General features: G+C 44.9%; 7 protein-coding genes and 2 long non-coding RNA genes across 29 annotated transcripts; 5 read left to right on the forward strand and 4 right to left on the reverse strand.

The window, feature by feature from the left end:
• The first annotated feature begins 43,122 nt into the window (after positions 1–43,122).
• Positions 43,123–121,241, forward strand: MAPKAPK3 (MAPK activated protein kinase 3). Of its 2 annotated transcripts, none has more exons than XM_024108781.3 (11): positions 43,123–43,344; positions 45,353–45,699; positions 99,361–99,500; positions 100,344–100,408; positions 102,782–102,861; positions 111,178–111,304; positions 112,836–112,911; positions 113,148–113,272; positions 115,706–115,791; positions 118,386–118,466; positions 119,402–121,241. In XM_024108781.3, exons 2-11 carry the CDS (start codon positions 45,475–45,477, stop codon positions 119,558–119,560), a joined length of 1,164 nt encoding a protein of 387 aa, XP_023964549.1. In that variant the 5' UTR covers positions 43,123–43,344; positions 45,353–45,474; the 3' UTR covers positions 119,561–121,241. The 2 variants fall into 2 exon arrangements, with proteins under 2 accessions (XP_023964549.1, XP_065407407.1); XM_065551335.1 differs by lacking the exon at positions 43,123–43,344 and adding an exon at positions 44,023–44,040.
• An 86,514-nt stretch (positions 121,242–207,755) lies between these two features.
• On the reverse strand, positions 207,756–239,138 carry LOC135972647 (uncharacterized). The gene is made up of 4 exons (XR_010589129.1): positions 239,000–239,138; positions 214,704–214,765; positions 208,971–209,057; positions 207,756–207,888 (listed from the first exon to the last, which is right to left on the reverse strand). It is a non-coding gene; the product is annotated as an uncharacterized LOC135972647 (long non-coding RNA).
• Positions 239,139–239,190: 52 nt separating this feature from the next.
• On the forward strand, positions 239,191–882,110 carry DOCK3 (dedicator of cytokinesis 3). Of its 14 annotated transcripts, none has more exons than XM_065551338.1 (55): positions 239,191–239,803; positions 343,697–343,780; positions 361,799–361,839; positions 416,492–416,547; positions 435,949–436,045; positions 529,542–529,690; positions 567,007–567,091; positions 586,253–586,294; positions 587,634–587,788; positions 654,119–654,200; positions 669,240–669,300; positions 670,330–670,477; positions 701,224–701,312; positions 703,203–703,328; positions 723,953–724,077; positions 731,614–731,776; positions 732,343–732,449; positions 733,216–733,387; positions 734,340–734,437; positions 741,038–741,121; positions 741,517–741,617; positions 743,348–743,429; positions 750,918–751,088; positions 757,996–758,188; positions 762,028–762,155; positions 764,881–765,027; positions 773,335–773,433; positions 776,884–776,978; positions 779,097–779,172; positions 779,827–779,927; positions 780,212–780,270; positions 784,267–784,415; positions 790,811–790,896; positions 792,275–792,301; positions 792,422–792,517; positions 804,925–804,985; positions 805,687–805,780; positions 806,756–806,904; positions 827,522–827,608; positions 829,390–829,494; positions 843,399–843,540; positions 844,956–845,122; positions 845,687–845,773; positions 846,276–846,455; positions 847,739–847,822; positions 850,496–850,612; positions 853,076–853,197; positions 855,004–855,139; positions 855,764–855,911; positions 858,048–858,200; positions 862,352–862,470; positions 863,535–863,622; positions 868,791–868,913; positions 869,531–869,613; positions 877,813–882,110. In XM_065551338.1, exons 1-55 carry the CDS (start codon positions 239,767–239,769, stop codon positions 878,323–878,325), a joined length of 6,369 nt encoding a protein of 2,122 aa, XP_065407410.1. In that variant the 5' UTR covers positions 239,191–239,766; the 3' UTR covers positions 878,326–882,110. The 14 variants fall into 14 exon arrangements, with proteins under 14 accessions (XP_065407410.1, XP_065407411.1, XP_065407414.1 ...); XM_065551339.1 differs by having other exon boundaries at positions 239,386–239,803; positions 862,370–862,470; XM_065551342.1 differs by having other exon boundaries at positions 239,386–239,803; positions 855,830–855,911.
• Positions 286,209–290,095, forward strand: LOC135972643 (uncharacterized). Its single transcript, XM_065551336.1, has 2 exons — positions 286,209–288,403; positions 288,999–290,095. Exons 1-2 carry the CDS (start codon positions 287,866–287,868, stop codon positions 289,499–289,501), a joined length of 1,041 nt encoding a protein of 346 aa, XP_065407408.1. The 5' UTR covers positions 286,209–287,865; the 3' UTR covers positions 289,502–290,095.
• Positions 710,830–714,439, reverse strand: LOC135972644 (uncharacterized). Its single transcript, XM_065551337.1, has 2 exons — positions 713,394–714,439; positions 710,830–712,399 (listed from the first exon to the last, which is right to left on the reverse strand). Exons 1-2 carry the CDS (start codon positions 713,968–713,970, stop codon positions 711,924–711,926), a joined length of 1,053 nt encoding a protein of 350 aa, XP_065407409.1. The 5' UTR covers positions 713,971–714,439; the 3' UTR covers positions 710,830–711,923.
• Positions 882,111–886,077: 3,967 nt separating the features above from the next.
• Positions 886,078–909,715, reverse strand: LOC135972646 (uncharacterized). 3 transcript variants are annotated; one of them, XR_010589126.1, is made up of 6 exons: positions 909,576–909,715; positions 905,178–905,264; positions 898,200–898,268; positions 892,084–892,228; positions 890,475–890,553; positions 886,078–886,763 (listed from the first exon to the last, which is right to left on the reverse strand). It is a non-coding gene; the product is annotated as an uncharacterized LOC135972646 (long non-coding RNA). The 3 variants fall into 3 exon arrangements; XR_010589127.1 differs by lacking the exon at positions 892,084–892,228 and having other exon boundaries at positions 886,624–886,763; positions 890,475–890,550; XR_010589128.1 differs by lacking the exon at positions 892,084–892,228 and having other exon boundaries at positions 886,624–886,763.
• A 56-nt stretch (positions 909,716–909,771) lies between these two features.
• Positions 909,772–918,299, forward strand: MANF (mesencephalic astrocyte derived neurotrophic factor). Its single transcript, XM_005285283.4, has 4 exons — positions 909,772–910,017; positions 912,752–912,879; positions 913,933–914,074; positions 917,867–918,299. Exons 1-4 carry the CDS (start codon positions 909,930–909,932, stop codon positions 918,049–918,051), a joined length of 543 nt encoding a protein of 180 aa, XP_005285340.1. The 5' UTR covers positions 909,772–909,929; the 3' UTR covers positions 918,052–918,299.
• A 12-nt stretch (positions 918,300–918,311) lies between these two features.
• Positions 918,312–922,243, forward strand: RBM15B (RNA binding motif protein 15B). The gene has a single exon (XM_005315598.4). The coding sequence runs from the start codon at positions 919,274–919,276 to the stop codon at positions 921,977–921,979; it is 2,706 nt and encodes a 901-aa protein (XP_005315655.2). The 5' UTR covers positions 918,312–919,273; the 3' UTR covers positions 921,980–922,243.
• A 3,908-nt stretch (positions 922,244–926,151) lies between these two features.
• DCAF1 (DDB1 and CUL4 associated factor 1) lies at positions 926,152–1,038,268 on the reverse strand. Of its 5 annotated transcripts, none has more exons than XM_005285282.5 (24): positions 1,038,129–1,038,268; positions 1,031,062–1,031,179; positions 1,017,644–1,017,720; positions 1,014,171–1,014,244; positions 1,003,715–1,003,828; positions 996,450–996,587; positions 994,625–995,128; positions 992,043–992,144; positions 991,188–991,346; positions 988,222–988,401; positions 987,093–987,302; positions 985,681–985,850; positions 984,581–984,705; positions 982,124–983,384; positions 980,925–981,123; positions 980,176–980,258; positions 977,355–977,439; positions 975,655–975,888; positions 966,555–966,648; positions 965,160–965,264; positions 964,268–964,341; positions 962,802–962,906; positions 933,449–933,704; positions 926,152–927,088 (listed from the first exon to the last, which is right to left on the reverse strand). In XM_005285282.5, the coding sequence occupies exons 2-24, from the start codon at positions 1,031,169–1,031,171 to the stop codon at positions 927,030–927,032; spliced, it is 4,518 nt and encodes a 1,505-aa protein (XP_005285339.2). In that variant the 5' UTR covers positions 1,031,172–1,031,179; positions 1,038,129–1,038,268; the 3' UTR covers positions 926,152–927,029. The 5 variants fall into 5 exon arrangements, with proteins under 5 accessions (XP_005285339.2, XP_042717696.1, XP_042717698.1 ...); XM_042861762.2 differs by having other exon boundaries at positions 1,038,133–1,038,258; XM_042861764.2 differs by lacking the exon at positions 1,003,715–1,003,828.
• Between the last annotated feature and the right edge of the window lie 32,583 nt (positions 1,038,269–1,070,851).

Consider the following 1,070,851-nt stretch of genomic DNA (forward strand, 5'->3'; position numbering starts at 1 on the left):
CAGCAAGTGGCCTCCTTGTTAGGCTTTGTACCACAAGGCTGGGATAAAGGAAATTCCCCTCCTCTAGCTTTAACTTGCAGCATCAAACTTGCCAATTCCCCCTGCTTTCTCATAAAAATAAACAATCTTTCCCCTTCCTCACCAACCCGGCAGTGTCTGGCCAGACAGGCTGAGATTTCAACACTGAGAATCATGTTTTCCAAGTGGATTTGGTGAATGTGAAAAGTGCTGAGTTGAGAGCCCCAGAGATAATTCCTCTTTAATTCACAGAACAAGGACTGCAGGGGCAACAGCTGAGCAAACGCCTTCCAAGGAACATGGAAGGTAGGACTGGAAGGGACTTCCCGAGTCATTGAGTCCAGTTCCTGTTATTGCAGGCAAGCCCATCCTATAATCCCATTCATAAATTTATCAAGATCCCTCTTCAAACTAGTTAGGTTGTTTGCCCCCATTCCTCCTACTGGGATGCTGTTCCAGAGCCTCACTCCTCTGATGGTTAGAAACCTTTTTCTATTTTCCCACTTAGATTTATTAATGGGTAAATGAATAAATTCCATACCACCCAGGCCAATGCATCTCAGTCACTGACCTGTAAGGACCACCTTAAGGGATAAGACAGTGAGCAGGTTGAGCTCTAGAGCAGTGGTCCCCAAACTTTTTACCTCACGCTCCCCTTTACTCCTGTCTGCGCCCCTCCCCCAGAGCCAGGACCAGGGCTGGCTCCAGGCACCAGCGTAGCAAGCAAGTGCCTGGGTCGGCCAATGAAGAAGGGGGCGGCACGTCCAGCAGCGATTCGGCGGCGGGGCCGTCGCTCCCTCTCGGAGCGAAGGACCTGCCACCGAATTGCAGCTGATTGCAGCTTTTGTGTGTGTGTGTGTGTGTGTGTGTGTGTGTGTGTGTGTGTGTGTGTGTGTGTGCACGCGCGCAGGGGGCGGCAAAAACGCTAGAGCCGGGCCTGGCCAGGGCCGAGAGCGGGGCCACAGCTCTTGGGGGGGGGGGGGAGGATGCAGACAGGAGTAAGAGGGCCATGGCTGGGGCCACAGCTGAGGGTGAAGGAGGGTGAGTAGCCTCAGGCATGGACCAGGGCCAGGGCTAGAAGTGGAGCTAGGTGGTGCTCCCCTCCCCCCCCGGTGAGGGCTGGCTTGGCCCCAGCCACACCCTCTCCCCCCAAATGTTCCTCCGTGCCCCCCTAGAGGACCTCTGCTCTAGAGAAATGGAATCCTTGGAACCTCCACTGGGTAGGGTTACCATATTTTGAGCCTCCAAAAGGAGGACAGTCCACGGGGCCCCGGCACCGCCCCCAGCCCCACCCATGCCCCGGCCCCAACTCCGCCCCTTCCCCAAAGTCACCGCCCCAACTCCGCCCCCTCCCCTGCTTCCTGCGAACATTTGATTCGCGGGAAGCCTGAAGCAGGTAAGGGGGGTGTGGGGGGAGGAGGCGCGGCCCAGTCTGGCCTCCCCCGGCGTCTCCAGCCTGGGTCGGCTCGGGCCCCGGGCCCGGCCCCCGACCGAGCACCTCCGGCCCGCCCAGCACCCCCCGGGCCCCTGGCCGAGCACCCCCGTCCCCCTCAGCACCCCCCGGCCCGCCCAGCACTGCCGGTCCCCGGCCCGGCCCCCGGGCCCCCGGCCGAGCACCCCCGGCCGCTCAGCACCCCCTGGCCCCGCCGGCCCCCGGCACTCCCGGCCCCCGGCACTCCCGGCCCCCAGCCCAGCCCCCGGCCCAGCACCGCCAGCCCCGCATGTCCCGATTTTCCCGGACATGTCCGGCTTTTTGGGATTTCCCCCCGGATGGGGATTTGGAGCCCAAAAAGCCGGACTTGTCCGGGAAAATCCGGACGTATGGTAACCCTACCACTGGGACTGACTACAAGAGTGCCAGTGAGGAATCTCATACTCAGAAAGACAGCTGAACACTAAACACTGGGCTATGTAAGGTGGCCAAGTGCCCTCGTAACCTGGGAATCTCCTAGTCTTTGAAGGCCATCCTAGCCTCTGGATAAGGTTTATAAAACCAGTGATTCCCCCTACCTTCAGAGTCACTTTTACATAGAATGTGGCCTCGGGGTGTGGGGTGGGGGTGTGGAGGAGAGAACAGAGCAGGACCCCTACAAGCTGCCAAAAAATTCCATGTGTATCTTCCTGACTTTCCAGGTAGTAGTCTCTGGCAATGGCTAATTAACCTTTACGTTCACAGTGCATCTTCCTCTTCAGTTATGAAGGGGAGTTCATTGAGGTAATAGAGTTATTATATCTTAGGCAGGAGCATGGCAGCTCAGTAGGGACATGGAAAAGGCATCTTCACAGATTTCTTAGATTTGTAATCAGGCTCTATCTAGTGGTCATTTTCTGAAAAACACTTCTCTCTTCGAGGAGCAGGAGTACATAACTAAGTACTGAGTGGCAAAACCCAAAAATCAACAAATGCACTCAATTCGATAACTCAGTGAGTGGTGGTATGTGGTGTGCACATCAGTAAAGAAGTGTACTGGTGTGTATATATAACTCATCTTGGTAATCCCCTGAGAGGTGGTGGGTAAATGTGTTCCAGTGAATGTCCTGTTTCTAAGTACTGGATCTATTAGTAAAACCTGTCACTGAAATATGGAAAGAGAACAGCTACATTTTAGTCAGATCTACACACACTCCTCTTCTGTCTGTGTTTAACTTACAGATGGTGGGGCAGAGCCTCAAAGTTCCATTGACTTCAATAGCTCTACATCATGGTACATCAGCTGAGAATCTTGCCTATCATTCCCACTCCTGACATCCCTGATGCTTGCACCAATGCACAAAAAAGATAATAAACAAAACAGAGCACCTGATTCACCATTGTCCTTCACCTTGTGTAGTCATCTACCCTGTGCAAACCCAGTGCCATTCCGAGTAGGTAGCATTCTATATCCTCTTTGCGTTCCCTGTGTAAATGTCTGCAGAAGGTACAAGTCAATGGAGAAGAAGGACTTTGAATTGAGACTTAAAAGACACAGCATTACTTACTGCTGACCAAATGGAAGAGAATTTGTTTAAGAGAGAATTTCAAAGGATTTCAAAGCTCTGGGAGGATTTACAATAATGATAATGGGAAGTACAAAATATAAAAGTGAATAAGATGACAGCGTCCCTTACAAAATTCCACCAATGCACTATCACCATCTACTGGTAAATGCCTGTATATACAAAAAGATAAATGGGCTTGACGCTCCTTTTCACTGACACTTTCACTAGTCATGCAAATGGCCCTTAAAGTGGGTTTAAATATAATTGTTGTCCACTTTAAAGTCCCTTCACACTGCCAGAGGGGTGTAAATTGGCCTTATTGTAAATGAGAATCAGGCCCAGAAATGTTTCATGTGCTAGATTTACCCCAAAATGTAAAATGTTATACCCACAAAGGACAGGAAATTCATAGGTCAGGTTTTCACAACAGCCTTAAGTCTAACCCAACTGCTCAAGTCTGCTATCATTTCATCCCTAATCCCTATAGGATCCCTCGACAAGGAGGCAGAGCTAACTGAGGGAGAACTCAAGTTTAACAAGCCACCTCCTAAGCCATCAGAGGAGCTAGCGAACAGGAGCAGGAAAGAGCAGAGTTTTGCGAGGGAGCATGAGAGCCAGACACGTCCAACAAACACACTCTAAATTTAGGCCAATAATCCCCCCCAAAACAAAGAACAAACAAAAAAACCCCACAATAGTAAAAATAATGCAGGCAGAAATCCAACAGCAGATGGGGGCTATCCAGTTCATTGCACCGAATGCAGCATGTACAATTTCCTGCCTTGTGAGCAGGTGGCATATGTGAACATTTGATGCGATCAACTCATGGCCTTCAGAGACTGAGTACTGGCTCTTGAGACCAGAGTGGCTGAACTGGAGGAGCTAAGGGAGACAGAGATGCACATAGATGAGACTTTCAGGGACACAGTAGAGTGGTCCGACCCCCAGTCTGACAGCCTCTCTGCTGTTGAGGACAATGAAAGTCTCAGGGAAGGAGAACATCAAGCTGGCGCGGAGGGAAATGATCCCAGATGATGTCGTTGTATCCTCTCGCACTGAGGATTCTCCTCCTGCGGAGGGAACCCCAGTTATTAGGAAGAGACAGGTAGTAGTAACGGGGAATTTGATTATTAGAAATATAGATAGTTGGGGCACCTTAGAGACTAACAAATTTATTAGAGCATAAGCTTTCGTGGACTACAGCCCACTTCCGAAGAAGTGGGCTGTAGTCCACGAAAGCTTATGCTCTAATAGATAGTTGGGTTTATGATGACCAGGAGACCCACATGGTGAATTTCCTGCCAGGTGTGAAGGTTGCAGATCTCTCAAGACACCTGGACAGACTTATGTGTAGTGCTGCTGGGGAGGAGCTGGCGGTTGTGGTACATGTAGGTACCAATGAAATAGGGAAAGGTAGGAGAGAGGTTGTGGAGGCCAAATTTAGGCTGCTAGGTAAGAGATTAAAGTCCAGGACCTCCATGGTAGCATTCTCTGAAATGCTTCCAGTCTCATGCACAGAGCCAGTTAAACAGGCAGAACAGCAGGGTCTCAATGTGTGGATGAGACGGGGTGCTGAGAGGAATGATGTAAGTTTATTAGGAACCTTTTGGGAAAGGAGGAGCCTGTACAGGAAAGAGGCTCCACCTAAAACAAAACAAAACTAGATGGCTGGCATGTAAATTTGAGAAGGTCATAGAGGGGTTTTTAAACTAAGGGGTGGAGGGAAAGCCAACTGGTGTGGAGGAGCCCATGGTTCAGACAGACATATCTCTTAGGCGAGGATTTATTAAAGGGGATTCTCTGTATCCTAGTAAAGAGGAGAGAATGGAAGTCGATAAAGTACAGTAGGAACTGAAGAGAAACAGTCAAATGAAAAAGAGTCCAATTCAGTTGCATCACATGAAGGCAGACAACTAAGCACTTGTGTTCAAATGCTAGAAATATAAATACTAAGATGGAGGAACTTGAGTGCCTGGTATAAAATGAGGATATGGATGTAATAGGTATCAAAGAAACTTGGTGGAATGATGATAATCAATGGGACACAGAAATACCAGTGTACAAAATATATAAGAATGACAGCGTAGGTCACGCTGGTGGGAAATGTAACACTATACACCTCTACCCCGATATAACGCTGTCCTCGGAAGCCAAAAAATCTTACCGTGTTATAGGTGAAACTGCGTTATATTGAACTTGCTTTGATCTGCTGGAGTGCACAGCCCCGCCTCCCGGAGTGCTGTTTTACTGTGTTATATCTGAATCATGTTATATTGGGTCGTGTTATATCGGGTTAGAGATGTATGTGAAAGAAAGCAGAGAGTCAAATATAGTAAAAATCCTAAATGACTCAAACTGTACCATACAAACTGTATAGATAGAAATTCCATGATTGAATATTAAGAGTATAGCAGTAGGAATATACTACTGACCACCTGCCCAGGATGATGACAGTGATTGTGAAATGCTCAGGGAAATTAGAGAGGCTACAAAAACTGAAAACCCCGTAATAATAGGGGATTTCAACTATTCCCATATCTGTTGCAGAGATAACATTTCTAGACACCATTAATGACTGCTTCTTGGAGCAGCTTGTCCTGGAACGCACAAGAGGAGAGACAATTCTTGATTTACTCCCAAGTGAAGGGCAGGATCTGATCCACATTGTGTATATAGCGGAACCACTCAGTTATAGCCACTATATTGTAATTAAATTTAACATCCTTATGGGGGGTGGAAAATACCAAAGAAACTCACCAAGCATTTCACTTCAAAAAGTGGAACTACACAAAAATGAGGAAGCTAGTTAAACAGAAATTAGAAGGAACAGTCACAAGGGTGAAATGTTTGAAAACTGCATGGAAACTATTTAGGACTCAAACTAAATATTTACCCCAAATTAAAAAAACACTGTAAGTGGATCAAATAAATGCCACTATGATTAAATCACAGAGTACAAGAGGTGGTTAGAGGCAAAAAGTCATCCTTTAAAAATTGGAAGGCAAATCCAACCGAGGAAAATAGAATAAACTCTGGCAAGTCCAGTGTAAAGTATAATTAGGCAGGCCAAAAAAGAATGTGAAGATCAAGTAGCAAAAGATACAAAAAGTAACAGCAATTTTTTTTTAAGTATATCAAGAGCAGGAAGCCATCCAGCCAGTCAGTGGAGCCACTAGCCGATTAAGAGCTAAATGAATTCTTTGCATCAGTCTTCACTGCAGAGTATCCGAGGGAGATTCCCAAACTTGAGCCATTCTTTTTAGGTGACACATCTGAGGAACTGGCCCAGATTGAGGTGGTTTTGGAACAAATTGATAAATTAAACAATAATAAGTCACCAGGGCCAGATGGTATTCACCCAAGAGTTCTGAAGGAATTCAAAATGAAATAGCAGAACTACTAATTGTGATGTGTACCCAATCACTTACATCAGCTCCTCTACCTGATGACTGGAGGGTAGCTAATGTAACAGCTAATTTTAAAAAAGGCTCCAGAGGCAATCCTGGCAGTTATAGGCTGGTAAGACTAATTTCAGTACATAAGAACGTAAGAATGGCCGTACTGGGTCAGACCAAAGGTCCATCCAGCCCAGTATCCTGTCTACCGACAGTGGCCAATGCCAGGTACCCCAGAGGGAGTGAACCTAACAGGTAATGATCAAGTGATCTCTCTCCTGCCGTCCAACACCACCCTCTGACAGACAGAGGCTAGGGACACCATTCTTTACCCATCCTGGTAATAGCCATTAATGGACTTAACCTCCATGAATTTATCCAGTTCTCTTTTAATTCCGGTTATAGTCCTAGCCTTCACAACCTCCTCAGGCAAGGAGTTCCACAAGTTGACTGTGCGCTGTGTGAAGAAGAACTTCCTTTTATTTTATTTGTTTTAAACCTGCTGCCCATTCATTTCATTTGGTGGCCCCTAGTTCTTATATTATGGGAACAAGTAAATAACTTTTCCTTACTCACTTTCTCCACATCACTCATGATTTTATATACCTCTATTATATCCCTCCTTAGTCTCCTCTTTTCCAAGCGGAAAAGTCCTAGCCTCTTTAATCTCTCCTCATATGGGACCCGTTCCAAACCCCTAATCATTTTAGTTGCCCTTCTCTGAACCTTTTCTAATGCCAGTATATCTTTTTTGAGATGAGGAGACCACATCTGTATGCAGTATTCAAGATGTGGGCATACCATGGATTTATATAAGGGCAATAAGATATTCTCGGTCTTATTCTCCATCCCCTTTTTAATGATTTCTAACATCCTGTTTGCTTTTTTGACTGCCGCTGCACACAGCATGGATGTCTTCAGAGAACTATCCACGATGACTCCAAGATCTTTTTCCTGATTAGTTGTAGCTAAATTAGCCCCCATCATATTGTATGTATAGTTGGGGTTATTTTTTCCAATGTGCATTACTTTACATTTGTCCACATTAAATTTCATTTGCCATTTTGTTGCCTAATCACTTAGTTTTGTGAGATCTTTTTGAAGTTCTTCACAGTCTGCTTTGGTCTTAACTATCTTGAGCAGTTTAGTATCATCTGCAAACTTTGCCACCTCACTTTTTACCCCTTTCTCCAGATCATTGGTTGAAATTATAGGAAAGAACACAATTACCAGACACATAGATTAACACAATATGTTGGGGAAGAGTCAATCCAGCTTTTACAAAGGGAAATCATACCTCACCAATCTATTAGAATTATTTGAGGGTGTCAACAAACATGTGGACAAAGGTGATCCAGTGGATATAGTAGAAAGTGACAAAGAGTCCTGTGGCACCTTATAGACTAACAGACGTATTGCATCTGACAAAGTGAGTATTCATCCACGAAAGCTTATACTCCAATACGTCTGTTAGTTTATAAGGTGCCACAGGACTGTTTGTCGCTTTCTACAGATCCAGACTAACTCGGCTACCTCTCTGATAGTGGATATAGTGTACTTGGACTTTCAGAAAGCCTTTGACAAGGTCCCTCACCAAAAGCTCTTAAGCAGAGTAAGGAGTCATGGGCTAAGAGGGAACATCTTCTCATGGACCAGTAACTCGTTAAAAGATAGGAAACAAAGGGTCGGAATAAATGGTCAGTTTTCACATTGCAGAGAGGTATATAGTGGGGTCCTTATTGAGACCTGTGCTGTTCCATCTATTCATAAATGATCTGGAAAAGGGTGTGAACAGTGAGGGGACAAAGTTTGCAGACAATACAAAATAACTCAAGATACTTAAGTCCAAAGCTGATTGCGAGGAGTTACAAAGAGATCTCACAAAACTGGGTGACTGGGCAACAAAATGGCTGATAAAATTCAATGTTGGTAAGTGCAAAGTAATGCACACCGGAAAACATAATCCCAACTATACATGCAAAATGATGGGGTGTAAATTGTCTGTTACCATTCAAGAAACAAATCTTGGAGTCATCTTGGATAGTTCTCTGAAAACATCTGCTTAATGTGCAGCAGCAGTCAGAAAAACTAACAGAATGTTAGCAACCATTAGGAAAGATACAGATGATAAGTAAGGCTACAATTTAGTCATGGGTATTTCTAGTAAAAGTCATGGATAGGTCATGGGCAATAAACAAAAATTCAAGGCCCATGACCGATTCGTGACCTTTACTAGAAATACCCCTGACTAAATCTTAGTTGGGGGGCCCCTGGGTGCCGCTGCTCTGGGAGGCCCCCAAGGCCAGCCCCACTGACTGCTACTCGAGCAGTCCCTGGAGCCAGAGGCCACCAAGCAGTGGCTGGTGCTGCCGCCCTCGGGGCCACTGCTCCGGCTAACTCTGGGACCACTGCTCATGCGATCCCCAGGGCCGACCGCACCAGCCGCTGCTTGGGCGGTCCCCAGGGCCAGCTGCCTGGGGCCACCTGAATGGCTGGCTGCGGGACCACTCCAGCAGCGGCTTGTGTGGCTGTCCCTGGGATCACCTGATCAGCTGGCCCCAGGGCCAATTGCTTGGGTAGCCCTGGGGTAAGCCACACTGGCCGCTGCAGAGGTCATGGAGGTCACAGAAAGTCATGGAATCCATGAGTTCCGCAACCTTTGTGACAGACATGCAGCCTTAATGATAAGACAGTAAATATCATAATGCCATTGTATAAATGCATGATACACCCACACCTTGAATGCTGCATGCAGTTCTGGTCACCCCATCTCAAAAAAGAAATATTAGAACTGGAAAAGGTACAGAGAAGGGCAACAAAAATTATCAGGGTTATGGAATAGCTTCCATAAGGGGAGAGATTAAAAAGAGTTGGACTATTTGGGTTAGAAAAGAGATGACTAAAGGGGTATATGATAGAGGGCTATAGAATCATGACTGGTGTGGAGAAAGTGCATAAGGAAGTGTTATTTACCCCTTCTCATAACACAAGAACTAGGGGTCACCAAATGAAATTAATAGGCAGCAGGTTTAAAACAAACAAAAGGAAATATTTCTTCACACAATGCACAGTCAACCTGTGGAACTTGTTGCCCGGGGATGTTGTGAAGGCCAAAACTATAACTGGATTTAAAAAAATATTAGATAAGTTTATGGAGGGTAGGTCCATCAATGGCTGTTAGCCAAGATGGTCCGGGATGCAATCCCACCTCCAACTGCCAGAAGCTGGGACTGGACGACAGGGGATGGATCACTCAGAATTGTCCTGTTCTGTTCAGTCCCTCTGAAGCATCTGGCACTAGCCATTGTTGGAAGACCATTCTTATGCTTGAGCTATGATGGATTGTTTCAATAATAAGGCCACAGAACACTTTGGAAGCTGACCTGCTAGTCAGCAAATGTTTATTTTATAGATATGGGTGAACAATGAGCAGATACAGAAATATATCATACTGCACCCAGTTAGACTATATGGATTATATGACATAGGAAAAGTTGCCCCTGTCCCTTCACCTGACTCCTATTCCCTTCCTCTGCTCCTGCCCCTCTCTCTACCTTTCAGGGTGGGCTCCAGGCACCAGCCGACAAAGCACGTGCTTGGGGCGGCACCTTAGAAGGGGCGGCAAATGTTGAGGTGGCAGGGGGGTGCTCGCGGTGGTTTTGTTGTTGTTTTTTTTGTTCGGTGGGGCACCACTCGAGGGGTTTTTTGTTTGTTTGTTTGTTTGTTTTGTTTTGGCTGGGCAGCGCGGGGAGTGTTTCGGCAGCGTGGCACTGGGGAGGGGGGCGGGGGCTTCGGTGGCCCGGTGCAGCGCGCCGCACTGGGGGTTTGGGGGGCCCAGCCCAGCCCGGTGCTTGGGGGGGGGGGGGCGGAGGTTTGGCTGGCCCGACCCGGCACTCCGGGGGTTTGGCGGCACGGCACGGCGCTTCAGCGGGGCTGGGGTTTGGTCAGCCCAGCGCAGCGCTCGGGGGGGGGGGGCAGGGGTTTCGGCGGCGCAGCACTGGGGGAGCAGGTCGGCGGCACGGCACTCAAGGGAGGGTGTTACAGTGGGGCGGCGCTCTTCTTTTTTGCCTGGGGCAACAAAAAATTTAGAGCTGGCCCTGCTACCTTGTATCTGTACTCATAGGCGCTGACTTCCTTTCTACTGGGTGGGAGGGTGCTCGACCCCTCCCCTGTGCCCCAGGCCCTGCCCCCAGTCCATCCCTTCCCTCAAGCCCTCGTCCCACCTTTCCCACCCCCACTCCGCCCTGCCTCTTTCCACCCTCTCCTCTGAGTGTGCCCCATCCCCGCTCCTTCCCCTTCCTCCCAGCACCTCCTGCACACGGCGGAACAGCTGATCACGTGGGCCAGCAGGCACTGGGAGGGTGGGGGAGGAGTTGATCAGCGGGACCATGGGCCGGGGAGAGGCGCTGGGAGGAGAGGGAGTGGGGAGGGGGAAGCTTGGCTTAGCACCCACTAATTTCTGTCCCTGCCTCCTGCTCCTAACCCCCTTTCCCCAGATTCCTATCTTCCTTCCTCCCCCAGGGTTCACGTTCCTGCCCCTCCCACCCATTTCTTCACCCTTGTCACCATCTTCTTCATTCCTCTGCATTAGGGAATCAGGCTGAATTCCCCTTCTCCATGCCACCTGGGTGCCAGCAGGGGGAGCATTAAGAGCACAGAAGAGATTTGTTTCCCTGCTCTCAGTTCTGGTGCCTGATGCCACAGCAGGCCTGGCAGCCTGCGGAATCAATTGCAGGGAAAGCCCTGCTAAGTTCCTGCAGTCCCAGGATGGAGCATACTCAGTCGCTGTGTAAGGATGGCGCTTTTGGCACATGTGCAGTCCCGCTGGTATGTAAGAGATGCAAGGGGAGGGAGGATGTTCCATGCAGGTGGAATCTTTAGAGAATGTAACTGCCAAACTAATGAGTCTCTACTGAGCATGTGCAAGCTGAGATTTTTCAGAGGCTGATAACTTGGCCTAATGTAATGAATTTTAATGGGGATGACAAAAGGCATATAACTGACACCATGCCAAATATCAAGTCCCTACGCCAAAGGATAGAGGTGGTAGATCTTCTCAACTAAACAGTTGTAAAGATATTTTCATGTGGGCAAAATAATGTATTTGTCCCTAACTTCGTTCTCAGATATGGCAGAACCATTTTAGTTTAAAATTTCCCCAAAAATTCAGCCTTAGGCAGACACCTGGCATGGAAACTTTGAGCCTGAATGGTTTAAATTTAACAAAATTTAACAAAATTATAAAGATTTGAAAAATGAGGTCTTAAAATGGAAAGTGTCAGGTAACCTTAACTATAGGCATCACTGCTTGCACCACATATAATATCATTCTTATATACAGTAGAACTGGGAATGGAGGTTGTTCATAACTCTGAATAAATTATTAGGGTTGTTCTTTCCAAAGTTTACAACTGAACATTGACTTAATACGTGAACTTATCTAGCTCTTTTGGATAGGACCATCAATGGCTATTAGCCAAGATGGACAGGAATGGTGTCCCTAGCCTCTGTTTGCCAGAAGCTGGGAATGGGCGACAGGGGATGGATCACTTGATGATTACCTGTTCTGTTCATTCCCTCTGGGGCACCTAGCATTGGCCACTGTCGGAAGACAGGATAGTGGGCTAGATGGACTTTTGATCTGACCCAGTATGGCTGTTGTTATGTTCTGGCAAAGAGTTCCACAAGTTGACTGTGTATTGTGTGAAAAATTACTTCCTTTTGTTTGTTTGTTTTAAACTTGCTGCCTATTAATTTTATTTGGTGACCCCTAGTTCTTGTGTTATGAGAAGGAGTAAATAACACTACCTTATTTACTTTCTCCACACCAGTCATGATTTTATAGCCCTCTATCATATTTCCCCTTAGTCATCTCTTTTCCAAGCTGAAAAGTCCCAGTTTTATTAAGTTCTCCTCTTATCGCAGCCATTCCATACCCCTAATCATAGTTGTTGCCCTTTTCTGAACCTTTTCCAAGTCCAATATATCTTTTTTGAGATGGGGCGACCACATCTGCGCACAGTATTCAAGATGTGGGCGTACCATGGATTTATATAGAGGCAATATGATATTTTCTGTCTTATTATCTATTCCTTTCTTAATGATTCCCAACATTCTGTTTGCTTTTTTGACTGCTGCTGCACATTGAGTGGATGTTTTCAGAGAACTATCCACAATGCTCCAAGATCTCTTTCTTGAGTTGTAACAGCCAGTTTAGACCCCATCATTTTATATATATCGTTGGGATTATGTTTTCCAATGTACATTTCTTTGCATTTATCGAAATTGAATTTCATCTGCCATTTTGTTGCCCCGTCACCCAATTTTGAGACCCTTTTGTTGTTCTTCACAGTCTGCCTGGGACTTAACTATCTTGATCAATTTTGTATCATCAGCAAATTTTGCCACCTCACTATTTACCCCCTTTTCCAGATAATTTATGAATATATTGAAAAGGACTGGGCCCAGTACAGAACCCTGGGGGACACCACGATTTACCTCTCTCCATTCTGAAAACTGACCATTTATTCCTACCCTTTGTTTCCTATCTTTTAACCAGTTACTGATCCATGAGAGGACCTTCCCTCTTATCCCATGACAGCTTACTTTCTTAAGAGCCTTTGGTGAGAGAACTTGTTAAAGGCTTTCTGAAAATCTAAGTACACTATATCCACTGGATCCCTCTTGTCCACATGCTTGTTGACCCCTCAAAGAATTCTAGTAGATTGGTGAGGCATGATTTCCCTTTACAAAAACCATGTTGGCTCTTCCCCCCAAAATTATGTTAATCTATGTGTCTGACAATATTGTTCTTTACTATCATTTCAACCAGTTTGCCCGCTACCGAAGTCAGGCTTACCGGCCTGTAATTGCCAGGGTCACCTCTGGAGACCTTTTTAAAAATTGGCATCACATTAGCCATCCTCCAGTCATTTGGTACAGAAGCTGATTTAAATGATAGGTTACAGACTACAGTTAGTAGTTCTGCAATTTCACATTTGAATTCTTGGGTGAATACCATCTGGTCTTGGTAACTTATTACTGTCTAGTAGGGCTGTTGTTTAATCGCAGTTAACTCATTCAATTAACTCAAAAAAATTAACCTTGATTAAAAACAATTAATTGCAGTTAATCGCACTGTTAAACAATAGAATACCAATTTAAATTTATTAAATATTTTGGATGCTTTTCTACATTTTCAAATATATTGATTTCTATTACAACACAGAATACAAACTGTACAGTGCTCACTTTATATCATTATTTTTTATTACAAACATTTGCACTGTAAATATGATAAACAAAAGAAATAGTATTTTTCAATTCACCTCATACAAGTACTGTAGTGCAATCTCTTTATTGTGAAAGTGTAACTTACAAATTAAGATTTTTTTTGTTAAATAACTGCACTCAAAAACAAAACAATGTAAAACTTTAGAGCCTACAAGTCTACTCAGTCCTACTTCTTGTTCAGCCAATTGCTAAGACAAACAAGGTTGTTTACATTTATGGGAGATACTGCTGACTGCTTCTTATTTACAATGTCACCTGAAAGTGAGAACAGGCATTTGCATGGCACTTTTGTAGCCAGTGTTGCAAGGTATTTTCATGCCAGAAATGCTAAACATTCATATGCCCCTTCATGCTTCAGCCACCATTCCGGAGGACATGCTTCCATGCTGATGATGCTCGTTAAAAAAATAATGCGTTAATTAAATTTGTAACCAAACTCCTTGGGGGAGAATTGTATGTCTCCTGTTCTGTTTTACCCGCATTCTGCCATATATTTCATGTTATAGCAGTCTCGGATGATGACCCAGCACATGTTCGTTTTAAGAACACTTTCACAGCAGATTTGACAAAATGCAAAGAAGGTACCAATGTGAGATTTCTAAGGATAGATACAGCACTCGACCCAAGGCTTAAGAATCTGAAGTGCCTTCCAAAATCTGAGAGTGACGAGGTATGGAGAATGCTTTCAAATGTCTTAAAAGAGCAGCACTCCGATGCCAAATCTACAGAACCCAAACCACCAAAAAAGAAATCAACCTTCTCCTGGTGGCATCTGATTCAGATGATGAAAATGAATATGCGTCAGTCCGCTCTGCTTTGGATCGTTATCGAGCAGAATCTGTCATCAGCATGGACGCATGTATTCTGGAAAGGTGGTTAAAGGATGAAGGGACATATGAATCTTTAGTGCATCTGGCACGTAAATATCTTGCAATGCCAGCTACAACAGTGCCATGCGAACGCCATGCAAAAGACTTGGGCAGCATTATCTCCTGCAAATATAAAGAAACTTGTTTGTCTGAGCGATTGGCTGAAGAAGGACTGAGTGGACTTGTAGGTTCTAAAGTTTTACATTGTTTTATTTTTGAATGCAGTTATTTTTAGTACATAATTCTACATTTGTAAGTTCAACTTTTATTACAAAGAGATTGCACAACAGTACTTGTATTAGGTGAACTGAAATATACTATTTCTTTTGTTTTTTACAGTGCAAATATTTGTAATAAAAATAAATATAAAGTGAGTACTATACACTTTGTATTCTGTGTTGTAATTTAAATCAATATATTTGAAAATGTAGAAAACATCCAAAAATATTTAAATACATGGTATTCCGTTATTGTTTAACAGTGCGATTAATCGTGCAATTCATTTTTTTAATTGCTTGACAGCCCCACTGTTTAGTTTATCATTTTGTTCACAAAACTCCTCTAATGACACCTCAGTCTGGAACAGTTCCTCAGATATGTCACCTAAAAAGAATGGCTCAGGTTTGGGAATCTCCCTCACAGCCTCAGCCGTAAAGACCGATGCAAAGAATTCATTTAGTTTCTCTGCAATGGCCTTATCATCCTTGAGTGCTCCTTTAGCATCTCGATTGTCCAGTAGCCCCACTGGTTGGTTAGCAGGCTTCTTGCTTCTGATGTACTTAAAAAATGTTTGCTATTACTTTTTGAGTCTTTGGCTAGCTGTCCTTCAAATTCTTTTTTGGCCTTCCTAATTATATTTTTACACTTCATTTGCCAGAGTTTATGCACCTTTCTATTTTCCTCACTAGGATTTAACTTCCACTGTTTAAAGGATGCCTTTTTGCCTTTCACTTCATCTTTTACTTTGTTGTTTAGCCAGGGTGGCACTTTTTTGGTTCTCTTACTATGTTTTTTTAATTTGGGGTATACATTTAAATTGAGCCTCTATTATGGTGTCTTTAAACCATTTCCATGCAGCTTGCAGGGATTTCACTTTGGGCGCTGTACCTTTTAATTTCTGTTTCACTAACCTCCTCATTTTTGTGTAGTTCCCCTAATTATGCTGCTTTTTAATTCCAAAACCAAGCTCTGATAGGTTTTTATATTTCAAATGGTAAACCTTGCTTTTGCAACCACACACTGGATCGTATCAAGGGGAATCTAATGAGATATGTTTGCTGTGTTCCTACTCATTGTTTTTTCCATAGCTGTTCACAAAAAGTGTTCAAATAATTTTGTAACTTTAAACAGCTGATTTATAGGGTGCCTTATCGTGGGAACCTCTTGGTCAAAGGACTTCAAAGTTTCCCTTGGTCCAGACCCGACCTACCAATTTTCAAGCTGATTTTAAATTTCCTGTGGATTTGAGAGAGGGTGCAAAAATTCAGCTTTAAACAGAAACTTAGCTGCAACCGTAACTTTGGAGTGAATAGCTGTCATTCCGTAATAGTTGTCCTGTCAGACGATGAGAACAGAATCCCATTTGTTTGAGTTTCTTGCCTGTCCAATGGCTCTGCAGATGATGATGTGAGACAGCCACTACACTGAGGCTAGCTGGAGCCAGCACAAAAGTCCTGCAGGCTAAGTGTGGCATATGCCAAAAGTGTCAGCTGGCTCTCTAGGTCAGCACATTTGCCATGTGTTCTAGCAATGTGAGGTGGCAAGGAGATGGAGGCCTCTGCATGTTAGTACAGCTCTGGACATGATAGACGCATATACATGTTTGGCAGCCTGCTCACAGATGTCTCTCTGTGATGCAGAGCATCCCTGCAGGTTATGAGTGTGCGATCTCAGTCACAGGAACTGGGTCATTTCAGCCTACTGGATTGAACCACAGCCCTCCGTGCAGAACTTACATTCAGTTCCTCTGGGCGAGCTTGGCATACAATGTAATCTGAGAGATGACAGCAGTGTGCTGCTATTGTCTGCTGTTAAAAACACCACTAACATTATATGGCAGGGGTGTCCAAACTGTGACTTGCGAGCCGCATGTAGCTATTTTACAGTTAAAATGCGGCTCGCGGAGAGGGCCCCCACCAGGGGTTGCTCTATGTTTTTTGCCGTCCCAAGCACGGCAGTCAGGTGGCCTTCGGCAGCACGCCTTTGGGCAGTCCGCTGATCATGCGGATTCGGCAGCGTTTCTGCGGGTGATCTGCCGGTCCCGCGCCTTCAGCGTACCCGCCGCAGAATTGCCATCAAAGCCGCAAGACCAGCGGGCCTCCCACAGGCATGGTGCCAAAGGCCTCACGGTGACCGGCACACCGCCCCCTGCGGCTTGCCGCCCCAGGCACACGCTTGCTGCGCTGGTGCCTGGAGCTGCTCTGGCCCCCATCTATTCTCCACCTACCAGACTTGGGGGGAAGGGAGCTCAGGACCTCTGCCTTGCAGCAGGGTAGTGGAGTAGGGGCTTCTGCCCAGCGGGGAGGGGGGTATCGGGGCTTCAGCCTCATGGGGCATGCCCCAGCTCTCAAACTTCTGAAGATTGTTGAATGCGGCTTGGAGGGTCAGTAAGTTTGGCCACCCCTGTTATATGGGTTGGAGACAAGGTAGTGAGGTGAGGTGGCAATTGGAGGAGGAGATAAGAGAGGACAGATCAAAGCAAGACAAAAAGAGGTTAGAGGCAGAGTAAAATCCAAGGAGACAGAAATCGGGAGAGATGCTGCTAGCGACACACGAAATGACAGAAACCACTCCTCCAGAAACTTTTCCTCTTGTTAATCCCATACAAGAATCACAGCTTCTAAAGAAACCAATTCAGGAGTGATGCAGAACGCCATGCCAAGCCTGTTCAGACAGTGCTGCCATACCTGCAGTTTTACAGTCCCATGGAGCCAAATAGCCCCTCTCCATCAGGGGCAGGCTGATGCTGCTGTGAGTCACTGCTCATGGTCCATTGGTGTGTGGTGTGGCGCACAAGCTGCTACGGTTTGCCTGCGAGCTTTGTGAGGATCACTTGAGACCCCTGAGGAAAGTTTCCCCTTTATTGCTGGTTTCCCAGCTGCTCCTTCTTTTTAACTGGAACTGTATAATGCCCTCACCTCTACCCCAGGTCGTTCCATGAACACACATACACATTTTGCTATGGTAGCGCCCAGTGACCCCACCTGAGATTGGGGCCTCAGCGTGCTAGGCGCTGTACACACACTGTGAGAGACAGTCCCTGCCCCAAAGAGGTTCGAGTCTAAATAGACAAGATAAAGTGAAGGGAAAGAGAGTCAGTGATTTGCTAAAGGTTAGACAGTACCGTGGAGCAGAGGCAGGCACCGAACCCACGTCTCCTGATTTATAATCCAGGGCCCTTTCCTCTAGAGATGCTGCTGGACACGTATTGCAGTTTGTCTCCCCCGTTCCTGCCCCCAGGGGATTAAAGCTCCTCAGCTGGCATTGGCATTTAGGGCAAGTGGGTGAAGGATGGGGGTATATCAGATTGTACATTTAAATCTTGATCCTGGTAACAGGAGGCCAAGTTTTGCTTGCATTAACCCTTGGGTCACCTCAGGCAGGAAAACAGGAGGCAATGGAGAGGTATGACCCTTACTTTCAATTCCTGACCCCCATTTTTCTTCCATGTAAATTATCATGGAGTGGCACTGTAAGAGGGAGCAGGGCCATTGCACCTGTGCCTGGCCAGCTGATCCCTGGTTGGGCTATAAGAAAAGGCATCTGGGCCTTGCAGAGGGGAAGTGTGGGTGAATTATATCTGAGAGAGTGGATGAGGGGCTGCTAATTGCCAGCTCCCTGGGAATTGGGAGACAGGTCTGAAAAATTCCCTGAAGTGACTGCCAGAGCCCCCTGGGAGGTGAAGCAGTGGGAGCCTGTTGAGAGAGACCTGGTGAATCAGAGGAAGGCTGCTGCAAGAAGCAGAAGGGAGTTCATGCAATGGGGGAAAGGAGCTTCTAGGTAGAGAGCCCTGGGGATGGGGGCTGTGTGAACAGAACATTGAAACTTCCTCCAGGAAGGGCTGAGTGGTACAGGGAAAACCTCCTGGGAGCCGTAGCCCAGGGTGGACTGAGGAACTTGTTAACTTTGCCTGTATTGAGGAAAATAAAACTGCCAGGAAAGAGACTCTGGGTACGGTACTGGGCCCTTTGCCAGTGGGGCAGAAGGCCAGCTTGTTATGCTGTCCTCCTTGGTGGTGTTTCTGAACTGAACACTCAGGCCTCCTTCTATGCCGAGTACTGGCATTTTCATTACCAGTACTGCTGGCTAGATGTGTGTGACTGCCATGGTACAGTTGCCTTTCCAGGTTCCACAACTTTTGCGGCAAGGTGTGAACACTAGCGTGATCACAGGTGCAAGCCCATGTCAGCACGGTAGCCCCACAACCCAACCACATGAGATAGCTACCTCACAAATGTTGCAGTTTGTGTGAGACATCTTTGACCTCAGAATGGGGTAGCCATCAATAGAGGAGCAAGAGTGGGAAATATTAGAGCCTTATGGATGACTAGTGGGCCTGCCTTTAATAGGGTGTATGAGCCCAGAGTTATAAAGGGAAATCTCCTAAGCTAGTACCACCCTGCCTTAGGTTTTCCTAGAATAATATTGTGATGCCATCTACCAGGTGTCTTTCCTCCCCTTCATGCATCCTACCCAAAAGTGTCTTTTAGGGGGAAAACTCCCTGAGTTTAGGAGTTGCCTAAGAAGGCCACCCAGGACAGATATAAGTGGAACCAATGATAATTGGTCCTCCAGGGACTAGAAGGACTGGGAGCAGGCAGAGGCCAATCAGGGCCCAGCATGCAGGATAAAAAGGGCTGGCTGCTTCTTCTAAGGGATGAGTTCTCAGCAAAGCTAGGACTAGGGAGGAAGGCTTGTTCCCCATTAACCAAAGAAGCCTGGCCTAGTTAGGGCTAATCTCCGACTGCACCTTTGTTTCATTCAGTGAAAGACTACTTGGTGGAAGGAAAGGCCTAGGTGTGCCATCCTGAGTTGAATATTCATTTGACTGTTGTATGACTAGGGAAGCATACTTTGGGAGATGCTCCACTGGCTCAGGTGAGCCTGTGACCAATAGCTGTGTGAATGTGAATATGGACACTGATGGGGAGGAAGTGGTCAGGAGGAAGCAGTGTGGAGTTCATAAGACAGCTTGTGCTGATCCTTTGTTTTTAGGACAATAGGCTAGAATTCAGTAGGCTGGCATTCATGACTCTCCTCAGTTTCCAGTTAGTGTCTTCCCTGAGATCCCAGGAAACATAGTCCTAGTCCAGGGCCAGGCATGCTGGGAAGGGTATAAATTTTCCAGTTAGCTAAGATTTTTGCATCAGATCAACCTCAGCAGCTATGTTACTACCACTGAACAGAAGTGGGGTCAGGCTCTGCTGATAGGCTTTCATGGAAGCTGTGGGTAAGAGAAACTACTTGCTTTGGTTTTTTGTTTTATTTTTTCTTGTCTTTGTAAAGAGTTTGAGGCAGATGCGGAAATTTTTTCTATCTAGGATGGACTGGAAAAGAAGATCCCAGGCAGCAAAAGGCTTTTTTCCCTGTTTTTATAAATTCTACTTCCCCTTGCCCACCTTCCCCTATACCTCCCTCCCCTCACACCCCATAAAACACCTGCCTTTAAGAAAGCCTCTCCTGCATTAGGAGTGGATAGCAACAGGTCTATTGTTTGGCCCCTGTGAAGATAAGATGAGGATAGATTGGTTCCCAAAGACATCAGAACTGAAGGGGGTTGTAGACCATCAGGCTGTCCTGCCCCTTCTTCTGGAAGGTTGTGTCATAGTTTCAAGATAACTGCATCTGTATCTCTCTGTCTCTCTCTTCTCTCCCTCCCCTTGGCTCCACTCCAGGAGGGCCCAGTCAGGTCTCCAGCCATCACCTGTTTTTCTCATTCCTTTCTGAACTGGAAGTTTTAAGGCTTCTGTAGTATCCGCAGCAAGTCAGTCTGCCTAAAGGTCCATGCTTATCTGTTGCTTTCTCACTGAGGGCTATGAACAGTGTATTGCCAGCAGTTGCAAGTTCCCACACAGCTCTTTCCAAGCAAGCACATTTATTCTTGAGGTAAAAGCATTACAGAGAAAACAAACAATAAACAGCCTTAACCACACACTAAACATACTAGGAGTCACCCATCAGTCTTATGGGGCCCTAGCAGGCCAAATTTTTTCCATCCTTTCTGCAAAGGTTGGGGAAGCACCCTTGCACAGAAGGTCCTGTCTGTTTGCCTGAGTCCATTTAAACCTAGCTTTTTATATATATAATACTCTTTCTTTGTGTGTTGGTCTGGGAAAACCCACTTTGAACCAGTTTATGCAAGCTGAGCAAGGAGGGGCACCTCTCTGGAGGTAGTTACAACCTAAATGACTCACCTTAATCACTTCCTAACACACTGGGTTTTTTTGGTTCCTGGAGGAGCTGTGATAACCATTCCCCCTTCCCCCCATCGAGTTGCATACAATCCCTGACTCACAGAGATGCACAAATTTAATACAATATGGTCCCCAAAGATAGTGCATGGGATTACAATACTTGGCACAGGGTGTCTAACGTATGGATTATGATACAGAGTATATGAAAATGCACAGACCTTAGGGACCTGCACTTAAGATGACTTCCAAAAGGCAATATCCTATCTTAAGAGACCATTTTAAAATATACTCATGATTTCCAGTACAAATTTTTTGCCATCCAGTTGAAGACTCAGTTTAGTGAGGCAACTGACTTTTGCTGTTCCTAAGGATAGGTGCAGAAGATTTCATTGTATTAGATCACATGGCCTCTGACTGGCTAAATATTGAGCAAGTCATGTGGAGGGTGCTGAGGCAGTAGATAGTGTAGTTTTGAAAAGTTGCTGTTTTTTCAAAATGCTAGATTTAAAAAAAGTTGTGAATTGTTTAATGATCCAATGACTGAGGGCTTGTCTTCACTACCGCACTAAATCAGCGCCACAGTGATTGATGCAGTGGTGACGATTAGCGCATCTGGTGAAGACAGGACAGGAGCAAGCTCTCCCATCGGTGTAATTAATCCACCTCAATGAGAGTCAGAAGCTGGCGAGGGAGCGTCTCCTGCCGACATAGCGTGCTGTAGACACTGCGTTAAGACGACATAAGTTATGTTGCTCAGGGGGGTGGTTTTTTCACACCCCTGAGCTACGTAACTTACATCAACTTAAGTGGTAGTGTAGACAAGGCCTGAGATGTAACCAGGGCCGCCTCTAGCTATTCTAGGGCCCTATGCAGCCCCTCCACGGGGGGGGGGGGGAGGGGATGGAAGGGAGAGGGCGGCAGGCCTCCGTGGGGGTGGGGCTGGCCCCAGGCCACTGTGAGGGGGGCGGGGCTGTCTTGGGAGACGGGGGGAACCACCCCCCAGCACTCACTGGTGGCGCAGCTGGGGATGGGCCGCTGCACTTCCTGCCGCCTGTGAGTGCAGGCCTGACCCTACTGCAGTCCTCAGGGGAGTGGGGGCGGGGCTGGGGCAGAGCAGGGGCGGAAAGAGGCAGGGTGGGGGCGAGGAAGAGGCCCAAAATTTCCTGGTCTCCTATGCAGCTGCGTACTTTGCATATGGGTAAGGACGGCACTGGATGTACCTGTTTTTCCACGGGGACACTTCTGTCAACCTTCGTAGTGAAAAAACATATTTTTGCAGAGAGAGAATCTTTGTCACTATCTACAGCCACCATAGATGCATTGGTTCCTGAAGAACCTTCTGAGAAAGTTTAACAAGGGTATAGTAATTGCCCAGACAGCCAAAGATCTGTCCTCACTTGATCCCAAAAAATAGAGTGTATCAGCTGCCTAGTGACAGCCTACATCACACAGCCTAGATAGTGGATTTCCCACAAGACAAAAAAATACAGCGATTGCTCAGAGCAGGTGATATTAGAAGGAAACAAGTCAATATGTTTTCTTCCGTTGGTGTTTTCTTTATTGAAATTACAATTATCCCCTCAAGAACTTGCCACTGAAGGATAAATTTCTGAATAATTCACCATTTGTAGACATAAAGACCAAGATGACTTCAGAGTTTGCATAAGAGGAGGAAGACATGATGACTTTAGATCTCCTGGCTTTCCAGATGATTGTGGGATGAGATCTCATTTCTTTTCTTGAAAAGAGCACAGTGTCTGAACAGGTGGAGAGCATAGATGTTTCTCAAGAATCACTGAATGGATATTGCCTGGTGAAAGGGACATGCAATGTATGATAGCCAAAGTTAGCCCTCCACCCTTCTTCTGTTTAAATATTATTGCCTCCATGTAAACCTAGATGAACTCTAATTGGACACTCCCACACCAATTCCTGTATCCAATCACTCACCCATCTACAATAACGATCAACTCAGAAGAAAGTGCACAAAACTGAGCACTCAGATATTTAAAAAAAACAAAACCTGTGAAAAAATGTAAATAGTGGGGCTTTAGCAGGGTGCTGGTGCAAAAGCACCTAATTAGCCCCTGCCCAGTCAGCTCTAATCAGGGGAAACAGATTGGGACTGATGGAAAAGGCCTGATGCCGGCCTGAGGATTGGCAACACCTGCTGGCCTGACAAGCCAAGGGCTATAAAGCCTGGGAGGGAGCTAGAAGGTTGGGGGCCAGCTAGGGAGAAGTCAGACAGTGAACTGGAGGTCTCCTTGCTGAAGGCTGACTAATCCTGTAAAGCTTGTAAATAGATAGACACTGGTGGTGGGATAACTATAAGTAAATAAAGACACAGGTGTTGGACAACCCTGAAACCTCTCTGAGCCTTGTTGGGGGCAGCAAGCAGACCCCAGGAAGAGGGGCAGGCCATGGACCCTGTTACAAGTGGGGGCTTGTCTGGGATCCTTTGCCAGAGACACAGTTTGGCAACCTGGAGATGGAGGGCACTCTGCAGTGGCTCACAGAGTAATGTGGGGAGATGCAGAAGACACTGCAGGCCTTTCAGCAGTCTCAGCAGCTGGAAAGGCAACCTTTGCTGGCTTGGCAGGCTAAGCAACAACAGACTTTGTAGGACTTTATCAAAGAACAGGTGAGGGTGCAGCATCAGCTCCTGCAGAAACTGGTGAGTCCTGTGGGGGGGATAGCACCCGGCCCCTGGGCCTCGGCCTCTGTAAGAGGCCCCGGCGGATGACCCTGATGCCTCTTTGGGCACCTTTGAGCGGGTGGCCCTGGGTGTGGGATGGGACAGTACAACCTGGGCCCTGTGACTAGCCCTATATCTTGCTGGGGAGGCTCAAGTGGCATATATGGCCCTGATGGATGCCCAGGCTAGGGACTATGACACAGTGAAGGCAGCCATCTTGGACCGCCTGGGGCTTTCATCAGAGAAATACAGGTAAAAGATTCGGGCAGTCCAGGGGGCATGCAGCCCTGGGCCTTTGCCCAGAGATTGATGGACTTGGCGACATGGTGGTTGAGGCCCGAAGCCCAAACTGTGGGGCAGATCATGGATCAGGTGATCCTCGAACAATTTATGCAGTGCCTCCCAGATAGCATGCGGGTTTGGGTGCGGCGACATCAGCCGGCCACTGTCGAAGCCGCCATCAAAAGGATGGAGGAATATGCAGAGGCAGACTTCCCCCTGAGGGAGCATCGGACCCTGCGAGAGACCGAGGGAGGCAAGAAACCCTATGAGCATCTGTAGTGAGTCGGTGTGGCTCCCCTCCTGCCCAGAAGAGGGAGCCCACGTGCAGGCACCAGAGTGGGTGGAGCCACCGCCGCCTGTCCCCCCCCCACCCCCCCCCCCCCCCCGGAAGTCAAGGGGCGGGACAGGAAGTATAAAGGCCGGCCGCCAGAGCTCAGTCGGCGGCCAGCCAGCACAGGGAGCAGACGTGCGGCCGGGAGCTCCCAACCAGGAGACCTCCGAGGCCCGAGGCCTGGGCCCTAACTGGCCTGAGCTACCCCGGGCACGCTACGAGGAGGAGCCGCCGGAGCCCGTCCACGCCCGTCACTGGGAGAATCCCTGGGAGCCCCACCCCACCAACCCCGAGGGAGAGACTGCACCCGAACCCCTCCACCCCTGCTGCTACCCGGAGGAGCCGCCCGAGGACCGTTGGCCTGACTTCCCGGCAGAGCTACCGGACCTGCCACCGAGCCCTGGCCGAGAGGAGCCCATGCAGATGGACTGGCCCGAGCCCGGCGCGACGAACAAGGTAGGCTCTGAGGGGGATCATGGAAGTAGCCCGGGGGTAGCCGACCCCGGTCCGGCTGCAACCGAGTGAGCCAATGTCAGTGTGTTGCGGTCTGGATACCCCATTGACCAGCGGCGGCAGTAACCGCTGCTAGGGCCCCGGGCTGGAACGCAGTGGAGTGGGTGGGCCTGCGTTCCCCCTGCCACCCCCGCTCACGGGTGGCAGGCTTCCCCCTCACCCAACGCTCAGCTACAGAAGCCTAGGCGTGCCTTACCTGAACTGCTTATCCGCTCAGCCCCTACAACTACAGGCCTGAGCTTGAACTGTGTTTGCCCTGCCCTGATCCAGGGCCTGGGCTCCTGAACTGTTTACTCGCTCAGCCCCCTGCAACTAAGGGCCTGAGCTTGAACTGTGCTTACCCCGCCCTGACCCAGGGCCTGGGTTCTTAAACTGTTGCCCGCCCAGCCCCCGTACCTACGGGCCTGGGCTAGAACTGTGTGGGCCCCGCCCTGATCTAGGGTCTGGGCTCCCTAGCTAGCTGTCGGTTTTGCTCCGTCCCTGCACCGGAGGGCCGGAGCTGCTGAAGTAACTGTCTATTTACCCCCAACTGTAGTGAGTCGGTGTGGCTCCTCTCCTGCCGGAAGGGTCGAGCCCCGGCAAGGACCTATTACAGCATCCCTCTGGGAAGCTGGTAGACAAACATCGGGAGGAGCACAAGGGAACCCCTAGCTTGTATACTGGCGCTGAGGACAGCCAGGGCATAAGAGCTGTGACTGCCCGGCGATGGACTGGGGGGTGGCCAAATTCTGTGGTTGGACCAAGATTGGGGGGGGCAGAAGAAGAGGCGTGGAATAGCCACCATCCCCATGCAGGTGGGGAGAAAGCCCCAGAGGGTTCTAGTGGATACGGCCTCAGCCTGCTCCCTCATACAGCGGTGCTTAGTGAAGCCGCATTGACTTATCCCTGGAGAAAGGATGCTGGTGGAATGCATCCACGGGGATGGGAAGTATTGTTCTGTGGCCCAAGTACACCTGGAGGTGCAGGGAAGGTTTGCCTGGAAGTGGGTGGGGGTAATAGACGGGTTGCCCTACCCCCTGGTCCTGGGGTTGGACTGGAACCCTTCCCCAACAGGGAAAGAGGGCACCGGGAGGAAACCAACAGAGACGAGAGAGAGAACTCTGGAGGGAGGGGGCCAGGCGCCTATGGGGTTGGACCCTGAGAAAGGGGAGTTCCCACAACCTCCAGGGGAGAAAGATGCAAACCCTAGACAACACAAGCAGGATAGGGACCCTACGGGAGGGACCGATGAAGGAACAAACATCCCAGGACGGGACCCCACAGGGGAGGGAATCCCTGTGATAGAGGCAGAGAAGCTAAAGAAAGATCAGAGGGTAGAAACCCAAAAGGGGGAGGCCCAAACTCCAGGAGGTAGAGGCAGTGGCGGATTAATAATTTTGCCGCCCCTAGGCTGGGAAATAATTGCCGCCCTGGCCCCGTCCTGACTCCGCCCTTTTCCCACCCCCATTCCAACCCCCTCCCTTCCCCTATTGGATCCCTTCCCCAAATCCCCACCCCTGGCCCAGCCTCTTCCCCCAGCGCGGCGTTCCCCCTCCTTCCCCCTCCCTCCCTGCGAAACAGCTGTTTCGCGGAACAAGCGCTGGGAGGGTAGAGAAACACGGCAGCATGTTTGCAGAGGAGGCGGAGGTGAGCTGGAGCAGGGGGGCAGGGCGCAGAGGGGAGCTTCCGCCCCTGCAAATTTGTCGGCCTAGGCAATAATATGGCGCTGGGTAGAGGGCCTGAACCGGAGACAGGGGGTAGCCTCGGGGCAGTTGGCTCTGATCCATCTCCCCCACCAGGGAAGGAAAGAGAACATCTGAGGCGACCTGCCCAAGGTTGCGACTGGTATGATAACCTCTGGGCGAAGGTGGACTTGTGGAGTGGCCCACTCCCTACCCAATGCACTTTTTGTCCATGGGGCATGCCAAAACCCCACAGGATTGAGCCTGGGGACCACCCAGATGGGCAGGGGGGCCATCCCCACAGTAAAACCCCAGGCCGAGGAACGCGGGGCCGAGAAAGATCAGGCCCAGCATCGGCTTAAGGGGGGAGGTATGTAGCAGGGTGCTGGTGCAAAAGCACCTAATTAGCCCCTGCCTGGTCAGCTCCAATCAGGGGAAACCGATTGGTGCTGATGCAAAAGGCCTGTTGCTGGCCTGAGGATTGGCAACACCTGCTGGCCTGACAAGCCAAGGGCTATAAAGGCTGGGGGGAGCCAGAAGGCTGGGGGCAGCCAGGGAGAAGTCCATCAGGGAGGGAACTGAGGCCTTCTCGCTGAAGGCTGACTCTGCATGTAAAAGAGGTTGAATAATCCTGTAAAGCTTGTAAATAGATAGTTATCCCACCAGGGTTCCAGGAAGAGGCAGGTTGTGAACCCTGTTACAGGGACATATTTAGAGGGGAGTCTAAGAAAATCTAGAGGAGAACTAAGTTAGTGTAATGTATGCTTTCTTCTGCTCTTCCCAGTGTGTAGGCTATACTAATTTAGGACCCATCCAGAAGCCTATAAACTGACTTAAATTCCCATAGGTTTACAGGTCCTGACAAATGTAGAACTTACTCTGCTTTTACTCCTTATGTAGCGTCTATAAATTTGGCTTACTAGTCTAAGGTGCTGTAACTAATGTGCAGAGGTGCCAAAATGTTTGGTTTGTAAGATGGTGTGAGGTCACAGACCTTCCTAGTTAAACACAGACTCTGCTGCTACCACTCCAAGGCATGCTGAGGAGAGCACAGCAACCTGCCAGGCTGAGACACTAAGGATTGCCCAATATAAGCACAACACCACTCCAGAATATGAGCCAAATTCAGAAGTGGTGTTCAAAGAGCTATAAACTAGATTCCCTTACAATAATTTTTTTTATATAATGGAGCTATCCTATCTCCTAGAACTGGAAGGGACCTTGAAAGGTCATGGAGTCCAGCCCCCAGCCTTCACTAGCAGGACCAAGTACTGATTTTTTGCTCCAGATTCCCTAAGTGGCCCCCTCAAGGATTGAACTCACGATACTGGGTTTAACAGGCCAATGCTCAAACCACTGAGCTATCCTTCCCTCAGAGTTTGTCTCACTAACACCCACTCACCAATGCATAACTGTAAGGGGCTCTAAACTGGTGTAATGTAACTTGTGGGGGAGCCAGAAGTTGGAAGTTTAAGTGCACTTACTTATACTCTTGTTTTGCTGCTTCTCCTCCTGGCTACATTTCTTCCTTCAGGCATTGAAATCTTAATCACCAATTTAGATCCCTTGTCCTCTGAGTTAGTGGACCAGATATAACGAATGGAGGGGGTAACTAGTGGTGTTCCCCAAGGGTCAGTCCTAGGACCAATCCTGTTCAACTTATTCATAAATGAACTGGAGAAAGGGGCAAACAGTGAGGTGGCAAAGCTTCCAGATGATACTAAATGCCTCAAGATAGTTAAGACCAAAGCACACTGTGAAGAACTTCAGAAAGATCTCACAAAACTAAGTGATTGAGCAACAAAATGACAAATGAAATGTAATGTGGATAAATGTAAAGTAATGCACATTGGAAAAAATAACCCCAACTATACAAACAATATGATGGGGGCTAATTTAGCTACAACTAATCAGGAAAGAGATCTTGGAGTCATCGTGGATAGTTCTCTGAAGACGTCCACGCAGTGTGCGGTGGCAGTCAAAAAAGCAAACAAGATGTTGGAAATCATTAAAAAAGGCATAGAAAATAAGATGGCAAATATCTTATTGCCCTTATATAAATCCATGATATGCCCACATCTTGAATACTGCATACAGATGTGGTCTCCTCATCTCAAAAAAGATATATTGGCATTAGAAAAAGTTCAGAAAAGGGCAACTAAAATGGTTAGGGGTTTGGAATGGGTCCCATATGAGGAGAGATTAAAGAGGCTAGGACTCTTCAGCTTGGAAAAGAGGAGACTAAGGGGGGATATGATAGAGGTATATAAAATCATGAGTGGTATGGAGAAAGTGAATAAGGAAGTTATTTACTTGTTCCCATAATATAAGAACTAGGGGCCACCAAATGAAATGAATGGGCAGCAGGTTTAAAACAAATAAAAGGAAGTTCTTCACACAGCGCACAGTCAACCTGTGGAACTCCTTGCTTGAGGAGGTTGTGAAGGCTAGGACTAGAACAGGGTTTAAAAGAGAACTAGATAAATTCATGGAGGTTAAGTCCATTAATGGCTATTAGCTAGGATGGGTAAAGAATGGTGTCCCTAGCCTCTGTTTGTGAGAGGGTGGAGATGGATGGCAGGAGAGAGATCACTTGATCATTACCTGTTAAGTTCGCTCCCTCTGGGGTACTTGGCATTGGCCACTGCGGTAGACAGGATACTGGGCTGGATGGACCTTTGGTCTGTATGGCCAGTCTTATGTTCTTATGTAAAGGTGATGTGTAAGGTGGGATATAAGTTATGCCCTGGTAACGGAAAGTCAAGTCTGGTAAGAGCCAGTTGTGATGGAGGTTTTTTGACATGGAAAGTGCACTTAAACTTATACCTTATTCTGACTCCTCAGTGAGTAATTAGGAAGCTGAGACCTGTCATCTTGTTGCCTACATCGTATGCATCAAAATTTTGACTTCTAAATGATAAATACTTTGCTTCATGTTTTAAAATCATGTGTATTCTTCATTTTTAGTTTGGGATGATAAAAAAATCTGAAATGGTAGCAAATGTAAAATAGTATAAACATCTCAAAATTCCAGTATGAGAAGAGTGATGGGTTCGGTCACAGAGACCCCCTTGGGACTGTCACCTGATATGCTGAGACTATCTCTGAGCCCATTTTCTCTGCCAGTTCGGGCCTCCAGAACCCTATCTTGTTGAGCCAGATATGCTAATCTGCTGCAACACAGATCCAGGGTCTGACCCACGCCCCCAAAGCTGCAGACGTAACTGAAACCGGCTCAGCAAGTGCTCCAGTCTCTAGCACTCAGAGACCCAGTTCCCAATGGGATCCAAATCCCAAATCTGTTTTACTCTGTATAAAGCTTATACAGGGTAAACTCATAAATTATCTGCCCTCTCTAACACTGATAGAGAGATGCACTGCTGTTTGCTTCCCCAGGTATTAGTCACTAACTCTAGATTAATTAATAAGCAAAAGTGATTTTATTAAGTATAAAAAGTAGGATTTAAGTGGTTCCAAGTAATAACAGACAGAATAAAGTAAGTTACCAAGCAAAATAAAACACAACATGCAAGTCTAAGCCTAATATAATAGGAAACTGAATACAAGTAAATCTCCCCCTCAGAGATGTCCCAATAAGCTTCTTTCACAGACTAGACTCCGTCCTAGTCTGTACCCAATCCTTTTCAGATCAACGTTGTGCCTTATGGCCTGAGTCCAGCAATCACTTACCCCCCCCCCCCATAGTTACTGTCCTTTGTTCCAGTCATCTCTTTGGGGCGGAGAGGCCATCTCTTGAGCAAGCAGAAGATCAAAATGGAGAGGCTTCCAGGGCCTTTTATATTCTCTCTTGTGGGTGGAAAACTTTGTTCTTCTGTGCAAAGTCACAGCAACAAGATGGAGTTTGTAGCCACCTGGGCAAGTCACGCATCCATGAATGATTCAGCTTTTTGCAGGCCAACGCCATTGTTTACATGTTAGTTTGAACATTCCTAGGAAAGCTCAGATGTGGATTGGCATCTCCCAAAGTCCATTGTCAGTTAAATGTTTCTTGATTGGGCACTTACTGAGAATAGTCATTTCTCAAGAAGCTGACCAAATGCTTCACTGAGGCTACTTAGAATCAAACACATTGAGATACAAGTACATAGCCAATATTCATAACTTCAAATACAAAAATGATACACATGGCATAATCATAAGCAGCAAATTACACCCTTACTATAGACACCTTACTTGTCCTCCTTTGTACAAGATTTGGTGCAACTATTGGACCTTGGTTGCAACAATGATCTAGACAGTGACAGTTCATGTCCAATAACATCACAAAGAGTACCACCAAATATCCAACAGGAAAAATCTGGAGCCTCACTGAGGTTACATGCAGGCTGAGGGTCATTGCAGGATTGGGACCTATACTTGTTCACCACTACCACCCACCCACCAACTGCAAGTTTTGGGGCCACAGCAGAAACAGGCTGACTTTTAAATTTTGTGATTAAAATCTGGGGTTTATTTTGAGTAAAACTTGGATTAATATTTAACTTGAAAGCTTAGGTTTGTTTCCTTTTAAATAAGGATGAAAGGACTCTTGCCCCTGCTGGGCTCTTATCCAGCAACAATAATGCTCTTCAGAGAGCAAACATCAATAAAAAAAATGCTATCCAAAAGAAAAACGCCCCATTACTCTCTCAGCTGCTGTGGGCCTGTCAGCATCCCCTTCATTAGTATCTCAAAAGGATTCTAAGCCACTAGAGCTGCCAGAAGCACAAGGGAAGCTGTAGGATCCACAGTGCAATTTCTGGATCACATTTAATATCATCAGTCCCCCAGGAAATCTAAGACTAGTATTTGAGGGCGGGCACAGCAAAGCACATTGCAAAGGTTTCTACAGCCTAAGGTGCAGAGAAGGTGATGGTACAGAAGTTCCATTCTCTTCTCTTGCCCCACGTGTGTGGGGTGGGGGTAAACTGCATCCTCAGGTATTTCTTGACCCAGCATGCTTGCTCCTTCAGAAAGCTTGGCAGAGAAATTATAAAATGTTAACTGGCTCAAGAAGAATATTGAAGAACGTATGAATATCCTTACTTAGATTGGAGAAGTCAGGATCTTATGATCAAAAGAATTTCAGAATGGTCATTCCAGCACGGAGAGCTACATGGATTATGACCTTAAAAAGCAGGATTTATTCAATATGGCTGAATCACTGTAATGCTGTTATGCCTAAAACAAATTATTATTGGCTCTGCTTCATTTTGGCCAAACTAACACGAAATGAAAAGCACTAAGTGGGAAGGGGAATCAGGTTGAATAAGCTCCTGTTCTGGAGGGAAAGGAGATTTAAGGAGTTAATAGGAGAGGATGCATTCTTCGAGCAACAGGTGTCTGTAGCTGTCATGAGTTGCTCATTAGAGGCAAGTAGCTACACTCCACAAGTGCTTAAAAACAGCCTGCTGAAGAAGGAAGTTAGAAGAACCTTTGATTTAACAGTATTAAGGAAGGAACATTGTTGCAACCAGTTGTAAGGACTTTGTACTCACCAATGGGGGGTGTTGAACCTTTTGTGTTCAGGAAACCTGCCTAAGAAGAACAATTTCTGTGCAGAGCAAGATAACAAGTGTCTTCTCTGGCAACAAATTTGGATACAGTAGCCCCAAGTGGTGAGGCTATTAAATACTTGTGCTGCTGCTGGAAGGGATTCCTCAGAGTATACAAAAGGTGAAACTCTCTCCTGTGAAGAAGACTGCTATAAGACCCTCCTACTAATCACCACTCCAGCCCTATGTTGAAGATGTAAGTGGTGCACAGCCTCTATTCTGGTTCTCTGCAGAAGGACATGTTTTACCTGCTAAGAATATATCCTACTAACATCCAGCCATGAACTCAAACCAGTGCTTGAGAGCTATTTCAAATATAGCACTTCAAATAGTGACTTCATAACACCTACCTATTAGGGACTGCTATTGAATTTTGTCCTGATGAGGAACTATTTGTTTGCCACTTATGAAAAGACTGTTCCTCTCTAGTTTGTTTAGAACCAGGAAACATCAGAGAGTGGAAGACAGCAATCTCGTTCCTTCATTTTATTTTGTATGGGCAACTCTGTACTGTGTGCATTTATTAGCCTCTCATGATACTTGGTTAGGGGAAATGGTGACTTGTTAATTAACTTTTTGGCTGAAGATGCACCTTATGGGCTCCAGAGATGTACCTTAACACCAATGATTTCCCTGGGAGGTTCCAGTTTTGGATTCATGCCTTCTCTTGTGATTGACATTGCGCTGGGTAGGGTACAGATTATCTTGTGCTAGCATTAAACAGGGTTAGCTGGCTGCTTTGATCAGGCTGAACCTTTCAGCACTTTTTGATATGACTGACCATGTCAGGGCCAGCCCACAACATTTTGGCACCTGAGGTGGGGACCTCAAATGCCACCCCCATGTCCCCTCACTTGGGCCAAAACTTTGAAAGATCTCAATTCTACCTTCTTCCTGTTCTACTCCTCTCATGGTACTGCTCTGCTACATACTCCAATAACGGAGAACTAACAACTTAAAATGCTTTGTTCAAAAATTTTAAGTAACACTTAACTTTCAAACGCCTGAACAGCAAATTTAAACTGTCATTTTTATGAATAAATAAAAATATCTGTTTGAATAATCAAAGTGGTGCCTTCCATGCCTTCTTGGTTGCAAAGATTTGAACTGCTTCCTGAAGGTCACAGTCTGGGCCAGCTTATGCTCTATTGAGATGGTTGCAAGGCCGACCAGCCTCTCCTGTGTCATTGTGGAGCATAGATGTGTTTTTATTAACTTCAGCTTGGAGAAGCTGCGTTCTCCACTGGCAACTGTTACAGGAAGTGTTAGAAGTATGCGCAGAGCAACAAAAGCATTTGGAAAGAGGGTGGTCATCTTAGTTGTGCACATATATTCCAGAACCACCTTTGGAGTTGATCCTGCTGAAATGTATCTTGAAAGGGCTTTCAGTTCATCACCTAAATCACTCTCATCAATATCGTGCATGTCATCATGTGTCAACACTGTCTCTAGTGCCCTGCATTTCTGGTGTAGGTCTTCAGGTATAGTGAGGAGTTTTGGAATATCATACAACATCACAAATATACTGCTGTGTTCCTTGAGCTGCATGAAACGTTCTTCAACTGACTGTATTGCACAATCTAGCACCTGGTTAAAGAGTTCAACTTTGAATTGTTGTTTGGGGTCTCTTATGGGATTATCCCGTGCCTCATAATCAAAATGTCGTCTTCGGTGACTCTTGTATTCTTGAATGGGTGGGAAAATAGCTTCAGTGTGAAGTTCCTCTGCCAACTTCTGTGCACTCTTCAGAGTGTTTTGAAATCTCTCATCTGACCGGTAAGACAGTAGGTATGACTTTGCTTTGTCCAGTTGTTCCATTGCTCCAGATATATTGAGGTCAACACCTTGGAGTCTCTTGCTTACAACATTTATTTCAAACAGTATGTCATGCCACAACACTAAGCCACACAGAAATTTGAAGTTATGTATGTTTCTGGTGATTTCATTTCCCTCTGCCACTGTTCTCCCATGAACAGTTCCTGTCATAGCATTATCCTCCATAATGGCAACTATGGCATCATCTATCTTCCCAATTTAGTGTTTGATAGGCTTTATCGCCTCCACTCAACTTTCCCATCGTGTGGCACTCAGTGGTTTCAGTGTCAGAGAGGATGTTCCCAGATGTTGCTTCAAAATTTGCCATTGATGTATTGATGGAGAGAAAAATACATAGATGCTTTGAATTACATTAAAAAATTCAGCAGCCTTACTAGAAGCTGATGCTGCATCACTGACCACAGAGTTCAATGAATGAGAACTGCATGGGACAAAAAGTTCGAGGGTTTAACTCTCCAATCCATGTCTGCACTCCTCTGTTCTTTCCTCTCATGTTGGCACCGTTATCGTAGCCCTGACCTCTCATGTCAGCTATCGCAATTCCCGTACCTTCCAGCTTTTTAAGAAGCACATTTGTCATACTAGCTCCTGTAGTATCAATGTCAATAAAGTCTAGAAAATGCTCTGACAGACACCATTGCAGGGACATTTTCACTAGGTTCTGTTACAAAACGCACCCTTAAAGTCATTTTTCCGTATGGCTGATGTCAGGTGTGCAGTCCAGAATAACAGAGTAATCTCTTGCTGACTTCAGATCTGCCACAATCTTCTGTTTGACTTTTGTTGCCAGGAACTGTATGATCTCATTTTGAATTGTTTTTCCAAGGTAGTAGTGTGTGTACATTTCTTGGGTGGCGATTGTTCTTAGATGCTCCTGGAGTACAGCATCAAACTCCGCCATCAGCTCCACAATTGTTTCCATTGTTGGCACGTACAACTGATCTGAAGTGGCACACAGTACCAGGTTTTGGGTAGCAAGCATTCTCTTAATGGCAATGAGCCTTTTCAGAACATTTTGCCAGTAAAGACTCTGATGCAATATTCTCTTGATGCTGATCATCAATGGTGGCCTTTAACCTGTGTCTCATCTCAAGTTCTTTCCACCTATAGAATGCTCTCTGGTGATTTGCTGCCTTCTCATGGCATGCCAGATTTTTCCAGTCCTTTGTTCCTGTAGAACCCAATGTGGCTGGAACACTAGACTGGAAGAGTTTGCAACAAAAACAGTATGTAGCCTTTTGAGTTTGAGTACATAAGCCATGGTCTCTCCACTTTGTCACCATTGGGGATTTCACGTCAGTAATATATTGGATGGAAACTTCTATTTTCATTGTTTTGGGGTACAGGAAGTTTTTCACTTGCTTGTGACTACAAGGAAGTCCCTCAGGCTACTGCTCAAGTGGGTCCACAGTCCTGGATCATCTAGACTTAAGGAACTAAACTCAGCAGCAGCTGTTTCTTGCACCTCCACCACACTCTTCTCTGATCTACACTTTTCTTCAGGAATGTGCATGGTTACATCCATTTGAGATGGAGATATGGATGCTGCAGTAGCTGCCAGGTCACCTGCACTCTGACTAAGTGGAAGATCAGGCATCTCCTTACCACTCACATCCTCACTGGGGCCGGAAGGCTCACCGTGAACACTTGTGTCTATGTATCTCAGGAGAGCTCCTTCCTGCTCAGATAGAAAAGCTTCCTTTGCTTGCTTTCTTTTTCTGAATGCTGCCCCACAGGGGTGTTTTCTTCTTTCACTCATGACTGCTGTTCTATACCAGCTATAGTGGCTCTCAACCCTCAACTGAAGGGGACAAATAAGCAGGCTAGTAGCAGGGCCTAAGTGAGGGAACATATCAGCATCTTAAGGGCCTAACTGGCTCCTACTTCAGTTGACTGCCTGTTCTCCTCAAGTGGATGCAGGGAAGTATCAGGAAACAGCTCCCTGAGAAGATGGTGTTAATCAGTCCAGGCTCCTGGGGGTGCTAGAGAGGTACATAAGAGGCTCCTCCTCCTCTTTCCCTGCAGCTCCTGCTGCTTTGTTATTCCCTCTCACCTTTTCTCCTGCCTGCCTGTTATGTCTCTTGTGTCCTCCTTCCTCTAGCATAGCACTCCACCATCTCTGTGCATCTAGAGCAGAGAGAATACATATGCACCAGCAGCAGACACCATTTTCTACACTCTGGGTCCTAGTGGCACCTCCCCGCAGTCTGGCACCTGAGGCGGCTGCCTCAGTTCGCCTCATGGTAAGGCCAGCCCTGGACCATGTGGTGGTATTTTGGTGATGAAGGGAAGTTTGTGTCTGGAATCACTCCCCAGTGGTTCTAGTTGTATCTTTCAATGTAGTAATGATAGACAACTCTCATTGGTGAGGGAGTTCAGATCCAGTAATCCATCAGTTCTCCTTCATCTCTCATGCTTCACAACATGTGAGCCTCAAGGCAAGGTCATTTCTCTCTATAAAATATGCCTATGTGGAGCCTAGACTAGACAGTCCCTCTTTGTCTTAAAGTATCCACCTGTGAGACAGACGGTATAGACAGGCAGTAGTCTGCATTTAAACACTATGTCACTTAGTTCTGTACAGGATGGTCTTCATGACATGATGCTTCAAACATCAGCATTTTTCAGCAACGTGTCTATGGATAGTGAGAGCTGAATTGGTGGTAGCATTGATGGGAAAAATCAGGGAAAACTTCTTAGTGTACACATTAGGGTAAATGCTGCTGCAACAAAATGGGGATTGAGGGGCCCAGAGAGGGAGAGAAGACTAACCATGTAGGAATACTCTGTTTCTGGCTGCTTAAATCTAACTTCTATTTTGATCCTGAAAATCACTTTAAAAACAAAAACTTATTGTACACACCCCTGCATACTTCAGGAATGCTCAAAAGCAAAATCAGGCAGAACAATGTGGTTCTTACTATCAGAGTTAGACCTTTGCCACAAAGAAGAGACAACTTGACACACGATCACAGCTAAATGTTAATGCCTGTCAGAGGATGCTGATTTCAGTGATTACTGTTACCGCATTTGCTTTTTCAGGAGGTACACACAGCTTTCTCTTTGTGTACAAAAGGTAACTTTTGGGGAGGTCTGAGAGGGCAAGTAATGAACTGGCTAAATAAATCACTTACATTAATTTGATCCACAGTGAAGTGTGTGCACTCAAAATTAGACCAGCTTGTAGGTGGGAGTGAATAGCTTGGAGGCACAGATGACTGAATTGGGCACAGAATGACACAGTAACTGCAGCCTGTACTCTACACCTTTGAACTAGTTAATGACCTATGCACCCAAAATTATTGAAACCTCTTTCTGCTGGGGCATGATCTCATTGAAGTCAATGGAAGCAGGCCCACAGATCTCTGGACGCTCCTAACCAATGCGTTCCCAACATTTAGCATTTTGGTGGAATAACCCAATGTGGCTAAGGGAGACCACCTCAGACAATACTAGAATCCAGACTCCTCAACATGTTGGAAGAGTGAAAAATGTCATGTTTTGGGTCTAAATCCTGTCCATCTACCCAAGTGGAAGTAAAGGAGGATGGACTGTCTCGTGGATAGGGTGCTGGCCTGGGACTTGGGAGACCTAAGATGAATTCCATGCTCCATCACAGACTTCTCTCCATTTGTAAAATGGGGATAATAGTACTTTCCTGTCTCCCAGGCACTGAGGATAAATGCATCAGACAATGAGGTGCTCAGATCATACAGTAATGGGAGCTATATAAACACCTTAGATAGCAAATGGAAGGCATACTAGAACAGACATGATACATTTAATAATGCATACTACCCAGATAGTTGACAATGCTTCAGAGGAAGGCATATAACCACTACAGTGCACCTACATGTCTACAGCCACATGCAGAGGATTCTTCCTAACTGTAACAATGTGGTCTGTCCCCTTTAAGGGGTGGTAGGCCCAGGAGCCTGCCAAACCCCTGTGCCAAAGTAAACCTCTTTAAAGGTAAGTGTTTCATCAGAATGGGGGCCAGGTGTTTTAATAAAATGCCTACAATTATTAGCAGATAAAAAGATTGGGTGGGGGAGGCTGGAGAGAGGTTCCCTGGAGCAGAACCTGTACCCTGATAAAGGTAAGCTAGGGAAGCCAGTGAGGACTACAGCCAGGGCCGGTACCAGGCACCCAAGCACATGCTTGGGGCGGCACCTGGTAAGGGGCAGCGGGGGGAGCGCGGCGCAGCATTCCGCGGGAGGGGGCCGCTCCGGCGGCGCGGCGCTGGGGGGGCGGGCTCCGGTTGCGCGGGACTCGGCGAAGGGGCGGCGCGGGCGCGGCGCTGGAAGGGGGTTCTGGCGGCGGGGGGCGGGGCGGGCTCCGGCGGCGCGGTACTCAGCGGGGAGGGGCGTCGCGGGCGCGGCGCTGGAGGGGGGTTCCGGCGGCACTTGGCAGGGGGCGGGCTCCAGCGGCGGGGGGTGTCGCGGGGCTCGGCGCTCGGGAGGGGGGTTCCGGCGCGCGGCGCTCGGCAAAGGGGCGGCATGGGGGGACGGCGCTCTGGGGGGGTTTCTGGCGGCGCTCGGCTGTGGGGGGGGCCTGGGGGGCGGCGCTTTCTTTTGCTGTTTGGGGCAGCAAAAAAGCTAGAGCCGGCCCTGACTACAGCACAGTCCCGGAGGGGGGGGGGGGGCGGGGGGGGAGAGGCTGTGATAATTTTATCTCAAGGCAGAAGGAAGTTTGGGCTGAGAAGGAGGTGCGGGGAAGGAGAAACAGGACAACTTGAGGGGCAGAAAGACTGATTATTTAGGATTTCCAGGTCTGGGAACTCATGGCAGAGGGTGGGTGTAAGTTCTTCCTAGGCTACCATCCAGGTAGAGAGTGCAGCAACAGCTGCTACTAAGAGGAGGTAGACTGAACTAACCAGAGCCCAGGAGGGCTGGAATTTGAGCCTGGGAATAGAAAGCCAAAACCTATTATGTGACCAGCACAGGTCCAAGATGGAAGACTGATGTTTTTCTTTAGACTTTGATTACCTCAGAAGGGTTGGACTTAGCCAGAAGGCCAAGCCACCTCAGAAATTGAGTCACTGAAAACCCAGGATGGAAATTGAGGCAGGTTGACTGCAGTGCCACACCACACGGGGGTCTGCTCTGGAACTACACCCTGCTATCTTAACCCCATTTTATACCCTGGGGCAGGCCTGCACAACTCGTAAAGCGGCGAGGGCCATATTACTGCAAAGAAAACAGCTAACCCCCCCAGCACTGCCGAACCTCACTCCCAGCACCATCGAGCCTCCCTGAAACACAACAACACCACCCCCAACGCCGCCTGCCCCATGGAAACAAGCCCCCCCCCCCCCCCCAGCACCACCTGCCCTGCGGAAACAAACCCTCCTTCCCCAATGCTGCCCCACCAAAACAGCGGTATTGAACCTTGGTAATACGTTATAGCGGGCCCCTAAGGTAGTATAATTAAGGTAAAAGAAAAATGTCTTTTTGCTAGAAGTAGACTAAGATCTCCCCCCCCCCCCCCCCCCCGCTTCGTAATCAATTGCCCTGTTGAATGAATGAGGTGTGAATGAGGAAGAGGTGGAAGGCAGGCACTTCCAGACAGCTGCAACCGTTGGAGAGGGGATGGGAGCCAGACCAGATCAATAGAACAGGTCAGCCACCAACTCGCCGCTCGCCTCCTCAGCCCCCCACTCCCGCTGCCGGCTCACCTGCCCCTCCGCCACTGTCCACCCACTCGCCTCCTCAGCCACCGGTTCACCTGACCCCCGCCATTGCCTGCCCACTCGCCTCCCCCACCACTGGCTCACCTGCCCCCCTGCCACTGCCTGCCCACTAGCCTCCTCAGCCCCCCCTTCCCCCACTGCTGGCTCATCTGCCCCTCCCCCCCGCCACTGCCCGCCCACCCGCTCGCCTCCTCAGCCGCCGGCTCACCTGCCCCCCTCCACTGCCTGCCCGCTCACCTCCTCAGTCCCCCCCGCTCGCCTACTCACCCCCCACCACAGCCCGCCTGCTCGCCTCCTCCCCCGCCTCTGGCTCACCTGCCCCCCCGCTACAGCCCGCCTGCTCGCCTCCTCAGCCCCACTTGCCTACTCACCCCCCGTGGGCCGCACAGTGAGCCCACGCAGGCCGCATGCAGGCCGCATGCGGCCCCCGGGCTGAATGTTGTGCAGGCCTGCCCTGGGGGATTCATGAACCACCGTAACTGTTATCCTACTCTCTATAATTGCAGATGCTGCTGTTTTACGTAAAATGTGAAATCTCCCTTTTAATCCCTATAGAATGGATACATGGAGATCCTTGCATTGAAACAAATACAGCTACTTTTCAATGGAATGATTAATATCTTCACATATACAAAAAGATCAGCATCTCACATTCACATAACAGCACTCTGTTCAACAGTCATGAGTGATGGTGTGAGAACTATCATATTTTTAATATCCTGACTGAACATTGCACAGTGGAGGAGGGTTGTGTGTACGTATGTGTGGGGGTGTATGAATTGGATATCAATGCTGAATATTCCAGTAAGCTGCGTATCCATGGAGATGTAGCCTCAGGGCCATCCCTAGCTATTTTGGTGCCCTACGCAGCCCCCCCCAGGCCTCCAGGGTTGGGGGGGCTGGCCACTTCCTGAGGGAAGTGGAGTGACCCAGACTCAGCCTCCTCTGCTCCCCTGGCTTGGGGGAAAGAGGGCACTGCCCCCCCAGCACTCCCCGGTGGCATGGCTGGGAGCCAGGGGAGTGGAACAGGCTGGGGCCGGGTCGCTCTACTTACCGGTGAGTGCAGGCCCGACTGCTTCAAGAGTCCTCAGGGGGGTGGGGAAGAGGCGGAGCAGGGGTGGGGGCCCTGGGGAAGAGCAGGAGCAGGGACTGGATCAGCACGCAGCTGGACAGGGCATCAGGAAATTTGGGGCACCAAATTTCCTGGTGCCCTACACACCTGCATACTTGCGAATGGGTAAGGATGGTCCTGTGTAGCCTGTCCAAATTGCTTTACTGATTCCTTTTGCTTAGCTTTGTAGAAGAAATTTTACAGGTTAATAAACAGACATTATTTAGACTGAATGTGACAATCCTTTCTCACTTTTAAAATAACAGGTGCAGGACACACATTTGATGCAGCCTTTGAGAAGGTTGCTTTACAGGTTTGCTCTTGGGATATGCCCATTATCACCAGAAGGTGTCATACTGCTACCATATCAAAAGTGGAGTGATACCAAAATTCAAAGAAGGCTAATGCAGCTGTGTTTTGTAAGTGGTTTCCTCCCCTTTACTGATCAAGCTGTGCCTCAGGGAAGGGTGTTACTGGCAGTGGTACTGGGAATTCTACCCCCTCCCCCCGTTTTTTTGTTTGTTTGTTTGTTTGTTTGGAATATAGTCTTTCTTCCCAGGACCTGTTGTACTGATACAGCTACTGACTCATCTGTTAAGGGAACAGGGCAAAAGCTTCTGTAAGCTAGGCTTTGCCATTAGTAACCCTACTCTACAGCTGAGGGTGCCCTAAGAAAGGAGTGACAATTCCTTTGCTGCTGTTTTAGAGTCTCAGGTTTTGTCACAGCCTCTTCTAGTTTTGTTCTGCTGCTCATTGGTCTTCTAACAGCTTCATCATGCATGCATGGTATCCCCATCATGTAACTGCTGTGAGACCTGTCTTAAAAGACCATCCCAAATTATCCCCAGCTATACTGAATGCATCTTCCTTCCCCTTGCATCCCAAAGAGTGCGCCATCCAGCTGGTGCTGGAGCCTTCCATCTCAGAGTATGCAATGTAAGCCTGATTGCCTGCTGCTGGAGAGGCATGTCCTTGGCTTTCTCAGTGAGGAAGAAATACAGCTCTTTTGTTATTGCCGCTCTCGAACATGTTGCCTACATCTGCACACAGGCATTGAAGTGACAACTGGGCCTTGTCCACCCTAGGGTCACTTTAAAAAAAATCCCCTGAGTTCAGCTACACTGCTGTGAACAATGTTGGGATGCCTATATGGATGGGCTGCTGCAGTTTCTGAACATATTGATTAGAGCTGGTCTGAACTGGGTTACTGGACACAGTGGTAAAAATACTCCAGGTGTGTCTGTTACCTACCCTCTAGGGGATCTGTAGCAGCAGAGAATACGGTACCTCAATTTCCCATTGTAGAAGAAACCAAAGGAGAATTCTGAGTCATAATGCTTCCCATGGAAGATTAGAGCTTTCAGTTCTGTGAGCAATACTTTATTGGCATTACAAGTGTTGCCAGAAAAAGAAAAGAAACAAACAATTTTAAGGACAGAACTCTCATGAGGTTTGTCAGTACTACATTACAGCAGGCACGGGGGCCTTCAGCGTGGGTTTGTGTCTTTATTTTTATTCCTGTCTCTACGAGTCATGCCTGCCTCACTCACCAGTGCTAAGGTTCTCCCTGCCCTCTGACTCACCCTTTTGCTCTCTATCAGGAGGGTATTTCATGTCAGTGCTTTTTGCATCAAAGCTGATTTCTGCCTGTTCCCCCATCCAACTAATTAACCCATAATCCTTGTGTCCCTCCTCACCACAACCCATACCCTGGCAATGTGTCCCTCCTTTCAGGAGGAAGGTACGTGTACCCCTTCATAATACTACCTCCTCCTCTGCTATCTTGTGTGTCTGGCAATGCCTCTGTGGCTAATGCCCCCTACCCTTTGCACATTTCCTAGTCAAGAGGCTGGTGCTTGGTCCCTGCTCCCCCTCCTGGGCTGGCTAGTACCCTGTGTGCACCCACCCCCCGGCTGGCACGCTGTGTGGTGCCCCCCTCTCCCTGCCTGGTAGGTATCCTGTATGTCCCTCCCACCCCTGCCTGCCTAGCTCATATGTGTTTCCCCCCTTGGCTAGTGGGTACCCTGTGCACCTCACCCCTGCCTGCTCCCACTTGGCTGGCTGGTACAACCCTTCTCAGCTAGCTGGTATTCTGTGCATCTCCCCCTCCCCCCTCAGTCCACTCCCATGGTTGGCTGGTACCCTGTGCATCTCCCCTGCTCTGGCTGACTGGTACCCTGTGTGCCCCCCTGCCCCCCGGGCTGGCTCGTACCCTGTGCATCTTCCCCACACAGACATACACTCTTATCATGGCTGGCTTGTACCCTGTACCCGCCCCCTCCCACACTCCCTATGGCTGCCTGGTACCCTGTGCATCTCCCCCCCCTGCCCAACTCCCCATGACTGGCTGGCACCCTGTGCATCACGCCCCCACACACACTCTCCATGGCTCGCCCCGGATGGCTGGCACCCTGTACATTCCCCCCTTCCCGTGGCTGGCTGGTACCCTATGCAGCGCTCCTCCCCTTCCCCTACAGCTGGCGCAGCACGTGCTCCTGCCCCTCCCCGGGCCGCGTGTCTCCGCCAGGGACCGGCGGTGGCAGGAAGGCGGGACTGGGGCGTCACATGAGCGGCCGCCTCTCCTGGCGGCTGGGGGAACAGACCGCGCCGGACCCTGTGCGGGAGGCGGCCCGGGGCTACATCAGCCCCGTCCCCCTGGGACCACCCCCCTCCCCGACTCACCTGCGGCGGGCACATCCAGGTAACCCTAACTCCCCTCCCCCCCCCCCCATAGCGCAGCGGGCAGGCTCACCTGGGCCCGTCCCGCCCCTAGCTCTGCGCGGGGCAGCCTGGTAACCTGCCCGGCTCTGCCCCTCCCCCCCGCCTGTGTCCTGTGGGAAGCCCAGAGATGGGGGCCTCACCTGGGCCCTACCTGTGTCCCCCGGGGGAAACCCAGGTGAACCCTCACCCGAGCCGAGCCCTGCCCCTCCTCCTGGCTGGGCCCTGGGTGAAACCCAGGTGGGCCCACATCTGGGCTCTGCCCCTCCCCCCTGGCTGCGGCCCTGGATGAAACCCAGGTGGGCCCACACCTGGGCTCTGCCCTCCCCCCTGCCTGTGTCCTGGGTGAAACCCAGGTGTGCTCTCACCTGGGGTAGGCCTTCTCCTCTGCCTGTGTCCTGGGTGAAACTCAGGTGGGCCCACACCTGGGCTCTGCCCCTCCCCCCAGCTGGGCCCTGGGGAAAACCCAGGTGGGCCCACAGTTGCACCCTCCCCCCAAACTCTGTGACCTGGCCTAGATGAAGCCCAGAGGGGCCTCTCACCTTCCACCCAATGTGCCCCAGAGGAAGCCAGGTTAACCTCCCCTCCTCCTACTATGCCCCAGAGTGCTCTAATTGTAGTGACTAAGTAATACCTCACCTGAGGCTTCCTCTCCTCCAGTCTGCTACAGATTAGCCAGGTAACTCCTTACTTTGGGGTTCTCTCTGGTGATTCCTCCACCAGGACTGTCATTACTACCTCATCTGGGGACAGCTCTTCCACATACACACACACACACACCTCTCAGCCTTGGATGCTGAATGGGGGTAGTCATGTATCTAAGGTGACCAGACAGCATATGTGAAAAATTGGGATTGGGGGGAGGGGGGGGGTAATAGGAGCCTATATAAGAAAAAGACCCAAAAATCAGAACTGTTCCTATAAAATCAGGACATCTGGTCACCCTATATGTACCTCTCATCTAGGGCCTTCACCCCCTTGAATTCTGCAATAGAGCAGCTGGGTAAACCCTCACTTGAAGGCCTTCTTCCCTGTACCCTTGACCCGTGCACCAGGATGGCCACATAACTCCTCACATGTTTTATCCCTGCCCCTGAACTCTTCACCAGGGCAGCCAAGTATATCCTTATCCATGTATTTCATTTCACCTATCACCTGCCCCTTTTCTTGACCCAGCACTGGAGTGGCCAGGTGATTCTTCACCTGAGGGCCTTCTCCCCCAACCTGACTTCACCTAGGGACTACTCTTGCACTGGAATTGCCACGTAACCTCTTAGCTGGGGGCTTCCTTCTCCCAGCAACTTGTTCAATTATGTATGATCAGTGAACCCCATACCTTGGGACTTTCTTTCTTTTGACCTGTGCATTGGGATAGCCAGGTTGCCCCTCAGCTGGGGACACCCTCCCCCCTGCTTTTTCTCCAGCTTATGTACCAGGGCAACTAGGTAACCTCTTATTTAGGGCTTCCTTCTATCTCTCTACCCAGTCCTGTTCCTGAGTCGGTGCATCAGTGACTCATTTGAAACCAGGTTCACTTAGGCCTGTAATTAATTGGGTGATTTTTGAACCTTTCAGTCACTGTTCAGTGCTGTAAGGCTGATATTCAGATCATAGGTACAACTGTCTTCAACATTTGTTATTAGAGATTGTAAGCTCCTTGGGGTATAGGAACCATCTTTTTGTTGTGTTTGTATGGCACCTGGCACAATGGGGTCTGGGTCCATGGCGCAGGCCCCAGGCTCTGCCACAGTGTAGATAAATAGTGATGGACTGTTACCTGTGAATAAATGATTCAAGGCAACTTGATCAAGTTCTTTATGCTGATAGGCGAAAGTTACTTTTCTGATGTGAACAACCATCTTCAGTCATTTGTAAGTCTGGTATTGCCAGATGTCTAAATATGAAGAAGGTAGGAGAGAGAGGAGTTTGTGTAGGAGCAAAGTTTCATTCTACCAAGTAAATTGCTAATATTTATTTGCATTTTTGTTTAGGAAAACTGAATGAAATACAACCAAATGGACTCCTCAAAGCTCTTGCTTTGATCTGCTGAGTTTGAGGGAAATCATACTGAGGATCTGGTATCTGCATCTGTAACCTCTAACTTCTCAGTGCTATGGAACAAAGTGAGGGCGAGCAGGTGCCCCAGCCAGAGAGTCATGAGGACAGCAAGAGCAATGTGAAATCCTTGCCTGGGGGAGCTGTCCATGTCTGGGAAGAAATAAAAAAACATGCAGTTACAGATGACTATAAGCTCTCCAAACGGGTGCTAGGCTTGGGTGTTAATGGCAAAGTACTGGAGTGTTTTAACAAGGTGACAGAGCAGAAATGCGCTTTAAAGGTATGTAGACTTTTTCTTGTATACATTTTTTGAGGCCAAAGCTCATCTCTCAAAATCCCATAGAAGGCCATGTTTTCTGTGGATGCCTAAGTAAAGCAGAGATGGATGCATTAGAGATTCTTGGATATGCAGAGAGACAGTCTAGTGTAACAGTATGTTGGTCCAAACTCAAGAGGTCTTTTTCAGACCGTTCCTGAGTGAGTTTCTGTAACAATTATCATTTATATAACTGACTGTGCTTTTCTACCTGGACTGAAAAACCTGCAGCCCACCCCCCTGAGTGGTTTAGTCTGGGTTTTTAATACGGATACTGTGCAATCAACAGTCAGGAATCTGTTGCAAATGGTTCTCAAACTTTTGTACTGGTGACCCCTTTCACATAATAAGTGTCTGAGTGCGACCCCCCCCCTTTATGAATTAAAAACACTTTTTTGTATATTTAACACCATTATAAATGCTGGAGGCAAAGCAGGGTTTAGGGTGGAGGCTGGCAGCTCATGATCCCCCCATGTAATAACTGATGCCTTTATGTGTATTGTATCAGGGGGTAGCTGTGGTAGTCTGTATCCACAAAAACAACAAGGAGTCTGGTGGCACCTTAAAGACTAACAGATTTATTTGGCCATAAGCTTTTGTGGGTAAAAAAAACCTCACTTCTTCAGATGGATGGAGTGAAAGTTACAGATACAGGCATTATATAATGACACATGAAGAGAAGGGAGTACCTCACAAGTGGAGAACCCAGTGTTGACAGGGCCAATTCAATCAGGGTGGATGTAGTCCACTCCCAATAATAGATGAGGAGGTGTCAATTCCAGGAGAGGCAAAACTGCTTCTGTAATGAGCGAGCCACTCCCAGTCCCTATTCAAGCCCAGATTAATGGTGTTAAATTTGCAAATGAATTTTAGTTCTGCTGTTTCTCTTAGAAGTCTGTTTCTGAAGTTTTTTTGTTCAAGAATAGTGACTTTTAAATCTGTTATAGAATGTCCAGGGAGACTGAAGTGTTCACCTACTGGCTTTTGTATGTTACCATTTCTGATGTCCGATTTGTGTCCATTTATTCTTTTACGTAGGAACTGTCCGGTTTGGCCAACGTACATGGCAGAGGGGCATTGCTGGCACATATAACATTAGTAGATGTGCAGGTGAATGAGCCCTTGATGGTGTGGCTGATGTGGTTGGTCCTCTGATGGTGTCGCCAGAGTAGATATGGGGACAGAGTAGGCAACGAGGTTTGCTACAGGGATTGGTTCCTGGGTTGGTTTATCTTGGTGTGGTGTGTAGTTGCTGGTGAGTATTGCCAGTCTTCTGGTTTTCCATCTTTAAAAGAAGTACTAACGGGCAATATGGATCCTGGGGTCCAAGACTTACAGTTCTGATGGAAAGTTCTGATGGAAAGGAGTCCCTGACAAATATTTGCCTGTTTGTTTGTTTTTCTTATAAAATATTTCTTAGGGCTTTAAAGAGTTTTTCTAGTTGAATAAAAACTGCAGGGTGAGTGAATAATTCCATTTTCTTATCTACTTCCAAAAGAGTAGGGCATATGAAAACAGATCAGAGGTATCAGGTTTGGGCAAACGTGTTTACCCGCTTATCAATGATGAGCCAATATTAGGGTAATAAGTGTCGTTTAGATAACTAGAGCAGGAAACATGCACTAATAAGTGTAGGGCTTACCTATCGGTTTGTGCAGTATTGTACAGATTTAACCCTAATAGTGACAAAGTTAATCTTCACCGAGTCTGTAAACAAGCATAAGCAACAAAATTGTGTGAACTGCCTCAGAGCCCAATACTGCTTCTTTTGCATTAATTGGGATAACTAGAATATCTAGAAGACTTCAGATACCCTTTTCTGTCCCCACCTTCAAACCCTGAATGCATTGGGAGAGAGTAGGACAAATCTGCTAGTGATCTTCTGGATGACTTGTTGTGGTATGGACAAAACCTTGTCTCTAGCAGGCTGGACCTGAATTCAACAGCAAGGTTCTTGCATTCTGTACTATGGTGTGGCAGATAGAAATATTGGACTTTTAATTGATTAAACATGAAAATATCAATCTGTACAGAAATGTAGCCTCAAAATAACAGAGGGACTAATTTAATGCATTCCTCGCATCTTTAGTTTTCCTGCTGATTTCTGTATTGACAACGCATAGTTGAATTGCAGAAGTTTGTTAGGATGGAGTTGCAGGTTTTGGCAAGTGGGTGGGGGAACATTGAGGCTTCTGGCACACAGGCAGGCATAGGAGGGTGTTTGAGATTGTTGGATAAGTACATTAGCTTGTTGTTTCTGATTAAAATGACCAGCAGTGAATTATGGAGTATAGTTGTAGCCATGTCTGTCATAGTGTATTAGTTAATATTGCATCTGAAGAAGTGAGGTTCTTACCCATGAAAGCTTATGCTCTCAATACTTCTGTTAGTCTTAAAGGTGCCACAGGACCCTCTGTTGCTTTTTAGTTAATATTGACACTTACTTAATTTTCAGACCTAACTCATTAAAATGAAGGGAACAATTAACATTCAGAGCTATTTCACAGTGTCTGCAGACTCAGGCAGGCCTCATTATATAAGTTTATGCTTGGTTCACATTTTCAAGGTTTTCATTGCAGCTCTAAGAGCTAAACATTTTTAAAATGTGAGCTTAATTTCTAGAGCAGGGGTGGGAAAACTTTGTGGCCTGGGGGCCACATCTGGGTATGGAAATGGTATGAAATTGGGGGTTGGGGTGCAGGAGGACTCCAGTTGGGGGTGCGGGCTCTGGGGTGTGGCTGGGGATGAGGGGTTGGGGGTGCAGGAGGGTCTCCAGGCTGGGTCCGAGGGGTTCAGAGCATGGGAGGGGGATCAAGGCTGGAGCAGGCACTTACCTCCAGCGGCTCCTAGAAGCAGCAGCATGTCCCCCCTCTGACTCCTCTGTGGAGGTGTGGCAGGTGGCTCTGCGTGCTGCCCTGTCTGCAGGCACCAGCCCTGTAGCTCCCATTGGCTGTGGTTCCCGGCCAATGGGAGCTGAGGGGGTGGGGTTTGGGGCGGGGGCACTGTGCGAAGCCCTGTCTGCCCCTACGCATAGGAGCCAGAGGGGGGTACATGCTGCTGCTTCCTGGAGCCGTGTGGAGTGGGGCAAGACCCCGACCCTGCTCCCTGGCTGGAGTGCCGGAGTCGGGAAAGCCCCTGACACCGGTTCCTGGCTGGAGCTCGAGGGCCTGATTAAAATATCTGGAGGGCCGGATGTGGCCCCTGGGTGGGCAAACTACGGCCCCTGTTCTAGAGCAGTGGTTCTCAACCAGGGGTACGCATACCCCTGTGGATGCGCAGAGGTCTTCCATGGGGTACATCAACTCATCTAGATATTTGCCTACTTTTACAACAGGCTACATATAAAGCACTAATGAAGTCAGTGCAAACTAAAATTTTATACAGACAATGACTTGTTTATACTGCTCTACATACTATACACTGAATTGTAAGTACAATATTTATATTCTGATTGATTTATTTTATAATTATATGGTAAACATGAGAAAGTCAGCAATTTTTCAGTTATAGAGTGCTGTGACACTTTTGTATTTTTATGTCTGATTTTGTAAGCAAGTAGTTTTTAAGTGAGGTGTAACAGAGGTATGCAAGACCAATCAGACTTCTGAGAAGGGTACAGTAGTCTGGAAAGGTTGAGAGTCTCTTTTCTAGAGCATGGTTCTGTGGTAATGGATGAATTTCAAAGCAAATTCTGTAACTGTGAAATCATGTAATAAATTGCGTCCTGGATATAGATGTAATTTTAAAAAACTAATTCAATACTGATGAAGCTACAGAGAAGAATGTCAGAAATTAAAGGTAATGTGCTTTTTAACAGGCTTACCTTTGCCTAATGAGCAGGAAGAACTAATGATGGAGGAAGAGATCTGAGACATCCAATGTAGAGGTCCCCTGTAACGAAAAATGATGCTGAAAAATCAAAAAGAAGAACAGGAGGACTTGTGGCACCTTAGAGACTAACAAATTTATTAAAGCATAAGCTTTCGTGGACTACAGCCCACTTCTTCGGATGCATCCGAAGAAGTGGGCTGTAGTCCACGAAAGCTTATGCTCTAATAAATTTGTTAGTCTCTAAGGTGCCACAAGTCCTCCTGTTCTTCTTTTTGCGGATACAGACTAACACGGCTGCTACTCTGAAACCTTTCATTATGCAAGGCGCTGAAAAATCAGTTAACCCCTTCAGTGCTAACATACATAGGGCACACAAAACCCCATCCCCTACCTCACTTCCCCCACACACATACACAACCAAAACTATATTCTGTCTTGATGTACCTGGTATATCACTGAAGTCTTGTTGTGATGTTCCAGTGGAATGTCTGCACTTCAGGAAGTGCTCCCTTGTTCTGCTGAAATGGCCAGAAAGGTGTTAAGATGTGTGTAAAGGCCATAGGGAGCTAAAATAGCAGCTGATGTCATATTCTGTGTATACAGTTTTCATCACTATGGATCTGAGTGCCGAATACAAAATGAAATATGCAATTATGTAAAACTGCCAATGGCTCAGAGTGCAGCCACTTCCAAAAAATGGCAAAGAAAAAAATAACCACGGAAGGACAGACAAAATCATTTAATTGTCCTGAACAGAAAAATCTTATATTGAGCCCTGAAGCTACTGGTGGCAATGTTCAGGGAGGATGTTGTCATTGTTTCACGGGGATCCTGAACCAAGCAGCACAAGTCCCTCTCCTGCGCCTCATGGGACCTCAGAACAGCCCATCCAGACAAAACAGCTGTGTAAAAACTTCTGGAAATATGGTATGTTGAGAAACTCTGCTTTTATATTGTACAGTGTAGGGCTTGTTCTCCTTTTGGAGGAAAATAGGTTCAAGAGTTCTCAGTTTACCATTGCTTTCTATTCCCCACTTGCATGTAATTGTCTCACATTGGTGGGGTTAAACAGTAGGTGCGGATGAATTATTATAAAAAGACTCCTTATTTGACATGTAAACGTTAAAAGTAGAGAAATGCAAAGGTTACCTTGTGTGTAAATTTTTTGTATAAGGAGCCAAAAGCTGAAAAGAGGGACAGAGGTGGGTATTTTTAGGGCTTTATTTGTGCATCATATAATACATAGTGTTTTAGAATCCTAGAATATTCGGGTTGGAAGAGACCTCAGGAGGTCATCTAGTCCAATCCGCTGCTCAAAGCAGGACCAACGTATGTGTGTGCACGTGCACACAAACTTCCTCCATTGTCTCTCTGCTCCCTGTAACCAAGTCCCCTGAGCAAAATCAGAAAACCCTCTTGCTGCTGAAGGTAGAGCTTATCCACAGTAGGTTCTCTTTACCACCAAACTCTCCCATCAAAGCTGCTCCTGACTTGGCAGATGGCACTGCTTTCTGCCAGCAGGTTCCCTTTCACAAGGGAACAAAGCCAGCACAGAGCTTACTCCACGGAAGGAATTTTTACCGAGGTACTCAAGAGAAAAGGGCTTGAAGAGGCAGAAACATTCATCCGTGTCAGTCAAGCACTACATATTGTAATTGGGAGGTCCCTGTTGTCTCCTTTAGTCCATGCCTGTAATTGGAACTAGTTAGAATTTCACTAATCATTTTAGACTGGGAAAACACAAGGCATCCTCCCAGGATACTGCAGGGGCTCTAACTGTGGCTTTGCTAATTTTTCTGAAGTGTTATGTGGCTTCGTTTACTCTGCTTGGCATAGTGTTCTGTTATACGCTTTTTAAAAGTGCTGTCACCTTTGTTTCTATTAGATTGAAATGCCACCCACACTGCTTCCACAGTTCAGAAAATCTAATCTGGCTACTTGCTTATACACGTAATGACACATTGGCTGTACAGCAGTGTTTCCAAACAATAAGGGTGGAGGAGTAAACAAACTGGTCTACAGGACAGTGGCCTTCTAGAAGGCAATTTTGAGTAGTTCACACATCTATTATTTTTCTACCAGGTAGGCAACTAACCTAGATTCATTTCCATAACTTAGGTGATGTCACAAGCCCTCTTGCATTTTTGTCCCTTCCTTTGTGTCCTGACCCCATTCTTCATAGTTCTACTTCCCTGTGGAGCTAGACTTAGAGAAAGTGCTGATACTTAACTTCCCTTCTGCTTGCATTGCAGTCAGCCTGAAAGCTCTCTATTATGTCCCTTCCTTATGGGGATAAAGGAATCTGGGCCAGCTTTCTACCTGGGACAAAGGTGATAAACATGAGGGTTACTGAAAGTTGCCTTCTTGAAAAAGGCCAGTGGTTGTCAACACTTTTTTTCTTCTTCTGTGGAATGAGACTCACAAAGTGGCCAAAAAAATCATCCCATGACCCACCCTATCCCACAAAGTTCTGTGGAACTGAGGATGATGTGATTTAGGTTTATAGGATGGAGGTGTATCAAAAAAGGTGAGGAGACTGGAGGGTCTTCTGGGTCATGGAGGCTTTTCTGTGCTTGCACGGTGCTCCGTTCCAGGGTGGCAATGAACTGCTGCTAGTGGATGAGAAGCTGGTCAAACAGATCCTTAGAGCACTGCTTCTTATTGCCCTGGAGCCTAGTACTGTGTGGAGGGAGAAAACAGTTGTCCTCAGACTTGGGGATGGCTGTTCAGGGATAGCATCAGCAGGAATGAGCCTCTTCTTTCTTTTTGTTACTGGGTTCTCACTGTGTCCCAGTGAGTTTGAGATTTTTACATTGGTCAGCAGCTGGATATGACTCACTGAACATCCCCTTTAACCCACTTCTGCTTCACACCCCACTGAGTGAGAATTGGTGCATTACGGCTTGTAGATAACAAAACCGTTCTTTTATTTGAGACTTGCAGACCATGTGCAGCTGTGTTTTTTACTGATCCCTGGATCTCTTTCCTTTTGAGCTAGTCTGAACCTAGTAGCTGAGCAGGGGTAACGTTGAGATTTCCGGAAAGGTCAAAGGCAGTGGTTTGAGTGTTTTGATACACTACGAAAAAGGACTGAAATGGCAGAGTGGCTGCCTGTGACTTTTTCTCTCCTGCACACACACACAATATACGCTAACACCCTCCTCATCTTGGTTAGGGCAACATGAATGGGCCTGCTCCAGGGAGCTAATGGGATGTGGGAGAAGGCAGATGCTGGGTGAAACAAGCATACTTCAGGAAGATTCCACCTGAACTGGAGCAGAACCTAAAATATGCATAGCGTGAGACTGGTACCCTGAACTTTGTTCTTAGATGCCAAACCCAGATCATGTATGAAATACCTAAAATAAACATCCACTGGGCGGATAGTGGATTATTTTATCTGTCCCAAGAAACTTTTTGCAAATCAATGGATTACTTGAAAGACCAGGATCATTCAAGCACTTACCTGTCTGCAGTTGGTCTAGAACTGCTGCATCTTATGGACCAGTTGTTTTGGTTTGGTTATCAGTGGAGTTTGTCAATTGGCTTGCACTCTACAGATGTAAATAAGTTGGTTAGTCTAGTGGTCTCTTGTGCTTATTGCCAGCGTGGGCTGATTTCTAACCATAGAAGAGTTGTATAATCGGGGTATAGCAGGTGGATGCTAACTCATCAAGCCTGTAAAGTGGAAATGCAGAAAGGAAGGAGATGCTGTAAAACTATTAAGGTCTCTGTGAAAAGCAAGCTGTATTGCTGTTCCCTCTGTGCTTTTTATGTTCTCTTCTAGTGTGCCAACAAGCTGAAACATGTTCCATCCAGACTTGTGTAGTAACAAAGCTGAGGAAGATCAAGGCGTGTCCCTGTGGCTTCAAGCAGATTTGAAGATCTGAAAAACTGTTACAGATACAAATCTTGTCATGTGCATCTGTCTGTCTGTCCATCAGACCTGACTAAGATCGCTCTGTTTTAGGAATAGATGACCCTTCTCCCCATCTCTCCCCATTTATAGTTTAAATCCTTCTGTTCCATTTAACGACAGTAGAACCTCACTAATTCACACTGACTGAGCGTCTCATTACAGATAACTGGATTTTGCATATCAGTTTTAATGTAAGCACCCAGTAAGCTAGAATAACAAAATGTTCATTTATTTAGACAAGTCTGCTTCAGTTTTAATTACTTCTGGTAATACTTTGCAGCACAGGGATGCCTGAACTGAATGTCTGATCCAGCCTTCTGCAATTTGAGGAAAATCGCATCCTCCTTTGAATGTCAAGGCTCAGGCCCGTTTCTCCTTCATAGTGCACTAGTAAATGTGGAACGGTGTCCTGTGTACAAGTAATGCAGTCTTAGAAAAATGAGGAGTCCTGCTAGCCCTCTGCTATTAAATCTCTGCCCAAAAAATGGGGAGAGACCCCCATTTTCCTGTGTTAAAGTGATAGGGAGCACAGATTAGCAACATTCTGCAGTAATTGGGACCATATGCCAACATGCATAGATAAAAGTGCTTGGCATACATAGAATGTTTAATATTAATATTTTAATTGTATATTAAGTGAACCAATTTAAAGCAGATGTAAATTAACCATTGATTATTGATCAGTTCATATCTGTACAACACTCCATTCTAAAATAGTTTGCGAACTACATTTCACTCTTGAAAAGCAGCCATTGTTAGCATGAAATGTTTATTGTTCCATATTATGGGATAATAGCTACACTCCAATTTTTTTTCTTGATTTTCCTGACTTGAACAGCAATGTGGTGTACATGTGTCCAGTGATGGGATGAGAGTAGAAACCTATTTAACTGGAAAAACGTGAGAACTTCTCTCTCTCTCCTAACCAATGGAACCAACAGCCTCTCTGGATTAGAGCGTATAAATTGTCTGGATTGCGGTACTTTTACACAGACTTCCTAAGTATTTAAGATGATGCAAAGCTCTCTTAATGAGATTAAACTATAACTCCCTTGCATTTTAATACCTCTAAACTGAAAGGAGGAAAGAATTCTAGTTCAGCCTGCTAATCAGCCCTGGGCTTCCTATTTTCTGAATCTTTACAATATGGCATTTCATGCTGAGGCGTCTGAAAACTGCTTTGAGAGGAATAGCAAACACAACATGTTTAAAATTAATTTATTCCAAAGCAACTTTAACAATGCCAAACTTTTGATAAAATAGTCAAAATGTTTCATCTTTAAAATGTAATTTCAGACACCAACCAAGCTGGCCAACGAGCCAGAGCTTATTGCACTGTTCTCGAGTCTGACCTATTGTCAGTTCAAAATCTGGCTCTTCTCCACAGGCCTTTTCCCAAAAATATTAATTCTTCCTGATTCCTGTTTTGAGCGTGCTAATGGTTAAGTAATAAGCCCTCGAGCAGTTTGTGGGATTTGAGTCAGCTACTGTCTGGGACAGATTTATGATGCCTATTTCAAGGGTGGAGTTGAGAAGTGCAGAATTCTGTTGGAATGCACTGCTAAAATATACAAACTCAGGGCCCCCATCTCTGGAAGCCACAAAGAGTAGCTAGAATGGTACTCTTTGGTTGCTCTCCATTGAGATTTTGGCTAGTGAGAGTGATTTGCCTTGTGAACTAGCAGTGATGCCCCTTATATTCAATATCTCTGTTATCCCTTACAAACATGTGAGTAGGTAAGATAACTTATAACCATTATTGGTTTTCAGTTACATCTTTTTTTTTTGAGGGCAAAGCCTGGATGGTGAACTACTAGTGTCTTTCTTGCACACTGTCCTGTGCATATATATCCTGAAAGTCTAAGATCTCTCTAAGGTTTATGACAGATTGGATATTACTGTTGTGGGATATTTAAAGCCCTGTGCACAATACCATAGGGCATAGTGCACAATAGAAGCCCTGCTACCAAAACGTTCTCCTCATTTGCAGGTCTGTGTGTCTGTTTGGGGACTTGTTTGTTGTTTTTACCAAAAACTTAAAATCCTAATTTTTTTTTCTTTTAAGAATTCATTTCTCACAGAGCTTTATAACGATTCCGGTTTCCCACATGTTGCTTTCAGTCAATGTGGCTTTGTCAAAAGCAGTCTGGTTGCCACAGCAACAGAGTTGTTAATAGCAAAGATGTCATTGCTTGAAGGTGGGGAGAGGGGGAGGGCGGGTTTCTCTGGCTCAGCTGCCTCTCCACAGTAGAAGCTCCTGCTGGAGCCACACTACAGTACAAGGTCTCCATTGTTTTTGTGAGGAGTAAAAGCCTTTTATTTTGTTCTCCTCTTCCCTTTCCAATCAATTTACAATCAAACTTTGACACATGGGAGGGTGACGGGGCTTGACATTGGCTTGATACTCTGAAGCATTCCTGTTCTTTCAGACCCTCCAATCTCAAGGATACTGCTGTTGTCCTCTGTGTTTAAAAGAAAGTTTCTGTGAACAACAAAGCACTTGCATACATACAGGACCTGCAGCATTCAGTTTGTGTTTATAACTAAAATAACACATAGACACACCATCCTCTTTCACTTTAGTTCACAGCCCTTTTATGAAGGTAGTGTGAAAAATGATCTCTCCCTTCACCCTGTGCTGTAATATGAAACCAAGAGGACACTCAAAGAACTTAAAGGGCATTGAGTTTTCAAAAGAACCTAAGGATGGGACTTGGACATCTAACTCCCTTAGGAAAATCCCATCCTTAAACAGCATGTTACTTTTATTAATATTTAGTGAACCTGTGGAATTCTCTGTTCTAATGTCAGTGAGACCAACGCTATCAGGATTTTATAATGGACTGGGTCATGTTTATGAACCTTAATGAAATGTGTCTCTCTGCAAGCAAGTTATACAAACTTTTATGTTTTGAAACCAATAGTGCTATGTAAGTCCTTTGTGTTAGTTTGCAGTGATAGTACCCATGCTTCAGGGAAGTAGCTGATTCTCTCCCTTTCCCTGCTGCTAAATATACCGCCTCAGCAAGTATAGCATTCTGCTAACCCAGGAGAGAGAAGTGGAGCTAGGTCCTGATTTTGCAAGTGCTTATGGACATGAGTAATGTCATTCACATGCATAAAGTTATGCACGTGTAAGAGCTTGTCCACAGGGAGAGGTTATTCCAGAATAGGGTAGGAAGTGAATTTAAAGCACATCAGCTATTACAGAATAGCTCCCTGTCTGGACACTTATTCTGATATAAGAATTAGAGAGCTAAACTGGAAAAAAGGCACTCTTATTCCGGAATCTGAGTCCACACTGAGCTATTGCGGAATAGCTATTCTAGTCAATTTCCCCATGTAGACAAGCCCTAGGTGTTTGCAGGATCAGGGACCTGGAGTCATCCTATCGGATCTAGTATGGTTACTATGCTACTCCTGGAGCATTATGCTGTCCTCATTTTTTCTTTTTTTTAAATAATCTTAGTTTTGGGTGCACTATCTGCTACTTTAGCCTTTAATAGAAAGAAAAAAGCTACGACCAGGTAATTGCTATTAAAATGACATTTAACCAGGGATTTGAAACGGAGTGGAAATAAGCTGGTTTAAAATATTTATATATAATATGTTTCAAATGCATGGTGAAATCAGACTCTACCCAAATGCACTCAAGGATGTAATTCCAATTTAGGTGTCTCTCTCACATTAATAGTTAAAACAACACAAAAGTTGTATAGCCCTTTTTTGCAATCAGATGTATTTTATTACTGTATCTGTATGTTACTTTCAGGCAGGTGCCTTATGTACTGTAGGAATCCTCCAGTTATGTACAGAAATAACCTGGGAAGCAAAAGGGAAAATCTGTGCATTGTCTGCATCTGGTATGCTGGAATTTGTTGTTTTACAAGGTAAACCTCCTGCAGGATTAACTGGGTTGGGTCTCATTGGGTTCTTTACAGTCTTTGAAAATTGACAGGATTTCCAGCACCAGAGAGATAGAGAGAGCTGGGGAACGGCCGATTAATGTAGAAACCGTCTCAGTTATGAAGGATTGGCACTGGGTGGAACAGTCTTTCAGCTCTGTAATAACTTTCTCTTGTTGCTGAGATGCTGTGATTAAAGGCCTTTTGAGGATGGAGGGCAAAAGAGCTTGGGGTTACTTGTAAGACAAGTGCATTTCAGAAATCCTGATCGTCAGGCGCACCTTTATTTTAGCTGGTGGTGTAACTGCCTTGACTTGTAATGGGTCTGCATGCCTATTGCTATTCATAAATAGGATGTTGCACTGAAGATCTGAAAATTCTAACCTCTTGCTGCAATAGGGTGGGGAAGAAAACAATAATATACATTACTGAAAAAAGGCTTAAAAGAGAGATTAACAGAGCCTTTCACACCTCTCAGCTGTCTGAATCATTGGTTGTGGGCAGCAAAAACAGTTTCAATGTTATATACTGGTGCACAAAAGTCAATTCACACAGGAAGAACATGGGGAAAAAATGCTCAGAATTGCTGGTTCAATAAAACTTCCAATGAAGCAATATCAAAACTTTTTGTTTAACAAAAATACCCCCAACTTCCACTCCCCCCACCCCCATACAACATTGTACTAGTGTAGTTGTGGCCATGTCAGTCACAAGAGCTGTGTGTGGCTGGGAAGCTTGTCTCTGTCACCAACAGAAGTTGGTCCAATAAAAGATATCTCATCGCCGTGTCTCTCTAGAACTGTACTAGGTAATTCGGCTTAACCATTTTGAAGTGTTCAGTCTTTTAAAAGATTTTTTAAATATATTTGCCAGGAAATTGCTTGTATCCTGTTACGCGGGGTGCAGTTCATAGGAGAAATTTTAGGAAGGACATGAAGACTTGAAAAGGAACAGTGGTCCAAGACTGGACCCTAGGAAGAGAGTATTAGTATAAAGTGAGAATAGGCTGTGTGGAAGTTCATTAACAATAGGAGGTGAAAGTATTGATGATAGCTGCTGAGTGTGTTGTTTCTCACATGTCAGTTTTTGCACGATTAATTATACAAGTGTTGTGATCTCCAAATGCAGTTATTGTTGGTATCATGTGTGTTTGTTTTGCTTTTTATTTTTTATATTGCAGTATACCATTTTAATTCAAGCCTATGGGGACATTCAGTGTATATATTCTAAACAACTTTATTTTGTAACAAAACAACATTGTGTACGTTCTGCGTATGACTACTTCACCCCACTGCTGCTTCTTGGTGGAAACCTGACTCAATCAATTAGAGACAAGGCAGGGAGGTAATATCTTTTATTGAACCAACTTCTGTTGATGATAGACAAGCTTTTGAGCTACACAGAGCTGCTCTTCAGGTCTGGGAAAACTACAAGCAGTGAATTAAGACACTCCTTTCTCCCTTCTAGGGTTAGTCTAGTGACCTGCATTTGAGCATTCTTAGAGCAGGGGTTTCACCATCCTTCCTCTCTTTAGCTTCTGTTAGTCAATAGCCTGTCCAATAATGATAACCAGTCAGGCTCCTCCTTCCTCTGTTGCTTAATGAAATGATAATTGTCTGGTATTGGGAAGAAGAGGGAAATCAGTTATTACTTTCTCACTTGCATTGTGGTTCAAATGGTTCTTCATTTGAACAAACTGAACCAGAACTTCAGATAGCTTGTTTCAATTACATGCAATTTCTTTTACATATGCTTTTGTGTGCAAGTGATGGGTATAGCAAATATCCAACATGCAGTTAGTAAGAAGTAAAATTGTTACGGATGTGTTTTAATTAGAAAGTTCAGTGCCATGGCTATGACAATGTAGCTGTGTAAGGGAATATTTAAGTGTGTGAAAAATCCCAGAGCAGCTCTTACAGCATTTTAACTCCTAGAACTCCAGAATCTGAACAAAGTGAAGACAGCTATTTTACTCATGGTGTGGGAGTGGATGATTCTGACTATGCTGCTTCAGTCAGAAAGGGAAGAGTATAAATACAGTATTGATTCTTCACAACTCAGCGATAGATGTAGGTTTCGTTTTTAGAAAGTACGCACTATACATTTTTAAAGTGATTTATTCTGAAAACTTTTCAGATTAGTTTTACAGCTATATCAGAAAATGAATGATTGGTTATTTCATTTACCAAAGGTGATTGAAGTAGATATTTATGAAGTCATTGGGAGGTGAACTATCTCCAATTCAACAGGTTAATCATTAGGATTTGGAGGATTTTCTTGGCATGCTGTATTAGGAGGAGAACATCACCAGACACATTTAAACATATAATATTTTAACAAAACAAGCATATGATTTTTTGAATTTAGTAAAACATTCAAGTTTTTTAAAATCAGGTTTGTTTTTGTTAAAATTGTTTTTAACTAAAATAGTTAAATGAAATATTAAAAAAAAATTTAAATTAACTATGTCAGCCAGGTCAACATGAGAAACTTAAAATATTGGCTTCTGCAGCTAACTCAGTCGTCTTGACCTTCATTTTCCTGTTTGTTCATAATCTGGAAAAGAAAAACAAGCTTTCCTGCTTTTTCAGGTCCCAAGCGATTTCTCAATTTGGAATGAATTAGTCCGAAGGAAGAAAATAGTCTTTCTACACCGGCAGAAGAAGCTACTGCTGTTAAAAGTGAGATTATCACTTCAACAGTCTCTGAATCCAAGTGCTTAAGTGACTTTCACCAGTTCACTGGTGTGATTTTCTTTAAAACATCATCAGCAAACATATATGTCTTGAATAGCTCACCCTTAGCTCTGAAGTTTATTATAGTTGGCATTATGGAGGGATGATTGTTCGATGTCCATGTCATAGCCAACTCCTCTTCTTCAGCAGTTAAGGTTTGACCCTGGTACTGAGTATTGAGAATATTTGCAAGAAAATGAGCTGGAGATAGTGATTGTCCCATTCGTTTTTTAATGCTTATAATTTAATTCTGTCATTGCATAGTTCTCTTTTTAAGATCTCACTCAGTTCCTTCCAAATTTCAACAGCGTCAGCAATAAAACAGCTATTTCCCTGCATTTTGTTCAAGGCTACATAAATAGGTTTCAGGATACTCAGCATGTGTTCAACACTTCTCTTAAGCCCAATGTTGAGAACTTTGGCTGTGACAGTGCCATCTATTTTTTCACGATTTTGTTCACAAACTGTCATCAGATTAGGCCAGTTCTTGATATAGTGCTCAAAAAAGTCCACTACTGAATTCCATCGCACGTCTTGTGGGAGAGTTAACTTGGTTTCTCCAACCTTTTTCAGGCTAGGTCTACACTACCCGCCTGAATCGGCGGGTAGAAATCGACCTCTCGGGGATCGATTTATCGCGTCCCGTCGGGACGCGACAATCGATCCCCGAATCGACGCTCTTACTCCACCAGCAGAGGTGGGAGTAAGCGCCGTCGACAGAAAGCGGCAGAAGTCGATTTTGCCACCGGCCTCACAGCGGGGTAAGTCGGCTGCGATACGTCGAATTCAGCTACGCTATTCACGTAGCTGAATTTGCGTATCTTAAATCGACTCCCCCCTGTAGTGTAGATGTACCCTCAGAGCTGCTGCTGCAAAGTGGTTGTTACGGAAGTATTTTGCAATTTGAACAACATTAGTCTTTATTTCTGGAACACTGAAGTCTTTGGCTAGGAGGTGCATCAAATGAGCACTGCACATATGTTATTAGCATGGGATGCTCTTCTAAATAATTTCTTCTCATCTTGGATACATTTGCAGCATTGTCTGTGACCAAGTTGCATACTAGACATTTGAATTTTTTTTCACAGTTCGTTATAGCTTTTACTGCTGCTACTTGTAAGTATTCTGCTGTGTGTGCATTTCCTGATGTATGAATTGTTTCTGTAAGGAAGACATGCCCCACTTCTGTTGTTACACAGGCACTTACAAGAGGATCATTGTGGACATTGCTCCACCCATCAAGACTCAGGTTAACAATTTCACCCTCTAGACCTTTTGCACACTGCTCAATTGCTCTTTCATACACTTTATCCAGCAATTTGCCTGTGACATCTGCTCTGTTGGGTAGACTGTATCCTGGTCTTAAAGACTGAACCATGTTAATGAAGTGTAGGTTCTCAATCATACGGAAAGGAGAGTTTTTCATCTATTACCTCTTTTTGTAATCTGCTGGTTCTTATCACAAACTTATCAATGGTTGTATCTGGATGATGGAATTTTATTTTTCTTTTTGCTACAGGTGATATACTGTGGCTATGTGACATACATGATATGACGAAACACTATCATTGGCAGATAACTCTGAAACTATAGAAAATGATGGTGATCTTGAAGGTGGATAGTCTTCAAAATCCTGTATGTTGAGGATGTATTCTCCTAAACAAAATAAGTCAATGTAGTTATTTAATTAGTATTACCATACTGCTCATTTAGTATTACTCATTGCATTCACTGACACTCAGTACTAGGGTTACCATATTTCAGCAAGCAAAAAAGAGGACGGGAGGAGCCCCGCCCCTGTCCTGCCCTAGCCCCGCCCCTGCCCCACCCACTTCCCGCCCCCCTCAGAACTCCCAACCCTCCCCCCCCCGCTCCTTGTCCCCTGACTGCCCCCTCCTGGGACCCCTGCCCCTAACTGCCCCCCCAAGACTTCACCCCCTACCTAAGCCTCCCTGCTCCTTGTCCCGACTGCCCCCTCCTGAGACCCTCTCCCCAATCCTAACTGGCCACCTAGGACCCTACCCCCTACCTGTGCCCTGATTGCCCCAACCCTTATCCACACCCCCAGACAGAGCCCTGGGACTCCCACACCCCATCCAACCACTCCCCACCCCCTGACAGCCCCCCCAGAACTCCTAACCCATCTAAACCCCTCTGCTCCCTGTCCCCTGACTGCTCCGATCCCTCTCCCCACCCCTGCCCCCTGACAGCCCCCCCCAAACTCCCAAACACCCACCCCCTGCTCCTTGTCCCCTGACTGCCCCCTCCTGGGACCCCTGCTCCTAACTGCCCTCCAGAACCCCACCCCCTACCTAAGCCTCCCTGTTCCTTATCCCCTAACTGCCCCCTCCTAACCCCCCCCCAAACTGCCCCCCAGGACCCTACCCCCTACCTGTACCCTGACTGCCCAAAACCTTATCCACACCTCCCAGAAAGCCCCCCCCGAACTCCCGACCCCCCCCCCCTTGACTGCCCCCTCCAGAACCTCCCTGCCCCTTCTCCTGCCCCCTGGCTCCCTTGTTGTTGGCCTTCGGTTCGCCTAAGGGCTCTCTGGGAGCTTGCTGAGTCTGAGCCGTTCTCCCGGCACGCTGGGCAGCAGCGGGGGAGGAGCCCCAGCCTGCCAGAGGCGAATGCAGGGAGGGAGGGAGGGAGGGAGTGAGCTATGCTGCAGGGCAGGAGGGGGAAGTGGAGGAGGGACTCTCTCTCGCTGTCGGAGCCCCATGTAAGTGGCACCATCCGGCTGCCCTGTTAGCCGCGCGTGTTCTGCATGGAGGGGAGGGAGGGAAGTCCGGACATTAACAAATTCCCCCCGGACGCTATTTTTAGTTCAAAAATCCGGACATGTCCGGGGGAATCCGGACGAATGGTAACCCTACTCAGTACTACTTTAAAGGTGAAATTGTAAAAGGAAGATCTGCCTGTTTCAGCTATTTATTTTTTATCACACTGCATCTAAAATGATTGTACCACAGAGTAACAACTATATTTTGTGCTCAAACATGAGAATTCAAGAATAATCCAGAAGAAAGACAGGCAGTCCTTAAGAAAGAAGTATGAAATAAAAAAGTTTACCAACCTGAAAATCCTGTATGTTCAGACATGTTCCTTTCATCATCTTCAACGCAGCTTCCTCCTGAGAAGGAACACTTCTCATGATGTTGTTTTATTCGGGAAACAAGGCCTTGCATTTCTTTGTTGCACTGTTAGCATTTTGCACGCATGCCTGTCTTACCCACAGGTAGAGGAACTTAATTAAAATATTCCCAAACTGGGTCTCCTTTACAGCCTGCTGCCATTGTAGGTTTTCCCTTCTAGTGAGAGAATGGTATGGTAGATCTCAAATCAATGAAGGCTACCCTCAGAAAGACCTCAAGACTTCTGGAATATGGTGTTCAAACCGTTTTACTTTTGTTTCTACTGCCTGTCCCTCCCTTCTCATATTTATCTCCAGACATCATCTCCTTATCCAGATCTATTCCGCTCCCAGCCATCTTCTATTCATTGAACTTTTTGAAACTTTGCACTTTTAGAGAGAGGTAAGGGATTGACTCTGTGTACACAAATTTGCAGAGGGACAATAGGGTTGAGGTCTGTTATTTCTCACCTCTATATATTATTTATTTATTTAAACACATTTTTGCTGTTAACAAACATGTTATTTCTGGAGACACAAATCCACAGTTTGAGGACTGCAAAACTAAGCATCTCTGATGGTATCTTCTAGACTGAGCACTGAGTCCCATTGAGTAGACAGAAAGATTAACCTAATTAACCTATACAGAAGCCCCTGGAATCCTATAAGGTTGGGTGCCTAATCCATGAACTATTGGAACTCATTTACAAAACTTTTCTTAAACATTACATGAATATATTGTCTCATACTATAGAATTAGAATTTATAATCCCTATTCCATGATGAGATATCTTTGAGCTATCCTGTATCTTAACCTACCTAAAGATTGTTTTAATTTTTCCTCAAAAAGAATTTTATCAAAAAAATCCGATTTAAATAAAAAAAATCTTTTTTTTAATCATTGATTTTTATCCACCCTGGTATTATCATTAAATTCTGGTACTTACATTATTCAGTCCTCATCTACCCCCTTCTGTCGCCAATACTTGAAATTTCTGAGTATCCTTATTCATGAAACCCAGTTGGAGTTTTGAATACATATATGGGCATTTCTAAGGCCTGGGCTACACTGGGGCGGAGGGGAGAGTTCAAATTAAGATACACAACTTCGCGTAGCTGAAGTCGAAGTATCTTAGTTCGACTTACCTGGTTGTCCTCACGGCGGCGAGTCAACCGCCACGGCTCCCCCGTCGACTCAGCTTACTCCTCCTGCTGAGGTGGAGTACAGGCATCGATTCAGGGATGGTCTGCAGAGTTTATTTGCATTGGCTTCCCAGGTTGTTCCTGCTGGTTTCTGGATGATATTTACACGCCTCTTTATTTTGTTGTGGATACTTTTCAGATGCTGGTGGTACGTGAGGCTTTGGTCTAATGTCATGCCACAACAGTTCAAGCTGGGATAATAAAAAGCTGCTGGCCATGAAAGTCTGTGTGCAGCTCCGTCCTAGCATCTCTATTGCTTAGATGAAATGCTGACCTGACATTCTTAGTAGGTTTTGGTTTTAGCCTCCAATATAAGAAATATTCCGTGGTTTTAATTTTCTTTGGTTAGGGTTTGTCCTATAGTAGGTAGATTTCATGCCTGTGTAGTCAGAGCAATTTTATCAGCATAGACTGATTTCCATGATATTTGGGGAAGGTTAGTGGTGCAGATATTAAACAAGATCGGTGCTAAGCCAGTCGCTGTGGTAGGCCATCATTGCGAGTGCATGGCCTGCTGATCTGGTCACCAACAAAAAAGTAAAACCTACAGCTGGCCAAAACGTCTTGGAGGAGTTTGATCATAGAAAAATTATCTCAATCAACACAGGCTTTCAAGAGAAGGACGTTCCTCCCTATGGTGTCATAGGCACCAGATAAGTCTAAGAAAACTGCCCCAGTCTTGTGTTTTCACTGGAATTGTGCCTCAGTGTGTGGTGGTCAGGCTAATACTTGGTCAGTACAGCTGTGGCCTGGTCAGAAACCTACTTGTTTATTCAGAAACATTGCTTCTACAAGCGGCATAATCTTTGCCAGTAATATTCTTTCCATGACCTTGTGTAACCTGCAGAGGAGTGACATGGGCCACTACAATGGTTGGCTTGTCAATGGCTATGACCACAGCCTCACACCAGATCCCTGGGACAAGACCTGAGGAATGGATATTGGAGAACAGTGCTTCCAGCCATTTCTCTCCTTTAACTCCAAGGTTTTTAAGAAATTCTGGAAAGAAGCCATCAGGCCCTGCAGCTTTCCTAGCTTTTTTGAGTGAGAGAGTTTTAGTCACCTTTTCAGTGTTGAAGGTCAATGATGCGGGGAGGAGGTGGATAGTGTTTGTCAGTGCTCTCTGAACATGTTGGGCTTATTGGATTTGTCCCCTAAGCTTATCATTCAAAAGGTCTTCAAGAGGCACCTGTCTGTCTCTACTCCATCTCCCTGCTTTCCTCTGCTTCCCCACCCCACCCCAAAAAAGAGGAAACAAGCAGGGAAACATTCTGTATCTAAAGTGCTAGGGATTATGGGGTGCTATCTAATGCTGGTTTAATAGAATACTATGTTCTTCACCCTCTCCCCTAAGAAAAGATGAAGCTTAGGGTGTAGTGGGTACCCAGTGGCTGGAATTTTATTTTGAGGTTCAGGTACTGTAGAACCCAGATCCTCCAGTGAACTTACAGGAGCTGAACTGGCACTCAGTAGATAGGTATCGATCCTATGGTTCACGTGAACCAAATACTGCCCCCATTTACTGCCAAGAATAGCTAACTGGCTGGTCAAGATTGTGCCTGAGAGTTTGGATAAGAAAATTCAGTGTCTCTCTCTTTTACTCCCTTTTATGAAAGGGTGAGGATAAACCAACTGATGCTCTCTCTGTTTAAAAAGGGGGTAGGGGTGTCTGTGTGTGTGTGTCTGTGTGTGTGTGTACCTAAGCAGGGCTGGTTTTAGGTTGATTCCCTGGAATTGGCCCCGGACCCGAGCCCGGCAATCCCCGTGGCCCCGCTCCCCCGGCTGGAGCGGCGGCCCGGCGGGCCCCGGAGCGCCAGCCCGAGCTCGGCAAGCCCTGCGGCCCCAGCCCGGCAAGCCCCGCGGCGCCGCTCCCCTGGCTGGAGCGCCGGCCGGAGCCCAGCAACCCCGTGGCCCTGCAACCCCGGCCGGAGCATGACAGTTCAAAGTGTTCCTGAAGATTCGGAGTGCCACCCGGTGAGTACAAGCCCCACGAATCGGGCCCCGCATTTGCTAAAGCTGGCTCTGTACCTAACAGTCAGTGTAAATAAAGAAGGAGATTTTTACAAGATGTGGAACGTATGAGATTTGAAAATGACCACCACCATTTAGATCCAGGGAGAGAACCTGCAATGGGTAGGTAATCTACTCAGTATCATGAAGTGCTGTGCAATGATAGATCAGTGACTCTTCTTCTTCCCCAGCTTGACTTGTCTCCGTGATCCTTCTCTTGCACAGATGGAATAAACATCACTGGCAGCTTCCTCCTCCTCCTCCTGCCACTTGCCTGGTGTGAAATGTTAGCTCAGCTCTGTTGAGAGGGACTTGCAGCTGCATCAGTCGGACAATCTGCCTCTCTGTTAACATGGCTTTAGTGTGGGTGTTTCCCTGATTCCCCGGCACATCGTGTCCAGGAGAATGATAGTGGATGGCACATCATGTCAGTGAAATCCATCTCTTCAAAAAGCATTTTACAATTTCATGAAGCAGCAGCTCCCCCTGCTAGGTTTAGAATAAGAGAGCTGCTTAGAGTCTGATCAAAAGTCACATCAGTGCTATTTCTCCCTTTTACCCCACCTCCCTGCTCCTCTTTCGCCTTCTACTAAACCCACACTTTTCTCTTAGGCTAGGTCTACACTACCCGCCTGAATCGGCGGGTAGAAATCGACCTCTCGGGGATCGATTTATCGCGTCCCGACGGGACGCGACAATCGATCCCCGAATCGACGCTCTTACTCCACCAGCGGAGGTGGGAGTAAGCGCCGTCGACAGAAAGCGGCAGAAGTCGATTTTGCCACCGTCCTCACAGCGGGGTAAGTCGGCTGCGATACGTCGAATTCAGCTACGCTATTCATGTAGCTGAATTTGCGTATCTTAAATCGACTCCCCCCTGTAGTGTAGATGTACCCTTAGAAACACACTGACTTTTGGAAATGAGCCAGCATTGCAGGCTGACACAAAGGCCTTGGCTACACTGGCGCTGTACAGCTCTGCAACTTGCTGCGCTCAAGGGTGTGAAAACGCACCCCCGCGAGTGCAGCGCTGTAAAGCGCCAGTGTAATCAGCGTCTGCAGCGCTGCACACTCGCTCGCAGCACTGCAAGCTATTCCCCTCGGAGAGGTGGTGTACTTGCAGCACTGCGAGAGAGCTCTCACAGCGCTGGTGGTGCGACTACACTTGCGCTTCACAGCGCTGCCGTGGCAGCGCTGTGAATCCCCAAGTGTAGCCAAGGCCAAAGAAACTGTTGCAGGGAGCGGAGGAGAAAGGCAGGGTCCTATAAAAGGCAATTGGAGGTGTATTTCACAGCTTGCTTAAGAAAGGATTGAAACTCCTAGAATGACATTTGTTTTCCACCTTTGCAATGTCTTACTTTTCTTCCCTCTGTTTTATCCCCAGTTTAAAGGAAGAATAAACATTAGTCTTCCAAATATTCTTGGAATTTCTCCTTTTCCTCTAATGTGCATGGTCATCGAGTAGGCATCCAGTGGCAATACTATAGAGCAGGGGTTTTCAACCTTATCTCATTTGCAGACTTCTAATTTCAAGTGGCGGTGCGAACCCCTTTGGAAATCTTAGACATAGTCTGTGGATGCCCAGATGTCCTTGGACCACCGGTTGAAAACCACTGCTATAGAAGAATGGAGAGTAAATCTATTTAGGAACATTAAGACGCCTCTTTTGATTATAGCAACATACTCTTTTCCATTTGAATTGCCCAGTTCATACTTCACTACGTTTGATTCTCTGCAGCCCAATAATCGAATAGCAGGGAGTGAAAAGGAGATTGCTTTCTTTCTAATGCCTGGAAAATTGGATCACAGATCTTGGAATGGATGGAAAAACTCTGCCTCCCCTTCCCTCCTCCATAGCATGATCTTGGCTAGGGAGAGACTTCAGAGGAAGGTCACAAGGATGGAAACTGCAATAAGGTGGGGATTGGAGTCAAAATTACATTTCCTTTCTGTGGGGTTTGAAAACTGTGCTCGCCGCAGGGCGAGTGGAAAAGGAGATTAGGGATCTGAGGGGTATTCTGTATGTCTACATTCCGATGGATGATGAGCATTTGATTCAAGGCCAGAAGGGTCCATTTTGATCATCTAGTCTGACCTCTTGTGTACACATTTTCTAAACCTTTAATAATTCTTGTGGCTTTTCTCTGAATCCTTTCTATTTTATCAACATGCTTTTTAATTGTTGTCACCAAAACTTAAGAATATACATAAGAATGGCCATACTGGGTCAGATCAATGATCCATCTAGCCCAGTATCCTGTCTTCTGACAGTGGTCAATGCCAGATGCTTCAAAGGGAATGAACAGAACAGGGCAATCATCAAGTGATCCATCCCTTGTTGGTTAGTCCCAGCATCTGGCAGTCAGAGGCCTAGGGACACCCAGAGCATGGGGTTGCATCCCTGACCATCTTGACTAATAGCCGTTGATGGACCTATCCTCCATGAACTTATTTAATTCTTTTTTGAATCCAGTTATACTTTTGGCCTTCACAACATCTCCTGGCAACACGTTCCACAGGTTGACTGTGCATTGTGTGAAGAAGTACTTTTTTGTTTGTTTTAAACATGCTGCCTTTTAATTTTATGGGGTGACCCCTGGTTCTTGTGTTATGTGAAGGGGAAAATAACACTTCCTTATTCACTTTCTCCACATCATGCATGCTTTTATAGCCCTCTATCGTATTCCCCGTTAGTAGCCTCTTTTCCAAACTGTCCCAGTCCTTATTATTTCTCCTCATATGGAAGCTGTTCCGTACCTCTAATCATTTTTGTTGCCCTGTTCTGTACCTTTTCAATTTCTAATATATCTTTTTTGAGATAGGGTGGCCAGAACTGCATACAATATTCCAGGTGTGAGCGCACCATGGATGTATATAGTGGCATTATGATATTTTTTGTCTTATTAGCTATCCCTTTCCTAATAGTTCCTACCATTCTGTTAGCTTTTTTGACTGCACGTTGAGCAGATGTTTTCAGAGAACTATCCACAATGACTCCCAAGATCTCTTTCTTGAGTGATAATGGCTAATTTAGATCCCATCATTTTGTGTGTATGGTTGGGATTGTTTTCCAATGTGCGTTACTTTGCATTTATCAACATTGAATTTCATCTGCCATTTTGTTGCCCAGTCACCCAGTTTAGTGAGATCCCTTTGTAGCTCTTCGCAGTCTGCTGTGGACTTAATTGAGTAAATACCCCATCTTGTGCTTATCTGTTAGGACATTGATCATAATTATTCAAGATCACGTTCTTCCAGGTTGTGAGTGACTCTGAAACAGATAATGCCATTTTTGAAGTGTGTCACTCTACCTTCCCTTTTGCCAACTCTTTTCTTCCTAAATAGGTTATAACCACTGATTGTAACATTCCAATCATGCAAATCATCCCATCAGGTTTCAGTACTACCACCTAGATTGAATTTATGCTCCTGAATGAGCAATTCCAATTTCTCTTGTTAGTTACCCATGCTTTTAGCATTGGTGTAGAGGCAATTAAAGAATTATTTCTCTTCACATCCTGTGGTTCCTTGATTAATTTTATTCTCAACATCTTGATTTTTGTGCTAAATGAGCATTCATGCCTTCCCTCTTTTCCCCTTCCCCTTTTGTTGTTAGCTTAACACTCACTCTCTTTTGGCTACTCTAGCCAGCTGGTCCCTGAGGAGATTAGTTCCCTTTTTACTGAGGTGAAGGCCATCCAAACTATACAGCGCCCTCTCCCCATAGAAGATGGACCAATGTTCAACTAAACCATTTACCTAGCCAGCAGTTCACGTCTCGAATCTTCTTCTTTTTGTCTTCCTTTGCGTGCATGCTTCTGATTACCCTGGAGTCATCTGTTAGCTATGAGATATCCTGCGATGCAGCATCATTAGTGCCGATACGAACCATCACCAATGACTCCTTACCAGGGCCGGCACAACCCATTAGGCAACCTAGGCGGTTGCCTAGGGCACTACAATTTGGGGGGCGGCGACCGTGGCGGTATTTCGGCGGCGGGACCCTCTGCCGCCTCTGTGGGGGGCAGCATTTCGGGGCGGGACCTTCCGCCACCTAGGGCCAGGGCCACCCGGAATGCAGGGGCTTTAAGGGCCGCAGGGCCCTGGGCTAAGGGGGCCCCGGGACCCTGGCCTGCAGCTCTAAAGCCCCTTTCAGAATGCGGCCCTGCGAGCACGGGCCGGAGGACTCAGGAGGAGCAGGGGCAGCCGTGCGCCGCTTCTCTCCAGCCGGCTTTGAAGGGGAAAGCGCCGCGTCTTTCTGGCCGCTGGCTTCGCGGCTGCCCCTGCTCCTCCACGGGCCGGAGGACTCAGGGCTGCATTCCGAAAGGGGCTTTAGAGCTGCAGGCCAGGGCCCCGGGGCCCCCTAGGCCCAGGGCCCTGCAGCCCCTAAAGCCCCTGCATTCCGGGTGGCCCCGCCTGCGGGGGGCAGTTTCCCCGCTGGCTTGCTCCCTCCCTCCTCCGGCCGCCCTTTTTTCTCTGGCAGCACTCCTCCTGCTGCGCCCCCCAGTGGATCATCTTGGGCACCCCACTTTGGAGACCACTGCTCTAGACAGTTGGAACGTACCCAGCAAAGGAATCAAGTTCTTCTCCTTTTCCACTCTTTGTTCTCTCCACTCTTTCTCCGAGACAGATGCTTTCTAGGCTACTTAGTGCAGGGACCTATTTCAAATGCTTTCATTGTCTGTCTGGAAATCCTGAGCTGTAGATAATGTCCTGAATGCTAGTGCGACGAATCTGCTGAGTGGTTTTACGTCAGGAAAATGCATTGTTATGAATCTGCTGCTGCTCTTTCCTTCCCGCTTGTGAAGGTTCTTGGTCAGGAGTGGAGGATACTTATGTGGCAGTTGGTGAGGAGAGGGTCATAGAGATATGGTATCTGGGGACCTTGCAGGAGTATAGTGTTTCTGGAGGCAGTTGGTGAGGGTGTCTGGAGGACCTGCCAGTTGCTAGACCCTATCAGGCTTAGAAGCAGCTAGAACACTTCCTAGAGTCATGGTGTACAGAGCATGGTGTGACATCCTGCTCAGGACACCCAGAATTATGAACCACTGTGTTACCCCTCTCTGCGTCAGTAAGGGAGAGTTTTTCTGTTGCTAAGCTGTGCATCAGCTCCCTGATGCACCAGCCTGTCTGTCTTGCTGGGAAACTCTTCCGGACTCTGCCAGTCCAAACCTTGCCTTGCAGGTAACAATCAGTGAACCCAAATTCCCCAGAGATGTGTCTCTGCTGGGTCCAGTCCCTCTCACTGTGACACTCTCAGAAATGATCAAGTTCGCTGCCTCCAAAGAGACAGAACATGCACAAGTGCGTCCGGTTTTTTGAGGACTCGCATAATTTACAGCACTGAGGTGGTTTTATAATAAAAGTTTGTAATAAGTTTGTTAGCAAAGAATAGAGATTGAAGTGATACTAAGCAAGAATAAAAAAGACAGGTATGGTTATAACAAAACATTCTTTTTATTGACTAAAACAGGGGTTGGCAACCTTTCAGAAGTTATGTGTCGAGTCTTCATTTATTCACTCTAATATAAGGTTTCGCGTGCCACTAATACATTTTAAAGTTTTTAGAAGGTCTCTTTCTATAAATCTATAATATATAACTAAACTATTGTTGTATGTAAAGTAAATAAGGTTTTTAAAATGTTTAAGAAGCTTCATTTAAAATTAAATTAAAATGCAGAGCCCCCCGGACCGGTGGCCAGGACCCAGGCAGTGTGAGTGCCACTGAAAATCAGCTCGTGTGCCGAAGGCGGTTGCCTACCCCTGGACTAAAACATAATTTCAGCAAATTACGATTGGTTAAGCAGATTTCTCACTCGCATCAAATTTCCAGTAGCTCTTGCCTTTTAGGCTAAAGGATCCAGGTTCAAAGGCGCAAAGGGTTCTGTACCCTATCGTCCCCTCAGTGATGGATCTTGAAAAGGTCTTTTTGCTCCCCTTGTATTACTCAGAGTCCATTGTTTTTGCCTCAAGAGCCAGGAAGTCTTCCTCAGATTCGGATTCTATCCCCCAGCATGAGGGGATTGGGCCAAAATAAAGCTGATGAGGTTCAACAAGGACAAGTGGGGATCTGCAGAAAAGGACCTGGGGATTACAGTAGATGAGAAGCTGGATATGAATCAGCAGTGTGCCCTTGTTGCCAAAAAAGGCTAATGGCATATTGGGCTGCATTAGTAGGAGCATTGCCAGCAGATTGAGGGAAGTGATTATTCCCCCTATTCGGCACTGGTGAGGCCACATCTGGAGTATTGCATCCAGTTTTGGGTTCCCCACTACAGAAAGGATGTGGACAAATTAGAGAGAGTCCAGCGGAGGGCAACGAAAATGATCAGGGGGCTGGGGCACATGACTTACAAAGAGCGGCTGAGGGAACTGGGCTTGTTTAGTCTGCAGAAGAGAAGAGTGAGGGGGGATTTGATAGCAGCCTTCAGCTACCTGAAGGGGATGGAGCTCAGCTGTTCTCAGTGGTGGCAGTTGCAGTGGGGGAGGTCTAGGTTGGATATTAGGAAACACTATTTCACTAGGGCTGATTAAAGTTGTATCCTTGTTTGATCCCAATATTAGAATACCAGCCTTTTCCTGTGTAGGAGTACTATAAAGAGGTTTATATTCAATTGCACTGTTAAAATGTTGTTAAACCATATTACTGAGGTACAATTCTTACATCAGAATTCCAATCCGCTAGGAGGGTGGTGAGGCACTGGAATGGGTTACCTAGGGAGGTGGTGGAATCTCCATCCTTAGAGGTTTTTAAGGCCCAGTTTGACAAAGCCCTGGCTGGAATGATTTAGTTGGTGTTGGTTATGCTTTGAGCAGGGAGTTGGACTAAACGACCTCCTAAGGTTTCTTCCAATCCTAAGCTTCTATGATTCTATTGTAAATGGTCTTCTCCCCTGTTCGTTTAACTTGATGACTTTGTTTACTGTATATATGTAAATGTCCTTCTATTGTCCTCTGCCTGTAAACAAGCTGGTCAGATGGGTAAATACACATTCCTTTGTCTAGGGCAGGCTGAGCTCATGCTCTGCCTCCCAAACACACGTTAAGAACATATTCCCATCACACATTTATATCACTTGTACACAACCCATACATACATCAAACAATGATTTTTGGGACCAGTTTGTCACCAGTTTACACACATCTTGCATGATGCCTATGATTATCTATCTAATCTAGCTATCTAATCTATCAAAATATTACGACAACAATGTGTTAGGGCAATGAGTGTCAGGCCTGAATCCTGATGTGAGTTACAGTATGGGAGGGGGCTCCTCTGCCTTTGGCATTGATGTGCTCCCAAGGTCACAGGAGAAAGATTGACAACCACTAATGTGTTCTACCTCCCCAGGATAACTGGGGTTTTGGAGATGAATACTGGCAAACCCAAACAAATATCAAAGTTAAAATCTGACATGTCCTTAGAGATAAATTGTGTGTAAGGATTTAGCACCACTTTAGGGAATATAGTGAATAGAGTATCTTCTGCAAGAACGCGTGGCTTATGTTGTTGCTGTGAGAAATGTAGGGTTAATAATCAAAGTGAAACAGTGAAAACTGCAACAGTGGTTCACATGGATAGTCCCAACAGCATTCTATTTAAATTTAGATTTCAGATTTCACACTGCTTGCAAAGGACCCTTTAGAAATCTCTTCAGTGTTGGATGAGTGACAAGAGCATACCTTTCAGAGATACATGGTAATCTCATGTTGCTCCTGTGCACTTTCAGCAAAGGACATTGAGGAAATAGAATCTTTTGACTGAAGTAGATAATCTCGAAGATATCTGGAACTAAGGATGAAACAAGATTGAATTATTTTCTCTCTCCCCTAGTTGGATGAATTGTAGCCATTTGGAAGAAGCTGTGGATGGAGGAAAAGGCAGCGCAGGCTGCACTAGCCTGGAGAATGCCCTTTTCCCTGACAGCAAAGGCAGTAACTGACATGGGCTTGCAGTTGTTGTACTGTTATAAGCTCAGATGCTTCTCTGGTTTAGCCATACTCAAAGCCAGTGCTGCATAAAAGCCCCAACAGGCTTCTAGGCCTAGAATATGAAGGGGGTATGTGTGTGAGAAGTGTCCTAAAGCTACTTGCAGCTAAAACGAACTGAATACCTAGGACTGTACAGTACTACAGTTCAGTTAACCACAAGAATACTTTAAGCCTAGATCCCCAATTTTGGGGCAAAATTAGTTGGACTATCTAGCTCACTCCAAGCCTCCGAGCTATTGCCGTAGTTGACTGTGAAAAGCAAACAAGGTGACTATTAGGAGCAGGGCCGGCTCTAGGATTTTTGCCGCCCCAAGCAAAAACAATTTTGGCTGCCCCCCACCCCCTTTTTTTTTCTTACCCCACCCCCGGCCCCGCCTCAACTCCGCCCCTTCCCCAAATCCCCAGCCCTGCCTCCTCCCCCCAGGCTCTCAAGCCTAGGAGGAAGGAGGGAGGGAGGGAGGGGGAGAAGCGGCGTGTGCGCCGCGGCCGCTCGAAGTCTCCCCCTCCCTCCCAGGCTCTCAAACCTGGGAGGGAGGGCGAGCAGCGGCGCGCAAATCAGCTGTTTCGCGCACCGTGGCCGCTCAGGATCTCCCCCTCCCTCCCAGGTTTGAGAGCCTGGGAGGGAGGGCGAGCAGCGGTACGCGAGCGGCAGCAGCGGAGGTGAGCTAGGGCGGCCGGGGCACATTTTTAGGGGCAGCAGGGGCGGCATTCTGGTGCCGGCCATGCCGCCCCTAAAAATGTGCCGCCCCAAGCACCAGCTTGTTTTGCTGGTGCCTAGAGCCGGCCCTGATTAGGAGCCATAGGTGTGTGCAGCCCATTTCATTAGGGTGTGCACCCAGGGAGCCCCGCCCCTGCCCTAGTCCCGCCCCCATCCACTCCCTCCTACTTCCCGCCCCCTCACTTCCCCCCTCAGAAACCCCATCCCCCCCTGCTCCTTGTCCCCTGACTGCCCCCCTAGGACCCTACCTGATCCCTGACTGCCCCGACCCTTATCCACACCCCCATCCCCAGACAGACCCCTGGGCCTCCCACGCCTATCCAACTGCTCCCTACCCCCTGACAGGACCCCCAGAACTCCTAACCCATACAACTCCCCTGCTCCCTGCCTCCCCCAACCCCTCTCCACACCCCTGCCTCTTGACAGGACCCCCAGAACTCCTGACTCATCCAACCCCCTCAGTTCCTTGTCCCCTGACCACCCCCTCCAGAGACCCCCCCACCCTAACTGCTCCCCCCCCAGGACCTTCCTTGCTCACTGCCCTGACTCCTATCCACCCCCTGCCCCCTGACAGGACCCCCAGAACTCCTGACTCATCCAACCCCCTCGGCTCCTTGTCGCCTGACCACCCCCTCCAGAGACCCCCCCACCCTAACTGCTCCCCCCCCCAGGACCCTCCTTGCTCCCTGCCCTGACTGCCCTGACCCCTATCCACCCACCACCCCCTGAGAGATCCCGGGACTCCCATGCCCCATCCAATCCCTGCTGCTCCCTGGTTGCCCCCTCCAGAGACCCCCCCCCAACCACCCCGCCGGGATCCCACCCCCTATCCAAGCCACCCTGTCCCCTGACTGCCCCCACCCCTTATCCAACCCCCCTGGCCCCAGACCCCTTACCATGAGATGAGGCTCCTAGCTTCCCTACGGAGCCAAATGCCCCGCGGGAGTGCACAGCCCCGGCCCCCAGAGTGCTGTGCGCGGCGGCAGCATGGCTCCAGGGGACGGGGGAAGGCGGGGGAGGGGCTGGTGGCTTGCTGCGCTCGGCTGGGCGCTCCGGCCCGGGAGCGCAGACCCCGCAGCTTGCCGCACTGGGGAGTGGGGCCATTTGCCCACCCCTGCATTAGGGTGTGCCTGGGCACAGCCGGCACACCCCGTGCGCACTCTTATGTTAGGAGCTACAACCCGTTTATAGCTTTTTGTAAGTTCCATGCACAAGGAGCTCGTGGCTTCAGCAGTCACTGCCAGCAAAAGGTTCCAGACACATGGCTAAAGGCACATGCATCCCAAATGTTAATGTGGGGATTTTTGTGATGCAATTCTCAAAGTATGATGTTTATTTGTTGTCTTGTAATACAGGTTACCTGTTAAAATGCATTTGCAAGGCAAGTCTATATTGTGCAATATATGTGCAAGAAATAAAATATGATTGTTTAAGAAATGTTTTGACCTTCTTACAGGAGGGTGAAGGGTTTGTTGCTTTAACCTAAAAACCAGATGACTGCTTATATTCATAGCTAAACACCAACCCCCATGAATGGATGATTGCATGAGCGTGAATGATTTGATAGTGTATTAACACACCAGAACGTGGGTGTTTTTTTTTTTTTTTCCAATACCATTGGGCACACAGTCCTCTTCTGAAGTGCGTATTTGCAAACTGCCGTCCTGTAAATCTGAGCTTATTTCTCATATCTGCACTTTCCTCTCTACACTGCAGGTTATCATAGAGTCTGACAGACCACCTAAATGTCATGCTTTCCAGGGTTAGTTAAGACTTCCAAAAGCCTGGGCTTTGAGAGAGGGGGACATATGGGAGGTGACTATGCATTGAAACGTGTGCCAATAGTCCCCTTGTAACCATCTCTTCTGATCTAATAGTAAAATCTTACGCCACACAAGATGCCTCATATTAATTGTATTCTTGGGTGATCGCCTATTAACAAACAGCCCCTTGGGCATGATTAATAGTCTTACTATACTGTCACCCATATGAACCGAGTCCACCTTTGACTTTGAAATTTTGTTTTCTTCACTTTGAATTTATTAATTTTCTTGGCTCTAGAAGCTGCATACTCAGAAAAGCAAGCACAAGCAGAGGTTTGGAGAGTTATTTTCACCAAAGTCATTCCTACTTCTCGTATCTGCTCTCTTGAGTAGCAATACAGAAATGGCACCTGCATTTGGAACAGTTCTGATTTTCACCCCTTGCTGTGTCAAGTGTGCTTTGCACAAGATGTGCAGATCCCGGTGATCCCCTTGAGCTGTTGCTCTAATGCAGTGGTTCTCAACCTATTTACTAGGGTTACCATATTTCAACAAGCAAAAAAGAGGACGGGAGGAGCCCCGCCCTAGCCCCGCCCCTGCCCCTCCCACTTCCCGCCCCCCCAGAACCCCCAACCCTCCCCCCGTTCCTTGTCCCCTGACTGCCCCCTCCTGGGACCCCTGCCCCTAACTGCCCCCCAGGACTCCACTCCCTATCTAAGCCTCCTTGCCTCTTGTCCCCTGACTGCCCCAACCCTTACCCACACCCCCACCCCCAGACAGACCCCTGGGACTCCCACGCCCCATCCAACCACTCCCCACCCCCTGACAGCCCCCCCCCAGAACTCCCAACCCATCTAAACCCCTCTGCTCCCTGTCCCCTGACTGCTCCGATCCCTCTCCCCACTCCTGCCCCCTGACAGCTCCCCCCAGAACTCTCAACCCATCTAAACCCCTCTGCTCCCTGTCCCCTGACTGCTCCGATCCCTCTCCCCACTCCTGCCCCCTGACAGCTCCCCCCCAGAACTCCCAGCCCCCTACCCCCCCCCCGGCTCCTTGTCCCCTGACTGCCCCCTCCTGGGACCCCTGCTCCTAACTGCCCTCCAGAACCCCACCCCCTACCTAAGACTCCCTGTTCCTTGTCCCCTAACTGCCCCCTCCTAAGACCCCCCCCAACTGCCCCCCAGGACCCTACCCCCTACCTGTACCCTGACTGCCCAAAACTTTCTCCACTCCCCCCAAAAAGCCCCCCCCCCGTTTCTTGACTGCCCCCTCCAGAACCTCCCTGGCACCCTTACCCTGCTGCTCAGAACAGGGTGTTGGGCTCTGTGCCAGCCGGACACATGGCTGAGCTCCCCTGCACAACAAAACCCGGTCCCTGGCCCTGCACAGTGCTGCCAGACTGGGCTGCAGGAGGAGGAGCTGCCGGCTCAGAATGCAGGGTGGAGGAAGCTGCTCCGGAATCCAGCCCGGGACTTTTCTGCATCCCTCCCAGCCGCTCGCTCTGCTCTGCCGGGGGGGGGGGAAATCCCGGACATTGTGAGTTATTTACAAATTCCCCCCGGACGCTATTTTTAGCACGAAAAGGAGGACATGTCCGGGTAAATCCGGACGAATGGTAACCCTATATTTACCATTGTGGGTCTCATATGCAGCTCTCTCTGTGTTATGTGGTCCGCATCCACACAATATATATACTACCTGTATGGCCCTGAGGATATCAGATGGGCCGCAGCTCTGTGCTGACTGGGCCGCGGGTTGAGAACCACTGTTCTAATGTATTACTCCTGCTGCAGGCTGAGCTGTAACTTAGGGTATGTCTACACTTACCTTCGGAGCAATCAATCCAGCGGGGGTAGATTTATTGCGTATAGTCTAGAGGCAATAAATCGACTGCCAAGCACTCTCCTGTCGACTCCGGTACTCCACCAGAGCGAGAGGCGCAGGCGGAGTCAACAGGGGAGCGTCAGCAGTCAACTTACCGCAGTGAAGACACTGCGGTAAGTAGACCTAAGTATGTCAACTTCAGTTACGTTATTCACGTAGCTGAAGTTACATAACTTAGATTGATTTCCCCTCCCCCCACCCCCAGTGTAGACCAGGCCTTAGAAATAGGCATGATCTCTGGTTTAAAGCACTTGCAATCTAGCTCATGCAAATACATACAGTGCATATCAGATGATGGCATGGGCTCAAAGTGGTGGAGAAATCTTAATACAGATGCTCCCCAGGTTACGCAAGACCCGACTTAAGCAAATTTGCACTTACAGAAAAAGTTCCATAAGCCAGAAATAGGATTTTCGAGTTGCGGAAATTTTTGGGTAACATATGGGTATACGTTTCTGACTTGTGCAAAATTCGAGTTACACAAGGCTTTCCGGAATGGAACAATTGCGTAAGTCAGGGGGGCGTCTGTAGTCCCATTGTTGAAAGATTTTGCAGACAAGACTTGATGCAAGAGAGGTAGTTCACACATATGACACATTGCTGGAGAAAATTGGATCCAGAGAATAATGGTGAGCAGCTCTTCCATGTTACCTGGAGTTATATGGAGTCCTACAAGATTCTACACCTCTCCTGTTAGAGATTGTGAGATACCATGGTCCACCAGTATATGGACCACCATGCACCAGTGTATGGACTGCATTCAGCTGCATGTCTCCTCTTCCACTAATGGAGCCTCTGGCATAGACATCCCAATGCCTGGAAGAAATAAATGGATGGATGAAGAGCAGGTGGTTCAAGCTCCCTCCAGGAAAGAGGAAACATTTCAAGGAAGTTGATGGTAATCTAGCCTCCCCGTTGACTGAGAGCATCAAGTCACAGACAGTCAAAATTTTGTTAAGCCACAGGCTCATGCAGAATTCTTTGCTGCTCCTGGACATTGAACTAGTAATGAAGAATACTGGTTTCTTCAACTATCCACTAAACTGCTCTCTTTCTGCTCAGAAATCTACCATTGGGCTTTAACATAAAACTTAAACTGATGCATGATTGCACTATGTCATCAGTAATAAAGGAATGATACCTCACAAATGCCACTGCTCTGTCCATTTTGAAATCCCTGATCTAAGCCAGAAAACACTTATTTTGGTCCCAATCTGTTATCTTAGTGACTGCCTCATTCTCTGCAGCCATCTAAGACAGCTGCAATACACAGGGATGATGCATCTTGACAGCTTCAGGTTTAGATTAACAAACATCATGCTGGGGGCAGAGTATCCTCCCTGAAGATAAGGACCAAGACCTTGAACTTGATTAACTGGGTAGACAGTGTAAAGAGCAGAGGACAAGTTTGATGCGTTTGCAGTAGCCTATGTTGCTGAAGAGACATGCTGCAATATATGGTACTGTTGGAGGTTCCTAAGCCTTCATGCCCAGGAATATTGCATTGATTTAGTCCATCTGCAAGGAGAATAAAAGAGGACAGGTCATTGCTTGTCAGGGATGGCATGATTCCTTATTGTCAGGGATTTATAAATTGGCAGTAGTGATATTTTTTTCTTCTGAGGAAAAAAATGGTTACTCACCTTTGTAACTGTTGTTCTTTGAGATGTGTTGCTCATATCCATTCTAATTAGGTGTGTGCGCGCCGGGTGCACAATCGTCGGAGAATTTTTACCCTAGCAACACCCGGTGGGTTGGCTGTGGAGTTCCCTGGAGTGGCGCCTTCATGGCGCTGGATATATACCCCAGCCAACCCAGCGCCCCTCAGTTCCTTCTTACTACCTGTGATGGTCGTTGGAACTGTGCAGCACGGTATAGCTTTCCTCCACTCTCCCTAGCTTTTACTTCCCGGTTTAGATATTGTTGTAGTTATATAGTTATACATTTAGTGTAGTACAGTAGGTGATAGTTATAGATTTAGTTTTATAAGTGAAGTTAGTGGACTGGAAGGGGTCCCCCCCCGGCCCCCTTCTTCCTGGTGTGCCGCCCAGACTTATGCCCAAGGCTCCAGGTTTTAAGCTGTGCTCATCCTGTTCGAAGCCTATGGCAATGGGAAATCCCTACGACTCTTGTTTAAAGTGCCTCGGGGAGTCTCACCAGACCAAAAAGTGCAAGATCTGTAAGGCTTTCAGGCCTCAAAAAGGAGTGGGACTTTAGACTCAAATAGCTCCTTATGGAGGCGGCCCTCAGCCTGGACCCTCATTCGGCACGCCAAGTTCCGGCACCGCGTGCCTCGGTGCGCAGTGCTCCGGCGGCGACTTCCAGTAGTGCTCCGGCGGCGACTTCCAGTACTGTCCCGCGAGGAGACGCGGATAGAGTCCCACGGCACCGGCCTTCGCCGGCACCGCGTCCACCCCAAGCACCTCGGTGCCGGTCCCTGTCCCCACGTCAGAAGAGACCTCGCAAAACGGAGGCGGCTGCCTCCCAACAACAGGCACCGGCACCCCCCTTACCAACCTCGGATTCGCGTCCAGGACCGGAGCGACCAAGGATACAGGCGCCAATATTGGCATCGTTGACTCCAGCATCGGCAGAAGGGCCGTTGAGTCCGGCGCAGACTGGCTCCCCGACCCGCACCACGGTTGAGCCCCGTCTTCCATCGACGCCGGAGACGTTTGCGACAGCGAGGGACCTCATTGCCCTTACAGAACCGGCACTGACTCAGGCTAAGGTACCGCATTTCACCCGTGCGGTGCAGTCTAGGGGCAAGCCAGTCCTATTACGTCCACCATCTCCGAGCATGGACTCTTGGCACCACTCCCGATCTAGGAGATCATTCTCTATCATGGCACCGGTCGTACTCGCGGCCCAGATCTTCCTCCTGGTACTGTTCCGCCTCGCGGCACCGCCTCAGACCTCGGTACCGTTCGGACTCCCAACACCGCTCCCGGCACCGGTCAGAGTGCCGCTCCCGCTCGAGAAGCCGCTCCCGCAGACGGTCTTCATCGCGATCCAGGTCTGGATCTCAGTACCGGCATGACCATCGGCACCGTTCTCGATCCCGGTACTGCTCCCCGGCACCGCGCAGAAACCGCTCTCCTGTGGGCCAGCACCGCTCAGCACCGTTCCCAGCGGAGTCAACGCAGGCACGCTCCACACCACCCTGGCCCTCACGATCCGCCTCATGCTCTTCCCAGTCGGACGGCGCCTCCTGCTCAGCCTATCCTGCACCGGGCCAAGCAGCGGACAACCTGGGTCACTGGCAGAATGGGGCCGAAGACCCTAGCCAGGAGCCTGCACAGTGGTCTTTCTGGACCCTGTGGGCATACCACCAAGCCCAAGGAGTTCCACCTGCGGCCTCCCGCTCAGCCCATTCAGAGCCTCGAGTACCGGAGGCCACCATCAGTCCGTTCCCGTCCCCCCCGGGGGGGTATGGAGGCATCTGCGCCCACTCCTACGCAGGCCCCAGACCCCGGTCCAATTGATCCTGAACATCTGGATCCCTCGCAATTGGACCTGCCACAGGATCCATTAGCTCCTGTAGCATCTTTCTCATCTTTTCCAGAGGAGGCGGTGGCGGGGACAACGACCTCGGGTCTCCCCCCGCCCCAGCCCCCCGATAGACCTACGTGCTCACCAAGACCTTTTATGTAGGGTGGCACGTAACACGGACCACCAAGCACAGGAGATAGTGGAGTTGGAGGACCCGGTGATGAGCATCCTTTCAGCTGACGCCCCATCCCGGGTAGCGTTGCCCAACATCCGCACCATTCAGGCTAATGCCAAGACAATATGGCAGACCCCTGCCTCTATCCCACCTACTGCCAGAGGGGTGGAGAGGAAATACTTTGTTCCCTCTAAGGGGTATGAATACCTGTATACTCACCCTCAGCCGTGTTCACTGGTGGTGTCCTCAGTGAACGTAAGGGAACAGCATGGTCAACAGGCTGCAGCGCCCAAATCTAAAGACGCCAAGCGCTTCGATTTGTTTGGACACAAAATTTACTCAGTGGGGGGCCTACAGCTCAGAGCCACAAACCAACAGGCGCTCTTGTGCAGCTATGATTATAACTCGTGGAACTCCATGGGTAAATTTAAGGAGTTGATTCCCCGAGAGTTCAGGGATGAGTTTGGGGCTTTAGTGGAAGAGGGCAAAAAGGTGGCTAGGACCTCCTTACAGGCCTCTCTTGATGTAGCGGACTCTGCTGCTAGGACACTGGCGTTGGGCATAGCTATGCGACACATCTCCTGGCTTCAGGTCTCTGGCTTACCGCCAGAACAGCAACAGACCCTGCCGGATCTACCATTTGATGGGTACCCATAGCAGTGCCGCTGACTTGAAGGTATATATTGTCCCCAAATGTGAAATAGTTGTGGGTGAGGACAAAATCACAAAGTTCAGCCACCAGGATAGCTGTGACATTATCGGGGATACAGTTCTTGATAGCTTGTAGTCCATCTTTGTGTGGAATATTGGTGTAGAGGGCTTCTACGTCCATAGTGGCCAGGATGGTGTTTTCTGGAAGATCACCGATGGATTGTAGTTTCCTCAGGAAGTCAGTGGTGTCTCGAAGATAGCTGGGAGTGCTGGTAGCGTAGGGTCTGAGGAGAGAGTCCACATAACCAGACAAGCCTGATGTTAGGGTGCCAATGCCTGAGATGATGGGGTGTCCAGGATTTCCAGGTTTGTCTAGTTTTTGTAAAGTCTATCCATGAGGAAGTTTGTGTGGAAGGTTGGTTTCTTATGAGAGTATCCAGCTATCTTCGAGACACCACTGACTTCCCGAGGAAACTACATGGGTACCCGCATGGCCCCACAATATGCCAACATTTTTATGGCTGACTTAGAACAACGCTTCCTTAGCTCTCGTCCCCTAACGCCCCTACTCTACTTGCGCTACATTGATGACATCTTCATCATCTGGACCCATGGAAAAGAAGCCCTTGAGGAATTTCACCATGATTTCAATAATTTCCATCCCACCATCAACCTCAGCCTAGATCAATCCACACAAGCGGTCCATTTCCTGGACACTACTGTGCTAATAAGCGATGGTCACATAAATACCACCCTATACCGGAAACCTACTGACCGCTACACTTACCTACATGCCTCCAGCTTCCATCCAGGACACACCACACGATCCATTGTCTACAGCCAAGCTCTAAGATATAACCGCATTTGCTCCAATCCCTCAGATAGAGACAAGCACCTACAAGATCTCTATCAAGCATTCTTAAAACTACAATACCCACCTGCTGAAGTGAAAAAACAGATTGACAGAGCCAGACAAGTACCCAGAAGTCACCTCCTACAAGACAGGCCCAACAAAGAAAATAACAGAACACCACTAGCTGTCACCTTCAGCCCCCAACTAAAACCTCTCCAGCGCATCATCAGAGATCTACAACCTATCCTGAAAGATGATCCTTTACTCTCTCAGATCTTGGGAGACAGACCTGTCCTTGCTTACAGACAACCCCCCAACCTAAACCAAATACTCACCAGCAACCACACATCACTGAACGAAACCACTGACCCAGGAACCTATCCTTGTAACAAAGCCCGATGCCAACTCTGTCCACATATCTATTTAAGTGACATCATCATAGGACCTAATCACATCAGCCATACCATCAGGGGCTCGTTCACCTGCACATCTACCAATGTGATATATGCCATCATGTGCCAGCAATGCCCCTCTGCCATGTACATTGGCCAAATCGGACAGTCTCTCCGCAAAAGAATTAATGGACACAAATCTGACATCAGGAATCATAATACTCAAAAACCAGTGGGAGAACACTTTAACCTGTCTGGTCATTCAATGACAGACCTGCGGGTGGCTATATTACAACAGAAAAACTTCAAAAACAGACTCCAACGAGAGACTGCTGAGCTGGAATTGATATGCAAACTGGACACAATCAACTCAGGATTGAATAAGGACTGGGAATGGCTGAGCCATTACAAACATTGAATCTATCTCCCCTTGTAAGTATTCTCACACTTCTTATCAAACTGTCTGTACTGGGCTAGCTTGATTATCACTTCAAAAGTTTTTTTTCTCTTACTTAATTGGCCTCTCAGAGTTGGTAAGACAACTCCCACCTGTTTATGCTCTCTGTATGTGTGTATATATATCCCCTCAATATTTATTCCACTCTGTATGCATCCGAAGAAGTGGGCTGTAATCCATGAAAGCTTATGCTCTAATAAATTTGTTAGTCTCTAAGGTGCCACAAGTACTCCTGTTCTTTTTACGGATACAGACTAACACGGCTGCTACTCTGAAACCTGTATAAGGAGTTGCTCGTGAGAGGAGTCTCTGAAGAGGGATGGGGAGGGAGGATGGGGGGCGGGGGAAAGAAAATTGGAGAGAATATCCCCTTTCCACCATGTGAAGAACCCTTTGGTCTGAAGTTATAAGGGACCATGCATAGTGGAAATGGGAGAGACGATCTTGAAATGGAGGGAAAGGATCCTGGGTGGTGACTAGTACGCCGTCCTTGGGCGCACCTTCAAAAATTTTGCCTGGGCCTGATGATGGTTTAGGAGGGCCTTGGTTCTGACCGGGTTGGTGGCTGGTGGATCTCCTCCTACCACCTCGTCCACGTCTTCTGTAAAAGTCTTGCCTTGGATGAGGGGGAGGGTAGAACCTTTGAGGCTGTGGTCTAAAGGGCCTGCGCTGGGTACCTGGGACATGCATCCCTAGGGAGCGCATGATGGTTCTGGAGTCTTTTAGGCTCTGTAACCGAGAGTCCGTTTTGTCCGAGAACAGGCCCTGCCCATCAAATGGTAGATCCGGCAGGGTCTGTTGCTGTTCTGGCGGTAAGCCAGAGACCTGAAGCCAGGAGATGTGTCGCATAGCTATGCCCAACGCCAGTGTCCTAGCAGCAGAGTCCGCTACATCAAGAGAGGCCTGTAAGGAGGTCCTAGCCACCTTTTTGCCCTCTTCCACTAAAGCCCCAAACTCATCCCTGAACTCTCGGGGAATCAACTCCTTAAATTTACCCATGGAGTTCCACGAGTTATAATCATAGCGGCTCAAGAGCGCCTGTTGGTTTGCGGCTCTGAGCTGCAGGCCCCCCACTGAGTAAATTTTGTGTCCAAACAAATCGAAGCACTTGGCGTCTTTAGATTTGGGCGCTGCAGCCTGTTGACCATGCTGTTCCCTTACGTTCACTGAGGACACCACCAGTGAACACGGCTGAGGGTGAGTATACAGGTATTCATACCCCTTAGAGGGAACAAAGTATTTCCTCTCCACCCCTCTGGCAGTAGGTGGGATAGAGGCAGGGGTCTGCCATATTGTCTTGGCATTAGCCTGAATGGTGCGGATGTTGGGCAACGCTACCCGGGATGGGGCGTCAGCTGAAAGGATGCTCATCACCGGGTCCTCCAACTCCACTATCTCCTGTGCTTGGTGGTCCGTGTTACGTGCCACCCTACATAAAAGGTCTTGGTGAGCACGTAGGTCTATCGGGGGGCTGGGGCGAGGGGAGACCCGAGGTCGTTGTCCCCGCCACCGCCTCCTCTGGAAAAGATGAGAAAGATGCTACAGGAGCTAATGGATCCTGTGGCAGGTCCAATTGCGAGGGATCCAGATGTTCAGGATCAATTGGACCGGGGTCTGGGGCCTGCGTAGGAGTGGGCGCAGATGCCTCCATACCCCCCCGGGGGGGACGGGAACGGACTGATGGTGGCCTCCGGTACTCGAGGCTCTGAATGGGCTGAGCGGGAGGCCGCAGGTGGAACTCCTTGGGCTTGGTGGTATGCCCACAGGGTCCAGAAAGACCACTGTGCAGGCTCCTGGCTAGGGTCTTCGGCCCCATTCTGCCAGTGACCCAGGTTGTCCGCTGCTTGGCCCGGTGCAGGATAGGCTGAGCAGGAGGCGCCGTCCGACTGGGAAGAGCATGAGGCGGATCGTGAGGGCCAGGGTGGTGTGGAGCGTGCCTGCGTTGACTCCGCTGGGAACGGTGCTGAGCGGTGCTGGCCCACAGGAGAGCGGTTTCTGCGCGGTGCCGGGGAGCAGTACCGGGATCGAGAACGGTGCCGATGGTCATGCCGGTACTGAGATCCAGACCTGGATCGCGATGAAGACCGTCTGCGGGAGCGGAGCCGGGAGCGGCTTCTCGAGCGGGAGCGGCACTCTGAGCGGTGTCGGGAGTCCGAACGGTACCGAGGTCTGAGGCGGTGCCGCGAGGCGGAACAGTACCAGGAGGAAGATCTGGGCCGCGAGTACGACCGGTGCCATGATAGAGAATGATCTCCTAGATCGGGAGTGGTGCCAAGAGTCCATGCTCGGAGATGGTGGACGTAATAGGACTGGCTTGCCCCTAGACTGCACCGCATGGGTGAAATGCGGTACCTTAGCCTGAGTCAGTGCCGGTTCTGTAAGGGCAATGAGGTCCCTCACTGTCGCAAACGTCTCCGGCGTCGATGGAAGACTGGGCTCAACCGTGGTGCGGGTCGGGGAGCCAGTCTGCGCCGGACTCAACGGCCCTTCTGCCGATGCTGGAGTCAACGATGCCAATATTGGCGCCTGTATCCTTGGTCGCTCCGGTCCCGGACGCGAATCCGAGGTTGGTAAGGGGGGTGCCGGTGCCTGTTGTTGGGAGGCAGCCGCCTCCGGTTTGCGAGGTCTCTTCTGACGTGGGGACAGGGACCGGCGCCGAGGTGCTTGCGGTGGACGCGGTGCCGGCGAAGGCCGGTGCCGTGGGACTCTATTCGCGTCTCCTCGCGGGGCAGTACTGGAAGTCGCCGCCGGAGCACTGCGCACCGAGGCACGCGGTGCCGGAACTTGGCGTGCCGAATGAGGGTCCAGGCTGAGGGCCGCCTCCATAAGGAGCTATTTGAGTCTAAAGTCCCACTCCTTTTTGAGGCCTGAAAGCCTTACAGATCTTGCACTTTTTGGTCTGGTGAGACTCCCCGAGGCACTTTAAACAAGAGTCGTAGGGATTTCCCCTTGCCATAGGCTTCGAACAGGCTGAGCACAGCTTAAAACTTGGAGCCTTGGGCATAAGTCTGGGCGGCACGCCAGGAAGAAGGGGCCGGGGGGGACCCCTTCCAGTCCGCTAACTTCACTTATAAAACTAAATCTATAACTATCACCTACTGTACTACACTAAATGTATAACTATATAACTACAACAATATCTAAACCGGGAAGTAAAAGCTAGGGAGACTGGAGGAAAGCTATACCACGCTCCACAGTTCCAACGACCATCACAGGTGGTAAGAAGGAACTGAGGGGCGCTGGGTTGGCTGGTAAAACCAGCGCCATGAAGGCACCACTCCAGGGGGCTCCACAGCCGACCCACCGGGTGTTGCTAGGGTAAAAATTCTCCGATAATTGTGCATGCGGCGCGCACACACCTAATTGGAATCGATATGAGCAAGCACTCGAAGAACTTTTAATTCAATTTCCAGAGTAGGACCACAAGTGAAAAGTGTAATTATTTCAGATGGGATTTTAAACTGCCTTTTTCCAAAATCACTACTTGAATAGCCGTGGTGGAGCTGCAGTTGAGGTCATTTGATTGAGAAGCCCAATTTACTGCACAGAGACGCTCACGTTCTCCCTGCAGTAACTATCTTTAGAAGGTTTATCACCAGCAATTAGCCCGAATATGCTGCAGTCAGAACAATGATGATCTGTCAGGCCAAACAGGCCAGGATTTTAGGTAGCACAGTTGTCTAACATACTAGACTTTTACCTCCAGATGCTAGTTCGAATCCGGGCTTTGGTCAGGTGGAAATTAATTTGGTCATCTCCAAACAACCTAATTTATGCACACAGCTGGAGCAGGCTGAGATCCCCCACAGTGATGAATGACCAAATATCCAGCACAAGAGCTTCAAGCAAGAATTTGTGGTCTGCCCAGTCATTCTGATCCTGTCTGTTGGTGGAGAGGAGGGAGACGAGAGAAGACTCAGATTACTGTGGTGGCAGGCAGCCAGTCTTTAAGTCTACTACTGTGTTAATGGAAAGAAGCTTGTCCGTGGCAGGGCTTTGAGATAGAGTTCTAGCTGGATGATGACTGTTGAGCCTAGAGTTATGCTAGTACTGTATGCGTAGGTCATCGGTAGCATATCATGCTAATGGTACTTGAGAAGCAGGGCCGTCCTTAGGCATACACAGCATATGTGGCTGCATAGGGCACCCGAAAATTTGGGGCACCACCAGGACCATAGGCGCCAACTTCTCATCTTGCCAGGGGGTGTGCGACACCCCGCCCTCTGCTCCAGGCCCTGCCCCCACTCCACCCCTTCCCCACCTCGGTGAGAGCCGGGGGGGGGCGGAGCTTGGTGTCGTTGGTGGGTGCTGTGCACCCACTAAATTTTCCCCATGGATGCTCCATCCCCGGAGCACCCACCCACGAAGTCCACACCTATGACCGGGACAGCAGGTAAGAGTAGGTCGGCTCCCACGCACCCAGAGCGCGCTATAGTCTCCTTACTAGGCAGAAGGCAGGGGCCGTATTCACAGAGCCGAATGCACCGGCGTAGGGGCACCAGTTGCGCTGGCATAAGGGCACCAGTATAGGGGCACCAGTATTCACAGAGCCAAATGCACCGGCATAAGGGCACCAGTTTAATAATAATGCCTAGGGCCCCATAAAACCTAAGGATGGCCCTGTTGAGAAGTAATAGTGAACTGGGAAATGGAGTCCTAGACCTGCCTAAACAAATTGTCAGACTAAGAATTTTGTGGCAGAAAAAAATCTGTTTGTAGCTGTGGCTTTTTAAACTAAATATGGTTACAGTGTTTAGAATAACATAGAAACCATTTGTGGGCAGCTTGTAGCTTAAATCTTATTCTGTTCTAAAATGCTAACAAAAGTTGATGGAGGAGGTGGAACAAGGTTACTCTATGCAAACAGCACTAGAACACCACCTTCTTTTTGGCTTATGGAAAATTGGAAGCCTTTTAATAAAGGGCTAATATTTATCAACATTTGAATTTTTAAATGTTGGGAAATGAGAGCGCCTGGGCTGTGAAGTTGGCTTCCCTCATTCTTTCCTATCTCACCACCACCACCTCTCTCTTGACCCACCTTTCCTCTCTCCCCACTACAAATGAATGTAACTTTTATTCTTATGGCACGTATCAGATGGTTTTATCTATCCAACTTGCAAAGCAAGTATAGTGCTAAAACACAAATATACAGTACTTAACAAAAAATAAAAGGAAATGAGACTTTTAAATCAAATTATATATGCAGTGTGGTATAAAACATAAACCTGAATAGTTAGGTCACCATATTTCAATTAGGAAAACACACTCACACTATTAAATATAACAGATCATTGGTTTGTGTTAATATAAATTATGGGTTTTTGCTTTACTGTATGCTAACCTCATCTGCAGAGGATACCTTTGAAACATATATCCGGCTGTTCTTTTGCCATTTCAGTTACCCTTGCCCCATCTCTGCTGATGTTAAGAGCAGAGACACTTGACCTTTGCAGAGTGAGTGGCTAGCGATATGTGTAATTAGAGTTAATAGCTGCATGTCTCATTTATTTATTTCAGTTTGTACAATCATATTGTTGGGCACCCAGGCCATCTTCTGGGTACCTCTATAATAAAGTATACTGTGACATACATTAAACAGATATATTTGAAGCCACTGCCCAAAATTACCCACCAAGGAAACCAATTATACTCAGGGGACTCCTTAATTCCTCACACCAAATCCAACTAATTCCCAAATGCTTGGGAAAAGAGTTGGACTTTGTAGTGTGTCCAGAAGGCTAATAAATCATCCTCTCCGTAAATGCACAGAGATCCTTGTGTTGTTCTAAAAACAGAGGAATCTTGACATATTTCTGTCCCTCTTGCTGCTGCTGAAACGTGATTATTGCTTACTGAGATGTGCACCTCATAAATTGACTACATCTGGTCTGCAAGCAAGTAAGTTTTACAAATGGTCAGATTTATAAAGGATCATACCTCTCTCTGCTTGTCTGTCTTCTTCCCCTCTTTGCCTCTTTTTGTTTTTCCTCTTAAATATACTCTTTAAAACTTCTTATGGAACAGTGTCCAAGGTTTGAGTGTCAGCATGTAAGTGAGTTCAGTCTTAGAATCCTAGAATATCAGGGTTGGAAGAGACCTCAGGAGGTCATCTAGTCCAACCCCCTGCTCAAAGGGGGATCAATCCCCAGGTAGATTTTTGCCCCAGATTCCTAAGTGGCCCCCTCAAGAATTGAACTCTCAACCCTGGGTTTAGCAGGCCAATGCTTAAATCACTGAACTAGCCCTCCCCCTGACACCACATGCAAATACTGCTTTTTAACCCCTTTCACTCTAGCTCATTCTGGTAGGACACTGAATATCAGTCTTCCAGCTTTTGCCTTTAGTGTGATTAGCTGGGTATAAATTGGAAGAACAGAGACAGGAGGAGGAGGAAGGATTTCTAAAGCAGACAACGAAAGCCCTTGATTTAGTGCTTAGAGGCATTGAGTAGGTTAGGTATAAAACCAGAGCCATCTTTTAAAACTGTTCTAGACACCTTGGCATTGTTTACGTTTTTAATGGCTTTACCCCGTGTAGGCTTATGAAAGGTGAATGACAGCTCTTGACTGAACTCCCCTGTGTACAAGTATAGCACAGGCAGGAGCAATGCAAGCTTAGCTACTGCATAGCGCTTCTTTACTAACCTGGAGGGACCACCTGTGGAGCTGGTCTTTCCACTAAGGGTGCCCATTAGTGCCGACAGTAATGGTAGCTTTAGTAATGTGGACAGCTCCACGGGAATTGGACTAGAGGTTCATTACACTTAGGCCACCAGTTTTGGTCATTAACACCCTGGTGTAGAGACCTAGAAGTGAAAGGCTTTGTGACCCACCACCAATCCCCTGATCCATCCAGTCCACCTGGTTATTTTTAAATATCCAACAGTCACTGAAAGATTTTTTTTTTTTTAAATCCACTTTTTCCATGAGGGTTTGCAGGCGTGTGTTCTCTGCTGGTTTAACTGCCACAGCTAACATGCTTCTGCTAGAGCTCTTCTGACTGATGCACAAACAAGGAAGTAAACATTCTTGTTAACATCAGCTCCATTAGGACTGTAGCACAAAGGACTACTTTGCAACCCTTCTAATGGACTGTTAGAAATCATGATGAAATTTTGGGTGGCTGTTCTTTTCCCTCCCCCCTACCCCCACTGAGAGCGGAAGAGAAACCTATTCAGAGGGGATATATTCAACTACTGCATTTTTTCCCTTTCCCCACTGTTTAAGGGAGAATGTGGACGCTTCTCCACCAACTGAGGCTCTTCTTCTATAAGGATTTTTTTCACCTCTGTGGGTAACACAAGCCAGAAGCACTGTCTTGCTTCCATCTACCTATCACTAAGGCTACATTTTAGTCACGTGTATTTTTAATAAAAGTCATGGACAGGTCACGGACAATAAACAAAAATTCACGCCCCATGATGTGTCCATGACTTGTACTATATACCCCTGACTAAATCTTGGCGGGGGGGGGGGGGCGACCCCGGGGTACTGCAGGTGCTTGTGGGGAGGCGGCCCAGGATCCCTGCTGGTACTGGGGGGGCAGCGACACGTGGCCCAGAACCCCCGCTGGTGCTGGGGGGAGTGAGGTTGGCAGGGCTGGCAGGCTTCCTACCTGACTCCTCCTGGCTCCCCAGAAGCAGCAACATGTCCCTCCCTTAGCTTCTAGCTCCACCAAGCGCTGACTCCACAGCTCCCATTGGCCTGTGGGCGGAGGCAGTGCCTGGAGCTAGGAGCTGAAAGAGGGATATGTTGCCGCTTCTGGGGAGCCCCCCAAGGTAAGCACCGTCCAGCAGCACCCCCTCCTGCACTCCAACCCCCAGCCCTGAGCCCCTTCCCACACACATCCAAACTCCTGCTGCTGGGAGAGGGGGGCGGTGGCCTAAGACTGCCCCAGCAGTAGCCGGTGTGGCTGGCCCAGAGGCTGGCCGAGGTGCTCAGGTGGCCCCTGGGCCAGCTGCAGTGGGCACTGCAGAGGTCCCAGAAAGTCAAGGAATCCGTGACCTCTGTGACAAACTCGCAGCCTTACCTATCACTGTCTGTTCCCCACCCCCTCTCCAGTTGAGAAGTGTCTTGAAAAAATAGTGAGTGAAACAGCATCTCGCTGATACCTGAGCTTCCCAATAGAGTTTTCTGTTTTCAAGGTCAAAAAGCTGTTAATGTTAAGAGCAAGCAGTAAAGAAAAATGCAAAACATGATCCTCTTTGGGGAATTACAGCACTTAGAGAAAGACAGTGCGGTATCTCTTATTGAATGGCATTAATCAATGGGCTCTCCTCCATTCTCTTCCCATGCTGCACCTTTTAGTCACCAGAATTCACAGTCTATGCAAAGGCCTTTTCAAAGTTTCCTGAATTAATAAAAATATGATTTAACAACCAGTGAAATAAAGCTATCAGAACATGCCTTTGCTGAAATTGAGGTGCAATCATCTTATTTAAAAACCTTTATGGTTGATTCAGTGTCTTTCTCTCTTTCCACTCTAATGGCACACAAGTGGTCTCACCAGCATGTTCACATTCATTATGCATTAGACCATCCAGATGTGCCATTATAGAGTTAGTATAGAAATAAGGAATTGACTGCAAGACAACAGGTGGTCCAAAGCCATCGTGGTAGAGACATTTTGTGGGTGGGGGAAGAGGGAAAGGGACAAGTAAAAGCTGCTTTAATCATACATAACTATACAGGCCTCTTTGTGACAACAGCAGCTCTTGAATAGAGAATGAATGGAAGAGCAGCTGTGGAGCAACTGGTATTAGTTCAAGTGCATGAACAAAGACCTGATTTTGAGGCATGTTCCTGTAATCCACACTCATAAAAGCAGCATGCAAAGAGGAAAGGAAGTAAATTGAGGTAGACATATGTCCATCATTTGCACGTGATGGGTGAGTATCTGACCTGCTAAAGTATAGATTGCTGCAAACAAAGTTTGGATCTGGCTTCAGGTTTCCCCCAGTTGAGTGTTAGTATCTGGACATTTAGTTCAGGCCCATCTCTACTAATCTTACAGCCCTATCTCTGACTGAAATGAACAACAGAAAGATGAGGACACATAGTTTCTGTTTGCAGGAGAGACTAGGTGCTGGGAATGGGAGTAAATGAGTGAACCTAGAGAGGACCACTTGTAAAATCAGATGTTACTGGGACAACTAAATTCAAGTGCAGATACCTAAAGTAGTAATCAGTGGGTCTGCTAGAGGTCTAATACAAGCCCCAGAACTTGTTGGAATCACAGGGACTTGAGAAAGAGGAGGATTTTTCTTAATCTACTATAGAGGGATACATGCATCCGACGAAGTGGGCATTCACCCATGAAAGCTTATGCTCCAATACATCTGTTAGTCTTAAAGGTGCCACAGGAGACTCTGTTGCTTTTTATAGAGGGACAATGTCAATGGATACATCTACCCTGCAAAACAAGACCCACAGCAGCCACTCTCAGTTGACTTGGGCTCATGCTATGAGTTCGACTTCAGTCTGGAGCCTGGGCTCCAAAACCTGGTGAGGGAGGAGGGTCTCAGAGCCCAGGTTCCAGCCCAAGCGGGAACGTCTACACTGCTATTTTTAGACCCTTAGTGGGAGTCCCAATCAGTTGACCCAGGCGTAGAGACTTGTTGCTGACATGAGTTTTTGCAATGTAACCATATCCTTAAGCCCCAGAAATCAGATGAAATAGTAAAATCACCTTCCATGGAAATGTCACACACCAATCACTTAGTAGTTCTTGGTGTACATTGATGGGAAATCACACGGTTGTCATAGGACAGTATACTATGTTCTGTTTCCTACTGCACCAGCCCACGGATTCCATTACTACCATTAATTTCACAAAATGCTACATATGTTTGTACCTGTATATAGTATGCAAAGGGCTTATTTTTGGAATCTGTGTACCAAATAAATACAAAGGATATTTTCCAGAGTTTAACCTTCACCCTCTAAAAAAGGCTTTTGGCAGGCACTTTGACATATAACGATTTCTGCACCTCCTCCTTTCATCACTTCTGGCCAACAGCCCAGGTGTGCTCCCTAGTGCTAGACTTGACTATGGTAACGTCAAGATGATAGTTGGAGGGAGAGGGAAAGAACACACACAAAAATTGAGAGCAGAAATGTGGGGACTTGAGTCACATTTCAGGGGTGGTTTGAATATTAACTCTTCACAGTCAAATCTTTACTGGTAAGAGTACTACAAAACTTAAATTTATCTTTGGTTTCAAATGTAAAATGAGATGCCCTTATCATACCTTGAAATGGGACTTGGAAAAGCCACTCACCTGTGCCAAGAGGGAAACTTTCCTTGGTGAGTGCAAGGGCTACAAACAATTTCTGCAAAATTTAGGCTGTTATTTAAAACCACTATTAGGATTCTAGCTCTTATGGGTGCAAAGAAAATTTTCCAAATTTGCACTAAGTGTAAACTGGAGCAGTGTCATCTTCCTGAGTCTGTAGAAAGATGGCACTGGGCCTCCTGCTGCTAATAGCTTGCCAAACAACAGCAAAGCGAAACTGATAAGACTGGAAATCAGTTTCACTGATGATTTTCAGAACTCTGAAGACATCAAGGAAACTGAAGGATCATGTTGTTTTTTTCATGCTGTTGGTTCAGAGAGGCAGCTGAGACAAGAACCAGAGTTCTTCATGGGAAGACCCAAAAACAGAGGCTAGGAGAGGTGTAAAGTAATAGAAACCTATTTCCTTGTCCTCCCCTCAGCTCTTTGCAGCAGCCAGGAAGGCTCTGGAGGAGAGGTAGAGGTTCAGAGCATATGACAGGAACAAGGCCAGGATTCTGGTAGAAATTCTAGCATACATTCCCATTCCAGTAGCTGGTGGTGGAGGCAAGACTGAGCTTCTCCAAAGGGCATTGCCCCTAGGCCTTGCTTGTCATCTTTTTGTGTCTACCTCTGGCTAGCAATTATGTGTTTAAAAAAAAATTGAGCCCTGCCTCAGAATGCCTGCTCTAGCCTTGCTCTGTGAAATTTCTTTTGATCATTTCTGTTGAAAAAAAGGAGACTAGGAAATTACACTGTATCTGCATTTGCTAATTGAACTTGCATTGATTGAGCATTGTGTAAAAGCGAAGGGTGGCAGGAACTCTCGCACCTTAATCGTCTGATCTATACAGGAAATAGCCTTCTAAGAACTCCAGTGAGAGGCAAGTTTCAGAGTGGTAGCCGTGTTAGTCTGTATCAGCAAAAACAACGAGGTGTCTTTGTGGCACCTTAGAGACTAACAAATTTATTTGGGCATAAGCTTTCGTGGGCTAAAACCCACTTCGTTAGATGCATGGAGTGAAAAATACAGTAAGCAAAATATATATATATATATATATATATATACAGCACATGAAAAAATGAGTTGCCTTACCAAGTGGGGGGGTCAGTACTAATAAGGCCAATTCAATTAAGGTGGAAGTGGCCTAGTCTCAACAGTTCACAAGAAGGGGTGAATATGAAGAGAGGGAAAATTACTTTTTTTAGTGACCCATCCACTCCTAGTCAGTGGGATCCCTGGCCATTTAACTAAAGAGGAGGCAGGTCCTTGGAAGAGACTATGGGTCTCATCTTCAGCTGCACTGAGACAGCTTTCCACCACCTCCAGGAGCGTGAAGATTTCCTAAAGTCTCTGGCCTGGGGGAATCTCCAAGTAATGTAGAAACACCATAGTCACTCCGATGTCTCCCTCGTCCCTGCATCCGGAACAGGGGCTGCTGCCAGGGAGAAAGAGGCGATGGCACCTGACATCTAAGGACCTCAAAGTACTTCACAAATATTTAATTTATTTAAGCATAATAAGGGCCCATGAAGTAGTTTTGTATTGCTGCCCCCATTTTACAGAAGGGAGAACTGAAGCACAGAGAGTAAATGGCCGGCCCAGTGTCACATGGAGAGGCTGTATCAGAGCCTGGAAAAGAAACCAGAACTGCTGCTATCAGTTCCTTGCTCCAACCTTTAGACCATGCGTCTTTCTCTAAGCACCTAGTGTACCAATGACAGAATACATACTGAAACTTGTTCTCAACAAGTATCTTTAGTTCCGTTTTGACTAAGATCTAATATAATAAACAAATGAGACATGAGGCAGATTCTGGCCTCATAAAGTCAAATGATAATGATGTTGCCAATTTCTCTGAAAATATTTCACCTACTATTGCTATACTTAACTCCTAAGTAACTGAAAGAAATTAGAGAAAATTATTTTCTTTTTCCTTTTTTTACTTTGTGCACTTGACAGTAGTGTGTGGAGAGCCAGTTTCATTATTTCTCCAGTCCTGTTAATGCTACTATTACATTAGCACTGAGAGGCATCAACCAATATCAAGAACCCATTGTGCTAGTCACTGTACTGATACACTGTATGAGATAGTTCTTGCCCTAAAGAGTTTACAATGTCTAAATAGACAAAACAGAAAGAAGGAGTGGAAGAGAAGTCACAACTGAAGTTTTGCCTATACGGTGATATCCAGTAAAGTTAATCCAAATTAACTAAAGATATGAATTTGGAGTGAATTAATCAAACTGCATTAAATCCCTGTGTGGATGCTGTTATTCAGAATTAAAGTGGTCTTAATTCAGTTTAGCTTAATTCACTTTGGAAGTGAATCAAGGTAAACAGAATTAAAGCCACTTCAGTTCTGAGCAAGGGTGTTCGCACAGCAGTTTAATGCAGGAGTTTCACTAATCCACTTCAAATGCACCTTTAATTAATTCAGATTAATTTTCCTGGATGCCCCAGTGTAGACAAACCCAAGTGAAGTGACTTGCCCCATGTCACGCAACAGGTCAGTAGAAGAGTCTGGAATAGAACTCAGGTCTCCTGCCTGCCAGTATACAGTTGTGTTTCATGCAGAACATTGGGCATCGGATCTGGCTGGCACAGTTCATTTTGAGTCATGGTGTTTTCTGGCAGATGAATAATTGGAATGGTAATATCAGAAAGCTCTTGTGCTGCTCAGAATATTTTTGGGTAGGGAGGGAATATGTTTCATATTGTGCAGAGCTCCCTATGATCAGGAAAGCTAATCTCTAACCTAACCTACCTTCTGAGGGGGTTATAATATTCTATATCACTGCATATAATAGAGAAGAAGCATGAGTATCTAGCCGCAATCCTGGGAACATTAGAAGTTTGTTAATAATCAAGGAGCATACTCACAAACGGAGGACTGTATACACAGTCACTGCACACTTTTAAAATCTCACTACTTTTTAGGGCCCTGTAGCACACCTGGAATTTTTCAAGCTCCATGGTGGCTGGAGTGGGGAGGAGGAGTTGCTAATCTTCAAAATCGTCTGGACAGCTGGGGCCTCCTACTTCATTCACACTATCAGTTGCCTCTATTATGGAGAAGCCCAAGAGCAGTGCTAGCCTCTCACTGCTATTAGAGGCTAATGCTTTAATCCTTAGATCCCTAAGGATGTGTCTATTCTTCCTAAGGTGAGGGACGGGAACCAAGTCAATGCTGCTCCTGCTTCCTCAGCAGCCCTGTCTCACCCTGCCAGCTACACGAGACCACCTCCTGCCCCTCTGTTACCCCCACTCCCTCCAGCAGGTGAACAGCGTCACATTCTTTCCCCACCTGTCCAACTTCACTGGCTGGCCAGCCTCTCTGCATGGTGACTCTTCTGGGCTCCATGTCAAGAAGCAGACCTGCTTCTCTACGTGTGTGGCAGTGTTAAGATCCCATGCAAGCCAGTGAGTAAGAGAATGTTCCTAGCAAGGAGTGGGTAGGGTAGGACTGCCTCCATCTAGGAATCCCAACACTGCCCCTCCTCCTTGCACCCACAGACCCTTTCTTCTCCAAGGAACAATAGCCCTCTATAGCCTTCCCACTAGTCCAGGAAGGTTGTCAGTCCTGATAGCATAAAACATCTCAGGATGGGCTAGCATCCTATGGGCTGAGAGGACAGCCAAAGAGGATTCCTGCCACAGTCTTGAGTGCAACTGCCCTTTGAACCCTAGGTACTAGATTTAAGCAGAATAGCTTAGACCAGTGGTTCTCAAACTTATTTGATCAAGCCCCCCTTCTTTTTGTCTATAGTTGTTTACGCCCCTCTCCCACAAGTACATATACTGCCACCCAGCTCTGAAGACAGCGCCACGCCAGTAGCAGCATAGAAGTAAGGGAGGCAAAGTGAAAAGTGACATTCATCAATAGCACTTTTCACAGTGGACTTAGCGCCCCATTGCCCCTTACTTCTGTGCTGCTACTGCCATTCTGAGACTGACAACTGGAGCCCCAGTGCATCCTGGTGAGGGAGTGGGGAGGAGAGCCCGGGGGCTATGGCTGGCCTGTTTATCCCCACATCCTGGGTGTGAACGGCCCTTTTGCACAAGCTCTGGCTGCCTGGGGCTGACAGAGCTCTTAAAGCGGGGTGGGGGAGGGAGGGGAGCACACAGCTTTCACCTGCCTTGACACATTCCCGTGTCTCCCTTGGGAGGCCTGCCCCATAGTTTGAGAACCCCTGGCTTGGACTGATAGCATTGCTTTCTCCTGTCTCCTTACAGCTCCTGTATGATAGCCCGAAAGCACGACAGGAGGTGGATCATCACTGGAGGGCATCAGGGTGTCCCCATATTGTCCATATTCTGGATGTGTATGAGAACATACATCAGGGGAAAAGATGCCTCCTCATCGTCATGGAATGGTACGAACCAGGGAAGTCCCTTCCACCTGATCCATATTCTGGAGAGTAGAGGGAATGTGACCTCTGGATGTAAGAGCTGGGAGCAGTCCTGGCTGCACAGTCTTGCCATGCATTAGCCTAGTGCATCTCTCTCTTTATAGGATTTATGGGGAAACCTGCAGCTGCTCCAAGCAGCCTGTCTGTGGGAGGAACAAGAAGACTAATCATGAAACTAACCTTCCTTTGCACTCAGAGAAAAGTATCTTTATGGAAACGTGGGTGTAATTAATACATATATTCACACATGCATCTGTCACTTTCCTCGATAATTCTCATGGGGGCTGACTGTCCTTATAAGGTCATTTGGCTCCCCTCAGGCTATTACTTAACCCTAATTCTTCCCACTGTCCCCTCTTGGTGCCACTGTTGCAATGTTGTCTTCCTCCGGGGGGGACCAGTTTAATATCTCTCTTATCAGTTCCTTATTTGCTTGCTTGCTTCAGTTGTTTCCTCATCCCCAAACCTTAAAGAACTTTTTAGCAGTGCAGTAAGACCACAAGATTGCTATCAGCCTTCTGAACCAGCATCTAACCTGTCATTTCTGGTCTCCCAGCAGAGATGTGTGGCATGTTACCAATGTCAGTGATTCTATTTTCTGGGTAGAGCAGGACAGCAATCTGCACTGGACCTATCAGGAACAGATTATTTAGCAAGTTCAAGTCTCAGAGATAGGCAGGCAGGTTACCTAACATACATAAAACCACAGTTGCTGCAGGTCCATGCACACAAGACGATGCACAGTCTGTTGGAGATTTTCTTTTGTTCGTCCCCCTGAATTTGTTTTGTATGTGTTCTCTGTTTCAGCATGGAGGGAGGGGAACTATTCAGTAGGATCCAGGAGCGAGGAGACCAAGCTTTCACAGAGAAAGGTAGAATGTCATGAGAAAGTTTGTGAGGTTTTATTTCCTTCACCCTCCCTCCCTACCCGAAATAAATGGAAAATGTTTGCGTAGTTTTTGCAGGAACTTTATTGGGTTCAGTTTTGTTTCCTGTTCTTTTAAAATTCTATTTTTATCTTTAAAACAATTTAATGTCACAGCTCAAGAAAATGAGAAGCTACCAGAATTGGATAGATTTAGGCGTAATGTGGAAAGCTAAATGAAAACTTCCTGACACACATCTGCCTATACACTTCAGTACTAAACTGCAGCAGCCCCTGCTGTTCTAATTCCTGGTCTTCACACAGCTCTGCCAGTGTACCCCCATCCTGACATGCAGTCCCTCCCTTGAGTAACATCAGTTGTGTTCAGCTGTGTTGTGAATAAATGATTATAACAAACACTTTGTACAGAAAGACTACATGACTTGTTTAAGGTCCCACAGTGAATCAGTGAGAGAGCCTGGAACACAACAGCCTTGTTGTTGTTTATTAATTATCATTATTACTTATTATTTGGACAGTACCATAAATGCACATGACTGCAAAATTCTACTTGCCCACTCACTGCAGGAAAAGTGGCTTACTTTTACTGAAGAGCAAAATATTATTAGAGTTGTTTCATTATTGTTCTCACAAAATGGGTAGGTGAGTGGAACTTATACCTGGATTGTAAATTATCGTGACCATTGTGCAAGGTTGGTATAGAGGCCAGGTTTTCTGATTCCCAGTTTCCTATGCTAATCTCTAGTCTATGACAAATCCCTCAAGAGGCATGAGTGACTCATGCGGAGCACATGAACTGGATGCAGTTCTAAGGAGTGTTCTGTGTAATTCTGTCAGATACAAGATTCGAGAGGGAAAGAATGGTGCTGTGACTGTAGGTGATTCTACCCTGATAACATGACTTTTATGCATTATATACCTAGTGTGTTTTCTCCCAGATACCCATTCACAAACCTTTGGAGACTACAAGAGAAAAATACTCCACTTGCACAATGGCGCTGAGAAATTAATGTCCCTCTTTCTTTGAGGGACCTCCCAAGATCCACTGACCTTCCACTCTTCACCCATCTAGCAGATAGCTTCCCAGTGCTCAAGGCCTAGGTAGTAAAGGAGAAGGGTATACAAGGTTTTAACCTCACAGCTTCCAAATGGGATGCATTGTTCCTGCCTGACAGGGCACAGTTTATGCCCTCGAGCAAAAGCATCTCTGTATCAGTCCAGACCTGGATATTCCAGCCAAAGCAGGAGACTTGCTTTATACCCAGATGTGTCTATATAAACTTGGTTTTCTTGGTTACAGTAAAATAATCTTGGCTTTTCCCCTCAGCCTCTGAAGCTGAGAGCATCACTTTAGTTATGCTCCTACCTGTGCAGGAAACAAACAGCCAAGTTAAAGATATTAACTCTGACCTCTGTTAATTCAGACAATATTGGATAATGTAGATATTTCTGTAGACTTGTGGATTTAAGACAGTGTTGACCCATAACAATGGGAACAGAGAAAATGAGAGAGAGACTGCAGGTGAAGTACCTTAGGGGGTTGAAGCCAAAACCAGCACTTGCTCTAGAATAGCTGCTCAGCACACAGAGCCGGGGGAGGCCACAACCCTCTTTCTCTGAAATGACCTCCCACATAAAGCTCTTCTGGCTGCCGCAAGTCGACGAACTCTTCCAGGCTCCACATCACAAAACCTGTTGCTGGGGGGACAGACAGCTCACTGGCCACTAGAATTTCCTGCTGGAGTATGTATCAAGTGCAGAAATTAGACATAAAAATAAACTGGAGAAAAAATATACTAGGATAGGCTTTGCAGGATAAAATGGCTAATTCACTTTTATTTTTATATGAGGAGACACTGTTAAGGCTGATGAGGACCAAAAATGTAACCTACCATGATATTATTATATTATGATGTTGATCTGATGCTAAAAGAACTTTTAGCCCCTCCAGAAGTAGGTGTGCACTGTTAGTTAAACTTCTCTGCTGGGCAACCCAAAAATATACCCAGGGGCACTTTCTTCATGATCTTGCGCATTGCTCCATCACTCTGTTATGCCCTTAATACTCTGTTCTGATGAGCACAGCAGAGCATTAATTTACAAGTACACACAGAGCAGGAGTCTCAACTATTTAAGTTACTGTGCCTGCTCATGAGAATGGCTGAGCTGCCAGGGGGATTGTGGGGTATGATTGCCTTCAAAACAAAAACACAGCTGTTGAGGCTAATTTTAGGATTTCCAGCATTGACGCTAGCCCTGTATACAGACAAGCTGTATGTAACTCAGAAACATTCCCAAGCATGTCTCTGAGCTACAGTGGGAATGTTAATATGACCTTTCTCTAAAATTATATTTATAGAAGCCTCTGAGATAATGAGAGACATCGGAACAGCCATCCAGTATCTGCATGCAGTGAACATTGCCCATAGAGATGTCAAGGTGAGGCCTGAATGTGCCTGTGCAGGGGAGAAAGGTTAAACTGAAAACAAGTGGATGATGCTGATTTATATAACATTTACGAGTACAGTAAAGCATAGGTGCTGGAAGGAGGGGTGCTGCTGCACCCCCTGGCTTGAAGTGGTTTCGATTATATACAGGGTTTACATTTTCGTTCAATGGCTCTCAGCACCCCCACTGTACAAATTGTTCCAGCACCCCTGCAGTAAAGTGGCCAAAGTGTACCTGTTTCATGCCAGTGTTGGGAGGAGCTGTCATGCCCAATCAGTTCAGGGTCTGAATACCCACGCACACCAAGGCCAATGGTTTTCAGTTACATATGCAACACAAAAAGATCTAGGTAGTCATAACTGGTATTAAAGAGACATTCAACTTGAAGTCAAGTTAATTTTAAAAAATGTATTAAGTTGTTTCAGATACTGCACTCACACCTGAAGTCGCCTTGTCAGTTTTTGTGGGTTCAGAATCATATTTTCCTATTTTATGTTTTCAAAAAGACCACAGTAAAAGGAGAAACTGCCTATGTAGAGGAAAGTATGAAACCAATTCCACACAAAATAAACAAACTGGGGAGGGGGAAGAGAAATTAATATTAGACTTGATCCTGACTAACAGGGAGGTATTGGTTGCAAAGGAGGAAGGCAACTTGGGTTGATCATGAAATGACCGATTTCACGATTCTAAGGAAAGGAAGGAATGAGAGCAGCGGAATAAGGATAATGGGGTTTACAAAAGCAGACTTCAGAAAACTCAGAACTAGTAGGTAAGGTCCCAAGGGAAGAAAATTTAAAGAAAAAAGAATTCAGAAAAGCTGGCAATTTCTCAGTGATAATATTAAAGGCACAATGATAAACTATCCTGTTGCGAAGAAGAGATAGTAGGACTAGCAAGAAATCAGTATGGCTGCTTTAATGACCCGAAAATCAAAAAGGAATCCTACAGGGAAACATGGACAAATTGCTAAGGATGAATACAAAAGAACAGTGCAAATGTGTAGGGACAAAATCAAAAAGGCTAAGGTACAAAATTAGTTACATCAAGCAAGGACTATAAAAGACAATAAGAGGTTTTATAAACACATTAGGAGCAAGAAAAGGATGAAGGAAAGCATAGGTACGCTACTTAGTGGGAAAAGAAAGCTAATGATGGAAGACATCAAGAAAATTGGGGTGTTTTGTTTTGTTTTAGCCGTCACTAAAAAAAAGGTTTCATTGTGACCAGATGCTTAACACAATTAATATTAACAGCAAGGGGGAAGGAACACAAGCCAGAATAGGAAAAAAATAGGTTAAAGAATATTTAGATATTTAAGATGTATTCAAGTTGGCAGGGCCTGATGAAATTCACCCTAAGGTACTTAATGAACTTGCTGAAGCAATCTGAGAACCATTAGCGATTATCTTTGGGACCTCACCAGTCCTCCATGAGTTCTCAGAGGACTGGAGAAGGGCAAATCTTTAAAAAGGGGAACAAAGAGGAGCTGGGAAATTATAACCAGTCAGCTTAACTTTGATACCTGGAAAGATACCGGAACAAATTAGTAAACAATCAGTTTAGAAGCAACTAGAGAATAATAAGGTGCTAAATAGTAGCAAATATAGATTTGTGAAGAACAAATCATGCCAAGCCAACCTAATTTCCTTCTTTGACAGGGTTACTGACCTACGAGACAGGGGAAAGCAGTAGATGTTATACATCTTGATTTTAATAAGGCTTTTGACACAGACCCACATAACATTCTCATAAGCAAACTAGGAAAATGTGGCCCACACTATAAAGTGGGTGCACAACTGGTTGAAAGGTCGTACTCAAAAAATTTACAGCTGCTACCAAACTGGGAGGGTTGCAAGCACTTTTGAGGACAGGATTAGAATTCAAATGACCTTGACAAATTGGAGAATTGGCCTTTTATTGAATTTCATCTTGTTGATTTCAGACAAAGTACTAAACTTAGGAAGGAAAAATCAAATGTGCAACTACAAAATGGGGAAAAACTGCTAGACACAGTACAGCTGAAAAAGATCTGGGGTTACAGTGGATCACAAATTGAATATGAGTCATCAATATGATGCAATTATAAAAAAAGTGTAATATCATTCTGGGGTGTATTGACAGGAGTATTATATGTAAGACAAGGGATATGATTGTCCTGTTCTATTCAGCAGAGGTGACACTCCAGCTGAATATTGTATCCAGTTTTGGGCACCACACTTTAGGAAAGATGTAGACAAATTGGAGAGAATCTAGAGGAGAGCAACAAAAATGTTAAAAGGTTTAAAAAACTAACCTATGAGGAAATGTTAAAATAACTGGGTATGTTTTGTCCTGAGAAAAGAAGACAAGACAGGGGAACCTGATAGATCTTCAGACATGTTAAGGAATGTTATATAAAGGACAGTGATCAATAGTTCTTTATGTCCACCGAAGGTAGGCCAAGAAGTATTGGACTTAATCTTCAGTAAGGGAGATTTAGGTTAGATATTAGGAAAAAAGTTCTATCTATAAGGATGGTTGAGTATTGGGATGGGTTCCCAAGGGAGGCTGTGGAATCCCTGTCACTGGAGGTTTTTGAGAACAGGTAAGACAAACAACTGTCAGGGATGGTCTAGGATGTTATACTTGGTCCTGCTTCAGGGTGTGGGGGCTGGACTAGATAACCTCTCAAGAATCATAGAATCATAGAATATCAGGGTTGGAAGGGACCTTGGGAGGTTATCTAGCCCTACCCCCTGCTCAAAGCAGGACCAATCCCCAATTAAATCATCCCAGACAGGGCTTTGTCAAGCCTAACCTTAAAAACCTCTAAGGAAGGAGATTCCACCACCTCCCCAGGTAATCCATTCCAGTGCTTCACCACCCTCCTAGTGAAAAAGTTTTTCCTAATATCCAAACTAAACCTCCCCCACTGCAACTTGAGACCATTACTCCTTGTTCTGTCATCTGGCACCACTGAGAACAGTCTAGATCCATCCTCTTTGGAACCCCCTTTCAAGTAGTTGAAAGCAGCTATCAAATCCCCCCTCATTCTTCTCTTCTGCAGACTAAACAATCCCAGTTCCCTCAGCCTCTCCTCATAAGTCATGTGGCTCCAGCCCCCTAATCATTTTTGTTGCCCTCCGCTGGACTCTTTCCAAGTTTTCCACATCCTTCTTGTAGTGTGCGGCCCAAAACTGGACACAGTACTCCAGATGAGGCCTCACCAATGTCAAATAGAGGGGAATGATCACATCCCTCGATCTGCTGGCAATGCCCCTACTTATACAACCGAAAATGCTGTTAGCCTTCTTGGCAACAAGGGCACACTGTCGACTCATATCCAGCTTCTCGTCCACTGAAACCCCTAGGTCCTTTTCTGCAGAACTGCTGCCTAGCCATTCGGTCCCTAGTCTATAGCAGTGCATGGGATTCTTCCATCCTAAGTGCAGGACTCTGCACTTGTCCTTGTTGAACCTCATCAGATTTCTTTTGGCCCAATCCTCTAATTTGTCTAGGTCCCTCTTTATGATATCCCTACCCTCCAGCATATCTACCACTCCTCCCAGTTTAGTGTCATCTGCAAACTTGCTGAGGGTGCAGTCCATGCCGTTCTCCAGATCATTAATGAAGATATTGAAAAAAACCGGCCCCAGGACCAACCCTTGGGGCACTCTGCTTGATACCAGCTGCCAACTAGACATGGAGCCATTGATCACTACCCATTGAGCCCGACGATCTAGCCAGCTTTCTATCCACCTTATAGTTCATTCATCCAGCCCATACTTCTTTAACTTGCTGGCAAGAATACTGTGGGAGACCGTATCAAAAGCTTTGCTAAAGTCAAGAAATAACACGTCCACTGCTTTCCCCTCATCTACAGAGCCAGTTATCTTGTCATAGAAGGCAATTAGGTTAGTCAGGCATGACTTGCCTTTGGTGAATACATGCTGACTGTTCCTGATCATTTTCCTCTCCTCTAAGTGCTTCAGAATTGATTCCTTGAGGACCTGCTCCATGATTTTTCCAGGGACTGAGGTGAGGCTGACTGGCCTGTAGTTCCCGTATCCTCCTCCTTCCCTTTTTTAAAGATGGGCACTATGTTAGCCTTTTTCCAGTCATCTGGGACCTCCCCCGATCACCATGAGTTTTCAAAGATAATGGCCAATGGCTCTGCAATCTCACCCGCCAACTCCTTTAGCACCCTCGGATGCAGCGCATCCGGCCCCATGGACTTGTGCTCGTCCAGCTTTTCTAAATAGTCCTGAACCACTTCTTTCTCCACAGAGGGCTGGTCACCTCCTCCCCATGCTGTGCTGTCCAGTGCAGTAGTCTGGGAGCTGACCTTGTTCGTGAAGACAGAGGCAAAAAAAGCATTGAGTACATTACATTAGCTTTTTCCACATCCTCTGTCACTAGGTTGCCTCCCTCATTCAGTAAGGAGCCCACACTTTCCTTGACTTTCTTCTTGTTGCTAACATAGGTCCCTTCCAGTCCTACATTACTATGATTCTATGTTTTTTTTAATCTAATCACTTTTCATTAGCAATCTGAGGTGTTGTAACAACAGCAGGTTAAAAAAAAAGTGCAGTCCTGTCTGAATATTTCTTAAGTTGGCTCTCTTTCTTCAAGAGTGTTTTAAAATAGCTAATGAAAAAGAGGATGATGTTGGAAGGTGCTAGTACCTGGTAATTATTTGTGGCACAATACTGAAGAGAATCATTCCGGAAAGCAGATCTGGATTTCAGACCCTGATTTAGAACAGTGGTAAGAACCTCAGGCTATTCCAGAGAAGCAAGAATGCCTGGCCTGCATACAGTATACACCGGGGTAGGCAACCTATGGCACGCGTGCCGAAGGCAGCACGCGAGCTGATTTTCAGTGGCACTCACACTGCCCGGGTCCTGGCCACCGGTCCGGGGGGCTCTGCTTTTAATTTAATTTTAAATGAAGCTTCTTAAACATTTAAAAAACCTTATTTACTTTACATACAACAATAGTTTAGTTATATATTATAGACTTATAGAAAGAGACCTTCTAAAAACGTTAAAATGTGTTACTGGCACGTGAAACCTTAAATCAGAGTGAATAAATGAAGACTCGGCACCCCACTTCTGAAAGGTTGCCGACCCCTGGTATACACACTTGCAAGACAGGTGTTGCTGCACTCAGCCATCCTCTCCATAAGGCCATGTAGAACTATACCCCTGGCTATTTAGTGTTCCTCAGCATCATTGATAATGCCTCCGTCCCATTCAGCAGAGGAGATACAGCCTGTCCTGAAATAGACATTTGACACACTTGTACCATTTCTGTGCAAGCCCACTTTATATGTAGGATGTGTTTTATGACTGGCACCCATTTGTTATGGCAGTGGCATAGTGGGGGAGATTTGGCAGGCTTTTGCTATTAAATTACTGTGTTTACATAGCAGCAAAGAGTCCTGTGGCACCTTATAGACTAACAGACGTATAGGAGCATGAGCTTTCGTGGTTGAATACCCACTTCTTTGGATGCATGTAGTGGAAATTTCCAGGGGCGGGTATAAATATGCAGGCAAGAATCAGTGTAGAGATAACGAGGTTACTTCAATCAGGGAGGATGAGGCCCTCTTCTAGCAGTTGAGGTGTGAACACCAAGGGAGGAGAAACTGCTTCTGTAGTTGGCTAGCCATTCACAGTCTTTGTTTAATCCTGAGCTGATGGTGTCAAATTTGCAGATGAACTGAAGCTCAGCAGTTTCTCTTTGAAGTCTGGTCCTGAAGTTTTTTTGCTGCAGGATGGCTATCTTTAAATCTGCTATTGTGTGTCCAGGGAGGTTGAAGTGTTCTCCTACAGATTTTTGTATATTGCCATTCACCACGGTGCAAATAAGTGACAGTCACGTTAACATCACCCTATACTGAAAACCCACTGACCGCTATGCCTACCTTCATGCCTCCAGCTTCCATCCCAGACACACTACACGATCCATTGTCTACAGCCAAGCACTGAGATACAACCGTATCTGCTTCAACCCCTCAGACAGAAACCAACACCTACAAAATCTTCACCAAGCATTCTCAAAACTACGATACCCGCATGAGGAAATAAGGAAACAGATCAACAGAGCCAGATGTGTACCCAGAAGCATCCTACTGCAAGACAAGCCCAAGAAAGAAACCAACAGAACTCCACTGGCCATCACATACAGTCCCCAGCTAAAACCTCTCCAATGTATCATCAGTGATCTACAACCCATCCTGGACAACAATCCCTCACTTTCACAGGCCTTGGGTGGCAGGCCAGTCCTCGCCCATAGACAACCTGCCAACCTGAAGCATATTCTCACCAATAACTACACACCGCACCATAGTAACTCTAACTCAGGAACCAGTCCATGCAACAAACCTCGATGCCAACTCTGCCCACATATCTACCCCAGCGACGCCATCACAGGACCTAACCAGATCAGCCACACCATCACCGGTTCATTCACCTGCACGTCCACCAATGTAATATACACCATCATATGCCAGCAATGCCCCTCTGCTATGTACATCGGCCAAACTGGACAGTCCCTCCCTCCGTAAAAGGATAAATGGACACAAATCAGATATTAGGAATGGCAATATACAAAAATCTGTAGGAGAACACTTCAACCTCCCTGGACACACAATAGCAGATTTAAAGGTAGCCATCCTGCAGCAAAAAAACTTCAGGACCAGACTTCAAAGAGAAACTGCTGAGCTTCAGTTCATCTGCAAATTTGACACCATCAGCTCAGGATTAAACAAAGACTGTGAATGGCTATCCAACTACAAAAGCAGTTTCTCCTTCCTTGGTGTTCACACCTCAAATGCTAGAAGAGGGCCTCATCCTCCCTGATTGAACTAACCTCGTTATCTCTACACTGATTCTTGCCTGCATATTTATACCTGCCCCTGGAAATTTCCACTACATGCATCCGAAGAAGTGGGTATTCACCCACGAAGCTCATGCTCCTATACGTCTGTTAGTCTATAAGGTGCCACAGGACTCTTTGCTGCTTTGAAAGATCCAGACTAACATGGCTACCCCTTTGATACTTGTATTTACATAGTATTTGTAGTGTGCTTAGCAAAAATAAAGACAAGACCCGTGCCCCCAAAGAGCGTACAATCTAAATACTCAATGTACAAATGAGGGATGGGATGTAACAAAGAACAAGTGATTTAGTGATGGGGTTTAGCACCTGTCCTATTCCCATTCCACAACTTATTCATTTGTGTGTGTGTTTTCTAGCATCTATTTCTGTTCACATTTAGTTGAAAGGAGGACTAGGGTTTATAGGGCTTATGGAAGGAGTGTGTTTTAAAGAGGGACTTGGAGGATGATTTACAAGTTAAGGGACTAAATTCCATGTACTTTGGCAGAGCTGAGTTTGTGCCACTGCCGCACATAAGCATGAGAACTAGATGTTGGTTGGCTACACAACATGTGCCACATGCACAGCAGGTTAATGCAGAAATGGTACAAACTGGTTAGCCATCCCTCAATTCCCTCCTCCTTCAAGTCCTTCCTCAAAACATTTTTCTTCCATCCTAATAACCCCAGTGTGGAAGAGGGCATATCTGTGTACAGAACTGTTATTTCAGAGTGTTTTCTTCTCCCTCCCAGTGAAGTTAAATAAAGTCCTTACTTACTAATACTTTAACTCCCAGTGCCCTTTGACTCAGTGCTTAAGAACCTTTCTCCTCTTCTCTCAGAGTGCACTGTGCAAAGGTGCTAGTACACAGATTGCAAGGGCAGAATTAGTTCAGTTTTCGGGGAAAAGCTGTATCTTTGTGCTGGTTTTAATAGAGTAGTGTCAGACACTGGTCATGGATCTGGTTCTTAAGATGAGCTGTTACCAGTACCCTGGTTCTTAGCTCCTACTGCCTGAATGCCTCATGGAAACACAAAGCATGGACCGATATCTTCATCAGATTAGATGCCATGTAGGTCAGAAAGAATAATCCCCCAAAGTGTAATGTTCTAAAGAGGAGTTCATAGAAAGCATGGTCCTGCACCCATTGAAGTCAATGGAAATTTTGTCATTGACTCCAGTGGGTGCAGGACTGAGCCCATTTTTCTGTGATTATTGGGTTGGGAAGGATTTTGATGCCTGCTCTAGGCAAAGATGCTGCCTATTGTGGAAGGGGAATGATCCTAAATCTGGGGTGGGAAAGTGAGGAGAGAGAGTACAGCAGTTCATGGTCGGTAATGGGTGGCCCCGTGGATGAATTAGGAGTATAGCCCAATAGAATTTATTTTGAGCCCTTCTTCTGTGTTGTTGCAATTACCTTTTCTCTTGGTACCATTGCAGCCTGAAAACCTACTTTACACATCCAAAGAAAAGAATGCAGTTCTCAAGCTCACAGACTTCGGTTTTGCCAAAGAGACCACTGTACAGAATGCACTGCAGACGCCCTGTTACACTCCTTATTATGTGGGTGAGTCTTCTGGGAGGCCCTCCTCCACATGTATAATCATCCCAGCGAGCCTGAAGACCTCGGGAAAGCTCCCCATGCTGTGAAGGGCACCTCTTTTCTCCCACAGAGATGAAAAGGAGGAACCCAGAATTTTAATTGAGGTCATACTTGGACACTAATGTAGTCCCAACACAGAGTTCAAGCCCTTCTGCGTGGGAAGGAGAGAGAAAACATAATGGCAAACTTGGCTATACAGAAATAATGTTGGCTTTTTCACTGTGGGTTGATGTGATTAAATCCATAATCCGAACCCAGCCTTCACAACCATTGGATATTTTCTTGCAAAACTTTGCTTAGCATAAAAACATGGTGAGAGAAAACAGGGTGATTGATCATTCCCCCAACTATAAAGGTGCATTTTTAAAGTAGGAAAATGGAGAAATTGGTAATCCAAGAACAAAATTTAGTCTTGGCTGAAATGTTGCCTTACTTGCATCCAGCAGTGTGTACCAATGTACTGAATGTCTCATTGCACTGTACTTGTACTGATTCTAGGGTACAGCCACTGCAATCTTTAGGACAGTGATTTCCTCAAGATAGGATGAAAAGTCACTCTCCCTTTTGTAAGGCTGAGTCAGTTTGCGCTCATAACCCCTCTTTGGGGATGAGAAGGGATAATAAAAAGCCTTCACTATTTTGGCAGAGCTGGTCCCCTTTGCTATACATATGAAAGCCTATTTGATGTTTTTAATGGAGTAAGTATCTTCCTGGGGGGCTGGGCAAAATTCAAGTGATAATGGCAAAAACCATGTAAAGAAAAACAGCACTAGGAAAACAACATTGGGCTGTACCCACCATGCGTAGGATCAGCACACTGACATGTTAAAGGAATTAATATCCACATATTTTAATGTCCTATATATTTGCACTTGAACAGGCTGACTTTTCCCATTCCATACCTCTATAAACCAGCATGAATTGCTCATATACTCAGAGAACCTTTTTCTTGCTAAGCAAACCTAAAAACAATTTGTTTCGCCTAAGAAAAAACAGTTTTCCCCACCTCCCGAGCCCCTGATATCTTTTTTTCTCATTTTTGTACTTTTGTAAGAATTAGATGCGATGGAGTATAATAATTCTGGCTGTAACCAACCACAATCCAGGCAGGTGCTGTGCAAGACTTCCCCACATAGCTCTGTCAGTGCACTTCAGTTCCAATCTCTGCAATATGCACTCCTGTTTATTCCAATCCTGGATCCCCATAAAGTCCTGAGCTGCAGCACCCTCTGCTACTTTAGCTCAGGACTTCTCCTGAGCAGAGATTTGCCAATGAGGAATTGTGCAGTTTTTCAGATTGACACCCATACATGTGGAGCTCCATAGAGATCACACAGCAATTTGTAAATAGAAAAGATAGCAGTGATACCCAGTGATAGCAATCGTTTATTTTTTCCTGCAACATATATTTGTTGTCATTTTATACTACAACTTGCTGTTTAGAGGTGAGGAAAATATCTGGCAATCAACTGTTTCTGATTTTTCCCTTCCTCAGCCCCGGAAGTCCTCGGTCCTGAGAAATATGACAAATCATGTGACATGTGGTCTCTTGGTGTCATCACATATATTCTGTAAGTATGAGATATGGGGACAGATGAATAAACAAGGGTAGGCCAGCTATTAGCAGACTCTCGACCCATATGTCTTGCCTACCTCCATCCCAGATACCATTGCACTAAGTAATGGACTAGTCACTGGGATTTTACTCATCCCATCTTTGGAAGAATCATAGGCTGTATGACTTTATATGGGACAAAGGAATGTGGAGATTTCCTCGTTACAACCATTCAATGCACCTCTCTTACAGCCTGTGTGGGTTTCCTCCATTTTACTCCAACACCGGACAAGCCATTTCCCCAGGGATGAAAAGGAGAATTCGGATGGGGCAATATGGGTTTCCCAATCCAGAATGGTCTGAAGTATCAGAAGAAGGTAACTGAACTAGCCTGTGTCTCTGTTACTCACACACACACACTGGATGGTGAGAGGGGTATGTGTTTACATTTCAGACTGTTTCTAAGGAGTCTTTCTTTTGTGATGTCCTTTAAATCAAGACTTTATAAAATGACACAGGGAAGGGCTAGGGATTGATGCATTTCCTGAGCAGTATGGAACGTAAATAACAGAACACTTTTATTAAAGGGCACTTAGTGCTGGTGAGAGGTGTTAAACATCCCTGGAAACTGAAGACCTTAATCTATAAAACAGGTAACAGTGTGGTGCAAGGAGAGCTGCAGGGGAGAACTCAGACATTGGCCTCCTTATTGATATTGCCAACTTCTCAAAATAAATTTTGTGATGTGGGTGGACACTTATCATCCAAGTATTAGGCCAGGGGTCGGCAACCTTTCAGAAGTGGTGTGCCGAGTCTTCATTTATTCACTCTAATTTAAGGTTTCGCATGTCGGTAATAAGTTTTAACGTTTTTAGAAGGTCTCTTTCTATAAGTCTATATTATATAACTAAACTATTGTATTTAAAGTAAACAAGGTTTTCAAAATGTTTAAGAAGCGTCATTTAAAATTAAATTAAAATGCTGATCTTACGCCATCAGCCTGCTCAGCTCGCTGCCAGCCTGGGGTTCTGTTCACTTAGGCCAGCAGCGGGCTGACCAGGGCTGCGGCCGGGACCCCAGACCTGGGGGGGGGGGAAGTGTTTCAGGGGTCAGGGCAGATGGCTGGGGGAGGGGGTGCAGGGCAGAAGGCTGGGGTGTGTGGGGGGGTTCAGAGATCAGGGCAGAGGGCTGGGGGGGTGCAGGGCAGAGTTCTGGGTGTGTGTTGGGGTGTGGGGGGTTCAGGGCTGGGGGTGTGTGGGGGAGCAGAAGACTTGGTGTGTGTTGGGGTGTGGGGGGTTCAGGGCAGAGGGCTGGGGGTGTCGGGGGTGCAAGGCAGAAGGCTGGGGTGCTGGGCTCGTGGGGGTGCTCCCAGCGGCTCATGGCAGGGGGCTGGAAGGGATATATGCCCTGTTCCACCCCTTCCCCCAGGCTCCATCCCTACCTCTCTCTACGGAGCTGTGTGCACGCTGCCGCTCTTCCCCCTCCCCTTCGCTAGGGCCATCAGCTGATTGGCGCAGGGAAGGAGAGGAGGAGGAGCAGGAACCAAGCTTCTGCCTCCTGCCCCCGCAGGGGAGAGCGGTGGGCGCGGGGGCTGAGTGGGGCTGGGGGCCGGGACCGCGGCAGGGAGCTGCGTGCCACTCAAAATCAGCTCGCGTGCCATGTTTGGCACGTTTGGCACGCGTGCCGTAGGTTGCCGACCCCTGTATTAGGCTGAGGTCAACGATCTGTTTCAGCTAAACTAGTGACCAAAGTCAGCTGTTGAGTGGTGACCTGGATGAATTAAAATCAGTGTGCTAGAAGTGAAAGGTTCTGATTCCCTGTTACTACACCAGTTTCCTAGACCACCTACTCTCACTTGCCAAACCATGTGTCAGGGAAATAAGTTCAGCTTCTGTTCATACTTCTAATGATGGAATGGCTTGTTAGAAAAGAAGTGGGTTATACTGTGATAACACCCTTTAATGTTTACTTATTGAGTGAAAAACAGATATCATCACTGTGTCACACTGTGAGATGTGGTACAGCTGTCCATTTTGGGATCTCATGGACGTTCATGCGGAGTGGGCCACTGCACATTTAATGTGAAGGATGATGCATCAGTTGTATGTCCCCGGGTGAATGCTCATTCTCCCCTGGATTCTGTTCCTATCCTCTCCCAGGACAGCAGTTATTAAAATGCTAGAGGAAGGTGGAGAGAGGTAATTTATTTGGAAAACTTGTTTTCATATGGATGTGATTGAGGGTAGTTCCCTCCGAATTTGAACCTATTCAGCCCTCTCTACAAACCAAACTCAGCAATGGATCCCCTTGAACCAGTGCTGAAAACTGTGTAACTGCTAGTATGGATGGGACAAAACTGATTACAGAAAGAATGATACGCCAACAGTGCTGAGAACAATTTTGTCTGGTATATGCCGTGGTCATTAAAGGTTTAAATATTAAGTTGATGTAGAGCTACAGAAAACCCTGTGTTAGACAACAGCCAAGGTGTACGGTTTTCAACACTGGTCCAGCGGGACCCACTTCTGACACCTGTAGTCAGCAACAGGTTAGTTTCAGGGTGTAGACTGGCTCATAGAATCCCTAACCCTCTTGTCTCCTCTTCCTACTATCTTTCCTGTGTGCGTGTGTTTGTGTGTACATGTACTTATGTTCTCTCTCTGTCTCTCCCATCTCCTCTGCTTTTCAACATGAGAGCAGACACAGGTAGGTGTCTTGAGCTGTATACAATTACCCTTCTTAATTCTTGTTCTGAAGATTGTGCAGGATATTGCAGAATACAGTGTGCTATGTTGGTACTTGTCTTTCAGCCAAGCAGCTGATTCGTCACTTGCTTAAGACAGACCCGACGGAGAGAATGACGATTTCTCAATTTATGAATCATCCTTGGATTAACGTGAGTCCTGCGTGATTTTTACAAAGGAGAGGGATGGATTCTTACATGCAGAGCCTGAAATGCTGCTCTGCCTGGCACATGAAGGGAGAGCGTTGTTGTTATTACTCATTGTTAATTAGCAAAGACTCTACCCAGTGTGCTCTCTGTAAAAGGACACCTGTCTGCAAAGAGACAGTTCCTCATTGTGGTACCAGAGGACACACTTTACAGTTCTTGTGAGCAAGAACCAAGTACATCCCTACCTACTCTCAGCCAAGAGTTGCTACTGACTGTAGCATGCACCACCCTCCTCCCTTTAAAAAAAGCCATGGTACTTCATTGTTGCAGAACTTATGAAGAGCTATTATTAGAAGTCCCAGGCTTAGCTAAGTTGATATGAATTCAGAGCCTCATGCTAAGGGAATTCTCATCCTTGGCATAGATCTGAAAATGCCTGGGAAAGGGGAAGGATTTATGCACTGTAACCTATGAGAAAACAACAGAGACTGGTATACATGATGGTGTTGAGGACACTAGTTCAAGTCTTGCTTTGTCACTTGTTTTTTTTTTCTCCCAAGTATTTGAGCAGATGTCTCTATTTCATAAAGTAATATTTATTATCTCAAGCAGGAAGCAAATTCCTGCTAGGGTTCCAAGGTGCTATCAGGATGAATCAAGCACAGAGGCTTTTAGGATGCGATCTCTGGTCTGTAGGTGTCACTGGGAATGTTATAAATTTTCGACGTTCATGCCTAACACAGAGCTTGGTACTCACTCCCATGAAAACAAACCCAAAGGAGACAGAATGCTTACAATGCACAATCCTTTCTCCCAGGGATGGCAGTTCTGAGGAACTTCCCTGTCTGTGCCCACCCCAGGAGGAAGAGACACAAACAGCAACATAACTTCATATAGTGTCTTATTTTATTGTAGTCATTGCTGAAGATAAGTCTGCGATGCCTTTCATCTGAAGATCTCAAAGCCCTTTACAAACATGAAGGAGTGTAGCCTTATTAGCCCCCTGTGAATCAGCTGGGTGTCCTCATTTTGTGTTAGAAGCATGGATGAGGGCACTATCATTGCATCCCATGCATCTCGGGTGCAAGAGGATGTGGTTTGTCATTTAGGAGGAGCATGTTGTCCTCCAGTCAGTTGGTATGGAAGTGGCAGTCAGCAAGCAGTAACTGTCAGCAGGTGGGGGCACACTCAGCTCCTGCTCAGAGAAACTAAAATGCACTCCATGGTGCCAGTTTTCCATTCCCACCTCCCCAGCCTATCCTTGACAAATCATGCCTCGGTCAGCATGGAGACTTTTTCCAGAGAAGGCATCAGCCATGCTTTTGGCTTCCTCTTGCCATATTAGCTAGAGCAGGATTTAATTTTATGGCACCCTGATCTGGGTGGCCTTTAGGCACTACTACAGTATAAACGTTAAATGATGATAACATGCACAGGGATCTCTTCACCCTTTGCTGAAATGCAGCCTGCTTTGGTATGGAATGCAACACCAGGAGAATTCTGTGCCCAACTGAGTTTACAGTGTGAGCTGTAGACAGGCAAAATGTCATTACTCAGCTGGAATTTAGCAAGGAAATTGAGCTAACAACCCTTCTCTACCAAAAAGATCTACAAGACCTTTCTTGACAAGAGATCATGGACCTCAGTCTTAAGTCTTATATGAAAGAGCATCTCAAGCAAAACAGTTGTTGGGGGCATTGAATATGTACTTACTCAAGATAATAAAACTTATACATTTCTCTTCTGTAGCACCTTTCAGCCAAGGATCTAAATTATTTTCAGCCATTAATTGAGCCTCCCAACCTTTTCCAGTCGGTTATTTTGTACCTATTTTACATTTGGATGAATAATAATCCCTCACTCATATATAGCACTTTTCATCAGTAGATCTCAAAGTGCTTTACAAAAGGAGGTCAGTATAATTGTTCTCATTTTACTTATGGGGAAACTGAGGCACAAAGTAGCTTGGTTATTTGCCCAGCATCACACTGCAAATACTGAGCAGAGCTGGGAATAGAACTCAAGTGACCGAATTCCCAGTCACCTGTTCCAAACATTTGATTGTGTTTCCACCTGCCAATTCACCTAGACCTGACTTTTCCTGAAAGGTTTCCTATGGGAGTACTACTGTGTCCCTCCCTACATTTAAGGTCTGATGAGATCATAGCCAGTAGTACTATATGTGCAAAATTAAATTTCCCCTATTACAAATGCTAGAAGAAAAATAATGAACTGCTTTGAATGGGATACTTAATGAATGAACAGTTGTTAAAAACAAAGTATAATAAGAATACACAATATATGGTTTAAAAAAAAAACCTAGAAAAGAATAAAAAACAAATGAAATGCCAGACTGTGGCTTTTACATCCTCTATGCCTTGGTGATATTTTAGGGGGATAATAATACTTCTCTACCTTACAGGGTGAAAAAAGGATAAATGCATTTGATTGTTGGGCACTCAGATTCTAAGGTAATGGGAGGCCATTTAAGTAGCTTAGATAGGTCTTCTGCCTCACATACATTCATGAGAGTAAGTGATCATTTCACACAGGTAGCCTTGCAGAATGCTTCTTTCTGGTTTTATTTCTCTCCTTAGAAATCAATGGTGGTACCACCAACCCCTCTTCATACTGCACGGGTCCTGCAAGAGGATAAAGACCACTGGGATGAAGTGAAGGTCAGCCAAAGAACAGCTGCGTGAATTATTAGTTTTGTGGTTATTGGGGATTCTTCCCAGAATGGGGTTTGAGAAGGGGTGGAGAGGCCTTTCTTTCTTTGGAATGAAAGAAATCCAAACATGTTAATGTATGGAAATGCACATTATGGGCACCCAAACAACCTTAACACTGGCCTGAGACACCATGAGGAAAAAGAGTGAAAAAGATCTAATTTGTCTTTTTAAAAAAAGCATTTAAATCTAATCTGGGACTCCAAACACTGTTGTTCATTGATCATAACTGTATGGTTATTACATTGTCATTATAGGGCAGACTTAAGGTTGTTTGGATTCTCTAACTCTGTTTCCATACCTTAACATATTTGCATTTCTTTTAAGGTTAACTGTATTTTATAATGTTTGGGATAATTGCAACATCCCTGTAATGTATTTTAACCTAAATTACTCAGACATTCTCTCAACTTTTAAACTACATTAAGATGGAGTTTTGTCTGCGAAATGAGTTAAGATAAGGCCAAGACTCACATATAAAATGTCATTAAAGGGATTGAGATGATAGTTTCATTTATGATTTTTCAGTCCCATGTCTCTATTTGATTGTATGTATTTTGTTCAGGCCTCTTGGATGTTCTCTGATCACTTGACCATTAGTCTGGTGCATTCTCTTGTAAATTTGAACTATTTTCTGTTTGCAAAATTCATTGACACTCACATAGGCAGCCTACATTGAGTAGGAGTAAGATTTTTGCTCCCATACCTTGTTAGCAGGTGATAACACTTTTAGTCTCTCCCAGGCAACAGAAAGGTCTAATTTATTATTGATTATAATATAACCTACAACAGGGCTCCATTCTGTCAGACAGTCACTCATCAGTAGGATGGAATGGCTGTCTTGCCTATGTCTGAGTTTTCACAATTGTTCAATGTGGTTTCAGGAAGAGATGACAAGTGCTTTGGCTACCATGAGAGTGGACTACGACCAAGTGAAAATCAAAGACTTGAAAACATCCAACAACCGCCTCCTCAACAAACGCCGCAAGAAACAGAAACAGGCAGGCACCTCCTCCGCAGCCCCAGGATGTAACAACCAATGAGAATAAAGGAGAGGAGGCTAAGGATTTGTGGGTTAAAATTAAAAGGAACAAATAAAAATGAGAAGGGTCAGCTCACCCTATACCACAAAGGGGCTGGCCTTGAGAAAAAGAGGAACCTGGCCTGCAAAGGGGGGGGGGGGAAGTGTTAAAGACTACATCATTCTAGAACTTTTTCTGGGCTTTGCTTTTTAAGGGGGATTTGTTCTCGTCATATGATTTTTACATTTTGCCAGGGGTACCTAGCATTACCAGAAATTGTGGAATTTTGACACAGCTTTAGCTGTTTTGGGGCAGCAGAGGGTACAGGAGATCAAGTCTTAGGATACTGATGCACAAAGGTTTTAACCACAGCCTGACTTCTACTGTGATTTTAAGCTTGTGGAGGGGAAGACCAAAGTGTTCTGGTAGGAGAGGTTCAAGAGTTCGGGCAAGGGGAATGGAGTGAAACATCACTGCTCTCTTCACACAAGCAGCACAGTCTCAACTCTTGGTGTTGCTGGCGCATCTGAATCGCAGCTCATGTTAGCATTGGTTAGAACAGTGAGTGTTTTCCAGGTTTAACTCCTACAGCTGCACATCATCATCTGAATAGGGAATCACTGTCCTTGGTTTAGGAAAGCCTTCCTGTGCAGCTAATGGATGGAGTAAGAGTTTCCTTCTTGCATTTCCTTATTCACACAGATCCTTAGTCTTATGTGAAATTCAGGTTTTGTAGCACTTTTCTAATTCAGTAGTTTGTTCATTTTCTACAATTACAATGATGCCATGTCTGTTCTATTGGCATATCCCTCTCTTGCGTTTTTTGTTTTTGTTTTTTAAATCTATGGCAGTATTTTACATAAAGCTGTTTGTTTTTAATTAGGACTCAGAACATGTCATTAATCCTGCTGAGTCTGTGAACCTTCAGTGAACACAACTGGATAACTATACACACTTCTGCTCTAAAAAGAGGTGTCTGAAGTCCACAAAGAAATGGAAAGGGTTGTTCTCTGTAGGAAATCCCATTATCTGACTTCATCCAGTCTAGTACATGCAGGTCTTATGCCTGATGTAAAATGCTTATTTCTGTTAGGTTTTACCTGCTGTGCTTTAACAAGCAAACTTTAAACCTTGGGGAGTATTTTGACCCATTCTAACACTAGAAAGTGTAAACCTATGTCAGCAATACTGCTGGATCCAGAGTCCCAACATGGATATGCACCCATTGTCTTTTTTTTCCTAACTCAAACTTCTGTTTTATGCTTTTCTGGCTGTGGTTTGTTAATTTGTTCTTCTACTTTATGTTCAGATTGTTTCCTCTTACTGCATTACGGGTTTTATTTGAGGCGAACAAAACATCAGCAAGAATGTTGAGAGCTTTTTATGTGAAATTAAGTGCTTCCATTGGTGCAAATAAACACATTGTAACAAGGGAAATGAGGGGCTGAAAGGGTCAGACAAGAGGACAGCAGTGTACAGGAAGTAAAGCAATCCTGCCAAACAGGGTCTGGATCTTCCAATCTATCTGAAAGCCACACTGAACTTGTTACCTCTCCACTGAAGATTTGCTTGATGCTTCGACCTTACAGTTGGGCTCTGGTCCCATGTAGGAAGCACTGGCTCTCCCTACAAACCATCCACTTTTCTTTGTGTAATCTTAGGATTTTACAAAATTATTTTAATAAATCATGATGTTCCAACATTTCTTCCTATAGTAGTCCCTGTTTTCATTGAAACGTTGTGTGGTTTCATGATACAGTACCAGGTACAGGCATCTTTGAGGATTTTGGCAGGAAAGGAAAAGTTTAAAAAGGAAAAATACCACCTGCACTCAAAGGCTGGCCAGCTTATCTGAACATCTTTTTGCTCTCAAAGCTTTGCTTTTAAATAGAAATCTCTGTAAATGCAAGCACTGAAGGGTTATTTCATGTTCTCAATCTAGCTACTCCCATGACCATAGTGTATCTCACATTAATTGATTTATCCTTTAGGCTCTGGTATAATAGGGAAACGTTACTCCCCATCTATAAAATGGGGATAATAAGGCAGAGAGCGATTAAGTGACATGCCCATGGTCACATGGATGGAGGTCTGTGTCAGAGCTAGGAATTGATCTCCTTAGTCCCAGTTTAGTGCCTTTACCACAAGACCATCCATCCTTCCTCCCAAGAGTTCATCTGTTTTCAGAGGGTAGCTACCACATCATACCAGCCATCTGAGTTGTACAGCTCTTCAAGTTGGAATTCGTTCTCCCATATCCCAGCTAGTAGGGCAAGGAGTGCAAAGGATGTCTTTCTAGTAATCTGCCCGTTTCTGATTATATAGAAATATGACAGCCATCGTGGTCCCAGTGTTATTCATCCTCTGCAGTGGATTTCCCATCATCTAAAGGTTAAAAGTCTGAGCCGTTGGTCTCCTGCAAAACAGTGGCTCAGGTTTTCTCTTAACTTGTCAGTTCAAGCAGTCTGGAGCTCTTTAAGGCAGTGGTTCTCAACCAGGGGTACATGTACTACTGCGGGTATGTAGAGGTCTTCTGGGGGTACATCGACTCATCTAGATATTTGCCTAGTTTTATAACTGGCTACATAAAAAGCACTAACGAAGTCAGTACAAACTAAAATTTCATACAATGACTTGTTTATACCGCTCTATATACTGTACACTAAAATATAAGTACAATATTTATATTCCAATTGATTTTATAATTGTATAAAATGAGAACATAAGCAATTTTTCAGAAATAGTGTGCTGTGACACTTTTGTATGTTTGTCTGATTTTGTAAGCAAGTAGTTTTTAAGTGAGGTGAAACTTGAGGGTGTGCAAGACAAATCAGACTCCTTCAAGGAAGGGGTACAGTAGTCTGGAATGGTTGAGAGCCACTGCTTTAAGGGATGTGCTTAAGCATTGGTCATTTCTGATGGAGAACTCCAAAGTATACCAAGGGCCCAATTCATCACTACATTACCCCAAGTTTACAGCAGTGTAATTTCCTCAAAATCAATGGAGTTACGCCACTGGAAAACTGGAGTGACAAATTGGTGAGTCAGGCCCTCAGGTACTCAAATTCCAGTCCCTGGACTGTGGAAGCTGTGACATATTATTTTTCTGACGAATGCCATCACATTCTGTTGTACCGTGACATCTAGGAATGGACTAAGTCAAACCACAAGGGGCAGCCCCAGGAAGATCTCCAAAGTACTGTGTGAAAATGGGGAGAGGGGGCATGAGGGAATATTTCTGCTTAACATCTTTTAATGAGGGACAGAGGAACATGTGAGGTAAATGCCATGTAATATATGTCAACCCTTCAAGCCCAAATGTGCTACAACTTCAGCCATGTAGGGGAAACTGGCTACAACATGGTTGTTACACAATCTGGTTCCATTTACAATATAAACAAGCTTTGTTTTAACCTTGTTACTGAGCCACACCAAAGCCTTGGATACATCAAAGATTTCAGCAGAGTTTGAGCATGTGGTTAATGTGCCATCCTCACTGAAATATGCAAGTGTTTTGTAACTAAATCTGGGGATAATTATGTTGTAACCCTTCCCGCCCCCCCCCCCTCCACTACATGGCAAAAGATGTAGATTAGACAAAGCCTTGGAAAATGAAGGCTTTTAATTTCAAAGGTTTTTTTGTGGATGTGGAGCTACCTGCTGGTCCTTCGGCATCATTGCACTTGTTACAGCATTAAAAAGTGGTGAGTATTAAGAGTCTCAACATCAGTAAGAAGCAAGGATGGGAACATAGAACATCGAACAAAGTAAAACAAAATTGCTTTTAGTGGATAGCATCCGCACCCTAAAGATTTTTGTAATGATACTGAAATGTTGCAACTGTTTGAAGCTCAGTGATTTTTTTTTTTTTGGTGCCTACCTTAATGTAGGTTACTCTGCCATGGAAGAGGTTTGCAAGACAAGGCATGAATGGTGCTCTGTATTCTATGGATTCTCATGTTTCATAGGAGATCTTTTCCTTGTGGTCTTTAGCTCAGTTATACAAAATATCCATCACAACACTCTCACACATCATAAAGTGCTCCGATTATTAGCTATGGTACTTGGATCTTACCTCCATGAACCCTACCCCCACTCCCATGCAGTCCTCCCACTTGGTATAATAGCTTCTTTGGAACATACTGTTTGGGAGTCCAAATTTATCGCCTGTTTTTAAAGAGGATAGACTATTATAAAACTGATTCATTTGCATATTCATCAGTCACATGGATGAGGTGACACAGCCAGGAAGAGAAAGAAGTGAATGGCCAATAGGACAGGCTGCAAAGAAAACATAGATTAAAAAGGGGGAAAAAAATCTTTTAGGCAGAAGCTGAATAAGAACTGTATGCACAATTCCCTGCCCATTTCTTTTAATGATTGCTTATGGGCTGCCGCTTCCCTTGTGCGTGTCTCCAGCCCATCTCTCTCCCTCTATGCACGCACTCTCTCACACACAGATACAGTAATTCCCTCCATCAGCTTTTCTCTGCCTGTATTACACATCTGACTACCTCCTTGTTTTTGATCAAATGTACATTGTGATGAACCTTTTCTGACACACTACATTTCAAAACCAATTTTAATTGTAAGCCATTGTTCTACTGCGGTGTCTTCTAATTGAGAAAACAAAGCATGCAGTCTTGGGACTGCATGTCTTAACTCTTCATTAGCTGGGGTTTGGAAGCCCATTTATATTGCAGCTCCTCACTTGCCTGAACTTGGGGACAAGTAGGGTGCTACATACTCAGTTTGATCTAATTTCCTGTTCTCATTTCAATTAACTTGGGGTTTTTTGGCCAGTACATGACTAAGTTCTGATTGTGAGGCTTTTTGAGAAGAGGGGTATTTGGTGGGATGGGGAGTTGGTGGTCTTGGAGGTACATTTGTGAAAATCTGTTAGGGGGTGCCGCTCTCACACCCACAATTAAACTATCCCAAGGACATTTTCCTGTCTCCACTGGGGGGAGAATTAATTCTTGAACTGAGAAGTTCATTCTCAAACTGTACATCACCCCTTCTACTTTTCTTCCAGACTCAGACCTGCAATCTGCCTCCCTTCCCTGTAATATATATAGGTTTGTTTCATTTTTGCCTCTGCATCTTCCTTCCCATGCCTTTGTCTCCTTTCACTTTGGCTATTGCAATTTCATCATGTAAAGCCTCCCTGTGTCCTGGTTTCCCAGCCACCATCATATGCTGCATACCCCCTGTATTTTTTCACAGGTGGAAGGAAGCATTGCCCCATCACTCCCCCACATACACACACCATTCCCTAACTCCGTGAATTCCCCATTCATGTCAAGATCCAGGTCAACCCCTGCCCCCTTTTTGCTAAAATCTCTATGAACTTGCTACCACTGACATCACAGACACCTCCCCTACCTACCAACCCCTGTTCATTCATTACTGCTCTTTTAGACTACCTATAAACCAAAATGGGGTGAAGAGAGAGAGGAAAAGAATAATTATGCACTGAGAAAATGGATCTAACTCCCTCAAAAAAACCCATACTTTTTTCCTCTGATCAGAACAAGGGTCCGCTTTCTCCTAAACTCTTGTTCTATCTCTCTTCACCTTGCTATTTTTAGTGGTCTGGTCTGCTGGGCAGGCTCCTTGTTTAAGCTGCTTGAAGAAGAACCATCACAGGGTATCTGTCCTGTTAAGGAGAATCAGGCTCAACCTTGCCCATGACCTACCAGTTAACCCCCAGCTGATCCTGCTCTGATGGCTTAATTACCATTAGTGACCCCAGCTGTGAAAGGGTCAGGGAGGACTACATACAGATACATGGAAAACTACATGCAGAAAGAGGAAAACTCAGTCAGAGGAAGGAGATCTAGGAGAGAGGTACAAGGGGAGTTTCTACTCTCTAGGGAGGGCTACAGGGATCAGGTCAAGCTCCTGTGGAAAGCCCTGAAATAGGGATTATAAACTGAGATGTCCCTGGGAGAAACTGCTAGAGTCCCCAGGGAAGGAGGTCAATGGGAAAATCTAGTAGGAAGACGTGCCTGTAGGTAAAAAGCCCTGGGGGATAGTGCTTAGGTAAAGGAGCAAATGTACTGAAACATTCCAGTTGAAACTGTAAGGTCAATTTCAGCTATTAAATAAATTGATGAAATGTGTTTTTCATTAGAAAGAAATTCACTTTGTGAATGAAATGCAGCCTTAATAATGAGATTATCTTATACAGTGGGCTATTAAGAAAAGTTAATATGAGGTGGGGGAGGTGGAAATGTGTCATGATGAAAAGGGAGTGAGAATTGAAAAATGTCTAGTGTCATGAGTTCTGTGCTGTACCCCAGATATGCTTTATTTATCCTGTTTTAATGCAAATGCCTAGAGCTGCACAACTACAGCTGACTGGCTTGGTCATCCTGAGAATGCTCCCCCCTAGGATCTAAATGTATCCATAGCTGTGAACAATTAAGCAAGGAAGTTGGAAGTCAAGGTTCAAAACTCAAGCAAGTGGAGGTTAACATGGTGTGATAGACCAAGACCAGTTGGGAACAGAAGAGTAGCAGAAGGGAGATATGCTGGCCACTGGATAAGTAGTTTTCTGTTCCCTGAGTGACCAGAGCAGGGGCTGCTCCAGGCCAATAGACCACCTGACTCCAATTAACCTGCTAAGAGTCAGGTGAGGCAGTTAAGCAGCTGACTCTAATTAAGGCCTCTCTGATGCTATAAAAGGGCTCACTCCAGTCAACCCAGGGGGAGCCACAGGAGAGAAAGTGTGTGAGGGGAACTGGGAGCAAGAGGTATGCAAGAAGCTGAGAGTGAGTAGGTGTATTGCTGGAGGATGGAGAAGTACAAGCGTTATCAGACATCAGGAGGAAGGTCCAGTCATGAGTACAAAAAAGGTGTTTGGAGAAGGCCATGGGGAAGTAGCCCAGGGAGTTGTAGGTGTTGTGCAACTGTACCAGGAGGTACTCTAAACAGCTGCAGTTCACAGGGCCCTGGGCTGGAACCCGGAGTAGAGGGTGGGCCCGGGTTCCCCCCATACCTCCCAACTCCTGATCAAATACAGGAGGAATTGACCTGGACTATAGCTTCTACCAGAGGGGAAGGTCTCTGGACTGTTTCCTGACCCACAGGGTGAATCTGTGAAGCGAGCAAATCCGCCAATAAGTGCAGGACCCACCAAGGTAGAGGAGGAACTTTGTTACAATGGGTTCTATGGGCATCCTTATGTGGCATCGTTATAATTTCTTTAAATGGCATCTGTCTTGAGGAACAAGATTGAGAATTTAGAAAATGGATGGAGATGTAATAGCCACCGGAATACTGGCCTCCTTGAAGGAGCTAGGGATCTGATGAAACAATCCCCCCTCCCCCCCCCCCCCCCCGAAATAGTACCCTGAGTCCTGAGGAACCTCATCAGGCAAAATCCTAATTAACTATGTGCAATGCTCTGTACATGCACACCTTGCTAATAGAAAAAGACCCCTGCACACATGTGGGTACATCCCTATCATGGCAAGTGATGTTATAAGCTCCTCTCCAGCAGAAATGTTCTGTATGGATAAATCTAACCTTATTTCCAAGCCTGCCCAGTAACTTCCAGATGCAGACAACTTTTAGATCCATTCAAGAAATTACATGCCCACCTTGCATTCGTGCACTCAGCATTCCTCAAGAGTTTGGAATCTAACTGTACTAACCACTTCCAAATCCAAAAGTATACTCTAAACATATCAATGGAGGAAGATTACGGGGCAGTTGTATTATGAAGCACTATTGTTCTTTGGTGAAGTTTCCTTCTGTGAGTCTATCTTATGTCTGGCTGAGACATTCCTTGGGGTCCCAATCCAGATGCCAGCGTCCTTGCCCAGTGCCATCCTGCTTGTCTTTACAATCTTTTGCTACCTAGCAGGCGAGATTTTTAATTTCTTTGTTGTTGGTTTTTCCTCTTGTTTTTACTCTTGATACTCATGTTTTCAGATAGTTGGCTCTGCTGTGGTACCCTTTACATGCTCCAGTAGGGTAAATGGGCCATAAAGCCAACTTAGTTATCCAACTGTGGATTCCCCTGGCATGAGGGAATCTCCAGGCACCATTGATGGCATTCCCCTCACCACATCCTGTGTTGTAGGGGTAGAGACAAACAAGGCGGGAGTGCTACTGCATTCCAGCAATCCCTGGCTGCTGGAATGGCACCTTGGAGCTATAGTCGGTCAGGCATAGAGAGTAGCCCTGAAACCGCTGTAAGTGTCAGCATGAGCCAATGTATCCCCTAGCTGACCAAAGGAGCGGTGGAACTCAAAGATGGTATAGGTACCTCTGCCCTGTCCCCTCCTCCCCCTACTAAGTCTGGAATGAAGCAAAGCATTGTTAGTAATGTCTGTCAAGTGGATGGGGTATTATTTTTCATTATTACATTGGGCCATACAATTGAACTCCATAAAGTAACTGCCAATCATGGACTGTGTGGAGCATAAAGAATCCCAAAAGTGGAAGTTGCATGGTTTTATTATAGAATTGACTTGTGCTGAATTCCAATGTATTGAAGTTAATTACAAATGATTTTTGTTTCACAATCATTTCTGATCACTTTATTCATTAACAGGAATTATAGATGGTCCCTCCTTTTTTTGTTGCATCAGTTTTATTCAGGTCCTTGCAATTAAATGGGATGGTTATTTGGACTGTAATTGCTCTCCTGAAATTTCCTTGCTTACCGCTTTGAGAAGCTTGGAAAACGGTTCTCGGGAGACATTTCTTATTGCTTAGCTACTGAAACACCTGCTAAAACTGAGCTCTCTGGAAACTGAAAATTATTTAAATGTGAAAAGGGTGGGTAGATCTGGAAGAGAAACTTCTTAAAACACTAACATTAGAATAAAGTGTGTTGGTGGAGAAACACTGGTGGGGGGGGGGGGACTCAGATTTTTAAATCTAAAATGTATTGCTTCACTAATGAATCAGGAAAATTCTGGTTTGGGTATTAGCTGTTGCCCCATCTCAGAGCAGTTCCTGAATTCAGAAGTAATTATATCTCCCTAAAGACAAGTACAAAATGTATTCTACCTATTTCTGGAGAATTCTAATGCAAGGCTATGCCTTATGGATATGAATGAGTCATTTGAGTAAATACCTTCATTTATCTAATAGGCTCAATTTTTAGAGCAGCTGATAACTGAACAAATGCACTGTCCATGTGTTATCATATACAGTCCCACTCTCAGTTACTTGGCTGATCTCGCTCTTTGTTTTTAAAGAAAGATATATGATCAGGCAAAGTAGACCTTCCCTTTTTAATGATCCTTTGTCAATCTTACAAATTTCTGACCTGGATGAAGATTTATTTAGTTCCCCTCAAGCCTGAGACCTATTCCATGATGTCTCTTTATCTTTGTTTTGACTCAAGAGGCTGCCTGCCACTCCATCTCTTACAATCACGTAGGGCAGGGGAAAATATTATCAAGGGATTGTTGTCTGGCAGGAAACTTTCAAAATAGGATCCTATATTATGTGCAAAGCAGTGAGAAGGAAAAGCCCAAAATATCTAGGAATGGAAGGTGTATCCCTGTGCCATGCCAAACTCCTGAGACCTCCCCAGCATTTGCACACCAAGCCCAGAGACAATGGACAACTCTGCCAATTAAATCAGCCCAGTTAAAGCTCTGGGTACTGGGAGTGTGAGGGATGGTTCCTTTGTGGCAGTTTCCTCTGGGTCACCCTGAAAGAATATTGCTCCCAACAGCAACTGTCTTACTCTAAGAAACCCAAGATTGTGGGACACAAGGATTGGTTGCTTTCAGCTGCACAGTATTACCTATGATCCGTGGAGGCAGGGAGAGGTCAAGAAACAGTGAAAGCACAAGGCCTCTGTATGAAAGGTGCTGGTGAGTGTCCCAGATCCATGGCTTTAGAGAGGTGGATCTATTTCAGGAGAGGACAAGCAGTTGCTAGAACACATCTATAAATCAGTAGAGCTGGTTGAAAACTTTATCAGAACAGTTTTCTGTCAGAAAGTGCTGCTTCATCAAAATGTTTCATAGGAACATGTCTACATCAGTGGAAAAGGTGTCATGATTTGAATGATAGAGTATTTTGTTTAACTTTATCATTTCAGTCTGACTTTCTCATTCTGTTTATTTGGACTTTCTTGTCCCGTTTAACTTCATTTTATTGTTGCATTTTGACTTGATATGGAAAAATTTCATTTGAGGGATTGTGTAATGGGATTGTCCTGTCACATATTGCCAGGTGTCGTCTTTCACTGGATCTGACTGCACATTGCTTCTGACTATTTCAGCTGACCCATGTGATGTAATAGTATAAGCAGCAGCTCTCAGTTTAGTGCCAGGCTCAGCCTTTGAGTGAGGCTGTGATTGCATGACATCTTTGCTGAAAGGCAGCAATAATTGCCATCTATTGTGCATCTCTGCCCTTCCCTTCCCCCCAGGTGCTCTGGGCTTCTGTGAACAGGGCCGGCGCTTCCATTTAGCTGACCTAGGCGGTCGCCTAGGGTGCCAGGATTTGGGGGGGTGGCAATTGGGCAGCGGGGGGTCCTTCCGCGCTCCTGGTCTTTGGCGGCAATTCTGCGGCGGGTCCTTCACTCGCTCCAGGACCCGCCTCTGAAGTGCCCCGAAGACCAGGAGCGCGGAAGGACACCCTCCGCCACAGAATTGCTGACGACGACCGGGAGCGCAGAAGGACCCCCTGCCTAGGACGCCAAAAACCCTGGTGCTGCTCCTGTCTGTGAAACATGGTATTTTCAGTGCTTTCACCTCAGAAAGCCTGCCCCTCAATCTGAAAGATTTAAAGAGGAAGTGGAAGCAGTTCAGGTAACACTCAGCAGTTGTCTGACTCTCAAATAATAAAAGTCTCTTTGTGTGCGTCCACTATAACTGACAGTGCTACATCTCCTGTCACTTCTAAGAACATAATGCCCATACTGGATTAGAGCAATGGTCCTTCTAACCCAGTATCTGGTCTTCTGATAGTGGCCAGCGCCAGATGCTTCAGAGAGAATGAATAGAACAGGGCAATTATTGAGTGATCCATCCCCTGTTGTCCAGTCCTATCATCTGGCAGTCAGAGGTTTAGGGACCCCCAGAACATTGGCTAATAGCCTTTGAACTTATCTAGTTCTCTTTTGAACCCAGTTATGCTTCTGGCCTTCACAACATCCCCTGGCAATGAGTTCCATAGGTTGACTGTGTGTGTATGAAGAGGTGCTTCCTTATGTTTGTTTTTAAACCTGATACCAGTTAATTTTATTGGGTGACCCTTGGGTCTTGTGTTATGTGAAGGTATAAATAACTTTCTCCACACCATTCATGATTTTATAGACCTCTATCATATCACCTCTAGTCGTCTCCTTTCTAAAATCGACAGTCCCAGTCCTTTTAATCTTTCCTTATATGAAAACTGTTCCATGCTACTAATTTTTGTTGCTAATCTCTGTACTTTTTCCAATTCTAATATATCTTTGAGATAAGGCAACCAGAACTGCATGCAGTAGTCAAGGTATGGGTTTACCATGGATTTATATAGTGGCATTATGATATTTTCTGTCTATCCATTTCCTAATGGTTCCTACCATTCTGTGGGCTTTTTTGACTGCTGCTGCACGTTGAGCAAAGGTTTTCAGAGAACTATCCAGTAACTCCAAGATCTTCCTGAGTGATAACAGCTACTTTAGACTCCATCCTTTTGTATGTATAGTAGGGATTATGTTATGCATTACTTTGCACTTATCAACATTCTATATAATCTGCCACTGTGTTCCCAGTCACCCAGTTTTGTGGGATCCCTTTGGAACTCTTTCCAGTCAGCTTTGGATTTACCCCTCCTCCCCTGGGCGGCCCTGGTTAAGTGGGGCAATTTGCCCTGGGCCCCGCAGGGGCCCCCACGAGAATGTTGGAGGCTCCCCCCCCAACCTCTGCCATCCCCCGGCGCCTCAATGTGCTGCATCCAGCAGCGGCCCTGGACAGCGCTACAGCGGCAAGGCTCGGGCGGGGTCTGAGGTCCTCCCGCTCGGAACCGCATGGTAAGGGGGTGGGGCTGTGAGCTCCAGCGGGCCGAATGGCAGGAGCTCCTGGACGCGGCTCACTGAGGCTGTGGGAGAGGGAGTAAGCGGCATGATAAGCCCCTCTGAGCTGGGCAACCCCTGACCCCATCCCCCACTGCCCTGCCCCCCACCTCCGAGACCAGCCCCTCTGAGCCAGGCACTCCCCGACCCCCATCCCCCGCCACCCTGACCCCCAGGTCTGAGCCCAGTCCCTCTGAACCAGACACTTCCCTGACCCCATCCCCCCTGTGGTGGGGCGGCTGCCCCACCCCCATGCTAGAGGGGGCTGCAGCAAGCCAGGGGGGCTGTGCAGATGAACAGCCAATAGGAAGAGGGCTTATTGGGAGCCAATCAGGGCCCAGGTCAGCCCTATAAAAAGGCTGCTCAGGAAGGGAGCAGTCAGTCTGTCCCAGATCTTCATGGGGAAAGGTCAGTCTCCAGAGCTGGAAGACTAGCACCTGGGACAGCGCAGTGCTGGGCAGGCCCGGGGGAGCAGAAGGGAACTCCAGCCCAGTGTCAGCAACGCAGGTCCAGACATCAGTGAGGAAGAGATGACGGACGGGACACCACCGGCAAAGGGCGCTCCCCATGAGCTGAGCTAATTCCCAGAACAATCAGTGGGAGGCGCTGGATGGTGAGTCCCAAAACAATCAGTGGGAGGCGCTGGATGGTGAGTCCCAACCTGTCACACCCCCCCAGCTCTGAGCCCAGCCCCTCTGAACCGGACACCCCCCTGACCCCATCCCCCCCACAGCCCTGACGCCCAGCCCCTCTGAGCTGGACACCCCCCTAACTCTATCTCCTCCTCCTCCCAGCCCCTCTGAGCCAGGCAACCCCCAACCCAGAGCCCAGCTCCCCACCCAGCCCTGGGCAACAGTAGCGCCACCCCCAGGCAGCGACAGCCCATTGGCACCAACCATCACCCAGCAACAGCCCATTATGTAATTGCAAATGTATACATACCATTAAAGCATTTAATGTTTTTAAATGTATTTTGTGTATTTTCAGATTAATTTTTTGAATGTATTTCACTGGTTAATTTTTACATTTCCAAATACATGTTACTATAGTATTGCAACATTATTTTTTTTATGGAAGGGGCCCCTGAAATTGCTTTGCCCCAGGCCCCCTGAATCTCCTGGGCGGCCCTGGACTTAACTATCTTGAGTAACTTTGTATTGTCTGCAAATTTTGCCACCCCACTGTTTACTCCTTTTTTCAGACCATTTATAAATGTATTGACAGCACAGGTCCCAGTACAGATCCTTGGGGGACCTGCTATTTGTCTCTCCATTGTGAAAACTGACCACTTATCCCTGTCCTTCGTTTCCTATCTTTTAATCAGTTACTGATCCATGAGAGGACCTCCCTGTTATCTCATGACTGCTTACTTTGCTTTAAGAGCCTTTGGTGAGGGAACCTGTCAAAGGCTTTCTGAAAGTCCAAGTACCCTACATCCATTGGATCAGTGTAAGTGGAACTAGCAGATCCCAGCATGAGGCTGCCCAGAAGCTGCCATCTTCAATGGAACAGTTTAGGGTGGGAAAATGACCAGCTCTTGAGGCTTGGGCTTGCTCAGTAGAGAAGCTGTTGTGGATGCTCTGCACCATGCACCCCAGCAACTGCAGGGGGACCCAGTTTGCCAAGAGTTCAGAGATGGGAGGGAACCCTGACATGATGGCAATGCAGTGGGATCATTTTGAACCAGAAGCACAGACGTTGGGATTTTAAAAGGACACATTTTTTCCTTTCAGCTGCTTGAAAACCAGGGAGTGTGGTGTTTGTGCGGTTTTTTTTTTCTTTTTTCTTTCTAGCTCTCTGGTTAGGCTAGGCTAAGTGCAGGAGGGCTAGGATGACGGAAAGTGAGGTACAAAAGAAACTAGAATTAGCCAGACTGGAAGTTGAAGAGAGACAGAAAGAACATGAAAGACAAATGGTCTTAAAGCACTTGGAGTTGGACATGGAGGAGAAGAAGGAGGCAAAATGCTTAGAGGCAGAGGCAGCCAGGGAGGAGGCTGCCCATAAAAGAGCCCTGGAGTTAAGACAGAGAGATACAGGCCCAGATTTCAACCCAGAAGCATGAACTGGCTGTTGTGGAGTTGAAAAGATGGAACCCTTCAGCAGCTGGCTCCACTTCCCAAAAAATAAACAAATGGGAGCGACTATGTCCACAGTATGATGAATCCAGTGATGTTGCTGAATATTTCATCACCTTTGCGAGACTGTGCACCCTCCATGCAATTCCTGAAGATCACAAGATAACCACATTAGTAGCAAAATTGACTGGAAGAGCTCTGGACATAATCAACAAGATGCCTATTGAGGATGCTTCTGACTATGGTAAATTTAAGGATTTGGTTTTGAAACAATTTCAACTTACACATGAAACTTACAGAGTAAAATTTCCAGCCCTTAAGAGAGGGGCTGGACTAATGTGGCTTATGTAAACCAGATGAAGGATCTGTTAGATAAGTGGGTCAAAGGAAGGGGTGTAACTAGCTTTGAAGGCATGTGTGATTTGATTGTACAGGAGCAGTTCCTGACTGACCAATGATGATGTAAAACAGTGTTTATGGGATAAGAAAATGGACTCAGCAGAAAGTGTTGCTTCTTATGCTGATCAATGTGAGCAGTCCCAGACCGAGAGGCATGGCAAATCGGAACAAAGCAGGTGGAGGTAGCAGAGAGGAACAACCCAGGTCACAGTTTGAGTGGATACCAGAAGGGACACCCCAAGACCACACCATACCTCCGGGGGCAGCCTAAGGCCCCACCTACACCCCAAGGAAAACCCCAGAAACCTTATCCCAGCAACCCACCTCGCCCCAGTGACCAGTCAGCTGGGCGATGTTTTAAATGTAATGAGCTGGGGCATGTAAAGGCCAACTGCCCTAAGAACCCCAACAGATTACAGTTCATTGCACCGGGGTCTCTCCAAAGGTCCTCAGGCCCAGATGCCTCCCAGATACCCTCAGAGCGAAGGGAAACTGAGAGTGTGGGTGGGAAGAAGGTTATCATGTGGAGGGACACTGGAGCACAGGTATCAGCTATCCACCAATCTTTAGTGGACCCCAAATTCATCAACCCAGAGGCCCAAGTGACAATTCAACCCTTCAAGTCAAACTCTTTTGACTTGCCTACAGCCAGGTTGCTTGTCCAGTACAAGGGCTGGTCAGGAATGTGGACTTTTGCAGTCTGATTATCCCCTTCCCATGCTGCTGGGGGAAGACTTGGCCAACCATGTGAAGCTAGCCAAGAAGGTGGGAATGGTCACCCACAGCCAGGCTAAACAAGCCTTCACACCTATCCCTGTTCCTGAGCTTTCTACAAGGGCCCCATCTGAGTTACCAGAGACTCAGACTGAGGTGGTGGAACCAGACCCCATGCCAACATCTGCAACAGCAGTAGTGGATCCAGTCAGAGACCCAGCCAGAACCAGTCCCGGAACTGGAACTGGCAGAGCAATCAACACCAAAACCACTGCCAGCACTGAATCCAATGCTTGCAACCCCGTCTATAACTCCAATGCCAGAGGGCACCACTGAGCCTGCCCTGGCAGCAGCAGATAAACCTATGCAAGAGGCTCAGCCGGAGCCTGAAATACAACAGTGCACCAGTGGAGAGCGGTTCGCAGTCAACAGAAACAGCCCCATCACCTACATTGCTTCCAGAGGAACCAACCCCAAGTCCACAATCCAGTGAGGAACTGATGTCTCTAGCATCAAGGAAACCGTTCCAGGCTGAGCAGGAAGCAGATGAAAGCCTCCAGGGGGCTTGGATGGCAGCACAGAGCAACTAACCACCTCTCAGCTCTTCCACTCGATCCCAGTTTGTTGTAGAAAGAGGACTTTTATACAAGGAAACTTTCTGTTGGGCACCAGGAAGACTGGCATCCTCAAAGACAGTTGGTAGTTCCAACTAAGTACCGGGTAAAGCTCTTGAGCTTAGCCCACAATCATCCTAGTCACCATGCTGGGGTAAACAGGACCAAAGACCACTTGGGGAAGTCCTTCCACTGGGAGGGAATGGGCAAGGATGTTTCTACTTATGTCCGTCATGTGAGGTGCCCCAAAGAGTGGGAAAACCCCAAGACCAGGTCAAAGCCCCTCTCCAGCCACTCCCCATAACTGAGGTTCTATTTCAGCAAGTAGCTCTGGATATTCTGGATCCTTTTCCAAAAAAGACTCCCAGAGGAAAGCAGTACATACTGACTTTCATGGATTTTTGCCACCCAATGGCCAGAAGCAGTAGCTCTAAGCAACACCAGGGCTAAAAGTGTGTGACAGATGTTTTGCCAGGGTAGGTCGGCCCTCTGACATCCTTATGGATTCGGGAACTAATTTCCTGGCAGGGACCATGAAAAGCCTTTGGGAAGCTCATGGGTGTGAACCACTTGGTTGCCACCCCTTACCACCATCAAACAAATGGCCTGGTGGAGAAGTTTAATGGAACTTTGGGGGCCATGATACGTAAATGAGCACTCCAATGATTGGGACCTAGTGTTGCAGCAGTTGCTCTTTGCGTACAGGGCTGTACCACATCCCAGTTTAGGGTTTTCACCATTTGAACTTGTGTATGGCCATGAGGTTAAGGGGTCATTACAGTTGGTGAAGCAGCAATGGGAGGGGCTTACGCTTTCTCCAGGAACTAACATTCTGGACTTTGTAAACAACCTACAAAACACCCTCCAAAACTCTTTAGCCCTTACTAGAGAAAACCTAAAAGATGCTCAGGAAGAGCAAAAGGCCTGGTATGATGAACATGCCAGAGAGCGTTCCTTCAAAGTAGGGGACGAGGTCATGGTCTTGAAGGCACTCCAGGCCCATAAGATGGAAGCGTCGTGGAAAGGGCTATTTACGGTTCAAGAGCTCCTGGGAGCACTAACTATCTCATAGCATCCCCCACCTAAAGTGTACCATGTTAATTCTCTAAAGCCCTTTTATTCCAGAGAATTAAAGGTTTGTCAGTTTACAGCCCAGGGAGGAGATGACACTTTCAAGCCACTCAATGTCTACTATGAAGGAAAAAGTGACAGTGGCGTGGAAGAGGTGAACCTCTCAATGACTCTTGGACGTATGTAGTGACAGCAGATCAAGGAGTTGTGCACTAACTTCGCACTGATGTTCTCAGCCACCCCAGGACAGACCGAAGGGGCATACCACTCCATTGACACAGGTAATGCTCGGCAATTAGAGCCCAAACTTACTGGGTGGCTCCTCAAGCCAAAACTGCTATAGAATGGGAGATCAAGGACCTGCTACAGATGGGTGTAATCCACCCCTCTAACAGTGCATGGGCATCCCCAGTGGTTCTAGTTCCCAAACCGTATTAGGAAATATGCTTTTTGCATGGACTACCATAAGCTAAATGCTGTGACTCACCCAGACAACTATCCAATGCCATGTACAGATGAGCTATTGGAGAAACTGGGACGTGCCCAGTTCATCTCTACCTTAAACTTAAGCAAGGTGTACTGACAAGTACCTCTAGATGAATCCACCAAGAAAAGGTAAGCCTTCATCACCCATAAGGGGCTGTATGAATTTAATGTGCTTCCTTGCGGGCTGCAAAATGCACCCGCCACCTTCCAGAAATGTGTAGATAGTCTCCTAGTGGGATTGGGAGAATCTGCAGTCGCTTATCTTGATGATGTGGCCATATTTTCTGATTCATGGGCAGAACACCTGGAGCATCTCCAGAAAGTCTTTGAGCGCATAAGGGAGGCAGGACTAACAGTTAAGGCTAAGAAGTGTCAAATAGGCCTAAACCGAGTGACTTACCTTGGACACCAGGTGGGTCAAGGAACTATCAACCCCCTACAGGCCAAAGTGGATGCTATCCAAAAGTGGCCTGTCCCAAAGTCAAAGAAACAGGTCCAATCCTTCTTAGGCTTGGCTGGATATTACAGGCAATTTGTACTGCACTATAGCCAAATCACTGCCCCACTGACAGACCTGCCCAAAAAGAAACCGCCAAATGCAGTTCGGTGGACTGAAGTGTCAGCAGGCCTTTAACTAGCTTAAAGCGACACTCATGTCTGACCCTGTGCTAAGGGTCCCAGACTTTGACAAACCTTTCCTAGTAACCACAGATGCATCCGAGCGTTGTGTGGGAGCAGTTTTAATGCAGGAAGGACTGGCTCAAGAATTCCATCCTGTTGTGTTTCTCAGCAAAAAACTGTCTAAGAGGGAAAGCCACTGGTCAGTCACCAAAAAGGAATGTTATGCCATTATGTACAGTCTGGAAAAGCTACGCCCATATGTTTGGGGATGGCGTTTCCATCTGCAAACCGACCATGCTGCGCTGAAGTGGCTTCGTACAGTCAAGGAAAATAACAAAAACTTCTTTGGTGGAGTTTAGCTCTTCAAGATTTTGAAATACAACACATTTCAGGAGCTTCTAACAAAGGGGCTGATGCACTCTCCCGTGAAAGTTTCCCAAAAATCAACTGGCTAAAATCGTCCTCGAAATGTGAAAAATATTGTTAATTTTTATATAATCAGTAGCATATCTAAAGGTGCATGTGTCTTCTTAACTCTGTTTTCTCCTAGAGCTCCAGGAAGAAATCACAGCCAGTGCGGAACAGGCCGTCCCCACCATCTGTGATTTTGGGGGGCATATCATAAATGGACGGGTAACAACCCTTATTTATGCAGTAACATAACCTCCCTCTTGGCCAGAGGTACAGAATCACTTACCTGTAAGGGGTTAAGCAGTTCAATTAACCTAGTTGGCACCTGACCAGAAGGACCAATGGGAAAAGATACTTTCAAATTTTGGGGGGCAGGGGAGAAGGTTTTGTTTGTGCTCTTCGTGTGTGCCCTCTTGGACAGAGAGGGGGACCAGGGCAGGGAAAAAAACATCTCCTAAAAAGATCCTGAAATTATACATGTAAAATTACAGAAATTGTAAGTAATAGCAAGGAAATGCATTAGATTCTTTTGTTTTAGCTTATGAATTTTCCCTATGCTAAGAGGTAATTTTATTCCTGTTTTGTAACTGGGAAGCAGAGTCAGAGGGAAATCCTCTGGGTTTTAACTTTACAGGGTAAATGGAAAGACTTATCTTCCATCCTGATTTTGCAGGTGTGATTCTTTTTTATTTTTTAAGAACCTGATTGTGGGGGGGGGGGGGGTGCTAAAAAACAGGGATTTGGTCTGCGCTCACTTTGTTAACCTAGCGGTTGGTATATTATTCTAAACCCCCTCCTCCTGCCCCCCAGAAAAGGTGGTGAAGGGGCTTGGGAGGATATGGGGGGAGGGAATAGGGCTCTAAGTGGCCCTTCCCTGAATGTTCGTTTAAATCACTTGGTGGTGGCAGCAATAACATCCAAGGACACAAAAAGGAATTTGTGCCTTGGGGAAGTTTTTAACCTAAACTGCTGGAATATAAGATTAGGGGGGGTTTCATGCAGGTCTGCACATCTGTATCCCAGAGTTCAGAGTGGGGAGGGAACCCTGATATGCATCAACACTAATAATAAAGGTTTTGTGGCGCAACTTAGGCTTTCACTTCTGTGCAATCCCACTGCCTTTAAATTATGCCCACTAATGTCCCTGCAGTTCTATTGCCTTCAGTGAGTTTTCACAGATGTAACTGATTGGAACTTAGAACAAATGCTGATGATGATACATGTGAAGGAGTAGAACTCCTCTCATTTTCACTTAGCTAAGTTAGCTCTGCAGTGCAGGGAGGCAATAAACAAAGCAGATTACTGTACTAAGTGCATACTGTGATAAACTCAGGACAGACAGCTGCAAGGGGGTGGGTAGGAAACAGTCTCAGAAGATTAAAAGGCCCTCCTCCCTATCAACTGAGGAGGGGTAACTACAGGTTAATCAGGTTCAGCTGAGAAGGGGTTACCAGAGAATCAATTAGGATCAGCTGAGAGGGAGTTACCTGAGGTCAATTAGGATCAGTTGATTCCAACTAAGGGCTGCCTGAAACCTTTTTAAACCCTCCCCTGTTGGGAGAAGAGGGGGAGAGAGAAAAGGAGTCATGCTGCCAGTAGGTTAGGAGCAGCAAGCCTCACCAGGAGGGGAGGCTACATTCCCTCCCATAAGGGAGAAAAACAAGCCCAAAAGACTGGTGGAGAGGAGGAACGGACTTCCCCTGTGCAACCAAGAGGGACTGTTTTACCCAAGCCTGTCTCACCCAGGCTAAAAGCAGCCAAGGCTAGTGAGACCGAGAAGGTGCCCTGCCAGAATACAGAAAGCAAATCTATTGAATAAAAAGCTTCATTTCAGAATGTGTGCTAAAATGTAAAAATTTGAAGTCCACATTCATTCTTGCTCTTCTAATATGCTCTCGGAGGGGGAGAATATACTAGATGTGGGGAAGTGAAAAGTTGGCTAGATATGTTGCATTTTGCTAGTAGTTCCTTTGCCAGGGCCGGCTCCAGGCACCAGCTTGTCAAGCAGGTGCTTGGGGCAGCCGCTCTGGAGAGGGGTGGCACATCCAAGTATTCAGCGGCAATTCGGCAGACGGTTCCTCACTCCTCCTGGGAGTGAAGGACCTCCTGCTGAATTGCCACTGCAGATCGCGGCTTTGTTTTGTTTTGGCTGCTTGGGCAGCCAAAACCCTGGAGCCGGCACTGTCCTTTGCAACTGCCTTTCTTGAGGAATGAATAGTAGCGGTGAGTGTTTCAAATCTTCTACGATATTCATATTAATCAGACCAGTAGAATCTAGTCTTTTAAAAGACTTGCTAGGTCAGATAGGCCATCTTTCTGCCAATGCAAGATTGTTCTCCATTGTATTGAATGGTTTTCACCTCAGCTCTTCTGATAGTTACCCCCTAGCTCATTATACAAGATGTATCATCTCGTACTCCTTTGGAAACATGGTTTCAATAATTCCTCAGGATTTATTATGGTGGTGACATAGCAGCTCCATAGTAAGAGATTTGTACTTTTATTGGGAATTAAACCTCTTTGTTATGCATAGTTTCTACTCCCCAAAGTTACAGCATTTACTCTGACTACAGAATGAATTTTCTGGAAATTTATGAGTAAATCTGTTAATCAGGTTATAAGCGTTAAAAGTGATCGCTTAGAAGAAAAAGGGAAAAAAATAATTTTTTTGAATAGTCTCCAGGTTATTAAGATTATTACTGTGCCTACTTAGTCATAACCATTTTAAGTATGCAGATGTTTATCAAATTTGTCATAAAATATATTTAACGATGACTACCGGGGCTATACAACTGACTTTTTGTACTGCTCACTTGTGTTTGGAGAAGAGGTTATATAATATATTTTTACAGGCTGTTTCCTAAAAGGAAGCTGACAGTAAAGGAGTGTCTTGCAGCTCATCTAAGTGGATCTTCAGCAGTCTACTTTCTGAGCAATATCCAAAGAACCTTCTTGTCTCATAGACTTCCTCATCCTTTGTAAATCTTCTAGGAGGGAAACTGCCCTTCTGCTGGCTTCCTATGATACTCAGGTGAAGAGCTTCGCTTCTGTTCATTACCTAAGGAGCTCTTCTAGAGAATTTGGAAAGAGCCCTTGCCTATTGCACCACTCCTCTGAACAGTATCTCATGCAATCCAATGCCTTCCACTACTGCTACCATCCCTCCCACTCCTCTGCCTCATCTAGTGTACTTGTAAACTATAAGCACATTACATTTTAACATATAAAAGTTATACTTGCAAAATATGTTGGCATAAGTGTTTATCATTCCTAAGAAGAAAACTGGCTGAAGCCGTGGACATGTAGCAATGGGGATGGCAAAAGATGTCTACTTAGCTCTGAGAGCATAGGATGGAGACAAATAGAGGGTTCCATGGTATAAACCAGGGTTCAGCAACCTTTCAGCAACGGTGTGCCGAGTCTTCATTTATTCACTCTAATTTAAGGTTTTACGTGCCAGTAATACATTTTAATGTTTTTAGAAGGTCTTTTTCTAGAAGTCTATAATATATAACTAAACTATTGCTGTATGTAAAGTAAATAAGGTTTTTTAAATGTTTAAGAAGCTTCATTTAAAATTAAATTAAAAGGCAGAGCCCCCTAGTGGCCAGGACCTGGGCACTGAAAATCAGCTTGCGTGCTGCCTTTGGTACCTGTGCCATAGGTTACCTACCCCGATATAAACACTTAAGAGTTGGTAGGGTAAAAAAAATCGTATCCACTTTTCACATTTGGTGGAGAAAGCTTTAAATAACACCCCCAGTACCAATCTTGACTTGGACTATAGCCAGGGAAGACTGAAGTGATGCTGATGGAAGGGGGAAACCCTGTGTCCCCTGCTCCCACACTTACACATGTAAAATTAAGTTAATGATATTTTGTATGGAAATTTGTTTGTCTAGTTTCTCATGCCAATACACCCACGAGACTACAAGGAATCATAAGTTAAGACAACATATGAACCTAGTGCAGTACCCTTCTCCAAGCACAAGAAGACATTCAACCACAACATGCCCCCCACAATTTCTCTAATATGTTGAAGAACTGACAGCTACAGTATAGCTTATGACATATATCTTTTAAGTTGCCAAGTCTAACACATCAAAGTTAGAAAATTCCTGTTTTATGGCTATCTATATAAATTTGCCCCCATATCAGGTGCAGCCTGTGGCCTGAACTAGGCAGCGATCTTTTGGGGGGAAAAAATAGTATGTGATCATCCAATGCAATGACTATACTGTAATGCATAGAAATGAGGGCAGTATTAAAGTTTCACAGACAACTGTAGATCTGGCCCTTCCTAGTACGTGTTCTTGACTTTGCAACCTATATAATGTTTTAATATTTTTTTAATGTAATTTCCTAAGGGTTTTTAATGGACAAGAATAAAAACAAGTTCTACTTTTACACAACTGTAACAGCCTCCCCATCATGCATCATCAGCAGAGCTTGAACCCTGCATGTTCAACATTGCAACAGAGACTGCTACCAAATGAGCAACAGAACTAAATATGTTATCTAATAGAGAAGGCTATTATTCCAGGGCATGGGCCATCCCACCCTGTGTGTGCTTGCTCTCCTTCACTCTGGACTTGGGAGAGCTCCTGCCCCATGCGGTACCTTCAGAGATGGGGAGAGGCTGCTGGCATCATGTGATGGGTCTGTTGGATGGTTGTGGGGAAACTGGCCTAGCTATTTTTCCCCACTACTCTTGGGAAGTGAGGGAGTGCCACCTCCATGGAGTGCCCTAAGAAATGGGGGATGTGCTGCTGGGGTGAAACAGCATGCTTAGTCTGTGGGGATGGGGTGGAGAGAGAAGTCTGGCCCATTTCCTTCTGTAGGTGGTGCCCCAGGGGAAACATAAGCCACTGTGACCATGTGAGGGGAGTCCAGCCTGGCTATCTTCCCACTCTGCCTACAGTTACTCTGGCAGTCCCCAGCTGTTCCAAACATAGTCTCATCCGCTGCTGTTGTAGTGGTACAAACCCAGTGTTCAGATGTCTGCACATTTAGTCATTATTTGGGTAGGCTGCCAAAATTTTGCTGAAGAAGAAAAGTGGGAGAAGGAAAATGGCCATTTTTAATTATTTCTATTTCAGGAAAAGCTGAACAGAATTGTATTGAACAAAGAAAAGGCACTTTCCTAGCCTAAGGGCATTCCCTCTGCCAAATATGAAAGGTCTGCTTGTAAACAATAAAAGTATGAGAGTTTATAAAAGAAAAGGTCACAAGAATCTTTTATAACAAAGGGTTGGGCAAGTAGCAGTTTCTTGGATAATACATATATGATTGTTAAACAGTGTAATGTCAATTTTAAGAAGGTGTATGGTTTTGTTCAATAAGCTAATAGGTGTATAAAACGTTTAAATATATAGTAAGAGTTTCTGGCTTGAGGTAAAAATCCCAAATATGTAATTTTGCCCTTTTTTCCCCCCTCACCCCATTTACTTTATGGAATGTGAAAGGACAGTTACCTGTTCCATAACTGACGTTCTTAGAGATGTGTTGCTCCTGTCTATTCCACAGTAGGTGTGCGTGCTCGCCACATGCACCGGTGCCGGAAGTTTTTCCCTTAGCAGTACCCATACTGTGGGAGCACTGCGGCGACCCCTGGAGTGGCGCCTGTATATCGCGCTATAAGGGGAGCCACAGGCTCCCCTCACCCTCGGTTCCTTCTTGCCGGACAACTCCGACAGAGGGGAAGGAGGGTGGGGTGTGGAATAGACAGGAGCAACACATCTCGAAGAATGCCAGTTACGGAACAGGTAACTGTCCTTTCTTCTTCTCATAGACTTTAAGGTCAGAAGGGACCATTATGATCATCTAGTCTGACCTCCTGCACAACACAGGCCACAGAATCTCACCCACCCACTCCTGTAACAAACCCCTAACCTATACCTGAGTTATTGGAGTCCTCAAATCGTGGTTAAAAGACCAGCAAGTGACCCGTGCCCCACGCTGCCGAGGAAGGTGAAAAACCTCCAGGGCCTCTGCCAATCTGCCCTGGAGGAAAATTCCTTCCCGACCCCAAATATGGCAATCAGTTAAACCCTGAGCATGTGGGTAAGACTCACCAGCCAGCACCCAGGAAAGAATTCTCTGTAGTAACTCAGATCCCACCCCATCTAACATTCCATCACAGACCATTGGACATATTTACCTGCTAATAATCTAGATCAATTAATTGCCAAAATTAGGCTATCCCATCATACCATCCCCTCCATAAACTTATCAAGCTTAGTCTTGAAGCCAGATATGTCTTTTGCCCCCCCTGTTCCCCTTGGAAGGCTGTTTCAGAACTTCACTCCTCTAATGGTTAGAAACCTTGGTCTAATTTGAAGTCTAACCTTCCTAATGTCCAGTTTATATCCATTTGTTCTTGTGTCCACATCGGTACTAAGCTTAAATAATTCCTCTCCCTCCCTGATATTTATCCCTCTGATATATTTATAAAGAACAATCATATCTCCCCTCAGCCTGCTTTTGGTTAGGCTAAACAAGCCAAGCTCTTTGAGTTTCCTTTCATAAGACAGGTTTTCCATTCCTTGGATCATCCTAGTAGCCCTTCTCTGTACCTGTTCCAGTTTGAATTCATCCTTCTTAAACATGGGAGACCAGAACTGCACACAATATTCCAGATGAGGTCTCACCAGTGCCTTGTATAACGGTACTAACACTTCCTTATCTTTACTGGAAATACCTCGCCTGATGCATCCCAAGACCGCATTAGCTTTTTTCACGGCCATATCACATTGGCGGCTCATAGTCATCCTGTGATCAACCAATACTCCGAGCTCCTTCTCCTCCGCTGTTACTTCCAACTGATGTGTCCCCAGCTTATAACCAAAATTCTTGTTATTAATCCCTAAATGCATGACCTTGCACTTTTCACTATTAAATTTCATCCTATTACTATTACTCCAGTTTACAAGGTCATCCAGATCTTCCTGTATGATATCCCAGTCCTTCTCTGTATTAGCAATACCTCCCAGCTTTGTGTCATCCGCAAACTTTATTAGCACATTCCCACTTTTTGTGCCAAGGTCAGTAATAAAAAGATTAAATAAGATTGGTCCCAAAACCGATTCCTGAGGAACTCCACTAGTAACCTCCTTCCAGCCTGACAGTTCACCTTTCAGTATGACCCATTGTAGTCTCCCCTTTAACCAGTTCCTTATGCACCTTTCAATTTTCATATTGATCCCCCATCTTTTCCAATGTAGCTAATAATGTGGAACCGTATCAAATGCCTTACTGAAAACAAGGTAAATTAGATCCACTGTGTTTCCTTTGTCTAAAAAATCTGTTACCTTCTCAAAGAAGGAGATCAGGTTGGTTTGACACGATCTACCTTTTGTAAAACCATGTTGTATTTTGTCCCAATTACCATTGACCTCAATGTCCTTAACTACTTTCACCTTCAAAATTTTTCCAAAACCTGGCATACTACAGATGTCAAACTAGTTACTCGGATCACTTTTTTTTCCTTTCTTAAAAATAGGAACTATATTAGCAATTCTCGAGTTATATGGTACAACCCCTGAGTTTACTGATTCATTAAAAATTCTTGCTAATGGGCTTGCAATTTCATGTGCCAGTTCCTTTAATATTCTTGGATGAAGATTATCTGGGCCCCCGATTTAGTCCCATTAAGCTGTTCAAGTTTGGCTTCTATCTCGGATGTGGTAATATCTACCTCCATATCCTCATTCCCATTTGTCATCCTACCATTATCCCTAAGCTCCTCATTAGCCTCATTGAAGATTGAGGCAAAGTATTTGTTTAGATTTTGGGCCAGGCCTAGATTATCCTTAACCTCCACTCCATCCTCAGTGTTTAGCGGTCCCACTTCTTCTTTCTTTGTTTTCTTCTTATTTATATGGCTATAGAACCTTTTACTATTGGTTTTAATTCCCTTTGCAAGGTCCAATTCTACATGGCTTTTGGCCTTTCTCACTTTATCCCTAAATGTTCTAACCTCAATAAGGTAGCTTTCTTTGCTAATCCCTCCCATCTTCCACTCCTTGTAGGCTTTCTGCTTTTTCTTAATCACCTCTCTAAGATGCTTGCTCATCCAGCTTGGTCTACAACTCCTGCCTATGAATTTTTTCCCCTTTCTTGGGATGCAGGCTTCTGATAGTTTCTGCAACTTTGACTTGAAGTAATTCCAGGCCTCCTCCACCTTTAGATCCACAAGTTTTCAGTCCAAACCATTTCCCTAACTAATTTCCTTAATTCTTTAAAGTTAGCCCTTTTAAAATAAAAAACCCTAGTCCCAGATCTATTTTTGTTTATCCTTCCATCTAGTTTGAACTGAATTAGCTCATGATCACTCGAACCAAGGTTGTCCCCTACAACCATTTCTTCTATGAGGTCCTCACTACTCACCAAAACCAAATCTAAAATGGCATCCCCTCTTGTTGGTTCTTCAACTACTTGGTGAAGGAATCCATCAGTTATCGCATTCAGGAAAATCTGAGCCCTATTATTATTACTAGCACTTGTCCTCCAGTCTATATCTGGGAAGTTAGTCTCCCATGATCACACAATTCCCATTAGTGTTTACTTCATTAAAAACATTAGAGGTCTCTATCCATATCCAAATCGGATCCCGGCAGTCTGTAGCACACCCCAAGCACTATCTCAGGGGAGGCTCTAGTAGCTTTCTTTCCCAATGTGATTTTTGCCCAGACAGACTCCGTCTTATCCATTCCATCACTTCTTATTTCTTTACAGTCTACCTCATCATTGATATACAATGCTACTCCACCACCTTTGCCTTTATTTCTGTCTTTCCTAAACAGCACATACCCTTCAATACCTGTACTCCAGTCATGACTACTATTCCACCATGTTTCTATTATCCCCATAATATCTGCTTTCACTTCCTGGACCAGTAGCTCTAGTTCCTCCATTTTGTTACCTAGGCTCCTCGCATTAGTGTACAAACATCTTAATTTTTGCCATTTGGCTTCACTGACATTCTTTACCTGATTAGGCACAGACATTCTACCACCAGTATCACCTATTAGACTGGTATCTTCACTAGCCTTCCACCTTATGTCCATTCTCATACCCATGGCTGTATCCTTTCTTACTTTGTTTTCTTCCTTCTCAATGTTAAATTCTGGTGTCGAGATTACCTGGACATCTCCCAACCATCTCTTCCAAATTCCTAGTTTAAAGCTCTAACCAGTTGTGTCAGCCTCCATCCTAGAAGTCTATTTCCCTCCTTACTCAGGTGAAGTCCATCCCGAGAGAACATCCCGACTCTGTCCATGAATGCTTCCCAGTGGCCATACATCCCACAGCACTCCTTATAGCACCACTGCCTGAGCCATCTGTTGATCGCCATAATATTGTCACACATTCGTTGCCCTTCTCTAGGAACAGGCAGAATCCCACTGAAGATCACCTGAGCCTCAATTTCCTTAAGCATCTTCCCCAGCCTGGCATAGTCTCCCTTGATACGTTCCAGCTAGAATCTAGCCGTATTATTTGTACCCACATGAAGGACAATCAGCGGATTCTTTCCCGCTCCCATTAGGATCCTTTTCAGCCTCAGGTCCACATCCCGTATCTTAGCACCCGGCAGACAGCACACCCTTCTGTTCTCCGGATCAGCTCTAGTTACAGGCCTGTCTATTCTTCTCAGTAAGGAGTCCCCAATCACATAGATCTGCCTTTTACTGGTGATGGTGCGATTCTCCGGTCTATCCCCTGCTCCCTCTGGCTGCAAATCCTCTCGATTGCAATCCTCTGCAATCCATCCCGTATCCTCCTGGGGCTCATATTTGGTGTTGTTATCTCCATTGACTCTTCCCCTCTTCCTATAGGACTACTGTTCTTCTCTTCTTCCTTGCCCTCTCACCTTCAGCGACCACCTGCTTGTGGGGATGTATCATCCCTACACCAACCTAATGGAAAGTTCCAGAAGGAGGTAAGGGTCACAATGGGACACTTGCCAGGTAAACAAATCATGGCCTTATGTAAGGCCCCCTGGTGGTCTAGGATTATATAAGATGATCATGGCCTTATGTAAGACCCCCTGGTGGTCTAGGATTATATAAGATGAGGTAAACAAGGTAATAAATCATGGCCTTATGTAAGGAACGGTTGAACCAATCGGTGTGGGGCTATACATGTGATAAACACATGATTCTCCTTCTTGTCCAATCCGTAGATGTGTGATTATAGCCTAATTGGGTTATGTAATGTTGAGAAAAACTATAAAAGAAATCTTGTAATAAACAGATTCGGATTCAGCTTGCAACCACATTGGTCGTGTGCTTTATCCGCTCCGCATGGAACCCCACACCTGCTGTACCCCTTCTTCATTTTCCAACTCCGCAAACCTGTTCCTGAGCTCTATTTCTCCTTCACTAGTCCGTCTTTTTCTCTGCCAGGTTCTCTTAGTCACGTGCTTCCACTTTCCTCACCCAGCAGTCTCCCCTCAGAGTTCTTTGGTCCCGCTTCCATCTGCAAGTCTGAGCTTTTTCCTTCAGCCTCCTCATGTCTTTGCTCCATCATCTGCTCGAACCCCCTTCTAAACTCTACCAGAGTTTCCACCTGCATCTCCAATCCTCTGATCTTTTCTTCCACCAGCTCTATCAGGTGGCACTTCATGCAAACGAAACTCTTTTCAGCTACCCCCCTCCAGGATCATGTACATGCCACATCCAGTCATCCTCATTGTGTCTTCCACTGCTGCCTCCGTATTGGTCATAGCCTTAGGCTTAGGACAGAGCATGGGGAGAAAGATGCTCTGCTCCATATGGAAGGCGGAGGAACGCCGGCTGTGGGCGGAGCTGGACTTTATCCCTATGGAAAAACACATAGGGGGGGTTCTGAGGTTAAGGCCCTGAGTTCCGAGACATGTTGGACTGATGTGATCACCCCGAGGAAGGCCACCTTCCACAAGAGGTGTGACCAGGAACACATGGCCAGGGGTTTGAAGGGGGGGTCCTGTGAGATGGGACAAGACCAGGTTGAAGTCCCATTGTGGCACGGGGGGCCTAGCATGTGGGAACAAATGGTCAAGGCCCTTCTGGAAATGGGAGGTCATCAAGTGTGAGAAGACCGAGTGCCCCTGCACTGGCGGGTGAAAGGCTGATATGGCCGCGAGGTGCACCCTAACTGAAGCAGGTGCCAGACGCTGGGCCCTAAGGGATAAAAGGTAGTCCATGACAAACTGGAGAGGTGCGGCAGAGAGGGAGACTCTCCGCTCAGTCGCCCTCCTGGTGATTCTGGACCACTTCGCCACATATGTCCAACACGTGGACAGCTTTCTGTTTTCCAGGAGGACTCGCCTTACCTGCTCCGAACACCTGTTCTCCTCCTCATTCAGCCACGGAGCAGCCACGCTGTCAGGTGGAGCGCGGCCAGATTGGAATGGAGGAGGCGCCCCCCCCCCCCCGGGAGAGGAGGTCTGGGCGGAGCGGTAGAGCCCTCAGGGGGCCGTCGAGGCGTAGGAGAGGCCCGTACCAGTAATGGCGGGCCCACACTGGGGCTATGAGAATGACTCTCACCTTGTCCACTTTCACCTTCTGAAGGACCTTGGCAATGAGGGGGAACAGGGGAAAGGCATAGAGGAGCTGGCCCGACCAGCTCAGGAGGAACGCGTCGGAAATCGCGCCTCCCTCCCCCTCCCCTGGAGCAGAACCGGGGGCAATGCCGGTTCTGACAGGTTGCAAACAGGTCAATCTGGGGAGCTCCCCACTCTCGGAAGAGCCGGTGAGCGACCTCCGAGTGGAGCGACCACTCATACTGGGGGGAAAAGACCCTGCTGAGGCGGTCCGCTTGCATACTGCGGACGCCCGGGAGGTGAGCCACCCTCAGGGAGATAGTGTGGGCTATACAGAACTCCCATAGGTTCAGGGCTTCCCGGCAGAGGGCTAGGGAGCAAGACCTGCCTTGCCTGTTGATATAGCACATGGCGGCGGTGTTGTCCGTGAGGACTCTGTCCACCCTGCCACGGAGGTGCATGAGGAAAGCCACGCACGCCAATCATATCGCCCTGAGTTCCTTGACATTTATGTGCAGGGACAAGTCCAGGGTCGACCACGTTCCTTCGGTTTGCACGTCTCCCATGTGCGCTCCACAGCCGAGGTCCGAAGCATCGGACATCAGGTCTATAGATGGGTTGGCCTCCCTGAAGGAAACCCCTTGCAGCATATTGCTCGGGCAGGACCACCATAGAAGGGAACTCAGTATCAGGGACAGAACCGTGAGCATTTTGTCCAGACCGTCCCGAGCTTGGGAGAATTGGGAGGCCAGCCATATCTGGAGGGGCCTCAAACGGAGTCTGGCATGGTGGACCACGTAAGTGCACGCCGCCATGTGTCCCAGAATCTGAAGACATGCCCTTGCCGTGGTCACCGGGAAGGCCGTGACCGAGGCGATGAGATCCCTTAGAGTCTCAAACTCTGTCCAGGGGGATAGAGGCTGTGGCCCTCGAGGAGTCAGCAGGGCCCCAATGAACTCTATGCGCTGAACGGGTACTACTGTTGATTTGGTCTCGTTCATGACAAGGCCTACATCGGCGCATGTCGACAGGAGCAGCTCCACATGGGACTCCACTTTGAAACGAGACTCTCCCTTGAGAAGCCAGTCGTCCAGGTAAGGGAAGATTTGTACCCCCTCCCGCCTGAGGTAGGCTGCCGCCACGGACATACATTTTGTGAAAACTCTGGGAGCCGTGGATAGGCCAAAGGGGACAGACCGCAAACTGGTAGTGGTCCATCCCCACCATGAATCGGAGGAAGCACCTGTGCCCCTTGAAAATATGGATGTGAAAATATGCGTCCTGAAGGTCCAGGGCCGCGTACCAGTCCCCCGGGACCAGGGAGGGCATAAAAGAAGCCAGGGACACCATGCAGAACTTGGAACGGGTTAGGAACCTGTTCAGGTCGCGCAGGTCCAGAATGGGCCTGAGACCCCCTTTCGCCTTCGGGATCAGGAGTAGAACCCTTTGCCCTGGAACTCTACCGTTCCACCGCCCCCAGGTGAAGCAGCAGATCCACCTCCTGACCCAGGAGGCGGACATGTTCCCGGTCCCCTGGGACCATCATGGAGGGTAGGTGATTTGGCGGGGGTGAGGTGAACTGCAACATGTAGCCCTTGGAAATGGTACTGAGGACCCACTGGTCCGAAGTTATGCGGGACCACGCCCTGAGGAAGGCAGACAATCAGTTGCAGAACACAAACTTTATTAATCGGGGGGTCTCCCTGGCAACAGGCCCGGTGCCCCCCTGCAAATAGTCAAAACTGCCTCTTTCCCTGCCTCTTACCCTTAGAGGGTCCAGGCTGTGGGGCAGAGCAGGACTGCCACTGAGACTGACACTTCTGATCTCTGGGTCTTTTGTACAGAGGCTCATATCTGCTCTTCTCAGGTTCAGTCGCCGGAAGCGATTTGGCCTTGTCCTTATCCAGAGGGACGTAAAGGCCCAAGGTCTGCAAGGTGGTGCGGGAATCTTTCATCCCATGCAGCCTGATGTCCGTCTGGTCCACAAAGAGCACCTTGCCATTGAACGGGAGGTCCTGCATCAGGGATTGGGCCTCCGTCGATGGTCCTGACAACAGGAACCACGACATGGAGATTGCGGAAGCCATCGAGTGGGCCGCCATGTCAGCAGTATCTGACGTCACTTGCAGGGCTGCTTTAGCCGCCACCGACCCCTCTTCCACCAGAGCCTTGAAGTCCTTCCTGTCCCGGTCCAGGAGGAGGGGCTCAAACTTAGGCAGAGACACCCACAGGTTAAAGTCGGACCTGCTCAGTAAGGCCTGGTGGTTGGCTACCCAAAGCTGGAAACTAGCTGACGAATAAAATTTTCTGCCAAAGGAGTCCAGTCTCCTGGTGTCTTTGTTTTTGGGGGTGGGCGCGGGCTGGCCCTGATGCTCTGTGGTTTACCGATTCCACCACGAGCAAGTTGGGTGCCGGATGGGAATAAAGGTATTAGTGGTCAATCGCCGGCACAAAGTACTTCCTCTCAGCCTTCTTGGAGATTGGGGCGAAGGAGGCAGGAGTTTGCCACAGGGAGTTTGAGATGTTGGCAATACCCTGGTGCAGAGGCAGGGCCATACAGCCCAGTGCTGAGGGAAACAGGACGTTAAAGAGGGAATCAGACGGACCCTCCATCTCCTCGGCCTGCAGCTGGAGGTTAGATGCCACCCGCTTTAGCAGGTCTTGGTGTGCCTTGAAGTCCTCCTGCGGGACCAATGGTGGAGGCGCCGATATGGTGTCGTCCAATGCCGGGGAGAGGGCCCGCATTGAGCCAGGCACCTTGTCAGTGCCGGGGCGTCGAGCCCCAGATCAGAGTCCGGGCGTGGGTCCGCCGACTCGTGACCTGCCGACTTGTCCCGTGGGCGGCCGGCGAGGCCAATGGAGCCTGGGACGTTCCGGCGACCGAACAGGCCCCAGTCTGGGCTGGCACTGGTGGCCACGGTGCCCACTGTCCTTGCCACAGGGTCCCCTGCCATTGGTCCAGCTGAGTGCCCAATGGTAGTATGTGTCCCGGCGGAATGGCACGGACTGTGGATGGGTGCCAAGGCCGAGGTCACCGATGAACACTCGGTGCCCTGGGAGCGGTAGGAACGGTGCCTGTGACATCGTCTCCCTCGGGACCTGGACCTCGACGTCGAGGACCGGTACCCACGTGTCAAGGCTGCTTCCCCACTCTGAACTTTAGGGTATAAATGTGGGGGCCTGCATGAAACTTCTAAGCTTAACTACCAGCTTAGATCTGGTCCGCTGCCACCACTCCCAAATGTGCTAATTCCCTTCCCTGGGTAGCCTTGAGAGACTCTTCACCAATTCCCTGGTGAATACAGATCCAAACCCCTTGGATCTTAAAACAAGGAGAAATTAACCATCCCCCTCCTTTCTCCCACCAACTCCTGGTGGATCAAGATCCAACCCCCTTGGATCTAAAAACAGGGAAAAATCAATCAGGTTCTTAAAAAGAAGGCTTTTAATTAAAGAAAAAGGTAAAAATCATCTCTGTAAAATCAGGATGGAAACTAACTTTACAGGGTAATCAAACTTAAAGAGCCCAGAGGAATCCCTCCTAGCCTTAGGTTCAAAGTTACAGCAAACAGAGATAAACACTCTAGCAAAAAGGTACATTTACAAGTTGAGAAAACAAAGATAAAAACTAACACGCCTTGCCTGGCCGTTTACTTACAAGTTGGAAATATGAGAGACTTGTTCAGAAAGATTTGGAGAACCTGGATTGATGTCTGGTCCCTCTCAGTCCCAAGAGCGAACACCCCCCAAAAACAAAGAGCACAAACAAGAGCCTTCCCCCCACCAAGATTTGAAAGTATCTTGTTCCCTTATTGGTCCTTTGGGTCAGATGTCAGCCAGGTTACCTGAGCTTCTTAACCCTTTACAGGTAAAAGGATTTTGGAGTCTCTGGCCAGCAGGGATTTTATAGTATTGTACACAGGAGGGCTGTTACCCTTCCCTTTATAGTTATGACACCACGCGATGAACTGCTTCGGTACCCGTGACAGCGATGCGAAGCCCGGTGCCCTGACACCGAGGTATCCCAGGGGGAGCCTCTGGCGTGATGTCTAGTCGAGTGGGAGCTGGAACGGGAACGACGACGTCTGTCCTGTCGAGAGTGGCTCCAGTACCCACGCCTTGCAGGTGAGCGTTCCTGATGTCTCTCTCGGTGCCTACGCTCACTGGCAAGCGGCGTAGAGGGTCCCCACGACTCCCATCCCGACGGCGGCTTGGACGGTCTGGCCGGCGTCAAGGATGGCCGGGAGCTGCCAGACGAGTGGCTGCTGTGCGCTGAGCAGTGCGGGGAGTGATCCTCAGAGTGGGAACTGCAGCTGGCCGGAGAGGTCTGGTGGGCACCTAAAGGAGGCTTGCCTCGAGACCTGGGGCCCGAACCTGGTTGCGAGCTCGGGACAGGCAGGGACATGTCCTTCGTAGCAGGGACATGTCCTTTGGAGGGAGAGTGGCGCCAACTGCTCAAAGGGGCCTCGCTACATACCGATGATGCGGCGGCCGGCGTTGAGTCCGATCTGCATACCAGCGTTGGGGCCAGTGCCAACTCCATCAGGAGAGCTCGAAGTCTAAAGTCTCTCTCCTTCTTGGTCCTTGGCTTGAACGACCTGCAGATCTTGCAATGGTCGCTAATGTTAGTCTCACCCAGGCAGCTAAGACTCTCAGCATGAGGGTCGCTCCTGGGCATAGAATGGCAACAAGAGTCACACAGCTTGAAGCCTGGGGCATGGGGCATGCCCCGAGCCCACTCTAACAACTGAAGAACGATCCACAAACGGTACCACTAAGGTCAAGAAGAAGGGCTGCAGCAGAGCTGGAGCACAAAGTTCCGACTACCTTCACTGGTGGCAAGAAGGAACTAAGGGTGGGGGGAGTCCGTGGCTCCCCTTATAGCACGATATACAGGCGCCACTCCAGGGGTCGCCGTGGTGCTCCTCCAGTACGGATACTGCTAAGGGAAAAACTTCCGGCACCAGTGCATGTGGCGAGCACGCACACCTACTGTGGAATACACAGGAGCAATCACTCGAAGAAGAAGATAGTATGATCATTTGCCTTATTACGTCTTTGCCTGTTTATCGTTTTGAGTTGTGAGGAAAAACACTAAGGCAACCTTAATGGTAAAAATTAGATGGTGGCCCTCGCTCCAGCCTCTTTGTATTGCTCTGGCAGTGCAAAGGAGACAGACATGTCATAACTTGGTAATAGTGGATTTCCCCCAGAATGCTTGATTGGGATAGAGCCAGTATAACCATATCCACACCACCTCTTCCCAGCCCCACCAACATAGGGGACCGGGTTGCCAAGAGTTGGAGGGGGTGTAGCTAGTGTATGCTGTAATCCAGGGGCAGTGAGTTTGTATGGGCCCGTGGTGTCCAGGCTCCAGCAAATTCAGGGCTTGGGGGGGGGCACGCCTCCTCCGAGTGTCCCCCGGCTCTGCCTGCCACCCCTGCGTGCCTCCTCCAAGCATCCCTGCCTGCTCTGGGCAGCAGGCAGCTGCCCTCTGCAGCTCCACGCTGCACTCCCTCCCTGGCTGCTGCTGGCTACAAGGGAGTAGTGCTGGGGGCTGGCTGAGGCAGCTGCTGCCCTGTCGAGGGAGGAGGGAGGGGGTGCATGGCAGCCCCCCCCCCGGGCAGGTGACTCTGAGGGGGGGGGCTTATCCTGGCTGGACATCCTGAGCAGCAGGCTGGGGGACCTTGGGTGAGTGTCCTCCCCCCCCCCCCCCCCGGATCTTGCTGCTGCTGCTGGTAGGGAGAGGGCTGGGGAGAGTCCTCTCTGGCCCCCCCATCCCAGCCCCAGGGCAGCCTGCCTGCTGCACCCCAAACTCCTCATGCCCAGCCCCCTGACCTGCACCCCAACCCTCTGTCCCAGCCCAGAGTCTGCACCTAGCACCCAACCCCCCCCTCCTGGAGTCTGCACCCAGCACCCCCTCCTGCACTAACTCCCGTTCCAGCCCAGAGCCCACACCCAGCCCCCAAACTCTGTCCCAGAGCCTGCACCCGAATCCCCTGCCTGCACCCAAACTCCCTCCAAGAGCCTTAGGCCCATGTGTGTGTGGGGCGGGGGGGGGAGGAGGGGAGGGGCGGCAGCAGGACTTGGACCTGTTCTGGGCACCAATAAAAATTATACAAACCTGCCACCCCTTCTGTAATCTGGCAATCTGAGCCAGCGTAATGGCCTCTTTTGGGCAGGAGGAGGTGGAGCCTAGGAGGAAAGAGTTATATGCCATTGTAGTTCAGAGTACAGTGAGGATAGAGACACTTACGCCATCAGAAACAGTCTCTCTACTGTCAAAAAATCTATAGAGGACTTATTGGTTTTAGCTGATCAAATACGTGTGGCTCTTCTGGAGAGCAATTTTCTGAAGTTTTAAATTGTCTGTTTCCTTTTTCCATCCTGTTTCAATCACCAAGTGTAAAGCTGAATGCAGTTAAGTTGAAGCAAAACTTGGTTAAACCTTGTGGACTGCTTTGTTCGTGAGGCTGAATTGCTTCCTGATTAACTCCCCAGCTTCCCTGTTCCACTAGTGTACCAGCAACAGTCCCTTCAGGGAATACTGGCCCTGTGACTCCAGTTCCACTCATCATGATACATCATCTCTATTTTACAAAATTTTTAATATAAACCTTAAAATAAATAATTGATACCAAGATCCCACCCCGTGTCCCGTCAGCCAGAGGTTGCTAGCACATAGCTCAGTATGCTTCTTTGCTGCAGACTCAGCTGGTTACATAGTCATTGAGATAGTTTGGTCTTCACAACAGGAGTGACCCCTCCCTGTCTCCGAGTCTAGCAAACTCGTTCTCTGTGAAACTCTTTCTGTGGCGCTGGCCTCTGGAGGGTTCTCTCTCTGTTCTGTGATGGTCTCTATCTCTCTCTAGCTCTCTGGGTGTTGAAGTATCTTCTGTTCCTTCAGATCACTTGTCCCTCTTTGTAGTCACCTTGTATGACCTGGGTGCCACTGCACCCCTTAGACTTCCTTTAAATTAAATTAAATTTATGGAGATATCCTATCTCCTAGAACTGGAAGGGACCTTGAAAGGTCATTGAGTCCAGCCCCCTGCCTTCACTAGCAGGACCAAGTACTGATTTTGCCCCAGATCCCTAAGTGGCCCCCTCAAGGATTGAACTCACAACCCTGGGTTTAGCAGGCCAATGCTCCAACCACTGAGCTATCCCTCCCCGCCCTCCTTCTAGTGTCTCTCTAATGGCTGCTTCCTCAAGGAGTACCTGTCTCCAGGACCAGTAGGTCCTTGGCTGAAGTGTCATATTCTAGTACCTTCTTTCTCTGATTGTTGGCCAATGCTCTCGGTGGTATCTTCATCTTTCTGGCTGTAGCAGGTCTCCCCTCCCTGGTAGCAGTGTTGCTGATTGCATCTTACCATTACTCTGAGAGATGCCAGGCAGGAAGTGTGGTGGTCAAACTCCCATTTGTATGCAAATTCCTTAAATTTTTCCAAGCCAAATTGGGAACAGTTGTTGGTAAATACAGTGTCTGGAATGCCATATCTTGTTAAGTGGGCTCTCAGTTTGCCAATCCCTGACTCGCTTCTTGTATCAGACGGGGCCTCAACCTCCCAAAAGTTAGAATAGCAGTCCACTAGCTGGAGGATTCTCTGCTACTTGAAGCCTCTAAACCACAGGATTTGGGGACTTCAACAGCAGAGTCAAGGGAAAGGGGTTGGGACGGCTTTGTGGCCTGCATCATGCGGGAGGTCAGACTAGATGATCATAATGGTTCCTTCTGACCTTAAAGTCTATGAGTCTATGAGTCTATGTAATCAAGTACTGCTTTTCCTTGAAGGTAAACAAGTCCATTCCCATCTTTTCTCATGGTTAGGTGGGCAGCTCATGTGGTAAGAGTTTTTTTCTGCTGGTGGTTATCACATGACCGGGAGGTGTCACATCCTTCCATCAAGGAGTGGACTCATATTCATTCATGGCCTATAAACACATGAGCCCATCTAAGACCACTGTCATGGCCCAGGTGTGAGGCGTGTATTTTCTTCAACACATCCTTACATAATGTGGTGGGAAAACAGCTCTCTGTCCTAGAAATAGGATTCCATCCTGCACACTCAGCTCATCTTTAAATTGAAAATATGGTTCTGGTCCTACCTACTTGGCTTTTGGCTTCTGGCCATCCTGCTAGTATCGCTCTCTTGATGCCTGTAGCTGGATGTCCTTTTCCATAGCTTCTTTGATTTCCATCAGCTTCACTGTTGAAATTGGGGGAGTGCAGCATGTTAATGGATTCAATGCCCTGATGGATATATATGCCCTACTAAGAGTGTTAGCTAACATCTAATCACCCTGGACAATATCTGATCTCTATATGGTATTACTGGAGGCACATCAGCATGTGCTGCCATGTCTTTGGCACACTAAGGAATTTTGCCTTGTCTCTAGGGGTTTGTGGTCTGATTGCACTATTCCTGGGTGGCTGTAGATGTGCTGCTGGGATCGCTACACCCCAAATACCACAACCAGAAGCTCTGTTTCTAATTGGGCCTACCTATGATCAATCTCTGACTGGCGTAAGTGACTGTCTGCTCCTGGAAAAGAGCAATCCTTTCTCCCATGCATCACACTGAAGTGTCAGTGGCTCACCTGGCTGTTAGTACTTCAGGACAGGGGCATGTCATAATTTGTTTCAGCATGTCAGATGCTTGCTTTTGGGGATCTACCCAGTCCCACTGCACATTCTGTCTTATGAGCTGACATATGGGTTCCACTACTGTAGCCAGTGGGGACAGAACTTGGACAGAAAATGTATCATAGTTTTGCAAGAACTAGGTTCCAAGCAGTTGTTGTTGTTAACTTTGACTCTGGCTATACGATATGAGTTTATAAAGGAATCCCAGCTATTTCTTTCTCCACCCCATCCCTGTATGCAATTTTCAAATAAAACAATTTAAAATATAACTGTGGAATCTGCTGCTGCTGTCAGAATTAAGCCAGATATGCAGTTAAATAATAAATGAAACTTTTGTAAGGCATTTGGGATAAAGTTTATTATACATGATTCCTCAGGATAGCCATATATCTTTCTCTTCATTCACCCAGGCACAGACTTACATTTGCAGGCTTCAGGTAAGAATGGGGTCCAATATCTGGCATGAGGGAATCCAACATTGAGTTCCCTCCCCTCCTGTTGTTGTGGAGGACAAAACTGAATTTTCTTTCTCCTCTCCATTCCTGCTGCTAGAGGTAGGATCAATCTTCCTGTAGTAAAGTGGTCATAACTGGGTTACCCACAATATTGTGGGGTGGAGCCATGTTCCACTCATCCCTTACTTCCTGTTTTGTGAGTCTCTTCCCCCCCCCCCCGCCCCAATACACTGTGAGGTGTTATACAGTAAAATAAAGCAGCAAGTTCCCAGCCTGCAGTACTGTGAGTAGAGCTTGGTTTGTGCTGTACTGAGCCTTCCCTTAACCATCACTTCGAAAATTTTCATGGGAGGTTTCAAGCAACTGCTTGAATAATTTGTTTAAGAAATGTCTCACTCCACCATGTTCCCCCCCCACACACACTTCCACGTCCAAAAAATGCACTGAGGGCCTCTGTTTAATCACATGATTTACTACATGCAAAGTAAAAAACCTGATTTTGCCATGCACCTGGAGTTCAGGCTTGATCCTGTGCCTGACAATACTAGAGCTCTATCTCTAATTTCTTCATGTGTGTCAGTGTTTAATGGCTTTTGTAAAGAAAAGATGTAGCTATAGATGCTAACTCTGTGGGTGCTCTGGGACTGGAGCACCCATGGAAAAAAAATGCTTAGCACCCACTGGCAGCCCCACCGATCAACTCCTCCCCCTAACCTCCCCAGCCATCCCACCTGCTGGTGGGCCTTCCCGATCAGCTCCTCCCCATCCCTCCCAGGATCAGCTGTTCAGCAGCATTCAGGAGGCACGGGGGGGGGGGGAAGGGGAGAGGGCAGGAAGAGGTGGGCAGGGGTGGAGCAGGGGCAAGAAGAGGCGGGACAGGGGCTTGGGGGAAGGGGTAGAGTGTGGGTGGGGCCTAGAGCAGAGCAGGGGTCGAGCACCCCCCAGGAACTGGGGAAGTCAGTGCCTCTGGATGCAGTCATTTTGGAAGCCTTATAATCTACCCTCTATTCCTTGACTTGTAGATAAGTTTCCTCATACTGTTTTCCTTGGAAAATTTTCAGAGTTATACTGCCTTTGGTTGTGAACCATTAAATATCATCTTCTGACAATATAGTGTAATCCTTGGCAGGACCCATGCAGCAGCTATTGACAAAGAGCAAACAATGCCCTTTGAAGCTGCTGCCAATTAGAATAATTTTGTTTTAGCTGTTCATTCATTAGGAGAGAAGTAAATAGTGCAGACAGATGCTTGTGAAACAGGTTGTTTGTTCACTTGGTTTCTGTCCTCTGGATTAATAAAATGACTCATAGGTACAATTGCATGTTTGGAGGAAAAAAAACTGTAGGTGGCATGTGTATTGAGGCTACTTCCCCCCCCCCCCTCCAACACCCCCATTCCACCATGCCCACACTTGTGATGTGATTCCTCTTAGAATGGCTACGTGCTGGAGCACTTTGTTGCTAAGGGGACCAGAACACCAAAGCCAGCAGAATCAAAGAGCACCTACAAGGATTTGGGTGGTTCACATCCATTTGAAAGGAATGGCTGGTAGGTTAGCAATGAAGAGCACAGAGTTGCCTATGAATGTCTACACACTGCAGAAACACTTGGGAAGAAGCACTATAACAAGTTTTATATCTTAATTTCTCTGTTGTGCCAAAACGGGGGTGCCAATAGAAGGACTGAGGGGGGACAGAGAGGCTTTCATAAGAACATATCCAGTAGCTCTCTCACTACTGCTGTGCCCCACATCACTGTAGTAACCAAGCACTTCAGTGTATTTATCTGCGTAACACCCCTATGAGGAAAAAATATATTATGTTTTACACATGAGAAATGGGGGAATGGAGATACTAAGGTCCATATCCACAAGAGGACTTAGGTGTTTAACTTTCATTTCTATGGGAGTTAGGCACCTAATACCTTTGCGGGTCTGGGCCTAAGTGACTTACTCAAGGTCACATATGGAATCTGTAACAGAGCAGGGACTTGCCCTGGTACTCGGCAGACTGAGATTCAACACCTTAACCACTGGAGCATCCTTCTTTTCTGTATAAACACACATCATCTCTACAACAGGCCAGGTATTTCTTGTAAAGTAAGAGAGGATTACTTAGCAAGATCCATATACTACAAATGAAACTCTAATTACAAAGAGGATTTTTTGTCACTTGAAGGACCTTTAAAAATGTTTAATGTTTTACAGTTGATGAAGTACACTTTTTCCATCACTGTATAATTCAAAAGCAGCTGAAGAGGTTTTTCTGTAAATTTTGCACAACAAAGAAAATTACATTTGGGTGATGGAGGATGAACAACTTTCAGCTGAACAGGAAAAATTTTCAGTAAGCTATGAGAAACTGAAAGCAGGACAAGAGGGGAGGGTATTGTCATGGAACTCCTGATAGGAATTTAATTATAGCAGTTGCTACCTGCTACTTCTATATTGAGGAAACAGTCAAACTAGAAGCACCCAACTGACTTAATTTGAGACACAGGAAATTCTGCTCAGCATTAAGTGCATGAGAAAAGCAGGAAACTGTTTGATTTTTCTTTTTCTTTTTTTTTAAAAAAGACTATAATTATGAAAAAAAACAGTGCCTACAATGCAGCCACAGAGTTTTCAAATAGCAAATTACATATTCAAAAAGTGTTATCCACATAGGTAGGAGTACATTTCACAGCAACAACTCACCCAATAAACCAGCTCATATTTCACTCCTATAACCACTCAATTCATGACTGGTCCTAACATTAGAATTTACTTAAGAGATCCTACATTTATTATTTAATACCACTGATGTTGGCAACTATTCTCTTTTAATCACGTGCCATTTACTCTTAAAGAGGAGCCTGTGCAGGTAGAGAAGAGGCGTGGGCCTAAATCCACAAAGGGACTTAGGCACTGAAATGCCTCCCTTTCCCTGGCCCAATGACTATTTAAATATTTATCCCAGTCAAATTGTCATTGGGCCAGAGCAAAGGAAGGGAATGATGCTGTAGCCTGCTGGCTAGGGCACCCACCTTGGAGGTGGGAGACCCAGAGTCCAGTCCCATTGCTCCAATGGTTTTTTTTTTTATTTATCCACAATGAAACAGCTTTAACAGGAGAGGCTGAGGGAGCCTCACATCATACTGTCCCATAGCTCTGTGGTTAGCAAACTCTCCTGAGAGGTGGAAGATCCTAGTTCAAGTTTTTTCTCCCCCTCAGCCAGAGGGGGGAATTGAACCTAGATCTCCCACATACTAGGCAAGTGCTCTAGCTGCTAGGTTAAAACTTATAAAATGGGAAGTGGCAACATACTTCCTCATCCTCCTGCCACATTTTGAATGGGACCTGATCCAGTAAGTGACCTCTGAATGGGCCCCCACATGTGGGGGCATTTGTCTGCCTATCTTCCTCCAGTTGGTGGATCACTCTCAGGCTTAGGTGAGAGCTAGACAGGTGGATGCCTAGAGAGAGACAACAGTGGACATGCTTGGTGGCAGAAATTTAGGAATCAAGGGAACTTTCTCCCTGAAAACTTAAGCACCAAGTACGTTTAGGCACCTACAGTGTTTGGGAGACTTTTGTGGATCACAGTGGTGCCTAAAACTGGGATTTAGGGGCCTAAGTACCTTTCTGGATCAGGGCCTAGGGTTGTAGGAAGCAAAGAAGTGGAGGAGCTGGCTGGATCTAGAGCCAGGGATGGGAAGAGCGGAAGTTTGATCAAAGATTGAGGATAATTAACAAGGCAAAGAGACTCAAAGAGGAGTGGAGAACAGGTATTCCCAGGGAAAGGTGTAAAGAACTATAAGGTCAAGGAATCAGAAATGTACAGCTGGGAGGGGCCTCAGGACAGGGCCGGCTCCAGGCACCAGCTTACCAAGCAGGTGCTTGGGGCGGCCACTTCGGAGAGGGGCGGCACGTCCAGCTGTTCAGCGGCAATTCGGTGGACGGTCCCTCACTCCTGCTCAGAGCAAAGGACCTCCCGCCGAATTGCTGCCGCAGATCGCAATCCCGATCGCGGCTTTTTTTTGTTTGTTTGTTTGGCTGCTTGGGGCAGCCAAAACCCTGGAACCGGCACTGCTCAGGAGGTCATCTAATGTATCTTGCTTATGCGGAGGCAGGCCCAAGTAAATTTAGACCATCCCTGACAGGTGTTTGTCTAACCTGTTCTTAAAAACCTCCAATGATGGGGATTCCACAACCTCCCCTGGAAGCCTACTCCAGAACTTAATTAGGTAGATAAGATAGAAAACTTTAAAACAAGAGAAACAACAACAATAACAAGGCAATGTATACATCAGAGAGTCTGATGAGGGGGGGAAACCCCAGACTGAATCATTATACAGCTAGCTCTATAAAGAGAGAAATCAAAACAAGACAGCATTAAAATGCTTAGGCTGGAATGGTGCAAGGTTCATTTACAAATAGACCCAATGGCAGTTGCTAAAAATAGCGGACAATGATGATCTCTCACAAGTATAGGAATGAGATAATCAAAATAGATGATGTGAGGGAAGAGTCGAGATAATGCTGTTAAAATGGATATGTAAAGAAAACATTATATTAGGGGAGAAAAATATACATTGTAACATTTGGGTTACTGCAAGGGAACACATGGAAAAAAAATAGACTGAACGGCAGTTTATAAACAAAATTGCAACTGATTTGCTTAGTCTTGTTGTCCAAACAGAGGGCCGTCTAAGGCTGCTGGGGGAATGAGCCCCATTTTCTTGCTCCAAGAGGACCTCTAGCTACAGGACACTGTCCTTGCCAAATCCAGAAGAGTCTTTGAGGGGCCGGAAGCTGACTGACACCCCTAAAAAAAACCTGGAGCAGCAGAATTGGAACAGATGCCACCTCATAATAAACCTTAGGATAGTAGAGGACACTCAATCTTTAGGCACAGCTGCTTGGAAATCTGTTGCTATTTAAGCTCATGGGATACTTTATGCACTTACTTAGGAAAGCAGTGCCACTCCTATGCTCACTGTGGTTCCCCTGAGGCTAGGAGATGGGGAAGAGAGGAGCAGCCAGAGAAATTCACCTTTTCCCAGGAGAGAGCAGCAGGGGGAAAAGTTGTGGTCAGGCTATGGGTCCTACTAAAAGATGGAAATGGTAAGGTTGGAGAGGTTCCTAGTTTGGGTGAAAGGAAACATCAGGGGGGCTTTTGGTAGGTCAAAAATCTAGATCTGTGTAAATTGAGGCCTGGTCTACACTACAGTGTTAGGTTGATGTAAGGCAGCTTACATCAACCTAATTATGTCAGTGTACACACTACAGCCTAGTCCAAGTGCCCTACTCTATAGGTGCCGACTTCTACTGTGCCCTGTGGGTGCTCGACCCACCCCTGCACCACCCTCGCCCTGCCCCAGTTCCAGCCCCTATGCCCGTTGACAAGAAAGCCAGGCTGGGTGGCAGACTGGGACTGCCTCTGCGGGCGTTTTTTATAGTCCCGCGACTTTTTATAAGGGGGCTTGTATTTAAAGTTGATGGCCTGGGTGGGAGCCTGCTGAGGCTTAAACTTGGGCCCAGCCGGAGCCAGGATATAGAGGCCAAACGTCTTAAGTGAAGTGCAGGAGTCTTTCAGGACATGCAGTTTCACATCCATCTGTTCCGCAAACAGGCCTTTCCATCGAACGGGAGGTCCTGCAAGGAGCTCTGCGCCTCACTGGACAGCCCAGACAGCAGGAACCACGATGCCCTTCGGATGGACACCGCAGAGGCCATGGACCTTGCGGCCGTATCCACAGCTTCCAACGCTGCCTGCAGGGTTGCCCTGGCAGCCGCTGTACCCTCCTCCATCAGAGCTTTGAACTCCTTCCTGTCACGCTGTTAATTGAGCTCCAATGTAGCTGTCAGGGTTCCCTCCCGACTCTGAACTCTAGGGTACAGACGTGGGGACCCGCATGAAAGACCTCCTAAGCTTATTTCTACCATCTTAGGTTAAAAACTCCCCAAGGCACAAATCCTTCCTTGTACCTTGGATTAAGTAACGCTGCCACCACCAAGTGATTTAAACAAACATTTAGGGAGGGCCACTTGGAGCCCTACCTTCCCCAAATATCCCCCCAAGCCCCTACACCCCTTTTCCTGGGCAGGCTTGAGAATAATCCCCGAAGCTCCTACACCCCCTTTCCTGGGGAGGCTTGAGAATATATCCTCACTAATTGGTACAGGTGAACACAGACCCAAACCCTTGGATCTTAAAACAATGAAAAATCAATCAGGTTCTTAAAAAAAGACTTTTAATTAAAGAAAAAAGATGAAAGGAGTACCTCTGTATTAGAATGGAAGATAATCTCACAGGCAATCAGATTCAAAACACAGAGGGTTTCCCTCTGGGCAAAACTTTAAAGTTACAAAAAGAAAACCAGGAATACCCTCTCTCTCAGCACAGAGAAAATTCACAAGCCAAAATAAAAGTAAATCTAACGCATTTCCTTGCTAAATACTTACTAACTCTATAGGAGTTGGATTGCTTGCTTCTTTGATCTTGCTCTGGCCAAAGCCGCATGTAACAGACAGAACAAAAGCCTTTCTCCTCCCCCTCCCCTGATTTGAAAGTATCTTGTCCCCTTATTGGTCCTTTGGGTTAGGTGCCAGCCAGGTACTTGAGCTTCTTAACCCTTTACAGGTAACAGGATTTGGTGCCTCTGGCCAGGAGGGATTTTATAGTATACAGGAAGGTTGTTACCCTTCCCTTTATATTTATGGCAGTAGCCAAGGCAGCACAGGCAGTCAAAGTGACTGGAATGGCTTGTCTGTGCTGCTGCCCACTATGCCATGGCTACACTGGTGTTTTTATCAGATGTTTGTCTACCCAACCTGGAAATTGCACCTCCAGATGCAGTACGGATGTACTCAATCTATCGTTGCGGTGTACTGTTTAGATTTAGTTAAGGACCAGTAATTGGTAGATTACAATATGATGATTTTCACATATATTCCAGCTGTGCTCATCCGTAATAAGGAAAAATAATTCTCTCCATATGTCTCGTGTTTACTTCATGTGACAGTTGGAAGTAAAAGAATCGCTTCATTTTCTCACTTCACTTATATGATAGAGTCCAAATTCTGCAGGAGCTCAGTTTCAGTATTGAGCTGCCTGACTTGAAAGCTGCATTTGAGTAGCATGTGTGTACTAGGTAGAGCAAACTGAGACTCCAATTCTGAAAGCACTTATGTAATGTGCTTAATTTTAAGCACACAAGTAGTCCATTAACTTCAGTGTCTCTACTCAAGTACTTTAAAGCACATGTATAAGCATTTGCAAGACAGGGACCTGAGTCAACAGTTTCCCTTACAATGTATTCTGGGATATCAATAAGAGATCACAGTAGCTCAGGCACATGAGTTCAGCAGCAGAGAAGTTGAGAGGAAGCTTATAGAAATCGTGTAAAGCCTATAAGAGTGAACTAAATAGACTTTGTTTTGTATTTTTTATTTGTCAAGTTTTATTTGTTTCTTGTTAAAACAACTGCATTGTAGTTAAAATATTCTAGCCACTTTCTGTGTCAGCATTCCACATCTCACCCATCATTTAGAGTGTTAAAAAGAAAGGCTGATTACTATTCTTTTTCCTCCTCCTTTGTGATTATTCAAAGCTAGGGAAGATTACCCAGAAAATTTAGCCTGAGTGATCCATTCTTGGTAATGTGCTGCTCTTAGAATTAAATTGAGAAAGATCAGGGAAATAATCCCTTTCCCTAAGTATTAAAGACCGTATTAGGCATTTGTTGACAACATTTAAACTCACTTGATAACCCTCCAATCACTTCTTTTAGGCAGTTTTGGCTGCGACATCCTATTAATGGATTTGATTTTTTTTTTTTTTTATTGCTGCACTAGAGCTCACATCAGCTGGGAAACTTTCACACATTACCCTAAATTAGTTATTGTTCTAAGTGGCATTTTACCCTTGCTGTTTTCTTTCCTCTTTCTGTACCTTACCTTTTTAAATATTAAATCACTTTTAGAACTTTTTAACTTCAAAACACTGTAAGTTGTCTAATATTTCTGTGAGGAACACACACATGAGTAAAAAAACAAGGAGTCCTTGTGGCACCTTAGAGATTAACACATTTATTTGGACATAAGCTTTCGTGGGCTAGAACCCACTTCATCATCTAGCCCACGAAAGCTTATGCCCAAATAAATCTGATAGTCTCTAAGGCCTGGTCTACACTACGAGTTTAGGTCGACTTTAGCAGCGTTAAATCAAATTAAGCCTGGACACGTCCACACGACGAAGCCCTTTCTTTTGACTTAAAGGGCCCTTTAAACCGGTTTCTTTACTTCACCTCCGACGAGGGGATTAGCGCTAAAATCGGCCTTTGCGGGTCGGATTTGGGGTAGTGTGGACGGAATTCGACGTTATTGGCCTCCGGGAGCTATCCCACAGTGCTTCATTGTGACCGCTCTGGACAGCACTCTCAACTCAGATGCACTGACCAGGTAGACAGGAAAAGCCCCACGAACTTTTGAATTTCATTTCCTGTTTGCCCAGCATGGAGAGCACAGGTGACCATGCAGAGGTCATCAGCACAGGTAACCATGATGGAGTCCCAGGATTGCAAAAGAGCTCCAGCATGGACCGAATGGGAGGTACGGGATCTGCTCGCCATATGGTGAGACGAATCAGTGCTTGCTGAACTCCGTAGCAGTAAACGAAATGGCGAAATATTAGAAAAAGTCTCAAAGGCCATGAAGGACAGAGGCCATAACAGGGACTCACAGCAGTGCTGCATGAAAATTAAGGAGCTAAGGCAAGCCTACCACACAAAGCCAGAGAGGCAAATGGAAGATCTGGGGCAGAGCCACAAACATGCCGCTTCTACGCGGAGCTGCATGCCATTCTAGGGGGTGCAGCCACCACTACCCCACTACCCCAACCGTGTGCTTTGACTCTGTCAATGGAGAAACACGCAACAGGGAAGCGGGTTCGGGGTACGCGGAAGATGATGATGATGATGAAGACAATGAAGATAGCTCACAGCAAGGAAGCGGAGAAACCGGTTTTCCCAACAGCCAGGATATGTTTATCACCCTGGACCTGAAGCCAGTAACCCCCGAACTCACCCAAGGCGTGATCCCAGACCCTGAGGGCACACAAGGGACCTCTGGTGAGTGTATCTTTGTAAATATTACACATGGTTTAAAAACAAGCGTGTTTAATGATTAATGATTAATTTGCCCTGGCAATCGCGGCCTGTACAGCTACTGGAAAAGTCTGTTAACATGTCTGGGGATGGAGGAGAAATCCTCCAGGGACATCTCCAGAAAACTCTCCTTCCCATGTACTCCCAAAGCCTTTGCAAAAGGTTTCTGGGGAGGGCTGCCTTATCCCGTCCGCCATGGTAGGACACTTTACCACGCCAGGCCAGTAGCACGTAGTCTGGAATCATTGCATAACAAAGCATGGCAGCGTATGGTCCCGGTGTTTGCTGGCATGCAGACAACATCCATTCCTTATCTCTCTTTGTTATCCTCAGGAGAGTGATATCATTCACGGTCACCTGGTTGAAATGGGGTGATTTTATTAAGGGGACATTCAGAGGTGCCCGTTCCTGCTCGGCTGAACAGAAATGTTCCCCACTGTTAGCCACGCGGTGGAGGGAGGGGTGAAGTGATCATCCCAGAGAATTGGGTGTGTGTGTGTGTGTGTGTGGGGGGGGGGGGGCGTTAGTTGGGTTTGTGCTGCATGTTAACCCAGAAACCGCAGACCCTCCTTTTACATTGCAAACCCATTTTAAATGGCCAACTCAATGGGTCCTTGGTATGGGAAATGAGGGTGCTACTGTTTGAAACCATTCTCACGTTATGAAGTTTTAAAAAGCCAAAAAACTGTGGCTTACCATGGCTGCCTGCAAACCGAATTCTGTTGCCTGGCACTGCGTGAGTGATCTCTCACACCAAACCAGCAGGCCCTCAATATAAGAGGAAAAATGTGACCTTGTAACGAAAGCACATGTGCTGTGTAATGTGAACAGCAAAATTTAACGTGAAAGAGTGTACCCATTGTTCTCTAAAATGTGTCTTTTTTAACCACCTCTCCCTTCTCCTCCACCAGCTGCAAATGTTTCTTCTTCGCAGAGGCTAGTGAAGATTAGAAGGAGAAAACGGCGGACTTGGGATGATATGTTCACGGAGCTCCAGATGTCCTCCCACACTGAAAGAGTACAGCAGAATGCGTGGAGGCAGTCAATGTCAGAGTGCAAAAAAGCACAATATGAACGAGAGGAGAGGTGGCGGGCTGAATCGCAGGCTGAACAGAGCAAGTGGCGGGCTGAAGATGATAGGTGGCGTCAGCTTGCAGACAGAAGGCAAGAGTCGATACTCCGGCTGCTGGAGCATCAAACTGATATGCTCCAGCGTATGATTGAGCTGCAGGAAAGGCAGCAGGAGCAGAGACCACCGCTACAGCCCCTGTGTAACCAACAGCCCTCCTCTCCAAGTCCCATTGCCTCCTCACCCAGACGCCCAAGAACACGGTGGGGGGGCTTCCGGCCACCCAGTCACTCCACCCCAGATGATTGCCCGAGCATTGGAAGGCTGGCCTTCAATAAGTGTTAAAGTTTTAAAGTTTTAAACTGGAGTGTGTCCTTTTCCTTCCCTCCTCCCCCACCCATCCTGGGCTACCTTGGCAATTATCCCCCTAGTTGTGTGATGAATTAATAAAGAATGCATGAATGTGAAGTAACAATGACTTTATTGCCTCTGCAAGTGGTGCTCGAAGGGGGAAGGGGAGGGTGGTTAGTTTACAGGGAAGTAGAGTGAAGCGGGGCGGGGGGGGAGAGCAGAGGGTTCATCAAGGAGAAACAGAAGTTTCACACCGTAGCCTGGCCAGTCACAAAACTCGTTTTCAAACTTCTCTGATGTGCACCACGCCCTGCTGTACTCTTCTAAGCGCCCTGGTGTCTGGCTGCGCGTAATCAGCGGCCAGGCAATTTGCCTCAACCTCCCACCCTGCCATAAATGTCTCCCCCTTACTCTCACAGATATTGTGGAGCGCACAGCAAACAGCAATAACAATGGGGATATTGGGTTCGCTGAGGTCTATCCAAGTCAGTAAGCTGCACCAGCGCGCTTTTAAACATCCAAATGCACATTCCACCACCATTCGGCACTTGCTCAGCCTATAGTTGAACAGGTCCTGACTACTGTCCAGGCTGCCTGTGTACAGCTTATTGAGCCATGGCATTAAGGGGTAGGCTGGGTCCCCAAGGATAACGATAGGCATTTCAACATTCCCAACAGTTATTTTCTGGTCCGGGAAGAAAGTCCCTTCCTCCAGCTTTTGAAACAGACCAGAGTGCCTGAAGACGCGAGCATCATGTACCTTTCCCGGCCATCCCATGTTGATGTTGGTGAAACGTCCCTTGTGATCCACCAGGGCTTGCAGCAGCATTGAAAAGTACCCATTGTGGTTTATGTATTCGGTGGCTTGGTGCTCCAGTGCCAAGACAGGGATATGGGTTCCGTCTATCGCCTCACCACAGTTTGGGAATCCCATTGCAGCAAAGCTATCCACTATGACCTGCACGTTTCCCAGAGTCACTACCCTTGATATCACCAGGTCTTTGATTGCCCTGGCAAATTGGATCACAGCAGCCCCCACCGTAGATTTGCCCACTCCAAATTGATTCCCGACTGACCGGTAGCTGTCTGGCGTTGCAAGCTTCCACAGGGCTATCGCCACTCGCTTCTCAACTGTGAGGGCTGCTCTCATCCTGGTATTCTGGCGCTTCAGGGCAGGGGAAAGCAAGTCACAAAGTTCCATGAAAGTGCCCTTACGCATGCAAAAGTTTCGCAGCCACTGGGAATCGTCCCACACCTGCAACACGATGCGGTCCCACCAGTCTGTGCTTGTTTCCCGGGCCCAGAATCAGCGTTCCACGGCATGAACCTGCCCCAGTAACACCATGATTTGCACATTGCTGGGGCCCATACTTTGTGAGAGGTCTATGTCCATGTCAATTTCCTCATCACTCATTGCCGCGCTGCAGTCGCCTCCTCGGCTGGTCCTGGTTTTGCTATGGCATGTCCTGGCTCTGCATATACTCCAGGACAATGCGCGGGGTGTTCATAGCGCTCATAATTGCCGCGGTGATCTGAGCGGGCTCCATGATCCCAGTGCTATGGCATCTGGTCTGAAAAAAGGCGCGAAACTGACGGAGGGAGGGAGGGGCGACTGACGACATGGCGTACAGGTACAGGGAATTAAAATCAACAAAGGTGGCTGTGCATCAGGGAGAAACACAAACAACTGTCACACAGAATGGCCCCCCCAAAGATTGAACTCAAAACCCTGGGTTTAGCAGGCCATTGATTTCACGGAGGGAGGGGGAAGCAAATGAATACAGAACAAATCTGGTCCATCTATTTTTTACATCTTAAGCTGGCAGCAGACGGTGCAGCATGATTGATAGCCATCGGCATCTTCTGGGTGCTTGGCAGAAGATACTGTACTATGACTGCTAGCCATCATCGTCAAGACGGTTCAATAGGACTGCCGGCAGGACTGAGTCTCCAGGAGACAAAGCATGTCTGCCCAGGTGCCTCTGATCGAACTGGAATACGACGATGACAGATACCAGTCGTAATACACCATGTCCTGTAAAAGGCAAGGGGCTGCTGCTGTGTAGCAATGCAGCCCCACGTCTGCCAGCGCCCAGATAGCCGATGAAGGCTACCAATCATACTGCACCGTCTACTGCCAAAAAGCAATTAGCTGCTGCGTCTGCCGGCACCCAGATGACATATGGTGACGATGAGCTGAGCTGAGCGGGCTCCATGCTTGCCGTGGTATGTCATCTGCACAGGTAACCCAGGTAAAAAGGCGCAAATCGATTGTCTGCCGTTGCTCTGATGGAGGGGGAGGGGCCTGATGACATGTACCCAGAACCCCCCGCGACACTATTTTGCATGATTAGGCATTGGGATCTCAACCCAGAATTCCAATGGGCGGCGGAGACTGCGGGAACTGTAGGATAGCTAACCACAGTGCAATGCTCCGGAAATCGACGCTAGCCTCCGTACTGTGGACGCAGTCCGTCGACTTAATGCATTTTATGTGGGGACACACACAATCGACTGTATAAAACCTATTTCTATAAAACCAGCTTCTATAAATTTGACCTAATTTCGTAGTGTAGACATACCCTAAGGTACCACAAGGACTCCTTGTTTTTTTTGCTGATACAGACTAACACAGCTACCACTGAAACCTGTCACACATGAGTAAAACTCCATTAGAGAAGTTAAGTGACTTGCCTGGGTGGATTTGGTATTATGCCAGGATTAGTAATCAGGAGTCCCTAACTCTCAGTCTTGTGTTTGAACCACTGCCTTATCCTCTTTCCTTTCTTGCCTTCATCTTCTTTTCCCTCCACCCTGTGTCTTTTTCATTACTCTTCACCCCACAAGCAATTATTTTGCTTCCTTTCCTTGTGTGAGTAGTTTATAATTTCCTGCTTCTTTGATTAATTCAGACAGCAGCACTCCTGTGCAGGGACTTTGCCAGCTACCTTGATGAACTAAAGAGATGCTAGTGTTGGAATTCCTGATTTAATACAGCAGGAAAGAGGTGGCCTAGCAGCAGCAGTAATATTCAGTTAAAATGGGTGGGAAATCTGCTTGAACTGGAAAAATCACAAAACACAGTAATTGCACAGCTGCAATTCTTATCAAGCTACTGATTCTTTCCAGTGGTCTTGCTTAATGAGGATATTGGCCTTCAAAAGGAATTTTTTTTTTGCACATGCTGAGGTTCTACTATGTTTCTCTGTAAATCTACAAAACTGTCAGTTTCTGTATCCAAGCTGTCAAGAACTCTCAGAGAAAGGATCCAAAGGACTAAAGAACATGATTAGACTACATGTTAACCTACAGTTCAGCTATGTGCCCATGGACAAGTCTTCAGCTTTTTGTCTCCTCGCTGTGCACTGCATGGAGTTTTTACAATCAATTTTCTTTTGGCTACAGCTAGCAACCTTTTTATTTAGAATTAATGCTCCTATTAGCTACTGAAATCAAACACATGCTTGTATCTGTGCCTTTTCTTTCCCCATAAGAAATTAGGTTAGTGGATAAAGAGTTCCTCTCAATTTTTGTTTTGTTATCACAAAAGGTTTCTTTCAGCTCCAATCTGGGAGAGGAAGGTTTGCAGATTTCTGAGCTCCTTTGTGCTTACTGACTTTATTAATTAGTTAAATTGACCTAAACATGGAGGCTTTTTCCAGTAGCTTATAGTATTTGCTGGAAAATACTAGTAGGGTAAAAAGAGAAAACATTAAAAAAAATAGGCACAGTAGAACCTTGTTGTTTTCCAACATGTATCATTTGTATCAGAAAAGTTTTTTTTTACTTTTCTGAATAAATTTCATAACTCAAATTCAACTTGATTAAACTCAAGGACCATATGGAGGGAAAAACTGTCAACATTCTGCCCCTGCTACTGTAAGAAGGTCATGTCTACACTACAAAGTTTGGTTGACAAGTTACATCAGCATAAAACCAATGACTTTTATACATACTTTTATACATGCACTTGCCTGAGCAATATACTTTTGTATGTTGCTCAGGCAAGTGCATACTTGGCTACTTACATTGGGACTGTGCATACTCATCACAAGTGGCTATGTGGATGGAAAATGCAGTGCACCATTGGCAGGTATTCCAGCTTGTCCCCTGCTGCTGTCCAGAGCAATGCTTTATGGGACATTTTCACAGTGCTTTATGGGATAGCAGCTATTTGCCAGGGATTTCTGGGAACTGGGTGTCAAGTCACCACAATGTTATTGTCTCCAGGCCATAATTTTAATGCCTTATTTTAAGGCACACAGTCCAGTGTGTCACTCTTCAGTTTCTGCCATCTCTCTGGCAGAAGCCTAGATCCTGAAGAACTCAGTGCAATTTTAATGACTACTGCTAGTACAGGACACATGATTCTCCAGTATTTGCAGAACTTCAACAAGTACTACTACAGCTGGGTGTGTGTGAGGAGAAAGAAGAGGTATTCAGCAATGATGACTGTATGCTGATGGACACAGCGAATAAAAATGCCAGGTTGCTGCTGGTATTCCCAGAGCAGCTCTCCAGGGTGGCTCATTGCTTCTGGGCTTGAGAAACAAGCATTGTTTGGTGTGATCAGATTGTAGTGCATGGCTGAAATGATAAGCAGTGATCTGCAGAATTTTCAGATGCAAAAGGCCACATTCCAGGTTCTGCGCGCCGAGCTTGCTTCAGTGCAGGGACACCAGAATAAGAGCTGCATTGATAGTGGAGAAGCAAGTGGTGATCACACAGTGGAAGCTTACAATGCCAGATTGTTATCACTCTGTGACCAAACAGTCTGGAGCTGGAAAATCCACAGTGGGGGCCATCTAACACTCATCCAAGTGTGCAAGGCCATTAAGTGTATCCTGCTACAGACAACTATGACTCTCAGCAATGTGCAGGAAATAGTGGATGGATTGGTAACAGTGGGGTGCCCAAATTGTGCTGGGGTGACAGACGGCACTCTTATCCTTATTCTGGCACCACTCCACCTCATCAGCGATTATATAAACAGAAAGGGATACTTTTCCCATGGCTATGCAAGTGCTAGTGGATCACTGGGAATGCTTCACTGATGTCAATGTGGGCTTGTCAAGGAAGGTGCATGATGCTCACATCTTTAAGAACACAGGACTTTTCCAAAAGCTGCAAACCAAGACATTATTTACTGACTGGTGGATTACCATTGGTGATGTTGAAATGCCAGCAATGATTCTGGGAGACACAGACTTACCCTAGTTCATGATGCTGTATACTGGTCACCTCAACAGTGCCAAATAAAGATTCAACTACTGACTCAGCACTGCAGGATGACCGTTGAATGCATTTTTGGTAGACTAAAAGGTTGCTGGAACGTATACCCTTTATAATAGTGATGGGATGGTATTAACAGTGGTCTCTAAGACCACAGTGACCTGTGCCAATGTTCAAACTCCTGAATGACAGCAGTATCAGGACTGGCAGGTTGAGAACCACCATTAGAAATATCCTTAGCTTTGGAGACTTTAGGGGCACATGAGGAAGAGTGACCACAAGTAACATGCTCACAAGTTATCACACATCCTTTTTATTACCAATTTTATTAAGATGAACAATGCCACAACTACTGACACATACATGCAGATAGAGACAAACCACAAGATGTGTAACATCAATGATTTCATATGCTCAGACCATGGCGAAACACAATACGAGTAGGATGATTGCCAGGTGGCCATTCTGTTGGATGTTACCTTCCCTACCCACTTAGCCTAGGCAACACCTTTTTATCCTGAGTTTCTTTTCCACTCCCTATGCTTATTGTAGTAGGTCCTAGCCGGGGCTCGACCCTTCCGGGCAGGAGGGGAGCCACACCGACTCACTACTATGGGAACAAGCAGTCAGTTAGTCCCGACTCTCCGGCTCTTTTGTGCAGAGTCGGAGCAAACACAGTAGGCTCAGGCCCTTGTTGCAGGGCTGAGCGAGCAAATAGTTCAGAGCCCAGGCCCTGGACCAGGGCGGGGCAAACACAGGTAGCTCAGGCCCTTGTTTGCAGGGAGCTGAGCGGGCAAATAGTTCAAAGCCCAGGTCCTGGATCAGGGCAGGGCAAACACAGTTAGCTCAGGCCCTTGGTGCAGGGCTGAGCGGGCAAATAGTTCAGAGCCCAGGCCCTGGATCAGGGCAGGGCAAACACAGTTAGCTCAGGCCCTTGGTGCAGGGCTGAGCGAGCAAATAGTTCAGAGCCCAGGCCCTGGATCAGGGCGGGGCAAACACAGTAGGCTCAGGCCCTTGTTGCAGGGGCTGAGCGAGCAAATAGTTCAGAGCCCAGGCCCTGGATCAGGGCGGGGCAAACACAGTAGGCTCAGGCCCTTGTTGCGGGGCTGAGCGAGCAAATAGTTCAGAGCCCAGGCCCTGGATCAGGGCGGGGCAAACACAGTAGGCTCAGGCCCTTGTTGCGGGGCTGAGCGAGCAAATAGTTCAGAGCCCAGGCCCTGGATCAGGGCGGGGCAAACACAGTAGGCTCAGGCCCTTGTTGCAGGGCTGAGCGAGCAAATAGTTCAGATACAGTACGCCTAGGCCTTCTGTGGCCGAGCGCTGGGTGAGGGGGAAGCCTGCCACCCGTGAGCGGAGGGTGGCAGGGGGGAACGCAGGCCCACCCACTCCACTGCGTTCCAGCCCGGGGTCCTAACAGCGGTTGCTGCCGCTGCTGGTCAGTGGGGTATCCAGACCGCAACACACTGACATAGGCTCACACTCAGTTGCAGCCAGACCAGGGTCGGCTACCCCCGGGCTACTTCCGTGATCCCCCTCAAAGCCTACCTCGTTCGTAGCGCCGGGATCGGGCCAGTCCACCTGCATGGGCTCCTCTCTGCCCGGGCTCGGCGGCAAGTCTGGTAGCTCTGCTGGGAAGTCCGGCCAGTGGTCCTCAGGCGGCTCCTCTGGATAGCAGCAGGGGCAAAGGGGTTCGGGTCCAGTCTCACCCTCAGGGTTAGTGGGGTGCGGTTCCCAGGGATTCTCCCAGTAGCGGGCGTGAACGGGCTCCGGCGGCTCCTCCTCGTAGCGGGCCCGGGGTAGCTCGGGCCAGCTAGGGTCCAGGCCTTGGTCTTCCACGGTCTCCTGGCCGGGAGCTCCCGGCCGCACGTCTGCTCCCTGTGGTGGCTGGCCGCAGACTGAGCTCTGGCGGCCGGCCTTTATACTTCCTGTCCCGCCCCTTGACTTCCGGGGGGCGGGGACAGGCGGTGGTGGTCCCGCCCACTCTGGTGCCTGCACGTGGGCTCCCTCTTCTGGGCAGGAGGGGAGCCACACCGACTCACTACACTTATGCATATATATGAGTGTCAACCCTTTTTCCTTATTTGCACTTACTCATTAATTTTAGGATGCCCCATTTCTCAGACTACCCACTTAGTTCCTCTGAGTCTCATTAACATCTATGTCAATGAGTTACGAACATAAGAATTGCCATATTGGGTCAGACCAATGGACCATCTAGCCAAGTATCCTCCTTCTGACAATGGCCATTGCCAGATGCTTCAGAGAGAATGAACAGAACAGGCAAACATCAAGTGATCCCACCCCAGTCATCCACTCACAGTTGCTGGCATGAAGGCTAGGGACACCCAGAGCATGGGTTGCATCGCTGACCGTCTTAGTTAATAGCCATTGCTAGACCTATCCTCCTCCAACTAATCTAATTCTTTTTTTGAACAACGGTGACAGGGTGGACTAGGCCCTGAGGCGCCTCTTGCTGGAGGCCTTATGGCCCTGCCACACCCTGCCCCAGAAAAGGGTAATGGAGAGGGTCTTCCAACCTGCCTAGAGTGGCTGCATCCTACACAGCCAATCAGAAGGAGCTGCAGGGAGTCTAGCAGGCTAGTATAAAAAGAGCTGCAGGGCCAGAGTGCATTTAGTTCCTTGCTGGAGCTGAAGGAGTGTGAAAAGTATGCCCTGGATGGCTGAGGGAGCTACTGGACCTTGTACAGAGAAGTGCTGGCAGAGACAGGGGTGGGGAATGAGAAGGAGCTGCTGGCTGGCTGCTGGGACTCAACCAGGACAAGCCCTTGAGGTAAGGATGAAGAATGTGCTTGGGCTGTGGGGAAGTAGCTCAGGGAATTGTAGCAGTGATGCACTTTGTTTAAAGGAATGCAGTGGACGGCTGCTATCTATAGGATTGATTACCTGGGATCCAGAGTAATGGGCAGGCCTGGATTCCCTCCCATATGCCCTGCACAACAGCCACTGGGGAAGTTGCCTAGACATTGTTGCACCCCAGAAGGGGAGCTGAACTCTTTGTGGCCCAGCAGGAGAGTGGGAGCTAGAAAGGCCAAGAGGGGGTGAAGACATTGCCTCCAGGGAGGGAGTCCTGTGGTACTGCTCCATATCAGAGCAGGGACAACTTGAGAGAGCCCAGAAGAGGTTGAGGGACAGTTTGAATGAGGGTACTGTGTCAGATCCTATTGGACTGATCTGAGGATCAAGGCCAGGGATGGGGTTGCAGATAGTGACATTAGAGCGGGCACTGAGATAAACCCTCTATTGGACTTGTACCATGGAAGGGATTTTTATTTCACATATGAGCTGAGTCACCAAAGATCCACCACAAACAGAGAGAGGGAGAGTGCAGGGGGGGGAGGAGTTGATCGGTGGGGCCGCCGGCAGATGGGAGGCGCTGGGTGGGGGGAGGAGCTTGCTGCCAGAGGGTGCTAAGCACCTGCTAATTTTTTTCCATGGGTGCTCCAGCCCTGGAGTTGGTGCTTATGGCACTCGTGAGAGGTGAGTGCAATCCCATTACAACCCTGTTACTGTTTTGGCCTTCACAACATCCGTTGGCAACAAAGTTCCACAGCTTGACTGTGTGTTTAAAGAAATACTTCCTTTTGTTCATTTTTAAGCCTGCTGCTTATTAATTTCCCCAGGTTCTTGTGTTACATGAAGAGGTAAATAACTCTTCCTTATTCACTTTCTACATTCACGATTTTATAGACCTCCATTATAGCCTCACTTAGTTACCTCTTTTCCAAGCTGAAAAGTCCCAGTCTTTTTTAATCTCTCCTCATATGGAAGTTGTACCATACCCTTAATATCATTTTTGTTGCCCTTCTCTGTATCTTTTCCAAGTCTATTATATCTCTTTTGAGATGAAGCAACCAGAACTGCATGTGGTATTCAAGATGTGGGGGTACCATGGATTTATACAGAGGACAGAAAATATCATGCCAATCTGTACCTTTTCTAATGGTTCTTAACATTCTGTTAGCTGTTTTGACAGCTGCTGCACACTGAGCAGATGCCTTCAGAGAACTATTCACAATAACTCCAAGATCTTTCTTGAGTGGTAATAGCTAATTTAGACTTCATCATTTTGCATGTATAGTTGGGATTATTTTTCCAGTGTGTATTATTTTACATTTATCAACAATGAATTTCATTTGCCATTTTGTTGCCCAGTCACTCAGTTTTATGAGATTTCTTTTAACTCTTTGCAGTCTGGTTCAGACTTCGCTATCCAAGGTAATTCTGTATTGTCTTCAAATTTTGCCACCTCACTGTTTACCCCTTTTTCCAAATCATTTATGAATATGTTGAATAGCACTGGTCCCATTACTGACCACTGTGGGACACCACTATTTACTTCCTTCCATTCTGAAGACTGACCATTTTGTTTCCTGCCTTTTTACCAGTTACTGATCTATGAGGGCCTTCCCTCTTATCCCATGACTGCTTACTTTGCTTAAGAGCCTTTGGTGAGGGACCCTGTCAAAAGCTTTTTGAAAGTCCAAGAACACTGTATCCACTAGATCACCCTTGTCCACGTTTGACCCTTTCAAACAATTCTAGTAGATTAGTGAGGCATGACTTTCCTTTACAAAGCCGTGTTGATACTTACCCAACAAACTGTCTTCATCTAAGTGTCTGATCATTCTGTTCTTTGCTATAGTTTCAACCAGTTTCCTTGGTACTGAAGTTAGGCATGCCAGGATCTCTTCTGGAGTTGTTTTAAAAAATTGGTTTCACATTAGTTATCCTTTACGCATCTGGCATAGAGGCTGATTTAATCGATAGGTTACATACCAGAATTAGTAGTTCTGCAATTTCATATTTGAGTTCCTTCAGAACTCTGGGTGAATCCCTTCTGGTCCTGGTGACTTATTACTGTTTAACATATCCATTTATTCTAAAACCTCCTCTCTTGACATCTCAATCTGGGCCAGTTCCTCAAATCTGTCACCTAAAAAGAATGGCTCAGGTGTGAGAATCTCCCTCACATCCTCTGCAGTGAAGACAGATGCAAAGAATTCATTTACTTCTTTGCAATGGCTTTATCTTCCTTGTGTGCTTCTTTAGCACCTCAGTAATCTAGTGGCCCCTCTGAGTGTTTGGTAGGCTTCGTGCTTATGATGTACTTAAACAATGTACCATAGCAACTTGAGATTATCACAGAATCTCCTTGAATCATAGGACTGGCAGGGACCTCGAGAGGTCATCTAGTCCAGTCCCCTGCACTCATGGCAGAATTAAGTATTATCTATATCATCCCTGAAAGGTGTTTGTCTGATCTGCTCTTAAATATCTCCAACAATGGAGATTCCATAACCTCCCTAGGCAATTTACTCCAGTGCTTAACCACCATGACAGTTAGGAAGTTTTTCCTAATGTCCAACCTAAACCACCTTTGCTGCAATTTAAGTCCATTGCTTCTTGTCCTATCCTCAGAAGTTAAGGAGAATATTCTTTTCTCCCTCCTCCTTGTAACAATCTTCTATGTACTTAAAAATGTATCATGTCTCACCCCCCCCCCTCTTCTCTTCTCCAGCCTAAACAAACCTAGTTTTTTTTCCAATCTTTCCTCATAGGGCATGTTTTCTAGACCTTTAAGCATTTTTTTTGCTTTCTTTGGACTTTCTCCAATTTGTCCACATCTTTCCTGAAATGTGGCACCCAGAACTGGACACACTACTCTAGTTGAGGCCTAATCAGCACAGCGTAGAGAGGAAGAATTATTTCTTGTGTCTTGCTTACCACACTCCGGCTAATACATCCCAGAATGATGATTGCATATTTTTTTTTGCAACAGTTTTACACTATTCACTCCTTTTAAGCTTGTGATACACTATAACCCCCAAATGCCTTTCTGTAGTACTCCTTCCTAGGCAGTCATTTCCTATTTTATGTGAACCATCTTCGAGACACCACTGACTTCCTGAGGAAACTACAATCCATTGGTGATCTTCCTGAAAACACCATCCTGGTCACTATGGATGCAGAAGCCCTCTACACCAACATTCCACACAGAGATGGACTACAAGCCGTCAGGAACAGTATCCCCGATAATGTCACAGCAAACTTGGTGGCTGAACTTTGTGACTTTGTCCTTACCCACAACTATTTCACATATGGGGACAATATATACCTTCAAGTCAGCGGCACTGCTGCCATGTGTCAAAGTTAGGAGCCAATGGAAATGGTGTTTTAGCAGAGTAAGTTAACATTTTCTTCAACTTTTAAAAAAGAAAATATTGTGATGATTTGGCGGATACAACTTAAGGAGTCTGGTTGATTTTAAGAAATTGCTGCATCATTGATTGCCTCAGTGTATATGGATTCCACCAATTGCTCTCAGGGCTGTCCTATATCTTTCATAGAATCATAGAATCATAGAATATCAGAGTTGGAAGGGACCTCAAGAGGTCATCTAGTCCAACCCCCTGCTCAAAGCAGGACCAATTCCCAGCTAAATCATCTTTCAGATCAGGGACATCAGAGGGTCTTTAAACCTTGATGATTGCACATTCAAAGGAAGTACCTTAAGACAGTGGATAGGCTGAAGCTAGTAGTAGTGGTTTTCACCAGTTTTTCTGCAGGAGGATGGGGTTTGAAGGGGTGGAGTTTCCCAAGAAGCAGATCAGGTTTTAGTGCTGGTTCTTAAAAACCACAGAACCTCTGGGTGGAGCTCAGAGGAAGGATTCACAGGAGGAACAGAGGCATAGGCTTTTAGAAGAGAAGGGAATGTCTTGGATGGTACAATCAGCCACGGTCAAAGGAAGCTGGCTAGAGGAATGAGAACGGACTCCATGATTCAAGAGAGAAGCCCAACCTGGATAAGGGGAGTTCCAGAGAAGGTATCTGGAACCTCAAGAGACACTGAAACAACTCCTGAAGAGCACTCCAGTGTGGTAAGGAAATTGAAGCTGGGAATGGCATAAGGATTTTTCTTGTTTCTGTCTGTGTAATGGGGTTTCACTCACCACTGGGGGTGGGGGTACCTGCACTCATTCACCTCGTGGCCTCTCTCATTCTCCAGACTTAGCCCTCTGGTCAGGTCACTGTATAGTTTTCCTCTTCAGGGGAAGCCAAGTCCCACTAGATAATCTGCCTACGTGCTCTCCCATTCAGTCCTCTATGCCAGTTCCCAGTATGTACCATTTCCCCACTGGCTGGTAGAGGAACCTGAGTTTATCTTTACTCTGGGTTCCAGCTGATGGCCCCTATAATCAGCAGCCAAGGTCTACATAGTCTTAGCCCTTGCTGTGCTTTCCTTGGGCTTCTTCCTACTGCCTTCCACAGGCTTTCTTCCCTACAACTCCTCTCAGTAAACCTTCCCACAGAGCTGGGATCCCAGAGCTTTTACTCTCCCCTGGGTTTATTCTTACCCACCTCTCTGTACCCAGAAAGCAACTGCTCATTTTCTCCCTGAAGCCCCTTTTTGTGCTTAACTTCCTGGCTTTATTTGAGCCCAGCCTGCTCCTGCCCAGCTGGACTTCATTTTCAATTACTGAATATCAATGAAGCCTGACTCTCCCCCAGGTGCAGCCTAAAGGTTAAATGGTCCCTTTTGAGCCACTTTAACAGTTTTAGGGCTGTGGAGTGAACGCCCCCTTCCAGTCCGGATCTGTTTGTTTCTTGTGCTATTTAAAGTAAAGAGTGATTGGTTTTGGAACCTTTGCAAAGGCTGTGTATTATGTGCTTCAACTATCACATGTCCCTCCTGAAGAAGTAAACAGTAAGCTGCTGTGTCCACAAGTTTGGAGTTCTGGGAATGGGTGCTTAAGATTCTGTGGAGCCTGGGAGAGCCAGCACTAATCACTGGGTTTAGGCAGCTGGATTGTAGAGTCTTAGCTCAAGAAGGCAGTGCAAGACAGAAGATCTGCACCACAAGAATGTGCCTACAGCTTTAAAGTCAAAGGCAATGCGGAGTGCATAGGTCCAAAACACAGCAGCCTGATAAATGCTAGGAGGGGAAGCTTTTTTGGGGGGCAGTGACAGGTATTTTATATAGTTACTAATTTATTCCATGCTTATAATGTTAAATTGGAATTTTCTGGGGGTATAGCTCCAAGAAACTACTTTTACTGTTATTTGCTAAACAGTAGGGGAAACTTGGGAGGAAAGGTAAGGTTTCTGTGCATCTTTAATGTACTGTTTTAGGGAAAGATTCTGGGATATTTGTAAAACATGTTCAAATTTACAAACAAAGGAAGAGAAAATATGTTGTCCATAGGAATCTCACAATCTGTGCAGAATCAATCCAATTTAATCATTACTTGGGAGCTAAATGGGGATGTGAGGAAAGGGAACTTTCTTGTTCCCCTTCTTCCCACAAAAGCCCTTGAACCGAACTTCCATCCTTATTTATACAGATGTGCAAACTCATTTACTTCAATGGGACAAAATATGGTCCCTGTGTTGTGGTCAATCCAACCTTTCACCTGAGAAGAGCTGTATGCTGTAGCTTCTGGGAAATATAATGACCTTGGGGTATATATATTCCTTCTAGACAAACAGGAGAGCTCCCTCCCTCTAGAGGCAGAAAATGTCTCCATAGCAAGAAGCAACACCTGTTCTTGAACTGCTTGCCCCCTGCACCTAGACCTTAAGCCTCAGCCAATTCAATTTTAATAGGAAACAGTAGCTTTGCTGCATGATTGTCTTCTACAGATAGCTTAATTGGGAAATAGGTTGTTTTTCACAGTTTCAGAGTAAGGGAAAAGATTGTTTTGAAAGTTTTCAAAGAGAATTTTCTCATTACAAAAAACAGATGGGATTGTTCTGTAAATGGGTTAAATATAAACAAGGTACATTCTTATGCAGCTTTTTTGTGATGTCTGGTTCTTTTCTTATGGCTGCTTCTATTCAACTTCTTCAGTGACTTCACTCAGACAAGACCTGAAGCAGATCAGACATTAAAACAAGTCAACAAACTTGATTCTAGTTCTTATCTGAGCCGGCTGTTCCCCAGCCTTCCTTTTCCAGGACCTCTTGTCCCACAATCTAGCATCCTGTTTCAGTCTTCTATCTCTGGTACATGAGGACGAATGAGACCATCTGCTCTGGCTTCATGGGTGAGCCAACAGAGTTGCTCTGTACATACACATAGTTTGATTTTTTTTTTCCATCCTGGTCTACGCTACAAAGTTAGGTTGACCTAAATCAACTTGTTTTGACCTAGTTCTTCATATGTCTACACCTAAATTTGTCTCTCATCAATATAAGTGTTGAGATGAGTTCCTGTCTGCATCCTGTAAAACTTGCCCATACCGGTATTGCCCTGGCCTCTTCTTTTGTCATTCAGTGTTGCACGCATTCTAAAGCAATATGCATTTCCTCACCTTTTGGGGGCGAAGCCAGACTTTGAGGCACCTGCTCCCCTACTTGGTGTAAACTTTGCTTGTGCCAATCAGAAACGAACACAAACAGGTTTTGGGCCCCGTCCCTTATGACACTTCTATGATGTCATAGTTGGTACTTTATGGGCTGCCTGCCATGTGCAGGCAGGGAGAGGAGAAAGAAAAACGAATCCTGTGTATCCTGTGTACACCTGTAACCGAGCCTGATCACCTCGAAGCCTCTCTCTCAGCTCACGTGTTTCAAACAGTTTCTACGTTTGCCGGTCGTTATGCGTTGGTTTGTATTTGTAAGTATCAGTTATTACTAATTGCTGCATCTTTGTTTATAAATATTGTTAGTAGATATTTTAGTCATTGTGTGTTTTAAGTTTCATTAACTCTATTAGCTAATCAAACGCTGCTCCCTTACCCCTTGTAATTATCCCCAATAAAACTTTAAATTGATTAATTTTAGTTGTGTGTGTGTGTGTGTGTGTGTCTGCAGTTTGCATCGTGACCCATACTCTCCTTGCATCCCTTACCAATATAGTAAGGGATTGCCACGTGCAGCCTGGTAAATAACAGGCCTGCATTTTCTTTCGCCCCTGCGTGCCCATGGCAATCCACATGGCGTCACGAACAGGATGCAAGGGAGTTGGGCCATGCCCGTGGCACGCTGCAGACCGTGCAGATGATGAAACTGAACAGTTCCAACATTTGCAGTTTCACCTTTTTACTAGCCAAAATTCGACTGATCCAAAAATAGAATGGATCTGTTCCCTTGGCTCGGGTAAAACTCTAAAAGGCTATACTGTACCATTAACCCTGGCAGATACAGGATGCCTCCTTCGGTGCCACCCGAGCTTTAGGTGTCAGCCAGCCGATTGTTCCCTACAGCCTCAGTGCACGGAGACTGTGGAGAACCTCGGTGCTGCAGATCCCTCTCAGCTTTGGAGAGAGTGTAGCCGCATTGTTAGAAAATCTGGAGGCACCGTTTCCAAATTGATTCCCCCACCTCAGGTAATACCTGCTGATCCAGCACACAGATTATTATGCCAGATGATAAAAGAATTAGATTTAATTAAGAAAACCAAAAAATTGCGACCCGATGAATATAAATCTGAGGATGTTTCCACCGTCCTGTTTAGCATGATATGTAAGGCCCTCGATCTGTGCTCTGTCCTCCACGGGGGCACAATGTTTGCAGCTAAACAGGCAGCCCCAGACTCTCCTAAAGATGATAATGAGAAGACAGAAAAGGTAGAGCCCATCACTACCTCCCCCTCCCCAAGTCCCTCTCAGAAAATTTTGCCACCCCCATATGAAGCTCCTAAAACTCCTGTGTATCCAGCTCTGCCAACAGCCCCAGAATTAACTGAATCTGAAAATGTAGCAGAAGCTTTGCCTATTGCGATAACTAAAACTAAAATAGATGCACAAACAGGCAACACCACGTGGGTTACTGAACTGCGAACACGTACTAAAGCCGAACTTAAAGAGTTTTTAAAGGAAACGCAACGAAAAGCCGATGAGGCACCTATGGTTTGGGTCGGGCGGCTAGCCTTAGAACACGGAACAGAATTGGTGGACCATGAGGAGGCTGGCATCTTAGCCAAAACGGCCAATTGGGCACGAGGCTTCCCAGGTCATGCTTTATTAAATAATCGCATTTGGCCACTTACCACCCCAGCAGCTGCCGTTTTAGCAATGCAAGGCAGTTTTAAAGGATTGTATATCCCCCCGGGAGCCTTAGTTACTCCACACGATTTAATATGGGCAATCGCAGGAGCGTCCATAGCCCTGTGGGATCCACTACAAAACCCACTTAATTTAACTGTTCAACAGCAATTGGTGGCCACACCCTTTATACATGTTACTGATCCCACCCAAATTCCTGTCTCAGCAGAGGCAGTTGATTTAGCATTAGAAGCTGCCCCTGGAGCTGACACCGGTGCCATGCTGCACTTGCATGCGGCTGTTCGCAGATCCATCTTAACGTTATTTGAAGTAGTTAGTAAAATTAAGTTGTCACTGCCGCCCCCGCCTGTTGTCCTCCCAGTTGATTCACCACCAAAAGACCCTCCAAAGAGTCAGTTTAATCCCCCAAAATATCCTGAGCGAACTAAAGCAGAACGGGCACGATTTGGCTTCCTTCTTAACAAAGGAATCCCCAAAGAAGCCCTGCGTAAAATGTCAGACCAAGAGCAGCAAAATATAGCTGAACAGCTAGGCTGGAAAAATTGGGAGGACTATGTTAGGTCAAAAAATGAATAGGGACCGGATGCTGCCCGGCCCAAATTAAAGATCCCACCGATGCCCATACACCACCCTGTTAGTTAACGGTGACACCCCCACCTCCTTTTTATTAGACACTGGAGCTCAAGTTAGCATTATTGAGCCCAACGTTCCCCACTGTCCTACTGGCTCCTTTATGTTTGTTCAAGGCCTCAATGCAGTACAAGAAAAAAACGTGGTTTGGGTTAAAATTGCCCACGAAAAATACGTAAGAAAAATAAAAGCCTTGTTAGGATCAAAAAATCTGCTAGGTGTCTCAGATATTAAAAAATTTAAACTGCATAATCAAATTCTGCAAGCCCTCCCTATAACCGTAGGCGATCGTTCCCCCTATACCCCCGAAGTAGTTAACTCCCAGCCATGGAAATTTTCCCCTATCCCCACAAAATCCGAAGGGCTTCCCCTTATTGAAGTTTTGCTCACTCAGCTTCTAGAAGAGAAAAAGATAGAAAGGGTTACTGCATCCACCTTTCTGTCCGCGGGTTGGGGTATTCCCAAGCCCGGCGATCCCTCTAAATATCGCCTTGTCATTGATTATAGACAAGCTAACAGCCGTGTAAAGCCTATCGCATTTTCCAGCTCTGTCACCATTCCAGAAATACAGCGGCAACTAAGCGATGCAAGTAATCAGTGGGCATGTACTCTTGATTTAAAAGATATGTTTTACCAAATCCCACTCCAGGACACACAAGGAATCTTAAATTTTGCTTTTAAGGGCGTCCAATATAAATGGAAAGTCTGCCCACAGGGGTTCTGTAATTCACCTGCACTTGCATCGTCCCATCTCAATATCACATTACAAAAGGTAAAACCCCTACAGGATGTGTCCGTGTTAGCCTATGTAGATGACATTGTCATTTGTGGGCCCAATCCACAAGCAGTTCAAAGTACCACCCAAATGATAATAGATGCATTAGAAGCAGATGGGTGGCAAATTAACAAAACAAAGAGCCACCTGCAGGCTAGCCAGCAATTCTCATTCTTGGGACTCCATTTCACTCCCACCACTCACACACAAGCCGCAGCCAGCGTATTAGACCCTTGGACAGAAGCCCCTCCAAAAAATAAACGAGAGCTTCAGCAGCTACTAGGTCTCCTTAATTATCACCGCCAATATATTCCGGCGCAATTAATTTCTAACCTAGAAATCCTACAAAGCTCTCTCTCTTCTAAACGCTCCTGAGAAGTGTGGAATGCATCAGCACAAAAAAGCTTAGAGAAGCTAGCTGGCTGGTTCGCCTCTAACCCCCCCTCGCCCGTTTTAATTCCCAAGAACCCCTCAACATTAATTTGTTTATCACAAAACACCATGTAGGGTTCACTGTATTGCAACATGGTAATGCCATTTACAATTGGGCCCATCGCCTGTCTGGACCCCAGTATAACTATGGTCTGGTGGGAAAAATGCTACTGGCTGCGTCCAGTGCTCGTCACTGGTCCCAAGTCCCCATCCCAGGTACCTTGTCTGGACCATGTGTTCATTTAATCCCGTGGCTTACAAGTACCCCTCCACCCGAGTTTCATGGCACTACTCGCACCTGGCAGCTTCTATGTTTCCAGGTTGAGGTAGCTTGGCAAGCATGGACCCTAACTCCCAGCGATAACATCTTAGCCCCCCCATCTCACCAACCGTTATGCATTCAAGCAAAATATGATCCCTGGGTTGTGTCTGATGGGGGCACCTCACCATCCCCTAGGGCGGGAGTTCTTTGTTCCGCATGTAATTACTTTAATGTGCAGTTACTGCCCCCCTCCTGCTCTGCACAAGAATGCGAAGTGCAGGGCGTTCTTTTAGCTGCCCAGCATGTTGCTAATGCCCACTCTGCCAACAAGCAAGTTGTTTTAGGTATCGATTCTCAATTTTGTTTAGATATTTTAATTGAGCAAGCCTCTCCTTCAGCTTTTGTTAAAATGTGGGACCAAATTTTTGCCCTAATTCGTAAATTCTCTCATCCTTGGTTCGTTACACACTGTCCCTCTCATCGACCAGACTCTAGCCCCCTGCATTCCAGTCTTGATCAAAGAATGAGAGAGGTCTCCCAAGTTCATATGGCAAATCCCGCCCCACAGGCCGACCCGCTGTTGCGCTGGCTCCACGAAGAATGGGGACACTTACCACCCACAAAATTGTATGGCCTGTTATCTGGCTTTTCTAACCAAAAGCCTGACGTTAGCCGCAGTCAGTGCAAGCTCATTGTTCAGTCCTGCTTGCAGTGTGTGCAGGTAAAAACTATGAATCGTCCCCGATATGAGCACTCTGCATACGCTGCAGAACACTTTGCCCCAGGTAGTACGTGGCAAACTGACTTAATAGGACCCCTGCCAGGTGCTCATCGTTTTCCAAAAGCCTTAGTTACTGTCGATCTGGGGTCTTGGCAAACTTTTTGTGTCCCTCTTACTAAAACCAATGCTGCTTCTGTCGCTGTGGCTCTTAAGCAAACAGCAGCTGCCTGGGGCACTCCCACTGAAGTCCAAGCAGATGGTGGGCCACCCTTTACCAGCAAAAGCATTGAATAGCTCATTTTTGGATGGGGGGCTTCCCTTCACATCCATACTAAATATCATCCTCAAAGCAATGGTGTGGTGGAGCGAAAAATCGCAGTTCTTAAGACTATGCTGCGAACAGCAAACCCCAACCCTGATTTTAAAAACTGGAGCTCATTTTTACCCCAGGTACTTATCGCACTCAACAAACGTTACTCTCGCTGGCCTCACATTTCACCTACACCTAAGCCGCCTTGGTCCCCCGTGTTTAACACCGGCCAACTGGTTTGGCTTACAGAACCCCAAGCCTCTGGCCATCGAGAACCTATAAAAGCCACCATTCTCCGGGCCGGCAAGTACCCTAACACCTACTTAGTGGCTACAAGTACCCCCGGTGACAAGCTAGTTCATCATAACTGGCTCAGCAAATGTAGTTCTTAATAAACAAACTAATGCCCCTGAGCAGGGCTTGTATTATTCTGTTTTACAGGTTATGCTGCTCTCCCTCACAACATCTTTGCCCACGGAGCCCTTAGGAGAAGGTGGACTACAAACCTGGTTCGCCGCCTACTGGGTGCAGGAGGTCAGCGGAAACCAGTCCCTGTCAGCGCTGAGTCCAGAAGATTGTCTTGTTTGCTCCACTCAGTTCTCACCTAAATATCCATTACCCTTTCAATTTGTACCAATAGTTTATAATTTTTCTTCATTTAATATTTCTAGTGTGAATTGTTCTTCCCCCTACGTGCAGTGGGCTGCTTCTAGTGTTTGGAATAATTGTTCTTCACAATTTAATTCTTATGTGTTTCCTGTTCTTAATGCTTCAGGTCGAAGTGATCATAGCTTCCCTTTAATTGAGAGTATTAGAGTTCCAGCATCTCATTGTTGGGTTTTTGTTGGTAATAGTTTAACCCCAGCCCCTACTTGGGTTGGTACTTATTCTAATTGTTCTATGTGGAGTTTCTCTTATGCTAATACCTCCCTAACTAAACCCACTCTTAATTTTACCTATCCCCCTCCCATTAATTGTTCTTGTCGTCTTAATTATAATATTTTTTTTGGAACCTTCTATACCTCCATAACACATACATATCTGTTTCATGCCCAGCATATGCATCATGCTGAGGCTGCATGTATCAATCGTGCATCCAGCTTTTATTCTGTAACCAATAATGGGTGGAGTCATACCACAGTTTCTTCCTTAAGACCCGGTCATTTTTGGATTTGTGGTAATGTTGCATTTGCTGTGCTTCCTCCCAATCCCCGGGGTATATGCACCATTGGCACTCTGTATCTACAGGGTGGAGGTATTTATACCTTGCCATCTAGCCACCGACACCATCGTAGTACCCACTCTTTTTGGACTCGTTTGCAAACAGCAGCTTCCTCCCTCGCCTCCTCTATTGTTAGTTTTAACCCTGTTGGTTATATGATGTTACGTGATCAAGTGCTGTTTCAATCCCTTGCTATTGAAATGCTTGCTAATACTACGGGCAAGGGCCTCTCCTTAATTAATCAGCAGTTAAATTCCCTTGTTCAGTATAGTATTCAAAATAGATTAATGATTCAATATTTGTTACAATCTTCCTCATTTTGTACTAAATTTGCTGAAGTATATCCCGACTTTGCTGATAAATGCTGTATTTCTTTGCCTTCTATTTCTCCTAATTTGTCCTCAATTGTTAAAGACCTGCAAACGTTGAGCTCTACTGTCCGAGAGTCACGAGAGTCCTTCCAGTTTTGGTCATGGCTCGATTGGCTTGGCCTTGCGCCCTACAAATCCTATTTCCAATCCCTGTTTGTGTCCCTTCTAGTTGGGCTCGCTCTTCTCTGTCTCGGATGTGCCTTCATTAAAGCCTGCATTCACAAGTTTGTTGCCTCGGCCTACATCGCTTCCACCCCCGAAGCGCATCCCCTCGTAGGTGGGGATGAGGAGTCGGACTCGGAAGTTTAGGTTTTCGGCCTAACTATTTCGGCCAGGGCACGGGGGCATGTTGAGATGAGTTCCTGTCTGCATCCTGTAAAACTTGCCCATACCGGTATTGCCCTGGCCTCTTCTTTTGTCATTCAGTGTTGCACGCATTCTAAAGCAATATGCATTTCCTCACCTTTTGGGGGTGAAGCCAGACTTTGAGGCACCTGCTCCCCTACTTGGTGTAAACTTTGCTTGTGCCAATCAGAAACAAACACAAACAGGTTTTGGGCCCCGTCCCTTATGACACTTCTATGATGTCATAGTTGGTACTTTATGGGCTGCCTGCCATGTGCAGGCAGGGAGAGGAGAAAGAAAAACGAATCCTGTGTATCCTGTGTACACCCGTAACCGAGCCTGATCACCTCGAAGCCTCTCTCTCAGCTCACGTGTTTCAAACAGAGTTTCTACGTTTGCCGGTCGTTATGCGTTGGTTTGTATTTGTAAGTATCAGTTATTACTAATTGCTGCATCTTTGTTTATAAATATTGTTAGTAGATATTTTAGTCATTGTGTGTTTTAAGTTTCATTAACTCTATTAGTTAATCAAACGCTGCTCCCTTACCCCTTGTAATTATCCCCAATAAAACTTTAAATTGATTAATTTTAGTTGTGTGCGTGTGTGTCTGCAGTTTGCATCGTGACCCATACTCTCCTTGCATCCCTTACCAATATAGTCTATTGCCACGTGCAGCCTGGTAAATAACAGGCCTGTATTTTCTTTCGCCCCTGCGTGCCCGTGGCAATCCACAATAAGCACCCATCAACCAACACAGCGACACAATAATGCCACCTCCCTGACTGATACAGAGGCATGGTCAACCTACATATGTCAATGCATTGCCTGTATTGACCCTAACAGTCCTTCAGCAGCTGGCCTCCAATACATCTGTCCCTGTGACAGTGTTTGCTCAGATCATGATTTTGAACTCCACTGGCCAGGGATCACAGCCACTGGAAGCCCCTTCGCCCCTTTAAAACTCCAGCATTTTTTAGAAATGCCACTTTTTGATTGTCCCTATTGGTGAGCATGCCTATTAGCCCAATTTTGTGGGTACCTGACCATGCCAATTCCCTGCACACAGAAAGCTACTAGACACATTCATGCCTAGAGCAGGAAAGTAGTCAGGGATCTCCTAGGCCTGTAGAAAGAGAGACAGTGCAAGTACAGCTAAGCTCTCTAAGGAACAGCTGAAGAAATATAAATATCCACTTGCAGATTGCACAGGGGATGGTGAAACTAAGGCATGATACAGATGAGCAGCAAGTGCAATGTGAAAGTGAAGGCACTTCAGCGGGCATATCAGAAGGCTAGGGAAGCTGCACTGCAGAACTACTACTTCTACAATAAAGTGCATGTCATATCGGGCATGGACGACACCAGCACCCTGCATACAACTGTGGACACTTTGCAGGAGCATGATAAGGAGACCCTGCAGTTTGCTGCAAGGAGGAGGAAAAGTAGCAGCAATGGGGGTAATGAACCTGAAGGGAGATGCAAACTATGCAGCAAGCCAGGACTCCAGGAGCTTTTTGAAACTCCAGCAGAGTCAAGCCAGTCCAGCCAGGCAAGAGCTGATGACCATGCTGATGAAGGAGAAGGGAGCTCAGTTAAGTGTGTATAGTCATTATAAGCATTTTTTTTTAACCTTTACATTACAAGAAACCTCCTCCCCCTTCCTCCATCCTGTCCCCTTGTCCTTCTGATTTAAGAAATGTCTTCCTTTCCATCCATGCTTTTAGAGAACAAACAGACTTTGATTTTTGATTGCTCACTTTACCCGTAAAACGTTAGAAAACAGTGTTAGAACATAATTTTTTTAAAAAGTTAGCTTGGAAATCTGAATTACACAATCCACATCAGATCAGTGTCCTGTGCTCAGACAGAGGTAGAAGAAAGAGGTAGATGATGAAACTTCCAATGAGATATTCTGCAATCCCAGGGTGCTGGAACAATTTGTATAATGGGGTGCTGAGAGCCATTGAACCATACTGTGAACCTTGTATTTAACGGAAACCACTTCAATCCAGCAGGTGTGGCAGCACCCCCAGTTCCAGCACCTATGCTGAAATTCTCTTCCAAACATTTCTAGGCACGGTGGACTTATTTCTTCTCCCACGATAAGAGACTTTTACATGCCACTCTACAATGAGTTCCACTGGCACCATTGCAGTAAACAAGCTAGCAGCATATGCACCCACGTGGCTTCGGAATGCCAGTAGAAGCTGGATTGTCTGTGCCATTGTCATCCCCAAGAATGAGATATCAGTCAAAATTACCTCTGCCTGTGAAAATATTGGCAATATACACTCACTTTCCCTATACTCATACCTCAGGGAACCAAGCATTTAAACTTCCCATGCAATGAACCAGCCCCTGAAAAAATGGTCTTTTAAGGCCTCCCTCAGCTGTATAGCTCCACAGTTGTCTTTTTCTAATAGCCCTTGGGTTTGGCTGTTCAAATTCAGCAGACAGCCGTCCACCTTACCCCTCCTCCCTGCCTGTAGCCTTTTCCCCTCTGCCTCAGAGACATTATGCAGTACCCAACATGCAGCTATAATGGTGGGGACGTTTGCTAGTCTAAAATACAAACTAGGTAATATTGGACCGACTTCTGTTGGTGAAAGACATGCTTTCCAGCTATACAGAACTCTTCTTCAGGTCTGGGAAAGGTACTCAGAGTTCCCAGATCTGAAGAAGAGAATCTTTTTGTGGCTTGAAAGCGTCTCTCTTTCACCAACAGAAGTTGGTCCAATAAAACATATTACCTCACCCACTGTCTCTCTACAATATATTGACACCAACAACACTGGAAACAGGATTTAGGTCTGTAAGATATGTAGTTTGGCCATGGAAGGCCTCAGGCCTGAAACAGGTTGGCACGAATAGTTGACTGAGAGATGACCCTGTACTAGTCAATTGTAAGATTACAGTAAGATGTGTTAAGTGCTGATGTTCTGGCAACTGTGCAGCAATAGACTAGACAGTATGCCTCAATGTACCAGTTAATACCTCAAGATGCTGGATAGCAACATTACTAGGGAAATACAACCTAGATGGAGTTACTAGAAAGGTGGGTGCATAACTGTTCCCAGAGAAAAAAGAATGAGGAGTACTTGTGGCACCTTAGAGACTAACACATTTATTTGGACATAAGCTTTCGTGGGCTAAAACCCACTTCATCAGATGCATACAGTGGAAAATACAGTAAGAAGATAAATATATATATATATATATACACACACAGAGAGAGAGAACATGAAAAAAGAGGGGTTGCCATACCAATTCTAACAAGACTAATCAATTAAGGTGGGAGAAAAAATTTTTTGTAGTGATAATCAGGATGGCCCATTTCAAACAGTTGACAAGAAAGTGTGAGTAACAGTAGGGGGAAAATTAGCATGGGGAAATAGTTTTTACTTTGTGTAATAACCCATCCACTCCCAGTCTTTTATTCAAGCCTAATTTAATGGTGTCCAGTTTGCAAATTAATTCGAGTTCTGCAGTTTCTCATTTGAGTCTGTTTTTGAAGTTTGTTGAAGAATTGAGACTTTTAGGTCTGTAGTTGAGTGTTGAAGTGTTCTCCAACTGGTTTTTGAGTGTTATAATTCTTGACGTCTGATTTGTGACCATTTATTCTTTTGCGTAGAGACTGTCCGGTTTGGCCAATGTACATGGCAGAGGGGCATTGCGGGCACATGATGGCATATATCACATTGGTAGATGTGCAGGTGAATGAGCCCCCGATGGTGTGGCTGATGTGATTAGGTCCTATGATGGTGTCCCTTGAATAGATATGTGGACAGAGTTGGCAACGGGTTTGTTGCAAGGATAAGTTCCTGGGTTAGTGTTTTTGTTGTGTGGTGTGTAGTTTCTGGTGAGTATTTGCTTCAGGTTGGGGGGCTGTCTGTAAGCGAGGACTGGCCTGTCTCCCAAGATCTGTGACAGTGAGGGATCGTCCTTCAGGATAGGTTGTAGATCCTTGATGATGCGCTGGATAGGTTTTAGTTGGGAGCTGAAGGTGACGGCTAGTGGTGTTCTGTTACTTTCTTTGTTTGGGCCTGTCCTGTAGAAGGTGACTTCTGGGTACTCTTCTGGCTCTGTCAATCTGTTTCTTCACTTCAGCAGGTGCGTATTGTAGTTTTAAGAACTCTTGACAGAGATCTTGTAGGTGTTTGTCTCTGTCTGAGGGATTGGAACAAATGCGGTTGTATCTTAGAGCTTGGCTGTAGACAATGGATTGTGTGATGCGGTCTGGATGAAAGCTGGAGGCATGTAGGTAAGTATAGAGGTCAGTAGGTTTCTGGCATAGGGTGGTGGTTATGTAACCATCGCTTATTAGCACTGTAGTGTCCAGGAAGTGGGTCTCTTGTGTGGACTGGTCCAGGCTGAGGTTGATAGTGGGATGGAAATTGTTGAAATCATGGTGGAATTCCTAAAGGGCTTCTTTTCCATGGGTCCAGTTGATGAAGATGTCATTAATGTAGCACAAGTAGAGTAGGGGCATTAGGGGATAAGAGCTGAGGACACATTGTTCTAAGTCAGCCATAAAAATATTGGCATATTGTGGGGCCATGCAGGTACCCATAGCAGTGCCGCTGACTTGAAGGTATATATTGTCCCCATATGTGAAATAGTTGTGGGTGAGGACAAAGTCACAAAGTTCAGCCACCAAGTTTGCTGTGACATTATCGGGGATACTGTTCCTGACGGCTTGTAGTCCATCTTTGTGTGGAATGTTGGTGTAGAGGGCTTCTACATCCATAGTGACCAGGATGGTGTTTTCAGGAAGATCACCGATGGATTGTAGTTTCCTCAGGAAGTCAGTGGTGTCTCGAAGATGGTTCACAGTCAAGCTGGAAGGGCATATCAAGTGGGGTCCCACAGGGATCAGTTCTGGTCAATATCTTCATCAATGATTTAGATAATGGCATAGAGAGTACACTTATAAAGTTTGCAGGTGATACCAAGCTGGGAGGGGCTGCAAGTGCTTTGGAGGATAGGATTAAAATTCAAATGATTGGGACAAACTGGAGAAATGGTCTGAGGTAAACAGGATGAAATTCAATAAGGACAAATGCAAAGTACTCCACTTAGGAAGGAAAATCAGTTGCATGCACATAAAATAGGAAATGACTGCCTAGGAAGGAGTACTACAGAAAGGCAATTGGTGGACTCCATATACACTGAGGCAATCAATGATGCAGCAATTTCTTAAAATCAACCAGACTCCTTAAGTTGTATCCGCCAAATCATCACAATATTTTCTTTTTTAAAAGTTGAAGAAAATGTTAACTTACTCTACTAAAACACCATTTCCATTGGCTCCTAACTTTGACACATGTCAAAGTCAAATCACATACTGATGCACCTCTCTGAAAAACAGTTTCTGGGGTGGGATGCTATTATAATTACATTGACTCTCTTTAGTAATATGTTCTCTCTCATGCTGCTACAGCAAAAACAATACATTATGTATTTCTGCAGAAATTAAACTATGGTTATCTATATATTATGCAAATGCCTGAAGCATGCCAAAGGCATTTCATGAATATATAAGAATACATATAAAGCATATTTTTCAGTAAAACTAATCTGTGCTGAAGCACAAAATAAAACCCCAACACCTTCCATCAAGCTTTCATAATTTGAGTAGAATTTGGAGCTTTTTGGACTGCTAACCTTAATAATTAATTAGTTAATAGTGAATAGCTGTTTTATTGTCCTAGTGACTAGGAAAGTCTAGATAAGATAGACTAAAGCAGAACAGCTGGTCTTTCCACGTCAGAAGGAAAGCGTCCGACAGGGAGCCCGGAGATCGCCCTTGTAGGGAGCAGAACGCGTGGCACTTCCTGTTGGCTCGAGATGCAAACAGGTCGACCTGGGGAAATCCCCAACTCTGGAAGATGGAATAGATGTCTGGATGAATCGACCACATGTGCGTCTGGAAGGACCTGCTGAGACGGTCCGCTAGAGTGTTCTGGGCTCCAGGGAGGAACGATGCCATGAGATGTATCGAGTGGACAATGCAGAACTCCCACAGGCGAATGGCCTCTTGGCATAGGAGAGACGACCGGGCTCCTCCTTGCTTGTTGATGTAGAACATGGCCGTGGTGTTGTCTGTGAGGACTGACACACAACGGTCATGCAGGAGACCCAGAAATGCCTGACAGGCTAGGCGCACCGCCACCAGCTCTTGAACGTTGATGTGGAGAGCTAGTTGGGATGCGGTCCACAGGCCCTGGGTATGGTGCTCCCCGAGGTGAGCACCCCAACCTAGGGACGAAGCGTCTGTGACCAGGTGCAGAGAGGATTGTGGGGCGTGAAATGGCACTCCTGCGCAAACCGCCTTGTGATCCAGCCACCAAGTGAGAGAGGTCAAGACCGAGTTCGGAACCGTGACCACCATGCTCAGGTTGTCCCGATAAGGACGGTACACCGACGATACCCAGGCCTGAAGTGGGCGAAGCCGAAGTCTGGCATGCCTGGTTACGTAAGTACAAGAGGCCATGTGTCCCAACAGGCCGAGGCACGTCCTTATTGTGGTAATCGGGAAGACCTGGAGTCCGTGGTTGATGTTTATGATGGTGTGAAACCGAGTGTCTGGCAGAAGAGCTCGGGCGAGTCTGGAGTCTAAGACTGCCCCGATAAACTCTATTCTCTGGGTTGGCTCCAGAGTGGACTTCTCCTTGTTGAGTAGAATGCCTAACTCGTGGAATGTTTGCAGTATTATCTGGACGTGAGCTTGAACTTGCTCCCTGGTATGGCCGTGCACCAGCCAGTCGTCTAGATACGGGAACACCTGTATCCTCTGTCGACGGAGGTATGCTGCCATGACAGCCATACATTTTGTGAACACTCTCGGAGCCGCGGACAAGCCGAAGGGAAGGACGGCAAATTGGTAGTGCATCTCATTTACTACAAATCGAAGGAAGCGCCTGTGTGTGGGGTAGATTGCTATATTAAAATATGCGTCCTTCATGTCGAGGGCAGCGAACCAGTCTCCAGGATCCAGGGAGGGGATGATGGACCCCAAGGAGACCATGCGGAACTTCAACTTTACTATGAATTTGTTGAGTCCGCGTAAGTCTAAAATGGGTTGCAGACCCCCTTTTGACTTGGGGATCAGGAAGTAGCGGGAGTAGAACCCCCTGCCCCTTAACTCTGGGGGCACCTCCTCTATGGCCCCCCATAGCGAGGAGGCCAAAAACCTCCTGTATAAGGAGATGCTCGTGAGAAGGGTCCCTGAAGAGGGACGGGGAGAGGGGGTGGAAGGGGGGGAACGAAGAGAACTCGAGAGCGTATCCCCTCTCCATCATGCAAAGGACCCAATGGTCCGAGGTTATAAGGGACCAAGCACGGTGGAAATGGGAGAGGCGATCCCGAAAGGAGGGAGATGGATCCTGGGTAGTGGCTGGGGCGCCGTCCTCAAGTGCACCTTCAAAAGTTTTGTCTAGGACCTGAAGGTGGCCTAGGCAGGCCCTGGTTCTGACCGGGTTGAGGGGTGGTCGACCTTCGTCTACCACCTCGACCCCGCCTTCTGGGAAAGTCCTGTCTCGGACGAGGCGGGGGAGGGTAGAACCTTTGCGGCTGGGGCCTAAAGGGTCTGTGCTGGGGCCCTGGGACATTCATCCCCAGGGAGCGCATGATGGTTCTCGAGTCCTTGAGGCTCTGCAATCGAGAGTCCGTCTTATCCGAGAACAGTCCCTGGCCCTCGAATGGCAAATCCTGCAGGGTCTGCTGCAGTTCTGGCGGCAAGCCCGAAACCTGGAGCCAGGAGATGCGTCGCATGGCTATGCCCGATGCTAGAGTCCTGGTGGCAGAGTCCGCCTTGTCCAAAGAGGCTTGCAAGGAGGTCCTAGCCACCTTCTTACCTTCCTCCACTAAGGCCCCGAACTTCTCTCTTGAGTCCTGGGGAACCAACTCTTTGAATTTACCCACGGAGTTCCATGAGTTGTAACTGCAGCGGCTCAAGAGTGCCTGTTGGTTCGTGGCTCTGAGCTGCAAACCCCCGGCGGAGTACACTTTACGCCCGAACAAATTGAAGCGTTTAGCGTCCTTCGATTTGGGCGCTGCCGCCTGCTGGCCATGACGCTCTCTTGCGTTCAGCGAGGACACGACCAGTGAACACGGTGGAGGGTGCGTATATAAGTACTCAGAGTCCTTGGATGGGACAAAGTACTTTCTTTCTACCCCTCTGGCTGTGGGTGGGATGGAGGCAGGGGTTTGCCATATGGTAGTAGCATTAGCCTGAATCGTCCGAATCAGTGGTAATGCCACCCGGGATGGGGCATCAGCCGACAGGATGCTCACCACCGGGTCCTGCACCTCTACTATCTCCTCCGCCTGGAGGTCCATATTACGTGCCACCCTACGTAATAGGTCCTGGTGGGCACGAAGATCTATTGGGGGCAGGCCCGAGGCTGATGTGCCCACCACCGCCTCATCCGGGGAAGATGAGGAGGATGCCTCCAGGGGCAAGGGGTCCAAAAGGGGGTCCGGCTCTAAGGGTCCCTGAATCGGAGGGTCTCCTGCCCTGGGGTGTAGGCACGGGAGCCTCCATGCCCCCTGGGGGAGGACGGGAGATGGTGGCCTCCGGGACTCTGGGCTCGGAGCGTGCCAAGCGAGAGCCTGATGGTGGAGCCCCTTGCACTTGGTGATACGCCCACGGAGTCCAGAAAGACCAATGCGTAGGGTCCTGCGCAGAGTCCTCTGCCCCCTCCTGCCAGTGACCCAAGTCAGCGGCAGCTTGACCCCGAGGAGGATATGCTGATCGCGAAGCGCCGTCGGAGGAGCGAGACACTGATCTCGAGGGCCAAGGCGGTGCCGAACGCGTCTGAATGGGCTCCATATGATACGGTGCCGATCGGTGCCAGTCCGCAAGCGAGCGGTCCCCGCACGGTGCCGGTGAGCGGTACCGTGATCGAGATCGGTGCCGTCGGTGCCGAGATCCAGATCTTGACCGAGACGACGACGACCGCCTGTAGACGTGGTGCCGGGAGCGGCCCCTTGAACTGGAGCGGCGCTCATACCGGTGCCGAGAGCTACGTCGCGACTCCGATCGGTACCGATGATCCCGACAGTGCCGAGACGTAGATCGGTGCTGTGAAGAGGACCTAGGCCGCAAGTACGACCAGTGCCGGGGTGAAAGTCGGCGCTGGGACTGTGAGCGGTGTCGGGACCTGCTCCGAGACCTGGAGTGGTGCCGCGAGTCCACGCTCGGAGACGGCGGGCGTACCAGGGCAGGCTTGCCCCTGGATTGCACTGACCGAAGGGTGGGCGGTGCCACGGGTTGAGATGGCGCCAGCTCCGTGAGAGCAATGAGGTCCTTCGCCATCGCAAAGGTCTCCGGGGTAGACGGGAGACAGGGCTCCACCACGGATCGTGATGGTGAGCCAGTCCGCACCGGACTCAACGGCCCCGGTGCCGGAGTCAACGGTGTAGCCGATATCTGCGACTTCTGGCGCTCTAGAGGCAGACGCGGCTCTACCACCGGTACTGGGGGAGCCGGTGTCTGTAGGACAGCGGCCTCCTGTGTCTTGCAGGGTCTCTTATGTCCCGGAGACAGGGACCGGCGCCGAGGCGCTTGCGGCGGACGCGGTGCCGAAGGAGGACGGTGCCGCGAGGCCTTATCCACGTCTGCTCGTGGTGTAGTACTGGTAGGTGCCACAGGGGCGCTGTGCACTGAAGCGCTCGGTGCCGGAACTTGGCATGCCGAGGGAGGATCTGGGCTAAGTGTCGCCTCCATGAGGAGCTGCTTGAGTCGAAAGTCCCGCTCCTTTTTGGTCCTGGGTCTGAAAGCCTTACAGATTTTGCACTTATCTGTTTGGTGGGACTCTCCTAAACACTTCAGACACGAGTCGTGCGGATCTCCCGTTGGCATAGGCTTAGCACAGGACGCGCACGGCTTAAAGCCAGGAGCCTTGGGCATGAGCCCGGCTATGCGCTGGGGGGAGAAGCAACCCCCTTAACCCCCGCTAACTATTTACAACTATTTAACAATGAATTATGAACAGGAATAACTATTCTAAAGAACATACAACTATAACTACAACTATCTATAAGAATTAACTGGATAAGCTAGGGAGAGTGGAGAACAGCTATGCCGCGCTCCACAGTTCCAACGACCGTCAGGGGCGGTAAGAAGGAACTGAGGGGGCGCTGGGTCGGCTGGGGTATATATCCGGCGCCATGAAGGCGCCACTCCAGGGGGCTCCACAGCCGACCCACCGGGTGTTGCTAGTGTAGAAAATTTATCCGACGATCGTGCACGCGGCGCGTGCACACCTAATTGGAATCGATATGAGCAAGCACTCGAAGAAGAACTGGTGCTTAGCCAGTCGGTCCCCAGCCTGTAGCAGTGCATGGGATTCTTTCTTCCTAAGTGCAGGACTCTGCACTTGTCCTTGTTGAACCTCATCAGATTTATTTTGGCCCAATCCTCCAATTTATGTAGGTTACTCTGGACCCTATCCCTACCCTCCCGCGTATCTATCTCTTCCCTCAGTTTAGTGTCATCTGCAAACTTGCTGAGGATGCAATTAATCCCATCATCCAGATCATTAACAAAAATGTTGAACAAAACCAGCCCCAGGACCAACCCCTGGGACACTCCGTTTGATACCGGCTGCCAACTAGACATTGAGCTGTTGTTCATTACCTGTTGAGCCCGACAATCTAGCCAGCTTTCTATCCACCTTATAGTCCATTCATCCAATCAATACTTTTTTAACTTGCTGGCAAGAATACTGTGGGAGACCGTATCAAAAGCTTTGCTAAAGTCAAGATATATCACATTCACCGCTTTCCCCATATCCACAGAGCCAGTTATCTCATCATAGAAGGCAATCAGGTTGGTCAGGCATGACTTGCCCTTGGTGAATCCATGTTGACTGTTCCTGATCACCTTCCTCACCTCCAAGTGCTTCAAAATAGTTTCCTTGAGGACCTGCTCCATGATTTTGCCGGGGACTGAAGTGAGGCTGACCGGTTTGTAGTTTCCCGGGTTCTCTTTCTTCCCTTTTTTAAAAATGGGCACTATATTTGCCTCTTTCCAATCGTCTTGGACCTTCCCCGATCGCCACGAATTTTCAAAGATAATGACCAATGGCTCTGCAATCAGATCAGCCAACTCCCTCAGCACCTTTGGATGCATTAGATCTGGTCCCATGAACTTGTGCACGTCCAGCTTTTCTAAATAGTCCTTAACCAGTTCTTTCACTACTGAGGGCTGCTCACCTCCTCCCCGTATTGTGTTGCCCAGTGCAGCAGTCTGGGAGCTGACCTTGTCTGTGAAGACCAAGGCAGCTATTCTCCAAATTTATTTTAACTATGGAGGAAATGTCAATCAAAAAGTTAGCCAGCCATCAAATTATATTAAAAGCAGGACAAATCACTAGTTTCAATATACTTAATTATCCAAAGCTGGGGCATTCCAGGAAAGGAGGTTTTTAGATCACTGTTGGGCCCTTCTTGGAGCAAGAGCTCTTCAGCAAAACAATGCCCCTGACAGGACACTGAGGCATTGTTTAATATTTGACTGAGGCCTGGTCTCCACTTTTTACCAGCATAACTTTAAGTGGTGTATTTTTGTTTTGTTTTGTTTTTATTAACATAGTTATGCTGGCAAAAGACCTAGTGTAGACAGTTACACCAGTATAAAGGTGCCTTATACTGGTATAGTTTTGTTTCACCAAACTGGAATAAACTATACTGCTCTAAGCACCTTTTTATACTGGTATAACACCATCTTTCTGGGGGCAGGGTGGGAGGAGAAAGAAGTTGCCTCTTTAACTATGCTGGCACCGTTAAAGCAGCACCACGTTTAAGCAGGGTGGATTTGATTTAAATCACTAGTCAGGAAGACTTGATTTAATCATGGATTTCTACATAAAAGTGCATTCTTGTTGGTTGTTACAACCTTAATACATATTCTTCACAACTCAGAGATAGATGTAGGTTTCATTTTTAGAAGGTACACACTATACATTTTTTAAGTGATTTATTTTGAAAACTTTTCAGATTAGTTTTAGAGCTATATCAGAAAATGAATAATTGTTTGGTTATTTCATTTATCAAAGATAATTGAAGCAGATATTTGTGAAGTCATTGGGAGGTGAACTATCTCCAATTCAACAGGTTAATCATTAATATTTGGAGGATTTTCTTGCCATGCTGTATTAGGAGGAGAACATCACCAGACAGACAATTAAATTGTGTTATTTAACTAAAACAACAACGGTTATGTATTCTGGATTTTTTTTTAAACAGCAAACATATAATATTTTAACAAAACAAGCATATAAATTTTTGAATTTAGTAAAACATTCAAGTTTTTTAAAATCAGGTATGTTTTTGTTAAAATTGTTTTTAACTAAAATAGTTAAATTAAATATTTAAAAAAACCAAAAATCAAAAATTAAATCAACTATGTCAGCCAGGTCAACATGAGAAACTTAAAATATTGGCTTCTGCCGCTAACTCAGCCATCTTCATCTTCATCTTCCTGTTTGTTCTAATCCGGAAAAGAAAAACAAGCTTTCCTGCTTTTTCAGGTCCCAAACGATTTCTCAATTTGGAATTAATTAGTCCAAAGGAAGAAAATATTCTTTCTACACCGGCAGAAGAAGCTACTGCTGTTAAAAGTGAGATTATCATTTCAACAGTCTCTGAATCCAAGTGTTTAAGTGACTTCCACCAGTTCACTAATGTGACTTTCTTTAAAACATCATCAGCAAACATATATTTCTTGAATGGTTCGCCCTTACCTCTGAACTTTATTATAGTTGGCATTATGGAGGGATGTTTTCTGGATGACTATGTCATAGCCAACTCCTCTTCTTCAGCAGTTAAGGTTTGACTCTGTTACTGAGTATTGAGAATATTTGCAAGAAAATGAGCTGGGGATAGTGCTTGTCCCATCCTTTTTTTAATGCTTGTAATTTAATTCTGTCATTGCATAGTTCTCTTTTTAAGATTTCACTCAGCTCCTTCCAAATTTCAACAGCGTCAGCAGCAAAACAGTTATTTTCCCTGCATTTTGTTCAAGGCTATAGAAATAGGCTTCAGGGTACTCAGCATGTGTTCAACATTTCTCTTAAGCCCAATGTTGAGAACTTTGGCTTTAACAGTGCCATCTATTTTTTCACGTTTTTGTTCACGAACTGTCATCAGACTAGGGCAGTTCTTGATATAGTGCTCAAAACAGTCCACTACTGAGTTCCATCGCACGTCTTGTGGAAGAGTTAGCTTGGTTCCTCCCACTTTTATCAGAGCAGCTGCTGCAAAGTGGTTGTTACGGAAGTATTTTGCAATTTCAACAACATTAGCCTTTATTTATTTGAAGTCTTTGGCTAAGAGGTGCATCAAATGAGCACTGCAACCGTATGTTATTAGCTTGGGACTCTCTTCACTCTATTTTGAATAATTTCTTCTCATCTTGGATACATTTTCAGCATTGTCTGTGACCAAGCTACGCACTAGACATTCAAATTTTTTCCCTCAGTTTGTTATAGCTTTTACCGCTACTTCTTGTAAGTATTTTGCTGTGTGTGCATTTCCTGATGTATCAATTGTTTCTGTAAGAAAGACATTCCCTTCTTCTGTTAAGTATCAGAGGGGTAGCCGTGTTAGTCTGAATCTGTAAAAAGCAACAGAGGGTCCTGTGGCACCTTTAAGACTAACAGAAGTATTGGGAGCATAAGCTTTCTTGGGTAAGAACCTCACCTGCATCTGAAGAAGTGAGGTTCTTACCCTTCTTCTGTTGTCACACAAGCACATACAACAGGATCATTGTGAACACTGCTCCACCCATCAAGTCTCAGGTTAACAATTTCACCCTCTAGACCTTTTGCACACTGCTCAATTTCTTTCATACACTTTATCCAGCAATTTGCCTGTGACATCTGCTCTGTTGGGTGGACTGTATCCTGGTCTTAATGACTGAACCACGTTAATGAAGTGTGCATTCTCAATCATACAAAAAGGAGAGTTTGTTGCATAAACAAACCGGGTAATTTTTTCATCAATTACCTCCTTTTGTAATCTGCTGGTACTTATCACAAACTTATCGATGTTTTTTTCTGGATGATGAAGGTTTTTTTTTCTTTTTGCTACAGGTGATATACTGTGGTTATGACACATACACGATATGACTGAAACACTATCATTGGCAGATAACTCTGAAACTATAGAAAATGATGGTGATCTGGAAGGTGGATAGTCTTCAGAATCCTGTATGTTGAGGATGCATTCTCCTAAACAAAGTAAATCAATGCAGTTATTTATTATTACCATACTGATCATTTAGTATTACTCATTGCATTGACTGACACTCAGTACTATTTTAAAGGTGAAATTGTAAAAGGAAGATATTTTTTATCACAACTGCATCTAAAAGGATAGTACCATAGAACAACAACTATATTTTTTGCTCAAAAGTGAGAATTCAAGAATAGTCCAGAAGGAAGACAGGCAGTTCTTAAGAAAGAAGTCTGAAATTAAAAAAGTTTACCAACCTGAAGATCCTGCATGTTCAGACATGTTCCTTTCATCATCTTCCTCCTGAGAAGGAACACTTCTCATGATGTTGTTTCATTCGGGCGACCAGGTCTTGCATTTCTTTGTTGCACTGTTGGCATTTTGCATGCATGCCTGTCTTACCCACAGGTAGAGGAACTTCATTAAAATATTCCCCAACTGGGTCTCTTTTATGGCCTGCTGCCATTATAGGTTTTCCCTTCTAGTGAGAGAATGGTATGGTAGATCTTAAACCAATGAAGGCTACACTCAGAAAGACCTCAAGACTTCTGGTACGTGCTGCTCAAACAGTTTCACTTTTGTTTCTACTGCCTATCCCTCCCTTCTCACATTTATCTCCAGACTTCTTCTCCTTGTCCAGATCTATTACGTCTGCAACAATCTTCTATTCACTGAACTTTTTGAAACTTTGCACTTTTAAAGAGAGGTAAGGGATTGACTCTGTGTACACAATTTGCAGAGGGACAATAGGGTTGAGGTCTGTTATTTTGCACCTCTATATCATTTATTTAAACACATTTTTGCTGTTAAGCATGTTATCTCTGGAGACACAAATCCACAGTTTGAGGACTGCAAAACTAAGCATCTCTGATGGTATCTTCTAGACTGAGCACTGAGTCCCATTGGGTAGATAGAAAGATTAACCTAAATAATCTATACAGAAGCCCCTGGAACCCCATAAAATTGGGTCCCTAATCCATGAACTATTGGAACTCATTTACAAAACTTTTCTTAAACATTACATGAATATATTGTCTCATACTATAGAATTAGAATTTATAATCCCTATTCCATGATGAGATATCTTTGAGCTATAATGTATCTTAATTAAAACTGTCTTTAGATAGGTTTTTTCCTCAAAAAGCATTTTATCAAAAAAATCCAATTTAAATAAAAGTCCAATTTTTTAATTTAAAAAAAAAATCATTGATTTTTATCCACCCTGCTTTTAAGTATTGATATGGCCTAAAAGGAGAAAGTGCTCTTCTCCACTGAACCATCAATACCACTTCCTGTAGCAGTTGTGCTTTACTTGAAGATCTCTCACACAAGTATCGGTCAGGCCTTGACCCTGCTTGTCTTATAAAATCACAGCCCAAGATGAGATGGCTGCAGGCAATGAATCACTGTATGCACTGAGTTCCCCTGTTCCTCTGCAACACTTTGACTCTAATATTGTATTTTGCAAAAGTCTACTAATAAAGGCTTCTGAATTTTCTGCTTATGTAGCATCCATATGTTTCTTCTATGAAATTATTTCCACAGGGAAGTCTTCCATTCTTCCCTTACTGTCAACCTATTACACATCCAGAATTTCTCATTGTACAGTTGCACTTTGGTTTATAATAAATTTTTAATTCTATAATTTTGTTTTTTTCATTTAATATAGGAAAGGACTTTAAGCTTCTCTTATAAAAGGCACTATATAAATCAAGTGTTGTTACCTTGTTCTATTTATGTATTTTTAACATTTTATTTACACTTTTGTTTTTAAACATCAATAATTGTATACTTGAAAACTGGTAACACAAACTAGAAAAAAATATTTAATAAAAGCAGAAGTTGCAATCTATATAATATTCCAGGATTGTTATTCTGGGTGTTACTCTGAAGCCTAGAATGTCTGACTGAGTGGGAAGCGATGGAAACAGCTACAAGCATGGCGGATAGTTCTTTTGGTTCAGAATATCATCAGGTTGAATCATAACTGGGTTTTGCAGTCTGTTACTGTTGGAAGTTTATTGATACCATTGTTTATTCCAATACCACTATGATCCCAATTCAACCATAAATTCCTTTATTCATTGTAAAGGCTAAATGGTATTTATACAATTGCTCCAAGCATGTCTAAATAATAAGCAATTGCTACATCCATACAGTAACAAACATTCCTAAGCATTTGATCAGAATACTCATGAAAGGATCAGTACTGGGGATAACTCTCTCATCCTGACTTGCTCAAGCATAATCAGGTAGGATCTGATAAATACCCATTGCAAGTCTGGTTCTTTTACACAGCGCAACAAACAAGTGATGCTTTGCTGAGTCTTACTATTTTAGCTAAAAAACAGGTTTTGGCTAGTTTGGGATTACTACAGGTTCAACATGCACAATCCTTTATTGTTCAAAGTAGTTAGAATTATTTCTGATGAGTGGGACCTTTTTTCTCAAGCACTTTTCCTCCTATCTTATCAGTTACCTTTCAAATTCAGTTTTTCCACTTAAGCCACTGTGAAATTACCCAGGGTACAATCTGGATTGCTGGATAACACTCCCCCCTCAATTTCCCAACCTGGGGTGCCTTGTACACTGCTTTGCTGTGAGACCAACCACTCCTGGTCTGCTCTCATACAGCCTCCATTATGTAACTCATTGCCAGCTATACTGTATGACTGCTATCATGACCCACTCAGTATTACACTTTAGAGCAACACCAGCAAACTCCCAAGTTCCAGATTTCCCCCCAGAAATGTGCACCTTGTACTGTCCAGCACCCTCTTGGACAACACAAGCTCATATAAAGTCTGTCATTTATTAACAGAAAATGATATGCATAAAACTTGTTATCCCAAATGGAGTTTCCCAAACACTTCAATCCAAACACACTGGTTTAGATCAAACAACAAAACACATGTTATTAACTACAGGAAGTTAAACTTTAAGTGACTACAAGTAATGAGGCATATAAGTCAGAATTTGTTACAAGGAAATAAACGGCAAAACGCAACTAACACCTAACTTAAGAAGTTAAATTAATATAAAGCAAAGGTCTCCCCCACCACATGTTCCAGCAGGCTTACTGGTTGAACCTCTTTCAGTCAGGCTCTCTCCCCTAGTCCAATGCTGCTTCCTTTGTTCTCCAGGTATTGATGATGCTGTGGGTAGAGAGCAAATGAGAGATGATTTGGGGGTATCTGCCCTCTCCTCTTTATAGCCCTTTCTCTTGCACAAGAATATCTCCAGCTGATCAGGAGACAGAAAATCTGTGTGACCAGGAACCTTAAGATGCTTCTTTGTCACTATGTAGATTTGTTTTTTTGTTTTTTGTTTTTTTTTTGGCCACCACCCTGAGCATGTTGACAGCTGGCAGAGGGATTGGTAGCTTTTTGTCTCTGGGGAACTTGTTTGTGACTGCCCTCCAGAACATGTTGAAACATGTCTTGGAAAAATCATACAGTGGAATCTTCTATCTTTACACAATGTTGTCACACATACTTCACCAGGACAATAATGATCAGCAAATCTTGAGTTTTCAAATAACACTTTACACAGTCTGCTTTGTACATAGTCTTATAAAAGGGGTGAACATAGGGGTACAGCCTGTCACAGCCACATTCCAAGTCCACTATTTCTAATCAAGCCTACCATCTTTCAAGACCTCTCCACAACTGCTAACTGCAAACCAAGCCATATCTTTTTTTTGCAGCTAAGGTAATTTAACCATTTTATACCTATCTAATCCTATAGTTACCATCTAGTTTTTAAATTCTTACAGCTGGCTGACAGAAAGGCATGTATCTATACTATATCTATGTATCTATACAGCAAGGGTCCTAGTCCACTGTGACATCAGAAGTAATGCAACAAATCACCACCCTTACTCTACAGCTAAAGTTTAATTGGTTGTATGAGGGAGATGGCACAGATGCTGGATTACATGGCCCAGCTGCCCCACCCATTCGACAGCATGGAATTTCAATAACTAGTTTAAGCAATTTGAAAAGCAAGTACAAAATCTGACATGATACAGTGAACACAAACAATAACTAGACATTCATTAGACAAAGGCATTAAAACAAAAACAGTATTACTTGTTGGGATATAAATTCCTTTTTTATAAATAGAATTATCCAAAATAGTTAATATTTAATATTTGAATTCAGGTACAATAGAATGCAATTAGATCTTATTCTGATGTATTATTGGCCTAATCCCATTCTCATTAACGTCAACAGACCTGACTCCCATGTTTCCAGTGTTGTTGTAGCTGTGTCCCCTGGGCATTGAACCAGGCTCTAAAGTGCTCCATCCTCATGTCTTCCTTCTTATATACATAAATGAAAAGAGATTTGACATCACTGTAATCCATAAAATGTTAATTGCTTTCAATCAAAGCACAATCACATTTTAACAAGTTATAGTGCCAGTTTAGGTATAGCTACAGAAGCAAATTCTTATCTTAAATTCAGCAATATTCTCCACTGTACCTAAGTTGCTCTAGACAACCAAACTTGTAGTCATAGCTCTTTTCTTAAATAATACAGAAAGAAATGTAATAAAAGTGAGCTACGCTGTAAGGAAAAGTCAGAAATAGCTGGTGGAAGAGGCTTACTGGGCATTCTAAAAGCTTTGCCTATTTGTTAAAAATTGATCCTTTTCTTTTGTTCATGTGTGGTTTCCAATAATGAAGAGACTGTTGTACAAATCAATTTACATAGCTTTCTAAAATTCTAATGTTACATGACTTGATCCTATTTTCAATCATTTCAATTTTGCAATGAAGCAAATCATTATCCTGTATGAAGACTCCATTGAGTAACTGAAATTTCATACTGTGATTGCAATTCAGATGTTTTCCCTCTGATTTTTGTAATGTTCTTTGATTAAAAAAAATCTTAGAACTAATGAGCTGATTCAGTTTCAGACTCATTGCAACAAGACTCTAAAGCTTGTATTAAAGGAAACACAGATGAACGATATCTTTGAAGATAGAAGACAATTTATATACAGAACATACTGGGCCAGATTCTCAGATGGTATTGACTTCAATGGAGCTATACTGATTTACAGAAGCTAAGGAGCTGACTTGCTGCATTCAGTGCTGCTCTGGCCAAAGAAGAATATGATGGGGGGCAGATTCCCTCTTTTTTGTCTGGATGTCTCCTATAACTGTCCATTAATTATTTTTTAAGTACCTCAAGAATCAAAAGGGGAAAAGACATCTTCAAAAAGGACCTCCTTTCAGCAAAGAAAAGCAAGACATATAAATATCTAGCTAATTACAGAAAACATCCAAAAATAGTCCCTGCTCTACTGGGTGAAGAGAGTTCCAACAGGGAATGTATGGGCACTGGCAAAGGCACAAAAGCAGCATCAGCAAGAACAGCAATCTGTCAAGGGAGAGAAGCTTTAGGGAAATCTTCTCTCCTAATATAACTTTTTGATATTTCATTGTAAATCTGCAGCCACTCCCAACTTTTATAACATATACATCAGGAGATTTGTGCACCCAAGTCAGGCCCATGCAAAAGTATGCCTGTTTTGAAAATGTGTTCCACCTGCCCTCTCAAACTAAAAAAATCAAGTGGGGCAGAGGGAGGAAAGAAGGAACAAAACATTTATTCTTTGAAGTTCTCTAGGACCAGGGGACCTTTGTGCATCTACTCACATTATCATGGCTAGTTTAAGGTCTGGAGTGCTGTGTAGCTCCTGAGCTCAGCATACTCAACATTCTCACTGTTGTACATACACTAGGTACAATTCTGTACTGCGCCTCTTGGAAAGTGTGGGCTGCTCTGAGCACTGGCATTGCCCCTGTTGGTAAATTATAACACCCAGTGGCTAATCTAATTTATGGCAGCCCTCTGAAGACTGCCTATGGGCTGTATCACAGCCCAGAATCTCTGTAAATTCATGCACTCCAAAGAGACCATCAAAATTCCCCTCTTGCCCCTGCAACATGCTCACTGTGCCAGAGCTGGTTAGTGGAGCAACACAGCACCATTTCTACTGGCTCTATACTGCTCATGTGCTGGAGGAATTCATGACCTCTATACAGTATATCGTGATTAAGGCAGATGAAGAGAACCTCTCCTTCTGTTTCTCTCACTCAAACTGACTACTACAGGGAACAACTATTTCTCTAGAGGAAAGAAATTGAAGTGATTATTGTTCTTTAAATGCTCCTAAATTTAAAGGAAAATGCACCAATACTTTTTAGATGGTGTCAACAACTAATTTAATCCTGTACCTTACAAACTGTGTTCCCTTGTGAGAATCTACGCAGTGTTAATAATCCTCAACATGGAAATCACTGTTACAAGGGGAAGATGACAGACCCTTTATTTTGAAACACTGTAGGCAGCTCTTTCTTTCGGGGAATATTCCCTAGGATTATCTTCATTTCTTCTGAAACCTCAAATTGATTAAATTAGATCATTGAAAGGACACTAAGGACACGTTTTGTAGGGCAGCAGCATGTTAATCTCCTTGGATTTGGAGTCGGTGAGTTTGAATCCCAGCGTAGCGAGCTGTTCAAAGGAGCAATATATGTCAAGGTCTACACATGCCAGTTCAGTGAGGCTTCTATCTACAGCTATTAAGAGACAAAACAAAGATGGGAAGTAAAGACCTATGATCATCCTGCATAATCATATAGATAGTCATAGAAGTAAGATTTTTTTATTAAAATCATTTTCCTAAGTAGTGCTACCTGGAATTTCATTGACCTGCTCAGATTTGTAACACTGATACACTGTTTCTCAAGAGTCATTGTAGTGACTCCTCTAAAATTTGAAAAATACTACCTACATGAGAGTGCACTTTTAGGATAAATTCAAGGTAAACTGATAATCATTGGATGATGAACATCAGAATGGCCATACTGGATCAGACCAAAGGTCCATTTAGCTCAGTATCTTGTCTCCCAACAGTGGCCAATGCCAGGTGCACCAGAGGGAATGAACAGAACAGGTAATCATCAAATGATCCATCCAATTGCCCATTTCCATGTTTGAGTGAGAGAAACAGAGGCTAGGGACACCATCCCTGCCTATCCTGGCTAACAGCCACTGATAGACCTATCCTCCATGAATTTATCTAGTTTATCTAATTCTTTTTTGATGACAAATAGAATTTTTTATTTTAATTAGATTTTTCAAACAATAGAAAAATTATACATACCCACACACACACATATACATACAAAGCAGAGGACAGATTTTCACAGCTGTCTGGGAACAAGCAGGGGACTCATGCCATAGCCTTTGTCAGTGGAACCACCACATCTCTCTAAGCTATCCCTCCTCCTCCCTCACAGTCTTTTCACTTCAGCTTCACTCCACACCTGCCCTTCTTTCCCTCTCTCTGCCCTGTCCCTCTTATTCCCTTCCCTTCAATGTCTCCTCTCCCTTCACTTTTCTTTCAATTTAGCTTATCCCCTCCTATCTAAACCTGTCCCCAAAATAATAACAGCCGTGGAACTAACATGATGTTTGATGCTATCACATGATTCACTCTGCTTGATTATTATACCTTTTTCAGCAACTTGTGTTTGTCTGCTCTCTATTTAGATTGTAAACTCTTTGGGGCAGTGACTGTCTATTACTCTATGTTTGTGCATTGTATAACACAATGGGGCCTCAGTCTTGGTTGGTTGTTAACCACAACTGTAATAAATATTATTAATATCTACTACAGATTATTTATCAAATATGCCATGCTGAGTACAGTTTCAAAACATTTTAGCTTAGTGGGCATAATGAGCCATTTAATTTTTTTTTAATATATATGGGAGCAGGCAACAAGGGCAGTATAAGCACCCAACTCCCATTGATTTTCAGTGGCATTTGGGCAACTAAATTCCATTAGAACCTTTGCAAATCTCCCCATATCTTTACCATCTCTTTTCATCTCCAAACATGTTTGGAATAAGGCCAAATTCAGAGATGAGTCTAAACTAGGGCTGTCAAGTGATTAAAAAATTAATCACGATTAATCGCATTGTTAATAATAGAATACCATTTAAATATTTTTGGATGTTTTCTATATTTTCAAATATGTTGATTTCAATTACAACACAGAATACAAAGTGTACAGTGCTCACTTTATATTTATTTTTGATTACAAATATTTGCACTATAAAAACAAAAGAAATAATATTTTTCAGTTCACCTCATACTGTGATGCAATCTCTTTATCATGAAAATTTAACTTGCAAATGTAGAATTATGTACCCAAAAAAAAAAACCTGCATTCAAAAATAAAACAATATAAAACTTTAAAGCCTACAAGTCCATTCAGTCTTACTTCTTGTTCAGCCAGTCACTCAGACAAACAAGTTTGTTTAAATTTGCAGGAGATAATGGAAGTGAGAACAGACATTCACATGGTACTGTTGTAGCTGGCGTTGCAAGATATTTACGTGCCAGATGTGCTAAAGATTCATATGTCCCTTCATCTTCAACCATCATTCCAGAGGACATGCGTCCATGCTAATTATGGGTTCTGCTCGATAATGATCGAAAGCAGTGCAGACCGACGCATATTCACTTTCATCATCTGAGTCAGATGCCACCAGCAGACGGTTGATTTTCTTTTTTGATGGTTCAGGTTCTGTAGTTTCCACATCGGAGTGTTGCTCTTTTAAGATTTCTGAAAGCATGCTTCACACGTCGTCCCTCTCAGATTTTGGAAGACACTTCAGATTCTTAAACCTTGGGTCGAGTGCTGTATCTATCCTAGAAATCTCACATTGGTAGTTTCTTTGCATTTTGTCAGATCTGCAGTGAAAGTGTTCTTAAAATGAACATGTGCTGGGTTATCATCCGAGATTGCTATAATATGAAATACATGGCAGAATGCGGGTAAAACAGAGCAGGAGACATACTATTCTCCCCTCAAAGAGTTCAGTCAAAATGTAATTAACGCATTATTTTTTTAAGGAGCATCATCAGCATGGAAGCATGTCCTCTGGAATGGTGGCCGAAGCATGAAGGGGCATATGAATGTTTAGCATATCTGGCACATAAATACCTTGCAATGCCAGCTACAAAAATGCCATGTGAAAACTGTTCTCACTTTCAGGTGACATTGTAAATAAGAAGCCGGCAGCATTATCTCCCGTAAATGTAAACAAACTTGTTTGTCTTAGCGATTGGCTGAATAAGAAGTAGGACTGAGTGGAATCGTAGGTTTTAAAGTTTTACATTGTTTTATTTTTTGAGAGCAGTTATGTAAGAAAAAAAATCTACATTTGTAAGTTGCACTTTCAGAATAAAGAGATTGCATTATAGTACTTGTATGAGGTGAATTGAAAAATACTATTTCTGTTTATCTTTTTTATAGTGAAAATATTTGTAATAAAAATAATATAAAGTGAGCACTGTACACTTTGTATTTTGTCTTGTAATTTAAGTAATTTAATTTAAATTTGATAATGTAGAAAAACATCCAAAGATAGTTAATAAACTTCAGTTGGTATTCTATGCAATTAAAATTGCAATTAATCACAATTATTTTTTTTCGGTTAATCGCATGAGTTAACTGTGATTAATCAACAGCCTTAGTCTAAACTAGTATATTTTACATTTTCTTGTAACCACCACCATATAAATTACAGTAATTTAGACTCCTATAGATGCTCACTGATATGTAAATTACATCTCTATATACACCACCATTGCCATTTAATTTAACTAATCCTGACAATAGCCTCATAGGGTAGGTACATTTTATAGATTGAAAAACTGAGGAACAAAAAAGTTAAGGCCATAATTCTCAAAAGCATTCATTAATTTGTGTGCCTAGTTTTAGAAACATAGAGGCTAGAGTTTCACTTTATATATAGGCACCATGAGTGCTCAATATTTTTAAAGATTTTGACTTAAGTGACTTCCTAAAGACAGATAACAAATGAATGACAGCACTAGAATTAGAATTGATGAGTGTTTGTTTTTTTGATGATACATACCTTTATAAGATGTATTCATGTCCACTTTTCCAAATTCAACAGCAACAATGTAACAAAAATAGCTGAAACATTTAAAAAAATTAAATTATGAAAAGCAACTCTGGCATTTTTAAAGCTGTTGATGTTAAAAGTCAAAACATTTAACCAATCACTCATTTGTATCCACATCTGTTTCTGAACAAGATTGTGTAGGAGATCTAGCTTCTAATTTTTTTTGTTCTACATCAGCTTTCATGGCAATTGTGTAAGTAGAGGACCAAAGCCTCCACAAATTATCTTTTTATGGGAGCTCCTTCCTGATGCTTCTCATGTCATGGAAGTGATATCTATAAACACAAACACTTATTCATCCTTAAATAAATCACACTTCTTTCTAGCCATGGGAATGATTCTCTGTCACTAATAATAAAAATCAAATTGCTTCCTTGAGGATTCCTTTGTATCTACTGCTCTGTCCTCTTTATCAGACTCCTGAAGGCCATTTTTCATATAAATTAGCTCCTCACTGTCAAGCAGCAGAGCCATAGAAAACCAGGACTCCAGAAATCCTGTAGGGCCTCCCACTCTGCACTGCCTGGCAAGCCAATTAGCTTGATATTTTTATCACTAACCTGATTTGGAACTAATTATAAATCAGTATTTTTACCAATCTGTTTTCTGTGATAAATGCCCCAGTCAACTATTATTAGATATTAGGCTAGGACAGCTAAGTAGCCTTACATCCACTCCAAGTCTTTGCTTTTCTTTATTCCCTATCCTGACCTCGAAGCTAGAGGGGGAAAAAACATGCACATGCACACACACAAACAAAAACAAACTCAGGGCTGGCCAGAAGTCTTATGGGTTCTCCTCTATTCGTGGCTGTAGTGTTTGAGTGCTTTCTAGTAATGCATTAAGTAATATGACTAGCATCACATACTTGTTCTCTCAGCCTCTCCCTCGGGGAGAAGTGCATGCAGTGAATTGTTTTGATTTAGAAATTTGTTTTAGTGTGTGCGTTTATAAAATACACATTTTGCTAGTAAATCTGTGGCTACCTAGTACTCTATGGCCATCAAGCCCTATGGAATGCATGGTCACAAGTGGAGATAGAATGTAGGTGCTTCTTTTTGCTCCAAAATCATAGACCCATGGCCCTCAGAGACCTGTAGTTCCTTTTTTCACACCAAACGTAGAAGGTTGTCCCCAAGGGTCTGAGACCCAGGACAGTTAATACTCAGTCCTGTTCCAATGTCAAGTTTAAAATCTATCATCTCTTGACCCATCCAGTCTAACAATGGGAGCTCTATACCATTAGAAGGGGGAGTGTAATGAGGTTTACAGACCCCAAACTACGGTTATAGGAATGCTGGAGTAATTTTGGGCCAAGAATGCCCCACCTCTGAGCAGCTGCTGGGCATACTCCCTACGGAGGACTTGCTTAAAAGGGAGCTCTGGCAGTCAGGTGGTGTGGGAGGGAAGGAGAGACTGGCTTCAAGAAGGCAGGCTATAGCTGCTCAGCCAGAGTGATTGACAGGGGAAGGACTGAGACTGTGAGTAAGACTCAGGTGCGGCCCTGACCCCTCCCCACTTCTCCCTGACAAGGAGTAACAACTGGACTACGTGAGTGAGCTGGGGCGCTTCCCCCTTGCTCCTACTCAGCTGCGAGTTGGGGTGATGAATTATGACTTGGCTGACAGGTCTCCTGGACTGCCTGGAAGATCTATCCCATGACACAGAGAGACTGTTTCATGGCTTGACCACTAGGCCTGCTGTCCCTCGAGCAAAACCTACTACAGAGAGATTTCCAGTTGGCCAGTAATTAAAGCACTTGTTTCTAGCTTTGAAAGTTCCTAAGATATCCAGCTTTATAGTCACAATATTTTCATATACAGAAAGGCTATTTTAGGTCACTATCAGAGTCCTGTACAACTGGACTTTGGCTTCATAGGTGGAAGAATGCAAAAAACAGTCACCAAAAATGTTTTTGAAGTCTTTCCAACATTTCTAAAATGGTTTCCCCTGTAAAATGTGTGTATTATTATTATTTGTATTACTGAAGTAACTAGCAGTCTCAGTCATGGACCAGGACCCCATTGTGCTAAGTGCTACACATACAAAATGCATGCTGTGTAGGGTGATACAATTTTTTAAAACACCTCTTTTTAATAATATAACAAGAATATATATATATATATATACACACACACACATATATATATATATGCTTTTTTCAATAACAAATGTAAATCTAAGTGAGGGTGATACTACACTTATATAATAATTCCTGGGTTCATCAAAGTTCAGGCCATAGAGTAGTGGCTTTCAATCTTTTTTTTTCTTTTCATTTGCAGACCCCTACAAAATTTTGAATGGCGGTGCGGACCCCTTTGGAAATCTTATGGGGTCCACAAACCACAGATTGAAAACCACAGCCATAGGGGGATGATTGCGATTATCTAGTTTGACCGCCTCCAAAACACAGGCCATAGAATATCCCCCAGTAATTCCTGCATCAAGTCCATAACATCTGGTTGAGCTAAAGCATATCGTTTCAGAAAAACATCCAAACTTGAGTTAGACTTCAAGTGATGCATAATTCACCACATCCCTTGGTAAATTGTTCCAGTGATCCTCTTGGTCAAAAACTGTACTTTATTTACAGTCTGAACATGTCTCAATTCAACTTCCAGCCATTTGATCTTGTTGTGCCTTTGCCCACTAGATTAAAGTGTTATCAGAAATGTAGGTACTTACACTCTGTGATCAAGTCATGCTTTAACCTCCTCTTTGTTAAAGCTAAATAGATTGAGCTTCTTAAATCTCTCAGAGTTAGGGAGACTTTTCAGACCTCAAATCATTCTTGTAGCTCTTTTCTGAAGTCTTTCCAAATTTGTAGCATCCTTTTTGGAAGTGTGGACACCAGAACTGGATAGAGTATTCTACAGTATCAGAGGGATACCAAGCTGTATGGTAAGATTAGGTCGATGTAATTTTGTTTTAAAATAATTGATTATTTCCTATTTCCTGGTCCAAGTTCTGGGTTGCTCTTGCTGAAGCTTGCTCCATTATGAAGTTTACTCTGATCAGTTGTACAGCTTGTTATGGTCCCGCTGGGTTCATTCATGCTCTCAGGATTGCTTTCTTAGCCAGTGTTATCAATAATGAAGTTTTTAAAATGTTTGTAATGCCAAGACTACCCAATTGTGGCCTTTTAGGCACAACAATTTCTAACGGGTCCTTTGCTATGTGATTACGTTTAATTGTAAATGCTTTGTTCTTTTTTACATATTTTGTCAAATAATCATTGAAAAATAATGCAGCTATGGATTAGAAAGATCTGCGTTTGTATAATTTATTTCTGGAAACATAGTAGATATGTCTTATAACTTCAGAACACTGCTTTTGGCTACTTTCTGTTTTAATATCTTTATTTAGAAGGGTGATGGTGCTTACAAAGTTCTCTTGTATGGGGTTCATTTATATTTTACAGGCTGCTGATATCTCTTTTGCTCCTAGTGGGTCTTACTATCTACTTTTCAACAGGATGCATTTTCCATAGATCTTTGTTAGTATTTAAGTGCTTAAAATTGTAACTTCTGAAATAGAGATAACGCACCTAGACCTTGTCTGTAATTCTTGTTTGTTATAGGTATGGGTAACTTGCTATATGTACATTTTTGCATATCGCAATAACTTTTTAGGCCCACACTTGCCAACATTTGGAATATAGAATCAAGTTACTCCTTGTCAAAAATAACTGTATCTTCTTATTGACTGTATCCATGTAACTTTATATTGTTTTTGGAAATGTTTTCTCATCTTGTGCTAGACCACAATGCATCTTCTATAACGGAATGGTCAATTGGTGAGCAAGAAAACTATTCACTCTAATCAAATAAAGTGATTGTTGAAGTAACAGACTGTGATACAAATTGTTCAATTCACATCCAAGTCCTACCCATTGGCTCCTGGGGCCAGTATATAATGTATTCTAGTTGGGTAGCCCAGAAGTACTTTAAAGCAGCTATGTCATAGAATCATAGAGTATTAGGGTTGGAAGAGACCTCAGAAGGTCATCTAGTCCAATCCCCTGTTCAAAACAGGACCAAAACCAACTAAATCATCCCAGCCAAGGCTCTGTCAAGCCGGGCCTTAAAAACCTCTAAGGATGGAGATTCCACCACCTCCCTAGGTAACCCATTCCAGCGCTTCACCACCCTCCTAGTGAAATAGTGTTTCCTAATATCCAACCTAGACTTCCCCCACTGCAACTTGAGACCATTGCTTCTTGTTCTGTCATCTGCCACCACTGAGAACAGCCTAGCTCCACCCTCTTTGGAACCCCCATTCAGGTAAATGTAAATGTAAACAAAATTGTTTGTCTTAGCGATTGGCTGAACAAGAAGTAGGACTGAATGGACCTGTAGGCTCTAAGGTTTTACATCATTTTGTTTTTGAGTGCAGTTATGTAACAAAAAAAAAAATCTACATTTGTAAGTTGCACTTTCACAATAAAGAGATTGCACTACAGTACTTGCAGGAGGTGAATTGAAAAATACTATTTCTTTTGTTTATCATTTTACAGTACAAATATTTGTAATAAAAATAACAAAGTGAGCACTGTATATTTTGTATTCTGTGTTATAACTGAAATAAATATATTTGAAAATGTAGAAAAACATCCAAAAATATTTAATACATTTCAATTGGTATTCTATTGTTTAACAGTATGATTAAAACTGTGATTAATCGTGATTAATTATTTTAATCACGGTTAATTTTTTGAATTAATCGCATGAGGGAGTTAATTGCGATTAATTGACAGCCCTAGTTCTTTTTATTCACTAAATTCTAGTGCCATATAGTCCGTTTCTGTAACTCTCTCATAGCAGTTGGTAGTGATATTAACAGCAGTCTGTTTCTTCATTGTTTTCAACCAAGTAACTATTTTCTACAGCACCTCTGCAAATTGTGACAATTGACATGAACTCCAAACTAACAACTAAGGAGGAATAGCTCCTCTAGAGGTGAATGACAAAGTTTGACAGTTTGCAACATGGTTAAGGTTAGTGAAAGATTACCTGTCAGTTAAAATCCCTCAATTAGCTGCCCCCAGACAGTTCCTATAGTAGCGTCAAATCTTAAATCTCCCCTGAATTCTGTAATTGTGGATAATGCTCTGTAGATGGTGACAAGTAACAGCTGTTATGATTGGACTCAGGCTAATAAGGTCAAGCACTCTGAGAACAAAACAACATTTTGAACTTGCTACAGGGGCCAAGAGATTTAACAGACATGGAAAAAATCACCATATTATTATGAAAACAAAGTCTAACTAGGAATGTTGAAATTTTCAATTTAAACAGCAAAATCTCTACTGCTTCCTTTATCTGGAATCCTTAATCATGCTATCCTACTAACTATAGGAAAGGAAAAATTAATTAAATATAGGGCGAGTTTCCTCTTTTGGGCTCCTAAACAGAGATTCAGACATTCCAAGGCCAGAAGGGACCATTGTGACCATCTAGTCTGACCTCCTGTATAATACTGGCCATAGAACGCCCCCAAAATAATTCCTAGAGCGTATTTCTTACAAAAAACATCCAATCTTGATTTTAAAATCGCCAGTAATGAAGAATCCACTTCAACCCTTGGTAATTGTTCAAATGGTTAATTACCCTCACTGTCAAAATTTTATACCTTATTTCCAGTCTGAATTTGTCCAGCTTCAACTTCCAGCCATTGGATCATGTTATACCTTTCTCTGTTGGATTGAAGAGCTCATTATTAAAGATTTGTTCCCCTTTATATACTTAGACTGTGATCAAGTCATCCCTTACCCTTCTCTTTGTCAAACTACATTTTGCTCTATGAGTCTATCACTATAAGGCATGTTTTCTGATCATTTAATCATTCTCATGGCTCTTCTCTGAACCCTCTCCAATTTATTAACATCCTTCTGTAATTGTTGGCACCAGAACTGAACACTGTGCCAAATAGAGAGGTAAAATAACCTCTCTACTCCTACTCAAAGTTAGTGTCCCATGCTCTAAGTCAGCAGTTCTCAACTGGGGATCTGCGACCTCCTGGGGGTCCATGAGCCCTTTCAAGGGGTCTGTGGGGCCCTGTGGCCGAAACCCAGAACCCAAGCCCCAGCACCCTCCGTGGGGCTGATGTCAGGAGCCGGAGCTGAAGCCTCAATCCCTGGCGGCCCCCAGAGGGCTGAAGCCCCTATCCGTGGTGCCCCCCCGGGGGGGCTGAAGCCCCGATCCTCGGCACCCCTTGAAGGGCTGAAGCCGGGACCAGCGGAGCTGAACCTCAGAGCCCTGATGTCCCCTGTGGGGCAGAATCCCTGAGCCCATGGGCAGAGTTGGGGGGCATGGAGGGTGTTGCCTCCCCCCAAACTGCAGCACAAGAGCAGGTCAGTCCCAGAGGCAGCTCCACCCCCCCATGTCCTTCTCTCCTTGCCCCCTGGCCAGGTCAGAGGTGGGAAGCTAGAGCTGGGCAGCTGCTGCTCTGGCTGGTGCCATGGAGCAGGCAGCCACAGCATTCCCTTGTCTCCCGCTGCTGCTGGTGCTCAGGGTTGAAGCTGCTGCTCAGCTCCCAGCCCCCTTTGCTCTCGCAGAAGCAGCCAATAAAAGCCATCCGGGGGGGGGGGATCCTGCTCTGAGGCTGGCAGGGCCCTCCAGGAACGGGGACCGTAGGGGAGCCCTCATGGCACACAGCCCCTAGTACCTTCTTCCTACACCCTGAGCTATCCCTTGCCCTCACACAGCCCCTAGACACCCCTCTCCTAGCTCCCTGAGCTACCTCCCTGTCTGCACACAGCCCCTAGCTATCCCCTCCCTGCATTCTAAGCTGTTTTAAAACTTTTTGAGCTGAGCCCTCCACCTTTGGATTATAATTTTGGTTGCACACACACCCCCAACCCAGACAGGCTGGGTGGCCTGCTAAGGTTGGTCGGAGGTGGGGGTGGCACCCCCTCCCTGGACTCCAGTGTGTGGAGCTGGCTCGAGCCTCGCTGGCTCCTGCCCCCCCAAAATAGAAGTCAAACTACGCCTATGCCCCAGGCCCCTGCCTCGAGGCCCTCCCACCCCTGCTGACTCTGGAGTTTTTATAGTATGTTGGGGAGGTGGGGGGACTCAGAAAGAAAAAGGTTAAGAACCCCTGCTCTAAGTGTCCCTACACTCTGTTTGCCAGAAGCTGGGAGTGGACAACAGGGGATGAATCACATGATGTTTGCCTGTTCTGTTCATTCTCTCTGAAGCACCTGGCATTGATCACTGTCAGAAGACAGGCTACTGGGCTAGATCAGCGTTTCTCAAATGTGGCCACTGTGGCCGCATGTGGCCACCAGAGGCTTTTCTTGTGGCCATGACAGCCTCCTGGGCAGAGGGGGGAGGGGCAAAGCAGTGGAGCCTCCCCAAGGGCCACCAGCAGGGGTTGGGCCCTGCCCCCTTCTGGAGCCATAAACGCCAGAGGAGCAGGCAGCCAGTGAGTTCCCCACCTTCCTGAGGGTGGTGAGGTGCAGGCTTCTGGATTTGGTCATGGGTCTTTGGATTCTGGCCTTGGACCCTGATCCTCGGCTCACCTGCCCGTGGCCCCTGCTATCTCCCTACCCACCTCCCCATCCAGGGCTTAATTTGTCCACTGGTTTGCCAGGGCTGAGTAAGTCTGCTGTGGAAATTGATATGTGTATGTTTGTTAATATCACTTTTCACAGCAGACATTCTAGCTAGCTGGGAGGCTGTGAAAAGCGATATTACATACAAATATTACTTTTGGCAGCAGCAGACTTACTAGCTATCAAGCAAGTCTTTTTTTAAAAAGCAACCAAAAAGCAAAAGAAACAACAAAAAGAGACAAGAATGTGCAAAGCACCTTATTTGTGTTTCTATTCTGTTTAGGTCCAATAAAAAATAGAGACAACTGTACGTTATTTTTATTATTGAGTCTGCAAAAAAAAAACAACCTCCTACATAAATAAATTACACTGATTTGGACATGTATATGTGCATATTTATTTGTTTTTTCTAAAGTTAAGTAAGTATTTTAGGAAAAATTGTCAGAGCAGCCACCAGAAAGAGTTGGTGGCTGTACTCTGAGGCCACCAAAAATTTGTTGTGAGACCCCCTGAGCCAGATGGACCATTGGTCTGACCCAGTATGGCCGTTCTTATATTATAATAGGCTGAGGGTGAAATCCTGGCCCCACTGACGTCAATGAAGATTATTACATTGACTTGCACGAGGCCAGGCTTTCACCCTAAATGTTTAAAAGTATACAGGGGGTTAACAAACAAAAGGAAAATCACTGGTACAGTTTATAACAAAATAAAACACAAGAATGAATATTTTTGACAAGCGTGTGTATTAAATGTACATTACTACATTTATGGGGCCTCTGCCTCATTCAGTGAACAGAGTGGACAGTGCTCTGGGAATGAATAGTAATTAATGATGCTGTGGAAAAAATAATATGTGAACATGTAACTAAAAAGTGTATCATAATGCATACACATAAAGGGGGTGAATTAAGAATGCACTGGCATTTCCTAACATTTGAGTGCTTGACTTTGCAGTTTCAATGTTCTTTTAACATAGTTTTTTTAAATGTAATTTTGTAGATTTTTAAAAAAAGTATACTGGAAAAAATACAAAAGAAATTCCACTATGTGGAAACACATTGACTCCCACATGGTCCATCAGCAAGGTTAGAACCTTTAAGTCCACAGCACAGACCTCTGCCACTTGAGATAATAGAGTAACTGTTAGCAATAGTAGGTTGTCATAATTTAAAGGGGCTAGCCACTAGTGGAAGATGAGGCATTTTGCTAGTGGATTTCACAGCTATTTGCTAACAGCACAGGAATGTTGAAACTCAGCAATCCTGGGTTCTATTCCAGGTCCTGAGGGGAGTGTACTGTACCCCCCTCCCCAGTCTGACTCCTTCTGTCCCTGGCACATCTAGCTTTTCCTCATCCCAGTCTTCCCTGATTCCCTTGGCTCCTTGTCGCAGTCCCAGCCTCACCACCAACTACTCCTTGGCTCCTTGTTCCACTCTCAGTCCCCATACCTCATCTCCATATCCCATCCTCCCACCCAAAGTTCCACATCCCAGTCCCTGACTCTGCTTCCTCATCACAGTCCTCCCCACCCTCTGGATCCCCACAAGCTTGGATATTCACTCCTATGCATTTCAGTCTTGCAGCATCCTCATTCTCCTCGTCATGGCCAGGGCACCCACATTAGGACTATTGGCAGCACAGGAGAGACAGACTCCCTGCTCTCCACCTCCATGCGCAGAGCCACAGTGGCCCTTTTGTTCTGCCCAGCTGCCATTACAGGGAAAGTCCTGCTCATCCTCTGAAGCCTACGGCTGGAACATGCTCAGTGCAGATTGAATCTTTGGAGAATTTAGAGCCAACTTTGGAGGCTCCAATGAGCACGTTAAAACTAAAACTTTTCAGATATTTATAACTTGATCATTTTGGGCAGATTTTGATGGGGATGCAAAAGACACATTCTTGACACCAAGGTACCCCAGGTGCCAAATTACAAGTCCCTGTTCCAAAGCATGAGGCAATAGACCATTTCAATTAAACGGTTGTACAAATTTTTAACTGTGGCAATGTATTTTCCCCTATCCTTGGTCTCAGAAATGGCTGAACTATAAGTGTGCTGAAATAAAAAAAAATCAACATCTGGCATGGAAAAATTCAGTTACATTTTGACAAAATTATAAGCAACTGAAAACATGGACTTACAAGTCAGAGAACTATCTTAACTATAGGTAGCAACTACCCATGCCATCTATAATTTGTGTGTGTGTGTGTGTGTGTGTGTGTATCTGGATCTGCTGCTTATGTTGGAATTGGAGAGCTAGATACTGTACCTATCTCATGCACCAATCATTGCCTTCTGCACTTTATGTCTGGAGACCACCTCTCCTGTTGAGGCAAGGGACTTTTTTATGGTCTGCTCTTGGAGGGTGAAGAGCATTTCTAGAGGACTTCATTGCAAACTGGTTGCTTCTGATCAACCATTATATTGATGGACTGGTGTAGTACTCTTTCTTTTGTTTTTCATCATCAATTAGGTGGCTCCCTGTCATCCTCTTCCTTTGTTTCATTGTCACATGTCTTCTTGGCTTTTTGATGATGTGCAATAGATGAAACAAGGGCAAACTGCTGGAACCTATGGTGGATATTCAGGGCTGAAGGTAACTGACTACACATAAAGAATTCTTAAGATTTTATTAGAAGATTCTGTTCAAGAAAAAAGGTTTTTTCCCCTTTAATATAGCATATGCAATATCTTGGACAGTAGATTCCCTCTTCCTCCACCCCGTTTTTGCCCCCAGGGATTGATTCAAGCATCTCCCGTCATGAAGAAATTTGTTATTTTTGTAGGGAAAAAATTCTAATTTTGACTGAGCTGTCTGCATCCATGGCAGCCGAGCAGCATATTGAGGTGACTGCTTGAGTTTGCACCAGTGTTGCTCACTGAGTTTCTGAATGTTCTGGGAGAAATTAATTCTGCATCTCATATTTTGAGCCCATCTACCCCTGGGCTGGAGAAAATGATCAGGATTTGTTAGCTAGTGGAGATTGTCAACAACCCCTTTAAGGAGGGCAGATCACTGAGCACTCTTAAGAACATGTATGTATGAACTTTTCTCAAGAAAACATCACTTCATGACTATAGTTTGGCCAACTATAGACCAATATTTAATCTTATACTTTTGATTAAGAACATAGAACGAAGGCAATTATGGTGAGACAATTCTGAGTATCTAGATGTGTTAGATGGCCTTGTCAATCTAGTTTTATATTAAATTTTAGCACTGAGACTGCACTCATTGATTATCTCGTCCTGATGATAGATAAAGATGAGATGTCCATGCTATTATTGTTAGGTCAATCAGCTACCTTTGATACTGTTTTTTGTGTGCCTTTGATCCTGTTGGTCACAATGTGTTGACTCACTTGTAGAGCTGAGCAGGAGTAGAAGGGATTGTCTTCTAGAGGCTTCATCTTTTTCTCTCAGATTCCAAAGGATAGTTTAAGGTAATTGCTGCTGTGTCCTGTGGGTTCTTTTGTGTTATGTTCCACAAGGTTTTACTTATCTTCCCTATTGTAAACATGGGATCATTAGGAAGGTTACTGAGGAGGCACAGACTGAGGTTCTTTTGATATGATAATATCGCTGTATGGTATCTTTCCATTTCAACTGACTCTAAGGGTGCAGCTGAGTTTCTTCCTCAGTGTCTGTTGATGATTGGGGCATGGATGAGAGCAAACTGGCTGAAGCTCAATCCAGAGAAGACTGAATGGTGTTGGCAGGTTGGGAGAAAAAAAACTAGGAGATATGGTAAAGGTTAGATTGGCTCTTCTTATTGAAGATGTGTGACCAATTTTTCAGTCAAGCTTTCAATTTGTGGGTCTTATTAAGTCTCACATCTGTAGCAGGATGGTCATAAAGCAGCACGGTAAGATGTGTTTTTTTCCCCTATCTGCATCTGGTCAAGTATTTTACTCTTTTTCTTTGATACAGACCTTATTATTGCCATCCAAGATTCTTTCACTTCAAGATTAAACTATTCTAATGTCGTTTATATTGGACTACACCTTAAATCAGCTCTGGAAACTGAAGGTGGTATAAAAGGCAGTGGTCTACTTGTTGAGTATCTAGTTCTGAGCACGATACTACTGCCCAGCAACCTCTGTTGGCTAGCTAGTAGGATTCCAGGTGGGGCTTACATTTTTCTTACTTTCTTCATTTTAAATTACAAACTTAGTGTTATTTCTATTACATTTTTGTGTGTTCATATCAGATATGTATTGTCTGCTTTTATTTTGATAAGTACTTATCTCTGCACCTATTTAAAAAAATGGAGAGGCTTTTAAATTTAAACCCAGGGTCTTTTTGCTTGTCACATTTTGTGTCTAAAATGTCTCATAAAATCTGTGACTAATACTATAAATATAACAACTCTGATTGAATACAGTAGGTCACTGGTAACAGCACAACAGAGAAGGAACAGTGTGCAAACATTACATCATCATAATATAAATGTCACAGTTCTTCATATAGAATAATTTATTAGAACACACCAGCACCATGGATAGCTCCTTGCCATTTATTCTATCACTCTGAAGACAGTGGGTGAAGTATGCTGTATTTTGGAGGGATTTGTGCAAGCAACATAGCTTTGTTCTGATCTATTGTATGTCTTACAAAATGGATGGTGCCCAAACATTTACTGCACCAGCTAGGGTAAGGAAGAATTCTTCTAAAAATAACTACCATGGAATATTTAATTTGATAGTAAGGGTGCTGTGACTAACCCGTGGAACAGAGAGGCTGTGAGATAAGTGACAGCACAATAATAGGAAGGTATTTTTGTTTGACCTTTAAACTAATGCAAAATGAAATAAATTTGAGGCATCCCTGTTGTACAGCTGAACATTAATAAAGGTATATAATAAATGTTATTCTACAGCCACTAGTTCCAGGAGGTGTATTGGTTCACTGTAGGGAAAAACCCCTAACATTCAGTTTTCCGTGAAACAAGGCAATAGCATTAGAGAACGCACTTTTAGAAATGAATTACTCTGTGTTAAATTGTAGACAGTTATGCTAGAAATGGCCTAAGTGACTACTAGTGTCAATTAAGACAAGCTCTGGAATGTTAACCTGGTTGCATTTTCAGGTGTAATGAAACCAGCTCTCAAAGGCTTGATTCAAATGGAACAAAATTAATGGAATGAAAGGAAATATATCCTTTCAAGAAGATAAATAAGTACATGGTAAGAAGTAAACCAGATCAAAAAAAGATTTCTGAACCCTGCCACTTGAAAGAAACTAAATGCTAACAGTTTGCAATGATCTCTCCAGAATGCAGAAAATCCCTCATATCCTAAAACATTACAAGAAATAAAAAGAAAATAGTATCCATTTGTCAGAAAATTGCTAATTAATCTTTTATGATTTCTTTTATCATCACCAAGCAATCTGCTGCAGTAAGAACTCTACAGTTCCTATCAGAGGAAAGGCAAAAATAAGGCCAGAGTAGCATTTCCCAGAATTTCTCCATTATTTATGGAACACACATGAAAATTCAGAGGAATCTTCTTTGGTAGTAATTGGAGAACAAAATATTCTAAATTTCTTAGTATCATAAAAAATGTATTTGTTTAGGTAATCTTTGATATTTTTCAAATCAACGTCTAAAAGACCAAAGAATCCTAGGCTATACTATGAATTTATTATACTTGCATTTGATTATGTTCTCTCTGTATTAAAGCATTAAACTGAAATAATTTTAAATTTGTAATTTAATGTAATGCTCACAAAAGTGAAGAGTGGATAGCCCTCATTTGATCCAGGAATAGGAGAAGCAAGCATCATGCAAACTTTCCACGAATAGCTGTGCCAAGGCACCCCAAGCTTGATCCATAACAGCTCTTCCTATCTGAGTCCTGATCCTCTCTCATTTTAATTTATTTTCATTGGAGATAAATTTTATTACATGACAAAAACAACATTGCAAATATAGTACATTAATTTTTTGATATATGAATATAGTTATCTTAGTTTTATTATTTTTTTAAATTCATCTTCTAATGTAGTGTTGAAATTCAACTATATAATGCTTTCCCAAAAATTAAAAAATAAACAAAAAAAACCAACAGAACACTCAGATATTTTAAACCTCAGTTGGAACCATTTTTATTCTGACCCTCACTTGGTATAAAAGTGAGAATTATGTTGCTAGATGAATATTGGTATTTTTACAAAATGATTATTTTAATCTAGGTATTTTGGGGATTTCTGAGAGCCCCTCTTCTTTTTCATTTGGGTGAAACATGGTAAGTTTGAGCTATTTCCAGCTGTATTCCCCCCCCTTGAATCATGGGACTAGGGCGCTCCCACATAAAGCCCCTGATCAGAAGATGCATATGATGGTAGAGTCACATGACTTCTATAAGAGGTAGCTGCCTTTCTCACTTTAAGAGACCAGGGTTGGGATGTAAGTGTGAATAGGGGTCAACTTTATCACTGTGCCACAGTGCCAGTTAGATTTTAAGCTGAAATCTAATAAACTAGATCTGCCAATTTGATAAGTATTATAACCAATATTTGAATGGAATTTAATTAGGATAATTTATTTTTATTGAGTCCAGAGAGTGCTAGCTTATTAATTTTAGCACTAGGTTCTTTTCAGGTCTACTTTTACCTTGGACAGTATTTCTCAGATCAAGACATTTGGTTATTCTTAACTAATCAACAACTTACTAACTCACCCAGAACAATCAACAGTTCATCAATCAAATGTAGATACAACCAACTTTCTAGGTATGTACTGAACAGAAAATATACATGCAATCTTGTAAGCAATTAACACATGTCAGTGCTGGGGCCCAGCAGCTACACCAAGGAACACTACAAATCGCCAAGATTTCTTATAACATTTACTTATAATCTTCAGATATCAATTCTTTAGTAGCTCTAATACATTTATTACTCTTCCAGTAATTCTCCAATGAGAAAGGATGCATATGTCTATTTTAATGGCATGTTACGAAAGGAAGTAGTTTAAAATATCAAGAGAAATTGCTTAAAGTCTCTCTTTATTGGCTAAGTCTCTCTTAGGCCAATTTGCTTGGGTGTATAAAGAAGAAACATGCATTAGTTGGTTAAAACCCAAAGTATGGTTATTTGAGGTCTCACTTGAAAGAGTAGATTCAACAAGATAACTCTTAGTTATTTATATTAAAAAACACGAAGCAAAATACAATCTCTGAAATGAAATTTCTCTGCTGCTTCTTCTGTCTTATTAACCCTGGAAGAGGGGAGAGCTATCCATGAGGCTGGTCTAAGTGTCTGATAGCACTTCTGGATTCTGAAGTTTATTTGTGTGTTCAGTTAACTCTTTTCTTAGTATTGTACCCTGGAGGAGGGGAGAACCATGGGGGTTCAGCTAGTTCTGGGGTCCCACATGGTGACCTCAGTTTTACATACCTTGCTTGAGAGTTTGTCAGAGTGGGGCCACCTTCTTGTTTTTATCAGACACTTATCAACTCAGTGCTCAGATTTCCTCTCTCTCTCTTTCTCTGCTACTCTTGTTGATATACAACAAATTTCTTCAATCCTTTTCTTAGTCAAGGATTTTTTATGTTTGTTTAATTTCAACGATTGTATTTCAGTAATAGCCCTGGACTATGAACTGGAATATCACTTTTTAAGCAATTTTTTTCAATATTTCCCAGTTATACCCCGGTTATGTGCTTATATCTTTCAACATTCCTTTTTCCTTCTTGTGCTGTACCATTCATTCCACTTCTGTAGTGCATTAATCATGTAGAATTAAAACAAAAATCCCTTAAATTTCCTCTCAATTTAGTTGACGTAGTCTGTGCATTGTTTGGTTATGTCTCTTATCTTTCTTTTCACATGGTTAGGGCTTAAATAGAACATGAGACATTATTGACATACATAGATATTGTTTATCTGATTCATAAGGCAGAGAAATTTACAGCTTCTAATTTGGGGTGAAAGACATATTGAAGGAACAAAACAGATTATTCACATATGGAAAGATGGTGCTTTTGATTCAGAAAACAAACACATGTAGCTTCACATTTGTGGTGAAAGCTAGTTGGTTTGGACTTCTTAATTTTCCAGTTCCCACAGTAAGTTATTTCTAGTTGGTTTAACTCCTACAGTTTCTTTACTCATATCTGGTGCTTGGTTAACACATACACTCTGCACAGGAAAAAAGGGCAGTTATTGTTGTCTGTCACCCTGTAGCTAGACCAAGCAAGAGATGGAATTTTCATCCACGAGTAAATTATGAGTCTTTGGTCTGAGACTCCTTATCAAGCTTTCCCTTCCTGGGGAATGTGTACCTCAACTTCAGTTTAATTGATATTCCCCAGACAAGATGACCCACCTGTTGGACGTGAATATTGGTTCCCAATGCCTTTAGCTCCAACAAGAAGCTAGTTTTGGATAATGCATAAGGGTGTGTGGTTGTAATGTTAGCTGACACAGATAGATGGTTTCCTGATGAAAAGGGGCAGAAAGAAAACTATAGCTGTTAATCTTTTCAGGGCGTATTTGACATCTATATTTCTTACGGGAGGAAAGGTCAGGGAAAAGGCTTGTCTGTAAAGGGCTTAGCCAGAAGAGGCCTAGGAAGATATGTGTAGAGGAGCTGAAGGAAGTCCTGTGGTAAAGACCTAAGATAAAAGGCAACCTAAGCAATGTCAGAAGTACCTCTGATAGAACAATGACGTGGATGAGCGTAGAGCAGATGGCTATTTCACTAGTTAGGGCCTTAGAGGGAGGGTCCAAGCTACCTTGTATCTTTTCGCAGTGTCCACTATAAGAGATGAGTAGATAACTCTCTTACCAAAGGTGATGGATTGATTGCAGTCCTAGGGTGAAGTCTGTGAGGAGGACCTGTAGTAAGAGGAGAAAGACTACTGTGTATCGATTCAGTAAGAGCTGAGGAATTCTTTTTAAACATGGGGGGAAAGGGGCTAAAGAAGGGGTTCTCAAACTGGGGATCGGGACCCCTCAGGGGGTCATAAGGTTATTACATGAGGGGGTCGCAAGCTGTAAGCCTCCACCCCAAATCCCACTTTGCCTCCAGCATTTATGATGGTGTTAAATATATAAAAAGGTGTTTTTAATTTATAAGGGGGGGGTCACACTCAGAGACTTGCTATATGAAAGAGGTCACCAGAACAAAAGTTTGAGAACCACTGGGCTAAAGTATTACTTCAGCACAGGGAAGGGTTATGGGGAGTAACATTCCCTGAAGGGGTAGGGATAGCTCAGTGGTTTGAGCATTGGCCTGCTAAACCCAAGGTTGTGAGCTCAATCCTTGAGGGGGCCAGTTAGGGATCTGGGGCAAAATCAGTACTTGGTCCTGCTAGTGAAGGCAGGGAGCTGGACTCGATAACCTTTTGGGGTCCCTTCCAGTTCTAGGAGATAGGATATCTCCATATATTATTATTATTAGAAGCTGGGACAGTGGCCTAGCCATTGAAACAAGGTTAATAGATTCCAAGGCCAGAAAGGACCATTGCGATCATCTAGTCTGACCGCCTGTATAACACATACCATAGAACTCCCCCAGAATAATTCCTAGAACATTTCATTCAGAAAAACATACAATCTGATTTAAAAATGCACAGTGATGGAGAATCCACAACAACCTGTGGCAAGTTGTTCCAATGGTTAATTACCCTTACAGTTAAAAATGTATGCCTTAGTTCATCTGAGTTTGTCTAGCTTCAACTTGAAGAGCCTCTGCATTTAGAGGCCATGGAGAAAACCTATGTCACAAAAGGGAGAATACTTTGGGCATGAAGATGACCATTGTGACTGTGAAAAAGAGTGGACTTGTTTGGTTTATTCACTTAGATCCTTTAATTTCCCCTGGAAGGGGAAATTTATGATTTAGCTGGAGAACCAAGTTGCCTCAACAGATCAGACCAGCCTACCAATAGGGAGAGACTGTACTTGAAGGGAAACAGAGATGCAGAGTGTGGGAAACTGAGGCATGGACAACTAGCTTATCCCATTCTTGGATCTGAATTATAGGGGAGAAACAAAATCCACCCCTTGTTTACTATGTTAGCAGGGGGTAGGTCAGTAGCAGCCTGTCTTGAACACAGACTTTAATCACTGATGCCTCCATTTAGTATCACCACCAACCCTAAGGGCTGAAGGGACAGAGGAGAAAGACAAAAGTATATGTGCCCTTCCCAGGCATATGGAAGTGGAAGGGGCAATAGTGATAAGTATCCCAAGATACCAGAGGACTGAGAGGATCAGGAGACAGCTGATTGTGGGATTGTGCAAGAATAGCTCAGTGCCAGCTGCCTGCACTGTCTGATCCCCACTTGTCCTTTGTAGAGTACACCTCTACCTCAATATAATGCTGTCTTTGGGAGCCAAAAAATCTTACCGCGTTATAGGTGAAACTGCGTTATATTGAACTTGCTTTGATCCACCTGAGTACGCAGCGCCCCCCCCCCCCGAGCACTGCTTTACCGCATTATATCCGAATTCGTGTTATATCGGGTCATGTTATATCGAGATAGCGGTGTATCTGAAGTGACCATTCAGTTCTTTCCTCCTTCTGGCTCTTTGATCTACATACAGGAGGACATTTTTTCAAGTCTTTCCTTTCCCAGCCTCCTATCCTATTCATGTGTATACTATGAAAAAGCAATATGCTGTAAAACGTGCTAACTAATGCATTTTAACTAAAACAACGTTCAACATGATTTGACACTATGTATAGACAGGGACAGTTGTGTTTAAAATAGTTAAGATCCTAGGTTAAATATGACCAATGAACATTTTAAACACAACTATATCTGTCTACCATTGTCATGTTTAATATTGTGTTTGTTAAACATTTTTTTTCTAACGTGTTTTTCCAGTGTAAATAGGCATCAGTGTGGGGGATTTGGCATTCCTTCTTTAGTTTGTGAGACAGAGGTCTGAGGAAAGAGACTTGCAATGCTGCTTCCTAAACAATGACAGCTCAAAGGGTCACTGTGAGGGGAGATAAGGTTGATGATCTGCCAGTACAGCCAGTCTCTGGAACCCATGAAGCCCACCCTCAACCATTTAGATTTAGGGGCGCTAGATATTTAAGGAAAATCTTATCTTTCATTTTGATTTCTAAAATAAATTTCCAGAATCTTTCCTTGCCAAGACCCTCTAAAACATAAAGATCTACATTGACAGTAGAGATGGAATGAACAAACAGCTGGGCTCCAATTCTGCAACAGGAGATTGGAAATGCATGCAATCCTTATATAAAATAAATCATACATTTGGGGTGTATAAAAGCATCATTGTGCTATACCTATGCATAGTGGTGTGATAGCATAATTAGACAGTCAATTACATTTGGAGGGATGAGAGGAGGCACAACATTGTTCTGCAGGCCTGCCCAACACTGCTAAAGTTGGATCTATTTGCAAGACTACTACCCTGTTTCCCCGAAAATAAGACATCCTCCGAAAATAAGGCCTACTTACAGTTTTGCCTCTCGTTGTAATATAAGGCATCCCCCCGATAATAAGACCTCCCCGATAATAAGGCATCCACCGATAATAAGGCATTTTTCATTTCTGAAAAATAAGACATCCCCTGAAAATAAGACCTATCGCATCTTTGGGAGCAAAAATTAATATAAGACACTGTCTTATTTTCGGGGAAACAGGGTATATGTTGTTCTGGGCTTCCTTTGTTGCATATGGCTGACCCTAAGCTCCTTCTTCCTCCCCAGTGGACTAGCTCCTGTGGCTCTTTCACAGGACAAGATATTTATTTACTCATTCAGTTTGTTAATGCACATCAATGAAACAGGAGTAAATACATCTGATAACTTTAAATTATGTAAAATTGCATTCCATCTACTGTACTGTAGAGGATAGTGATTTGTTAATTAGGATATCTGCCCCTCATGTCACTCTTTGGAAGTACAAATGTACTAACTAACAAGATAACTGTATCTGAGGAGATAATTGGGGATTAAATATCTAATCTGTAGAATGTTGCAAATAAATCTTAAAATGTTTCAATATTTAAAGAATGACTGGAACTGCTGATACCACCGTTTTATATAATGGTCAAATATACAAATGACCAATCTGTCTTTAAAACAAAATATTTTGGTCCTCTGAAGGCTTTGTCTGTCCCCACTTCTAATTACTAGCCCCACCATCTCTTTAGAGTTTGTTTTAATCTAATCTTGTGTTATACACCCTCAGTCTGTATTGTCTTCAATGGGTGAGGGTGCTCAGAAGCGCCCTGCATATAGCATCATCATCCTGTTAAGTTCTTCCTCGAAGAGGAGCACTAGGGCTGTGAGGAGAAGCATTTGTTACCTCTGTAAAGAACAGGGCAGCTAGGAGAGGGCTAGGAAGAATTCCTGAGAGCAGAGGGTAGAGAGATGGCCATAGCAGAGGGATTGTCTCTTGTCTTTAGAAAGTTTAGGATCAGTAAAATGTCTAATATTTAAAATTCAGCTGGTACAGATAAAAGTAAGAGATTAAGTGTTATATTTCGAAGGTTAAAGTGAATAGAAAAATCCTAAAAGCTAGTAGCATCCTATCTGTAACAACAGAAATCTCAAGATTTCTCAATTTTTGTTACTACTAAAAGCTACTCTTGTACGCTATGATAGTTCTTAGGAAGATAAATAACAAAACGAATGCAAAATATGTATGCTTACATTTATGTGTAGAGTAAGGTATGATAAAATAACTGTAGTTTTCTAAATCAAGAACGTAAGAACACATGCCTGCCTATTGGCCTTTGTATTTGTACTCTTATAAAATGCTGTCAGTACATCATCAATGTTGAAAATTTAGTTGCACAAAAGTCAGAAAATTTATAATGAAGGTTTCCACGGCAACCTCAGCTCAGTAGCTCAATTCAGCAACCTTTAGTATTTCATTACATAATCGCAGAACACATATTTAGTAAAACAAAATGTTATTACAAAAGTACTATGTAACCATAAAATTGTATATAACGCATCTTATTGACAGATTTTCTGGAAGAGCTGTACAAAAAGAGCAGTTCTCTTCAATTATATTAGGGACAGTATGTATTGAAAAAAAATAGCTAAATTATCAGGATATTAAAGTGATAAATCCAATACCAAACTTACTGAAATCCTAGGAAACATCTAGAATGACACATCCTTCAACTTCTAAGGCTCTGTGAAGAATTCATATCTGATCCCTTGACATCAGAGGTTAAGTAGAAGTCATAGGTGAAGTCTAATACTTATACAAATGATAGATAACTGCTTTTCCAATGATCTGGATAAACACCAGTTACTTCTAGTTAGAAATTTGTCAAACTGTTCATAATCTCCACATTATAGGATTACATAACTTTCAGAAGAGTGTCACATTAGCTAGTGTTAGATGAATATATTGTGAAAGCTACTATTGTAATACATATGTAAATTTCCAATTCTAATGCAACTACAATCTCAGGCTTAATGGTGCAACACCATGTTTATTTTTTTAAAGAAAAACAGACTGGAGAAATAATGATTTTCAATAAATACTCATCAAACAATGCAAAAATTACAGTAAAATCTGCCTTAGAGACCCCCGTCACGACCGACTACTTGCAGAGGCCACAGAACACGGTTGCTCTCTGATCTGTAAACCTTTGAAGAGAGACCACCTCTTACAAGAGACCACTTCTGCTAACTCCCATGCGTAAAACTCTTGGCAGGTTTTACTGTACTTGGAAAACTTTCCACTAGCCCCTGGGCTAAAAATCTTTGAAGTTCTAGCCTGAAAGGTCTCTTATTGAGAATAGGAGTGCAAAACGGAAATACTATTTCAATTTGTAAAGCCACTGAATAGGGTGGAATATCAATGTTAAAGTTCAAGTATCAGAGGGGTAGCTGTGTTAGTCTGGATCTCTAAAAGCAGCAAAGAGTCCAGAGGCACCTTATAGACTAACAGACGTATTGGAGCATGAGCTTTCGTGGGTGAATACCCACTTCGTCGGATGCATGTAGTGGAAATTTCCAGAGGCAGGTATAAATATGCAAGCAAGAGTGAGTCAGGCTAGAGATAACGAGGTGGGTTCAATCAGGGGGGATGAGGCCCTCTTCTAGCAGTTGAGGTGTGAACACCCAGGGAGGAGAAACTGCTTTTGTAGTTGGCTAGCCATTCACAGTTTTTGTTTAATCCTGAGCTGATGGTGTCAAATTTGCAGATGAACTTTCTCTTTGAAGTCTGGTCCTGAAGTTTTTTTGCTGCAGGATGGCTACCTTTAAATCTGCTATTGGGTGGCCAGGCAGATTGAACTGTTCTCCTACAGGTTTTTGTATATTGCCATTCCTAATATCTGATTTGTGTCCATTTATCCTTTTACAGAGGGACTGTCCAGTTTGGCCGATGTACATAGCAGAGGGGCATTGCTGGCATATAATGGCGTATATTACATTGGTGGACGTGCAGGTGAATGAACTGGTGATGGTGTGGCTGATCTGGTTAGGTCCTGTGATGGCGTCGCTGGTGTAGATATGTGGGCAAAGTGGGCATCGAGGTTTGTTGCATGGATTGGTTCCTGAGTTAGTTACTATGGTGCGGTGTGTAGTTACTGGTGAGAATATGCTTCAGGTTGGCAGGTTGTCTGTGGGCGAGGACTGGCCTGCCACCCAAGGCCTGTAAAAGTGAGGGATTGTTGTCGAGGATGGGTTGTATATCAAAAGTTTGTATCAGGAGAATAATTACCCAAATTGTTAGTTTTTTTTCTCAATCTGTATTAGGCATTTGTACCAGGATTGAAGTACTGAATATGAATTTGAACTTAACTCCTATGATTCCTGCATGCTCAGAAAGTATGTTTTCTAGACCACGAATATTCATATGGTACTCCCTGTACCACACAAACGTTCTATAGTATATGACCTTAGTGGACTGAAATTCCTACACTCCTGGAAGCAACAAGTTTGAATCCTAGTAGTCATCTTGGTTTTATTCTACTAAAGTAGATACATTGAATATGATGAAGTTTACTGTGAAGTTTTTCAGATGAGATATAAACAAAAATCTAAGATTCTGAATAACCCTCTTATTCCTTTAAGTAAGCATTTGTCCTTGTGTGTGTGGCCAAAATTCCCTTCATTGTGTGTTCTGTCTGCTGTTCGTTTGCCAGATACCTGCAATCGGAGGGAGCTTTTATTATGGATTTAGTTGGGGAAGCACTTTGAGATGCTTTAAGAAGAAATCAGCAATATAAATGTGAGTTAATAAGGCCATACAGTGTATGTGCCCATTAAAGTGTCATAAACTGAAGATTAGCGCAAGGGTTGGTTTATTACTTCACGGTTAGTTGAGGTACACACTTGTATACATCTTCTTCCGAATAGTACTGGTGGAAGAGATCAGGTTAACTACACAGCATGGACAACCGCAACACCATAGGCGTGCGCACATGGGGTGTGCCGGGTGTGTGCCCAGGCACACCCTAATGCCAGCGGGCTGGATTCGGCCCCTCAGAGCTTTAGATCCAGCCCGCAGGATTTGCCCCCCATGGTGCTGCAGGCCCCGCGCTGCTCTCAGAAGTGGCCGGCACAGCACCACGTCCCTGGGGCCCCAGGGAGGGCAGAGGGCTCTGTGCGTTGCTCCAGGCACTGCCCTCCGCAGCTTCCATGGGGAACCGTGGCCATTGGGAGCTTCGGGGGAGGTACCTGGAGGCGTGGCAAGGGCAGCGCGCAGAGCCCAATGCCCCTCCCCCCCCAGGGGCCACACAGGGACGTGGTGAGCAGTGTGGCGTGGGGCCAGGGCAGGCAGACAGACAGGGAGCACGCCGCTGCAGGTAAGCGGCACCAGGCCAGAGCCCAAACCCCTCCTGCACCCCACCCCCCAACTCCCTGCCCTGAGCCCCCTGCCTGCACCTCGCACCCCTCCTACACACCAACTCCCTGTCCTGAGCCCTCTGCCACACCCCTCCTGCACCCCAACTCCCTGACCTAAGCCCCCTGCCTGCACCCCACATCCCTCCTGCACCCCAACTCCCTGCCCTGAGCCCCCTGCCTGCACCTCACACCCCAACCCCCTGCCCTGAGCCCCCTCCTGCACCCTGCCCCCCAACTCCCTGCCCTGAGCCCCCGACACACCCCAACCCCCTGCCCTGAGTCCCCTGCTGCACCCTGCACCCCCATGCACTCCAACTCCCTGCCCTGAGCCCCCTGCTGCACCCTGCACCCCCATGCACTCCAACTCCCTGCCCTGAACCCCCTGTTGCACCCGACACCCCTCCTGTACCTCAACCCCCTGCCCTAAACCCCCTGCCTGCACCTTGCACCCCAAACCCCTGCCACACCCCTCCTGCACTCCGCACCCCAACCCCCCTTCCCGGAGCCCCCTCATACACCCCGCACCCCTCTTGTGCCCCAATTCCTTGCTCTGAACCCCTTCCTGCACACCGCACCCCCTCCCACACCCCAACCTTTATGATGTTCACCTTTAAAAAAATAAAATAAAATAAAATTTCCTGGGTGCACACCCTAATGAAATGTGCTGTGCACGCCTATGCACAACACTTATTATCCAACAACAGCAGTATAATAGTGACTGACACACACACACACTGCTGTGGATTAAACAATAGCTTTGTTTACAAACAAAATGTCAAAGTTTACAAATTCAAATTACGTACACATCTCTAATATCTGTGCTCCCCACTAGCTGGCAGAGCCCTCGTTCAAAAGAGGTAGAAGGGAAAATAAAAACTCACAGCTCTAGTTGTTTTGAAACGGCCCAGTGATTTTCTGTCCACAAAGGCGGCTGCTGGTGGGAATAACATTGGCACCTCCAATCCTGCCGTTTTCGCTGTTGCCAGGTCTTGCGATTTGTTTTAGCAGGAGAGGTGTGATAGAGGGAGTGTGTCTTTCCTCCATGCAGCCCCAGCTCCTGGAGGCATTTTTCCTTATTTCCCCTCAGAATCTGCTCTGGCGCAGAACCACTAACGCCTCGCGCGTGTGCCCCCATTTCCCGCCCTTTTCGTTCCCCTCTGCGGGTACCGTGCGGCCCCGGGACCAGGGAGCGCAGGAAGGCAAGGGAGGTGTCTGCGCATGCGCGCGATGTGGAAGTGGGGGGGGCGGCGGCAGTAGAGCCAGTCCTTCGGCGACGACGACGCCAGTGAGGAGGCTGGAGCTCATCAGAGTGACCCGAGGGAGGGAAGTGGGGACCCCTGCAGCCGAGGGGCTGGACTGTGAGAAGCCGAGAGCCGCCGGTACCAGGGGCCATTCGCAGCTCCGTGCTGGGTGCTGCCGAGCGCTGAGGGATCCGGCACCTGCCGCGGCGGCTCCCCGGGGACTGGCCCCCCTCCCCCCCGCACCTGCGCCTGGCCCGAGTGAGAGCGAGGAGGAGACGTTGCCGTGCTCGGGGGGCTGTGCGGAGCAGCGGCCCCGCTGTCAGCTGGGGAAACCGCCTCCGCTCCATGAGCAGGGCTCGGCTGCTGCGCTCCGTGAGGGGGGAACCGCGGCCGCCGCCGGCACCAGCATGTGGACCCCGACCGAGGAGGAGAAATACGGCGTGGGTAGGTGCCGAGCCCCCTCTTCCCTTCCTACTGGTAGCACGGCGACCCCCTTTTACCGCCTCAGCGGGCTGGGGAGCTGCCCCCCTCCGCACTGGGTGTGGGTCTGTATCCCGAGCTGACCTCTCGTGGTCCGGGGGTGGTGATGGGGCTGCCCGTTCTCTGAGCAGCCCTGGCTCTTGTGCCGCGGGCGGGTGTTGTACAACGAACCCAAACTTGCTGTAGCGGGAAGGGTCGTGGTGGGCCGGGGGTGGAGGGATGCGGGGGTGGGGCTGTTGCTGCTGGATGGCAGCGGTCGTCTCTCCGCCTTTTGAAAACAGTAACGTGTGCAGCAATGTTCGCATCCCACTGTTCCCAACTGCACCACAGGCCTGAGCATCCCCCAGCCCCCATCGCCTTGCAGGTACAGTAGGGAACGAAGGGGGCCATGTTATGGGACTGGCCCCATCTCCCATGTGCGTTGAAGGGCTGCCCGATAAAAATAAGATAAACATCATGAGGTTTGTGTGGGGGGTGAAACATCTGCTTGGGACTTTAGTCCTTTCGGATTTTTGAACCTGGAGTCCAGTGTTTATGTTAATTGGAAATCCAATTGAACTGTGCATGCTTGGTGTGTGTGTGTGTGTTTCTTTTTGAGGCGGTAAGGGAGTGGAAGGAGAGGAGTAGGCTTCCAGGGTCTACTTATAGGTTCTCTTTGCGGAAATAATCAGTAAACGAGTGTCTCAACCTTAATCTACTTATCTGCTATTCCTTTTTCTCTCTATTTTAATCTGTGGTCTGTGGTCTTGTTTATATGGTTGAGTTTAGAGAAAGGGAATGATTATGATGGCATGTCATTAGGGGGCGCCAGCGATGCACCTGCTCTGAGTGCTGGTATTCTTCCAGGAAAAGAGCCACAAGATGTAACATATAGATAAATGTTAAAACCTGGTACTGTACTAAACCCTGGCTATGATATTGAAAGCTGATGAGCATTTTTGGATTCTGGCAGCCGTCTACACTAGTAACCCAGCGCTGCTGGAAAAACCAAAACGACCCCCCCAACCCTTTAATGGTGAAACTAAGTAGTATGGTGTTATGTATAATATGAAGGGGGCATATATACTTAGGTGACCGTTTCCTCCATTTCAGAATTTGTAAAAAATTCACATCTTGTGTAATATCACTGAAAATGTCTGTAAAAATACATTATACTTTCTGCTAACATTGATTATTTTCCTGGGTATTAATAGTAGATGTGGTTTTGATCAGATGCCATAATGCACATGTAGTAACAAATACTTGTAATAGTCAACATTCATTATATTTTTACAAACATGTCTTGTTCCTTGTAAACTTGGTATATGTTAAATACTTTTTATCAACACTCGATATTTTATGGTGAAAATTGGTATCTCTAGGATGTGGGAAAACCTTACCTTCTGAAGTGACAGTTTACTTCTGCTCAATTATAAAATTAAAATGTTAATGATTTAGAGCAATTGTTGAGGGGTGTAGAGGACCAGTAACATGACAAAGTATTCTCAATTAATTTGTTGTGTTATGCAGCTGTGTAGTAGTTTTATTACAGCTTGATTTATACATGTGGTAAAAACAAATTTTATTTACTTAGAACAAGCATCATAGAACTTATTAATGTATAGACACATAAGGAATGCAGTTTTATATGAAATGCAATTAAATGTGGTGTATGTTACTAGCAGAGATGCATGTATTAAATGTAAAAACCTATAATAATACATGTAATAACGCTGTAAATTTACTACTACTACTACTGATTTAATTAAAAAACCCAGGGGAAAATTCAGTTTAGGTACCTGCAGCACTATTGTTACCACAATGTGTATACTGTGTAAAATACACATTTTAACCTCTCAGAAGAACCAGAAGGGGACACCGAGGAGAGAGCCCCGGACAGCACCCACTGCTCCTCGAAGGCATCGAGAGAGCCGGTGGATGCTGCCCAGAGGAACTCTGCCCGGATATGTGAACGGATAAATGAACAAAAAACAGCCCCACCGTCGCAGGCCCCCCCCCCGCCCTCTGCCAACCTCCTCTCCCTGGTGTTACGAAAGGCCACCTTGGCCATGGCCAGGAGGAGGTTGACAAGGTGGTCCTGCAACTTTGTGGGGCCTTGAATCGGGTGTGCGTAAATAAACAAGTGCGGGGAAAAGTGCAGCCAGAACCTCAATAAGAGGTTCTGGAGGAGCTGGAATAGAGGCTGCAGCCTGGTGCACTGAAGATACACGTGCACCAGGGTCTCCCTCACACCACAAAAGGGACAGGTTTCAGGGACAGAGGTGAACTGCGCCAAGTACACATCCGTGCTCACGGCTCCGTAGAGGAGCCACCAGCTGATATCCCTGGCAAGCCGCGGGACTAAGATGGAATATAAACTGGCCCACCGGGGTTCCCCACGCTCCACTGCTGGTAAAAGGTCCTGCCACTTGGTATCAGGGAGGGACACGAGGGTGGGGTAATGAAGTGTGTGCAGCACGAGCGCGTATAGATGGTCCCTTGGCACGGTTTGGAAACGAACCGGCTGCAATTCACGCAGCCGGCTTGAGGTATGAGGAGGGGGAGGCTGGGAAGGCTCACAGGGCAGGGGGCCGATGGAAAGATCTGGAGGGCCTGGAATGAAGGGTGGGCAGGGTGCACCCTCTCGCAGGACCCGCTCGAGGAAAAACCGAGCCATGGGAGGCAGGGCTGCCTCCACCTCCTGGAATACATGCCGGGGGGTCGTAAGAGTGGAAAGCCCATGCGCCGACCAAGCGCCTGGGGATCCACCCAACCCCCCAGGGTGTAGTCCAGGAGGTCTCCGATTTTGGTGACTCCTGCCAGGACCAACCTCCGACACACCAAAGGGGACTCCACCACCTGCACACGAAGATAGGGATTGTGTAGCAGGGGCTCTGCGAGGAGATCTACCCACTCAGTGGCCACAAAGGACCTGGTTGCTGAAACCAGCCTCCAGGCCCAGAGGAGGTCCTGGTAGAAGACCGGCAGCTTGGAGAGATCTCGTGGAAGACCTCTCAGATGAAGAAAAAGGAGCTGCCGGTCATATCGGAGCCCACGGAGGTGGCGGAGGAAGGCATGTGCCAATATGCTCCACGCCGAGCCACCTGCACTATAAAGGAGTCTCTGCAGGGCCAGGAGGCAGAAGACATGGACCTGCGTGGGCATACACGTCAGGCCCTGTCCTCCCTCCTCCAGGGGAAGATAGAGAACCCCTGCAGAGACCCAGTGCAGTCCTGGCCAAAAAATACCCAGAACCAACCTCTGGAGATTGGCCAGGAACCCCGGGGGCAGGCACAGGGTGTTGAGTCAGTACCAGAGCATGGACAGGACCAGTTGGTTGAGCACCAGTGCTCTCCCCTGGAGGGAGAGGCACCGGAGCAGTCCTGTCCAGCTCCACAACCGCCCAGTCACCCTGCCCTCTAAACCTTGCCAGTTTTCCTGCGGAGACGGATGTGTGGCAGAAAAATAAATGCCAAGATAGAGCAGCGGACCCACGCTCCACCGGATGGATTGAAGCGCGGGTAGGAGGGGGCTCGCCTGCCACCCGGCCCCGACCACCAGGCCAAAGCTCTTGACCCAGTTGACATGGGCGGAGGAGGCTGCTGAATAAACAGCTTGACAAGCCTCCACCCGCACCAGGTTGTCTGGGTCCTGGACCATGAGGAGCACGTCGTCGGCATATGCTGCCAGGATCAGCCGCACCTCCGGCTCACGGAGCTCCAACCCCGTCAACCTCTTGCGAAGGAGATGAAGGAAGGGCTCAATGGCCAGAGTGTACAGCTGACCCGACAGCGGGCAGCCTTGACGCACTCCTCGCCCAAAGCTGACAGGTGCACTCAGGGTCCAGTTGAGCTTGACCAAACACTCTGCGGAGGCGTACAGCACCTGGAGAAACCCCACAAACCAGGGTCCGAAGCCAAATGCCCGCAGAGTGCCCAGGAGATACCCATGGTCCATCCAGTCGAACACCTTCTCCTGATCCAGGGACAGGAGGGCGAACGACAGACCATCCCTACACACAGGCTCCAAGAGATCCCAGACCAGATAGAGATTATTGAAGATGGTACGGCCCGGGACGGTGTAGGTCTGATCTAGATGGACCACGTCCGCCAGCACAGACCGTAGCCGCAGCGATATGGCCTTCGCCATGACCGTATAGTCTGCGCTGAGGAGCGAGATGGGGATGCCAATTCCAGAGATCGCGGAGGTCCCCGTTCTTCGGCAGCAAGGCAAGCACTGCTTGCCTGCACGACAGAGAGAGGACCCCGCTCTCCAAGCCTCAGCCCAGACAGTGGCAAGGTCCAGGCCGAGGACGTCCCAGAACACGCGGTAGAACTCCACGGTCAGCCTGTCAATGCCCAGAGATTTGTTGGTGGGCATGAGACGGAGGGCTTCTGAGAACTCTGCTAGAGTGAGAGGCAGCTCCAGCCGGTCCCGGTCGCCTGTGCTGAGTGTCAGGAGTCCATCCCAAAGCACTCGGCAGGCATTGGCATCGTTGGATCTGGGAAGAAAAGGCCAGCATAGAAGGCCCTGGCCCTCTCGCGCATCTCCACCGGATCCGTGAGGGTGCGCCATCCTCCGCCAAAAGGCAGAGGATATGCTTTTTCGCTCCCCTCTTCTTCTCCAGGGCATAGAAGAAGCAGGAGCCGTGATCCATCTCCCGTAGGAGACGGATGTGGGATTGAACAAAGGCGCCCCAGACCCGAAGATCATCAAGGGCCCGAAGCTCTTCCCGCTTCTCCCGGTACGCTCCACAGAAGGGTGGATCACCGGGGCTGGCGGCCAGATGTCTCTCCAGCTCTAACATCTCCTGCTCCAACTGCTCTATCACCACATCCCTCTGCCGGCTGGCGCCCCAGATGTGGCTACGGCAGAAGAGCTGGGCACGCACCTTCCCCACGTCCCACCACCGCTGTGCTGAGGGAAAGGCATGCCTTTGTTCCTGGCAGGCCAGCCAGAAATCCCACATCCTGTAGTAGATGGTTATTGAAATGCCAATAGGCTGGCCCCAGCCTCTCCAAAGAAAGAGAGGCTGTCATGGCCACCAAATGGTATTCTGAGAACGGGGCTGGCCGAACGCTGGAGGAGTGGGCTGTGAAAGATGACAGCAAGAAAAATAAATGCGATCCAACTGGGAGTGGCTCGTTGTTCCTCTACCCGGACAAAAGTGAACGTAGAGTTGTCATCCAGGTGGTGGTTGCGCCAGACGTCCACCAGGGAGTAATGAGCTATGATCTCCCTGAGGACATCTGTGGCAGCCGGGCTCGGCTCGGTCCCCATGCAATCCCACTCCACGAGGGTGCAGTTGAAATCTCCGCCCAGGACCAGGCACTAGCAAGGATCTAAAGAACCGAGGAGGGCGGATGCCTGCCGGATGTCGGGGCATAGACATTGAGAAGATGCAGCATCAGCCCTTCCACCTGAGCCTGGAGGTGCAGCAGGCGACCCAGCATGACCTCGGTAATCCCCAGTACCTCGGGCTGTAGGTGTGGGGAGAACAGGTCGCCACCCCAGCCTGACAGACCGAAAGGTAGCTGAAGTAGACCCTGTCCCCTCACTTCAGCCACAGCTCGCTTTGGTGGCAAGGTCCGTGTGGGTCTCCTGCAGGAAAATAACTGAGTACCCCCCATCCTGAAGGAAGGAGAGCACCTGGCACCTGTGGAGATCCAGCCTAAAGCCCCAGGTGTTTAAAGTGGCAAAGATGGATGGCGACATAAGGAGGGCTGATCCTCGTGGACAGGGGCACTAGCGGTTCCCATTGGGCCTCGCAGCAAACCGTGACCGACTCCAAAAGCCATCAGGGCATCACAGAAGCTGCGGGTCCGCTGGGAAAAAGCAGCATCCGTCTTCCCGGTCCCTTTGCCCTTCCCCCCAAAATGTTCCTCACGGTCTGGAGAACAAGATGGAAATTGCCCCAACGCTGAAGAGCGAGATGCACTCTGTTCGTGGAGCCACGAGTGTCCTCCAAGAAACAGCTCATCTCGTTCCTCTGCGCAGCAGGGACCAGGGTCATGGATCCCGGGGCATCCCCTGATTGAACCCCCCTGCCAGCCCTGTGGCCTATCGAGACGGACAAGCAGGGATCAGATCCCTGCCGCGGCACCTGTCCCTCCGGTGCCGTGCCACGCCACCCGACTTGGCCCTAGGGATGTTGGCAGAAGGAGAACTGCAGCCCCGGATGGGCCAGGAGAGGGAAAAAGAAAACCCACCTCCCCAGGGCCCTCGTTTAAAAAAAAAAAAAAAGGGGGGGGGGGCAACCCTAGGGGCAGCAGCAACAGGAGGAGGGAAGGAATAAAGATTAAGAACAGGAACAGGGGCTGGAACGGGGTCAGGGATAGGGACAGGACACAAATCTAGGACTGGAACAGGGTCAGGGCAGGAAACGGGGACAAAATCAAGGGCCCGAGTGGCAGAGCCACCGAGACACGGTGCCTCTCGACCCGGCACGATGGTCAAAGGGGCAGCAAGGGATTGGGGCATTTCTGCAGCGCTAGGCTCAGGTGCCTCACCAACCGAGGCACCCATGATTACAGCACTGGGGGGTGACGAGGGCTGCCGCCCCGCCTCATAGGGAAGGGCACCTGCAGGCTCAGAGCCCAGCCACTCGGTGTCAGCTGTTGCCTCACTCGGCACGGCAGCATCAGCTGGATTACCAGTCACGGCCGGGCAGATGGTCAGATCCTAGGGCGTTGCAGTGGCCAAAACGGGCCACTGCCTGAGGTGGGGGGAGGGGGGCAACGGCAGATTACAAATGCTCTGACCGAGGCCCCCTAGCACGGGGGGGCGTCCATCCGCTCGGTGGTAGGGGTCAAGCCTAGGGCCTCGATCTCATCAAAAATAGAGGCAAAATCCCCACCCGCCGCTACAGGGTTCCCCTCGACAGCAGCCGGGGTAATAGCCACTTCAGTGCCTACAGGGGGCACAGATGGCAAAGCGATAGGGGGGACACTTTCATAACCTCCTCAGGGAGGGACTCCATAAGAGCGGTGGTACTACCCGCCTCCGCAGCTGCAGTGACCTCGGCCGACTCCAATTGGTGAACATCAGCAGGGGAGTCAACGGAAAACACCCAGCGCCAGTAAATTCCTTCATAGTTTTACAGAGGGTTCCTTCCCCCTTGCCAACGAGAGGGGGTTGCTGGGCCCACGCACCCCTGTGGGGATGTATCATCCCTACACCAACCTAATGAAAAGTTCCATGAGGAGGTAAGGGTCACGATGGGACACTTGCCAGGTAATAAATCATGGCCTTATGTAAGGCCCCCTGGTGGTCTAGGATTATATAAGATGAGGTAAACAAATCATGGCCTTATGTAAGGAACGGTTGAACCAATCGGTGTGGGGCTATACATGTGATAAACACATGATTCTCCTTGTCCAATCCGTAGATGTGTTATTATAGCCTAATTGTGTTATGTAATGTTGAGGAAAAACTATAAAAGAAAGCTTGCAATAAACAGAATTCGGATTAAACTTGCAACCACATTGGTCGTGTGCTTTATCCGCTCCGCCTGGGACCCCACAAATGGTGACCCCGACGTGATTCGGCTTGGACATCAAGGCAGCCAGGACTTTGCCCAGAGTGAGCTAGCAGAGATCATACTAGACACAGCCGCCAGTGGAGCAGGGATCAATGTTCTCAGACAGTAGACCCAACAGGTGTTGTCTCAAAAGCTGAGCAAAGAGAAAGCAGATCCAACCAGAAAAAGGATCTGAGTGGTCAGACTCTATGTCATCTCTCATGAAGAAACTGGAACAATTGAATTTAGATATTGAAGAGGCTCTCAGTGCTGGCTCTTCTCCTTCCAGCACTCCTTCTACCAAAAAGCGCAAACAGCCATGCCCTGTTAAGGTGGAGACAGGCCTTCTTCACAGAGATCATCAGAGAAAGGGAATCTGTGGGAATAAGAGGGCAGGCTACCAAGATTTAGATGGTTTGCCAAGCTCAGTGTCAACTGCAGCACGACCAAAAACTGAACATGGTTTGAGAAAAGGCGGAGGTGGCAGCCGCGGCAGGAGGTACCGGAGGATACCGGCTCCTGGTCGTCCGAGAGAGACGTTCGTGAGCTCACAGGTGAGCGGCTGCTTTTATTAAAATGGGCTCTGCTTTGTCTGCAGAGGAGGAGACGGTGCATGATTTTTTATTATGCATCGCTAAAAAGCGAGGAAAGAAGCTTCCCTCTGACGCGTTGTCCCGTTTGTTGAAATGGGGGCAGAGACGCGGGTTTTTTGTTATTCCTGATACTGTCTTTGATAAGGCAGTCTGGGAAAGTCTAGGCTCTGACCTCTGGGAGTTGGTCTCTCACGGCAACAAGGAGGCCGTGTCATTGAGCCAAATATGGTGCAAATCTAAGAAACTGATAGAGACGCTTGCGGCAGAAGCCGAGGTCCAGTCGGCCATTAATGACCTCTTTCGGCCAAAAGAGGAGCCGCCTTATGTGTTGCCGGTGGAAGCCCGTGAGTTCTTTGGGGCTGAGGACACTATCATACCACTCATCCCCAGTGCACCCAAAGCTGATCCTAGTATCGTCCCGTTACCGGATGACCCCGTGGATAAAATGGAGGTCTCAAGCCCAGAAGGGGATAAGTTACAAGAATTTCGGGCGGAAATGTACAAACAGGGCCTTCAGCTACAGGACATGCTAAATCAGTTGTCCCATGTGGCCGGTGAGAGCCATTCCCCGCAGTCCCACACATTGCGAGCCCTGAACCAGCCCGGCTTTCCTGTCACCAATAATGTTTGTACCCCAAAGTTCCAGGCGGAGTTCCCGGGGCAGGGTGAGCAGTTGCAGAATAGGTTAAAAAGAATGGCAGAGCCAGGCTTATCTAACTTTGAAAGGACATATAGGAAAAAAACACCGGATAAGATCCCTCCGGCCGTGGCTCAAGACACAAATTGCTAAAAAGCCCGACGCCACCACGCAGAAGCCGGAGGACGACCCTGCGGCACCGGACCTGCACTTGTTGTTTGTCACAGCCTAGACACCTGATAATGCTGTGCTTCTATTTGTTCGCACTCCTTATTATAGGAGCAGGGGTCTTTGTATGTCCAAACTCTGTACCTTTTGTTAACCCACAACAAAATGTTTGGGTCACCTGGGCGAACCAGACTGGCCAAGAAGCCTTTTTTGCTTGTCCATGGCCACCCCGTCGGATCCCTTTAGAACATGTCTTATTGGCTATCCTTATTTACACCCCAATGGTTTTCGTGGGTATTTATGTAATGTTATGTTTTTTAATAGTTCTCCATATATTTCCCAGTTGTTAAATGTCACCTGTCGTCAGTTTTATAGGTTCAAAAAAAGTAGTCAGGTGGCTAGTAATTGTCCTAATGTTAGTTGGACCCTCCTATAGGCCTTATTTAAGAAAAAGGGGGGAGGTGTGGGGATGTATCATCGCTACACCAACCTAATGAAAAGTTCCATGAGGAGGTAAGGGTCACGATGGGACACTTGCCAGGTAATAAATCATGGCCTTATGTAAGGCCCCCTGGTGGTCTAGGATTATATAAGATGATCATGGCCTTATGTAAGGCCCCCTGGTGGTCTAGGATTATATAAGATGAGGTAAACAAATCATGGCCTTATGTAAGGAACGGTTGAACCAATCGGTGTGGGGCTATACATGTGATAAACACACGATTCTCCTTCTTGTCCAATCCGTAGATGTGTTGTTATAGCCTAATTGTGTTATGTAATGTTGAGAAAAAACTATAAAAGAAAGCTTGCAATAAACAGAATTCGGATTAAACTTGCAACCACATTGGTCGTGTGCTTTATCCGCTCCGCCTGGGACCCCACACACCCCACTTATGGCGCCTCCTTTGCACGAGCTCTCAGCTCCCCAAAGAGGGGGGTTGGCCAGCCGGATCAGAGCCGGGGCGTGAGGGCGATGATGGGAGGGTAAGGAAAGACGAGGGCAGGACAGCAGGGGAAGGGACAGACTCCCCCTGAGGCAAGCCCTGCTCGATTCCAGCTACCGGCCCTGCCACCCTCTCCTCCATGGGCCCTGGTCTACTACCCACCACAGCGGCGGGGCCCGCATGCTCATCTGGGCACTTCGCGGGGGCAGAGACCTGAGCGGAGTTGACAGTGGTCACGGATGGAGGAGGGGCAAGCCCAGGCACTGGGCGATCAGGGCCACCAGCGATGGTAGAGCTGACGCCCTTCCGGGTAACGGGGGTCCCAGATGCCCCTCTGAGCTGGGCCAGGGGGCAGTCCTGCCAGATGTGCCCCGCTGCCTGGCAGAGAAAGTACCAGGCCTCCCCTGAAGAATAGTAAACCTGGTACTGGGTTCCTCGATGGGGCATCAGAAAGGACCCCTCCAAAGCCTCCCTATCACATGCCGCCAGCGGCACTTGAACCTCCACCTGCCGGCAGAATGACAAAACGTGGCAGAGGGTGGGGTCCTTACAGCCCTACGGAAGGGGGTTGAGGACGGACAGGGGCTTCCCCAGGGTGGAGAGGAACGGCAAAAGGGCGGCATTGGAGAGGAAGGGAGGAACAGAGGAGAACACCACCCATACGCCCAGGTCCTCCAAAGGCTCAAGAGGGACATGAATGCCCCCCCACCGCCAATCCCCTCTCCACCGCCTCCTGGGCAGTGGCCTCCTATGCCTGGAAGAACACTACCTTCTCAAACATCTTAGAGGCCACCACCACGGCCGTGGGCCCCACCACACGTGCGGGCGTTGGCACGGAGGTTTCTAAGTGGGGCGAGGCCGACACCAGGAGGCAATGCACCTTGTCTCCCTGGTGAGGGTGGGAAAGGGGCCCCGGCTGCTGGGAATGGTATTCTGGGAGGCGGCTGGGGCAGACGGCGAGGCGGCGAGTGGAGGGGTCGCGTCTACCTGGGCGTATGCCTTGGGGTTCGAGGGAGCGGCAACTCCAGGGCTGGTGGAGGGAACAATGGGTTGGGGGAAAAGGGAGGGCTGCGGCCGTTAATGGGGCCGCAGCGGGAGAAGGAACCACTGCCACGGGAGGTTTCACCTTCCGGGCAGGGCCCTTGCCCTTCTTCGTGCCCCGACCCTTCCCACCGGCAGAGGGAGTGGTCTCAGAGGTGGAGGCGGCAGAGGTCGCGGCAGCAACAATGGAAGGAAGGGGAGGGGAGAACGGCTACCCCCCCCCCCCCGCTAAGCTGAAAGTAGGGCAGGAGGGCACCAGCAGAAAGGGGCAGAGGAAAAACAAGGAACACAACTCCCAGCACAAGATGAAAGAAACCGGCTCCCCCGGCTGCACTAAGGAAAGGAAGGGAAAACTAAGATATCATAGGGAAGTGTGCATCAGTGAAGGGATTAATGAAAAAAAAGGGGCGGGGTGGAAATCTCAAGCGCCGACGGCAGAACGTGGGCACGCAGGCAATGAGAGCAGACCGGAAGGGGGAAGCAAGAAGCAAGGGGATGGAATGAAGGAGAGGGTCAGATCAGGTATGCCTCAGGCGTGGAGCAAAAAACAGTGGATTCAAAAACAACCAAACCGAAAAGGGGGAAATGGGGCTGGCAACCACGCCCGTACCACGGGACAAGGGCGGGGCAAACAAACTAACCAAGGACCGAAAAACAGAACAAGGCAAAACAGCAAACAGGGTGTCTAGAAAGGGGACGGGCGGGGCAGGCAGCAAAGGGAAAGGGGGCAAACAGCTGCAAGAACAGGGCAATGGGCGAAGCGGAGGGGAAGGGAGCCCACCGGCCAAATGCAGCACGGGGCGGGAGGGCAAAGCCAAGGGAGGGGAAAGGAAACACACACCCACGGGTGCCCAAAAAACTAGTGCCTGCTCGCTGCTGCTAATGTCCCAAGATGGGAAAAAGGACAGAGTAAACTGCTGGGCTGGGGAGCGAAAAGCAGAGCCAGATGGTAATTGGATAGGTGGAGGGGGTGGTGGTGGCAGTAGGGGAGCGGACTGAACTGGGGAGGGCTCCACGCCGCTCCCCACTACAACGGTACCCACCACCACAAAATCAAGGATGTTACAAATCCCCTCCACAAAGCAGGGTTCAGTCATTAAGACCAGGATACAGTCCACCCAACAGCAGATGTCACAGGCAAATTGCTGGATAAAGTGTATGAAAGAAATTGAGCAGTGTGCAAAATGTCTAGAGGGTGAAATTGTTAACCTGAGGGTATGTCTACACTACGGGATTAATCCGAATTTATATCATTCGAATTTGGGAAACAGATTGTATAAAGTCGAAATGTATGCGGCCACACTAAGCACATTAATTTGGCGGTGTGCGTCCAAGTACCGGGGCTAGCGTCGATTTCTGCAGCGTTGCACTGTGGGTAGCTATCCCATAGCTATCCCATAGTTCCCGCAGTCTCCTGCGCCCATTGGAATTCTGGGTTGAGATCCCAGTGCCTGATGGGACAAAAAACATCGTCGCAGGTGGTTCTGGGTACAGCCTCACCTCCTCCCTCCCTCCCTCCCTCCCTCCCTCCCTGCATGAAAGCAACGGACGGCAGACAACCATTTCGCGCCTTTTTTCCTGGGTGAGCACTGCAGACTCCATACCACGGCAAGCATGGAGCCCGCTCATCTCAAGACAGCAGTCATGAACGTTGTAAACACCTCGCGCGTTCTCTTGGAGTTTATGCTGAGCCAGGACCAGAAAAACAAGGCGAGGAGGCAGCGGCGGCGGCAGCGCAGCGACAAGCATGATGAGGACATGGACATGGACACGGAAACAGAATTCTGTGAAACCACGGGCCCCGGTGCTTTGGAGATCATGTTGTTAATGGGGCAGGTTCTATCCATGGACAGGGAAAGAAGCACAGACTGGTGGGACCGCATAGTGTTGCAGGTGTGGGATGATTCCCAGTGGCTGCGGAACTTTCGCATGCATAAGGGCACTTTCATGGAACTTTGTGACTTGCTGTCCCCTGCCCTGAAATGCCAGAATACCAAGATGAGAGCAGCCCTCACAGTTGAGAAGCGCGTGGCGATAGCCCTGTGGAAGCTTGCAACGCCAGACAGCTACCGGTCAGTCGGGAATCAATTTGGAGTGGGCAATTCTACTGTGGGGGCTGCTGTGATGCAAGTAGCCAAAGCAATCACTCAAGTGCTGCTACGAAAGTTAGTGACTCCAGGAAATGTGCAGGCCATAGTGGATGGCTTTGCTGCAATGGGATTCCCTAAATGTGGTGGGGCGATAGATGGAACCCATATCCCTATCTTGGCACCGGAGCACCAAGCCACCGAGTACATAAACCGCAAGGGGTACTTTTCAATGGTGCTGCAAGCACTTGTGGATCACAAGGGACGTTTCACCAACATCAACGCGGGCTGGGCGGGAAGGGTTCATGACGCTCGCGTCTTCAGGAACACTACTCTGTTTAAAGGGCTGCAGCAAGGGACTTACTTTCCGGACCAGAAAATAACCGTTGGGGATGTTGAAATGCCAATAGTTATTCTTGGGGACCCAGCCTACCCCTTAATGCCATGGCTCATGAAGCCATACACAGGCAGCCTGGACAGGAGTCAGGAGCTGTTCAACTACAGGCTGAGCAAGTGCAGAATGGTGGTAGAATGTGCATTTGGCCGTTTAAAAGGTCGCTGGCGTTCATTATTGACTCGCTCTGACCTCAGCCAAAGAAATCTCCCCATTGTTATTTCTGCTTGCTGCGTGCTCCTCAATCTCTGTGAAAGTAAGGGGGAGACCTTTATGGCAGGGTGGGAGGCTGAGGCAAATCGCCTGGCTGCTGATTACGCGCAGCCAGACACCAGGGCGATTAGAAGAGCACACCAGGAAGCGCTGTGCATCAGAGAAGCTTTGAAAACCAGTTTCATGACTGGCCAGGCTACAGTGTGAAATATCTGTTTGTTTCTCCTTCATGAAAACCTGCCCCCTTTATTGACTCATTTTCTGTAAGGAACCCACCCTCCCCCTTCCCCCAGCTTGCTTTCAAACCAAATAAAGTCACTATCATTTAAAAATAATTTATTCTTTATTAATAGATTAGAAAAAGAGGGAGGGAACCCGGGTGGGATTTGGGAGGAGGATCGGTGGGAAGGAAAAGGCCACTTAAAAAAAGGTTAAAAAAATGACAGCCTTTTGCTTGGGCTGTCCACTGGGGTGGAATGGGAAGGTGTACGGAGCCTCCCCCCCCGCGTTCTTACACGTCTGGGTGAGGAGGATATGGAACATGGGGAGGGGGTGGGGGGTACAGGGGCTGTAGCGGCAGTCTGTTTTCCTGCAGCCGTTCCTGAAGCTCCACCAGACGCCGGAGCATGTCTGTTTGCTCACGCAGCAGCCCCAGCGTTGCATCCTGCCTCCTCTGATCTTCCTGCCGCCACCTCTCATCTCGAGCGTCCCTCCTGTCCTCACGTTGGTCCCTCCTGTCCTCACGTTCACTGGCTTCTTTCCTATACTTTGAAACCGTTTCCTTCCACTCATTCAGATGAGCTCTGTCACTGCGGCTGGATTCCATAATTTCTGCAAACATCTCGTCTCGCGTCTTCTTTTTACGACGCCTTATCTGTGATAGCCTTCGGGATGGAGGAGGGAGGCTTGAGGAATTTGCAGCTGCTGTAGGGAGGGGAAAAAAGAGAGAATTGTTTAAAAAGATACATTTTGCAGAACAATGCTTATACTCTTTCACGGTGACCAACACTATTCACATTACATAGCACATGTGATTTCTGTGCAAGGTCGCATTTTGCCTCTTAATACTGAGTGCCTGTGGCTTTGCTGCTAGAGATCACAGGTCCGGGCAACAGAATTCTGCTTGCATGCAGCCATGGTAAGCCATTGTCTTACGGCTTCTGCGCCCTCCTGTCCCACATACCAAGCAAAGCCCGTAGAGTGCTGCGGTTTTTCTGTTAACATTCAGCAGCAGCAGAAAACAAACTAACCACCCCACCCCCTCCCCTCCCGCCATAAATTCTCTGGGATGATCACGGTACCCCTCCCCCCACCGCGTGGCTGGTAACAGGGAAGATCCCTGCTAGCCAAACGCGAAAAGCTCAGGGCCAATTTCCCATCTGCGCTTGGCTAACTGCAGGGAAGGATTTATTTTCAGCCACAGGCAAACAGCCCAGTAGGAACAGCCACCTCTGTCCCCTTAATTAAGTTCCCGTATTTCAACCAGGTTACCATGAGTGATATCACTCTCCTGAGGATTACACAACAAGATAAAGAACGGATGTTGCTTGAATGCCAGCAAACACCGGGACCATACGCTGCCAGGCTTTGTCAGGCAATGATACCAGATTACTTGCTGCAAGCATGGCGTGGTCCATGCTGGTGCTCTTTTTCGATTATCGGCCTGCATGGTTACCTGTGCTGATGAGCTATCAGTGGTCACCTGTGCTCTCCACGCTGGGCAAACAGGAAATGAAATTCAAATGTTCGCGGGGCTTTTCCTGTCTACCTGGCCAGTGCATCCGAGTTTAGATTGCTGTCCAGAGCGGTCACAATGATGCACTGTGGGATAGCTCCCGGAGGCCAATACCATCGAATTGCGGCCACACTATCCCTAATTCGAAATGTTAAAATCGATTTTGGCGCTACTCCGCTCGTCGGGGTGGAGTACAGAAATCGATTTAAAGGGCCCTTTATTTCGAAATAAATGGCCTCGTGTGGACGGTTGCAGGGTAAATTCGAATTAACGCTGATAAAACCGAATTAAAGTCGTAGTGTAGACCAGGCCTGAGTCTTGATGGGTGGAGCAGTGTCCACAATGATCCTGTTGTATGTGCTTGTGTGACAACAGAAGAAGGGGAAAGTATTCCTTACAGAAACAATTGATACATCAGGAAATGCACACACAACAAAATACTTGCAAGAAGTAGCGGTAAAAGCTATAACAAACTGTGAAAAAAAATTCAAATGTCTACTATGCAGCTTGGTCACACACAATGCTGCAAATGTATCCAAGATAAGAAGAAATTATTCAGAATAGAGTGAAGAGAGTCCCAAGCTAATAACATACGGTTGCAGTGCTCATTTGATGCACCTCCTAGCCAAAGACTTCAGTGTTCCAGAAATAAAGGCTAATGTTGTTGAAATTGCAAAACACTTCCGTAACAACCACTTTGCAGCAGCTGCTCTGAAAAAAGTGGGAGGAACCAAGCTAACTCTCCCACAAGATGTGAGATGGAACTCCGTAGTGGACTGTTTTGAGCACTATATCAAGAACTGCCCTAGTCTGATGACAGTTCGTGAACAAAATCGTGAAAAAATAGATGGCACTATCACAGCCAAAGTTCTCAACATTGGGCTTAAGAGAACTGTTGAACACATGCTGAGTACCCTGAAGCCTATTTCTGTAGCCTTGAACAAAATGCAGGGGAAATAGCTGTTTTATTGCTGACGCTGTTCAAATTTGGAAGGAACTGAGTGAGATCTTAAAAAGAGAACTATGCAATGACAATTAAATTACAGAGTAGCAGCCGTGTTAGTCTGTATCCGCAAAAAGAAGAACAGGAGGACTTGTGGCACCTTAGAGACTAACAAATTTATTAGAGCATAAGCTTTCGTGGACTACAGCCCACTTCTTCGGATGCATATAGAATGGAACATATATTGAGGAGATATATATACACACATACAGAGAGCATAAACAGGTGGGAGTTGTCTTACCACCTCTGAGAGGCCAATTAATTAAGAGAAAAAAAACTTTTGAAGTGATAATCAAGCTAGCCCAGTACAGACAGACAGTTAGATAACAAGTGTGAGAATACTTACAAGGGGAGATAGATTCAATGTTTGTAATGGCTCAGCCATTCCCAGTCCTTATTCAAACCGGAGTTGATTGTGTCTAGTTTGCATATCAATTCTAGCTCAGCAGTTTCTCGTTGGAGTCTGTTTTTGAAGTTTTTCTGTTGTAATATAGCCACCCGCAGGTCTGTCACTGAATGACCAGACAGGTTAAAGTGTTCTCCCACTGGTTTTTGAGTATTTTGATTCCTGATGTCAGATTTGTGTCCATTAATTCTTTTGCGTAGAGACTGTCCGGTTTGGCCAATGTACATGGCAGAGGGGCATTGCTGGCACATGATGGCATATATCACATTGGTAGATGTGCAGGTGAACGAGCCCCTGATGGTATGGCTGATGTGATTAGGTCCTATGATGATGTCACTGGAATAGATATGTGGACAGAGTTGACATCGGGGTTTGTTACAAGGATAGGTTCCTGGGTTAGTGGTTTTGTTCAGTGATGTGTGGTTGCTGGTGAGTATTTGCTTTAGGTTGGGGGGTTGTCTGTAAGCGAGGACAGGTCTGTCTCCCAAGATCTGTGAGAGTAAAGGATCATCTTTCAGGATAGGTTGTAGATCTCTGATGATGCGCTGGAGAGGTTTTAGTTGGGGGCTGAAGGTGACAGCTAGTGGTGTTCTGTTATTTTCTTTGTTGGGCCTGTCTTGTAGGAGGTGACTTCTGGGTACTCGTCTGGCTCTGTCAATCTGTTTTTTCACTTCAGCAGGTGGGTATTGTAGTTTTAAGAATGCTATGGGTACCCGCATGGCCCCACAATATGCCAACATTTTTATGGTTGACTTAGGGGACGAGAGCTAAGGAAGCGTTGTTCTAACGCCCCTACTCTACTTGCGCTACATTGATGACATCTTCATCATCTGGACCCATGGAAAAGAAGCCCTTGAGGAATTTCACCATGATTTCAATAATTTCCATCCCACCATCAACCTCAGCCTAGATCAATCCACACAAGCGGTCCATTTCCTGGACACTACTGTGCTAATAAGCGATGGTCACATCAATACCACCCTATACCGGAAACCTACTGACCGCTACACTTACCTACATGCCTCCAGCTTCCATCCAGGACACACCACACGATCCATTGTCTACATCCAAGCTCTAAGATATAACCGCATTTGCTCCAATCCCTCGGATAGAGACAAGCACCTACAAGATCTCTATCAAGCATTCTTAAAACTACAATACCCACCTGCTGAAGTGAAAAAACAGATTGACAGAGCCAGACAAGTACAGAGTATTCTGTCTGTACTGGGCTAGCTTGATTATCACTTCAAAAGTTTTTTTTCTCTTAATTAATTGGCCTCTCAGAGGTGGTAAGACAACTCCCACCTGTTTATGCTCTCTGTATGTGTGTATATATATATCTCCTCAATATATGTTCCATTCTATATGCATCCGAAGAAGTGGGCTGTAGTCCACGAAAGCTTATGCTCTAATAAATTTGTTAGTCTCTAAGGTGCCACAAGTCCTCCTGTTCTAATTAAATTACAAGCATTAAAAAAAACGAATGGGACAAGCACTATCTCCAGCTCATTTTCTTGCAAATATTCTCAATACTCGGTACCAGAGTCAAACCTTAACTGCTGAAGAAGTTGAGTTGGCTATGACATGGACATCCAGCAATCATCTTTCCATAATGCAACTATAATAAACTTCAGAGCTAAGGGTGAACCATTCAAGAAATATGTTTGCTGATGATGTTTTAAAGAAAGTCACACCAGTGAACTGGTGGAAGTCACGTAAGCACTTGGATTCAGAGACTGTTGAAGTGATAATCTCACTTTTAACAGCAGTAGCTTCTTCTGCCGGTGTAGAAAGAATATTTTCTTCCTTTGGACTAATTAATTCCAAATTGAGAAATCGTTTGGGACCTGAAAAAGCAGGAAAGCTTGTTTTTTCTTTTCCAGATTATGAACAAACAGGAAAATGAAGGTGAAGATGACTGAGTTAGCTGGAGAAGACAATATTTTAAGTTTCTCATGTTGACCTGACTGACAATCGATTTAAATTTTTTTTAATATTTCATTTAACTATTTTAGTTAAAAACAATTTTAACAAAAACAAACCTGATTTTAAAAAACTTGAACGTTTTACTAAATTCAAAAATTCATATGCTTGTTTTGTTAAAATATTTTTTAAAATTGGGAATACATAACGTTGTTGTTTTAGTTAAATAAAACAATTTAAATGTCTGTCTGATGATGTTCTTCTCCTAATACAGCATGGCAAGAAAATCCTCCAAATATTAATGATTAACCTGTTGAATTGGAGATCGTTCACCTCCATGACTTCAGAAATCTCTGCTTCAATTACTTTTGGTAAATGAAATAACCAAACAATCATTCATTTTCTGATATAGCTGTAAAACTAATCTGAAAAATTGTCAAAATAAATCACTTTACAAATGTATAGTGTGTACCTTCTAAAAATGAAACTTACATCTATCTCTGAGTTGTGAAGAATATGTATTAAGGTTGTAACAACCAACAAGAATGCACTTTTATGTAGAAATCTATGATTAAATCAAGTCTTCCTGCCTAATGATTTAAATCATGATGGCATTTGTTTTTTTTTTAAATCATTTTCCTGTATGAGTTCATTTGCCAACATAGTGATTGTCAGGTTTCACCCACATAGTTGTTGGGGCATTTAGTGCACTGGGTGAATACCCCACTATGTTATGATAGGCATCCGTAGGACCCATGTATCTTGAAAGGTATGTTGTGGGGGGAGTTGATCATTGTAGCAGTGGAGATATGTCTACAAGTTTTGCATCTGTTGTCCTGCCAGGATCTGGTGCCTCTTTGAGCTCCCACACACCTTCTGGGTGTGGTGTTCTGTCCCATCTAGTGGCACCGAGACCACTTACAGAGAGAGTTAAATGAGTCTGTTCTACAGCCTTAGCTAAGAGCCAGTTGGCTTTTAGCTCATGTGGTAGAGGCTTATGCAGTAAGCTCCAGAGGTCCCAGGTTTGATCCATCCCACCGCCAACCAGGGTCTGTTGGTGTTATGCTTGCTTCTGATGAGCTTCAAGAGGCGGGCATGTTTGAAGGTCAGAAGAGGGTTTTTAGGAAAGATTTCTTTTGGAATGGGGTCCACATCAAGTATGAGTGGTTGTTGTTTGATGATACCTTGTATGGGTTCTAGTGTGAGGTGGTAGGTGACAACTGTGGGTGTGCAGTCAGAAGATTTTATTTCTGTATTAAAGCAGGTTCTCTCACCATCCAAATAGCCTGAGAGAACCTGCCTCAGTACAGAAATAAACCCTCTGATAACCCCATCACCCCCTGAGGGAGGTACTCCCCTCACTTTGAAAATTTATGAACTAAACTGTTTGAGGATAATACTGGGTAATGAGAGAAAAATCAAGCGGCATACAGTGGACTTTCACACGAAGTTAGCAGACTGACTTTGCAGATGACATCAGCGAGCTATTTGATATCCAGAGAGACAAGCCAAAACAATGGCTGTTTTTGCAAGCCAAAACAAATGATCTCCATTATGTAGATCATTAGATCCTGCCTGAGTCAAAATAGTTAATTCAGCCTGTGCTGAGTGCAGTTTACTGGGTTTTTATCTACAGCTAATCAGGGATTGGAGCGACTTTGGAGATGGGACTGTGGCATAAGACAAATCAAGCTTTTTACTTTTTTCTCAAAAGCCATCATATTTTCTCCATGTTTCCTCCTCTTGGCAAATTCAAAACTAATATTTCTATTCTACCTCTCAAGTGGTCCTTTAGCGTATCTGAGAATTGCCTGCTAGAAAATGTTGAGGGTGATTTCTTTTTTCAATAACATTTTTGAAATGGGGATCTAATAAAATCAAAGAATTAAATCTCTAGCAACACGGTTGTTTTTGACCTGGATTTGTTGCTATTTGAAGAGTTGTAGGTCATGATCAGAGACTGCATTGGTATCATTGGAGGAGTCAATTACAGAATTAAGCAAGTGTCTGGAGTTCAAAAAGAAATCCACCCAGGTATTGAGTCAAAGTCTGAATGAATATCGGTATGGATGTATGAGCCACCAAATATCACATAGTCTTAGGCCTTCAATATGCAATTCCAAGGCTATTCTAGTTTTAGTTGGTTTATGACACTGAGTGTGAGATTTATTCACAAAAGAATCAAGCACTTCATTCATATCCTTAGCAATCACAACAGGAATATGAGGTTCTCCCTATAACTTAGTAAAAAACCTCTGAAAGGTTTCAGGATCAGCGAGGCTTCATGCCTATTAGCAGTAATTAATTCAGATTCGTTTATGGTGACTTTAAAGATTAAAAATCTGCCCTGATAGTGTGAAATTGATTTAGACTGTTACTGCCAGCGCTTTATGGAGTAGTATGGCTACCTCTATAGATTTGGATGAGAAGCAGCAAGACACTGCTTTTCCTACCCAGTCACATTCTAATTGAGCAGCCTGATCTGTGATCAAGTGTGCCTGTTGCAAAAGCACTACATTTGCCTTTGCATTTTTTAGTAATGAGTATACTTTGTTTCTTTTAATTGTAGTTTAGAGTCTCTACATTCTAGAAAATAAAATTGAGATTCAGGACCATTGGCTATGTTAACAATTTTTGGCATGTGGGACCTTATAAATAAGGGTGATGGAATGTTTGTGTCATTTGTCATCCTACTCACCACATAGAATTCCCCAGGGAGCAGAGTGTCATCTATGGATGAAATACTTCAGGTGCTTACTCCGCAGACTTTTGGATTACCTTGCCAGATGCTTGCCACTTGCCAGACCTCCAGAGAATAATGTAGGTGCAGAAGCATGGGGGGAGGCATCAGCATTAGGCATTGTCTACACTACTGCGATAAGTTGACCTAAGTTACGCTACTTCAGTTACGTGAATAACATAACTGGAGTCTACTTACCGTGGAGTCTACACTGTGCTGCGTCGACGGGGGATGCTCTCCTGTTGACTTACTTTACTCTTCTCGTTCCGGTGGAGTACTGGAGAGCACTCTGCTGTCGATTTAGTGGATCTTCACTAGACCTGCTAAATTGACACCAGCTGCATCGATTGCAGCAGCGCCAATCTACTGGTAAGTGTAGATATGGCCTTAGTTGCAGCCACCTGCAGAAGCTTGATGCAATTCACTGTCATGTAGGGCGCAATTTCCCTGGGTAATGTTGGTCTAGAGAGAGGTGGAAAGGGGTGGGAAAGAGTGGGGGTGATAAGGAGTATATAGGAGAGGGTTCTGGAGAGGGAAAGGGAAAAGCACAAAAAGACATTAAACCAAAAACATAAAAGTTGACACATTCCCTAAGTTGATATATTCCAAAGCATGATTGGCTGTTTTCGGTATCTGGTATTGGGCATCACAGGCCCACTTTAAAGGTAAATCTGAGTGAAAAAGCAAGAATTGTCAAGCACCTAACACTATAAACAAAGCTAAACCAATTGTAAGTTCCAGAGGGTGGGCTGGGCAGGCACACCCATGAAGGCTGGTAGTTTCGCCAAGTACCTACTATTTAAATTAGTTTTTCCAACAGGCATCCTATATTTCTCATACTGCAACAAAGTAACATACCTTAAAGAGCTAGAAAGGGATCACATGCACCGCAAACATGACTTTTCTTAATCTGGTATGTCAAGGATTTGCCTGAGTATATTGTACCACCTGAAAGTCCAATCCTTTCTCCAAGTAGTGGGACAGTGGAAACAGGGCAAGTAGGGGATTGCTTTGTAGGGTGAAGTATGATGGCAAACTCTGCTTTCCAGGCCGTTATGGGAGCCACGAAGGTGAACAGGGATATATTCTGAAACACCCTGGCTACCATGGCTTTGGTTGAGCAGACTAGGCTCATCAGCTTGGGCAGTTGAGCAGCTGATCTAAGAGAAGGTCACTCTGAAAATAAAGCTGCTGCCAGCAAGTCCTTCAGTTGTTTTGGTTTACCTTGCCACTGGAAATGGTCTTGTTGGCACGCAACTGCTAATCCATTTAAAAAAAATTCTCTCACAGCCTTTGAAAATCCAACCAGTCCAGCAGCGATGGGGCAGTGGTGAAAGTGACATGCAGTAGATATTGCTGCCAGTCCTAGATGTGAACCTGCATGAAGGGCAAGTCAAGGCTGTGCTTACTGTGCATTGACCTGGGGTGACATTGTAGTCCGACAGCATCTTGATCAACTTGGCTGCTCTGTTCAGGGACAGCATAGCCGACCTCAGTCTGAGGAGTCCTGACCAGCTTACCCTGTCTGGAGGGTGTCCCATAATGTGGTCAAAATTCAATCAAGCCTTGAAAAGTTTCCTTTTATTTCAGGGTTGTGACATGGAATGTTTGTACGCTCCTTGAACTCCAAACCAAACTGATCATCTTGTCAGGCGGACTACTCTAGTTGTGTGAGGGTTTGGAAGATATTGTATAGACCAGTGGTCTCCTACCTTTTTATGCCCAGGATCACTTTTTGAATTTAAGGGCAACCCAGGATCTACCCGGCCCCTTCCTCGAGGTCCTGCCCCGCTCACTCCATCTCCCCCCATCACTCATTCTCCCCCACCCTCACTCACTTTCACTCCTGGGGCAGGGGTTTGGGAGGGGGTGCAGGCTCTGGGCTGGGGCTGAGGGGTTCTCGGTGTGGGAGGGGGCTCTGGGTTGAGCCTGGGCAGGGGGTTGGGGTGCAGGAGTGGGTGCGGGGTGTGGGCTCTGAGAGGGAGTATGGGTGCAGGAGGGGGCTCTGGGCTAGGGAAGAGTGTTGGGGTGCTGACTGAGGAGAATGCTAGATACAAGGTTTTTCTGGAAGGGACGCCTACAAAATAAGCTGTGCATCCCAGGAGTTGGCTTTCCTATCAGCAAGACTCTTGTCTCATTTGGAGATGCTACCCATCAGTATAAATGATAGACTGATGAAGCTCTGCCTGCCCCAAGAGATGGACATTATGCTTCACTGATTAGTACTTACGCACTGACAATGACTAACTGAGAGTAAGGAGAAGTTTTGTTCGAACTAAATGACCTGATCTGATTGACTCCCCACGAAAAGTTGATTATTTTAGATGACTTTAGTGTTCATTTTGACCGTAATGATTCTACATGGTGTGGCATAGTGGACAAACGTGGTGTCGGCAAAATGAACCTCAGTGGTCTACTTTTGCTGATGACGTGTTGAGCTCCACTGTCTTCCAACTCCCTGACAAATATAAAACTACCTGGATGCACTCTTGCTCACATCACTAGCATCTGATCGAGTGTGCATTGGTCCAACAGCCTAATGTACAAGATGTGCTCGCAACTTGGATATTACATGGAGCTGATTGTTTGACTCATCACCATCTTGTTCAATCAAAGCTTTCCCTCTTTATTTGGCCAAAAATGGGGAAAAAAAGTCAGGTAAGCACATAAATACTGCCTGGGTGAAAGATTTGGTGATCATTAAACAACTTTCAACACAGCTAACAACTGTTTTAGAAACTCTTCCAATGAATAGTGATGATGTATCTGCCAAATGGATATCCCTGCATGACACACTCTATAACACTGTTGTGGACTATGTTGGGTACATGAAATGCTGTTATCCAGACTGGTGCAGTGATGATGTTCCTGAACTATCAAATTGCCTTGATAGCAAATGACAAGCACAGTTGCGCTCTTAGCTGAGCCTTTCTGTGTCAGAAAAGGCCACATACTGGGTATATTGCAGCACGCTCCAGTGCAAACTCTGCCAAATGCAAAATTTGTGGTTTGACCGTAAAGCAGGTGGAACTATAGGCTTGTGCTGATAAAAACACGACTCCAAAGGTTTCTGTGATGGGGTCAGTGCAGTGTATGGTCCTACCCAATCTGCCTTGTTATTGCTAACAAGGGCTAATGTTGCATCTCTCATCACAGATTGCACTGCCATCAATCAGTGGTGGTGTGAACATGTTAATTGTTTATCTACTGTTTCTGATGAGTCACTGGACAATGTCCACAAATTGCCCACATCTAAGATGCTTGGCAATCCACCCACATGAGCCAAGGTGTTGGAGGGTGTTCAAAGTCAGAGGTGATGTGTTTGGGGGGCTACATGTGGGGTGAAATGCCCCCTCCCAGATTGCTTGTTGTGGCCAGGCCCCACCCCGGTGGAGCAGCTGAGCTGGGGAGCTGCCTCAGACATGGAGACACAGAGCTGCAGGAGGGGCCAACCACTTTAACTCTGCCAGGAGAGGCAGAGGAACAGCTGGGAGTTGCACGGAGGGGCTGCTGCTTGGCGGGGGCGTAACTCAAGTTGTTCTGGGATTGCAGCCTCCCTCCACTGTCAGCAGGCACAGGTTGTCTATGGTTCAAGTAAGAAAGAATAATAAATCGTCTGGTCCTAATGCTATTCTAGCTGAAGCTTTCAAACATGGAGAAATTCTTATTGTTAGGCTTTTTAAATTTTTCTTACATGTCTGGCTTCAAAAAATCATACCACAACAACTGAAAGATAGCAACATCTAGAAGCATAAAGGCTCAAAAAAGCAACTGTGGTAATTACAGCGGCATCTCTTTGCTGTCTGTGGCCAGCAAGATTCTTGCCCAGATCTGCCTGAAATGACTCCTGACCCACATCATCACCATCATCTATGTGAGTCACCGTGTCACAGTGCTACTTTTGTGCTCAGAGGAGCACTATTGACACTAATTTCTTCATTCAACAGTTACAGGAAAAATATTGTGAACAGCACCAACCTTTGCACATCATGTTTTTCGAGCTAACCAAAGCATTCAACGCGGTCAACCACAGTGCTCTCTGGAAATTACTTGCTAAATTTGGATAACCGAGAAATTTATTAACATTGTTTGGCAATTACATGAACGCATGGCTGGAAGAGTTAGCATTGATGGTGATCTAACAGACCCATTTCCAGTCATGAACAGGGTGAAGCAAGGAGGTGTCCTCTCTCCTAGCCTTTTTGGTCTATTCTTTGCTGCGATGCTAGAGGAAGCCCTTTGTGGCTCTTCAAATGGTGTCTTTATACACTTCTGCACTGGTGAACTCTTCATTCTGCATTTATATGCGAACACCAAGGTGATAAAATGTTGATCCAGGAACTGCTTTACTCCGATGATTGTGCCTTGATGGCACACACTGATGCAGCACTACAAGATCTTATAACCTGCTTTGTTGTGGCAGCTAAAAACTTTGGCCTCACCATCAGCCGAATGAAAATCACTCCTCAATAACTGTACTAAGACCTGTCAATACAATTGAAAGGTACCACGCTCCAGGGTTGCAAACAGTTCACTTATCTCAGCAGCATGTTGAACAATGAAGTGACAATTGACCACAACATGGATACATAAATCAAGAAAGCCAGTGCTGCATATGGTAGCCTCCATCACCAAATCTGGAAGCAACATGGATTTTTTCTACAGACAAAAATCAAAGACTGTAATGCTGTTGTCCTCATGACATTGCTCTACAAGTGTGAAACATGGACCTTTTTATCAACAGCACATAAAAAACCTTCAGTTTTTGTGACACCTACGATGATTGCTGGACATAATGGCAGGACTGGGTTTTGAATATGGAAGTCCTGGTGAAATCTTATTTGATTGGGATTGAGTCTGATTTGATCTTCATCCACTTGAGATGTACTGGCTATGTAATTAGGATGCCTGAGACCCATTTAACAAAACAAGTCATATTCCGAATTAAGCACTGGCAGTTGTAAATGTGGAGGACAGATTAAATGCATCGGACTCCCTGAAATAAAATCTGCACAAAACAAACATTTCTGACTCAACCTTTGAATGACTGGCTATTGATCGTATTGCCTGGGTACCACTTTATAAGTGTGGGTGTCCATGAGTTTGAGAAGAATGGTGTTGAACAGCTGGATACACAGCACCGGGCACAGAAAGAACATGCAGCTAATCAACAGAACTTGGCAATGGGCTCTATGGCCAGTGCGGTAAACGTTCTTCCTGAATTGGGTCTATGGAGTCACACAAAGACCCATGAATGCAATCTGTGATTGTTGGTGTTGTCACCCTTGAAATCGAGGTGACAATCACCATCATCCCCTAATTGTAATCTGTTTAATTTGTCAAATTGAATGCCAGAGTATTGGTAATGTAGTTTGGTGCACTGAGTGAGATATATGTTGGGTTATTTTCCCAGATCCACATGCTCCCATCCCTTTTGTTTACAACCAAACATTCAGTGTCCTTTCCCCATATTAAATGAACATATAACAGACAGGGAAGAAATATGACTGCTCCCTTAAATTGTAAATTGCTGCAGCAGAGAACACAACAAACAAACCAATCCAGCAAGTGAATTTTCTGTACAAAGTCATACTCCATGTACTCAAGGTCTGAGTTTGTAGAAGATGTTAGGTTGGGAAAATGAAGTTAATCACAGTTACCAGATAAGTTTGTATGTGCAAGTAGGGCAGAAATAACTTTGGTGTAAAACAGAACAGGTACTCAGTACATTGCAGGCTGTTTTAAAAAAAAACAAAACAAATTTCGGCTTCTTTTGGTTTTTGCAACACATGCACTTCCTCATCAACTCTGACATGGAATTGAGCTAGAAACTTCATAAAATATTTCAACCCTTGCTGCATGTCAAGTTCCCTAGTTCTTCTAAAGGCTGTTTAACCACATCTTTTTCAAAATCATGAAAAATCATTCTCTTAGTTCATGACCTCCCCTTAAATGGTATTAATCACCACACTATGGAAGGGTCTGCCATCTTTTTGGATAAGGGGAGAAGCATAGTGATCTTGTTACAGAACTTTTTTGTTTTATGCTTCAGTAGATGTAGTACTCCGACTTATTTAACTTTGTTGTATATAACGGTACAGTCAATAATAAATGTTACATTTGTGATAAATAGGTTGTATAAATACATACAATGCTGTTGTCTTTGTTAATTTTGTACTCAATTACACATAATACAGTATTCATCTTCAGTAGCAAAGGGAAGAAAAAGTAGTGTTCTCGTTTTAAAAACATTCTAGCATCAAGGTCCGCTTACCTTTACACTTCCTATTATATCAAAAACTATACATAATTTGTACCATAGTTAATTTTATTAAGTGTATCAATGTAATTATTTATTAAATTTATTTACTGTATGTGGACATTTTTTGCAATAACTAATATAATATATATTTCTATGTGGTAATACCTCTTTATCCCATTTCTTCCCAAATACACACAACTTTTTACCCTGAGGAAAGAGCACTTGAAGGATGTTTCTAAGTCTCATTCCTGTTTATGATCACTATAAGTGGGTAGGGATACTGCCAAGTTGAGGATTCTAATATCTGAATTAACCTTCTTGCATATATTGGGTGTAGCTCAATGAAAACATTAAAGGCCTAAATAAAGGTATTATAGGGGAACCTGTAGCAACCCTTTTTTAGCTGTCTAACAGTTTCTATTATAAAAGATTTGTGTGTTTTTTTAACATCTCCATTGTTTGCACCAGGCATTTGAAATTTTGGCAGGGAAAAGGCTTCTGGCTAGAAAGGTGTCTTTTTTTTTTTTTTGTCCTGTGAAATTCCACTCAGGTTTTGCTGAGATATAAACCGTTGAAAATTGCCATTTCCCTTTTGTTACTTGCATTCCTCAGGAAAACTTTGGAGCCTAGCAAAATAACCACTGAACATGAACATTCTAAGGCTGGTTTCACACCACTGCACTGGGAATGCCTGGGAACAGCCAGAGCAGCTGAAGAGTGTGGGGAGAGCCAGGCACCTAGCACATGGCCGGTCTCTTCCTCCGGGAACAATATGTGGGGAAGGGGAAGGGGAAGGGTGGGCTGGTCTGAGTTCCACTCCCCATGTCTATCCTCTGAACACAGCACCTGGTCCCATTTTCCCTGACCTCAGAGTATCCGTATTCTCCTATTGCCATCTAACTGTTAGTCCCATAGCTTAAGTGATTGTTTGTCTACAGTATTGAAGTTTCAGGGTTCATTTTAAAACATGTTTGTCGTTTTGGGGGGAGGGTGTCAAGAGTGGGGTTGTTGGTTTTACATAATATAATTTACTTTTTTCTTTAAACAACCAAACATAAAACAGGAAATTAGTTACAAAAACTGTTAGTTATTTAGGTAGCAAAAGCAGACTCCAAAGATAGCATGTGCCAGATTTGTGATAAAATGTAATTTTAATTCTGCCACTTGGTGCATACGCATTCTGATACAGACTTTAATAATAAGATCTGAATGTATGCTTTCTGCAGGACCCCTGCCTCATTTAGTGTATAGGTTGGACACACAAGAGATTAGGATGGAGGGTGCATAGGCGACTGTAAATCTGCCTGTGACTGGGGGCTCTACTCACTGCAGGATGACATCGCCTTCTAGCTCTTCTGAGGATTAGCTCTATGTGGCCGAAGCCCCTTCCTGTGGTAACACCCCATCTCTTCCTCCCTCTGCGGCCCCTCTCTAGCTCCAGGAACTGCAGTGTCCTCTTAGTGACTTGGCCCTCCCCTTCCAGGGGTGTGTATCAAAGTCCCTGCTCACCAGCCATCTCAGGCAGTCCTCCCATTCGCTGCCCCAGGTGCCACTCCCTCAGTGGCTTGCAGGGGGATCCGGATCCACCCTCTACTCTGAGTTCCTGATCAGGAATCCTCTAAACAGCAGCCAAGATGTGGTTCCCTCTTGCACTTTACTGCCTTTTCTTGAGCCTTTTACTTACCTCCTGGTTCTCCCCACTTCTCTGGGTTTGCCAGCCTCTCAACTCCCTTCTCCCAGGGAGTGACTGCAGACTACCTTCCTGCAGCCCGCTCTGCTTCTAATTTCCTTTCAGCTAAGTTGCACCTGTTCCCTTACAGGTGAGTCTCCCTCCAATTAACTTCCTCCAGCCTAAATCTCTTTTTTTCCCCAGCATAGTGGGCTGATTGGGCCCATTTGGCCTAATTCAGGTCTTTGAGTGTGGTGAATATACCCCATCATACTGCCATTTCCTAATTTTGGAGTGCCTTGATTTTTACAGTCTAAATAACTTAATATTAGTTATGGATGTTCTAGCCTATGGATCTTAAACGTTTACCATATTTGATTTTACAAGTGTGTGTTTCAATAACTTTGCTCAACTTGTCTTGGATTCTTGATATAATTGGATTTTTTGCCATTTTTGATTAAGTTTATGAACTGATTTAGGGTTAGATTATGAGTTAATGATTTTCCCTGAACAGGAAGCAGCATGTTGTTGTGCCGTCTATGCAGCAGTCTAGAAGGGAGATTTGTGATTCAGCAAAATAACAATCTCCTTCCCAGTCTACCCATTGCACCAACAAGGGAGTAAACTGAGCAAGGTCTATATTGGGTGTAGTGTATGTCTGCTGGCATATTTTCTGCCCACCTGTATGATTGGGGACAGGGTTGGCTCACAGTGGCTATATGGAGAGTGCTTCACCTTTTATGCTATGGATGGTGGTGTGGATAGTTGGGACAAGGCAGTAAGCAGGCTTTTTAAAGAGACATGGATGCATGATTGTGCAAGCCAGATCAAAAGTCTACTCCTTAGTAATTGCTATATTTAATATCCTTTAACATAATGAAATGTAATTTTCCCCCCAAAGTCTTCACCCTTTTTTCTTTGTGGTTTGGTTAGATGTGTGTATTTTATTTGATAAAATATTTTGCTGCTTATATAATAGCATTCTCAGGTTATGGTCTAATTGATTTTTCTACTGACATAGGTTGGGGGCAAAGGGAGCTATATTTTTCCTTGTCAGAAAATCTTTATAATAGAATGAATTCTTCTGAGTCCATTCCTCAAATACTTCCCATTCCTCTAGGGAAGTTGGGATCATTAAATAGAGTAGATACTTATGAAACAAATTTATCTTAAATTTTCTTTTGTAAATTGCTCTCCATACTTGTAGACATCCTCATAGTAGTGTGTGGGTAAATTTTATCTGAGCATTTTGTATGCAGTGTAGTTGTAACTGTGTTGGTCACAGGGTATTAGAGAGACCCAAAGAAGAGCTGTGTGACTTGAAATCTTGTCTCTCTCACCAACAGAAATTGGTTCAGTAAAAGATATTTCCTTACCCTCCTTGTATCTCAGTTTATTTTTTGTTTTACTAAACATAATCCAAAGGACAATGGGAAGCAGTCCTTACAAGTACTTGTTTGTTAGGCTAAAAATGTTAATTGCTAAGATGAAGTTTACCAGTACAGTATTGTTCTGTTTTAGTCAGTCTAGGTGGGATTGTTTTCCTGTTGTCCGTCTAGTAAGATTTCATAAGGGCTGAGCAGAAATATAAATAAAATTTGGAAAACCTAGGTCTCCTTTGGTTTACCTGTATCTTACCACCTGCTTTTTTATTATGGTTTTTCATTCGGTTTGTTTTTAAGTGAGCAAGGGTTTTATTTAACAAAGAATGTGGCCTTAAATCTATATGAGAACACTTTATATTTGATGTGAAGTCTGGGAAAGAATGTTCACTTTTATTTGAAACCTCTTTTCCTAAATGTTACACTGATTGTCACCTATGTTTTACTGAGCAGGGAGGGAGAGTGATAGAATGGCATTCTTCACCCCAAAGGTATGGGGAGAGAGAACTGTCAATTTATTCCATCTTTACTCCTACAGGTGTGGGAAAGTGGCATCCTTCTCCAAGTAGCCAGTTCAATGCTTATATTTTGCCTTCCCATGTAAGGTTGAATTTTGAACTTGAAGTAATTTAAAAATAATTGGGGGGTATGTGTCAGTGGTTTCTCCCTAAAACTCAACAATCAGAAGACAGACAAAACTGTCATTCATAAGTTTTAAATACAAATAACAGCCAGTCATGGTGTCAGATTCATAATCTTTGAATGCTTGGGGTAGGCAATACTGCTTTTATTGCCCTTCCTCATTCTTCCCTTCCACCCATCACGATAATCCATTGCATCTCTCCAATGCCTGAACTCCTCCAACCACAAAACAATGGCAGTCTTTGGCTGATGAATTTAATATGATCCATAAATTAAATGGATTAAGGACTGATGACAGATCTCAAAAAGTAGCTGTCAGTGGGAAATAATCATCAAATAGGGGTATTGGTAGTGGTGTTCCGCAGAGATTATTTATAGGCACAACACTATTCAATATTTGTATCAGTCTGCAGAAGAGAAGAGTGAGGGGGGATTTGATAGCAGCCTTCAACTACCTGAAGGGGGGTTCTAAAAAGATTGGAGCTCAGCTGTTCTCAGTGGTGGCAGATGACAGAACAAGGAACAATGGTCTCAAGTTGCAGTGGGGGAGGTCTAGATTGGATATTAGGAAACACTGTTTCACTAGGAGGGTGGTGAAGCACTGGAATGGGTTACCTAGGGAGGTGGTGGAATTTCCATCCTTAAAGGTTTTTAAGGCCCGGCTTGACAAAGCCCTGGCTGGGATGATTTAGTTGGTGTTGGTCCTGCTTTGAGCAGGGGATTGGACTAGATGACCTCCTGAGGTCTCTTCCAACCCTAATCTTCTATGATTCTATGATCTGGAAGTAGATATAAAATCATTGCTGATAGAATTTGAGGGTGACACAGATTGGCAGAATGATAGGTGAAGACAGGACAGTCATACAGATCAATTGGGATCACTTGTTAAGCTGGGTCTGTTCAAACAAAATTATTCTTAATAGAGCTAAATGCAAGGTCATTTATATAGGAACAAAGAATGCAGGTCACGCCTGCAGAATGGAGGACTGTATCTGAGATGGCTGTAATTGAAGCAGTCTCTCATTCAGAATGCAAAAATAACATCATTTGGCAGAAATTGAAAGTAATTGAGAATGCCATGAAATTTCTCATCCCTTTCTCAAACTCTTTATTTTTCCTGATACTGTAATTGTATGGTCAGACTGTATCTTACCAGCAGGGGAAGTGAACATTCAGTTTACTGTTGAGAATGGAATCCCTTAAAATTCTCATCTGGGCAGAAGTCATAATTTTAGTTCCATATGTTCAACATTCGAATCAACTGGTTGAATTGTCAAACGATGCCTCCAGTAGAGGATTCAAATAGCAAGGTGTTTCAAAAAAATTACTTGGCGTAGGGAACTCTCCAAATTGATTTGTCTCCAATACAAACGGAGATATGAATGTCTGTTGCCCCAGATATTGTGAAAGGCAAGTATGGAGGACAAAATATCTTCTGATTTAACTGGTCAGACCATCTGATATATGCTGTCTTTCCTTTCTTGCTTTTAACTTGAATGGCCAAGAAGACTGAGGAGGATAAGGCCAGCATACTTCTAATAGGTCCTTTCTGTCAGCTCAGACTAGTTTTTATATCAGAAGGAAATGTTTGGTGTCCTTTTCTCTGGGAGGTTCTCTTTATCAAAGATTTTCTGAGGCTGGGTCCTTTATGCAGCCAAGATCCAGACATATTTCATTTGCCAGACTGGAACTTGAGAGGATAAATCTTCTAGATTTGGCTATTTGGAACAAATGGTAGATACCCTCATTCAGTGCAGGAAGGACAATACATCAGAGCTATTATCATATTTGGAAAGTCTTCAGATCCTGGGTGCTTTAAACATGGTCTTAATTCAAAGTTAACTTCAGTCAGGACCTGGGATAATTTTTTTTTTGATGGATTCAGTCCTAGTACTTGGCCTCAGCACATTTGAGATCCATGTGTCAGCCTTGAGAGTCATTTGAGTATTTTTTGGGAAATAGTCTTGCTTCACAGTTTCATGTTGCCAGATTTATTAAAACAGTAGCGATGTTTTGTCTCCTGTCAAGACCCCTATTGCCAGCTGGAAGTTAAATCTAGTCCTGGAATAATTGATGGGGGTAGCCTTTTTGAACTGGTGGCTCCAGCATCCGTTTTCCTATTTCTGTTAAAGTGGCCTCTCTTGTGGCAATTATTCTGTGAGAAGGGTCAGTGATTTGAGTGCCCTTTTAGTTAATACTCTTCTCTTCAGTTTTTCCTCTGACAAGTACTTCACAATACACAAGAATTCCTGCCTAAGGTAGTCTCTCCATATTGTTTGAATAGATAATTACTTCACCTTTATTTTTGTCTTAATTTGTCTCAGAGAGAATTGAGATGGCATTACCTGAATAGCTGTAGAGTTATAGGACAGTATCCGTCAGGAAGTCTGATGCCAGAATCTGAAGGCTTTAAAAGCAATTAAAGGAAGGCTGGTAAAACTCCTTTTTATTTTGTTTGGTTTGGACTGCTTCCTAAATCCCAATGGCCCTTTCCCTCACAAATTAATTGACTGTATGTGAATAGGTTTCAGAGTAGCAGCCGTGTTAGTCTGTATCCGCAAAAAGAAGAACAGGAGTACTTGTGGCACCTTTAGAGACTAACAAATTTATTAGAGCATAAGCTTTCGTGGACTACAGCCCAAATCAGGACAGGGGATGGGGGGTAATAGGAGCCTATATAAGAAAAAGACCCAAAAATCGGGACTGTCCCTATAAAATCGGGACATCTGGTCACCCTAGAGGATGAAGTTTAATAAAGTCAAATGCAAAGTGCTCCACTTAGGAAGGAACAATCAGTTTCACACATACAGAATGGGAAGAAACAGTCTAGGAAGGAGTACGGCAGAAAGGGATCTAGGGGTTATAGTGGACCACAAGCTAAATATGAGTCAACAGTTTGATGCTGTTGCAAAAAAAGCAAACATGATTCTGGGATGCATTAACAGGTGTGTTGTGAGCAAGACACGAGAAGTCATTCTTCCGCTCTATTCTGCGCTGGTTAGGCCTCAACTGGAGTATTGTGTCCAGTTCTGGGCACCGCATTTCAAGAAAGATGGGGAGAAATTGGAGAGGGTCCAGAGAAGAGCAACTAGAATGATTAAAGGTCTAGAGAACATGACCTATGAAGGAAGGCTGAAAGAATTGGGTTTGTTTAGTTTGGAAAAGAGAAGACTGAGAGGGGACATAACAGTTTTCAGGTATTTAAAAGGGTGTCATAAGGAGGAGGGAGAAAACTTGTTCATCTTAGCCTCTAAGGATAGAACAAGAAGCAATGGGCTTAAACTGCAGCAAGGGAGGTTTAAGTTGGACATTAGGAAAAAGTTCCTAACTGTCAGGGTGGTTAAACACTGGAATAAATTGCCTAGGGAGGTTGTGGAATCTCCATCTCTGGAGATATTTAAGAGTAAGTTAGATAAATGTCTGTAAGGGATTTCTAGACAGTATTTGGTCCTGCCATGAAAGCAGGGGACTGGACTCGATGACCTCTCGAGGTCCCTTCCAGTCTCATAGACTCATAGACTCTACAGTCAGAAGGGACCATTATGATCATCTGGTCTGACCCCCTGCATGCTGCAGGCCACAAAACCGTCCCTACCCTTCCTTGACTCTGCTGATGAAGTCCCCAACTCCTGTGTCTTAGTGACTTCAATTGGCAGAGAACCCTCCTGCTAGAGATCCCTGCCCCATGCTGCGGAGGAAGGCAAAAACCTCCAGGGCCTCAGCCAATCTACCTGGAGGAAAATTCCTTCCCGACCCCAAATATGGCGATCAGTAAGACCCCGAGCATGTAGGCAAGAGTCTCCAGCCTTACCCTTGTTAGCCATTATACTGTTTACCTACCATTGCTTGATATTCCTCAGCTAATATGTTTTACCGTTAAACCATTCCCTCCATAAACTTGTCTAACTTAGTCTTAAAACCAGACAGGTCCCTCGCTCCCACCGTTTCCCTCGGAAGGCCATTCCAATATTTCACCCCTCTGACGGTCAGAAACCTTCGTCTAATTTCAAGCCTAAACTTCCCCACGGCCAGTTTATATCCATTTGTTCTCGTGTCCACATTAGTACTAAGCTGGAATAATTCCTCTCCCTCCCTTGTATTTATCCCTCTGATATATTTAAAAAGAGCAATCATATCCCCCCTCAACCTTCGTTTTGTCAGACTAAACAACCCGAGCTCCTCCAGTCTCCTTTCATACGACAGGTTTTCCATTCCTCTGATCATCCTAGTGGCCCTTCTCTGCACCCGTTCCAATTTAAGTTCATCTTTTTTAAACATGGGAGACCAGAACTGCACACAGTACTCCAAATGAGGTCTCACCAGCGCCTTATACAACGGAAGCAGCACCTCCTTATCCCTACTAGATATACCTCGCCTAATGCATCCCAAGACCGCATTGGCTTTTTTCACCGCCACGTCACATTGTCGACTCATAGTCATCCTACGGTCTACTAGAACCCCTAGGTCCTTCTCCTCTTCCGTTACTTCTAACCAATGCGTCCCCAGCTTGTAGCTAAAATTATTGTTAGTCATCCCCAAGTGCATCACCTTACACTTTTCACTATTAAATTTCATCCTATTTCTGATACTCCAATTCACAAGCTCATTCAAGTCTCCCTGCAGAATATCCCTATCCTCTTCCGAATTGGCAACGCCTCCCACCTTTGTATCATCTGCAAACTTTATCAGTCCACTCCTACAATCGGTTCCGAGGTCAGTTATAAATAGATTAAATAAAATGGGTCCAAAACCGAACCCTGAGGAACTCCACTGGTAACCTCCCTCCAACTTGACAGTTCACCCTTCAATACCACCCGCTGCATTCTCCCCATTAACCAATTCCTTATCCACCTCTGAATTTTCATATGGATCCCCATCTTTTCCAGTTTAACCAATAATTCCTCATGGGGTACAGTATCAAACGCTTTACTGAAATCCAGGTATATTAGGTCCACCGCATTTCCCTTATCTAATAAATCCGTTACTTTCTCGAAGAAGGAGATCAGATTCGTTTGGCATGATCTGCCCTTCGTAAAACCATGTTGTAATTTATCGCACTTGCCATTAACCTCGAGGTCCTCAACTACTTTCTCTTCCAGAATTTTCTCCAGCACCTTGCACACTACAGATGTTAAACTAACAGGCCTGTAGTTACCCGGATCACTTCTTTTCTAGAATCTATGAATCTATGTTTCATATTATTTGAAATTATTCCTTTAATTTGGGGAAATTTTTCGTCTCCGGCGAGACACTATCAATAAACTAATGGCTCCTACCAGATGAAAGATCAGTTCTTCATCTTTTTGACTGCGACCAGTTTCACTAGGAATCCCCAGGAGTATTACGAATGGATGATTTGGAAATAAATGTCCAATAGTTTGTAATATTTGGTTATCATATCCCATTAATCTTCAATAATTTGACATCTGCCGTGTATGCATAGAATCACTTTTACACAGTTTCTCCAACACTTGTCCCCCCCCCCCACCATCTGACTGTCTTTACGTTTTATATAAGTTGGAGCAACTCATTTGAAGTGATTCCTAGACCCATACATTTGTTGAAAATAAATTATCAGCTAAAAGCATATCACCAGGAACACTTAATTATTAATTCTAGGAGATGAATCAGTTTAGGCTACACATTGTATTCATGTTTAACAGCTTTTTGCCCTCTGTTTTTTCATGCATTTTGATATTTGTCCTTTTCAAAATGTTAAAATTACAGTAGAAGTGTATATTTAAAAATCGCTACTATGGTAAATGAATAGAATAGCTGGAGTAATTTGTTTTATTGGATCAGATTGACTATGTAAATGAGCATAGTCTCATTAACATTAATTATGTGGTACCTATCAGTTTGATTTTCTAAATACTGGATTTAGTGCATTTTGTGTTTGAACAGTACAATCTCTTTCCATTCTTCCAGAATTTGCAATGCACGAATAATAACTAAAGAATGTCAGGAATGTACACTCATGAGAATTTAGTGCTGAAATCCCTTGAATCAAATGACATAATCAAATAGAATGGATAAGAGGTACCCGAAGAGACTATTTAAACTGATTAAGAATGTAGTGAATGAAATCATGCAATCCGTCAAGTTTAAGATATATAGCATGAAAATATAAACCATTTTCAAAGCCTGTATTCTGCTAGAAAATGACTCTACCAGATACCCTACTCACATAAAAAAGCACATGAAAAGGGACTGCCTGATTAAATTTTTTTTTCTTTTTTCTTTCCATATAAGTGTTACACTCTATAGGTGCACTACCTTTTCTAGTTAAAGTCTAAAACTGCTTTAGAAACGGCCCTGGAATAAATATCTCACAGTTTTGAAGACTGGAAGCCTGCAGTTGTTTGGATTAGATCTTTTGAGCAATGGGTGTTCTTTCCAGCCCTGCATACAGGTGGATGGGTCAAAGGGTGTAAATCCATTGGGACATATAATAAATATAGATGAGCTCAGTTTACAATTTGAGCATTTAAATTCTCATTTAAATGTTTTCCTAATGTTGGACAGAAAATATCTTTCTGTAGTTGTAGATAGTACCCAGCAACCAGTGGAGGTTGGACCTTACAAGGGAGGTTTATTTCCCATCAGATCAGAAGAACACCTGTGCCTCTATTCAATACTTCCTCCACATCCCCTGATGAGGCAGCTTGTTGCCTTGAGAAGGTGGCAGTGTGTGACTTGGTGAGATCATACAGGCTGCATGCACATGTGGTGGAGTGGAGACAGCTGATGCAGTTTTAATAGCTGCAATCCCACTATGCTGACCTATGATTCTGGAGTAGGAGCAGAAGCACAGAATGGGACTACATTGTCATTCTGACCTGGGATAAGGGGCTGTGGCTCCAGAACTTCTGATGATGGACACCTTCATGAAACTATGTGAGGAGCTTGCCCTGACCCTTCAGTGCCAAAGCATGCAAATGAGAGAGGCCATACATTTCCCCAGAAGCAGGTAGCTATTGCTATCTGGAAGCAGTCTACCTTAGACGGCAATCGGTTGGTGGCTAACCAATTTGACATTCGTCAGTCAATTGCTGGTGCTGTAGTGATGGAGGTTTGTGAGGCAGTTATTGCTGTGATTTACCTAAGAGTGGTGAAGATTGCTAATGTTCCCAAAATAACTGGCTTTGAGAGAAAGAGGCACCAGAACTGTGCTGGGGCCATTGATGGCACATATGCACATTAGCTGCCCCCACAAGATGCACATCGGTGTCAGCTGGAAAGGATACTTACTCGCTCATTATGCGGGCCTTGGTTGAACACAGAGGGAGGTTCATCCATGCCAACATGGGATACAGATGCAATGTATGATGCCAGGGGATTCTTGAGGTCTGGTGTTTACGTATTTGGATAACAAGGAACGTTATTCCTTCCCAATAACAATTATGAATGTGGTGTTTTTATGCCAAGTTATTTTAGGAGACCCAGTCTATTCTCTGCTGTCCTGGCTTATGAAGCCCTACCTAGATCATAGAATCATAGAACTGGAAGGGACCTCGAGAGGTCATCTAGTCCAGTCCCCTGCACTCAAGGCAGGACTAAGTATTATCTAGACCATCCCTGACAGGTGTTTGTCCAACCTGCTTTTAAAAATCCCCAATGATGGAGATTCCACTGCCTCCCTAGGCAATTTATTCCAATGCTTAACCACTCTGACAGTTAGGAAGTTTTTCCTAATGTTCAACCTAAAATGCCCTTACTGCAATTTAAGCCCATTGCTTCTTGTCCTATCCTCAGAGGTTAAGAAGAACAATTTTTCTCCCCCCCTCCTTGTAACAACCTTTTATGTATTTGAAAACTGCTATCATGTCCCCTCTCTGTCTTCTCTTCTCCAGACTAAACAAACCCAATTTTTTCAATCTTCCCTCATAAGTCATGTTTTCTAGACCTTTAATCATTTTTGTTGCTCTTCTCTGGACTGTCGCCAATTTCTCCACATCCTTCCTGAAATGTGGCACCCAGAACTGGACACAGTACTCCAGTTGAGGCCTAATCAGTGTGGAGTAGAGTGGAAGAATTACTTCTCATCTCTTGCTTACAATACTCCTGCTAATACATCCCAGAATAATGTTTGCTTTTTTTGCAACAGCATTACACTGTTGACTCATATGTAGCTTGTGATCCACTATGACCCCCAGATCCTTTTCTGCAGTACTCCTTCGTAGGCAGTCATTTACCATTTTGTATGTGTGCAACTAATTGTTCCTTCCTAAGTGGAGTACTTTGCATTTGTCCTTATTGAATTTCATCCTATTTACTTTAGACCATTTCTCCAGTTTGTCCAGATCATTTTGAATTTTAATCCTGTCTTCCAAAGCAACCCCTCCCAGCTTTGTATCGTCCGCAAACATTATAAGTGTACTCTCTATGCCATTTTCTAAATCATTGATGAAGATATTGAACAGAACCGGACCCAGAACCGATCCCACTCGTTATGCCCTTCCAGCATGACTGTGAATCACTGATGCACCCACCTTATAGTAGTTCCATCTAGGTTGTATTTCCCTAGTTTGTTTATGAGACGGTCATGCAAAACAGTATCAAAAGCCTTAGTAAAGTCAAGATATACTACATCTACCGCTTCCCCCCCATCCACAAGGCTTGTTACCCTGTCAAAGAAAGCTGTCAGGTTGGTTTGACACCATTTGTTCTTGACAAATCCCTGCTGACTGTTATTTATCCCCTTATTATCTTCTAGGTGTTTGCAAATTGATTGCTTAATTATTTGCTCCCTTATCTTTCCGGGTACAGAAATCAAGCTGACTGGTCTGTAATCCCCTGGGTTGTCCTTATTTCCCTTTTTATATATGGGCACTATATTTGCCCTTTTCCAGTCTTCTGGAATGTCTCTCATATTCCATGACTTTTCAAAGATAATTGCTAATGGTTCAGATATCTCCTCAGTCAGCTCCTTGAGTATTCTAGGATGAATTTCATCAGGCCCTGGTGATTTGAAGACATCTAACATGTCAAAGTAATTTTTGACTTGTTCTTTCCCTATTTTAGACTCTGATCCTACCTCATTTTCACTGGCATTCACTATTTTAGACATCCAATTGCCACCAACCTTCTTGGTGAAAACCGAAACAAATAAGTCATTAAGCACCTCTGCCATTTCCACATTTTCTGTTGTCGTCTTCCCCCCTGCATTGAGTAACGGGCCTACTCTGTCCTTGGTCTTCCTCTTGCTTCTAATGTATTTGTAGAATGTTTTCTTGTTTCCTTTTATGTCCCTAGCTAGCTTGATCTCATTTTGTGCCTTGGCTTTTCTAATTTTGTCCCTACATACTTGAGTTATTTGTTTCTATTCATTCTTTGTAATTTGACTGAGTTTCTACTTTTTGTAGGACTCTTTTTAGAATTTTAGATCATTGAAGATCTTCTGGTTAAGCCAGCATGGTCTCTTGCCATACTTCCTATCTTTCCTATGCAGTGGGATAGCTTTCTCTTGTGCCCTTAATAATGTCTCTTTGAAAAACTGCCAACTGTCTTCAATTGGTTTTTCTCCTTAGACTTGCTTCCCATGGGATTTTATCTACCTTTCCTAAAGTCTGCCCTTCTTGAAATCCATTGTCTTTTTTGTGCTGTTCTCTCTCCTACCATTTCTTAGAATCATGAACAGTACCATTTCATGATCACTTTCACCTAAGTTGCCTTCCACTTTCAAATTCTCAACCAGTTCTTCCCTATTTGTCAAAATCAAATCTAGAGCAGCCTCCTTCCAGTAGCTTTTTCCACCAATAAAAAATTGTCTCCAATACATTCCAAGAACTTGTTGGATAATCTGTGCCCTGCTGATTATTTTCCCAGCAGATGTCTGGGTAATTGAAGTCCTCCATCACCACCAAGTACTGTGCTTTGGATAATTTTGTTAGTTGGTTAAAAAAACAACAACCCTCATCCACCTCTTCTTCCTAGTTAGGTGGTCTGTAATAGATCCCTATCATGACATCACCCTTGTTTTTTACCCCTTTTATCCTTACCCAGAGATGTGAAAGGATGTGGTAAAAGAAGTTTTAATTACACACTGAGCAATCATAGGATGGTGGTGGAATGTGCAGTTGGCTGACAATGCAAAATGGTGCTGCTTATAAACCTATTTGGATGCCAGAGTATAAAATGTCATTTGTGTTATTGGGGCATGCTATATGCTGCATAGCATATTTGAGGATAAGGGGGAGAACTTTCACCAGAAGTGGTTCAAAAACATTGCTGGCATACAGGCAAGGTACAGGCAACCAGAAAGAGTGCCTCTGATAACTGGGGCTGGGACCAGGTGAGTGAGGGAAGCAAGGGATCTTCAAGGGATTCAAGGGATCTTTGTGTGCCCATATCCTTGCTTTGCAGGGAGAAAATGCCCGTGGAATTGTGCTACTGTGGAGTTACGTGATTGACCTGTATTGTACATGTGAATTATGCATATCAATTTGTCGTTTGTTAATCTGACTTTATTAAAAACTTTACCTTGAATTTCATGTGTCTGTTTCCCAGGTACTCACACCAATTGATTGTGCAATCAAATATTTTATGTAGCAAAAACAAATCAAAACAACAACAAAAAAACTATATTCCAGCTGACACTGCATTAGGCAAAGTGCTGTCAAAATCTATAGTGAGGTGTAAATAGAACTGACAATAAAGCCAATTAGTGCAATATAATGGGAAATGGAATTGCACATTGCCAGTATACATGTTCTCCTTTCCCCCTGGGTACATGGAGATAGAGAAACAGAATACTCAGGCCCGGGCCACTTCCAGCTTTTGTGGCCCCTAGCCATAATAAAAATAAAAAATGACAACACATGAAAACAAAACAAGGCACCAAAAAAAGAGTGAGACATAATTTTAATATTTTTTTATTTAACAAATGCTTTTCTAGCCTTTTTCTGTGCAAATGCACTAATTATTGAGGAAAAATCTAGCTTTTGTGTGCATAAAAACAAGTTGCGAAACTTATCAAATGCCAAATAATTAACAAGTGTCAAAATTTGAGGCCCCCTTTGAGCTTGAGGCCCAGGCCAAGTGGCCCTCCTGGACCCCCCTCTGATTGGCCCTGCGTATACTTCTACTCCAGGAGGACTTTGATTGGCTCATTCCCCAGCCAGAATTCTCCCATAGCTGCAGTGGCTCCATGACGTGGTGTGAAGAGATGGCCATCTAAATTATTATACTGGAGCATGATGTAATGGTGTGGCCTACATAGGTGCAGATGCTAGAACTGGGGTCTGCTTCCTGCTGGCCATCAGGGGTTCTCAAACTGGGGGTCAGGACCCCGCAGGGGGTCTCAGGGTTATTACATGGGTGGTTACGAGCTGTTAGCCTCCACCCCAAACCCCACTTTGCATCCAGCATTTATAATGGTGAACATAAGAACGACCGTAATGGGTCAGACCAAGGTCCATCTCGCCCAGCATCCTGTCTACCGACAGTGGCCACTGCCAGGTACCCCAAAGGGAGCGAACCTAACAGGTAATGATCAAGTGATCTCTCTCCTGCCATCCATTTCCACCCTCTGACAAACAGTCTAGGGACACCATTCCTTACCCATCGTGGCTAATAGCCATTAATGGACTTCACCACCATGAATTTATCCAGTTCTCTTTTAAACGCTGTTATAGTCCTAGCCTTCACAACCTCCTCAGGCAAGGAGTTCCACAAGTTGACCGTGTGCTGTGTGAAGAAGAACTTCCTTTTATTTGTTTTAAACCTGCTGCCTATTAATTTCATTTGGTGACTCCTAGTTCTTGTATTATGGAAACAAGTAAATAACTTTTCCTTACTCACTTTCTCCACATCACTCATAATTTTATATACCTCTATCATATCCCCCCTTAGTCTCCTCTTTTCCAAGCTGAAAAGTCCTAACCTCTTTAATCTCACCACATATGGGACCCTTTCCAAACCCCTAATCATTTTAGTTGCCCTTCTCTGAACCTTTTCTAATGCCAGTATATCTTTTTTGAGATGAGACCACATCTGTACGCAGTATTCAAGATGTGGGCGTACCATCGATTTATATAAGGGCAATAATATATTCTCCATCTTATTCTCTATCCCCTTTTTAATTATTCCTAACATCCTGTTTGCTTTTTTGACCTCCTCTGCACACTGCGTGGACATCTTCAGAGAACTATCCACAAGGACTCCAAGATCTTTTTCCTGATTAGTTGTAGTTAAATTAGCCCCCATCATATTGTATGTATAGTTGGGGTTATTTTTTCCAACGTGCATTACTTTACATTTATCCACATTAAATTTCATTTGCCATTTTGTTGCCCAATCACTTAGTTTTGTAAGAGATTGTTTGAAGTTCTTCACAGTCTGCTTTGGTCTTAACTATCTTGAGCAGTTTAGTACCATCTTCAAACTTTGTCGCCTCACTTTTTACCCCTTTCTCCAGATCATTTATGAATAACTTGAATAGGATTGGTCCTAGGACTGACCCTTGGAGAACACCACTAGTTACCCCTCTCCATTCTGAGAATTTACCATTAATTCCTACCCTTTGTTCCCTGTCTTTTAACCAGTTCTCAGTCCATGAAAGGACCTTCCCTTTTATCCTAGAACAACCTAATTTACATAAGAGCCTTTGGTGAGGGACCTTGTCAAAGGTTTTCTGGAAATCTAAGTACACTATGTCCACTGGATCCCCCTTGTCCAAATGTTTGTTGACCCCTTCAAAGAATTCTAATAGATTAGTAAGACACGATTTCCCTTTACAGAAACCATGTTGACTTTTGCTCAACAATTTATGTTCTTCTATGTGTCTATCAATTTTATTCTTTACTATTGTTTCAACTAATTTGCCCGGTACTGACGTTAGACTTACCAGTCTGTAGTTGCCGGGATCACCTCTAGAGCCCATTTTAAACATTGATGTTACATTTGCTATCTTCCAGTCATTGGGTACAGAAGCCGATTTAAAGGACAGGTTACAAACCCTTGTTAATAGTTCCGCAACTTCACATTTGAGTTCTTTCAGAACTCTTGGGTGAATGCCATCTGGTCCCGTGACTTGTTAATGTTAAGTTTATCAATTAATTCCAAAACCTCCTCTAGTGACACTTCAATCTGTGACTGTTCCTCAGATTTGTCACTTACAAAAGCCGGCTCAAGTTTGGGAATCTCCCTAACATCCTCAGCCGTGAAGACTGAAGCAAAGGATTAGTTTAGTTTCTCCACAATGACTTTATCGTCTTTAAGTGCTCCTTTTCTGTCTCGATCATCGAGGGGCCCCACTGGTTGTTTAGCAGGCTTCCTGCTGCTGATGTACTTAAAAACCATTTTGTTATTACCTTTTGAGTTTTGGGCTAGCCGTTCTTCAAACTCCTCTTTGGCTTTTCTTATTACATTTTTACACTTAATTTGGCAGTGTTTATGCACCTTTCTATTTGCCTCACTAGGATTTGACTTCCACTTTTTAAAGGAAGTCTTTTTATCTCTCACTACTTCTTTTACATGGTTGTTATGCCACGGTGGCTCTTTTTTAGTTCTTTTACCGTGTTTCTTAATTTGGGGTATACATTTAAGTTGGGCCTCTATTATGATGTCTTTAAAAAGCGCCCATGCAGCTTTCAGGGATTTCACTTTAGTCACTGTACCTTTTAGTTTCTGTTTAACTAACCCCCTCATTTTTGCATAGTTCCCCGTTTTGAAATTAAATGCCACAGTGTTGGGTAATTGAGATGTTCTTCCCACCACAGGGATGTTAAATGTTGTTATATTATGGTCACTCTTTCCAAGCGGTCCTGTTATAGTTACCTCGTGGACCAGCTCCTGCGCTCCACTCAGGACTAAATCTAGAATTGCCTCTCCCCTTGTGGGCTCCCGTACCTGCTGCTCCAAGAAGCAGTCATTTAAAGTATCGAGAAATTTTGTCTCTGCATTTCGTCCTGAGGTGACATGTTCCCAATCAATATGGGGATAATTAAAATCCACCACTATTATTGAGTTTTTAATTGTGATAGCCTCTCTAATTTCCCTTAGCATTTCATCATCACTATCACGGTCCTGGTCAGGTGGTCAATAATAAATCCCTAATGTTATATTCTTATTAGAACGTGGAATTACTATCCATAGAGATTCTATGGAACATGTGGATTCACTTAAGATTTTTACTTCATTTGATTCTATGTTTTCTTTCACATATAGTGCCATTCCCCCCCCCCCCCCCGCACGACCTGTTCTGTCCTTCCGATATATTTTGTAGCCTGGAATGATTGTGTCCCATTCATTGCCCTCAGTCCACCAGGTTTCTGTGATGCCTATTATATCAATATCCTCCTTTATCACGAGGCACTCTAGTTCACCCATCTTATTTAGACTTCTAGCATTTGTGTACAAGCACTTTAAAAACTTGTCACTGTTTATTTATCTGCCCTTTTCTGATGTGTCCGATTCTTTATGTGAATGTTTCTCATCTCATCTGGCCCTTACATTATCCTCTTCCATTCTCTGTTCCTGACTAGAACCTAGAGAATCTGTATCAATAGACTCTCTTCTAAGAGAAGTCTCTGTCCGATCCACATGCTCCTCTGCAGCAGTCGGCTTTCCCCCATCTCCTAGTTTAAAAACTGCTCTGCAACCTTTTAATGTTTAGTGCCAGCAGTCTGGTTCCACTTTGGTTTAGGTGGAGCCCATCCGTCCTGTATAGGCTCCCCCTATCCCAAAAGCTTCCCCAATTCCTAATGAATCTAAACCCCTCCTCTCTACACCATCATCTCATCCATACATTGAGACTCTAAAGCTCTGCCTGCCTACCTCGGCCTGCGCGTGGAACTGGGAGCATTTCTGAGAATGACACCATAGAGATACTGGATTTCAGTCTCTTCCCTAGCAGCCTAAATTTGGCCTCCAGGACATCTCTCCTACCCTTCCCTATGACATTGGTACCTACATGTACCACAACCACCGGCTCCTCCCCAGCATTACACATAAGTCTATCCAGATGCCTCGAGAGATCCGCAACCTTCGCACCAGGCAGGCAAGTCACCATATAGTTCTCCCGGTCATCACAAACCCAGCTATCTATGTTTCTAATAATCAAATCTTCATTACTAACACCTGCCTTTTCCTAGTGACTAGAGTTCCCTCCCCCAGAGAGGTAACCTCAGTGCGAGAGGATACCCTAACGCCATCTTGAAGGAGGGTCCCAACTATGGGAAGGTTCCCCTCTGTTCCCGTTGACTGCTCTGCTTCCCTGGGCCTTTCATCCTCCTCAACAGCGCAGGGGCTGTCTGACCAGAGGTGGGACAATTCTACAGTGTCCCGGAAAGCCTCATCAACATACCTCTCTGCCTCTTAGCTCCTCCAGTTCCACCACCCTGGCCTCCAAAGCCCATACGGTCTCTGAGGGCCAGGAGCTCCTTGCCCCAAATGCACACATACGGCACCCGCCCAAAGGGCAGGTAATCATACATGCTGCACTCAGGCAATAAACTGGATAGCCCCCACTCTGCTGCTGGGCTTCTGCCTGCATGGTCTCCTAGTTAATGAAAGGGTGTTGTTTAAATCAGGAAGTTTTGACTGTAGTTTAGTTTATAGTTTTAAAGAAAACAGCATGGGGCCCTTGCCCCCTTCCCACTCCCCTTCCAAACTCCCTTGCGAAACTCCCTGTTAGCAGCCCCTGGTTGCAAAGCTCTCTGGTCGCTTGCGCACTACTTTATAAAGCCCTGGCCTGCTTGATAGCCCCACTCACTGACTAAGGCTCAGCTAATTAACAGAGGCTTCTAGCTTTCAAACCTTCCTTTGAAGCTCACAGCTCCCAACTGCCAGCCACAGTACACAGTCCTTCAAACAACCAAGCAACCAAACAGATGGACAAACAAGCTCAGCACACAGCCAGTAACCCCCAAACACAAACACACACACTACAGACAGTCACTTAACCCAAGGGTGCTTTATTTGCTCCTCCTTCACCTGGAGAACTCCCTTGTGAAACTCCCTGTTGCAGGTTTAGTCAGGGGTATAGTACAAGTCATAGACAGGTCATGGGCCATTAATTTTTGTTTACTGCCCATGACTTTTACTAAAAGCCATATTTATAACATTTCATCTGAACTCTGGCTCACTTACATCTCTTGCTGAGTATATGTAGGACATGCAGAAGTGGTAGTTTTTGTTAAAGCTGTACAGAAAGCATCTGAGTATGTTCAGCAGCTACCCCACACCCCTTCTGGATGTCTCTGAGCACTTCTGAGTCCCCTACTCTGCTCTTTGCACATGTTCAGAGACAGATGATTCAGATAAATCCATTCCTCTTTCCTACTTATTTTTTCTCTTTCTTGGGCCTGGTCTACACTACGGGTTTAGGTCGACTTTAGCAGCGTTAAACCGAATTAAGCCTGGACACGTCCACACAACGAAGCCCTTTCTTTCGACTTAAAGGGTCCTTTAAACCGGTTTCTTTACACCACCTCCAACGAGGGGATTAGCGATAAAACCGGCCTTTGTGGGTCGGAATTGGGGTAGTGTGGACGGAATTCGACGTTATTGGCCTCCGGGAGCTATCCCACAGTGCTTCATTGTGACCGCTCTGGACAGCACTCTCAACTCAGATGCACTGACCAGGTAGACAGGAAAAGACCCGCGAATGTTTGAATTTCATTTCCTGTTTGCCCAGCGTGGAGAGCACAGGTGACCACGCAGAGCTCATCAGCACAGGTAACCGTGATGGAGTCCCAGGATCGCAAAAGAGCTCCAGCATGGACCGAACGGGAGGTACGAGATCTGCTCGCCATATGGGGAGATGAAGCAGTGATAGCTGAACTCCGTAGCAGTAAAAGAAATGGAAAAGTATTAGAAAAGATCTCCAAGGCCATGAAGGACCGAGGCCATAACAGGGACACACAGCAGTGCCGCGTGAAAATTAAGGAGCTACGGCAAGCCTACCACAAAGCCAGAGAAGCAAACGGAAGATCCGGGGCAGAGCCGCAAACTTTCCGCTACTACGCGGAGCTGCGTGCGATCCTAGGGGGTGCAGCCACCACTACCCCAACAGTGTGCTATGACTCTCTCACTGGAGAAACACACAGGGAAGACGGTTCGGGGAATGAGGAAGATGAGGATGGAGGTACTGTAGGTAGCTCACAGCAGCAAGGAAGCGGAGAAACCGGTTTCCCCAACAGCCAGGATATGTTTGTGACCCTGGACCTGGAAGCAGTAACCCCCGAACTCACCCAAGACCCTCAGGGCACACAGGAGACCTCTGGTGAGTGTAACTTTGTAAATATTTGTAAACATTACAAAAAAAAAGCAAGCATGTTTAATGATTAATTTGCCCTGGCAATCACGGCCAGTACATCTACTGGAAAAGTCTGTTAACGTGTATGGGGATGGAGTGGAAATCCTCCAGGGACATCTCCAGAAAGCTCTCCTGGTTGAAATGGGGTGATTTTATTAAGGGGACATTCAGAGGCGCCCGTTCCTGCTCTTCTGACCAGAAATGTTCCCCGCTGTTAACCACGCGGTGGGGGGAGGGAGGGGTGAAGTGATCATCCCAGAGAATCGTGTGTGTGTGTGTGGGGGGTGGTTTACTTGTGTTTGTGCCGCATGTTAACCGGGAAACCGCAGCCCCTCCTTTTACATTGAAACCCCATTTTAAATGGACAACCCAATTCATCCTTGATATGGGAAATGCGCTGCTGTTTGCAACCTTTCCCGCATGTTAAGAAGGTTAAAAAAGCCAAAACACTGTGGCCTACCATGGCTGCCTGCAAGCCGAAATATGCGATCTTGTAATGAAAGAGTGTACCCATTGTTCTCTAAAATGTGTCTTTTTTAACCACCTCTCCCTTCTCCACCAGCTGCAAATGTTTCTCCTTCGCAGAGGCTCGTGAACATTAGAAAGAGAAAACGTAGGACGAGGGACGATATGTTCACGGAGCTGCAGATGTCCTCCCACGCTGATAGAGCACAGCAGAATGCGTGGAGGCAGTCAGTGTCGGAGATGAGAAAAGCCCAATATGAACGAGAGGAGAGGTGGCGGGCTGAATCGCGGGATGAACAGAGCAAGTGGCGGGCTGAAGACGATAGGTGGCGTCAGCTTGCAGACAGACGGCAAGAGGCAATGCTCCGTCTGCTGGAGCATCAAACTGATATGCTCGAGCGTATGGTTGAGTTGCAGGAAAGGCAGCAGGAGCAAAGACCGCCGCTACAGCCCCTGTGTAACCAACAGCCCTCCTCCCCAAGTTCCATAGTCTCCTCACCAAGATGCCCAAGAACACGGTGGGGGGGCCTCCGTCCACCCAGTCACTCCACCCCAGATGATCGCCCAAGCATCAGAAGGCTGGCCTTCAATAAGAGTTAAAGTTTTAAAATGCAGTGTGTCCTTTTCCATCCCTCCTCCCCCACCCATCCCAGGCTACCTTGGCAATTATCCCCCTACTTCTGTCAGGAACTAATAAAGAATGCATGAATGTGAAAAAACAATGACTTTATTGCCTCTGTAAGTGGGAGGGGAGGGTGGGGTGGGGTGGTTGGTTTACAGGGAAGTAGAGTGAACTGGGTCGGGGGGGGGTTTGGAGGGTTCATCAAGGAGAAACAAACAGAAGTTTCACACAGTAGCCTGGCCAGTCACAAAACTCGTTTTCAAAGCTTCTCTGATGCGCACCGCGCCCTGCTGTGCTCCTCTAACCGCCCTGGTGTCTGGCTGCGCGTAATCAGCGGCCAGGCGAGTTGCCTCAACCTCCCACCCCGCCATAAAGGTCTCCCCCTTACTCTCACAGATATTGTGGAGCGCACAGCAAGCAGTAATAACAATGGGGATATTCTTTTTGCTGAGGTCTGAGCGAGTCAGTAAGCTGCGCCAGCGCGCTTTTAAACGTCCAAATGCACATTCCACCACCATTCGGCACTTGCTCAGCCTGTAGTTGAACAGGTCCTGACTCCTGTCCAGGCTGCCTGTGTATGGCTTCATGAGTCATGGCATTAAGGGGTAGGCTGGGTCCCCAAGGATCACGATAGGCATTTCAACATCCCCAATGGTCACTTTCTGGTCTGGGAAGAAAGTCCCTTCCTCCAGCTTTCGAAACAGAGCAGAGTTCCTGAAGACGCGAGCATCATGTACCTTTCCCGGTCATCCCACGTTGATGTTGGTGAAACGTCCCTTGTGATCCACCAGGGCTTGCAGCAGCATTGAAAAGTACCCCTTGCGGTTTACGTAGTCGGTGGCTTGGTGCTCCGGTGACAAGATAGGGATATGGGTTCCGTCTATGGCCCCGCCACAGTTTGGGAATCCCATTTCAGCAAAACCATCCACTATTGACTGCACGTTGCCCAGAGTCACTACCCTTGATATCACCAGGTCTTTCATTGCCCTGGCAAATTTGATCACAGCAGCCCCCACCGTAGATTTGCCCACTCCAAATTGATTCCCGACTGACCGGTAGCTGTCTGGCGTTGCAAGCTTCCACAGGGCTATCGCCACTCGCTTCTGAACTGTGAGGGCTGCTCTCATCTTGGTATCCTGGCGTTTCAGGGCAGCGGAAAGCAAGTCACAAAGTTCCATGAAAGTGCCCTTACGCATGCGAAAGTTTCGCAGCCACTGGGAATCGTCCCATACCTGCAGCACAATGCGGTCCCACCAGTCTGTGCTTGTTTCCCGGGCCCAGAATCGGCATTCCACGGCATGAACCTGCCCCAGTGACACCATGATTTCCACATTGCTGGGGCCTGTGCCTTGTGAGAGGTCTATGTCCATGTCAATTTCCTCATCGCTCTCGTCGCCGCGCTGCAATCGCCTCCTCGGCTGGTCCGGGTTTCGCCTTGGCATGTCCTGGCTCTGCATATACTCCAGGACAATGCGCGTGGTGTTCATAGTGCTCATAATTGCCGCGGTGATCTGAGCGGGCTCCATGATCCCAGTGCTAGCTATGGCGCCTGGCTGGTCAGAAAAAAGGCGCGAAAGTAGTATCTGATGGACCAGGAGAAGGAGGGAGGGAGGGAGGGCCGAGTGACGACATGGCGTACAGGTACAGGAACAGGGAATTAAAATCAAGACAGGTGGCTGTGCATCAGGGAGAAACACAAACAACTGTCACACAGAATGGTCCCCCCAAAGATTAAACTGAAAACCCTGGGCTTAGCAGGCCGTTGATTTCACGGAGGAAGGGGAAGCAAATGAATACAGAACAAATCTATTTTTTACATCTTAAGCTGGCAGCCGACGGTGCAGCATGAGTGATAGCCTCTCCAGTACGATGATGACGGTTACCAGTCATAATATACCATCGTCTGCCAAAAGGCAAGGGGCTGCTGCTGTGTAGCAATGCAGCCCCACGTCTGCCAGCCCCACGTCCGCCAGCACCCAGCATCGCCCTCGGCCTCTTCTGGGTGCTTAGCAGACAATACTGGGCAATTGCCAGAAAATAGTATATTACGACTGGTAGCCTTCATCATCGAAACAGTAGCATGTCTGCCCAGGTGGCCATGATTGACAGCCACTCCAGTACGACGATGATGGATACCAGTCATAATATACCATCTCCTGGCAAGGGGCTGGTGCAATGCAGCCCTACGGCTGCCAGCCCCACGGCTATTACTCATGCTACACCGTCTACCGCCAAAAGGCAGTTAGCAGCTGCTGCTGTGTAGCAATGCAGTCCCACGTCTGCCGGCACCCAGAGGACATATGGTGACGGTGAGCTCAGCTGAGCTGAGCGGGCTCCATGTTGTCTGCACAGGTAACCCAGGTAACCCAGGTAAAAAGGCGCGAATCTATTGTCTGCCGTTGCTGTGACGGGGGAGGGAGGGGCCTGACGACATGTACCCAGAACCGCCCGCGACACTGTTTTGCATCATCCGGGCATTGGGATCTCAACCCAGAATTCCAAGGGGCGGCGGAGACTGTGGGAACTGTGGGATAGCTGTGGGATAGCTACCCATAGTGCAATGCTCCGGAAGTCGACGCTAGCCTTGTACTGTGGACGCGGTCCGCCGACTAGAGTACCTAGAGCATTTTATGTGTGGACACACACAATCGGCTGTATACAACCGATTTCAATAAAACCGGCTTCTATACATTCAAACTAATTTCGTAGTGTAGACATACCCTTGGACTTAAAAAGCACTATAAAAATTGTGCTGTTACAGAGCGGCTGACCCTTTTTGGGAGGTTGGACCCAGCCTCACTAATGATTGCTCAGCGACCTCCCAGCTGAGTCTGATCCAAGTGATTATAAAAGCCAGCAAGTGGCTGAGTTCAGGAGGAGGGAAATTGGTTTCTGTGGGAGGAGCTGGAGTAGGGGGACTCCCAGGGAGACTGCATGTATGAGGACTGGGGAATAGCATTGTTTTGGTTTACTGCGTGAGTTTAGTGTTTAAGTAATAAATGAAGCCCCGAGGAAAATGCCCTGATTCAGACTCTGGGAGCAATATCAATCGTTCCAGGGCTGGGGAGATTGGCAGAGCCTACAGCTGCATTATAAAGCATGTGAGTTAGACTGATTGAAATAGCTGTCTTGGACAAATGGCTCATGAGAACACTTTCTTTGCTATAAATTTTCTCCGCCCTCAAGACTGTATGCACTGTATTTTAATCTTAGGAGTCACGGATCGATTATGAAAAGTATCACTTTCAACTTGTCTCCGATGGCATTGTTTGTGGAGGAATTGGAGTTGCTCATTTATGAGCATAAATTTGACCTACTTGGCATTACTGAAAGCTCATGGGAAGATTTGCATGTTTGGAATGTTAAATAGGTTATAACCATTTTTTTTAAAGGGCAAAAGGGGACACGGCCGGCTCCAGGTACCAGCGACAAAAGCAGGTGCTTGGGGCGGTCAATGGAAAGGGGTGGTACATCCGGATCTTCGGCGGCGGGTCCCTCAGTCTCTCTCTTCCTCTTTGAGCTGCCGCCGAAGAGGAAGAGAGGGAGCGAAGGACCCGCCACTGAATTCCCGCTGAAGAATGAAGCAGCGCGATTCAGCTGCCGCTGAAGTGCCGCCGACCGGCTTTCTCCCCCCACACCCCTCCCCGCTTTTCCGCTTAGGGCGGCAAAAAAGCTGGAGTCGGCCCTGAAACGGTAGTAGTGATGTCACTGTCAAAAATGGCATTATCTGTTTCCAAGTTGATGACAGCTGGGAATTAGATCATTTTTAATGCTTATGGATCAAAGTCCTAACAGGTAAAGCACACGATGGGGCCCTAGTTGCTGTCTGCTGTAGTCCACCAAATGACACTGGAAAACAGGCTGTTGGGCTCTTTAGTTCCTATCTGTAACATTAAGCATAAAGCAGAAGTGCCAAAGGGACACAGAGTTAAAAATTACAATTCTGTTTTTAAATTTTTGTGCAGTAGTAATACCTAATATGAGAATTATGATAATAGACTGTATGGACCACAATCCTAGGTGGGTTATTAGATTCTTTTTGTTTTATATCACTTGTTCTCAGTTCTAGAGAGCCCTGACATCAGGAGAAGAAACATTGTCAATTTCCAATTTTATATAAATAACTAACAAACCTACATAAAACGTGTTACAAAATGAATGAATACATAAAAAATAAAAAATTCCTAACTTAAAAATGGAAATCAAACTAAATAAAAGTTAATTAGATTAATTTGATTTTAACTTTATCAGGTTAATGAAATGATTCCAAATAAGCTTATAGTTTCTTTAAAAGCTTTACCTAATAATTAACCTGAAAAATTAACAATGTCAGTATTTTCATACAAATCAAGATAAAAACATTTGCTAAATATAATCTGTATTAGGTGAAGATGGCAATTTCTTAAAATTTAAACATATAATGCATAACCTGTGGAATTTACTTGTGTAATCTCCAAGTACAGTGACATTATCCAATTTAGACCTTTCTTAAATGTTTGAGAAACTAATTCCTTTGGTGTCATTTTTGGATACATTGAAGGTCTTAACCACACGCACTTGCCCATACATACATGCTTCACTACCTGTCACTTAGTGTGATTAAAAAAAGAAGACGCAAGAATGCTGACTCAGAGGCATCCTCTGCTGGCAAAAAAAAAAAAAAGTTTGATACTTGTACAAGTTGTTTTCTGTGACTCATGGTTTCATGCAGCTTTTTAAGAAGCTGACCTGTGGAAAAGAGTTGTTGGTTGTTTTTCTTTTCTCAGCTAGTTCACGTTGACAGACTTGCTGGTTGGCTAGAGACTATTTGTTTGTGAAGACTTAGATATTGCAGGTTGCTGGAATCTTCTTGATGATCAAGCAGTGTCTGGAGAAAACACAGGCTGCTTGTCAACCATGATGATACATCACCAGAAACCAGAAGCAAGAATTTTCCTCCAGATGTCGACTTTATGGGCTCTTCCCTCTTGTCAAGCTGCCTTAAGAATTTCTTGACAAACCAGAATAGGGCATCACCCAATGGGGTTTGAATAGATCATCTTATGCATTTCAGTAAATATTAGCTGGGAAAGTTTTGCAGTATCAGCATTTTACAAATAAAGGGTGAGACAATCACTCAGCAAATAAATTGTCTGTGACAGTCTGGACCCTTATGTTCATCGCTTTTACAGGCCTATGATAAATTTTGTACAAAGTATGGCTTGTGAAGTATCATTTGAAAACTCATAATTTCCTGATCATTATGTTAGAGAGCTTATTCCTTCACTCTTCCACTTCCCTGGTCCTTCTCGCATGAATAGAGAGCAACAATACCCAAAGTCCGAAGGTGCAAACAATTTGATGTTTATTGGGGTGAATTTCCAGTAAGCTTAAATTCAAGTTCCTTTTTCCTTATTTTTGAATCCCAACTTACTTCCTGTTTGCCCTTAATTTATATAGTAATATTTACAGCTATACCTTAACCATTCTACTAAAATTTACCTAACCAATCCTAACCTATTGTAACATAATTAGCTAACCAATTATATCCCATCACCTTAATTAGTTTACACCCAGCAAAATTAATTATACAGCAGACAGAAACAATTACAGAACCAAACGAAGACCATGCAAATAAACATACAAAACAATACAGAAGTGAGGATTTCACAACTACATCTATACAGACATAAGGGTTTTCCAGCTGTGTCTATTGATAAGTGAGTTCTTACCAGACAAAAAACTATCAAACTAAATTTCCTTTCACATCTTCTAGGCTCTTCCCTTTCTCTGGAGGTGATAGATCGGATCACCTTTCTAACACCCCCAGATTGCCTTATTTCAATATGACTAAACATGGCCTCACACTGTCACAGTGAGAGAAGGCCTTTACACAGATAGAATCAAAATCATTGTCTTTCTTTTATACCTCTGTAATTAGCTAAGTGATAAGCTAAATTAGCTAAATTCTTAAAGTATAGGCCATTGTAAACAGGCTTGAATATCTATATCCTAACACATTATTGTCCCGATAAAAAAATATGTGGCAACATTGTATGTAAAGTTAAGATTCTACTGTATAACATTGGTGAGACATGTTCCAAGTTTAGAAAAGCAGACACAAACAAGTTCCTCAAAGACAAAAGGCAAACTGATGCCTCAGCCTGGGTCAGCAAAATCAGATGGACTATCATCTGTTTAAGTGGCCATTCTTTGGCAGGAAAAAGGGTGTGATCAAGAAATCTACATTTTGGCAAAGAAGCAGCTGAAGGTTCCTGGCCCCTCAGACTTCCTGTCTCCTGAACCTCGGCTGGAGGTGATTTTCAAAGGAAAAAAAGAACTATAAGAAAGGGGAACAGACACTCCAAAAGACTCCTCCTTTTCTCTCTGCCCATGGCATCAACAACACCCGAAGGAAAGGAAATTAACACTGAAGTGGAGGAGAGGTCCTGGCTTATAGGAACCCAGCCAGTAAGACTGCTAAACATGTGGTGAGAGAAACCTTTGCTTTGAATTAATTTAGTTTGTTAAATTAGGTTCTAGTTGTTTACCTTTTATTCCTTTGTAACCAATTCTGACTTTTATGCCTCATTACTTGTAATCACTTAAAATTAGTCTTCTTGTAGTTAATAAACTTGTTTTATCTAAACCAGTGTGCTTGGATGGAAGTGTTGGGGAAACTCCATTTGAGGTACATATCATTATCTGTTAATAAATTGAAGGACTGTATATGAGTTTGTGTTGTCCCCGAGAGGGTTGGGCAGTACAAGAGACACGTTTCTGGGTGAAAGTCTGGGACTGGGAATTTGCTGGTGTTCCTCTGCAGTGTCCTTCAAGAGTGGCTGGCCATAGCTCTCATACAATATAGCTAGAGATAATTTACATGCTGGAGGCCTTGTGAGAGCTGACCAGGAGTGGTTGCTCTCACAGCGAAGCAGTGTAAAAGTCACCCCAGGTTGGATAATTGAGAGGACACAATGCATCCGAAGAAGTGGGCTGTAGCCCACGAAAGCTTATGCTCAAATAAATTTGTTAGTCTCTAAGGTGCCTCAAGTACTCCTGTTCTTTTTGCGGATACAGACTAACACGGCTGCTACTCTGAAACCTGGGAGGACACAGCTGTTCAGCAGTTCAGATTGTGCCATGGGGAATGTCACACTATCTGAGAATAATTTTTATATAAGTTTGCCAATTTGGAGAAATTGTCATAAGATTTTTTTTGGTAATCAGGATCTGCATCATCTTGCACAAACTTGCAAAAGTGTTTTTAAAAAAACCCCAAACTTAAAAGTGCAAAGCAAGCATAAAAGTTGGGACTGAAATAATTCCACACACAACCTCACATTCATTCAATATGACATTCGCCCAACAAACACATGGGATAAACTTCCATATTGTAAAATTATAGGCACTGTATATTCTACATTCAAATGCATAAACTACCCTTTTTATAATTTGATGCATAGTTGAACTTTATACAGTATTTGGCAGAAAATGTCAGTGAAAAATTAAGTATATTTTACTTTATATGTGACTCACGCTTCAATTACTATAACTAAAATAGAAATACGAGACAGAATATTTTTCTATATTTTTCACTTTGTGCATCTGAAAGCACTTTCTGTATTGTCAGTTTCCCTTAATGTTTTTGTGGGGCTTTAAATGCTTTTCTCTTGTTGCATGTGTTCAAAAAAAGAGCGTGAAATACAATTGTAAGACTACACAAATATGGGCACACAAAATCAGGAGCTGTATAAGGGACACAGGGAGAAGAGAGCTCCTAACCACCTGTATTCTAGATGCTCTCTTGACATTACTTTAACTTTTTTTTTTTTTGAGCGATACTACATTTCAAGCTGACCGCATTCCATTTAAAAGAGATAAGAAACTATAGGCAGAAAAGGAAAAAGCTCTTTAGTCAAAGCAAGTTCTCATCTTGGCACTTAAATTGTAATGCGCCTTTTGTATAAATATTGTTTAGCTTTACTTTGGGAGCTGTCAGGCCAAAGGAGGGCTCAGATACACTCAATGAAGACGCACCAGGTGCATAAGTATAACCGGTTTTATTGCAAAAGTATAATAAGCTTCCTATCCTTCACACATTACTTAATATGTGCTTTCCAGCATCCTAGCAAGCAAGCATCAATGCTTATGCCCCTTCTGCTACAGACAGTCCCGGACCCTCCAGCCTTGTCCTTGAGGGCTCGTAGCAGGCGCTGCTCCAGCGTGGGGAATTCCTGGGCACCCACAAGGCGAAGGTCTGCAGATGAGACTGTTTGTCTAAAGCAGTTCTCATAGCCGTTTTTATCATCATCTCTTTCTCAGGGGGTGTATGCATCCACAAGCAGGCTCTGGCAGGAAACACTACTGCTTTCTATTCCCACACTTAACACTCTCAGTCGCTCCTTATCTCTTTACTTGTTTATCCAGTCGGAGTGGCTGCAAGCCAGCCCGGCTGGTCAAAGCCAGTTCACCACTAGCTCCACCTGGACCATTCTGTAATGGGCCAACGTAACTTGCGGTTAGCCCCAATAGGAGCTAGTTCATAAGTCCTTCAGGAATCCAGTTTACGAACTATTATTTCTGAGCACCTTACCATAGAAAATAATTCAGTCTTGAAGGTGTCAAACTGATTTAGGGATTTGGCTTATTTTATGACACACATTCTTGCAGTATGTATAATAAATAAAATCCAAACCCTGTGTTGATGAGAGATCATTCAGTGGTGACACGTCACTAGCGAGTTGGTTTTTGGATTAGCTTTCTCTGAGAAAATAATGAACTTGGGTATTTTTGAAAATATTTTGTCTCTCTAACTTTGTTCTTTATGTACAGTAATTCCTTTTGAATTTGGAAATAGCAACTACTTATGGCAATAGCAGGCTAGAACTCCTACGGCCTCTCAGAATTGTGCAAAAGACCTAGCAAGAGTCTGTGTTTTGAGTTAGAGGATGATCACTATACTTTATGAAGAATTTGGATTTTCTTTGACAGTTTGAACATAAGAACGGCGATACTGGGTCAGACCGAAGGTCTATCTAGCCCAGTATCCTGTCTTCCGACAGTGGCCAATGCCAGGTGCCCCAGAGGGAATTAACAGAACAGGTTATCCATCAAGTGATCAATCCCCTGTTGCTCATTCCCAGCTTCTGGCAAACAGAGGCTAGGGACAGTATCCCTGCCCATCCTGGTTAATAGCCATTGATGGACCTATCCTTCATGAACTTATCTAGTTCTTTTTTGAACCCGGTTATAGTGGTGATAAAATATATTGTAGGGTTAGTTGACTGTTTTTAAAAAGTGCCATCTGACAATTTTTTTCTACTGTTTGAAGTTTTCTTTAAAAATTAGGGCTGTCAAATGTTTAAAAAAATTAATCGCGATTAATCGCATGATTAAAAAAATTAATCCCGCTGTTAAACAATAGAATACCATTTATTTAAATATTTTTGGGTGTTTTCTACATTTTCAAATATATTGATTTCAATTACAACACAGAATACAAAGTGTACAGTGCTCACTTTCTATCTATTATTGAATAGAAATATTTGCACTGTAAAAAAAAAAAAGAAATAGTATTTCAATTCACCTAATACAAGTACTGTAGTGCAATCTCTTTATCATGAAAGTTGAACTTTCAAATGTAGAATTATGTACAAAAAAACCCTGTATTCAAAAATAAAACAATGTAAAACTTTAGAGCCTACAAGTCCACACAGTCCTACTTCAGCCAATCGCTCAGACAAACAAATTTGTAGGAGATAATGGTGCCCGCCTGTTTACAGTGTCATCTGAAAATGAGAACAGGCATTCACATGACACTGTTGTAGCCAGTGTTGCAAGATATTTACGTGCCAGATGCACTAAAGATTCATATGTCTCTTCATGCTTCAACCACCATTCCAGAGGATATGTGTCCATGCTGATGACGGGTTCTGCTCTATAACAATCCAAAGCAGAGCAGACTGATGCATGTTCATTTTCATCATCTGAGTTGGATGCCACCAGCAGAAGGTTGATTTTTTTTTTCTGGTGGTTCGGGTTCTGTAATTTCTGCATCGGAATGTTGCTCTTTTAAGACTTCTGAAAGCATGCTCCACTCCCCGTCCTGATCAGATTTTGGATGACACTTCAGATTCTTAAACATTGGGTCAAGTACTGTAGGTATTTTTAGAAATCTCACATTGGTACCTTCTTTGTGTTTTGTCAAATCTGCAGTGACAGTGTTCGTAAATCAAACAACATGTCATCATCCGAGACTGCTATAATATGAAATATATGGCAGAATGCGGGTAAAACAGAGCAGGGGGACATACAATTATCCCCCCAGGAGTTCAGTCACAAATTTAATTAACACACTGTTTTTTTAATGAACATCATCAGCATGGAAGCATGTCCTCTGGAATGGTGGCTGAAGCATGAAGGGGCATATGAATGTTTAGCATATCTGGCACGTAAATACCTTGCAACGCTGGCTACAAAAGTGCCATGTGAATGCCTGTTCTCACTTTCAGGTGACATTGTAAATAAGAAGCAGGCAGGAGTATCTCCCTTAAATGTAAACAAACTTGTTAGTCTTAGCGATAGGCTGAAAAAGAAGTAGGACTAAGTGGACTTGTAGGCTCTAAAGTTTTACATTGTTTTGTTTTTGAGTGCAGTTATGTAACAAAAAAAATCTACATTTATAAGTTACACTTTCACGATAAACATTGCACTGCAGTACTTCTAGAAGGCGAATTGAAAAATACTATTTATTTTGATTTATCATTTTTACAGTGCAAATGTTTGTAATAAAAACATATAAAGTGAGCACTGTACACTTTGTATTCAGTGTTGTAATAGAAATCAATATTTGAAAATATTTAATAAATTTCAATTGGTATTCTATTGTTTAACAGTGCGATTAATCGCAATTAATTGATGAGTTAATCGCATGAGTTAACTGTGATTAATTGACAGCCCTAATAATTAGTTATTTAAGGTTTAAAAAAGATACTGGTTTGAATGTGAACATTGATGACACAAGGTATAATGGTGGCTTGAGAGTTTGTTGACATGTTATTGAAGACTCAGCCTATAATGATAGCACTGCCCTTATCTGAACACGACAGATTATTTAGACACAAAATGTGATCAGCTACAACATCACCGGCTCATTCACCTGCACGTCCACCAATGTTATATATGCCATCATATGCCAGTAATGCCCCTCTGCTATGTACATTGGCCAAACTGGACAGTCACTACGCAAGAGGATAAATGGACACAAGTCAGATATCAGGAATGGCAATATACAAAAACCTGTAGGAGAACACTTCAACCTCCCTGGCCACACAATAGCAGATGTAAAGGTAGCCATCTTACAGCAAAAAAACTTCAGGACCAGACTCCAAAGAGAAACTGCTGAGCTCCAGTTCATTTGCAAATTTGACACCATCAGATCAGGATTAAACAAAGACTGTGAATGGCTATCCAACTACAGAAGCAGTTTCTCCTCCCTTGGTGTTCACACCTCAGCTGCTAGCAGAGCACCTCACCCTCCCTGATTGAACTAACCTCGTTATCTCCATACTGATTTATACCTGCCTCTGGAGATTTCCATTACTTGCATCTGAAGAAGTGAGGTTCTTACCCACGAAAGCTTATGCTCCCAATCCTTCTGTTAGTCTCAAAGGTGCCACAGGACCCTCTGTTGCTTTTTACAGATTCAGACTAACACGGCTACCCCTCTGATACTTGACACTATTTACTATCACTCTACAGGACTGAAGACATTGCAATTGTAACTCACTCTAACACAAAGTGGTTCTTTGTCCTCCTCTGTGGGCTAGAGTACAGATAATGGTTTGAGCATGTTCCTTTCTTTGAGCTGGTTTTTCATCTTAAGCACCTACAGCAGTGATCCCCAACGTGGTGCCCGTGGGCACCATGGCACCCACCAGGGCATCTATGTGCGCCCCCATACTGGCCGGCGGATAAGCATCCGCCGAAATGCCGCCGACAAGCAGCAGCATCCAGAGGCATCGCTGCCGATTTTCGGCGGTGACGCCTCTGGATGACGCTGCTTGTCAGCGGCAACGCCTATTGACATTGCCACTTCTCAGCGGCATTTCGGCGGATGCTAGTCTGCCAGCCACGGTCCGTGGTGGCTCGTCATCTGGCACCCGCCAGATGAAAAAGCTTGGGGACCACTGACCTACAGGATCATGGTTTTAGATACAGAGGTATTAATTTCAGTCCCCGCAGATGCATGTAGGTGACTGTAAGTGTGCGGGACTCACCCCTGTGGCGCCTCCTGCTGGTTGCTTCTGCGAATTAGCTCGTCCAGCCTCCGGAGCACACTCTGCAGGCCGGTGTCCCCTGCCGCTTGGCCCCCATGTCCCTCCTGGACCCGGTGCCCCGTTATCTAGGGTGCTGCCCCCTGGCAGTAACCCCTTTCTCTCAGGGTCTCCCCTCCCTAGGGAACCCCCACCCACTATCCCCACCTCGCCTCGGTATAAGGCTACTGCCAGTCATTGTGTTGCCCCGTGCCCTGGGGCAGACTGCAGTATCAGCCTACTCATCACCAGCAAGGTTGGGTTTGGATCTGTTGCCTTTGCCTACCCCTGGGCTGCCCTCTGCAACCCCCAGTACCCACTGGCCTTCTGCTAGGCCGCAGCCTGGGGCTTTCCAGGCTGGAGCTCCCCAGCTCCCCTGCCTTTCCCCAGCCCTGCTCTACTCAGGTACTCTGCTCAAGTCCCTGCAGCCAGTTCTCTCCCTCTCAGAAACTAGAGGAAGTCTGCTGAGCTCCTGGCTCCCAGCCTCTTATATAGGGCCAGCTGAGGCCTGATTGGGGCGTGGCCCAGCTGCGGCTGCTTCCCTAATCAGCCTAGTTGCTGCTTCCCCCTGCAACAGCCCTCTCCCAGGGCTGTCTTTAAACCCCTTAGGGCAGGAGCGGGTGACCACCCCGCTACAGTGACTTAAATTTCTGGGGAACTCTGCAGCTTTAGGAGACGGTTTCCTGGCCAGGATGAGTGTGCAACTTATACTAACATTAACAACGAGGAATCCTTGTGGCACCTTAGAGACCTTAGGTGCCACAAGGACTCCTTGTTGTTTTTGCTGATACAGACTAACACAGCTACCCCTCTGAAACCTTATACTAACATTGTGGCTTTTTGACCGCTCTAGTGGCTTGATAGTATGTAACATTGCTCCTAGTTGGGTCATATGTGGAAGAAAGCACTATGAACCTCTGGTTTTAAAAGCATGAACTGCTACTGTTTGAAATGAAGGACAGAGGCCATTAGTTTAAAGGCAGGAACAGAATCAGGAACCTTAATATGTGGTGTAGTCACTTGAGGAGAATCAAAGTATGGATTACAGTGTTTTCAGTTGAGAAGGAAGTTCAGGGCATTCTGGAGTAACTGTTATATCTTATTATGTTTGACCCCATTTTGTGCGTCATGTGTTAAACTCTGACAATACTTTGGAAACACATTTGGTAATGTCTTTCACTGCAGGGTGTCGGGGATGGGAGGCACAGTCTCCTCTGTAAGAGTTGCCCATCCATTTGGGGAAGAGTTCTTCCTTCAACCCCTGTCTCTACAGGCAGATTGACTAGCTTCATTAAGCTCACAAGTTATACTGGTGACCCAGGGGAAGGATGCCAGCAGAAGTTATGTTTATATTCTGTTTGTGTCAGTTAGGACCTTTACCAATGTAAGTATTCTATTTAATTCACGCAAACAGCTGGGGAAGCAGAATATGATGTTATAACATTCTGGGAATTTTCTTCTTCTTTGGAGTGCTGATGTCAAAATTGGCAAATTCAAAGGTGGAGAGGTATGTTTTTTGTGCTGGCAGAGATTTGGGGGGGGGGGGGTCAAGATGGAGAGGGAATGTTATAGGCACACCTGCTACTGTAGCTGCTCTTTGCTGTATCCACATAGAATCCAGTCCCCTGCTATTTCAACCAATCATGTCGCCTAATCACTTTAATAAACTTTATTGAGTTCTATCATGAAACCAGTTCAGCTTCTTGCTCCCACTACTCCTGCTTGGAAGGCTGTTGTAGAACATCGTTCCTCTGATGGGTAGAAATATTTTTCTAATTTCCAGCCTAAGTTTACTCATGGACAGTTTATACCCTTTTCTTTCTTGTCCCAACATTGTCCTTTAGCTTAAATAGCTCTTCTCCCTCCTTGGCGTTTACCCCCAAATGTATTTATAAAGAGCAGTCATATTTCCTTCCCGTCTTCATGTTGCTAGGCTAAACAAACCAAGCTCTTAGTCTTGAGATAAGCTCTTCAGTCCCCTGATCAACCTAATAAGTCCTTTTCTGCACCTGTTCCAGTTTGAATTAATCTTTCTTAGAGGTTGGTGACCAGAATTTTACACAGTATTCCAGGTAAGGTCTTATCAGTGCCTTGTACAATGGTATTACTTCTCTATCTCTACTGGAAATGCTTTTCCTGATACACCCGAGGATGGCATGTTCCTTTTCATAGCTGTATCATATAGGTGTAGTAGTTGATCACAAGGTGACTACAAGCCACCAAAGTCTTTCTCATCCTCTGTTATTTCGAACTGATGAGCCCTCAGTTTATAGAAGAAATTATTATTAGTCCCTAAGTGCATGACCTTGCACTTTGTGTTATTAAATTTCATCCCATTTCTATTACTTCAGTCCTTAAGGTCATCCAGCTCTTCCTGTATGTTGTTCTTTGTTGATAATGCCTCCTAGCTTGGTTCATCAGCAAATTTTCATACATTTTTGTGTCAAGGTCATCAATGAAAATATTTTCATAAGATTAGTCCCAAAATTGATTCTTGAGGAACTCCACCGGTAACTTGCAATTGTTTTTCTAATCCACATTTTCTCCATCCTGACTAATAGTTTTCCTATGTGGGACTGTATCAAATGCTTTACTGAAGGACATCTAAATTAGATCTACTGCATTTCTCTGGCCTACAAATTATTTTAATCCTAGTTGAAAACATTAACCAAACTGTATGGTGTGGCTAGCTGACATATCATTTAAGTGTTATAATGGTGCACCCAGATACAAGTTACCATAGCAGTTCATTGGTTGTTCAGCATTCTATCAGAACTCTGGAACATAACTGTTGATTACCGCATATACTCGTTCATAAGCCGAATATTTTTGGTAAAAAAGTGACGCATCAAAGAGCGAGGGTCGGCTTATAAACGGGTCTACACCAAAATTTGATGATTTTAAACTCCATGGAATCACTGAATCGACTATCTAATAGATTGTCGATTTGTTTACCTGGAGTGTCTGCAGGCATGGAGCCCCTTAGGTCTGCCACTTCCCACAGCTCCCATCGGCTGGGAATGGTGAACCGCGGCCACAGGGAGCCGAGGGGCTCCATGCCTGCAAACGCTCCAAGTAAACAAAACGTCCTGACCTGCCAGCGGCTTACCCTGATGGCCAGGAGCCAAAGTTTGCCAGCCCCTGAAATATAGGGTCAACATATGAAAGGGTCATACAGTTTTTGCTATTTTTACCTAACCATCTTGGGGGGTCGGCTTATAAACAAACGGGCTAATGAACGAGTATATACGGTAGTTTCAGGAGCTGCAATACAGCATTCTGATAGGAATGAGTTTAGGCCCAGAACTCAGACTGGACAAAGGTTCTGAAAATGACAAAAGTGTAATTAGTGAACTTCAGATATCCAGCCCTATGTCCAAAATCAGGTTACAATTTTCTCCATTACTTAGATCAAGTCAGTCACTTCCATTGTGTTTTATTAAGTCTAAAAATGCTGTAGTCTCCTTTTTCTAAAGGTCGTTCTTTGGTAAGCATCATTCAGGATCATTCAAAGCAGTAAGTTTCCTAGCATGGTTAAATAACACCTTGTCATTGGAAAAAAAAAAAAAAAAAAGAATTTTTTCCTCAGATATATTAATGTCTTTTTTTGTAACCCAGCTGGGCACCCATTTACCAAATAAGGAAATAGGGATTTTAATTTCTGTATTTCAGTCTCCTAGAAAATTATAACCACTGCAACTGATTTCTCCACAGCTGTTCTTTCTGAGATATTACTCGATTTCTTGACTTGCCTAGAAGTAATTTGATGAGCCTGACTAGTGTAATGCAAATGTTTTGTTCCTAGATGGAAACAAAAGCCAAATGCAACCCATTTTACTCATCTACAGTTTGAAGTCTTGTTTTAACAGAAAGGGGAGACATTGATTTGAAACCGTTTGTTCTTATTATTAATGAACTCCCCTTAGGCACCTAAGGAGAGAGCTAAATCATTCATCTTAGCACCAAAGGATAATCTGGATGCAGATGTCTGAGGAAGTCTCTGTGCAATCTGTGTCTGTGAAAAAATATATCTTACCGTTCGTTATGTGTATATGTAATGCTTATGCACATTTTCAAATTCTCAGGCTACTTCAGAGTCAAATCTGATTTGTTACGTTATATATTTAATTAAAAATATAAATATTAACTACATATTATTCTGGAGCTTGTTCATTGTATGTAATATAGGAAGGATAATGGACAGGGCGTTGACTAAGACATGGGAGACCTGGTTTAATTTTTTGTTTAGCTCAGAGGTGGGCAAACTGGTGTGGCCTGCGGGATTGTCCTGCCCAGCCTCTGAGCTCCTGGCCCAGGAGGTTAGCCCCGGCCCTTCCCCTGCTGTTCTCCCTCCCCCGCAGCCTCAGCTCGCTCGCTCTGCCGCTGGTGCAATGCTCTGGGCAGCGGGGCTGTGAGCTCCTGGGGTAGCATAGCTGCAGAGCCCGGCCTGACCTGGTCTCTGTGCTGCGTAGTGGCGGCGGCGGGTGGCCCGGCTCTAGCCGGGTGGTGCAGCTGTAGCGCCGCCAGCCACCGGTGCTCCAGGCAGCGTGGTAAGAGGGCAGGGAGCGGGGGGGGTTGGATAGAGGGCAGGGGAGTTTGGGGTGGTGGTCAGGGGGCAGGGGTGTGGATAGGGGTTGGGGCGGTTGGGGGGGAGACGGGTTGAATGGGGGCAGGGGTCCCGGGGGGCAGTCAGGAAGGGGAGGAGGTTGGATGGGGCGGCAGGGGGCAGTCAGGGGCAGGGGTTCCGGGGGCAGTCAGGGGACAGGGACAAGGGGTGGTTGGGCGGGGCAGGGATCCGGGGGGGGGGGGGGGCGTCAGGAATGAGAGGAGGGGTTGGATGGGGCAGCGGGCGTCCGGGGGACAGGGAGCGGGTGTGTGCGGATGGGGCAGGGGTCCCGGGTGGGCTGTCAGGGAATGGGGGTGGCGGGGTTGGATGGGGCAGGAGTCCGGGGGGGGCAGAAAGGCCAAAAAGTTTGCTTGCCCCTGGTTTACTCAGACTTCCTTTGTGACCTTGGGTAAGTCACTTAAGCTACCCTGTGCTTCAGTAGTTCTTCTATATAAAATGTTGATAATGCTTCTCTACTTCTTGGGTGTATTGTGATTAAAATCCATTAATGATTGTGAGAGGCGCAGATATCACAGTAGTGTAAGTACCTAGATAGATATGGACAAATTATTTTTTTCTGTTTGTTTTGACCTGGGATATTTCCCTGGAGTAGTTCCATTAAATGCACATGCTTGTGTGTGATTTTATGAAATAGACTTATATCAAGAATTTTGAATGAAATTGAAAATAAAAAAAATATATAATACACACATCAAGGCAGGGCCGCCCGGGGGGGGGGGGGGGGGCAAGTGGGGCAGTTTGCCCTGGGCCCTGCAGAGGCCCCCACGAGAATATAGTATTCTATAGTATTGCAACTTTTTTTTATGGAAGGGGCTCCCGAAATTGCTTTGCCCCAGGCCCCCTGAATCCTCTGGGTGGCCTTGCATCAAGGTAGAGTATCATTACAGTGGGACATTTTGAAAATTACTTATAATTTCGTGCACATTATATTTTTAATTGGTGATATCTGAAATCTGTAGATTAAAGATAACATTATAAATCAGTTTGCATATTTCTGAATTTTGAATGAAGGTTCCTAAAGGGAGTTGCTCGTTGACTGATCCAAAGTACTATATCCTACCCTACTTCCTCCTTTACTACTTTTTAGCGTGGCTCTGAGGTAATTTTCCCTGACTTAAGAAGAGCATTGCAAATTTGTAGATACTTAATTTCATATAAAATTATATACTATCAGTAGTTTGAAAAATGAGATACATTTCAATCTTTGAAACATCATATAGACTTGTGAAAGTTCTGTATTTTCTTCCAGACTGATGAATGTGGTTGTACTGAAGACCATGTGTATGCATATGACGCAAGTTAAAATTCTTCAGTGTCTGTTAAAGGGATCTAATGCCTCTGAGCACAAGGCCTTTTTATGGCTGAATAAATTTATCATGATTTTCCTTTCAATGAGCTCTGTGTGCAGGGCCGGCTCTAGGCACCAGCAAAACAAGCTGGTACTTGGGGCAGCACATTTTTAGGGGCAGCATGGCCGGCGCCAGAATGCCGCCCCTAAAAATGTGCCCCAGCCGCCCTAGCTCACCTCCGCTGCTGCTACCACGGCGCGCGAAACAGCTGATTCGCGTGCTGCTACTCGCCCTCCCTCCCAGGCTCTCAAGCCTGGGAGGGAGGGGGAGCAGCGGCGCGCAAATCAGCTGTTTCGCGCGCCGCGGCGGCTCGGGGTTTCCCCCTCCCTCCCAGGCTCTCAAACCTGGGAGGGAGGGGGAGATCCCGAGCGGCCGTGGCGCGTGAAATAGCTGTTTCGTGCGCCACTGCTCCCCCTCCCTCCCAGACTTGAGAGCCTGGCAGGGAGGGGGAGAAGCGGCGCCTGCGCCGCAGCCACTTGGAGTCTCCCCCCCCTCCCAGGTTTGAGAGCCTGGGAGGGAGGGAGGGATGGAGTCTCCCCTTCCATCCCTCCCTCCCTCCCAGGCTCTCAAACCTGGGAGGGGGGGGGACTCCGAGTGGCCGCAGCGCGGGTGCCGCTTCTCCCCCTCCCTCCCTCCCTCCTAGGCTTGAGAGCCTGGGGGGAGGAGGCAGGGCTGGGGATTTGGGGAAGGGGCGGAGTTGAGGCGGGGCCGGGGGTGGGATAATTAAAGAACGGGGGGGGGGAGGTGGCCAAAATTGTTTTTGCTTTGGGCGGCAAAAATCCTAGAGCCGCCCCTGTCTGTGTGATAATATCAATTCTGGGTATTCATTACTAATCATACTTTTTATTAGGAAAAAAATCTGTTACAGCCTTTTTCTTTGCTAGGTGGACATAGAATCATAGAAATGTAGGGCTGGAAGTGACTTTGAGAAGTTATCAAGTCCAGCCCCCTGCGCTGTGGCAGGACCAAGTAAACCTAGACCATCCCTGACAGGTGTTTGTCCAACTTGTTTTTAAAAGCTTCCAATGATGGGGACGCCATGACCTCCTTTGAAAGCCTATTCCAGACCTTAACTACCCTTATTGTTAGAAAGTTGTTGCTAATATCTAACCTAAATCTCTCTTGCTGCAGATTAAGGCCATTACTCCTTGTCCTGCCTTTAGTGGACATGGAGAACAACTGATCACCATACTCTTTGTAACAGCCCTTTAACATATTGGAAGACTGTTATCAGGTCCCACCCTCAGTTTTTTTGTTCTCAAGACTTAAGCATGCCCAGTTTTTTAACCTTTCCTCATAGGTCAGGTTTTCTAAATCTTTTATCATTTTTGTTGCTCTCCTCTGGACTCTTTCCAATTTGTCCACATCTTTTCTAAACTGTAGGTGCCCAGAATTGGACACAGTGCTCCAGATGGAGCCTTACCAGCGTGAAAAGATCGGGACAGTTACCTCCTTACATACAAAACTCCTGTTAATATACCCCAGAATCATATTAACCTTTTTTGCAGCTGCAGCACATGGATGACTCGTATTCAGTTTGTCACAATGTGTCAAATAATAAAGCCAGAGATTATCTGTATATTGGATATGATTGTATCCAGTTATTTGTTATGGTAATAAAAAGGTATCTAATAGGTAAGAACTTTCCTTGTGTGCTTGGTGTTAATGTCAATTTTTATATCACATAGAAAAAAAATGATTGTAACAGAAGAATTTCTCTGAAATTTAGAAATGACAAGCACTTTTTTGGCATGTAATTTTAAACTGTTAATTCAACAATTGATTTTTAAACATTTTAAAGGAATTAATTCATTCTCATATACAGTATTTGTAGATGTGTTTGAAAAGAAAATGTGTAGAACATGAGCTCTAGCGGCATTTTTAGGTGTCTTAGAAGTGAATATACATTATAAATAGTCTGTTAATAAATGTACTGTTTATCTAATTTACCATTATCCAATTTATAATCTGTTGTATTTTTTTTATAAAGCAGCCATTGTTGAAGTTTCTACATACGCTATTCAGGTAAATTAGATCTGCCTCTTAATGGACGTCATAGAGGATTCTACTGTTCACCCTTTCCAGATTCTTGGAAGTTCTGTTAGTTTATATTTTTTGTTTTGTTTTCTTAAATGAATTTCCTTTGTGGTGGAAAAGCTTTAGCAAATAGTTGGTGGTTCTTCGAGTGATTGCTCCTGTGTATTCCACGTGCACGGGTGCCGGAAGGTTTTCCCTTAGCAGTACCCGTAGTGGGGGAGCACCGCTGAGACCCCTAGAGTAGCGCCGCTATAGCACACTATAAGGGGAGCTGCACTCTACCCACACCTTCAGTTCCTTCTTGCCGCCAGTGAAGGTAGTCGGAACTTGTGCTCCAGCTTTGCTGCAGCCTTCTCTTCTCTAGCGGTACCATTCGTCGGATCGTTTTCTCAGCATTAGCTTGGACCTGGGGCATGCGACTCCTGTCGCCGCTCTTTGCCCAGGAGCAACCCCCATGCTAAGTGTCTTTGCTGCCTGGGTGAGACTCATATTAGTGACCATTGCAAAATCTGTAGGTCGTTCAAACCAAGGACTAAAAAGGAGAGGGACTTCAGACTCAGAGCTCTCCTGATGGAGTCGGCGTTGGCTCCGACCCAGGTGCGCAGATCGGACTCGGCGCCGGCTGCCGCGTTGTCAGTACGCAGCGAGGCCCTTTCGACTAGCAGGCACCGCTCTCCCACCAAAAAGCAGGGGAAGAGCTCGGCCTCGCAACGCCGCTGCGACAAGGACAAGGTGGAGGCTGGTCCCGCGCTGGGAAGCCCTCGGTCCCCCCCGGGCTTAAGACCTCCGACTCGAGTGGAGCGGAGCAGTCCGGTGCAGTCGACCCAGACATCCCCGGTACGGATGCCGTTGACGCCGGAGGCAGTGCAGGCGGCAAAGGACATTATGTCTTTGCCCGTGCCGAGCTCGCAGCCAGGTCTCGGGGTAAGCCCCCGTTAGGGGACCGTCCAGCTTCTTCGGTGAGCAGTGGCTCTTGTTCCAGGGATCACTCTCCGCACCGCTCGACGGACTGCAGCCTCTCGTCAAGTGACTCCCGGCTGCCGTCGATGCCTCCCAGATCCTCTGTCCCGCTGCTGAGACGGGAACCGTGGGCCCCTCCTGCCCCGCCCGCCAATGAGTGCAGGCACTAGGAGAGGCACCGGGAACGCTCCCCGGCCCGACGTGAGTACCGGAGCAGATCTCGACGCGACAGGTGTCATCGTTTGTGCTCCAGCTCCTGCTCGACCAGACACCACGGCAGAGGCTCTCCACGTGGTACCTCGGCGTCGCAGAACCGCGCTTCATACCGTCGTCACGGCTACTGAAGCAGCTTGTTGAGAGGGTACCGTTCCTCGTCTTCGAGGTACAGATCGCGAGGGAGACGCTGCCACAGGCACTGCTCCCATCGCTCCTGCGGCACCGAGCGCTTTTCAGCCACCTCAGCCTCGGTCCCTTTCCCGTCCTTGGGCCGTGTGGCCCAGCCAGGCCTCGTTGTACCTCCCGGTACCCAGCAAGCCCAAGGCTACGGAACCCCGTGGCAGGGACAATGGTGCCAGTGGGCACCGTGGCAGCAGGTACCGAACCAGCCTGGGGCCCGTTCGGTTGCCGGAGCGTCCCAAGCCCTGTCAGCCTCATCGGGCCGCCCACGGGACAAGTTGACGGGCCAAGTCTCAGCAGACCCGTGTCTGGACTCTGACCTGGGTCTCGACGCCCCGGCACCGATCGTGGTGTCCGACTCCGCACGTGCCATGTCTCTGGCACCGGACGATGCGATTGTGACACCGCTGCCCTTGGTCCCGAAGGAGGACTTCAAGGCGCACCAGGACTTGCTGAAGCAGGTGGCTTCCAGCCTTCAGCTACAAGCCGAGGAGATGGAGGGACCGTCGGACTCCCTCTTCAACGTTCTATCCCCCTCGGCACCAGGCCGTGTGGCCCTACCATTACACCAAGGTGTTGCCAAAATCACCAGTGCCATGTGGCAAACTCCTGCCTCCTTGGCACAGATTTCCAAGAAGGCCGAGAGAAAATATTTTGTGCCGGCGAAAGGTCACGAGTACCTTTACTCCCACCCGGCGCCTAGCTCACTTGTGATGGAATCGGTGAACCACAGGGAGTGCCAAGGCCAACCCGCGCCAACCCCTAAGAATAAGGACGCCAGGAGGTTCGACTCCTTTGGCAGAAAATTTTATTCATCAGCCAGTTTTCAGCTGAGGGTAGCCAACCGCCAAGCCTTACTCAGCAGATATAACTTTAACTTGTGGGAGTCCTGCCTAAGTTCGAGCCCCTTCTCCCGGACAAGGATAGGAAGGACTTCAAGGAACTGGTGGAAGAGGGGTTGGCGGCGGCTAAGGCGACCCTGCAGGCGGCATCGGATGCGGCTGATACGGCGGCTCGCTCCATGGCTTCCTCAATCTCCATGCGCCGGGCATCGTGGCTCCTGTTGCCGGGTCTGTCAACGGAGGCCCAATCTCTGATGCAGGACCTTCCGTTCGATGGCAAGGCGCTCTTTGTGGACCAGACGGACGTCAGGCTGCATGGGATGAAAGACTCCCGCCCCACCCTGCAGACCTTGGGCCTCTACGTCCCCCTGGCGAAGGACAAAGCCAAACCGATTCCGACGGCTCTGCCTGCTAGGAGCAGATATGAGCCCCCGTATAAAAGGCCTAGAGACCAGAAACGCCTGTCTCAGAGGCAGTCCTGCTGTACCCAGCAGCCTGGTCCCCCTAAGGGCAAGAGGCAGGGAAAGCGGCGGTTTTGACTATCAACAGGGGGGCACCGGGCCTGTTGCCAGGGAGACCTCCCAACCAATAAAGTTTGTGTTCTGCAACCGATTGTCTGCCTTCCTCAGGGCAAGGTCCCGCATAACGTCAGACCAATGGGTCCTCAGTATCATTTCCAAGGGATACGTGTTGCAGTTCACTTCTCCCCCTCCACACCACCCGCCCACCACCTGGGGCTTGGGGGATCCCGAGCACGCCCGTCTCCTAGGCCAGGAAGTGGATCGGCTACTCAGCCTCGGGGTGGTGGAACGTGTCCCGACACAGTTCCAGGGCAAGGGGTTTTACTCCCATTACTTCCTCATCCCCAAGGCGAAAGGGGGTCTCAGACCCATCCTGGACCTGCACGACCTGAACAGGTTTCTAACCCGTTCCAAGTTCCGCATGGTGTCCCTGGCTTCCATCATCCCCTCTCTAGACCCAGGGGATTGGTATGCTGCCCTGGACCTCCAGGACGCATACTTCCACGTCCACATTTTTGAGGGGCGCAGACGCGTCCTCAGATTTGTGGTGGGGATGGGACACTACCAGTTTGCGATCCTCCTCTTTGGCCTGTCCACAGCCCCCAAGGTATTCACGAAGTGCATGGCAGTGGTGGCGGCCTACCTCAGAAAACAGGGGGTGCAAATCTTTCCTTACTTGGATGACTGGCTCCTCAAGGGCGACTCTTGTCCAGAGGTGGAGATCCACGTAGGGCTACTCCTGGCCACCTGCAAAAGCCTAGGCCTGGTTGTGAACGAGACCAAATCTACCCTAGTACCGGTCCAGTGCATAGAGTTCATTGGGGCTCTCCTAGACTCCTCCAAGGCTATGGCCTCTCTTCCCCTGGACAGGTTCGAGACCCTGAAGGCTCTCATCGCCTCGGTCTCCTAGTTCCCGGTAATCACGGCCAGGGCATGCCTCCGACTCCTGGGTCATATGGCGGCCTGCACATACGTGGTCCGCCATGACAGACTCTGGATGAGGCCCCTCCAAATCTAGCTAGCCTCCGAATTCTCACAAGCCCGAGACAGCCTGGACAAGGTCCTCACAATCCCGTCCCCGGTGCTGGCTTCCCTTCGGTGGTGGACCCTCCCGAGCAATATGCTACAAGGGGTTCCCTTCAGAGAGGCCAGCCCATCAGTAGATCTGATGTCCGATGCTTTGGACCTAGGCTGGAGAGCCCACAGAGGAAACGTGCAGATCCAAGGGATGTGGTCGACCCCGGACTTGTCCCTGCACATAAATGTCAGGGAACTCAGGGCGATACGTCTGGCGTGTACAGCGTTTCTCACGCACCTCTGCAGCAGGGTAATCAGAGTACTCACGGACAACACCGCCGCCATGTACTATATCAACAAGCGGGGCGGGACTCGTTCCCTAGCCCTCTGCCAGGAAGCCCTAGCCTTATGAGAGTTTTGTATAGCCCACGATATCTCCCTACAGGCGGCTCACCTTCCAGGCGTCCGCAATATGCAAGCGGACTGCCTCAGCAGGGTCTTCTCCCCCCATTACGAGTGGTCGCTCCACTCGGAGGTCGCTCATCAGCTCTTCCAAGAGTGGGGAACTCCCCAGATCGACCTGTTTGCAACCCGACAGAACCGGTGTTGCCCCCAGTTCTGCTCCAGGGGAGGGGTGGGGAAGGACGCGATCTCGGACACGTTCCTCATGAGCTGGTCGGGCCAGCTCCTATATGCCTTCCCCCCACTTCCCCTCCCCAAGGTCCTGGAAAAGGTGAAAGTGGACAAGGCAAGGGTCATTCTCATAGCCCCAGTGTGGCCCCGCCAGCATTGGTACGGGCCCCTCTTACGCCTCTTGGCGGGCCCCCCCGGGGGCGCTACCGCTCCGCCCAGACCTCCTCTCCCAGGAAGGAAGGCGCCTCCTCCATCCCAATCTGGCTGCGCTCCTGACAGCGTGGCTGAATGAGGAGGAGAGCAGGTGCTCCGAGCAGGTGAGGCGAGTCCTCCTGGAAAGCAGGAAGCCATCCACACGTCGGATGTATGTGGCAAAGTGGTCCAGGTTTGCCAGGTGGACGAGCGAGCGGGGAGTTTCCCCCTCCGCAGCTCCTCTCCAGTTCGCCCTGGACTACCTTTTGTCCCTTAGGACTCAAGGTTTGGCACCAGCCTTGGTCGGGGTACACCTCGCAGCCATATCGGCCTTTCACCCGCCGGTGCAGGGGCACTCGGTCTTCTCCCACCCTATGACCTCTCGCTTCCTGAAGGGCCTAGTCCATTTGTTCCCGTATGCTAGACCCCCGGTGCCACAATGGGACCTCAACCTGGTCTTGTCACGTCTCACGGGGGCCCCCCTTTGAGCCGCTAGCCACATGCTCTTGGTCACACCTCTCATGGAAGTTGGCCTTCCTCGTGGCAATCACATCTGCCTGACGTATCTTGGAGCTCAGGGCCGTAACCTCGGAACCCCCCTATACAGTTTTCCATAGGGACAAGGTCCAGCTTCGCCCTCACCCGGCGTTCCTCCCAAAGGTGGTCTCCGCCTTCCATATGGAGCAGAGTATCTTTCTTCCCGTGCTCTGCCCTATGCCCCACTCCTCTAACGAGTGCCCTCCACATGTTAGATGTGTGTAGAGCGTTGGCTTTTTATCTGGATCGGACCAAGCCGTTCCGGAAATCCTCTCAACTCTTTGTTGCCTCGGCTGAGTGGGCAAGAGGGCAACCTATCTCGACCCAGTGGCTCTCCCGCTGGATTACCTCAAGCATACGCATGTGCTATGACCTGGCAGGGATTCCCCTGCTACCTATCGTTAAGGCTCACTCGATGAGGGCTCAGGCCTCATCAGCTGCCTATGCTGCCCATGTCCCTATTCAAGACATCTGTAGGGTGGCCACGTGGGCCTCTGTTCACACGTTTACTTCGCATTACACGATCGTCTCCCAGTCTAGGGACGATGCAGGGTTCGGCAGGGCGGTACTTCGTCCCGAACCATCGTGAACTCCTACCCACCTCCAACAGATACTGCTTGGAATCAGCTACTGTGGAATACACAGGAGCAATTACTCGAAGAAGAAAGGACAGTTACCTGTTCCATAACTGGAGTTCTTCGAGTTGTGTTGCTCCTGTCTATTCCACATCCCGCCCTCCTTCCCTTCTGTCGGAGTTGTCTGGCAAGAAGGAAGCGAGGGTCGGGGGAGAGCGCAGCTCCCCTTATAGTGTGCTATAGTGGCGCCACTCTAGGGGTCGCAGCGGTGCTCCCCCACTACAGGTACTGCTAAGGGAAAAACTTCCGGCACTGGCGCACATGGCGAGCACGCACACCTACTGTGGAATAGACAGGAGCAACACATCTCAAAGAACGCCAGTTACGGAACAGGTAACAGTCCTAACTTGCAGCATGCTCCAGATTTTGATATAATCTAATCTTCTCTGGTAGCTTGTTTCTACTAATGAGACCCCTTGGTAGGAATTCTTTAGCACAGGCTTTCATTACTTTGTCCTGGGTGGTGTTTGATACATTCTCCCACAGCTGAGTCCTGAGCTATTTAGGGTATGTCTACAGTGCAGCTGGGCGCTAGCCTCCCAGTCTGGGTAAACAGACTCGCATTAGCAGGGTTTGAGCTAGCACACTAAAATAGCAGTATGGACATTGTGGCTTGGGCTGCACCTCAGGCTCTCAAGCCAACCCAGAGATTGAGGTGCGGTCCAAGCAGTAATGTTCGCTGTTATTTTTAGCACACAAGCTCAAGTCCTGCTAGTGCAAGTCTGTCTACCTGGTCTAGGAGGCTCGCTGCCAGCTATAGTGTAAACATACCTGAAGGGTTTTGAACATCAGGACTAAGGCCTTGAATTGCAGTTGGGAACCAACTACAATCCAGTGGGGAGGGATTGTGCATAGAAGTGGAGTCCTGTAGCACTCCTTGCTCTTGGGGCATGGTGCCCCCTTCTGGTGCTATCAGGAAGTTGAAATGCCCGCTAGAAGCATGTTGAGTGGTCTGACTTGTGGCAATGCCCAGATAAGAGTTTGGGTGTCCAGGAAGAAGACCCAACACACCACCAGTCAGCTAGTAGCCTGGCCTTCTGGCTCTGGGCGGGGCGGTGAACGACAGTAGTCTGAGGCAGTCTGTAGCCCTCGGCCTCTTGCTTGGGGCAAGCAATGACAGTCTGTGCTGTGCAGGCTTTCTGGCCTAAGGTGAGTGCACAACCAGCCCCGTGTATGTGCAGCAGAATGGAGGTGGACCCAATTCTGAAGCACTTAGAGGAGAGGAAAGTGATCAGGAACAGTCAGCATGGATTCACCAAGGGCAAGTCATGCCTGACTAACCTAATTGCCTTCTATGAGGAGATAACTGGGTCTGTGGATGAGGGGAAAGCAGTAGATGTGTTATTCCTTGTCTTTAGCAAAGCTTTTGATACGGTCTCCCACAGTATTCTTGCCGGCAAGTTAAAGAAGTATGGACTGGATGAATGGACTATAAGGTGGATAGAAAGCTGGCTAGCTTGTTGGGCTCAACGGGTAGTGATCAATGGCTCCATGTCTAGTTTGCAGCCGGTATCAAGTGGAGTGCCCCAAGAGTCGGTCCCGGGGCCGGTTTTGTTCAATATCTTCATTAATGATCTGGAGGATGGCGTGGACTGCACTCTCAGCAAGTTTTCAGATGACACTAAACTGGGAGGAGTGGTAGATACGCTGGAGAGTAGGGATAGCATAAAGAGGGACCTAGACAAATTAGAGGATTGGGCCAAAAGAAACTGCTGAGGTTCAACAAGGACAAGTGCAGAGTCCTGCACTTAAAATGGAAGAATCCCATGCACCGCTACAGACTAGGGACCAAATGGCTAGGCAGCAGTTCTGCAGAAAAGGACCTAGGGGTTACAGTGGACGAGAATCTGGATATGAGTCGACAGTGTGCCCTTGTTGCCAAGAAGGCTAACGGTATTTTGGGCTGTATAAGTAGGGGCATTGCCAGCAGATCAAGGGACGTGATTGTTCCCTTCTATTCGACATTGGTGAGGCCTCATCTGGAGCTTCACACTACAAGAAGGATTTGGAAAACTTGGAAGGAGTCCAGCTGAGGGCAACAAAAATGATTGGGGGGCTGAAGCACATGACTTATGAGGACAGACTGAGGGAACTGGGATTGTTTAGTCTGCAGAAGAGAAGAATGAGGGGGGATTTGATAGCTGCTTTCAACTACCTGAAAGGGGGTTCCAAAGAGGATGGATCTAGATTGTTCTCCGTGGTAGCAGATGACAGAACAAGGAGTAATGGTCTCAAGTTGCTGTGGGGGAGGTTTAGGTTGAATATTAGGAAAAACTTTTTCACTAGGAGTGTGGTTAAGCACTGGAATGGGTTACCTAGGAAGGTGGTGGAATCTCCTTCCTTAGAGGTTTTTAAGGTTAGGCTTGACAAAGCCCTGTCTGGGATGATTTAGTTGGGAATTGGTTCTGCTTTGAGCAGGGGGTTGGACTAGATGACCTCCTGAGGTCCCTTCCAACCCTGATATTCTATGATACGCCACCGTTCCCAGCCTGGGGCCCTAGCAGTGGCGGGTGATCCCGCCATGCGGTCAGTGGGGAAAGGTAAGGTCACTGCCTCATGTCCCAGCAGTGCAACCGGACCAATGTTGGGTTTCCCTGTGCTACTTCCTATCTGTTCCTATTGTTGCTACTCTGTCGCCGTTGGGCTCTGGCTCACAAGTTCATGGTTGGGTGGTCTTTCCTCTGGTCTTTCCCTGTCCCCATGGTGGTGGGTTGCCAGTCCTCTCAACTGTTAGTCCTGGATCTTGCTGAGGGTTTGGCTCTCTGGGAGGGACATCTGCCTCCTTCTCTGGTTCAGCTGCAACTGAGCTGCAGGGCTCTACTCTTATACTTCCTGCCCTGCTCGTGCACTTTTGTTGAGGAGGGCAGGGCGGGTTTAGCTGCACTCACCAGGGAGGGTTAACTCCCGCTACAGTGGAGGGAGGCCATTTTGCCTCACTACAAGTTCTGTCAGAGGCTTTACCTGCTGAGGAGGGGGATAAGTTGGAACACCTCTGAGGCGTTTACTTTGAGCTTCAGCTACAGTGACTTGCAGTGATCCATTCTGGAGGTGATTAATATGTGGATTACTGTGGCTGAAACCTCATTAAATAGGAAAGAATAAAGTCTCATAGCAAGCAGAAGCTGATGAAAGCATTTTTCACCACTGTTTGTATCTGGTTTAATAAGTCTAGCAGGACCCCAAGACTTGGCACTATTTTCATGAACCGAGGGCAGGTGCTTTCAGTGGAAGGGGAAGTCAGTATTTTGGCTAGCTCCTTGGAGTTATTCCCCCATGCCATCAACATTGTTGTTTTCCAGGTTCAGTTTGAGCTTGTTATTTTTCATCCAGGTAGTGATTTTTTTGCAGACATGATGATACTTTTATGAGAGCATTGGTTACACATGTTGAAAAGGAAATATTAGATGACTGCCAGATGTGTCTTATTGTTTACCCTCATGCCTCACAACCCATCTAAATGGTCTGTTTAGTAGGAGGAAGGGCAGAATAGATTGCTTCAGGACTTTGTAAATGAGGGGTTATAGAGATGAGGAATAGTTGCCCATGGCCACTCTCTTTGAATTGTTTTGCCACGAGGAGGCCACTTATTAGTATTATTAGATCTGTCTCTATGCTGTGACCCTCCCTTAAGCCTAATTCTAAAGGATCAACACTGTAGGCAGGTGTGATGTTCCCCTCTGGTGATCTGCTAGGTCACTCCAATCCTTGACTCTGGGAGGCAGCCTTACCCTGCTCTGCTGTGAGACCCCCCACTCCTGGGCTGTTCACGTACAGCCTCTGGCATGTAAGCTGCTCCTTGGATTGTACAACTGAATGACACTAGCCAATATCTCCAAACCCAGAGACAACCCTAGGAACCTCCATCTTGCAGTGTCCCGCTGGATGCTGCAAGCTTTTATGAGTTTGTCAGTTTAACAAAGAAATTGGTATGTACCAGGCTTGTTATCCCAAGGGGATTCTCTGACACGCTTCAAACCAAACACACTACTTCAGGTAGAATAAACGAACAGATTTATTAACTACAAAGATAGATTTTAAGTGATTATAAGTCAAAGGGTAACAAGTTGGATTTGGTCAAATGAAATACAAGCAAAATGCATTCTAAGCTGATCTTAACTCTTTCAGTGCCCTTACAAACTTAAATGCTTCTTATCACAAGCTGGCTGGTTGCCCTTCAGCCAGGCTCTCCTCTTTGATCAGCGCTTCAGTCGCTTGGTGGTGATGTCTGTAGATGGAGGTGGAAGAGAGAGGAAGAGCATGGCAAACGTCTCTCCCGTTTATCATGTTCTTTCTTCCCTCTTGGCTTTGCCCCCCCCCCTCAGAGTCAGATGAGTATTCCCTCATCGTAGTCCCAAACTGACCAAAGGAAGGGGGGGCGATTCACTCAAGAGTCCCACAGATCCGTTGTTGTTGCCTAGGTGAGTGTCCTTTGTTCCTGTGAAGATGGACTGGGTTTGCCCCATATATGCCCTGATGAAGTGTGAACTGCCCCTCTGCTTCTGGAGAGTTTTTGCCTGGGCTTGCTTTAAGCCATGAGGACACATTTTCAGCCTCATAACTATATACATGAAATGACAACCTGTAACATTACTATAACAACAATGCTCAGTGCATCATGAGCATTCCGAAAACACCCGAAATGACAAACTTTGCATTAGATACCACACAATCATATTATAAGGATGAACATGGAGGTGCTGGGTGTTCCCCCGAGGTACAGAACGTCACAGCAAGTAAATGTGTTTGTTTTATCTTTGTTACTGCTACTTTATCAGTTATTTTTGGCTAGGAACTGGGAGTTTAGAGATGAGATGATAGGAGCATTGATATCAGAGGTCTATCTGGTTCACTATTGTGTGTCTGCCAGTGGCCAGTATTATGTAGCTAGTGTGGCAAATTATTTCCTAACTCTCCTTATGCTCTGAAATATGAGCATTTTTATGATTTCCAACCTTTAGAAAAAATCTTTACTGTTTTAACTCAGGAGGTTCTCATTATCCATGCAACTGTCCAGGCCTTTTAAAAATTCTGTTATATTCTTGGCCTCATTGGCAATGAGTTCTACATTGCAATGTAAAAACTTGTTTCCTTTTCTCAGTTTTAAATTTGCTGCCTTTCACCTCCATCAAATGTACTTTTGTTCTTGAATTATGATAATGGATGCTTCTAGTCACTTTATCCACCTTACCTAGTCAAGGCATTATTTTGTATGCCTTTATCAGTCTGCTCTTACTCATCTCCTCTTAAATGAGCTGTCTAAATCTTTTCAGTCTTTTTATATGGAAGTTTTTCGTGTTGTTATTGTCTATCTTTGAACCTCCTCTATTTCTGATATATACTTTTTTAGGTAGGATGAGCATAACTGGACACAGCATTTCAGATGAGTATGTACCATTTATTTTTATAACGACAAAGTCTTTTTAGTATTATTTTCTATCCCACTCTGTATACATCCTAACACTTTGGATTTTGACTGCTGCCGCACATTGAGCAGAGGACTTCATTTAGCTCTCTACCATGACAGGTGTTTTTCTTGAATTGGTATGGCTAATTTACATTTTCTGCATCGATTTTGAGGATTGACTAGATAACATATTTCAAGAAGATTGGAAGATTTGCTTTTCTAAATGAGACATTGAGTATTTCTGTTGTGAGTGATCTTATTTGTTCTCTGCTGCCATTCATCAGCCAGGAGGGGCATAGATTTAACACTTTAGGATTTCTTGTTTTTATTTCATGGTATGGGACAGGACCAAATTTATGTGGAGGTTATCTAATGCCACCAGTTTAGAGTTTTCTAACTCAGCAATGTCACTGATTATTTGCGTTGATCTTTTTCTGAACCATAGCATGAGAGCTATTAAGCAGTATTTGATGTTCAGGTCTAGAATTTTGGATTATACATTCGTTATGAATGGCCTACCTACAAGGGGCATGGTTTCACTTCTACACGTGAGGCTACAACTTAGTTTCTTTTTTTGGAGAGCTGAGTGGATAAAAGTCGATGACTTAATAAAATAAAACCAGTTTTTAAAATTTAAATCAGATTTTTTAAGATTACATACAGGTTTACATTTTAAAAATAAACCTATTTAAAATTATATTTGAAATTGATAACTTATGTTAAGGCCTAAATTTACAATCTATTACAATCATATAGATTAAATACCAAAAATAATATTAAGCAGTACATATCTTCTGACAACTTTTAAAGAAAGTCAGACGACTGAGCTGCTGGAAGTCAGTGGCTGAGCAACAGGACCCAGAGTTTGTTGAAGTGCTAAACCAGCTTTTGACAGCAGTAGCCTTTTTTTCAGGCATAAATAGAATATTTTCTTAATTTCAGTTTATTCAACTAATTCAGTTTGATGACTAGTTCATTTAAAGTTAAGAAGCCAACTGGGAGTTGAAAGAAAAGGAAAGCTTGTTGTCTTCTTCCAGTCTATGAATAAAAACCGGGTGGGATCTACTAGTTCTAAAATTTTGAATGACCGTCTTGAAGGACCGTTAATAATCATCAACTACAGATAGACTTTGAGATGCTATCACCCTTAAAACTCAATGGATGGTTATGACTGATGAGAACAATCTGCCTCACACTAGGCAGACAATGGTTTCAATAAGTGCAAATACACAACACTTCCTACGAGACATCTGTCTGTCTCTGGAAGAAAGCACCTACATCTGTTTCCTGCTGACTTGCCATGGCTGAGTTAATGACATCTGCTTGCAGTGGCCTTTCATGTATTCCTGTCCCGTGCCAATCTTGGATTAATAATGGAATATTGGGGCCAACACCTATCTCCGTGCAGGCTGGTAGCAACTCTGGAATAAGAGAGAGGCATATGGATGACCCTCAGAAGCCCTAACTTACACCCACCTGTTTGCAACCTAGGGTGCAGGGCCGGGACTAGAGTTAACAAGCTGCTTACTGGACTGACCAGAGTGGCTGCCACAATGCAGGAATTTGGCTTAGCCCAGTCTTCACAGTGTGACTGCGGGATAGTGATGTAAATGGTCAGGCATGTGGTGTAGGAGTGCACAATTGGACTATTGGAGGGCGGACTGCAACATTTTGCTACCCTTGATGATGGAGCAGATAGATGGCTGAACAGTCTGATATCAACTTATATGTAAGAAGATGATTAATTATAGATAATACTCCTTTGTTTAATAAATCAGTTTTAAGTGCAAAACATGTTTTGATAAACTTTCCTTATTTATCCAGCATTTAAAAAAAAAAGTAAAATATTTTTGTACATTTTTAATTGAATTTCCATCCAAATAGAGCTTGACACAAATCACAGGTTTAAAAAAAGTGTGTGTGTGTGTGTGTGTGTGTGTGTGTGTGTGTGTGTATACACACACACACACACACTTTTTTTAAACCTGTGATTTGTGTCAAGCTCTATTTGGACGGAAATATATATATATGCATGTCACTTAACATAAAAATTGAGAATTTGAATAAATGTAAGTAAAGCTATATAATTGCGTAAATAAATATGCATATATACACCTCTACCCCGATATAACATGACCCGATATAACATGAATTCGGCCATAACGCGGTAAAGCAGCGCTCCAGGGGGCGAGGCTGTGCACACCAGCGGATTAAAGCAAGTTTGATATAATGCAGTTTCACCTATAACGCGGTAAGATTTTTTGGCTCCCGAGGACAGCGTTTATATGTAGAGGTGTATCTTGGTTAGGAAAAAGAAGCACCAAATTTAGTGTGAAGACGGTGTTTAATTCCACATAACCATGTTTAAATGGTTACCAACTAATGAGAATCAACCTTTCTTAAAGAAAATAACAACCCTCCCAAAAACATATATTCAAAATGCAATTAAAACTCATCATTTAAATCAAAGTTTCTTGCTTGTTGATTTAAATCGTAATTAAAATTGGTTATTTAAGTTACTTTGATTTCAATCAATCCAAGCTGTTAGAGATGCTGCAGCCACCATCTTTTAACAGCTGTAAGAGTTGTTTATAGGTCTGAATCCTGTGAAGGAAAAACAAAGACTGGTTGGTGAAGGGCTGCTCTTGACGAAGGGGTGAATGAAGTTCTATTGGCTGACTGGTGTACTTGAATCACATGTAGTGAGGCGATCAGCCATGTTGCAGCTTAGCAGAAATGTAGTTAGAAACAAACAAAACCTATATAGAATGCAATTTCACCTTTCCTGGAAAGACATGTAAAGGCCAGAGAGCAGTTGCTCAGTCTGAGTTCTCATGAGATTGTTTAATATTTGCGATTGCCACAGAAGCACAGCAGACCTAGAGTGGTCTTAGACCTCAAGTCTTTAAATGCATTTGCAGGACAAGATGGAACAACCACAAGAAGCTTAGAAAACAACAATATCCAACCATCTTATTGGCAGCATAGTCCTGTAAACATTTTTGTAAGGCCCAATTCACTGGAGTGATTGGGCTGCTTTGTGCTCTTTGTGGATTTTATTTAAATCAAATTGTTGTAAATCATGATTTAAATCACTAGTCAGGAAGACTCAATTTACTCATGGATTTCTACATAAAAGTGCATTCTTGTTGATTATTATAACCTTAATACATATCCTTCACAACTCAGAGATAGATGTAGGTTTCATTTTTAGAAGGTACACACTATACATTTTTAAAGTGATTTATTTTAAAAACTTTTCAGATTAGTTTTACAGCTATATCAGAAAATGAATGATTGTTTGGTTATTTCATTTACCAAAGGTAATTGAAGCAGAGATTTATGAAGTTATGGAGGTGAACTATTTGGAGGATTTTCTTGCCATGCTGTATTAAGAGGAGAACATCACCAGACAGGACATTTAAATTGTTTTATTTAACTAAAACAACAATGGTTATGTATTCTGGATTTTTTTCTTCAACAACAAATATATAATATTTTAACAAAACAAGCATATGAATTTAATTAAACACTCAAGTTTTTAAAAACAATTTTAACAAAAATCTGATTTTAAATTAAAATAGTTAAATATTAAAAATAAACCCCAAAAATTAAATCGACTATGTCAGCCAGGTCAATGTGAGAAACTTAAAATATTGGCTTCTGCAGCTAACTCAGTCGTCTTCACCTTCATTTTCCCGTTTGTTCATAATCTGGAAAAGAAAAACAAGCTTTCCTGCTTTTTCAGGTCCCAAACAATTTCTCAATTTGGAATTAATTAGTCCAAAGGAAAAAAATAGTCTTTCTACACCAGCAGAAGAAGCTACTGCTGTTAAAAGTGAGATTATCACTTCAACAGTCTCTGAATCCAAGTGCTTACATGACTTCCACCAGTTCACTGGTGTGACTTTCTTTAAAACATCATCAGCAAACATATTTCTTGAATGGTTCACCTTTAGCTCTGAAGTTTATTATAGTTGCATTATGGAAAGAGGATTGCTGGATGTCCATGTCATAGCCAACTCCTCTTCTTCAGCAGTTAAGATTTGCCCCTGGTATCAAGTATTGAGAATATTTGCAAGAAAATGAGCTGGAGATAGTGCTTGTCCCATTTGTTTTTTTAATGCTTGTAATGTAACTCTGTCATTGCCTATTTCTCTTTTTAAGATCTCACTCAGTTCCTTCCAAATTTCAACAGCGTCAGCAATAAAACAGCTCTTTCCCTGCATTTTGTTGAAGGCTACAGAAATAGGCTTCAGGGTACTCAGCATGTGTTCAACAGTTCTCTTAAGCCCAATGTTGAGAACTTTGGCTGTGATAGTGCCATCTATTTTTTCACAATTTTGTTCATAAACTGTCATCAGATTAGGCCAGTTCTTGATATAGTGCTCAAAATAGTGCACTACTGAGTTCCATCTCACATCTTGTGGGAGAGTTAGCTTGGTTCCTCCCACTTTTATCAGAGCAGCTGCTGCAAAGTGGTTGTTACGGAAGTATTTTGCAATTTCAACAACATTAGCCTTTATTTCTGGAACATTGAAATCTTTGGCTAGGAGGTGCATCAAATGAGTACTGCAACCATGTTATTAGCTTGGGACTCTTCACTCTATTCTGAATAATTTCTTCTCATCTTGGATACATTTGCAGCATTGTGTGTGACCAAGCTGCGTACTAGACATTTGAATTTTTTTCCCCACAGTTTGTTATATCTTTTACTGCTACTTGCTAGTATTCTGCTGTGTGTGAATTTCCTGATGTATCGATTGTTTCTGTAAGGAAGACATTCCCTTCTTCTGTTGTCACACAAGCACATACAACAGGATCATTGTGGACACTGCTCCACCCATCAAGACTCAGGTTAACAATTTCACCCTCTAGACATTTTGCACACTGCTCAATTTCTCTTTCATACACTTTATCTAGCAATTTGCCTGTAACATCTGCTCTGTTGGGTGGACTGTATCCTGGTCTTAATGACTGAACCACGTTAATGAAGTGTGGGTCCTCAATCATACGGAAGGGAGAGTTTCTTGCATAAACAAACCAGGTAATTTTTTCATCATTACCTCTTTTTGTAATCTACTTTAAAGGTGAAATTGTAAAAGGAAGATCTGCCTGTTTCAGCTATTTATTTTTTATCACAACTGCATCTAAAATGATAGTACCATAGAGTAACAACTATATATTTTTTTCTCAAACATGAGAATTCAAGAATAGTCCAGAAGGAAGACAGGCAGTCCTTAAGAAAGAAGTCTGAAATAAAAATTTATCAACCTGAAGATCCTGTATGTTCAGACATGTTCCTTTTATCATCTTTAACGCAGCTTCCTCCTGAGAAGGAATTCTTCTCATGTTGTTGTTTTATTCAGGCAAGCATTTCTTTGTTGCACTGTTTGCATTTTAGATGCATGCCTGTCTTACCCACAGGAAGAGGCACTTCATTAAAATATTCGCAAACTGGGTCGCTTTTATGGCCTTCTGCCATAAGTTTTCCTTTCTAGTAAGAGAATGGTATGGTAGATCTCAAAACAATGAAGGCTACCATGAGAAGGACCTCAAAACTTCTGGAATATGCTGCTCAAATAGTTTCACTTTTGTTTCCACTGCCTGTCCCTCCATTCTCACATTTATCTCCAGACTTTTTCTCCTTGTCCAGATCTGTTCCACCTCCAACAATCTTCTATTCATTGAACTTTTTGAAACTTTGCACTTTTAGAGAGAGGTAAGGGATTGACTCTGTGTACACAAATTTGCAGAGGCAGAATAGGGTTGAGGTCTGTTATTTCTCACCTCTATAATATTTATTTAAAACAGTTTTGGTGTTAACAAGCATGTTATCTCTGGAGACACAAATCCAGTTTGGGAACTGCAAAACTAAGTATCTCTGATGATATCTTCTAAACTGAGCACTGACTCCCATTGGGTAGATAGAAAGATTAACCTAAATAATCGATACAGAAGCCCCTGGAATCCCATAAAATTGGATCCCTAATCCATGAACTATTGGAACTTATTTACAAAACTTTTCTTAAACATTACATGAATATATTGTCTCATACTATAGAATTAGAATTTATAATCCCTATTTCATGATGAGATCTTTGAGCTATAATGGATCTTAATTAAAACTGTCTTTAGATAAAATATTTGAGGAAAAAACCTATCAAATCTGATTTAAGTAAAAAAATCCAATTTTTTTTAAATCATTGATTTTTATCTACCTGGTCTTCCAGTAACATCTACTTTAACTCTCTCCAGTATGATGTCTTATGGGTAGGTGATTCTTTTGATGGTATAGAGCCACCCAAGCAGCTTGTGTGTAATCCTGCTTCTGACTATGGGCTTAAGGGGGATTGGTAGGCAAAAGGAGGTGTGACCAGTGCTCCCTAGAATCTAGCTTTTAGAATGGCCCATTGAGACTGTGAGCATTTGTATACCCCAGGGATTGAATAGATCCTTGATTATACCTGGGACTGGGGGCAAATAAATGTAGTCATGCACCAAGCATAGCTTGGTCAGACCAGAGAATCTGGTCCATTATATCTGGTTTGCCTACAACAGCGTAATTTGAGCTAACATTTTTAATAAGATATATATATATTACATAGTTTGGATTTGACAGAAGTGGTGACTCAAATCTTTCCACTCCTGAAATTATTGGATACTCTTTTTTATGGTGTTTTCCTGTAATAATTATAATGGTTGTGGAGAAATTGAGCTCTTGATAGAATATATGCTTATTCCTGTTAATGTCTAGTAAAATAATGTTTAGCACAAATACAAAAAAAAATTTACAAAAAATAACTTGAAGGATACAAATGCATTTATATTCTGAAATAAACATTGGAAACTATATTCATTTACTTAAAAGGAGCTGAATTCAAAAGTGTGTTTCCCTGTAAGAATTGAATACACTACAAGCTCCCACAGTAGTGCAAAAAGTATCAGTAAGTGTTTTCCATGTCATACCCTTAGACTCCAGTTTGGTTGTTAAATGAAGGAGGAAGAAGGTATGGGTACACTTGAAAAAAGTTGATTTTAACGCTGCATGTATTATTATTGTCTGAGAAACTTTAAATAATTTTATAAATGGTTTTCAATTAACATTGTATAAAGAGTATTGTAGGTTTAAGAAATAGGAAAAGATTCACTTTTCTTTGCCTAGACTTGATAAAAAAAGCACACTGAAAAAGTCAGTAAAATGTCAATATATACTAGAGTTTCTCAGACTTTTGAAAACCGAGTTCCCACTTCAGGAAAATGAAACCAATTAGGGTCTCTTCAACCTCTGTTCAACCCCATGATGTGTTAAGAGTCTACTCATCTTAATTTATATATCTTCTACACTCCCCAAGATCCAGCTAATCCTTGGCTCATCCCACACTTTGGGAAATGCTGCTACAAAAGTTAACACTTATTTCTTAAAGGCAAAGCTTGCAAGATTGAAGAGAAATACCAGTGTGTAGCAGTGCGGGACTCACCCCTGTGGCAGCTCCTGCTGGTTTCTGTTGGGAATTAGCTCTGCCAGCCTTGGAGCGCCCTCTGAAGGCCGGGGATCCACCTGTCCTCTGGCCCCTGTGTCCCTCCCTGGACCCCAGTGCCCTTGTACCTGGGGTGCTGCCCCCTAGCTGTAACCCTTCAGTCTTAGGATCTGCCTGGGGAACCCCCACCCACTATTCCCACCTCACCTCAGTATAAAGCTACTGCCAGTCATCATCTAGCCCCACGTCCTGGGGCAGATTGCAGTAACAGCCTACTCATCACTGGCAAGGTTGGGTTTGGACCTGCTGCCTTGGCCTACCCCTGGGCTGCCCTTCTGCTAGGCCGCAGCCTGGGGCTTTCCCGGCTGGAGCTCCCCAGCTCCTCTGCCTTGCTCCACTCATGTACCCAGTCTCTAGCTTCCTGCAGCCAGGCCTCTCTCTCTCTGAATGCACAGAGAGATTTCTTTTGGCCTCTGGCTCAGCCTTTTATAGGGACCAGCTGGGCCTGAGTGGGGCATGCCCAGCTGTGGCTACTTTCCCAATCAGCCTAGCTTTTCCCTGTCACAGCCCTCTCCCTGGCTGTTTTAAGTCCTTCAGGGCAGGAGTGGGGTAACCACCCTGCTAAACAGTGAAAGACAGTTCATTACTAAAGTCATCTACTAGGATGCAATAGTTGAAAATAAGATGTGATCTGATTCACCTTAAGTATCTGGGTGTCATAAGAAAATATCTAACTTGTGAGTTCATAGTTTCACTTTTATTTCCATGGTTAATCTTCAAATGAAGCAGGTTTGTGTGCAGATGCTTAGGTCAAGGCTAATCCCTTGTCAATCAGCTGATTGTTTCCTTGAACTATATCTTCCTTTCCATCTCTTTTATTCCCAGTATGCTGAAGAAAAGTCAGCTAGGCTCAAGACAGGACTGTATTAGCAATCTTACAAGCCCTTTTAACAGAGGCTTCTAAAGTGTCTGTTTTTGTGAAAAACAATTCTGGAAATTACTTTTCCTTGTTCAAATTTTAACTACAGAGCCTAAACATACCAGAGCTAAAACCATAGCATTGAAATTTTAATGAGACGAAATCTAGGCAGATGACTACAACTGCAGTAATTTACCTACAGTTTAATTTAAAAAGTAATTTAGACTATTGTTTGTTTGGTGGAGAGAATAATAGATAAAAAGTAAAATTGGGGGACTGAGGAGGCAGCCGCACCTGAGTGGATGGATTTAAGCATGAACCTGATGTACTCATGGCAACCTAGACCCTAGAAATGATGGGCAGGTGCATTTTGTACCAGCTGGAGCCTGTGCATTGTCTTCATGTTCAACTTCAGATACAGTGATTTACGATAATAAATACTCCTGGGGGAGTTCTGCACCACAGCACAAGTGCAGAATTAATGCCCCCCATAGACTTTTACTCTCTCCCCACAGAATAATTGATTCACACGACCCTTCAGGGCAGTGGTCCCGAGTGGGTACATCTTGTTTGGGTGTTGGGAGCAGCCGGGGGAGATGTAAATCATTACCTCAGGCAGAAGGGCTGGGTGTGCATACAACACTGTCCCACTCGCACGCTATTGTGGTGCAGCTGGAGCCAGGGAGGGGCAGGACTGGAGATGCTCTTTTTGTGCACTGGGCTCCAACTCCTAGTTCTGATTGGGTTGAGGGGAGCGGGGATGACACAGGACTACTTCTTCCCCTGCACGGAGCAGCTAGGGCTGGGTCAGACCCACTCCTGAGAAGCTCTTTTGGCTGCAGGAAGTTCCACAACCCCCCCCCCCCCCCACTTCCTGCCCCCATAATTCCCCAGCTGTTGGAGGAGTGGTCACTGTACGGGGCGCTGCCCCCGTCTACCCAACCCCCATTCGGCTGGACATCCCGCACCCATACACGCCCGCTGAGCCCCACCCCCTGGACCCAGACCACCCTCCACTGAGCCCCCTGGATCCAGACCCTGCTGCCGAGCCCCATCCGCTCCACGCCAACTCCCCCTATTGAGCCCCACTCCATCTTCACTTGGACCGCACCCAGACTCCCATTCCCCCTGCGATGAGCCCCTGTGCATCCAGATCCCCGTCCCTGCACTTGGCCCACCACCGAGCTGCCCACACCCAGATTGCCCCACAAAGAACCCTCTCACGCCACCCCTGGATCCCCCTACACTAAGCCCTTCCACACCTGGATGGGGGGGTATGGATAGTGCTGCCCTTTAGGGTATGTCTGCACAGCAAAGAAGAATCCACAGCTGGCCTGTGCCAACCAACTCATGCTCCCGGGGCTTGGGCTGCGTGGTGGTTTCATTGCTGTGTAGACTTCTGGACTGGGGCTGGAGCCCGGGCTCTAGGACCCTGTAGGATGGGAAGGTCCCAGAGCTCTGGCTCTAGTCTGAGCCCAGAAGTCTGTACACCAATGGAACAGCCCCGCAGCCTGAGCCTCATGAACCTGAGTTGGCTGGTACAGGCAAGCTGTGGCTTTTTCTTTGCTACGTAGACATACCCTTAAGGTCTTTTGTACTTGATATACATGGAGATAGCAGTATTTCCATCTACTCTGTGGAGCCATATAGATGTGCTAAGATGCCTAGTAAGGAATCTATTTGTCAAAAAAACATTTCCTGAATCTTTTTTGTCTGTATTGTTACACACATGCTTGCTGATGAGTGTTTTGAAATAAATTACAAAAATAATTGAGAATGGCAGGATTATATTGTGTTATTTTGACAAATAAAATATGCAGAATTTTGCAGAATTTTAAAATGTGTGCAAAATTTTTAATTTTTTGGCACAGAATTTCCCCAGGTCCTCATCCAGGAGAAAGGAGCAAAGTTTATTAGCAAGCTGGAGATATGTCTCTTACATAAATGGGGAGAACGTGACCTTGAAAAACAAACTGTTAGGTTTCTTTTACTCATAGTGCATTCTGCGCCAAAAAATTAGAATTCTTTGCACAATATTTTAAAATTCTGCAAATTTTGTCAAAACAACACTACATAATCATGCCAGTTTCAATTATATTGATAATTTATTTCAAAATACCTGTCAGCAAGTATATCTGTAACAATACAGAGACACAAAAATTTCCCCAGGAGTAGAGAGTTAAAGAAACCCCCATGACAACCCAGTTTCTGTTTCTCTTCCCCCTTTCTCCCCCCCTCCCGAGTCCAGCCAGGGGGCCAGATACCCACAACTCCTCCCCAGAGCCCAGCCATAGGGCCCTCCCAGCTAATACACCCAAACCCCCTCATCCCCAGAGCCCAGCTGTGGCCCCTCCAGCCCAGACACCTGTTTCCCTACCCCCCCCAGAACCCAGGGATCCAGAGGGAGAAAGAGCCTGATGCTTGGTCCTGGAGTTTGCTGCATGCCACCCTCTTCTTCCCTCAAGGCATGCTGGGAACTGCAGCTGCCAGGAACCCTATATCTCACTCCCTCTCCCCCCAGCAGTGTCTTCTGTGTGTGAGCTGGGCTCTGCTGGGTCCAGCAGCCCCTAGGGCTGGCTAGCAGCACTACAACCCATTTCTGTGGGCCATAGGAAATTCTGCACACACAATCTTAATTTCTGCAAAATTCTGCATTGCACAGTGGCACAGAATTTCCTCAGGAGTATCCTTTACTACTTTTCCATTAGCATTTATTTCATTTGTAGAGACAATGAAACCCCAGGATAAGGCTAAAAACAATTATGACAAAGTTCCTCTTCTATCTTGGTGGGTCCTGCACTTATTGGCAGATATTCTTGCCTCAGAGATTCACCCTGTGGGTTGGGGAACAGTCCAGAGACCTTCCCCTCTGGAAGAACCCACAGTCCGGGTCAATTGGGAGGTTTGGGGGGGAATCCGGGCCCACCCTCTACTCCGGGTTCCAGCCCAGGGCCCAGTGGACTGCAGCTGTCTATAGTGCCTCCTGTAACAGCTGCATGACAGCTACAGCTCCCTGGGCTACTTCCCCATAGCCTCCTCCAAACACCTTCCTTATTCTCACCACCGGACCTTCCTCCTGGTGTTTGATAATGCTTGTCGTCGTCCTCCTCCTCCTCAGTCCTCCAGCAATACACGCTCTCAGCTCCTTGCACCTCTTGCTCCCAGCTCCTCACACTCCCACCACAAACTGAAGTGAGCTCCTTTTAAAACCCAGGTGTCCTGATTAGCCTGCCTTAATTGATTCTAGCAGCAGCTTCTTAATTGGCTCCAGGTGCTCTAATTAGCCTACCTGCCTTAACTGGTTCTAGCAGGTTCCTGATTACTCTAGTGCAGCCCCTGTTTTGGTCACTCAGGGAACAGAATATTTGCCCTCTACCAGACTCCTGTATCCCACTAGTCTGGGTCTGTCACACAATACTGACTTTAGAATATTTAGTTTTACAAGATGTAATTTAAAGAGATTTATTAACTGTACACATCTGACTTAAGCATATAAAATGTGCTGTCAACATTCGAAGAAGAAAATTCAATATATTAAATATGGGCTCTGTTCTGTCATCATGGAGTTAATTCTGATTCATAAAATATTGTCTTGTGTTAATTATGGTAAAGTGGAATATATCTGATTCATTTACTGTAAATCTGCTTTAGTCAAAATTTGCATGTGGGGACAGAATTGGGCCCATAGGTTCTATGTGCATTTTGGATGATCATCTCCATTAGAAAATATGCTTTTGTGCAAAAATTATAGCCTGTGCCCATACCACTTTATGAGCATATGCCATGTCGAGAAAAGTAAAACCTTATTCTCCCTTGTATAGGCATTTGCAGATTATGAAAATTTGATTCTGCTTGACCGTTCACTGACAAACAGTGGGGCAAGTGATTTGTACGCTGGGTGCTGCTGTATTGATAAAAAGAACAGGAGTACTTGTGGCACCTTAGAGACTAACAAATTTATTAGAGCATAAGCTTTCGTGGACTACAGCCCACTTCTTCGGATGCATATAGAGTGAAACATATATTGAGAAGATATATGTACACACATACAGAGAGCATGAACAGGTGGGAGTTGTTTTACCAAAAAAAAACCTGGGATAAATTTAATTCATTCTAGGCGCTTGTTAAACAACCTACATCAAGAAAATGGACAGAAGACTGTTTTTCCTCAACAAAGAAATTCCATCTTGCTCATTAACTACCTCTTGATGAGATCTGGGCGCACTATGTTTCTCCAGTCAACTCTGAACTTTGGGAGTCCGGTGGCACCTTCAAGACTAACAGATTTATTTGGGCATAAGCTTTCATGGGTAAAAAACCTCACTTCTTCAGATGCATGGAGTGAAAGTTACAGATGCAGGCATTATATACTGAGACATGAAGAGAAGGGAGTACCTCACAAGTGGAGAACCAGTGCTGACTGGGCCAATTCGATCAGGGTGGATGTAGTCCACTCCCAATAATAGATGAGGGGGTGTCAATTCCAGGAGAGGAAAAGCTGCTTTTGTAATGAGCCAGCCACTCCCAGTCCCTATTCAATCCCAAATTAATGGTGTTACATTTGCAAATGAATTTTAGTTCTGCTGTTTCTCTTTGAAGTCTGTTTCTGAAGTTTTTTTGTTCAAGAATATTGACTTTTAAATCTGTTATAGAATGTCCAGGGAGGTTGAAGTGTTCACCTACTGGCTTTTGTATGTTACCATTCCTGATGTCCGATTTGTGTCCATTTATTCTTTTGCGGAGGGACTGTCCGGTTTGGCCAATGTACATGGCAGAGGGGCATTGCTAGCACATGATGGCATATATAACATTAGTAGATGTGCAGGTGAATGAGCCCCTGATGGTGTGGCTGATGTGGTTGGGTCCTCTGATGGTGTTGCCAGAGTAAATATGGGGACAGAGTAGTCAACGAGGTTTGCTACAGAGATTGGTTCCTGGGTTGGTGTTTCTGTGGTGTGATGTGTAGTTGCTGGTGAGTATTTGCTTCAGGTTTGGGGGTTGTCTGTAAGCGAGGACTGGCCTGCCTCCCAAGGTCTGTGAGAGTGAGGGATCGTTTTCCAGGACAGGTTGTACATGACGGCCGGTGGTGTTCTGTTATTTTCGTTGTTGGGCCTGTCTTATAATAGGTGATTTTTGGGTACCCGTCTCACTCTGAACTCTGGGACACTAATAGTTAGTTAGTATGGCTTAAAGGATGGAGCACTGTCCTGGAAATCAGTAGATCTGGGTTTTATTCCCCTGTACCAGTGGCTGACCTTGGGTAAGTCACTTCTCATCTCTGTGCCAATGTTAACCCATCTGTAAAATGGGGATAATGGGTTTTATTCAGGATAGATTGATTTAAATCACGAAATGGAAAGCCTTTATTTATAATTGATTTTAATCAACTTTTTCAATTGTACTTCAGTTATTTTTTAAAGAAAGGTGCAGTCTCATTGTTTGATATACCCATTAAAAGATGTTGATTTATAACAAAATAGAGCCTTACACTAGGTTAGGTACATATTATTGCTATCTGGGAGAATACACTAATACATACATTTCTTTAGGCAATTATATAGCTTAATATTTTCAGATCTAAGACTTGTACAATTTTATTATGATAGAAAATGCTGAATGATATATTGCTTATTTACTAGATAATTAACTTTTTGCTCATGATTTTTGTCAAGCTGCATTAGGATGGTAATATGAATTTAATTAAACACACAACTGCTTATAAGTTTTATTTTTATTAAACAAAACCTTAAGGGGTGTTGGATACATATAACTTCTCTAATCAAAACATGTTTCACATTTACAACTAAATGATTTATTAAACAGAGGGATTAACTGGTTATTTTGGGTCAGCCTGGGAAAATTTTCTAAGTGAAAGTAATTGGAGCTTAAGTTCCTACTCACTTAAGTCTCTTGAAAATGAGACAGTCTCCTAATTTACTTAGGCTGATCTGTTGTGTCATATTTATAAAGCGTGACCTCAAAAGTTAGATGTTTATCCCCTAATTCTTTCATTATATGGAAAAGCAGCCTTTCACTTAGTTTTTGATGGAGACTCATAGATTCAGCATACTTTTTTATTGAACTGTTTTAAGAAATAAGTAGTTTAGGCCTTGCATATTTTGTATTTAAATTCAGATTTCATTTTAAACAGGTTTATTTTTTAAAAGAAAACATTATAATTTAAATAACAAAACACAAAAAATCCAAGTTAAATAAAAAAAAAAAAAGCAGGTTTTTTTTATCCATCCTGGTTCTGTTCCTGACCGGTGGGTGACCTTGGGTAAGTCACTTCTCATCTCTGTGCCATAGTTAACCCATCTGTAAAATGTGGATAATGACACTGACTTCCTTTTATGAAGTACTTTGAGATCTATTGATGAAAAGCTCTATTTAAAAGCTAGGTAATGTAGTTATTGTTATGAATATATTTCTTTGCAGTTTTATGATCTTCCCCACTTTCATTATTTTGTCACCCATTATGACAATAATGTGATGGTAATTTTTATTTGTAAATGATTCTTAGCTGCATTGATCTTAGCAGTGGGAAAAGGCCATTTCTAAGTCACCTTTCTGCTTTTTTTTAAATCCTGGAACTGCTAGGGGCTAGAGGGCCCCAATGTAATTTAGAACAGACTAAGGGATGCTCTGAGTTTTGCCAGCTGGAGTATTCCCATTGGGACTTCTTTGCCAGCTCAGGATCAGAGTGCTGTGGACTCCAGCCCCACCCTGGCATTCTCTCTCCCTTCCCTCAATATTCTCCCTATGTGGGAATTGTGCGTAGTAGGTAGTATAGAGCTGACTATGTCAACTTTGTTGCCTGAAGATTAAAAAAATATAAATAAATAAATAAATAAATTTCTCTGTGTCATGGTAATTCTGGTTGCCCCTTTAGGGGAGATTGAACAGTGGCTAACGATTAGAGTCAATATTGTTAATATAAACCTCTAGTTTATTTATTAAACTGTATCTAGAATTGTTAGTCTCTTAATTGAGGTTGTTTTACTGTATTGTAGTATGATCATTTTTCTGGCATTTTCAATGAAATATTCAATGAAAAATTCAGTTAAAAAATTCAAACCTTTGGCATGGATTTAATAGAAATTACTGAGGTTGTTAGCTGCTATTGTGCAAATCCATAAAGTCAGATTCCTTTCAGTAATTTCAGACACTTTGAGTTCCTTGGATGGAAAGTACTATGTAAGTACTAAATTATTCCTCAGGTTCCCAGAAGGGCGTTTAAGGCATTGTTACACCCTTCTGTATCAACTGTGCATCAGAAACCTATTCCTCAAAAGATACTTCTTGCTTCTCACCATTTGGCCATATTAATCTAGTGTTGGTCTCTTCCTGGGCCTGATAGTGAACAAGTTAAAATTCTGCAGGATAAAGAGGAAAAATTAGTAAACTGGATTTTAGATTACTTCAGATTAAAAATGCAGACACTGTAGGATCCCTTATCTTGGGTAAGGGGGAATCCTGAAGTAGCAGCAGCAGAAAGTGTTTAGTAGTAGTACCAAAAATCTCTTGTTATTGCTTTTTTTTATCTGTTTCTTGAGAGGGAAATAACTATCAGTGAAAAACTTATGTTGAAGTATAAGGTGAAATTAATTTGAAAGAATTCCTGTTTTTTTTAATCTCTAAATCATGTTCTTTCATTAAAATGTTAAGATAAATTTCAGGTATGATTTTATCTACTGCAGAATTGTCAGAGAGAATTAAACTGGTATACATTCACAGTGATTTGGGAGGGGAAAAAGTCCACTATCCATATGAGTAATTTTTTAAAAAATTAAATGATAGCTTAACGTTCCTGGACACTGAAGTCCTCTGTTTGCAGAATAGATAGTGTTGACTGAAACTGTATTTTATGACCTAAACTAATTTCTCTGAATATTTTATCATCTTGCAGCACTGAGCAGTTAGGCTCTGGTCCTGAATAGGGCTTTGGAATGCTAATATAACACAAATAAATACATATTCCTATTTAAGTGCAGCAGGTGTTTTGTGCTTGAGTTCTAGCCCCAAGAATTTTACAGTTAAGAAAACCCCCCCACAATTCAGATATAAAATGCAGATGCATTTATCATAGTGGGGTTTTGTTAAAATGATGTGTATGACATGACCTTTGGAGTTAACTCCTGTAGACTTTATGGAAGACATAAGGGATAAAGCCCTCACCTCCGTTTGGGCACTCTTATGCTAGGTAAAAGAGCTGGAACAGTATGAAGGGGCCTCTCCAGGTCCCTGAGTAACCCAGGATCGGTAGGGTGTAACAGTGTCTTGAAGCCAGTTTAGCCCCTCTGGCTGCAATTTTTTGTTGCACCACTAAGAGATGCAGCTCAGAATCTCATCCATGCTTTTTAGTGGTGGTTTGAAAGAAGAAAGAACAGCCATTGTGCACATCAGAGGCAGGAGCGAGTTCCAGATGTATGAAGCAACATGGAGGAAAGCATGAAAGTGAGAGTAGGAGTATGGATACAAAGAAAATGATGAAGAATGAGTTAGCTGAAGCTAAAAGAATGAGATGTCATGGAGTGGGTAGGGAGGGAGTATGGGAAAAAAAAGAATACAGATAAAGGTTGGGCTGGAGATCACTGTATCCACTTGAACTTATTGGGCCAATTTAATGGATGCAAATTCACTGACTTCAATGATATTGCACCAGTTTAGACTAGGATTAATTTGACTTGCATTTTCAAAGGCATATTGATGTATGCAGTGAATGCAAGTTAAATTTTCACCTTTTTTGTTTTGACAAAAGATGTTAGAAAACTAATTCTTAGTCAAATATATATACTAAATAATGTTAGCGAAATGAATATTATATATATATATATAGTTTAAGAAAATATAAAGGAGTTTTTGCTTTTTGTATGTGTTTCTGCTGATCCAGCATTTGCAAATTTAGCTGAAACAGCATCAGGGTTGTGTAAAACATTACTCCTGGGAAATTCTGTGCCAAAATATTAAAAATTCTGCACTCAATATTTTAAAATTCTGCATATTTTGTTTGTCAAAATAACACAATATAATCACACCAGTTTCAATTATTTTGGTAATTTATTTCAAAATGCCTGTCAGCAATTGTGCGTGTTAACAATACAGACAACCAAAAAGATTCAGGAAATGTTTTTTGACAAATAAATTCCTTACTAGGCATATTAATACAGAACTCTCAGTAATAATTCATTTAAACTACAGTACAGAACTGTATTTCCTGAACCCCTCAGAAGCAGTGCAAAGGCTTGGAGGAATCAGGTTTAATGGAGGAGCTGAGGGAGGAGGAAGTAATTGTTGGGAAGGAGCCTGGGTATGAACTTGAAGAGTTGTTGGGTGTGAGTGGGAAAAGTATGGAACAGATTTTAGGGGGGGACGGGGAGAGATTGTTAGGGAGTGTCCCCCATGCAGACCCTGGCGGACCCCTAGCTTCTCCCATTCAGTCAGGCACATCTGCTCCTGTCCCCATGTGTCCTTGCACCCCCTGTCCACATGTGTCCCTCTATCCCCACTCAGACACCCACTCCCCCATCCCCATGTGTCCGTGCATCCCCTCCCCATCCCCATGTGTCTCTGTGCACCCACTCAGCTACTCCACTGTCCCCATGTGGCCCTATACCCTCTCCCCCTTGTGCCCCTGTGCATCCACTCCCATTCAGCCCTTGACCCAGTCTGTCCTTCCGCACTAGCCCTTATGAGTAAGGCTGCGTGTCTGTCATGGAGGTCACGGAACTCATGGATTCTGTGACTTTCTGTGACCTCCGTGACTTCTGCAGTGGCTGGTGCTGGCTCAGGGCAGCAGCAGCAGCAGTTTGGATGTGTGGGAGGGGGCTCAGGGCTGGGGCAGGGAGTTGGGATGCAGGGCAGCACTTACCTGGGCGGGGGGCTTCCCGGCTCCCACCCGCATGTCCCTGCAGCTCCTAGGTAGAGGGGCTAGGGGGCTCTGTGCTGACCGCGCCCACAGGTGCCGCCCCTGCAGCTCCCATTGGCTGCAGTTCCCGGCCAATGGGAGCTGCAGAGCCAGCACTTGTGGCGGGAGCAGCGTGTGGCGCTCCCCTGGCTGCTCCTCCCCTAGGAGCTGCAGGGACACACCGGTCAGAGCTGAGTAGGGAGCTTGCCAGCCCCGCCAACCCTCCCTCCCCCAGCACCAGCATGGGTCCCAGGTCACATGCTGCCACTGCGCCCCCCCGCCCCCCAGTGCCAGCAGGGGTCCTGGGCTGGGCACTGCCACCTGTCTCCCTCCCCCCCCCAGCACCAGCAGGGGTCCTGCGCCACCACCACCACCCCAACACCTGTGGCGCCCCAGCCCAGGTTTTAGTTAGGGGTATATTCTAAAAGTCATGGACAGGTCATGGACTGTGAATTTTTGTTTACTGCCAGTGACCTGTCCATGACTTTTACTAAAAATACCTGTGACTAAAATGTAGCCTTACTTATGAGCCCCTGTCTGACCCCCCAGCAGCCCCACGATGTCTGTCTCCCCAAACCACCTGTCTCCTGACCTGGCCCGACAGGCGCTTTGAAGAAGGCAGGCTCTTTCTCTTCCCTGTCATAGGTGGGGCTGGCCAGGAGTGGCTACTGTGATCTAGCACCACAGCGCTCCTCTGGCGGGCAAAAGACGGAACTGCAGCAACTTTTCAGCAGATGCTATTTTCTGCACACACACAAAAAAATTAAAACTATACGCAGAGCATGAAATATGCACGTGTTCGTGGCACAGAATTCCCCCAGGAGTAAAACCATGAAACTAGCTTGTGTGTCTTATCTGTAAAATACTTGGCCTATGCAAATAGCAGGGTGAAACAGGGTATCAAGAGGGAATTGTTAGCTACAGGTTACCCACCACCCCAAACAAGACAAGCTAACAAGTAAAAAACCAAAGCTACAAAAACAGATCACTAAGGTTAAAAACAACTGAATGGAAGCAGTGGGCTGACAGAAGTAGACAGATGAAAGTAAGTTTTATCAGGATAAGCAAAAATATATTAGTCTAGGTCAGGGGTCGGCAACGTTTGGCACACGGCTCGCCAGGGTAAGCATCCCGGCGGGCCGGGCCAGTTTATTTACCTGCTGACACGGCAGGTTCGGCCGATCGCGGCCCCCACTGGCCACGGTTCGCCGTCCCGGCCCAATGGGGGCGGCGGGAAGCTGCGGCCAGCACATCCCTCGCCTGCGCCGCTTCCCGCTGCCCCCATTGGCCCGGGACAGCGAACCACGGCCAGTGGGGGCCGCGATCGGCCGAACCTGCCACGTCAGCTGGTAAATAAACTGGCCCGGCCCGCCAGGGTGCTTACTCTGGCGAGCTGCGTGCCAAACGTTGCCGACCCCGGTCTAGGTTATGTGCAGGGTAGCTGTCACCATGTCTATTCAGGTTTAGTTATTGTGATTTGTGCATGAGAATGCTTTAACTAGGGATTTAGAATACCTAGGCACACAGATGAGGTCACTTGGTAAGCTGAATCTGCACAGTTTCAAAATGGGATGAAAGATAGATAATTAACAATGAGAGTGGAGAAGACGAAGGGGTGAACATAGCAGAGATTTGAAAGCGTCATTCTGTTTCCAAGCGAGGTAACATGATCAATTATTTTTCTTGCCATATCTGTTTTTGCAAGTATATGTAATTCATAGGTGATAACAGCTTTGTCTTAAAATGTACATAATAAAGGCTAAAAGAAACTGTTTAAGCCTAAATTGAGGTAGATCTAGTTTTTCATACAAAGTGTGTGGGGGGAAAAAAAAGGCAAAAGTCACACAAATATTTCAGCTTTTCAGAGAGACAGTTTTGTAAAATATTGGAGGAAAAGGAGAGAAGTTACCTAGAAGGTAAAGCAGAGGTTCTCCAACTGGGAGCAGGGAGGTGTGGAATGTATTCTGGAGGAGAGAGAGTGAGAAGCTTTAGGGTGAAAAAAGTACTATGCACATTCAGAGCTGGGAGGCTAGAGAGCGGGGGCTGCTGGCCGGGCACCCAACTCTGAAGACAGTGCTGCTGCCAGCAGCAGAGGAGAAGAAAAGGTACCCCCTTTACTTCTCTGCTGTTGCTGGCAGCGGCACTGCCTTTAGAGCTCGGCTCCTGGCCAGCTGCCGCTGCTCTCTGCTCTGCCTGCAGAGATGGGTGGCTGGAGAGCAGCAGTTGCTGTCCGGCTACCCGGTGGGGGGTGTAAACTACTACAGACATGAAGAAGGGGGCGCGATCAAAGAAGTTTGAGAACCACTGCTGTAGTGTATTGATCAGAGCGTATAACTTCTGAATGTTGTAACTGGTCTCAATAACTTTATTCTACTTTGGTGCTTAGTATTTTGGTTCTTATCCTCAATAACAGGACCTATTTATAATTATATATAATAATTCCCCTGCGATTGAAACCGAATCCAATGGATTGAGAATATCTGTATGTGATTTAAAGGATTTTTGCACTATTGCCCCAGCCAGGCTTTAAGTCACCCTGAGACTCCTCCAGTCCTGGAGCTGTCTGGATGCTTGTCCTGTCTGACATAAATTAGAAGAGTGAAGTCTGCTCTAGCCTACAGTGGCTGCCACTAGACCCAAGGAGCTGTTAAAATGGCTGGGGTTTGGTGGAGAAGTCCAGCCATGACCCTTTTTCCTTGACTGTGCACACTGCATAGAGATCTTCAGGAAGCCGGAAGAGAAACATTCTATTATATGTAGGTTCTTATACTTCCATCGTTACTGTAGAATCTGTGTAGTTTCCATTAGTGCATTAAGCAATGTGACTAAACTGGTCATGTGGTTTGTTCCCCTGTCATCCTCTCCACAGGGGGAAAATTGTGTGTGCAGTGAAATTTTTGTTTTGCTAGGGTTTAGGTTTTAGTTTTTAAAAATATACTGTGTTACATGTTAGAGAAGGTTGAAGTGTGATTTGCACTTGGAGCAGAAAATGGTGATGTTTGATGGTCCATAGTTCTTGTGGGAGTATGTTCCACAGTATCAGACCAGCTCCTGAGAAAGCTGTGCCTTGTGCATGGATGGGCTTTATAAACAGGACTCTCTACAGTGGCTCCTTGTTATATGAAAATGCCTGTGTGAAGTAAAGAAGTGAGAAGCACCTCAACTGAATGGAGAATTAGGCCCATAGTCTTGAGTTTAATTTTAAAGGAAAAGATATTTCCTCTTAAATTTAAAAAAAAATTACTTATAGGCAAATGTCTGGAGTTTTAGCCTGAGTATATTATTCCCCACTGGAGGTCACTATTTCAACTCATGGTTTCCCATTATAAACCTCGTGTGTGTGTGTGTGTGTGTGTGTGTGTAAAATGTATGTACAAGATGTGTGTATTGTCAGTGTATATATAAACCATCTTAATGTTAGTTCTCCAGGAGAAAGTGGGTTTTCTGTTTTCTCCATTTTTAATTACACTTTTAATGACACTTATAGATACAAAGGTTTTTAAAAGAATGATCATAATTATATGTAATCCTAGTCACTGTTGACATGACCTATTAATGTAAAAAAAAAATACAACCTGCCCCCCACCCAAACAACAACAACAACAACCAGTAGCCGTGCCACTATGGCATTTTAACAAGTATCATGGATAAGGAAGACTTTGTTATGCATTTCCAACAAATAATTCCTTTCTTGTTAGATTTAGGTTCTGACTGGTGATTTATTTTATTTATATTTTCCTACATTCATTTTTAAGACAAGACATTTCATAAAGTGATTTTTCTTAATTCAGTTCTACAGTAATTAACCAATAAAAAAACTGGAAGAAAAGACACAACACTTAAGGCTGTCATCTCTAAATTATTAAAGCTCTATAACCTATTCAGTATTTGTAAACAAAAAACACATTCTCTAATAGCCTTAATCATAAATATCTAAAAATAACTGCTTTCCTATATTAAATTAGCGCCAGACCGTGCTTGAAGATGAATAGAAATGTTGGAGAAAAGTAATCTCTGCAATCTGCCTCCCTTTTTATGTACATTAATGCTCAAGAATAATATTCCTGATCCAAATAAAATCAGTGCTATTTCTTCCACTTTATAAGTTCATAGGTGAAGTGAATCTTGGTATACAGCATGAGTTCATCTGGGATCAATTATTAAAAATGATTGAGGTCTTCCTCAACCTAGATTATTTCCCCCAAAAGTATGGATCATTTTTAAACATAATGGAGTTCAAGGTTGTGGTAAGAGGGAGAAAATGTACAAGAGGAAGTAATTGGCAAAATGGGAAAGATTTTTTTTTTAGCAGATATGTAACAGCTCTTTGTGTATAAATAAATTAAGCTAATATGTGAGTCTCCTTTGTTTTAAGAATAAAACAAGACAATATGTAACCTTTATCTTTTATTTTTTCTAGTGATATGCAGCTTCCGAGGATCTATACCACAAGGCTTAGTCTTGGAACTAGGAGAAACTGTCCAGATCTTGGAAAAATGTGAAGGTTAGTATGATGGGTTGGAGTGGGGTGTGTTTCCCAAAGATAAATTTTATTTGCAGTAGAAATATATAAAAAAAATTTCAGTTGTGGATTTTAATAAATCATTTTGGGACCATGATGTATCAGATCAAAATACTCTGATAAAACCTCATTTGACCCACTTACCATAGAAAAGACTAGAGCATTACGGGCAGTAATCCAGTCTGATAGGAGGTCAGCGTGTTTAAGTAAACCATCTGTCCAGAAAATGTTCGAACCCTGACTTGAGAGTTTTATGGTGGTTGTGTCTAGTGGTGAATTTTCATCATGTTGACTTTTGAACAAATATCTAGATTTCCAATCATATTTTGTAGTTTTTATCCCCTTCCTATTAAGCTGAGCTTACCAATATTATTTATTTTCCATAAGTATTTGAAAATATGCTTAATGAAATATATTAGTGATTTGGTTGGGACCAAGACTGAAAAAGAATAATTTGTTGAAATTATTGATTTATGTAGGAGAGTGTTTTACAATTAACCTTCTTTCCCATCTTTTTACCCTTAAAAGTAAATGCCATTTCCAGTACATTACAGCAATAGCAGCTGTTCTCTCTCTTTGAATGTATACATATAGGGTCCAATCCTGCTGCCTTACTCATGGGAATAAACCAGTTGAAGTCAGTGCGGCTAATCACATGTGTAAAGGATTTGTCCACTATTGTACAGAAAAAGCAAGCAACTGTAAATTATTTTTTTGTAATACCTTTGAGGCATACTTTTGACAACACAAAACATGAGAGCATGTTTCACTAAAACCCCTGAGATGGAATTATAGATCCTTAATCCAAAAATGTCTTCAAAAAAATTAATCCAGGTCCCAGATCCATAGTTATGTATCTGAGTTGCAGATCCATGGGCCATGCAGTCTTTTGTCTCTAACATGAACATGAACAGGAATCTTGTAATTCGTGAATGTTGCATCACACCAAAGAACAATTAGGATTTTTTTTAAATTTGGATTGCAGTGCATTAAAATTTACTCAGTTAGTAGTTTAGCATAGTTTATCAATATACCATTTTAGCCATAGACCACTGTGCATACTACAGTAAATCCAAATTTTAAATTGATAACTCTGAAAAACAAATAGAGTTTTAAAAACGCAAATTAAAAACACAAGATTTACCCTTCCCCCAAATCAATTATACCTTTAAAATTATAACTCCTCTATATGTTTATCCTACTGGTCATTATGTGTAAAACAGATATCCAAACAGGGGAAAAAACTGACCTGTTCAGTATAATGGCCATCATTCATCTATTTATACAGTTCTGGTTTGTGGCCAGAGAAAATTACTTTAGTTTTCTTATAGTTTATGGTCAGGTTCTCCTACTTGCAAAAAGAGCTAAAGTCCTTTAACATATACTTTAAGCCTAGGGGGGTTTGGGACCACAGAACCATGTTGTCTGCATAAAGAAGGACCCACACAAATCGGTTCAGAATTTTGGGAGGGAAATGTTGCACTACTTCTAAAGCTGTCACAATCTCATTAATGTAAAAATTAAGAAGAAAATGGACCAATAAGCAGCCCTGTTGGATGTCTCTTATGATGGATAAGTAAATTAGTTTATCTCGCCACCCAATCCTAATCTTGCCCACTGTTTGTCTATGGAGGGCTTTCAAGATAAAGAAGCCTAGCCTTCGCAAGTTTCTCCCAGAGATGATCTCTGTCAGTAGACTCAAAAGCTGATTTCATGTTGACAAAGGCTGCATAAAATTTTTCCTGGGAACTGGCTTTGAAGGCTAATAAAATACTCTTGTTAGATGGCTGAGATAAATCTGAATTATCTGATGTGACAAAAAGTGGCTAGTCCAAAACTACATGGCTCTTGAGCTAGAAGGCAAAATAATGTACATATTTATCATTTTGTGAATGATTACAGTGCACATCTTTGTAGACCAGATTCTTGAATACTGAAAGTGCTATATAAGGTTATTAGGCCATTAACACTATGGACTTAAAGGAAAAAATTGCTTATTGGAATTTCTCTGCTCAAAAGTAGATCATTTTTCCTGAGATGGCATATATTAATGATGCTACTTATCTTAAGAATCTTTGTTCTGTGCAACTAAACTTGCAAAAAAATCCGAACACCCTTCCCAGACCTGAAGAAGAGCTCGGTGTAGCTCAAAAGCTTGTCTCTTTCACTAACAGAAATTGGTCCAATAAAAGATATTATCTGACCCACCTTGTCTCTCTACTAGCCTGGGACCTGAATGGCTACAAAAATGCTTCAAACAAGCAGTGGCTTGTAACTAAAAGCTAATTCTCCAATTCCATGGTATATATCTACCTCTCTTCAAAGGCCAGGTGAAACAAATGGGCCCTTTTGCAACATGTCCTGAAAGTTGACTTGTCTAATATATTTTGTACCACAAATGGTGAGAATTCTAGAGTTATAATCAGATGGCCCCTATTTGTTATGTCAAGAAGGATCTAGTATCAGTACATCTGCTGGTCACAATTGTAAGTGTATTGCAGGAAGAGACATAGGCACAGAGTTTCTAATCTGCTGGGGGGTGCTCCTCCCTGGCCCCGCCCCCACTCCATCCCTTCCCTAATGCCGGACCCCCGTCCCGTCTCTTCTCCGCCCAGTTCTTCCCCCTCCCCCGAGCGCACTGCGCCCTTGCTCCTCCCCCCCACCAGCGCCTCCAGACGCTGCAAAACAGCTGATCCGCGGCAGGCAGTAGGCGCTAGGAGGGAAGGGGAGGCGCAGATTTGTGGGGCCTGCCGGCAGGCAGGACACACTGGGGAAAGGGGGAGGTGTTCATGGGGGGCGGCCAGTGGGTGCTAAGCACCCACCATAGTTCTTCTTATAGACTTTTATATTCCCAAATCTAGTACAAATCCTCATTGCTTAGGATTTGCCAGTTTATTTCTATTTTATTTCTGGAACTTTTCTTTATTTGCCTTCGTTCCTGGAAAATAGACTTTATACTCAGTTAACCTAATTTGATGGCTTGTATCCTGGATTAACAAGGACAGTACCTATCAATTGCTTGATCCACACTTAACATAACGACACAGATTATGTGTGTGTGTGTTGTAGATCTGTAAAATTGTAGAATCCGATTTTGGATTCATCCAGAAATTTTCTATACCACTGAATGTGTTTGTGTCCTTTAAACATTGATAGCTATCAATTATTGGAAAGATTGTCACTGGCAGCTTTTAGCTGTTATTGAAAACATTCCCCAATAAGCATTGCACCATCAATACATACAGTAACTCCTCACGTAAAGTTGTCCTGGTTAACGTTGTTTCGTTGTTATGTTGCTGATCAATTAGAGAAGATACTCATTTAAAGTTTCGCAGTGCTCCCTTATAACGTTGTTTGGCAGCCACCTGCTTTGTCCACCAGTTGCAGAAAGAGCAGCCTGTTGCAGCTGGCTGGTGGGAGCTTGGAACCATGGTGGACTGGCAGCCCCCCTATCAGCTCCCCAATCCCCTAAATTCCCTATGCGGCAGCCGCCCAGCAGGCTATCAATTGCCGGCAGTTCGGTTGTCCCTCCCCCCACTGCCATGTGCTGCTCCTGCCCTCTGCCTTGGAGCTGCTTCCAGGAGCCTCCTTCTTTCTGGGGGTGGGGGGAGGGAAGAAGGGTGCTAATGTCAGGGTGTCCCCCTTTCCCCCCTTGCTTCTGCCCCCCGCTTACCCCATCTCCGTAGAGCCGGGTGGGGGCACGACAGGGCTCAGGACAGAGGAAGCATGCTAGCTGCAGCTATGGTCTCTACTTGCTGATCTACTTAAAAAGGCAATGTACTTAGAGTGGGGTCAGCATACTTAAAGGGGCAATACACATCTCTCTCTCTCTCTCTCTCTTTCTCTCTCTCACACACACAGGGTGTGTGTCTCTGTCTGCCATGCTGTCTCCCCTCCCTCCATTTGTGCTGCCTTGTAGAGTGTGAGGCTACATTAACAACAATGTGTTAACCCTTGAGGGCTCAGCCGAGTGCTAGTTCAGCATTCAGCACGAAGGCATTCCCTGGGAAATATTCCACCCTCTGACTCCACCACCTCAACCAAGCTTCACAATCATCATTGCTATGTATGTATATATATATATATATATATATATATATATATATAGCCTTTTGTCTGGTGAAAAAAATTTCCCTGGAACCCAATCCCCCCCCATTTACATTAATTCTTATGGGGAAATTGGATTTGCTTAACATTGTTTCGCTTAAAGTCACATTTTTCAGGAACATAACTACAAGGTTAAGCGAGGAGTTACTGTATATAAGTACTTCAAACTCTATTTCAAATAATTATTAGATTTCAAAGTGGGATTCTCTTCAAAATACCTTTCTTCTCTGGTGGAGTTTTGCAGGCACTTATGTAAACACTTATTCTTTCTGGATCTTCCAAAAGAAATTATTTGAGATTAACCAAAGATTTTAACCAGTGACGATTTCAATCATTAGAATGAGCAGTCATGAAAAATCAACTGTTTGTTTTATGGGAGAAAACCAGCCAAGAGCATTTTGTTGAATTTTCTGGATTTTCCCCCATTTACTTTTTTCCTTCTATTTCTGAAGAATGCAATTTTATGTAAATTTACACATATTTATACAAATGTGTAAAGCGGAACCTGTAGTTTTTTGCTAGGAAATGTTGACAGGTATGCAATTGCATATTACTACCATAAGTATGTTAAAATGTGCAATGCGCATAATAAGGACTTTTAATCAAAATATACTAAAGTTTGTATATAACAATTTTAGAAAGAGGCAAAAACTTACAAAAGTAATTGCAGGAAATTTAAAGGGAAATTAGTAATCACAGTTGAAACTACTATTCCAGTCTCAAAGGAAATCTGATTTGATTTAATTAATAAAGAAATGGAACCACAAAAAAAATCAAAAAATGAGAGAAACTATGAAACTTTTCCATTACTTAGCCAACATGAATGATCCCACATAAAAAAAGTCATTTGGTGAGCCCAGAACAAGAAGATGCTCAAACATGACTGATGGAACATATTTAATCTTCTTTGCTGTCTTCTATTCTGCTATTTAAAATGAAAAGTCCAACTTCTTTCCCAAATCTTTGCTTGTGAAGGAGATTGCCACAATTTCCTCCAAACAAAATGTGACAGTCACAGGAGAATTAATTTTTTCTTCAGTATTTAAAAGCATGGCACACCTATCGACCAATAGCAAAGACTTCCCAAGTCTTCCCTTCAGGTATATATTATGTTCATGGTAATGCTTTATAATGATATAGAAATTTTAAACAAAAACAAAAACAAAAACAAAAAAAGAGAAAAAGCAAAGAAAACAATATTTAGCGTGAGATCCTCATCCCTGCTCTGGCTCCTTTACTTGGAGTAAATTAGACTTAAGCCCTAATTCTATTCAGGGAAGGATTCCCCCCAGTGCAGGAAATGAGGAAGACAACCATAAAGTTGTCAAGTAGTGTCCCTGTGGGTGCTCCACTGTAGGTGTGCTTGCATCCCTGTGCTGCTAATTGGAGAACTTCAGTAAGTGTCCCTTGTCTCTCCTCGTGCTGCTCCACAAGGCTAGTCAGTGCCCGGACTAACCCCTCTCAATTTCTTCTCAACTTCCCCTGGCTAGAGATGGAGCTATTCGCAGTCCGTTAGGATCTTTACTTTCTATTTGCATTTCTATAGTTAGTTAGTCTCTAAATTAGTATAGTTGTAGTTTTTTCTTAACCCTGTTTTTTCTCTTAAAAGAAAAGAGAAAAAGAGCTCCACTTCCCTTGCTTTTTCTTCGTCGTTGGGGACTCTTTATCCTACTGGGTACATCCAGTTCACCAGGCTTCAAGAAGTGTTGTACTTGCAAGGAGGCAATCCCGGTTGAAGACAAGCATTCCCAGTGCATTCGCTGCTTTGCGGAAGGCCACATCCAGCAGAAGTGTGGTCTCTGCCAGCAGCTCAGGCCAAGTTCATGTAAGGTCAGAGAGCTCCAACAAAAAATTATCTGCATGGAGGCGGCTCTCAGACCCTCTCAGGACCTGCAGTATGAGTCACTTGGCAGACAGTGAGTCTTCTCCATAGTCCTCTACATCTAAAGGCTATGAGTCGAAGAAGCAAGCTGCTGACCCTTTTCACAAATCATTGAAGAAGAAGGCGGGAAGCCCCCATAGTGAGCCCCAAGATGGCCATAAGTGATCCCCATCGCGCTCAGTATCTTCGGCACTGTTAGCACAGAGACCTTCCCAGTCAGGTACCCATGGCTTATAGAAACCAACAGCAGCAGGTACTTATTGACATGCCCACCGAGTCATTGGCACCGAGGGACAGGAGTAAGGACTCCACTAAAAAGGGTCTCCCATTATGTGAGTCTGTTTTGGTACTGTCCTCAGTGCCTCAGACAGCACCAGAGCAACCAGAACAGGCAAGATCCCTGGCACCACCATTAACATCGAGCCAGTCGGTACCAGTGGAATTCCACCACTCTAGAAACCTCCGCATATTGGATGTACTAGAGTCTCTGCTTCTTGGTATCGGGTCCTCCACACCAAGCCTCCATCTAGCACGGAAATCATCCCCACTGCCATGCCACACTCCCCCGCTCTCTAGCAAGGGTTTAGATAGTGAGCCAGAGGAGGTGGCGTCACACTACTCCTCCCAGGCTCCATATGGTGCCCAACATCAACAGGCCCCTAGAGTATGCCCTCAGATGGCCTCACCACCACCATCCTGGCATGAGCACCACTGCCAGGCTCTATGCTACCACAACCCCAGTGGCTATATTGGGACCCTTGGGTGGCATATCGCCAGCATGCCTCTCGAGCTTCAAGCCTCACCTGAGAACTCTTAAGGCACTTAAGGCACCCCCTTGGCTGCAGCATCTGGAGCTTTAGAGCCTCAGAAGACATCATTGATGAACATGAGGGCAGTGCTGAGGAAGAAGTGACCCCTGGGGACCATATCCTCCTCCTCGCCGGACGAAGCCGTCATGCCTTCCCCACCACTTCTGGCTGATGTGATAAAGACAGTTACAGACACTCTCCAGATACAACTGGAAGTAGTCGAAGACACCCACCATTGTCTCCTTGATATTCTCCATTCATCCTCTTCCTCAAAGATCATCCTTCCTATTTACATCTTGGACCTGGGAAGAACCATCTGGCAAACCCCAACATTGGTAGTGCCTACCTGCAAGCGGGTGGGCAAAAATACTATGTCCCAGCTAAGGAACCTGAATTCCTCTCCTCCCACCCTCCACCCAATTCCATCATGGTGGACATTAACTCCTGCGGCCGTCAATACCAGATGAGATCCACTCCCTATGATAGGGACTGGAAGCATCTGGACCTTTTCAGAGGAAAAGTATACTTCTTGGCCACGCTTCAGTTCTGTGTAGCCAACTACCAAGCCCTCATGGCGAAATATGATTATATAAATTATTCAAAACTGAATGATTTTATTGAATGGCTGCTGGACCAATTTAAGGCCATTATCCAGGAGGACCAGTTAGAGGCAAAGACAACACTGCAGTCTGCCCTCGTGCAGCTGACACAGCTAGTTCCATCTCCACGGTAGTGGTGGTGTGATGAACATCGTGGCTCCATCTATTGGGCTTCCCGAAGGAGGTATAGTCGACTGTTAAAGACTCTCCTTTTTGAGGGCACGAAGCTCTTCTCAGAAAATATTGATACTTCCCTTCACACTCAAGCACTCTCGGGCCACTCTCCGTTCTCTGGGCATTTTTGCCAGGACAAAACGGGGATTCAGTCCCCAATCCCAGCATAGATCACACACATCCCAATATCTGACTCAATGCCACTACAAGCTGCAGAGAAAGAAAAGTAAATTTTCTAAGCATAAACCATCTGGTCAGGAATTTTCCTCATCCCAGCCGTCTACTTCCAAACACCAATTTTGAAAGGCTGGTTGAGGTGTTGATAGACCACTTTCCCCCAACCGCTACGGCCGAAAATGCTGTACACCCATTTGGCCACTGATTGGCAGCGTTCTGCAGTGTCTGGGAGTGCATAACATCAGACCAGTGGGTCCTAGATATCGTTCACATTGGGTACTCCATCCATTTTACCTCCCTACTCCGGACACTTCTCATGAGGTTTTACTATAACAAGAAAGAGATCACCCCTTCCAGTTAGGAGCCATAGAACCGGTACCTCAACATCTATAAAGCAAAGGGTTCTACTCTCAGTATTTCTTAATACCCAAGAGGAAGGGAGGCTGGAGACCCATGTTACACTTCAGAGCTCTCAACAAGTTTGTCAAAGGACAAAAATTCAAGATGGTCACTCTAGCAACAATCATTCCATCGTTGGAACAGGGAGGCTGGTTTTTGGCCCTTGACCTTGACGGCTACTTTCATATCTCAATAGGCTGTGATTTCTTAGATTCACTCTAGGACAAGAGGACTACCAATACACAATGCTCCCCTTCAGACTATCATTGGCCCTGAAAGTATTTTCCAAGGTTCTCTCAATAGTAGCTGTGCAATTATGCTCCCAAAGAATCCTGATTTACCCTTATCTGGACGATTGTCTCTTGAGAGCCCCATCTTTCCTGGAGGCTCAGCAAGTTACCAAGGCTACAGTATGCCTTTTTACAGAATTGGGCCTACAGATCAATGCCCAGAATTCAACCCTTGTTTCAGTACAGCGCCAGGAATTCATAGGTGCAGACCTCGACTCGCTACAGGCCAGAGCTCTTCTACCTCAACAAAGATTTCTCTCCCTGGTTACACTCATAGAGCCCATAAATATCAGCCAGACATTGCCTCCAACTCTTGGGGCATATGGCAGTGAGCACAGTGGTAATACTACATGCCCGGCTTCATGTGTGATGCCTTCAGATGTGGTACAGCTCAGTTTACAGACCAAACAAGGACAGGTTAGAGAAACCCCTGCACTACCCTCTAGGATCAAAAACTCCTTAGATTGGTGGAAAGACCCGGCCAATGTTTGCTGAGGGATTCCCTTCTCACAACTTCACCCATTGTTGCTTCTCATCACTGATTCATCACTCAGAGTGGAGTGCACATCTAAACGACCTCATCACACAAGGCAAGTGGTCACCCACAGAGATGTCCCTTCACATCAATCTCCTTAAGCTCAGAGTAGTTAGGAATGCCTGCACCCACTTCCTGCCATTGATTAAAGGATCACACACTAGAATTCTAACAGACCACATAGTCTGCCTGTACTACATAAATCAACAAGAGGGAGCCAGGGCACCCTCCCTTTGTACAGAAGCAATGAGGCTATGGAACTGGTGTATCTCCCATGACATCACGATGTCAGGATCCTACCTCCCGGGCACACAAAACTCCATAGCATAAGCCTCAGTCACAAATTTCCACACGACCACAAGTGGGAGCTAGACCCAGTCCCAGCTAGACCTATGATCAATTCAGGCAGTGTGGGGGCACTGACCAGAGATTTGTTCACTACAGTACTTAACTGAACAAGAAATGTCCATGCTACAGCTCCAGAGGGGGCATCGGAGAACACTCCTTGGGCAATGGTTTCCACCTCCTCCTGGGAGGGGGACCTCCTTTGTGCCTTTCTTCCTTTACCCCTGCTATCGAAGGTTCTGCTGAAAATAAAAAGAGAGAGCACATGTTTTTCTAATTGCTCCTTCTTGTCCATCACAGATCTGGTACCCTTACCTGTTGCATCTCCCTCCCAGTCACTCTGGACCTCCTCTCTCAGGACAGAGGATGTACACTACATCCCAACTTGGGGGTTCTCTGTCTCAGTGCATGGCTCCTTCTTGGTTCAAACACCTAGAAAGCTCCAGTTTGAAAGAGGTGGAAGGGGAGGTATTACACAGTAGAAAGTCCTTGACACAAACATACCTATCTGCAAAAATGGTCCAGGTTTCAGATTTGGTGTACTTCCCATCAAATCTCCCTGAAATCCTCTACTCTTCCACATACCTTAGACCAGGGGTCGGCAACCTTTCAGAAGTGGTGTGCTGAGTCTTCATTTATTCACTCTAATTTAAGGTTTCGTGTGCCAGTAATACATTTTAATGTTTTTAGAAGGTCTCTTTCTATAAGTCTATAATATATAACTAAACTATTGTTGTATGTAAAGTAAATAAGGTTTTTAAAATGTTTAAGAAACTTCATTTAAAATTAAATTAAATGCAGAGCCCCCCCGGACCAGTGGCCAGGACCCAGGCAGTGTGAGTGCCATTGAAAATCAGCTTGCGTGCCGCCTTCGGCACCCGTGCCATAGGTTGCCTACCCCTGCCTTAGACTGTGTACTTTCCCTAAAAAAAATCAGGGCTACCTCTAAACTCTGTGAGTCCGCCTAGCAGCGATAACAGCCATCGACCTACCAGTAGAGGGATACTTGGTGCTGTCACACCCAACTACTAAAAGGTTCCTCAAGGGTTTAGTAAACCTCTTCCCATAACCTCGACCTCCTACTGATCTGAGAATTTATTATGAAAAAATCGACAGGTTTCAAGTAGTGTGCCACCTACAGGGCGATTTTCCCTGTCATGGACAGGCACAAAAGCTGCTTAATCTGCCTAGGGGAATGGACACACGAGGAACAAATGTCCAGTTTGTACCTCGTACCCACCAGTACAAAGAAGCAGAGGACTTCTGCCTAAAAGTTCACCAGATGAAGGAGGTGATGTGTCCTGTGTTGGAACCAGCCCCTGAACGTGTTCCTTTTTTACGTCAAGGTACAGAAATTTATTGAAAATATTCCCAAAGAGGGTCTTTTTTATGACCTACAACCATGGCAGTTCTTTTCTCCACTACCCAGGTTTTGAAATCAACACTAGAAGCTTCACTCGGAAGAATGTTACTACTTTTTCCCTACAGTGTCCTGCTTTTGACACCAATGTTGCTCTTTTCTGGTTGTACGCTCTGTTCTTTCCACCTTATTACATAACTCCCCCACCGTTACCCCCAGAAAAACAAAAATGAACAACAACCAGGCAAGACTTCTGCTTGTGTAACCCACATGCTTTTTGCGTTCCAGTATTTTATTTAAGAGACAGAGAGGGAGTCTGTGAAGAATTTAATGGATTTCTGTTTCTCTCTATGTCCGTGTACACATAGAAGGGGACAAGCAAGGCCATTTACTCAAAGGGCCCAGAACTATCGAGAAGCAAGGGCTGGTAGTTACTGGGCAGATCAGTGTTTTTCCATGCACTGAGGCATAAGTTTCCATGTTGGTTGGAGTCATAATATTCATTATTTGAGAACTGAGCCAATCAGAGCTCAGGTAGGGAGAAGCTATAAAATAGGAGTACGAGACCACACACATGGGCTCAATGGATGAACTTGATGAGATACTTGATGGTGTCTCCTGGAATCAGAGGTTGGGTCCCAGAACTGTGATGACTTTGCCAGTCTCTTGCACCCCCTAGCACAGCCTCTCAGTCCCCCACTGCACCAAGGCCTTAATACAATACATGACCTTTTGTGCCATATTTATAAAGCTTAACCTCAAAAGTTAGATGTTTTCCCATGATTATTTCTTTATATAGAAAGGAAGCCTTTAACTCAACATTTTTGATAGAGCCTCATGGATTCAGCATATTTATTTTTTATTTAAATTTTTTAAGAGATTGCGATAAATGTAGGCCTTAACATACTTTGCCTTAAATTCAGATTTCATTTTATACTGTTTATTTTTAAAAGGAAAAACTTATCGTTTAAATAATTATAAAAAATCTGACATTTGAATACAATAATCTGATTTTAAAATATTCAAAAAAATTTATTTTTATCCACACTGATTTTTACCAATGTTGGAAACATTACAAGTATGGGGCATGTATAGGGAATAAGTTTGGACAGGCCAAGATAATACTTATGCTAGGCTGGTTGACTTTGATCTAGTCTTTGCTCGGCATGAGTGTTGTCTTGCTGACTTGCCCTTATGTAAGCTTGCACAATGATTATAGCTGCTGTATGGGACAAGGGTAATGTTCTGACCACAGAAATGTACTGACAAATGCATATTCAATGGATATACAAAATATACTGACAAATGGCGATTACAGAAAAACAGGAAAGTCCCTGTATTGAGTAAGGAGTAGATGGCCTGGTCAGCATGCATGATCAACATGTGAACAATGGAAGTAAACCATTTGGAAACGATATGATAATGTGGAGATAATGAGATAGCCCAGATAGCAAAAAATGTGTACATCTAAGCTTGTGAATTCATATTGTATGAGTTATATAAGACATAATTCTTAATGTTTATTGGAGTATAGTTATGGGTATGTAATTTGAAATTGGTTTGAAGACAGATGCTAGAAGGTAAGGGGGTAGTTGGAGCATCGTAGGAGAAATCCATCATGACCTCCCGGCCCTCCAGGAGAATATAGCTGGCTGTTTTCTTTTTCTGCCTATCTGCCATTCATTGCTTTTATAGTAATTGTAACTGCAAGGTATGCTTTTGGTTCATAAAAATGTTGAATTAATAAACCTGAGCATTTTGGCCAGAGTGTGTTAAACTTCACCCAACAGTTATTTAGACAGTTAATTATGATGTTTTTAAAAACCCTGAATTTGTTATTACTACATAATGTATATATTAACACAATTATCTAAATTGTACAACAATGTAGAATGGTTTAAATTATTTTTGAAATGCTTTGAATCTGAGTGAATTTTATTTTTTTTTAAATTAAGATTACAAATAAAAGTACTGCACTGAGTGAGTTATAGGAAATTCTGCTTGCGTTAGAGATTTCCTGCAGTTAGCAAGGTGGTTATGTTTTAAAGACATTCTTGCATGTAAAGATCTTTGCAGCTCACATAAATCTTTATCAAAAATATTTGGAAAACTTGATAAATAGGGAGAGTTCTTCATGGTTTGTAGCAAGAAAATATCCTTTCTTGGATGTTCATTGTTCATTTGATTTTTTTTTTGTCCCTGACTTATGAACATGCAGGTGATTGGACAGGAGGCAGGAGAATGCAGGGGCAGATCACAGAGGAAGGTTGAGGAGGGGAATATGATGGAAAAGGGGGAAACTCAGAGGGTGGAGTCAAGGCTATGATGGGAAATGGATGGCTGTTCCCCATCTTAGGGGTATGGAGAGAGTAAGTAGAGTCACCCTCCTAGAAACCATGGAGAGGGGGTGTAGTAAATTTTAGTGTTCATTAAGGGTTGACGTTTCAATCTGATATTCTCTCTCTCTCACACCCTGGCAGAATAGCAGAGGGGAGTTGGAAAGTCAAAAGACTGACTAAAAAACACAGTTTGGCCCCCAAATCCATTAATTAAAAAAAAAAATTCAATCTCATGATTTTTGGGTTCTCATGATTTTTGATGTCATGTAGTTGGCAATAGCTGATATGGAGTTTTTGTAAAAAGCCTATGCAAGGGTACAACCTAACTTTGGGCAGTTGTTGGAGTGACTTATCAGTCCGTGTCCCTTCAGAGAGATGGCTATTTTAAACTTTCTGATCTTCAGGGTCTTTTCCCTTGATGGTTTTACACTCAGTCCAAGGGAAGAGTCATTGAAAAAAAATGAATAAGAGAAACGCTTCTCAAAATGTCATCCATCTGAAGGCTGTTGTAGCTTCTGGACTGTTGAGAACACTGAGAGATGGCAACTGTTTTGAAAAAGGGCTGTTCTTTGTGAAATTCTCTGTGGCAGACCATTGTATCCTTTAGCCTTTCCTGAAAGAGAAACTTTCAGTTATGAAAAGTAATGGGGAAAATGGCCATTAATAAGAAAAAAAATCAAATGTGGCCTATGTGTAACATTTCAGTTAGTTTTGTATGAGAAATTTGAAAAGTCTTTTATTCTGTTACTGAGATTATTAGAGGCAAAGGTCTGACACTGGGTACTTAATTTCTTAAAGGACCTATTTTAAATTATTTTTCATTCCTAAGTAATTAAAAGATTTACTTGAAAACTGTCAAAAATCATTCTGTATGTGAACTGCTATAATTTTAAAGAGGATATGCTTTGTTTTTCTGTCCATAACAAACCTGTATGCTTCCTTTATGTGCTAGAATCAACTCAGTCTCAACTATGGAGTCAGTATTGATGCCATAATTAATTCTGTAATATTTTTTTTTTTTTTGGTCAGAGGAACTGGGTATGAATATTTATTTTTGATTCTTTAACATACTATCATAGTAGAGACTGGGAACATTTTATAATCCAGGGCCGGGGCCTCCTCTTTATTGGTGTTTGTTTGTAAAATGCCAAGCATAATTAGGCCCTGATATTGAATGAGGCTTTTACAAGCAGCCATAATACAAATTATTAATAACAGTAATATTATATTAGAATTGCTGATTATTTAAAAATTTGCTATGTGTACATTTTTATAAGAAGAGATTATTTTAAAAAGAGAAAAACCTCAGTACTATAGTAATAATAATATACAAAAATAACAGTAAAAGAATCTTAAGGTTGCAATGTCAAGACCTCAATAGTTAGGAAATGCCAGAATTAAGGTTTTCTGTGATTCATTAATTTACTCTTTGTGCATATCCGTTATGATAATCTGCAATTATACCACCTCATTCACTATACACCTTCTAACTTCTACAAAACTGAGGCATGAGTCGTACAGACAACAGCCTTATTCAGTACACGTCCCTGATTCATTCCCTGAGCACTGTCCATTCTGTGCACTGAATGAGGCAGGGGTCTTATGGAAACAATAGTATATGATCATAATTAAAGACTTTATCATAATGGATATGTACACACACCCACAGATTAACAGGTAGCAGTTGAAGACTGTTATCTGTGCAGGCTTACCTCTAGAGATGTATGAGAGACAAACTTCGGGTTTTATAATTATTTGCTAGACAGCAGAGAAAAGTTGATACTCAGGAATCCTGGGTTCAATTCCAGTTCTGGAGGGGAATGTGCTCTCGTGTTTACAAATCCTCCAGTCTCTCTCCCCTCCCCCCCATCTGGTTCCATCACAGCCTGGCCTCAGAGCTCTTAACCTTGTCTCCAGTTCCCACTTGTCCTCATCCTCTGCTCCTGCTCCTATCCCTGCCTTCTTTAGTTCCTGCTCCTATACCCTCTACTCCATCCTTTCCCATGCTCCTATCCCTTCTTCCCTGTCTCCTGCTCCTATCTCCCCCTGTCTGCTCCTCTTCCCCTTCCTCAGCCCCTATGCCTCCGCATGTCAGTCAAGCTGCTTAATACTTCTCCACACTGCCTGTGTGCTAGCAAGGAGCATTGAGAACACAGGAGAGACGGTCTCCCTGTTCTCAGTTCTGGTGCATGCTGCCACAGTGTTCCCCAGCAATGAGGATGAGTAATTGCGATAAAAGTTCTGATCAGCCCAGGTTTTCTGGGATGGAGCATGCTCAGTGCAGATGGAATCTTTGGAGAATTGAGTGTCTGAACTCTAAGAAATCTCTTCTGAATATGTGTAAATATGTGAAACTTTTTATTCAGAGGTTAATAACTCAGTCAAATTTGGGCAGTTTTCCTTGGGATAACAAAAGACATATCTCTGATACCAGAGCAATCCCAATTGCCAGTTTTCTGCTCCAGAGCATGGAGGTACTAGACTTTCTCAATGAAATGATTGAGAGCAATTTTTAAATAGGCAAAACACATTTTTCTCTAATCTTGTTCTCAGAAACAGCTGACCCATTTTAGTTGATCACCCTGAGGCAAACACCTGGCATAGAAAATTTCAGCCTGAATGGTTGAAGTTTGGGAAAATTTTAGCAGCTGAAAACAGGGAAAAGGAAATGGAAAAGGTTAAACAACTTTAACTGTAGGCATAGCTACCAGCTCTACCTATAATAATAACTAGTAAAGTAACCGAAATATATTATGTTTGTGGCATGAAAAGGGAAAAAAGAAAAGGAATCTGTGCTTCACTCCCCTTGGCTAGATATATTTCCTAGGGTTGACTTTTCTAATTGTCTCTGTCCATTTGTTTCTCTCACTCAGCTCTACAGTATCAACCTAGTTGGTCTTTCAGTACCATCAGTTTTGATTTTTTCTGTTTTTGTTACTGATGCTAGCTTACATAAAGTGAAATTCTTTTCACCTGTTGGTGAAACTCAGGTAGCTTGTTATGAATGAAATTCGAACCCCTTATGGCCCTTACTGTAGGCTGTTGTTGGAATACTACTATCTGGAGCTCTTGTGTGACACTTGAATGGGATTTAAGAATAATAATTGGATTTGTGCAATTTTAGATCCTGAGGTCCATCTCTTGACTTGTTTCCATCACTGTCCTTTAGACATGCTGCCACTGGGCACCTCATCCAAGCATAGTGTGACTGCAGTGTTTAAGTAGTGTGAAGGCTGCCCTGTCATCCAAGATACAGCTCGTGGTGTCCCCCTGGTGTTCCCAGTATGACTTTTTGCATTGTTGGTGCAACTTAACTGATCCCACACCAGAGAAACTGTGACAGGGCAGTATTTACACAGTATACATCCTTTCCACATGTTTGCTTTCCTGATTAAATGTAGAACCTATAAAATTCAAGTGTGTTAGAAATGTACTGGAATGTCTTCTTCCATATAGGAAAGATGTTCAGGATGAATTATTGCATGTGTGCTGAATGTGTACTCACCACAGCTGCCAATGGTTCCAAGTAGTTTAAAGAGACTACAAACACTAAGCTGTTTCTATCCCTTAGTGGCAATAAGCAGGAGTACAAGATTCTTATGGCTTGTGGTCACTGCAGAATAAAAATCTTTCAAGAGTTAATAACCTATATAAGCTATAGTGACTGTTTCAAAGATTACTCCTGGGGGAATTCTGCACCACTGTGCATGAGCAGAATTTATGTCCCCCGCAGATTTCTTTGATTCCCTGCAGAAAAATTACTTTCTGATGAGGAAGCAAAGGGAAGTCACAAGAGCAGTCATGCGGCCCTCCCCAGCAGTATGTTTTGGATGCCCAGGGCAGCTGGCAGAGAGGTAAATCACTGTGGGGCAGGAGGTGGGACTGGGGAAGACCTGGTTGGCGGCTCCTGCCCTGTGCTGGGCTGGGGAGGACAGGACTTCCTCTTCCCCTGCACAGCATCCGGGGCCTGGTCAGTCCCACCCCCAGATTTCTCCCCCGGCTGCAGGAAGCTCTGCAAACCCCACCTCTCCCCCCACTTCCTGCACCCATTGCACTTCAGCTGCAGGCGGAGGGATCCCTGTACAGGGAGCTGCTCCTCCATCTGCCCAACCCCCATGAATCCAAACCCCATCATACCCAGATCCTCTCACCGAGCCTCACCCCCTTGCACTTAGAACCCACCCTGATGAACCCCACTCCCCCTGCACCTGGACCACCCCAATGAGCCACCCACACCTGTATCCCCACCCCACCGAGCCCCAAGCAGTTGCACCTGGATCTCCACCCCACTGAGCCCCACTCCTCCAGAATCTGGACCCCACCACTGAGCCCCACACACCCAGACTCCCCTGATGAGCTCTATACGCCCACACCCAGAAATTCCCCCCTGCTGAGCCCCAACCACCTTCACCTGTACCCCCTACAGAGTCCCATTACCATTGTACCCAGAACCCCCCAACAAGCCTCTGTGCATCCAGATCCCCCACTGCACCCAAATTGCTCCACAGAGAACCCTCTCAACCCACACCTGGATCCCCCAACACTAAGCCCCTCCACACTTGGATCCTGTCTTGCTGAGCCAGCCTGCCCACACCTGGTGCACCTGGCATTGAGGCGCCAGCCCGGTCCTTGCACTGTGTCAGGGTTGGGTGCAGTCTCCCTGCTGAGTTTGTGTCCTGGGGGCTGGGGGGAGTAACTGTACAGTGATCTCCCACCTCTGTGCAGCTAGTGGCCTGTGCTCACCAATGCTATGCTGGAGCCTCCACATTTATTTGAGAAATAATATTTGCAGAATTTTGCAGAATTTTAAAATATTGTGTGCAGAAATTTAATTCTGTTGGCGCAGAATTTTTTGGCGCAAAATGCCCTCAGGAATAAAAGATGACCTCAGCATTTGGACTGTTTTGCCAGTGGCAGTCAGATTATTTCAGTATAAAGAAATGCAGTGCTACAATTTAATACAGTATATTTTGTCCTGTTTTAGGCTGGTACAGAGGAGTTTCCATTAAGAAGCCCAATGTAAAGGTAAGTGTAAATACAGTCTCTATTTTTAAAAATTATTTGAGAATGAGGGCTTTCCACCTTGCTGTTGCAGCCCTAACCCGTTTTCTCCATCACTCTTAAGACTCCACTTCCCTTTATAATTATTTTGGCATATATAATTGTACTGAATTCTCTTCTGAATTGATAAACATTGCTTCTTAGTCATCCCAAAGGTTCAGAGATCCTTTCCACCTGCATACATGTAGGCTGCATCCATTTTGACTTTTTTTTCAAAAAAGCCCAAATGCCTAAAAAAGCCTGTACAATTCTTAATTCAGGATTTTTTAAACAAATTTAAATAATACACTTCATCAAAATATAAATAAAAGAATTTAAAAAAAAAACCTAATTGGGGGAGAATATTTTTAACGTTTTATATTTCACAGATTTTATAGTCTAATCAAGGAAATTTTGCACTAGGAGGGCTCTTTATGCTGGCTGTGAATTTTTGTGTGAGTTCATTTACGCTTAAGTATACAAAGACACAAACTATTTCCAACATTCAACTGGCTTTAGTTTAAAATACTGTAATTTTCAATGTAATTTGTAAAAGTATATTAATGAACACTAGTGTCTAATGAATTTTTTGTTTTTTCAAAAATATAACCTACATAGTGTTCAATTAATTATATTTTTCTTCTAATAAAACTCCACTATGTTGTTGAGCATTTCATTCACTTGTGCATTTATTGTTACATTGTACACTGCATAAATCTGTGTTCACAGTTCTGACACAAGAACCGTTCAAACTTACCAGTTTCCTAGGTAACCAACACAGTGCCTCAAAAACAGACTGCATAAAGTGGGAGTAAATCAGATAAAGTAAATCCAAGCAGCATTTCCACCTTTCCAGTATTTCTGTATGGTTGAAATGTATGTGTTTGACTTTCCTGGTGAAGTCACTCTTGTTGGGAAAACCTATGGAAGAATCTGCTTCAAGTTTGTATTTCAATGGAAAGGGACTTTTCCTCCTTTATTTTTTTCCTTGAAAATTCTTCATTTTAGTACTTCAGTGAGTTTTTTTTTAAATTGTTGAACTAGTTTATTTTTAGCTCCTGTGTATGTTGTCTGTCTGTTAGCCTTTGATCTCTGTGTGGATGGCTTGTATATTTTCTTGGTGCTGAGCAACTGTGTATTTTGAATCTTGGCATCTTTTCTAGGGATACTGTGAAAAGTAGGGAAAAGTAGCCATTTTTTTGGTATGACTGTATTTAAAATTGTGAGTGTACAACTAATTGTAGGCAAAGCTGGTAACTATGCCTGTTGTTAAAGATGCAATGCTTTCCATTATGAGACCTTGTTTTCAGTTACTTATAACTTTGCCAAACATAAACCGTTCAGACTCATATTTCCCATGTCAGTTGTTTCTCTCAGGCTGAATGTTTTTGGAAAGTTTCAGCTAAAATGTTTTAGCCATTTCTTACAACAAGGTGAGGGAAAAATACATAGTTTTGCTCACGTTAAAAAAATTCTCAACTCTTTCTTTGAGATACTCTAGCACAAGGATTCTCAAACTTTTGTACTGGTGACTCCTTTCACGTAAGAAGCCTCTGAGTGTGACCCTCCCCGTATAAATTAAAAACACTTTTTAATATATTTGAGGGGTAGCCGTGTTAGTCTGAATCTGTAAAAAGCAACAGAGGGTCCTGTGGCACCTTTAAGACTAACAGAAGTATTGGGAGCATAAGCTTTCGTGGGTAAGAACCTCACTTCTTGCATCTGAAGAAGTGAGGTTCTTACCCACGAAAGCTTATGCTCCCAATACTTCTGTTAGTCTTAAAGGTGCCACAGGACCCTCTGTTGCTTTTTAATATATTTAACACCATTATAAATGCTGGAGGCAAAGCTGGGTTTGGGGTGGAGGCTGACAGCTCGTGACCCTCCCCCCCATGTAATAACCTTAGGACCCCCTGTTTGAGAACCCCTGCTCTAGCATTTTCATGCTTTGCAGCAGATGTTTGAAATTTGGCAAAGGGGTCACTCTGGTGTCAGAGAGATCTTTTGTCCCACTGAAAATCTTCTCAAATTTGGCCAAGTTTATAAGTCCCTGGAAAATCAGTTTGGACATGATTAGTAGAGTTTTGTTAAAGGTTAGCAGTGTTATTTTCTGAAGATTCAGTCTGTACAAAATGTGCCCCACTCAGGGCCGGCTCAAGCATTTCTGCCGCCACAAAAAAAAAGCCGCGATTGTGATCGGCGGCGGCAATTGGAAAAAAAAAAAAAAAGAGCCGCGATTGGCGGCGGCAGTTCAGCGGCAGGTCCTTCGCTCCTAGAGGGAGTGAGGGACCTGCCGCCCCCGAATTGCCATAGGTGCCGCCCCTCTCTGTTGGCCGCCCCAAGCACCTGCTTGTTAAGCTGGTGCCTGGAGCCGGCCCTGGCTCCACCACCACTACAGAGCTTCTATGTACTGGCAAGGTTGTCTGTGCCATCCTGACAGAGCGACTGAGCATGCTGTATCCTAGGACTGCAGAAGCCATGCAGGACTTTACCTGCAATTGCTCCTCCTGGCCAGCAAAGGGACACTGTGACACCAGGCACCAGAACTGTAAGAAGTAAGAGCAGGGAGACTCTCTCCTTTGCTCTCAATGCTTCTGCTTCTGTAGTGGCAGAATGGAAGAGAATGATAAAGCAAGTTGACTTGAAAGTAGAGGCTGAGGAGCAGAGGGAAGTTGTGGAAGTCAGGATGTTGAGTAGCAGGGGTGAAAATGGGAGAGAGAGGAGCAGAGAACAGAAGGGAGTTTGGGAGTGAGAATGTGAGCAGACTGGGACAGACAATATGAGCCTCAGTGGACAAAGTAAACAGAATGGAAAGTGCCTGCTTAATGAGCAGCTATTTGATACTGTTTTCTCTATTGTTTGTTGTGTGGCCCCATGGCTTATTTACTGCACACTATTGAAACCCTGCTCTGAAGACAGACTTGTTAATTTCCACATAGGGGTTTTCTATGGCACTCATCACTACGATGTCTGAGTGCTTCATCAATATGAATGAATATATTTTTACAACTCCCCCATTTTGCAGATGGGGAATTGAGGCACTGAGAGAGATTAAGGCTAAAGTATCCAGTAATTTTGGGTGCCCAATTTGAGACACCTAGAACCTGTTTTTTCAGAGTATTTAGCATTTTATAGCACTTCATTTGCTTGGAGCTCAGCTTCTGATTGATTTCAGTTGCAGTAGTTAGTGCTCAGCACTTCTACAAATCAGAGTCCAGGGTCTCAAGTCAGGCACTCAGAAAATGTGGAATACTCAGTTAGTGACAACCTGTGAAAAGGTTGGTTTAAGTGACTTATTTAGCATCATATAGGATGGAGGAAAAGAATCCACATACATGGGTCATCAACAGGATTGGGACTGTTAAATACATCACACCCTCTGCCACGTGAGCTAAAGGAGTAACTCATAGCAGCCTTAGGTTGTCTTCTCTGTGTGGTCATGCAGTAGAGGGAACTTGGCACCTTTTGCCAATGGGGTTTGGAGATACTTGCTGACAGCAGGGGAATGATGAAACTTGGTAATCGGGTTCAATTCCAGGCTCTGGAAGGGAGTGTGTTCTAGTTGGCACAGTCTGTTCTGCCTTTTATGCTCAAGAGTGACGCCTTCAGCCCCATCCCTGCCAACCTCTCCTTTTCCCAATTCTGTCTCGTCCCTATTGCTGGCTCCTCATTCTTCTTCGAGTGATTGCTCATGTTTTATTCCACAGTAGGTGTGCGTGCTTGCCATGTGCACCGGTGCAGGAAGTTTTCCACTTAGCAGTACCCATAGTGGGGGAGCCCCGCTGCAACCCCTGGAGTGGCGCCTCTATATCGCGCTATAAAGGGGGCTGAAGGGGAGTTCCAAAGAGGATGGAGCTCGGCTGTTCTCAGTAGTGGCAGATGACAGAACAAGGAGCAATGGTCTCAAGTTGCAGTGGGGGAGGTCCAGGTTGGATATTAGGAAACACTTTTTCACTAGGAGGGTGGTGAAGCACTGGAATGTGTTACCTAGGGAGGCGGTGGAGTCTCCTTCCTTGGAGGTTTTTAAGGCCCGGCTTGACAAAGCCCTGGCTGGGATGATTTAGTTGGGAATTGGTCCTGCTTTGAGCTGTGGGTTGGACTAGATGACCTCCTGAGGTCCCTTCCAACCCTGATAGTCTATGATTCTGTGTGCTTCCCATACCCTCAGTTCCTTCTTGCCGCCAGTGAAGGTTGTCGGAACTTGTGCTCCAGCATTGCTGCAGCGTCTATCCTTAGTAGTACGATCTTCGACCGTTAGTAGTTTCTACAGTTAGTGGGCCGAGCCCCAGGCTTCAAGTCGTGCGACTCCTGTTGCAATTCCATGCCCAGAAGCGATCCACACTCTGAGTGTCTTTGCTGTCTGGGCGAGGCTCACATAAGTGAGCGCTGCAAAATCTGTAAGTCGTTCAAGCCCCGGACTAAGCGCGAACGTGAGATCCGACTCCGCGCCCTACTTATGGAGTCGGCATTGGCCCCGGCACCGGCGCGCTGACCCGACCCGACACCAGGCACCGTGTCCTCGGTGCGCAGTGAAGCACCGTCACCAGTCGGCACCGCTCCCCTGCCAAGAAGCAAGGCAAGACCCAGCGGTGCCGAGACAAGGACAGGGGTGAGGCCAGACTCAAGTTGGGCAGCCCACGATCCGCCCCCGGGACCGATACCTCCGACTCGTGTTGAGCGGAGTAGTCCGGCCCCATCCGCATGTGCCTTCTGGCGGTGAGAATCCCGTCGACACTGGAGGCAGCCCAGGCAGCACACGATATCCTTGTCCTGACGGTGCCGGGTGTGCTGCCGAGTCGTGTCCCCGGTCCCGAGAGAAGCCGCTGCTGGACGCTCACCAACCCTCCCCGGCCAGATCGGAGGTTGAGGTCCCTGCTCAGTCCGCGGGCCCTTTCCATAGCCTGCGCCAGATCTCCACTCCATTGTCGGGGTCGCCTGAGAGCAAGTCTCCAGAGTCTTCCTCGGGCCATGGGCGCCGGGACAGAAAGCGTCAACGCTCCTCGTCCAGCTGCAGTGATAGCAGGGCTCGATGCCATCGGCACCGCTGATCGTATCATGGCGCACGCCATTCTGAGAGTGCATCCCGACAGTCACCGGCACCGAGGCGTCATAGCCACGGTCGCTGAAGGGAGTCCAGAGATAGCACCTCCGACGTATATGTCTCATCGTCGTCGAGGACAAAATCCTGGGGTCGGAGCCGACGTGGACGGGACCGGTCCAGCCGCTCCTATGGAACCGTGTGCTCCTTGGTAACTTCTGCTTCGGCTCCCAGTCGTCCTTCCCCAGGCCACATCGTCCTGCAAGAGCATGTAATACTGGTAGGGCCTCAGTGGCAAGGGGCGCCATGGCAAGAACAGTGGTGCCAGTGGGCACCGTGGCCCCAGGCGCCCACACCGGCGAGGCCCCACTCCGTGGCTGGGGCATCCCAAGCTCCCTCGGTGTCCCCGCCTCGTCACCGAGAGCAGTCCTCAGGTACCAAACCATTGGCACCGCACCGGGACCCGGGTGTGGAGTGCGACCCACTGGTACCACCTAATGCCCTAGGAGCAGTACTGGTCGTCTCGTCGGCACCGGACGAGTCCATAGCAGCACCACCTCCTCCTTCTCAGGAGGATTTTAAGGCTCATCAAGAGCTTCTCCGGCGCATAGACACCAACCTCCAGCTCCAGGCGGAGAAGATGGAGGAGCCGTCGGACAATTTGTTTAATGTCCTGTCCTCCTCGGCACCGGGCCGTGTGGCCCTACTGCTTCACCAAGGGGTAGCCAACATTTCTATCGGACTCTGGCAAACCCCGGCCTCTCTGCCGCCCATTTCTAAGAAGGCAGAGTGGAAATACTTTGTGCAAACAAAGGAGCATGAGTTCCTGTACACTAATCCTACCCTGAACTCACCGGTGGTGGAGTCCGTCAACCACCGTGAAAGACATGGCCAGCCCACCCCCACCCCCAAGGACAAGGATGCCAGGAGACTGGACACTTTTGGGGAAAAAGTTTATTCCTCTGCGAGTTTCCAGCTCAGGGTGGCAAACCATCAAGCACTTCTGAGCAGGTATGACTTTAACTTGTGGGGGTCTCTGCCAAAATTCAAGCTTTCCCTCCAAGAAAAGACAGGAAGGAATTCAGGGCTCTAGTCAACGAGGGTGCGGCAGCAGCGAAGGCGGCGCTCCAGGCAGCATCGGATGCGGCTGACACAGCAGCTCGTTTGATGGCCTCTGCTATCTCCATGTGACGGGCGTTGTGGCTTTTGCTGTCGGGGCTGTCCGTGGAATCCCAGTCCCTTGTGCAAGACCTGCCATTGTGGACCAAACGAACACTCGTCTGCACAGGATGGAGGACTCCCGCACCACCCTGCAGACTCTTGGCCTGTATGTCCCGCCAGCCATGGACAAACCCAGGCCGCAGCTCTCGGCTCCCCCCGTAAGAGTCAGATACGAGCCCCCGCCTAAGAGGCCGAGAGACCAGAGGTGCAGGTCACAGCGCCAGTCCCGTTCGGCCCCATGCCCCGTTCCCTCGAAGGGCAAGAGGCAGGGGAAGAGGCGTTTTTAACTCTTTGCGGGGGGCCACCTGGCCTGTTGCCAGAGAAGCCCCCCAGTTAATAAAGTTGGTTTTTGACAACTGTTTATCGGCCTTCAGAGTGCATTGGTCCCGTATAACGTCGGACCGGTGGGTCCTCAGTACCCATCTCTGAGGGGTACAGGCTGCTGTTCGATTCACCCCCACGACTCCATCCTCCATCCTGGGATGTCCCTGGGGACCCGGAACATGCCCGCCTTTTAAATTAGGAGGTGACACGTCTCCTCACCCTGAGTGCGATGGAGAGGGTACCTCAGGAATTCCAGGGTAAAGGGTTTTACTCCCGGTATTTCCTGATCCCGAAGGCGAAAGGTGGGCTCAGGCCTATCCTCAACCTGCGGAGTCTCAACCAGTTTCTGGTTCGCTGCAAATTCTGTATGGTGTCCCTGGCCTCTATTGTTCCGTCCCTGGACCCGGGAGATTGGTTCGCAGCCCTGGACCTCCAGGATGCGTACTTCCATATCCATAATTTCGAGGGTCACAGGTGCTTCCTCTGCTTCCTGGTAGGGAGAGACCACTACCAGTTTACGGTCCTTCCCTTTGGTCTTTCTACGGCCCCCAGGGTTTTTACCAAATGCATGGCGGTGGTGGCAGCCCACCTCAGGAGGAACGGGCTGCAGATCTTCCCCTACCTGGACGACTGGCTGCTCAAGGATAAATCTCGGTCCCAGGTGCAGGCGCAGATACAATTCCTGCTAGATACCTGCATGAGTCTAGGGTTAGTGGTAAAAGAGGAGAAGTCCACGTTAGTCCCATTTCAGCGCATACACTTCATAGGGGTGCTGTTAGACTCATGGGTGGCCATGGCCTCCCTTCCCCAGGACAGATTTGAGACACTCAAAGGTCTCATCGCCTCGGTCACGGCCTTCCCTGTGACGACGGCATGGGTGTGTCTTCAAATCCTAGGCCATATGGCAGCATGCACCTCAGTGGTGCGACACGCCAGGCTCAGGATGAGGCCCCTCCAAATCTGGCTGGCCTCCCAGTATTCCCAGGCCAGGGACGGCCTGGATAAGGTCGTCACGTTGCCACCCAATGTAGTGGCCGACCTGCAATGGTGGTCCCTCCCGAGCAACATGCTTCAGGGTATCCCCTTCCGGGAGCCCCTTCCCTCACTAGACCTGGTGTCAGACGCCTCAGACCTGGGATGGGGAGCCCATGTGAGGAGCTTCAAAACCCAGGGCAGATGGTCGCCCTCGGAATTGTCCCTGCACATAAATGTCAGGGAGCTCAGGGCGGTGCACCTTGCATGCGTGGCTTTCAGCCGGCTCCTAGCGGGGAAGGTGGTCAGAGTTCTCACGGACAATACGACCACGATGTATTATATCAACAGGCAAGGGGGCACGCATTCCGTGGCCTTGTGCCAGGAAGCCCAGCTCCTGTGGGAGTTCTGTATAGCCCACAACATCCTTCTGAGGGATTTTCACCTGCCCGGCAAGCGCAAAACACTCGCGGATCACCTAAGCAGGTTTTTCTCCCAACAACACGAGTGGTCTCTACACAGGGAGGTGGCCAAGCGGCTCTTCCTAGAGTGGGGCACTCCCCAGGTAGATCTGTTGGCCACCGTCCAGAATCGCCTATGCCCACGATTCTGCTCCAAGGCAGGGTCCCCCTGATAGGCAAGGTCCTACAGAAGGTAAAGGCAGACGGGGCGCGGATTATCCTCATAGTCCCGGATTGGGCCCGTCAACATTGGTACGGGACCCTCCTGCAACTTTTAGTGGCCCCCCCGTGCAGGTTGCCGCTTCGACCGGACCTGCTCTCCCCCACCCTAACCTGGCCGCGCTCCACTTGACAGCATGGCTGTTCCGTGGTTAGATGTGGAGGAGGGGAGGTGTTCTGAGGATGTTAGACAGGTCCTGCTTGAGAGCAGGAAAACATCCACACAACGAACCTACCTTGCCAAATGGTATCGGTTCTCTGCGTGGGCGAGGGAGAGGGGTTCCTTCCCCTCCTCCGCATCTATACAGCTCATCCTCGATTACCTCCTGTCTCTTAGGTCCCAAGGGCTGGTGCCCTCTTCGGTCAGGGTACACCTGGCGGCCATTTCAGCTTTCCACCCCCCCGGTGCAGGGCCACTCGGTGTTCTCACACCACATGACGTCCGGTTCCTAAAAGGGCTGGATCGGGCATTCCCTTACACCAGACCCCCGGTCCCGCTCTGGGACCTGAACCTAGTGCTCTCCCGCCTCACAGGATCCCCCTTCGAGCCCTTGGCCATGTGTTCTTCGTCCCACTTATCGTGGAAAGTGGCGTTCCTGGTGGCTATCAAATCAGCCTTCTGGGTCTCAGAGCTTAGGGCCCTGACCTCTGAACCCCCCTATACGGTCTTCGATAGGGATAAGGTCCAGTTCCGTCCGCACCCAGCGTTTCTGCCGAAGGTAGTCTCGGCTTTTCACATGGATCAGGACATTTTCCTCCCAGTCCTCTGTCCTAAGCCCCATTCCTCCAATGAGGACCAACGCCTGCACATTCTAGATGTGTGTAGAGCGCTGGCTTTTTACTTAGACCGAACCAGGCCTTTCCGAAAATCCCCCCCAGCTTTTTGTTGCTTCGGCCAAGCGCATGAGGGGGCATCCAGTTTCCACCCAGCGGATCTCCCACTGGATCACCTCGTGCATACGCACGTTACGACCTGGCATGGGTTCCCATAGTGAAGGCTCATTCGATGAGCGCTCGGGCCTCTTCGTCTGCCTACGTGGCTCATGTTCCTATTCAGGACATCTGCAGGGCTGCTACATGGTCCTCTGTCCACACCTTTTCATCGCACTATGTGATTGTCTCCCAAACGCGGGATGACGCCGGGTTTGGTAGGGCGGTGCTCCGTCCTGGTAACCCTTAAACTCCTACCCGCCTCCATCAGGTATAGCTTGGAGTCACCTATTGTGGAATACACCTGAGCAATCACTCGAAGAAGAAAGGACAGTTACCTGTTCCGTAACTGGCGCTCTTCGAGATGTGTTGCTCAAGTGTATTCCACATCCCGCCCTCCTTCCCCTCTGTCGGAGTTGTCTGGCAAGAAGGAACTGAGAGTGGGGGGAGCACGCAGCCCCCTTTATAGCGCGATATAGAGGCACCACTCCAGGGGTCGCAGTGGGGCTCCCCCGCTACGGGTACTGCTAAGGGAAAAACGTCCGGCACCGGTGCACGTGACGAACACGAACACCTACTGTGGAATACACCTGAGCAACACATCTCGAAGAACGCCAGTTACGGAACAGGTAACTGTCCTTTCCAGTTCCACCCTTTTCACCTAGCTCCTGGCTTCTCATACCAGTCCTAGTTTCCTTGCCAAGCAAATCTTAGTCTCTCCCCTCCATACTCCCCATCCCAGCTCTAGTCTCCCCCCCCCGCATGTTCCCCATCCCCACTGGCTTCCTCAATGGGCTCCTCATCCAAACTCAGTATCCTGTTTCTCCTGTTACCCCACTACTCTTTGTCCCAGTCTTTTTGCCCAGGCAGTACCAGGTCTCCCCCTATATCTCAGTTCTTTTTCAAATCGGTCTCCCATCCCTCCCATTTCCTTTCCCTAACCCACTGACCCTCAATCATAGTGTCCCCCTAGCTCTTCATCCAGTCTAATCCACCCCCCCCCATTGGTTCCCAGTCCCAATCTCCCCCCAGTTCCCTGTCCTAATCTCTCCCCTCCATACCAGTTTCCTCCCTCTCCCCCCCCCTTACCATCCTCCACTCCTAGTCTCTCCACCCCGGGCGCCTTGCCCCAATGTATACTTCCTTCCCCACTGCATGTCTAGCTCTTGTCCCCTTTGCATTCACATCAGGCAACTTACTCCTCCACTCGGTCTCTACCCAGTGGGGAATCATGGAAAACTCTGTAGAGCCAGCCTCCTTGTTGTTAGTTCAGATAGTTGGACTTGGCATGGCCTCTAGCAGGTACAGTCCTGCTGAAGTCCTGGTCTGGAGCATGCTCAGTGCAGACAGAGTCTTCAGGGAATTTAGTTGGAAGAATCTAAGTCACTGGTGAGAGTGTAAGAACTGTTTTTTTTTTCCAAAGACTTATTGTTTGGCCAAATTTGGGCCAAGCAATTGGCAAAAGGCTCATTGCTAACACAAAGGCCACCCCATGCGAAATTTCAAGCTTCTGCTCTAAATCATGGAAGTGCTAGAGGTTTTCAAAGAAATGGTCACTTGAATTTTGAAACATGGGAGAAACAATGTGTGATTCCCTAGCCTCTTTCTCAAGAGTGGCTGAATCATTTAAGCTGAAACTAAACAACCACCACCACCACCCAGACTTAGGCAGACACAAGGGATAGAAAAGTTCAGTCCAAACAGTTAGTTTAAGTTATAAGCAATTGAAAACAGGGTCTTAAAATTGGACGTCTTAAATTGGGAAGTGTCGGGCAACCTTAATAATAGTCAGTACTACAGGTCGTGTCTGTAATAAAATCATAATAATCTGCACTGCAAGCACTGCCTATAATTATAGTAGCAGTGGGAGAGCCTGAAGAGATGGTTAGCTTGCTTCAGTCATATATTGAAAAGTTTGGATATTTATCTAGGAATATCAATCTATCTAGCCTGGGAGTCTAGTGAGAACAGGTTTTATTGCATTTTTTGTAACTTCTGTTCTTACTGTAGCAGAATTAGTACATTCATAGTGTCCTTTTCCCTTTTCTATAACACTTTTATTCTTCTTCGAGTGATTGCTCATGTCAGTTCCAAGTAGGTGTGTGTGTGTGTGTGCTGTATGCACGATCGTCGGAAGGTTTTTCCCTAGTGGTACCCGTCGGGTCAGCTGTGGATGGTGCCTTCATGGCCATGTATATAGGTCCCTGCCGACCTGCCGCCTCTTCAGTTCCTTCTTACCGCCAGTGACGTCGTTGGAGCAGCTCCTCTCTTGCATTAGCAAGCGATTTCCTAGTGGTTTCTTTCTTTTCTCCCTGCAAATAGTTTAAAAGTATAGTTAGTGATAACGTTATAGTTCATGTTCTGTGTGGTAGTTAAGTTTTAATTGGGGGTTACCCTGCCCCCAATACTCTGTTCCCATCTTGGGGAGTGGGGCATGCCTCGATCTCAGGGCTTTAAGCCGTGCGGGTCCTGCCTGAAGCCCATGCCAAAGGGAGACCCACATGACTCCTGTCTAAAGTGTCTTGGAGAGGGACACCAGGCTGACAGGTGTAAGATCTGCAAGGGGTTTAAGCCCAGAACTAAGAAGGAGCGAGACTTTCGCTTAAAGCTCCTTCTGATGGCATCAGCTCTTCAACCCCAACTGCCTCAGACGGCGTCTGACCCGGCTTCGGTGCGCACCAGCCTCGGTAAGGGAAGCCTCGGCACCGAGAAAGGACTCTGCCAAAGTGCCACGACATCACCATTCCCCGACACTGAGAACCAACTCTAGTGCAAGGCACCGCTTGCAGTCACCGGTGCCGCACAAGAAGAAGAAAGCTGATAGAGGGTTCTCCCCTGCTAGGGCAGGGGAGCAGGCAAGCACTAGTGAGATGCATCCCACCTTGGGACACCCAGCCTCGGGCCCGCCTAGACCGGCGCCATCGACTTCGGCCTCTCGGGGAGGTCTGTTGAGTCCAGCCACGGTGGAGTCCCCGGTGCGGGAAGACGTGGGGAGGACTTGGATGCTCCCTCCACACCAGACACAGTTGAGGTGGCCAAGGAGCTGATTGTCATGACGGTGCAGTTCCCTGCTCCACCAGCAGGTGCACCAGCTCAGGCCCCAGGTCCAGCACAGGCAACATCGTTGGCACAGACGCCAATCCAACATAGGGGCAAGCCCACTGTGATGTGGCACTGATCTCCTTTGCCGTGGTACCAATCTCCGGCACCATCTCAATCTGCACCTCCTTGATCAGATTCAGACTTATCATCGGAGTCGGAGGTGGACTCATAGAATCATAGAGTATCAGGGTTGGAAGGGACGACAGGAGGTCATCTAGTCCAACCCCTGCTGCAAGCAGGACCAATCCCCAACTAAATCATCCCAGCCAGGGCTTTGTCAAGCCAGGCCTTAAAAACCTCTAAGGAAGGAGATTCATCATCTCCCTAGGTAACCCATTCCAGTGCTTCACCACCCTCGTAGAGAAAAGGTTTTTCCTAATATCCAACCTAAACCTCCCCCACTTCAACTTGAGACCGTTACTCCTTGTTCTGTCATCTGGTACCACTGAGAACAGTCTAGATCCATCCACTTTGGAACCCCTTTCAGGTAGTTGAAAGCAGCTATCAAATCCCCCCATATTCTTCTCTTCTGCAGACTAAATAATCCCAGTTCCCTCAGCCTCTCCTCATAAGTCATGTGCTCCAGCCCCCTAATCATTTTTGTTGCCCTCCGCTGGACTCTTTCCAAGTTTTCCACATCTTTCTTGTAGTGTGGGGCCCAAAACTGGACACACTACTCCAGATGAGGCCTCACCAATGCTGAACAGAGGGAAATGATCACGTCCCTTGATCTGCTGGCAATACTCCTACTTATACAGCCCAAAATGCTGCTAGCCTTCTTGGCAACAAGGGCACGCTGTCGACTCATATCCAGTGTCTCATCCACTGTAACCCCTAGGTCCTTTTCTGCAGAACAGCTGCCTAGCCACTCTGTAGCAGTGCATGGGATTCTTCCTTCCTAAGTGCAGGACTCTGCACTTGTTCTTGTTGAACCTGATCAGATTTCTTTTGGCCCAATCCTCTAATTTGTCTAGGTCCCTCTGTATCCTATCCCTACTCTCCACTACCACTCATCTGCAAACTTGCTGAGGGTGCAATCCCCGCCATCCTTCAGATCATTAATGAAGATATTGAACAAAACCAGTCCCAGGACTGACCCTTGGGGCACTCCGCATGATACCAGCTGCCAGGTGGAGCTGGCACCACTCCCAGAACTGCCTTGGACAAGACAAGGGGCAGGCAGTGCCTGTAATATCCTGGCCTCCGCAAGGGCAGGGATCGATGCAGTGGCCATTTAGACACCATGGGCCTACCACCAAGTCCAGGGTCCGGGTTCCAGGACCCTGTCGGTGGTGTCGGAGGTGTAAATCCCTCCATCGGCCATGTCTGTAGCCCGGGAGCCTCCCGAATGTAGGGATGCTCAAACCCAGGCTGATGAAAAGGTCAGCACCGGCACCAAAGTGGCTGCGGCACCAGGTGCTACTACCACTTCCTGCACCTCTCAAGTGGCCCAGGAGGATCCCCCTGAGCCGTAAGGGCAAGAGGACCCAGTGCCTCTGAGGGGGTCATCTTCGTCCTCCCCAGTAGCAGCCACCTCCATCACTCTGCCCGCTATGGACACTAGGGCCCATCAAGACCTACTCAGGAGGGTGGCCCAGAACTTGAACTTGCAGGCAGAGGAGATCTCTGAGGACACGGATCAGATGGTGGATATTCTGGTCCCAGAAGGGTCCTCAAGGGTGTCTCTGTCCTTCATCAAAACCATACAAAATACCACCAAGGTGCTGTGCCATACGCCTGCCTCTATCCCACTGATAGCCAAGTGAGTTGAGTGCAAGTACTTTGTGCCTTCTAAGGGTATGAGCACCTCTTCACCCATCCCCAGCCCGGGACCCTGGTGGTGGAGGCAGCAAACCACAAAGAGCACCGTGGGCAACTGGGGTCTCTCCCCAAATCCAAGGATGCTAAGAAACTGGACCTCTTTGGTTGGAAAGTCTACTCCACTGAGGGGCTCCAGCTTCACATAGCAAATCAGCAAGCAGTACTGAACTGCTGTGCTTATAATTTCTGGAACTCTGGCCAAATTCCAGGAATTGCTTCCAGCGGACTCCTGTTCGGAGTTTGGAGGGTTCTGGAGGAGGGACAGGTGATGACCAGGACCTCTCTTCAGGCTGCCCTGTACTCAGTTGACCACCTGCACCATGGCCACAGATCTCAGGGTTCCCTCACAAGGTCCAGAATACAATTCAGGACCTGCCCTTCGACTGCTCCGGACTTTTTGTGGAACAGACAAACTCAAGGCTACATAGCCTTAAGGACCCGTGGGCATCCCTCAAATTTTTGGGGCTTCATACATCAGCCCTGCAAAGACATTCAAGCCCCTGGCCGCCCAGCGTTTCTACCCTGCCCCTCCTAGACAAGACTACAATAGGAAGTGGGACAGAAGCAAGAGGAGGCGCCCATCTCAGTCCTCCTCCAGCCAAGGGCAGGTCTTAGCTAAGCAGCCCTCAGGCTCGAAGCCAAACTTTTGGATGGAGCACCAGTTCAATACTTGGATCCTTCCCCTCCCTTTGTGAACTGCCTATCCCATTTCTACCATGCCTGGACTCAAATAACCTCAGACCGATGGGTCCTGAGCATGGTAGAATTGTGATATTCTCTTCAATTCTGTTCCCTCACATCCTCCTACCTCCCCTCCGTGTCCCTCTTCAGGAACTCTTCTCACGAGCAACTTCTAGTGTCGGAGATGCAAACGCTTCTATAGCTTGGGGTGGTAGAGGAGGTTCCTCTGGAATTCTGGGGCAGGGGTTTCTATTCTCCTTACTACTTAATCCCCAAGGCCAAGGGTGGGCTCAGGCCCATTTTAGACCTGCAAAACATCAACAAATTCATGAAGAAACTGAAGTTCTGCGTGGTCTCCCTGCCCTCCATCATTCCATCTCTGGATCTGGGCGACTGGTACGCCATCCTCGACTTGAAGGACGCGTACTTCCACGTCTCCATAATCCCGACCCACAGACGGTTTCTGTGATTTGTGGTCACCAACACCAATTAGTTCACAGTCCTCCCCTTCGGCCTATCATCAGCCCCTTGGGTGTTCACCAAGTGTATGGCGGTCATGGTGGTCTGCCTTTGGAAGCATCAGGTGCAAGTTTTACCATACCTAGATGACTGGCTCATCAAGTGCTGGTCCCAAGCCCAGGTGGAGGAGTATGTGAACCTGGTACGAACAATGTTCCGCAATCTTGGTCTCATCCTCAACGTGGTGAAGTCGACCCTGGCTCCCACTCAAAGGATAGAATTCATTGGGGTGCTCCAGGACTCCACCCAGGCTAGGGCGTTTCAGTTCGAGTCTCATTCTTAGCCATGAGTACCATAGTACAAAGTCTCCACTGGTTCCCCATCACGATGGTCAGGAACTACCTAAAATTACTTGGGCATATGGCAGCATGCACTTACGTGATGCAGCATGCAAGGCTGTACCTCAGTCCCCTCCAGGCATGGCTGGTCCAAGTGTACACACCAAATCGGGACCATCTGGCCAGTCTGGTCACACATTCTCCTCGGGCTCTCGAGTCCCTCCATGGTGGCTCGATCCACAAACAGTTTGTGCGGGAGTACCCTTTTCCAAACCTCAGCTGTCTCTGTCGCTAGTCACAGATGCGTTGGTGCTGGGGTGGGGAGCGCACCTGGGCAACCTCAGGACTCAGGGTTTATGGTTCCAGGCAGAACTATTGCTGCACATCAACGTCAGGGAGCTAAGGGTGATGCGCCTAGCTTGTCAGATGTTTCAGACCCACCTTGAGGCAAATGTGTATCGGTGTTAACAGACAACACCACAGTGGTGTTCTGTATAAACAAACGGGGTACTCACTCTTCTCCCCTGTGCCAGGAAGAACTCAGGTTGTGGAACTTTTGCATCGTCCACTTGATACAGTAGGAGGCATTGTATCTGCCGGGCGCACAAAACGAACTGGCCGATCGCCTCAGCAGATCTCTCCACGGCCACAAATGGTCTCTCCGACTGGAGGTCAGCAATATCGTCCTGAAGTGGGAATCTCCTCAGGTGGAGTTGGTCGTGACATGAGGCAACAGGAAGTTTTACAGCTATATCAGAAAATGAATGATTGGTTATTCCATTTACCAAAGGTAATTCAAGCAGATATTTATGAAGTCATTGGGAGGTAAACTATCTCCAATTCAACAGGTTAATCATTAATATTTGGAGGATTTTCTTGTCATGCTGTACAGTAACTCCTTGCTTAATGTTATAGTTATGTTCCTCAAAAAAAGGTGACTTTAAGCAAAACGATGTTAAGCAAATCCAATTTCCCCTTAAGAATTAATTAGGGGGAGTTAGGTTCCATGGAATTTTTTTCACCAGACAAAAGACTATATTCTCTCTATATATACACACACACAGTATAAGTTTTAAACAAACAATTTAATACTGTACACAGCAATGATGATTGTGAAGCTTGGTTGAGGTGGAAGTCAGAGGGTGAGATATTTCCCAGGGAATGCCTTACTGCTAAGTGATGAACTAGCACTCAGCTGAGCCCTCAAGGGTTAACACATTGTTGTTAATGTAGCCTCACACTCTACAAGGCAGCACAAATGGAGGGAGTGGAGACAGCATGGCAGAAAGAGACACACACCCTGTGTGTGTGTGACAGAGAGAGATGCGCATTGCCCCTTTAAGTATGCTGACCCCACTCTAAGTACATTGCCTTTTTAAGTAGATCAGCAAGTAGAGACAGCAGCTGCTTCTAGCAAGCTCCCTCCATCCTGAGCCCTGTCGTGTCCCCCCTCCCCGCTCTATGGAGATGGGGTACGCGGGGAGGGAGAGGGATACCTTGATATTAGCACACTTCTTCCCCCTCCGCCCCAGCAAGCAGGAAGCTCCTGGGAGCAGCTCCAAGGCAGAGGGCAGGAGCAGCACATGGCAGTGGGGGGAGGGACAGCTGAACTGCCGGCAATTGATAGCCTGCTGGGCAAGCGGCCACACAGGAAACTTAGGCAAGTGGGGAGCTAATAGAGGGGCTTCCGGTCCACCTTGGTTCCAAGCCCCCACCAGCCAGCTGCAACGGGCTGCTCTTTTTGTAAGCAGTGGACAAAGCAGGTGGCTGCCAAACAACGTTATAAGGGAGCATTGCGCAACTTTAATCGAGCCCGTTCTCTAATTGATCAGCAACGAAACAACGTTAACAGGGACGACTTTAAGTGAGGAGTTACAGTATTAGGAGAAGAACATCACGAGACAGACATTTAAATTGTTTTATTTAACTAAAACAATAACGTTATGTATTCTGGATTTTTTTCTTCAACAACAAACATATAATGTTATTAACAAAACAAGCATATGAATTTTTGAATTTAGGTAAACATTCTAGTTTTTTTAAATCAGATTTTTGTTAAAATTGTTTTTAACTAAAATAGTTAAATTAAATATTAAAAAAAAAATTAAATCGACTATGTCAGACAGGTCAACATGAGAAACTTAAAATATTGGCTTCTGCAGCTAACTCAGTTGTCTTCACCTTAATTTTTCTGTTTGTTCATAATCTGGAAAAGAAAAACAAGCTTTCCTGCTTTTTCAGGTCCCAAATGATTTCTCAATTTGGAATGAATTAGTCCAAAGGAAGAAAATACTCTTTCTATGCCAGCAGAAGAAGCTACTGCTGTTAAAAGTGAGATTATCACTTCAACAGTTTCTGAATCCAAGTGTTTAAGTGACTTTCACCAGTTCACTAATGTGACTTTCTTTAAAACATCATCAGCAAACGTATATTTCTTGAATGGCTCACCCTTAGTTCTGAAGTTTATTATAGTTGGCATTATAGAGGGATGATTGCTGGATGTCCATGTCATAGCCAACGCCTCTTCTTCAGCAGTTAAGGTTTGACTCTGTTACTGAGTATTGAGAATATTTGCAAGAAAATGAGCTGGAGATAGTGCTTGTCCCATTTGCATTTTTAATGCTTGTAGTTTAACTCTGTCATTGCCTATTTCTCTTTTTAAGATCTCACTCAGTTCCTTCCAAATTTGAACAGCGTCAGCAATAAAAAGCTATTTCTCTGCATTTTGTTGAAGGCTACAGAAAGAGGCTTCAGGGTACTCAGCATGTGTTCAACATTTCTCTGAAGCCCAATGTTGAGAACTTTGGCTGTGATGGTGCCATCTATTTTTTTCATGATTTTGTTCACAAACTGTCATCAGATTAGGCCAGTTCTTGATATAGTGCTCAAAACAGTCCACTACTGAGTTCCATCGCACGTCTTGTGGGAGAGTTAGCTTGGTTCCTCTCACTTTTATCAGAGCAGCTGCTGCAAAGTGGTTGTTACGGAAGGAATTTGCACTTTCAACAACATTAGCCTTTATTTCTGGAACACTGAAGTCTTTGGCTAGGAGGTACATCAAATGAGCACTGCACCCGTATGTTATTAGCTTGGGACTCTCTTCACTCTCTTCTAAATAATTTTTTCTCATCTTGGATACATTTGCAGCATTGTCTGTGACCAAGCTGCATACTAGACATTTGAATTTTTTTTCACAGTTTGTTATAGCTTTTACTGCTACTTCTTGTAAGTATTCTGCTGTGTGTGCATTTCCTGATGTATGAATTGTTTCTGTAAGGAAGACATTCCCTTCTTCTGTTGTCACACAAGCACATCTACAAGAGGATCATTGTGGACATTGCTCCACCCATCAAGACTCAGGTTAACAATTTCACCCTCTAGACCTTTTGCACACTGCTCAATTTCTCTTCCATACACGTTATCCAGCAATTTGCCTGCGACATCTGCTCTGTTGGATGGACTGTATCCTAGTCTTAATGACTGAATCATGTTAATAAAGTGTGGGTTCTCAATCATAGGGAAAGGAGAGTTTGTTGCATAAACAAACTGAGTAATTTTTTCATCATTACCTCTTTTTGTAATCTACTTTAAAGGTGAAATTGTAAAAGGAAGATCTGCCTATTTCAGCTATTTATTTTTTATTACAACTGCATCTAAAATGATGAGGAACTTCATTAAAATATTTGCAAACTGGGTCTCTTTTACGGCCTGCTGCCATTATAGGTTTTCCTTTCTAGTGAGAGAATGGTATGGTAGATCTCAAATCAATGAAGGCTACCCTGAGAAGGACCTCAAGACTTCTGGAATATGCTGCTCAAACAGTTTCACTTTTGTTTCTACTGCCTATCCCTCCCTTTTCACATTTATCTCCAGACTTCTTCTCCTTTTCCAAATCTATTCTGCCCCCAATAATCTTCTATTCATTGAACTTTTTGAAACGTTGCACTTTTAGATAGAGTTAAGGGATTGACTCTGTGTACACAAATTTGCAGAGGGACAATAGGGTTGAGGTCTTTTATTGCTTACCTCTATATATTTAGTTATTTATTTAAAAACATTTTTGCTGTTAACAAGCAAGTTATCTCTGGAGACACAAATGCACAGTTTGAAAACTGCAAAACTAAGCATCTGTGATGGTATCTTCTAGACTGAGTACTGAGTCCCATTGGGTAGATAGAAAGATTAACCTAATCTGTACAGAAACTCTGGAACCCCGTAAAATTGGGTCCCTAATCCATGAACTATTGGAACTCATTTACAAAACTTTCCTTAAACATTACATGAATATATCGTCTCATACTATAGAATTAGAATTTATAATCCCTATTCCATGATGAGATATCTTTGAGCTATAATGTATCTTAATTAAAATGATCTTTAGATGGGTTTTTTCCTCAAAAAGCATTTTATCAAAAAAATCCGATTTAAATAAGAAAAATGTGTGGGAAATCCATGGCTAAACCCATTAGAGCTCCAGTGCTCTGATTTGGTTACCGAGGTTCTCCTTGACAGTAGAAAGCCCTCATTCGCACCACTTATCTAGCCAAGTGGAAAAGGTTCTTTATTTGGGCCACACAGAAGGGCACCCCTCCGCTACAGTACTCAATTCCCTTTATACTGGACTACTTAGTCTACTTAAAGCAGCAAGGTCTGGGAGTCTCATCAATTAAGGTGCACCTGGAAGCTATTTCTGCTTTCCATCTGGGTGCAGCAGGGTGGGCGGTATTTGCTGACCTCATGGTTGGACATTTCCTTAAAGGACTAAACAGTCTGTACCCCCAGGTGCGGCAACCTGGTCCTCCCCGCCGGGACCTTAACTTGGTCCTCTCAAGGCTCATGGGGCCCACTTTTGAACCTCTAGCAACTTGTTCGTTGCTTTACCTCTCTTGGAAGAGCCATTTCTAGTGGCTATATCGTCTGCTAGAAGCTCAAAACTTTAATGTCTGAGCCCCCTTATATATTTTATAAGGACAAGATACAATTGTGGGCACACCAGGCCTTTCTCCCTAAAGTTGCTTTACAGTTTCATAGAAGTCAGGACATCTTTTTTTGCCAGTGTTCTTCCCGAAACCTCAACCCAGACTCCATTCCGTAGATGTTAGACGTGCCCTGGCTTTTTACATTGAGTGAACAAAGCCATTTAGGAAGTCAACTCAACTCTTTGTTGCCGTTGCTGAGAGAATGAAAGGTTTGCCTATCTCATCCCAGTGAATCTCATCTTGGATCACAGCCTGGGTGCTATGTCCTGGTGAAGATTCTAGCCTCAGGACTGACGGTGCACTGCATGAAGAGCACAAGCTTCATCTGCAGCGTACCTGGCGCAGGTCCCCATCCAGGACATCTGCAGGGCGGCGATGTGGTCATCTATTCATGCGTTTACGAGTCACTACGCCATCACTCAGCAGGCTAGAGATGATGCTGCATTTGGCAGAGCAGTACTCCAGTCTGCAGCTCGGTGAACTCTGAGCCCTCCTCCAGGGGACTGCTTGGGCGTCACCTACTTAGAATTGACATGCGCAATCACTCTAAAAAGAAAAAATGATTACCTACTTTTCGTAACTGTTATTCTTTGAAATGTGTTCTCATGTCCATTCCAAGACCTACCCACCTCCCTTCTGTCGGAGTATCTGGCAAGAATGAACTGAAGAGGCAGCAGGTCAGCAGGGCCTGATATACATGGCCATGAAGGCACTGCTCCGGGGGCTCCACAGCCAACCCAACGGGTACCGCTAGGGAAAAACCTTCCAACAATCGTACACGTGGTGCACACACACCTACTTGGAATGGACATGAGCAACACATCTTGAAGAGCAATAGTTACGAAAGGTAGGTAACCGTTTTTTACAGCTTGGACCACTAGAAACAACCGTAGGTGAGGGATAGCTCAGTGGTTTGAGCATTGGCCTGCTAAACCCAGGGTTGTGAGTTCAATCCTTGTGGGGGCCACTTAGGGATCTGGGGCAAAATCAATACTTGGTCCTGCTAGTGAAGGCAGGGGCTGGACTCGATGACCTTTCAAGGTCCCTTCCAGTTCTAGGAGATAGGATATCTCCATTAATTTATTTATTTATTTAATTTATTCTCCAAGGGTTTCTGTTACAACACCCTGCTTTCAGTGACTTATAACTGGGATATTTTCATGTAGAGGCCAGAAATTTTCCAAGCTGGATCTCATCTCACCCCCTGTATCTATCAGTCTTTGTTCTACTTTCAGTCAGCAGGGAAAAGGGGGAACACCGCACATTATAGATGGTCTGCCAGCCTGGGACCAGAACTTCCTCTCTGTGGAGAACACTAGTTTTCGCTGCCTCCACTCCTGGGTAAACTTCTGAACAGGGGCTTGTTTTTTGTAGAAGAGCCTTAGAAATATGACTACCTAAAAATCTGAATTTGGCTAATTGGAGATTCCCAAAACAAAATGGGGGGTGGGGAAGGCTTTTTGGCTAGTGCTTTCCAAGATAGGCTTGCCTCAGACCCCATTTTGGGGTGGAGGGATTGCTGTCGGAGAAGACCTGTTTCCTCTTTTCTCTTGGGCCCTAAGGAGAAGACAATGGGCTGCTAATGTACTTCAAGCCACATCCTTATTTAATGGCACTAGGAATTGACTTGTAGAAAGCAGCCTACAGCTGTATCAAAGGTCAACCCAGAGACATGTGGGTGAGCCTGGTCCCCTGTTGTCCTCCAGACATAACCCCTTCAGCCACTGTGCACATATCAAAGAAAACCCACCGAACTTGGGCTCATAGGGCTCAGGCTGTGGGGCTTTTTCATTGCTGTGTAGACTTCTGGGGTTGGATTGGAGCCCAGGCTCTAGGACCCTGCAAGGTGGGAGGGTGCTAGTGCTCAGGCTCCAGCCCAAGCTGGAGCAATGAAAGAGTCCCACAGCCTGAGCCCCACTAGCCTGAGTCGGCTGGAATGTGCTAGCCTCTGGTGTCTAGTTGCTGTGTGGGCATACCCTGTGAGGGCCAAGTCCATGCTGAGCCAGGGAATTGGGCCCTGGATAGTCCCCCACACCAGGGGGGATACAGAAGATGGTGAATAATGTGGCTTGAGCCTCTCCTCAGACTCAGCAGATGAGCTGTTCAGCTCTTTCAGTCCCAGTGCATGTAATTCAGGGGGCAAGAGACTGGTATGTCCTCCACTAGTAGCTCCATGGGGATCCTCACCACCCTTAGCTATACGTCATTCTGGGCAGACAGGTAGGCTGCGTGCCCATAGTGCTTTCTTCAAAGAAAACAGAAATCCCTCTCTCGTTTCCTGAAGTTCCATCCCCTGGAGAGATGTTCAGTGGGACCTTTCTGAAGGTTCCTCCACTTCAGCGATAGGGTTGAGACCTGTCCCAGTCCCCTTCCAAAAACTTGATAAAGTCCAAGGGGGACATCAAAGGAGCCATTGGCTAAAACTTGCAATAATAAAGGGAAGATAGTAAAAAAATGTTTCAGGTTCAAAGTGTCCTTCAGTTCAAACTCTGACCCAGAGTCCCCCATATCTGGATGAGTAGGCAAGTTCCTGCAGGCACAGTGACACTTATGAAAAAAGGGAAAATCAAAGAAGAGGGTCTGTTGTTCATCCTTTTTCTCTTCTGACTCCTATCCTGTGAGATCCCTTTGTAACTCTTCACAGTCAGCTTTGGACTTATCTCTTTTGAGTCATTTTTTATCCCCTGCAAATTTGGCCACCTCACTGTTCACCTACTTTTCCAGATCATTTATGAATATACTGAACAGCACAAGTCCCAGTACAGATTCTTTTTATTTCTGCAGTTTCATGCCTTGTTCACCACACACCCTCCAATTTATGCAACAAATGAAGCAGGGATCCTACAAACAACAGCCTCATTCAGTATGTTCTTGAGCACAGTCCATCCTGTGGATTGAATGAGGCATTGACTCTTTAGGGGGAAAAGAACATGTGATCATGTAATTTAAGACTGTCATAATTCATATGCACAAGGTTGTACTGGCAACCTTATTTCTCTCACTTCCCAATTTTTAAGTGTTTGGCTTTGCTATCTAAATAACAGTATTTGAAGGTAGTTTTTAAAAATGTAATAAACTAATACGTCCAGTGAAGATTTTAACTTTTCTGTGGGAAATATTCAAACATTAGGGATACATAATAGGATTCTCACTCCTATTACAAACAGATCATGAAACAACAGTTGGCATAAACTGAAGATATTACGGTTAGCGACTAGTTCTTATCTTCCTTAGAAAGTTAGCCAACGCTTGACTTTTCTTGGAAAAACTAATCAATGTGTGATTCTCCATATTAATTGGCAACATCTGCCCAGGAATAATATTGGTTCTTTTGATTGAGAATCTTTGTCTGACTTTTGGCCATATTTGAAATCTAGACATCTGATTAGACTCCCAGCTGCTATTAGGTAAGCAAATAGTAGCCCCCCTCAGATTTGCTTTTTTTTTGTCTCCGCACAGCCAAAAGTTTGTGCCTGGGTGCGGAATTTGCATCTTGTCATCCTTGCCTTTATCACCTGAAGATTAAATTACTGCCATGCACTGTATGTGGGATGACATCTTATATCCATCTAGAAACTGCAGCTGGTGCAGAATTCACTGGCCTATCTGTTACTTTGTATGCCATTTTATTAGCTTATTTAAACCAGTGATGTGTGATCTGCATTGGCTGCCTATTGATTTCTGGAGAGACAAGGAGAGTAAGGTAATGTCTTTTATTGGACCAACTTCTTTTTGTGAAAGAGACAAGCTTTTGATTTACACAAAGCTCTTCTTCAGGTCCATGTAGGTCGAAAGATTGTCTCTTCAACCAACAGTTGGTCCAATAGAAGATGTTACCCCACCCAGTTTGTCTCGCTGATATCCTGGGACCAACACAGCTGCAATAACACTTCACACAATATTGATTTCTGGGTTGATTATAATAAATGAGATCTGCTTATCTTAGAAACTCCCTCTCTCCTCATTAGATCTTTTCACACTTGCAGTGAAAGATACCTGAGCTATGGTTTCATTGGTATAAAAGAAAAGGTGCTGCTGTCATTTGTTAGGGTCCCACACTTTTTAGAACTCCCTTCCCTACACTTGGTCTGCAACAATCCAAATTTGTGAATTTTCAGGACACTATGCAAAGCCCATCTTTTCTCTTTAGTCCACAGGCAGCTTAGGAGTAGGGTAGCGTTTGGGAGCTATGGTGATTTCATAGTAGGCATTTAATTTTTTTTGTATATATTGTTGCTGCAATATTGCTGTTATTGCTGATTATCTACTGGGGTCTATTTACGATGAATTGCATTTTTAAAAAATTTCAGGGGTGCTCAGAGCTTGGGATGGGTGCTCTTATGTAGTTATTACAGATCTAAATCAATAAATAAACAAGCTGAACCAAGGGAGAAAAATAAAAAAGCAGGAGAAAAACAAGGTTAACTTTTAGAGAAAATAAAACTGAAATACCCTTTATGTAAAATATCTAGAAACACTGGGATGTTTCCCATTGATTTTGACATTTTTCAATTTCTTTATTTTTCATGACATAACTGTGCAGGGTGTAGGAATAAATAATCCATGAATATTACAGAAATACTAAATGAATTTTACTTTGGAAGAAAACAACATAGTAGGGTTGTCATAATTTTAACAGCAATAATCACTGTGTTGTGGATCTTATTGCAAGATTATTGACCTTGACATCCATTCTGTACTCTGGAACACCAAATTTCTGTCTCTGAGACTGGGGCTTCAGCAGTGCAAAACATGCATACATTTTAAGAGGAATCAGGAACTATAATTAGAGTCTACTAGAGGAGGGAGAATAAAAATGATCAGGAGCTGTCATACTAAATGTTAACTTAACATGGACAGAAAGTACTTACTTGTGTTACATTTAAAGTTGAAATCACATTATAATCAATATTATTACTTATTCGAGTGGGGAATTTTGTGATATATACTTAAAATATACTAGAATGCTTACCATTTTATTTTGTTCCCGATTAAGAAAAACTGTTTTTAATTTAAAATAAATTTTTGTTTTTTAAAATACACTGGTTTAAAATTAAACTTGAAATTTTGAAAATCAATGTTTAAAGCCTACATGTACTGTAATCTGTTAAAACCATTTAAATAAATAAAAATACTGAAGTTAAGAGAAATACGTAGAAGGATAATGAAGTGAATCTAAAATGTATAACATGTGGGTGCAGTGCTTATTTGCTGCATTTTTTAGCCAAAGACTTAAATATTCCACGAATAAAGGAAAAAATACTGTTGAAATTGTAAAATTAATCCATAATAATATTTTACTTCAGCTTCTTTGAAGAGGAGGATCAAAACTAATTCTTCCCCAAGGTATACTAATAATTCATACTATTGTAGAGCCTGGGAGCCCCAGTCATGGACCATGACCCCAATGTGCTAGGTGCTGTACAGACAGAACAAAAAGATAATCCTTGCCCCAAAGAGCTTATTATCTAAACAGGGTTGGTGCTACTGGGGACAGAGGGGGCTAAGGGGATATTTGCCCCCCCAATGATCTTCATGGGGACCAAAATAATTGTCAGGCCAAAATATGTACAATATGTACAATATTCATCCTTTATAAATCACAGTAAGATACTGTCACAGTGGGCAAATGTAACTTTTTTATTAAACTTTAAAAACCCAAGATTTTTCAGGGGTCTAACCAGCCCCATGACTCTGGAAGGTTGTTTTGTTTTTTAAATAGCAAGAGCCAGGGCCCCCAAAATACCCACATGCCCCCACCAGTAATGGGAGCCTAGAATCAGCCCTGCATCTAATTATGAGACAACAGATGGACATCGACAGATCAAAAGGAGAGTATAAGGAAACAATGAGACAATACACCAGGAGCCTAACCATTGTCAAGTTTTTTGTAGGCATCGTGGCAAAGAATTTTTTTTTTTAAAGGAAAAATTTGAAGGAGAGGAATGAAGTGTTTTCGTGGATGTTTACAAAGAGTACCTTCCAAGTGTGAGGGGTGGCATGGGAGAAAGCAAGAAGGTGCTTGTTTGAAAAGTTGGTGGTGAAGGCTGACATCATAAACTGATCAGAGATGGGAGTCAGCCTTTCAATATTGAATGAGAGTAGATAAGTTGGCGGGGGGAGGCGGGAATACCATGAAGGGCCTTGAAAGTGAAGACAAGTAGCTTATGTTTGTTATGGTAGAGAAGAGGGAGTCAGTGGTGGAGTGCAAAGAGGGTCACATGGTTAAAGTGAAGGGGTAGGAAAATGATCTTTGCAGCAGCATTGTGAATGGATAAGAGCAGGGCAAGATTGATGTTGGAGTAACTGAGACGTGAGATGATCATAGAATATTAGGATTGGAAGAGACCTCAGGAGGTCATCTAGTCCAATCCCCTGCTCAAAGCAGGACCAACACCAACCAAATCATCCCAGACAGGGCTTTGTCAAGCCGGGCCTTAAAAACCTCTAAGGATGGAGATTCCACCACCTCCGAAGGTAACCCATTCCAGTGCTTCACCTCCTAGTGAAATAGTGTTTCCTAATATCCAACCTAGTCCTCCCCCACTGCAACTTGACACCATTGCTGCTTGTTCTGTCATCTGCCACCACTGCCGCCTAGCTCAGAGGTGGGCAAATTACCCTCCTGTCTGGCCTCTGAGCTCCTGGCCCAGGAGGCAACTCCCGGCCTCATCCCTGCTGTTTCCCCTACCCTGCAGCCTCAGCTTGCTCTGCCGCCGGCGCAATGCTCTGGGCGGTGGGGCTGCAAGCTCCTGGGGCAGTGCAGCTGCAGAGCCCGGGCTGACCCGGTGCTCTGTGCTGCGTGGTGGCGACCGCGTTGCTGGCTCCAGCCAGGTGGCGTGGCAGTAGTGCCGCCAGCCGCTGGTGCTCCAGACAGTGCGGTAAGAAGGCAGGGAGCAGGGGGGTGGGATAGAGGGCAGGAGAGGTCAGGGGGCAGGGGTGTGGCTAGGGGTCGGGGTGATCAGAGGGCGGGGAACAGTGGGGTTGAATGGGGGCAGGGGTCCTGGGGGGGCAGTCAGGAATGAGAGGAGAGGTTGGATGGGGTGGCGAGGGGCAGTCGGGGGCAGGGGTTCCGGAGGCAGTCGGGATAGGTGGTAGATGGGGCAGGGGTCCCGGGGGAGCCGTCAGGGAACGCGGGGGTTGGATGGGCCCCTGGCCTAGCTCCATCCTCTTTGGCAACAGGGGCACACCCCTGACTCATATCCAGCTTCTTGTCCACTGTAATCCCCAAGTCATTTTCTGCAGAACTGCTGCTTAGCCAGTTGGTCCCCAGCCTGTAGCGCCCATGAGGAAAAATTAGTGGGTGCGCTGCACCCACCGGCAGCCAAGCTCCCCTCACCCCCTGCCCCACCTCCTCCTTCCCCCCCTGAGTGCACCGCATCCCCGCTCCTCCGCCTACCTCCCAGAGTTTCCTGCTCAGCCACCACCAAGCAGCTGTTTGGCAGCGTTAGCATGCTCTGGGGGTGGGGAGGAGGAGTGGGAATGTGGCACACTCAGGGGAAGAGGTGGGGCCGGGGTGGGGATTTGGGGAAGGGGTTGGAATATTGGCAGGGAGGGGGAGGAGTTGGGGTGGGGATTTTGGGGAAAGGGTTGGAAGGGGGCGGGGAAGGGGTGGGAAGAGGTGGGGCAGGGGCAGGGTAGAGCACCCACGGGGAAGAGGGGAAGTCGGTGCCTATAGCGGTACATGGGATTCTTCCTTTCTAAGTGCAGTACTCTGCACTTGTCCTTGTTGAACCTCATCAGATTTCTTTTGGCCCAATCCTCCAATTTGTCTAGGTCACTCTGGACCCTATCCCTACCCTCCAGTGTATCTACCTCTCCCCCCAGCTTAGTGTCATCTGCAAACTTGCTAAGGGTGCAATTAATCCCATCATCCAGATCATTAATAAAGATGTAGAACAAAACCGGCCTCAAGACAGACCCCTGGGACACTCTGCTTGATACCTGCTTCCAACTAGACATCGAGCCATTGATCATTACTCGTTGAGCCCGACAATCTAGCCAGCTTTCTATCCACCTTATAGTCCATTCATCCAATCCATACTTTTTTAACTTGCTGGCAAGAATACTGTGGGAGACCGTATCAAAAGCTTTGCTAAAGTCAAGATATATCACATTCACCACTTTCCCCATATCCACAGAGCCAGTTATCACACGAGAAAGGCAACCAGGTTGGTCAGGCATGACTTGCCCTTGGTAAATCCATGTTGACTGTTTCTGATCACCTTCCTCTCCTCCAGGTGCTTCAAAATGGATTCCTTGAGGACCTGCTCCATGATTTTGCCAGGGACTGAAGTGAGGCTGACCGGTCTGTAGTTCCCCGGGTTCTCTTTCTTCCCTTTTTTAAATATGGGCACTGTATTTACCTTTTTCCAATCATCCAGGACCTCCCCCAATCGCCACGAATTTTCAAAGATAATGGCCAACGGCTCTGCAATCACATCAGCCAACTCCCTCAGCACCCTTGGATGCATTAGATCTGGACCCATGGACTTGTGCATGTCCAGCTTTTCTAAATAGTCCTTAACCTGCTCTTTCACCACTGAGGGCTGCTAACCTCACTAACCTCATCCCCATACTGTGCTGTCCAGTGCAGCAGTCTGGGAGCTGACCTTGTCTGTGAAGACCGAGACAAAAAAAGCATTGAGTACTTTAGCTTTTTCCACATCATCTGTCACTATGTTGCCTCCCCTATTCAGTAACCGTCCCACACTTTCCCTGGCCTTCTTGTTGCTAACATACCTGTAGAACCCCTTCTTGTTACCCTTCACATTCCTTGCTAGCTGCAACTCCAATTGTGCCTTGGACTTCCTGATTACACCCCTGCATGCTCAATCAATATTTTTATACTCTCTAGTCATCTTCCACTTCTTGTAAGCTTCCTTTTTGAGTTTAAGCTCACTGAAGATTTCACTGTTAAGCCAAGCTGGTCGCCTGCCATATTTGCTATTCTTTCTGCACATCTGGATGATTTGTTCCTATGCCCTCAATAAGGCTTCTTTAAAAGACAGCCAGCTCTCCTGGACTCCTTGCCCCCTCATATTAGCCTCCCAGGGGATCCTTCCTATCAGTTCCCTAAGGGAGTCAAAGTCTACTTTTCTGAAGTCCAGGGTCTGTATATTGCTACTGAGTGTGTTCATCCTATTTGTATAAATGTATCATTCTTGTATCTGAAACTAGAAATATAAGTATAACTCTGAGGTCCTATTTTAATTATGCAAAGTGTGGGCCATTATTGGTGGCTTGGAATCTTGATGGCTCCCATTAACCAGGGCAATTGGTTGTAATGGCTCTGTTTACTTGTAAGTCTTCCTGTATACAAGCAAGTGGGTAATGAAGTCTTACAGTGACATGTGATCATGTCACCTGAACTGTAATCCGTCTTTAACCTGATGCTTTTCCATTTAGAAGGAGGGGTGGGGGACTCAGAGATACAAAAGATTCCCGCCTTGTGCCAAAGCTATATAAGGGAGTGGAACAGAACAAAGGGGGCTGCAGTCATGAGAAATCCCCTAGCTACCACCTTAGCTGGAACAAGGACTGTACCCGGGGAAAGGACTGGGCCCAGACTAGAAGGAGGCTAGTCTGTCAAAGAAGCTTATTAGAACATCTCTGAGGGTGAGATTTACCTGCAGTTATTAGGCTCAAGTATTAGACTTAGACTTGCGTGTTTTATTTTATTTTATTGTCGGTCTTTACTTGGAACCACTTAAATCCTACTTTTTGTATTTAATAAATTAATTAACCCAGAGTATGTATTAATACCTGGGGGGGGGGGGGCAAACAGCTGTGCATATCTCTCTATCAGTGTTATAGAGGGCGAACAATTTATGAGTTTACCCTGTATAAGCTTTATACAGGGTAAAACAGATTTATTTGGAGTTTGGACCCCATTGGGAGTTGGGCATCTGAGTGCTGGAGACAGAAGCACTTCTTAAGCTGTTTTCAGTTAAGCCTGTAGCTTGTGGGGAACGTTATTGAGACTTGGATCTTGTGTTTGCAGCAGGCAAGCATGTCTGGCTCAAACAAGGCGAGGTACTGGAGTCCCAAGCTGCCAGGGAAAATGGGCTCAGAGGTAGTCCCAGCACATCAGGTGGCAGTCCCAAAGGGGTTTCTGTGACCCAACCCGTCACACTCTCCTTTCTTCCTTTTGTGAGTATCCTGAACTCAACCATCTCATGGTCACTGCTGCCTAGGTTCCCACCCACTTCTTCTTCCCCTACCAATTCTTCCCTGTTAGTAAATATCAGGTCAAGAGGAGCATGGCCTCTAGTTGGTTCCTCCAGCACTTGTACCAGGAAGTTGTCCCCAACACTCTCCAAAAACTTCCTGGATTGTCTGTGCATTGCTGTATTGATCTCCCAGCAGATGTCAAGGTGATTGAAGTCCCCCATTAGAACCAGGGCCTGTGATCTGGAAACTTTAGTTAGTTGTCAGAAGAAAGCCTGGTCTACCTCATCCTTCTGATCCGGTGGTTTATAGCACAGGCCCACCACAACATCATCCTTGTTGCTCTCGCCTCTAAACTTAACCCAAAGACAGGCTTTTCTCCAGTTTCAAACTGGAGCTCTGAGCAATCATACCACTCTCTTACATACAATGCAACTCCTCCACCTTTCCTCCCATACCTGTCCTTCCTGAACAGTTTATACGCATCCGTGACAGTGCTCCCGTCATGTGAACTGCCCCACCAAATTTCTGTTATTCCAATCACATCATAGTTCTTTGATTGTGCCAGGACTTCCAATTCTTCCTGCTTGTTTCCCAGTCTTCTTGCATTCTTGTACATGCACCTAGCTGATTGCCCTACTTTCTCAGTATGAATCAGGAGGCTTCCCATCTTGTACCCTCCTCCTTGTGTTTCCTCCCTGTATCCCACTCCCCCATTTACCTCTGGGCTTAAGTCACCATCCCCCGGTGAACCTAGTTTAAAGCCCTCCTTACTAGGTTAGCAAGCCTGCCTGCGAAGATGCTCTTCCCTCTCTTCATTAGGTGGATCCCATCTCTTCCTAGCAATCCTTCTTCCCGGAACAACATCCCATGGTCGAAGAATCCAAAGCCCTCAACAGCCCTGATGGCAGCCTCGTCAAACGTTTTAGCTGTGTGGATGGATAGGAAAGGCCATATTTTCTCACTATACAGAAAGAATCTCCAAGACTTAGACATAGCCTGGATGTGAGTACCTAGTGATGACACTCAGGTTACAGGCCTAAGTGCATGACGGAATTCAGTGGTTGACTGTTTTGAACTATTTATTAATAACTGGCCTATTCTGATGACAATTTGAAGAAAATCATGCCAAAATGTGGAACTATCACAGCTGAAGTTGTGAACAATGGATTAAAGAGAAACACAGAAGATATGCTGACCATACTGAAACATATTTCCTCAGTTGTGGACAAATTGAAAGAGAGCTTCTCTTTTACAGATGCTATTGAAATTTGGACTTCAAGAAACATTGCCGAAAGCAATACCCCACAAAATTAAATTGCAGATAGCGAAGAAGTCAATGGATCAAGCCTAATTTTTTTGCCAATGTTCTCAACACAAAGTACCGGAGTATATGCCTAATTGCTAAGGAGAAAGATGCTGCTGTGACATGGATATCTAATAGTCTCCTTCAGTCATGCCAACCATAGTCTGTTTCAATTCTGGAGCTGAACAATTCAAGTACATCTTTGCTGCTCAAGTTTTAAAGAAAGTGAAACTACTGAACTGATGGAAGTCACTGGCCAAGCATCTGGAACCCAGAGTATGCTGAAGTGCTAAACCAGTTGTTGACAGCAGTAGCTTCTTCTGTAGGTGCAGAGAAAATAATTTCTCTTTTTATACTAGTTCATTCAAAGTTGAGAAACTGATTGGGATTTGAAAAAGCAGGAAAGTTTGTTTTCTCTTTTCAAGCCGTGAATAAAAATGAGGTGGGAGAGGATGAGATCTACTAGCTCTAAAAACTTGAAGGGACATGATGACCAGAAACAATCACTTTAATTCACTAACTACAGTTAATATTGTTTGTTTAATAAATCAGTTTTAAATACAAAATGTGTTTTGATATGCTTCCTTTTTTAAGGTAATTTTATTTAATAAAAACAGTTTTAAAATGCACATTTGTGCATTTTTATCGAATTATAATTTCCAGCCAAATGCAGGATGATGTAAATGGAGTAAAATATTAATAATCATTAAGTGATTTTTTTCACCATTTTCCAACAATAGAAATGTAAAAATTAAGACTATGAAGCTGTATAATTGCTTGCAGAGTTTGTCTATCCTCCTGGTTAACAAAAAAATAATAATATTGAATTTAGTGTAAGGGCATTAGTTGCAAATCAGCATTTGAAAGGTTTTATTATAATTGGTTGGAATAACCATTCTTTAAGAAAATAACGAAAGTACAAATGCAAAACAAGATTAAAATCTATTAAACCTAGGTTTCTGTTTGCTGATTTAAATCATGATTAAAATCTGTGATTTAAACAACTTTGACTTCAATCAATCCACCCAGAAATATACTAAGTAGTGTCATCTTTTTGATCGGTGTGATAGTTTAAGTGTTAAAGGTGACAATGCGGTTATCCTCTTGATAATGGACTGGTGTAGTTTTGGAAATATTAATCTTTACAAATTATCCTTGGCTGTGTCAGGAAGTATATCTGCATGTTCATCTGGGGCAACCTGCACTTGTTTAACTGGACTAAATAGATATGATTGTAATTGTGGTAATTATTCCTGTTATGTATAATTTGAATTAAATGTTTTTATTGTTAATTATATAATTTAAGTACTGTCCACTAGATTGTGGGAACATTGTGATAGGGCTCCCTCAAGGAATTGTGACCGAGTCAAGCAGCATTCTCTCTGGGGTTCCTGTGGAGCGCAGGTTGGACTGGTATCTCTGCCACCATTTAAATGGGTCCAGTATGTGCTCTTCTCCAAGATGGGTCAGCAAATTAGTGGGGAGAGGTCCCAGTGTGTTCCACTGGAGTGTGGGTTCCTTAGTGCTCACTTTTACCACCCCTCTTCCCCAGCTTTCTTTCCTGACCATTTGCACAGGGTTGGGAACTATCTAACTCTGACTTACTGTGGTAATATATACCACTTGATAGTGTTTATTTCTTTGCTTGGTCAGGTTTACATAGATTAGGAAATAGGAAACTGCTGCTTGATGAAGATACTCTGTCTCCAATCCTGGGCCTCATTCCGGCTGTTTTGTGCCACTCTGGGAGCATTTGTAAAGATGGTGGATGCGGGTCCTTGAAGGAATCTTCCTCTGCAGAGGAATTTCCAGGTGGTGAAGAGCTGCTGAAGCAGCCCCTTCATCCCCACTCCTGTTACCCTCAGCAAAAGGGTACAATTGGGCAAATAGGACATAGGTAGGGTGTCCCTATGCACTGGCAATCCCCAGCTGCTGGAATGGCTCCTTGGGGTCACAAAGCCAAGTAGATAGCAATGAGGCAAGTCCTGTGTTCAGGAGAATGTAAAGGTTGCTAGGCCAGGAGTTTTGGACTTCTATATTCTTTAATTAAACAGTTTAAAATATTCTTTGGGGCTTTGGCAAACAAAAATGGGGTTGTCCCCCAACAGTACATTAATTTCTAAAGAGGTATGAGGTTATATTGCTAAGATAACCGAATATTTACTAATTCTGTACTAGTCTAACACATCACTCTGTTCCTCTGATGACTTTAAAATTGTTTGATTTTATTTTAAAATTTACCACAGTGTCTCAGTACCTTGACACTACAGATATTGGAATATCTCTTTGATAGTGGGGATACTTTGCACACCAATTCTGTAGCATTCCAGCATGAGCTTTTACTTTTAAAAATTACCTTCATATCAATATTATTCAGTGAAGGAAGAATCCTTACCAGGTATATTATACAAGATAGCTTGGGGGAATACATTATATTTTCATTGCTTTAGACTTTATGTAAAATTTCTAGTAATCTGGAAAATTACTGATTCATCTGTGTGTGTGTGTTCCTAATTTCTCTTAGACATTTTAGCAGGACTTCTTCTGTAATGTTTCTGATCTTGGCCTGTTCAGCAGTTCAAATCATTTGCTTCAGGTACTTTTTATAGGGGCCTTATAAATACTTGAGCACCACACAAACATTAAATAATTTTTCCTCACAAGATCCCTGTGAATTAAGAGAAGTATTACTCCTGTTTAACAAATTGAGATATTGTGGCTTGATTAAGGTCACGTTAGAATTATATACGAGAAGCAGGAATTAAATCCAGACCAACTGGCAGACAGGTACCTACAGAAAAGAAGGCTTTTAATCCCCAAACTCTCATATGCCACTTGTACAAAGGGAGGCGGATCTGAACTGTGCCTGTAGAGCAAGAGACTGAATGCTGCTATTGAAACCAAATAACCCACAATGCAATAATCGCTAAAACAGTTCAGAACATTTTTTTGAAAAATTGTTTTGTTTTTTTGGGAAACTATGAAGTTATCCATATTATTTAACAGTTTTCTAGGTATATCCAGCAACAATGGTGGTCTAATGTGAGAACTGCCTTATTAGTAAATTTAAATTTAATATATCTATAGGGTTGTGTGTGTGTGTGTGTACACACACACCTATATACACTCGTGTGTGCACGCATGTGCATGTGTTAAATACAAACTGTCATTTCTAAACGTTTTATCTAAATTTTATGGATTTATTAAATCCATGTAAAGTTTCTTTACCCTAGTCTACTGCTTTTGAAAGTGGAGATGTCCTTCTCTCAATTAAAATAGATACCTTTCTATGATTTTTTTCCGTGTGTATTGTTCATTTTTTAGTTCACCAGGAAGTTATGATGGCATGCTATGTAGAACTGGAAAAGGTACTTAATGAGACTGTAGATATTAAAGTAAGTGCACCAATTCATGGCTCTTTACCTTTTATATAAAGAAAAGGTCACTCAGCACTGGCAGAGAAGATGCAAGGATTTTCCTAGCTGAATGTAGTTCTGCCTTTGCTGAATAGTTCACTAAGCAGCACTGGTTTGCTGTGAATGTTTCTCTCCAGGGTGGAATATGACATGGATTCTGATCTTGGGGGTTGTTACTCCCACGGAGGTTGGAAACATATAATGGGGTGTGGGTTGGTCCCAGTATGGAAAAAGGGGGTCTGGTATGTGAAAGGTTGAGAACCGTTGGCTTAAAGGAACACTGAAGGGATATTCTCCTTATGTAAAGCGTTGTGTTTTCTCCTTATAAATTTATTCCTCTATATCTGAAAATTTGCCTTTGATCTGAACAAGTGATGTTACTAAACTGCACATTTGAAAGTGTATTGACATATACCAGGGAAATAAAAAAAAACTATTCTGGTCTGGTGACTGTGTTTGCTAGAAAGCTTTCCAAAAAGGAAATGGCAAAATTGGGGGGGGGGAATATTTTGACGATATTCTTTTGGTTAGTTTTTATCTCATTATTTACAGATTAAAATTACTAATTATTTGAGTGCTGATCCCTATGTGTGCTCCACATGTGGGTACACATGAGCACCATGCGCCTGAGTCAGGAGATTTTAACAAGCAGTGTCCTTTGACGCAGCACCTCTCATGCACCTGAGCAAGGATATAAGAAGCAGTCCAGTTCAGCACCCTCACAGTTCCTTCTTACCGCTGCATGGTCTGAGTTGGAGTTCAGGGTTCACTTTTGCATCAGCCTTTCAGAAAAGCTGTAAATAAGATTGAAAATGTTATTCTTTAAGCTTAGTGCAGTTAATCTTCATATTGTTACTGTAGTTTGTTTCCCCAGACTGGAGACTCCCTCCCATAGTCTGGGACTATGCTCAGACTCACAGACAAGGTCAGAAGGGACCATCATGATCATCTAATTCTAGTCTGACCTCCTGCATATTGCAGGACACAGAACCTCATCCACCTACTCCTGTAATAGACCCTAACCACTAGCTTAGTTACTGAAGTCCTTAAATCATGATTTAAAGACTTCAACTTTCAGAGAATCCACTATTTACATTAGTTTAAACCTGCAAGTGACCGGTGCCCCATACTGCAGAGGAAGGTGAAAAAAACCCAGGATCTCTGCCAATCGGACCTGGGTGAAAATTCCTTCCCCACCCCAGATATGGCAATCAGTTAGACCCTAAGCGCATGTCGGCAAGATCCACCAGCCAGACACCTGGGAAAGAATTCTCAGTAGTGACTCAGAGCCCCCTCCATCTAATGTCCCATCACTGACCGTTGGAGATATTTGTTGCTAGCAGTAGCAGATCAACCTCTTGGAACTCAGAGCTATCAGATTAACCTGTTTCCAGTTTCTACCACTAATCAGGAGCAAACACATAAAAGGCATGATGGACAATATATCATGCATGTTTTACTTCCGTCGTTAGGGAAGAGCGAGATCCCTCTCCCTCTGTGCCAAGGCTGTCAAGCTTTGGAATTGGTGCATGCACAATGACATCATTATTACAGGTTTCAGAGTGGTAGCTGTGTTAGTCTGTATCAGCAGAAACAACAAGGAGTCCTTGTGGCACCTTAGAGACTAACACATTTATTTGGGCATAAGCTTTTGTGGGCTAGAACCCACTTCATCAGATGCATAGAGTGGAAAATACAGGCGCCGGTATAAATATATGGAAGGATGGGGGTTGCGTTTGTGTCCATTTATTCTTTTGTGTAGAGACTGTCCGGTTTGGCCAGTGTACATGGCAGAGGGTCATTGCTGGCACATGATGGCATATATATATAAAGAATAAATGGACACAAATCTGACATCAGGAATCATAACATTCAAAAACCAGTAGGAGAACACTTCAATCTCTCTGGTCACTCAATAACAGCCCTAAAAGTGGCAATTCTTCAACAAAAAAACTTCAAAAACAGACTCCAATGTGAAGCTGCAGAACTGGAATTAATTTGCAAACTAGATACCATCAGATTAGGCCTGAATAAAGACTGGGAGTGGTTGGGTCATTACAAAACCTAAACCTAATTCCCCCAATACTAATTTCTCCCTACTGTTACTTTCACCTTCTTGTCAACTGTCTGTAATGGGTCACACTTACCACTTCAAAAGTTATTTTTCCTCCCTTGGTATCCTGCTGTTAATTGATTTATCTCGTTAGACTGACCTCACACTTGGTAAAGCAACCCCCATCCTTTCATATATTTATACCTGCTCCTGTATTTTCCACTCCATGCATCTGATAAAGTGGGTTCTAGCCCACGAAAGTTTATGCCCAAATAAATTTGTTAGTCTCTAAGGTGCCACAAGGACTCCTCGTTGTTTCATTATTACAGTGGCCTGTCTTTCAGAGGTTCAGAATATGACTGCAAATGCACTTAGGAGGCACTTCTTCCAAGACCACGAGTGGAAAATAGACATCAGCATGTTGCACCATATATTCCATCAATGGGGCACCCTTGAGACATACTTGAAAGCCGCAGACTTAAACAAGAAGTGTATCCAGTTTTGCTCAAGAGGCAGACTTGGTCATCAATCCCTGGGGGATGCTTTTCATCTTCATTGGTCATCAGCTCTCCTGTATGCATTTCCACTGACTCCCCTAATAGCCAAAGTTATGTTCAGAATAAAGAAAGAGAAACCTAGTCATCCTAAGAGTTCCAACCTGGCCCAGACAAATGTGGTTTCCATACTTGATACAGCTGGCCATTTGCACTCCGATCACTTTCCACACTGCTCCTCATCTCCTCTCCCAGGAAGGTGGTAAGATTAGTCACCCAGGCTCACCGTGCTTTGTCTCAAAGCATGGTTGGTCGATGATTCATGGGACTAGAGGCAACCTGCTCGGAGGAAGTAAAAAGAGTATTATTACACAGCAGGAAACAGTCTACTCACTGTATGTACTCAGACTCTCAAAAATGGACGAGCTTTGTTGGTGTGACCTCAGACATGTGCAACCAATGACCTAGAATCATAGATTTTAAGGTCAGAGGGGACCATTATGATCGTCTAGTCTGACGACCTGAACAACGCAGGCCACAGAATCTCACCCACCCACTCCTGTATCAAACCCCTAACCTATGTCTGAAATATTGAAGTCCTCAAATCTTGGTTTAAAGACTTCAAGGTACAGAGAATCCTCCAGCAAGTGACCCTTGCCCCACGTGCAGAGGAAGGTGAAAAACCCCCAGGAACTCTGCCAATCTGCCCTGGAGGAAAATTCCTTCCCGACCCCAAATATGGCAATCAGCTAAACCCGAGCATGTGGGCAAGGCTCACCAGCCAGACACCCAGGAAGAATTCTCTGTAGTAACTCAGATCCCACCCCATCTAACATCCCATCACAGGCCGTTGGGCATATTTACCACTAATAGTCAAAGCTCAATTAGGCTATCCCATCATCCCATCCCCTCCATAAACATATCAAGCTCAGTCTTGAAGCCAAATATGTCTTTTGCCCCCACTGTTCCCCTTGGAAGGTTGTTCCAGAACTTCGCTCCTCTAATGGTTAGAAACCTTTTGTCTAATTTCAAGTCTAAACTTCCTGATAGCCAGTTTATATCCATTTGTTCTCGTGTCCACATTGGTACTGATCTTAAATAATTCCTCTCCCTCCCTGGTATTTATCCCTCTGATATATTTATAGAGAGCAATCATATCTCCTCTCAGCCTTCTTTTGGTTAGGCTAAACAAGCCAAGCTCTTTGAGTCTCCTTTCATAAGACAGGTTTTCCATTCCTCGAATCATCCTAGTAGCCCTTCTCTGTATCCGTTCCGGTTTGAATTCATCCCTCTTAAACATGGGAGACCAGAACTGCACACAGTATTCCAGATGAGGTCTCACTGTGCCTTGTATAATGGTACTAACACCTCCTTATCTCTACTGGAAATACCTCGCCTGATGCATCCCAAGACCGCATTAGCTTTTTTCACGGCCATATCACATTGGCGGCTCATAGTCATCCTGTGATCAACCAATACTCCGAGCTCCTTCTCCTCCTCTGTTACTTCCAACTGATGTGTCCCCAGCTTATAACCAAAATTCTTGTTATTAATCCCTAAATGCATGACCTTGCACTTTTCACTATTAAATTTTATCCTATTACTATTACTCCAGTTTACAAGGTCATCCAGATCTTCCTGTATGATAACCCGGTCCTTCTCTGTATTAGCAATACCTCCTAGCTTTGTGTCATCCGCAAACTTTATTAGCACATTCCCACTTTTTGTGCCAAGATCAGTAATAAAAAGATTAAATAAGATTGGTCCCAAAACCGATCCCTGAGGAACTCCAGTAGTAACCTCCCTCCAGCCTGACAGTTCACCTTTCAGTATGACCCGCTGTAGTCTCCCCTTTAACCAGTTCCTTATTCACCTTTCAATTTTCATATTGATCCCCATCTTTTCCAATTTATCTAACAATTCCCCATGTGGAACTGTATCAAATGCCTTACTGAAATCGAGGTAAATTAGATCCACTGCATTTCCTTTGTCTAAAAGATCTGTTACCTTTTCAAAGAAGAGATCAGGTTGGTTTGGCACGGCACGATCTACCTTTTGTAAAACTGTGTTGTATTTTGTCCTAATTACCATTGACCTCAATGTCCTTAACTACTTTCTCCTTCAAAATTTTTTCCAACACCTTGCATACTACAGATGTCAAACTAACAGGCCTGTACTTACCCGGATCACTTTTTTTCCCTTTCTTAAAAATAGGAACTATGTTAGCAATTCTCGAGTCATATGGTACAACCCCTGAGTTTACTGATTCATTAAAAAGTCTTGCTAATGGGCTTGCAATTTCATGTGCCAGTTCCTTTAATATTCTTGGATGAAGATTATCTGGGCCCCCGATTTAGTCACATTAAGCTGTTCGAGTTTGGCTTCTACCTCGGATGTGGTAATATCTACCTCCATATCCGCATTCCCATTTGTCATCCTACCATTATTCCTAAGCTCCTCATTAAAGACTGAAGCAAAGTATTTCTTTAGATATTGGGCCATGCCTAGATTATCCTTAACCTCCACTCCTCAGTGGAGTATCCTCAGTGTTTAACGGTCCCACTTCTTCTTTCTTTGTTTTCTTCTTATTTATATGGCTATAGAGTTTTCTTCTTATTTATCCTCATCACGACTGGATATACTGGACTACATCCTAACTCTAAAATGCTTGGGACTATCAATGAGCTCCACGAGAGTACACCTGGCAGCCATCACGGGTTTCCACTCCCCAGTAGAGGGTTATTCTGTCTTTTCCCACCCAACGACAGCGAGATTCCTCAGAGGACTTGAAATCCTTCATCTGCCAGTGTGACACCTTACTCCTGTATGGGGCCTCAATCTGGTCCTTAAATGCCTCACAAGATCACCCTTTGAACAGATGGCTATGTGCTCACTGCTACATGGTGGAATCTCCTTCCATGGAGGTTTTTAAGATCAGGCTTGGCAAAGCCCTGGCTGGGATGATTTAGTTGGGGATTGGTCCCGCTTTGAGCAGGGGGTTGGACTAGATGACCTCCTGAGGTCCCTTTCAACCCCAATATTCTATGATTCTATGATTTGTCAACGATGAGCGCATTCCTAATAGTCATCACATCAACGTGCTGGGTTGGGGAAGTAAGGGCCCTGATGGCATGCCCCCCTTTCACAATATTTTTTAATTACAAGGTCACGCTGCAACCCCACCCCAAATTTTTACCTCAAGTTTCTTCTGAGTTTTATTAACCTACCCATTCACCTGCCTATTTTCCACCCCAAACCACATCTAAATAAGCAGGAGGCACTGTTGCACACCTTTGACATCAGTGGAGCCCTAGCCTTATATCAGGACAGGATAAAGCCCTTCAGAAAGACCCACAAGTTTTGTCTCTCAAGCACATAGGTCAAAAGGGTCTGCAATCTCTAACGAAAGACTGTTCCAAGAGGCTATCTTGCTGCATTACTTCTTGCTATGAATTGCGCAATATTTGAACATCTTCAAATATATGTACTCATTCTATTAGGTCCATTTCCACCTCTGTGGAATTCCTCAAGAATATGTCCATTATTGAAATATGTAAAGCTCCTACTTGGGCGTCTATACACATGTTTGCCGAACACTGTGCTATAACCCACAATTCTACTGCTGTCACTGTTAGTCTTAGCTGTACTTTCTTTGGTACTGGACTCAATCTGAAGCCCTCCCACCCGTCTTAGAGAGAACTACCTAGAGTGGAGCACCTGTAGTGACATTACTTGAAGAAAAAGAAATGGTTACTCGCCCAGTGCAATAACTGTGGTTCTTTAAGATGCGCCTCCCTACAGGTGCTCTACTACCTGCTCTCAGCTTTGGAGTTCACTGCTATGGAACTTTGTGGTAGAGGAGGGAACTGAGGGCAGTTCACCCACACAATGCTGTATGACAACAGCACATGGCACAAGACTGATTAACATGCATTGGTGGGCCAAAAGGACACTGCTATGAGAAATCCCCGATCAAAGGCGCAGAGTGCGCTAGCATACCTAGAGTGGAGCACCTGTAGGGACACGCATCTCAGAATGCCACAGTTACTGCACTGGGTGAGTAACTGTTTCTTCTCTAGGTGTATGAGAAGGAAGAGGTTGAACCAGAACTGCAAGTACCAACAGTTGTAATAGGAATCTCCTCCTTTTCCCTGGGTGAGATGGTCTCTCCTTCTTCCCTGTCCCCACCAGATGACCATAGGCCATACCAGTTCTTACTATGAAAAGTGGGTAGTGATTTCCAGATATCTCTGGAGGAAGTCCAAGACCCACACCACCGACTACTGGACATTCTGCAGCCTCAGGGGCCCAAGTAAGGTGACTCTCCCAGTTAACGAGGCCATATTGGAACTGGCAAGATTGGTTTGGCACATCCCAATGGCCTGCACCTGCACACTTACGAGGACCGAGAAATGCTATTTCTTTCGGGTTAAGGGAGCTGAATTCCTGTTCTCCCACTCTGCTCCCAACTCCCTGGTGGTACAGGCTGCTACAGAGCATAATAGGTCTCAGTACTTAAGGAACACCCAGTCAGACCTGAGCTCCAAGAGACTGGACTTCCTGGAGAGAGAAGTCTTCTCCACTGCGGGCTTGCAATTCTGCATCGCTAGTTACCAGGCTCTGCTAGCCAACCATGACTTTAACTACTCTAGGCTAGTGACCTTTCAGGACACAATTTCCTGGGAGGACATAGCCCAGCACTGATCCTCCTCTCGCCAGTCAACGCCCCAGCACAGGTCTCCGTCGGTGCATCAGTCTTTGCTGGTCTCCATGCCCTCAGCATCGGTCTCTGGAGAGGCATCAATCACCGCATTCGAGGCACCAGTCCCTGGCACCTGGGGTCAGCCGCCAGATGCAAGTGTCCATAGCCCTGGCTTCATCATTTGAAAGGGGACTCATCTGGGTCAGACTGGGACTTCAACCCTTGCCACAGCAGCAGCGACCCTTTTGGGCACCGGAGACCATGTCAGCTCCTGCGGTAGCTGCATGGCAGCAGGGCCAGTGGCCAGCCCAGTGGCCTATTGGAATGCCTTTGCTGTAGTAATGAGGCGCAGTTATTGGCTCCAATCCTTGGGTATATCCCAGGAGATGCAGTCCTCCATCCAGGACCTTCCATTTGAAGGCAGTGGGCTCTTTTCGGAGCAGACAGATGTGAGGCTGCATGTACTCAAGGAGACTCGAGCCACTCTCCACTCGCTAGGCCTTCATACACCGCAAGTGGCAAGGAAACAATTCCGGCCATCTCCACCTCCTAGATCTTGGCCTCTTCGGCAAGGCTGCTTTAGGAGAAAAGAAGAAGACAAAGGGTTCAGATGCCGTTGCCCCTCCACCTCCTGTTTGCGTGCTCAGCCCGGCCCTGCGAGACACCAACAGGGCCAGCGACAGGCATTTTGACGGCGTGCACAAGGATGGCACCCCAGTCAGGCTTCAGGATCTACTGCCAAAATTTTTCCTCAAACGTTTGTGTCCCTTCTGGTTAGCATGGTCGCAAATAACTTCAGACCGCTGGGTGCTCAACATAGTATCGTTGGGCTACGCCCTTCAGTTCTTGACCACCCCTCCCTCCCACCCTCTTTCCCCATCCCTCTTTAGGGACCATTCTCACAGGCAACTCCTCGTTCAGGAGGTGGAAACCCTCATATGACTGGGGGTGATAGAGAAGGTCCGTCGAGACATGAGGGGGAAAGGATTTTATTCCTGCTATTTCCTGATCCCAAAAGCAAAAGGGGGTCTAAGACCCATCCTGGACCAGCAGCGCCTCAACAAATACCTCAAGAAGTTGAAGTCCTGCATGGTCATCCTAGCCTCCATCATCCCCCTCCCTGAATCCAGGAGACTAGTATGCTGCCCTTGACTTGAAGGATGCATACTTTCATATTTCCATCTTCCAAGGGAACAGATGGTTCCTGTGTTTTGTGGTGAGCCAGTGCCATCTCCAATTTACGGCACTAGCCTTCGGCCTCTCATCGGCCCCAAGAGTTTTCACAAAGTGTATGACGCCAGTGGCCCCTTACTTGAGGTGTCAGGGCATTCAGGTCTATCAGTACCTTGATGACTGGCTCATCAAGGGACAGTCTCAGGACCAGGTGCAAAGTAGTCTAGATCTGCTACAGTCCACATGTCGCAATCTGGGTTTGTTGATAAACTAAAAGAAATCAATCCTAACCACGGTGCAGCTTATATAGTTCATAGAAGAGATACTCAACTCTAAACGGGAGAGAGCCTTCTCTTGGAGGCCCGTTTCCAGTCTGTCTGCCCTGATCTCGCATGTGAGGGCCTATCCACTCACCACCACTTGCACGTGCATGAGGTTGTCGGACCACATGACAGCCTGTACTTACGTGTTGTGGCACACACGGCTCCACTCCAGACCCCTGCAGGTATGGCTGGCGTTGGTCTATGTCTCCAACAGGCACGATCGGGACTGCATAGTCAGGGTGCCGGATCACATACGGTCATCCCTGGAATGGTGGTTGGATCCCGGATCAGTGTTGAAGGGAGTTCCCTTCACAGTCCCGATCCCATCGGTGACCCTGATCTCCAATGCCTCAGACCTCAGTTGGGGAGCCTACCTAGGTGATCTCAGCACGGAAGGTAGTTGGTTGTGAGACGATCACTCATTCCACATAAATGTCAGAGAGCTTAGCCTGCCATGCTTTCCTGCCTCATCTGAAGGGCCAGGTGGTCCAGATCCTGGTGGACAATATTGCTGCAATGTTTTATTGGAGCCTGGTCACTCCATCCAGGGGTGGTCAGCGTGATCTTCCAGAAGTGGGGAACTCCCCAGGTGGACTTGTTTGCATCCAGGCAGAACCGGAAGTGCCACATACTCTTCTCCATTCACAGGATCGACAAAGGCTCCCTGTCTGATGCCTTTTAGCTCCTGTGATTGGGGGCTTATCTGTATGCCTTCTCACCAGTACCATTAATCCACAGAGTTCTCATGAAGATCAAGCAGGACAAGGCGAGGGTAATCCTGATAGCTCTGGCTTGGCCTTGCAAACACTGGTTTGGCACGCTGCTGGACCTCTTGGTGACAGCTCCACTGCAGCTTCCACTCTGGCCAGACCTGCTTTCCCAGAACCACCGCAGGCTTCTGCACCCGAACCTAGCCACACTGCACCTAATAGCTTGGCTGTTGCATGGGTGAATGTGGAGGAGCAGGAGTACTCAGCCCATTGGGCAGCAGAAAGCCCTCCACCATGGTGACCTACCTGGCCAAATGGAAATGGTTCACATGTTGGGCCTCGGACCAAGGTCTTCGGCCCAAACAGGCCTCACTGCAGTTAATCCTTGACTACCTTCTACATCTCAAGCTCCAGGGCCTCTCTTTCGTCAATCAAGGTCCATTTGGCCGCTATTTCAGCCTTCCACCCTCCATTCCAGGGTAGGTCAGTCTTTTCTCATGACATGATGTTCTGGTTTTTAAAAGGTCTGGAGAAACTTTGTCCTCAGGTCCATGATCCCATCTCTCCTTGGGACCTGAACCTCATACTATCAAGGCTCATGGGGCCCGCCCTTCAAGCCGTTGACTGCTTGTTCCCTTCTTCTGCTCTCATGGAAGGTCTCATTCCTGGTGGCAATAACATCATCCCATGAGGTCTCTGAGATTAGAGAGCTTACCTCGGGGCCGCCCTACACAGTGTTCTAGAAGGGCAAGACTCAGCTGTGGCTGCACCTGGCTTTCCTGCCCAAGGCAGTTTTGTAGTTTCATACCAGCCAGGATATATACTTAGTGGTCTTCTTTCCAAAACTTCATAAGTCAGCTGAGCATAGTTTACACTCTGTGGATATTAGGAGAGAGCTAGCCTTTTACCTCAAAAGGAGTAAGCTTTTCCTCAAGTCAATGCATCTATTTGTAATGGTGGCAGACAGAATGAAGGGCCTTCCTGTTTCCGCCCAGAGAATTTCATCATAGATCACCAGCTGCATCTGGTTTTGCTCTGAACAGGTGAAAGTGCCATCGTCGGCTATTTGTAACCACCAATTCAACCTGGGTGCCGATTCAAGATATCTGTAGGACCACTACCTGATTGTCCATCCACATGTTCACATCGCCTTACGCACTCACACAGCAGGCCTGGGACAATGCTGGCTTCAGTAGAGCAGTATTGAAAGTTGTACGACTGTGAACTCTGAGCCCACCTCCAGGAATACTGCTTGTGAGTCACCTAGAGTGAAATTGTCATGAACAAGCACTTGAAGAAGAAAAAATGGTTACCTACCTTTCATAACTGTTGTTCTTCGAGATGCGTTACTCATGTCTATTCTATTACCTGCCTTCTTACCCCTCTGTCAGAGTTGCCTGCAAGAAGGAACTGAGAGGGCATAGGACTGGTGTTGCCTCATATACCAGCGCATGAGTGCAGCATTCCAGAGCGTGCCACAACCAGCCCTCCGGCTACAGCTAAGGCAAAACATTGTGACAACTGTGCACATGAGCATGCACACACCTAGAATGGAATGGATGTGAGCAACACATCTCGAACGACAAGAGTTACAAAAGGTTAGGTAACCGTTTTTTGTTGTTGTTGTTTTTGGTCTGGTGCCTGGCTTTATCCCCAAGACTGAATATTAATCTCCCCTTTCTTTTTGTCCTCAGGAAAAGAAAGCAGTTCCCTAAATGGTATTCCCTAGAGGCCGTTGGGGCCATGAAGTTTTATCTACACAGTTTTTAAGGAATGTAGGGTCTCAATTTTTCTGTTTGCCCTATATTCTGGCCCCAAGAAAGGGCAGGCTATATTTGAATATGTGTTAAGGTAACACAAATAGTGAAAAGTTTCCTTGTCCCACAGGTGTTACAGCTCACTCTTCCAATAATGTGGCCACCTCCTTGACAGAAAAAAACCTGCTTAAGTAGAAGAAAACTGTTGAGTGGTGTTTTGGTGCTTCATACATACTTTCATATAAACCATTAGTATGGATATCAGAGCTGCTTCTGATGCAAGTTTCACGACTAGTGTCCTGAGTACTGTCATCAATGGATCTTCCGTTTGGTTTGCTAGATAGGACTCGCCTGATTTTGGTATGGAATTCAGATAGCAAAAGCACCGAGGGTGGCTTGCTAATTAAAGAGAAAAAGGCACGAGCCTACTACAGTCTGACTGAGTTAATTCATCAAATGAGAAGAAGCAACTTAGGCTCCAACAGTCTGGAAACTTTGTCAGAAAGGTAACTTAAAGATGGGACTAAAATTCTACTTGAGGTTCTTCTCCCTACCCACTTGCTCAAAATATGCGAGTAGTAGGATTTATTTTCAAGCAGATTTGGTTACAAGATATGAGTTCATGTCTCTCCAGTTTGAGATGTTCTATCCACTAAAAAGAGTGTGTCTCTTTAGCTCAAAGTGGGGAAATTGCAAGGTGAGATCTGCTTGAGGCCTTCTTGATTTACTTGTCTACCTTTTATTCACAGACCAGGTCACATGTATTTGATTGTGTAACAGGCTTAAGTAGAGCCTAACTACTTTGTTCAAAGATCATCTTCTGGGAAACACATACACAGTCTCAAGCCTTCTCTGCTTTCCATCTTCCATCACTAGTTTTCCAATACCAAGAAAGAATATGAAACTGATACGAATTTACAAAGAGAATTTTTTTCTGTAACTTGTCTTAGATGTCAACATTGATCCCTTCTAGAAACTGGAAGCGTGGTGGTCTGCGGCGGTGTATGCATGCTTTGTGTCCCGTTGAAGCAGACAATGAGTGTGCTGACACCGTGGTTACCATCTACCTGACTGTTTTGGGCCCTACCATAATAAGGCACAATGGTCAGATTCAAAATGAAAACCCTTGGGTTCAGGGCAGTGAGGCCTAGTGGCCAGCCTCAGTACCGCAGCCCTTGAGTTCAGGGCCAGGCAGCCTATGGGCCAGAGTCAGTACAACTGCCCTTGGAGTCAGGGCTGTGCAGCTTCATGGCCAGAGTCAGAGAAGTGGGCTGCCACCTAGGGTTGGGTCGCGGCAGGAGAGGTAGGGGTACCTGGCGCCTCCCTCTCCACCGGGTCCCGGCCCAGCTGGTCATGGTCACCATCCAGTCAGCGGGGATCCTTCCGCAACATGCTGACTTTCCTCGGATGCAATATACCACTCACTCCATCCCCAGCCCACTTTCTACCATAAGTCCTAAAGGTGGGGTCCATTCATCGTCAGGGTCTCCAAGCTCCTTGGCGCAGATAGCTTGTTGGGACTCTGACTCCCGTCCACTGTCTGTGGGCAACCAGTCTCTGGTCTGGGTCTCAGGCTCTCTGGTTCCTGCAGTCAGAGGCTGAAGTGGCTCCCAGGCTGGAGCCTCCACCGAGCGTCCTCCTTCCCTGGCGGTGAGCCCCCGGAATGGGTGCTCTCCTTTATACTACTGCCGCATTTGGAGCATGTCCAGTTTGGTCTAAGGGGCAGGACTTCTGCCGCCCATAGTGTGGGATTAACCCTTTCCTGCCTAGTGCAGTGTATGCAGGGTCACACAGTAATAGGGACAAAGTGCATTCAGCCCCTTCCAATGATAAACTAGCAGGAAAGATTAATAGTAATCATGGTAGAGTTTTCCTACCTGGTCCCTGACTTTCTGTGGTAAATTGCACATAAGATATGGTCGTTTCCTTGTCACCGGACGAGTCCATAGCGGCACCGCCCCCTCCTTCTCAGGAGGATTTCAAGGATTATCAGGAGCTCCTCTGGTGTGTAGCCACCAATCTCCAGCTCCAGGCGGAGGAGATGGAGGAGCCATCAGACAATTTGTTTAATGTCCTGACTTCCTCGGCACCGGGCCGCGTGGCCCTACCGCTTCACCAAGGGGTAGCCAACATTTCTATTGGACTATCACAAACGCCAGCCTCTCTGCCGCCCATTTCCAAGAAGGCAGAGCAGAAATACTTTGTGCCAACAAAGGGGCATGAGTATTTGTACACTCACCGTACCCCGAACTCACTGGTGGTGGAGTCCGTCAACCACTGTGAAAGACACGGCCAGCCTGCACCAACCCCCAAGGACAAGGATGCCAGGAGACTGGACACTTTTGGGGTCCATTGTCGGGGTCACCTGGGAGCGAGTCGCCTGAGTCGTCCTCGACCCAAAGAGGCAGCAGGCATCAACATGGGAAGCATTGACGCTCCGCATCGAGTGAGAGCGGATCTCGACGCCGACGGCACCGCCGACCATATCGCAACGATCACCATGTTCAGAGTGCATCCCGGCACTCACCGGCACCGCAACGTCGCGCCCGGAGTCACCGAAGGGACTCCAGGGATACGACCTCCGACGTGTACTCTTACTCGTCATCGAGGTCAAAATCCCGGGGCAGGACCCAACGTGGACGGCACTGGTCGAGTCACTCCTATGGCACCGTATGATCCTCGGCCACCTCCGCCTCGGCTCCCAGCCGCCCCTCCCCAGGCCGCACCATGCCCCAGGTGCAGATAACCCTGGTGGGACCCCAGGCGGCGCAGTGGCAAGGGGCATCCTGGCAAGGACAGTGGTGTCAGTGGGCACCGTGGCCCCAGGCACCCGCACCGCAGAGGCCCTGCTCCGTGGCTTGGGCATCCCAAGCCCACTCTGCGTCCCCACCTCGGCACCGAGGGCAGTCCTTGGATGCCACGCTGCCGGCATCACAACCGGACCCTGACACGGAGTGTGGCCTACCGGCACCGCCTGATGCTCTAAGGGCCGTCCCAGTCCCCCTGCCGGATGAGCCCATAGCGGTACCGCCTCCTCCTTCCCAAGAGGATTTCATGGCGCACCAGAACCTCCTCCGACGTGTAGCCGCCAATCTACAGCTGCAGGCGGAGGAGATGGAGGAACCATCAGACAATCTATTCAATGTCCTCTCCTCTTCGGCACTGAGCCGCATGGCATTGCCACTTCACCAGGGGGTGGCAAACATCTCCACGGGCCTATGACAAACCCGGGCCTCGCTTCCACCTATCTCCAAGAAGGCAGAACGTAAATACTTCATGCCAACAAAAGGGCACGGGTATCTTTACACCCACCCCACCCACTCTTTGGTGGTGGAGTCGGTCAACCACCGTGAGCGGCACGGTCAATCCGCACCGACTCCTAAGGATAAGGAGGCCAGGAGACTGGAAACGTTTGGCAAAAAGGTTTATTCCTCAGCCAGTTTCCAACTCAGGGTAGCAAACCACCAAGCCCTCCTGAGTAGCTTTAACTTTAACTTGTGGGTTTCGTTGCTAAAGTTTGAACCCTAACTCCAAGAGCAGGACAAGAAAGAGTTTAGGGTGCTGCTCGATGAGGGTGCAGCGGTAGCAAAGGCAGCTCTCCAGGCGGCCTCGGATGCAGCTAACACGGCGGCTCGTTCCATGGCCACGGCAATCTCCAGGAGATAGGCGTCTTGTCTTTCCCTCTCAGGGCTGTTGGTAGAGTCCCAGGCTCTGGTGCAGGACCTGCCTTTGATGGCAAAGCATTGTTTGCAGACCAGACAGACACCCATCTGCACGGGATGAAGGACTCCCGCACCATCCTGCAGACACTCGGTCTGTATGTCCCACTGACCAAGGACAAGCCTAGACTGCAGCCTTCGGCTCCCCCGGCACGGGGCAGATACAAGCCCCCACTCAAGAGGCCTAGAGACCAGAGACGCAGGTCTCAGTGTCAGTCTCGGTCAGCCCCACGCTCCGGCACCTCAAAGGGCAAGAGGCAGGACAAGAGGCGGTTTTGACTGTTTGTGGGGGGTCACTGGGCCTGTTGCCAGGGAACCCCCCCTCCCAGTTAATAAAGTTGTTTTTTGGCAACAGTTTATCTGCCTTCAGGGTACATTGGCCCCACATAACGTCGGACTGGTGGGTCCTCAGTACCATCTCTGAGGGGTACAGGCTGCAGTTCGTTTCCACCCCACCAACCACCCTCCGCCCCGGGATGTCCCAGGGGACCCGGAGCACACCCTTGTATTAAGTCAGGTGGAGAGGTGGAGAGGGTACCTCCACCTGTGCGCGGTGGAGAGGGTACCTCAGGAGTTTCGGGGCAAGGGGTTTTACTCCCACTATTTCCTGATCCCGAAGGCAAAAGGCGGGCTCAGGCCTATCCTCGACCTGTGGAATCTCAACCAGTTTCTGGTTCGATGCAAATTTCGGATGGTGTCCCTGGCCTCTATTGTCCCGTCCCTGGACCCAGGAGATTGGTTCGCAGCCCTGGACCTCCAGGATGCGTATTTCCACATCCATATTGTCCAGGGCCACAGGCGCTTCCTGGTGGGGACAGACCATTACCAGTTCACGGTCCTCCCCTTTGGTCTTTCTATGGCCCCCAGGGTTTTCACCAAATGTATAGCGGTGGTCGCAGCCCACCTCAGGAGGAACGGGCTGCAGATCTTCCCCTACCTGGATGACTGGCTGCTCAAGGGCAAGTCTCGGTCCCAGATGCAGGCTCAGGTGCAATTCCTGCTAGACACCTACACGAGGCTAGGCCTAGTGGTAAACGAGGAGAAATCCACGTTAGTCCCGGTTCAGTGCATACATTTCATAGGGCACTGTTAGACTCTCGGGGGTCACGGCCTCCCTTCCCCGGGACAGGTTCGAGACGCTCAGAAGTCTCATAGCCTCAGTCACGGCCTTCCCTGTGACAGCAGGAATGTGCCTTCAGATCCCAGGCCATATGGCAGCCTGCACCTTCGTGGTGTGACATGCCAGGTTCAGGATGTGGCCCCTCCAGCTTTGGCTGGCCTCCCAGTACTCCCAGGCCAGGAACGGCCTGGACAAGGTAGTCACGCTGCCCCCCCCCATATAGTTGCCGACCTACAATGGTGGTCTCTCCTGGGCAACATGCTCCAGGGCATCCTCTTCCGGGAGCCCCCTCCCTCGCTAGATCTGGTATCGGACGCTTCAGACATGGGATGGGGAGCCCATGTGGGAAACTTCCGAACACAGGACAGGTGGTCGCCCTCGGAATTGTCCCTGCACGTAAACGTCAGGGAACTCAGGGCGGTACGCCTGGCGTGCGGGGCCTTCCGCCACCACCTGGGAGGGAAGGCAGTCAGAGTCCTCACGGACAATACGACCGCGATATACTATATCAACAGACAAGGGGGTACTCGTTCAGCGGCTTTGTGCCAGGAAGCCCAACTCCTGTGGGAGTTTTGTATAGCCCACGACATCCACCTGAGGGCTTTTCACCTGCCCAGCAACTGCAATACGCTTGCGGATCACCTGAGCAGGTTTTTCTCCCAAGAACACGAGTGGTCGCTACACAGGGAGGAGGCCAGGCAGCTCTTCCTACACTGGGGCATTCCCCAGGTAGATCTGTTCGCCACCGCCCAGAATCGCCTATGCCCGCAATTCTGCTCCAGGGCGGGACAGGGTGAGGGGTCGATATCTGACGCATTTTTGTTAATGTGGTCGGGCCCCCTGCTGTACGCCTTTCTGCCCTTCCGCCTGATAGGCAGGGTCCTACAGAAGGTGAAGGCATACGGGGCACGGATTATCCTCATAGCCCTGGATTGGGCCCGTCAACATTGGTACGAGACCCTCCTGCAGCTGTCCGTTACCCCCCCACACACACAGGCTGCCTCTTTGACCGGACCTCCTCTCCCAGGAGGGAGGTCGTCTCCTCCATCCCAACCTGGCCGCCCTCCACTTGACAGCGTGGCTGCTCCATGGTTGAACGAGGAAGAAGGTGGTGTTCTGAGAGGGTTGGACAGGTCCTGCTCGAGAGCAGGAAATCATCCACACGTAGAACCTACTTAGCGAAATGGTATCGGTTCTCTAGATGGGCGAGGGAGAAGGGTGCTTCCCCCTCCTCAGCACCTCTCCAGTTCATCCTTGATTACCTCCTCGCCCTTAGAACCCAAGGGCTGGCACCCTCCTTGTTCAGGGTGCACTTAGTGGCCATCTCGGCCTTCCACCCCCCGATGCAGGGCCACTCGGTGTTTTCACACCACATGACATCCCGGTTCCTAAAAGGTCTGGATTGGGCCTTTCCGGACCCTAGACCCCCGGTTCCGCTCTGGGACCTGAACCTGGTGCTTTCCCACCTCACAGGGCCTCCCTTTTTGCCCTTGGCCACATGTTCTTGGTCCCATTTATCGTGGAAAATGGCGTTCCTGGTGGCTATTACCTCAGCCCGCTGGGTCTCGGAGCTCAGGGCACTGACATCTGAGCCCCCGTACACGGTCTTCGATAGGGATAAGGTCCATCTCCGCCCACATCTGGCTTTCCTGCCGAAGGTAGTCTCGGCTTTTCACATAGAGCAGGACATTTTCCTCCCGGTCCTCTGTCCTAAGCCCCATTCCTCTAATGAGGACCGACGCCTGCACATGCTAGATGTGCGCAGAGCGCTGGCCTTTTACCTGGACAGAACCAGGCCATTTCGGAAATCCCCTCAGCTGTTTATTGCATTGGCTGAGCACATGAGGGGGTGACCAGTTTCCACCCAGCGGATTTCCCGCTGGATCACCTCGTGCATACGCACGTGTTACGACCTGTCAGGGGTTCCCCCGCTGCCTATAGTGAAGGCTCATTCGACGAGAGCTCAGGCCTCGTCAGCTGCCTATGTGGCTCATGTCCCTATTCAGGACATCTGCAGGGCTGCTACTTGGTCCTCTGTTCACACCTTTGCTTTGCATTATGCGATCGTCTCCCAAATGCGGGATGACGCCAGGTTTGGTAGGGGGGTGCTCCGCCCGGGTAACCCTTAAAATCCTCCCACCTCCGTCAGGTATAGCTTGGAGTCACCTACTATGGAATACACATGAGCAATAACTCGAAGAAGAAAGGACAGTTACCTGTTCTTTAACTGGCATTCTTCGAGATGTGTTGCTCAGGTGTATTCCACATCCCGCCCTCCTTCCCCTCTGTCGGAGTTGTCTGGCAAGAAGGAACTGAGGGTGGGGGGAGCACGCACCCCCCCCTTATGGCGCGATATACAGGCGCCACTCCAGGGGTCGCAGCGGTGCTCCCCCACTACGGGTACTGCTAAGGGAAAAACTTCCGGCACCAGTGCATGTGGCGAGCACGCACACCTACTGTGGAATACACCTGAGCAACACATCTCGAAGAACGCCAGTTACGGAACAGGTAACTGTTCTTTATCCTGGCAACAGCATTCTGCATCATCTGTAATCTATACAATCACAAAGTTTAGCCTTAAAGTGTCAAGATCAGAGGATAAAAAGAGGTATGATACATTTTTAGGTGTGGAGTGTGATGGAAAAGAGTTTCATTCTGAGGATTAAATCCATAATTTGACAGTCAGAGAAACCACAATAGATAACAGTGTAAGTATTCTTTGAATTAACTCAACAGCAAAAATTAAAACTCTAAGAGGAAAAAGTATTGTTGGAGCCCAGTATTCTATTTCAAACCAGAAAATTAATGATTTTTTAAAGTTGCTTTTTAGAGTTATAGAGCTTTCAGATGTTTTGATCTGTTTGCTGTGATATTTTTGTCACACAAGTATTTTTTTTTTTCAAAAATGAAAGGTTATATGACTTACATAATTGTCAAATCAACATACTGTCCTATTCTGAGATAAGTTGAAGCCATGTGATGTGACTATAATTTGAATATTGATTTTGACAGTGATAGCTTGTTTCGCACTATAGGTGAATTTGGAAAGTTGGCAGTTATCAAATGTTTGCTAATTTTGTTATAATGAAAACTGTTCAAAGCTATGATTGTATTTTTCTGACAAGTAGAATTATTATTCTCTCTTGCAGGGGATCTTTCCTGCTAACTATATTCACTTGAAAAAGGCAATCATCAGTAACAGAGGGTGAGTATTTTTCTTGATTATTAAGAAGTTGCCTCATTTGTGTAAATGGAGAGAATCTGAGAAATGATCTCTTTGGAATTTTGAAGGGATATTGTCAAAAACTTTCCTACAAAATTTATTAATTTTTCTTTCTTGTTGTGTATGATACTTAGGGCTCTACCAAATTCATGGCTATGAAAAACGTGTCCCGGACTATGAAATCTGGTCTACCCCTTTGAAATCCGGTCTTTTTTATGCTTTTATCCTATACTATACTGATTTCACGGGGAGACCAGCCTTTCCTAAATTGGGGGCCCTGACCCTAAAGGGAGTTGCAGGGAGGTTGGAAGGTTATTTTAGAGGGCTTGCGGTATTGCCACCGTTACTTCTACACGGCCTGCAGAGCTGGGTGGCTGGAGAGCAGCAGCTGTTTGCAGGGAGTCCAGCTCTGAAGGCAGTGCCCCGCCATCAGCAACGCAGAAGTAAGGGTTGCAATACCATACCATGCCACCCTCACTTCTGCTTTGCTGCCTTCAGAGCTGGGTGGCTGGAGAGTGGGGGCTGCTGACTGAGGGCACAGCTCTGCAGGCAGCAGCGCAGAAGTAATAGTGTCAATACCATACCATGCCATCCTTACTTCTGCGCTGTTGCTGGCAGTGGCTCTTCCTTCAGATCTGGGCTCCCAGCCAGCAGCTGCTGCTCTCCAGCTGCCCTGCTCTGAAGGCAGCACTGCCGCCACCTGCAGCAGTGCAGAAGTAAGAGTAGCAGTACCAGAGTAGCAGCCGTGTTAGTCTGTATCCGCAAAAAGAAGAACAGGAGTACTTGTGGCACCTTAGAGACTAACAAATTTATTAGAGCATAAGCTTTCGTGGACTACAGCCCACTTCTTCGTGGGCTGTAGTCCACGAAAGCTTATGCTCTAATAAATTTGTTAGTCTCTAAGGTGCCACAAGTACTCCTGTTCTTCTAGTAGCAGTACCGTAACCCCCCGTACAATAACCTTATGACCACCCCGCCTCCACTCCTTTTTGGGTCAGGACCCCTACAATTACAACACCATGAAATTTCAGATTTAAATAGCTGAAATCATGACATTTATGATTTTTTAAATCCTATGAGAGTGAAATTGATCAAAATGGACTGTAAATTTGGTAGGGCCCTAATGATACTCTTTGAACCTTGACAATCAAATGTCATTCTCTGGGGTTCTGTTCTCCATTTATCAAATGTCACACTTGTATTTTTAATATTGGAAGAAGAAAAATGACTGTGTTTACACTCCGCTGGTTGTGCACTGGAAAAGTAACATATGGATGATGTCATCAGTAATATGTACCCTTTTAAGAAACCATTCTCACTCCCTGCTCACTGTTCTCTAACATACCTGGGCCCACTGTTTTATTGATTATAGTATGCTAAGGGAGCACAGATATGTAGCCAACACCTCTTATTTTGCTATGATCAGAACTTCAGTTACTTCTAATGATTCTTAGCCTCCTAAGTGCTTAAATTACTTTTGAAAATTGAACTAGGAGTATAATTTTCAAAAGCATCAAAGAGCCAAAGTCCCTGTTTTTTTCAAAAGGGACTTAGGCAGGCACTTTTGAAAATTTTACTTTGTGTGTGTAAAAGAGTGTGCTGATGATGAAGTCTAGGTATTGTCACCTAAGAGCAGAGTGTGATATTAATATACAATAACTCAGCACATATCTTTAAAAATTAAAAATTATTAGCTGTACACAGTCAAAACTTGGGAACAGAAGGCCTTGCTGTTCTGTGACCCCTTTCATGCAATATTTTGTTGACATAACATGTTTCAAGAGAAAGTAACTACACTAATAACTTAGAAGGGGGACTTGACACTTCAAGATAAGTATCAGGCCATTGAACCATTACAGGCTGAAAAAACTCTGTGCATTGGGTGAAGCGTTGAGGTGGTGTTATGTACCAAAGGAATATAAACTTCTAAAGGAAACAATGAGATCAGTGACCCATAAAGCAGCAAAATCGGTGTATGAACCATTGAAGGCAACATCTCCTTGCTTCCATGAGGTGTTAGCAACTAAGACTGAGCTACAACGATGCTGAAGGAGATCATTGCTGTGAAGAACTGCTCTGGCATATTGACAGGTATCAGGGGGTAGCCGTGTTAGTCTGTATCTACAAAAACAACAAGGAGTCTGGTGGCACCTAAAAGACTAAGATTTATTTGGGCATAAGCTTTCGTGGGTAAAAACCTCACTTCTTCGGATGCATAGAGTGAAAGTTACAGATGCAAGCATTATATACTGACACATGGAGAGCAGGGAGTTACTTTGCAAGTGGAGAATCAGTGTTGACAGGGCCAATTCAATCAGGGTGGATGTAGTCCACTCCCAATAATAGATGAGGAGGTGTCAATTCTAGGAGAGGAAAAGCTGCTTCTGTAATGAGCCAGCCACTCCCCGTCCCTATTCAAGCCCAGATTAATGGTGTTAAATTTGCAAATGAATTTTAGTTCTGCTGTTTCTCTTAGAAGTCTGTTTCTGAAGTTTTTTTGTTCAATGATAGTGACTTTTAAATCTGTAATAGAATGACCAGGGAGATTGAAGTGTTCACTTACTGTCTTATGTATGTTGACATTCCTGATGTCCGATTTGTGTCCATTTATTCTTTTGCGGAGGGACTGTCCGGTTTGGCCAATGTACATGGCAGAGGGGCATTGCTGGCACATGATGGCATATATAACATTAGTAGATGTGCAGGTGAATGAGCCCTTGATGGTGTGGCTGATGTGGTTGGGTCCTCTGATAGTGTTGCCAGACTAGATATGGGGACAGAGTAGGCAACGAGGTTTGCTACAGGGATTGGTTCCTGGGTTGGTGTTTCTGTGGTGTGGTGTGTAGTTGCTGGTGAGTATTTGCTTCAGGTTGGGGGGTTGTCTGTAAACGAGGACTGGTCTGCCTCCCAAGGTCTGTGAGAGTGAGGGATCATTTTCCAGGATAGGTTGTAGATCGTGGATAATGCGCTGGAGAGGTTTTAGCTGGGGGCTGTATGTGATGGCTAGTGGTGTTCTGTTATTGTCCTTGTTGGGCCTGTCCTGTAGTAGGTGATTTCTGGGTACCCGTCTTGCTCTGTCAATCTGTTTCCTCACTTCCCCAGGTGGGTTTGGTAGTTTTACAAATGCTTGATAAAGATCTTGTAGGTGTTTGTCTCTGTCTGAGGGGTTGGAGCAAATTCGGTTGTATCTTAGGGCTTGGCTGTAGACAATGGATTGTGTGATGTGTCTTGGATGGAAGCTGGAGGCATGTAGGTACGTATAGCGGTCAGTAGGTTTCCGGTATAGGGTGGTGTTTAATTTAACTACACACCATACCACAGAAACACCCCCTCTGCCATGTACATTGGCCAAACCAGACAGTCCCTCCTCAAAAGAATAAATGGACACAAATCGGACATCAGGAATGGTAATATACATAAGCCAGTAAGTGAACACTTCAATCTCCCTGGTCATTCTATTACAGATTTAAAAGTCACTATCATTGAACAAAAAAACTTCAGAAACAGACTTCAAAGAGAAACAGCAGAACTAAAATTCATTTGCAAATTTAACACCATTAATCTGGGCTTGAATAGGGACTGGGAGTGGCTGGCTCATTACAGAAGCAGCTTTTCCTCTCCTGGAATTGACACCTCCTCATCTATTATTGGAGTGGACTACATCCACCCTGATTGAATTGGCCCTGTCAACACTGATTCTCCACTTGCAAAGTAACTCCCTGCTCTCCATGTGTCAGTATATAATGCCTTCATCTGTAACTTTCACTCTATGCATCCGAAGAAGTGAGGTTTTTACCCACGAAAGCTTATGCCCAAATAAATCTGTTAGTCTTTAAGGTGCCACCAAACTCCTTGTTGTTTTTCTGGCATATTGAGGAACTGTAGGAGTGCAGGGCAAAACAATCAAGGGATACAGAAACACTGTCCAAAACAAAGCCAGTAATAAGAGCAACAGAGGTCTGGAACTAACCTAAATGGCTGCAGTCGCATAGGTGGGCTCCTTAGCTGTGTTCAGAAAGGACTATAAAAGTAGCATGTTCTAGAAGGCACTGAGGTATTGGCAGGTGATTTCAGAAGGCCAAATATCTTTGATATCTAGGGGAGTTCCAGCCTTTCTTGTGCTAGGGAGTTGAGATCCAAGAGTAGGGATCTAGTTACTATTCACAGACAAAAACCTATATTAAACTAAAGTGAAAGATGAGAATGCACATCAGGTAACATGGGGTAAAAAATTTCAAATAATGTTGTAATTATCCCAAAAATAAGCATTACAACCCCAGGACGACAACCACTAAAATGTCTTAATCATGATGGAATGGTTGCGCTATGGTATCACTTTTCTTTCATTCTGGATGCCTATATTGTATGTAGCATTTTGATTGTGTATAGATGTTGTGCCATCGTATAATCTAAAACCTTATAGTAATACAGAGATGTAAGAGATTGAGGCCTATATCCTCAAAAGATATTTAGGCACCTAACTTCCACTTATTTCAATGGGAATTAGGTGCCTAAATACCTTTGAGGATCTGAGCCTTAGTGTTAGGTGTGCTGTGGAAATGTTGGCCAAGATTTTCAGAAGTGTCTAGTGATTTGGGGTGCTTCCAAGTTTTCAGTGACCAATTTGAGACATCATAAAAGGGCCTGATTTCAGAGGGCAGGTGCTCAGCACTTTCTGAAAAGAGATTCAAATTGAGCACCAAAATCTTGAGGCACTGAACATCACAATTTTTCTGAATTTATACCTCTGCATTGCACACTCCTTAATCATCAGAATTCCTCCCAGCCAGCCAGGAAGATACTGTGGGAGATGTAGGAAGGATCTGATAGAGGGAGGGATCCTATTCCTGCATTCCAAACCAGTTCACTCATATCCTAGTTAAGCGGTTCTCAAACTGGAGTACCCCAGGGTGTCCGCGGGCCCCGCTGATAAACTCCTCCCCTTCCTTACCAGCACCTCCTGCATGCCAGAGAACAGCTGTTCAGCGGAGTGCAGGAGGTGCTGGGAGAGAGGGGGAGGAGCAGGGATGGGGTGCGCTCAGAGGAGGGGTGGAATCATGTCTGGGGCTGCCGGCCTTGTTGATCAACTCCAGCGTTCAGCAGCGTGCAGGAGGTGCAGGGATGGGGCGTACTTGGGGGAGGGAGCGGGAAGAGGAGGGGCAGGGGTGGGATCTTGGGGGAGGGGCGGAGTGGGGACGGATCATGGGGCTGAGCGGGGGGACTTGGGAGTCGGAAAATTTTAAAATCAAAATGGGGGTCCTCAGGTTGCTAAAGTTTGAGAACTGTCCTAATTCATTGTGCGTATGGTTTGGAGCTAATAATAATAATAATAATTAATGGAGATATCCCATCTCCTAGAACTGGAAGGGACCTTGAAAGGTCATCGAGTCCAGCTCCCTGCCTTCACTAGAAAGACCAAGTACTGATTTTGTCCCAGATCCCCAAGTGGCCCCCTTAAGGATTGAACTCACAACCCTGGGTTTAGCAGACCAATGCTCAAACCACTGAGCTATCCCTCCCCCCAAAGGAGGGATAGCTAGGCAGTTCTAAGATGAGTTTCACTTCTTTCCCATCAGTCATGATAATTCATTGCTCTTTAAAATCCTTATTTAGAGAGGCTTCACATCAATACCTCTAAAAGGTTCCGCGGTTGTTCTTTTTCGAGTACTGGTCCCTCTGGGTATTCTCTGTATGGTGTGCGTGCACTCTGTTCACTTGGGACCAAAAGTTCTTCAGTAGCAGTGTCTTTTAATCTGTGTCTACATGCCTCCTCATGTTGAAAACCACTGGCATAGATGGCATTGTGGACCAACCACCTCTTCAGTTCCTTTTCTACAGCTCATGGTCTGGGATGAAATACTCCTGTGTCTGTATTCTCTTCTTTCACTTGACATTTATCTTTAAATAATTGTAAATAGTTATTTCATTTTTACTTTTGGTTATCTTAAGTCTAGTTTACTTAGGGTTAAGGTGGGTGGTGGGTTCCTTTCTCACCATGTCCCTCCATGACAGTGGGGCCTTATCCTTCAGGATTCTGCCAGTTCAAAGCTTGCCTTGCAGGTAACAAACAGTGAACCCGAACACCTGGGTTCCCCAGAGATATCTCCCTGCAGTGTCCAGCCCTCTCCTGAAACATTCATAATAGTTATTAAGTTTGGTGCTTTTTATAAGACATAATATACTGCAGCCTGTTCGCTGAACTGGTGCACTGAATTGGTTTATAGTAAAAGTAAAAGTTTATTTAGCAAAAAGATCTAGAATTAAGCGATACCAAATATAAGGAATAAAGGGCTACAAACAAAAAGTAAAAATACGCTTTTAAGACTGAAACTTAATTTCAGCAAGTTAGTCTTTGCCTAAACAGATTTCTCATCTAAATTCAGTTCCCAGAGACTTCAATCTCGTTAGTTGAAGGATTCACTTTTCTTAGATGTACAAGAGTTCTGGCTTCTTGTATCTGCCCAGTAATGCATACTAAAATGGCTTTCTGTTTCTGCTGATGTCTCCCAAAGTTCTTTGACACGGTTACAAAAGAAAGGAAGGCTTCCTGCTGTTCTTCCCTTCCTGTTGACTTTCCCTTCCTCTGCGGATTCCTATGTAAAAAGGGCTTCCATTGTTTTGATTCCATAATGTTTAATTTACATTGGAGACAGATCCCTCCTGTGGAGGAGAAAACTAGTTTTTCCCTTGTGTTTGGTCACAGACTTTGAAGCATAATATCAGTGAGTATCCATAACTCCTCATATAGTGTTAATGTGTACATTTCACCATGATATGAATCACCATTGCGTCACAGGCTTTCTTAAAAGACCTTAATTGATGCACTTTTATTTTGTATAAAATCAGTATATTTAATTGCTTATCATTTGAAGTTTAGACTCCCTGTCTTTATAGACCAGTAAACCTTTGAAATGTATTCTCAGATTAAGTTGGTCTCTCCTAGTGCGGTATAGATGACACACTATCTTCCCCCTCCTTGTTAGCTTATATGTAAATGTATTTGCATGGTCATCAGGAAGAGACAAAGCTGGTCAGACAAGCATATACACATTCTTTTGTCTAAAACAGATTGGGATTATGCATTGTTTGACAAACACATTTTAATAACAGAATTCTAGTACATATTTATAACTTTGCACATGCCTCATAAATACACCATGCAATAATATTAATGATCAGTGAGTTAGTAGTTTTCCAGTGAGATATTGCATACCATGTTTTGGGTATCTATCATGACAAGTGTGTTAGGTGTAGTGAGTATGTCAGGTCTGACAAGAGTTGCTAACAGAGAGTAGTAAACCACCAGTGGGCCTTTGTGTCAGAGACATCTGGGGCCAGATTTACACAATTGTTGAGCACTCACAATTGCAATTGAAGTCGATTGGAGCTGTTCTTTGAACATATAAAGTGCTCTAAAGTGCTAAGTGCTTTTGAAAAATCAGGCCTTAGTTGACTGTAGTTGGATGCCCAATATTACTGGACAGTTTTGACAGTTCTAGCCTTAATCATCTTGTGCCTCAGTTTCTCATCTGTAAAATGTAGATGATTATACTATCTAATCTCACAGAGGTGTTGCAAAGACAAATTCATTAATATTTGAGAAGCACTCAGTTACTGTGATGAGAATACTACAGAAATGCCCATTCATAAATTAATAATTTTGTGTTTGGTGCAGGATTTGGATAGTATCTGTTGAATAAGGCCTGGGACCATACATTGAATATGGAAACTAAAAAGTGTTGAATAAGTACTGTGGCAGAGTTCCGACCTTGTCCCCATGGGTCCCGCACTTCTAGCCGGTTTATGCTAGCCTCAGTGGCTCACTGCAACCCTCCACGTAGCCCTTCTCTCTCTAGGTCCAGGGTTACAGTCTACTGAGCCCTTTTCATCATAAGCCAGCAAGAAGGTTGGCGAGAGAACTCCCACAGTCCCTGTTGTCTCTAGGGTTTATTTCAGAACTGTTTAGCCTCCTGTCCTGACAGGGGCCGGTCTTCCTTCCCAGGAGGTGTTTCTGTAGTGGCAGGTTGGGGGGAACCCGGGCCCGCCCTCTACTCCGGGTTCCAGCCCAGGGACCTAATGGTAGCAGCTGTTGGCAGCCAACCTTTCACTGCCAGAGTTGCTACATTTCCCTGGGCCACTTCCCCACAGCTCTCCTGCTTCTCCCTTACCTTAGGGCTCCCTTACCGATGGTTTGAGGGTATCTTCATTAACCACCTCTTCAGTCGCACTTCCTCTCCTCTGGCTACCTGGCTCTCCCCAGCCTGACTGGAGTGAGCCCTTTTATAGTATCAAAGGGGCCTTAATTAGAGTCAGGTGTTCACATTACCTTAATGGACTCACCTGACTCTTTGCAGGTTAATTGGAGTCAGGTGTTCTCATTAGTCTACAGCAGCCCCTGCTCTGGTCAGTCAGGGAACAGAAAACTGTTAATCCAGTGGCCAATATATCTGCCTTCGACTACTTTGTTGTACCCAACTGGCCTGGGTCTATCACAGTACCCATTCACTGAAGAAGGCAGGGGTCCTACGTGAGTGTGTAATTAAAGATTGTATTGTAATACATAGTTACAATGGGACAGAATTAAGACTGTATGGGTAGCCTTAATAGTGGCATTTTCTAACTTTTGAAGGCTTGATATTGCTATCTTAATGTTCTTTTAATGTACTTTTAGGATGGAATATAATATATATAGTACATTGAATTCCTATCTGTGTTTTTTTTCCCCCTCAGGGAGGCTGCAAGTCTCTTATAATCCTTAGTTGTTACTGCTTTAATGCTTATTTGCAAATTATTAATTTAGTTTTAAATCTGTAAAAGGCATCCAGTTTAATATCTCTAGGTTTTTTGTATAATATTTAATGTAACATGGATTTTTAAAACAACCGTGTAACAAATATGCACACTAACTGATCCAGTACCCATAATTATCACTTATTATTAGTGCCCTGTTTCTGGTAAACATCTGTAAACCAAGTAGAAAGTAGATTCTTGGAGGGAATCCTGACAATATCTAAAGACAGAGACAGTATATCATAATTTACAGTTTCCGGATAAAAATTCCCTTTAAACTAATGTTTAGTGAGAACTATTTCTTTTTGTACCCAGTTTTATTTTAGCTTAGTTTCTTTCAATGCCCAACTTGTAAGTGTATTTCATTAGAAACATTCTGGCATTCAAGGCTGGGGAAGCTAAAGGGAGCCTCAAGACAACCTGCATTGGAATTTAAACATTAGTCACTCATGTTTGTTCAAGTGTGACGTAGATGAAAACCTATCTATTTAGAGTCTGACCTTGTCCATTGAAGAAATGCAATTTACAGGTTAAAAAAAAAGTTCATGATGTAATAAAGTAGACCAGTAAAGACCTTTATTAAATTGTACAGCAGAACATTTGACCAATTTAAAATTTAGACAGACACAACATGACATTTCATTGAAAGTGTAGACAAGAATGCAAGCTTATAGGAATCTGAGCCATGATGCTTAAATGGTTTAACTGTAATCCTGTTATGCACTCTCTTTAAATTCAACCACATACTTGAAGGTTAGAGTTAATCTAGCAGAATGTTCTTTCTTGTCAGCAATGAAAGAAGCTTGCAAACCATTTTCCAAAAAAAATCTTTAGGAAACGTTTTCAAGGAGTTCATACAAAAGCCAGTGCAGAGTTATGCACATTATTATTTACCTTGTCATGATCACCATTGGTACAGATAGATGGGTGTTTGTGTACTTGGTCCATCAGACACATGGTGTCCAATTAGGATACAGGAATTTTTGTTCCCAGCTCCTCCCCTTCTAGGTGCCCCCATCATTCCTTGACTCAGACCAAAGAAACAGCTAGTGTATCATGCTGAGATGCCATTTTGGATCCTCTACTGGTAAAAGACAAGCCAGCTGGAAGCTACAAGCACTGTGCTGGATGAAAGTCTACTCTTTAGTCCCCAATTGTGGGTCCCTTGTACATGAGTTCTCAGATACAGAGATTTTGCTCCTTTGTCTTCTCCATATGGAGTCTCCTGTGCGGGCAAAGCCAAGTAAAATGCCACTGTGCTTCATCTCCCCCTGCAGAACTGGCAGTTTCTTTCAGGCTACACCACAGCAGGAGGAAAATGGGGAGAGTTCCTATGAGGTGCCAGTGATTCAGGGGGAGGCGGTCATGATAACTATGTGGTCTTTTCCTCACGGTGAATTCCATGACCCCTTTCAGCACTCGGCTGTTCACAGGAGATAGGCAGAAGATGCATGAATGGTGCAAGGTATGAAATGGCGTCAGTGAGGGCAAGCTTTGAAGAGGAGGACAGAAATGGAGGAGTGTAGCAAAGTCGAAGACTCACCAGCACGGCGCCTCCTGCTGATCGTCTTGGGAATTAGCTCAACTCCAGCTCCAGAGTGCCCTCTGTGGGACGGTGGCTCGCCTGCCTCAGACCCCGTGTCCCTCCTGGACCCTGGTGCCCCTTTACCTTGGGGTTCTGTCCCAGCAGTACCCCCTCACTCTGGGTCTCCCCTCCCAGGGGAACTCCCAACCCACTATACCCACCTTGCCTCAGTGGCTACTGCCAGTCATCACCTAGCCCCCTCTCACTGGGGCAAACTGCAGTCTCTAATGGCCACTCACCATTGGCAAGGGGGTCGGACCAGCTGCCTCTGCCTAACCCCAGGCTACACCTTTGTAGCCCCAGTACCTTTGTAGGCCTTCAACAAAGCCTGCAGCCTGGGGGTTTATCAGGCTGGAGCTCCCCTTGCCCTTTTCCCCAGCACTGCTCTGCTTCAGGTACCTTGCTCCCAGGCAGCTAGCCCTTCCCACTCCAGGGCTGGAGTGAGACTCCTTCAGCTCCTGGCTCCCAGCCCTCTTATCAGGGCCAGCTGGGCCCTGATTGAGCTGACCACACCCGTGATCAGCTACTCCTTCAGCTGCTCTCACTGCTTATCCCAGCCACAGCTGTCTCCAGGGCTGCTTTTAATCCCTGTTCTGCGGCAGCTGCCCCACTACAAGGAGGTATGGATTTACAGTGTTGTGCACCAACACACCCTGAAATTCTCCCTCTTTTTCCAACTCTGCACCAAAAAGTTATGAGAATCTGAAAATGTTATGAGCAGTTCATGTTAGAAGGGCTATGTATCATTTAACCCCTTGACGAGTTGACCCAGTGACTTCTTTGCTTTGACCTCACATAGGAGATGGTTGAACAGGAATAAGGCTGCAATTTAGTTGTGGAGGTCACGGAAGTCATGGATTTTGTGACTTCCAAAGACTGCCATGACTTCAGCCAGCGCTGGCTGGGAGCTGCAGGGTTCTGTGCCGCCTGCGAAGGCAGGGAGCTGTGGGATACCCCCGCCGCCGCGGGTGACAGAGGGGACCCCAGGAGGCAGGTGGGGGATGCCTACAGCTTGGAGCTGCCAGTGGAGGGGACCCTGGAGCTCCCAGCCTGCCCACAGTTGCCAATGGGGCCGCATTTTGTCATGGATATTTTTAGTAAAAGTCAGAGACAGGTCACAGGCTTCCATGAATTTTTCATTATTGACCATGACCTGTCCATGACTTTTACTAAAAATATCCGTGACAAAATCTTGGCCTTAAACATGAGTCATGACTGCATTACCTTGTTTACTAGTCTTTCATCTCCCCTGTTTTTAATCACAGCTATTTTCCTTGACAATACTTCTAATGTAAAAATAAATAAATAAAATCTAAAAATCAGGTGTGCATGTTGATTTTTGAGCACATTCCATGAAAGCTGCCAAGGGTAGAGCTCAAACGTATAGTACTTCATTATAGCTCAGTTTCAGTGGCCATAGTATGTCATCGTGTACATTTCGCTCTCTTAGTCTTCTTCTGTTAGTCTCAAAGGTGCCACAGGACCCTCTGTTGCTTTTTACAGATTCAGACTAACACGGCTACCCCTCTGATACTTAGTTAGTCTGTTTACTCCATGTTGGAGTAACAAATTCTGTCCTCAGTATCTTTTCACTATTACTTCCTCAAAGGGGGAAATGGTTGCTGATCAATAGCTAAAATAAATTCAAAGGGATGATACCAATTTGGGGGGAACAGAGCCATAGTTTTAGCTCCAGGTGTGTATAAAGAAAGTTATAAGAACCATGTTTTATAAACACATTTTTTGGGTGGAGCTGTATCTCGAAACCCCCTCTCTCAAATGACCTCATAATTGTACCACTAACCCTGTGCTCCTTGCACCCCTATGATTTACGGCAAACTGCAAGACAAACCGAACCAGCATGTAGATTTTAGAGTACTTAATATAGTCATCTTTTAAACAGTAAGCCACTCTCCACTTTAACTGTAGGAAAGCTGCCACTCCACTATAATGACTAGGCCAAATGGCCACATCCAAAATTGTTAAATGCCATCAAATAAGAGGTGTGACAACTTCTTGGCTCGTAGGGCATAAGCATCTGCCTCAGAAATTTGTGAGGAGACTACCTGGTCATCTCACACCTTCATCTGGCATTAACAATTTTATCAGTCTTTGCTGACATTTGTTGATTGCTGTGTGCACCAACCACTGCATACCTTCTGGCCTTTGAGAGGACAGCCCTACGGGAGGCCTGGCCTCGAGATCAGTGGTCTGGCATCCTTGCCCCATTCCTGTGTGGGGAGGCCCAGAAGGCCTACCATGATCTGCCTGAAGAGGCTGCGGCAGACTACCCCCAGCTGAAAGCAGAGATCCTGGCCAGATCTGGGGTAACAACAGCAGTGCGGACCCAGCAGTATCACGGTTGGAGGTACCAGGAAGACAAAACCCTGCGGTCCCAATTGTATGACCTCATCCATCTCACACGAAAGTGGTTGCAAACAGAGTCCTGGAGTCCGGAAGAGATACTAGCGGTTCTGGTCATCGACCGATACATGAGGGGACTACCACCAGACCTTCCTGCTTGGGTGAGCCAGAACGAACCCTCCACCTATGACGAGGTTGTCGCCCTGGTAGAGAGGCGAAGGACAGCGAGGGAGCTGACCCGACCAGTTAAGGAAGAGGCACCCCGGGTAAAACTAGCAGCACCAAGCCCTAAAGTTCAGGTGACTGGGCAACCAGGAGGGCCCAGGTGGAAAAAGAGAGAGACTGAAGGCCCATCAGAGGCCACAAAGAGTCGGAGCACTGAGAGAGAAGAGGATCGTGATGTTAGACTGCCCAAACCAAGAGACCGGGGAACGCCTAGGGCTCCATACAGATGTTATGCCTGCGGGGAGTGGAGACACGTAACTGCACAGTGTCCCAATGCTGAGGAGCCTATACAGTGTAACCTGGGGAACTGGGCAGATCCATGCTCCCTAATCCACCTTGTGGGGGGTCTCACTAACCCCACATATGTATACCAGACCAGTGAAACTAAATGGGGTAGGGACCACGGCACTGGTTGATTGGGGGAGTTCTATCACGCTTATCTCAGGGAAGCCCGTGAAGCGTAGTCAGCTGCTGCAGGCTAAATGTACGGGGATAACATGTGTCCATGGGACAGTTAGTTACTACCCCACCATCCCAGTAAAAATCGAGATCCAAGGGAACACTACTGAAGTAGCAGCAGGTGTAGTCCCTAAACTCCCATACCCGGTGCTCATAGGGAGGGACTTCCCAGGGTTTGGAAACTTACTCCCAGTAGGGGGATTGGAGAAAGATGGGGACCCTAAAATTGGTGAGGCATCCACAGCAGACTGTCAACCCCCAACCTTCTCTGAAATATCCCCAGATTTGTTCTCCACTCCTAGACAGGGTAGAAAGACAAAAAGGGAAAGAAGGGAAGCTAAGGCCTTGGGAACCCGAATACTGACCCAAAGCCAGAGGGTCACTCTTGTAGGTAGGCGGACCCATGCCGCGGAAAAGGAGGCCACGCAGGAGGGAGAAGCACCTGAGTCTGACCCCCACCCTAATGCTTCTGAACCAGTAGAGGCAACAGAGACTGGGCCCCTAGATCTTGGGCAGATTAGCCCCGGGAGAGGAAATTTTGGACGGGACCAGGCAGAAGACCCAAGGTATGACAACATTAGGAAGGAGGTGACTGAAATAGATGGAGTCCCCGTGAAAGGGAAAACCCAGGGACCAGGACCCTACTTCATAATGAAGAAGGATCTCTTATACCGGGTTGCACCAGTACAGGGGCAGAAGGTACAGCAGATCCTAGTACCTCAAAAACACCAGAACGCTGTATTAAGTCTGGCTCATAGTCCTCTTTTGGGGGGGCATTTGGGGGTAGAGAAGACCCTGGCACGAGTCCTACAACGGTTCTTCTGTCCCGGAGTACATGAAGAAGTGTGGAGCTACTGTGCCTCCTGCCCGGAGTGTCAGCTGCACAGTCCCCGTCCCCACTTGAGGGCACCTTTAGTACCCCTTCCCATCATAGAGGTCCCCTTCGAGCGAATAGCCATGGACCTAGTGGGACCCCTGGAAAAGACGGCTCGGGGCCACCAATATATACTTGTATATACTTGTTGTTTTGGACTATGCTACTCGCTACCCAGAAGCCGTCCCCCTGTGGAACACGGCCTCTAAACCTACAGCCAAAGAGCTGGTGGGGATCTTTGCCCGAATGGGGCTACCGAAGGAGATATTAACTGACCAAGGAACGCCATTTATGTCAAAGCTAATGAAGGACCTCTGTACGCTGCTCCATATACATACCCGGAGAACTTCGGTCTACCATACACAGACTGATGGGTTGGTAGTAAGGTTTAACCAAACCCTCAAGGCTATGATAAGGAAGGTGGTAAGTCGGGACGGGAAGGATTGGGACACCCTACTACCCTACCTTATGTTCGCTATCCAGGAAGTACCTCAGGCCTCAACTGGGTTTTCCCCCTTCGAGTTATTATATGGGCGTCACCCTCATGGCATGCTAGATATCGCCAAAGAGATCTGGGAAGAGGAACCCAATGAGGGGAGAAATATAATAGAGCATGTAATGCAGATGCGAAACCGGATAGCCCAGGTTACCCCTATTGTACGGGAACATTTGGAGAAGGCACAGGAGGCCCAGCGAACCCATTACAATCGCCAGGCAAAAGTGCGACAGTTCCAACCAGAGGATCGGGTTATGGTGTTGGTACCCATGGCAGAAAGCAAGCTTCTGGCCCAATGGCAGGGGCCCTATGAGGTGGTTGAACCCATGGGGGAAGTAACCTACAAGGTGCGGCAGCCAGGACGCAGAAAACAAGAACAGATTTATCACGTTAACCTTCTGAAAACCTGGCATGCACAACGGTCCAAAAAGACCTAACCCAGGAAAACAAGCCTTCCAAACAGGTGAGAGTGTCTCCCGATTTAACACCAGACCAGAAGAATGAGGTGTCTGAGATGATCTTCCGGAACCAAGATGTGTTCTCGACAAAACCGGGTCGAACAACCGAGACATATCACCACATCGTCACGAACCCTGGGGCCAGAGTAACAATGAGGCCCTATCGGGTGCCAGCAACAAAAAGGGAGGAAATAAAAGCAGAAGTAAAAAAAATGCAGGAGTTGGGGATCATCAAAGAATCCCACAATCAGTGGTCCAGCCCAATTGTGCTGATGCCCAAACCTGATGGCACCACAAGATTTTGCAACGACTTCCGGCGACTAAACGAAGTATCCCAATTTGACGCGTACCCCATACCTCGCATAGATGAGCTAGTGGACCGTCTGGGTAATGCCCGGTACTTGACTACCCTACACTTGACAAACGGGGACTGGCAGATTCCCCTTGCAGAAGACGCAAAGGAAAAGACTGTGTTCTCTACACCAGAGGGTCTTTTTCAATATACTAACAAGTTTCAGAGTAGCAGCCGTTTTAGTCTGTATCTGCAAAAAGAACAGGAGTACTTGTGGCACCTTAGAGACTAACAAATTTAGTTCACCTGCACATCTACCAATGTGATATATGCCATCATGTGCCAGCAATGCCCCTCTGCCATGTACATTGGCCAAACCGGACAGTCTCTACGCAAAAGAATTAATGGACACAAATCTGACATCAGGAATCATAATACTCAAAAACCAGTGGGAGAACACTTTAACCTGTCTGGTCATTCAATGTCAGACCTGCGGGTGGCTATCTTACAACAGAAAAACTTCAAAAACAGACTCCAACGAGAGACTGCTGAGCTGGAATTGATATGCAAACTAGACACAATCAACTCAGGATTGAATAAGGACTGGGAATGGCTGAGCCATTACAAACATTGAATCTATCTCCCCTTGTAAGTATTCTCACACTTCTTATCAAACTGTCTGTACTGGGCTAGCTTGATTATCACTTCAAAAAAATTTTTTCTCTTACTTAATTGGCCTCTCAGAGTTGGTAAGACAACTCTCACCTGTTTATGCTCTCTGTATGTGTGTATATATATCTCCTCAATATTTATTCCACTCTATATGCATCCGAAGAAGTGGGCTGTAGTCCACGAAAGCTTATGCTCTAATAAAATTGTTAGTCTCTAAGGTGCCACAAGTACTCCTGTTCTTTTTTCAATATACTGTCCTCCCTTTTGGACTACATGGGGCCCCAGCTACCTTCCAGCGCCTCATGGACAAGCTATTACGCCCGCATAACAGTTATGCTGCTGCCTACTTGGACGATGTGGTCATTCATACCCCAGACTGGGAAACCCACCTGGAGAAGGTGGAGGCAGTCCTCGATACCTTCAGGTGAGCTGGCCTTACAGCAAACCCTGCCAAATTCGTGGTAGGGTTTACAGAGGCCAAATATCTTGGCTACATTGTGGGAAAAGGTTTGGTAAAACCCCAAGTGAACAAGTTAGAGGCCATCCAAAATTGGCCCCAACCAAGTCGCAAGAAACAAGTCCGGGCGTTCCTAGGTGTGGTGGGGTATTACCGATGATTTATCCCCCACTTTGCCACAAGGGCAAGCCCCCTGACAGACCTAGTGAAAGCCCATGGACCTGATCTGGTGAGATGGTCTGACGCAGCAGAGGAAGCATTCACAGACCTACGGACTGCCCTCTGCAGTAACCCCGTACTGATAGCCCCTGATTTCACCAAGGAGTTTATCCTGCAGACGGATGCATCGGATGTAGGGTTGGGGGCCGTTTTATCACAGATGGTCGGGGAGGAGGAACATCCAATTCTATACCTCAGTCGGAAACTCCTTCCAAGGGAACAAAAATATGCAGTGGTGGAGAGAGAATGCCTCGCTGTAAAATGGGCCATGGAAACATTGCACTACTACCTGCTCGGGTGCAGATTTGTCTTCGTGACTGACCATGCCCCTCTTCAATGGATTCAGCGGAACAAGGAGAAGAACACAAGGGTGACCAGATGGTTCTTATCCCTCCAACCTTTCCAGTTCCGTGTGCAACACAGAGCAGGGAGCCGTCATGGCAACGCCGATGGCTTGTCACGTGTGCTCTGTCTGGCATCCCAAGCTGCCCAACCCCGTGGCGTTGAGCAGGGGGGAGGGATATGTGACAGACCCAGACCAGTGGGGTACAGGAGTCTGGTAGAGGGCAAATATTCTGGTCACTGGATGAGTAGTTTTCTGTTCCCTGAGTGACCAGAGCAGGGGCTGCACTAGAGTAATCAGGAATCTGCTAGAACCAGTTAAGGCAGGCAGGCTAATTCGGACACCTGGAGCCAATTAAGAAGAAGCTGCTAGAATCAATTAAGGCAGGCTAATCAGGGCACCTGGGTTTTAAAAGGAGCTCACTTCAGTTTGTGGTGTGAGTGTGAGGAGCTGGGAGCAAGAGGCGCAAGTTGCTGAGAGTGAGAGGGTGTGCTGCTGGAGGACTGAGGAGCATAAGTGTTATCAGACACCAGGAGGAAGGTCTTGTGGTGATAATAAGGTTGGTGTTTGGAGGAGGCCATGGGGAAGTAGCCCAGGGAGTTGTAGCTGTCATGCAGCTGTTACAGGAGGCACTATAGACAGCTGCAGTCCACAGGGCCCTGGGCTGGACCCTGGAGTAGAGGGTGGGCCTGGGTTCCCCCCAAACCTCCCAATTGACCTGGACTGTGGGTTCTTCCAGAGGGGAAGGTCTCTGGGCTGTTCCCCAACCCACATGGTGAATCTCTGAGGCAAGAAAATCTGCCAATAAGCGCAGGACCCACCAAGATAGAGGAGGAACTTTGTCACAGCTCGCAGAGCTGGCTAGGTGCAGAGAGCGGTGAGAAAACTGTACCATCCAAGAGGAAGGGCAGTGGTTGCATACCTCTAGTGTTCTTTGAAGTGCTGGGATTGTGCCTCCTGAAGCAGTTTCTCCTGGAGCTTCTTTAGAGTCAGTGTAGCTCCTACATCACTCCTCTACTCAGATCTGTGAATAAATTCCACAGTCTAGCACTTGATATTTCAGAAACACTGATGCCTGTCACAGATTTTTGTTTTTGTTTTTTAATTGCTGGAGTAGTAGAAGCTTGAGATACACTTTACTTTTATAGTTTTTGCCAGTTGTTGTACAATACCTAGCATTTGTATTTGTTCCACTTAAAAGGCTAAGTAAAGGAACTGATGGCTCCGATAATATAAAAAGCAGATTATTACACTATATCACATTATATTATTACCGTACCGTGTGTTCAGAGGGTGCGAAGGAATCCTGCTTTTCGCTCTATGGGTGTGGAAGACCCTGAACACAGTGGAACTAGTGTGATACTTCTGCTTAGTTGGTAGACAGGAAACCCACACAGAAACTTTGTAACCCACTGCATTAAAGGCTCTCCGGGCTGAGGAAGGTACAGAGCTAATGGATCCATAGAGTAATGGATTTGTTGGCCAGAGTGCTGAACATAGGGGAGAGGATCAGCATAGTCTTGAGGAGAAACCTCAATCCTGTGGAACTCCCCAGGCACAACCTGGTTACTTTGGCTTTGGGATGGACATAGGATGGGGCATAAGGGATATTAGCGCATCATAATTAGGAAGACTCTAATATTGAACTTTACTAGAGTGATGATTAAATAGTGCTCTCATATAATTAGGAAATACTCCCTGTCCTTGCAGGTTCCTGTGGGAGATAATGGAGTGACAGTTGAGCTGCTTCCTGAAGATGATATATAATGGTGTTCAGCAGAGCAGAGGGCTATTGCTAAAATATTGTGTTTAAAAATTCTTAGAAATGTTTAACATTTAATAGACTAAATCTACAGAAATTAGAAATGCAAAATACTTATTTTTCTTTAATTGGTTGTAATATAAATAATAATGTCTTTATGTCACAAATTAAATTTGATATAAAAAGAAAACAGTGTAAACATTCCTATGGCTTCAGAGCTCAATGTAGAGCCCCTGGAAAGGCAGTCTAATTGGTCAGTTTTTGGAGAGCATGTTGTAGTAATTGTCCTTTTCGCTATATATTGCTCACATGGATTTCAGGTCATTTTTGTTGTTTTCTACCTTTTCATGAGAGCCTTTGTAAACAATATTTTTCTCTGTTTTACAGACAGTATGAAACAGTAGTTCCACTTGAAGATTCTGTTGTGACTGAAGTCACAGCAACGCTCCAGGAATGGGCTATCCTGTGGAAACAGCTGTATGTGGTAGGTACAGTGAGAACACTGTTTTTTATTCCACCATATGTAGAAACAAGTGTTGTGTTGCACACCATTAACTCCATCTACAAAATGATTGTTGTACTTGTGGCATCTTGGGAACCTGTGGAATAATATTAGCAAATTATTCTGGGAGTGACTTTTAGAGGTAGTGAGAATCTGCGGCTGCTATTGACTACATCTGAAATTGTGGATGCTCTCAACTCTTCTGATGTCTAAATTTTCCATTACCAAAAACTGATGGTGATTTTTATTGATTAATCATTCACCATTTTAAGGATTCTTCTGGTATCTGTGTGTGAGTAGCTCTGTTTAATAACAAACACATGAACTTCAAGGACTACCTTTAAGAACTTTTCCATAAATGACTCTGAAGGATTATTCAACACAGTTCATAAATGTAAATATTTCCTATAGCATAGCATCAGCTTTTTCAAAACTTATCTAATTGGTGCTCGAAAACAGAGAGAGCCCTAGCAAAATTAATTCTGAGTTAGATCATTGTCTCTCGTCAGAAATAAAAATGTGCTAAATAAATTAAGAAGAGGCTTGTTGAGCTGATCTTCTTTTTAAATTAACTTTCTTGGTAACGTTCTTGTTTTCATTTGATGCTACATTTCATTCCAGTTTTCTGGCCACACAACATTTTGAGAAATAGCTGGTCTGATCCCATGGTCAAAGGGAACAGAAAGCAAGAAAGGCAGCTTGCATATTTGAACATTTCTTTTCATTTTCTTTTATGGTCTGTTTATCTATGATTACTGTATCTGCTGTATTAGGGCCAGAGATTCCAGGTGAGCCATGCATGAAACTTCCCTTGACTTAAAAGGAATTTCTCCATGTGTTGCTGGTGTGGCTTTGCTTCTCTATTATGCCTGAATACTAGTAGTCTATGTGCCATCTACAGTACATAGTGTTACTCCTGGGGGAATTCTGCATCACTGCACATGCACAGAATTTATGTCCCCCGCAGATTTCTTTGATTCCCCACAGAAAAATGACTTTCTGACAGGGAAGCAAAGGGAAGCCACAGGAGCGGTCATGCGACCCTCCCCAGCAGTATGTTACGGGTGCACAGGGAAGCCAGCAGAGAGGCAAATCACTGTGGGGCAAGGGACGGGAGTGGGGAAGTCCTGGCTGATGGCTCCTACCCTGTGTTGGGCTCAGCTGCTAGTCCCAGCTGGGCTGGGGAGGATGGGACTTACCCTTACCCTGCATGGCATCCGGGGCAGGTCAGACCCACCCCTAGATTTTTCCCCCAACTGCAGGAAGCTCTGCAAACTTCCACTTTCCTCATCAGTGGCCTGTGCTCCCCAATGCCATGCTGGAGCTTTCACTTTGATTTGACAATACTTAAAGACGATACAGTTATTGCGGAGAAACTAAATGAATTCTTTGCTTCAGCCTTCATGGCTGAGGATGTTAGGGAGATTCCCAAACCTGAGCCATCCTTTGTAGGTGACAAATCTGAGGAATTGTCACAGATTGAAGTGTCATTAGAGGAGTTTTTGGAATTAATTGATAAACTTAACATTAACAAGTCACCGGGCCCAGATGGCATTCACCCAAGAGTTCTGAAAGAACTCAAATGTGAAATTGCGGAACTATTAACTAAGGTTTGTAACCTGTCCTTTAAATCAGCTTCTGTACCCAATGACTGGAAGATAGGTAATGTAACGCCAATATTTAAAAAGGGCTCTAGAGGTGATCCTGGCAATTACAGACGGGTAAGTCTAATGTCAGTACCAGGCAAATTAGTTGAAACAATAGTAAAAAATAAAATTGTGAGGCACAGAGAAGATGGGCAAAAGTCAACATGGAATACCATGACCCCCCTGGAACTACCTTTTGGGTCAGGACCCCCAATTTGAGAAATGCTGGTTTCCCCGGTGAAATCTGTATAATATAGGGTAAAAGCATACAAAAAAACAGATTTCATGGTCCGTGACGCATTTTTCGTGGCCGTGAATTTGTTAGGGCCCTACTCATGAGTCAGGGTCTGTGCTGCATTTTTAATACCTGTGTTGAAGCATGTGCTGTGGTGTCTTCACTGATGTTTTTACTTGTGCTAGCTAGATTCAGTCTACATCAGACAGGCTAGCCTGCAGACATACCCCAAGTATGAGGAAAAAACTGTTGTGTAACAAGTACCTGTGTGTGATAACTATTAGCAAATTATTTCTTGATAATAGTGATCACGGTACTTAGAGACATGCAAATCAAAATATGTAGTATCTCTCAGACTCTCTGAATAGGCTCAGTATTTTTATTAGTGTTCTTTACACAGATTTTGATTTGAAAGGCCAAGTGCATATTAATTTAAGAAGTCCTCAAACAATTAGGATGCATTGTAAGATTTGGATCTGTCTTTTGATTTGTGAGTTAGACAATAGGAATAAAGATGTGACCTTCCATCCATGTAAAATTATCTCAGTCAAAGTTGCTTGCCTTCAAATGTGTTGATCCATTTTATATATATATATATATATTCTGGAAAAAATATTATTTTGGTGAAATGCAGAAATATGTAAATACTCTTATATTTTGAGTTAATTATGTGGTTGGTGGAAAAAGAACTTCATCTTCATAAAAAAGCTAAGTGGCTGCTCTGTTTAAATAACTCATAATGCATATTATTTCTGTACCTTTTCATTTTCTTTGGGAAAAAGACTGTTTTCTTGAATCAACACCAGGCTGAAATGTTTGAAATACTGTGAGATAAATTTTCTTTCTAGATATAGTATTTTTGCTGTTGTGAGAAGCAGCAATGGATATTGGGATTTAAGAGAACTCACTCTTGCTTCTTTAAAAAAACATGCCATTCTAACATAGTGTTTGAAGAACATAATTTAATGTGCCATGGCTTCTCATAGAAATATCATGTCCCTTCACAAAACATTTCCCTGATATATTCTTCGTAGAATTCTATAAACCTTGGCTGTGAATCCTGAAGAGTACTTAGTGCAGTAACGTGCTTCCTTTCATAAAGCAGCCCCCACCTGTGTCTATTTGAACTCATATCTTCTAAGTGCAACCCTATTAACTTGCTAGGGAGCCCATATGTCTAGCCACCTTGCTGACAACAGAAGAATTTTAACACCTAGAGGGACACTTATAACATCTATGGAAGCAGTTATTAAACTCTCTCCATCAAAATATATGGAGTCAGGGAATTTTTCTACTTGTTTTCATAAAATCTTAACTGTTCTCTTCTTTCCCTGTGCCTCTTCCCCACACACAATGTTACCCCTATGTAGTCCACTGTGGGGAGTGGCTCTGTGACGTTGCACTCCATATTTTTATAAAAATATGTTTATAAGTGTGGATATGATGTAACTGGAATATGCTTTATGCAAAAAGTCTCTTGTAAGGTATCATTACAAAGCTTATAATCTACTGAGTGTGGTCACCCTATTTGTATGAATGTATCATTCTTGTATCTGAAGCTAGGAATATGAAATATAACTCTGAGGTCCTATTGTAATTTTGCAAAGTGTGGGCCATTAATAGTGGTTTGGAATCTTGATGGCTCCCATTAACCAGGACAATTGGTTATAAATGGCTCTGTTTACTTGTAAGACTTACTGTATAGGTGTGTGCCAGCGAGTGGGTAATGAAGTCTCACAGGACATGTAATCATGTCATCTGAACTGGAATCCATCTTTAACCTGTTGCTTTTCCATTTAGATGGAAGGGTGGGAACCCAGAGAGAGAGCCAAAGCTATTAAAGGGGGTGGAACAGAACAAAGGGGGTCACCGTCATGTTGAATCCCCTGCTTTTCACCTAAGATGCCTGCTGGAACTAACAAGGTCTGTACCAGGGGAAAGGATTGGGCCCAGAGTAGAAAGGAATCTAATCTGTGAAAGAAGCTTATTGGAACATCTCTGAGGGTGAGATTTACCTGTATTCAGTTTCTTAATGTATTAGGCTTAGACTTGCGTGTTTTTGCTTTATTTTACTTGGTGACTTCCTTTGTTCTGTCTGTTATTACTGGGACCACTTAAATCCTACTTTTTATTCTTAATGAAATCACTTGTTTATTATTGAACCCAGAGTAAGTGATTAATACCTGGGGGAGCAAACAGCAGTGCATATCTCTCTATCAGTGTTATAGAGGGCAGACAATTTGAGTTTACACTGTATAAGCTTTATACAGAGTAAAACGGATTTATTTGGGGTTTGGATCTCATTGGGAGCTGGGTTTCTGGGTACTGGAGACAGGAGTACCTGCTGAGTGGTTTTCAGTTAAAGTCTGCAGCTTTGGGGACGTGGTTCAGACCCTGGGTCTGTGTTGCAGCAGGCTTGCGTGTCTGGCTCAACAAGACAGGGTTCTGGAGTCCTAAGCTGACAGGGAAAACAGGCTCAGAGGTAGTTTCAGCACATCAGGTGACAGTCCCAAGGGGGTCTCCTTCCCCTCCGAGTCTGTGGGCAGCCAATCCTACATCTCCAGGGATCGTCTGGGGAATCAGTGGGGCGACAGGGGATGTGAGCTCGGGCTGTGATCAGAGCCAAACAACAAACCCAGTTACGGAGCCCCAGGCCTGGATTGGGGCAGGGCAATAAAGAGTCTCTGGCTCAGACCTGAACTCAGGCTGGGCAGCAAACAGTCAGTTAGCACATGCCCTTGATCAGGGCAGAGCACTAGAGAGTCTGAGGGCTCAGGCCAGCATGCAGGCTGAGCAGCAAACAGTTGGGCCTCCTAGCTCTGGCAGAGGGCCGACAAGTGCAGGCTTCTTGCCTGAGAGAGGGGGAGACTGCCACCCATGGATTGGGGTGGCGGGGGGAGGGGAGGCACGCACGTCCCCCCACTCCACTGTGTCCCGGCCCAGGCCCCTAACATTGATAGAGCGGTCTGCCACTGGATCAGCGGGGCCACTTCCCAACTCCCCCTCAGGGTGTACTTGGCTCTGTAGAGGGTCATCTTGGTTGTTGGGGAAGAAGGCCTCTGGCCATGCTTGCAGCTCCTCCGTGCTTGCAGCTCCTCCATGCTCAGGTCTGTAAATGGCTCTGGCGGTCCTGGCCAGTCCTTGGCTCCTTTGGGGTCTGCAGCAGCCTCCCAGCTCAGGAGCTCACAGGAGGCGTCTGGCTCTTCCGGTGGCTGTCTCCCAACTGAGTTCTCCGGCATGCCTTTTGTACTTCCAGTCCTGCCCACTGACTTCTGGCAGGAGGGTTAAGCGTGGCGTGGCTCCGCCCACCAGGGTTCAATGAGGCGTTCCTCCCCCCTCCGGGTCTGTGGGCGGCCAATCTGCTCCACTACACCGTTATAGCGAAACAATCCTGCAATGAGGTCTTGGCGGCCGAGTAAAAATTTTCAAATACTTTGTTTAAAAGAGTAAATGGATTAGTAACATTTCCCCTACATGTAGTTTGTTTTTTATTTTGGATTTTCAAAGTTTTTTTTTTTAAATAGAATATTTTTAATTCATCTTGAAAGGAATTAAATATAAGACAAGTGAAATGAATAAATTTGCATTAGAAAGATGAACTGCTAAAGGTCCTAATCTGTTAAATAGATTTTCCTTGTATAAAATGAAACCATATTTTCTTCTTTGAGTGCTGGTCCCTATGTGGCTGTGCTCCATGCACTTGGAGTCGGAGAATTTTTTGCAAACCGTGTCTGGTCCGTGCATGCACCCTTGTTTTCCTCATGTTTCCAACCAAAGGCATGAAGTGCAGAGTGGACCAACCCCCTCTCCAGTTCCTTCTTACCGCTGCATGACCTGGGTGTCCATATGTCCAGTGTCCCGGGCTTTCCTTCAATTACTCCTATATATAAATATTTTTAAGATTGCCTCAGTTTATTATATGTAGTTCTTTATAATGAGTAAATTTGTAATAGTTTTTATAGCCTTTTAGCAGAGTTTTTTCTAGTTAGATAGATTCCCTGCCTTGGGGACTGCCCACCTCCCCTATTACGGGTATTGGACTGTGCCCAGAACTCCGGGCTTCAGAAATTGTGTGTCTTGCTCCCATTCCTTCTTGGTCAGTGATGATCACCAGCACTTTTTATACTGTTTCAGGAAGGCACAGATCATGGCTAGGTGAAATATCTGCCACATTTCCCCCTAGCCAGACCTGTGAGATGAGGGAACTCTGGCTTAGAAAACACTTCATGGAGAAGGCCATGAAGTCTCAATCAGACCCAGGCCAAGAACATCTCTCTCCCTCCCCCCCCAGGTATGTTGGCCAGAACTGAAACGGAGCATGCCTCCTGCCACAAGGTCCAACTCGTTTTAGGGGAATCCATATCTATGGATTCCTCCCCCCATTGGGCAAGCGTATTCTGCCTTTCCAAGCATAAAAGCAGGTCTCTCCCTAACTCTGCTTTGAAGATGTCTGATATGGACGTACTAAGTCCCAGGGTCATGACTTTAAATTCATAAGACCAAGGCTCACCAGTAGCGGATCCCCATACCAGCCACGTCCACTCCACTGGTACGGTCCAAGTCAAAAAGCCAGGATCCATCAGTTCTGGCATGATCAGAGCTTCTACCACTGATGGTATTGTCATGTCTTAACACTCCAGCCTCATGAAGTCTCCCTCCTCCAACCCATTTGACATGAGTGGATTGGACCCCTCACACTCCAGGGATATCAGAGACTTATGCTACACTGAAGCTTCAGTTTCCACCATAATCGGGTCCTTCTCTCACTAGGGAGATTGTGGATCCCCCAGGGGATGCTGCCTTTGACAGACGCCTATCCCCTCTTCTATCTGCCAGCTGTGCCTTTCCTCTGTTAGAACTGTTGGTACCACCATTGGATCCTGACCCTTTCTTCTCTTCCTTGGGAGAAAGGAGCAATTTTCTTCTCCTCTGAGACGTGTTAGTCCAGATAGGAGATCCAGAGCCTGCTGGTACCAACCTCCATCTCAACATTTATCACTTAGGGGATTCCCTCCTGAACCATCATACAGGCTATAATGGGAAACAGGGTTCTGTATGCAAGATGTATAGAATCCATGCATTCTCCTAGAGAATCACTCTACGATTCCCTTCTGAAGGAACTGTCAGAGCCTCCTCCTGACCCTACAGAAGAGGAAGAATACAAACTGGTTCTGTCAGTACAGAAAAGATTGTCTTCATTTCCCAAAGAAGCAGTCACAGTGGCATCTCAGTCCCCTCCAGATGACCATAAACAGTTTCTGGATTTATTGTGAAAGGTTGCAGAGGGACTCCAGATCTCCCTAGAGGAGGTCCAGGACCCACAGCACAAACTCCAGGATATTCTATAAACCACTAGATCCAGTCAAATACACTTCTGGTTAATGAAGCTATTCTGGAACCTCCTAGCACCGTCTGGCATACACCAGCCTCAGGTGCCCCTATTCCCAAGAGGGCAGAGAAATGCTGTTTCTTTCCAGCTAAGGGAGCAGAATTTCTCTTTACCTACTCTGCATCAAACTTTCTGGTCATCCAGGCTGCCACAGAGAGACATCTCAAATCCACTCCTCCTTCTTTGAGGAGTGTTCCTGTTGGTGCTCCACTTTAGGTGTCTTGGTGCCCTGCACTTATAATCAGAGATTTGTAGTAGCAGTGCCTCGGTTGGCTGCACACACATAGCCGCTCGGAGCAGCACGAGACGGCGGCTACCTAGCATGTGCAGCCAATTGGCCTGCAGTTCCTTCTGTACTGCCCTTGGTATGAGTCGGAGCGACAGCAGTGCCCCTTCAACTTCGTAGAAAGTTTATATTCCTTCCTTTTTCTTTTATCCCCTCCATTCTAGTTAACTTCAGTTACCATTGCTTTTAATTTCTTCCATATTTAAAAAAAAAAAAAAACTTTTTAGGGTAGTTTTTTCCCTCTCGCCTCCGGTGGGCCTCTACCAACAACGACTGCTTAAACACAGGCTGCCCCTGTTTTTCTCCAGAGCTGGATCTTCCTCAGGCATGCCTGGTTCCCCTGGATTTAAACGCTGCCTGACCTGCAGGATATTGATACCTGTTTCAGATGGCCACGCTCAGTGTGTCCGCTGTCTCAGGGAGACCCATATTCCTCAAAAGTGTCCTCACTGTAAAAAATTGACTGCCAGGACACTAAAGGCCAGGGACCTGCAACTTAAATTACTCATGATGGAGAAATCCCTCAGGCCAGCCTCCGACCCAGAGTCCAGGACGCATCCTGGCCAACAGTTGCCAGCAGCAGCCTCAGACAAGGACTACAGTACCAAGACCACTTCTAAGGACCCTATCCCATAAAAGGCGACCAAACACCGATCTCAGTCATCACCACAGCAAGATCCGCTTAAAAAGAAACAGTTTCCTGGGGAAAACCTTCCCTGGTACTGATGGCACCGAGAGCCTCAGATTGAGAGGCACCAGAAACATCTGATACCGAGACTTCCCGATGAGCCAAGCACCCAGTATGGGCAGGCTCTCAGTCAGGTGCATGATCTAAAGCCAAGCTCCCTATCTCGGCACCAACCATGCCAAAGAATGTCCCGGCACCGACTGCTGTAATGGCACCACATGCTGCACATATACAGCTCAGCAAGACCTCGGGACTGACAGTTCTGACCCTCTCCTCTCAGACTGCGCTGCCATCCCTGGCACCAAGTGTGCCGGTACTGCAACTTTTCACTAGATAGGTGGACTTGGACATTTCTTCTAGGCTAGGGACTCCCATGGTCTTCTGCGCCACCTCTCTCCAGTGATGATGATGATGAGGAGGAGGATGACCCAGGACTGTACACCCCTGGCCTCTCCTCTCCTAAAGCTGGACCCTCACATCACCAGCCACTGGTAGACACGCGAACTTGGCAGCCCCAATCCTGGCTACCATCTCCTATGGCCCTCCCACCCAGCTGGCCATATTGGGACCCATGGGCCATGTATAGGCCCCAGAACATTAATCCGCCTAAATCACCGGTCTCCAGAACACCCTGCCCTCCCTCACCAACGGACCCAGCACCTTCAGAGGCCCAGGATAAGGAGACTGAAGAGTAGTAGGACGCACCTGAAGGAGACATCTTGCCACCTACACATATCTCATCTTTGTCTCCAGATGAAAGGATCATGCCGCCACCCCCCACATCGGGGGAAGACTTCAAGTCCTTTCAGGACCTTTTCAAGAGGGTGGCGGACTCCCTGGACATCTCCTTGTCTGAGCTCCCTGAGACCCAACATAAGCTCACTGATATTCTCCAAGCAACCCCATCGACAAAAATAGCACTACTGATTAACGCTGCCATAATGGAGCCTGCCAAAATCATCTGGCAGATGCCAGTCATGGCCCTTCCTTCCTGGAAAAGGTTGGACAAAAAATATTACATGCTGGCAAAAGAGGCTGAATTTTTCTCTTTACCCACCCTACTCCTAATTCACTGGTTGTGGAGGCAGTAAATCAGAGGGGCAAACAGCAACAGTCCATACAAGGACTGGAAGAGGCTAAACCTCTTTGGGCGCAAAGCCTATTCTTCCGCCACTTTGCAATTCCGCATCGCAAATTACTCTACACTGCTCGCAAAATATATACACACACCCTTTTTTCTACAAGGTCATCCTTTATTGAACACCTTCCAGAGGACAGGAGAGAAGCGTATAAGTCCAACATTTCTGAAGGTGCTCTCATTTCAAGCACAGCCCTCCAAGCCTCCCTCGATTCCACGGACACAGCAGCCTGCTCCATCATGACCTCTGTTGTCATGTCTGGCATCCTGGCTCCACCTATCGTGATTCCTGAGGGAGATGCAGGCTACAGTTGAAGACCTACCTTTTGAGGGTCAGAAACTGTTTGCGGAATCCACTGATGATTCCTTGCATACTCTAAAGCAGTGGTTCTCAAAGCCGATCCGCCGCTTGTTCAGGGAAAGCCCCTGGCGGGCCGGGCCAGTTTGTTTACCTGCCGCGTCCGCAGGTTCGGCCGATCGCGGCTCCCACTGGCTGCGGTTCACCGCTCCGGGCCAATGGAGGCTTCAGGAAGGGCGGCCAGCACATCCCTTGGCCCGCGCCGCTTCCCGCAGCCCCCATTGGCCTGGAGTGGTGAACCGTGGCCAGTGGGAGCTGCGATCGGCTGAACCTGCGAACACAGCAGGTAAACAAACCGGCCCAGCTTGCCAGGGGCTTTCCCTGAACTGCTTTGATAAACACTGCTCTAAGGGACTCCCAGACCACCTTAAAGACTCTTGGCATCTATGTCCCTGGAAACAAGAAAAGCAGGGCAGGTTTTACAACCAAAAATTTCGGGCTGCACCATACTCCCAGTCCCAAAGACACTATACCCAATGCCACAAACAGAGGCAGATGGGACAAAGGCAGAATCAAGACCAGCCTTCCATGTCAGTCTTCCAGCTCCAAGCAATCATTTTGAAGGTCTGGTCGAAGGCCCGAGACCTCTATACTTCCAGATCTCAAACCCACTTTAACACCATTCGGGGACTGCCTGTCACCATATTACCTAGTCCTGAACAAGATTACTACAGACAGATGGGTCCTGGAAATTATACAGCAGGGTTTCTCCTTCCCATTTATTTCTATCCCACCTACCCACTCCCCTTCCCCATCCCTCTTCAGGGACCCCTCTCACGAGCCCCTATTACAACAAGAAATAAACCACCTCCTGCAATTAGGAGCCATGGGAACCAGTACCACCTCAACACAGGGAATGAGGATTTTATTCCCCTTATTTCCTCACTCAGAAAAAGAACAGTGGATGGAGACCCATCCTGGATTTACGCAAACTCAACAAGTTTATGAAAACACAGCAATTCAAAATGGTGACCCTATCAACGATAATTCTGGCATTAGTGAAAGGAGATTGGTTTTCATCCCTCGACCTACAAGACACTTCCATGTCACCATTCACCCAGCACACAGAAGATTCTTACACTTCACCCTAGGACATCAACATTACCAGTACAAAGTGTTACCCACCGCCCCAAGGGTCTTTTCCAAGGTCTTCACTATCGCTGCAGCTCACCTTCACAGACTAGGGGCCATAATTTTTCCATACCTAGACGACAGCCTATTAAGAGCGCCAATTCAGTGGGCAGCACTAGCGGCTACACAGATCACAATGGCCCTCTTTACGAACCTCAGACTCCAAATAAATCTTCGGAAGTCCATTTTGGTCCCTGTCCAACAATTGGAATTTATAGGGGCCTATCTCAACTGTCTTACAGCAACAGCGAGGTTACTTCAACAACACTTCCTCAACTTAACCACTCTGATTACTACAGTCACGCTCAGCCCACAAACGTCTGCCAGGACACGCCTACAACTTTTTGGGGCACACGGCCACTATGACTTTCGTTGTCAAATATGCCAGACTACATATGAGATGCCTACAAGCCTGGCTTCGCACTTGCTATATATCACACAAGCACTCCCTCAACAGGAGACTCACCATGCCCCGCAAGGTAAAGGATTCCCTTGAGTGGTGGACACACCCACAAAACGTCTGCTCAGGTGTCCCATTCCAACAGAAAGCTCCTACAATAACAATCACCATGGATGCCTCCCTTATGGGATGGGGAGCTCACCTGGGCAACAACACGATCCAGGGTTGTTGGTCAGCAGCGGAAGCCGACTTGCATATGAACATACTAGAACTAAGAGCAGTCAGAAATGCATGCAAGCATTTCCTTCCTCTAATCAACAACACTACTATCAAAGTCCTTACAGACAACACAGCATGCATGTTCTACATAAACTGCCAAGGGGGAGCCCAATCATACACTCTGTACATGGAGGCAATACGCCTCTGGAATTGGTATATCTCCCACAATGTAGACATCTCGGCGTCCTAGCTGCCGGGATACCAGAACACCACAGCAGACCAAGTGAGCAGAGACTTCTCACAAACCCACGAATGGGAGATGGACTTTGCAACCCTCACCACCATCTTCAACCTTTGGGGGTTCCCCGCTATAGACCTATTTTCCACAGCTCACAATGCAAAGTGCCATCAATACTGCTCCCAAGCGGGGCTGGGACGCCACTCCCAGGGCGACACCCTCCTCATGAAATGGGAGGCGCCACTAATGTATGCGTTCCCTCCGATTCCACTTCTGAGTCGGGTTATACACAAGATCAGGCAAGACAAGTCCAGGGTCATTCTCATTGTCCCTACATGGCCCAGACAAACATGGTTCCCACATCTTCAACAGATGGCAGTGAAACCACCTCAAACCCTCCCTTTAATATATCACCACCTCATACATGACTAAGGACATGTCAGTCACCCCAACCTAGCTCCATCTCAAGGCCTGGCTTCTCCATGGCTGACAGTTATTGACAAAGACTATTTCGACAAAGTTAAAGACATACTCCTGAACAGCTGCAGACTAGGCACATGGAAAATGTATACACTGAAGTGGGCACGATTTCACACCTGGTGCGAGACTAACCATATTTCTCCTCAGTGGGCCCCACTGCCCAGAGTCCTTGAATTTATACTGGGTCTTAAAAAATGGGGGCTATCTAACAGATCCATCAGAGTACATCTTGCTGCAATTGCCTCGTTCCACGATAACGTGGATGGAGCCCCTATCTTAGCTCATTCAATGACTACGTTTTCTAAAAGGCATGATGAATACCTACCCAACACTAAAATACCCTACACCCATGTGGGATCTTAACCTTGTCCTCCATAGCCTCACGAGGAAACCATTTGAACCCTTAGCAACTTGTTTGTTGCTACATCTGTCGATGAAAGTGGCCTTCCTCATCGCCATCACGTTGGTGAGAAGGGTAGGACAGCTAGGTGCCTTAATGGCACTCCCACCTTATACCACATTCTATAAAGACAAATTGATCTTACAGCCGCACCTCAAATTCATACCCAAAGTAGCCTCACCCTTTCATGTAAATCAACAGATATACTTACCTGTGTTTTTCAGGGAGGCTTCTCTTCACACGCTTGACGTCCGCAGAGCACTAGCCTTTTACTTAGAAAGAACAAAAACATTTAGAAAATCATCTTTCTCTCCATAACAGAACGATCGAAGGGTCAGACCATCTCTAAACAGAGACTCTCTAAATGGATCTCGGGCTGTATCCATTTGTGTTACCAGCAGAACAACCTCCCTGCTCCACTAGGAGTTCGCACACACTCTACTAGAGTGTTATCAACATCAACAGCATTTCTCAATGACATACCCATCCTGGACATTTGCAAAGCAGCTGTCTGGGCCTCTGCCCACACTTTTACTAAGCACTACGCTCTCTAGCAACAATCAGCGGGAGTGCTCAGTTTGGACTCTCAGTGCTAGCCACCATCAATAAACCAACTCTGAAGCCCCCCCTCCATTGAGGGGTACTGCTCCATAGTCACTTAAAGTGGAGCATCCACAGAGACAACCATCTCAAAGAATCTCAGTTACTGCACCTCGAAGAAGAGATGGTTACTCACCCTGTGCAGTAACTGAGATTCTTCAAGATGGTTGTCTCTGTGGGTGCTCCACTCTGATCCTCTGGGGTAGAGAAGGAACTGGGAGTCGGTTGGCTGCGCATGCTAGGTAGCCACTTGGAGTGGTGTGAGATGGCTGCCACGCATGCACAGTCAACCGGGGCACTGCTACTACAAATCTCCGATTATAAGCGCAGGGCGCCAAGAACCCTAAAGTGGAGCACCCACAGGGACAACCATCTCGAAGAACCTCGGTTACTGCACAGGGTGAGTAATTTTCTCTTTTGACAAGGATACTAAATGTCTAGACTTGCTAGGAAGAAAGGGTTTCATATCTACTAGCTTTCAGTTTTGTATAGTGAACTATCAAGTGCTGTTGGCTAAGTAAGACAATCTCAAATATTCCAAATTCACAGATTTTTGTAGACAAACTACCACAGCAAGACAGAGCTCTCTTTCAGGCTCTTACTGAAGATGACAAACTGATGGCCAGAAGCACACGTCAATCAGTGGTTGATGCAGCAGACGCATCATCTAGGTTGATGGCAGCGGCCATGTTGATGCGCCATGAGTCATGGTTACATGCTTTGGAATTTCCCGGGGAGGTCCAAAACATTGTGGAAGACTTGCCCTTTGATGAAGCCCACTTTTTCAATGAGAAGACTGATGAGTCCTTACATACCTTAAATGACTCCAGAGCCACTCTCTGCTCCCTGGGAACATGTATACCTGCCCCAAAAAGGAAGTGTTACAGGCAGCCTTAAAAATCTAGACTGGCGTCTCAATAGTTTTATCACCAGCGATCTTATGAACCACCTTTGCCTTTATTTCTGTCTTTCCTAAACAGCACATACCCTTCAATACCTGTACTCCAGTCATAACTACTATTCCACCATGTTTCTGTTATCCCTATAATATCTGGTTTCAGTTCCTGCACCAGTAACTCTAGTTCCTCCATTTTGTTACCTAGGCTCCTCACATTGGTGTACAAAGATCTTAATTCTTGCTGTTTGGCTTCGCTCACATTCTTTACCCGATTGGGCCCAGACATTCTACCGCCAGCATCACCTATTAGAATGGTATCTACACTACCCTTCCTCCATATGTCCATTCTCCTACCCACGGCTGTATCCGTTCTTTCTTAGTTTTCTTCCCTCTCAATGTTAAAATCTGGCGTGGAGATTACCTGGACATCTCCCAACCATCTCTCCCAAATTCCTAGTTTAAAGCTCTCTTAACCAGTTGTGTCAGCCTCCATCCTAGAAGTCTATTTCCCTCCTTACTCAGGTGAAGTCCATCCCTAGAGAACAGTCCTCTGTCCATGAATGCTTCCCAGTGGCCATACATCCCAAAGCACTCCTTATAGCACCACTGCCTGAGCCATCTGTTGATTGCCATAATCTTGTCACACCTTTGTTGCCCTTTTCTAGGAACAGGCAGAATCCCACTGAAGATCACCTGAGCCTCAATTTCAATTACAACACAGAATACAAAGTGTACAGTGCTCACTTTATATTTATTTTTTATTATAAATATTTGCACTGTAATAAAATAAATAGTATTTTTCAATTCATTTAATACAAATACTGTAGTGTAATTTCTTTATCATGAAAGTTGAACTTAGACATGTAGAATTATGTACAAAAAATAACTGCACTCAAAAATAAAAGTGTAAAACTTTAGCGCATACAAGTCCACTCAGTCCTACTTCTTGTTCAGCCAATCGCTCAGACAGACATGTTTGTTTACATTTGCAGGCGATAATGCTGCCCACTTCTTGTTTACAATGTCACCTGAAAGTGAGAACAGGTGTTCGCATGGCAGTGTTGTAGCCAGTGTCGCAAGATATTTACATGCCAGATGCGCTAAAGATTCGTATGTCCCTTGATGCTTCAGTAAATATTCCAGAGGACATGCATCTTTGGTAATGATGGGTTTTGCTTGATAACGATCCAAAGCAGTGCAGACCAATGCATGTTCATGTTCATCATCTGAGTCAGATGCCACCAGCTGAAGGATGGTTTTCTTTTTTCGTGATTTGGGTTCTGTAGTTTCTGCATTGGAGTGTTGCTCTTTTAAGACTATTGAAAGCATACCCACGAAAGCTTATGCCCAAATAAATCTGTTAGTCTTTAAATTGCCACCGGACTCCTTGTTGTTTTTGTGAAAGCATACTCCACACCCCCTAGCGATTAAATTTTGGAAGGCACTTCAGCTTCTTAAATCTTGTGTCGAGTGCTGTAGATATCTTTAGAAACCTCACATTGGTATCTTCTTTGCATTTTGTCAAATCTTCAGTGAAAGCGTTCTGAAAATGAATAACATGCTGGGTTATCATCCGAGACTGAAATAACATGAAATATATGGCAGAATGTGGGTAAAACACAGAGCAAGAGACATAGAATTCTCCCCCAAGTTGTTGAGTCACAAATTTAATTAACACACCATTTTTTTAATGAGCGTCATCAGCATGGAAGCATGTCTTCGGGAATGGTGGTCAAAGCATGAAGGGGCATATGAATGTTTAGCATATCTGGCACATACCTTGTGCATACCTTGCAATGCCAGCTACAAAAGTGCCATGCAAACGTCTGTTCTCACTTTCAGGTGACATTATAAATAAGAAGTGGGCAGAATTATCTCCCGTAAATATAAACAAACTTGTTTGTCTTAGCGATTGGCTGAACAAGAAATAGGACTGAGTGGACTTGTACGCTCTAAAGTTTTACATTGTTTTGTTTTTGAGTGCAGTTATGTAACAAAAAGAATCTACATTTGTAAATTGTGTTTTCACGATAAAGAGATTGCACTCCCGTACGTGTATGAGGTGAATTGAAAAATACCATTTCTTTGGTTTATATTTTTACAGTGCAAATATTTGTAATAAAAATAATATAAAGTGAGTACTGTATACTTTTTATTCTGTGTTGTAATTGAAATCAATATATTTGAAAATGTAGAAAAACTTCAATTGGTATTCAATGTTTAACAATGCAATCAAAACTGCAATTAGTCGCAAATAATTTTTTTAATCACGATTAATTTTTTTAGTTATCTCATAGTTAACTGCGATTAATCGACAGCCTACTTTTCATTTCTTTAGAAGACTATACAAATCTCATTTGCAGGCTGTCCCATTTTGAACTGAGCATCTTTCCTGTGATATATAAATGAGAGGTGAGCAGTTGTTGCATATGGAGAGAAAAGAGGATTGATGAGTACAGAAAACAATCTCTCAGCTAATTATGTTTTATAATTTTTTGCACACAGTTGACATTACATTATCATTGCAATCCAGCAAACTTTTTAAAAATAAATTGAATGGTTCTATATTTAGCATAAATACATGTGCACTACTGGTAAATAAGGAGATTAATTTTCAGTGTCACAGATGTTACATTATTGTTCACTATCAATTTAATTATATGAGAGCTAACGTTTGTTGGAAGTCAAATGATTATATGGAATATCTTTACTAGAGTATATAATCTGAACGAGAAAATGATAACCACTCTGGTAAATCTGTAGACAAGATTTATGTGTGTGTGTGTGAAGAACTCCAAGTAGAATTCTCTGTGAAAATACTTTCATAAACATAGAAGCAATAAGTTTTCTATACGTTTTAAATGTTCATCTCTTTCTTCATCCAGGGAGAAACCCTTCTCAGTTGCTGGCTCACACAGCACTGCAGACTTTCTGGGATGAGACTTCAAGAATTTTGAATATTTCCCTCTTTGGCTGATCCAATTTTCCCCTTCCACCACAAAACCCGTAGGTCTGCCCAGCCGGTTGACATTCAACTGACAGTCTGTATGACAGTCAACTGAATGCCAGTGTCACTATGGTACTCCATGAGCATACAAAGTGGACTCATCCAGATATCATTTGCTGTTGTTTGATTGCCATGCATAGCTTTGACCTGGTATAATTAAAAAGTTGTCATTATAAAATAAAGGTTAAAGAGAACATTAAACTCTTGTGCATGATGGAATGACACTTGACTTACAAAACTATGAGAGTTAGGTAGAGATGTATGTAATATGCATAGACAAATTTGCAGTCTTAAGATACCACAGTAGTTGGTGCATAAGGAATACCTTGTAACAGAGTGGCTTGCTCCTTAAGGGCTGGAGGGCCTGGTGCTAACCAACCCTAGTTACTGAAGAGTTACACCTGGGTTGGATCCAGTGGCGTAGCCAGCTTCTAAGAGGAGGGGGAGCAAACCTAAAAAAAGCGCTCCTCTTGGCTGGCTCCTCCTTCGGCCGCTCCGCGCCCCCACCCTGAATGGCTCCTCCAGCCGCACCGCCCCTCCCCCCCATGGCTCCTCCGGCCCTGCCGTGCCACCCCTGTGCCCCCCCCGCTCCTCTGGCCACGGCTGCTGGCCGCCATGCTGCGCCCCCCCGTTCCTCAGGCCGCGCCCGCCGTCCCCCCGTGGCTGCCGGCCGCCAGCCTGCGGCCCCCCCACCCCTGCTCCTCCGGCCGCGGCAGCCGTCCGCATGCTGCGTCTGCCCCTCCCCTCCTCCGGCCGCGCCCCCCCCACTCCTCTGACCGCGTGCCCGCCGCTCCCCTCCCCATGGCTGCCTGCTGCGGCCTGCGGGCGGCCAGCCTGCGCCCCCCCGCTCCTCCGGCCGCAGTTGGAAAGGCGCCACTTTAGACAAATTTGTTGAGGGGAAGCGGCTGCTTCCCCTGCACCCCACTAGCTACACTACTGGTTGGATCAGGGACTGCCCTGTAAAGGGCAATAGGTGGCTGCAGTGAAGGGGAAAGCTCAGGAAACGAGAAAGGCTTCTGCAGAGAAGACCCTGCTAGGAGGGGGTTTGGAAATCAGAACCAGAAACCTGAGAGTCCAGCCCGGTAGGGTCTAGGAGTGGCCGACCACAGAAGTAAAAGCCTCTCACAGGGAGGCCTGGGAGTAGGATGAATTGGAAACTGCTGGGAATGAACAGGCTCCAGGAGAAGGACCCGTGACATGAGGCTTCCCTACTGAGACTACAGGCAGAAAAAGCCTGGGAGTGACCTGACAAGTGGGTAAAAACGATGGACTGTGATTTGCAACTTTTATTATGAGTTTTATTTAAGGCTTTATTTATATTAATAAAGTTAGAGTGTCCCCCCCAATCTGAGAAGGAGTGGGGAGTGGACAAGAAAAGTCTTTGTGGAATTTGTTTTAAAAAGCCTGTGAGGGAGAAATTGTTACCAGGCCACTGCAGAGGCACCCCTGGCCACAAGGGGCCACATGGGAAGCAGCTGACTCTGCTCCAGGTCTCTTCTTAGTTCAGTCATTCACCTATATCTGCCTTTTCAAAGGAAATAATGTAACAGCGAGGTGAAGAAAAAACCCATTTTGGAAGATTCAGCATGCTCTTACTGATGCAGGTCAACTAGGGACATAAACACTTATTGGTTATTTAGGCTGGGCTGATTGCACACATGAAAGGCTCCTGGCATCCCTGCAGTCTCACCCTTAGATTTCATGTGTGTTACTCTCCCATCCCTGTATTTCATGGACTCCTTATAACCATTCCCCAACTCACACCTCATGCCAGGGGCTCTGTGTGCACCCTTTCCCCTGCATGATAGGGTCTCTCATTCTTTCCCCTATGCCAAGGGGGGATGCCTCTGTGTTGCACCCTAATTCCCTGTTACTCCCTCCATACCAAGGTCCCCATTGTCCTCTGCATCAGAGGTTCTGTGTGCTTCCCCATCTCCCATTCTACCTCCCACCAGAATGCTGTGTGCCCCCTATGCCAGGGTTCTCCATTCTCACCCCCACACACACACACACACACATATTAGAGCCTCTGTGTTCACCTCCATTTCCCCCATGCCAGGATCCACCATTCACCCTCCCCTCCAAAGATTTTGGGTGACCCCCACTTCCCCATCTCCCCCCATACCAAACTCCTCCATTCTTCCCTTCATGCCAAGAGCTCTGAGTGTACCCCCATTGTGACGTTATTGACATGAACTGTGATCATATAGATCGTTGTTGTAACCAATGTTGCACCAGATCTTGTACAAAGAAGGTCCCGTAAGGTGTCTATGGAAAGGTTATGATCTGCTGGTTATGATTATGCTATCTGTATGCATGTATCGATTTTGTAGTTGAAATTATGAATATTGACTATGTACTTGTATCTCTGTGTTCGATTCTAAGTAGCATTAGTGAAGCATTTGGTCAGCTTCTTGAGAAAGCAATTTGCAGATTAAGTGCCATCAAGAAACACTTAACTGACAATGGACCTTGGGAGACTCCAATCCACATGAGAAGTCTTCCGGGGAATGTTCAAGGTAGCATGTGAGCAATGGCTGCTCTCCCTGTAAAGAGCTGAGTCATGCATGGACGTGTGACTTGCCTATGTGACTCCAAGCTCCATCTTGCTGCTGTGATTTTCCACAGTAAGAACAAAGGGGTGTTCTTCCACATGGCAGAGGATATAAAAGGCCCTGGAAACCCCTCCATTTTGTCTTCAATCCTGCTTCTTAACTCTGGAGGAACTTTGCTACACTGAAGCTCTGAACAAAGGACTGAATAACCCATCCAAGCTGTGGATGTACCCCAGAGACTTGATTTGAACCTGCAGTTTATTCCATCACTGCTACAAGCATGAACCAAGAACTTTGCCATTACTGTATGTAATTTATTCCATTTAATCAATTCTAGCTCTCATCTATATTTCTTTCTTTTTATGAATAAACCTTTAGATTTTAGATTCTAAAGGATTGGTAACAGCATGATTTGTGGGTAAGATCTCACTTGTATACTGACCTGGGTCTGGGGCTTGACCCTTTGGGATCAGGAGAACTCTTTTTCTTTTACTGGGGTATTGGTTTTCATAACCATTCGTCCCCACAAGGAGCGGTGATGGTGGTGATACAGGGGAACTGGAGTATCTGAGGGAATTGCTTGTATGATTTCTGGTTAGCCAGTGGGGTAAACCCGAAGTCGTCTCTGTTTCACTGGTTTGGTTTGCCTTAATAGTGGAGGAACCCCAGCCTTGGACTGTGACTGCCCTGCTCTAAGCAATTTGTCCTGAATTGATACTCTCAGTTGTATCCCCACCAGAGGCAGCTTCGTTACACCCATATTCACCTTTCCTCCTATGCCTTCCCCTTCCCCTTACCATTCTTATTCTTCTTTTCTTTCTAAGTGTCAGCATTTTTAAACTGCTTCAGGAGGATGGGCAGAGGTTAGATGGGAGGTATCACTTACAAATTTTAGGCAAATTGCTCACTTTTTCATTCATTGTTTCCAAATTTTGAAAAGCAAATGCAGTCCTCATATGGTGGTGGTATGTGGGTCCAGCTGGAGCAGATTCCTTGGTTTGCTTACTACCATGTGTAGTAGTTTGGGGCCGCGGTTCGGCCCTCAGCGGGGCTGTGGGGTAGCCCACTGCTTCGCTACAGTCCGAAAAGAGCCCCGAGCCCCAATCAGGCTGGGGCAGTAATCAAATAGTCAGTCAGCTGCCCAGGCCCTTAAGCCAGGGCTGGGTCAGTAGCACATAGACAATCAGAGGCCCAGGCCCTTAAGCAGGGGCTGGGTCGGGGTTTGTAGCAGCCCAGGCCCTAGGTCAGGGCGGGGCAGCAAGCAAATAGTTAGTCAGGTACCCAGCCTCTCTAGGCCAGGGGAAACAGGGGGAGTCTGCCACCCAAGGAGTGGGTGGCAGGGGGGACGCAGGCCCTCCCACTCCACTGCGTCCGAGCCCAGGGCCCTAGCAGCGACGGAAACTTGCTGCTGTCAGTGGGGATCCTGGCTGCAACACACTGACATTGGCTCTGGCAGTGCAGCAGCCAGACTGGGGTCGGCTGCCCCCGGGCTACTTCCGCACTCCCCCTCGTACGGTACCTGGGCCGTCTTAGTGTCGTCGGTGCTCTCTACCAGCATGGGCTCCTCGGGGTAGGTAGCGAAGGGCAGGCTCGGCTCCTCCTCGGGGTAGCTGGCACGGGGCAGGCTTGGCCAGTCCTCCTCGAGGTAGCTGGCACGGGGCAGGCTTGGCCAGTCCTCCTTGGGGTACCTGACGAGAGGTAGGTTCGACCGGCCCGGTGAGTCAACAGGCCGCTCGCGGCCTGCGGTTGTTTCCCAAGCGGGAGCTCGGTCAGGGACGTCTGCTCTCTCCGCCGGCCTGGCCTCCAGTGAGCTCTGCAGGCGGGCTTTTGTACTTCCGGGTCGGGGCCATGACCTCGGAGGGGCGGGCGCTGGACCCGGTGGCTCCGCCCACGTTGGTAGTAGGGGAGGTTCGGCCCTCAGCGGGGCTGTGGGGTAGCCCACCGCCTTGCTACACATGGCAAAACACCATTCAAAATGTTTTAAACCTTTCATTAAAAGTACAGGGTAGTGTGGGATGGGGTGAGGGGAAGAAAAATAGTTCAAGCATTTGAAATATAAAGTATTAAATAAGATTTTCATTGCAGCAATATCCATTATTCCTTTTCCCTTTAGCTATATGGGGGAAAAGGTGGAAAAACCCCTACCTGACAGTCTTTAGATGCTGTTTAAAGATGGTAATGACTGTCTTTTTTGTGGGGGCAAGGAGAGAAATAGTTGAGATGGGCTGGAGCTATTATTATTGCTGTTCAAGTCTGATCCCATTTCCCAGAAGACAAACACATACAAAAGAGGGAAAGAAAAGATCAGCAAAGGTAGAAAATGCAGCTTCTGTCTTCGGTGCTGTGTCTCGCAAGCATCACTGCTAGAGAAATTGAGGGTATGTCTACAGTGCATTTGGACACCCACAGCTGGCCCATGCCAGCTGACTCAGGCTCATGGGGCTCAGGCTAAGCGGCTGTTTAATTATGGTGTAGACATTCAGGCTTGGGCTGCCGTCCCACCTAGATCCTGGGCTCCAGCCTGAGCCTGAATGTCTACACTGCTATTAAATAGCCCCTTAGTCTGAGCTAAGGAGCCCAAGTCAGTTGGCACAAGCCAGCCGTGAGTTTTGAATTGCAGTGTAAACATACCCATAGGGTATGACTTCACAGGGATAAAAACCTGTGCTTGGCCCAAGTCAGCTGGCTTAGGCTCACGAGACTAGGGATCTGGGACTGAAGAACATAGCACCTCGGAGTTACGGACATCTCAGAAATGGAGGTTGTCTGTAACTCTGAAATGTTCGTAACTCTGAATAAGACCTTATGGGATGCTCCTCAGGGCGGACTGCTCGGAATGGGGGCTCACAGCTGTGCCTGCGAACCTCAGCGTCTTCACCTCCTACCTGTGAGTGGGGTGGGGACAGGTAGCTGGTTCTAGCCCCCTGGCTTCAAAGATGATGAGTGAGGCACCCTGGGGCACTGTGGCACCAGTGGGTGCACGGTGCAGGCTGTGGCCCTTTAAAACTGAGCTGCTCTTCCAGAGCGCAGTGTGCAGGCAGGAACTTGGGCTCTGGCTCCAGCAGCTCACACTCCAGGCCAGGTTCCAGTAGCAGCTCCCGCCCCAGCACGGGCAGCTTCCTTGCAGCATCAACAGCTGGGCGGGGAAGCTTCTTTTCCTGGCTCTGACTGAGCTTGCAAGCTTGTCCCCTTCCCAGCCCAGGGGAGGCTGGGGAGGGAAACAGTGCCCATGGCTTACAGGAAAGCAGCACAGATCCCAGCACTGCTCCTGCTTTGCCTGCTCCGGGGCTCTCAGCTTTGCCTGTGAAGCTCAGCGTCTTCACCTCCTACCTGTAAGTGGCTGCCTCGCGTGTGGCGAGTAGGGGGTGGGAGTGGGGACAAGGCAGCCCAGATGTGCCTCCCTTTAAGATGCAATACAGGCACAATACAGTACAGTATTTGCTTTTTTTGTTTTTGTCTCCGCTGCTGCCTGATTGCTTACTTCTGGTTCCATATGGTGTCCGGTTGACCAGTTGGTCTGTAATTCTGGTGTTCGTAACTTTGAGGTTCTATTGTACTAATCTAAGTGGCAGAGATTCTCAACTGTGGCAGCCTGACATAGTCTGGACCTGGCACAAGCCTTGATACCTAACATCCCTGACTATTTGTTGCACTTGAAACAGACTGGCCTTTCATTCAGCTCTATTAAAACTCCACATCACAGAATCTCAGCTTGTCATCCACCTGTACAGTCATGCTAAGTCTTTTCTCACCACATGGTACTGAAGTTTCTCAAGAGGCTATTACAGGCTTTCCCACCCATCAGAGAAACTGCTCCTACCTGAGGCTTCAGTTTAGTCTTCTTGAGGCTCATGGATCTTCCATTTGATCCTCTCTCAGAATATTCTTTAGACCATTCCACGCAGAAGATTGTCTTCCTGGTGGCTTCCACTTCAGCCAGGAGGGTGAGTAAGCTACAGGCCCTCATGGCCAAGCCTCTCTTTGTGACATTCCATAGCAAAAAGATGGTGCTCAGAACTCATCCAAAGTTCATTCCTAAATTGCTCTCAGATTTTCATCTAATCAATCAATCAATCAACCTGTTTTCCTCCTGAACCCCCACTCACTACTGGGGAAAAGGAGTTCTTCAAGTTTGCATATGTTATTTCCAGTGTAGGTGTGTGCATGCTTTGTGCACAGATGTCAGATTTTTTTTCTCAGAAATACACACACTTGAAGAAAGAATGGTTACTTTCCTACAGTAACTCTGGCTCTTGAAGAAGAGGTAGTCTGTATGAATCCTGTGATTTGCCCTCCATCCCTGCTTTTCAAAGACCTCAGCTACAAGTTGTGAGGGAACCAAGGGAAGGTTGTGGTCGCTCCACTCTATATTCCCTCACATGGGAGCATGAGGAGGTGCAGGATGTATGCATGTTGTTTTAAATATCTATATATCTATATCTATCTCCTCACATGCCTGAGGCACGTGCACACCCAACGGTGGGATCTCCAGTTGGATCCATACTGTCTACAACATCTCAGAGAAGCAGAGTACGGGCTTGTCTACATTACCCGCTGCGATCGATCCAGCGGGTGTCGATTTATCGCGTCTAGTCTAGAAGCGATAAATTGACCGCCGAGCGTTCTCCTGTCAACTCTGGTACTCCACCAGGGTGAGAGGCGCAGGCGGTTTCGACGGAAGAACGTCAGCTGTTGACTTACTGCAGTGAAGATACCACGGTAAGTAGATCTAAGTACGTAGACTTCAGCTACGTTATTCACATAGCTGAAGTTGTGTAACTTAGATGATCGATTCCCCTCCCCAGTGTAGACCAGGCCTTAGTGTAGGGTAAGTAACCATTTTCTTTCTGGCCAAGGGCTGCCTCCGTGAAGAGATTCTAGAAGCTTCCTATTTTGCTCTGTAGGATCTACCAGTTCTGGACCAGATTTTAACTAGTGTCAGGTATTTTTAAAAAATATTATTATGGGAAGATCTATATCTCTGTGTTCTTACATTAGAGCATATCACTAATATCTGAATACTCTTCATTCTCTTCCTTCACATCTTCTGTTACAAATTATACAGTTTGAACACAGTGCTATACTATCAGTATGATCAGTGTAGTGTTTAGGAACAAAATGTAATCACTCCCACCAGTTGAGCTTAATATAAGTTTGCCCTTAATATAAGATGTTGCCTTTCTGCTTGGTTATGTTATAAGAAGGTAGTTTTATACACTGCACTTGCCCTTTCTGTGTGAAAGCATACATACATCTGAGTTCATCATACAGTAAGTGGGAAATTTTTGTTGGAGTCCCTTGTTAATGTATTGGCACACATCTGCTCAATATAGTGTCACAAGGCATTGATATAGCAGCCTCAGGTTCAGGTTAGATTGTAATTCTCTTTGCCTATGTGTCTCAGCTTACATTTGCAGGTAAACTTGGAGAAAGAATTGTTTAGGTATTCAGTTTTAATTGGGAAATGCTCCAGTTCCACAGTTACCTACTTGCTTCTATTTTGAAACAAAAAACTGATGAATTCCAGTGGCATAACATTTTCTACCTAGGTAGCAAAGCAGAGGAGTGCACAAATCAGGCATGTGAAAATTAAATGTTTACTGAGAAAGAGGAGCTAGCAGTTCCTCCAGAAATCATTTTTAATGGATTGTTATGGCTGAGAAATTCTGAATGAGGATTATATGTTGCAAGCTTCCATAACATTACTATCTCTCTGTGACCTAATTTTTAGACAGTGGTACCCAACAAAAGGAGAGTTCTCAGTATTACTGGTTGTTATTGTGCAGTGACATTAATATTATATTTAAACAGCAAGAAGACTTTCCAGCAAATATTCATGGTCTTCACATGTGAGTCTTAATGGTTTTTATCTGACTGGCACCCCAATATTCACCACTGTCATGTAATTAGGATATGTTTTTCACAAAGGATGCCTTGCGAGGTATCATTCTAAAAGTTTTGGTATTCTAGACATCAATATCTTGTTGGATTTTATGTGCTATCATTGTATGTGAAGTTATGAAGTTTGGCTGTGTATGTGTTACTGAAACATGTTGGAACGTTGAAAACACCCACAAGCAGCATTTCAGGTACAACAGTAAAAAGGCCAAACAATGTTTATGGTTTATTGAGGAAATGCACACAAGCACAAGGGTTACCCCAGGAACTGTGTACAATAGAAACCTCTCAGAGATAGCACTACACAGTGGGAACTGTTTGAACCAGGTCACAGCAAAAAAGCTTTCCAGCAAGTGGGAAGAAGATATAAAAGGGAGAAATGACATGATGGTACCTCACTCTCCCTATTACACCACACCTGGAAACACCTGAGGAACAAAGACTGAACTGGGAGAAGTGATGATCCCAGGCTAAATGGATTTCTAGCCTATGTATGAAAACCTGGGAAACCCAAGCTGCAAAGGAAAGGCAGCTTGTGTGTTAAGAATCTGCCAGCCTGTTTATCACTCAGGGTAAGAATTTGCTAATTTATATCCTACCTATCTAGTAGGTTAAACTCAGTTTGCGGTTTTGTTTATTTATTAAGTAATCTGCTTTGATCTGTTCGCTATTACTTATAATAATTTAAAAATCTATCTTTTTTGTAGTTAATAAACTTATTTTATGTTTTAATCCAAACCAGTGTGCATTTGACTAATGTGGGTCTGGGGAAAATCTCATCATGGTTACCACAGGTGTGCATGGTCCTCTTCACATTGAGGAAGAGGCGCACTAGGTATTAAACCCATATACTGGCCAGATTTGACCAGGGCAGGACAGTACTGCTCTGGGGTCCTAGGCTGGTGGTTAGTGAGCCTGCATGTAACTGCAGCTGGGTGTGTCTCTACCTGTGTGAATGCTGGTGAAAGTGCAAGTTTGGAGGGCTTTGCAGCTTGTCACATCAGCATGGTGTGAGAGGGAGCACAGGCTAGTGGGTCAGAAGGTTCAGTGGTACCCCAGTTCCAGGTCACACCCGGGGGAACCCATCACACTGACATAATTGACAACATCTATAGAATTATAAACCTAATTAATCACAGAACAGAAACAATGGCCAGAGTCAATAGGGCTGCTCTTCTGCTCAGGGCAGCCTAGCCCAATTTTTCAGAGTCTATATGGCCACCCTTCTCTTCAGGGTAGCGGGGCCCAATGGCCAGAGTCTGTGTGGCGGCCCTTTTCTTTAGGGCAGCGTGGCCCATCGAGTCAATAGAATTGCCTTTCTGCACAGGGCAGCGTGGCCCAATGGCTAGAATCTATACAGCCACCCTTCTCTTCAGGGCAATGTGGTCTAATGGCCAGAGTCAACAAAGCTGTCCTTTGACAGTAAAACCCACCCCTTCGGCTGGTGATTACAACTGGTGGCTTGTGCAGTCTGGGTAAGGGGCCCCGGGCCCACCCTTCTCCACCAGGTCCCGAGCCAGGGCCCTGAGGAACCAGTATTTCTGCAATCAGTCTTGGTCTCCTATTGCTACAGTCCCGTTTCCTGGGTCACTTCCTACTCTTACTTCCAGTGATAGCAATCTCACAGCCTCAGTGATCTCTTCTCTGTTGGGGTTGGCTGGGTGTCCACTGGGGTCTCAGCATTGCTGGCCTCTGTGGCCAGGGGCTCTGGCAACTTCCTGGTAGGAGCCTGCAACACACCTCTGGTCTCTTCCATGATCAGCCCAGATTGAGCTGAGCCACTCCCTTTTATACTCTGGTTCTGAGCATGCCCAGTAGGTGTGAGGGGACATGGCCTCTTCAGCCTACACAGTGCTGTTAACTCCTGTGGCACCAGTGCAGGGTAGGTACACCCTGTCACAATGCTGGAAACATGACAGCAACTGAATAAAATGTTTGTTGTCCTAGTATGAGTAATAAAGGTAATGAGATAGAAGTCAAGTGAAGAAACTGTGGTGGTCTCAAAGGAAGGAGACTGTTAAACACACTTGCTTGGTTTTCAAAGAATCAGTATTTGCAAATCTTTGAATTATTTAGCAGTAGGATGACTCATTTCTCCTGCTGATTTAAATAAACATGTTTGCATGCCCAAAAGGGTTGGAGATAAACATCAAAGTTTCTTCTGCAATTTAGCACTTTATGAGAATGAATTGTGGTACATAGAAACAATTCCTGTTTAAAAAGGTGTTGTTTGTTGTACATCATGACAATTTCAGTATCAGTAATTTGAGACAGTTTCTGAATTTCGTCATAGTATGAATGGAGTCTCTGCAGAACATCTGTCCCTAAGGAAAGTGAAAAATCAAAATGGGCTGCTAAAAAAACATTATAAATGTTATTCCTGTTAATGTCTTTCAATGAAGTGGGAGGGTATGACAGTGAAGGGTCAGTATGAAAACCTTCTAAAAATGTCCTCTAATTAAAATAGTCCACAGTGCTCAGGATTTTACCCCCTGGACTGTCTAACCGAGTCTTGGAGAACTGCAGAGATAAGTAATTTTCTTAAGGTTTGAGAATGTTGTATTTAGAGAATCTCCTTGTGTTGAGTTGAGTAGAAGTTAGGGACTTTTTATAGAAAGTAGAGGGGTTCAGGATTGAAACAGTGGTTTAAAATGATGAGATTGGTAGAAACCCTGCAACCCGGTTTGGGACTCTCGTCTCCAGATATTGTGTTTTGGGCATATGTCTGTAATCCTTGTTGGTATAAAATAGGCCTATAAACAGCCCATGAACTGGTGAAGGAGTTAAATTAGGAATTTCTTTGGGATATTTTCTAATATATTATGCATGAACATGTTACTTGTTACTTCATATCAAATAATTTACTCTGTGACATGCCTAATCTGTAATATGTTGCATGGAAAAAAAACTCATACCAAATTCATTTTATCACTGTCTGAACTGTAGTATTACCCATTGTTTTGAGATTCCTTAAATACTTGGGCACAACATGTAGGATATTCAGTTGGAGTCCTACTTTTGATTCTTCTAGAATTGTATTCAGAAATAATGCTAAATATTGTTGGTTGAAGCTAGATCTGGGCAAACTGCTGAATTGTTCTAAGAAAATTCAACTTTTTTTAAAATGGCAAGTTAGCATTTTTCATGTGGCCTGTCTTCCTAATGCCGTAATGAATCTTTTGGCAGTTATTGGAAGTATACTATTTTAAATATTATTCAAAAGTTTGTTTAATGAGTGAAATTATGTAAAAAAAATTATATTTCTATACCACTGATCTGACAGCTAAAAATATATTTCCAACAAATACAAGTATAAAATAAAAACGGATTTTTTCCCATAAAATGACATACAAATATGTGGCCAAGGTTTTCAAAAATATTCTTGAATTGGGATTCTGCATCCATATTAGGAACCCATATAAATGGCCAGATTGAAATGAATGGGAGTCGCCTGATTGGTTTTTTTAAAATCTCAACCTTGGTTTCTAAATTTAGGTAGCCACTTTTTTAAAAATCTTAGCCTATTTGTATTTCTAGTTGCTAAGTAATGTACTGAACAGCAATAGTGTTTTTACAGTAATACATATTAATGAAATATCATAGATAATATTGCCATTATGGAAAGGGTTAATGTGGTAATTTCATTCAGAACCCTGGAGTATGCTATAACATGTTGGTTATCTAAGCATAGTTTTACTGTATATTTATCATATAAAGGACTTTAACGAGCTTTGTTTCTCTGGCATACTCTGAATAGTAAACACTGTAAAATACCTTAAATTTATCTAAGGTTGTAGGAAAAACAATGTATGATGCTGTGTTGTATTATTTGAAAAAATAGCATGTGATCATGCGATTTATGATAGTGGGCCCTATTCTGCTGTCACATCAGAATAAATCTGGAATAAGTGTGCAATGAATTTCCTCAGCTATAGGGAGCATATAACACTTGGTAACATAGGTTGGCTCTTTGTCGTGTGGTTCCCCGCCCCCCACTGGAGCTAGGTATGAGTGTTATTTGGTCTGGGCCAGTGGGTTTGGTTAATTACTCGAAGTAGCAGAGGTTATGCTTTGAGATCCAGAGGTCCTAGTTTCAATTCCTGCAGGCAACCCAGTGAAAGTGTTGTTACAAGTCATTGAAGTGTCTTTGGATATACCTGGATGTAACTGAAAGTATAGTTTGGCCCTGTATCGTTATGCATACACACACACAAGTCAAGTTAGGATTGCACATTCAGCCTTAGCATTGATATTTCCTATTTACTGAGTGTTTAACAGTGCAGTCTTTAACAGTGTGTTAACTTGGGGGTTTGCATTTTATTTACTAACGTGTGGTGTGTTTTGTTTAATTTTATTTTAAGAAAAATGATGGTGAAAGGGGGTAAAAAAACAACAACAACAACCTGAAAAGTGAGATTTTTCAGTCTTCCAAGCTATGCTAAGTTGCAAAACTTGTAATAAGAACCCCTTCTGTTTCCCCACATGTAGTAAGTGCCATTCTTTCCAGCTCCTGCCCAAGCCATATATACAAGTTATGTAGGGGCTTCTTACTGCCATACTCCTTTTTCCACTATGTGCCTGCATAAAGGCAAGCCAGAATCAAGCCCTAAGTGAAATGCCTGTGTTTCACACTTGGAACAGCCTCTTTTTTCCCATTTGCCAAACAGCCTCGCTATCTAGATTCAGCCTTTCTTTACTTAGCTTTCAGAGTGGTAGCAGTGTTAGTCTGTATCAACAAAAAGAGTGAGGAGTACTTGTGTCACCTTAGAGGCTAACAAATTTATTTGAACATAAGCTTTAGTGGGCTAAAACCTACTTCGTCAGATGCATGGAGTGGAAAATACAGTAGGAAGATATAGATATACAGAGAACATGAAAAGATGGGGGTTGCCATATCAACTCTTAACGAGACAAATCAATTAAGGTGGGCTATTAGCAGGAGAAAAAAACGTTTGTAGTGATAATCGGGATGGCCCATTTCAAACAGTTGACAAGAAGGTGTGAGTAACAGTAGGGGGGAAAATTAGCATTGGGAAATATCACTACAAAAGTTTTTTTTTCTCCTGCTGATAATAGCCCACCTTAATTGATTTGTCTTGTTAGAGTGGGTATGGCATCTTTTCATATTCTCTGTATATATATATATATATATATATATATATATATATATGGCAAGACATGAAAGGCTCCTTCGTCTTTATCCACTGGTGAAATTCTCTAATCAGTCTTGGGGCATTAATCTGAATCTCATTAAATTTTGATCCTCCTCCTGAACTGTTCAGGAAATGTTCATTCTACTCCTCTTCTTTGAAGGTAACTTGTACTCCACTAAAATCCCTGATAGCTTATTCTCTTTTCCCTGCTTTCCATAAGGACAAAGAAGTTCTTAACTCTAAAATTCTTTCTAAGGTGGTTCCATCTAATTCACCTCATTGCCCTTCCTTCCAATTTTTTCCCTTGGGATGTGACTCTTCTAGCACAATTCAACAGAAGTTTCATATGAAATTAGTTCTTCATCTTTATATTGAGAGAATGAAAAACTTTGTAATCTCTTCTATATCGCTTACAGGATAAAAACCAAGAGGAAATCCAACAACTATCTGGGCAATTCAGGCAGTGAATTGAAGCTTGCTATAATAAGATGATTTATGTTCCAGTATAGAAAATGTTGAAGGCTCATTCTAATAGAAATATGGCAATGCAGAGGATTTGCCTTAGCAAAGTTCCTTTTCCTAATATGGTATCTGCAAGGTAACCAGGGCTGGCTCTAGGTTTTTTGCTGCCCCAAGCAAAAAAAATGTTGGCTGCCCCCCGTCCCAGCTCTGGGCTCCTCGCCGCACCCCCCTGCCACCCCAGCCCTGGGCTCTCACCCCCCCCCAACCGCACCCCCCTGCCGCCCCCGCCCTGGGCTCTCACCCCCCCCAACCGCACCCCCCTGCCGCCCCAGCCCTGGCTCTCACCCCACAACCGCACCCCTCTGCTGCACCAGCCCTGGGCTCTCCCCCCCCCCCCCCCACACACACCCTGCCACCCCAGCTCTGGGTTTCCCCTACCCCCCCACCATTGCCCCCCACACACACCTCCTGCCGCCCCAGCCCTGGGCTCACCCCCCCCCACCTGCACCCTCCTTCCGCCGCAGCCCTGGGTCACTGGTAACTCGCTCCCAGGGCAGGTCATTCAGCAGGAATTTTAGATGTGCACAGAACACAGACAGGATTGGTTCCCATATGGTTACAGAACTGCAGTAAAGTGGAACAATTTTCAGCTTGTGTGATTGGAGGATATCTGGATGCATATTATAAGACTGTCCTCCATAAATGAGGAAAAGTTGAGGTGCCTTTATTATTCTTTTGTTCCACTCTTTCTTTCTATGGGGAATTTGCCAATGCCATATCACTGTCTTCCTTTTAAACAAACAAACAAACAAACAAAAAAGGCAATGGCTGTTGAAAATAGCAATTCCAGTCCTAATAACCACTGGGAAGCATTTCTTGCTCAATTTTATCCTACTTTTTCTACAGCAAGTTACAGTGGATCAGTATATTTGATTTGGGAGAAATGAAGTAACAGCTGCCCAAACTGAGCTTGAGCACTCCTGAATTTTGAGGTGTTCAAATCTGGAAGGCAGGTGCTGGGGGGCGGGCGGGGGGGCCTGTGGCTCCACAGGGGAGCACGCCAGCATGTATGCAGCAGTACGAAGCCAGACACGCTAGTCGGAGTGGCACGGTAAGGGGGCTGGGGGGTTGGAGAAAGGGTAGGGGGTTCGGGGGGGGCAGTCAAGGGACAGGGAGCGGGGGGGGTTGGATGGGGTGGAGGTTTGGGGGGGCAGTCAGGGGCAGGGAGAAGGGGGGGTTAGATGGGTCAGGGGTTTCAGGGGGGCAGTCAGGGGACAGGCAGCAGTTGGATAGGCATGGGAGTCCCAGGGGTTTGTCAGGGGGTGGAGTCCTAGGGGGGTCTCAGGAGGGGGCAGTTGGGGACAAGGACCACTGGATCTTAGATAGGGGGTGGGGTCCTAGGGGGCAGTTGGGGCAGGGGTCCCAGGAGGGGGTGATCAGGGGACAAGGAACAGGGGGGTTGGATGGGTTGGGGTTTCTGTGGGGGGCAGTCGGAGGGAGTGGATGGTGGCTACCCTCCCTCCCCGTGGAGTGTCCTATTTTTTTAATGTTAAAATATGGAATCCCTACTCACAGTGCAGCTCTCCATTCACAGCAGGCTGCAGCATGAGGTCTCAGCTTCCTCACTCCCTCCCCATCTTTCCTGTTGGTAGTGGCCAAGGGAATGCTGGGAAATGTAGTTCTTTCCCTGCTCCAGGGCTGGCTTATAGCAGGGAGCTAACCAAGGAACTACAGCTCCCAGGACCCTCTGTTGGTTCTCAGCTCCCATGCTGGATCCCTGCCGCCCGTGCAAATGGGCTGTCCCAATCACGTGCTTGCTTTGCTGGTGCCTAGAGCCGCCCCTGAAGGTAACTCCTTGCAGTTTAGTGAACATAACTTGAAGCAGAACTTACATAACATTATCATCTACAGTAGATTCAGAGGCTAGGTCAGTAATTGGGACCAGGATGTCAGTTTTGTAGGCCAGGTCTACACTAGAAACTTTTGCTAGTATAATAATGTCAGTTAGGGATGTGATTTTTCTTTTTAAGACCTTCCAAAAGACCTACTGAAGATACTGTTATACTCGAGAAAGTGTGTTTTTACCCATATAGCTTACTTTGGGGGAACTGAAACAATTAGAAATAACTTGTAAATATCAGGGACATTTTTAATTTACTTTGAAAAAATATGCTAGCTTGGAAATGATAGTATTGTAACAATACTATTTTAAATAAAGCACAGAATGCCATCATTAAAATACAGTTCTAGAGAGGACAGACAAAGGTTAAGCCTTTTTTCCTATAGTACGCTTTATCTGTGAAAAACTTAAATCCCATCATTTCGTGATGTCCCAGTAACCTTTTATTTTTAACAGAAACACTGTATGTTCTAAATTATAATTACAGTAAAAGCTGTGTTATCTGGCACTTTACCAACCGGAAAGCTCTAGAAACCGGCATTTCTGATATCTCCCAATACAAATTAAAAGTCTGGTTGGCACAGGGCCAGTAGGCTCCCTACCTGGCTCCATGTGGCTCCCCAGAAGCAGCAACATGTCTCTGCTGCTCCTATGTGGAGGAACGACCATGGGGGTTCCATATGCTGCCCCGCCCCGAGTGCTGGCTCCACAGCTCCCATTGGCCGGGAACTGTAGCCAATGGGAGTGGGGAACCATGGCCAATGGGAGTTATGGGGGCTGTGTTTCCGCCATGTAGGAGCAGCAGGGACATGCCGCCATTTCCGGGGAGCTTCCCAAGGTGAGCACCGCCCAGATCCGGCACCACAAAACCCTTCCAACGTCCCAACCCCCTGACCCGAGCCCCCTCCCGCACCCGAACTTCCTTCCTCCATTGGTAAGTATAACTCTTAGTTAACTGGAATTTTTGACTAACCAGCACTCCCCATTCCCCCAATATGCAGGATAACAAAGCTTTTACTGTACTTGCATATTTATATATTTATGTATTTACTACTAAGCAACATCTCACCCATTCTCCCCCAGTGACCAAGCATCTCATATAGTTGAGTTGGGTAAATGTATTACTGCATGGGTCAAGAGCTCAAGAACACAGAATTTGAACTTTCTGACACATGAATTCTGGTCTGTGACTTTTTCACATAGTGCACTCTATGTGGCTTTTTAAGGTATACTGCCATATGGATATTATTTCTTTGTTTATTTGAGACCCAAGATATCAATTTGTCAGGCATAGTTTCTAGATTTTTGCCTATGTGGCGAGAAATTCTAATTCAGGTGCTAATCCATGTACTGTACATGTACTGTACATTTGCATAACAAGAATAATTAGTGTTGGTACAGTTTTAATGTTATTGTTACTCCATGTTTTCTTACAGTTTTGATGCTAGTTGAATATTTTGAAGACGTTAGGTTACTTGGATTTAAGTGAAGGAATAGGCCTGCTGAAGGTAACTACCTCCTACGTACACTCTGATCATCTTTAATTGTAGCACTGTTTAAAGTCATGTTTCTTTACTGTGGCTTTGGGAGTCACAATTTAATCAGAGGGGATAGCATTGTTTAATTAGGAAATTCTGTGATCAACACAGCTTGTGGTTTGAAGTGTAAATAAGAACTAAAGAATTGTCTAATTTGTCATACATCATGGTGATTTCTGAAATATGTACACTGGCCAGAAATTTTCAAGGAATTCACTTATATTATTTTTACATATGGGAAAGAAGATTATTTCCTCTAGCATAGTTAGGCCTTTCTAGTCTCATACACCTACATCATTGCTTCCTCTTTTGGCTTTGTCAAATAACCAGGCTTTTGCAGGGTAGCCCAGGATAGCTTGAGGCTTTGGATTTGGAGCCCAATCATCTAGGGCTTTAATTTTTCAGCTTCATGACAGGCTACATTTGCAGTACTTCCTCCACTACTAATTTCACAACAGTAGCTGTCCAACATGAATACAATAAAGCTTATTTATTACTAAATGACAATGGACAGATAATCATTCTTTGCCTGAAGTAGGGTGAAAGCTAACTGAAACAGAAGTAATTGATATTTTCTTCAATAGGGGTTTCAAAGCCTCCAAATGATATTATCTGCCAACAAGAGAATACTGTCCTTACTATAGCATATATGTCAAAGGATGGAGAAGGGTTAAGTACTAGAGAATTTCTCTGAAATCATAGTTTTTATTAGGACTCTCAAGTGATTAAAAAAATTAATCGCGATTAATCGCATTGTTAAACAATAATAGAATACCAGTTATTTAAATATTTTTTATGTTTTCTACAATTTCAAATATATTAATTTCAATTACAACACAGAATACAAAGTGTACAGTGCTCACTTTATATTTATTTTTGATTACAATATTTGCACTGTAAAAACCAAAAGAAATAGTACATTTCAATTCACCTAATACAAGTACTGTAGTGCAATCTCTTTATAATGAAAGTTGAACTTATAAATGTACTATTATGTACAAAAAATGAAACAATGTAAAACTTTAGAACCTACAAGTCCAAACAAGTTTGGTTACAATTTGCAGATTGTAATGCTGCGCGCGTCTTGTTTATAATATCACCTGAAAGTGAGAACAGGCATTCGCATGGCACTGTTGTAGCCGGCATCACAAGATATTTACGTGCCAGATGCGCTAAAGATTCATATGTCCCTTCATGCTTCAACCACTATTCCAGAAGACATGCGTCCATGCTCATGATGGGTTCTGCTTGATAACAATCCAAAGCAGAGCAGACCGACACATGTTCATTTTCATCATCTGAAGCAGCTGCCACCAGCAGAAGGTTGATTTTCATTTTTGGTGGTTTGGATTCTGTAGTTTCTACATCGGAGTGTTGCTCTTCTAAGACATCTGAAAGCATTCTCCACACCTTGTCACTCTCAGATTTTGGAAGGCACTTCAGATTCTTAAACCTTTGGTTGAGTGCTGTATATGTCCTTAGAAATCTCACATTGGTATCATAGAATCATAGAACATCAGGATTGGAAGGGACCTCAGGAGGTCATCTAATCCAACCCCCTGCTCAAAGCAGGCCCAATCCCCAGACAGATTTTTGTCCCAGATCCCTAAATGGCCCCCTCAAGGATTGAACTCACAACCCTGGGTTTAGCAGGCCAATGCTCAGACCACTGAGCTATCCCTCCCCACTTCTTTGCGTTTTGTTAAATCTGCTGTGAAAGTGTTCTTAAAACGAACATGTGCTGAGTCATCATCCAAGACTGCTTTAACATGAAATATATGGCAGAATGTGGGTAAAACAGAACAGGAGACATACAGTTCTCTCCCAAGGAGTTCAGTCACAAATTTAATTAACACAATATTTTTGTAACGAGCATCATCAGCATGGAAGCATGTCCTCTGGAATGGTGGCTGAAGCATGAAGGGACATATGAATGTTTAGCATATCTGGCACATAAATACCTTGCAATGACGGCTACAAAAGTGCCATGCAAATGCCTGTTCTCACTTTCAGGTGACATTGTAAATAAGAAGCAGTCAGCAGTATCTCCTGTAAATGTAAACAAACTTGTTCGTCTTAGCAATTGGCTGAACAAGAAGTAGGACTGAGTGGATTTGTAGGCTCTAAAGTTTTACATTGTTTTGTTTTTGAGTGCAGTTATGTAGCAACAAAAAATCTACATTTGTAAGTTACACTTTCACGATAAAAAGATTGCACTACAGTACATGTATGAGGTAAATTAAAAAATACTACAGGGGAGTCGCATCTTACGCGGGGGTTAGGTTCTGAAGTCAGCACGTAAAGCGAAAATCGCGTATAGTCAAACGCTCATTGAGTGGAATGGCGGGCGGAATTGCCCGCACTACAGGTACAGTATTTAAATTGTTATTTTTCTCTTTTTTGTTTTTGTTTTGCTGAGCACGTATAGTTAAAATCACGTAAGTTAAATGCGCCTATGATGCGACTCCACTGTATTTCTTTTATCATTTTTACAGTGCAAATATTTGTAATCAAAAATAATAATACTAAGTGAGCACTGTACACTTTGTATTCTGTGTTGTAATAGAAATCAATATATTTGAAAATGTAGAAAAACATCCAAAAATATTTAATAAATTTGAATTGGTATTTTAGTGTTTAACAGTGTGATTAATCGCGATTAATTGATTTAACTGCAGCTAATATTTTTGAGTTGATCGCGTGAGTCAACTGCGATTAATTGACAGCCCTAGTTTTTATACATGTTTGAACATTTAATTAATATTGTTTGGAACAAAAGCTTGGTTTTTATTTATTTATATGCTGTGAGGAAATAGGAATCTGAGATTTGGAGCAATGAAACTAACCGCTCCTGTTCTGCAGCTATACAGTTTCTATAATCTCTTTGAAATTAATATTTTATTCTGACGATCCACCATTTTTAAACCCGTCTAATCCTGTCCATTGTAGCAATCATTTTTTATATGTCCTTCCATGCTTTCTGGTAAACTTCATGCTCAGTATTATAGCTTTGTGGCCAATAAAATACTAGATTGCCAAACAAACCATCTTGAATTGGCCTAATTAGAGCCCTGTGCACAAATTGCTCCTTATCTGCCACATATTGCTTTGCCTGGGTCTCGAGGCTCTTAAGCCTCAGACATGCAGAGACCAACCCTGAGTGCACTGGTATTTATTAATTTGGTTTTGAAAGATTATTCAGTTGCTCCATGGGACTGGTGCTTCCTGATTATTCAGTAGTGTTCTGTGGTTGGCATTCTCAGTAGATAAAGCACTGGCTGATCGTTTTTCATAGAATCATAGAATATCAGGATTGGAAGGGACCTCGGGAGGTCATCTAGTCCAACCCCCTGCTCAAAGCAAGACCAATCCCCAACTAAATCATCCCAGCCAGGGCTTCGTCAAGTCTGACCTTAAAAACCTCTAAGGAAGGAGATTCCACCACCTCCCTAGGTAACCAAGTCCAGTGCTTCACCACCCTCCTAGTGAAAAAGTTTTTCCTAATATCCAACCTAAACCTCCCCCACTGCAACTTGAGACCATTACTCCTTGTTCTGTCATGTGGTACCACTGAGAACAGTCTAGATCCATCCTCTTTGGAACCCCCTTTCAGGTAGTAGTTGAAAGCAGCTATCAAATCCCCCCCCCATTCTTCTCTTCTGCAGACTAAACAATCCCAGTTCCCTCAGCCTCTCCTCATAAGTCATGTGCTCCAGCCCGCTTATCATTTTAGTTGCCCTCCGCTGGACTCTCTCCAAGTTTTCCACATCCTTCTTGTAGTGTGGGGCCTAAAACTGGACACAATACTCCAGATGAGGCCTCACCAATGCCAAATAGAGGGAAATGATCACGTCCCTCCATCTGCTGGCAATGCCCCTATTTATACAGCCCAAAATGCCGTTAGCCTTCTTGGCAACAAGGGCACACTGTCGACTTATATCCAGCTTCTCATCCACTGTAACTCCTAGGTCCTTTTCTGCAGAACTGCTGCCTAGCCATTCGGTCCCCAGTCTGTAGCAGTGCATGGGATTCTTCCGTCCTAAGTGCAGGACTCTGCACTTGTCCTTGTTGAACCTCATCAGATTTTTTTGGCCCAATCCTCTAATTTGTCTAGGTCCCTCTGTATCCTATCCCTACCATCCAGCATATCTACCACTCCTCCCAGTTTAGTTTCATCTGCAAACTTGCTGAGAGTGCAGCCCCAGGACCGACCCTTGGGGCACTCCACTTGATACCGGCTGCCAACTAGACATGGAGCCAATGATCACTACCCGTTGAGCCTGACGATCTAGCCAGCTTTCTGTCCACCTTATAGTCCATTCATCCAGCCCATACTTCTTTAACTTGCTGGCAAGAATACTGTGAGAGACTGTATCAAAAGCTTTGCTAAAGTCAAGGAATAACACGGAATAATTTTCTCCAAGATTTCAAATTGAAGTTCCTAATGTAAGTGAAATGACAATGGTACAGCCAGTAATTTAGATCCAGTTGCAGGAAGGACTGCAGTCTAGATCTGAAAAGCTCTGCATGTAAGATGGTAATAATTTTTACTGATGTTTTAAAATTAACATATAAACTTATGAAATTAAAAGAAGCAGAACCTCAAAACACCAATTGTGCTTTTCTAGGCAGGAGGAAATTCACTCACATGATTCATCTCAGCGATGAACAACATGTACCATCTATTAATCCGTATACATAGTGATGTTCTGCTAACTTCTCTTTCACCCTAATTACAATAAACTTTGTGTCAAGATTTTTTAAAGAAGGAAAAGTAGGAGTTGTAATTACAGCTTATTGTAGTATTTCATTTTATATGATCAGTTAAGGAAAATAGCTTTAAAGAGTTTCTTGTGTTGAAATTTATGGAGTACAGATGAGGCTATATGAAGTGGTAAATGTATCTTCATAAATCTTCATGTAAAAACATAAATATTACTTTCACATTTACCACTTTCTCTGTTGGTTTTGAATGATTACTAAAACCAAAACCAGAAAGGAAGTGAGAAGAACTATTCTCCCAGTAAGTACCAGAGTGAAGTATAACAAGTTTTTATATTGGAAGAAGACTGTGGGCAATATGTGGGATCCGTATTGACAAAACATCTCAAATCTACAGTTACTGTAAGAAAATACTTTTTTTTTCATTTCACCTAAAGATTTATGCTCCATTCAATAAGTTGGTTTCACTCCTTCAAAAGGAGTAATTTCTATTGGAAGCTTTCCATAAGTAGCACAACTGGAAAGAAAGTTTGCAACTGAGCTCACTTGACCCTGGTTTGCTCCTTGTACTTACTTACTATTTTTATTTGTAAAAGAAATAAGTAGATAATAAATCTGAGCTGTTTTGCTTACCTATATCAGATATATATGATAAAATAGTGGCATAATGCCCATAAACATTAATTAAAATAAATAATTACTAATGATTGATCTACAAATATTTTGTTTCTGCAGAGCATATTTTATGTGTGTTAATTTTAATCCATTGAAATGCTGAAAAGGACGTCCTTTTATATATTCTACAAACTCTTAAATTAAATATAAATGCTTACACTTTGTGCATAAACGTACTGTCACAGGGTTATACTGACTCTTGAAGAGGGAAGAGGCCAGTGCACACGTTACTGGTCAGCTTCCCAACTGGGATTAAAAGAAGGTACCTAGGCCATATAAATAATGGGGGACTGAGACAGTGGAGGAGTCAGGAAAAGGGGGAGGTGAGAGTTGCCTGAGTTAGGAAAAGAACAGGCAAGAGAGATGCTTGTAAGTGAGAGATTGGAACTTGAGAGCTGCCAGAGATTAGGAGGCTGTAGGAGGCCCCAAAAGGAATTTGTAGGTGGTTCCTGGGGGAAGGCTGAAGGGAGGAGAGCAGCAAATGGAGTTTGCCAGCTGACTTCCACAAGGCAGAAAGCGAGGACTGGAGAGAGCAAAAGGCCAGAGAACAGCAGAGAGAGTTGGCTGCTGTTTTATGAGCTAAAGAGCTGAAGCCTAGGGGTGAAGCAGGGGAGCAGCCAAGGGGCTTACCTGCTGACGTCTCCATGCTGGAGAACTGGAGCCAGAAGGCTGCAGAGGGCTGAATGGGAGTGATCTATAGTCCCCTGGTGAGAATGAATTCCCAACAAGAGAATTCTACTTGGAAAAGTAGGGTTGCACCCCAGCTGGAAGAGTTATGGTGTCTGTCCTGGAAAAAGAACAGGAAATTACTGAAGAGCTTGAATGTGTGGAAGATGCTGGAGCATAGTATGAGCTGTGTTGATGAACTAGAGGATGTGGGATTTTAAGGACTGCATGCACTGGGTGTGAGAAATGTACTGTGTTTGAGATTTTTGTTATTGATTATCTGAACTATGGACTAGCCTTTCCTAATCCCATAAACACATATCCTTGTGTTCAGAGAGTGAATTGCATTGTGTGTTCACCTTAACTAATGGAGATACAAAACTATTGGAGACATTTAGGTGCCCGACAGCCTTATTTATATAGGCCCTGGCTGAGTGCCTAGCAATTCCTTTTAAGATTTATTAGTGTGTTGGTTAGACTCTGAGTGGTAGTACTGCCTCTAGACTGATGGGCATGTGAATGAGACTCTTGATTTTTAAGGTACTATGTGCCAATTAGAGAGCGAACCTGGAACAGGGGAGGAAGGAAGGTCAGGACATACTTCAGAACTCAGCAATACCTGATGAGCTAACTCTTTATTGTATATCAAATGTTGACAAAGAGCAGATATTTATCCTGAAAATAAGTATATTTCTCTATGAACTATGGTTACGTTGTAGACATCAGTATTTGACACATCAGCTGTGTTAAGAAGAAAAATCATTATCCTTGTAGCAATTTCAGAACCTACCATCTGCTTTAACCCATCTGAATTTTTGACATTTTATCATATAGGGTATAACTTCAAGCAGATAATTTGAATTATGCTGATTAGTTGGAATATGTGGGTAATTCACTACCCTCACATTTTTAGTAAGAACTTAGACAAATGTTTCTTCAAAGTAAAAACAAAAACAGTTATTGACACTTTCTAAAAATTGACAAGTGAGGTGAAGTAAATTCTCCATCATATTCCAGATTGCCTCTTAGATTTGAGTTTTCCTTTACTCCACAGATGGAATGACTTTTAATCATAAGAAGGAAGTTTAGCTTTCATTTCTGGGAAAATCCTCAGTTTGTTTTGCCTTCTGACAGCTTTAACATACAATATTACGCAGCTCTCTGAATTTACCAATGTGCCCAAAGCCTTCCAAACATAAGAGAAAATCCAGAAGCTTGCCTTGTTTGGAGGGAAAAATTTATTTCCTTTTCCTCTGATAGGTAGTCCCTGCAAGTCGTTCCTTCATTGGCTTTTGCTGAAGGAACAATAAGTGAGTGTCTCCATCAAATCCTCCAGCAAGGGTGGCCTTTTCAGACAGAAGCAACATAGCTTCCCCTTTGCCTACAGTACCAGAAGGCAAGCAGCTCCAGAATGAAGTGGTTCCAGCAGAAGGTATTTGAATGGCTACAGGAGAGTCACAGCTGTCAGTTGCAAGCCTCATTTCTCCAGCCAAGTTTTCACGTTTTCTTGGCTTCTTTTAGGACCCTGAACATTGCCTTGAGCTTCAGCAAAGTATACATTTGCTAGAGCTCAGAGCAGTTGAGCTAGCCCTTTTCACCCTGGAAAGAACATATGATGTATCCAACACATTTTGGAGTGAGCAATAACGCCATAGTTATGGCCTATGTGAGCAAATGTGGGGGACACAAAGTCATCATGCCTACAGAAAATGGTGGTTATTAATGACATGGTGTGATGGAATGTGTACTCCACATAGGTCCTATAGAGGTTAATGTGGGCTTGAGAGGTCAATTCACATACCTGGCAGCACCTGTGAGAGAGAGAAAGCCAGGCTTAATAAATAAGGAAGCCAAGTTGGGGAGGGGCTAGATCAGGGGTCGGCAACCTATGGCACGCCTGCCAAAGGTGGCACGCGAGCCGATTTTTGATGGCACGCGGCGGCGGGCTGAGCGGCTCAGCGCACCGCTGCTCTGGGGTTCCGGCTGCTGCCCCGTTGCCAGCCGGGGTCCTAACCGCCGGCCCCACTCAGCGCCCGCTGCTGGCCTGGGGACCCCCAAGGAACCCTAGGCTGGCAGCAGGCTGAGCAGGCCAGCGGCTGAGACCCCAGTTGGCAGGAGCCGGCAGCTGGAACCCCAAAGCAGTGGCGGGCTGAGCCGCTCAGCCCGCTGCCGGTCTGGGGTCCCGGCCGCCGGCCGCGCTCAACCCACTGCCGGACTTGGGTTCCAGTCGCTCAGCTGGCAGCAGGCTGATTGGGGCTGGTGGGGAGCTGAGTGGCTCTGTCCACTGCCAGTCTGGGGTGCTGGCAGCCTCCTGCTGGCCTGGGTGAGCAGAACCCCAGGCTGGTAGCGGGCTGAGTGGTGCCAGCAGCCGGGACTTTAGACCGGCAGCAGGCTGAGCCGCTCAGCCCGCTGCTGGTCTGAGGTCCCGGCCACCGGCCCCGCTCAGCCTGCAGCTGGCCCCGCTCAGCCCAGACCAGCAGCGGGCTGAGCAGGGCCTGGGATCCTTGTCTGGGGTTCCAGCCACCAGCCCCGCTCAGCCCGCTGTCGGTCTGGGGTTCTGTCCGCCAGCTCCTGCCAGACGGGATCCCGGCCGCCAGCCCCCCCTCAGCCTGCTACTAGCTTGGGGTTCTGCTCACCCAGGCCGGCAGGAGGCTGAGTGGGGCCGGCGGCTGGGACCCCACTGGCCAGGGTCCAGCAGCCGGAACCCCAGACCGGCAGCAGGCTGAGTGCTGCCAGCACCCCAGACTGGTAGCGGACTGAGCCACTCAGGCCCCTGCCGGCCCTGCTCAGCCCACTGCTGGCTGTGTGAATGGAACCCCAGACCAGCAGCGGGCTGAGCAGGACCAGCAGCTGGACCCCAGACCGGCAGCGGGCTGAGCGGGGCTGGTGGCTGGAACCCCAGGCAAGGATCACACTAAATTGATAAGATCTGCATTTTAATTTTATTTTAAATGAAGCTTCTTAAATATTTTAAAAACCTTATTTACTTTAAATACAACAATAGTTTATATAATATAGACATAGAGAGACACCTTCTATAAATGTTTAAATGTATTACTTGCACGGGAAACCTTAAATTACAGTGAACTTGGCACACCACTTCTGAAAGGTTGCCGACCCCTGGTCTAGATGGTGCTTATAAAACTAGGAAATTTGTAGAAGAAAGGGGAGTCTGCAGTCTGTCTCTGAGAGATAGAAGAGGTAGGAAGCGTCCCAGGGAGGCAGCGTGGAGTCTGTGGGAGTAGACCTTGACTGCCAACTTAGAGGGTCTCTGGACTGGAACCCAAAGTAGAGGAAGGGCCTGAGTTCCCCTATCAGTCACCAAGGAAGGTGGGGGAAACTCTCTGAGATAAAGGATATAAGGACTACAGAACCCAGAGACAGATGGAAGACCTGCTGTAAGGTCATTGAGCTATAACTTGGTTGGATTCTCTGTTACCTCGGAATGGGTGGACAACGGGCCAAATTGCGGAAAGAGAGACCACCACAGTGACAGAGAGACCGTTGGCAGGAAGTGCCAGGCGGGGAGACAGCCGCTATGCCACGCCTGGCCACAAGGAGGTGCTCCTGTGGTGAGTGAACCCCATTACACATGGGCAGAGAAAAATCTGACATGGATTTGAATCCTATGTATCAAAGGCCAACTCACAGTAGAGGCTGACTGAGCATGCAGTCAAGAGGTAAAAGTGCTGTATGTGTTGTTCCAATCACTGACAATAGTCTCAGTTATTTACTTGTTTGTCCCCTCCTCCCATTCTGATTAGCAGAAACTCCCAGCTAAATATCACCTTGCTTCTAAAAGCCTGTCTCCAAATTAACCCTTAGCTATGTGGTGTTCTATTTCATTACTTCAGGGTGTCTGAATGCACATAATATGGTTGCGATTAGCTTGATCACATTCTGGGTTATACACACCCCTCAAATCCAGGGAAACATTTCTGCTAATTTGACTGGGTGGGAAATTCCTCACCAACCCCAAATTTGACAGTCATTTAGGCCCTGAACATATGGGTGAGACCCACTAGCCAGATACCTGGGAAAGAATTCTCTTTAGTAACTCAGAGCCTTTCCCATCTGGTGTCCCATCTTTGGCCATTGGAGAAATTTGATTATTGCAGTCATGAATGGACCATATGCCATTTTAGGCAATCTCATCATACAATTCACTACATAAACTTATCAAGCTCAGTCTTAAAACAAGTTGTTTTTTTTGTCCCCAATACTCCCTTTGGAAGGCTGTTCCAGAATGTCACTCCTCTGATAGTCGAGAAATTTTCATCTAATTTCAAGCCTAAACTTATTCATCTTTTAGTATGATCCATTGTAGTCTCCCCTTTAACCAATTTCTTACCCACCTTTTGATTCTTGTATTAACCCCATTTTCTCCAGTTGAACTAATAATTTTTCTTGTGGAACTGTATCACATGCTTTACTGAAATCCAGATAAATTCAATCTACTGCATTTCCTTTGTCTAGAAAATCAGTTATCGTTTCAAAAAGATCAGTTTGGTCTGGCACAATCTACCTCTCGTAAAATCAAATTGTATTTTATCCTAATTGCTGTTTACCTCTGTGTCAGGGGTGGCCAACCTGTGGCTCCGGAGCCACATGCGGCTCTTCAGAGATTAATATGCGGCTCCTTGCATAGGGGCTGGAGCTACAGGCACCAACTTTCCAGGGTGCTCACTGCTCAACCCTTGGCTCTGCCCCAGGTCCCAGCCCCACTCCACTCCTTCCCCCAAGGCCTCCACCCCATCCCCTCAGTCTGCCACACCCTTGCTCGTCCTTCTCCTGCACACCGCAAAACAGCTGATCGCGGTGAGTGGAAGGCGCAGGAATGGAGGGTTAGGTGCTGATCGGCAGTGCTGCTGGTAGGTGGGAGACGCCGGGGGCGGGGGAGAGCTGACGGGGGGCTCCTGATGTGTTACTGTGGCTCTTTGGCAATGCACACTGGTCAATTCTGGCTCCTTCTCAGGCTCAGGTTGGCCACCCCTGCTCTATATCCTTAACAACTCTCTCTTAGACCTTGTATACAATTGAGGTCAAACTAATGGGCCTGTAATTTACTGGATTAGTTTTTTTCCTTTCTTAAATATAGGTACTATATTTGCAATTTTCCAGACATAGGGTACAACCTCCGAGTTTCTAGATTCATTAAAAGTCCTTGCTATTGGGCTTGCAAATTCATGTGCCAATTCCTTTAATATTCTTGGGAGCAGATTATCTGGGCCCTTGATTTGGTCCCATTTTAAGTGGTGCGAGTTTGGCTTCCACCTCATGTGGTAATTCTACTTCCATATGCTAATTGCCATAAGCTACCTTGTGCTGTCCCCAACCTCCTCATTACTCTTATTGAAAATGGAAGCAAAATATTCATGTAGGTGTTGGACCATCTCCACCCCATGATAGAAGTATGTAAAATAATTAATAGTGTAGAAAAGGTAGATTGGGAACTTTTGTTCTCCCAGTCTTACAAAACAAGAACAAGGAGACATTCCATTAATTTGAAAGGTAGCAAATTCAGAACTGAGAAAAGGAAATACTTTTCCATTCAACCATAATTGCTCTGCAGAACTTACAGCCGGATGGTGTCACTGAGGCCAATAATTTAAAAACATTCAAGAGGGATTGTTTTCACTGTTGTTGTAGCCATGTTGGTCCCGACCTGAAGAAAAGCTCTGTGTAAGTTTGAAGGCTTGTCTCTTTCACCAACAGAAGTTGGTCCAATAAAAGATATTAGCTCATGCAACTTGTTTCTCAAAAGAAGGATAACAAAAATATCCAGTTATAACAATTAAGGCAAAACGAAGATTTTTGGAAGGGATAAAAATGTCTTGTTTCAAGGCTTAAACTAATCTCTAACTATTGGGGATTATATTGAGACCTTTATGGGTCAGATGATAGCACATTTGCCTGCTCTGTGGTTCTTGCACCTCCTTCTAAGGCACCTGGTACTGGCCCCTGTTGGTGGCAGGATGGTGGACTGAACTAGGTGGTCCATAGATCTGATCCAATATGCCAATTCCTATAATGGAAAACTAGGAATTTTTGCCAGCAAAAGAAAGCCATAAGCTCACTCGCTCTTCAAGAAGAGGTTATAGTTATGGAAAAGGCTGCTTTTAGTGAGAGCCAAAATAAGGATTCTAATGCCAGGGGTTCAAAGGGTCAAGTACAGAGGCTATTAATCACCATGTGTGGTGGGGCGGCTGCCCCACGCCTGGAGAGGGTGGGCTGCGGCAGGCTTAGGCGCCTGTATAGACGCGCGGCCAATCAGAGAGGGGCTTACAGGGAGCCAATCAGAGGACAGATAGGGGCCAGCCAATCAGGGCCCGGCTCAGCCACATAAAAGACTGCTCAGAGTGAGAGCAGTCAGTCTGTCCCAGGCCTTCAGAGGGGAAGGTCTGTCTCCAGAGCTGGGAGGCCAGCACCATGGACAGCGCAGTGCAGGCCAGCTTGAGAGAGTGGGAGAAGGCCCTACTCCATAGCCTGCCAGGCGGCAGGCCTGGGAGGAGGAGGCGGCCTAGCGCAGAGAAGGGGCGTTGGGGAAGCGGTTCAGAGGAGGAAGGAGAAAGAGGACAGTGAGACTGTCGCCAGAGGTTCTCTGGACTGGGACTCAGAGTAGTGGGCAGGCCTGAGTCCCCCCCACCTTTTCCCTGTTGTGTTCTGTGGTGCCATACGCACAGCCATAGGCCGCAGGGAGCGGTCGGCCGGAACCACGCCAGATCCGGGACTGCAAGGATTGGGCTTGAAGGTGTGTTGATTAAACCGCCCCCCCCACCCCCCCTGAAGGGGGTATGAATGGACAAAGGGACACTGTCGGAGGACAGTGTTCCAGAAGAGGACGCAACGCAAGTCCGCGTACCTAACAAAGGCGAGACGACAGGCGGGACGCCACCCAAAGGGGGCGCTCTACTGGTTCGAACTAATTCTCTGAGAGGACCAGGAGGAGGCGCCACAGCGGTGAGCTACAACCCTGTCACACCATGTTTAGGCTCCAAGGAGGGATGATCCTTCTAGGTCTCACTGAAATCTATTTTATTGCCCTGAAAAAATAAATCTAGTTATTAGACTGGGATCCCACTGAGTGTCCAGCCTTGCTGATGGGGCCAGGTGTTTGCCAATGCTGAACTTTTCAAGCTCTGTTTAAACCAAATCTTTAATTTTGCACCATCATATAAAGGCCTATTGCTCTTGCAAGTCCTGAAATGTATTGTAGTTATGAAATCCTTCCATATTTAATCCTAGATGAGCAACTAATGCATATCATTGCACACTACATTACCAATTCAATGGCATTTAAGTGAAATCGTTTTCAAAAATAAGTAAAAAATAAAAGTCGGAGCTCTCTTCCAGCATTTTAGGCTTATGTCTTTCCCTTGGGCCTTTAGCACAGCAGTACAAATGCATAATTTCACTGTAAGAATTGCAAAATACAGAATTGTTCAGTAGTGTCTAAATGGGGTTTGAGTGATGGTAAATTTTCATGCAGATTACAGTTTTGGGAACAAGGGTTCCATTAAATAGGGAACTGTAAAGCATAAATCTTTCTTCTCCAATTGTTTTGTGTTTCAAAGGGATAATTACAGGAAAGTACACAACTGAGTAAGCAGTTACACTTTCAGAACATACGTAGATAACGTCATATTTCCTTAGCATGCAGGAATTGTTTTATGTTTGCATTGTGTTTTGGGTCTGAGATTGTGGGTCTGTTGGTTTATGTTCTTTTATGTGGTACAAGTGCTAGATCTGCTAAGGCTCAACTTTCTTTGACTGGACCTAGGATGGTTTCATTTAGGTCGTAAATTGTTCCATATTTTGTTTTTTGTCCAGACACATCTTAATGGCAAGACTGTTGTGAGCCATAGTATGATGATACCTTTTCTGGTATCTATTATTCTAAAATTGAGAGAATTACCTGCTTCACAAGCAGTGTTGAGACTCCATTCACTGATATTTGTAAACTGCTTTGATGTGTTTAGATGGAAGTGGCTAGAGAAATATAAAGTACAGTTGTCTTCCTCTTCTTTCTTGCCATTTCTCTATTCCTGGCGTTGACTTTTATAGCCTTCTTCCAAAACTCATGAGTGTACACCTGGCTTTCCTGCAAATTGGTCTCTCTAAGGTCTGCTGATATCCAGTCTGTGTATTGAGTCTTTGGCCTCCCCCTTGGTTGTCTTCCATCCACGATCATTGCAAGGGCCATCCTACCAATATAATTCTCAGATCTCCACTGTACATGTTCATTCCAGCGTAGCCTATCCTCCCTGAACTTGTCTTCAATTGGGGCAACCTCCATTAGGCCCTCACAACTTCATTTAACTTCCTGTCATGGAGTGTCTAACCATTTGACCACCTCAATATTTTCATTACTGTGGTGGAGAGCATAGTGATTTCTTTTCTTGGTCCAGTCTCTGCTCCATACATTAGGACTGGTTGAATTATAGTTTTATACACTCTACCTTTTAACTTTATTGGCATCTTTTTATTACAGAGAACTGGGATCAGCTCCTGATATTTGCACTAAACAGTTTTGCTGTACAGCTGGGCATTGCTCAGGAGGGCGCCATTGTCGCCAACCATTGATTCTTGGTATTTACATTCTTTAACTCTTCTAACTCTCTACCTGTAATGTTCTTTATGGTGGGTCCTCCTCCATTAGTTATCATAGCATCATTCTTACCAACTTTCATTCTAAGTCCTGCTGTTCAAAGTTGGTTTGCAGGGTCTCCTAGTCGTCTGTACGTATCACTAAGTCCCCATCTGAGAACAGCAAATTCCAAGGTGGTTGCCTTCATATATTCTCACTTATCACATCCAAGACAACCACAAACAAAAAAAGGTCTACTCCAGGGGCAGGCTACTGTTTACAGGAAATTCTCAGCTGTAGCTGCCATTTGGTTTTGATTGTGGTAGTTACTCCATCATCATCATCCTGGATAAGATGGACATATCCTTCTGGCACACCTGTAAACTCCACCAAACAAATACTCTTGGCACACAATTGTATGCCTTCTCCAAGTCCACAAAGACCATGCCTAGTTACCGTCTCTTTTCTCTGAGCTTCTTCGTTAGGATTCATAAAGAAAATATGGCATCAGACGTACTCCTTCCCGGCATAAATCCATACTGACTCTGTGATGGGTTCCCCCCGTTCTGCGGGTTCCAACTGGGACTGGGTACCACTTAGCCCACCTGACCCACTAGCCTGGGCTCCCTTTCTCCCTGTAGTGCTGTGACTAGCTGCAGACACGCTCCTGGTCTCACACTTTTACCAGCACACAGGTAGGCACACAACCAGCTGCAGAAACACACAGACACTGAAATCAGTTCTGCATGGGAAGACTCAGCTAAGGAATTGCCCAGTACGCAAGTGCACTCACCCCTCTAGAGGTTAAACCCAAAATTATACCATCTTGCGCTGCACAGAGAACTACACAGCGTAAACTCAAGAAATTTGTATCCTCCCTCAATGTGGAGAGAGATATTCTACAGCTTTTTGCCCCCCCCCCCCAATTATGAATTCCACACACTGGATTTTAGACAAAATGAAAACAAGTTTATTAACTTCAAAAGATAAATTTTAAATGATTATAAGGGATAGCAAACAGAGCAAAGCAGATTACCCAGCAATTAAAACAAAAATGCAATCTAATCTTAAAATATTAAAGAAACTGGTTACAAGTAATAATTTCTCACCCTAAATGATTGCAGAGATTCTTGAAAGCCAGCTGCACTTGCCTGCAGCTTAAACCTTCAGATATTTCATTCACAGGCAGGGCCGGCTTTAGGAAGTGTGGGCCCGATTCAAATAGTTTTGATGGGGCCCCAGCAGGGATGACTCACCCGGCGGCGCTCCGGGTCTTTGGCAGCACTGAAGGACCCGCCGCCGAAGTTTTAGGGGGAATCACCTAAAGCCGGCCCTGTTCACAGGCTAGACAGCCTTCCAGCCTGAGTTCAGTCCTTCTTCCCCAGTTCGGTCTTTGTTTCTTAGATGTTTACAGCCGTCATCTTGGGTGGGGATGCAGTGAAGAATGAACCATGATTGTGTTACTCCTCAGCCTTAAATAGGTTTTACAGATTGTGGGAATCCTTTGTCTTCCAGTGTGATTCCCACCCCCGGTCAGTGGAAGAATACTAATATTATCATGGTGTCTGGTATCGGGTGACTTGATCACATGGCCCTGCAGCCATAACTCAGTCTGTTTGCAGCGTCCCCAAGAAGGCATTCCCGGTAAAAGATTACCATCCTCTAAGACCTATTGTTTTTCCTAATGGCCCTTTCCAGTCAGCAATCTAGACCACTGTTTCCCAAACTTGGGATGCCACTTGTGTAGGAAAAGCCCCTGGCAGGCCGGGCCGGTTTGTTTACCTGCCGCGTCCGCAGGTTCGGCCGATCGTGGCTCCCACTGGCCGCGGTTCGCTGCTCCAGGCTGCTGGAAGCAGCATGGACCGAGGGACATCCTGGCCGCTACTTCCAGCAGCTCCCATTGGCCTGGAGCAGCGAACTGTGGCCAGTGGGAGCCACGATCGGCCGAACCTGCGGACGCGGCAGGTAAACAAACCGGCCCGGCCCGCCAGGGGCTTTCCCTACACAAGTGGCGTCCCAAGTTTGGGAAACACTGATCTAGACTGATTGCATTCTGTCTAGTGGGTGTTCCCCAGGTTAAACACATTTGTAATAAGGGCATAGACAATATTCCTAACTTCAGATACAAAAATGCTACATGCATACAAATATGATAATCATATTCAGTAAATCATAACATTTCCAATCATATCTCACATGCCTTATCTTGCACAAAATACATCATAATTATGCCATATTCATAGCATAATAATATTACTATGAAGAATATGGGGCATAATGCCACAGAGCCTTCCAAATTTCAACTGTTCCATGCAGATTCTGTTCAATAATCTTCTCCCATATTTTCATAGCATTTGACAACAGCTTAATTGCGTGATATTTAGCACACAGTGTAATATCTCCTTTATGTTTAAAAATGGACATCACAAAGCTTTTATGCCATTCCATCCATCATTCTCTCTGAAGAATAGATAATATTTTTACTTCAAGGTCCCAGAGACACACACAAGGTTTTCATCTCGAGGCCAAAAGACCAAATAATACAACAGACTTGTAAAATACTTGATGACTTCCCTTCTCAATGACTTCAGCACATCCATTTGTACTTCATCAGGACAAGGTGCTTTCTCTTTTTTCATTTTCCTAAGTGCCTTTACCTCTTCCTCTTGTATCCGGTCGATCAGACCCCGCTTTGACTTACATGTTCTTAGTTCATCACATTGGATTTCTGTGCTGAGTCAGCATTTAAGTATGCTTAGACCGTGAAAGATGTTTGTCTAGCCGGGAATTCTAAAAACTCTCGACATAACTTGTTCAAGTGCTTAAGTGCCCTTAAAGTCACTTGAGGTAAAATTTTCAAAAGCACAGCTATATGTCCACTCTTGCTCCCCATAAAGTCAATGGGGAATTTTGCCTTTGACATTATTGGGATTGGTAAATTTGTGTAATTTATGTGAGAAAACTACATACATTTTTGTTTCTTCAAACTGTCTTGAAAGCTGATCTGCCTGGTGTTATAAATAAGGAGAAATAAAGCCTTTGATGGTGATAGACAATTTAATATTTTGTAATTTGGGGATTATTGGCACATTTGCTAAAACTATTTTTGAGAGGGAAAACTTGCTTATATAAGAATTGTAAGAATGTTGAGGTTTTGTATTCTGTGCCTTATGCTACTTTGAGAGCAGTTTTCATCAGATATTTTGATTTTAAAATATGGAAAATAAGATTAAAGGCTGTGTTTCTAATGCAAATACTTCTTTAGAAGTAGAGCAAGCTTATGTAATTGCCATCTCCCTTGTTCATTTTTTCCCACAGCTCAAGGAAAGCCTTGTGGCTGAAATGCTGCTTCAAATCAACATGTTTTTTTCTTTAAAAAAATACTCTATTTTATGAACTCCTTCTTTCACAATTTACAGACTACATTGTGATGTGCAATTTGTTTACTTTTGTGACCTTTTTTTAGTACACTAGTATAAGTTATTGCTGTTTCCTTTCAAAATTAATATTTAAAGGGGAAAAATGAATAAACTTCAGGAATGGGGACCTGCTATATGCCCTTAATTACTAGTGCCATATATGAGGATCTTGTACCTCACAACCAGCGCAAGTTGTGTAGTTAACACATGATGGAACAAAATCTGGTTTGTTCCTGTACCATTTTGATTATAGTAGTAAATAACATTTTAATTTTGAAAAAGTTTTGAAAAAGGATCTGAATGAAATAATGTGTAAGGGAAATGTGGTTTAGATGTTTGTGGGCCATAAAGACTATGAAGCATGAATAAGAAAGAATCTGCCATTTTTCATGTGAGGAAAGACTGCAACTTGGCATGAATCCCTTGTAATTTAATTTCTCTTGCTAATAATGTGAAAAATCTTGGAACTTCGGACTAAGTTGACTTGTTAATTGCAGAGTACTGTGATAATGGGTTTGAGTATTAGTCATTTGCACCACTGTTCTTTGCAGTCAGATAGTAATGAAGGAAGAAAAAAAAAACTTTTCAAGGAATTACTAGATTTTAGAAAACCATGGAATCTCTCACTCTGCTCTCATTCTATGCAATTTCCTTGAATTTTGGTATTGGAATAATGTTACTTGGAACCCTTTCTAAATCATATTTATAGCAGCCACGAGTCATGACTTAACAATGTTGGTTTGGTGTGCTGCAGGTACACTAAATCACCAGATGTATGCATCCTGTTGATATAGATGAACACGCTAGTTTATTCTTAGATCAAATAATTACGTTTTTTCATTTGTCATATAGAATTTTAATTAATTTAACTGGGTTTTATTTGTTTTGAGTAATGCAGAAATGTGCAATGCTCAGAGAATTGAAAAAATGTTGGAAGGAATCATTTGCTGCTATAGCACTGTAGAGAAATTACTGTGGAGCAGAGCATATAAAATTAAAATATCATTAAGAGTTAAGTTTGTGCAAGTTATATAGATGGTGGCGGTGGTGAGGAGAAAAGAGGAATTTGCATATACAGAATAAATCCTTCAGGATTCCCACATATAATGCTCTTTAAAACCTCCTGTTCCTCACATTTCAAAACTTCACATAACAATGATCATACTTCTTTAATCTGAGGCTAGGATAGGATGGAAATCCCATTATTTTTTCTCATAACTCAAGGAAAGCCAAATAAACATTTTTTTTGCATTATTGCACCACAAAATTCTGTTTAATTGTTCAGAGCCATTGGTTTTAAGTGACATATGAGGTGCTCCCTCAAGAGTGAAATATGTAGAATTTTCAGCATTAACAACTCCTGGCCCTGCAGTTCCAGATGTATTCAGAAGTAAGTAATTATTCTGACTACTTTATAAGAACAATATACAGCGATGCAGCCACATTAGTCACATTAACATAAATGGAAATTATGTAACCAAATCTCTGCTTTCTATTTTACTTAGTTTTGTATATGCTTTAACGTAAAATGTTCTGACATTCCTTATATCTCTGTTTATTTTTTTCTTATGTCACACACTGTAATATTTAAAACTTAGGCAAGTTGTTGCCATAACACATTTTCCACTGGTTAATAAAGTCTGTAAGGAGTATACTATCAGCAATGAGAAATAATTTTTTCTGTCACTTTGTTATCTTGCTTTAATGCAAACTCTGCAAACTGAGGTGCCCTCCTCCTCTATTTATGAAGACCGTTGAGAACCAAATAAACAACAGATATATAGTACAATACATTGATGATTTCTTCTTGAAGCAAAAAATCTTAATTATCTATCAGTAGGAGTAAATAAAATGCATGCAGGTTAATGCATCTATATTCACTAGTTGAGAACTTAAGCATATAAAAACAAAGACATTCAAAGTTATGATCCCCCTTTCATGTGTTTATTAAGGGGATGGATGTCTACACTGGAAGGAAAAAGGGAGAGGGTTCTTAACTCAGGTTAGCTAATCCATGTTAGCTATCTCAGGTCGGAATAGAAGTGAAGGCATGGAAACTTGGCTTTTAACTTGAGTTAGCAGTTCAAGGTCGACCCCAGGCTTCCATATAGATTTTAACATGAACTGTTAAACCAAGTTAAGCAGAGTTGTCAGGTTTTTACTGTTATCTCAGTCCGAGTTAGCTAACACAGGTTAGCTGACCCAATTTCAAAACACATCTTTTTTTTGCAGTTAGGCATATCCTAAAGAGTCAGTGACACACTTTCTAAGAAATCGGATATCCGCCATGGACTCCTGTCTGAATTCCAGAGTTGATATTTAAATTCTTGTAAAATTCACCTTATAATTTTAAATTGGAGAAGTTATTATTGACTTCCTTTCTTTAAATCTGTTGTTTAATGGTGATGTGCACTGTTAACAGTCACTGCATTTTATCAGTCCTGACTATTTTAGTGGAGGTGAAAGTGATTCCTCTGTCTCTCAAGCTAATCTATTATTTCTTTACTATTTAGAATGTAAACAAGGGTCTGGATGAGCTCTCCCCTGACATCTAGTGATGAAGTGGGGCGGGGGGAATTTGGGAGCAGACTGTATTTGCACAGACATATCTACTCTGCCTAGGTGTGCAATAGATGGAGCTGCTTTGCCAAAATTATGAATTTTGTTTGGTTTTGGGTTACAAATCACTTTAATGTTTGAATGCAAGGGTAGTGAAATTTTGCTATACTTATTGTCCAAGAAAAGGGCAGCCAACCATGCGTAACATGCCCTGATTGAGGGGGATCATCCTAAACTGAAACTTGCTTGCTAATTAGGGTTGCCAAATCCAGTAAGGAGAGAGTGGGTGGGAAAAGGTGTTTCTACATGATGGTATGGACACTGCTAAAGAGTCCTAGACACCACTTAACCTGCCCCTCTCCAGCTTTTAAAGGCAGAGTTGATTAGACTCAACTGAAAGTCCTTTTTTCTGGTTGGTGATTCCTGGAGCTGATATCACCACTGAGCAGTTCTAGGGGCTAAGCCTCAGACTTTGTGCGGGAACAGTGCTGCAGCAAAAGACAACACAGCGACTACACTGGCAGTGAGGTTCTCCACTACCTTCTGAAATCCATGAGAGTTGCAATCACTAAGAGCTGGGTAAAGTGGTGGCACCTCAGAATGTGATGTTGCAGTGCATGGAAACAGAATAACAGTGACAGCAGCAGCCAGTGGGGGTAGAGAGACCGCGGTGGCCAGCGGTAGCAGACAGGCAGCAGAAAGGAATCAGCAACAGCAGAGAGACAGCAGCAACTGTGAGTCCGTTGCAGAGGTGGCTGCAGCAACAAAGACATTACTCAACGCCCCCCAGGGGTGGGAGGTGAACCTTCATGAATGCACCTCTGAACTCTGGGTCTTCATTAAGCAAGGGCTAATAACTGTGAGTGGGATGCAGCGGCAAGAGAAGGGATTGGTGTGTTAAGGAATGTTTGTTTGTCAGCCTTTATTGCCTTGAGGAGCTTCACATCGCCATCAGGTACAGTATCTGCCACTCCTTTTTTCCCTGAATGTATGGGGGCAAGGGCCCCACCTGCAGAAGCACCTCATGGAGCAGGCTATGAGGTCCCATTTGGATCCAGGCTGGAGAGATGCCCCCATCCCCGCCATGCAACAGCCTCAAACTGCATGCAGCTCCCTTCTTAGTATGAGCTCTGAAGTAGAGGCTAAAACACTTAAGTCTAAGAAACCCTCTCACAAGAGATAGGGACGTGACGATTGGCATAAGGACAAGTCCTCATCCAGATCTGCCTCTAAGAAAAAGGATCCCTATCTACCTTGGTCTTAGTTGGTTGAGTCCTTGCCTGCCCATCCTAAGGAATTAGGTTCACATAAACCTTCCATTTTTCCACCGAACTGCAGAGCAGTGAGCGACGAGCACGGCGAGCGATTTCACCAGGACATTGCAACAATGGAGAAACGCTGTCAGGGCAAATGGAGCCCATCAATGCTTGCAGACTATTGCTGGACAGTGACAAGAGATGCTTCATTTAATGAATACAAGAGACAAGCCAAGAAGTGCCGAGTAGACACTGACTAGGACTAAACTATGTACATAATAGTTTTTTGCCTTTTGTTTCATAATAAATGTTATTTATATAACCCTTTTGCTGATTTTTAAAGTGTTACATAAACAGGACAGGTGAAATATTATCATGTAAAGCAACCATAAACACATGAAAAGACCTAGGTTTACAATTTATGATTAAAACTCTACTATCTACACAATATACATAGACATAAAATGTAAAAACGTAAATATCTTAGAAACAGTAGCCAATCAGTTGTTTTAATTGTCATATTTGAATTCAGCACATCAAAATACATAATTAGCACATTTTATCTCTGAAGCAGACGACTACTCAAAAATTGTAGACCAGTGCTATCTAGGATTATGAAGGGAGGCTACCTGGAGCTCCATACACTCCTTTACATGTGTGATGGGATCCCTGTGGTGCAGCCTGGGACTGTGGGACCACTGTGCCCCCTAACTCTCCAGCCTGTGCTGTCTCTCACAATGCTTTGCTAGTGACAAGCAGCAAACCCCTCCAGGTGCTGTTATCACTCAACACAACTACATGTGGAGCCCCACACCCAGCTAGATAGCATGAATGTTCCCAGAGCCACTCCTGAATCAGAGTAAGGCACCAGCCAAATCTCCCCACTTCCCAGCCTTGTATCTCAGGAATATACTGTCTTGCACTGCTCAAGATGAGCAGCGCTAATTTATTAATTGGTTTATAATGGAAAGTGGATGTACACCAGCCTTTTTAAACTTGAGCAGATTCACCAGATGCTTCAGGCAAACTCACTGGGTAAAGATAAACAGTTAAACAAATGTATTGACTACAAAGGATAGATTTTAAGTAATTATAAGTGATAAGCAAAAAGTCAGAATTAGTTACCAAACTAAAATATAAGCATGCAGTCTAAACTCTCAACCCTATTAGACTGGGCAACATCTAGATTAAACAGTTTTTCTCACCCCACTGGATATTTCAGTCCTTAATATACAGGTTTGTCTCTTAAACCTGGGCCAGTCTCCTCTGTTGGAGTCTGTGGTCTTCTGAGTGTCTTTGTTGCTTGCAGCATAGGTAGGGGCAGGAGAAAGGTCAAGCAGTGGGTCCCTTGTGTTCTCTTTTATACCTTTAGTCCATGTGCTTGGAGAACATAAGTCCAGGCATGTCTGGTGGGCATTCCTGAGTCCCCAGGCAAGGTTGAGCAATTCCCCTGGTGTGGCCTTATGCAGGTGAGTCATTGAATTGTAGCTCCCCTGCTGGACAATGGTTGTTGATGGGTTGTTTCACACCCCGCCGGGACACTGGTTACTTTCCTTGCTGTTGCCTCTGGGAAGCTAATATCTGGCTGAATCCCCAACTTACAGTATGTTTTAGTGACAACCATACAATACAATCTCATAACTTCATATGCACTAATGATATACATATTTAGCTAGAACAGTGAGTTTCAGTAGATGATAACCTTTCCCCTGATACTTAACACAGAATGCTTTATATGCAAGATCACAATGATATATAAATGAGGAATATGGGGGTTACAGGGCCCTCCCCCATGGTATAGACTGTCACATCATGACGTTACACATTGGTCCAGATCTCTACTGAAGATACAGCTGTGGGAATGACAGTACTACAGACATCCATGGTATCTGCATCCTCACACCCACCTCCTGTTTTACCCTGCTTACTAATCTCCCAAACGTGGAATATACATAGGGACCATCACTTGAAGAAGAAATAGAGGTTACTCACCTGTAACTGGATGTTATTCAAGATGTGTGGTCCATATCTGTATTCCATTACCCCTCCTCCATCCCCTATGGTGTAGATTATGATTAGATTTGCAATAAAAAAAGGAACTGGAGAAATGTTCCGCACTGCCCTTTATATTCTCGGTTTAGAGCACACGGAGAAAAATTGAACGTGAGCATACCAAAGGACACTGCTTACTAAAAATCTCTGTAGCAGGCACATGCGTACCCACTTGTGGACTACAAGTAAGGACCACACGTCTCAAAGGAACTCCAGTTACAGGTAAGTAACCTCTGTTTACCCAGGTCATCCTGTTTACCCTTTTAAAAAATTGGCACATTAGCTTTCTTCCAGTCTTCGGAAACTTCTTCAGTGTTCGAAAACATATTGAAAATCAACATTAATTGTCGAGGGAGCTCCTTATCCAGTTCTTTTAAAATTGTTGGCTGCAAGGCCATTATATAGGGCCATTAATTTTAATGGAGCTTGCTGATTTACATCAGCTGAAAATCTTGACCTATATGTTCTAGGCTCTTTACAAACATCATCTGTTTGTTTATTTATTTAATTTGTATATCGTAGAACTTAGGAGCCCCAGTTGTGGACCAGGACTCCATTGTGGTAGGCACTGTACAAATATAGAACAAAAAGACTGTCTCTGCCCCAAAAAGCTCACAGTCTAAGTATGAGACAAGAGAGAACAGATGGGTATAGATAGACTGATGGGGGAATACAATGAGACAATATTGGTCAGCATCATAGGCTGTGGTGTCAAAATGCTAGCAACCCAAGACAATAAATAAGCATAGTAAGACAGAGTATAATATTATAAAAGTGGGGGGGAAGGGTATAAATTTTTGATACTTTACATATTAGCCCCTGTAACTTCTATGGAGCCTTCAGCACTTACTTTACAATCCATTTTAAATCCACATCTATATATTTTAAATCATTGTTACTACCTTTTTCCCCTTGATCAGTCTTCTGAAACTTTGCCCCTCAAAATGGTAGACAGATCACCGAAGAACTTGTTCACCATCCTTTTTGTGAAGTCGTCTAATGGATTCTTCTGAGTATTCAGAATGGCTTCTTTAGCTCGCTGTATTTGGCAAGTTCATTTTTGTGGAGACCTGCCTGAGCTTATTTATCTCCAGGAATAGGAATCAAGACAATATGAGGTCTTTAAAAAAAATTATTTACCTATAGTTTGGCTGCTCTCAATTATTTGACTAGATTCCTGCTTACCTGTCTGTTTTACTCTTAGAGTTTGGAAGTGAAAGATTTTCAGTGACTCCTTTTTGGTGTTCATCTTGTCATATGCCTTTGTTTGAAAATTACATTTAGAATTTGGGGACTCTTTGCAACCTATTTTTCAAGAATTGAGGTGAAATATTTTGGGGAAACTGAGGCACTGGCACTTGGTGTGCCTTTGTAACACATACCTCAAGGTCCTTGATACCTCTGCCCTTTCCTACTTATCTACTCTTGACTTTTACTGAGTTCCCTCCATCCCCTCTGCTTCACTAAGAACACCATCTTTAATCACCCATTTGTCTGCTTCTCTCCCAATCAGATTTATACTTCCTTACACTCCTTCCCTTAACCCTGGAACAACCTCCCTGAATTGATTTGTAAAGCCTCTAACTTTTACTACATCAAATTCCTCCTCAAGGCCCACTTCTATTGTGATGCCTCAGAGAAATTAGCTAATTCCTAATGGCCAGATAGAGAGGCAGTTGCAGATAATTGTTACTTATTTAAACAATTTGTACAATAGATTTTGATTATCTGTTTTATCCTTCTCCCGTCCTTTGCATGTTGCTTGTTTTTTTTTTTAAGATCGTAAGCTCCTGGGGCAGTGTTTATGGACAAAGTCTAGTATGTTGGATACACTACACGACCATAAATAACAATTTCCCCAGTAATATCTGAGCACCTAGGTCTGAGCCTGAGGCTCAGCTACTGATACCCCAAGTTATCTCTTCTATAACTAAAGGTGTTTACAAGAGCACAGAACCCAAGAGTAGGGATCCAGTCAAATGATATATTCAAAATTGCCAAATTACATGCTAGTAATTTACCCTTCTTTGCTCTTTACAAGAGTGTTTTGTCTTCCTGCATTAAAATTTATTCTTTTAATTGTGTAGTCCTACTGGGCATAATCTGAGATTAATTCTCTGATGGCAGGAAGCCTCATAGTAACATTACTACTTGGAAGTTGGTTGAACTGTCAGACACAGTATTATGTATAAAGTTTTTAAAATATCTTTTGTCATGCTTAAGGGATTTGGTTGCATTTATAACATTAGAGACTTGCAGTAAGTTTTAAACCATAAATAAGGCACAACACTGTATAGTCCAACTGAGTTTTATTGAGAGAGGATTTGTTTAGTGGTTAAAACTGAGAACATGGAGGCATGAGGTCTGTGTTCTGTTCCGAGTTCTATTACTATCTTCCACTTACATTATCATTTTTCAGACTTTAATGTGGAAAGTTAGACACCTAAATCCATATTTAGACATCAGAAAATGTATTCGCCTAGGGACAAAATCTAATCATCCAGTCTTATAATAATTATGATAAGAAAAAATTATATTTAACTCACCTTTTAAAAAAATTATACCCCGGATAAGTGTCAGTGGAATTTTTCAGATTGCACTATAGAAATGCAAAGATGTTGTTTTCTTTACAGTACCTTTAAATATAGTTATGATAAAAAGTGACTATTAACATGTTGCCTTCCACAATACACTTGCTTCCTATGTATCTTCATGGCATGCAGTATCTGTTTATCTTAGTGACAAAAAACAAGTGTAGACTCTTTGTATCATTGCAAAGCTAGGTATGGAAAAGTGAGATGTTTCATGCATAAACACAATAGTCAGCCAAATTCTAATTTTAGAATCTTTATTATGAGTGCTTGAGTAGGAGGCAGAAAATGCTCATTGTGATTTTGGGAACCAAGGTTGAGATTTTAAAGAACTGGCAGTTAGAAAAATTATCTTTTGATTTGTAAACTCCACAAATTTGATATAGAATCACTGAGAGATAATTAATATGGAACCTCACAATGTAACTTTTCTGAGTATCACTGCACATAAGACAGTCTTAGCAGTGCTGATGCTGTGAGTTGTCAGTAGTAATAGATGATGCCATAGAAGCCTAGGAAATGGTCTGTATCTGGAACATAAAACATGGCAACAAGATTTAGTGGACGATAGACTTGTGCTGCATGTGATATGAGATTCAGCAACACATAATATCAAGTCTGACCAGGTACAGTTAGCCCTTAGCCATCTTTTTTTATTATTATTACTATTATAAAAAAATTGTGTATATGTTTACTAAAATATCCTAGGTACAAGAGAGATTTGCAGAATTTGTTCATGCAAGTGCATGTGTAGATCACTATAGACAAGACTTCTGTTGCCTGGCAGCCCATGACATGATAGAGCAGCCTGAAGGGAAAGCTATAATAAGTTACATGAGAGACAACTTAAAACATAATGAACAGTTACAAATAATATCTGACTGATTTGAAGAGGGTTGATTAACATGTTTGATTTATCAAGAAAAAACATTTTATTTTTATTATGGGATTACTCTTTTGACTAAAGTTTCCCCACTTTAATGACTAATTAACTTTGATAGTTTGTCAGAAAAGGTGGTGTTCAGGATCATGTTTGGTAATTCAAGCAATTTTCTCTTCAAATAGGGTGGGGTGTGGCGAATCCAGATATTGCTAGCATGGTAGTGAATTTTAGGGTTTTCTTCTTAGAAAGTTGAGAGAAAAAGGCAGAGAAAAGTAACTGAAATTCACCAAAATGTGTGCAAATCCCTCTGTTGAATGGACCCTAGCAATCCCCAGATTCCTGGTTTATTTAAAAAAAAAAAAGATTTAAACTATCACATTACTGTCCTCAGTCCCTCATTTCAGAACTACCTCAACTCTTCCAGATTTCTCTCCTCCAATACAGCTCTCCTTCTTTACTCCATTTTCATGGCTCCCCAATCTGTACTCCATAGCTTCTGGGCTGTCACCATAAATTCTCTTATTCCCACAGAGCCTCACCCCCAACTACTCCTCTTTCTTCTCCCCTTAGGTAGAGATTAAAAGTCTATCTACCTTACATGGGCATAATCTTCTCAGTTCCCTAGCCATCAACATCTACCTCTCCTGCTGACAATGGCAGAGAAGTAATCTGCTAAAGAACAGCATTGGCAGCTGCAGCCAAAAGAGACAGGCGATTGGAGTAGCTGAGCACTAAAGAGGGCCTTCTGTTCTTACAATACTTCATCTGTAGCTCTGCGTGTTTGCCAAATCTATTCTGCAGAATTTTCAATAGAATTTACTCCTTGCAGCAGAATTGTGCTCCAGAATCTCTTTAATTTAAATTTATTTATATATATATATATATAAATAACGTGCTTATGATTCTGAAGACAACATTGAAAATGTGATTTTAATTTAACCAATGTAGTGTTCGTGTGAGTTTACCAATAACTTGAAACAATAGCATGAGAGTTTTGAAGTGCCCCATTCATCTCAATGGGTTAATTCTGAAACCTGAATAAGACAATTTTAATGTCATGATTCTTAACTATTATTTCACTGCTGATCATTTTAACGGAAATATGCAGCTAACTTGCTTATCCCACAGTCCCAAATCGTCTCCCACTCCTCCCTATGTGTCACCAAAAGCATCAATGTGTCACCAAAAGCTTCAATTCTGTCCTCTACACAATTGTCTAAAGCTCCATTTTTGCCCATGACAAATTCTGATACAGTTAAGTGTTACAAATACAAAAACGTATGGCATGTTGAAAACTGAAAATACTGGAACAGTATAAAGTAAATTGAATTTTATATAAAAATAAATAAAACAGAGGCTATTGTGCTGACTACTGTTTATTTGTAGAGTTACCTAAAACCTCACGTTTTTAATTTATCTGAAGCTGCTGCATAATTTCCACCACAGTGCTGCAGAATCCAGAGACCTTGTCACAGACTACACAGAATGTTGTTTATAATCTTCTCCAGAACTGGATCAGACTTTGAACATTGCCGGGGACTGCATGTACTTAGGACAGAGTGGGAAAATTCTTCATGTCAGAACTCTTGTCAGCTGTGCAGGATATGCTGTTAATAATATTTGTTTTTATCTTGAAGATGTGGCCTATAACTGAACACTGCATTCAATTCCAAAAATCTACAGTAATTGTTCTCTGGTTGCACCATATTACAAACAACTTAACTGCACAATATTATGTGTTTCAGAAGCTTAACAGTGCCATTTCTAGAGGATGGGTAAACCTTTGATATGGAATTAAAATCTTCACATACTACTCCTCTAGATGGGGTACATTGGTGTAGCATTGTGCAAACATCTTTCACAATTATTTTCTTTTTCAGTATAGGGAATACGCCAGCTTCCAAGGGTATTCAGTAGAGTAATCTTTCTTGACCAAATGGCACTAGATAAGGTGTCTTTAGGAGACCATCAGGATGCTTGTAGTTCAGCCACATTTGGCACTGCAGAACTACATAACAGAGGCGACCCGTGCCTGCCAATAGTGGGGGGACAGAGTGAGGGCAGCCAGCTTCAGTGTGTGTGAGCATGCTCACAGGCGAAGCAGCACATCTGGGGGGGGGGAACGTGACCCTGTTTGCCCCCCCCACACGTGATGCCTCTGCTACATAGTAAGGTGTGCATAGGGAGTAAGAAATCTGGCTTATTGGGTCTTTTATGAGGTCGCTTCCATGGCTAACCTCATTGGCAAACAAGCTGAACCAGTTATTTTATGTCTTATTAGGATAAAGATATTTTTGATATAAAATGCTTTCTGGGAGCCCTTTTCATAAGCCCACGTAGAGAACATATTGTGTCTCTGAACCACAGTCTACAGTGGGAGGAGCTGGATGAAGAGAGACTAGGCAATTTGTACTCTGCTTTTAAGCATGGATTCCTAAACTTTTGAAAGCTGATCCCTCCTTCAGGAAAATTAAAACAATTATATATCCCATTACAGTCTCATCATGTGTTCCGAAAGGCCTACATTTTTAATTTATACATCTTCTATGTCCCCCTTCCCCTTTTCTTTTGACCACACACTTTGGCTGTGGGAAACAGTGTAAATATTTCTCTCCTTTCTTACATGCTTTGATGGGCATTGACATAGTTAATAATATTCACATCTGAAGAATCACCCATTACAAAGAATAGGACATTTCACACCTCAGAGTTGTCAAAACTATTGTTTCTTCTAGTGCTGGTCCCTATGTGTATTCCACACATAGATATGCATGCTCTCCATGCGGAGATGGAGCTAGCAGCAAGCAGTGTCTGTTGGTCCGCATCTGCGCAGATGTTCTTCTTGTGCTCTAATCCAAAGGCATAAATGGTGGTGTATGTGACGTTGCACTCCATATGATTTTATGAAAATATGCTAATAAGTGTGAATATAATGTATCTGGAATATTCTTCATGCAAAAGGTCTCTTGTAAGGTATCATTATAAAGCTTATAATCTACTCAGTGTGTTCATCCTATTTGTATGAATGTATCATCCTTGTATCTGAAACTAGGAATATAAAATATAACTCTGAGGTCCTATTGTAGTTATGCAACGTGTGGGCCATTAATGGTGGTTTAGAATCTTGATGGCTCCCATCAGCTAAGATGATTACTTGATAGCTCTGTTTACTTGATAGCCTTCCTGTGAGTCAGGCCAGGAAGAATGAAGGCTTGGGGTCTCACAGGACATGTGACCAGGTTACCTGGTCCTGGAGTCCATCTTAAACCTGGGGCTTTTCCATTTAGAAGGAGGGGTGGGGACCCAGAGAGACAAAAGCTATAAAGGGGGTGGAACAGAACAAAGGGGGCTGCAGTCATGAGAAATCCCCTAGCTACCACCTGAGCTGGAATAAGGACTGTACTGGGGAAAGGATTAGGCCCACACTACGAAAGAGTCTAGTCTGTGAAAGAAGCTTATTAAAACATCTCTGAGGGTGAAATTTATCTGTAATCAGTTTCTTAATATATTAGGCTTAGACTTGGGTGTTTTTGTTTTATTTTGCTTGGTAACTTACTTTGTTCTGTCTGTTACTACTTGGAACCACTTAAATCCTACTTTTTATATTTAATAAAATCACTTTTGCCTATAAATTAACCCAGAGTAAGTAAGTAATTCCTGGGGGAGCAAACAGCTGTGCATATCTTTCTATCAGCATTATAGAGGGCGAACAATTTATGAGTTTACTCTGTATAAAGCTTTATACAGAGTAAAACTGATTTATTTGGGGTTTGGACCCCATTGGGAACTGGGTATCTGGGTGCTGGAGACAGGTGCACTTTTTAAGCTGTTTTCAGTTAAGTCTGCAGCTTTTGGGGGACGTGGTTCAGACCTGGGTCTGTGTTTGCAGCATGCTAGCATGTCTGGCTCAACAAGACAGGGTACTGGAGTCCCAAGCTAGCAGGGAAAACTGGCTAAGAGTTAGTCTCAGCACATCAGGTGGCAGTCCCAAGGGGGTCTCTGTGACCCAATCCGTCACAGTGTGGATTGATGCTTCTCCAGTTCCTTCTTACCACTGCATGGCTTGAGTTGGAATCCTCAGCTATCCTTGTTTAATTCTGAATCTGTAATGTGGATATTGTACATCATTATATATCTCTTATAGTTTTCTAGCTTTAGAAGTTCATGGTTAGTTTAGTTCTTTTTGCTCTGGGAAATTTTTCCCCACAAAGAGAGAGAACTGTATTATCTGCTCCCATTACTTCTCCGTCAGTGATTAACATCAGCACTGCCTCTGTTGTCTTGGAAAGCCTCACGTTGCCTCCAAGTGCAGCATTTACTGCTCCTTCTCTCCCTCAACCCAGAAAGAAAGGGAGCTATGCTTAAGGATCATCTCCTAGAGAAAGCCATTACACCACAATTGGACCCAAGCTAGGGAGATCCCCATGTGTAGCAGCCTCAGTCTGTGAGTAGTCCCCCTCCAACCACAAGGTCTGGGGCTGAGGTGGGGTCCGTTTTAAGCCTAAAAAACCCTCTCATGAGAGTAAGGACAAACCCCCTTCCAGATGTGCCTCTGAAAGAAAAGATACCTTTCCAAGGTGGGCGAGTCCTCATGCACAAGACCTAAGGACTTAAGCCTGCTTAAATCTTCCATTCAAGAAGAGAATGTGTAAAAGGGGGAGGGATCTGTTGGTACCGGCTCCATCTCACTGACCAAAACACTGGGATCCGACAGCTCTGTTTGGGAGTTCCATGTTGGATTTCCCTTCCCTGGTACTGCCTCAGCCAAGACAGGTCTGCTCTCCGACATCCCAGATCCATTGGTACCAACCTCTGGTACTCCACATACTCTGGGTTAAACTGAGACTTTCACCTCCATGGAAGATATTTTTGCATTCCCATACCCACAATCTTCAGGGCCAGTCCTCATTAGAGACATTCCTGCACCAGAGGTGACCACTTTTGGGAGAAACAGGTTCTCTCTCAATACAAATGGGAGTATTCTACCACTGGCACTGCCAGTAGAACATGACCCAACTTTCTCATTGGAGGAATATGACATTTGATATGAACCTTCACCCTCCCCCGTAGGGAGACCAGCCTAGACAGATCATCAAGGAGGTTTTGGAACCAGTCTCCTATCAGCCTTGGACACCCCCCCAGCCTGTTCTCCCATCTTTTCACCTTATTTTGGCCTCTGAGAACTGTATCCTAGGCGTTCCAGATCTGTGCAGGAATCACACTGACCATCTTCCTCAACTGGACCAGCCATGGTTACAACCAGCAAGGTAACTCAATGCACTCCCAGTTTCACATTTTCCCAAAATTGTGCGTACTGAAATACCCAGCCTTCTCCTGGTCACTTCAGAGAAATAATAAGATTTGTTTGTTCCTCTAAAGACGCAAAAGCACACCATTGCTTATTAACATAAATAGAGTAAATACATCTTTCCATTTAAACAAAACCCTCAGTTGGTTTATATTAATAGTAAAACAAGTTTATTAACAAAAGATGAAATCACTTAAAATCCTAAGTATAAGAGATAAAGTTAGGAAATGTTACAAGCAAATAAAAGTGAAAACACATCTAAAAGTCTAAAACTAAGTCTAGCAAAGTACAGGCTTTGTTCAAGACAGTGTCTCTCACCAATCTTCCTTCTTCTGAGCCAGGCTGACTTTCTTTCAGTCAGGACCTTCCACAGAAGTACAAGAGGCTGTTTTCCCTTGCCTTCTTAGGTGAAAGATCTTTGCCTATGCATGTTTCTCATCTATATTCAGTTTGCAGAGACCTCAACCCCCATTGGTTGAAGGACTCATCTTTCTCAGTTTGCAAGAGCTCTCTTCCCTTGTGTCTGTTTAATGATGGATGCCAAAGATGGCTTTTGTGTTTGGTTATATCTTCCAAAAGTCAATGACTTTGTTTCAAGAGGCTGGACGACCTCTTGCTGTTCTTACCTTCCTGTGGGCTTCCCATCCCCCAATATGAAAATGGGGCTTCCATTGTTTTGATTTCACCATGCTGAATTTACATATGAGATAGGTAAATAGCTGCCTTCCCTCCTGTCTGGGAGGGAACTTCTTCCTCCCTGTTTGACCACAGACTTCAAAATGTAATATAATTAAGTATCCATATTTCCTCATATAGTGCTAATACATACGTTTCACAATGATATTAATCACCAGTGTGTCATTAGTTTTCAGAAAAGACCTTACTCTATATACTTTTATAATACAGTACTATTGTCAATCACTTATCACTTGATGTTCAGCCCTCGTCTTTATAGACCAATAAACCTTTGGAATGGATTTTTCCCAAGGGATACGCTTCAAAGTAAAGTTGATTCAAGTGGAGAGGAAAGTGAGATGGAGTCTTGTGGTGAAGGATGTACTATGCACTTTCTTCCCCCACTTGCTAGCTTAATAGCTTTGTTTACCTAATATGTAAAAATGGACCTTCATTGTCTCTGCTTGAACTTCGGGCTGGTCAGAGAATCAAATACTTTCTTTTGTCTAAGGCAGACCTGTTTACCAACTACCCCTGACATGCCTGGTTTAAACACACTTTAGTCATAATTCTAGCATATATCCAGAACTCTTAATAACCACTATGTACAAACATCAGACAAGAATATTAATGATCAATGAGTTATTAGTTTTCATATGGTTCCTCACAAGGTGTATTTTCTACAAAGATCATTACAGTAGTGTTTAGGGTGTGAATACAGGGATTTAGTGTTGCACCCACCCAGCACCAGATTCCTTGATGGTACAGTGATCCAGATTACAGCACCCCCAGGTCAATTCAAGGGTGATAAATGACTTGACCTTCTGGGGTGGAACTTTTTCTCATCTCATCAGATCCCGTCCTCAGGCATTTTATCACCAATGTCCTCACAGCCCACCATGTTAGAAGGCAGAGTAAGCTGTATATCTGGGTTTATGCATTCTCAAGCTCAGCCTAATCCCACCCACCAGGTTTCTTTTGACAGGATGCTCAAGAACTGCTTACCACTATCAATGACATTTATATACTGCTATCCAAACATTTGGTGGCCCTCTCACCCTCTTAGTATATAACTGGAGGGCAATAACAACAGACAAGTGGTTACTAGAGATCACCCACTTTGGCTACACTATTGATTTCCATTCTCCTTCCACTCACAGACCCCCATCCTGGGCCCTCTACAGGGACCTCTCTCATGAGGTGATTTTCTATCAGGAAGTGGGTTCTCTCCTCCAGTGGGGAGCCATAGAACAAGTACCTCCTCAGCATCAGGGGAAAGCCATTTACCATACTTTCTAGTTGCCAAGAAAAATGGAGGCTGGAGGCCCTATTCTTGATCTTCGATAGTAAAATGTTTGTATTCACATCAGAATTCAGAATGATTACACTAGTGTTGATCTCCTCCTTAAAAGTTTTTCCATTCGGACTAGCCACAGCACCCAGGGTCTTCACAAAGGTCTTATCCGTGATGTTGACCCAGATGAGATGAAATGGTTACACTGTCTTCCCATACCTGGATGATTGGCTGCTTATGGGCAGATCTAGTCAGGAGTTCCAGTCAGCAGCCATCTTTTTACTGAGTCTCCTGGCATCCTTGGGAGTCTGTGTAACATCCCACTTTGACTCACATGAGGACTATAAAATCTATAGGGTTAACCCTAGATTAAATCTTAGCAAGGGGCCTATTCCCTATGGAGAGATTCCATGCCATGAACTGTTTGATAAGAAAAGTTAGTCTTGATTCTCAAACTTCAGTCATGGTTTGTCTATCTGTACTGAGCAATGTGCCCTCGTATACTTATGTAATGCTGTTTGCCAGACTCTGCCTCCATTGTCGGCAGGCCCAGCTCAGCTCTGTTTACTCTTGAGACAGTGACTACGTGAACACTAGGGTATCAGTTCCCGCCAAGTTGCAGCCTTTTTGGTTTGCTAGACAAAACCAGAACAAGTGTGTGTGGGAGTATTTTTCATTCCCCCCACAACCAATGTGACCGTTATCACAGATGCATCCTTTATAGAATGGGAAGCCCCCTGGGAACTCCTGCTGTGCAAGGCATCTGGACCCCTCAAGAAGCTAGCATGCAAATCAACCTTCTAGACCTCTTCGGAGCAGTCTGCCTAGCCTGTAATGCGTTCCTCCCACTGATTTTATCCAGCTATGTCCAAATAATGTCAGACAACATGACGACTGTCTTCTACTTAAACAGAGTGGAGCAAGATCCCTTCCTCTGTGAGTTGAGGCAGTCAGCTTATAGAACTGGTGCATCAGGAACCACATAGCACTCATGTCAACATATCTTCCAGGGGCACAGAATTCTTTGGCAGGCAATCTCAGCAGACATTTTTCCACAGACCACAAATGGGAGTAATACAATTCCATTCTGAATGAGAGATGGGGAACACCATCCTGGGACCTGCTCACTTCCCAGACAAAGAAGAAATTCAGCCTTTATTGCTCCAGAGCAGCTCCGGCCAGGGGTTCTAAGGGCTATGGTCATTCCTTTTGTTCTTGACTACATCCTTCATCTTAAGATGTCAGGCCTTTCTGTTAGCACTCTGTGGGTCCACCTAGCAGCAATCAGCGCCTTTAATCCTCCAGCTGAAGGATATAATTTTTTCCCCCTCACCCTAAATTAGTCAAATTTCTGAGAGGCCTCATTAGGGCCTTCACATCCCTTATGAAGCCAGCACCACAATGGGACTTCAGTTTTGTCCTTTCCACACTTACCAGACCTCCCTTTGAGCTGTTGTCACTTGTTCCATGTCCCACCTCTCCATGAAAGTAGTCACCTTCCTAGTCGCCATCACATCAACGAGAAGGGTTAGCGTATTAGGAGGGCTGATGGCAGACCCACCATATTTCATAAGGAGGTGGTTTCTTTTCATCTCCATCCAAAATTCATTCCTAAGGTGATCTGAGTTCCACATGAATCAACTGATTTTCTTTGCTAACCCTCATGCTTCTGGGGAAGAGAGGAGACTTCACTCTCCTGATGTCAGATGAACTTTGGCTTTTTATCTACAGAGAACAAAACCAATTAAAAAACTTCTAGGCTTTTTGTTGCTATAGCAGAATGAACATGGGAATAACATTATTTGCTCAGACACTAAGTAGATTTCTGGATGTATCCTTTTTCTATATCAGTTGGATTATCTCACTTCCCCTGAAGGGGTAAGAGCCCATTCCTCTAGAGCATAGGCAACTTCAGCATTATTATTTGGAGATGTTCTTATTCTGGACATTTGTAAGGTGGCTAGTTGGATTTTCATCCACACTTTCAGAAAGCATTACACCTTAGTCCAGACCTCTTCTGCAGATGCAGCATTTGGAACTGCAGTGTTAGTCTTCTATACCAGCTGTATCCTCGCACCCTCCTACTCTCTAAATACTACTGTACTTACTAATCACCCATGTGTGGAACACACACAGAAACCAGCATTCGAAGAAATGGAGGTTACTCATCTGTAACTGGAGGTTCTTCGAGATGTGTGATCGTATAAAGGTGCGGGACTCACCCCTGCGGCGCCTCCTGCTGGTCGTCTCAGGAATTAGCTCATCTGGCCGTTGGAGCGCCCTCTGCAGGCTGGTGTCCCGCTACCGCTTGGCCCCTGTGTCCCTCCCGGACCTGGTGCCCCGTTATCTGGGGTGCTGCCCCCTGGCCATACACCCCCTCAGTCTCAGGGAACCCCCACCCACTATCCCCACCTCGCCTCAGTATAAGGCTACTGCCAGTCATTGTCAAGCCCCCGCTCCCTGGGGCAGACTGCAGTGTAAAAACCACTCATCGTAGGCAAGAGGGTTCGGACCTGCTGCCTCTGGCTACCCGTGGGCTGCCCCCTGCAACCCAGTACCTAATAGGCCTTACCAGGCCTGCAGCCTGGGGCTTTCCTAGGCTGGAGCTCCCCGGATCCCTTGGCCTTTCCCCAGCCCTGCTCCACTCCAGATACCTGGTTAAGCTCCCTGCAGCCAGGCCCTTCTCTCTCTCAACACAGAGAGAGGCTGTCTGCTTGAACTCCCGGCTCAAGCCTTTATAGGGCCAGCTGGGCCCTGAGTGGGGCGTGGCCCCAGCTGAGCCTGCTTCCTCCCAATCAGCCCAGGTGTCTTGCCCTTCCACAGCCCTCCTCCAGGGCTGTTTTAAACCCCTCAGGCAGGAGCAGGTAACCACCCCGCTACAGATCCCTATCTGTATTCCACTATCCACCCTTCTTTCTCTCTGCTGTGGATATTGTCTGATTTGCAGTAAGAGGAGGAACTGGAGATTTTGGTCAACACCACCTTTATGTCCTCAGATCAGAGCACAAGGAGAGCAACTGTCTAGGCGTAGACCAACAGACACTGCTTGCTTGTACAGGGCTGTCTGTCTTGTGGCCCAATTATTTATAAATGTGCTTGCTTACGAAGCACCAATCTCAGATGTATGAAGCCCATGCATACCCATGTGTGCAGTACAAACAGGGTCATGACCTCCTATTATGGGTGAATAACCTTCATTTCAGGCTCTCTCAAAACTCAGGCAGACATTCCTGCATTGGTTACACGTGGGTCACATTGTCAAGGTTTTCTGCACAATTGTAATAGCTAGAGACTTGCAAGAAATCTGAAACTGGAGAGCAATTGAGAAGTCCGTCCAGGCATTCTTTCTAGTCATTCACACACCTCTGTGGAGGAGGGTGCATCCCACACTTTGGGAAACACTATTTTACAGGAAGCAATGTGTTCCTATGCTGTGTGCCCACTCCGATACTCAAGTTTGGGGAACAGGATCAGAGCCCTGCCCAAGCCCATAAATCCTGCCTCCTTGGGTGAGTCTAGTGCTGCCAGTAATGTTGCACTCATGCAACTCTTGTTCTCACATGAGTGGAAGTAATGGGATTATGCTGGCCCTTGTACAGTGATTCAAGGCTGGTGGGAGACTCCTTGAGCCCTCTCACCTCTCTCTGCCAATTTGTACAGGGCTGTCTGTCTTGTGGCCCAATTATTTATAAATGTGATGTTATTTTAAAAGCATTAACACCATTACTTTGCCTTTTCTGTTTTTCCTTTGGCTTTTTGTATTCAAAGCATGTATCTTGTACAGGAAAAAAAGGGAGAAATAGTTTTTAGATCACTTTGTACTGGCTGGATGGCCAGAGTAGCTCAATATGTATATTTAGTACACCTTTTTTTTATACTGGCAGAATCATTGCTGTCATTCTTTCTCCTGTGTACTGTCACCAGGGAGAGAATGCAATGACTTGAACAGATGCTGTGTGCTATATGAAAAACGAAATCTTCTCCAGGGCATTCATCTGCCCTGGAATTCATTTCATTTCTTACCTATTCTGAGAATGAGATGTAAAATTTTCTCCCTTCTTAATGTTTGTTTTGCTTTGCTAGGTATCTCTATAGTTCAAACTGTATAAAATTCATTCTTCATTACTTAAAGTAATAAACTGCAGTTCTCTTCTCTATTTTGTATGTGACATTTCTCACTGGTTTGTGTTTTTGGAAGTTCATAATTCTCTCTATGTAGTGCTTTTATAACCGAAAGGAAAGTCATACCTGTATATTCTCAAGTCCTTGTGTTACTCCAGTCAACAAAACCAACATTTTATTCTTCCAGATATAATAGGTATTTCTTCTTCAAATAGTGTCCCTGTGGGTACTCCACTGTAGGTGTGCTTGTGTCCTTGTGCTGCTGATCAGAAAACTTAGGTAGCAGTGTTCGTTAGGCCCACATATGCGCTGCCACCCCTCCTCGTGCTGTGCCATGAGGCTAGTCAGCACAAGTCGGCTAACCACCTCAATTCCTTCTCAACCACTCCTGACAAGAGACATAGCAATTCACAGTCCATTAAAACTATCGCTTTAATTTACATATTTATAGTCAGGAGTGGCGCCAGGGTTTTTGCCGCCCTAGGCGGCAGTGCTCCTCCTCAGTAATCAGCAGCGGGGATCCTTCGGGGCACTTTGGCGGCGGGTCCCGGAGCGAGTGAAGGACCCGCCGCCGAATTTCCAATGAAGACCCAGAGCGGAAGGAGTCCCTGCCGCCAAATTCCTGCTGAGAGTGGCAAATGCCGCCCCCCAAATCCTGTCGCCCTAGGCGACCGCCTAGGGTCGCCTAGTGGAAGCGCCGGCCCTGTTTATAGTTAATCTCCTAGTTATAGTTCTAGTTGTATTTTTTTCTGTTTTCTAATTTTACCCTTGAAAATAAAAATTAAAAAGAAAAAGACTTTAATTTCTTTTCCCGCTCTTTTTTCTGTGCCGGGGACCCTTCCATCCAGTGGGGTATGCCCAGTTCACTGGGCTTTAAGGAATACCTCACTTGCAAAGAGACAATCCTGATTGCAGACAAGCACTCTGTGCATTCGCTGCCTTGGAGAATGCCACATCCAGCAAAAGTGTGGTCTCTGCCAATAACTCTTGCCATAATCTCATACGGACTGAGAGCTTGACAGAAGATCATCTTCATGGCGGCTGCTGTCAGGCCTGAGTCACCTGGCAGACATGAGTCTTCCCCTCAGCCCTTTACATCTAAGGGTGGTGGATCGAAGAAACAAGCTGCAGACTCCTCTCATAAATAATCTAAAAAATGAATGGGAAGTCCCCCCATTGAGCCCTGACATAATTGTAAGTAGCGCCTACCTGCAAGCAGGAAGAAAAAAAATACTATGTGCGTGCCAAGGAATTTGAATTCCTTTTTTTACCATCGGCCACCCAACTCCATCTTGGTGGACGCCATCAAGTCCTGAGGCTGAAAACACCAGTCAAGAGCTACTCCCAGTGACAGAGATTGGAAGTGCCTGGACCTTTTCAGAAGGAAAGTTACTCTTCAGCCACTCTTTCATTCCATATTGCCAGCTACCAGGCCCTCACAGCAAAGTATGACTACATAAACTATTCAAAACTGAATGACTTTATTGAATGAGTGCTGGAGTCACATCATGACCAATTTAAGCCCATTGTCCAGTGTGCCAGTTAATGGCAAAGACATCGGTGCAGTGTGCCCTTAATGCAGCCGACACAGTGGCTAGCTCCATTTCCACGGCCGTGGTGGTGCGACAGGCATTTTGGCTCCACCTGTCAGGCTTCCCGAAGGAGGTATAGTCTATGGTGGAAGACCTCCCACTTGAGGGCACAAAGTTCTTTGACGAGAAGACCAATGCCTCCCTTCACACCTTGTAGGATTCTAGGGCAATTTTCTGATCGCTGGGCATGTATACGTGAGGACAAATAAAATGGTTCAGTCCCCAATCCCAGCACAGACCGCACACGTATCAGTACACAGCTCAAAGCTACTATGAGCCACAAAGGAAGAAAGGGAAATTCCCCAAATGTAAACCATTTGACCCACAGTCTTCTTCATCCCAGCCCTCTACGTCCAAACACTAGTTTTGATGGGCAAGTCAAGGCAACGTTAGACTGCTCTTCCCGACTAATTCTGCAGATCATGGCTTCACACCCATGGCTATCAATTGTCAGCATTCGGCAGTGCTTGGGAATGCATAACAACAGACCGATGGGTCTTAGATCATTTGAACTGGATACTCCATCCACATTACCCTCCCTACCCCCTCCACAAAACCCTTCCATGTCCCTCTTCAGGGACCCTTCTCACGAGAGTTTACTGTGACAAGAGGTAGATCGTCTCCAGTTACAAACCATAGAACCGGTACCTCAAAATCTAAGAGGCAAAGGTTCTAATCCCCAAGAATAAGGGAGGTTGGAGACCTCTACTAGACATCAGAGCTCTCAACAAGTTTGTCAAGGCTCAAAAGTTCAAGATAGTCATCTTAGCAATGATTATTCCAGCATTAGAACTGACCCTACAGATCAACACCCAGAAACCTACCCTCACTCCAGTGCAATGCCTGGAATTCATAGGTGCCAGCCTCGATTTGTTACAGGCCAGTGCTCTCTTACGTCAACACCGGTTCTTCTGCCTGGCCACGCTCATAGAGACTGTTCAGAGCAGCCTGTGAATATAAGCCAGACTTGGCCTCCAGCTCTTGTGGGGCATATGGCAGTGGGCATGGCAGTGATACCATAAAACAGGCTTCATGTGCAACGCTTTCAAATGTGGTTCAGTTCAGTTTGTAGACCGAACACGGACAGACTGGACAAGCCCCTTTCACCACCCACCTGGATCAAAACATACGTAAACTGGTGGAAGGACCCAGCTAACATTTGCAAAGGGATCCCCTTCTCACAAGCCCCACCATCATTACTTCTCACCACCGACGCACCACTTAGTGTGGTGTGGATCTAAACAACCTCACAATACAAGGCAAGTGTTCACCCATGGAGATATCCCTGCACATCAATCTCCTCAAGTTAAGAGTGGTCAGGAATGCCTGTGCCCTCTTTCTCCTGCTGATCAAAGGATCACACACAAGGATCCTGACAGGCAACACAGCCTGTATGTACTATATCAATCGATAGGGGTGAGCCAGGTCTCCCTCTGCTGCACAGAAGCAATGAGGTTCTGGAACTGATGTATCTCCCACGATAACATGCTCTCTGCTGCTTACCTCCCAGGCACACAAAATTCGATAACAGGCAGGCTCAGTTGCAAATTCCCACATGACCATGAGTAGAAAATAGACCCAACAATACCTCACGACCAATTCAAATGTTGGAGGACACGGTTCACAGATCTGTTTGCCACTCATCTGAGCAAGAAATGTTAATGCTAGTGCTCCAGGGCAGGGATAAGATAGTATCCCCTGGGTGATGCTCTCCTCCTCCCCTGGGACAGGGACCTTCTCTGTGCCTTTCCCCATTTCCCCTACTGTCAAATGTCTTGCTGAAAATAAAACAGGGCAGGGCTCATGTCATTCTGATTGCTCCTACTTGGCTGAGACAGACTTGGTACCTTTACCTGTCACAGCTTGTGATGTGTCCGCCAATCCCTCTCCCAGCCATTCCGCACCACCTCTTGCAGAACAGAGGACATATCCTACATCCCAACTTGGGGTTCTTTGCCTCAAGACATGGGTCCTGCTTTTTTCTAATACCTAGAAAGTTCATATTTAAAAGACGTACAAGAGGTTCTATTACACAGTAGAAAGTCCTCAACACGACATACTTACCTGCAAAAATGATCTAGGCTCCAGATTTGGTGCATGTCTCAACAAATTTCTCCAACATCTGTGACTCTTCCACATATCCTAAACTATGCATTGATCCTAAAGAGGTTGGGACTCTCTTTGAGTTCTCTCAGGGTCCATCTAGTGGCTTTCTACCAACTTGTAGAGGGGTACTCAGTGCTGTCACACCCAATGACTAAAACAGGGGTCGGCAACCTTACAGAAGTGGTGTGCCGTGTCTTCATTTATTCACTCTAATTTAAGGTTTCGCATGTCAGTAATACATTTTAACGTTTTTAGAAGGTCTCGCTCTATAAGTTTATATTATATAACTAAACTATTGTTGTATGTAAAGTAAATAAGGGTTTTTAAAATGTTTAAGAAGCTTCATTTAAAATTAAATTAAAATGCAGATCTTATCAGTTTAGTGCAGTGGTTTTTAACCTGGGGTGCGAGATGCCCTTTTTGGGAGTGCGAGACATTCGTGATTTTTTTAGAAGGTAAATCATCGAAAACACAAATTAAGCACAGGCACATAAGTACAATTACTTTGTTTCATCAAACCTATGTATTTATTAACATTATACATTTTTTAACGATTACTGTAATATACAAACAAAGTTTTTAAGTTTTCAAGTTTTTAAGCTAATTGTATTGTAATTTTTGATAAGGGGTGCGAGAACATATTTTGAGAACTCCAGACTGTCAGCGGGCTGAGTGGGGCCGAATGTAGTGTATTAAATTGCTCCCCATAGGAATGTGCTACTTACGGCGTACTACTGCCAGTGCTGATGCTCTGAGCGGCATGGTAAGGGGACAAGGAACAGGGGTGGTTGGATAGGCGTGGGAGTCCCCGGGGGCCTGTCAGAGGTCGGGGGTGTGGATAAGGGTCGGGGCAGTCAGGGGACAGGGATCGGGGGGCTTGGATGGGAGGGGGGTCCCGGGGGGGGCGGATGGGGTGGGGGGTCCCCGGGAGGCGGTGGTCAGGAGACAAGGAGCAGTGGGGGTTGGATGGGTGGGAGGTTCTGAGGGGGGCAGTCAGGGGGCGGTCAGGGGACAAGGAGCAGGGGGGGTTGGATGGGTGCGGGGTTCTGAGGGGGGCAGTCAGGGGGCGGGGGGTCTTGGGAGGGCATGGTCAAGGGACAAGGAGCACCGGGGGTTTGATGGGTGGGGGTTTCTGAGGGGGGCAGTCAGAGGGCTGGGGGTCCCAGGAAGGGGTGGTCAGGGGACAAGGAGCAGCAGGGGTTGGATGGGTGAGGGGTTCTGAGGGGGGCAGTCTGGGGGCTGGAAGTGGGAGGGGGCGGGCTGTTTGGGAAAGCACAGCCTTCCCTACCCGGGTGTAGTGTATTAAATTTCTCCCCGTAGGAATGTGCTACTTACAGTGTACTACTTGTGGCTGCCAGTCCTGGTGCTCCACAAGTAGCACATTCCTACAGGGAGAAATTTAATACACTACACCGGCGGACAGAATCCCAGACTGGCGGTGGGCTGAGCAGCTCAGCCTGCCGCCGGTCTGGGGTTCCGTCCGCAGGCTCCTGCCAGCCGAGGTCCCAGCCACCGGCCCTGCTCAGCCTGCAGCCGGCCTGGGGTTCTGTTCACCCAGGCCAGCAGCAGGCTGAGCGGGGGTGGCAGCCGCGACCCCAGCCAGCGTGCCAGTAAAAATCGGCTCGCGTGCCGCAGGTTGCTGACCCCTGGACTAAAAGGTTCCTCAGGGGTATAGTAAACTTCTTCCCACAACCTCAACTTCCTACCCACATGTGGAACCTAAACTTAGTGTTGAAGGACTGACTAGGCCTCCCTTCAAACCCTTGGCCACCTGTTCGCTGACATACCTGTCAAGGAAAACAGCCTTCCTGATAGCAGTTACCTCGGCCAGGAAAATAGGAGAGATAGCAACCCTAATGGTGCATTCCCCCATATGAAGAACAGGAGTACTTGTGGCACCTTAGAGACTAACAAATTTATTAGAGCATAAGCTTTCGTGGCCTACAGCCCACTTCTAATTTTTCCAGAAAAGGTTACACTCAGGCAGCCTTCAAAATTCATCCCAAAGGCAACCTCTCCATTTCACATGAATCAACTGATTCACCTTCCTATCTTCTACCCTAAGCCTCACCAGGACAACAAGGAGGCTATATTGTATAACTTAGATGTTAGGAGAGCCCTGGTCTTCTTCCTGGCCAGGACTAAGGCCTTCAGGAAATCCCCTAGACTCTTCCTCTCTGTTGTGCAGTGATCCAAGGGCTCAGCAATATCAGCCCAAAGATTCTCCAAGTGGGTCTCAAATTTCATCAGACAGTGCTACCAAGTTCGCAACATGACCCCTCCAGACTCAGTTCCTACACACTCCACAAGGTCAGTCTCCTCCACAGAGCACTATGCAATCACTGGGGATTTCGCTTCCATGCCATCTTCTGCTCCACAGTACTGTCATCTGTAACTGACCTGACGCCGAAGTCCTGGCCCTCCAAAATGGGTACTGCTTGGGAGATACCTACAATGGAGCACCCACAGAGAAACTTCTCGAAGAAGAGGTTAACTCACTTGTGCAGTAACAATGGTTCTTTGAGATGTGTGTTCCTATAGGTGCTCCACAACCCATCCTTCTCCCCTCTACTTTGGAGTTTTTGTCAACAGCACTGCAGTAGAGAAGGAACTGAGGGTGCAGCATGAGGAGAGGCACTGCATGTTTGGGCCTAATGGACACTGCTAGCAAAGTTCTTCGATCAGCAGCGCAGGGATGCGAGCACACCTACTGTGGAGCACCTGCTGGGGGACATGTAGAAAAAACATTGTTACTGCACAAGGTAAGTAACTACTTTTTTTTCCTTTGACAATTTGCCATCCGATAAAATCACACCAAGCCCCCTTTCCCTGTCTTTTGTTCCATAAATAAACAAAGATTTTTTATTTTTTTTTACTATCCAAGGTCTTGGGGGCAGATTTAAGCCTTTCAGACCTGGGCTACAGTTACTTCTGACAGACAGTGTAAGATATATATACCCCATCTCAGCAATCTCTTGATCAGAGTATTTTCTTTTCTTCAAATGACCTAGCCTACTTAAAGTACTCATTGTTCCTCATCAAAACAGATTTGTAATTAATTTGAGAAAGGTTAATTCCTGGTCAAGATGTGTTGTATATAGGATCTTGCTTCCTAATCCACAGGAGTCTAGACTTCTCAGAGAGCAAGGAAATCAGGACTGTCCTTCTTCAGGTGTATCAGAATCCAAGTTTGTCATTTTATATTGTCTTGTGGAGGCACAGTTCATTGCTCTCCATTCCAGAAAACATGCAAACATTCCTTGTGTATTAATGGATTTGTTATTAGGAAAACAAATCTCTTCTATAATCCTTATGCTGGTGAATGTTCCTCTATCATCCATAGTCATAATGGATGCAAACCTCTTCACCTAAGGAGCTCGCATAGGAGAGATTGGACTCAAGCTGAGACCCCATATCAGTGTTCTGGATCTCCGTTGTAGCTACGAGTGCTTGGAACTTCAGTAAATCAGACCCCAGGGTCTCAAGTTGGGCACCCAGAAATTGAGGAACAAACAATTAATGACCTTCTGTGAAAAGTTTGGTTTAACTGATTTGACCTAACTTGTCATAGATTAGAATCCAGTTGTCTAGGGCAGGATTCACCTGAATTTTCTATGAGACCCTCCTTTTGTTTCCTGCAGTCCCCTGCTTCATTGATTACACATCGTCCATCTTCTGCAACAAATGAGGCAAGGTCCTACAGACAAGAGTCTTATTCAGTTCATAGCCCTGATTAATTTCCCGAGCATCCTCCATCCTGCGCACTGAATGAGGTCCTGTGAAAAAATTGTATACAATCATGTAGTTAATGACTGTATAATAATACATACTCAAAAGGGTGCTGAAATAAGGTTGCACAGACAACCTTAATTCTGGCATTGCTTAACATTTGAGTGCTTGACTTTTCAACCTTAATGTTCTTTTAACATAACTTTTTTGTGTAATTTAATATTTATGTTAAAGTACTTTCCAAAGACTAGGGGTTGATATAACCTCCCAATTCAGTGAGTTCACTGTACTAAACTGCTGAGGGGGCACTGACACCCCTGCACAGCAGCACCCTGTGTTCTGGTACCACAACCCTAATTCCAGCCTGGTGTGGAAGGGAAGATGTGGAATTCAGGGTGGGTATGGTGGAGAGTGAGCCCACCCTGTACTCACCCCACAGTCAAGGCTCCTATCCCACCCAAACCTGAGTGGTGCCCCGGCTGCCTAAACCTGAGTGGTGCTGAAACCCTGTGTACCAGGTCACAGTGCCTAGGGTGGGGAGCCAGGCCCAGCCCTGCAGGACATGAGCTGCTGCTGCAGAGAGAGTGGGAGGCAGGCTCACTCTCTATCACCTCATCCTCCCCCAGGGCCTCTCTTCTTCATGTTGCTGGGAGAGGTGTATGTTTGCCTATTTTTGCACTCTTGGTTTCATGATATCTGTAGGTGCAATTGAACCCGTGAACCACACTAAACTTGCCCCAGCCACAGGACCAACAAAGACTGACACCCCCTTGTGCTAAGTGCTGCACAAATACATTTTGTGAGAATGTTTCTTATACTACTTGAGCCCCAACTTTCTGAAATAGTCTGTCCATCAGTGTTGACTGAAATCACCCATGAGGTCTATCTGATCATTTTAGATGGTATTAAAGAAAAACCTCAGGATATAACAACTATAATATAGGTTTCAGAGTAGCAGCCGTGTTAGTCTGTATCCGCAAAAAGAAGAACAGGAGTACTTGTGGCACCTTAGAGACTAACAAATTTAACTATAATATAGATTTTCCTTTTCAGTCCAGTAATGTCACTCAAGTAAACAACCATTTAATTATACCTAAATAATATTAACACGGCTTCAGCAAAACTTCAGTAATCTTTTAATATTCTTTCTTCACTTTCAGTAAAGATGTAATAGTTCAAAGCTGTATTGATTTCACATTTGAAGACTTTGTTATTTTTACAAAATGTATGACAGAACATTTACTAGTATGCAATGAAATACTATAATAATTAAAACTAAACTTCAGTTGTCAAAATAAATGAACACAATATAATTTGTGATGAACTATTGGTTTTTTTTCCACTTGCAAAATGCATTAATTTATAAGGGGTGTCGCTGTAATTAGCATATATTATCAAGGTGACATACCAAAGGATCAAACTCTAGGCCCACTGACAGATGGAACAAAATAGGAAATTAAAGGGTTGAGGCTTTCGCTTCTCTTTTATACACTTGGGCCCAAATCTCTCTTATGACCTGGGCCCAGATTACTTTTTTTGGCCTGCACCATCGGAGATATAATAAAAGAAAAGGAAATGACATGTGGAAATACCCCCAGCACATGGGGCTTCCTGGCTGATGTAAAGCTGTCAGAACAACTGTGTGTTGGCTCTCAGCAAATGGCTGGCAGAGATAGGGGTGGGGTGTATCCCGAGGGCTACTGCATTCCAGCTGTCTGTGCTCAGATGGCTGGGAGCCCTTAGGAAACCATGGCCTTGTCAAGCATTAATTAGAGCCGTCTAACTTAATCTTGGGTGTGGACATGTCCTTGGGAAAGCCCAGAATACAGGAAGCACAGAGGTGGTTTAAAGGCCCTTTTACCCCTTCCATTCCTGCACTGATTTCAGTAACAAAGGAACTAAGAATTAGGCTCATAATCTTTGCAGTATGCAGCGTATGTGTCATTGTCCAGATTTCCTAGCTAGCTAAAGCTTTTACTGGTTCCAGAGTTGCTTGCAGATGGGCACATAATTCCAAAAGCATATCTATGGAGGCATTAATTTGGAGTTCCCAATTTACTAAAAAAACAAAAACCCTGGTGTATTTAAACTTAGTAAAGATTGCATTCCTTACTGAGTACTATGAATATGCCAACAATTAAGTTTTAAAGTAAAACTATTTTTAACTATGTAACGCAGATATCTGAAATTTTTGATAATGAAAAGTATTGATTTTTTCATCTTCACATAGCTTAAAGATAGCTGACCAGATTTTGTTCAGGCCTGAGACCAAGCATAAAAAATGTCATTTTAAGAAGTACATATTTGTTAAAATTAAGAATCTTTTTAAAAATATTAGTGTGACGGGTTGGATCACAGAAACCCCCTTGGGAGCTGCGACCTAATGTGCAAAGACTAGCCCTGCTTCTGTTTTCCCTGCCAGCTCAGGACTCCAGCACCCTGTCTTGCTGAGCCAGACACTCCCGTCTGCTCCAACACAGACCCAGGGTCTGAATTACTTGTCCCAAAGCTGCAAGTTTACCTGAAAACAGCTCACAGAAGTGTGCTTGTCTTTAGCACTCAGATGCCCAACTCCCAATAGGGTCTAAACCCAGATAAATCCGTTTTACCCTGCATAAAGCTTATGTAGGGCAAACTCATAAATTGTTCGCCCTCTATAACACTGATAGAGAGAGATGCACAGTTGTTTGCTCCCCCAGGTATTAATACATACTCTGAGTAAATTACTAAATAAAAAGTGATTTTATTAAATACAGACAGTAGGATTTAAGTGGTTCCAAGTGGTAACAGACAGAACAAAGTAAGTTACCAAGTGAAATAAAATAAAATGCGCAAATCTATGTCTAATCAAACTAAATACAGATAAGTTCCTCACCAGTTCCAGAATGCTCCCTTTTACAGGCTAATCTCCTTTTAGCCTGGGTCCAGCAATCACTCACACCCCCTGTAGTTACTGTCGTTTGTTCCAGTTCCCTTCGAGTATCCTGGGGCGCTGGAGAGGCTCCTTCCTTAGCCAGCTCAAGACAAAATGGAGGGGTCTCCCACGGGTTTAAATAGACTCTCTCTTGTGGGTGGAGACCCCCCTCCTCCCTCCTATGCAAAGTCCAGCTTCAAGATGGAGTTCTGGAGTCACGTGGGCAAGTCACATGTCCCTGCATGACTCAGTCTTTACAGGCCGAAGCCATTGTTTACATGGTATCTTGCATGTCTCCAGGAAGACTTCTTATGTGGATTGGAGCATTCCAAGATGCATTGTTCTCCAAGTGTTTCCTGATCAGGTACTTAACCTGGCGAATTCCTTCCTAAAGAAGCTAACCAAATGCCTCCCAAAGCTTACTTAGAAACCAAGCAAGCATACAGCCCATATTCTTAACCTCAAGTAGAAAATGATATATATGTACAAATAGGATGAATAGATATAGTAGACAATAACCTTTACGGAGATATATTACATGGCACAGGCAGCACAAAACATATTCCAGTTATGTCATACATACATTTATAAGCACCCCCTCCCCATAAAGCCTTATGAGGTACACTGTCACAATTAGATTAGAGCGGAATGATCTTTCCAGTGTCTCTTCACTGATGCAGACAACAGACAGCTTCTCCCCAGAATAAATTGCCTGTATAATCTCAAGTCTAGGTTAGTGCCATGTGCTTTACCATACACTATTCTTGAAAAGCACACAGAAGATTCAGCTAGCGTGTAACATAATATCTTTTGAGTGAGTCATATTGTTTATCAGTGCCAGCTCATAGCTCTGCATTAACTATTTCTGCTTCCGAGAGTACAGCTTGAGGTGAGGTTTTCAATCAATAAAGACTTAAATTATATGTTTTCTGAAGGATCACCTCTCTCCACCTGTTCTGTCAGGATAGTTATGCTCTTCTGGGTTGCTCTTGCTGATAGGGATCATGAACTTTCCAGAACTGGCTTTCTCAATCTGTTGACAATCTTCAGGGTGCAATATAAGATACAAAGGCTCAGACTTTCCTTTATTAGTATAAATACTATTATTCTTTTCTTCTATTTCTTTTATCACATTCATAAGTTTTTAACAAGAAACACAGCAAACTGAAGGTGTGCTCACAATCTAAAAGAAGGACTTTATAGAAAATTGAGAAATAAAACACACATTTTTTTGAAGGACATTCCAGGTGTGCAGAGGAGGATGGAAGAAAGCACAGAGATTTTTCTGAGAAGATAAAATGGATATTGATGTTGGCATCAAGGATGGATTATTTTGTGAGAGTGTGTGGGAAGACAAGAGTGCCGACTTAAACCATGGCTGCATGCAGTAGCGCCTTAAAAACAAGGACAAGAAGTTTGAACTTATTTCACGGTGCAAAAGGAAGGTGGTAAAATTTCTGAAAGAAAGGGATGGAGGTGTGTGAGGTATTTTAAGAGGTGAGTGAGACAGATGATTTGGCAGTGGTATAGTGGACAATTTGGAGGGAAAGGCAAATTTAATATAGGAAAGACCTGTTACAAGTAGTATGTAGTAATCAAGTAAGGGAAATGACTGAGATATAGAGCAGCAATTTAGCTGAATGGATGGAGAAGTTGTGAAGGAAAAAGGGCCAGGACTTGGTCATTTGTTTGAACGTAGGACTAATTTTAACAACTTGGTTGGATAAGAATAGTTGTTGTTTTTTAACCGCATCTTTGTTTTAGAGAGTTTACTTTGCAAATGTATATGTATTTTAACTGGTGAGAGGTACCCAGGAACCATTGGGTACCATTTATGAATCTTTAAATAGTTAACCCTAACTAGAGCATTACTTTGATAAGATAAAAACTAACCAAAAATTTTATATAAAAACATTCCATCTTATTGCTCCATTTTTATGGCCTAAATTGTCAATACCATTTGATAAAATTCTGCTTTGTCAGTGTCTCTGTTATAGTAACATATTAATTGAGCACTGTTATAGAGGGACAAAACATCACATTCCTCCTTACCCTTTTACTCTTCTAATGAAACTTAATTGATCACTCCCATTGTTTCCTTTTTCCCATCCGTTTTTGTGCTGCCTTCCATGCTTCGCTGTATATTTAGGATATCTTTTCTATTCTAGTGTGTCTTCATTCAAAGTCCTCCTGAATATTCTGGGTGAGATCCTGAATCCTATTTTGACCCCTTTACACTATGCTGGAATGGCATAAAGTAACCCTAAAAGGTCCTGGTCTGTTTTAGGGAGGGTATGGGGGAGGGTAGCTCAGTGGTTTGAGCATTGGCCTGCTAAACCCAGGGTTGGGAGTACAATCCTTGAGGGGGCCACTTAGGGATCTGGGGCAAAATCAGTACTTGGTCCTGCTAGTGAAGGCAGGGGGCTGGACTCAATGACCTTTCAAGGCCCATTCCAGTTCTATGAGATAGATATATCTCCATATATTTAAATAAGGGAAAAGGTAAGAAAGCTGCCTCTTGTGAGCACTGATGTAGGAGAGTACTGGAGTGAGGCTGGAATTAGGAGGGACATGTCAGGGACAGGCATGCACCATGCAGCACTGTGGACGTTCCAGGCAGCTCTGCATCCCACATGGCAGACGGGAATCTGCTGTAATTTAGGCAGGCCCCCCCAAATTTTCTTAAATTATGCTGGTGTCCTCTCCAGCTTCCAGAACAGCCTAGAATCAGGAAGCCAAAGGTGGCTAATAGACCCCTTATACCTCCACCCTCCTGAATGGAAAGTTCTGTGCTGCATCACTTAGAGGCACAGCACAGAATCTCACCTTAGTGTCAATGTAGTATCTTATGTGAAGTGCATAAATGCTGATTCATATCCGTAAAATCTGACACTTCATAACAAACAATACTCATTTTCAAGTTAGCATCATCCTCTAAATCTTCCAAAATATTCTTCTGAGGCTTGTGTGTTTAGATTGTAAGCTCCTTGGGCAAGGGACTGAGTTTTCTTTTGAGTATTGGTCAGTACCAAGTAAAACTTGAGTGCTTTAAAATAATTAATATTATTGTAGTTTAGTGAGAAAATTTATTAATTGCAGTATATGTATAGATATTTCTCTGCTGGCTTCCTTCCAGGCCTCATAGTACCTCTAAGACATGTATTATTTCAAATGATTAATGATGGATAGGTCATCTTAAGTAATAGTTTTGTGGGATATGTTGATTACATTTGATGGTGTTAGTCTGCATGATTTTTGCTAGTTTTGAGTTACCTTTGTCAATTGATGCATAAGATATGGTTCCATAGGTAAGGTTGAGTTGAGTGTTGCACTTAAAGTTGGATTTCAACCTCTTTATTATTCATGAAAAAATACAGTGTATCTTCCCTTGGCCAAAATGACACCACTTAAAATTTCAGTACTGCATAAAATTTGGGAGAAAATGCAAGTAAATGTATTAGGTAATTTGAGCTATAATTAGTTTTATTAGGGATTGCACACTTCATAGCTTGTGTGGGCTGAGCTTATTGCCCACGCCAGGGGCTCCTTGCATCCCTCCATTCCTCTCCACAAGCTCCCTGTTTGCCATCCTCTCATCCCCTTCTGTTTCAGGGACTCCCTGTAATTCTCCCAACCTCCCCACTGCCAGGGGTTCTGTTTGCCTCCCATTTCCCACCTCCTCCCATACCAGAGTCCCCATTCTCCCTCCAGGCACCACAATTCCTCCTTCCCCCCCCCATGCCGCCTATTCCTCCTTTTCCCCCACCCATACTAGGATCCCTCAGTTTCCCTGCTCATTGGGGTGGGGGGTCTGTTAACTCTCCCCCATTCCAGGGTCCCCCATTCCATTGGCTCTGTGTTCCCCCATTCCCATTTCCCCCATACTAGGTCTCCCAATCTCTCCCCCAGCAGGGGTTCTGAGTGCCCCACATTATCTCCTCACCCTATACCAGTATCCTCCATTCTCCCCATTATGTCAGGGTTCTGTGTCCCCAGGTCCCTCTCTCCCTCATTCTCCATCCCATGCCAGGAGCTGTTTGTTTCCCACCATGTTTTGGCTGGGTGATAAGTCATTCAGGATGTCATCATGTGAAACTCTTGGGAGAATGAGCAGAGATCAGATAAGGTATTTTTATGTTGAAAGTCATTAATGAGAGCCATTAGTTTATTCCTTGTAGACAATTGCTGAGTGCTTGAAGCTGTGGCTGTGTTAATCAGATGGCAGGGACTCCATGTGTCCCCTATTTTCTGGTTTACCCAAAAGTCAGTAGAATTCTGGCCACTGATACCTAGAACAGTCTTTGAAATTTTTGCATTTATCAGATAGGGCATTCAAAAGTTACTGCATTACAGACTGACAGAATAATACTATCAAGTGGGTAGTAAGGTCTTCACAAGCTCGGCCAAAAAATGTAGCATTTGGGTCAAATCTTTTCTTAATGGCATTATTTTAACAGTGGAATAACACAGACTCTTCAGACTTCCCATATAGTTAAATGATAGAAATCTTTTGTTTTAGACTACTTCTAAATATTTTTTAAATGATTAATAGTATTTTTTTCTGTATTCTTCCCCTGGTTTGAGGATTGCACTAGGGCTGAGACATGATATGTGTCTAGAATGATGCCTACAGTTAAGCAGCAGTGCACATGTTCAGAGGCAGAAACTTAGAAGCCTATGAAAAGAACAGGAGTACTTGTGGCACCTTAGAGACTAACAAATTTATTAGAGCATAAGCTTTCGTGGACTACAGCCCACTTCTTCGGATGCATATAGAATGGAACATATATTGAGGAGATATATATACATACATACAGAGAGCATAAACAGGTGGGAGTTGTCTTACCAACTCTGAGAGGCCAATTAAGTAAGAGAGAAAAAAAACTTTTGAAGTGATAATCAAGCTAGCCCAGTACAGACAGTTTGATAAGAAGTGTGAGAATACTTGCAAGGGGAGATAGATTCAATGTTTGTAATGGCTCAGCCATTCCCAGTCCTTATTCAATCCTGAGTTGATTGTGTCTAGTTTGCATATCAATTCCAGCTCAGCAGTCTCTTGCTGGAGTCTGTTTTTGAAGTTTTTCTGTTGTAATATAGCCACCCGCAGGTCTGTCACTGAATGACCAGACAGGTTAAAGTGTTCTCCCACTGGTTTTTGAGTATTATGATTCCTGATGTCAGATTTGTGTCCATTAATTCTTTTGCGTAGAGACTGTCTGGTTTGGCCAATGTACATGGCAGAGGGGCATTGCTGGCACATGATGGCATATATCACATTGGTAGATGTGCAGGTGAACGAGCCCCTGATGGTATGGCTGATGTGATTAGGTCCTATGATGGTGTCACTTGAATAGATATGTGGACAGAGTTGGCATCGGGCTTTGTTACAAGGATAGGTTCCTGGGTCAGTGGTTTTGTTCAGTGATGTGTGGTTGCTGGTGAGTATTTGCTTTAGGTTGGGGGATTGTCTGTAAGCGAGGACAGTTCTGTCTCCCAAGATCTGTGAGAGTAAAGGATCATCTTTCAGGATAGGTTGTAGATCTCTGATGATGCGCTGGAGAGGTTTTAGTTGGGGGCTGAAGGTGACAGCTAGTGGTGTTCTGTTATTTTCTTTGTTGGGCCTGTCTTGTAGGAGGTGACTTCTGGGTACTCGTCTGGCTCTGTCAATCTGTTTTTTCACTTCAGCAGGTGGGTACTGTAGTTTTAAGAATGCTTGATAGAGATCTTGTAAGTGCTTGTCTCTATCTGAGGGATTGGAGCAAATGCGGTTATATCTTAGAGCTTGGCTGTAGACAATGGATCGTGTGGTGTGTCCTTGATGGAAGTTGGAGGCATGTAGGTAAGTGTAGCGGTCAGTAGGTTTCCGGTATAGGGTGGTATTTATGTGACCATCGCTTATTAGCACAGTAGTGTCCAGGAAATGGACCGCTTGTGTGGATTGATCTAGGCTGAGGTTGATGGTGGGATGGAAATTATTGAAATCATGGTGAAATTCCTCAAGGGCTTCTTTTCCATGGGTCCAGATGATGAAGATGTCATCAATGTAGCGCAAGTAGAGTAGGGGCGTTAGGGGACGAGAGCTAAGGAAGCGTTGTTCTAAGTCAGCCATAAAAATGTTGGCATATTGTGGGGCCATGCGGGTACCCATAGCAGTGCCGCTGACTTGAAGGTATATATTGTCCCCAAATGTGAAATAATTGTGGGTGAGGACAAAATCACAAAGTTCAGCCACCAGGTTAGCTGTGACATTATCAGGGATACTGTTCCTGATAGCTTGTAGTCCATCTTTGTGTGGAATATTGGTGTAGAGGGCTTCTACGTCCATAGTGGCCAGGATGGTGTTTTCTGGAAGATCACCGATGGATTGTAGTTTCCTCAGGAAGTCAGTGGTGTCTCAAAGATAGCTGGGAGTGCTGGTAGCGTAGGGTCTGAGGAGAGAGTCTACATAACCAGACAAGCCTGATGTTAAGGTGCCAATGCCTGAGATGATGGGGTGTCCAGGATATCCAGGTTTATGGATCTTGGGTAGCAAATAGAATACCCCTGGTCGGGGTTCTAGGCATGTGTCTGTACATATTTGTTCCTGTGCTTTGTCAGGGAGTTTTTTTAGCAGATGGTGTAGTTTCTTTAGGTAATCCTCAGTGGGATCAGAGGATAATGGCCTGTAGAATGTGGTGTTAGAGAGCTGTCTAGCAGCCTCTTGGTCATATTCCAATTTATTCATGATGACGACAGCACCTCCTTTGTCAGCCTTTTTGATTATGATGTCAGGGTTGTTTCTCAGGCTGTAGATGGCGTTGTGTTCAGCATTGCTGAGGTTATGTGGCAAGTGATGTTGCTTTTCCACAATTTCAGCCTTTGCACGTTGACGGAAGCAATCTATGTAGAAATCCAGTCTGTTGTTTCGACCGTCAGAAGCCTATGGAACTTTTACAGCCAAAAATTTACATGTTGGTTGAGTTTAGTCAGGCAGCAGCTGAATGGTGGTTTTGTGGTTCTCAGTGATGCTTACATTGAGACTGAGACGCTTAAGTCCCTTTATTGATATAGCCCCATTGATATTTGTTGCCTATATTTGTTGCAGGCACTGTGAAGAATTATGCTGGTCTACAATTTTTGAGAAGTTGTCTGCTTCAGAGATAAAATGTGCTATTTATTATGTATTTTGATGTGCTGAATTCAAATATGACAATTAAAACAACTGATTGGCTACTGTTTCTAAGATATTTAAGTTTTTACATTTTATGTCTATGTATTTAAAAATCAGCAAAAGGGTTATATAAATAAATTTTATTATGAAACAAAAGGCAAAAAACTATTCTGTACATAGTTTAGTCCTATTCAGTGTCTACTCGGCGCTTCTTGGCTTGTCTCTTGTATTCATTAAATGGAGCATCTCTTGTCACTGTCCAGCAATAGTCTGCAAGCATTGATGGGCTCCATTTGCCCTGATAGCGTTTCTCCATTGTTGCAATGTCCTGGTGAAATCGCTCGCCGTGCTCGTCGCTCACTGCTCCGCAGTTCGGTGGAAAAAAATCTAGATGAGAGTGCAAAAAATTTATCTTTAGTGACATGTTGCAACCAAGGCTTTTGTATGCCTTGAGGAGGTTTTCCACCAACAACCTGTAGTTGTCTGCCTTGTTGTTTCCGAGAAAATTTATTGCCACTAACTGGAAGGCTTTCCATGCCGTCTTTTCCTTGCCATGCAGTGCATGGTTAAATGCATCATCTCGAAGAAGTTCACGAATCTGAGGACCAACAAAGACACTTTCCTTTATCTTAGCTTCACTTAATCTTGGAAATTTTCCACGGAGGTACTTGAAAGCTGCTTGTGTTTTGTCAATGGCCTTGACAAAGTTCTTCATCAGACCCAGCTTGATGTGTAAGGGTGGTAACAAAATCTTCCTTGATTCAACAAGTGGTGGATGCTGAACACTTTTCGTCCCAGGCTCCAATGACTGTCGGAGTGGCCAATCTTTCTTGATGTAGTGGGAATCTCTTGCACGACTATCCCATGATTCATATAATGTATGACGCAATACCAGCTTCAGATTGCATCATTCATTGTTTTGCCTAAAAAGCAAGTACTGTCCAAACCCAGTCATAGATTTATTCATAGATCCAGTCAAAGATGTATTTTAGTCATTTCTGGTTTAAATTGCGATCCTTTCTCTTTATAACTCACTTATCCTCTGCCATTCCCAAGTCAAGGGTCGTATATACTGACCCAATAGCATATCTTGAAAACTAGAGCCAATCAACAATTTTAAGCATCATTTTCGTTCTCAGTGACCCAGAATTAGTAAAGTTTGACTACATTTATTTCAGAAGCATTTTGGCTGTAGAGTAGTGTTATTTTGTTGTGATTTACTATTGCCTATGTTGGTATTGACCTAAATATTTTTAATTCTTTTGATTGTGATAGACAAGTTTCGGGGACCTTTGCCTGTGTTTTTAGTTTATACTAGGTACTACAATTAAATCCTGGACCTTAGTTAAGAGTTACAGATAGGACTTTCAAAAATGTTTGGTATGAGCTGAGCTCTGCTCCCAGTGAAATCAATGGAAGTAGCATTCTGGAGCTATTGAAGTCAATGGCAAAACTCCCATTGACTTCAGTAGGGCCAGGATATCACCCTGGGAGTTTTACCATTGACTGTAAATGGAGCAGAGTTAGACCAATGCTGAATACTTCTAAAAATCCTACCCTATGTGCATCCCTCCCTTAGGTGCCTAAATATGGGCTTAAGAGCCTAACTCTAGACTCCTATCCTTGAACTTTTTGGTCTATGTGCATAAAAGAGTTTACAGTAATTTTTTTTATGTACTAAAGGTCTAAATAACTTCTCATTGTTAAAAATGAAGAAAATTTATTTTAGCATGAAGATTTTATGCCATTAAGAGAAAAAAATACTAAAAATACAGTTTTTACCCGCTGATGCATATACTTACTTGTAAGTAGTCCCATTGAAGTCAATGGGATTATACATGTAAGTAAAGTTATGTACCCGCTTAAGTGTTTGCCTCCTACTAGTGGCATTAAAAACAAACAATATTTATAATTTAGTGTATAATACATTTTAATCTAAAGATGCTATAGAGCAGTTTTTCAAATTAGTTTTACAAAGACTGAACCCGATTTAAATCAATTATTGGGGGGAGGGGGAAATCAAGTGATTTAAATTGGGTTGTTTTAAATTGCTCCATCCTGAAGGTTAGGTACACTTTCAAGGGTAGGATGGAATTACATACATATCAATTCATGGGTTTTTTCCTTCTCTTTCTGTGATTTAGGCCTCAGGCAAGAAAACAGTACCTAATTCTGCCTTGTGGTCCATGTACCTTTCTAGTACTGCTAAAATATTCAAGGCCACAGCAATTAGCATACAATTCAATTTCAAGGTTTATAGTTGATTGCCTTTTTGTGGCCATAATACTTAAAACGGAAGCTGTTGTAAAGTATTTTTTACTTTTTGAAGCAAAACAAGCTGCAGAAAAAAGGGAATTGAATGATTTGAATTAAAGGAACCTGGAGTTTGTATTTATTTATTTTCTGGAAGCATCATGACATTGATACATATATGAGGAAAAGAATGATTCTTTTGTGAGTTGTTTTTTTTTCTTGGATAATGGATGAAAATCTCACTTGATTTTTTAATCTCTCTCCCCTTTCCCCCCCCCCCCTTACCACCAAAATGTACTTTTACAGAAGCATAAGATAGATCTTTTCTACAAACTGCGCCATGTGATGAATGAGCTCATTGACCTGCGTAGACAGCTACTGTCAGGTCACTTGACACAGGATCAGGTGCGAGAAGTCAAGAGACACCTTACAGTGCGACTGGACTGGGGTAATGAGTAAGTACAAGTACCGTCTGAGTGCCATCTGATTTAATTAATATGGAATGTTTTTTGTGTAATGGAATTTGCAAACTGTTGAACTATCTTCTAGTTGTTGGCAACTGAAACCAAATATCACTTTTTACATTCTGAGTTTACGACGTACCTCCTCCCCCATAGATATACATAATTAAAAATTCTAAAAATGTATGATCTGCTTCTACCATTCATTCCTTTCTGAAGGAGTCTGTATTTTTCAGTGTGTTTTAAGCCTTATTGTTTAAGATGTACAGTGAATATTAAATCTGAGGTATTCTATACATTGTAATTTATCTGCATTATTATTAATATTACCATTTTGCCATTTGAAAAATTGTTACTGTCAGTGGAACAGCTGTACAGCTTTGTTGTTGGGCAACACTGTAGAATAGCCAGAACTGACACTGTCTGATCAAATGATTAACACTGTGGAATTGAGGCTTATAGTATTCAGATTTAATTTTGTTTTAGGTCTTGTAATCCGTATAATTCTCTGCTGATGCTTTCTCAGATTTTGTGCCCTGATTATCAGTCCTGTTGTAAAGAGGTGACCATGTGAATCTTCTTTTTATGGAGCCAAAGGGATTTATAGTAATTTAGAGTTGAATCTGGAATTATAGTTAATTACTTAAAAAAAAAAACTAGCCCTATCCCAGAATCGACTCTTGAAAAACAGCAAGTAAAAAGCTTGGCTTGCCTAGTTCTAAGGCAAAGTGCTGTGAACAGATGTGTTATGCGTGGCATGCACATGACCTTTTCAGAGGAAATGTCACTCTCCTTAGGCTTACAACAATCTTTCTTCAACCAGGATGTGGATACGTTGTAATTAAAGTACAGAGTAAAATTCTGTGTAAGTTACCAAAAACAGAAAAAAGTTAATTTTTCCTCCCTAACTTACTCTAGTCATGGCCACATTCCTTCAGCACCTGTGTCAGGACTCCTATGGAGAAGAGTACTGGAATGAACTGACAAAAACTCAACTGGCCCCTCTTGTTAAATTAATATATTACTCTCTTCTTAGTTGAAAAAGAGGCTCTGAAAGATGTAGACTAACAGAATTACTTAAAAAGCAACAGAGGGTCCTGTGGCACCTTTAAGACTAACAGAAGTATTGGGAGCATAAGCTTTCGTGGGTAAGAACCTCACTTCTTGCATCTGAAGAAGTGAAGTTCTTACCCACGAAAGCTTATGCTCCCAATACTTCTGTTAGTCTTAAAGGTGCCACAGGACCCTCTGTTGCTTTTTACAGATTCAGACTAACACGGCTACCCCTCTGATACAGAATTACTTAAGTGATTGTTTTGCATTTTAACTCCCACTAATGTAAATGGAACCCAATAAACCATTGTAATGCTTTGGGATTCAACCCAGATTAGTAAAGGGCTCATTCACCACCTGCCCTGCAACTCTAGATGCCTGAAATGCTCTTGCTGTAGCTCACAGCCCTGACAACAACAGGCAGCAGACAAGCATTCAGGTCACACCCTGGTTTCCACTGCTCAGTTACTTTTGCAAAGTGACCCCAACACCCTCCCAGTTCCGAATATCTCCCAAATCATCTGCTAATATGGCAATCTGTTGAGGTTCCCAGAATTGTGAACTACTGTGTTACCTCTCTCAGCCTCAGTAAGTGAGAGTTTTGCTACTGCTAAGCTGTGTGACAACTCCCTGACACACCAGCTCGTCTGTCTTGCCAGTAAACTCTTCAGGACACACCTTGTCTTGTATGTAACAAATAGTGAACCCCCACCTCCCAAGTTCCCCAGAGATGTTTCCATGCCGTGTCCAGCCTTCTCCTGGAACACTCTCAGAAGTTAATAAGTTTGCTACTCCTTTAAAGAGATTATGCACTGCAATTCATTAATTTAATTAGAGTTTGACAACACTCTTATTTCAATCATAGCACTGAATTGGTTTTTAGTAAAAGTAAAACAAGTTTATTTAACAAAAGGACATAGGATTAAGTGATACCAAGTAAAAGGAATAAAGATTGAAAAAGGTTAAAAGCAAACAAAAGTAAAAATACTTTTCTAAGGCTAAAACTTATTTTCAGCAAGTTACAGTCTTTGCCTAAGCAGGTTTCTCACCTAAACTCAGTTCTCAAAGACTTCAACTCACTTGTTTGAAGATTCCAACATTCCATGATTTCAAGAGCTCTGGCCCCGTTAATTTCCCAAGTGATGGACAATTATGAGGGTTCTCTCCGCATTCTTTTTATAGTCCAGTAAACCTTTGAAATTTATTATTTGACAAGTAAGTCCAGACAAAGCTTCTCTCTCCTTCTGGGATGTAGATGCCATGCTGTCTTCCTAAAGTTCATTGTCCCTACTTCAAGAGCCAGGAAGACTTTCTGCTGTTCTTCCCTGCCTATTGACTTCCCATCATATGGAAATGGGGCTTCCACTGTTTTGATTCCATAATGCTTAATTTACATTGAAGACAGGTAGGTAGCTGTCTTCCCACCTGTCGGGGAGAAAACCTATATTTGGTCACAGACTTTAAAGCATATCATCAGTGAGTGTCCATAATTCCTCATATAATGTGAATGCATACCTTTCACAATTAAATGAATCACCAGTGTGATAAAAGACCTTGATACACTTTTATAATACAGTAATATTGTATACAAACAGTTGATTCAATTGTATCTTTGAGGGTCAGCCCCCCTGTCTTTATAGTTAAGAGGCTGTCTCCCCCACTTGCTGATTTGATGGCTTTGTTTACCTTGCATGTAAATGCAATTTCATTGTCTCTGCCTGATGATCAGGTTAGTCAGACAAGCAAGTACACATTTCTTTGTCTAGGGCATACTGTGCTTATGCATTGCTTGCCAAATACATTTTAAGAACATAATTCTAGAATATATCCATAACCAGGGTGAAAGTAATATAAAATTCTTACCGGTACGGGGGCCCGGAGTTGGTCCCTGGAAGGCGCGGAGTTTCAGGCAGAAGGGGCAGGGCTGGTGCGGGGTCAGCCTTCCCCAGCCAGCCCGCCCGTTTGCACTGCCTGGCCAGTGCCACCCGGGGCTCTGGCAGCATTTTAAAAGGGCCTGGGGTTCTGGCCACTGCTGCGGTAGCAGCGGCGGCGGCCTGGAGCCCCAAGCCCTGTTAAATTGCCAGCCTCAGGGCAGCTGTCCCTTTTGGGCCCCCCCTGTCGGTGGCCCGGTGGGGGGCGCAAAAGGGACAATGAAGTTAAAGCGCTGCCCCTTTTGCCCCCCTCCCCGCGTCAGTGGCCATTCCAGTAGGGACCCTACCAGCAGGGCCACCGAGGGGGTGTGGGGGAGGGCAAAAGGGGCAGCGATGTTAAAGCGCAGCCGTGGCAAAGGATCCTCCTTAAAGCGTTGCTGCGGCAGTGCTTTAACGTCGGCTGTGTACGGGCCGGTACCGACTTCTTACTGGTACGCTGTACCGGCCCACTTTCACCCCTGTCCATGACTCTTTGTACATATCTTGTATATACCTTACACAAGAATATTAATGATCAATGAGTTATTAGTTTTCAGTGATATATTGCATACCATCTTCTGGGTATATGTCATGACAACAGTGTGTTAAGTGCCGTGGGTATGTCAGGCCTGACAAGAGTTGTTGACACAGAATAGTGAACCTCTAAAGGGCCTCTGTGTCACAACCATACAGGAGCTTTATCCCTAGATAATTTTGCTGAGAGAGGCAGCAGACAGAGTGAGCAAGAGGAAGTGAGAGAGGGAGTACTGAAAAGAAAGGAATTTGGACTAAATGGTAGTTCAGCACTGAAGGGAATAGTTTGCTCAATTAGTTGTTAGTGGACCAAAGAGAAGAAGTTCTGTTAAATAAATAATACAATAAGTAAGTGTAAAACTTAAAGATAAAACCCATTACCCAACCACCTTATAGAAATGATCAATAGAGGTAAATAATGGTTAAATATAACATCCGCTAGGTATACCAATAATACAGTGGTGTTCTGTTTATGGTGGTAGAGAAAGTCAGAACTTATGCTATACTAGAGAAAGGGATGGGTTGAAATCACAGAGACAGAAATAGAACAGGATATTAGATAAATCTAGGCATATGTTAGAGTGTGTGTGTGTGTGTGTGTGTGTGTGTGTGTGTGTGTGTGTGTGTGTGTGTGTGTGTAAAAATCTGTATACCAGTGTGAGAAACATAATAACAAAAATAAATGAGCTATACTGGGATAAAAGACATGTCTGAGATATGGTTGGATGAAAAACTCAGTGGGCTATTGTAATACCAGGCCGTAGACTATATATGAAGAATGGATTAGGTTATAGAGATAAGAGCATAGCACTGTATCTAAAAGATGCCATAACATTTAATCAGATACAGTTTCTGAGTAGGTAAGATCGTACAGTAGAATCTATATAAATTCAAATCCCATGTCACAATAATACAAATATATTAATAGAGTTATACAATGAGTCTCCAGATAAGGGAATGTATGTTGAGCACATAATATTGAGGGAGATCAAAGAGCCAACTAAAGATAATAAAACAGTGATAATGAGTGCCTTCAACTATCCACATACATATAGTTCACATTGAGGGACAGTTTAGAGAAGCAATTTCAAAATTTGCTTCTGGGAACAGCTAATTCTATGGCAAATAAGAGGAGAAGCTACCCTCAACTTGGTCCCAGGAAACTCTCAGAAGTTGGTTCAAAAATGACTATAGTAACAGCAACAGTAATCACAATACAATAGAGGGTCCTGTGGCACCTTTAAGACTAACTTTGGGAGCATAAGCTTTCGTGGGTAAGAACCTCACTTCTTCACTTGCATCTGAAGAAGTGAGGTTCTTACCCATGAAAGTTTATGCTCCCAATACTTCTGTTAGTCTTAAAGGTGCCACAGGACCCTCTGTTGCTTTTTACAGATTCAGACTAACACAGCTACCCCTCTGATACTTGACACAATACAATGTTTATAGTGCCAGGTGACAGGGAAGAGCTGCAAGGGTCTCAGAAATAAGTGAACATAGCCTTGGTCTCCAAGATACCATGAGAACTGATGTTTGGGAGCAACATCTACAACTTTTTCTGCAATCTCTACCCTTAGAATAGTAGAATTTAGATGGAATTTCAAAAAAGGGGATTTACCAAGTTTTCTTCTCTTGGAGCATCTCCTTTTCAGTTGTATCATGGAGGGCATGATTATACCCAGAATTATTATTATTATTATTATTGTTGTTTTATTAATTATCCCAAGTCAAACGTTTCTTATTCCTTTTGAAATTGATGTGGTTCTTTGTTGTTGTTTTTTAAATTAAAATAGTAAATAGTAACATTCACAGTGAAATAGTGACAACCTTACAGTAGTTTGGAGATATTCACTTTTTGAATCAGCAAAAAGAATTTAGCAACAACATGCTTTTTTCAGAAACTGTCTGCTAACTGACTTGACTGTTTTGATACTCGGAGATCTGTATTCATTACAGCTATATCTGGGTGAATTTTTTTCTGTGTCAAGAAGTTGCTTTTTTAAACAAAATCTGTCTCAAAATATTGCAAACTGTAAAAGTGATTTAAATATTACATCTCTCTTCCCTGTCTTGTAATGGGAGTTACTTTCAGTTCTCACTAATCTTTAAGTTCTTTAACCCCTTTTGGAGCAATATTGTCTGGTATCTAGAACAAAGGAGTGAGTGCCATGATTCTTGTCTTTTATTCTCAAGTGTGTCACTTTCTTAGTTATGTAACTTAACCACACTGTGCCTCAGTTTCCCCATGTGTAGGAATGCTGTAATAATGCCATCTCACAAGGGTTTAGGAAGCTTAATTCATGAATGTTTGTACGGCACTCTGAGATCATCAAATGAAAGGCACTGTTGTTAATATGTGAATTACATAATTATTAACAAAGAATATAAAAGTAAATATCAGTGCACACAGTTTAAGCCGCTCTTTAGTTCCCCAAGGCAATGCTGAAGGGTGGCACTCCAGGGGCAAATATTTTACAATCAATTGTGTAATTTAATATTTCTGTGATGTACTATGTATAGGTAATCAGTTTATGGCCCATAAATATCACAAGTAGAGCAGACAATTAATCGCAGTTAACTCAAGCTATTAACCCAAAACAAATTAACTTGATTAAAAAGATTAATTGCAGTTTTAATCACACTGTTAATCAATAATAGAGTACCAATTATTTAAATATTTTGGATGTCTTCTACATTTTCAAATATATTGATTTCAATTACAACACAGAATACAAAGTGTACAGTGCTCACTTTATATTATTTTTGTTTATAAGTATTTGCATTGTAAAAAAGAAATAGTATTTTTCAATTCACCTTTTGACAAGTACTGTAGTGCAATCTCTTCATCATGAAACTGCAATTTACAAATGTACAGACGCTCCCCGACTTATGCAAGCGTTCTGTTCCAGAATGCCTTGCGTAACTCAAATTTTGCGTAAGTCGGAAACCTATCTCCAACCATAACGCTAAAAAAAACCCAACCCTCCTATTTCTAGCTTACGAAACTATTTCCGTAAACTCAGATTTGTGTACGTCAGGTTTACGTAACTTGGGGAGCATCTGTTGATTACTTTTGTTACATTGCACTCAAAAATAAAGCAATATAAAAGTTTAGAGTATACATGTCCACTCAGTCCTACTTCTTGTTCAGACAAGTGCTAAGACAAACAAGTTTGTTTACATTTACGGAAGATAATGCTGCCTCCTTATTTATAATGTCACCTAAAAGTGAGAACAGGCATTCACATGGCACTGTTGTAGCTGGCCTTGCAAGGTGTTTATGTGCCAGATTTGTTAAACATTCATATGTTCTTTCATGCTTCGGCCCCCATTCCAGAGGATATGCTTCCATGCTGATGACGCTCATTAAAAAAAAAATGTATTAATTAAATTTGTGACTGAACTTCTTGGGGGAGAATTGTATGTCTCCTGATCTGTGGTTTTACCCATATTCTGCCATATATTTTGTGTTATGGCAGTCTTGGATGACAACCCAGCATTTGTTGTTTAATTTAAGATCACTTTCATTACAGATTTGGCAAAAAAAAAGGTATCAATACGAGATTTCTAAAAATAGCTACAGCACTCCACTCAAGGTTTAAGAATCTGAAGTGCCATCTAAAATCTGAGAGGGACGTGGTGTGGAACATGCTTTCAGAAATCTTAAAAGATCAACACTCCAATTCGGAAACTACAAAACCCGAACTACCAAAAAAGAAAATCAACCATCTGTTGAAGGCATCTGACTCAGATGATGAAAATGAACATCTGCAGTTTCTCCATCAACGCTCTGCTAGGTGCAGAAATGTTTGTTTCAAGTTCATATAATTTACACAAAGTCGGCCCATGTTGTTTGATGCTCTTTAAACTTATTTTAACAGTCATTATACAATGCAAAGTCATTTCAAGAACTGTTACTCTCCGGGAGGTTGGAACAGATGTGTATAAATCTTCCTTTTCCGTTCTCTTTGTTTTAACAACAGTAGGGGGGACCTTAGTATGCATGGCTGAGTCGAGTCTGTGCATTATTAACCAGTTACATATCTGATTATTCCACTTTGTTCTAGTGTCTTTATAAAACACACTATTTGCTTTTAATTCCTTTTATTTACTGCCTCTTTCGGCATAGTTGTATTTCACTAACTTTATACCATAAGCATGCTTGATTGCAAAAATTAGTCTTACTTCTTCACTTTGTCACTTAAAGTAAAAGCAATCAATATGAATGCAACACATTTCTTACCTAAGAGGATTACCCGTGATGTAAGCTCTGCCCGTAAAGTTTACAATATATTGCTCAAAGCTGTATCACTTATAGTTCACTTTGATTTTATATACATTTTAATTATATTAGATTCCATCACATTCCCCATTTTACTACTGTATCTGGCACATCATATAATATTGATATTAATTTGAATGATTTTTAATTCATTTACCTATTCACAGACAAGAAAAAAGGGATGTCTGTTTAGCTGCACAAGCAGTACACCCTTGTGAAAGGCTGCAGCAACTCTAAGTTCTTCTTCGAGTGATTGCTCATGTGTATTCTACAGTAGGTGTGCGTGCTTGCCACGTGCACCGGTGCCAGAAGTTTTTCCCTTAGCAGTACCCATAGCGGGGGAGCACCGCGGTGACCCCTGGAGTGGCGCCTGTATATCGCGCTATAAGGGGAGCCACGTGCTCCCCCCACTCTCAGTTCCTTCTTGCCGCCAGTGAAGGTAGTTGGAACTTGTGCTCCAGTTCTGCTGCAGCCTTTCACTCAACCTTAGTGGTACTGTTCGTGGAATTGTTACTTCAGTTGTTAGAGTGGGCTTGGGGCATGCCCCGTGCCCCAGGCTTCAAGTTGTGTAACTCCTTTCGCCGTTCTATGCCTGGGAGTGACCCTCACGCTGAGTGTCTCTGCTGCTTGGGTGAGACTCACATCAGCGAACGTTGTAAGATCTGCAGGTCATTCAAGCCGTGGACCAAGAAGGAGAGAGACATTAGACTCCGTGCTCTCCTGATGGAATCGGCGTTGGCCCCAACTCCAGCATGCCGGGCGGACTCGGCACCCACCGGTGCGTCGTCAGTGCGTAGCTAGGCCCCCTGTACTAGCCGGCACCGCTCCCCCCTCTAAGAAGCAAGGAAAGGGCCCTACCTCGCAGCGGCGCCGAGACAAGGAAAGAGGGGAGGCTGGTCCCGCGTCGGGCGGCCCTCGGTCCCCCCCGGGCTCAAGGTCTCCGACTCACGTGGAGCGGAGCAGCCCGGCGCCGTCCACGCACACATCTCCGCCAGTATGGATGCCGTCGACGCCGGAGGCGACGCAGGCGGTGAAGGACATTATGAGTCTGCCGGTTCTAGGCATCCAACCGGCGACGGCTCCCCGGTCTCGGGGCAAGCCCTCATTGGGTGCCCATCAGATCTCTCCTGTGGGTTGCAGTTCCCGCTCCGAGGACTGCTCCCTGCACCGTTCGACGCTGACCAGGCCATCACAGTCACCGCCGGCACAGGAGTCTCGGGGACCCTCTACGCCGCCTGCCAGCGACAGGCTTCGAGAGAGGCACCAGGAATGTTTTCCTTTGCGACGCGACGACCGCAGCCGGTCTCATTGGGATAGACGTCGTCGTTCTCATTCCAGTTCCCACTCACCTAGATGTTGTGCTCGGGATTCCCCTCGCAATGACTCGGCATCGGGGAACCAGAGCTCCTGCCACCGTCGTGGGTACCGAAGTAGCTCTTCGGGCGGGTACCGTTCCTTGACATCGAGGTCCAGGTCCTGAGAGAGGCATCATTGCAGGCACCGCCGCTCACACCGTTCCCGTGAGACTGTGCGCTCAACGGTGATCTCAGCCTCAGCATGCAGCCGCCCATCCCCGGCCCACACGGCTCAGCTGGGACAACTACCACTGCCAGGTCAGTGGCAAGGGGCCCCGTGGCAAGGACAGTGCTGCCAGTGGGCACCGATGGCCGCCCAGACGGGAGCCTGCTGGGTCGCCAGAGCGTCACAGGCTCCATCAGCCTCGTCCGTCCGCCTAAGAGACAGATCGGCGGACAACGAGTCGTTGGACCTGGGACTCTGATCTGGGGCTCGACCCCCCCGGTGCTGACTGAGGCCCACAACTCCGTGCGGACCCTTTCCCCGGCACCGGATGACACCATAACGGCGCCTCCTCCATCAATCCCTCAGGAGTATTTTAAGGTGCACCAGGACCTGCTAAAGCGGGTGGCATCCAGCCTCCAACTGCAGGCCGAGGAAATGGAGGGCCCTTCCGATTCCCTCTTTAATGTGTTGTCCCCTTTGGCACCGGGCTGCGTGGCTCTGCCCCTGCACCAGGGTGTAGCCAACATTTCCAACACCCTCTGGCAAACTCCCGTCTCCTTGGTCCCGATCTCCAAGAAGGCTGAAAGGAAGTACTTTGTGCCGGCCAAGGACCATGAGTGCCTCTATTCCCACCCGGCACCTAACTCGCTTGTGGTAAAGTCAGTAAACCACAGAGAATGACCAGGCCAGCCCACACCTACCCACAAAAATAAGGACGCCAGACGACTGGACTCCTTTGGTAGAAAGATTTATTCCTCGGCAAGCTTCCAGTTCAGGGTAGCCAACCACCAGGCCTTGCTGAGCAGATATGACTTTAACCTGTGGGAGTCTCTGCCTAAGTTTGAGCATCTCCTCCCAGACCGGGACAGGAAGGACTTTAAGGTTCTGGTGGAAGAAGGGGCGGCGGCAGCTAAAGCGGTCCTTCAAGCAGCGTCGGACGCAGCCAGCTCGATGGTTTTGGTGATTGCCATGCGCAGGCCTTCGTGGCTCCTCCTGTCCGGACTCTCGACGGATGCAAGACGTCCCGTTTGATGGGAAAGCGCTCTTCGCAGACCAGACAGATGTCAGGCTGCATGGGATGAAGGATTCCCGTACCTCCCTGCAGACCTTGGGCCTCTACGTCCTTCCGGCTAAGGACAAGGCCAAATCGCAACCGTCGGCTCAACCTGCGAGGAGCAGATACGAGCCCCCATATAAGAAACCGAGGGACCAAAAATGCCAGTCTCAGTGGCAGTCCCGCTCATCCCTGCAGCCTGGGCCCACTAAGGGAAAGAGGCAGGGAAAGAGGCGGTTTTGACTATTTGCAGGGGGGCACGGAGCCAGTTGCCAGGGAGACCCCCCAATTAATAACGTTTGTGTTCCGCAACCATTTGTCTGCCTTCCACATGGCGTGGCCCCGTATAACATTGGACCAGTGGGTCCTCAGTACCATTTCCAAGGGCTACATGTTGCAGTTCACCTCACCCCCACCAAACCATCCGCCCTCCCCGGTAGACCCGGGGGACCCAGAGCATGCCCACCTCCTAGCTCAGGATGTGGACCGTCTACTGCACCTGGGGGTGGTAGAATTCCAGAGCAAAGGGTTCTACTCCTGGTACTTCCTGATCCTGAAGGCCAAAGGGGGCCTCAGGCCCATCCTGGACCTCCGGGGCCTAAACCGTTTTTTGGCCCGCTCCAAGTTCCGCATGGTGTCCCTGACCTCTATTGTCCCCTCCCTGGACCCGGGGGACAGGTATGTGTCCCTGGACCTCCAGGACGCGTAGTTTCACATTCATATTTTCGAGTGGCACAGGTGCTTCCTCCACTTCCTAGTGGGGTTAGACCACTACCAGTTTGCGGTCCTCCCGTTTGGCCTATCCACGGCACCCACGGTTTTCATGAAGTGTATGGCTGTGGTAGCAGCCTACTTCAGGCAGGAGGGGGTCCAGATCTTCCCATACCTGGGCGACTGGCTTCTCAAGGGCGACTCGCGTTCTGAGGTAAAGACCCACGTGGAGATGCTCCTCTCAACATGCGCCAGTCTCGGCCTAGTGGTGAACGAGACCAAATCAAGCTTCGTTCTGGTTCAGTGCATAGAGTTCATTGGGGTGCTGCAGGACTCCTTGAGGGCCACAGCCTGTCTCCCCCAGACAGGTTCGAGGCACTGAGAGATCTTATCGCCTCAGTCACAGCCTTCCCGGTGACAACGGTGAGAGTGTGCCTTCGAATTCTGGGCCACATGGCAGCATGTATGTACATGGTCTGCCATACCAGGCTCTGAATGAGGCCCCTCCAGCTCTGGCTAGCCTCCCAGTTCTCTCAGGCCCGGGACAGGCTAGACAAGGTTCTCACAGTTTCGTCCCCAGTACTGGCTTCCCTTCAATGGTGGTCTTACCCAAGCAATTTGCTGCAAGGGGTTCCCTTTCGGGATGCCAGCCCGTCTGTAGACCTGGTGACTGACGTGTCGGACCTGGGTTGGGGAGCCCACACAGGGAACATGCAAACCCAAGGGACATGGTCGATCCCGGACCTGCCCCTTCACATAAATGTCAAAGAACTCAGGGCAGTGCGGTTGGTGTGCGTGGCCTTCCACACGCACCTTCGCGGCAAGGTGGTCAGAGTCCTCACGGACAATACCGCTGCCATGTACTAAATCAACAGGCAAGGCAGGACTCGCTCCCTAGCCCTCTGCCGAGAAGCCCTGAGCCTATGGGAGTTCTGTATAGCCTACGATATTTCCCTCAGGGCCGTACACCTCCCGGGCGTCTGCAATATGCAGGCAGATTGCCTCAGCAGGGTTTTCTTCCCCCAGTACGAGTGGTCTCTCCACTCTGAGGTCACTCACTCGCTCTTCTGAGAGTGGGGAGTTCCCCAGGTCGACCTCTTTGCAACCCACCAGAACCGGCATTGCCCACGGTTCTGCTCCAGAGGAGGGGTGGGGAGGGGCGCAATCTCTGATGCGTTCCTCATACGGCGGTCGGGACAGCTCCTTTACGCTTTCCCGCCGTTCCCCTTCATCGACAAAGTCTTGCAGAAGGTAAAAAGCAGACAAGGCGAGAGTCATCCTCATAGCCCTGGCGTGGGCCCGCCAACACTGGTACGGGACTCTCCTTCGCCTTTTGGCGGCCCCCCCGAGGATGCTGCCGCTTCACCTGGACCTCCTCTCCCAGTATGGGGGCCTCCTCCTCCATCCCAAATTAGCCGCGCTCCACCTGACAGCATGGTTGCTCCGTGGCTGAATGAGGAGGAGGGAAGGTGTTCGGAGCAGGTAAGGCGGGTCGTCCTGGAAAGCAGGAAGCCGTCCACGCGCAGGACGTACCTGGCAAAGTGATCCAAGTTCTCCAAGTGGGCAAGTGAGTGGGGAGTGTCCCCCTCCTCCGCACCTCTCCAGCTTATCCTGGACTACCTCCTGTCCCTTAGGGCCCAAGGACTGGCACCCGCCTCGGTCAGGGTACACCTGGTGACCATTTCGGCCTTCCACCCGCCGGTGCAAGGGCACTCAGTCTTCTCCCACTCTATGACCTCCTGTTTCCTGAAGAGCCTTGACTGTTCGTTCCCATACGCTAGACCCCCCCCCATGCTGCAATGGGACCTAAACCTGGTTTGTCCCGACTCATGGGGGCCCCCCCTTTGAGCCCCTGGTCACGTGTTCCTGGTCTCACCTCTCATGGAAGGTGGCCTTCCTTGTAGCGATCATGTCGCCCCGACATGTCTAGGAACTTAGGGCCTTGACCTCAGAACCCCCCTATATGGTCTTCCACAGGGATAAAGTCCAGCTTTGCCCACACCCGGCATTCCTCACGAAGGTGGTCTCTGCCCCTTCCATATGGAACAAAGCATTTTTCTTCCCATGCTGTGTCCTAAGCCCTATTCCTCTAGCGAGGAGCGCCACCTCCACACCCTCGATGTGCGTAGGGCACTGGCCTTTTACCTGGATCGGACCAAACTGTTCTGGAAATCCTCGCAACTCTTTATTGCCTCGGCCGAGCGGGTGAAGGGTCAACCTATCTCCACCCAGCGTCTTTCCTGCTGGATCACCTCCACTCAACGAGGGCTCAGGCCTCATCAGCTGCCTACGTAGCCCATGTCCCTATCCAAGACATTTGTAGGGCGGCCACTTGGGCCTCAGTTCATATATTCACTTCGCATTACGCAATCATCTCCCAGTCTAGGGATGACACCTGGTTCGGTAGGGGCGGTACTCAGTCCCGGACTATCGTGAACTCTTACCCACCTCCAACAGATATTGCTTGGAATCACCTACTGTGGAATACACATGAGCAATCACTCGAAGAAAAAGGACAGTTACCTGTTCCGTAACTGGCGTTCTTCAAGATGTGTTGCTCATGTCTATTCCACACCCCGCCCTCCTTCCCCTCTGTCGGAGTTGTCCGGCAAGAAGGAACAGAGGGTGATTGGAGCCCGTGGCTCCCCTTATAGCACGATATACAGGCGCCACTCCAGGGGTTGCCGCGGTGCTCCCCCACTACGGGTACTGCTAAGGGAAAAACTTCCGGCACCGGTGCACGTGGCGAGCACGCACACCTACTGTGGAATACACATGAGCAACACACCTTGAAGAATGCCAGTTACGGAACAGGTAACTGTCCTTTTCCTTACACTTGAAGAAAGCTAGACCTTGTGGGGTTTTATTCTTTTAGGTCTCCATTGTTTCTTTTTTCTCAAATGCCTTAATCTGTGGGCAGTTCTTAAATAGTAGTAACTCATAATTTTGTGTCCTTAGTTACTACATATGCTTAGGGTCCAAATCTTTCCTGTCTGGTTAAGGCCATCAGGGAAGAATTGGATACTGTCAAAACCTACCCGGGGAAAATAAGGTTGCTGGCTTCTGTAAGGAAGGTGTTGTACAACTATCACTCAAAAAAAATGTTTGATATTCACAATCTGACTAACCATTGTCCAGTATCTAATCTTTCCTTTCTAGTTAAAATTGTTAATGTTATAATCGGACCCCTCTTAACATATCTGGTTGCCTCAGATCTCCTTGACGCTTGTCAGTCTGGTTACAAATCTGAGTATGGCATGGAAACTGCATTGACAGCATTGGTACATTATCACCTTCTGGCCATAGATATATATCAGATGTCCATACTGATATTGTGAGATCTATCCACTACCTTTGATATTGTTAATCACAAGGTGTTGTTGACTCACCCGCATATGGGGGGGCGGGTGGTAGAAAGGTTGACCTTCAGTGACTTTGGTCTTCTCTCTCTGAGAGATCCCAGGTGATAATTTTGGACAGTTGCTCTTCTGCTGCAAGGGTACTGTCATTTGGAGTTCCTCAGGGTCCTCTTGCTCCCTCTCTTGTTCAGTAGATGAGAGGATTAGTGAGGAAGCATGAGCTCTGGTGTTTTCAGTATGCTTATGACTCCTCATTTTGTTTTTTTTATTTCATTCAGTCCATCCACTGCTATGAAAGACCTTATTTAGTAGAAATGGGTCAGGGTTAGCTGGATAGATAAGATGGTGGACCTAGATAAGACTGAGATTATACAGGTAGGTTGGGGGAAGCAACTAGAGGACATGGTGAAGATTTATTTTTGGCACTCTAATTGAGGGGTATATTTGCCACTTGGTGCTAATATTCACATTCTGGGGGGGGGGGATTGTTAGACCCCCACTTGCTTAGACAATAACTATTGTTTGGTTTTGTTTTACAGTATCACCTAAACTGAGAGAATAGGTCTATTGTGCTAGGCACTGTATAAACACATAGTAAAAGACAGTGTGAGCCTGGAAGATCTTACAATCTAAAAAAGGCAAGATTAAGGGTTTGAAACTATTCTAATTTATCTGGAACTTAACCAGTACTGTAATCTCTTGTGTCACTTTAACCAAAGTTCATATCATATTTGATATTCAATATAATATTAAATAAAATATTTAACCTACAAGCTAGTGTGGGTGAATAGGCCTGGCTGGCCTCCCTTGCACCGATCAGAACATCGGCGAAGACGCGTCATATAGGCCCGCCCTGCAGGCCACAAGCCGGAACTAGGCTAAGTGACACAGCCTCCTGCCAAACTCGGTCAAGGGTCATGACGAGAGGAGGGGGGGGGAAGGCAAGGAGGGAAAAAATAAAAAGCCCCAGCAGCAGCACTAATGAAATATGTTCATGGCTGATGAAATATAATAACTGCTTGTGTGAAGCAATAGGTAACTTTAGCTCAATGAAAACTGACTAAATGCAACTTCTCCTGTGAACACCCTGTAATTCCAGCTAAATGCAAAACTAGCCAATTAGATACCTTCTTTGGGCGTCCTGTAATGAACCCCTATGCCCTATAATGGTAAAACCCCGGAAAAACAACATGCACCCTGCCAAGAAAAACACTCCAACTGGTGCCAAGCACTGCCCATATCGGAAACCACCAAGAAGCCCTCCACTCAATATGCACCCAATTCTCGTAAAATAATTAGGAAGGTGTCGGGAAGAAGGGACAGACCCCAACTCTTATTTCACGAAAATGACGTATGCTTTGTACTATGCTTGCGTTTTGAAGGAATAAAAACAGCCTGCGTGCTGTGCTAGGGGTGGTAGTTTTCGGACTGCTACCCCAACACGTTGGTATGTATTGCAATAAACTGGCCTCAGGCTTGAGTCTGTGAACTAAAATCAATGCGTGGGTGACTTTTTCCACGACACTAGTTTAAAGCTTGTCTTTTTGTCTAAGAAACTTTTCACTACTTCTTTGGGTGATGGTCCCTATGTATATTGCACACATGGGATATGCATGCGCACCATGGACCCAAATCCAGAATTTTTTAGTAATCGGTGTCCGTTGGTCCACACATGCCATAGCTTTCCTCATGCTCCGAACTGAAGGTATAAGGGATGGTGCAGACAAACGCTTCTCCAGTCCCTTCTTACTGCTGCATGGTCTGAGTCGGAATCTTTTGTGTCCTCAGCTCCTTTTGCTACTGCATCATTTCTGTGAATATATCATGCATCCGAAGAAGTGAGGTTTTTACTCACGAAAGCTTATACCCAAATAAATCTGTTAGTCTTTAAGGTGCCACCAGACTCCTTGTTGTTTTTGTGAATATATTGTAAGTGTTTGTTTTCTGTATTTTCTCCTTTTTAGACTAGAGTATAGTGTGGTTAAATAGTTTCCTCCTCTTCTTCTCCTTCTTGTTGATTCTGATATGAATGCATCTTGTACTGCAGCTCAAATGCTTGCTGGTAAACAATTCTGTTGTGCTCCATGTGGCTTGACTTTAACATTCGTGCCCTGAATGCTCTGAAACTTTATTCATTTGTTCAACGTATGAGCAGGGAGAGGTACTTATGTAGGTCCAGCATTTGTCTGGTAAATGTTGGCTGGCACTCAAAAGGTGTTTAAGTTTGAAGACACTGACTCCTTAAAGAGTTTGATGATGATGTAACTGAGTATATGCTACCATTACTGGAGGAATTTCAGACATGGGGGCATTCAAGTTCTGGGATCATTTTCTCCAGGTTATGCAGATCTAAATGTCCGTGCAGAGAGATGGTGATTGGAAAGTTCACCTGCAAACAATGTGCCAAGCTTCCATAATTCTTAACTACAGATAAGCCCAGCTATCCCTGGTGGATATCAATCTACATTTGTGATATGTGAAATCTCCCTGAAAAAAATACACAGTGCCTTTGAATCAAGGGAATTTGCTGTGCATCAGATTACTAGTTCTTGTATTGGAATGTGCCATCAAAGTCTCAAAGGGCAGTACTGGGATTGTAGGACTGACAAGAAAGAAGCTAGCCTTTGTCAGGTGGACCCTCAAAAGACTGATCCTGAGGGAATATGCAAAAGATATGAGAGAAAGATGTGACCTAACAAGAAATAGTGAAAACAAAGTCTACAAAAAAAAAATCCTTGCCTCTGCACTGAAATGGATGAAGAGTGTGTTACAGCATTTACTAACCTTGTCATCAAAATATGACACACACAGTTGACTCTGAATCACATCCAGAGATGCTTATCAATGTAGCAGTTGGACTTCAGGGAACATCAGATGTACAAAAAATAGCAGATGTTGGCAAAGAAGAAATGGAAAGATTTGTGAGAGGTCCTTTTGATTCTGATGGGCCATGAAGCTTCTTCAACCTAGTCAAGAAATCTGGCTTCAAAACATTTGCTGACCTGGCCAAGAAGACCAAATTTAAGTCTGACAAAGGAGGGACAATTACAGCAGCAATTGTTTTCCCTAGAACCCTGTTTGTAGCAAGATGCAGAGATGATTTTTCAATGTACACACATTAACAAGGTGTGACTCTGTGTCATCCCTATTTGGTATTGGGGGGAAAAAAAAATCTGAGTTTGATATTGTCAAAGTAAAGGAAGCTTACTGCCTCAGAGATCTTGCCAAATTGGGAGAGAATGATGGATAAGCTGCAATTTCTTTGGCAAGGAAGTTGGAGCAGTGCTGCATGACCAGAGCGAAAAAGAAAAGGAGAACCACAAATACCAGACTTGCTTGTACCTTAATCTGGCCATCAAAAAGGTCAAATCACAGGCCAAACTCCCACCATGTGAGGACAGTTTTGAAGAGCATATAAAAAAAACACCTTGACAAACAGAGATTTGGATGTCTTTGCACATAGGTAAATCAGATATTGGATCACCATTACAATATGGATGGGAAAATGTGGATGATGTACTACTTCCTGTAATCTTCAAGGGCTGAATGGCATCTGAGCTTATTTGTGCCTGTACGGGTAGGAGGGCACTGCACAGTCAACTGTATCTGTAGTCTGAACAAACTTCCCTGCAGAGAACTGTGTATATGACAAGATAATGAAGACTGTGGTAACCCACGTGCTCTTGACAGAGATCATAATGATGAATATAATGATGTTAACTAGAAATGTCACCAGTGGTATTACATTTCAATGATACCAGTACAAATTTTTATTATTAGATTTTGTTTTACCCTTTAGATTGTGGTAGTGATGGTTTGAAGTCACAAAGAAATCCAATTTTATGTCTTGAAATAATATGTAGAGTCATTAACAAACAGAAATGAATGCAAATATTTCATTTGCAGTGATCATTTTAGCATGTTAGTGTCATTGTTCATCTCCATTTCTGTGGTAAAGGCACCACTTGACAGCTCCATATCATGTCTCTCTTTAAGTAGACATAAGCTTTCAAATGATGTGCATGTGTTTAGAGAAAGTACATTAAGTCAATCAGTAAGTGGTGTCTGCCACTCACCTACTTTGTCTGGAAAATTCCAGTATCTTCATGCAAAACAGCTTGTCCCATACTAGTTTATGTAAGACATTTTGGACCATACAGTGAACAGCTGCTGGCTTAGCTTCAGACAGCAACATATTTCTGCAAATTATTTTCAGTGGGCCTCCTCTGGTCCTTTGGCCAACTTTGCACAACTCCATGCTCTTTCCATCAGCACTTTTAGCTATCTGCAGTAATGTCCATTTTTAATTTAGAGCAGAATGTAAGGTCTGTTCACAATTCATGATGGTTCTGCCCTTGTTTAGTAGTTTTCACTATTCAGCAGTATAAAAGCATTTAATTCATTTGCTTTGTCAGTCAACAGTAGGTCAATCAAAACAGCTGTACACATCGCCATATCAGTGCTTGATTATTCCATATACCACAATGATAAGGGTGGTAAGATTACTTCATATGTGAAACGCTCTCTGTGTAACTGCCAGTCATACACTTGATCAGGTCTTAGGGCCTTATAACATTTTGGTTACTTCACTTAAAAGATTTATACCTCACTTTGTATTCTCAACATACCACTTGAATGGATCGGTTTCTTTAATACAAAACAAATATTTTGTTAGCTATTACTTTTAGTTCTATATGTTGATCGGATTTTCTATTTCAGATAGACAGCATGCTCTGAACTATTTGCAATATTTTATGATGAGGTTGCCTAAGGGGTGAAAAATCCTCAAACTTGAAGGGGTCTATGACATAATGCCTGTAGCATAGCTTTAATTTTCTGATATAGTTTCTTAAATCTGAATTGACACCTGTTAGATTTCTTTATCTAGTAAAAACATTATATCTTGTCATACTGTATCAAATAGTATAGCTTGTTCTATGGCATCTCTATTACCGAATTATAGGCACAGATGAGGAAGTAACTTCACAGCTTAATAAGAATTTGGGGTTAGGTCTAGATAATTAGCTGTTATAGTATAGCAACCTACATCTCCTCTGCAGTATCTGCTCTTCTATATCTTTTAAAGGCTTAGATGTAAGTTTTGACAAAATTGCAGCCAGTGTGTGGATGTCTATAATATTGTTGTTAATAAAGTCCATATTTTCTGTATCATTGCTATAGAAGGAACATTTGAAGAGGCTTCAAAATAAATCAACCCCCCAAATCATGTAAAAATTTAGAAAGACCTTATTCTGGAGTCATATAGAAGAATTTGCAGAAACCTGTAGATCACTACTGATCATCACAGAAAACTCACAATGGGCTGGATATTCATACCCTTATATTAAGTTGCACCTCACTCTAGCCTCACTAAAATTAGTGGAACTACTCATGGTATACAGGTTATCCCAATCTAGTCCTATAATTCAGGAGAGAGGTCAGAAGAATAGAAATGTGAATTTGGCATTCAAAATGAGTGTGGCTGAGGAGATGGATAATCAGTCTGGCTCGGTAAATTGCAGGCAAATTGCCTGGATATCTACACAGTACAAATGAGACATGATTGGTGAGGCAATATCTTTCATTGGTCTGATTTCTGTCAGTGAGAGAGACAAGCTTTTGAACTTACACTGAACTTTTCGTCAGGTCTGGAAATGTACTCAGAGCGTCACAGCTAAATACAAGGTGGAATAAGACATACAACTGGGCTGGCCCTGCTTTTCCTGCTCTGTTGGAGACAACCAGCCTCACCAAGCTCTGTTTGTGACAGGTTGGATCACAGAACCCCCCAGATTACTTCTGCCCCTGCTTTCCCTGCCAGCTTGGGACTCCAGCACCTTGTCTTGTTGAGCCAGACACGCCAGTCTGCTCCAACTCCGACCTAGGGTCTGAACCATGTCCCCTAACAGCTGTAGGTTTAAACTGAAAGCAGCTTACTGAAGTGTTCCTGTCTTTAATATTCAGATGCCCAACTCCCAATGGGGTCCAAATCCCAAATAAATCTGTTTTACCCTGTATAAAGATTATACAGGGTAAACTCAAACTGTTTGCCCTCTGTAACACTGATAGAGAGGTATGCACAGCTGTTTGCCCCCGCCCCCAGATATTAATACATACTCTGGGTTAATTAATAAGTAAAAGTGATTTTATTAAATACAGAAAGTAGGATTTAAGTGGTTCAAAGTAATAGCAGACAGAACAAAGTGAATTACCACTTAAATAAAACATGCAAGTCTGAGTCTAATACATAAAGAAAACTGAGCACAGATAAAGAGCTTATCCTTAGAGGAATTCCAGTAAGCTTCCTTTTACAGACTAGTCTCCTTCTAGTCTGGGTCCAGCAATCACTCACACCTCCTGTAGTTACTGTCCTTTGTTCCAGTTTCTTTCACGTATCCTTGGTGGTGGAGAGGAGATAGAGGAGGTGGCGGAGGAAACTGACCCCCTGGTTGATATTCTGGTGCCCGAGGGCTCCTCGAGGGTGGCTTTGCCCCTCATTAAAACCATCAATAACACTACAAAAGTGTTGTGGCAAAGGCCCGCCTCTCTTTCCCCAACGGCAAAAGGGGTGGAGAGGAAGTACTTTGTGTCTTCCAAAGGGTATGAGTACCTGTTCACTCACCCTCAGCCAGGGTCAAGGCTGTATCCCCACTTTGAACTTTAGGGTACAAATGTAGGGGCCTGCATGAAAACTTCTAAGCTTAACTACCAGCTTAGCTCTGGTCCGCTGCCACCATTTCCCAATTGGATTCCCTCCCTGGAAAGCCTTGAGAAACCTTTCACCAATCCCCTGGTGAAAACAGATCCAAACCCCTTGGATCTTAAAACAAGGAGAAATTAACCATCCCCCCTCCTTCCTCCCACCAACTCCTGGTGAATACAGATCCAACCCCCTTGGATCTAAAACAAGGAGAAATTAACCATTCCCCTCCTTCCTCCCACCAACTCCTGGTGAATACAGATCCAACCCCCTTGGATCTAAAACAAGGAAAAATTAACCATTCCCCTCCTTCCTCCCACCAACTCCTGGTGAATACAGATCCAACCCCCTTGGATCTAAAACAAGGAAAAATCAATCAGGTTCTTAAAAAGAAGGCTTTTAATTAAAGAAAAAGGTAAAAATCATCTCTGTAAAATCAGTATGGAAATTAACCTTACAGGGTAATCAAACTTAAAGAGCTCAGAGGACTCCCCTCTAGTCTTGGGTTCAAAGTACAGCAAACAAAGATAAACACTCTAGTAAAAGGTACATTTTCAAGTTGAGAAAACAAAGGAAAACTAACACGCCTTGCCTGGCTGTTTACTTACAAGTTTGAAATAGGAGAGACTTGTTTAGAAAGATGTGGAGAACCTGGATTGATGTCTGGTCCCTCTCAGTCCCGAGAGCGAACGCACTCCCAAACAAAGAACACAAACAAAAGCCTTCCCCCCCCCCCCAAGATTTGAAAGTATCTTGTCCCCTTATTGGTCCTTTAGGTCAGATGCCAGCCAGGTTACCTGAGCTTCTTAACCCTTTACAGGGAAAAGGATTTTGGAGTCTCTGGCCAGGAGGGATTTTTTAGTACTGTACACAGGACAGCTGTTACCCTTCCCTTTATAGTTATGACAGCCAGGCACTTTGGTAGTGGAGGTGACCAACCAGAAGGAAAGACAGGGACTGCTGGGACCAACCCCTAAATCCAAGGAGGCTAAGTTGGACCTCTTTGGTAGGAAGATATACTCTACCAGAGTGGCTCCAGCTTTGTGTTGCCAACCAGCAGGCAGTCCTCAGCCACTATAGTTTTAACTCCAGAATACATTGTCGAAATTTAAAGAACTTCTTCCGGCGGAGTCCTGCTCGGAGTTTGCTGCTGTCCTGGAAGAAGGCAAAGTTGTAGTGAGGCCTCCTGAGACACGGTGGACTCGGCAGCCCATACCATGGTGACAGACATAGCCATGAGAAGAAGCTTATGGCTTCAGGTGTCATGTCTCCCGCATGAGGTCCCGCAGACCATTCAGGACTAGCCCTTTGACTGTGTAGGGCTCTTTTTGGAGAAAACAGACAATAAGCTCCACAGCGTAAAGGACTTAAGGGCAACTCTGAAATCTCTTGGGCTTCATAGGCCAGCCTCCGCAAAGGAAGCATTTTAAACAACACCCTGTTCCTCGCTTCTACCCAGCTCTGCCTAGGCAGGACTATAGCAGGAAGCGGGGCAGGAGTAACAAACGGAGGCCCTCACAATTCTCCTCTAACCAGGGCCAGGGACTCAGCGAAGCAGCCTCAGGCATCAAAGCCAAACTTTTGCAGGTGCGCCCGAGGGCGATGCACCAGTTCCCATCCTCAATCCTCCCCCTCCCTTCATGAATCATCTATCCCATTTCTACCATACCTGGATGCAACTCTCCTCAGACCAACGGGTCTTGAGCACAGTAGAAATGGAATATTCTCTTCATTTCTGTTCCCTCCCACCTTCCCATTCTCTTTACCCGTCCCTCTTCAGGCACCCTTCTCACGAGGAACTTCTCATGCAGGAGGTGCAAACGCTCCTACAGGGCGATAGAGGAAGTCCCTCTAGAATTGAGGGGCTGGGGTTTCTATTCCTGGTATTTCCTAATCCCGAAGGCCAAGGGTGGGCTCAGACCTATTTTAGATCTGTGAAACTTCAACAAGTTAATAAAGATAAAGTTCCGCATGGTCTCCCTGGCCTCTATTATCCCCCTGGATCTGGGGGGAGGCACACTGGTACATCGCCCTCGACTTAAAGGACGCGCATTTTCACGTGTCCATAGTCCTGTCCCACAGACAGTTCCTCCAATTTGTGGTCAACAACACTCACTGTCAGTTTACAGTTCTTCCCTTTGGCCTTTCGGCAGCCTCTCAGGTGTTCACGAAGTGCATGTCGGTCATGACAGCCTTCCTGCGAAAACAACAGGTACAAGTATTCCCATACCTCGATGACTGGCTAATCAAAGGCTGCTCCAGGGCCCAAGTGGAGGCCCATGTGAGCCTAGTTCGGGCAACATTTCATAGACTTGGCCTGATACTGAATGTGTGGCAAAGTCGACCCTAAACCCAACTCAGAGAATAGAGTTTATCAGCACTCTCCTGGATTCTGGTCAAGCCAGGGCTTTCCTTCCAAAGACTCGCTTTCTCACTGTGGGCGCCATCAGAAGGGATCTCAGGTGATACCCCACTACTACAGCATGAAATTGCCTGAAGCTGCTTGAAGATAGGGCCACATGTTCATATGTAGTGCAGTGCTCCAGACTGCTGCTCCGTCCTCTTTAGGCTTGACTAGCCTCAGTGTACAGACCGAATCGAGTCCACCTAGACAAGGTGATCACACTCACTCCCCCAGTTATAGAGTCCCTCAGGTGATGGCTTGACCCACAAGTGGGGTGTGCTGGATTGCCCTTCTCCGGACTCCAATCCTCGCTGTCTCTAGTAATGGACGCATCTGCGATGGGTTGGGGTCGCACTTAAGCAGACTCAGGGCATTAGGTCCCAGCCAGAACTTTTGTTGCACATCAATGTCAGGGAGCTAAAAGCGGTCTGCCTTGCTTGCCAGACATTCCAGGCCCATCTGGAGGGCAGATGTGTATTGGAATTGACTGACAACACCACAGCATTGTACTTTCCAGATTCCCAGAACCAACTGGCGGATCATCTCAGCAGGTCATTTCACGATCATGAGTGGTCCCTCTGCCCGGATGTTGTGATCAACATCTTCCAATGATGGGGGTTTCCTCAGATAGATTTATTTGTGACAAAGAACAACAGGAAATGTCACCAGTTTTGCTCCTTCCTGAATCACAGCCCAGGCTCATTCGCAGACAGTTTTCTCCTCCCTTGGAAGAACCATCTACTATACGCTTTCCTGCCCTTCCTGCTTGTACACAAAGTACTGCTCAAAGTCAGAAGGGAGTATCAATGATCTTAATAGCACCAGCGTGGCCTCACCAACATTGGTTTACCATGCTTCTAGACCTGTCAGTGCACATGCCAATAACCCTGCCACTGGTCCCGGACTTGATCACCCAGGACCATGGCCACCTCCAGCATCCCAATCTGTAGTCTCTCCATCTCACAGCATGGAAACTCCATGGCTGAACCCCTCAGAGCTCACATGCTCAGACCCTGTTAGAGAGGTCCTCCTTAGCAGCAGGAAGCCATCCACTAGGGCCACCTATCTGGCCAAGTGGAAAAGGAACATGCCATTTTACAAAAGCACTCCATCCTTACAGTCATCAATTCCCTTTATCCTGGACTATTTGCTGCATCTAAAACAGCAGGGTCTGCCGGTATCATCAGTAAAAGTGCACTTGGCCGCTATCTCAGCTTTCCACCTCAGTTTGGCTGGTCACTGAGTTTTCGCAAACCCCATGGTAGGCTGCTTCCTCAAAGGATTAGATAGAATGTACAGTCAAGTAAAACAGCCAGCTCCCCCATGGGATCTTAACCTTGTGCTCTCTAGATTGATGGGACCTCCTTTCAAGCCCTTAGTAACATCCTCCCTCCTCTACCTTTCCTGGAAATTAGTGTTCTTGGTAACTATAACTTCAGCCAGGTGGGCGTCTGAGCTTAGGGCCTTAACCTAGGAATCCCCATTCACGGTCTTCTATAAGGACAAGATGCAGTTGCGACTGCACCCAGCCTTCCTCCCAAAGGTAGTTTCGCAATTCCACATGAACCAGGACATTTTTCTTCCTATGTTCTTTCCTAAGCCTCACGCTAGCAACAGGGAACGTATGCTCCACTCCCTGGATGTCAGACAAGCATTAGCCTTCTACATTGAAAGAACAAAGCCATTTTGAAAATCAACGCAACTCTTCATTGCAATTGCCAGCATATGAAGGGGCTTCCAATCTCGTTCCAAAGGATCTCTTCTTGTATCATGTCCTGTGTCTGGGTGGGCTGTGATTTGTCAAAGATACCTGTCCCCACGCTGACAGCACACTACACAAGGGTACAGGCATCTTCAGCGGTGTTCCTGGCTCAAGTTCCTATCTGGGTGTATTTGATTTAAATCAAATTGATTTAAATCATTAGTCAGGAAGACTCGATTTAATCATGGATTTCTACATAAAAGTGCATTCTTGTTGGTTGTTATAACCTTAATATATATTCTTCACAACTCAGAGATAGATGTAGGTTTCATTTTTAGAAGGTACACACTATACATTTTTAAAGTGATTTATTTTGAAAACTTTTCAGACTAGTTTTACAGCTATATCAGAAAATGAATGATTGTTTGGTTATTTCATTTACCAAAGGTAACTGAAGCAGAGATTTATGAAGTCATTGAGAGGTGAACTATCTCCAATTCACCAGGTTAATCATTAATATTTGGAGGATTTTCTTGCCATGCTGTATTAGGAGGAGAACATCACCAGACAGACATTTAAATTGTTTTATTTAACTAAAACAACAAAGTTATATATTCTGGATTTTTAAAATATTTTAACAAAACAAGCATATGAATTTTTGAATTTAGGTAAACATTCAAGTTTTTTAAGATCAGGTTTGTTTTTGTTAAAATTGTTTTTAACTAAAATAGTCGAATGAAATATTTTAAAAAAATAATTAAATCAACTGTCAGCCAGGTCAACATGAGAAACTTAAAATATTGGCTTCTGCAGCTGACTCAGTCGTCTTCACCTTCATTTTCCTGTTTGTTCTAATCTGGAAAAGAAAAACAAGCTTCCTGCTTTTTCAGGTCCCAAACGATTTCTCAATTTGGAATGAATTAGTCCAAAGGAAGAAAATAGTCTTTCTACACCGGCAGAAGAAGCTACTGCTGTTAAAAGTGAGATTATCACTTCAGCAGTCTCTGAATCCAAGTGCTTACATGACTTCCACCAGTTCACTGCTGTGATTTTCTTTAAAACATCATCAGCAAACATATATTTCTTGAATGGTTCACCCTTAGCTCTGAATTTTATTATAGTTGGCATTATGGAGAGATGATTGCTGGATGTCCATATCATAGCCAATTCATCTTCTTCAGCAGTTAAGGTTTGACCCCGGTACTGAGTACTGAGAATATTTACAAGAAAATGAGCTGGAAATAGTGCTTGTCCCATTCGTTTTTTTAATGTTTGTAATGTAACTCTGTCATTGCATATTTTTCTTTTTAAGATCTCACTCAGTTCCTTCCGAATTTCAACAGTGTCAGCAATAAAACAGCTATTTCCCTGCATTTTGTTCAAGGTTACAGAAATAGGCTTCAGGGTACTCAGCGTGTGTTCAACATTTCTCTTAAGCCCAATGTTGAGAACTTTGGCTGTGACAGTGCCATCTATTTTTTCACGATTTTGTTCACAAACTGTCATCAGATTAGGCCAGTTCTTGATATAGTGCTTAAAACAGTCCACTACTGAGTTCCATCACACGTCTTGTGGGAGAGTTAGCTAGGTTCCTCCCAGTTTTTTCAGAGCAGCTGCTGCAAAGTGGTTGTTATGGAAGTATTTTGCAGTTTCAACAACTTTAGTCTTTATTTCTGGAATTCTGAAGTCTTTGGTTAGGAGGTGCATCAAATGAGCACTGCAAGCATATGTTATTAGCTTGGGACTCTCTTTACTCTATTCTGAATAATTTCTTCTCATCTTGGATACATTTGCAGCATTGTGTGTGACCAAGCTCCGTACTAGACATTTGAATTTTTTTTCACAGTTTGTTATAGCTTTTACTGCTCCTTCTTGTAAGTATTCTGCTGTGTGTGCATTTCCTGATGTATGAATTGTTTCTGTAAGGAAGACATTCCCTTCTTCTGTCGTCACACAAGCACATACAACAGGATCATTGTGGACATTGCTCCATCCATCAAGACTCAGGTTAGCAATTTCACCCTCTAGACCTTTTGCACACTGCTCAATTTCTCTTTCATACACTTTATCCAGCAATTCACCTGTGACATCTGCTCTGTTGGGTGGACTGTATCCTGGTCTTAATGACTGAACCATGTTAATGAAGTGTGGGTTCTCAATCATACGGAAAGGAGAGTTTGTTGCATAAACAAACCGGGCAATTTTTTCATCGATGATCTCTTTTTGTAATCTGCTGGTTCTTATGACAAACTTATCGATGGTTGTTTCAGGATGATGGAGATTTTTTTTTCTTTTTTGTACTGTGGCTATGTGACATACGTGATGTGACTGAAACACTATAATTGGCAGATAACTCTGAAACTATAAAAAATGATGTTGATCTAGAAGGTGGATAATCTTCAGAATCCTGTATGTTGAGGATGGATTCTCCTAAATAAAATAACTCAATGCAGTTATTTAATTAGTATTACCATACTGCTCATTTAGTATTACTCATTTCATTCACTGACACTCAGTACTACTTAAAAGGTGAAATTGTAAAAGGAAGATCTGCCTATTTCAGCTATTTATTTTTTATCTCAACTGCATCTAAAATGATAGTACCATAGAGTAACAACTATATTTTGTGCTCAAACATGAGAATTTAAGAATAGTCCAGAAGGAAGACAGGCAGTCGTTAAGAAAGAAGTATGAAATAAAAAAAGTTTACCAGCCTGAAGATCCTGCATGTTCAGACATGTTCCTTTCATCATCTTGAACGCAACTTCCTTCTGAGAAGGAACACTTCTCATGATGTTGTTTCATTCAGGCAAGCAGGCCTTGCATTTCTTTGTTGCACTGTTTGTATTTTGCACACATGCCTGTCTTACCCATAGGTAGAGGAACTTTATTAAAATTTTCCCAAACTGGGTCTCTTTTACAGCCTGCTGCAATTATAGGTTTTCCCTTCTAGTGAGAGAATGGTATGTTAGATCTCAAATCGATGAAGGCTACACTCAGAAAGACCTCAAGACTTTTGGAATATGCTGCTCAAACAGTTTCACTTTTGTTTCTACTGCCTGTCCCTCCCTTCTCCCATTTATCTCCAGACTTCTTCTCTTTGTCCAGATCTATTCTGCCCCCAATAATCTTCTATTCATTGAACTTTTTGAAACTTTGCACTTTTAAAGAGAGGTAAGGGATTGACTCTGTGTACACAAATTTGCAGAGGGACAATAGGGTTGAGGTCTGTTATTTCTCACCTCTATATATTTATTTATTTTAAAACGTTTTTTGCTGTTAACAAGCATGTTATCTCTGGAGACAAAAATCCACAGTTTGAGAACTGCAAAACTAAGCATCTCTGATGGTATCTTCTAGACTGAGCACTGAGTCCCATTGGGTATATAGAAAAATTAATCTAAATCAGTGGTTCCCAAACTTGTTCCACCACTTGTGCAGGGAAAGCCCCTGACGGGCCGGGCCGGTTTGTGTACCTGCCGCGTCCGCAGGTTCGACCGATTGCGGCTCCCAGTGGCCGCGGTTCGCTGTTCCGGGTCAATGGGAGCTGCTGGAAGCGGAGCAGTGAACCGTGGCCCCTGGGAGCCGCGATCGGCCGAACCTGCGGATGCAGCAGGTACACAAACCGGCCCGGCCCGCCAGGGGCTTTACCTGCACAAGCGGCAGAACAAGTTTGGGAACCACTGACCTAAATAATCTGTACAGAAGCCCCTAGAACCTCATAAGATTGGATCCCTAATCCATGAACTATTGGAACTCATTTACAAAACTTTTCTTAAACATTACATGAATATATTGTCTCATACTATAGAATTAGAATTTATAATTCCTATTCCATGATGAGATATCTTTGAGCTATAATGTATTTTAATTAAAACGGTCTTTAGATAGGTTTTTTCCCTCAAACAGCATTTTATCAAAAAAATCCAATTTAAATAAAAATCCAATTTTTTTATTTTTTTTTTTAAAACATAATTGATTTTTATCCACCCTGGTTCCTATCCAGGGCATCTATAGGACAGAGACGTAGTCATTGATCCATACCTTTAGTTCACATTACACCATTACACAGCAGGCCAGAGATGATGCAGCTTTCGGCAGAGCGGTGCTACAATCAGCAATTCCATAAACTCCGACCCCACCTGCTAGGTAAGGCTTGAGATTCACCTATTTGGAATTGACACAAGCAAGCACTCAAAGAAGAAAAAACAGTTACCTACCTCTTGTAAGTGTTGTTCTTCGAGATGTGTTGCTCATGTCCAATACTCACCCGCCTCCCCTCTGTCGGAGTATCCGGCAAGAAGGAACTGGAGAGGCAGCGGACCGGCAGGGACCTATATGCACTGGCATGGAGGCGTAACTCCAGGGGGCTCCACAGCTGGCCTGACAGGTACCGCTAAGGAAAAATCTTCCTACGATTGCACGTGGCATGCACACACCTACTTGGAATGGACATGAGCAACACATCTCGAAGTACAAGAGTCACGAGAGGGAGGTAACCGTTTTTTTGGCCTGAATGACGTAGTTAGATTCTCCAGAATCTCAACTTTCATCTTTTTTTTTTTTTTTTTTTTTTTACAAAAAAGCAAGTTCCTAGGGCTCGTGGTTTCAAGGAACACCTCCCAAATATGAATCAAGTGTAAACTTACACAATGATGTCTACCTGAGTCTGCAGATAGTCAGATACAATTTCCTTGGTGTGTGAACTGTCTCACTTCCCTTGAAATGTCAGCACTAAAGCCCAATGATGACACATCAATGTCAACATTAACTATTTCACTGCTGGTCATTCTAGCAAATGGAACAGGAAAAGGTGTGGAAGAAGACCCCTCAAGGAGTTGGGAATTAGGAATTGCTGCATGGAAGGAATACAAAATGAAGAACAAAGAAGACTTTCAAATGTAAGGGGAAAAGGAGAGAAAAACATAGAAAGAAGGTTAAGGAAATAAGATAGAGGGCAGAAGTAGTGGTGACCTAAAGGGGAGCAGATTTTCTCACTGAGTGATGCTGAATGTGATAGTAAGGGACTAAATTAAAGTTAGGCTACAACTAACTGAAAACTTCTCACTGACATCAATGGGAAATCTGCTGTGGATTGAGAAGATTGCAACAATATTGGAAATATCTCATATTTTGTATATAGCAGCAAAGGCTTTTGCACAGCAGGAACCAAACATTAAAAAAAATCAAATCTATAATTCATCTGATTTTTTAAATAAATTAGTATTTAAAGTGAAAGGTAGGCTTAACATTGAAAGGTTCTTTACTCCTGCATTTAAAAGTCAAAACTAAGTTTTAAAATATTTACTAAATACAGTGTTTAACCAAAGTTAGATTTTTCCCATATGAAGATCCATTTCATCGTAAGGAATCCTTTGCAGCTGAGGAGCAGCAAAAGAAGGGAAGGAAAAGAGCTCCTGAGCGCCATGGGAATGCTGTGCTTCTGCTCCACTGCACAGAAATAATTGCAGTCTCTTTTTTAATATTTAGATGCACAGTTAAATTATTTCTGTAAAGTCAAAGTTTATCAAATGTTTTTGTAATCAATTAACATGGCATCATAATTCCCAATTTGTTGCAGAAATCTGTGTCTTTCTATCAGTTAAAGGGGAGTGGGACAGGTCAGGCGGAAGCTTCTCTCCTGCATTTTCCTGCACTCTGGGAAAGGTCAAAGGTTTAGCTAAGGGAGCAGTCTGGCCATAAATATAAAAAGGACCATGCAGAGAGAGGTGGTAACTAGTCGGCCTCAGAAAAGGAGATAGAAATGACATTCATTTAGAAAACCAGATGCTCCTCACCCCTTCTGATTATGAATTAGGTATCTGTTTAGGTGATGGACTCAGTGCAGCCACACTTCTGAGTACAATCACTCCCCCCATTATAATGCTGAGAGATACTTACTTCCTTATACTTTAAATATAGGAGTGTTATTCCTTATACTTAGAAACAGAGTAGGGAAGGAGGAGCCATCAGTAATATGGGACTTGAAATGGGACCATAGGAATTAACAAGTAAAGATTGCTCCACAGGCTTGCGTTACTTGACAGTAAAAGGTTATTTTTCCTTATAAAATGCATTACAATTATTTTTTTAAATCACTCCAATCATAGCAGTAAATAGCTGGAAACAACTAGAAAGAGCACAAATGGCCAACAGTTGCAATTCAGCGAGAATTGCTAAGGAAAGGTATAGTCTTTTACACTGTGGTCTGAGTGAAATTAAACCCTGCTTTGAAATTCATGGCCTTTCCCTGCTCTTCACTTATACGAAAATTATTTTACCCACTGGCCGTTGCAATACTAGCACTTACTGAATATTGAAATGAGTAATATTGTATAGTTAATGAAGAGTAATGTGACCTAAGCAGATAATTGGGAACCAAGAACTCCCAAGTTTTAATCCTGCCACAAACATTAACTTTCTCTGTGGGTTTAATTGCCCAGAGGTTTAACTGCAGAGAGGACTTGCCCTCTCTGTCTGAATTTATTTATTTGTACAAGGGAGGATAATAATACTACAATCTTGCCTCATAACAGCATTGTGTGAATTAGTTTTATGTTTATAAAATGCCATTCATGGTTAAAAGTACTAAGTAGTAAGATAGAAAGGATTCTGAAGAGGCAAACTAAGCAATTTCTCTGTATTCTGGGACATGTTGCAAGACATCCTCACTCCAGAGAAGCCTGTGTGAGGAACACTTAATCAAAGAGGTCCTGGTGTCTTTATTTTTTGGTTCTCACCTGGTACTTGCTCCCTGGCCCCTGTTTCCCACCCCTCGGACTGTGCATTCCATATCATACTTTTCATTTCCTCCTAAAACCTTCCATTTTCATTCCTTCTTTTTTTGTCTTAACTCTCATGTCAACCAATGGGATAATGTATATTTATATGCTTTTAAAATGTTTTGTGCAGGTCTTGAAATAATATACATTCTAGTTTTTAAAGTACTTTTTGTATCTTCGTGACAGTTACTGTCTTCGCTCTCCCTGAGCCCCCAGTTGTCCTGGTAAACACATACGTAGTGAATTTGCTTTGTGTAGAAATTGACCATCATTTGATGCCATACATCTTGTGATGCTTACTTAAAATATGTAATTACTTATTCATTTTAAACAATACATAAATCTGATCCCTCAATCAGCTCTGGCTTCCACTGAGGCAGTTTCTCCACTACATAGATTTCCCGACAGCCCCTGTTTTCTCCCTTCGGCTGCAGCTGTTTTCCTTCTCTGCCTGAAGCTGATTTCTCTGTAGCTCCTTCTGAATCTATCTTCCCTTATCCTACTTGATACAGTTTCTCTATACTCCCTTTGACACCAACTCTCCCACCCCCAATCTTCATTTATTGATGGTTCCCATTACCTTCCTATTTCTTCTTCTGCTTTCTCTTTCTTGCTTCAAACTCTTCAGTGACCTTTATTCCATTTTTGCTGTTTCCCTGCCTCACATCCCTTGACCATCTTCTGTGTTGGAACACAGGCAGCATTCTACCTTCTTCATTCCCCTAACTCCTCGTTGTTTCTGGGAGCCATACATTTTCAATTATAGTTGACTAATATTTGTATTGCTTGAATATTGAGCTGCCAATCTAGTTGCCAAACTAGTTGCTATCAGCTCTCTTAGCTATGTCCTACCACTCTCGTATGACTGAATGTTTGACTAGCGCAAACATCAAACAAAAATATTCTAAAATATTTGGGTCACCAAACATTGCTGATATTTACATGATTTGGCAAATTAATAATTCAATTCACGCTTCCCTAATAAACTGTCCTATTACATAATACCCATTCTAAGATGGCTTCCAGCTAAGCAACCTATTACTTTTAAAGTTTTATTAATTTTTATAAGTCCCTGCATAACTCTTAGTTATTCAAATTACCTCTTTATCTTCTGTGTCTCTGGGAAATCTTTGTACTTTGTTTTATCTGAACTAACAAATACCACTTTTTATAGGCCAATTTAAGATGTGTGTCTAAGTAGCTTCACGGTGAGAATGTACTGGGTACTAAAGGTCGCTTTAATCTAACATAATAAAAATCAATAACTGGAGGTTAAAGCCAGATAAATTGAAATGAGAAATAAGGCACAAGTTTTTAACAGTGAGGAAAAACCAGCCATGGGAAGTGGTAGATTCCCCATCTCTTATTGTCTTTACACCAGTGTGGGGTGCCTTTTTGGCTTTAGTCAAACACACGTTATTAGGCTCAATACAGGGGTAACTGGATGAAATTCTATGATTTGTGTTTTACAGGAGGTCAGACTAAATAATCTAATGGTCCCTTCTGGCCTTGGAATCTATGAATCCACAAAGATTGTGGGGATTGTTATTGAGGTCATATCTTGAAATATAACGCAAACTTAACAGACTTGTGTTTTAATAAAATCTTTTGCGGATGGGTTTTTACATTCCCACTCAACCTCCTACTGCAGAATCATAGAAGATTAGAGTTGGAAAAGACCTCGGGAAGTCATCTAGTCCAACCCCCTCTTCAAAGCAGGACCAACCCCAACTAAATCAGAAGATGAAGCCCAGCTGCATAATCCCATTCAGTCTTAGCAATTGTTTAGCACTGCTTTACGTCAGTTTGTTTTTGAGCTAATCTTTGCAAGGAAAAGGGCCAGCGATTTAAATATTGTTTTCAGAGAACACTAAGATTCTCTTTACAGGGTCCAAAATCTGGCTCCATGGAAAAAGAGACTTGCACAAACTCCTGCCAATTCAATACTGACTTTGTCCAACACTGATGTCATTCAGAGAAGCTGTCTGTCATCTCAGGAATTTTTCCTAAGTGACTTACTTGCAGAACTGCTTCAAAGAGTAATCAGACTATGAGGCAAAAGTAGAAAGAGAAAGTCCTATGCAGAGGGAACTGCCCAATAAATGGAGCTCCATGTCATCTAATTCTTTTTTTCCAAAAAAATTCCTTCTGTTGATTAATCTGCCTCAGGGTCATCACTGCTAGCAACAGTGGAAGCTTTAGTGTGAATGGGCTCTTGATGGTCTCTGGCATTTTAAGCATTGTGTCATGTGACAGAGCAGGTTTTATCAACCCAGTTAAACATTTTACATAATATGGATTGAACTTCAGCCTGCATTACAGATAAGAACATGTTAGGTTCTTAAGAGCTAGTAGAAAAAGATTTAATTCAGTTACTGTGGCAATGCACACAGGTACCAGTTTAATGGGAGTAGGTACTGTGCAGGATTTCCATAGTATTAGAGGATGAGAATCCTGTAATTGGAAATCCATGGTGTTAGAAGAATTTACTAAATTTAGAGTGCCAAATAAGTTTGAAAGGTAATAGTTTCAGAGTGCTACTATGGCTGTTGTGTCAAATGTCATTAACTAGAGGATAGCATCTTTGTCACATACTGAATAACATCCTGCCACTGTTTGAGTTGGCAGTTCCAAAGAGAGTTGAAATCATGAGAATGGAACAGTTTTAAATGGTGATCAGCTTTGGTAGTCTGTAACTACACATAAAGGGTAGTTCTGTGTATTCTGTTCTTTTGATAATACTATTAGAAAGCATCTGTTTATTTTTTGTCACCTGAGATCCACATGTTTGGGAGGGATTACTTCTTATAAATTTTAACATGTGTATGCATTATCGTTTTAGGGGAAGCCTTTTAGACTCAGGAAAACTTTCTAATCTATGATATTTATATGGTGCTAATTGTTGAAACAGGTCTTTAATGGCCCACAGCTGGGCAGATTGTTACCTGTACGAATGAAAATTCACATTCAGTTTGCGCTATGCACAGCGGTTTATTTGAGAAAGAATCACACAAGCGGTAAAAAGTTATATAATACATCTTCCTAATACACCTCAATTCCCCAAACGTAAACCCTCAGTAATTATGTTGGCCTTACATAGTATCCTGATTGGCAAACAAAGCAGATATTGCTACCGGTTCTAGACGGAGACTTCTTTTCTTCTCTTCTCTTCCCCTTTCAGGTACTTGGTCTGTCAAATGTCCCCTGAAGCAGGGTATTGGTTACCCCAAGGCCCTCTGGTTCAAAAGTCTACAAAAGTCACTCATAGCAGGGTGTTGGCTACCCTGAGACTCTCTACCTCACAGCGTCACAGACCTCTTCAGATGTTAATTGGGGAACTAACTAACTCTGCTTAGCATTTATACCTCTTGTTCTCAAAGGAGTAACATGTCGCAGAAATATGCCTTGTTGGGTGTTCCATTACTGTTTTTTTTTTAATTAATATTTTAGAAGAGACTGCAAAATGGACAGAGTCCAAAGATCAGTTGACGTTTACCCTCTCATTAATCATTCACTTGAGCTTTTGGTGTGGTGCTATCCTAAAGGGTCATTTTGACTCAGGTCAGCCTGTTCCAAGCTCCTGTGTCTTCTACATATTTACTTTTGTGAGCTGGCCATCGGCTGATATATTTCAAAGTTCCATGTTGAAACACACATACAGATAGAGTCTCTGATTAACCAATTCCAGCACTTTCAGTAAATTTCCATACCAACTATCTGATGCTAAGAAGATCCTGCTCTCAGAATCCTCTAGCAAATTTAGATGTACACAGCCATACCAAACTCATGTTCACCACATTGATTCATATCAAACACAACAGTTCACAATAATAATTTGGTACCGTCCCAACACTAATCACCATAGTTTCTACATGCTGACATCAATGCATATTATAATTAAAATATAAACGCTATATCTTTTATTATATCTGGCACTCTAGTGACAGCACATTTTAAGATTGCCTAAACTGTTCTATTATAAACTCCCATTTTCAGTTGCTAATGAAGGTCAGCATTTTTCATCTTTTGGCCTGTACAAAGGTGAAATATATTTGGTAAGTTTCAGCAAAAATAGGTTAGCCATTTTTGAGAATGAAGACAGTGATGAAAGATATACATTTCCTAAAAAGCATAAATAAATTGTGCCACCATTTTTAACATGATTAGCTGCAAAGTGTGCTTAGGGTAGAAATTGACGTTTGATAGGGAATACCTCAGAAGGAAGATTGCCTTCAATGTCTTGGTGTAAATCTAATTGTATTTGGCAAAGATATGAGGGTTTGAAAATTGTAGTTTGCTTACCTGCAGTAGTTTTATAAAAATTATAGCACTTTTTAACAACTGTCTTCCAATGGTATAAATGAAAGAGGGCTGTACAGTGCTTCTGTGAGTAGATCATTTAGAACCATTAAAAAAAAATCTATTGAGTCCTGCCTGATTCATTGGGAGTGAGTTTTGTGCCTCATAGCCAAATGCCCCAGCAGACCATTCTGGTTGCTGCTGATTGCTAAAGCATAGCAATGCTGCTTCCTTAGCTGTGCGCAGAAATGGCTTACACTCTAGGGGACTCAGCTGGCCAAATAAGACAGATTTTCAAAAGATTTATACCACTGGACCCTATTTTGCAAAATAAATAAATTACTCAGTGTTAAGGTTGGGTTTTAGTTGCACAAAAGTCATGATGTTCAGAGTGAATTTCCCAAAGCATCCTATGCTGTTTCCTTGAATGTATGCCTTTTATTGAAAGATTACACAATACTGAAACAATGTGATATACTAGTTGGCAAATCAGACCTTAAAATGGAAAGAAAGTAAGTTTTTTCTCTAGTCCTCCTCCAGTTGGACTGCATAAGTAAATTGAATTGAATACTATTTTAAAAATATATATACATACATGAACGTTTTTTGTTGCTCTATGTTGTTCAATCATGTAACAAAAGAACCTGCTGAAATTGTATGGGTGGGAACCTTAACTCTAAATTTCCCAACTTTTGTGAAATGAACTCACCCATCCCATTGCATCAACATAGTGGCCCAGATCCTCAGCTGATGTACATTGGGGTAGCTCCATTGAAGTTAGTGGAGCCAGCTAATTTACACCATATGAGGAGCTTGACCCTATGTTTTTGTTTGTTTTTGTTATTTATTTTTATATTTAAAAGGATTATCTGTGTTGAAAACCAACAGTATTTGAAGGATAGCATGCACCTTAGGGGTTCAAGTGTCATTGTTCTTGTGTGTGCATATAGAGTAGATAGATGTACTAACAGTTGTTCCATCTGCCTTTCGCTTTCATAGACATTTGGGCCTGGATCTGGTTCCTCGGAAGGACTTTGAGGTGGTGGATTCAGATCAGATCAGCATCTCAGATCTTTATAAAATGGTAAGAAACCTCAGGTGAAAGTCCTTTGTTTGTGTATAAGCATGGGGAAGAGATTTTCCTTTCCTTATTTATGTTGCTTGTTGTGGGGGGGACTAAATCTTTTTTTATTGTTTCCAACATAACTAATATTGGTCAGGGAGAAGGGGAGCGATTGATGCTAGTCCTTAGCTGATGCTGTGAAAGATGGGTATTTCTGTGTTCGTTACATATCACTCTATAAAGCTTCCAGTATCACTGAGTCTTATTATTTTCAATCTGAATTTTTTAAAAAATGAAAAATCAGGTCAATGGTGATGTCAGGGTTCTTTCCTGAGAGTGGTCTATAATAAGTGTTTTTCTCTGTGTGATCACTAGACTAGGCATATACGTACCACAACATGCTTGATTTATCAAATTCTGCTTTTCAATAGGAAAAGAGGCCTTTTTTTTGAGGTTTTATTACACTAGCTGTGTTAAATTTATTCTTTCCCTTTATTTTCTTGATTCATTGACTACATTGTAGTTTAAATTTGGCATTTCTTTTATCTCTTTAACTCATTGATTATTCTGGTAGTTACTGTCTTTATTTGTCTTTATTACTCTGACTTCTTGTTAGTTAAAACAACCTATATTTTCTTGTTCAAAGGACATAATTTTCTACAAATTTGGCAAAATGGAGAGAAAGAGGGGCAGGGAAAGAGAAGAATGTTGAATAGCTCTAGTAAAATATAAATAGGGTAAACAAATCAGTTCTGGAGAATCAATAATAACTTGGCATTGGTTTCGAAACCTAACTAGTGGCTTAGAATGTAATTTCAGCCCAGCTGCAGTTTAATCTGTTTGCTTGACACATTCATCTGGGTGCAGTGGAAAAAGCACTAGGGTATGTCTATACTGGAGCTGGAAGTGTAATTTCCAGTTTAGGTAGACATAGCTGTGTTAGCTCTCATTGAGCTAGCGTGCTAACAATTGCACAGTAGCCACAGCTGCACTGGTAGTGGGATGGGCTAGCCATCCCGAGTACATACTTAGGTTTTCAGATGGGCTTGTACTCTGGGCAGCTAGCACAAATATGGAAATTACACCTCCAGCTACAGAGGAGACATACCATATCAGTAGAGGAGCTACTGAATTTAAGGCTTTTAGGACTTCATGAAGAGAGAGACAAAAAATCAGATGTAGCTATAGCAATAACATTACAATCCAACAGTCTCTGCCATTCTCATGTCAGTGCTCCAGAACCAGCAGCAGTTCCTATCCACTCATTCATTTTCTCATTTTTATTCATTTATGCTTCAGATATTATATAGAGAAATCTGCCATTAATATGCTGTGGCAATAAGACCTGCTAGTGTTCTATAAGGTGAGGAAGTACTACAAGATTTTTTAATGGAGATATCCCATCTCCTAGAACTGGAAGGGACCTTGAAAGGTCATCGAGTCCAGCCCCCTGCCTTCACTAGCAGGACCAAGTACTGATTTTGCCCCAGATCCCCAAGTGGCCCCCTCAAGGATTGAACTCACAACCCTGGGTTTAGCAGGCCAATGCTCAAACCACTGAGCTATCCCTCCCCCCAAGATCTGTCATAACACCCAGTTTGTTAGTATTTTGCTCACAAATTGTTGTTTTTCTCACTTTAAAGCCCCATGCACCAGGCAGAAGTTTCAGAATGCCATACTGACAGATAACAACATGGTCTGACTGGAAAACAGGTTGACCTCTATAGCCTTCTACAGATAAATAAAATCCTACTTTGGGAATGTAAAATCACATGTCATTGTTAGTCTTGTTGAATATGTCATGGGTTTCTCTCAGACTGTCCTTAATCAGTTGAGAGCATGCAAAAGATTACAACTCCCTGAAATTATCTTAAGCGGGCATTAATTTTGTTTAATAGGTGCTGTGGATTGGACAGAACCACTTTTTTACCATTTAATTGAATACCAAATAATCAGCAACAGTATTCATCAAACACTAGATACAAATACTAATCGTTAACATTCTTTGGATGTTGTAAAATCACACTGGTAGCAAGATATAGAGTTGATTAGCATTAGGCCTCCTCCAGTAAATATACCTTTTGGAGCATGGAGTGCATCAAGAATTTGTGCATGTGTCCAGTACATTCAGGAGAGCTACTATTTGATGAAATTGCAAATTTCTATTCTTTGTTTTTACAAAAGACCACAGAGATGTTATAATGAATTTGGTGACAGATCAGCTGCCAGTTTTTTAATAAGGGACTCACATTAAAAGTATACCTCTTTGCCTAAGTAAGATGATGCGTATCACAGGTACTTGAACTCACAGAGTGGCTGGATATGAGGGACTATGGAATACATTAATTTAAACAAAACCATTTCATCATGAACATAATTAAGGATGGAGGCAATATCGCTAAACTAAACTAAACTAAACAAAAATACTGTGCATTTAACTGGAAATGTTTATACTCTTTTCCTGATAGTATAGTATAGGGGTGAGCAAACTTTTTGGCCTGAGGGCCACATCGGGGAATAGAAATTGTATGGCGGGCCATGAATGCTCACGAAATTGGGGTTGGGGTGTGGGAGGGGGTGAGGGTGAGGGCTCTGGTTGGGGGTGCAGGCTCTGGGGTGGGGCTGGGGATGAGGAGTTTGGGGCGTAGGAGGGTGATCTGGGCTGGGACCAAGGGCTTTGGAGGGCGGGAGGGGGATCAGGACTGGGGCAAGGGTGCGGGAAGGGGTGCAGGTTCCAGCTGGAGGTGCAGGCTCTGGGATGGGGCTGGGGATGAGAGTTTTGGGGTGCAGGAGGGTCCTCCAGGATGGGATCGAGGGGTTTGGAGAGTGGGAGGGGGATCAGGGCTGGGGCAGGGGGTTGGGGCATGGGGAAAGGCTCAGGGGTGCAGGTTCTGGGCGGCGCTTACCTCAAGCAACTCCCAGAAGCAGTGGCATGTCCCTTCTCTGGCTCCTATGCAGAGGCACAGCCAAGTGGCTCTGCCTGCTGCCCCATCTGCAGGCATCCCATTGGCATCCCATCCGCAGGCATCTCACTGGAATGGCCAGAGGGGGGCCATTGGAGCATGTAGGAGCCGGAGTGGGGCCGTGCTGCGGCTTCTTGGAGCTGCATGGAGCAGCTCCCAACCCAGCACCCTGGCCAGAGCACCGGAGTGGGGCTGAGCCATGTGGTGCGGCCCCCAACCCAGCACCCCAGCTGGCGTACTGGAGCAGGGCAAGCCCCAGACCCTGCTCCCCAGTGAGAGCTTGCAGGCCGGCTTAAAACAGCTTGCGGGCCGGATCCAGCCCGTGGGCCATAGTTTGCCCACCCTGGTATAGTATGATATAAAATAGATTGATAATATAGTAGAATGTTGAACTTAGGTATTTGTTTTATAAAAATTCCTTCATTTCAAGGAGTTCAGACTTTCAGCATTTTTAGGCATTGATACACTGATACATACAATGAAGTAAAACTACAATTTCACAGGCCTAAATAACTGTTTGGTGACTATGGAAGTACTGAGTTGTAGACTCAATAACACAATTTAAAATAAGGGGACCCTAGTTCTCCCCTGTCTCTAGGATCACAACATTTTAATACCCATCTTCCCAAATAAAGTGACTGATAAGAGAATTAAGCTTCTCAAATGTTAATATCCTAAATAGTGGGGTCCAACCTTAGTCCAAGGATGACAAGTTGAACAGTAGGGCTGGAAGGGTGAACCCCTAAATAATATCCCTTTGCTAAGCTGTAATATCAGGAACTGTTTGTGTAATTTGTGGGTGAAGATATTACTATTATTTATTATTTGTATTACTGTAGCACCTAGAAGCCCTAGTCATGGACCAGGACATCATTGTACTAGGTGCTATACAAACACAAAGCAAAAGATATTTTCTGTCAGGGGACCCCCTCACCTCAGTAAAATATTTGAAAATACCTAAAATGCAATCTAGTGCATTCCAAAGAAAATAGTAATTGTTTGTCATAACTATTTTTATGGGTGCCAGGGATAAGCCATCTCAGGCAAATATTTTTATTTCCCAATTTAAAGTTTTCAATGGCTTTTAGATTTACTTAGATTTAGATTTTAGAACTGTAAAAATATATAATTAGACCAACCAATAGAGGATCAGTTCCCAGAAAGAAGGAATGAATTGGCAGCAGGAAAAGAAGAAAGCAAGAAGCAAAAAAGAAGAGGGGATAGTCCATTGAGCATTCTATGAATTAACACATTGTCAATTAGAAGTGTCGTACAGAGATTTCATCATGTAACAGTAGATAGTTGTTCATACATGGAAAGAAATAGAGACCATATGTTTTCAAAAACTTAAAATCTGTAAAGATTTGTGTATGTCACCATTTTCAAAGTGTAGTCATAGTTTGTAAGTCCATTTCTCTATGCATGGGAAATATTGAAGCTTTCCATTCTGCAGCACTGGTTTTTACTATTAACTTCTCAATTTGCCCTGTATTAAAAGGTATTAGTACAGGCTTCAAATCAAACCTTGCATGACTCAGAAAACACCTAATACACATTTTAACTTTATGACTTGCTTGATTTCCTTGCACTTGATTCAAAGTATCTTTCTTAATTTGAATATTTGTGACATAATGAACGTTTAAATTGATTAATGTAACTAAGGTTCTATTGTTCTGGCAGAGACATTGATTTAGTTACAATGTGAAAGTTCCACTGGGAGTTTTCTAGGTTAAAAATCCAACACTTGAGTGTTCTGGTACAGTGGCATTTGAGTGGCCTTGCTCCAGCACACTAGTGTCTCAGGTTATAGATGTTCAGTTCACATTTGGGAGGCTATCTCCACAACCTAAAAGGCAAAAAACTTAATTTTTGTTTAAATAAAAAGATAGATTCTGCAGAAACTGATGAGAATCCCTTATCAGGGAAAGTTTCATACTTGTCAACAACAAAGCTTTAATTGGCTTGTCAAGCCCTGCAATAAGATTTCTTAGTCTGTGGAATAGTCTTCCGAGAGTATTCATGCAGGGGTCCTGGAACAATTTGTATAGTGGGGGTGCTGAGAACCACTGGACCAAACTGTAAACCCTTTATATGATGGAAATCACTTCAATCCAGAGAGTGCGGCAGCACCCTTAGTTCCAGCACCTATGTATTCATGGGATCCTTATTGTTTTCCACATTTACAGAATTGGAAAATAGTACAACAGGGAACGGTATTGTACTGGCAAAAAAACAGATCAGGGTACTTAGTCGGTCTTTTCCATCTGTAAATACTGTGAAATGAAGGCATGTTATATAAACCCTGATCATTACATTAATTTCATTAGCAAAATGTGTGGATTTAAATGTTTTTGTATGATGTGGCTTTTATTTAGTTTTAAGTGTCCTATCTGGGTATGCATGTCTTTGCAGCTTATGTACAGTAACTCCTCACTTAATGTCCTAGTTAAGTTCTTGAAAAATGCAACTTTAAACGAAAAGATGTTAAGCGAATCCAATTTCCACATAAGAATTAATGTAAATAGGGGGAGTTAGGTTCCAGGCAATTTTTTTTTTTGCCAGACAAAAGACACAATATACATATACAGTATAAGTTTTACATAATTTTAAACAAACAATTTAATACTCTACTCACCAATGATGATTGCGAAGCTTGGTTGAGGCAGAGGTGTAGCAGGGTCGGGGTAAGGGCTTGCCCTGTTCCGTGCCCCCCGTCTCCTCCCAGTGCTCCTGCCAGGGAGTGGGGTCGGGGCATGGGAGCTTGCCCGCTCCCCAGCTGGAATGCCGGGAAGGTCGAGTGGGGGAAGCCAAACAACATTATAAGGGAACATTGCAGGACTTTAAAGGAGTATGTTCTCTAATACATCAGCGACCTAATAATGAAAGGTTAACCAGGACGACGTTAAGTGAGGAGTTACTGTATGGCATTTCATTGTTTTTCTTCCAGTGATGGTCCCTATGTGTATTCCACTCAAGGTGCGCATGCACTCCATGTGTCTGAGACCAGAAGACATTTTCTAGTCGTGTCAGTTGGTCTGCACCTGCAGTTTTCTGAACTGAGGGCGTAAGTGACAGTGTGGAGTCCCTTTCAGTTCCTTTCTACCACCCATGGTTTGATGTGGAATCTCTTCAGTGTCCAGAGTGTTAGCTAGCGTTCTGATTCAAAACGTGTAGATAACTGTAAATAGTTTTTAAAATCTATTTTTAGATAATTTTATAGTTAGTGTAGTTTAGTAGTCTTAAGGGTTTCTCTCACCTTAACATTCACCTTTATGCAGTGCCTGGTATGTCCAGGATCCCAGGATTTAAGAGCTGCATGGCTGGGCTTTCCCAGTCAGCAGCAACCATGACATGTGCTTCTATGACATGGGGAAGCCCATATTCCTCTGGTCCTTTCTGAGCGGAACCCATCAAACTCATGAATACAGGCTATGAGGCCTAGTCCAGTTCTGGCCTGTCAGACCCCCCATGCATCAGGCAGAAGCACCAAGAAGTGTCCCTCCGAGCATAGGTTTCAGAGTAGCAGCTGTGTTAATCTGTATCCGCAAAAAAAACAGGAGTACTTGTGGCACCTTAGAGACTAACAAATTTATTTGAGCATAAGCTTTCGTGGGCTACAGCCCACTCCATCGGATGCATGTAGTGGAAAATACAGTAGAAAGATAGATAGATAGATATATAGATAGATATTTACTCTCACAGATCTTGGGAGACAGACCTGTCCTCGCTTACAGACAACTCCCCAACCTAAAGCAAATACTCACCAGCAACCACACATCACTGAACAAAACCACTGACCCAGGAACCTATCCTTGTAACAAAGCCCAATGCCAACTCTGTCCACATATCTATTCAAGTGACATCATCATAGGACCTAATCACATCAGCCATACCATCAGGGGCTTGTTCACCTGCACATCTACCAATGTGATATATGCCATCATGTGCCAGCAATGCCCCTCTGCCATGTACATTGGCCAAACCGGACAGTCTCTACGCAAAAGAATTAATGGTCACAAATCTGACATCAGGAATCATAATACTCAAAAACCAGTGGGAGAACACTTTAACCTGTCTGGTCATTCAATGACAGACCTGCGGGTGCCTATATTACAACAGAAAAACTTTAAAAACAGACTCCAACGAGAGACTGCTGAGCTGGAATTGATATGCAAACTAGACACAATCAACAAAGGATTGAATAAGGACTGGGAATGGCTGAGCCATTACAAACATTGAATCTATCTCCCCTTGTAAGTATTCTCACACTTCTTATCAAACTGTCTGTACTGGACTACCTTGATTATCACTTCAAAAGTTTTTTTTCTCTTACTTAATTGGTCTCTCAGAATTGGTAAGACAACTCCCACCTGTTTATGCTCTCTGTATGTGTGTATATATATATATATATCTCCTCAATATTTATTCCACTCTATATGCATCCGAAGAAGTGGGCTGTAGTCCACGAAAGCTTATGCTCTAATAAATTTTAGTCTCTGAGGGCTGGTCCCCACTTAGTCCGGACTTCGGACTCAGGTACGCAAATTCAGCTACGTTAATAACGTAGCTGAATTCGAAGTACCTTAGTCCGGACTTACCGGGGTCCAGACGCGGCCGGAAGTCTCCCCCCGTCGACGCTGCGTACTCCTCTCGGAGAGCTGGAGTACCGGCGCCGATTGTGGGCACTTCCGGGATCGATCCGGGATCGATTTATCGCGTCTTAACCAGACGCGATAAATCGATCACAGAACATCGATTGCGTGCCTCCGGACCAGCCGGTAAGTGAAGACTAGGCCTAAGGTGCCACAAGTACTCCTGTTCTTTTTGCGGATACAGACTAACACGGCTGCTACTCTGAAACCTGTCATTATGCAAGGCACTGCATTTAGCCGTATGGAGTGGAAATCCATCAACCTCATGAAAAAACTCGTACAGATACAGACAGACATCATCTTCCTTTCCAAATGCAAGCAGATGGACATCATACCAAAAGGACTAAAGGTAAAAAATCCATTACAATCTACATATCACACAGACTATGCTGAGAGACTGTGTCACACACTCTCAAAGAAACTGCGAAACCACCTGATCAGCATCCTATACAGCAAACAGGGAAAGATTAAGAATGAGCTCTCAGAACTGGATACTCTCATAAGAAACCAACCTTCCACACAAACTTCCTCATGGATAGACTTTACAAAAACTAGACAAGCTATTTACAAGACAAACTTTGCCTCTCTACAAAGGAAAAAGGACACTAAACTATCTAAACTGCTACATGCCACAAGCAGCCACAACAGTAGTTCCCTTAACCCACCCAGCAATATTGTTAATCTTTCCAGCTATGCTCTTAGCCCAGCAGAAGAGTCTGTCCTATCTCGGGGCCTCTCCTTTTGTCCCTCCAGACCCATGAATATGATACAGTTCTGTGGTGACCTAGAATCCTACTTTCGACATCTCCGACTCAAAGACTATTTCCAACATACCTTTGAACAGCATACTATCCCACAGAATCCCCCCTACCGGCACTACAAAAAAAAGGATTCTGCGTGGACTCCTCCGGACGGTCGAAACAACAGACTGGATTTCTACATAGATTGCTTCCGTCAACGTGCAAAGGCTGAAATTGTGGAAAAGCAACATCACTTGCCACATAACTCAGCAATGCTGAACACAACGCCATCTACAGCCTGAGAAACAACCCTGACATCATAATCAAAAAGGCTGACAAAGGAGGTGCTGTCGTCATCATGAATAAATTGGAATGTGACCAAGAGGCTGCTAGACAGCTCTCTAACACCACATTCTACAGGCCATTATCCTCTGATCCCACTGAGGATTACCTAAAGAAACTACACCATCTTCTAAAAAAACTCCCTGACAAAGCACAGGAACAAATCTGTATAGACACATGCCTAGAACCCCGACCAGGGGTATTCTATTTGCTACCCAAGATCCATAAACCTGGAAATCCTGGATGCCCCATCATCTCAGGCATTGGCACCCTAACATCAGGCTTGTCTGGTTATGTGGACTCTCTCCTCAGACCCTACGCTACCAGCACTCCCAGCTATCTTCGAGACACCACTGACTTCCTGAGGAAACTACAATCCATTGGTGATCTTCCAGAAACACCATCCTGGCCACTATGGACGTAGAAGCCCTCTACACCAATATTCCACACAAAGATGGACTACAAGTTATCAGGAACAGTATCCCCGATAATGTCACAGCTAACCTGGTGGCTGAACTTTGTGATTTTGTCCTCACCCACAACTATTTCACATTTGGGGACAATATATACCTTCAAGTCAGCGGCACTGCTATGGGTACCCGCATGGCCCCACAATATGCCAACATTTTTATGGCTGACTTAGAACAACGCTTCCTTAGCTCTCGTCCCCTAACGCCCCTACTCTACTTGCGCTACATTGATGACATCTTCATCATCTGGACTCATGGAAAAGAAGCCCTTGAGGAATTTCACCATGATTTCAATAATTTCCATCCCACCATCAACCTCAGCCTAGATCAATCCACACAAGCGGTCCATTTCCTGGACACTACTGTGCTAATAAGCGATGGTCACATCAATACCACCCTATACCGGAAACCTACTGACCGCTACACTTACCTACATGCCTCCAGCTTCCATCCAGGACACACCACACGATCCATTGTCTACATCCAAGCTCTAAGATATAACCGCATTTGCTCCAATCCCTCAGATAGAGACAAGCACCTACAAGATCTCTATCAAGCATTCTTAAAACTACAGTACCCACCTGCTGAAGTGAAAAAACAGATTGACAAAGCCAGACAAGTACCCAGAAGTCACCTCCTACAAGACAGGCCCAACAAAGAAAATAACAGAACACCACTAGCTGTCACCTTCAGCCCCCAACTAAAACCTCTCCAGCGCATCATCAGAGATCTACAACCTATCCTGAAAGATGATCCTTTACTCTCACAGATCTTGGGAGACAGACCTGTTCTCGCTTACAGACAACCCCCCAACCTAAAGCAAATACTCACCAGCAACCACACATCACTGAACAAAACCACTGACCCAGGAACCTATCCTTGTAACAAAGCCCAATGCCAACTCTGTCCACATATCTATTCAAGTGACATCATCATAGGACCTAATCACATCAGCCATACCATCAGGGGCTCGTTCACCTGCACATCTACCAATGTGATATATGCCATCATGTGCCAGCAATGCCCCTCTGCCATGTACATTGGCCAAACCGGACAGTCTCTACACAAGAATTAATGGACACAAATCTGACATCAGGAATCATAATACTCAAAAACCAGTGGGAGAACACTTTAACCTGTCTGGTCATTCAATGACAGACCTGCGGGTGGCTATATTACAACAGAAAAACTTTAAAAACAGACTCCAACGAGAGACTGCTGAGCTGGAATTGATATGCAAACTAGACACAATCAACAAAGGATTGAATAAGGACTGGGAATGGCTGAGCCATTACAAACATTGAATCTATCTCCCCTCGTAAGTATTCTCACACTTCTTATCAAACTGTCTGTACTGGGCTACCTTGATTATCAGTTCAAAAGTTTTTTTTCTCTTACTTAATTGGTCTCTCAGAATTGGTAAGACAACTCCCACCTGTTTATGCTCTCTGTATGTGTGTATATATATATATATCTCCTCAATATTTATTCCACTCTATATGCATCCGAAGAAGTGGGCTGTAGTCCACGAAAGCTTATGCTCTAATAAATTTGTTAGTCTCTAAGGTGCCACAAGTACTCCTGTTCTTTTTGCGGATACAGACTAACACGGCTGCTACTCTGAAACCTAGATAGATATAGATATACACACACAAAGAGAGAACATGAAACAATGGTTGTTACCATACACCGTATAGTGTGTATGGTAACACCCATTGTTTCATGTTCTCTGTGTATATATATATCTTCCTACTGTATTTTCCACTACATGCATCCGATGAAGTGGGCTGTAGCCCACGAAAGCTTATGCTCAAATAAATTTGTTAGTCTCTAAGATGCCACAAGTACTCCTCAGAGCATAGTGAGCTCTGACTCCAGGGATCACTGGAGCAGAGCCAAACAAAGGCATGAGGAGGGTAAGAGCAAGCACTCTCACAAGACATGTGAGAGAACCCCTCCAAGTCCTCATCCAAAACTGTCTAAACTGGGTGATACTCCATGCCCTGGTATGGGAGTGTCAGGAATTTACAATGAGCACGGTGCTGGTTTCCCGGTAACAAAAGGCAAGAGCATCTCAAAACTGGCCTTAGCTAAAGAATCAGGGCCATCCTTGGTATCAGTGAGAGAAAGAAGGCAGTGGACACTGTTGGTACCAATGTGAAGGCAAGGCCTCCTACACCATTGGAACCAATGTGGAGAGAGAAGGAGTCGTCAGTACTAAATAGAACAGCAGTAAAGGCAGCACCATTGGTGCTGCTGAGGGAAAGAAGCCTGGTCCACTCTTGTTTCAGGGGTTATATATGCTGCCGTGGAGGACATTGCTGTCTACATGGATCCGGAATCACCAGTACTGTCAGGAAGTACGTCAGTTGGCCACACACCAGTACCATCGATCATCTGAAGCATAAGACCTCCCATAGCAATGGCACCACTCATCAACATAAAAGCCCCTTTTTCCTCTCACAGGTCCAGTATCAGTGGGAGATCTTCACTATCCTGTCAACACCAGGGGTCAGCCCCAGTAGAGGTGCTGGGATCTCATGAGCACCTAGCTCATTTTTCCAAGGCTTGGCACCTCCCAACATCAGACAGATTGGTTCTGGAGATAATTTCCTCTGGTTATACAGTATAATTCCTCTCCCTTCCCGCAAGCCCGAGAAAACACTTCCCCATCCCTCTCCAGAGACCCTTCTCATGAGAGGTTGCTCAGACAAGGAATTAGACTCCCTATTCCATTTGGGAGCTTTAAAACCAGTAACTTCTCAGCACAGACAAAAAGGATTTTATTCAAGATATTTCCTCATCTCCAAGAAGAAAGGAGACTGGAGGCCTATACCAAATCTCAAACAGCTGAATATCTTTATCTACCATCTGCAGTTCAGAATGATCACCCTAGCTTCTGGAATCCCTTCACTGGACAAGAAAAATTAGTTCACAGCTCTCAATTTAAAGAACACTTATTTCCACATAGACATCCACCCTGTACGCAGGAGATTCCTCTGATTCACCATGGGCCTAGATCATTATCAACAGAGAGTGCTCCTCTTAGGCCTTTCAGTGGTAGTGAGACTATATATGAAGGTACTATTGATACTGTCATGGCTTGTCAGTGTTCCCCTTCTTCAATGACTGATCACGGGAGAATTCATATAAAGAAGAATGGGCAACAACTCTGTCCGTCCTGAATCTCTAACTCTTCTGAAGGCTCCAAGTAAATGTAGAAAAGCCCATTTTAGTTCCCACACAGACTACAGACTTTATTGGGATGACCCTAGACTCAATGAATGCCAAAGCATACCTACTTGAGGATATATTCCAAGTTTTCAGGGATCTCACTCAGCTACAGCTGAGCCCCCAGATGACAGTTTGATCATGTCTGCTACTCCTAGGTCACATGGCCAAGTGTACCTATGTGACACCTTTTGTGAGAGTTTGCCATCTATGTCTAGAAGCTTGGTTACGGAGCATTTAAGCAAGCACAGTCTGCACAAACTGATGCCGCTCTCCCACAGAGCTCTGGCTTCTCTCTCGTGGTGCGAGAACAGGAAGATAGTATGCATAGGTGTTCCCTTCATCCCTCCACTACCCACAGAAAGACTGATTACAGATGCCACCCTGCTAGGGTGGGAGCCATTCTGGATGAACACGTAGTGCAGGATATCTGGACTCACCAAAAATTCCAATTGCACATAAACCTTCTGGAGCTGCATGCAGTACACAAAGCCTGCAAACAATTCCTACTATTTATCCAGACTTTGCATGTTCAAGACATATCAGACAACATGACAACAGTTTATTATATGAACTAACAAGGGGGAGCAAAGGTCAACCTCTCTTTTCATAGAAATAGTCACTCTCTGGAACTGGTTCATTCACCACCAGATCACCCTGTTAGCCATGCACCTTTCAGCAGATACTTCTCCAGACATCACTAATGGGAACTACACAACTTGGCGATACAAAGAGCAGTTTACATCAGTGAAGATTCCCATTTGGGGATCTCTTTGCATCTCAAGAGAACAAGAAATATCCAACCTACTGCTCCAGAGTAGCTCCAGGCCATGACTCCAGATGGGACACATTTCTAGTTCAGTAGTTAGGACAACTGATGTATCCTTTTTCACCCATCCCACCTTTACTCACGCTCTGAGGAAGATCAAAAACGATAGAGCGCTGGTGATCCAGATTGCAACTAGGGGTGGCCCAGGCAGTTCTGGTTCCTGAGTCCTTGTGCTTGTGCATCCATATTCAGCTCCTCTCCGACATACTGGCTCAGGACAAAGGCAAGATGAAACACTCCAACTCAGGCCATGTCAAATCTACAGGGACTATAGTGGCATAGTTACGTTAACGTAGCTATGCTGGCATAACTCCATTATGTAGATGCAGTCTACAGCAGCGGAGGTTTTTTCCCTTTGCTATAGGAACACCACCTCCCTGAGTGACGTTAGCAAGTTTAATGGAAGCATTTTTCCATTGACCTAGCTGTGCCTAGGGATTATGTCAGCATGGCTACGGTATTCAGGGATGTGGATGTGTAGACCAGACCTCGGAATCCTTCCATATAGCAGTATGATATTTGGATGGATGACAGACCTAGAAAAGTCATGGTTAGAGTCAGTACAACCCATCCTTAGCAGTAGTAGAAAAGATTCCACAAGGAAATATTACACAGCAAAATGGAAAAGATTTTCTGTGTGGTGCCATTGTTGTCCAATATCACCCCCCAGAAGATGCTGATATCTCTACTATTCTGGATTACCTCTTGCTTCTAAACATGTCAGGACTATCTCTCAGCTCCTTGTGGGTATGCTTGGCAACTATTAGTGCCTTTCACCCTCTGGTGGACAGCCATTCAGTCTTTGCCCATCCTACTACAATACTGTTTCTGAAGGGACAGAATCTTTCCCCTGATACTGAAACCTTCCCTGATATGGTATGTCCACCAAGACCTGTAAGTGTTAATGAAAGCTCCATTTCAACTCTTAGCCCTGTGTTTCTTATTTCATCTATCTGTGAAGGTTGCCTTGCTAATTGCAATCACCTGAGCCAGAAGAGTAGGTGAACTGGGAGCTTTTGTGGCTGTACCAGCTTATACTGTCTTCCATAAGGACAAAATTTCCCTGAGGTTACCCCCCAAATTCATCCACAAAGTAATTTTATCTAAAGCAGGTCGTCCATTTACCTGTCTTCTATCCAAAACTACATGCCACCAGAGAGGACAAGAAACTACACTCTCTGGATGCATGATGACCCTTGTCATTCTATCTACAGAAGACAAAACCCTTCAGGAAATCTCCTGAACTGTTTTCTCTTATATGGTACATATGAGAGGGCAAGCAATCTCTTCACAGAGACTTTCCACATGTATTTTGGGTTGCACCATCCTTTGTTATGAGTTAATGGCAGCCCATCTCCCACAAGATACGAAGGCCCACTTGACCAGAGCCCAGGCTGCATCCGTTGCTTTACTTCAAGATATCTCTCTTCTGGAGATCTGTTGAGCAGTTCTGTTCACACCTTTGTGAACCATTATTCTCTTGCATGATCTTCTACAGTAGATGCATCCTTCAGCAGAGCAGTCCTCCAACTGATGCAGAGCAGATGCAAACCAACCTACCCTCATCAATGAATACTGTTTGTGAATCACCATGAGTGGATACACATAAGGACCATCACTTGAAGAAGAAAGGTTACTTACCTTGTACAATAACTAGAGTTCTTTGAGATGCATGGTCCCTATCTGTATTCCACTATCCACCTTCCTTCCCTTCTACTGCAGAGCCTTGGCCTATGGCTATTCGCAGTAAAAAGGGAACAAGAGAAGCAGTCAGTCCACACTGCCACTTATGCCCTCAATTCAGCGCTCAAGGAGGAGAAAGAGTGCAGCTGTGGACCAATGGAGTCTACTAGAAGAAATCTTCCAGTCTTGGGCACATGGAGTACATGCACGCTTCTAATAGACTACAGATAGGGAACCACACATCTAAGATAAGCTCCAGTTATTGTACAGGTAAATGACTTTTCTTTTTCATCTCCTCTCTTGTCAGAATCACTTTGTCTTAGGCCTTGTGAATCAGGTTACTGATTACGAAGCTGAACAATGTGGCTTAACATGAACAAAATTTATCTAAAATTGATGTTGTTTTTTAAGAAAAACAAATTACCCTTTCCATATGAAAATGTGCATGTTTTTTTTTTAAATGGTATAAGCTGAATAGTATTTGTTGGTATATAAATTGTTTTTAACCTGTATAACATTGAAGGGAAATGTATTCTGAGTTGTGAAACTGTTCCACAGGGCTTCCTGTAAATCAGCTTGTAGTTGGAATTGCTGCTGGATTTAATCTACATCGGTCAGTGGTATAGGCCCAGCAGCACAGAAGTAACAGTGGGACACTGTTATTTAGCAAAAATGGGCACAGGAAAGAAATAAACAGGACACACATCTCTGGAGATATCTGCAGATCTTTAGAAGGGTTTAAATCTAGCCTCTACACATTTGTTTAGCCTTTGTTTTGATTAATTGATCGTTTATTTATGCATCACTCTGAAATGCCTACAGGGTGAGTACTGTAGATGGGCAGAAGACAGAGCTACTGATCATGTTTCTTCCATGTCTCAGCTGTTTGTCTTTAAATTGAACTATTTTATTTTTAAATTAAGCTAAGTAATATATTAGGATTTCTCACAAATACACTAGTTTTGAAGGGAGTTTTGAAGTGGAGAGAAACTAGAAATAGACTTGCAATGAACATAGCATTTGATGTCAAAACAGCAAGATACGTAGGGAGTTCAAAGAGAGTTGAGCTTGGCAGCTTTTATACAGCTGTTATACAGAACTGGAAACCTCTCTAAGCTTTTTAAAAATATTTATAAATATATAATAAAAATGAAAATGGCTTGTATACATTAAAAATTCCCCACAATGTGAAGCATTTTGACTTTGCATGCAAATAGACAGTGTGGATGCTCATCACCTAGAACACTACTGACTGGGGCTTTGTAGATGCCCTGAGGGAGGCAAAAAAACTCATCTTTGCCGGCATCACAGCCACAACATAAGATTAAAAATGTTTTATAGAAGTGAGACTCAGATATGGGTATCCTGAGGCAAATTCTAGACATCTTCCATTTCATGTCATTTTTTGCAGGTCATCTGTGTACTATGGTGATCTGTGAGGGTAATGGAGGGGAGAGATATTTGTAGTGTATAAGTAGGAATAGTGTTAGTCAAATGCAAATGTAATGTGCTGTTTGGGCTTTTTTGATGATTTCATAGTCGTACACCAAACTCTTTATAGGCACATTGAGACCTCATCATTGAAACTCACTGAGAACACCTGTTCCCTCCTTCTGGGGGTAGAGATGGAGTGGGAGGAGGGGAAGAGGATGCAAACAGTTCAGAGAACAACTTTTTAAAAGAGAGTGGGTTAGAAAAATAAACAAACAATAAATATATTCAACATGGGGATCGAAACAATCATTTTTCACGGTTGAAGGATACATTGCATAAAAAACCCCACAAAACTTTAGGAAGGGTGTTCAAAAATAATGAAGTATAAGATTAATAAGCCATACTCTAATAGCCCTATTAGTCATTATAATGTAGCAGTAAGCTATGATGAGTCAGAAATAGGAGTGGGTGTGCATTAGTAGGCTATTGCTGCAATTCTCTGGTGGTTAAAGAAGACAAAAGGCCTTGGGCTAGATCCTAAAATGGGACTTAGTCTAAGTATTGCAGTGCCTAAATTTTAGTCATCCTGCCATCTAATGGAATTTATAACACTGAACCAGGTACCCTGTATAACTCCTGCGGAGAGTTAAGTACCTAAGAATGGGATCCACAAATGCCAGCAAGTTGAGTGGGGAGCTGTCTAAACTAACTAATATGAAATGCTGAAGACCTAAGCCCTGGTATGACCTAAGCCCTGCCCCTCAAAGGAAGTTAGGCACCTAAGTTCAGGTCTGAGGGAAATGCCTATTTTTGTTTGAGATTCACATGAACCTTCTCCTGCAGCTAGGCACCTAAGTCCTTTCTTGCAAAAGAAGGTGGTGGGGCTGCCCTTTTTAGCCCAGTAGTAAATCATTCCTGTGTTGTGGGACAGGATTGGAAGAGGGACTCAAACTTAGGTCTCTCACGTATTGGGTGAATGCCCTCGCTACAGGGTTAAAGAGTCATTCTTGCTCTTTCTCTGACCCAATAAATATTTAATTATTTATACAAAGTAGAGTGGCTTCTACAGGAGAGCTGGAGAGAGACCCAGCCTAGACTATCTGGGCGGGGTGGGATTTGAGCCCAGGTCTCCCATGTCCATGGGGAGTGCTCTCACCATTGGGCCAAACATTACAAGGTGGAAGCAACATCACTATCACCACCTCCTCCTCTAGATAGGTTTTGTGTGGGATCTGATCTGTTAGGCGACCTCTGAGAATGCCTGCCAGATCAGGCCCTGCAAGCAAGATAGGAGAGAGAATGCCTAGTTTGAGGATTGAGGATCCCAACTGGGCAAAGGTCTGAGATTGCTGTGCACGTTCCCAGTGGCAGGTTTAAGGGGACTTTACCAGCAGACACTTATGTGACTAAATCCCTTTATGGATTTAACCTCTTGTGCCTCTTAGTGCATCTGAGGCATGCAGCAGTGGCTTACTCATTTCCACTTTTTTGTAGGTCATTGCTGTGTCCTATCAGATCATCAATACAGTGGCCCACTACTGTTAAAATGCAAATTCATTGACCTCCAATTGTATTATTTAATTTCAGTCTCTTGTAGAGTTTATTCTTTTGTATAGAATATCTTTCAATCCCATAAATAAAATGGCCTTTTTCCTCTGTTTTTATTCATTTTTTCTGACTGCAAGACTCATAAGAATGCTATGATTTGGAGATGCTGTTGCTGAAGCTCTTGGTTTGTTGAATTTCTGTTCCTGCAACTGCTGCCATTTTGACAACAAATCATGCAGGTTTTGCTAGGTAGTGTGTTCGGGTTTGTCAGAACAACAAAGTCTTAGACATGTCTGAAAAGGATAGAGTAAGAAGAGAGGGGGAAGGACATAAGCTATTCTGTTGATCATGTTGACAAGATATTTCATTTTTTAAATACTAAAGTTAAAATGAATGTACATAATGAGGCATGGCAAAATCATTAACAAGACATTAAAAAAACAAAACTCTGAAACCTCAGTTTAGATTTAGATTAATATTTAAATCTCTCCTCTGGAGATTAAACAGGCACAGTTAGAGACTTGCAGTCCATTTTCTGATTATAATATTACCCTTTAGCATGAAAAAACAGGATCATCCCCTGAGATGTTGCTCTTACTACAGATGTTTTTGTACAGGTGTTGACTATTTGAGATTAGTGAAAATGTCTTCAAATGTTTACTGGAATTTCATTTTGTATCACACAGTCCAGATCTGTGCAAAATTTGAACATGGAAAGTATCAAACAAAATCACCTTCTTTCTAGGCTTCCATCTCTGTGGAGGATTAAACAACTGTATCTATCCTTAGGGTAACACATAGTAGATGGGGATTAATAACAGTAGGGTACTCCTGCATTTGGATACCTTAAAGTACTCAATGTAAGAAAATGAAAAAGGGCCTTTTTAAATTAAATACAAAGACAATTTTAAATGCTATCAAGTCTGTAAGAGCCTTTTACATTCAAAGTTAAGGCAACACCACCCTTAAATTATCTCGGTTAAGTATAAAAGGTTTGTCAGAAAAAGCTAGTGGTATTGGTGTATGTCTTAATGAATAACACAAATAAAAGAAAATCATTCTGAATTATGAAAATAAACTGAAAAATCAGTTTGCTGTGATCTCAGAAATGTCTAGTATGTTTATGATAAAGGACACAGTAACAATTAGAGGAATACATAGAAGAGAGTACAGACAGGAGAATTTTAGGTTGAAAATTAATTTTTAAAAATAGTGGTCCAGTGCTGTATAAAGTGAATACAAATGTTTCTCATATAATAATTTATATTTTTATTCTTTTTTCCTCCACAGCATTTATCAAGTAGGCACAGTGTCCAGCAAAGCACAACACAGGTAAGATGGCTACAGAACCCTACCATGATGTCTTTTTTTCTTTGAAGTCTGTGATAATGTATCTGAATGTAAAGAAATAATGCAAATTGCTGACTGACTGATACATATATAGAGTCTTTCATCCAAAGATCTCAAAGGATCATTCATCCTTCCCCTGGGTCCCTCTCCAGCCTATGTCTAAGCCTCCTTTACCTCAACTCAAGCTGCTGCTCTTAACAGGGCTTCTGCCATGGAGTCACCCACAAGTAACAGCTACAGGTCTCTCTCCTCTCCATCCCCACACCCTTTCCCCTAAAAAGCTGCCTTTTAATTAGCCTTACTGTCACCTAGTTCCCGCTTGGTCACAGAATCTCTGGAATCGGAATGGTACTTCCCAACATTTCCAGCTTTAAATGACTGGGGCTTCTAACCGGTATTGTAGGTTGTGAATGCACCCTGTTATACCTTGATTTATTGTAAAATTTTTACATTTAGATTGTAACTTTAAAGATAGGGCAAATTTGAAAACTAAAATCTTAACATTGTCCCTGTAAGGAGATACATTCCCAGCTCATTCTGAACAGAATTGGTTCAAATTCATTGTTGACCTGCACATAGTGTTTTTATTTACACCAGTGCAAAATAGAAATAAAACACTATCAAATCAGAATGGTAGTATTTTACATGTGCTTTCCACTGGTATAAATGATGTAACTGGTATTAGGCCCAAATGTACACCCTTCTTGGGATTTGGCTCTTTTGATTACTCAAATATCAATAATAAAGGATCACCACCACCACCCCCAGCCTAAGCTTTCTCCCTAAATTGTTCCTAGACTTTCCTAACAGAGACTTCTCTATTTTAGACCCCAAATCCCTCCTTCCCCCTAATCTCACATAGCCAGTTCCACATCTCTCATCTCCAGGGTGGTTAATGAGCTGCAACTATTATAAAAAGTCAGCAAGAAGCAGTTTCTGAAGCATTTTTTTTCAGAATTCTAATACCTGCTAACAGTGTGACTCAACAAGAAGAATTGTATTTTCTGGAATCAGGAGCACTGGCTGAGAAACAGAATAGATGTAGTCTGTTTGATGGTTAGATAAATTGATTTCAGATTGGTAACACCACACATCATCTTTTCTCTGTTTCCAAATCCACCGCAATGAAAAACAAATATATAAGTTAAAACTAGAAAAACTGAAAACACATCTGCCATACGTCTCTGATGTAGCACCTAATTCATGAGGCTAAACTTCTACTCCATGGAGAAGGAAGAACTGAGTTATGACTCTGCCATGTGAGTTATGTGCCCCTTATTTGTGAAAAAAATAATACTTGTTTTTGATTTTTAAAAATCAGGTGGATACGATTCGTCAGCGTCATGGGGAAGCTTGCCGTATGCCAGTGCCCCACCACTTCTTCGTCAGTCTAAAGAGCTTCACCTATAATACTATTGGGGAGGACACAGATGTCTTCTTTTCTTTGTATGATGTTCGAGAGGGCAAGCAGATCAGGTAGGACAATATCAACCTCTTGTTTGCTTTTCATCACATGTGGAAGAATGTGAATTCAAAGAATACAAAGCTTGGTGAAAAATGTCTGAACTACCTCCTCTCACTCTTGTCATGAGGAATTTTGATAGATGAATTCAGCAACTGGCAGTTTTGTGATGCATACATCAAAATATCAATGTATGGTGTTTTTTGTGTGAGAAGTGCAGTTCTCAGGAAAGTGGGTGACTCAGAGCATTGACTAACAGTAGACATAGCATGGGCAGTCATTGTACAAACGTCCAGATCAGTCCTAAAGCTTAGTCTTAAACAAGTTTTCTAATGTAGTCCAGGTCTTGTGCAGAGTTAAAGTTGTTACTCTGTAAAAAGTGATAATGCTGATTTGTGCCATGTTGTATGACAGTTTTGAAAGGAGCCCAGCTGTTTGTGTAGGTGCTTGGCTGAGATCATCAAACTCTCTTTCCCTTCTGATCTAAGAAGGATCATAGCGGATTGGAGAGATGCTAGAATTACCACAATAACTCGTTTTCCTCACTCTGAGTTAGATATAAATATATAAATATGTCTGCAGGTATCCATTCTTCTGGCCAGTTTGACTGTACAGTATGTTATAGGCAGCTGCTAGAGCAGAGGTCCCCAAATTGTGGGGTGCACCCCCCTGAGAGGGTGCAGAGGAGCATTTGGGGGGTCATGGCAGGCTGGGCTAGCCCCAGGGAAGATGGGGCAGGAGCGCCACCCAGCCCTGTCCCCAGTTCTGCTCTGACCCCACCCCCAGCCATGTCACCTGTTCCCAGCACCATGTCTGACCCCCTCCCCAATCTTGGTGCGGCTCCGCGCCCGGCCGGGGGCTCAGCTGCCACTCCGGTCCTGCCCTCAGCCCCTGGCCGGGGAGGAAGCAGAGACAAACCCAGCTGTGGGTCTGGCCACGTCTCCATTCCCAGCCCAGGGATGGGAGCGGAGCTACACCTGGCCATAGGCCTGCCTGTGGCTCTGCTCACGCCCCAGCCTTGGCCCCTGGCGAGGCTCCAGCCCTAGACCCACCCGCAGCTGTGGCCCCAGCCTCGGCCCCCTTACCCCATCTATGTTCCCCCCCAGCCGCAGCCCAGCTCCTGGCCCTGGCTTCAGGGGAGGCCAGGGGGCCAGGGAAGCACTACCCTCAAAAGTTTGGGGACCACTGTACTAGAGGTTTCAATATGATATGAAATAGGTCCTATTTTTTCCTTCTCATAAGTGGTCTTTGGTAATACCAGGATGAAAATTAACAGAAAATGACCACATCAAGTGCCTTGTATTTGAGTAGTGCAGTTAGTATATGTCTTTATCAAGAAAAGTCATTGAGACACCATATGCTGAAGAAAATGTTGCAGGAAAAGGTCTAGTACCACTGGGAATCCTTGACACTTAACTCTTATTGATGTCATCTTACTCCTGCACAACAAAAACAAGTGATGAAAACTGCTTAGAGAGAAAACTAAAGATTCCAGACTAAAGCTTTTTAAAATTCTAATTATAGGATAAAATGAAGCTATCATCTGCAATTCATTTGAAAAAAGCAGCACTGATAAATCATTCTTTTGAGTTTTGATTAAATTATGTCTGGATCCATGGACAGAGATATTTAACATTTGCCTAAAGGAATTTTGTGCCACTGTGATCACAACTGTCTTGTACATTTTGACAGATTTAAATGTGTCCCAAGCTGAGGAAAAAAACAGATTTCAGAGCTCTTTCTGCCTTTTGTTTCATTTTGAAAAAAATATTCTTCCAAAGAAGTTGTGGGGTAGAACAACTAATATTTGGGACTCTCCAGAGTACTAAAAAAAGTAGAAATATTGGAATACCCTACATAAATCAGTTAAGTCTTATAGTTAAACAAATGTGTCTGCCACCAATTAGCTGGGCATCTTCAAGAATACTTTTAAGGAATGTAGGGAGGGAATCTGACCTGATATTGAGTCAGCTGTTTGATTCCCTCTATCCATAGGAGTTATTAAAATACTTATTTTGGTCTGGTCAGAACACTCAAAGATATGGTCCTCCTCAAGAGAATAGAACAAAAAATAGTTGTCACCAAAAGTTTAGTGTGAGAATGGCACATCTGGATACTTAAAATAAACAAAACTATTCAGTTTCTATAACAATTAACTGAAGTGTCAGAAACTGCTGAGTTCAAGAGCAGCAGTCGGAAATGGGCAAGACAGATGTGCAGCTAGAAAATAAGCTTGTGCAAGGCCTCCAATGGCTTCAGACAGAGAGAAGTTGTCACATAAGAGACCACACTGGCTTAACCAGGAGATCTTCAATTATCTGAAACTCAAAAAGGAATCCTACAAGAAGTGGAAACTAGGTCAAATTACAAAGGAACAATATAAACTGCACAAGCATGTAGGGATAAAATTAGAAAGGCCTAGGCATGAAATGAGATTAAACTAGCTCGAGACATAAAGGGTAACAAGAAAACATTCTACAAATACATTACGAGCAAGAGGAATACCAAGGACAGGATAGGCCTGTTACTCAGTGGCGGGGGGAGACAATAACAGTAACTTTTTGGTGTTTCAGTTTTCTCCAAAAAGTGTATTTGCGATTGGACTTCTAACATAGTGAACGCCAGTGAAAATGGGGTAGGATCAGAGGCTAAAATAGGCAAAGAACAAGTTAAAATTACTTAGAGTTAGATGTCTTCAAGTAGCCAGGGTCTGATGAAATACATCCTAGAATACTCAAGGAGCTGACTGAGGAGATATTTGAGCTATTAGCAATTATCTTCAAAAAATCATGGAAAATGGGAGCGATTTCAGAGGACTTGAAAAGGGCAAATATAGTGCCAATGTACAAAAAGGGAAATAAGGACAACCTGGGGAATGACAGACCAGTCACCGTAACTTCAGTACCTGGAAAGATAATGGCACAAATAAGTAAGCAATCAATGTACAATTGCCTAGAGAATAATAAGGTAAGTAACAATGAGCATGGATTTGTCAAGAACAAATCGTGTCAAACCAAGCTAATAGCTTTCTTTGACAGGGTAACAAGCCTTGTGGATGCAGGAAAGCAGTAGATGTTGTATATCTTGACTTTAATAAGCCTTTTGATACTGTCTCTCATGACCTTCTCATAAACAACTAGGGAAATACAACCTAGATGGAGCTACTATAAGGTGGGTGCATAATTGGTTGGAAAACTGTTTCCAGAGAGTAGTTATCAGTGGTTCACGGTCAAGCTGGAAGGGCATATCATATGGGGTCCCACAGGGATTGGTCCTGGTTCTGGTTCTGGTTCTCTTCAATATCTTAATCAGAGATTTAGCTAATGCCATAGAGAGTACACTAATAAAATTTGCGGACAATACCGAATTGAGAGGGGTTGCAGGTGTTTTGGATGATAGGATTAAAATTCAAAATGATCTTGAAAAACTGGAGAAATGGTCTGAAGTAAATAGGATGAAATTCAGTAAAGAGGAATGCAAAGTACTCCACTTAGGAAGGAACAATCAGTTGCACACATACAAAATGGGAATGGACTGCTTAGGAAGGAGTGCTGCGGAAAGAGATCTGTGGGTCATCGTTGCTTACAAGATAAATATGAGACAACAGTGTAAGACTGTTGCAAAAAAAGCAAACATCATTCCTTGGATTTATTAGCAGGAGTGTGGTAAGCAGGACACAAGAAGTAATTCTTCTGCTCTACTCTATGCTGATGAGGCCTCAACTGCAATATTGTGTCCAGTTCTGGGCACCACATTTCAGGAAATATGTGGAGACATTGGAGAAAGTCCAGAGGAGAGCAACAAAAATGATTAAAGGTCTAGATAACATGACCTATGAAGAAAGATTGGAAAAATTGGGTTTGTTTAGTCTGGAGAAGAGAAGAGTAAAAGGGGACATGATAAAAATCTTCAAGTGCATAAATGGTTGTTATAAAGCAGAGGGTGATAAAATGTTCTCCTTATCCACTGAGGATAGGACAAGAAGCAATGCGCTTAAATTGCAGCAAGGGAAATTTAGGTTGGACATTAAGAAAAACTTCCTAATGGTCAGGGTAATTAAGCACTGGAATAAATTGCCTAGGGAGGTTGTGGAATCTCCATCATTAGAGGGTTTTAAGAGCCGATTAGACAAACATCTGTCAGGAATGTTTGACATTCTATACCTTGGGGGAGTGTCGTGGAACACCCATATTCCTCATTTTTATATAATCGTGATCTTACATATAAAGCATGCCTTGTAATGTATCGGGGAAAAGTTATGATCTGCTGAAAGTCCTTTTTCTATCCATATATGTATATCATTAATGCATATGAAGTTATGAGAATTATGTTGTCTGGTTGTCACTAAAACATTAAGTTGGGGATTCAGACAGATATTAGTTTCCCAGAGGCAACAGCAAGGAAAGTAACCAGTGCCCAGGCGGGGTGTGAAACAACCCATCAACAACCATTGTCCAGCAAGGAAGCTACAATTCAATGACTCACTTGCATAAGTCCATACCAGGGGAATTGCTCAACCTTGCCTGGAGACTCAGCAGTGGCCACCCAGACATACCTGGACTTGTGTTTTCCAAGCACATGGACTGAGGGCATAAAACAGACACAGTGACCACATGCTGGGCCTTTCTCCTGCCCCCACCTATGCAGGAAGCAACAAAGACACTCCGAAGATGACAAGACTCCAACCGAGGAGATTGGCCCAGGTTTTTGGGACAAACCTGTATATTAAGGACTGCAATATCCAGTGGGGTGAGAAAAACCTGGTCATTCTAGTTGTTGCCCAGTCTAATAGGATTGAGAGTTTAGACTGTGTGCTTATATTTTATTTCTTTTGGTAACTAACTCTGACTTTTGCCTATCATTTAAAATCTATCTTTTGTCATCAATACATTTGTTTAACTGTTTATCTTTACCATTGAGTTTGTATGAAGTGTGTGGCAAAACTGCTCAGGGTACAAAGGCTGGTGTATATCCACTTTCCATTGACGAAGTAGTGAACCAATTAATAAATTTGCTCTGCTCATCTTGAGCAGTGCAAGATGGTGTATTCCTGAGGTACAGTGCTGGGAGCTGGGGGGATTTGGCTCTGGTGCCTTTCTCTGTGTGATTCATGAGTGGCTCTGGGAGTATTCATGCTATCTAGCTGGGTGTGGGGGCTCCACTTGCTGTTGTGCTGAGTGATTACAGCTCCTGGAGGGGCTTTCTGCTTGTCACTAGCAAAGCTTATCTCCAGCCCAGGCTGGAGAGAATGGTCCCACAGTCCCAGGTTGCACCCTGGGGATCCCATCACAGGATGGTCTAGATAAAATGCAGTCCTGCCTTGAGTGCAGGGGACTGGACTAGAAGACCTCTCAAAGTCCCTTCCAGTCCTATGATCTTATCATTCTATGACCCAGTTCAGGGAAACATTTAAGGGTATGCTTAAATCCTTTTGAATTAAATGTGACTTCATCCTTAAGTGCTTTGCTGAATAGGGATGAAGTTACCCACAATCTTTGTTAATCATGTGCTTAAATGCTTTGCTGAATCAGGGCCTGAATGGCAACATCTGTGGGAATGGTACACAAAGGAAGATGGGAAAGACCTGAAGAGGCTTTTTGTATAACTGGCAACCAAAGGAAGCTGAAAATAATGCTGACCATAAAGAGGAAAGTACAACGGCTTCTGAGATACTTGAATGCATACAAAAGTGCCTCAGAAATGCAAACAGTTGTTATCGTGCTCTTGGGGTTGTACCATGCACCAGTGAGCATCTGTAGTGACAACAACATAAGTTTTAATATTGCCCTAACTTCCCAAAGGAAGAGGTGCAGGAAGACTGGGATGAGAGGCTGAGCTGCACTTAACTGGTTGAAGACAGGAAATTATCTTTCCTATACCAGAAAAGAAAACAAAGATAAATGTTTCTTTTAAAGTAGATATAAAAACATCTTTTTAGCTTTTGAGCAATAAAGGCCCCCCCCCTCAGTATGCCTTAGAAAATAGTCAAATATTCCCCTGAGTCAATGGCTCAATAGGCTGACGTAGTTAAGGAATGTCAATGTCATAGCCAACAGTATACAAGGGGGTGATGCAGCCAGCATCATGTCCGTCAGCCCTAACTGGATGGATCAGGTACACATTTTGCAGCTGAATGAACTGGAGGTGGCCTTTCAGTATGAGATTGAGCAAGACTTTAATCCACGAGCTTCAAGATTCTAGTCAAGTGCCTTAACCACTCAGCTACTACACCTATTTTCTATTGGAAAATAGTACATCAAAGTAAAACCAAGCAGACCTCTGTGCATTCAGTTCTCAATGAAGAGAACAGACTGCTTTTCTTAGTTATCCCCAGGCTGAAGGTTGGATGGTTCCCAGCAAGCATGTGTTAAGCATATAGGCAGTCATAAACCTTGTTGAAGCTGGTGAGAATGATGGTTGCTTTGTTTGGTGAAGCTGTGTCTGGGAGTGAGAAGCTGCCAGAAGCAGACAGAGACAGAAGAAGAAAAGCCAATGAGTCATTAAGAAAAGCACTGGAAATGTGGCTCTGAGAGAGCTTTTTGGACAGAGTGCTGGCTAGAAAGAGGCTTCGAACTGTGAGCAAAAAAACTGTCTCCTGTTATTTGATTCCTATTGGGAAACAGGATTTGTAAATAAATTGGATTGCATCAAAGAAACACCTGACTCTATCATCAGTTTCTCATCCTAATGGAAACAAACTGTAGGACCCCAAACATTGGCTAATCACTCGCACCAGTAACTGTGTGTTCTTTTGATATGTGTGAATCCCACTGTAGGTATGCATATGCTTCATGCAGGGAAGATCAGATTTTTTTGGCTAGCAGTGTATGTTGAGGCTGCGGATGGCCCAGGTTACTGTGCGAGGACATAAACGGCAAAGTGGCTGTGACCCTCCCTCAGTTCCATCTTACTGCCTACAACAGTGAGAGAGAATCTTGTGGTGTACTACCTGCTAGCACTCTTATCATGAGCTATTTTTGTTTAACTTCTGAAAATTTTCATGATCGCCTTCAGTCCTTTAGTTTTAACATCTTGGATGGAATAAGTCTCTGTCTGGATCAGATTTCTTGAACCAGACCACCCTTTTACAGATCCCCCTTCCATCCTCACTCCCCCTGTACAAGGACCTCAAGATGGCAGACTGAAAATCTGCAGGCTTCAAGTCTTGTTCATCCTGTGATGGACTAATTCTTCTCACAGACAGGTTATGCGTGGGTGAATGCTATACAGTTGTTTGGTTTGCCTCTCCTGCATTCGTACTCAAAAATTGAAAGAGCCAAGCCTGAAGCTCCATCTCTTGGAGCAGTCAATGAGATATCTGTTTGATATTTTATCAGCCTCTGAATCAGCCATAAATGAGGGACTGTTAGACCAAGCAAGAGCTCCGAGGTAGGCGCTCGCCACTACAGCACTAATGGCAAAGCGTATCAAGAAAAGATACCAGGTTTGAGTACTTCCCGGGTTCAAGTACTTCTATTCACACTCTGACCCCAGATCTGTAGTGGTCGTCGATGTCCAAGAGCATTGTTCCAACTACAAGTGGCTGTCAGGCTCTCCTAGACAAATACAACTTTTTAACTTGGGACAGAGTGATACCATTGGTCAACAAGCTCCCTCTTGAGCTCAGAGCAAGGACATCATAAAAGAGGGCCAGCTTTTGTGGAAAATGGCCCTGCAAGCCACACTGGATTCAGTAGACGACATTACGAGGTCTTTGGCCACTGCAGTGACCAGGTTTTCCTCATGAAGTACAAACCATGACCAAGAATCTGCAAGTTGAAGGATAGAGACTGCAGACTACAACTTCACTGAATAAAGAAAAATTGCAAGTGGCAAACCACAATCATTAGTCTGTATCTCACACATAGGGAGACTTATGCACTAGGGATACCTAAAACACACAAGTTGTACTGCTTCAACTATACCAGAATAGTTAAAGCAATACAGCCCCCATCCCCAATGTGGATGTAGTATAGAGGTGCTTTATAGTACTATAGCTGTTCCTGTATGGAAAGAGAAATAAGCTAAACCGCTCTAAGGTACTATGACATGGTGTACCTAGCTTTTGTGGCTTCCTACAGGAAGCCACACAGTCATACTAAACCATGTCCCAGGAAACAGCAAAGTGACAGGAAAGGAGCAGCGAAGGTGGGTGCTTCAGGCCTGCCTAGAGAAGCAGCCAATGGAAGCAGCCAATCAGAGTCCAGTATGCTCAGATAAAAGGAGCTGCAGGGTCTTAGCAGGTCAGTTCCTGGCTGGGACCAGAGGAGTGAAGAAAGGTGCTTCTCTCTGGCTTGGAGATAGCAACAAATATGAGGACGGTGGCCCTGAGATAGGGCTGGAGATAAAATGGGCCTGGTAGGAAGAAGCCCAGGGAAATAGCAGCAACAGATTGGAGTAAGCAATCTCAACTATACATATAAAATCATGGGGTCTAAATTAGTAGTTACCACTAAAGAAAGAGATCTTCGAGTCATTGTCGATAGTTCTCTGAAAACATCTACTCAATGTGCAGCGGCAATCAAAAAAGCAAACAGAATGTTGGGAATCATTAAGAAAGGGATAGATAATAAGACCGAAAATATCATATTGCCTCTATATAAATCCATGGTACGCCCATATCTTGAATACTGCATGCAGATGTGGTCACCCCATCTCAAAAAAGATGTATTGGGTTTGAAAAAGGTTCAGAAAAGGGCAACAAAAATGATTAGGGGTATGGAATGGCTTCTGTATGAGGAGAGATTAATAAGACTGGGACTTTTCAGCTTGGAAAAGAGGCTACTAAGGGGAGATACGATTGAGGTCTATAAAATCATGACTGATGTGGAAAAAGTAAATAAGGAAGTGTTATTTACTCCTTCTCATAACACAAGAACTAGGGGTCACCAAATGAAATCAATAGGCAGCAGGTTTAAAACAAACAAAAGGAAGTATTTCTTCCCACAACCTGTGGAACTCTTTGCCAGAGGATGTTGTGAAGGCCAAGACTATAACAGGGTTCAAAAAAGAACTAGATAAATTCATGGAAGATAGGTCCATCGATGTCTGTTAGCCAGGATGGGCAGGGATGGTGTCCCTAGCCTCTGTTTGCCAGAGGCTGGGGATGGGCGACAGGAAATGTATCAGTTGATGATTACCTGTTCTGTTCATTCCCTCTGGGGCACCTGGCTTTGGCTCCTCTTGGAATACAGGATACTGGGCTAGATGGACCTTTGATCTGACCCAGTATGGCTGTTCTTATGTTCTTAGAGGCTTTTTAGCAAGAAAACCAACAGTACCTTACACTTACTCAAGGACTGCCAGGTAATTCTATGCTCGCTTGGATTTAGACATCTCCAGTGAAAGCTGGCTAGATCGTCAGGCTCAACGGGTAGTGATCAATGGCTCCATGTCTAGTTGGCAGCTAGTTTCAAGCTGAGTGCCCCAAGGGTCGGTCCTGGGCCGGTTTTGTTTAATATCTTTATTAATGATCTGGAGGATGGTGTGGACTGCACTCTCAGCAAGTTTGCAGATGACACTAAACTGGGAGGAGTGGTAGATACACTGGAGGGTAGGGATCGGATACAGAGGGACCTAGACAAATTAGAGGATTGGGCCAAAAAAAACCTGATGAGGTTCAACAAGGACAAGTGCAGAGTCCTGCACTTAGGGCGGAAGAATCCTATGCACTGCTACAGACTAGGGACCGAATGGCTAGGTAGCAGTTCTGCAGAAAAGGACCTAGGAGTCACAGTGGACAAGAAGCTGGATATGAGTCAACAGTGTGCTCTTGTTGCCAAGAAGGCTAACAGCATTTTGGGCTGTATAAGTAGGGGCATTGCCAGTAGATCGAGGAACGTGATCGTTCCCCTTTATTCGACATTGGTGAGGCCTCATCTGGAGTACTGTGTCCAGTTTTGGGCCCCACACTACAAGAAGGATGTGGAAAACTTGGAAAGAGTCCAGCGGAGGGCAACAAAAATGATTAGGGGTCTGGAGCACATGACTTATGAGGAGAGGCTGATGGAACTGGGATTGTTTAGTCTCCAGAAGAGAAGAATGAGGGGGGATTTGATAGCAGCCTTCAACTACCTGAAGGGGGGTTCCAAAGAGGATGGAGCTCGGCTGTTCTCAGTGGTGGCAGATGACAGAACAAGGAGCAATGGTCTCAAGTTGCAGTGGGGGAGGTCTAGATGGGATATTAGGAAACACTATTTCACTAGGAGGGTGGTGAAGCACTGGAATGCGTTACCTAGGGAGGTGGTGGAATCTCCTTCCTTGGAGGTTTTTAAGGCCCGGCTTGACAAAGCCCTGGCTGGGATGATTTAGTTGGGAATTGGTCCTGCTTTGAGCAGGGGGTTGGACTAGATGACCTCCTGAGGTCCCTTCCAACCCTGATATTCTATGATTCTGTGAGTGTACTGCAAAATTTGCACCATCAGCTACAGCACCAGCAAATACAACCTACGTTGCCCGACTGTAGTCAGCCAGAATATCACTGTAAAAAGCAGCAGAGATACACTTGAGGACATCAGTCTTCCTCAGTTCCAGCAATGCACAGCACTCTGCTCACACACCATCAAATTTGACAGATTGTTTGAGAGCTACAGCAGGGCCAGTCTATGGAGCACCTCTTTCAGAAGCCTCACCCCATTCCATCAGGCATGCTCAGACATTACCGCCAACAAATGGGTGCTGAATATCATCACCCATGGCTATACCATCCAGTTCCTTTACCACCTCCTTCCCTATCCTTCTTCAAGGAGCCCTTTTATGGGAGCCTTTTTACAAACTTTATATTCTTCTTGCAAAGAAAAGATGGGGTCTTTGTCCTGTGCTAGACCTGAGGAGACTCAACAAATACCTATACTGTCTCAAATTCAGGATGTTAGGGCTTGCCTCCTTTGTTCCATTGCTCCAGACTCAAGACTGGTTAGCAGTTCTTGACTTATAGGACATGTACTTCAACACTGCCTGCAATCCACGTGGCACACAGGACGTTCTTCAGGTGATCAATACAGGGTTCTGCCTTTCAGACTCTCCATGGCACTGAAGTTTTCACCAAGTGCCCAGCATTGATAGTGGCACATCTAAGGAAACAGGAATTTCATGTCTATTTGTACATAGAAGGGTTGGCTGATCAGGAGCAATCCCAGGATTAAGACAAAGACAGCCCTAAATTGAGTCCACTCCCTGTTCTCTCAGTTAAGGTTCCTGGTGAACTTAGAAAAATTGCGTTTCACGGTATTCTAGATGATAGAATTCATAGGACCCCTATTTGACTCATGGTTAGCATGAGCAGCTCTGCTGGAGGGTAGATTCAGGTCCCTTCAGGAGCTTTTATATTACATAAGAACAAGACCATACACAATTTTTTGCATGTTCCTGCGGTTATTAGCACACATATCTGCATGCATATACATGACGCCACTTGCCAGACTTTGCCTGCAGCCAATACAGTACTGGGTAAGGACAGTGTACTTCCAGGCAAGTCACTGTTCCTCTTTGAATGATTGCACTAGTGCATTCCACTATTGGTGTATGTGCACTCAGTGAACTGAAACTTTTTCCCTCAGTGGTTGGGTGGCTTGAGCTCCCCCTGCTGCTGTGTACCACTGTGTGCAGGTATAAAGGGGAGATCCTCCCCAGCCCTTCTCAGTTCCTTCTTACCACCCATGATGGTCATTGGAACTCTGTTCTACACCAGGACAGTTCTTCTCTCAGCCTTTGTGAACATAGCGTACACATGTATTTAGTTTAGTTTAGTTCCTAGTGTTGTTATGATAGTTAATAAGTTTTAGTTCTGTTATTTAAAAAAAAGTTTTTCAGACTTCTTGTTTCCCCATTTGGGTTCTTTTTTCCTAGTCTCACTACCAAAGTATTCCTGGTCACCAGGTTTCAAGCCATATGCTTCTTGCTCCAGGCCTATGCCGGTGAGCAACCTGGACAGTTGCTGCCTGAAATGGTTGGGAGTGGCTCACGTGAATGACTGATGCCAGATTTGCAGGGAGTTCAAGCCTAGGATGAAGGATAGGGAGGCTACGCTGAAATTCCTGCTAATGGATGCAGCACTCAGGCCACCATTGAGCTGTGCCAGTCTGAGTCGGTGCTGAGTGCTGCAGCTTCAAAGAGAAGCACATCTCCAGAATTAGCGGAATCCCAGTACCGTTCTTCCTCGTCCATACTGAGGAAGAAATACAAAGCTTCTAGAGACGAAACCAGAGGAAGGTCTCCACCCTCTTAAGTCTGGTAAGAGGGTTGAGAAGGAATTGAGTAGAGAGCATCTGAAACCTAAGCACTCCTCCTCCAAATCCGTGCCTAAGTTGGCACAGTCGGCTCCATGCCACAAGGGGCACCATCAGGCCCAATGCTGAGAGAGGCATTATCAACTTCTTCTGCACTGCAACAAGAGACCATCTTAATGCCAACTACTGCAGTGGCATTTGTGGCAGCAAGAAACCTGCTTTGCATTTTGGTGCTGGTGTCTCCATCCTTACAAGAGTCCAGTCCCCCGGCACTGTGGCCAGTGATTCAACCTCCAGTACTGCTGTTGCTTGCTTCCCAGATAGGCAACCTCTTGGTACCCTCTAAGAGGAAGCTTGCTATGATGGCATTGCTCTGCTCATTGCCTGGCTCCCAGCATCAATCCCTGGCACTGACGGGATCAGCTCTGCCATTGTCAGAGGAAAGGGAATCTTTGGGTCATATGAATCTCAACCATGAAGCAAGACCCACAAGTCTATGCACAGATCCTTTCTTCCTATTTACCATGGCAACCCTGCAGTGGGACCCCTGGGAATGCCCTGCCTCATATCAGTGGTTCTTTTGGAACCATTGGAGATTTCCCCCAACTTCCTGATCTTCCCCACACTGTGTATATTCAGTGTCCTCATCTAGAAGGGTGGGTCTACACAGTGAGCAGCTCTGTCCCCCGAGTCGAGTACCAGGCGCGGTACCGAGCATCCCGGAGGAGGTTCCAGAGTCACAGCAATAACCAGTAGAGGAGATTCTATCCCCTCCAGTCTTGGCTTCCTCTTCATCTTCACCAGACAAAGCCACTTTGTCCAGCAAGATTTCACCTCCTCCTGATTTTAAAGCTCATCAGGAGTTGCTGAAGACTGTGTTCCTTTAAGGTGCGCGCCTGCGTGGCCACAGAAGAGGGCATCAAAGGCTGCGCACCTAATTAGTGGAGCCATGCAGGCATGCAGCCACAGGTGTGCCTGGACCCTGGAGAGGATGTGTAAGAAGGTGAGGTGGGGGGAATAAGGGGTGGGTGGGGGCAGTGGGGTAAGGTGGGGGTGGGGAGCTTGGGGCGTGTAGGGCTGAGGTGGCCAGGGAGAGACACCTCTCCCCCAACCCCAGGGCTCTGGCAGGGAGAGAGGAAGAGGACTCCCCCAGCTCTGGGGCTGTGGCATGGAAAGACGCCTGTCTCACCCAGCCAGGGCTGAGGCGGGGAGAGAGGGCCCAGGGGAATCCTCTCTCCCCTGCAGCCCTGAGGTTGGAGGTGCCCCTTCAAATCCACAAACCTATCCCTCCCAGGAGGTAGGGTTTGTGAGACTCCAATAGAGGTCGGTGTGGGTGACAGAATCATCTCTCTGTGTGACCACAGCTCCCACTAGCATCATTTTGCCACCATAGCAGTCTTTGGTGTGATGCCTTTTCTCTCTTGGGCTGCCTCAGCTTCATTATGGTTATAACTTTTAAAAATATATATTCTATCTCAGTTTTTCGTTTCTACTGGTGGCGCACATCCGCACATTATCTCAGAATTAGTGCTGCACAGAACAAAATTCATTCCGCACATGGATGGAAAAAATTAGAGGGAACATTGGCTGAAGAGAGTGGCTGCAGGCTTAGGACAAAGGGGTCAGGCAGTCTTCGCATCATCTAGTTGACATTTTATCACTGGTTGGTCCTTCTAAGGTAGCTCTGCCAATTAACAAGGCAATCTTAGAGCCTATAAAAGCTCTATGGCAAACTCCATATTTGCTTTCTCCCACCTCAAAAAGAGCAGAAAGAAAATATTATGTATGCTCAAGCTTTGAGTACTTCTACACTCATCCACCACTGGACTCATTAGTTGTGATAGCGGCTAGTGAAAGAGTATATCCAGGGCACCAAGCTGCCATCCCCAAATAGAAGAGCGCTAAAAGGCTGGACTTATTTGGAAGAAAGATTTGTTCAACACAGCTCCATATTGCTAACCAACAGGCTCTGCTGGGGCAGTACAACTTTAATTTATGGGGCTCCATGGAAATGTTCAGAAAACTGCTACTGGAGAATGCTAGACAGTTCTTTTTCCTAGTCAATGAGGGTAGACTAATTGTGAGAACATCACTATAGGTGGTGCTACCAGGAGTTTAGTTCAATTCTTCACCAAGCACTATTTCCTGGGATGTGTATGGACAATCACTTGAAGAAAGAATGGTTACTTATCCTACAGTAACTGTGGGTCTTAGAGGTGTGTTGTCCACTTGTATTCCATGATCTGCCCTCCTTCCCTGCTACTGCGGAGTTCTTGCCAAATAGGTTCAGTATTAGTAGGGTGACTAGACAGCAAATGTGAAAAATCGGGACGGGGTGGGGGGTAATAGGAGCCTATATAATAAAAAGACTTCAAAATCGGGACTGCCCCTATAAAATCCAGACATCTGGTCACCCTAAGTATTAGGGAAGGAATTGGAAAGCCACTGTGGTTACCCTGCCCTTGATGTCCTTGGCTGTGGAGCATGGGAAGGCATGCAGGGCACAGATGTAGCCCGGATGAACACTGATGCTCAGTATCAGAGGGGTAGCCATGTTAGTCTGGATCTGTAAAAAGCAACAGAGAGTCCTGTGGCACCTTTAAGACTAACAGATGTATTGAAGCATAAGCTTTTGTGGGTGAATGCCCACTTCGTCGGATGCATGTAAACTGCTGCTCAGAAAGATTCCGGTCTCATGAGCACGGCGCACATGCACACCAGAAGTGGAATATATGTGGACAACACATCTCAAATCACAGTTACTGTAGGATAAGTAACAATTCTTTCCTAGCATCACCTTGCACTCTCCTCCCCTCCCCCCCTTTAAAAACAGGGATTCTGGGGGTCTTGATATTTTTTATTGTATCATATTTGGATTGAAATGGGAATGATTGAGTTTTTTATTGTTAGCATATTTGGACACCTAGCAACAGGCATAATAGGGAAAGACACCTACAGAGGCATTTACTTCCATAATGACAGATAAGTGACTGTGTACAAGCAAAGAAGCTGTCATTATGTGCTCAGCAACCTCCTACATACAAACAGTGGTGAATTTCTGCATTTCTACCAGGTAATTGATGCTAATACAGAATGAGATAAAAAGAGAAACTGATGGCCAGGATCTCTCTTGATCCCTCCGTGCTTTTCCATGGTGTTATGACATCCATTACTTTCCCTATAAACACATAATATTAAAAAGTGTAAATACTTGAGGTACATACACCGTTTTAGATTGGTGGGAATATGTCACAGGGTGACACTGGCCATTTAAGATGGAAGAGGCCAGTGCTCCTGAGACTGGTCAACTGACCCCTGGTTGGGCTTCAGAGGGCACCTGGGCCATAGAGGTGCTTGATAACAGACACGGAGAATCAGGAAGTGGCAGGTGAGAGCTGCCTGAGAAAGGAAGTGGCAGGTCAGAGCTGCCAGAGACAGAGAAGTGCCATGGAAAGCTTGGGAGAAAACTGCAGAGGACCCTAGAGAGAAAAAGCTGAGTTCTGATAAGAGCTAGAAGAGAATTGGTTGGAACTGACCAAAACTGGGGAACTGACCAAAACTCACAAGCAAAAGGCTTGGGCAAAGAACCCTAGGAAAACGGGAAGATCCAGCTTGATCAAGGGAAGCTGAGCCCATAAGAAAAAGGATTGTTATTGGAGGGTGCATCCCCAGGTTTACACAGAAGACTCATAGTCAGGGAGGCCTGGGAATTGAAACACTGTAGGAGGGGAAGCCCTCTGGGCAAAGACCTGAGCAGAGCTCTGCAGGAGGAGTCAGGAACAACAGTTTGGTCCTGAAAGGACATTCCCTGAGCAAGGCTAGGACTCTGCAGAGAGCTCTCTCATGGGAGACCTGTTTGGGGGGCTGTGGTAGAAGAGTCTAGTCACTCAGGTGAAGGCCTTGGAGAGTGATGTCCTGGAACAGGAACTAAAGGAACTGGGAGCTGGTGAACTCTTCAGTGGGTAACCTGAAAGTTATGTCCTTGGAGATAGGAATGTACCATTTATGTGTTTTACTGTGGTAACTGGAGAATGGTTTTACCATAAGGATTTTGGGGAACTACTGCGCTCATGTATATGAATACATTATGCCCAAAGGTAGCACTTTGTATTGGACAGTGAGAGAGAGTGCATTCCTCTTACGGGTAAACTGTGGCAGGTATCCATGTTGTGCTGTGGGCTGCTGCAGGAGGCTGCTCAAGGAGGGACCACCCTGTCACAAAGGAAATGGATGAATTCTTCTAGACATATAGCAGTTTTAAGATGTAAAACTAAAACTGATGCATAGGACTTGTCTATACTGGGTAAAATGCATTGTTTTAGAAAATATGTTTTAATCTGCCTAGTGTTAAACATGATGTTGTCTTTAGTGGCCTTGTCTAAACTTTTCACTTCCTTGCTTTTGTGGAATTGTGTCAAGTGTGTAATCTATGTAAGAACCTTAACTGCTTCCAAACAAAAAGGTTTTTATATTTGTGTGTATGTATTCTGTTCCATTCAGGTTCTAGCATTGCACTCATTACTGTGATATCTCATCACCACACTAATCTTTTTATTTTCTGGGTTCAATTCCAGTTACTTTAAGTAGAAATAGATATTTTTAGTGGACTGCAGAAAATAGAGGAAAAAAAACGAGTCCTGGTGGTACCTTAGAGACTAACAAATTCATTTGGGCATAAGCTTTCGTGGGCTAGAACCCACTTCATCAGATGCATGAAGTAAAAAATACAGGAGCAGGTATAAATACATGAAAGGATGGGGGTGCTTTACCAAATGTTAGGTCAGTCTAATGAGATAAATCAATTAACAGCAGGATACCAAGGGAGGAAAAATTACTTTTGAAGTGGTAAGAGAGAGCCCCATTACAGACAGTTGACAAGAAGGTGTGAGTAACAGTAGGGAGAAATTAGTATTGGGGAAATTAAGTTTAGGTTTTGTAATGACCCAACCACTCCCAGTCTTTATTCAGGCTTAATCTGATGGTATCTAGTTTGCAAATTAATTCCAGTTCTGCAGCTTCACGTTGGAGTCTGTTTTTGAAGTTTTTTGTTGAAGAATTGCCACTTCGAGGTCTATTATTGAGTGACCAGAGAGATTGTTAATTGAATAAGTCATAAATAATGCTTCTAAGCAGACCCCCCCCCCAAATTAGTTACATGATATGGGTTAAGCAAGATAAAAACCTGTAACTCAGCTACAGCATTTGTTTCCAGTTTGAAAGGTATGTGTAGTCCCAAGGAAGTCTTTCCAGTGTAGCATATCTCAAGGATTGAATGATCCGGGTTGAATTTCTGTGCTTTATAGCAAACACATCTTTGTCTTCCCTAAAACTCCACTAATTTGGGTTAGTGGTTATTCATTATATCATCTCCCCCAAATCAGTTAGGTTTATTTCCTGCCACAAAAATACTTGTCTGATCTCAATGAATATTAGACCATCTCCTTTTTGGCATGTCTTTTTCAACACTGCATGCTTAATTCTTGCTTGATTTTCTTCAACCTAACAACTCCCAATCCACACCTTTGGAGTACAGACAGGTGCATAATATGCATTTTGTTAATCATTTTGGAGTACAAGAAGAATGAAAAAGATACTCTGGATGCTACCCAGAGCCTCAGCTAATTGGGGATTTGACTTCGTACATGCATACGTCACAGCATAGAGAAGGGATTTACCAGATTTCTGGCTGTGCTGCCCTTCTTAGACTTGTAAAAGAAAGAGAACATTTTATTTAAATATAGGAAGTTTTTATTGGTGGTAAACAGCAAAGTACTACTAACAATCTATTCAGCTGTTTTCTTCTCACTTTTTCTTCTGCTGAATACATTTGTTAGGAATAAAGTTGTAATGAAGAATGGGTGAACATTTGATATGCTTCCACCGTGTGTGTAGGTTCCATACACTTAGGACTTGTCTACACAGTGGGGTAATGCTAAGTACAAGGATGGATTTCTAAAGCACACTAATATGTTTTTCATTAATTGGTGGCTGTAGACCCTACTTTTGCACACCAAAAATTATCTACTGTGCTTTAATGTGGTACACTAGGGAACTTTTAGTGTGTGCCGGCAGGGTCCACACAAACCAGCTAATGCACAACATGTTCATGTACTTTATAAATCATACCCCCATAGTGAACATTATTTCACTTTACATACATGCCCTAAGGTTTTATTGAAGAATCGTGACAGTCTTCATTTATTTTTTCAGTTCTTTTGTTATTAGTGATCCAAGTATTTAATTCAGAGGTTATGTTCTTGTATGTGCTCGACTGCCCTTTTGGCCTGACATTTGAGGTGTGGATCTTTTGGGGATACACAGCCCCAAAGAAGTCACTTGAGAATCCAGGGAAAGAAAGGCAATTGAAATTAATTTAATTCCAAAACTAAGTGGAGCAGGGAATTTAGGCACCTTTTCATGCAGATCTATTTTTCCAATAGATGTATAATCTTATTCAGTTTATGGATCAAAAGGCTGACGTGTTTTTACAGAAGATCAAAAAACTTGAAGAATCCGTAGAAAGTATTGTAAATGAACAAGTAAAGGTTTGGACCAATCTTTTGAGCATTGTCCAAAATGTACTTCTAATCTGAATAGTGACTCTATCAAATGGCACTTTCTTGTTCAACATATACAGTCCCTGTGAAAAAAAAAAGTATAATTTTTTATTGCTGTTGGCACAGCAGAGCTGCATGGCTATTTGGAAGTGATTCTAATTCTTCTCACAGATCATCAGCTGATTGCTTAAGTAATTCCTATGGCATGGCTAAATTATACCCTCACTTACACCTTTGAAACTCTATTGAATATACTGGGGTTACACAAGACAACCAGGAATACTATATAATAGAGTAGGACTCTGGTTAAAATCCCTGTTTAATCCCATTTTGAAGCAACCATCTTTTAAACTTCCAAGTCCCATGAGTCTCATGAAAAGCTTGACAGAACATTTTACACATGCTCTGAAGAATTTATTTTTAAATTTTCACTTACTATGAAGATGTGTGTATTGATGAAAAGAAGATCTAAATAAGATATGGGAATACAACTAGAAGATTCAGGTACCTTTTAATTGGAGTCAGATGTACCTCTGGAATATGTGTGTGTGGATTGTTGTGAGAGGACTGTTTGGGTATCTGCCCCACCATACATTTCTCACCACATTAAATTGACCACTATAGTGCCAAACTATGTCTGGCTTTTAAATATTGAAATACTATTTATTTTTGCCTTACACATTCCTAGCTTCCAGAAAGGATGAGTTAGCATTGTTGGATGGTGGGTAGCATGAGGGGTGTCAGTAAGAAATGGCCATTTTAAATGTCTGAACATCTCTAGCCTACATGTTTTTAGCAGTAGCACCAATTTTGTTTTGCCTGATTTTTAGATACAGGATTGCAGTGAAGATTGGCACTTAAGAACATTCTTAATGACAAAATAGCTAGACTAGAAAATATCTGTGCCAATGACAGCATCGTGTTTGTAATATATAAAATGTGTGTATGTGTGTATACACATACACAAACACATATGTATGTACACATATATATTAAACAAGAAAGACATAAAATGTGCATTATTAAAATTGCAAAACCAAGTACTCAAAAGTTAGCAAATGCCAATATGAAGGTTTCTTGTGCAACCTTAGTTCAGCCACCTTCTGCTTATGGATAGTGATAAACACTTTAATTACATGATCACATACTATTTTTTCCATTTTTCATTCAGTGCATAGAATAGACAGTGCTCTCTTAATGAGCAGAATTCAATATTTTTCTCCTCATTGTTCAATATGTGTTCCTCTGCCTTATTGACTGCTTACTACTCAAACCCTGCTCTGAAAACAGAATTTTTAAATGCTTTATGGTCTTTTCTATGGCATGCATCACTATAGTAGCTGAGTGCTTCACAAATATTAATAAATGTATTTTCATAACACCCCAGTGAGATGAGGGAATATTATTATCCTCATTTTGCAAATGGAGAACTGAAAAACAGGTTAAAAATACACCTCTACCTTGATATAACGTTGTCCTCGGGAGCCAAAAAATCTTACCGTGTTATAGGTGAAACCACATTATATCAAACTTGCTTTGATCCACCGGAGTGCGCAGCCCCACCCCCCCGGAGCACTGCTTTACCGCGTTCTGTCCAAATTTGTATTATATCGGGTCACGTTATATCGGGGTAGAGGTGTATCCATTAATTTTGGCTGCCCAATTTGAGACACCTAGGACCTGATTTTTTCAGAGTACAACATTTTATACAGTACATTTTATAGCACTTTATGTGTTTCTGACATTCCCCTGGTGTTATCTGGACTGGTGATCTGCTAGGTCACTCCAATCCTTGACTCTGGGAGCCAGCCTTACCCTGCTCCGCTGTGAGAACCCCCACTCCCGGGCTGTTCATGCACAGCCTCTAGCATGTAAGCTGCTCCCAGCTACGTGAGTGTGCATTTTTGGCCAGACACTGCTTGGATTGTGCAACCGAATGACACTAGCCAATATCTCTGGACCCAGACACAACCCTAGGAACCTCCGTCTTGCAGTGTCCAATTATGCCCACTGGACGCTGCAAGCTTGTATGAGTTCATCAATTTAACAAAGAAATTGATATGTACCAGGCTTGTTATCCCAAGGAGAGTCTCTGACATGCTTCAAACCAAACGCACTGCTTCTGGTAGAATAAACAAATGTATTAACTACAAAAGATAGATGTTAAGTGATTATAAGTCAAAGCACAACAAGTCAGATTTGGTCAAATGAAATAAAAGCAAAATGCATTCTGAGCTGATCTTAACACTTTCAGTGCCCTTATAAACTTAGATGCTTCTCATCACAGGCTGGCTGGTTGCCCTTCAGCCAGGCTCTCCCCTTTGATAAGCGCTTCAGTTGCTTTGTGGTGATGTCTGGAGATGGAGATGGAAGAGAGAGAGCATGGCAAACTCTCTCCCTTTTATCATGTTCTTTCTTCCTTCGTGGCTTTGCCCCCTCCCCCCATTCAAGGTCAGGTGAGCATTACCTCATTGTAGTCCCAAACTGACCAAGGGAAGGGGGTTGACTCACTCGAGAGTCTAACAGATGCTTTGTTGCTGTGAGGCTGGGCTGGGTTTGTCCCATACATGCCCTGATGAGGTTTGAACTGCCCCTCTGCTCCTGGAGAGTTTTGCCTGGGCTTGTTTTAAGCCATGAGGTCACATTTGCAGCCTCATAACTATATACATGAAATTACAACATATAACATTACTATGACAACAATGCTCAGTGCATCATGAGCCTTCCAAAGACACCCGGCATGACAAACTTTGCATTGGATACCACACAGTCATTTTATAAGGATGAACATGGGGGTGCAGGGTGTTCCCCCGAGGCACAGTGTCTCATAGTGTTCAGAGCACATTTCTTCTTCGGGTGGTTGCAGACATGTATTTGACTCAGGTGTGTGTGTGCCCACCAAAACAAAGCCAGAAACTTTGTGCAGCAGTACGCATCAGGGCCACAGGCGCTGACTTTCATTTTTCCGGGTGGGTGGCCTGCTCCACCCTGAGGCCCTGCCCCCACTCTGCCCTTTCCCCAAGCCCCTGCCCTCTCTGCACCTCTTCCTGTTCCCATTCCACCCCCTCCCCTGACCACACCCCGCCCTCACTACACCTCTTCCCACTCTGCCCTCTCTCCCCACTGCCTCCTGCCCATCGTGGAACACCCACTATTTTTTTCTGTGTGTGCTCTAGCCCGGAGCACCCATGGAGTCAATGCCTATGATCAGGGCAGTGCATGTGCCCCCACAACTCCTCATGGCCGCTTCCTGAGGTTGTGTAAGGGTGGGGCTGCCCCAATCCTCCTCAGCTACTTCTCACTGCTCACAGCCTAAGTCTGAGCTCCCTGTGTGTTTTTTTTCTCACAGTTACTGCACCACAGCAAGATTTCTGTGTGCTTTGTAAATATTTAGTTTTAGCTTAGTAGTACTGTTTAGTTAGATTTAGTAGTTTAATGGACTACAACACTGCATATAATTAGTAGTTGGTTAGTAAAGCTGGTGCAGTGCCTTCACCAGGTTTTAAGCATTATCCTTTGTGTGAGGTGGCTATCCCAAGTAACAACCCCCACATACGTACATTCAGTGCTTGTTGTGCCCAGGAGAGGAGCACATTAAAGAAAATTGCACAATTTGCCAGTCATTCAAAAAGAGAACATGTTGCCAGAGATCCGTGCCTGAAGCAGCATCAACATAGAGTAAGACATGAGACCCACTTCAGCTCCGGGACCTTATACAGATTGCCTGGCCCCTCAAACTACGTCAGAGCCAGTGCAGGTCTTTTTTAGACTGCCAGCGTCAGATTTTTTCTCCTCAGAGAAGGGATTGTTCTCCTTCCTCTGGTCCACTGAGAAGAGAAACTGATCAGGGGTCAGAGATACTCTTTCTCCACTTCTAAGAGGAGCATGGGGCTTCACAAAGACTCTTCAAGTACTCAAGATACAGCAGAGCCATCTACCCACTCCCCAGTACTGAGATGAGAACAGATTGGTACTGTACTGTCAGTTCCTCTGCGGGATGTCCATTGAGTCCAGTACCAATGACCTTGGTTTTGGCACTAATGATATTGAGCAGGGTCCTGCATGTATTGGCTGGGGGTTCTATGCTATTTAACATTTTATCAATGACCTGGGAGAAAACATAAAATCACTACTGATAAAGTTTGCTGATGCCACAAAGATTGGGGGAGTAGTAATTACTCTCTATTAATTCTTTATTGAGTCCCACATCAGCTGTTCCATCATTTTGCCCAGGATCGATGTCAAATTGACAGGCCTATAATTATCTGTATTGGCCTGTTTACCCTTTTAAAATATTGGCACCACATTAGCTTAGGCAGTAACGTAAGACTCTTCAGTCTCTCCTGTGTGGATTACTGCTTGATAGTAGCCACAAGTGGGATCCACATGGACAAGGAATCTGCTAGGTCCCAGGGCTAAGAGTCAGACCGACAGTGGGGTCTTCTACCCACCAAGGCAGCCATGATTCCAGCAGGGGGAAAATGGACCAGGAACCCAAGTGCAGAGCATGGAGAGGCTCCAAAAGCAAGGAGTACCCTGACTACTGGAATTGGGGCTAAGTTCCAGGGGAACCTTACAGAACAAAGAGGGGAGGTTTGTGGGGCCATCATTCACCCCCTAACCTCCCAAGTTTTAAAGTGGGTCCTGAGAACTAGGGGAAAGGAAAAGGATTACTAATCAGCCTCCCCTCCTTCTCTAGCTGACTATGAGGGCTCTGATAATGCGTTCCTCTCTTCCCATGCCCAGGGGGATTGGGACCCAGTGGGGGAGGATTCTGAGACAGACCTCTGGGCAGCACTCCTGACCCTTAGGAAGGCAAGGTGAAAAAGGTTTCACCAAAGCCACAGCAGAGTTTCTATGCTCCAAGGCACATAAAGAAGGTTTACAATATCTAAAAAGGCTAAAATGAAAAAGAAAAAGCACAAAAAATCCAGAAAATATGAGTCATATGACTCCTCATCCCCCTTCTCCACTGAAGAAAGTGAGCTGTCTGGATTTGAATCTGAGCAGGATGGGAGAAAAATACAGAGGTACCAGCAAAGGGACAACAGATTCCCCAAGGGGAAACAGTGGAATCAGGGTTCAGGGGGAAAGTCCAAAGGGACCTCCGCTTCCCCTAATCCACTTTGTAATACAGATAGCACAGGCATCTGTCTAGAACTGAAGCTAGGGACAGGATTTCCCATTTCCTAGAGAACTGATTTTCATCAACCACTGACCAGTGGGTCAGGGAAATAGTGAGCTAGGGATACTCCCTAAAACTGGGGCTCCACCCATTCATTCTTCATCCAGTCACTCAGCTCCAATGACCCCGTAAAACACAATCTGATCCAGAATGAAATATCTCATCTTCTGGATATGGGAGTGATAGTGTCCCCTCAGAAGAAAGGTTCTCGGAATTCTACGCCATCTTCTTTATTGTACAGAAGCGCCCAGGGGTATCAGAGTCATTCTCAACCTCAAAAGGTTCAACAATTGGATAAAGAAAAAATGATCTTTTGGATGGAGACCATGGCCTCTACAATGCCATCCCTGTCCCAGTGGACTTCTTAACTTTAGTAAATCTAGCAGATGCATATCTCCATGTACCCATCACATCATGCCTTTCCTAGGCAGAGAAAGAAGAGCATCCCAGAAGTCCAGAATTGTGGGAGACACTGGGCTGTAGAAAAATAAATATCTTGTAATGACTTAAACCCAAATTCTGCCTTCAGTTATATGCAAACGACCCATTGTCTTCAGTGGGTTTTACACAGTTTATAAGTAAGTGCAGAATTTGTTCATTATTAATAATAGTATTACTTAGAACTTGCGTAGTGTTTTTCATTCATAGATCTCAAAGTGCTTTCTAAAGATGGGTAGGTGCTGTTATCCATGTTGCACAGATGCAGATGGAGAAACTGATACACATAGGGGATAAGTGACTTAGGTTTACTTACCTAATCAGTGGCTAAATTAGGAATGGTATTGAGATCACCTGAATCTCAGTGTTGTGAACTATCCAATGAATCACACTGCTTCCTGTACAATTAGATATCTGAATTAAAGCTAACTTGCCCAGTTCAGGTGCCAGGAAATTTTAGGTCAAATTAATAACCTTAAACTGTTATGAGGACTGTACTTTGGTTTACTGTATAACTCTGACCAGGTTTTGAAATTTTTTAAATAATGTTGTACATTTCCATTTTAAATTTAGTATCTTACTAAAGCAAATTACTGGTAAAAGAAATTATTCATATTCAATCTTTTAGCCGTTGTTAATTTATGTCTATAATTGATGCAAAGGGACTGTAAAGCTGTGCTAAACAGGCAGCTGGAGATTCCCCAGGCACACACAATTTCCTGGCTGGTGTAGAGCTGGAATAACTAGCTTTATACCACCCCCTCTCCATACTCATTATCTGGGGTGTGCCATGGCTGTTACACATCAGCACATGGTAGAATAGCCCTGAGGTAGTTCTCATTTATATTGGGAATCAAACCAGTCCCCAGCACCCTTGGGGATCAGAGAAGTACAAAGGTGGTTCTGACACATGTGATGATCTGGACCTGACTTTCTCACCAATTAGAATTTCAAATAGTAGTACATAAACATTTTTGTTTAGTTCCACAGAAAAGAGACACATTACTTGTTTAGTATATTTTGCTCCCATATCTCAGGTACCAATACCCCAAACAAACACAACAAAAAAGATAGTTGTAGTGTAAGGACATTTATGATGTGCTCATGTGTATACATATTAACAGTCATAGCCAATCCCCTTCTCTTATTATGCTTGTGTTGCTTGTCTATGTTATGGAGTTTTCTTATACTTCTGCCTCTCCATACAAGTATATTTTATATGGAAACATTATTACTCCATCAGATACTGATTACATCTACATTTTAAAAAAAGAGATACTGTAGTTCAACTAGTGCGGAATGAATACAATTTCCTACTAGATTATTTTAAATATTGAATTAGTTTATTCTCTAGAAAGGAACAGCTTAATCTTCAAGAAGACATTCTTGTGATACTGCTCTTTTGGTGCTCATATTAGAAAAACAGGCCTTTGTAGTTACTTTCAACTCCACCCCACCCAAACCTTATAATAAGAACTGTTTAGAGAGCCAGAACTAAATAAATGTGACAACTAGTGTACGACACCTGAAAACATATTGCTGGCAAATTAGAGGCTTCTGGCTTAAAGACTGCTTTAAAGGTTATACAAAATAGGAAGAGAAGAGGTCGGTATCATGAGGCTGGGGAAGATTTATAAATAGCTCATGACAGAGCAGCAGTACCTAAACAGGGTATCAGTGAACAGTCTGTGGTTTTAGAAACAGGAAAGAAAGTGAACAATCTGACTGTCAGAATGAAATGTGAAGACTACGTTGTTGCCTCAGAAAGTTACAGAGGGGATTTCCACTTCAGTTCATTCATTCCCATGGCGTGGATGATTTAAGTACCACAGCAAAACACGGTGTAGCTTTCAAGGATATCAGTAGCATTTACAAATGTATGGTAAGGTTTACTGATGTATGTACTTTCTAAGAGGAATTCCTGCATAAATGTTTAACCTAATTGACAAAATGAGTTAACCACACAATTTATCTGTAAACAAATAAATGCCATTATCTTTGCCTTTGCTGCCACTACTGCTTTACTACGGGCTTGTCTATACTACAAAATTAGGTTGACTTATGTTAGGTCGACCTACAGCCACTGCAGTAATTAAATCGGCTGTTGGTGTCCACCCTACCCTCCTCCTGTTGGTGTGCGTCCTCACCAGGAGAGCTTGCACCGACTGAATGGGGTATTGTGGGGTACTGACAGGGCCACACACTCCAGCTGACAGCCACGCGGTTCACAGCTGGAGGCTTACACCCCACCCTTGAGCTCACAGCCACAGCTGTGAGCCAGGCGCAGCTCAATTTCATAGCAGGGAGTCTACCCGCAGTGAATTTGGCATTCTTGTCAGTTTCCTGGATGCTGCTATTTCACACTTCTTCTCCGGCTCCTGCTGTCAACCCATGCCGGGTTCACAGCTGGAAACCCCTCTTCTCCACCTCCCCTCCCTGTTTCTGGAGCTGACTGCCAGGAGCTGGAAATAATAGTAGCCATGAAACTGACAAAAATATCAATTTCACGGCTGGTAGGCTCCCTGCTTTGAAATTTGTTGTCAGCTGTAGGGTGCTCCCACTGTGAACCCCAGAGTGGGGGATGTGGTGGCTCCTGCTGGGAGCCCTGCTACTGCCTCCTGGAGAGGGTTTGGGGGAGGAAGAGGAGAAGCCAAGCCTGGCTGCCTCCTGGTGAGGGATTAGGCGGGAGAGGAGAGCCCAAGCCGGGCAGTGGACAGGCTCAGGCTTTCCTTCCCCCACCCCCTAATCTGTCACCAGGAGGCGGCAGTGGGGCTCTGGGGTGTCAGTTCCGGGGTGTCAGTCCTAATGGCGGGGGTCCAGCTGTGAGCCCCCGTGCAGGGCTGACAGCCAACAGGCAATGTCAATAATAGTGTCTACACAGACAGTGCATTGCCCTAACTACATCGACTTAAGTGCTATGTGCCTTGCAAAGGCAATGTTATAAGGTCGATGTAGTGGATGACTTACATCGGCGGGAGCACCATTCCAGTGTAAACACTTATATAGTTAGGTCAATGTAATCCGCCCTACATCGACCTAACTCTGTAGTGTAGATTAGGCCTACCTCTTTTATCCTTAGTCCTGGTCTACACCTAAAACTTAGGTCAACCTAGCTACATCGCTCAGGCGCATAGACACCAATCAGCCAAAGGAAGAAATTTTCTGACCTAAATACCGCTTCTTGAGGGAGTAGATTAACTGCAGCAAGGGGAAAACACCTTCCATTGCTCTAGAAAGTGTCTACACTACGGTGCTACAGTGGCACAGCTATAGCGCCATCACTATGACACTGCAGCATCTGTAGTTTAGACAAGCCCTTGGTTTTGGAAGGCCTGGCAGTCTGCTGCTTTCACAGTTGATACTGATGCCTCTAATTGGCTGAGTGCCAGATACTGTTGTATGTAGAAAGCTGGTCAGCAGAAGGTTGATTTTCAGATTATTTAAATTATTTTTCAACATTTTCTGCAGTCTAGTCAAATGCAGTTGCTTCTGATGTAAATCTGTTCATTGAACCAATAATGCTTCTTTACTGATGCCAGGACCATTGACATTGTGTGTAGTGATCATATTATAATGCTGTGGTTTTTTTCCACTTTCAGTTATCATAATTGAAAAGAGAGGTAGTTTTTTGGTAGAACAAAATGCAAAGCCTGTCTAGACAGGCCTCAGTGAAAAAATGTGTCAATATCAGACAATAACAGTCAAGACTTTAAAAATATAAATAAACTAGAGATTAATCAATGTATTTTAATTATTGAAGCACTAGTTTTAATCTGAAATGCCATCATCCCTAAAATATCAGTAGTCAATGTTTATAAGTCCTCTCCACAATCAAGTTTACAACATTTCACATTAGGAAATGCCTGCAGGATTGTGTCAAACTCTTTTGTCACCACTTCTGAGTTGAGGGCCTCTGACAGGGATGGTAGAAACGAGGGATCACATCTTTTCCAATTAATGGGGACGATTCAGTTTCCAGTGCCTTTCATGAACGCTAATATGAACCTTTCCTGATTTCAAATAACAAAAAAATCCTAACTAGAACATCAAATGTTGTTGTGTGGCAGATTTACGAGAATCCAAGGAGAATTTGTAATTGGTACTTAGTTATATTGCTTCTGCAGTCTTTAATACATTTTCAAGCATTTTTTGTTGTTTTTGCTTGAATCTGGGATGACAGGTAGTTATTTTAACTAATTTGTGTTTCTATGGAAACCCAGTATTTGCAGTGACAGTATTACCGTATGCTCTGTAATCCTCCCCTGTGGCTTCTAGCCAAGGTGGTAACTTAATAATTCATGAGCACTAAGCCTGAATTTGTTGGAAAACAAACTGTGTTGCTTGGAGCTGTTTTTCATAGCCAAACTCATTTCCCTCACAAATTTGGGGTTCTTTTCTCCAAGATGTCTTTTTAAAGTACACTCCATAAACCAAACCAAAGCACTTTTATAGACTTGTTTTTGAAACTGGGGTTACTGCAGGTCATTTTAGCAAGGCAGCTGATGACAAAAAGAGAATGTAAACGCTTGCATGAAAATGAAGATTTTAACAACAGTCTGTGAATCATATTTCCTTTTAATGGCCATAATAATTTAGTTAAACAATTTATTAAACTAGGAGAACAGCAGAGGTGATGCTTCTGGCTGCGAATGTGTGGAGGAAGGTGAGTCTCCTGTTCCTTGAGAGACTTCTGTTGGCTTATTAGAGACAATACTAAGTACTAAAGATTGTTCAGAATAGTGTGGCGCCATAAAGTCTAGGTTAAGGGGTTGGGTGGGTTTGTAAATGGAATGTGAGCTCTTCATAAAGACACAGTGTCATCCTGAACACACCCTTTGCCCTACATGACTCATTCTCTCTCACACACATGTTGTGCTGTCTGAGGATTGGATGACTTGATCATGTTCCCTTCATCCTATGGAGAGGAGGAAGATTATAATATTGGGTCATGTCAGACAGCAGTTGTGAGAAATTGAATAGGCTTTTCTAGAAGAGATTTCAGAGTGGTAGCCGTGTTAGTCTGTATCAGCAAAAACAACAAGGTGCACTTGTGGCACCTTAGAGACTAACAAATAAATTTGTTAGTCTCTAAGGTGCCACAAGTACTCCGTGTTGTTTTTTCTAGAAGAGAGTGGCCTAAAATAGCAAATCTAAAAGGTAAATACTAATAATGGAAAATGCACTATTATATTTACTATAGGGAACAGTCGTAAACTGATTCCTGAGAAATGTACATAAGAACATAAGAACGGCTGTACCGGGTCAGACCAAAGGTCCATCTAGCCCAGTATCCTGTCTACCCACAGTGGCCAATGCCAGGTGCCCCAGAGGGAGTGGACCAACAGGCGATGATCAAGTGATCTCTCTCCTGCCATCCATCTCCATCCTCTGACAGACAGAGGCTAGGGACACCATTCCTTACCCATCCTGGCTAATAGCCATTAATGGACTTAACCACCATGAATTTATCCAGTTCTCTTTTAAATGCTGTTATAGTCCTAGCCTTCACAACCTCCTCAGGTAAGGAGTTCCACAAGTTGACTGTGCACTGCGTGAAGAAGAACTTCCTTGTATTTGTTTTAAACCTGCTGCCTATTAATTTAATTTGGTGACCCCTAGTTCTTGAATTATGGGAATAAGTAAATAACTTTTCCTTATCCACTTTCTCCACATCACTCATGATTTTATATACCTCTATCATATCCCCCCTTAGTCTCCTCTTTTCCAAGCTGAAGTGTCCTAGCCTCTTTAATCTCTCCTCATATGGGACCCGCTCCAAACCCCTAATCATTTTAGTTGCCCTTTTCTGAACCTTTTCTAGTGCCAGTATATCTTCTTTTAGATGAGGAGACCACATCTGTACGCAGTATTCGAGCTGTGGGCGTACCATCGATTTATATAAGGGCAATAAGATATTCTCAGTCTTATTCTCTATCCCCTTTTTAATGATCCCAAACATCCTGTTTGCTTTTTTGACTGTCTCTGCACACTGCGCGGACATCTTCAGAGAACTATCCACGATGACTCCAAGATCTTTTTCCTGACTTGTTGTAGCTAAATTAGCCCCCATCATATTGTATGTATAGTTGGGGTAATTTTTTCCAACGTGCATTACTTTACATTTATCCACATTAAATTTCATTTGCCATTTTGTTGCCCAATCACTTAGTTTTGTGAGATCTTTTTGAAGTTCATCACAGTCTGCTTTGGTCTTAACTATCTTGAGCAGTTTAGTATCATCTGCAAACTTTGCCACCTCACTCTTTACCCCTTTCTCCAGATCATTTATAAATAAGTTGAATAGGATTGGTCCGAGGACTGACCCTTGGGGAACACCACTAGTTACCCCTCTCCATTCTGAGAATTTACCATTAATTCCTACCCTTTGTTCCCTGTCTTTTAACCAGTTCTCAATCCATGAAAGGACCTTCCCTTTTATCCCATGACAACTTAATTTACGTAAGAGCCTTTGGTGAGGGACCTTGTCAAAGGCTTTCTGGAAATCTAAGTACACTATGTCCACTGGATCCCCCTTGTCCACATGTTTGTTGACCCCTTCAAGAACTCTAATAGATTAGTAAGACACGATTTCCCTTTACAGAAACCATGTTGACTATTGCTCAACAGTTTATGTTTTTCTATGTGTTTAATATATCTTTTCCAAATCTAATTTTTGAGCTAGTGAAGGTTTTGCCTTTTAAAGTGGGGCAGATAACGTATACTCATGCTTCAGCATATTTGACAAAAGGGAACCTTTAAATGAAAATAAACTGTTTCCCTGATTCTTCAATGAGATGTCTGGAGATGGCCTTCTGCAGAGCCCCAGTAATTTTTTAATGGACATCAACACTGAAGCCTTACTTTGTCATCTTTTGCTATAGTAGATATTTGTGCTTTCATTAGAACGTGTTCCTTTACTGCTCATCATCTCCTTCTTTTGTATCATTTAGGCAGCGTCAATTCTGTATTAATGACATCAGGAAATGACTGGGGTGTCACCAGAAGTAGTTTATGATTTTATTGTGGAGTTAGGCAGTCCTTTTTAAACACAAATATTTTTGTTAGTTGGCAAATGTGATAATAAAAAAGTAGTAAAAGCATCTAAATAATAAATGGGTCCAAGATTTAATACAAGATCATCACTAACTCTACATAAGTGTGCCAGAGAGTAAGAGGGAGTAAAGATGGAGCCTTAGCTCTGCCCCTCCAACTTCATAATGTCCCAGTTACTTGTGTCAATGCACTGGGAAACCATACACTGTGCTAGTTCAGTGTATTTCCTCCCCAAAGCCAGGGAAAAACTTAGTCACAATCAGCTTCCCAGAGTGTACCTTGGACAACACAACTACATGCTGACCTTGCTTAGGGCAAACCATAAAGTGATAATCTAGTCCCTATTTTGTTACATCTGAAAGTTTTCTCTGAACTAAATGTCCTCCTTTAACTATGCCTCTACTTGCTTATACGCTTTCAGATTAGCAAGAGAGTAACTGTTGGTGCACCCCATAGAGACATATATTGATACCAGTAAATTCCTAATAAGACTCCAGAAGCTTGAAGAGCTGGCTGTCAATGAGATACTTAATTCCAATTCCAGAAGAAAGGCAGTCACGAATGAGAATCAAGATTACAGCAAGATAGATGGAAAAAAGGGTTGTGGCAATAACATAGACCTGCTTAACAATGTAGATGGTAAACGGGTCCCTCTCCAACCCATTGCAGAGGATGGTGGCGATCATCTCATCATAAAATATCCTGAGAACATGAATGAAATTCAGTGGACAACCGAACCTAGACAGTGCCTTCCATAATGCTTCACAACAGATGGAATCAAAGGCCTTAAGTCAATAAAGGCCATAACCAATGTCTGGTGGTATTCTCTACACTTCTCTTGAATCTGTTGTGCAACAAAAATCATGTCAGTGATGCTTCAAGACAGTTTGAACCCACACTGGGATTCCTGAAGGATGTCTTCAGCAAGAAAGAGGAGACGGTTCAAAAGGATGCGAGAAAGGATCTTCCCAGCAATGGAGAGGAGGGATTTCTAGGGTTAGGATTCCTATGGGTAGGGCTCTCTGCCCTAGAGTTAAGGTTCCAATGGGTAGGGTTTCCCGGCCTAGGGTTAAGGGTTCCTATGAGTAGGATACTTGGAGCTAGGGTGAGGGTTCCTATAGGTAGAATGCTTGGAGCTAAGCTTAGGGTTTCTGTGGGTAGGGTGCTTGGAGCTAGGGTTTGGTTCTTATGGTAGGGTATTTGGAGATAGGTTTAGGGATCCTACGGGTTGGGCTTCCCATCCTAGAGTTAGGGTTTTTTTGGCTTGGATACTTGGAGCAAGGGTTAGGGTTTATATGGGTAAGGTACTTAAAGCTAGGGTGAGGATTCCTGTGGGTAGAGAGTACTTGGAGCTAGGGTGAGGGTTCCTATGAGTAGGGTACTTTGAGATATGATGTGATTAGCCTGCTGGAGGCCTCGCTGCCCTGCCACACCCTGTCCCAGAAAAGGGTAGGGTGCTCGGAGCTAGAGTTAGCGTTCCTATGGGTAGGATGCTTGGAACTAGATTTAGGAGGCTGAGGGAACTGGGGTTATTTAGTCTGCAGAAGAGAAGAGTGAGGGGAGATTTGATAGCAGCCTTCAACTACCTGATGGGGGGTTCCAAAGAGGATGGAGCTTGGCTGTTCTCAGTGGTGGCAGATGACAGAACAAGAAGCAATTGTCTCAAGTTGCAGTGGGGGAGGTCTAGGTTGGATATTAGGAAACACTCTTTCACTAGGAGGGTGGTGAAGCACTGGAATGGGTTACCGAGGGAGGTGGTGGAATCTGCATCCTTAGAGGTTTTTAAGGCCACGCTTGACAAAGCTTTGGCTGGGATGATTTAGTTGGTGTTGGTCCTGCTTTGAGCAGGGGATTGGACTAGATGACCTCCTCAGGTCTCTTCCAACTCTAACATTCTATGATTCCTATGGGGTAGGGCTCCCCACCCTACTGTTACAGCTCCAATAGGTAGGTCTGTCTCCCCTTGAGTTATGGTTCCTATGGTTAGGGTACTTAGAGCTAGAATAAGGGGTTCTTCTTTGAGGAGTGTCCCTGTGGGTGCTCCACTTTAGGTGTCATGGCACCCTGTGCTTGTAATCGGAGATTTGTAGCAGCAGTGCACCGGTTGGCCGCGCACGCACGGCAGCCATCTCACACTGCTCCGAGTGGCCACTTAGCGTGCCCAGACAACCGTCACTCAGTTCCTTCTCTACTGCCTTTGGCTTGAGTTGGAGCGACAGCAGCGCCCTTCTATCTCGTAAATTGCTTATATTCCTAGATTGATTTATCCTTTTTGCCAGTTTTCTTCTGTTTTCCCATCCTTATTTACCCATTAAAAAATACTATTTCATTTGTCCCCCCCTCCCCTCCCACCACCAGTGGGTCTCTGCCAAAGTGACTGAACTACAACTGTTTTCTATAGATCTGGATCTCCTCAGGCATGCCTGGTTCCTCCGGCTTTAAACGTTGCCTGACCTGCAGATTATCAATTTCTGTATCGGATGGTCATGCTCAGTGCAACCACTGTCTCAGGGAAACCCATATACCATAGAAGTGTGCACATTGCAAGAAATTATCTGCCAGGATACTGAAAGCCAGGGACCTTCAACTAAAATTATTAATGATGGAGAAATCCCTCAGGCCAGCCTCCAACCCAGAGTCCAGGACTTCCTCCTGGCCAACGGTCTCCAGCAGCAGCCTCAGACAAGGGCTCCACACAAACCGTGTCTAAGGACCCTGCTCCTAAGAAGGCAACTAAATATCAGTTGCAGTCATTGCCACAGAGAGATCCCCCTAAGAAGAAGCGGTCTCCTGGTGAGAAATCTGCCCCGCTACTGACAGCACCGAGAATCTTGAACCGAGAGGCACTGGGAAAGTCCAGTACCTAGACATCCCGAGGAGCCAAGGTACCAGTGTGGCCAGGCTCTCACTCAGGTGCACGAGCTAAAGCTAAGCTCCCTAGCTTGGCACCGACAGTGCCGAAGAACGCCTCAACACCGGCTAGTGTAATGGTGCCACCTGCTGCATATACACAACCTCACAAGACCACGGCACCATCAGAGCATACTATGCTGCCATCCACGGCACCGAGCTTCCTGGTACCACAACCCTTTACCAGACAGGCAGAACTGGCAATCTCCTCTGTGCCCGGAACACCCCCCTTCGGCACCAACGGTACCCCAGTCAGACCAGACTTTATACCCCTCATAATTTCTCCTCAAACCAGGACCCTCTCACCAACAACCACCTATACAAGGGCAAAGTTGGCAGGCACAACCATGGATGCCACCACCCATTGTTATGCCACCCAATTGGCCATACTGAGACCCGTGGGCAATCTACAGAGCCCAAAATCTTAAACCCCCCACCCCACCACCGTCAAGGGCCACCCAGTCCCGTTCACCCACGAACTCACCACCATCGGAGGCCCAGGAGGAAGAGGGAGAGGAGCCGGAAGAGGCTCCGGAAGGCAACACACTGCCACCCACCCATATTTCGTCCTCATCCCTGGACGAAACAATTGTCACCACCTCCCATCACAGGAGATGATTTCAAGTCCTTCCAGGACTTATTCAAAAGAGTTGCAGAATCCCTGGACATCTCTTTAGCAGAGCTGCCAGAGACCCAGCACAAACTTACTGACATCTTGCAGGCTTTCCCATCAGCAAAGATAGCCCTGACCATCAACGCTGCTGTAATGGATCCTGCAAAGATAATATGACAGACACCAGCCACTGTCCCACTGTCTGTAAATGTTTGGACAGAAAATATTTTCATAGAATCATAGAATATCAGGATTGGAAGGGACCTCAGGAGGTCATCTAGTCCAACCCCCTGCTCAAAGCAGGACCAAACCCCAACTAAATCATTATGTACCAGCGAGAGGGGCTGAGTTCTTATTTACTCACCCAGCTCCAAATTCACTGGTCATAGAGGCAATAAATCAAAGGGGAAAACAGCACCAGTCAAAAACCACCCCTTATGACAAAGACTGGAAAAGGCTTGACCTCTTTGGATGCAAAGCCTATTCCTCGGCCTCACTGCAATTTCGCGTAGCAAACTACTCTGCTCTGTTGGTGAAATCCACTTAAAACTTGTTTAATAAAATGACATATTTTATTGAACAAATGCCAGAGGAGTCAAAGGAGCAATACAAAGCTAACATTGCGGAAGGCTCCTTACTTACCAAAACAGCCCTGTAGGCCTCCCTTGATTCCACTGACACGGCAGCGCGTTCTATCACTACATCCATGGTCATGCGTCGCGCATCATGGCTCCACCTCTCTGGATTTCCTAGGGAAGTACAAGGCACAGTTCAGGACCTGCCCTTTGAGGGACAAAAACTATTCGCAGAGCGCACAGATGCATCCGTACATACCTTAAAGGACTTGAGAACCACCTTGAAGACTTAGGTATTTAGTTCCCTCCAAACAAGAAAAAATAAGGCAGATTTTGTACACAAAGACTCCATCCCGTCCCGTACTCCCAACCCCAGAGACAATACAACCAACGCCACAAGCAAAAACAAGCAAGGCACAGGCAGAACCAGGTATCGGATGGTCATGCTCAGTGCAACCGCTGTCTCAGGGTCGAGGGCTCAAGAACTCTATCTTCTCCCATGCCGGATTATCAGATGACCTCCAGTCTCTTTGGAGACTGCCTGCTACCACACTACCCAGTCTGGAACAACATCACTAAAGACAAATGGGTGCTGGAAATCGTCCAGAAAGGTTACTCTATCCCATTTATTTCTACTGCCCCTACCCACCAACCTTCCCCGTCCCCCTTCAGTGACGCCCTCTCACAAGACCCTGTTGCAAGAGGAAATAAATCGTCTCTTGCAACTAGGAGCTGTGGAAATAGTACCACTCTAACGCAGGGGAAGAGGGTTTTATTCATGTTATTTTCTCACACAGAAAAAGAACAGGGGCTTAAGACCCATTCTGGATTTACACAAACTCAACAAGTTTGTAAGGATGCAGTGCTTCAAAATGATAACCCTGGCAACCATAATTTCAGCATTAGAGAAAGGAGGTTGGTTCTTGTCCCTGGACCTACGGGACACTTACTTTCATGTCACCATTCACCCAGCACACAGATGATTTCTGCCCTTCACGCTAGGCCATCAACATTACCAATACAAAGTACTATCCTTCAGCTTGTCAGCAGCTCAAAGGGTATTCTCCAAAGTCCTAGCCATCACCGCAGCTCACCTCCACAGACAAGGGGTAATGATCTTCCCATACTTGGATGACTGCCTCATAAGAGCACCAACTCAGCAGATGGCAGTATAAGCTACACAAACCACTGTAAGTCTCTTCGCCAACCTAGGGTTTCAATTAAACGTCCAAAAGTCCATCCTGGTCCCTGTCCAACTACTAGAGTTTATAGGCCCCTATCTTGACTGCCTCGCAGCACAAGCGAGATTACCCCAACAGCGATTCCTCAAGCTAACCAGGCTGATGACAACGATCACAGACAGCCCCCAAACATCTGCCAGGGCCTGCCTACAACTTCTTGAGCATATGGATTTTACAACTTATGTAGTCAGACATGCCCGACTGTATCTGAGATGCCTACAGGCCTGGCTCCGCACCTGCTATATACACAAGCATTCCCTTCACAAACAGCTCACTATGCCCCGCAGAGTGAAGGACTCCCTCAAGTGATGGATGCAACCACAAAACATCTGCTCAGGGGTCCCATTTCAACAAAAAGCTCGCACTATAGCAGTCACCACAGATGCCTCCCTCGTGGGATGGGGAGCCCATCTGGACAACACCACCATCCAGGGATGCTGGTCCCCAGCGGAAACCAACCTATATATAAACATTCTAGAGCTCCGAGCAGTCAGAAAAGCATGTGAACACTTCCTTCCGCTTATCTGCAACAATACCATCAAAGTCCTCATGGACAATACAGCCTGAATGTTTTATATAAACTGACAGGGTGGAGTTCGTTCATACCCTTTCTGCATTGAGGCACTACACCTGTGGCAATGGTGCTTATCCAACAAGATAGACATTTCTGCAGCTTACCAGCCAGGACTTCAGAACACCAGGGCAGACCATCTGGGCAGACACTTCTCACAAACCCACGTGTGGGAGATGGACTACCTGATCCTTGTGATCATATTCAACCAGTGGGGGTTCCCTACTATAGATTTATTTGCAACAGCTCACAATTCGAAATGCCCTGAATATTGCGTCCGAGCGGGGCTTGGGCACCACTCACTGGGCGATGCCCTCCTCACAATATGGGAAGTACCACTAATATACGCGTTCCCCTCGATTCCTCTACTGAGACGGGTGTTACACAAAATCAGACAGGAAAAGGCCAGGGTCATACTCATCGCACCACATGGTCCATACAGATATGGTTCCCAAACTTAACACAGAAGGCGGTGAAACCTCCTCGAACCCTTCCACAACTATCTCACCTCCTTACACAGGACGCCGGCCATGTCATTCACCCCAACCTAGTGATTCTCTGCCTCAAAGCCCGGTTAATAAATGGCTAACTGGGCTGGATCAGGATTACTCTGAGGAGGTTAAAGACATTCTCTTGAATAGTCGCAAACCAAGCACACGCAAAACATATGCTCATAAGTGGGTATGTTTCTGCACCTGGTTCAAGGCTCACCTTATGTTTCCTCATTCTGCCCCTCTACCCAGAGTCCTGGACTATATACTAGGCCTTAAAAAGGCGGGCCTCTCAAATAGCTCCATAAAGGTACACTTAGCAGCAATCACCTCACTACATGATAAGGTAGATGGAACCACAATCTTTGCTCATCCAACAACTAAATGATTCTTAAAGGGCATGACCAACATCTACCCTCCCCTAAATCACCCTACTCCTATATGGGACCTTAACCTTGTGCTATGCACCCCCATGGGCAAACCATTTGAACCTCTTGCGACTTGCTTATTGCTACATCTGTCGATGAAAGTCTCCTTCCTTATTGTGATCACTTCACCAAGAAGAGTAGGGGAGCTAAGGGCCCTAATGGCACACCCGCCGTATACCACATTCTATAAAGACAAAGTGATCCTAAGAGCCCACCCTAAATTTATACCTAAAGTAGCCTCTTCATTTCATTTAAACTAACCCATTTACTTACCTGTATTTTTTCCGAAACCCCATGCTGATGCCAGAGAGGCATCCCTTCACACTCTCAACGTCCATAGAGCTCTGGCCTTCTACCTAGAAAGAACAAAGACATTTAGAAAATCATCATGTCTCTTTCTCTTGGTCACAGAGCGATCAAAGGGTGAGGCCATCTCTAAACAAAGACTATCTAAGTGGATTTCTGGCTGTATACACCTGATGTGCTGTCATCAGAGCAGCATTCCAGCTCCACCTGGGAATTGTACACACTCCACCAGAGCGGTATCCACATCAGTAGCCTTCCTCAACTATGTACCCATCGTAGACATTTGTAGGGCAGCTACCTGGGCCTCGGCCCACACGTTTACCGAACACTATGCCCTGGAACAACATTCTTCTGCTGACACTCAGTTCATACTCTCAGTGCTATCCACCATCAACAGAGATATTCCAAGCCCTTCCTTCCATCGAGGGGTACTGCTCCATAGCCACCTAAAGTGGAGCACCCATAAGAACACTCCTCAAAGAAAAAGAGGAGGTTACTCACCTTGTGCAGTAACTGAGGTTCTTCAAGATGGTTGTCCCTGTGGGTGCTCCACTACCCTCCCTCCTCCCCTCTACTTTGGAGATTCACGCTAATTCTCTGGGGTAGAGAAGGAACTTGAGGGATGGTTGGCTGTACATGCTAAGTAGCCACACGGAATGGTGCGAGATGGCTGGTGCGCATGCACGGCCAACCGGAGCACTGCTACTACAAATCTCTGATTACAAGCGCAGGGAACCAAGACACCTAAAGTGGAGCACCCACAGGGACAACCATCTCGAAGAACCTCAGTTACTGCACAAGGTCAGTAACCTTCTCTTCCTATGGCCAGGGCTCCCCACCCTAGAGTAAGGAGTTTCTATGGGTAAGGCTCTGCTCCCTACGATTAGTGTTCCTATCAGTAGTGTACTTGTAGCTAGGGTTAGAGTTTAAATGGATAAGGAACTTGGAGTTAGGGTTCGGGTTCCTTTGGGTGGGTACTTGGAGCTAGGGTTAGAGTTCCTAGGGTAGGTTAGGGCTCTCCACCCTAGAGTTAGGGTTCCTATGGGTAGGATAATTGGAGATAGGTTTAGGGTTCCTATGACTAGGGTACTTGTGTTACCCAGGGTTTTCAGAACCCCGAACAGTGGTAACTGAACTATTTCACTCCAGACAGTGTCCGGAATAAATCAATAGGAACACAGCAATTATGTCTGATCAAGGATTAAATGCAAGTAAGCATGCTCTTATCTAACACTGCAGTTTATTAGATTTAAGCACACACAAACATAAGCAATAGGTTTAGAACATCCCAGATATTTACCTAACATCTGGAACGGTATTGAGTAATTAACAGCGGGTTCACAGTGGTCAATTGCTCACCTGCTGGGGAGAGAGAAGGTGTCAGGAAAAACGTATTTCAAGATGGCTTCAGAGGATAGTTCCATAGTACAACTCTGTTACCTAATCTTTTATAACTAACTTCTACAAAACACATAGGTCATAATGACCCCTACTGGATCATCACTTTTCTAATTTTCAATAAACTTTTAATATCAGAAGCATCTAGATTCAGGGTTTTCTAACCACCAAGATTTTCAGTCTCAGTTGTTTACTTGTCCGGCCCCTCCTCCCATTCTGATTAGCTTCTTGGTTTTTTGAACATTATCCTTGATTTTCTAGGTCAGAAACTTTAGAGGTATAGGTGAAGTCTAGGAATTCGTATCCGTCAGATTACAAAATTAGTTTATTGGCTTTGGCTCCATTTTCCAAGTCCCATGCAGGAAAAAAACTCTGAAGATTTTTTCAAGTTTTGCACTTTCATTTATATACTTCAAACTCCTCCATCACCACCATACTAATTTTCATGCAGACTAATCCAAGTTGCACCTCTTTATGCTGTGGTTATGCTGACGGATGAGATAATTCGACTCCGTGTAGCAATCCCTTCTTTTTGATAGCATGAGTCACAGAAAAAAACAGCACCAGTTCTTACTGTGATTTATTAATTATGGATGTCATGTAAGGCCAGTGTCATGGCCAAAATAAATCAGCAGAAAGAGTTAGCAAAATTATATGGTAAATGCTGTAAGAATTCTGCAGAAACTTTTAGACCTCCGATTCTGAGCCTCCCTTTTATTTGCATTTATTTCTTTTGGAGTATAAGTATGAGGCTGTCCTAAGGATACCCAGAACTGTAAGCCACTATGTTACCCCTCTGCCTCAGCCAGGGAGAACTTTGCTGAGGCTTAAACTGTGTGTCATCTCCCTGCCATGCCAGACTGTCTGCCTCAACAGCAAATTCCTTGAGACTCTGTCACTCTTAATCTTGCCTTGCAGGTAATAATCAGTGAACCACAGTTCCTGAGTTCCCTGGAGATGTGTCTCTGAAGTTTATTAATAAAGAACAGAGATTTAAGTGATACTAAGCAAGAGAAAAAGAGACAGATATAATTACAAACAAAACAAAACAGGCTTTCTAGTGCCTAAAACTTAACTTTAGCAAGTTACATTTTTGCATAAGCAGTTTTCTCACTTACATTAGGTTACCAGCATCTCCAGCCACTGGCATGGATGTTATCTTTCTTTCCTTTTTTCATTTTTTAGTTACAGTATTCTTCTTGTTTATAAATTAATTATTGTTTTTTCATTGACCTCTCAGTTACATTTCTGGAACCTAACAATAAATTCTGAAAACAAAAAATACAGGTAATAGTGGTTATAATAGGCTCCCACTCATATTCTCTACAGTTAGGGAATCTTTGTTTTATATATTACAATTCTGTTACTATTTACTCCAAAGCCCATTGATGGTTGAGGCAGTTGTTGGCCATAGGACCTCGTCAATTAAAGGGAAATTAAGATTGGAAAGTCAACACTCAAAAGTTAGGAAATGCTGGGAATTAAGATTGCCCACACAATCTTAATTTGGCTCCCTTGTGTGCATGCATTATGATAATGTTTAATTATATGATCACATACTATTTTTCCACAGACTCCTGCCACATTCAGTTCAGAGGCTGGACAGTGTTCCCTGAATGGGTTCCTAACTTTTGAATGTGTGGTTTTGCCATCTTATTTTTCTGTTAACATAGTTTCTTTACTATAATTTCATACCCATGCATGATAATTCATCTCCACTCCAGATTTGAGTTAGACTGAATTTTCCTTCTCCACCATGTTGCCTGGACAGTAGCATGAGGAGCATTGAGAGCACAGGAGAGACAGTCTCCTTGCTGTCAGTTCTGGTGTCTGAGCCTGCAACAGTCAGGGAGAGCAAGTGCATGGAAAGTACTACTCAGCCCTGAAATCTCCAGCTATTTGGAGTGTGATCAGTAGCTATGTGGGGGTGGTGCATGCACAGTTCAATTGGCACATAGGAGCTGTGAGATGATGGAGTAATCCCCTGCCAAATTTAAAGTCCCTGCTCCAAAGCATGGAGGCATTAGAGCATCTCAACAAAACAGCTGGAAGAATTTTTTTTAATATGGGCAAAACAATGTATTTTCCCAAATATTGCTCTCGGAAACAACTGAGCTATGAAACTTTTCAAAAAATTCAGCCTTGATGAGAACATTGGTTTAACAGCTCAGAGCATGGAGCACAAACATCTTAAGCCAATCAAATACAGAAAGCACAGCATTAAGAATGGTCATCTTTATTGGAATTATTACCCGCTGAGAAGTTATAGCAGTATAGAGATGGCACGCAGCTCTATTGATCCATGAACACATATGGCCAAATCACTACGACTAAGGTGTCCCGGTGCTTGGATAAGCTCTGTCTTTGGAAGAAGAACAGCTGATTGAAGCTGAATCCAGGCAAGATAGAGGTTTTTCTGGTGGGCAGAGGAAAGCACTTTGAAGAGTTTGCTGCTGCAGTGCAGTCTCCTTTGGTTGAAGGTACAATTGTTCAATTCATTTTGTATTTTTGGCATGCTCCTAGATTCCTCACTGATACTAAGCTCTCCCATAGTGAAAGCATTACTTGCTGATACTGCTATCTCCAGTTGGCCCCATCCTGGCGAATGGTGACAGGCCTCAGTTATTCATGGCTTTGCCACCTCTCAGCTGGACTATGATAATACAACTTACCTGGGCATGAGGCATTCTGCACTTGGGAAACTCCAACTGGTACAGAATGCTACAGAATGGCTTCTCAGAATACTGGCTATGGCAAACACATCAGACCTGTCCTTCTCTCCCTACACTGGCTTCCCATAGAATATCAAGTTCAAGGTCTTGGTCCTTATCTTCAAGATATTCAATGGCGTGTGCCCAGAGTGTCTAAAAGATCAACGAAAGCCCTGGGATGAAGACTATGTTAACAACTTTGCTCCTTTGGCACAATGAAACTTTCTACAATAAAAGTAAAGCTTATCTGTGCAGATAACAGAACTTTCTTGGGAGCTGACCCAAAACTGTGGAGTGAACTCCCTCAGGAACCAGGGACTGTTACAAACCTCACCACTAAGAGCAAGGTGCATTTCTTTGACCTTGCCTTCTCTAACATAAACATATAGATCTATGTGTGTGTGTGTTTGTATGTGTTTAAAAGAATCCAAAACAAAAATTCAGCTATACGCCCAATTCTCCCTTGGGAAGAGGATGAGAGAACATACCCATGTGAAACACTGCTGAAAGGCACTCAGGGCTAGATCCACAAAGGTATTTAGGTATCTAGTTGCCCCATTCAGCGCCTAAGGACTAGTCTACACTAGAATCGCTATAGTGGCTCAGCTGAACTGATGTAGCTGTGCCGCTGTAGCACTGCTAGTGAAGACCCTAGTGCCGAAGGGAGAGAGTCTCTCCCACTGACATAGCACTGTCCACACTGGTGCTTAGGTCAGTTTAACTTAGAATCATAGAATATCAGGGTTGGAAGGGACCTCAGGAGGTCATCTAGTCCAACCCCCTGCCCACTTGCATCACTCAGGAGGTGGCTTTTCCACACCCCTGAACAACTTCTTTTATACGGAAGTAAGCATTAGCATGTACAAGCTCTAAGTCTAAAATTTAGATCCTCAAAATCTCCACGCAGTTGCTACCTAACCCGTGGACACCTAAATACTGTTGTGCCTTTGTTTCTGCTGTTAAATTCCCCATACCTAAAAATATGCTATTGAGCATGCACACAGCCACCAAAGTCCTGACGCCTGGGCACCCAGCTCATGCCTAAATTCCAGTGTGATCCTCAAACTTGGCATTCCAACCCAGATCCTGAAAGGTATTTAGGCACCTGGCTCTTATTGATTTCAGATAGAGTCAAGTACCTATATACGTTGATAGATCTGGTCCTTTCTGCCTATCTTGCTTATGGGGCCTGGTCCAGTAGGTGTTCTCAGAGGCTTCCTAAAACCATGTTTATTGGATCAGGCTCTGCATAGATGGTGCTGGTGGTCCCTGCATCCCCTTTATAACCATATAACCTTTATCCCAATTGTTAGAGCACTCACCTAGGATGTGAGATACCCAGGTTCAGTTTCCTCCTCTGGAAAGAAATTGGAGCAGGAATTTGAACCCAAATCTCCCATCTCATAGGAGAGTGTCCTAATCGCTGAGCTATAGGATATTCTGAAGTGGGTCTCCTCAATCTCTCCTGTTGAAACTGTTCCACTTTGTATAAATAATTAAATGTATGTGGGTCTCCCACAACCTGTGTGAGTGCTCTAACCGTTGGGATAAAGGTTATGTGGAGGCACCAAGACCTCCTCCTGTTTGGCTTGTTTGTGAGAAAGGGCTTAGGTGCTTTAATTCTAGGGAGGTTTCATGGCTATATCCAAAGCAGAGATAGGCACCTCACTGCAACCTGGACTTAGGAATCTAATTCCCTTTGAGGGGCAGGGCTTAGGCCCCACCCCTCTCCTCAGCATTTTCTATTGACTAGCTTAGGCAGCTCTCCACTCAGCTTGTAGGCTTTTGGAGATTCCTTTCTTAGGTGTCTAACTCTCATTGTGCATTGTATAAGAAGCCTGGGCGCCTAACTCAAAGCTGTGGATTCCGTTAGGTGGCAGGGTACCTAAGTCCCCTTTGTGGATCTAGCCCTCAGAACTAAGTTTTCTCTTTTATGTCTTTGTTTGAGAAAGTAGGAGGAAATTTAGAGGTCATGTTCTTACAAAACATATGGGTAAGAAGGGAAAACTGTCGGATTAACTAAATAGATTGCATCAAGTTCACTTGTTAGAAGCCTTCCATTTAGATCTTGTTGATCCCAAATGAACACACTTTAGTATTTAATCACAATTTCTATCTTCTTAGTAATTAATGGTTTGGTGTTCACTTCCACTGAGATAAGAATCGGTTTAATGGACAGGGTGAAGATGAGCATCTTGCCTATGGCCGCTTTGACTCTCATATCTGGTAAAAGACAAGGATAGTGAATTGATAGGCAGTTTCCTTCTCACATTGTCTGCAGATGCTGCATCATTCTTTTCTCTCTCTCTCTCTCTCTCTCTCTCTCTCTCTTTTTCTGGTTTTTCTTTTAAAATTGTTTAAAGTAGAAAGTAAATCAAAGCTAGCACAGCCAACCTGGCCATTAAAGATGGAAAATTAATCTTTATTTCTGCTTCTCAGGTTTTTTCAAATATTTTTGAATTATATTTTACCTTTATACTCCTTTAGCACCTCACCGAGCTATCAGGCTATAAATTCCAAGTTTACTATGAGTTGAATTGGAGAAGAATGGTTGAATAAATTATTAAGAATATTTCAACTTTAGCAGAAGGGATTATTCATTTGTTTCTCATATCACATGGCAAATTCCAACAGAATGTGTACCCTTGAAAAAGAAAAACTACCTGAAAATTTGATGCCAGTAAATAATAATAATTTTATAAAACATGTTTCAGACTCTGAGGAAACATTAACCAGTTTGAATATGGAAGCACTGGATTGAATTTGGTGGAGTTTAGATTTTTTTTTATTTGCTACAAGTCCAACATTTTACAAATATTAGTATAGTATAGTCATTAGAAAATAATACTTTGACAGAGTCAAAACTGCTGTGTTCTATTTCCACCTCTGCCACCAACTTGCTTTATATCTCTGGGGTAGCTCAGTTATCATTTCTGTGGGGTTAGTTTCCTCATCTGTAGAAGGATAATTCCTACCTCACAAAATGTTGAGAAGCTAAATGAATTAGTTTGTAAAGTGCTTTGAGATCCTTATATAAAAAGGCATTATAGAATACATTACAGATAAATAAAATGACAGGTTCCTACCCAAAAGAGCTTACACTCTGAGGCTAGGCCTACACTACGGGGGCCGGGGGGGGGGGGGAGGGGAGGAGGTCAACCTAAGATACGCAACTTCAGCTACATGAATAGTGTAGCTGAATTTGCGTATTTTAGGTCGACTTACCCGGCTGTGAGGACGGCGGCGAGTCGACCGCTGCCGTGCCGCCGTCAACTCCGCTTCCGCCTCTTGCCGCGGTGGATTTCCGGAGTCGACGGCAGAACGATCAGGGATCGATTTTATCGCGTCTTCACTAGACGTGATAAGTCGATCCCCAATAGATCGATTGCTACCCGCCAATCCGGCGGGTAGTGAAGATGTGCTCTAAGGGCTAAATCCTTTCACTGAATCTGTGTAGCAGAACCCCATTGAAGTCAGGCACAGGGAACCACCTCTGCAGATCTAGTTGCAGGATCCAGGTCCATAAGTATGGTTAACAAAGTGAGGTATGATAATAAACAAGAAGTGAGAGAGTTTGGTGTGGGAGGACAAGTATTAAATAATTAAAGAGTGTATTTTATGTTTGTATGCTTTAGTGTTGTAAACTCATCTCATTAGTCCCTCTACAGATTTATATTTTAGGGGAGGAAAACTAACTATTTTAGAGTTTTTGCTTAATGCCCAGAGTGAAGGCTGGTTTGGGAGGGAGTATTAAGATACACATTGCTGTAACTTTGCAACAAAACCCAGGTTTAATACATTCATTGGTTTGCAACTTGCAAAATGAAATATTTTTCTGCATTGTTTTCTTATATGAAAATAAATCCTGTCAGTATTCTCAGACAATTTGCCGCTGATAAATTAGTAAGCAATAGTACAACAAACATGAAGTGGCTATTCTAAGACATTCTTTTTAGGTTGATGCTTTTTCGATTCTCTAATGTTGAGGGGTTGATTTGCTCCCTTGAATGAACCAGGGAAGCTTTACCAGTGGAGGCTTAAACTGGGGGAGCAGTTTAAACTACGATGTGTCTTAAATTAAAGTTGGCAGAGGTGACATAGTGGCTTGTTTCTCCCCCTCACTAACTGTCCCTGTTGTCTTTAAGGGCTTCAGGGCCCTCTGGCAGAGCTCAGGTTGATGGAAGCTTATGCCAGTGTGCTTCCATTGAGGGGACTATCTGTCGCAAGTCTCCCGTAGCCTGTGTTTTGCCAGTAGAAATAAGAATGAAGCAGGCCCAAGATGTTGTCTATGGAGGCAGCTGGGTATTCCTGCATTTTACATCCTTATTCAACAAAATCGGGGACAGTTATCACCTATGATGAGTAGTTATTTGCAATACTGCAGTAGACCAGACATGCCAAACCCGCGGAAAAAAACGCAGAAATTGGGCTTGTTCTTCTTCGAGTGATTGCTCATATCAATTCCAGTTAGGTGTGTGCGCACACTGCGTGCACTGCGTGCACGGATGTCGGAAACTTTTACCCTAGCAGCTACCCATCAGGTCGGCTGGGGAGGCCCCTGGAGTGGCGCCGAAATGGCGATCTATATAAGCCACTACCGGCCCGACCCCCCTTCAGTTCCTTCTTACCGCCTTGTTGGAACAGTGGTCTCTTGTCTTTTCAGGTGTTCCACTTGTCCCTAGCGTTCTCTTATCTTCATTGTTAATAGTTAGTAGTTAGTAAGTGTTAATTGTTTTTCTATAGTATTAAGTGTAGTTTAGCTGTTGAGGGCAATCTCGTCAACGACTGCCCTGTGGGGCCGTGGGGCATGCCATCTCAGGGCTTCAAGCCTTGCAAGTCTTGCAACAGGTCCAGGCCTATGGGCGACCCCCATGATTCCTGTCTCAGGTGTCTGGGGGAGGGCCATCAAGCAGACAAGTGCAGAATTTGTAAAGCGTTCAAACCTCAGACGCGTAAAGAGATAGAGTTTCATCTTAGGAAACTCCTCATGGAGTCGGCCTGCAGCCCTCTCAAGACGCGGGCCTGAGCGCCTCGGTGTGGAGCGCTCCTCCAGCGGTACCGTCTTCGGCACCGCAGAAGATCCCACGCTCATCTCGGGACCGGCGATCTCCCAGGCCCCAAAAACGCCCGCCTCGGCACCATTCCCATTTCCCGGTTGCTGCCAAGAAGCAAGCCGTGGGAGGACTCCCTCTTAGGATCGAGACAGTTACCACGGTCCCAATGGAGCAAGACCCTGGCCAGACCTCTAAGCCTAGATCTCTTCAGGCCACCCCGCCACACGGGACGGTGCAAGTAGAAGAGATCATTCTACCGTCCACGCCGGACACCTTCGAAGCGGCGAGAGGTCTCATCGAGATGACGGCTCCAGTGCCTCCAGTCCCAGCACAGGCCCCAGCATGGGTCCCAGTGCCATCCAAGGGCAAGCTGGTGATGTTCGGGCTGTCAGCCCTCAGACCAGCATCTCATTCCCACTCGGAGTCCCGGCACCGTTCTGAGTCCCGGCACCGCCCCAGGTCTCGGACTGACTCACGGCACTGGTCTGACTCGCGGCGCTGGTCCCGCGATCTCGAACCTCGGAGCCGTTCCCGCTCGAGGTCGCTTTCAACTGCGTGAACATGGTCCTGCTCGAGGTCCAGGTCATGATCGGTGACCTCGCGGCACTGCTCGGACCGACAAGGTGCGGGTTCCCGATCCCCGCGTCTCCGTCGCGGCACCAGTCCCCAGCGAAGCACCGCTCGCCAGCATGGCATCGGTCGCGGTTGCGATCAGCTTCACGGCTCTGATCCCTGCGTGACCTGCGCCTTCCAAGAGACTCGGTGCCTGCTTTGATCCACTCCTGCACCGCTCCTCAGTGGCCAACGCGGTCCCGATCTGGCAGGTCAGAGAGAGCCTCAGGGGTCTCGGACATCCCTCATTCTGGCCCAGGGAGCCTCGGCCAAGTTCCACCAGCGACCCACTGGCAACTCCAGTGGCAATTTTGGACACCCTGAGCATACCATCAAGCCCAGGGTGCTCCCCCAGTTGCCCGGCCACTGTCTCGCTCGAGTGCCAGGCCTCATGAGGCAATTCTCAACTGCCCTCCTCCTGACCCAGAACAAACTGTGGAGCCAGCGCCTGCGATAGAGGCTACCCCAGCTCCCCAGGAGGAGCCACCTATGTCCGATCAGGATGCTACATCCGCACCGGACCTCCCAGTGGAGTCGTCCTCGTCCTCCCCGATGAGGCTGTGGCTGGCACGTCCATGTCTGGGCCATCCCCGATGGACTTTAGGGTCCTCCAAGAATTGTTGAGGCGCTTGGCCCTCAATATGAACCTCCAAATTGAGGAGGTTGTGGAGGATGCGGACCCCATGGTGGACATTCTAGGCCCGGAAGGGCCCTCCAGGGTGGCCCTTCCCATGAATAAAACCATCGAAAACAATGCAAAGAGAAGAAGTTGCATCTGAAGAAGTGAGGTTCTTACCCACGAAAGCTTATGCTCCCAATACTTCTGTTAGTCTCAAAGGTGCCACAGGACCCTCTGTTGCTTAATGCAAAGAGACTCTCTGGCAAACCCCGGCCTCCATTCCCCCCACAGCTAAGGGGGTAGAAAGAAAGTACTTTGTCCCCACCAGGGGTTATAAATACCTTTTTACCCACCCTGCCTCATGTTCGCTTGTGGTGACGCAGTAAATGCCACTGAGAGACAGGGCCAGGAAGGGCCTGCTCCCAAATCAAAAGACACAAAATGGCTGGACCTTTTTGGGAGAAAGGTTTATTCTACTGGGGGGTTTCTCGCCGCGGATCGCTAACCAGCTGGCGATCCTCACTAGGTACAATTTTAACTCTTGGTCTGCGGTCCTCAAATTCCAAGATCTTCTCCCGGCAGAGGCTCGTACAGAACTGGGGGCCATTGCGGGGTAAATTGGTTGCCAGGACCTCCCTCCAGGGTTTCCTCGATGCTGCGGACGCGGCTGCATGCACCCTGGCGTCGGGAATCGCTATGCGGCAGAATGCCTGGCTTCAGTCCTCCGGCCTCCCGCCCGAGGTTCAACATACCATCCAGACCTCCCTTTCGATAGCCAGAACTTGTTTGTGGATCAAACTGACTCCCGCCTGCATACCTTAAAGGACACGAGAAACACCATTAAATCCTTAAGTGTCAGAGGGGTAGCCGTGTTAGTCTGAATCTGTAAAAAGCAACAGAGGGTCCTGTGGCACCTTTGAGACTAACAGTTAGTCTCAAAGGTGCCACAGGACCCTCTGTTGCATTAAATCCTTAGGTATGCATACCCCGGGTAACCAGAGGAAGCCCTTTAGGCCTCAGACCACCCAGCAACATCCTTTTCCTCCTAGACCAAGGCAGGACCCTTCTCGACGTAGACCCTCTCATCCCCCCTCTGGACAAGGTCAAGGGCAGTCTAAGCCACCCCCAGGCCCTAAGCGCCCATTTTGAAGGTGCGCCAGAGGACGGACTACCAGTTCTTACCCCGGACAGTTATCCCTTTCTAAATCATCTATCCCGTTTCTACCATGCCTGCTCCCATATTACCTCGGACCGTTGGGTCCTCCGCATGGTGCAGACGGGATATTCTATCCATTTCCATTCCATCCTGCCCTCCCACCCCTCTTCCCCGTCCCTCTTCAGGGACCCTTCTCACGAGCAGCTCCTCATCCAGGAGGTTCAATCCCTCCTTGTCCTAGGGGCAGTGGAGGAAGTTCCTCAGGAGTTCAGGGGCAAGGGTTTCTACTCCCGCTACTTCCTTGTACCCAAGGCAAAGGACGGCCTAAGACCTATTCTGGACCTCAGGGAGCTCAACAAGTACATCGTCAACCTGAAGTTCTGTATGGTCTCCTTAGCCACTATCATCCCTCCACTGGATCCGGGAAACTGGTATGCCGCCCTCGATATGAAAGACGCGTACTTTCACATTTCGCTTCACAGATGTTTCCTCCGTTTCGTGGTGAGCAGGACTTGTGCACAGCCCCCTGCGTCTTTACCAAGTGCATGGTGGTCGTGGCTGCTTTTCTTTGCCGATACCACGTACACGTCTTCCCGTACCTAGACGACTGGCTTATACGTGGCCGGTCTCACCATCACGTCCAGTCGCAGGTACACCTACTCATGGACACATTCACTCACTTGGGTATCATGGTAAACCTCAGCAAGTCCATCCTCGCCCCTACTCAAACAATAGAGTTTATAGGAGCAGTCCTGGATGCAAATCAAGCGAGGGCTTTCCTTCCAGAAGCACGGCGCCTGGCTATAGCAGGCATAATTACCAGCCTGCAAGTTTCCCACCACCACAGCAAGGCAGTGCCTCAGGCTGCTGGGTCACATGGCGTCCTGTACATACGTGGTGCAACACGCCAGGCTAAGGCTCAGGCCGCTTCAGACGTGGTTGGCGTCTGCCTATCGACCGGGACGCGACAGCCTAGAGATGGTCCTCACAGTCCCAAAGTGCACACTCGACTCCCTGCAGTGGTGGCTGGACCCTCAGATGGTGGGTGCTGGGGTCCCGTTCCATCCCCCCCAACCCACTCTGACTCTGGTTACAGACGCATCTGCCCTGGGATGGGGAGCCCACCTCGGCAGCCTGACAACGCAGGGCTTATGGCACGAGAGCGAGCTGTCGCTGCACATCAACATCAAAGAGCTCAGGGTGATCCGCCTTGTGTGCCAAGCCTTTCTTCCCCACTTGCGGGGCCACTGCGTAGCAGTCCTAACGGAAAACACCACGGCCATGTTCTACCTGAACAAGCAAGGCGGAGCCCAGTCATCGCCGCTGTGCCAAGAAGCCCTCTTTCTGTGAGACTTCTGCCTAGCCCACTTCATCAACCTTCAGGTCTCGTACCTGCCGGGTGTCCAAAATGTTCTGGCGGATACTTTGAGCAGGCGTTTTCTGACTCATGAATAGTCCATACCCCGGATATCATTCATTCCGTTTTCCGCACCTAGGGGTTTCCCCGAATCGACTCACAGCCCGGGCTTGTAAGCGGACGTTTTTCAGATCACCTGGTCGGGCCCATTGCTGAATGCCTTCCCACCATTCCCGCTGGTTCACAAGGTGCTCCTCAAGGTCCGCCAGGACAAGGCAGATGTCATACTGGTAGCCCCTGCCTGGCCACGTCATTGTTGGTACCCGACTCTGCAGGACCTGTCAACTCAGGCTCCCCTATGTCTTCCTCTCGACCCCAACCTCATATCCCAGAATCACGGTCGTCTCCTACACCCGGACCTTCAGTCGCTCCACCTCACGGCCTGGAGGATCCGTGGCTGAACCAGGCTGAACACACCTGTTCGGACTCAGTAAGGCAGGTACTTCTGGAAAGTCGCAAGCCATCGAGTAGGCTTACCTATGAGGCTAAGTGGAAGAGGTTTTCCAAATGGTGCGCTCAACGGCAGGTGCCCCCGCCCCAGGCTTCCATTTTGTGCATCTTGGACTACCTAATGTCCTTAAAGGACCAGCACCTAGCCTTTGGATCCCTTAAAGTCCACCTTGTGGCTATTTCTGCATTTCGCCCAGGCGCAGCGGGGTGCTCGGTGTTTGCACACCCGGTTGTGCAGCGTTTTCTTAAGGGCCTGGAGAAAATCCATCCTCCAACGAAGCCACCTGTGCCTGCATGGGACCTTAACTTGGTCCTCTCCTGCCTTATGGGCCCTCCTTTCGAGCCCCTGGCCACCTGCTTTTTTCTCTACCTCTCCTGGAAGGTCGCCTTCCTAGTGGCCATCACTTCTGCATGACAGGTCTCCGAACTACGGGTTCTCACCTGTGAGCCGCCCTAAACCATCTTTCATAAAGATAAAGTCCAACTAAGACTTCATCCGGCCTTTCTACCAAAAGTGGTGTCCTGCTTCCATGTGAGCCAGGATATCTTCTTACCGGTTTTCTACCCGAAACCGCATGCTGACCTACGTGAACAATGCCTCCATTCTCCCGATGTTAGAAGGGCACTCGCCTTCTATATAGACCGGACAAAGCCCTTTCGTAAAACAACCCAGTTGTTCATCGCCATTGCGGAGTGGATGAAAGGTGCCCCGGTTTCCTCTCAACGAATATCTTTGTGGATCACCAGGTGCATTCATGTTTGCTATAACCTGGCAAATGTTCCTCTGCCTGCTGTTACGGCTCACTCCACGAGAGCTCAGGTGTCGTCAGCTGCCTTTCTGGCGCACATTCCTCTCCAGGAAATCTGCAGGGCTGCCACATGGGCCTCGGTTCATACCTTCACATCCCACTATGCCATCGTCCAGCACTCTCGGGATGATGCAGCCTTTGACAGAGCAATCCTTCAATCTGCGGTTCCTTGACTCTGACCCCACCTCCGAGGTAAGGCTTGGGAGTCACCTAACTGGAATTGATGAGAGTAATCACTTTAAGGAAAAAAAACGGTTACTTACCTTTCTGTAACTGTTGTTCTTCGAGATTTGTTGCTCATATCTATCCCATTCCCCCCCCACCTTCCCCTCTGTCGGAGTAGTCGGCAAGAAGGAACTGAAGGGGGGTCGGGCTGGCAGGGGCTTATATAGATTGCCATTTTGGCGCCACTCCAGGGGGCTCCCCAGCCGGCCCGACGGGTAGCTGCTAGGGTAAAAGTTTCTGACATCCGTGCACGCGGCGTGCGCACACACCTAACTGGAATAGATGTGAGCAACACATCTCGAAGAACAACAGTTACAGAAAGGTAAGTTACCGGGTTTTTTTGGCTTAATTGGTTTGTGAGTTGCTTGTTGGCTAGTTTTTGGCTTGTAGCTTGTTGCTTATTTGGCTTGTTGCTTGTTGTAGCTTATTGCTTCTTTTTTTGACTGTCTCCCGGCAAGCAGGGGCAAGGGAGGAGAGAGTCAGGGGTGCACAGCGGGCCCACTACTGTCCCAGACTGCATGCTGGGGGGATCTAGTCACATAGAATGTTGGGGTTCTTAGGGATCGGCTTGTTTGGCCTTGTTTTGAAATGGGATTAGCTGGATTTTTGGCTTATTGTGAATGTCGGGGTGCTTATTTATCACGTGAAAGTTGGCAACTGTGCATTAGACCAGTGGTCTCCAAACTTTTTTGATCGCGCACCCCATCAGTAAAAAATTTTTTAACACCCCCTCAATATATGTATATTTATGTATAAATTATATATATGTACTACTATACTAATATATTATGTACATTATAAAATGTACACAAAAAATAGAAATTAAAAAAGGATGAGATAAAGATGAAATAAACAATATTTTTAAAAAAAATTATTTTATTTTATTTATTAACAGTACAAAAACTTTTTTGCTCTCACAAAAGAAATTATTAATAATATTTTTAGTGAGAGCAATGTGATTGAATATACTTCATTATTTTTGAAAATCTTGGTTTAACACTTTGTGATACAGCGATTCAAAGGTCTGGATTAGGGTTAGGGTGCGGGAGGGTGCTCAGGGTTGGGTGCAGGGTCTGGGAGGGAGTTAGGGTGCTGGAGGGTGCTCAGGGTGGGGGTGCAGGAGGAGGCTCAGGGCTGGGGTAGGCAGGAGGTGCAGAGCACTTACCTGGGGCAGCTCCTGTTTGGTGCAGGGGGTGTGCAGGTGGCTCTGTACAGCGCAGCACTACCCCCATGGCCACAATTCTGGGAGCTGCGCCTCCCCCTGCCCCCGGGCAGGGCCACCCGGAACGCAGGGGCTGCAGGGCCCGGGGCTAAGGGGGCTGCGGGCCCCTGGCCTGCAGCTCTAAAGCCCCTTTCAGAATGTGGCCCTGCGAGCGTGGGCTGGAGGAGGACTCAAGAGGAGCAGGGGCAGCTGCGCAGCCAGCGGCCGGAGAGAAACAGTGCTTCTCTCCATCCAGCTTTGAAGGGGAAAGCGCCGCTTCTTTCCGGCCACTGGCTGCGCGGCTGCCCCTGCTCCTCCACGGGCCAGAGGACTCAGGGCCACATTCCAAAAGGGGCTTTAGAGCTGCAGGCCAGGGCTCTGGGGCCCCCTTAGCCTAGGGCCCTGCAGCCCCTAAAGCCCCTGCATTCCGGGTGGCCCTGCCTGCCGGAGGGGGGGGCTGCTTCCCCGCTCGCTTGCTCCCTCCCTCCTCCAGCTGCCCCTCCCACCTTTTTCCCCCCTCCGGCGGCACTCTTCCTGCCGCGCCCCCCAATGGATCGTCTTGCGCACCCCCTGGGGTGCACGCACCCCACTTTGGAGACCACTGCATTAGACAGCAGTGGAAGATTTGCATCCAGCAGTTACCAAAAAAAGGTTTCATTTTTTTAGGTATTGGAACTCTTTATAATTTGGTGTGACAGTGTGTACCAGGTCCTTTGAGGCCTTGTGGTCCTACCACATCCCGCCCCAGGAAAGGAGCAGTGAAGGTGCATCCTTCAGGCCTGCCTAGAAAGGCTGTAGGGAAGCAGCCAATCAGGGCTCAGTTAAAAGGAGCTGCTGGGCCGGTGCAGTTCAGTCCCTGGTTGAGACCAGAAGGCTGAGGAAGTCCTGGAAGATGGAGAAATTCTCCAGGCAAGGAGGCTTGGGGGAAGCCCTGCTCAAGCAAGAGTATGACAGAAAATCTCTCCAGGCAAGGAGGCCTGGAAGAAATAGCAGGGAATAGCAGCAGCAACCAAGTAAAGGAAAGCAATATATGGCTGCTGTCTATAGGGTTCCTGGGTTGGGACCTGGAGTAGTGGGTGGGCCCGAGACATCCCTCCCCCCCAGCCACCGGAAAAGTGGCCTAACCCCCAAGAAGGGGATAAGACTCTATTAAAAGCCCCAAATAGGCCCAGGGACACGGCTGAAGACCCCGGAGAGGGCCAACCCTTTGTTGAACTTTGTTTCCCTCCCCCCACCCCCACGAAGGGGACTGAAATTAAGGACTGTCATGGCTGGAGAGCGGGGATACCAGAGAACAATTAAAGGCAAAGAATCTCCAGGGAGAAAGCCCTGGGGGCGCTGCTTTATAACAGGACAGGGACAGACTTAAAATTAGCCAAGAAGGGGCTGAGAACTGAGCCCAGAAGCAGGGCTGCAGATACCAACAAGTGCACAGTGATAGTCCTTGTTGGACATTTGTTACCGTGGAAGGGGTTCATCCATTTTAGACTATGTTTGACTTAGCCAGAGGGCTGAGCCACTGAAGACATGCCTGATGAGGGCAACAGCTGACCGGGAGCATTGTGAACAGAGAGAGCGCAGGTTCACACCCAACTGACAGGCAGCGCTCAGGAGAGGTGAGTGCACCCCGTCACATTCAGTTTTAGTGAGGAGTAAACACTGTCTTAGGGTATGTCTACACTACAAAATTAGGTCGAATTTATAGAAGTCGTTTTTTAGAAATCGTTTTTATACAGTCGATTGTGTGTGTCCCCCACAAAATGCTCTAAGTGCATTAAATCGGCGGACTGCGTCCACAGTACCAAGGCTAGCGTCGACTTCCGGAGCGTTGCACTGTGGGTAGCTATGGGTAGCTATCCCATGGTTCCTGCAGTCTCCGCCGCCCATTGGAATTCTGGGTTGAGATCCCAATGCCTGATGGGGCAAAAACAGTGTCGCAGGTGGTTCTGGGTACATATTGTCAAGCCCCCCTCTCCCTCCCTCCCTCCGTGAAAGCAATGGCAGACAATCGTTTTGCGCCTTTTTTCCTGGGTTACCAGTGCAGACGCCATACCATGGCAACCATGGAGCCCGCTCAGCTCACCATCACTGTATGGCTCCTGGGTGCTGGCAGATGTGAGACTGCATTGCTACACAGCAGCAGCTCATTCCCTTTTGGCAGCAGACGGTGCATTACGACCGGTACCCATCGTCATCGTACTCCTGGGTGCTCTTTTAGCCAACCTCGGTGAGGTCGGTCGGGGCGCCTGGGCAGACATGGGAGTGACTCAGCCAGGTCATTCCCTTTTTAAGTTTTGTCTTCTGGAGACTCAGTCCTGCCAGCAGTCGTACTGCACTGTCTTCTGGTGAGCAGCCAGGAGATGACGATGGCTATCAGTCGTACTGCACCATCTGCTACCAGCCCAAGATGTATAAGATAGCTGGAGTGGATCAAAACAAGAAATATACCAGATTTGTTTTGTATTCATTTGCTCCCCCTCCCTCCGTGAAATCAATGGCCTGCTAAACCCAGGGTTTTGAGTTCAATCCTTGAGGGGGCCATTCTGTGTGACAGTTGTTTGTGTTTCTCCTTGATGCAAAATCTTTGTTGATTTTAATTCCCTGTAAGCCAACCCTGTAAGCCATGTCATCAGTCGCCCCTCCTCCATCAGAGCAATGGCAGACAATCGCCTTTTTTCAGTGCAGACGCCATAGCACTGGGAACATGGAGCCCACTCAGATCACCGCGGCAATTATGAGCACTTTAAACACCACACGCATTATCCTGCAGTATATGCAGAACCAGAACCTGCAAAAGCAAAACCAGGCGAGGAGGTGACAGCAGCGCGGGGACGAGAGTGATGAGGACATGGACATAGACCTCTCACAAAGTATGGGCCCCGGCAATGTGCGCATCATGGTGTTAATGGGGCAGGTTCATGCCATGGAACGCCGATTCTGGGCCCGGGAAACAAGCACAGACTGGTGGGACCGCATAGTGTTGCAGGTGTGGGATGATTCCCAGTGGCTGCGAAACTTTCGCATGCTTAAGGGCACTTTCATGGAACTTTGTGACTTGCTTTCCCCTGCCCTGAAGCACCAGAATACCAAGATGAGAGCAGCCCTCACAGTTGAGAAGCGAGTGGCGATAGCCCTGTGGAAGCTTGCAATGCCAGACAGCTACCGGTCAGTTGGGCATCAGTTTGGAGTGGGCAAATCTACTGTGGGGGCTGCTGTGATCCAAGTAGCCAATGCAATCAAAGAGCTCTTGATATCAAGGGTAGTGACTCTGGGAAATGTGCAGGCCAAAGTGAATGGTTTTGCTGCAATGGCATTCCCTAACTGTAGTGGGGCGATAGACGGAACACATATCCCTATCTTGGCACCGGAGCACCAAGCCAGCAAGTACATAAACCTAAAGGGGTACTTTTCAATGCTGCTGCAAGCCCTGGTGGATCACAAGGGACGTTTCACCAACATCAACATGGGATGGCCGGGAAAGGTACATGACGCTCGCATCTTCAGGAACTCTGGTCTGTTTCAAAAGCTGCAGGAAGGGACTTTCTTCCCAGACCACAAAATAACCATTGGGGATGTTGAAATGCCTATAGTTATCCTTGGGGACCCAGCCTACCCCTTAATGCCATGGCTCATGAAGCCATACACAGGCAGCCTGGACTGCAGTCAGGAGGTGTTCAACTATAGGCTGAGCAAGTGCAGAATGGTGGTAGAATGTGCATTTGGACGTTTAAAAGCGCGCTGGCGCAGTTTACTGACTCGGATAGACCTCAGCGAAACCAATATTCCCATTGTTATTACTGTTTGCTGTGCGCTCCACAATATCTGTGAGAGTAAGAGGGAGAGATTTATGGCGGGGTAGGAGGTTGAGGCAAATTGCCTGGCCACTGATTACGCGCAGCCAGACACCGGGGAGGTTAGAAGAGTACAGGAGGGCATGGTGCACATCAGAGAAGCTTTGAAAACCAGTTTAATGACTGGCCAGGCTACGGTGTGAAAGTTCTGTTTGTTTCTCCTTGATGAAACACCCCCCCTCCCCCTTGGTTCACTCTACTTCCCTGTAAGCTAACCACCGTCCCCTCCCCCCTTCGATCACCTCTTGCAGAGGCAATAAAGTCATTGTTGCTTCACATTCATGCATTCTTTATTAATTCATCACACAAATAGGGGGATAACTGCCAAGGTAGCCCGGGAGGGGTGGAGGAGGAGGGAAGGACAAGGCCACACTGCACTTTAAAACTTTAAAACTTATTGAATGCCAGCCTTCTGTTGCTTGGGCAATCCTCTGGGATGGAGTGGCTGGGTGGCCGGAGACCCCCCCACCAAGTTCTTGGGCATCTGGGTGAGGAGGCTATGGAACTTGGGGAGGAGGGCGGTTGGTTACACAGGGGCTATAGCGGTGGTCTGTGCTCCTGCTGCCTTTCCTGCAGCTCAACCATACGCTGGAGCATATGAGTTTGATCCTCCAGCAGCCTGAGCATTGACTCCTGCCTTCTGTCAGCAAGCTGACGCCACCTATCATCTTCAGCCTGCCACTTACTCTCTTCAGCCCGCCACTTACTCTCTTCAGCCCGCCACCTCTCCTCACGTTCATATTGTGCTTTCCTGCACTCTGACATTGTCTGCCTCCACGCATTCTGCTGTGCTCTGTCAGTGTGGGAGGACAGCATGAGCTTAGAGAACATTTCATCCCAAGTGGGTTTTTTTTGCCTTCTAATCTTCGCTAGCCTCTGGGAAGGAGAAACATATGCAGCTGGTGGAGGGGAAAAAAGGGAGAGTGGTAGTTAAAAAGTCACATTTTATAGAACAATGGGTACACTCTTTCACGGTAAACCTTGCTGTTAACATTACATAGCACATGTGCTTTCGTTACAAGCTCTCATTTTGCCTCTTATTGATGGCCTGCCGGTTTGGTGTGAGAGATCACTCACGCAGGGCCGGGCAACAGAATTCGGCTTGCAGGCAGCCATGGTAAGCCACAGTCTTTTGGGTTCTTTAACCTTCATAACATGTGGGAATGGTTTCAAACAGCAGCGCCCTCATTTCCCATACCAAGCAGCCGTTGGGTTGGCAATTTAAAAGGAGGGGCTGTGGTTTCCTGGTTAACATGCAGCACAAACCCAACTAACCCCCCCACACACCCAATTCTCTGGGATGATGGCTTCACCGTGTGACTAAAAGCAGGAAACATTTCTGTTCAGCCACAGGCAAACAGCCCAGCAGGAATGGGCACCTCTGAATGTCTGCTTAATAAAACCACCCTATTTGAACTAGGTGACCATGAATGATATCACTCTCGTGAGGATAACACATAAAGAACGAATGTTGTTTGAATGCCAGCAAACACCAGGACCATACGCTGAAATGCTTTGTTCTGCAATGATTCCCGACTATGTGCTACTGGCCTGGCGTGGTAAAGTGTCCTACCATGGAGGACGGAATAAGGCTGCCCTCCCCAGAAACCTTTTGCAAAGGCTTTGGGAGTACATCCAGGAGAGCTTTCTGGAGATGTCCCTGGAGGATTTCCGCTCCATCCCCAGACACGTTAACAGACTTTTCCAGTAGCTGTACTGGCTGCGAATGCCAGGGCAAATTAATCATTAAACACGCTTGCTTTTAAACCATGTATAATATTTACAAAGATACACTCACCAGAGGTCCCTTCTCTGCCTTCAGAGTCCAGGAGGCCGCCTTGGGTGGTTTCGGGGCATACTGGCTCCAGGTCCAGGGTGAGAAACAGATCCTGGCTCTTGGGGAAACCAGTTTCTCTGCTTCCTTGCTGTGAGCTATCTTCAACCTCCTTATCATCATCTTCCTCATCCCCAAAACCCACTTCCGTGTTGTGTTCTACTCCATTGACTGAGTCAAAGCACAGGGTTGGGGTAGTGGTTGCTGCACCCCCTTAGACTGGCATGCAGCTCATCATAGAAGCGGCATGTTTGGGGCTGTGACCTGGAGTGGCCATTTGCCTCTCTGGTTTTTTGGTAGGCTTGCCTGAGCTCCTTAATTTTCACGCAGCACTGTTGTGAGTCCCTGTTGTAGCCTCTGTCCGTCACGCCCTTGAGATTTTTTTCAAATGTTTTGGCATTTTGTTTACTGGAATGGAGTCCAGCTAGCACGGATTCATCTCCCCATATGGCGAGCAGATCCCGTACCTCCCATTCGGTCCATGCTGGAGCTCTTTTGCAATTCTGGGACTCCATGGTCACCTCTGCTGATGAGTTCTACATGGTCACCTGTGCTGATCAGCTCGCCACGCTGGCCAAACAGGAAATGAAATTCAAAAGTTCACGGGACTTTTCCTGTCTACCTGGCCAGTGCACCTGAGTTGAGAGCGCTGTCCAGAGCGGTCAGAATGGAGCACTCTGGGATAGCTCCCGGAGGCCAATACCGTAAATTACGTCCACGCTACCCCAAATTTGACTCGGCAAGGCCAATTTCAGCGCTAATCCACTCGTCGGGGGTGGAGTAAAGAAATCGATTTTAAGAGCTCTTTAAGTAAAAAAAAAAAGGGCTTAATCGTGTGGATGGGTGCAGGGTTAAATCGAGGTAAGGCTGCTAAATTTGACCTAAAATCGTAGTGTAGACCAGGCCTTAGAACCTCTGTTACAGAAGTAATCGTCATGTGTTTGAGGGTCATGATGGCTATCTGCAACAATCTTGATAGTTAATTCTAGGCCTTTGGGGATTTGCTGTTCTTTTCTTTGGAACTCAGATTTTCCTTGTGAAACCATTCAACCAGACACAAAGCATTATGGAGAAGATATGTGATATGAATTTTAACTGTAAAGAGAAATGAAAAAAATGTTTTCTCATATAACTGCAAGACTGCATAATTAAACTGGTTTAAGAATTAAAATAGCTGTATCTGTTGAGATAAAAGTCTGTGCAGAGGTGACCTAATAACTATTTTTTAAGTCTTTCTGAAAAGTATTTTTGGAAGTATAGAAAAAGTCTCCTTTGTATAGTTCCTGTGGCTCAGGGAATGCCTCTACTTTAAAAAAGCTATCAGTTCATTATTATCTCTTAAAATTAGTGCAGAACTTTAAAGCTACTGTAGTGTAATTCTTATCTGAAAAGTGACCATATAAAAATGTCACAGTATGCCTCTATTTATCCAGAGTCTGAGTTTGCAGAAATGCTCAGGTCCACAACTTGAGTTGAACCTATGTCCATCCTGGCTGTTGGACACCAGTGAAGAAGTATTGGGCCCGTTGTGGATTGTGTATGTCACTGTGGGGGTAGAATAACAGCAGACCTTAAGAAAGCTATTGGCTTGACTCTGACAATCTTGCTATTTATTAACCTCTGTCTAGTCTTCATTTTCAGGAAAAATTGTTGAAAAGGTTGTGGCAAAACAGGTCAGATGATATGTGAGAGCCTTGAGCTCATCCAGGGCCAGCCTTAGGAAAAATGGTACCCTGAGAAAACTTGTATTTTGTTGACCCTGTCCCCATCTCCCCAGGCTCCCCCATTGCCCTGGGCCCCTCTGCCTCTCCAGGCTCTCCACCCATCCCTTGATCACCCTGGGACCCCTCTGCCTCCTCATCTATCGCCCCTGGCTCCCACTGCCTCTGGGGGCTCATCCCCATTGCTCCAGGCCCCTGCTGCCTCCACAGGTTCCTCCCCCATAGCCCCTGGCCCCCACTGCCTCCCAATCCATCCCCCCCAGACCTCACTGCCTTCTCCCTTCATTGCCTCAAGCTCCCTTCCGTGGTCTTGAACCCCAGGCCCACCCTGCTCCTTAGCTCTTGACCACAGAGCTCCCCTGACCAGGGCGCCCTGGGCGATCACCCACCCATAAGGTTGGCCCTGTGCTCCTCACCTGGCAGACCTGCCCCAGTCACCCACCCAGCACCCTGGCGTGTCTCACAGGGAACGAGAGAAGGGCTTGGGGGCTGTCAGTGCTGGGAAAAAGCAGGCACTCAGGACAGGCCTGGCCGTTACCTTATTGGTCCCGATCCTAGTCATGGCGTTGTCCAGGTGGAAACAGCGGCACTGCCAAGCCCCAATCCCTGCAGCGGCTGCAGATCCTCCAGGGAACCCAACAGGCATGGATCGCAGGGTGTGGTGACTCGAAGGAGGAATGGCCATGAAACCTCCAGCCACCCTCAGGGCCAACCCCTTCTCCTTGCCCTCCCCCCACCACCTAGTGGCTCTGCTTCTCCCTCTGCCACCTGCTGGGGCACTGGGTTCCTCTGGCCCTGGGTGGAGGCCATCACCAGCCACCACTCCACTAACATATACTGCTGGGGAGGCATTGCTCCCCCAAACCCTGCCCACATTTCTGAGTGTCAAGGTTGGAATTTTTAAAATGCTTAATGTTGGCCTGCTTCCATTAAATTAAATTGACTTCAGTGGGAACAGAGTTAGGCCAACACTGAACACTTTTGAAAATCCCATTCTAAGGCTCTTGAGAGTCACTTCTTTCTTACTATATCGGCTCCAGCTGTAAGAGCACTCCACTCCAATCAGCCAGAAGGAAGCTCTGGCAGAAATAAGAACAGCCATTCATGGAGAAATGGAAGTGAGAATTTTCTCTACTTATATAACTATTTTTCCTTCACATATATTCAGAAGCTTAGTGGGTACAGAACTATCTTGTGCCCCTGGGAAATTTTAAAAGCATTTTTGTCACTTTTATTTTTACGCCATTCACCTTAATTTTTACCACATTATTTGTGGCCTATATTGCAGCTGACACAAGCTTAAAAAGAAACAGAAGAGGCAGGAAATTTGCCCAAAATGCTTCACGTTCTGTGGAATAAATTTTAATATCTGAAAAACATGGTCTCTTACCCTAAACATCTAGCAGGATGACATAGAACCTGTTCTAAGACTTCTCTTTTTATGTCTTAAGAATTTTATTTCACAGGGACATCAGTTTTACAGCATATTCTATATTACAGGGTCACATGATCCTGTTTCAGCCACAGATCATTTTTGGTGCCAAAAATTATTGATAATTTAAGAGGATATTTTAGTGCAAACCTTATTGAGGGTATATGACCATGTCTCAGCCTACTTTGGCAGGTCATGGGAGTAATAACTATATATAATCACATCATAGCCATTTTTAAACATACAACAGAACAGTCGAGATTCAGAATGCTTTCAAATTAAATCTCTCACACTAAGAAAGAAACATCAGTTTATGGACAGTTATATTGCTTGATGTAGTGTAAATATACCTCACCATGCTCTCCATCAAAGTAAAAGATTTATTTGTATTCCTCCGAAGTTCTGGCTCAACCATTATACTTATGAGTAGTAGAGCAATTGTCAGGTTGCAGTTTTTAACGTAAATCTAAAATGTAAACTCAAATTATATATGTTTACTATAAATTTTGTATTTATATCTACAGTAACTCCTCGCTTAACATTATAGTTATGTTCCTGAAAAATGCGACTTTAAGGGAAATGACGTTAAGCAAATCCAATTTCCCCATAAGAATTAATGTAAATGTTGGGGTGGGGGGGTATGTTCCAGGGAAATTTTTTTCACCAGACAAAAGACTATATTTTATATATATATATACACACACACACAGAGTATAAGTTTTAATCAAACAATTTAATACTGTACACAGCAGTGATGATTGTGAAGCTTGGTTGAGGTGGTGAAGTCAGAGGGTGGAAGAGGGTGGGATATTTCCCAGGGAATGATGAACTAGAACAGCTGAGCCCTCAGGGGTTAACACATTGTTGTTAATGTAGCCTCACACTCTACAAGGCAGCACAAACAGAGGGAGGGGAGATAGCATGGCAGACAGAGACAGAGACACATCCTGTGTGTGTGAGTGAGAGATGTGCATTGCCCCTTTAAGTAAGCTGACCCCACTCTAAGTACATTGCCTTTTTAAGTAGATCAGCAAGTTGAGACAGCAGCTGCTGCCAGCATGCTCCCTCCATCCTGAGCCCTGTTGTGTGTCCCCCTGCTCTATGGAGATGCGGTAAGCGGGGGGGCAGGGGCAGGGGGACACCCTGACATTAGCCCCTCTTCCCCCCCTTCCCTCGGCACAGCAAGCAGAAGGCTCCTGGGAGCAGCTCCAAGGCAGAGGGCAGGAGCAGTACATGGAAGTGGGGGGGAGGGACAGCTGAACTGCTGGCAATTGATAGCCTGCTGGGTGGCTGCTGCACAGGGAACTTAGGGGTGCAGGGAGCTGATAGGGGGGCTGCCAGTCCACCCTGGTTCCAAGCCCCCACCAGCTAGCTCCAATGGGCTGCTCTTCCTGCAAGCAGTGGACAAAGCAGGCAGCTGCCAAACAACGTTATAAGGGAGCATTGGGCAACTTTAAATGAGCATGTTCTCTAATTGATCAGCAACATAACAACGAAACTATGTTAACCGGGATGACTTTAAGTGAGGAGTTACTGTACAAAGAAACAAACAATATATTGCAGAATTTAGTTAATCCTTACAGGAGTTGTTTATTAATAGCAGTTGTCCACAGGTCTTGGGTTCTATACATGGGGAGGAGACAGACTAGGCTATGGGGACTTGCATCATTCCTTCCCCGCCTCTGTAGAACATCTGTGCAGTGATGACAAAGCTGAGCACAGTATTATGCAGGAAGTAAGTCCCCTCCATACAGCGGACCCCACTTTATGGGAGACTACAGGGGCAGCTGCGAATCAGGGTGCTTTAAGTATGTCTTTCTTTGGATCTGTGCTCTGGGGAGCAAGCTGGAGGAGTCAAGCATGTAGACTTGAATCACAGAGCCTCCTTGTTCGTTTTGCAGATAGCTTAACGAAGCAGTGCTCCCCATAGGAGGGAACAATCTGGGTCTGGTTTCTCATATAGTTTGAGAGGCCATCTTAAGCACAATTTTTAAACCTTGTTGAAATGTCAGTGTAGACAGCACCAAATAGGATTGTGGAAGATGATTACCATGCAACCCTATTTGAGCTGGTTTAACACTTCCTGAGCTACTGATTGAAAAATTGCAAGATTCCCTCGTTGTATGTGCCCTTCACAAGCCTTAGAGGGATGGCCACTAGGAAACAAAGCATTTCAGATGCCATTCCAAACCATGGAGCCATCCATATCTTAAGTTTAATAGTGCAAATAAATGTCTCACTTTAAGAACATTAATAATTAAATAATTGCACAAGATTGGAAAAGTTACCAAGGCTACATATTCTAAGGTGCACAGCTGAATGCTGAGAGTTATTTAGATGTGTATAGGAGTGCATAGTCACAAGCCCAGCAAATAATTACTGATCTTGGTTTTGTATATGTATATAAGTATATAAGTAGCTTCTCTGTCATGACTTTTGTGTAACTAACATATTGTGTTTCCATTAGTGGGTGGATGATTTGGTTCACAACCCCATTTTGTTGATTTAGACTCCATCCTGGCTTTGCAGTAGGGCTGTTCAATTTATGAATGATAAAGAGTTTGGTAAATCAGGTCCTAAGATTCAAGAATTACTACAGTATTTTATTGGTTTTGTTTAAAATGAGTAAGCATTCAGACACATTTTTCTCATCTCTGTATCCTTCTTTTGTTATGATTTCTTACATTTTTGAGTGAATTTCAGTTGTCGTGAAAGTGAAAGGCAGACAGAACTAACTTGAACCAAGCATCATGCAGGCAGGTGCTATGTAAGTTTCCTTTACACAGCTCTGCAAATGCACTTCAGTTCTTACCTGAAGTACATTCTGACCCCAAACAGCTCTGTCAATAGACGTCAATCCTGCACTGCAGCATTCCTGCTATTCTAGTCTTGGGTCACTGAGCTCTGCCACGTGCTTTTTAGTCCTTATCTGCAGCACTTGTTCAAGTCTTGTGATTTCATGAGACTTCATGCACTTGAAAAATAGCCTTAGCCCAAGTCTGTTATTTTAGTATGATAATCTGCCAATAAAATGTATCAGCACTGCAGCTTTTCATGGCGAGGTACTTCCTGTAAAACAAAGCCTTCTACAATAATTACTTATGGCTTCACAATGTAATTCTACCTGAGTCGCTGAATACAGTTCCTTATGCTTTGAGAAATTCAAAAATGATAGGGTTTAACACACATTTTGAAATATTTATTCTTTTGTATTTAAATTTGTTGCAAGTAAGTTTCCTTTGTTTCCTTTGCTTTTTAGTGAGCGGTTTCTGGTGAGGTTAAACAAGAATGGAGGACCGAGGAATCCAGAAAAGATAGAACGGATGTGTGGCCTTTTCACAGTATGTATGAATTCTCATTCTCTTTCCCTATCTAACTGTGAACTGAGACTTCTCTTGAAGATTGTTTGACTGTCGGCACAGTCACTCTGGGAACAAATACAAAATTCTTTCTTTCCTGTATACTGAGGAAAATGAAAACTGTATATTTCTGCTCAATTTAATGAAATGTTAACATAACAAAATTGAAATAATCTTGCAGATTAATTGATCTTTTGCAAGTAAAGGGACATCAAATACCTTTTCACAGTTTTCATTTTTAAATGCCCATTGCATGGATTATACACTTAGAAAACAGAAGATGGAAAATTATTTCTTTTTTGACTGTTTGTGTGGATCCCACTATTTGTTCATACACCTCATGTTCACAAGATAGGAATATTTGAATAGCAGTGTCTGTAGGGCCACACCTATGCCATGTGTACCCTCCCTTTCCCCCATGCTGGCATAAAGGCCAGATACATCCCTCGGTACTCTTTTACCACCCATGTCAGTTAGATGGAGCAAGCAGTGTCCACCCACTACCCTTACTGGAATCTGCTTCAGTTGCAAATTAGGTGACTAGTTAGTGTTAATGCCCTTTAAATTACTGCCCCCTTTTTTTTCTTATTTAAAAAACCCCCCAAAACCTAAATTTAATTTGCCTCTTAGCACTCTGAGCCACTATCCAGGTCAAAATGGTATATTCAGAGCTTTCAGGCTTCAAACAGTTGCTGTTCTGGGATGTTCTCATTCCACCCATGGACAGCCACAGCCTATTTTGTCTCAGTGACAGCTGTGTGCCAGACTGCTACTTAGCATGTCTTTCCTTCATAACAAGAAATCCAAGGACACTTGTTTGAAGTTATACTTCCTCAAACGATCAATAATAAGAACTTCAGACCTTGAAGAGGGAGGATCAACTTCCAACATGGATCCTGCCTCTTCTAAGTAAGTCTTTGTCAGACAGTGACCCTGCTAGCTAGCATACAAAACCCAACATGTTGTCACCAGTCTGTTTCTTCCCATAAGGAGACCCAAATCTTTGTTCTCCCGGGAAGAGAGCACTAAGCCTGCTCATTCACTGGGGGCAAGTGATGTCAGTTCGGTTCTGGCTAGATATTGAAGAAGCACAATGCCTGTTACTAGTACTTTTAGGCATGTGTACCAAATGCGACAACACTAATCCCAACATATGCACCAGAACCAATGTCAGCCCCATCGATGGAAGTCTTAACAGCTACAGCTGATTTAATGTTGGTGGAGGTGATTTCATCCCAGTACCACTGTTGGCACCGATATCGCTATATTTGGAACTAGTGCATATTTCTGACCAGTACCAATGTTTGGGGGACACCTTTTCTCCTTCTCAGATCACACAGGTCAAGATAAGACCTCTCTCTACAGATCAGGAAAGAACAGCAGCCGGCAAAGGAGGATTGGTTGCTCAGGGGCTGATATTATCAAGAGACAAATGGTCGGCAGAACAAACAAGCTAGTAACTCCACAATAGGCCTCCAACTAAATTTTGAGAGGTCTGCTTTGACACCAGTACTGTGAATAGATTTCACAGGGACATCTCTGTGACACTCTGAACCTCAGGGAAACACCCTATACCCCGATGTGCATCCTTATAATATGATTGTGTGGTATCCAATGCAAAGTTTGTCATGTCAGGTGTCTTTGGAAGGCTTATGATGCACTGAGCATTGTTACTATAGTGATGTTATAGTAATTGTTGTTAAATTAATGTTATAGTAATGTTATCGGTTGTAATTTCATGTATATAGTTATGATGCTGAAAATGTGTCCTTGTGGCTTAAAACAGGCCAGGCAAAACTCTCCAAGAGCAGAGAGGCAGTTCACACCTCATCAGGGCATGTATGGGACAAACCCAGTCCAGCCTCAAAGGAACAAAGGACACTAGCCTAGGCAGCAACAAAGCATCTGTTGGACTCTCAAGTGAGTCACCCCCCTTCCTTTGGTCAGTTTGGGACTATGATGAGGTAATGCTCACCTGACCTTGAATGGGAGGGGCAAAGCCAAGAGGGAAGAAAGAACATGATAAAAGGGAGAGACGTTTGCCATGCTCTTTCTCTCTCTTCCACCTCCATCTACAGACATCACCACCAAGTGACTGAAGCGCTGATCTAAGGAGAGAACCTGGCTGAAAGGCAACCAGCCAGCCTGTGATGAGAAGCATCTAAGTTTGTAAGGGCACTGACAGTGTTAAGATCAGCTTAGAATGTGTTTTGCTTTTATTTCATTTGACCAAATCTGACTTGTTGTGCTTTGACTTATAATCACTTAAAATCTCTCTTTGTAGTTAATACATTTGTTTGTTTATTCTACCTTAACCAGTGCATTTGGTTTGAAGTGTGTCAGAGACGCCCTTGGGGATAAGAAGCCTGGTGCATATCAATTCCTTTGTTAAACTGACGAACTCATATAAACTTGCAGCGTCCAGCAAGCATAACTAGACATTGCAAAACGGAGGTTCCTAGGGTTATGTCTGGGACCGGAGATATTGGCTAGCGTCATTCGGTTACACAATCCAACGAGCAGCTTACATGCCAGAGGCTGTAGCAACCCAGGAGTGGGGGTTCTCACAGCGGAGCAGGGTAAGGCTGGCCCCCAGAGTCAAGGATTGGAGTGACCTAGCAGATCACCAGTCCAGATAACACCAGAGGAACGTCACAGAATAGATTTCATGGGGACATCTCTGAATGCAGTGACAGGCAGGGCTAACTTTTACCTACTGATATATTTCTCACCCTAAAGTATCTTAACTATTCAGCTCAACCTCAAACCTGAGCGAGGAATTGCCTTCAACTATTGGGCCATGTTTTTGTAACCCAAAACACTAGGTAATGTCTTCGATACCTCCATGGATGACTCAGGACACTCTACATACCAAACAAACAGTCTGGACAAGCAAGTGTCTGTAGTCAGCTGGGTTCTGCAGTCACTCAACTGGTGGAAGGATCCTTCCAAGGTCTGTGGAGGAGTCCCGTTTATTCACTGTTTATTCACGGTTTCCCTACTATTGTGATAACATCAGACACTTTCCTCTTGGGTTGGAAATAGGAACCTCACACAATCCAAGCAAAAGGGTCATCCCAAGAGCAGTTACTCCATGTCACCTTCTAGAGTTGAGAGAGATCAGAAATGCTTGCCTTCAGTTTCTTCCTCTGATCAGAGCCAAATCAATCAAGATCATGAAAGACAACGTGGCCTTTGTGTTTTATATCAATTGTCAGGGAGAGGATGTTCCCCCTCATTCCGTGCCGAAGCAATAAAAGTCTGGTGCATACCCACCCAGGAGTCATCTCAGCTTCTTACCTTCTAGATGTGCAAAACACTGTGGCTGATGACCTCAGCAGGCATTTTCTCCAAAATTACAAATGGGAGCTGGACTCGTGAGTCCTCAACGACATATTATTAACTTGGGTGCTTCCAGAGGTAGACCTCTTTGCAACTGCCACCAACAGAAAGTGCAAGAAATTTTGCTAAAGAGACTAGACCCTCAATTATTGGGGATTTCTTCCTTATCTCATGGATGAGAGGCCTTCCAACATTACTTTGGAAAGTACTGAACAAAATCAAACAAGACAAGGCCAGGGTCATTTTAATTGCAACAGTCTGGTCAAGGTAAGTCTGGTAACCTTACATCATTCATCTTGCCTCTTGTCCAATCATGAGACTTGCAGCTAGTTGGCGTTCTGTTGTCTCAGGATGCTGGTCAGACTTTTCACCCCAATCTGAAAGTTCTGCTACTCCAGGTGTGGCTCCTGAATGGTTCTTGGGGACAGAGACCTCCTGTTCAAGGAAGGAGCAACATATATTATTAAACAGCAGAAAACATCTACCAGAAATACTTACCTTCAAAAATGGAAGAGATTTTATCACTGGTATACCTGTCAACAAGTCTCTCCTGTTCTCTTCTCTTCCCACCATCCTTGACCAATTAAAGACTTCAGGTCTCACTGCAAATTTCATCAGGGTTGACTTGGCAGCTATTACAGCCTTTTACTCATTTGTAGAAGGTTTTTTGATCTTTGCTCACCCTACAAACTCAGGATTTCTCAGAGGACTGAGTATAGGACTTGAACCTGGTTTGTAATTACCTTACAAAACACCCTTTTGAGCCATTAGCTACAATATGTTTGTTGCTTTACTTATCCATGAAAACAGCTTTCTTGGTGGCCAGCACTTCTGCCCGGAGGGTAAGAGAACTGGGAGCTTGAATGGCAGACCCTCCTTTTACAGTGTTTCTCAAGGAAAAGGTAATTTGCGACCAGATCCCAAGTTTCTGCCTAAGATGTCTTCTGAATTTTATATTAATCAGACCATTTATCTCCCAGTTCCTTTCCCAAAAGCATATCAGACTAGACAAGAAGCTACCTTCCATATCCTTAATGTCAGAAGGGTGTTAGTCTTTTATCTGGACAGAATCAAACTGTTCAGAAGGTCTTCCTCACTTTGTTTCAGCTATAGACATATTCAAGGGATCTGCACTCTCCTCTCAAAGATTCTCAAGATGGATCTTGGAGTATATTATTGCATGTTATGATTTGGCTGATATTCAGCCTCTTTCTAGAGTAATAGCTCATTCTACAGGTCAGTCTATGTCTGTGGCATTACTCAAAGATGTTCCAGTTACTGAAATCTGCAGAGCTGCAACCTGAACCTCTGTACATACTTTCTCCAACCATTATGCTCTGCTTTGCCTCTAGATCAGATGCAGCAGTTGGTAATGCAGTTTTCTCTTCAGTGCTGAACTCTGTTCTGAAGCTCCCTCCTTCTTATGGAGGTACTTCTTGGAAGTCACTTGAAATGGAGCATCCATAGGGACACTACTCAAAGGAGAGCTTAACTTGTGTAGTAACTGGAGTTATTCAAGATGTTCCACTACCCACCCTCCTTCCCCTCTCTTGGGGAATGTCCCCTGTGGAACTCTGTGGTAGAGAAGGAACTGAGGGCAGTTTACCCATACAGCCCTATATGTCCTTGAGATGGGGAATGAGGATGTGTAGGGCGCATGTGCAGGCCAAATAGGTGCTGCTACCAATAATTTTCATCCAAAGGTTCAGGGACACATGCATTCCTGAAGTGGAGCAACTGTAGAGATACACACCTTGAGGGAGGGTGCCAGTTCAGGCACATTAAACTCAATCCAGAAAAAAAAGTTACTCAACAGCAGGAGATGACATACAGGCATTGAAAGCAGATCCCAACAAGATTAAGGCAGAGACACATCAGCTCCAGTGCATATAGAAGGCATATGGCGCTTCAGAGGAATGATAAATTTTCTGTCCACACGTGGCTGCAGTAGTAGAACCCATATGTCAGCTCACAAAGCAGGATGTGGAGCGGGGCTGGGAAGGTTACTAACTCCAAATATTTGACATGCTGAAATTAATAACAGATGCCCCTCTCCTGAAGTACCACCAACCAGGAGAGCCACTGACCCTCCAGAGTGATGCATCAGAGAAAAGATTGGGCATACTTCTTTTGCAGGAGCAGTTAGTCTCTTATGCCAACTGAGTCCTGTCAAAGACAGACGTACACCCACTGCTGCACTTCAGAGAACTCACAGCTCCAACACTGCCACCATGTTTCATTCACAGTGAATGAAAGTTAAGATGAACTAATAAAACTTTATTAAATTCTGTGCACTGTTTTGTCCATGTGGATGAGTTGCTTCCAGCCTAACTTCCTTGCGTCCCTGTTTCTATTGGTGTACTGTCAATAAAAGTCCCTCCAGGAAACATGGACCTTCTGACTCCAGTTCCACTGATCATGATAAAGGCAGTTGGGCTGGTTTCAGGGCCTATGCAGTTGGGCTGCAGAGCCCCACATCCCAAGGAAGGAGGATGGACAGGAGTTCTGCACCCAGAATTCTACCTGAGAGGCCCAGAGTTTTAAATAGTGACCGGGTGCTGCCTAAACCCAGCTGGTTTGGAAGCACATGGGATCCAAAGGTTGGTCCAGTTGCAACATGGAACACAGCCAGTTATTTAACATGGGGTATCCCCCTTTCTAGCTAAACTCCCACAAGACTTGACAGAAAAGTTGAACCCCATCATTGCCACAGGTTAACTAATGGCTAAAACCTCATTGCAGACTGCACTGGATGTATCAACACAGCAGCTGATCCATGGCCACCATGGTAACTGTGTGCAGAGATGCATGGCTGTAACTCTCTGGCATTCTGAGAGACGTGCGGAGCACAACTGGCAGTTTGCCCTTCAAGGGCACAGGCCACACACAGATGACACCCTACACTTCCTAAAGGATTCCAGAGCCAGACTTCATTCATTGGTCATCTACATCTCAGCCCCAAATCATAAGTCCTCTAGATATCAGGGCAATCCAGGCAGAAGACGTCTACTTATCCTCAACAACAGCCTTCTGAGTAGCTACCCTGGAAGATGTTAAGGTTCTCTCAAAGGACACGATCTTCCCCACTTACTAGGCAGCCTTCATTTGCTTCCAGACAGCAGGTTTGACATAAGGATCAGGAGCCACACTCAAATCACTCAAGAGCCACCCCAAGCCCTACCTTTGGATGCCATCTTGCTTTCTTAAGAACATAAGAATGGCCCTACTGGGTCATACCAAAGGTCCATCTAGCCCAGTATCCTGTCTTCTGACAGTGGCCAGTGCCAGATGCCCTAGAGGGAATGAACAGAACAGGTAATCATCAAGTGATCCATCCCCTGTTGCTCATTCCCAGCTTCTGACAAACAGAGGCTAGGGACACCATTCCTGCCCAACCTGCCTAATAGCCATTGATGGACCTTCCTTAACAACACACAAATGGGTGCTAGAAGTTGTGTCTCATGACTATTCCATCTAATTTCAGGCCTTACCCCCTACCCATCCTCCCTTCCCTATCATTCTTCAGGGATGCTTCTCATGAAAATCAGCTAAAGGAAGAATTGTCTTCTCCACTTTGCCAAGGAGTAATAGAGAACATGGTACCTCTGCAGTACAGGGGAACAGGGTTCTACTCCTTATATTTATTTCTTTGTCCTGAAGCAAAAAGGGGGTCTTCATCCTATACTAGACCTGAGTAGACTGAATAAATGTATATGCCATCTCAGATTCAGGATGGCAAAGCTTACTTGGATCATCCTTTTTCTTTCAGGCTTAAGAATTGTTCATATCCCTCGAGCTGCAAGACACACACTTCCATATTGCCACCCATCTGTCCCACAGGAAGTACGTATAGGGCCAGCCAGGAGCTGTCTCTTGCTCCCCCGGCCCCTGCTAGCAGCACTTCTCTGTCCAGAGTGCTGGCAGCTCTCTCAGCCCTCCAGAGACACAGTCCTTCCTCCCTGGGCTCCCAGCAGAGAACTGAACTCCACTGCCCAGAAGCTCCCTTTTTATATGGGCCTGCTTGGCCCTGATTGGCTGCTCCCTTCAGCCCTTCTCTGATTGGCTGCCTCCTACGCAGCCTCCCTAGGGCTCTATTGACCCCTTAGAGACCAGTGTGAGGTGCCCCATCACATCACTATTTTGGTAGTGGCAGTCAGGACTCCTTAATATTAATACCTCCTTCCAGTTGGGGCACTGCTTATCAATCACATAGAGGGGATGACAACATCTGGAAGAACCACGGGTACTGTAAAGTTGAATAACCATTCTTTTTAATAAAAATTTGTTGTTTTCCATTTGGCAAAAAAAATTTAACCTGTGTTCCTAATGAAGCATTAAATTATCATGGTCTTTTTGGTTTACTACTTTTTGTCTGTCAACCAACATCACTTGAAAATGTCAGCTCTGTAGGGGGAATAGTTTACACCTACTGCAGAGGCAATATTGAGAGCACAGTTCAACAAATCACTTTAGTTCCATGAAACACAAATAAGTAATTGGCTTAGATTGTCCCCTCCTACATTAAAACCCAGGAGAAGGGGACTTTTTGTCTGGAATTTTCTGTGAGGATTTCCTCATAGATATTCTTGCATTCTCCTGTCAGTGGTGAGGCAGTATTTTCTCCCCTTGCAAAAAAGCCACCCTCAAACCTGGCAGATCTCAGGGCCATCTGCACTATGCCCTCTGGCTGTGACCTGCAGCCCCTGGGGCTGTATTCATGTTTTTAGTATTTTCTGTGGAGCTGAAGAAGGTACAGTATGTTTCCCCACTCCTCCCCAATATTTTGACATTTTCCCCTTGAAAAATAGTCCCTTCTATAAATCAATTGGTCATATTGAAAATATAAATGCTACTTCTCCAAATAGAGTAATGAATATGTACAGCTGTAGCTATTTCAGTATCTGCTCAGAGTATCATCCATATAATACTTTAATTAGGCAAAGGGTGTGTCTCCTTATATGTAAAACCTAAACACAAGTAATGTTAACTTTTCACTGTCAAATTAGAAAATACAACCAGTCTTGTTGCCAAGAAGGCTAATGGCATATTGGGCTGCATTAGTAGGAGCATTGCCAGCAGATTGAGGGAAGTGATTATTCCCTTCTATTCGGCACTGGTGAGGCCACATTTGGAGTATTGTGTCCAGTTTTGCCCCTCCCCTTCCCCCCTACAGAAAGGATGTGGACAAATTGGAGAGAGTCCAGTGGAGGGCAACAAAAATTATCAGGGGGCTGGGGCACATGACTTACGAGGAGAGGCTGAGGGAACTGTGCTTGTTCAGTCTGCAGAAGAGAAGAGTAAGGAGGGATTTGATAGCAGCCTTCAACTACCTGAAGGGGGGTTCCATAGAGGATGGAGCTCGGCTGTTCTCAGTGGTGGCAGATGACAGAACAAGGAGCAATGGTCTCAAGTTGCAGTGGTGGAGGTCTAGGTTGGATAGTAGGAAACACTATTTCACTAGGAGGGTGGTGAAGCACTGGAATGGGTTACCTAGGGAGATGGTGGAATCTCTATCCTTAGAGGTTTTTAAGGCTTGGCTTGACAAAGCCCTGGCTGGGATGATTTAGTTGGTGTTGGTCCTGCTTTGAGCAGGGGGTTGGAATCGATGCCCTCCTGAGGTCTCTTCCAACCCTAATCTTTTATGATTCTGTGATTCTATGATCACATCGAAAAGTAAAGGGTTTGTTACGGAACCATGCATGTTTTCAAATGCCCTTTACTTTCTAGGAAGACTGAGTACAGTTCTGTGTCCCTGGCCTGTTTCTAAGTTTCTTTGCTTCTCACCATACACGTGCTCAAAGGGAGAATTACAAAGCAAAGAAAGTATTTAAGCAATGGTACTTCTAACAAGTGAAAACATGGAAGCCTGTGCTGTAAATATTCTAACAATAATTATCCACAATTTTAATATTTTAAAATATAGTGAATTAACTTGCTTTTACATTTGTACTCTGTTTTCACAAATACTCTGTGTGCATGAGGCACTACTGAACAAAAACAACACATAAACACTTCTTACCAGGGTTGGTCTATAATTTTTAATCCCGGTGTGAGATGACGTTAGCAGGATAAGCATCCCCGGAACACTGGGGAATAGAAGAACCTTACCAGCTGAAGGTGAGCTAATGATAGCTGTGAAGATTAAAACTGCACAAAATCCCTTCTTATCATTGAGCTTCATTTTTTCCAAGAGACACAGGGCTAAATCTTGCCATATGCTGCACTGGTGCACTAGACAGTAAAGAGAGTCTAGAAAGCTTACCCCTTACCTATGCAGCTGGAGAGAGAGAATACTAGGAAAATTTTATGCAGCTTCCATATTGGCCAACACTCCACAGCCTCAAAGAGGCATGATTTGCTAGCTAGAGAGCAGAGGCAGCACAGAAGCATGCAAACAGAGCTGAAAACGGGAATTTGAGTGGGAATTTGTAAGAGGAGTTTGGAGGAGGTGGTATTTTTGTGGGGTGTTTTTCCTTCTTGACAGGAGCTTAGGAAGTGAGGCTGTAGAGGCAGCCCTGCTAGTGAACTGAAGAATGGAAGAGATGGTGAAGATGACTGGAGGTAGAAGCTGCAGGATGTATATTCTTCTGGAGTTGGTACCTGAAAGGTGCTTTGTTTGTATGAAGTGCTGGCTGAATGGTTTGATGGAAGAGAATATCCAAGGTTTGGAGATGCAGCTAGAAACTGTGGTAGAGTTTTGAAGAGTATTTGAGTGAATAATGGAGGGAAGAGGACAAGAGGCTAAAGGGAAACATAAACACTTGTGGATACATGATGGACCAGAGAACTGTGAGGGTAGACTGTTGAATGAGGAGAATGGCCAGTGGAAGCCTGTGGCTATGAGAACAAAGCAGAGGAAAGGACTGACTACCAAAGGAGAAACAGAGCTGAGGAACAGGTTCAGTGAGTTGGAAAATGAAGGGAGGAGGCAGGCAGTAACAGAAGATAGAAGAGCAAGGAAGAAGAGAAGAATTGCTGGTTCCCTGTAAGAAGTGGGGAAGAGACAGTGAAGATAGCCAGAGTTTGGAGCCCTAGGAGGATAGGGAATGAACAGAAGATAAGAAGACTTGCAGCCATTAAAAAACAGAAGGGGGACGGACAGAGGATCATACCAACACCAGGAAGAAGTAGGTCTACATGACTGGGGACTCCCTATTAAGAACAGACAGGCTTGTCTCCAGAGCTGATCCAGAGAACAAAAAGGTGTACTGTCTGCCAGGAGCTAAGATATGGGATGTGGACCTAAAGCTGAAGAGGATCCTAATGAGATCAGGAAAGAATCCACCAATTGTCCTTCACTTGGGAACAAACTATACTGCTAGATTCTCTCGGGAATGCATCAAGGAAGACTACACCCAGCTAAGGAAAACACTTAAAGATATGGAAGTAGAAATTACCATATCTGAGGTAGAAGCTAAACTCAAACACCTTGATGGGACCAAATCAGGGCACCCAAATAATCTCCATCTGAGAATATTAAAGGAACTGGCACATAAAATTGCAAGCCCAATAGCAAGGCTTTTTAATGAATCTGCAAACTCAGGGATCATATCCTGTGCAGGGCCGGCTCCAGGCACCAGCTTCTCAAGCAGGTGCTTGGGGCGGCCGCTCCGGAGAGGGGCAGCACGTCCAGGTATTCGGCGGCAATTCGGCGGACGGTCCCTCACTCCGCCTGGGAGTGAAGGACCTCCCGCCGAATTGCTGCCGCTGATCGCGATCGCGGCTTTTTTTTGTTTGTTTGTTTGTTTTGGCTGCTTGGGGCGGCCAAAACCCTGGAGCCGGCCCTGATCCTGTGACTGGAGAATTGCAAATATAGTACCTATATTTAAGAAAGGGGAGAAAAAGTGATCCAGGAAACTGCAGGCCCATTAGTTTAACCTCAATTGTATGTAAGGTTTGATAATAAATTTTGAAAGAGAGAATAGTTAAGAACATAGAGGTAAACGGTGATTAGGATAAAACACAATATGGTTTTACAAAAGATAGATCGTATTATACCAACCTTATCTCTTTCTTTGAGGAGATAACTGATTTTCTAGACAAAGCAAATGCACTAGATCTAATCTATCTGGATTTCAGTAAAGCATTTGATACAGTTCCATGTGGGAAATTACTAGTTCTATTGGAGAAGATTGGGATTAATATGAGAATCAAAAGATGGGTAAAGAACTGGTTAAAGGAGAGGTAAGGAACTGGTTAAAGGATACAGTGGATCAATCTGAAAATTGAACTGTCAGCCTGGAGGGAGATTACTAGTGGAGTTCCTCAGAGATCGGTCATTTTCATTACTGATGTTTGCACAAAAAGTGGGAGTGTGCTAATAAAATTTGCAGATGACACAAAGTTGGAAAGTACTGCCAATACAAAGGAGGAACAGAATACCATACAAGAAGATTTGGACCACTTTGAAAACTGGAGTAATAGAAATGGGATGAAATTTAGTAGTGCAAAGTGCAAGGTTATGAATTTAGGGATTAACAACAAGAATTTTTGTTATGGGGACATATCAGTTGGAAATGAGAGAGGAGAAGAAAGACCTGGGTGTATTGGTTGATCATGGGGTGACTATGAGCTGCCAATGTTATGTGGCCATGAAAAAATGGCTAATGCAGTCCTAGGATGTGAGGTATTTCCAGTAGAGATAGAGAAGTGTTATTACCATGATACAAGGCACTGGTGAGACCTCATCTGGAATACTGTGTGCAATTCTGATCTCCCATGTTTGAAAGATGAATTCAAATTGGAACAGATGCAGAGAAGGGCTGCTAGGGTGATCAGAGGAATGGAGAATCTACCTTATGAGTGGAGACTTAAGGAGCTTGGCTTGTTTAGCGTAACAAAATGAAGGCTGAATGGATATATGATTGCTCTTTACAAATGCATTGGAGGGATAAATGCCAGGGAGGGAGATGAGTTATTTAAGTTAAAGGTCAATGTTGGGGAAAAAAAAAAAAAGCAACTCCAGACAAATGGCTATAAATTAGCCATCAATAAATTTAGGCTTGAAATTAGACAAAGATTTCTAACTATCAGAGGAGTGACAGCCTTCCAAGGGGAGTAGCGGGGACAAAAAACCTAATTTGTTTTAAGACTGAGATTGATACGTTTATGGAGGGGAAGGTATGATTGCCTACAATGGCATATGGCCCAACCTCTATTGCCTTTAGCAAATATCTTCATTGGCCGAAGATGGTAGACCAGCTGGGGAGGGCTCTGAGTTACTACAGAGAATTTTTTCCCAGGTATCTGGCTGGTGGGTCTCACCCATATGCTCAGGGCGTAACCGATTACCATATTTGGAGTTGGGAAGGAATTTTTCCCCAGGTCAGATTGGCAGAATCCCTTACGGGGTATCACCTTCCTCTGCAGCTGGAGGCATCAGTCACTTGCTGGTTTAAACCAGAGTAAACGATGGAGTGTCTGTAATTTGAAGTCTTTAAATCAAGATTTGGGGACTTCAGTAACTCAGCCAGATGTTTTTGGCCTATTACAGAAGTGGGTGGGTAAGGTTTTGTGGCCTACAATGTTTGGGAGGTCAAACTAGATCGTGATGGTCCCTTCTGGCCTTTAAAGTAATAGACATGGCCAGTCTCCAGCATATTTACAATAAGCAGCATGCACTAGCCAGGGCAATACACTATTTCTTTTCAAAGGAGTAAGTAGCGAGATATCCCCATCAGTTTATAACTCCCCTTCAACCGTCCTGCACTGTGCTAGCAGTATGGCTCTAATGCTGGAAACACAGCTCTGGTTGATATCTTCCCCTCCCCTCTCTCCCCCCACTCAGCATGCATGGCCACATATGTAAGGGACAGAATTTTTCTCTTGGAACTTTGCTTATAAAATATGATCTTTGCTGTAGTTAGAAGTGTAACTGTCCATATGCATTTATTTTAGCTGTACTTCTATATTTCACTGTCTGTCTGCATTGCTATCAGAAACCTCAATTTTTGAGATTTCCTCTCTCAAATCACATAGGACAGAAATCTGCCATGCAAGGTGACAGGTAGGATTCATATTTTCTTTTCAACAACAAAAACCCACCTTTTTTAATTCTCTAAATTGATTTTAAGTTATAGAATTGCAAAACCAGAATTTCTCCACCTTTACCTGTACTAAAAATAATTTTCTTTTCTTTCCACAATGGCTTTAGTGTCATTTGACTTATGAGTGATTTAATTTTGAAAATTTGCTACTGAGAAACAAAGTTGAGCTTTTTATATTTTACAAAACTTAGTAGTAGAACAAGCCTTGTTATTGTATAAGCAAACCTAATAATGCTGTAACATTCTCTCACTCAAATATTTCGGAGTATGCCACCATCACTAGGATAGAGGTCATAGTTTAATTGAAGGAAAAGAAAACATGAAAAATTTGAATCCACAGCTATTATATTAAAATAACATTAAGGGTCAGACATAAGCTCTCATAGCTTTTAGGTTTGGAACTGAGGCTGCTACAACATCCTATTCTCATCTTATTAAGTCTAGTGATTGTAAAATGCATGGGTTTTTTTCATCTTGGGTCATCAAATGAAGTGAGACAACTGTTTCCTCTTACTAGGAACAATAAGGATGAGTTAAGTTGCAACTTCATTTAGAATCTCTGTTTGTAGGTATCTATTTCTCCTTTTAGTATTACTATGCCTTTTTTATATTTAATATAGTAACAGAACCAAAACTTCATAATTTTCTAAATATTCCATGAATGACAACTATTTAAATGACTCTTAGACACTGTTCTCTTCTTCTTTGAGTGCTGGTCCCTGTGTGTATTCCATTGTGGGTATGCGTGTGCTCCATGTGACTGAAAGAGAGAGAATTCTTGCAAGCGGTGTCCGTTGATCCCCTCCTGCGCCCCTGCCATCCTCATGCTTTGCACCAAGAGTATAAGGGGCAGAGTGGACTGACCACTGCTCCAGTTCCTTCTCTACCATGAATCCAGTCATTATCTGAAACAGGGGGAAGGAGGGTGGGTAGTGGAATACAGATAGGGACCACACATCTCGAAGAGCTCCAGTTACAACCAGGTAAGTAACTTCCCTTTCTTCTTCAAGTGTTGGTTCCTATGTGTATTCCACACTGGGTGTCTGACAAGCAGTAGTAAGAGAGGAGAGTGCGAGGATGCAGAGTATGGCTGCATGTAAAACTACAGCCCCAAATGATGTGTCAGCGGAGGAGTCTTGGACCAAGACATAATGTCTCATGAATGCATGGATGGGACTTCACGTAGATGCCCTGCAAATGGCAAGTAGCCAGCAGACAATGCGGGGCAGTGCAGCAGAGCTGTCTAATTTCCTGATATTGTGTAGTGCTGCAGCTCATAGATTTCATCTCAAGTAGGGTGTGTTAGGATCAAAGAGTTAAATACATGTTTGAAAATGACTGTTGACAGAATTTCAACGTAGTTTCACTCACCAAGGTAGACAGTTGATTTTTATTTTTTATATTATAGAACTCTGCTAGCCAAAACATAATCTGTCTGTGCCTTATTTTTCTTCATCCATAACCTTCCCACCTTTGTAAAACAGATTTAAAGATGGAATGAGTTAAATAAATGAAAAATAAAACTATTATTATTTGTGGAGTATGTTTGTACGAGTAATTTTGCAGACTTGCTTTAAGGTCAAAAGTGTGTTGTATTATTTATTTTAACTTTTATTTTTTTCCAATTTGTTAGGATCTCAGCAGCAAGGATATGAAGAGAGACTTGTACATAGTTGCACATGTAATTCGAATAGGTACAGTATGGTTTGCTAACTAAATTTTTTTTATATTAGCTCAAAATGAAAAGTATTTTTAAAGCCTATCTTATACTGAATTGACACTGTGATGAATTTTACCAGTTAGAAAGCTCCATCACAGACCCTACCTCTTTGTTGAAACAGAAGTTCAAATCATGGCATTATAGATAAGTGTTAATACATTTTAGTAATTGCTAGACAGTGATTTTTCTTGATCTGGAACATAAGACTAGGGTAAATACCCATTTGGAAAGAGAAGATTATCAGTTTTATCGTGTACCCTTCTAAACCTTGAACACAAGATGTAGGAAAGGGGGAGATAAAGCTCATTTTTTGGAGGGGGATGTCAGCTAGGATTACCAGATAGCAACTGTGAAAAAACAGGACAGGGGGTGGGGGTAATAGGGGCCTATATAAGAAAAAGTCCCCAAAAACGGGACTGTCCCTTTAAAAATGGGACATCTGGCCACCCTAATGTCAGCGTACCTGGTCATTCAGAATTGTAAATCATTTGCCGATGGATAAATACAGGGAACTCTTTTTTGTTGTGTGCCCAATGACCATAAATGGCTATGGCAGTTTTTTGAGACACACTGTTGGCAAAAACCTGCTTAATGGGGATGCATTTAGCCAGTGCCAAGGTGTTAAGATATTGGTGTTTTAATTGAGAAGAGGCCAGATAAATATTTCTTGTATTTGTGTTAAGTACAATATTTTATTTCTAGTTTTTTCAGGCTGTTTAAAAATCTCATCTCTTAATGGGACAATAATTTAATCAAAATAATAGTCAGTCTACAGAAATGTCCCAGTTAAAAAATTTCTATGTAACAATTGACAGCATAATTCATATATATAAAAATATGAAAAGAGGGCCATGGAAAGTCTAGAATACCTATACAATATGTTGAAAGCTCTATACTGTAGTTTGTACTGTATGTATGTGTACACACTCACATAGAGACAACAGAAAGATAGGAGCAGAGAGAGCAGCTGCATGTTAATTTCTAACCAAGCTGTTTGTTTCAGGTCGCATGCTGCTAAATGATTCCAAAAAGGGCCCCTCCCATCTACATTATCGTCGTCCCTATGGCTGTGCAGTATTGAGCATCATGGATGTACTTCAATCAATCTCTGAACTAAAGGAAGAAAAAGATTTTGTTCTAAAAGTTTACACGTGAGTAACTCACCAGAGGGAGAAAGAAATTGCGTGAGCAATTAGTATAGGTCAGGTGTCTTAATACTACATGAATACACATGTGCCACAAACCAGAGATTCAGCACTGAGCTATAAATGACATGTAAAGGACTTATAATTTTTTGTGAGATCCTCACCCTGACAGGTTAGCATGACCTGCTCTCATGCATACAAACAAATAACCTAAATAAATCTCTTGCAGAAATGTGCAAGTGTGTGATGCTTATGTTGATGAATTCTCCAGCCTTCTAATCCATTTTACTTAGCTGGCTGATGCTAATGCTGAGCTCTTTAAAGAATAACCATTGTAGCCCACTTTTCAGATGTTTCTTTTCATAGAGAAGCAAGCTTGGGGGTGGGGGGGAGAGCATGAGCAGGGAAGTTTCTACTTGCCCTTGCTTTCTCTTACAGTTGCAAGACAGCTAGTGAGCTTGTAGGAGATATACTAAAACTACATGCAGCTCCATTTTAAAGATATGATGTTTCAGCCAGGTTGCGTGACAGGAAGACACATTTTGGAATATTATTTGAATATACATCACTGGGGAAAATTCATAAACTGTCCTTTTTCCTGTTTCTTACTGATGTTGCTCTCAGTGCTACTAAGCATAACTTTTAAAAGCTTAAAGAATGGCTAGAGCAGTATTCTGCAATCTGGGGGGTGGGGGAGAGAGAAGCCTAGGTTTGGGTATGGGGGTGCAGGGAAGAAGAAAGGAGCAGTAAGGGTGGGGAAAGCTGCATGACCATAGATCCACTCTGAATGTCCACTGCAAAAGTGCTGCTGTGACTAAATCTTTTGGCATCTCCTTGAAAAACTACGTTCCCTCCCTGCACTTGATGCTGTTTCCTAATGCACATGGCTATAGGAGGAACTCATGCATACAGGACTACAGTTTTAAGAAGCACGTCATCAACTGAAGCTTTATCTCTGCTCCCACAAAAGAGTACGTCTTCAGGAGCATGTGTCCAGGCTTACAGATTTCTGATGGACACCCCCACTTCTGGGGGAAGGGTGAAACAGGCAGGAGGCGGCGACCAGGAAAAGGGAGCAAAACATAAGAGAGCAAACGTATAAAAATAGAAAGCAGAAGGGGGGTGGAGATGTAGGGGGTAAAAAAACAGCATGGAAACAGGGAGATTGAGGGGGGGGGAGAGAGAATGGATAGAAAAAAGCAGAGATGCTGCCATGCCATAAAGGGTTGTGGGGGCTTCCGTGGAGCCCATAGAACAGTCTATTGCATATAAATAAAAGCCAGGGAACCACTGGGTTAAAGACTGAAATGTTGACTGTCATTCATAATATGAGTGAAGACTTTGCTGCTAGAAAAGCATGAAAAGTTCAAGCATATTTCTATTTTTCAGTCAAGTTTGTAGATTGAAGTCTTATTTTGAACCTTTAATATGCAGTTTACTTCTAGCTTTAACCTCAATGGCATCATCTGCCTTTGACCAGCTTAAGATAAATCCGTCAGATTTTCCAGGCTAAATTGAAATTGTCTGTTTGGCTTCTATTCACAACTGCTCACAGAGGCTGCTTTATTGGATCAATATTGCTTTCTGATGGTTAATTAAATAGAGAACATTGGCAGTTATTTCCTCAGTGTGCTGGGATTGTTCATGGACTGTCACTTTGCACGGGAGGTCCACTAGTAGTTTACCTTCATACTTCGAAAGATGCTAATCAGATTAGTGAATAAATACCCACACACACCTGACCCAAGACTTTCTTCTACCTGCACATTCCCATCAAAATTAAAATTCCGTTCCATACTGGTGTTTGAGTGACAGACTTTTTGAAAACATGCTGGCAGGTTTAATTGACTTAAATGCAACCATGAGCTGTTCTTTCGCCCCAATAGATTGTTTTGCAATAACAAGGATTCGTATTTTAGCTGTTGCTTTCAAAGGTTTACAGTCTGAAATATTTTTAATTTAAAAAGGCAAAATACTCAGATTTTCAAGATTGACGGTGCTTTCTTGTTTTAGGAGCATTAATAGAGATTAAAATATATGTTAAGTTTGGGAATTATGGCTGTAAATTCAGATTAATTTCAAAGTGATTTGCTTGCAGTTCTGGAATTCTTTAGTAGATCTGTGTGGAATTTAAATCCACATGTACTATCAGTCTGTACAAGCTATGCCATGCATTTGTTGTTGAAGGGCTTTGTTAACACTAGCTGTTGGAGAAATGATGGATGGATATTGTGTTGGGTCAGAGGTTTAGGTGTCAAACAAAGTAAGGCTTTTGTACTGCTTAGCAGCTGATGGTCCTGCAGCATCCAATAAGGATGATGAAAATTGGCAAACATAAAATTTCTTCTGGACAACTTGGTCTCTGAAACAAGTGAGAAAATATTCATCAGTTCTCTCAGTCATCACCTCTTTAAATAACAGAAAATGATAAAATGTGCAATAGCTCATGCCAGCTTCCATTAAAGCAGATTCAGTCATTGGTGCACTTCTCCTTCAGTCATGCGTGTCTTTTCAAATACCTTTTGTTTAGATTCAGTTTTGTGTTCTTGTGAACTGTGCCCACTTCTGGACAAAAGGCTATTCATCTGTATTAGTAACTAAGGACCAGATTTTTAAAGATATTTAGGTGCCTAAAAGTACACATAGGAGCCTAGTGGGATTTTTCAAAGCTGCCTAACTCCCTTTGGGACTTAGGAACCTGGAACTTTCAAAAGTGCCTAGGTGCATACATCCAATGGGAGTTAGGCAGCTTTGAAAAATCCCACTAGGCTCCTACCTGCATCTTTAGACACCTAAATATCTTTGAAAATCTGGCCCTAAAGCATTGTCTGTGTTTATAATGGCATAATATAACTTTAGGAACCATAATATAACTGTATACTTTAAACTGTTTACCTTCTTTTCAGTCTATCAGCAGTTTATGTATCTATTAGAAAGTTGTGAATGCCAAAAGGAAGCTAGATTTGAAGATAAGAATGCTAATTTCTTCTTCCTCATTTAGCAGAAACACCATCAGTAGTACAGGATGAAGTGCTCTATCTTTCTCTTCAAAAGTATCAGGATTTAGAATTTAAAATTTCACATGCAAAATTGTACACTCTGTTTAAAAATAGCCTTATCCTAAATGTACATTGAGACTTTGGTTGTTTTTTGTTTGTTTGCTTGCTTTTTTTCTTCTAAAGCACTATACAATATTGAAGTAAAAAATACAAAAGTTGCAGGGTCAGAGGTAGTATCCTGATGGAATCCTCACTATTTTACTGGTGGATTTTATTGTTTTCTACTCAATGACGGTATGCCAGCCCAGATAGGGAAAACAATAAAATCCACCAGTAAAATAGTGAGGATTCCATCAGGATACTACATCTGACCCTGCAACTTTTGTATTGTACTGTACCTAGAAGTATGTGTCATAGCATCCAATGTTGTCATTTCTCTTGTGGTGTATGCTATTTCTTTTGACCTACATTTTATATAGTCTATATTATAGGATATTTCTATTCCTTTCACATTGCAGTAACCCTCATAAACATCACTGCTTAACATGGTACAGATTATCCCTCAGACCTCACAATTATTTAATTTCTTTTCTAAATTTTAAATTAATTTTTTTACTTATGAAAGATGTTGAATTGACAGTGCTGGGAACTAAAGTCCTCTATTTAACCACAAATCAGATAAAGCATGTTAGGCACTTCCCTACACTGCCAACTACTTCTGTGCTTCAACAGAGTTCCCATAGGTTCAGGGGCGGCTCTATGTATTTTGCCGCCCCAAGCATGGCAGTCAGGCGGCTTTCGGCAGCGCGCCTGCAGGAGGTCCGGCTGGTAACATGGATTCAGCGGCATGCCTGCAGGAGGTCCGCCGGTCCCGCGGCTTTGGCATACCCGCCACCGAAGCTGCGGGACCGGTGGACCTCCCGCAGGCATGCCGTCAAAGGCTCCCTGACTGCCGCCCCCACCGCGACCGGCAGGCCGCCCCCCATAGCTTGCCGCCCCAGGCACACGCTTGGTGCGCTGGTGCCTGGAGCCGCCCCTGCATAGGACTTCACATAGGACTCTGAAAAGAAGTACTAGTAATACATGCAATGACCTCGCTAGATCCTCCCTACCTATGACCAGATGCTCACACTTTTGCATACCCAGAATGGCCAATTCTTGTCTATGTGCTGTTTCCACAGCCACCATCATCCCAACCTTTAGGCTGCAGCTTTACAGCTTCAATTAATTCCCTGAATGGACCAGGCAGCCAAAAAGTTGTGCATAAAGTTAACTTTTCCATGGAGAGAAATGGGTAAATCATTTGGCCTCATTGACTGCAGAATCAGACAGAACTGCTATTGGGAAATAAGCACTCTGGGTGCTGCGTTAGCCATATGCACCTGGGTCAGGAAGAGTGTCTGTGTACACTTGCATGGCCCTAAGGTCACTAGCCGGCTTCAACGTTGGCCATAAGGAGCCATTCTGGGGCAAGAGTGTCATATGGTTCTTGGTCTACTCAAGATAGTTAAGTCCCAGGCAGACTGCGAAGAGCTACAAAAGGATCTCTCAAAACTGGGTGACTGGGCAATAAAATGGCAGATGAAATTCGGTGTTGATAAATGCAAAATAATGCACATTGGAAAACATAATCCCAACTATACATATAAAATGATGGGGTGTAAATTAGCTGTTACCACTCAAGAAAGAGATCTTGGAGTCATTGTGGATAGTTTTCGGAAAACATCCAATCAATGTGCAGCGGCAGTCAAAAAAGCGAACAGAATCTTGGGAATCATTAAGAAAGGGATAGATAAAAAGACAGAAAATATCATATTGCCGCTATATAAAGCCATGGTACGCCCACATCTTGAATACTATGTGCGATGTGGTCACACCATCTCAAAAAAGATATATTGGAATTGGAAAAGGTTCAGAAAAGGGCAACAAAAATGATTAGGGATATGGAACAGCTGCCATATGATGAGAGATTAATAAGACTGGGACTTTCCAGCTTGGAAGAGAGACTACTAATGGGAGAAATGATTGAGGTCTATAAAATCATGACTGATGTGGAGAAAGTAAATAAGGAAGTGTTATTTACTCCTCCTCATAACACAAGAATTAGGGGTCACCAAATGAAATTAATAGGCACCAGGTTTAAAACAAACAAAAGTAGTAATTTTTCACACAATGCATAGTCAACCTGTGGAACTCCTTGCCAGAGGATGATGTGAAGCCCAAGACAATAATAGGGTTCAAAAAAGAACCAGATAAATTCATGGAGGATAGGTCCATCAATGGCAATTAGCCAGGATAGGCAGGGATGGTGTCCCTAACCTCTGTTTGGCAGACTGGGAATGGGCGACAGGGGATGGATCACATGATGATTACTGGATCTGTTCATTCCCCCTGGAGCACCTGGCATTGACCACTGTAGGAAAACAGGGTACTGGGCTAGATGGACCTTTGGACTGACCCAACCTGGCCATTCTTATGTCTCTCTGCCCAGACTATCAAGCTGGCCAGTTTGGTGTAGATTTTATGATGTGGATATCTGTGTGCTTGGAGTTAGACTGACACTACCAATCCATTGCAAATACTATAGGCCATCAGTTGCCACTAGATGGTACCAACTTTCAGTCACTATCAACTTGGGGTGGATTCAATCCAGTGACCTAAAAGTGAAAGGTGTATATCTCATTATCTATCTATTCCTCCCTTTTTTTAAATTGCAGTTAAAGAGTGAAACGAGTGAGCTTGTCAACCTATTTTGCTCCATCATTACTCTTTGAGTGCATCCTCCCAGGTCTTTTAAGTTTAACTTAACACGCACAGGGACATAAAATTTCTGCGTTCCAGCAGTCCATCTAGTCAAGCAGTCCATCTGGTCCTGTATTCTGTTTACAACTGGTCAGAACCACAGATAAGAACCTTTAAGCAGGCATATGTGGAATAATCTGACTCACATATAGGTCTCATCCTGATTCCTGTTAGCTAGTGATTATCTTAAGCCCTGAAGTACAAAGTTAATATCCCTTCCAAAATTATATTTTCATTAAAAACAACAACTCTGGATGTTCTTGATATCCATATAAATATCCAATTGCTTTTTGCATTTTGCTGACTTCTTGGTCTCAACAACTTTGTCTAGTGATAAATTCCACCGTTTAACTACATGTTGTGTGAAAAAGCATTTCCTCTTAGTGGTTTTGAATTTCCTACTTTTTATTTAATTGAATGTTACTTTATTCTTGTGTTACACACACCCTGCAAGCCTTTTAATAGAACAGTGTTCTGTTCTCATAGAATCATAGAATCATAGAATATCAGAGTTGGAAGGGACCTCAAGAGGTCATCTAGTCCAACCCGCTGCTCAAAGCAGGACCAATTTCCAGCTAAATAATCCCAGCCAGGGCTTTTTCAAGCTGGGCTTTAAAAACCTCCAAGGAAGGAGACTCCACCACCTCCCTAGGTAACGCATTCCAGTATTTCACCACCCTCCTAGTGAAATAGTTTTTCCTGATATCCAACCTGGACCTCCCCCACTGCAACTTGAGACCATTGCTCCTTGTTCTGTCATCTGCCACCACTGAGAACAGCCGAGCTCCATCCTCTTTGGAACCCCCCTTCAGGTAGTTGAAGGCTGCTATCAAATCACCCCTCATTCTTCTCTTCTGGAGACTAAACAATCCCAGTTCCCTCAGCCTCTCCTCATAAGTCATGTGCTCCAGACCCCTAATCATTTTTGTTGCCCTCCACTGGACTCTTTCCAATTTTTCCACATCCTTCTTGTAGTGTGGGGACCAAAACTGGACACAGTATTCTAGATAAGGCCTCACCAATGTCGAATAAAGGGGAACGATCACATTCCTCGATCTGCTGGCAATGCCCCTACTTATACAGCCCAAAATGCCGTTAGCCTTCTTGGCAACAAGAGCACACTGTTGACTCATATCCAGCTTCTCGTCCACTGTGACCCCTAGGTCCTTTTCTGCAGAACTGCTACCTAGCCATTCAGTCCCTAGTCTGTAGCAGTGCATGGGATTCTTCCGTCCTAAGTGCAGGACTCTGCACTTGTCCTTGTTGAACCTCATCAGGTTTTTTTCGGCCCAATCCTCTAATTTGTCTAGGTCCCTCTGTATCCGATCCCTACCCTCTAGTGTATCTACCACGTCTCCTAGTTTAGTGTCATCTGCAAACTTGCTGAGAGTGCAGTCCACACCATCCTCCAGATCATTAAGAAAGATATTAAACAAAACCGGCCCCAGGACCGACCCTTGGGGCACTCCGCTTGAAACCAGCTGCCAACTAGACATGGAGCCATTGATCACTACCCGTTGAGCCCGACGATCTAGCCAGCTTTCTATCCACCTTACAGTCCATTCATCCAGCCCATACTTCTTTAACTTGGCGGCAAGAATACTGTGGGAGACCGTATCAAAAGCTTTGCTAAAGTCAAGGAATAACACATCCACTGCTTTCCCCTCATCCACAGAGCCAGTTATCTCATCATAGAAGGCAATTAGGTTAGTCAAGCACAACTTCCCCTTCGTGAATCCATGCTGACTGTTCCTGATCACTTTCCTCTCCTCTAAATGTTTCATAATTGATTCTGGATCTTGACCTTTTCCCCACTCCGAGACAGTTGTGCTGCACCTTTCTTCCTTATATACTAAAGGAAGTTCAGGCTTAACAATACTTTTTATGCCTTCATGGAAGATTTGCAGTGTTCTCAGCCACCATTGCACTCCGCAATCCTGGAACTGGCGTATTATGGACCGATCCCCTCAGCATAAATTAGAACAGTCTAAAGACCTCATACCAGCAGTCAGGGTGGTGCTCCCAGTGTATAGGGAGGTGTGGGTGGGAAAATGGGAAGAGACTATGTGATAAAGAAAAGATTTTTTGTAAACCCTTGATTAAAGAGTGAATGAGGTGAATTTGTGGTGAAAGTGGGTGTAGGAAACAGCCTTGAGGCAAAAGTAGCAGCTTGGGCTGAGATCTAATGTGGGCACCTTCTACTGTTTAGGAGTTGTCTGGGGCTGAGGGTGGGAGAACGCTTCCCTTTTGCAGTCAGGGGAGAAGTGTGCATAGACACAGGGGAAAGAACTGTGTCCTGAGTAAAGCAAAAGTTTGTTTCATGCTTCTGGTTTGGATGGAGCCTGACACCTTTAGCCAGTCTCAGGGTATATCTACACTGCAATTAAATAACCATGGCTGGCCCACGTCAGCTGACTCGGGCTTGTGGGGCTCAGGCTAAGGGGCTGTTTAATTGCAATGTGTAGATGTTCAGGCTTGAACTGAAGTCTGGGCTCTAAGACCCTGCAAGGAGGGAGTGTCCCAGAGCTCAGGCTCCAGTCCAAGCCCGAATGCCTACACTGCAATTAAACAGTCCCTTAGCCCAAGCTCCGCGAGCCCAAGCCTGCTGTAGACATACCCTCACAGTGTACAATCGCCATAACTGAGCTACTCAACATAGGGCCAGATAAGCTTTTTTAGATGGAGAATATAGGAAATGTAAATGAGGCTGAAAGGTGTATAATATTTAAACAGGTATTTTACAGGTGTGCAAATCAGAATGGTTGTACAAAAATTCAGTTTATCTTACCATTCTTTTAGAGCCTGCCTTGTTATTGTTAAAGATTTATGTCTGAACAAGATTGTTCCTTTCACAATCCATTTTTCCTGCTTCTTAATCCTACTGTCATGTTTTATAACCTTGCAAAGAGGATATAATACCACAGCTCCACAATTATAAGCTCATTACATAAACCATGAAAAGATTTTCTTTATTAATAATACATTTTAATTATATACCCATAAAACTATTTTTAAAATGAAGTAAAAACTAATAAATCTAAATTTATACATCATTTTTATCTAACTTTTCTTGGTTGCTTGTGTTTTTATATTTCTGCCTTTTTGTCTTTAATTCTTTGCTCCTTTTACCTTATCTCCATTGGTTTTCTTTTCCATCTTCCGTAAACTGATCTCACTTTTTTTCTTATTCCTGCTTTCCATTTTCCTTTTTGTCCTCTCTTCCACAGTCCTATTACTTTCTTCCCCTTTTCCCTCATCTGACAGAACCTTTTGGCTTTAAAATTCCTTTCTCTTATTGCAAGTATATTGCCTAAATGCTTTTCCTCTTGTAACACTCCTTCATTGCTATTTGCCCAGCTAGGTAGCACCTTCATTTTACTTCTGCCCCAACAGTGTGTGACATTATAGCCTAATGTTGTGTGGGAAACATTCAGCATTGTGAATTTACTATGGAAGCAACCAAAGAAAAAGGAAATTTGGACTGCAAAGAAGGACTTTTTATTTAAATAGAAATATATTTGATCACTAGTAAAATGCCCAAAGAAAACTATGAAAAGTTTATTAATGATGAATGTATTTAGGTCTAAATTTTCAAACTTGGATGCCTAAAATTAACCAGTTAGAACCAGATCCTTGGCTTTGACCAAAAAGTATACAGTGCAACTTAAAAGGGTGGTTGGTGCAAAAATGGCTTTAGGCCACCTTTGTGATACCTAGGTTTTGGGCCAGTTTTGTCTTAGACAGGTCCTCTGGCATAAGGTAGAGTAGGCTAAGCGCTGCTCTAACTTATAATATTAAATAATAACTTGCATGTGCTTCCCTAAAACAAGTCACAATACAGAATGCAGGGTAGGCAAGTAACATGGGGCTGCTTGTGGGTAATGTGTTAAAACCATCTGCTCAATGTTTGCTTGTTTCAGAGAAAGCAAACAAAATCTTGTGATGTAGATAGAGAGGCATAAATTGGCAGTCATATTGTGTTATATAAATGGTATCATGTTGCAAATATTGTCTGGTATTCAGTTCATTTATGATAGGGACAGTCTTAGAATAGAAAGGTATATTAAAGATCAAATTTATTTGACGTTCTGGAGAAGGAATTGCAAAGAAAGGCCAGCTAGATTTGGCTTTAGTAGTTTAGGAAGAAAGGGACCTGTGACAGGATTCCAGGATCTTGACAGGAGAGGAATAGATTATATTTCTCTCAGTTAACTGGCATCAGTTTCAAAAACAAGAGGTCAGTGAATGAAATTGAGGGATGACAGTATAAGCAATTTGGGCCAGGTTTCTTAACACAAATGATGGCTGGCAGATGGAACAAGCTGCCAGAGTCAGCAATAGTTTTAAACCAAAAAAAAAAAAAAGTAAATTCAAGAGGGAGTTGGACACATTCATGGAAGCCAATGTTACCCAGGATTGTAGCACTATCCAATTTATTAGGTTAAAGGATGAGAGAATGTAAAGTTGACTTGGAGTTCCTAGCTTTATCAGGACAGACAGCTATTTTCATTCAATAAAAAAGAAAATGGCTAAGAGTGTTCCCTGAGAAAGTACTTTGTCTCCTTATGCTATTGCTGGAAAAGCTTAGGGCCATAGAAGTGGCCAAGGGGTTTCTTGCTCATCATGGGTGGGAAACCTTTAAAATTGTATCTAAATTGAACAATTCTAAATGTACTTCATAGGCTGTATGAAATCTGGTGAATTATTGAATTTACCTATACAGTGTCACACACTACAAAGAGAAGCATTTATTTAGACAATAGCTATCAACACTGACATGGGGCAGAGATGCAAATCTGCAGTATCTTGAGATAAAAAGTATGAAGAAAACACACTTTTTCCTCAAAAGTAAATTTAATGCTGGTGAAAGGAACAGTTCAGCTCTAAACTAAAGTCCTGTACCCTCAGAACAACATCGATAACAGCAGTTCAAGCTTCCCTACACTGCCCCTCTTGTATACCTCTACCTTTTTTTGCAGAGATCTTCTTTAAGAGAGTAAAAAGCAGAGGGTCCTGTGGCACCTTTACAACTAACAGAAGTATTGGGAGCATAAGCTTTCGTGGGTAAGAACCTCACTTCTCCAGATGCAAGTCATGGACTTGCATCTGAAGAAGTGAGGTTCTTACCCACGAAAGCTTATGCTCCCAATACTTCTGTTAGTCGTAAAGGTGCCACAGGACCCTCTGCTGCTTTTTACAGATTCAGACTAACATGGCTACCCCTCTGATTTAAGAGAGTGAGAGGGTAGTTCATTCTCCATATCTATCATGCTGCAACAGCCAACAGATATGCCAGATGTGACTTGGGAGAGGGATATTGATATCTGTACAACTAAGATTTAGATTGAGACCTTACAAATCTGGATGAAACCAGTGGTCTAGAAGTGAAAGGGGTCTATACATACCCCACTAACAAACTTTTCGGTTATTTAATTCCCTTTTGAACATATTCTGGGAAAATTTAGTTCTACTTTTTAGTTCTTTTTCCATCGCTCAGATGGTATGCTTGATATATAGCATCCCATTCCCTGTTGTCCACACAGCTTTTTGCAGGTAGAATATTCAGCATTTTCTTGAAGGCTGTCAGGCTAGAGCAGAGCTTCTGGTAACTCATTATACCTGACAGAACATGTGTTTGTAATGTGAAAACTGTAGAAAGTGACCAGTTACTTCTTTACAGTTACCCTGTTATACCTTATGCCATTGAGTGCTCAAGTTCCACAAACATAAATGCTGAAAAATTGTTGATGTTTTTGTCTGAATTGACAGCAGCTGGTTTTTCTCCTATCTAATTTTGCCAACATTATGTGCCCTTTAAAAAAAAATTAACATGCTTCATACAAGGAAAGCCTCAGGGTAAACTGCTTTTATCTTCCTGAAGTTTTGCATCTTTCCAGCAGCTGAAAGCTATGGTCTGTAAAGATGAACAAATGAGGAAAATCAGTAGGGCAGAGGTTTAATTTAATAACAAGCCAACATTACTTCAGAATAACTAGGACTCACTCTTTGATGTTGAGGAAAAAATATATCATGACTTCAAAGGCATCTTAAGAAGTCTTGCAGCTGTAAGATATTCAAAATAACCTGGCCAGTAGTCAGAATTGAGAAGAAGATCTTAGTCCTGGTCTAAGTTTTTGTACCAGAAGAACTATATCAGTTAGGAAAGATATGGGGGGGGGGGGGCGCGAGATGTTCTGGTTTTTTACTGATGTAGTTGGGGGGGGGGATAGCTCAGTGGTTTGGGTATTGGCCTGCTAAACCCAGGGTTGTGGTTCAATCCTTGAGGGGGCCGCTTAGGGATCTGGGGCAAAATCAGTACGTGGTCCTGCTAGTGAAGGCAGGGGGCTGGACTTGATGACCTTTCAGGGTCCCTTCCAGTTCTACAAGATAGGTATATCTCCATATTATATTAGAACCTCAGAATTACAAACTGACTGGTCAACCACACCTCATTTGCAACCAGAAGTATGCAATCAGGCAACAGTGGAGACCAAAAAAAGCAAATACAGTACAGTGCTGGTTAAACTACTAAACAAAATAAAGGAAAAGTTTAAAAAAATTTGATAAGGTAAGAAAACTATTTCTGCGCTTATTTCATTTAAATTAAGATGGTTAAAAGCAGCATTTTCTTCTGCATAATCAAGTTTCAAAGCTATATTAAGTTAAGTCAATGTTCAGTTGTAAACTTTGGAAAGAACAACTATATCATTTTGTTCAGAGTTACAAACATTTTAGAGTTACAAACAACTTCCATTCCTGAGGTGTTTGTAACTTTGAGGTTCTACTGTATATACCTGTACAGCCTCTAGTTTGAATGCTGTTATATCATTGCAGTGGTGCCTTGTACCAGTATAGTTTATTCCCTTTCATAGAATATCAGGGTTGGAAGGGACCTCATCTAATCCAACCCCCTGCTCAAAGTAGGACCAATCCCCAGACAGATTTTTGCCCCAGATCCCTAAATGCCCCCCTCAAGGATTGAACTCACAACCCTGGGTTAGCAGGCCAATGCTCAAACCACTGAGCTATTCCTCCAATATGGGAGTAAGCTATACCACTATAAGGACTTTTATAATAGTATAATTTCATCCACACTAGGAAAGGTCATACTGATATAGCTATATCAGTATAGATAAAGCAAGACAACTTTAGTGATATAAAGACAAGCTCTTAGTGATATAAATTAGACAAGACAAGGAACAAGACCAGATCATTTATCTGTATCATCAGAACAATGACACTTTGTTAAGGTTCTATTTAAAAGTAGCTTAAAAGGGGTTAGTAAATGATTAAGCAAGTCCATAGAGTCCAAGAGGTCAAAGGGTTGCTTATAACTATGGTTTATACTTATCATCTATAACAGTGGTTCTCAAACCTTTTTCCCCCCTGCGGACCACTTGAAGATTGCTGAGGATCTCAGCGGACCACTTAATGATCTTTCCAAATCTTGTTTGTACCACTAGCTTACTATTGTAAAGCGCTTTGGATAAAAGTGCTATATAAAAATAATAATAATAATTTTTGTTCTACAAATAAAAGCACAACTCATATTTTAATATCAGTAGTCTTACCTTTCTAATACAATAGATGTGCCCTCTCTCCGCCGCCACAGCAATCCCTGAACTGGGCTGGGAAGGAGGGCCGTCTCTCCCTGGCGGCAGCAGCCCTGGAGCTGGGAAAGTCTCCTCTTTGGCCGCCGCAGCCCTGCATGTCCCAAATTCCCCCCACACCCCCTCTTCTCACCCCACTGCTCCCTCCCACCTACCCCCTATTCCCCCCCAGGCCACCACCTCACCTTACATGTGCATCTTCTCCAGCATTCAGGCACCTAATTAGTAGAGCCATGCCTGCGCAGCTCCAGTGATTAGGTGGGTGGCCCTTCATTCTCTTGTGTGCAGCTGCCCAGGCGCGCGCACCTTAGAGGGAACTATCCACAGACCACCTGAATGGAGCTCACGGACCACTGGTGGTCCGCAGGCCACAGTTTGATAACCTTTGATCTATAACACATTCTATGGGGTGCTTATTACCATCTTTGACATGCTTTAAGATCTGTTAAGCATTTATTAACCCTTTATATAAAGGTTCCATTTCTAAATGTTTTATAAATGGTGAGTATCAAAATGTAAAGAAAACCCATAAAAAAAAAGAGAGCTTAAAGAACTCAATTAGCTTTGTAGCATCACTACTGTGATGCTATAGTTAAAGCTCTGTTAGGTTTTTCAATTCAACTTGCTGCTTTTGAAGGCAGTAGTTAAATGTAGATTGAAACAGGAGAGGGAGCTTGCACTGTGTAAGAACCTGCAGGGCTAGAACCTGGGACCATGGAGATGCTGGGCTTCTGTCATCTCCGGGGTTGCCAACCCTCCAGCATTAATTCTTGGAGACTCCAAGACACAGATTAATCTTTAATTAAAGATTATGTTATGTGATGAAACCCCCAGGAATCCATCCAACCAAAATTGGCAACCCTAATCACCACAGGATATCTGTATCATATCCAATCCCAGATCCTCAAACATGTCTACGGATATCTGCAGGGCTCTATCACAGGAAGCTCCTACAGGAGGACCCTATGAGGCTGGACCCAGTAGGAAGTACCAACCGGCAGGACCTGAGTGGCAGTGCACTGATTGATTGGCTGGCTGATTGGCCACCAGTACTTAAGACAGGAAGTTGTCTGAGCAAAAATACATACTGCCTATCTTGTTTCACATTCTATGTGAAAGAGATCCCAGACTCTTGCTTCTGACTCTGCCTGCCTCCGAATGCCTGACGCTTAATTTACCCTCCGGCCTGTCTTGGTCTCTGATCTCCCAGTAATTGGACCCTGCCTGCCTACTGATGCCTGGTTTGCCCTGTCTCAGACTCTGACCCTCTGGTACCCAACTTGGCTTGAGTCCCAACTCTCACTCTGACCACTAGGTCTGACTGCCCATGACCTGGTCATGACACACTTAATTACTTAAGAAAGAGGAGGGGGAGTGCTGGGGGTGTGCTGCTTACTCAGAGGAGAGGAGGGGGAGTTGTGTTATGCATCTTCCTACCCCCCACACAATCCTATTTTACTTTAAACCTTGGCAGAAGGTATTTCATGTTTTTTTATTTATATAGTGAATTTTATCCTAAAGAGCAGGACCCTCGGGTATTTTACAAATGCTTTAGGCCATGTGACAGGGTTGGGACTCACCACCCAGCACCTCCCACTGGTTGTTCCAGGAATTAGCTCAGTCCATGGGGAGCACCCTTTGCTGGTGGTGTCCCATCCGTCATCTGTTCCTCCGTTGGCATCTGGACCCGTGTTGCTCCCTGCTTGGCGGAGTCCTCCTTCAGGCCACTGCCCTCCGGCAGTGCCCCCCAGTCCATCCTCACCCCCTTCCGGAGGGGGGGGAGGGTGTTCAGCAGTCCTTGCACTGGCCTCAGTGGCCAACCACAATCTCCAAAGTCTAGCCCCTTGTCTCAAGGGTCAGTTGCAGTTCATCTCAGTACACCCTACTGCATGGCCAGGCCCGCCCACTACTCTGAGTCCCAACCCAGGGACCCTCTAGTGGCAGCCTCCCTGCCCTCCTTCTCTCCCCTTGTCCAACTGTCCCTGGGCCACTTCCCCTCTGGCCCCTCACACCCTCTAGGCCCTTTCTCTCAGGGTCCGCAGTCTGGCAGGTATTGGGCCGGAGCCCTACTGTGCTCCCCCTGAGCCTGCCCAGCACTGCTCTGTCCAAGGTGCTGGTCTCCTGCTCTGGAGACAGACCTTCCCCCATGAAGGTCTGGGACAGACTGCCTGCTCCCTTCCTGGGCAGCCTTTATATAGGGCCAAGCCAAGCCCTGATTGGCTGTCTCCAATCTTGGCTCTGCTTGGCCCCCAGTAAGCCCTTTCCTGATTGGCTGCCAGCCTTCGCAGCCACTCTGGCCTACTCTGGCTCCCTCTCACATGGGGGTGGGGCATTCGTCCCGCCACAGGCTACCTTTGCAGTCCCTGATCCTTGGCTCGCTCAGCACTGAGCTGGTTTCCCAATATAGGTTAGTGCAGCTCTAAACTGTGTCGTTTGCGAGTAACTCCAAGGGCCTGTACTGGGAGTTGGGGATCGCACATAGGGATGCCTTAGCCATGCCCCCTTCTCCCATTAGAGACTAGAAGTGGAGGTGATATACAAGGCACTAAAGTGGCTCTATAACAGGGGTTCTAAAACTGGGGGTTGGGACCCCTCAGGGGGTCGTGAGGTTATTACATAAAAGGTCGCGAGCTGTCATCCTCCACCCCAAACCCCACTTTGCCTCCAGCATTTATAATGGTGTAAAATATATTTAAAAGTGTTTTTAATTTATTGGGGGGGGGTCGCACTCAGAGGCTTGTTATGTGAAAGGAGTCACCAGTACAAAAGTTTGAGAACCACTGCTCTATAACACTGGAAGCTTCCCCTATAAAGGACAAATCCTCCATACGCCAGATCTTCTGGGCTTAGAATACCTTTGCACTGGAAAATCAGTTTAAAGCAGCCCTAACCAATCAGAAAATGTGTCCCTATATATTTGGTGTGGTTCCGTGTTGTACCCTTGCTCAGATTTGCAGCTGTATATGGGATGGGATGGAGCTGTAGTTACTGATAAAAGGTGTTCAGAGACATTCTGCCTGTGTAAGGTGGAGGTATGCACAACAATGTATCTCCTAACACTGTAGTTTGGTTTTGTTTTGACTCAGAGGAAGGAGTATCAGCTAGTCAATTTCTGCATGTCCTTGGCCTTTCTTTGGGACTTTTCCATCCAGGTCCTGCTCAAGCCCAGTTCCTGCTTGGTTATTAAATCTGGCAAGATTTGATTACATGGTAAGCTGGGTGCAAGCAAACAATATGTGTTTTTAATATGGCTAAATGTAAATTTATACATCTAGAAACAAAGATTGTAGGCCATACATACAGGATGGGGGACTCTATCCTGGGAAGCAGTGATTCTGAGAAAGATTTGGGGGTTGTGATGGATAATCAGCTGAACATGAGCTCTCAGTGGCCAAAAGAACTATTGTGATCCTGGGGTGCATAAATAGGGGAATCTTGAGTAGAGTAGAGAAGTTATTTTACCTTTGTGTTTGGCGCTGCTGTGACCACTGCTGTAATATTGTATCCATTTCTGGTGTCCACAGTTCAAGAATGATGTTGATAACTTGGAGAGGGTTTAGGGACGAGCCACAAGGCTTATTAAAGGGTTAGGAAACATGCCTTCTAATGATAGACTCAAGTAGCTCAGACTAATAAAGAGAAAGTTAAGGGGTGACTTGATTAGTTTACTAATACCTATATGGGGAGCAAATGTTTGATAATGGACTTCAGTCTAGCAGAGAAAGGTATAACATGATCCAATGGCTGGAAGTTGAAGTTAGATGAATTCAGACTGGAAACAAGGTGTAATTTTTTAACAGTGAGGGTAATTAACCATTGGAAGAATTTACCAAGGTGTGACGTTCCCCTGGTGTTATCTGGACTGGTGATCTGCTAGGTCACTCCAATCCTTGACTCTGGGAGCCAGCCTTACCCTGCTCTGCTGTGAGAACCCCCACTCCTGGGCTGTTCATGCACAGCTTCTAGCATGTAAGCTGCTCCCAGCTACATAAGTGAAGCACTTTTGGCCAGACACTGCTTGGATTGTGCAACCGAATGACACTAGCCAATATCTCTGGACCCAGACACAACCCTAGGAACTTCCGTCTTGCAGTGTCCAGCTATGCCCGCTGGACGCTGCAAGCTTATATGAGTTCGTCAATTTAACAAAGAAATTGATATGTACCAGGCTTGTTATCCCAAGGGGAGTCTCTGACATACTTCAAACCAAACACTCTGTTTCAGGTAGAAGAAACAAACAAATTTATTAACTACAAAAGATAGATGTTAAGTGATTATAAGTCAAAGCACAAAGCCGTCACCTTCAGATCCCAACTAAAACCTCTCCAGTGCATCATTAAAGATCTACAACCTATCCTGAAAGATTATCCCTCACTCTCACAGATCTTGGGAGACAGACCAGTCCTCGCTTACAGACAGCCCCCCAACCTGAAGCAAATACTCACCAGCAACTACACACCACACAACAAAACCACTAACCCAGGAACCTATCCTTGCAACAAAGCCCATTGCCAACTCTGTCCACATATCTATTCAAGTGACACCATCATAGGACCTAATCACATCAGCCATGCCATCAGGGGCTCGTTCACCTGCACATCTACCAATGTGATATATGCCATCATGTGCCAGCAATGCCCCTCTGCCATGTACATTGGCCAAACCAGACAGTCTCTACGCAAAAGAATAAATGGACACAAATCTGACATCAGGAATCATAACATTAAAAACCAGTAGGAGAACACTTCAACCTCTCTGGTCACTCAGTAACAGCTCATATTAATTAATTAGCCTCTTAGAGTTGGTATGGCAACTTCCACCTTTTCATGTTCTCTGTATGTATATATATCTTCTTACTATATGTTCCATTCCATGCATCTGATGAAGTGGGCTGTAGCCCACGAAAGCTTATTCTCAAATAAATGTGTTAGTCTCTAAGGTGCCACAAGTACTCCTGTTCTTTTTGCGGATACAGACTAACGGCTGCTACTCTGAAACCTGAAGATATGTGTTGGGTTTTTTTATGAATAAGTGTATCTCAGTTTACCTGCATAGAGTTAAATCAAAGGACGTTGTTAAGGAGGAAAGTAACTGGAAATGAAACAGTGGCAGAGATGAGGCTCCTTAAGGAACACTGGAGGGGAAGCTGTTAATTGGGGAAAAGCTCCTGCCTGGCTCTGTCCAGGCTAGCAAGTAGTGTCATAGCAACATGGTGCAAGCAGTGCAGTCGTACTACGGCCTACGAGCTTGTGGGGGCCAACCAGCAGAGACCACTCTATCCTAGGTACCACTGTAGTTATGCCACAGTCTATCTACAGGCAGAATAGGCAACCAGGGCTCTAAGTAGCAACAAGTGGCCCCTAGCCAGGCTGCTTCAGTCCAGCAAGTGCCACTGCCCTGCCTCCAGTACAAGTAAGATTGAGGCCACAACTCAGGCAATGGGCAACTTGTGGCTGCTCCTGGCAACACCACTAGAGCTGCTAGCACTTCAAGTTGATGTCCAACCTGCACCTGCCATTCTGTGCCTGTCCCCATGGGCCCTGTCACCCAGGCAGTCCCTGACCATCATTAACCTGAACTTGCACTGTGGCCACGACTTCAGCAGTGAGGAGCTCATCCAGGAAGGTGCAAAAGGTGGACTGGGGGTCTACAGCATGTGGGGCCAGGCTGTGGGTGATGGCTGGGGTGGGCTGAGGGTGTGGAGTGCAGGCTGGGGGTACTGAGTATGTAGGGGTGGGGGGCTAAGTCCTGTTGTGGTTGAGCTGAGAGGCTCCGGGGAGGGGTTGTGTGGGATGTGGCCCTGATCCCAGGGGATGGAAGAGGAGGCCAGGGGAGGTTGCAGAAGGCAGATGGGGATCAGCCCCTGATTAGAATTAATGTCTCTACTATGTTAGAATGTGTTTCTCCTAACTGGGCTAGATTCACTGGTTCACTTTGGCTCCTATGCAACATTTTGACACTGGAAAACTATTGGCAACCTGGTCTAATCAGCCAGGTAAATTCGGTTTATGGAGTGGCCCAAAAGTAGCTGGAGCATACCAGTGAATCTTATACCATATGAGGTAGAATCATGCCGCATCCAAAAAGTGTGTATATCTTAGAGGTACTTAGAAAATGTTACAGTTGTTGGTGAGGGCTGACTTTTTATTTAGGTCAGGTAACATTTCTATGATATTTGCAGTGATGATGTAGCCGTGTTGGTCCCAGGATATGAAAGAGAGAAGGTAGTATTTTTTTTATTGGTGAAAGGTGTGATGGGTTAGATCACAGAAACCCCCTTGGGGCTGCCAACTGGTGTGGCAAGACTACTTCTGCCCCTGCTTTCCCTGCCAGCTTGGGACTCCAGCACCCTGTATTGTTGAGCCAGACACGCCAGTCTGCTCCAACACAGACCCAGGGTCTGAACCTTGTGACCCAAAGCTGCAGACTTAACTGAAAGTGACTTAAGAAGTGTTCCTGTCTTTAACACTCAGATGCCCAACTCTCAATCGGGTCCAAACCCCAAATAAATCTGTTTTATCCTGTATAAAGCTTACACAGGGTAAACTCATAAATTGTTCACCCTCTATAACACGGATAGAGAGATATGCACAGCTGTTTCCCCTTCCCCTGCCCCCTGTATTAATACATACTCTGGGTTAATGAATAAGTAAAAAGTGATTTTATTAAATACAGAAAGTAGGATTTAAGTGGTTCCAAGTAATAGCAGACAGAACAAAGTGAATTACCAAGCAAAATAAAATAAAATATGCAGGTCTAAGCCTAGTACAGTAATAAAACTGAATACAGGTAAAATCTCACCCTCAGAGATGTTTCAATAAGTTTCTTTCACAGACTGGACGCCTTCCTAGTCTGGGCACAATCCTTTCCCCTGGTACAGCCCTTGTTCCAGCTCGGGTGGTAGGTAGGGCATTTCTCATGATGGGCGCTCCCTTTGTTCTGTTTCACCCACTTATATATCTTTTACATAAGGCGGGAATCTTTTGTCCCTCTCTGGGTTCCGACCTCTCCTTCTCAATGGAAAAGCACCAGGTTAAAGATGGATTCCAGTTCAGGTGACATGATCACATGTCACTGTAAGACTTCATTACCCACTTTCCAGCACACATGTATACAGGAAGACTTACAAGTAAAACAGAGCCATCTACAGTCAACTGTCCTGGTTAATGGGAGCCATTAAGATTCCAAACCACCATTAATGGCCCACACTTTGCATAACTACAATAGGACCTCAGAGTTATATTTCATATTTCTAGTTTCAGATACAAGAATAATACATTTATGCAAATAGGATGACCACACTCAGTAGATTATAAGCTTTATAATGATACCTTACAAGAGACCTTTTGCATGAAGCATATTTTAGCTACATTATATTCACATTCATCAGCATACTTTCATAAAATCATATAGAGCACAACGTCACAAAAGGGACAAGCTTTTCAGTATCACAGAGCTCTTCTTCTAGTTTGGGGAAGGTAAACTGCGTGTCTGAGCTAAATACAAGTTAGAATAGATAGTTAAGCATAAGGGGTTCACACATGCAGTAGGAGACTACTTGAAGTGGGCAGTTCAGGGTTGTCAGGGTGCTGGACAAATGATATGATATGGAAACAGACATACCATAAGTTACTCCTGGGAGAATTCTGTGCTAAAAAATTAAAAATGCTGTGCACAATATTGTAAAATTCTGCAAAATTCTGCGTATTTTATTTGTCAAAATAACATAATCACATCGGTTTCAATTATTTTGGTAATTTATTTCAAAATACCTGTCCGCAAGTAGTTCTGTAACAATAGAGACCAAAAAAAAAAAAAGATTCAGGAAATGTTTTTTTGACAAATAGATTCCTTATTAGGCATATTAATACAGAACTTTGAGTAATTTATTTAAACTACAATACAGAAATGTATTTCCCGCACCCCTCAGAAGCAGTATAAAGGTTTCAGGGAGTCTGGGTAACAGAGGAGCAGAGGGATAGAGAAGGAGCCCAAGATTGAACCTAAAGGATTGTTGCGTGTGAGTGGGAGAAGTATGGAACAGGGTTTTTTGGTGGGGAGGAGGGATTGTTAGGGAGTTGAGGAGTCTCCCGCGTGCAGATCCTGGCTGACCCCAAGCCTCTCCCATTCAGTCAGGCACATCTGCCCCTTTTCCCCATGAATTCCTGCAGGCCCCTACCCTCTGTCCCTATGTAGCCCTGCAGCACCCCTTCCATTCAGCCCCTGTCTCAACGCTGTCACCCCACTAGCTCCTGAACCTGTGCCCCAGTCTGTCCCACCCACTAGCCCTTCTGAATCACAGTCTGTGACCCCCCAGCAACCCCATGTGCCCCACTCTGTCTGTCCTAACCTGGCTCTGTGGGCAGGATGCTGTGATGAACGCAACTGGCTGCTGACTGATCTGGTGCCACAGTGGCCTCTGGTGGGTGAAAGGCAGAACTGCAGCACTTCTGCTGTGGGGAAAAAATTCTGCACTGGACATGAATTCTGCAGATGTGAAGTGGCACAGAATGCCCTTAGTTGTAATAAATGCCTGACTTAATCAGTAATGTAAAATGGACTAGGTATCATGATCTTTGAAAAGTGCTGAAGATGTAGTTGTTTTGTTTTGTTTTGTTTTTTATTGACATGGCAGTATGGATCTTTGTGCTTGGTTTCTGTGACTCAGAGACTACATTTAGAGTGGTCTATATATTTGTGACAATACTTGTTTTCATTTGGTGCCCACCCACACATGATTGGTCAATGTAAATGCTGTGTGTGCTCAAATTGCAAGTTTTGCCATGGACAAAATTGTGCGTTCAGATATATAATGATTTGGGGCTTGATTTCCCATTGTATTACTCACCCGTTGTAACTCTATTCACTCAGTTACAGTAGAATTGCACCAACTTGAGACAGGAGTAACACAATGGTGACTCACATCTTTTTGCTTTTTGGCAAACTACATGTATACTTTGGACATGCTTTATGTGTAGTTTAAAGTTTGGCACACAAAACCTGAGTTACACATTTTTATGTTGATACAATGTGTGTTTATTACTAATATTTATGTTGACACAACATAAACATGGATCACTTGATGATAACCTGTTTGTTCATTCCCTTTGGGGCACCTGCCATTGGCCACTGTCAGAGGACAGGATACTGGGCTTGATGGACCTTTGGTCTGACCCAGTATGGCCATTCTTATGTTCTTATCTGTGAAGCCTCATGATTGCTGTTGTGCAGATTTTCAATTAGATAACATTTACTAGTAAAATGATACTTAGGTTTTTTATATGGATGCTTTATCTTGTGATGGCACAATATGCAGGCTGCGTATTTATGGATATGATGGATAAATTATGATTTTCCAAGATGATAAAGGTAAGCAAAATTTTAGATTTTGGAACTGAAAAGGAGAGCTCTATCTATTCTTGCACCAGGGCCCTCTTGGGCCTTGCTACGCCACTGCTAGCAAGGTTTATCCTTCCCAGGCCTGAGCCTACGATCAAAGAGGTACTAGATCATTAAAGGACCCCTGGCCTAGAAAAAAGAAAGGGGGAGATGAGCCTACAGCTACACTACACACCACTGGCGGCAGCATGTATGGTATGTGATAGCTATGTGCCGAAATGAAAAGCAGGTCGGAGAAAGGGTCTGGTGGGGGGAGACAGCAGGGAAAAGCTTCAGCAGCTTCTTGCTGCCAGAGCCTTTCACTGTGGTGAGGAAAGGCTCTGGGAGGTTGAGGCAGCTGTGAAAGGCTGAGCCCTGTGGCAGGGAAAGCTGGGGAGCTGTCTAAGGCTTTCCCTGCTGCCTCCCAATGTCAGAGCTTTTCCTGCAGACAGTAAAGGCTCCAGCAGTGGGGAGGCAGCGGAACACTACACTGCTAAAAATAGCAGGGCAAACAGGGGGGCATGACTTGGGCAAGCAGAAAGTATGTAAAGGTACTCACATAATTCTTCAGGCTTGTTTTTATTCACCTATGTTGTGCCTCACCATCTACACTGCTATTTATACTTATGCTAGGGCAGAGGTGGGCAAAGTACGGGCCACATCCGGCCCGTGGGACCGTCCTGCCCGGCCCCTGAGCTCCCGGCTGGGGAGGCTAGTCCCCGGCTCCTCCCCTGTTGTCTCCCCTCCCCTGCAGCCTCAGCTCACTGCGCCGGTGGGCAGCTCAGCACCGACACAGCCCCTGCGGGGGGTGGGAAGGGACAGGAGAGAGCAGGGAGGGAGGCTCACCCGCAGCCTCAGGGGAGCAGGTGGGAGTTGCGGGCGGCAGGAGTGCTGTGAATGCGGCTGGAGGACTCAGGAGGAGCACCGGGCGGCCGCGCAGCCGGCCAGAGAGAAGCAGCACTTTGAAGGGGAAACTGCCGCTTCTCTTCGGCTGCCCCTGCTCCTACTGAGTCCTCCACCCATGTTCGCAGGGCCACATTCCGAAAGGGGCTGGGGGGGGGGGTGTCAGATGGGGAAGTCCCAGGGGGCAGTTGGGGCAGGGGATCCCAGGAGGGGGCGGTCAGGGGACAGGGAGGAGAGGGGTTGGATAGGGGGTGGGGTCCCAGGGGATGGTTAGGGGCGGGGGATCCCAGGAGGGGGCAGTCAGGGGACAGGGAGGGGGGTTAGATAGGGGGTCGGAGTCCCAGGTGGCATGTTGGGGGCGGGGATATGGATAGGGGTCAGGGGACAGTCAGGGAACTGGGAGCAGGGGGGTTGGATAGGGGGTGGGATCCCAGGGGGGCGGTTAGGGGTGGGGGGTCCCGGGAGGGGGCGCTTAGGGGACAAGGAGCAGGGGGGGTTGGATGAGTCGGGGGTTCTGAGGGGGGCAGGAAGTGGGAGGGGGCGGATAGGGGGCGGGTGCCAGGCTGTTTGGGGAGGCACCGCCTTCCCTATTCGGCCCTCCATACCATTTCGCAACCCCGATGTGGCCCTCGGGCCAAAAAGTTTGCCCACCCCTGTGCTAGGGGGACTATGCGTGGAGATAACTTGGCTGAATGGAACTTACCAGAAATGTCAAGGAAAGATTAAGGGAAGGGTATGTGTATATCAGCCTTTATTGTTTTTACCCTTTGCTCTGTGTGCTATATATATATATTTGCGTGCATAAATAATACTTTGGTTTTGAAGAAGCTGTTTCTGAGTCACTTTAATCAGCTGCTGTCACAGACTCCTGGAAGAAAAGGGCTTTCAGATGACAAACGCAGCTGGGCCTGTCATGTTAACACAGTTGGTAAACAGAGAAGCTGTCACCCAGAGATCCTGTCCTAGGTTGTTTAAACTGCATGGGTCATCCTTGAGAGAGGTGAAGGATGTTAGGCCTGTCACCTCAGGGACAAAAAGGGATAGAAGGTATGGCTCACCCCGCAACCATGACAGCCAGGACAGCTTTTGTTCAGGGTACTGGTATAAACTGCATCTCCACTAGAAGTTTTGCCTGCCGACTCTTTCTAGCGTAGATTAAGGCCTAATTCTCCAGTTATCGTAGACTATTCACTATGGTCCCTTCCAACTCTACTTTTCTGTGGTTCAAGGGCATACAAGACTTGAGTTTCCAATATCAACAACATGTTGTTTGGGATGTTTTGTTTTGATTAAAACATTTCAAGCCTTCCTTATATATCATATAGCTCAAAGAAGTGAAAATTGGCAGAAAGCCAGTTCCTCTTCCCCACATGTCCCAATATACACTGTAATTCTCATCTAGTAACTAATTTCTCCTTTGTATCAATTTTAAGTTCTTGACAGGATAAGTTTGATCAGTCCCTAATGTTTCTATTTAAAAAATAATTAAGGAGTTATTTCACTTTAAAAAATAAATAGGTACATATGCTTAGTAATATTTAAGTTTTTATAAATTGACTTTTTTCATAAGTGAAACAACTATGCACAGCTCACCTATTCACCCTATAACTCTGAGCTATTACCATTTTTCCAGTGGTTAGAGGATGAAGCAAGATGTATTGACACTCAGCACATCATAACTCATCCCTGACATGCTTTCATATATCTTCCAAAGATGTCATCCCACATGTCAGTTCCAAAATTAGGTTTCATTCCACATTTTTGTGCACTAAAAAAATTATCCATGAATGTAGATTGTCATAATTCCAGGACTAAATTTCTGCTGGAAGACAACATTTTGAATCAGAAATTAAAAATAAATTTTTTCAACACATTATTAATGGTCTCTGTTTAACTTGGATATTTTACAATTAATTTTCTTGTGTGACTGCTTCACATTAGTCCCTTTGGATTGTTTTCATGTAGCATTTGCTAGGTGACTTAATTTCTGAAAGTAAAGAGGTAGCAGCAAAGTGGAAGGAACAGTGAAACACATAATGTACAAGGTTTCAGCAGCTCCTGCTCTGCAAGCTCCCAAGTCATCATATTGTTTTGAAACCATGCATTCTTTCTTTATTAATTAAAAAAAATGTAGATAACTGATAAGGTAGCTCGGGTGGGGTAGAGTGGGGTGGGGGAGGAGGGAAGGTCAAGGCCACATTGCTTATTGTAGCCACACTACAAATCAAAACTGTTTGAATGACAGCCTTCTGTTGCTTGGGCCATCCTCTGGAGTGGAGTGGCTGGGTGCCCAGAGCCTCCCCCACATTCTTGGGCATCTCGGTGAGGAGGATATGGAACTTGGGGAGGAGGGCAGGCGGTTGTACAGTGGCTGTCTGTGCTCTTGTTGGCTTTCCTGCAGCTCCACCAAATGCCTGAGCATGTCCGTTTGCTCCCCCGTTAGCCTCAGCATTGCATCCTGCCTCTTCTCATCACTCTCACTTAATGCTTTCCTGGACTCTGCCACTGAATGCCTCCATGCATTCAGCTGTGCCCTATCAGTGCGGGAAGACTGCATGAGCTCGGAAAACATGTCATCGCGAGTGCATTTTTTTCACCTTCTAATCTGCGATAACCTCAGGGACGGAGATGATAGGGGGAACATAGAAACATTTACACCTGCAGGGGGATAAAAAAGGGAGAGTAAAAATTAAGATGATCCATTTCTGAGAACAAAAGGGAGACTCTTTCACCGTGAATCAAGCAATTCACAGCAGACAGCACATGTGCTTTAGATACAAGGTCGCACTTTGCCTTTTATATTGAGTGCCTACCGGTATGGTAACACATCACACACGGCTGGGCAACAGAATTCGGTTTCCAGGCAGCCCTCAGACCAGCATCTCATTCCCGCTTGGAGTCCCGGCGCTGTTCTGAGTCCCGGCACCGCCCCAGGTCTCGGTCTGACTCATGGCACCGCTCTGACTCGCGGCGCTGGTCCCGCGGTCTCGAACCTCAGAGCTGGTCCCGCTCGAGGTTGCTTTTGACTGCGTGAACATGGTCCCGCTCAAGGTCCAGGTCACGATCGGTGACTTCGCGGCACCGCTCGGACCGACGAGGTGCAGGTTCCCGATCCCCCTGTCAACTATCGCCACGGCACCTGTCCACGGCCCACTACTGCTCCCCGTCGCGGCACCGCTCCCCCTCGCGGCACCGGTCGTGGTCGCGATCAGCTTCACAGCGCCGATCTCTGCTTGACCTTCGCCTTCCAAGAGACTCGGTGCCTGCTTTAATCCACTCCCGCACCGCCCCTCCTTGGCCGTTGCGGTCCCGATCCCCTTCTGGCAGGTTGGAGAGAGCCTCAGGGGTCTTGGACATCTCTCATTCTGGCCCAGGGAGCCTCGGCCAAAATCCACCAGCGACCCACTGGCAACCCCAGTGGCAATTTTGGACACCCTGGGCCTACCATCAAGCCCAGGGCGCTCCCCCAGTTGCCCGGCCGCCATCTCGCTCAAGCGCTAGGCCTCCTGAGGCAACTCTCAGCTGCCCTCCTCCTGACCCAGAATAAACTGTGGAGTCAGCGCCTGCGATAGAGGCTACCCCAGCTCCCCAGGCTACCAGGAGGAGCCACCCATGTCCGATCAGGATGTTACATCCGCACCGGCCCTCCCAGTGGAGTCATCCTCGTCCTCCCCTGATGAGGCTGTGGCTGGCATGTCCACGTCTGGGACACCCCCGATGGACTTTAGGGTCCTCCAAGAATTGTTGAGGCGCTTGGCCCTCAATATGAACCTCCAAATTGAGGAGGTTGTGGAGGATAAGGACCCCATGGTGGACATTCTAGGCCCGGAAGGGCCCTCCAGTGTGGCCCTTCCCATGAATAAAACCATCCAAAACAATGCAAAGACTCTCTGGCAAACCCCGGCCTCCATTTCCCCCCACAGCTAAGGGGGTAAAGAGAAAGTACTTTGTCTCCACAAGGCGTTATGAATACCTTTTTACCCATCCTGCCCCATGTTCGCTTGTGGTAGACGTAGTAAATGCCACGGAGAGACAGCGCGAGCAAGGGCCTGCTCCCAAATCAAAAGACGCAAAATGGCTGGACCTTTTTGGGAGAAAGATTTATTCTACTGGGGTTCTCTCGCTGCGGATGGCTAACCAGCTGGCGATCCCCAGTAGGTACAATTTTAACTCTTGGTCTGCGGTCCTCAAATTCCAAGATCTTCTCCCGACAGAGGCTCGTACAGAACTGGGGGCCATTGCTGAGGAGGGCAAATTGGTTGCCAGGACCTTCCTCCAGGGTTCCCTCGATGCTGCGGCTGCACGCACCCTGGCGTTGGGAATCGCTTTGTGGCGGAATGCCTGGCTTCAGTCCTCCGGCCTCCCACCCGAGGTTCAGCATACCATCCAGACCTCCCTTTCGATGGCCAGGACTTGTTTGCGGATCAAACTGACTCCTGCCTGCATACCTTAAAGGACACGAGAAACACCATTAAGTCCTTAGGTATGCATACCCCGGGTAACCAGAGGAAGCCCTTTAGGCCTCAGACCACCCAGCAATGTCCTTTTCCTCCTAGACCGAGGCAGGACCCTTCTCGATGTAGACCCTCTTGTCCCCCCTCTGGACAAGGTCAAGGGCAGTCTAAGCCACCCCCGTGTCCTAAGCGCCCATTTTGAAGGTGCGCCAGAGGACGGACTACCAGTTCTTACCCCGGACAGTTATCCCTTTCTAAATCATCTATCCCGTTTCTACCATGCCTGCTCCCATATTACCTCAGACCATTGGGTCCTCCGCGTGGTGCAGACGGGATATTCTATCCATTTCCATTCCATCCCGCCCTCTCACCCCCCTTCCCCGTCCCTCTTCAGGGACCCTTCTCACGAGCAACTTCTCATCCAGGAGGTTCAATCCCTCCTTGTCCTAGGGGCAGTGGAGGAAGTTCCTCAGGAGTTCAGGGGCAAGGGTTTCTACTCCCGCTACTTCCTTGTCCCCAAGGCAAAGGGAGGCCTAAGACCTATTCTGGACCTCAGGGAGCTCAACAAGTACTTCGTCAACCTGAAGTTCTGTATGGTCTCCTTCACTGGATCCGGGAAACTGGTATGCCGCCCTCGATATGAAAGACGCGTACTTTCACGTTTCGCCTCACAGATGTTTCCTCCGTTTCGTGATGAGCAAGACTTGTGCACAGCCCCCTGCGTCTTTACCAACTGCATGGCGGTCGTGGCTGCTTTTTGGAATTGATATGAGCAATCACTTGAAGAAGAAAAAACAGTTACTTACTTCTCTGTAACTGTTGTTCTTCAAGATGTGTTGCTCATATCTATTCCAGTCCCCCCTACCTTCCCCTCTGTCGGAGTAGTCGGCAAGAAGGAACTGAAGGGGGGTCAGGCCGGCAGGGGCTTATATAGATCGCCATTTTGGCGCCACTCCAGGGGTCTCCCCAGCCGGCCCGTAGCTGCTAGGGTAAAAGTTTCTGACATTTGTGCACGCAGCCCGCGCACAGACCTAACTGGAATAGATATGAGCAACACATCTCGAAGAACAACAGTTACAGAAAGGTAAGTAACCGTTTTAGTTTATGCTACCCTTAGCTGTATGTTTATGACAGCATCAGAGTTGAAAGTGCTGTCCAGAGCGGTCACATTGGAGCACTCTGGGATAGCTTCCCGAGGCCAATAACGTCGATTTGCGTCCACACTACTCCAAATTCGACCCAGGAAGGGGTCGAGGAGGAGTACAGAAGTCAATTTAAGAGCCCTTTAAGTCAATGGAATGGGGTTGCTTGTGTATAAAATTGACCTAACACACCTAAATTCGACCTAACCCTGTAGTTTAGACCAGGGCTTAGTTGCCTTTCTAATTACTCATTATTAACATTCATTTTTAAGTTACTATTTGAGAGAACAAAGTGGAAGAAAAGGTCAGAAGTGGATGGGACATAGAAAAGCTAACTGTAAAAAGTGGAAAATCAATAATCTGTAAAAATGAGAACAGGAGACATCATCTTTTACACATCCTTTTATATATATTATGCATTATTATATAGTCATTCGGCAATAAAATCTGAAGCAGCTAGTACCATGGCCAAGATTTATTGGTTAGAAAATATTTCAGAACGTACCCTGCTCATAGACATTATTTCTAGCTAATACTAGCTAAGAAATGTGTCTGGATGGTTTGTACTATTAAAGATCAGTCCAGTTGGCTATCTTAGATGAATATTGTTAAATAACATTTATTCATAGAACAAATTACCAGTGCATCATCTGGACTGACATCAATAGTTGACTGTTTTATCAATCAAAAAAATAGACTTAACTTATGTAGTAGTGATAGATGAGTAAACATATTGTAACTGCTATCCTGGAAACTTTTTGAAAATATATTTGTTATATTGACTTTATAAATACAATACTGTAATAGTATTTGCAGGACCTCATTCAAATTACATATGCACGGGGGCTGAAGGTAGATAAATAATTGGAAGAAACCCTTTCCCCAATCCCAGCAAAAGAAACTCTCTCTTTCTCTGTAGATTTTTGTTTATCCCATAGTTTTTTGGATTTGTCTTATATTGCTAGATAGTCTGTTCAACATAGTTTAGCATAAGACTTTTTGCAAATAACTGAAATACTCAAGAGTCTCTTTGTCATTTCACCTTTCAATTACCCAGTTTTAAGTTCTGGGATGTAACTTGATTTGTTGCCCAATGTGAAAGAGTAATAAATAGCAGCAATTAATTTTAGGATTAAATTGATCTTTTTTTTTCAAAATTCAATTAAAACATGTGCGAACTTTCCCCCACTGTATCATAATGTGCAATGTGAAACTCTTCCCAAAATTACAGAAGTCACCACAGGCTCAAAAGTGTCCAAGATAAAGAGATTAATACTGGAAGATGAGACAAGACTGGTTTCCCTTCTGGTCCAATGTCCCATTGTTGTCTGTTAAAAAGAGGCTTATGTTGGATTTCTCCCACAAAACAGAATCATACAACATATGCAGTAAAACCTTTCTCTCTTTTTATCATTTGGATAAAAAAAGAGCAGGTAACTTTAACTAGTGTCCCTTTTATTTTAGGTGCAACAATGAAAATGAATGGTATCAGATCCATGAAAACATTATCCGCAAGTCCAGTACCAAGTACACAGCACCCAGCTCAAATTATGGTAATTATTTTTTATTTTTATTTTTTTTGGCCAGAGAACCCTTAAAGTGTAGCTTGATAAAACTGAGAATTCTTTGTGGGCAGAGAAGTTCCACAAGATATGCTGTGACACTTAGCCCATTGCCAATTATCATACATTCTTTCTAGTTGTTTGTTTATTTGTGCTGGTGTTAGTACTTTGTCAGGTAAAGATTTATACTGCATTACAACTCTGAAAACTGACTCTCTGAAAATGGCATTTTGGGGTTCCATTTTGTGTTTTTTAATAATTTCCATATAAAATGTCTTCAGTTTACAAGTTAAAAAAAATCTCTAACTACCACTCCTACAAATTTGACCTAGATACAGAAAGTCAATCTGGACTCTGTCCTGCCCATGCACTATTGGCAATAATAAAGATTCTGCACATTAAAGTCTCTCCTTTATTATATCTGTACAATGTCATTGTCTATAGTTCAAAGTAGCGGCAACTAGTGGCTATCTGATTTTTCATTCGTGGCCACTCTTACTTTTGTTCGGCATTTTACCCTTGCTTATGAAAACCAGTAGCCAAGGGAAGTGTACAATATCAGCAGCTAACTGCACTGGCAAAAATATTTTATATATCCATTTGGAGCAACTTTTCTTGTTAAGTGCTCCTAGATAGAAATCGAGGGAAGTTCCACAGGAGCTGAAGGATTTGTACAGGAGTCAAAAATTTAATTAGAATCTCTCTTGATTACTCTGGATCATACCACCCAAGTATTCCTATGAAGATTCCCGCAGTGACACATACCTGAGACATGCTCATCTTAGGATACCATGAATCTATATGTGAAGGGATAAATATTGCATTTCTTTTAGATACTTATCTGATTTTTCCAGAGAGAGACCAGTGCATTTATACCTGAAGATTAATTATCATGAACACTAGCTCTGATAGTTGCAGTGCAGAGTGCTTCATATAAGGCCAAAGGGAGTTATTGTCTTGGCAGAGTTCTTACTGTATTCTGAGTCCAGATTTATTAAATTAAATAAATCTATTAAAGATAAATTTGTAATTTGCTGAGTAAATTAATCTTTCTCCTTATCCTGTCAGCCACCTCAGTTTATAAGTGCCATAGATAGCTAATTTGGAAATGCAATTGCTATTTCATTCCAAATGCTACTATGTGTTACCCTTAATGTACAGTCATTTAAAGGTACAGGCAGTTTTGCTTTTGTTGCAAAATAAATTTATAATTCATCAGGACCCCATTGAGGTTTAAATCCTAATCTCTTCTGGATTTCAGTTGTTTACATATCAAATATGCTGTCACTGAATTTGCAATAATTCACATTAGCATAAAGGGCACTAAGTACAACTGAAGGCAAATGAAGCAGTTAGCAAGCAGGGTTATGTTATAGGTAGAGTTTGTAATGCCACCTATAGGTAAGGTCACCCAACACTTCTTGTTATAAGATTCTGTTTACAGTTGCTCATAACTTTGCAAAACTTTAACCACTTGGGCTGAGACAGTTCAAGGAAATCCTATAGCATTGTACTGATGTGGTAATTAAGATAAAGGCTTACGTTATTATTCCCAAGTGGTTCTAGCCTAGTGCGTATCAGGAAAAAAACACAGTACCTCATAAGTGTTTTACAGTCAACCTGCAATGTTTAATTTTTTACTTTCAAATTCACAGTCCTGTATAACATTACACTACTCTCCTTGCTGGTTCTTTAGAACAGTTCGGTTTCTCCAGCATTACTTCAGATTTAGATACATGATATTATTCAAATTAAAAAATGCTGTCTGTATTATCATGTTGTACATACTGTAAAACAAGCCATTATTTCTCATATATAGCTTGATGTGGAGTGAGTTATAACTCTCGGATCTGGAAAAATAAATAACTTTGTTTCTTGCAGGACTTATAATTTCTCTACAGCTTCTTCGTGGGGACATGGAGCAGATTCGACGGGAGAACCCCATGATCTTTAACAGGGGGGTGTCTTTTACAAGAAAACTCGGTTTCCCCGATGTCATAATGCCAGGTAGGTAGATTGCCTATAAAATGCAGATGCTATTGTTCACAGTCTTTCTTAACCATTGATAACTAGGATGGTTTTTCACTCAAGGATGGACAATAATGTAAGAGATGCCTTGGACGTTTCCATATTACAAATTCCAGATTGCAGTAAAGCATACCTATTGCCAATTTGAAGTATTTTTCACTGAAGCAGTACAGAACCATAATAGAATGCATTAAATTGACATACATAACATGTATTCAACAGACTGTTTTGTTCTTTTTTTTTTTTAATTAGAAATCCCCTGGCTAATCTAAGTGTAGAGCTGTCTGTTTCAGAATCAGAGAGCGTTATCACACCCCTTCTTCCCCATAATAAAAAGCCTGGGAAAACAAGAGAGTTTCCACATTGTGGAGCTGATTCTCAGGTTTAATATAGCCCTTCTTCATTGTTTGACAGCACAAAGGGCGTGTAAAACTGCCTAATTTCCCCCCTCCCCCAATTCCCTAATTCTACACAACACTCAATCCTCCAATAGGTGTCTTGGCCACAGCACTGCAGCATTCTAGCTATCCCTGGCTGCCGGAACAGCCTCTTGGGTCCATTATCATCTGGGCACAAATTAGAGCAGCCTTGAGTCTACTGAGTTGATTTACGGGCCAAACTAGCACGTGGCCAGTTCTATGATCAATGGGCATGAAAGTTGGCATCATATGGACTGATTCATGCAGTGTAATGAGGAACTGACCTAGAAACTCTCTGTCATACATAAACTTCATATGCCAGCATTTGAAATGCCACTCCCTCACTTCACATTACGAATCAGACCCAAATAAGGCTTTTTTAGATTTGGGAAATTTTGTGTGAGCAGTGTTTGGGAGAAATGTTGGATTTCTGTAATGGAAAAACTGTGCTGACACATTGACATCTTTGGTTGGTGCAGTCTCATCAGGCAGTCTTTATAGAAACCATAGTGAAAAGCTCAGTCAGGGTTATGTGGGAAGTATTTTTAGAAAATATAGTGTAAATGATATGATCAGAAGTTTAGAACCAGGGCCGGCTCTAGCGTTTTTGCCGCCTCAAGCAGCAAAAAAAAAAAAAAAAAAAAACGCAATCACGATTGGCGGCAATTCGGCAGCAGGTCCTTCACTCCGAGAGGGAGTGACGGCCCCACCACCAAATTGCCGCCGAACAGCCAGACGTGCCACCCCCCTCTTCATTGGCCGCCCCAGGCACCTGCTTGCTACCTGGAGCTGGCCCTGTTTAGAACCATATATATTTTAACACTCTTGAAAGTACCAGGATTTCTTGCATTAAAATGGGTGAGAGAGGAGGATGAGGACACAGGGATGCTAACCCCCAAATTCTATATTGTGATAATTACATGGCAATTAAAAAAGAAATAATTTCAAATTAAAATTGTGTTTTATTGATCACAAAAAAAAAATTATAAATCTGAATTAAGCTAATGAAATTTAATTAGTTGACACACATTTAATGTGAATGTATTTTTAGTGAATTTACTGAAGATATTTTTTGGCTTAAGAGCATGCCAAAGAATTTCATTTATTTAACTATATTCTAAACCTGTGTTCTAGAAGCCAGGCCCAATGGCATGATGGCATCACATCACTCTGCAGTCTGCTATTCATGAGGTTGTATATCAGGATAAAATTACAACTCCCACTCAGTGGACTACTGTAGTTGACATCAGGGCCAGACTTTTGAAATTTCAGTGCTTAAATCCATATTTAGACACCTGGATAAGTGGCCTGATTCTCCTTCATGAATTACTCATATGGATCCCCACTCTTGGGTATGTTGAACTGCCCCTTGGTTCCTTCAGACCACTGAAGGTATAGCAGGTTCAAAGAAGAGCTCAATGGCCTCAATGCTTCCCTCATTGTTTTTGCTCTTCCTGGGGCACCAGCCCTGCTCTGGGGGCTGTCATAAAGTGGGGGTTGCCCTGCCTCCTCCATGCCTCTCCTCTTTTAGACAATTTGTTCGCAAAGGAATCGAGGGGGAGTAGTCTCCATGCAATGGCTTTCCCCAATCTAAGCCAAAGAGGTTTCCTCTAGTAGTATCAACTCAGTCTACAAATTTTCTAGACTGTGGCTTAGGGGGTTAGTCTAGCAGTCAGTCCATTTCAACACAAAAGCTGTCCAAATGAGTAAGATTATGGGTACATTATTGTTGTGACTTTGCTGGTGTTCAGCCACTGGGAGACATCAGGAATATTAAACTAAAAGCAGCTTCCACAGAATGCCTTCACAGTGTTTCCATCGTTGAGATATGCAAGGCTGTGACTTTCAGCTCCATATTCAGCTGTACGCCCTTGACTTGGCCTCTAGATCTGGTGCCCAGTTCAAAAGAGCCTGTCCTGCACTCTCTCTTTTCAGCTAATGCTCCTCAGAGACACCTCCTGCTGCTTGTTAATCTCCCTAGAGTGGGAATCCATACTGTCAATCCTTGAAGGAGAAAAAACAGCTACATACCAGAGTAACTGAGGTTCTTTGAGATGACTGTGGATATGGATTCACACTCCCCTTGCCACTTATTTGGAGTCTCTTATTAAGGATTCCTGAATTAAAAGAAGGATGCAGAGGGGCAGTTGGGGCAATTATTAGTGAGTGGATAGAGGTTGGGTGCAACCAAAGCCTCATCAGATAGTGATTACTAGAATGTCCATACTTGTGAACCAGGGGTGTGCATCTCCCCGAAGTGTGGGCCTACATGGACAGTCATCTTGAAGGACTGTCAATTATTGTTTCTTTCTTTTTAGAGGTGCTGACCACCAGAACTCTGTTAAATCCAATGGTGGCTGCAGATGTTCTGCATATCCGAAAATTAGGCCTCATATTTAGGTGCCTAAATATGGAATTAGGTGTCTAACGTTAGGCACTCACATTTGAAAAATTTGGCTCAGGTATGTCAGAAATGGAGAAAAGCACATTGGACACTCCCTGACAACCAGTACCCTTCTTTGAAGAGTTCGTGCACAGACGAAGAGGAGGTATAAAGGAGCACATGACCACAGTGTAAGTGGGGTAGGAAGAAAGAAGCAGTCATATGTGAAGTGATGCATAATGCAAAAACTATCTGGACAACTCTCCATCAGCAAATCAGTATACTAAAAAAAATAAGGGCATTTCAATGATACAGGTTAGTGCCCCTTCACCTCTGGAGATGTATGTTTTTACAAGTGAAAATATGTTTGATCTCAGCCATTCCATAGTAGATATTTATCCATCTCATGCAGTTTGACACAATTGATAGACTCTGTTTAGAAGAAGTCCAGTATTAGAGAACCAGAGATAGTATAAATCAGGATTGAATTAGAAGAACTATGAGAATAAAGATTACATAATCTTTGGTTCCAATGTTATCATTGTCAAATTCAAAAGTCTTCATTTTCTGGCAACTTTATTTGTATTTTCAGTGATTTAGAAAAGACTACTGGTTACCAAGTCAAAACCTTTTGAGTGCTTTTGGTAGCTCTTGAGCATGTCCACGTATTTGTTAACTCTCTCTTTCAGACTGATTTCTCCCTGCTTTACTTCAGAGCTGTTGCTGTGTTATTAAAGACAAGGTTTCTTCTTTCTGAAACGATTAGCAGTGAGCTCAAAGGTTTCTATCAGAATCATACTTTGCAATTAGGTGCATGTTTTCAAAAGGAGACGGTCAAAAGAGGATTAATAACCATGTAGAGGCTGTGTCACCTAATGTTGCTCATATACACTGATCAGACTGTTAAGCCAAAAACTGTCAAAAGAAAGCAAATAACTCTAATGTATTCAAACCGATTTCAAATGAACTTTAACATTCTTTTCTCTTCCTTTTTTATGAGGAGTCAGCAAGTTCCCTTTGCCCCCAGACATCCAAACATTAAAATTCTAAGGTTACTACTTTTCTCCCAGTTTCCCCTCTTCCTCCCTGGCTTTTTTAATGGCACTGGTGAGGATTCTTCTAATAAACCTCTCCCCCATCGACCAAGAATCTTGACAGATATCCAGCAATCGTTGGGGAACAGAATTACTGGAACCAGTCAAGTCATGCATATGTCCTGCATAGCTGTGCAGAGCATTGCTAAAGTCTCTTTGGACAATCATGTCTGTTTCAATGTTAAATTTAGAAGATTTTCATTGTGTTGTGATCTGAGAAGAGCATCCTGGTGAACTTAATGCTCTTCTGTATCCTTGTGAATCAGAAGAGATTCAGTCATATCAGCCTTATGAAGTTTCTTTCTAAATTGCTATTGGATTTAAGAACGTGCATTTAATCCTAACAATAATTTTACCTTTCCCCAGAGATAAAAGCAATGAGGCATGTGCTGCTTGCCTTTTGGATTGCAACTTTATTTGTATACAGAACTTGCTATCAGAAATCTATTGCATAGGCATGGTGTTTGTCAGTTTCCCAAAGGACATCTCTTCCCTTCCCCATGTGCTGATACGAATTCTGTCTTTTACTTTGATTCTCTGATGAAAAGTGCATACTTCATCTTTTACTTGTGAGTGATGTTTCTTTCTCTTTTCTCTCTCTCTCCTTTCTAATCGTCCTGGTTCCTCTCTTTACTTTTCCTTCATTTTCTCCTCTTTCTTTCTGATGCAGAGATGAAGATAGTTGGGTGTAAGTTTCTGCTTTTCTGTGTAATTTCTGCTTATTGCTTGATTTTTTTCCCATCTTTACTTCATGTTTTTTTCATGGAATGTTGGGGATTGGTAAAAGTAACAAACCATAATAACATTGTGGGGAAGCTTTGGTAACAGATGGGCATTATCAGTGTATTATCGATATTTCTTCACACTAATGTATTCCAGACAGAGTTGCTAAGTATAACAGGATGAATCAGTATCACTGCTTAGAAAGCTTTGGGCATCAATGCTTTGAATGTTCACTAAGTCATGGCAAGAGAAACATCAATAACAGGATATGACAGGGCTTGTCAGCTGCTCAGAGCACAATTATGGGAAGAGGGTTAACAAGAATAAAAAAAGGCATACAATTTTATAAAAAATTGTAAGTAAGTGTTACAAAGAGAATGAAGACCAATCATTTTCGTTAGTCAGAAAAAAGAAAATAAGTAAGGGTTAAGATGGAGCAAGGAAAATTTAGGTAAAATATTAGAAGAATCTGTTTGTAAAAACAGAGAGAAAAATGGAACAGTCTGTCAAGGAAGTTTCTGGAATCATTGATTGATATTCAAGGATAGAAAAGAAACCTATCTAACCAGGACAGGAGGGATAATGAAACCAATCATTTATTTACGCAAGGGCATATGCTGGATCATCCATTAGTGTGCCTTACCCACCCTAAAGATTGCATGATTCTATCAGTATGAAAAAGAAATCTTGTTGAAGGAGTGGAAATAGAGTGGTCAACTTTCTACAAATTAATCTGGGAGCAAAACCATGACACTAAATACAAATATTTGTGTAGGTATATCCCGCTGGCTCTATAAATCTATTTATAAATACATTGTATTAATTCCTTTGGATCCACAGGTCCAAATATCTGTTATTAGAAAGCAGATTAATGTGACATTCTGTCTTTCCCTAGTTTTCCTCAGAAGCAGAGGGAAATACAGCCTGACCATTTTCTTCACCAAAAGCCAGAGTGATCACCACGGGTTAAAATGCATGTACTAATCCCAATAATGATATTTTAATACAAAGAATAAATAATAATAGATGTTGTGTGTCCCCTTTCTACTTTCACATTGTTCCTATTAACATTAATATAGTCTCATGCACATTTTTAGGAAAGAATAGGACCTGATACTCATTTACAGTATGACAAATTATATTTACACCAACTTTAAGGATTCTTTCACTGCCAAAACAGTGAAAAGCATCCTTAGTGTAAATGCAAATCAGGCCCAGTAGACCCTTAACAGGTTTTCAGTGGTGATTGGAAGAACAAGAGAGTAGTTATAAATCAGATATAGCATGATATAGTATAAGAGAAACGTTTGCTTAAGTATTCCTATACATCATACGGATTATAGTTAATTGTGATTTCTTACAAGAAGAATTTAGTGAGGCTCAAAAGATCCACAATTTATGATCATACTGCTAACCATAGTCCTGATTCTGTCATCCTTACATATTTGGAAAATTACCATACTATGTAGCTCTATTTATTTCAATTGGACTATTCATGGATGAAGAAGAACAGGAGTACTTGTGGAACCTTAGAGACTAAGGCCTTGTCTACACTACGAGAGTAGTTCGATTTTACTTGCATCGAATTTTTGTAATCGATATTGCAAAGTCGAACGTGTGTGTCCACACTAAGGACAGTAATTCGACTTTGTGCGTCCACACTAACGGTGATAGCGTCGACATTCGAAGCGGTGCACTGTGGTCAGCTATCCCACAGTTCCCGCAGTCCCCTCTGCCCATTGGAATTCTGGGTGTAGCCGGCAATGCCTTCTGGGTAACAAAATGAGTCGAGGGTGCTTTTGGGAAACTGTCGTCGTCCGTCCATCACTCCCGCCCTCCCTCCCTGAAAGCGCCGGCGGGAAAACAGTTCGCGCGCTTTTCCAGTCATTGACAGCGCGGACGCCACTGTACTCCGAGCATGGAGCCCGCTGCGACCATCGCTGCAGTTGTGGCCGCTCTCAGCGTCTCGCAGCTTATCATAAAGGTTTCCCTGAGGCAGATGCAGAAAAGTCAGGCGAGGAGGCTACGGCACCGCGGTGATGTCCTGAAGTCTGAGAGTAGCACAGACCTGTCAGAAAGCAGGCGACCCAGCGCCGAGGACATCACAGTGGCAATGGGTCATGTTGATGCCGTGGAACGGCGATTCTGGGCACGGGAAACAAGCACTGAGTGGTGGGACCGCATAGTGCTGCAGGTCTGGGATGAATCCCAGTGGCTGCGAAACTTTCGCATGCGGAAGGGAACTTTCCTGGAACTTTGTGAGTTGCTGTCCCCTGCCCTGAAGCGCAGTGACACCCGGTTGCGAACTGCACTGAGTGTACAGAAGCGAGTGGCCATAGCCCTCTGGAAGCTTGCAACGCCAGACAGCTACCGGTCAGTCGCGAACCAGTTTGGGGTGGGCAAATCTACCGTGGGGGTTGTTGTGATGCAAGTAGCCAAGGCAATCGTTGATGTACTGCTGCCAAAGGTAGTGACCCTGGGAAACGTGGAGGCGATCATAGATGGCTTCGCAGCGATGGGATTCCCAAACTGCGGTGGGGCCATAGATGGAACTCACATCCCTATCCTGGCACCGGACCACCAGGCCACCCAGTACATTAACCGAAAGGGCTACTTTTCCATGGTGCTGCAAGCACTGGTGGACCACAGGGGACGTTTTACCAACATCTACGTGGGATGGCCGGGCAAGGTTCATGACGCTCGTGTTTTCAGGAACTCTGGTCTGTTTAGACGGCTGCAACAAGGTATTTACTTCCCGGACCACAAAATAACTGTTGGGGATGTGGAGATGCCTATAGTCATCCTCGGGGACCCAGCCTACCCGCTAATGCCCTGGCTCATGAAGCCCTATACTGGCGCCCTGGACACTGAAAAAGAACTCTTCAACTACCGGCTGAGCAAGTGCAGAATGGTGGTGGAGTGTGCTTTTGGCCGTCTCAAGGGGAGATGGAGAAGCTTACTGACTCGCTGTGATCTCAGCGAAACCAATATCCCCATTGTTATAGCAGCTTGCTGTGTGCTCCACAATCTCTGTGAGAGCAAGGGGGAGACCTTTATGGCGGGGTGGGAGGTTGAGGAAAATAGCCTGGCTGGTGATTACTCACAGCCAGACAGCCGGGCGATTAGAAGAGACCAGCGGGAAGCGCTGTGCATCCGGGAGGCTTTGAAAGCAAAGTTCCTGAGTGAGCAGGGTAACCTGTGACTTTATAGTTTGTGTACTGAGAAGCTAAACCTGCCCCCGTTTCTTTACCCAGTTAATGTTGACTATCCTATCCAGTTACATACCCCCTTCACCCCCCCTCCAACACACGTGTCGAAATAAAAATAGTTCTACTTTGTTAAAGCACACCGTTTTCTTTAATACTGTTTTCGCGGGAATTTTTTAAAACTGGGACGCAGACTGTGGTGCGGGGCGGGTGTAGTGTTGTGACGCGAATGCAGCTTCTAAACTCAAGGATTGACAGGCTCCGCTGCGGTGGGATGCTTGTTTCAACGGAGCCTGTCAACCCTCCTGATCGGGACTGTGTGTATGGGGGGTCTATTTGACTTTGTGGCAGGGGGAGGACGGTTACAGATCCCATGCTGTGTGGCTCTGTCATCCTGCCTAAGGACCGGCGCTTAAGATCTGTAACTGCCCTCCCCCGCCACAAAGTCACAGAGCAACCCACCCCCCCCCCCCAACATTACATCAAAACAACCTCCCAGACTAACCGGGGCAACTAGTCACTGCATCACTGCACTGTGTATGTGCCCTGCTGCTGTGCCTGCCCCCGACTATGTACCCTGCCAAAGGAGACTGTCCTGTCCAATTACCAACCCCCTTTCCCCTCCTCCTCCAAAAGAACATGATTGAAACAGTAGTTAACAGAAACGAATTTTTTATTATCAACTACACATGGCATTGGGAGGTGAAACTTGGATGGGGGCTTGTGTCAGGCGGGAAGGAAAGAACTTTTCAAATTTTGGGAAATGAGAGCCTTCTGCTACTAGAGCTCTCTGCAGGGGTGGAGTGAGACTTAGCAGGGACTCTGCCGCCTCTCCTTCTTTGCACTTTGGGTGAGGTGGGTATGGGACTTGGTGGCGGGGGAGGGCGGTTAGAGATGGACTGCAGCGGGGCTCTGTCCTCCTGCCTCCGTTCCTGCAGAACATCCACAAGGCGCCGGAGCGTGTCCGTTTGCTCCCTCAGTAGTCCAAGCAGCGTTTGAGTCGCCTGCTGGTCTTCCTGCCGCCACCTCTCCTCCCGATCCATGTTGGCTTGGTGCATTCGGGTCAAGTTCTCCCGCCACTGGGTCTGCTGTGCTGCCTGGGCTTGGGAAGAGGCCATAAGCTCAGAGAACATGTCCTCCCGTGTCCTCTTCTTCCTACGCCTAATCCGCGCTAGCCTCTGGGAGTGTGATTCCAGGCTAGGTTGTGAGACAGTCGCAGACGGGGCTGTGGAAATGGGAAAAAGGGAGTGAATTCCTCAGAAAGATAAATGTAGTTGTGAACAAAGAACATAGTCTTTCTCTGTGAACAAGACCATGCACAGCACCTTTCACATGCGCACTCAGCACAAGGTCGAATTCTCGGCCTTCGCATTCAGTGCCTGGGGTCTTGAACAGCACATTTGAGAAGCGAGGCAGCACAACGGAATTTCTGTTGCAGGCAGACATGGTAAGCCGTACACTTGTGGCAGTTTAAAACTTTTAGATTACCACTGGCCTCATTTCACATTTAAATCAATGTCAGTCCCTGCTGCCAGCAATCCGGCAAGCGGGAACTCTGCCCCTGTCCCACCCCCTCGCGGCTGTCCCCGGGAACGATCCCTTTCGGCTGCCCCTCTCCCGCCTCCACCGCGTGGCTGCAAACCAGCGGTTACAGTTCTGTAAAGGAACGGGAAAGCAGTCCCAACACTAACATTCCCCTACCTAATTAAAAGCAGGTCACCATGGCCGACATCACCCTGATGAGGATCTCCGAGAGCGACAAAGAGAGAATGCTCCGGGAAAGCCTCCAAAGACCAGGGCCGTATGCCGCCCTGCTGTGCAGAGCAATGATCCCCGAGTACTTGATAATCTCGTGGCGCGGCAACGTGTCGTACTTCGGAGGACCCAATAAGGCCGCTCTCCCCAAGAACCTCATGCAACGGCTTTCAAGTTACCTCCAGGAGAGCTTCATCGAGATGTCCCAGGAGGATTACTGCTCTATCCCCGGACACATAGACCGCATTTTACTGTAGCTGCAGTAGCAGGGAATAAACAGTAGAGCGGCTTGTGCAGGACAATCACTGAAAACCGGACATTGCTAGATTTCTTTTCAAAACTTGCACTGCCCATTACTAAACCGTTAAGCGCCTAGGGCACACTAATCATGAACAACCCATTCTTTTAATTGTTAATATTCCTGTTTTGTTAAAAATAAATGTTTAGATGTTTACAACACTTACTGGCTGATCCTTCACCAGATTCTGTGTCCGGGGTAACGGCTGGGGACGCTTCGTAGGGGATCTCTGTAAGGGTGATGAAGAGATCCTGGCTGTCGGGGAAATCAGCGTTGTGAGAGCTGCCGACTGCCTCGCCCTCCTCATCTCCTTCCTCATCTTCCCCGTCCCCTAACATGTCCGAGGAACCGGCCGTGGACAGTATCCCATCCTCAGAGTCCACGGTCACTGGTGGGGTAGTGGTGGCGGCAGCACCGAGGATGGAATGCAGTGCCTCGTAGAAACGGGATGTCTGGGGATGGGATCCGGAGCGTCCGTTTGCCTCTTTGGTCTTCTGGTAGCCTTGTCTCAGCTCCTTGATTTTCACGCGGCACTGCGTTGCATCCCGGCTGTATCCTCTCTCTGCCATGTCTTTAGAGATCTTCTCGTAGATCTTTGCATTCCTTCTTTTGGATCGCAGCTCGGAAAGCACGGACTCATCGCCCCACACAGCGATGAGATCCAAGACTTCACGATCAGTCCATGCTGGGGCTCTCTTTCTATTCCCAGACTGCACGGCCATCACTGCTGGAGAGCTCTGCATCGTTGCCAGTGCTGCTGTGCTCGCCACGATGTCCAGACAGGAAATGAGATTCAAACTGGCCAGACAGGAAAAGGAATTCAAATTCAAATTTTCCCGGGGCTTTTCCTGTGTGGCTGGTCAGAGCATCCGAGCTCGCACTGCTGTCCAGAGCGTCAACAGAGTGGTGCACTGTGGGATAGCTCCCGGAGCTATTAGCGTCGATTTCCATCCACACCTAGCCTAATTCGACATGGCCATGTCGAATTTAGCGCTACTCCTCTCGTCGGGGAGGAGTACAGAAGTCGAATTAAAGAGACCTCTATGTCGAACTAAATAGCATCGCAGTGTGGACGGGTGCAGGGTTAATTCGATTTAACGGCGCTAACTTCGACATAAACGCCTAATGTAGACCAGGCCTAAGGTGCCACAAGTACTCCTGTTCTTCTTTTTGCGGATACAGACTAACACGGCTGCTACTCTGAAACCTGTCTTCATGGATGAAGTTACTACTCAATGTAAGAGTGGCAAAATCAGGCTGCCTAAGATCAAAACCGAGATATGCTGATTTATACCAGTTGAGGATCTGAACCCTAATTTTTACATGTGGTGCGTGGTCTGGGTTGATTGTTTGTTTGGTTTGGTTTGGTTTGGTTTGTTTGTTTCAGAACCAGAAAAACAAATATATTTTGATTGCCCATTCTACCCCACTGTCTCTCCATGAGCACCAGGCATTCTTTTATAGCATATAGGGGCCCAATCCTGTAAAATGCTATCACTTCCTATTGCTGAGCCCCAGTGACTTAAGATGGTGTAGAGGGGGCTCAGTAGCTCACAGGATCGGGCTCTACATAAATAGGGCCATTTCAACAGTTGGGTATAAACAGACACACCTGTTAGGTTTTTAATATACAGATAGTCCTTGATCGCCTGGCTTTGCAGGCCATGAGAGACTGGACTTTTACTTAAAAAAATCCTGTAAAGACTCCCTGGGTAAATACTCCTTTTTACTGAAATATTCCTCAATTATTCAGAAAGCTGGGTGCATCTAAGGTACAAATACCAACTGAACTAAGCTGCTTTTTTCCCCCAAATGGACATTGATGTATTAAGTCCATTTCAGAAGGCTGCAAAGCTGGAGAAAGCTGGCCACTCTGTAAACTGATGTTGAGAGTCAAGACTTCAAGGTTTTATTTACTCTTCTGTCTCTAGCTTATTCTATGACCTTGAACAAGTCATGTAATCTCTTTACTTCATTTTTCCCATATATAAAATAGGGATAATAATCATTCCTTTCCTCAAAAGGTCGTTGTAAGTGTACTTAAAAATTTTTTAGATCCTCTAATGAAAAGTGCTACATAAATGCAGACTGTTAACTATAAGGTATGATTACTTTGTGGCCAGAACATCATGGTAAACCCTTTCAACAGAGAACATGAAAATCCCTTTAGCAAAAATCTCCTCCTTACTCTAATAGATGCCAGCTACTAAGTAGTCACTAAACTAGAGTAGTTCATATTTTTTAAGATATTTTCAGTTTAAAGCCATTAAAACAAAGGATGAACATTAGCGATTTTCAAACGTTCTGCAGTACATTTTTCAATTTCTGGTACATATACAAAACCAATATATAGTTATAGCAGCTTTTCGTGGCATTTTTAGGTTAGAAGATAGAGGCTTTCATTTTCATATAAGTGAAGTTGTCAAAGCTTACTAGGTTTATAGCTTGATCAGGATTTGTTTTCTGAACCCGAGGCTTCATAAACAGAGAGGGGGAAAAACTCCAGTGGAGGGACAAAGGAGCCATTGGGTATATTTTTCTGATAAAATACAGAAGAATATAATTTGGTTTTATGTAGCATTTTTCACACTCAAAAGCATTTTCAAGGCATTTCACTGAAAAATAAATTGCAGTAAATGGCTAGATGAATTCTATAAACTTTATATGCTCAGTAACAACTAATACCTAGCTTTGGAAATTAGACCCAATTTTGTTGAGAGAAGTAACATAAGCAGAGACACTCATGCTATGCTATTGAGAATTGCCATTACATATTTCATTTCAACCTAGACAGCCACCCAAAATGAATCTTATAGCACTATTATTCCTGCCTTAAAGGTATGAGTCTACAACTAATCCCATTTTCTAATCTGCAATATTCTCCTTACAAAGATATGAAGTCCTAAACAATCCATGCTTCCAAGCCACACCGTTCTTCTCCCAAAACCATGAATAGAGAAATATCAGTTATTGCTGCTTCAGGGAGCCATTGCAATTTACACAATTGCCACACAGAGGAAATAGATTAGCTGGTACGTGAGAAAAGTCCTTCTTTGTTTATTTTTGTTTTATAAATGATGTGAAAGATCTGATTTAAAGAGCAGGAATTCTGTTAGCTAAGCCTTTTGATTTGAAATTTCATTGACATTCTATGTTAAAGCTGACTTGGATCATTTTCTAAAGTCATTGACCAGACCTTTTTAGTCACATGCAAGCTGCACACTCATTTATGTTTAAACATTTGTTGCAGAATGGCACCTCTCGCTTTCTAAGTGTAATTAAAGAACATGGATAATTGCTGTTAATGAACTGATGTTGGACTGCAGACTTGCTGTGGTTTCTGTGCAACCCTTAGGCCTTGTCTACACTACAGAGTTTTGTTGACGCAAGTTAAGCCGACAATAAAAAATGGTATAATTACACCACTTGTGCATGTTCACACTATGCTCCTTCTGTCAGTAGAGTGCATCTACACTTGGTGCTCTAGCATCAACAGTGAGAGCAGTGCACTGTGGGTAGCTATCCCACTGTGCTACTGTGACGATGCGGTTCTGGCGAGACCCAACTGAGAGTGCCAATTCAGGACAAATTGCTAAAACAGGGCAGCTACAGCCCAAGGCTGGGGTTTCTCCACTTCTAAGGCAAACCAAACCAGCCAGACAAAGAGGACTTTGGTTTCACCCCACTGGCTAACCACAAGTCATACAAACAATTCCTTTAGACACTCCAGTTTCCCAGTATCACCACCAGTGCCACTCGTTATGGGGACAAATGGTTATGAAAACCAATATCCCAATATACACAAAAAAGTTCTCTCGATCCCAAAGGACCAAGCCCCAGACCCAGGTCAATATACAACTCAGATCTTTCCCTCAAATCACGCTGTTGCCAATCCTTTAGAATCTAAAATCTAAAGGTTTATTCATCAAAGAAAAAAGACAGAGATGAGAGTTAGAATTGGTTAAATGGAATCAATTACATACAGTAATGGCAAAATTCTTGGTTCAGGCTTGCAGCAGTGATAGAAATAAACTGCAGGTTCAAATCAAGTCTCTGGAATACATCCCCAGCTGGGATGGGTCATAAGTCCGTTGTTCATAGCTTCAGTTTGTAGCAAAGTCCCTCCAGAAGTAAGAAGCAGGATTGAAGACAAGATGGAGATGAGGCATCAGCCTTATATAGTCTTTTCCAGGTGTAAGAACACCTCTTTGTCCTTACTGTGGAAAATTACAGCAAAATGGAGTCTGGAGTCACATGGGCCAGTCCCTGCATACTTTGCTGAGTCTCAAGGCATATTTGCCTTCTCTCAATGGGTCCATTGTATAGCTGATGGTCCTTAATGGGCCATCAAGCAGGCTAGGCAGAGCTAACACCAGCTTGTCTGGGATGTCACTCAGCAGCATAGCATAAGTTTGAAATACAGACAGTATAGAGCCAATATTCATAACTTCAACTACAAAATTGATACACACATATAGACAGCATAATCATAACCAGTAAACCATAACCTTGTCTAAGACACCCCATTTGACCCCCTTTATACAAGATTTGGGTGCCACTACAGGACCTTGGTTGCAACAATGATCTATGTGGTCCCAGATTATATCAATAACGTCACAGCTACTTGCCACCTTCTGCAGCTAGGAGTTGTGGGAAGGTGGAGTGGATCACAGTGCATCATGCGTGCAGGCTCAACGTCCCATGATGCAGATCTTTCTGACCCAGCATTCCATGAGCTTCCGACTGTGTTTCGCGGCATTTTTCAATGACCCCTGTTTTCTGTGCACCCGCCATCTCTGTCTGAAAGGATGGATCCTGCACTGCTCTCTACTGTTGTGGTCATTGTTATGAACACATCGTGGATAGTCATGCAGTATATCATGAGCTTCAAATCTGAACAGAAATCAGAGTTGCCCGACCTGCTGCGTGCCATGGAAAGAAACAACATCAGATTACTTTTGACATTCACAGAGCAGCTGAACATGGTGGACTGTCGCTTTTGGACTCGGGAAACAAGCACTGAATGGTAGGATTGCATCATTATGCAGGTCTCAGATGATGAGCAGTGGCTACAGAACTTTCAGATGTGGAAAGCCACATTCCAGGAACTGTGTATGGGGCTCGCCCCTGTACTGCGGCACAAGGACTCCAAAATGAAAGCTGCCCTCTCAGTGGAGAAATGTGTGACAATCGCTGTGTAGAAGCTGGTTAATCCAGACTGCTATCGGGCAGTCGCGAATCAGTTTGGAGTCAGGAAGTCGACCACTGGGGCTGTGTTAACGCAATTGTGCAGAGCCATTTATTGCATCCTGTTATGAAGGAGTGTGACCCTTGGCAATGTGTGTGAAAGAGTGGATGGCTTTGTGGCAATGGGATTCCCTAACTGTGAAAGGGCAATAGATGGCATGCATATTCCAATTTTGGCCCCAGACCATCTTGTGATGGAGTACATCAATAGAAAGGGGTACTTCTCTATGATATTGCAAGTACTTTTGGATCATGCAGACGTTTCACTGACATCAACGCGGGGTTGTCTCAGAAGGTACATGATGCATGCGTCTTCAGGAGCACTGGCCTGTACAGAAAGCTCCAAGCAGGGACTTTCTTTCCAGACCAGTTGATTCCAGTGGGGGATGTTGAAATGCCCATAGTGATCCTGGGAGACCCAGCATACTCCTTACTCCCGTGGCTCATGAAGCCTTGCATGGGAAATCTGGACAGCAGCATGGAGCGCTTCAAGAATAGGCTGAGCAGGTGCAGAATGACTGTGGAATGTGCCTTTAGTTGATTAAAAGCATGCTGGCGCTGCCTTTATGGCAGGTTAGTTCTAAATGAGGAAAACATTCCCATAATCATAGCAGCCTGCTGCATGCTCCATAATTTGTGAGGCAAAGAGTGAAAAGTTTTCCCACAGAGTGGAGTGCGGAGGTGGATTGTCTGGCTGCTGAATTTGAGCAGCCAGATACCACGGTTATTAGAGAGGCACAACAGGGGACTATTCAAATGAAGGAGACTTTGAGGCAAGATTTTGATAATGAGCACCAGTAATTTGTCTTTCTATACAGCACTCTGCCATGCTTTTTTAACATGCTGCCTTGCATGAAAATTGTGATGATTCCTGACCGGGATTTGAGGTCAGCAAATTATCAAACTGCCACTGTATTTCTACAACCAACAACCACCACGTGTAGGAGACAAATAAAGATTGGTTATCTTTCAGAGAGTTTGTTTTTGTTAAATACCAATTAACAACAAAAGGCTTGGTGGGAAGGGAGATAAGAGTGCAGGGCAGTGTAGGCTCTCGTAGCTGTGTGTAAGTCCAGCTATCATTTTGGAAGCTGTCCGAAGGGGTGGAGTGAATGGGGTACCGAGATGTTCTGGGAAGTTTCAAGGAATGTGTGGGAGGAGTTTGGGGACAACATGGAAAGCAGGTCTGTATTGGCTGCGGGGCGGTGGGGAGAGCATGCATGTGTTCTGCCTGGTGCATGATTAGGGACTTTACTATCTCTTTTTGCTCCTCCATCACTTTTATCATCTGCTCTTGGCCCTTTACAAATGCGCTCCTTGCTCTCCTTTCTGTCCTGCCTTTCTATTTTAAATTTTTTCCTCAGGGTCTCTCGCCACTCCCTGCATTCTCTTTTTTCGGCCTCTGCGGATTGGGGCACCTCTCAGAACATGTCCTCCTTGCTCCGCCTTGGTCGCTTCCTTATCTGGCTGTGGCGCTTTGCCTGTGTGAAGGGGGTTCCTCTAAAGGCCACATCTGCAGGAGCACAAGAAAAAATACAAGGAAGCATGATTGTTAGTTCACACACAGCATTGAATCATTACAGTAAAATACATCTCTTTTAACATACGAATCACTTTCTCACTGTCCCTTGGCAAGCACACATCTTGGCGAACACCCTAAACATGGTGAGTTCACCCCAGATGGGGGTTGGGTGTTCAAGATGGGGCAAAGGGTCTAGGTGGTTTTTTAAGGGCATTGGTGCAGGCGACTAGGGACAATATTGTAAATTCTGCCACCATTTTCCACAGGTGGGTTATCAAAGCCAATATTTCATTCCTGAGGGTAAGCAAGGTGCATCTCTTGCACGCATGCGGCTTCAGACTGGGTCCCTATGCTGCTCACCTGTGTGCTGCTTTGGTCCCTGCACAAGTGATTGCCAGTTGGTGCGGGAAAGTTTCATACAATGGGGAAAGGAACAAAGCAGCTCTGCCAAGGAACCTTCAGCAGAGAATTGGCGAGTACCTACACAAAAGTTTCCTGACGATATCTCTGGAGGATTCCCGTGAAATATCGGTGTGCATTAATACACTGCTCCACCATGCTGCTAAGCTGCACAGGGGAATGTATAGCACATTCAAACATAGCTAGTCTTGTACATTTCTATTCCTTTACTCATTTCTAGAATATATAGAGCAAAGGACAGCTCTACCTCATATAACCAAGCAGCATCAACTCAAGAAGATCACTTACCAGAGCTCTCCTGTCCTGTATCATGCGCACCAGAGATGGACTGCTTGGACTGGCTAGACCCCTCCGGAATGGAAAAGGGGTCCTGACTCGCTGTGCCATCAGATGACCCTGCCGTGTGCTGCACATCATCCTCCATCTCGACCTCCTCATCCACGACTTTGTTCTTGCCATTGAGTTCACTGTCCATTGCCTCCAGCCTCACCAAATTATCCATGGGGCTCTTAGTGGTGGAGGTACGATTGCTGCCCAGGATGGCATCCAGCTCCTTATAGAAGCGGCAAGTCTTTGGCGCAGCACCAGAGCGACAGTTTGTCTCCCTTGTCTTCTGGTATGCCTACCTCTTCCCGGGCATTTAAAGGGGGAGGGGTGGATGCCTGTGTACCTGAGTGAAGGGCAGCAGAGTTCGAATTGCTGACGGAGCGGTCAGGATGGACATTGTGGGATATCTTCTGGAGGCCATTTACAGCGACATAACCAAGCGCAGTGTCTACACTAACACTTTGTCGATATAACTTAGCCACAAAAATCTCTCCACCTCTCATCGAGGTGGTTTTATTTTATTGGCAAAGCAGGAGAATTTTGTCGGCAGATGGAGCATTGCAGTGTGTACACCTCTGCTGTTTTGTCAACGAAACCAGACTTTTGTCAACAAAACTGTGTAGTGTAAGCAAGATCTTAGTGCCTCTGTGCTTAGAAACTTCCTGATGACAGCTACCATCTCAGGGAAATGTGACCCCAACTCATGGGGGCCAATGGCAGAGGTGGTAAACCAATGTAATATTTAAGGAAATATTTTCAAGACAGTAAAATTATTTTCATCGTTAAAGTGAAGAACTTAATTCAGCAGTTTAAACTTCAGATTTTGGAACAACTAGACTCTCTGCAATCATAGGTTCAATACCTGATCAAGTTAACTCACTCCTTCTTTGTGCCAAAGTACATAAATTTGCTCTTGTACCCTTTGCTGTGGGAAACACCTTATTTTTAAAAGGTCCTGTTTGCTCTGCATTAACATTACAGACCCCAAGCCATTTTTTTGTAAATGCAGTTGCACCAGAGTGTTTGACTAAAATACCTTCTCCCCTCATTATTTTTCATTGTGATGTCAATCACGGTATCTAAGCTGTCTGTATCTTATGGATTTCCTTTATATATATCTATGTAAAGCATCTTGGAATGTAAGATGCTATGTAAATATCAAATATTGTTATTAAACCAGGCTAGGGACTGATTTGCAATCTGTCACTAGAACTCTGTATTTGCAGAGTCAGTCTTCAGCAAGATGGGGTCACCAGCAGAGACTCCAAAATACCCAATTATAATTAGTAAAATGTATTTCCAGAAAGTTAGTTTATAGATGTAAATTAATTCCTCTCACCATATGAAGTGTTTTGAGGAAAATGGGCGCAGTTTTCACTAAGGACTGACCAGGAGCAATTTCAAAGCAAATAACCAACTCTGCCCTACTTTTCTCTTTCATATCAACAGACTGTTACATTTCTTTAATAGTCCCATAGCAAGTGCATAAATGGCTCAGTCTGCATTTTGAGCAATGAGACTGATTAGAAATGCATTATCGCTTTCCCATCATTGTGGGTTGCAAGGTGTTAAGTTTGACCACTAAACATTAGTAAGAAAAGCTAGGTAAAATGCTTGAGGGTCTTCAGAAACCTCTGTTGTCAGTTTCCATATGACAATTCCGCCCTCCGCGTCCCCCCCCCCCCCACATTAATTAGCCTTGGCATTTTTGGATCTCTAATTGTGAGATGCTTCAGGCTGCAAACTTCATGGGGCTACACAGTGGGAGTGGGGATAATGGATAAGGAGGAGGGCCTACATATAGATTCCCGTTCATAAATAACGCCTAACAGAAGTCTTGGCAAAATAATATAGCTCTGTATCTAATATTAAGTGCTAAAGACTTATACCTGTCATCAGCAAAAAGTGAGATAAAGACAAGGCTGAAAGCTTGTAGTGTTGATCCATACAGTGGATTTAGGAAGGGGGGGGTTAAGGAACTTTTCAATTTGGGTGTAGACTACAAGAAAGACAGTACATTTACGACAGATACTGGATTTCCCTCACTGCCTCTTTCTTTGTGCTTCTGGTTAATAAACAGATTTAAATGCATCAGCTTCTCCAAGTACTGAAATGGAAAAAACCATGCTTCCAAACAGGCTCTGCATTGCTGGATAGCCATTCCATTACTTCATTATTTAGTTTCTTTGGGCTGCTTAACACAATATTTGCCTGAAAGGGTTTGATTTTTTTTTTAACCTTACACATTTTTCACATTGTGTTAGCATGAGCTATCCTTCAGTATGCTATGTGGAAAACCAACACAGATGAACAAGTGTATCTTTAGAAGCCAGTGACAGTTAAAAATAAATAAATGAAAAACCTAAAGAAAAATGGGTGCTCTCTAGTCTCCTTTTGTTACAGAACATAAACACTTTAGAGTTGACTGCATTAGATTTGAAAGCTGATTTTCCCACAACAGCAGTAAATACTAGAAAAGTAGACTAGAAGCTGTCAAATTCAAAGCAACAAGGGGTTGACAGATTATTACCCCCAATACCCTAGCATCTGTATTTCTGGATATAATCATCTGCTCTGAAAGCACTTGAAAACAAGGTGATGAAAAATTGGCAGACATTTCTAGTGCTCTCTCCCTAGCAGTCCTGCATGGAGTCTGCAAGCTAGCCAGGAATCCAGCAGAAAGAAATATATTAATTCTCACCCACTCCACCTCAGCAGAGGTTTGAATTACAAACAGATCTCCAAAACAAAGAACAGCTTTTGCTTTTGTTACAGTAATAATAAACATTAGTTTTGTTGTGAAAAGAATTGCTTGAATTTAATTTTCTATTAATTGCTACAAAATATCATAATTTTTAAAGCATACTAGAGACAGTTAATCAGGTGTTATTGACCATTGGTTAAACTTACACGGATCAATCCAACTCAGATGACTCCGCAAAAGAATGTGAGGTTATTTTCCCATTCCCTTCACTCCCCCCATAATAATGCAATTATTGATTCTGAATTCAGATTTAATACAAACGTTACTAACAACCCTCTGATTTAATGCATTGTTGGTCAAATATTCTTTTCTTTTATTAACTTGCTGCTTGGAATGAGTTGGGCTCCAGTCAAAATCTTGAAGAACAAAGTCAGTCAGTTGCCTCCATAGAGGCACCATATCTTTGCTGTGGTGTTTAAACATGTGACTCCTCTCTCTCATTTAGGTGATATACGTAATGACTTGTACCTGACACTAGAGAAGGGGGATTTTGAGAGAGGCGGGAAGAGTGTTCAGAAGAACATTGAAGTGACCATGTATGTTCTTTATGCAGATGGAGAGATCCTGAAGGTAAGCAAATAAGTTTGTTTCCATACTGAGTTACATCAATATAAACCTTCTTGTTCCATGTACATCTTCTCTTGCCTTCTCTAATACCCTGGAAAGTTTTGAATAAAATGATTTCCTTCAACTTTTTGGGCCTTTTGGGTTCTTTATTTACTTCTATGCTATGATAAAGAGATTCAACTACCAGGTTTGAATTAATTTAGGGCAGTTCTGCTAGTGGGGAAATAATGGTAAACCTCTGAATTTGGGGACTTGGATAAAACATTAACAGTAAGTGAAAAGCTAATTTAGTTAAAATGTTGACTCATAGTGGATCAAAACTCAAGAATTCCATGCCAGTGATGGGAGGGGAGAAGGGTGTGGCTGACTAAATTTGAGTGAATGCATTGTGCTCTGGTGTGTGGGATCACAGCACTGCTCAAGTTTGGCCCAGCTGCCCCTCTGTTAATGATGGAGGGGTGGTTGGGCCAAATGTGAATGGCACTGTAACCCTGTGCACCAAATCACTATGCTCAGAATGGGGAGCCAGGCCCAGCACCAGGGGAAGGAACCACTGCTGCAGGGTTTATGGGGCAGGCTCACAATTTTTAGTGTCTAGCAAAAGTTACGAAGTTAAGCTCCCAGGCTTGTCTTTTGAAAGTGTTGTGCAAGTTTCCTTTGAGGATGAGGACTGAATAGGTCGCTCTATATCTGACTGAATAGAGACACTGGATTTTTGGTTTATTAAAATAATCTATTACCCACTAACAACCCCCCCTTTCCTTTCCTGCTTTTGACTGGAGGGGTATTAACGGACCATTTCATCTTGAATGGTCCCTTGAAATGTGTGTTAGCTGCTTATGCTAAACAATCTGTTCCACCTTGTATTTAGCTGTGACACGCTGAGGGAGTTACCCAGACCTATAGAAGAGCTCTGTGTAAGCTCGAAAGCTTCTCTCTCTCACCAGCCAGACGTTGCTCCAATAAAAGATATTACCTCACCCACCTTGTCTCTCTGATATCTGGGACCAACACAGCTACAACAATACTGCATACAAAAATATGAGTAAGGATGACAGAATTAGGCTTTTAGGGAGAGATTGAGATGTCCTTAAAATTATGGTGTTGTCCCACTGAAGTCTGTAGAAGGCATTGTATTCAAATATGAATTATGTCCCAAGTCAACAAGTTTGATGGTTTTAGTCTAATTTCAATCTAATTTTAATGGAAATTTCCTCACACTGCTTCGTAATTTAGCACCCCTTATCATAACCAGCAATCTCTGTTCAAAATAGGCCATAGACCAGGAACAGCAAAATATATTTAGAATTGGAATTGTGGTTTGACTGTGTGAGAGGAACTTGCGCAGTTCTGCTCAATTACTGTATGCTTGGAATAGAGAATTGCTATCAGTCTCTCCTCTCCATTAAGCACTAAAAGTTATTAAATTCACCCTATAATTAAACAAAAAAAACTTGGAGGAGAAAATGTCTGCATCCCACTGCGTAAGCAGCCTCAAGGAACTCAGGTGATCCTTCTGGGAAAACAAATATAAACACTGAAGATATTGGATCAAGCAGCTCTTCCAGAAACTCCTTACTATTAATGTTTACAATAAAAAATTATTAATCTTTAATGCATTCTTTTGCATTTTCTTTCCTATTATGTTGAATTATTGCATCTGAAGTTCTCTGGCTGACAGTGTCTTTGCAGCAGCAGCCTCTCCTTCTGTTTAATATCAAAATCCTATCTGACCTTGAGTGATATCTGCCTCACTCCTGATAGGAAATGGCAGGGATGTCACAAGTATACAATTAAAAGCCCACTTGCTCTAAATGCCCAAAATGAAGATTAACTAGACCATATGTATTAAGTGTAAAGTAAAATACCTTGAAATTTTGCCAATAGTTTGAAACAAAAGCAGAATGATTCTGAAAATAAAAGATAAAAAAATATTAATTTAGTGGCATACTGAAAATACCTAGGGTAATAAACCCATGTAGGTTTTTGGCAAATGGATGCCTAGACATCTTAAAATCTATTACAGAGATGAGAGTATTAAAAGTGATAGATCTCATCATTCTCGGAGATCTTCACCTAAATTAAGAGGAAGACCTTGAATGCAAACTTTCTTTATCTAATTTTTACAGCGTTTTGGAGGCTGACACAAGCTGGAAATCTAATGTTCGAGGAGCTGACGTTTTCTGTTTTTCTGGGGTTTTCTATAGATTTACAACACCAGTATACACTTAATAGGTCAACTGTCTTCTACAAGGACAAGGATATTAATGTGCAATGATAAGTTACCCCACTAAATTAACAGTAATCCCAGATGGCTGGTCTCATTTGCTTTTACTTTGGCAGATGAATTGGCAAAATTTTTACATCAAGCAGAAAACTCCACAGTGAACAAAGAGATGAGACAGGATTAGTCTCCAAATTGAATTCCATATAGTGTGTTTCTGTTATGTGGTAGTGATTATTTCTGCATATTGGCGATTGGCATTTTTGAAGTGGTCTAAATTCAGTTCAATAGATGTTAAATTTGATATGTTTCATGCTGCTATTCTGAAGTAATAAACTATACAGATATTCAGATTAACGGGAGCAGAGTTCTGCTTTCTCTTGGGGGCTATTATTGCACTAGGCTGGATATTTTGCTTACTTGTTATTAGGTATGTCAGATCCCTTAGTCCATATTCCACAGTGTTTCCGATTTAGGAATCCTCAGTTGTTGTTAATCAGTTCCTTTTTGGACAATTGTTTGAACATTTGAAATGCTGTATAACGTTCTTTTGAATTTTGGGTCCTCAGCTGGTGTAAATTGAAATATCTCCATTGTTTTCAGTCAAGCTGTGTTGACTGATACCAGTTGAGAATCTGGCCTTCTATGTTTCAATTAAATATTTGGTCTGAAGTTTAAAAACACATGAGCTTCTTCGTGCATTGAGCACACAATTTCTCCATTTTGAGGGTGTGTCCACTTGAATTCATCTGTTTGGATTGTAAGTTCTTTTGGGCAAGGACTGTCTTTTGCTATAGTATCTGTTTGTACAGTACCTAGTACAATGAGGCCTCAATCTCAGTTGTAGCCTCTAGGTGCTACTGTAATATAAATAATAACAAAAATATAGGTCGATATTGAAATGGCCCATCCTGTTGAAATGAGGATTCTCAGAGAGCTGGGAATATATTCAGTTCACCTTACTTAGAATCAATGTATGGCCCATGGTTCAGCTCTGCATGCCAACATTACATGTTAACTAATTTTATAGATTTGGCACATTTATTATTATTGATGTGTTCAATAATAGTTATGATTAAAGTTTCTCTTTTTCTTAATGAAACCTTTTAGAGTATTTCCTTTGTTGGATGATAGTGAGGTCATGTAAAGAACTAGGACAAAGGTTCAGATATCACAGATTTGAGAGGTTAGAGACACAAAGAGTGTTAGGTAGATTTTTTTTTATAAGTGACTGATTTTAAAAATATATCATTTAATTTCAAAGGTATCCCAAATCCAAGTAAATAAAAGAGCATTGGGTCCTCCTCGGAGAAGCCAGGATCACAAATAATTTTCTTACAAGAGTTCCACCTAATTTCGTACGAAATTACAAGCAAGAATTGATGTGTTAAGTAGATTGAGTGACAATGATTTTGATATATGGGCACTTCAGTATTAAGTCTCTTTTGAGAAACAGGATACAGAGGCCATTTTATTGTAGTGGAGGGAAAAGTAGGTGAGATGGAATTGTTATTAGTTAATATGAATTCCTATACTTTGAATCAGAGTAGCAGCCGTGTTAGTCTGTATCCGCAAAAAGAAGAACAGGAGTACTTGTGGCACCTTAGAGACTAACAAATTTATTAGAGCATAAGCTTTCGTGGACTACAGCCCACTTCTTCGGATGCATATAGAATGGAACATATATTGAGGAGATATATATACACACACATACAGAGAGCATAAACAGGTGGGAGTTGTCTTACCAACTCTGAGAGGCCAATTAATTAAGAGAAAAAAAAAATTTTGAAGTGATAATCAAGATAGCCCAGTACAGACAGTTTGATAAGAAGTGTGAGCATACTTACAAGGGGAGATAGATTCAATGTTTGTAATGGCTCAGCCATTCCCAGTCCTTATTCAAACCGGAGTTGATTGTGTCTAGTTTGCATATCAATTCCAGCTCAGCAGTCTCTCGTTGGAGTCTGTTTTTGAAGTTTTTCTGTTGTAATATAGCCACCCGCAGGTCTGTCACTGAATGACCAGACAGGTTAAAGTGTTCTCCCACTGGTTTTTGAGTATTTTGATTCCTGATGTCAGATTTGTGTCCATTAATTCTTTTGCGTAGAGACTGTCCGGTTTGGCCAATGTACATGGCACAGGGGCATTGCTGGCACATTGATGGGAGACGCTCTCCTACCGACTTCCTTTATGCTTCTTGGTTGAGAGGTGGAGTAGACAAATCGATCGGAGAGTGCTCTCCCATCGATTTAGCATGTCTTCATCAGACCTGCTAAAATCGACACCACTGCAGGGATCACAGCAGTGCTGATTTAGCCAGTAGTGTAGACCTGGCCTCAGTAAAGCAATGTTGTCAGCAAAGTTAAGGTTGTGTAACTAGTCTCTGCTAACCAATTTTACACCATCCATGATGCCTTGTGTTGCCTGCTTCATCACCCAATCTACCACCAATGCAAAGAGGATTGATGATAACACATACCCTTGTCTAACTCCAGTCACAATATTGAACCATTCACCCAGGCCTGTATCCAATCTTACTGCATATCTACTTCCATGATATAAACTCCTTATAGTGCTGATCAGTTTATCTGTTATATCCTAGCTTCTAGCAATATTAAGAGAGATTATACTGTATATATTATTGTAGTGCCTAAGAGCTAACCCAATTGTTGTAGGCACTGTAAAAATACACAGTAGTAGAGAGTCCCTGCCCCAAAGAGTTTACAGTCTAAATAGACAAGATCGACACTGGGGAAGAGGGTATAATACACAAGCAGCGTGAACAGTGTAATGGCAGCAAATGTCATATGTTACATGATTATATTTATTTATTGAGGGGTTACTTAGAAGGAGATAAGCTAAATATAAAGGGTAGGGAAGGAGAGTGAGGCTGATAGGGAAGGGGGTAAGGTGAAGAGACTGCGAAGGAGGGAGAGGGTTGGAGCTAGAGCCCTGCAACTCTACAGATATCCACCTTATATCCATGGACCATTTTTGCAGATCGTGGATCAAATGCAGATACAAATTTTGTATCTGTGCAGGGCTCTCGTTGAAGCAAACAGCCAGTCAGCATAGGGCACTGAAAATCCAGTCAAAGTTTTAGAAAGTTGACTGAATGTCCAGTCGTCCCTGCTTTGGCTGCTTTTGTTCCTTCTGGCTGGTTCCTTTCTGCTGTTTTACCTGGGGGGGGGGGCACTTGAGTCCTAGTGCCCCCAGAGTATTCTGTTACATTACAGTCTCATAGACTTTAATGTCAGAAGAGACCATCATGATCCTCTAGTCACCTCCTACACATTGCAAGCCACAGAACATCACCCATTCACTCCTGTAAACAGACCCCTAACCTCAGGCTGAGTTACTGAAGTCCTCAAATCATGATTTAAAGAGAATCCACCAATTACACTATTTTAAACCTGCAAGTGACTCTTGCCCCATGCTATAGACGAAGGCAAAAAAAGCTCCCAGAGTCTCTACCAATCTGACCCGGGGGGCGGGGGGCGGAAATCCTACCCGACCCCAAATATGGCGATCAGTTTGACCCTGAGCATGTGGGCAAGAACCACTAGCTAGACACCTGGGAATGAATTCTCTGTAGTAACTCAAAGCCCTCCCCATCTAGTGTCTCATCACCAGCCATTGGAGATATTTGCTGCTAGCAGTCACAGATCCGCTTCATGCCATTGTTGTCAGTCTCATCATACCACCCCTCCATAAACTTATCAAGCTCAGTCTTGAAGCCAGTTAGGTTTTTTGCCCCCACTGCTCCCTTGGGAAAGCTGTTTCAGAACTTCTCTCCTCTGATGATTAGAAACCTTTGTCTAATTTCAAGCCTAAACTTGTTGATGGCCTGTTTATATCCATTTGTTCTTGTGTCCACGTTGTGCTTAACTTAAATACCTTCTCTCCCTCCCTGGTATTTATCCCTCTTATATATTTATAGAGAGCAATCATATCTCCCCTCAGCCTTCTTTTGGTTAATCTAAATAAGCCAAGCTCTTTGAGTCTCCTCTCATAAGGTAGGTTTTCCATTCCTTCAATCATTCTAGTAGCCATTCTCTGCACCTGTTCTATTTTGAATCCATTCTGTTCTGTTCCTTCCATATAAATATTTCAAATTGATAGAGAAGTTCAAAACATTAAAAGGGGGGAACCTACCCCACACAAAAAATAAAAAATCAATAATCCAAATACTGGGTTACTATTTTTCTGGGTGGAATGGGGGTAACAAACAAAATCAATTTTCCTTGGAAGTTATACTTGCAGATTCTTTCAGCTGTTCTTTTTCTGCTTTGTTTTAAGATGTATGGTGTAGTCAGAGCTTCCAGGTTGCTTTGCAGTGTCCAGCCCAGTGCATGCACTTGTGCTTTACCTTTTTGTATATCTGTATTTCAATACAAACCCTGGAGTAGTGGTCCCCAACCTCTTTGTGGCCAGTAGCACATTCATGTTTTCAGAAGAGTGCGGCGGGCGCCAACAATTTTTCAAGGCTTATTTTGTATTTGTACATTAAATACGAAAAACATCATATTTAATGTTACATAATATATGAATCCAGAGAGAAGCCGGAGAGAAGCCGTGAGGACAGAGAACACTGGCGCCCACTAATAATATATAATGTATAGATTAGTCAAGACTACCCTGGAGTTTTTTAGTCTCCAAGAGTGGGAATCCACTCTAGTATCTTTAGGTGGTAATTATTAACCTGAATGTTCTTTGCTTGCCATTACTCAGTGACATGAAAAAAAATGTTCTAAGGGCACTGGGGCACTGGCATTTGATCTCAGAACGAGACCGTATGGCCAATGCTTCAAAGAGCCAAAAAAATTTGAGAGCTCAGAGAGTTCTTCCCTGTATCACGTTAGTGAGCTGAGACCCAAAAGTAGGAATCTAGCTAAATGATGTTTTCAGAGAAGCCTAATTACAAGTGAGTAATTATCTGTTACTGTTTTTCCTTCTGGTCTCTTTGTTAATATATATCCTGTACTTACTTGATACAAAGGTAAAACTAAATAATAATCTGAGGAAAATGGAAAGCAAACAAATCCTGTTTGAATGTCGCTTGAGACACAGGTCCCAGAGCTATACCTCTGATCCAAAGCAGACTCTAAAAATCTCCCTTCAAAAAACTTCAGATTCCTTTGCATCCAGGATTCCCCTTCTATCTCTGTCCTTGTGTTTGCAGAAGGGTATGAATTATACAGAGGAAAAAAAGACACTAGATTTCAGTAACCTCAGCATGAGGCACACCCAATGTAATAAAATGACTTGTGTAGCAGTGTGATGTCTTTTATTCTCTCTTTTTTGTTTTGTTCCAGGACTGTATCAGTTTGGGCTCAGGAGAGCCAAACAGAAGTGCATACCACTCTTTTGTCCTCTACCACAGTAACAGCCCTCGTTGGGGGGAAATTATCAAGCTACCCATCCCCATTGACAGGTTTCGTGGGTCTCACCTTCGCTTTGAGTTCAGGCATTGCTCCAGTGAGTGCAACATAATCCTTTGTCCAAAACAAATCTAAAAATGTTGATTTCTTTCCATTACAAGTAGAGGATTAAAATGCTATGTCACTGGAAGAGGGAATCTTAAAGTACAATAAGTACAGTGTTAAGGATCCTGGTGCTATCAAGAGTTGTTAGAGAATAGAAAAAAAGTGTCTAAATTAGAACATGCAGTTCAGGACAACAGACTCCCATATTATTTTCCTACTGTGTTCTTTGACATATTGTCTTTTCAAGTTGTGCATATGATTTATTCTGATCAACGCAATCTTGATAAAAGCTTGTCTGATTTACATTTGTAGAGACTAATTTTGTGGTCAATAGCATAAACTGAAACCTAGTACAGTGTGTGTATCTATCTATCTATCGATTATAGATAGATAGATAGATAGATGAATCCTGATGTGGCTTCGTGCATTGGTTGTTAGAAATACAGAGAGGCTAAGTAGTGAGTGTGTAGTATAGAGAGTGGGGGGGGGGGAATATACACACTCACACTTGCAGCATATGCAGAAATGTTTCTCTATGTTCTTTATTTCCTGTTGTAGCTAAAGACAAAGGAGAAAAAAAGCTTTTTGGCTTTGCATTCACTCCTCTGATGAGGGATGATGGCACCACCTTATCGGATGATATCCATGAGCTTTATGTTTATAAGGTACCATAGCTCACAACTCTTCTAATGCTGCACTGCAGACCTGCCACCTATTTATCCCTACTTCAGTGTAGATATATTTGAGTAAATGTCATTGCATTTCTGATAATGCTGTTTTTCATTACATGAGGAAATAGTGATAGGATTCTGAACTATTTATAACAGATCCCAATTTATAGGACTTGGTATAGATGGATGTCATTTTTCAGGTACAATTGATTTTCCCCCTCAAATTATAATGACCTTTGTTACTCCTCTCTGGTTTTAAATTCAGTCTCACTAGTATTCATAACCACCCAAGAATGCTATGAGGGTATGTTATTACTATACACTTTTATGCTCTGAAAACATGCTGTTATGGACTAGACTAGTAATGTGAGACACCATAATCCTGCTCGGCAAATCTCTAGCTGAGTAATTTTGTCCTTACAAGGTTACCCTAGTTTTTTCCTTCAGTTTATATATATAGCTCTCAAACAGATACATTACATCTGGAAGATCCTTAAAAGTTCTGAAGGGATCCATGAGTGGGAGACCACATTTTCTTAAGCACAGGTGACTTAATGTACTCTACCTGAGGATGACAAGCATAGGTTTCTGTGTATAGATTTTCTGTGCACTCAGAGGATCGAACAATGGCATTCTGATTTATGACTAAGTATCCTAGGTGCTATGATAATACAAATAATAATTCAGGCTAGCAAGGCATGAATATGTGGAATAAAGTAAATCAACTGGGTAAAATTTAGTTTCCTTTCTGTATCTGCAGTGTGATGAGAACAGCACATTTAATAATCATGCTCTGTACCTGGGGCTGCCCTGCTGCAAAGAGGACTACAACGGCTGCCCTAACATCCCTTCTAGCCTCATTTTCCAGCGTAGTGCCAAAGAGACCTTCTCGATCTCCACCCAGCTCTCCTCCACCAAACTCACCCAGAACGGTACCATAACTGTCCCTTTTGAAAACAAGGCCATTGAAACATGTTCTGTTTTTTCACTATAATGTTCCTTTTTTCTATGGGTTAATGTTAGCTGTGCTTATATTTACTAAGCTCCATTGCTACTGGAATAAGTAGAGAAAGGGTTTTTTAAGGAAATGAGCGTACTAACTTGTAACAGAGATAGTAGGTATATTCTGTAAATAGAGGCACAAAAGCTAGGATAAAACATTGTTAATTCTGATTAAACTCATAAGAATAATAAATTCAAAGTTAGCTTGTTTACTCAATTCTAAATTAGCTCTGTTGGGCTTTGTATTGAAGGTTTCTGTGATCAAGGCTTGATGTTGCTTACTTCAAGTCCTCAGAGGCACCGAAGGGTGAAATGTGCTGCCCACAATGCAACATCAAGACAAAATGGGGGAGAGATACAACCTTTACTTTTTAAACACCATTCATTTCTTTGGCAATAATGTAACTTATGTTTCTGGGTTTACTCCTTGGGTTTTCTCTTTGAGGTGAGGAGTAATTCATGGAACAAGTATCGCCTCTTCAATCTCTATCACATCTTGGGGGTGGCTTTCTTCCTACCTTACTTGTTTATAAATTTTGACTGGTTCTGGGTATGTTTCTAACCCACAAGCTTTTGTTATGGAAAGGATTCTTGAACTGTTGTTAACTATTTTAGAGGCTTCACTTAAACTTATACCATGTTTCAGTCTTTCATCATATTGCATGAAAAGCAGAAGAGAGACCACAGACAAGATCTAAATGTGCAGTGGAAGCTGAATCATTTCTTTCTTTCTTTTAGTGGCCAGTCTGGCCCTCTATAGTTGTCATACTGATTCTGAACGTTAGTATCCCAGCCATGTACTGCCTGTACTAGACATTCTTCAGTGTCCTTGTGCTTTACAGTATATCAGAGTGCATGTTCCTTTCTTGTGTCATTTTGCAGTGGACTTGCTTGCCCTCTTAAAATGGAAGGCTTACCCAGACCGTGTAATGGATATCCTAGGAAGACTGAGGCATGTCAATGGCGAGGAAATTGTTAAGGTACTGAATCAACTAATGGTCACTCTTACTGATGGAAAAATAATTTTTTATGATAACGAAGTATTTGAGGGAGCAAACCAGAAGAGGCCTTCCTGTGATTGACTCTCTGCTGTCAATTTTTAAAGTCCAGATACTATGACTGTTATCTAAGATGTTATGTACCTGATATTTTTTAGGGGGCTCAGGGTTTTGTGTATATATATTTTCAGTGTGTAGATAAGGAAAAATCATGTTTCTGCTTTATTCCTTGACCAAAAAAAGTTAAAGATTGAGATAATGTTGAACATTACACATTAATCTATAACAGCATTCGAATGTTGCAGTTATTTAATACATTTGAAAGAGAATTTAGACAAGTTTAAGAAAATAAATGTATGAAAGCTGGGAATTTAAAACACTGTAATTCAAAAATCCTAAACTCCAGAAACACACAGTAAATCCATATTATCCCTGCCAACTACAGCGTCTTCTTGGAGTTATTGTCCCAAAGAGGCTCCACTTTACACAGGCACACATCCAGGCACTTTTGATCAGAGATTTTTCACCAGCAGTGTCCACATGTCCGTGCCTGCTCCCTACACATCCTCGTGCTCTGGACCAATGGTATATTAGCGAGGAGCAGACCCACTGCAGCTCCAGTTCCTTTTCAACCACCTGTAGCTAGAGAGGGAGCATTGTGGTGTCTGCTAGCTTAGCATACCTAGCTGACCATTTATTTTATTGTTTTGTTATATTTGTTTCTTCTTGGTACAAGCTGTGCTTTTGGAGGTTCCCCCAACCTTGTTTTTCACAGCCTCTGCCCTTTGACCTCCTTTGTCTGCAGCCTCCTTCCCTGGGCTATGCCCAGAAACCTGGATTTTAATCCCTACCAGACCTGCCACTGGTCCTTCCCCTTGGCAACAGGCATTCCGGCTGCCTCAGAGAGTCCCATGGCCTATCAAAGTGTAAGGTCTGCTCTGGCTTCAGGAGCAGATCCAGGAAGCTGAGAGAGGACAGACTAAAGTTACTTCTTATGGAGCAGTCCTTGAGAACCACCATCATTTCAGGATCCAACTCTCCGTGCATACATTGGCATCAACCTCTCAGAGCATTCTAATGACGACTTTGGCCCCGGTGAGCAGAGAAAGGGTAGCTTCAGAGAGTTCAAAGCCCTCTAAAAAGAACAGACATCACTACCCCATATGTGGCATCTAAAAGAAGGGGAAAGTCACCCCAAAGGCCAGGGATTGAGAAGGCAGGATGGGTACAACTAGGCTTCTACCTCCTCTGGTATCAAGATGTTGGTACTCATGAACAAGACTTCCAGCACACATACTGAGACGTCTTAGGACAAACAGCCCTGTTCAGCACAATTGTCGGTACCCTTGAAGCCCTCCAACCCAAAGACTTGAAGAAACTGCCACCGACCCCAATCCAGGCACCCTCTTCAGGCTTTGTGCATAAGGAACATATGGACCACCCATCCATGCTGTCTCCAGTACCACTCAACTCACCTCAGCCTGAGGAGCAGTGTCCAGAATTGCTGATACCAACCAGTTTCCTCTATCATGAGGCTCTCTGAGTCACAGCCTGAATCCGCTGTACTGAGAGGTACACAGGGATTTCCTACCGGTACCAATGTACCCAGCTGTCCTGACATACTTCCTAGCTTCTGTGCACCTCCACACTAAAAGTCAGCCACTGGTTCCAACTCAGAATCCAGTACCAACACAACCCCAGTACTGACATGACCAACAGTACCAACCCTCCTAGCTCCTCTGTTAGATACAGGGAGGCAACACCTCCTTGGACTCAGACATTTCTGTCCAGGATTCCACCACATTTCTATTCCAACCTCCCTCTCCAGCAGTGTACTGTAAGGACAAGACCCCTGAAACGAGCCAACTTCCAACCTGCCAACCTTGGCAGGAGAACCCTTACGGTCCCTTCCCCTTTCCTTATATACCTCCACAATGGGCTTTCTGGAACCCATGGCCTTCTTATACTGACTAATTTTATAGAATGCTCTCACAGAAGAGGACTTATCAAGAAAAGCAGGCACTGGAACCCTATTCTCCAGGAAGACCCTTTGAAAGAACAAGAGCTAAGGGAAGAAAAGGAGGCATTACCTTCCAATAAATCATTTTCCTCCAGATGTGGCAATTATGCCCCTTTCCCCTATCAAAGTCTTCCAAGAACTAATGAACAGAGTGACTGAGAGTTTACAGATTCCCCTAAAGAGGATACAGGAACCTCAGCATACCTTGCATACTTCTACTCCAGGCAGGATAACCCTGGCCATTTGGAAAACACTGGCTGCCATCCCACCTACATGCAAGAGTGCTGGCAAAAACTACTATGTGCTGGCCACAGGCTCAGAGTACCTTTTTCTCCCACCTCTCCCCAAACTCTCTTGTGATCAACGTGGTTAATGAGAGAAACAGGGGCTGTCCAAATCAGCTCCTCATGACCAGGATCTTAAGCACCTGGATCTCCTTGGCTGCAAGAGTTACTCTTCGGTTGAACTACAATTCAGGATTGCCAACTATCGTGCCTTGTTGTCAAAATATGACTACACACATTATAGCAAATTCTCTCATTTTATTGATCACTTGCCTCAAGACCAGAAGAACCAGTTTCAAACCATCATCTCCAAAGGCCAGATGTAGTGAGGCGGTGTGGCTCCCTGCCACCCCGGAGAGGGACGAGCCCTTCCGGACACCGGAGTGGGCAGAGCTAGGGAGCTCTGAGCCCGCCCTCAGAGGGTCAGGCGGTGCCCCAGAAGTACAAAGGCTTGACCTCAGAACTCACTGGAGAGACAGCTTCCGGGGAAGCCAGATGCCTCTGGCCTGGCCTGCGACTGGGAAGCCCCTGCGGCCCTAGGTGCACCCAAGGACTGGCCTGACCTGCCCCTCGCCCACTACCCAGAGGAGTTGCCGGGCCTGCCTCTCACTAGCTACCCCGAGGAACCCCTGGTGCTGGACCCCCTGGAGGACATCACTGTGACCCAAGTACCACCAGAGGGGGAGTCTGGAAGTAGCTCAAGGGCAGCCGACCCTAGTCTGGCAGCAACACTGCCAGAGCCCATGTCAGTGTGTTGCGGCCAGGATCCCCACTGACACAGCAGCAGGACTTCTGCCACTGCTAGGGTCCCGGGCTGGGATGCAGTGGAGTGGGAGGGTCTGCATCCCCCCTGCCACCCAACTCGTGGGTGGCAGTCTGCCCCTCTCCCAGGCCCTTTGGAGGCCTGGGCTCGGGCTCATTGCTACTGTTTGCATTGCCACTGCTCAGCCCTGCCTGAGGGCCTGAGCACCTGACCCACTGTTGCCCTGCCCTGACCTAGGGCCCGGGCTTACTGTGCTTATTTCAAGTAACAGAGGATCCTGTGGCACCTTTAAGACTAACAGAAGTATAGGGAGCATAAGCTTTCGTGGGTAAGAACCTCACTTCTTCAGATGCAAGACATCTAAAGAAGTGAGGTTCTTACCCACGAAAGCTTATGCTCCCTATACTTCTGTTAGTCTTAAAGGTGCCACAGGACCCTCTGTTACTTTTTACAGATTTAGACTAACACGGCCTCTGATACTGTGCTTATTTCAGTTGTTGCAAGGGCCGCCGAGGGAGACTCCCACGGCCGGACTAATTCCCCCAAGACATCAACAGTGTATAGTGAGGCGGTGTGGCTCCCCGCCTCCCCGGAGAGGGATGAGCCCCGGCTAACCTCTTTACACCAGATGATACCAAAGCTTCTTTGCAGGCCTCTCTCGATGTTGCTGGTAACAACCAGCCTCTTGTTCATTTTGACCATTTGGTCACAAATCACCTCACTATGGATCCTATGGTGCACCACCCTGCCCAACGGCTACTCTGTGATGTACAACTCTCCCAGAATACATCAGATCAGACAGCTGGATACTTGAAGTATTATAGTCGGGTTACACCATTCTGTTCAGCCCCATTTCCTCTTCCTCATGCCTTTTGAGCGACCCTTCTCACATGGGGTGTCCTAAGGCAAGAGGTAGAATCTTTCCTGCTGCTGGGGGGCAATTGAACAGGTTCCTCACAGTTTCACCTAAAAAGGCTTCTACTCCAGGTACTTCCTGGTTCCCAAGAGAAAGGGGGAATGGAGACTGAACCTGGACCTCAGGTCTCTGAACACTTTCAAAAAAATTGCAGAGATTCAGGATGGTATCCCTAGCAGCGATAATTCCATCATTAATTTGTCATTAATTGATTTATGCCTCTTCCTATATTCCCTCAGTCCAGACCATGACTATGCATAGGGTGCAGGTGAGACCCACAGATACTGCTGATGAAAAATCTCTGATCAAAAGCTCAAGGACACATGTGCATCCGTAGGGACAAAACATCTCAAAGCACTCCAGTTTCTGTACTGGTAATTAACCCCTCCTTATCCTCCTCTTGCAACATAAAAGAAAGGAAACCTTCTTTGTTATGTCTATGAATTAAAATAACCCGGATGGTCTTTCGTTATCTGATTATATAACCTGCACCTATCATTTTGGCCTGTAAGAGCTATGGGAGAACTCTCAGGTCTAGTCTGCTGGGGGTCTGCAGCCTGTGTGTTCAGGATGAATGTGTAAAAACTTGATTCCTGTCTGTAATTGTAAAAGGGGTCTCTGGCCATTATTGTGTTTGGGGTGAATGTTGCCGTAACTTATGATTTCCTTGTTTTTTAGTATTTGCATTGTTGTGAGAAAGTACAGCTAAGCAACCTTACCTCTAAATTAACCACATCTTTTGTGTGGAAATATTGAAAAGGTGGCTGTCTCTGAACTCCCTTCTTAAATAAGCAAGAATACTCAAAAATTCATTAGTTGCATGGAGGCAATGATGGAACTGAAGCTCCAGTCGACAATTTGATTTCTGAGCTAAATATACAGCTCTTTTTGTTCACAAAGCAACAACCTCATGGCTATTAGTTATGAATGACAAACCTCAAAAATTTCAGCATTTGGATCTGAATAGGCTCAGAAAATGCCAGATGGATAATCAAATTTATTTCAACTTTTTAGGTCTCTTTTCTTCTATGTCTTGCCCAGATCCTTCCCTTCAGAGCAAGTAGATCATTCTCTCTTACCATGACACCAACTGCTTAGCAATCTACAGGAGGCCTTCTTTATCTCTCTCTACTTTTCCAAATCTCTCCTTAGTCCCCAAAATTAGAGCTGGTCAGAACATTTTTGACAAAATGTTTTTTCGTCAAAGTAAGCTGTTTCACCAACACTAAAATGTTTCACAGATATGTATGTATTCTGATGAAGTTTTTAACAAGAACATTTCTGAGGTCCAGGGTGGACTCTCTGGTCATTTCCACGGGGAGAGAGAGAGAGAGAGAGAGAGAGAGAAACCCCAATTTGAAAACCTGACCTTTTCAATCCAAACATAGATGTTGCAAAAAAATTAAAAAGGTTTTGGTTTTCCTTCCAATACAGAACAAAAACAAATTTTGGCAATCTCTATTGTGCTGAGTTCCAACTCTTGTTATCTTACATGCCCCAGGCTTTTCCAGATCAAAGATGATAGTTCAGAATACATTCACACACTTGTGAGCCTGGAGAAGGACACATGCATGCCAGATATGAAGACAGTGGCTATCCCTTCCACTAGTTCCAGAAATGCAGAGAGCCCTTCCTGCAATTTATTTTGCAGAATTTAAGAATTGGAAGGAGGTGTGTTTGGGCTCTGAGATAGTGAACCCAAAAAACCTGTCCACTTTTTTTTCGGGAACTTCATAAATCATTGTTTTGTTTTTCCACATCAGAGAATCCGGTGGAATAGATTGCACAAAGCTAGCCTACAATGCCAGCTATCAGTTTCACCTATAGCTAGTGTGACCAGACAGCAAGTGTGAAAAATCGGGATGGGGGGGGGGGGTAGTAGGAGCCTATATAAGAAAAAGCCCCAAATATCCCTATAAAAATCAGGACATCTGGTCACCCTACCTATAGCACTGTCACTTCGCTATCTTCTTCTCCAGTGAGTCCTCCCATTGCTTTCCGTTTCAATAAATAGATCAGCACACTGAGCAACCTGCCATATCATGGACAAAAGGGGCTGACATTGTCTAGCTAAATTGTTGCACAGATTCTTGATATATAATAAAATTAAAAACAAAACAAAAAAAACCTGAATCTCTGTCCTGTAAAATACAACCGTTTTGTACTAACCATGTCTTGAAACACTTACTGTTTACTGTGAAGCAGTGGATGTGCTTGTATCAGATGTGGAATGCTATCTGACATGCTATTAGGACTGCAGAATAGTGAACAGTTTTGTCAGTCTTGGGTAATACTGTTGATCTGCCCAGAGACAGTGAAAGGCAAACACTATGTAAATTAAATGAAAATAGTTTGTAATAAAATATTTTTTCTGTTTTCTGTCATTTTCTTTTATAATTGTTCTTTGTAAAGGGAAGGGAGACATTCTTGGCAATAAGTAATTTTTCTTACACATACTATGGATGAATCTTAAGTGGTCTGTTCCTGCAGAATGCTGGTAAAGGCATAGGAAAGTATGACACATCTGAGAATAAAAGCTGTGCTATTGAATGTAAGCAGGGTTTGTAGATTTAAATTCTGTCTCTCCCTACCATTTCAGTTCCTGCAAGATATTCTAGACACATTGTTTGTGATTTTGGATGACAATACAGAAAAGTATGGCCTGTTGGTCTTCCAGTCATTGGTAAGTAACCCCATCCCATAAATTAGTACTTTTCTTTCCCTGGTGGTCAGCATTTCCCATGCTCTTATTACTTTACCACCATGCCTTATTGCTATTATCTTATTACCTTAAAATGTATGAGAGATTCAGCTGGAGGTTCTACACCTGTACTTTTTTGTAACGTTATTGGGTGCAAGGAGTAGGATAACCATAGCCAAAATATGAGGAGAAGGATTACATCCATCAGTATGGGAGGGGCAAACAATAAGTCAAAGAGGAGCATTTCCATTGTCAGCATATGAAAAAAAAAAAAAGCATTAACATCTGACTGTTTCTTAGCCTGTTTAGCTTGTTCATTTAATCCGAGGTGACGTGCAGTTTGCTTTGTTATGGGTTCCCTTCTCTATCTTCCATAGGTGTTCATCATAAATCTGCTTCGTGACAGCAAATATTTCCATTTCCGACCGGTTATGGATATGTACATTCAGAAACACTTTGCAGGAGCACTGGCTTACAAGTAGGTTGTGTTTCATCATCACTTCATACAGTAACACTCTCAGACTTCTGAGTGATATGGGCACCAGAGTCATAACTTTTACAGTAGCAGAGTATATCTGGTATTCAAAAGCAAACATTCTGGAGAAAAAAAATTGTAGTATGACTTCTCAATCTAACCACAGAGAAAGGCTGCTGAATGTCATGCCAGTCCTAGTCCCAGTCTTAGCCTGCAGGAGCTAGGAATGCTGTGAAGTGAGGAAGCACTTCATGTCACTCAGCAGCAACTAATTAGAAGCTGTGTTGATTGATGGGCCCCACAGAGCATCCACCCTTCCTATACTAGAAGGATGCTGGCTACTTGAGGCCTGCATGAAACTTAAGCAGGGATCATGGAAATGATTCTTACATTTCTTATCGGGAATGCATCTATTGGCACAAGACTAATAGCCTCCACTTTAGGGAGACAAATCACCTATTCTCTAATACCTTTTCCTATGGCTAGTTTCAAAGAAGAGGGCAAGTATTCAGATTAGATCAAGGTATGCTGTTCTGTGAGATTAAAGGCAGAATGTTCATTTCAATAGAGAATTAGAAAAATTAATTTCCATTAACAGTCAAAAGAGTGGTGAGCCTTATTTTCCAGGTTGCCACTGCATTTAGCCGTATGGAGTGGAAATCCATCAACCGCTATATGCATCCGAAGAAGTGGGCTGTAGTCCACAAAAGCTTATGCTCTAATAAATTTGTTAGTCTCTAAGGTGCCACAAGTACTCCTGTTCTTTTTTCCTTATTTTCCAGTATATTACAATGAAATATTACTTTGTGAGTCAGATTTAGAAAGCAGTAGCAATTATCAGCCAGGATTGTAATCTACCTTTTTTCCAAATTGCTTCTTGTGCATAATTTAGTGGCTCCCAAATTGGATCAAAATAAAGTGAAGACAACAATCTTCCAGCTCCATCATTCTTGGTCCTGGTATTATAGGAGACTCAAGCTATAGTGTATTGAAAAAAATCTTAAATAGGTTACATTAAAAATGTTCTTTTAAAACAATTTGGAAACTGTATGCTTGGTATGGGATCACAAAGCAGAGTGAAATTCAGAATGATGAGAAAACGGTTTCACAATTTTTAATAATCAGTGTCATCTTTGATCTAAGGAAAATGTTATTTGCAGTTCTACTTTCTTCTGATGAGGTGGTATCTAAACAAACTTGTTCTTAAGCATATGTAATACCTCAGGGCATTCTAAACAGTCTTGTGCACTTTAGGAAATTAGATGAAGGTATTGGCTGTATGTTTTTACATAAGTTGGTCTCTTCCAGTTTCAAACAGTTTCTGAAAATTGCTTATCTATAAGAGCCTTACTCAGATTGCTTAGCCAAAGAGAAATACTACATGTATTTTATTTTCTGTAAACTGATTATTTTCTTTGTTTGAAGCGATTTGTTAGAACCCCTTCTTGATTCTTTGTTTCTTGCCATCTGAATTAATTATGGAGGGAGTGTTATTTTTTGGTGTCAGAAATTTCTTTAGATTTAAATTAATGTATATGTCATTACTGTAAAGTTGGTTGTTTAGACTAATATGCCTAATTATTAGAATTGAGTAACAAGAGAGCACATTGCATTTCTTGCTGTCTAAGGAAACAACTGCCAAGTTGTTTTAAAAAAAAAAAAAAAAAAGGGTTTCAGGGTAGGTCACTTTCAGTTAATTGCTTGATGTTTCTGTCAATGTGTCTCTTACTCAGAGAACTGATCCGATGTTTGAAGTGGTACATGGACCGATCAGCTGAGCTTGTTCGACAAGATCATATCCAGGAAGCAATGAGGGTATGTGTTTGTTGTAAATACCTGTATGTTCAATGTGGCTGTGGCTTCTACACAGCTGAGGCTGCTCTAAGGCACATGAAACCTGGTCTTGAGCAGATTTCCAGTACTCATTTGTCCAGAGTAAATTTCAACTTTTTGTCAAAAACTGCCCAAATTCTAAGATTAAGGTGCAGAGGGCCAGTACAAGGTCTATGCCTCCTTAACTCCTTCCAAAACCCTATTTTGTGGATTTAAGTGGTATTTTTGTGGGGCACTGGCCTTGTGCTGGCCCTCTGCACAGTAGTAAATGTCACCTTTATAGAAGTAACATTTTATAGTGATTAGAGCACAGACTGGGAGTCTGTAGTTCTGGTTTTTATTTCTGGTAGTGACACAGACTGGATGAAGCTCTAGAATATTTTAACAGTAAATGGACCTTTGAGTGAACCATGGTGATGACAGATACCATCCCATAGAGCATGGATCATTTGTCAATGAACAGTGCGTGATTTTGAAGGAAAACACAGCTTCCCATCCCTGTGTGTGAACCAGGGGAATAGTTTTTGCACTAGTTCAGTTCCACAGAAAACAAATAAAATGCTATCTTTTTACTACAATTATAGTATAACAGCAAGAACTCAGTCACCAAGATTAAGAGGTTTACTATAGAAAGACCATTGAATTTGGAATTCAGATGTTCACTAGGTGAAGAAACACAAACTTCTTTTTGAGTCAGCCTTTGTTGAACCCAGAGTAATGAAAGTTGGCTTCACTGACAGGTTCTCAGATAAATCATTTCATCTTGAGCAGGTCCAACCTTTTTCAGCAGATTCTGGGACAGGCAAACAGAAATGTCACCCTTTCTCATAAAGGACATTTTCAGCTAGTATACACCTTCACATTTATGCTAATGATGCTCAGATGTTTCAGTAATTGTGGAAAGAGAGAAACAAATTGTTTCTAAGGCTCTGACACAGATCAGGCTTTGAATGCTCATTTTCTTTTGAAGGATGGATAGTTTTATGTCAAAGGTCTATAAGGTCAAGGTCCATTTGTTGACTTCACATTTTAGAGTTCATTGCTGGGTCTGCATCCTGAACATTAGCTTCAGTTCAGGAGCTATATAAAGCATCTGTATAGAGATGGACCATTCTTGCTACCAACATCATTTCAAGTTGCCTATGTAGCCTTTGGTAGAAGGTTTCACCAAGCAGTAATCCAACGAAGAGTCCACACTTCTGAGTTGCTACTTCTTTAAGTCCCTACGATCACAGGACTGGTAGCAGACTTGAAGAAAATGTACTTTATTCCTGAAAAATTACTTTATTTCTCTGTACTAGTCTGACAGTCTTTCCCTTGCTTTAAATGTTCCCTAGCACCTCCTTCAAGCTGTATTTCCAATCTTTTGTGCTTCATAGTGTCTGTGCTGTAAAACAGTAGGATTCATTGAGTATTAGAAGATTATAGCAGAGGGCTTTGGTGCCACACACACACACACACACACAATTTTGCCTTTGCCGCTTGCAGAAACTTAATTTCCAGGTAGGGACTGAAGTCCCTTTTGTCTCTGTTAATTGTCAGACAATGCCTCCAAGATAATAGCGTTAAAGAAAACAGAAGGTTTCAGGGCATTTCAATTGATTTCTACTTCTCTAAGGGCCTTACAGTTTACAACTGTGATTATGTAGACTAACTGAGCCTCTAACGTTTAACATGATTTGTTAGTGTCCATGCACCAGCTTTTCTGCCATCACAGCCATGTGTTTGCATTCACAACTAGTGCTCTGCCTAACTCCATGAGGGCATTCTGGGCAGCCATTGCAGCAATAGCTGCCTGCCTCCAGAAGCAGGACCCCTCTTTTCATAGAGGATTATGGAACATCATATACAAATCCTATAATCCTCTTCCTTGGGTTGCAGTAGCCTTTCCATTTTATGGAGAATTTCAAGTCACTTCACATTGCTGCATCCTCCAACTTCTGGAATTTGTTGGTTGACAGCCTGGAAGCAAAGCAGGGCAGAAATTGTAATACACTCGGAGCACTCTGTAAAGAAGGAAGATGCAAATGAAGAGGTTTGTTATATTTCCAAACTGGATCACGAGGAAAGTGGTTTCTGGGTCAGGTCAAATGTTATGTGCTCATGAGACAGTGTTGTGTAAATTAAAAGGAAGTTGAACTGGCCCATGTGATCAAGGTTACCACTGTCCCAGAGATAATGGAGGACTTTGAACATTTGCGACTTCTCAAACTGTGCTAGGACAATTGATGAATCTCATTTCTCAATTCTTTGTCCTTAAAATCAGTCCACAGATTTCTACAAACAAATCTTACTGACTGTGGCAAATCTTAGAGAGCAAGTCCTGGAACTCACACTGGCTGACCAGGCAAGATGCATGATGTGAGAATGTTAAAGAATTCTGCTTGTGACATGCAGGAATAGTTCGAGTGCTTGCTCATATCGATTCCAATTAGGTGTGTGTGCGCGTGCCGCATGCACGATCGGAAGATTTTTTACCCTAGCAACACTTGGTGGGTCAGCTGAGGAGCCCCCTGGAGTGGCACCTTCACGGCGCCGGATATATACCCCGGCCGACCCAGTGCCCCCTCAGTTCCTTCTCACCGCCCGTGATGGTCGTTGGAACTGTGGAGCGTGGCTTACCTGAACTCCACTTCCCTAGCTTCTAGTGTAGCACTTGTTATTAGTTCTTTAGTAGTAGAAAATAGTTATTGTTCTTAGTGTAAATAGTACTTGGGGGTAAGGGGCTTCTCCCCTCCCTCCTGGTACCTGGGCTGATGCCTAGGTCCCTGGGTTTCAAACCGTTCTCAGCCTGCCTTAAACCGATGCCTACGGCAGACCCCCACAACTCCTGCTTGAAGTGCCTGAGGGAATCCCATCAATCTGACAAGTACCGCATTTGTAAGGCATTCAAGCCTTGGACTAAAAAGGAGCGGGACTTTCGCCTGAATCAGTTCCTTATGGAAGTGGCACTTAGCCCAATGTCCTTGGCCCTGCGCCGAGACCCGGTGCCGACTTTGTCGGTTCGAAGTGCGCCTGCAGCACCGGAAGGGTCAGCGCCACATCCGGACACCGGCAAACACTCCCGGCACCGGACATCTCCGGCACTCCTACCAGTGCGGCGTCGCTCCCTGTCTCCAGGACCGAAGCAGCAGCACAAGCAATCTGCTGCCCCCTTGCAGTCGCCGGCACCACCTATGCCTCCCTCAGAGTCGCGTCCCATGTTGGAGTGTCCGGCAAAGGCACCAACCCCGGTACCGTTGAGTCCGGCGCCCCAAGGGCCGTCGAGTCCGGTGCACATAAGCTCCCCGGTGTGTACCGTGGTCGAGCTCGGGCTGCCGTCCACTCCGGAGACATTCTCCACGGCGCGCGACCTGATGGTGCTCACCAAGTCAAGGCCATCGCAGCCTTCGGTTACCGCCGGTACGGGCTGTTCCCTCAAAAGGAAAGCCCTCCATGCTGCGCCCTCCGTCGCAGAGTGAGATAGGACGGCACTGATCCTGGTCCTGATCCTGGTCACAGTTCCGATCCATACGCTGGTCTCATTCATGGCACCGCTCGCAGTCCCGGCACCGATTACCATCTCGGCACCAGTTGCACTCGTGGCGCCACTCCGCCTCACAAAGATCTACTTCTCGGTATGGTCGGTACCGGTCCAGCTCCCGGCACCGATCCTGACACCGGTCTGAGCGCCAATCTACTCTGAGTCGATCCCAGCACCATTCCACCCATAGCTCTTCGTCGAGGTCCAGATCCGTCTCCCGGCACCGATATGACTGCCAGTCCCAATCAGGATCGTGGTGCCGCTCGAGACCATGGCGCCGATCTCCATCTCCACGGTGCAGTGCAGTACCACACGACAAGGCGACACAGCAAACACACTCGGCTCCACCTTGGCTATCCTGCCCTGCCACGAGGTCGTCCCAAGCAGGAAATGGCTACCCTGTCCAGGGCCAAGATGTGGACGGTGTTAGCCAATGGCAGGATGAGGGCCAGGATCCTGGTCAGGGACCTCCGCAATGATCCTTTTGGACCCCTTGGGCTTACTATCAGGCCCAGGGTGTCCCCTCGGGGGCTTTTCGCTCTGCTCACTTGGAGTCCCTGGTACCGAAGGCCACTGTGAGTCGCCCTCCCCTGGGTGGCTCAGAGGCGACAGCCCTGCCCCCAGTTCAGACCCATGCCCCTAGCATGGTGGACCTAGGGCAGTCGGACCTTCCCCAGCGAGACCTTCCCCAGGACCCGTTAGTCCCCGGAGGTATCCTCCTTGTCTTCACCTGATGAGGCGGTGGCAGGTACGTCCTACTCTGGCCCCCCACCTATAGACCTCCGTGCCTACCAGGAGGTGCTGTGCAGGGTGGCATAAAAAACCATGAGCCTCGAGGTGGTGGAGATAGAGGATCCTGTAATGAACATTCTGTCTGCCGACACACCGACCAGAATAGCCTTGCCCTTCATCCAGACTATTCAGGCTAATGCCACTATGATCTGGCAATCTCCGGCCTTTATTCCTCCTACTGCCAAAGGGGTGGCGAGGAAGTATTTGGTCCCCTCCAAAGACTACAAATACTTGTATACTCACCCCCAGCCATGCTCCCTCATTGTACAGTCTGTTAACGAGAGGGAAAGACACGGCCAAGAAGCTCCCGCTTCTAAATTCAAGTACGCTAGACGCCTGGATTTATTCGGGCGCAAAATCTACTCCACTGGCAGCTTGCAGCTCAGAGTGGCTAACCAGCAGGCCCTCTTGAGCCAATACAAATATAATACCTGGAACTCAATGCAGAAGTTCAAAGAGCTTATTCCTCAGGAGTCCAGGGAGGAGTTCAGGGCCCTACTAGAGGAGGGTAAGAAGGTAGCCCAGACATCTTTACAAGCCTCAATAGATGCGGCAGACTCGGCGGCTAGGACTCTAGCCTCGGGCATAGCTATGTGCCGCATTTCATGGCTACAGGTCTCCAGTCTCCCACCGGAACTCCAACAGACTATACAGAACCTACCCTTTGATGGCCAGGGTCTGTTTTCAGAGAAGACGGACTCCAGGCTTCAGCATCTGAAGGATAACTGGGCCATCATGTGTTCACTGGGCATGCATACCCCGGTGACTCAATGTAGGCCCTTCCGACCCCAACCGCAGCGCACCTACCCTAACCCCCAGCCGAGACAGGACTTCTTTAGAAGATGCAGCCGGGGTGGTAGGCGGAGACAGTCTGGTCCACAGATGGGCCAGAACCAAGGTCCCCCCAAACCATCAGTGAGGCCCAAACAAAATTTTTGAAGGTGTGCCTGAGGGCGGAGCACCAGTCTCCTTCCAGGATCCTTACTCACCTTTCAAAAACCGCCTTTCCTATTTCTTCCGTGCATGGTCCCATATAATGTCAGACCGCTGGGTCCTACATACAGTGGAAAGTGGATACCGCCTTCAATTTGTTTCCCCCTCCCCCTCCACCCTCCCTCCCCGTCCCTCTTCAGGGACTCTTCTCACGAACGCTCCTAGCTATCGGAGCAATAGAGGAGATTCCAAGGAAACTGAGGGGCAGGGGGTTTTACTCACGTTATTTCCTAATCCCCAAGGCAAAGGGAGGGCTATGGCCCATCCTGGACCTGCGCAGACTCAGCAAATTCATGGTAAGGTTGAAGTTCGGCATGGCTTCCCTGGGGACCATTATTCCTTTCCTGAAGACTGGTACGCCGCCCTCGACATGAAGGAAGTGTACTTCCACATAGCGAAGTACTCACCGCACAGGCGTTTCCTTCACTTTGTGAAAAACCAACAGCACTTCCAATTTACCATCCTTCCCTTCGGTCTATCCACGGCACCAAGGGTCTTTACAAAGTGTATGGCTGTCGTAGCTGCCTCACTCCGTTGACATCGGATCCAAGTGTTTCCGTACCTCGACGATTGGCTCATTCGGGGGTCGCTCCAGGGACCAGGTGCAATCTCATGTTCAGTTCACCATGAGCTTGTTCAGACAGCTGGGCCTGCTGCTCAGTGTCGGAAAGTCCACTTTGGAGCCAACCCAAAGAATAGACTTAATTGGAGCAGTCCTAGATTCGAGACTTGCCAGTGTGTGTCTACCGCACGTGCGCTTTCAGTCCTTGGTGAGCATCATCCACGACCTCCAAGGCTTCCCGAACTCGACAGTACGGACGTGCCTGGGTCTCCTGGAACACTTGGTGTCTTGTACCTTCGTGACCAGACATGCCAGACTGTGCCTCCATCCTCTTCAGGCCTGGCTCTCAACCGTATACCACCCAGGCTGGGACAGCATGAGCACAGTGGTCACAGTACTGCTGGAAGTCTTAAACTCTCTGGACTGGTGGCTGAACCCGAACTCAGTATGCCAAGGGGTACCATTCCATGCCCCACATCCCTCCCTGGTTCTAACCATGGACACATCTTGAAGAACAACAGTTACAAAGGTGAATAACCATCTTTTTTCACCAGTAGGGACGTTAATGTGTCTGTGCCAGCTGTGGGGATCCAACCTATCCTTTGCTTCCTTAGACAATGTAGCTATAGGTACCCAGACTATGAGGATGGCATCAAACAGCACTTCAGCTACTACTTCAGCCATTCCAAAACGGAAGACTGAAGGGAAGGGGGAGGTGCCTACTGAAGCAAAATGGCACAGCCTGAAATACATTTCATTTCTGCTGCTTGTGTACTCCATGTGATCAGAATGGAGAGCACTATGTTTTCATATGGGATACTGGCACTCAGTTCTACCCATTTTCTCAGCTAGCTGTGAATCCTGTGATTACTATTGCTGATCATGCTGGGCTAGTTAGCATAATAAAGGGTGCCACAGAAGCACAAGCATCAGTAGGGGCTAGCCACCCCAAGAACATGCCTAGCATATTATGCCATCTTGGGTATCTCTACACAGCAATCAGTGGTGTGACTGCAGCACATGTAGATATATCTAAGCTAGCTTTGATCTGGCTAGCTTGAATATCAATAGCAGTGAAGCTGCAGCAGCAGGGGCTATACAAGCCCACCCATGACCCTGGTATTTACTCAAGTGGCTAGCCTATGCAGTTACAGTATCATTGCTATCTTTTCTAGGAACAAAAGATGTATTCTCAACTCAAGTTAGTTAACTCCGGGTAAAATCCTGTTGAAGACCAAGTAGTTTGTAGTTCTCATGTAAGTTAAAAGGTTGACTGAAAGACTAGGCTCCCCCATAGTTTTTAGCTCAACCGGCTAACTTGCATGAAAACTACCTACTGCATTATGTTCACTAGGATTTTGAATTAAGAACAGAACTTTTATCCTAGTGAGATATTTCCATAGTGAAGATTGTTGATGAGGAGGGAACACTTAGCTACAAGCAGGTTATACATAACTGTGTTTTAATTTACACAACCTGTTTTTCTTTCCCTGTTCTCTGTGAATGAAGAATTCCATTATTAATAATGTTATTAAAATCTTCCTGGCTCTCTTTAAAGCTCCCTTATCCCTCTCTTTCTTTGTTACTCTTATTCATTAAGGCCTTGGAATATCTTTTCAAGTTCATTGTCCAATCTCGGATCCTTTACTCAAGAGCTACTTGTGGAATGGAGGAAGAACAATTTCGCTCCAGTATCCAAGAGCTTTTCCAGTCCATCAGATTCGTGCTCAGCTTGGACAGCAGGAGCTCAGAGACTCTCATCTTCACACAGGTTAGCTATTTTCTATATTCAAATACTGGAAGTGCAGAGGCAGCTATTTTGTGCACAAGGAACATATTCATCCAATAGCTAAGAGCCATAATTTGTGCTCTTTTACAGGCTGATTTTACAGAAAAAAGTGACAGTTGCACAGTAATTTTAGAAAGTGAACAGATGCACAACATCTGGGCAGTTTTACAGTGAAGAAGGGAGACAAATGTATTGTCATGTTGTGGTTAGAGTAGACATTCCATATTCTTTTTGTTTTTATGTTAAGTGTCTCATTCATAAGCATGTCTCAGAATTGGTACAGAGGAATTTTAATTCCTTTATTAGTCACAAAGAAAAGTAACAGCTCAAGTCAATACAGTAGGTCACAGCAGCTGTGCATAATGGAAAAGTTTTGATTGATGTGTAGTTAACTAGGAAACCCTAGAAAAATTCACATCCTCAGTTCACCATCACTACTGGAATCAATTGTGGATTGACTACAACCATGTTATGATATCCTTATTCATTTTTGGTAGTGCCTTACTCTGCAAACAGTCCCATTGACTTCAGTGGGAGTTCACATAAGGTAAGACGCTCCTCAGTGTGAGTAAGGATGTCACAGTCTGGCTCTGTGTTATTGTAAGGATCACTATACGAACATTTAAAAACTTAACACTTTACACAGTAGGATCTTTTGTTGTATGTGCATACCCTAGTTCAGAGGCTCTCAAATTGTGATTTGCATAGAGCTGACTGGTAACGTGGTGCTGGTTCTCAACATTCTCTGTTGTTAAAATGCAATAAAAGAGTTACAGATACATTTAATATTGTCCTAATAGGATTTTCCATGGAAGCAATTGCTGTAGTTGTCACAATAAAGTTTAATTATCCCAGTGGAGGGAAAGTGGTCAGCAAGACAATCTCTCTCTCAAGATGTGGTCCACATTATGAAAAAGTTTGAGAACCACTGCTGCAGCCTTTGGTTTAATCACTTAGCAAGAGTATGGACCAGGGTCATCAGAAATCACTGCAACTTTCTACCGGAAAACGGACATTCTGGGAAAAATAGTATCTGGGGAAACTATTCTTTTGTTTTTCATTTGGGCTATTGTAAATACATAAGGGAAACTGAACTGAGGACAGGATAGTTCTCTCTCTTTTTTGCCCTGTGTTACTACTGTCTTTCAAAATGTCTTCACTTCAGGCATTTGTATATTTATAAAACCTGTCCTGTTTAATATTTGAAAAGTTTACTCTTTGTTTCCCACTTGCCATTGTGTTGCCCCCTCGACCCTCATTGCCCCATAGGCCCCTCAGCCTGGAGGACAGGTGAGCGGAGCTGGGACATGTGCCCCACAAAAGTGTGGTGGTACTTCAAGGCCGTCGTTTAATTCTGTAAGTAATAATAACTTTGCCTGCACCACTCTTTCATCATGGATGTGCCCTGTGACTCTCCTTTCCCTACCCAAATCCATCTTTTCCTGCATATAATCTTGGAGTGCAGTGTACAACTGTTCAGGTTTTTTTTGAAAATAGGGAAAGATGTGGAATATTCTGGTAATGGATTGAACATGTAGGATTTCAAACACTGAAAATACAGTACAAGTGGTCATCAATACCTACGTGAGTCGACTTGTTCAGGAGAAACAACAATGAGAGGAAAAAAACATATCCAATCAGTCATGAAAGAGAACAGATATTGGATCTTATTCATCCTTCAGTAAACAAGATATATTTAATAGCTACATGGTCATGAAAAACAATGACGAGAAGGAAAATATTTTAGATCCAATATTGAAAGAGAAGAGATATTGGATCTTATGCATCCTTCATTATAAAGGATGCTTGCCTTAACATATTAATAATCAGGAGAAACAATGGTTGGAGAGAAGATATTTTAGACAAATGATGAAAGAGAAGACTTACTTGGACCTTGCTCATCCTTTCTGCTTGTACCAGGATGATGGTGACAAATGGCAATTTACAAGTTCAAGCCTTTTGTTATAATGATTAGGGTCTTTAAGTGCATGTATCTGTAACAAGGTTGGGACTCACCACTGCGGCACCTCCTACTGGTTACTCCGGGAATTAGCTCAGTCCAGTGGAGCACCCCCTCTCGGTGGTATCCCGCCCGTTGTCTTGCCCTCGGTTGGCTTCTGAGCCCACGTCGCTCACCAACTCGCAGCGTCCTCTTCTGGACCACTGCCTTCCGGCAGTGCCCCTTAGTCCTTCCACACCCCCTTCCGGGGGGGGGGGAGGGGTGTCAATCAGCAGTCTCTATGTCCAGCCACCGTGGTCAACCACACACCCCAAAGTCTAATCTCTCCTGTCAGGGATCTGGCGTGGTCTATAATGGCCGCTCCCTACAGCCAATGACTGGGTGTCCTGCAAGGGGGGAAGAGGGGGACCCAGGCCCGCCCACTACTCTGGGTCCCGGCCCAGGGACCCTCTGGCAGCAGCCTCGCTGTCTTCCTTCTCTCCCCTCCGTCTGTCTACTTCCCTGGGCTGCTTCCCCTACGGCCCCTTGCACCCGCTAGGCCCTTCTCTTCAGGGCCTGCAGCCTGGCAGGCCTCAGGCTAGAGTTCCTCTCTGTTCCCTGAGCCTGGCCAGCACTGCGCTGTCCGGGGTGCTAGTCTCCCTGCTCTGGAGACAGGCCTTCCCCTGTCGAAGGCCTGGGACAGACTGACTTTCCTCTCTCTGAGCAGCCTTCTTATAGGGCTGAGCCTGGCCCTGATTGGCTGTCTCCAACCTGGGCCCTGATTGGCTCTCAATAAGCTCTTCTCCCATTGGCTCCCTGTCTGCGCAGACCCACTGGCCTGACGCAGCCCATACTCTCAGGGAGTGGGGCAGCCACCCCACTACACACCCTCCCCCTTAAGAGCCCTCTCAGGGGGGAATTCCCTATCGCCCCTGTGCTCTTCGCAGCTGGGCCCTCAGGGAATCTCTCTCATAGCACAGTCCCTCCACTAACTGGAGCCACCTGCTTTCTACCTCTATTGTCTGGGTCCCCACCGTAGACCTCTCTGGTCCTATGCGGGTTCCCACATCCATTTGGGTTCCCACATTGGCCCTCCTGGCCCCTATGTGGGTTCCCTCTTTTAGGTGGGGCCTCTCTGCCCCAGCCCCCTTCTCTTTGGGGGCCTCGGCCTGGACTACCACCCCCTGTTGGCTAGCCCTAGACCGAGCCTTGGTCTCAGGCACTCCCCCTTTCTGGCTCGGGGGTAATGCCTTTTTATGTGGCCCTTGGTGTGGCAGTGGAAGCACCCTCGGCGCCTTCCCCCTGCCACGGCCTTAGTCCTGCTTGTCTGGGCCGTAGCCCCTCCTTCTGGGCTGTCCTGGGCCTTGGGAGCCCTGTAGGGGCACTCCCTCTTTAGGTGTCCCTGCTCCCCACAGACCCAACAAGCTGGGGGCCCTCCTGTTACTCTCACAGGGGGTGCCTTGTCTGGGTGGGGCCTCTCTGCCCCCTCCCAGTAGGGACACTCCCTCCTGAAGTGACCCTTTCGCCCACAGGCATAACATTGCTTGAGTCCAGGCCCTGGCCTCTCGCCCTTGGCGCCTGGTCTCCTATATGGTCTGGGTGCCCACCCCTGCAGCAGCCAGAGCACCTCTCTCCCTGCTGCTCGGCAAGCTGAGCCACCCAGGCCCTCCAGTAAAAGTCTTTGTTCTCCACCATTTTCGTCTCTATCTCTCAGTCTTTTCTCTTAGTCTCTCAATGTGGCACAATCTGCCTAGTCCTCGCTCTTGCCCCTTGTGTCAGGGGTGGACCGCCGTGCCCACGTTCTCCACCACGTGTAACAAGGTTGGGACTCACCACCGCGGCGCTTCCTACTGGTAACTCCGGGAATTAGCTCAGTCCAGTGGAGCACTCCCTCTTGGTGGTATCCCGCCCGTTGTCTTGCCCTCGGTTGGCTTCTGAGCCCACGTCACTCACCAACTCGCGGTGTCCTCTTCCGGACCACTGCCCTCCGGCAGTGCCCCTTAGTCCAACCACACCCCCTTCCGGGGGGGGGGGGCGTGTCAGTCAGCAGTCTCTATGTCCAGTCACCGTGGTCAACCACATACCCCAAAGTCTAATCTCTCCTGTCAGGGATCTGGCGTGGTCTATAATGGCCGCTCCCTACTGCCAATGACTGGGTGTCCTGCAAGGGGGGAAGAGGGGGACCCAGGCCCGCCCACTACTCTGGGTCCCGGCCCAGGGACCCTCTGGCGGCCGCCTCGCTGTCCTCCTTCTCTCCCCTCTGTCTGTCTACTTCCCTGGGCCGCTTCCCCTATGGCCCCTTGCACCTGCTAGGCCCTTCTCTTCAGGGCCTGCAGCCTGGCAGGCCTCAGGCTAGAGCTCCTCCCTGCTCCCGGCCAGCACTGCGCTGTCTGTGGTGCTAGTCTCCCTGCTCTGGAGACCTTCCCCTGTCAAAGGCCTAGGACAGACTGACTCTCCTCTCTCTGAGCAGCCTTCTTATAGGGCTGAGCCTGGCCCTGATTGGCTGTCTCCAACCTGGGCCCTGATTGGCTCTCAATAAGCTCTTCTCCCATTGGCTCCCTGTCTGCGCAGGCCCACTGGCCTGCCATAGCCTATACTCTCAGAAAGTGGGGCAGCCACCCCACTACAGTATCATTGTACGATAGTAACGCTAGTCCAGTGCTTGTCTGTTGGATATTTCATAGCAATACTGATCCAGTACTGTTCTAGTAAAGACTTAAATCTAATGGTGAAGATGGTTATTTAGAACAGCTCTGTTCTTGTTTCATTGTTTATTTTTCATACACTGATCCAGAGTTAGGTCTTTTGAGTGAATAAAAAGCAACCCAGATAACTGGAAAACTATTAAGCCATGACAGAAATGCTCAAGGCCTTAGCAAAAATCTTTCTTCACACTTCTCCTTTCACCCAGGATGTCAGAGATCTCTCTCTCCATGCTTCTTTCCCAACCATCACAATGAAATTGATTCTGCCCTCTTTCCAGTTCAATGATCTGACAAGAGGAATATACCAGACCATTGCAGATACTTGTACAGAGAGCAGCCAGACCCTCCTAAGAATTAATAAACCATCACAGAGATCCCGCAGGTTATCTTGCATATTATTGAACTATTACTAGGTTTCCTAAATCATTACAGAAATCCTCCCACTCAGAAGAAAGATTTATAGGCAGGCTTCAGGCAAACTGTTGCAAGAATGCCCAGGGCCATAATACTGATATCTCAGGCCATTATCCCAAAGGCTGTCACAGACCTCCCAAAATTAGTCTACAGAATCATCAGATTATCATAGAGATAAACTGATGTAGAGATTCACAGCCATTGTAATAGCCTTCAAAGAGATACCTTGAAATATTTCAAAACTCTCAGACTGTTATTAGTTTAATTAAACATCTATATGTTGCATGTGATGGCACTTGTAAGCTCTTTAGGCCACTATGTAATCAAAAAGATGCTGGGAGAGATAACAGGCAAGAGAAATGGAGGAAGGGATAAAGGAATATAGAGAATGTTACGGACTATACAGGACAAATTGTTAGTTCTAAAAGGCTTTTGTTTTTATTTTATTCATAATTGCATTTTTTATTTTTATTGTGTAAGGGACATTAGCTAGAGGATCATTGTTTGTTGGAAGGATTGTGGATAAAGGTGTTTTGAAGAGGGAAATTGTGTGGTGTATAGGATCAGGGAAGACATTCCAAGTCTAAGGGCCAGCATGAGAGAAGGCACAGAAGTACTTCTGGGAAAAAAGAAAAAGTATGCGGAGAGAAGAAAGACTGGCAGAATAGATGAGAGTGGTGGATAGCCACTCATGAGATGTAGGGAAGAGCAGAGCTGGAAAGAGTCTAACAAATTGAGTTCAGTTATTTTGAAATTTTTACGCAAAGGACTGTAGAGCCAGTTAGGGGATTCATAAAAGGGGATGATATGGTCAAAAAGTGAGTTTCTTGGTGACATTTTGGATAGATTGGATAGGAGTGAGGCAGTTGTTGGGAAGACTAGAGAAGAGGTTACAATAGTCCAGGTGGGAGGTTATTAAGACATGCACAGGGATTTTGGATGCACTGTAAAGGAGGAAACAGAAGGATTTTAAAACATCTTGAATATGAGGGGTAAATGGGAGGAGTTAAGGATAACATCAGGTGTGTGGGCCTGGAGATTGGAAGGGCTCATGGAATTATCTACTATCATGGAGAAGTGAATATGAAGGAAGGACATGAGTGTGAAATGAAGAGTTCTGTTTTTGTTATGTTGAGGTCCTTCCTCCAGTCCAGAGATATCTTCAGGGATAACTCCAAGCTACTGAAGTTATCCCCTTATAACAGAAATAATTTTGCTCTATTATTTGCATGGTATGATGCACAATTTTCATGCAAAAATACCCTACCTCACTGTTGTAGAAGTACAGTAATATCATGTGTTGGTGGTGCTTTTAAGGATCTCTGAGTATCTTATTTATAAACAACCTTTCAGAATGGTTTGTAAATCTCCCTTATTAAGTTGTTTCAGTGCAAAAAACTTTATAGAAGTTCTTTAACTCAGAAGCACTTTTTTTTCCCATTAAAAGATAAAATAAAATAAAAATATTTGGACCAGTTTGGGATTTTTTCTGTTTTGTTCTCCTGTCCTTAAAAAACCGTGAGGCTATAATATGGCCAGTACTGTTGTGGGTTTTTTGTTTTTTTAAATCACTCTGTTCTCAACTTATTATATAATATGTTGATATTGCAAAGCTTCAGAACAAAGCATGATCTTACATACCAGAAGTGCTTTGCTTTTGGGAGCTGCATGGTGATATAAAGATAGAATATCAGCCACCAATTTGAATGAAATAGCTTTTTTCAGACCCGTAACTCTCTTTTACATTGTTTATTTGTATTTCACACAAATATCCCTATTCTTTAGTTACAGAACTCAAAACTGTCATAGTTTGTTCATTTTCTTTTTTCAGGCTGCTTTACTGAATTCCTTCCCTGCAATCTTTGATGAGCTATTGCAGATGTTCACCGTGCAGGAAGTAGCAGAGTTTGTGAGAGGAACTCTAGGAAGCATGCCCAGTACAGTGCATATCGGACAGTCGATGGATGTAGTTAAGCTGCAATCTATAGCACGCACTGTGGACAGCCGCCTGTTTTCTTTCTCGGGTAAGACAGTAGCATCCATTTGTAACACTTGTAGCTGAATGCCCCTGGTAAATCCAGCAAAGTGATAGTAGGATCCTATTGCATTTTTTGCAGCTGCTTTGTGGAGAACCATACAGTGAAGAATACAAATAAACTTGGAGAAATTGTTAGCTATGTTGTACTTCTGGTGTATGTATGCGCTTTATGTATATATTGTTCTACATATATGGAGCTTTTCCTACAGTGAAGAATGCGGTGTACTCTATGTGATATACTCCCATAAATAAATTTTGTGTGACCTCAGATAGTGTAGAAAACATGAGATTTAGGATACAGAACAATACTCTTAACTAGCATATCCATTGATTAAAAACATACTTATTAAGTGATCATTCAATTATTACCATTATCAGTGCTCAAAGGAATACACTGTGCTACATCTCTAGTATTTTTTCTTATTACAACTGCATTGAACATGACACAGATATGAAGACAATCCCTGCCCCAGCAAGCTTGCAGCCCGAAAGACACTCACTGAAAGAGGAGCTGCAATGAGAGACCCAGGAAAGAGTCACTTTAGATATATATATTTTTTTAAATTCTTAATCTGAACATTTTTATTTTCACATTTGTGGGGTTTATAAAAGGAATGGGTGTTTTGGAGGCATTTGAAAGAGGAAAAGGTGAGAGCCTGGTGCACTGAGTTGGGGAGGTCATTCCATGTATAAGGGTCTGCGTGAAAGAAGTTAAGAAGACTGGAGTGGAAGAAGAAAACAAAAGGGTTTTAGATGCTGGCATATTTGTCCAAAGAAAGGGACAGAGAGGAAACACAGTAGACAGTGAGATCCAATAAGCCAGGGCTGAGTCTGCCAGGGCCTTGAAGATGAGGAAGAGAGAATTAAACTTTAATAAAGTGGGTGGCAAGGGGGAACAAGTGAAGCACATCGAAGAGGGCAGTGATGTTGTCTGACTGGCAGGCAATGGATTCTGTTTCTTTAAATACTTTAACCCTATGAGTTAATATATTTTCCTTAGGGTTCTAAGGGCTGGAGCTAAGTAAACCTGACTCCTCTCTGTTAGCCTCTCCATTTCCTCCTGCTCTCTTTAACAAGGGATTCCGGCATCCAAAGCCCTCCTTTACCTGCCAACCCAACATCTTCTTAACCTCATTGCATTCTAATGAACAGAAAGCATCACAGTTCCTTCCTGTTTCAGAGTGGTAGCCATGTTAATCTGTAGCAGCAAAAAGAATGAGGCGTATTTGTGGCACCTTAGAGACTAACAAATTTATTTGAGCATAAGCTTTCGTGGGCTAAAACCCACTTCGTCGGATGCATGCAGTAGAAAATACAGTAGGAAGTTATATATACACAGAGGACATGAAAAAATGGGTGTTGCCATACTAAATATAACGAGAGTAATCAGTTAAGGTGGGCTATTATTAGCAAGAGAAAAAAAACTTTTGTAGTGATAATCAGGATGGCCCATTTCCAACAGTTGACAAGAAGGTGTGAGTAACAGTAGGGGGAAAAATTAGCATGGGGAAATAGGTTTTACTTTGTGTAATGACCCAACCACTCCCAATCTTTATTCAAGCCTAGTTTAATGGTGTCCAGTTTGCAAATTAATTCCAATTCTGCAGTTTCTCATTGGTCTGTTTTTGAAGTTTTTTTTGTTGGACTATTGCGACTTTGAGGTCTGTAATCGAGTGACCAGGGAGGTTGAAGTGTTCTCCGACTGGTTTTTGAATGTTATAATTCTTGATGTCTGATTTGTGTCCATTTATTCTTTTGCATAGAGACTGTCCGGTTTGGCCAATGTACATGGCAGAGGGGCATTGCTGGCACACGATGGCATATATCACATTGGTAGATGTGCAGGTGTTCCTCTTCCTATTGGCCTGTTTTCCTTGCACCTATCCACTCAAACATGTGGCTGCCTTTGGTGCTGATTTCTATTTTCTCCCAGCACGTGAGTCTTTTGCAGCCTTTCTACAGGGTAAGCCCATTGGCCAGGCATACTAGAGGAAGGAATAAGGAAATCCTAGCAGTGAGGAGTCTGGGCCAATCAGCACTCACTGCAGGCAAGAATCCTGATGTATGGCCTTGCCTCCCAAAAGCCAGAAAACCTCCCTGCTTCCAACATTGCACCCTTTCCACTATTTTGTGCAATGAATACAGTCAGGTCCTTAAGGTGATGAACCCATAAAGATAAGCTAATTTCCTAAGAATTAAATATATACAGAGTTTGACTCACTGAGCTGCTGTAAAAGCAGCATGAAGTGAACAAAGGGCCACACAGCAGGAAATTAATTCTAGCAAATGGCAATTCACACCTGTTGTTTGCAAGCATATTCACAGTATTCTTACCACTTCAAAAGTTATTTTTCCTCCCTTGGTATCTTGCTGTTAATTGATTTATCTCGTTAGACTGACCTCACACTTGGTAAAGCAACCCCCATCCTTTCATATATTTATACCTGCTCCTGTATTTTTCACTTCATGCATCCGATGAAGTGGGTTCTAGCCCATGAAAGCTTATGCCCAAATAAATTTGTTAGTTTCTAAGATGTTACAAGGACTCCTCGTTGTTTTTACATTCACAGTAGTTAACATCAGGCAAGCCATTTAGATGTACCATTAATTCATTGTTTAGTGACTTTGAAATGCATTGCACTGAAAATCTGTTCTGTAGTAATCCCACCAATTAATCAGGCATGCCATTTATCAGAGGGCCAATTAAGTGAATTCTACTGTATCAGCATCCTATATTAATACTAATTCCTCGGTTTCCACATACAGTAACTCCTCACTTAATGTTGTAGTTATGTTCCTGAAAAATGTGACTTTAAGTGAAACGATGTTAAGCGAATCCAATTTCCCCATAAGAATTAATGTAAATGAGGGGGTTAGGTTCCAGGGAAAAAATTTTCACCAGACAAAAGACTATATATATATACACACAGTATAAGTTTTAAACAAACAATTTAATACTGGTACACAGTGATGATGATTGTGAAGCTTGGTTGAGGTGGAGGAGTCAGAGGGTGGGATATTCCCAGTGCCTTACTGCTAAATGATGAACTAGCAATTGGCTGAGCCCTCACGGGTTAATTCTCACACTCTACTGTACAACGCAGCAGGAAAGGAGGGAGGGCAGACCGAGACACACACCCTCTGTGTGTGTGTGTGAGAGAGAGAGAGAGAGAGAGATGCGTATTTCCCCTTTAAGTATGAAGAGTGGGGTCAGAAGTACACTGCCTTGTTAATTAGATCAGCAAGCTGAGACCAGACCGCAGCTGCTGCTGCCTGGAAGCTCCCTCTGTTGTGTGTCCCCCCTGCTCTATGGAAGATGGGGTAAGCGGGGTGCAGGAGAAGAGGGGAGGGGGACACCCTGACATTAGCCCCCCTCTTCTTCCCCCCCACACAGCAAGCAGGAGTCTCAGGGAGCAGCTCCAAGGCAGAGGGCAGGAGCAGCACATGGCAGTGGGGGGAGGGACAGCTGCAATTGCTAGCATGATGGACAGCTGCTGTACAGGGAACTTAGGGGAGTGGGGAGCTGATAGTAAGAGCTGACTGGGGGGGTTGTCGGTCCACCCTGGTTCCAACCACCCACCACCTATCTCCACCTGGCTGCTCTTCCTGCAAGCAGTGGACAAAGCAGGCGGCTGCCAAATGACGTTAGACGGGAGCATTACACAACTTTAAACAAGCATGTTCCCTAATTGATCAGCAACAAAACAACGTTAACCGGGACAGCTTTAAGTGAGGAGTTACTGTACAAAGTTTTTGGATAATATCAAGGTTGCTGAAATTCAGGTCTGTCCTAGAATAATTCTGAGTCTTGTTTCCCTCTTTTAGAATCTCGGCGAATCTTGCTCCCTGTGGTTCTTCATCACATTCACCTTCATCTGAGACAGCAGAAGGAGTTACTCATCTGCTCTGGGATCCTCAGTAGTATCTTCTCCATTATCAAGGCCAGCTCCTTGGTAATCTGCCCATCTGTCTTCTCCATTCCAACACTAAATTACTGAAGCACAATCTGAGATAGTTTCTATTGGATATATATCTTTTTCAGTGAATCTTTTTATAACAGAACTCTAACTTTATTAGCAGCAAGAGAATTCCTTAACTGAACGACCGCCATTGTGTGTATGACTCATAGCATTCTGGTTACAGCATGTTCTTATTGTGAAAACACACACACACACACCTCAGACAAACCCAGCAAGACTGACACTGTTTAATTTTCTTCACCCTAGCCTGGAACTCACTTATCTGTGGTGCTCAAAAGCCCTACCCAGTCCTGTCACTTGCAGTTCTGTAGGAGACAGTAACTAGCACTTTATCATGAATATTAAGAGAACGCTGTAAAATTAGCTAATCAATGAAATCATGCTTATTTTCAGAAATTGCTGCTGATTTAAACAGGTGGCTTTGATCTTTAGGATACTCTTATCTCGAATGCCACCTCAGTCGTTTTTTAAAATGTTCACAGTTTCCTACAGGGCAGTGAAATATCCCAGGTTACTCCAAAGGAGGAAGTCTATGGTGTTTAAAATAAGTCACATCAATGAGTATTTTGAACTGTGCACTGTAGTTCTGTAAGTTTGAATGGGATGAAAGAAACAATAAAATAATGTTCCCACAGAACATAGGGGAAAAGAAGTTGGTCCCATTGTGCCACGGAGTACACAGGTCTCTGATTATGGACTTATATTAGGGCTGGCAAGTGATTAAAAAAATTAATTGCACGATTAAAAAATTAATTGCAATTAATTGCGTGATTAAAAAAATTAATCACGATTAATCGCGCTATTAAACAATAATAGAATAACATTTAAATATTTTGGATGTTTTCTACATTTTCAAATATATTTATTTCAATTACAACACAGAATACAAGGTGTACAGTGTTCACTTTATATTTATTTTTTATTACAAATATTTGCACTGTAAAAAACAAACGAAATAATATTTTTCAGTTCATCTAATACAAGTACTGTAGTGCAATCTCTTTACTGATGAAAATTGAACTTACAAATGTAGAATTATTTACAAAAAAACTGCATTCAAAAGTAAAACAATGTATAACTTTAGAGCCTACAAGTCCACTCAGTCCTACTTCAGCCAATCGCTCAGACAAACAAGTTTGGTTACAATTTACAGGAGACAATGCTTCCCACTTCTAGTTTACAATGTCACCAGAAAGTGAGAACGGGCATTCACGTGGCACTGTTGTAGCTAGCGTCGCAAGACATTTACATGCCAGAGGTGCTAAAGGTTCATATGTCCCTTCATGCTTCAACAACCATTCCAGAGGACATGCGTCCATGCTGATGACGGGTTCTGCTCGATAACGATCCAAAGCAGAACGGACTGACACATGTTCATTTTCATCATCTGAGTCAGATGCCACCAGCAGAAAGTTGATTTTCTTTTTTGGTCGTTCGGGTTCTGTAGTTTCCACATCTGAGTGTTGCTCTTTTAAGACTTCTGAAAGCATGCTCCACAACTCGTCCCTCTCAGATTTTGGATGGCACTTCAGATTCTTAAACTTTGGGTCGAGTGCTGTAACTATTTTTAGAAATCTCACATTGGGACCCTCTTTGCGTTTTGTCAAATCTGCTGTGGAAGTGTTCTTAAAACAAATGTGCTGGATTATCATCTGAGACTGCTATAACATGAAATATATGGCAGAATGCGAGTAAAACAGAACAGGAGACATACAGTTCTCCCCCAAGGAGTTCAGTCACAAATTTAATTAATGCATTATTTTTTTAACGAGCATCATCAGCATGGAAGCATGTCCTCTGGAATGGTGGCCAGAGCATGAAGGGGCATACAAATGTTTAGCATATCTGGGATGTAAATACCTTGCAACACAGGCTACAAAAATGCCATGTGAATGCCTGTTCTCCCTTTCAGGTGACATTTTAAATAAGAAGCAGGCAGCAGTATCTCCCATAAATGTAAACAAACTTGTTTGTCTTAGCGATTGGCTGAACAAAAAGTAGGACTGAGTGGACTTGTAGGCTCTAAAATTTTACATTGTTTTGTTTTTGAGTGCAGTTATGTAACAAAAATAATCTACATTGTAAGTTACACTTTCATGATAAAGAGATTGCACTACAGTACTTGTATGAGGTGACTTGAAAAATACTTTCTTTTGTTTATCATTTTTACAGTGCAAATATTTGTAATCAAAATTAATAATATAAAGTGAGCACTGTACACTTTGTATTCTGTGCTGTAATAGAAATCAATATACTTGAAAATGTAGAAACACATCCAAAAATATTGAATACATTTGAATTGGTATTCTATTGTTTAACAGTGCAATTAATCGTGATTAATTTTTTAATCACGATTTTTTTTAGTTAATCACGTGAATTAACTGTGATTAATCGACAGCCCTAATTTATATCTTTTGATGTGTTCCAATATCCTTCCAACAGGGAGGGAAGAGGTGAGAAGTCATATACTGTAACATTGCAGCCATATGACAGTGTCCTCTATGTAGGGCGATGTTTATTTTCTCCCTCCGAACCTCCATCTCCAGGAACCTCTTTTGGTAACAATTCTTCCCAAGCTTCTCTAAAGTTATCAGAGTCCCATCATGAAGGTTGTTCCTGGCGTGGTTGGAGCTGCACATTTGGCTTGCCATTTCTGTCCTCAGCTACTAATTGTCTGTTTTCTTACTGCTCACTGTAGGAGGCAGATGTAGTGGAGGAGGTTGAGATGATGGTGGAGAGCCTCCTGGATGTACTTTTACAGACTCTGCTTACTATCATGAGTAAATCGCAGTCTCAGGAGGCGGTAAGAGGGCAGCGTTGCCCGCAGTGCACAGCCGAAATCACTGTTAGTAACTAACAATCAGGTTCTATTTCCTGCTTCTCTAACGTTCAGCTCCCTTTATCCCACTCCCTCACAACCACCTACACCTCATTACCATCTCTCCTGCATGAACGATCACAGCTTTCTCTCCTTTCCTTCCCACTCATGAATCCATTCCTTCCACTCTGAAAAAAATCTGTCACAATGTACTAGTCAGGCTGCTTCATGTTTACATCAGCAACTGATGGGGCCCAGAAAGCTTTCCTGCTTGCTATAGTTACTATCTTGGATTACATTTGAAGTTATGATTGCAAATTATCATTTGGTAGTCTCTGGCAGATGCCAATTAGATGATGATTTAGGGCTCCACCTCTAAATGGGCACCAAAATAGCATTGGGAATATCATGATTGCTCACCAGCAGGCCAGTGCCATTCACTTCAGTTCCTGGAGAGATTCTGCTCAACTGATCCACACTTATCACTTCCCACAAATGAAACAGGTGCATCCTTCAGGAGAAGGAAATAACAGATAGGGAATCGAGTGTGTTGCTGAGCTGGGTGGGAGGAAAGGAGCAAAGAGAGATGACGATAGCACCAAACCTGATCTTTGCAAAGGGTGCTAATACGCTTACAGCTGGCCCAAATTACCCAACAGCATGGGCAGGAGCGGCGCCAGGGTTTTTAGCGCCCTAGGCAGGGGTCCTTCCGCGCTCCCGGTCGTTGTCGGCAATTCTGCAGCGGGGGGTTCCTTCCGTGCTCCCGGTCTTCGGGGCACTTCGGTGGCGGGTCCTGGAGCGAGTGAAGGACCCGCCGCAGAATTGCCGCCGAAGACCCGGAGCACGGAAGGACCCTCCGCCGCCGAATTGCAGCCCCCCCAAATCCTGGTGCCCTAGGCGACCACCTAGGTCGCCTAAATGGAAGCGCCAGCCCTGAGCATGGGACAAAGAGGGAATGAGAATTCTTCCTTGTCCTTCGCTAAAAGAAGGGGGAAAGAATAAAATTCCCATCCAGCCTTCTCCCTTCCTGTACTCATTGCATTACATATTCTATCCTAACCCTATTTTTACTTGATTCAAATACTGAGCTGATATCAGCACCACTTGTGTTGTCAATCTCTTCTCCAAAACACTTTCCACCCAGTGTTAATTTTCTTATAAATTGGCTGGGAATTTGAGTGTGTTGAGCAGGTAGATGTACAGTCAGTGCCTCCACACTAGGAACAAAGATGTTTCCTAACCTCTTGTTAGCTAAAATGCAGTAACAAACATAAGGTAAATTCCTAATGAAGACAAGGCAGTTTGTAGGGGTGAGTCTAGGGTTTACCTTCACTTGCTAACATGTTACAACCGCAACTGCCTTTTCCTCACTATGATTTTACATACTTTCGCTTACATCTGTTAGCTAACACATGGTCAGAACACACCTTTTTCTTAATAAAGACAAGGTATTAATGTTAATTGGAGTAGCTCAGAAAAGTTTATAAACATTCCAGAGCATGTGGGCAGATACCTGAGTCCATCTGAAAAAGGAACTTGCCCAGGACACTCCCAGATATAAAATCTCTTCAGAAACATTCTTTATGAACATTCATATTTAGCACAGTATCTGTAATGTGAGACACAAGATTAGGTACTTCTTAAAAAATCTTTGCAATTGTTTAAAAATAAATTGCTTCAATGGCTTAGAGACACAATTGCTACAAGGAGACATAGTCATAGCAGGAAACTAGTAATGTGGAGACAGATACCATTCCTGACTGCCACTGACTTGCAACCTTACCTTTGACACAATGCCTAACCCTTTTATGCTGTACTCTTCAAATGTGTAAAAATGGGGATTTTTACTCACCTTTGTAAAGCACTTTTGAGAGGCTGTGGTGAAAGGAGCTATATAACTGCAAAGCATTATTTACTATGTAAGACCTTGATTTCAGAGCAGCTTCTCCTACATACTGGGAGAGAGAGCCCTTCACTGTCAGTATTGACCATTTAAACTCTGATATTTGTAATAAGTCCTATGAAAAAAAGAGCACACACAGCTGAGCTTCTGAGAGTTTTTGCTATGTATTAACAGGAAATAGAGATAATTTGTCATACAGTATTTTTAATCTCTGCAAATGAACTTCTTCTTCGCGTGCTTGTTCACGTCCATTCCACATTAGGTGTGCGCGCGCTGCGTGCACGGACGTCGGAAACTTTTTTCCTTAGTGGCTGCCATCGGATCGGCAGGGGAGCCCCCTAGAGAGGCGCCTCTATGCTGCTGCATATATACCCCTGCCGACCCGACTCCCCTTCAGTTCCTTCTTACTGTCCATGCTGGTGTTGGAACAACTCTTTCGCTCGCTTGTGAGTGATCCCTTAGCACAGTTGTAGCAGTTATCAGTGGTTAGCAGATATCTGTAGTTAATAGTTACCAGTAGTTAGCACTTCTTTATAGTACATAGTTAAGCTTCCTTTGTTTTAGGTGTCTGGAAGTTGTTTCCAGCACCAGCCCTGGCCCAAGGGTTTAAAGCATGTGCCATGTGCCGCAAGCCTATGCCAATCAGTGATCCCCACGACTCGTGTCTCCGCTATTTGGGGGAATCGCACCAGATTGAGCGCTGCAAGATCTATAAGGCTTTTAAGCCAAGAACAAAGAAAGAAAGAGACTTTCGCCTCAAGCAGTTACTCATGGAGGCCGCGCTGCAACCTACGGCCTCGGACCATCTGGCTTCAGTGCCGGCGTCCTCGGTGTGGAGTGCCCTGGCATCAGTCCGTGATCTGGCGCCGGTGGGGCACCGTAAGCATGTGGCACCAAGGCAACAGGACAAGCCCCAGCACTGCTCGACCTCTCCAGTATGGTTGAAGGGGCAGCCTAAAGGCGATAGAGGGCGCTCCCCACATAAAAGGTGGCACCTTCCAAGGGACCGAGCACTCAGAGGGGCAGTGCGGCCCCAGGACATACACTGGCACCGGTGGCTTTGGCGCCACAGGGCCCATTGAGCCCCGGGCTAAGTGGGTTGACCGCAGAAGAAGGGCTGGAAGACATCCTAGAACAGCCCTCCACCCCAGACACCTTTGAGGTAGCAAAAGACCTCATCGAGCTGTTGGTGGCAAGCCCCCTCCCTGGCAAGGAGAAGCCTCCAGCACCATCACCAAGGGTGCCATCCAGAGGCAAGCCAGCAATGGTGCACCGCTCGAGGTTACCGCCCCGGCACCGCTCCCAGTCGAGCTCAGCCTCTGTGGACTCCCAGTTACCTTTGGCTCAGCGGGACTCGATGGCACTGGAACTGAGCCAGCACACGGCACCGGCTCTGCCGGTGCACCGTCACTAAGCCGGCACTGAGGGGACATAAGGCAGCAGTCCCCGGCCCCGAGCAGAAGGCAGCGATCCCGGTCCTAAGAACATCGGTACCGATCCCGGTCCCGGTTGGTGAGGAGCCACTCTCCAGCCTCCCAATGGCACTGTGCCATGGCACCGCCTTGGCCTTTGAGGTCGGCATCCTCGGAATCCAAGGTTGATTCAGGCCGATCCAGCTATGCCTGCAGGGCATCGGCTAGCAGGGAGCCCTAGACCGTGTGGCATCCCCAATGGGGCCTGCCAGGACAATGGCCCTTTTGGACACCATGGGCCTATCATCAGCAGCAAGGGACCTCCTCCAGAGCTTCAAGGTCCGGCTATTCGGTGCATTGGTCCTGGTCCCCACGCAGACACCCCTCCGCACCCAAGGAGGCTACAGTATCCACGCCGCCAGACGCTTCTCCGGAACACCAGCGAGCGGAAGCGGCACCGAGCCCGAGGCCGTCCCAGGGACAATCAGCCAGGCAGGGCTCGGACATGCCCCCGCCTATGATGAGGAGCAAGAAGAGCAGGTGGAGGAAGCACAGCAGGCCCTCACCTCCTCATCGTCCCCAGACGAAGCTGTGGTGGGCACGGCGGTGTCGGGGCCTCCCCCAATTGACCACAGGGCAGATCAGGAGCTGCTCCGCAGGGTCGCCCAGAACTTGGACCTACAGGCGGAGGAAGCGGTGGAGCAGGAGGATCCTCTGGTGGCCATCCTAAGCCCTAAAGGCCCCTCCAGAATTGCACTCCCGCTTATAAAGACAATTCAGTCTAACTACAAGACGGTCTGGCAACCCCAGCCTCTAGCGCACCGACGGCAAGGGGGGGTGGAGAGGAAGTACTTCGCCCCCTCCAAGGGATACGACTTCCTATTTTGTCATCCGGCCCCCTGTTCGCTGGTCGTCTCAGCCGTGAATGAACGGGAGCGTCATGGCCAGCAAGCCCCGGCTCCCAAGGCCAAGGAGGCTAAACGTTTGGACCTCTTCGGAAGGAAGATCAGCTCCTCTGGGGGCCTCCAATTAAGGATTGCGAACCAGCAGGCAATCCTAAACAGGCACAATTTTAATTCCTGGGCAGCAGTTTCCAAATGTAAAGACTCCTTGCCCCAGGGTTCTCAACCTGAGTTCACGGCCTTCGTGGAAGAGGGAAAGGCAGTTGCCAAGACCTCTTTACAGGCCTCTCCGGACTCGGGAGACGCAGCAGCCAGAACAATTGCCTCAGGTGTGGTGATGAGGCACTCAGCGTTGCTTCAGGCTTTCTGCCAGAGGTCCAGAACACCACTGAGGACCTCCCCTTCAAAGGGTCAGGCCTCTTTTCCGACCAGATGGATGCCAGGCTGCATAGCCTTAAAGACTCCCGGGCAACCCTCAAGTCATTAAGAATGCACACCCCAGCGACTCAGAGGAAGCCATTCAAGCCCCAACCGTTGCAGCAACGGCAGTACCAGCCTCGCCCTAGGCAGGAGCCTTATCACAGGAGGGGCAGAGACAACAGACGCAGGCGGAATAACATGCCTAATCAGGGCCAGGGCAAGCCCCAGCCTGGCAACAAGCAGGGGTTTTGAAGCTACGCTCGAGGACAGCGTACTAACCCAGCTCCTGGATCCTTCCCCATGTTTCCTGGACCACTTATCCCACTTCTACCAGGTGTGGTCCCGTATAATGTCGGACTGTTGGGTCTTGCACACGGTACAAGTGGGTTACACACTACAGTTCTCCTCCTTCCCTCCTACCCACCCTCCTTCCCCGTCCCTCTTCAGGGACCCTTCTCACGAGCAACTCCTTATGCAGGAGGTACCGTCGCTCTTAGAGGCAGGGCGGTGGAGGAAGTCCCTCAGTAATTAAGGGGGAAGGGGTTTTACTCCCGTTATTTTCTCATACCAAAGGCAAAGGGGGGCCTTCAGCCCATTTTAGATCTTTGCGGGCTCAACAAGTTCTTAGTCAAGGTCCGCTTCCGCATGGTCTCCCTAAGCACTATTATCCTGTCTCTGGATCCGGGGGATTGGTACGCTGCCTTCGACAGGAAAGATGCATACTTTCACATCACTATTCAACCCGCTCACCGGCAGTTTCTGCGGTTCGCCATAAACCAGTACCATTACCAGTTTGCGGTCCTCCCGTTCGGCCTGGGGGCAGCCCCCCACATGTTCACGAAATGCATGCCAGTAGTGGCAGCCTTTCTGCGAAAGAGGAGAATACGGGTATACCTATACCTCGCTGATTGGCTCCTCGTGGGTTGGTCCGAAGAGGAGGTCTGCTCCCATGTGACGGTGGCTCTGGATGCGTTCTGCAGGCTGGGTCTTCTCGTCAACATGCCCAAGTCTTCCCTGATACCAATGCAAAGGCTGGAGTTCATCGGGGCACTGCTGGACTCAGTGCAGGCGCAAGCGAGCCTCCCAGAATCCAGATTCCTGGCCATCCAGCCTGTCATAGACTCGATGCTAAGGTTCCCCACTACCACGGCCAGATGCTGCCTACAGCTCCTGGGGCACATGGCGGCGTGCACTCACATAGTCAAATACGCTCGACTACGGCTCAGGACTTTACAAGTGTGGCTTGCCCGGTTGTATCGCCCAGGCAGAGATCCCCTAGACCTTGTCGTGACAGTTCCGGCCCAGGTGTTGGACTCCCTATGAAGGTGGCTCAATTGGCCAGTAGTATGCGAGGGTATCCCCTTCGCCGCACCGCAGCCTGCTCTGATGCTGGTGACAGACACGTCAGACCTCAGCTGGGGAGCTCACTTAGGGGACCTAAGAACACAGGGTTTGTGGTCCAAGGCCGAGGTGTCGCTCCACATCAATGTGAAGGAGCTCAGGGCGGTTCGTCTAGCCTGCCAAACCTTTCACGCTACTCTGGAAGGTCACAGAATGACAGTTCTGACAGACAACACCACCGCCGTGTTTTATATAAACAAGCAGGGCGAAGCCTGCTCCTCTCCCCTCTGCCGAGAGGCCCTTCTCCTGTGGGACTTTTGTGTAGCCTGCTCCATCCATCTCATAGCATCATACCTCCCGGGAGAACGAAACAAGCTAGCGGACAGCCTCAGCAGGTCGTACTGCATGCACGAGTGGTCGATGAGATCGGACATCTTGCAATCAGTCTCCCAGAAGTGGGGGTTTCCCCAAATGGACCTCTTTGCCACCAGGAAAAACAGCCAATGTCCGCAGTTTTGCTCTTTCCAGAACCACAGTCCGGGCTTGGTCGCAGACGCATTTGCGATCCCTTGGAGCGGGACTCTGAAGTACGCCTTTCCTCTGCTCCCGCTCATCCACAGAGTCCTCCTCAAAGTTCACAGGGACAGGGCGATGATAATTTTGATCGCCCCGGCTTGGCCTTGTCAGCACTGGTTTACAATCCTGCTAGAGCTGTCAGTGGCCGCCCTGATTGCCCTGCCCCTGCACCGGGATCTCATCACGCAGGACTGCGGGCGCCTGCTCCACCTGGATCTGCAGTCTCTGCATCTAGTGGCATGGAAGCTCTCTGGCTAAACGCTATGGAGAGCCAGTGCTCTCTTCCGGTACGACAGATTCTCTTTGGCAGTAGGAAACCGTCCACTAGGGCGGCCTACCTAGCCAAGTGGAAAAGATTTTCCTGCTGGTGTGAGTCTAAGCAGATACAGCCACTCCAGGCCACTATTCCAGTTGTCCTAGACTACCTCCTGTACCTCAAGCATCAGGGTCTCGCTCCTTCCTCAATCAGAGTGCATCTAGCTGCCATATCGGTGTTCCACCCGGGGGAATCCGGATGCTCTGTATTTTCTAACCCCATGGTGGTGCAGTTCCTCAAGGGACTGGAGAGAGTGTTCCCCAACTCACGCCCGCCGGTCTCTCCCTGGAACCTTAATCTGGTCCTTTCCAAGCTTATGGGGCCCCCGTTCGAGCCCCTGGCCATTTGCTCTCCCCTTCACCCCTCCTGGAACGCGGCGTTCCTGGTGGCCATTACGTCAGCGAGGAGGGTGTCCGAGTTGAGGGCCCTAACCCCAGAGCCTCCTTATATAGTTTTTTATAAGGACAAAGTGCAACTCAGGCCACACCCTAAATTCCTCCCTAAGATAGTCTCACAGGACATTTGTTTGCCAGTGTTCTTTCCCAAACCACACACGGACCCGAGTCATCGTAGGCTGCACACTCTGGATGTCCGAAGGCCCTAGCGTTCTATTTAGAGCGAACGAAACCTTTCCGCAAGTCAACGCAGTTGTTTGTCGCCATAGCTGATAGAATTAAATGGCTACCGGTCTCGGCGCAACCTATATCATCGTGGATTCTGGACTGCATACGCGCGTGCTACGAGGTCGCCACGGTTCCAGCCCCGGCAATCACGGCTCACTCGACGAGGGCACAAGCGTCCTCAACAGCTTTTTTGGCACACGTCCCGATCCAGGAGATCTGTAAAGCAGCCACCTGGTCATCAGTGCACAAATTCACAGCCCACTACACAGTCAACCAGCAGGCCAGATATGACACGGCCGTTAGCAGGGCTGTTCTTCAATCAGTTGCTCCATGACTCCTACCCTCCTCCTATGGTAAGGTTGTGAGTCACCTAATGTGGAATGGACATGAACAAGCACTCGAAGAAGAAAAACGGTTACCTCCTTTCGTAACTGTTGTTCTTCGAGATGTGTTGTTCACATCCATTACACTTCCCACCCTCCTTCCCCTCTGTCAAAGTCTCCAGCAAGAAGGAACTGAAGGGGGGTCGGGTCAGCAGGGGTATATATGCACCAGCATAGAGGCGCCACTCTAGGGGGCTCCCCTGCCGACCCGACAGGAGCTGCTAAGGGAAAAAGTTTCCGACGTCCATGCACGCAGCGCGCGCACACCTAATGTGGAATGGATGTGAACAACACATCTCGAAGAACAACAGTTACGAAAGGTAGGTAACCGTTTTTTTTCTTTCATATGCATTGGTGCCATTTCAGACCCCACCTTTTATCTTCTATCTCAGGTTGAATTTTACATCTAAAAAATTCTTTGATTGTCTGGACTAAATAATTCTTCCTTTACTTGACAGGGAGAGTATGTGTCCTGTCTCTTGTCTCTGCTTCGTCAGATGTCAGACACTCATTTTCAACATTTATTGGACAACTTCCAGAGCAAGGATGAGCTAAAGGTAGGACATAACTTCATGGTTTTTAGAAGCAGCTATTAAATATTAACCTCAGAAATCAGATAGATGACAATGCAGAAAGTGTTTTCACTTATTCTGCTGAACATCCACATTCACTATAGATATAGTCACTATTTGTTTCATATACTTAGTTTATTATTATTAGAGAAAAGGATGGTCCAGTGGTTAGGGCACTAGCCTAGGAGTTGGGAGTCCCTACCTCCAGCCCAGGCTTCCTATGTGACCTTGAACAAACCACCGAAGGTATGTCTACACTGCAAAGAAAAACCCATGGTGCTGAATCTCAGAGCCTGGTTCCATTGACTTGGGCTCATGGGACTCGGATTGCAGGGCTAAAAATAGCAGTGTAGACATTCACGCTTGGGCTGGAGCTGATGGGGAGGGTCTCAGACCCTGGGCTCCAGTCCGAGCAGGAACATCTAAACTGCTATTTTTAGCCTGGAAGCTCAAGTTCTGCAAGCCCAAATCTGTTGACCCAGGCTCTGAGACTGCTGCAGGGTTTTCTCTGCATTGTAGACATTCCCAGAATCTCTCTAGTATGTCTACACTGCAGCTCGGAGGTGTGATTCCCAGTGTGGGTAGACAGACTCACGCTAGCTCAACTTGAATTAGTGGAGTATGGATATTGTGGCACTAGCAGTGGCTTAGGGTAGCTGCCCAAGTACAAGCCTGCCCAACCCTTTGGGTCTGCGCTCAAGTGACTAGCCCAAGCCAGTGCCGCAGTTTCCACACTGCTATTTTTAGTGTGCTAGCATGAATCTGTCTACCCACACTGGGAATAACACCTCTCAGCTGCAGTTAGTTAGCACTTCCCTACCTCGTGGCAGTGGTGTGAGGATAAATACATTAAAGATAGCAAGGTGTTCAGATCATATGGTAATAGGGAGCAGATAAATACCTGGGGTAGATATCATTATGGTACTTTGTGGAACATAGCCTGAACTACAGACTAGTAGTCTGTACAGACTAGAAAATCCAAAGTAGTTTATTCTGTAACCTATTGAAGGGCATGGAATCTACATAGGAACTCATTTAAGAAAAGGTTTGAAGTTTGTTCTTATGTCAAAAGATAATTATATTCCAAGGCTGACTTTTGCATACCAAGCAGAGAAAAGTCAACAGCAAATTTTTTCTTGGTTTGTTGGAGTATTGGCCAGCCTAATCCACCTGGTATGCTTCGACAAGCACCCCAAATTCCCTTTTGTGAGTGGTGACCTAAATCATAGCTACTAGTGGCCAAGAGAGAGTTGCTTAGTACACATTTTATGTACCCTCACTGGTGGCTTCCCAACCATCATCTGCTTTGAGGTGTCCATCTCAAAGGGAGAGAAGCCTACCTGTTACCTTCGCATCTTTATGAAGGCAGCATGTCTCAGACCACAGTAAATGGCTGTGAAGTGCAGAATAACTTCAAGAAGCAATACATAAATCTGATGGAAGTAACAGTCATGCTGTCACTTTCCTTTCACAGTATGATGATGGGGTTACATACAAAATGTTTTTGTGGCTAGTGTGACAGCTCAGTAATAGAGTGAATAGTAATACCAAACTGACACCATGGTAGAAACCTGTTAAAGCACTGAACAAACAAGGTGGAACAGGATCTGAAGTGCTTTTGGAAGAGGTTGTCAACTTCCAATTATTGTATATAACAATGAAAATGTATCCTGAGAAAGGCTGGGAGGCTCAGAGATATAGACTTTGGGATAACAGAGCCTCTTACCTCTAGGTGGCTAGGTTGAATGGAGCACAAATTGGTAGTGATCTAAAGTTGACTTTTGATGACTTCTTCAATAGTCCACATGATAAGAGTTGGCACTCTTATACTGAGTCTTAAGGAGATATGGAATATACATAAGAGTAGAGCTTGTTGGAAATTTTTGTGGAATTTTTTAACAGAAAATGTTGGTTTCATCATAATTGAAATATTTCTGAAAAAGTTGTCAGTTTTGATCAAATTTCAAAACAAACAAATATCATTTCAGATTTCCAAATTTTGCTTTGGGATTTGAATTTTTGCTTTGGAAATTCCAAAATTTCATTTTGAATTCTATTTTATTTGTACCTGTTTTTATTGTTACATTATTTTTACATTATTTTATGTCAGTAGCATTGCTCATTATGCACTGTAGCTACTGACTCATAATATTATATAATAGTTTAAATATTCTATTTTAATATATATTTTATTTTTAAAATCATTAAGGGCAGCTACTAAGATGTTTCAGTCAGTACTAAGAAGCAGCTGCCTTTAATGATATTTACTACATCTACATGTAATGAAATAATATTAAATGTAATAAAAATTAAAAAATCAAATCAAATCAAATTTGAAACAAAGTTTTGAAATTCCGGAACAAAAAACAAGCTTCCAAAACAAAACTGAGAAATCCAAAATGAAATTTCAAAATTAATGTCTTCCAAAACTGTATTTTGGGGGACGTGGGGGGGGAAGAATTTCGGGTAATTAGGAAATTTCAAAAATATTTGTTTTCTATCTGAATCAGAAAAAAGGAATTTTGAATTTCCCACAAACCAGAAATTCAAAGTTTTAGCCATCTCTATTGAGGAGTTCACTTAAGAAAAGTTTTGAAGTTGTTCTCACCTGACATCACAAATACCACTATCACAGCTGGCAACCTTCTTGATAGTCTCAGTAAAAAGACCTGTGATTAAATTGGCTATGGAGATAGAGATGGAACTATGTTGGTATAACAACAATAATGTATACCCCTTGTATGGGTTAAGAGATGATTACTATCACTGTTATATAAAAGTGAAAAATGAGGCAGATAGTGACTCGCTAAGTGATTTATTCAGAGTCAAAAGGTAAGTCATTGGCAGAGCCAGGATTTGATCTCAGGAGTTTTTCCTCAATCCTTTGCTCAGGACTACATCACAGACACAGTCTCTCTCTCTCTCTCTCTCTCTCTCTCTCTGAAGTGGTCCTTCTGGAAACAGACATCTGGGTGGGATGCCTTTAGCAAGTCCTTTCTTCATCATAAATGGGATCTTATATTACCATATTACATTAAAAAAAAATCTTTTATAGGTTATTTTATGACAGGGGTGCATAGAACCATGAAAACATACCCTTTTAAATATAAATTAAATAAATAACAATTCCTCCAAAAGGCACACTGGGAACTCAGACCAGAATTCTGCATGACACTATTGAAATGTCATATGGAATAAAGTAAAATGAAGTTCTGCATTGTAAGCTTTAAAATATAGGAGAATGTACCTGCTGAAAACAACTGTATCTGCCTCATTCCCATATATGCTGCTTCCATGTTTTGAGCTATGTAGCGTAGTGACACACAGGGATCAAGCAAGGAAAACATAATTAGCTTAATTGTCTTGGCTGTGGCTAGGAAAGTACATTTGCCTACAGCTGCCACTGCTTATTATTCTCTTCTTTCTGTGTATTAGGAGTTCCTGCTGAAGATTTTCTGTGTGTTTCGAAACCTGATGAAGATGAGTGTCTTTCCTCGGGACTGGATGGTGATGAGGTTGCTCACCAGCAAGTGAGTGAGGACATGTTTAAAGCACTGAAAGTTTGTATGAAAACTCTGTGGGTGCTCTAAATTAGGACTTCTCAATCCCAGAGAAACAGTGTGTTTTAGTGGACTGAGGGATGGGACTCCAGGCAGGAACTCCTCCTGAGTACTAATCCTGGTTCTGCAAAGTTACTTAAGCTATCAGGGCCAAATTAGGGCTTTTGTCAATGAATGATCACTTGCGTGTACAAGTTTTACATGCTACCAGTGGGCACTCATACTATATAGTTAATACTATAAACTTTTTTTTTCCACAAAAACCAAGTGCAAATAGGCTTCCTGTATGTAAATTCTATCATTTATGCACACAAGTGATAGTGAGCTAAAATGATCTGCCCAAAGTTGGTCACATATGGAGTATATTTACCTCTTTGTACATCTGCCCCTTTGTCTGTTTTCCCATCTGTAAAGTTTAGGTAATTGCTTTGCTTAGGTCCATTGCTTTGAAGACAGGCAACACTCTTTAAGTGTTGAGTAGAACTAGATACCAATTCCGGTTAGCTATGACTGTATCCACAAGTATCCCTCAAATCCTTCCCTGACTGAGGGAGGCATGGTTTCCTCTTGCCATGGGCTAGATGCACTTCGTCAATAGTCTGAGGTGCAAGGAGTGACAACCAAGTTATTGAAATGGAAGGAGCTTCTAAGGAATATATAGCACTTGAATATATAGTGCTTGTGGTCTTAATTTTCCTTTTACCTACATTGTTACCTCTGTCTTCATTGTGTCTCAATTTAAAAAACAGCAACAAAACTCACCAAGGAGTTTGTGCCTGGTGCACTGCCTTGGGCTACTGCTCCTGGCAGTACCAGCATCCCTATTGGTTCTAAAACTGCTCTTTGGGTGAAAGACCAGAGCAACTCAGCTTAGATCAGTGGTGGACTCAATTTTTTTTAGAAAAGGAGGGGCAGACCACAGTCCTTAAATCAGATGACAAAGTATCAGATTGAAATCATTATTTTTTTGATTATGCAGTTGACATTTGGGCTTGAATGTATTTAGTTTTGTTTTTTATTTTTGTCTTGTCAAGCTTTTTCTGTTGTTTTTAGGAGGTAGCAGCAGCAGGCTGAGAGCCAGGATTATACCCAGAGGCTGGGATTACGTACTAGTGTCTCATTTTATTAGCTAACCTAACTGTAGCATCACAGTTGACTAACTGAACTACTGGTGGGGTCCATATTGCAAGATGATGTCATGGACCTCTTCCTGAAGGCTGATTGGTCAGCTGTGGTGTTGTATGCTCTATGAGTTCACAGTGCTAATGAGAAGTGAAAGAAGTGGCTTATAAATATAAAGTAAAATGACCTGGTTACCTAGATAGCCTGATCCTGCTAGCACCACTTAGCTGGAAATCTCTTCAAGTTGAAATAAAGTGCATTTATCAATGTCACTGAAAGTATCACATGAATGAGATGCTGAGCTTTAGCCTATTACTTTTTTATACCAAAGCAAATTAGACTTCGTTAATTCTTGCATGTTGTTACATGATTTATTCCCATTTAATTAAAGGCTTTTATGCACCTACAAAAAAAGTAAGTTTCCCAGTGAACCCAGAGTTTACAAAATATTACCAAAAATGTACAGAGGAGATCAATTTACAGCAAAGTCCAAAAACTGTAGAGGATTGTGCCTCCCTGAAAAATTCTGCCTTTTTTATTAAAGAAATGCACAGAAACAAAAATAAGTAAAAAGAACAGGAGACTAACTAAGGTGCCACAAGTACTCCTGCTGCTACTCTGAAAAAAATAAGTAAGTTATTTTTGTTCCTTTATTTATTAATTGCAGTAATGGACTTTTGAAAATAAACTCAAGAATTACAAAGATACTCTTCCGTTTCCAAAATCTACAATATTTTAGGAAAACATATTTGTGAATTCTGCCTTGCATTATTTAATATGAAGTTTTGTTTAAAAAAAAAAAAACACAGTGACCTTTATGGTGATATCTAGAAATTACTGCATAAAGAAAGAGTGCCAAAATGCATTTTGAAATATAACAGAAACCACCAGTGCTCAGAGCTACTCAAAGACTCTTTGAATGTGATTTGTACTGCAAATTGAAAAGGATCTTTTTTTTAATTATAGTATCATAGTTACGACAGTCCAGTACCTGTCCTCTGCCCTGCACAAGAACTTCACAGAAACAGACTTTGATTTTAAGGTAAGGTTTGAAATCTGGAAAATTTCATGACATCCTTTAAAACCAGCAGCAATGCAGGAACAGCGGCTACTCTATGTTAATGGATTATGTTCACTATGTTTTGTTAGCTCAGAAAATAAACTAGCTGATACAGTCATCAAACTCTGCTGAGGCTTTGACTGAACTGGGAAATCCCAGAAGAGCAAAAGCATTATGAATTCTAAGGGTTTGAAAAGTGAGACCGCTTGCATTGGCTAAAGTCAAGAATGTATAGTGTCTAATGTAATTCAAAGCACACTCTATGGTGTGGTTTAGGGGTATGAAAAAGTGTTCACTAGGAATATTTGAAACTACCAAACTTATTTCACTTTTGGCTTAAGGCAGAGTTGAATTCAGGTGTCGAGAGGTGAAAGGCCTGTCTGAAGCCCCAGCACTGCCTTGCTGCTGAGTTCTTTTAATTGTCATTCCCTCCAGTATTTGTATAATTCCTGGGACTGATTTAACTTATTTTATTATTACATCTGGTTTATTTAGACATAATTATATATTTTCCTCTGACTTAAGGTGGAACAACCTGATGCCATCTGTAAAATGTATGCATGGCATGTATGTTTGTGTTCAGAACTTGTTCTGCCTTTGGACTAACATGTGTTTAATTTCCTTCCTGTTTTCTAGGTGTGGAACTCCTATTTCAGCTTGGCAGTTCTGTTTATAAACCAGCCAAGCCTGCAGCTAGAAACTGTCACTCCAGCTAAGAGAAAGAAGATTCTGGACAAGTAAGAATATGATCTCCTTGCCTCCGAAACTCTGATTTTTTCCATCACCTCAAAAGTAGGACATACGTTTTTATCACAAACTCCCATACATTACAGGCAGTGGGAGGATTTGCCCCAGAAAAATCATAAGTAGAGATCATAGGACAATTATTCAATAATTAGATGAATCCCTTGATGTTCTTAAAAAGTATAACCTTGGTTTACATATTAATTTAATTGCATTAGATCACCAACTTGCTGCATTTTGTCCCATTAAGGGGTTGTGTCTATGCCGTCTCTTTCAGATATGGTGACATGCGAGTGATGATGGCATATGAGTTATTCAGCATGTGGCAGAACCTGGGTATGTCTCTCTGTCTCCTGTTCTCCTCCTAATCACCAAAACTAAAGTTGTCTAAGAATTGCATTACTAATATTCAGCTTTAGTGGTGTAAAACCACAGCACTCATGCTGGGTCTTATAGTTTCTTCAGGAATTTTCAACTAAAAAAAATGAGTTTCTGCATAGCTCCATGGTGATATTTTTCTCATTTGAAATAACTCATTTCTATGAATTTGAATACTTTACTCTCAAATCTTGTAGGGACTGGTTTCAACAGCTTTTCTTTGGTATTCCCAGATGATGTACTGCATTAGCATTTGGAAATCCCTGCTATTGTGCTGCAATCTAGTCTAGTATTTGAAATACGCTTCTACACTCTTGACTTTAATCTGGTCTATGTTGGCACAGCTGAAACTAAACCTTTCCAGCTGTGTCCAATTTCATCCATTTGGAAATGGTACAACAGAACAAGTCAGGGTGATGCAGAATTCTAAAAGTGCACAGTTAGCGATCATGTACAGACGTGACATGCAGTAAAGTGCATATTTATGAGTGCTGTATTAATGTGTCTAATAAGCATGATAACAAATTCTCTGATACTGGTTTAAAAAAACAAGTTTGCCCACAATTATGCAATATTTTTTACACCAGTTGTAATAGACTTACATTTCTGTAAGTCATTTGAATTTGTACCACATGATATTTGATTAAGACACTGGAATGTTACTAAATCAACACAGCATATATTGAATGTACTAAAACTAGCTAACTGATCACTCACAAAATGTGATTGTAAATGGGGAATCATAATCAAGCAAGTGTGTTCTTAGTGGAGCCCCTCAGATATCATTTATTGGCCCTATGCTATTTAACATATTTATCGGTCTGGGAAGAGTACATACAATCATTCCTGGTAAAGTTTGTAGATGACATAAAGATTGGGTGAGTAGTAAATAATGAAGAGAATAAGTCCCTGCTACAGAATGATCTGGATCACTTGGTAAACTGGACGCAAGCAACAAATAAGCTTTCAATGTGGCTACATATAAAATCCTACATCTAGGAACAAAGAATGTAGGCCTTACTTTTAGGATGGGGAGATTCTGTCCTGGCAAGCAGTGACTCCAAAAAGGACTTGGGGGTCATGGTGGATAATCAGCTGAACAAGATCTCCCAGAGTAAAGCTGTGGCCAAAAGCGCTAATGTGTTTCTTGATTATAAAAGAACAGGGAATGTTGAATAGGAGTAGAGGGGTTATTTTACCTCTATATTTGGCACAAGTGCAACCACTACTGGAATATAGTGCCCATTTCTGGTTTCCAAAATTCATGAAAGACATTGATATTGGAAAGGATTCAGAGAAGAGACACAAAAATGATGAGAGGATTGAAAACATGCCATATAGTGAAGAACCCAAGGAGCTCAATCTGTTAGCTTAACAAAGACAATATTAAGGGGTTACTTGATCTCAGTCTATAAGAATCTATGTATGGAACAGGTAATAGAGGGCTCTTCAATCTGGCAGACAAAGATATAACAAGATCTAATGGCTGGAAATTGCAGCTAGACAAATTCACCCTAGAAATAAGGCATACATTTTTAACAGTGAGGGTATTATCCATTGGAACAACTTACCAAAGGTTGTGGTGGATTCTCCGTCACTGCCAATTTTAAAATCAAGATTGGATGTTTTTCTAAATGATATTGTCTAGTTCAAACAGGAATTAATTCAGGGAAATCCTATGACCTGTGTTATACATGAGGTTTGATTAGATGATAACAATGATCCCTTCTGGCCTTCAGGGGTAGGAGGTTTGTATAATTTTTGGTGGTGCCCAGAACGGGTCCAAGTCCCACCTTTCCCCCCCCACACACACACACCCCCCTGTCTAAGGCTCTGAGATGGAGTTTGGGTGCTAGGTGCAAGCTCTGGGCTGGGTGTTGGGGTGCAGGAGGGGGTTTGGAGTGCAGGCTCTAGGAGAGAATTTGGGTACGGGATGGGTGTGGGCTCTGGATGCAGGCTTTGGGCTTGGACAGTGGGTTGGGGTGCAGAAGATGGTGTGGGAGGGGGTGTTGGGGTCCCGAACATTGGTGGAGCCGGGCCCCCCGGGCCCTGAATTTGCTGGAGCCCAGGCACTATGGACCCATACAACTCGCCGCCCCTGCTGGCTTTATAATCTACAAAATTATGAATTGTACTTATTTCTGATCTAAATAACATCTTCTGGTTGAAGTGAGCTGGGGTGCAGTCTAGCATCTTATGGCTTGTGCCACATCACATTGGCATGGAATGTATCACATTGACTCCACTGTATTAGTTATGTTAGAAACACACTTTGCTTCTCATTATTTGTCTGAAAAGCAGATAGCAATATTTATGAAATTGTTAACAGGCTTAAACAAATGTCACATGCAGCTTAAAAGACAAAATCCAGTACTTCTAAATTGTAATCGTCCGGATCATGATTTTGAGGAACATACCAAACTTTATGCTTCACATACACAATGACAGAAAAGATATGAGTTTTAATATTGCAGAGTTAATGACATATGCTCCCCTAGGGATTAAAAGTTACTCTCTCTTTAAATCAAAATCATTCTTTTCTGCTTTTCCTGATTTATTTATTTCTCTCTTCCTACCCCTGCCTTTTTGCAATTGTGGGACCACCTAAGAGTCTGATTAATTTACTAGAGGAAAACCTCCAATATGTAGGTGTATGTTGGATTCCCAATTTAACCTGAAAGATAATTTTGGGGAGAAATGATATCTCAAAACAATATTACCCTATCAGTGTGTTTTGTTTTTTTTTCCAGATAATTTTGTTTTATTTACTAAAGTTTCACAGTGGAAGCACACTATAAAAGCAATTGCTAACAATGCTGTATATTCCTGCTACTTAGAGTGACACTGTTTGGTTCGAAGTCAAGGTTCTTATCCATTTGATTGCAAATTTCACACCACTGAGGTTAAGGAACTCTAAAAAGTCTAAAGGACATGTAGCTGATCCATTAAATACTATTGCCACAGTTCCTTTGAAAAAGCCCTTTCTTCTTAGGAGCCCGAGCCTCCAAAACAGCAGTGGAATCTCTCAATCTTCTCTGGCAGAATTAATGCATGCTGGCACATAAAGGTGGAGCAGCTATTGAATGAGTTTCCCTGTAGGATCTGCGGTTTCTGCTAAATGTAAAGATTAATTAATGTAAAGATAACCAGGCAGACTTCGCCATGGAAAATGGAAAACTTAAAGTACCATTAATTTGATAATTTTTGGAGAAAGAACCTGTTTGCTTCTTCAAGCTTAATGCAGGGACAGGTTACATGTGTCTTTACCAAAGAGTCTCACCTTTTTCTCAGCCAGGGCTGGCTCTAGGCACTAGCCGACCAAGCACGTGCTTGGGGCGGCAGCTCAGAAGGGGCAGCCAATGTTGGGGTGACGGGGGGCGCTTGAGGGGTTTTTTTTGTTTGTTTGTTTTTGTTTCAGTCGGGCAGCGCGGGGGTGTTTCGGCAGTGCGGTGCTGGGGAAGCAGGGGTTTGGGCGGCCCGGTGCGGCGCTCGGGGATTTGGGCGGCCCGGTGCGGCGCTCGGGGATTTGGGCGGCCCGGCGCAGCGTGGGGGTTTGGGTGGCCTGGCCCGGTGCGGCGCTGGGGGGGGGCAGGGGTTTGGACGGCCCGGTGCTCCGGGGGTTTGGGTGGCGCAGCGCTCGGGGGGGGTTGGGGGGTACGGTGGCCCGGCGCAGCGCTGGGGCGGGAGTTTGAGTGGCCCGGCGCTCCTGGGATTTGTGCGGCCCGGCCCGGCGCTGGGGGCGGGAGTTTCGAAAGCCCGGCACAGCGCTCGGGGGTGGGGGGGAGTGTCGACGGCGCAGCGCTTGGGGGGGGGGGGGGGGAGGGTGTTACGGCGGGGCGGCACTTTTCTTTTTTGCCTGGGGCGGCAAAAGAGTTAGAGCCGGCCCTGTTCTGAGCAAGGAATGATAAAAAAAGGAAGGCTTTCATTAAATATAAATTGCTTTGTGTTGCCCAGGTGAACATAAAATTCACTTTATTCCGGGAATGATTGGCCCCTTTCTTGGTGTCACACTGGTCCCACAGACAGAGGTCCGCAACATCATGATCCCCATCTTTCATGACATGATGGACTGGGAGCAGAGGAAAAATGGCAACTTCAAACAGGTGAAATGGTTTTCCAGGCTCTTGCTATATCCTCTATGTTGTTCTTCCCTTCTGTAACACTGTACTAGAAGTACTACTAGTTTGTTTCTGAATTTGAGGGAGCTGTTGATGTAGATACATAGATCTTAAGTAAAAAGTGACATCCTTTACAACACTGCTACCAAAGTCCCACCATTATATGAACATTTCTGTAAGGCATTTTCCAAGTAGCCATTTCTCCTATTAATACAGAACACAGTGTTGTACTCACTGCACAGGGAGCAAGGGAAAGTGGATTCTCCTTCCTAATGGTAAAAACACTGGAAGCTTGCTAAACCATATATGATGAGGTAGGTATTCTAGTGCTTGCAGTGGTTTACTCCTATTCCTGGCCCTGCTGCCAACTTTCTGTATGAGCTTGGGTTAGTCACGTAGCACCAGATTTGTAAAGGTATTTAGATGCCTAAAGATGAATGAGTGCCTAGTGGAATTTTCAAAAGCATCTAGATGCCTAACTCAAATCAGTGGTAATCAGGTACTATAGGGTCTCCTGAAAACCCACTAGGAGCACATTTGCCTCTTTAGTTGTCGAAATACCTTTAATCTGGCCTTCAGGCTAAATTTTCAAAAAAGTGTCCACTAATTTTCTGTGTCTCAGTTTCTGGATACCTAGCTTGATGCCTGAGGCCTTGTTTTCAGAATTGCTGAGCACCTGCTGCTCATTGACTTCCTTTGGAATTGTGAGCAAATCAGGCTCTAAATTTCTCAAATTGGGAACTCAAAAGTGAGGCATGTAAAGTTAGTTTCAACATGTTAGCTTTAACCTCTCTGTGCCTCAGTTTTCCCATCGGTACAATGAGTATCATGTGATTAATAAAAATGCATACAGTGCTTTGAAATCTTTGGATGAAATACCCTGTATGGCTTTATGTGCATTGAGACTTAACAATTTTCCTACCATTGGTCTATCAAAAGTGCATCTCCACAGATGCTAGCTACAATGAAAGTGTAGCCTGATGTCTGGTTTTGTGTCTTTTAAAGTATGAACCCTCTGAGGCAGGCATTGTCTTATCTGTGGGACATATCTTGCAAACACTTAAGCACATGCTTGACTTCAAGCCCATGAGTAGACCCATTAACCTCAATATTTACTAATACATGCTTACTCATTATAATAATAATGTTTTTAGGGTTTTGTTTATTGTTGTGATTACTATTTACTAACAAAAATCTACATTTTGTAGTAACGGGCATCCACTTTAAAGGGAATTACCTGCAAAAGGCTACGTTCTCCTCCTTGCTCTTCTTTATGGCAACTGACCCATGTCATATTAAAGTGTATCGTTATGGTCAGAAACTAAACTGAAAATGTGAACCTTGTTAATACACATACCTATTCTCTGTGACTCTTCTGGATCTTAGGCTAGTGGCACAAATAAACGTTTTCTGCTCTGAGTACTGCAAAGCCAATATGCTGAAATGGTGGAAGAGCAAATGTATTTTATTCTGTCTCATGATCCATCAACAAAATTGTCAAGTGAGTTATGATTTCAGAATCTTTGTTAGTGATAGCTAAAGCAAGAAAAAGCACTGCTTAGAGCTTTCCCTAACTTGGCGTATTATTATTATGTATCACAATTAAAAAGAATGATCAGTTGGGTGAACAATAAACCATTCCCCCCTCTCCCTGCTTTGAGCCTTTGGCTTCCTGCTCCCTGCTTCTGTTCTCCTGGAAGGTTTCATTCCTGGTGACAATAACCTCTGCTCGAGATTAGGGCGCTTACCTCAGAGCCTCCCTATACGGTGTTTTACAAAAACAAGGTCCAGCTGTGACCGCACCCAGCTTTCCTGCCCAAGGTAACTTCACAGTTTCATACAAGCCTGGACATATACTTACCTATCTTCTTTCCAAAATCTCATAAGTCAGAAGAGGAGCACAAATTACACACTCTGGATGTCAGGAGTGCAATAGCCTTTTACATTGAAAGGACCAAGCTATTCCGTAAGTCAACGCAGTTGTTCGTCACGGTGGTGGACAAGATGAAAAGTCTTCCAGTGTCTGCCCAGAGAATTCCATCATGGATCACCACCTGCATCCATTTCTGCTATGATCTGGTGAAAGTGCTTCCACCGGCGATTGTAACCGCCCACTTGACTAGGGCACAAGCCTCGGCAGCAGCCTTCCTGGCCCAAGTGCCAATTCAAGATATCTGCAGGGCCACTGCTTGGTCGTCCATCCAGAACATTTACATCTCATTACGCACTTACCCAGCAGGTTCATGCCGATGCTGGTTTTGGTAGACCAGTGTTGCAAGCCACACAACTGTGAACTCCAAGGATATTGCCTATGAGTCACCTAGGCCTGGTCTACACTGAGGGGGGTGGGATCGATCTAAGTTATGCAACTTCAGCTACCTGTAGTTGATGTCCTTAGATCTACTTACCGCAGTGTCTTGACTGCGGTAGGTCGACTGCTGACGCTCCCCCGTCGACTCTGTCTACACTTCTCGCTCCGGTGGAGTACCAGAGTCGACGGGACAGCGCTCGGCAGTCAATTTATCGCATCTTCACTAGACGCGATAAGTCAACCCCCACTGGATCAATCGCTCCAGAGGTAAGTGTAGACATGCCCCTAGAATGGAATTGACATGAGCAAGCACTCAAAGAAGAAAAACAGTTACCTACCTTTTGTAACTGTTGTTGTTTGAGATGTGTTGTTCATGTCCATTCCATTATCTGACCTCCTACCCCTCTGTCGGAGTTGCCGGCAAGAAGGAAATGAGAGGGTGTAGGGCCGGTGTACCTCGCCAGTAGATTAGTGCAGACCCTCTGAGGCACACGCCTTGCGGCAAGAACTCCGGGACCAGCCCCGATCCCAGGACCGATCAGACATGAGAGACTGCCGATCGCCGGGCCGTCATGGCCCATCTCCAAAAGGAAGGTTGCCCTACTTAGGACGATCCTCCCGGCAACTGGCCTGTAATAACTCCCAGTCCAGTTCGGGTTGCCCACCGAGGCCCAGCAGTCTATGCAGTACCTGCCCTTCGACAGCCAGGCCCTATTTGAAGAGCAAACAGACAGCAAATTGCATGGCTTCAAGGACTCCCACACCACCCTGAAAACCCTGGGTCTCTACATCCCAGCCCCGGCATGTAAGCGGTTCAAACCGCAGCAGCCACATGGCCAGGGGAGCCAGCCTTGGCAGGACCAGCCCCATAAATGAGCCAAGGGCTACAAGCACTGCCCGAGCCACCGGCGTCCACCCTCTGCCCAGTCGGGCTCGACCCATAATAAGCAGGGGGCCAAACGGTCATTTTGAGGGTGCACCCTTGGGCGACCTACCAGACTATTCCCCAGATCCATCTTTCCCAGTGTTCTCCTACCGCCTTTTCCTCTTCCTCCCTGCCTGGACGGCTATAATCTCGGACATAAGGGTCCTCAGCACTGTGGAACAGGGTTATACCCTCCAGTTCCTTTCTACCCTCCCCTTCCCACCCGCCTTCCCCGTCCCTCTTCAGAGACCCCTCTCATGAGAGTCTCCTCGCGCAGAAGGTAAAGGGGTTGCTACAGCTGGATGTGGTGGAAGAAGTTCCTCTTGAGCACGGGAACAAGGGGTTCTATTCCTGGTACTTTTTAATCCCAAAGGCTGAGGGTGGTCTATGGCCCAACTTGGACCTGCGAGACTTCAACAGGTACTTAAAGAAGATAAAGTTCCGCATGGCCTCTCTAGCTTCTATTATCCCCTCCCTGGATCCGGGAGACTGGTATGCCACCCTCAACTCGAAGGACGCATACTTCCATATAGTGATCTTTCAAGGACACAGATGCTTCCTCCGGTTTACGGTGGGGCCCCACCACTACCAGTTTGTGGTCCTCTCATTTGGCCTGGCAACAGCACCGAGGGTGTTCACCAAGTGCATGTTGGTGGTAACAGCTTACCTCAGGCGCCGAGGTATCCAGATCTACCCGTACCTCGATGACTGGCTCGTCAAGGGCAGCTCCAGGTCTCAAGTCCAAAGGGATGTCGCGGTGCTTCACTATGTGCCCTCTCTGGGTCTACTAGTAAAAGACAAAAAGTCGATGTTAGTGCCAGTGCAGAGGATAGAGTTCATCAGAGCATTCCTCGACTCGACCTGCACCAGGGTGTTCCTGCCACTGGAAAGGTTCCACGCGTTGATGAACCACATCGCGGAAATCTCTGCATTCCCTCTGACTACAGCCAGGATCTGTCTGCACCTGCTGGGCCACATGGAAGCGTGCACTTATGTGGTCCGCCATGACTGGCTCTGGATGCGGCCCCTGCAACAGGGGCTGGCGATGTTCTATTCCTAGTCCTGAGACCTCCTGGAAAAGATCATTACTCTTCCCCAGATGATTTTTACCTCGCTGCAGTGGTGGACCAACCGCAGAACAGTCCTGGAAGGTGTTCTGTTCGACAACCCTCCCCACTCCATCGAGTTGGTGTCAGATGCTTCAGACCTCAGCAGGGGGGCGCATATCAGTGTTCTCCAGACTCGGGATGTGGTCCCCGGATGAAGCATACTTACACATAAACATCAAAGAGCTCTGAGCAGTCCAGCTGACATGCGGAGTCTTGCCCCATCTGTCGAGCAAGTTGGTACGAGTCCTGACCGACAACACAGCCTCAGTGTTCTACATCAACAGGCAAGGGGGAGCGTGCTCATCGGCTCTCTGTCAGGAGGCGCTCTGTCTATGGGACTTCTGCATCAGCCACGAGATCCACCTGGAAGCTTGTCACCTTCCCAACATCAGAATTACGCTGGCGGACCAGCTCAGCAGGGCTTCTCCTCTCACCACAAGTGGTCACTCCATCCAGACGTAGCCTGCATGGTCTTCCAAAGGTGGGGAACTCCCCAAGTGGACCTGTTCGCTACCAGACAGAACAGGAATTGCCACTGGTTTTTTTCTCAGCAAGGTCTGAGCAATGGCTCCCTCTCCAACGCCTTCCTCCTGTCGTGGTCAGGGAGCCTGCCCCTATGCGTTCCCTCCGATTCTACTCATCAGCAGGGCCCTGGCAAAGATCAAGAGAGACAAGGCGCAGGTCGTCATGATTGCCCCGACGTGGCCTCGCCAGCACTGGTTCAGCATGCTTATGAGCCTGTCAGTGGCTCCTCCCTGGCCCCTGCCCAACTGACCGGACCTGCTGTCACAGGACCATGGTCGACTCCTGTACCCCAACCTCACGTCCCTCCACTTCTCAGCATGGATGCTGCATGGCTGAACCCGGAGGAGCAGACCTGTTCAGAAGGAGTCCAACAGGTCCTCCTGGAAAGTAGGAAGCTCTCAATTAGACTGACTTACCTGGCCAAGTGGACGAGGGGTTCCGCCGCCACCAATTGTCAGAGCCCACTCAGTGAGAGGGCAAGCATTTTTGTCGGCCTTCAAGGCTCACATCCCTATCCAGGACATCTGTAGAGCCGCAATGTGGTCCTCTGTTCACACGTTTACCACTCATTATGCCATCACTCAGCAGGCCAGGAACGACGCTGTTTCGGCAGAGCTGTGTTGTAATCTACATGTCAGTGAACTTCCACCCATCTCCAGGGGTACTGCTTGGGAGTCACCTAATATGGAATGGACATGAACAAGCACTCAAAGAAGAAAAGACAATTACCTTTTCCGTAACTGGTGTTCTTCGAAATGTGTTGCTTATGTCCATTCCATGACCCACCCTCCTTCCCCACTGTCGGAGTTTCTGGCAAGAAGGAACTGAGAGTTGGGGGAGCCAGTGGCACCCCTTATACCGCGCCATGCGGGCGCCACCCCAAAGGGCGCCAGAGCCGGTCCCCTATGGATACTATTGAGGGAAAAACTTGCAGAACCAGTGCATGTGTGAGCACACACACCTAATACGGAATGGACATGAGCAATACATCTTGAAGAACACCAGTTACGGAAAAGGTAACTGTCTTTTACGAAAGGTAGGTAACCAGTTTTTTTTCCCTCTTACTGACAGGTAGGACAGTGTAAGATTCTACTTGATACATTCGTTTATAGAAAATCCATATCTAGGTATTGATAAAAAACAAAGAAAGTGGATGACAAGGACTCCTGTAAGAAACAAAAAAGCCAATCTCCACAGGGAAGCCCATTTTACCCCTCTGCTCAGCAAGAGGATAATTGAGCTCTGTAGTCCACCTCTTCCACTGACCCATCTGAGGCCAGTTGTTTCACTGAATCCACTGAGCCATTGTTTTGTAGATTTGAAAGGGGTCTATTTAATTATTACAGATGCTTTTTTATATCAGGACAGAAATCATCCATCCATAAAATCAGGCAACTTGCAGAGCATAAGAAATTATCCATGAAACACAATCTCAGCCTTCTTGATGTTTGAAATTTACCTTCTCTGCAAACACAGTTAATTTTTAACCCATCATTTCTCCCTGATCCAGGTGGAAGCTGAATTGATTGATAAGCTGGACAGCTTGGTATCAGAAGGAAAAGGAGATGAGAACTACAGGGAGCTCTTCAGTCTACTGTAAGCAATGCCAGTCTCCCTTTATCTTGCATGTTACAGGGTCACCTTAGAAGGCTTGGTGAAATTTCAATGTAATGATCCATTGTAAAGTACTAGCAACGGAAGTGGCCTCCCTCAGAACACAGTAATGTACAGGGACTTTTGACAGGTTATCATGACATGGGCCACAAATCAGAGAGAAGGCTATGGAAAAGCTTGCCATCCCTTTTACGCTGACAAGAATATAAAAATATATTTTTGTATCTTTCATGCAATAAAATAGTATTGATGCTGCATAGGTTACAGTATCCAGTGTGCCAAGTGATTTCCAAGTTCCTATCACAGACACACTAGACGAGCCAGTTTTCAGCTTTGTGACATCACTGTGTGAAATCATAGTCTTCAGACTGTTCAGAGAGCCAGCTAAACAATCAAGCAGTTCAAACCTGTTTTGGAGCATCTAGGATTTCCCTCCAAAGCCTGTCAGTTCACAGCATTTCCAGTCCCTTCCAACCCAAGAAACAATAATGATAGTAGGAGGCTGACCTGAAATCTCAAGATCTGACCCTCCCACATTGTTGGTGCTGATCTGTGAGTCCAAGTCTGATTTTCAAATGCCTCCCTTGTTGGAGGCTGATCTTGGTTTGAAGGCATATATGGTGACCCACTCTGATCACCACTGAGTTAAATCTCGACTCTTTAATTGATCCAGTGGTCCCTCTGAGATCAGTAACAGAATACAGGGCAAATTTTCAAAAGGATCTCAATCCAGTCTCCATTTATGTGCATGCAGCTTGATGTATACAAACATCTACATGCATTTTTGGTGCACCAACACCTCTGGATGGAAATTATAGAATTTACTTGTTCACACCCATCATTTTGGGTATGCAGGTAAATCTATAACCTGTGCACCTTTATGTTAATACACAGAAAGTATGCACTTGTATTTGAGTGCACACAAATGGAAACCACTTTTTGGAAGTTTGGCTCCATCAGTGTACATGCAAAAATGGCAAATACATTTGAAAAGAAAATAATGGAAAATTTGTTTTTCTTTTTATTTACCTGGCAAGAACTAAGTTCTGTGTTTCCCTTGCTTCGGCTGATGATATCTCTGATAACAGTTGTAATGCAAGATGTTGAACTGGGATTGCTCATTAGAGACCAGAATTTAACAGTTTAACTGAGGAGATAAAATGTGTTACAATGGGTTTAGGCTCCTTCCCAGTCACAGCTTTCCATTGCTATAAGCAGCTACCATTAGCAGCTCGAGAACCAATTTTTGTTACGTGCAGTGTTCTCTTTCCTATGTTTGAAACAGTATTGTGGTGGGAAATTTTACCTTTTGCTGCCAATTCCATCTTTTCTTGTCTTTGCTTCATGCTGCATGGAGTAGAACCCAGCTCTTTGGGCCCTACCCCAGGTAAGACTGTAATTCTGTCAGTCTTCTGTATGAGAGAGAAAGAAAGTTGCTCCTGGCTCCCTCCAGGATCTATACCGTTTCCAGGAAAGCCTCATATGCTGCCTCTTCATTTCCAAACAGCCTGCTGGAGAAGATTGAACAAGAGACATGGCGGGAGACTGGCATCTCTTTTGTTACATCAGTTACTCGCCTCATGGAGCGTCTCCTTGACTACAGGTATCTGGTCACAGCAGTAAAGTGTTCTGAGTATAAGTATTCTAGGATTCTGCAAGAAGGGTGTACAGAATTAGTAATGCACCAAATTCTTTTTGTATAGAGAACTGTTTTGTATTGGTTTTAAATCAGTCAGTTAATTCGGTGCTGTGGAGTAATGTGAGTGCAACCATTACACAGAACTGTTGGTTTCTGAATTAAGACAGTGGATGCACATGTTCTCATTTACTTCTTGTTCATTCTTGATAAATTGTCAGAATGAAGAAACTGGTGTTTAGTTTACTTGATGATAAGGCTAAAGGACTATAGAACTGTTAGAAGTTATTAATCTGACTCTCTTCTTAGAATATTTGGCCCTGATTCATCAAAGTCTAACACAATACCTTCTAACTCAGCTAAGGGAGACTTCTTTAAAAGCAAGGCCCCATGTATTCCATGTCTCAGTGACCATTAATCTCAACTTTCATTTATTTAAAAAAAAAGTTTCTAACCTTAATGGTTGTAAAGAAAATCTTGAAAGTGTGAACAGAACATAAACAGATGTAATGAAACAGTAGTGAACTGTCCTATTCATCTCAGTGGACTGTTATCTCTGGAACTTAGACAACAGTTTAACTAATAATTGGCTGTTTTGCTGTTGATCATTGTAACAGAAATATTTGGTTAATGTGCTTTATTAAACAATCTCAAATAATTTCCCATGCTCATGTGCCAGAAGCCTCAGTTGTCCCCACCCACATGACAAAACCTCCAGTTCTTCAAGTGATTGCGCATATCGATTCCAATTAGGTGTGTGCACGCTGCATGCACAGTTGTTGGAAAGTTTTTCCCCTAGCAGCACCCATTGAGTTGACTATGGAGCCCCCTGGAGTGGCGCCTTCATGGCGCTCAATATATGACCCGGCAAACCTGGCGCCTCCTCAGTTCCTTCTTACTGCCAGTGATGGTTGTTGGAACTGTGGCATCTTGCTCAGGAAGTTCTACCACATTTCCCTAGCTTTGTTTGTGTTTTCTGTACTTATTAGTTAGTTCTTAGGTGGTAGTTAGCAGTTGGGCTGGGGGGGGGGGTTACCCTCTATCCCGACCGCTTTTCCTTGGGAGGGCTTACATGCCCAAGTCCCAGGGGTTCAAGTCCTGCAGCAAGCCCATGCCAACGGGCAACCCCCACGATGCTTGTCTAAAGTGTCTGGGGGAGGCTCACCAAGACGACAGGTGCAGGATATGTAAGGGGTTTCGCCCCAGAACCAAAAAGGAGCGAGACTTTCACCTCAAACAGCTCCTTATGGAGGAGGCACTTAGACCAGAGCCTCCACTGGCACGGCAAGACCCGGCGCCGAGTTCATCGGTGCGTAGCGCCCCGGTGACAATGGTGGAAGCGGCACTGCGGAAGGACACTGGCAGACACCCGCGGCACCGAAACTGGCAGGGTCAATCCGGCACTGCTTCCGCTCCGTGGCGTGGGAGCAGCACCAGAAGCAAGGGAGGAGCAGCTCTCCGTCCCAGAGGTTCACCCCTCTAGAGCCGGCCAATGGGGCGTGTCCTCAAGAGGAGTACCCCGCGCTGAAGTCTGCGGAGATGGCACCGTCGACTTTGGCCCTGCAAGGGGGACCATCGAGTCCAGTGCTGTCAGACTCTTCAGCCCAGTCATCGAGGAGGTGGAACTGCCATCCACCCCAGACACCTTTGAGGTCGCGAGAGACCTCATCACTATGACAGCGTCATATGGCACTATCTCGAGGCAAACTGGTGATGCTCCATCCCTTGGCCCCGCTGCTACAATCGCGGCACAGCTCAGACTCCCAGCGCCGCTCGCAATCACGGCACTGGTTGGACTCGCAGCACCACTCCAGGTCCTGCCAGCGCTTCCGCTCGCGACACTGATCTACACATCGATCCATGTCGAGTAGCGGGTCCCACTTCCAGCACCAGTCCCGGCGCCACTCAGCAACTCCACACATCTCCAGATCGCGATGCTATTCCAGCCTCGCAGTACCGCTCTCCAGCCTTGTAGCACCACTCTCTGGCATTGGAACACCACTCCCCAGTGCGGCACTGCTTGTAGGATCAGCTCCGCTTGGCACCACCCTTGCCACGGCATTCCCGATCCCGGTCTTTGGGCTTGGAGACCAGATCTAGATACTCAGAGCGGGGTCAGCACCGGTTGAGCCATAGATGCTCTGAGGTGGGGGCAAGGCCATGGCCTGCTCAGTGGCAGGGACCAGTGCAGTGGCCATTTTGGACCCCATGGGTATACTACAAGCGCAGGGCGCCCAGTCTAAAGGCTCCCAATAGGCCACTTCTGAACCATGGGTGCCGGAGGCTTCCACCAGTCGTCCCACCTCTAGGGGTGGCTAGGAGGTGCCGTGCCCCCATCCCTCCCATGGAACCAACTCCAATTCCTGAGCAGGACTGTGGTCTACCTGGTCCAGCCAGCGAGACAGGACGGGAGGTCCCTGACAAGCAGGAGAGACAGGAGGACCCTGTTCCCTGATTAGCCTCCTCGTCCTCCTCTCCAGATGCGGCTGTTGCAGGCACTTCTGTCTCTGGACGGACCCCCATAGACAGCTGTGCCCACCAGGACGTCTTTCACAGGATGGCGCACAACATGGGTCGGCAGGCCGAGGAGGTGATGGAGTTGAAAGACCCAATGGTCGACATCTTGGCCCTGGAAGGTCCTTTGAAGGTGGCTCTGCCCCTCATCAAGTCCATACAGGCAAATGCCACGACCATCTGGCAGACCCCAGCCTCCATCCATCCCACCGCCAAGGGCGTTGAGAGGAAATACTTCATCCATCAACGGGGTACAAATACCTCTTCACGCATCCGCAGCCTTGTTCATTGTTGGTTGCGGTAGTGAATGAGAATGAGAGGCAGGGGCAACAAGCCTCAGCACCTAAGTCCAAGGACACCAAGCTCCGCGGGGCAGTGGGGCTGTAACTCAGGATTGCCAATCAGCAGGCAGTTCTGAGCTGGTATAATTTCATCTCCTGGAACTCGATGCTCAAATTCAATGAGCAGGTGCCAACAGAGTCCATGGAGGAGTTTGGAGCAATGGTGGAGAAAGGCAAGGCGGTGGAATTGGCCTCTTTACAGGCCTCACTAGATGCTGCGGATTCTGTGGTGCGCACCTTGTCCTCCAGTATCACCATGAGGTGTAGCTCCTGGTTGCAGGCCTCAGGCATTCTGCCCGAGGTTCAACAGACGATGCAGGACCTGCCTTTTGATGGGGCGGGCCTGTTTGTGGAGCAGACTGACTCTCGGCTGCATAGCCTAAAATACTCAAGGGCTACTATGAAATCTTTGGGTATGCACACCCCGGCAACCCAATGCAAACATTTCAAGCCCCAGCAGCAGCAGCAGCAGCGCTCCTACCCTCCTCGGCCAAGGCAGGACTTTTACAGGAAAAGGTGCAGGAATGGCAGAAGGAAGCCTTCCAACCCCCCTTTTGGGCAGGGCCAGGGCCTGACGAAACCATCGTTGGGTTCCAAGCTGGCCGTTGGGTTCCAAGCAGGCCCTTTGAAGGGGCGCCCAAGGATGGTGCACCAGCCTCGATTCCAGATCCTTCCCCATCTTTTTTTAATCGTCTGTCCCACTTCTACCGTGCTTGGTCCCAAATAACTTCGGACTGCTGGGTCCTCCATATGGTGGAAGTGGAATATTTTCTCCAGTTCTGCTCCTACCCTCTCTCTCATCCCCATTCCCCATCCCTCTTCAGGGACCCTTCTCATGAGCATCTCCTTATCCAGGAGGTGTAGGTGCTCCTCACCATGGGAGCAGTGGAGGAAGTTCCTCAGGAGTTAAGGGGCAAGGGATTCTATTCCTGATACTTCCTAATCCCCAAGGCCAAGTGGGGAGTCTCAGACCCATTCTAGATCTGCGCGGACTCAACAAATTCATGGTAAAATTGAAGTTCCACATGGTCTCCCTGGGCACCATTATCCCCTCCCTGGATCGGATCTGGGAGACTGGTATGCTGCCCTCGACATGAAGGACGCGTATTTCCATATAGCGATTCGTCCCACATGCCAGCGCTTCCTATGCTTCGTGGTCAACCACAAGCATTACCAATTCACTGTCCTACCATTTGGCCTCTCAACAGTCCCCCGAGTGTTCACCAAGTGCATGTTGGTCATGGCTGCTTTCCTCTGTTGACAGCAGGTGCAGATATACCCCTATCTTGACGACTGGCTGCTCAAGGACCATACCAGGGGGCAGGTGCAGTCCCAAATCCGTTTGGTCAGGTATACGTTTGAGCGACTGGGTCTCCTCTTCAACTTGGGGAAATCGACCTTGGAGCTGACCCAAAGAATAGAATTCATTGGGGCGGTGTTACATTCGGTTCAGATACGAGCACTTCTGCCAGAGACCCAATTCCGAGCCATCATAGACATAATTCAAAGCCTCCAGCAAATCCCAAGCACAATAGCAAGGGGGTGCCTGAGTCTCCTCAGCCACATGGCTACTTGAACTTATGTGACCCAGCACTCCAGGCTGCAGCTCAGACCGTTGCTGCCAGGGCTCACCTCAGCCTACTGCCCGGGGTGCAACAGCTTGAATTCAGTGGTCACAGTGCCAGGGCAGGTCCTCATGTTCCTCCACTGGTGGCTCAACCCTCAAGCAATGTGTGAAGGAGTCCCCTTCCATAACCCTCAGCCTTCCTTGTCCCTGGTTAGGGTCGCATCAGCTCTGGGATGGGGTGTGCATCTGGGAGACCTCCAGACATAGGGCCTGTAGTCGCAGGATGAGCTCTCCCTTATATCAACATCAAAGATCTGATGGCAGTGTGCCTAGCCTGCCAGGCCTTTCAGGCCTGACTACAAGGCCAATGCATAGCAGTTCTAACGGACAACACCATTGCCATGTTTTACATCAACAAGCAGGGTGGAGCCCGTTCCTCTCCCCTGTGCCAGGAGGCCCTCCGGCTGTGGGAGTTCTACATAGTCCACTCCATTCACCTGGAAGCATCCTTTCTACCAGGAGTTCAGAACATGCTGGCAGACTACCTCAGCAGGTCCTTACACACACACACGAATGGTACATCCGGCTGGATGTCATACACCTCATTTTCCAAAGGTGGGAGTTTCCCCGGGTTGACCTGTTTGCCACCTGACGCAACAGGAAGTGCCCAATGTTCTGCTCCTTCCAGGGTCACAGTCCAGGCCCATCCACAGACGCATTCCTGCTACCCTGGAGAGATTGCCTGCTGTACGTCTTTCCCCCATTCCCTCTCATGCACAAGGTCCTGCTTAGGGTCCGCAGAGAAGGGGCACAGATAATTTTGATAGCTCCAGCGTGGCCTTGACAACACTGGTACACCACACTCCTGGAGCTGTCAGTGGATGCACCGGTGACGTTACCCCTCCTCCCCAACTTACTCATTTAGGGCCATGGTCACCTCCATCACCCCGACCTGCGGTCCCTCCACCTCACGGCTTGGAAGCTTCATGGCTGAACCCCATGGAACTTCTGTTATCAGAACAAGTAAGGGAGGTCCTCCTCGGCAGCAGGAAACCCTCCACTAGAGCCACGTATCTGGCAAAGTGGAAGAGATTCTCGTGTTGGTGTGACCAGAGTCGTACGTCCCCTCTCCAGGTGCCTGTACCTCTCATCGTGGAGTACCTCCTACACCTGAAACAGCAAGGCCTGGCGGCATCCTCCATAAGATTACACCTCACTGTTATCTCGGCCTTCCACTCAGGAGCGTCCGGTTGATCCATCTTCGCCAACCCTATGGATGGTCGCTTCCTCAAAAGTCCGGACTTCCTACATCCCCAGATCCGGCAATCTGTCCCCATGTGGGACCTTAACCTTGTCCTCTCCAGGGTCATGGGGCCCCCATTCAAACTACTGGCAACTTGCTCCCTCCTGTATCTGTCATAGAAGGTGGCCTCCCTTCCTGGTCGGGGAGGGATAGCTCAGTGGTTTGAGCATTGGCCTGCTAAACCCAGGGTTGTGAGTCCAATCCTGGGGGGGGGCCATTTAGGGGTCTGGGGCGAAAATCTGTCTGGGGATTTTTCCTGCTTTGAGCAGGGGGTTGGACTAGATGACCTCCTGAGGTCCCTTCCAACCCCTGAGATTCTATGAATTGTCACCATTACTTCTGTGAGGAGGGTGTCTGAGCTAAAGGCCCTCACTTCTGACCCACCTTACATGGTTTTCCACAGGGATAAGGTGCAACTCAGGCCTCACCTGGCCTTTCTCCCCAAGGTGATGTCGCACTTCCACACCAGTCAGGACATTTTCCTGCCTGTCTTTTACCCTAAACCTCATGCCAGTAACCGGGAGCAGAGGCTGTACTCCCTCGATGTTCGGTGAGCACTAGCTTTCTACATTGAGCACACTAAGCCGTTCAGGAAGTCGAACCAGTTGTTCATAGTGACCGAATGAAGGGGCTCCCGGTCTCATCTCAAAGAATATCCTCCAGGATCACATCATGCATCCGCACGTGCTATGAGCTGGCCAAAGTACCGGCCCTGCCTTTTATGGCACACTCCACGAGGGCCCAGGCCTTGTCAGCAGCGTTCTTGGCCCAGGTCCTGATCCAAGAAATCTGCAGGGCAGCAACTTGGTCCTTGGTACATACCTTCAGCTCTCACTACATCATTGTCCAGCATGCCAGAGATGATGCGGCTTCAGCAGAGCAGTGCTACAATCAGCGTTTCCTTAACTCTGACCCCACTACCTAGGTACGGCTTGGGAGTCACCTAATTGGAATCGATATGAGCAATCACTCGAAGAAGAAAAAACGGTTACTCACCTCTTGTAACTGTTGTTCTTTGAGATGTGTTGCTCATATCCATTCCAAACCCACCTGCCTTCCCCTCTGTCGGAGTAACCGGCAAGAAGGAACTGAATAGGTGCTGGGTCGGCAGGATCATATATTGAGCGCCATGAAGGTGCCACTCTAGGGGGCTCACAGCCGACCCGATGGGTGCTGCTAGGAGAAAAATCTTCCAATGACTGTGCACACAGCGTGCACACACCTAATTGGAATGGATATGAGCAACACATCTCGAAGAACAGTTAAGAGAGATGAGTAACTGTTTTTTTCTCTCCTGACAATTTCTGCAGTGCAGTTACTCATCAAAACAAAAATCTGAAAATGTAAAATATGGGGACTTCTATTTTAATTGAATTTACTATTAAAACAGCACAAGATCTACTATACGGATTGTGGGTGAATACCCACTTCGTCCAAAGTGGGTATTCACCCACGAAAGCTTGTGCTCCAATACATCTGTTAGTCTATAAGGTGCCACAGGACTCTTAGTTGCTTTTTACAGATCCAGACTAACACAGCTACCCCTCTGATACTATACTGATCGTAGTATTCATTTTCGTATTTAATTCAGTAACAATCCTCAATTTTTTAATTTAAATTAATCTGGCAGCAGTATTTCAAGTGTGTTGCACCAACATGCTGCAATAGGTCGTGCCTGTTGTTCTCTCAGTATAGCATTTGTTAGCAGACAAATAGAGTCTCAGTTGTGGTAGTTTTGCAAGTCACACACAGAGCAAGTCTAGCCATGAAATGGAAGACTGCTAATTGTTTCTGATGGCTGAAAGTGTCTGGCCACCAGTTTGCTGACACAGTGGTCCCCAACAGCCTCTGCTGTGTCACTGGCTTCAGAAGTTCTTTTGTCTCTTCTTTGCAAATTTATAAAAGTCATTCTAGTCAAGCTTACTTAGTACTAAAGATTAACTTTTATGGTGCTAAGCTATAAATCATTTCCAAGAACTGCTGGAAACTTAGACTGCTGGAATATTTAAGTCTGGATACTTGATGGATTCAGAGCTTTTCACTTCTACAATAGGTGTTCAGTTCAAGTGACTGTAGGCCATAATCATCTGATGCCTGTTCAGGGTCCCCTTTAAAATTAGGAAGTAATCCCAGTCCCTTTCCTAGTGCATGGGAGCCAATAAACAACACCGTCTCAGTAGAGGACAAAGTCTGAAGGATCCTGAAGATTGAACTCCTCTCTTTACAGGTGGTCCTTCCAGATCAGGGCTGTGGCACGTTGTTGGTGCACTTTGAAGAACCTGGCACTGCCACTGCTCATACTGCACCTTGTGTGTGCATAAATGGAAGGTCTCATTCTTCTTCAAGTGATTGCTCATGTGTATTCCACAATAGGTGCGCGTGCTCGCCCCGTGCACCAGTGCCATAAGTTTTTCCCCTAGCAGTACCCGTAGGGGGGGGAGCACCCCCCTTGACCTCTGGAGTGGCACCTCCCTGGTGCGGTATAAGGGGAGCTGCGCGCTCCCCCCACCCTCAGTTCCTTCTTGCTGCCAGTGAAGGTGCGTCGGAACTGCTCTGCTCCAGCTTTGCTGTAGCTCATTCCCAGAACTGTTCGTTGGTTCAGCATTAGTACCTGTAGTTAGTTAGCTGTTTAGTTAGTTTAAGTTGTGCGGCTTTTGCAGGCGTTCTATGCCAAGAAGTAACCCACACGCAGACTGTTTGTGCTGCTGGGGAGAAACCCATATCAGCAAAAGGTGCAAGATTTGGAAGTCGTTTAAGCCTCGGACCAAAAGAGAAAGGGACATTAGGCTCCGGGCCATCCTAATGGCACCTGGCACCGGGGCATCGGTATGCGGCGACCCTCCGGTACCATCGACCAGTTGGCACCGCTCTCCATCCACGGGGCACATCAAGAGGGCCAGGAAGACTCCCTCTTTGCAGCAGCACCAAGGGAAATCTGGGACAGAGGCTAGGCCAGACATGGGCAAACTATGGCCCGCAGGACCATCCTGCCCTGCCCCTGAGTTTCCGGCCCCTCCCCCGCTATCCCCCCTTCCCCACAGCTACGCCGCCACACGGGCCGCACTCTGGCCCGCTGCTCCCGCTGGGCAGTGTGGGGAACGCAACTGGCTCTGGCCGGGTGTCCCGGCTGCGATCTCCTGCTGCTGGTAAGGGGGCGGGGAGCAGAGGGTCCTTGGGGGCAGTCAGGGAGGAGGGGGGCAGTTGGATGGGGCAGAGGTTCTGGGGGGGGCGCTCAGGGGATGGGGAACAGGGAGGATTGGGAATGGGAGTCCTGGGGGGGCCTGTCAGGGGGCGGGGGTGTGGATTGGGGTTGGGAGGGCAGTCAGGGGACAGGGAGCAGGGGGGCTTGGATAAGGGGGTGGGATCCCAGGGGGGCAGTTAGGGGCAGGGGTTCTCAGGAGCGGGTGGTCAGGAGGGGGTGGTCAGGGGACGAGTTGCAGAGGGCGATTGGATAGGGGGTGGGAGTCCGGGGGGGCTGTCAGGGGTTGGGGGTGTGGATTGGGGCTGGGGTAGTCAGGGTACAGGGAGCAGGGGGGTTGGATAGAGGGGCGGGGGTCCCAGAAGGGGGCAGTCAGGGGACAAGGAGCAGGGGGGGGTTGGATGGGTTGGGGATTTTGAGGGGGGCAGTCAGGGGGCGGGAAGTGGGAGGAGGCAAATAGGGGGCGGGGGCCAGGCTGTTTGAGGAGGCACAGCCTTCACTGCCCGGCCCTCCATACAGTTGCGCAACCCCGATGTGGCCCTCAGGCCAAAAAGTTTGCCCACCCCTGGGGTAGGCCCATGTTGGGCAGTCCTCGATCGCCACCGGGCCCCAGGCCTTCGACTGAAGCTGAGCAGAGTAGCCCATCCCTTTCGGAACAGGCCTCTCCGGATGCCTTCCACGTTAGCCCCGTGCTTCAGAGGCAAGCCACCGCTGGGATCTCCGGGCTCGGTCGAGGGAACATTCCTGACGCCAATCACTGCCCAGCGACCACTCGGGGCACAGTCCAGGTGGATTGCCCTTGACGCCGATCAGACTGTCTAGCTGGGACCCATCCAGCCGGGACTCGCGGCACCGCTTGTCCTGAAGGGGCGAACATCGGCAGGACCGCGGCGGGCGTCGCCGTCAATCCTCGGCTTGGAGAGGGTACTGCAGTTGGTCACAGCATGATCATCGACGCCATTCCCACTCGAACTCCCGCTCCAAGTCTCCGTCAAGACATCCCAGCCCCGGGTGTTGATCGCCGGTGTCTCGCCGTCGTGGGTCCACCCATTGAGGCCATTAGTGGAGCAGCTATTACCGTCGGTACCAGTCTTCCACGTCCAGATCGCGGTCCCGTGGCCATCGTAGATCCCGGCACCACCGCTGCTCCTGATCCACGGGAAGCAGCGGATCGTACGCTAGCCCGGTCTCCATCCGTAGCCGTCCTTTGATGGACCAGGCCAGCCAACCCAGACAGACGGTCCCACCAGTGCCACAGCAGGTGCAGTGGCACCGAGCATTGTGGCCAGACGAATGGTACCAGTGGGCACCATGGCCTCCGGCACAGCCCCCGTGGGAGCTCGTTCAGTGGCCGGAGATTCGGAAGCACCATTGGCCTACCTCTCCAGACCCCCAAGATAGGAGTGGATGGGGCGTATGTCCTCGGCACCGTGCCCGGAGTCAGACCAGGTGGTGGACCCTCCGGTGCTGGCCGACACCCAGAGCACCACACCAGCTTCTTCGCCCCGCCCGGAGGAGTCAATTGCAGCCCCGCCCCCCTCCATCCCGCAGGAGGACTCTAGGGCTTACCAAGAACTCTTAAAGAGGGTGGCAGCAAGCTTACACCTCCAGGCACAGGAGATGGAGGAGCCGTCGGACAAAGGCCCGGGTCCTCCTGATTGCCCTGGCGTGGCCCAGGCAGCATTGGTACAGGACCCTTACCGGCCTGGCCACACCTGCTCTCTCAGGACCGGGGCCACCTCCTCCATCCCAACCTAGCGGCTCTTCACCTCACGGAGTGGCTGCTCAGTGGTTAGGTGGAGAGGAAAGGACGTGCTAAGAGCAGGTTCAGTGTGTCCTCCTCGAAAGTAGACGGCCCTCCACTCGCCACGCTTATTTGGCGAAGTGGTCCCAGTTTTCTAGCTGGGCGGCGGACCAGGGTGTCTCCCCGGTGACCGCGGCGATCCATCTTATCCTTGATTACCTCCTCCATCTGAGGGCCCAGGGCCTGGCGCCCTCGTCAGTCAAGGTGCACCTGCAGCCATATCGGCCTTCCATCTGCCGGTGCAAGGGCACACAGTATTTTCCCATGCTATGACTGTCTGGTTCCTTAAGGGTTTGGACCGTCTTTTTCCGTATTCTAGACCCCCCGGTCCCACAGCTGGACCTAAACCTGGTGTTGGCTCGCCTCATGGGGCCCCCATTTGAACCACTGGCCAAGTGCTCCTGGTCTCACCTCTCATGGAAGGTGGCCTTCCTGGTTGCAATCACGTCGGGCAGGCGAGTCTTCGAGCTCAGGGCCCTGATCTCCGAGCCATCGTACACGATCTTTCATAAGGACAAGGTCCAGCTCCTCCCACACCCCACGTTCCTCCCGAAGCTGGTCTCTGCCTACCACATGGGTCAGGATATTTTTCTACCGGTCCTCTGCCCCAAGCCTCACTCGATGTGCAGTGGGCTCTGGCTTTCTACCTCGAGTGGACTAAGCCGTTCAGAAAGTCCTTGCAACTGTTCGTCGCCTCGGCTGAGTGCGTGAGGGGCCAGCCGATTTCCACTCAACGGCTTTCCAATTGGATCACTTCGTGCATCCGTTCTTGTTATGAGCTGGCAGGTGTCCCCCCACCACCCATTGTGAGGGCACACTCGACTCGGGCGCAGGCCTTGTCGGCTGCCTTCGTGGCCCATGTCCCCATCCAGGACATTTGTAGGGCCGCCACGTGGTCTTTGGTTCACACGTTCACCTCGCACTATACGATCGTTCCCCAGACCAGGGATGACGCCAGGTTCGGCAGGGCTGTCCTCCGTCTTGGGAACTTGTGAACTCCTACCTACCTCCAACAAATATAGCTTGGAATCACCTGTTATGGAATACACATGAGCAGTCACTCAAAGAAGAAAAGACAGTTACCTTTTCCGTAACTGATGTTCTTCAAGATGTGTTGCTCATGTCTATTCCACATCCCACCCTCCTTCCCCTCTGTTGGAGTTGTCTGGCAAGAAGGAACTGAGGGTGGAGGGAGTGCACAGCTTCCCTTATACCGTGCCAGGCAGGTGCCACTCCAAGGGTCGCGGGGGGCGCTCCCCCCTACGGGTACTGCTCGGGGAAAAACTTCCGGCAACGGTGCACGTGGCGAGCACGCACACCTATTGTGAAATAGACATGAGCAACACGTCTCGAAGAACACCAATCATGGAAAAGGTAACTGTCTTGTCTCTAAGGCACTCAATCCAGAACCTTTTAATAGCACTAAATTAACTTTAAAATTTTGCTCATTTGAAGACTAACTTTCTTAAATAACTTCTTTAGATCTGCACTGTATGGAGTCTCTTTTGAGGGGTGCTTTAAGAATAAACTTTAGCCTTAACTGTTGTTTTTGCATCTGAGAGAATTCTGGTTCTAGAACAGCATCATCTTTAGTTAAGAAATATGCTCTTGCAGTCTAAATGTCTCAACAATGTTTCTCCTTTCAGGGACTGCATGAAAGGAGATGAAACAGAAAACAAGAAGATTGGCTGCACTGTTAACCTGATGGTAAGAACACTTTCTTTTTGTATTTATTGACCTGTACATTGTGATCCTACACACAGTATTTTAATCTGGAATGGTAAGGTTTAGGTATGATGATCTGCAGAGAGGGTTAATAGCCTCAGCATCCTGCAGCTGAAAATTTAGGGTTTTTCCCATTTTGAATTTACAGCAGTGTGTAGTAAAATGGTTTCATTGAGACAGGAGGCAAGAGAGCACAGCAGATGAGCAAGTGTGACTCTTAGCAAAGAATATTTCTACAGGCATTTTATCCTTTTCCCTTCCTCCTCTTTAATCTCCTCCTGTACAAACACTCCCCCACTCACATCTCCTTTTCTGTAGATTCTCAAGATGGCAGTAGTATTTTTATAGTGCAGAGGGAATGAATCACCAGTACATATTTGTGGGGATTCACTCTTTTGTACCTTACTCTCTCACACTCATATTTATATGGATACAATGGGCCTGATTCTTTTTTCCTTTGCACTCATGTTAAGTTCAGCATAACTTCATTGAAGTTAGTGGAGTTACTCCTCCTTTACACCAGTTTAAATTAATGCAGTATTGGGCCCAATCTTTCATATTATTAATGCACTTTCTTCGAATTATATGCAGTTTCTATTAGCTGCCTGGAAGTAGGGGGTTATTGTATGCTGACAAAGTATCTCAAGATTGTTTCTGAATATTAATTTTCAACTCTTTTTCAGAACTTTTATAAATCTGAAATTAACAAGGAAGAGATGTATATCCGCTACATCCATAAGCTGTGTGACATGCACTTACAGGCTGAGAACTACACTGGTTAGTAATGAATAAGGAGGCTTTCTTCAGGGTCTGGTGTTAGAAAGCAGGCCAGAAGTGTTGAGTCTCCCAGCATTCTCTTTGAATATTCATCAAATACTTTTCTAGGAATTTTTGTGAAGATCAGCTACTGCAGTTAGAAGAGTTAGAAGCCCTGTTGTTTCATATTGTTAATCAACTTGCTTTGATGAAAGCAAGAAACAGACCAGTTTAAGAAACAGACCAGTTTAAGAAACAGACCAGTTTGTAAATTTAGAAACCTAGTGAAGAGGTTGATTTTGAAACAGTACTTCAAGGAAGAAGGGTGTTGAAGGGACCTTGTGGATGGTAGCCCTTTGCTAATATTCGGTATTGGCAGAATCCACATGTTAGTCATGTATCCTATTCAGGTGGTGTTTGTAAGAGAGGGAGAAAACCTAAGGAGAAATGAATCATAAAAGCATTAGCAGTCTGATATGTTGCTATGTTTATATCTCAGTTGAAAGATGAGAATCTATTTTTAAATTATATACATCTGCACAACTTTGGAGAACTTGGAGGAAGTTAGAAAGATGACGTTGAAGGGGAAAGTACAAACATTAGTAAGGTGCTTTTTCCACTTCAGAGAACATTAATCAAGAAAGTGTAATTGACGCTACAGTTAGACAGCAGTTGCGAAAACCCATCATGTTAGCTCCCCATTCCCTGGACAGATGACAGGAATGGAGTCCAACACATTTTCCACTGAATGACCAGGACATGTCATCTTTGTAATGCTGCAACATGAAGTTGTTGATCCACTGACCAAGTAGCTTCCATCTCTCAGATGTTTCAGAAAGGGAATCTTGGTTTTCACGCACTTTGTTCCCCACTGGGTTATTCTGTAGGTAAATTTCGGATCATGATTTGCTTGACAAATCCAAGTGCAAATCAAACCCATTAATTGTATTTATTTGTCGTAATTTACTCAGTCTTCATTGATTGCTGTTCTAACAGAGGCTGCATTTACATTGCTTCTGTACTGTGAGCTACTTCAGTGGGAGGACAGACCTCTGCGAGAGTTCCTGCACTACCCATCACAGACAGAGTGGCAACGTAAGGAGGGGCTATGCCGGAAGATTATCCACTACTTCAACAAAGGGAAGGTATGCCAATTACTGCTCTCCTCCAACATCTTCCCTCTGTTTCCCTGACTTGCTTTTTTCCCTCCCAACCCATCTTTTCAATTAAATAGTATATTAAAAAATCTTATGCTGTCATAAGTGGACCTTCAGCATTGTAGACTAAACAGCAGATAGCTAGAGAGTAGCTGAGAAAATGAATGGGGATAAACATAAAACTCAGAACTAGATGAGTTAGATCCAGAAAAAAGAATCCAGCAAATTCCTGCACCTTCTGTCCAAATTCTGAATCAGCTGGACTGATAAAGAACTCTGTGAATTTCAGTTGCTTCATTTCCAAAAAGTCTCTCTTTGTAGAAAGCTCTGAAAAATTCCACTTATATGTATTGTGATTCATGTTAAGATTTGGTTGTTTTCTGACCTGCAGGGTTAAATTCCACTGACCATTCATATTTAAGTGGCACTGAAAAATAAAGACTAATCCTCCTCACCTCAGCTGTTGTTTTACTCACAGGTTTGGGGTTCCAATTGGACTCCATTATCCATTCACTGCCTCAGAACAAAATGCAACAACTTGCAAACGTCACTTATTTGACTTCTCTTTCCCACAGTAAATAAACAAATTTTAAAATTACTGTAGTGATATATGAGCTATGATCTCTTATGTTATGATATTTCGGGATGGTTTCATTAGGTGAGTTTTAGAAGGTATTTATACAATTTTGTAAAAATTAAAGACCAGATTATCCCCCCGTCTACATTATCTCCATTCTCTAAAAACTCCTGAGTCTTAGCTCCATAGGGCAAGACTAGCAGAATTCCCTGAGTTTTAAGGATTTTTTGTTGCTGGTGGGGTTTTTTTTCATCCAGGAGGGCAGTGAATCATAGAATCATAGAATATCAGGGTTGGAAGGGACCTCAAGAGGTCATCTAGTCCAACCCCCTGCTCAAAGCAGGACCAATTCCCAACTAAATCATCCTAGCCAGGGCTTTGTCAAGCCAGGCCTTAAAAATCTCCAAGGAAGGAGACTCCACCACCTCCCTAGGTAACGCATTCCAGTGCTTCACCACCCTCCTAGTGAAATAGTGTTTCCTAATATCCAACCTGGACCTCTGCCACTGCAACTTGAGACCATTGCTCCTTGTTCTGTCATCTGCCACCACTGAGAACAGCCGAGCTCCATCCTCTTTGGAACCCCCCTTCAGGTAGTTGAAGGCTGCTATCAAATCCCCCCTCATTCTTCTCTTCTGGAGACTAAACAATCCCAGTTCCCTCCGCCTCTCCTCATAAGTCATGTGCTCCAGACCCCTAATTATTTTTGTTGCCCTCCGCTGGACTCTTTCCAATTTTTCCACATCCTTCTTGTCGTGTGGGGCCCAAAACTGGACACAGTATTCTAGATGAGGCCTCACCAATGTCGAATAAAGGGGAATGATCACGTTCCTCGATCTGCTGGCAATGCCCCTACTTATACAGCCCAAAATGCTGTTAGCCTTCTTGGCAAAAAGAGCACACTGTTGACTCATATCCAGCTTCTCATCCACTGTGACCCCTAGGTCCTTTTCTGCAGAACTGCTACCTAGCCATTCAGTCCCTAGTCTATAGCAGTGCATGGGATTCTTCCGTCCTAAGTGCAGGACGTCTGCACTTGTCCTTGTTGAACCTCATCAGGTTTTTTTTGGCCCAATCCTCTAATTTGTCTAGGTCCCTCTGTATCCGATCCCTACCCTCTAGTGTATCTACCACGCCTCCTAGTTTAGTGTCATCTGCAAACTTGCTGAGAGTGCAGTCCACACCATCCTCCAGATCATTAATAAAGATATTAAACAAAACCAGCCCCAGGACCGACCCTTGGGGCACTCTGCTTGAAACCGGCTGCCAACTAGACATGGAGCCATTGATCACTACCCGTTGAGCCCAACGATCTAGCCAGCTTTCCATCCACCTTACAGTCCATTCATCCAGCCCATACTTCTTTAACTTGGCGGCAAGAACACTGTGGAAGACCGTATCAAAAGCTTTGCTAAAGTCAAGGAATAACACATCCACTGCTTTCCCCTCATCCACAGAGCCAGTTATCTCATCATAGAAGACAATTAGGTTAGTCAGGCACGACTTCCCCTTGGTGAATCCATGCTGACTGTTCCTGATCACTTTCCTCTCCTCTAAGTGTTTCATAATTGATTCCTTGAAGACCTGCTCCATGATTTTTCCAGGGACTGAGGTGAGGCTGACTGGCCTGTAGTTCCCCGGATCCTCCTTCTTCCCTTTTTTAAAGATGGGCACTACATTAGCCTTTTTCCAGTCATCCGGGATCTCCCCCGATCGCCATGAGTTTTCAAAAATAATGACTAATGGTGCTGCAATCTCATCCGCCAACTCCTTTAACACCCTCGGATGCAGCGCATCCGGCCCCATGGACTTGTGCACGTCCAGTTTTTCTAAACAGTCCCAAACCACTTCTTTCTCCACAGAGGCCTGGTCACCTTCTCCCCATATTGTGCTGCCCAGTGCAGCAGTCTGGGAGCTGACCTTGTTCGTGAAGACAGAGGCAAAAAAAGCATTGAGTACATTAGCTTTTTCCACATCCTCGGTCACTAGGTTGCCTCCCTCATTCAGTAAGGGGCCCACACTTTCCTTGACTTTCTTCTTGTTGCTAACATACCTGAAGAAACCCTTCTTGTTACTCTTAACATCTCTTGCTAGCTGCAACTCCAAGTGTGATTTGGCCTTCCTGATTTCACTCCTGCATGGCTGAGCAATATTTTTATACTCCTCCCTGGTCATTTGTCCAATCTTCCACTTCTTGTAAGCTTCTTTTTTGCGTTTAAGATCAGCAAGGATTTCACTGTTTAGCCAAGCTGGTCGCCTGCCATATTTACTATTCTTTCTACACATCGGGATGGTTTGTTCCTGCAACCGCAATAAGGATTCTTTAAAATACAGCCAGTTCTCCTGGACCCCTTTGCCCTTCATGTTATTCTCCCAGGGGATCCTGCCCATCTGTTCCCTGAGGGAGTCAAAGTCTGCTTTTCTGAAGTCCAGGGTCCGTATTCTGCTGCTCTCCTTTCTTCCTTGTGTCAGGATCCTGAACTCGACCATCTCATGGTCACTGCCTCCCAGGTTCCCATCCACTTTTGCTTCCTCTACTAATTCTTTCCTGTTTGTGAGCAGCAGGTCAAGAAAAGCTCTGCCCCTAGTTGGTTCCTCCAGCACTTGCACCAGGAAATTGTCCCCTACGCTTTCCAAAAACTTCCTGGATTGTCTGTGCACCGCTGTATTGCTCTCCCAGCAGATATCAGGGTGATTAAAGTCTCCCATGAGAACCAGGGCCTGCGATCTAGCAACTTCTGCTAGTTGCCAGAAGAAAGCCTCGTCCACCTCATCCCCCTGGTCTGGTGGTCTATAGCAGACTCCAACCACGACATCACCCTTGTTGCTCACACTTCTCAACTTTATCCAGAGACTCTCAGGTTTTTCTGCAGTTCCATACCGGAGCTCTGAGCAGTCATACTCCTCTCTTACATACAATGCAACTCCCCCACCTTTTCTGCCCTGCCTGTCCTTCCTGAACAGTTTATATCCATCCATGACAGTACTCCAGTCATGTGAGTTATCCCACCAAGGCTCTGTTATTCCAATCGCATCATAGTTCCCTGACTGTGCCAGGACTTCCAGTTCTCCCTGCTTGTTTCCCAGGCTTCTTGCATTTGTGTATAGGCACTTAAGATAACTCATCGATCGTCCCTCTTTCTCAGTATGAGACAGGAGTCCTCCCCTCTTGCGCTCTCCTGCTTGTGCTTTCTCCCAGGATCCCATTTCCCCACTTACCGCAGGGCTTTGGTCTCCGTCCCCCGGTGAACCTAGTTTAAAGCCCTCCTCACTAGGTTAGCCAGCCTGCTGGCGAAGATGCTCTTCCCTCTCTTCGTTAGGTGGAGCCCGTCTCTGCCTAGCACTCCTCCTTCTTGGAACACCACCCCATGGTCGAAGAATCCAAAGCTTTCTCTCCGACACCACCTGCGTAGCCATTCGTTGACTTCCACGATTCGACGGTCTCTACCCAGGCCTTTTCCTTGCACAGGGAGGATGGACGAGAACACCACTTGCGCCTCAAACTCCTTTATCCTTCTTCCCAGAGCCACGTAGTCTGCAGTGATCCGCTCAAAGTCATTCTTGGCAGTATCATTGGTGCCCACGTGGAGAAGCAGGAAGGGGTAGCGATCCGAGGGCTTGATGAGTCTCGGCAGTCTCTCCGTCACATCGTGTATCCTAGCTCCTGGCAAGCAGCAGACCTCTCGGTTTTCCCGGTCGGGACGGCAGATAGATGACTCAGTCCCCCTGAGGAGGGAGTCCCCGACCACCCTCCTCCTCCTCTTGGGAGTGGTGGTCGTGGAACCCCCATCCCTAGGACAGTGCATCTTTTGCCTGCCAATCGGTGGAGTCTCCTTCTGCTCCCTTCCCTCAGATGGGTCATCTAGTCCACTCTCCACATTAATACCTGTGGAGAGAACATGGAAACGATTGCTCACCTGTATCTCCACTGCTGGTGCATGGACGCTCCTCTTTCTCCTTCTGGAGGTCACATGCTACCAAACCTCTTCACAATCCTTCTGTCCCTGCTGCGCCTGCTCTGAATCTTCAGAACATTGTGGCCGTAGAAGCATCTCCTGACGTCTGTCCAGGAAATCTTCATTTTCCCTTATGCAACAGAGTCGATACTCGTTTCTCCAGCCCTCGAACCAGCATAGCTGCAGCATAAAGCACAAACACCTCTGCACCATACAGAGAACGGGATTAATATTTCATTTAGTTCCTCATTGGCCACGGTCAGTGAAAGACCTGTACTTTGGCAAAGAAACATACTGCATGTAGCTATAATGGGAAAAGTCTATCCTCAATTTACTGGGGGAAGGGAGTGGCGTATTTACAAGGAGTTTGTTACACTAACAAAGAAATACTTTGTTCTCAGGGTAGTGTTCTTGTATAGTAAAACTGACTCTCACCCCCTCTATAAAGCTTCAGATATTCTCAATACTGTATTTAGCCAACTACATTCCACAGATTTATCAACTTCAGCTAGTATCTCAGGACTACCTGATTAGGCAAAGAGTACAGAGAAGTGGGCTGTAGTCCACGAAAGCTTATGCTCTAATAAATTTGTTAGTCTCTAAGGTGCCACAAGTACTCCTGTTCTTCTTTTTGCGGATACAGACTAACACGGCTGCTACTCTGAAACCTATATATAAAATAGTGTATTCTGTAACTGTTAAAGGTTAGTAAGGTCTTGTTTGAGACATTATCAATTGTATAAGACAATATAACAAAAGTACTACTGGTTCTTGCACTATTATGCTTCTAGTGTTCTTCCAGATGGATATTTATGGGGTTGTCTGCTGTATGTTTGCTTCCTTTTACCTTAGACAGTAACTGAATCACTGAATTAGCCTCCCAAAACAAGTATTTTTTTCCCTGAGTATGTAGCTCAGTTTTGCTAGAAACAGGAGTAAAACTGAAATGCCTTGAGCAGCAAAATCCTTTTGACACTATTCAGCACATTTTTCCATTGCTATGTAGCAGGGCTCAGGTCAGGGAATAGCAGAATTTTGCAGCTAACCATTTCTGTGAGCTCTTTTTTTCTGGGTGGCCAGAAGCCTTTCTCTGTCTCTACAACCAGTGGCTGCTATTGTGCTGCTTGCTGTAATTTGTTCTGTCTGTCCTTTATAAGGGTTTCCTTAGCAGCATTCTAAGGGTGAGATTCTTAGCCTCTTAACACTGTGTAAAAGGTCTGCAGTAGCATAAAGGGGATCTAAAACCCCTGAATACAGCCAGAGGAGAATTCCTCCAGCACAGAAATTGAGGAAGACAACAGCTATGGCTGTTTTCTGAGGACCCCCTTGCAACCATTGACACGAAGGGCATGCCAGGGGTGGGCTGAGGACAGGAGGGGTGTTTCAGGGCAGCACCACAGCACATAGCACTAAGTGATTGTGGGTGGTGCTGCTGCCATAACTTAGACAGCCCCTACATGACTGTCCAAGTTATGTCAGGAGTCACTTCAGCCCATGGAGCAGCCCAGAATTGGAAGGGCACGAAGGTGGCTTAAAGCCACATTAACACCCACCCACATTAACACCCAGCAGAAAAGATGTTTTTTGTTCCATCTCTTCCACTCTGTCCTTAATGGGTTTGTATCTCAAGAAGCCAGTAGTGCTAAGATTTTAAGCACTGGATTGATTTTCTAGGTCTAGTCTGCTATTTGTGCAAAAACCTTGTTTTAACAGATTTTTTTAAATCTCAAGGATCTCAGTCAACATTTTGTCTTATAAAACTCCTTGTGTACCATTTTCACATATGAAGATTTCAACTTGCTCTCAGTAAATGTGAATTCTAGTGATTCCGCCTTATTTCTCAGTATTGAAATACTTCATCTCGGCTTGACTGCATCTTATCTGCATTTTTTGACAATGATTCTAGCAGCTTCCAGATTGTAACCTCTCCAGTTGCAGCAGAGCTTGAGAAAGAAGAAGGGAATTCAGTAAAGTCACCAGATTCTTGCTGGCAGACATTTTTTGTTCTTTCCTCTGTCTGTTTTGTTCTTCCCTGAGGTACAGTTAATTGGTATGTTATTAGCCAGGGTCAGAAATGTAACCTTTATGCTGGAAATCAAGATTTAAAGAGATTTTATTTGCTATTCTCAGACCCAAATATTCATTGACATCACCTTAAAAGCTACTGAGACTTTGTTAGTTTAAAGACAGTGAATGGAACAGACTAAATTTGATTCATTCTCTTGGTGGATAGAGATTTAGAATTAAGCAGCATTTTGCATCAAGTCCACTGCTACCCCCCATTATTAGCGATATTTAGCAGCCTAATGAAGCCTATCCTGTTTGTGACATCTCAGTATACATTCTTCTCCCTTACTGTTTTGAGCAGGGGTGCACAAAGCCAGATTTTCAAAAGAGCACATGTTCAAATACCCAGAACCCACAGCTGGAGCTCAGCTGACATCTATCCTCCAAAATAAGTAGCCAAGTTTCCAAAAGAGTTCAGCATATTGAGTTCTGAGGTCTTCTGAAAATCTGCCCCCAATTGTGCATGCTGAGCACTTTTGAAAATCTGCCACATAAATCCACTGCAGCTCATGTAAATAAATGTTGCAATTTGTGAATTTTGAGATTTGCTTTATCAGTGCCTCCTGAGTGTGTTTAGTGTTAATCAGTGTAGAACTGCTGGCACCATAGAGCAAGGTTGTAATAAGGGGGTAGATGAGAGATGCTCAGCAAGTGAAGGAGGCTGTAAAAGGTGAAAACAGATCAGGCACAAGGTGAGTGGAGGATCAGGGTCAGATGAAGAAGTCATGGTGAGAAGGGGGAAAAGAGAAATGACATCACAGAGAAGACAGGAACTTGCACAGGGACTACAGCTAGAACTCAGATCTTTGATTATATAAAATTACAGATGGGTCTCATTTAAGTCATAAATTTTAATCAAGGGGATCTAATGTTTCAACGGTCAGTTACAGCACCACACTTGAGTTGTCTGTTTATTCTCTCTATATCCTTTTCAAGTCTACACTCTCCCTCTTCCTTTCTCTCTTCTGTAAAAGATGGAGACAGTAGTCATATCCTGGAGCTTTCCTCCCTGGTATCTCAATTTGTAGCTACAAAATGTTCACCCAGTGCAACAGAATATCTCTGTGTTGAAAGCTAACCAAAAGAGAGAGCTTGATTTAGGATGACAGGTGTAATATCAAAGTATATTTGACAGAGCTGGTAGAAATAATGAAAACTGAGATACAATTATAATAGCATTCAGATCACAGGAAAAAAGGGAACATGCAAGCAGGAGGGGAAAACATCTATAGGGTCAAGTCAGAGGAATAGCTTCCATTTTTTCACTGTCCTCTGTCTAAAAGTAGACATTAGACATTCATATAAGCTTCAGTTGTAACATCCCAGTTGAATCTCTGAATCTCTGGATTCAGAAAACGACTCTTACTCATAGACTCATAGACTTTAAGGTCAGAAGGGACCATTATGATCATGTGGTCTGACCCCCTGCATGCTGCAGGCCACAAAACCGTCCCTACCCTTCCCTTGACTCTGCTGATGAAGTCCCCAAATCCTGTGTCTTGGTGACTTCAATTGGCAGAGAACCCTCCTGCTAGCGATCCCTGCCCCATGCTGCGGAGGAAGGCGAAAAACCTCCAGGGCCTCTGCCAATCTACCCTGGAAGTACTCCTTTCAAACTGTTTTATAATTCATTTTTCTGCTCTGTTCTTTTAGATAAATCCAGAATATCTGAGGAGGCAAAGGGTCCATACATTGAAGTTTAAAAATGTTTGTGTGATAAATAAAAAATAAATGCCATTTGGATTGCAAATATAAACGCTTAACCATGTAATGTTTGAAAAGGAAATTTTTGGCCTATAAGAATGTATCAGTTCATTTGAATTGGAAACAGACAGCAAAGATGCTATTGTTATGAGATCATAAAGCCTGAGTGATATTCTGAGCACCCAAGCAACTGGTCTTCCAGTTGGTTTCCTGTTGTGTTATTGACTATCTAAATATAACTCATGTCCTCAGTGCAAAAGATTTTCGTCATTTAAAGCTATATATATTACCACAACAACCAAAAAAGACCCTGAAAAAGCTGATATGAAGAATCTTATGTTAGTTTTTGCCATTCACAAAAGATAGAGAAATTTAGGATGGTTATTTTTGTTTTTTTAATTCTTGGATTTATGCTTTCCTTTCTAAATGTTCCCGAGATCTCACTTACCATGTTTTGAGCTTCTTCAAATAAAAGATACAGCATCTCTCAGTTCTTCTTAGAGTGCTGTCCCTGTGGGTGCTCCACTCCAGATGATGGCGCATCCCGGTGCCGTTGATCGGAGATCTTCGATAGCAGTGCCTGGCCAGGACGCACATGCTCAGCTGCTGTCTCGAGGTCTCGTTAGAGTCTGCCTGAGCCCCCTTCTTGTTAGAGTCCCATGCTCCCCTCAGTTCCTTCTCAACTGTCCTCGGCTGAAGACGGGACTCGGGGCAGTGCTGATCCTCTTCCCTGGTCTCTGAAGGAAACAATTACAAAGAATATATAGTTAGTTAGTAACACCCTTGTTGTTTCCCCTACCTTAGAATAGTTAATTAGTTTAAAAAAAAAATTTTTTCCTCAAGCTTGTCTCCCGCGGAGACACTCTCCCCCGGCATTCCTAGTTCAATGCTGCCAGGGGCTTCAGGATTCAAGAAATGTGCTTCCTGTCAGGACTCTATGCCAAGGTCCGATGGACACTCATGTTGTGTGACGTGCCTCGGCGAGACACATGTCCCTGCCAAGTGTGTCCATTGCACGAGCCTCAAAACCAGGGTTCGTCATGACAGGGTCTGTGGTTGAAAATGCTTCTCATGCAGAAATCCCTGCAGCCACCTCTGGAGACAGGCAATGTCAAACCCTCTCCCTCACGCTCCCCGGCCATGTCCGAACCAATTGGGAACATGGCTTCACCTTCTCAGGTGAAGAGGCAAGAAGCCCAACTGTCTCCAAGCAGAGACTTTCACAAGGGTAAAGGGTCTCCTGCGAGATCCTTACCCTCAGTACTGAGAGCGCCGAAGGCAGGCGCCTCCGACCCTCCCAGCACCTCAGCCATGGCTCCCACAGAGGCAGGGACCTGACTTCCTGTGCCGGGAAGGTCTCCTCAGCACTGGTCCCTTCGGCACCGAAAATAGACCTGGTGCCAACAGCACGCTCTGCCCCGGTGCCGAAAAGAACGTCGGCACCGAGCCTGCCTGCCACTCAGGTAGCAGCAGCGGACCTCCCGCAGGGCACCTACAAGAGACCCGCGGCACTGGAAAAAGCCAAACAAAAGTCTGTGCACGCCTCTGAGCACAGATTGCACGCAGCGGAGTCAGACAAAACAGCTGCACTATCGGCCCACCCCACAAGACAAGGACCTCAAACACCTTGACATCTTGGGCCGCAAGGTTTATACATCCTCCACTCTGCAATTCATAATTGCAAGCTATTCTGCCCTACTTGCAAGCTATGACTTTAATAACTGCAATAAACTCTTTGATTTTACCTCCTACATTCCAGAGGACAGGAGAGCAGACTTTAAGTCAGTCCTTGTCAAGGGCCAATTGGTCTCCAGAGTGGCCCTACAAGCAACTCTGGACATGGCAGATACAGCTGCCTGCACTACTGCAACTGCAGTGGTTATGCGCAGATCTTCCTGACTTTCTACATCCGGTATCCCCAAAGACCTGCAGACCAAAGTGGAGGACTTCCTCTTTGATAAAGAGAAACTCTTTTCCAAGAAAACCGACAAAGTCCTTCACACCAGGAAAGATTCTAGAGCGACCCTGCGCACTCAGGGCATTTACCCATTCCTTCCCAGGAGACAGCGGCATCAACCTTACCAGAGGCCACGCACACAACAGTATCACCAGCCTCAGAACAGACCATACGATATACCCAGGAATCGCCCTAGACCTCCTAGGCGCAGACAAAACCAAGCACAAACAGCTACCTCCCACTCATCGGGAAATAAACAACAATTCTGAAGTGTTGGTCGAGGGTCTGCATGACCACCCCTTGACTCCACTGCCTACTTGCCCATTTGGCCACTGCCTCCAGGTTTTCCACTATGCCTTGCAGCAGATTACACAAGACCGTTGGGTCCTGGAAATAGTTCAGTCCGGTTACTCTATCCCTTTTATATCCTACCCTCCTACCCTTCCCCGTCCCTCTTCAGGGATCCCTTTCACAAGCACCTGCTTCACGTAGAAGTGGCTCATCTGCTAAAAATAGGAGCAGTGGAACCTGTGCCAACACAACATCGAGGGAAAGGGTTCTACTCCCACTACTTTCTTACCCAGAAAAAGACTGGGGGATGGAGGCCTATACTAGACCTACACTGACTGAACAAATTCGTAAGGGGACAGAAATTCAAGGTGGTCACACTGGACACAGTAATACCTGTGCTGGAACACGGGGACTGGTTCACAGCCCTTGACTTAGAGGACGGCTGTTTTCATATATCCATTCATCCAGCCCACAGACACTTCCTACGGTTCACAATTGGTTACGACCATTTCCAATACAGGGTACTCCCTTTCGGACTCTCCACAGCACCGAGAGTATTCTTCAAGATCCTAGCCATAGTCGTGGCCCACCTCCACAGACATGGGATCATACTTTTTCCTCCACCTAGATGGTTGCCTCATCAAGGGCAACTCATACAATGAAACACTACAAGCTACCCATTTTGCCATTTCCCTCTTCCACAGCTTGGGCCTGCAAATAAACGTCCAAAAATCCACCCTGACACCTACACAGCAGATCAAATTCATTGGAGCTCACCTGGACTCAATTCGAACCAGAGCCTCACTCCCAGACAACAGATTCCTCGCTATCATACACCTCGTACGTACGGTCTCTGTTCATCCCAGGATACAGGCAAGAATTTGCCTACAGCTCCTTGGCCACATGGCAGCCACCACCTTCGTGGTCAAGTACGCCAGGCTGCACATGAGATGTCTTCAGGGATGGCTCAATTCAAACTACAAATGCAGCAGGCACAGCCTCTGCATGCTGCTAACTCCTCCAGCAAACATACTAGCTTCCCTGCAATGGTGGACAAGACCAAAGAACATTTGCATGAGTGTTCCCTTCCAACAACAATCCCCCCACACTCATGCTCACCACGGACGCTTCCCTGATTGGTTGGGGAGCACATCTGGGGGGACACACGGCATAAGGCCGCTGGTCCGCGCCAGAGACATGTCTACACATAAATCTCCTAGAGCTCAGAGCAGTGAGACAAGCCTGCCTTCACTTTCTTCCCCGCATAAAGAACAAATCTATCCGGGTCCTAACGGACAATATAGCATGTATGTTTTACATCAACAGATGGGGGGAGCACGATTGCACTCCCTGTGCATGAAGGCCATCCGATTGTAGAATTGGTGCATACAACACCACATACAAATTATTGCGTCATACCTACCCAGCTGTCACAACACTACCACCGACACACTCAGCAGACACTTCTCCAAAGAACACGAATGTGAATTGCACCCCGCGATACTACAACAGCTCTTCTCCCAATGGGGCACCCGGGTCAATAGACCTCTTTGCCACAACCCACAATCGCAAATGTCACCTATTTTGCTCCAGAGCAGGATTAAGGACTCATCCCATGGAACAACTCTCTCATGTACGCCTTTCCACCGATCCCTCTGATATACAGGGTCCTGCTCAAGATCAGAGACGACAAGGCCCGGGTCATACTCATTGCCCCGGCTTGGCCGAGACAGACATGGTATCCTTACCTGCTCCACATGTCCGCTCGTTATCCACAAAGTCTCCCCAACAGACCAGATCTGCTTTCTCAGGACAACGGACGAATTCTTCACCCTCAGCTCCAGAAACTCCACCTGACAGCATGGTTCCTTCATGGTTCCAGACCCGCAAATTAGCCTGTTCTGAGCAAGTCCGATATATCCTCCTGCATAGTAGAAAAGACTCCACCCGTAAAACTTACCTACAGAAGTGGAAGCGCTTCTCCCTGTGGTGCTCAAATAAACACTTATCACCCCATATTGTGACCCATCCTAGACTACCTCCTGAAACCAAAACAGGACAGACTCTCACTCAGCTCCATCAGAGTACACCTCGCAGCCCTTACCACTTTCCACAATTCGTTAGACGGCTATTCACTCTTTGCCCACCCTACCATAAAACGCTTTCTCAAGGGCCAAAAAAATCTCTACCCCAAGATTTATCCGTTGGCAGCTGTATGGAATCTCAATCTCGTTCTTCACGGTCTTATGAAACCTCCATTCGAGCCCTTAGCTACCTCATCTCTTCTTCATATGTCCATATGGAAGGTAGCTTTCTTGGTTGCTATAACATCAGCAAGGAGGGTAGGGGAAATAAGCGCCCTGATGGCCTACCCTCCCTACACAACCTTCTCTAAAGACAAAGTTACCCTGTGACCACACCCTAAATTTCTCCCTAAGGTGGTGTCCACCTTCCACCTTAACCAACCAATATACTTACCTACATTCTATCCCAAACTTCATGAGACTCCGCACGAGGCGACTCTGCATACCCTCGATGTCAGACGAGCAATTGCCTTCTATTTAGACAGGACTAAACCATTTCGTAAGTCTTTGCAACTATTTGTCTCCACTATGGAGAGATCAAAGGGTGCAGCCATTTCTAAACAACTCCTTTCCAAGTGGATCTCTGACTGCATCAGATCCTGTTACCGCATTCAGAATGCTCAACTGCCTGAAGGCATCAGAACTCATTCTACTCGAGCCATGTCAACATTCGTTGCCTTCCTCCATAATGTACCAATTCCTGATACCTGTAAGGCGGCCACGTGGTCATCCGAACACACATTTACCAAACACTATGCTATCACGTAGGATACTACGGCAGACACCACAGTAGGCCATACAGTACTGTCTACAGTACTCACTGCCGCAACTCCAGAGTCCCACCAGCCATAGTGGGTACTGCTTCACATTCACCTGGAGTGGAGCACCCACAGGGACAGCACTCGAAGAAGAAGAGAAAGTTACTCACCTTGCAGTAACTGAGGTTCTTCGAGATGTGTGTCCCTGGGGGTGCTCCACTCCCCGCCCTCCTCCCCTCTAGTTTGGAGTACTATTCTGACCTCTCCACGGTAGAGAAGGAATTGAGGGTGGCGCGGGACCTGCGCGCTCAGGCAGACTCTAACAAGACCGCAAGACAGTAGCTGAGCGTGTGTGTCCCGGCCAGGCATTGCAATCGAAGATCTCCGATCAATGGCACCGGGACACACTGTCACCTGAAGTGGAGCACCCAAAGGGACACACATCTCGAAGAACTTTGGTTACTGCAAGGTGAGTAACTTTCTCTTTTGTAAAAAGCAACAGAGAGTCCTGTGGTATCTTTAAGACTAACAGCTGTATTGGAGCATAAGTTTTCGTGGGTGAATACCCACTTCGTCAGACGCATGTCAGACATGCATCTGACGAAGTGGGTATTCATCCACGAAAGCTTATGCTCCAATACAGCTTTTAGTCTTAAAGGTGCCACAGGACTCTGTTGCTTTTTACAGATCCAGACTAACACGACTACCCCTCTGATACTTTCTCTTTTGTGACAACTAACATTTTATTTCTGTTGTTTACATGACGGTGATTTGTAAACCAGTTAAAACTTCCTAAATAATTAGATATAATGTAAAGAAAAGAAACTGAATGTAAGTGTCTACAGTGCTCCCTTGCTATAGACCTGTTTGGAGAATCAGTCATGTTGTATTATAAAGAGGTCTTCCATGGTATTGAGGGTGAGAGAGCAGAAATGGTAGAGGAGACATTTAGGAGAGCCTTATAAAGAGAGGTCTGATATACTGTATCAAGTGATGTGGGGGTTCATTTTTTAAATAAAGGTGCACATAACAAGAAAAACATTATCCACATTCATTACTACTGGTCTGTTAGGGTATGTCTATTCTGCAATAAAACACCTGTGGCTAACTCATGTCAGCAGACTTCAGCCCAAGGGGCTCAGGCTGCAGGGCTATAAAACCTTAGTTAGTATTAAAAAAAGGAGGGGTCAGATTCTGACTGCCATATTTACACTAATGTTGCTCTCAATGTAGTAGTCTCCTATTTGCAACAATTGAAGTATCTAACGATCTATAGTTGTTAGTCCAATAGTGAGAAGCAATCCCTGCCCAAAGAGCTTATAATCTAAATAGGCAAGATAGACAAGGGTTGAGACACATCAATTTATGAAGCCCTCATCATCATAGTATCTGAGCATCTCACAAAGTTTAAAAGAAGTAACAAAAAAAAAATCTTTCTCTCTCTTTTCTTCCCTGCCTGTGGGAGTAAAAATCTGAATAGTCACCAGAATTTCATTGAGAGACAGTGGATATACTGTATGGAAGAACTTGATTAGGGAAGGATAAGGTGAAGAAATGAGTTTTGCATTTAGTTCTGAACATACTGAGGTTAGCGGTCATAGTTATGTCCCTCGGCCGTGAGTTCAATAGTATAGGCCCAATTCCTATGCAAGTTCTGGTTTTCAAGTTATTGTCCCTAGGGGTGCTCCACCATAGAATGTGTATGCACCTATGCACTCTTGACCAGATGCTTTAATTAGCAGTGACCACAGGTCTGTTCTGTGCATTATACACCTTGTGCTCCAGTGCAAGGGCATCTAGGGAGGGGCAGACCCACTGCCACTCCAGTTCCTTCTTAACTGCCATTGGCTCAAGATGGATCACTGGGGTGTCTGCTGCTGCTCTAAGAGTATTTGTTCTTCTTGTTTTGTTTTGTTTAGATTTTTATTTTAGTTTTAGTTTTGAAGTACAAGTTTGTGCTTTCTGGGCGGTTCACCCACCTCAAGCTTTCTTTGTTGCTTGTGGCACTCTCTACCGGGGTTATGCCAAGGACTGTAGGTTTCAAACCCTGCCAGACCTGCCACAGATCTTTCCCCCTCAGTGATGGGCACTCCAGCTGTGTCCAGTGCCTTGGAAGGTCACATAACCCATCCAAATCCTCTTCCACTCATCAGCTTAGCCTCTCTGGCGTCACCGGTGGTACTTCCTGAACTCTAGAGGCAGTTTCAGAAAAGAAGCATTCAAAGAGGAGAAAATCCCATTCCCCTAAGAAAGACTTCAGAAGAGGGTATGGTCACCTTTTAAAGCTGGACTCAAGGAGACCGTGCATCCTATTATAACAGGGGTGGGCAAACTTTTTGGCCCAAGGGCCACATGTGTGTATGGAAATTGTATGGCAGGCCATTAATGCTCACGAAATTGGGGTTGGGGTCAGAAGGGGATGAGGGCTCTGGTTGAGAGTGTGGGCTCTGGGGTGGGGCCAGAAATGAGGAGTTCAGGATGCGGGAGGGGGCTCCAGGCTGGGGCAGGAGGTTGGTGTACAGGGGGGAGGGTGTGAAGGCTCTGACTGGGGGTGCAGGCTGTGGAGTGGGCCTGGGGATGAGGGGTTTGGGGTGCAGGAGGGTGCTCCAGGCTGGGATCGAAGGGTTCGGAGGGTGGGGTCAGGGCTGGGGCAAGGGGTTGGGGCACGGGAGGGGCTCAGGGGTTCAGGCTCCGGGTGGTGCTTACCTCAAGCAGCTCCTGGAAGCAGCGGCATGTCCCCCTTCCGGATCCTATGCAGAGGCGCGGCCAGGCATCTCTGTGCACTGCCCTATCTGCAGGCACCGCCCCTGCAGCTCCCACTGGCTGCAGTTCCCGGCCAATGGGAGCTGCAAGGGCAGTGCTTGGGGTGGGGGAAGCACAAGGAGCTGCCTGGCTGCCCCTAAACATAGGAGCCGGAGTGGGAACATGTCGCTGCTTCCAGGAGCTGTGTGGAGCTGCGGCATGTGCGTACAGAGCGGCCCCCGACTACACTCCCCGGCTGGAGCACGGGAGCAGGACAAGCCCCAGACCCTGCTCCCCAGCAGGAGCTCAAGGGCCGGATTAAATCAGCTGGTGGGCCAGATGTGGCCCGCGGGCGGTAGTTTGCCCACCACTGTATTATAGGTACTGCTGAGGCTCCTGCGGGCCTTGGTCCCAAAGAGTCGGCACCTCCCAAAAAGACATCCCATTCCAAGAGATCTTCCAGTAAACAGCACTGAGAGGCCCCATCCTCGGTACTGAGAGCAGACACCTCTAGGCACAGTAAGTCATCTAAGATTAAGGACTCTAGAACAGTGTTTCTCAGTCTTTTTTATACCAGGAACTGGCTTGCTGCCTTTCAAAACTGTGTCAGGCAGATCTCAGGGACCAGTGCCGGTCCACGGACCGGTTTTTGAGAAACACTACTCTAGAAAAGCTGCCTCGAAAGCATCAGTATCACTACCTTCTCACAGCTACAGAACGTTCAGACTGGCTTCCATCTGTCTCCAGTACTATCCTCCTCAGTATGCATCAGATCAGAGCACAGGGACAATGGTCTCTGCAGGACAGGGTCTAGCCCTGATACCAGCTATGGCCCTGGCTCCTCCAGTCCTCTACCTTAACCCACTGTTACTGTCCAGGTTCCTCTCCTATGAGGATCTTCTCATCTCAGAAGAACTGGAATCTCCCCTCTTAAGGGGCACTGAGAGAGGTTCTTCCCCAGTACCATTACACCAGCCAGTGACCAACCCTCCTTTCTCTGGAGCAGGATCCAGACCATCGGTACTGACCCATCTTCCCATATCACTACCAGTACCAATGCCTGGAGCCCCTCTACTGGACATGGGTGGAATGATACCACCTCAGATTCTGAGATTTCTGTGCAAGGCTCTGCCTCCCTTCCATAACATCCCACACCTTTGGAGCTGTTTCCCAAGGAGGACATGCCAGAGCTCAGAGGACGCTCCTGGCAGGACCATCCCTTGGGAACCTTTCCTTACCCCCCACCACAGTGGGCCTATGGGAAACCTTGGACTCCCTATGGAGACCAGTTTTATAGAGTACCCTATCATAAGAGACCTCACTGAGAGCACCTACCAGTATCACAATGGCCTCTGGTTCTACAAGTTCAGTCACCTATACTGCTCCTTTCCCCTGTCCAGGAGGAGACTCAGGAGGAACAGGAGCCAACAGCCGAGGAGGAGACACCCCGTCATAAAAATCCTCCTCTTTCCATGATAAGGTGATGATGTCAGCACCACCCTTCTACAGGTTGATTTCAGGGTGATTCAGAACCTAATGAAACAACTGGATGAATCCCCCTAAATTCCACTGAAGGAAGTTAAGGAGATGCAATGTTCCCTGATGGACATTCTGCCCTCCAGAACAAGGTCACCTTGCCTATTAATAAGGCATTATTGTCACCAGCCCGTACTGTATGGCAGACACCTGCCACCATTGCACCCACATGCAAATGGCCAGATACAAAAATTACATTCTAGCGAGGGGACTCGAATAATTTTTTCTCTCACCCCACCCCCAATTCCTTGATGGACACAGTCATTGAGAGAAACCAACAAGTTCTCTCCAGTCCACACCCTTGGTCAAGGAGTCTAAGCACTTAGACCTTTTGGGTCAGAAAAGCTATTCATCCATTGCTTTTCAGTTTCAGGTTGCGAATTACCAGATCTTGATGGCAAAATAGGATTTCAACTGTTATTCTAAGTTTACTCATTTTATTGAATACCTGCCACAAGACCAGAGAGAACAATTTTGAGCATTAATTTCAGAGGGTCAGTTAATCATTAAAGCTTCCCTTCTCTGCTGGTCTCCTTCGCGCTGCCAACACAGCCTCACGGTCCATGGCAACCACAGTAGTTATGTGGCAAGCCTCCTGGCTACAATCTTCTGATCTCACCAACAAGTTCAGAATACTGTTGAAGACCTCCCCTTTGAAGGGCCTAAGCTCTTCACTGGCAATGCTGACACCTTGATATCCACTCCCTCAAAGATGCCAAGGCAATGCTTCATTCTCTTGGAATTTATACACCTGGAACAAAGGTATTTCAGCAAATCAGATAGTTTAACACTCTTGACCATTTCAGTACCAATGGTCCGGAGCTTATACAAGCGATCCAGGGTTGTCCCCTGCATCCCACCCGAGGAGCCAAGTTGAAGCAAGAGCAAGCAGTGGCTATACTGATAGCATCTGAGTGGCTGAGACAAGTGTGGTTCCCAGAGTGCTTCACCGCTCTCTGACAATGCCTCAGTGTCTTCCTCTCATACCAGATTTCCTGACACAGGATGTGGGCATCATAACCCACCTCAGGCTGCTCTCAAGAAATGCAGCCCATGCTCTTGAGCAGTAGAAAGCCAGACACACACAAAGCCTGCCTGCAAAAGTGGAAACACTTCCACCTCTGGTGCTCTTTCCATTCTATACCCTCTTTGGAATCTCCCCTCTTGAAGGTTCTTGATTAACTATTGGACTTGAAGGTACAAGGACTCTCTAGAGCTCCATTAGAGTGCACTTGGCCACTATTACAACTTTTCACTCTTCACCCATCCTACCATAGCCAGGCTCCTTAGAGGCTTATCCAATCTGTTCCCTCATGTTAGGAATTCCACACTATCGTGGGACCTTAACCTGGTCCTCAGTGCCATGAGGAACCTTCCATTTAAACCAATGGATAGCTGTTCGCTACTTAGCCTCTTCTTCTAGACCTCATTCCTGATAGTCATCACTTCAGCCAGGAGGATAGGGGAACTAGGAGCACTCATGGCCAACCTGCCCCACACCATCTTTTACTGTGACAAGCCTTTGTTACACCCCCATCCTTGTTGTCAGCCAAAGTTCTTGTCAGAGTTCCATATCAATCAAGACAGCCATTTCTGTGTTTTATCCTAAGCCCCACACCTTGAAAGAGGAGGCTAATCTCCATACCTTAGATGTTAGAAGGGTGCTTGCCTTCTGTCTTGACAGGACAAAGACTTTCAGGGCTTTCCCCCAACTATTTGTTTCTTTCATTGAAAGGTTGAAGGAATAGCCAAGCTCTACTCAGAGACTGTCAAAGTGGGTTTCAGGTTGCATTGTAGCCTGCTATGAAGCTGTTGGGGTGCATCCCCTACCTAAAGTAACAGCCAACTCCACCAGGGCTCAGTCCATGTCCATAGCCCTTCTTAAAGGCATTCCCATCATGGAGATCTGCAGGGTCACAATCTGATCCTTAGCTAACGTCTCCAAGCATTACTCCATCCTAACTGCTTCCAGGACTGATACAGCCCTCAGTGATGCTGTCCTCCAAACCATCTTGGATCTACCTTTTCAGCACCTGCATCCATCTTGAATTTCTGCTTAGGAGTCTCCTATAGTGCAACACCCATAAGAACAATAACTTGAAAAAGAAGGAGAGGTTACTTACTTATACAGTAACTTGAGTTCTTTGAGATGGATTGTCCCTATGGGTGCTCCACCTACTGTCCTCCCTCCCCTCTGCTGCAGAGTCTAGAAGACTTCATGGTTGAGAAGGTACTGGAGAGGCAGTGGGTCTGCCCCTTCCTAAATTCCCTGATCCTGGAGCACAAAGTGTATAGTGCACAGACATGGACCTACAGACATTGCTAATAAAAGTCTCCAGTCAAAAGTGAAAAGGCATGCACATATCCTACAATGGAGCACCCATAGGGACAAATCATCGAAAACAACTCAAATTACTGTACTGTACTGTAAGTAACCTCTCCTTTTCTATGCTCAAGAGTCTTTTCTAGTGCTTGACAACATCATTGTTCCTATGGGAAATAGCAGTCGGGGGGGGGGGGGTTCGTATTCAGGAAGAGATGCAATCTTTCAGATAGCTAGGGCCAATCCCATGATTAAATTTGACTTTATTCCATTGGGGTTTAGGCGGAGTAGCTATGCAGAGCTTTTTTTTACAGTAAGCCTATTTGTTAGCTCTTGTATCTTTCTCTGAAGAAGTTCCTGATCTGATTAGCGAATTAAGAATGATGTAAAACTCACAGAAACATAGGCATCTGTTAGCATCAAGTTGCTAAATGTCTTGCATCAGATATTTATATGAAGCCTAATAGAAAACCCTGTATTACATTGTGTTTTCATGTGTGTTTTCTCCTTGGGTTTTAATCTCTAATGAATTCCCCCAAAATGCATTTCCCTATTCTTAACTGTTGTGGCTGAGAATCCCAGTTGGTCTGAGTCTGGTTTGTTTTTGCAGAGCTGGGAGTTTGGAATCCCACTGTGCAGAGAGCTGGCCATTCAGTATGAAAGTCTGTATGATTATCAAAGCCTCAGCTGGATTCGGGTAAGTGAAACCAGCCCTTCTCCCTCCAAACTCTTTATCCATTCCTTAGTGATTACTGCTGACATGTCAGAGAAGCCTGAATTAAAAAACAAACATACTGCTCCTCACACAGTTAGGATGGCTCCTTTCTGAGTATGTCATTTTCCCCCCTCTGCCAAGATTACAGATCTGTTCCTGCAACCTTTACTAACAAATAGACATAACTCTCCCAAATAGGCTTGTTGAAGTAACTTCTGATCCTGCCAGCCGTAATTACCAATAAATATATGGACAACAGTTAAATATATAAATATGAATTATGCTCACAAGCACAAAATATATACATATATATTTGTATTACTGCATTAAATTTGATTTATTTATATATTTTCTTTATTGGCGGCCAAATTGGTCTCCTCCTCAGTGCTATGGTTTTATATCAAATTTATTCTAAGGGCAGCAAGAGTAACATGTCAGTCTAGGCTTATGAGAAGATAAAGAGAGATAAACAGAATGCAAAGCACAGTGAAGTTCATGGTATTCCTGCCAATCATGTCGATTCTCTCATAAAAGCAAGTAATTAATTGTCAAGGTGAATTTGTGTCACTGCTGCTTTTATCAGATAATCTTAACCAAGGCATCAGTAAGGATTTTAAACTCTATAGTTCATCCAATCTGGTTTATGTCCATAAAATATCAAGTATTACACTAAAATAAAAAGTGCCATATGTTTGTGAATTGAGTCTCAGGTTGATCAGCACACCTGTCCAAGGATGAAGCTTAATTCAGTATTGTATCATTATCCTAAAACTGCATCAGTAAATTAGTTATTATTGCTGTTTCCTCATTGGTTGGATTTAATCAGTCGGGTGAAAAAAATCTTGACTAGTCAGTAACAGCCATTCACCTGATTCTTATTCTGATCTCTTCTGTTAAAAAAAAATCTGTTTTCTGTTCAGGTTTCTTAAATCTGTATTAGACATGAATTTCTTTGATGAGTTTCTCCCCATCTTCCCCTCCCCCCTATTTTCTGTCTCTCTCCTTCATTCTATTTCCACATTATTCTGTCTGTTCATTTATTCTACCTGTAATGTTTTGAGGCTAAAGCCCCTTCTTCAGAAGAAGGGTTAATGTATGCAGGAACCAAGAACCTTGACTCAGAGTTCTGTGTCTGGGCCAAAGTTGCGATTAGGTTCCCCTGCACGGGAGGCTAGGATTCCAAACTGGATTCCTCTCTCCAAAAAAGTCACCACTGTTAATAGTGAACTTGCTGTGAGCCTTTTTGAGCTTTGAGTTGCATGTGGCCCAGCTGGACAACAGGGTCTGAGAGCCTGCTTTTGGGACAGACCAGCATACTATCAGTAGAAAAGTACCTTCTCCTTCCCGCAAATCATTTTTTTCTTTCTTCCTGTTAAATTTATGGATGTCCAGAATTCCAGATAGTCTAATCCAACTCCACTTCCTGCCCTTTGGTTCACTGTTTAACCTGTGGGAGAGAATATGGTTAAAACAGGAGACTGGGATTCAGGAGATCTAGATTTTAATCCCAATAGTTGCCACTAACTAATTCTGAAATCTATAATTCTAATTCCCATAAAATGTAATGTAAAATGGGGATAATTAAACTTACCCATTTCCTGGGAGTTTTGTTTAATTACTGTAATGTTTAAGTGTTTTGAAATCCTTACATAACAGGCACTACGTAAATGCAAAGTATTATTATGAGGTTCTAATGTGGATTGAGATTCTGAAACAGTAGCAGGAACTTTGAGTTAGATATCAACTGCTTTTTCCGTCCACAGAAAATGGAAGCTACCTATTATGATAACATCATGGAACAGCAGCGCTTGGAACCTGAGTTTTTCAGAGTTGGTTTTTATGGCCGGAAATTCCCCTTCTTCCTTCGGGTAAGGCAGTTCAGAAGAAAGTGCAACATATCAACCAGGTCTGGGTTTTTTGTGGGAGAGAGGAATGTTGTGAATGTTGAGTGTTAAAAATAAGGTTTTGCTTTGAAAGGGATAGAACTGATTGATCCAGTTCAGAGACTTTTTTGTGTCATTTCCACTGGGCTATTTACTGCCCTCAAACTCTGTGCTTTAATATTTTGTATTGTTTTGTAACTATCAGGAACAACCAAGGGTAGTTTTATCAACACCAACCATTTTGGAAACTTACAGCTGATTTTTGTTTATGTAATAAACACAGAGATCTGTAAAACATCAAACCATGGTGGCAAGTTGGCCATGTTTCACACTGATTGGTGTAAGATGTGTCAAGTCTTGGCATGTAATCTCTCTCGCTTCCTACAGTGAGAAATGGGTAGCTTGTTATATCTGTTCCCGTAAAGCCAGCTTACTGGGTAAACTAAAGGAACTGGACCATTGGTAATAATTCATGGTGAAGACACAGAGGGGTGGATTTTCAGGTGCACAGATTTGCAAGCTCATATCAGGAGTTTTGATACATGCAAGTTTGTGCATGTGAAAAGTCTTATCCAGACCCAACAGCATTTCTTTCTCTCCATTCAGCAGAGCACCCTGTTGCAGCAATTCTGGCTGTAGTACATTACAAACTTCCATTTTTTCATATCACATCATACTTACAAGGTCTCAAATGACGTTCAGAGCCTAATATCAAGTTGGTAACTCTTCTAGGCTGCTTTTACACTGAAATTTTCAGACATGTTCAGCCACAGCTGTAAAACACAGCCCCTCGTCTACATAAATTGGTGTCAATCCTCATTGTCCACTGGTCTATACATGATCAACTGGGTTTAATACCTATTGTTTTAAAAGAGTGGTTGACTCCTTTTTTCTAATAGGGAATCAACACTAAAAGCCTAGCCTAGGAAAATGAAGGCTCTGAGTGGATATGATTGTGCTCTATAAATATATCTGGGAAGTAAACACCAGAAAGGGAGAAGTGCTATTTAAACTAAAAGATAATGCTTATAAGAACAAGTGGTTATAACCTGACTGTGAATAAATTTAGGCTGGAAATTAGAGGAAGGTTTCTAAGCGTCAGAAAAGTGAGAATCTAGAGCAGCCCCTGATAGAAGTAGTGGGGATAAACAACCTAACTGATTTTAAGATGGAACTTGATAACCTTATGAATGAGATTATATGATTGGGTTGCCTGTGATAGCAGGGGACTGGACTTAATGACCCAGGAGGTCCCTTCCAGTCCTGTGTCCCTAAAATGGGTGTTGCTGATTATCGTTTGACACCTCATATAAAACTTACTTGTCTGACAATTCTAGTGTAGGTAGAGCCCTAGCCGACTACATTGACAAGATAAACTAACTTGAGACAACTAGAACTCCAGATTTCTGGTTTTCTTCAAGGGAAAGTGTGACAAGAGATTGTAACCAATTCTGTGGGGCATAGGAGGAAGGGAGGACAGAGCCTGCAATGGTGAGAGTGTGTGGGTGCTTTGTTAGTAATGTATATATTTTCAAGGTTTCCCAATTTTAAAAAATTAAGTTACCAGTACTTTGAAGGGAGTTTTAACATTTAAATTCTGGTGTATAGGTAATTTTTAAAAAAGTACAGGAGTACTTGTGGCATCTTAGAGACTAACAAATTTATTAGAGCATAAGCTTTCGTGGGCTACAGCCCACTTCTTCGGATGCATATAGAGTGGAACATATATTGAGGAGATATATATACACACATACAGAGAGCATGAACAGGTGGGAGTTGTCTTACCAACTCTGAGAGACCAATTAAGTAAGAGAAAAAAAACTTTTGAAGTGATAATCAAGATAGCCCAGTACAGACAGTTTGATAAGAAGTGTGAGAATACTTACAAGGGGAGATAGATTCAATGTTTGTAATGGCTCAGCCATTTCCAGTCCTTATTCAATCCTGAGTTGATTGTATCTAGTTTGCATATCAATTCCAGCTCAGCAGTCTCTCATTGGAGTCTGTTTTTGAAGTTTTTCTGTTGTAAGATAGCCACCCGCAGGTCTGTCATTGAATGACCAGACAGGTTAAAGTGTTCTCCCACTGGTTTTTGAGTATTATGATTCCTGATGTCAGATTTGTGACCATTAATTCTTTTGCGTAGAGACTGTCCGGTTTGGCCAATGTACATGGCAGAGGGGCATTGCTGGCACATGATGGCATATATCACATTGGTAGATGTGCAGGTGAACAAGCCCCTGATGGTATGGCTGATGTGATTAGGTCCTATGATGATGTCACTTGAATAGATATGTGGACAGAGTTGGCATCGGGCTTTGTTACAAGGATAGGTTCCTGGGTCAGTGTTTTTGTTCAGTGATGTGTGGTTGCTGGTGAGTATTTGCTTTAGGTTGGGGGGTTGTCTGTAAGCGAGGACAGTTCTGTCTCCCAAGATCTGTGAGAGTAAAGGATCATCTTTCAGGATAGGTTGTAGATCTCTGATGATGCGCTGGAGAGGTTTTAGTTGGGGGTTGAAGGTGACAGCTAGTGGTGTTCTGTTATTTTCTTTGTTGGGCCTGTCTTGTAGGAGGTGACTTCTGGGTACTCTTCTGGCTCTGTCAATCTGTTTTTTCACTTTACCAGGTGGGTATTGTAGTTTTAAGAATGCTTGATAGAGATCTTGTAGGTGCTTGTCTCTATCTGAGGGATTGGAGCAAATGCGGTTATATCTTAGAGCTTGGCTGTAGACAATGGATCGTGTGGTGTGTCCTGGATGGAAGCTGGAGGCATGTAGGTAAGTGTAGCGGTCAGTAAGTTTCCGGTATAGGGTGGTATTTATGTGACCATCGCTTATTAGCACAGTAGTGTCCAGGAAATGGACCACTTGTGTGGATTGATCTAGGCTGAGGTTGATGGTGGGATGGAAATTATTGAAATCATGGTGGAATTCCTCAAGGGCTTCTTTTCCATGGGTCCAGATGATGAAGATGTCATCAATGTAGCGCAAGTAGAGTAGGGGCGTTAGGGGACGAGAGCTAAGGAAGCGTTGTTCTAAGTCAGCCATAAAAAGGTTGGCATACTGTGGGGCCATGCGGGTACCCATAGCAGTGCCACTGACTTGAAGATATATATTGTCCCCAAATGTAAAATAGTTGTGGGTGAGAACAAAGTCACAAAGTTCAGCCACCAGGTTAGCTGTGACATTATCGGGGATACTGTTCCTGATAGCTTGTAGTCCATCTTTGTGTGGAATATTGGTGTAGAGGGCTTCTACGTCCATAGTGGCCAGGATGGTGTTTTCTGGAAGATCACCAATGGGTTGTAGTTTCCTCAGGAAGTCAGTGGTGTCTCGAAGATAGCTGGGAGTGCTGGTAGTGTAGGGTCTGAGGAGAGAGTCCACATAACCAGACAAGCCTGATGTTAGGGTGCCAATGCCTGAGATGATGGGGCGTCCAGGATTTCCAGGTTTATGGATCTTGGGTAGCAAATAGAATACCCCTGGTCGGGGTTCTAGGCATGTGTCTATACAGATTTGTTCCTGTGCTTTGTCAGGGAGTTTTTTTTAGCAGATGGTGTAGTTTCTTTAGGTAATCCTCAGTGGGATCAGAGGATAATGGCCTGTAGAATGTGGTGTTAGAGAGCTGTCTAGCAGCCTCTTGGTCATATTCCAATTTATTCATGATGATGACAGCACCTCCTTTGTCAGCCTTTTTGATTATGATGTCAGGGTTGTTTCTGAGGCTGTAGATGGCGTTGTGTTCAGCATGGCTGAGGTTATGGGGCAAGTGATGTTGCTTTTCCACAATTTCAGCCTTTGCACGTTGACGGAAGCAATCTATGTAGAAATCCAGTCTGTTTCGACCGTCCGGAGGAGTCCACGCAGAATCCTTTTTTTTGTAGTGCTGGTAGGGGGAATTCTGTGGGTTAGTATGCTGTTCAGAGGTATGTTGGAAATATTCTTTGAGTCGGAGATGTAGAAAGTAGGATTCTAGGTCACCGCAGAACTGTATCATGTTTGTGGGTCTGGAGGGATAAAAGGAGAGGCCCCGAGATAGGACAGACTCTTCTGCTGGGCTAAGAGTATAGCTGGAAAAATTAACAATATTGCTGGGTGGGTTAAGGGAACTACTGTTGTGGCTCCTTGTGGCATGTAGCAGTTTAGATAGCATTTATTATGCTCTAATAAATTTGTTAGTCTCTAAGGTGCCACAAGTACTCCTGTTCTTTTTGCAGATACAGACTAACACGTCTGCTACTCTGAAACCTGTCATTTTAAAAAAGTGTGTTTTATGGAAAAACTTGAAGGGGATGGAGGCATGTTGGAATAGGTCAGCAACAGAGGTGCCCACTGGTGGAGGACAGCATAGAACAAGGGACAGACATGAGAGGCATGAAAGAAACAAAAGGGCAGTTAGGCACACAGTTTGGATGGAGGAAAGGAAGCTGGAGCGAAACAGACTAGATTAGAAAGTTAAGCCAAAGCTAAGATGTGCAAAGCCTGTGTTAATTAGCTTGGTTCTGATGTGGAATGTGAGTGGGTAAAGAGATCAAAAGAGATGACAAATCTTACAAGAGTGAACATAAAAAAAAATTAAAGGACTGGAATATTAGGGGTGCTCAAACCCTGATAACCTACAGAATCTTACATGATAAAAATGATTTGTCAGGGTCAAAAAAAAAAAAAAAAACAGAAAAGCATAACCATATCCAGTAGTTCAACTGTGAAAGGCAAAATATAGAAGAAACCAGTATCAACACATATGGAGATTTCCAGAGGAAATTATCTCAGGTTCACCTTTTGTATCTGTCAGTGGAAATTTCAGAACATGAACAATAAAAACTAATCAGTATAGCAGAAGAAGAGATCCTAAGGTCTGTAGTTCCATAAGTGAACCTGGCCTGTATGTTTACGAATATGCATGAGTTTTTGGTGGTACAACAATTACTCTTGATTAAATTGTATAAGAGTGTGGGAATTGCTGCTAGTGACAGTAACAGCAAATACACTGTATATAATTATAATCCCCATTAATTCTGTAATTATATTCCATAGCAGTGTTTCTGATAGTAGGGTGGGAATTAATAGTGTAACAACCTCAATAAACTCCCTCTTTCTCTCTTAATGACTGATAGCGTACAGACACTTCAGAGACTGAGTTAGCGGACGTATCTGCATGGATCATATAGTTACATGGTTGATTAATGTTAGCCAAAAGCAGTCATAGTCAGACCTCCCACTACCACAGATGAGGTGCCAGGAGAATGCAGAGACAAAATAAAAATCTTTATATTCCTCCTTCCATTACAATAATGATCTTTAACATGGAACATAAAGAAAACTCTCACCACCTCTCCCCTAGCCCCCCCAAAAAGAAGTAAAATGCTTAAGGACATCAGAGACACTGACATTCTGGGGCATAGTTGGTCCCACCATTTTACCACAGAGAACTCCCATTTTTTGATTGATGAAGTATCCAGGGTCCTGCACTTATCGTCAGAGAAGGAAACTAGCAGAAAAGGAAACTAGCAGAAAAGGAAAATCTGTCAAATGCCTCTTCTACCTTAAGACTAAAGAAGACATGTTTCTCCATACACCCAAATCTCCTTGACTTTGTTAAAGAGAAGGCTCACCCAGTAGCACTCCATCTTTTCCAAACTGTAAACTGTATCTTGCCCAAAGAGACATTTGAAGAATGGATTCCCAATGTGCACTTGTCAGCCTTCAGTATTAAAGAGAACTCTATTTGCTTTCCATGAACGGTGGCCATCAAGAATCTGTTATTGACGGGTGGATACCCATTTTAAGAATGACTAAGAGCTTGTCTCAAAATGTATTTCAGTCAGCATAGCCTCAGCATTTTGCTCTCAAGGAAACAGACTACTAGAAGTCAGATGACAGAACAAGGAGAAATGGTCTCAAGTTGCAGTGGGGGAGGTCTAGGTTGGATATTAGGAAACATTATTTCACTAGGAGGGTGGTGAAGCACTGGAATGGATTACCTAGGGAGGTGGAGGAATCTCCATCCCTAGAGGTTTTTAAGGCCCAGCTTGACAAAGCCCTGGCTGGGATGATTTAGTTAGCGTTGGTCCTGCTTTGAGCAGGGGGTTGGACTAGATGCCCTCCTGAGGTCTCTTCCAACCCTAATATTCTATGATTCTAAGTCAAATCTAGAACAGGGGATACCTAAGAAGTAATGCAGAAGGAAGAAGAACTTGGAGATTTGCCAGTGTGCCACAAAGTATATCCACAAAGTTGCCTTCAACTTAGTCTTTGTCATTAGCTCTCCTTATTAACAAGGACAGGAGGGCTATATGGCTTTATTCATAGCAACTGGATGTCCAGGCCAAACAGAATTTTATTGTACTACCTTTTCCAGGCCAGTACTTTGGGAACAACTTAGACAAGGACCTAAAAGATAATGCAGAACAGAAGGCCTGTGTCCCAGAAAAGAAACGCCCTTAGTCTTCCTCTCAGAATTGTGTTGATTTGGCTGCTCTCCAGCAAAGTCCAAGGTTAGCTCTTGTTTCAAGTGGGCCTTCTCATTCAAGTTGTCCAGAGGCTGAGAACTAGAGAGGCCTCCAACAGTCTTCTCACATCAGAATATCAGCAGATCCCCTTCTCTCCAAAAAGACAAAATTCATCACTTCAAACAAAGGGGAGAAATCCACCAACAATTAGTGTGTACCATCTAGTTTCAGATAGGCTGTATGTAGAATTCTTTCAACTTCCACTCTAATGCATTTCATCACTTCACCAATTCCTTCAAACTTAAAACAAAATAAGATATTGCTGGCAGGCATTAGGCACCTGGTCAACATTCAAGCAATAAAGCAAGTTTTGATGTCAGAAAGATTCCAAAGAATGTACTAATCCTGTTTGCCCTCTCCAGTAGATCAAAAGTGCATAATGTTGTCTAACTATGCTCCCATTTAAGTCAGTGGGAGTTTTACCACTGACATCAGTGGGAGCAATTAAACCAATTCTGAGCACTTTTAAGAATTCCACCCCATAGTCCTCTTGGCTATAGATCTCATATGGATAAATTCTTTCATAGTCTGTAGGTAGGTAGGGATAGCTCAGTGTTTTGAGCATTGGCTTGCTAAACCCAAGGTTGTGAGCTCAATCCTTGAGGGGGCCATTTAGGGATCTGGGGCAAAAATCTGTATGGGGATTGGTCCTGCTTTGAGCAGGGGGTTAGACTAGATGACCTTCCAACCCTGATATTCTATGATTCTAGTTCAAGATAGAAATACATAGCAGCAATGGAACTGGAAAATTTCCTTGCACTCATCAATTTTAAAGATGCCTATGTTCATATTCCAAAAGTGGAGTCTGAATCATTGCCCATTGATATTTCTGTTCGTCATTTTTTTATGACACCCAGAATATCTTCCCTAAGATTTTCATCATGTTGGTCATGACACAGTGCCGGTGACATATCAGTCTTTAATTTGACAGCTGGTCGATTTGAGCACTGACAGTGGATAAAGTGTATTTTGTAATGGGGAAGACCAAAACTCTCCTGTCAGCTTCCTGATGAATGTGGAAGAGTATGTTGTAATTAGTTCAACAGCACACTTACCCACAGGTACAGCAAATGCAGCATGTGTGTGTGGTTTGTTTTTGCCTTTAAGAAGTGAATTCAGAAGTCCATGCAGTTAGCAGCTCAGCTTTTCTCACCTATTTGCCTATGACATCTTGCAGTTACTGGGGCCATAGACTCCCTAACATATTTAGTGCTCAGTTACATGTCTCTTCATGGGGCTGTCCAGACATAGATAGTTTTCTAAGAGTGGAGTTGATTCTTGAGTTTGTGTGCCAAAAGACTAGAGAAACTGAACTACTGTGAGATAGGCAGTATGGTCAAATGGATGAGGCAGTGGACTGGAACTCAGGAGACCTGCATTCTAATCCTAACTCTTGCATTAATCTGCTGCATGACCTTGGGCAAGTCCCTCCATCTCCCTGTGTTCCCCACTCACCTTTTGTTTGTCTTGTCTATTTAAATTGTAAACTTTTGGGGGCAGAGGCTCTCACTAACTATGTGTACAGTTTATGACACCATAGGCCTAAGATCTTGGCTGGAGCCTGTATGTGCTATTGTAATACAAAATAATAAATAATACTGTTGCCCTTCTAAAAGATGTCTGGAGCCTTGCACATCAGCTTCCTGGTGGAAGAGAAATCAGTGAAGCAGAATCTGTGTGTATCCTAAATATGTTTTTTTTTTAAATAAACACCAGTCCTGGGACAGTGACTGGCACAAAAAGCATGCAGGCAATGCCTTCAATCATAATTTTCAGCCCAACACCAATCAGGTTGACTCAGGGGGCAATTCTGCCTCAAGAATTGACTCTTGCTGGTTGCACAGCTTCCTCCACACAGAACCGTGCATAACAAAATGGACAATACCACATATGTTTTTCCTAGACTGAACATCTTCTTGCACTTTAAGGAAAAGAACTTGGAAGAGTGTAGCAATGATACCTGGTGACACCTGCCATAGAAGTACCATATTTTGTCTCTCTCATGCACTCAGGAAGGTCTCTGATCTCATATATCCCAATAACATTACATACAAAAACCTACGTGTGACAGAATGTGAGTTGCCTACGGCTGACTCCCCACTCTGTGCACTTTGGAAGTATGGCCACATGGGGTAAATTGATGAGGTATTATTTTAAGTACTCAATGCTTAACTAATTGCTTGTGTCATTCAGCTCTTCAGCTGGAAGCAATTAAGAGGCAGGAGGAAACAGTAGGGAGGGGGAATGCTGGAAGAAAGGGCCAGAGAAGCCAAAGATCTCAAAGAGGTCAGCTCTCTCTCTCTCTCCCTCTCCTGCCCTGTGCCTTGGTAGAAGGTAAAGGCTTGGGGGAAAGCCTTATGCTGTGGGGAACAAGCATGTATAAAGCACATTATAATTACAGCACTTGGTATTGAATTTACCACTGGTGTGCATGAGGTCTGTCTGCAGTACAAACCCAGGATGAGGGAATCCCGCCCTGTAACACTACGTTAAATGAATGTTAAGGTTGCAAAGAAAAGCACATGAAAGTTAGAAAATGTCATTGTTACAATTGCCTGTGCAATCTTATTTTGACCCCATTGCATATGTGCATTATTATAGTCTTGCACAACGTCATATAGAACATAAGAACAGTCATACTGGGTCAGACCAATGGTCCATCTAGCCCAGTATCCTGTCTTCTGACAGTGGCCAATGCCAGGTGCTTCAGAGGGAATGAACAGAACAGGCAATCATCAAGTGATCCATCCCCTGTCGCCCATTCTCTGAATCTGGCAAACAGAGGCTAGGGACACCATCCCTGCTCATCCTGGCTAATAGCAATTGATGGACCTATTCTCCATGAACATATCTAGTTCTTTTTTGAACCCTGTTATAGTCACAGCCTTCACAACATCCTCTGGCAAAGAGTTCCGCAGGTTGACTGTGCGTTGTGTGGAAAAAATACTTCCTTTTGTTTGTTTTAAACCTGATGCCTATTAATTTCATTTGGTGACCCCAGTTCATGTGTTATGAGATGGAGTACATAACACTTCCTTATTTACTTTCTCCACACCAGTTTTGTTGCCCTTTTCTGTACCTTTTCCAATTCCAATATATCCAGTATATCGAAAGTACATGGCAGAGCTTGGGATAGAATCCAACTTTCCTGGATCCCATTTTAGTACTTGAAACACAAGGAAACATCCTTACAAACGTTAAGCATTAGGGTTGAAGTTATAAGCAACTAAAAACAGGGGCTTTTCATGGTGTTAGGCAACTTTAATTATGGGCATCTCTACAGCTCTACCCTAAAATACCAATACAAAATGGATATAGTAAATGTGTCTAAGAGTGATTGGATTTGTGGCTGTCCATTTGAGTGCAATTAACAGGAGCTCAGTGAGTGCATTCTGGTTGTTTATATGTTGGAAATACAAGGGGATGTTTTTGTGGAGATGAAAAGTCTGTCAGTGCTTTTGCTTATTGTGTTATATGTATATCAAGATGTATAAAGGTTACCTAAAATGGAAGTTTCCTTGCTTTGGCAGGTGTTTCACTTAAGTAACCTTAATTCTGATCAAAGTTTTTGTTTATAGGACTATAGTTAGAGAACTGAAATATAATTTTCATGGGACTCAGGACTTTAGAAGGTCAGACTCCCTTTTTACATTGTTCAAAAGTTCCAAAAAAGGTTGTAAAAGATCCAAATACTTTCTGTCCAGGTGGATTCATGACTTCAGTAAAGAGGCATATCTGACTACAGTGATTCCATGGATCATAACCCTTAGGAATTGGAGCTCACTCAGCAAAAGAGATGGCAGCTTCCTGATTTGAAGAGGAAGTTAGCTAAGCAGCCATTTAGAATTCAGTCCATAATTTTTCCTGACAGTACTACTGGATGGGTGGAAATGCTTCCTTGGTAGCAGCATTCTGATCACCAGTCCTAGATACCATATTCCAACAAAGCAAAAACTATTTTTTGTCTTTTTATCAGCAGGTTTTCATGGGCCCTACCATGAATATTTGTATTCATTTTTATTCAATATTATTATCACAGGGCCCTGTGGATAATTATTAAAATGCTAGACAGAGACCTTTATTGCCAGGTCACGGGAGCATCAAGCCTTTTGTCCCTTACCTGTAAATTTCATTTTGACAGGAGAGACTTTCCCAATCTACAGTGCTGCATCTGGTGGTTCTGTGAGAAATCCTGGATGATGGGGGTGGGGTGGGGGTTGTGTGTCTATATATTTATTTGGGTTTAGTTTAAGGGAAAAAAAGCAATCATTTAGCTAAGAAGCAATTCAGATGAGTTTTTAGGGGTGGGCTTGTGGCTGAGCAGTTGTTCAGTGGGAAGGATCAATCTACTGATGTGTGGGAGGACAGTGGAACAGCCCGTTAGTTCTGGATTAGAGGAGCTTCTTGCAAAAATATAATGTAAAGGTAAGGAACAAAATGTCCTTCTCCAGTCGATGTTAAATGCAGCTTTCACCCTTAGCTCATTGCGCCTGTATCTCTTGTGATTAATGCTATTAATCAATGCTATTAATCCAATTTAATTGCTCAGCTGGTTTTAGAAAAAGAGCTCTATAAAAAAAATCATCGTATTTTTCTTACAGAATGGAAAGATCCCAAATAAGTTTAGAGGCTTTATAGATCTAAAGATTGTATCAGCCTTCTTTTACCAATCTGGAAATTCTACAACTGAGCAGCATTAACTCTAGGATTGATTACAACATGCAGAGATGAAAGGAACTGCTTCAAATTACCAGGGCCTCAAAGCCTTGTTCTGTTTGCCGTATCATTTTTCCTAATTTAACTTACAGTAATGGAGCATTCTTTTAATGTAATCCAAACATGAATACCACACTGAAGGCTCAGACTGTGGCAGGTTTTTTCCCAAAGTTACAGCTCAGTATTTATTTTGAGACTAGATTACAGTGCTTCTGCACACACTTGCCTGGGCATAGAGGGCTATGGCTGCAGTGTGACCAGTATGGTTTTGCTGCATGGAAGAGGAGGATTCAGCGAGTCAGCTCTTTGGGGGCTACCTGAACTTCTCACGAAGAATGGAGATTTGGGGCCCAGAGATTTAGGGCACAGCCATTCCCTTCCATGAAAGAAGGTGTAGTGTCTGAAGGAGCAGCTGCAGAGCTGCTCTCCAAGTGTGGCATGGAGGATTCCTTCATCATGCTGGGTCCCTGCAGACCTTCTCAGTGAATTATTCAGTGTGTGGGATGAGAATAAGATTTGCGCCTCTGTGCACAATTGAGGGAGTTTCCAGGTTTCTCTCCTGTTTTTAAAGATCCAGACAAAAAAATTAAGCGAAGATAAAAGGCTGAAACATCTTGGAAATGGTTTCGCCAAATAGCATAATAAGATTTTTGATCAACTTAAAACTAAACAAGATTCAACCAACAGAGATTTCTATGTGTATTTACAAGTTAGATGGGTTTAGCAGTCTATATTCGACATAAGCAACTATATCTTATTTTTAAAAACATCTGGAAGACTCACTCCTATTATGATAGGTATCTAAGCAGGTTCTGTCTAAAATATGTGGCCCTATTATAAATCATGTTTTCAAATACTGTGGCAAAGTTCCTCCTCTATCTTGGTGGGTCCTGCGCTTATTGGCGGATTTTCTTGCCTCAGAGATCCACTATGTGGGTTGGGGAACAGCCCAGAGACCTTCCCCTCTGGGAGAACCCACAGTCCAGGTCAATTGGGAGGTTTGGGGGGAACCCAGGCCCGCCCTGTACTCCGGGTTCCAGCCCAGGGCCCTGTGGACTGCAGCTGTCTATAGTGCCTCCTGTAACAGCTGCATGACAGCTACAACTCCCTGGGCTACTTCCCCATGGCCTCCTCCAAACACCTTCCTTATTCTCACCATAGGACCTTCCTCCTGGTGTCTGATAACGCTTGTGCTCCTCAGTCCTCCAGCAGCACACCCTCTCAGCTCCTTGCGCCTCTTGCTCCCAGCTCCTCACACTCACACCACAAACTGAAGTGAGCTCCTTTTAAAACCCAGGTGCCTGATTAGCCTGCCTTAATTGATTCTAGCAGCTTCTTCTTAATTGGCTCCAGATGTCCTAATTAGCCTGCCTGCCTTAACTGGTTCTAGCAGGTTCCTGATTACTCTAGTGCAGCCCCTGCTCTGGTCACTCAGGGAACAGAAAACTGTTCATCCAGTGACCAGTATATTTGCCCTCTACCAGACTCCTGTACCCCATTGGTCTGGGTCTGTCACAGTACATAAGCCTCAAATGTCTATGGGAGTGAGATTTGCAAGGCTATCCTTACACAATAAACCGTGGCTTGAAGCCTTAGCTTACCCCTCTACTTCAGTTGTTACAAATACAATGTAAGTAGATGCAGTTGTTTATATCTTTGTTCAGTGGCAGTGCTCCGTCACTTTACAGCTGAAATACTAGCAGACTTCCTTAAACCTGGGGTGAAAAAAGTCAGCACATTGCTTTTGGGAGTGTCTCATAATTGGAATTTTCTGGACTTCACTGCAAAATTTTGTCAAATGAAAACGAGGGCAAATTTTTGGGGTGGATGTAGAAGAGATGCTGGATCCTATCCTGATTCCATTCAAATCATGCTGAGGTTACGCCATTGACTTCAGAGGATTCAACCCTTTATCTATGTTCATTTTTGAAAACGACAATACATTAATTTTGCTTGCGAAAAAGAGATTCTGCATTTCAGGACAAAACCTGTTGTTCGTTACTCTGTCAACTTGGTTAAAAGAATTTAAAACATATTTGGACCTGCTGTGGATTAATTTACATCTTTAATGGGACAAAAGAGGAAACTAGATTATTAGTAAAATATGTCTTACTTCCAATAGTTACTCTAAACCAGTGGTTCCCAAACTTGTTCCGCTGCTTGTGCAGGGAAAGCCCCTGGCGGGGCGGGCCGGGCCGGCTTGTGTACCTGCCTCGTCCGCAGGTTCGGCCGATCGCAGCTCCCAGTGGCCACGGTTTGCTGCTCCGGGCCAATGGGAGCTGCTGGAAGCGGTGCAGCGGAACAAGTGTGGGAACCACTGCTCTAAATAGTTGTTTCAGTCCAAGTTCCAACAGTGAGTACATCTTGGAGCCTGAGTTGTGGATTCCTATGTTTGATGGCATCCATATTATAGATAGATGTAAAGTTAAACATTGTAAATAATTAATAGTAATAATGTATAATTAAGTAGTTAAATCTTTTAAAGATGTTTTCAAAACTTTATCATTTATAATTTTTATTTTTATGTAATAAAACAAAAATTTTAAAATATATAGATTTGTGCCTGTTATTATGTATGAAGAAGACCTCTTCCAATTAAATAGCAAGGAAGGCAAAAAGAATGGTTTAGGGATTTAGTGGTTTCATGCCTGTTTGTTTTGCAGAACAAGGAGTATGTATGTCGAGGCCATGACTACGAAAGGCTGGAGACCTTCCAACAAAGAATGCTGAGTGAGTTCCCACAAGCCATTGCAATGCAGCACCCAAACCATCCAGATGACACCATTTTGCAATGTGATGCTCAGTGTATCCTTTCATAAAGGCAGCCTAATGTTAATCAGACTGTTGTAGGACACAAAGAGTGTAGGGAAAGGAAAACTGTTTCATTTTAGAAGATCTTGGTTCATCTCTGGCTTTAGTGATAGGTGTCATGATTTTCATCATCTCCAACTTGTGTTTAGTGGATATTTATCTACATCATTGCACACCAGTTGGACATAATTGTCACTTTTGCTTAGGGAATACTCCAAGTCATGGCTGATATACATTTTCAGGACTGTGTGGGAAGACATGCACAGGGCCCAGTCTGGTCCGTGACACTCGCTCCCTTATTGAACATTACATTTCACCAGACATCCACCCAGCTACCTTCTGCAATTCCCCAAGAGAGAACTGTGCAATTAGATTCATACCTATTGTCGACATACTTTCCGTTTTGTTTGTTTTTCACTTCACCTTCCTTTTACATTGCACATTCTTTTCCATCCAGACTATCTGCCTCTTTTATGCAGTACATCAGACTTTGAGTCCACTTCATCCCATTGATACTAATCTGCATTGTGAATTTAAATGCAGACAACAAAAGTAATGTTGCTGTGCAGTATCTGAGGACTAGACCACATGGCATTTGTTTGAGAATGTGACATTTTAGGTGAGATGGGAGGGGAAGATTGCTCGCTGGCTCCTATTTCACTAGTTACGATAATGAACAGTACTTTGACTTTACTGACTAATAGCCTCAAGTTAAATTTACCAAGAGTAGAATGGTCAGTATTTCCCACTCCTACTGCTGCCTTCCATCCATGACAGAACCCACTTTTTCCTTGCTGTGTGATGCTGAAACACCAAATAACAAGGGTTTGTTTTGGGTTGTGATCATTTGGGTTTTCTTTGCTTTGCTTTCTAATGCCTTGTCTAGACACAAGTTGCATGAGTTCAACTAAATCGGTTTCTAAACTGATTTTGTTAAATCAGTACAACCTGTGCATGTAGACAAAGCCTAAGTAAAGGCCAGATTTTCAAAGGTATTTAGGTGCTGAAAGATGCAGCCCAGATGCCTAGTAGGGTTTACGGAAGTGCCTAAGCAAGTTAGACACCTATCTTCCTTTATCATCAATGGGAATCAACTGCTTAGGCACTTTAGCAAATCCCATTAGGTGCATATTTGGTTGCCTAAATGCCTTTGAAAACCTGGCCTGAAGTTCCTACAACACTGTAGGGTCCCCTGGCTCTGGAGATGCGAGTCCAATGAATTGCTGCTACCTTTGAAGCAGAAGCGAAAAGGAGAGGTGTGTAATGGAAGGAAAAGGGAAGCATGGATTTCACACTTTCTCCATCGTTTTTCTTTTGGTAACATGTGACATCCCTAAGGGAGTCACGTTTTGTCTCATTGTTTTCTTATTTGATGCCTCCGTGTGTTTCTTTGACTCCTCATTTTGCAGATTTACAGATATATGCAGTGACTCCCATCCCAGACAATATTGATGTGCTACAAATGGAACGTGTGCCTGATCGTATAAAGAGCTTTTATCGCGTCAACAATATCAGAAAATTCCGCTATGATAGGCCTTTCCACAAAGGTCCAAAGGACAAAGAGAATGAATTTAAGGTAGGAGCACTCAGTAATAGTAACTAAATTTTAATCTTTCCAGGACAGGTAGTGTCTTCCTCTTCTGCATTTGTACAGTGCATCACACAATGGGGCCCTAATCCTAATTTGGTGCTGCAAGTTGTTGTTTTAATTCAAATAAAATGCAGGACTGTTGAGCCCAATGGTTGCACACCTGGTATAAGTAAAGCCTACTCTGTTTAAAAGGTACTTGTGGCAGTGCCATGGAGAGGGATTCTGAAGCAATGGGGCTTGCTCTGTTGATTGACATATTACTCAAAATGCTTTCTTAGTTCCCTGCTAATTGATATTAGACCTAGGGTCTGAGGTCTAGAAACTAACTGAAAAGTGTGATGCATTGCTTTAAAGCACACTGAGTTTTTTTCTTTGTGTTTAAATGTAAAGCAAACTTCAGTTTCATGTTACATTCCATTGTGGAAAACATAATATCTGCTCAGAGTATTAATGCACTCTTCTATTCAGCAACTCCTGAACAACTGCAGTGAGAATAAGAGTGTACAGATCCTGATTCACTGGGTCCCCCACTTACTGTATTCTTTGCAGAGCTTGTGGATTGAACGTACCACTCTGACACTGACTCACAGTTTACCTGGGATCTCCCGGTGGTTTGAAGTGGAGAGAAGAGAGCTGGTAACATTTGTTATACTTGTAACTGGGATTTGAATGGATAGTTTCTTCAGAATGAAGGATGGGCAATTTAAAGTCTCTTGGCTGGGTCTTGCAGTTGAAAAAAAATCATGCTTCACTGGTGGCTATTGCAGAATCCATTCCCAAAGCCAAAATAATTGCTAAACATAACAAGAGCAGCAGTGTGAAGGGAACAGCAGTCAGAGTAAGTGCCAGTGAGGTGCGATTCTGAATCTTGACAGTATCTTCAGTCAGTTATTCAGAGACATGTGACAGCTATTGTAACTGCTAAGATGAGTGCGCAGTGAGGTGAACTGAGATGTATTGCTGACACACAGTAAACTGTTGTGAAAAGCCATCATAACAAAATGGCTAGCTAGTCTGCACATCAGAAAAAAATCAGAGTGCTCATCAAGCAGTAGTAGGAATTGGTTTCATAGTAAGGAAGGGAACATGGTAGCAGTGAGGTGTCCGTGGCATTAAACTATTCTTTGTTGCCTTGTAGGTTGAGGTGAGCCCTTTGGAAAATGCCATTCAAGTTGTTGAGAACAAAAACCAGGAGCTGAGGACATTGATAAGCCAGTATCAGCACAAGCAAATGCATGGCAACATTAACCTGCTCAGTATGTGTCTGAATGGAGTGATTGATGCAGCTGTGAATGGTGGCATAGCACGGTACCAGGAGGTAAGCAAGGACTGTACCTCTGAGTTTAGTATCAACCTGTTAGCAATTCTTTCCAAGTAGCATTTCTCCTGCTGTGTTGAAAAGAGCATGACATAATAAAAAGTCAAATATAAGAAATTACCCCTGTGTGCCCAGTTTTCATACTTGTGATCTAAACAGGATGCTGAAATCCCATGTTTAGTTGTTTATATATCAGCACTTGGACATGTAAATCCTGTTGTATGTAGCTAAGTGTTGATGTGAATGTCCAGATACGGGTTCTGGATGTCCTGTTTAGATGGCCACAGTTGAAAACTCAGCTTCTCAAGTGTGAATTCTGATTGACACGGCAAAGCTGATCTTGCATGTACAATAGTGAAACAGGCAGTTTATATGCTGCCACATTGTAAACACATTTTGCAAAGCAGGCAGTGGGACTCGCTCTCTGTGCTGATGAAGACTGAATGTGATGAGGTTCCTGCTGAGGGAAAGTTGCTGGCTGGCACTTCCAAAGAGTTGTCTTTGCCAGACCATGTCCAATATAGTCTTAATCCTAAGGGGACCTAATGTGCTGTTTCCTTCACTAGGAGTCAGTTAAAGATGTATGTTGCAAACAGGGCCAACGAGAGGGGGGGGAAGCCGGTACAAATTACCGGGGCCTGGCGGTCCGGAAGGGGGCCCAGGGCCTGGCTCCCCCCCCTCTCGTCGGCCCTGTTTAGCCGGTCCTCCCTTGCTGGGGGGCCTGAAAAAAAAATGTCACCGGGGCCTGAACCCGCTCTCGGCGGCCCTGGTTACAAAAGGGAGCTACAGGGACTCATACTGAAAAATGATGATTCTGGTCCACATTTTTGGGTTGTGTGTGCCCTGCAGAGAAGCAAAGAAAAAACTCTTCATCCCTTACATTTACTACTTTAGTCACTCATTTCCTACAGTTTCTTGAGATACTTAAATGAAAGAAGCTATATAAAATTCAAGTAATGGGCTTAATGATAGTGCTCTGCACTGTCATGTGGGGAGATTTGATTAGATTCATGATCCTTTGGGGCTGGAAGGGAATACCTTATGCTACTCAACAGTGATCCCTTTGACTAACTGAGTAGCAGAATTATCTAGGCAGCTAAAATTGTGGTACTGTAGCTTCATCTAGGTCCCAAAATACTAGAAGAGATCAGTTAAATGGACTTTTCTGTTTGCTAAGTGTACTTGGATCCCCTAGGATTTCTGTTCCTTCTTCTCTCCCTCTTTGACATATGGTCATAATGAAATGTTTCCTAATAAGGAGATGATTTGTCTTTCTCCCACAGGCCTTTTTTGATAAAGATTATATCACCAAGCACCCTGGAGATGCAGAAAAAATCACACAGCTCAAAGAGCTCATGCAGGAACAGGTACTGCAGTGCTTTTAAAGATTAAGGAAGAATGCTGTGATAGTGTGTGGATTCCTCAGCAATCACTTTGCAAACCGAGAGCTAAATAATTCATTCAGAAGCAAAGAAACACAAGAGCTTTGCAGTATATTTAAAACATAGGGAAGTGAGAAGCCCAATGAATTAATAATGCACTAGCCTTTCACCTCTATAGACCTGAGTTGAAGCCTGATTTAGCTAACAAATTAAATGAGTGTGGCTTCTCCTTTTATTAAGCAAGGTATGTCTTTCTACATTACAAAACTACCCAGCATTTTGGGACAATTAGCAACCTCTTCTCAGTGGAGTCTCAGGGTAGACATAGTAAGGGTGGCACATGGATGACCGAGATATGTTGGCAGAACCATGTGAGAAAGCATATACAGAGCCTACTTGCAGGGCCGGCTCCAGCTTTTTTGCCACCCCAAGCGGCAAAGTGGAAAAAAAAAAATATATATATATATATATATATATATATAAAGCTGATCGGTGGCACTTCAGCAGCAGCTCAAAGAGGAAGAGAGGGACTGAGGGACCTGCCACTGAAGACCCAGACGTGCTGCCCCTTTCCACCTGCTTCCTTCGCTGGTGCCTGGAGCCGGCCCTGCCTACTTGCACTATCCCTGGCTCTATCCAGTGTTCTCAGTGTCTCACTTGCACAAACATATCAAATCTCACCAGATGTGTTGTAAATCAGTGATGTGATGAGAAAGAAAAGTCATATCACTGTTAAAAGAATGATTAGCAAAATATTTACCCCCTCCCATAACACAAGAGCCAGGGGTCACCGAATGAAATTAATAGGTAGCAAATTAAAAACAAACAAAAGGAAGTACTTCTTCACACAATGAACAGTCCACCTGTAGAACTCATTGCCAGGGGATGTTGTGAAGGCCAAAACTATAACAGGATTAAAAAAGAATTAGATAAGCTCATGGAGGATAAGTCCATCAATGGCTGTTAGCCAAGATGGTCTGGGGTGCAACCCCATGATCTGGATGTCCTATGCCTCTGACTGCCAGAAGCTGGGAGTGGACAACAAAGGATGGATCACTTGAGGATTACCCTATTCTGTTCATTCCCTCTGAAGCATCTGGCATTAGCGACTGTTGGAAGACAGGATACTGGGCTAGATGGACCATTGGTCTGACCAGGTATGGTCATTCTTAAGCTATATTCAAAAAGTCTGTCCAAGTTTGAATGGAGTTTGAGGATTATTCAGCAGAGGTAGCATAGACTTTGAGGGTCACTTAATCTCTGTGTATCTCAGATTTTCCATCTGCAAAATAAGGTTAATGGTTATTTTACCAATACTCAGAGGGAGTCGTGAGGATCAATTAGCTACTACTTGTACATGATGTAAAGTATATAAATGCTAAGTATTATTATTAAGTATTACTGTGCTCTCTTATCTGAGATTTTATATAACCCTACTCACTATTATATTTATGACCTTTAAAAATGGGACCTTTATGAATAAATAAATGAGCAATAGAGAGCCAACGGTTAGTAGTGTACATGCAGCTTTGCCACTATTCAGATTAATTGTAGACAATTCCCCTACAAATCTCCATTAGCAACTTTGATCCCTTGTCTGACATTATGTGAAGATATGGAGAAAGGAATTTCCTGTGTCACAAAGAACTGTTGGAGTGAGGATTCAACACTGTTTGCACTGCAGAGTTGTGGCGGGGCAGGACTCACCGGTGTGGCGCCTCCTGCTGGTCGTCCTGGGAATTAGCTCTTCCAGCCCAAAGCACCCTCTGCAGGCCGGTGTCTTGCCTGCTGCTGGCCCCCGTGTCCCTCCCGGACCCCAGTGCTCCTCTACATCCAGGTTCTGCCCCCAGCAGTAACCCCCAATCTGGGCCTCCCCACCCAGGGGGACCCCCAACCCTCTATTCCCACCTTGCCTCAGTGGCTAGTGCCAGTCACCATCTAGCCCCCGCTCCCTGGGGCAGACTGCAGTCTGTAAACCAGTCATCATCAGCAATGGGGGTTGGACCAGGTGCCTCTTCCTATCTCTGGGCTGCCCCAGTACCTTTTGTAGGCCTTTAATAAGGCCTGCAGCCTTGGATTTTACTAGGCTGGAGCTCCCCAGCTCCCTCTACCCTTCCCCAGCACTGCTCTGCCCTAGGTACCCTGCTCAGCTCCCAGGGAGCCAGGTCCTTCTCTCTCAGAAGCTAGAGAGAGAGTCTCCCTAGCTTCTGGCCCATAGCCCTCTTATAAGGGCCAGCTGGGCCCTGATTAAGCTGGCCACAGCTGTGGTCAGCTACCCAGTCAGCTTCCCCAGCTGTTCTTAATCCCTTTCCCTGCTGCAGCCCTCTCCTGCTTTTAACCACTTTTCTGCGGGAGTGGGGCAGCCGCCCCACTACAAGAGTGAATCAATTTTGTCATTTTTTTATTGTTCTCTCTTGCAACTGTAAATCCAACATGTCACAAATGTGGTTGTCTCATACTTAAAATGTATGTTAATCACATACTTGTCAGCTTTCTTATGTTTACTAATTTTCAGAAATCTTGCAAATGAACAATAGACTATTTTACAGATATCTCTCACTCGCTGACCAAACTTGAGGATATAATTATGTAGTGTCTTCTAGGCTGAATGAAGATGGTCTTGATTCATGATGTTATAATTTCTTTTTTTTTTAATAGGTGCATGTTCTTGGAGTGGGTCTGGCAGTACATGAGAAATTTGTACATCCAGAGATGCGTCCTCTACATAAGAAACTGATTGATCAGTTCCAAATGATGCGATCTAGTCTGTACCATGTAAGCTAATCCCCACCACCACCACTTCCGGGTCATTGTCAGTAGTACAGAGCCATGATAAAATTTGTTCAGTTGCAATGAGATGCACACAGGAACTGGACAAAAGTAGTGTATATTAAACCTATGGGATTGTCTAACTCTTACAAGAAACCTTGTTTCCAGCGCAAGAATTAAAGACCAAAAAGATTTGCAAACTGAGCCTTTAATATAGTCCCTGGGATTTTTCAAGGTCCCTCTCCTCTAATTTATATCACTGGTGATATGGCAGAAGGTCTGTGAAGCTGAATACTCACACTGTCTTATGTAACGTAGGGCAAAATTTTGCCCTTATCATAGGGTGCTGTGCCAAGGGTGGAGAGAAAGATGACTAGACAGTACTAGTTGCCCATCTCACAAAACAGCCATCCTGTTGCAACCTGTTGAATGCAGCATAGGTGCCACCCAGATGCGGGGCTAGACACATTCCCTGGTTGGCAGATCATACTCAGCAATGAGCTGTGCAGACCAGGATGTTGATGGGATATGCCTTCTAGTCATCTTTTGTGGGAGAAGTTCTTTCCTGCTCCCTGCACTGGGGGATGGAAGTCCTCTCACCAACAAGGACAGCAGTAGAAGGCAGAGGATCAGTTCCATAGTCAGAATGCCCTTATCTCTCGTAGGCTTTTTAGCCTGAAAAGTCCAACCATTAGTCCAGTGCCACAATGATGGGAGAGCTAATATATATAGGGCACCAACAGCTGCTGATGTTTTTACCTCCATACCATAGAAATCTGCTCAGGGTAGATAATTGGCAGTCACCGTTTCACATATATGAATCATATTTTATGTGTATTTTATTCTATAACAATAGAAAGAACAAATAGGTGCTTCCACTTTAAAATGTGCTTTAGGAAATTTCAAAGTGAATCTCCAGTGTTGAAATAGTGGGGCCTGTTTAGTGTGTTGTTTAACCAAGGGTACATGATTTGATTTCCATTTAGTTTTGTTGGGAGATTTAAAAAGAGCTTGCCTCTTGGAACTGCTACTGAAGTCATTACTTTGCTAGCACATTTGCCACTCAGCTGTCCTTAGTGAGGGGAGACAGTCCATTTTAGGTAATTATCATGTCTTAAAATTCACTAGCACAGGACATCCATGGTTATTTAAGAAGATACAGACTATAAGTTAGCTTCAATAGCACATAATAAATAGGTACGTGATGCTAATGTGTTGTTACTCAGAAGAGTTGTGTGATCAGAAGTTTTTTCTTGCCAATTTGTTTGAAAGCTTAATAAGTTAATTATAAAAAAAGCAAACTGTGCTGCCTCTCATTTACTAGTGTCTCAAGATTTGGCTGAAGCTGTAAAACCAAACAACTCAGAATTAGAAAAGTTAACGCTGTGTAAGATAAAGCTCATTTAGAAGACTGCTCCTGTTCTGTTTGAAGAAAACTGATCACATAGTAGTCTCATGGTCATCTCTTCCCTATGGCCAATTTATCCCCTATACATCCCACCCTAATCCTCAATATTCTGAGGCACATCACTGAAAAGGCAACACCTGTTGGCGGTGGGGAGGAGAAATAGAACAGTCATAGAATAATCATTAGTGTCTCTGCAAGTGCTGACTGTCTGATTAATGTTTTTTTTTTATCAGTGGTTCATGTAGAGTCAGTGATCCCAAGACAAGTCTAAATTTCTCTGCTTCTCAGATTGTTAATAATGTTGTCAGACATCATAGAGAAGCCATAGACTCCACTGTCGCTTGATGTCCACTTGTCCCTTTATGCTGTTTTATTCTTCTGGGACAGCTCCTTTAGGTGTTTGGGTTAAATGGGTCCTAAGAAATGGCAGACCACTTATCTATTCATAGTACAGTGTCATTTTCACAGATCTCTTGACTCCCTCATAAACATTTTAAAAAACAAAGAAGGACCAGCTTTCAAAGATTTAAGAAAACATTTTTAATTACATATGCTAGAATTTTACATTATACGCTGAAAGGCAAATCCACATTTTCTAAGTGTTAGCTATGTGAGGATGGCCACAAATGAGGCCTCCAGAATTCTACAATATGGCCACCTTTAATATGGAGATGTGGTCCCCATAGATTACAGCTCCCAACCTGCAGTTCCCTATCTTTGTACAAGTGGCTGGGCCACACTACATGCGGGTATTTGTGTTCTCTGCACACCTATCTTCATATTAAAAATGAAGGCAGTCACAATCTGCTCCATTGTATGGCTAAGCTTCCAGCAAATTGCTGAGAAGGTGCCTGGGACTTGTTGGTAACAAGCTAATTAGGTTGGGAGTGAAGGGGTCTGAAAGCTCTTGGGCTAATTGCAGAACCATAATAGCTCTGTGAAGAACATAGTCACAGATTTATCTCCAATCTTTTGACAAAAAGGGAAAGCTTATTCCCCTTTTCCCATGAACAAGCCCAAAATTTCTGAAGTAAATACGTGATTTTGTATTTCCTATGTAGGAGTTGCCTGGTTTGGATAAATTGAGTCCAGCCTGTTCTGGTACCAGCACCCCTCGCAGCAGTGTTCTTGTGTCACACAGCCCGATGAGTCCAGAGAGCATCAAGCTGGTGCATCGACACAGGTACCTGTTTTTCTGCTGTAATCTCTAGAATGTCTAACAGTTTAAGCAGAAAGTTCTAAATGTACCATTCTGTACTGGCATGGGTTCTCAAAACTCCATGGAAGGGCAGAGAGAGACTTTAATAAAATTTATGGGCCCAAGTAAGCCTAGCCTCATAGGTAGCTAGAAGTACTGTGGAGGCAGCAACATCAGCCTTTGTAGAAAAGTGTTCCTTTTGTTAATCTGCAAAGACCACTGATGTTTGATTTAGAGTCATCATTGGAAAGCTTTGAAGTGAAGCCATCCGTTCCTTCTCATGTCTAGGTTGGAAGCTGTGTTGCACTGAGAAGCCAGGGATTTAATAGAGATCTTAAGCGCTTGTTAGCTGGAAGCTGACACATAGCCACTTCACCGCAATGTTTATACATACACATAAAATATCCTTAACTGGCACTTAGGTTTTTCTCAGAGCCCAAAATTCACAATGACTTTGAAGGTCCAAACTTTTAATATTTCTGACATGTAAATGAGGGATTGGCAGCCTGCTCAAGTTAAATAAGACACATACTTTGACAACCAAAAAAAAAAGTCTTGTTGCTTATTTTTGGAACTGAACTCAAACTGAATCTTTGTTTAAGGTTCTAAAGATGTTCAGATTGTTGTGTTTACAATTCTGATTTCCAACCTAGACTAGAACCAAAATACAATAAGAGAAGCTTTCAAGTTATTAGATCAGAATGGTATAAAATCATACAGGCCAATTTTCAGATTTAAGAGGCTTATAAGGTTTAGATAAGCATCTGAACTTTTTGATTCTTATTCAGATTGAGGACCCATCCCTAAAGCCAACCCGAGAACTGATGATAAGAGGACTTCAGGATACAAACAAATATTTTTAGCATCTATAAAATGTGCTGTTAGTTGACAAGAGTTATAGCATCACAAGACAGAACCACAAACACAAGAATGCTAAGGAGTTGTGAAGTCTCAGTTGCTATTCTCAGTTTTTTCCTTTTGAAGAGTGAGTCCATGTAGCTGTTTTTAAAGCTTTGTTCAGTAGGAGAGGGTGTAGTGACTCACTCTCAGGTGCGTAAATCCAAGAAGTTAAGTTGTGTGGTAGAATTCCATAGTCCACCACTCACTCAAAGTGATGGCACTTTTCTCAAAAGTCATCAACTTGTAAAGGGCTTCCAGGTTGTCAGTGTGATTTAGCAAGATTCTACTGTGTGTATTATGTATATGATTCAGAGTAAGAGAGGAATATATCAACGTAATTTTACATCATGAGAGATCAAAGTGCAGCCTGCAGGCCATTTGGGCCATAGAGTTCTACATTCAGCTGCAGTTGCCTTCAATTTTAATACATAGGTGTGGACTACGGAGACTACAGACTATGCAGGAAATGCTCCATCTTGATCTGAGTAGCCTCTGCTGGTGCTCGATGAAACATTCCTGGGAACTGTCTCCACAGGTTGCATCTCAGTATTAAAAATGAGAGCGGTTTCAGTCTGCTCTGTTTGAGGCAAATTAGGTGTAGCACTCAGGTTCCTGGAAAGATGCCAACTTGGCCCCAGATTGAAGTTTGAATGACCTAACTGAAATGTAATAGTATTGGTTTCTTATTACCATTGCTATGAAAATGAAAGGGGTAAGCATTTATGGCCTGATTTTTCAAAGGTGTTCAACACAAGAGTCTGTAGGACTTGCAGGCATTCAAGTCCAAGGCACCTTTGAAGATCGGGCCTCACTACTTAAAACTAAGATTTGGAAAAGAATATTGTCTAACCTTTGCACCCTGTTTTGCCACTGTCTCCATTTTTGTTTTAGCCCATTGAACTTGCTGGGTTCAGTCAGACACTCGTCATCGTCTCTTTCCTCCCATACTTCCAGTGAAACAGGAAACCTGGTTATCCTAACAGACAGTTCTGTAGGGGAGACCGCTGAGGACATGTACCACATGCAGGTATAGCTGCCATACAACATCAAGGACCTATTGCTAGGAATATAATTGAACATGCCCTGTAGGCTGTACTTGGGACAAGAGTCATTTACATGTACAGTAGACATACTTAGACCTCTTCTGTAAGATTTATCTATAGCTATGAACTGAAAAGATATAGCAATAATCCCATAGAGTCTGACCTGGTGTATAGATCAGTATCTCCTAAAGATTGATAGAAATGCCATGGAGGCAGAGATGGCTCCCAGTGATTTCTTTCTAAGGTAAATATTATTAACTCTTCTATAGGTGTAAATTAAAAGTTCCTAGTGTAGCCTAAGAACAGAGCAAAGTAAAGGTCATCTTTATAAGGGGTGTGGTATCACCTAATGAGCAGAATAGTTAGTTTTTCTTGTTGAGATGCTTATCTTACTTAGTAATATCTCTTTCAATCCATGACAATGAATCTGAAAGGCTGAAATGGGTCCCACAGCCCAATGACTGTACAGTGTTAATAGTGAGTTTAATTGTGACTATTTCCTAGACAGAGGTCACATTCCCTACACATTTGATGATCTGAGGCAAGTGAATATATAATGCACCAGTCTGCTCAGTTTTCTGTCTTGCTGATTTCTCTGCCTCCTGCAGCTTGTTTACCCTAACTTCAGGTACCAAGGCTCAGTCACCAACGTCTCTGTTTTATCCTCGTCCCAGGCCAGTCCTTCCACTTCAAGCCTGAGCTCTACCCACTCTGCACCATCCCAGATGATTAACTCTGCCCCTCCCAGTGCACGAGGTAAGAATGGAGGGACTTTGAGTGAAGAGTTCAGGAACCCAAATGGCCCTGACTCTTGTCCTATCAGTTTATAAATTGTGCTGCTGAGATGCTTGAAATATACAGTAATTTAACGATTTACTTTATTAGGGATTTTTCAACAGTGACTTCTTCTGAAATGTTTTGTGTAACCCCCAAAGTGGTCTCAGTCATCTTTTCAGCAAAATTTGGTGGCGTGTATACCTTTGGTACTTGCTGACTTCAGGCAGTTTAGCTATGTAATGGTTTTGAATGTGCTTCCACACAATTGAGCCAACCACTTGCATCACAGACTTTGTAAGGGAAAGGATGCCATACTGCCCTGTGGCAAACAATCTACTGAAGTATGTAAATTATTATTTGTTACAGTGCTTGCAAGAAGTGGAATATCAAGAAAAGGCAAAGTTCAATCTTGTGTCTTTAAGGAAATTAGACCATTCTAAAGAAGTCATGAGATGGGTTAACATTCATGTATACAATGAAGGTTGAAGGGCTTGGAATGAGAGATACCAGAATTAAAAGAGGACTTTCATGCTGGATCATACTTGAAGACAAGAATAAAAACAAACACAAAATACTTTACCTCTTAATGTTTTGTTTTCCCTTACCTCTTAGGATAACGAGGCTTAGTGCAGTGAATCCCCTTTTCCCCAGGCCTCAGAACTGCAGCAGAGTCATTCCATGTCTGCTACTGCAGCTTCAGAGTTTTAGTACCTCCATTCAAGTTGTTTCCTTCCCCTTTTGTGGCAGCTCTGTTGCATGTCCACCTGCCCCCACCCCAGCCACTGCTGCATCTCCCTCCACAGGCTCATGCAGAAGTCCTCTATAGTACAGGCTGTAGAGCTTGGCTCCAGTTGCTCGGATCTTGTCCCTCTTCCCCACACAAGAGAATTCCACTGGTTGCACTGTCGCCAGGGGTCTCTGTAAACACAGAAGAGGGGGCAGAATTTGTTTCTTCTTAACTAGAATAAGAACTTTTTTTCCTCTCAGTCCAGCCTGTCTTTGTGCATGATCCTACAATGAAGTCATAAATCACAGTCTGTTGCCATGTCAGAAATGCAGCAGGATGATTTAACGGAAGGATCAGGTGGAATAGAAAGCTGAGGAATGGGATTCTTTATGTCAATAAAAATAGCTTGGTTAATTTTCAAGAGTTGGAGGAAAATAATGACAACACAAATAATAAAGTAATTAGAATAAAGTTGACATAGCAGGGAACAGAAGGTGGAACTGAATATGGTGCTGTCATGTCAGGAAGGCTCTGTAAATGAACCTTCCCAGCTAGTTCTATGAGTCCTGAATCTTTTGGGGGAGCAGTGTGAGATTTTGATGCTTGCAGCATTTCAAGCTATTTTCCAGTTCAGAAATCCAGTATTCACAGCCACAGGCTTTGCCAGTCGTTCTGAGCTGTCTGACTTCCCAGCATCACCAACTGCCCCCTCAGCTGTGGTCTCTGCTGTTGCTTAGGAACCAAAGTGATGAACAATATAAAAGGATGTCTGGCTGATGCTTAAGTCAACAGCACCTCCCATAGATGAGACCTAGATAACTCTACTTACTACAAATAAGGAAACAGCAAGAGAAACAGTGATTTTAAAAGTGTATTATTTGAAGGGACATTTTCAGATATTATTTATTTTATTTTGTTTTACTCGCCATTCTTACTAATACATTTTGATAAGTTCAAGATAAAACATTTCTTCCTTGCCAGTTTTGTCCATTTTCAGTTAGGCAAAAAGCAGTGTTTACCTCCACAGTCTAATGAATTATTATGAAACTCCATTTGCTGGTAACGTGGAATGAAAGTCTTAGATCTTTTCCATACTTTGCAATTTGCAAGTTTCTAATCTGGTTATTATGAAAGCTCCATTTAGAGTGAAATTGATCAGCAGGAAAAACAACTTCACTATATAAAAGTTCCACTGTGTTAAAATTAACATGGCTTTGGTTTCTTTGTTTGACTTTTTTTTGTTTTGTTTTTTTTTAATTGGGGGAATTTGATGCTTGTTAAAATGAGTGATGGCACTGGCTAGAGCAAAGTACCATGCAAACTTCACATGCAGCTCTGCCAATGCACCTCTATCCTTTTTATATTTATTTATATTCTTTTTAATTTAGTGCTGGTGAAAGGTGCTGGATTGACAACACTGGAGGCTGAAGCCCTCTATTTATCCACAGAACAGATACAGCACGGGCGGCAGCAGTGCAAGCTTCCCCACACTGCCCCCACCAATGTGCCTCATCTCTGTCCTGGAGGGACCACCTCTAGAGGTGAGAGGATAGTTCAGTCTCCATGACCCGTTCAATCCTTGGCCTTTCTGCTGAGACTGCCGACAAAGTTACCAATTCAGATGCTGCATCAGTCAGGAACTGTACTAAGGCTATCAACTCATTTCACATGGCCACCTAGAATTTCTCAGATTTAACAGTTCTTGTCACCTCTGGTCCTAGGTTGAACATTGGTTACCTTTGTTTCTACTTCTAGTATTTATCAGTTGTTAAAAGCTTTCATCTGTTGGTTCACATCTTAACCTAGAGGTGAAAAACTGCATCCCATTTCCCTAATCCTTGCACCAGCTTGTCCTGTTAGCTGAAGTCCTGTCCAGCAGCATGCTTACTAACGTCAGTCTGAGCAGAGAGGTGGCTTTGTGAGGTGAATTAATTTCCACAGTGATCAAGAGACCATCCAGGTCACTTGCACTTAGGGTTCAACTAGCATTTGAATCCCCCAGCCCTGGAGATGGTAGAGCTAATCCCCCATTCCCAAAATGTTTGCTGAAGGAGAAAAATACCAGTTGTTTGAGGGTCAACAATAAGCCAAGTAAACTAAGTAATAGAAATATGTATTAATAACTTAACATTTTATTTGCGGGAAGATAGCAAGAAAATAGATTGATACTGATCATATCCACAAAGAACAGATTAAATAGTACATAGCAAACCTTACAGTGATGTTATAATGCACATCACCTCCAGCCAGGATCCAGGGAGTTGAATATTATAAAGAAATGTTGTAATCAAGATACAGTAAGAACTCCATTAGCTTGCACTAGTGAGAAACACATTACAAATTACTGTTATTTGCCAATTTAAAGAGTGTTTTCCTCTCTGGTTTTGCCTGGCCTGACCCAAACCCTAACGTAGCCTGGTGCAGCACTACCTGTTTACCCATTGGGAAGCACCGTGTCCCAGCCCCAGCAAAAGAGCAGCACTGTGTTGTAGACAAGGTCAATGAGAATTTTTTAGATTGCATTCACTCCCCTTGAGATCGCTTAGATCAGGCACTACTCTAATTCTAATGGGGTTAAAAGAAGATATGAGCCAATGTTCCTTAACCAGGAGTTATAATAGGGAGTCCTATAAGGAGGTATGTAATGTTGTTTTAAAAGGAATCATTTTAAAGCTGGATTGGAGCATGTTCAATACACTTTAAAGGCAGCTCATATTGAGTACTCACTGTGGGAGCTGTCAAGTCATTCTCAATGCTTCCTTTAGACAGCCTTCTTCTCAGGCTTAGAGAGCAAAGGTCCCAGCTTTTTACTCAGCATGGTAAAAGAGCCTCTGTACTTGGCATTTAAAGTAAATAAAAATCTTCATCAGAGCTAAAAGTTCATGTTTGGGGTTGGAAGCAAATTGTTTCAAAAAACAATAGAACTGGGAGAATCAAGAAGGATTTAGCAGGAATTTACAAATTCCTCAATTAATTGAAAATGAGTTGCTAAAACCAGTATTTTTGTGTCAATTTTAATATTTTATTTTGTTAAAAATGTTGGAGTAAAATGAAAATCCTCCCCAGGCCCTGATAAACCAAGTTTTGCTTTCCTATAAACAGTGTGTAAAACACTGCACACATTACATGTGCAGGGCTACAAGCTGAAAAGCATAGGAGATCAATGGTACGTTCAGCTGAGTTTTGTAAAGTCTGCAGGGCCACTGCATTGCAATGTTGTTCTGAAGAATATCCCTATGGCAGCTCTGGAAGCTTTTAAAAGGTTTGAGTCTTGCATCTGAAGAAGTGAGGTTCTTACCCACGAAAGCTTATGCTCCCAATACTTCTGTTAGTCTTAAAGATGCCACAGGACCCTCTGTTGCTTTTTAAAAGGTTTGAGTTTGTTTTTAAATGTTTACTTAACTCAAAAGGGGGCCTCAGAGAAGATGCTCCTTAGCCAAGTCCAAGATAGCAGTCCTGATTGTTAACAGGATCTCAAATGAACCACTTTTTTTGCACCCACAATTCTGCCAGCAAATCAGATGCTGAGACACTGTTTATAATGACATTTTTAACTACAGTTATTTGCAATTCCAAACTGAGGGCACAAAAAGGAGGGCTGGTTTTAAAAATTACATTCTGCCACCATAAAGCAGCATAGAGCAAGGGATTTTAAAGATCATGAAATGCAAAGCCTTGTGGGATTTGTGATTCTTTCTAAACTGATGGCACATATAGCTGCAATTTCCTCCCACGAGAAGAAAAATGAGGATCAGATGATAAATAAAAGGGAAAAAAGTTGCAATGTGGTTTGTGCTGTGATGCAGTTCTTGGCACCCCCATAAGTTCAGTATTTTTATATCTGTCATGCAGAAATAGGACTATCTGTATTGTGTATGTAAGTAAAAGAGACTCAGTATAGTGTTAAAGCTGTCTTTTTAAAGATAATGTGTATAAGAATTAAGAATGTCTAAATGTATTTGTTTTATGTCTGTGGAGAAATTGTGATTGGAGTTAGGTTGCAAATATTTTGCATTTACTTATGCAGTGCTGGGGTTTAAATTTATCTGGGTCTTACACCCCCTGATGAAATTGTTACAAGTATAGGATTTTATTCTGCACTCTGCTGGTCACATTGTTCCCTCCACAGTGTGCTGTATATCAGTCCAAAAAGGTGCATGTTATGCTGCTGTTGCTGTAAAAGCTGCATTAACTAGAAAAAAAAAAAAGCCTTTGTTCATTAATGTTGGAGTGCTGTTCAGGTAATGCATGTGTGGTTGTGGAAAGTTTGCAAAAGGGGGCATGTCTTTCCCAAAAGCAGGCATGGCTGGGTAATGCGCTATATGCTGCTGCCTGTGAAGTGTGTGTTTGTGGCACAAATAATAAGTACAAGTTATAGCTCATTTCTGCAGCTTCAGAGTGTTAACTTCTGCATATTATTGTGTATCCATGAGTGTGTGTGTATCAGTATTACCAGACATCCACAAGCCATCCCATTAATGTGAATCATTCTTGTGGCACAACCATTGTAGCTATATACATCAGTAAGCCCATTGGTGTGTGGTGTGCTCCTTGCAGAACATGGTGCCTAGTGTAAAAAAACAAAGTAGGCTGGTAAAAAATGCTGCACTCCAATAAATATTTAACATGAAACACATAGACCCTCTGTAATGTAATATCTCCTGGCAATTATCCAGATTACGAACAACTACTGGATCACGAGCAAATACCCTCCTACTATATACCAGCATGTTGGCAAACCTCTGTTGACATATTCTCAGAATAGCAGCATGCTGCTTGGTAATTATGTGTCATCTGAAAGCACAGTGATAAACAAAGTGCCCTCAAATTCACAGAATGGTGGTTTTTAACCTCTGGTCTATGGCCCCTGAGGGGTCCGCAGACTATATCTAAGATTTCCAAGTGGACCTCACCTCCATTCAAAAATTTTTAGGGATCCGCAAATGAAAAAGGATTGAAAAACACTGTCAAAGAACATTCCATTTTTATCTGGCTAATATTAATAAAGAGAAAGCCAGGCATGGGAATCACTATTTATCTGTACCATCTCTGACACACATAGAATCATAGAATATCTGGGTTGGAAGGGACCTCAGGAGATCATCTAGTCCAACCCCCTGCTCAAAGCAGGACCAATCCCCAGACAGATTTTTGCCCCAGATCCCTAAGTGGCCCCCTCAAGGATTAAACTCACAACCCTGGGTTTAGCAGGCCAATGCTCAAACCACTGGCAAATTCCAGCATCAGTTGTATTTGTATCCCAAATTCATATCCCATTCATACTTATTCAGTTTTATGGCATCTGAATACATACCTCTGATATCTTATTAGGCCAGGGAAGAGTAGGCATATTAAACCACAACTGCTGCTGATTCCACAGAGACAGATACATTTTTATTTTAGGGGTAAGTGGCTTGTAATGTACAGCTAGTGACTTGCTGAGTTGTACATCCTAAACCTAACAATGTGTCCATATCTTAACTGTATAACAAATGGATTATTACTGCACCTACCTACAGTCAGCTGCTAAGTGGGCTCAGCACCATGTCTTCTTGGAGTCCTGTAAGATCATCATCCAAATTGTTGGGGTAATTCATTAGTCCCAGGAAAGAAAGAGGACTAGATCACTGGACCAAGCTGAGATCTTTCTGTGGTTTGTCATGTGTACGTGATTATTCTCACTTGTTTACAGGCTCTCCCTCTCTACCAGATAAGTACCGCCACACTCGGGAGCTGATGATGCTGCTGCCAACCCACCGGGACCGACCAAGCAGTGCCATGTATCCTGCAGCTATCATGGAAAATGGACAGGTAATAGACTTACTGTTCTTTCCTAGTACAGCAGCTGTGGCATTTGTGTATTTGTGATTACCATATAGATCCACTGTTGTCATTTGTAATTATCTTCACTTCTTCCCTTTTTACCTTCCCCTGAATCCAGAAACCACTGACTTAGCTACATTTACGGAGTGGCTCATCAGATTGTGCAGAGATTTCTATACTTGTCTCTCTCCCCCTTTCAGAACCACTATTTTTGATACACTAAAATCAGCATCATATTAGTATGTTGCAATTGTGGGTCCTCATTGTGGGGGTAGGCTCTTCTTACTTTAAACCTGACCAGTAAATGCTGATCCATCATAAACTATCACATGACTTGACTTTGTACATGGAGCCTAGAGCATGGGATGGGCACAATTTTAGAACTAGAAATACATGAATCAACTTTATAAAATGCCACCACAATTGATAAATGAAATATAGTACCCAGTCTCCCAAAACCAAAGACAAATTAATTCATGATTCAAAACCCAGAGCTCTTCAAAGCAAATATATCCTCAAAACACTACCATCATCCCATCAGTAAGCATCTCATGAAAACCATCCAGAAAGGGCTGGGAGCACAGCTGAGCCTGGCAGCATGATACGAAGGTCAAAAAATCAGATCTCTCAAATGATGGGGGAAGCAACTTCCATAGTTAACACTCCTCACTGAGAACAACCCATCCTTTCACAAATAAACCTAGGGAGCAATGAGGTTGATTGCATTAGCTGATCTTGGCTGCTGTGGAATATTCCAGGGCCATGGAGGTCAAGAAGTGGTTTCTGGAGTAACCAGAACCCAACCCTTATGAGGCTTTAAGAGTTAAAACTTACAGGGACATTTAACCAATAAATGGCTAAAATGGTTTCCAGCAATGCAGTGCCTCCAACCAGTCTCCCATCTGCCCCTTGCCTACTGACATTCATGTGAAAGCTCAGAGGCTAGAGCTTTCCATGGATTTTTAACTTGGGCTCTTCAGCTATCACAGGTTTCTATATTGGCAAATCTGTAACTGTTTTCACATTTCTATGCTGCCTCCCCTCGTCTTTAGCCTCCAAATTTTCAGCGCGCCTTGATCCAACAAGTGATCGGACCATGCAAACCTTGCAGTGATCCCAATCTATCTGTTGCTGAGAAAGGTATTCCTTTTCTTAATTATGTTCCTGCATCTTGTAGTAGTGTTACTCTGTTCGTGCTTGTACATTTATGGACTTCCACCTCTGTACATCCTGTCACATTCTTAGGCTAAGAGTTTCACTAAGCTGGGAGCTTCTGCCAGCCTAAAGACAGCTGTGCTGATGCTTTAGATCTACAAAGAGATGCACAAATGCCTCCACTAAAGAAGCTCTTTACCATTTGTTAGTGACAATGGGCCAAATCCTGCAGTCCTGACACAGACAAACTCTCACTGAATTCAGTGGGAGCTTTGCCTGAGTAAAGGCTGCAGGAGTTGGCCCAAAGATAATACATATGTGTATTGAGCTTTTTTTCTTCAAAATATTCTCCAAACTACCCTGTGAGGTAGCTTTTGACATTTGATAGTCATTAGTAGAGATGAACATTTTGTTAAATCAAGTTGTCGTGGTTTTTTTAAGTTACAAACTGGAATCCCTATTGACAAAAACAAATGCCTCATGCACATATCAAGGGCAGGTGCTTGATTGGTTAGTCTCTTTAGGAATGTTTTATAATCCTCTGTAGGGGACGATCGGGGAATCCCAGTTCCTGAGCCATGTTGTGAATGTAAATAAATGCAGCTGCAGGCATATGTGCAACCTTTTGAACCATTACCATTGTCTGTAAGTCAAGAGTGCCATTAACCAACTAGTTTTTTGTTAATGTTCATGTCCTGTGAACTTGTCCAAGCCCTTCTCCTGTGAGAAGCCCTCTGCACTAATTCTCATTGACAGCAGAGTGACACCAGCTGCTGAAGGGAAAAACTGTTCAGCTATTGCTTTCCTACTGCTGAACTTGACCACCAAGTGCACTCGGCTCCACCAGATGGTTTGGCTGCTCTAGGGCAATAGGAGCTTCAATGGTGGCTTCCTCCCTGGAGCATAGCTGGATAAAGTGTTGTTTCCGACAGGCAGAAGCCAGACTCTGAACCATCCATCAACAGGCTCATGTACAGTAGTTCTAGGCACTGATATGGGCTGGGGCAGTTCGACGTAGTGTAATGGGCTAGTGGATGAGATTTACATCTGTTTTTCAGATTCCCTCTGATCAGTGCTATTGATTTCTCCCTTTTAACAAAAGTGCCTCAATGAAAGGAAAAGAAAGAAACTCTAGTTTAGTGCTTGTGGTTATCATCCTAGTACAGAATATTACTATGAATGTCAATTTTAGTCCCATCAGAGAAAGATTACTATTGATCAGTAGAACATTGTGTAGGTTTAACATTTGACCTTTGCTCTGTACTCTCAAGTAGCAACATTGTTGCTTGGTAACCATTTTGTGGCATACAACTGTTGCATATTATTTTTAATGGTGGCACTAGGGTATCCATTTCAAGAGTCTGATTTGTCTTGCGCACACCCAAGTTTCACCTCACTTAAAAACTACTTGCTTACAAAATCAGACATAAAAATACAAGTGTCAGCACACTATTACTGAAAAATTGCTGACTTTCTCATTTTTGCCATATAATTATAAAATAAATGAATTTGAATATAAATATTGTACATACATTTCAGTGTGTAATATACAGAGCAGTATAAACAAATCATTGTATCAAATTTTAGTTTGCACTGACTTTTTATGTAGCCTGTTGTAAAACTAGGCAAATATCTAGATGAGTTGATGTGCCCCCTGGAAGACCTCTGAGTACTCCCAGGAGTACGTGTACCTCTGGTTGAGAACCACTGCCCTATACTATAGAGCACCAAACTGGTAAATATACCTGTGGCTGGTCTATACTAGCATGCCCACAGTTGCTTTTACCAGTTGAACTGCATCAGTGCTAGAACAATAATGGGAGAATTTCAGGAAATCCTAAATGCAGCCCAAGGCAGTTGACTTTCTGTTCTGATCCAACAACCGTGCTTTGGCATGTTAATTGTCTTGTCTGGACATGTCAGCCTCAACTCAGCTCACTATCTGCCTTAGAAGAGACACCACTTGACTTTATTCTTCTCTATATCATATATAATCACCAATCTGTGACAGGCATTGTCTCCCCAAAATAAATCACAGGAAGATGCTCTCCAGTATATCATTGCCAAAGCCCCCAACTTCAGATCGAAACCTGCAGTTGTCTCCTTTCCATACAGTTTCAAAGCTGGAAGACAGATCCAGGGAGCCTCTGCAGTGATATGTCTTCAGAGATGTAGCCATATCGATCCTGGTAATTTCCAAGGCTGCACTGAAGGTTGCCTGCAGCACTTACCTCAGACCCTGTGCCAAGTGTCCACAACTGGAACTCTTTGAGTTGCAGATTAACAGATCTTCAATGGCCAAATGACAGGTCAAGTGTGGAGAAAAAGGCCTCAGATGGACTCTGGCCTTAAGACTGGCTTAGGCAACCCAAGGTTCCTCATCCATCTGTATAGATGATTGGTGGTGTAGAGCCAGCATAGAGGTTCTTATTCAACTCCCTTTTCCTGATGCAAGTGTAGCAGAGAAAAGGACACAGCTGGGATGACCCTGCACTACACCAATCCCTGGCTGTGTTTTTGGCCATTGGGGCTATTTGCAGCTGGTATAAACCAGAGTAATCCTCAGGCTATTCTAAACAGCAGAGTTAGGTGAGTGCAGAATTGAACTTGATGCCATCTTTGCACGTACTTCCCTGACCTGCACTCTGTACAGATCAGGTGCATCCCTGGAACTGGTCCACCCTCTTTTAGGATTCTCACTTGGTCTCTTCTCCCCCCCGCCCTTCCAATTTTGGATTGGTGTTTTTAAGGTGTGTTTATCTTTACATCTTTCATGTTTGAGGGTCTAATTTTGCAATCATTTTGATTTTATAATTGGCTCTTTTTTTTCTCTTGGGAAGCCTTTGCTTCCTGCTGAACCGGGAACTAATTAAAAAACTCCATGGGCAATATATAAAAGAGTTGTGGCACACAACCTTGGTTGTGGGGTGACCTTTATTCCTATCCACTACCACAGACCTTTAGGGACCATAAAAACCCTTCAAAGCTTGGGGAGTTTTGCCTGTTTACACTAGGGAGCTGAGACTCAGGAGTGAGAATCCTGCAAGATGATGTGTTCTGAGAAGCAGATTTACAAGGTAAGTAATATTTGCTCATGCAGTTGAATGGCTGGTGGAATCAGGAAGGAAGATTGGAATTTGGCCAGGTGCCTGGGACTGACACTCATGTGAATAGAGGATATCTTTTGATGGGATGGTCTTCTGAAATACATTAGTAAAACATTTTCCTGGACTGGGGAAAAGATTAGGGAATTTTTAAGCTTCTCCAAGATCACCAATCCTCTTCCAGAACATACATGTGTAGTTCAAGGTTAGACATTGATGGATTTGGAGGTGGAGCCCCCACTCCTTAAAAAAAAAAACCTCACCAAGTACAGAAATATGGAAAATATACAAGACCTGTCATGTTAAGAGTGAAATATTCACAGGTCAGTGACTCCTGGGACTGAAGGGCATTTCTTCCCCTCTCCAAGATGCAAGCTCTTTCCTGGGCATATCTCCTCTTCCTACCCTATCCCCCTCCCCCAGCCGCTATTAACTTTAGTTAAGTTTAAGGCCTATAAAATATTCTAGGCCAACTGAGCATCTCTTTGATTATTTTTTGCCGATGGAGGCCCTTAGCACCTACTACTTTCATCCAATTATGTCTCCAAAACAGATGCAGAGGAATGAGGATAAGGTCCCATTAGAAAAAAAATTGTAACTAAAATTCCATTGGCACCTATTATCATAGGGGTAGCCGTGTTAGTCTGGATCTGAAAAAAGCAACAAAGAGTCCTGTGGCACCTTATAGACTAACAGACATTGGCATCTATTGCGCTATAGTCCCTGTTGCATTTTCCACTTGCTACTTGGCATTAGTAGCCGCTAGATGGACTCACTGATAAATCATCAGCTTTTTGTAACCCCACATGTATTTTCATCTTCTACTGTCAGACCTATTGTTAGAACCCGTATTTTCTGTCATCCAGAGCCTGCAAGGAAGGTCTAATATTTTTAATCAAAACTAGTTTCAGTGTCTTTTAAAATAATTCAAGTAGAGAATAGGCTTGAGATGGTAAGAAAAAATTTGAAAGAGATGAAGAAAAGAATGGTTGTTCTAGAAACAGAAAAACAGTGCATCAAAACATAGGTGCTTTAATCAAAGGTAATTCCTGTCTACACAGAGAATTATGCCAGAAGAATTAATCTCTCTGTACTGGGTCTATCTTCCATATCTGAAGGTGATGAACTTTTTCATTTCATTTTTTCTTTGTTAGGCTCTCCAAATCATTTGATTCCCCCTTCAGATATTAAACAGTTTTAGAATAACCAACACAACAGTAAATAGATAAAATAGCTGTTCCGGCACATTGATTAGTATATTGGCTGCTTCTTGTGATCAAGAAAGTGGTGCAGTGTGTCTGAAAGCAAGAAGGGTGTATTTTCTTTAATAACAAGAGTTCATATCTTTCCAGACATTTCAAATGTCACTCAGCCTAGAAGGAAAAAGCTATTGCTTCTCAGATCTGAATGTATTACTTTGGGTTTCTCTGCCTGAGTTGTTTTCCATGCAAAACTGAAGGCGTTTAGAGATTGTAACCAGTATGTATTATATGATTGTGAAGACGGGAAAGCTTTCTTGTCTTCTTTAACTAAAGAAAATCAGGTCTTCTGATGGTAATTCTGAAATAGGATTATCTGATTCTTTAGAACCACATTTTGAAGAATTGTTATCATAGCTAGTGATTAACTCTTTTGCCTAGTAAAGTTAATGTTTGTGTTGCATTATGTTCAGATATGATTAGCTTAGTCATCCTCCACCTAGCCATTATGGTGCAGTAATAGGTTTTGTTGTGTTTAGTGAGGTTTCTGCCACTTATGCTGGTACTCTACTTCTCTTTACCCTTAAATTTAAAATAATCACCTTTCTGTAGATTGCAGTCCCTTAATTCGCCCTGGCCCTGGAGTCTGGCCCATCCTTGCAGCCAAAGAGTGCACAGCTTCTCTTGTGCTTGCTGCCTTCAGGTCCACCTTGTGGTCAGGTACTACATCAAATGGCAAGGAGCCAGACCCACATACTCAGTTGAGGAATGGAGAAATGCCATTGCCTCCAGCCCCAAGAAAAACTTGTAATGTAATGTTACCCAAGTTCAATCTGTTTCCATCCTTCAGCTGTGCCAGCAGCGCCCAGCAGCTGGAGCCTAGACAGCGGAACCAGAGAGGCCCTGCCATTCCTGTCTGCCCACGTTGGGAGCATCTTGGCCCCACCAGTACCTCCCCGAAGCCTACCCCATGGTAAGGAAATCCCCAGTAGGTCCACTTGATAAGTCCTGTGCTCATGCACAGATAAACCTAGGCCACATGAAAGTCAACATTGACTTGTATGAGCCTTTTGTAAGGAGTGCAGGGAGAGAAGGCTATTTGGTCTGCTTGGTTGACTTAGATAATACTTAAAATTTCATCAGCTGCAGCAATAAGGTCGTAAGTGTGTTTTGGGACTAGAATTAGGTTTATGAGTGGTGTAAGCTGTCTTGGCTTCTTGTCTGTGACTATCCTCAGCAGTAGCTTAAGGCTACAAAGATATTAATTGTGTTTCCAGACATTCAGTGTTTAAGAGCCTGTTGTCTTGCCATGAAATCCTTGATAACAGCGGTGGGTAGAATTCTGTTGTTGCTACTAAACTCCTCATTTGCACTTTGTAACAGATACACTTCAGGTTACCCATTACAAGGATTGCTTTCCAGGATATATGGTAAACTCTGGACTGGAGATGGGGCTGTCGGCAGTTGGACCTGGTTACCTGATGTTACAGAGGGGTAGAACAGTGAATTCTTACTGCCTTGAGGTTGTACAGATCTGTGAGACCCCAGCTACAATTCTTTATTAATATTTTATTCCTTGTCTCATTTCAGGTCACTACTCACTGCACTTTGATGCCTTCCACCACCAGCTCAGTGATGCTCCTCCAGCGCTGCCTGCACGGACATTGCGCAAGGTAAAATGATCTCTCAAGGTTGCAGGACACAACATCCAGCTAATCTGGTCATTAGCAGTTATGATCAATTCCAGAATCTCCAGCTCTCATATACCTTCTCCAGCCTGCCTTATTCCCGTATTGTCTGAGCAGCAGAAAATACATCATCTATTTCTAAGAAACAGATGCTCAGACTGAAGGCTGACATGGTGATTGTCTACACCAAGATCTCCATTAAATGGACAGTTTGCTGCTGTTCCAGTAATCAAGTAGCCCATAGATATGTTTGTGCTCTCTTTTGCCCATAGAAGGCTCACCCTCTTTTACTATATATATATGTGTAGTTTCAATCCAAGCACACAAGCCTTTGAATAGCCAGTTCTAATCACAGTTGGGACTCTCATGCCCCTCACATAGGGATTTTTGAGAGAGGTTGAGGGCAGACTAGCAGCATTTTTATCTTGTTGGCCTATTATACCTTTGATTCAAATTGACACAGGAAGGGGGGGATAAAACGTTTAGTTGTCAGCTCTCTTTAGATTGCCCTCCAGAACACAACATCAGGTAGTGATTTGGCAGGTCATCTTTTCTCTTCTTAAAGTAGATGCTTTCCACTCTGTGCCTCAAGAGGCAAGGGTTAGTTCTTCTTCGAGTGATTGCTCATGTGTATTCCACAGTAGGTGTGTGTGCTCGCCACGTGCACCGGTGCTGGAAGTTTTTCCCTTAGCAGTACCTGTAGTGGGGAGCACCGCTGCGACCCCTGGAGTGGTGCCAACGTATCGCGCCATAAAGGGGGCTGCGCGCTCCCCCCACCCTCAGTTCCTTCTTGCCACCAGTGAAGGTAGTCAGAACTTGTGCTCCAGCATTGCTGCAGCATTTTCCTTAGTAGTACGATCTTCGACCGTTACTGGTTTCTACAGTTGGTAGCCTGGCTCGGGGCATGCCCCGAGCCCCAGGCTTCAAGTCGTGCGACTCCTGTCGCAATTCCATGCCCAGAAGCGATCCACACTCCGAGTGTCTTCGCTGTCTGGGCGAGGCTCACATAAGTGAGCACTGCAAAAGCTGTAAGTCCTTCAAGCCCCGGACTAAGCGCAAATGCGAGATCCATCTCTGGGCCCTACTTATGGAGTCGGCACTGGCCCCGGCACCGATGTGCCGAACCAACCCGGCGCTGGGCACCATGTCCTCGGTGCGGAGCGACACCCCGTCCACCAGTTGGCACCGCTCCCCCGTTAAGAAGCAAGCCAAGACCCAGCGGCGCCGAGACAAGGACAGGAGTGAGGCCAGACCCAAGTTGGGCAGCCCATGATCTCCCTCAGGACCCAGACCTCCGACTCGTATGGAGCAGAGTAGTCCGGCCCCGTCAGTGAGTGCCTCCCCGACTATGCGGATTCCATCGATGTCGGAGGCTGCTCAGGCAGCGCATGACATCCTCGTCCTGCCGGTTCCAAGTGGGCCGCCCGAGCCGGGCCCCCAGGCCCACGGAAAGCCGCCACTGGGCGCCCACCAGCCATCACTGGCCAGGTCGGAGGTAGAGGTCTCTGCTCAATCCGCGGGGCCTTCCCGAAGCCCGCAACAGACCTCCACTCTGTTGTCAGGGTCGCCTGGGAGCGAGTTGCCGGAGTCCTGCTCGCCCGCAGGAGCCACAGATGCCAAGACAGGAAGCGTCGACGCTTTTTGTCCTGCCGAAGTGATAGCAGGTCTCGACGCCATCAGCACTGCCGACCATATCACGGCACATACCATGCTTGGAGTGTATCCAGTCACTGGCACCGAGGAGTCGTAGCCGCGGCCATCGATGGGACACCAGAGATAGCACCTCCGACCTATACGTTTCATCGTCGTCGAGGTCTAAATCCCGGGGCCGGACCCGACGGGGACAGGACCAGACAAGCCGCTCATACGGCACCGTGCGCTCCTCGGCCACCTCTGCCTCGGTGCCCAGCCATCCCTCCCCGGGCCGCACCATCCCCCAGGAACGTGTAACCCTGGTAGGACCCCAGACGACTCAGTGGCAAGGGGCGCCATGGCAAGGACAGTGGTGCCAGTGGGCACCGTGGCCCCAGGCGCCCGCACTGCTCGGGCCCCGCTCTGTGGCTGGGGCATCCCAAGCCCACTTGGCGTCCCCGCCTCGGCACCGAGACCAGTCCTCGGGGACCACGCCACCGGCACCGCACCCAGACCAGGATGTGCAATGTGACCTACCGCCACCGCCCGATGCACTAAGGGCTGTCCCAGTCGTCCCATCGACCCTGGACAAGTCCATAGTGGCACCGCCCCCTCCTTCTCAGGAGGACTCCGGCAGGTAGTCACCAACCTCCAGCTCCAGGCGGAGGAGATGGAGGAACCTTCGGACAACTTGTTTAATGTCCTCTCCTCCTCGGCACCGGGCCGTGTGGCATTACCACTTCACCAAGAGGTAGCCAACATTTCAATTGGACTATGGCAAACCCCGTCCTCTCTGCCGCCCGTTTCCAAAAAGGCAGAACAGAAATACTTTGTGCCAACAGAGGGGCATGAGTACCTTTACACTCACCCTACCCCGAACTCATTGGTGGTGGAGTCAGTCAACCACCATGAACGACACGGCCAGCCTGCACCAACCCCCAAGGACAAGGAAGCCAGGAGACTGGACACTTTTGGGAAAAAAGTTTATTCCTCTGCCAGTTTCCAGCCCAGGGTTGCAAACCATCAAGCACTCCTGAGCAGGTATGACTTTAACTTGTGGGACTCCTTGCCAAAATTCGAGCCCTCCCTCCAAAAGCAGGATAGGAAGGAGTTCAGGGCTCTAGTTGACGAGGGTGTGGCGGCAGCGAAAGCAGCTCTCCAGGCCGCCTCGGATGCAGCTGACACGGCAGCTCGGTCGATGGCCACGGCTATCTCCATGCGATGGGCGTCATGGCTTTCCCTGTCAGGGCTGTCAGTTGAATCCCAGTCCTTAATGCAAGACCTGTCATTTGATGGCAAGGCGTTATTCACGGACCAGACAGACACTCGTCTGCACAGGATGAAGGACTCCCACACCCCCTGTAGACACTCGCTCTGTATGTCCCGCCAGCCAAGGACAAGCCCAGACCGCAGCCCTTGGTTCCCCCTCCATGGGGCAGATACGAGCCCCCGCCCAAGAAGCCTAGGGACCAGAGGTGCAGATCACAGCGTCAATCCCACTCGGCCCCACGCCCTGGACCCTCGAAGGGCAAGAGGCGTTTTTGACTGTTTGCGGGGGACCACCCGGCCTGTTGCCAGGGAAACCCCCCACCCCAGTTAATAAAGTTGTTTTTTGGCAACCATTTATCTGCCTTCAGAGTACATTGGTCCCGTATAACGTCGGACCGGTGGGTCCTCAGTACCATTTCCGAGGGGTACAGACTGCAGTTCGATTCAACCCCACCGCACCTCCCTCCGCCCCGGGATGCCCCGGGGGACCCGGAGCATGCCCTTCTGTTAAGTCAGGAGGTGACTCGCCTCCTCACCCTAGGCGTGGTGGAGAGGAATTCCAGGGCATAGGGTTTTATTCCCGGTATTTCTGGCGAAAGGTGGGCTCAGACCCATCCTCGACCTGCAGAATCTCAACCAGTTCCTGGTTCGCTGCAAATTCCATATGGTGTCCCTGGCCTCTATTGTCCCGTCCCTGGACCTGGGAGATTGGTTCGCAGCCCTGGACCTCCAGGATGCGTACTTCCATATCCACATTTTCGAGGGCCACAGACGCTTGCTCCACTTCCTGGTGGGGACAGACCACGGTCTTCCCCTTTGGCCTTTCCACAGCCCCCAGTGTTTTCACCAAGTGCATGGCAGTAGTGGCAGCCCATCTAAGGAGGAACGGGCTGCAAATCTTCCCCTACCTGGACGACGGGCTGCTCAAGGGCAAGTCTCGATCCCAGGTGCAGACGCAGATGGAATTCCTGCTAGATACATGCACGAGTCTAGGCCTAGTGGTCAACGAGGAGAAGTGCACGTTAGTTCCGGTTCAGCGCAAACACTTCATAGGGGCACGGTTAGACTGGATGGTGGCCACGGCCTCCCTCCCCCGGGACAGGTTCGAGACGCTCAAAAGTCTCATTGCCTCGGTCACGGCCTTCCCTGTGACGACGGCACGGGTGTGTCTTCAAACCCTAGACCATATGGCAGCATGCACCTCTGTGGTGCGACACGCCAGGCTCAGGATGAGGCCCCTCCAACTCTGGCTGGCCTCCCGTTATTCTCAGGCCAGGGATGGCCTGGACAAGGTCGTCACGTTGCCACCCAACGTAGTGGCTGACCTGCAATGGTGGTCCCTCCCGAGCAACATGCTTCAAGGTATCCCCTTCCGAGAGCCCCCTCCCTCACTAGATGTGGTGTCGGACTTCTCGGACCTGGGATGGGGAGACCATATGGGGAACTTCAAAACCCAGGGCAGATGGTCGCCCCCGGAATTGTCCCTGCACATAAATGTCAGGGAACTCAGGGCGGTAGGCCTGGCGTGCATGGCCTTCCGCCAGCACCTAGGAGGGAAGGTGCTCAGAGTCCTCACGGACAATATGACTGCGATGTATTATATCAACAGGCAAGGGGGCACACATTCCGTGGCCTTGTGCCAGGAAGCCCAGCTCCTGTGGGAGTTCTGTATAGCCCACGACATCCTTCTAAGGGCCTTTCACCTGCCCGGCAAGCGCAATATGCTCGCGGATCACCTAAGCAGGTTTTTCTCCCAACAACACGAGTTGTCCCTACACAGGGAGGTGGCCAGGAGGCTCTTCCTACGGTGGGGTACTCCCCAGGTAGATCTGTTCACCACCGCCCAGAATCGCCTGTGCCCACGATTCTGTTCCAGAGTGGGAGAGGGCGAAGGGGTGATATCGGACACGTTCCTAATCCCACGGTCGGGCTGCCTGTTCTATGCCTTCCCGCCCTTTCCCCGATAGGCAAAGTCCTACAGAAAGTGAAGGCGGACGGGGCGCGGATTATCCTCATAGCCCCGGTTTGGGCCCGTCAGCATTGGTACGGAACCCTCCTGCAGCTTTCAGTGGCCCCCCCCGCACAGGCTGCCGCTTCGACCAGACCTCCTCTCCCAGGAGGGAGGACGTCTCCTCCATCCCAACCTGGCCGCACTCCACTTGACAGCGTGGCTGCTCCATGGTTGAATGAGGAGGAGGGGAGGTGTTCCGAGGATGTTAGACAGGTCCTGCTTGAGAGTAGGAAGCCGTCCACACATCGAACCTACCTGGCCAAATGGTATCAGTTCTCCATGTGGGTGAGGGAGAGGGGTTCCTCCCCCTCCTCTGCATCTCTCCAGCTCATCCTCGACTACCTCCTGTCCCTTAGGTCCCAGGGGCTGGCGCCCTCCTCGGTCAGGGTTCACCTGGCGGCCATTTCGGCCTTCCACCCACTGGTGCAAGGCCTCTTGGTGTCTTCACACCACATGACGTCCCGGTTCCTAATAGGGCTGGATCGGGCTTTCCCTTATGCTAGACCCCCGGTCCTGCCCTGGGACCTGAACCTAGTGCTCTCCCGCCTCACAGGACCCCCTTTCGTGCCCTTGGCCACATGTTCTTGGTCCCACTTGTCGTGGAAAGTGGCATTCCTGGTGGCTATCACCTCAGCCCACTGGGTCTCGGAGTTTAAGGCCCTGACCTCTGAGCCCCCGTATACAGTCTTCCATAGGGATAAGGTCCAGCTCCGCCCGCACCCAGCCTTCCTGCCGAAGGTAGTCTTGGCTTTTCACATGGATCAGGACATTTTCCTCCCGGTCCACTGTCCTAAGCCCCATTCCTCCAATGAGGAATGACGCCTGCACGTGCTAGCTGTGCGTAGAGCGCTGGCCTTTTACCTAGACCGGACCAGGCCATTCCAGAAATCCCCTCAGCTTTTCATTGCTTCAGCCGAGCGCATGAGGGGGCTACCGGTTTCCTCCCAGCGGATCTCCCGCTGGATCACTTCATGTAGTCACACGTGTTACGACCTGGCAGGGGTTCCCCCGCCTAATATAGTGAAGGCTCATTCGACGAGACCTCAGGCATCGTCAGCGGTCAACGTGGTTCATGTCCCCATTCAGGACATCTGCAGGGCTGCTACATGGTCCTCTGTCCACACCTTTTCATCGCACTATGCGATCATCTCCCAAACGCGGGATGACACCAGGTTTGGTAGGGCGGTATTCAGCCCGAATAACCCTTAAACTCCTACCCGCCTCCATCAGATATAGCTTGGAGTCACCTACTGAGCAATCACTCGAAGAAGAAAGGACAGTTACCTGTTCCATAACTGGCGTTCTTCAAGATGTTTTGCTCAGGTGTATTCCACATCCCGCCCTCCTTCCCCTCTGTCAGAGTTGTCTGGCAAGAAGGAACTGAGGGTGGGGGAGCACGCAGCCCCCTTTATGGCGCAATATAGAGGCGCCACTCCAGGGGTCGCAGCGGTGCTCCCCACTATGGGTACTGGTAAGGGAAAACCTTCCGGCACAGGTGCACATGGCGAGCACGCACACCTACTGTGGAATACTCCTGAGCAACACATCTCGAAGAACGCCAGTTACGGAACAGGTAACTGTCCTTTACTCTTTCTTGATACATACAGAAAACAAAGGGTCTGTGACCTCATCTGGAACTCATTGTTTTGAATGAACACAATGTACAGTAAAACTAATGCTTAGCCTGCTGTCTCTGCAATCAGTCCTTTTCATCAAATAATAAAATCTCTAGAATCAATCTGCCAAAGAGAGTGTTATTTATTAGAGAGCAAACAAATTGCTAACAGTGTTCTGCATTGCTATTCCCTTTAGGGCCAGATTTTCAAACATGCACACAACAGGTGCACCTGCATGAACGTGCTGGCAAATGAGTTGGTTGGGCCAATATACATCAGTAGGCTGTATACTGATGCTTTCTAAAACTCCTGTCTGTCTGTGTGCTACTCCCAGCAGAGCAGTAAACTGAAATTAACAAGATTTGATGAGTGCTTTAGAAATTGCTCCCCCTTTTGTTCTTTTTCCTCACCCCCTGCTCAGTGTGCATCAGCAGTGGAGTACAGAGAGGAGCAGAGCAGGTGATTGCAAGTGTGAAATTAACAAACTCTCTGACATTTACTGCCATTGAGCTTCAGAGAACTTTTTACTTTTACTTCATCTCTGAGAAGCCAGGCAGCAGAGCAGCTTGCAGGCTGGGAGGAGAAGCAGTAAAGGGAAGAGAAGAAGAGGGGAATAAAGCAGCACAGAATACAAGGAAAAGAAGCAGAGGGAGAAGGGAAAGAGAAATGAGAGTATAAAATCACAGGCCAAAAATCTTTATGGCTGTGGAAGGTCCTGCTTGGGTGGAGCCACTTCCTCACAGCCTCAGAGAAGATTGGGGACAGGGCTGGATAGCTGCAGATCCACTTGCCAAACTGACTGATATCCCATCAGACCTCATTGGACCTCACCTGCAGACAGTTTGGTTCGAGCTGGGGAGAGGATTAGACACGGAGAATAGAGAAACAACAGGAAAAATATAGACATAACCTCAGAAAAAAACAGCTAAGAAAGACTAGAGAGAGGAGAGAGGGAAAAGGAGCAAAAAAGGAGAGAGAGAAGAGAAAATTGGAAAAGACAGAAATAAGATAAATGTGGAGATGCCCACAATGAGTGCTACAGGATTTGGGGGGAGACAGCATGCATTAAGCAGGGCGGGGATACACAGTGTGGCATTAAATCTTTTAAAATAAAAAGACAAAAGGAAGCTAGTTAATATGTACTCTTGAACTAAGGAAAGGAAATAGCTACTGAAACAGTTTTAATAAATAGCAATTATTAACTTCTAAATAGCAAAACTCCTGAAAAAATAAATCAATGTTTAAAAACTTGTAACACATTATTAATGTTTTCACTGTAATATTTGTGTTGCAAGATTTTACATAAATACCCTGATATTTACAGAATGTAGGAGGTCCTAGCAAGGCAGGTGTGGTGAATGGAGGATGCTAGGATGTAGGACATGTTAAATAGGGTTGGAGAAGAGGGTATCACCACCATGACCACTAGTTTTTTATCTTTTGATCACGCATACAGGAAAAACACATTTGCCTGTACAAACAGGTATTTGTACATGGAAATCAGGTGTGTGGGTGTTACAAGTGGCTCAGATTTCTTATTTTCTTAAGCACAAAAGCAATTAGGCAGTAACTAATGAGCTGTAAACAATGAAACATGGCTGCTGAGGTGCAAAATTGCCCAATCACGGATGTTAACATGTGTTTTTCTTTAAACAGTCTCCTCTTCATCCAATTCCTGCATCACCCACAAGTCCCCAGTCTGGCCTGGATGGAAGTAACTCCACTCTGTCAGGCAGTGCCAGCAGTGGTGTGTCCTCCTTAAGTGAGAGTAACTTTGGACACTCGTCTGAGCCCCCTCCTCGCACAGACACCATGGATTCTGTCCCTAGCCAGGCCTGGAATACTGATGAAGACTTAGAGACACCCTACCTCCCTGTCAGGTACAGTCTCTCTGAACCTGATGTTCTGGAGTCACTCAAATCCCAGCCATGTCGAAGCCACTCTGCTCCATCTGGTGTCATTCCTCAGGACACTATGGACCCTCCAGCTCTCCCCCCAAAACCATATCATGCTCGGCTCCCGAACATGGAGAATGAAGAGGAAATGATGCTGATGATGGAAGAGGAAGACAAACACCGGCCACTGCATCGCAAAGTCTCCCAACCAGCTAGTGGTGGAAAGGAGGAGCAGGCCAGGGTAGCATGGGAGCATGGCATCAGTGAGCAGTAAGCAGGACTACCTGGAAAGAAGCTTGTGTAGTAATTCCAGGTCTGATCGGAAGAAAGACGTAAAAGTTCAGGACTCAGAGGAGAGAACAGAGATCCAATTCTTTACTTTCTACTGCCATGAGTTAATGTCCGGAGCCCATACAAAGCTTGGGCTGGCATGTGAGGTTGCTGCTTTCCTTTTTATTGCATTTTATACTTTTTGGTTTTGTTATTTTTAATTATTATTTTTTGTGTGCAGTGGGTGCTTTATTCCTTCTGCAGTTTAGCAGACCACACAAAGTGGCATGTAAGCTGTTAGCCATAGAGACTTGCAGAAACTGAAAAGAATTGGAATATTGAAGGGGGGATGTGGCAAGTTGTTTTAAAAAGCTTTCCTCCTGGTTTTGAGACGCACACAAGTAGAAGCAGTTGCACTAGGGACATGTTTCTTTGCTGCATAGAAGTGAAAGCTCATTGCTGAATTCAGGGATTCCATGAACTGTCAGGCTGGAAGGTGCATTCTCTGCAGGCAATGGAAACTTGGCTGTTCTATGAAGAAACCGTCTTTTCCAGAGGTGTGACCATAAACAGCATTATAGTAGTCTGCTGCATTGACTCAATTGTGATGAAATGATCTAACCAGTGCTGACAGGCTTCCATATTGATTTCTGAGGTATCATTTCAAATAAACTCTGCCTCCTTTGGTTTTTCATGGACATGTACTTTGGTTTTTCATGTTTTTGTTCCATAATTTCATTTTTTTACTGGGTAAACCAGCCTGCTTTTCCATTGGAGTCATTGTCCATATCCACCTTTACTGCAGGGTAAGAGTGGGTTATGTAGCCTTTAGCGCTGCAACCCAATTCTGAGCCTTTTCCCATGCCTAACTCTGGGCAAGTGGTTGTAACCAGCACTTTTATTCCAGTCAAGTAACCAGTTGAATGGCTCATTCCACAACTGCTTGATGACTCAGCAAGTAAGAAGAGAAGGCTTGAATTCATCATATCCAGTCCTTGCCTCAGGATTGAAAGTCTGCACAATCCACACCAACATCCATTAACTGTGTTTGTTACTGTAATAGCTTATGTGCCCTTCTGATACATTTCACTGCTGCTGCTGCGGCTCAATGCCTCCATCTCTCCCTTCAGATAGCTGGAAGAAATGCCCAGTATGTAGTGTGCACTCCAGCTTCAGGGATTTTAAAGATGAACTGTCAGGGGAAAGGGGGGAGATGTTTATTCCCTTTTTTGCTTCTTTATGGTGTGTAAAGAAGGCTTGAAAAGTTTTTCTTGTTTTATTGTAAGGGTTTTTCCCCCTCTGTTTTTTACATTGCACAAATATCCAGTCTTGACTTCCCTTTTTTGCTGGCAGACTCTGTGAAGAACTGTAGAATTTAGTGCAATTATGGTATGACACAAAGCAAGAGATTGAGACCAGAGCAGTGGAGTGGGGAAGGGAATTTTAGTCAGGTTGTTTTAAGTTCTAGGTTTTTTTGTTTTCTTTAACACCTGCTTAGTACCTGACAAACGGGAGAAAAACTTTGTTGGTGAAAGATCCAATAAAACTGCCATTTTATTTGAAGGCTGAGAAATTTCCCAGTTCTCAAGTCTTTTGAGAAATCTTCCAGCAAAAATAGGGAAGAAAATATCCATCTATGCTGTTTCCAATATATCATAAACATTATAAAGAAGCAAAAAAGGAAACTTTTTTTTCCCTTTGCAAGTCATCTTTAGCACTACCTCTATGCAAAGTGACTGGTCAAAAACACCATTTCCAAATTCTCCTGAAAATGATAATCTGTATCAAGTTTGGACTCAGGTGGCCATTGTATAGAGCGGGTGTTGAGATAGTTCATTTATTCTTTCTCAAGCTCTAGCCCATGCAAAAGAAATATTGTTCTGGTTTTGTTTCTTAATTGGCCTGCCTGGCTAGAAAAAGATCTATCCCATTTCCTTTACCTTTCCTAAAGCAGGACACCTGGAATCATTGTATCCGTCACCATTGAAACACAGGTTTAAAATCTGGTCCACAATGGGCATTTCATCTCTAGCATAAATGCCAAGGCAGGTCTGAGTAGAAGTGAAAAATGGTGAAGCTCTTAAGAGCCTGTCTCAGGTGGTGTAAATCCGTGTCACTCCATTGAAATGAATGGAATATTCTGATCTACATCATCTGAGAATCTGGCCCAGGATCTTCATATGAAACTTTATGAGAACAAGACACTTATTTTCCTTTTTTGGTAGAAGGGTTAAACGTTATTGTATCTGGAAATGTAAGCTCTCCTTTCGAGCAAAAAATAAGGTGTCTGCGCATAAAGCTTTGTGAGTAAGTTGGAGTTAACATTCGAGTTAGCTCTAGTCAGTCCCACTAGCTGGATGTTTAGACTAACTGCTAACCAGAGTTCTAAGGGATTCCCTAAGGCATATCATGCTGCGCTGATTGGAAGGACAGTGTCTGGCATGGAGATGCCCAGCTTTGATGTGTGATTTTATTTTATTTTTTTGGTAAAGGCTTTTTCTAAAAGTTAGATGATCAGTTAGCTTATATAAACAGATGTCAGCCAATTTTACAGTGGGTCCATAGCCACCAAGTTTCATGAAGGAGCAAATTCAATTAACACAAACATATTAGATTTGAGTCTCCAAGGAGTTATTCAGAACCATGGTCACATTTTTGCAAAATACTTTGTGTATTCTTTTTAAATGCCTAATTTCAGAGGGCAGTGGGGGGTGGGGTGGGAAGAGAAGGAGGTGGGGGAGATTCTATTATAATTAAGATCTGGATGTGAAACTCATACTACTCTGTGGGGCAAGTATGCTTGGCCAATAGCAGCATGAAAATTAAAGCCAAATTCAGCCCTGGCATAAGCGGATACAACTGCATTTTCTGAATTAGGGCTGAATTTGGCCGCCAGGGTTTGTTGCTGTGCTCTGTGTAACTATAGTAAATAGACATAATTTACAAGGAACATGGTCATTCCAAACTCATGTACCAAGTTTGAAATGGAAAATACTTCTTTTGGGTTCCTGGGCCACCACTTCTCTCCTGAATGCATGGGCTATTAAACTTTCCACCATTGGTGTTTACACCCTCTGTCTGGAGAAAAAGGAATGGGCAGAGGCAATGATGGAGGCGAAGCAATGAGAAGAATTGCATTAATCTGCCACATTAGTTGCTTATTGGTTGGAAGAATGTTTTGGTTGTGTTGCTAGGTGCAAGACCACAGGATTTTTTCCTCTTTTGTTTGTTTTGTTTAACCTTTATTTCCCACTTTGGGTGGGGAAGGGGTTACTACATACCCAAGGGGGGAGAAGGGGCAGCCAAATTGGAAAGGCTGTAGGGCAGAAGCAGGAAAAAAGTGTGATATTTAAATTTTCCTTCCATCATGCTTTTTTTTGTATATATCCCATTTGAATGCTGTGTATTTGTACAGGAAATTGAGCAAAAAATGTATAGATCGTGCTGTCTGACTGGTACTCTGCCCTGTAAATGTGTTTTTAACCTCTGGCATTCTGTGCTTATTTAAAAAAGGCAAAAACCTCTAACCACTTCTCTTTTGTGTATTCATGTTTAAAAAAAATTTAAAAAAAGCTCTCTTAACTATAATGGAAAGCAAACGTAAAAGAAAAAAAAGAATTTGAACAAGTGTCCTAAAGGTATTTCATTGTATATATTGTGATAGCATGTTTCCAGAACCAACAACTAAGTGATGTGAATTTTAGATGTAAATATCTGCTGTTTTTTTTTCCTTCCCCATTCACTCGACTGCTGTGATGTGGAATTAAAGATTAATACCTGATATTAAAACATTGGGTTAATGTGTATTCATTATGGTCTTGCTGAGGAGGTTGTCCAGATGCTGCTCCTGGTGTTCGCAGGGTCTGTGTGTGCTAGAGACAGAAACAGATAGTGTATTTTTAATCCTGTTTATCTTGCCCTACCTTCTTCTTGCAGGTGGTATCAAAATCCACAACAAAGAAACCAGCCACAACCCAGCATTTTGGGTGTGGGAAACTACTGAGGAGACAAAAAGGAAATCCAGGAACATTACATGGTGTGAGGGAACTGATTCCAAACTGCCTCCCTAATTGGCTGATTGCTGCTGTTTGAATTAAGATGAGAGTTTTTGTTTTTTAACATTTAAATCACCTAGTGCCGGGATGTCAAGCATACAGCCATGAGCCAAATCCAGCCAGATAGTTGTGTTTATGTGGCCAGCATAATATCAGATTGTGCTTAACCTTTATTTTTTTTAAGTAAGTTAGTTTCTTGCCCTCGTAGTCATGAGGAAGACTTTCCAATTGTCAAATGATTGAAACTGATGTAATGCTGTCTGGCCAAGTCTGTGGACAACCAGAAACAATTACTCAGAAGTGTGAAATTGATTGTCTCCCATTAATCTCATTGGAGTGTCAACATTATGCATTTAATTACTAATTCATTAGCAGATAGAATGGGGAAACAGGTGGGAGTGAAGACCATAAGGAAGTGGGAGATAGGAGTTACTGCAGAAAATGAAATCCAAAGGAGATGTATGAATGGACTATGAGGAAGGAAAACTAACTAAAAGGTGAAAAGGTGGTGTTCCTAAAGGAGAGTGTATTTTTCACTGATGCGGAATCTGACAATAAAGTACTGAACAAATAATAGTATTAACTAAAAGTATAGTCACTAAATAAAGGCCATCCAGGCCCTTATAGACTTATTGAGCCACAGTCTATTGACTAGCTTGACTCCTGTTCTCAGAGTCCTTAGCTCAAAAAAAAAAAATGGAGAGATAACAAGGCTGTTGTACTTGTGCCCTTAGGTTTTTGCTGGCTTATACAGGGCCGGTGCAACCATTTAGGTAAATTAGGCGACTGCCTACGGCGCCTAGTGGTTGGGGGGCCTAAAAGCCCGCTCAGGCAAGGAGGTGGAGTGGAGGTGAGCTGGGGCGGGGGCGGTGGGGGGCGCGGGGAGGGCCACCGGCAGTAACGTGGGGGGTGCACAGGGGAACCGCTCCGCGCCCCAGATCACCTCCACTCTGCCTCCTCCGCTGAGCACACAGCCCCCGCTCTAAGTCTCCTTCAATCAGCGCTGCAAGCCTGGGAGAGGAGGAGAATTAGAGTGGCGCCAGCATGCTCAGTGGAGGAGGCAGAGTTGAGGTGAGCTGGGGCGGGCTCCCCAGGTGGGGTTAGCTGCAGCGGGGGGAGGGGGAAAGTCTCCCCAGGCGGGGTTAGCTGCCGTGGAGGCAGGCTCCCTGGGCGGGGTTAGCTTCTGCAGGGGGGGTGTCTCCCCGGGCGGGGTTAGCTGCACAGGGGGGTTAGCTGGGGGGGGGCGCAAGGTGGAAGTTTCGCCTAGGGTGCGAAACTTCCTTGCACCGGCCCTGGGCTTATAGGTGGGGAATAAATACTTTACTTCAAAAGGCATTTGGCAGTAGGCAGTTATATTGATTTAGATTTGTATCTGAGTTAGTTTTAAATCAATTTTTACTATTCTTCATTAGTATGTAATATACTTTATTGTGTATTTTCCCCTAGGATGTATATTGAAATCAGTTCCCCCTACCTATGAGACTTGCATCATTATTCCCATTTTACATTATAGGGAAACTGAGGCACAGAACGGTAAAATTACTTGTACAATGTTATGTAGCAAAGACAGAACCAGAGTAGAACCCAGAAGCCCTGATTCATTGTTCCTTGATCTCAGGCCAAAGTAAGTGGGCACCAAACAAATAACATATATTGATCAGAATAACAGTTCTGTAAATATTGCTGGGAAGTTGAAACAATGTTTTAAAATGAGTCAGATAAATGGAGGACTGTTCACTAAGGGTTCCAAGAAAGTGTGGTTATGCTCTCGCCGACCAGCCAGAGTAACCACATTACTATACAAGCAATAACATACTTCAAGAAATCAGGATATACAGGAAAACAAGACCTTGTGTTTAACTTTAGAGGGTGGTGAAGTCACTTGGTCTTCTGCATCATGTTTCACCATGATAAAAGACAATCTGTAACCCAGGTGTAAATGCCTACTATGTTACATGATTGCTTATGTACCCAATTGAAGGCATGCTGATCCCATGTGAGATGATCAATACCTTGCAGGACTGGGCTATCAGCTTGAGCTGGATGCTGTACCAGGCTACTGAGGGGCTCCTTTGAAAGGTTAAAATGTAAATATATATTTTTTTCTCTTCCAGGTACACATAGACAGACAATAAGGGCCTCACCTTATTGATATTATGAAAGGGAGAATGAAGAGAGTTGCTGCCCTTCTGTAGTCTACTGTAAGAGTAATGAACCTCTAAAGAGAAAGTGAGCTACAGGCCTGGTAATGTCCAAAATCCTCTTGCTAAAGTGAGGACTGTGGATTCCTTTATCCTAGTATGTAAGAAATTAGAAGTTGAAGAACAGCATGAGAGGTTCTATTTCCAATCTTTTGGATGGGGTGTTTCATGCAGTGTGTTCACTCCTTAGCCGTGAGTTACAGAGGAATCTCTTCCCTGCCACAAAACAACAATTGTATATTGTCTTTGCTATGGAGGTGATATTACATAGTAGGGGAAAGCAGCCCAGCCAGAAAAGGATGGTTTGATATTCTAGGTGCCTCAACACTAACAAGCTCAGCCTTTGCTTTGGGGAGCTCCGGCATACGTTTTTGCTAAAATCAGTGAGATGAAAGAAAGCACATGGATCCTATGGCTTTTCCACAGAAAACCAAAAATGTTAAGATTTGGACATCTGAGGCCACATTCCTCATTGGCCCTCTGACCCCTTTGTACCAGCGAGGCTGTAGCAAAGGGGTTGTGTTTTAGGCAAAACTACTCTGGGGAATACCTGCTGGTGCACGGGTCCCTGCACCTGTTTCAGAGCTGTGTCCACCAGTTCTGTTCCACCTCCACAAAGTTCAGGGAAGAGGTAAGGAAGGAGCATGGCCAGGGCAGAATCTGTTTCTCTACAGTAGTCCATAGTGACCATTGCAATAGGGGCACAAGTTAGACGTAGCCTGCACTGGGGCCCCACACACTCCCACAGTCCTTGAATAGGAGAGCTGCAAGCCTCATCCCCTCCGTTCCCATGCCAGCACAGGAATGAATCTGGTCCCTAGAAGGTGCACTGCTAGGCAAGTTGCAGTCTTCTATATGGAAAATGTTATTGGAGTTCATAGGTTCTTTTTCAGTCATACTGCTGGTTTGTGCCTTCAAGGGGCTTGCACTTGCTTCCTCCTTTGGACCTGGCACAGTGGTAAGAACAGCAGCTCTGAATCCACCTATTGAAATATCTGAAGAGAGCTTTGAATGGAAGACTACTTAAACCCCCTTGTGGACCAGCAGCTAAACCCTGACTGGGAGCAACAGGCACTGGGAATTAGAATATAGTAAATTTTCATCATGGCAAAAATTAACAATGGGGTATCCTGAGGATTCTGTACTAGGACCGGTGTTGTATAATATATTTATTGGTTATCTGGAAAAGGAGGTAAAGCAATGAAGTAGCAAAATCTGCAGATGACACAAAATTACTTGAGTGGTCAACACTGGAGAAGACTGAAGAACTTCAGATGGACTTAATCACACAAGGTAAATTGACAACATGATGCCTCATGAAATGCAAAGCTGACTAATGCAAAGTAATGCACAGTGGAGGAAATAATCTGAACTACTTGTACAACTTACTAGGATCTAAATTAACTTATTTCAGGGAAAACATTTGAGCTTCAGTGTGAACATCTCTGCTTAATGTGCAGCAGCAGTCAAAACACACAAAACACTAGGATGTCTGAGGAAAATTTTCAAAAAATGATAAATATTTTATATCATTATATAAATCAATTATATGCTTCACCTAGATTGCTGTGTTCAATTCAAGTCATCCCAACTACAAATGGTACAGCATAAGAAGAGGGGGTTCAGAGATGGACAATGCAAATTATTAGAGGCATGGAAATACTCATGATTGAAAAGAATGAGGTTATCTCAGGAGATGAATAAGGAGACATGATAAAATGCTCTAGAGAGGGTAGACAGGGACCTTCCATTCACTCTCATAACACAAAAACTGAGAGCTATTGAAAGATGGCAAACTCAAAACTGATGAGAGGATATTATTCTTCACACAACACAATTAACCTGTGGAACTCTGTAGCACATTTAAGCACGGAGGCCAAGACCTTAGGATTAAAAAAAAAAAGTTGACCTGTATATGGTTAACAAGGATATTCAGAGTTGTTACAGCAAATATTAAAAGAATAAACAATAATTTGGGAAGGAAAATAAACACTCATACTTTAGGGCACAAGCAAATATCTAATTATTGGGGGTTAAAAGGAGATTCTGAGGGCAAGTTATCCCATAACTGCCTATTGAAGGGTTTCTTGCACCTTCCTCTGAAGCATCTGGTGCTGGACACTGTCTATAACAGAATACTGGCTAGATGGACTACTGGTGAGATCCAGAATGGCAATTCCTGTGCTCTAAAGGAGAGAGAGAGAAAGAAATATCAGGAGAAAAAGCTAGAGGTTTTGGATTCACAACCAAGCAAAGAAAATGCAATACAGGGCTGCAATCAATGTTGGTTTAAATTAATTTTAGATACACCTTCAACTTCCATTTGGTGGTGATGAAGTACCACCCTACAGTTGAATTACTATAATTGTTTTCAGTATTCATGCATCTACAAAAGGCAGGGGGTAGAGGGGAAAGAAAAATTAGTGAAGCAAATCTATAACATTGCACATAGATCAAAGAACAGACTTACTGCAAAATCAATACATCCAATAGAGCAACGCTGAGTATGTATTTTGTAATAAAATAAGAATGAGGCCACTTCTGGTCCCTGCTATTCCTGTATGCAGTTTCAACAGCCACATAAGAGCCACCAGGAGCCAAGGAGAATTCCCCTTTGGCAGGAGCAGCATATAGCCAATGTACCCCTCATTTGCAAGCCCCAGCATAGAGGGCGGTCCTAGAAGTGGGAGGGAGCGTACCTATAGAATTGTGTGTAGGGCTGTTGATTAGTTGCAGTTAACTCACGCAATTAACTAAAAAAAATTAATCACGATTAAAAACATTAATCGCAATTAATTGCACTGTTAAACAATAGAATACCAATTGAAATGTATTCAATATTTTGGATATTTTTCTACATTTTCAAATATATTGATTTCTATTACAACACAGAATACAAAGTATACAGTGCTCACTTTATATTATTTTTTATTACAAATATTTGCACTGTAAAAATGAAAAACAAAAGAAATAGTATTTTTCAGTTCACCTCATACAAGTACTGTAGTGCAATCTATTGTGAAAGTGTAACTTACAAATGTAGATTATTTTTTTGTTACATAACTGCACTAAAAAAAACAATGTAAAACTTTAGAGCCTACAAGTCCAATCAGGCCTACTTCTTGTTCAGTCAATTGCTAAGACAAACAAGTTTGTTTACATTTACAGAAGATACAGCTGCCTGCTTCTTATTTACAATATAGTAAAGTGAGAACAAGCGTTCTCATGGCACTTTTGTAGCTGGCATTGCAAGGTATTTACATGCTAAACATTCGTATACCCCTTCATGCTTGGGCCACCATTCCAGAGGACATGCTTCCATGCTGATGATACACATTAAAAAAATAGTGCATTAATTAAATTTGTGACTGAACTCCTTGGGGGAGTATGTCTCCTATTCTGTTTTACCTGCATTCTGCCATATATTTCATGTTATAGCAGTCTTGGATGATGATTGAGCACATGTTCGTTTTAAGAATACTTTCACAGACAGATTTGACAAAAATGCAAAAAAGGTACTAATGTGAGATTTCTAAAAATAGCTACAGCACTTGACCCAAGGTTTAAGAATCTGAAGCTCCTTCCAAAATGAGATCAGGACGGGGTGTGGAGCATGCTTTCAGAAGTCTTAAAAGAGAAACACTCTGATGCGGAAACTACATAACCAGAACCACCAAAAAAAAAAGAAAATCAACCTGCTGGTGGCATCTGACTCAGAGGATGAAAATGAACATATGTCGTTCTGCTCTGCTTTGGATCGTTATCGAGCAAAACTCATCATCAGCATGGACTCATGTCCTCTGGAATGGTGGTTGAAGCATGAAGGGACATATGAATCTTTAGCGCATGTAAATATCTTGTGATGCCAGCTACAACAGTCCCATGCGAATGCCTGTTCTCACTTTCAGGTGACATTGTAAACAAGAAGCAGGCACCATTATCTCCTGCAAATTGTAACCAAACTTGTTTGTCTGAGCGATTGGCTGAAGTTGGACCAAGTGGACTTGTAGGCTCTAAAGTTTTACATTGTTTTATTTTTGAATGCTGTTATTTTTTGTACATAATTCTACATTTGTAAGTTCAACTTTCATGATAAAGAGATTGCACTACAGTACTTATATTAATTTAAAAATACTAGTTCTTTTGGTTTTTTTTTTACTGTTAATATATTTGTAATCAAAAATAAATATAAAGTGAGCACTGTACACTTAGTATTCTGTGTTGTAATTGAAATCAATATATTTGAAAATGTAGAAAACATCCAAAAGTATTTAAATAAATGGTATTCTATTTAATCACGATTAATTTTTTTAAGAGCGTGATTAATCATGATTAATTTTTTTAATCGCTTGACTGCCCTAATTGAGTGCTACAGGAATTCTGGGCTACAGTGCACCACACAGGTAGTCCTAGAGATGCTGCTATAAGTTAGTGCAGCCCTAGGCTCTATCTTACTTCAGGAGCTGTTTGACCCTTGCAGCAGTGCAGAATCAAAAGGGCACAAAGGTAGCATGAATCCATCTTTGCTCACACGCTCCTGCTCACCATGACCTGAACCTTCTATGCTGTGTCTATCAGGAGGTACACCAAGCTGATAGTGACCCCCACATTTAGGTTGCCAAACCCTTTTCATTATAAAAAAATATTTTATTTGAGAAGCCTCATTGTTTCCAGCAGGGCTTTGATATTTTAACAGGGGAATCGACCCACCCTAGATCGCTAATGTTTGTTTGAATAGATCTACAACATAAATAGCAGAAATGTGCATTTAAAACAAAACTGGGGTCGCATTGACATGCAGGAAGGATTAGAGTAGCTCAGTTATAACAGTCTGCATCTAGGGACTGCCAAAAACATGCAAGTACAGTAAGCAAATGATCTAGCTAAGTTTAAAGGTAAGTTTATATCAGTTTAGTCTTGGATTCAGCCATTTACTTATAGTGCTTGCAACCCAAATATTGCAATATGGTGGAAACTAAACTAACTGGAAATAAAAGTGAAACTGACTAGTCTGTTTCTATGGTCCAAGTTGAACGAAGTGCAAACAGGAAACAGCCTAAATGATGAAAAACCTATATTGATTTTTTAAAACACCTTCAGTTCTTGTAATCTAAGGTACCATTAATGACACAGGTGCCATTTTTTAAAAATATTACTATTAATGATAAAATGATGAGACGGAGGTAGCATGGTACAGAAGGATGGAATAAGACATGGTTTAATGGGGAAGGGTACAGTGGATTGGGAGCCAAGAGACCTGGGTACTATTCCTGGCTCTGCCACTGGCCTGCTATGTGTTTACAGGGCAAATTACTTTGTTTCTCTGAACTCTGGCCAACCTTTGTCTGTCTCTGTCTATTTAGACTAGAAGCTCTTAGGGGCCGGAACTGATCTGTGTGTGGGCGGTGCTAGCACAATACCCCCGATTTGTTTCGGATCTCAAGAAATAAGAGAATACAAATAATAATAATTGGGGAATTAGAACTCCCTAGTTTCACTCCTAGCTTTGTGGCCTAGGGAAAGTCACAGACCAAACTTTTTAAAACTGGCTACTGGCTTTAAACTGGCCACTCAATTTTTGGGTGTCTAACTTCAGACCATTTGAGCCTTATTTTAGAACTGCTGAGCCCTACTGGAGTCAATGGAAGCTGCAGAAAATCGGTACCTCTTAAAATCAAGGCAAAGGTATATCTCAAGTTGGGCATCCAAAAATTTAGTTTCTTTTTTGAGTAGTGTCCCTATGGGAGCTCCACTGTAGGTGTATCTGTGCTCCTGTGCCTCTAATCAGAGATTTTAGGTAGCAGCGTCCATTCAGCCCACACTACATGGGCAACCCCCCCTTAGTTTCTTCTCCACCGCCTTTGGCCTCATGGAGCGAGCAGTTGTCTCTTCCTTACCTGCGTCATCAGCATAAGTAGTAGTAGTTTTTGTCTCTTTTTTGTTCTCCTTAATAGTTCGTGTTTCCTTTTTACCCTGCTGGGATAAAAAGAAAAGAGGGAAAAGAACTTTAGTTTACATTTCCCACCCTGTCAGGGAGAGATTCCCCCCTCCTCCATGGTGTTTAAAAGACTCTAAGTTCTTTCAGTTTAAGAAAAGAAGAGGAGGAAAAAACATTCCTCACTGCTAGGGGGTGATAATCGTCCCCCCCACCCCCGCTCCCTCCGGCATGCCCGGGTTCCAGAGGTGCATCTCCTGCAAGGAATCAATTCCAATAACGGACAGACACTCTCATTCATAGAATCATAGCATATCAGGATTGGAAGGGACCTCATGTGATGTCATTTCCCTGGCTTCTCATCATGGCCCGACATCACAATACAAGGGTCCTCCTCAATTCCATTGAGCTAACCCACGATTTTGGTACAGGCCTCCTTGGGCACCCTACACCAGCCATGTCCTTCACCCACAATGGCTGTATTGGGATCCCTGGGAAACATAGAGATCCCATACTTCACAGGCGTTTAGTGTCTCTCAGAGAGAGTCTGCCAGATACTCTCCTACAGCATCACTGTCCAGAGCCCCTGAACCAGAGGAGGAAGCTTTTGAGGAATAGGAGGAAAGGTTCAAAAGGGAAGCTACCCCTCCGACAGACTGCTCCTCATCTTCGCCAGATAAGGCTGTAATACTGCCCCTTTCTTTCCCCCTCCACCCAAGTCACTAGCTGATGATTTCAAGAACTTCCAAGACATTACAAAGAAGGTGATGAATGAGCTGCAAATTCCCTACAGGAGGTGGCAGCTACACATCACAAGCTGGTGGATAGTCTGCACACCTCCTCCTCATCCAGAATTGCCTTCCCAATTAATGAGGCAATTCTAGATCCTGCCAAAGTCATCTGGCAGACACCAGCCTCCATCACACCGACCAGCAAGAGAGACGACAAAAAAATACTACCTCCCTCCCCAAGCACACTTTTTATTTCAACATCTGCAACCCAACTCCATCATAGTGGATGCAGTTAATGCATGAGGCAAGCAACATCACGCCAAGGCCACCCCAAACAATTGAGATTGGAAAAGGCTAGATCTCTTTGGGAGGAAGGCATATTCATCAGAGTCATGTACTACCAAGCTGTCATGGCCAAATATGATTTTATTAATTATGGGAAACTCAAGGTTCAATACAAGTGGTCTTCCACAGAAGTGACCCTCCATATCAATCTTTTTGAGCTAAGGGCCATCAGGAACACTTGTGCACACTTTCTGCCTTTCATCAAGAAAACCCACTCAAAGATCATAATGGACAATATGACCTATATGTTTTACATAATCACCAGGGGGGCGCCAAATCTCCCTCCCTAAGCTTGGAAGCACTCACATTTTGGAATTGGTGCATCCGTCGCAACGTGCACAGTTCAGCTGTCTGTCTACCAGGGATACAGAATGTGACAGCCTACAGTCTCAGTCTGAACTTTTCTCATGACCATAAATGGGAACTCAACTCAGAGGTGCTTCAAGACATATTTGCCCTTTGGGGAAAGCAACTACAGATCTCTTTGCTGCGTACCAGAACAAGAAATGTCCTTGTTACTGCTCCAGGGTTGGCCTGAGGAAGCATTCACTGGGAGATGCCCTCATCCTCCCATGGGACAGGGTCCTCTTGTATGCCTTTCCCATCATTTCCTCTTCTATCCAAGGTCCTGTTGAAAATTCTATGACACAAAGGGTATGTCTATACTACGAAATTAGGTTGAATTTATAGAAGTTGATTTTTTAGGAAGCAATTTTATACAGTTGATTGTGTGTGTCCCCACTAAGCGCATTAAGTCAGCAGAGTGCGTCCACAGAACCAAGGCTAGCGTCGACTTTCGGAGCGTTGCACTGTGGGTAGCTATCCCACAGTTCCCGCAGTCTCCGCCGCCCATTGGACTTCTGGGTTGAGCTGGGTTGGGGCAAAAACATTGTCGTGGGTAGTTTTGGGTACATGTTGTCAGTCACCCCTCCCTCCGTGAAAAAAACGGCAGACAATTGTTTCGCGCCTTTTTTTCGTGCGGGCGCCATACTGCTTTCAGCAGATGGTGCAGTAGGACTGCTAACCATCGTCATCGAATGACCGCTTCTGCTGCCACTCTGCTCTCCTGCTCTGGCTGCAGACGGTGCAATAGGTCAGAAAAACTGGCATTCTGACCACCGCTTCCGCTACCACTCTGCTCTCCTGGTAGTCTCACAGGTCCTCTATATGACTGTCGTCATCCGCCGCTTCCGCTACAACTCTGCTCTCCTGCTCTTGTCTCGCCATACCACGGCAAGCATGCAGCCCACTCAGCTGTCGTGTCCTGGCAGCAGACGGTGCAGTAGGTCTGCAAAACTGGTCATCCAACTTGTACACAGCTTAAATTGGTTAAAAACCCTAACGTTCAGTACTCGGTTTTTCAAAAATGTTAGACTGCCAACCTGTGTCGTAGAGATGTCTTTTGTTTAAAAAAACCCCATAAATAAAGCTACTTTAAGGGAAATTACTGCTTTGTCCAACCCCAAAGAGCTATGAGATCTTTGCTCACCAATTCTCATAAAACTTGAATTTCTCATGCCTTTTTGGTGACTTTAGTATTACGATCTATTATAAATAAAGTGCATTTCATTGATTGATTTTAAAATGAAATTAGTAACTGGAAAAAATGGCTAGTATTCTTTTTTAAACCTGTGACAATTATAAACTCTGTATTCGGTCATTTACTTTCTAGAACCTAAAGCAGGGGTCGGCAATCTTTCAGAAGTGGTGTGCCGAGTCTTCATTTATTCATTCTAATTTAAGGTTTTGCGTGCCGGTAATACATTTTAACGTTTTTAGAAGGTCTCTGTCTATAAGTCTATGATATATAACTAAACTATTGTTATATGTAAAGTAAATAAGGTTTTTAAAAATTTTAAGAAACTTCATTTAAAATTAAATTAAAATGCAGAGCCCCCCAAACTGGTGGCCAGGACCCAGGCATTGTGAGTGCCACTGAAAATCAGCTTGCATTCTGCCTTCAGCACGCGTGCCATAGGTTGCCTACCCCTAATCTAAAATATATCTAAGTATAATCTAAAGTTCTCCTGCAAAATGCCGGTCGAGCAAACCCTTCCATGGCTGGATCATTCTTGTGTTTTTATTTTAAGTACAAATAATATGTATAAGAACATAAGAACGGCCGTACCGGGTCAGACCAAAGGTCCATCTAGCCCAGTATCCTGTCTACTGACAGTGGCCAATGCCACGTGCCCCAGAGGGAGTGGACCTAACAGGCAATGATCAAGTGATCTCTCTCCTGCTATCCATCTCCATCCTCTGACAAACAGAGACTAGGGACACCATTCCTTACCCATCGTGGCTATTAGCCATTAATGGACTTAACCACCATGAATTTATCCAGTTCTCTTTTAAACGCTGTTATAGTCCTAGCCTTCACAACCTTCTCAGGTAAGGAGTTCCACAAGTTGACTGTGCGCTGCGTGAAGAAGAACTTCCTTGTATTTGTTTTAAACCTGCTGCCTATTAATTTCATTTGGTGACCCCTAGTTCTTGTATTATGGGAATAAGTAAATAACTTTTCCTTATCCACTTTCTCCACATCACTCATGATTTTATATACCTCTATCATATCCCCCCCTTATCCAAGCTGAAGAGTCCTAGCCTCTTTAATCTCTCCTCATATGGGACCTGTTCCAAACCCCTAATCATTTTAGTTGCCCTTCTCTGAACCTTTTCGAGTGCCAGTATAACTTTTTTGAGATGAGGAGACCACATCTGTACACAGTATTCAAGATGTGGGCGTACCATCGATTTATATAAGGGCAATAATATATTCTCGGTCTTATTCTCTATCCCCTTTTTAATGATTCCTAATATCCTGTTTGCTTTTTGGACCGCCTCTGCACACTGCGTGGACATCTTCAGAGAACTATCCACGATGACTCCAAGATCTTTTTCCTGACTTGTTGTAGCTAAATTAGCCCCCATCATATTGTATGTATAGTTGGGGTTATTTTTTCCAATGTCCATTACTTTACATCTATCCACATTAAATTTCATTTGCCATTTTGTTGCCCAATCACTTAGTTTTGTGAGATCTTTTTGAAGTTCATCACAGTCTGCTTTGGTCTTAACTATCTTGAGCAGTTTAGTATCATCTGCAAACTTTGTCGCCTCACTGTTTACCCCTTTCTCCAGATCATTTATGAATAAGTTGAATAGGATTGGTCCTAGGACTGACCCTTGGGGAACACCACTAGTTACCCCTCTCCATTCTGAGAATTTACCATTAATTCCTACCCTTTGTTCCCTGTCTTTTAACCAGTTCTCAATCCATGAAAGGACCTTCCCTTTTATCCCATGACAGCTTAATTTACGTAAGAGCCTTTGGTGAGGGACCTTGTCAAAGGCTTTCTGGAAATCTAAGTACACTATGTCCACTGGATCCCCCTTGTCCACATGTTTGTTGACCCCTTCAAAGAACTCTAATAGCTTAGTAAGACATGATTTCCCTTTACAGAAACCATGTTGACTATTGCTCAACAGTTTATGTTTTTCTATGTGTCTGACAATTTTATTCTTAACTATTGTTTCGACTAATTTGCCTGGTACCAACGTTAGACTTACCGGTCTGTAATTGCCAGGATCACCTCTAGAGCCCTTTTTAAATATTGGTGTTACATTAGCTAACTTCCAGTCATTGGGTACAGAAGCTGATTTAAAGGACAGGTTACAAATCTTAGTTAATAGTTCCGCAACTTCACATTTGAGTTCTTTCAGAACTCTTGGGTGAATGCCATCTGGTCCCGGTGACTTGTTAATGTTAAGTTTATCAATTAATTCCAAAACCTCCTTTAGTGACACTTCAATCTGTGACAGTTCCTCAGATTTGTCACCTACAAAAGCCGGCTCGGGTTTGGGAATCTCCCTAACATCCTCAGCCGTGAAGACTGAAGCAAAGAATCCGTTTAGTTTCGACGCAATGACTTTATCGTCTTTAAGCGCTCCTTTTGTATCTCGATCATCAAGGGCCCCACTGGTTGTTTAGCAGGCTTCCTGCTTCTGATGTACTTAAAAAACATTTTGTTATTACCTTTAGAGTTTTTGGCTAGCCGTTCTTCAAACTCCTCTTTGGCTTTTCTTATTACATTCTTGCACTTAATCTGGCAGTGTTTATGCTCCTTTCTATTTGCCTCACTAGGATTTGACTTCCACTTTTTAAAGGAAGTCTTTTTATCTCTCACTGCTTCTTTTACATGGTTGTTAAGCCACAGTGGCTCTTTATTAGTTCTTTTACTGTGTTTCTTAATTTGGGATATACATTGAAGTTGGGCCTCTATTATGGTGTCTTTAAAAAGCGCCCATGCAGCTTGCAGGGATTTCACTTTAGTCACTGTACCTTTTAACTTCTGTTTAACTAACCCCCTCATTTTTGCATAGTTCCCCCTTTTGAAATTAAATGCCACAGTGTTGGGCTGTTGAGATGTTCTTCCCACCACAGGGATGTTGAATGCTATTGTATTATGGTCACTATTTCCAAGCAGTCCTGTTATAGTTACCTCTTGGACCAGCTCCTGTGCTCCACTCAGGACTAAATCTAGAGTTGCCTCTCCCCTTGTGTGTTCCCATACCAGCTGCTCCATGAAGCAGTCATTTAAAGTGTCGAGAAATTTTATCTCTGCATTTTGTCCTGAAGTGAAATGTTCCCAGTCAATATGGGGATAATTGAAATCCCCCACTATTATTGAGTTCTTAATTTTGATAGCCTCTCTAATTTCCCTTAGCATTTCATCATCACTATCACTGTCCTGGTCAGGTGGTCTATAATAGATCCCTAATGTTATATTCTTATTAGAGCATGAAATTTCTATCCATACAGATTGTATGGAACATGTGGATTCACTGAAGATTTTTACTTAATTTGATTCTACATTTTCTTTCACATATAGTGCCACTCCCCCCCCGCACAACCTGTTCTGTCCTTCCGATATATTTTGTACTCTGGAATGATTGTGTCCCATTGATTGCCCTCAGTCCACCAGGTTTCTGTGATGCCTATTATATCAATATCTTCCTTTATCACGAGGCACTCTAGTTCACCCATCTTATTATTTAGACTTCTAGCATTTGTGTACAAGCACTTTAAAAACTTGTCACTGTTTATTTGTCTGCCCTTTTCTGATGTGTCAGATTCTTTTTATGTGAATGTTTCTTGTCTGATCGGGCCCCTACTTTATCCTCTTCCATCCTCTGTGCCTGACTATAACCTGGAGATTCTCTATTATTAGACTCTCCCCTAAGAGAAGCCTCTTTCCGATCCACATGCTCCTCTGCAGCAGTCGGCTTTCACCCATCTCCTAGTTTAAAAACTGCTCTACAACCTTTTTAATGTTTAGTGCCAGCAGTCTGGTTCCACTTTGGTTTAGGTGGAGCACATCTCTCCTGTATAGGCTCCCCCCTGTCTCAAAAGCGTCCCCAGTTCCTAATGAATGTAAACCCCTCCTCTCTACACTAGAGTCTCATCCACACATTGAGACTCTGAAGCTCTGCCTGCCTACCTGGCTCTGCGCGTGGAACTGGGAGCATTTCTGAGAATGCCACCATAGAGGTCCTGGATTTCAGTCTCTTCCCTAGCAGCCTAAATTTGGCCTCCAGGACATCTCTCCTACCCTTCCCTATGACATTGGTACCTACATGTACCACAACCACCGAGCCGGCACTACACATAAGTCTGTCTAGATGCCTCAAGAGATCCGCAACCTTCGCACCAGGCAGGCAAGTCACCATACGGTTCTCCCGGTCATCACAAACCCAGCTATCTATGTTTCTAATGATCGAATCTCCCATTACCAACACCTGCCTTTTCCTAGTGACTGGAGTTCCCTCCCCCGGAGAGGTAACCTCAGTGCGAGAGGCAACCCCAGCACCGTCTGGAAGGAGGGTCCCAACTATGGGAAGGTTTCCCTCTGCTCCCGTTGACTGCTCTGCTTCCCTGGGCCATTCATCCTCCTCAACAGCGCAGGGGCCGTCTGACCGGAGGTGGGACAATTCTACAGTGACCTGGAAAGCCTCATCAACATACCTCTCTGCCTCTCTTAACTCCTCCAGTTCCGCTACTCTGGCCTCCAAAGTCTGTACGTGGTCTCTGAGGGCCAGGAGCTCCTTGCACCGAATGCACACATATGCCACCTGCCCACAGGGCAGGTAATCATACATGCTGCACTCAGTGCAATAAATTGGATAGCCCCCACGCTGCAGCTGGGCTTCTGCCTGCATTATCTCCTAGTTAATGAAAGGGTTGGTTAAGCAAGAAGTTTTGGATGTAGTTTGGTTTATAGGTTTTAAGGGGAATAAAGGGAAACAGATAGAACTGGCGAGGGACTCCCACTCCCCTTCCAAACTCCCTTGAGAAACTCCCTGTTAGCAGCCCCTGGTCGCTTGTACGCTGCTTTATAAAGCCCTGGCCTGTGTGAATTCCCCACCCACTGATTAAGGCTCAGCCAATTACCAGAGGCTTCTAGCTTTCAGACCTTCCTTTGAAGCTCACAGCTTCCAACTGCCAGCCACAGCAAACTGTCCTTCAAACAAACAGACTGACAAACACAAGCTCAGCACACAGCAAGTAACCCCCAAACACAAACACACACACAGTACAGACAGTCACTTACCCCAAGGGTCCTGTATTTGCTCCTCCTTCACCTGGAGAACTCCCTTGCGAAACTCCCTGTTAGCAGCCCCTGGTCACAAAAAACGAATTTAACGAATTTAAAAGTATGTAATTAGTAATTTGATATGTCGGGTGGCGCCTTTTTTTGTGTTCGCTCCCCCTGATGTTAGAACCTGGCTACGCCACTGCGTACAGGGGTGGGGTAGTTGTAGGGGCACGCCCTAGAATTGCATGCAGCTCATCATAGAAGCGGCATGTCTGGGGGTCTGACCCAGAGTGGCCGTTTGCCTATTTGGTTTTTTGGTAGGCTTGCCTGAGATCCTTAAGTTTCACGCGGCACTGGTACGGGTCCCTGTTATAGCCTCTGTCCTTCATGCCCTTGGAGATTTTTTCCAAATATTTTGGCATTTCGTCTTTTGGAACGGAGTTCTGATAGCATGGATTCATCTCCACAATCAGTGATCAGATCCAGTACCTCCTGTTTGGTTCATGCTGGAGCTCTTTTGCGATTCTGGGACTCCATGGTCACTTCTGCTGATGAGAACTGCACGATTACCAGTGCTGATCAGCTTGCCATGCCGGCCAAACAGGAAATTAAATTCAAAAGTTCGCGGGGCTTTTCCTGTCTACCCGGCCAGTGCACCTGAGTTGAGAGTGCTGTCCAGAGCGGTCACTAGGGAACACTCTGGGATAGCTCCCGGAAGCCAATACCGTCGAATTTCGTCCACACTACCCCAAATTCGACCCGGCAATGTCGATTTCAGTGCTAATCCCCTCGTCAGGGAGGAGTACAGGAATCCATTTTAAGAGCTCTTTAAGTCGAAAAAAAGGGCTTCGTCGTGTGGACGGGTGCAGGGTTAGATCAATCTAACACTGCTAAATTCGACCTAAACTCGTAGCGTAGATCAGGGCAAAGTGAGAGTTATTCTGATTGCCCCCTCCTGGCCAAAACAAGTCTGGTTTCCTTACTTGACACAGATGGCAATATGTCCTCCAGTTCCATTTCAGCCCATTCCCCACCTGCTCTCTCAAAGTGACAGGCTGATCCTTCACCCCAACCTTCGGGTCCTCTGCCTCCAGGCTTGGCTCCTTCTTGGTTCCATAAATTAGAGGTAGACTGCTCTGATGAGGTGAAATGTGTTGCTCCCCAGCTGAAAGTCAACCACTTGATGTACTTACCTGCACCTTGGCAGGGGGTTAGATTAGACACTAGGTGACCCTTGCAGCCCCTTCAGATCCTATGGTTCTATGCCATCCCCAGCCAGTCTGCCCTGGCATAACTGGCAGTTCTCTTTAAGTGCAGAAAAGAGAGTTCCTCTCCTGAGTACCATAGAAGACTGACTGCAGCTCTTCAGTGCTTGCCCGAGGTTGTTACCTGCACACATTAGGGCACCCCACATTTTCCCAGTCCGTAGGGTTCCAGGTTTAACCCGGTTAATTTAGGAACCCCCACCTTTTCCCAATTCGTAGGGCTCCCGGTGAAAAGCACCTACCCTTACCCAATTCGTAAGGCTCAGGGCCACCCGTACCCAATTCGTAGGGCTCAGGGTATAACTAACCTGGTCAATTTAAGTACCCACACCCTTTCCCAATATGTAGGGCTCTGGGTGTATACTACTTCTGCAGGTGTGCAGGACCTTTTACCAGTGAAAGAGCCTTACACAGTAATATACTATATACCCTCTATTTATTAACAATTACCAATAACAGACTGCACACACTACACAGACAGTGCTCACCACTCCCAATAAGACAGGTGAACTTTTCTTGATGGCCAGTCAGGATCAGGTCCATCTGGGGGACTCCAGTTTCTGCACGGTGTCATTGGCAGAGTGTTGAGATCTGGCAGCTCTGATCTTTGGGGCTGTGTCCTGGAGTTGGTTCCCAAAGAACTTCCTTTTGGACCCAGTTTATATAGTGAAATTTGAGTCCTATTTAGCTGTACTTTAATCAATCATTATACTAAAATTTTACTAACCAATCCTAACATAGTGTAGCAAAATTCTCTAACCAATCCTACCCCACCACCTTAATTAATTTACACCTAACAAAATTAATTATGTAACAGACAGAAACAATTAAAGAACCAGACAGAGACTGTACAGATAAACAATTAGGGAAGTGGGGACAATAATAACAAAACAATAAAGAAATGAGGATTTCGCAACCACAGCTATTGAGAAGTGATTTCTTGACAGACAGGATGCTATCCAACTAAGTTTTCTTTAACCATCTTAAGATCTGTTTTTTTTAATCTGGTGCTAGTGGGGGCCATTAGGACCGGGCCTCCTTCTGAACAGCCCGATATCACATTGTTTTACTGTAATTTAGATGGAATGTGAGGATGAGACTTCCTGCTTCTCAGCTAATGGCTGCTGCTTGGCTGCTCTTTTAATCTGACTGCAGACGAAGGTGTCAAGGCTGATTCCCCATCTGGCCACTCCAGGCTGGTATTCAACTCCCAAGGTTACAGCTTTTCTCTGACCTTGGATGGGTAGATGCTGCCACCACCCAAGTGCAGAACCCTTTGAGAACCCAGGAAGGTGCACTTGGGAATTCCTTCCTGTGGGGTACCCTCAAGCCCTTTCGCCCCCCTCCAGGGAAGAGCTGAGAAAGAAAAAGAAAAAGGAAATCAGCAGTTGCTACCAGATAATTAAACAACATGTGCACAAACCTCTTAAGACACGAAAATCCAATTCTGTTCTTAAAAAAGGTAAATTTTATTAATTAAAAAAGAAAGAAAATACGTCTGGGAACTCAGGCTATTGCTAGATTTAAAAAAAAACCTACAAGGATTAAGCATCAAGAATAGCTTTCTTGAGTTCCAGCTTAAAGGTTACAAGCAAAACAAAAGCCCTTGGGTTAGCACAGAGGAATCCACAAGCCATAATGAAATAAAAGGAATAAAGCTAATCGCATCTTCCTAGACATTTCCTGATTACATATCTGGGGTTTTAAATTAGTAGTTTCTAGGTATGATTCTGATGATTTTTTCAAGCCTGGCCCAAGCTCTTACAGCAGTGGTGGGCAAACTTTTTGGCCCGAGGGCCACATCTGGGTGGGAAAATTGCATGCAGGGCCATGAATGTAGAGCTGGGGCAAGGGTTGGGGTGCAGAAGGGAGTGTGGGCTGTGGGAAGGGGTTGCGTTGTGCAGGAAGGGGCTCAGGGCAGGGGGTTGGTGTGCAGGGAGGGGTGCACAGTGCGGAAGGGGCTCAGGGGAGGGGGTTGGGGTGCAGGGAGGGGTGCGGGAGGGGCTCAGGGCAGGGGGTTGAGGTGCAGAGTATGGGAGGGGGCTCAGGGCAGGGGGCTGGGGGTGCAGGGTACAGCAGGGGTCTCAGGGCAGGGGGTTGAGGTGTGGGGTGCAGGAGGGGTTCGGGGTGCGGGATCCGGAGTAGCAGCGGTGTGCAGCGGTGTGCAGCCTACCCTGGCCCCGCACCACACCGTTCCCAGAAGCGGCCGGCACTACGTCTAGTCGGCCCCTGGGGGGGATGTAGAGGGCTCCACGCGCTGCCCTCACCTGTGGGTACCTCCCCCAAAGCTCCCAATGGCCGCAGTTCCCTGTTCCCGGCCAATGGGAGCTTTGGGTGTGGAACCCACAGGCAAGGGCAGTGCGCGGAGCCCTCTGCTCCTCCCCTCCCCCAGGGAGCAGCGCGGTGCCTGCGGTGCCACGGGGGTGGCAATCCCACGGGCCAGATCCGGCCCGCAGGCCACAGTTTGCCCACCCCTGTCTTACAGCATAGCTCTGTCTTGTCCGCATCTCCCTGGGAGAACAACGACAGACCAAAGGGGAGTCTTTGTTTCAATTTTAAAAAGTTCTAGCCTTCCCATTGGCTCTTTTGGCCAGGTGCCCCCTCACTTCCTTTTACCGATGCATCCCAGTGAGACTTTTTAACCCTTTACAGGTAGAGCAATTAGAGAACAGCTACTAAGAGGGATTTTATAGCTATTGGCTGTCTGGGTGTCCATAAAAGGGAGCAACCCCCACCCCCACTCCCTTCATTTATCACAGAAGGTCTTAGGCTTTAGGCCTTATACTTACAAGGTCACAGTCCAGTTCAAGATAAAGCTAGCTTAGCTGTGTATGCATGCACACAGCATTCCTAACTTAGGTTCTTCTTCGAGTGATTGCTCCTGTGTATTCCACAGTAGATGTGCGTGCTCACTACATGCATCGGTCCTGGAAGTTTTTCCCTTAGCAGCATCCGTAGTGGGGATGTAGCGCCGACATATCGCGCCATAAAGGAGGCTGCATGCTCCCCCCACCCTCAGTTCCTTCTTGCCGCCAGTGAAGGTAGTCGGAATTTGTGCTCCAGCTTTACTGAAGCATTTCTAGCCTTAGTGGTATCCAGCTTTCCCTAAAGTTACTTGTTGAACTTTCTCTGTTAGTGCTGGGCTCGGGGCATGCCCCGTGGCCCAGGCTTCAAGTCGTGCAACTCTTGTTGCAATTCTATGCCTAGAAGTGATCCACACACTCAGTGTCTTCGCTGTCTGGGCGAGGCTCACATTAGTGAGAAGTGTAAGATCTGCCGCTCCTTCAAGCTGCGAACGAAGGAGCGTGAGATCCGACTCCGAGCTCTCCTAATGGAGTTGGCGTTGACTCCGGCACCGACGCGTCGAGCCGACCCCGCGCCGGGAACTTCGTCCTCGGCCCCCAGTGCGCATCGAAGCGACCCAGGCACGCCGTCCTGATGCCGCGCCCAGTACCGAGTTGTCGGTGCGCAGCGAGGCCCCATCGAAGAGCCGGCACCACTCCCCTTCTAAGAAGCAAGGGAAGACTCAGCGGCGCCAGAAGAAAGAACGAGGTGAGGCTAGACCCGTGCTGGGCGGCCCATGATCCCCATCGGGACTGAGACCTCCGACTCGGGTGGAGCGGAGTAGTCCGGTGCCGTCCATGCGCGCCTCGCCAGAGGTGAGAATGCCTTCGATGCCGGAGGCAGCTCAGGCCGCGTGCAACATCATGACGCTTCCGGTACTGGGAGTGCCGCTTCACTCGGGACTCCGATCCCGTGGGAAGCCTTCGCTCAGTGCCCATCGACCCTCCCCGGACATCTCCGAGGTCGAAGGGCTGAGCCATGGACCTCGGTGCGCCTCCACGCCGTGAGCAGGATCATCTGCGAGCGAGCTTTACAACTCCACTCTGACAGACCGTAGAGGAGGCACTAAGAGACGTCGCCGCTCCTCTTCGAGCCTTGACCGCAGGGACAGGTCTCGGCAGCGGCGGCACCGCCGTTCCCGCTCCGGCATCCGCAGTGGAAGGAGCTACGCTCGGAGCTCGTCACAGGAGTCCCAGGCACCAAGGCGTTGTACTCTTGGGCACCGGAGGCACTACGGGGACAGCACTCCCGACTCCTACCTGTCCTCCTCCAGGGGCCGGAGACATCATGTACGGGACTGCTCCAGCCGTTCATACGGCACCGTCTGCTCCTCCCGGACTTGGGCTTCGGCACGCAGCCACCCCTCGTCGAGCCGCTCGGTGCTGCAAGACCAGCCAACCCTTCCGGGCCACCTTGCGCGTCCCAGGGCCAGGCCGTTCCCTGGCAGGGACAGTGGTGCCAGTGGGCACCGTGGCCCCTGGCACTGGCACCGCCGGGATCCCGCTCCGTGGCAGGAGCGTCCCAGGTCCAGCCGACGTCGCCGCCTCGGCACCGCGATGAGGTAGTGGGCACCGACCCTCCGGCACCGACTTGGGCCCCGGGTCAGGACGTCGAGCTTTCGGTACAGCCAGGTGCAGATAATACTGCAGCACCGACCTCCTCGGCGCCACCACCTCCGGTCTCTCAGGAGGATTTCAAGGCCCACCAGGAGCTACTCAGGAGGGTGGCATCAAACCTCCAGCTCCAGGCCGAGGAGATGGAGGATCCATCGGACACATTGTTTAATGTCTTGACCTCCTCGACGCCGGGGCGTGTGGCCCTCCCACTCCATCACGGGGTGGCCAATATTATTACTGGCCTCTGGCAAACCCCGGCATCTCTCTGTCCGATCTTCAAAAAGGCCGAACGGAAGTACTTTGTGCCCACTAAGGTGCACGAGTACTTATACTCCCACCCAACTCCGAACTCTCTAGTGGTGGAGTCGGTGAACCACCGAGAGAGACATGGCCAACCCGCTCCTATCCCTAAGGACAAAGACGCTCACAGGCTGCATTCCTTTGGGAGAAAGGTTTATTCGTCTGCGAGCTTTCAGCTCAGAGTGGCCAACCACCAGGCATTCTTGAGCAGATATGATCACAACGCCAATCCCGTTCAGCCCCTCCTCCGGGACCCTCTAAGGCAAAGAGGCCAGGGAAGCAGCGTTTTTGACTGCTTGCGAGGGGTCACGGGGCCTGTTGCCAGGTTAACCTCCTCCTTCTCCCCCCCCCCCCAGTTAATAAAGTTCAGGTTTGCAAATCATTTACCTGCCTTCCGTTTGCAATGGTTCCGTATCCCTACGGACCGCTGGGTCCTCAACACTATATCCCTGGGGTACAGGTTGCAGTTTGTTTCGCCCCCTCCCAATTGCCCTCCGGCCAGGGAGTCGGTGGAGGACCCAGAACATACGCTCCTCCTAGGTCAGGAGGTACAGTGCCTCCTCTCCCTGGGAGCTGTGGAGAGGGTACCTTGGGAATTCCGGGGCAAGGGATTCTATTCCAGGTATTTCCTCATCCCGAAGGCAAAGGGCGGGCTTCAGCCCATCGTCGATCTGCGGAAGCTCAACTAGTTCTTGGTTCGCTACAAATTCTGCATGGTGTCCCTAGTCTCTATTATTCCCTCTCTAGACCCCAGGGATTGGTTTGCAGCGCTGGACCTTCAAGATGCCTACTTCCACATCCACATTTTCGAGGGTCACAGATGCTACCTCCGTTTCCTGGTGGGTCAGGATCACTACCAGTTTACGGTCCTTCCCTTTGGCCTCTCGACGGCCCCCAGGGTCTTCACCAAATGTATGACGGTGGTAGCGGCCCACCTCAGAAGTAGAGGGCTGCAGGTCTTTCCTTACCTGGACGATTGGCTGCTCAAGGGCAAGTCCCAGTCCTAGGTGCAGCAGCAAATATCCCTCTTGCTATGCACCTGCTCCGCTCTGGGTCTAGTGGTAAACGAGGAGAAATCCACATTAGTTCCTGTCCAGTGCATAGAATTCATAGGAGCGCTGCTGGATTCCCAGGTGGCCACGGTCTCCCTTCCAAGGGACAGGTTCGAGGCACTCAAAGGCCTCGTCGCCTCGGTCACGGCCTTTCCAGTAACAAAGGCTCGGATATGCCTTCAAATCCTCGGCCACATGGCAGCATGCACCACAGTGTTGCGACACGCCAGGCACCAGATGAGGCCTCCAACTCCGGTTGGCCTCCCGCTATTCCCAGGTCAGGGATGGCCTGGAGAAGGCCAACATGGTTGCAGACCTCCAATGGTGGTCCCTCCCGAGCAACATGCTCTGGGGTATCCCCTTCCGAGACCCCTCTCTCTCACTAGATCTAGTGTCGGATGCCTCGGACCTGGGCTGGGGAGCCCACGTGGGGGACGTCAGGACTCAGGGTATGTGGTCACCCAAGGAACTGACCCTGCACATAAATGTCAGGGAACTCAGGCCTGGAGTGCCTGGCCTTTCGCCAGCACTTACAAGGGAAGGTGGTCAGAGTCCTCACGGACAACACCACCGCAATGTATTACATCAACAGGCAACGGGGCATGCGCTCCAGGGCCTTATGCCAGGAAGCTCAACTCATGTGGGAGTTCTGAATAGCCCACAACATCCTCCTCCAAGCGTTCCACCTACCCGGCGAGAGCAACACGCTCGCAGATCGCCTGAGCAGGGCGTTCTCACATCAACACAAGTGGTCCCTGCACAGGGAGGTGGCAGAATGGATTTTCCTTCAGTGGGGCACTCCCCAGGAGGACCTATTCGCCACCGCCCAGAACCGCCTGTGTCCCAGGTTCTGCTCCAGGGTGATAGAAGGCGATGGGGCCATGACGGACGCGTTCCTGCTCGATTGGTCGGGGCCCCTGATGTACGCCTTCCCGCCCTTCCCCCTCATAGGCAGCGTCCTACAGAAGATGAAGTCAGACGGGGCGAGAATTAACCTGATAACCCCCGATTGGGCCTGTAAACATTGGTACGGGACCCTATTGCAACTCTTGGCGGCCCCCCCTCGCAGGCTGCCGCTCCGCCCGGACCTCCTCTTCCAGGAGGAAGGTTGTCTCCTCCATACCAACCTGGCCCCGCTCCACCTGACAGCGTGGCTGCTCCGTGGCTAGATGTGGAGGAGGGGAGGTGTACCGAGGCTGTTAGACGGGTCCTGCTTGAAAGCAGGAAGCCGTCCACACGGAGGACCTACCTGGCTAAGTGGCATCGGTTCTCCTTATGGGGGAGGGAGAGAGGTTCCTCCCCCGCATCCGCTCCACCCCAGCTGGTCCTGGACTACCTCCTGTCCCTTAGAACCCAAGAGCTAGCTCCCTCCTCGATCAGGGTTCACCTGGCACTTACAAGTGCCTTTCACTCTCCGGTGGCGGGACAGTCAGTGTTCTCCCACCACGACTTCCAGGTTTTTAAAGGGTTGGACAGAGCGTTCCCTTATGCTAGACCCTCGGTTCCCCCTTGGGACCTGAACCTGGTACTGTCACGCCTCACGGGACCTCCCTTTGAGCCCTTGGCCACTTGTTCCTGGTCCCACTTATCTGAGAAAGTGGCGTTTTTGGTGGCTATCACCTCAGCCCGCAGGGTTTCAGAGCTTAGGGCGCTGACCTCGGAACCCCTGTACACTGTCTTCCATAAGGGGAAGGTACAGCTTCGCTCACACCTGGCCTTCCTGCCTAAGGTGGTCTCGGCGTTTCATATGGACCAGGACATTTTCCTGCCAGTCCTGTGTCCTAAGCTCCATTCCTCCAATGAGGAACACCGCCTACACATGCTAGACGTGCGTAGGGCACTGGTCTTTTACTTAGATCGAACAAGGCCATTTCGGGCATCCCCTCAGCTTTTCATTGCTACAGCCGAGCGAATGAGAGGGCAACTGGTTTCCACCCAGCGGATTTCCCACTGGATCACCTCATGCATATGCACGTGTCATGACCTGGCCAGGGTTCCCCCATCTCCTATTGTTAAGGCGCATTCGACAAGAGCCCAGGCCTCGTCTGCGGCCTACGTGGCTCATGTCCCTATTCAGGACATCTGCAGGGCTGCTACATGGTCCTCTGGCCATACTTTTGCATCGCACTATGCGATCGTCTCCCAGGCAAGGGATGACACCGGATTTGGTAGGGCGGTGCTCCGCCCAGGTAACCCGTTACCTTTATCATTTAGAACTCCTACCCACCTCCGTCAGGTATAGCTTGGAGTCACCTACTGTGGAATACACAGGAGCAATCACTCGAAGAAGAAAGGACAGTTACCTGTTCCGTAACTGGCGTTCTTCAAGATGTGTTGCTCCTGTCTATTCCACATCCCACCCTCCTTCCCCTCTGTCGGAGTTGTCTGGCAAGAAGGAACTGAGGGTGGGGGGAGAACGCAGCCCCCTTTATGCACGATATGTCGGCGCCACTCCAGGGGTCGCAGCGGTGCTCCCCCACTACGGATGCTGCTAAGGGAAAAACTTCCGGCACCGGTGCACGTGGCGAGCATGCACACCTACTGTGGAATAGACAGGAGCAACACATCTCGAAGAACGCCAGTTACGGAACAGGTAACTGTCCTTTCACACATAATGAACAGAACAAAAGCATGGAATGCCAGTATGCTTAGAATCTGATTTTCAATTGTCCATAAACTGTTCAAACCTAATTTACTCTGGAACAAGGATGTGTTCTGCTCCTTCATCAAATTTCTACCCATGCATGTTAGGATTAGAACTGTTTCACTAACAGGAAACGTACATTCTTTTTCTGTGCTTCTTGTGCTCAGAAACTTCTTGGCTCTTCTTTCTCTGCCTCAGTCTGAAATATGAAAATGCCAAAAGGTTTGACACTTTCATATTTCAGCTCTATGTAAAGCTCAGTGTAAGCTTGAAAGCTTAGAGCCAGTATCCAGTTTTAAAAAGTTTGAGTACACTTGAAAGCTTGTACCAAGAGAAGTGGGTCCACTAAAAGATATTACCTCACCCCCTTTGTGTTTCTATAATATCCTGGGACCAACATAGCTACAATACTGCAAACAAAAGTTTTAAATGGCCAAAATGAAATTAGAATGGAAACCATTTTGCAGCCTTAACTAGTGGTCACTGGTTTACAGGCTATTAAGCAACATTTTTTTCCTTTGAGAAAATTTGTGCTGAATCTTCTCATCCAACTCCAAAATCCTGTGGAAGGCAGTACAGCTACACTAGAAAAGGGAGTGTTTGCCAATTCCTGCAATTTTATCTCAATTCTCTCGATATTTGGTGTTTTTCTTGAAGCCTTAACTCCTGGATTCATATAATTATATGGAAATCTCAGCTTTCTTTTTTTAAGTAAGTCCTACTTTATGGTAGCAAAGGAAAGTCTGAAATGGTGACCTGTGTGCATCCCAATGGCTCAAAAACCAGATGGCAACTAAAAATACACAACAGTTATTACTATTTTAAAAAAATCTATTTTTAAGCCCATCTTATGATTTTGAGTGCCTGACAATTTTTAAGCATGTGGGGTTAGAAGCCCTGCTCTCTAATCCTTGTTCACTGTGAATATTTAGTGCCTAAGCTTTCTGTAGAGTGGCACAAACTCTCTTCTTCTTTTTCCTGGCTGCTTCCCTAGTCAGGTTCTGTGACTTTAACAGCTTTCTTCTAAAAGTCATGATCATAGGCCATGCTGCCGTGTAGACCCGCTGAGATCCAGTCCGTGTACCAAGTTTTTGGGGTCCCCTTGGTCCCTTCCTAGGGTGACCAGACAACAAGTGTGAAAAATCAGGATGGGGGTGGGGGGGTAATAGGAGCCTATATAAGAAAAAGACCCCAAACTTGGGCCTGTTCCTCTAAAATTGGGATATCTGATCACCCTATTCCTTCCATCCCCAATCACTGCAAGAGCCAACCTCACGCAAAAGCTTTGCTTGCTAAAGAGAATTTGAAGCATGGCACGTGTGCGCCCATGAATCCAGGGCAGCTGAGACCAGGGAGCCAGCCTGGTCCACAGCACTTGCCGAGTTGTCATGCAGTCAGCCTGGGCTGTCGTGCTTAGTGCCAGGTCAAGCAGCCAGCCTGGGCCCCAGGGCGGCCACCAAACGCCCTCTGGCTCCAGCACCCACCTCCCCCGCCGCAGGGTGCTGCCCAGGCCCCTGCTAGGCTCAGCCCCTCTTGGCTTCAGGACGATTCCTGCCAACGACGGGGTTCCCGGCCCCTGGGAGCGGGGACCTGCCTGAGACCCAGAGCAAAGCGCCAGCCCCTGCTCTGTGCCGCCTCGTGGGTTCCAGCCCGTGCCATGGGGGACTTACCCCGCACAAAGATGGCGGCTGCACAGAATTCCATTGCGCGATCATGCTCCGCACAAAGATGGCGTTTCCCGGGGGTTGTTCCGTCTCCTGGAGACCGGCGGCTGAAGCCGTTCCGCGCACCTAGTCCAATCAGCAGCCGCCAACTCTCCCGTCTCGGCCGCGGACCGACCAATCGGGAAAGGGAGCGTGGAGGCCTATGGAAGAGTGGGCGAATGGGAGCTCGACGTGTGAGGGAAGCGCTAGGAGCACCCAATGGGGTGGGGGACGGGCGGTGCATGTTGTCAAGGCACCGGGTGCGAAGGGGTCTGGCAGAGCGGCGTGTGCTACTGAGGAAGCCGGGTGTGCAGCGGCAGGATGCGGGTGGCGAACGGGCTCTGGGCGGCGCTGGCCCTGATCCTGCTCCCGGGCGGCAGCCGGGCCCTGCGGGAGGGGGAGTGCGAGGGTGAGCGAGGTGCCGGCGGGTGTCCCTGTCCGGGGGGCTGCGCATGGCGGCACCGGCTCTGGCGAGTCCTTGGCCTCGTGGGGCTGCTCTTCACCGGAGACTCGCTCGGCCGGTGGGCGGACTACCGGCCGCTGCGCGGGGCTGGGAGGAGTGGGGCTCCTGGTGTGGGGAGGGGTCCTTGAGCTGCCTGGGGTCTCCTGGGCCGGAAGGGGTTTCTGGAGGGGCTGCCCGGGCGGGAGGGGGCTGCCCGGTGGGCTCCCTGAGGTGCCTGGCAGTCTCAGAGGGAAAAGGCCCTAGTGAAGAGCAGCCCAAGAAAGCGAAGGGAAGTTGCCTCTTGTCACTGTCTGTTGGGTCTGGAACGTATCCTGCCTGAGCTACAAAGCAAAAATTAAGCTTTGTCCTTCATAGTAGCTTTCTGTTGTCTCTGTCAGCCTGTTTTAAAACACTTAACCAAAACTTTTGCTTGTTTATATCAGGAAGAGGGAGTCCTGATTTTGGAAAGATCTGTGGAGGGCCTCATAGTGATATCAAGCCAGGACTACAACTCTCTCTTACGTGCACCCATTTGAGAAGAGCAATTTTGAGACCAGGGTCCAAATTTTTGAAGGTATTTTGATGACCATTTTCAGGTGTCTAAATACCTTTTAAAAATCTGTCCCTAATAGTGATATTTAGTACTCTGCACTCTTGGCTTTTTTTTTTTTTTTAATTGCTCTCATTTCACAGCTCACCTTCATTAAAGATCCATTTAATACTCAGTTCTTCATTTCTCTGTTCTATCCTGGGTTTAGGGTGTTTTTTTCTGTAATAGCTGATAATCTCCAAATAAAGCAAAGTAGGGAGGGTGAGGAATGTTCTGATGAAAGGTTTTGTGATATGGAAGAACTTCCCTAGCTAAGGAAGTGAATTCTGAACCTGAATATTGGCAGGTTAGTAAAGGAGAAAGTGAATCTTGACTATGTTCAAGTGTATTTGTAAATTGCAAGCCTGACCTGATAAGTGAAATGTAATTTTAAAAAACTTTGTCTCCTTACATGGCATAAATGATACCATGGTGACTAACACAATAGAAATCATACAGTACTGGTCACCATTATACTCCGGTTCAGGTAATATATATTGTACCGTTTATGCTAAAGGGTGCCAGTGTTCAGCTAATAATACAAACTATACACTGGGATCTTGGTGCACCACTGAAATGCATCAGCCTCTTAGGTTTAAACTACTTAACAGCACAGAAGAGTTACACAACAGTTCTTAAGTGAAGAAGTGAACAGATTCTGCAGATGAAACTTTAAGGGGAACTTTAAAGATGTAGTTATCCAATTTGGAATTTCCCTGCAGTTCTGGAATTTTGCACCACTACTGCTGCAAAAAATGCCATAGTCTCTTTAATTGGGGATTAATTTTTTCACCTCATCTGAAAGATGGCATCTCCAGTGCCCTGTAACACCATGCTGGAACTCAGGTTCAAGAGTAACTCAGTCACCAATATCATTCCCTGCAGCACCTGGAATCCAAATACTAGACCACAGCACAAGAACAGCGGACAGCACTGTGGGAGAAGTAATGTGAAATGGCCAAAAAAGATGCTATGCATGTAGAAAAAGTTCAGCTACCTATTTAGTTCAGGTTATGCTTTCTGCCAGTGTTACATATTTGGAGTGCAGACTTCTTCTTGGTTGTGTGGGGCTCAAATAGGTGATCCTGTATTTTCCAACTTCTTATGCCCTCCCTTGACTTTGGGATTGAGTGTAAAAGTAGCTGAAGGCCATAGAGATTGGTTGATCCCTTCTCCTGGTATCAGTAAAACGTATGGAAGCCCTAACCTGTGCCATTCCCTCCCCCACCCCCAGAGATGGGGTCAGTGTTGGGCACCTTGTCTCATCATTGAAAGTAACAGGATTGCAAGAGTGCTGCTGAGGGTCTCATTTGGCCCACAGAATTTTTCATACTGGTGATGTTGAGGTCAAGGTTGAGTTTCCAAAGCTGACATTCTTAAACAAAGCATTTTTTCCTTTTGTAAACTGAGTGGACTTGATCTGTACATACTGAGAGACAATAAACATGGAGTCGACAGTGCCATATTTATTTAGAGTCTGTCATTTTCAGAATAGTTTTGCATAATTAAAGTGCTTAGATTGACATTGAGTTATTGTTTTGGGAGGGAAGGATAAGAGAACCTGGGCATTAAATTGGCTCTTCCCACCCACCGCTTAGTGCTCCCTCTATTGTTTGTTGCTAGCATTGTATTTCCACAGCTCAGTGGTTCTCAAACTATGGCCAATCAGCACAGAGCTGCAGTCCATGTGACATTTGCAGGACCACTAACATAGTATTGGATGTGGCCCACAATGGTAAATAGGTTGAGAACCAACTGCCTCAGCTGAATCTGTGCTGCTCCTCCAGTACAGTACATGAATGTCATTGATGGGATCTCTCCTCAGGGATCTCAGTGGATCTGTTTCTGTTCTGTTCTAAGTATTAGCAAGACAAGGTAGGTGAGGTGTATAAATATGTGAGTCACCTGTCCTCATTCATGCTCTGAAAGATTTACTATGGTGTAATTGTCATGTGTACATCTCCAAGGGGATAGGTTCTTGGTCGCTAATGCAGTGTCCTAACCTCATTCACAAACCCCTTCATTCTCTTGTTTTCGTATAGTTCTCCCCAAGTGCTACTTCCAGGTTAGTGCAAATGTTATGAATCTCTTCCCATTTTTTCCCCCCTTTAGTGTGTGTTACATTCCTGGGAAGGTTCTACCAGAGTTTAAAGGACAAGGATGTTGAGTTCACACCAGCTAGTGTTGAAAAAGAACTCTTGAAATCCTGCAAAGAAGCAAAAGGCAAAGAGAACCGACTGGTAAGTAACAGTGATCCATCACTATCTCTTTTGCAGAATAATTCATAGAACACCTGGGAGGTAGATAGAAACTGGGAAAGTCTCTCACTGAATGGTTGTGTATACAGTATAGGCCTATATAGGGAAGATTTGAGGAGGAGTGCAATCCCTCTCCACTATAAAATAAATAAATTGGTACCAATTTTCCTATTGCTTGAACTCATTTCTGCCTGTAATTGAACTGTCATGAGAGAGTTTTTCTTATTAAATTTTACTTTCTACTGAACCCCTTGAGCATTAGATGATGCCTCTAGATTGTTGTACAAACTATGATTAAATAATAATGCTTATCAACCCTTGAACTGAAAAATGGCAAAGGAAGTGCTAATTGAAAGCAGTCCAAAATGCTTTCACAATGAAGTGACCCGAGTAGAAAGGCCTTCCCCTATCTTTGAAGAGAACTAGGAGTGACTTTGTCAGACATACTCAGGGACATATTGTACTTCAGACAAGTTGTCCTTGAACTGAGAAAACTCTGCCTTCAGGCCAGCTCAGATAAAATGTCACTCGGGGGTACCAGGACAACCTACATCAACATAATGAGAAATCAGCTTTTCTCATGGCTCTAATAGGACTCACGGAGAAATATTCTGTACCAGTAAATGTGAAACTGCAAAACCATGCGACCTAGTCTGTCAAAAATGTGCATGACAAAAGGCCAAATAAGCCATTTCTTGGTGGCATGTTCTCTCTGTTCCTCATGAGTGAAAATAAATCTTCCCCTGGAGCTGAGGTGCTTCCAAGAGGTGGAGTGAAAGTGGGGCTGTGGTTCCTGTTCCCCCTTCACTTTGCTTGCTCTAGAAATCTGAACCAAAGCAGCTGGTCCTCTCCTCTGGATGAAACAAATTCTGAGATAAAATCATGGCAAGACTGAGATTTGTATGGCAGAAAGCTCAGGGTCTCTGGCACAGAGGAGGGAGGAAGCACCCAAGAAAACCAGCTGAATTCTTCTGAAAGGATTCTTTTCCCTCAGCATCACTAGACACCTCATACTTTTCCTTTCTACCCCTCTAGTGCTATTACATTGGAGCCACCAGCGATGCAGCCACTAAAATGGTTAATGAGGTATCAAAACCTCTGAGTCACCACATCCCTGTGGAAAAGGTCTGTGAGAAACTGAAGAAGAAAGACAGCCAGATCTGTGAGCTAAAATACGGTGAGTTTGGGGAGACGTTAGCTATGGAGTTAAATGACTGGATTTTTCTGCAGTATGGACCTTTGTTCTGATAGATAACGCACTTGCCATCCGATCCCTTGTATGGATCTGTTTCTAATCTAAAACAGCCTAAAGTGGGCTTCTTTTGAAAGCTGATGAGGTGAAGCCACTTGCTCTTAAATTCTTCAGCAAGATCAGCAGAGTAAGTATTATGACAGATAACTTGAGCTGACCCCATTAGAGATGTTTGAATGGTTAGGCCGTAGCACAAGTATGTGTAGTAAATGTTCCTGGAAGCTCCTAATAGGGTGATTAGGTGAAAGTTGCTGTGTCTGGCACTAATCCAACTCAGAGGGTTCCTGCACAGACATGGGTTTGTCTAGTGTGCAGCATTGCTTATGCCCAGGATTAGCCCAGACCCTTGCGGCTAGAGGGTGCCTAACTGCCTCTCTAGATGCCTAGGTCCAACATTTAAGCACCACTGACGTTCACAAAACCACTGCTCAGCTGCTGCCTAACTCTGCTTAAGTCCTGATACTGCCCGACAGCTATCAAGTTGTATGGAGCCTTAGGTCATGCCTAAGCCCTGCCAGGATTTTCAAACAAGACAGCCCCCACCTCCTGCCCTCTTGCCTGCAGGGCCCAATCCAGGAGGTGCTCAGAGCACACTCTTCATTTTGTTCTTGGCCATTTTAGGCAGCTTCCTGCTCAGGTTGTTGGCTTCTGAGAATCTCTTTCGTGGATGCCTAACTCTCCACATACAATTGGGCTTCTTGTTACCAAACCCTATCAAAGACATTTACAAGAGATTATTTCATTTTTAAATGGTCCCTCCTTGATTCCCTAAAAGTCAGGCTTCCAGTTCTGCTCCACTGAAACTGCTCATGACAGTCCATTTAATGAGGTCTTCCTTGCCAAGCCTAATTAATGGTCAGTCTCGCAGCCCTCCATGATTATCCTCTCCTAAGTGATCTCTACCTTGCTGGCCACTCCTTCAGAAATATCTTAGTTGCTAGGCGTCTGTCCTTGGGCTCCATTTTTCTGTGCTTGTTCTCTGAGTATTCCTATCCACTCTCTCATCACCTCTATTTTGATGATTCTCAAACCCACCTCTTCTTCTGTGCAGGCCACATCTTTCTTTTGTTCTGTCTCCTCGTGGATATTTGTCTGTTTACTAAGAAGATCCATTTGTCACGTTTCTCTTGTCTTTCCTTCTAAAACCTCTCCTTTTACCTCTTGAGATGGAGAATCCACTGTCCTCTCTTATCATTAGAGTTTACAGCTCTGGGATTACCCTTGAATCCTCACATCCAGGCTTTCACTAAATCTTATGTTTCTCTCTAATAGATAAAAATCTGCCCTTTCCTTTCTGTGCTTACTGCCAAAACCCTAATTCTTGCCTCGTTTCTGTCTTGCTTGAACTCTTGTAACCACCACCACCTTTCTGGTGTCCCAGACTCTCTCCCCTTCACTGGGTCCAGTCTTCAGCAGCTGAATATAAGAATGGCCACAGTGGGTCAGACCAATGGTCCATCTAGCCCAGTATCCTGTCTCTGACAGTGGCCAGTGCCAGATATTTCAGAGAGAGTGAATAGCACAGGGCTGTTTTGAATGATCCATCTCCTGTCATCCTGACCCTGCCTCTGGCAGTTGGATGGTTAGGGACACCTGGGTTGCATCCCCAACCCTCTTGTCTTATAGCCATTGATGGACCTGTCCTCCATGAATTTACCTGATTAACTTTTTTTAAGCCAGTTATCCTTTTGGCATTCACAGCATCCCATGGCAAAGAGTTCCACGGGTTGACTCTGCATTGTATAGACAAGTACTTCCTTATGTTTGTTTTTAAACCTGCTGCGTGACTCCTAATTCTTGTGTTGTGTCAAAGAGGTAAATGATACTTCTTTGTTCACTTTCTTCACACCATTCATGATTTTATAGACCTCTATTATTACCTGGTATTTATCTCTTTTCTAAGCGAAACAGTCCCAGTCTTTTTAATCTCTCCTGATATGGAAGCTGTTCCATACCCATAATCATTTTTGTTGCTCTCCTCTTCCAATTCTAATATATCTTTTGAGAGATGAGGCAACAGAATTGCGTGCAATATTCAAGGTATGGACATACCCATCGATTTACATAGTGGCGTGATATTTTTTGTCTTAGTATCTATCCCTTTCTAATGATTCCTAACATTGTTACCTTTTTTGACTGCCGCTGTGCATTTAGAGGATGTTTTGAGGGAGCTATTCACGATGATTCTAAGATCTTTCTGGTAACAGCTAATTTAGACCCCATCATTTTGTATGTATAGCTAAGATTGTTCTCCAATGTGCATTACTTTGCATTTATCAACACTGATTTTCATCTGCCATTTTGTTGCCTAGTCACCCGGGTTAGTAGCTTTTTGCAGTCAGCTTTGGACTTAATTATTTTGTGTAATTTTGTATCATATGCAAATTTTGCCACCTCACTGTTTACACCTTATTTCAGATCACTTTTGAATATGTTGAACGGCACATATCCATGAGGGACCCTACTATTTACCTCTCTCCATTATGAAAACTGACCATTTATTCCTATCCTTAGTTTCCTGTCTTTTAACTAGTTACTGATCTATGAAAGGCCCTTCCTTCGTATCCTGTGACTGCTTAATTTGCTTAAGAGCCTTTGGTGAGGGACCTTGTCAAAGGCTTTCTGAAAGGCCAGGGACACTATATCAACTGGGTCGCCCTTGTCCATGTGCTTGTTGACACACTCAACTAATTCTAATACATTGTTGAGGCATGATTTCCCTTTTATAAAAGGAGTGTTGACTCTTCCCCAACATGCCATGTTTATCTTGGTGTCTGATCATTTTGTGTTTTGCTATAGTTTCAAACAATTTGCCTGATACTGAAGTTAGGCTTCCTGGCCTATAGTTGTCAGAATTGCCTTTAGAGCCTTTTTTTAAAGAATAGACATTACATTAGCTCCACTCCAGTTATCTGGTACAGAGGCTGACTTAAATGATATACATACCGCAGTTCAGCAGTTTCCATATTTGAGTTCCTTCAGAACTCTTGGGTGGATACCATTTATCCTGGTGACTTATTACTGTTTAATTTATCAGTTTGTTCCCAGAGCTCCTCTATTGACATTTCAGTCTGGGAAAATTCCTCAGATCTATCACCTACAAAGAATGGGTCAGGTGTGGGAATGTCGCTCATCCCCTGTAGCGAAGACCACAGCAAACAATTCATTTAGCTTCTCTACAATAGCCTTGTCTTTCTTGAGTACTCCTTTAGCACCTTGATCATCTAGTGGCCCCACTTCCTGTTCATCAGGCTTCCGGCTTCTGTTGTACTTAAAAAATAAATAAATACAAAATAATTCTTTGTTTTCCTGTTGCTCTGACTGCATCAGTCTGACACTGCCAGTCTCTTCACTGATTCCAAGTCCTTGTGCATGAAATTCAGCCTTGTTTGTCTTCGATTGCGATTCTCCTTCTTTCCGTGCCTCATTGCAAAATAATATCCTTTGTACTTATGTTTAAGCCTCATCTCCCTTTTTCCCCTCCCCCTCCTTTGTCTGTTTTTATATTTCATTTCATTTCAGTGAGGTAGGGATTCTCTTTAATCTCCACAAGAGTAGGCCTTCTCCAGTGAAAGACATTAACCACAAGCAACTCAATCAGTGAAGGTAACAAGCCAACCAAGTGTCTTTAAGAAAGATGTTAATTTTGACAGCTTCTAATCAATTTGTTATTGCTCACTTAAAATAACTGATGTTCCCCTCTCTCTCACTCTTTAGACAAGCAGATTGACCTGAGCACTGTGGACCTGAAGAAACTGAGAGTGAAAGAACTGAAGAAGATCCTAGATGACTGGGGTGAAACATGCAAGGGCTGTGCAGAAAAATCAGACTATATTCGCAAAATCAATGAACTGATGCCTAAATATGCACCAAAGGCAGCCAGTTCACGGACAGATCTCTGACCAATGTAGTGGCCTCTGTCATATAACACCTCGTACAAACTACATTAATCTCTCTGTTTTGTTTCTTATAAAGCCTTTTTTTGTAACTTATTTAACTGGGCTCCCAAAGCTGTCAGTTGGAGTTGTGAAATGCTCATTCAACACCCCTGTTATGTCATGTCTCTAGTTTGTATTTCTCCTGATTCTGGTTTAGTTTAGGACATCACAATCTGTATGGGATTTTTTTATTAAAGTAAAAAGAAATCTTCTCTTTTTCTACAACATCTGAGTTGAAAGGAGTTCAGTGGAAATCACAAGCAGGTATGGCTATAGTTCAGCTGAAGCTAGTCTTCTAAAAATAGCAGCACTGATGTGCTAGTGCACAAAGTTGAGCCTATCTAACCCTGTGGGCATCTATACCTCCCAGCTCCTGCATAGCTGCAATCATACTCTGTGCTGAAGGCTGGTTGCAGGGGGTGTTAGAAGTTTGGTGTGATACAAGACCCTACACAAGCTTCACTGTGAGTCCTAGACTCCAGTTAGGGTACAGACTGCGCCTCTAGTGCTGTATGAGGCAAGGACAGCTGAGAGGGGTGAGACCAGAGCCTGCTTGTGTAAATGCAGCTTTACCCCAGCCCTGCCTCCGGATTTGTAGTGTTTTTAATGGGTGTGTGGGTGTCCTAGTCCAGTGCTGCAGGGTGTGATGTACGCAGTGGGGCCTGGACCCTTGTAGGAGGAGGCGTGGGGTAGGGGTGAAGCACCTCCCTCCAGGCCGGTGCAGAGATAGTCCCACGCAAGGCCCAAGGATGCTTGCAGGAGCCAACGCCGCTCGCGTCAGGAAGGGGCCTGGTCTCAGCCCCATAGCGGCCTGGCACTGTTGGCTGATCTCGAGTAGCAGGGGGCGCTGTGCGGGGCCGGGCCACCGCCAATTCCCCTCACTCGAAGCCGGCGCCCTCCACGTTGGTCCCCTGACGGGGAGAAGCTGTAACTGTCACTTCTTTATTGGTCCTTTCTTGTCACATGACTCCGGCCGCGTGGGTGGCGGGAGGGTCTCTCTTGTCATGTGACAGGTGCCTTGGCGCCCGCTCGCCATTACCCCTGACGCCACCATGCGGCGGGGCGCAAAATGATGACGTGTAGCCCGCGCGGCGCGGCGGCCGGACTCCGGAGCCGCCTTCGTTCCCTTTTGTCCAAGATGGCGGCGGCCGCCGGAGGCGCCTCCTGAGCCGCGGGTCCGGGAGCCATGAAGCGGGGCAGCGAGCGGGACCCCAGCCCGGGCGGGGCGGGAGGAGGCCGAGCCGCCGCCGCCGCCAAGCGGCCCCGGGAGCGAGAACGGGAAAGCAGCAGCCGGCGGGGCCCGCACCGGAGCTCGGGCGCCTCCCGTAGTAGCCGGGACAAGCTCCCGCCCGGTGGTGGCAGCGGCGCCTCCAGCTCCCGCAGCCACCGCGGTGACGAGCGGGCCGGAGGCAGCGACTCCAACCACCGCACGGCGGGGAGCGGCTCGGCCTCCAGCGCCCGCAGCAGCCAGGCCGCCCCCCCCTCCACCTCCTCGTCGTCGTCCCGGGCGCTGGGGGTCCCCAAGGCCAAGGCCCTCCCGGGGGCCGTGGTGGCCCCGTCACTGCTGCTGGCGGGCCCCCCCCCGGGGGCAGCACCCTCCCTGCTATTGGCCCCGCTGGGGGGCTCGCCAGGGCTGGTGGTGGAGCCGCCCGGCTCCTGCGAGTACAAGACGTTGCTGGTGAGTGGGCTGAGTGCAGCACTGCCTGACCAGCTGCTGGAGGATGGGCTCTTCCGCCAGTTCCAGCGCTTTGCGAGTGGGGGTGCTGGCGACATCAGTGTGAAGCTTTCCCACACGCCTGAGCTCGGCCGTGTCGCCTATGTCAACTTCCGGCACCCGGGGGACGCCCGCGATGCCCGCAGACACGCCCGGGCCCGGCAGCTTCTTCTGTACGATCGTCCCCTCAAGGTGGAGCCTGTGTATCTGCGTGGGGGTCGCAGGAGCCGCACACCCCCACCTGTGCCCTCCCCAGAGCCTCTGGGCTACTTGCCACCCATCCACAGCACCTACCAGTATAAGCAGAGGTCGCTCTCACCTGTTGCCAGCCCTTTATTGAGGGAGCCAAGGCCCCGGCATGCTCATGCTGCGGCTGCAGCCTTTGCCTTGGAGGCTGCTGCCCTTGGGCTCTCCCGGGAGCGGGAGAGGGCGCTGGATTACTATGGGCTGTATGATGAGCGTGGCCGACCCTATGGCTACCCCATAGTGGCTGAGGAAGACCTGATGCCAGAGGATGACCAGAGAGCCACCCGGAACCTGTTCATTGGGAACTTAGATCATAACGTCTCAGAGGTGGAGCTGAGACGTGCTTTTGAGAAGTATGGCATCATTGAGGAGGTGGTGATCAAGCGCCCTGCTCGAGGCCAAGGTGGGGCCTATGCGTTCCTCAAGTTCCAGAACTTGGACATGGCCCATCGGGCTAAGGTCGCCATGTCTGGCCGGGTTGTTGGCAGGAACCCCATCAAAATTGGCTATGGTAAAGCCAACCCTACTACTCGACTCTGGGTAGGCGGCCTTGGACCAAGTACCTCCCTGGCTGCCCTTGCTAGGGAGTTTGATCGCTTTGGTAGCATCAGGACTATTGACTATGTGAAGGGGGATAGCTTTGCCTATATTCAGTATGAAAGCCTGGATGCTGCCCAGGCTGCCTGTGCGCAGATGAGGGGCTTCCCCTTGGGTGGACCAGAGAGGAGACTTAGAGTGGATTTTGCCAAAGCTGAAGAGACAAGATACCCCCAGCAGTACCAGCCTGCACCACTCCCAGTGCACTATGAGCTGTTACCTGATGGATATAGCAGGCACAGAAGCCTAGAGCAAGACTTAAGGGTGAGAGATAGGACTCCTCCACATCTCCTGTACTCGGACAGAGACAGGAGCTTTGCAGAGGCAGACTGGGCTAGCCCTGCCAAAAATGCTGAACGCAGAAATAACTTGGAGAGCTACGGCCGATCCGTGCGTAGCCGCAGCGGAGAACGTTGGGGTAGTGACAGTGACCGCAGCGTGCCCAAGCCTTGGGAAGAAAGACGGAAACGCCGGAGCCTTTCCAGTGACCGAGGAAGGACTGCTCATTCGCCTTACGAGGACAGAGGCAGGACAAAGGCCAGTGGGCTAGTTTTAGATCGCAGCCCAGACAGGGTTCGCAAAGAGAACAACACTACGGAGTCTGGCACAGAGAGAGACCAGAGTAACTCCCTTCAGAACAACCGGCACGTGTCTGAGGAGAAACCCCATCGTGAAACTTCTGATGTTCCTCAGCCTAAAAAAAGGGACAGCGAACGCAATCATCGAACTGGTGAATCGGAATCAAAAACTCACGAGGAGCCAAAATCTGAGACCAAAAAAGTAAAGAACTTATCAGAATTCGCTCAAACGCTGCAACTTGCTTGGAACGGGCTTCTTGTGTTAAAAAATAGCTGCTTCCCCACGTCTATGCACATCCTGGAGGGAGACCTAGGTGTCATCAATGGGCTCCTTAAAGACCATTCATCTGGTGGAAAGTTAACACAGCTCAAGATTGCTCAAAGACTTCGGCTTGACCAGCCCAAGCTGGATGAAGTAACTCGCCGTATCAAACAAGGCAGTCCTAATGGTTATGCTGTGCTACTGGCTACCCAAGCCACCCAAGGAGGGGTAGGGGCTGAGGGGACCTTTCCTGTTGTGGAGCCTGGCTTGCAGCGAAGGCTTCTCAGGAATCTAGTCTCCTACTTGAAACAGAAGCAGGCTGCTGGGGTGATCAGCCTGCCTGTGGGAGGGGCGAAGTGCAGAGACAGCACAGGCATGCTTTATGCTTTCCCTCCCTGTGAATTCTCTCAGCAGTACCTCCAGTCAGCACTAAGGACATTGGGAAAGTTAGAAGAAGAACATATGGTGATAGTTATAGTCAAAGACACTGCCTAGCCCACACCGTCTCTTCAGATTCCATGTTTTCTTTGTGTGTGTCACAACCCAGTTGTTTTTAAGGCCGATCATTTTGGTGGAAGCCCAGTAAACCTTAAACAAAACTGTAAGATTTTTAGTTTCCAATTTAATTTTAATACCATTTGAATAGATCCAATTTTATTCATTTTTTAATATGTGACACTGTCCACTGTGTTCTGTATTTTTATTTTTTAACTGTATGGAAAGTTGTCAGTAAAGCCTTGTTCACTGATGGATTTTTAATCTTGTGCAGTATCTTGGTTTTTATGGGCTTACGAGGGGCTGGTTCCCTGTCCCCCCCAAGAGCTAAAAGATGATGCCTCCTCCCTTTCCAGTTTCTCAGACCTATATTTCCCCTACCTCTTTCCAGGTGCCCTGGAAGATTGGGGAAGACTTCTTTATGATATATGAGAGACACTGAAATGTCACTTCATGTTCTTGGCCTGCTTGCTTTGTATATTATAAATTTGAGTCTTGACACTTTTCTGCTAATTCTTCAATATTTGATAGAGGTAGATAAGTTCCAAGGAAGTGAATCCTGATCAAAGTGACTTTTATTCATAGTTTTAATTTTTTTTTTTAAACAGCTATTTAACACTTGAGAGCAAAATGCTGCTTATAAAAGGTCACAAGGACTGACCAAGAAGCTTCAACAAAATATAGGTAGACAAGTCTTGACATTCCTGATAATTTTTAAGGGTGGGGAAGGGAAAAAAAAAAATCCCACCTTTCCTCTTTGGAGAGAGAACCCTCTTGGGCCTCTGTAATACATAAACAAATAAAGGGCACAAGCTTAGTTTTTATTGCACTGCAGATGCCCTTTTGTATAGTGCAGAGCTCAACTATCTGGCAAAACCATGGCAGTTAACCTTGTCCAAAGTTAAATTGTTTGCAGGATTCTAAAGGAGGAAAAAATACCTTTGGCTGTTTAAAAACATAATTATGTACTAAGAGATAATTTTCCTAAGATCCTGGGACATCCTGCCACAGTAAGAGCATAAAGAAGGAATGAAAATTGGAATTGAAGAAGGGGCGGTTCCTTCTGGTAGTCTGTGAGGTGGTTGTCTGACAGGAGCTAGGCCATTTGCCTCTCTAATTTCTCAGTATCTTAATGATGGGGGTTAACCATTCCAAACTTGATTTAAGAGCCACACAGTTACATTATTTTATAATGCTGGTAGCCTTTAGCAGTCTTCGAGAAGAGTTTCTAGGATTTAAAAAAAAAAAAAAACCTAAATTTAGCAGTTTCTTTGAATTTTCAGACTTTTTTTTTTGTTGTAAAACAACAGTGCTGGAGGATCCAAACATCTCTTTTGCACATGTGGGTGTGAGCCAGACACTCAGTGGCAGAAAGTTGCCAAAGACCCTTTTAAAACTGCTGTGAGCTAATACGCTCATTTGACTGGTGGCAGAAGCTATGTAAGGGGGAGGTTAATTCACACTAATAAAGCCCATTTATCCTGCACAGTTTCAGACGAGGAACAGCAGTGTTGGTGCATTGTCAGTTGCTTGTTTCAATAATGTAAACAATTTGTTGCTTTTATTTAATACTGCAATAATATTAAAATAGAGCTACTGGGTGAGTTTAATAATGAGGGTTCCATAATAATGCCCCCCCCCCAAGTACAACAACATGTCTAAAAGTTAGAGGCTAGCTGGATTGACTAGGGCTTTCAGTTTTTTAACTGTGTTGTGGCCAAGTCCTGTAGTGTTGATGGTTCCTTATGTAAGCTATCAGCATCTTGAAGTGTTACGTTTGTTTTTTTGAAACCAACTGCTATTAAATATTCCACATGGTCAGTGTTAGAGAGCAACTCTAGCTTTTGTCACAAACATCCTGTGTATTGAAAGTGCAGTTGTGAACTGAATCTTTTACTGCCTAGTGCTGTGAATTCTAGTTGCTACTGCTTCTTCGGTTGAGTGGCAATGACTGCTTGTTATATGATCCGAGTTGGAAGGTTCCAGAGACAGATGATTCCCTGAGGCCAAAGCCAGAAAAATGTTACTTGAGCTCTGCAATGCCAAGGCCCAAGTAAATAGTAATTAGAACTTCAGATTATTAGCGCTTTAGCCTTGTACTGTTGCTTCCTGAATGGGTTTCTGTTCAATGTGGGTGAGTGTTTATGAATGGAGTCCATCATTCCCAGGATATGGTTGTGCCCCTGGTGTCATGAATATTCAGACATCTAAAGTTACTATAAAAACAGGTGCCTATTATCTGTCTAGCATCAAATGTATGCTAGGTGCAGAAAAATGAGGCCAAGGTCCTTGCCCCAAAGACTTCACAGTAGATAAGGCATGGGGAATGTACTGACAAGCAAGTAATAGCACATGGGTGCTGCTAGGTCTATGACACTTTTTTCCAGCTACGAGAACCCTTTCTTCACGGCAGGGCCTCTGTGAAGATGCAACGAGAGGATGGCAGCACTAGGTAAGCCCAGCCTAGGGAGGTGCAACAGGTGGTAATGTCATGTGATCTTAACATCTCATTGAGTGTAGGAGACTTTTAGATACCTATAGTGTCTTTTAGATACATACAGGGCCACAAAAGCATGGGTCTTGACAAATGTGAATCCTGCCTGACCTTTGTGAATAGATGAGATTTTTGGGGCAGAAGGAAAATGTAAGCCAGTCTCTGCAATGGGGAAAGACACCAAAACAATTCCCACCTACTCTAAAACTAGCAGTGGGAAGTGTAGTGTAGACATAGCTCCAGCAGTGAACTTTTTTGTTGCTGTTTTAGTAAATGCTGAACAGCAGCGTGGTGGTAAAAATGGTTCTGCCTTGTCTACACTAGGATTTTGTACTGGTTTTAAGAGCAGTTCAGTGGCCATTTTGGGGGACAGTACCCTGGGAAGAGAGCCTAGAAATCAGTTCAACCAGGCTGTCTTGCTCTACTGGAGAATTAGGTTGGTAGGATAGAGCTGACTTAGAGCACAAACTGTTCAATATGTCCATGCGCTAAACCACTTATTGCAATGCCCCTCAGGTAAATATCCTGGCACTGCTCCCTGTGGGACATTTCAAAAAAACCCTTGATGCATTTATGTACTACTCGTGCTGTTAGACCAGCAATCCCCCCCAGCTGAAGTGGCACTGTAGACAGGTTACATGCATGTAACCTGTTTGAAACAGTCTTGTGTAGGGATCTTTTTTAATGGTTAATTTCTCTGGGGTAGACAAAGTGAATTAGCAACTGTTGGAGGGAAGTACCACTCTGGGAGGGTGGGCAGAGAGTAAAGGCCATCTCCCCTTGTGGTTAAAAACACTCTACTCAGGGTAGTGCTGGCCTGACTCTGCCTGAGGCTTGAACTGAGGAGGAAGAAACTCACTGGGCTTCCTTGCTCTCTACTCAACATCATTCTTTTTGTGCAAACTTCCCATTCTGAATTCTAGGAATAGACAAGAGAGCAACCCACCAGGGTAAGTTAAGAAAGGTGTAAAAGTTTTCAGAAGAGAGATGTTTTCAGCCAAGTGGTGGCATGTTTTTTGAGCACCAGGCTGTATGTAGTGGGCTTTGTTAGGGCTTGGAATTTGATGTGAAGGTGAACTTAGTTTTGCTCTCTGTAATGAAAGCCACAAGGCACCTAACCTAGGTGATTTTTAAGGTGGGGCCCTTGCGGTCTCAAAAACAACAGCACCTCATTTGACTTATCTGTCATCCAGCCTGCATAGATAACATGATCTCTTCCTCTCTCGTGTTAACCCCACTACAAAACCATTTATTTAGTGCCCATAACCAGTGTAATAAATGTTCAGGTATATCTTAAATCACAGTAGTAAAGCAGTAAGAGTTTTGTTTCAAGGCAGACCAAGTATGCTGTTAATCAGTAAATAGTTGTTTTGATTTAACCTTGTAAAATGAGGAACCTGGAAGAGTTGCCAGGGATGTCCAAGGCACACCTCTGGTGGGCAGCCTTGAGTGAGTGAAGGACAAGTTCTGTCACAGAACTGAACATGTTTTGAGTTAACAGTTCTTTGTAATTGCAGCACTGCTTCTTCCTCCCACCTGATTTACCTTGTCCTTTGTGTTGCAACTCAGTCATTTCTCCCACAGATGGCTGCTTGTTGGGGTGTCTTGGGAGATACTGTGCTGCCAAATACTATTTGGGCAGGTCTGAGGGGGAAAACATGGGTACAGCTCACAGCCATTCGTAGAGACAGGACTTGTATTTTATTTTTTTAATAAATACACTTTACATTAAAGAAAGGCCTTCAATTTGCAGTTTCCACAGAGGGTTTGAAAGGGAGAAAAAAAGATTAAAAAAACTTGAATCACAAGGGGGGAAAAAGGGCCCAAACTGCAATCCCAGAGCCCCTTGTCTCCATGAATACCAGGGTGTCAGCCTCCCCCTCTGGCTGCTGTCACAGCAAGAACCTCTGCTTAAAACAGGCTGGAGGTTCAGTTACCCCCTTGGGCTTTTCCCTAAAGGCAGGTGACACATACACAAGCTAGCAGCAGATGGCAACAGCTGTTTAAAAAAAAAATTCTCAATTCTCAGCAATTTTAGAAACCATGATCCTCTTATTTCATTTAGTACTCTCAGTAAAAATGCCCCTTTTGTTAATTTTAAACCATTTTTCTCCCCCAAAACCTGACCCGTGGTAACAAGATACTAGATTGATACAAAGTTCAGACCCTTTTTACTATAACACCTGCCTTTTTTTTTTTTTTCTTTTTTTTTTTCTTCCTTTTTTTGGTTTTATATAAAACTATTTTTGTTCTTTAGGAAAGAACTTTGTACAAAGAAAATATATTCTGAAATAGCTTCAGACGTTTCCGTGGAGAGGAGAGTCTCATCTCAGCCTAAAATTAAAAATTAAAAAAAAAAAAAAAAGGCAGAGAGAAAGAGGCCTAACCCCTGGTCTGTTTATTCAAGCGCCTCGATCTGACCCAAACCAACACAACTGCTGGGCTGGAGTTCATTGGATGTCCCAAGGGGTGCTCAGAAATTGCTTCCGGGTTGGTCTCTTGTCTTCTGGGAAGGGAACTTCTCCTGCTGCCAACACCCTGCGTGGTGGTCACTCCTCACTCATTCAGAGACAAGATTATGTCGTCTTCCAAGTCAGAGTTATCTGAGCTGTCAGCTGGAAAGGGGACACATGGTTTATTTGTTTGGTGTATGTGGAAAAAATGCAGATGTCAGGCCAGCTAAGTAATGGAGCCTGTTCTGCATCAGTCAGTTACAAGAGACTACCACCACCTGCTCAAGCAAACTGATCACAGACCAATGAACTCCTTAGCATTAGCAGCTAGAGACACAGCCTGTAATTGTATTTCAGGCCAGCAAGTCAACTGGCGTAAGGTGAGTGCGCACTAGGGTTTTAGTGGATCAAAGGGACTGGTGCAATTTTACCTAGTATAATTCATGTAAGTTGACGGAACTCCCTTGCACAAGTGGGGCTGGAACTTTCCACCAGGAGGTTACTCCTATGTCAACTCTTTGCACAACTTATTGGGAACATATAAATGACATAACTTCATGTTGCTGGGATGTGGTTTTGCAACACAGTTATCCCACACATTATTTCAAGAAACGACATCCTACCTTGGATGTGTGGGCTCTGCATAAGTTATAGTTCATTATGTAGCAAACTAGACACCAAAAGCTACGTTCTTATTGAACAGTTGTTGCCTTTCCAGGCAGGGCACTGCTGGGACCTCATTAGTGAGGAAAGTCAATAATTCATTATACTTACACCATCATTTATAGCACCTCCCACAAAGCACTTCACAATGAAATAGCAGCACAGCACTCATTAAAGGTGACCTGCAGAGGATTTCTAAAAACAGGGCTTTTGCCCTTTTTAGCTTTGTGAGGCAGAATGAAGACATGAAAGTATTTGCCAAAAGTTCCACCCCCCCGCCCCACAATCACTTGCTTTAACTTTAAACAGGAAAGTCAAGTCTCAGCTGTGCTGCAGGGGACTATAAAGTGGCAGAGCCACAGACCATGAGTTCTCAGGCCCTAGCTGAAGTGACATGGTTACTGAATATTTAACAAAGATGGCCTTTCTCCTAAGTATTTGTTGAGTGCTATAGTTAACTAGGTGTTAAAAGCAGTTTTAAAGAATAACCAAAACTCACTCTCCCCTCAGCTTCTTAGGATTTCTCTTACATTTCATGAGCTCTCCAGAGAGCCTTCCAGGGTAAGCAAAGCCTCATAAAAAAGGTGACAAACCTTTTAGGCCTTTAAAAAAAAAAAAAGGGGGGGGGGGAAGCAGCTCAGGCCACAAGCCTGTTTTTCCCCCTTTGTAGGTACCTTTAATATAGGTAGGAAAAATGGGTTGGCAAAAGTTAGTCAAAGAAATATTTTATAGTCTGAACTATCCAGTATCACAAGCTCACTGCCCAGACAACTCAATGCTGTGTTGTCTCCTCCAGCCCAGATGGAGTACTTGCAGCTGGACTCCTTTCAACTTTTCCTTTTGCTTAAAAAGATTATCTGGGAGCTATTTCCATGGTCCCGATTTATCCAGAGGAAATGTTTATAGCAACTCTCCAGTGCTGCTGATTTCTGTGGCCAGGCTGGGCCAAGATCTCTGACCACTTCAGGAGAACCAGCTGCAAACACATCTCAGAAGTTTCAAGGGAAAGTACAAGTCAATCCAGCTGCATGTTCTGCCATGGGGCGGGGCAAGGGACAGCAGTTGCTGGGCTGAAAAGTCAGGGGAGCTGAAGGAAAGTTGAAGTTCCAGTGTCCCTGCCCAAAATGCTTGGCTGCCCTTTCAGCTGTGACCCACCAGCCAATCAAGTCTCAGCCTCTATTGTAAAGCCTAGGAGAGCAGTAGCTATGGCAATGCAATGGGAGCTGAGCCACAAAGTGCTGCTGTAAAATAGCAACTAGGTTACATGGGGAAAGAGGAGGGACAACAGATCTGAAGAGTCCAGAAAACATGGAGAGGAAAAGAGGCAGAAAAGAAGTTATTTATTACTAGCAGGTGGGAACTGAATGAGAGAGAGGCATCCTGATCTCATGAGGAAAGAATTTCTTGGCTGATCAGCCTTCAGCCATGTCCTTAAGAATCCAATGTATGCCTCAGGTGTACCACCTCTATCACTCCACTGGCCAGACAGCACAGAACCTTTCAAGACGTTTACAAAGCACTTATCTTGTCAACTGTTCTCACACTACCCAAGTGAGACCACACAGACCTGTTATAACTGCCATGAGGGAGAGCACAATGCTTCACTGGGTCATGTAAGGCTCTTCAATTCAAACGCTGACTGTTCTCGCAACACAAACCCTTAAATCTGCAAATACATATGCCTGGAGAGAGCTCACGTACTAGCTTGGCAGTCACTGTTCCAGGTGTTAGAATAGCAGTTCACAGCTCAGCCCAACACTGAAAAGCAAGTTATTCTGCTGTGAGTTCCCAGTCACCAGCAAGCGGGACAGAAATGCTCATTTTAATCAGACACTTTTCTTGCAGATACCCAAGTTCAGCCCGTCAGCAAGAGGGTTCTTCCCAGGGCCTGGATCAGAAGTCCTGCTCAGCTGCTTTCTGTAGGGCATTACCAGGGGGAGATAGCCCCAGATTTCCTAGGAGCATTTTCATAAGGACATCCTAGTGACTCAGACAATGAAACGAGCTTCTGCAAGAACCCCAGTGGGTGCAGAAATTGCCCTAGTCCAGAAAGGCCAAGCTTCAAGCTGCTTTGTGCGGATCCCCTCCAACCCAAGTGATGCGTGAGGCTGAGAGGAACATCTTCACATTTTAAATGTTTTCACAGGTCATTCCTGAAAAGGCAACCCCTCCCTGCCCGGGACATGTGTACCGGGGTCACTCACTTCCCTGTTTTCATTGTTCCTTTAATTATTATGTCCCCACACTGTACATGGGCATACTAACTGTGCCAAGCTTAGGGAGGGTTGTCAAGAAATACTAGTATGGCCAGTAAGAAGCTCAGAGGGCCAGTACCACTGGGGGGCAGGGGAGGAGAAGCAAAGTGCTATACATTGGATAGTGCATCTCAAGATTGGACTCTAAGCAGTGAATACAAGGATCAGAGTCTCTGAGGCTCACTGGTCTCCCCACGGCTGGGAACTTGTAAGACATGACTGCAGCCTCAGGGAAGGCAGAGGAGAAGATTATGATTCGGTAAGTACAAGATGCATGCTGGACCTGGACCACACCAGCCTGACAAAGCTGAGTCCAAAAAGAAGAGCCGCCACAGGACCCAGCTAACCATACAAGTGCAGCCTGACCAGAGCATGGCTGAGAGTTCCATTCCTAGCTAGAGACTCCAAAGATGCAGGGGAACTTCACAGCCATCTCGGAGGGCTAGCTGCAGCTATACAAGTTCAAAGTGGAGTCTCAAATAGCCCAAAATCACAGGGCACCTGCTCAGCAACTTCTGAGCAGGCAACGCACTCAGTGCAAGAGGTGCTGATGCTACTCATAAATGACCCCTTTGGCAGAGGCTTGGAACTTGGGCCAGGTGGAGCTGTGACAAGTCCCTTTAGCCTGGTGACTTATGTAGCCTTTGTGACTGATGGCAGTGGGGAAAAGCCTAAAGGAATTACCCCACAAACCACTCTGGCTAGCTTCTGAACAAGAGCACCCCATAGTGCTGTCTTTCTGCAAAGCTGTCCTTAGGAGCACTATGTCCATAATAGCTATGTATGTACAGAGCCAGTATGCACCCTACTGCCAAACCTGCTTCCATCCTACCCCAACTTTAGCTGGCATGGCTAGCGAGGCACCATTCAAAACTGGGGAGCCAGAGCAAGAAGAGAGCCAGCCAACTGCTGCAGCTGCTCCTCCTCCCTCCCCATGGTCCAGGCCACCACATACGCAGGGATGGGATCAGCAATTCCTGGACCCCCATTTCCTCTGCTTCCTTTCTACCTCCTCCCTATTTTCTACTACACCAAAAAATGAAGTGGGCAACAAGGAGATGGGGTGGGGGATAGCTGGGAGGGGACATGTGATGGGGTGGGAACCAGTCATGGGCAGTGCTCTGGTGGAGCATAGATGAGTGCCAGCCTGTTTCCCCCCCAATGTGCCCATTGGAAAGGGGTCACACACACCCCCACCCCCAGTGTTCACAGGCTGCAATTTCACTGCAGGGTTGACAACCTCAAACCACCAGTCCAAATCTAGATCTAAAACCCCAGAATAAACTTGATATTACATGCCCATTTGCCATATTAGTAATGCCCCACCCCTCACCTCTCTACATTCACCCCCTTCCCCTTCTATAAACTGCAGGCTGCTCAGGAATGAGTGGTGAGGTGTGTCTAATTCCCTCGAGCATCAGGAGTTGGATGATTACTTTAACTATTGCCCTTAAGTGTCAGACCTGTTACCCGCTGGCCTCTCTAATGGAAGCCTCGGCTTTGTCTTTCCCATATAAGCCTGGAGTTTTCTGTGTGCTGCTCAGTGCTGTAGACCGAGTAGTTTCTAATACTTTAGGTATCAAGTCTAAATGCTCGGTGCCCATTTGAGATTTTGGAGCCAACTAGTGATCTCTGTGATTCAGTATTCAAACAGGTAAAGTTGTGAGCAGGAAAGGTGTACTCACATTGCCTGGATATCAGACGATCACTTATTCTCTGCTGCAGCCGCCTCCCCTTCTACCGAGACTCAATCACAGATTGATGTAAATGGCACACGTACACATTACAGCCATTTATCGGAACTAAGAGCCAATTGACTTGCAAATGCAGAGGTTTTTAAAGACAGTCAAGTTAAAATGAGCTCCTTTTCAAGTGCACAAAATTTCACCCATTTCTGTGTAACCTTCCCTCTCCTTCCCACCAGTGTCTGCTACCTACCAGTACTCAACTCCTTCCTCAATACCCATTCCCCTTGCGTCCTTACAAGCCAAAGTACAGAGATGTCAGGTTCTTGTGGCTTCCTTACCATTCCCACTGGGTCTTCCCCACACAGCTGCTGAGTGCTCACAGCAGGCCTGTAGCCCCATCAGAGGAAGCAGGAACACAGAGTTAGTGGACAGGCCAGAGGCAGCCCCACAGGACTTTGTCTTTCCTCCAACAGTAAAGTAAGTGGGGTAAGGTAGATGCAGCACAGAATGCCAGTCTCCCCCTCTGGCAGAAGGGCCAGAAAGTGGTGAAAAGGCCCTGCAGGACCAAGTTTTAGTCACTTCTCTTCCTGGCGCCGGTGACTCCTAAACTGAGATTTCCTTTAGTTTCAGTTAAGGGACCTGTCATAGGCCTGTTCGAACGCACTCTCACAAAATAATACCGCTAAGTATCTATTAAAGTGCAATTCATTTTTAATTAGAGCTATGCAAATGTCCTGTTTGGACAAAATACCTACCACCTTCAAGAGAACAGCGGACTGACTGACATACATATAAGAAAATCTCTGGAGACCTGAGGGGACATTACCCCCAAATTCATGAGTCTGATCACAGAGGAGCAGGGCTGCACTACAACGAAACAGAAGAAGAGCATGGATGAGTCTGCCAGTGAGAGTGACTCTGAACTTAGTGTAGAAGGCTATACCAGCTCAGAAACTGAAAATTGCCACTCAAAGCCTTCCAACCTGCCACCAGAGAGGTCAGGTTTCCATCTCAGTTCCCATCCAGCCCCATCACTGCAATATTTTAGTACCTCAAACATCATTCATCTTCAACACACATGTAAGGTAGGACAGTGCTACTATGCTCATTTGACAGATGGGGAACTGCAGCACAGAGACACTAAGTGAATACCCTAAGATCACACAGGAAATCTGTGGAAGAGGGGGCAACAGAACTCAGATCTCTTGAGTCTCAATCCAGTGCCACCTTAACCACAAGGTCATCCTCTCTTGATTGTTAAGCATTTTCAAAATTGAAGTGCTAGACAAACTCCAGAGCCGTTATGTATTTATTTTTCTTTTAAATGAAGTCTCTGTTTTTCCAAACCAGGAGGGAGAACAACTTCAACCTTATGCGCAGAGCTAGGTTAGCATTGGAACGGTCAGGGGCAACGAAGAAGCAAGCTGAGAAACGCCATGCTGGGTTATTCTCTAAGTAACTGCAGAAGGTGAAAGTACATCAGCCAAATGGAAAAGGCTCAAACTAGCAAGGAAAAAAATGGCTTCCCATTTCCATGAGGGTATAAACAAAGCAGAGGAGAGGAGAGAAGTTACATAGTGGTCTGCGTCCCACTGGAGAGCAGGATTTGTGAGCATACATATAACAATCCTTCACACAGAGTTGCAAAACTTGCTTTTAAATTCTCTCAAGTGTATCTGGGAATAAAGATGGAAACAATTTCCTTCCTAGACCTAACAAAGGTGGTTCCCTCAGACCATGGTTGGTATTTACCATTGAAGCTCTTTGGGAGGCCTAAAGCTGATTGAGTGGGGGGACCAGTGCCTTTCATCCAGGGAGGGAAGGAGAGAAATCAATTTTTCCAGAGGGAAAATTTATCTTTTTCATATTTGTGGGGATGGGACCACCTATGACCACCAGGTTAGAAGTATACTTACTATCACCAAGGATCAGCTCAACTTCCTCATCTGCATCAGAATCCTCATCTTCACCTTCATCCCCCTCTTCCAGCAAGTTGGCAAGCTCCTCATCATCAGAGGGAGCGAAATCATTGTCTCCATCCTCACCAGCATTCTCATTGTTCTCATCCTCCTCCAGCTCGGCCTCCAGCAGCTGGTCAGTGTCTAGTTCATCAAGGTCATCTGTATCATCATCGTCTTCATCATCATCCTCTTCCTCTTGTTCTTCTTCCTCCTGCAGCGACAGCAAAAGAGCCCATTAGGACATGCAAAAGTATATGGGGACTCTACTGAGGGAAATGCATACCTCCCCAAACTAAAGGTCACCCAACATTATTTGTAAACTCTACCGTCTTCACCCTTAAATCACGATAGATGCTAGATTGACAGTCCTGGAGAAGTCCTTGTTACCCATAAAACAGGTATAACAAAAGGTAGTAACATCGCACGCCTCCGCCCCACGATGTTACTTGCCAACATGCCTCACACGGATCTGCAGAGGCACATAGTTCAGCCCCAGCTCGATACAATCCCTGGCCTCATGCCAGGCTTACACAGACAGCTGTTCCTTCACAATTGGTCTGAGACCACTAATTCAGTCAGAGAAACTGGAATTGGTCACTGCTGACCAGGATGAGATTTGAGGTCCAGTGAAAATCTCTATTATCCCATTACCAAACCACGAGCCATTCAATCCTCAGATTATAAATTCTTTTAAAGTGGCTCAGCAGTCTCACTACTGAAATTTACACTGTGAATCGGAGTCTCCATTCTACCAGTGTGCTGAATGAACAGCTTAAAGAGGAGAAAACAATCCATCGGAATTTTAGTTTGTTTAGTGATTGAATTTCTTATTCCATAAATTAAACCCTTTCCAGCCTGAATGCCATTTCTGGTATAAGCATGGTTTTATGAGTGGGATGAGGCGAATGGTAGCACTCAGTGATCCTTACACACAACTGAGAGGATACCAGCTGCACCAACAAGTCTCTGAATTTCAGTCCCCTTTTAGTATTCTTGCACATATATCACACCCACCCACACCCCTCTTCTCCGATGGAATATTTTCACATGGCAGGAAAAGTACCTCCCTGAACCATGGAGTCTGAGGGGGTATATGGGACACACCTTGCAAGATTATAAAGCAGCTGGGGAATATTTGACAAACGCATCAGAGACAGATACTCAACCCTGCCTCTTTCTTGTGGCATTGACAGATTTTGGTTGGTTTCATTTTCAGAATTATGCTAAGGGAAGAGAAGCCCCATCTTCTTTGCTCCCACCACACCACTTTTTTTTTTTTAAGTCTGTCTAATACACATACATACAAATGGTATTATGACTAAAAGTAGTAGGTAAATGTTCTCCAAAGCATGTGCATCCACAGCATAAAGGGGTACTGAGCTTACCGTCCACAGCTGGAAAGTTAGGAATAGCAGCAAGCCCTGACATTCTATCCATCCAGTGAGCTCTATTATTTTTAGATTCATGAAAGGCCTCCAAAGTATGTCTCTCACTCACTGGAAGTATTTACATAATTTAAAATCGGATGGATAAAAATAGATGTTAATAATAAAGAAAAAAATGATTTTAAAAAAATCTAGTTTATTTAAATACATTTTTCTTTTTCAAAATCAACCTGTTTAAAATTCAGTTTGAAATAACCTAGGTAAAGGCCTAAATTTACTATAAACTATTAAAATCATTTAAATAAATAAAAAAAACAATATGCTATATCAATAAGCCCTCCTTCAATTTCAATGAGTTAAAAGGTGCGGCTTTAATATGTATGTATAGAATCAGGGGGGAATATCTAATTTTTGAGGTCAACTTGACTTTTATAAATATGTCACGTCATGTACTATATTATTGTCAACCTTTACAACTGAATGAATGCTAATATTTACATTTTTCCAAAAGTACTTTTGGTTTGCTGTGCAGAATTAACCTTAATTACTTTTGGTTTCAGTTTAGCTGGCGGGTGGACAGATTTATTTTTTAATTCATTTGAGCTAGTTCAGGGGTTGGCAACCTTTCAGAAGTGGTGTGCCTAGGGTTACCATATTTAACAAATAAAAAAAGAGGACCCTCCACGGGGCCCTGGCCCCGCCCCAACTCCGCCCCTTCCCCGCCCAAACTCCGCCCCCTCCTCCCTCCCACTCCCAGCCACACGAAAAGGGCTGCCAGAGCGCTACCGGCTTCACGGTTTGCCGGGCAGCCCCCAGACCCTGCGCCCCCGGCCGGCGCTTCCCCAGCGCAGCTGGAGCCCGGGAGGGGAAGCGCCCAGCCGGGGGCGCAGGGTCTGGAGGCTGCCCGGCAAACCATGAAGCCGGTAGCGCTTGGGCTTCGGGCAGCCCCCTTGCCTCCGGACCCCAGCCGCCGGCCGGGCACTTCCCCTCCCGGGCTCCGGCGGCGCAGGGTCCAGAGGCATGGGGGCTGCCCAAAGCCCGTAGCGCTCAGCTCTTAAACAGAGCCGAAGAGTCAGGGGAGGAGCAGAGCCGCCGCGGGAGGGGAAGTGCTCGGCCGGCATTTTCCCGAACATGTTCGGCTTTTTGGCAATTCCCCCCGGACGGGGGGTTGATTGCCGAAAAGTCGGACATGTCCAGGAAAAACCGGACGTATGGTAACCCTAGGTGTGCCGAGTCTTCATTTATTCACTCTCATTTAAGGTTTTGCGTGCCAGTAATACATTTTAACATTTATAGAAGGTCTCTTTCTATAAGTCTATAATATATAACTAAACTGTTGTTGTATGTAAAGTAAATAAGGTTTTTAAAATGTTTAAGAAGCTTCATTAAAAATTAAATTAAAATGCAGAGCCCCCTGGACCAGTGGCCAGGTACCTAACCGGGCAGTGTGAATGCCACTGAAAATCAGCTCGTGTGCCACCTTCGGCACCCGTGCCATAGGTTGCCTACCCCTGAGCTAGTTCAAAATTGAGATGATAATTGGGAGCTGAAAAAGCAGGAAAGCTTGTTTTACTCTTCAAATCTATGAATAAAAACCAAATAGCAGAAGATGAGCTTTACTAATTCTAAAACCAAGAGACCAGATTTTCAAGGGTATTTAGGCACCTAGACGCAGACAGGCGCCTAGTATGTTATTCTAAAGCACCCAACTTCTACTGATTTCAATTCCAATTGTTTTCAATAGGAGTTAGGTATCTAATCTGTTTAAGCATTTTTGAAACTCGCACTAGAAATCTATTGCCACTTTTAGGCACTAAAATACCTTTGAATATCTGGCCCACCATGATGAGAAACCATCAGTCAATTCACTAACTACAGTATATACTTCCATTGTTTAACAAATCAGTTTTAAATGCAAAATATGCTTTAATAAACTTCGTTTTTTCTTATGCATCCAATACATTTAGGGTTGTTTTATTTAACTAAAAAACAATTTTAAAATGCTGGTTTTGTGCATTTTTAATTGAATTCCAATTTCCATCCAAATGCAGCTTTACACAAAACATGAGTAAACAAAATCATCTAGTAAATAAGTAATGAGTCACACAACCTTTTCTAATAATAAAAAAGATAAAAATTAAGAGTACATGGAGTTATAGAATTGCATCAATGTGTATAGATATAGTTTATCCTAGTGGTTAGCAAAAAGAACCACCAAAGGCTACATTTAATTGCAAACCAACAGATTTTAATATTTATATCAACTAATGAGAATGAACCTTTAAGAAAGTAACTAAAAAGTACCAGTGCAAAATAAGATTAAAATCAATTATTTAAATCAAGGTTTCTTGCTTGCCAGTTTAAATCATGATTAAAATCTGTGATTTAAATCAGTCCACCCTGATTTTAACACAGCACAACAATACTGTCTCAGCTACGCAGATATCTCCCCAACCCCAGTAAGGCAGATTCATTTCTCAAGTCTCCCATTCAGGCTACAGTCTGAGGAAAGCAATGAGCCTTACACTGTCCCATGAAAGTCAACAAATTCTGGTTGTGATGAACTAATGGAGGAACAAGCCCCAGAGCCAAGAGGCCTGCATGGAGAACACCTTTATCCAGTCCCTAAATGTACAAGTTTTTTTAGGGCAGCCAGCAGATACTAAATAACTATTTGAAAGCATATGCAGTATTGTTATAATCACGTTGGTCCCAGGATATTAGAGAGACAAGGTGACTGAGGTAATCTCTTTTATTGGACCAAATTCTGTTGGTGACAGAGAGAAGCTTTTGAGCTTACACAAAGAAGAGCTCCATGTAAGCTTGAAAGCTTGTCTCTCTCACCAACAGAAGTTGGTCCAATAAAATATATTACTTCCCCTACCTTGGCTATCTGAAAGCAGATATTCTCAAACTGTGATCTACCCTTGCCAGTGGGCCACAGAAGGAAACATTTTGAGACCCAAGCCATAGGGGGCTAGGGTGCTGAGAAGGGAGGTAATTCATGAAAGGAGTGCTGCAAAGGGTGGAACAGTTGGAGAATCTCAGGTCTAGGTGGACCAAGTGAAAGTGCCCTATCTGATCTGACAAAGAGGAGCACCTCAAGTAACAGAATCAAACCATACAAAGCTTTAGGCCCAGATTTGTAAAGGTATTCAGGAGTTGCTGTGCTCAATGATGAAACATCTAACTGATTTAAGAGCCTAAATCTCATTTTCAAAATGAATTTAGGCAGTTAAGAGCCTAAATCACATTGACAGCCAATGGGATTTTGGCTCCTAAATGCCTAAATCCCTTTTTAAAATGAGATTTAGGCATTGCAACACTGAGTGCAGCAATGTCTAAATACCTATTAAAATCTATGCCTTAAAGATCCAAAGGCAGCACTCTGAATTGTACACAGAAGCAAAATGTCAGCCAGTACAACTTTGAAGAATAGATGTAACATGGTACCCCCACTAAACACCAGGCAGTTGGATTCTGCGTTTGTGTCTGAGCAGTCTTTAAGCCTAACTCTTTGTACAGGACAATGTAGTAATCCAATCTATAAGTGAAAGGCCTAGCTAACTGTGGCAAGGTCTGCACTAGTAAGAGTGAAAATGGTTGCAATTTTCTAGCCAAACTAACTGAGGACAAGGGTTTCAGTCCTGGGTGACAGGACTCATTTTACAGGCCCTTCGCCTGGGGCCTAAGGCCTTGGGCTTCAGCTTTGGCCTCCTGCCCAGGGTGGTGGGGCTTGGGCCCCGCCACCTGAGGCAGAGGGGTTCGGGCGGTCTTAGGCTTCGGTCCCCACTCCTGGGGTCACGTAGTAATTTTTGTTGTCAGAAGGGGGGTGCAGTGCAATGAAGTTTGAGAACCCCTCATCTATCAGACCATTACTTGGTCTGAGTTCATACCAGCTGATTCTAATGCAGGCCTTTACCTTCATCAGGTGAGACCATCCAGGTCTCAGAGAAAAGACAAAGCTTTATCATCCATATGCAAATTAAAATCACACCCCCAACCATGTGACAATCTTCCCCAATGACCACCATACACACTGGATGGGAGTGACAGACAGAACAGAACTCTGCAAGAGAGGGTGTTCTGGGCAGAAGAGCAAATTACCCTCTGGGATCTGTGAAGAACCAGCAAAGCCAGAATCTAACACTGTCAAGGTCCCCAATTTAGCTGGCCAACCCTCATGGTCAAAGGAAATTGTGAACAGATCTAGAAGAATCAAAATGCACACCTGTCTCCACTGGAGATAAACTAACGAAACTTGTGTGTCTGCGGTATAACCGGGTCTGCATCTGAGGAAGGAGAAATTCAACACTCCGAAGAAACAGGGCAAATCAGGATGAGAGGTAAGGGGCCCAATTTTCAAATATGGGTTAAGCACCTTACAATCACCCATTTTAGGTAGTTACATGCTGGTTTAGGCAGCAAGGTCACCACACACATGCCTAAAATGGGGATTTAGGTGCTTAACTTTGATAACTGGGCATTAAGGTTGGGACCTCTACAAGCATCTAAGTAATTTAGGTGCACAAATGCCATTGACTTTCAATGGGACTTGTGCTCCTAAGTCACATACATGCTTTTGAAAATCCTACTTCAAATGACTTGTCAAAGGTCATATATGCCTCTTTTTGCTCTATAAATCTAAATAAAAACGCCACATTAGTGATAGAGATAAGAATACACCAGGAGTCACAATCACCACTAGACAATTCTGCTTCCCTTAAAAATGCTGTAGTAAGTTAAAACAGGAAGAGGTTCTGTTTATGAATAATGAACATTTTTATTGAACGTCAGCGTTTGCAAACAGGGGCTGCTAACAGGGAGTTTCGCAAGGGAGTTTGGAAGGAGAGTGGGAAGGGGGCGAGGGTCCCTTGCTGGTTCTATCTGTTTTCCCTTTATTCCCCTTAAAGCCTAAACTTCTTGCTTAAACAACCCTTTCAGCGGACAGGGGGCTGCAGACAGGAGTTTGACAGAGGGAGGCTTACGATGGTTAGGAAGACCCGCAACACCTGTGCCATCACTGCTTCTGTCTCCTCCACCTGTGCCTGTAGCCAGACAGAGTGCCTGAGCATGGATGCTTCTACCCAGATCCTGGTGTGGTTTTGCAGGGACTGTAACTTGCAATTTCCACTTACTGATATCCAGGCTGGGGGGACCATCCAATGTGAAAGGTGCCTGCTGGTGGAATCTCTCAGGCAGCAGGTGGGAGAGCTACAGGAGGAGGTGGCTAGGTTGAGGATCATCCAAATCCATGAGCAATTCCTGGACAGTGTCCATGTGGAGACAGCTGAGGTAGCTGTCCCAGTACATATGACTGCTGATACACCACTGGTGGAAGAGAAAATGGCTCAGGGTGGACACTGGCAGCTGGTTACTTCTGGCAGAAGGTAGTGCTCCACCCCTGCTCCGAATCCTCCCGCTGCGGTAATAGGTAACCGTTATGCTCTTCTTGATACAGGAAAGAAGGAATCACCCCCTACAGTAAAGGAGGAGAAGCCTCGTACCCCTAAGGCTGGGAGGTCTGCTGCCACCACTGCAAATAGGAAACGTAGGGTAGTGGTGGTCGGAGACTCTCTGCTGAGGGGGACGGAGGCGCCCATCTGTCGCCCTGACATTTCATCTCGGGAGGTATGCTGCCTGCCGGGAGCCCGTATCCGAAATGTTACGGAGGCATTGTCGAGGATTATCCAGCCCTCTGACTACTACCCCATGCTACTCATCCAAATGATACTGTGCGGTGTGACACTGAGCGGATCAAGAGTGACTACAGGGCTCTGGGAGTATGGGTGAAGGAGTTTGGAGCGCAGGTGGTATTCTCTTCGATTCTTCCTGTCAAAGGTAGAGACCCTGGCAGAGACAGATGCATCATGGAGGTGAATGCCTGGCTGCAAAGATGTCGTCGCCATGAGGGCTTTGGCTTCCTAGACCACGGGATGCTATTCGAGGAAGGACTGCTAGGCAGAGATTGCGTTCACCTTTCGAAGAGGGGAAAGACCCTATTTGGACACAAACTGGCTAACCTAGTGAGGAGGGCTTTAAACTAGGTTCGACGGGGACAGGTGAGCAAAGCCCACAGGTAAGTGGGGAACATGGAGACCTGGGAGATGGGTCGGAAACGAGAGGGAGCGTGGGCTATATCGGCAGAGAGAAAGGAGGGTCAGGACAAAACTGGGAGGAAAGATCAAACTAGTATCTTAGATGCCTATATACAAATGCGAGAAGTATGGGTAATAAGCAGGAAGAACTGGAAATGCTAATAAATAAATACAACTATGACATTGTTGGCATCACTGAAACTTGATGGGATAATACACATGATTGGAATGTTGGTGTGGATGGGTACAGCTTGCTCAGGAAGGATAGACAGGGGAAAAAGGGAGGAGGTGTTGCCTTATATATTAAAAATGTACACACTTGGACTGAGGTAGAGATGGACATAGGAGATGGAAGTGTTGAGAGTCTCTGGGTTAGGCTAAAAGGGGTAAAAAGCAAGGGTGATGTTATGCTAGGAGTCTACTACAGGCCACCTAACCAGGTAGAAGAGGTGGATGAGGCTTTTTTTAAACAACTAACAAAATCATCCAAAGCCCAAGATTTGGTGGTGATGGGGGACTTCAACTATCCGGATATATGTTGGGAAAATAACACAGCGGGGCACAGACTATCCAACAAATTCTTGAACTGCACTGCAGACAACTTTTTATTTCAGAAGGTTGAAAAAGCTACCAGGGGGGAAGCTGTTCTAGACTTGATTTTAACAAATAGGGACGAACTCGTTGAGAATTTGAAAGTAGAAGGCAGCTTGGGTGAAAGTGAGCATGAAATCATAGAGTTTGCAATTCTAAGGAAGGGTAGAAGGGAGAACAGCAAAATAGAGACAATGGATTTCAGGAAGGCGGATTTTGGTAAGCTCAGAGAGCTGATAGGTAAGGTGCCATGGGAATCAAGACTATGGGGAAAAACAACTGAGGAGAGTTGGCAGTTTTTCAAAGGGACACTATTAAGGGCCCAAAAGCAAGCTATTCCGCTGGTTAGGAAAGAGAAAATGTGGCAAAAGACCACCTTGGCTTAACCATGAGATCTTGCATGATCTAAAAAATAAAAAGGAGTCATATAAAAAATGGAAACTAGGACAGATTACAAAGGATGAATATAGGCAAACAACACAGGAACGCAGGGGCAAGATTAGAAAGGCAAAGGCACAAAATGAGCTCAGACTAGCTACAGGAATAAAGGGAAACAAGAAGACTTTTTATCAATACATTAGAAGCAAGAGGAAGACCAAAGACAGGGTAGGCCCACTGCTTAGTGAAGAGGGAGAAACAGTAACAGGAAACTTGGAAATGGCAGAGATGCTTAATGACTTCTTTGTTTCGGTCTTCACCGAGAAGTCTGAAGGAATGCCTAATATAGTGAATACTAATGGGAAGGGGGTAGGTTTAGCAGATAAAATAAAAAAAGAACAAGTTAAAAATCACTTAGAAAAGTTAGATGCCTGCAAGTCACCAGGGCCTGATGAAATGCATCCTAGAATACTCAAGGAGCTAATAGAGGAGGTATCTGAGCCTCTAGCTATTATCTTTGGAAAATCATGGGAGACGGGAGAGATTCCAGAAGACTGGAAAAGGGCAAATATAGTGCCCATCTATAAAAAGGGAAATAAAAACAACCCAGGAAACTACAGACCAGTTAGTTTAACTTCTGTGCCAGGGAAGATAATGGAGCAAGTAATTAAGGAAATCATCTGCAAACACTTGGAAGGTGGTAAGGTGATAGGGAACAGCCAGCATGGATTTGTAAAGAACAAATCATGTCAATCTGATAGCTTTCTTCGATAGGATAACAAGTCTTGTGGATAAGGGAGAAGTGTGGATGTGGTATACCTAGACTTTAGTAAGGCATTTGATACGGTCTTGCATGATATTCTTATCGATAAACTAGGCAAATACAATTTAGATGGGGCTACTATAAGGTGAGTGCATAACTGGCTGGATAACCGTACTCAGAGAGTTGTTATTAATGGTTCCAATCCTGCTGGAAAGGCATAACGAGTGGGGTTCCGCAGGGGTCTGTTTTGGGACCGGCTCTGTTCAATATCTTCATTAACGACTTAGATATTGGCATAGAAAGTACGCTTATTAAGTTTGCGGATGATACCAAACTGGGAGGGATTGCAACTGCTTTGGAGGACAGGGTCATAATTCAAAATGATCTGGACAAATTGGAGAAATGGTCTGAGTTAAACAGGATGAAGTTTAACAAAGACAAATGCAAAGTGCTCCACTTAGGAAGAAAAAAATCAGTTTCACACATACAGAAGGGAAGAGACTGTCTAGGAAGGAGTACGGCAGAAAGGGATCTAGGGGTTATAGTGGACCACAAGCTAAATATGAGTCAACAGTGTGATGCTGTTGCAAAAAAAGCAAACATGATTCTGGTATGCATTAACAGGTGTGTTGTGAGCAAGACACGAGAAGTCATTCTTCCGCTCTACTCTGCTCAGGCCTCAGCTGGAGTATTGTGTCCAGTTCTGGGCACCGTATTTCAAGAAAGATGTGGAGAAATTGGAAAGGGTCCAGAGAAGAGCAACAAGAATGATTAAAGGTCTTGAGAACATGACCTATGAAGGAAGGCTGAAGGAATTGGGTTTGTTTAGTTTGGAAAAGAAAAGACTGAGAGGGGACATGATAGCAGTTTTCAGGTATCTAAAAGGGTGTCATAAGGAGGAGGGAGAAAACTTGTTCATCTTAGCCTCTAAGGATAGAACAAGAAGCAATGGGCTTAAACTGCAGCAAGGGAGGTCTAGGTTGGACATTAGGAAAAAGTTCCTAACTGTCAGGGTGGTTAAATAAATAAATAAATTGCCTAGGGAGGTTGTGGAATCTCCATCTCTGGAGATATTTAAGAGTAGGTTAGATAAATGTCTATCAGGGATGGCTAGACAGTATTTGGTCCTGCCATGCAGGCAGGGGACTGGACTCGATGACCGCTCGAGGTCCCGTCCAGTCCTAGAATCTATGAAAAACCTTCATAGCACTGTACCAACATTTCTCCTCAGCATCCCTGTGGTATAAATAGGTAACATGCATAGGCTACAATGGGAAATCCATTGTAATACACAAAGACATAGAGAATCAGCTCTTCCTGATAATCAAAATATATGCAGAACCACTCTAATCTATGGCCCTTGTGGTTCATGCATAAAATGCCTGCCCCACTTTTCTACGGATATTTAATAGGAAAGTGCTGACTTTACTTGGCTTCAACAAAAGCCCCTGCAGGAGATTTGTAGTGTACACTACTAGCCTTAACTGTGTTATAAGGTGAACAGGAAACAAGCTGAAATAATAATTAAAGAGCATGGTAAAAAGAGACCCTGCCCAACGTTACCAAAAATAGTGTCTACACACAGATTTGAACTGTTTTAGTGAAAGTGGTGCAAACCCCGTGTGGACACAGGTAGTGTTGTAAGCAAGACACGAGAAGTAATTCTTCCGCACTACTCTACGCTGATTAGGCCTCAACTGGAGTATTGTGTCCAGTTCTGGGCATCACATTTCAGGAAGGATGTGGACAAATTGGAGAGAATCCAGAGAAGAGCAACAAAAATGATTAAAGGTCTAGAAAACAAGACTTATGAGGGAAGATTGAAAAAATTGGGTTTGTTTAGTCTGGAAAAGAGAAGACAGAGGGGATATGGTAACAATTTTCAAGTATGTAAAAGGTTGTTACAAGGAGGAAGAAGGAGAATTGTTCTCCTTAACCTCTGAGAATAGGACAAGAAGCAATGGGCTTAAATTGAAGCAAGGGAGGTTTAGGTTGGACATTAGGAAAAACTTCCCAACTGTCAAGGTGGTTAAGCACTGGAATAAATTGCCTGGGGAGGTTGTGGAATCTCCATCATTGGAGATTTTTAAGAGCAGGTTAGACAAACACCTGTCAGGGATGGTCTAGGTAATACTTTGTCCCGCCATGAGTGCAGGGGACTGGACTAGATGACCTCTCAAGGCCCTTCCAGTCCTATAATTCTATGACACTTATTTAAAGTTAGTTTAACCTGTTCCTAACTGACTAAAGCTAAACTGAAATAAGAGTGTCCACGCAGGCGTTTGTATCAGTTTAATTAAAATGTTTTAAAATCAATCACACCTTAAAACTAAATTGGTGAACTCTGCATATAAACTAGTGTGGCAATGGCAGTACCAGCTTCCTAACAAAGCTCTCCTTTAGCAAGGGCAGATCAGCATTTGTAATCAAGCTGATACAAGACTGGAATGAAACGGAAGGCATCATGAACTTTGCTCACAGAAACTCCCTTCCTCCTGAAGTCCAGCATCCCCATACCAGCAACACCCATGGAAGGTGCACTTCACTTTAGAGTCAAGTATAATAATAATAGGATTCCATATGATTTAACACCCTTATTGGCCCATGCTAGTACAACATCAAGCTTCAAAAATACAACTAATAGGTCCAATTAGGCTGGCCTGGAGTAGCTCATCAAGATGGGTATCACCTTCAGCTCCAGAATTTCATCTTTTATTTAAAAAAATTAAGTCTCTAGCCCTTATGGTTGTAAAGAACCACCTTTAAAATATGACCTGAGTGTAAAAAGACACAGGTGATATCTGCCCGAGTCCTCAGACAGCCAGAAATGAGAGGTCTATAGGAAGGATTATTGTTCCGATTCATCACAGTTAGGTATTGACAATGAAGCTTAATGACAATTTTAAATGCCAACATTGTTTCTTTTTCTTGTACAATTTAATCAGAGGTGAACTAAAATCTTACTATTTTTTGGTAACCGATCTTACCCCTGAAAACTAGATTGCAAAAATAAGTGAACCAAGAGGGATTATTATTATTACTATGATTCATGAATTCCCAAAATTCAGTTATTCACAGTGTCCCCTAGTCATTAGTACAAGTTAGCGAAATGCTACTGTATTTCCAACTCAAACATGGAGATAATGAAAAGCAAGCTGCCCCACTAGCACACAAGATGCCATGTACAACCTCAACATATATATATTTTCTTAAACAAAAACCTTAAGTTTCATTCGTTCTATTCCAGGTACTGCTGTTGTTATGATGGAAGAATAGCAGTGCTATTCACATCTGCTTTGGGGATGAATCAGGGTTGTGTAGTGCACAAGACTACTGTCTGTAGAAAATCTGCCTCATTTGTTGCAAAAGTTGGAAGGTGTGTAGTGAACGAGGCAAGAGATTGCAAGAAGTAAAAGAACAGTCTCATGATAAAGACAGCTGAATGCTGCTCAAGAGAATTGGACCATCCGTGCCTCTGCCACAGAATTCCTATGTGATGGTAGGCAAGTCACTTAATCCAAACTCATCACGTGATCACTATTACTAATTGCATGTTCCGCATTTTCTGGGTGTCTGACTTGACACCCTGAGGACTAGTCTGCAGAAGTGCTGAGCACTCAAAGCTGCAACTGAAATCAGTGGGATCTGTTTTGAACATTAAAGTGTTATAAAATGCTAAGTGCTGTGAAAAGTCAGGTCCTAGAGGTCTCAAATTGGGCAGCCAAAATGAGTGGATCGTTTTGACCTTAATCTCTGTGCCTCAGTTCCCCATCTGTAAAATGTGGATAGTACCGCCTCACCTCACAGGGGTGGGGTGAAAATAAATTCATTAATGTTTATGAAGCACTCAGATATTGTAGTGATGGGCATCACAGCAAAGCCCATGAGTAAATTAACAATTCTGTCTTCAGATTAGGGTTTGGACAGTGTGCAGCAAACAAGGCGTAAGGCCATACATTGAACAATGAGAAAACAAAATGCTGAATAGCTGCTCATTAAGTAAGCACCATCCATCCTGTGCACTGAATGAGGCAGGTATACTATGGAAAAGTAGTATGTAATTATGTAATTAAAGACTGTCATAATGCATACTCCAAGAGGGCCAAAGATTTTCACAGGTATCCTTTATTGCGGCATTTCCAAACTTTTCAGTGTTTGACTTTGTATCCTTAATAATGTTATTTAAACAGCTTCTTGTGTAATTTTCTAGGTTTAAAAAAAAAACAAAATAAAAAAAACTAATTCTATCATGTATCATCATATTGACACCCACAAGGTTCACCAGCAGGCATGGAACCTTTAGATCTACCATTTTTGCTAGTAATAGCAATGGTAGGTTTTCATCCTCTATGTGGACCAGCGCTACAGGGGGATGGAACTCTTTGCCAGTGGGTTCCACAGATACTTGTGAGACTTGGGTTCCATTCCATGCTCTGGAGGAAAAAATTCTCTAGTGGACACTGGCTCTTTTTGACTGTTCCTCCCACAATCTTGACCCCCTTTTGCCCCATTTCCTTGAATCTATCCCTATTTCAGTCCTGTTTCTTCCCCACCCTAATCCCTTGTCCCAGTCCCATTCTTTTTCACCTAGCCCGTCCCAGTCTACACTCCTCAAGCTTCCCATCCCAGTTTAATTGTCCAGCTATTCCTAGCTACCCACCTCCCAGCTCATCTCAACTATCTTCCCTCTTCCCCCCAAATTTCAGCACCTCCTACAGCTCCCTGTCCCTTTGCCCAGCCAGTCCCAGTTTTCCCCCAACACCTCAACTCATCAGATCCATCTCCCCTCCCTCCATTCACACCTCCTTCCCCCCATCCCAGAGTTTCACAGTGCCAGTCTCCTTGCCCAATCAGACCCAACCCATTGCCTCCCGCTACCCCCGCTTCCCAGACCCAGTCTCCACCCAATCTCACAGTGCCAGCTCACAGTCTCCTTGCACAGCCAGTCTGTCTCTCCCGACTTACTCCAACTCCCAGTCTCCCCTCTGTGACAGACTGAGGGACATGTCCATGTCAAACTACTCCCAATTTACTTCCCCTCCTGGCACCAGAAGGTTCGGCTGCTGCCCACTCTGCATTTAAATAAGGCAGCTTCCTCTTCTGCACTGGTCAATCAAGCTGGTCGATCATTTTCTCTCCTCTGGTCTCAGTTTATCTGCTCTCAGTTCAGGTGCTCAGACCTGGACCTGGCATACCCTGCAGCAGCCCAGAAACGTCTTGCTTTGTCCCAGGGTCCAGCACACTCAGTGTGGTCAGAATCTTCAGAGAATTTAGCTGCTAAAATCTAAAAAGTCTTTACTGAGCACATAGAAACTGATTTTTCAAAGGCCAAATTTGGGTTGATTTTCAGAGGGATGGTAAAAGGCTCATTCCTAATACAAAGGGCATGCCCTGACAAATTTCAAGTTGCTGCTCCAAAAATGGGAGTGCTAGACCTTTTCAAAGAAAAGTTTGCCCAGATTTCCCACCCCTCCTAAAAAAAAAAAAAAGGGGCAAAACAACATTTTTCCTCAGCCCCATTCTTAGAAATAGCTGAAATTTCAACAAGTTTTCAGCCCAAGGCTGACACCCTGCATGTAAAGTTTCAGCACAAACCATTAGAAGTTTGGCAAAATTATAAACAATTAAAATCAGGGTCTTATAATGGGAAAGGCTGGGTAACTTTAATAATATGCAGTGCTCCTAACTATATATTTTAGACTTCCCAAAAAGATACTACGATGGAATGAAAAATAAGGGCTAAGATATTTCAGTGAACTTTTAAGTGAGTCTCAATAAAGACTTTCTCCAGGCCCCTAGGTTTATTTGAGAATCTGTCTGATCTATCAAAACCTTTAAACCACTACACTAAAAATCCTCAATCATGAACAGTGTAGTCTCTTCCTGTGTCCACGTACTATTGTGATAAGAAGTAAGAGAGTTAACACATGAGCCACAAGTAATAAGTTGGCTTTTACATGTCATTATGGAGAGATCTGGGATTTACTGCATACAGACAGATTTAAAGGAATAAAGAATAAATATAAAGAAAACAAGAGAAATTGTAGATTTAAAATGTGGGATGAAAAAGGGATGGATTGCAAAGGATCCAGGCAAAATCATCTTAAAACAGATTTCTGGAGAGAGTGAGCTATCAGAGCAAGGGAACACAAAGGCTATGTCTATACTACAGCCAGATCGATGATCCGGCGGTCAATGCACCGGGGGTCGATTTAGCGGGTCTAGTGAAGACCCGCCAAATTGACCGTAGATCGCTCTCCGGTCAACCCCGGTACTCCACTCGGAACAAGAAGAGTAAGGTAAGTCGACAGAAGAGCGTCTCCCGTCAACCCAGCACAGCATAGACACCGCAGTAAGTCGACCTAAGTTACGTCGACTCCAGCTACGTTATTCATGTAGCTGGAGTAGCATAACATAGGCCCACTTACTGGGGTAGGTAGGCAAACAAAGAGCATCAAAAATAGTATACATTCATACACCAGAACAAAACTACATTTTAGGTATTACCAAACCAAATGGTCACTACAGAAAGTTAAACACTTACTGTGCACTATGAAAACCAAAGTTTGGGGAAGAAAGAAGAATGTTTTACACTAGCATTTAGTAACAAGAGAACCACACTTAGGACTTGCCTACACCGGGATATTTACCAGCATACTGCTGCAGTTATGCCTATATGGCTCCCTGTATGGACACTGTGGTTCTGGAATAATAGTGAGCTTTTCCAGCTTAGTGTACATTGCTCTGAAAGTGGATTAACCTAAACCAGAAAAACAGCTCCGAAATGAAAGTGTCTACACAGGGAGATATACAGTAGCAGTACAGTTGTACCAGTATAATTATGCCAGTATATTTCCCAGTATAGACAAAACCTCAGTATAAAAGAAGCTAGTCAAGGAGTTTTCCAGATGTTATCACTCTCCTGAGCTCAGTCTCCAGAAAAGATATTGTGCCAGTAGATTTGAAAAAAACACAAAAAACTTACCAACAATGCAGATAATGAAGTCTAAAACTGAGGAAACATAGGAAAGAGGGGAGAGGGAAAATTGATTCAAACAGACCTCCAGGCTGTTCAACAGCCTCCAAATGGAGTATTAATTATCTTACTATGAATCATAATTCATTTTCCTGGGCCAGGAGTTTATACAAATGCACCCAAAGAGATGTGACACATATAAGGCTACATAATCTATATATCTAGTGCTATTTCAGACTTAACTATTAGTAGATATAACCTTCACTTACACAGGAAGGTTCCCCAGTTACAGCCAACAGTCATGGCTCCAAGACAAGACATGGATGTCAACCTGCATCAATGGAACTTCCCTGTGTTACCCAGTTAAGGGAATATCCCCTTTATCCTGGACCACACTAGATTGTAATCACATTTATTTAAGTTCCTGGACTGAGAACATAGCTGAACAGGATATCTTCCCTCCTGAGCCATGGAATACATACTGTGTGAAAGAGATTAACTCAGGACCATATCATGACATGAGTTGAATCATGGAACAAAGCTTTTGCAGGAGGACACTACCATCTGACTGTTTGATACAAGACAGTATTCCACATCCTCTCTAGACAACTATTTGTCCAGATCTGATATGGCGCCTGATTGTCTATATGTATTTTGTGCGCGCACACACACACACACTTTCTCTCTCACTCCAAGACTGAGGGTAAAGTTGAGTTTTAGCATTTCTCTGCTGCAAGTTTTAAAGAATATAAGGCTGCAAAGCAACCCATCACATGTAGCAGAAGTTGCCCTGTTATCTCTTAAAGCTGCATAGCACAGACCAGCAACGATTGAAAAGCTACTTCCACTGAACAGACCAGATCCTAAGCTGGTGTAAGTTAACACAGTTCCACTGACTTCAGTGGAGCTAACCTGATTTACACTAGTAGAAATCTGGCCCAACGTTTCCTACACCTCCCACTCTTGAAGGACTAAACTCCCTTTGGTTTGCACGTCATTAAGGAGTGTTACACTTGTTCGATCCCTCCTCTTCTAGAGGCATCAAATAAACAAAGGGAACCCATTATCAAGATTGTTTTCACCAACAGGGAAGCCAGCTTTAAACACAGATTGATACAAGGATCTGATTCCCATTATCTGGAAGGCAGTTGAGCAGAAGAAGCGACCTAGAGACGCTTACTTGACACCAACTCTTTCCAAAAAGATTTGATGGGCTTTGATTTGGAGCAGATATTTCTGATTCAAGAAAAAAGCTTCCTATTCCCCCAGTGTACTGATGAGGAGTCTGGTCAGCACAACAAACTATCAGAGAAATTTAAACTCAAAAGATTGGTTCATGACCCACCATCTCCAAATATACAGGAGATTGTAGAAACTTCATATTTTGGTCTACGTGTTAGATTTCAGTCTTTTGGGATTTATTATTACCATTCTTCCCTTATAAACTGTGGGCTGCAGTGTACTTCACCTCCTTCCAAGGTGTCTCTTCCCTCCATTAATTATAGTCTCTCAGGCTTACATATTTAGATTCTGGTTTTGAAATCAAATCAGAAGATCTCTCAAACCTTTTTGTGTGCTTGCAGCTGGGGTTGCATTCCTCAGACAACTTCATTTTGGGGATTACAGTATATAAATCTGGGTTTTAGGCTTTGAAATAGTTTCAGCTATTACCACAAAATAAGTTCTGTTCTGTCTAATTTTTTGACCACTTCTCCTTGCTCTGTGAGGAAATAATTTGGAGTCCGAATAAACCACATTTTGTATTATATTACTCGGTTGTGCATCCTCTGTTGGGGGTTGTTTTCTTACTTCCAAGTATTAAGACTCATCCCTCATCCTGGAAATTATGCCTCATGAGGCCAGAGGAATAAAATAGTGGTGGAACCTTTCCAGCCTCCTTAATCTTGTCTTTCATATTTAATTCACCTCTCACTATTCCTATTTCACACTTCAGGAAGTCTTCAATTATCTGCCAGTCACTATCTACTCTATGCATTCACATTTGATTTGGAAGGGTCAATACATTTCTTTTCTGATCCAATTTCAAAGGTTTTTGCCCACCCTCTCTCTAGGCCTCTAGAACATTATGTTCCCCCCTACTGTCCCCCACCCCCATTTTTTAAAGGAAGTTCCTTTCTCCCACAGTCTCAATTACTTTGGTAAGTTTCTTACACACAGACATCTTACTGTTTTCTCTCTCCAGATTGTTCCTGTGGAAAAGCAAGCTCACTTTCAGCAATGCGAACCTTTCTAGAATGTCAGTATTCTACTGGTATCTGCCTCTTTTCCTGATACCAAAGGATTTTGTTTTCCGTGCTCATCCAAAGGGTTGAACAAAGAATGTTCTACTCCAGAGGAGGAAATCTCCCCCATATTAGTAAGTTATCTTGCTCCACAGCCAAGCTATGCTTTATTCTTCTGACAGTTCAACACTCCGCTGCCAAAGCCGTAAGCAGCTCCACATCTCTCTGTAACTGACTCTCAAGGAGAGACAGCTTCTGGTTTTCAGCTGTTGGAGCTAAGTATCAGGGGGTAGCCGTGTTAGTCTGTATCTACAAAAACAACAAGGAGTCTGGTGGCACCTTAAAGACTAACAGATTTATTTGGGCATAAGCTTTCGTGGGTAAAAACCTCACTTCTTCGGATGCTTATGCCCAAATAAAACTGTTAGTCTTTAAGGTGCCACCAGACTCCTTGTTGGAGCTGTTGGAGCTGTTACCTGATTTCCTCCCCAACCCCATTTTTTAGTCTCCCTAAACACTATATAGTAACGAATGCGTAGTGATAGCAATAGTCATTCTCTGTCTTATTCATGTCATGACATCACCACATTTCCCTATCTAAATTTTGCCCCCCTTTTTCCTCCCTTCCCCAAACCTGAACTTATACCTATTATCTCCATGACATAACATTCACGCTAGGCATTATCAGAGTCCTCCGCAACATGTGACTATCCCTGCTTTCACTTTTACAGCTAGTTTGGTGTTGCAGCTTAACTTCTTTGTGGGTGAAATGATGTGATTCAGGTAAAGACACAGAGCTCTGGCTATGTGTATTAGTACATGTAATGAGTAAGGATTCTTACCATAGGCTTCTATGCAGATGGAGAGGACATGGACAGACGTAATACAGGGAGCACAGCAAACACAGCATACAATATGTCACAGATGCAAAAATGGAGCGAAGAGATAAAACACAGTTATTCTCTTATTCTATAAGAGCATCCTTAGCCAGTTTAACAATAACCACAGATCTACAGTAAAGAAAGAGGTTACCATTACACCTTTTTAACAAGTCAGCTAGACAAGACCTTGGAGATATTAGTCCAGTCTCAGAGAGATTGGCATCATGCTTCGTTGTGGCTCAGCGTTTAATGATCAATACCCTTTACTTTACATGTGAAACGTGTTTGGTCACACACGGCCATATAGTTTGTCTATGTACCATAATTTTTTTAAGAATAAAAGGATTAAGAAAATAATCAACTTAAACAGAAACCATTGTTTCCATAACTGTCTGTAAATAGCACAGTTAAGGCAATTTTTCCATCAATGGGGAGAGTATTTGTTGCTATTTTTCATATATAAACTTTATCACAGGTTAAAACTGTACCGCCTCAAAATAATCAATACAATCATCAGCTACTGTGTGGTCTTATTACAGAAAAGGCCAAGGCAGCTAACTGGCCAGGTAGACCTCAACCCTTAAGATCTAAGCGTTAAGATCGCAAGTGTTCTCCATTTTCAAGCCTCGCCAGTTTCCAGGGGTTTGCTGAGGCTCACAGGAAGTGCTTGTTGAAGGGGATGGAGAGGAACAGAATCTGGGGCAAGACTCTTGAAAAGAATCCATCCCACCCTGATATGTTTCCACCCTGCCAGGAATATCTCTGACTAGCTCTCCTACTCTGCCCCTTTCCCCTGTACAGCTAGTTCCAGTCCCCTCCTCTCACACAAGTCAGAAATTGGGGAGGAAGGGAGAAGAATGACCTCAGAGCCGCCAGCAGCAGCTTCCACCAATGGCAGACCCCAGAGTGGATCTGCCACAGACCCCAGAGTGGATCTGTGCTGAAGAGACAGCTGAACCAGAGAAACAGGTTCTCTACCCAATTGTGGAATGAGAACATCTCTAACTGCTGCCCTCCCTCAGCTAAGAATCCTCTGGAGGAGTACATTTCTCCTCATGCTGTAAAGACAAACTCAGATGGAAACCAAGCAGGTTGTGTGGGGCTTATCAAAACACCACTATCCAACAATGCTACTGCTCTCTGGACTATCATTTATAATCAGCTAGTTACCTCCAACTTAAACACGAGTGTCTTAAGGTTAAATGTGAAGATATACGGCAAAGTCCAGTTGTCTTGCCAAATTTCCTTCTGAAATATTTGCATACAGTAGAATAATTGCCTGGAACAACAGATTTCCTCCCAATTCTGAAAATCACTGTCCTCATTGAGAAGCATCATGTGCCAGTCATTGCACACTGCAGTTGGTAAATGGGTAACAAGATGCCTATTATATCCATAGATTTCCTTTATTAGAGAGCCCAGAAGTACTACCAGGGGTCCAGCGGTAGATGTTGCTGTACCCCTGTAATTTCTATAATCTATTAAATTCCTCCCCTTCCCCCACTCCCCCGAATCAGAGCCCTGCACGGGAGTTGTGCAGAGTCCTGCAGCGGGATTGGGATCCCGCAGGTACCTCAGGACCCACTGCCTTAATAGCAGGAGTGGGTGGGGATGGGAATGGGTATTGCAGGGTGGGAGCGGGATTTAAAATAGTCCTGTGCAGGGCTCTACTCTGAATTATTACCCATATGTTCTTAAATATGTCCATCCCTCTGGTACCCATATGCCAGAACAGCAGCATTTGCAAACACTGTCAATTTGGCAGTAGTTTGACTTTCCCACCATAGATGGAAGCATGTTCCCTTATTTCCACACTCCTAGTTCCTGGTTTAAATTTTTTACTGCAACTGTGATAGCTTTTCCTGTTTTAAATCACAGCTGCTTTGGAGTTGCAGGAATATTCTCTGGCCTATCTGGAGGCATCAACCTTTGATTTTGTGACTGAAAAGCCCGGACATTCTTTTTTCATTTCTGTTTTCAGCAGGGAAACTGCACTCTAGGATATTAGAGCTAGAAGTTTAAGAAGTCTCAAGTATTTTATAGTAATTTCCTGTCTGTACCAGAGGGCTGCTACCTTCTGAAATTACAGCATAGTTCAGAGATGGACGCTAGCAATCCATACCAAGAACTAACAGGAATTCTTGTTGCTATGCAAAGATGTAGCAAAGGTGAATATGTGGCTAAAAACTATCCTTTTAATCCATTTTACAGGTTGCCCTTCCCTAATCTCTTGTCTGTCACAAAGAGGTCTTTAATCAAAGCCAACCCATCGCTAGCCTCATGGCTGAAGTCTGGTTTAAGACATCCCTGCTAAGATATATGATCACAATATATGATAATGTCAATTCATAATGCCTCTATTCAGCAAAGCTCTCTCTCAAAAACTACTGTCCTGTAATCCAGTGCCGGAGTTCACATTAAACCTTATCGTGCAAGATTATAAGCGCCTCTTATAACGAGTTGAGAACCATCAACTCCCACTGACTTTTTGAGGGCACTCAGCACCTTGCAGAATTGGTGGGTTCTTAAACATGTCTGCCGATTTGGATGGAAGCTTTTCAACAAGGATCAATATGAAAACTACAGGCTTCTCTCTAACAGCAATGGGTTTATCATAGGATTTTTGCTGTAGACAGAGGGGAAAGAGTCCTAAATAAACACACACAACATAATTGGAATCACAAGTGGCAGAATGTGAGCTGATAATGGAAAAAATAATGCTATGAAACCACCACAAGCACTGAAAATCCAGCAGCTACAATTTCAGTTAGTGCAGAAGAGACATTTCATTGGCAGGATCCAATCTGCAAACCTAAAACAAGTCTCTCTGTAATCTAGATTTACATAAATTGCAATAGAAATTTTTACATTATACTGTAAAAGGTGAATGTCTTAAAAAACAGTATAATTTAAACTTGAATGACATTTACCGATTCTCATAGAACAAATCCATATAACTACAGAGTATAAATAGATTTTCTCTAAAATTTTAAATAGAGGATTCCACATTTTTCCACTGCAATTAATGAAAAGGGTGAGAGAGGAAGATATTGGATAGATTACCATTGGCTAGGGCTACAAAATATAGACAGATATTCCTTGTCCCTGACCCTAACATTTTACTCAAGAGTATACATAAAGACCACAGAATTTAGGAAATATTAATGAAGTATGTAAACATTATCTCCCTAAACTCAAGATACCTTTCCCACAATCCACAACTCAGAAAGACCTATGCTAGCAATGGGAAATCTCTGTATTCTGTAGAGCTATAAAAGAAGAAAAACAGACCATGCCTTTTAACATCAGAAAAGCTAGCCAAGTTTAGGTGGTGATGGCACTGAGGGAGGAGGATGTATCCAGGAGATGTTTTTAACGTGAAATAAAACAGAGCTACACAAATGTCTTATGCTTAATACAAAAATAAAGAGACTGAAAACAGAGAGTTCCCTATTTGGCTAAACTAGGGATTACAAGAAGAATGATCCTTCCCCCAAATATTTGTTTCCTTAGGTCCATACAATCAGATTTTCCAGGAGTTGAATAAAAATATTCAGAAATGTCATTTGGAGAAGGTGTCCACACAAAAGCAAAAGCCAAATTATACACAGCACTCCTACATAGCGAAGCTTCTATTAGATGCATACTGATGTGGGAGGATGACTAAGAAAAAACAGCCTTTCAATACTGATGATTAAAAAGTACACCACATTTCAAGAGCAGTCTAGGAACAGTAACAGACTAGTAAGCTTTGTAACCTGCCCTTCAAGACTTCAGTCTCTGTGAAGATGACAGTTTAAGTAGGGAGAGACTCCCAAAACTCATGCATCTGAGGTGGAGTACCCCAAATATTATATGCCATAACACTTACTATTATTGATTATTAATGAGTATTACTAAGGAAAAAAAGCAATGTTTTCAATCGACAAAAATGCAAAAGCATAATAAACCACACTTTTTGCGTTCTACGCAATTAGTCACAAAACAGTGATGGGCCAGACCAGAGACCTATTTAACTTGTAGATTTTGACTCTACTCTCCAGCAATTCCCCCCGCCCCATCTCTGGCCTTTTTGACTAAGCAATATTTTTAAAAAGTTTTCATCTCCTGCCACTCAGAAAGACCTCAAGACTTCTGGAATATGCTGCTCAAACAGTTTCACTTTTGTTTCTACTGCTTGTCCCTCCCTTCTCACATTGATCTCCAGACTTCTTCTCCTTGTCCAGATCTATTCCGCCCCCAACAATCTTCTATTCATTGAACTTTTTGACTCTGTACACAAATTTGCAGAGGGACAAAAGGGTTGAGGTCTGTTATTTCTCACCTCTATATATTATTTATTTGCTGTTGACAAGCATGTTACCTCTGGAGAGAAAAATCCACAGTTTGAGAACTGCAAAACTAAGCATCTCTGATGGTATCTTCTAGACTGAGCACTGAGTCCCATTGGGTCAATAGAAGGATTAACCTAAATAATCTATACAGAAGCCCCTGGAACCACATAAGATTGGGTCCCTAATCCATGAACTATTGGAACTCATTTACAAAACTTTTCTTAAACATTACATGAATATATTGTCTCATACTATAGAATTAGAATTTATAATCCCTATTCCATGATGAGATTTTTTGAGCTATAATGCATCTTAATTAAAACTATCTTTAGATAGGTTTTTTTCCTCAAAAAGCATTTTATCAAAAAAATCTGATTTAAATTAAAAAAATTATTTAAAAAAAATAATTGATTTTTATCTATCCTGTCTCCTGCCTACTGCAGGGGGCACGTGGGCAGCACCTGAGACTCCCTCACCCTTCCCTCCTTGGTTTCTCAGTGCATTCACTGCCCGCTGTACCAGATCCTCCACAGCTCCTGCTTTGTCTCTCATTACAGAAGACAGGTAATGAATGAAATGAGTAACTGTCCAGGGAAGGGAGAGTAGGGGGCCTTAGCAGGCCAGCAGCCAAAAGATGTTTGGGGGGGAGGGATAGCTCAGTGGTTTGAGCATTGGACCACTGGACCAGGGTTGTGAGTTCAATCCTTGAGGGGTCCCATTTAGGGATTTGGGGATTTAGTTGGGGATTGGTTCTGCTTTGAGCTGGGGGTTAGACTAGATGACCTCCTGAGGTCCCTTCCAACCCCGATATTCTAGGATTCATCTGCATAAGCAGCCCAGATGCCTACTTGTGCAGTCAAAACCTCAGGGAGTGGGGAAACCTGAAGGAGCAAGACCAGAGAAACTGTAGGGAGTGGGGAAGAAGAGAAAGGGCTTAAAGGGAAGAAAGAGTGGGGAACTGGACCCTGACAATACTGCAGGAATGGGCCTCTCACCTGCATCTAAAACTCCATTTGCCTACAGACTGTGTATGCAAATATTATGCAAGCAAGATTGCCAGGGTTTCTGAGGGGCCTTCTGATGGGCATGATGATGAACTCACATTGAAAAACACTAAATGCTAATGGCCAAAGACAGTCAGTAAGGCTAAAAAGCGACAGAGTCCTGTGGCACCTTATAGACTAACAGACGTATTGGAGCATAAGCTTTCGTGGGTGAATCCCCACTTCATCACATTCATCTGACGAAGTGGATATTCATCCACGAAAGCTTATGCTCCAATACATCTGTTAGTCTATAAGTGCCACAGGCCTCTTTGTTGCTTTTTACAGATCCAGATTAACATGGCTACCCCTCTGATACTTGTCAGTAAGGCTAGAACAGGGGTAGCCAACCTATGGCACGCGTGCCGAAGGCGGCACTCGAGCTGATTTTCAGTGGCACTCACACTGCCCGGGTCCTGGCCACCAGTCCAGGGGGGGGCTCTGCATTTTAATTTAATTTTAAATGAAACTTCTTAAACATTTTAAAAACCTTATTTACTTTACATACAACAATAGTTTAGTTATATATTATAGACTTATAGAAAGAGATCTTCTAAAAACGTTAAAATGTAAACCTTAAATTAGAGTGAATAAACGAAGACTCGGCACACCACTTCTGAAAGGTTGCCGACCCCTGGGCTAGAATTTTCAAAAGAGCCCAAGGATGCCAGGCACCAAACTTTAATTGAATTTCAGTAGGATCTGGGTGTCTAATTCCCTTGGCCTCTTTTGAAACTCCCACTTAAGAAACAAAGGGAAAGAAAGAAGGAATGGAAGTGTACCAGCCAAAACATGTACCCGGCTCCCCTAAATCTGAGGCTTGGTCTACACTACCCCCCCTAATTCGAACTAAGGTACGCAACTTCAGCTACGTGAATAACGTAGCTGAAGTCGAAGTACCTTAGTTCGAACTTACCTTGGTCCACACTCGGCAGGCAGGCTCCCCCGTCGACTCCGCGGTACTCCTCTCGCCGAGCTGGAGTACCGCAGTCGACGGCGAGCACTTCCGGGTTCGACTTATCGCGTCCAGACTAGACGCGATAAGTCGAACCCAGAAGTTTGATTGCCAGCCGCCGAACTAGCGGGTAAGTGTAGCCAAGGCCTGAGAGAAATAGGGTAGACTGGAAGCCATATTAAATAAAGAAAATGTTAATGCCACCTACTGGTTAGATGTGGAACTGAATTCATTTGTATATTTAGCATCAAATATTCATTATAAAGGCCTAATAAATTTTTTTTAAAAGCCCAGAACTTCACCATTGCTCTAACTGGCCATCATAAACTCCTTTCTTCCTTATCTCCCCCTTACTTAATGTAGTAACTCTCAGGAAACATTTTAACAGTACAATACCAAAAGATTCACCTTAGTTTTGCTTAATTGGGCTTGATATTCTGAAGTATTCCCCTCAGCTAGGACAAGAAGGCTTTCCAGAGGTCTAATATGAAGTCTAGCACAAGTAACCTACCACCAGCTGCAAAAACCCACCCTAATTCTAACCATTAACCTCAAATATTTTATAACAAAAACACTCAAGGATTTACAGCAGTGGCACTATGCATAAAACAGCTAATCCATCATGGTCACTGGGTTTGAGGGTAGCTTAAGCAGCAGCAAGTCAGTTTGATTTTACCTTCTCCCACCCCTCCCAATCAAATCACGGGAGGGGTGAAGAGAGATGCCATGCCAAAAAAAAAAAAGTGCTACAGCTTCATTTTACACAGAAACATCTAAAAACAGAGCCATTAGGTGACTTTGATGCTGGGATGTCACAATCTGAAGCCAAGAGGTTATCATAGTTCCCATCCACCCCTATTACTTGCTGCAAACACCATTACCAAAATGAGCAGGACACCTTCAATTCCTTCCTTCACTGCACTAAGGGGATTCAAACCAAGAATTGGGAAACCTGCTGGCAGACCATTTACAGAAGAAATAGATGTGAAAGCAAAAGGCCTGGAGGTGTAGATCCAGGATACCAAGGAAAGCCAACAAACAACCTGAGCTCTCTAAAAGCTGCAAACTATCTAGTGCCAGAGCATCACTTAGAACATTTAGTGAATCAGATTAAGAACACATGACCTATGAGTTCTGGTCAAAAGAGGAGACATCAGATTCATATGCTATAGGGAGGACATTGTGCCTTGATTTTCAAGGAACTCAGGGAGAAGACCTAACAAGGAGAAAACTGGAAGTACCTTTCTGATTTGTCAGGGCCTATGTAATGCAGTAGAACTGTTTAAGCACCCCAAACTTTTAAAACTGTATTAGATATAGTAAGATACAAATTATTTTTTTGACCAGCCTTAAGAGACACACAAGCCAGGAAGAAGAAAAGTGTGTGTGTGGTGGGGGAAAGGGGCCTGGAGCTCTCTGCTCCTTCTAGCTCAGGGGTGGGCAAACTTTTTGGCCTGAGGGCCATATCTGGGTATAGAAATTGTATGGCGGGCCATGAATGCTCATGAAATTGGGGGATGGGGTGCAGAAGGGGGAGAAGGCTCTGTGGTGGGGCCAGAAATTAGGAGTTCAGTGTGTGGGAGGAGGCTCTGGATTGGGGTGGAGGGTGGGCTGGGGGTGCAGGCTCTGGGGATGAGGGGTTTGGGGTGCAGGAGTGTGCTCCGGGCTGGGACTGAGGGATTTAGAGGGCGGGAGGGGCATCAGGGTTGGGCCAGGGGCGCGGGGGGGTTGAGGGCTCCAGCTGGGGGCCCTCAGGCTCTGGAGTGGGGGATGAGGGGTTTGGGGTGCAGGTGGATGCTCCGGGCTGGGACCGAGGGGTTCAAAGGGCAGGAGGGGGATCAGGGCTAGAGCTGGGGTGCATGCTCCAGGAGGCGCTTACCGGAAGCAGCAGCATGTCCTCCCTCCAGCTCCTACACAGAGGTGCGGCCAGGCAGCGCTGCGCACTTCCCCATCCACAGGCACTGACCTCACAGCTCCCAGAAGCAGCGGCATGCCCCGCTCCGGCTCCTACGTGGCGGCGCGGTGCCCGCCTTGTCTGCAGGCGCCACCCTGCAGCTCCCATTGGCCATGGTTCCCGGAGCTGCGGGGGGTGGCGCTTGGGGCAGAGGCAGCATGCGGAGTCCCCATAGCCCTGGCTGCCCCTACGCGCAGGAGCCGGAGGGGGGACATGATATATAAACAGAAGTTCATTTAGGGCACCACACAAACACACATCACCACTGAAAAGTCAATGACTACCAACCAACCATTACCACGTGCTAGTATCTAATACTACAGTATTTTCCTATATTTAGGATAAGAGAACAGTGATATTTGCCTGGTAATGACTGGTAAATGCTGTCTGTGAAAAATAGAAATAGCTATACAAAAAAAAAAAGTTTTACAGTAAGTTTATTTTGTAGATTTGTCAAAATCATGACGAAGTTTACCACAAGGATGCTGACACGTTAAATTAATTTAGGAGGAAACAGGCATGAACAAGAGGCACATTCGCTGACTACAGCCAGAAACCATTATTTTACACATACATGTGCTCCGGGATAGATGTTGGCTGGCTATTAGGTAGTCATTATTTGCAATATTATTTGGAAAGGACAACAACTGGTATTTCTTCTATTAGAAAGTATTTTTGCTGTTCTAAAGAGTTACTAAACCAGATCCATCCAGTCTGGTAGTGTGCCTCAAACAGTGGCAGATAATTCCTCCTTCATAGTAAAGCACCCACTGCCCCATAACACAACATTTGAACCAATGTGGTATCAGGGATGAGAAAGAAAAGCATTCTCCCAATCTAATTTGTGTAGGTGATGTGAAGTACTACCTATATTATACAGAGCATAAATCCACTGATTAGACTGAAAATCCAGTCTCCTCCATGGATGCTATTATCAAATGTTCCTCTGAAAGCCAGTAAAGCAGTTTTATTCTAACAGGAGATTAAGAAAGTGGAATGAACACCAAAACCCCAGCTTTCCGTGCAGTCTGAAGAAATCAAACTTCTCTATACAGCACCCTCACCACACCAACACAGAGGAAAAAAGAAAAGTCAGCTGTGTTTCTACGATGCAGACATCAATGTATCACAATACAAACACCAAAAAGGTGACAATAAACCACTCCAAATCCTCTCCTCCAACCAAAGCAAAATGTGCTGGGCAGTGCTATGAAGCCTGGTACCAAGAGGTCTCCTGAAAGCTGACTATAGAATGTACTGTAGCATAGCAGATAATCTTATTACCTACTGTATCCTGAGTAATAATAATTCTTAGCTCTTTTATAGATTGTCAGACACAGTGAATCCAGAGGTCAAGTGCTTAGTTTATACCAGATATTAGTGCATCCCAATATAAACCTATAGATGTTACCAAATTTCATAAACATCTTTATTACACAGAAACATTGTGCAATTTTACAATGCAATACGGTACTCCATATCCTATTTTTACAAGGGTTACAAATCATAAATGACCAAGCCAATCTTAAACCTAAAGATTTGGAAATATGCACTTAAAGACAGCTAGAAAAAAAGAACACTAGCCTAGAGAATTGCTATTTTACAGTAACATTTTAACAAGCAGCAGCTCCCAGCATTCCAGCTATGAGTGAAAAGAGTTTGATTACAACTGGACCGCAACAATCAAAATGACTCTACAGTACTCACCTGATCTTCCTCTTCATCCTCTTCATCTTCTGCCAAACGCTGCCTGCCTACCTCATAGAGCCTGCAAACAGTATCCATGTTCATGGCATCCATGCTTCCTTGATTCTGAAGAAAACCCCCAACACAGCAGTTAGTACCTAGTGGAACTGTTTATGCTTTCTTACATAACTCTATCATGATCTCCATTACAGAGGACAGGTTACGACCAAGAACAAACAACAAAAAGGCATTTTATCTTTTTTATTTGCTACTTACATAGTGTAATTAGTACTAACGTTTATTCGGTTATGTTGCAACGTTTGGCTTTGAGATTCTACCATCTATGCCACTCCCAACAAAGAATTTTATACCCCATAAACCTTCATTTTGACCATTCAACACCCCGCATATCCAACTTTGGGTTTGTTCACCCTCTCCAAAACTGCATGCCAGCTTCCCTTTAGATTCTCTTCCTCCTCTCCCACCTGAACTTTGCCAACAACCACCGCTTTAAAAACAAAGCAGTTTGTCCCAAGTGGGATTTGAACTCTCCACTCTTATAGACCAACTGCTGATACACTAATAGTTTGCATTGGGACCATGGCATTACTGTTAATCGTGCCCCTAAGCATAAGCCCTGCTGGTGTGTCAGGAACAGCACAGTAATCCCCAGGCTAGTATTATGGTGCTACTCTGTATGAAGCATGAGGCGAGAGCCTTATCAAAAGTTAAAACTGCTTCCAATCTGGGAAAGAAATTATTTTATAATGATCCATAAATAGCTCACAATACAAAAAAAAAAACAGACAACCAGTACAAGCCTGTTAGCCACTCCATCACTAGAGGGTAATGGAGAAACTCAGATCATTCCAAGTTACAGATGCATTGATTAAGGCCAGAAGGGACGATTGTGACCTTTTAGTCTGACCTCCTGCATACACAAGCCATAGAATGTCACCCCAGAAATTCCTGCATCAAGCCCCTAACTTCAGGATGTCCATAGCTTCCTTCTTCTCAAGAAGAAACAGGGAGGGTAAGAGAGGCCCAAATAAAAGCTCTGGGTGCACCAGACAGAGGGAGTTTCCTTTTTTGTGCAAGTTTCAATAACAAAAGACTAGAGAATCAGAATAAAAATTTATTTCTCCCTGCTTGTGAGGAGGACGCCTCCTTCTGTAGTATATTTCTTTTAAAGCAAAACAATGTTTGAGGAATGCAGGTGAAGGGTTCCAAGAAGTCCCCAAAATGTGCATATGTTAGAGACAGAGACAGCACTGCATTTAAGCACAAGAGATGGGGTATAGGGGACTGATCACTACTCCCCTATCCACATCAAAGCTCTAGTGCACAAGACATCCGAGACTGATAGTAGGAGCTCCAGAACTTCCAGCTCCAATAGTGGTAGATGTTTATTTTTTTAAAGCATTGCTCTCAGACCACAGCCACAAATACTGGTATCTACTCTTTCCCAACTATCCCAGATCCTTTACCTCAATAACAGCCAAATAGCAATCCTTGCTGTCCGTGCACAAATCAAAGATATTCCGTTTTACATCAATGGTGGCTAGAAAACAACACAAAGTGAACTTAATGGTTACCAGCAGGTTATTCAATGCTTTGCCAAATATACAATCTACAAACATGTCTGGACAGCTATTGCTAAAACAAAAGCATGTTTAACACTTCTATCTAATTTTAACCAGTAATGGAGAATATTTCTAAGCTGATAACACTGAGCTAGTCAGTTCTCATACTGATTTCCATAGCACCCCTAACTGTGCAAGTATGGCTACTGGGTTTTCTGTGAAGGGGAGAGACCAAGTTGGCCTCTCAACTTCCAATGAGGTAGTGACTGAGATGGACAGAGGTTTGGGTCATCTTTTCTCATCCCAGCACCTGGAAGCCAGAGGCCATGTTTACTCACTCCTGTTGCTGCTGCACTGAGCTCAGCTCCAGCAGCGCTGCGGGCTGGAGGCTGAACTGACAGACATTTGAGCTGGAGATAGGAACAAATCCTGATGGGAGAGAGGAAGGTAGGGGAGAAAAATGGGAACTTCCATGAAGCTGCGCAATTACAGCCTAGGCCATACCACTGACTATTTCTCAGATTCATGTCTGACTTGGTGGAAGGAAAACCAGAGCTGGTACCTGTAGGCCACAGAGTGAGTGAAGAGAAGAAATCATGTACTGGAGCAGAAATTCTAACTCAAGCTAGTTTAGTGTTGAAGACAAAGTTTGTGCTTGGAACAAGGTATATTAAACAGAACTTGTTTTCATAAGATATTGTGGGGAGGTAACAGGTGGGGTTAAATAAAGAAAAATTTAAGTCAACCTGCACCAAACCCACAAAGCAACCCCTGGCAACTGCACCTTCATCCTCACCTATAGGTTTATAGTCCGTTGCATTGAATGTCCTGAAGGATGACCCAAAGGGACTTCTCATCCTCTCCTCCAGTAGGTCATCTTCATCATCTGCCTGCAACATAGCTGACAAGGGAAAGACTATTAGGCAAGTCCATGCCCCATTTACAATGCTGCCTCTAATCATTTTCTGATCCTGTCAGGGTCCACACAATACTATGATTTTTTTTTTTTTTTTTAGGTTTTTGCTTTTAATAATTTGGCAAAACCCCATTTAACCATGTACTGTTCCCAAGCTGTCTTTCACAACATTGAAGGTTATGAAGATTAGCAAATAAAATAGAAGCAGATTCTTTCCACAATCATTACAAGCCAAACTTTTGCATTGCATTACAAATTTTCAAAGGCACAAATGGAGTTTGATGCCCAACTTCTATTGACCTTTGGTGGGAGTAGAGTGCCTAACTTTTGTTTGTGCCTCCTATTAAAACTTACTAAATAAACAGATTTTTTTTTTTAAATCTCTCCCTACAAGTTATGAGCAGAGGATTTGGAGTCAGGACCCTTGGGTCGCCTCTGAGCAGGGGAAAGGAGAACATCTAGTTGTTAGAACAGAAGATTCTGAATTTATGACTAGGGAATATAATTAAAGACTATCATAATGCATATGCAAAAGGAGCCTAATTAAGGTTGCACAGACCATCTTAATTGTGGCATTGGACTACTTGACATTGCAACTTAATGTTCTTTTAATGCAGTTGAGTGGGTGTTCACTCATTCTGTTCCTTAAGGCAACTTGCTCACGGCCCACGGCTCACTGCTTTCTAGAGGATTACAACTTAATATACTCCAAAGGAAGCAAACTGTTTCATAATCTGACCATAGATTGGTTCAAAATTGCAAAAGTGGCCAGTATATTTCCTTATGTTCCAAAATCCCCAGAAACTGCTAAAACCAGAGGTTCAGATTCCCCTTGAGGAGCGCAACTGAAGTTCAGTGGCCATGTATCCTTAACATGCTGCTCTATCCAGAAGCATCAGATTAATAGGCGATGCACTGACAGTAAAGTTCCACACTGTCAAATTAGATACCACTATTAGAGGACAGGTAAAGTGTAGCCAGTGACGTTCTAAACAGCACACTAAGGAGTTGGTGGACTCTACAGGTCCCCACCATGCAATGATTCACCGTAGTTTTTATGAGTTGCAACCTCCCTTAAAAATGACTGAAGCCAACTACAGCACTCTTTCCTCATGTAAGTTACAAAGTACAGCCATTGGCTGGAAAAAGTTTCCATTTGTCTGCTTTACTATGAACATGAGGGAAAGAACACCCCTACCCTCGGCTTCTACTGCCAAATCCAAGGAGATTGAGGAGAACAACAATGCCATGGTGCAATACTAAGAGACATCCTACCTCCATACATAACTGTACCAGTGTAGTTGAAGACTACACGGCACTGATCCAATGCTGGTACCGTGTGCAGCAAATGGAACGTTCGAAGATCCCACTGAAGAAAGAAGTTAAGGAATAACACACGACAAACTTTCCATTTTAACTCCATGGTGAGCAGGAGATTACTAGTGTCCAACTAATGAAGCTTACTTGCCAGGTCAGGCAAATACTCAGCTCTCTTCTACCATCACAAGCCCTCCAGCATGAACAAAAATATAATTAAACATGTTGTACCAAGTCCTCAGCTGTAAGCACGGTGGTTATGATGAAGTTTTTGGTGAGGAGAGAAATGATCCCCTGAATGAAATGAAAGTGGTAAAACTACAAATATCTATGAGTCACACCTGAAAGGGCAGAATATAACATGCATCAACAGAAAACCCTCTCAACTCCCTCTGTTGCTGGAGAGGTCCATATGTCCCTCTCCTCTCCTGCCTCCCTTTCTGAAAGTCTTAATTCCCCACTCCACCTCCGTCTCACCCAATCTTTAACATAACCAGTGTCTTACCACCAAGACTACAGAGATGTAAGAACCTTCACAATGAAAACAGAAAGGAGTTGTACTTGCATGGAGAGCACCACTGAGAGTTAGCACAGGAAGTGTGGCCCAAGTGAAAGTCTGGTACTGAGGCAGGTAAGCTTCTAAATTAGTTCATTCAATGTAATACACAGAGGAAAAACTCCTGTTTAAATTATGGTAGTAGAATATCAGCAGCAGATCAATCAAGATGAGGGGCACCCAGTTTACTGCATAGAGTGCAGAATGTGTGACTGCTTGCCTTATGGCCAAATGCAGCACCCTGAGACTAAAATTATTCAAATAGACAGAAATATTTAGAGACAAAACACTGAAAGCTGAATCCACTTCAGAACTAGCTGCCCCAATCCTCCAGCTTAGAAAGCCAGTCTCCCAATGAGGCCAATGTGGAAGAGAAGGACAAATTTCCCTAGTTGGAACCCACTATTATTTCTTACTCACCATGGCAGTCACTCCAGGAGATGGGGTTACAGATTAAATAGCTAGAAATATCAATAGTTCAGCATGTGGTGATCATGAAATTTGACTATTGAATGTGCAGGTAAAAGATCTCATGAGACATCTAGACAGACTTATAGCAAATGCTGGGGATTTGCTCATAAGACATGCCATATTGGTAAGACAGACAGAAAAGTCATCCTGGAAGTTAAATTTAGACTATTGCGGGGGGGGAGGGAGGGGATAAGGAAACACTTTGAACCCTGGCCTCCATAGCATCTCTCTCTAAAAACTGGATGAGCTTGGCAGGCCTGATTTCAAAATCTTAGTGTATAGGTGAGAGCATGGAGAAGACTGGAGGAGTTTACACTAGTAAACTACAAAAGTAGCTAGTGAGAAGTAAAAGAAAATTAAAATTCTAGAACTCAACATGTAGGTTATTTAAACATACCATACCGTTAAGCAAAAAAGAATCAAGAGGGCAAGAATTAAAAACACAAATGACAGACAGTACGGTTAAATGGCAAAGCTCAACAGTTTCAGAGGTGTCCTTCAGAAAATAGAAATGTGAAGCCATTAGAAATAAATAAATAATCCTCTCTTAAATCGTGTTTTTCTGCCATGACACTCAAAGCACTTCACCAAATAAAGTCAGTATCATTACCTCCAGATTGTGAAATTGAGGTACAGGGGTAAAATGGACTTGCTGAAATGTTTCACAGCAGGTCACTGGCAGAGCTAGGATTACCACCCAGGTCTCCTGACTCTCAGTTTAGTGCCCTATCCATTAGAACATGTTGCCTTCCAGATGGAGATTAAACTAAGGCAGGTAAAGTGTAAGATGCAAGTTAGAAGGGCTAGGAGAGAATCTGATGTGCAAATAACCAAAAACGATCGAGAAATTCTTTAAATTGGAAGTAGAAAGCCTGCAAAAGAGCTACTATATCTGCTGAACTAACAGTGTTAAGGAAACAAGTAAAGAGAATAAAGACAGGACACACAACCCAGGATTATGTCTGTGCATCAAATTTCACTGCAGAAGATGTTGGGGGGGGGGGGAGATACCTACCTCAGACCTACTTTTTTCACATCACAGACATCAGATTAAGCTGTCAAAATGAGAAGGTACTAGAACAAACTGATGAGTTAAAGAGCAAGAAGTTACTAGGACTAGAATCCAAAAGAATTTAAGAATGAATATGTTAAACCACTAACAAATATACACAATCTGTCATTAAAGTCCGTTATAGTACCAAAGGACTGGAGGGGAGAAAAGGTTGTGCGTATCTTAAAAAAAAAAAAAGGAAGTGTTGGAGTGAGAATTACAGACCAGTAATCCCTACTTCAGTATCCGGTAAGTAAATTGGCTGGAACAGCAGCTAAAAATAGAATACCTAAACGAGAATGGTAAGATACACAAAATAGCATGGCTTCTCTGAAGAAAAATGGTGCCTCTAATCTACTCAAATTGTTTGAGGAGATGAACGGAGGTATAAGAAGGAGAACCAGTTGACATAATTTGAGTTTATAAAAGACTTTTGAAAAAAATTCTTTATTAAGAAATCTAATGCATGTGGGGTAAGTGGCAACATTCCATCTTGGATTAGAAACTGGCTATCAGACAGAAATGGTAGGAATAGTCAATTTTCAGTGTGTCCAAAGAGTAAGAGGGGGGATGTCTCAAAGTTCTATACTAGGGGACGGTTTTAAAAATATTTATTAATGAGCAAATGAACTTGGGCACGGGAGGAGGTAAAATTTGCAGAGGACAAAAAGTATTTAGATCACTCAAGAGCTTCAGAGAGTCCTAAATAAAGCTAGGTAAATAGGCAGTACAAAGGCAGATAAAATTCAATGTTGTCAAATGCAAGATAATGTACATTGGAAGGAATAATCTAAATTATTCACTCACTACAAATCAATTTAGAACCGAGCAATCAGTCAGGAAAGTCCTGGTGTCACTATGGCAGTTCAATGGAAAAAAAACAAACAAAACCCCTCTGTTCAATGCACAGCAGCGTTTTTTTTAAAAAAAAAAGCAATCAAAAAATGTATAAGGAATGGGATACAAAAGTGACAACATAATGCCTTCATATAAAGCAATGGTCTGCCCTTACCTGGGTCAACGTTGGCCACCCTAGCCTCAAAAGGGATAGCAGAAATAGAAGGGGGAATCAGGGTCAAGAAATACAAGCATGAAAAGATTGTTCTCAATACTAAACCATCTCAAAGAGGGAACAAGACTGAAGTACATAAGATAATGAATGATACAGAGACGGTAGGTCAGGCATTCCTGTTTACCCTCTCATAACACTATAACAAGGGACGTCCAATGAAACTGAATGGCAATAACATTTAAAAGTGAACAAACGAAACCTTTTTATATAAAGAATTAACTAATATTTGCAACTCACTGCCAAAGCATTACTGAAGCCAAGAGTTTAACAGGATTCCAAAAAGTATAGACATCTATATGGATAATGAGAACATCGACAATTGCTTTACAGGGCACTTTTGTTTTTAAGTAGAGATAAAGTACTGGGTTTTATAAGGGCATTGGTTCTCAAACTTTTCACTACTATGACCCCATACTACAAAAAGTAAGCAGTTGCAGACCTCTCTCCCATCTAGCCACTAAGAAAGGTCCGGGGCTGGGGGGGCGGGGGAGGGGGGGGTTGGGAGGTCACAACAACTGTTCCTGTTCACAACCCCGGGTCAAGAACTCACCCAGCATTATTCAGATGGCACCCACGGGCCACATCCAGCCTGCAGGGGCCTTCCCTTTGGCCTGCCAGGCATACGTTGTTCCCTCCTGCTCCCCACTGGGGCCTCCATTGTAAAGGCGGCCCCACTACATGGCTCCAGCCCTGAAGTCACCTGCCAGGCAACCCCTTTCCCTCCCCAGCTGCAAAGCCTCCTCTGAGCCAGCAGGTGTCAGGCAATAGGGATGGGTGGGAGACAGGGAGTGGTGCTCAGAGGCAGACGAGCACAAGAACACTGCAGCAAGGGGAGCACAGAGGCTGGTGCTGTCAGGTGTCTGGGGTGGAGACGGAGCCAGGGGCTCTGTCCTTACAGCCAAGCCCCCAACTGGGAACAAAGATAGATGGAGGCAGGGATGAAACGGGCTCTGGGGGGCGTCACCCCTTGCTCCACTCCTCCATCTTCCTCCCACTCAAGTATTAATGAGGCGGCACCTGACTCCTGCAGCGACTCCACACACACCCCTGCTCCACCCTCAGGGACTGAAAATCCTGGTTACCCCCAAATGACCATGGGGAACACATTGCTCATTTGGATAATCAGGATTTTCAGTTCGCTGAAATTTGGACAAACGCACTTCACCTGTACCTGGCATGACTGTGAACAGAGGGAAAATAAACTGAAGCGCATCTCAAAACATGCCTCTAATTGGCCTAGCAGTCTGCATGCCAGTCAAAATCAGCCAACATGCCATCTTTGGTCCACCTGCCATAAGTTGCCAATGCCTGCCAGCAAGGCAAAGTAGCAGTGCTCTCTCCATGCTATTTGCTTCCCACCAAGTCAGTCTGCTGAAATCAGCTGAGTCATAAAAATGGCTCTCTACTCTGACAGAAAAAATGTAAAATTGATACCAAAAACAGATAATTTAATGGAGAACGGATCATGAATATTTGTTCTTTCTACCAAATGTAGCCAAAGTGAAGCCAATATTCTTGTTGTGCAACAAGTGTGTTTCTGTCATAAAGGAATACAACTTGAGATACCACTTTTATATGAACCATTCAACTTTCAATGACAATTATCCTTTGAACTCAGAGACACGGTGTTCAAAGGTCGACTCCCTAATCACATCTTACAATTATGGAAGTAAGATGCTCATGAGTTCTGCATCACAACAGGAGAGGGGTATGGGTGCTTCTCTATGAGCAGCCTGGACTCTGGCGTGAAAGATGAAGCCCTTCATGGATTCCAAAACCATCAAAGAGTGTATGCTGGCTGTTCTCCAGGAAGTGGAAGCTGATGAGAAGATGAAGGAAGCCATCACGAACACTGTCAAGCAAGTTCCTGTCAGACATGACTGCAATGCGCCCACGTCCAGGCTTTGACGAAGCTTTCCATTGATCGTTGAAAGGTCTGAGAGGTGCTGAAGTTTGTGTCAGTGGCCATTGACTAATCAATTACAATAAAGACATAGCGCAGCTGTGTTTGAATGTGAGCTACTTTGATGGTCAAACCTTCTGAGAAGAACTTTTGAGTTTGATGCCCCTGGAAACATTTTTCCCTGGAGATGTCGTATTTGAAGAAAATCAATGGAGCGTTTGATAAACAGCAACTCTCACTAAGCAACATTTGCTTTCTGGTAACAGATGGCAACCTTCAATGCTGGCAAATGGCAGCACAACCAGCGGAAATAGCATCACAACTGAAAGCCCTCTAACAAAGTGTGCTATGTGCCAAGTTGAGTGGGGAATTCAAAGACGATAAGGAGACTGATGAAAATACTCAATTTCATCAGAGCTTTCTCAAGTCTGCAACAGACTATTTTGTGAGCTGATTGCTGGGCCCTCTGCAAACCATGATGACCATCTTCTCCAGAATGATATTCACTGGCTTGGTGAGGCTACATCACTGGCATGCTTCTGCGAGCTCTAGGTTCAAGCTGTTGAGCAGCCACAAGGAGGAATCTGAATATCTGGCCCTTCTAGAGATATTGAATTCATGGTCAAATCAGCATTTCTTTGCAACATATTTGAAGATAAGCCACAACCTTGACAAGAAGCTAGAAGCTTTTCAGAAGCAGCTGGACATATTTCTCATGGATTTGAGCACTGGAAAGCTTTTATACTTTATTCAATTCAACAACCATTGATCAGCACTGGAGACAGATGATGTGATCAATCCTCTCATGACAAGCTGCCTTTAACAGCGACAGGACAATTTCAGCACCCAATTTAGAGATTTCTTTCATGCCAAAGGATGTAATTGGTTTTGTACATGATCTTTTCTCCATACCACCTGAGCATGACTTCTCATCTCACATCCACGTGATCCTCCCTGTAACAGATGAGGGGGCCCTGCAGCTAGAACTAGTCGACCTGCAGACCTCTGACATGCTGAAGAAGGAATTCAAGAACACGGAAAACATGACATCCTGGACATGTTATCTGGACACAGAAAAATACCCAAACCTCAAGAAACTCCCCCTCCTGGAAATCTCAAATGTTCAGATCACCATACATGAGCAAATCCAGATTTGTAGTCAGAAGCACATTCAAGAATGTGCTGTTAAACAATACTAGAGTATCATTTATTTAAATATTTTTGGATGTTTTCTATATTTTCAAATATATTGATTTCAATTACAACAGAATAGAGTGTACAGTGCTCACTTTATATTTATTTTTGATTACAAATATTTGCACTGTAAAAAACAAAATATTTTTCATTCACCTAATACAAGTACTGTAGTGCAATGTCTTCATTATGAAAATTGAACTTACAAATGTAGAATTACGTACAAACTGCATTCAAAAATAAAACAATGAATAATTTTAGAGCCTACAAGTCCACTCAGTCCAACTTCAGCCAATCACTCAGACAAATAAGTTTGGTTACAATTTGCAGGAGACAATGCTGCCTGCTTCTTGTTTACAATGTCACCTAAAGTGAGAACAGGCGTTCACATGGCACTGTTGTAACTGGCGTCACAGAACATTTATGTGCCAGATGTGCTAAAGAGTAATATGTCCCTTCATGCTTCAACCACCATTCCAGAGGACATGCGTCCATGCTGGTGACTGGTTCTGCTTGATAACAATCCAAAGCAGAACAGACTGACACATGTTCATTTTCATCATCTGAGTCAGATGGCACCAGCAGAAGATTTTTTTTTTTTTTGTGGTTTGGGTTCTGTAGTTTCCACATCTGAGTGTTGCTCTTTTAAGACTTCTGAAAGCATGCTGCACACCTCGTCCCTCTCAGATTTTGGATGGCATTTCAGATTCTTAAACCTTGGGTCGAGTGTTGTAGCTACTTTTAGAAATCTCACATTGGGACCTTCTTTACGTTTTGTCAAATCTGTTGTGACAGTGTTCTTAAATATGCGCCGGGTCATCATCTAAGACTGCTATAACATGAAATATATGGCAGAATGCAGGTAAAATAGACCAGGAGACACACATTTCTTCCCCAAGGAGTTCAGTCAAAAATTTAATTAATGCATTTTTTTTTTAAACGAGCATCACCAGCATGGAAGCATGTCCTCTGGAATGGTGGCCGCAGCATGAAGTGTATACGTATGTTAAGCATATCTGGGATGTAAATACCTTGCAACGTTGGCTACAGAAGTGCCATGCAAACTCCTGTTCTCACTTTCAGGTGACATTTTAAATAAGAAGCCGGCAGCAGTTCTCCCGTAAATGTAAACAAACTTGTTTGTCTTAGCGATTGGCTGAACAAGAAGTAGGACTAAGTGGATTTCTAGGCTCTAAAATTTTACATTGTTTTGTTTTTGAGAGCAGTTATGTAACAAAAATAATCTACATTTGTAAGTTACACTTTCATGATAAAGAGATTGCACTACAGTACTTGTATGAGGTGACTTGAAGAATACTATTTCTTTTATCATTTTTACAGTACAAATATTTGTAATCAAAATAATAATACAAAGTGAGAACTGTACACTTTGTATTCCGTGCTGTAATAGAAATCAATATACTTGAAAATGTAGAAAAACATCCAAAAATAAGTAATACATTTCAATTGGTATTCTATTGTACAACAGTGCGATTAATTATTTTAAATCGCGATTAAATTATGAGTTAATCGCGTGAGTTAACTGCTATTAATCGATAGCCCTAGTAAATAATAGTACAGACAAAAACTCTCTATTAGCCACCACTATGCCAATGAATTATTGCAAGAGGAGTGAAGCTTGTGGGTCACATGTTAAATGACAGAACTTTTTATTTAGACACAAAATTCAGTAAAACTGATGAACAAAAGCTCGAAAAAGGCAAACAAAATGATGTGGTGATGAGGTTTTAAGTGTCAGATCAGAAACAAGGATGCAGGACTAAGGGAGAGCACTGAGTGAAAATATCGATCATTACCACTTCAGCTGGATATAGAACTTTGACTCCCAACGTAGACTGTCATCATGTGAAACTGCAGCTAAAATCATCATTTACCTTTATCCAAATGTCCAGTTATCCAAAGGTAATGAATGTCCCCGAAGCTAAAAGTTTCACCTATGGATAGGCTAGCCCATAAGTGTTCACTGGGGGGGGGGGGGGGAGAAGAGGGTACATCTTCTTCTGAAGCATTAGGCACTGAGTTAAGATCAGGGGTTTTCAACCAAAATTGGGTTGCCAGAATGTTTCAAAAGATGGAGTGGCAGCTCCTGTGACTCCTGTCCCATGGGGTGGGCTGGGCTCGTTTCCCTGCTCCAGGCACTGCAGCCTCTGGGGTCCCAGTGCCACGCAGGTTTAGCCCAGCTGTCATGACGACAGGAGTCCGGGTAGGCCATTTGAGTGAATGGCACTGCAACCCCATGACCCAGGTCACAACTCCACTCACACAAATTTGGTCCAGTCGGGGGGGGGGGGGGGGGGGGGGCAAACCTGAGCAGCATTGCAGCTCTGGAGGTTGCAACACCCAGAGCGGAGAGCCAAGCCCAGCCAGTCCCACAACACAGGAGATGCAGGAGCAAACACTGTGGGGTGAGTGCTGGGCAGGACCCAAGCCCCCAAAAAGGCGGGATCCAACCAAAACCATCCCAGAGCCTCCACCCCCAGACTACTTACTGGGTTGCGACAAGCCCTAAAAATTTGTAAATGGGTCCTCATCCCAAAAAAATTGAGAGCACCTGGTTTAGATGGACTATTGATCTAACCTGCATAATTCCTATGTTCACCCTGTTATGTATTAAATTCATGTATTAAAGCTTCAGTTACTACCACAGTGAAATTCTGTGAAATTCTATTTCTGCTTATCATATGATGCAGCTGGACAGTTATACAGGCTGCTGCAATCAGACCACCTGTTTGTCAGTACAAGGTTTTATGTTTCCAGTGTATTAGTGTTACAACTGAGGTAAAAGGATACAATCTCTGTGTTGACTATGACCTCTAGCCCATTAGGATGAAAAACTCCACTGATAGTCATGTTGAATTTGTCAAACTTGTGGATGGCCTGTGCAGAACGGACATCCCAGAGCACCCCATCATTTAGGACAAGGTCATCTGTGGGGTTAAAGGTGGCGCAGTTCTTCTTGTAGTTGTTGGCAAGATCTGGGTTAAACAGAGTCAATAGCTTGTTGCCAGTCTGAATATCATAGATCTTTTAGATTAAAAAGAAAGAGAAAGATTAGTTAAGATTTGTAGTTCTATCAGTGCCCAAGAACACTATGTACCATCCCTTCCAGAATGTTTTTGGTGATCCCTCTCACCCTAGCTTTCCTTATGCATCACAAATGAGAGCTTGCCAATCTCCCTTCCAAGGCATCAAACATTCAGACAGAGTTCTCCAGGCCAGAATCTGCATTTCCCCATATATTCAGATAATGCTTAGCTCATCTGGGGCTCTCTAACATGTTTAAGAAGCTTGAGATTGGTACTAGAAAACTAACCCAGTTTTGAAAAATAGGTTGCGAAGTTTTAGACAAAGGCAGCATTTAGCCAGTCTGCTACAGAAATATTTAAACTAACTTTAAAGTGATATTTACAGGCTACAAGCAAAGAAAGAGTCCATTAGCACACAGTGAAGAAAACCCTGAAATATAGGAGAGAAGGAGTTCAAGTTACTGGCAATTACACTACATGGTCTCACTAAACTGTGCCCTTATTTCCCTGAGAAGGATTTTCACAACCAAAGACAAAACCTTCATACTTTTTGTGCCTGTGACTATTTTCTCAGAGGTATTTCTCACAGCCTCGTTTCCTTCTGACCCCTGCAATGAAGCCATAAGCCTGTGTTTTTTGGATATCAATTTGTTGCCAGGTGATCACATTGCAAACTCAGATTTGATTTCCCTGGAGTGCCAAAACACTGGAAAAGCTGGACAAGGATGGATAACTCATTTGTTTAAACAAAAATATACATGAAAATTAGCAGGAGTGGCAAGGAAAACGATGAACAATCTGAATAAGTATGCTTTGTGACGTTTTTTGTCAATGTTTCTTCAGGTGAGATAATCCCTGTAATGAATTCTGTCTAGAACTGGGACCTTTAAAAGAGGAGAGGAACCCTTCAGATTGCAGGATTTTCATGGCCTGATATGTGCAAAATGTTGAAAGAGTATTATGCAGAATACACAGATAATTTAAACCAACTTATTTGTCACTGTAAAGCAAGCTCATTCTGTGCATTCCTGCTGGAAAACTTCCAATATCCCGTTTCCCTCAACTGCTGGTGAAGTACTCTTTATGGCAAAACCTTTCATTTATAAAAAGCTGCCATAACTTCTTCACAGCTGCATGTGTTCCAGTACAATTCCCTGCAGAACATCTCTCAAATGAATGGCTCATCAGGCCAGATACTAGATATGCCCATTACAATTAGAGGCACCATATGTCTAAAGGCAGGTGGCATACCATTCAGCATTAGAACCTCACTCAATTTTCAGGTTATCCCAATGCTTTTAAATGCAGTGAATAAGCTAATCTACACTTTTGAAGCTGTTCCTGTAAAGCCTTTAATTTGCCAGTTACATACAGCTCCACCGAACCCACATCAGTTAACAGATGGTACGGGTAGGGGAATAACCTTGTCATGGCTTCAAAGAATCAATTTCCACTGGTACTTACATGGGCAATGTCCCCTTTCGTGCCAATGACCCTATCCTGAGAGTGCTTGCTGAACTCCACATAGTGATCATCTGGGAAGGAATGCCTGCACAAAAACAATCAGTGATGAGGTCAATGAGCAGCAGATTCAGACTGTCCATTCTGAATCAGACACACACTGTGGAAATACTTCTGGCAGAGGTTACAATTTTTAACACACAAGAAATAAAACCTAAAAGAGCATTCTCTGCTCCACTGACCATAGAAAATGGCAGTGCTAAAATGCACACACCAGCTGAGAGTTGTCCATTTGTCAGAAGAGTATTTCCTATCTACAGTCACAAACAGTACAGCTGTGAAACACACCAGCAGCAAGGCAATTTGTGATCAAAAGTCACCTTAGAACATTAACTGCAGCTGCTCAAGAAGACGAGGTGACATTATATTTGCTAAAGAAGGCTAGGGGAAACATGTAAAATTCCCACATGCATAGATTTGAGTGCATAAAATCTCCTGTCCATAACATGCCTTCCAGTTAATTTAAACATGGTCACATTAAAAAGTTTTTGCTATTGCCCATAGTCTAGTAGGCAATGGTTAAACCTTTGAGAGAGGGGAATCTCTCCCTTCTATTTTCTAAAGAGACTAAAGAATGGTTAATATTGAAATTAATTTAACTTTGCCATGTTTGCAGTTCATAGAATATCAGGGTTGGAAGGGACACCAGAAGGTCATCTAGTCCAACCCCCTGTTCAAAGCAGGACCAATCCCCAGACAGATTTTTACCCCAGTTCCCTAAATGGGCCCCTCAAGGATTGAACTCACAACCCTGGGTTTAACAGGCCAATGCTCAAACCACTGAGCTATCCCTCGCCCCAGTAGCCATCTGCACCGCAAAATTTACCATGCAAATTACTGTGCTACACTTTTTCAGTAGCCAGCCTTAAAAGACTGTCATGATAATTTACCAATGAAGCAAAAAACAAAAAAAATGCTACTTATTTGCTTTTTATCAATATCACAATTTCATTCATCTGTCTCAAGTAAATATCCTCCAGGCAAATAGAATTTTGTAGGGCTATCTGCATCCAATGAAGTGATGAAGACACAACAACATAGGAACAGAGCCAGACTTTTTTATTCAAACACTAACAATTTGAATGTTCTGGTCATAGTTATGTTGCACTATCCTTTTACACAATATAACACTACCCATTTTTTTCCTTTGAAGTTATTTCATTTAACTGGTTTCCTGATAACTTTTAATTGTTCTAATTTTGTTTGATCATTTTAAACTAGTCAATACTGTGTGATCTTCTACAAAACCTCTAGGATAGGTAAGATTCCTTTCCCTTATCCCTAAAACAGAAGTAGTATTCAGAAGCTTGCTTTCAGGATGCACATCAACGACTCTACTAAGAAACCAGGAGCTGAAATGTTCCTTAATTTGGCCTTTGAGTACAAAAGGCTCTCTTAAGAGACCCAGATTTAGTGTAAATGTACATACCGTGCTCTAAATATTTTCTCGTTTTATAAGAAAAACTTGTTAATGTCTCAGAGTATATAGCGTCTGGTGGGATTTTCCCCCACTGCCCCAAACTCACATCTTTGGTTGGAATTAGGGATGTCAATTAATCGCAGTTAACTCAAGCGATTAACTTAAAACAAATTAATTCGATTTAAAAAATTAATCACAATTCATCGCAGTTTTAATTGCACTGTTTAACAATAATAGAATACTAATTTAAATTTCTTATAAATATTTTTAGATTTTTTTCTACATTTTCAAAATATACTGATTGCAATTACAACACAGAATACAAAGTATACTGTGCTCACTTTATATTTTTTTTATTACAAATATTTGCACTGTAAAAAGGATAAACAAAAGAACAGTACATTTATGAGAGATAATGCTACTTGCTTCTTATTTACAATGTCACCTGAAAGCGAAAACATGGCACTTTTGTTGCTGGTGTTGCAAGGTATTTACATGCTAGATATGCTAAACATTCATATGTTAAACACGCATATGCCCCTTCATGCTTCAGCCACCATTTCAGAGGACACACTTCCATTTAGATGATGCTCATTAAAAAAATAATGCACTAAATTAAATTTGTGACTGAACTCCTTGGGGGAGAATTGTATGTCTCCTACTCTGTGGTTTTACCCACAGTCTGCCATATATTTCATGTTATGGCAGTCTCAGATGACAATCCAGCACATTTTGTTTGATTTAAGAACACTAACTACAGATTTGACAAAACACAAAGAAACAAACTTGTTTGTCTTAGTGATTGGCTGAACAAGAAGTAGGACTGAGTGGACTTGTAGGCTCTAAAGTTTTACATTGTTTTGTTTTTGAGTGCGTTTATGTAAAAAAAATTCTACATTTGTAAGTTCCACTTTCATGATAAAGAGACTGCACTACAGTACTTGTATGAGGTGAATTGAAAAGTACTATTTCTTTTATCTTTTTTACAGTACAAATATTTGTAATAGAAATATAAAATGAGCACTGTATACTTTGTATTCTGTGTTATTGAAATCAATATATTTGCAAATATAGAAAACATCCAAAAATATTTAAATAAATGGTATTCTATTATTAACGGTGTGATTAAAACTGTGATTAATCATGATTTTTTTAAATCTTGTGATTAATTGCAATTAATGTTTTTAATTGTTTGACAGTTGGAATAGGTTTCCTAGCATATAGCAGCTCTCAACTGCCAAGTACTTGAATACATTTTTGCAGTTTGCCATTCCAGGGGTTTTGGGGTACATTTAAAGGTTCTTCTTTAACTTTGTGCATTTCAGACTATCAAAGAGTACCTACTTCATGTCAAAGACAGATTTCATCCCCCACAGCGCAGACAATGGTTGGCTCCACGTAGCAGATGTTAGCAGTAAAGATCCATCCTGTAGTTCAATGGTGTGAGAAAACAGCAGAGCAATACAAAGTGGAGTTATTGGTACACAAGTGTATTTTCTCACATGTACAATAGGGGTTTAGGAATGCTCAAAGGACCCTTTCTCACTGCACTACTCAGGAAGGGTGATCAGGTGGTAAATTATACCACTATACAATATTCCTCAAAAATGTTATGGCCATCTAAAGGAGCGATACATTATGATGGCAGTAGATGAGAAGGGGGTAATCCTTACCTAAGCTCCAATGCCCTGTGAGTGGAGAGGAGAACTCTTTTTTTTTTTTAATATCTTCCTAGATTCTTGCACATCAGGTTTCAAAAGGAGAGTTCTTTGTTACAGCCATTTGTATTTCTCCTATACATATGCAAAGCCACTTCAATACCCCTCTTCGTCAGCCTTACAAACACAGGTTATCTATGCAGACACAAAGCTATTGCATCCCTCTTGTGCCGTTAGGTAAAAGGAAGGATTTATATAATTCTAAGGGAGGAGAGCAAAAACTGTTCCACTGTTATTCTGCTAGTATTTTTGTAGGCTATGCTGCAAACTAGCCAGTAGATGTGCTTTGGTTCCATGTAATCCATATGGAGCAAAAACAGGACAAGGTTTAAACCACAGGAACTCAATGTTTAGATGAGGTCTTTGACTCCTTACCCTGGATGGCTCAAGGTGCGTGATGGCAGAGTTATGGCAGTTGTAACTGGCCTCCTCCTGCCCACTGAAAACATTGTAGAGCTTCAGCTGCCCAGTGCAAGTGCCCAGCATTAGGAATCGCTCCCGTGCAGAGAATGCACAGCAGGTAAAGCCACTTTCATCCTCATTTGCTTCCCGGAACACAGAAATTGGACGAAACCTGGGGAAGGAAAGAATGTAGAAAAGTGACCCAAAAGGGAGGAAAGAAAAGCAACAATAAACAAGGGTGGGACGATCTTAAAACCTGTGCTTGAAAGCTCAGGTAGCTACAGTTATTACTTCAGCTTTCTTTTTAGGGGAAGATTAGAGAGAATGACACCAGTGGAGTAGAAAGAAAACAGCTGACACTGTGGCTTGTAACATTAGGATTTGTGCCGTGCAAGATGAAATCCTTGAGTCATAACATTCTACCAGATGTAAAATCTGGATTTAATACCTTCCAAGTTGGACTGGTGGAAAATCTGTGGCATGGTCACATGGGAAAACCTGGCCAAGTGGCTAAGACCTCATGAAAGAAGCATAGAACAAGCAAAACAAGGAGAGAGGGTACATCAGGTGTCTCAGGATCATAATTTTTTTTAGGTGGTAGTGTGGTTTTATCACCACCAAAAAAGTTTGCATCAACATATGATCATTTTACAGACTTATCAGCTCCTCCCATTTATTCCACATCTGAAGAAGTCACAGACTTCTGTGTAGAGTAGGACAGCACTACTGGTGGCTGTGAGGAAGAGGAGATGGGGGTAGGCTGCAAGAACAAAATAGAGATCCTGTATTCATTAATTTGCCAAAAGCCCTGGATCGGACAGATAACCTCATGCCTTCAGTAGCTCAGCCTTTCTGCCTCAATTGCCTCACCTGTAAAGTGGGGATTACAATACTTACCTCCCAGGGTAGGGTCATGAGGCTTCATTAGTGTCTTTACGACACTCTGAAGCTTGAAGGGGCTATATTAAGTGCTAATAAATAGCAAAGAGAAACAGAATAGCTTCTTAAATTGGATTTGAAAAGTTCTCCCAATTGTCACCGTAGAAGAGAAATGTTTTTATCTGTCCAAGGAATGAGGATTCTGGGACCTGCATCCACCTTTGTGGCAGGTAAGACCTTTTGGCACAGACACCACCCAAAGAGGATTTGAGAAACATTCCTTTCTTCCTTACCTGCTGAATATAAGGTGTCTATCAAAGCATCCACCGTCCACCCCTCCATACTTCGGAAAGGCCGCCCTACGGGTCAGCCGCGAGGTAAAGTTAGTTGGCGCCTGGCGCCTCTGTTTTGGCTCAGGGCACTGGTGGGGAGTAAAGAGAGAGAAAGGGGGGCAGGTGGCAACAGGGTTCTTGCAGCGGGCATGCTGCTCCCTAAGGTACTCTGTAATTATACTGTCCAGCGTGGGTGGGGAAGGGAGGTGTCTGTCCAGCTGCTTTTTGATGGCTGGGCTCTGGCTGTAGGCGCCGTGGTCCGATTTTTGTCTCAGCACTCTGATTTTCCTGCCATTGCAGGGTGGTGGCCTCTCTCTGATGAAGCTAATCCTGCCAATCAAAGGGGAGTTGCTGGCATAAGAAGGACCTGGAAGGGCAAGTGGACCCTGGGATACAGAAGGCCTTGGTTGAGCATGGACAGAAGTGGCAGTAGAACCTACAGAAGCATGGCTACTCAGTCGGGCTGAGATACCATTAGCTATACGAGGTGTGCGAGGCAGAGCCACAGGGGAGGCAGCGGCTGCAACAGGGGTGAAGGCAGAGGAGTGAGATGCCGCAGTCATGGGTAGATCTGCCTCTTTAGTGAGGACAGTAGCAGTTTCTCCTAGCCCCTTAGAGATGAGATGGTTCCGAATCAAAAGCAGCAACTCCTTTTCAGGAAACGAGATCCTTGACTGGGCCACCACATCCGCTTTCTGCAACCGAGCCAAGGAGACATCTGTGCCAATCAGCAATGGCTTCCCCGAGACACGCTCTATCAGCTCAGCAGCATACTTGCAGAACTTGACATGGTCACTGCGCTTGTCCTGGAGCACAGGCTCCTTCATCAGTTGCTGGATCTGACAGCTGCTGAAGAGGGGAAGCTTGCTGATGATCTGCCGGACAGTACTGCTACGGGACAGCCCCACCAAGGCCTTGCAGGCTAACGCTCGGATCTGATCTGCATCTGTAATTGGCATCTTTATAGACAGCAGTGACAGCAGCACTTTGATGCCATTGTTGGACTGCACCACATTCCACATCTTGGCCAGTGTGTGCTCACTGCTTTTGGGTGCCTGGGGGAGCTTTCGTCGGGGTGTTCCCGAGATGAATTTGCCGATACTGGAGATCCGATTATCTGGGCCACACACACAGTTGATGATGATCTGAAGGGCTGACTTCTGGATCTCTGCATCATGGATGAAAAATTCACCCTCAGCAACTCCCAGGATGATGCTGATACCTAATGAGAGAAATACTTCTGTTACCATGCTAGCCTAGTTAAGCATTACACATTGTTCTACAAATCAGAGTACGAGACATTGCTCAGCTCTTCATCTGGGGACCTCTGCAGTCACCACATTCTCTCTGACCACCACAGCTGTTCCTCTATCTCCCCAGGCTAGATAATCCCCTCCACTAGTACCACCCACTGATATGCTCCGTGAATCACACCACAGCAATACTCAGTGGTGGGTCAAATATGGTCTCTCACAGAAGGTGATCAGGCATGGTCCATGTTTGCTTTAGGCCAAGCACCTCACCAGACTGCAGCTATGACATGGGGACTGACATCACAGAAAGCAGCTATTATGTACGTAACAAAGCAAAAGTGTAGGAGAGGGTAACTTTTTATTTAAAAAAAGGACAATATACATCACACCCTCCAGAGTGACTCAAAGAAAAAAGGCTGGAACTGATTGCTTTTTGGTCAAAAAGCATCTATTACTTTCATTGTTCTTCAAACCCAACCTTCATTCCAGGGAGGACCAGTGTGCTGCCCAGAGAAAGTGCTGACACGAGAGATTCTCTCTCACAGCTACACCAAGTGTCTCTTCCCCAGCCCCACTTCTATAACATGACAGGCCCCTTCCTGCTAACATTTAGAGCCCAGAAATCAGCCAGTTGATTCATTTGCAAGCTGTAAGTGTGTGGCATGACTGACCCAAGAGACTGAATCAAAAAGGGGCACACTCATCAGCTGTTTAATTATTTAACAGTCAGTACTCCCCTCCTACCCACTCCCAATGCCATATCCCATGAGGACACTAAGAGTCCGGGAAGCTGAGTGACCCTCACTCTCCCATTGGAAATGTGGATTTGCCAGTATTATTTGTTGAGCACTGACAATGTGCTCTGGGTTCTTCAGAACAAGGAGGAGACAAAGGCTGTGCCCTCCAGGAGTTTACAATTTAAGTACTATATCACAATCTCCTTTCATTTATTTGCATCACTGGCTGTGACTATGAACCGAGTGCTGTAGCCCTCTATCTTACTGTGGGGGGCATGAAACAAGTCACCTAAATACCATTTAACTAAAGATATGCTGGTCCTGCTTTGAACAGGGGATTGGACTAGATGACCTCCTGAGGTCTCTTCCAACTCTAATATTCTATGATTGTTAAAGTACTTAAACCCTAAAGGCCAAGCTCAGCTTACCCACAGTGGAGACAGTAGATCCTGCTTCATCCAACACATCTACAGGCTCTGCCAGCTGCAACTGGATTTTAGGAACCACAGTAAGGATAGCCAGAACATCCAAAGCGTAGCGTACTGTGTCATTCCTGGAAGAGGACAGCAAAAGAAATAATTAGAAATACTAGGATAGAACATTTATAACACTTCAACAGGACTCCCTGCAGATTCTTCTCTCTTTGGCTACATGTTGGATACTGCAATGTAGGATGAGGTCCAGGGGATGAGATGTCTCAGGAATTTATCAGAAAGTAGTTTTGCTCTGGCAGCATGCTGCTGTAGCGAGCCTATTGTCAAAAACAGCAGAGAGGCCTTTAGGAGTGACATCTCCTAGATTAGTTCTGTCCAACTCTAGAGTTTGGTCACTATAGAATTTCCTCTGAGGTCACCAGTCTAAGCATAATATAGTAAATCAGCAGCTTCCAACACCCACTTTTTGACTGGCCAGATAGTCATAACCTCTATATAGGCTCATATTTCAAAACACCTGGCCAAATTCAGCAAAGTCAACACAGAGAGATGAGAAGTATCTCTCCTTGACCCAGCTAATGGAGATTTGCCCTCTGCAGGGTAGCCTAAATAGTTGGTTTTTCCCTTCTCTCTGCACTATGAAAGATTATGTTTTCTAGTCTCCAACAATGCTGTGGTTATTGCTTTCTGCTACTAAGCAAACACAATGAAAAGTAAGCAAAGTTAGGGGTGGATGGGAAATGCAGCGGATTAAGACTGGTTAAAATCTACTCAGCTTCTATTTTACCATTAATTCTTGAAAACTAGAACATTCTGGCTCTGTAGAGCCTTTATGGCATTCACATCATCATGTTTCCACTGTGGTTCAGCTGTCAATGATACTCCTTCTTTCATATACACTAACTGCATGACTATAGCACAGGCTCCCTGCAGATCATGAGACACTGTGTATGTGTGCCCTTAATCAGATGTTGGGGCTCTGTTTAATGTAAAAATGGAAAATTTTCTTATTTAAAGTATTCAATGCCCCACTACAGAGTTGCACCCTACAGTTTGGGAAATGCAGTAGTATAGTATAGTTTCTACTGTCTCACCTGGCATAGTATGTCTTCCAGTTGCATGCTATGGAGATAAGCTGGAGCATGAGTTGCACACAAGACAATTTGAGAAAGACTTCTGCTGGCTCCCAGTAGAGCTGTGCTGGACCATACTCTATTAGAAACTCCATCATCTCCACAATCTGCTCATGAGTGTAGGAACAGGCCTGTAGGGAGGAGGCAGGGTGAATTAAAGAGCTATGACAAAGGTTATATGCTTAGTAGAGATTACATCCTATATTCTTAGGAAATCACTCCCCTTGGCAGTTGCATGAACATCCAAGGCTAGTGGCATTAAGACACCACGCAGCTAATAAATACAATTTCACTCGTAGTTAACTTGCTGTTGTTTTGCACTTTATTCCCTTACTATACTATCTAGTGTAGCTGCCACTACATAGATGCTAGAGAAATGACTAAAACAATATCCTTCAAGTTTCCCACTAGACCTAGAAATGACAAGTGAGTTTGAGAAAAGCTAAGAAAGAGCATCAAAATAAAAGTTCTGGCCTCATGGGGCTAATATACGGTAACTACTACACAATTTAGAAAGAGTTCAGTAAGAATTTTACACTAATATGATTCAAACTCTCAAAAAGCTGCAGTAAAATGGAGTTACAGTCCCTAAATTCCAATCATAAAAACCATTTAAAATAGAAAAAAACCTGAATAGGCTTTTTTCTCGACCTTCGTCACTTCATCTTTCATACATTTCAATAAACATGTGTTTTACAACATAAAAGAAAAGTGACTTTAACACAAGATTCCTGCATTTTTAATTCCTTTGTTTTTCTGAATGAAACTAAGTGTAATTTTTGTCACTCCACAGAAGTGGAAGTTGTCTTTTCAGTTCACATCTAAAAACACAGCAAATCACCAGAACAGAAACCATAAATGTATTGAATTTGCTCCCTCAGGACAAATGGTTAATGGATTTACAATTTAAGATCAACTGGAAAAAATAGGAACTAAAGGTAACACAAGGATTTCTTAGCTTATTTCTAAAGACTATTGTCCTCCTTGGGCACAGAGAGGATTGTTCCCTCTGTTGCCAGAGCAGAATCTCACAACGTGACCCAAATTCTCTTCAGTACCTTTAAAAACTTTCTTGATCTTGCCCTTTCAGAGGTGAAAAGCATGAGAAGGAAGTAGGTATGTGATGAAAAAGTTCTGATTAGACACTCTTAGCTTAACTCTTTGATGGGAAAGAAGTGGCAGCTCCCAATTAAATGAAAGCCAAATACCCCCTGAAACTTTGCTACAGCCATTTTTCTATTGCCATGAAGTTCACTGGGGAAAAAAACAAAACAGTCTGTTGTGTGTCCTGCATGGATTCCACTGACTTCAGAAGACATTATTTCATTTCCATGTCTGCGACAATGTGAAAACGTCACACACAGACTGCTCACCTTGTACGGTGGTTGCGGATGGACCAGAATGCCACCTTCAGTGCGCTGGAGCGACTGCTTCACCTGTTCAAGTTTGATGGCAAGGTGAGCTTCAAAGTACCTGCGCAGGGCCATGCAAGTGTGCTTCCCAGTTTGGCGACTGGCAAAGATCTCGTCGTCACTGAGGAGGGCTCCCTGGTCTTCCAGGTTTAAGATCTCCAAGGTGCTGATCTATACAAAGCAAGTCAAGAAAGGGGAAGCATCTTTTCACTAGGCTCATTCTTCAGGAGTAAGATGCCTACAACTGCCAACTGCATATGTACGAAAACTTACCCTATAGAGCTAACCTCACTATCAGGATGGATATCAAATATCACAGCTGAAACTGTAGATTTGTGTTCTCTTTCAGCTATTAAGCCTCTTTTTGCAGAGATAGAGATAACTGGGTGAATAGCAACATTCTCCGGAAAGAGTAGTTCCCTGTCCCCCGTTACACATAAAACCAAAGGCAAATCCCATAGCCACATCAGGACAGATCTGGAAAAGGTGTTTCTACAGCAATCACATGAGAATTAGAATACACGTTGGTGGAATGGTATCACTCATGAGGTGAAAGGTCTGAGAACTAAGCCAAAGTTAGAATTTAATAGGCCATTGCCCAACCAAGAAGCCATTGCTCAACCAAGGAGCAGCACTAACAGGCTGTTTGGGAAGTGTCACCCAGTCCTCAGCCTTAAAGACAATAATCAATAGGACCGGCTCTAGGCACCAGCAAACCAAGCATGTGCTTGGGGCGGCACAATTCCAGGGGCGGCATTCCGGGAGGTTTTTTTGGGGGGGGGCGCTTTGGCAGTTGCGCTGAGGTTTGTTTTGGTTTTTTGGGGGGGCCCGGGGGCGAGGGCGGCAAAAAACCTAGAGCCATCCCTGATAGTATATTTGAGTGTGAGAAGAGAGTAAAAATGACCCCAAAATGAGGAGGCAAGCTACTCACATCCATCCCACAGAATCCCCACATCCCACCTCCATCTATTCCAATGGGAGGGAGGGAGGGTTGGAGAAAATGGAGCTCTTTACAGCTATAAAGGTAAGAGCTCTAAAACCTGACACTAAAGCAATGTCTCGGAACACAAAAGGAGACTGTAATCGTTACCAAGTTCACTAGGCGACGGAGGCCATCATGCCTGTCGAAGAGCTCCAGGACAGCACGGAAGGAGAAGCAAATGGAGAAGAACATGGTAGCATGGCAGCAGCCCGAGGCATGGGAGCATTCCATCAACCACAGGGTGTAGTTCACAACATCCGACAGCACGTTATGGGGATGCATGCACACCTACAAAGCAAAAGGTGCAATGACAACCCTCCCATCCTGAGGACAGACACACTGATTGCGTGCTTACACTCAGACAGTCACCACTCACTACATAAGAAGTGAAGTAATTACTAATATAGTTGCTTTTATCCTGAGCAGCAATGAGCACAACCTCTGAATCTCAAACTGAAGGACACAACTCGAAAACATGTGCGTGGCTCAAAAGACTTTGCCCCATTTAGCCCACAGTGGCTGACTGCACCATGGTCCCACCTCTCTGGATAGGAAGTGGGATTTTTAACAAACTGTTTTATTAACCTGTAATCTTTAGTCATATACCATACTTTAAAAAAAAAAAATCCAAAAGCCCATTAGCCTTGCTAAGGTCAGACAATATGACCTTGTTTCAGATCATTATTTATATTTATCAAGCACGGGAGAGGCAGCTTAGACAAACAGAAATGTTCTTTGACTTGCAGAGTTTACATCTGAATATAAACCAGGAGCTTCAGAAAAGTGGGGTTTGGATCATTGGAAAGGCCTGTCGAACAGGTTCTCCTTATTAGGGCAGTAGGGGTGTACAGAGACAAGAGGATCCTAAGTGCCAGTAGTTAGAAGTGCTCTAGTTAGATCAAGCTAGCTAACTAATTTTCCATCCCCTGTCCTGTGTTTTCTGGAACCACTCCCCTTTGCTCCCTGCCAGACAGCTGGAGGAAGTCAGATGATAGTGATGTGCTGGCTGCCAATTATCCAGAGATTTTGGTTAACTGCCACCACTTTTAGACAGTGGTGTTCACCGTGCTATGCTAGCAGAAATCCCTCTTCAGCTCCAGGTTAACTGCTCATCATGCAGGATAACCACAAATCTGTACACTACTTGTTTACTGGAGTTGGCGTCAAACAGAAAAGAAATAAGCAGAAATTCAGGAACAGTCAGACACTAAGGAATTTAATAGACAGAATTGTAGTTTCTTATGTTAACTACTAGTTTAGTTGCTACTGTCCTTAGTTGAAAAAGAGAGCCTAAGAAGTTAAGGTGATATGGCCAGGAACCACATGTAGCCTACTGTGACTTTGGAAGTGTGGTACACCTGTGGGGCTAAATACAGGGTACCACCAAAACCTGTCTAAAGGGGCTCAAAGATGGTAGCCACAGTCAGTGTTAAATGAAAGATATGATCTATGGTCAAGTCTCTTAACTATACATCCCTTTGAGACCAGCACTCCAGTACCCCAGTTTGGTACCTACCAGAACAGAGTATCATAGAAGAAACAAAAGCAAGGCTCCTTGCTCCAGGAGCTAGAGTGTGAACAGCTTCAGTTACTGTGCAGTGACCTCTCCAGGCAACTCAGAACAACTAGTTACTGTATTCTGAGAGAGTTATATCCAGCCCGTCTCATTTTAAGAAGCCAGTCATTGCACAAAACTACATTTGTAGCAGTCATTCTAACATACTATTCAAAGCAATTTAAAAACAGACAAAATCTGGAGGGATGTTGTTAGCAGATTCTCATAATCTGACAAGAGGAGACAAAGACAAACTTCCTAGTGGCAGATAAAAAAAAAAAAAAATGTCAGGTAAGGAAATAACTCTCCTTAGCTACTCTGTTCATAGCTTCATAGATCTGAAGGCCAGGAGGGACCATTATGATCACCTGGTCTGATCTCCTGCGTAACAAAGGCCATGATGCTGTCTATGCTTTCATAGAATCAGAGAAATGCAGGGCTATAAGGGACACAAGAAGTCCCAAGTCCAGTCCACTGTGCTGTAGCATAAGTAAGAAAACCTAGATCATCCCTGACAAGTGCTTGTCCAACCTGTTTTTAAAAACCTCCATTGATGGGGATTCCACAACCTCTCTTAAAAGCCTATTCCAGAGCTTAATATAATTATAGTTAGAAAGTTTTCCCTAATATCTAACCTAACTCTCTCTTGCTGTAGATTAAGCTAATTAATTCTTGTCCTACCTTCAGTGGTCATAAAGAGCACAGTGATCAACTGTTCTCCATAACAGCCTTTAATAAATTTGAAAACTTATCAGGTCTCCCACTGAATTTCTTCTTGTTGATTTCATACCAGTTCTCCAATTTGTCACATTTTGAATTCTAATCCCATCCTCCAAACTGCTTGCAACCCCTCCCAGCATGGTGTCATCAGCAAATTTTATAAACATATGCTCCACTCTGTTATCCAAGTCATTAATTAAAATACTGACTAGTACGAGACCCAGAACTAATCCCTGTGGGATCCCACGAGATATGCCCTCCCAGATTAACTGTGAACCATTGTTGCAGGTGAACTATACAATGAAGTGTGGGTGGCCTCATGAAGTTTCACTGCTTGTTTTGGAGCCTCCCTCTGGACCGTGCAATAGAGCAGCCACCCAAGCTTGGATTTTATGTGGAAAAGCAATCCCAGTAAATCAGTAGCCACGAATTCATAGATTTGAAAGGCCAGAAGGGAGCAATATGATCATATGACCTTCTACATAATACAGATTACAAAATTGGGAAGGGGGGTTGGCAAATTTTCCTGTGATTTTACGTTCTGCTATTCCCCCGGTTACACCCTCTGGAAGGAGTTACACACCCCCATACTTAAACATAATCAGTCAAACACTCTCTCAGTGGTACTGTACATATTCCTTCACTTCACTCCTTCTCTATACAGGCCAGGGCCTCAAAACAGTAGCTGGCTCTTCAGTTCTACCATTGAACTGTTCATTCATTGTTTGAACCAACAGTGACACAGAGCTTCTTGATACCCTGTGAATCACTACAACCCTAGTAAGGGAATGTCTCTTACCCTCTCCATGGCATCCTGGTTGTAGGATAGATAATATAAGCACATGGAGACCCCTGTAGCTGCCATGGAAGGACGAGGAATCTCTAGCAGCTTCTGCACTCCTCCATGAGCAACAAACTCCGTAGCAAACTTGTTGTGGAGCAGCAACGATGCCAAATGCTAAGAAAAGAAAGCAGGTTAGTGTGGGATTTCCCATACTTCTCTCAGTGCTCTGCAACACTTGAGAAAGATCCTGCCCTGCTACTTGTATAGGGAGGTAGCAGAGAAATGTGGTTCCCTAATTCCTATTCTCCCCACCATCACAGGCAGCAGAATGTAAAATTTAACTTATGTCAACACCTTTCTGTTATACAGTAACTCCTCGCTTAACGTTGTAGTTATGTTCCTGAAAAATGCGACTTTAAACGAAACTATGTTAAGCGAATATGAACACTCAAAGAACTTTATAAAGGCTGGAAAGAATCGTCAGTTTACACATCGGGAATCTTAACCTAACTGCACTTCAGTGATTTGTTCAAGGTTACACAGCCAATTAGCAGTAATGCCAAGATTAGAACCTGCAATTGACATTTATTCACTTGCTCTCGCCACTAGAAATCACTCCCCATTTATTTCATATGACAAATGGGAAGTGGTCTCTCCCACTTGTTGCTTGCTTTGTCCCTGCAGAGCAAGGAAGCATCTGATTCAAATTGATTCCATTTCCAATCCCAGGCCAGCTTGCATGACATACAGGTGCCATCTACTGAAGGAGAAGAGCATTCATCTCAGAAGCCTTTGAGCCCGCAGAGCAAATAGCTGGTTCAATGCACCAAATTCAACACACAACTTCTTTGCACTATAAGAGTAATTTACCTTTAGAGCTTCAAAGGTAAGCAGCACATCATTGGTCCGTTTCAGGTCAATGTAGAACATCATCAGCTCTCTTGATCCAAGTTGCATGAAGATAGGGAGCAGCTGAAAACAGTGAGAATTGAGAGACTTGCTCAATGTTTCATAGCATTTAAAAGATCTGTTTTATTTTTTACTCTTTTCCCAAACCCCAATTTTGCCCTATTAGAGGATACCTGTTATGAGAGGTCAAAGGTACCCAGCTCCATCCATAGGAAGCAATAAAAGTTAACAGACCTCTTGTAATACATCTGCTGACTGCAGCAAGGTGCATGACAGCGACCACATGGAAATCTCAAGCCACTCCTTCTGTAAGAATATGACATGTCCATACAGGGAACACCCTGGCGGTAGGTTCCGTTTTCCATCTGTGCAAAGACAACTACCCAACAAAAAACAGGAGAGCAGGGCAACAAAGCCAAAACCCCTTCATATAAAATTATATGTGCAAGTATTAACTCAAAATTTTATATCTTACTATTGCTGACAGACTGCATGCCATCCAGCATGCAGCAATACATGGGGATTATTATGACAGTCCCATAGTTTCTTTGGTTCTCTCAGAAGCAAAGAGTGCATATGCACATGTAAGGTATGCCATAAAGCAATTTTGTGTCCAGATATACAACAAAGCAAACAGCTCCATTTTCCAGCTTTTCTGTGCAGCATGAATGGAGCTAACTTCCAGAAACCAGGATTACTGAAACGGTCACACAAGGCACTTGGTTTAACACTTCACACATACATGGCATCTTTCCTCTCAAAGCACATTACAAATGTAGGGTGTAAATCTTAATTTTACAGATATCTGGAAACATATACAATTTCCCTACGATATTTGCCCCATCTCACACAACAAATCACTAAGAGTTAAGAAAAAGAAACAGAATCCAGGAGTCTGATTCCCAGTGACCTACTCTATAACCGTTAGCCAGGACTGCCGCTTAGTTTCACCTTAACCATTTATGTCTCATATTTTAAGTGAACAATTAGTCTGAAGATAATTTACACTTTAGGAATCTATAGTGACCTATGCCACATTCAGGACACACCCTGAAATGGAACAATGGCACTCAGATCTTTCCCCCTAATATCATACATAGGGTTGGCAGAATTTGATTATTTTTTGTTTAAATTTTGATAATTATTTTTATTTTGAAGGGTTTTTTTTCTATTTTTAACTATTTTTATTTTTACAGTTGTGGGGCATATAGGGTTGGAGTTCATGTTAGCAGTACTGACGGTGGGGTTGCAGGGGCTAACTGCAACTGAGAGGCCCAAGACATCAGGGCTCAAGATGTGGCTGCAGTCATCCAGGCCTGATGGAGCAGAGACCCCCAGACAGGACTGAACAGGATAATGAGCCCCCCAGCCGGGGGGAGGCCATCCCACTGCTGAACAGTTCCTTCCCAGGGACAGTTCCCACACTCTTTGCTGATGAGTGAGCAAGTGGGGCCGTGACAGCAGAGCTGAAGAGGGATCCCTTGATGGCCACAGGACTGGTGACACTGGATCCCTGCAGGTGTGGGGAAGGCTGGGGTTCTAACGGGGTACAGCAAAGACCCCTAGCCAGGGCCTGAGGACGACAATGAGTCCCCAGCTGCAGGGGTGGACACCACACTGCTGAATGGCACCTGCCCAGGAATAAAGCCATTCAGAAGTGGAATAGCATCCTCCATGGGCAGGGACAACGATGACTCCTCCTTGCAGTACTGGCCAGAGGTCTCTTCTGCCAGGCCAGGATCGCAGTTTTCCCCACACCTTGCGCCTGCAGGGACCGGATGTCACTGGCTCCACTCACTCATGCACCAGCCAGAAGCGTGGAGGCTGCCCCAGGCTGGAACTGCCGGGGGCTCATCCACTTCCTTGCAGTCCTGGCCAGGGGTTTCCGCTCCTCTGGACCAGGAGACCACAGCCTCCCTTGCACCTTATGCCTACAGGGATCAGATGTCACTGGTCCCGCAATCCATGCAGGTTGCCCTCTGCAGCTCCACTGTCACAGGAGTGAGGGAGCTAAGCAGGGACCACTGAGCTGCAAAGGATACCCTGCAGGCCACAGGGCCAGTGACACCCAGTCTCTATGGGGTGTGGGGAAGGCTGCGGTTCTGGCAGGGCAAAACAGAGATCCCCTTCACTCCCAACTCATGAGTGAGAGAGTGGGTCTGTCACAGCAGGACTGCAGTGGACACCCTCCACTGCCACAGGAGCCATTCAGCAGTGCGGTGGTCTCCCTTGTGGCCAAGGGCTCATCTTCCTCCTCTTTGCAGTCCTAGCCAGGGATCTCTGCTCTGTCCTACCAGGATCGCACCCCTCCCTGTATCTTGTGACTCCCGAAATCAGGTGTCACTGGTGCTGAGGCAGCACAGGAAACCCTCTGCCTGGTGTCACCAATTGATTTGTTTTAGTCTATTTCAGTGGGTCAATAGAAATCAACTTTCACCGACAGTTATTGATTAAAAGCAAATCTTGCCAAGCCTAAAACATACAAAAGTCTCATCAAAACAATTAAAACTCAGTCTGCTTCCTCCCCTCCCCTATATGCTCACCTCTTGGTATTCTCCTAAGGGGGTCAGGTACTGCAGAATTAGTCTCTGCTCTATGGCAGGAGTCAAAGGGTAAAGGGTATAGTTGGTGCCAATTACCCATGGGGACATTTCTGACCAGCTGCTGTTGGATAACTCAACAAACATCCGCTCTGGCTCTGAAGAAGAGAAGCCCAGTTTTTGTTTGGCCTTCCGGAAGCTGTCTCTTTCATGCTGTTTCCCTGATTTGCTTTTCCTTAGTCCCATGTCCTCAAGCTTTGTGGCAGAATTCACTCGACTGCTGGTCTTGTGGCTTGTATCAAGATGAAAAGAGATGTCCATATCCCCGGCAACTTCCTCCTGTTCCCCATCTACTGCCATCTCCCCATAGTCCATATCCACAGCCTCTTCATCCAGAGGCAACAGAGGTTCCGAAGGCAGTTTCCGAGGACTGGGACGCTTGTTTTCCTGTTTCATGGTCATTTCATTACCCTGTAGCTCCCGTAGCCGTCGAAGAACCAAAGCTACCTGTCATGCAAAGAAACAAGTCAGAATGCATCCACTGACTTCATGTAATAACCAAATAGTGCATCTAGCCTGCTCCAAAGATTGGCCATTACCAGATTTGTAAGTCTTCTCACGCTTATCATAGATCCAGCTCTTTAGCATAAGGTATCATGCATGCTGTGGTCTGCATTTGGGCCAGAAATAATCTGCCTCAAATATTTAAACCTAAGGAATTCTAATCAAGCAAAAGGGAAGGTACTTTTAGCCATAATGGCTTCCTGTATGAATAAGGCCAACAATACCCAACATCCTTATGACTGACGAGGAGGCGGCCTGGGAGTTATAATCAACAACTGAAATGCTATAGCCAGAATACATATGCTAGAAGATCCTTTGTGTCCCCTGAGCGCTTCCTCTACTCCCTTAGCCTGTGGCAAGTGCACACTACCTCTGCAGCAGTAATTATATCAAACTTGACTTAAGTTTCTAGGTTTCAGAGTAGCAGCCGTGTTAGTCTGTATCCGCAAAAAGAAGAACAGGAGGACTTGTGGCACCTTAGAGACTAACAAATTTATTAGAGCATAAGCTTTCGTGGACTACAGCCCACTTCTTCTATATGCATCCGAAGAAGTGGGCTGTAGTCCACGAAAGCTTATGCTCTAATAAATTTGTTAGTCTCTAAGGTGCCACAAGTCCTCCTGTTCTTTTTAAGTTTCTAGAAAACTCTCAAGACCCAATTTCACCTCAGTTGTGCAAGAATGAATTTAATCCTGCTCATACATTGATGTATCGTATTCATTTGAGAGCTAATTTCACCCGTCCCATATGGATCTAAATTTATGCCATTTACGTATTGACAATTTACATAAGGTATCACAAAACTAAAGTGATAAAAGGCTTCATATTAAAAAAATGTTATTTCACGTTAAGTTGTTTCTTTGTTGTTCTGCCTTTCATTTTACAGTGTGTGTCCAATATGTGAGCTTTGACATGTGATAGCTATGGACTTTGAGTGGAATATTCAAAAGTACTGAAGGGAGCTAGGACCACAACTTCCATTGACAGTCAATGGTACTTGTGTTCTTAGCTCCCATAGGTACTTTTGAAAATGCCACCCACAGAGCACAAGAAATTGGGTCACAAAACATACCATCAAAAAATATGCCTTCGAGGAGAAGGTGAATGAAACAAAAGGCATTTACTCCTGCAGTTTTACTATTAGAGCCACTAAAGAGTGCATAAAATACTATTTCATAAATGTCAGCAGCCCCAGGCAAACAAAAAAAGTTTTATAATTTCATGTCCCTCTCCCGAAAAGAAAAGCATCTCATGTGGACATTACCAGTTGAGAGTTCTCATCCCTGTAGTTGGCAGCAATATCTTGGTTTTCCATAGCACCTCCTAGCAACCCAGTTGCATATGTCCTCAATGGCTGATCCGCCTCTCGGGCCCACTTAAATAGATTTTCAACTATGCCTTCCTAAAGTAAAACAAAAAAGCCATTCAGACACTAAATTTTCATCCCTTCCACCATCAACTGTGTTGTGGCACAGTTCTCCTTACTTACCATTATTCATGTTACACACCAACAATTTACATTACATGGTTTGGGGCAGGATTTCTATGCATGCAGAATTCACTTACACGGTCATTTGGCTTATTGCCCAGAAAGTACCAGCACTCAGTAGGTTAACACTGACTATCTGACCTAATTCTTTTCTCAGTTACACCAGCGTAAACCTGAAGTAATTCCACTGATCTCAGGGGAGTTGCTTTGGATTTACACTAGTATAATGAAGCAGGATCTGGCCAAAAGTGCTTTGCTTCAACAAGACATTTTATTATTCTTTATGGCCAGATTGTGATCCCTTTGGAGCCAACAGAACTATTAATGAAAGTAATTGCTTACCAATGAAAATAAGGGATTCCTTAATCTGGCCCTAAATCCAGAATGGTTTGGTGCAACAGACACCAGTGGAAGCGTACTGATCATTTCACTAAGAAAGAGAAGCTATTTTTTTTTTTAGTAAGAATGCCACCCTACTTCTGTTTGAACAAAATATCTGACAGATAAGAATTAATCTAGACAGAATTAAAAAGTGAAAAGTAACAGTGCAAGATCCTGCTTTTCTCTTGAAACAGTATCACTGACCCCAAAGCAGAACACAAAGTTTCATTAGCAGCTACTACTATGGGGCTCTGATACATAATTGGAATCCCTCCCCTACTCACTACAATACAAATAATAGAGTAATAATAATTGGGCATCTAGAAGGTCATGTATTGCTGCAAAGAAATCAGACCCCTGAATTTACCTCTCAAGATTTGAGTAGAACAGATGTTTAAAATGTGGTCTAATTTTTATTTTAGTGAATTACTTTATATACACATGTTGTCAATTTTAGTTCTTTCATATTTTCTTCTTCAAGAATGTTTTAAGCGCATTTAAATTAATCTTTAAAATCCATGAAATGTGAAATACTTTGACCACTAGAGGGACATACTATTCCAGGAACAAACAAAACTATTAAATAATGGTAAAAGTAACCACCACACAAAGAATGAAATGCAGTGTAGTTTACAAAAAAATCTGTATGATTGAAAAATGTTATAAAAAAAATTAACGAATTTACTGAAGGGTTTCATACCTTTGAAAAAAAATTCAGATAAAAAAATAGAACCCTACTTATGAAGAAATTATAAGTTATTAAAAAAAGCCTTGTATTGACCAAAAGCACAAAGTTCTAACATTTGCTATTGTCAGGACAAATACCAAAAATTTTCTGTTAAGTTCAATCATATAGAGGGCAAATGTAGTGATTTTCCTTTCCAGGTTGTCCTAGAGTCACTACTGAGAATTAATTTTAATAGTAAATAATATCACACTTGATACTTATGTAGCTTTTTATAAATATTAACTAGTTAACCCTCACCACCTCGGGAGGTTGGTATTGTCTTAGGGCATGTCTACACCTACCGATGCAGCTGCGCTGCTGCAGTGCATCTGGTGAAGATACTCTATGCTGAAGGGAGAGAGCTTTTTCATTGGCATAATAAAACCACCTCCACGAACGGCAGAAGCTATGCCGCCGGGAGCAGCTCCTCCCGCAGACGTAACACTGTGCATACGAGCACTTGTCGTTGCTTAGGGCGGTGGTTTATTCACACCCGTGAGTGACATAAATTATGCTGAAATAGGCTGTCACATAGACATAGTGTCAATTTTACAGAATGGGCAGAGAAGTGCAACTGACTTGCTGTCTCCCAACCCTTTGTTTTTCACAGATTAACAGATTCAAAGGCCAGAAGGGGACCATTGTGATCATCTAGTCCAGGGGTGGCCAAACTGGGGCTTGCAAGCCACATGTGACTCTTTTACAGTTAAAGTGCAGCTCGCTGAGATCCCCGCCCACCCGCCATTCTCCACTTACCAGACTTGGGGGGGAGAGGGGGAGAGATTGGGCTTCTGCCCTGCAGCAGGATAGTGGGACTAGGGGCTTTTGCCCAGCAGGGAAGGGGGTCTAGAGGCTTCAGTCCCGAGGGAAGTGCTTGCTGGGGCTTGGAGCTTCAGCCCCACTCTTGTGGTGCACCCAGTTCTCGAACTTCCGAGGATTATCCTAGGTGGCTCAGAGGATCCGTAAGTTTGGCCACCTTTGACCTCCTTTACAACACAGCCCATAGAAATTCCACAAAATAATTCCTAGAACAGATCTTTTAGTAACATCTTGATTTTAAAATGGTAAGTGATGGAGAAAATTCACCACAACCTTTGGTAAATTGTTCCAATGGTTAATTATTCTCACTATTATAAATTTGTACTATATCCAGCCTGAATTTGTCCAGCTTCAACTTCTAGCCATTGGATCACATTATACCTTTCCCTGCTAGATTGAAGAGCCCATTATTAAATATTTTTTCGCCATGCAGATACTTGCAAACTGTAATCAAGTCACCGCTTAGCCTTCTCTTTGTTAAACTAAACAGATTGAGCTCTGAGCCTATCACTATAAGGCTCTTGTTTCTAATCATTTTTGCGGCTCTTCTCTGAACCCTCTCCAATTTAGCTACATCCTCCTTGAATTGTGGGCACAGAACTGGACACAGGGTTCCAGCAGTGGTCACACCAATGCCAAACGCAAAGGTCAAATAATCTCTCTACTTCTACTTAAGATTCCACTGTTCACGTGGCCCAGGATCATATTAGTTCTTTTGGTCACAGTATCACACTGTGAGCTAATATTCAGCTAATTATCCACCACAACTCTCAAGTCTTTTTTAGTCACAGGTTCCCAGGATAGAATCCTCAATCCTGTAAGTATGGCCTACATTTTTTGTTCCTAGATGTATACATTTAGCCATATTAAAATGTATATTGCTTGCTTGCACCTAGTTTACCAAGCAATCCAGAATATTCATTATTTATTACTCCCCCCAATTTTTTGTTCATTCCTCCAGACCACACCACTGCATGCATGTGGGAGTATTCTTTTAAGAAATTGTGATGTGATATAGATGAGACTATAACCCTAACAGATTATGCAGGAAGTTTTCTGGGCATTTTCAATATATTGACAAAAAAAAAAATCAGTAAATCGTTTTGTACATCAATATGTAAACTAGAAACTGTTAGAGTACTGACTCCTGTAATGCTTGTTTCTCAAAGGACCCAATTTTGTCTTAAATGAGTTTATTCTTAAGTAAAAAATAAGTCTGTACACTATACATGACATTTTATACATGACATTGTTAGCAGACAAACTATAGCATGTGTGTGGCAAAGCTCTCTGCCCTGTCAGCTGGCTTTTGAGAAGGACATTTCTGCACACCCAAGAAATTAAACTTCCTTATTAGTCTGAGCTCCATCAGGAACACAGGGAGAAGAAAAGGGTGAAGACAGCCAGGGGGCTCTGAACCCTCTGCAGTTAATACTGCAGCACAGAAGCATTGCAGAAGCTGAAATGGCTTATTCACCTCAATGGGATGTTCTCAAATGAATCATCAAACCCATGAAGAGTAATGCAGCCAGACACAATAGCTCTGAGGAGTGAACTGACTAATTTATCAATGGGTTCTCTCCTCCCCTTCTTCCAAATTCTAACCCAGCCCCTATTGTGGAATATCAATTTTCAAGACAGTTTCACTATGCATATGGATTTTAGAACAATCTGAATATTAAAATCACCCCTCTCCCTTCAAATAAGGAGTTGAGGGATTGGGCCTGTATGTGAGAAACCCTTTAACCAAATTACCCCAATTTACACCACCAACTCTATCCTGGATCCTAATGTGACACAGCATTAAAATGGTGTGGTGGTAGCAGCAAAATTTCCATTTTAAAAGAGGTGAAAAAGATCTAAAAAAATTTGTCTTATGGATTAGAGTAACATTTTTATATGTTGATTGTAGTTTATAGACTGCTGTAAGGGCAAAACTTTCAGGAGCCCCTGCAGAAGCAAATTCAGAGAGTAAATCATTTTCAGAACATACTCTCAGGGTAGGTCTACACTACAGCTGCTACAGCGCCATAGCATAGACACTTCCTACATGGACAGAAGCGTTTGTGTGTGTGTCATGGAGTCAATCCATCTCTCCAAGAGCCAGTAGCTAGATCGACAAAAGTATTCTTCTGCCAACCTAGCCATGTCTACACCGGGGAGTTTGGGGGGGGGGTAGGGCAACCTAACTACAGTGCTCAGGGCACTAAATTTTTCACAGCCCTAAGCAAGGTAGCTAGGTCGACATAATTTTTAAGTGTAGACAAAGCCTCAATAAGCTGTATAGGGCAGGACTCAAACTCTCAGTACATGGGTGCCACTCAGGTTCAATGGCCACAGCATGGCACCTTGAGCAAACCACTAAGGCCAGGGCTACACTACAGACCTATATCAATATAACTATGTCGCTCAATGGTGTGAAAAATCCACACCATTAAGAGACAGTTATACCAACCTAACCCTCTGTGCAGACAGAGCTATGGCAATGGGAGAACTTCTCCCATCAACATAGCTACTGCCTCTCAGGGAGGTGGTTTAGCTACACCAATACAAGAATCTCTCTCATTGGCACAGGAGTGTCTTCATTTAAGCACTACAGAGGCAAAGCTGATTCACTGCAGCTGCTCCAATGCAGTGTTTTAAGTGTAGACCTGCCCTTAGACCTGGTCTACAATATAAAATTTACTGGCATAGGCCAGGTCTACACTAAAAAAATTTAAGTACACCCACCTTCATCATTCAGATATATGAAAATCCACACTCACAAGGGTCTAGGTGTGGCTCCTGGGGGGAGGGGGGGGGGAGGGAGTGGGCAGTTCCAGATGCAGGGGCAATGGGATTCTGCAGGGGCTTCCAGGTGAAAGTGTTGGGGCTCAGCAGAGGGGTCGGGCTGCTGGGGAACTGGGGTTTGGTGGGGGCTCGGTGCAGCTAATTGGCGGTCAGTGGCGTGGGGGTCTAGATGTGGGAGCTCAGGGTGGTGCAGAGGGCTTGTCAGAGTGGGGGTCTGAGTGCAGGAAGCTCAGTGGGGGGTGGTCTGGGTGCAGGGGTGGTGGTCCGGAGGCAGGAGGTCTGGGTGCAGGGAGCTCCAGATGCAGGGGTTGGGGTTCAATGGGGTGGGGTTCAGGTATGGTGGGCTAGGGGGGTTCTGGATGTATGGGGTGAGGCTTGGCGGGGGTAGGTATGGGAGGTCCAGATGCACGGGGGTTGGGCAGATGGGGGAGCAGCTCCCTGTACAGTGACACCCCCCCTCTCCCCGGAGCTGAGAAGCGATGGGGGCAGGAAGCAGGGGAGGATGCTGAGCTTCCTGCAGCTGGGGGAGGTTTCTGAGGGTGGGTCTGACACAGCCCCAGCCTCTCCTTGCAGGGGAAGAGGAAGTCCCATCCTCTCCTGCCTCCAGCCCAGCCAGGATTAGCAGCTGATCCGGGCTCAGGGTAGGAGCCACTGGCTTGGGTGTCCCCAGCCCTGCGGTAATTTACCTCTCCGCCGGCTGCTCTGGGTGCCTGAAACAATGTACCTGCACAGGTAGGGAGTGGTGTGTGACTGCTCTTGCAGCTTCCCTTTGCTTCCCTGTCAGAAAGTCATTTTTCTGTGGGGAAGCAAAGAAATCTGCAGGGGACATGAATTCTGTGCACACGTAGTGGTGCAGAATTCCCCCAGAAGTACCATTTGTATCATTGTTGCTACCACTGTTACACAATTGCAACAAATCTTGTACAAAGTATGTCATATAAGATGTCAATGGAAAAATTACAATTGCTAAGTATGATTTTTTTTGTTTATAGCCATGTATCATTTTTGTATCTGAAGTTATGAATATTGGCTATGTACTTGTATCTTAATCATGTGTTGTATTCCTGTGTGACACCCCCCAGAGAGAATTTACATTAGGGCTAGACAGTTATGTGTTGATGGCCTATCAAGTACACTCCACTCTCTGAATGGGCCATTGAAGAAACTCATCCTGTCCAGATAGCTCTTCCAGAGGATGCCTCAGATGCCAATGGCCACCCCCTGTGATTCACCAAAACATGTAAAGGCACGTAATATGCTCATGTGACCCTGGACTCCATCTTGGGCCAGTAACTTTCCACATTCAGCGGCTGTGGGCTTTGTTTGGGACCGTAAATTTAAGTAAATAAAAGACCCTTGACACACCTAATTTGCCTCTTTCCTGCTCTAATTCTCTGGACTGTGGATTTACAACTAAAAGAAGCATCTTGAACTATAGATTGAAGACCCTCCAACTTTTTGGAAGTTACCAGAGAGACTTCATAAGCCTGCATCTATTCCATCACTGCTATAAACCTGATATAAAGACTTTGCAATCATTTGTGTGTATATGATATATTTGATAACTCTCTTCTTTTATTATTAAATCTTTAGTTAGTTTACTAAGGATTGGCTGCCAGAAGGATATTTGTATACAATCTGAGATACATATTGATCTGGGGTAAGTGTCTGATCCTTTGGGAACAGTAAGAACCTCACATATGGTGAAATGGGTTTTCATTAACCTCTCACTATATCAGACTTGGTTGTCTGAATGGGAGCCAGGGGCTAGAATGCCTAAAGGAGATTGTGTCTGACTTCTTGTCGACCAGTGTGGTCACAGGTGCTGCCTTCCTCCTTGCTTTGGGGGTGCTCAACCCCTGCTCTGGCCGATGCCCTGCCCCCATTCCACCCCTTCCCTCAAGCCCCCACCCTTGCCCCACCTCTTCCCGGCCCCGCACCCACTCCACTTCTTCCCCCAAGCTCCCACCCCCGCACCACCTCTTCCCTCACTGTCTCTTCCCACCCAGTTCCAACCCTCCCCTGAGCGCACCCTGTCCCCGCTCCTCCCTCTCCCCACAGCGCCTCCTGCACGCCATGGAACAACCGATCTGCGGCAGGTGGGAGGTGCTGGGAGGGAGAGAGAGGAGCTGATCAGCAGAGCTGCTGGTGGACGGAAGGCACTGGGAAGAGTGGGGGGGGGAAGCTGGCTGCCAGAGGGTGCTAAGCACCCACTAAATTTTTCTGTGGGTGCTCCAGCCCTGGAGCACCCACAGAATTGGCGCCTGTCAGTATGGTGATACAGAAGTTCTTTGTTACTGATTTGATTTGGTTTACATGGTACCTTTTCCTGAAAGACAACAGCAGTTTCCAGTCCTGGCATGATGTCCAGAAGGAGTCGGCAGGCAGCAGTATTTAATGGAGGTTCCCTGCTTGTCATCACATAAGCATTCACCAGCTGGGGGAAGAATATCAGGAATAGGAGTGGCCAGAAATTCAACTCTGACTCAAAACAGTGCAACACAGTGAAATCATTAGTGACTCCCCTAGCTTCACAAAACATGGGAGCAAAGGGGAAGATACCAGTAGTATTGTCAGTGTGTAAATCGGGGTGGCAACCTTTCAGAAGTAGTGTGCCGAGTCTTCATTTATTCACTCTCATTTAAGGTTTAGCGTGCCAGTAATACATTTTAACGTTTATAGAAGGTCTCTTTCTATAAGTCTATAATATATAACTAAACTGTTGTTGTATGTAAAGTAAATAAGGTTTTTAAAATGTTTAAGAAGGTTCATTAAAAATTAAATTAAAATGCAGAGCCCCCCGGACCAGTGGCCAGTGAGTGCCACTGAAAATCAGCTCGCATGCCGCCTTCGGCACCCATGCCATAGGTTGCCTACCCCTGGTGTAAATCCTTGACCTACACTTTAGGGCTTGTCTACATATACAGCACTGCTGCAGGGCATCTGATGAAGACACTCTATGACGATGGGAGAAGCTCTCCTGCCGACATAAGCGCTGGTGTGGACAGTGCTCATGTGGGTGTTACTTATGTTGCTCAGGATCACGGTTTATACATACACCTGAGCAACGTAAGTTATGATGACATAATCTATAGTATAGACATAGCTTCAGAGAGAGCATAGCCAACTGCCTGGTGACTTTTCCTCTCTGATGTATCAGAAAAGAAGTGGAAGGACAGCACAACTTATTTTTTCTCAGCCAAATAAAGTTCTCTCTTCTATACTGCCCACCCTGGATTGATCTGTAAGGCTACAATGCCTATACGAAACCAGCTAATCAATGATGGCTTAAGGCAGAGGAGAATAACCGGCATTTACTTCGTTTAGAAAATTCAATGCACAAGATTTTTTCTTAGTTATTTGTATCTCTTTTCACTGATTCTTTATAGTCTGACAAGTGATATGCAAGCAATTTGGGGAAGGGTTCATGTATTAATGTGAGTTTTTAGAGGGCCTAGAACAATAGGGCCAATATTAATTCAGGCCTCTGGGTGCTAGTGCAATTTAAATATTAAATAAAATGTTGTAAGTACAAAGCATTAGCTGTGCAGGAAAAGAACCAGTAACTCCTAGCTCTTAGTCCTCTGCTCAGTCCCCTAAAAAACGGTTACTTACCTTCTGTAACTGTTGTTCTTCGAGATGTGTTGTTCACGTCCATTACACATTAGGTGTGCGCGCGCCGCGTGCATGGACGTCGGAAACTTTTTCCCTCAGCGGCTCCCGTCGGGCCGGCAGGGCCCCCCCTCCCGCCAGAGCGGCACCCCGCTCTAGGGTATATATATCCCTGCAGGCCTGACCCTCCCTCGGTTCCTTCTTGCCGGTGACTCCGACAGAGGGGAAGGAGGGTGGGAAGTATAATGGATGTGAACAACACATCTCGAAGAACAACAGTTACAGAAGGTAAGTAACCGTTTTTTCTTCTTCGAGTGATTGTTCACATCCATTACACATTAGGTGACTCACAAGCTTACCATTGGAGGAGGGTAGGAGTCAAGGAACAATCAATTGAAGCACAGTCCTGCCGACCACCACGTCCTCCCTGGTCTGATGATGGATCGCCTAGTGGGCTGTGAACGTATGCACCGACGACCAGGTGGCCGCTTTACAGATTTCCTGGAGTGGAACCTGCGCCAAGAAAGCCGCCGAGGACGCTTGGGCCCTGTAGCGAGGAGGTGGGACACCCCACAGCCCCGCTGACGGCCGAAGCTCCCCGAATCCCAACGTGGGCGGAGCCACCGGGTCAGGCGCCCGCCCCTCTGAGGTCACGGCCCCGACCCGGAAGTATAAAAGCTCGCCTGCAGAGCTCAGTGGAGCCCAGGCCGGCGGAGAGAGCAGATGTCCGTGGCCGAGCTCCCGCTTGGAAAACAGCTGCGGGCCGCGACCGGCCTGCTGAGTCACCAGGCCGGCCGAGCCTACCTCTTACCAGGTACCCCGAGGAGGACTGGCCAAGCCTGCCCCGTGCCAGCTACCCCGAGGAGGACTGGCCAAGCCTGCCCCGTGCCAGCTACCCCGAGGAGGACTGGCCAAGCCTGCCCCGTGCCAGCTACCCCGAGGAGGAGCCGAGCCTGCCCTTCGCCACCTACCCAGAGGAGCCAATGCTGGTGGAGAGCACCGACGACACTAAGACGGCCCAGGTACCATCCGAGGGGGAGTGTGGAAGTAGCTCGGGGGCAGCCGACCCCAGTCTGGCTGCTGCACTGCCAGAGCCGATGTCAGTGTGTTGCGGCCAGGATCCCCACTGACAGCAGCAAGTTTCCGTCGCTGCTAGGGCCCCGGGCTGGGACGCAGTGGAGTGGGAGGGCCTGCGTCCCCCCTGCCACCCACTCCTTGGGTGGCAGACTCCCCCTGTTTCCCCTGGCCTAGAGAGGCTGGGTACCTGACTGATTATTTGCTTGCTGCCCTGCCCTGACCTAGGGCCTGGGCTGCTACAAACCCCGACCCAGCCCCTGCTTAAGGGCCTGGGCCTCCGACTGACTATTTGCTTGCTGCCCCGCCCTGACCTAGGGCCTGGGCTGCTACAAACCCCGACCCAGCCCCTGCTTAAGGGCCTGGGCCTTTGATTGACTATTTGATTACTGCCCCGCCCTCACTTAGGGCCCGGGCCGCTATAGACTTTGCCTCAGCCCTTACTTAAGGGCCTGGGTTTTGGACCTCTGGACTCATCTCCTGCTTATGGGCCTTAGCCCCTAACTGTGTGCCCGTTGCCCCGGACTACTGCCAGACCAGAGCGAGGCGCTGGGACACCCCACAGCCCCGCTGAGGGCCGAACCTCAGCCCAAACCTACTACAGGCCCTAGTCGAGCGAGCCCGGATCTCCGGGGCTGTTACCTTGGCGAGCTCATAGCACGTGCACATGCAAAGCACAATCCATGCTGACAAGCGTTGCGTGGAGATAGGCTGGCCTCTCATTCGCTTCACAATGGCAATAAACAGTTGAGTTGATTTGCGGAATGGCCTGGTCCGTTCTAGATAAAATGCCAAGGCCCTACGGACATCGAGGGTATGCAGGCTGCGGTGGCTTGGGTCTTTATGTGGCTTAGGGAAGAACACCGGTAAACAAATGTCTTGGCCCAAGTGAAAATGCGTGACCACCTTTGGAAGGAATTTAGGGTGTGGCCTCAGTTGCACCTTATCCTTATGAAAAACTGTATAAGGAGGTTCCGAAGTGAGGGCTCTCAATTCCGATGCCCTCCTGGCCGATGTGATGGCCACAAGAAACGCTACCTTCCATGAGAGGTGCATGAGGGAGCAAGAGGCTAGGGGTTCAAAGGGTGGCCCCATGAGTTTAGTTAGGACCAGGTTGAGATTCCACGCAGGGACCGGCGGGCACGAATAGGGAAACACCCTTTCCAGTCCCTTGAGGAATCGGGCTACTGTGGGGTTGGAGAACACCGAAACTCCCAACTCCCCAGGATGGAACGCCGATATGGCAGCCAGATGCACTTTAATTGAGGCAGGGGCAAGCCCTTGATGTTTTAGGTGCAGCAAGTAGTCCAGAATTGATGGGACTGAGGCCCGCAGAGGCTGTATGTGATGAGGCTCACACCAGTGGGAGAACCTCCTCCATTTGGCAAGGTAGGTCGCTCTTGTGGAGGGCTTCCTACTACCAAGGAGAATTTGCTGGACCTGGTGAGAGCACCTGTGCTCCGTATCGTTTAGCCAGAGAGATACCACGCTGTGAGATGTAGCGACGGTAGGTTCGGGTGGAGTAGGCGACCCCGGTCCTGTGTGATGAGGTCGCGATGGAGGGGGAAGGCAATCGGGGCGGTTATGGACAGTTCCAGCAGGGTCGTAAACCAATGCTGGCGTGGCCACGCCGGGGCGATGAGGATGACTGCCACCTTGTCCATGCGGGTCTTGAGGAGGACCTTGTGGATGAGCGGGAATGGAGGGAAGGCATACCTCAGGCTCCCGCCCCACGGAATCACGAAGGCATCTGCCAACGAGCCCGGGCTGAGGTTCTGGTAAGAATAAAACTGAGGGCATTGGCTGTTGCCCTTGGTGGCGAAGAGATCCACCAGGGGAAACCCCCACCTCGGGAAGATTGAATGCAGGACGTCCCGTCTCCATGCCCATTCGTGCATGTGGTAGGACCAGCTGAGGCGGTCTGCTAACCCGTTTTGGACCCCTGGGAGATATGTTGTGATTAGGTGGACTGAATGGGCTATACAGAAGTCCCATAGGCGGAACGCCTCGTGACAGAGGGAAGAGGATCGGGACCCACCCTGCTTGTTTATGTAGAACATGGCGGTAGTGTTGTCTGTCAGAACTGACACGCTGTGGCCTTCTATGGTGGCATGAAAGGTCTGACAGGCGAGGCGAACCGCCCTTAGCTCCTTCAGATTGATGTGAAGCAACTTTTCTTCCCTGGACCATAAGTCCTGGGTCCGCAGGTCCCCCAGGTGCGCCCCCCTACCCAGGTCCGACGCATCTGTTACGTCAGAGTGGGTTGCGGGGCAGCGAAGGGGACCCCCTCGCAAACCTGCTGCTGATCGAGCCACCAGCGGAGGGAGTTCAACATCCGAGCCGGGATTGTCACCACCAGGTCTAAAGGGTCTCTGTTGGGGCGATACGTTTGGGCCAGCCACAACTGTAATGGCCTGAGTCTTAGGCGGGCATGTCTGTCTACATGTGTGCAGGCCACCATGTGCCCCAAGAGTTGCATGCAGCACCTGGCCGTGGTTGTGGGAAATTGATGGACGGCGCTTACGACCCTTTGAATGGCCAAGAACCGTGACAATGGAAGACTTGCCTGTGCCGCCACCGAGTCCAGGACTGCTCCTATGAAGTCCAGTCTCTGCGTGGGGATCAGTGAGGACTTGGGCAAATTGGCCAGTAGGCCAAGCTTGCAGAACACCTGTAGAGCCAGCGTCACGTGGGAGCGGACCTCGGCCTCCAACCTGCCCGCAAGGAGCCAGTCGTCCAAGTACGGATACACGCGCATCTTTCTCTTCCGAAGAAAAGCTGCCACCACGGACATGCATTTTGTGAACACTCGTGGGGCCGTTGCCACGCCGAAGGGCAGGGTAAATTGAAAATGGCGCTGGCTGATGGTGAAGCGCAGGAACCGCCAGTGGGCCGGACGGATGGCGATGTGAAAATACGCATCTTTCATATCGAGGGCAGCGTACCAATCCTCCCGGATCCAGGGATGGGATAATAGCTCCAAGGGAGACCATACGGAAACGTGTTTTGATCAGCCAAAATGGGACGGAGGCCCCCTTTTGGTTTGGGAATCAGGAAATACCTGGAGTAGAATCCTTTCCCCCTTAGGTCCGGGGGGACCTCTTCCACTGCTCCTACTGTGAGGAGGGTCCGCACCTCCTGCATGAGGAGTTGCCCCTGAGAGGGGTCCCTGAAGAGGGACGGGGCGAGGAGAACTGAAGGGTATAGCCCGCCTCCACCATGCACAGGACCCAGCGGTCCGATGTTATATGTGACCAAGCACGGTAAAAACGGGACAGGCAGTCCCTGAAACATAGAGGTGGATCCAGAATAGAGTGTGGTACGCTGTCCTCGATCGCAGTTTCAAAACCCTGGCTTATTTCCTGGCTGCGGCTTGCCTTGGCCATGACTTTGGCCCTGGTTAGGCGTATTGTCATGTCTCCGCCTGTTATCCCTGCCACGTCTGCGGTACGGTTCCTGTTGAGGACGAGGGTGGTACTGCCTCTGTGGTGGTTGGGGCTTGAAGGGTTTCCTCTGTGTCACTGGGGTATGCATTCCCAACGACTTGAGGGTCGCTCGAGAGTCTTTGAGGCTATGTAGTCTGGCATCCGTCTGGTCCGAAAACAAGCCTGACCCCTCGAACGGAAGGTCTTGGAGGGTGTTTTGCACCTCTGGTGGAAGGCCGGAAGCCTGGAACCATGCCGAGCGTCTCATTACTACCCCTGATGCGATTGTCCTAGCAGCTGCGTCCGCGGAGTCAAGGGAGGCCTGTAGGGAGGTTTTGGCTACTTCCTTCCCTTCGTCCACTAGAGCCGTAAACTCAGGTTGTGAGTCCTGAGGCAGGGATTCCTTAAACTTGGAGACTGATGCCCAAGAATTAAAGTTGTGTCTGTTCAGAATCGCTTGTTGATTAGCGATCCTCAACTGGAGGCCCCCGGACGAGTAGACCTTTCTCCCAAATAAGTCCAAGCGTTTCGCGTCCTTGGCCTTGAGGGCCGGGGCTTGTTGGCCATGACGCTCTCGTTCATTGACCGCAGAGACAACCAGCGAAGAGGGAGTTGGGTGAGAGAAGAGGAAGTCAAACCCTTTAAATGGGGCGAAGCATTTCCTCTCCACGCCTTTCGCAGTTGGTGTACTGGAGGCCGGCGTTTGCCATACTGTTTTGTAGTTGGACTGGACCGTTTTTATGATCGGGAGCACGATCCTGGAGGGGCCCTCCAGGCTTAAGATGTCGACCATGGGGTCCTCCTGCTCTACCGTCTCCTCCGCCTGCAAGCCCAGATTGAGGGCTACACGGCAGAGCAGTTCCTGGTGCACCCAATGATCAATCGGGGGAGGGCCAGACACTGTTGTGCCCACCACGGCTTCGTCTGGTGAGGAGGAAGAGGTCAGGGCCTTTTGCGCATCTTCATCTTCCTGCAACTCCTCATCGACTGGGCGCTCCTCTGGGGCCCGTCCCATGACGTGGGTCTGAGACAGTACTGGGCTCGGTGCAGAGTCTGCCCCTTCTTGCTCCGGTGGTCTGGAGACCATGGCCTCCTTGCGAGAGGGCGGGCGCCACTGCGGAGAGCGGGACCGGTGTCCCGAGGGCCCAGATCTCGAGGTCCTGGATGGGGGGCCTTGCTGGTGGTAGGCCCAAGGGGTCCAGAATGGCCATTGTCCTGGCTGGCCCCATTAAGGATGCCAAGCGGCTTCGTGGTCCCTACTGGCCTGTGCCCTGTGGGCATATCCGCTGTATCGGCCCGAGTCTGCCTCTGAAACCACGGACGGTGATCTGGAAGGCCACAGCGGTGCCGTGGGACGATGCCAGTCCGGGGTCGGAGAGTAGTGCCTCAGTGACCGGGACCAGCATCTCGCCGATCTGGACCTGGATCGGTACCGGTGACCACAGGATCGGGAACGACTACGGGTGGTCGGTCTCGGGGATTGTGTAACTGACACGTCCCGGTGCCTACTCGAGTAGGGCTGCTGGGTCGGTGCCGAGCGCTTATTGAGGCCCGACGGCTGTGCAGCTCTCTGCGCGGAGGGAAGCCGGGAGTCCACCGAGGCGGAGCTCGATCGGGACTGGCGCCGTGAACGGTGCCGAGATGGCGACCGTGATGGGCGCACCATTGCCGGCTTGTCTCTGGATGGCAGTCTCGGCGGAACGTCTTTGGATTGGAGGGGGCCCTCAGTGGACAATTCAATGAGGTCCTTTGCTGCCTCAAATGTGTCCGGGGTGGAGGGCTGTTCCAAAAGATCCTCCAGCCCTTCCTCCTCACTCGACGCGCCTATCCCGGGGCTCGAAGGGCCTTTCGGCGCCGGAGCCATTGACACCGGGACTTGTGCCGGGACCACAACGGCCTTAGGCGCACTCGAGGTCTTCGTGGGCGCTGCCCTCTTATGCGGGGAGCGTCCTCGGGCCTTGGGTTGGCCCTTCGATTTTGTCGGCGAAGACGACCGATGCCGGAGGTGTTCTCGCTGATCCGGTGCCGTGGGCTTAGGGTGCCCCGCCGGCGCCGGATCACGGACTGATGCCGGGGCACTCCACACAGAGGTTGACGGTGCCGTCGAAGTGGAGGGCTGTAACACCGTCTCCATGAGCAGCTGCTTAAGGCGAAAGTCTCTCTTTCTTAGTCCTGGGCTTGAAAGCCTTACAGATCTTGCCGCGCTCTTTTTGGTGTGCTTCCCCCAGGCAACGGAGACACGAGTCGTGTGGATCGCTTAGTGGCATAGGCTTACGGCACGTGGCACAAGCCTTGAAGCCTTGGGTGTGCGGCATGCCCCGCCGCCCAGGGCCGGTGCCAGGATTGACCAAACACCTAATACAAGAAGTTTGAGTATTTCTAAAGAACTGATAACTGCTAAGCTTAACACTAGCTACTAAAGAACTGATAACTGTAAAGATAACACTAACGACTATGCTAAGGGACACTCTCAGATGAGAGACAGAGTTGTTCCAACGCCGCCACGGACGGTAAGAAGGAACTGAGGGAGGGTCAGGCCTGCAGGGATATATATACCCTAGAGCAGGGCGCCGCTCTGGCGGGGGGGGGGCCCTGCCGGCCCAACGGGAGCCGCCGAGGGAAAAAGTTTCAGATGTTCGTGCATGCAGCGCGCGCACACCTAATGTGTAATGGACGTGAACAATCACTGGAAGAAGAAACTCATTTTCTTCTCCAGCTCACGCAACCAGTCCAGCATGTAAAAGCATCCATAGGCGTAGCCCGTAATCATTGGAATTATTGCATTATATGGTTTTTAAACTAGTATTAGAGACTGTTTTAACAGTTTACCTGGCAAAATCTTGACCAGGCCTGACTCCATTTTTCTTATTTATATTATAGTAAGTCCTCCCGGTTAACGTTGTTACGTTGCTGATCAATTAGAAACATGCTCGTTTAAAGTTGCGCAATGCTCCCTTATAATGTTTGGCAGTTGCCTGCTTTGTCCACTGCTTGCAGAAAAAGCAGCCCATTGGAGCTAGCAGGTGGGGGCTTGGAACCAGGGTTGACCGGCAGCTCCCCTATCAGGTCCCTGCTCCCCTAAGTTCTCTGTGCTGCAGCCACCCAGCAGGCTATCAATTGCCGGGCAGCTCAGCTGTCCCTCCCCCCCACTGCCATGTGCTGCTCCTGCCCTCTGCCTTGGAGCTACTACTGGGAGCCTCCTGCTTGCTGTGCGGGGGGAGGGGCAGCGGAAGAGGGGTGCTAATGTCAGGGTGTCCCTCCCCCCCTGCTCCTGTACTCCCATCTCCTGTACCTTATCTCCATGGGGGTTGGGGGGACACTACAGGGCTCAGGACTGAGGGAGCTTGCTGGCAGCAGCTGCTGTCTCAACTTGCTAATCTACCTAAAAAGGCAATGTACTTAGAGTGGGGTCAGAATACTTAAAGGGGCAATACGCATCTCTCTCTCTCGCACAGGGTGTGTGTGTGTGTGTGTGTGTGTGTGTGTGTGTGTGTGTGTGTGTGTGTGTCGCTCTGTCTCCCCTCCCTCCATTCGTGTTGCCTTGTAGAGTGTGAGGTTATATTAACAACAATGCATTAACCCTTGAGGGTTCAGCTGAGTGCTAGCTCATCATTTAGCAGTAAGGCATTCCCTGGGAAATATCCCACCCTCTGACTTCACCACCTCATCATTGCTATATACAGTATTAAATTGTTCGCTTAGAACTTCTATAGTCTGTTGTCTGGTGAACAAAATGTCCCTGGAACCTAACCCCCCCCCCCCCCCATTTACATGAATTCTTATGGGGAAATTGGATTCGCTTAACATTGTTTCGCTTAAAATCGCATTTTTCAGGACCATAACTACAACGTTAAGCGAGGAGTTACTGTACATCAATATTCAGAGTAGCAGCTGTGTTAGTCTGTATCCGCAAAAAGAACAGGAGTACTTGTAGCACCTTAGAGACTAACAAATTTATTAGAGCATAAGCTTTCGTGGGCTACAGCCCACTTCTTCGGATGCATATAGAATGGAACGTATATTGGGGAGATGTATATACACACATACAGAGAACATGAACAGGTGGGAGTTGTCTTACCAACTCTGAGAGGCCAATCAGTATGTGCATGATGATTTACATTTAGAAAACTTCCTTCCCTCCACTTTAATAGAGGGAGGCAAATCACAGGGTACGTCTATACTTACCTCCGGGTTCGGCGGTAAGCAATCGATCTTCTGGGATCAATTTATCGCATCTTGTCTAGACGCAATAAATCGATCCTGGAAGTGCTCGCCATCGACACCGGTACTCCTGCTCCGCGAGAGGAGTACGCGGAGTCGACGGGGTAGCCTACCTGCCGCGTGTGGACCCGCGGTAAGAACCTTGTAGTTCGAACTAAGATACTTTGACTTCAGCTATGTTATTCATGTAGCTGAAGTTGCGTATCTTAGTTCGAACTGGGGAGTTAGTGTGGACCAGCCCACATTTAACCCTGTTTTAAAACCAGCATTTGGAAGAAATATTCCTAACAGTAGAAAAACTCCAACGTGGACTGGACTAAAAACAAAAAACACAAGCAGTGAGGATAACCAGCCCAGGGCAGATAAAGACAAACCGTTACAGGTAACGGGGAAGTGTCATCATTTGCCAACTATTATTCTTAGGATAAATGCAAATGGCAAACCTACCGCATTCATGAAGTCGTCATTCTTGAAAAGTATTCTCAGCAGATGGCCCAGCATACACTCTGGATCTGCTCGACCTGGTAAGGCACAAAGAAGGGGCTGAGCTAGTCATTCAAACCTCCTTAGCTAAACAAAATCCTACAACCAAAAATGAATGGAAGAGCAAAGAAAGGAGACAGTTGCTTGGTAAACTTGACAGCTCTAAATGGCTTGTCGTTTAATGAGCTCTAGGCTTCATGGCCAACACTGAAGTATAAAACTAGGTCATGCCACAGAAAAACCGGCTGTGGGATACCCCAATTATCAGGATCAATCTTACACAAAAGACGACTTACATGAGAAATCATGTGAATTAAGACATTCAGTAGTTGAGATCAGGGTGGATAAAAATCAATGATTTTTTAAAAAAATTATTAAAAAATCAGATTTTTTTGATAAAAGGTTTTTGAGGAAAAAACCTATCTAAAGATAGTTTTAGATAAGATACCTTATAACTCAAAGATATCTCATCATGGAATAGGAATGATAAATCCTAATTCTATAGTATGAGACAATATATTCATGTAATGTTTAAAAAAAAGTTTTGTAAATGAGTTCCAACAGTTCATGGATTAAGGACCCAATCTTATGGGGTTCCACAGGCTTCTATTTGGGTTAATCTTTCTATCCACCCAATGGGACTTAGTGCTCAGTCTAGAAGATACCATCAGAGATGCTTAGTTTTGTAGTTCTCAAACTGTGGATTTGTATCTCTAGAGGTAACATGCTTATTAACAGCAAAAATGTTTTTAAATAAATAAATAAATAAATAAATATATAGAGGTGAGAAATAATAGACCTCAACTCTATTGTCCCTCTGCAAATTTGTGTATATAGAATCAATCCCTAACCTCTCTCTAAAAGTGCAAAGTTTCAACAAGTTCAATGAATAAAAGATGGTTGGGGGCGGAATAGATCTGGACAAGGAGAAGGTGTCCGGAGATAAATGTGAGAAGCGAGGACATATGCTTGTTTTGTTAAAATATTATATGTTTGCTATTGAAGAAAAAAGTCCAAAATACTTTAAGTTGTTGTTTTAGTTAAATAAAACAATTTAAATGTCTGCTTGTTGATGGCCCCCTCTAATACAGCATGGCAAGAAATTCCTCCAAATATTAATGATTAACCTGTTGAATTGGAGATAGTTCACCTCCCAATGACTTCATAAATATCTGCTTCAATTACCTTTGGTAAATGAAATAACCAATCATTCATTCATTTTCTGATATAGCTGTAAAACTAATCTGAAAAGTTTTAAAAAAATATATCTGTTTAAAAATGTAGTGTGTACCTTCTAAAAATGAAACCTACATCTATCTCTGAGATGTGAAGATGATGTATTAAGGTTATAACAACCAACAAGAATGCACTTTTCTGTAGAAAACCATGATTTAAATCAAATCCACCCTTGTTGAGGTAGCATTTTTCCTTCCACACCCATACTGCCTAAGGGCTCCACCTCCCTAAAACAGTGCCTCCAGCCAAAATGTAAAGAATTTTCACTCAATGCCATTAGAAGCCACTATCATTGTTGTAGCCCTGGAATACTGAAGGACCAATCTATTCTCTGTGGCTGCAGTGCTGTTCTATGTCCAGCCACTAGAGGGTGCATGAGAGTCAGACTGCAATCTCTAACCTCTTCCAAATTGGATATCTGGAGACCCAGGCCAGGTTTACATTTAAAATTTAGGTCAACAGAGGTAAAGGACCTGGAAAAAGAGTTAAGCAGTGAGAAGGAAAAATCTGCAGATGATACAAAATTACTCAAGATAGTTAAGTCCAAAGCAAACTGTGAAGAGTTACAAAAGCGATCTCACAAAACTGAGTGACTGGGCAACAAAATGGCAGATGAAATTCAATGTTGATAAATGCAAAGTAATGCACATCGGAAAACATAATCCCAACTGTACATACCAAATGATGGGATCTAAATGAGCTGTTACCACTCAAGAAAGAAATCTTGGAGTTATTGTGGATAGTTCTCAGAAAACATCCACTCAACGTGCAGCAACAGACAAAAAAAGCTAACAGAATGCTGGGAATCATTAGGAAAGGAATAGATAAGAAGACAAAAAATATCATGTTTCAGAGTAGCAGCCGTGTTAGTCTGTATCCGCAAAAAGAACAGGAGTACTTGTGGCATCCGAAGAAGTGGGCTGTAGTCCACGAAAGCTTATGCTCTAATAAATTTGTTAGTCTCTAAGGTGCCACAAGTACTCCTGTTCTTTTTTTAGAAAATATTATATTGCCTCTATATAAATCCATGGTATACCCCCATCTTGAATATTGTGTGCAGATCTAGTTGCCCCATCTCAAAAAGATATATTGGAATTAGGAAAGGTACAGAAAAGGGCAACAAAAACTATTAGGGGTATGGAACAGCTTCCATATGAGGAGAGATTAATAAAACTGGAATTTTTCAGCTTGGAAAAGAGACGACTAAGGAGGAATATGATAGAGGTCTATAAAATCATGACTGGTGTGGTAAACGTAAATAAGGAAGTATTAGTTGCTCCTTCTCATACACAAAAACTAGGTGCCACCAAATGAAATTAATAGGCAGCAGGTTTAAAACAAACAAAAGGAAGTACATCTTGAAACAACGCACAGTCAACCTCAGGAACTCTTTGCCAGAGGATGTTGTGAAAGCCAAGACTATAACAGGGTTCAAAAAAGAACTAGATAAAATTCATGGAGGATAGGTCCATCAATGGCTATTAGACAGGATAGGCAGGGATGCAAAACCATGCTCTGATGTGTCCCTAGCCTCTGATTGCCAGAAGCTGGTAATGGGTGACAGGGGATGGATTACTTGATGATTACTTGTTCTGTTAAATCCCTCTGAAGTATGTGGCATTGGCCACTGTTGGAAGACAAGAAGCTGGGCTATATGGACCATCGGTCTGACCCAGTATGGCCGTTCTTTGTTCTTATGTTCTCATGAGCTCTGGTGCTCAAGGGCATGAAAAATAGAGACCACTGTGCACCATGGCTATGTCAACCTAACCCTTGGTGTAGACACAGCTAGGTCAATGGAAGAATGCTTCCATTGACCTAGTTACCATCGCTCAGGGAGGTGGTGAACTTACAGCCATGGAAAAACCCATTACATTGCTGTAGGCTGCGTCTACACTATGCTGCTATCATGCTTCTAGTACAGACAAGGCACAAGAAAAGTATCTCCAAATTAGTCCTGACATCAACATCCAGAAAAGCCATTCAAAATTGTGCCTGGAGCCTAGACCTCTTACAGTCAGAAATGCCAGGTGACAAAACTATAAAACAAGGTTAGTAAGCTGAGTAGTGATGCCAGGACTTAACCATCAGCGAGGACCTTCAGGCTAGTTTTTTGGGTATATTTTAAACATATGAATGACTAATTTTCTCCTGAAACAGATTGGGGTCACACACAAGGCATTGTGTTTACCAGGCCTTACCAGGGTGTCTGTCATCAAATGGGTCCGGATCCCCCTTGCGGTATTCTTCAGTCTCCTTCTCAATTAACTCAGACATTCTAGGGAGGGAGTAAAAATCAAGTAAACATGCCACATGCATTTTCTTTCCCCAATGGACAGCTCCTAAACAGTCTATTTGCCAAAATACTATAATAACCCATCAATTCACATTCAAACTGTACTCTGTGAACCACCAGAAGATTCCAGGCATCCACTGGATACATATAAGAGTGAGTGAGAGAGGATGCCTGCCCCTCCCAAAACACTGATCACATATCAACGTTCTAATGATATGCTAGCAGGCTATACTGAAGTAGCTTGACCGCTTCTCTTTGCTGAGTCCCAACGATGGAGAGAAAGCACTTTTTCCTCTTCTGAAAGAGGCAGTGCATCCAGCTGAACTGCTTCAATGCTATGCATAAGGTGAGGACACAAAGAGAAAAACCATCCTGCTGTCACACTACCTCAAAACTCTGGCACTGATGGCCTACAAGGTATCAGGTAGGAAACTCCTGCCCACTCTAGCCTCCCCGGCACAGCATTTCAGATTGCTTTTTGCCTCCCTGACATATAGATGAGCCACTGTAATTCATAAGGCTTTATTATTTTTGCTCTGGAGAGGTGGGGGGGTTGGAGGGAGGGTTAAAGAGGAGGGAATTTCTCACCACCACATACTCTACTACAAGAGGTAAAGATGTCACATGAGAAGGCTTTCCACCCCATCCCTGCTCAGGCTGTTGGCGTAGGGGGCATACCCTCTGATTTCTTCCCCCTCCTCAACCACCTGAAATAACATTGAGGGATCTAACCCTGCTCAGCTGGGCCCCTGCTCAATTCCTCAGACAATTAGTCAGCAGTTGTGGGGCTGGAGTAAGGATAGACTCAAGCAGCCACGCCCCCAGCCCCCATGGAGCCTTACACCAGACTAACTGTTCATCTGTACCAGGCAGGAGAGTTATGGGAGCAGCTTTTTAAAGTTGTACATTCCCCTTGCCTGAGCCATGACATTAAAGCTATAGGCAAAATTCCAGACAATGACTAGCAGCCTGAACAGTTATAAGAAATCCTATGTTCCTGCTCCTCTAGGAAGAGCAGAAGAGGTACCTGAGAGTGGGAAATGCTAAGTCATCAGAGACACTGATCATTACTTTACAAATGAAAGAAGACCAACAAATTTTTTGGCATTAAATGCTCCCCTATCTGTTTTTCTGAAGTTTTCCAGCAGAAGGATACATGAATTAGGATAAAGTCAAGATCTGAAATTCAAAGCCTTCAGCAAATTCATCTTATTCCCATGGTGTCTTTCCTTCCCCCCTTAGTTTAGGTCTCACTGAGGCAGCTACAGAGTCTGTCTATAGGTCCTTGTCAGGATTTTGATATTTCAGGTGCTGATGATGAGCCTATGGTCTATTACAGGTTAGGCAAGGCCACTCGAGCAGCTACTTTCATTCCTAGAGGAGCAAATGCACTTCTCTTTCCCTGGGGATTTCCCTGCAGGATTCCACTCAGTCACCATCACCTTTCAGTATACACCTCTACCCCAATATAACGCGATCCGATATAACACGGGTTTGCATACAATGCGGTAAAGCTCTGATACGCTGCTCTGAGCAGCGTGTTAAGAGTGCTGGGCCGGGCCCGAGGGGTTGAATAAGGGGCAGAGGGTCTCGGGGGCGGTCAGGGGCTCCTCCCCCGCCAGGGTCTAGGCAGCAGGAGCTGTGGGGGAGGCAATTTTGGGGGCCCCGCAGTCCCAGAGGATTAGCAGGGGGCCGGAAGCAGCCCGTTCCGCTTCCCTCGCCCCGGCCGTGTCGCTCAGGGGAGTGGTTTGGGGGGAAGGGATCCCCCCGCACTCACCGGCAGCGGCAGAAGCGGAGCAGCCCAGCCCCAACCCGCTCCACTCCGCCAGCTCCCAGCCGCGGCACTCTGCTTCCCGCCACAGGTGAGTGCGGAACCTTTCCCCAACCTCCCCTCCCCCCCAGTGACATGACTGGGGCAAGGAAAGCAGAGCGGGCTGGGGCCGCATCGCTCCGCTTCCCGCCACTGGTGAGTACGGAGGGCATCCTTTCCCCAACCTCCCCTCACTCACTGGCGGCAGGAAGCGGAGCGCTGCGGCTGGGAGGTGGCAGAGTGCAGCGGGCTGGGGCCATGTTGCTCCGCTTCCCGCCGCTGCCGGTGAGTGCCTGTCAGGGAGTGGGGTGTGTGGACAGGGGTCAGAGCAGTCAGGGGACAGGGAGCAGGGGGGTTGGGTAGGGGGTGGGGTCCTGGGGGTGATTAGGGAGAGGGGTCTCTAGAGGGGGCGGTCAGGGAACAAGGAATGGGGGGGGACCAAAGTAAGTTCGATATAACGTGGTCTCACCTATAATGCGGTGAGATTTTTTTGTCTCCTGAGGACCACGTTATATCGGGGTAGAGGTGTATATCGGATGCTTCTGAGGAAGAGCAGAAAGGAGCAAAAGTATCTGTTACATTCCTTCATCATGAACTGCATCAATTTGCCAAATCTGGGCATGTTTTACTATATTAACAACAGCTTAACATGGTAATCAGTAATGACCAGGGAAATCACTTGTCTTGCCAGAGACAATTAACTTTCACAAGACTCTTTGCCCTGTAGGGTTCCAGTATTTCATGTTTGTCAGCCTGATTCTGAAGAGAAGTAAACTGCATCTTGCACTAAAAGATTGCTGAATTTGGGCTCTGGTGGATTTCTAGCAACCGCAAGTTGTACAATTGGGTACACCTTTATATAGAACATTCTACTGTCAACTCTTAACAATTTTTCCTTGGGAATTAACACTTTGAGAGTGCCTGTTGAGCACAGAGACCATGGGGAGACAGAGGAGGAAATGTGATCTGAGAAATCAGGTTTATGGGTTTGTCTACACATAATCTGCTACAGCACCACCGCTATAGCACTTCAGTGAAGATTCTTACCTATGCGGACAGGAGGCCTTCTCACACCCCTGAGCAACATAGTTATACAGACCTAATTTCCTAGTGTAGACCAGGCCATAGACTAGTTAGACCTTTCTAGGGATGGGAAGTACCATTTAACCTAAAAATAGTACCGTTTAACCTTTTAAAATTCTATCAGTTAAACAGTTAACCGTTAAGTTCACATAGGCGGCGAACTGGGGTGGGGTGCTGCAGCACTCCCACATTTTATGCAGGGCTCCTCTGCCGCCTGTGCCCAGCATCCAAGCTGCCGGCCCAGGTTGGGGGGCTCTGCTGCCTCCCTGTGCTCAGGGTTCCAGCCACCGGACCAGACCTCTGCTGCTGCCATGCTGGCCCCAGAACCGACACTCTGGCTGCCCAGGGTTGGCCGCAGGGAACCCAGGCATGGGAGGCAGCTTAGTTTAATTGTTAACCTAAACCAGGGGTCTCAAACTCAAATGACCACGAGGACCACATGAGGACTAGTTCATTGGCCCGAGGGCCGCATCACTGACACCCCACCCCATCGCTGCCCCTTCCCCCACTCCACCCCTTCCATGAGGCCCCGCCCCTGCCCCGCCTCTTCCCACTCCTTCCCTGCCCCCATTCCAACCCCTTCCCCGAAGTCCCCACCCCATTTTCCCCCCTCCCTGCCCCCAGAGGGGGCAAGAGGGCTGTGGTGGGTGCTCAGGGCAGGGAGTTGGGGTGTAGGGTGCAGGAGGGGTGCGGCAGGGGGTTGGGGTGCAGGCTGTGGCAGGGGGTTGGGGTGCGGGGTGCAGGAGGGAGTGCAGGGTGTGGCAGAAGCTTGGGGTTCAGGCAGGGGGCTCAGGGCAGGGAGTTGGGGTGCAGCAGGGGTGTGGAGTGCAGCAGGGGGCTCAGGGCAGGGGGTTGGGGTGCAGGCAGGGAGTGGGGGGCGGGGTGCAGGAGGGCTTCGGGCTCTGGCCCGGAGCTGCTTACATAGAGCGGCTCCAGGGTGGCAGCAGCGCACACCGGGGCTAGGGCAGACTGCCTGCCTGCCCTGGCCCTGGCCCCGCCCTTCCCCCGCGCCGCTCCACTCCGGGAAGCGGCTGGAACCATGTCCCTGCGGCCCCTGGGGGAGGGGGGATGCAGGGCTCCTCGCGCTGCTTGCCACTCCTCCAGGAAGCTCCTATTGGCCTCGCTTCCTGGCCAATGGGAGCTGCGGGGGGGTAGTGCCTGGAAGCCAGGACAACACTGAGCCCTCCGCTTCCCCCCCCCTCCTCCTCCCCATTCTGGCCGCAGGGACGTGATGCCAGCCGCTTCAGGGAGCGGCGCGGGTCTTGCGGGGCCATGGGGGGGCAATCCCGCGGGCTGGATGTAGTCCACGGGCTGTAGTTTGCCCACCCCTGGCCTGGAGGTAGGCGGGGGGGGGGGGCACGCAGGCCTCTTGGCGGGCCGCAGGCAATTGCCCTGCGGGCCGCATGTGGCCCGCGTGTTTGAGACCCCTGACCTAAGCCGATAAGACTGCTTATTGGTTAACTAATTACACTTTTACATCCCTAGGCCTTTCAAGCAGCTTCAATTTCAGACTGAACTGACAGATAGGACAGAACACACATGTAACATCAGGCCACCTGGCTTTGGTGGGCAGTCAAATCACGTTATGAGCAATCGGTCCCATGGAAGGGAACATTACCATAGTCAAACCTAGGGTGGGTGAGGGTGTGGGTGTGTATATATTATATCATGGACTATGTTTGTAACTAAGATGAATGCGTGCAATCACTTAGCTAGTCAAAACTCAAAAGCACTCATTTTCTAAAGCTGACCTGTGAAGTGGAAAGAGAAATTTGTTTCTTTAAAATGCATGACAGTGGTCTGAAAGAGTTCTTGCCTCACCCACAACCACCCTCCAAGAAAGTTTGTTTGATTTTCCCCCTCAACCCTCCCCCACACCCCCAAAAAAATGCCTTGAGTGTTTAGTCCCATTTTTCCTTTTTGGTTGGATAAATCAAATTTTGATTGGTGGCTCTGTCAACCCTTAACTGAAGAAGTGGGAGTGGTGAATAATTAAGTTTCCCTTCCCAAGTGCTTAGTTCAACAGGTGTTGTTAAAAAAAATAAATAAATAAATAAGGTCTTGAACAAACTGAATAAGAGTCAGCTCCCTCTCAGTTAATGTTTCCTTGACTTTCTTGGTGTATCTGACGCCATACACCTACTAGTTTTCCAGTCATCCATACAATGCAGAACCTAGAGTTTTTCACGTGAAGACAAAGCAAAAGCACATGCCCCCCATTTTGTTTTGTTCGTTCCCAATCTCTTTATCCTCTCTTTGCAGGTTATATTTGAAAAGACTATGGGTCAGATCCTCAAGTGCACCTGAGCTAATCGCCGCACATCTGAGGGAGGGTGAGGTAAGGGGACATACATAGGTAGCTTTCTACCTCCTTTACTTACAAACACATGCCACTTAGGAGTGTGTAAGTTAGGCCATGTGTACATACAGCTCTGGTGAAAACGCTCTATGCCAATGGGAGAGAGCTCTCCCCTCAGCATTAAAAAAAAAACACCCTTCTGACACTCTGGGATATACAAGCCTATTTGGAGACATTGTTTTATATGCTGCCTGTCACTCTGTGAGTTACTGACTACTTCCATTTATTGTCATTTAATTTTACTGTCACATTTGTAATAGTTACCACAGGTTACATTGAAGCCTTGACACCATGAGAGTTTGCCTATAGCTGACAATTCATTTTTTTCAGAGCATTTCTCATGATGCTTCAGTACAGCCTGCAATACCACACTTTGGTGTGTGCTGTCAGCACATTTCATGCAGTTTTACCCCTCGAAGATTTCCTCTATTTCAACTCGGAAGGAGGAAGGAAACAGAAAAATGTCACTCACTGACAAGCATGACCACAAGTTCCTCTGTCTTAGAGTCTACAACAATATACAAAAGAGTCAGATGTGCCTTGAAACATCACCGAGCACAATCAATCTCTGTGGGGAGCATCTAATATCCAGAGCGGAGACACCTCAAGAGACTCCCTTAAATCTAGGCAGACGCCAGTCTGGAGCACTTCTACGTCCTGTCCTCAAAGCAGATGATGGAGTAAAGCTATGCTGCTAAGCTCCTGAAAGTTGGGACTCTCTTATTGCTTTCTACAGCAATGTAAATTCAGCTACTGCTCAGTCCAATGGATCCTCTTCACCAGTTGCCTTAAAGCAATCTATATCTGCCTGAAGCCAAAAATGTCAACATGCCAGATCCGTACTGAGCTTTAGCATTACTTTCATAAAAGCAAGGAGCAAGAGCCAGCTGCTTTCCAAAACCACTCCGCTGAAGCTATCGACGCCGAACAGCACTACAGCAAAGCCTCTGGAAATCACTCTCCCAAAAGGCTCAGTGTCTTCAGACTAACTTGGAGGACCTTGTTTGCCGTAGTGTATGCTCATGGAGTTTGTCAAGTCCAGCAGGGAATCAGTGAGGTTGGCTTGCAGGGAGCGGAGATCCATTAAAACTGTCTGCACAGTAAAAGTACTCTTTGTGGTAAGTTCCAATAGTCAGTCTGTCCAGTGAAAGATGTGCTAATAACATCAAGATCCTCTCAACCATTCACTCCAAACATCAGTGTAATCCAGGGGTTCTCAAACTGGGGGTCGGGACCTCTCAGGGAGTAGCGAGGTTATTACATGGGGGGCGCGAGCTGCCAACCTCCACCCCAAACCCCACTTTGCCACCAGCATTATAATGGTGTTAAATATATTTTAAAAGTGTTTTTAATTTATGGGGGGGGGGGGGGGAGAGTCGCACTCAGAGGCTTGCTATGTGAAAGGAGTCACTGTTAGGATATAGATATTCAGGCCTGTCTGCAAAGGCCTATACTTTAAGAATTTAGGTGTATTCTTATCACTTAGCTAGTTATAGAGGTACAAAACAAGAATCAAAATCAGTCTGCCTGTTTATAGGCCTTCTCTTACTATGATAATCTAAGGCAGGGGTTCTCAAACTGGGGGTCGTGAGGTTATTACATGGGGGGATCGCGAGCTGTCAGCCTCCACCCCAAACCCCACTTTGCCTTCAGCATTTATTATGGTGTTAAATATATAAAAAAGTGTTTTTAATGTATAAGGGGGGGGTCACACTCAGAGGCTTGGTATGTGAAAGGGGTCACCAGTACAAAAATTTGAGAACCCTGGTCTAAGGCCTTGTTCTTAGGCTAAGTCCTTTGGCTAAAGAGCAGAGGCAGCCATAAGCTGGAAAGCGAATGGTCACGTCCTCACCACTCACACTGAAATAAGGCAGTTTGGGGCTGTTAAAAAGGTGATCCAATCTATCACCTCCAGAGAAAGGGAAGAGCCTAGAAGATTTAAAGAAAACTTAGGCCTGGTCTACACTAGTGTTATTTCGGAATTAGCCGAGTTAATTTGAAAAAAAAAAAATGATTCCGTCCACATGACCAAACCGTTTTTTTTTTTTTTTTTTATTTAAAGGGCTCTTTAATCCGATTTCTGTACTCCACCTCGGCAAGTGGAGTAGCGCTTAAATCGAGATCGCAATCCTGGGTTAAAGGTATTGTGGACACAATTAGACGTTATTGGCCTTCAGGAGCTATCCCAGAATGCTCCCTTGTGACCGCTCTGAACAACACTCTCAACTCCGATGCACTAGCCAGGTGGGCAGGAAAAGCCCCAGGAACTTTTGAATTTCATTTCCTGTTTGGTCACCATCAGCACAGGTGACCATCAGCACAGTCCACCATCACAGGCAACCATGCAGAGTCCACCATCACAGGAGATCATGCAGTCCCGGATTCACAGACGAGCTCCAGCATGGTCTGAATGGGAGGTACTGGATCTCATCGCATGTTGGGGAGACGAGTCTGTTATGGCAGAACTACGTTCCAAAAAAGGAATGCAAATACATACGCTAAAGACTCCAGGGCCGTGACGGAAAGAGGCTACTCCAGGGACACAGAGCAGTGTCATACAAAAATCAAGGAGCTCAGGCAAGCGTACCAAAAAGCCAGGGAGGCGAATAGGCGCTCTGGGTCACAGCCCCATACATTCCGCTTCTACCGTGAGCTGCGTGCAATTATGGGGGGGTGACGCCACCACTACCCCACCACTGTCCATGGACACCTGCAAGGAGGGAGTTGCACGGAGCGAGGAGGAAGAGTCATTGGAGGAGGAGGAGGAGGAGGACGACGACAGTGCACAGGCAGCAAGTGGGGAATCCATTTTCCCCCCGTAGCCAGGAACTATTCTTAACGCTGGAGCCAACAGCCTCCCCCCACTCCCAAGGCGGGCTCCCGGACCATTACCCTGGAGAAGGTACTTCTGGTGAGAGAGCGCCTGATTGGAGCCACGTGGTGGGGGGTGGGCGGGAAACCCAGCCACGCTGGGCTGTTCGCGTTTAGTTTAAAGGGCTCATCCCTGCTCAGAGCATCATCGGAGCCAGGCGGTGGGTGCAGTGGGGGTGGGAGAGTGTTGTGTGAAGCGATCATCCCAGAGAGCCCACAGGCCCTCCTTTTATATGGCAAACCCACCAGCCATTGTTTGCTATGGGAAAGGGGGCCCAGCAGTTTGAAAGCATTGAAATGTATGTAGAAGAAGCAGAACCCCACATGCCCCTACGCTGCCTGCAAGCTGAATTCTGTTGCCCGGCCATATGTGATGGCTAACTCACACCAAAGTGTCCCCTTTGTTCTCTGAAATGTATCTTTTAAAATACTACCCTCCCTTTTTCTCCTCCCGCAGGTGCAAATGTTTCAACGCGGCCTCTATCTACTCCGTCCCAGAGGCTGGTCCAGATTAGAAGGCCGAAAAAACGAACTCGGGACGACATGTTCGCCGAGCTCATGCAGTCCTCTCGCACTGATAGGGCCCAACTGAATGCATGGAGGCAAACAATTGCGGAGTCCCGTAAAGCATTACAGGAACACAAAGAGAGGAAGGACGCGCGCGATGAGAGTAGGCAGGACGCTATGGTCGAGCTCATGGGGGAGCAAACTGACATGCTCTGCTGTATGGTGGATCTAATGCGGGAAAGGCAGCAAGACCACAGACTGCCGCTGCAGCCCCTATATAACCGCCCTCCCTCCTCCCCAAGTTCCATAGCCTCCTCACCTAGATGCCCAACAACACGAGGGGGAGGCTACGGCGACCCACACACTCAACCCCAGAGGATCGCCCAAGCAGCAGAAAGCTAGCATATGCGAACTTTTGATTTGGTTTCTGGACTTGTTCTTCTCTCCTCCACCCCCCTAACCAAATACCTCCTCCCTCCCCCAGTCTATCTTCGGATTTCTCTCAATGTGTTGTGCAACAAATAATTAACAGTTTTTAAACAATTTTGACTTTATTTCCTTTCATATATATAGGGGGCAGGTAACTTCAAGAGAAACAAACACAACTGTCACACCGTACCCTGGCCAGTCATGAAACTGGCTTTCACAGCTTCTCTGATGTGCAGCACGCCCTGCTGCGCTCTTCTAATCGCCCTGTTGTCTGGCTGTGTGAAATTGGCCGCCAGGCGAGTTGCCTCAACCTCCCAACCCGCCATAAATGTCTCCCCCTTACTCTCACAGATATTGTGGAGCACACAACACGCAGCAATTAGAATTGGAATACTGGTTGTGCTGAGATCTAACCGCATCAGTAAACTGCGCCAGTGCGCTTTCAAACCTCCAAAAGCACATTCTACCACCATTCTGCACTTGCTCAGCCTATAGTTGAACTGCTCCTTACTACTGTCCAGGGTGCTTGTGTACAGCTTCATGAGCCATGGCATTAAGGGGTAGGCTGGGTCCCCGAGGATAACTATAGGCATTTCAACATCCCCAACAGTAATTTTCTTGTCTGGGAAGTAAGTCCCTTCCTGCAGCTATTCAAACAGACCAGAGTTCCTGAAGATGCGAGCATCAGGCACCTTTCCCGGCCATCCCACGCTGATGTCAGTGAAACGTCCCTTGTTATCCACCAGTGCTTGCAGCACCATGGAAAAGTACCCCTTGCGGTTTATGTACTGGCTGCCCCGGTGTGCCAGGGCCAAGATAGGGATATGCGTTCTGTCTATCGTCCCACCGCAGTTAGGGAACCCCAGCGCATTAAAGCCATCCACAATGGTCTACACATTTCCCAAAGTCACTATCCTTGATAGCAACTGGTCAATGATTGCGTTGGCTACTGGCAGCACAGCAACCCCTACAGTAGATTTGCTCACTCCAAACTGATTCCCGACTGACCGGTAGCTGTCGGGTGTTGCAAGCTTCCATAGTGCTATGGCCACTCGCTTCTCAACTGTGAGGGCTGCTCTCATTTTGGTGTCTTTGCGCTTCAGGGCAGGGGACAGCAAGTCACAAAGTTCCATGAAAGTGGCCCTACGCATACAAAAGTTTTGCAGCCACTGGGAATCATCCCAGACCTGCAACACTATGCGGTCCCACCAGTCTGTGCTTGTTTCCTGGGCCCAGAATCGGCATTCCACGGCATGAACCTGGCCCAATGCCATCATGATCTCCCAATCGCCACATGCCGTGCTTCTAGGAACGTCTGTGTCCATGTCCTCATCAGCATAGTAATCGCACTGTCGTCGCTTCCTCGCCCGGTTTTGCAGGTACTGCACATACTGCTGGATAACGCGCAAGGTATTTACAATGATCAAAACTGCAGTGGAGATCTGAGCAGGCTCCACGATTGCCGCGCTATGGCGCCTGCACGGGTAATCCTGGAAAAAGGGCGCGAAACGTAGGAGGCCTGTTCGGGTCAAGATGGTCGATAAAAGGTGGTAAATGGTTGTCTTCTGTAGCTTTCACAGAGTTGGGAAGCTCACTAGAGCTGCAAGAGCGGGAGAGCAGAGTTTGCAGTGGAAGCTGTACGGCTCAGTTCACGATAGCTGAAAAACGGCGGGGAATTGTTGCCTTCTGTAGCTTGCATGCGAGCCCAGGACAGACAACATGGAAAAAGTAGCTATCGATGCAAGAGCGGGAGAGCAGAGTTTGCGGCGGAAGCTGTGCTGCTCGGTTCACGGTGGCCGAAAAAAGGTGTGAAATGGTTAGATAAAGAGTAGATAGAAAGACAAGAGGACATGCGAGGTGGATTCATAGTACCAGGAGACAGGCGGTGCACCATCTGCTGGAAGCATGGCGTCTGCCGTAGTTTTCACGGAGGGAGGAGCGAGTGACGGCACACACCCAGAAACACCCGCGAGAATGTTTTTGCCCCATCATGCACTGGGAGCTTAACCCACAATTCCAATGGGCGGCGGGGACTGTGGGAACGGTGGGATAGCTTCCCACAGTGCACCGCTCCGACATTCGATGCTAGCCTCAGTACTGTGGACTCACTCCGCCAAATTCACGTGCTTTAGTGGGGACACACAACACTGAATGTATAAAATCGCTTCTGAAAATTCGAATAGAATAAATTCGAATTAATTTCATACTGTAGACATACCCTTAGTTTGATAGCATCCTGTCTGGCAAGAACTCACTTATCAATAGCTGGGGTGTGAAATCCTCATTTCTTTGTTGTTCTATCACTGTAGTCCCCATTTCCCTATTGTTTGTCTGTATAATCTCTGTCTGGTTCTGTGATTGTTTCTATCTGCTGTATAATTAATTTTGTTGGGTGTAAACCAATTAAGGTGGTGGGATAGAATTGGTTAGATAATCATGTTACAATATGTTAGGATTGATTAGTTAAATTTCAGTAAAATGATTGGTTAAGGTATAGCTAAGCAGAACTCAAGTTTCACTATATAGTCTGCAGTCAATCAGGAAGTAAGGAGGGGGGAATTGGAATCATGTTTTGCTAAGCGGGGGAATGGGAACAGGGACACAGGCAAAACTCTGTGGCATCAGAGCTGGGAAGGGGGACACTAAGGAAGGAAATTGGAATCACTGCTTTCTGGAAGTTCACCCCAATAAACATCAAATTGTTTGCACCTTCGGACATTGTTGCTCTCTGTTCACGCAAGAAGGACCAGGGAAGTGAAAGGGTGAAGGAATAAGCCCTCTAACAGCCACCAGTAAAAAAAGTTTGAGAACCACTGGTGTAATCAGCCTCAGCATCTGCAAGATGGTGTTGGTGCTTCTATCCTCTCTGCCAAACATGTGTAATCAGTGTACCATGTTGAGTCCTAAAAGCAGAATCGGGGGAAACTCTGAGGATAACTTACTTGGACACTGATGATGTAGAGAACACAGAGACCAAGTACTTCTCCAGAGCAGCAGGAATGCAAGACTGCTCTGAACGATATGACCTCCCCTCCACACACACACACCAGATATATATATTTTTTTTTAAGTGGACTAGGACAATTGGATATGTCTGAGGATTCTTGGACAGGAATCCTCAAGGGCCAAGATAGATGCTATCTATCTTATTGTTGGAAACTCTTAATATTTTGCACATCTGGTAATATTTGGTGTTTTTTTTTTTAAACCCTAGCTCAGAAAGCTAGAGAACACCTGAGGATCTTGGCTTAAACTTAAAAAAAAAAAAAAAAAAAAAAAAAAGAGTACGTTTCTAGCCCCTGTGGTTGCTGGGAAAAGCCTAAAATCATCAACTGAATGTACCCTGAAGTCTCAGGAAGCCAGAAAACAAACAAAAGCCCTAAATGTATGTTTTTAACATATCACGTTTGTTTTAAAAATCATGAGATTTTGCGGGCTAACTCATGATTTTTAAAGGTCTGAGAATGGCAATACTGCTGTCCATTCAACGAGTACCATTCTGTTCTTGCCCCCTATTTCTCATGAGTTAGTAAAGATGTTGTGGAAGAAACCTCACACCTCTCTCCTCCTACCCTGAGTTACTTGAGGCAATAAGTGCTACTACCTCTTCCCACCAAAACCGAGCTTTAGTCAAGGCAGCAACGGTCAGGGGAAAGAGCACCTCCTCACACATACAAAATAGGACCAGCATCCTATCCACAAAGTGCCACTGGTTCCCTGTTCATTAGAGGATTCCCCTAAAGGAGGGGGGAAGCCACTGCTCATTTTCAAGACTCTCCACTGGAATTGGCAAGCCAACCTCACAAACTTTCTCTCTCTACTCACCTCAGTTCATCTTATGTGAGTCTCTTGCATGCCTTCACACAATCTGATCACTGTTACAGCAAGAGTCTCTGTAACCCCAACCAGATGGAATAAACTCGTAACTCTCCACCCCAGACTATGTTTTACAAGTTTCAGGGGCAGATCTAACTTTTCTCCCTTGTCTAAATCTCAAATAGTAGAAGAATGAGAGAAACATTAAGTGTATTAAACTCAAATATTTTTGAGACAGTTTATATAAAATCTATACAAAGTAACACCATACTGTTTTGACAAGAACTATGAAGTATTGCACATTGCTCAATTTTTAGGCCAAAAAGAATGTAAGCTACCAGAAACTGATCAGCTACTTTAACAACTTCAAGTATAAGTCACCACATGCCAAAACTGCTGTCATGCCTCAGAGGTATTTGCATTTCAGAGCTTATTTAACAGAGCTTACCTGGTGAGGATAGGGACCATGTCTTGTCCACTGCCATGCTCTTTCTCCCATTGCTCCAGCAAAGCAGTGAGTTCAGCCTTGGAGTCCACATGCCCAGATCCTGACGTCATGGCTTAGCCTAAGTGAGATGGGAAGAAAAAAAATAAAGTGAGGTTAACTAGCAAATTGTCCCACTCAGTTATGTTGACTCCTCAAAAAAAGTCAAAAATCAGGGTTTAAAAATCCACTTGGCAGTGGCAAGCAAACTTTAGCTGCAAGGCAGGGAGAAGGCTAAACCATCAAATTCTACAGAATTTGACATAAAAAAAACAGAGGGCTGTCTTTCATCCCTCAGGTACATAAACAAATGCAAGTCTACTTTGCAAACCCAAATCTGGACCACTGCATGCAAATCCTCAACTGTGATGGGTAATAGCCACAAGTGTGTCCAAAATCAGAGGATTTTTTGCAGGTTAACATATGTCTCCACAGGCAGACTGCTCCTGTCCCTTTGCTGTTACACCTAGGTTTACCCAAGAAACAGCAAAGCAAAGCTGACAAGATTCTGATCAGTTTCATTGCTCCTGTTCAACACCTTCTGGGCATCAGGGAAAGTGACAAGAATCAAATTAGCTTTACTGCTGCTGCAGTCCCACAACATTTAAAGTAGCAGCAGAGGGAGGCACTGACAGTTGATCACAGTGGACTAAGGACAAAAAGAGTTGCAGGGAAAGGATCTCTACCACCCTGCCCCTTCAAGCCTCCCAAGAACAGTCAGGTGGCGCTAGTGAAAAAGAGGAAGAGACAGAGACACAGACACACATTCTCCTTTCCAACAGCTTCATGGGAGGAAACAAGAAAGCAATAACTTCAAGTTTATCAGACACCTACTTAGTGCAAACCAGAGGCTGATACAAAAGATTTGCCCCTATGAAGGCGCCAGGTACAATATTAGACTTCATACCAAAGTGTTTCTGCCCCTGGACCTTACTAAGTGTACCACCTCTCATCTTATGTATTGGTCTCTAGCTAGCGAACATCAACATTTTTCAAGCCGGGTAAAAACGCACCTAAACCACTGCTGGTTCATAACTCTGGATATGGCTCAATACACAGCCACGTTCTTTTTGCCTTCACTTTCTAACCTGATAGGTCTTGGATTACTGGGAAGGTAGACTACAGCTTTTTGTGGCATGGTTGCAGGACACTGAGAAGATCTCAAGGGAGCTGTACCCAGGCCTAATCTACAGGGATGGTCACGATGATGTGTGACTTTTAAGGGTGAAAGAGAAGGAAAATGATTACAAAAGACATTCCCTCTCCTCCAAATATATGTTAAGACTTCCAGTATTCGAGTAGTGGTGACAAACTGACAGGTAACAGATGCCAGTGCATATTTGCTATCAAATCAACAATGAGTTTGTCATAATTAAACAACAGAACAAACTTTGCTGAGCCATTTACAATGCAGACACCTAAAAGGAGAACACACACATACAGTGCTCATTCCACTTCCTCAAATATACATTACAGAAAGTCAATTGAGGGGAAGAACATGTAGAGAACCACAGTTTAGTCCATATTACAGATAATGCAGGTTAGCTAGAAATTCATAAGGTCAAGTGTCAGTATTTTAAATCAAATGGACCACTGGGCACCGCCAACCAGCCTGGAATTTTTCTCGTTAACAGAATGAAGTAAGTTCTATTACTCAGACTCATAGGTCCTTTTGAGTTTAATGTATTTTGATTGGTTAGCTTATTAGACACAAGGCAACAATCAAATGGGAAACTAGTCTCACATGAAACTGGCAGGAATCACTTAAAACTCTGCATCGGCGCAGCTGCACCACTGTAGCACTTAAGTGAAGATGCTCCTATGTCCATGGGAGAAGCTCTCCCATCGGCATAGTTAATCCACCTCTGCAAGAGGCAGTAGCTATGCTGACAGGAGAAACTCTCCCCCTGACATAGCCCTATCTACATCAGTGGTTAGGCTGATATAACTACATTGTTCGGGGGGTGAAAAATTCGTAATTATACTGATAGACCTGGCCATAGGGACATCACACAAACCAAAGACAGTGAAAGATTAAACTCTCAATTACAAAATCCCCAGTCAAAGGTTATTTGTTATATATATTATGGTAGCTCCTTGGGGCACCATTGTGCTAGGTACCGTACAAGAGTTAGTGTCTGCTAATGGATGTACCAAACAAGCATAAAGAAAAGGAGACATACCACATTTCTAATTACTATGAATTCTCCTCTTATCCTGTTTATTATGTGGAGCATTCATTCAACACATTAAGTTAGGCTGGGAGGTATGAATCAAACATGCAGATCACTTGAGGAAGGCTCTCTTTTAAGACTGCACAAAATGAAACATATACTAGAAAAGAAATCTGGTCCAAACCCATGAAGATTTAGATGAACAGCAGGACTCAGCGTATAACAGATACATACTAGTCAGAAGCAGATATAAAAGATACTCTCCTTCCCCTTAAAGGGTTCTGGCACAGTGGCCTTTCTAGGAAAGTCAGCTCTTGGCTCCGGGGAGGGAAGACAGGCTGGACTTCCCACCAGGAGTCTAATGCTGGATCCCACTTTAGGACAGTTCCCTCTCATCTAAAACAACTCTAACCGGCCTTGGCAGATATCTAGTAAATATATAATTCTTCCTGATTGTTTCCCGGCTCACTTACTGAACTCACTAGCTACTGACGAATGCATTTTCAAGTCTTTGCACATTACAAATAAGAATTTCAGTCCATTAATTCCACAGAAGAACTCTTTTTTTTTCTACTGGGAATGCAAAGTGCTGGGCTTGTAATTGCATCCAATCTTTTAAGTCATCCCCACACCAGTACTGTACTCCAGGGATACAAAGGCACTAAATGACCCCTACAAGGCCTTCCCAGCTCCCTATGTCATTGATTCACTATAATTTTGAAGAGCAGTTTACACTTCATTTTGGAGCCCTTCCCTGTCAGCCACAGTAGTTCCAGCTGGAACAGCAAAAAGATTGCTCTGGAAATACTGGCAACAGATCAGCAAAGTTCAAGTCTGGAAGTAATAAGAATGTACGTTCTTCACCCTAACCTACTAGACATACAGCACTGCCACTCCTGAAAAACCAGGAATCCCAACTTTTCCTAGAAAGTTGGATCATTACCTGGTTAAGTCATAATGTGGACTTAATGCCAGAATTAGCCATGCTCTAGTATATTCCTGAATTTTTTTCAATCTGCATACATGCACACAAGTTTAAACTTAACTCTTTGTTCGAAGCACCTAGTGCATGCCACTTTTTAAAATTGTTGTTATAACAAAAACAAGTACATTCAAAGTCCCACCATACAGAACAAGTACTATACATCAGAAAAGACTTAGGCCTGGTCTACACTAGAAGTTAGGTCAGCCTAACTACATCAATCAGATGTGCGAAAAATGCACATCCCTGAGTGGTTTAGTTAAGCCAACCTAAGTCCCCATGCAGACAGTGCTAGGTCAACTGAAGAATTCTTCTGTAAGTCTAGATACCGCCTCTAGATGGGGATTACCTACACCAACAGGAGAATCCTTCCCATCAGAGTAGGTAGCATCTACACTGAAGCTACAGTGGCACAGCTGTGCTACCGTAGTGTTTTAAGTGTAGACAAGCACTAAGATTTACACAGTGCTTGGATTCCAAAGGATTAACTGCAATATTCCCAGCACACACATTTTTACAGCACATGTATGGCACTGTTAGACACAGTACCCAAACCAATTCCTCCCAGAAATATGGTCATCTCATTCAAGTATTCTGTTTTAAATCAACGAAGAGTGCAAGAGAAAGGGCAAGATCATAAACTGTGTAAATTGTAAGGTCATATCTACATTACAACTTATGCCGGCAAAACTTACGTCACTCAGGGGGTGTGAAAAAAAACACCTCCCTGAGCAACATAAGTTTTGCTGGCATAATTGGTAGTGTGCACATCACCATGTCGGCGGGAGAGCTTCTCCCACCAACACAGCTACTCCTACTCATTGAGGTGGTTTTATTCTGTCGATGGGAGAGCTCTCTCCCTATCAGCATAGAGCGGCTATATGAGTGATCTTAAAGTGGTGCAGATGCATCGGTTCAGTTATGCTGCTCTAAACTCATTAGTGTATACATGGCCTAATTGTCAAGAAGTGCCCCTATGCTACAGGAGAGGATACTTATTAGAGCAGCCCTAATTCTCATCTTTTCCCTTGAATAAGCCAGTTGACAATTTCAATCCTAAATTGCTTTCCAGGAACTGGTAGAACAGAGTGGAGTGATTTAATCATTAATTTAAACCACTTTTAAAAATCATTATTTAAATCAGGTTGAGGACTTGTGAAACTAATCTGAAAACTTGTGCTATTGCAACTACAGATTAAAATTTATAATGAATTAAATGATAAATGCAGTTTTTTTAATGCCATTCCTGGCAGGGTACCTTATTTGAATTTTATGAAGCTGCTATACACAAAATATAAAATATTGTAAATTAAGGCCCTGATTCTGCTCACACTTAAATATGCATGTAACTTTACAAACCTAAATAGTAACTGACTTCAGTGATATTATTCATGTGTTTAAAATTAAGGGTAAAGTTAAGAGCTAAAATGTTTTCTTTGTTTTTGTTTTTTATTAAAAATTTCTCTGTTAAACCATATCTACACCATGGCACAACAGTGTAATCCATAGAGCAGAGGTAGCCCTCTGCAACAGTTTTCCTATCGCTGTATGAGTGGCACCGCCCCGACTGGCAGTAGCTAGGTCAACGGAAGCAATCTTCTCTTGGCCTAGCTGCATCTACATAAGTCATAAGGCATTAGGTAGGCTTGGGATAGCTACAACACTCGTGTGTGGATTTTTCACACCCCTGACCACCACTGCAATGTCAACCAAAGTTTTAAGCCTTCGTGGCCAAAAAATAAAAAAAAAGTCACCTCAGAACAAAATCGCTTCAATTTATTAACAAAGTTATTGTGAATACAGGCCAAAATATTGAAGACTAAAGTTAGGCTCCTAAGCCCATATTTAAGCACTAAAGATTGGATTTTCAAATGCACCTAAAGGACTTTGGGATCACAAGTTCCACCAACTTCTAATTGCAAATCCTGACAAACTATAGGCTGGTCAAATTATTTCAACTTTTTTGACTTGTGGAACTTCAATATACTGGAAGATGTCACTGGCAGCAAGAATAGTGCAAGATATTTGCTTATCAGTTTTGTGTTGTTCTCACAGTAAGGATGACAATGAAGCACTCAATTGGTTGTTTTCAGCATAGATAAGCATTGTAAATGTGAAACTTCTTAGAAAAAAATTGTGTACAATCTGAAATTTTACTAACATCAGGAAACAAGTACAAAATATTCATTTGGTAACTGAAAATTATAAAATGGGAAGTGAAAACTAGAAACAAATTTTAAAGAACTTTATATAAGAAAGGAAAGAAAATCTTATGAAGCTGCACCATTTACTGTGAATTAAATTACATTGTGGTGGGATAAGTGGGTGGAGCTTAGAAGAGCATCACCAATTATTTCCAGTTCAATTCCAGCCAGACAAAACTCTACTTACCTGCACTTACTGCAAACATTAAATAATTATTTTTTAAAACTACCAATATTTTACTTGCCTATCAAAAAAAAAGGAATGCTTACGCACTCAAGTAAAATTTTGTAAGGCCTACCTAAAATATTAAATCATTCAGTTGTCTAGATTTAAATTTCTAGGAAATAAAACTCAAAATAGCTGTTATCCAAACATGACAAAACTTTATAGAAAGTCAGAAAAAAAAAATAGCACAATGAAAAGGTGATGCTCCAATTTCAGCTGCCCCATTTCTCAGGCCATAGATTTCCAAATTAATTCCTACATACATAACTGAAAAAAAATATTAAGGACTTCTCTACAACCAAAAGTTATACTGCTTTAACTATGCCTGTATAATTAAAGCAGTACACAGAGAGAGAGAGAGAGAAAGAAAGAGTGTGGAATATACTTATATGAGTGGATACACTCATACCAGTACAGCTTACTCCCCTATGGGAAGGGGAATAAGCTAGATCAATAGACATCTTTTATACTGGTACAAAAGAGTCAACACTAGCAATTGTACTGATTTAACTATTTTGGTACAAAAATCATACCCTTAACTGAAACAGTTAAAATTAATACAAAAACTATGGAGACCTGGGTTTAGATGCTGCAATGCCCACTACAAAACACTACTATACTTTCTGCAAAGAGAGACAGCATAATACTTAATCAGTTCCACCCACCCATCAGATGGTGAGGGGAAGAAAGTGGTTGGAAAAGGTGAGTCTCCCCTTTGCCGGAGGCTGGCATTCACATCCCCACCCAAAGCAGGTGGGGAGAAGAAGTATTAGGCGAGGGTAAGTGCTTCAGGGATATGTGAAGCACTCAGGCACAAGAAGGGGTGAGACATGAAGTCACCTCAGCCGTAGGTGTGAACAGCAGGTGAAGAAGGCGTGGGGAGACACATGGGGAGGTGAAACTCCTCCCTCCCAGCAGATGGATAGGCTAAGTGCATGGGGGGAGCTGAAACCCCACTAGCAGTCAGCAAAGAATCACCCTGGCAAGAAGTCGAAATGAAGCATCCCCCCGCCACCTCGTAGGAACTGGCGAGAGAAATAACACCTGCTCCACCCCGTGGGTGGGTGACAGTGATGGGGGGAAGGCTATAGCCCTCTGCGAGTGGGGGAGGGGCAGCCCCCACCTGACTGGGGGGAGGGGCAATGACCCTGGTGAGGCGAAGCCTGACACACGGGCGAGAGGAGAGGAGGGGCGAGAAGTAAGACCCCTCCCCACACACCCGCGTGTCTGTGGAAGCCCCCCTCCCGGCAATAGGGGAGGGCAATAAGGGAAACCCCCGGCGGCGGAAGGGACTGATTGGGGGCGGCCCCATGCGAGGCGGGAGAGGGAAGCCGAGCCCCCCCGGCCGGTGTCTGAGGTGAATTCCCCCCGGCGCCGAGGACTGGGCAGAGGAGCGGCCTATGAGACTGCGCCGGGGGCCGCGCTGTGCCCGCTCCCCGCGGTACCTGCCCGATGCCCCGCTGGGTCCCCGCCGTTGCTCCCGGCCCCTGCGCTGGGCCCCGCACACACCGCGGCGGCGGCGATTGCTATGGCGGGCACACACTTTCCGCGTCACCGCGCTGCAGCGCCGTCGCGGCGCGCGAAGGGAAGAAGCTCGCGCTCAGCCTCTAGGGAAACATAGTTCGGGAGCAAACGACTCCAGTGCGCAGGCGTCTCTGCTCCATGGTCGGGGAGCCCAAGGAAGGCTGGGAGTTGTAGCGCTATTCGTGGCTGTAGGCTCTATTCATCGTTTTCAGAGTAGGGGGACAGCACCTACTGCCCCACGCCATCCCAGTTCCAAAAGAATGTGGCAGCGGCCTCCTCCTTCTGTGCCCATCCTATGCCCCTGCCCACCATATACATGGTCCCCCCAGTGCCCCCTCCTCACTGGGTCTGGCCTAAATGGCATCCGAGCCCCTCTGCCCCCACTGTCTAGCCAAATCCACCCCTCAGGCAAAGTCCTGCACTTGCAAAACTGCATCTCCACACAGAGGTCAGGCAGGTTCAGCATGGGAAGGAGTGAGGCAGGATTCCAAGCCAGGACAGGAGAGCTAACAGATACTATGCACTGATAAATCCCAGCACTAGGGTTACCATACGTCCGGATTTTCCTGGACATGTCCGGCTTTTTGGTCCTCAAATCCCCGTCCGGGAGGAATTTCCAAAAAGCCAAACATGTCTGGGAAAATAGGGAGGCATGGTAAGGGGACCCCCGAGTGCAAGTGGCTGCAGCAAAACTTAAAACTCCCGCGATCTGCCGTGGCACAGAGGCGGCGGCAGCATCCGAGCACGCAGCCGCCTCCTCCCTGGGCTCCAACTTTCCCAGCTCCCGCCGCTCTCCACCGCACGCCGGGGCTGAAGCAACTTCCCCAGCGCTGCAGCCGCCGGAGCCCAGGGAGGAGGTGGCTGCGCGCTCGGATGCTGCCCGCCGCCTCTGTGCCCCCGCAGATCGGGAGAGTTGTTCGTTTTTCTGCAGCCACTCGCACTCGGGGTCCCCCGAGCGTCTTTTGCCCGAGCGCTACCAGCTTCACGGCGGCAAACCGTGAAGCCGGTAGCGCTCGGGCAAAAGACGCTCAGGGGACCCCGAATGCAAGTGGCTGCAGCAAAACTTACAACTCCCGCGATCTGCCGGGGCACAGAGGCGGCGGCAGCATCCGAGCGAGCACCTCCTCCCCGGGCTCCAACTTTCACAGCTCCCGCCGCTCTCCACCGTGGTGGGGGCCGAAGCAACTTCCCCAGCGCAGCAGCAGCCGGAGCCTGGGGGCGGGAGGGAGAAGGGGGAATGCGGGGTGTTCAGGCGGAGTTGGGGCGGGGACTTTGGGGAAGGGGGCGGGGAAGGGGTGGAGTTGGGGCGGGGCTGGGGGCAGGGAAGGGGCGGGGCTGGGGCCCCCGTGCAGTGTCCTCTTTTTTCCAGTGTTGAAATATGGTAACCCTACCCTGCACCCTACCCCTCAGTGACACAAGCCATGGAACAGCTTCCTGACATTCAATAAGGCCAGCCTCCACCCCATCATCACTCTCTTCCCTTTCCCCTCCACCCCCCTAAAAAGACACAGGAGACCTATGTGCAGCCCAAAGGCCAGAAGGAGTTCTAAAACCCGTACAGCAGCTGGGGAGGGAGTTGGTTTGTTTTTTTACTAGAGGTCACTCAACTGAAAATGGAGACCAGCATGCCAAGACCTGTAGTGGTCACAGGCCACACCTCTATTAGAGACAAGACAAGAGCAGCTATGAACTGATCCATTTTATGTAAACCAGGTGGAGCCTCCAGCTCCTGGAAAGTTACCAACAGGGGCTTAGGTTGGGCATTGCCTGCAGAAGAACAGCCAGCTCCTTTACCTGCTAAGTGCCAACACAGCCTTTTAGGGGCACAAGCCAGTTTTTTGTGCAAATATCTCAACTACTGTTTGAGAACCACCTGCATGAAAATAAAAGGAACATAAATAATAATTGTTTTTCCCTTGATTTTCTTTCCAAGTGTTACCTGCCCTGCACTTACCATCTATGGGACTGCATGATGATAGCCTGACATCATGCTCGTGGATGTAGCCAGGTGTAAACCATAATATACAAGTTTTAATTACCTGGGACTAATATTACCATATTACTGTTCTTCACTATTCAACTGCACCTGCTCCATTACTGATCATGTTGGATCCCATTTATCCCTGGAGTAACTCTATCAGTCACTCGAGTTACAAGAGGGATGGCCTTGGCAAATTATTAGGACCCTACCAAATTCATGGTCCATTTTGGTCAATTTCAAAGTCATAGGATTTTAAAAATAGTAAATTTCATGATTTCAGCTATTTAAATCTGAAATTTCACGGTGTTGTGACTGTAGGAATCCTGACCCAAAAGGGATTTGGTGGCAGGAGAGTCACAAGGTTATCATAGGGAGGGCTGTGGTACTGCTACCCTTACTTCTGCACTGCTGCTGGCGGTGGCACTGCTTTCAGAGCTGGGCAGCTGGAGAGCGGCAGCTGCAGGCCAGGAGCCCAGCTCTGAAGGCAGAGCCACTGCCAGCAATAGCACAGAAGTAATTATAACATGGTATAGTAGTATTGCCACCCTTACTTTCCGCTGCTGCATGCAGAGCTGGGCATTCAATCAGCAGCCGCCACTCTCTGGCCGCCCAGCTCTGAAGGCAGCAGCGCAGAAGTAAGAGTGGCATGGTATGGTATTGCCACCCTTACTTCTGCACTGCTGCTGGTGGGGCACTGTCTTCAGAGCTGGGTGCCCAGCCAACAGCCGCCACTCTCTGGCTACCCAGCTCTGAAGGCAGTGCTGAAGTAAGGGTAGCAATATCCCTAAAATAATCTTGCGACCCCTGCAACTCCCCTTTTGGGTCAGGACCCCCATTTTGAGAAATGCTGATCTCTCCCCATGAAATCAGTATAGTATAGGGTAAAAGCACACACAAGACCAGATTTCACAGTGGGAAACCAGATTTCACGGTCCGTCACGCATTTTTCATGGCCCTGAATTTGGTAGGGCCCTACGCATTATAGACTATAAATTCTTTGGAGCAGGAACTATCATTTACTGCATTTGTACAATGCCTAGACTGGGCTGGGCTTTAAAGAACTATCACAATATAAATGCTAAATAAGTTGTGTGCAAGGGCCAGGGCCGGCTCCAGCATTTCTGCTGCCCCAAGCAAAAAAAAAAAAAAAAAAAAAGCCGCGATCGGTGGCAGCAGTTCAGCGGCAGGTCCTTCGCTCCTAGAGGGAGTGAGGGACCTGCCGACCCCGAATTGCCGCAGGTGCCACCCCTCTCCCTTGGCCGCCCCAAGCACCTGCTTGTTAAGCTGGTACCTTCAGCCGGCCCTGACAAGGGCACATCTACTTTGGGATATTAAATCTATATTGTAGGATGGTATAGAGGCAGTAGCAAACGGGGCAGCATGTACATTCCTTCCAAGAAGGTTGACACCCCTTTGATAATGCTACAGCAGGTCATGTTCCTAATCCTTCATAAATTAAGTACATAAATTGTGCACTCATATTGTAATACACAGATCCACACAGCTAAATAAACCCCATCATGCACTGTATTCACCATAAAACTTGAGATGGATTCTCTGGGACAGTGTCTCTAGTTGTTCCAAAGTCCTGTCCAGGAATCTGGAATAAGGACGATGGGGTCAGTACTTTACCAAGCAATGGATGGCTATATAATCCAGATAATAAAATCATCTCTCATTGTCACCGTTTCACAATACCAGTCTCACCTATTCCTTAGTTCAAGGCATTTGTTTGGTTTTGAGCTCCCTTTTATTCATCTCAATAATTTCTTTCCCTTCCTGTCTTGCTCCACAACCATGAAATGACACATTGATGAATACTTGTCAATTTGGCCTTGGCTCTGTTCCCAGCGCCAACTACTTTCACCCATTAACAGCAGCTTGCTTTGGCAACACGACAGCTTTTCAACGGGCAGGGAACAGAAAGGAAATGAACCCCAAGTAAGCCATTTAGATAGAAAACTATTCGATTTAAGAAGACAAATCCGCCCCAGTTCTGACTCTGTCCATGTACAGATCACTTAGGCACAGTTACTTTAATCACAGGGAGGAAATATGATCTAGTGCTTAGAGCAGGGAATGGAGTAAGGATGCTGGTTCTGTTCCAGCTTTGCCAATGACACACTTGTGACTGTTAGCAGGTCACTTCACTTTTCTGTCCCTTCTCTTTCTTATCTGTAAGATGGGAAATAACCTCCACTTCCAAGGGGATTGAGACACTTGATTAATTAATGGAACATGCTATATTGTAGAAGTGCTGAGTTACCATCTAGGCAGCAGTCTGTTCTTCTGCACATCCACCCTACAAGATAGGAGAGATGACTCACTGGAACACCCAAGGGGTTATCTCAGAGTGTTTTTCAGTTTAACTCCAGAATGTCTCTGTTTCGTTCATCTACATAACCACTTCAAACTCCACCCACTTTTCATTAACCTTATGCCAAAGACACAAAGTGTACAGATTTTGTCTCCATGTCTTTGGAGAAGACAAGTTAGCTCACCACCTAATACACATTTACTTGGCCTTCTCACCTGCCCAGCACTGTACCTGAACTATTTCCCCCCTTCTCCATTTTGTCTTGTCTGTCAGATTGTGCACTCTGCAGAGGAGGGCTAGTGACTTATTCTGCATTTTGTAGTGTCATGTATTTGACAGTGCTATAGTATGCCCCTTCCTCCACCTATGACATGCTTAGGTTGTACACAGAGTAGTTCTAGATGTACACACAGCAAGGTTAGCCAACAATCCTCTCTACGATCAGAACAGTTTACAACATCTGCAGGGTGATGAAAGAAAACACTCCCTCAGAGCTAACCTACCCTCAAGTAAAGCTTGAGTCAGCAGAACCATGCAGTTTCCAGGAATGGGAGAGAATTCCAAACCAGAATGCCCTGCCACTAGTCCCCAAATTCCAACTCTAGTGGTGCTAAGGGTAACATCGCATCTGATCTCAATCATCAGGAAAGTTCACATGGATGTTTCATCTTCCCCTCTGAAAGCCCTGTGGGCAACATTTAGTTCTTCCCTATAATGCATTTGTCATCAGACACAGCCATCCCCACTGATTCCAGAACCACAGTTGCAACTCCCAATCTAGGCTGTAGATTAGGTCTTTTAATTATGTCACGACATGAACAAAATGCTAAGACCCCATGTTGGTTGACAATCAGCCTCAGAGGCCATGGAGACCAAGAAGCACAGTTCTAAATTGAAAGAGGCCAAAAGGGGTGATAAAAGTAAATCTCTCCTGTAACAACTTAGGCTATGTCTACACTATGCACCTTTTAGTGACACCGCTGTGCCGTTATAGCCGTGCAGCTAAAAGGCACCCAGTGTAGCCACTGTTTGTCAGAGCTCTCCTGCCAACAAAGCGCTGTTTACATTTGCGCTTTTTGTCGCCAAAATTTTTGTCATTTGGGTGTCTGTTTTTTCATACCCCTGAACAAACAGAAGTTTTGCCAACAAAAGTCCAGTGTAGACAAAGCCTTAGTGAGCAGGATTGGCCAACACCTTTTCATCAGGCCCAGGGTGGCTGTTAAGCAGTATGTCCACTCATGGCATGGGGTAGGCATTAAACTTAGGAACTGCACAGATCTAAGGTCAAATGATAGGTGGATCCATGTAATTCTGCTTCTAGATCAGTACAACTGGGGCCTGGGCTTCGCTGTGCAATTCCTCAGTTAAACCCACATTCATCTTCTGCCTAATTATTTTTCACTGTTGCACCTTTCAAAGCTGGTACGGTGTGTTGCGCTTGTCACTCCACCTAGTTCTAGATACACATCAGATCAGCTTGGTCTGTGCCAATTGTATCAAACAGGCCATAACATAATTCAGCTATCAAGTCCAGAACCAGTTTCTTTTGTTCTGGGAGGAGGCATTCTTCCACCTAGATTGTCCCTTCTCCTTGGAGGAGGGGTCTAATTCAGGGTTTTATGTTTACAGGGGAGATTAAGCTCTCTTTAACTACAAAATGTAGAAAGCAAAATAAGACTCAGCTTCTGTAATAGCTATGCCCACTCAAAGGTATCAGAAGGAATCTTCCTTCCTCTGTTCTAGAGCACTATTAGATAAACCCACCAACCTCCCCAGACTATCTGAGGTTTACCTCTGCACTGCAGTCTCAGGGATTTGAGGAAGTTCAGTCTTCCTTTGAGGGCTTGTTAAGAACATAAGAACGGCCATACTGGGTCAGACCAATGGTCCATCTAGCCCAGTATTCTGTCTTCCCACAGTGGCTGGTGCTAGATGCTTCATAGGGAACGAACAGAACAGAGCAATTATCAAGTGATCCATTCCCTGTCGTCCAGTACCAGCTTTGTGACCATTGTTTTTCTGTTTAGTCACTAAACAAATCTCAATTTTCTCTACGCAAGTCCACATCCCTTCTGACCAAGTAACCGCTCTAGTTTTGTAGGGCCAAACATCTGCTGGGAAGAGCTCTTCCTCTTGCAAGGGGAAGTGATATCAGGAAGGTTTTATGAGAGCCTTCTTCCATTTCCTCTTAATCCTATGCTGCTTCCTTCAGTAGTCCTTGAGAGTGGACCCACTGAACCTGTAATGTGACAAGGTATGTAATTTTCTTGTCCAGGGCTATGGGTGCCATGTGGCCACCTTAACTGATTGACAGACTTTCAGAAAGGATGGGTTTTCCACCTTCCCTTAAGTGCCCACTAGATGGGATTCAATTCTTGAGGGGTTTAGGTCCAATAGGATTAAGTCCCATTTTATGACAATCTAGCTGCAGGCAGAGTCCAACAGTGCTTAGATTGTTGGCTTGCACTAGAATCAAATTGGGGGTAAGTGGGGGAGAGAACCCCATCTAAGACTGTTCTGTGATCCATCTCTCAAAGTGATGCTTCCATTCCACTGGAGGGTATCATCTATAGCAGGGGGCACTTGTCTTTCCTGCAGTAGAAATACAAATTATTTTCTAGTGCCTCGCCCTGTCCTACAGAGATGCCAAGGGGGTAAGATTGCTTCCTACCCAGCATAGGCCTCATCACTGCATAGCAAGGGGCTTGCTTGGTCTAAGCTGAAAGGTATTGAAACATTTTATTTCCTTTAGGAGACAAAGTGGAGGGGCGTGCTCTCTCTCTCCCTTTGTAATTTGTCCCTTCAGTTTTACCTCAGACCTGAGCAAGCCCAGATTACAGCAAAGGTGATCTACCACCTTTCCATTGACATCTCTACTTGTTGCTGAGTCTCAACCTAATGCTGGCACACTCATTCTTTCCCGCCAAGAGGCAACATTTGCATTAATTGCTTCAAAAGATCAGTTCAGCCACCTGAGGGGCAGACTGATTCAGGCTTTAACCATTTCTAGCCCAGATCATACAGTTGATAACTATGGCTTTGGGCCTTCTCCCAGCCTGGTCTCCCTCCTCCTGGAACTGAAGTGTCTAAGAGTTCTAGATCGTAGCATTTCAACCTGCGGAGGAATGTGGATAAGTAAGTGTCATAAATAGGCACATCAAGGGTTGCAATCATCCTGCTCTTCCCATATTGCAATACAGAAGGCAAATGTTGGTATGGAAAAGCCAATGGGAGGGCTGTCCCCCAATATGGAAGAGGTTGAGTGGGAGGAAGATGACAGCTCTCACTTGCTGTTAGTCCAACTGCCACATGCCTATTCAAGACCCTGTAAGCTGGCCTGGGGTTGAAACAGGGCTGCTGCAGATCAGAACTCCACAGATTCAAGGACCTGTGGCCATTCATTCACAAATCTCTAGGAAGGCTTCTGGGTCATTGACTGGTCTCATCTTAGTTAAGAAAAGGCCCCATGCCATGGAAATCAATCATTCTTGCATAGTCACCCTGCTTGATGCATTTGGGCTCCATAAGAAGGCTGGATTCATCAACAGGAATTGTTATTGCTAGCAGCTGTACCTCCTGCTAGTCCTGTTCCACCTGCAACTTCTGCTGCAGAACGGCAGCTTGTATCCATACCTATTGCTATGGCAGTTTGCATCTATCCTTGTCTTTCTTGGGCAACAGTTTGTTTCCTGGCCAGGCAGTATACCGACTCTTCAATTTCACCTTTATGGCAAAACCTTCAAGGGGGTTCATTGCCAGACAGCCCCACTTTTCCTACCAGTGGTGAGAACTGACCAGGGCAGCTGTTCAGTCCAGTAATACTATTCCTTTAAGAAGCTAAATGAGTCCCTCCTGAGTGAAAAGTCCAGTTATTATAAGTTTCCTTTGGTTTTGCTTCAGTCCAAGCTAAAATAGTAACAAGGTTCCAGAGTCAGCTTGCTTTACCCAACCTCTCACAGAAACCCTTCTTTCCTAGTAGCTGGTAAATAGTTCTAAACAGCCCTTGTTTCACTTCAGAGCCCCTTTCTTCACACTTTCTGTCAGCCAGTCCTCTCCCTTCGGAGGATATAGGCTCTGTAATCAACTCCAGCTGAAGCACTTCCTGCTTCCCAATGTCTGAATTAACCCTTTCCTTCCTCCTTGGTGTATAAGCCCCTATCACAGACCTACTCTGGATAGGCATGAATGCTGCTACCAAAAATATTGAATCCAAGTATGAAATCTTCAATTGCTGCAGGATACAGAATGAAAAAGATTCGGTGAAATGGCATGAGATTCCTGATCATCTTTGGTTCGAGGCTGGTGCAGATCTATTTTAATTAATTCTTTTGACATATCAGTTGAAAACACACCCTGTCAAGCAAGCCCTTACCATGCACCGTCACATGTGGTACCAGAAAAAAGTCAATACGAATAACAAAGAGTTAGATTTAAAAGAGCTAACAGGGTAGGTTCAAGAGATCGATATTTAGAATTGTTATACTACCCCAACACACCTCACAATACCTGATTAGGATCACCAGTTCAGACACTTATGGACAAGAGGACAAAAACCTTAGTACCAGCATCTAAGAAGTTTCTTGAGCCAAAGGCTCAAGGAACAGGAAGAACAGAAGACATCTAAACAGAATCCAGGAATACACTGGCTCTGTTTCCTAAGAACATCCAGAATACTATTGGCAGTGCTCGTGTTCTGACAAAAAAATACCTTTCTCACTAAGTCACAGTCACTGACAAACATGAAGAGCAGCAAACACAGGGTCCAGGCAGCGGATCCACCTTATCGGCTGAACAGGCCACACAAAAGGGACTGTTTTAACAACAAGAAGTGATCATGTCTTCAGAAAGTCACTGAGGTGCAGAGAGATTTTATTGACAGATGTCCAATAAGAGGCAGAATAATCCTTTAACCTCTTGAGAAGGTTCAGGTTTCTTACCCTAAATTCCAAACTAGACATCTCCATTTGTGTGCTGTGATGTGGTATATAAATCCCACATTGGTTAACCATGGTTTTAACAGGAACCTGAGCCCAATTAGACCAGAGCATGTCACCTGGAGGGGGTGTTAGGTATAATTGGAGATCAAATCCAGCCGGGGAGGGGCTGGGCCTGGGCCTGGGCCTGCATAAAGGAAGGAACACAAGGTAGTGGAAGAAAAATCAGGGAGGAGACCCAGATGAGAGGTAGGTGGGGTGGGTTTTTTGGGGGGTGGAAGGCTGAGTGGTGTCTGGGAGGTCGGGAGACCCTGCTCTGAAATAAGAGCAGGAGAGAACTTTCCTGAGCTGCAGCAAGAAACCTTGGTGAAGGAGGGTGGGGGGATGTGGTAAGGAAGCCCAGGGTGTTAGGGAAGGCCACTGGAGGTAAAAAAAATCCTTAGTGTGGACAATTAAAAGATAGAGCTTATAGGAGATGGTGATTCTCACTGCAGTAGGCCTAAAAGAGGTTTAAAAATGGAATTGCAAATGAGGGAGTACTAAAATGGCAGGAGATAAGGGGTTTTGTGGTGGGGAGCCTGACTACTTGGTAAAGTACTGGGAGTTGGTGGTTTTTTTTTTTTTTTTTTTTTTTTTTATAATCTAACTTGAAGATCCCACAGGAGGACCCGTGTGCCTTAATAACCCCTGAGAAGAGGGGCTGAAAGGACCTGGTACTGTTTTATGTGGGCTTGTGACTGAAGTACCATAGCAAGGGTAGTAGGAATAAGTGTGACCGGGCCAAGGGACTGAGTTACAAGAAGACCCTGACTGCTGTGGGTCTGGAGTGACTGTCAGCAGGGGGCACTGGAGAGGACAGCCTGCTATGCTATGCCCAGCTCGGAGAAGGTGCGCTAGGGATGAGTCTACCCTTCCAGAGGGCTTTATTAACTGACTACAATAGCCTATAGATGCCATTTTTAGCTACTATTATTATTTGCATTTGATTTGTTTTAAGGGAAGATATAACAGTAGTTATTGAGTCTGTGGCTACTGACCCCTGCGATGTAACACCACGTCAGGTGAGAGGGGACCAGATAACAAAGTTCAATCTCCTACCAGCACTTGTATATATGTTAAACCTCTACTACAATGTGCAGTGCCCAGGTTGATTAACTGCAGGCATTTGAAGAAGGGATACAATATCGGGAGCTGATCTATAAAAACTAAACTCTGATCCCATATTTGCAACCTAAAGAATCTAATTCTACAGATTTTGGTGTCAGACTGACTACACAAATTGGCCTCTTTACTAGGAAATATGAAGGATTGCCCTTGGGAAATGCAGAGGATTTTCTCTTAATTGCCCACTAGAGGTCACTCTGCCTCTACCCCAGTCCAGCTAATAGAGCAGTCCTCTGGCAGAAAAACTTTGAAAGCTTTTCCCCATTTTGGTGCATGCAAGGTATTCTTGGTTTCCGGGTGGAGTGTATACTGCAGTGGCAAAGCTCAGCCCCACTCCTGGTGCTGTCCATCTCGACTCGCCAATACCCTGGAGCAGTCACAGTGGCGTCACATCAAAATATTGTTGGAGGGAGTTTACATGGCGTGTAGACCCTCCAACAGTATCAATTTTCCATGCACAGTGCTAGGTTTCCAAGTCCTGTGCCAAGGATATTGCTTGATGTATCAGATTCTGGCCACCAGAAGCCTGTGAAACCAGCATCCAGGATGTCCTCATGTCTGCCCTGCTCCCTGCCTTTGCACACTTTTGGCTGGCCAGAGACTTCAGTGGAAAGGTTGGGAGGTTAGACGAGCAATGGTGGGGTAGGGACAGCTGTCATGATACTATGAACCTGCCCCCACCTAAATGCAGCTCTACAAGCTATAGGAGATACAGTACCTGCTACAAATTACTTACAAACTAGATTGGACCGCTATCATGGGACAAAATTATTGCACACCAGATGACCCTATGTGAATGATGGGGTTTGAGCTGGAGACCCCAGACAAATCACAAGGAGGAGGCACACAAGGATCATCCCTTAGTGTGAGGGGAAAGAGAAGGAAACAAACCAAAACTTCTAAATAACACATATGCCAACCAATCCTTTGATATTTTAACAGAACCGGGAATAGCCACACAAAACAAACAGAGATGGAGAGGAAGGGGGACAGACAAAAGCTTTGGTAATTCAAGGACTCCGCATCCAAAAGAACTGGCAGGTGCAGGGGGAGAGTTGAAAGCCCCAGAGTCTGCCCGCAAATTAAGTCCAATCTTCTGCTCATGGGGCTGTTCAGCAAGATCACAGGCAGCAGCAGGAGGCAAGGGAAGGGGAGATGGACCAGCTCAGGAGCAGGGTGTGAAGAGACTGAGCACAGAAAAAAGTGGCTGTAGAAGTTGCTGTAGGGAACCATGTGGCCTGGGAGAGTCACTCCTGCATTGGGATGTGCAGGTGAACAGAGATAGTGTTGGGGTGATTCCTCCATCAGAAGAGTCACAGCGAAGTAGGGCGAGAAGCTTTCAGCAGCAGATCAAACCTTTCCACTCTCCAGCTGGAGACTGACTGCGGGGAAGCAGTAGAAGGGAGATGTCAGAAAGAGCCTTGCTGCAGAAGGCTTTTCACATTGTATTATTTGTGGGGAGAATATAGAGAAAAGGAGTAGCAGGTTTCCCAGGGCTGCATTTTCCCTGGGCTTGAGTTGGCACAGCAGCACTAACCAAGACCAGCACCAGGATTTGGGATTAGGGAGAGACTTTTAGGTCTGAGACTGTCTACGCTACCACGGTAAGTGGACCTATGCTACGCAACTCCAGCTATGTGAATAACATAGCTGGAGTTGACGTACCTCAAACTGAGTTACTGCGGGGTCTACACCATGGGGGATCGATGGGAGATTTTCTCCCATCTACTTACCTTACTTTTCTCATTGGGGGTAGAGTACAGGGGTCAACTGGAGAGCAATCTGGGAGGTCTTTACTAGACCCGCTAAATTGACCACTGGTGGATCGATCTCAGAGCATCAATCCCGGCTGTAGTGTAAATGTGCCCTTAGATGGGACTCAACTATCAATGGTGACTTACCTTCTACAGTAAAGAATTGGTAACAGCTCATCCAACAGATCAGGGTAGTAGCATGGTCAGTTACATTAACTCCTCTAGACAAACACAAGATCTGCAGGACTTGACATCAGATGGCTAATGGACCTTGGACAGTGCTAGGGTTTGCAGCAATTCAGCCACACAATTTATCAGCCAGATATGCCAAGCAAAGAGTTGGTTGAGAACTTAGTCTAGACTGGAGAGAGGAGCCAGATCTGTCTAGAAACACAGGAGAATGTAGTTCATCAGTTCCAATGCTAATGAACAGGCAGCTAATATTCAAATTACTTTCCTCCAAATATATCCTGGTGCTAAAACCCCCACTCAGACTCCAATTCAGATGCCAAGTGTATTTATACTTGGCCTAGCTGAGCATTTGGGTGATAATGTACCTGAGGTTTACGAGGTAGAAGTTAATAGGAAAGTGATTAAGCAATTTAAACTATTGAACCATTCTGCTATAAGAAGCAAATAATCAATATAATCTGCTTCTCTCTGGCAGTGGTGGGGCCTGGGGTGATTGAGTGGGAGAACAATTAAGGATTCAAGTGAATGCCTTTCCTTAAGATAAATTCAGGCTGGTCACCCACATACTTTTTTCCTTTAGAGCTGCCTAATCCTGGATCTGAACCCTGGATATGAGTTTAGCTCATAGTTCACAGTTCCAACTCCACCCTTTCTAATGGGATTGAATCTGAGCACACTAGCTGAATAGTGATACTTAGGAGAGTCTAGATTTCAAAACCTATTTGTGGTCACTGTCTCCTCCATTGCATCTCTCCTTCTCATTTATTGCTCCAGCCTCCCAGTGAATCTTTTAGCCTTTACATTTAATTACCTGCATGAGAACTGGTTACAGGGATAGTCTGTTCCTCAGCTCCTGGGTCCTCAGTGAAGGCACCCTTTCCCCTGTGTACTTGTGTTCAAAAATAATTGTTTACCTTATTAATGAAAACAGCCAAGAGAATTGGAGAAACAGAGGCCTTCAGAATGCCGTGTATTGAAGGGATGAATGCTATTTGCATATTGCGCATAACTGTCTAGAACAACATCTTGCCACTCGCGCCCATCTCAAAAAAAAACCCTCAGGCAACATCAGGTAGATTATTCATACTACTTTGGTGCCTCAATACAGTGAGTCTTCAAATTAGAGGGCGCCAGAGATCTGCTTAACCTACTTTTGCTCATTTCTGAAATTCCATTTATGCACAGATCCTAAGGCCCAAAGAGACCATTATGAGCATCTAGTCCGACCTCCTGTATAGCAAAGGCCGGAGAACTTCCCCAAAATACTTCCTAGAGCAGATCTTTCAGAAACACATCCAATCTTGATTTTAATAATGGCCAATGATGGAGAATCCACCATGACTCTTGGTAAACTGTTATAGGGGTTAATTTACATTGCATTGGTGAATTGGTTCTGAACCAGCCTGCTCACAGATGTCGAAAAACCTTCCAAGAAATGAGGTCCAAATCTGGCTTGGCACAACCACCATATATGGCTCTATGAACAATTAAGAAGTCACCAGAGAGCCATCCAGAGATTAAAGGAGGGAGCACTCTGTGATGCACACTGGAATTTCTTGCTGTTCAGAATCATTTCCCACCACTATGCCTCAAGTATCTATAAATAGCTAAACCAAAGGCTAGCACCACAGCTGTAGCTCAAGAGAAAATCCAGGAGGCCAAGCTGCAAAAAGTGTATTCAGCAGTGGGAAAGGTCTGTCAGCTGCCAGAATAGTTCACAATTTCTGATGGATGAGCTCCAGGTCCAACCAATTGCTGTTTTCCCCCCATAGTATATAGTGGACGTCAACCCATTTAGATCACCAGAAATATTGTCCTTCTGACACTTGCTGGAAATGCTCTTCTGAAAAAGGGACCTGGATACAGATACACTGGGAGTACCCCAACTTTAGGACCTGTTAATTAAATATTGTACAGAGACTAAACCTTATAGGCATACTGTTTCCACCAAAAAACGGATGGACTAGAAAATTATTGAGCAAAAGTAAATGCAGCCTGCCAGGCACAGTTAAAACCATAGGAAAATGCCAGACTAATTAAATTCCAAAACTACTGCAGTGCAATGATCAAACAGGGTGAGTGCTCAGCTACATAAACATGGTGGGAGAACGCAGGACTGTGCAGGAGATGGGGGTAGGGCAGGGGCATGAGGAAGGCTGTCTGGCCGTGCAACCAATCTAGATGCAGAGTGGCTGTTAACCCTGGTATCCTGGTCAAATTTTAGCTTAGATCATTACATTCTGCTTACCGACACTATCCCCGCAATTTCAAGTGAAAAGTATTCTTTCCTTCCTTTCAAACTGTTGTATAGCATTACTACTCCATGCTGTTAGATAAGTGCTGTGTTTTACTCTAGAGCAGGGGCGGGCAAACTTTTTGGCCCTAGGGCCACATCTGGGTATGGAAATTGTATGGTGGACCATGAATGCTCTCAAAATTGGGGGTTGGGGTGTGGGAGGGGTTGAGGGCTCCAGCTGGGGGTGCAGGCTCTGGGGTGGGGCCAGAAATGAGGCATTTGGGGTGCAGGAGGGAACTCTGGGCTGGGGCAGCAGGTTGGGTTGTGGGGGAGGCTCCAGCTGGGCATGCAGACTCTGGGATGGGGCTGGGGATGAGGGTTGGGGATACAGGAGGGTACTCTGGGCTGGGACAGAGGGGTTCAGAGCGTGGGAGGGGAATCAGGGCTGGGAGTTAGGGCACGGGACGGGGTCAGGGATGCAGGCTCCGGGTCACGCTTACCTCAAGCAGCTCCCGGGAGCAGTGGCATGTTCCCCCTCTGGCTCCTACGCAGAGGTGTGGCCAGACAGCGCTGCATGCTGCCCCATCCACAGGCGCTGCTCCTGCAGCTACCATTGGCTGCAGTTCCTTGCCAATGGGAGCTGCAGGGGCGGCACTTGGGGCAGGGGCAACATGCGGAGCTCCCTGGCTGTCCCTACACATAGGAGCTGGAGCAGGGACATGCCTCTGCTTCCGGGAGCCATGCAGAACCACGGCACACATGGAGTGGGGCAAGCCCCAGACCCCGCTCCCCAGCGGGAGTTCAAGAGCTGGATTAAAACATCTGAAGGGTTGGATGTGGCCCCCGGGCCATAGTTTGTCCAACCCTGCTCTAGAGGTAGCTACAGTGGATGCAATAATCCAGGCATGTAACATATGGTTGTAAAAAAAAATTTGAGGTTGTCTCGGACTATAGAAATGCAAAGAGACATTTGGGGCTCAAACTTATTATTGATAATAAAATATTCAAGAGGGACCATAAAGAAACACTGAGGTGGTAAGTACATAGAGAGGGGCATTGTAGCAATTGTTTAGGGGTTGATTAAACCTTATTGGCTGGGCATAACCACTGCCTTTCATTCAGGATAAATGTAAACAAGCATTGTTTTAGCCCCTAAAGACAATAACCATAGCACCCAAAACACATACATGTGGAAAAGCTCAAGCAGAAAATGAATCATGAAGTCTAGGGGGTTTCCCAGAGTTCTGATAGCAAATACAGGGGGTAGGGCTTTGGCTGATGGAACTGTGTGTGTGGCTGGAGGGCAGAGAAAGACAGAAGTGATGGTAATGTGGCCTGAGAAAAAGCAAAGAGACATTGCTTTTTGGGCAGTGTGCTGGCCAGAAAGGCAGGCTCTGAACTTTGAGCAAAGGAATTGTCCCCTGCTGTTGGATTCCTATGATGTTCAGGGACACAGGACTTAGTGTATAATCTTTGTAAATAAACACAATTGCATCAAACATCTGGCTCTCTCATCAGTGTCTCCTCCTAACTGCATAATCCATAACACCCTGAATTTGGCTAACCACTCAGGTCAAGAGGGGTAACACAATGTATCTGGCTATGTTCAATCCTCATCAGTTTGCACTGTTTCTCTTATTAGGGGTGAATTAAAAGTTCATTTAGATTTAAATTTTTATTAGAGAATATTTAAAAATAAACGGTACAAACGATTTGAAGAGTCAGTTGTCGATCATTGGGGGGAACATACAGAGTATGGGGGGGATGTTGTTATGTTGGGGTTGGCAGCACACATAATACATACAGACTGTAATGTCTCCAATGGGGGGGTAAGCGGTGGGTGAGATCAAGACACAGTTGATAAGCGGTGAGGGTCAATCATCCACACAGGGGGTACAAATAGCCATAGGTACAAGTAGGTGGGTTGGGTAATGGTGATGGGGCGACCCTCACGAGGTGGGATTCAGTTAGGTTGGGTAGGTTCGGGATTCAGGGGGAAAAAAGCCCAGTGGTGGGGGGGAGGGGTTTAATGGGTCCCTTGCGGGTGGGCGAGGTCTCCCCGGCTCACTCTTTGGCATTGGCGGTGGCCAGTGAGGTTGGGTGGGTTCAGGGCTCTACACCTGCTCCAAAGTCCCCTGTCAATTTTTGTGATTTAATAATAGTATTTTCTGGATTTTGTAAATGATCTGTCTCTGGTCATGTGAAAGACTCACACAAACAAAAAGGGAAACTGGCTACTCAGGTGCAAACAATGAAAGATAATACACAAAGTGTGCTCAAATGCCCAGAGTAAAGAAACTAGGAACAAAACCAATTCTCTCTATTCTTTCAGTCACCGTGATCTTAAAGGTTACTTGTAACAATATCAGCTTAAAAAAAAAGTGAGGCAGCAGTGTGTTTTTTTTTAAATTGATGGTGCCTTTTACGAAGTTCTCATAGCTGTCTTCTCAAGAGCTATTAGACAAGCATCAGTGTTGAGTTTTGTATCTGCCCTCATACATAATTTCTGTTTCCCGTGGCTTCTGCTTAAATGGGTCAATTGCCTGTATGTGGCAATTTTGACGTATGTGAAGACAATGAACAGATTAGTGAAACTAGGGTATGGTACTTACAGGTGCTGTGGCTGCTCATAAACCTGTTAATTTTTGAATCCTCAATAGCTCCAAAGTCACTTCACCTTTGTGGGGTTTTCCTTAAATGATAGCATGTACTGTGCCTGATGAGACTGAAAGAGAAACTGGTATTAAGGTTGGAAAGGCCTTACTAATTCTGACTTTCCCATATAGATACCTAAAGTATTTACAAATAATAATATCTAGCTCTTCTATAGTGCTTTTCATCTTTAGATCTCAAAGCACTTTTCAATACTATGTCTTACACTACCAGGCTAAGGTATTGTACCGCAGTAATGGATAAGAGAGAGAACTTCACTCTCCACTGAAATTAGCCACACTTGGGATGAAACATTGTAACTGTTTAGCAGCATACAACAATTCTGTGTTAAACTTCAAACAGGGAAAAAAAGAATAAGTTGAAGCTGCAGATGGAATTTAGGGAGGCAGAATGCAACCACCTAAGCTGGAACTTGCCTGGGACATCTTGCCAAATATCCCTTCTACCATGAAATATGCCATGGGCTCTTAACCTGAAAGGCATAATCTCCACCACTAGTGCTTCCTACTATTATGCTAGATCCCCTCATTCAGCAGTGATTCAGAAGGAAGAATGCCCCAAACATCATTTCCTGCAGCACATAGGATTTTCATGGCGGTCTCTCATCCAAGCACTTGTCACTCCAACCCAGCTTAGTTTGTGAAATGTAAGAGGACCTCAGCCCAAGGTGATCACTACTACAAGACAAAATATACCCGGTGACTGCGGACTTCATAATGTGTCAGCTAGTCTTATGAGGTCACAAGTGCTGCCATTAGATGAGTTCTATTAGTACCTTAGGATACCGGATGTACCAGGACACACACACTCTCCCCCAACTCTCTTTTGCTGTCTCTTCTGTTTATTATATTGGGTGGGTGATGGCGGGGGAGGGGAAACAATGTGCTTGATAATCATATTAGAAGGCAAGCCAATTTTCTTGTCTAGAATATGTTTTATAAACTTCTTTGTTCAATTTAAAAAAAGGATGATGAAGGGGGACCTGAATTTCCAGAAGTCTGATCTGATGCAAAGCAAATGAGTGCCTGCTATTGGGCTATGCACATGGGCACCACCAAGTCTGTACTAGCAAGTGCAATGAGGCATTTTCCATAGGCCTTGTCCTTCTGGGAATCTTCATATTTTGGCACACCTCCTTTCAGTCATGTGTAATGGGCTCCTCATATAGTGGTTCGCTCATTGTACTGAACAATTGTGTGAAGTAAATAATAGTATTGCCTATTAGAAATATCAACCAGCATTGATAGATGGTAACCAGAGATGTACCTGCCCACCATGTTTGTATCCATATCCAAATTTTCCTCAGATCTAGAGATGTTTCAAGTCTAAGATTCCAGCTAGAACTCTCTCTATGGGTAATGCAAGGTATATGTGTGACGTTGCATTCCATATGCTTTATGAAAATATGCTTATGAATGTGAATATGATGTAACTGGAATATGCTTTATGCAAAAGGTCTCTTGTAAGGTATCATTACAAAGCTTATAATCTACTGAGTGTTCATCCTTTTTGTATGCATGTATCATTCTTGTATCTGAAGCTAGAAATATGAAGTATAATTCTGAGGTCCTGTTGTAATTATGCAAAGTGTGGGCAATTAATGATGGTTTAGAATCTTGATGGCTCCCATTGACTAGGACAATTGGTTGTAAATGGTTTATTTATCTGCAAACCTTCCTGTGTACTGTGTGGGCCAGCCCCTAGGTAATGAAGAATGAGGTCTCACAGGGACATGTGACCATGTCACCTGATAATGAAATCCATCTTAAATCTGGTACTCTTCCATTTAGAAGGAGGGGCGGGGACCCAGAGAAACAAGATTCCCACCTTGTGCCAAAGCTATAAAAGGGGGTGGAGCAGGACAGAGAAGGCTGCCAGTCATGAGAGAGCCCCTGCTTTCCACCTAAGATGTCTTGAACTAACAAGGACTGTACTGGGGAAAGGATTGGGTCCAGAGTAGGAAGGAGTGTAGTCTGTAAAAGAAGCTTATTGGAACATCTCTGAGGGTGAAAGATTACCTGTAATCAGTTTCTTAATGTATTAGGCTTAGACATGCATGTTTTTGTTTTATTTTGCTTGGTGACTTACTTTGTTCTGTCTGTGATTACTTGGAACCACTTAAATCCTACTTAATAAAATCACTTTTGGTTATTAGTAAACCCAGAGTAAGTGATTAATACCCGGGGAAGCAAACAGCTGTGCATATCTCTATCAGTGAGTGTTATAGAGGGCGGACAATTTATGAGTTTACCTGTATAAGCTTTATACAGAGTAAAATGGATTTATTTGGGGTTTGGATCCCATTGGGAGCTGGGTGTCTGGCTGCTGGAGTTGGGTAACCTGCAGAGCTATTTCCATTTAAAGCCTGCAGCTCTGGGGGCATAGCCTGGACCCTGGGTCTGTGTTGCAGCAGGTTAGTGTGTCTGGTTCAACAAGACAGGGTTCTGGAAGTCCCAAGCTGGCAGGGAAGATGGGCTCAGTGATAATTTCAGCACGTCAGGTGACAGTCCCAAGGGGATCTCTGTCACCAAACCCGTCACAATATGTTTTGGGGAAAGCTCAAATATCTGGCATATATAAATGCTTGCTTTCAGTTTACTGGCTTTCAAATTGCTCCCAGGACAGAGAGTACACACCCTATGAATACATAGCGTGTTCACACTGGATCTGATGGATATTGTTTAGACACCCAAATTGTGACATTTTAATTCACATCTTCCTTGCATTCCTACAGGATAGAATGATGGCTAAATCCTGACATTTTGTCTCTATGGGTTCACTCTATAGATCCTAGAATGCAGAGAAAATGATCTCTTTATATGAAATGCATGGAGAGTTTACAATAGAAACTGTATACCAAAAAGCCAATAGCTGAAATGTCTGGTTCTCTTAGACAGAGAAGGCAATATGCATCTATATGACTGAACACCTATAACTGGATGCAAAAGAGATCTGAAAGACCCTTGCTTCATCTTTGTCTTCTTGACCTCAGGATCCTGACTTAGGAGTTTTGCTTGTGTGCTATGCCTGGGATTCAGAAGGAATTTCTTAGAGTTCTGTCTTATGGCCAGTCAGATTTTTAGTAAATTAACATAGCTTCTGTAAAGGAACCTAGGGAATACACATTTGCTCTGGATAGGAGGAACAAATGCCACATCAGTATAGTTTTACATTGAATATAATCCTACTATTTGATTTTTGTCTGTTTATAATACACTGAAATCTCTGCATTCCAAATTGTGTTAAGTGCCTTCAAATGTATTCACTTTAACTTATGTTCTGTCCTCTAACATTATAAGCTTTTGTAATGTGTCCATTCTTGTAGCATCTGGATACATTTTTTTTACTAATATTTACATGATTTGTTGTTGAGTGTTTCCATGTGGTATTTTGGACGTCACTTTTCGTGAATTATATTTGCAAGGCAAAATTCAGTTCTGATAACCAGGTCTGACTCTTGGCTGTAGTCTGGATCTATTTATTGCTATATGCTGGTTAAATACTGTAAAATACAACCAGTTATTTATAAAACAAATGTTTCTATTATTGACCCTTCCATAAAAAGAACTAGTATTTTAGATTACTGACTTCTGGATCTTACCACTGCGTGAAGGGGCTAATGTGCTCCCTTGTGATGGTAGGAGTCTCTCTCGTTGTTTCATATGACTTTTCTCTGCTTCAATCCCCCTGTGTCTGGCAAAGATCCACCCTCATCGGAAGTACCACTGTTATCATCACTGAGCCCCCATTGTGATGTCACAAGATGGGACATGATTTTTCCCTATATTTTTTTTCTTTAACATTCATGTGTTGTTGTTGTTTGCTTTTAATATGAGAATTTAACAGTGAATTTTCATGCAATCTGGGAGCAAAAGCCTGTGTCTTTGTCTAACTGCTGTAGACGAGGTTAAACAGGTGAGGTGGGGGAGGAATGAAGTTTCTGTATGACTCATGGGCTCTTTGGACTCATGATTACAGAGCAAGGGTGGCCAACCTGAGCCTGAGAAGGAGCCAGAATTTAACAATGTACATTGCCAAAGAGCCATAGTAATACGTCAGCAGTCCCCCATCAGCTGTTTCATGGCATACAGGAGGCTGGGGGGGGTAGAGGGGAGGGTGGGGAGCGAGGGCATGGCAGGCTCAGGGGCAGGGCCGGCTCCAGGCACCAGCCTTCCAAGCAGGTGCTTGGGGAAGCAATCTGCAAGTGGCGGCAGTCTGTGTTTTCCCCCCCCCCCCCCCCCCCCAAGCAGCGTGCCGAATTGCCACCGTGGATGGTGGGGGCAGTCCGTGCACCGTTAGGGCAGCACACGCGTTTCCGCGGCGGCGGCAATTCGGCAGCAGCTTCTATGTTCAGCTTCTGAACAGAAACGCGCGTGCCGCCCTAATGGTGCATGGACTGCCCCCGCCGTCTGCGGCGGCAATTCAGCGCGCTGCTTGGGGCAGCAAAAACAGTAGAGCCGGCCCTGCTCAGGGGAAGAGGCAGGAAGGGGTGGAGTGGGGCAGGGCCTGTGGCAGAGCCAGGGGTTGAGCAGTGAGCACTCCCCGGCACACTGGAAAGTTGGCACCTGTAGCTCCAGGCCCAGAGTTGCTGTTTATACAAGGAGTTGCATATTAACTTCTGAAGACCCACATGTGGCTCTGGAGCCACAGGTTGGCCACCCCTGTTGTAGAGGATTTAGCAATCTGGCTGCTACAAAGGCCATGACCCAGGGAGGGAAGTGGGGGAGGCACATCCTCATCCTTGGCTATTTCCATGCTCTTCGCAGACTATGCTGCTACTGGCAATGCTTCCATGATACACATATTCAGATCACGGTGCATCTAATAGGAAATGGGGTTTATTTTGGCTTGTCTTTGGATTTTAGGGGTGAAAGCCTGACCTCACTGAAGTCATTGGGAGTTTACAATTGACTTCAGTAGAGCCAGGATTTGTCCCCTGGACTCTTGAAATTGACTGCCACTTATCAGTTAATGCCATGTCGGCCTCTAACAATTTTCTGATCTGGATCTATTCCCAGCCAATCTCTCAGCAGACTTGCACTTCCCTTACCGGCTGAAAAATTCACACCATTTTATCTTGGTATCCACTCTACTGCTGTCTAGTGTTAACTTACACCTTGTATTTTCCCCTAATACCACATGAAATCCCCCCCAAGTCGTGTGGGTTGCGGGCAGCAGCCAAAGGATGAGCTTAGCGGAAAAGAGTTCCAGCAGGGGCTGCTGCAAAGAAATGTGTCCTGGATAATATGGTTCACAAAAGAAACTTATAAGTTACAAATCAGATCTGGCTACAACCAATACAAGATAGTATTTGTATTACTGCAGCACGTAAAGGTCCCAACTGAAATCAGGGCCCCATTGTACCTGGTACTGTACACACCTAGTTATACAGCCTCTGCCCCAAAAATCTTGCATTCTAAATGGATATAGCCTGGGGTAGGGAAACTGGCACCAAGAGGTGATGTGACTTTCCCGAGGTCACACAACAAGTCAGTGGTAGAGTTAGAATTAGAACCCAAGTCTCCTGAGTACTAGTCTAGTACCCTAGGAACAAATCACAGCTCAAATGGTAGAAGGCTGCTGAAATTTAGGCCCATGTCCTCAAACACATCTGAAATCAATGGAAATTAGGAGCCTAAACACCTTTGAGGATCTGGGCCTTAGCTTTCCTGATCTCAGCATACAAGATAATAGTAATTCAAATCATACTATATTGCTGCCAGAAAAGATGTCAGTCTTATATATCCGTATCTATACAAAATTATTCTGACTACCTAACTCCAAACAGTTTATATGCTGCTATTTTGTGCATCTACTGCCTCAACATATCTATTCTACAATGAGCAATTGTGCATACCTCTCTACATCTTTGTTGCATCAGCTGTGTATATATAATAAACTGTATATACTAACACTGGATCCAAAGGGTGTATTTACTCATGTATTTTCCTGCATGTTTTCGTCTGTACATATTTGTATACTGGCTTCCATGCTCCATTGTAAATTCACCTGTGTAACTACCACTAAATGCTTTTCAAAATACATATAGATAATTGTACATAAACTAAACAAGCCACTGTATCCTTCAGTTCCAGTTCTTTCCAGCTGTCTCAACTAGTTTTCCCCCTTGCCTGGAAGTAATTAGCAAATCTGTTCCAGTCGCTTACTGTTAGCATCACTCACATTAAAGAAGAAAAACTTTGCAAAAAGGGGAAAGGGATGATGGTACTTCAAGTACAGCATGTACAAAGTGAGGATCATAAAGACAATATACCGCCGGTGTATTGTAGAGACTCAATATTATCCTCTGCTCTTAGCTTTGCCTCTGAAGATTTTTGCCAACTACTGTACTGCTGACCTTCCCCTGCTTTCTCATTAGACTCCTGTGTAGTTAGCCAATCATCAAGAGCTTTGATAGTTTGGACAAAAGAATGATCATTATTGGTTAAACTCATTTTGCTTTTCCCAGCAAGGCAGATATATTCAGACAAGTAAGCATTCTCTGTTCACTCATGTGTCATTAGCATTTTGTAAAGCTGATTTTTTCAATTTAAATAACCTAAATTCACACTTGAACCTTGATGGACTGGATGTTATCAGGGAATGGAAACATAATGATTTATTGCCTTTTGCTTGCTGTTTGGTGTCTCTGCCATGTGAAATGAGTTGGAGAAGTAGTACCTACATCACAGAAACCACCTTGACAATCAGCACTAATTGATCTCCTTGTTTTTACTCTCAGGAGAGTGGGCAAGAAATGGAACAGCCAAGGAGAATAAAGTACCTTCCCATTCCCAGAAATGGTTTGACCAAGTCAGAGCTGAACCACATTAAGTCTGATTCTCCAATGCCTTGCTATTTATACCCGTGCAAAGGGTCTAAAACACTACCAGCCTCTTTAAATTAAGCAATTCTTCAGTCCTTGCTGAAGAAACCATCTTTGGACATTGATAATCTTGCCAATTATTACCCGGCTTTTTGCCTTACCAAAGATGCTTTGGAAGTAAATCCGTCAATTCCTCAGAGTTCTTTGATCCTGGCCTTGAGCTGGGTATTGTATGGAAACAGCATTGGTTTTGCTGGTTAATGATCTCCTAATGGTGATGGATAAAAATTAGATACTGTATTGATATAGATTTTAGATCATAGAATCATAGGACTGGAAGGGACCTCGAGAGGTCATCTAGTCCAGTCCCCTGCCCTCATGGCAGGACTAAGTATTATCTAGACCAGTGGTCTCCAACCTTTTAAGCCCACGATCACCTTTTGAATTTAAGGGCACCCAAGATCTACTCCGTCTCTTCCCCAAAGCCCCGCCCCGTCGCTCGCTCTCCTCCACCCTCACTCACTTTCACTAGGGAGTTGGGAGGGGGTGCGGGCTCTGGGCTGGGGATAAGGGGTTCACAGTGTGAGGGGGGTGTAGGAGGGGGTGTGGAGTGCAAGCTCTGAGAGGGAGTTTGGGTGCAGGATGGGGCTTTGGGCTGAGGTGAGTTTTGGGGTGCAGGAGGAGGTGTAGGCTCTGGGAGGGAGTTTGGGTGCAGGAGGGGGCTCTGGGTTGGAGCAGCATGTTAGGGTGCAGGAGGGGGTATAGGGTACTGGCTCTGGGAGGGGGTCAGAGCTGGGGCAGGGGTTTGGGGTTCAGGAGAGGGTTTGGGGTGTAGGAGGGGGTATGGGGTGCTGGCTCCAGGAGGGGACTTAGGCTGGGGGTTGGGGTGCGGCCTCCTGCCGAGCAGCACTTACCTTGGACAGCTCTTGATCAGCGGCACAGAAAGGCTAAGACAGACTCCCTGCCTGCCCCTGTTTCATGCAGCTCCCAGAGGGGGCCAACACAGACAGGTGTTTGTCTAATCTGCTTTTAAAAATCTCCAATGATGGAGATTCCACAACTTCCCTAGGTAATTTATTCTAGTGCTTAACCACCCTGATAGCTAGGAAGTTTTTCGTGATGTCAAACCTAAACCTCCCTTGCTGCAATTAAAGCCTATTGCTTCTTGTCCTATCCTCAGAAGTTAAGAAGAACAATTTTTCTCCCTCCTCCTTGTAACAACCTTTTATGTACTTGAAAACTGTTATCCTGTCCCCTCTCAGTCTTCTCTTTTCCAGACTAAACAAATCCAATTTTTTCAATCTTCCCTCATAGGTCATGTTTTCTAGACTTTTAATCATTTTTGTTGGTCTTCTCTGGACTTTCTCCAATTTGTCCACATCTTTCCTGAAATATGACACCCAGAACTGGACATAATACTCCAAGTGAGGCCTAATCAGCTCGGTGTAGAGCGGAAGAATTACTTCTCGTGTCTTGCTTACAACACTCCTGCTAATACATCCCAGAATGATGTTCACTTTTTTTGCAACAGTGTTACAGTTTCTGTTGTTGGCATCCTTTCATCTGCGAGAGATGGTGGGAATTGCAGCCTATGCTGTAGATGGTTTACAATATCTCATGTGACTGAATAGTCCAATCCGAGATTTGCATGATCTTTAGCAGTTATTGCAAATGTATGTATCTTTGTTGGGAGCAGGGCCGGTGCAACCCATTAGGCAACCTAGGCGGTCGCCTACGGCGCTAGCATTTGGAGGGGTGGCATTTCGGGTCCCCTGTCCCCCCCCCCCCCCAAAAGTAAACCAACCAAAAATCTGAAAAAAATTCAGATTGAGCCAGTCAAAATGCTTCATTTTTATAATTTCAAAAATCTTTGTTTCGATTTCAACTTTTCTTTTTTTAATTTTTTAATTTATAAGTTAACTTTCATTTAGAAACAAAATCATTTTGAACCAAAAAAACCCTTCATTTTGAAAACATTAAAACAGGATATTTCAACAGTTTTGAAACTTTTTTCTAATCAGATAATTCAATGAAACTGACCCTTTCCTACAAACAATTTTGGTTTTGATGAATTGGCATTTTCCAACAAATATTTCTTCAAAAAGCCCCTACCAGCTCTATCCTCCTCAGCACTGGCCTAGCTTTGCTCCCTTTGGAGCAAATGAGCAATGGGCAAAAGTATTCAGCACTGGCTTAACTCTGTTCTCTCTGAAAATCCTGCCCTAAATGTCTATTCACATTCTATGCTCTTAGTAAAGAAGCTATGACATGATTTCTCCAAGAAAGGTTCATGGATTCTTAGTATTTGTGCATTTCCTTCTGCACACTCAATTGACTACCATTCCATAGCCTCGAGCTGAGCGAACGGGAATGATGTGACTGTTTCATTCTTGAATTCCAGTTTCATTAGTATCTGAATAGTTTACAACAGTTGGTTTGTAGGGTTGACTATATCAATAATATCATGTTTAGGGTCTTGTTTACACTGCCAAAACTGCCATGTTTGACACCATTTCAACCGCAGCTCAGATCAGCAGCAAAGGGGGGGTTTCATGTTTGACACCTGGTGCCTATTACAGTCAATGGCAAAGCTCCCATTGACCTTTACTGATTTTAGTGGTGCAGGACTAGGGCCCTGATGTCAGTAGTACTCAGTTTCTGTAATATAACCAACACCCACACTGTGAGGTAAATCATGAAAGTTTTAAAAAAAGAATCTAAAACCTGAATATACTTTCCTTAGGAAACAGCTGATGCAGTGAGTGCCTACAAACTAAAAGGTGCTGTAAAAGTAGATTTGCGGTGAAGGTGTGTTCAGGTCTAGTTGTTCTTAGGAATCCCCAATGAATGTGAAACTTAAACATGAATGTGAAAATATCGTGAATGCTGCAAATGAGACTCAATCCCTAATGTGAACGTGACCGTGACAGTTTGATTAAGAATGAAGAAAAGCTAAACTTGCTCATGGCATCTCAATACCTGCCATGGGCATTGAATGACTTCACAAAGTAGTCAGTGATGTTTCAACTTAAAATACACTGCTAATGGGACAAATTTCCTATTACTTTCATGAACAGACCATTTGCAGCGTTGTTGCAGCCCTGTTGGTCCCAGGATATTAGAGAGACAAGGTAGATGAGGTAAAATCTTTTCTTGGACCAACTTCTGTTGGTGAATAAGACAAGCTTGTGTGCTTACATAGAGCTCTTCCTCAGGGCTGGGAGTGGTACCTGAGAAAAGTACCTTTTCCAGACCTGAAGACTACAAGCTTGGTGTATGTAGCTCGAAAGCTTGTCTCTTTCACCAACAGAAGTTGGTCCAATAAAAGCTTTTACCGCACCCACCTTGTCTCAGGGAAAAAACTGTCATTTGTGCAAACCTAGGGGGCCTTTCCCATAAGGCAAAGGTTAGACTGGGCTACAGTAAGTCTGGGTTCAATTTACAGCTCTACTACAGGCTTCTTAGGTGATCTTGGGTGTGTCAATCAATCTCCCTCAATTCCATGTCTGGATCACCCTTGTCCACATGTTTGTTGACCACCTCAAAGAATTCTTATAGATGGTGTTGAGACATGGTTTCCCTTTACCAAAGCTGTGTTGACTCTTCCCCAACAAATCATGTTAATCTATGTGTCTGGCAATCCTGTTCATTACTATAGTTTCAACCAATTTGCCTGGTACTAAAGCTGGGCTTACCAGCCTGTAATTGTCAGGATTGCCTCTGGAGCCCTTTTTAAAAATCAGAGGCTTGTTTCAGTGATAGGTTACATACCACACTTAAAAACAATGAGATAAATGTAGCGCAAGTAGACTAGGGGTGCTAGGGGATGCCATAATGTGCCAGCAGTGCCCCTCTGCCATGTACATTGGCCAAACTGTACAGTCTCTATGAAAAAGAATTAATGGACACAAATCAGACATCAAGAATTGTAAAATTCAAAAACCAGTAGGAGAGCACTTCAATCTCTCTGGACACTCAATAACAGACTTAAAAGTTGCCATTCTTCAACAAAAAAACTTCAAAAACAGATTTCAATGAGAAACTGCAGAATTAATTTGCAAACTTGACACCATCAAATTAGGCCTGAATAAAAACTGTGAGTGCTGGGTTACTACAAAAAATAATTTCCCCTCTGTTGATATTCACCCCTTCTTGTCAACTGTTGGGAATTGGCCACTTCCACTCTAATTGAATTGGCATTGTTAGCACTGACGCCTCACCTGGTAAGGCAACTCCCATCTTTTCAGTGCTGTATATTTATACCTGCTTACTGTATTTTCCACTCCATGCATCTGATGAAGTGGATTATATCCCACGAGGACTCCTCATTCTTTTTACTGATACAGATTAACATGGCTACCCCTCTGAAACCTGTCATCATACCACTCTTAGTAGTTCTGCAGTTTCATCTTTGAATTCCTTCAGAATTCTTGGGAGAACACCATCTGGGCCAGGTGAGTTGTTATAGTTTAATTTATCAACTTGTTTGAAAACCTTGTCTGTCTCATCAGTGTGGGACAGTACTTCAGATTTGTCATCCACATCAGAGCTATCCATTTTGGCCATCTCCCTCACATTCTCTGCAGTGATGACTAATGCAAAGAATTCATTTAGCTTCTCTGCAATGGCTTTGTCTTCCTTGAGTGCTCCTTTAACTCCTTTGTCTAGTGGCCCCACTGACTGGCAGACTTCTTGCTTCTGATCTACATACAAAATATTTTACTATTGGTTTTTTGTGTCTTTAGCAAGTTGCTCCTCAAAGTCATGTTTAGTCTGCCTTATTATACTTTTTACACTTAACCTGCCAGAGTTCTTACACCTTCTTATTATCCTCATTAGGATATGACTTCCAAATTTTAAAGGATGCCTTTTTGCCTCTAATGACCTCCATTACTCTGCTGTGTAGCCATGGTAGAGAGACAAGGTGGGTGTGGTAATATGTCTTATGTCTTATTGGATCAACATCTGGTGGTGAAAGAGAATAGCTTTCAAGCTACAGAGCTTTTCTTCAGGTCACAGTGGCATTTTTTTGGTCCTCTTCTTGTCTGTTCTGATTTGGGGGTATATATTTAGTCTGAGCCTCTAGTGTGCTGTTTTTAAATAGTCCCCATACTGCTTTCAGGCATTTAACCCTTGTGACAGCTCCTTTTAATTTCCATCTAACAAGTGACCTAATTCTTGTGTAGTTCTCTTTTAAAAATTAAATGTTAACATAGTGCAGTTTTTTGGTATTATCCCCCCTACAAAGATGTTCAATATAATTATGTTATGGTCACTATTACCAAGTGGTTCAGCTATAGTTACATCTTGGACCAGATCCTGGGTTCCATTTAGGACTAAATCAAGAATTACCTCTCCCCTTATCTGACTCATTGTTTCTAATCCCATGTGACTGCAGTCTGTCATTTTGTGCCCTGTTCTCTTTCATCTTTCCTGTTTTCCTTTAATTTCCCTTCATACTTTGCATAATTCTTGTTGCTATGCAACGTTTCCAAGCTGAGCCATCTGTAACAATCCCCCATGATGGGTGCTTGCTGCTTGGCTGCATAGTGGACCCTTTGCTTAATTTACTTTCTCTTTTTGTATAAGGATTTTGAGGGCTTAGAAAGCAATTAAAAGCAAAATTACAACCCCCCCCCCCCCACACACACACACACTCCAGTGAACCAAAATTAGCCTCAGTAAATTAAACCATTGATAAACTGTCTCTAATGTGGCCTGGAATAGTGTGCACATGGCAAAGCAACCCAAAAATTAAAACGTAGAGCCTGACTCATCTTTCACTCCTGTTATCACTGGTGTGAACTGTATGAGCAGGGCCGGCTTCAGGCACCAGCCGAGCAAGCTCATGCTTGGGGCAGCAGATTCTACGGGGCGGCACGGCCGCTTTTTTGTTTTGTTTTGTTTTGTTCGCCAATCCGGCCGCCCTGTAGGGGGTGACGGTGCGGAGGAGGGCCGCACCCTGCTGGGAGCGGGCTGCACGCTCCGTCTGCCCCAGCGGGTGCCAGGTCTGTAGCAAGCCCAGCAGGGCAGCCTGCGTCCTTCCTTCCCCACCGACCGGAGTGGTGCGGAGCCCACCCGGCAGGCAGCGCAGTGGTCAGGGTTGCATGGCAAGTGCCCCACTGAAGCCCTGGCCGTCCCACCTTCTCTCTCTCCCCCCACTCTCTCCCCCTGCTAGCCGGGCACGTCTGCAGCGCAGGGAGTCCCCCTGCACCCTGGCTTCAGCCGCCCCGCAGGTTGTTTTTTTTTTTTTTTTTTTTTTTGCTTGGGGCAGCAAAAAAGCCAGAACCGGCCCTGTGTATGAGTCAATGCAGAGGGGGGAATGGGAAGAAACAAAGGGGAGAAAATGGATGTTGAAGAGACTGCACTTGAAGGTTTTAAACTTGAGCACAGTAGCCATTCATCCCACAGAGGGAGGGAGTGATGGAGGGGTATCTCTGAACCTGCCTTAAGCAGAGAGGAGCAGGAGAAGCTGTGTGGGGAGGGCAGAGGAGCCCCTAGCCCTCTCTCCCAGCCAGGAGGCTGATGTCTCATAGTGCAGGAGCTTCCCTATATTGCCAGCTATTTGGGTGCATGGCCTGGCAGCACAGGGAAACCTTACCATGGAAAGTAAGGTCTCTAGGAAGTATGCGGGTGGCACTGGATAGGGTGTCTGGAGAAAGGGGTGTTTTGGTGCCAAGTGTAGCAGCGGGGGTGGATGTTGTAACAGTTCGGGGGATATGTCAGTGCCAGCTTCGGAATTCCATTTTGTTTTGGAAATGCTCTTGTCTACTGTAACTCTTACTGTGGATTAGAGCATCCGTTTTGAAGCAGGAACCTGACACAGTTAAGGCTCATCAACAATGAATTGCTCTACCCTGGTGGGACAATGAGGTTTCTGCCAGTAGGGCCTTTGACTCTGAATGGTCTCTTGAAACAGAGCCCTGTCTGGGGGGGGGGGGGGGGGAGACTGGGGGGGGGGGGGGGTTTGGATCTCTCCCCCATGCCCAGATCTAAACAGGCTGGGAGATCTGCTAGTCTCACCACCAGACTAAAGGGGGTCAGAGGCTGATTTAAAAGAGCTGTGCTCCTTAAGCAAAAAAAGTCATCTCATCACCAGAATCAGAAGACTCCATTCAGGAGGCAGTTTAACCTCTGCTCAGGACGCTGACCAAACCCAAGTCTCCCAGGGTGGTGAGGACACCAATGGGGACAGAGTGCATGAGTGTGGTATTTTTCACAGATCTGTAACTCTCCTGAGCTCTCTAAGAGTAAAGTAAGTGTGTGTGTGTGTGTGTTTAGGAAATTCCTTTGCTAAGCCTGTGTTTCCTTGCTTTACTGCCACATTATCCCTGAAGGGGTTAATTGAGAAAAATAGAGCTTGCACAGCCAGATGGACACTGCGGGGAAAATATCTAAGCAACTGGGGTGCTCAGGAGGGCTGAGACACCGGTTCCAGGGTGTCACATTAGCGTTCCTCCAGTCATCTGGTACAGAAGATGATTTAAATGATAGGATATATGCCATAGTTAGTAGTTCTGCAACTTCATATCTGAGGTCCTTCAGAACTCTTGGGTGAATACCATCTGGTCCTGGTGACTTATTACTGTTTGTTTTATCAATTGGTTCCAAAACCTCTCTTATTGACACTTCAATCTGGGACAGTTCCTCAGATTTGTCACCTAAAAAGAAAGGCTCAGGTGTGGGAATCTCCCTCAAATCCTCTGCAGTGAAGATTGATGCAAAATATTCATTTAGCTTCTTTCCAATGGCCATGTCTTGCTTGAGTGCTCCTTCAGCACCTTGCTCATCCAGTGGCCTTACTGATTGTTTGGCAGGCTTCCTGCTTCTGATGTATTTTTTAAAAAATTGCTGTTAGTTTTTGAGTCTATCTAGTTGCGCTTCAGATTCTTTTTTTGACCTGCCTAATTATATTGACTTGCCAGAGTTTATGCTCCCTTCTACTTTCCTCAGTAGGATTTAACTTCCAATTTTTAAAGGATGCCTTTTTGCCTCTAACTACTTCTTTTACTTTCCTAATTGGTCTTTCCATGGGACCTTGCCTACTATTTCTCTGAGTTGGCTGAAATCTGTCTTTCTGAAGTTGTGTCCTTGTTTTGTTCTTATTCCTCCTTTCCTTAGGATCTTAAATTCTATCAGATCATGATCACTTCCTTCCAAGTTCCCAACCACTTTGCATTTGCAACTAATTCATCCCTGTTGGACAACACCCGATCCAAAACAGACTATCCCTTAGTTGTTTCCTCAACTTTCGGAATCAGAAAGTGATCCCCTACATATGCTAAAAAACTAACAAATAACTAACAAATCTTTCTCCACTTAGATCTAACCTGGGGAGCAGTGAACAGCGAGGGAGATGGGCTGCCTGTTCAACAAGTCTCTATAGACATAGCAGCCCGAGGGAGGAGGAAAAAATGCAAGTAACTGCCTGAACTTCCCTGCAGCCAAACCAGCAGTGTGACAGAATAGCACAACTGCAGGAAAGCATAGTGGGGGCTGCTGGCATGGGTGTCACATAAGATGCCTGATAGCCCAGCTAGGAGTGGGGGCTATACACACAGGTGCAC

The sequence above is a fragment of the Chrysemys picta genome, chromosome 7, assembly GCF_011386835.1.
Source record: "Chrysemys picta bellii isolate R12L10 chromosome 7, ASM1138683v2, whole genome shotgun sequence".
Taxonomy (NCBI): Eukaryota; Metazoa; Chordata; order Testudines; family Emydidae; genus Chrysemys; species Chrysemys picta.

Coding starts and splice junctions, on each gene's coding strand:
- LOC135972644 (XM_065551337.1), bottom strand. CDS start 713,970: ATGCAGAGCTCTCCAGCAGTGATGGCCGTGCAGTCTGGGAATAGAAAG. Junction 712,400..713,393: donor ATCTGGTGAAGGATCAGCCA/GTAAGTGTTGTA, acceptor CCATTTCCACAG/CCCCGTCTGCGACTGTCTCA.
- RBM15B (XM_005315598.4), top strand. CDS start 919,274: ATGAAGCGGGGCAGCGAGCGGGACCCCAGCCCGGGCGGGGCGGGAGGA.
- MANF (XM_005285283.4), top strand. CDS start 909,930: ATGCGGGTGGCGAACGGGCTCTGGGCGGCGCTGGCCCTGATCCTGCTC. Junction 910,018..912,751: donor GCGGGAGGGGGAGTGCGAGG/GTGAGCGAGGTG, acceptor TCCCCCCTTTAG/TGTGTGTTACATTCCTGGGA. Junction 914,075..917,866: donor GATCTGTGAGCTAAAATACG/GTGAGTTTGGGG, acceptor CTCACTCTTTAG/ACAAGCAGATTGACCTGAGC.
- DCAF1 (XM_005285282.5), bottom strand. CDS start 1,031,171: ATGACGTCAGGATCTGGGCATGTGGACTCCAAGGCTGAACTCACTGCT. Junction 991,347..992,042: donor TTACCTTTGAAGCTCTAAAG/GTAAATTACTCT, acceptor TTCTTTTCTTAG/CATTTGGCATCGTTGCTGCT. Junction 964,342..965,159: donor AACGGACTATAAACCTATAG/GTGAGGATGAAG, acceptor GTTGTTTTCTAG/CCACCATTGATGTAAAACGG.
- MAPKAPK3 (XM_024108781.3), top strand. CDS start 45,475: ATGGAACAAAGTGAGGGCGAGCAGGTGCCCCAGCCAGAGAGTCATGAG. Junction 99,501..100,343: donor CTCCTCATCGTCATGGAATG/GTACGAACCAGG, acceptor TCTCTGTTTCAG/CATGGAGGGAGGGGAACTAT. Junction 118,467..119,401: donor ACCACTGGGATGAAGTGAAG/GTCAGCCAAAGA, acceptor ATGTGGTTTCAG/GAAGAGATGACAAGTGCTTT.
- DOCK3 (XM_065551338.1), top strand. CDS start 239,767: ATGTGGACCCCGACCGAGGAGGAGAAATACGGCGTGG. Junction 734,438..741,037: donor ATGGCGAGGAAATTGTTAAG/GTACTGAATCAA, acceptor CTACCATTTCAG/TTCCTGCAAGATATTCTAGA. Junction 790,897..792,274: donor AGGGAGCTCTTCAGTCTACT/GTAAGCAATGCC, acceptor TGCATGGAGTAG/AACCCAGCTCTTTGGGCCCT.
- LOC135972643 (XM_065551336.1), top strand. CDS start 287,866: ATGGAGTCCCAGGATCGCAAAAGAGCTCCAGCATGGACCGAACGGGAG. Junction 288,404..288,998: donor GGGCACACAGGAGACCTCTG/GTGAGTGTAACT, acceptor CTTCTCCACCAG/CTGCAAATGTTTCTCCTTCG.